This window comes from Camelina sativa, chromosome 14, assembly GCF_030686135.1.
Source record: "Camelina sativa cultivar CO46 ecotype springtype chromosome 14, ASM3068613v1".
NCBI lineage: Eukaryota > Viridiplantae > Streptophyta > Magnoliopsida > Brassicales > Brassicaceae > Camelina > Camelina sativa.
The window spans coordinates 1,445,492-2,485,147 of NC_141893.1; the positions used below are offsets into that span (position 1 = coordinate 1,445,492).

Here is a 1,039,656-nt window from a genome sequence, read left to right on the forward strand (position 1 = left end):
ATTTTCCGTCAAAAAAATATTTCGATCAACTCTTCTTATCGATATCGAAAGTTCCACGGTTCTGAATTATGTGTTACCACTCTCTTCTTGGATAAGATAAGGTCATTACATCATATACTATATATTACTTGACAAATACATGCTATTGTATTATATTGGAATTCTTCAGTTCATGCTGCATAGCAATACATCAAAGTCATTTCACATTAGTTTTCCAGTTTATAAGACATGTAATTGTGTACCCAAATATTCTTTTTATGTTTTAAGTATCTCATATGCATGTCCAATCTAGCTAATGCTTATTCATATAGAGTGTTGGATTACTTCAAACCAACCATTAATAAAATATAAAGTATTATACTTTTCTCTCGACCTTTTTCAAGTTAAAGAACATATTATTATATAGTTGGACATTCTTTCTTATAATAACAGTACGTTTACCAAAAAAAAAAAAAGAGTTTAGGGATATTATATGATTAAACCGACGAACGCATTAATCGGAACATTGATTTGGGGTCACATCAGTGAACGGATAGATTTGCTGAAGAATATAAACACGTTACTAGCTTGATATCGTACGTAGTCACATATCTAATAGACTATCAATCAAGTAGTGCTATTAAAATTTTATTGTCTTTGTATTTAAAAGTCAAACAAATCAACATCCGTTTGGTTATATATTTCTTAATTTATCTAAACGTTTTCAAGATAAGCGTCTCATATCAGATAGATACTAGAAATCAAGTGGGTTAGTCTTCTTGGCAACTTTTGCAATTATGACATCATTACGGGCGTCAATTCGACCTGGTATTGTTACCAAATTAAAGACTCAAAATGCAATCCATTTTACTCTTGTATAATTGAATTCACTCTAAGCGGAGCAGGGCGAGCTTTGCACTTCCCGGAGGTCTGGAAAGTTTATTTGGAAACTGGACAAGGATCCTGACAGTATATAAGATATATGAGTCTCTCCATTCATTGCCAATTGATTTTGAGTTGGAAGCCCACAATCTAATATGGTATCAGAGCCCGATCCACACATTGTCCAGCCCGATCCATCGGTCTGACCCAAATTTTGTCCACCGATCCTTGTCCGAAAATATCGAGATGATGGCTTCTTTAGGCATCAATCTCGGTATGCTCGGGCATGAATCGGCGGGCCAACTATTTGGCCGGGCCGATTGTGGATTGGGTTGAGTATGTGCGGATCGGGCTCTGATACCATGTTAGATTGTGGGCTTCCAACAATCTAACTTCCATTGTGGGCTTCCAACATTCTAACTTCCAATGTGGGCTTCCAATGTGGGATATTGCCAATTGGTTTTGAGTTCGAAGTCCACAATCTAATATGGTATCAGAGCCCGATCCATACATTGTCCAGCCCGATCCATCGGTCTGACCCAAATTTGGTCCACCGATCCTTGTCCGAAAATACCGAGATCTATGGCTAGAAGAGCCATCATCTCGACAGAGTCCATCACGCCCCCTCGAGATAATGCTCTTTTTTTTAGCTATCTCGATGGAATTAGGTCTTCCTTTGGGCCATCAATTAATGGGGTGATTGGGCCTCTATCCGGGCCGGATTAATTAACGGGCCAGCGTGTGTAGGCTCTGATACTATATTAGTAATGGGCCTAACTCACTCCCAAAAGCTAGCTCAAGAGAGGAGGGTTGCCACACACTTTATATATTGCCCAAGGGATATAATCTAACACACCCCCCTCACGCTCAGGACTGGACATCTGTAGCGTGAAGTTTGTGGGGCTGGACAAACACGGGTGGTAACCCACAATCGAGAAGTTTGAACCTAGGTTCCGGTACCCCTTTATTCCTGAAGTATTCTTGAAGCACCCTTAATCATGTCATCTTTTTTTGAGAGATCTCCATTCATTGCCAATTGATTTTGAGTTGGAAGCCCACAATCTAATATGGTATCACAGCCCGGTCCACACATTGTCCAGCCCGATCCATCGGTCTGACCCAAATTTTGTCCACCGATCCTTGTCCAAAAATATCGAGATGATGGCTTCTTTAGGCATCAATCTCGGTATGCTCGGGCATGAATCGGCGAGCCAACTATTTGGCCGGGCCGATTGTGGATTGGGTTGAGTATGTGCGGATCGGGCTCTGATACCATGTTAGATTGTGGGCTTCAAACAATCTAACTTCCATTGTGGGCTTCCAACATTCTAACTTCCATTGTGGGCTTTCAATGTGGGATATTGCCAATTGGTTTTGAGTTCGAAGTCCACAATCTAATGTGGTATCAGAGCCCGATCCATACATTGTCCAGCCCGATCCATCGGTCTGACCCAAATTTGGTCCACCGATCCTTGTCCGAAAATACCGAGATCTATGGCTAGAAGAGCCATCATCTCGACAGAGTCCATCACGCCCCCTCGAGATAATGCTCTTTATTTTAGCTATCTCGATGGAATTAGGTCTTCCTTTGGGCCATCAATTAATGGGGTGATTGGGCCTCTATCCGGGCCGGATTAATTAACGGGTCAGCGTGTGTAGGCTCTGATACTATATTAGTAATGGGCCTAACTCACTCCCAAAAGCTAGCTCAAGAGAGGAGGGTTGCCACACACTTTATATATTGCCCAAGGGATATAATCTAACACACCCCCCTCACGCTCAGGACTGGACATCTGTAGCGTGAAGTTTGTGGGGCTGGACAAACACGGGTGGTAACCCACAATCGAGAAGTTTGAACCTAGGTTCCGGTACCCCTTTATTCCTGAAGTATTCTTGAGGCACCCTTAATCATGTCATCTTTTTTTGAGAGATCCTCCCACATCGAACATAGAGCCCATACCCACTCCCTAGGTCCACTTTTCGACCTAGGCTCGAATACCAATTGTTGAACTTTCCAAGCCCAAGCCAACTCCTCTATTAGTATAATATTGTCCGCTTTGGGCCCAGGTGGCAAAGCCCGCACGAATTTCTTATTGGACTCCTTCCCAAAAGGCCTTAGAGCCCACAATCTAACATGGTATCAGAGCCCGGTCCGCACATACTCAACAAAATCCACAATCGGTCTAGCCAAATAGTTGGCCCGCCGATTCATGCCCGAACATACCAAGATTGATGCCTAAAGAAGCCATCATCTTGAGGGGGCGTATTAGGGATACAATATCCCACATTGGAAGTTAAGTAGTATATATAAGATATGGGTCTCTCCACTTATTGTCAATTGGTTTTGAGTTGGAAGTCCATAATCTAATATGGTATCAGAGCAGATTGTTTCTTGGGCCACCCCGTGGATGTTGTTCCCACATATGCCTACGCTTCAAATGATCATGCCTGAGCGTGAGGGGGGGTGTTAGTGTAAAATATCCCACATCGGAAATATGTGAAAGGATTAACTAATATATAAAGGGTTAGGGCCTCTCCACTCATTGCCAATTGATTTTGAGTTGGAAGCCCACAATAAAACTCAAATTTAATAAATAAAACTCATTTTTTTCCTGTAGAGATAATCTTTGTGGAAGAATCATTTTCCAATAGTATCTGATTAGTGATTTGTTACTTGATGCACTTGATGTAATACAGTTTTTTCGAATAAATTTTATATTTTATTCAAAAAAAATTAGTGATTTGTTACTAGTTAATTTCTCTTGTTTCTGTTACGTTCTTACGACTTTACCTGATGACTTTTGAGTTTTGACATTAAACTTTAAAGAATTGTTTGCGTTTAAGAATTAATTAACATAAATATTTTTAGTTAACAAGGTTTTCTCAAGTGTCAAATCAAATTAAAAACCCTCTGGTCACAAGAGAGGTTTCATGGCGTTGACTCCTCCCAGACAGATGACATCATCAAACTGTCGATGTTGTTTAAAGATTCGAAACAAAACCTAATATATATCCTATTTTTTATATAACGTATACGATTTTTTCTTTTTATACAAAAGTAATTTCCTTTTTCTAGGGACTAACCTAAACACCTCTGTTTATAAATAGTCTCAACATGTCTTTGAGAAATCAAGACAGACTCGTCAGTCTTCACCAAATAGAAAAAAAAAAGCAATGAGAAAGAAGTTTTAGAGAGAGCGTTCTAATTGCGTATTGACTCATTCTCTCTTGTTTGTACCGGGGATTACACAGTTTAAACAAATAAAGATTTTGTGGGAAAGAGCAAGCAAGTTCTTTTATTAATCGGGGAAAACGTGAGATCGTCACTTAAAACGAGTCGAGATAGAGCTTGTTAGTTCACAAGCGAACTAGCAAGCTTAAAGTGACGAACTGAAAACAAGAATGAATTATACGAAAGACAAATAGCAGTTTTCGATGCAAAGTATTGCTCTGTAGGTATTGTCTGCGGGTCAGGCCCCTTTCTCCAATAGATGTCTCGAGCTATTTATAAGCGAATGTAGAGTTAGAGCACTCTAGGGTTTTCTGTGTGAAATCCCGAGATTGTCCTCCGAGGTTGGCCCATTTCCTTCTATCTCTGGTGAGTCTTTGTTGGGCCGAGTTGGCATATGGGGCAAAGCCCATATCCAACAATAGTCCCCCCCTTAGTCCGGCGAGCGAGGTATTTCTGCGATCGGCGGGCGTACTTTGAGTCTTAACATATGCCTGCTCGGCGTTAGGCGTTCCAGACTGCTTCAAGAAGATCTAATTTTGTGTGGCGATGGTTCAAGCGATAGTTTTTGTTGAGCTCGGAGCTCGTTCTGATGTTGTATGCGTTGAGTGTGGTGTTCTGGAGCGCGAAGCTTGTATGAATGTTATGTGTCTTGAGCACGTCTTTGCGGAGCGTGGCGCCTGGCGCGTGGAGCGTTGAGCGTGGATCTCATCTAGATGTTATGCGCCTTGAGCACGTTTTTACAGAGTGTAGTGCTTGATAATGGATCTGCAATGGTTGAGGACGGAGTTGCCGCACATAGTTCGTAACCAAGGATCAAAGAAATTGAGCCAGACCGGCATGCGGAGATTGAGGTCGGCGAGCTTGAGATTGAGGTCGGCGAATGAGTTTGAGGTCTCCGAGATTGAGGTCGGCGAGCGAGAGAGTGAGATTGAGGTCGCCACCAAGAGTGAGATTGAGTTCGGCGCCGAGAGTGAGATTGAGGTCGGCAAGAGTGAGATTGAGCTCGGCTTAAAGAGAGATCATTGTCGTCGAGGTTGAGATCGTCGTCGTCAATATTGAGATCGAGATCGGTTAGTGAGATTGAGGTCGCCACCGAGAGTGAGATTGAGCTCGACGTCGAGAGTGAGATTGAGATCGGCGAATGAGTTTGAGGTCTCCGAGATTGAGGTCGGCGGGACGCTGCACGATGCCCCGGAGTTCGGCAAATCCTCATTCTAGGTCGGCGCTTGTCCTACCATTGGGGCAAGCTCCGAGGTCAACTCCTAAGATGAATGTTCATGATGTGCGCTCGCATTCCACGTCCAAGCTGGAGGTAGGCACAAAACTGGAGGTCGGCATCAAACTTGAGGTTGGCGCTAAGCTGGAGGTCGGCACCGAAATTGAGGTAGGCACCTAGGTAGAGGTTGGCATCAAGCTTGAGGTAGGCACCAAGCTGTAGGTTGGCGCTAAGCTAGAGGTCGGCACCAAGCTGTAGGTAGGTGCCAAGAGACTCGAGTGTGAGAGTGTCGAGCGTGAGAGCATCGAGCGTGAGAGTGTCGAGCGTCGAGCGTGAGAGCGTCGATTGTGAGGGCGGCGAGCATAAGAATGGCAAGCACGAGAGAGTCGAGCGTGAGAGCGTCGACTGTGAGGGCTGCGAGCATGATAGTGGCAAGTGTGAGAGAGTTAGTGTGAGAGCGTTTGACTGTGAGGGCGTCGAGCATGAGGGCGACAAGCACGAGAGAGTCGAGCGTGAGAGCGTCGACTGTGAGGGCTGCGAGCATGATAGTGGCAAGCGTGAGTGAGTCGTGCGTGAGAGTGGCAAGCGCGAGTGAGTCGTGCGTGAGAGTGGCAAGCGCGAGTGAGTCGTGCGTGAGAGTGGCAAGCGCGAGTGAGTCGTGCGTGAGAGTGGCAAGCGCGAGTGAGTCGACTATGAGGGCGTCGAGCATGAGGGCGACATGCATTTGAGCGTATGTTTGATATGCAGCAAGGTTTTGTGCTTTACTGGAGTAAAGTGGTAGGCGATGAGCAAGTCTCGCCATACCTTTAGGTGTGGCTTTTGTGTCCGGCTTATCCTGTTGGTGTTTGGGGTTGGCAAGAACTTGCAAGCCGGAGCTTGGCTTATTAGTCCAGGCGCCCTCAAGCTTGTGCGAGACTTGCTCGGCTTTTTGCTTGGTTTCGAGATGTATTTTACGGGGCGAGACGTCTCTCGGCTTACCCTGTTACGTGTTTCGAATACCAAGTTTTAGGTTGGTAGTTGAGATGAGCTCGTCGTACCTTTTAGGTGCGGCCCTGGTGTCCGGCTTACCCTGTGGGTGCCCCGAGGTCGGCAAGAGTGTGCAAGTAAGAACTTGGCTTATTCAAACTTGACCGCCTGCTAGCTGAATGCGAGACTGGGCTCGGCTTTTTTTTTGTGCGGATTATTTCACCACTGCATCCATGTGGAACGCGTTTTTAATCGAACACCTGGCCAGGGTGACGATGTAGAAGCTGGACACTCGTTAAGACGGACTCGTTCGAGAGAGCTTATTTGACTAAGAGTACTCTTGCGAGTGTAATTTTTTTTTTTGTAAATGTTTTCTTTTGAAGAGTTGATGAGCTCGGCAAGTGAGCGTTCTTTTTTTTTCTTTTTTATTTTTTTTTTTGCTAATGATATTATGATGTTTAACTCACCGTTGATCTTCGGTGTTGAGCTGCGAGTTGGTCGTCGATGTCGAGCTGCGAGGCCATTGTTTGGGTTGGGTTTATGGACAGACCATTGCGTAAAACCCAAATTGTGAAGGTTTGGGGAGCTCTTGCGTGATCCCAACTCCTACGTGAGTGGTTTGTCGTTGGATTGATGACCGGCTTGCAGGTAGTAGAGACGAGCTTGGTACGTCGACAACATAGATAAGTTTGAAAGGTCAATTGTTTGCCAGGTCGCCAAGTATGAATGTTGGGAAGATCAGAGCTAGTGAGGTCGTTTCTCGCGATATTGGAGATATCAGAGGGTAGCGAATTGGTTTGGGCGAGATCGCCATTGAGAAGGATCAAGAAATAATGGGTTTGCGCGCAACTGGTAGTGTCGCCGCTATTGAAAGAGACTTGTTGAGAAGTCGACAGGCTGGGTATAGTTGCCGCGAGCTTAGCAAGACTTCCCAAGAGGTCGCCCGTGGTGGTGTTAGACGACCTGGAGTGCGGCGTGACCGAGACTTCGCAGATCTGGGTCCTGTTATTCTACGTGAAGGTGGCGAGGGCGAGGGAGGCGCTACTGAAGGTGTCGCCTTCACAGGTCGTCGGATCGGAGGTGATGCACATATGGTCGGTAAATCATTAATTGAGTTCGGCAAATCGCCTATTCTCGATCGGCATATGTCCGATACTTGGTTGTGTGGCGATGACGAAAATGCAGATCGGCTTGCGATTGAGGACGAAACCTCTATGGTTGGAGGGCGGCGCAAGTTGGGGTTTCGCGCGATCAGGATTGAGATCGGTCTTTCGAGCATGGAGGAGGATCGATTGGAGAGGGTGAGCGGTTGTGCGTCAGATTTGGCGAAATCGACACTATGGGTGAGGGGGTCGGCCAATGGAGGTCAGTGGGGCGTTGTACGGTGCCCTAGAGGTCGTCCCTGTGTGGGCGGCATATCTCCAATCCATGTCGGCACTTGTCTAACCGTTAGGGTGAACTCCGAGGTCGGCTCATAATTGGAGGTGGCAAAGTTGACTATACAAGTATATTGGAGGTATATTGGGAGATATGAGCAAGAGAGGTCAGCAGGATATTCTCCAAAGAACAAAACCTAGCCGCCGCTCGTCCCTTCTTTGCCGATAGTCGGTCGGCAGGATATTCTGTTGACCGTCGATCGAGATGACCTGATGGTGGTCGGCGGTCGCCCTGGTTCAGCCCGCGCGCACAGACTTTGAGGGCGGCATCATAAGAAACAAATCTGACCTAGAGGGGGTCTAGGGTTTCCGTCGTGAATTCCCGAGATTGCCCTTTTGCGGGAATTAATGACTTGCTTCCAATCTTGTCGGGCCGAGAATACAACTAACGAATCTCGTTGGGCCGAGTGGCATGTTGGGCGTAGCCCATATCCAACAATAGTCCCCCCCCCTTAGTCCGGAGAGTGGCAGTCCTTCTGCGATCGGCGGGCATACTTAAATCATCCGTAATATGCCTGCTCGGCACAGATGGTCTCGGTTTGCCTTTGGGGACGAAATTGCTATAGTAGCTCTTTTGTAAATGCCAGGCTCGTCTTTCGAGAGACACCGTGAATATCCAACGGTAAGCGCGAGTCATCAGCTCGCGTTGACTACGTCCCTGCCCTTTGTACACACCGCCCGTCGAATCAAGAAAGAGCTCTCAGTCTGTCAATCCTTACTTTGAGCACGGTATTCGATGAATTTCTGGAAACGGGGCATGTCGCAGATCGAGGTGACGGATTATGGCAGTAAAATTTCCGTTTTATTTACTTATTTATGTATCCACTCTCTTCTCCTTCTTCTTCACTTCTTCTTCTTCTTTTAATTTTATGCTTTTACTTCTTTTTCTTTCTATTTTTCTTTTTAGTTGAGTTACTCCCAAAAAACCCTAGCTTCCGCCGCCGAGCAAGGGATCGGCTTAATGCGGCCACGACCGGGGTCGCCGATGGTCGATTCATTATCGCCGGTTCACCCAGATCGGCGAGGGTCCGCCATTGCAGATCCGGAATGTCAAGCTCGGCCCTGTGAGATCGGTGGTTCTTCGTTGGAAACATGTGCGCGTAATGGGGTCGATCTCGCCGAACGGAGCTCGGCGCCGCTCCTTGGTTTCGTCGATCGAGAGGTCGGCAATCCTAATTTGAGGTTGGACGAGGTCGGCGAGATGGAGCTGGGAGATCGCCGAAGAGGGTTGTGCCATCGGAGATCGGACAATCGAGTTGAGGTCGATCTTGCCGAACTAAGCTCGGCGCCACTCTCAGGTTTCGTCAACCGAGAGGTCGGCGGTTAGTTTGGTCGAGGAACGCGGCACGACGACCATGTTGCGAATGGGGTCACTTGTGACCCGATTGGGATCGATGTGGGAGATCGGCGATGTGGGCTCACTTGTGACCCGGTTGGGAGCGATGTGGGAGATCGGCGATGTGGGCTCACTTGTGACCCGGTTGGGATCGATGTGGGAGATCGGCGAGGTCGGCATTTTTGCGAGATCGGCGATGTGCGAGATCGGCGATTTGGGCTCACTTGTGACCTGGTTGGGATCGATGAGGTCGGCATTTGTGAGGTCGACGCCGTCCTTGACGAGATCGACATTACTCGCGACATTACTTGCGACACTCGCAGGGTTCGGCCAAGCGATGAGAGGGAGACGGGAGATCGGCACAATAGTGTGCTCGGCACATCCATGCTTGGCGGCGACGAGCTTGGCACGACTGATCTCTGAATTGCGGTTGGTTCTGACTTTGATGAATGCGACGTTGAACTTATGTGTGGAGGTCTCGGTTTTCGGTCGTCAGGCGATAAGGCCCCAAGCGAGAGAGATCGGCGAGGGGGTACGGACGAGGTTGGTATTTCGAGCAGAAAGGAAGGTCGTCCTTCGACGAGCTCCCGAGTTCTAACTTATACGCGTGGTAAAACTCTTGCGGGAATCCAGCGTGCTTTTTCCGAAGAGTTCGCGGCTTATAAAGACATTTTTGATGATGTTAGTGTCGGTATTGGAGCGGAGTGTGGAGAGAACTCTACAACGGAGGTCGGCGCAGGCTGCATGCGGATCTTCCTTGGAACAAGATCGAGAGGTTGAGGTTGGCGAGGATGGCCATCATGAGGTCGTCCCCAATCTCGACTTGGGCGGCGACCGCTCTCGAGGTTGGTCTCGAGGTTCGTTGGGTGGAGATGGCTTATAGGAGCGAGAGGGGAGGTCGGTATAATGAGTGTGATTCTCGCTTGGTTGGGAGCGAGGTAAAGGTCGGCTTTGCGACCAGGAGGTGAGATAGGCAAAGGGATGGTGAGCTCGAGAGCGAAGGCATGAACGCTGGTGAGATCGGGACCTCTCGTGAGATTGGTACATTTCGTGAGCTCGGTATCTCTTGCGAGGTTGCCCGTGGTGATGCTTTGTTAATCGGAGGGCGGAGCGACCGAGAATTTGCCGATCTGGATTCGGCTAGCTTTGAGATCGATCGAGAGGATGTGGAGCTGAGCGGTGATGTCGGCTTGGTTGTCGCGAGCTTGGCGACACCTCTCATGAGGTCGGCACTTCTCACGGTGATGCTTTCGACGGTATCGATATTGATATTAGGGAAGAGTGGAGTTTTGGTTTCAGCAACAAGGGTTTGACCGACGATCATGATTTTGACGACATTCTTGAGTTTGGTGAAAAGTGGTGGTTTCATGGATCTTTCTTTGGCTAACGAGAGGCCTACTACATCACCCATGGCTGTTACTAGAGGTAGAATGGGCACTCTGAGCGCTCCCAAAGTCGATGGTGTCTCGGTGCTTGTTCCTCTATTGTTGGAGTCAGTTGATTTGATTAAGGTAAGCTTTTTTATGTTGTAGCGAGTGTGTCAAGTCGCTCGGCTGTTCGCATGTCCTGGCTAACGAGAGTGTCGATGATAATCTACATCAGATCGTCGAAGTTGTTTCTGCGTCCAGCAAGCAAGGGAGCTGAGAGGGCGGCACCGTCAGTGAAAACTGGAGCCATGGTTTGGAGATGCTGGGCATGTGTGGCAACAAGAGGTTCTGATGGCGTATCGGGCGCTGGTGTAGAGGTTGTGTTGTTCGGAGTAGCGCCCTCGATTGTTGTCGTCGCGGAAGGTGGAGGTGAGAGAGTGGCAGTGTTGGTGACCAGCTGGTCTGCAGCAGGTCCGGCTTCAGCGTGTGCAGCTACGAGAGGCTCAGAGGGCGCGTCGGGCGCTGGTGGAAGGATTGTGCTCGGCAGTGAGCCTTCGGTTGGGCTCGGCAGGGAGCCTTCGGTTGAGCTCTCCAAGGAGTTCGGCAGGGAGTTCAGCGGGGGAACTGTTCGTGTTCTCGTTCGCCCCCATCGTTGTTCCGTTGGCTGCTCCGTTACTTCGTTGAGGTTTTCGCTGGGGTTCGTCATGAGTCTTGAAACTTCGAGGAAGTGAGGATCGTCGGTCTTGATTCGTCAAAAGAAGCGCTTTACTCTTGCCCCACGGTGGGCGCCAATTGTTTGTACCGGGGATTACACAGTTTAAACAAATAAAGATTTTGTGGGAAAGAGCAAGCAAGTTCTTTTATTAATCGGGGAAAACGTGAGATCGTCACTTAAAACGAGTCGAGATAGAGTTTGTTAGTTTACAAGCGAACTAGCAAGCTTAAAGTGACGAACTGAAAACAAGAATGAATTATACGAAAGACAAATAGCAGTTTTCGATGCAAAGTATTGCTCTGTAGGTATTGTCTGCGGGTCAGGCCCCTTTCTCCAATAGATGTCTCGAGCTATTTATAAGCGAATGTAGAGTTAGAGCACTCTAGGGTTTTCTGTGTGAAATCTCGAGATTGTCCTCCGAGATTGGCCAATTTCCTTCTATCTCTGTTGAGTCTTTGTTGGGCCGAGTTGGCATATGGGGCAAAGCCCATATCCAACATCTCTCTCTCCCTCGTTGATGACTTTTGAATAATGAAGAATTCAGAACAGAATTAGGGTTTATGAATTATGATGAACCAAACAACTAAACAACGACAGCAATGGTAAAATCCTCCCTCTTCAGTCTTCACCATCATGTTCCTGTTAGATTTTTCATTGATAAAACATACGATCACCGTATCTTCTCTTGTCTTGTAACTCTCAGAATCGGTTATGAATTAGCAGGATATACGGCGCAAGTGAGGATCGGAGGACGACGTTGTTAGTTTTCCATGGCGATTCGTCTGATTTGATCGACCAAGTCAAGGTTTAAAAATTCTAGGGTTTTTTTTTTTTTCACTTTGGCTCTTTCTGTAGAATTACACATTAACGTTACGATAGTTCTTCTTCTAATTCTCTATGTGCAGATCCCGGGAGATGCTTTGAAGAATGAGTGAAGTTTCATAACAAAAACAAAAACTTGGGCGGCGTACTTACAATGTGACAGAATGAAGTCTTCCTTGTACACTTCGAATGATCATTCCCCATCCTTAAGTGAGTCATAAGAAATCTTTCAACCGATGGAAAAGTCCTCTTCCTCTGTTAGTAATCTCAAAATCCTCTCTGCCCTTCTTTTATTTGTGTTCTGTTTCAAGTTTACTCAACAAGTAATAATCTTTTTCTTTCTTTGTTTTCTAATAGTCAATGAAGCCAGCCTATTGGAAGCTATCCTAGGATTGTGGACAGGCCTATCATCAACAGTTATTCAGTCTTTGGGGCTTTAGTTAGGGTTTGTTTATGGTTTTCATATAGGTTTGTTGTTGTTTAATTCAGTCAGACTTGAAACTTAATGATGGTTCTTCTAAATCTATATATATATATATATATATATGTGCAGATCGTAGAGATGGTTTGAAGAATGAAGAAGAACCAGACCGCTCAATGTTTTGTTTCAGTCATCAACACAATCACTCAGTAAGTCTGCTTAAATTCCTCTTCCAAAAGTGGAGAATGATATGTTTTATGGTTTTGTTGTTGCTGCTTCTCATTATTACAGATGCTTCACTTTCTTCCCATTGTTACCGATGATGATGCCTTTTAACCCAACTATGGTCAAATCATATTATTGATCTGTAAGTTATCTCTCAAAATCCTCTCTGCTTTTCTTTATTTTGTTCTGTTTCATGTTTATTATTTATCCCACTCAACCAATATGTTGTGTTAAATTTTGATGCAGATTTTGGGAGCTCCAGCTTTGCATGCCTGCATCACAAACAAGTACACAGCTAGAATGTCAGGTAAATACAATTCATCTATCAGAGATTATTTCATCACCTTAGAACAGACTGATCATAGCTTAATGAATCACTTAGGAACTGATAATTGTGTTTTTTTTTTTTTGCTGTTGCAGGAATTTCATCTTCAAACAATGGCACAGAGACGACATCATCAGTGTATAAGCAGGTATGAAGCTTCTTTTCACTTGCATTTTGAGACGCCCGGGATTAGGGTTTTCACTTATTAGACTGTTGTTTCAGACTTAACGATGGTTTCTTCTGGTTCTATGTGCAGATCAGAGAGATATGGTTCTTCTGATTCATAACAGAAAAATTTAACATGAAACAGATTCTAGTGATTAATGGTGGAGAGAGGCAGTAGAGTCGTCAAGTTACTACGTCGATTATAATCTCCACACAACTCATCACCGAAGAGATCAAGCTCAAACAGACTCAATATAATACAGTTTCCGAACAACCCGGCAAGTCGTTCCATTACTTAACACTCACTCAATATACTTCTTCCTTGTCCGCTTTAATGTGTGTTGATGCCTTTCACTGCAGGGAAAAACGAGTGTTAAAAGCATAGCTAGCACTACCAATCTGATTCAGGAGAATCAAGATCCTATACTTTATTTGTGCAGCTTATATTTATATTCCTAAAAGTGATCATTCAAGGTAGAGACAATCTCTGCAACTTCAACGAAGAAGAAGAGAAACCGGTCAAGGTTTTGTTTCAGTCATCAATACTGGTTCATCATCACTATTGTGTAAGGTCAAATTTTTATATCATTTTGATTATTGCAGGATATTATAACAAATTAGCTACAACTCTTTCTTCACAACGCCAGCCTTTGGAAAGAACAAGTCACTCCTACTGATGTCTCGCAACAATTTCCGAGATGCAGAGGTCAACAATAAGACTGCAGATGCCAGGTTCTATATCAATCTTTCTTTGTGAGATGGGATTGTAGTTAAGTGAGATTATGAGAGGCCATTCTAATGTTCTTTCTTCTTGTCCATTCCATAGGGGATGGGACGTCTGAACAGATAGAAAACAAGGAGAATATTTTATTCACTGAATTGTTAATATTCGTTGTGACCTTCAGTTCGAATCTTGACTGAATTTTTCTTGATACCATTGATGGTTTTGATTGCAGGTGGGAAATACAGCAAATGCAGAAGAGCATGTTGACTTAACCGCTTTCAATTTTTCAATCCATAATTGAGACTGAGGATTTTACGGTTTCCTTGTTGTTGCTTGTGTAGATGGAGATATATGTCTCACTTTCTTCTCATAATTAGGGATGACCTAACAACAACAACAACAACAACAACGACATCAACAATGGTCAAATCTTCTCGGTAAGTTATCTAAAAAATCCTCTCTGCTTTTCTCTATTTTGTTCTGTTCCTAAGTTTATTTATCCCTTACCCTACCAAGAATCTTGTTCTTTATATTACTTGTACTGAAATATAGAACAACAAATTAAAAAGAACACTATCCTTTGTATTAAGAACCGTAAGGACCAAAATTACATAACCGATTAAAACACTGTAATTATGTAAACTGTAAAGTGTCACTAGATGACTTGCAAATTGGTCCAAAAATACATTTATGGGTACAAAAACAAAACTGCATTATCATTTTAATGTCATTTACTCATAAATGGGCCTAAATATTGACCTGTTTATTTGTGGCCTATATTATTCGACCCATTCTGACTTTTGTGGCCCTCCGCCGAGCACCAAAATCAAACCTTGACTTTTAAAGTTATAATACTCTTGATTTGGATCGTATAATTAAATGGTTGATTACTTGTTGAGTGAGATAAAGAAAAAGAAAAAATGATTCACTAGACTTGGCGACCAATTTTCAATACAATGAATTGGATTAATATACCTGTATATAGAATTAACCAATTATACATATATAAAAAAAAAATATTCTTTCTATTTTAAAATATAGGATATTTTGAGTAAATCACGCATATTAATTTTGAGTAAATCACGCATATTAAGAAAGTTCAACCAATTATCAACAAGACAGAATAATATAAAGTATTAAACTAATCTAAAAGTTGCATAGAAATTTAAAAACATCCTATATTATAAAACAACAAAATTTTGCATGTTAGTAATTTATGAGCTCTATCTACTTTGACCGGACAGTTACAACACTAACCATACTTAACGGCTTATCATTCGAAATTATTAAAAGTATATATATGCCTATAGGCTATACAGTAAAACCTCTATAAATTAATAATGTTGGGACCAAAATATTTTATTAATTTATAGTGATATTAATTCATCTATAAATTAATTATTATTATTTTATAGTCTAAATTAATAATTATTAATTTATAGGTATTTTTAATTGTTTATTTTTTAAAAAAATTATGAATTGAGACCATTTTTACAAAATAAGATTAGAATTTTGGATGTTGTAAATTTTATGGTATTGGAATTGAATTAGAAATAATTAAAAAATATTATTGACAATGAATTACAAATATTATAGACAAATTCACTTATACACATGACATGAATATTCAAATTTATGAATAAGAATATCAATTATCGTATTTTAATAGTCTATCAAACTATCAAAATGTAAATGATGCATATTTAGAAATTGAAAACTTTAAAAAATTTTAGTTGTTTTATAAAATGTTATGAAATGTTATAGAATATTTTATATCATTATAATTTGAAGATACAACATAATAATTGTTTTATATATATGATATTTAAAATAAACATATTTTACTATATCAGCACATATATATATATATATATATAAACTTACATGATTATTAATTTATGATATTATTGGGACCATATTTTAGATGAGTATTTCAAAAAAATTATTATCTTATCGAATTTTGTTATTTTTTATACTGTTTTAACTAAAAATTTATTAATTTATATTGTTTATTAATTTATAGAGTATTAATTTATAGAGGTTTTTACTGTAGTTGTTATTGTATTTATTTATTTTTACAAAAACCGGAATTTCATGTGGCCTCATGTGTTTTCTGCGTCTCTTAAATTCCCTTGTAATAAATTTCTGTGGCTGATTTTCTTGGTGAAGTGCTTAATTCATTAACTAACAGTTGACAAACAAATTCATTAAGTAATGCTTAAGACAATAGTAGTATTAGTAAATTCACTAAATCAAAAATTTAGTCAAACTAAGCACCTTTAATCAAATATTTTGTCACGTTCCCAAAGATTATGTGATTCACTCGCCAATTATATTATCAATGTTTATAATGATATAGGCTATAATCGATCGATATATCTATATATTCTCAGTCCATATATGAAGTTATATGAACTATATAAAAAAAAGAGTTTAAATTATTACTTATATTACCTTAGATATATTAAAACCATTTATATAATTTTGTTATTATGATTAACAAGTTTAGTTAAATATCAAGATACAAAGGTCAAACCAAAACAATTCAGATACAATGTTATATTTATATTTATACAATAACATGATAAGAAAAGTGAATATAACTTCGTAATACGACAATTTATAAACTACCAACTTGGTCAAAAAATTCTTAAAAAATGCAATAATTTGCTCAAATTAGACTGTTTGATCATTATCTCAATCTCTGACACATTACACATACATGTATATACGTGTAGATACATGTATATTTACATACATTATAAATACTAATTTCATATACTATGTAAGAAACAAGTTTGACTTTCTAGTTGAGGAATCCGAACAGTGGTTAAGGCAAAATTTATGATAGATCATCGCGTCACATGCAATCATGCATTACCCTAAACTTCCTACATCAATATATTATCATTAATTAAATCCTACTACACGGTCTATTTACATGGAATAAAATTGTTCTAGAAAACCATATTTCAGAACTAAACCAGTAATCAATCTTTCCTAAACTCTTAGAATTATGAGATTTCTAATTTTAACATATCGTATATAATTTACACTCGGTAGGAGCAATGTGAGAGAATATATATATATATATGTCCTGGTTGCAAATTTGATAAACTCCACCATGATTATACAATTATACTATTAGATAGGTTTAATATACAAATGAATATATATATATATATAAATGATTGAAAAAAAATTAAAGTTTTCACAAATATCAATACGAAAGGCTTTTGGAGTATGAGTGTGTACGAGGGACCCTTTTTTTTAGAGAGACGATCACTGAACCTAACCGAAAACTTGAGAATAATAATCAAATATACAAAGACACTATTATAGGACTCTTTCTCTGCTTTTAAAAAAAAAATTATGTAACATTATATACAGGCTCACGTAAAATTATTGCTGACGTATAACCACCAACCTCAAATCTTGATGATAAATTACACATATACACTCATAATTATTAGCAACATTATACACATAATATATGCATTCTAGATAATGACCTTTGCAATCATAACTTTTTACAACATAAATATTCACTAGCCCAGTTTCACTGGCTTTTCTCTGAAGTCTGAACTCTTTCAATATTTATAGTAACGTACAATACTAATGTCTCAGTATACACTAAAATAAATACAATCACTTCAGAAAAAAATTCCTTAAAAGTACTAAATATTTTAAGTTTAAACATATACTAAAGCTGTGGGAAAACTATGTCGGCGTATATTGATTTAGTTAAATTCCCCACTATTTCGATTTTAAAATATTACGTCTACTTTCATTTAATAATTTTACGTATGCTTGATTCCATATTCTCGAACTTCGCTAGCTTCCAAACTAATAGTTATGCAAATACTCAAACAATTTTATAATAGATGACAATAATACATGAACCTGTATTTTTTATACTCACAAATAATTCGAAGAATTTATACGTATAAAGGAGAAACGGGGCTATATAACTTGCAATACGACATATATATATAGAAGAACAATATGTATGTTAGCTCTACTGTACAGCCAAATCGTGTAAAGATAGATATTACTTTCGATCTAAATCTTTAATATCTGGATACGATACCGCTTTTTATAATGCTTTTAGTTATGAGTTATGTAATTATAGAGATATTTGAACGTTTTTGGTTTTGAATTCAGTAGTTGTAAAAGTATAATATGGAACATATATAATTAAATATGTATAAGAATTAAGTAAAACTACTAGTAGTATTTACCTAATGGGAATACCGATTCGTCCACATGTATATGTCATTTCCCCATGAATATTTATTCATCTTTTTTTGCTAATTTTAAAGTTAGTGGATTACATCCATGCATGCATATATACTTGTACTTCCCCCAATATATTATATATGTATCACGAATTTTCAGGAATTATACGACTTTCTAGAACCTAGGTACGTTTTTATGATACACAAGTTAATATTATAAATGCTAAGTTGTTATACCATATTACCATCCATGCATTTAGTGAAATGAGTGCCAACTTTTTTGCTTCATTTTCTCCAATGAAAATCTTCAACTAATTGAGTGTATTACTCCTAAACGGAAGTGGTGTTAAATGTTTTTAATTATTAACATCCACTAAAGTGTTTTTATACTGTATTTGTTTTAGAAACATCCAGTAGAGTATATAACTAGTCGAAAAAGGGGATGTTATCAAACTACCATCCAACTATTCCCTTTGGAGAAAAAATATTATTATGAAAAAGAAAGCAATATAAAACTTTAAAATTTGAATTACCTAAAAGGACAAAAAAAACAAAAGAGAAACTATAAAATAAAAAAGGGTTAGTCGCAATAATACTAAAATTAAGAAAGTTGCAAATTGATTTGATGTGGTTAGGTAGTCGGCGTAGAAGGTTTTAAAAATAAAATAAAAATATATAAAAAGTGTGGGCCACAAATTCTGGACCCGCTCTCTTGACTCATCATCATCTTCTCCACGTGGTTCTGTATGTGTCAGCATGACGTGCCACGTGGATTTATATGACCAATGATTGAATTAACTTGGAGATAATTTAATGATTAATGTATAGATTTAGTAATCTAACCAGTGGGCTTATTTTTTTTTAATTAAGTGGAGATAGTTGGCAAAAAACAAAACAAAAAAATTGAGCAGAAAAACCTTATTTTTGCTTTTAAAAATAAAAAAACACAATAAACAGTGTCATGCAACATTGTAAATGCTAGTTAAAAATTTTAAGCACGGCTTAAGTTACTATTGCAAACAATATTACGAATACCGTATGTTTTGTAAAGCATATATATGTACAAAGCCTATCAATATCACACGTACGTACGTACTATTAAGACCATCTCTACTCAATTTGCGTTAAGTATGATCATACTAAAAGCTCATGGGTTGGACCATACGATCAATTTTTGGATGATGTCTATGTATGATGTATCTATCATTCATTATCTTTTGGTCCAGTACTCCAATTTATTACCCATTCACATCACTATATATCAAGTAAATTTTGTTACGAAAATCCATGGGAATCAGATTTAAAACCATTAATCAGATTGCGAAGTCATTACTTCTATCATCACCAACATAAATATATTAAAAAAATACAGCATATGGTTAAGGGTTATTGTGAGATATACTCTAATCAAAAGTCGCACAACAAACTTTGCAATGAAAGAATCGAATATTTCTATTTTCTATATAATAAACATAAGTAATGTTAAATTATTTCGCATTTTAAGCAAAAGCATATGACAAAAGTTAGGTCCTAACTAAAAATATTGCACAGAAATTATTCACACTAATTAAAAATAATCAAATCCAACGAACGCGCAGCAAATCACATGCAGTCTCGTCACAACTCAAACTAGTATATATACACTCATCTCTTCTGACTCCAAATCCAGACCAATACATATCTCATTCCTCATACAACAAACCACACACACACAGACACACACACAAAACGTTCGACTTAACAACCCCAAAACATACTTGCTTCCATTCAAACTCACTCCACACAACAACAAAACAAAATGGAGAATATGTTTAGGCTCATGGCAAGTGAAGAATATTTATCAGACCGGCGGTGTCTTTGGGTCAACGGTCCGGTCATCGTCGGAGCCGGTCCATCCGGTTTAGCAACAGCAGCATGTCTTCGTGATCAAGGAGTCCCATTCGTCGTGGTCGAGAGATCAGATTGCATAGCTTCACTTTGGCAAAAACGAACCTACGATAGGCTCAAGCTTCACTTGCCCAAGAAGTTCTGCCAATTACCAAAAATGCCCTTCCCGGATCACTACCCTGAATACCCAACGAAACGACAGTTCATCGATTACCTTGAGTCATACGCAAACCGGTTCGAGATTAAACCGGAGTTCAATAAAAGCGTCGAGTCTGCTCGGTTTGACGAAACCAGCGGGCTTTGGCGTGTTAAGACAACCTCCGCGGGAGAGGAGATGGAGTATATTTGCCGGTGGTTGGTGGTGGCGACGGGAGAAAACGCCGAACGTGTTGTCCCCGAGATTAATGGTCTCAAGACGGAGTTTGACGGAGAAGTGATTCATGCATGTGAGTATAAGTCCGGCGAGAAATTTAGAGGGAAGAGAGTTCTTGTCGTCGGATGTGGGAACTCCGGCATGGAAGTCTCTCTTGATCTTGCTAACCACAATGCTATTACTTCCATGGTCGTCCGAAGCTCGGTTCATGTGTTACCGAGGGAGGTTATGGGGAAATCAACATTTGGAATCTCAGTGATGATGATGAAGTGGCTACCTCTATGGCTTGTAGACAAGCTTCTGCTCATCTTATCGTGGCTGGTTCTAGGTAGCTTATCAAAGTATGGGCTCAAGAGGCCCGATATAGGCCCAATGGAGCTCAAAAGCATGACAGGGAAGACGCCGGTTCTCGACATCGGTGCTCTGGAGAAGATCAAATCCGGCGACGTAGAAATCGTACCTGCGATCAAACGGTTCTCGCGTCACAACGTGGAGCTCGTAGATGGTCAGAGGTTAGATATCGACGCAGTGGTTCTCGCCACCGGTTATCGCAGCAACGTCCCTTCTTGGCTTCAAGAAAGTGAGTTCTTTTCGAAGAACGGGTTTCCGAAATCGCCGTTTCCAAACGCGTGGAAAGGCAAATCGGGATTGTACGCGGCCGGATTCACGAGGAAAGGATTGGCAGGAGCATCAGCTGACGCCGTTAACATCGCTCAAGACATTGGAAATGTGTGGAGAGAAGAGACCAAACGACAGAAGATGAGAAGAAATGTGGGTCACCGAAGATGCATCTCAGTTGCTTAAGCCTCAAGTTAGGGATGCATTAACCAAAAAAGGAAATATATCATACTTTATTTAATTTGTAAAAAACATAAATACAAAGAGTGAAGAAAAGGCCCTCTCCTGAAGTCCCTGGCAGTGTTTTTTTTTATTACACATCTGTATGGGCGTTTTGTAAAATTAGGATGACGTGGCTCTCTTTTTTTTTCCTTTTTTTTCGTTTTCTTTTCCTGAATACTAAATATGTTTACTTTTTTGTAATACTCTTTGCAGCAATTATCTCTAAATTATTTTTTCTCATCTGTGAAAATTTGAAATAACAAATAAAATACACTCGTTAACAGGCTCAGCTCATTATTAATTAGCCCAGATTACGGAGGCCCAAATTCGTTGAAGATGGCAGCTCCGTCCGTTTTAAGACCGACTCGATCTATTTTGACCTCAAAGTTTAATTCAAAAGTTCAAAAGCTCTTTTTGATCATTTTTCCTCGGAATATATCTTAGTCTTAAGATTCTTAGATAAGAGAAACAACAAAAAGGTGGATTTTCTCAGTAGCACACTCACAAGAACTCTTTTTTTCTTTTCAAGTCTTCATCAAAATCTTGATATCGAGAATCATACCGCAACAAAACAATAGCCTACAAGCTTTTCGATTTCTCCTTGAAAATGCGAGGGAGAATCTCATGTGCACCGATATCCAAAGCTTGCGGTTCCCTGAAATCAAAGCTCCAACTCTTGAGTTAGATACAAAAGTTTGAATCTTTGATACACCCAAGAAAATACAACAACTTGTGTGAAGTCATGGGTACTTCATCAAATTCTTAAAGCCCTTGTAAAAGCAAGAAGATTAAGTGTCAGAGAAAGAACCTGCACAAAGTTTGGCCCTTTTCGTTCGAGCTAGGGATGAACCAAACTTTTCGAATAGAGGGAGATTCAAACTGAACAAAGATTCCATCATTTTGCCCGAGTTTCCATTTCCTTGAGCCTTGACCTTTCCACACCTGTGAGAGACCGTTTAACCATTAGTCCATATATACAAACCAGAAAGATAGAAGACTCTTTTAGTTTAGCAAGCAAAAAAAACAAAAGACAGATGTGATTCACCTGTGGGTAGGATATACTACTCTTTGGTGTTACTAAGCAAGCAGCCTTGGAAAATGACTCTTCTGCGTATTGCCTTAGATAAGTAAAGCAGTTACTGTGCGTATCAGGTGACTGAAAAGCCTGAAGTAGGAAAAGAAATGGTTTTATCAAAAAAAATAAAAATAAAGATTGCTTGTAAGATCTCAGGTTGGCTCACGCCCTTAATACCTTATCGATGTTGACAGCTGGGGCGTACTTATCGGTTTGTGTTTTATCTTTGTCAAGAAGGAAATAGACTCTAGTATCGACCTTAGATGTCTCGTGCCACGACTTGACAGCTGTTTCCATTGTGTCAACAATAAAAGCAAATATCTCTTTCCAACACTTTTCAGTTCCATAGGTATCAGACTGCAAGTATTCATTCATTCATTCATTCATTCATATGGAGACAGAAATCAATTTCAGAATCTGAGTTGGAACAATAAATTATAAGCAACGAGAAAGGCTTATAATGATTCTCTGGCATTGCACTTGGATAAAGGAAAAAAAATCAGGACTAACCATTTCAGATTTAAAACTTTCAAGATGCTTGGCCATGTCGACATTAGATCTCAGAGTCTCGAGTTCTTGAGCTCTTTGTTTGTCCTTCTGCAACTGACCGAGCCTCTTGATCTTTCTAGAAACTTCTGTGCTCTTTGGGTTGTGCTGCAGAGCCATTTCGAAAGCAGCCAAAGCCTGATACAATCATCACAGTTTTAACTACCATGGCATAGCTTCGTGATAAGAATTTAAATAGAACTAACATATTGGAAGTTTACATCTTCGTATTTTTCCATGGCTTCAAGCACACAACCTTTTCTGAAATACCCCTGAAGAAGATATATTAGAAAAAGGGATTGGTCACATAATGATAATGATAATAAGTTGTTGATGATGAAACCGAAAAAGAAGAAGAAAAAACAAAAAAATTCTCAAGTTATGATTGTACCTTCTCCCACTGAGGGTTGAGTTTGATGGTAGTGTCAGCATCAGCTAAGGCTTTGCTAAGTTTAACCAGACTCAAAAATGCAGCAGCTCGGTTACTGCAACGGAGAAAAGAAAAGCTTTATTACACTAAAAGTTGTACTCACATTGACTCAAAAACATCAATGTTCCAATTCACAGAACCTAAAAACTTCAACTTTTAAGTATTCTTTAATCACAATTAAGGAGAAAGCAATTGAGGTTAAAAGCCTATTATATATGGATTGTTCCACCAAAGCAATCACATATTCAGGTCTATAACATATCTGACAAGAGAACAAAACCAGATCTTCTGAGGATTGAAAGAAACCCCAACAATCAGATTCGAAAGATTTGGAAGAGGAAATGTCGTAAAGGTATCATTCTGATCGAAACCCAAAAGGAAGAAGAAGAGAAACCTGTAGAGAGTAGCGTTAGAAGGATCGAGCTTGATGGCTTGGGTATAGAGAGCAGCAGCTTTAAGGTAGTTGCCAGCTTTGAAGAACTCGTTGCCTTTGTCCTTGAGAGATTTCTCCGCTTCTCCTCCACCATTAGCTGCCTTGCCTGATTCCACCACTCTCTCCGCCATCAAATTTTCGTAAAAAGTATCGGAAGTGAGAGGATTGCTTCTGTTTCTGCTTTTCTATTTTAGGGTTTATACACTTCTCTTCTTCCTCTTTTCTGGGATTTCTGTTTTGTCTATACTAAACTAATTGTATCTCTCTTTTAATTGTTGAACAGGTTCTCTAGTAACAATCAGAAAAGACTGTGGATATGATTCAAAACTCTAATGGATGATGGTAGTCAATATGGACCAAATTAATTTGTTGAGTGCAAACGAAAAGCCCAATAAAAATAAATGGGCCTGAAATCTGTAAATAATTAAATAAACGATTAGGCCCACATTCAACTCCACCGACAACCGACGGTTCAAAGACGGTAAACACTAATCATCATTAATTTTGACTCTTTTCGTTTGGATTATCCCAAACCCATTTCGTTTTGCTCTCTTTTTTTCTTTACCGTGTACACTACGATTTTTATTTAATTTTTTTAAGTTGATTGTGTTTTTCTTTATATTAATCTATAATTAATTGTGTTTTGACAGGAATTATTATTATTTTATTTTTTTTTTTGAAAAGAGAAAGAGAAAACGTATGAAGGCTGTAAAGTATTTGATTCATTATTAATGAGAATTTGGTGGGACTTAATTTGGTAGCACGTAGCCTGTACTTTTCATAATTAGGAAAACACATTATTTAAATTTTGTAAGATTATAAATTGTTGATGGGAAATCATGCAACTACCATAATATATGTACATAAATTGTAGCATTTTACTCGCCAAACTATCTTATGTTAAAACTTAAAACTATTTAGAAAGGAGATTGCTGTATAAAATAGTAAAATAATTACGCGTCCTGCTCTCTCTCTCTCTCTTATTAGCTCTAAACCCTTATAGTATCGTTTTCAGTTTGAATCTTCAATTCATCTCAGATTTAGATCCAGACGAGAAAGTTTCAGAGCAAAGATCTTTGCATTGTTCGTCTCGTACTCTGTAATGCTGTTGATCTTAATTTTGGAACCGACTCGATCGATTGACTCGTTCTAATTTTGGATCCCTGCTTTGTTGACTCGGCGAGTTTGGTTTAGGGGAGGAGGAGGACAACATGGGAGGTGCGCCTTCAACGCCGCGAAACTCCGGTGGTGATGATGTTTCGGTGTCAGAGTACCTCATTGCCACTTTTGTAGGTGAGAAATCGTTTCCGTTGGCGTCTGATTTCTGGAACAAGCTCCTTGAGCTTCCGCTGAGTTCTCGGTGGCCTACTGATCGTGTTCAACAAGCCTGTGAACTTTTCGGTTAGTCATCATTCTCATGCCAATTGTGTTCAAACCTGTTTATAGGATGTGCTGTTAGTGACGACCTAGGGGAAATTGAAGCTTGATGATGTTTTTTTCCTATTGCGAATTTTGTTTCAGCACAAAGCAATGGCTACACGAGGCACCTTGCAAAACTATTGATTCATCTGTCTTGGTGTTTGCAAGAGCTTCTTCAAGATTCTGATGCTCAGTCTTCTATCTATAAGAAAGCTGTTAATGCAACCTATATTTCATCCGTCTTTTTAAAGCATTTGATTGAGACTGGAAAAAGTGATTGTCTCGAGGAGTTGCATCTTTCTCTTGACGAAACTGAGCCAGTTCCACATGGCTTTGTAATGGGTAATGAGACTCTCTCTCTTTCTACTAGTTCTTAGTTATTTCGAGCGTTAAGGTAATGTTAAGCTGGCTTATTAAGACCGTGTATTAATGGCAGATCAAGACATCCAGAATTTTGTCATGCATCGTGTGTTGAGCTACATTGGATCAACTGAAGTGAGGTATGCCATGCTTACTCTTGTATCTTCGTTATCCTTAAAAGCTTCTGTATTCAATTTTTCATTCTCCTGATTTTCATCATTTATTTGGCAAGTCCCAACTCGTATGTTCTACATCAGGAACTTCTGAACTTCATCCTTGTTACAATGTCGACACAGCTTCTCTCCGGAGCCTCACCTGGACCAAGAGATGCAAACCCATTTATTGATGCAGCCATGGCTCAGGTAACAAATTTTAAGTATTTTTTTTTTTTTTTTTTTTTATCTTTCATAGATTTTTCCCTTCATTAATTTCCACCCGTTTCTATTCCTCAACAAATTTCAGGAAAAGTCTCTAGTTTGTCTGGCGGTCAGAAGATTGCTACTTAATTACATTTCCCGACACCGTACTCCTCCAAATGCAAAATCCTATTTGTATTCTGATGGAGATCAGCAAGGCATTTTGGAAAGAGTTGGTTCTGCCGCTGGTAGGTGTTCGTGTATTACTTCATATATAATGTATTATATCGTACTAACTTGTCCATATTGACCTTTTTGTATTGCCTTTTCGTTGCATATGCTTTCCTACTTAGCTTCGTGAAACATCCCATGTATTCATGAGAACTTTTCCTTTTTATATGCAGCAACTTTTGTGCTCTTGCCTTTGAACTATCTTGTAAATAACAGTGGCGGGTCAAAAAATCCACTAGCGGAGTGCAGCCTTCATGTTTTACTTATACTCATCAACTACCACAAGTCTATCATGAATGATGAGTCTATGACGGATAAAAGTGATGACAGTGCTACTTCGGATCCAGTTTCTAAAGTCCATGTATTTATCTCTGGCAATACTTTTAGCAAGGCTCTAGCAAACGCTAGAGATGTTGAATGTGAGAATTTTCCATCATCTTTCTGAGTACGGCGAATCTGATGTGTATGTCTAAACTATTACTCTGATTTCAGTTGACCGCTCAGATGTTGAGGGAAATGCTCACCCTACTGGTCCACATGTTCGGATACCATTTGCTTCGCTATTTGATACTCTTGGCATGTAAGTTCTATTTTCTTCAGTTTTTTTTCTGCAGTAACTTGTTTTGTGAGAGATGTATTCTGTATCAAATTCTTAGTTCTTAGTTCACTGCTACTGTGTAATATCACAATCTGGCAATGTAGGTGTTTGGCTGATGAGGGAGCTGTCTTGCTCCTTTACTCATTGTTGCAAGGGAATTCCGACTTTAAGGAGTATGTGTTGGTGCGAACTGATTTGGATACTATGGTATGATTCATAAACTGCCACTCAATAAGTTCCATGTGTCTGTTTCATTTTGTTTGTTCCATTTTTCCTCAAAAGTAATCCTTTCTTCAGTTTTATTAAGAGTAGACTGTTTATTTGTTGAGCTGAAGCCCTTATGGTTTCTTACCAATGATCTATTGTTTAAAATATGTATATTTTGACAGTTGATACCCATTCTGGAAACGCTGTATAACTCTTCGAGGAGAACATCATCCAATCAAATATACATGATGTTAATTGTACTTCTCATACTTAGTCAGGATTCATCTTTCAATTCAAGTATTCACAAGATGGTACGTGCTGTTTCCAATGGTAGGATTGCAATAATATTTCTCAACTTTGATATTTTTTCTAATTGTGTTTCATTTTAATAGATATTGCCTAGCGTTCCATGGTACAAGGAGCACCTCCTTCATCAGACGTCTCTTGGTTCCTTAATGGTCATTATCCTCATAAGAACAGTGCAGCATAACCTTTCCAAACTTCGGGTATGGCTTTAGATTCGCATCTTAGCAATGAAATATTTTTCAGATATAATCATCTTAGTTTAGCAGTTTGGGTAGGTGCAGCTTTATAAGAGTGACGTCAAGTTAAATCTTAGACAGATATCAAATTCTTAAAAGATATTGGAAACTGCAACTTATTTGGAGATGTATCAGACATTGGTCACTTAAGATATAAATATCTTTCCATCTAGGCTTGGTGGTATTATACTATTATCCCATTCTTATATATAAAAGACCATCTATTTGGGAAAACAGGATTGTGGTCTATAGTGGAATGAAAATTTGTGACAAATTCAGTTTCTTGAAATGTTACAGGATGTGTATCTGCAGACTACTTGCCTTGCTACCTTGGCTAACATGGCACCTCATGCCCATCATTTAAGTGCATATGCCTCACAGAGGCTTGTCAGCCTTTTCTACATGCTTTCTCGAAAGTATGCAATTAATTCCTCGTCCTTTTATGACATTGCATATATTCTATCATGGTCATTACAATTACCATGTAACTGAACATGATTTTTCTAACACAGGTATAACAAGTTATCGGACTTGACAGGTGAAAAGTTGCAAAGTATCAAAATAAACTTGTCAGGAGAGGATGATGGCGTTTCAGAAGATCTGGTATGACATAGTTAGTTCAAGCACACAGTATATCATATATTCTAGAAGAGCATTGCTATTCTATTCCTTGATTTCTGGTACACTTTTTTACATGTATCTTGCAAACTGCAGACAGCAGCAGAGTTGCAGATCTTTACTGATTTCCTGAGACTTGTCCTAGATATATTAAATGCAATTTTGACGTACGCATTGCCGAGGAATCCCGAGGTAACATATTGTTATTTTTTCTCGGCAGCATATAACATAAATCTTTTCCAATTTCTTCATGCTCTGATTCTGGTATCTGCAGATTGTCTACGCGATTATGCACCGGCAAGAAGTGTTCCTACCTTTCAAGAATCATCCACGGTTCCATGAGCTAGTCGAAAATATATACACAGTACGCTCCATAGGCTTTACTCGTTTGATCTTTGTAGCTATGATTTCCTCTTATATTATTATAAATCCAAAGAAAAAGGAGTTTCTTATTGATCTACTTGTTTCTATTTTGCTAACTGATTGTCATTTTCTATTTAGGTCTTAGACTTTTTCAATAGCCGCATGGACTCTCAAGGATCAGATCGAGAATGGTCAGTGCAGAAAGTTCTTCAATTTATAATCAACAATTGTCGGTCTTGGCGAGGTGAAGGCATGAAGGTAAACAACGTCTACATTTATCTATAATCTGAAACATTTCGATCGTTTTTCTTCGGCTATAATTCACAAAGATCCTATCTTTCTTCCAATATGTTCTGTCACCGCAGATGTTTACTCAACTTCACTTCTCATATGAGCAAGAGAGCCACCCAGAGGAGTTCTTTATTCCATACGTTTGGCAGCTAGCTCTTTCTCGAGGGTAAGTAATTTAATACTATAAACAAACTTATTTATCTGTTTCCTCTCTACTTGTCATAACACCGAACACCGAACACCGATCGCATTCCTCTCTCACTTTTCTTTTTTGTTCGCAGCGGATACAGTTTTAATCCGGAGGCCATCAACTTATTCCCAGTGCCACAGCCAGTTGAAGTAAGTACCTAATTCCATCCAACAGTTAGGCTTCGACTGAACATAGAATTATACACAAACCCAAACAAACAGTCTGAGATTTGAAAAAAAAAAAAAAAAAAAAAAAAAAAAAAAAAAAACATTATATGCATAACATATACATTGCTCGGATTGCTACGTTCCGTACAAGTTTGATTGAATTGGCACTTGAATTGACCTTCCAACGGAATATATATATCTGCAGAAAGAGATAGAAGACGGAAGAGGAGAGGTATTGGAAGGGAAAGAAGAGAAGGTGCAAGAGTTGAACGAACGGAGAATCGTCTTCGATCCATAAGTATCTGAGAGCTTGGATGGGGGCCTTATGTATATATATTTTTATACGGTTTAGTGTTCAAATAAGATAATACCAAAAAGACGTTAATTTCTCCAATTTTTATGTTTTTTTTAAAACAATATATTGTAGCTCGGTCTCTATAGATTCAAGTTGAATCATTCAACCCATCAGTAGGTGCTGCTATAGTGCTATATCTCTCACGTGTAACAACGAATTGAGCTTCTTTAGTCGTAATGCTTTTTCCCCTTGATATATAACTAAATATTTTCCTGCATGGATTAATTATGATTACTCCATGAAACTGGTTGATTAGATTAGTTTTTATAAATCATGATTATGTCTTATAACAAGTAGAATTGTATAAAGCTACAAATCCTACTATATTAATTGAGAAGTATATTTATAAAAATAGAAAAAATTACATTAGAATGTCATTAGAAATACTACAAAAAGGATATGATCATTAAGGGTAATTAAAGACAATTAAATTGGAGTAGACAAAATAGTAATTTATTAAATTCATTGCAAAGAAAAGATATTTAGAAATATTCATTTGGTTAAACAACTTAGATTTCTTTCTGATATAGTATCATAAATATAATCTGATTTTATACAGTTTTTTTGCATGACAACAAAAATTAAAGCAAAAAAAAAAAAATCATATATTAGATTATGAATAACAAAATAACAAATAGAATTATTTCAAATAAAATGTCCAGTCCACGGTAAACCACAAGTATAATAAATAGACAACCTTAAGGGCATCTGCATTGGGAGAACATTTTTGGGTGTTCTTAGAGTAAAAATATTATGAAAATAATGTCAGATCATTAGTTTAGATCTTTTGTTAAGAAGTTGGTTATTGGGAGAACATGTTTAAGATCATAAGATTTAATAATATAATAATCTTAAACATATTACAATTTGAAAAACTTTAAAAAATGACATTTAAATTGCAAAGTTAAAAAAATTATACTAAAATTCAAAATACAATACCAAATTTTTATGAAACAAAAAAACATTAAAGATATAAATAAATAAATAAACAAACAAAACTTCCTCCAAACAAATAAATATTTTCTCTTTTGCAAAAAATTGTATCCATTCACGAGTTGCCACGTCACCCAAGAACTGACCCAAAATCAGTTCTACATCAAGAACCAACAACATTTTCACCCCACTAGATTAAGCATCTAAATCTGAATCTAATGTCAAATAACCACTAAATTCCAGAAAAACACACTTTAGAAAACTTCCATTTTATCGAGAAATAACCAGTTTGGATTGGATTGAGATTGACCCTCATTGTACTTTGTCCGAAAAAAGGGAAACTACGATTATAGAAACTTGAAATTTTCCTTTTTTTTTTCTAACTCTTTTTGCCTTAATCGCGTGGATGTACTTATAAATACTGTCGGTATTAGAAAAGAAAGTATATTTTACATTTACAATTTTCAGATACGTTTGTATTATTATTATTATTATTATAATATATCACTGCTACGTCTCGTCGAGAATCTAGGGTTTCTCTCTCTCTCTCCGTCCATGATTTGTAGCGCCTCCCTCTCTTCATCCTCCCTCCCCATAGCTTTCTGGGCTTCTCCATCATGTTCAATTAAACTTTATTTCTCGCGCCTCACCTTACAGATCTTCTCTTTCTCTCTGAGCTTTTTCGCGAGTTTAACCTAATTTTAACTTATCAAGCTTTGATTTTTTCTTCTCCGATTCGATTTCGCCGAGATCTATCAAAAAGGTCTCAAATTCGTGCGGGTATACTTCAACGGAGGCTATTGGGCGCATTGAAATGGAGTCGAAGAACATAAAGGCTGCTAATTTAATCGAGGATGATGGTGGTTCCGAGAGTGATTCTACCGTTGGTGGTAGCGTTATAAGTTTGGAAGATGACTCCGTCGTTGATGTTTCGGGTCAAAACCTGGAGTTTTCTCTTCTGGGTGATGTGGATGATTCGGTGAAAGGTCTGTACTTCTTCAGAAACGTGTTCAATTTGATTCCCAAATCGATTGGAGGGCTTGGGAGATTGAGGAAGCTCAAGTTTTTCAGTAACGAGATCGATTTGTTTCCGCCGGAGTTGGGGAATTTGGTGAACTTAGAGTACCTTCAGGTGAAGATTTCGTCACCAGGTATCGGCGACGGCTTGTCTTGGGATAAGCTCAAGGGTTTGAAGGAGCTCGAGCTTACTAAAGTTCCTAAACGATCTTCGGCTTTGACCCTCTTGAGCGAGATTTCTGGGCTCAAGTGCTTGACAAGGCTCTCTGTTTCTCACTTCTCCATTAGGTAAAAAAGCTTACTCCTTTTATCTTCTATTGCTTCAGTTCCACCTTCTCAATGCTTCTTAATACTAGGTAGCATTTATAAGTCAAGCAGGTGGTTGCTTTTGACAGTTACCGTTGTGGATCCGTGTAGAATTTCCAGGAAACGTAAGTTAGGTAATTATTGATTGTGATACGTTTTTGTGGCTGCTACAACAAGTGTTTGTAGCATGCTCTATGTGATTTTTTTTTGTTTTCTACTTTTGATGTTCAATTAGATATCTAGATTGTTTTTATAAAGAAAATATGTGAAATTTGGTTGATTTGGAATCGGGTTTAGGGTATTCACTAGTTTGAATTACATTGGACTGGTTTTAACTCTGTCTTTCCACTTGTTGTAGATATCTTCCCGCGGAGATTGAATGTCTTAAGAGTCTGGAGTACCTGGATCTCTCCTTTAACAAGATCAAGAGTTTGCCTAACGAGATAGGTTATCTGAGTTCATTAATGTTCTTGAAGGTTGCTCACAACAGGCTGATGGAGCTTCCACCGGTTTTAGCTTTACTACAAAACTTAGAAAGCCTGGACGTATCAAACAACCGATTGACAACTCTGGATTCTCTCGATTTAAGCTTGATGCCTAGACTTCAAATTTTAAACTTACAGGTACTTCTCTCTCTGATTTCTCACAACATTGTTATACTATTTGGATGTATACTCTCCGTGTGACCCAAAAACGTGACATTCTAAAGGAGTTCACGGATTCTTTAATCTGACAGAGCTTCTTGGATTTTCTGTTGTTTGAAGTACAATAAGCTTTCAAGTTATTGCTGTATTCCCACATGGATTCAATGTAATTTGGAAGGAAACTATGAAGCAATGGGGGTTGATACTTGTAGCAGCTCTATGGTTGAAATGGATGTATATGAAACCCCGTACGAGAACAATGTTATAAGTGTTCCTCATAAAGGTTAGAGTTTAATGTTTCTTTCCTTCGCATATGTACTGTATGAATATAAAGTTGAGAGTATGATAATTCTTTCTTTTAAATCGTTTATATTTCTTACAGAAGGGTGTATTCTCTGTTTCCACGTGGGTGCAGGCTCCCACCGTAACCAATTAAATATGTCAACTGGGATCTCTTCCATGAGTAGGTGCTTTTCGGCTCGAAAATCATGTAAGAGGTGGAAACGGAAACAGCATTACTTCCAGCAAAGGGCAAGGCAAGAGCGTTTGAACAACAGCAGGAAATGGAAAGGTGAAGTCCCTCCCGAAGGATTAAGTCTGAAGATGGAAGTCGAAGAAATTGCGAAACAGGGCATGAATGTTCCACAGAATGCTGAAAAAAGTTTAGTTGATAGCGTCTGCTTGGATGAAAATGATAAACTGTCAGAAGAGGCTTCTGTCATTACTTCTGATGAGGAAAAGAGCAGTCTTAAAGCTAATTTTGTTTCTGACAATTCCCGATGTGTGGAATCCCAATTGACGAGTGAAAGGGAGAACAACAAAAGTTGTGAGATCAAGGCATCGTCCACCTCTCCAGGAGATACACCTAGTACTGCAGACTATAATTCTTCTTCTGATAGGAAGGAACGAAATTACAAGTCGAAGAGATGTAGTGAGAAGTATCTAGATAACCCAAAAGGCTCTAAATGCCATAGACCATCTGCCGATATTTCTAATTTATCGCACAAATACAGCAAAAGCTCATTTTGTAGCACAGAAGATTCTCTTCCTGACGGCTTTTTTGATGCTGGACGTGATAGGCCCTTTATGCCTCTTAGTAGATATGAGAAAATTTTGCCTCTTGATTCACGTGAAGTCATACTCTTGGACAGGTAGTTACTATCACTTTTAGTTATATCGAGTAGAACGATCGTTTATATCTATCCATAAGCTGAAGTTCACTTTGCCCTTTGTTGGTATGTTTAAAGGGCGAAAGATGAAGTGTTGGATGCAATTACAGTCTCTGCTCGAGCCTTGGTAGCTAGGTTGAAGAAATTGAACTGTTTAGCTGCAGATCTAGATGAAGCTTCCATCGACAACTTGCAAGTTGCATCGTTTCTTGCCCTTTTCGTATCAGATCACTTTGGGGGAAGTGACAGAACTGCTATTGTTGAAAGAACCCGAAAGGCAGTGTCTGGTACAAACTACCAGAAACCCTTTATCTGCACCTGTTTGACCGGGAACCAAGACGACTTGACTGCTCTCAACAAACAGGTCTCAACTACGGCTGAAGATGTCATTTTGTCTGATGTTTGTGAAAAATCCCTGCGTTCTATTAAGTCCAAGCGGAACTCTATAGTAGTTCCTCTAGGGAAACTGCAATTTGGGATCTGTAGGCACAGGGCCTTGCTCATGAAGGTACTCAATTTTTCTCATGCTTTTGGATATCTTAACTCTTTAGTTTATGTTTAGTTAATTGCTAATATTTGTTTCTTGTGTTTTGTTTCTAGTACCTTTGTGATCGCATGGAGCCTCCTGTACCCTGTGAGCTTGTTAGAGGTTATTTGGATTTCATGCCACATGCCTGGAATGTTGTCCCTGTAAAGCAAGATTCCTCATGGGTTCGTATGGTGGTTGATGCTTGCCGTCCTCATGATATCAGGGAAGATACAGATCAAGAATATTTCTGCAGGTATAACATTTTGCGACTTTCTCTTTTTATTAATTTATATCGTCTACGATATTATTTATCACTGTCTGCTAGATTCTTTAATCTTGACTCATTCTCTTTTGATGCATAATGTATTGTATACGAACAAACAAATATTTTACTGTGTTTAATTCTCCGTATAATTGTAAACTTTATCTATATATGACCAATCTCATGAAAATTATTGTTGATTTGAAAATTATAATACGGTGTTGTGTTGAATGACCAATCTCTTTGTTGTATATTCTGATTGCCACAGGTATATTCCCCTTAATCGGCTAAATGAATCCATCTGCACAAAGGAAAATTTGGAACCAGGATGTTCTGTTTCTTCTCTATCAACGGGCAAAGGAGTAGAAAGAGCTAATAGTAGTCTTATCCGATACAAGCTTGGCTCCACTGAAGCAGTTGCAAAGGTTTTGTTTTTACCTTTGTAGTCTCTATCTGTTTCACAATTAAGTAAATTTAACTGAATAGTTTCTTATTTCATCAGATGCGTACATTAGAGGTTTCTGGAGCTTCCTTAGATGACATTAGGACTTTTGAGTATACTTGCTTAGGAGAAGTACGGATTTTAGGAGCTTTGAAACATGACTGCATTGTGGAGTTATATGGACATGAGATATCTTCCAAGTGGATGACCTCAGAAAATGGAATTGAACATCGACGCATATTGCAATCTTCTATTCTGATGGAACACATAAAAGGCGGATCTCTGAAGGTAACATTCTTTTTCTCAATCCACTTTGGATGTCTTTGTAATATCAATCAAAACCTTCTAAATGGTTTTATTGTACTCAGGGTCACATTGAGAAGCTCTCAGAAGCTGGTAAGCACCATGTTCCGATGGATCTAGCTTTGTCTATAGCAAGAGATATCTCAGGAGCTTTAGTGGAACTGCACTCAAAGGATATAATTCATCGCGACATAAAAAGCGAAAACGTTTTGATCGATCTGGAAAATCAAACTGCAAACGGAGAACCCATTGTGAAGCTTTGTGATTTTGATAGAGCTGTTCCACTTAGGTCTCACTTGCACGGATGCTGTATTGCCCATGTGGGAATACCTCCTCCTAATATCTGTGTCGGTACGCCACGATGGATGTCCCCTGAAGTCTTCAGAGCAATGCACGAACAAAACTTTTACGGACTTGTACGTTCTCCAAACACTGTTTCTTTTGTTCATCTATATTTATCTTTACTCGTCTCCTTGGTTATGAGTTTGCTTCTGTTTTCGCAGGAAGTGGATATCTGGTCATTCGGTTGCTTAATCTTTGAGTTGTTGACTCTACAAAATCCATATTTTGATTTATCCGAGCTTCAGATTCATGAATCACTACAGGTTTGTCTCACTTTCACTTACATGATCTAGATCTTGATAAAATTATGATTTTAACAAGTTTCTTCTATCCTATTCTTAACCAGAATGGCAAAAGACCAAAGCTACCAAAGAAACTAGAGACACTGAGCTCTGAAACAGAGGAAGACGAATCAACTAACAAACTCTGTGAAGAGTTTGACCTAACCGAATCTGACTTAGACACAATGAGATTTCTTATCGACGTGTTTCACCAGTGCACTGAGGAGTCTCCTTTAGATCGTCTAAATGCAGGAGACCTCCATGAAATGATTCTTTTACAGACAAAAAGAAAGAGTAAATCTCCTAAAGGTAATTCCACTTCTCCGCAAAGTTCAAGCCTTTAAATAAAGGCTTTGAAGCTTAAAAGAGAGAAGATAGAAAAATTTGATCTCAGTCTCTTTAAAGATTAGAATTATGTTGTCAACAATTTGGGTCTAAAAGCTTCATAAGCTTTAAGGGAACCAGAGAACTATATAGGTGGTAATTCTTTCTTGTAATCTTGTTTGTTTCTTCATTTTGTAATCCTCACTGTTCTTAGTCTGTATCATTTGATTTGTAGACACTAGACACCATTGTATCATTCTTCTTTCAAGTTTTTTGTTTAAACAAAGAAACCTTATATATTTAACGATCTTTTCTTGACTCAATTTTTAACTGCGGTTTTCTTGCAAGCAAGAATTTTGTTTGAACAACTTTTAAACTCGCTTCGAGCATAAAATATATGGATTGAATATATTGGGAGATATATATGTGATGTGAATCATATTATACATGAAGAAAAGAAAAAGAAAAAAACAACTATCGAGATTCCGACGAAGATGTGACAGCACTGACAGGAGATATTCTTGGAACTGGCACGGGAAACTCATGAATCTCATCAATCCATGGATTAGTCTTCTCCTTGGCTGGATTTATAGTTCTCAAAGCTCTCCAGACCGCACTATTACACTTAAAACCCGATCCAAAAGCAATCTGCCAAGTCCTGTCTCCTCTCTTGATCCTCCCTTTAGCTTCACTATACGCAAGCTCATACCAAAGCGAGCTACTCGAAGTATTCCCAAACCGGTTCAAAGTCATCCTCGAAGGCTCCATATGCCACTCAGAAAGATCTAAATTCTTCTCAATCTCATCGAGCACGGCTCTGCCTCCCGCGTGGATGCAGAAGTGCTCGAATGCTAGCTTAAAATCAGGAATGTAAGGTTTGATTTTCTTGATATTGAAGACTTTTCTCGCGACCAGTGTTGCGAAAAAGAGAAGTTGCTCGGACATTGGTAGGACTAGTGGTCCGAGAGTGGTTATGTTCGTTTTGAGAGCTTCTCCGGCGATGGCCATTAGGTTTTTGGAAAGTGAGACACCGATTTGTTTGTTGTCGTTGTTGTCTTCACGTTGGTAAACACAGTTGAAGGCGTTGTCATCAGCTCCTTTGTGTGTACGGACAGTGTGGATGAGTTGATATTTGGAGCGGCGGCGGTCCGAGGACCGGTTAGAAAGGAGAACTGCGGCGCCGCCCATTCGGAAGATGCAGTTTGAGAGAAGCATTGACCGGTCGTTGCCTAAGTACCAGTTTAGGGTTATGTTGTCTGTGCTTACTACTAGTGCATATGAGTTTGGCTGGACCTGCATGCATATCACAATTGAAATATTAGTACTCTAAACGCATGTAAATATATCTGATACACAAGTATAAAAATATCAAGACATTAATTGCATTTGTGTATGTGTATACACGTATGTCAATATTTTTGGAAACTTTATGTGGTTGGTATTATTTTATTTTTACGTTATACTGTTTACAGTTTTGTAATTTTTCAGTGTTATAAATAAAATAATATTGTTGGAAATGAAATACTATAATGAAACTTGCAGAACACATGCATGGCACCATACGTGAGACCTTACGTGTAATAAGATTATTTATGAAACTTATACTCCTAAAATTGGTGATATTATTCAACAAACCTTCCCTCGATTAAACATAACTAAGCAAGCAGCCAAGCATGACACGTCACCTATCAATTTGGTATAAATTCGTCCACAGAACAAAAGATTATCAATGTATCTGTCCTTATTCTCTCCAGCTTTGTTAAAAAAAAAAAAAAAAAAAAAAAAATCTATGGCGATTCTATATACATTCGGTTCCATTCCGACAGGATCTTACCTACTATCAACTATGCAAACGCGTCATGACATACCACACTTTGGATTGACCGTAAGATATATGTACTTCAGTGTTAGTAAGTATTATATATATATACACTATATACACACATATATAGATAGATTGTATACTAAATACATGCATTAGTACTTGCTACGAAGACAATGTATAATAATTTTCCAATTGTCACAACTAGCACCTACCTACAAAATAAGCCTGGCACAAACCTCATAAAAAGCACACGTGCTCATAAAGACGCTAGAGCTTTTACCATGTTCTCATATAAAATCAGTAACCAAAAATTCATACTAGATAATGACATGACGTGAAGAAAACTAGAAAGGTCCCAACCTCCCCACCCAAATTAAATTAAAATTTTCCCTTTGTCACGATATTTTTATTTCGTATCAGATGGTTCAATTGATGGCGAACCTTAGTATTAAATAACAATAAAAAGGGTTGTTATTTGTTAATTTGTAATGAAATGACTTAATTGAAGAAATAAATACCTGAAGAAGCTGTTTAGCGAGATCAATGGAGATAAGACCGGCACTACAACCCATTCCACCAAGATTATAGCTCAAAATATTTCCTCTAAGCTTATATTTATTCACGATCATAGCCGATAGAGAAGGCGTCGGATTAAACAAGCTGCAGTTCACCACAAGTATTCCAATATCCTTAGGCTTCACACCGGTTTTTTCAAGCACTGCGTCTATAGCTCCAAACATGACCGTCTCGGCTTCTTTCCTCGCCTCGGACATACATGGATTCGGCGGGACACGTAAGAGAGCCTCCGGGAAGTAAGTCTTTTGACCAAGACCGGAGCGTTCGAGGATCTTTTGTTGGAAAGCGAGGTTGTCTTCTGTGAAGATACCGACACGTTGAGACCGGTCCATGAATGTTTCTCGTGTGCATATTAGAGATGGGTCGGGTTTGTAACAAGCAAAATCAAGGAGGAAAATTTTGCGAGGACGGGTTGTGAAGTAGAGGGTGGTTAGAGAGATAAGAAGAGCAGCGAAGAGAGTGGAAGATAGGAAGTGGAAATTGACGAGGTGGTTGAATAAGAGAGTAAGATCGGAGAGATTGAAGGAGGAGGCTGCGGCAAACAGGACGGGGAGGAGGAGGATGTAGACAACGTTATAGATTAGGTAATGGTAACCGAGCTTAACGTACTTGAGGCGTACCGATAAGAGGAAGTTTGGGAGTTTATTGTTTGTTACATGAACGGTATTGTTCATGTGATTCTCATTCATGGTGGGTCTTTTGGTTTTAAAATGTGATTAAAAGTAATAAGACCAAAAAAAAACAAAAAGAGAGGAGATTTAGTGTTTAATATTGTAGAGAAAGAGATAACTTATGGCCTAAAAAGTTGGAGTATTATTGAGAATTTATAAGCAAAGTTTTAGAAAGAGAACGAGGCAATTTAATAAATGTGTGTATGGTACGTAGTCCCTATGGGTATTGTTGTGGCGGTGAGCTAACTATACATTGATTCCGTTTTGAGTTTTGACCGAAACTGATCACACATGTTTTTCTTTTTAAAAAATATACTCATAGTCCACCCTCCATTAAGATGTCTATTGCTTTTCTTCTTCATTTTATTTTGCTTTGATCTGTTATATTTTCAATGTAAGAGTTTAAATTAATTTATCAAATTCATCAATATAATTTTATTTTATCTTGTAAAATCAGTTATAAAATAGGAAAGAATTCATTCATTCTATTATTGTTTCAATGAATGCATGCATCCCCCCTGTAAACTGGGGGATAAAATAACACTTATGCAAATTATTTCTCATAGTACCTTAGTAGTTGGGAGAATAATAAAAACGATTTTCCTTGTAAATGTTAAACTTATTGGAGTAGTGTAATTAAGAGGTATGCATGGAGCTATATAAAACAGAGTAAAGGTTGACCAAAAAAAAACAATAGAGTAAGGATAATTTCTAGGAGGTGAAAGATACAACTAACTCCAACTAAAACCTAACTCCAACCAAATTGTTTAATGGGCTCAAGAGTGACGATTTACTGAAATATGTGGGTACTTATTTCTCTATTTCTTAAAAATGTAAGATTTACCTTTATTTGGCAAAAGATGCATGATACGAAATTAGAAATCACTGAAATTCCACTAACATCACAAAGTTTATTATGTATTAGAGACGTGAAAAGGTATAATGCTAATGTAATATCCCTCTGTCCCGTTATAAAAGGTGTTTAGGAAGTTATTATGTCACACTAATCGTTTTCATCATCAACACCGTCATCACCATCATTGTGTCTTTAATATCTTTGGTATCATCAATTTGATTATGATCTTCAGTTTGAAGTTATAGTGATTATATTATTCGTTACGATTTCTTTGGAAACTATTTCAAAACAGTTCAATGTGAGTTTGTCATTGTGTCCACATGTTTTTTTTTTCTTTTTTGCTGTCGTCGTAATTGCCCACACACATCTTATAAATTATAGTTTGCGTGCGTACTGAGATCTGGCAAATGTATTATTATAAGATATTGTTGTGAATTTCGTGACGAGAATTGAAAGTTGTGTGGTAAGTCACCCAAACTTTTAGAATACTACTAATTTAAACGGAAAAGGACTATAAATGCCGAAGAACTTCTAACCAAACAGAACTATTTTGGGCAAGAAATGTGATTCGTGGAAGAACCATCTTTATTGCTATATTTATTTATCTATTGTAAATTCTTTACGCTTATTATATTGTATAGCTTACATAAAAAATCTTTTGGCATCAATCAAAGCACAGCATTTAATCATAACGTAAGCTCCTCAATATCCAACTACTTCGTCATTAGTAACATTTACAAGGTTGGCAGACATGTCAATATAGTTAGCAGTTAGGTATCACATTTATCAATTATTCGTATTGACACTAGATTTTTGAACACACAATTTTGTTGGTGCAAGTAACAAAACACTGATTTTTATAATATTTTTAGGTATTGGTTAGTTCAAGCATTTGTGTGTATGTTTTATGTTCAGGTTTTTCGTTTGTTTTATGTCCAGCTAAAATAGTTATATTACATTTATGATTAACAAAACATAATTCTACATTTATAGAAAAAATAATTCATGACCAACTCTATTGAATACAGGCAGATGTGGTCTGAATAAACGTCCATGGATATTTTATACTCTTGACTAGACACCCCTTAATTGTTTATATGATGAGTTTACATAAAATAAATTTTGAATGCTAAAGTTACATGTTCTCAACTGCAAGTGCCTTTGTATCTAAAAATAAATTGAATTTGTGAAATTTCTAATTATAGTTAACAAAATCAAATGATATGATCTAAAATTAGCTTATTATTCAAATCATTAAATGAAATTAGTATAAAAAAATTGAAACAAAAAAACTTTAAACAAAAAGCTAAATGCAAAATTTTAAAACAGAATAATAAAATCTGTATAAAATATATTTTTTTTAAAAATGGAACCTTTTATGTGAAAAGTGAAAACAAATTCAATTTATGAAATCTCTAACAACTAAATGACATGATTCAAAATATAGTTAGCTTTCATATTATTTGTAGTTTCAGAAAAACTGAAAATCCTTAAAATTAAATTAAAATAAATCAATATATATATATATATATATATATATATTACTTTTTACTTAACAAATGAAGTTTTAAAAAATAGATTAAAGACAAGATCAAGGAATAGAATGGGATTTTATTAGAGTTACTGTTTGGGGATGAGGATTGGAGGGCCATAGAGGAATTAAGACCGGGTGGATCAAATACCAAAGATGTCTATGCATGGGACCATTCAAGATTAGGACATGATAGTGTCAAGTCTGGATATTGGGTAGTAACTCATGTGCTAAAGAGGAGAAATCAGTCTCAGTCTGGATGTTATTTCAACAGATTTGGAAACTGGATGCGCCGCCGAAAATTCATCATTTCATTTGGAAATGTATGAGCAACAATATATCTGTGGCTGGAAACCTCTATCATTATCACATCTCTAGAGAAGCAAATTGTGTTAGATGTCCCAAAGCTAGAGAATCGGTTAATCATCTGCTGTTCACCTGCTCATTGTCGAGACTGGTATGAGCAATCTCTCCCGTTCCAGCTCCTCATGAGGGTGAGTGGTCAAATTCGGTATATGCCAACCTGTTTTGGGTTTTTAACTTCCAAAAGGAGCACCCTTATAGAGAAGACTCCTCCTTTCTCACTCTCTGGATCCTATGGAGACTATGGAAAAATCGCAATGATCTTTTATATAAGGGAAGGGAGCATGAGACAAACAGTTTAATCAGAAAGGTTAAGAAGGATGCGGAAGAGTGGAGGCAAAGATTGGAAGCAAGAGGGCAAAAAATTTCAGCGCAATTAACAAAAATTAATTGGATCAAACCATCACAAGGCTTGGTGAAATGCAACTCCAATGGAGCCTGGCCTCGAGATGGGAACACGGGTAGTTTAGGGTGGGTTCTAAGAAATGAACGAGGGAAGACATTATGGATGGGAGCAAGAGCGGTACCAAAGACGAGAACTGTACTTGAGATATATAGAAGTTGAGGGTCTTAGATGGGCAGTGATAAATTTGGTACGTCTCCAAACCCTATGTCATTTTTTGAGTCTGATTCCCAAGCATTGGTAGACCTGTTGAATGGTATTGCTCCAATTGTGCAAGATATTTAGAAGCTTTTTCACTATTTTGACAAAAGGCAGATGATTTTTATTAAGCTTTCTGGTAATGGTGTAGCCGATAGGATAGCTTAGGAATCACTTTCTTTCCAGACTTTTGATCCTAAGTTATATGATATTGTGCCAAATTGGTTAAAATCTTTGGTGGATGCAGACATTGTATGATTGCTTTGGTGAATGAAAAAGTTGTTGTTGAGAAAAAAAAAAAGACAAGAAAAAGGATGGGATGGAAATTGACCTGGCCAATTGGATGCGTTTTATTCCATGGGCTACTCGAAATCCTTTGTTGGTTATGTTGGGCTCTTATAGAGGTCACAAATCAAGCGTCGAACCAGTTGGAATAAAAAGATCAAACAACTCATGAAATTTGTAGAAGGGAATTTAAAAATCAGAGAAATTGCGAATGAAATATCAACTTTCTCAGTCAATAACTCGTGTTTCTCTGGACTGTGATTCAAAAAAAAAACAATTAGCTAGAATATATATTTATAAACGAGAATTCAACCAAAAAAAATCCTAACTTTCCAGAATTTGCCAGAAAAAGCATGAATTTCTTGTCAACTTTTGTTGATTTTCCAATATAATAACAAACTCTCCTGGTGTTTCCTTTTCAAACTCTTCTATTGTTTCCTTTTTTTCTTTACCAATTTCTTTAAAGCGCAGCGCTTTTGCAGTTTCAATGAAACGCAGCATTTTCGCCAGTTTCTTTTAAACACAGCGTTTTGAAGTTTCTATAAAGCGTAGCGTTTCCCCAATTTTTGTCAAAAACGCACCGTCTGCGAAATTTTTTAAAACTCGCTTCGAGCATAAAATATTATATGGATTGAAGATATTGGGAGATATACATATGTGAATCATTATTATACATAAGGAGAAAAGAAAAGGAAATGGAGAAAAAACAACTATCGATGGAGATTCCCGACGAAGATGTCACATTGGAACGGGAAACTCATGAATCTCATCAATCCATGGATTAGTAGTCTTATCCTGGGCGGCTGGATTAATAGTTCTCAAAGCTCTCCAAACCGCACTATTACACTTAAAACCCGCTCCAAGAGCAATCTGCCAAGTCCTATCTCCTCTCTTGATCCTCCCTTTAGCCTCAATATACGCAAGCTCATACCAAAGCGAGCTACTCGAAGTATTCCCATACCTGTTCAAAGTCATCCTCGAAGGCTCCATATGCCACTCAGAAAGATCTAAATTCTTCTCAATCTCATCGAGCAGTGCTCTGCCTCCCGCGTGGATGCAGAAGTGCTCGAATGCTAGCTTGAAATCAGGAATGTAAGGTTTGATTTTCTTGACTTTGAAGACTTCTCTCGCGACCAGTGTTGCGAAATAGAGAATTTGTTCGGACATTGGTAGGACTAGTGGTCCGAGAGTTGTTATGTTCGTTTTGAGAACTTCTCCGGCGATGGCCATTAAGTCTTTGGAAAGATAGGCACCGATTATTTTATTGTTGTCTTCACGTTGGTAAGCACAGCTGAAGGCGTTTTCATCAGCTCCATTGTGTGTACGGACAGTGTGGATGAGTTGATATTTGGAGCGGCGGCGGTCCGAGGAGCGGTTAGAAAGGAGAACTGCGGCGCCGCCCATTCGGAAGAGGCAGTTTGAGAGAAGCATTGACCGCTCGCTGCCTAAGTACGTGTTTAGGGTTATGATCTCTGTGCTCACTACCAGTGCATATAAGTTTGGTTGGACCTGCATGCATATCACAATAATTCAAATATATATAATATGGTTCAATTAAATTTTTCTCTTTGTCAGTTTGTCACGAGATTCTTATTTCTTATCAGATAGTTGAGTTTAAAATTTGTAATGAAACGACTTCATTGAATAAATAAATTACCTGAAGAAGCTGTTTAGCGAGATCAATGGAGATAAGGCCAGCACTACAACCCATTCCACCAAGATTATAGCTCAAAATATTTCCTCTAAGCTTATATTTATTCACGATCATAGCCGATAGAGAAGGCGTCGGAGTAAACAAGCTGCAATTCACCACAAGTATTCCAATATCCTTAGGCTTCACACCGGTTTTTTCAAGCACTGCGTCTATAGCTCCAAACATAACCATCTCGGCTTCTTTCCTCGCCTCGGACATACATGGATTCGGCGGGACACGTAAGAGAGCCTCCGGGATGTAAGTCTTTTGACCAATACCGGAGCGTTCGAGGATCTTTTGTTGGAAAACGAGGGCTTCTTCTGTGAAGATACCGGCACGTTGAGCCCGGTCCATGAATGTTTCTCGTGTGCATATAAGAGAAGAGTCAGGTTTGTAACAAGAAAAATCGAGGAGGAAAACTTTGCGAGGACGAGTTGTAAAGTAGAGGGTGGTTAGAAAGATAAGAAGAGCACCGAAGAGAGTGAAAGATAAGAAGTGGGAATCGAGGAGGTGGGTGAATAAGAAAGTGAGATCGGAGAGATTGAAGGAGGAGGCTGCCGCGAACAAGACGGGGAGGAGGAGGATGTAGAAAGCGTTAGAGATTAGGTAATGGTAACCGAGTTTAACGTATTTGAGGCGTACCGACGAGAGGAAGTTTGGGAGTTCATTGTTTGTTACATTAATGGTATTGTTCATGTGATCACTTTGGATGTGATTCTCTTTCATCGCGGGTCTGTTGGTTTTAAAATGTGATCAAAAGTAATATGACCAAAAAAAGCAAAGAGAGGAGAATTCGTGGTTAATGTCAAGAGAGAGAGATAACTTATGGCCTAAAGAGTTGGAATATTGTTGAGAATTTATAAGCAAAGTTATAGAAAGAGAACGAGGCAATTTAATAAGTAGTCCCTATGGTCCTTTTGAAATAGAAACAACAAGTTGATCAAATGCATTGACATATCTAAAATGATTTTATAAATGTAAACTATACAAAACTTTATATAAAATAAATTAAAAAATTGGACCGGTTTAAACAGAGTAAGGTTGACTCATTACTTTCTATTTTGCCACTGATTCCTTCATGAACAAAAATTTATAAACAACGAACAATGGTTACCCCACGGGGAGATATGTGGAACAAATTAGAGTTTATTGAACTCTATAATATACGCGTAGGAGATATGTGGAACAAATACGTAGGTACTTAATCTCTATTCATAAATTTACTTTAAAAAAGTAAGATTTTTGTCTTTCTTTGGCAAAACATGCATGATACATAATTACAAATTATTGAAATGTCAATAACATCACAAAATTTAGGTATTAGATAGCTAGGTGGTGAGGAATCAGAGACGTACGTGAAAGATAAAAACTAAAGTAGTATTCCCTCTGTATAACGATGTTTATGAAGTTTATATGTCACTAATCGTTTTTGTAGAGATTTGTATTTTGAAATGTAAAAGTAGCTAGCTTTTAGTGATTTGAAGTACTCTCTCTTTTTAAAACATTCGTGTGAAGTTTGCAAACTTGAAAGATAAAAACTTAAAAGAAAGTGCACACAAGATTTAACGAGTTCGGATTTTTGGGAGGATCCTACGTCTCGCCGGAGAAGATTTCCAGAAAATCCACTAAGAAACTTAGCTCAAACCGAACTCTTAATCCTGTTTACACTTCTCTCTCTGGTTCTTTCACTCACACTCGTTCATACACTTCATCTACAATATGCTTTTATAGACAAACCAAGACTTCTCTCTTAACTAGGGTAAAGAGAACTTAACTCGGGTTAAATCTTCCCGTTTGACTTGGTCTTCAAGCTTGGCACTGATACTGAGGTAGGCGGAGAGAAAACGCAGGCCTGCTTTGCTTTGCCTCCTTCAGATCAGACCAGCCCCACAGTGTACGAACCTGAGATTGTGTCTGTTGCAGAGCGAACAGTCAGGAGTCGAGAGACTTCTAATCTTATCTTGAGATTTATCTTTGAAAGCCTCTCACTCAACCCGTGTCTTCTGTTTTTCCTCTTCTCCTTGAAACCCTCTTTTCCAAAACCAGTCTTTGACTTCTTCTTTTCTTGGTTTCACGAGACTTGAGTAAAAATAGAACTTGGGATTCAAACTAATCCCCACAAAACTCCACCTTGGTTTGAATACCACCCCAACTTGATTCTTCTTCTTAGCATACTTGGATTTTCCACTTCTCCGGATTCTTCACTACTTCTTTTAGTGACTTGAAATTCTGAGCAACTCCAAAGCGTTTTGAAGTTTGCTCACAGGAACAGTCTTTGTAAAGATATCTGCAGGATTCTATGATGTAGACACCTTCACAACCTTTACTTCCCCTCCTGCAATCTTGTCTCTGATAAAATGCAGACGCACATCAATGTGCTTAGTTCTCTCGTGATGAACAGAGTTCTTTGATAGTGAGATAGCACTCTGTGAATCACACATGACTTCAGCGTGATCTTGCTCGAATCCTAACTCACTTGCAAGACCTTTCAGCCAAATCACTTCCTTTATCGCTTCAGTCAATGCCATATATTCTGCCTCAGTAGTAGACAAAGCTACTACCTTCTGGAGGCCTGATTTCCAGCTTATAACATTTCCACCTGCAGTGAAAACATATCCAGTTACTGACCTTCTCTTATCTAGGTCAGCTGCAAAGTCAGAGTCACAAAACCCTTTGATCTCTGAACTGTCTTGTTTCTTGTAGATTAACCTGAAGTTTTGAGTTCCTTTGATGTATCTTAAAACCCACTTCACAACCTGCCAGTGTTCCTTCACTGGTTTACTCATATATCTGCTCACGACACACAAAGGGTAAGCAAGATCAGGTCTTGTTCCAATCATCGAATACATAATACTCCCAACAGCATTTGAGTAGGGAATTGACTTCATGTAATCCTCTTGAGAAGCTAACTCTTCATCTGATGCAGATTTAAGCTTAAACTGAACTCCCCGTGGAGTTGAAACCGACTTTGACTGATCCATTCTGAATTCTTGAAGGACCTTCTGCAAATATTGTTTTTGTGACACTTCAAGTGCCCATTTGTTCTGTCTCTCTTGATCTCCATACCCAAAATCTTCCTTGCTTCTCCTAAATCTTTCATTTCAAATTCTGCACTCAGTAAACCTTTGAGTTCTTGAATTTTCTCGTTGTTCTTGGCAGCAATGAGCATGTCATCGACATATAGAAGCAAATATATGTAGGTGTTGTCCTCAAGCTTCTGATAGTAGATACAGTGGTCAAAACTGCTTCTAAGATACCCTGAGTTCCTCATGAAAGTATCAAATCTCTGATTCCATTGCCTAGGTGCTTGTTTTAGCCCATATAGAGATTTCTTGAGAAGACATACCTCTTCTGTTTCTGACTTGATTTTGTACCCTTCTGGTTGTTCCATCAATATATGTTCATCCATATTTCCATGTAAGAATGCCGTTTTGACATCCATCTGCTCCAATTCAAGATCTTGTTGAACCACATATGACAAAATCAGTCGTATGGAGACATGTTTCACAACCGGAGAGAAAATTTCTTGGTAATCTATCCCTTCCTTTTGTAGATAACCCTTAGCAACAAGGCTGGCCTTGAATCTTGGTTGATCAATTCCAGGTATACTTGACTTCTTTTTGTATACCCACTTGCAGCCTATCACCTTGCTTTTCTCTGGTTTTTCAGTTAGTATCCATGTCTGATTCTTGAGCAATGAGTGCATTTCTTCATCTATTGCTTCTTTCCAGGACTCTACATCTTTGTCTCGTATTGCTTCATCATAACAACACGGCTCAGGATATCCACCATCTTCTGTCATCATTAATGCAAAACCGACCATTTTTTCTTCATCTTCACTGACTTCCACCAGATTATAATCTCTGAATTTTAATGGTAGTCTGGTGGGTCTCCTTTCTCTATCTCTGGCCAACTGATAGTTTTTCAGTTGATTGGTGACTTGAGACTCTTCACTCTCATTTTCACTTTCTTGTTCTTGATCATCACTGAGCACTCTTTCAGCTTGATCGGACTTTGTACCTTCCTGAGCTCCACCTAAATCACTGAAATCACCATGATTGATTTCATAGATAAGTGGTATATGTGTTTCTTGTGGTTCAGCTTCTGATTGTGAGGATTGATTCAGATGGTTATACATTTTTTCTTCTTGAAATGTTGCGTCTCTGGTGATAACAAATTTTTCTCCTCAACTAACCAGAATTTGTATCCTTTTACACCAGGAGGATACCCGACAAACACCCCTTTCTTTGCTCTCGGATTAAGCTTCCCTTGATCACTGTGGATGTAAGCTACTGACCCAAATACTCTTAACTCCTCATATCTTGGTCTAGCACCTGTCCAAACATCTTCTGGAATTTCAAACTCAATCGTAGATGATGGCGATCTGTTAATCTGATAAACTGTTGTTGATGCAGCTCCTGCCCAGAAGACTTTTGGAAGCCCTGATTCACTTAGAACACTTCGGACCTTTTCAAGAATGGTCCTTTTATTTCTTTCTGCGACTCCATTCTGTTGTGGAGTGTAAGCACATGTTTTGTGTCGTACAATTCCTTCTTGTTTACAGAAGTCATCAAACTCTTTGTTGCAGAACTCTAAGCCATTATCTGTCCTGAGTATCTTGACCTTCCTATTTAACTGATTCTCAACCATCTTCTTCCATTCCAGAAAACTCCCATAAGCTTCATCTTTCTTCTTCAAAAAATAAATCCATGTCTTCCTTGAGTAGTCGTCTATAAAAGAGATGAAGTATTGGCACTTGCCTAGCGTCAAGGGAACATTTGGTGATCCCCATAAGTCTGAATGTATGTATTCAAGCTTCTCCTTGGTAACATGCTTCCCAATACCAAAACTGACTCGATGTGCTTTACCGTAAACACAATCCTCACAGAATTACAAATTTGTTACCTTTGAGCTGTCTAAGTAGCCTTTCTTAAGCAATGCCTTCATACTCTTCTGACTCATATGACCCAATCTTCTATGCCATAATCTTGTCTCATCTTTTAAACCCTCTGAGACACTCACTTCTCCAGTTAAAACTGATCCTTTTAACACATAGAGTGTGTCAGTCTTCTGACCTTTGATTAAGGTCGTGCACCCTTTGTTGACCTTCATAATTCCATCTCTTGACTGAAACCAGCATCCTTGATCTTCCAGAGTGCTGAGTGAGATGAGATTCTTTGACATTTCTGGTACATACCTCACATTCTTCAGAAGACATGTTGAGTCATCTTCGTTCTTTATCCTTATGCTCCCAACTCCTTTCACTTATGAGTATGTATCATTTGCCATCCTCACTCTTCCAGAACATGCTTCATTTAACTCAATGAACCAGTCTCTCCTAGGGGTCATGTGAAAGGAACAACCTCTATCCATGATCCACTTCTCTTTAAAATCTTCTCCAAGTGATATGAGCGCTTTTGAGACCATGAGAGCCGCAGCATCGGTGATTTGACCTGTCACGACTGATGATTCACCTCTCTCCATGGAACCATCTTTCTGCTGCTTGTTCCTTTCCTTCCATACATAGCACTGCTTCTTGTAGTGTCCATCTTTACCACAAATCCAGCAAGTCTTCTTCCCCTTAGACTTAGACCTCTTGTTCTGTTTCCCTTTGTTACCTCTATTGTCTCTATTTTCTGATCTACCCCTTTCTTGAACAAACAAAGCATCCGAACTTTGCTTTGGTAACCTTCCATTTGCTCCTAGTTCAAGCTCTTTAGATCTGATAGCACCAGTAATCTCATCTAGAGATAGAGAAGTTTTTCCATACTTCAATGTATCTTTAAGCTGGTCGAACTGCTTTGGTAAAGCCATAAGCAGAATAATAGCCTGATCTTCATCCGAAACTGACACCTTAACATGTTCTAGATCAGCTATCAACCTCAAGAAATCATTTGTGTTCTCCTCTACTGTCATACTATCACTCATCTTATAACCGTAAAGCCTCTGCTTAAGATATATCCTATTTGGTAATGATTTAGCCATGTACAAACGATCTAGAAGCTTAATCATACCTTCAACAGATCTCTCTTTGATAATCTTCCTGAGGACATTGTCTCCTACACTTAGAATGATAGTAGATCTTGCCTTTCCTCTTTTCTCCTTCAGAGACTTCTCTGCACCAGTTTCAGCCTGTGTCGCAGCCTGCTTTGGAACTTGTGTAGCAGTCTCCAAAGTCATCTCTTCACCAGTTTCTGCGGATGACTCATCAGTCTCAGGACCTTGTTCTTCGTTCAACCCTTCCAGCAGACCCAACATCTCTTTATGTGCTAAGAGTTTCTCTTTCCAGAGCATGTAGTCGCCTTTCCCGTCGAACTTCTCCATCTCAACCCTTGATGAAGTCATAGCTTCGGATCTGAGATGAAAAAAAAAAAAACTTCTCCAAAACCTGGAGCTCTGATACCAATCTGTAGAGATTTGTACTTTGAAATGTAAAAGTAGCTAGTTTTTAGTGATTTGAAGTACTCTCTTTCTCTCTGTTTTTAAAACACTCGTGTGAAGTTTGCAAACTTGAAAGATAAAAGCTTAAAAGAAAGTGCACACAAGATTTAACGAGTTTGGATCCTTGGGAGGAATCCTACGTCTCGCCGGAGAGGATCTCCGGAAAATCCACTAAGAAACTTAGCTCAAACCGAGCTCTTAATCCTGTTTACACTTCTCTCTCTGGTTCTTTCACTCACACTCGTTCATACACTTCATTTACAATATGCTTTTATAGACAAACCAAGACTTCTCTCTTAACTAGAGTAAAGAGAACTTAACTCGGGTTAAATCTTTCCGTTTGGCTTGGTCTTCAAGCTTGGCACTGATACTGAGGTAGGCGGAGAGGAAACACAGGCCTGCTTTGCTTTGCCTCCTTCAGATCAGACCAGCCCCACAGTGTACGAACCTGAGATTATGTCTGTTGCAGAGCGAACAGTCAGGAGTCGAGAGACTTCTAATCTTTATCTTGAATTTTATCTTTGAAAGCCTCTCACTCAACCCGTGTCTTCTGTTTTTCCTCTTCTCCTTGAAACCCTCTTTTCCAAAACCAGTCTTTAACTTCTTCTTTTCTTGGTTTCACGAGACTTGAGTAAAAATAGAACTTGAGATTCAAATTAATCCACACAGTTTTCATCATCAAGACATCACCATGACACCATATATCGTTGTGTCTTTAATATCATTGCGAATTGGTATTATCAATTCGATTATGATCTTCGGTTTGAAATTGTACTTATTATTATTATTATTTTTTTTTTGACAATTGTACTTATTTCAAAAAAAAATATTTTAGAACAGTTCAATGTGAATTTGTCATTGTGTCCACACGTTTTTTTTTTCTTTTTTTTCTGCGATCGTCGTAATTGCCCGCACTTCTTATAAATAATAACTTTTTAAAAATCTTATAAATTATAGTTTGCATGCATGCGGAGATTTGGCATATCTATACTATAATATTATAAGATATTGTTGTGAATTTAGTGACGAAGATTGAAAGATTGTGTGGTAAGTCACCCAAAAAAAATTAGAATAGTAAATTATAAATGCCGAAGAGGTTCTAAACAAGCAGAACTATTTGGGCAAGATATATGATTCGTGGAAGAACCATATTTTATAATGTCCTTCTTGCTGATTTTTTTTCTTTTTAATTACGTACTAGTCCTTCCTTAGGTTGCTCTTGATTATGTTTATTTTTGTTTTTTATAATTAATTGTAAATTATATTCTTACATATGAGCATCCAGCTAAATAGCTAGTTATAAGAGTCCGTCACTAATCGTTTTCATCATCAAGACATCACCATGACACCCAACTACTTTTTTTAGTAACATTTACAAGGTTGGGCTTAATATAGTTAGTAGTTAGGTATCATCTATCAGTGATTCATTTTGACAATAAATTTTTGGGCACACAATGTTGTTGTTGGTGCAGTTGTAATAACATAAATTAAAATTCGAATTTTATAACACGTTTAAGTATTGGTTGTTTCAAGTATTTGTGTATGATTATGTTGGCCGAAGACATCTTTATAATATGGTTAGTAGTTAGGTATCACTGATTCGTATTTGATAGAATATAGGAATATCTGTCACAACTACTTAGATATTATTGTTCATATTATGTTAATCGTATCCTAGATGCTAGGCTGATTTTTGTAACTACTTTGGCCTTATAAGGCCATGTAAATCAATGTACAAGGCAAGGGAGATTTCCTACCTTTCATGGTATTAGAGCTTGTACGCTCCTGATAATTTTTTTCTCCGCTTCAATTTTCGTATTGACACTAGAATTTTGAACAAGCAATGCTGTCGGTGCAACTGTAGTAACAAAACACTGGTGTTTATTATATAACACTTTTAGGTATTGGTTGCTTCAAGCATTCGTGTATGTTTATGTTGGGCGACATCTTAATATAGTTAGTAGTTAGGTATCATCTATGATCTATCAATAATGATTTGTAGTAACAAAACGCTGATTTTTTATATATATACACTTTAGGTATTGAAAGTTTCAAGCATTTGTGTACGTTTATTATGTTCAGGTTTTTCATTTGTATTATATATATGTGCAGCTATTAATATTAGTAGTGTTATATATACTCTACAAACGCAGACGCGGAGTACATAATAATTTTACATTTATAATTAACTACAAGAAACAATGAAGGGCTCATCGTGTCGTGTGGTTGCAAGAAGCATCAGCACCATCTTTCGTTACGCTCGTCTTTTGTAAAGATTTGGGGAATCATAGATCAAACAGCTCATGAAAATTGAAAAAAAAAAAAATCGAAGTAGATAATTGGGAAAACAGAGAAATTGCGATGCTCACTCGTGTTTCTGGATTGTGAGATACTAAAAACGATTAGACAGAGAGAGAGTAGAGAGACCTGGGTGGTATGGGAAATTTTGTGAAACGGAACGTTTTTGCCAATTTCTATAAGCGCAACGTTTACAAAGTTTTAAACGCGGCGTTTTGCAGTTTTTTTTTTTTCTGATACGCACGAAAGAAACCGTATTATTGTATAGTCTAGTTGTAATGGTGGTGGTGACTTCGCTGCTAGTTTCCACTTCGGCGATGGCGCACGGCGGATATGCCAAGCGGAGGGTAACACGACGGCAGGAAGTAGTTGGAGATCAAAGGGACTTCGTGTTGAGAAGAAACCGAAGAATTCGTCTCTCAAAAATCAAATTCGTTCAATCAGCCGCATGATTCGCAAAGTAATGACCACTCTTCTTCTCCTCTTCCGGCTAAATTAGGGTTTATGGTTGCCTTCTCCGGCCTTTTTTTTCGGGAACTTGTTTCTGATTTTAACGTTAAAAAGATACTATGATATTGATGTATGTGATGATGTGTGTTCAATACAATTGGCTCTAGGATAATTCCTCCTGAAGTAAGGAAAGAAGTTGGATGATCTGAAGAAGCAACAAGATATACATAGCCGTCTTGCTGTTGAACGCATAATCTTCCTAATAAACCGAAAGATCAGATTCTTTGGTGTGAGATCATAGCGTGTTATCTTTTTATGCATTGGATTGTTTTGTTCTCCCCCTGAGTGATTTGGCTTGATCTGACATCTTTCTTTGTGTAGAGCGGAGAAAGATTGAAAGGAGTGTAAGACGTCTTGAGAAGCTACAACGTACGGAATGGTCATGTGCAAGATGCAGAGATTGGTGGGCAACTCCATAAACTCAAAGAAGACCTTGAATATGTTAGGGTAAGCATCTTATCTTGTTTTCTCCTAAACTTCCTAGCTATCCAGTAGAATGATTCAGTTTAAATGCTACTGACATATTGCTTTAAATGCTTCCCCAAGAATGAAAAGTATGTACCTCTATTTAGTGAGTGGAGGTGATGATTTGCAAGTATCTGACCGGAGAAGTAAATTGCGGAAGCAAATCAAAGCCAATATAATTGTTGCTGCTGCCAGTGGGCAAGAGTTGGAAGGTATATATGATATATGTGGGTGATGTTTTTTATGGTGCCCATTCCATTAACTTTCAGTATAGAATTGGGGCAGTATGCTTTTTTTCATCGTTGCATGCATTCTGACCTTCTGTTTGCTTTTGAAATAATGTTGTTATGTCGCGGTATTGATCATATGACTATTACTATTACTGTTTTGAGTGGAAAACAGAGACAGGGAGCGAAGATGATGCGCTATTGGACCTGAGTGATGATGACTTCTTTGTCAACGGAAGTTCAAATGACGAAGCCGATGCGGACGATGAGTGGACTGATAAAAGCACCAAGTACGCCTTGTAACCCTGTGCAATAGTTTCTGTACACCTCAATACTATTAAGTGTAGTTTATTTGACTATATTAGTGTATAACATGGGAGATGAAGACTAAGTCAACAAAACTAGTGGTGTAGTGTATACACCTCTGAATTCCATTAAGCTATTATTCTTGTGCAATACGTTGATTCTTGAGGGAGCCGGTTTCTAGTGCTTTTGGCAGAGCAATATCGAGCATGTCCAGTGATGAAAGAAATCAGGTACAGTGCAAAAGTACTCACAATCTTGTTGGTTAATGATTCCTTTTGTTTTATTGTAGAAGCCGTACACTACTAGGGTTTTAATGCCACCACAACTGTCAAGGTTTGCATCCGCATCTCGTATGTATTCATCTCTGGAGAGGAATGAGATACCTTCCTCCAGCAACACTTCACGTAGAAGAAGCCAGTATTCACATGCTGCCACAAGTTTGCATACAAGTCAGAGTAGCAACGTAAGTTAACTCTGATGCTCACAAACCGAAGAGGAAGAGAAGACCTAAGAAAAAGAAGCAACAGGTGAGTTTCTCTCTACTCTTTCCTGTAATTCTGTTTCGTGCTTTGTGGAAAATCTAATTGGTACTTGAATCAATCTTCCAAACGATATAATTCAAAGAATCTGCATTCGACTGGTGAAGCTAATTATTTATTTACTTTATCTGCTATTGCAGGCGTGAACGGGATCTCTACAGTTCATCAATTCGAAGAGCTTCACTCATGATTAGGACGAGCCTTGTGTTACACTCTCTGAATATAGATATGTTTTTATGTGGTCATGAAGGTAGATAGATAGGTTCTGCTGTTTTTGGCCAATGATATAAACCCTAAACCACTTATCTGTTCTGTGTTCGGGTTGAGTTTAAAACCAATTATAATGGGACGGATCCAATCCAACAACAATCTGATCTCGGATTGAGAACCAAAACAGATAAGTGGGTCTTGCTTGAAAATCTCTACTAATCAATGAGAACACAAATCAGATTGCTACAACCAGTAGCAGTAGAAGAACTTAACACATTTTTCAACGTAAAACACACATAAACCAAAGGCTACAGACAACCTTTTGCCCTGTTTTTTGAAACAAAATTTAATAAGGATCCAGTTTCAATGTTTAAGACCATTAAGCATGTCTACATTTGAATTTTACCGATGAGGTAAATTAAACTAGGCAATGACTTTGGATTCAGTCCGATGGACATAGTTCTCTCCGGCGAACCCGACAACCCGAGCACAAGCAGTGATTTCTCTTGCCCTAGAGGAACTCTGTTTTTTGCAGTTTCTTGTGTCCCTGTTAGGTTTCTTGAAGCTTTGTCTCATACACCGCAGCCTAAACCTTTGGCTTCTGATCCTTTCATGATCCTTAGTCTCTTGCAAGTACACACAAACATCCTGCAACAACAAACAAACAAACAAACTAATCCATAAGAACACGTTACAAATTGTGGTTTCTGATATGTTTGTTTTTGTGAAATTGTTTTTTGACAGATCTATGGAAGACTTACTCCCATGGAACATCTCCAACGAGCATCCAGTCACCATCTTTGTCTTCATAAGTGGGCACAAAGTCTGAACCTTTATATCCTTCTCTCTCAAAATACTCCCCCACAGAGAATTTGAACATCACTTGTAAAGCTTTGAGCAATTCTGAGTATCCTTTGTAACAACTCGGATCTATTTTCCTCAAGTATGGTGCACCATCCATACTTACTTTCACATAGCTTCCTTGAACCTCATGATCAGTTTCATTCTTCCTTGTCTGAACGTTGTTCTTCCTGTAAGATCTAACTGGTGGCCATCCAACAATCTGAGCCCTGCAAAAAGGAAGAAGCACTGTCAATAAGTCTTTTTCTTGACCAGATCAGATCCAGAGAATTTGTGTGTTTAAAACTCACTTTCGAGGAGGAGATGTTTCGGTTTTCCTCGTTGATGATTCAATTTCATTCTCGGAACCACTTGGTAATGCTCTCTTGTTGCTGTTATTACAGCAAGAAACTATCTCTTTTTCTTCACGTACATTGTCTGTTCCTGGTAATCCAAGTCTCAGCTCAGTTTCCTTGAGGTTAATAAACTCATCCATATTAACTCTCTTCTGATTCTTCAAGAGTGCGGGAGAAAGAAAAACAAAGCTTTGGTTATATTGCTTTGGGGAGAGGAGAGAGAGATAGAGAAGTTGATAATGATGTAGATGAAGATGAGGCTTCGTGGAAGCTGAGTGTTTTATAGAAGTTAAAAAGATAGATTGATAGAGAGAAGAAACTGTATTTTGAATTAAGGACAAAGGAAAAAAAAAAGCTAAGCTTGTCGGTAGCAGTAACAGCAACCTTGAGGCAAAAGTGTGTCCCATCCTCTTGGGGACATTAATTAATTGGACACACTTTCTCTTTCTCCCATCTGTCCAAAGCCAAAAACAAAAATCTTTACATTTTTCTTCTCACTCTTTTAATAGAGACGGTCCAGACTGCAGATCAAATCTTTCCACCCCACCACATGTGGTATGCCATATGCACATGTCTCCTCTTTCTATAGTGATCTTTTTTGGATGACAAGTTGAGTACACTGACTTCAGAGATTTACTTATTTTTTCAATAACTCTATATATGCAAATCTAGCTTGTATTCAGTAATATTTGATCATGGATATTGAGTTTCATTGGCTCTAGAACAAAAGTTTAAACCTTTTTGATTTTCTCTGCTTCAAAAAGAGATACTTTGGGTGCTGAAGAGCCAAAAGCAGAGCCAACGTGACAAAAATCTATTCTGGGTTTTGTTAAAAGCTCACAACTTTTTGTCTTCTGTCACTTAACTATTAACGATCATGATCACCACACACGTATATATCAATCTGAAACAAAACTGACAGCATCAAGACATTCAACTAGCTCAAGGCTTAGTTAATTGTCAGTAACATCATAATGGGGTCTTGTAGTTTTGGTTTGGAAACTGAGATCTTCAACAGATTCTCTCTCTGTTTTTGTTCATGTTACAGCGCGCGTTATATGTTGTACAATGGGATCGTAACGTACGGTGAACTTGTATAATGATTGAAACGTGCACAGGAGCACTTTCCTCAAAGAGTATTTCGACCCTTCTCTCAAGCCTAGGGTTACACGAAATCCCTTGTAGAATATGACAATCAAATTTTTCTCTCAGGCTAAGATACAAAAAAAACAACAAGTAGAGATTTTGTGTTTTGTTTTTGTGTTTATCACCAAAGTTTTCTCAACTTTGATTTTTGTGAATCTCTCGACCTTCTCTCTTTCTCTCTTTCTCTTGTGTTTTCTTACTCTGTTTTTGATGTGGAGAAACCGAGTATATATAATGGTCGATGGTAGTGAGGAACGTTTGCAACCGTTCGTTGAATAAGTGTGACCATTCACTCAAGCATTGCAATGGTTAATAATATAACCGTTTAATAACACTTAAATCTCCAACATTATATTGGTTGTACTACTTATATGGAGCTCCTATTGTAGATGTTACACGTCTTTGGTAGAACCTAATAGAATTGAACTAGATCTAAGTTTGGTTCGATTTGTTGTTTTTTCATAGCCGAGGGTTTGCACTGTGCATGCATGGTTTTCGAAATTGAAGTCCATTTTTCTTTTCTTCGATTGGTCCAGCCATCCCATGCACAAATTTACGATACCATCTAATATTTTTGTATTAGAACAAAAAAAATTATGTAATTGAAGTAAGAGTGCTGTTTACTATACATATATATATATATATGTGTGTGTGTGTGTGCAAAAGTTGTAAAAACATCTTAGGTACTTCAAAATATTCACGAAAACACTTAAAAAAGAAAGTTCAAAATACAAAAGTAATTCATCAAAATTAGTGGTTATTACAAAATGCAAACCAATCTACATGATACACCACGCATTGATTACGGTGAGAAACATTCTCTTCTTGGTCCACTCATAAAGAAGATATATAATAAATATTTGTTTTTTTACGTTTTGATTCGTACAAATCTAAATTATACTTTTTGATTTGTAAGGAGTGTCATTTTACATTTTGAGTGTTTTAATGCTAAATTTTCTTTTTTACAGCTAAACCCAAACATAGTTTCACTAAATTTAAATCATTAATCACTTTTATTTAAATAAAAGTAAATATGTATAATTCAAATTTTTCTTAATTTGTATGAAATATGTCAAACCGACACTTTTTATATAACAAGAGAGTATTAAATATTTTTTTTTTTGAATGAATGTGAAAATCGGGAGTATTAAATATTAAAGAAGTATTTTTAAGTTTTTGAATAGAACTTTTCTGCTTTTGCTATAAAAAAAAGTGAATAGAACTCTTCTACATTAACTTTTTACTGGCCATCTAATTATCTAAACGAAACATTTAAATGACTGAGTGAGCAAAACTTAAATTATGTGTATTTCCACACACACACATATATATATATATATACATAAATAATTAAAGACTTTTTTTAGGCATCAATATCCGCAAGCTTTTTGCTATAATAAGTTGCCATTTTCGCACTCATTTTATGCCGCTTTTTTTTTTCTTTTTGTATAGCCAACTTTGCAATTTAATTAATTATTCTATACCAAAAACTCGTTACAAAAATAAAGTAGAAGAAAATTAAAAAGAGAACGTTAACAAGAAAATGTGTTACACTTATTTAATTTATACTAAAAAATAAATGACAATGTAAATTGCAATTGCCAAAGAAGTAAGTGATGATTGTGATGATGATACGTTCTATAATTGTATCTGCCGACATGGTCATCATGAGACGACATGTCACTCAAATATTTGCTTGCCCTACCAGAAAAGTAGAAGATCTCAAGCTACCACATCTTCAATCGTATAAAGATGCCACTAATGAAGATGCCTTTCAGCCGCGCTAATCAATGTTTGTTTATAAGAAAACTCTAAACCCGCAGCAAGTTAACTTAAACCAAGACTGTGTTAAAAGCTCTTTTGATGATGATATGAGTAAGTTTTAGCAACATATATGATATACAATTATACAGTACTAAATTGCTTTGGTTTGGTCCAAAGTTTGAAATCTTTTTTATTTATTTAAGTTTTATAATCTCTCTCGTAGTAATAATAATGCTATACGACATTTAACACGTTTTCTTTTGTAATTGGACAAGAGTAATTAATGGGCTGGGCCGCTACAATTTGGAATTTTATTTCTCTTTGACGGCGTTCTGGACCACTTCAAACCACCTCTTTTTCCATTCTTCCAATTTATTCGGCGAGATGGCAATGCAATGGCAGATAGGGTAGCAAGGGAAGCTATTTCATTTGAGAATTATACTCCTAAGCTTTATTCTATAAAGTCTATTTGGTTAAATAATGTAAGAGTTTAAGATGTAAGTTGTAAGAACTTTGGTTAATGAATAGTTGATGTTGAGCCAAATTAAATATATACATATATATATATATAAAGAAGTCAAACTTTACAATCTTATTATCCACAAATAATTACTTTTATTTTACTCAAGTTGGGTTCGTAAACCAACCTCGGGTTTCCTCGTTAATTCGTGGGAGCTGTTTCTTAATATTTATTTTTTGATATTTGTTTAGGATAATTTCAAGCTAATCTTCAACTCTCTCGGTATCTCAAAATGCGAGAAAAAAAAAAGTTTTGGTCTTTCCTTTATTTTAGAAAGAGTAAAATTCATATGTACATCTCATTTTTACAAAATACTTTATATCGATTTTTGTTAAAAATAACAGAAATTGGAAACTGACGTTGATGGCAAAATTAGTATCCGACTCTGTTTATAGTATGATACTATACTGGTCTAGACTTTAGACTTTAATTTCGATTTGGTTATAGGATATTATATTAATTGATAAATAAGCTAAAAGTTTTTATAACAGAAACGGAATGAATACTCTCACTCATATGATTTTGATGTTGTTCCACAGTTATTTTTAATTTTGGACCAAAATATTAGTAAAAAGGTTAATTTTATTACAGTATTTAAACTGAATTTAACACTTTTTTAATTTGGGTCAACTGATTGTTTTTACGTTTCTGTAAATTATTGCATGAAGATACGTGTTATATTATTGAATTTTGATAATTATTTTACCTTCAAAGATTATATAGGCAAAAGTATTTTATGAGTTAAACATATTTTGCTTGTCAAAATATTTTGGAATTATTTGGACAAAGAGAATAAATATCTTGACCGGTCAAATGTAATCAATAAAGCGATCCCCCCCAAATCTCTTATGCTAGCTAGCTAATCTCATTTCCACTATTTACCTAACTTTTGGATTCTGCAAATCGTCTTTGATCTCACCGTTAAAGTTTTGGGGATCATCAACCAATATCAGATATCTTTAGATCCCAATATATTTGATTACCATTTCACGATGATTACAAAAGAGTATATATAAAAAAGAAAACAAACGATAATTAACCCCTTTGAAGTTTGAACATATAAATATAAATACAGTATTATTTAGTTTTACATATATAATCTGTGGACCATCACCAAAAACGCGGAGATAACAAATATAGAAAAAATAAGATTTGTTTATCAATACAATTGGGGGTGTAATTAATCAATTAATTAACTACTTTTAGAAACATTAAGTAGAAAGTAGACATTCCAAGCAATGGTACTATATGGTTAGCCCCCACCAGGCCACCACGAGGCTATATTGTTAAGAGTTTTGCCAACATATAGAATATATATCATGAGCGTATATATAGAGGCGATTCTCACATTTTTACTTTTATAGAATATGTTAAAGTGAGTAGTTAATTAGATGTGTAGAACATGAAAAAATTGTAACGTTTGCAATGTATATCCCACACATACGTAATTTGCACTTAGTAAAGATTAATTATCAATAGATCATATCCGATCCGAATAAACTTCATAATGACAAACATATAGTGATAATTTAAGTATTATGGTATGTATATATAGTATATACTAAAATAAAAGTTAATATAGACTAGTATTCAATAAAAAAATGTAGGTATACGACTGATACAAATGTATATATATCGTCGGTCGAACATGTCAGAAGTCAGAACGGAGGATAAGCAAACTCACCAGAGAAATAAATAATGCAACAAATGATAGCAGAAATGATTGCTTCAATATATACTAAGATTTTTGTTTTTTTCAGGTATAATAATAATATATATGTTAATAAAATATCAAAACTATGACTAATATATACACTTTAAAAACAAATACGACTCAAACGAGAGTAAAATTATAAAACGGGGAACTGTACTGAAATATGCTTTTCTCTGATGAACTTTCAGTTTTTATATTTTGAACTACAATTGGTTGTTTTCACCCATACATATATAATAGTATATAAGTTAAATTTCTGATAATAGTTGCTTGTTTGTAGACTGTAGAGCAAATGTTGACGCGTAAAGTAATTTGTTTGAGTCTCAGAAGAGTTGTGGCTTTCACACACAATCACAATTTACATTTTAGTCAATGTAAACTTATTATTTGGTTTTGTCGTTTCAGTTGCATTCATGCATATATTTTGGCTGCAGTCCTTAAATGTGAGAAGTATATTCCAACAACTAATTTAAATGAGAAAACTAAATTTTTCAAAAAAATGGAAAATGGACTAAAAAAACAAATATTGATCTTTGTGTGGTAGAAAGTTGAGAGTTGTGGCCTTGTATTGTCCATATGAAAAGTACACCTGGTCCTCGCACGTTCTTATCTTGCAAGTTAATTATTAACACATATATACCTTTGAAAATAACTCATTCATTTCGACATTATCATTTATATATATAACAAAATACTTAGGACCTATATGTAGATCAAGTGAAAAGCACATTATCAAAATTACACATATATAAAATTATGATGGTCTCTATCATGACAAAGAAAAGGTGGTCTCCATATGTGTTTATAGTCTCGTGATTATTGATATACTGGATTTGGTTGCATTGGTTCAATTTGCACACAATCCATCTATGTGTGCGGGCGCTTTTTTTTTTGTAATCATGCAGGTTGGACCGAGATTTGATATCATTCACTGATTTACAGACTTACAGTTATCATGTGAATTCCATAGTGATCAGTAGATATATTGACCGGATAAAGTAGATACACATTGATAAACACGACAAAATGATGAGATATATAAGACAAAGTGACCCAAAATTCGATTGAAAAAAATGGGGTACGTTGATTTGAAAACTCATGAGAGTTTTTTGGGATAGAAACAAAAGGAGAGAAAGGGGGTAAAGAGAAGGATGTAGACAAGGCAAGGAACAAACGTAGGGTTTATGATGTTTTTGCGCCTCTGAATTTTATTTGATGTAACTTGTCCCGTTATCACCTCCATGTTTTTGTTCTTCTCGTTAATTTAAATTCCGGTTTTGGAATTTATGGTGATGTTATTGCACTCTCCTCTTTTGGATTCTGATGCCACTCATGTCCCCCGCTAAATTTACCTTAGGGTAGGAATATGTCTTTTTCCCTATTTAATTATTTTCAAAAATTTATTGAATGTGCGTTTGTTATTATGGTTAGTACCATATTTGCTGTTATTAGAATGTACCATAGTCGAAGTTTTCGCCTTTTTGATTATCTAGTACTAAAACCGATAATAAAAAGGGTTTTTTTTTTTTTTTTTTTCTTTTCATATAGCCGATTATATAAGTTGTTTCCGCCCAAACAGTTGACTTGGCTTCTACGTATCAGATATCATTTTATTATATTTGCTTTTGACTAATATATTAGTTGATTAGGCCTACTATCATATGAGGTTTAAACTTTAAAGTTACATATTCTCAATATCAGTTAATTAGGATTACTACTTAGTCATATGAGGTTTAAACTTTAAAGTTATACTATCTTAATAGAAAAGGACACTATATATTACACAGTTAAAGTTAAAATTAGATGGTTTTTCCATTACAATTTATACACACTCTTTAATTCACTTCAGCCTTCATGACACAACACTAATACTAATACAAATAACAAGAATACAAATTTCAGACACATTGTTTGATAATATAATTTTTTCTCCAATATTTAATATTATACTTTAATCTCAAAAACTGACGTACAACGTCAATTATGAATTTCCGAGAAAATTGTTACGTATTTTGTTTCTGTTCGTCAAATTAATCTGTAAATATCTGGACACTAAATTTAACCACCATTTATATATTGTTTGCTGCAAACTATCGAAGTTTTTTAAATAATATTACATGTATAGTCTTTTTTCTTTTTCAATTACAAACAATGGAATAATGATGCATTTTTTACAAGTGTCTAGATACACATTCGTTTGTGTATGTGTTTATAGGTGAGTTTTTGATTAAAATATAGAAGATGTACCGTATGCTTTATTTTGTATTGGCATGAGAATAATTATATACAAGAGGGCTGCGCTTTTATTGTGGGATGAATAATTGAATCATGTGGATGTGATATGCATAATTGGAAGGTTCCGGCGAAGAATCTTACGGAAAAAGAAATCAAAATGAAAAATATACATAGTTAATAATTATATCTAGAAGTCAAAAAGGCATAATATAATTATACTAATAATAATGTACATATCTACTGATACACTCTCATATGATATGTCTGCGACCTCGCCACCCAAAAGAATCTCTCTATTTGTAAACTACATTACATTTGGAACTATACGAAAATAAGTATGTGATATTAAAATGGGTAGTTTTCCACATATAATAAACAACAAATTAAGTGTGTATATATATACAGGTTTTGAGTCCATATGATATATAATGTATATAGTACATACACATATTGAGACACCATTATATGCAGTTTAATATCTTAAAAAAAAAATCTTAGAAAATTATTACAAAATTATTTATAACTCCAAAACAAAATTAAGACGGTTCTGTATGTAGCTACAATATAAATCTTAAGAAAGATCCAATAACAGTAAGTTGAATAATATTGATACAAAAATAAAACAGTAAATTGAATAAAGTGAGCAGTGATTAGTCTCTAAACTCGAGCAGGATGACTTCATCAAAGGGCTTAGATTCCTACACGTGTCAAAAACCTATTTAACCAAAGATCTCTTAAATACGACATACACATGCAGCTAACTCCTAGACAGAGATATAATACAGACTCATCTCTCACTTTGTATTATTTTATAAAACCATTTAAATTTCCATCTTCCTCATCACCTTCCAAAGAAGAAGAAGAAGAAGAGAGGCTAATAATGATAGGCAGTGTTGAGCTGAATCTGAGGGAGACTGAGCTGTGTCTAGGTCTTCCCGGCGGAGATACGGTGGCTCCCGTAACTGGAAACAAGAGAGGGTTCTCAGAGACGGTTGATCTGAAGCTGAATCTGAACAATGAGCCTGAAAATAAAGAAGGATCTACGACTCATGGCGTCGTGACTTTTGATTCTAAGGACAAGAGTTCTTGTCCCAAAGATCCAGCCAAGCCTCCTGCCAAGTACTTTGACTAATTTGTCCTTTTTGATTTATTTTGCCATCTTCCTTTAATTTTTTTTGGTTCTTTCTTATTTTTAGATGATAACATCTTTATACGAGAGTTAAGCTTGATGAGCAATTTACCAAAAGTCTCATGCAAAAAAATCTATGTGAAAATCACGTCAAATTGATCTGGCGGTAGCTGACTATAGTTTATATAAATAAAATCTTGATGAATATAGGGCACAAGTTGTGGGATGGCCACCGGTGAGATCATACCGGAAGAACGTAATGGTTTCGTGCCAAAAATCAAGCAGTGGCCCAGAGGCGGCAGCGTTCGTGAAGGTGTCTATGGACGGAGCACCGTACTTGAGGAAAGTCGACTTGAGGATGTATAAAAGTTACGACGAGCTCTCTAATGCTTTGTCCAACATGTTCAGCTCTTTTACCATGGGTACGTTTTATATGTACATTTCTTTTACCATGCATCTTTAACTATATTAGCTAGTTGTTACTATATATAAAGAAAATATAAATATGATTAGTTATTTCTAATTTTTTATGATGATAAGTCACATATAAAGTACCGGTATCAAGTAATATGTTAGTCCCGTTTGAGGATGAATCGAAAAGATCAAAATTTCTTTTAGTTAGTTAGTGAAAGTCTTCGTATTTGCTTGATCATTTACAAATGAGATTACAGAGTATATAAAGACTCGTAAGTTACAAAATAAGAGTGATGTCCCTAACATATCGCAGAGGATCTCTAACTCTAATTCAAACTAGAATTGACCGAGTTTTGAGGACCGAATATTTCATAGTCGTTTCGTTCAGTTAGCTGAACTAAAATGTATATTTTACATCTTGCACCCAATCTTTTTTCTTATCGAGGAAATTAAATAAGCTAAGATAATTTGTTTAGGAAAATATGGAGGAGAAGAAGGGATGATAGACTTTATGAATGAGAGGAAATTGATGGACTTAGTGAATAGTTGGGACTATGTTCCCTCTTATGAAGACAAAGACGGTGATTGGATGCTCGTCGGCGACGTTCCTTGGCCGTAAGTCTTCTTCAATTCTAGTTACGATTTAATTAAAGCTTAATTAACTTATTCGTTTCATTTATTTTGTTCCCAATAATTAGTAACCATGTGGTTTAATTTATTTGTTTATTAGAATGTTCGTTGATACATGCAAACGTTTACGTCTCATGAAGGGATCTGACGCAATTGGTCTCGGTATGTATTTTCGACCGATGCATTTTATATTCACACAATATACTACTGTAAATAATTTATTTACTCCTTTATTGCTTACTAATTGTAAAATATTTCAGCTCCGAGGGCAATGGAGAAGTGCAAGAGCAGAGCTTGAAGTCAAAAAGAATTTGTGGTAATGATTATATATTTGAGTTATCACATTTATTGGTGTTAATTGTTTTTTGTTTTTGCTTTTTTGTTACGATAAAATGCATTGTTCAATTTTCTTTTGATTGTCTGTGTTTTGATCTGGATTTGGTATGTAGATATAGTTTGTATGCTATTATGTGTAATGAACTTAAGTTAAATATTCGAGACATTTGTAATGGAAAATGTGTAATAATTTGAACATCTTTTGTGTGTGTTGTAAAAATGTGTATATTGATCATATTAGTAAAATATGATTTTCATTCCACCAAGGAAACTTTATCGTCACATTACTTTTCTTTAATTACAATCTGTTCAGTTATTTTCTGAATGCAAAACGATATACATTTGGTTTCTACATGTCTTGAAACTAAGTTAAGATCATAGAGATCGAGTATGTGACCATAAAATAAACTTTCCCCGAGCATTGGTTCGAAGTCGGTATAATTAGAATGACAATATACATACGTTATTATCAAATCGAATATAATTAAAAAAAAAATGCATGGAAAGGATTCACTTTGATTGTATATTGAATTTTTCGTAAGTAAAAGGATTCACTTTGATTGTATATTGAATTTTTCGTAAGTAAAGTGATAAATGGCTTTGGTTGGAGGAATGAAAATAGAGAAAGAGGACCCATAGGGAAGAGAGGGAGCAATGCCATGTGCATCTTCATGGGTCTCTTCATTTCATTACCTTTGTTTTTCATTTCATTTCCCATTATATTAATTAGGAATGTTAACTTTTATACCAACTAAATTTATTTAAGATGTGTATCATATAATTATACACAAACAGCCTCTCTATAATGAATATCTTAATGGAGCTAGCATATGTCTCTCTTAGCACATATTAATTAATTTGATGTCCAACGTTAAAAAGTATAAAGAATGATATATATATATATATATATATATGAAATAAAAGAAAATTGAGAATGTGAATACTAATAGATGGGGAAGCACATGGAGAAGATGTTGAATCCCAAACGAACAAATCAAAGTTTTTATGAATGTATCGCTTCAACGTACATGCATATGCATATATATAGAAAATTTATACTAATAAAAAGTATGAGTTATAATTTTCTATGGTCGTCTGCAGGATTTTAAACAACTAATAGAAATTTGACATATCATTTATTTACATTTTATACAATTTCCACAATTTTCTATATTAACAATTATTTTAAACAACCTATCATGATTTATTATGTCATTCATTAACATTTTTTAAATTTACAGAATTTTCTAAAAAAGGAAAATTTTAAATTTATGGGAATCAAAGAACTAAGCACAATATCCCACATCGGCTAGAAATTTTTTAGACAATGGTTCAGAACCAGTATAAATAAGATTAATATGCTTCCAACAACGAATAAACAGAAAAGTTTGATTTATCAGGCGTCCAAGTTTAAAAGTTTTATTTGGTTTGATCTGGTTTTTTATTTAATCAAATTAAAACTTTAAACAGTTTCAAAAAAATATTATAATATTTAAAAATTTTAAAAGTTTAAATATTATAAATATTGAAACTTTTAAAAGTTCTTAGCTTTTAAAAAGTTTTTAAATATTATAAGTTATAAAATTTAAAAGTTTAAAATATTATAAATATTGAAAATTTTTAAAAGGTTCAAATTTTATATTTCGAAACCTTTTAAAAGTTTAAAATATTATAAATATTGATGCAAAACATAAATTATCTTATTTATCTACATTTGTGCTTTTTATTTCTTATGAGTTGTAAAACATATTTTTGTGTATGATTTTAGAGATGAGTTGATATTCTTTCATTAATTTTTTATTTTTGGGTTTAAGAAAAAAAGATTGACATCGCAAGACCTTAATTTGATATTTGAGTCAAATTTTGAGGTTTAAAGAAGAAAGATGGACGACAAACACACATGTTTTATTAGCTATACATAGGCATGACCATGGTTACGGTTGTCACAGTTAAGGTTTATTAACCATTGATTATGATTAGAAATTTTTGTAACCTTAACCAGAATTGTTTAACATACAGTTACAGTTCAAGCGGTTACTGTTATATACGGTTACGGTTATTTGATAATATGATACGGTTTATATTATTTGATGATATAATATAATTGATATTATTTATTTATAATTAATATGTTTTTATAGTGTACTCATATTTCTATATATCATATAATTCATATTAAATAAATAATTATTAGTATATATTATTATGTTTTTAAAATATTAGAAACCAAGTAAGGATTTTGGTTTGAGAAGTTTCTAAACGCGTGGATTTAAAACCAAATAAGTATATGGATAAAATTGTCAATAATTGGGTGCATGTGTTGACTATGCTGGTAATCATGAATTTCACAAATTTTATGAGAAAAGAAATGATTTTGTTTTTGGAGTTTGATGGGTTAACAAGTTGTGTTGGTAGTCTAAAAAAAGGTTTTTCAGTGGAAGAATGTGAAGAAGTTGACGAGGAAGAAGAAGAAAAAGAGTATAACGAAGAACCAAACGGTAAAAGTTAATGTGACAATTAACACAAAATTTGACAATCAATTGACAATCAAAATGACAAGAAAGAATATGAAAAATAAAAAAAACATTGAATAAAAAACACGAAAACATAGGTGGTAGCGATCAATTAAATATAAAAACGAGTTAAATTCATGATTATAAAATTGTTTCGTTTTTCTGGTGGTCAAAGAAAATGGTTTAGGATATGTGAGATTATCAGTTTGATTTGCCTCGCCTGTACGTCAAGTTAAATTTATGATTTTTTTTCGTTAGATTTGATTTTATAACACAACTGATTTTTATATTTAAAAAAATTGTGTATCTCAAATTTAATTTTTTTCCTTAATATTAATTTTTTTTTTATGAGATAATATTTTATTATCGTAATCTACAAGTGTATGTGTAAACACAAACATTGTACAATTAGTTACGTTGAAATGTTTTGAATTTCAGAATATTAATAATTATATTCAAATATTTATTGGATCAGGCAGAAGCATGTTCGATGGTTGATGGGGTCAATAATTAATTTGACAAGTTGATGCTCTAGAGGGTTCTTCACCAAACTAAAATTATCGCATAATACATTATTTAAGAATTGGATATAGAAAAGTCATTAAAAGTTATAGGGAAATTAGAAATGGAGTAATAGTTCTCTATAGAAAATAAGCTTATGGAATTAATTAAAAGTTTTTCTAAACAACAAATTTTAATTACAAAAGGTAGCAAAATTCTCTATAACATTTAGAAACTACGAAAGTTGCAGAAAATAATACCACTCACGAAAAAGAAAAATATTAGAAGATGAGGAAAATAATAATCTACACTTTTTAACAGTTTTTGTTTTTTAACATACAGTTTCTCACACTTATCATTAATTAATTTTTGCTTAACACCAGTAATTAATATTTTTAATTAAAAAACATAGATCATAGCTATTGATTTATGATCAGAATGGTCACCAGAAAATTACAAGTCACTATTTTAATAGCCAAAATTTCATTTATAATTATTAAGCTGATTCGAAAAATAATAATTCTAGAATCATTTTATTAATTAAAACAATCTTACTTTTTAATATATTGGGCCTGAACAGCATAATATATGTCACGGACATAACCTTTTTTTTTTTTTTCCAAAGGACATAACCTTTAGGAGGTTGGGCCTAAGGTATTATAATCCAATTCCGATTCCTCGCCGGCCGTGGTGAAATCCATCGTTGGGCCGATTAATTTCTTTCTCCAACTCTCTCGGTAGAGATGAGAAGATCCGATTGCTTTCGGTTCTTTCTTGCGGCATTTGTTCTTGGGAAGATATGATAGAAACTTGGTTATGACTTATGAGTCTGATTTTGTTACGCTGGTTAACGTATTCTGTCCTGGGAACAGAGTTTCATTAATTGTATTTGCAAAAACAGACCGCTGAACAAAATTAAGCGTTGGACCTGTTTAATCGAATGCAAACCAGAAGAAACTTTTCTCCGAGATGTCTCAAAGAGGCCTAATGATCTAAGAAAGGGTTCTTCTGGCTGAAGGAAATTTCATTGCTATTGCTGTAGAATACCAACGAACCGGATAGGATCGCTCCTATTTCTAAACCGGTTTCAACATTGTGTTCATTATTGTTCATAACAATAATGAACACAGAGGAAACAATGACAATTTACAAACATCAAAAAACCCTAAAATCCCCAAATTCGTAATCAAATCAGATCCCACTGTAATCACCACGAGCGCCGTCGTTACCACCGCCGGCGGTAGAGAGCATCGGTCCGTAAGGTGATTCCAGATCGTCACTCACAAGATCATCCGTTCCTCTTAGCGAAGCGTGTAGTATCAAAACCAGAAGACCGAATCCAACGGTTGTGAGAGCTCTGAGCCATACTCCTGTTGTGACTAACGACCCGATCGAAAGACCAATGAGAAGTACCGCCACGACGCCGTCGTCAATGGTGAATCCGAAGATCGAGAGAGGCTCCTCGCGAGCGAAATAGAGGAAGAACCAAGCTAAACCGACGGCGACGAATGCGAGGATCGCGATGGGACGTGTGATTAGAGTTAGAGCTACAAGGATAGAGAGAATGATACTGTAGTTGATGCGGAAGTGAGTAAGGTTTTGAGTCAGCCGAGTTGTGGCATCGGCGATGGAGGAAGGGAAGCTCAAGGCGGATAGATCGAGGAAATCACCCCATGGACGAGCCGCACCGGTGATCGATTCTGCTGTTTCCTTGATTCCTGAGATCACTTGATTTGCCATTGTTAGATTAGATTTGATTTCGAAAACCCTAGAAATTCTCAGCAACGGAGAAGAGGAGACCTTTTTGTTAAGAGATGGTAACTCAAGTCAAAAGTGGTGGTTAAGTAGACAGAGAGAGAGACCTTCATTGGGAAAGGGCACTCCCAATTAAAGAAAGCCCATTTAAGGGTTGTGTTAGCGAACCAGTAAGCCGGATAAGGGCAAGCCCAATTTAAGAAAGCCCATTTAAGACCACAACGTTGTATTAGTGAACCAGTAAACCATGTAATTCTCTCTTCGCACATTCAGTTGGAGATCATTCACCTTAGTTTTCAGTTTTTCGTGTATAATGCAACAACTTAAATATATTACCTTATTAATAGAAACAAGATACTAGCAACTAGCAAGAAAATTGTAAACATGAAATTATACCAATTGACCAAAATCAAAAGTAAAAATCAAAACTATATTCTACAGACAACAAACATAACAAAACTCCAAAATGATATTTTTGATTTCAATTCTTGGTCACATAAAATGAAAACGCAAAAGGCTAGAGTTGTTGATGAAATATCTAATAGTCTCATTATAAAGCATCAAAGACAACAAGGATCCACATACTTAGCAAAAGCAAAAGTAAAGACCATGTAACGAGCAACAAACACATTCCACAGTATAGTAAGCTCTTTACTTAAGAGGAATGAATCTGGAAGAGTGGGTAGCACCAACACCAGGCCTACCGTGCTTGACTGGCTTGTATGAGATAGAGAACTCAGCCAGGTAGTGACCAATCATCTCAGGCTTGATCTCGACTTGGTTGAATGTCTTACCATTGTAGACACCAATGATGCTTCCAATCATCTCAGGGACAATAATCATGTTCCTCAGGTGGGTTCTCACTGGTTCTGGCTTCTCACCTTGTGGTGCCTCCCTTTTCTATTAATCAACCAGCAAAAAAAAACGAGTTTGTATCAGACACTTGACCAATGTTTTAGCTGATAGTGTCAAGGTATATACAGAATGCAGCACTCATAAGAGTTAACTCCAGAGACAGGATAGACAAACTTCAGTAACTGATGGAGTAGCTATTCATACTCAACACTCATTATAAGAAAGAAAACATACAATAGACATGCTAGTCAGAATCTAATCCAACAAGAACTAAGTTAGCATTGAACTCAATAATCTGAACTCTATAAACTGAAAGGTATCAACGTACAAAACAAGACATCAAATAAAAAAAAATAGCATCAACAGTCCACATTTCACTCAATAAACATGAACTTAAAAAAAACTTAAGACAGCACAAACAGACTAGCAATAAATTTGGTTAACAAAACTAGATTCAACTAGCTACCAGTTACACTGACTCAGCCATGTGAACAGAATCGAAACACTGAAAGCAAACGTTGCACCATTCGACAAGCCTACTTGACAACAGTATAAGAAAGGGAAAAATGAAAAAGATTACCGCTTTCCTGAGCTTCTTAATCAGAGCCATTGGCTTCCTCGTCAAACCTCTGGAGAACCTATGAAAATGAAACACAATTTGCAAACAGAAAATGTCAGAACAACTCTGAAAACGGAGACTAGTAGTCTAGGGTTTTAAAAGGAAGGCATTTTTCTTTACCTTCTGCGAATACGAGCAGGGAAGAGCTTGACAAGGTCATCAGTAGACATATCAAGAAGAGCATCGAGATCTACTCCTCTGAAGGCAAACTTCTTAAACGTCCTCTTCTTTGGCACTCCAGCAGCAGCAACCTCTGGTTCAACATCCGCCTACAGATTTTTTTCACCATTGAGAGATAGTTTCAGCAATCGAGAAATGTAAAACAGAGAAGACTGAGAGACTGAGATGGAAGAACTCACCATGATTAGATCTCTGCAAATGGATAAAAACCCCCAAAAACGGCTAAGCTTGGAAACTGTTGGCTGCTGTGAGGTCTTTGCAAGAGAGAAATAGAAGAAAATTGTTCGACTAAAACTATTTATAGTGGACACTTGAGAAACCCTAGTCTTTAAGACTTCTTATTTTGTTTTTAGGGTCTTTATTATAATGTTTTTCAATATCAACCCGAAACGTTTTAAAATTATTTATTTAGTCCTGTGTAATACAAACGAACCATTAGAAATCAAGGACTTTAATCGGAACATTGGATAATATATGATATGATGTCTAAGAAGTTTTCCTTAATTGAGTAACATATTGTTACATCAGAGTGATGATGAGTAAAAAAAGAAGATATTTAACTTGTGACAAAATTAGTTATTTATAGATAATACATGATTTGGGCTTTATAACAATTGAAACTTATAAATCTACTGTTTTTCAATGTTTTTGGAGACTAGTACATTCGTGAGGATTTACACAAATACAATATTTTTTGTGAGACATCTATGTGTTTTGGTTTGACTATAGCAACCGTAAAAATAACTCACAACAAAAAAAACTCAAATTCCCATTTTTATATTTTTATTAACTTATTTTAGAGGCTAGTACAAAAAAAGAAAGGAAACACAACAAAACAAATGACAAATACCAAAAGATAAGAATTTCGAGGGTCTAGTTCACAATATCATCAATTTTTCAGTTGGGCCTTTTCGATGTTCCTGATTGCATCGCTAAGTTCCTTCTGGACCTTGGGCCTTGACGGGAGTAAAACGACGTCATTCCAAACTGAACCGGGCTTGCATATTTGGCTCCGGTCCGGGTATAGCTCGTAAATGGATTCTGCCTCCGGGTTAAGACTACTGACCCGTTTTAGACACTCGATATCCTCTGGGTCTACCAGAAGCTTACTACTTCCGTCTTTCCACGCTATAAGCTGCACCCTCCAGCAACCAATTACAAAAAAACCACGTCAGCATGTTATATGTACAAACGACATCGTTACATATTGGTTAATTGACTTTGACTTATTTACCCTTGGAGGACCACCAACAGCATTAGTGCAATAAAGCCTAGCGTTATCAACAAGCTCACAATACTTTGGGAATGCGTTTGCGAAACTCTTATGTGAATTCAATTGCGATTTCACTCTCACTGCTCTCTTCACCATTAGAGCCCTCCTGTAACATTTTTAAAAACACAAAATTTTGGTTACAATTACCATGATAATTGCATCAGCTAACGGCTAGTTAATATCCTCGGAAATGTGAAATTTGATCAAATCTTTACCGTATGCCTCTTGCTACAGCGAGATAAGCGTCGCAAACCACACCGACCAGCTCGATTCTGTAAGGTTTCAAGATTTGTTGTTTCCCATTTTGTTTGGCCTCTTCTTCTTGACCGATTTGTTTCCAATATTCTTCCGTTATTGTCCCGTCTTCAGACACCTTGTAGCCTGCGCCCATTCGATATCGGTGTTTGTGGACGTTTCTTGCCATTTCGATCATTTGTTCCACGAATGGCTCCCACGATAATGTTCCATCCATTATCACATCACGTCCTTCGTTCAATGCCGTTACTAGTACGGACGATGCAGCATCGGTCGATGATTGATGAACCTAAAATATATAAGGAAATAACAAAAAAGTGTAGCAAGTTAAAGAAGAAGATAATGCATGCATTCTTATATCTTATGACTTATATATACCTTTGTTATTTACAGTTTTGGTTGATTTTGCATTTAGAATGTTACTTTAAGTGAAACCACACAATTGAGGACGTCTAGAACTAAGAAACAACGTACCAATTCAGCGGTTTGAAGCATATCATCATGGTGACCTCTAGAGCTAAGAGCTCTATAAATAACATCCGTCTCCTTAAACGCATCCGCTTCTATGACCACCGCGTCCGCCTCTGCCTCCGACCAAAACGACCTACAAATACACATATATACATATTAAAGAAAATGCAAGAAAATTGCAGACCTGATTAATTTAAAGTTCTTCAAAAAAAAAGAAGAAGAAAAAGGTGTGTTTTACTCTTGGAGGATATCTTTGAGGACGGTGCTCTTCCCGGCACCCATTCCACCACCCATAAGGAGAAGGACGGGACTTCGTTTGCTGTGAGCCACCGGAGACATTACCTCCGTACAGTGAGGCTCGTTGCTTCCGCTTCCGATGGCTTTCATCTCTTCTACTAATGTCGAAATTACCCTTGTCACCTTCAAGTCTTTTGTCACCCTCTCGAACCTCTGTTTCCTACGTTATTAACAAAGCCATCACTCGAAATTACAAAGTTATGTTGAAGTGGTCAACTTTAGTGTTCTACAATGACTATTATTTAGGATTATATTTATTTTATCATCCCGTCCCGTTACAAGTTTTGCTTTTGTTCAATGTGTTCAATGCGTTCAATGCATGGAACAATCAGTCACCTCGTCGCTGCCATCACAAAATCCTTGAGTTTTGGTACTTTCTGGTCGGATTCATCGCTTAACACCTGTCATTTTTTTATGGTAAATAAAAGTCAAAAGAGAATTATATGATAATATTTCATATTCATACCCATTACTGGAGGTTGGTTATAATAAATAACCTAAACCACCTAGCAAACTACATTATAAAGTTACACTCATATAAGCAATTGCGCGAATTATGTTGTATTTCGTTAAAATAAAAATAAAATAAAAAATGAGGTACCTGAGAGATGAGGTTGGAAGATTGGTTCCAGTTAAAAGCAAAATAAGTGAGAATGCATCGGTCAAATTCTTCAAGGAGATGAACATAGAGAGAGTCAGCCTCAGCTTCATTCACCAGATACTCAAACACATTCTCATCATACCCCTTTGTTTTCAACAAATATGCATTTGCTAACTTGCATAGTTGCGGGTATTCATTTGGATCCTCAAATCCTAGCTGTCTTGCTGCATTTTTACACATACGTTTATGTACGAATCAAATACATGATCACATGATTGATTATACAAAAGAGAAAATAATGGTTAAAAGAAAAATTTACAAAAGTCTCTAACAATATTGGTTTTTTTTTTTGTTTGGGTGAAAGGTCGTTCTAGCATTAATGGAGAGAGGTGGTCCATGTATTGTAGTCCATTTTAAAATCTTTTATCACCAAAGTCCAAATACAAATGCTTCCATACAAGATATTACAAGTTATTTTTGCATACAAGTCCTCATAAATTCGTTATTTGCATATACTTTCCATGATCACAAATGAAAATGATCATTTGGGGGAAGGAAGAGCCCAAGGAATACTTATCTGTTTTTCTATTATTATTATTATTATATAGTTGATCTTGATTCTTTTTCTATCTTCTTACTTGAAAACAATTGCAATTATTTTTTCTTTTTAAAAAAAAAAAATTATATATATATATATATATATCAGCAAAAGTGTTAATCTTGAAATGTATCGATCGAGGATGTAAGTATACGACTAACCAACATAGTGGGAGAACCTCTCGAGGTTTGGTCGTCGACCTGAATCTTTCCTCTCGATTAAAGGGGCGATTTTATCGTCTTTAATCCCCATGGGATCACCTTGATTGAGTTTCCGGCGGCGAAGGAGTGATTCTCCGGCAAACGCAGCAGCTACTACGGCGGCAAGACCACCAAGAGAAGCGAGGAAGAGATGAGTTGATTTACAACCACCACCAGAGACATCTGTTGTTCCTTGTATAGCAAACAAATCAAGAGACTCAATAATAGATAGAGAATTATAAAAAGAACAATATTATTATATATGCTAAACGGATAGAAAGAGACAGGAAGAGCATTACCAGAAGGATTCACCATTTCTTTGGGTTTGAAAAAGTCTACAAAATTGTTATTTTTTGGGGAAGAAGAAAGATTGAGACTGCGAGGGGTAGCACTAACTCAACACAACATTGAATTCTCCTTTTGATTTTTCTCTTCTCTTCTCGTCTTAATTTTGTCTTGACTTTTTTTCTCTTGAAACTCATTTCTTAAGAATGCATCTAGTGGGGGATATATATATATATATATATATATATATATATATATATATATATAATACTATTATATATGTGAAATTGACATCATGAATGATTTTTTTTTTTTTTTTTTTTTTTGCGAACAAACTTGACATCATGAATGATATAGTTATTTAATGAACGATTAACTTACTGCATATGGGGTGGTATGGGGTGGTTTTGACGAGTAAAATTGCCAAAAATATAGTTTATATCAATATTAATCATATTAGTTACAATATTTGCTACTAAGTATAGCCATATTTTTGAATGAATGATATTTTTAAAATTCGTGTAACGTTATAAAGATGCAAAAACAAAAATGTGTTTAAATAAAAATATAGCAATAGACACATGAAAAGTAACATATACCAACATATCTCAACTGCTAATACTGTAATATACTTTTCGACAAAATCTGATCCCACCACCACCTGCGTCATTTTGGTCATCATCATTCTGATTTCTGACCTTTTAGTAACTTTTCCATTTTAGACAAAAAACCAAACTCGTGTATCTCGTGTTTTACGTCGCCCGTCACAATGATTAGAAAATGGCTAAAGAATGCTAGTCTAATAGTAATTACTAATTTTATTTAATAAAATTAAGAAGTGACATTCAATTAATTTTATTAGTCAAAGAGTTAAAAAGAGCAGAACGCTGCTAAGACGTACGACAAGACTTGGTTCTTCACTCACTGCACATCACTCATGGAAACAAATATCCGTTCGATTCGATTTAAATAACCGATAAAAGAGATCATCAACCCATGGTGATGTAACATTCCAAGTATTATCAAAATATATTATTATTATAAGAAGAAGAAACAAAACACATAGTTCATCGCTTGGTTTTATTTGCATATAGAAGAATCCTAGCTAGGGGGAGGGGGTAAATCTCACACAAGGAGTGGAAACCTCATGATTCTCTCAGACTAAAACAAACCGAACAATTTATTTAAGAAGATAAGATAATGCAAATGAATTTGTTCTTTGAATATAGAAAAAATAGTATAGCTAGTAAGTAATGTAGTTTGGTAAAAAAAATATTCAAAGGTTGGAACGAGGAGCAAAGTACTTGGTATGGCGACCTTGAGCAATGATCTTACCAGTCTTCTTCTTCCTCAGCTCAACACTAACAACTGCAACAGCTTTACCAACACGCAATGCTTTTGATTCTATCTCTATCTCTTCCTGTTTTTTTTTTTTACCAAAACCATCTCTGATCATCAGTTTGGGCTTTTCTTCTTAAAGAAAGAAAGAACGAAAAAAAAAAAAAAAAAAAAAGAGAAAGAAAGGGTACATGGAGAAACGCAGCATCAAGGTAAGAGACATTGATCTCGACAGAAACACCGGAATGAGTAACTCCGGCGGCTGTATAAATGACAGCAGATCCAATCAAATCCACCAGAGTCGCCGTTGCTCCCCCGTGTAAGAAACTCCCTGCGTTCTATTGAGGAATTAGTAAAAATTGTTGATTTCGATTTGGATTTTAGGGTTACGTACGGGGCACTTACGAGGAGATGAGGGGGGACTTTCATGGAGCAAATGAGTCGGCCAGGCTCGATGAGATCTACTTTGAGACCATTCGTTACGAATCTCTCCAGGAATCTGTGTGGCAAATTCGCCACTTTTGTCTTCTTCTCTTCTTCTCCATCCCCTTCTAGATAACGTTTTACCGATTCTAGATCCATTCTTTTTTTTTTCTTTTTCTTTCTTTCGGTATGGATGATGATTGTGCTCGCTCCTCTACGTGTTTTGTTATTTTTTTTTGTTTGATCAGATTTTCAAGGGCTCACATTTTTTTGTACGATCTTTTTTTTCTTTTTTTTCATCTCTCACTGATGATGAAGACCCAATCAGATTTAGACAAAATAGACAATAAAAAAAAAAAACAATTGCTAGTTAAAATGTTATAGAATACCTACTCTATACTGTACCATAGCCATTTTTTTTTGTTTTTAAGTTATCATTCTCATTGTCATTTTATAATTTTATACTCCCTCCGCTTCAAAATATAAGATGTTTTGAGTGAAATCACACATATTAAGAAATGACTACTTTAAAAAAGTTCAATCAATCATAAAAAAAACAGCATAAAAAAAACAATAAGAAAATATAAAAGTATTGAAAACATCTTATATTATGAAACCAAAAAAAACCTCTAAAACATCATATATAATGAAACGGAGGGAGTATAAGACTACTAAAATACGAGAACTGATAATTATTACTCATAAATTTAAAATTTTGTATGTCATGTGTACAAGTTAATTATCTATATTATTTTTAATCTGTCAATATTATTTTTCCTATATATAAAAAATTTCAATTTCTAAACCATAAAATTGATAATATCCAAAAAACTAATCTTATTTTTTATAAAATTGTCTCAATTCATAATTTTTTTAAATTTTTTTTAACAATTAGAAAGTATATCTGTAATTAATTTCTATTATAAGATAATTAATATCATTATAAATTAATATAAAATCATTAATCCAACATTATTAATTTATAGAGCTTTTTACTGTATATGGCAAAAAAAAAGAAAAGAAAAGAAATTCATTTGAAACGTAGAGGAGGAGGAATAAGACCAAAGACAAACTCTCTCTTTACACAAATTGTATTTTCATGATTTCTTTTCCCTTTTTCTTTTATAATAAATTCATTACAAATCCCCAGTTCACCTCTCTCTCCTTTTGCTTCATTTCCTCAGAAGTTCCTGCTGAGAGGTTTACACCACCCCCTGTCTCTCAGTGACCGTTCGATGGCCTGAACTCTGTGTACCCGTTTATCCCCGACGAAAAACTCGGGTTCCCAGACTCCATTCCATAGTATGTGTGATGGTAATTTGCTGGTGATGTTGCCTCTTCCATGTTATTATTGTTCCTCATTGCTAGCAATGACAAGTCCATGTTCGCCATTTGCCACTGTGTCGGCATCATCCCATCTACATATCCTCCTCCTGGCATGTAATGGAATCCTTCTTCTCCTAAACTCCTCGACCTGCCACCACCAGAAAATAACTCACCTGCATCACCCCCCTGGTATGACGAGTACTGCCCCCCGTTGAACACTTGTTGTTGTGATGGATGATTGAATACGCTTCCGTTAAACACCATGTTGCTGCACTGTTCGTCTTCCAGCAAATCGTTGATGATGTCCAGGTGAGGAAACTCATCTGTCATCAAGCTTTGTGCTTGCTGCTGCGCAATCTGCATGTCCACGTGGTTCAGGGATCTGTTGCTAGTAGTGGCGGCGGTTGTATAAGGCTTGTTCATGCCAATGTTTACAGAATTCGAATTCCTTCCTGTCCACAAGAGCCCACCACCATCTTGACTGAAAGGGAAGCTCGACTGGTAAGATGATGATGTCGGTGTTTGCAAGTAAGACGATGATGACAATGTGCTTGGAACAACTCCATGAGAATTTGGGTGGTGGTTGAAACTAGATGATGAACCAAGAGAGTTACCAACTATGGCGTGCTTATAGGATTGCGGAGTGTAAGTTTGTTGAGTGTGTAGGGATGGATCAGGACCTAGACGACCAGCTGAGCTAACCGAACGGGGAAGGGATGTTGTCATTTGAACCAACGAGGAGACAGTGATAGGGGCAGGTTGCATCGCAGGGATTATCGGAGCACTAGAAGGCCTTGATATAGAAGTTGTTGCTGCTGGTTGTTTTGGAGCAGAGGTTTTTTGCATTTCAGCTCTGAGACCAACAGTTTGACGTCGAATATCCGACGAAGGCACTACTTGACTTGATGAAGGTGGTCCAGTTGCTGACACTATTTTTTTGTTTGGAATATTGTCTGTGGTTGATACGCTCTTTTTCTCCGGTTTCGTCTGAGTTAATAATGGTGAAGAATTCTTGGTAAAACTTCTGGGAGAAGAAAGTACAGCAGTGCTTCTCTCTTTAGGTCGATCCATGTCGACCGAGTTCACAATGGTTTGCGCCATGCTGCGTTCCTGGATTTGAAAAACAGACAACCATTGTAAAATTCTGGAAGTCTTTGCATGAAACCAATAATTCAATCAGCGACTTCTAATTTCAAACAATAAAAGCATGAATGACCAACCTTCCCAACAGAATTACGATTTCGAGACCCCTCTGGCTCCTGGGTGTGGGAGACAACAACCCAATCAGATTCACCAGCGTTACTTGCCTCGGAAGAATAATTCCGACTCTTTGGGTCTGTTCCAAGTGTTGAAGGTTGATCATCTGTCTCACTCGCTAAACTGTGGGCATCAGATGTTGCTTTTACTTGTTGGTTCTTTCCTCTGCAAATCACAAGGTGTATCATTAGAATTCAGACCTGAGAAGAAACAAGGAAACAAGGGGAGCCAGAAACAAGCTTACTTGTTTGGCGACTTCTGGTTTCGGAAGGTATTCCCTTGGTACGACCCATTAGTAACCCCCGACCGGATAGAATCATTAGAACAAGTTGAAGAGCTATCATCCATAGTGGACTGACTCTTCCTTTCTGCAATTCCGTTGGGTGTAGATATGGAAATGCCTATTCCTCTGCTGCTCCCTCCTGATGACGGAGGATGAATTTCTACGGCGTCAGTATCCCAATGAACGGGACTACTATCCCTATCTTCTAAATCAGGCTGAAGAATGTCAGCTGAACTATCCACAGAATCAGATATGTCAGACACATCTCCCAGAGTATCAGGCTTTTCAGCTGAGGATTGGGCTGCCTCTATGACAGAATCCTTTTCTTCCCCATCGTTTTGGTTTTCCCCATCCTTTTCATGTGTTGCAAAACTTACCTTTTCTTCCTTCCTTTTGTCCTTCCCTTTATTTTTATTCCGCTTCTGTTTCGCCTATAAAATGTTCAACAACAAAAGAAACTCCCATCAACATCAACCAAGTTGTCCAGGAAAAACAGAAGGAGCAGAAAGTACCACACCTGTTTCTTCTTAGATTTCTTCTCTCTCTCAGCTGTTCCTCTTTTGGCCCTTTGTTCGGTTTCAGCCAACCATGCTTCCTCTTCCTCACGGATAAGTTCTTCCTGCCTTTTTAGCGCAATAGCTTCTTGATATGCAACCTCGATTTTACTGCTGCAATTCTCAGAGATATTGAATTATGATACATAAGCACATAAAGGAAGAACACAATGGCATGGCATGCCGTATAGAATCATATTATGCATTGTTACCTGAAGATATGGGAAAGAACATATATCTCTACAGTTCGTCTACCCAGCTCAGTTAAACGTCTCTCATCACGCTCATAGGCTCCCTTGTTGACCTCTTCTCCATCATTGCCATCCTAGATTCGCATCAAAGAACAGAACCTAAGTTTTTCAATACAAGTAACTTTCTATGCAACACGTCCTCTGAAACGGAATAATGAATGACAAACGACAAAAATGAAAATAAACATGACTGCAGATACGATAACAGATAAAAGAATTACAGCCAGAATTATTTTTATTAACCCATGAAGCCGACCTTTGTACGGTTTTGGGGACCTTTCTCATCTTTTGGAGGCAATGGCTCCAGAGCAGCTCTCTCTAGGAGTAACAACACATCATCAACTAATACAAACATATCTTTGTCCACGCTAACAATCGGAGCTGGCAATTCCTTGGCATCTAACAGTCTTGGCTTAGCTTTCGTGTTCTTGGTTTGGCCTTCAAGAGCCTTCAACCCACTATACAAGGAATCCATCACCAAAGTTGATGTAACTTCTTTTTCTATGAAAAACTGTTTCACAACTCCTTTTAGGATAACGGCCATTTTCTCTCTAGACATCCGACGCCTAGAGTTTTGGTCCATCGCTAACCAGAAAACACCGAAGCTGCAACCAAGAATGATAATCCACTCCTTTTAGGGAAAATTGCGTAACTTTCAGAGAGAAAGATATCACAGGAAGTATAAAAGTAAGGCAACAGTACTATACTAGATTGGTATAAATCCTGGCCTTCAACAAGTGTGTTGAACTAAAGAAAAAATCCCACATCCTCTTTTAGGGATTTTCCGTCTCAGCATCTCAACCTTGGCTATCAAGACTTGTAAATCAGAGATGGTGGAGAGCCACAGCCACCAAATAAAAATTTACACCAAAAATAAAATAAAATTTGGACTCCAAACGCATGGTGGAAAACAATCTATTCTAACATTGCATGGTTTCCTCAAAAGAAGAGGTAAGGTAACCACAGTACTGCCTACTCACTTATCATCACAGATAGCAATGCAATATGGTTGCATTTCTGAACTCTGGAGGAGTTAAGGGTACAAGTTGAAGTGTAAAGTACCTTGTCCATCTCGCCTTGTCCTCTATCAACCTCCCGAGTTTGTTTCTTCTCTCTTCAACAAAACGACGGCAAATTTGCTCTACATTTGGCAAATACACCCTAACAAGTTCTCTCCTATAACCACAATCAAGGCAGCGAAAAGGTCGGTCCACCCTCTCCCTGCAAGGAACAATTATAGAGATATTATCCACAATGCATAAATCAGTAATACCGAAGAAATGAAAGAAAATAATCTTATCACATGTGTGTAACTGAAGAACATATGAACCTATGGAGCTGTAAGTGAATGGCAGCATGGAAAAATGGAAGGTGTGGTAAATTTTAAAACTCATAGATTTACATAGAGTAAATCTTGCATTACCTGATCACCTGCACCTGAGCTTCAATTGTAAGACAGTTAGTATTATCTATGAAGCCTTCCTGTAATTTAGGTAACTCCATAAACTTTTTCCAACCCCAATCATGCTCTTTCTTCCAAAACCGGTGCAATGTATCTGCAAAGGAGCGAATTCAGTTGTCTGCGAGTATAAACAGGGGGGGGGGGGGGGGGGGGGAATAAATACAAGACTAATAAATTCACCAGAATACTTGGATTTTTTTATATCTTTATTCACCACAGATATAGTAAACTGAGCGAAATGACTCCAGCCTGTGTCCAAGATAGCAAAAGAACAAACATAAACAGGTATCCAGAGAGAGAGAGAAAGGACAATGCAGAACCAGTGAACAAAATATACTAACCTGGAAGTAGTTTATCATAGTTTGCAACACAGAGAAACAAGGAGAGATGATTACAAACATCACAGCCTTGTGGATAAATTAAAATATACCTGAAACAATGAAGAATAAAAACAGAGCCGTAAGAATTCGCATCCCAAGTTTATATTGTGGGATAAGAGATAAGGATGAGAAAGAATGGCATGTACCATTTGTAGCCGCCAGCTTCAAAAACACTGCTACGGAGCTCCCTTTTGCTGATTTCTGAAAATTTCGGAATCTTCCAAGTATATTTTCCAAATAATTCAGAGGGTTTAAGGCCTGGGAGAAATAACAAAATTTTCACATTAAACAGCTGGAAACACACATAAAGAGTATGTAAACCAAAACAAAGAAGGTTGAAACTCATATAGAAGTGAAGTAAGCGAGAGAGAGTACCAGAATCATCGTCGTCATCGAGATCCCAGTAAGGAGGGGATGTGGAAGGAGTGCCGTTCTCCACTTGAACAGAAGAGCGCCACTCAGAGATTGCTTCTCCTGATGGACTGGAACTGTGTTGTCCATTTGAAGTCTCCTCTACTGATCTTCCAACCCCTGATTCTTCATTAGCACTCTCTGCCATGAACTTTTTTTTGTCCCGTCAAAGCTCTCTCTCTCTCCTTTAAACTAAAGAATAACCAACGGAGCAAATCAATCAGATTGCTACAACGATCATACAAACTACATAATTTTGGATCAAATTGCAACCCATCTTCAAAAAAGGTTCAATCAGCAAAACTAATATATAGATTTACAAAATTCATGGCATAAAAAAACGAAACCCTTAAAAACCCAAATCGGATCATCCCATGGGGGCAATAAACCCTAAAAAAAAAAAAATCCAATCAAAAAAATAAATTAAGAGGAACAACAAGACTTAATAATAATAATAATAATAATAATAAATTGGTTTTGTCTATCGAGAGAGCTACAAATAAATCTCTTAGAGAAACAACATCTTAATTATTCGGAAACTTAAAAGCAAAACAAAGCCCAGATGAAATCAACGATCGGGGAAATCAAAAACCCGTAGATACAGCCCCTAAGCCTCGCAAAATCCGAACAAGATATATAAAGGAAGGGAGAGGGAGGAAGGAGTTAAAAGGGGGCAATCGTGTAGATCGAAGAAGAAGCTAACCTGAGAGGGATTGGAGAAGAATAATAGAACCAAAGCTCTAAATTCGTTGAATGGGTTAAACGGGAGCAGCTCTCTCTCTCTCTCTCTCTCTCTCTCTCTCTCTCTCTCTCGTTAGAGATTCTACCAATTGAGAGACCGAACAAACAAAAAAAAAAAATAGAGAGGTCGCACGAAACAGCTCTCTCTCTCTCTCTCTCCCCCTCTATGTTATTAAAAAAAAAAAAAAAGTAAAAACACACTTAATTAAAAGATACAGTAACTTTTAACAATATAATTTTATTATTCAATTTTCTCTATTTTTAACCATAAGTAATCTTTGAAATCAGTATCTCTGTAGCTTATTTTCTTCTTGCTTTTAATATGTTTAAACTTCAAAAAATCAAAAACATTACATCGATGAGACAAGATATACAAAAAAAGTACATCCTCGGACACATTTTTTTTTCCCTTTTTTTAACTTTTTATAATTCTGTTATCGAGCAACAAAGTCTGAACCATACCTTTTTGTTGCATCAGAGACCAGGGGGAAGTCTCACAAAGGACAGATATGCATGGGATTACAGCCGTTCAGGGCACTATTCGGTAAAATCCGGTTACTGGGTTCTGACTGAGATCATTAACAACAAAGCTGGCTTGGAGGAGGTTCTCCAACCGAGCCTATCGCCCCTATTCAAGCAAATCTGGAAAATGGATGTTCCACCCAAGATTCGTCACTTCCTCTGGAAATGTATGGCTAATACTTTGTCAGTTGCAGGTAATCTCTCTCATAGACACTTAGCAAGTGACAGTTCATGTTGCCGATGCCCTGATAGTGTAGAAACGATCAACCATCTCTTGTTTAAGTGCACATTTGCAAGACTGACTTGGGCTCTCGCTTCCTTTGCTGCTCCTCCGGAAGGTGTATGGTCGGACTCTATCTACCAAAATCTTCACGATGTGATGAACTTCAAAGACCTACAACATGAGAATACCTCAAATATCTTAAACCCGGTATGGATTCTCTGGAGACTCTGGAAAAATAGAAACAGCCTGATCTTTCAAGGCAAAGAATTTTCAGGTCCAGAAATCATTGGAAAAGCAAAGGAAGATGAAGATGAATGGAGGCTTAGAGTACCACCATCACAACACATAGCACCCCAGAAAATCAAGGACGCAACAACAACTCGCTGGAACCCTCCACCAACAGGCTGGATAAAATGTAACACCGATGGAGCATGGATTGTGGATCGAACAAACTGTGGTATTGGCTGGGTTGCGAGGAATGATAAGGGTCATGTGCTTTGGGTGGGGATGAGGGCTTTGCCAAGAGTGAATACGGTGCTGGAAGCTGAGTCTGAAGCCCTTAGAGGCGCGGTGCTTATGCTGATCAGATTTAATTATCGAAAAGTGATATTTGAATCAGACTCTCAACAACTTGTGTCCATGCTTAAGGAAGAAACCGACAACCCAAATTTAGACCCGATCTTACAGGACATAAGACAAGCTTTACAGCATTTTGATGAGGTGAAGGTGCATTTCACGCCTAGGGAGGGTAATCAAGTGGCGGACAAAGTTGCGAGGGAAGCTATCTCACTTGAGAATTCTGTTCCCCGCATACTTTCATTAGTGCCTAATTGGTTAAATCATCTTGTAGAAGTGGACAAATTAATCCTGTGTACTTTTATTGGTTAATGATGAGTAGAAGTTGAGCCAAAAAAAAAAAAAAAAAAAAAAAAAAAAAAAAAGAACCATACCTTTTGCCTACATGATAGGTTAAACCTAGTTAACTTTCAGGTTTTATACAACCAAACGACAACGTTTTTAGCCTCTCTCTCTCTCTATTATCTCAACCTCCCCCCCCTACTATTTTTACAAATTCTCATATTCCACCCTTTAGTCTCTTTTTTTCACTACATTCCTCCCAATGATCGATCAGTGACTAGTTGAATATCCACCTCCCCGCGACATTACCGATCGCCTGAGTTGGAATCTGAAAACAACCGATAGGCTTTTCACCAAACCTAGACCGTCCTCCACAACCCGTACATTCCCTTGCATATACTGGTCACAAAACAAGATTAAAGAGTTCAACCATGTCATCATCTAACACATTCGGAGGTGCAGTAGCCAAAAAAAAAAAATCTCTAACCTTTACAATGTTTTCGCAGATGTCGAGACTCGGACTCTCCTCCAGGTTACTACTATTACTACTACTAGTACTACTACTACTCTCTTCACCTTCTGCAGCTACCTCAAATCCGAATCTAACTTCAATGTATTCTTTGGAATAGCCTTGTCGCCAAACCGCTTCTTGGTTATTTTTCCTATCTAATACTTCCGAGTTTCCGATTTCTGGTACAACCCATAAAGTCACATGCCCTTTGACCTTACGGTTCATTAAAACCCCAAGCATATGCAAGATCACTTGAAACACTCTTCTATCATCCCCTACGACGTAATCAGGCAATGCTCTATAAACTTCAGCCGAGAAACCAAAACCGTTCCCAACGCATAAACACCTCGCCAAGCAAGCTGTTTCCTTCACGACCGAATGCAGACTAAAACAGTGTGTCTCTGCAGCGCGTATTTTGCCGCTGTTTATATCTCCAGCGTTGTTCACAAGCTGTAAAAGCAACTCGCTGGTTCTCTTCATCGCATCCACGATAACCGTCTGGTTCTCCGGTAGTTTCCCGTCCTGAATTATCAAAGGAAGCAACCCGAGAATGGACCGCACGGGTCGCCTCATGGCATCGCTCATCATCTGCTCGAACGCAGCCTTGGCTTGATTAGCTCTCAGCGCGTTCTCCCTTGCCACCTGAAGCGCTCTGTTCTGTTCCGCAAGCTTCTCTCTCATAAGCTGAGATTCTTCAAGAATCACGGCGTGAGAGATGGCAACCGCCACTTGATCTGCCACAACTTTAACAATCTCCAGCTCTTGGTAATTCCAGTTCCTCGCCAGTCTCAACGGAAGCACACAAACCAAGATCGCATAACACATGTGGATCGCCTCAGGTGTTCCACCTTTGAAGTTACAAACACGAAGCATTGGGACTCTTATCCCAACAGTAGGACCTCCTGGTTTGCCTTGGCAAGTCACCGAGGCAAGGGCAGAGCCAGAGCTCAACATATTCACCTCTTCGCTTCTCTTAATCCTCACAACATCAGACTCAGTAATGGGTATAGAAAACCCAGCATAACCACCACCCACATTCTCATCATCATCCGTCGGTCTCAGCTCATGCGTAAGATTCATCTCCGTCTTGATCTCATTAGGGATCCAAACCGCACAGTTCTTGAGCCCCAAGGTCTTGGACAACTCCACAAGCGTCGTGTACAGGATGGTGTGTCGATCGAGAGACGTCCTAATCTTGGTGGTGAGCATACGAACATGCAAACTGGTCTCAGTCTGCTTCATAATGATGCCAACCTCACGATCGAGCTCTCTAGTCTTCTTACTCAGCATAAACTCACGAACCTTAGCCTTGAGAAGCAACGGTAAGAGAGTGACTAACGAGAGGGCGGTGAGGAAAGAGACAATCCCAGTGAGCATCTTGAAGACGGTGACAGCAGTCATGACCCAAGGAGAGTGAGGACCGTAGGTGAAACCAGAGAGCAAATGGGTCATGCCACAGAGAACAATGAAGGCAATAAACTCGCAGACGACCCAATTGTAAGGAGACGGCACATTGGTGCGGCTGACGAAGTAGAGAAGCTCGATTGGGATGGAGAAATAAGCGATAGCGATAAGAAAGTCACCGACTTTTTGAGATTCGAGGATAGACTCGAAGCTAAAGATACTGTCTTCGTCGTCGCAGTTGCATATGGAGACGCTGCCGTCGTCTTCCGCGGAAGCGGCGACGGAGCCAACTAGGAACAAGAAGAGCACAAGCCATTGAACTACCAATGTCTTTAACATCGATTACAGGGGGTTTCCTGAAAACAACAAGAAAAAGGTGAGTTTTTTTTTTGGGTTCGTACCCAGAATCGGAACTCGAGATTTTTCCAATTAAATTATGGGTCAAAAAGGTTGGAATTTCAAAGATGGTTTCTTGAAAATCAAAATCAGGAAAAGATTCAAAATTCAAAACGAAGAGTAAAGTTAATTGAAACATTCATTTCATTAGAGATTCTAATATTTTCTTCTTCTCACCAAACAAAATCATGAATGAAATCCTCATAAAATCCGCAGAAAGTTGCAAAGATGTAAAATCGAGTAAAGCCTAAACAAATTAGCAATAAAAACCATCTCACATTCATCAGAAACCATTACCTTTGGACTTGGGACTAGTATCCTCCTATATTCAAACAAGGATCAGCCAAAAAAAAATCTTCCTTCTAAAGGTTTTTAAAAGAAAAAAGGAAACGAGTCTTTTTTTTTAAAACTCTATGTTGTGGGTTTCTTCTGTGAATGTCTCTCCCTCGATCTCATGAAACTCATCAGAGAATGTAGAAAGAGAGAGATAGATAGTAGTACATGAAGAGGATGAGTCTCTCTGTCTCTCTCTTCTGTGTCTGCGAGTAAATTTACGTTTTGGAGAGAGAGAGAGAGACTGAAGAGGGAAGAAGGAAAAGGGTGGGTGGGGCCAAAGAACGGGTACATGAAGAGAACATAGACCACTTTTCGTTTTGAACACAACACGAGCACGACATCTTCTTCCCTTGACCTACGTGGACTCTTACCAAATTCAATTCCCCCCCCCCCCCCCACCCTTTTCTTTCTTTCTTTCTTTCTTTTTTTAAGGTACCCCCTACTTAATTACCGTATTCTCAAGATTTATCACCTATCTAATTTTATCTGTTAGTTTAGTTAATTACCTAAAATATATTATATTTTTTAAGATTTATTAGTTTAGTTACCTAAAATATATATTTTTTCTTGGATAATATAATATATAAATTTCCAATTTATTAGTATTGTTTTTAATGGATTTATGTACCAGAATTAATTTATATACTAGCAAAATATTTTTTATATCATGGCTGATTTACATGAATTTTAAAGATATGAATTCGATTAGGAATACCGTGGGCTCGGAATGTTTAATGTCTTATTATAATATTTTAATCATTTAATTTATTTTCTATTGTCAATGGTTGTACATGACTAAATTAATCAAAGTTTGTATTAGCTAGACTATGAATTGCAAGTAGTGTCTAACTAAACTACTCACTAGATACATTTCATACGAGAGTGTTAGACAATTCAAATATAGATGCTATTTTTATTCAAATATATATATATATATATGTATGCTATTTATTCGTTTTTTCGTTTGTTACACGTTATATTGACCTACCTTTGCTACTTAGACATGATTTAGTTAAACACTCCATCTCTTTATTCAATAACATACCGAATCAATTTTGTGTGCTTGGGCCTACCGCAACTTAACTCTTTTCATAAAATGAGTCTATCTCTTTTAAGTGCCAGGAACATCTCTTTGGATCCAAAATTTACTAAAATATCTAATTTTTATTAGCAATTTTCTCATTTGGTAATGTTTCCCTTTCTAGAAATTGATATGATATTCAAACCCACACTAACTTTTATTTTCTAAATTACCGAATTATTCACACCAATGCAAAACTGTATATTTTGATTGCCCTTTTTGAAATTAGTACAAGCAGCATACAGTATAACTACATAACCAACAACGAATAATTTTCGTTTAAAAAAAAAAAAATGCACCCAAAAATATCTCTAGGAACCGAGATATTTTTACAATATTTGGAGCATTTGGAGTGAGTGGTCAATTTACAATATTTATGTTAACATTATTTAAAAACTAATTTGAATGTATGGTCGAACAAGCACCAGTGGTCTAGTGGTAGAATAGTACCCTGCCACGGTACAGACCCGGGTTCGATTCCCGGCTGGTGCACTTAATTTTTTGCTAATATGTGAACTTTTTAAAAAATTCAATAGCTATTGCGACGTGTCGAGTGATGAACACGTGCTGATTCCTTTACTTTTCTGTCCACATTCTGGTTACAGGTACAATACAAATGTCTCTGTCTTTTTTGAGAAATCCCTGGTACGAATGCATGCATCATAAAGCTCTTCTTTTTTCTATCAAAGAAATAAAAAAATAGTGCATGAACCTTTTTCCACTTAAGCCAATACATATGCAAATCAAAACAGATGTACACAGAATCATTTTACTTTTTGCATGAGACCACAGATCTTTGTCTTTAAAGGCGATCAGTACAATACTAGTAATGTCTGATAGACGTTTCATTTACAAGGCAGGAGAAGGACTAAACTTTTGATCCCAAAAAAAAAAAAAAAAAAAAAAAAAGAGAAGGACTAAATTTGGTAATATGGATACCGATCTGAAACTTACTATATGAGTTAATTGGTTCCCTAGTTGTTGCCTTCTTTCTTGATTACACAAGCACGAACAAACCTAAAACTCTGATACCACATGTCAATTCGTGATAACAGCAACTTGTCGGCCTGCGACTTTAACCCGACCCGAAGCCGCCGACCCGACCCAAAATTTTCGGGTTTCGGTTCAACCAAATTTAGGGTTCGGTTTTATTCGGAAGGATTGAAAATCTAGTTTGGTACCCGATCCAAACCCCGATTTTTTAATAAAAATAAAAATTATACCGAAATATACCGTAATTTAACCGGTTTAAACCAGATTTGTACAGATTTCAATCGGTTTTAAATTTCGATTTATGGATCCCTGGTTAAATTTTATATACAGTACTACTCGTTTTACATTAGTTAATTAGCTAAAAAAAAATTTTTTTTTACGTTTTCGTTTGTTCATCAATTTAATTAGATTTACCAATCGACTTTTTTTTTGTCACCTAGATATACAAAGACATCTTGATATAATAAGCGTCTACAACTTAAAGAAAACATATATATAAAAGAAATTTAATTTACTTGCTGAAATTCTTATTAAAATTTATATTTTGTAGTGCCAAACGAATATCAATATATAATTAATTATAATTGCCACATAAATTATACGGCGATTATAGTTTCTTCGTGTCTAATATGAAATAATACACTATATATAGTATAGCTAGTTTATAATTCATAGTTACATATGAAGGAAATAACAACATTAAACCAAAAATCTTTAACAAAGAAAAAAACATTAAACCAAACATATATATTGCATAAAGATGATACATAATAGCTAGTATGTTTAATATAAATAAGATATGCAATTTTTATCACATATGATCGGCATATAAAAAGCATAAAAATATTTATGTATTTGTGTGCTATACCTAATAATTACTATTAAGTGGCCGTTAATTTGGCCATGCAAACGGCTGATTCGATGACGGCGCTGGCTTGTAATAAAACGGAGCCGCAGGGTGCTGCCACTTCTTGAAAACCGGGGGCTTCTCCGCCTCTTTTCCCCACCGTTGCTCCTCCCTCTTCATTACCGCCGGTGGCTTCTGCGGCGGCGGCGACTCCGTAGGTGATAAAAGAGGAATAGCCACTTTCCAATTCGCTTCCGAAGGGTTTATCTTTAGAGGCGGTGGAGCACGCCGCTGAAGCCTACTGGACTTTCGGTTACCTCCGCGGGAAATATTTCTTGCCGTTGACGACATCGCCGGAACTTCTTGTTGTATATATTTTGATAATATCTATATACGAGTACTTGTGTGTATATATAGAGAATGGAGTGTTCAAGAGTGTGTGCTTGGCTTGTGTTCTGGTTAAACGGTCGAATCTTTTAATTATTTGCTTTTTTTTTGTCAAGTGTTTTTCCTTTTGACCAGTAGACTAATAAACTACTAAATTATAACTTTGACTATATTCTCATGTATGAGGACTATGTAAGTAAATCTTTTACAGTTTTTTTTTTTAATTTATTTAGGAAAATAATTTCGTTTAGTGCTTAAAAGTGTATGAAGAACTGTGAAAGCTCGTCAGTTTGCAAACCTCCAAAATTCGTAGGTTTCGCCCATTATTTCACTAATTAGTCTTTATTGACAAGACATTTTGTAAATCTCTGGTGCATTTCTTCTGCTTATATGTATAACAATTGTATTCAACCAATTAATTTAACTCTGTTAACTGCAGTTCAGATTATGAAAAAAAATTTCCATACTACCGTTTAAAAGAAAAAAAAAAAAAAAAAAAAAAAAAAAAAAAAAAAAAGAAGAAACCATTTGAGGTAAAAAATATATAAAATTTGAAAACAAAAATACAAAGCTTGTATTTTTGAGTTAAGTATTAACACAATTTTTTTATTTAACTCTACAGCTTATATTTATTTGACCTAAAATTAAAGTATATAGTTATTATTAAATTATTCTGTTGGTGACAGTTATTTGCCAAACAATATTTTTTCCAATCAGTTGTTTGTTTGGCATTGTTGGTAACTTTTGTTAATAAATGAATGAATTAATTTCTAAAAAGCAAAAGAGTGATAAAGACCATATAAACTTTAGACCAAGGAGATAATATAACTTTTGTTTTCCTATACCAACTTTAGACTAACCAATACCTTCATTACCAATTTAATTTATTTTGAGAGATTTTGTGTGCCACATATAATGGAAAGAATCATATTCTAGTTTAAAAAAAAAACAAAAGGTAATATGTCTTTGAATAAATTAATCAAAATCTCTTATTCTAATTATCACAAAAATAATTAGCGGTTTAGGTTCTCTATAAATAACTTTTATGCAAAACACAAATCAGATACGACAAATTTATTGATGTGATATCGTATTATCTTACGCATATTAAGCTTGTCCATTAGATTTCGGCTGTAATATTAGACTATAGTACTATACTAGACAAGACATTCTCGTAAATACCACATTTTAAAGTGTAAACGGTTGCAAGGACCCTGTTTGCATAACAAAATAGCACAAGAAGAAAAAATGAAATTTACGAGTCATCAAACCCACGGCTCTAACGGATGATGATCCCAAAAAAAACATAATTTCTCGACCCAATTTTAAAAAATCACTGGAAAGAATTGTATGAATCAGCAAAAGAAAACTCGTACATCCCAAAGTTAAATCAAAACTAATGAATAGATAGAATACGAAATACGGCTAATTTTAAAATCCTACAAAAAGTTGTAAGGAAGAAAAATAAAGGTAGTGGAGACACCAGAAGCTGTTCTTGTGTCTGTGGAAGAGAATGGAAGAACTCTACGCAGCTTTAGGCTTGTGAGTCCTCTTCTTCACAATCCTCTTGGTCGAGGTCGGCGTCGAATTCTTCATTCCAATAAAAAAGAGCAGTGCCCCAAGAAGCGCAACGCTCTGTGATAAAACATCAACGCAAACGAATGAGACACATCAAAGAGGATTTGGGGATTCAGAAGAGGCCATACAGGAACATTCTTTTTTATTCAGAGTAAGTTCAGCTAGAAGAACAAGAACCCGCCCCATGGCAAAAGCAAAGTTAAAACACGAGTAAATGAAGGAAAAGTATTAAGACAAACCTGCAAGAATTCAGTCAATAGAAGAGAGAACTGGCGGTCCTCTGGTCCGTAGTTGTAAAAATCATATAAAATTGGACTGACAACCACCAAGTAGACAGCCTAAGAAACAAACAATTGAAATCCAAAAATCAAGACAACAACAACTAAAAGCTTTGGATATTATTTAACAAAAAGTGAAGAAATCCAAACCAGAAGATAGGCACCAAAGATGTTGCCAATAACAAAAAGCAAGCCTCCAAGTCCTTTCAGAGCAACAATAGTCCATACCACTTGTTTCACCTATCAAAAAGTTCGTTTTCCAAGTCAGACAGAAACATAAATAGAGACATCCAATTAATAAAAGACATGAAGACAAGGAACCACTAACACAATAAAGATAAGAGTAGGAGGAGATGGCCATACCTCTACGTTGGGAAACGCAACTCCAAATCTGGAAGAGAGATGGGCTTTGGTCAGATGAAGCTTTGGAGCTAACTCTTTAGCTGCTGGACCACCGTCAGCTCCAAAATCAGTGAACCTAAATAAGATGTCCAGATCAGTAGTCATATATTTATATAGAGTCAATGAATGTTTGGGAGTGAAAATTTGAACCGACACACAAATCACAGTATACTATGTCACTTCTCACCCTATCTCAGACCAGAATTGTGAAAGAAAAAAACTAGAATAAAGCACCAATGTGTCCTCTCCTCCAATGCAGTGAGGGATTTAAAAGATAAAAACAATGAGCAAATCACACAATGATAGAATAAGATATTACACACAATCTGCGTATAGAGTTAAATTACTGAAACAATCGATTAAGGAATTCTAAAGACCTAAAGTTAAGAAGACAAAGCAGTAAAAAATCATCATCAAGCAAAAGCCCTAGATTTACACCCTAGATGTCCAAAATCAAACAGTTTGCTTTAGCGGGAAGATTCTCAATCAAATCGGATCTAGCAAAAGTTAAAATTTCCTAGAAAGAAGATGTCGTCGTACCCTAATCACAAAAACAATTTGGGGAGAAACCAAAGAGATGAATTAAAAAAGGAAAAAAAAAAAAAAAACTCACATTTGCCAAGCGGAGAGGATGAATAGAGAAGCGAAGAGAACTCTTCCAAGAAAAGAGAAGAAACCCATTCTCTGAATCTCTCTCTGTGTCTCAAGGTGCTCTCTGGTGTGGTTTGCCGTCAGAGAGACGCTCGGATCTTTCTCGGTGACCTATTCGGTTCCTCTGCTTTTTGCCTTTAAAAAAGCAAAAACAAAAAATCCCAAACCGAAGTCAACCGAACCGAGGACAAACCCGTAGATAATTTAAGCTAATGTTCGGTTCCTCTGGTTCACTTAATATAACAAAGGGTAATTCCCAAACATAGTTAAAACACTTAAATTAAAACTTTTAATTCCTTTATATATATATATATTGTGTTAAATAAACCTTTTTATTTTTTAAACTAAAATATATATTTTCTAATCTTAAATAAATTTAAGTGTTAAATTTAAAATACGTTGACAACAAACAAAGTTTAACATGTTTTCAGTTCAAATTTAACACTTAATTAATATTTTAATTTTTTCATAAAATATTATTTTTAAATAACTTTTTTTTTATTTAAAACAAAATACATATTTTCTAATCTTAAAAAATTTGAGTGATAAATTTTTAAAATAGGATTGAAAACAAACCAAAATTAGGCATTTTGTCCTTAGAATTTTGTTTGATACATTAGTTTTAGAGTTAGAAATTTTACATATTTTCACATCATAAAAATTTAATACTTAAACTAATATTTTAATAAAATGTTGTTTTAAATAAACGATCTCGTGAGGTGAACAAAAAGAAAACATTTTGATTTTCAACTTGAATATATATATATATATATATATTTATTATCTTAAATATAAATATTATATCTGGATATGTTGAAAATAAATTCTAATTTAAGCATCATACCTTTATGATTTTTTTTTTTTTTATGTTTCGGAGTTTGGTGTTGTAAAATTAATAAGGTGGACTAAAAAAAATTAACATGTAACACTAATTTAACATTTAAGTCAAAAAAAAAAAAAAATTAAAACAAAACGTTTTCCTTATATTGGGCCGTTATGCCTTTAAAAGCCTTTCAAGTTTTAAGCCTTACAAGTTGTATTTTAGTATTGGAATTTAAAATTTGAGAAAATTACCAACAGTTTTCTTTTAACACATTAATGAAAACACTATACACTATTCAGTAGCTTCTAATCTTCTATGCTACGTATTTCAAGTACTCATCAACTCCTTCGACTTACCAACAGTGAACACATGAAAAAAAGTAGGCAGCTAACACATATATATATATATATATATATATATATATATATATATATCTGTCTCTCCTATTTTCACCCTCCAAAATAATTTTAATAAATTAACCTTAGAAAATAACAAACAAAATACACAAAATCATAATATAAAAATTAAAGAAAGAAGAGAAAGACAATTAGAGCATGATTAGTGGGGAGTACTCACAAAGTTACTCCACTATTTGGGCCCCAAAATAATATTAAACAACCCAAAAATGGGTCCATTATCGAAGAATCGATACCCTGGGAAGGAGTTTGAGCAACACTTGAAGAACGCTACGTGGCGACTTGTGAATGGGTGTTTGTTAAATATAAAAACGTTTTTTTTTTATTTTTTACTCATTTTCTTTTCTTTTCTTCCCCAAAGTCTCTCTCTCTTCTCTCTCGAGAACTCCGGCGAAAGAAATGGCGATTCATATGTAATCGGGAAAAGAAGAAAGAGAGAAGAATCGAGTTATCAATTGGATTAAGCAGTCTGCCCAAGTGATCTTCTTCATTCTTAAGGGTTTCGTTCCTATCCTTCTAGGGTTTGTTCTCTCTCTCTCTCAATCCAATTGCATCGCTCTGTTATTCTTTTTCTTAACGCGTCGCGTCTCTGATTTTTTTGTTTTGTTTCTTCGTCGTCTCTTGTTGCAGGTTTTTTAAAGCAAGTTTAATCTGATTGTCGCTCACACGGCCTCTAGGTGAGTTCCTCTTCTAGGATTTGGCTTTGATCTTTCGGTGATTGATTTATCGTGTTGCTTCCTCTGTTTTTTTTTTTACTAACTTGTTTCTTCTTCTTCTTCTTCTCCTTCTGTCTCTCGCAGGTGCTTTTTGGAAGCATGGCTTTCGTCTCTGAAATCTCAACTTCTTCTAGGGTTTGATCTCTAAATTGATTTCTATTACATAGGGTTTTTTTTTCATTCACTCGAATTCCTTATATTTACTCATATTTCTATTATTATATTTTTTTGTAAATCCAGATTGATTGATTGCGGAGGATAACTGTAGTATTGATCGATCGGCGATTGAGGAGGATACTAAGATCTCTCCCTGATGGTTTGATTGAGGAGGAGGGCACTAAGATCTTCTTGGGTTTTTATTCAAAGGATGGATCACAACTAGCAGCAATATGAAGGGACAAGTAAGTTTGCAGCCATGAGCTTAGACTTGCTTATTATATATATGTCTTGTTATTTTGTTTCTTATCTCTTGTCTCTAGCTAACTTTTGGTATGCATGTTTTCTTTTCTTTTTTGTTGCATCAGCCTCAAGGATTTGTCTCTTGACTAGCAGATAAAGGCATCAATGGAGATGATGACTTGCCAAAGCGCAAGACCTTTTGTGGTTTCTGGGACTAAGATCTCTCGGTGATGGTTGAGAAAGAGTGGAGTCTTCTCTTTGTTTGTTTTCCTAATCTCTCCCATATTTACTCTCTTTTTTGATATAGTGAAATAACTGTTGATATGGCTTTTTTATTTTCCTCTTAGGAGTTGAAAAACCGACGACCATCATTGTGGCTTATGTAAGTTAACTGATTAACTATGTTCATCTCTCTTTCTTCTTTTACATGAATTTTGAGATTTACCAAGTTATACTACTAACCCTGCTTCTGATGATGTTTTCTCTTTCTAGTTTCAGCTGATTTGTGCACAGGCTCTTGGATTGCCATTAGAGCAGCCAAAGAGTGTAAACATGGAGAGGTTGCAAAAGGTGAAACTTCGTGGGGCTCTTTAAGCTCCTCTCGAAACCACCAGAGGTTTGCTTTTTATTATGAGATTATTCTGTTGTTCTTGTTAAGAGTACAATGTTTTTGTTTCTGTTTATGTGATTTATATTGACTATTTTTACATGTTTGTGCGAGGTCAAATGGAGATCATTTGGAATGATTATTCATGAAGCGGACTGCAGCGTTTTGGATTCTCTTATTTGAAAAGGTATGGTACGACAGCTTTCATATGTTGTTGATAGTTATTGTTTGCGATTGTGTGTTGGGATGAATTAGTGTTAGATTAGGTAATAGTCAAGTCAGGACATTGATGATTGCTTTTTTGTTTGTTGGAGTTCTTAAATACGAATAGTACTTGATTAGAGAGATACTTGTCGAGTAGGTTGTTTTAATGTAATAAATTTGTGGTTGTTGTAGTTAATTTACAACCATAAATTTGAAAACCCAAAACCACTTGAGCTCAATATAAACCCTCCATGTTAGCACTAACATAAACCATTAACTTTTTCTATACAAACCCTTTTCTTTTAACATCAGCTTTCACTAAAACAACCAATGGATCCTAGAAGCCTTATTCGTAATCCACATACATATTTTGTTGATCTTATGAATTCTCAAAAAGACTCTAACTCCCAAGATAATCCAATTCTTCCAAATACATTCTCTTCTCAGCCTGTCCACTTTACCCAAACCCTCTCTTCTCAGCCTGTCAACTTTACCCAAACCCTCTCTTCTCAGCCTGTCAACTGTGGGCCTAGATTCTCTTCTCAGCCGTTTCAGTTTAGGCCGGCATCTGAAGATGATGATTGTATCGAGGTTGAGGTTGATGAGGATGAAGAAGACGAAGGAAGGGGAATAAGAAAGCGGTGGACTGCAGAGGAGGATGTTAACCTCATAAGCGCTTGGTTAAACACAAGCAAGGATCCAGTTGTAAGTAATGAGCAGCGGCTACAAAGTTTCTGGAAGAGGGTTGCTGCCTACTACAAAGCTAACTATGGGTCATCTGTTTCAAATGCAAGAGGGCCTACACAATGTAAGGCTAGGTGGAGCAAGATAAACCATGGAGTCAATAAGTTTGTGGGCTGTTACGCACAAGCGAGTTCAAGAAGAAAGAGTGGAGAATCAGAAGATGATGTATTGAGCATGGCGTATGAGCTTTACAAGAACGACAAGGGCAAGCCATTTCTGCTAGGACATTGCTGGAGGGAACTGAAGCATGATCAGAAATGGATCACGGAGGAGTGTAGCCATAAGCGGACTAAACTCGCTTCAGATGGAGCAGGAGCATCCTCACCCGGAGAGTGCAATGATGGAGCTGAGATGAGGCCTCCGGGGGTTAAAGCTTCTAAGAAAAAAGGGAAGAAACCGGCTGTGACTATTGATGTAGAGGATGGTTCTGTTGGTAAGCTAGACAAGATCATTGCAATGAAAGAACAAGAACAAGCGGCTAAAGAGAGACACGGCAAAATGAGACTGCTAGACAGCCTCCTTAACAAGACTGAACTAACAAGTGCCGAACAACTTCTTAGGGACAAACTCGTTGACCAAATGTTGACAAACACTTAGGTTTGGGTTTAACTCTTTTGTGTGTAACTATCCTCTTTTGTGTTTAACTCTTGTTTTCATTAAACTTATGCTATATGTTGTTTGTTTAACACTTGTTTTGTTTTTTGTTCTTTTGTTTCAGGTTTTGCGACAACAAATTAAGGTGATACGAGAAGGGAAACATGTGTTGTCAAAGACATAGATGTGTTGTGTTTACACCCGTGGAGGGGTGTTGTTTTTAGTTGTTGTCTTGTTGTCTTGTTGTCACGGGTCTGTGAGTTGTTGTCTTGTTGTCTTGTTGTCACGGGTCTGTGAGTTGTTAACTCTTTTGTAACCCGTGGAGGGGTGTTTTGTAACACGGGTTGTGAGTTGTTGTCTTCTGTTTTGTTTTGGTTGTCTTGTGTCTTGCAAGGACAGTCACAGATTTGTTTGTGTTGTTTTGTCTTTTGTAAGGGTTGTATTGCCCACTTGGTACTTTGTGTTTGCTGTTAAGACTATATATTCACTTCTCCTACTCTTTCATCGTTTTACATCAATGCTTTCTGATTATTCTCTTCCGATTATTCTCTTCTCTTTCATCCTATCTTCACTTCTACTACTCAACCAAATAAAATTTCCTTTGCTCAACCTTTTCACTTCTACTACTCAACCAAATATACCTTGTAACCTAAACCCTTTTCCTATACAAAATAAATCACACTTCCCATAAGCCTTCTACTATATCCAAATTGCAAAAAAATGTCTAATTGGAGTTCCGATCAAGAAGTTGATGATATTGTAGAAGAGGAAGTTGATAGTATAGTGGAGATGATCCAATACAACTACACTCACCCATATGTACCACCAGCTCCAATAATCCGAAGAGTGCACATTGAGAGAGACCGTGAAGAAGGCCACACTCGGTTGTGGAATGATTATTTTAGTGATAATCCAACTTACACTAACGCTATGTTCCGTCGTCGCTTTAGAATGAACAAACCATTGTTCCTTCGTATTGTTACCGCTATTGAGAATGGAGTCCCATACTTCAGACAAAGGCGAGATGCTACTGGAAGGCTTGGTCTTTCTGCACTTCAGAAATGTACGGCAGCTATTCGTTTGATGGCTTACGGATATACGGCAGATGCGGTGGATGAATATTTACGACTCGCTGAAACAACCTCCCACAAATGCCTTCTACATTTTGTTGAGGGAGTTATAAATTTGTTTGGCGACGAGTATCTGAGAAGACCTACACCGGAAGACCTCCAACGATTACTGAATATTGGAGAACATCGCGGTTTCCCCGGAATGATAGGGAGCATAGATTGTATGCATTGGGAGTGGAAGAATTGTCCCACTGCATGGAAAGGACAATATACACGTGGATCTGGTAAACCGTCAATCGTACTAGAAGCTGTGGCATCACAAGATTTATGGATTTGGCACGCATTTTTTGGACCACCTGGTTCGTTAAATGATATCAACGTCTTGGACCGCTCCCCTGTGTTTGATGATATCCTAGAGGGCCGAGCTCCGAGAGTTAGATACGTTGTCAATGGACGGCAATACAAAATGGCGTACTACCTAACGGATGGTATCTATCCCAAATGGGCAACTTTCATCCAATCCATTACACTTCCACGTGGTCGAAAAGCAAAACTCTTTGATCAATGGCAAGAAGGATGTCGTAAAGATGTAGAGCGTGCATTTGGAGTCTTGCAAGCTCGATTTGCAATCGTGAAGAATCCCGCACTTTTTTGGGATAAAGGGAAAATAGGGAAAATAATGAGAGCATCTATCATCCTGCATAACATGATAGTGGAAGACGAACGACATGACTACAATTTCTACGATCCAGCGGAATTCCATCACGGAGAAGGAAGCGGAAGTTCTCATGTCGATTTATCATATTCTACAGATATCCCAACAAATCTACATAATATGATGGGCATTCGAAATGATGTTCATGATACACAAATGCATGATCTTTTGCAAAAAGACTTGATTGAGCATATCTGGCAAAAATTTGGTGCAACCGCACAATAAATCTTACTCCAAACTATGTTTAATATGTATAATATTTTGAATTTTATAAAATATGTTTACTATTCCGTATTTTGTAAAATATGTTTAAGTTTGTAAAATATTGTTTTCTATTTTATGTAATATAAAAAATTTAAATAATTGTTTTATCATTTTAGATAATTAAAGTTTGATAATTAATAAATCAAAATTAAAAAATTATTATTTAAATGTTTGAGTAACCTCTTTGTAGTTCTCTAGTAATAGGATAATTTTACTTAGGTTCTCTTAGAGTTACTTAACTTAATTTATGATTATTTATATAATTAATTAATGTAAGAGTAACCATGGTGGGTTACTCCACTAATGATGGTCTTAGGGTTCCAAATAGACAGGTAGTATTGAGGAACTTTTTGAAGTTCTACTATTTCCAAAAGAGAAGAAACATCTCTTCATCACTCTGTTATTACCACTAGGTCCACTACTGCTACTATCTTCCGTACAACCTCCACCGTCTCTGGCCACAGGAATCTGCTCCTTTCTCCGGCTAATCGCTTCTTGCACAGCCAGATACAGCTGACGATCCGCTGATGAATCCATTGAGATAGATCTTCTTATGGGCTGAATTTCACCGAATTGCATATCTTTGCCTCGAGTGTTGATACATTCGTCTCCCATACTCATCACTTTGTGAAATTTTCTCTCTTTCCTATGCATTGCTCGATTATCAATGTTTCTAGGCGAAGGACTGATCAATTTTGGGGAATTTCCGGTCAATACCTCGTCCAAAGCAACCCTTTCTTGTTCCGTACGGAAGTCTCTGTCTCTCTCGCTTTCTCTGTTATCACCATAACTGGCCCCAAGCTCGATCACGACAAAGTCATCGTCGCCTCCTAAAACCATGCCGTGTTCAAGATTCCGGTTTCGAGAAGGAGCGCTGTTCTCCGGGGAAGAACTCGGTGCAGAGATTAGGTCGAGAGGGAAACTTGCATCGCAAGAAACGCTGGTTCTACACAGGGGACAATTCGCATTCCCCTGAAGCCAAATATCGATACAGTCAATGTGAAACACGTGGCAGCAGTTTGGAATAATCCGCAGCTTCTCCTCTTCTTGAAACTCGTTCAAGCAAACAGAGCATTCTTGAGAGCTCTTATCCTGATCTTCTTCTCCTGCAACAACGTTTCTCTTCTTGAACTTAAAGATTGGGATTGCCCTAATGGCGGATTCGTCGAGTCCTTTGTTGACCTCATGAGGAGAGTAAATCATTAGAGGGTTTTGGTCACTGCTTCGTCTGCGGCGGCGGAAGATGTCTATTTGGTGCCAGTTAAGACAGCATTTGATCACGAATATGTAGTAACTCACAAGCAAGAATGCAGTGGCTAAGATTCCGATCACTGCGATTGCGAGAATGGGGAAGTTCGTGCCGGTGGAGCTTGTTCGTGGGAAAATAGGGCTTGTGAAAGTCGTTGATGGCGGTGGCGGCGGCGGAAAAACAAAATTATTAAAAGGGTTACGACGGTCTGTTAGATCCATTAGACTACAAAAAATCGAAATGAAAACGACTGATCTCTAGGGTTTAGGGGTAATATTCATCCGAAAAGGCAAAAAAAGAAAAGTCGAGAAATCATGTAATCAAGAATTTGAAGTGATTGTGCGTATATATGCGTATTTGCGTGTGTAAGAGAAAGACCAGAATAGTAGAAGAGGTAGAGAGGTAGAGGAGAAAAACAGAGATGAAGTAAGTAATGAAATGGAAGAGAGAGAGAGAGATAGAGAAAGAGTTGGTGAGATTTCAGAGGCTCTAATATGATTCATTTATTAATTTAGGTTATCGTCTTTCTGGTTTTGTCAACATTTAAGTCATCATCTTTCTGAATCTTATACTATTGATTTTTATTTTCTCGATCTATGTTACTCGTTGGCTGTAAGAGTTGTTTTATAAACAAGTTTATGTACTATTTAGTATTTAGTGAGGAAAACAGTGAGGGGGGGGGGGGGGGGGGGAAAGAAAAAAAAACACTTGGTTATAGAACAAGTGGACTAAATTAATTGACGTTTAATTATACTTGAGTTGGATCTTCTTCTGATAGTGAAAGTATTGTTTGTCCATGTAGATTACGTTTATATTTAATTCATATACAGTATAATGATGATAAACTTGGATTCGCTAATATATAATTGTCCTTTTCAATTATTAGAATCTGTGAACTCCAGCTAACCACACTTGTCGGTTGCTAATCTAAGTTGATCTTCTTAGGCAGTCTAATTTCTATTTTTTTTTATTTGGGTTCAAAGCTGCGTTGCAATGTAATAAGTTATATTATTGAGATTATCTGCAAGTAGTTTGCTCAAATTTCATGATTATATTTGGATAATGTAATAGATATTGAAGATCTAAGTTTATGGTTCGAGACGTGTTACAAAAAAAGACACCAGGTTAGTAAGACTTATCTTTTCTGTGTCTAATCCCGTCGAGAAATAATTAAAGAAGGAATGAGCAGAAAGGTCAAATCCACCGCAGGAATGAATCCAAAGTTTTGGTTTTGGTTTCTCATCTTGATCTTTGTAGTCTTTTAGATCTATAAGAACTGAGAAGATTTTAAAAAAAAAAAAAAAAAAAAAACGACAATGGCAGACAGAATAAAATAAGAAAAAGAAGGACACTGTTTCCATACTCTAACGTGTTTGATTGTTGGCGACGAGTTTGGCTCACGACAGAACAGAACAGAATAGGTTCGGTGAGAAATACAGTTTCGTGTTATATTTGAGTTTTTTCTTATCACTAGTTTCTTATCTTTAGCAAATTTAAAATGATATTACTAAATTACAATTGTATACCCTCACGGTTCTGTTTCATATAATTTTTGAACTAAAAAGTAAAATCGTTTTAGGTTACGTAGTACTTTGCAAGATATGCTTAAATTTATCATTGAGGATCAATATTTTTGTTGCTAACATTATAAAATGAAAGCGTGCCCACGACGGAGACAAACCTAAGTGTAAATGATTTTATTGTTGTTGTTTTTAATATTTTTTATTTAATATTGTTTATTAATAATATAATTAAATAAACAGTTAATAATATTCACAAGAAATCAAGACATTTTATAAGTTGGCTTCCGATGTATATCAGTAAATCACAATTGTAAAAACATATACTGGGAGAAATCAAAAATCGACAAAACTAGATTCAGATCCATGGTTACAAACTTACATAAAAACAAATACTATACCAGAAAAAGAAAAAAATACTATACCAGAGCAGAGCAGCAGAAGAATATTTCGTACGTAAATATAATCTTTCTTAAAACAGTAATAATATTTTTTTTAAACAATGCATTTAGGAAAATTGTGAAAGGACTCTGTAGTTTTTCACATGACGAACAGCTGTGAAATCTTTTGGTTCAGTTTGGGGAAGGAGTAATGAAAAGTGAACCCAATAAATTTTACAATCCAAAAACGATACTACTAGGAAAACAAAAAAGTCAAGGCATCCAATTAAATTATTAGTAAAGTTTGGTTGCGCGATAAATCTTCGAAAATTGAATTTGTTTGACTGTAACACTAACAACAATTGACTTTGACTTGAGACTACCCGGAGGAGTCATCGTCATGCGCCACGTCGACAACTAGATCAAGACAGCAACGGTGAGGTGGATGAGCAGCACGTGATCCTTGGTCGGTCACGTGAGTGCGTCAGACCATCGATACACGTGGCTCCGAGTCCGAGACGAACTCGACTTCTATTACTCCCGTTAATTTGTTTTGACGTTCGAGATTCTATTAGTAGAAATTAACTTAAAGCAGGTTAATTATCTAAATCCGATACTTTTTTTTTTTTTTTTTTAGATTCAATATTAAACTGAGTGTTCCTTTTCCAGTTTGTATACTGCAAAAGAGAAAAGAAAAACTGAGTCGATAATATTGTGTAGATCTCATATTTACTAAAGGTTGAGCTCGAACTAAAGGTTGACTTTATTTACTTTTGACATTTCAAGAAACTAAATAAGAGCAATCTTGGGTTAACGTATTTGAATCGTTGATAGACGTGCGTATTAGGGATATAATATTTCATATCGAAAGCTGGACAAAGATCCTGACAGTATATAAGATATATGGGTTTCTTTATTTATTGCCAATTGGCTTTGGAAACCCACAATCTAATATGGTATTAGAGCCCAATCCACATATTTTCCAATCCAATCCATCGGTTTGACCCAAATTTGGTCCACCGATTCTTGCTCGAAAATACCGAGATCTATGGCTAGAAGAACCATCATCTCGAGGGGCGTATTAGAGATATAATATCCCACATAGGAAGCTGGATAAGGATTCTGACAGTATATAAGATATATAGGCTTTTCCATTCATTGTCAATTGGTTTTGAGTTGAAAGCCCACAATCTAATAATACAAATCAAAACATCTTATTCCAATGCTAATTTCATTTATTGGCGGATCAGTTAATGAGATCAAATTTCATACTGTAAAATACAATGGAGCATCTTTTAAACCTTGTTAGTATCATCCTGTTGTTTCTCTCCAATATTCTTCCTTAATTTTTTCTATTCCCAATCTCGGGTAGCTGCGTGGACCACATGTGGGTCACGAGTAGATTTGGGCTGGGCCATGTTAACGATTACTACAGCTTTTTACAAAGTCTTAAAACGAATGTTTGTGTAAATCTTTATTTTAATATTGATTTGCGAAAAAAATCAAAGTAACAGAACTAGAATCAATCATACTTAATTTTTTATATGAATATCTCTAAGTTAAACCGTTTTGTATATATATATATAGATATTTTTGTAAAAGAATGCAAGTACAAATGTATTTAAGTAACACATTAATAATTACAAATGAATTAAATATATCATCTGGTTATGAAAATTTTGCTAATAAATTTCTATTTTATTATCTCGATTTAAATTCTGATACTATTAGTTAGTTATCGTTCGTTCCAAATCTGGTGGGAAATATATTTTATCGATTTGGTAAAAGAAATAAACAATCTATACACTGAACTTTTTAGAAGCTTCATCTATATATGTTTAGGTTCTTATTCATTCACTTAACCTTTAATTAGGTTCCTTCATGGACGTTGCCGATTCTATGATAGATTCTCCTTTATAATATATAAACTATAATATATGTTATTCAGTTAGTAGGTTCATGCACGAAGACATAAAAAGACTTTATGAGTCTAGCTATATAAGTTGTCCCCAGCCTCGAGAGAGCCCTTACACTAGTCGTAATGGAGACAACAATAAAGATTCTGATTCTAATTCAATTGAAACCACACAAATTTCTTTATTTCCCCATGGATTATCACTAATCTACAAAATATTTTGAACGCTAATTCCATTTTTCTTAAATTTTATTCTCATAGTGTTGAATTAATTATATAGATTCATTACGCCTTCCAGTTCAAGAAAGACGTCAGAACTGATCGATTGAAGATTGTTCGAGAAAAGACTATTGAACTATTGTGTAATTGTTTATTTTATACTTGCTCTGATTTAATATTCTTAACACAATATTAAAAACTCATTATGAAAAATTGTGAACAAGGATCTAGCATATTATATCTCGATTTGACGGGTTTAATCTAGATTTTGATTCATTTGTGGATTTTTCAATATGTGATGAACAATAGTATATGAGCATGTTTGTTATAATTAAAAAATACTGAAAATTATAATTCTTTAGGTAATTAATATAGCTTCAGTTGATCCTAAATAAACATTTTCGGGACAGTATAACCCAATATGTTAAATGATATGTAACTAAAGCCAAGTCATAAAATATTTGTCGTGGACCAAATCGGAGTCAAAGCCAAGTCAGATTTAAACGACTTTAATAATAAAATCGAAATCATTATTTTAAAATGTGATGTGAAAGGGAAAGGTATTCAGATATAAATATAATAAAAGAAGGCACGAAACTCCATAAGTCTGTTTTGTAGATTGAAAAAAAAAAGAAAAAGATTTGGAATATGTACGGAACGCATAGAAGATCGAATCCAGGACTAGGAGCAGCCAAAAAGGGCTAACCAATGTTTTTTTAAAGACCAAACAAAAAGTATACTACAGTGTATTTCTGAAAAAGTAACAAAAATAAAACTTGGAGAAGTATATCTACTTTATGACTATAATGATGAATTTATTATGATCATCTATCTACTAGATACATTGGACATGTCGTTTTCCTTTTTCCTTTTTTTCAACTGACTTAACGTTAATTGTAGATATTTTGTTTCTAATCACAGTTCACAAGGCTGCATGAATGAATCATCAGGCAAATTAAAACCCACGTGACAAATAGGTTAATGAAAGACATACTATGGAATGTTCACTTGTGCGTACGAAGTCACTCCCACCAGTAGAAGTTTCTTAATTTATGACAGTGACACCTACTGTTAAATTTGATTATGGAACTAATCTATATAGCGATTAATTTTGTGGACATATAGAAATTAGAAACTTATATTTGTTGGCTCAAAGATGTCCGTAATTAGTTATAATAGGATTCAGTTTCTAGAGTATGTAAGGAGGTATTAGAGGTTCGTGTTTTTAAAGATTTTAGGTTGAGTTTCTTTACGTGATCTTGCTAACATCATTATTCGCGTAACGTGACAATGTTGTGTTACATTATTCATGTTCAAACATGTATACTGCATTATCAGTTAAAATGATTCCTGAAGCATTATCAGTTAACAACGTTATGATGTTTATAGGGCGATCGATTACAAAAATCTTCATTCTAAGTTTGACTACTTTTTTCTTGTTTTGTATTTTATATTTACAAATTACGAGATTAAATTGTGTGTTTATACTTTATATTAAATGTTAAATAATGAAACTATGATATGTTAGTGTTTTTAATTTAATAAGAAAGTAAATCGTATATGCAAGCGTGAGATGCGAAGCATAAAATCAAATTGCGAATACCTTTTGTTTTTGCGTTCACAACTTTCAAATACAATTTAAATGATCTTTTATAAAAGTATTGAAAATCATGGGCACATAAGATTTAAGATGTAATTATGTAAAATTGCATACAAAGATCTTAATTAACTAGCTTTGGACTTATAAGGACACAATCTCAGGACCGATGTCACCGATCCAATATATTCGTAAACGTGTTTTGCTTGGAAAATGTATAGTCGTAATATTTTTTTTAAAATAAAAAATAAATGTATATATATATTTTTTTATGGTATGATAGAACTTATAAAAATGTTTGAACAATGAAAGTAAAAGCAAAGAACAGAAAGTAAAGGCAAAAACACAACTAAGCCGCTCCATTTCTCATTTGATTATGGAGCCAAGAAGACCCTCTTAGTAAAAGATAAGATCTCTCGTAACACTCTTTGCAATTGTCAAGACAACGGTGTTTGCGGTACTCGCAACTGTAGGAGCTCTCCATGATTGTAAATGTATATTAGTAAATTTGATTTTAACAATATGTTAGTAACTAATTGATCCAGTAATATATTCGAAATTGTTTATATAAAAAAAACATTTAATCGATGTGAAAATATTAGCTAATTCCTAGATGAAATTTTTTCTCGAAAATGTAAAGTCATGTCAAGAACTTTGTAGAGCATACACAGTAGTCATCCCCTACGCGTAGATTCTGCAATAAACAAAAGTATTTGATAAAAGTTGAAAATATCGAAAGAGTAGTTTTTGGTCCAACGAAAGCTTCTGAGTCGGTTCTGAGAGTCAACCCACGTGCGCACTACCCGAGTCCGAAGTCATACATATTCCTATGGGGTCCTCCCATCAACTCTTGGTTCTCTCTTTATTCAGTACACATCATATTTTTGGTAACAAGATTCCACTACTGTTGCCAAAAATACTATAGTACTTTTTTTTTGGCCAGCAAAACAAAGAAACAAAACTATATAATAAAGTTTAATATTATGTTAATCAATTCTCTAACTTTTTTGGCAAAGCTCGACTTGAGTTCAAAATTGGAAGATCTATAATTTTTTCTTTAGCTACACTAGATAGCAGATCGTCTTTAAAAATAAAAAAATCTTAGTTTTTTTTTTAACAAGGCTTTGTTTTTTTAGTATCTTAGCATAATAAACATTGAACCCAACGTTAGTTTAGTTTCAAAAAGGGAAAATAACTATCCAAATGGATGAAGGTAATTCAAAACTAGAGTTTAAATTTCATAGTGTCTTTTATTTAAATTTTACGCAGATTATTAATATATACCAAAAGAGTTAAGATTTTGGTTTTTTTTTTTTTTTTTTTTTTTCGTGATTACAACTCTTATACCATATCATTACATTTAAAGATGCTGTTGCTGTACAGTTCGGATCCCCCATAATCAATCAGCAGTTGCTTTCGGACTTGTAAATACAATAGTTTTGTTTTGCTTCTGAAGTTTCAAAATAAATAACAAAATGGTAGCAGCATATGCCAAATAAATTGAATTTATAAGACCAATAGCTCTAAGGAAAAACTATAATATAAGGAACATCTGTGTTGAAAGAGAAAAAAGGTATAAAGAACATCTATATAAGATTTTGATAAGTGGATGGTTCGAACTTCGAATATTAGGTTAATGGACCCACTTGTTCCTTGCCTATAAAATCCACAAATCAAATCTCATTTAATCCATGCAAAACTAACACACACAACACACACAGACAAAAAAAAAACAGACGCTAAAACTTGTGTGCGTCTCAAACTCTCAAACATCCGTTTTTTCTTCTTCTTCTTCTTAGTCACTTTGTCTTTGTCTCTCTTCTCACATACAAGTGACACAACATTATACATACATATATGGATCAAGGAGGTCGTAGCGGTGGCGGAGGAGGAGGAGCCGAGCAAGGGAAGTTCCGTGGAGTAAGGAGACGTCCTTGGGGAAAATACGCAGCAGAAATAAGAGATTCGAGGAAGCACGGAGAGCGTGTGTGGCTAGGGACATTCGACACCGCAGAAGACGCAGCTCGAGCCTATGACCGAGCGGCCTATTCAATGAGAGGCCAAGCCGCTATTCTCAACTTCCCTCATGAGTATAACATGGGAACCGGATCCTCCTCCACCTCGGCTAACTCTTCTTCTTCGTCTAGGCAAGTTTTTGAGTTTGAGTACTTGGACGATAGTGTTTTGGATGAACTTCTTGAATATGGGGAGAACTATAATAAGACTCATAATGTCAACATGGGTAAGAGGCAATAAATGGGACTACAATCGTTATAGATTGAAGGTTATGTGACAAACCATTTTCATTTATAACAAAAAGTCAAATCCCAAGCGTAAGAAGCTGTTTCCAGTTAATAAATTGTAATTGTTTCTATAACAAATAAGATCCTGTAAGCGGGGTGAACTTTAAAGTTCAAACGAGTCGTTGTAATTAGTTTTGAGAATGTTTTAATGAAAATAATGATTGTAGAAACATCTTTTTACGTGTAAGCATGCATTTTGTAACCCTTCATCATGTGATTCATCTTAATAAGCTCATTTTGTTTTTCTCTTGTTGGAATATATAAAAAAACTGAAAAAGAAAGCTAAACAATTATAATTTGATATCATAATTATGATCATATACGTCGTTGTAATATAACGTCATAGCATTTTCAGGTACGCTGTGTTTGACGTTTGAAAAATGGAATTCACTTTACCATTAATTGCTTCTTAATCCTGTTTACATATTTATTCTGAGAAAATAGTATTAGCAATTGAGCTCAGCACGTAATCTCGTGGAGAATTATATAATTTGTTTGTTATATAAATATATTTTGAAGTTTTTGACTAAAAAATATATATTTTGAAAGCCGAAGTTGTAGTAGTAAACCAAACTCAAGTCACTTGGAGTGTGTATATATTTACATTTTTTTTTTTTTTTTGGACTTGAGTCGTACATTCAGTCACTTGGTTTCAATGTGTTTGGGTTATTGGTTTATATACTGTTTGGAAAATATGTGCTGGAATACTATATAGTAAGATAAAATAACCAAATATAATTTACTAAGATAAAATTATATATGTAAAAGCGTAGTTTAATAAATATCATTCTATTAAATTAAAGATGATACAAATATAATTTACTTAGCTTGCAGTACAATTTAAAATACAAACGTGAACAAATTTTGGTTCAGGTTGCACTAATCAACTTTTGATGTGGCGGCTTTAACTTATAGATGTAATCACGAAACCTATTTTTTTTTCGTTCACACCAATCTTTTGTTTGATTGCTTTCGATGGCGTCGTCGCTTCTGGTCCCATCGGCGGCTGTTGACGAGACACCGTCAGTCAAACCTTCTAGTCGAGTCCATCGAAACCCCTTGCTGCCGCCGCTGATAGGTCAGATCGGAAAACCGTCGCCGGCTGTTCCTCAATCCCTTGACACACGAAACCGTACGTTGACGACCCTGAGTCTCATCGAGGAATGTACTCGTTTACACGATCGAGTGAGTTATTGAATCATCTCCAAGATTGAGGGGACTATATTAAAGCCCTAGACAGGTAATAGGTATTAATCTGATGCTCTGACCAGTTACTCTCTATTCGAGATATATTATTGAAGCCAGGGAGCCTCGAGAAGAGTAAGTAAACAAAGTATGAATCTTTAGATCCAACACACACACACCAATCTTTATTATGTTTTATTAATACAAAGGTTTTATTATTGCAGACCCAAGAACAGAGCTTAAACATGGATAAGAACTAGATAACTATAGACATGATGTCTTGCATCAAACAGGGTGTTTTTTGACTTCTCTGCTTCTAAAATTTCATATCCTGAATTGCGACAGAAGTGATGTTCCATCCAGACCTTTTTCAATGTATCCCTTTGAGTACTCTGCTGGTACAGTGAAGTCTCTGTATTTTGGAGGGTTTTCTTCAGAGAGAAGTTCTTTGATCGGTCCGTAAACAGTGGGATTTGGATTCATACTCGAGCTGAAAAAGCATGCCACTGAAATCCTCGGTCCAACTTTGTTTGCAAGCACCCCATATATGCTCAACGCTTTTGAACTTGTCGTTTGTCATCATCTGCGTACAAAACCAAATAAAATTAGACACCTTTGGTGAGAAAGTCTTTCAATTTAGTGCATCTCTCACTAAAAACCTTTGTTATGTGTTTTAGATAGTGGATCTCTGTAGGGATCAAAGAGCTTAATTACTTGCAAGAAATCTCCAATGTTGATGACAAGAACCCCGGGGATAGGTGATACATCGACCCAACAGTCTTGATGAAGAACTTGAAGACCACCGACGACGTTATCCTGAAGAACTATGGTGATGAAAGTGATGTCGGAATGCTTACCTAGGCCCAAAGTTAGTTCAGGTTGTGGACAAGGAGGGTAATAATGGCAGACCATATACATACTCTTCATGCAATCCATCTTCTTAAGTGTCTCAGAGCTCAAACCAAGAGCTTCTGAGAGAAGTTCAAAGACCAAACCACCTAAGCTCATCACATGCTTCGAGTAACCTAACATAGCATCCCTGAGCCGCCAGTATATGATGTTAAAATCACAATATATAGTACTGTATGTCTTCGATAATTTCAAAGATCGATGAATAAACAAATTACCTATTTACCTGCAAGCCACTGGGAGATCCTCAGGGTTTGGAGGATCAAGAGCCATGCAACAAGCGAAAGAGTCTCTCCAGTTAACACATGAAGAGCTGTAGAGATCGAAATTGCTGTTGTAGACAAATCTCTTGGACGGGTCACGAGTGAAGTAAGATTTCCTGACCTCAGGATCTAGTTCCTCTTGAAACCTAACAGTTCCATCTTGTATATCTTTAAGAACGCTTAAAGGAACACCATGGTTGATCACCTGGAAGAATCCCCACTTCTCTGCAGCGTCTTTGATCTTCCCCACAACGCTTTCACGTGACACTGTGTCTACATGGACGCCTGCAAAGTCGATGATAGGGATCGCCAAATCCGAGGCAGAAACAGAAGGTTTCTTGTCGGATAAGGCACCTTGAGGGAGACGGAAAATTCGAGGGATCTCAGTGATGTGAGCATCAACGAGACCTTTCACACCTGCTTTCGTCTCGTCGAAAGCTTTGCGCTCACTGTAAGAGTCGAATTCTTTGCTCTCCATTTATAAATAGAAGAGCGTTATCAAGAAAAATAGTATCAACTATTACAGTGAGCGCAAAGACACCAACTATTTTTCTTGATAACGCTCTTCTATTTTTCTTGATACCATAAATATACCATATTCTTTGCTCTCCAATAGGAGGATAGCAACTATTCTTTGCTCTCCAATAGGAGGATAGCAACTATTCTTTGCTCTCAACTATTTTTCTTGATACCATAAATATATATATATATATATATATATTCTTTGCTCTCCATTTATAAAAAAATTCTTTGCTCTCCATATATATATATATATATATTTTCATTATTAGGTGAAAGAAGAGAAATCATATATAAAAAAGTAAGATTTCACTATCCTCCTATTGGACCAATTGAAATCTCAATTTATTATTCTATTTTTCATTTTAAACTTTACATATATATGCCTGTGTATCAGATTTTATTTAATTTATGATTTTAATTGCAATAGTTAATATCAAATGATTTATTTTATATCAAACAAAAAAAATATTAAAGAAAAACATATATCAAAGTAGCAAAGTAAAAAGATTAAAGCAAGACGAAATGATATGTATCATATCTAATTACTTCTCTTGAAATTGATTATACTAGAATTTTGATTTACAGAAGTGAAGTGTAAGAAAGTAAAGAAAATATAATATATTTTTAAGAAATACAATAGTACTTTCTATACTTTATTAAAATAAATGTTTAAATTTATGCATTACGCTAAAATCAAATCAAATTTATGATGCATTACGCTAATATTGAATACAAAGCACAGATGGTCAACAAAGTATGAATAATCACATACCCTTTGTATTCAATGCATTATGTTAGATCTTAAGGGTTTATGTATGAATCTTTTTAGATCCAACATAAAGCATTGAATACAAAGCACAGATAATTCAATTTGTGAATATCTTACAGAGACTAATTAAAACTTTTCTATTTATACACAAGCATACATACAACAATTACACAAATATCTAACTTGAAGATTAAACCCACCAAGTAATTGTATAATCCATACATGATATAAATACACCATTTATAAAATATTTTGATTTGCGCCGTGGCTTTTCTAAAGCACTCAACGATGGAATCGATAATTTTGTAAACTTTTTCGTTCTTAATTGAATCCGGCATCAATTCTGATCTACGGATGGGGATTAGAAACTGGTTGCGGAAGTAAAAACGACCAAAGAGCTTCGAAAACAGAGAGAAACAGAAAAGATCGTAAGCGTCCACAAAGAAACTCATGCTGTGGTAGACGATACCAATGAAGTAGTAAAAGAGCGTTTTCGCGACGCCAAGTGCTGCTTTCAGGACTTTCACCATTTTCTTCACACTTTGTGTTTCTAAACGAGTTCAAAAAGGAAAACCTTTTTTTTTTTAATTTTGTTTGGAAGTAAAAGTGGATGTGTTATATTGATATTTGAGACGAAGTGGTTCTCACGATTAATGTAAAATAATTGTCTACGAACTGACTTTTAAAAGAACTAAAAAATCGTGATTATTGAAAGCACCATATTATATATATAGTGCTTAGCCTAGAAATAGTGTCCTTATATTAAAAAATGATTTGTTATTCTTCAAGTTTTTTTTATTCGTAAAATTTATGTAGAAAGTCTTGAAAACGTAAGAAAAAAGGGCATACCATTCAAACCCTAATTAGATAAACTTTGAATCTCTAGATCCAATATAAAATACTTTATTATATGATAATATAGGACTGGTGGTAAGGCAAAATAGAAAGATAGAAGCACAAATGTTTCGACACACCATTTTGGTATACAATGGTTTTCTTATTGCAGACCCAAAAACAGAGAAACTTAACTTGGATAAGGACTGAACCCCCATAGTTGCATATATATATCTTGCATCAAACTGAAACTTTTTCACTTATCGTTTCATATCCTGTAATGCGACAGATACGATGTTCCATCCAGACCTTTCTCAATGTATCCCTTTGAGTACTCTGGTACAGTGAATTCTCTGTATTTTGGAGGATTTTCTTCAGACAGAAGCTCCTTTATTGGTCCGTAAACCGTGGAATTTGCATTCATGCTCGAGCTGAAAAAGGACGCTACTGAAATCCTCGGTCCAGCTCTGTTTGCAAGCACCCTATGCTCCGCGCTTTTGAACTTGTCATTTGTCATCAGCTGCACAACAAACCATATAAGACCAACTTAATTAGCTGAGAAAGTAATATTTAAATGTCTGTTTCCAGCCAGTGTATCTAATTATACTTTTAGTTGATCATCATAAGTATGGAACAATTAATTAATGAGCTTACCTGCAAGAAATCACCGATGTTGATGACAAGTGTCCCAGGGACAGGCGAGACATCAACCCAGCAGTCTTGATGAAGAACTTGAAGACCCCCGATGTTGTCCTGAAGAAGAATGGTGATAAAAGTGTTGTCCGAATGCTTACTTGTGCCCAAAGCTAGGTCAGGGGTTGGGCAGGGAGGGTAGTAGTGGCATATCATATGCATACCCTTCAAGACACCCATACTCTTAAGGCTCTCTGAGCTCAAACCAAGAGCTTCTGATAGAAGTTCAAAGAGCAAACCACCTAAGCTCGTCACATGCACCAAGTATCCCATCATAGCATCTCTGAGACAATTAATGATGTTCGATTTATTTGAACATATCTTAACTATTCCCTTAGACTTGACAATGAAATTAGAAACAAAAGTAATTACCTGCAAGCCACTGGGATCTCCTCTGGGTTTGGAGGATTAGGAGCCATGTAACAGGCAAAAGAGTCTCTCCAGTTACCAGAAGACGAACTGTACAGTTCGAAATTATTGTGGTAGATAAATGTTTTCGTGAAGTCAAGCGAGAAGTAAGATTTCTTAACCTCGGTATCTTCATCATGAAACCTAACAACTCCATCTTTAATCTCTTCAAGAACACTTGAAGGAACACCATGGTTGATCACCTGGAAGATTCCCCACTTCTCTGCAGCGTCTTTGATCTTCTCCACAACGCCTTCACGTGACACTGCGTCCTTGTGGACGCCTGCAAAGTCGATGATAGGGACTGCAAAATCCGAGGCACCAACAGAAGGTTTCTTGTCGTCTAAGGCAACTGGAGGACATCCAAAGATAGGAGGAACCTTGGTCGTCTCTTCGTCAGAGTTGCATTCAATCGAGTTTTTCGCCACCATTTTTTGTTTATCTCCTTTTTCTTCTCAAAATTTGTCGCAGTAAAGCTTGCTTATGGAGCAAACCCAATAAAAAGAAGAAGAAAGAGATGAGGGTACAGAAACGTGGAGAAGATCACGCAAAACACGAGAAGCGAGCGTTACAGACTTACTAAAGACAAAATTCAGAGTCTGGTCTTCGTTATGTGGGACCACCGATAATGTGACCGTTTCTTGAAGCTTAAAATTGTCAAGTTTTGTGGACTTATTAACATTATAACCGATTAAGAGTACAGGTCCAAAACAAACCCTAATTACAATATTTTGTTGTCCAAAAAAGCGTTAATGAATTTAAAAACTTCTTTGAAAACGATTCAAACATAAACCTTGTATAGCTTACAGAAATTACTTTGTACATTACCTTGTTTAGCTTACAAAAACTTTCATGTCTTTTGTTTTATCTATAGAATAGAAACGATTCTTCGACAAAATCCCACAACAGATTGCTCCCTATCTAAAACCATTATAACTATACCATCCCGGATCCTTTACATAGTCGATGATGCAATGATATCAGACAGGACCAAAGACTCTCATTTCCAAATTCTAAAAAACAGTCAATGCCCTCTTTAGCTTTTGCTTCTATTGATTTAACCACCCTGTTGAGAAAACTGAACAGCAGCGGTCCGAACCAAGTTAACCAGCTCGTCGTCTAGCTCATCGAGCTCACCTGAGTCACGAAGCTGATGATAAATAGGAGCTGCATGATTAGCAGCAGCTTCCACCAGTTTCCACATCGAGAAACTTGCAGCTAATTCGATTGTTTTGATAGATAACTCTCTAGCGGATTCCAAGCAAGAGAGAATCACGTGAGCGCAATCGTTTTGAAGATCTTCCATAATCCACCATTCAGAAAGCGAGTATATCTCCACGTAAGCTTGAAGCTCATCCAGTTTCGCCTCGTTGTCCATGTTGTTCCACTTGCAACCCGAAGGAGGGTTTGGCAACTCATCAGAGTAGAACCAACTCACGAGCTTTGTTAACCCCAGCCAGCTCACAGGAACGTTTAGTCTATCCGTTTGGCTGCAGATTTGATATCCAATTATAAGATGTTGAGTCTTTTATTCCTCAATAAACACTAAAAAGCTGCTAAATACATTTATCTCTACCCACGTTAGAGTAACACACACAGCAAAAATACCAAATACCAAGTGTAAATCTGGCTAACAAAACACGTGATCTACCGGATGGGGTTTCTATTTGAGTTGGACGTTGTTATGGATACTTGAAATTTAAACGATGTACGGACAGTGTCCACCCCTAACAAGAATATGCTGGCTTTAGGAAAATCCTAGAACTAATACAGCCACCAACATACGTTCCACTATATATGCCAAAGAAAAATTAAGTGAACTAAGAGTAACTGTTACATACCTCTCCTGCATCCCGGACCGGAACAAGGCACGTAGGTATTCACAGCCTGACGACAGTATAACTCGATGAGAGTGGGCATGAGGAGATGTTGAGGAACACATACGGCAGTTGAAGTCAGCCACGTTTGTTTCTTTAGGTACTAATATCACATCTCTGAAATTACAAGAATACTATGGTTTATATCTGGGTTTATCTGTTTATTAGCGTCGATAAGAATAATGAGACTGGTAAACTTACGAGAAACGGATGATTTTAGGAGCGAGGGCAAGGGTTATATCAATTCCGGGTATTGAAGATCCCCACTTGGGTCTTCTTCTGCAGAGCATCTGCAGCAGAACCTTTGCCTTGCAATGTCTCGCCAAAATTTTCAGCTTTTTCAGCATCATGCTTTCTACTTCCACATACCCAGAGTAAGCAAATTCCAGTAATTTAACAAGCGCCAAAGTATCCACATTGACAGACATGCGGATTTCTTGAACGGTTCTCTGAGATTTCTCAGTTAATATAGTCGAGCCATTGTGAGCTCCTCCCTTGGGAGGCAGCAACATTGGACACCTGACAGCGATAATAACTTGGTGTACACTCACACTATTCCCACTAGCAAAAAGGAGTCGCATATCACTACATTCCTCATCTTCATAAGCTCCCATGAGCCTTTTCCCCAACTTATGTTGGAAGCCATAGTATCCAAGATAGCTTAGGATGTGTGCAGCATACCACTTTGGACCAGAGCCATAATTTCCATCTCGGATTTCCTTAAGTGTTGTGCATAACCGATCTTTCAAATTTTCACTCTTCATTGAAAGATCTTCAGCGTGATTCTGTCCAGAGAATGAATGATTCACCAACTCGGTCAAAGCCAAGAGAGCGTATAGAAGAAAAGCATCTTTGTTTTCCCAATCTTCCGTACATACCCAGCAACATATCCTCTTTTCAGAGGAGCTCTGTGGAGAAGGCGCAAAACTTGATGCTCCAACATTTTCCCAATTCCGTTGATACCAGCTACAGAAAGATAATAGTATCTCCAAACCCTGGTCTCTTAAAATGAAACTCACATATTGAGGGATCGATGAATAGCATGCATAGCCCACCAAACAGACGGTCGTTTGGAGTATATTTGGCAGTATGTAACCTCCAGAGGATGGAATATAACCCAGGAACTTCATAAGGTAATTCAAATTTTCCTTACCACCTTCCTCTAGGACAAATGACAAGGTAACTCTGGCCCTCGACGATATGTATTTGGAGGGGGAGTATATCATCATTAGCACTGCTCTTGATGCTGACTCGCTATGGGAGGCGCTGATAATATCAGTATGGCATATTTGATAGCCTTTCTGAACGGACCTTAAAAGAGTCAAGCTTAAAAAAAAATTCGAAAGAAAAATAATCAGAATAGATAAAGGATTATATCCAAAAAGAAGCGGTTAAGGGAAACAGAACAACCCATGACTTACCATGCACATGTGACAAGAAAGTTGAGGCAGAGTTCATCCTCATGCAAAATGGAATCGAACTCTTCCTCACAGTGAGCTGCCAAGAATCCAATTATATCCCAAACATATGACCTCAGACTAGGTAGAAATTTCGCATTCAGTACCTTCTCAGCAAGTAAAATTTCTTCTTCCAGAGACACACTACCATCCAAGGATTGACTACGAAAATTCTCCACAACAAGACTAAGAAGCGCTTCAGAGATCCGATACTTCCAGAAATAAAAATGATGTTTTCCTTCCCAACGAGTGATTAGAGCCAGTTTACAAGCCTCCAGAAGCAAAGACATCTGGTCATGTTTAAGCTTTCCTGAGATCAAGGACCACTTACCCATAGTCTGAACGGTAGCCTTTACTAGGGACTCAGAACACATGTCAATCATCTTCAAGCACTCTTGGTTACCTGTCTGAGCAACGGCCAATGGTTAGAAATCCAAAAAAAAAATATAAAAGAAAGGTCATCAGGGCAACGTGCAATTACCGCAAGCCTTTGTGCTAGCTTAAACCCTTCAATTCGAGCATTTTGAGGGCTTGATTCCTCCATGCAGCAAATCATCAGATCTAACATAGGCTTTCCGTTGTCTATAAGTTCATTGGCACCATGGCCACAAAGAGCTGAAATAAAGAAACACCCACCAAGGGACAAGTTAGGGCCAATTTTTACTTGGTAGCTAAGTCGAGAACATGATATATAATTTTGACAACCAAATATAATACCTAGAGAAGAATACAGCTTCAAAGTTGCAACTCTCAAACCCATATCAGGCTTCTGACTAACACTCTCCAATATACTCATCAAAGCAGGGTTGTGCCAAACAAAATACCTAGACTGAGGCCACTTCAACATTATTGTACTCAAAAGCGAAGCCATCTCTTGAAACCACTCCACCGACATACTCCCTTCAGAAAAGTTCTGAAGATTAGCAACGACGGAAACCACAGTTTCTGAGTCTTCAAAAATCTTCCACACTTCCTTCTCCTTGGTCTCTCGTATGTTAATAAGAATAGCATTCAAAGCAACGGCACAGGGAAGGCAAACTTCCAGTTGTTGACAACGTAAGAGAGGTGACAAAGACTCAACGAGATCCAAAGAATATGATTGCAAGATAGAAGGAGGAACAATACGAATCAACCTAATAACTACATTGGCTGCCAAACCCACCACTGCTCTGTTCTTACACCCGAGAATAAACACCAACGCCCCTGCTATATCAGAAATTGACTCCTAAAGCAATACAAGAACCAAACAAAAACATTGGAATCAAGGCAAGACGATTACAACAAAAAAAGTCAAGAAAATTTCAACAAGCAAAGGTAGAAGAAACAGACATTGATAAGACGATTGTTAGCTGTTGCTCGAGAAAAACAATCAAGGAAAGCTGAAATTGACTTCACGACATGCCTCTGTATCTCGATATCAGTACACTTCCACTTCTTCCCCTTCTCATCGCATACCCTAACACAATCAATAATAACCAATACTTTTCTCAGGAAAAACTATTCAAAAATAAAGGAAACATCATAGAAACAAGGAGATCGAGAGTAGAGAAAAAGACGAGGACCTGAAGCCGAGATTGAGAGCGTGGTAAAGACGCTGGTGCAGAGTATTGATGTGGCCGGTGCTGTTCCCTCCCTTCGACGACGCCATATCTGTCGCCGGTGTTCTCGTTCTGGCTGATGATATTAACCGACGGATGTGATGCAACGGGGAAAATTTTATACACCACCGTCCTTTGATTTTGTTAATGGGTCTTTTTGGTTCAACACTAATGGGCCTTTTTGGTTCAACACTAATGGGCCTTTTAATAAGGCTTTCTCATTCCTAAACTAATTCGCCTAATCAAATATATTTTGTCTTTTTTTTTTTACTATCCAAAACAATTATGAATTTGAAGTAGCTATATTACAGAATCTAAGAGAATACTGTAAGTCTCTTTATTTTGATTAATATTATTCTTCAATTATTTTGTTTTAAAATTATTTTGCAAAATAATTCCATATGGTATTGTTGTAAACACACTAAAAGGAAAAGAAAAGGTTAACATTTAAATGCATATTCTCCAAACTAGAAAAAGGTAATATAATTAAGTTAATTCGTTTTAACATTTTCTTTTGGTTCTTACCTAAAAGTAAAAGGAGGAAAGTACTATAATAAAAAAAGGAAATACTTGAACCCTATATAATAATCATCTCGCACTCAATTAAATTAACTCTCTTCTTTGCTTTCGGATACTTCAAAAAAATATATATATTTGGAGAAACCACCTAGCTATGTCGCTTGTGGAGTTGATGGAATTAAAGAATGGGTCCAATAACCCAAAGTTTATTGCTAAGAAAAACCTATCAAAATCAGATCTTGCAACACATCAATTTCGTCTATCGAATATCCCTCATCAAAAATTGGTGAACAAGGATTTTCTTAACTATAAACACGACTCTTTCTTGAAGGATTTCGAAGACGTTGGCTCTACTTCTCAAGATAACTTCGACCCTTTCTTGGAAGATAACAGCCACCTAGCTTCTCTTTTCCACGATGATTCCGGCTACGTTGACCCTCATCCCGGCCCCGTCGACTTCTCTTTGGATGAAACAGATGCGGTCGTCAAATATTTCGACCCCTGATTCCGGCCATGCATGGAAGCTTTTTCCCATGGACTTTTACCTCTTTTTCCGTGCCATGCAAGTAGTATTTGCCTTTTTAGTGGCCTTTGAAAGAGTTTTTTCATTGTTTTTTTTGTTACCTTTCCTTTGTTAGCTTCATTAAATGTAAATTAATTTTGTTGCATGTTTTTGGCAATATTTCCTTTTCCTATATTAAAATACAAAAGTGGGCCGTTCCCTTTTATTCTTCAAGCTCATCATCTTCAAAATTAGGATCAGTAGCTAGTGTCAATAAATTGAGTAACTATACCATCCCGGATCCTTTTACATACTTGGTCGACGATGTAAGGGCATCAGACAGAACCAAAAAAGCCTCATAGATTCTCAGTTCCAGATTTCTCAAAACTGTCAAAGCCCTCTTTAGATTTTGCGCTTCTGTTAATTTAACCACCCTGTTGAGTAGAATCAATATTCACAAGCTTCGTCAACCCCAGCGAGCTCACAGGATTGATCTAGTCTGTCCAAATGACTACAAACTTTTAAGATCCAACTATCAGATGTTGAGTCTTTTATTCTTCAGTAAACACTCTAAGTACATATATCTCTGCCCACATTACAGCAACACAGACAGCAAAAATACCATATAAGTACTCAGGTTTCATCTACAAGAACTAGAGGTGGACAAACATACCCAGAGTATAATCTCACTCGCACCTAGTCTTGGTCCAGGGAGTCTTGTTACCTTTTCTCCTGGATAACCGTGATCAACCGGATGGAATAATGTCCTAGAAGGTGCTAGAACTAGTACAGCCACCAACATATTTTCCACTATATATGCCAAAGTAAAATTATGTGAAGTAAGAGTAACTGTTACATACCTCTCCTGCACCCCGGACTACAACAAAGACTAAACAAAGATATTGTATATGTTTATTCATAGCCAATTGATAAACCGTAATATCAGCGTTTATATATGTTTATGAAATCACTTCCTTCTGAGTATCATCAAAAGGAAGACAGAGTTAAAAACACATTCACACATCTACATGTTAAGCTTCATATATAACAGCACATAAACCTTATTCTGATCATTTGCAACCATTTTTTCCCAAACTTGAAGCAATCAAAATTAAAATTCATACATCTACATTTGAATGCTGTATTGTAATTTGTACATGACCTAAATCGTAGATGCAGCCAACAAATTAGTTGAAAGATAAGGGCTATATTAAGAAAACCACCCTTTAGTTATGGTGCTAAATTTGGAAATTAAAAAAGAGAAAAAAAAGGTAGCTATATTAAAAAATCTAAGTTATATAAAAGGCCTAAGTAAGATGCTTGACCTACCAGAAAGTTGTTAGACCACGACATGAAGCTTATAAAGTAAAAGAGGAAGATTAAAAAACACTGTTGCAAGGAAGGTCTCACTTGTAGTACATTGGTCGGGCATTTCTCATTCTTAAAACGGACAGCACAAGAGAATGAAATCACACAAATGACGTATGTGAATCCAGTGGATGAGCCTGGTGACAAAAATATAGCATAGATTCAATTTAATACTCGTGATCATTAAACTGTGACAAAAATATAGCATAGTCATTATTTACCTGCACACCAGAGCAAACAAAGCATACTTCAAGTCATCATAATTGGTGTAGTCGAAGACACCATGGTTTCCTGGTCATATAATTTAAAATAGTCATATGAGAAAAAGAACACTGCTCAAAGCTAAAAAGGGAAGATATTGGTAAGAAAGTATGCATGAGAGTTTAAATAAACGTACCATCACAGTCTCGAGTGACCTCAGCAAAGTACATATCACCAGCTTCCTATAGAATCTTCTTATTCTTCAAACCATCCAAGAATAATAACTGCAGAAAAAAAAAAAGCCATCCAAGAATCAGAAGAAGTCAAGTGAGATCAAATATTATCAAAACCAAATAAATTGTAGAGGGTGAAAAACGTTACCAGCCTGAAAAAGCAGAAGTTGCATAACCACCACCTGTGATCCCCCAGGCATTGGACGAGAAGCTGCCAAGATAATCCTAAAGCACAATAAAAGGAAGTAAAACCCAGGATTTTCAATCTATTGCTAACAAGTAACAACAACGATGGTGAAGTGAGCAACGAATGAGACCAAGTTATATGAGAAGATGTAAAAAGAAAAGCAAACCTCTGGTGGTTTAGATAGGAGCTTATAGAGCCCGAAGAAGTTTCACCTTTTGGAGGACATCTATGTTTACACTCTTTGGCCGCTCTAGTGGCAATCCAAGAGCCCGGCCACAAATCAGCTGAAACTAGAAAGAGAAAACAGCATCAGAAGCAGGTTCTTTTTCTCTTCAATGGAGTGACCAGATATTAACACTCCACCTGCAGGAAACTAAAGATAAATTACTAATTTCGATTAGACGCATGGAAGTATATATTGCCAATGGAAGTATAAACCAATTATTAATTCTAACATCACCCACCACAATGTAATAGATTGAAATTTCCACTCGTCTTCCACCTCTTGTCACCTGTGCAGCAATCAACACAAGAGTCATCATCATGAAACGGTCTTGCGGTTCAGCAAGTCATCATCATCATCATCTCCACTGGTGCCTTTCTCTGCTAGTCCTGAGAAATTATGACAATCCTTGAGGCTAATGCAACAAAAAAAAAAAAACATGCATACCAAAAGTTAGCTAGAGACAATAGATAAGAAATAACCAGATATATATAAGCATGTCTCATGACTGCAAAAACTTACCCCCTCCATATCGCGATGCTTGTTGTAATCCATGTTGTTCACAAGTAATTCCAAAATATCTCACCAGCCTGAGAAAAAAAAAAAAAAAATCAAAGAAGACCATAAGAAACCAAGCATTCACATATGAAACAGCAACAACACACAAGAAGCGAGAAACGAATCTAGGTCTTACTCTTCGACGTGAAGAGGTTTGTAGTCACTGACAGCAACTCAATCAAACCATCACTATTGTAATCCTTACTGTTCAGGAGTAATTCCAAAAGAAGACCTGCATCAAAGAGAGAGAGAGAGAGAGTGAGACCTCCAAAAAAAAAAGAATCGTTAACATCAAACAGAGACAAGGGTGAATAAAACCCTAGAAGATCTTAGTACCCTCATCCTCAATCAAACCATCAGGGAGAGATCTTAGTACCCTCATCCTCAATCACCGATCGATCAATACTACAGCACAATCTAACTTGGATTAACAATAATAATAGGAACTATGAGTAAATAAAAGGAATTCGACTGAAGAAGAAAAAACCCTAGAAATCAATTTAGAGATCAAACCCTAGAAGAAGTTGCGATTTCAGAGACGAAAGCCACGCTTCCAAAAAGCACCTGCGAGAGACAGAAGGAGAAGACGAAGAAGAAGAAACGAGTTAGCGAAAAAGAAAAAAACAGAGGAAGAAACACAAAAAGCAATCACCGAAAGATCAAAGCCAAACCCTAGAAGCCGGGGGAGCGATGATAATCAGATAATAAACTTTGCTTTCAAAACACACCTGAAACAAGAGACGAAGAAACAAAATAAAAATCAGAGACGCGACGCATTAAGAAGAAGAATAACAAAGCGATGCAATTGGATTGAGAGACGCGACGCATTAAGAAGAAGAGTATATATTTTGAAACGAGCGAGTATTTACTAGTGAAGTAAAAAAGAGTGGAGGCATTTATTTATTTATAGATAATCATATTATTATTATGACGGTCACGATTTCATTCACTAAACCAGGGTTTCGACGGTCACGATTTCCTCACTTACCCTATTGCCTTTTTCCAACTTTCTTCTTATTGGACTGGGCTGAATATTATTAATGGACAAAATTTAACCAAACAACATTCCTTCATTATATGGGTTGAGTAAGCCTTAATGGGCTGGGCTTACTACTCCATCATTTATATGTCTATTTTTTCAAACGTCGTCGTTTCTTTCTTTTCCCTTCTTCGTTATTCAATGTTTTTACACAGAACCTTCTCTTATTATATATGAGGAGGGTTTGACCAAACCGAGATTAAAAGACTCGGTTAGCATAAAACCGTTCTAAATCAGTTTCCCCTCTACTGTAATATGCTCTGTTTTGATTTCTCTGCGAGATACTGAAAGGGAGAGGAAGAACGTTGCCACTGATGTTGCTACGGAAGCTGTGAGGGTATTCTTATACAACATCAGTGCATTTTGTATTTTCTGAAAATGATTACAATTGGTTTTCAAATCTCTGGTGAATCGTATGTGTGTGCGTGACTTTAGTTCCATTGGAGCGGCAAGCAACGATGATGTGTAAAACTAGCGTTGATTCATCTTTTTGTAAAGGTCAAATGTGATTTTAAAACCTTAATCTAAGTAACATACATATTCCATCTAGCTCCTTAGACTGGGGAACCACACGAATAACTTCACATTTCAAATATTAGCCTTACACTCCAACCATTCTAGACTTCAATGTGTGGTAACAACTGCAACAAGGGCATGACTTGCCAAACAAGATGAGGCTCCTCAAGGTTACGAACAATATGATGAGTTGCGAAAACATTACTTGTACAATTGTAGAGGCAAGTCAAAGCTAGGCAACTCTGTGTTAAACAAAAAAAGGTACACTACCCAGAGTATAATCCCTCAGAGTAACTGTTAGTCTGTTACACACCTCTCCCGCACCCCCGACCACAACAAAGACTAAACAAAGATATTGCATATGTTTATTCATAGCCAATTGACATAAACCGTAATTATTAGCGTTATATATGTTTTATGCAATCATTTCCTTCTGAGTATCATCAAAAGGAAGACAGAGTTAAAAACACATTCACACATCTACATGTTAGGCTTTATATATAATAAAGCTTATTCTGATCATTTGCAACCATTTTTCCCCAAACTTGTAGCAATCTGATCAGAAGAATCTTGAATACCTTCCAAATTCTTCCCATCTGATGCCAACGAGCAAGAATGAGAAACGAAGAACACACTCGAAGAAGAAGAAGACTCAGCAGTCGAAAACAATTCCCTTTCGTCAAATCCTCTAGATTTCTTCATGTCTCTCTCTTCTTCTTCTTCCTCAGGTTTCCCTCTCTTTGACCCGTTGTAACGAACAGCCGAAGGTACTTGTTGGTCATTAGAAGACACAGACGGGCAAAGTCCAGGTTCTTTAATGGTATTAGCCCCTAAGGCCTCGAAGCTATCTGCTACAATCTCATCGGGTGCTGCCCCTATCATTATCTGTGCTTCACGGGTTCTTGATATGGCTTTAGCGAGTAGCTCACGAGCTGTGTCGATGTCTACAATGGGTTTTGCATAGTTTGTCCCCAGTTCCACACCGGACGCTTTGAGTACGGTTAAAGGAGCGTCCCATGGATGATGGATCCATTCAGTTGGCAATCTCGCTAGCTCGGGAAGCCATTGCCTTATGTACTCACCTTCCGGGTCATATTTGGCGCCTTGTAACTGAAATTTAAAACAGAGATTTTCATAGATTTCAGAACTAGAATAACCATAACCAAAAGACAATAGAAAAACCAGTAAAACCGCGTTTCATAGCTTACCGCGGGGTTGTCCAAGCGATCAAGCTCATGGCCATCAGGTATGCTCCCGGAGATATACTGCCAGCCAAGGATGTCACATTCCAAATCAGCATCCAAAAGTGTATCCCAGAAATACTTCATTCCCCATTTCCATGGAAGGAGAAGAAACTTCACAGCAAAGCTCGAAACAATCACTCTTATTCTGTTATGCATCCATCCGGTAGCCCAAAGCTCTCTCATTCCAGCATCTACCAAAGGATAACCGGTCCTGCCTTGTCTCCAGGCCTTGAACTTATCAACATCAGCATCCCAAGGGAAAAACCGAAGATGACTCAACAATGATTGCTCATGAGTAAACGGGAAGTTGAAACATATATACCGAGAGTACTCTCTTAAACCGATCCCTCTAAGAAAAAGATCTGCACTTTCTTCTCCTTCACTGTTCTTATCTCTTGCCCATATAATTTGTTTCATCCGGGCACACTGGAAGACATGTCTGACGCTTATTTCCCCAAAGTGGAGATATGGAGAAAGAAGTGAAGTTGAATTCCCAACAACCTTCTTGCTGCTCTTTGCGTAATTCATCAACTGCTTCTCGATGAACTCATTTAGTATCTTATCAGCATTGCTCCATCCTGGAGACCACGCTCTAGTTAACAACGCATTGCTCGGCTTTTCAGCCTCATTCTCTAAGCCTAGTTCTTCGATCGAACATGCCCAAACCGCTTCAGCCGCTAACAAAGAAAAGACATAAATTTTTACTACCTCTTATGTCCTGAAGAAATAAAAAACGTTTTAGCTTTTACATAACACTCTTTGAAGGTATTTACCTGCAGTTAATGGTATCAACCGCCAAGGAGGAGGAAGCATAACTGACTCAATCGGCATATCTAAGCATTTCTTCCAGTACGAACTGAAACTCGTAAAAGGTTTGCCCTTATCGCAGTATATCTCCCACGGCTCATATAGTAGATCTCCATTGTAGCTTTGCACAGAGATCCCACGTTCCACCAGCTTCTCCTTTACGGTATGGTCCCGAACTAACGAAACAGGATCTACAACAAAGATCACATGACTTCATCAACCTCAGTTACATTAGAGTTTACTTCTACACTAACTTCAAGAGAATTTATATCACGTGAGATGTAGTACCGTAGAGATGGTTAAAGACGACTTTGGTAGCACCGGTAACGCGGATACAATCCAAGATCGCAGAAACGGTGTTATGGGTTTTGATTAAAGTGAGGTCAGAGCCAAGAGCCTTCAAGGATTGAGATAAGTGAGCAAGTGATTGTTTCATCCACCATCTCGAAGCTCTTCCAGGATAAAACTGTCCTTCTTCTTCAGGACACCAAATAAAGACAGGAAAAACAGATCCTTCGTGAGCAGCTGCTGCTAATGCAGGATTATCCTCAATCCTTAGATCTCTTCTAAACCAAACTATGGTCTTTTTGTGCGTCGTCATAGTTATTATGATGAATCAATACCAAATCAGTTAAAGTTCCACTCTTTAACCTCAAGCTCCACCAGATGATAGCTACTATATCAATCACAGAGAATGATTAATCAGAAATCTGTGATCTTTCAAGTCCTAAACACAAAATAATCTACAAAAATTAACATACAAGAAGGGCTTCTTCGATTTAACCCTAATCCTTAAAACAGAGCAAGCAAGAGAATTTTCAATAGAGAGAGAAAAGATAGATCAAAGGATGAAGATCTACTAAATGAAATACAAACAAGAAATCAAAAGCTGGAAACTTTTTTTTTTTCTTACCAGGACTTGAAATCAGAGTAGAAGTAGATATCTCTCTCTCGGAGAAAAAGATCTGGAATCAAAAGACTGACAAAGGTTTTATTTTAGTGACTTGGGATCTTCTTTCTTCCTATTTTGGGTAAGATTTGAGATCTAACGAAAGACGAAAACACACCCATGAGAGAGTAGTAGTAGTATGAATGTAATAATAATTGTGAAATAGTATAATAATAATCACAACAAGCCAAAAGTAGAGAACTTTATCCAGAACTTGTGGCGTATGTTCTTATAATATTGTTTTTTTTACCGACATCTCATCTCTCATTTGCTAATCTACGATTTTATTGGGATCGATCATCATACCAAACTTTTTGGTAATAAGATATTTTATTTTGTTTATAAGAGAGATCGAATTGTGTTTTCGGTGTTCTAGTGGGCCTTTAAACCTAAAGTGTAGTGAAGATACTCTTATCTTATGTTTGGAAATAAAACGTTTGGGGGCCAAGGACGGTGGTGGTTCATGAACTCGATTCTGCACATGCCCACTTTTGTAGAATCCATTAAAATTTATAAGTCTATATATAAAAAAGCTCATGTATTTTGTGTATAACTTTTAAAAACGGTGAAGTGTGAAAAAAAAAAAGGAACAAAAAAAGGAAAACTTAAAAGGTAAAGAACTTGATTCTCATTTGTTCTGAGCAAAATCCACAGACCAGGGACAATGCTCATCAAAGAGAAACCCACAAAGAGGTTCTAAAACAGTGTTTTTGGAGTTTTTTTTTTAAGACATTTCTTATTCCGACAAAGCCTTGCAGCAAGCTTTTTAACGATCTCAAATCTTAAATGGCTTCAAAAGAAGAGTATTGGTTTAAGAGAGGCATGAGTACGCCAAGTCCTTCTCTTCCTTGAGCTCCTCTGCAGTCAAATCCATCTTCTTCCTTGATACTTCATCGATCGGAAGACCTAACCAAAACAAAATTCACATTAGCATGCACAAATTTGGGTTTCAGAATTAGGATATTCAGTTGTAAAATCTTGTTTTTACCTTGGACAATGCTCCATTCTCCGTTGCGACAGGTTACAGGGAAGGAGTAGATAAGTCCTGATGGAACGTTGTAAGAGCCATCGGAGTATACTCCCATGGAAACAAAGGTACCCTGACCAATTAAATCAAAGAAAAAACTCATATTAGAACAACTATTATAAACAACATTGAAAAAAAAACAGTGAAGAGTTTATTTATGAACCTCTGGAGTTCCAAGGACCCAGTCACGGATGTGATCACAAGCAGAGCTAGCAGCAGAAAGTGCACTAGACAACTTCCTAGCCTTAATGATGGCAGCTCCTCGTTGCTGAACTGTAGAGATGAATTCTCCGTTCAACCTACAGTAAATAGTTAAAATGAAATTAGAATTTACTTGGAGAGAAAAAGAAAGGGTCTTAAGTTCTATGGCATACCATTCATCGTCCTTGACGAGCTCACGGACAGGCTTATCACCAGAAGAGGTCTGCACTTTAGCATGGTTGACATCTGGGTACTGTGTGGAGGAGTGGTTTCCCCAGATGATCACGTTCTTAACATCAGAAACTGGCACGCTCAACCTCTCAGAGACCTGACCTAAAGCCCTGTTGTGGTCAAGCCTTGTCAAACAAGTGATGTTCTTTTCAGGGATAGAAGGTGCAAATTCCTTCAAGATCAATGCGTTGGTGTTGGCGGGGTTAGCAACAACAAGAACCTGAAAACGACAAAAGGATCTGAGCAAGTGAATCACAACACTCCAATCTCTAACAATGAAACGGAATTAAATAAGCAAAACAGCTTCCATCTACCTTGCAGTTTGGAGCGGCATGCTTCTCCAATGCAGCAGCCTGAGACTTGTAAATAGAGACATTCTTGGACATCACATCCTTCCTCTCCATTCCTTCTTTTCTTGGGAAACCACCAACCATAACAGCAACGTTGACTCCAGTACATCCTTCAACGGCATCAGTTGTAGCAACAACACCTGATAATATAATTAATACACGTCAAACGTTCATCATCTTTACCCACTTCACTTGAGCAATATCACAGTAATAAAAAAAAAACTCAAACTTTAACTACCCTTGAGAAGGGGGAAAGCAGCATCGATCAACTCCATCTTGACACCGTTAAGTGCTTCAGCACTAGGAGGAATATCCAACATGTGAAGGATAACAGGCTGGTCAGCACCAAGCATGATTCCCCTTGCAATCATAGGTACAAGAGCGTACCCAATTTGTCCTGCATAACCACAACAGTTTGTTATATGTCTAACTATAATAAAGTCCATCCCAAAATCAATCGATGGTCAACCTCTAAGTTAATAATCCTAGTACTGTTTCGACGTAATTTGAACCTAGCAAGGTCAAGATCCAGCAAAAAACGCATAAGATCAGATCCAACGAAAACAAGAGTTGGCCTATGTTTCATCGATCAACGGTATAACCAAAAACTATGCAGAGATCTCTGACTTAGAGTAGGCAAGAGCTTTGCGAATATTTTTACTAGCAGGAGATCCAAAATCAGAGATAGAAGAAGATATATACACGATCGCAAAACAAATAAGGGTTTATACCTGCAGCTCCAGTGACGAGAACACGAACTGGTTCCTTGGCCATCGGATCTAGATCGGAGATTAACGCCGGGAAAAAGGATCGGAGTTGGAGGATTTTGGACTTTTGAGAGAGCGGAGAGACAGTGAAAGATATATCGTTTAGGATTTTGTGTCCGTGAAGCTCACTCTTGTCTTATATTTATCGAAGATAACGATGGAAAACAAAATACTGTATTTAAGAAAAAAAAAAAAAAAGAAAAAAAAAAGAGTAAGTGGTTATGGGCCGGATTCGGGTGGGCTCGGCGATTCCACAAAAAGAAACGCCTCTTTCCTCCCAAGAAGGAGCAGAGGACTGGAACTCACCTCTCTCTCTCTCTCTCTCTCTCTCGGTTCATAGAGAGCATAAAACCTAGATTCTAGTTTCTTCGCTTGATCCACCGATTTTGATTTTGAGATGGCTGGTGAGCAAGTGGAGAATCGAGGAGTCAAATACAAGAGCTCTATCAAAGATCCAGGAACTCCTGGATTTCTCAGAATTGTATGCTGCAAAGATATATATATATATATATTTACAAGAGCTTTCCCTTTCGCTCTCTTTTGTTTTTGAGTAATAACATCTATCTATCTATCTATCTATCTGCTTCTAACTGATTCTTCAATTCGCAGAACGAAGTGATGTTGCTCTTCGTCCCTAACGATCCCAAATCAGATTCAAAGCTCAAAGTGCAGACTAAAAACATCAAAAGTATGTTACCCCTTCTCTGATTCATAGACTCATTGCACAGTTGTTATCAAAAAATTTCTTCAATTTTTTTTTCAGGTCATAAAAATACCAAAGAAGCATCTAATAAACCTCCTTGGCTCCATCTCACTACCTACCAGGTCTCTTCCTTCTCTTTGACATTCTTCATTCTGTGCTTCAAAAAAGTTATCTGAATTTTGAAGCAGCTCAGTCCTCCTCATCTTGATTTGGTTTACAGGGACGGAATCATATCTTTGAGTTTGAAAATTATCCCGACATGCATACTTGCCGTGATTTCGTCGGTAAGCTCCATCTACCTTTTTGTTTTGCTTTTATTGGTTGGTTGGGGAACTATTTCTCTTGTTTCTGTAAACCTTTTTTTTTTTTTTTTTAACTATCAACAGCGGCCCTTGATAAAAATGACGAGGAACCTAAGAAAGCAGCTGTCTCGACATCTACCGAGCAACTCAGTATTAAAGAATTGGAGCTACGCTTCAAGCTTCTTAAAGAAAACAGGTACGTCGTAATCAGAACATCGAGTCGAGTTGCCTTTTTTTTTTTTTTTTTAAAGTTTCATTGGCTCATCAAGTTCCTTCTAACATGTATATAAAGTGAGCTGCAGAGATTGCATAAGCAATTCGTGGAAAGTAAAGTCCTGACGGAAGATGAATTCTGGGCTACAAGGAAGGTTACTTCCTTTCTGTTTCCCTTGCTTCTCCTTCTCTTGAATGTCGTTGTAGTTACTGACTTTATTCTGATCCTAGAAATTACTTGGTAAAGATTCCATCCGAAAGTCAAAGCAGCAGCTCGGGCTTAAGAGCATGATGGTTTCTGGCATCAAACCATCTACTGATGGACGGGTATGGTTCCATTTTCTCAGCTCCTTCCTGGCAGTTAGTACAGCCTCATTAGTTACCATGTTCATGTACATGCTTGTGTTGGAAAAAAAACGATGCACCTACACTGATGTATATTCGGATTAATTACATTTATGCGTTGATATAATAATCATATTATCATGTGAAATCTCTGCTGGTTTACTTCTAACCACTTTCTTCATTTTTCTTCTTTCAGACTAATAGAGTGACGTTTAACTTGACACCTGAGATCATTTTTCAGGTGAGCTCTTTGCTTCACTATGTTTTTTCTTATTAGTGTAAGTGCTCTATAAGTTTCTGAATCCGAATCCAAGTTGGATCCTCAAAGCTCGTCACCATAAGTTTTTCTGTTTAATGGGGCTGAAGTCGCAGTTAGTGATAGATTGGGTGAGAAATCCATTGATAGGTGTTCAGGTTGCTTTATGTGCTTGAACTTACACAGTCCAATGTGAAACTATTAAGTGAGGAATATGAACTTTGTTTAACAGCCGTTCAGCCCCCCCATATATTTTGTGCTTGCTTAGCCAGTAAATTCATTGCAAGTATACTGAAATGTTACTTCATTCATGCTACAGTCCTTTTCTCACTTATGTTTTCTTCATTACGCTTTCAGATTTTTGCTGAGAAGCCGGCTGTACGGCAGGCATTCATAAATTATGTTCCGAGTAAGGTAACAAAAACTAGCACACCGTGACAATCTTTATTTATAGGTTTAATCTTCAAATAAGACGAATCTTAACTGGCTTTCGTAGTTATTTCCTACGGTAGATGACAGAAAAAGACTTCTGGACAAAATATTTTAGAGCAGAATATCTTTACAGCACCAAAAATACAGCAGTAGCTGCAGCAGAAGCTGCTGAGGACGAGGAACTCGCTGTATTTCTGAAGCCTGATGAGATCTTGGCTCGGGAAACTCGTCAAAAGGTTAGCTTTCTTCTATGGATTAATCATTTTCCATGTATTTTGCTTGAAAGAAAATATATGTGGCATATCCATCTGATTTAAATGTTATTTCTTTAGATTAGACGGGTTGATCCAACTCTTGACATGGAGGCTGACGAGGCAGACGACTACAGTCATCTTATGGTAAGTAACTTAACTACCACTGTATGTGAAAGGTTTGGATAATTTCAAAAGAGCGCATCAATGATTCTGTTTGAAAGGAAATTTTAATTGTTCAGTTAATACTGTATAGATTCACACAGACAGAAATGTCTTTCTTCGGTGTTTTTAGTGTTGGTGTTTATGTATTGTCTATCCCTAGAAGAAATAGTATGGCAAGAACTGGGACTATACTAACGGTGTTAAGAATCAAATTCGTAACCATGTGTCACATGTTTATTTTCTAGAATTCTTAGCGAACCTGATCAGAATTGTTAAATCAAGAAAATTAGTTTCTTTCAGATAATTCTGAATTAGTGCTTTTGCTTATCCACATGACCGATACTTTTATATTAGCATGTGTGAGAAGGAGCTCAAAACTGATATCTAGAGAACATTAATTTCGACATTGACATTGTGCTCTTTGTATGCGGTTGAAAGATTATTTACAATACACTGTATCAAATTATCTTATATTGTGCTTAATTTAACATTCCTGTAACACAGGACCACGGGATCCAGCGTGATGGCACCATGGATGTTGTTGAACCACAGAATGACCAGTTTAAACGATCACTTTTGCAAGATCTTAATCGTCATGCTGCCGTTGTATTGGAAGGCAGAAGCATTGGTAAACACCTCTAAGCACCTCATTTGAATATTTTTATCTGAACATTTTATAACGGTAGACAATTCACGAAGTGTAAACATTTATGTTGGCCTTTTGACTTTAATTCTTGGTGGTAAATATACAATAATATTCCTTTAAATTGGTAAGCAGATGTTGATTCAGAAGATACGAGGATTGTTGCAGAGGCTCTCACACGGGTTAAACAAGGTTTGATGTTTCATTCTTCTATGTTTCGCGTTTGCTTCTTTTTTTACTGTGCTAATCGATGGGCAATGCTACATTTTATATTCATCTGACCTTGCTATCCATCTCTATTTTTACCCCTGTTAGTAAGCAAAGCTGATGGGGAGACCACCAAGGACGCTAATCAGGAGAGATTGGAAAGAATGTCCCGGGTAGCAGGAATGGAAGATCTTCAAGCACCACAAAACTTCCTGTTAGCCCCGCTTTCTATCAAGGTTTGCATTTCTGCCAATATAAAGGTTTTCACAATTGATGATGGATGCTGCGTTAATCCCCTTACCCTTTCCTGTTTGGAATCAGGATCCTCGTGATTACTTTGAATCTCAACAAGGAAACGTCGTCAATGTGCCCAGAGGAGCAAAGGGATTAAAGAGAAATGTCCATGAAGCTTATGGATTACTAAAAGAATCCATTGTGGAGATTAGAGCTACAGGATTAAGTGATCCGTTGATTAAGCCTGAAGTTTCCTTCGAGGTGCTATTCTATCTCATAATAAAATGTGTGCTGACTAAAGAAACCATAACTTATTGCTTTGTTGCCTGAGCGAAAAATTGCCGACCCTATTCAGGTTTTCAGTTCGTTAACCCGAACTATCTCAACTGCCAAAAATATAATTGGAAAGAACCCACGAGAGAGCTTTCTAGACAGATTACCAAAGTCTACTAAGGATGAAGTTCTACACGTAAGTCCGACATTTTCCAGTGTCCTAAGTGACAAGAAGTTCTATATGTACTGATTAGTGAAGATTGGGTAGTAATGCCTATGGATAAGAGGACTTTCTTCTTTCATCTACAGCATTGGACATCGATACAAGAATTACTAAGACATTTTTGGTCATCTTATCCGATAACGACCCCATATCTTCATACCAAGGTAATTTATTGTAATTTTCAAATCTCCCAATCCCAAAGTTTGTTACATACATCGATTCCTAGGCTTTCTCGATGAACATTTAATCTTACTTATTACACACCAAGAGCAAGTTATTATACCGAATCTCTTTTGTGGGTTCTTGTGATGTTTTTGTTATTATGCAGGTTGGTAAGCTGAAGGATGCAATGTCCAATACTTATTCAAAACTCGATGTAAGCTTCGATATTCGTCATCTTTCTGACAAAATAAGCAACTAGGAGTATATCTGTTAAAACAGTAGAATAGTAGATCCTAATCTCTTTATACCAATGCGTTTAAGAAAATGAAATTTGGGTAAATTAGATTGAAGTCGAATCTTATTGTATATGGTATACTGTACGGTTTCCTTGATAACTCCATGTAACTCAGGCAATGAAAGAGTCAGTGCAATCTGATCTCCGGCATCAGGTTTCTTTACTGGTTCGTCCAATGCAACAGGTTAGTTTTATACAGAAAGAGTTGTATTACATTATGTCTCGGTTAAGTTTATATTTTCAACTCTTATTGCATCTATATCCAGTTTATATAGCCAAACCAAGAGTCCGGTTTAAAATTGATCTTAATCGATTCTCTTTGCCAGGCTCTTGATGCTGCGTTCCAACACTACGAAGCAGATCTGCAGAGAAGAACAGCTAAGAGTAGCGGCGGCGAAAGACCAAATGGGTACGTATAGAAGACAAAAACATAAAAACCTCTGCAAGATCTTTTGAATTTTTTCATTTAGTTGGTGTTTTTGAGATTTGTCATTTGTCTCTTTTTGTCCGACCATTGAGAATTTGAGATGCCAAAAAAAAAAATAATAATAATCGTTCATATATATATAGAAGTTTTTTCGTTTTCTTTTTGTCTTTCTCTTTGGTGTCAATGAGGCGGTTTGTACTGGGAGAGAAGAAAGAGATTTTTTCGACAGAATCCTCGATTTTAATTTACCAACTGAACATTTAATTTTGTAATGTGATCAAGAGATAAGATCCCGACGGGCTTGGTTTGAAGTTGAGAAAGTTGCTTAAGCTCCCAAAAAAGGTATTAATGCTCTAATTGTTTAGTTAGGTTAGAACGCTTATGTAACAATGGGACAATCATAGAGAAAGGCTTCCATCTGCGTGATGGGATGAATTTTTAGTTGTGTAATGCTGATTAGTTAAGATGCTCGACAGGCGGCTGTACAAGCCATTTGTAGGTTTTGCTTGAGCTCCGAAAGAAAAAGAAAAAAAAACCTCTAGTTAGGTAGAACGTGTGTGTGACCGATTACATAGACTTCAATGGGATGATCGAAGATCATCAAAACAAACAATTCCAAATTATAAAAGAACCAGAGTTATGAACCAGAGTTCTTATACCAGGATTCATAATTATGTAAGCTATGTATCTTTCCAATCTTATAAGTAACTCAGGGTGTTGCTTTTGCTACAAGAAATTCCCGGTGCTATAACTGTTTATTTAGGTTATAGATCGTGTATGTTCACAGTGGGCTCGTAATAGAGAAAGACATCGTTTAAATAAATTTCAAAGCGATATGATAATTATCATCAAATCACTAAATAACAAACATTCGAATTTAGAAATTAAACATAAAGACAAAAAGAAAGACACAAGACGAAATCCAATACAATAACCAATGAGAATGAATAATTAATACAACGTCTAAATCTATAAGTTGAGCTTATGTCTTCCTTCTCAACTAGAATCTGTTTGGAGGAGCTATGAAACCGTAAGCGCGGCGGCTACCGTCAGTGCAGCCGAGTCTCGGATCACAATCTAGACGAATAGTTTCATGGATCTTGTGGAATTCGTGTTTGAAAACACCAAAACGAAAGACCAAACCTATAGCGATCACCACCAAAGCAAGGAATGTGCATAGCATGCAAATCCTTCCACAACACATTTTTCTTCTCCTGAGATCGAACACAACCTCCGATCGTTACCTCTCTCTCTTTTAACTAATTCTGATGAGGAAATTTGGATAGTGTTTGGGGTTTAAGGCTATATAGAGGTTTTTGTTAGTTTGTTGGTTGTGGGAATGTGGGAGACTGGGAGAGAAACGTGGGGAATAAGGAAAATTTTAAGTGGATGGATTAATAAGAGACTGGTGCGTGGACGTTTTCTGTCCCTATGATTGCAAGGGGAATCATGCTTGGTGCTGACCAATTTGTGCGCGTACCCAATTTGTCCTGCATAACCACAACAGTTTGTTTATATGTCTAACTATATATAATCCATCCCAAAATCAGATATGAGAGCAACTCAATCAATCGATGGTCAACTTCTACAGAAAGACAACAGGATGGTTCATGCTTGAAGCAAGATGACTATAAGAATCCTAGTGTGTTCGATGTAATTCGAACCTAGCAAGGTCAAGATCTAGCAAACGCATACGATCAAATCCAACGAAACAAGAGTTGACCTAAATTTCATCGATCAACGGTACAACCAAAGACTATGCATTAAATATTTTATGGGCCAACGGTACAACCAAAGACTATGCATTAAATATTTTATGGGCCTTTTAAGATTAGGCCCAAAATAATTTAAGCCCATAGTTTACAAAACCGTGAATCATCATCATATGGTGTAGGGCGATAAGGCGAAAACCACGTCCACCACAATCCCCGGTATGGCGTCATCTTACGTCACCTTCTCAACGGTTACTCCGACGGTCAGCGGCAGCAACAGCACTGACTACATTCGAGGCTTCGTTCCCTTCACGCGTCGTTGTGTAACTCCATCACCGAATGCTCGGAGGAGAACTTCGGCTGTGGTGAAAGCGTCGACGAAGAAGAAGAATGCAATGGAGTACCGGAAATTAGGAGACGCCGATCTTAACATCAGCGAAGTTACTTTTGGCACTGTAAGGATGAATCTCTTTTATTCAAATTTTTTGTTGGCACTGTTAGTTTTGGTTACTTTATAGAATTATTGCAAGTTTTATGTGAATTTTTTTTCGAATTCCAGATGACATTTGGAGAGCAAAATAATGAGAAAGAAGCTCATGAGATGTTGAGTTATGCAATTGAAGAGGGCATCAACTGTATTGACACTGCTGAAGCTGTGAGTTTTTTTTTTTTTTCTTTTTTTATTAATCTTTTATTTGTTCATATTCTCTTCAAGTTTGGTGAAAGTGTTTGAATCTCTTTTTTGCTTTATGTATATGTGTTTTGATTATTGACTATGCATATATGAACTAAAGAAATATATATCTTCTCTGCCCTGTCTTATATATAATAAACACATGTATTGTGATATAGGGAAGTTTTTGGTGTGTGGAAAATGTCATTTTAAGCCATGTCTCTCCATGGTGGGTGAGCTCTGGTTTATAGTGCAGCTCTTGATTAATGCTTTTTTGATGAGGGAACTTGAGTATTGTTGTAAGAATCTACAGAATGAGATATGTATTTAGTTGATAAGATTTTAACACTTGTGTTTAGCTTTCTGGCACTTGCTTAGACGTGTAGATTTGTTGTGGTAATTTTTTAATTTATTTAGTCATATATTATTTCAGTACCCTATACCGATGAAGAAGGAGACTCAAGGAAAAACCGATCTTTATATCAGTAGCTGGTTGAAGTCTCAGCAACGTGACAAGGTATCACCATCCTTCATGTTTTGGTTGCATATTGTAGTGTTTGCAGTTCTTGGATTCTGTTGGATTGAGTTGGAACCAGTTTATACTGACTTTGACTCTTTGAAGTTCTTACCTGATATATATAACTGTTAGCAAAGTTTTACCCTTCGTGTTTGAAGTCATCACTGTCTTTGTCAAGTATATTCTCTAAATCGGCAAAACCTCCTTGAAGCTTTAATTTTTTTTTATTGATGTTCTCTTTTTGTTTTGAACAGATTGTTTTGGCAACTAAAGTATGTGGATACTCAGAAAGATCAAGTTACTTGAGGGAGAGTGGTGAGGTTCTGCGTGTAGATGCTGCTAATATCAAAGAAAGTGTTGAGAAAAGTCTTAAGCGCCTTGGTACTGATTACATTGATTTGCTTCAAATACACTGGTAACATCGCCTTATTTTGTGGTCTAAGCCTAATTCATATGCTACATTGTTTGAGAAAGTTTTTCGCCATTCCATAGGCATAGTATCTCTATATTCATCATCGAATGTCTCAAAATCATGATACTGAATTTTTTTTCAGTCCAGGCCAGATCGATATGTACCACTCTTCGGTGATTTTTACTATGACACGTCGAAATGGAGAGCAAGTGTACCATTTGCTGAACAACTAAGAGCCTTGAAGGATCTCGTAGACGAAGGAAAGGTAGTGCTACTCGTTAATAATCAGATGTTATACTGTAAACCTCGAACACAGAATTTTGAAGTGTTCCTCGAATTTTGTAACAGGTTCGCTACATCGGTGTCTCGAACGAAACTTCATATGGAGTGATGGAGTTTGTTAATGCAGCCAAACTTGAAGGACTACCAAAGATTGTGAGCATCCAGAATGGTTACAGCTTGCTAGTTAGATGCCGGTTCGAAGGTAAAATATATTTCTGAAAACCTAGAGAGCAAGAGTGTAGGAGGATGCTCTAAAATTATTTTGTTGTTTTGGGTTAAAATCACAGTTGATCTGGTAGAAGTATGCCACCCAAAAAATTGCAATGTTGGCTTGCTTGCTTACTCCCCTCTTGGAGGTGGCTCGTTGTCTGGGAAGTACTTGGCTCCAGACTCTGAAACTACAAAAAATGCAAGGCTAAATCTTTTCCCAGGATACATGGAACGTTACAAGGGATCCCTAGCCAAGGTTTGTTCTTGATCCAACTATGCTTGCATCTTTTTATGTAGTGTAACAATTAAGAAACTGCTATCAGCTTGAATGTAGTTGTAAAAAGCCACGCGGTGAAAGGTTCTGAGGTCAATAGTATTTTTCTTCCGATGTCAGGAAGCAACCATACAATACATTGAGGTGGGGAAGAAGCACGGTTTAACTCCGGTTGAGTTAGCACTCGGGTTTGTACGTGACCGGCCCTTTGTGACGAGCACGATCATTGGGGCCACATCGGTAGAGCAACTAAAAGAGGACATTGATGCTTTTCTGATGACAGAGCGGCCGTTTTCGCCAGAAGTTTTGGCGGATATCGACGCTGTTTTCAAAAGGTTCAAAGACCCTTCTTTCGTTTGAAAAAAACAAAAAGGTTTCTAATGAGTTTGTGTGACCTCACCATGAACGTCCATAAGTTAGTTTCGCATGAATTTGTCTTTTTTTTTTTTTTCAGTTGATATGATACGGTTACACACACTATAATGAACCACAGTTACAAACATTTGTGTGACCTCAAAGTGAACATCTATAAGTTAATTTAGCATGAATTTGTTTTTTCACAGTTGTTGTGTGTCTCGATATGGGTTATACACACTCTCAGAGTCTCATATAATGAACCACAGTTGCAAACGTTTCAACTCTCTAGTGATTCTATAATGGACCTTAACCAATTCCAGTTTATCCATTAATCTTGTTGTAAAAATAATAACTGATGGGTTGGGCCGATCTCAACACAGCCCAGGAAGAAGAAGACACTTTCAAAAGCAGCGGACGAAAGTAACTGTAAGTTAGCCGTTGGGATGTAACGGTAACTTCTGACGCCAAAGCTGACTTTTTTTACTTCAGAATTCGAAAACTATCCGTTAGTAATTTTCCCAAACGGTAGCTAATGACGTCAAAGCTGACATTTTTTACTTCCGAACTCCAAAACTATCCGTTAGTAATTTTCCCCAACGGTACAATTTTTATCTATATATAGTAAGCAATATACACGGCCTTTTTGTCACAGCTAAACAATCCAAAATATGTAAATATAAACTTATAGCCTCTCCTCGCCTCTCTCTCTCTCTCTCTTCATCTCCGGCGGCAAAAACTCAGCCAAACTTCATACCTCCAAGGCTCCAACTGCCAAAACTCAGCCCTCTTTTTATTTTACAGTGAGTTACTTTTTTGATATACGTTTTATTTAATAATTGATATTTCTAGTCTTTTTGGCATGTTGTTTGGGTTTATTTCACTCGGATTACTTCTCCTGGCTCTTAGTGCTTTGTTTTTTGACCTATGTTAATGTTAATTTTGATTTCTATGATATTCTGTCGATACTTCGTTTAAAACTTATGAACCAGCCTCATATATATATTTTCGTTGTTATTATTTCTTTGATTTATATAGATAGTAGTGTATTAATTAAAATAATGTTTTTTTTTTTTTTTTGCAAGGTGTCGTTCGGATGAGGAGGATAGAGCTTTTGAGCCAGCAACAATTTCCCACGGCTCTCGTTTACCCAAACCAAGAAACTTGGATTGCAGTTTCCTCGAGGTTAGTTTTTTCAAGAAACCACCACTTGTATCATCAACAAATAGTTAGTTAAAAAGCACTTCTTAGCCGAAACACTCAACACACGCTCGAAGCATTTTTTAATGTAAAACTCTGCTCTGTTTTTTTTCACCTATGCTGATAATTTCTATGCTATTCTTGTTGATTTTTCGTTTGAAATCTATGGATTAATTAAAATGCTGAATGGTTAGGTGCAATGTTTTATACTATGATCAGCCTCATATTTTCGTTACAATTTCTTTGATTTGTATTGATAAAATCAAAATATTTTTGTTTTGCAAGGAATTTGGACGAGGAGGACTACGCGAAGCCAACAACAAAGCTTTCAAGCCACACGTTTACACCCAAACAGAAATAGCAATTTCCTCGAGGTTAGTTTTTCAATGCTTTTCAAGAAACCACCACTTGATAGCAATTTCCTCGAGTTAAAGCACTTCTTAGTCGAGACGCTCAACACTTAAAACACTCTTAGTATAATTAATTAGTATTATATATATATAACTCGAAGCATATTTTTTACTGTAAATTCTATACTTTTTTGTGCAACCAAACTTAAAATCTCTACTTTTAAAAACTCGGAAACACAAATATCAAAATATATTTTAGAGTAAACACATTTGTTTTTATGCAAACTCACTTAGTTGAAGCGCCTTAGTCAGAATTTTGAAACATGTAGTCGAAACACTAAATCATCAAAAGGCCTAGAAATCATAGAAACATACGCAGAATTTTAACTCTTTAGTAAAAAATTAGTCGAAGCACTTATTCATAATAATAATCCAACGTCTAAAATACACACTTAATAAACACCAAATCGATGCAACCCATTTTAGTAGTAAAACCAAACTACTTAGTCATCAACCTGATTCTGAAGAACACTTCATAAACAAAAAACACTTTAGTCAAAATTTAGCGAACCACTTAGTCTCTAAAAGCACTTGAGTTTAATTCAACTAGTTTTTTACTAAATTCAAAATGTTCGAAACATTTTTTTTTTTTTTTTTTTTTTATTAAAAGTTCGAAACATTTTTTCCCAACCAAAACGACTCATCTGAGTCCTAGTCAAACAAACACTTGAGTAAAAAACACTACTAGGCGAAGTTGCGCAGTTGCGAAGTTGAATAGCATTTCAACATTTAAGTCGAAAAACTTTAGTAAAAATACTTAGCCGAAAACAATTTAGGATAAAAACCGTCGGTGTTCCGCAATTGTTTCGTCACACTGCCATTTTTAGTATTATTGGAATAGACTTTATTGAAATAGTCATAAGTAATACTTTATTGAAATAATCATAATTGAATAATAATAAGGGTGTGAGAATGGTTGCATCGGTTGGAGCGGGACGGACTTGCAGCGGAATGGACAAATCAGCAAGATAATCAGAATGTGCAAAACAATAAATCGCTTTTTATTTATCTTTCAACAAGTAGTTGGATTCAAAGAAAACAGAGATAGAGACAAACTGTATTGGACCAACATAACGGTATCTATTGTCTGACCGCAATTATCATTCAAACACATAAGTCAAAGTAGTTTTAGTCACTTTTAATTAATCAAAGCACAAATGTTAAAATTAAACACATTATTATATTTAGCTAACTTTGATCAAAATTCCAAACATTTCAGTACACATTTCAGTACAGTGGAAGGTGAACGAAAGAAGCAGAGCAAGAAGTGACACTAAAATCAAGCTTAAAATAGTTTTTTCCAATATATATCTTTTGTGCCAATATTTTAGAAAAATATTAATCAAAAGTTGTATTCTTTTTCATCTACTCAAAATCAAAGTTTGTACATATTTCACGAGAAAAACTAATTAATTTAGTCAAATCAATCATATAACTTTTTTCCAGATATATAGAACCTAATTAGGGAAAAATATTTATAGTTCTCAAAATAATTAGGGAAGTGAGAACACAATTAATGGGTCAGATCTAGATCTCGTCGTCGTCGGTCATCCACCTTTCAGGTTTTGACGAGTGTGTCGAACGGACGATATTAATTTTAATATAAATCGAATAACAATAATACAAGTTGCAAGCATGGTTAAATAATAAAATCACCGGTCACCAATTTGGGGTTAATCAGTAATGACCGACACAATGAATACAAAAACGCGTTCACAGTCTTTTTTTTTGTTTATTCCGTGTCAATGACAGTGACTTCTCCCAATAGGCAACTCTATTTTTCTCGTCACAACTTTTTTTTTTCATTATGTAGCAAAAGAGAAAGACAAAAAAAAAAAGATGATCCCATATCAAACGTAAATTGTTTTGCAAGAATTAAATAAAAAGCCGAAGAAGATAAACATTAAACACCGTGTGGGTTTGTTTATTAGTGATGAAACTGAAAACGCATTATAATGTCGAATCTAATTGGCGATAAAGTCGTTTTTATTGCGGTAACTATATATATACGAAATAAACATATTGGTCCAAAATATATTTCATAAAATAAAATAAAAGATATAACAGCAAGTCGACAGTTGTGGACATGGAGAGAGACCTTTTCTATCTAAAAAAGCCTTTACAACGAAACACAACACACTGTACCTTTTATACATCTCTCTCTCTCCCTATTCTTGGAAATAAAAACATTTTAGCCACTGAGAAAAAAAGGTATCATTTCACCTTGAGAACGAGATCTGAATCTTGTAGTATAAAGTTTTTATTTTTATTTTATATTTATTCAATTTTATATATAGGCATAAAAATCGTTACTTTAAATCCCCAAAAGAAACAATACAACTTCATTCACTCTCCCATTCTCGGATCTCTCCCTCAGTACCAGTGGCCAACTCTTCTTGGTCGGTGAGTTTTCCCATCTTTCCATCTTCTGGGTTTTGTGTTGAGATCCGTATTGAGACATTCGTTAATCAATGAGGGTGTTTTTACTTTTCCCGGGAAATTGAAGTGAGACTTTTCATTAAAAGCTTATACTCTGCTCTCTAGATCTAATTGAATTTTGCAAAGATTCAATCTTTAACTCTTAAACCCAAAAAAAAAAAGGTTGTCGGTGGCTACACTTTATGTATGTTACTTGGTTTACACTTAACTTTGATGCTTGTGTGTGGTTTCCGACCCAATTAACACGGATCTGAATCTTCCAACTCTGTTTTTTTTTTTTTTTTTTTAACAGCTTTTTGAATTTATGATGGTGTGTTGCGTTTAAGTGCGCTCTAGTGGCTGTTTACCGAACCTTTTTTACTAAAAGTATCTCTCACACTGTTTAAAGTCATTGTCTTTATAAGTGTTTCTGTTCTTGATTTGTGCAGAAAGGAAAGAGAGAAGAGTGTGGAAAGCATTTTTTGTTAACTAGACTCTGAAGAGAGCTCTTTTGGTTGTAAATTACGTTTGGATGATGAGAGGGAGATCTGATGGAGGCCAGAAGAAGCGGCTTATTGCTTCGGTCTGTGTCGTGGCTTTATTCGTCTGTTTCTTGTTTATGTACTATGGTTCCTCTAGCCAAGGTGCATCAGCATTGGAATATGGAAGATCTTTGAGAAAACTCGGATCTTCTTATTTGGGTGGAGATGATGATAATGGTGATGCCAAACAGGATGATTCTGTCACCAATGCAGAAGACAGTCTTGTTGTTGCCAAAAGCTTCCCTGTAAGTTGTTTCATCAATATCTCAAAAAGTTTGGTGTGTAACTGCACAATTTTGTTATGTTTTATGTGTAAGCTAACTCTTTTGGTATATATGTTATAAAGGTCTGTGATGATCGACACTCGGAAATCATCCCTTGCTTAGATAGGAATTTCATCTACCAAATGAGGTTGAAGCTTGATCTATCTGTGATGGAACATTACGAACGGCATTGTCCTCCTCCTGAAAGACGGTTCAATTGTTTGATTCCTCCTCCATCTGGCTACAAGGTGCTCAATTTGTTTTTTTTTTGTTTGTTGCTTTGATTTGATTCGTCTCTGGTACCTTGTCTTGATTGTTTTGCTATATATATTGATAATTTAGGTTCCTATTAAGTGGCCTAAGAGTAGAGATGAAGTGTGGAAAGCGAACATACCTCACACTCACCTTGCAAAAGAGAAGTCTGATCAGAATTGGATGGTTGAGAAAGGCGAGAAAATTTCTTTCCCAGGTGGAGGCACTCATTTCCATTACGGAGCTGATAAATACATTGCATCAATGGCAAATGTAAGCGTCTTTTTTGCCTCACTTGTTTTTTTGCCTCACTTGTTTCTTCTTCTAGTGATAACTTGTTTCTAATGACTTTACTACTTGCAGATGCTTAACTTTTCGAACGATGTATTGAACGACGAAGGAAGGTTAAGAACGGTTCTTGATGTTGGATGCGGAGTTGCGAGTTTTGGAGCTTACCTTCTCGCATCTGATATAATCACAATGTCATTAGCACCTAATGATGTTCACCAGAACCAAATCCAGTTTGCATTAGAGAGAGGGATCCCTGCTTATCTTGGTGTTTTAGGTACCAAAAGGCTTCCTTACCCGAGCAGATCATTCGAGCTAGCTCATTGTTCTCGATGTAGGATTGATTGGCTTCAAAGAGATGGACTCCTTCTTCTTGAGCTCGATCGTGTACTAAGACCTGGCGGTTATTTCGCTTATTCGTCTCCTGAAGCTTACGCACAAGATGAAGAGAATTTGAAGATATGGAAGGAGATGAGTGCTCTTGTTGAAAGAATGTGTTGGAGAATCGCTGTTAAAAGAAACCAAACTGTGATTTGGCAGAAACCTTTGACTAATGACTGTTACTTGGAGAGAGAGCCCGGGACACAGCCTCCTCTTTGTCGCTCAGACGCTGATCCTGATGCGGTTTCCGGTGTGTTAATGGAAGCTTGCATCACTCCTTACTCCAAGCGTAAGTTTGCTCTGCATTTGGTTATTTGGTTTCAGTTTTGTATGCCATATGTCTCAGTCATGTTCTGTTTTTCTATATGCAGATGATCATAAAACAAAGGGAAGTGGGTTAGCTCCTTGGCCAGCTAGATTGACTTCATCTCCTCCCCGTCTTGCGGATTTCGGTTATTCAACCGATAGGTTTGAGAAGGACACGGTACTTGAACCACGGGCAACCTTTTTGCAACTAGTGATCTTACTTGAGATCGGTTCTTCCACATATTTATTGTTAAAGCACATTCATTGGTTTGTTTGCAGGAACTTTGGAGACAACAAGTGGACAGTTACTGGAATCTGATGTCCTCAAAGATCAAATCAAACACTGTGAGGAACATAATGGACATGAAAGCTCATATGGGTTCATTCGCAGCTGCTCTGAAAGATAAAGATGTATGGGTTATGAACGTTGTCTCTCCCGACGGTCCCAACACTCTAAAACTGATCTATGATCGTGGTTTAATCGGGACTAATCATAACTGGTACGTGTACCCGAAAAACCAAAACCTTTCCATCACTTGTGACTAATAGTTCACTTTCTCACCATGCACCATTCCTTTTTACTGTTAGGTGTGAGGCTTTCTCTACATACCCGCGAACATACGATCTGTTGCATGCGTGGACAGTATTTTCAGACATTAGAAACAAAAGATGCAGCGCGGAGGATCTATTGATCGAGATGGATCGGATTCTTAGACCTACAGGGTTTGTCATTATCAGAGACAAGGAAAGTGTAGTTGAATCAATCAAGAAGTATATGCAGGCTTTGCATTGGGAGATTGTGGCGTCAGAGAAGGTAACTACAGGTTCAGAACTTGACCAAGAGAATGAAGATGGTGAGAACAATGTCGTATTCATTGTCCAGAAGAAACTGTGGCTCACCAGTGAAAGCCTTAGGGACACTGAGTAAAACAACATACTATCAAAAGCACAAGAAACAAACAAAGAGAAAGAAATTGTTTAAATTCCACAAGTTTTTATATAGTTTTTTTTTTTATTTTGATTTTTGTAGTTGATTTGTACGACATAAGCGAATTATGATGATATAATACTAAAACTATTCATTGTTTTTTTTTTCTTTCGTTTTCTTGAAACCATTGATACCTTATCGAACTGTTTATAATAATTCTGTTTTCTCCAACTACTTGGAATATTAAAGTTTGGTTAGAATGTGTAACTATGATCCTTGCTGTCGGCAATATATATGTTTGACAGTTTTTGAAGAAAATGTATAACAAAATAATTTTTAGATACCAAATAGACTTTTTGATTTCAAGAGAAGAAGATTACTATTGACAAATTCAATGTAGAAATGTGTCCACATAATTTGAGTAGTTCAACGAAAATAAATTTATAAAACATTAACCAGTAGAATCATCATTTTCCAATTAAAAAGTTTCAAAAATGTGGTTATCTACTTAATTTATTTTTATTTCACAATAGATAAAAACAATGTGGTTGGTTATAAAATTGGGAAAACAGTAAAAATTAATAGATTTATTTTCTAGTGCAGAGGAAATTGCATAGAGATACTTGAGAATTTAATAATGCCGACGCAAAAGTAAGGGGAAAAAAATAATATATATATTCTCTATCAGCCTATGTATATAATATATGGACAGTTTAAATATAGATAGGTGTGTGGTGATGGTTAAGAAATAAAAGGGCATCCAATTCCAAACTTAATAAATATGTAATTTTACACAAGAATATTTGTTGTTGTTATTATATGGTGTGACTGAGATGTTTTTTACCATTAGTGCCAAAATAATTAATAAAAAAATAGGGTAAGCTTTATGTAAAAATTATTAATTAAGGCATGTGGAGAGAGCTTAATCTATCCAAATTAAGTACGCAACTTAAGCAAAGGGTTGTTGTTGACCTTTCTTGTCTAATTCATTCAAGATGAGGCTAAAATTTATTTAAATAAAATTTTAAAAAAAAATCTCAACTTTTTTTTTTTTTTTTGGTGAAATTTCCTAGAAATAAAAAAAAGTAAAATCACTCAGGCAGGTCTATCCATATCAGATTTCTCCATCTTCAAAAAACGATAACTTTTTTCTCGCCGCGTTTTTATTTCGTCCTTCTTCTTTCTAATTTCTTGAAGAAAGATTCTTTGATTTTGCTGCTCTGATCTGAAGTCTGAAGCTTTTTTTTTTTTGCTCGATGATGATGATGGTTAGGTGTAGTAGATTTGTACTAATCTCAGTTTGGTTGTAGCACAAGCTTTTTAAGTATTTAGGTTAAAAATCGATTTGGGTTATTCATCCAAGCATCAAAAGCTTCCTTTTTTTTTTTTTGTGAATTTGTTTCTTAGGGGTTTTTTTTTTTAGTTTTCCTTGTTGTGCTTTTGTGATCATTCTTATAACTAGAAGAAGGGTCTTTTAGGATCCACTCGATCGGCTTTTTAGGCGACGCGATTTGTGATCTGTGTTAAATTGGGAGAACAAAAAAGTCTACTTTTTTTTTTTTTTTTTTATTCATAAAAGGAGATAGATAATGGATCGTGTGGTAGGTGGTAAGTTCAAGCTCGGACGAAAGCTTGGAAGTGGTTCCTTTGGTGAAATTTTCCTTGGTTTGTTTCTTTTTCTTTTTTTTTTTAATATAGATATTCTTCTTCTCCCTTTGTTTATGTCTCTACTTTTCCCAACTCTTGGATTTGTTTTGTTTCAGGAGTGAATGTACAAACTGGAGAAGAAGTGGCTGTTAAGCTCGTAAGTTCATTATTATTTTCTCTCTTAATCATCACTGTTTATATTAGGGTTGAGCTTTATGATATATAATGCAGTGTTTATGTGCTTAGTTCTTGTTCCTTGTTTGTCTTAGCGTATAAACTTGATTTTGATATGTGCTTCTTCACGCAGGAACCTCTCCGAGCTAGGCATCCTCAGCTTCATTATGAGTCGAAGCTTTATATGCTTCTCCAAGGAGGAAGTAGGTTTTGTGTTTTATGTTCACTCTCGACTTCAATTCTTACAGTCTTCTTTCTGTTTATTAATGTATATATGCCTTTCTTTTTTTTTTTGGTTATTGAAGCTGGTATTCCTCACATCAAATGGTTTGGGGTTGAGGGTGAATTCAACTGTATGGTGATCGACCTTCTTGGCCCTAGTATGGAGGAATTTTTCAACTATTGCAGTCGATCTTTCACTCTAAAGACTGTTCTCATGCTCGCTGACCAGATGGTATATACATATATTTTTTCCTGCCTTCTCCCACACTGTTTGATTACATGTTGTTCACTTTGGTTTCGATTTTAATTTCGCCAGATTAATAGAGTCGAGTATATGCATGTACGAGGGTTTCTTCATCGTGATATTAAGCCAGATAACTTTTTGATGGGTCTTGGACGCAAAGCAAACCAGGTGAGTTTTATAAGACTACTGTCTGAGAGCTTCAAGCAAGGATACATTTGGTTTATATTATCTTTGTTTCTTCCTTTGCAGGTGTACATCATTGACTATGGGCTTGCGAAAAAGTATAGAGATCTTCAAACACACAAGCATATTCCATACAGGTACACACTTTGTCTCCTCATGTTTAGAGAATACAGCTCGTGTTTCAACTCACAAACTTCTACCCATATGAAACTGCCAAAGTACACCTGTTTTCTTAAGTGAATGTCACTTTGTTAATCGAGAGTTTTACTTCTTAGGGAAAACAAGAATCTTACAGGGACAGCTCGATATGCAAGTGTCAATACCCATCTTGGAATTGGTGAGTTTTATCCCTGCTTCTCACTATTTTTCTTTGCTTTCTCCATCAGTTTGTATGTAGTTGAGAGGACTTGTCACTCCTCAGTTCCTTAATTAATATTTTAATATAATTACTCTTACACAGAGCAAAGCAGAAGGGATGATCTTGAATCTCTTGGCTATATGCTTATGTATTTTCTTCGAGGAAGGTAAAGTGATAAACCTGTGTGTTTTTTTCTTTTCTTTCTTGTCTTCCTATTATGAAACTTGTTCCTGATCCTTAATTTCTGTTTCAGCCTCCCTTGGCAAGGCCTTCGTGCAGGCACCAAAAAGCAGAAGTATGACAAGATCAGTGAAAAGAAGAGGCTTACACCAGTGGAGGTATTGTTTTCGTCCATTAATTAAAAAACTTCTATGGTTTATTGACTTAAGTTCTGAAGTTGTTGTACTATTGAAGTACTAGAGATAATCTTAACCTTCTGAGATGTTCGGCGTTTATAATTACAACCTTAAAATTGCCTTTGGCAGGTCCTTTGTAAAAGCTATCCACCTGAGTTCACATCGTATTTTCTCTATGTGCGTTCATTACGGTTTGAAGACAAACCAGATTATTCATACCTAAAGAGGCTTTTCAGAGATCTGTTTATCCGAGAAGGTTAGGAAATTGTCGAAAATACTTATCTGCTGCTGTGCTTATTTTTATATAACTTTAACCAAAAAAAACACTCAAGAAATTGCTTTGATTCTTATATCTGCAGGTTATCAATTTGACTATGTATTCGATTGGACAATATTGAGGTATCCACAGTTTGGCTCCAGTTCCAGCTCCAATTCCAAACCAAGAGTAAGTCTGTTCTGAAGCTATATTTTCGGAATTGTTATCATTTTTAAATAGAGTATCAACCGTCTCACGCTTTTCCTCTGTTCCAATAGCCAAGCTTAAGACCTGCTATGAATTATCCAGTACCATCTACCGACAAAGCGGAGAAGCCTTCAAGTAAGCATTAGCTTTTAAAAAACCTGCTTTGCTTCATACTATTTCTTAACTTTACAATCACTGGTAGAGTAACTCTTTATTCTTGGCCCAAGTTTCCTTGTAACTGTTCTTATTCTGCGTTTACTTGATTTGGTTTTGTGCTAAATTAAACTGTCTTCTCTCTGGTTAAAGATTGTTATGCCATGCTTAAAATTAATGATTCAGTTCAGGAACTGGTACACAGCTTTAACGCTTGTTGAAGGAACTTAGATATTAACAAACTTTCCTCTTAACTATATACAGTTGGGCAGGACAGTCGCGAGAGGTTCTCAGGTGTTTTCGAGGCATACACTAGAAGAAATGGTTCAGGAACTGGCGTTCAAGCTGATCGATCTAGTAGACCAAGAACCTCGGAGAATGTTCTTGCATCCAAGGATACGGTTAGTATTGTACATAAAAAAAGAGAAACATTTCTATTTCCTTTTTTCATAAACCTCAAGATCCAAGACTGAAATTGTCCTAATTATGTTTGTTGAATACATTTTGTGAATTTTCACACAAAGTACCTTTATTTGTTTGGTTGAATCAGCAAAACCAGGAGAGGCCAATCTCTTTATCTAGGAACCAGAGTTTAACAAGAAAAGCAGTTGCTGGGTCAAGTGTTCGAGCCACTTCCTCGGCTGATTTCACAGAGAATCGATTGAGTAGACTCGTCCCAAACAATGGTCGGTCCTCTACAACTCAGAGGACCCAGTTCGCTTCTTCATCCTCATCTTTAGCTATGAAGGCTGCTCCAGCAAGAACTGCTCGTGACATTACGCTCCAGAGCCTCGAGCTCCTCAGTATTGGGAACAGCAAGAGGAAGTGACTGGCTGAAATTTGCATCCCGCCAGATTCACAGTTGGTTCATATTTTTATCCATCTTTGTTTGAGAAATTATTATTAAGGAAGAAACATACATGATTTGTTTAAAGATATGTGATATATATAATTTATACATGGCTTTACTTTATACGATCATCAGTGTTGTTCATATGTATTTTGTTTAATTTATATATTTCTCTATACCACCAATGTATTGAATGGTGCGTTTAAATGTGTATCAACTCTAAAGAATTTGAAACCAAGTCATATACATCATTCTTGTAACAAGAAATTATTAATTAAATTAATTTCTCTAAACAATTATGGAGTGGTAAAACAGGAAATAAATATAACTTTACTTTACTTTTATTTCATATTATCCAGTTTAAATTTTACAGTAATGAAAAATGAATTAAGAATTCAAATAAAATAATGTAATTACATGTTAACTGGACCAATAACCATAGAAATAATTTTTTTGTCTATGGAATAAAATCTCATGTACAACTAACCATTATAATATACAAAACGTGTGACAATTGATTATTAAGTATATTGGTGAAGTTTTGTTACAAAGTATTTTTTTTTTGTCGTTAATTACATCCTTGGAGAAATATATTACAAAGTAATTAGATTATAAAAAATGATAATTAGATTACATCGTTGGAGAACATGATAATTATATTATATAAAAATTAGATCACGGAACTTACTAATTAATTTAGCAATTTCTCATAAACAAAGACGGTTCTGAAAATATTTCTAGTATTATATGAAATAATTGTGCGGACCGTCACTTTTGTATTTGACCATGACTGATACTCTCCGCATAAGCAAATAAATCCCATAAATAAATTCAAAGACACATAGATAACACAAATTTGGGATAGATAACATCATAAAATGAAATATTTCACGTTGAAGGAAGACTATAAGCACAGAATTCATTTCAATTAGTTAATATATACCAGAATAGATGATTAAAACTAATTAGGATTTTCCCAATATATAGAAAGCTGTATATACAGACTTTACAGTGGAGCAAAGAACTGCATAATGTGTATTTGAATTAAAAAAATGTTTTTCCTAAAAGTGGTTGATTAATTTCCAACAAAATAATCAACTTCCCATTAATTAGTATCCTTCCCAAAACGAAAACAATCATTATTCTTAAATTTTAATTTGTATTTACCTTTAAATTTTTCCTTACAATGTTTGACTACTTTATATGTCTAGATATACCTATCTATATATCTTCATTTTCTTTATAGAAAACATTTACAGAAAAAAATCCTGAACTAAATTCATGCATGATATTAGAACATGGTAAACGAAATGCATGCATGATATTATAGATAATAAATCCATCGTCATCATCATCATCAAAAGTAAGACAAAAATAACACATATGGAAAAATATATTTCCTCATATAGTAGTCTTAGTTGGCGTCAGCTCTTCTCCTTTTCACTCATAAAACTTGTGTATATAGTTGAAATAGATGTGTCTTAGGTTCTTCATCCCTCATTTTTTTTTTCTCTTGCATCTTCTCATTAATACAAAGCATCAAACCTAATGAGGCCATATTCAAAGCCCCAAGAATGCGGAGTTTGTAAGCGAGTCTTCATATCACCACAACACCTAATCGCACACATCAACGCTTTTCACTCCAATCGCCATTTCCCCACCCTCGCTTCCCCAGCCGCCGCTTCACCCACCACCTTCCGCCACTACTCCAACCAGCTCATGAACCGGAACCGGAACCCTAATCCTCTTGCTTTTCAGGCGAGGACTCATTTGGATTACTACCGTAGTGGTTATTTGGATGATCAAGGGAACTTTCATAAAGGGTTTCCACCGGCGCCGGCGGCTATGATGACTCCGGCCAGGAAATATAAGTTTTTGCTGCTGAAGACGCCTAAGATATCGAAGACGCCGAAGCTGATAGATCTTTTTCCGGAGGAGACGTCATTGGAATGCATCCGTACGCTGCCGCTTCTTTGCCAGCTGGAGCAACGGAGACCGGAGGAAACTGTGACGGAGAACGGTGGAACCAACTCGAGTTACATCGACTTGTCATTAAGGCTATGAGCCTATGATGACTCTTTTGTAGTAGACTTGTCCGGTTAAATTAATAAAAATAAAACAAGAAAAATATGATTCTCGATTGGAGAAAATTAGGATTGTATGATAAGTGCTATGTCTTTGTTGTCGTTGTTTTAACAGTTCTTTGGACTGATTAGTGTATTATATTTGTGTTTCTTTTCGGATATTATTGTGTTTTTCATTTTTCACCATATTTTCTTGTTATATCTTTTGACCATGATTATTAATTTATTATGAGATTCATGACTAAATTGAGTAAGTGCGTACAAGTATATTTATTATTAGATTAAAGAACGTACAACTCAAACGGAGAAACAACAAGTGTATGTGCCTTATGTGTTGTGAAGAAATAGTTTGTATACACATTTTTGGGGCTTAAGATTATATGCCACTTTTTGGGGCTTCCTTTGCCACTTTCAAAAGTTAGTTTGCAAGAGTAATTATCACATTTTATAACTAATTTAGGAACGTAACATGTTTTTATCGTATATTAGATTTATACTCCTTGGCCATTCCAGAAGAGAGAAGACAGTGTGATTTGATTTAACAGATTTGGACGCTGATTTGATGTTGACATTCATTTATATGCATTTGTTTATAAAATCTTATTTTTTGGGTCTATAATATTACTGTTATAATAAATTAATAATATATACATTGAAGAGTTAACAGTCCAAATTAATAAATTGTTTTTATTAATAATTAATATATGGAAGCTAATATTTAAATTGAAAGAAAGTAAAGATGAATTAATAACAATTAATTTGAATAAATGACGCCATATATTATCTTCTTATAATTACACGGATACTAGTACTAAATTACTAATATATTACTCTTGGAAAAGAATAATTAAGTACCAGTGTAATATACCAAGTCATTATAATTTTTAATGAGTCTATTAAATATCATCATATCTAAACTTGATAAATTTTAAATAAAATGCAGATGAAATAACTTCCTTTAGACTATTATATCATTCAAGTTTTCAGTTTTTTTTTAATATATTAATGAAGTCAACTTTATAATATCTCAAAAATATTTGTCAATACATCTATCAGAAAAAAAAAGAAAAAAATTACTAATTTATTAATTAGTAAAAATATATATCATTTATAACATTTAAATGAAATTTGTGAATAATTTAGCCAATTGTATAGTGCCAGATATGTCAAGGTAATAATAGTGATATTAATAATTTAATGAATGGACATCAGATAGGTGAAACTGTTTTTCTTTATGGAAATTTATATTAACTTTTGGAGTATTATAAATAGACAATTAACATAAAAATGAGACAATATATTTGGAAGACTAATTTCAATTTGGAGATATATATTAAAATAATTACATATGGAACAATCAAAGTAGACAACTTAACAGATTAGAAAATAGAAGATGGTAAAGAGGCTACAGATTGCATTGATATCTTAGCAAGTCTGAGTTTAAATTTATGCAATCTATCTTATATCTTTTCAGCGTAGTTTTAATGTACCGTATCTAGGCTTCTTGACAAAAGCAAATGTTGTTGTTGTTAACTAGTTTTGTCAAAATGCGATTACGCAAAGAACTTTTGTGTGAGTGAGAGTGGTCTTGTCTTCTTCCTCTCGGCCCGTAAAAACCTCTCGTCGACTAGTTCTTTTTTAATTTTTAACCACCAACGAAAAATTAGTTCTTAAAATATATATAAACAGTAAAAATAATAGCCTTGACAAGGTTTTTTTTTTTGGGTTAAATAAAATATAGTGATCTTCTTCTTCGTCTTCTCTCAACCAAGAATTTGTCTGAAACCTATTCTTTCTCTCCTTCTCTCTCTCTCTTTCTTTCCAGTTCCTTTCACAATTATTTCGAACATGAAAATCAATACCATCGAGGTTTGAACTCTCTCTAATCTCGTTCGATGTTTAAATTTGTTCTTTGTTAGGGTTTGGCACATTCACATAGTTACAGCATCTGAAGTTCTACCGGAAACCATTCCTCCCGAGATGGCGACCGTGAAAGGCCTTCTTAAAGGCCTTCGCTACATTACTCAAATTTTCGGTTAGTCTCGTAAAATGATTCACAACAACATTATAACCTTTTCTTGTAATACAAGTCACAACTCTGTATATATATATAAAGATAGATTCTAATTGCAGACGAAGATAAAGACAAGGATATGCAGATCGGGTTTCCTACAGATGTGAAGCATATCGCCCACATCGGATCTGACGGTCCCGCAACCAATAATACGCCAAGCTGGGTATGGGTTGTACACAAATTCTACTTATTTTGCCGACCGTGTATGTAAAAGTATACTCATCATTGGTATATATTTTTTTTTTTAAATGTAGATGGGTGACTTCAAACCTCAAGAAAATGAGAATGCTCAAGTAGTTTCTCGAGGAGATGCCAATAACAACAATCAAATAGGAGAAGGAGTTGGATTACAAGAGTTGTTGCCTCCTCCTGAGAAACCGAAGCATAAGAAGACGAGGCGTAAATCCGAGACGGTCTCACAAAACGGTTCACCAACTAGGCGAAACAGCAGTGCATCAGCATCAGATATGCAACCTAAGCACTCAAGACGTCACCACAGGAGTAGGCACGGGTCGATAGATTCATCGCATGATCCATCAGTTAGGAGGAGGCGTGTTGTCTCGGTTGCCAATGACATGGAAGGTTCTTACCCTCTTTCAGACGGTTCTTCTACTACTAGAAAGTCTACAACACGTCATAGGAAGCCGAAAGGATCAGGAGGTGGAGGAGAGCTATCGATGAAGAAGACGAAAGGGAAAACCGATAATCCTATTGTTCAATCAGTCGATAAATGTAATGATAGTATCAGCGACAAAGACTAAAACACACACAGGATGGTTTTGGTCACCTATGTTGCGTGTCAATTGTCTCTCGTCAGTCTTTCTTAACTGTTCCACAGAGAAAAAACTTATTTGTTTCATAAACAAAATGGTTAACCCACTTGCCAAGTGATGAAATCACAGGATAAATCCTGGTTTAATGATCAAGAACAATTTGGTGACAAGAGCTACAAAAGTTGGATTTGAAACATTTTACCATTTCAATGACTCTACTGAAAAACGATTCAAATCACTGCTTTAAATAATCTAAATAGTTTGGCAATGCTAGAAGAGATGGACTAGACATTGGGGATTGAACAAACCGGACAATGCCAAGAATGGGACAAAGCTCAACTATTGCCAAAAAAGAAGAAGACTACAGAAACATACCTCATCTCATCATTAGATGAATCTACAGTTTCTACTTCTTGCGAAGATCTATGCCAGCTTCTTTGGCAACAGCATCGAGCCCGTTTTTCTCAATGGTCTTCAAGGCCTTGGTTGATAAACGAAGTTTGACAAAACGTTTGCCAGCTTCCCACCAGACTTTTTTGTATTGCAAGTTAACGAATTGCAACTTCTTCGTCTTGTGGTTTGAGAAAGACACTTTGTTTGCTCTGTTTGCTTTCTTCCCAGTAAAAGGGCAGATTCGTCCTGAGACGCACATGAGACAATAATACCAAAACAGTTTTAAAATTGAAATCTTTCATAAACTCCTATTCGCAATTCAAGACTCGAAGCATTGATGAACTCTACTCAATGTTAAGACAACGGAAACCCCAAAAAAATTCAAACTTTATAACACAAATTGTTGAACCCTAATAAAAGTAAGTCAGGAATAAGAATGGAGAGAAGCGTACGAGCGACGATGGGTTGAAGAAGAGAGGGAGCGGAAGGTAAAGCTATGCAATTGATGACATCACTGTAACCATATGAAATTCTTACGCCGCTGAGTTGAGAAGTGAGAAACCCTAATTCCGTTGATTTCGCCACTGATTTCGGCTGAGATACGGAAGCAATCTTCAGCCAAGGCCCTTGCGTCACCATTGTCGCCATTGTTGTTACAGAATCTAAAACAAAGGATAACGCTGCTACAGCCAACAACAGTCAACAGGTAAGGAAGAGGACGAGAGGATATAATGGGCGGTACGACGTCGTTCTGATTATCACACTGTTGTAACTCGGTTATCTCTAAACCGGGTTTTATGTCTAAAACCACAAAAAAAAACATTTACTAACGAACAAGCAACTTTGTTTTGTAACTCTTAAATCTCGAAACACATATACAAATTACAACAGATCATAGGATAGAGGAAGATGACATTTTTAATATATTTTTGAATAACTTGTGTCATCTTCGTTTTCCCAATTGGAACGATTTTTTCAAAAATTGATTAGCGACACGATCGTTTCTATAGCAAAGAACTCGCAAAATCGTGTTTGGATCCGACCTATTCCATCGTCCAGTTGTTGGAGGCATGGGGAGTTTTTGTCCGGTCCCGACCAATCCCATTCCGCTTGACTCGCATGTCACGATGCTGAAGTCTTCCATAAGTTGTTCTGTTGGTTGTCCCATAAGTTGAATCACTCCTTCAACTGTCTCTGCCTCTCGATCCACCACTTCTTCAGGGATAAGTCCTTCGCCGCACGTGCAATAAACCTTCTTTAAGCTCTCGAAATCTTCCTCGATCAAATCGTGATCCGTTCGATAGAAAACTCGGGAATGTCCTCCCGCGAGTAGAACCGTTAGAACCACTTCGAACGAAGCCTTCATGACTTCTCTCATCGCCAATGCTTGCGCTCGGTCCGCGAGAATCGCGGTCATTAACGTTAGGTTCTGTTTCATGATCCTCAACGCGGGTTTGATCCTCGCGTTAGCGACATCTCCGGTGTAGAGGCTTTCGTAGAAGACCGAGTATGAGTCGAGGAAGATTAATCGGTAGGCCGCAACCTCGGAGACATGTTGGGATGCAGATTCAATTCCCGCTTGAGTGAATTCGAAATACGAGGATGACTTGGTCAGTTCGCGGCAGCGTTTCCGCGTCGCGGGGAGGACCTTAGGGTTGAGCGAAAGGGCTTTGTTGAGGGAGTGAATTTGAGAGCTTAGGAAATGTAAAGTGTTGAGACGTATGTAGAGGCGCTGTGTTCCGCGGCTAGTGGAAGGACGTGGGTGGTTGCCAGGTAAGGCTTCACCGAGGTGGTTAAGTTCTTCTCCTGAGGCAGTACATGGAGTGGCTTTCTTCCATAGCTTCACGAATTTTGAGTCTCGGTTACCTCTTGTAAGTGGAGGAAGCGTAGGAATGTAACTCTGTTTTGAACCTGACAAAACCACCACCAATCAAACACCAATGATTGGTTCTATGAAAAAAGACATATTTTTTATTCTTGAACTCACCGCAAGATGCTACAAATGTGGTGTATTCTTGGAAGAGTTTTTCTAAACCTTCAGCAAGATCATGAACCAAATCCTCTGTAATCCCAATCGGGATCTCAAAGAATTCATCGATTGCATCATTCGCTAGCTTCATCAACTCTCCAGCAGATTGTGCATAAGGTTCTGATTTTGATTTTGGGTTCCATGTCTATAAGAAGAAAACAAAGAATGGTTAAAATAGATGATACATTTTGTATACTTGAGTTGCAAGTAAAGCTTTGATAAACATACTTCAGCTTCCTTTGCTCTGCTCAAGCAGTCTTGAACTGTTTTTAACTTCTCTTCAATCCATTGCCTTAGTAGTTTTAATATAATTGATTCGACTTCATACGGAACCATCTCTCTAACAAGCCCTTTGCCTCCATCTTCACATTCTTCTGAATCTTCAGCCACCATCTGCACAAGAACCTTCTCAAGCTCCCCTGCCGTTTGCAGAACTTCAACTGTCTCTTTAGTAATAGTTGATCGACCAGCTAAGTATTGCATCAAGATGGAACCATAACATTGATGAAGCGAAACAGAGGCGACTCCAGCTGCAACCATGTACCATCTCTTAAGTATCGGACTAAAACACTCGCGCTCTCGCAAAGCAAGATCCTCTGTCTCTTTAGCTAGCCGAATCAACATAGTTGCCGCTTCTTCTCCTTCCTCTGTTTCCGCGATTTCGGTCTTCATGTATTCTATAACCTGACACACAGTATAAAATAACAATGATATGAGAAACCTAACAGAAAGAGAGATTAAAATAAATAAACACACAAGTGATTTTTTTAGTTATAGTTACCTTTGAGAATGTGTTTTTAATAGATGCTCTTATATAGTAATCGACCCGATCCCCTGAAGAATCCACCAATTTCACATCACCTTTCTCTTGACTATTCCCTTGAGAGATTGTCACGTCCTCCCCCAAAATCTTAGACGAAGACAACGCTAATGGCAGAAGACTCTCGATCAATCCCACGTTCCCTCGTTGGAAATAATCATGATAGCTCAACAACCTATAATCACACATTCATAATCAGATTCAGTTTTGTGTGATCAAGTACACTTCAAAAGGCAAAAGGAAATACCTTTTTTCAGTCCATCCTTGCATTGATGCTAACGTCGAAGTCAAGAGCTTCACGTAAAGAGCCTCACGATCAGACTTCTTGGCGTCATTGGCAACTTCAGCCAACATGGCGTGAGAGGCACCAAGCAAGTCTGGCTCCATATGAGATGTCACAATGTATTGATGGAACAGAACCCAAGTGAAACACAAGTTATGCATAGGTCGTGTAATCCCCAACATTAACCATGTCTTCTTCATCAGTTCCAAAAGCTCATCAATCTCATCAAGAACCAACGTCTCATCACGTATGTCAAAAATCGACTGCAAAAGCGCCACATAGAGATGTACGTTGAGTGGGTATCCATCGGCCCAATGGCAAACCTCGGTGGTCGGGTTGCTATTGCGCCATGATAAGGGGGTGACAACGTTACAAAGTGTCGGCATTGTCTCTGAGGTTTTGCTGGTGTCAATGGGTTTTGTCTCGCTCTGGCGGATGATTTCTCGGAGACGCATTGCAAAGTTGTTGGCCTTATCAAGAGGGATTGATGGATGAAGGAGAAGGCCAGCTTCAAGGACTTTGAGTTGTCGTCTTTGCCAAATTTGATACTCATGTATATCACCAAACTCCGATGATTTCACGTGACGGAGCAGCTCTAAAGGAAGGATTATTGTCTCTGCTCGCCTACCCGTCTGGATGACAAAAATTACAAACGTTTCTTTAATAAATCATGAAGAAACAGAGTTTTCATTCATAATGGAGAAAACAGAGGAACTTACTTGGCCAACAAGCGTCCTCATTAGGGTTTTCCGAAGCCTAGTGTCACTCTGTTCCGTGACTTTCATCTGTTGCCTCATGATTTCTGCGGAGGTTAACGGTCGTAGAGGTCGAGAAGGTGGCACAGTCAGAAACCCAGCCCCGGGGCTAATGTGTCCTGAACCACCTCCAATGCTTCCATTATTACCAGGGGATGAAGGAGCTGACACGGCTCCCGCAAATGTCCCTACTGTCGACATTCGCCTAGACGGAGATCGTTTAAGCATCTTCAACCCTAACGCTCGTTTAACTCGGCTTGTTGGTGTTGTCACAACTTCTTTCCTCCCTAAAGATCCGAAGCCAGACCCGTTAGACGATCCAGATCCTCCTCCTCCTCCTCCTACTCCATCCCCTTGATGGTCACCACCATTGTGCTTCGAGTAGAACGTGAGAGCATTTCTACCTCCGAATCCAGGTGATGATCGACATGCCGCGAAAAAGATCTCATATGCGGTTTCACGGATCTCATCCCGATCAAGACCATCAAGCTTTCCAAATGGCCAGAGGAGATCAGTATCAGGACAAACCTCTAAGCCGGCCATTTCAGAAAAGGACTCCCTCCGAGAATGACGAACCATCACGGAGGGGAGGCAAGAAGGAAAAAGAACGACCAGACGGATTCGGGTTTAAGAATTCAAATGCACGAGGAGAGAGAAGGAGTTCTTCGTTTAATAAAGGGAAAAAATGAGAGACAGGAAGAAAGAAAAACAGAGAGAATTGAGGAGATGGAAGACAACTTGGAATAACCTAAACGACATCAAAAAAAATTTGTGCAAAGGAAGAAGAGAGGATGTGAGTAAAATGAGGAAGACTCATAAAATTAACCATAATTAGCAAATCTCCTATTCCTAGTAACTTCCTCAAAGCCAAATCTATTGTTTTTTATGTGTATTCTCTTTTTCATGTGATACACAACCTTAAAGAAAGGAAGAAAAACAAACAAAATCCAGCCTCGGTTTGTTTACAACAGATTCCAGCGTAAAACAAGTTTAAAACTTGTTACTCAACATACTGCAACTTCCTGTTTTTGATCTGTCCCAAGCAAAAAAAAAAAAAAAAAAGAGAGACATAGGTCAACAATACTCAATATCCAATTATGCAGCACTTAATTACCAAGATTTATTTAATTGGACATATGATCATCTCGCGATGAGATTGTTCCGAACTTCCAAGTATGGTCGACTATATTCAATCATGTGTTAATGTTAGGACAGAATAATTGATCAGTTCAATGACTCTTTTTTTAACTTTGAGAAAAAAAATGCAAATCTCACAACCTCATCATCCTCCTCCAGCAAATTCAGACTTATAATCGGCAAAAAAGGCTAAAATCATAATTGGGTTTTGAATAAAATAAATAACAAGTAACAAGTCCGGAAAAAATTAAACAGAGCAAAACAAATGACTCCGCCCAAACTAACAAAAGGCTAAACAACTTGTTCCTCTAGTATTAGCTAACCTTGGTTAAGAGACTAAGACCACCGACAGCCACTGCTCGGTATACCATATCTTCAAGTTTATCTACTCGAAGAAAGCTAACCGAGAGTAGAAAATTCTAACCAAGAGTACAAGATTAAACTGAGAGTTGTTGGGTCTCACGGTAAGTGAGAACCCTCCAAAAATAGGCGTATGCCACTTATCGTGAAGAGCACACGGTATTCTTTAGTAAAAGGCGAAAGAATAGTTCGCTTTGTGCTCACCACATGGCTGCGTGGATTGATAGTGAAGAGTGTGGTCAATTTATATTAGAGTCTCAGCTGTCCAACTCTTTCATCTTCCGATGTGGGACTCTCAAACAACTGACCAAAAGAACCGACACTCCTTTTGTAAAACTATTCGTGGGCTTTCATGGGCCTAAAATATTTAGAACTTGGGCTCAAAACGCAATTGTCATCTTCTTCCTTCTTAAGGCGAGTGAAACCCTAGAAGTAAATGCATCACTATAAATGACACCGGAAACCCTAAAACCATAACTACAGATATCTCTTCAAGCCGTCAACAATGTCGAAGCGAGGTTCGTGCTTTTCCTCTATTTAGTAGATCTGATACATTTTCAGTTAACCAATGTGCGTTGCTTTAGTGGGTGTTGTTGTTATTTGGATTATTTTGATTAGGGCGTGGAGGTACCTCTGGTAACAAATTCAGGATGTCACTGGGTCTACCAGTGGCGGCGACGGTGAACTGCGCCGACAACACCGGTGCTAAGAACCTGTACATCATTTCCGTGAAGGGTATCAAAGGTCGTCTTAATCGTTTGCCTTCTGCTTGCGTTGGCGACATGGTGATGGCCACCGTCAAAAAGGGTAAGCCCGATCTCCGTAAAAAGGTGCTTCCTGCTGTGATCGTTAGGCAACGCAAACCATGGCGCCGAAAGGATGGTGTTTTCATGTACTTCGAAGGTCAGTTTACTTGCTTTGATTCAACCCTAGCTTAAAGTTTGCATTTTTATTTCGTAGCTTCACATCAGGCTTAAGTCATGTATTCACCGAAACTTGTTAGAGGGTGTTTATACTGTTACAAGCATTGGTATAGTTAAGTTGTGTTCTATCGTTACAGATACTTTAATGCTTCAACGCTTGAATCTGCTCCATTTGAACTCCAAATTTGTTTTTGTGTTCTAGTTTGCTGCGTCTTTGATGTAGTTATGACCATATTTAGATTTAGATACTTGTATATTCCAGAGTTGTGTCATGTATGCATCGACACAGTCAGAGGGTGTGTAAATACAAAACAATATCTGGTAGACCTAGTGTGTTCTATCGTTACAGATACTCTTATGCTCAAACGCTTGCATCTGCTCCATTTGAACTCTACATTCTCAATTGTTTTCAAATGCTGGGTACTACTGATTGATTCTGTGATCGTAGTCAGTTATGTAGCTTATTTAGTTGACATCCACCAGGCTTAAGTCAAGTATCCACCGACACGTTTAGAGGGTGATGATACGGTTACAAGTCTGGAAAACTAAATTTGTGTCCTTCGTTACAGATGCTTTATTGCTTGAACGCTTGCATCTGCTCCATATGGACTCTACATGATGATCGCTATTTGTTTCCCATTTGTTATTGTGTATGAAATCAAGTACTGATGTAGTGATCTGTTCCTCTATTGTACAGATAATGCTGGAGTCATTGTCAACCCCAAGGGAGAGATGAAAGGTTCTGCAATCACTGGTCCTATCGGAAAAGAGTGTGCTGATCTCTGGCCAAGGATTGCTAGTGCTGCCAATGCCATTGTCTGAAGATTAGATCAGTCTTGCTTGCATTTGATGATCTGTCTAAATACAAATTTGAGAATTTTGGTAGCAATATATTTTTATTTCCTGACAATATGTATTGACTTTGAAATGTTTGGCTATTTAGACAATTTTTCCTCAGTTTCTCCTTTTCTGGTATTAACATCATATTGAAAATATGAAAACGCTAAACTAAATTATTACTGTAGATGCTTTGGTCGGTGGTTCTGGCAATGTATGAATGCCAAAGCAATTGAAAATGATTGCAAGATAGATAGATTTGCTTCGAATTGAACTATGTAAAGTCCTTCGTGAACATTCACAATCTTTAACCCAATGGTTTCATGCTTCGTTCCCTGAATCAATACGTTAAGATTACAAAATTAGTTTTTTGTAAGGGTTTAATCTCAGTTGAGGTTTAAATTGTATGTTTACCTCTATGAGAAGCTCGAGTTGGTCTTTTCGTGGTTGACCATTAAGATGGGTCAAGGAACAACCCAAGTCCCATCCTCCACAGTCACAGTGTCCTTTAGATTTCCATCTCTGTATCAAGCTCAAGGGTTCATCTTCAGGTCCTCCATGAACCCCTAAAGGAATCACAACATCCATACTTCTGACAGATGTTGAAGTTTCAGTCTCAGTAGCATCATTTGATTGAACCATCGGCTGCAATTTCTTCAAGAAGTTCAATCCCCAGCCTCCAATTTCTTCTCTAACCGTCTCTTGTTTCACAACCACAGCTAATGTTTCAAGATTTGTTGGAAGGTTGTTTTCCAAAAGATTCACCTGCCCAACATCAAAGCTCGGTTCTTCTTCGAATGGCTGATCCCAAGAACACAAATCAGGTATAAAACTTGTTCTGCTCAATCTTGAGATACCTCTAGTTTTCTTGACTACTTTTTTAGTTAATCCTCTGTTTGTCCCGTTACTCGGTATCTGATCATTGCTACTAAACAAAACAAACTCTCTCTCCGAAGACAAGGTCGATACTTTTATTCTACCAACTAGATGTGGTGAGGATGATGCTTCTCCTCTTTGTAGGTAGATCATATAAACACTTTGGTCTTCTACATAGCTTGCCACATAAACATCTTTCTGATTCTCCAATTTGAAAACAAAATGAGGCGTTCCATTGGCTCTCATAGTGAACTGAAGGCTTCCCTCGGTATAGTTTGACAAGAATGACGTTTTGCTTGATAATGGGATTACCTTTTTATGAATCTTTTCGGATTCAGTCTCATAGTTTTCTCCTACTTTGCTTGGAGAACTAGAGACCTCACATGATACTTTGGGACTGCTTAACCATTTTCCGATGCACAAAACCGACAAAGGATGTGCATCTTTCTGTCTAAACAAGTTCCTTGATGGATTCACATCATTTCTCACATTCAACAATGAATGGATTTGAGCATCACCCACCATCTCTATTGTCGAATCCGAGATAATCTCCAGTTTTTAAGCTGAACAGTATCTGAAAGACAAACAAAAGGTATAGACAAGGATGAGAAACAAAAAAGATTTGGACAGGATGAGAAACTTTTCTTGTGTAAGGACAGATTCTTATCTAAACTAGTATTACATTTTCAACACCAAATGCATATCCAAGATTGGAAATAAACTTCCAAACACACAAAATACAAAACTATAAAACAGAATTTGAAACCCAAAGCTACAAAAATGAGAGTTATGTTTAATAAAAAAAAAAAAAAAAATGAGAGTTATGGGTTATTAAGCTTTTCAACTGAAAAGAAAAACCTTACAAAAAAATGACAAATCAAAGATTCTCTGTTTCATGCAATGATCAAATTTTGATAAATCTTCAAGCTCAAATGGGAATAAAGTTTTGAGCACCCTTCAAAAAAACTAACATTTTTCATTTCAAAGCTCTTTTTTTTTACCTGGATTAAAACTGGATCAACGAAATAATTTTCGAATCTCCTAGTGGGTTATTTGATCTTTCTTTCGTCTGTCTTCACCAAATTTAAAATCATAAACAAGTGTTTCCCTCCTCTCTTAAGGAATCAAATGAGTAACAAGAAAGTGGGCAAAGCTTGGAAGCAACAAATAATATGAGAAATGGTGATCAAAGAAATGTGTATTGTACATATATAACCTAACGCGTTGTATCCACTTTTTATATCATTCTGATGTTTTCAATCTTCCACTTAAGTCTTGTTTTCACAACTTTTGGTTAATTGGCTTTTAGTGGGAGGTGCGTGTGTGTTCGTTCGGTGGATTTAAACAACACACACATGTCACTATCTCTTAACTTCTTTAATTATTTTTAATTTTGACCGCAGTTTTTGCATTATTTCAAGGTGCGGTCAACATGTTAAAATTATATTAGTACTAATTATATATATAAGAATTTATTTATATAATTGGTTGTCATCAAAAAAAAAGAAAATAAAAAACGCCTTAAATATATATATATATATATATATATATGATTAATTAAACGTTATAACATTATTGTCATTCTGATTTCGTTCTGCAGTATTTTAGTCATATTGTTTCGTTCGTATTTTTATCGTAATATTGTGATGTTTCAGTTTATATATATGTATATACACTCATGAATAATGTGTTTTATATTTTTTTTTTGTCAAAACGAATAATGTGTTTTATATATGATTGTAGATCCTGTGGGTAAAACATTAAACAAAACGGTCGATGCGTGAGATTAAAACGATAACAGCAAATTGGTAAACTAAATTATCTAATTTCTAACTAATTAATTCGTCTGCTAAAATTGAACACTTAGCTTAAATGGGGTATTGCTTAATCAGGTTCATGACCATCACACAGAACACGTAAAAACATATCTACTTGAATCAAAGATTTAGAGGTAGATATATCTAAAATAATTTGTCCACTTTCTAATGGAAAATATTTCCCTTAAATGATGATAAAATACGATTAAGTTGACGCATACGAATCGCCGACTCCAGTTCAACCTTTATTCAATTTTTGATCTTTAGTATTTAAAACGAACAAATAGGTACTGAGTATTAATCGTCATTGTTAGTGTTCGTGTTGTTGGATAGGATAATTTTATCTGGGCTCGGAGGTCTAGGTATTATCGGAGGTTGTACATCCGAACTGATTTCCTGCTTGTCCGAAATAGGTGTGACTACCATAGTCGGAGGAGTTTCCACAGGTAAAGGGCTGGAAGTAGTCGCGCGAGCTGCTTCTTCGACAGCCGTCTTTTTCATTGCTCTAGTAATGACGGTCAATGTTCCAACCGTATGCTCGGGTATTCGATAACTTCGACCGGGATAATTCTTGTCGTTGTCGGATCCGAAGTCGATGCTAATAATGCCAAGGCGTCTGCAGCTGAATTTTCACCTCGCGAGATCTTAGTGATTTCGAACTCGTCAAATTTCGCTGCTAATTCTTTGGCCGCGGCTAAGTATGCTTCCATGCGCCCGTATTTAGTCTCGTACTCCCCCAGAAACTGGTTGGTAACTAACTGTGAATCGCAAAAAGTTTGTAGTCTCCGGACCCCAATTACTACAGCGAGTATGAGTCCGCCTAAAAAAGACTCGTACTCGGCTTCATTGTTGGATGCATTGAAGGCCAGACAGAATGATTGCTCAATTACTTTGTCGGAGGGAGAAACGAGACGAACTCCGATTTCGGCGCCTGTTTTGGATGAAGCATCGTCCACGTGTACAGTCTATGGGACATCCACACTATGTTCAACTGAACTAGCAAGTGGGAGTTTTATCAAGAAATCTGCAAGGACATGTGCCTTTGCACAAGTTCGAGTTCAGAACTCGATGTCGTACTCACTAAGCTCCACTAACCATTTTGCCAATCTACCAGACTGGCTCGGACTGTGAAGCACCGTCCGAAGTGGTTGTGTCGTTAGGACAACAATCGAATGCGACTGTAAGTACGGTCATAACTTCCTCGCATAAATTACTACGGCTAAAGCCAATTTTTCCATCATCGGGTACCTCTAGAGATGAAGCGGTTGAGTGTAGCTATCCGTCCGTTTAGGCGTTGAACTTCTCGAAAAGTCTTCAGGGAACTCATGGACAAGAAAGCGTTGATCTGCCTTGGGTTTGCTTCAATTCCTCTTCCTATCTGGGGGCAGGAGACTGGCGGAGTCCAATCTGCGCTTACTTGGAGCGAGGTGAACTCCCAGCTGACAAATGGGTGGCGAGAAAACTTAAAATTGTCAGTGCACGATATTGCGTCTATAACGGAGCACTTTTGCGCCGGAGTACAGCAGGTCCCTATCTGACATGTGTTGCTGGTGAGGAGCCCGCGGCATTGATGCGAGCTGTTCATGATGGTCCCAATGGAAACCACTCCGGAGGACGAACTCTGGCCTTCAAAATCAAAAGACAAGGGTATTTTTGGCCTATTATGGTTGCTGATTGCGAGAAATATTCCCGAACCAGCGAAAAGTGTCAAAAGCATGCTCCATCAATCCATCAGCCTACCGAACTCCTGTCTTCGGTGTCCGCATCTTACCCGTTCATGAGATGGTCTATATGGATATCATTGGCCCATTACATCGGGGACCAGGAGGAGTTCAGTACGTACTTTCTCTTATTGATTACTTTTCTAAGTGGGTTGAGGCAGTGGCTTATGCTAAGGTGACAAGTGAGGAAGTTGAACAGTTCGTACTAAAGAGCATAATCTACCGGTACGACGTTCCACGCGAAATCGTCACGGACAATTGCCCGCAGTTCATCTTTTCGAAGTTCGAAGGATTCTGTGCGAAATGGAAAATACGGCTTAGCAAGTCAACTCCTCGTTACCCGCAAGGGAATGGACAAGCCGAGGCAATGAACAAGTTTATATTGGCAAATTTGAAAAAAACGGTTGGATTCTCGCAAAGAGCGCTGGCCAGACGAACTCCAAGGAGTACTTTGCGCAATCCGAACCACGCCTCGACGAGCTACAAACGAAACACCTTTTTCCTTAGTTTATGGAGTTGACGCCGTAGTCCCAGCCGACCTAGAAGTACCTGGAGTCCGCATGACTTTGAATCCTCTCCGGGCTGCAGAGAACGAAGAAATTATGCAAGACACACTGGATGTCATTAATGACCGCCGAGATCAAGCCTTGGTTAGGATGCAAAATAATCAGAATGTCGTAACTCGCTACTACAATTCAAAAGTCCGAGGTAGACCACTTGCAGTTGGGGACTTGGTCTTGCGAAAATTCTATGAGAACATCGATGAAAGACCGTACAGAATCACTCGCGAGGTGCGCAATGGAGTTTACCAGCTGGAAGATTCAAAGGGGAAACCAGTCCCGAGGTCCTGCAATTCTTTGTATCTCTAACTTTTCTATAGTTAATTCTCTTGTATCGAACTACGGTTGGCTTGATCTCGATAATGGTACGTAGACAGCCCACTTCGGGTCCAGCAATCCATTTTAATAAAATCAAAAGTATTCTTTTAACTTTTTATGAATAATGGTTGACCAGCAAAACAAACAAAAAAAGCCGAAGTCTAACTTCCCAAATTACAAAAAAAGTCGATGTCCAACTTCGCAAATTACAAAAAAAAAGCCGAAGTCTAACTTCGCAAATTTCAATTAAAGCCAAAGTCTAGCTTCACGAATCTCAATTAAAACCAAAGTTTCACTTTGTATTCAGTAAGTAAAAAAATTTTACTTCTAAAAGAAAGAAGATTAGCTTCGCAAATTTCAATTAAAACCAAAATCTAACTTCGCAAACTTCAAATTAAACCGAAGTCTTACTTCGTATCACGAAATTCCGGATTTAATGTTCGAGGGATCAATTAAACCGAAGGGGTTTAAGTCAAAACTAAAGGGGTTTCGCTCCGCGAGCTTAAACTAAGCTTTGGATTAATAGTCAGGAAGATATAAAGATAAAATAGCTTTTCGATTTCAAGGAAAATATTCGCGTGCGGAGTGGTCACCGCGACCAAAAAACTCCGAATTAGGTTAAAAAAGAAAAAACAAAAAAAAAATTGGGGGGCAGCTCGTGCCAAAACAACCCCGAGATAAGTTCTACTGAGTATCAGAAGGGAGGGAAGGATCTGATGCCGCTTCGGGAAGGACCAGACTCATCTCTGCGATCTCCGCTTCCGATTTGGTATTCGCTTGAAAGGTGTCCATCCCCTGGTTCGACATTCGTCTGAAGTTAGTTCCGGACTCATCAATGGTAAAACTCAAGGGGTGCTCATTGCATAACAGTTCGGACATATCTACCAAAAGGCTAGAAAATGCAGAAGGGTCAAAATCGCGGAGGGTTACCTTGGAGATCTCCTCATCGACTTTCTCTTCACCAGCTCGCAAAAGTCCGAGTTCAGCTTCGAGATCCTGAATCTCCCTCCTTGAGATTTCTTCAATCATCATCCGATTAGCCCTAATCTCGACAGCTCGGATCTTGGCTGGAGCTAACTTCTCCCTTTCCTCAAAATGAACTTTCACCTCATCGATCAACGAACGGAGAGTTTGCCTCATTGCTTGTCTCTCCTCCCTCCGCACCCTCTCGATCTTGCAACTGTTACCGGCTTCTAGAAGCTGGTTGCGGAGTTCGATCTCGTATAACTTCTTCTTTGCCACCTTCTCGTTCTTTGCGGCCTCATATTAGTGGTCGCCCGCTTTCTTCAATTTGTCTCGGAGGTCCTCAGTGGCAATCCTGAGGTCAAGCACCTCTACCTGAGCTCTCTTCATCCGAGCTCGGATCTGTTCGGCTTTCTCCACAGCCTGGGCATTTTCGGTCTCCAGCCTAGAATATTCTGCCACTTGGGCTTCTAGTCAGCTACTCTCTCCTTGAGAAGGCTTACCTCGGAGGACGAGGGGGAAGCAACTAGCTGGTCCTCGTAGTATGCCACCGAAGTGTTAAACTCGATCATTAGCTGGAAAAGTTGGCTTGTTAAAAACATAAATAATAAAAATAAAATAAAGAAAAACAAAGATGTATATATCCTTAACCTCGACGATTTTATCCGCGAAGAGGAAAAAGTTCGCATGGTTGACTTCAGACATGTCGGCAAACGCTGGAATCCAAACTCCATGTCGTGTGTAGCTCCTCATCAGATCAGCTGGAGAAGCGGGGGAGCTGCGTGGTATGAGAAATGTTATTCTATTCTAAGTATTTGGAATAATAAAAACATGAAGCGAAAGCACCTCGGGTCGTTCTTACCCCGGGGATAATGACATTGTTCCTTCGGAGGTAGCTTCCCGGAGGAACCCCCAGACTCTTTAGTGAGAGGAAACTCCCTAGATCTCTTCTCTGAGGAGGGAGCCCCATCTTTCGAACTGGATCTATTTCGCTCGTCTCCTGATGAATCAGTCCGGGCACAGCTTTTCTCGAGAGAAGAGGAGGAAGTCTCAGGTTCCTTCCTCTTCTTAGATGAATCGACCCGCTGGGAGCTCACCTCGGCGGGGGTTTCTCTTATCGATGGAAGGGGAACCTCGACCTCCAGTGGTTCGTCGCTACAATCAGCAATGACGATCACAGGAGGTTCGGATGGACCGACTGAGTGTCTGGAAGAATCAGCAGGGAGTTCAGAAGGACCATCTGGGGACGCAGAAATCTCGCTCACCTCAGGAACTGAAGAGCCAGAGTTCTTGGCAGGGATGCGAGCTTTGCCCTCAGCAATAGGCGCATCCATTTGCTTCTTCGCTTCCTTCTCAGCGGCCCTGCAAGCTCTTTCTTCCCTGTAGTTCTTATCCGAAGTGCTTGGAGGCTCAGAGCAAACGAGAAAACGTCCTCTAAGTCTGATTCCAGATTTTCTGATCCTTTCACACGAAAAAGAATCCTAGGCAATCTGACCTCGGCTACAGAACCGCGAGAAGAACTCCACGAACGTGGGCCAAAGCAAACCACGCAAAAAACAAGAACTTAGTCTGTACCTAACAAGGAACACCATTCTACCAATTTTCGAAGTCCACTTTGAAACATGCGAACTCGAGAGGTGTCCGAAGGTGAGCTCGCTAACCGGAAAGAAGAAATAAGAATTTCACCATTTCTCGTCTTTCTCGGGGAGGTCATCAAAGACCTTCAGTCCGGAGAGCGGACTTACGTAAAGAGTGCCCTTGGTGCGACCCATTTTCACTGTGTAAACTTGAAGGAAGTCGGCCGAGGACAACTTGTAATCGAACTCCTCTCCCAGAGTCTGAAGACACAGGACGGTCCGAACAAAATTCGGACACATCTCGGGAAGTGCGAAGCCCAACTCGAACATCATCTTTACGATAAGTTTGGGAAGGGGGAATGACAGGCCGCACGCAGAGAAAATAGATTTCAAACGCGCAACAGTAGCCAGGAGGACGATTCTCCGGGGATTCATGAGCTTCTGGAAATCTGATCTCGATCTCCGGCGGAATCTCGGTGGATCCCCTAACCTCAGCCATGTTCTTCGCAGAGAGAATCGACGGCTGGTGGGGACCGTAAACGCCCAAAATCAGAGGTTTCGCGGCTTTACCCGGCGTAGATTTCGGAGGCGACATGCTTTCTGGATAAAGGTGAAGGAAATTGATCTAGGGAAAGGAGAGTTGAAGAAATTTCCGGCGAATAGCAAGGAACAAAGGAGACGAGAGAAAAACGGAAAACACAACAGAGGGCAAACTAAAATTTAAGAATAAAAGAGAGAAGTCGGGTAGTTTACCCTTATACACAGAACCGAGAAGTAATGATTGCTTGGGGAAGCGAGAAGTCTCGGTCCGTTTTTCTCCTCTCTTATAGCGTGTAAGCCACCCAGTGGTCCCTAGAGCTTGTTTGGGAAGGCAAATTCCATCATTACCACGATCAAATCATGAGATATGGGGGATATTTAGTTTCCCGAAATTGGTCGATTGGAAATCAAATGTCCCCCGAGCTAATCAGCTCGGGAGACTTGGGGGGCAATTATTGTACCCACGATTGGTCATCTCGGATAATGGGTAAGGGGCCAAGGACGTTGCATTGATCGGCCCATCAAGCCCAAAGAGAAGGCTGGAACGCGGAGAGGTGTCCCACGAGTCAGCTCGAAGTTCAGACTCGGTCAAAGATTCCCGCATTTAATCGGATTGATTAGGATACAAAATTTGCGTAGAAAATTAATTAGACATTGATTGTGTTTAATCAACTAGTATAAATACATAAGAGGGGTCATTATACGGGGATGAAAAACTTTTACACTCAAACAATAATATACACTTTTTAGCACTCAAAAACTCTCAGTTTAGTTTGAAACTCTAATGGTGGTTAGCTCCTCCACTCATGAAACACTTCGGAAAGAGAATTCTGGTTTCAGTTCTCACAGTTATAATATAAAACCCTCAGAGAAAAAAGTAGAAGAAGATATTTTTTGACTGTAAGCTAGAAAACTTAAAAGCTACTCGTTGTACATCATCTGAATTGTCTGCATGTATCTTATACTATTTTGTATTTATGCATTTTCTGTTTGAAAACTAGTAATAAATAGTTTCTAATTAAAAACGAACAATAAGTTGATATGTTGTTTATTATTATCAACATCATATTTCTGTTACGAGTTTATTGTCAATACATATTGTTCGTAGACAAAACAATATAAAAAAGCATCAAAACAGAAATCTCTAACATGGCGTAACTTTAGGGATGGGTCATGGTCAACCACATACGTACATTCTTGTAAATAGAACTTCTTTTATATAGAACTTCTCGAAACTGTTATTTATATTTTACAAAATACATAAACTTTTCACTAAATATATACCCTTCAGTTTATAATTACTTTTTGTTTATGATCACAATTATCTGGATTTGTTGTTTTCATGCATATACTATAACAACATGTATTACCAAAGAAATTCAAGACGTGAATCGTAAACCGTTAATTGTTTTACTAAAAAGCAAAACAAGAAAAGAAACAACTTAAGTTGTCTTGTCATTATAATCCAATAGTTCTAATAATTAAAATTTTGAAAACGTCTGACGACGAAATTAGGAATCTATAAACCAACCAACAAAAATGACAAAAGTATTATTGTCGTTGGACCTTGGGCGTGAGATTGGATCGAGGCACTCTTGCTCGACCTTTTTGTTGTTTCTTGATCTTCAGTATTATCTATGCATTTTAAAATTCAAAATGCCAAGCACGCTATATATATTATTTTACTTCAATTATTTCACTAAATTTAATCTAATTTTTTATATAGGAAATGTATAGGTAAATTAAGAGAAAGGATAAAAGAAAATAACAACTACTTATAAATATGTTGAAATGATTCTTATTATTATTATACAACACCCATCAAATACACATCATAAATATTATACCATATATCTACAAAATTTTGTAATGTTCTATGTAACATAAATAAACCCTCTCCCTCAAATACGATTTTATTCATAATTACCTGCCTAAACCCTTTATTCATCTCTCTTCTTCCTTATGTTCTAATTATTCGACAAACCATGAGTCATGGACAAAAAAATTAATGTACTAATAAATATACAAATAGACCTCTATAATCAATACTATTTTTTTTTGTTTTGGCTGTAACTTATAATAAGCACATGCATGTAATGAGTACTCCAACTCAAATCCAAGACTGGATTGGATAACTGCACTTGAAAGAGTTCACACCACTTATGTGTGAAAATATGTCCGAAGAATCAACTAATTGTTCTTCTTCCTTTACCCCCACCTGCAAACCAAACCTCGTTTTAATTAATACGGTTTTTAAGACTTAATAACATAACATAAGGTTTTTAATTGTAATTTAACCGGACTAGTGTTCTTACATCATCATCGTCTTCTTCATGATGGCCTGAACAAGCTTGTCTATTTGGTTCACCAAATTCATCATTTTTTGCAAATCTTCCTCTAACTCTTGGACGACTATCTGCCAATGTCTTCCTACATGCATACTACAGAACCAACAAAAAAAAACTGAATAAATCGGTATATGTATAAACCAATTGTTTAATCCCGGTTATGATGGTTAAGTATAAAGACCTTGATTTTCTTGCTGAAGTTCCTCTCGTTTCTCTTCTTCATGTACCTATGAATCTTCTCTTTCCTCTGCTCCGCTGAGAGCTTCCCGACTTTGTTGAAATTCGGGTCGTCTAAACCGGTTATCTCCGTCCCTAACTGCGGAAGAACCGGCGGTGCCACCATGTGGTTCTGGTTCTCTCCACCCTCAAGTCCCTATAAAACCCCATAACCGGTTAGTATTAGACCGGTTTACTAAACCTTTTAATTAGGAACTTCAGAAGATTAAGAAACAAATTTATACCTGGAGAGGATGATCTCCTGGATTGAAGATGGGTTTGATTGGATCTGGACAGAACATTCCACCATTATCAGCCTGGATTTCCATCAATTGGTCATGTGATGGTTTAAAATCAGAACCGAGATGGATACTTCCAGAGTAAAACCCAGATCCTAAACCAGTGCTCATCATATTCCCGGTTACGGCCATGTAAGCTGGTAAACCGGAATTACCCAAAAAAGAGCACGTAGGAGAAGAAGGGTTTATAGAGCCAAGATTGTAACTTGGGACAGAAGAAAGACAATCTTCTTCGAAAGCTGATAAAGGCGGAGGCAGAAGTTCACCGGAGGAGGAAGAGTAGAGAGTATTCGGAGGCTGGTGAAGTTGAATCCCGGTGAAATCAAACTGCTCTTGGAGTTGATCGGAGACTGGGAACTGGATTGATGAAGAGAAGTCGATGGAAGCTGTGATGTCGTTATCGAAATCGTCTTGTGAGTCAAATATGATGGATAAATCCGCGTTGTCGTTGTTGTCTTCGTGATCTTGATTCGAACCACTGTTGGATTTGTCAGGAAAGTTGTTGCTGTTGTTTTCGACATAGCCGCAACCGTTTGAAGCAGAGGTCACTTCAGAAGTTTGATTGAAGGTTTCTTGAAACAATTGTGAATCGCAAAAATCAAAGATTTGTGCGGTGAGAGGGCTTGTGATCTCATCCTACAAAATAACACCAACAGTAAATATAATATCGAATTAGCTGAAAATAAAAGAAGTAAATAATTATACAAGCAATTTTTATTTATTTTGGACATACTTTGAAGGCTTGCATAAAAAAGCACTTGGTAGGAATTTCTTGCAAAACAAGAAACCTAAAGGTTAATTAGTTTTAGTTTAATACAGTACTGCTCGTTTGAAGATAACTACACATTTATACTATCAGATCTTGTTCGTTCTATGTGGTTTTCATCAATACAGAATCTATAGAAGAAATTGACGATAAGGAGGGAGAGTTTCCATAACAGGAAAGTTTTTGGATTCTAGTGTTTCTTTAGAACCAAAACATTGCCTAATTATAACCAACATCTGATTTCTTTAACAGCAACAAATAAAGGCCTAGATCAGAGCACGAATCATTATTTTCTTGATACAGTACTAATTAATATATTTCCAATAGAAATTCATATGATTATATTTTAACATATAAATAATGAAAATATGTAATAAATAATTAATTATCAAAAAGTTCAAATTATATTTACTTAAGAAAGAGATGTAGCATCTTTTGAATTCTGAAAAACTGTTTATTCTATTTATGTCTTGTGATGATTTGTGGTTGGCTAGATATCCAAGAAGGTACAATGAACACCGTACAAAAGAGTTTAGAACTAAAAAGTTTGCTTTACAAATGATCGTTTCAGACGTTTGGAAGATGAACTGAGTTGTAAAAGAACAAGAAACGACATAAAAGTAAGTAAAAGGAATGAAGCAATTTGACAAAAGATAAACCCGAATAACTAAGATATTAATTAAAGAAAACGATGTTACCTACAAAAAAACATCGATTTTAGAAACATTGTTTTATTCCATTGGGCTAAATTACATAGAAGAAATATGTTTGACTTTTCATATAATAAAGTTTAAAGAGCGTTTGGATATACATGCAAAGTTTTCAGAAAAAGGCTTTTTCCAATCATATGAGCAAACCAATGTTCGGTAGAGAAAACACCAGAAAAGAATTGAAGGGCTTAAAACAGATTCAAGAACAAACAATTAGCATTGCACGAATTAGAAAATAACTCAAAAGTGATGGACATGTCACATGAGATTAGTTTACGTACCATCGAAAGCTGCTCGTGAGACGAAATGACGTCCTGCGACATGTTTATGTGTTCTTTATGACCTCCAACGTGAAAATGTTTCCTGGATAAGATCGAGAGAGAAAATTCCCCAGGAAGAGAGGCTTCTTGAATGTGGTACCAAAGGAGTGATGGTCTGAACAAGAAAATCTTACAGAATTAAAATACTGGAACGAACAAGAAATAACGATTAACACCAAAATGTTTGTTGTTTAAGACAGAGAAGAAAATAGATTTCTTACAGCTTTCTGGAGAAAACTAAATTAGAGAGGTTATTAGTTATGGAAGTTATCTATCTATCTATCTATACGTATATGTATATATGTTAATGTAATGAAGGAGTTCCTTGAGAAAAATGCCAGCGTGGCAATTGACGTTAAACGCGCTGGTCCTAGAGTTTCTTATTCTCGTGACGTGGCGTGTAATGAATGGTAACACGTGGATAATTTGAGTTGACGTGGAGACATTGGTCCACACACCTTAAGTGATGACTTAGTTGACCGGTAAAAAGAAGTTTGACCCATATTCTTTTTTGGACTTTCTGACTTCAAAGTACTAAAATTAAGTCTTCTATTTATAGAGTTAGCTTTTCTATTTTATTTTTAGCACTTTTATTTTTTTATTTTCTAAATTTTTACTTGGCTCCTTTTTTTTAGTGCTGGTAAGAAGTGGCAAAGAACAAAAGAAAGAAAATAAAGAGACTAGGTCAGTGAAAAGTTGGAAGAAATATAAAAAGAGAAAGAGATTGTACAAAGTCAAATTTATTTCTTTCATGCAAATTTTCAGGAAAAAAAAAGTTACGTGATGCTTAGTTAAATTCGATCACTACAACTTTCATATGAAAATGGTTTCCTTTGGATAAAAATTCCGTGACAGTGATATAGTTTTAGCATACCATACTTCGAGTTGTCGTTTTCTTATATTGTTGTTCTTCTTACAACCTGTAACCAAATTAATTAACTGATCATACAAAATGAAAAAGATACGTTTATAGATCGGTAAGAATATGTATATAGATAAACGTAAATAGGACTATCGCTCAGTTAAAAATTTAAAACCTTCAAAGTTCAAAATATCCTCTCACTTCAAAACTTATAAAAACTCTTATAACTTTCATAGACTATTACGCAGTAATTACTTATACGGCGATATTTTCGTTTGTTCTCATTTAGCTGTTTTGTTTTGGTCATGGTTGGGAGATGGCTTGTCAACATTTTATTTGGTCCCCAACTCTGTGAAGCATTTGAAATCATTGCCCTGAGTATCCAAGTTTTCTTTTTCCCTGATATTTATCCATAATACGATTCCACCAAAATCATGTTGTTTAACAATAAATATACATATACTAATTAATATTATATCATATAGTACAAAATACAATATACGTATCACCACTCAGGTATTTGTTTTTTTCTTGTTGGTATATCTGTTATAAAATAAACATGCTCATATATACGAATATATACGATTCAAGAATTAGAGATATTAATGAGGTTGCAAGAAATAATTTAATGAGTAAATAATTGATTTATCACGAGAAAGAAAAAATAGCAACTTGTTGGTAAAAGGAAAAAAAGAAACAGCTTGAGATCAAAGCTGATATGATGAATCGATACTTTTTACAAGGAAGCATCTTCGGCAAAAAAAGCTTCCAGTGCAGTGTTGCACACGTATTGTAATCTCCACGAGAATGAACTATATAGACCGTTGTTTACTAATGGGCTTCATAAAAAGCCCAATAACCCATATCTCATGTTAAATGTAAAAAGGCCCAAACTTTAATAGCAAGAGAGAACTCTAATTTTTTCGTCTGCAGCTTAAACAATTTTTTTTGGCTTCTCTCTCTCTCTCCGTCTGCATCCTCTTCTCCAGGCTTCTGCGATTTTGTTTAGTACCGCCGGGACCAGAGTAGTTTAAACCCTAGTCCAGTCTCTTAAGGGATTCGTCGATTAGTCTTCTAGTTGCTGCGTATACTTCTTCTTCTTCTTCGTTTATACTTAGAAGATGAATTGTGCAAGTAAGCCACTCTTTCTTCTCTATTTGCCGATTTAGGGTTTTTATTTTGCTTGGTCTCTTTTTGGTAACACTGTGGGTTTTTTTTTTTTTATTCCATACAGTTTCCGGCGAAGTTCCGGAAGTGCCTGTGGTGTCGAAGAAGTCGGGTCTGCTCTACGAGAAACGGCTTATCGAGAGGCATATATCGGTAAGTAAGCTCTTTGCTTTTCTCCGTTGGTTCGACTCCAGTTTAGGGTTTTTAGCTCGTCATCCTCTTGTACCTCTGTATTTGCTTCAGATGTTTTCTTAGTGTAGAAGTTCTGGAACTAGTGTGCTCCTTATGCATGGTTTACAAAATTTTGCCTGGTTATATTTCAGATTTGTCAATGCATCTGGTTTATATTCCTGTGTATGCGTCCGTGATAATTTGTAGATTGCTTGTGGTACCTTGTAGGATTATGGGAAATGCCCGGTTACTGGTGAACCACATACCCTTGAGGACATTGTTCCCATCAAAACTGGCAAGGTAATGCAACCGCTGGAATTATTTGTCATAGAGAACTCTTTGTAGAAACTTATTTTAAAGCCTGATTCGTTCTCTGGGACCATTTTCCAGATCGTAAAACCGAAAGCATTACACGCAGCTAGCATCCCTGGATTGCTTGGAGCGTTCCAGACTGTAAGTTTTTATCTTGTTTCCCTTATACCTTCATTTTCCGTTTTGTCTATTAAGGAATATATTAAGTTATACGGTTCAATGAACTTATGGTCTACATGGCTATTTGAGTTATTTTTTACATAGCAGATTGCATTCTACTCTTTACATTGAATTGTATGTTCATTTAGCATAGCAGATTGCAAACAAAACTGTTCACCGGTTATGTTGACTTAGGCAAAATAAATGCATAAAAAGTTTATCCATTTGTTGTGCTTGTAGGAATGGGATAGTTTGATACTTTCAAATTTTTCGCTGGAACAACAACTGCATACTGCAAGGCAAGAGCTAAGTCATGCTTTGTATCAGGTAATTATGGTTTAGTGTATCTGCCACTACCTTATCAGACTTCATGAATTACATAAATCTATTACGTACTCTAGTTTTCTTATTTCTGCTAGTGATAACGGTGATTGATGGATTTTTTGGGGGTAAACTTTTCCTCCTGTTTGCAGCACGATGCTGCTTGCCGTGTGATTGCTAGGCTTAAAAACGAAAGAGACGAATCACGCCAGTTGCTCGCTGAGGCTGAAAGGCAGTTACCTGCAGTCCCCGAAGCTTCCACAGCGAATGCTGCTCTTAGTAATGGCAAAAGAGGTATGCTTGCACATTTGCTTCTCAAATTAAGTTGGCTATGTGGTCATTTCTCTTGTAACAAGTTTGTTTTATCGTTGCAATAAAGCTATGGATGATGGTGAACAGGGGCCTGATGCCAAGAAAATGCGTCTTGGAATTTCGGCTGAAGTTATCACAGAACTGACAGATTGTAATGCTGCTCTTTCTCAGCAACGTAAAAAGAGACAGGTAACGCATACAGCTGCACATTTATCAGTATTTTAGTTGGAAAATAGAAGGCAAGAGAGAACATACTAGCTATACATATACATACACATACATTATTATCTGTGCCATACAAGGAGGATATCTGTATTTTTGGAGTTTAATTGGATTTGCGTGTGGTTCTTCTGTCTTAATAATATCTCCTCATTGGTTCTCTAGATCCCTAAAACATTGGCTTCAATTGATGCTCTGGAGAAGTTCACCCAACTCTCAAGCCACCCACTTCACAAGACCAACAAACCTGGCATTTTTTCAATGGACATCCTACATTCTAAGGTTTGACATCTGGAACTTCTCAATTTTTCATTCATCATCACTTTGTGTAGTTTTTGTCTGTTCTGGGAAGTCACTGCATTAATAGTCAAAGTGACGTGCTTACTTGTGCGCTTATATTAAGTTGTACTCTCGTGAATCCCTAGTTGGATGCTTATCAATGTTATTCTTGGGAAAAGAAAAAAGTTAGCGTAAAAAGTATACAATTTTCTCTATTTTTATACTAAACAATGCTTCGGTCGTATTGATTCATTGCATTAGTTTATTATTCAATACCTTTTGTTTGCGCAGATTCCTGTATCTGTTCTTCATAATATTAATATTCTTAATTTCCTTTTATATGTGGTAACCAGGATATCATTGCTACAGGAGGAATTGATACAACTGCCGTTCTCTTTGATCGTCCTTCAGGACAAATTTTATCAACGTTGACTGGTCATTCAAAGAAGGTCTGTCTTTTGCCGTAGTCTTTTTTTTTTTCTTATAACTTTTCCTTAGTTGGTTTGTGCTTGACATGCATTGTTCCTTTTGCAGGTTACAAGCATTAAGTTTGTTGGTGACGCTGATCTTGTGTTGACTGCTTCATCAGACAAGGTAAGTCATGATTATTATATGTAGTACGTGTACATAATCTATGTAGGAGTTTCTCTTATCCTTTGAGTATTGCATGATTTTAATGAGTAGTACTAGCCACTAGGAGATTAACTTTTCATTGAACAGCCGCAAATCAGTTGACTTACATGATGGATTGATTGGTTTGGTGTTTTGACACTCTGCAGACAGTCCGTATCTGGGGAAGTTCTGAGGATGGGAACTATTCGTGTAGACATACATTAAAAGATCACTCTGCAGAGGTTAGGATGTAATTGAAGAACTTGTACAGGTCTCATACAGTTTTTCCTTTTATTCATATTTGTTCTGTTTAATGTAAAAGCAATGATGTGGTTTTCAGGTGCGAGCTGTAACTGTCCACGCAACGAATAAATACTTTGTGTCGGCATCTCTTGACAGTACATGGTGCTTTTATGATCTGTCCTCCGGTTTATGCCTTGCTCAGGTCCCCAACATTTTCATCCACAAGCAACTACTGATACCTGTTTTCCAGTTTCAGCTTTTCTTTGTTTAATGTGAACATACCCATGCTTATATACTATGTGCAAAAGATTCGTTAAACATTGTCTTTATTGGTAATGCGAAATAAGACTGTTAAAATAAATGTTTTTGTTAGTGCGTCTTTCTCATTATTGTTGTTGTCATTCAGGTGACAGATGGTTCCGATGAGGTGGATTACACGGCTGCTGCTTTTCATCCCGATGGTCTCATTCTTGGAACTGGTACCGCTCAGTCTATTGTTAAGATTTGGGATGTAAAAAGTCAGGTAAAATCTCTCTGACCTTCCTCGATCATCAAACTGCTCTCACTTGTAAGTTGGTTCTCACTTCACTTTCATCTAATATGTGTCTTTTGATAGGCAAATGTGGCAAAGTTTGGTGGACACACTGGGGAAATCACCTCTGTATCATTCTCTGAGAACGGTTATTTCCTTGCGGTTAGTACTTTGACCTAAGTTAAGTAGAAAGAAGGATATCACCAGTTTCCTTTTGACTGCGCACTATTTCTATTATTTTTCTATTTTACAGACTGCTGCACTAGATGGTGTTAGGTTGTGGGACTTGCGCAAGTTAAAGAACTTCCGAACATTTGACTTTCCAGATGCAAACTCGGGTATTCAACTATCTGAGCACTCTAGTAATCCTTTTTGCTGATTAGTTTTTCATTTACTAAGACCTGAATGAAATTTTTGTGCAGTGGAGTTCGACCACAGTGGATCTTATCTTGGCATTGCTGCTTCAGATATAAGGTGAGGTTTACTTTGATACACACAATGTAGGCAATTATTTAAATTAGGGGCCAACTTTGATAACGAGATATTCAACAAATAGTTGTGCAAACTCAAAGAACCTGCTATCACCAAAAATGCACTTTGGATATATAGATTTGTTTCTTTTGCAGATCATCTAATACAAAATTTGTGTTTTATTGTTGTAGAGTATTCCAAACAGCTAGTGTAAAAGCAGAATGGAACCCAATCAAGACTCTTCCCGATATGTCCGGTACAGGTAAATGCTTTATGATTAAGCTTTTGAGGTCACTGCTCTTCCTTTTTTTTTTTTAGTCTGTTATGCAAACATTGTAATCCATGAATTTGCAGGTAAAGCAACATGTGTTAAGTTTGGACCCGACTCCAAATACATAGCAGTCGCTTCAATGGACCGTAATCTCAGGATATTTGGTTTACCTGGCGATGACAATACCGAAGATTCTGCACAAGATTCATGAAGAGATTTTTTAGTCCCATCATCAAGAGTAGCTAAATCCTCAATCTTTCGATTTTTGTTGTATCTTTACAGTTCTGTTTGGTAGCTTTTTGATGGTCCTTTCAAAATCACATACACATGAGCTCTCCCTTTCTTTCTCAATCTACAACTTCAAGTCCGAAGGTTCTTGTAACATCATTACTTTAAGTATCTGCAATTCTTCACCTTTCTATCTTTAGTCTGAAAGGGACCGACGTACTATTTTCCCCTCAGAACTATCATATCGTGTCAGTTTCTCATCGATCTTTGCCTTCTTACTAGTTCTCCTTCGGACTTATATCTTTTGCCTATTTCTCCCCGAATCCATACTTCTCCGCCTATTTCCCCCCGAATCCATACTTCTCCGCCTATTTCCCCATCGAACTGGGTTTACACGGTTTTGGATCTAAACCCGATAGAAATTCATGTCAAACCGGTATAAAATCAATTTACAATACGGGTAATAGATTCAACCCGACCCGACTTCTTCTTCTATTTTAAACTCGATAACCCCAAATTTGCTACTATGAACCCTAAAAATTGAAATTGAAAAGGAAATCCTTCTCTCTCAAAATCATGAGCAATGTCTCTGGATCTTCTAGCTGTTCGACAAATGTCCGCGAAAGAGGTAGAGTTGTTGGTGTACCTAAAAGATGTTGGTGTGGAGAAGCAGTTGTGGCCAAAACTTCCAAATCCGACCATAACCCAAATCGACGGTACTTTCGTTGTGTGTATGCAGCTGGAAACAAGGTAATATGAAGTTAAAGTTATTATTTGGTTATTAATCTTTGAAAAGGTTGTAAATGATAATCAAATCAATTATACATGGTCTAGCTTATGAATGACAATCACCTTTTCAAGTGGATCGATGAGGCTTTGTTGGATGAGGTGGAGACAATGAAAGAGTTCTTATCAAAGACAATGAAGGTTGAGAAGAAGATGCAAATGGAGCTTGAGAAGAAGATGAAAATGGAGCTTGAGAAAGAGATATTTGAGAGGATTGAAGATGTAAAAGTTGAATTCAAAACCAGGATGAATAGGATGATAATTGTTTTAGTAGTTGGTTGTTTGATCATTTGTGGTCTAGTTAAGCTAATATGATGACATTGTAAGCTGTTTTCTATGTTGGATTTTATGAGACATAATGTTTTTTTTTTAAAAGAGATGTTAAAATGGTTGTAAAGAGACATAGACCACACTAAGACAGAACAACATATGTTCCGAAACAGGTCAAAATACCAAAAAAAAAAAAGTCCTACTTGTGCTAATCCAAGCTTCTCCATCCCACATTACTTCCTCCATCCCACATTACTTCTCTTGAGTCATACAACCTTGAGAAGATTCCACTTGAGTTCCATCCTACAAATTTAAACAAATATTAGAATCAATTTAATGAAACAAAGAACCAGCCATCACATTAGAATCAATTTAATGAATGAAGACTAACGTGTGTAGTATTCTTCTTTTTGGTCTTCTCGTGGTACTTACAGTTATGGTCAGCTGCACCACATATCCCACAATGCATGATTCTTTTCTTTTGTTTTGGTTGCTTCTTGGTAGGTGACTTATGAGCACCCTTCTTCCTCTTCTTGTCTACCTTTTCATCATTCGGCCTTGGTGGTGGGCAGACAGTTTCTCCTCCAGTGCAAGGCCAATAGCGTGGACCTCTTTGTGGAACAATCCCATCCGTGTAATTCTCCCTCCACTTGAAAGTTCGGAACCATTGACACACGTAGTCTTCAGCTTCCAATGTCTTCTTCATTATCAGTTCATAAGCATGCTCGCAGGGGATTCCACATATCTGAAACTTCATGCAGGTACAAGTTCTTTCATTCAAACAAACTATGTGTTTGTCATATCCCAGGTACACTTCATAAGCTCCATTTGTGCTGGGATATACAAAGCACTGAGAAGCTGCCTTATGCTCTTCAGCCAAGAAACGTTTCACATATGAAGTGCATATCCCTGAAAAATAAATGAAACATATTAAATTGTTGAATTCAGTACATATAAATGAAAGATGGTAGAAATGTAGTGTTGCTAACCTTCGTGTGAATGAGATAGTTCAGACCGTTTAGTAATCCGAACCATGGCAAGCCTTCGTACAGCTTCCAACATGGCCACAAATGGTTTCTCTTGCCTTGTTGATTGTATTATTGAAGGACTCGATAGAGTTTTTTTCAACATCCTCACAATAGCTGTCAATCTTGTGGAATGCCCTACACCAAGTCTTTGGTTTAGTCTTCATCACATCTTCAAATAATTTACTATCATATGCATGGATCCTCTCCAAGCTCTCTTCGTAATCTTTACTGTTGTAGCACCAAGCTAGATCCCAGAAGAGTTTCTTCAGCCGCTTCTTATTCAAATGATTCTTCTTTAGATTGCCATAAATGTGCCTAACACATTTTCGATGCTCAATCTTTGGTAACTCTAACTCAACCGCCTTAATCAACCCCTGAAACAAAGAAAACATGATTAGAATCTGATCCACTCTTAATCAAAACATAAAACATATCCAACCACACATACCTTTTGTCGATCAGACACCATAATGTAACCATCCCCATCACCTAATTCCAAGTCAATCTTCAGCCTATTCACAAACCATGACCAATTATCCGTGTTCTCAACTTGAACAACACACCAAGCTATTGGGTAAATAGCATTATCAGCATCTCTCCCTAAAGCAACCAGCAACTGTCCCTTGATCTTTTCTTTCAAGAAACAACCATCAACTCCTATTAGTGGTCTGCATGATTTTTTCCATGTTCTTCTAAGAACATCAAAGCAAACATAAAATCGCTTAAACACATCTTGTCCAGCATCGTTCTTCACCGTATCAATCTCTACAACAGAACCTTGATTTGCTTCCAATATCTCAGCCCCATAGTCTCTGAGCCGTTCAAACTGAGTGTCATATTCAAGCTCTATCCATCCCAAATCCTTTCTCCTAGCAACTTGACATTGACCCCTAGTAACTGATATCTTCCACTTCTCCATTATTGTCTGCTCCATCTTCAAAGGCATGTAATATTCTGGTTCTTCTCTAATCTTATCAAGAAATAACCTAGCTATGACTTGGACCTTAAACATTTCACACTCTCCATTAGGTACACAAATATGCTTGTTCATGTAGAGTGTAATCCTCCACATCGAGTCATTGTGAAGAGATGCGGCATACACTTTCCACATGCATTTCCCCTTAGCACCAACACACTTAAAACCGATTCTATCCCTATCATACCTGTATTGCTTCAGGTTACATCTGCTTGCCAGTGCATAGTCGAGAACACACTCTTTAAAAGTGATTCCATTGTAGAGGCTTTGCCTTTTGTACATCGAACCATCACCACGAACGATTCCACACCCCCTTCTCGCAGCATCACTACGAACACTTTCCTCAGCCTCATCGTCGCTTTCTGGGTACACGTTATGGCGAATCAATTCCTCCGTCTCCGTAAAATCTGTTGCCAACTTGTCCATATGAAATTCATCTCGATCCGCAGCTTCTTCGTCGAAATCTACTCCAATAGGCGGAGTAGTAACGGGAATTAACGTCATCGCAAGCACCAAGAGAGAAGAATCGAGAAGAAGAAATCACAAAAAAATCTTAGGGTTCGTCGAGAGAGAAAAAGGGAAAAATTGATTTGGGGATTTTTTGATTTTTAGGTTAAAGTTAGGTTTATTTATGTAATCGGATTGTAATCGGTTAATAATCCGGTTTAATAGGGTTTAATTTGGTTAATAAGGTTTGTGGTTGGTTAATCAAAACAGTAATCAGAGAAAGTTACCTGCTCACACTATACGCGGTAAGAGTAAATCTGTTGGACCTAAACCGGTATACGCGGTAAGAGTAAATCTGTTGGACCTAAACCGGTAAGAGTTAAACACTTCGTAAGACAATGAAATGAAGACAAAAGAAAGTGATTGGTGGTCATAGAAACTAGAAAACCCTGAGATAGACAGAGATTTTGACTGTACTCTCTGGTCAAAAAACACACTTCACAATCTTCCCATTCCCCACACCAATCTTAGATTCCTTTTCACTTCCTCCAACTCTTTCTCTCTCTGGCCTTTTTAGTTTTCCATTTATGGACCATCTTTTCTAATTCCGTTATTAGTTAAATTTCGTAAACATGTTTTGGTATCAGCAGCTATCAAGTGAAAGAAAAGTTTGTATCTTTCTTTACCCAATTTCCAAAGTAACACAACAACCACTAAACCATACTGTAACACAAAGTAAGTCAATGAGAAATGACACTTAGATTAGATTAGAGATAAACTTACTTTGAATTAGATTCAAAGGCCACTAGTATGTGGTAAAAAGGAGGCTAAAGCAAATAAATAAACACATTTCTAAAGCTTTCAATCAATAAATTATTAATTTTGTTTGCTGCAGTAAATCAAACATTTGTACAGTTTCAGAACTGAATGGCTCAGAAGCGTTAAAAGGTAATGAGACTCTCTCACTCACTCTTTCTCTCTCTTCTAATATCCCCTCACATGTCTTAGAGAGAGAGAGAAAGAGTGGTCATCCAAAGGCAAAGCCAAAAAAACAAGAACCCAGAAACCTAGAAGACAGAAACAAAAAACATAAAAGCTTTACTGAGCCACCAAGCAACCAATTACATAAACTCAAAAACCCATAAAACCAAAAAAATCCCACAAAGATTCGATCTTTCATACATCTCTACAAAATGAGAAAGCCAATGGTTTGATTTTTCCAACAATCTTGCTTTCAAGAAACACTCCCCCCCCCCCCCCCCCCCCAAAGCAAAAAGAAGAAAAGAAAGAAACCAAAAGAGTCCACACAACACACAAACATGGGTCTTTCAATCTCATCCATCAGCACCATCTTGATGATGTGTCTGCTGCTTCCAGATCTCAATGTCGTCGTAGTAGAATCTGCAACAACGGAATACACAACCTTAATCTACAAAGGATGTGCAAAACAGGAATTCTCAGATCCATCTGGTTTATACTCACAAGCACTCTCTGCTATGTTCGGCTCACTTGTATCTCAGTCAACTAAAACCAGATTCTACAAGACCACAACAGGAACAAGCACTACCACAATCACTGGTCTGTTCCAGTGTAGAGGAGATTTAAGCAATCATGACTGTTACAACTGTGTCAGTCGTCTTCCTGTTCTCTCCGACAAGCTCTGTGGCAAAACCATTGCCTCTAGAGTTCAGCTCTCCGGCTGTTATCTTCTCTATGAAGTCGCTGGCTTTTCTCAAATTTCAGGTTACCCCTTCTCTTCTTCGCTGGCTTCAATCGAACCGGACTAACCATTAAACCGCCTCTTGAGTAATCGAATTACCGGTTCGATTAAGCAAGCTTCCTCTGGTCTGGTTACATATAATCAGTTCAATTTTAGTTTCAGTTCAGAGAGAGATTTGTCCCGGTTTGGTTAGAATCGAATTGGTTCAGTTCGGTCAGAAGTGAATTAGAAAGTTTTCAATTTTAGATTTTGTCTATAAACAGACTAAGACCGGTTTGGTTGTTCTTACACCGAAATTTCCGGTTTAATTTTCTCGCAGGGATGGAGATGCTGTTCAAGACATGTGGGAAGAGCAACATCGCCGGAACAGGGTTCGCAGAGAGAAGGGACACGGCGTTTGGGGTGATGCAAAACGGCGTCGTCTCCGGCCACGGGTTCTACGCAACGACTTACGAATCTGTCTACGTTTTAGGACAATGCGAAGGAGATGTGGGAGACACTGATTGCAGCGGATGCGTCAAGAACGCACTCGAGAAAGCTCAGGTGGAATGTGGAAGCGCAATCTCCGGTCAAATTTATCTACACAAGTGCTTCATCGCTTATAGCTATTACCCTAATGGTGTCCCTAGAAGATCTTCTTCTTCTTCTTCGTCTTCTTCTTCTTCCTCCAGCTCTGGTTCTTCAAATTCAGATTCTTCGTCTTCTACAGGTTAGTGTTCTTGATTTCTGGGTCCATCAGAATCTTGATTTACCCAATAAAAAACAAAAAGAAGTCATTTTCAAAGAATCAATCTTTTTCTCAAATTTGAACATTTTCCGATTTAAACTAATATTCACTTTAATTTGAAGATTTTGATTGTGGGACTTGGTTCTTCCATTTTTAGTCTCAAGGATTTCTTAGAAAGAAAAGAAAAGTGTACTTTTTCTTTAAATAAATTGGTAACAGATATGTTATACACCTTGGAGTTTTCAATATTCCCTATAGGTTTGTTCAATTAATTAGTAATACTTTATTTATTATGCTTTCATTAAATACGTTTGTACCCATAAGAGATGTCTTAATTTATTAAAAATGGTCTACCACTTAGTATTTTCTTCAAAAGTACTTAGGGAAAAACAGAGATGTGCATATTTTGTTGATATTATTGATGGTTACGTACATACATGAACATTGTTTGAGTGCATTTGATATTGATAAAATATTGAAAATGTGGACAGGAGCAACAGGGAAGACGGTGGCAATAATAGTAGGAGGAGCAGCTGGTGTTGGCTTTCTTGTCATTTGTTTGCTTTTTGCCAAAAACTTGATGAGGAAGAAACATGACGGTACCATTTCTTCTTCACCTATTCTATACACACTGCATTAGCCATCATACCTTTATAATAATATTACATATACATGTAGTATATAAGGCATATGTAAAAAAGGTATATGACATACATACATACATAAAAAACACATGCACATGTGATGTAGAATATTTATTAGTATAAAGTTAATAATACTATTGGAATTTATCATAATAATGATAGTTTTTTTGGCAGACTATTGAAAGATGGGGAGGAAGAGAACAAAAGGAGTCCAATCCCTCAAAAGAGAGAGAAGCAGCCACAAGTTTAATTTTTCTTTTTTCCTAAGAGGCTATTAATTCCTAAGTCCAAACTTTTTTAGTTTTATGAAAATTGTTATTATATTTTAATTTTAATTTTGTTAGTTCATATTCTTGGGAGGTAGGAAATTTTTGTGGTAGATGGGAAGGACCATTAGTGGAATGTTCAAAAATTACTTCCAAAAATGTGAAAAAGAGAACTTTGTTTTTTTCTCAATCAATTACACTAAACCGTTTATTCCAACTACTACTATAATGTCATTTACCTGGAAGAGAAAGTTGATTAGTATCAGTCTCTTTGATTAAGAAATTCCAACCATAAAACTGTTTTAGATAACGTGGTCCGAGTGAATCAGTAAGCATTTATATTACATAGTTGGAACATTAAGTTTGATCCTGTAAAAAACATTCGAATCTGCAAAAGACATAAAAATGGTTTTTAACGAGATTCTCTCGTTTCTGAATTGAATATACAACAACATATAACGGACATGAGCGAAGCTTTTAAAGCTTACAATACAACAAGCGGTTTCCATGAAGAAGAAAAGCTTATCAACCTTCGATCTTCTCCTCAGCTATAGACATCTTCTTCCTCTTCTTGATGGTCATTCTTCGATTTCCCATAGGAACCGAGCATACTCTCCAAGAATAATGCTGGCCAAAACAGCAGAAGATGATGATCATATTTCAGTTTTTTCAAATGTGAAAAAAACAAAAGAAATATTGTGTAAGAGAGAGATACCTGTCATTCGGAGAGGCTTCAACGGCCTTCTCGAAATAGACCAATGCCTTCTCATGGTCACCATTAATAGTCCAGAACGCTTTCGCGTATCTGCAGAGCGTTTCTCCATCTTCTGTCTTTGACAAGCTTGAGCTGCTTTTTTCCGCTGCATCAGGCTTTTTCTTTCCGGGGACAATAGAACAAAACTCAACATCAGAGACTTGAATCGAAAAAGCCTATTAACAATAATAACACCAGGCAGAATACAAACTTGAGTTCATCACCAAGTAACAACTGTCTACTTTGAGCGAAAATAACTACTACAAGATTCAAAGTGAGATTTAAAAGGTGACAAAACAAAACCCACCTCAACTTCTTCTTTTCCTTGTCCGGTTAGAGAGTCCTCCTCCTCATCATCATTTATCTCCCAGAGGAAACTAGCATATGCCCCAAGAACATTACTGAAAAGGAAAATTACGTATAATCAGGTAAATTACCATCACAGAATCACCAATGGTATTAGCAAAGAACGATGTAACAGACCTATCCTCAGGGGATGCTTGAACAGCGCGTTCAAAGTAGCTCATGGCTTTAGCTTCATCTTTGTGAAGCTTCATTACTAATCTACCATAGTTTGCTAAAGCAAATCCATCACAAGGCTCAACTACAGTACATTTATGATAATACTCTTCTGCTCCACTAAGATCTCCTTTATACTGCCATCACATAACAAGACATTAATAGAAACTAGGTTCAAAACAGAGTTCATTATGAGTTTAAAAACTCAATCGATACCTCCAAGAAGTTGGCATAGTTATTGAGAAGCAAAGGATGCAATGGATACTCCTCGAGCATGCCTTTGTAGTAATCACCACAATTCTCATCAGCAAAACCGGGCAAATCAAATTTGATCTCATCAACATACAAATCAAACTTATCGATCCCTAACCCTGCAGCTAAATGCATAGAAGGACTTGGTGGTCTTTCAATCCCATAACCTTGTTCATCTCTGTCACCAACCCCTAGCTTCTTAATAACAACCTCTTCATCACCTTCACCACAGTCTTCTTCTTCTTCTTCTTCCTTGAGTTTCGCAAAACTGAACTCGCCGCCGTCAATGGAATCACCAATCGTAACAGTTCTCTCCAGATTCTCATCGATTACTACAGTAACGGGATCGCAGTAACTCGAGAGAGATGCCTCACTCTTCAGCATCTTCCTTTTGGGTCTTTTCTTTCTAAATCCGTTGCAAAGTCTTCTACTTTTTAAGCCACGTTTTGGTTCAATCGTCGTTGTTCACATAAAAGATTCCTCGGAGGACCCCAACACAACAACGACAACGACGACGACTCGGATGTAATAAAAGTGGTGAACCCAGAAACAGGATAAGTGGGGTTCAAACTTTTAGATTTCCTGGGGAAACAGCAAAACCTCCGTGAACCGACCCTTATAGTCTTATCTTGTTTACAAGTTCTCAGTTGAACTTTACTTTTTATCTATTTCATCCATCACTCCAAAAGCAAAACTTTTCAATTTATATTTTTCAAAAAATTAGTTTGGGTTTCGATTTAGAAGGAGAAAAGAAGTTAGGTGTCTCGTGATTAAATATAAAGAAAGAAGGGATTATCCTTAGTTTTTGAGTTTGACCTTTCTTATGGGCGAACAATTAGGTCCACACACATGAACTTATTAGACTTGTTGAGTCTAGACCCCGCAAAGTCATTAATAGACAAAAGAGGACACATTGTCTCCAATTCATTGGTTCATTCAAATAAAAAAAAGAAGCCCATTATAAATGTGACAAGGATGTGTAACATGTTCTTCTTTTTTCCCCAAGGCCAGCCACAAAAAGTAGTAGTAATCAGTTTAATTTAGGTTCACTTCTTTTTCTTTTCCAAACGGTTCATTTTGGACTAGACACTAGAAAACAAACTTATTTTTTGTATATGGAGAGAGTTTATCCTGTTAGAAGTTATATTTGGAGAAGTAAGTGAAACATACGGTCATTATAAAAGATCATTAACTACTTTTAGATTGAACTACATGTTTAATTTACAGAATGAATTCTTATTCAAATTGCATGGTGTAACAGAATTGACTTTATCGTCAATGCCAACTTGATTGATACCTCACGAATGTCTCCATAAATAGTAAACTTTAGCTGATAAACACCATATTACTCCTAATAAACACGTTGTCTTCCTCACATACGTAAAAACCAATTTTAGCATAATGATTATTATTACCTTTCTCCCACTTTTTGAAAAATTACCAATACCAATCAAAAAAGTCTACCTCTTCTTCATTCATCATCAACATTCCAGAATCGTGAATTGAGAATTGCGAGAGAGATCTTATTTTTTCATCTCTCTCTCGCAATTCTCCACATGATCGAATCCAACAAATATATATTGATGTAAAATTAATTTATTGATCCACAATGTCAATGATGTTCCCATCGTTTCAATTGCTAGAGTTGAACATAATCTCAGCACAAGACTTGGCTCCCGTGGCCCGCAAGACGAAAACTTACGCGGTGGCTTGGGTTCACTCTGAACGCAAACTCACCACCCGCGTTGATTACAACGGTGGAACAAACCCAACTTGGAACGATAAATTTGTGTTTAGAGTCAACGAGGAGTTTTTATACGCCGACACATCCGCCGTTGTTATCGAGATCTACGCATTGCATTGGTTTCGAGATGTTCACGTAGGTACAGTTCGTGTCCTCATTAGCAATCTCATTCCTCCTAATCGTCGTCCTGGATATCGAACCAGCAACAATGAGTACCGTCGCACCCCACCTCCAGGAATGAGATTTGTTGCACTTCAGGTTCGTCGTACTTCAGGCCGACCTCAAGGGATTTTGAACATTGGTGTTGGATTGCTTGACGGTTCAATGCGAAGTATGCCGCTTTATACGCATATGGATTCTTCTGCTGTGGGATACAGAGATTTGCTTGGAGAAGAGGATCATCATCTACAACATTTGCATTTAAACAGCAATAAAGGGAGCTCAAAGAATCCACAATCTCCTTCTTCGAGACAGTTTCAGTCTGTAATCTCAAGGCCTGAACTCCGTCGTACTAAAAGTGATTCAAGTTCCATGGTAGTTTCAGATCTTCTCAGTAGAGCTGAACGAAGCCGTTTGGCTAATAGACAACCAGCAAACGCATTGGTGAGCAGTGAATCTGAAACTTCACCCGCCACTACAAATTCTGATGATAAAAAATTGAATGGATATTCTACTTCTAACAAAAATCCTAAGATTCCAAAGAAGAGGTATGATTCGATCGAATCGGACCTCATAGATCCATCACCGATGGAGAAATACCATGTGGAGGCACCAAGAAGGGACAGACAAAAAGTCATGCCTTATGGTTCAAACCATCAATCACGTAAAACACCAAAAAACAAGACAATGTATGAGAAACAAAGATCGGTGAAGGAGTACGATCGTGGTCAAAGTTCTCCGTACTTATCAAGGCATGGAACGCCATTGAGATCAAACATCATCGCATCCACTCCGATGCGACCTAATGGAGTTGGATCAACTCCGATGCGATCCAACATCATCGCAATGTCACCAATGCATCCCAACATGGTTGGATCAACTACAATGCGAACTCCCATGAGGTCAAACATGGCTGGATCAACTCCAATGAGGTCAAACATTATCGGATCTACACCAATGCGATCAAACTACATGGCTACACCGATGAAAACTCATCATGATTTTGGTACACCAATGAGAAACTTTGCCGGAAGAAGAATATTAACTGAATCAGAGTTAGGTCCATCGCCATCAGAAGTGGCTGAGAAATTGGCAAACAATAGGTCGCACGAAACAGAGAGCTCAATACTCAGCGAATGGAGTATCGACGAATCTAGCATTGAAGGATTACGTTCCAAGCTCGATAGATGGCGGATGGAGCTTCCACCATTATATGACATTGGATCAAGCCAAATAAGCAGCAGTGATTATGATGGTGCGAGCGTCCCCGCTGCAACCGCCGGTGGAGGAATGAGTTCAAGGCGGAAAACTCCAGCAGTAAAAAAACATAACCGCCGTCACACTGACGGAGGTAATGGGCCTTTTTCATGTTTTAGTAAGATTTGTGGTGTGGAATGCAGTTTTGTTTGCGGTGGTGGTGGACCTGTCGACTATGATGGGTCAACTAAGAAAGGTGGAGCCGGGCGCATGCATCGCACGTATTCTGCTGATGATCTGAGCTTTGTGTAATTTTTTAATTTTACTGGTTTTATATTAAATTCATATTTGGACGGATTCTTTTTTTTTTTTTTTTTAGTGGATGAATATATCAACAATGACTATATAGTAAACATTTTATCTTTGCGTGTGTGTTTTTTTTCCTATGTTTAGTAGATTAAGATCCGTGCTAGAACACGGGTTGAAATTCATTTTATTTATATTATAATTTTTATATAAAATATAATTTATGTGATTGTTTTTAAAAGTTTTTTTGGATAAAACATTATATAATAAAATCTTATGCAAATATGATGGCTTGAAAAAAACACCTATTTTGTAAGTTTTATATTGTTAATGATTCTAGATAATTATTCGTCCTATAACACTCGTTAAATTTTATTTTATACAAAATTTTGTATATTTTAAAATAAAATTTTAATATGTTGTATTAGGTTATATATGTGAAGTTATTTCAACAATGTATATTCTACATCATGACTTGAATGTTATTATAAGACATAATTTTGTAAATTTGAATTTAAATATTCAAATTTTGACCGGTTACTCAGTAAATTTTTTAATTCAATAGATACTATATTTAAAGAATAATATTACTAAAACTTGAATATTTTATAGATTGAACAATTTCTATTTGTTTTTAAAAATTCAACTTATGGTATATCCAGAAATAAAACTATTTTTTAATTATAATAAATAATATGATAATTTTTTTTTCACATAAAAGACTCATATATAAAAATGAAAGGTGAAGTATAATGATAGTTAACAAATTAATATGTTAAGTTAGATATCAAAAGATTTTATTTGATGAATAATTTAATAAAAGAAATTAATATAGTAAGTTAGATGATATGATTCTTTATAATATTCTCTTTAAGATTTTCGGTATAACATATTTGTAACTAATTAATCTATCATTAATGTATAACCTATTTGTAACCAACTTATTAAAATTATATAGTTTACAAAACAATGTTGTGTACTTCTGTTTTATTATAAAGGGGATTTTAAAAATATAAAATGTTTTGACGAAGGAAAACAACTTGTGTACCGAGAAGGGTTAAACGTCAAAACCCAAGAAAAATTCAATCACCCATTTTTTTTTTTTTGTAAATGTAATTTTGTTCCCAATTAAAATTTAATACTACCTAAATCCTAGCTTTACATTAAAAAGAAAAACAAAAAGGATTCACATTTCTAATTAAAAAATATACTTGAATTTATAAGTTTAACCCATTAATTTAAGCCACATAAACCTTTTATAAATTTGGGCTTACAGTTATAAGAATAGAAGTAAGTGCATAGTTAATATTTTATGATTTGTATAATTTTATTCAATAAAAAATTGTTATAATTTCGCCTATCCTTTTATTTGAACTAATATTAAAACATAACAGATACATTTGTGGAATACAGATTCTGAAGCCTAAAACCGAAACAGGAGTCAACTTAGCTGATGCTTCTTGAGAGAGTGAGTGAGAGTCTTGGTGTTGTTGTAGGCTTGTAGCCGATGGTATTGTTATCTACAATAAACAATAAAACTAACTACAAATCCGGATACTTTAATGTAGATATATTTGGTTCATATAAGATACAACCGGTTGTTTTATTTGTTTCATTTAACTCAGAATCGATTTAAGTTTCTATCAAATCCATCAGTTAGAGCATGATATTAACGTACTCCGATCCTTGATAATGATTTTGATCAAAAGTGTGATTTCCACAAAAGCAATTGCGCCTGCAAAAGTTTTCAACGGATCATCAAACATCATGATGAATATCTCATCACCACGATTTTATAATTATGTATCTTTTCCCACCAATCTCTCTCTTTCTCTCTATATATATTACTCATTTTGTTCGACAACAATCATGGTCTAAGGAAAAAGTAAAATATATATATATATATATATATAATAATAAGAATGAACTAGGTGTATTTTTTTGTTTGTCAACTAAAATTAGATGGTACGTTTAACATATACTATTATGATTATCTTAGTTATTAGAAAAGAAAGATAATCAAATGGTCGATATATGCAATTGCATGATCATCATTAATGCCCCTAATTAAATATTATAATGCATAAGTTTCTCTAGATTCTTGATTAGTCCTTTACTCCCAAAAAGAATCGATATTTAAAACAACGACTCTTCATCCGAAAGCATTACAATATAGCCTCTTTACACCAAGACAAAAACACTACTCCGTACAGTATAGGAAAAGCAAAATCCTTGCACACACACACAAAGACAACTGTAAACAAGTTACTTGGGACTCTCTTTTTCTCTTGCTGCTCGAACCAAACACAACGATAACGCAACGAGAGAGCACGACAGGTTTGATAATGTCGGGAAGAAAAAGTTTTATTTATAAGAAAAAAGAGAAGACTTTTTTGGATTGGGAAAAAAAAAAAAAAAAGGGGATTATGGTATGGCCATTACAAGACATATGGGGTCCCCAAATTCCTCATCACTCTCTCCAGTCTCCACCACCAAATCATCCTCTCTGTCTCTCTCTGAAACCCTAAATAGCCTCGTGCTCTTCTTTTGTCTCCATTCTCTCTGTGTCCTCATTCTCTCAAGCTTCTTTTCTCGGGTTCTTTGAAAGACTCTCACTTTTGGTATCGTTTGGATTCTACGGTTTCTTGTTGACATGCGTGGTGGGTCAGAATTGGAGTTGGGGAAGAAGAGTAATAATGTTCCGGCTGAGAGTGAGCAGCTGGAATTGGGATTAGGGCTCAGCCTCGGGGGTGGCGCGTGGAGAGAGCGTGGTAGGATTCTTACGGCTAAGGATTTTCCTTCTGTTGGCTCTAAACGCGCTGCTGACTCTTCCTCCTCTCACCAAGGAGCTTCTCCTCCTCGTTCAAGGTTCCTTCTTTAATCTTTTTTATCAAGAAAGCTCAAATCTTTTGATGTGAATGTTAAAGTTAGCTTCTGTTCTACTTTACCCTGAATGAGAGAGCTTGAGAGAAGAAACGCCATTGGTGAGCTTTTAGCTTGTCATGTGCTATAGATTACGCTATGGAGTCATGCATATGCTAATACTTGGTTCATAGGAATGTTTTGTTTAATTGATTTACATCTGAATTCCGAGAGTAATTGAAGTGGGAATCTTGATTTGTTGTGGCAGTCAAGTGGTGGGATGGCCACCAATTGGGTCACACAGGATGAACAGTTTGGTTAATAACCAAGCTACGAAGGCGGCAAAATCCGAAGAAGAAGATGGGAAGAAGAAAGTGGTGAAGAATGATGAGCTCAAAGATGTGTCAGTGAAGGTGAATGGGAAAGTTCAGGGTTTAGGGTTTGTTAAGGTGAATATGGATGGTGTTGGTATAGGCAGAAAAGTGGATATGAGATCTCATTCGTCTTACGAAAACTTGGCTCAGACGCTTGAGGAAATGTTCTTCGGAATGACAGGTTAGTATTCTTGTCAAGTGATCTTATAATATATCTATTCGATTATTGTATATGGAGCTTGACTGATATTTTCTGTTTAAAAACCATCAGGTACAACTTGTCGAGAAAATGCTAAACCTCTAAGGCTTTTAGATGGATCTTCAGACTTTGTACTTACTTATGAAGATAAGGAAGGAGATTGGATGCTTGTGGGCGATGTTCCGTGGAGGTAAATATAGAAAAAATGAGCTGTGTTGTTTCGACAATTCAAAGCCTGATTAGTCTTTATAAAGATCTAATCTCATTATTCTCCCTTTTTTTTGTTTAGAATGTTTATCAACTCGGTGAAAAGGCTGCGGATCATGGGAACCTCAGAAGCTAATGGACTTGGTAAGTTTTTAAAATACCATCTTCTTGATTCTTGATTTCTCTCATCTATCTCGTCATCTTGATTCATAAAAACAAAAACGATTGAAACATTTTTAATGCAGCACCAAGACATCAAGAACAGAAGGAGAGACACCCTGTTTAGCTTTCCCTACCAAAGCTGGCATTGTTTTATGGTTTTTTTTTGTCTAAGTTTTGCAAGTTTTACTCAATACTTTTTTTGAAGAAAGTATACCGGAGAATGGATAAAAGCGAGCACAAGATTTTAATCCGGGTTTTGGGATATGGTTATTCGTTAGGTTCATTCAATTCGTAGTTCTTTGTTTCTTCTTTCGCTGTGTGTATCAGTTTTCTCTGTTCTCCTCACAGAGTGCTCTTGTTTCTTTCATATTGTGTATATATAGTTGAAGCTATCTAAATGTGATAAGATTTATGTTTCTCTTTGGGTGTTGCTGATTTTAAGGAATGGATATCACTTACCTTCATGTTGTCTACTGTCTTTTTGTGTGTTTCATTAACTTTAAGTCAGAACTCAAAACGTTTGGAAGAAACAGAGGTCAAAGAAGATATACATTTTGTTGTTTTTGATCAACTGGAAGATGTTTATATGACCATCAGATTATAATTTATGATTCTTTCCGTTTGTATTTTTTGTTTTTGCTGTAATTTTGATTTTTTTTTTTGTTGATGAAATTACAGCAAATTTAGAACTACTACCAAACTTATTTAAAACTTTACAAAAATTATTTAATCTGATATAATTCGTTTTAATTGTTGACCAATTTTGTATTTATTTATAATTAAAGTTAATTGTGGGTGGCAAAGAAAATAAGAAATATTTTGATTCATTTCCACCAAATCAAAATATTTGACAAGTTATTAAATTGTTTACCTTAAAACAAAAATACAAGATACTTTAACAAGTTAGAGTCTTTTGCCCAAAAAGCAAGTTAGACTTAAAAGGAGTCCAACCAGATAAGAACTAAAGTCAAAAAGACCTGTATGTAAACTCTGTAGAAAGAAGAAGAAGAAGAAGAAGAAGAAGATTCATGTTTCTTCACAAAAATTCCTAAAGAAAAGAATTTAGATTTGTTTTTTTTTGGAATTTGGAAAATGGATCATCATCATCACAATCATTGGCGTATGAGGTTCTCGTTCAAGAACGCCACAATTGCTCTCACTGTCGTCAACGTTCTCATCTTCCTCTTCCTCCTTCAGGGATTTTTCACTTCCTCCTCCTCTTCTTCTTCTTCTTCCTCTCGCCGGATCGTTTCAGGTTTCTCTTGCTATTCCCCTCTCTCTCTCTCTCTCTCTCTCTCTCTCTCTGTAACTCTTGTCATATAATTCCTTGTGGGTATGTCCTGATTTTGCGTAACTTCTCTGGATTACGATCAAAGTTTGGTGCTTGATGGATCATCTTGTCATGTGTATTTCTCAGATCTGTTCATAACAACAAAAAAGGATTTAATCTTGTTGAATGGTTCTTTAGATATCTGGATCCTCTCCTTAGAATTTAGTGATTTACACTTCTGAATCACTTCAATTCCCGAATTCGTTTATATCACTTGGATTTTAATCTTCTACACTTGAAGAAGCTGTTGGCATCAAAGTTGTTAAAAGAGTCACATTCTAAAACCTTGTAGGGATGAAAGAACTTTGAGAGATTGTTGATGTTTCTACATTACTCAATAGCTTTGTCTTATTTTTGGGTACTTAAAAAAGTTTGTTCTTTCACCATACATAACTCATATACCCTTTGGATAAGTGCAGCTCAGCTTCGGTACATCAAGGAAGCTGAAGAGATTAGGCTAAAGATGCAACCTTTAGAGCTCATCAAAAGAGTAAGTGCACACTTTACATTTGGTAGCCAATTCTTCTCATTGCATTACAGTTTTGCAAGTCACATATGCTTTCGAAAGATTAAAGATTTTGGCTCTATGGTCTTTGAATGTATAGGTCCGAGAAATAGAACAGGAGGCATCCGGGGGACAAGAAACCGAGGAGCAGAAAGATGTGAAGCAGACTACAGCTGTTGATCTCTCTAAACGCCTCAAGGACTTCCGTGCGCTAAACGATGCATCAAGCTTGAAAGGTAACGATATAACAACATATCTACTTGTCTATGTTTTGAACTTTAAGATGACAAACAAGATGAAGGTTTTGATCTGTATAACAAATGAATTTACAATCTGCACAGCATTGGAAGAATGGCGAAAGCGGAAAATGGAACGAGCAAGGCAACGGGATCTTGAGAAAACCGGAGGAGCTTCGTCCATCAAAACATAATCATAACTACTTTATATAAGTCATTAATCCTCAGATTATCATCTGGCTGCTATATAAAATGATTAAAAAAAACATTATGTCTCATGAAAAAAAATCATGTAAGCCTTAATATACATAGAACAAAAACCTGTCAAAACACAGGAAGAAAGAAAAAGAAAGGAAAGGATCTCGTGTATCTTGTGAAATGTGAACGCAACTGAATTTTGTTCAATTGACCCAATACCGTTAGCAACTTAGTTATATAGTCTGGTGCTTAAGCATCTCCACAATCTTCACCATTGTGGCCTCTATCATCTTTTATCATAACTTTCATTCTGTCTATTCAATCTGCTTCATGTTTGTTAATTGTTATATTTGATCCCTCTACTTTTAGCGGAAACAAAAAAAAAAAATGTAAAACAGCCAGTGACGAACATGTTTGGAGGGAGATGCGGTTATTTAGTGTTTGGGCCCAAACCCAACAGGCCCACGAAGAGCCGTCGGGCCGCATGCAATCGAATGAATAACTCTTGAAAAATCGAAATCGACACCTTCGTGATTGAGAGATAAAAGAAAGAAAAACAACCAATATATATATAGTCGGTGGTAATTTTTCCTCTTTATTTTCTAAATCCTTAATCGAATCTTTTTTTTTCTTCTTCTTTTGTCGTCCTTCAAATAACTTGTTAACATTGTTTCATACACGCAAAATTTCAGTATTGTATTTACATATTTAAATTAAATAAATAAAATATTTCTCCCAGCATATGGCTATGTATATATAAATGTTAATTCTTTCCAGGTGGGTTATTATAAATAAATAACCCCAATATATGGTAACTTGGAACATTTAATATGATAAAAACATAACAAGGGGATAATATAAAAGAAAGCAGTTTGGAGATTCGAGCTCGATGACAACACTGGCTATATCCAACACTTTGGAGAAACGCCACGACACGTGTCTCACCACCTGTTAGCAGCTAAACACAAAGGTCTATCTCGCATGGCACGTGTTCCTTTGCCAAATAACACCTAAGCTCGGTGTATATATAACTATGTCCCCATCTCTCTTCCATTACAGATCATCATCACCGAAGACGTTAGCTAGCTAGCTTTGTTGTTGGATCATCAGAGAGAAGAAAGGTTTCGAGTAGCAAAGGCGTTAATTAAGAGTATATTCATGGCGACGACAGTGGGAAGAAACATAGCAGCACCATTGCTGTTCTTGAATCTGGTTATGTACCTGATTGTGCTTGGTTTTGCAAGTTGGTGTATCAATAGATACATCAACGGCCAAACTCACCACCCAAGTAAAGTTTTTGTTTTGCTTTCTTTCTCTAGATAAATGAGCTATACCTAATCTGACCTATTTGAGTTACTAATTATTCTAATATTGAAAATGTAATAGGTTTTGGAGGCAACGGAGCAACGCCGCTCTTCTTGACGTTTTCCATATTGGCGGCAGTGATAGGGATAACATCGAAGTTGGCCGGAGCTAATCATATTAGGTTTTGGAGAAACGATAGTCTCGCCGCTGCCGGGTCTACTTCCATCGTTGCATGGGCCGTCACAGCTCTAGCCATGGGGTAATACAAATCTATTATTTGATGATATATTCTTGCAGTTTGTTTTATTAAAATAAAAATTTCGGAAATATGGTGTAAATGAGCTAGGTATAATTTTTTTTTGACAAGTATTATATTCAGGATATATACAGTAGTTATTTTGGATGCAAGTGTGTGTGACAGTGTTTGATAAATATGTAGTTTAACGGATATTATATTGATGAAGGTTGGCATGCAAGCAAATAAACATAGGAGGGTGGAGAGGATGGAGATTGAAGATGATTGAAGCCTTCATTATAATCTTGACGTTCACCCAACTGCTCTACCTCATGTTGATCCATGCCGGTTCACTTAGCAGCAAATATGGTCCCGGCTACAGAGACCAAGATTATGCTACAGGCCAAGGTCATGGTCATGTACCACACACTGCTGGCGAGCACAAGGCTGGTGTTGGAACTACTATGGCCCTTTAATTTTAAGTTTGTGTGTTTAATATCGTGTTTGACTTTTGGATAGTAATTAAGTACCCCTATGATAGATAAATTAGTTGTGGTTTTCGAAGTTTTATGTAATAATGTAATTCTATCCATCTGACGAACGGAAGAAACCTTCTGTGGTCTTTTTGTTTAAGTTATGGTTTTGTGTTTGACGCCCATTGCAATAAGAGAAAAAATTGAATTGGTTTGAACAAAAGTAAAAAGAGAACGTTCAAATGAAGTGATCGCTACGCTATTTTTGGACAGATTTGTAATTCATTGTCTGTTTCAAGAATTTTTAATCAATTTTGGTCCGGGTTGAGTTTGGTTTGGTTGATGTCCACTCTTAACCGTAACCGAACTGTGGGGCTAATATGTAAAACATAATAAATGTCGGGGTTCTTTTATGTAATTTTATAACTTCCAATCGAGACAGCGTTTTGTCAAGGCATAGGTGCAGCTGCTCCGTTTCGCCAGATGGTTACTAGGTGTCGACGGCATCATATAATTGCGCTAAGGTTGATTCATGGTAAAAGTATTCAATTTTAGTTTCGTTCCCAACAGTTTTACAGCGACTGCGGAAAGTTGCGTGAAAGCCCGACAAGTGTTTGATAGAATGCCTAAGAGAAGACTATTTCTTCGATGTTAAGTATTAGGGAATGGTTGTGGAGAGATATGGACCACTGAATCTTTGATATCCATCCACCTCAACGTAGGATCCAAGAACAGTATATGTTTCGGCATCTTAGAATAGGATGGTCTCTACGGAGTCAGCCAAAGAAGCTATCTTTTTTTCCACGAATAAGACACTGTGCATCCAAATTCAGATGAAATTCATGAAACAATGATAATAATCTTGTTATATTGGCAGAACAGCCGCAAGAAACAGAGAAGAAAAAAAGGAAAACCTCAGTATATATAAACAAAAATATACATGACCAACACGACAGTAAAAGCTTCTTGGTCACAGTCGTGGTTTCACTATTCTAATTCGTAGTTTTTAGTTTACTATACTTCACGCTTTGTCCAAAAAAAAACTATACTTAACGCTATCTTTGTGTTTCTTCTGATTCTCTTTCCCGTCGATACGCAACGATTTCTTTATCTACTACTCTGCCAACACGTCTGTTTCTCCTGCTTCTTTTACTTATACCTCTCTTGCCTTCTTTCTCAATCACAGGTTCCGACATTGGGACAAAGTGTAGGAAGCACAAAGGTATCAAAGCTGCTAGGGACTGTATAAGAATCCCTGAAGACAGGTTTGAGTAGTTACTTGATGTTATACCAATCAGATTAGCCAATCCCACGCCTAGGAATGCGCTAACTATCTGTGATAGACACAGAGCTGAAGCAAGGAATGATGTGACTGATCCTTCACACCCTCGTGGACACATACTGGCTAATCTGACTGCAAAGGGAAGGATCTTGAACTGTGCTAGGATCTCTGCCAAGCTGGAAAAACACAGCACATAAACCTCGTTGGAGATTCCCAACCGTAGATTTATTTGCTTCACCAAGATGAAGTCGAGGAGAATGGACAAACCGTACGAGAGTTGGATGATATGGATCAGTGGTCTCATGGGAAGTGTCTTCAAGTAGCGATCATAGACCACGGTTAGACCAAGAAGCATCAACTGTCCAATAACTTTCGACGATCCTATAACCGAAGGCTCTAGATTTAGAACTTGAGTTTGGTAACAGAAGACTGAACCTGAGAGAAGAGGGACCATGGCAATGGATACTGCTGCCCAAATCAAAGGCTGAGAGATCTCATCCGCCTGAATTGCTTGCGTCAGATTTGATAACTGTTTCTTGACACTGTCTAAAACCGAGCTTGTCTCTACTATCCGTGGTAAGTCGAAAGATTCTTCTTTGGAAGATAAAGAAACAACGAGCTGCAGAGCCAACAAACCACTGAAAACAAGGAATGAGAACTTAGGAGGTGCTGTGAGTAAGAGATATCCTCCAAGTAAGTTTCCAAGGACTCCACCAGCTGCTGAAGCCATGAGCGCATAAGACTGGAGACCGTTGATTCGGTATCTCAGACCATATTCCGCAACAAGAGCGTCTTTTGCAACCTCGGTGATGGATGCTCCAAGGTTACTTAGCAGGACAAACGCAATGAGAGAAGGAAGGACTTCTCTAGCTCCTTGGAATATTCCCATTGAACCCCATGCTAAGACCTGTAGAAAAGCTGGCACATTCAAGATTTTAGCACATATTGAAAGAGAGTAGAGTCGCTACAATCAGTAGCAAGTTTTTTCAATTGCCTATAATCTCATGTTTGCAACAACAGACAAAGACAGAGAGACAGATGATTTCAAGACACAGCAAGAGAGGGAGACTTTGGAAAAACTAACCTCCAATGGCGATGTAAGGAACTCTACGACCACTTCCGATGTAAAGAACATCTGAGAGAACACCGTAGAGAGGTTTAGCGACCATGGGAAGAAGGCAAGAGTATTGCACAAGCTGAAGCGTGGATGGTTGGAGTGCGAGGGTGTGAACCATATGGAAGTTAAGTGCAAGCCATGGGAAACATCTTGACCCTTGTACCCAATAACCTAACCCACACAAAATCGAGATTGCTTTTTTACCACCCACTTGTTCAAACCTCGCCGCCGTTTCTCCAGATTCAGACACACCACCATCGTTGTTTCTTCTTCTGCTTATGGAGAGACACGCGAATGTCGTCGCTCTTCTTGGTTTGGTATCCACCGTGAAAAGGGTATTATTGTTCTTCCTCTGCCTCTGTTCTTGTTGTTGCCTGCTAACGAAAGAAAGTGGTGGTTTCAAGAACTTGGTTGGGGAGTTTTGGATTATTGATAACAATGGATTTATCATGATTCCTTCCTTTGCTCCAGAGAGATTAAAAACAGAGGAGGAGGAGGAGGAGGAGAAAGGAAGAAGCTTTACTTGTTACAAGAATTAAAGTCACAAGCTTTGTATGTATCGACGATTGTGTTTATATAATTTTTGGGGCAAACCCCTAAGCATCGTTGATTCGAGGGATGAATGAGACGAAATTGGATTTTCTCATTTCTCTCAATATCGAAAAACAAATCAAAAATTAAGGAACAAAAGATATTTTGAAGGAAGAGAGATCTAGAAGCGTGTAGCAAAGAGAGAGTGATAAGAGGAAGACAAAACTCAAAAAAGTTTTTTAAGTACAGAGGTTGTCTTCCACTAATTAATCAAGGTTATGAGTTTTTAATGTGATTTAACCAACGGTTATAAAGGCTTTACAGATTATTATTAATTTAATTTCAAGGGATCCATTGGAAAATACAATATCCTAGGAAATTGGAAACGATGAGTCATCTGATTCTGATGGTGACTTGTCACTAAAGTTTGTTATAAATTCTCTCTCACAAAAAGAATTAGTAGTAAATAAAATTTTCTAATTTTAATTTATCAGGTCGACCCATGAATTGATCACGTGCATGCAATTTTGTTTTTCTGGACTTTCTGGTTGCCCCTACTAAGATCGGTGCGTCGGTAACGAGTGACGACCACACTTTCAAGGGAAATTTTACATGAATTATGTGGCTTACAATTTTATTATTATTGTTTGGTAAATTACTTTCTATTTGGAATTGGATATATAAATATCATCTACGATAGTTCAAATAATATCTTAGCCGACTTCTTTAAACATGTTTTGATTTTTTTGGTCCATGTTTAGACATTTAGGTTTAGTTTGGTTTGGTTTAATTCTATTTGTTTGTTTGTACAATTCTTTTCTCCATCTCTAGTGTTTTTTCTTTCTTATTTGATATATGAGTAGTCGACTAGTCGTTTTTTTTAATATAATCTACGAAGAGTATCAACGATACATATACTAGTCTTAGATATGCCTACCAAAGCTATAAAGTACAAAAACACAACAGCGTGGGATGGAAGATTAGGTTATTATTACTTATTATCAAAATGACGTGGAGTGTGTACAATAGGGACACTCGTTATTCGTTAATATGAACTTAAATTATCCCGTGTTAATCTATTTGATAATTGTACAAGGCAATTCGTTCATTAGAAATGAAATTATATTGCATAGTTAAATCATATTATATAAACTATTATTAAATAAAATCTGTTTATCTTTTAGTTGTATATCCAAAATTCAAAACTTCAGTGTTGAAGTTGTGAAAAATGGATTGTACTTATAACACTTCTAATGGACTAAAAGAAATCATATGGATGAGATAAATTTGTTTTCACAATCTTGAAATTTATCATTTTTAAAAAAATTGGAATATTTGTATAGTTAAATAAAAACGGTTTATATATTAGTTGTAAATCCGAAAATCAAAGCTTAAATGTTAATTTCACATGTGAAAATATATTGAACTTATAACACCTTTAACGGACCAAAGGAAAATCCTAAAGACGGGGTGTCAAAGTCCGGTTTGTTTTTACAATATGAAAATTTAACATTTTGTTTTTTTATTTTCAAATACAAATATTTTATATATAGTTAAAAACTTTAGTTATATAAAAGAGGTTTACATATTATTAATTTTGAAAATCGAAACTTAAATGTTAAATTCACATTATGTGAAAACATATTGAACTTATAACACCTCTAACAGACTAAAGAAAATCCTAAGGATGGGATGTTAAGCCCGGTTTGTTTCCACAATATGCAAATTTAACACTTTCGTTTTTATTTTCAATACAAATATGTTGTATATTTAAATAAAAACTACTTATTGAAAACACATATATATATATTTTGAAATTAAGTTTTAAATCCGAGATTCGAAAATCAAATGTAAAAAACATTTTACCACCAAATCAGTATTATTATCTATATAGGCTTATTAAATTTGTAAAAGAAAAACATAGAAAAGAATTCATTACCTTGTCTTTTCCACGAAACCAAACAGTAATGCGCTGCACCCATAGACTTGGCGAATCAAGATGGGAACCTACAGTAAACAAGAAAACTAAAGGTTAACCAAGACACAAAGATTAAAAATATATATAGTTATAGGTCACTAGGTCAGGTTAATATCGTAAAACTACAAGAGCCAGCCTAAGTTCATCTGATTAATTGCAACTACTATTTAATTGCCTTTATAAAACCAAAATTCAGTAGGCAAAGCAAGAAGTTAGGGTTAAATTGTAAAAGTAGCGAGATTAAATAGGAATAGTGACGAATCGTTTCAGAAGGAAACCTGGCTCTCGTTACAACGGTGGCGCGTATGATGATTGATGCATGCATGATGCATCCATGGTTTGCGTCGCCACCTCGATGAGATCCTCCATGATAAAAACAGAGAAACGGAACAAGAATGGTGGCGAGATCTTTGATCGTGCGGTGCGAGCGATCAAAAGACGAGTAATAGTTCCCACGGCGTTGGTACAGATGGTCATCGAGATCGGTGACGGTGAGTCCTCTCTGTAAGACATTAGCATTGCTTGCTCTTGATGAAACAGAGACTAAAAAAGAAAAAGCAGAACAAATTAGGTTTTTTTTTTATTGGCTCTCGAAGAATTATGATTTCTCAAAGAGCTGAGAGATTGTTTATATAGAAAGGTTGCCACCACGAAAAAAAAGGAAAGATTAGGTTTGTCAAACAAATAATAAAAAAGGAAATCACTCAGAACAAAATATATATTAGAAAAAAGGGAATTTGATCACAGCGGTGATAAAAAGTTACCGTTACAACAATCATATATATACGTATAATTTTTTTTTTCTGACGGCATAAACAATTTATACGTGACTTGCGTTTGCTGTGTTAATTTAGAGATTCAAATATTGGTTACTGTAGATAAAAGGAAACCCCATTCTTCAGTGATACTCTGTTATTTTAAGGATATGTTTTCCATTCTAAGTACTTCTCTACGCTTTCAAGGCCACAAAGCTGCTTCACTACTGGCATAATCGCTGGCACCGGCAACTCAAAACCAATATCAGATATGTCTCTACGATGATCACCATCACTGCAGTTCCATGAAAGGTACTGTTTCCGAGCTTCTCTAATGGCTGATCTTGTTGCACAGTGCACAGAAGCCGCCACAAGCAACGGAGGCTCACCTGAAGCTGCATCAAAAGAAGAAGAAGGCAGTTTCAGCAACAACCAATATTAAGAAGAGAGAGATGAATCTCATTGATTCTTTAGCTAAAAAACCTTTCGAGGAGAGAATGCGATTCTTGTGATGACCACTGTTAAGAATCTGAACGTTGAATTGTTTAGGAATTGTGTCTATCGTCGGGATTTTGTAGTCCCATGTGCCTTCTTCATTCACAAGTCCGTTTTCATCTGTTGTATACTCCTCATACATGAAAAACCCTATTCCTTGAACAAACGCTCCTTCGATCTTCTCAAAGCAAAACAAACAGAAAGGCCAATTAAACAACCAGTTATATAACATTAAGTGCACATCCACAATGCAAACAAAACTCATGCTTACCTGTCCTAAATCAACAGCAGGATTAAGGCTTTTTCCACAGTCGTAGATAATATCTGATCTTATAATTTCTGTTCTACCTGTCACAAGGTCTACCTCCACCTGCACATTTTTGCATTTATATACGAAGATTACTGATTCTGTCTTAGGGAATTGTTGAAAATATTGGCGATGAGATTTACCTCACTGGCTCCAACTCCATAGTTGAGATATTCTGCAGAAGAGGACTCTGGCTTATAAAAAGTTCGAGCTGATAAGTCCACAGATTGAGCATATGCCTGCAGTTTCACATATGGAGATATTTCCTTGACAACTGGATTAATATACGAAGAATTATCAGTAGTTAAGTTTTATACCTGTTGAATGAGCATGTCCCATGTCACGGATCGAGCATTCTCCAGAATCTGATTCATGGTAGGTTTCAGCCTCTCCACCAAGATACCACAGCAAAGCCTCACTGCTTCACAACAGTTCTCGGAGGTTGTGCTACCCGCAGTGTAACTGCTTTGAGACATACTGAGTGTGTCAGTCTGAAGAAGCCGTATTCTTTCAAGCAGATCTTCACTTCCGTCGCATTTAATCATACCAAGACCATAAGCAACCATCTGTTGTACCTTTGTCCATAACCCTTGCCCCACCTCAATACCTGCTACCTCAACCGCAACCGAACCATCACTCAAAATGCTTACTTTTCCTGGAGTTGGCCTATGGACAACTAGATGGATGATGGGTACTCGAGAAATCCCCCTTTTGCGCCATACATTACAAAGGTTAAACTCTTTCACCGATTCAGCCCTTCGCCTGAAATCTGCAGATATCTCCAATTTGTCCCATAATAAAGGCAAAGTATATTCATCAGGCTCACCAGCATCTTGCTTATAGAACTTTCTGAGGCTTTCGTAAGTATGAAGATTTATCCTTCTCACAACATCCACGTCCATGTTCAGGGAAGATGCTAAATTCTCAATAATGGATTCAGCAATGTATGAACCTTGTACCTCACCGGGTGCCCTCAAAGATGTTCTGCTTGGAAGGTTTGTCTTACACACTTTGATATCAAATGACAATGCACCCCAGTCATATTTCCTCAAGGAATTCATTATATTCAATGGCAGTATTGGACTTACATCCACATCTATCCCTGCATCTATTAAAATACGTAGCTCTAGTGCAGTGACTTTACCATCACATCTGAAACCTACACTGTAAGTTATTTTCATGGGATGCCTCCCTCCAGTCATTATCATATCAGTTTTACGGTTGAGGTATATCTTTACAGGACGCTGCAATTTTTGTGCAGCAAGCGCACAAGCTGTCGCAACCTGAAATCATCTTCAACAGCATTAACATCAAATTACAATAAAAAGGTCTCTTGCTACTCTCCTAGTGACTTCTATTTAGAGATCAAAATATTACTTACAGGCATAGATTTAATAGCTTTTCCACCAAAGCCACCTCCGACTCTTCTGGTGATGACTCGCACGTTATGCTCTGGGATGCCAAGACATGTAGCAATCACTGATTGTGTGTACTCGGGGGCTTGTGTTGAACTGTAAACCACTAGACAATTGCCTTCGTCTGGCAAGGCAAGTGTCGTTTGTGTCTCCATATAGAAGAAGTACTGTGACCCGAGTCTCAACTGCATAACCGTAGTCAACAGGACACATGAGTGTAAGAATCTATTAGAAAACAATTTTGAATAGATCGAGATCAAGAGATAAGAAAGGAGTTCCAATACTTCTACTGAGCGTATCTTGCGATCAGCTTCAGCCATTCCTTTTGAAACGTCGCCAACGGGTTCGGGGTGATATTTGGGAGGAACCTCAAACAGGCTGGACCTTTTGACTGCATCCTCCACAGATAATACTGGTGTTCCTATATTCTTTGAATCGTACTCAACTACTGCAAGATTTGCTGCCATATCTGCATGTTTTTGTGTGTCTGCAACCTGATAGTGATAGTTCACCAAAAATGGACAAATATGTTGAAGGAACTTGATTAAGCATCCCATGAAGCTGAGTAAACCAAACAGCACAAACTATGAAAATGGAGCTATTGATTCAGACCCCATATCGAAAGGAGAGTTTAGTTTTCAGAATTAAACTATTTAAATTCCTTTTATCATGCAAGTATGTATATGCATCCTGTATTTTTTATTCTCGTTGGACCTTTTACTATAATACAAAAGAAGACGGTAAAAATTGGACTTACCACAAGAGCAATTATTTGTCCGGCAGATATAGTAACTTCATCTGCAAATAGAAGCCCTGTGCCAAACATAGAAATGTAACCAACGTTTTGCCCTAGTTGAGGAATATCCTTGAAAGTAATAACTGCCAAAACTCCAAGTGGTGCCACATTCCCTCCAAAACCAACTTTCTTTATCCGAGCCAATGGCTTTGTGCTATAAATGAATGCTCCATGTAGACAATGGGGTAAGGATGGAATATCATCAACGTAAACAGCTTCACCTGAAAAGACAGGCAGTCATGTAAGTTCTTATGTTGTTTGTCTAATAAACATGGTGACTAAAGATCTAAAAGCATTTCTGCTTGACCCTTTTCACCATAGTACTATAAGGTCATTTAAAAACGATCAAAGGAACATAATAGTACTAACCAGAAGCCTGCATTTCAGCTCCAAATTTGATAATGGCTTCACCAACAGGGTGATATTTTTTACTTTCAAACACCTGCTGTGCAGATGACAGCAAAGGTGGACATATTGTTGGATCGACGTGTCCATCAATATGTTTTCTTTCTGAATCCCAACAGCCACTCTCGATCAGAGGATAGAGAAAATCAAAGAGAAACCCAACGGCCAAGCTTTTCTTATACTCAGGGTATGAGGTCTCTATGCTGGGCACTATGATCCCTTTAAGTAACCTCACAGCTTCATACAAAACACTGTGGCTGAGTATTTTACCCGTCAAGAAATCTTCAACTTCCCTCGCCCTGATGGAATGATACCCACCATAAGAACCAAATGCCAACCGGCATTTATCCACAATGATGCCTCTTGATGATGCATCGCGAGAGACTACTGCTAAGAAAGCAGCGTTGATATAAGGCAATGCACTTCCAATAGGGCGAAGTGCAGCTCGATAGGTTTCAAAAAGCAAACCAGTTGTGGAAGAAGCAATCCAGCTAGGAATATGAACCTTTAAAAGAACAGTTTTAGTGTCTAATATTGGAGGCGCCACAAGATACTCTCCCATCCTAAGCTTCTCGTGTCTCCCTGCATTTATCATATACACAGACGCATCTGCAGCGAGCAAAAGTGTGGTTATGTCGGAAGGAAATTTTTTGCTCTGTGCCATCACTAGATTACCACCGATACTCCCTGAGTTTCTGATAAAATGGTTGGCCACCTTCTCCATGTGGACACCTATTTTCTTGAAAACATAAGCAGATGAATTTTCCTCCATCAAAGCATCAATAACTTTAGATATGGTAACAACTGCTCCAATTTCAATTCCTCTGTCATCTTTCTTGATCATTGACATCTCTGGAATGTGGCTAATATCAATATATCTAGCATATTGTTTCTCTTCTTTGTAGTAACCTGTTCCCGTGTTGCCAACAACTAATTTTAGCAAACCTCTATCACCGCCGGGGTTGGTTGTTGCCAATATTTCCTGAAGCTCTGCAACGCTAACAGGAGTGATCCAATGATACCTTGTCTGATCCAAAACATTATGTTGACACTTTATCTTTTCCTTCAAGAAGTCTGGAAAAGTGACAAGATCTTTATCAGGGTTGTAAGGAGGCAATTTCTTAAACATCTCTTCTCTGCTTTCACCTTTCCTCCAAAAAGAGTTGAAACCCAAATCCTCTATATCGACATCAGCAGCAAAACTCTTGCAAGCATCAGCAATGGGACGATACCCGGTGCAGCGACAAAGATTGCCAGCAATGGACTTCTCTGCTGCAAGAGCAGTAAGGCATTCTGGAGAGGATTGTGAGCTTTTGGAGTTATGGGCGTTTGAAAGAGCGGAGTAGAGAGAGATGCACATCCCCGGGGTACAGAAACCACATTGAGAGGCATGAAACCCCGCAAATCTCTTGTGAATTGGGTGGAACCCTTTTTTTGTGTTCCCGAGTCCCTCGGATGTGGTTATGGAACACCCATTTATGCTGCAAAGAAGGGTCAGGCAAGAGTTTATAGAATATTCCTCGACGTGGTCTAACACAGGATCATATTTTGATAGAATCACGATGCAAGCACCACAACCCCCTGCATGAAAAATATAATTGATTCAATGAGAGATACAAACACTGAAAATTCCGGACAGGCAAAAAAAGAACATAGAAATATTCAACAAGGAAAAAAAAAAAACATGTTCCTAGCCTCATCGCAGTTTACTAGACACTTCTAAGACAAGTGGTTGAATTCACGTAAATATGAGTGGCATAAAACCAAAACATAAGTCTGAAAAGGAAGGATTACGTAAACATAGATTTTAACGATCTGGAGAAACGCATACAGATTCAAACATTAAATTCATGACTTTTGCTTTTTGTGGAGACAAAAGTGGTAATCATCCAGGTCTAGATATGAAGTTCAGAGTTAAGCAGAGAAATGCATATAAACCAAATAAAAGCACGAGAAGCTATCGATATTCATTGGAAAAAGAACAGTGTGTGTGTAGTAATACCTTCACCACAGCTGAGCTTGACACTCTTAAAGCAAGTGTTGGAGCGCAAGAACTCGAGTAAAGTGGTAGAAGGATTAACTGACAAGACTTCAAATTTCTCTCCATTAACAGCAAACACCAAATCGTCACCCGCCATTCTCTTCCCAAACTAATTAAAAAAGAGTAGTATATATCAGCAGACAAGAGTTAGTAGCTGCATGAAGAAGAGCTCAAGTATTGGCAGGAATTTATAAAGAAATAAACCAGTTGCGAAATTGATTTCAGGAAGTGCAACAAAAACAAGAGAAAGTGATTGACAAGACAAGAGGTTCTTAAAGTCAAACATATAATCCAATAAAATTTCTCAATTTCAATACGAAACGAAAGCAGAGATTAGTAAATTGGACGCAAAGCTATCTACCAAAACGAGTCCACTGTCCACTATAAATGAGTGATAAAGCAATGCTGATTTTATTAAAGAGGTGATGGGTAAAAGAGGTGATGGGGTTTGAACTCTCTAGTCGTAAAGGTGAGAGAGAGTGCTCTAAAACTGGGAAATTGTATCTAAAATGAGAAAAATTTCTTAAAATGGAATTCATAGTGTTGATGAGAAGTACGTCATTGTGCCCATAAACTTCTAATCAGGTTTACAAAAATTATAGTAACTCATTCAGTTTTCGGAAAATAACGACTACTTTAATCTCTCTAATTTCAACGTTTTACCTAAATCGGAAGGTGACTTTGGCCTTGGAGGTCCGATTGATTTCTCCAGAACCTTTCCACTTCGGTCTTCCCCATTCGATACCCATTCCATTTGGTGTGCGCGAATCACCCCATCCCGAAATATCCCATTCACACTTGATCTGGAATCGAAGCATCTTTGTATTTCGAAGGCTCAATACGTTCGTTAGCTCACCTCCGGCTTCGCAGACACACTGCTCAACGCGTCGTAACGATCTCCCGCAATCCCTAAAATTCGAAACTTTTTTTTTTTTTTTTTTCAATTAAAACCCAATGTAACCGGAGATTTTAGTTTTGGTAGGGGTCCAATTTAATCTAACCGATTCAAACCGTACCGAATCACTCTTTAAGAATTTAGGAATTGAGACTAAACCAATCTGAATGGTGGTTATGTTTAGTTAGTCTAGTTATGTCATATGTGACGTATTGTATATTCATTGTCCAATTTCGAAAAAATCAAATGTGATCTGGTTCGGTTACGGTTTAACACGATTTTAAGCATACCTAGAGGCTAGAGCCCTATGTCTTGGTAATACTAGTGACGCACTCATACCTTGAACTCTAAACGTTACAATCCATCAAGTAGAGACATTTATATTTTAAATACTACAACTTATGCTTCATGTTCGGATCGTTTCTCAGTGGCACCTTCTGAATCTTGGTTTGTATCCACATTTACTTTTAGCTCTTCCTGTAACTCAGCATTTACTGCATCTATTACGTCTTCTGTGGTTGCTTCAGGATTCCTAAGTTCTGAAATTACAAGATAAACAGTTAAAAACTCATGCGGTCAGGCGAAAGAATCTAAAGGTCTTAAGCACATGAGTTCAGTATCAATGGCTTAAAGATGGTTGAGGATATATATATATATATATATATATGTGTGTGTGTGTGTAAAATCGTCATCTACCTGTTTTTTTTTTCTTCCTTGAAGATCTTGTTGATGTTCCATCAGATGCTGCACCTACAAGTAGATTGCAATACTTCGTCACTACCCTTTCTTTCTCATCAAGCATTCCCAAAAGCTCATAACCATCTGCCACTGTCTGCACAATGTGTTTGCCCGGCGGCTTACGATCATAACTCTCCAGATCCTTAAATAGCTTCATAACCCATATACAAATAAACAAGGTTTTGATGTCAGTACAAAATAACTTACTAGTTCTGGTTAAGTATCAATGAGCAATATTTTCTATCTAATGTCCGGTCAGTGAAGAGACAAGGGGAAACATAACGAACCTTAACAAGTTCCTGTAACATGTTGTTCCGGAAATATATGCGCATCATTTGTAAGCATAATTGCCAAGGTACAGAATGCAGATCATTCCCAATTTTCTTTCGCCAGATAACATGCGCCTCTTCTGCTCTGCGATCCTTATCTAACGCCCGTATCAACTGTCCATACGTCCCCATCGTGTTCCCTTGTCCCTTACTTAGGATCCACTTTATCACCTACAATGATTAAACAGGGGAAATTAAATGAATTACTCTAGAAGATTCTATTCTACCTTTTTAGTAACTATATGTTCTTGGATATTTGATTATTCATGGTTCATGACTTCCAGGTAAGAAAAAAAAAGAGACAGGACATTTGGGTGATAGATACCTGGACCATTCGATGCCATTGCTGTTCCTTTTCAAGAATAGCTATGACTCTTTTGAGGGAAGCAATGGGGAAATTGCGTTCCCAAGCAACCCAAGCATCCAAAGCTCCATAAACAACCTCTTTATTATCTTCTATATCAAGAAGCTGCATTCACATCGTAATAAAGGTTTGGACAGATGAGCCAACAGATAAGCAAGAACAATAAGAACAAAAAAACAAGGTTTAAACAAGCATTTGGAAATTCTCAGCATTGTCAAGCCACTAGAAAGGCAAAAAGGAATAGCTTAATGTATTAAAAATTTCTGCTTACATTGTTTACAAGAAACTTTATTTTATCCTTCTTGGGTACGTTCTCCCCAAGTTGATGTTTTCTAGGAGTTTCAGCGCTTTCGTTCTTTGATAATTTAGAAACATCTTGCTCATCCTACAACAAGATGAAAACTAAGCATCACAAGGATCTTATTGGTGACAATAACGCAAGAGATATACATAATGAAAGGCAAAATTCTCAGGAAATCACTAACCAAAAATACATGGAAAAGAGAAAGTATCTGATCATCAGATATACTAGTTATGTTATATGACTATACCAAACTACTGAGAGATACTACAGGACACTGAATGAAAATTTAAACTTTTTGCTCAAGATGTATAAGATCTGTAAGAGAAACTTAATTGAGGGCACACTAAGACTAAGACAGCAAACACAAAGCCTATCCTCAGTGTGTTCTATTGTACCTCAGTTTTGACAATACGTCTAGGAGATGCATGAGAATCAGCCACAAACTGATAACTCATTGATTGGACCCTTAAAAAGGCGGGCTTGTTTTTCTGGTTGACCTGAGAAATAGCATGTCACACACAATGAGATGTATACAAAAAGAATCTTATACTTTTTTTACTTCAATGATCATAATCAGTACCTGACATTCGTTATACTGTTTAGATCTCTAAGCAATGTTTTACAAGTTTTATATCCCAAATGGAAAATTACCCTGAGAAGATGATGAAATGGACCAGTTAGCACGCCAGGGTTACCAATGGTGTTGTGCTTTCTGGAGAAGTATGTATGGTAAAAAATCAGAGTCAATACACCAACACATAAGATGCAGCTCGAAAAATTGGATTTTGCATCCATGTTTTTGTAAATTAGTGAATAAAAATGATACTAACTGATCCAAATCGAGCTTTTACCTTATTCGATTGGAATGAGAGACCATTCCTGGGTCACCTACACAATAAGTTTCAAAATTAAGAAAAAAGGATTCAACAACTTAAATAAGAACAGTCTACAGAAAACGACCCTTTCGAAGCTCCAACTTCGAACTCAGAGATTCCAATTCTATTAACCAAAAACATCAATGTGCAATATTTATTCTTAACACAAGTATACAAAAACGAATTTATAAGCAATACCACAAACCATAAATTTGGTCACATCCCACTCCGGTGAAGAGATTACGTGCTGCCGAAATAGGAGACAACGTCGCCTTTAGTTTTCCGGTTGCGCTACTAACTGCGCGTTTCAGAAAACTGAAACCCGCCATTGGAGGCAGCGGAGTGAGGTGAACGGAGGAGACGGAGGCGTAAAGTGGTTTCCCTTTCTTCTCTAGTCTCTCTCTACAATTTAATTTGATTTTTTGAATAAAATGATAAAAAAACCATAAGTCTAGCCCATTAGGAAAACAATTGGCCCATTTCCCATTAGGAAAACAATAAGCCCATTAATGACAAAGAAAGACGTTTCTACTCTGTTTCTATTTAAGATCCGTTGAAAATAAACCGGATCGGTTTAATGAGGAGGGTAATTTCGGAATGAGAAATATGTTTCATGATTCTTCTTCTCCGTTGGATTCCCAACGTCCGTGGGTGGGGTGGGAGGGAAGACGAAAAGAAGAAATAAACACGGAGAGAGAGAGAGAGAAGAATGAGTCTATTTTCCCAGATTATGTTCTGCTGATGAGACAACCTCTATGTTGGGAGGGAAAGAGGAATGTTCGTTGTCAATTTCGTTATGGATCCATGTTGTTAGTTAATTGGGATTTCAAAGTTTTCTGTGTTTGATGTTTCTCCTCCTGTTGGGTTGGGTTTTGTTGATGCCGAGATTGTTTTCTGACCAGATTCCGTCGTAAATTATGGTACGAGCTTTCTATTCTTTAAATCGCATTGCTGTTTCTTCAATAAAAATCACTCCTTTTTGGTGGTCCCTCTCTCTCTCTCTCTCTCTCTCTCTCTCTCTCTGTTGTGTGATGTCGATTTTAATGTCGTTTGATTTTAAATTTTGATTTAATAATAATGAAATTTTGAAGAGAGAAAGATTTTTTTTTTGTTTGTTTGAGAAATTCATTCGCTCTTTGTTGTTCAATTCGATTTTCATATTCTCGGAGTACCTGTTTCGATTTGTGTAGTTTATGATGTGGTTAATGCGCAGGCTGCTTCAGCCAAAGTAACTGTAGGGTCTCATGTCTGGGTGGAGGATTCAGATGATGCCTGGATTGATGGGGAAGTTGAAGAAGTTAACGCTGATGATATCACTGTTAACTGCTCGGGAAAGACGGTAAAAATTAGTATATAACTTGTTAGATAATGCTCCCCCCCTGAAAGTGAGAAAAAGGCACATTTCTGATGCATTTGTTTCTTAGGTTGTGGCAAAGGTAAATGCTGTCTACCCCAAGGACCCCGAGTTCCCTGAACTTGGGGTAGACGACATGACAAAGCTTGCATATTTGCATGAACCAGGAGTTCTTCTCAATCTTAAGTGCCGATATAATGCTAATGAAATATATGTAAGCTCCACCCTGCTATCTATACCAGTTTTTGCTTTCAAGGAAATTTTGATGTTTTACATTCACCATCACGTGATCTAAACATGTCTACACACAGTTTCTGCAAGCTAATATATTTCATGATGAATCCAGACGTACACAGGAAATATATTGATAGCTGTGAATCCTTTTAAGAGATTGCCCCACCTTTATGGAAGTGATACAATGAAACAGTATAAGGGTACAACATTTGGTGAGTTGAGTCCACATCCTTTTGCGGTTGCAGATTCTGCGTACAGGTAACTCTTCTGTTGTGTTACTATGGATGGTTGCACTTTTCATTGTTTTTGGGCCTTACAATCACCATTAATATAACATTTAGGAAAATGATCAACGAGGGAGTGAGTCAGGCTATCTTGGTGAGTGGGGAAAGCGGTGCTGGCAAGACAGAGAGCACGAAGATGCTCATGCGATATCTTGCATACATGGGCGGAAGAGCTGAGAGTGAAGGACGATCCGTGGAGCAGCAAGTTTTAGAGGTAATGAATTTCCTTAAATACAAGGCTACAATCTTGCAAAAGATAGACTAAGTGAGTTTCCTTCAGTAATATCTGGTCATACTTTCCTCTGACTGACGTTCCTGTTTTGCAGTCCAATCCAGTTTTGGAAGCGTTTGGCAATGCTAAAACCGTTAGAAACAATAATTCAAGGTGGAGGAGAGGGCGTCTCACATTTGTTGATTTTTCCATTTTGTGTACATCTACTTACACAAATTCCTTTTTGCAGTCGTTTTGGTAAATTTGTGGAGATTCAGTTTGATCATAGGGGAAGGATCTCGGGAGCTGCTATTAGGACATATTTGCTAGAGAGGTCGCGGGTTTGTCAAGTCTCTGACCCTGAAAGAAACTATCATTGCTTTTACATGCTTTGCGCTGCACCAGAACAGGTAAGCCCTGATATCTACTAAGGCGGTGTTAGCTCGAAATCTTGGAGATCCTATATGTCCCATGCTGGACCTTACATGAGATTCGTGTTGACTAAACAGTGTTTTTCATGAGGTTTCAGGAAACTGAGAGGTACAAGTTAGGAAAACCAAGCACATTTCGCTATCTAAATCAGTCTAATTGTTATGCATTGGATGGGCTTGATGACTCCAAGGAATACATAGCTTCAAGGAAAGCTATGGACGTTGTTGGGATCAATTCGGAAGATCAGGTACTTTATTTTAGTCACTTTACATGCCGAGTCATGGGAACAACTCTTCTTACATTCTACTACCATAGGATGCAATCTTCCGAGTAGTGGCTGCAATCCTTCATCTAGGGAACATCGAGTTTGCAAAGGGTGAAGAATCAGAAGCTTCAGAACCGAAGGACGAGAAATCACGGTTCCATCTAAAAGTGGCAGCAGAACTTTTCATGTAAATGCTTCTTTACTCTGTCTTCTCTCAGATTAACTGTTTTATGGTCAGCCAGAATTAGAGCCTCGACTTTCTCTTTGTTGCAGGTGTGATGAGAAAGCTTTAGAAGATTCCTTGTGCAAAAGGGTCATGGTGACTCGTGATGAAAGTATTACAAAGTCGCTTGATCCTGATAGTGCAGCTCTAGGAAGAGATGCACTAGCCAAGATTGTCTATTCTAAATTGTTCGATTGGTAGGTTTACTATAACTGAACGTTTCTTTAAGGATTTATTATATTCTTGGGGTTTCTATGTAAGAGATTTTAATTTTAATTCGTACAGGCTCGTGACCAAGATCAATAATTCCATCGGCCAAGATCCAAGTTCAAAACATATTATAGGTGTTCTGGATATTTATGGATTCGAGAGTTTCAAGACAAACAGGTGCTTAACCGGTATGCTTTTGTTTTCACTGACATGTTAAATCTCTGGAACTGATAATTGAATTCTTACATTGCTTTCTACATGTATGCTCTCTGTTTTAGAGCTGATGGTTTGTTATATTTCAGTTGCTTAGCTAAGAGCTTTCTTGTGATTTGGAACAATATAGTTATTCTGGCTATTGACTGTTCCTTGCAGTTCTGTGGTTTGCCTGTTTGATTATAAATATTTTGTTAATTCCAACATAGTCTTCTCATTTTCACGAACAATTTGCAGTTTCGAACAGTTTTGTATAAATTTGACAAACGAGAAGCTGCAACAACATTTCAACCAGGTTTGAGACTTACCCTAGATTGATCTGTTTCTCGGCTGACCAAATATTTATACATACCTTCCTCTTCTCTACAGCATGTGTTCAAGATGGAGCAAGAAGAATATACTAAAGAAGAGATTGACTGGAGTTACATAGAGTTTATTGATAATCAGGATGTCCTTGATCTTATTGAAAAGGTTAGGAGCACACAATTTACAATGTTGGAACTTATGTTCATCATTCCTAGTGTTAATATATTGGGTTTGAGTATCTGGTGTGTGGTTTTCTCATGTCAGAAACCTGGTGGTATCATTGCCCTTCTAGACGAGGCTTGGTAATGTTAAAAGGTCATGTTTGTTCCTTGCTTCTCTCTTTTGTCTTCATAAAAAATAATTGGGATTCTGCTTGCCTCTACAGCATGTTTCCAAGATCAACACATGATACATTCTCTCAAAAGTTGTACCAGACTTTTAAAGACCACAAACGTTTTGGGAAGCCAAAATTGGCTCAAACAGACTTTACAATTTGCCACTATGCTGGTGATGTTAGTGATCATCACAACCCGAACTGCTTGCTGTAATGCTTGTCTTGATGTAAATTATCTTGGTCCAATGACTGTATTCTTGTTTCATTCCAGGTCACTTATCAGACAGAACTGTTTTTGGACAAGAACAAAGATTATGTTGTTGGAGAACATCAAGCTCTCCTGAGCTCTTCAGACTGTACTTTTGTATCATCGTTGTTTCCACCATTGCCTGAGGAATCCTCCAAAACATCAAAGTTCTCATCAATAGGTTCTCAGTTTAAGGTCTGAACTAATGTTAAGTTACACTCGATTCTGCTTATAATCTGTACTTTGGTTCTCACCACGTACTAAAATACAGCAACAACTGCAATCTTTGCTCGAGAGTTTGAGCACCACGGAGCCACACTACATACGATGTGTTAAACCAAATAACCTTCTTAAGCCAGAAATATTTGAGAACATTAATATTTTGCATCAACTTAGGTGTGGGGTAAGCTTTTAATGTTTCAGAGAACCTTTGAATTTTGCAACTGTATCAAATTATTAAGCTTTCTTATGATGTGTGGAACTTCCTGTATCTGATCTCAGGGAGTCATGGAAGCCATTAGGATTAGTTGCGCTGGATATCCTACTAGAAAGCCTTTCAACGAGTTTTTGACCCGGTTCAAAATTTTATATCCAGAGACTACAAAGAGCAGGTAGCTTAACCAATACTTAATTCCTGTAATTAGTCTTACATTTTATCATATTCTCGTAGTTTATTTTTATAAGAGACTTGGTATTAGCATCACTTAACAACTTTTTGGTTCTGGATTTATGTTAAAAGCTATGATGAAATTGACGCTTGCAAAAAGCTACTAGCAAAAGTGGACCTCAAAGGTTTTCAGGTGCAGTTTCATAATCTCACCTCAGCTTTATAGTGTGTAGCTTGTTTTGCGATTACTAAAACACAAGATAAGGGGACTGGATGCATTCTAGCTTTATGTGTCGGCTTATATATCACTCGATATGTAATCCTCACTAATAATTTTCTTGCATCATAGATTGGGAAGACAAAGATGTTTCTTAGGGCAGGTCAAATGGCAGAACTGGATGCTCACCGAGCTGAAGTTCTTGGTCATTCAGCACGGGTTATACAGAGAAAAGTCCTTACTTATCAATCTCGCAAGAAGTTTCTGTTGTTGCAGACCGTTTCAACAGAAATTCAAGCCTTATGTAGAGGTAATATATGTTGTATGCATTTGTTGGCTTCGAAAAATGTTATCAGGCTTTCTTATTCCCTCCCCAAACTAAATTTAGGACAAGTCGCACGTGTTTGGTTTGAGACCATGCGAAGAGAAGCTGCTTCTCTGAGGATACAAAAGCAGGCACGGACTTATATTTGCCAGAATGCCTATAAAAGCCTGTGCACGTCTGCTTGTTTAGTTCAGACAGGGATGCGAGCAAAAGCTTCCCGTGTTGAACTTCAGTTTAGGAAGAAGAGAAGAGCGACAATCATTATTCAAGCAAGTTTCAGCTCACCTATTGATGAAATTGTTTCTCCTTTAGCCTATTTTATACCTATCACATACATCTACTTGTTTGAATATTGATGACATGCAACCTACTGGTTACACAGAGTCAAATCAGAAGATGTTTGTGTCATCAGCATTATGTGAGAACGAAGAAAGCAGCTATTACTACTCAGTGCAGCTGGAGAGTGAAAGTTGCACGCCGAGAATTGCGAAATCTAAAAATGGTAATCTTAACTTCTTTTCTTATAAGGTCTTCTGTGGAGAATGTATAAATCTGTTCTCTCTAGTGTCAATTTTTTATTACCAATTCAGTAGATAATATATAAGCAGAGATTTTCTTATTATTTACTTCTTCAGGCTGCTAAAGAAACAGGAGCACTTCAGGATGCTAAGACTAAGCTGGAAAATCAAGTGGAAGAACTCACTTCAAACTTGGAGCTTGAGAAACAGATGAGGGTACACATCATTTCATCAATGATATTATGCTGGACACAGTACCTGTGACGCAAAATCTTTGATTTTTTGAAGAATTGTTCATTGTAAAATTGGATCATTTTGTTGGTTCTGTATGAGGCATCTGATCAGTGTACTTGTGCAGATGAAGATCGAGGAAGCCAAATCTCAAGAAATCGAAGCATTGCAGTCCGCTTTAACAGATATAAAACTTCAGCTCAAGGAAACTCAAGAAACCAAAAGTATGGAGATCTCAGACTTGCAGTCCGCTTTGCAAGACATGCAACTTGAGATTGAAGAACTCTCTAAGGGACTTGAGATGAGTAACGAGCTTGCTGCTGAGAATGAACAGCTTAAGGTTAGTCATAAAACTCTGTCTGAATTTTTTACTCCTCGGTAAGCAGTGTCTATGTTTAAACATCATGTTTATGATTTTACGTGTATCTTCGTCGTTGTTTGTCTTATCCTCTTTCCATAAAAGGAGTCGGTGAGTTCGCTGCATAATAAAATTGATGAATCCGAGAGAAAATATGAAGAAATAAGTAAGCTAAGTGAAGAGCGGATAAAAGAAGAAGTTCCTGTAATTGATCAGTCCTCGATCATCACACTTGAAGCTGAAAATCAACAGCTGAAGGTAGGATTTTTCTAGATACTGATTTTGATACACAATTTGAGGTTCATACTTTCGAGTTTTCCTCTGGATAATATATATCTGATCAAGCATAACATATTCTTAGGCGTTGGTAAGTTCCTTGGAGGAGAAAATCGATGCATTAGACAGAAAACATGACGAAACAAGCTCAAATATCACAGAGCAGTTGAAGGAGAATGTCTCATCTGATTACGAGACAGTGAGCAATCTTGCAGCTGAGAATGAGCGGCTCAAGGTAATCTTTCTACAGACGTAGGACGACCAAAGAAAACCAAATTGATCAACTAAGTGTTTTCAGTTTATTAGTCCCATTGAACTGATGAATGGAACCACTTCTTAGGCACTTGTAGGTTCATTAGAGAAGAAAGTCAATGAAAGAGGGAACAATTCTACAAAGGAGAGTTTGACAGAGGATGCTTCAATTGATGATGAGAGGGTAAAAAAACTTGCTGATGAAAACAAAGACCTGAATTAGACCATAGATAAAGCATTTCTCTGTTAACTATGTGGATTTTGTCTCCATCGCTAACTTGATTCTGATAATTTTTCATCAGGATCTGGTACGTTCCTTGGAAAAGAAAATAGATGAAACAGAAAAGAAGTACGAAGAAGCAAGTAGACTTTGTGAAGAGAGGCTGAAACAAGTTTTAGACTCAGAGACAAAGCTAATTGAGTTGAAGACATCAATGCAAAGGTTTGACGTCCTTTCTTCTCCAAAATTTTAATTTTTATATCTTTTAGTTAGTACATATGAAGTAGTTACTTGATTATTGTTCTCTTAATTAGGCTTGAGGAAAAGGTATCTGACATGGAATCAGAAGAACAAATTCGCCGGCAGCAAGCGCTGGTTAATCCTGCTTCCCGGAAAATGTCTCCCCAGGTGTCATTTACAGGACCACCGGTAAATTTACAATTTCTCATACTTCCGTGTAAACCTTTTTGAAGAAAAGATTTGACTTATTTCCTTTACGTCTTTCAGCCTGTGGAGAATGGACATAATGTAAGTGATGAACTAGATAAACTGATCTGTGATAGACTTACATCTTGCACGTTCACTTCTTTATAAACAGAATTTCTTTGATGGATATTGTTTGCATTCTTACAGGAACCAATTGCTCCTATACCGTCAAAAAATTTTGGGACAGAATCTTTTAGACGATCTCGAATTGAACGACAACCCCATGTATGTGCCTAACGAAAACATTACCCTAATTAATAGTTTCATACTTCTTTTCACTGGTTTATTGGTTGTCATATTTCTATGCTGCAGGAATTTGTTGATGTTCTTCTCAAATGTGTATCCAAAAACGTTGGTTTTAGTCATGGAAAGCCTGTTGCAGCTCTTACAATATATAAATGTCTTATACACTGGAAGATGTTTGAAGCAGAAAAAACAAGTATCTTTGATCGAATTGTTCCTATTTTTGGTTCTGCAATAGAGGTAACCTGAGAAGTTAGGAAGTTTACTTGTTTTGTATTACTTACGGTCATTAGTCAGAGACCATTGGATATGCGGCTTGACAAGCATGCATATCCATGGCTCAGATAAGATGACAAAAAAAAAATGCTCTGACTTGTATTGTATTAGATAGAACTTAACAAAATCCTCCGCTTATTTATGCAGAATCAGGAGGACGACAATCATTTGGCTTATTGGCTAACAAACACATCAACACTCTTATTCTTGCTTCAAAGAAGCATAAGACAGAGCTCAACTGGCTCAAGTCCAACAAAACCTCCTCATCCAACTTCATTTTTTGGAAGGATGACACAGGTAACAAGGAAACGGAAACGAAATTATTTTCTTGATGTCCATGTAGCTTGACTTATCAAGCTCTGAACTCTTATCATTATTCCTGAATCCTCCATATCGCGCAAAATTTATGTAAGTTACTACAAATGTGACTGTTTTAGGGTTTTCGTTCAAGCTCTTCCCCGAATCTTGCAACCGATGTGGTGCAGCAAGTAGATGCTAGATATCCTGCTTTACTTTTCAAACAGCAGCTTACGGCCTATGTTGAAACAATGTATGGAATAATCCGAGAGAATGTTAAGAGAGAAGTAACTTCACTGCTTTCTTCCTGCATCCAGGTATACCTTTGGTCACCAGACCAATAAACTAATAGTTTGAGAATCTATTAGCTTCGAAGATAGGATTGTTTCATATAAATATAAATGACTCTCTTCTCATGATTCAGAGTCTGAAGGATTCATCATCTAAATCCTCTGTTGTGAATTCACCATCAAAGTCATCTGAAGAGCATTCACCGACTAAGCCATCTGAAGAGCATCTCCCTGCTAAGTCATCTGAAGAGAATTCACCAAAGAAGTCATCTGAAGAGGATTCACCAAAGAAGTCATCTGAAGAGAATTCACCCACTAAGTCATCTGAGGAAAATTCGCCGAAGAAGTCATCTGAAGAGAATTCACCAAAGAAGTCATCTGTAGAGAATTCACCAAAGATGTCAGTGGGAGATAAGTCACCAAAAAAGTTATCTGATGAGATATCACCATCTATAGAGGGGCAAGCAGTGAAGTCGTCTGTAGAGAATTCACCAGCAAGCTCTTGGCAAAGCATTATTGGGTTTTTGAACTACAATCTCTTCACATGGAAGAAAAACTACGTAAGAATATTTGTATATGTAAGCTTCATATAACTGCTTAATTTGCCTACAAAAAAGGTTCTCTTTCAGGTTCCTCTGTTTTTCGTTCAGAAGATCTTCAGCCAAACTTTCCAATACATCAATGTTCAACTCTTCAACAGGTCATTGTTTCTATCCCTTCATCACCTTTCACTTGGATAAAGCAACTTACAGTCGACGTATTAAACTAGAGATATTATCTGAACCATGCAGTCTTCTCCTTGAACGAGAATACTGCACAGTCAACATGGGCAAAGAAGTGAAGGCAGGATTAGATGAACTAGAGTCATGGTGCAGCCAAGCGACTGAAGAGGTATAAAGTTGCCTGAAAAAAGTTGTAGTAACCAAACATTTTTAGGGCATGATTTCACTTGCTACTCTTGAATGCAGTTCGTAGGATCTTCTTGGGATGAAATGAAACACACAAGACAAGCCGTCTTGCTCCTGGTTTATTTCTTTTCTTGACAGTGTACGACTCTCCCTCTTCTTTTCTCGTTCCTGAATGTTCATGTGCTTTTTCTTTCAGATTACAGAACTGAAGTCCACAATTACATACGATGATCTTACAACCAACCTTTGCTCGGTAAGTCTCTGCTTCTCTGATGTCACAATTCCATTAAAGAGTAGCAGAACAACTAGACATCACAAATGACAGGTTTCAGAATCAAACTGTGCAAAGATATGTATCTATTTAGACTGAGGAATGCATGGAGGACTTTAGTCTAGAACCTAAATCCGTTGTAGCCTTCTGTTATCTCTATTAGGCTTAATTAACCTTCTTCCAATATGTCTCCGTTTGTCAGGTTCTTAGTACTGAGCAATTGTATAGAATATGTACTCTCCGCAAGGACAAAGACAACGGCGATCATAACCTATCACAAGAGGTAACATTGCTCTGAGCTCTGACAAACCAAAAAGAAAATAAAGACACTCTCTATTAAAATATTCTATTTCGGTTTCAGGTGATTTCCAACTTAAAACTTCAAACGACAAATGAAGATGAAGATAGCCGTTCCTTCTTGCTAGACGACGATTCCAGGTACTGACTAAAATCATTTACAAAAATTATTCAGACATCTTGAGCTTATATACGCTCATAAGTAATTCCACCGTTTGTGTGAACACAACAGCATCCCTTTTGAAACCGATGAGATCTCGAGCTGCATGCAAGAAAGGGACTTTGCGAATGCAAAATCAGCTTCTGAGCTCGCTGATAACCCCAACTTCCACTTTCTTAAGGATTGAGAAACTGTTTATTCAGCCTTGGTAGTATAATATCGGTTTTGGCTTTGCGTTTGTAGAGATCTCCATAGCTTTCTTTTCGTACGCCTCGCTCTATTCTTTTGATTTTTTCAGGCTCCTTACTTGTGAGACAAGAAACCCTATTTTAACAGTGTAATACAAATTTTGATTTATATACGACGGCCCAGATCGGGATTCGAATTGCCACGTCACTCGGTCAACAAAAACCAGAATGGTTACGAACAAGGCTTGGTTGGTAACAAACCGGTTTGTCTTTGGTCAAAATTTACGCATATACAACATGAGATTGATACATGAACATAGATATTTTCTTTCTTTTTGTTAGTTATGTCAACTTCTTGGGTAAAACTTCAAAAGTATGATACTGGAGAATTTTAAATAAAGAAACCGTGACGATGGACAACCACGCATAAACCCTATTTAAAAACTTTACAGACAACTGCAGAAGCAAAAAGAACAACGTATAATAATAATTAATAGCAATAATTGAGCCATATTAGTACTAGTATTAAAATAGGTTTGACATATAAATAAGGGGTGAAAAAGAAAGATGATAAAATTTGAGGGAAAATGCAATGTACATCTGCAAGAATCTTGGGAGACGGCTTAAATTTTACCCGTTTTTCTAAGCATTTAATTCCATCGCAATTAAAGTTTTAACAAACAACTTCTCTTTGCTATAATTAGCTACTAACATCCATGTTGTATATAAATAGTATTATTAGTTGGTAGTAATTTAAAATAATTCTGCTCATATCATAGTCATACCAATACAATATAGAGAAAAACTTCACTCTCGTACGTTGATTATTAAAAAAAAGTAAGCCAGTAAATTACTTCGAAAATATATTGTAAAAACGGGGGAAATTTATATTCTTTGTTTTCATAATGAGTATATAGAACATTTTTTCGTTAAACAAAAAAATCATTCACTCCATAATCAATTCAATCGGCGCTACAGCTTATTTAGTGCAAAATAATAATGAAAATAACATTCTCCTTCTTTCTCTAATACAACTCGTCGAGTTGACTAATTTTTAGCAGATCTCTATTATACACTTCTTTCGAATACGAATATAGGAAAAGATTCATAAAGAAAGAATATATATACTAGTAATTCATATTTTGGAATTAAAAAAGAAACTCGTGACTACATAAAATAACCCAAAAGCCAAATTACTAAGAAAAGTACAATATATTTATCATATATTGTTATTTCTTTTGTTAACAATTATTAATCACATTGATTTGTTAGCTACCACATGCCGCTTATTATGTGTGACACGATACATGACGCTTGAAAATCAAACCAAACTATTCCCCTTGATACATACATTAGTAGTCCTTTTCTATATATATCAGAACATTAATACTGTAAAATACAGATCACAAATATTAGAAGATTAAATCTAGATGAATTGATTTGGACTAAAAACTGTTCTGGAAAACCAATGTAAATAGGAATAAGTATCAGCAAATATGAATAACATATATGTAACATATGTTTAAAACCAATTTAAATATTCCAACCAAAAGAGTAACAGCAAAGTATGAATAAGATCATCAGAAAATATCGACAAGAAAAATCATCAGAAAATATACAGATCGTATAGTTATAAGGGGGTTGACCAGTAAAAAATAGTTCACCCTAATGGTCGAGAAGACACCTGAGGCTGATGATGGTATAAATTAAATCAGAAAAAAAACATGTGAGATCACATGGATTTCCCATCTTTCACTATCTCAAACTCTTTTTTAAGGGAACCATTTGACTCCAATCATTCATTATATTTCCATACCCTTACAGTTATTACAGTTATGGAGTTAGTTGCATCTCTATCTTCTTCTTCTTCTTTTTTTTTCCCTCTATTTATATTTTAGTATTCCATGTTGTGCCACAGATTTTTCCCAACAAAAAAAAAATTATGGTATATCTTTCTCAAGATTATATTTTACATATAATCCATATAGTATTGTTTTGAGATTTCTATCATGTGTAATCATTGATGATGTCTTCCATGATAAAATTATGCCGGTTCTTTCGCACCTCCAAGAACCTATGATGTGCTTCCGAAAATCTTCTCGTAATCCATTGTATTCTCTCTTAACGTCTTCTTTGTTATAACTGTTGGAATAGTGTGATACATAACTAAGAATGTTAAAATGTACTTGCCCTAGACTGATCCGCTATGGTTGGGTTAAAGTTGGAGAGTTTTTTTTGGCATGTTAAGTTTATTAGAAGTCAAACGGGAAATTAAATGGAAATGAGAGTTTGATCATATCCTTTAGATTTACTGCAAATCTCATCTCATTTCTGAAAATTTCTGAGTGAAAACAAATACTATATAGTTTGGTTTTTATTTTTTAAATGAGTTTATGTGATAAGTAATACGAGTATAGCTAGCACCGAGTCACCGACCCCTAGTGTTGAGTATCAACATCGCATGTTTTGTTTTTTTTCTTTCTAAATGGCTTCAATTATATTACTATGCGTTAGTCAAACACGCAGTAATCCACATAAAACAATTAGGAGAAAATAATTGTTCGTATATTTTTCAAGATATGCTATTCATCTATAAAAAAAATTTACAGGCAATAACAAAAAAAAAAAGCAAAAAACAAAATTGAGGCGGCATAAAATTAGGTAGGCTTTTATGCTAGACTTAAAATTGTAACATGGGATTTTGGGTCCCTAATATTTTTTTTGTTTAAATGAAGTCACATGATTAAGACCGATCGAATCTGGTTAATGTCAATAAAGAAAATACAGTATGAGTTTATATAGTATAAATTAATAAATATATGCAACAAAAAAAAGGTATTTCGGAAATTCCATTTTACTAGTTTAGCAATAATTTGTCCCTTTCTCTCGTAATATATGATAAAATATGTATTTTTTTTTTTGCTTTGCGAGATTCTCTGGCAATAATTACACTTATTGGACGAAAAGAGTTGGTATTCAGTAAACTAAAATATAAATATTATTCTTTTTATCATACCAAATAATTTTTCAGATGTTAGAAATGATTGGCATTACATATATACCCACCAAAAGATTTGACCAAAATTTGGCTGATAGTGTCGCATATTTGATGATTATGTTATGTCAGTTTATTTTTTATTGAGTCCACTTATGGTCTTCATTTATGGGTAGCAAATATGGGTTGGTTTTGCTAATGGTCAAATGAGAGATCACAAAGTCAAATGATTATTTTTTTTAAAGATAATTTTCTGATTAGTTAGCACAAAAAGAGTTTACTATTTCATTCCCCATGTTTCCATGTGATGATATACACAAAGTCACAAACTATGCCTTCCCAATTGTATTCGCCATAGATATTATTTCTCTTTAATATTATTTTTATTTCGAGAATATAAAAGCAAAATCCAATATTCTCTCCCTCGAGAAGATTTTTTTGTCCGCTTATTTGGAACTGGAAAATTTAGTTAATGAATTTAAAATTTTTATAATCCAATAAATTTCCAATCATAATGAAAATAACAACTTTGTCTTGGAGAAAAATTTATCTTTCTATTAATTAATTACTAATTAGATACGGACTTTTAGAAAGAAAAAAAACTAGAGAAAAAGAAAGAATATATAACTGTACTAAAATAAAAATTAAAAAAGAAATATAGACACTACAGTAAGATATTGGTATGCATGTAGTATTATCAACGTATATATACAATCCATACATAGTAACATAAATGGGCGAATAGCACGTATGATGTATGCACATAAATCAAAACAGTGCACTGAACATTATAACTAATTTAAACCAACATACCGTAAGAATACTTAAATATGTGTAATCGGTGCATTAATGTTAACTCTCGAGGTTTCTAGGAAATGAGACTACACCACTACCCAAGTCTTGGAATATGGTAAATGTAATCAATTCCCAAAGTCTTTTTAGTTTTCACTTCTCACTTTGTGATCTCTCAATCAACGAGAATGGAACACGCCTTCAATTTCGATTCTCTATATGCCTATATCTATGCATCAAATTAACCAAAAGATAGTGTGTATTCCAAGAAATGCTCAGCAACTACCATTATCCACAATTCCACATGTGAACTTATTTAACTTGATGAAACTTACATGATGAGTACATCTGTACATATAAATAATGATTTGACTATATATTATGAGTAGTAAGAAATTTTAAACTCAAAAGGTATTCTACCATTCATATTAGGGACTACAAAGTACAAATCATAAAACATGATATTCTAACATGTGGATTATATACGATTAAACATATTTGTACGTTAGATTTCATGAATCAGTCTAACATGTAGATTATATACGATTATACATAGTATTACGAGATAGTAACAACTTACAAGGATATGTATGCGATTTTTTGGGTTAAGTACTTAAATAATAAAATGTGGTTTTCAATATGTTGAGTAACGATTTTGTTTCCTTTTACGGTTTTGAATTACGATATTATATTTTGGTAAACGAGTTGTGATATATTCTACATAAATGGTCGGTGAAACTAAAGGGTAAGAACTTCAGAATATCCTCGAGAACTTCTATTCAATTGAGTTTCATATTATCCGATTATGTATGGAAATTAAAGTTAAATACGCAAAATTCTCTGTCAACGCAAGCGCATGTTGGTTCTCCTCTAGATTGGTGCATTTTGTTCTACACCTTTTTCCGCTCATACTTAAGTGCATATTCTTTTTCTTTTAAAAAGGGTAAAGTTTAGAATAATATCAACATATAATTTATTTCTTCAATATGCATATGAGGTATGAATTCATAGATGACAAATAGCATCGGTAGTTTTATTGAAATAAAATATTTTACTTCTCATTAAATAGTCATTAATTAGAAATTAGAATCCGAAGTTTGAGCAAATGGGAGTTTTGAGCAATCACATCCTGTTTTTAGTTACTAAAACTACTGTCTTTCGATGAAAAAGTTGTTAATTATTTATCCGTTTCTATATCAGTTCAATATGTTCGAAGTTCGAACGTTCATGTATGTTGCTTATTCCAATAAGTTTGTACATGTAATTTGGAAATATGCAACATCCCAATGAATGTCTTAACAACCAAACTATATACTATAAATATAGATAGGTTCATTGAATCTTGATAACAGTTTATCACCACTCAGAAGAAAAATACAAATATTTATAAGTATAAATCTATTTAAAACTTAAGATTCTTTTCGCATGTATGTTGCTATGAAGGTCTTATATAAGAAACTGGTGTAACTGCTTGTATTATTCATTTTATAATACTGTATTCAAATTATATACATCTATATAGAAAGTACAATATGTTTCCCTTTATAATATGTGTATCAAAATACAAATTCTTTGGCAGTTTGGATTAAACCGTTCAATCATCTGATCACTCGGTCATATTTTAAGTCCTAATCCTCCTAACTAACTATCATTAGGATGGAAAACTATTATGACAACAACTTGAAAATTTTGAATAACGATACTCAAAATTCGAGTGGGAAGAATTATGAAACTCAAGTTGTTAGTACGTGGCTCTCTAGACGCAAGTCATCGATCATGTGAGTTAGTAGACGAAGAAACACTAATTATTGAAACGCTCTTTAGTTTTGTTGTTCTTCAGAATAGAATTACGTACGTACGTATCGAGTAAATATTTAGTAATTAATTCTAAGAAAAGTTGTTACTATTCTTACTATATCTCTTATAAATAGTTATTTCTTTTCTCATGGATACAAGATATCTTGATGTGGCGATATCTGTTGACCCATACGTCAAGCAAAACCCCACAAATCATTAATACTTTTATTTATTTATTATACGTACATATGTATATATGTTCAGGGTGGGATTACATTTCAATTTCCTTTATTTATGAAAATAGTTAATTCGTCTGTGGATTGGGGAAGTCTGTGGGATGTGTAGCCACACCTGATGGAGGTTTAACCACGTTGCCTCAAATTCGACAACCATATATACTTTCCAATTAAAATTATTTAGTCGTCATAGAAAATTAATACTAGTAACTATAATTAGCCTCCTATTACTTCATCTAATATAACATTTTAATTGCCTAGAAAATAATACTATAATTGTAAAATCATTTTTTAGGAAAAAAACAAAAAAAGTCCCCTTTGTGAGTATGTTATTCATATTAACTCTTTGCCTTAACAAATTTTTCTCCATAAATTATAGTATGTTCTAAATTTATGCCTGCACCACATGACGTACGTAGAAATTGTGGTATTTCTACAAAACAAAACCAAAAGGGGAGCAAAATAGAAATTCCCAAGTACCAATGGACCTTTCATGTTTATGTATATACATGATCGTGTAGCAAAATGCGTTGTCATGTCTCTTCAGTGTAATCGATCATATAAGCAACATATGTGTAACACTTCTGTTTACCCTTAATGATTCCCACGTTGGCAGCAACCTGACATCAAATTTAATTATCGTGCTTTCTTTCTCTTCTCAAGTGTGTATCTAAAGTCATGTCTCTTCTCTCAATAAATAACGCTTTGAATCCTGATCTTAACCCTTTTTTTTTTTGGACAAACATAAATCCTGATCTTAACAAATACTAACCATTTTAATGGGGTTGTGTAATATCGGCGAGCGCTGAATAAAAATGTAACATTTTGGGCACATTTAACAACATCTAGTATATCCTTGTAGCCAAAAAAAAATATCATTGATCTCGTTAATTATTAGAAGCCATTGTCTTACATCCGGCAAATTTAAAAACATTTGGTTAGTTACTTAGTTCTTTTACTAATTAAAAGAGTTAATTCTCCATCCAGTATACGTAACTGATATTTGTCATGCAAAGAAAAGGAGATGAAAAATATTGAACCACTTTTCTTGCGACTAAATTATTGTATTTGTTGGACGAGGATTAGTTTAATACCAATAAGTAGAACATATGAAAAGATACAAATAAATAAATCATGGTGGGCTAGCTGCAAGCTTATCATTTGAGATATAAATAACATTCAGAAGTTTAAAATATAATAAGAATAATATAATTACTAATTTTACAAAGACCAATTTGCTTTAATTCTTCTTCTCTATTTATACATCTTCTTCTTCAATCCAACAAAACACACACATACACTCACATCTCCATCCTCTTGTCCTAAAAAGCTTCCAATATCTGATTAAGTTTTTTTTACAAATTCTTAAAACTTCTTCTGTTTTTCTTTCCTCAGAACAAGACAAACAAACTCTAAAGTCTGTGGAAGATGTATGGAAATAATAACAAGAAGTCTATCAACATCTCGAGTATGTTCCAAAACTTCATCCCCGAAGGCGACATATTCTCCCGGCGTTGCATCTGGGTCAACGGTCCGGTCATCGTAGGAGCTGGCCCGTCAGGTCTAGCCGTCGCTGCGGGTTTGAAACGTGAAGGAGTACCGTTCATCATCCTCGAGCGAGCTAACTGCATTGCATCTTTATGGCAAAACAGAACCTACGATCGTCTCAAACTCCATCTCCCTAAACAGTTCTGCCAGTTACCAAACTATCCTTTCCCGGATGAGTTCCCGGAGTACCCTACCAAGTTTCAGTTTATTCAGTACCTTGAGGCCTACGCAGCCAACTTCGATATCAACCCTAAGTTTAACGAAACGGTCCAGTCCGCCAAATACGACGAGACGTTCGGGCTGTGGCGGGTTAAAACCATATCGAAGATGGGGCAGCTCGGTTCTTGCGAGTTTGAGTATATCTGCAGGTGGATAGTGGTGGCTACGGGAGAGAATGCTGAGAAAGTTGTGCCGGATTTCGAAGGTCTAGAAAACTTTGGCGGCGATGTTCTCCATGCTGGTGACTATAAATCCGGTGGAAGGTACCAAGGGAAAAAGGTTTTGGTCGTGGGATGTGGAAACTCCGGTATGGAAGTCTCTCTCGATCTCTACAACCACGGAGCAAACCCGTCGATGGTCGTTCGTAGCTCTGTAAGTACCAAAACTTCTAGTCTTTTCATCCAAAAACAGAGCATCATCCTCTGTTTCTATAACTCTGTTTTTAAAAAACATAGCATCTAATACTCTGTTTCTTTCCTTGATATTATTAGGTTCATGTGTTACCAAGAGAGATATTTGGGAAATCAACGTTTGAGTTGGGAGTGACGATGATGAAGTACATGCCGGTTTGGCTCGCGGACAAGACCTTACTCCTTCTAGCGAGGATAATTTTGGGGAACACCGATAATTACGGTCTAAAAAGGCCAAAAATTGGACCGTTAGAGCTAAAGAACAAGGAAGGGAAAACTCCGGTTCTTGACGTCGGAGCATTGCCTAAAATAAGATCGGGAAAGATCAAAATCGTCCCCGGGATCATAAAGTTCGGAAGAGGAAAAGTTGAGCTAATAGATGGCCGTGTTCTTGAGATTGATTCCGTCATTCTAGCTACTGGATACAGAAGCAACGTTCCTTCATGGCTTAAGGTAATAAATAATTATAGAACACATCTCTTTCATTGTTTCTTTCTTCTAAAGATTTTGCTTAAATTTTAATGATGTCGGAAGAAAAAACACAAATACCCACCCGACCCGGTCCGAGTTTAGTGAAAACCCGACTCAAATTGTGTTTCGAATGTGACCAATCATAAATGCAAATATTGAAAAACATTTACGTTAGTATTTTCATCGAAAAGGATACAACAATCGTGGTACGAGTTTTTTTTTGGTTTTGAGTCTCAGTTTGGTTAGTAAAAATGTGTGTACTAATTTTTTGATGTTTGGTTAACAGGACAATGACTTCTTCTCGGATGATGGGATACCAAAAAACCCGTTTCCAAACGGATGGAAAGGAGAGGCAGGATTGTATGCGGTAGGGTTCACGAGAAAAGGATTGTTTGGTGCATCGTTGGATGCGATGAGTGTGGCTCATGACATTGCTAACAGGTGGAAAGAAGAATCTAAGCAACAGAAGAAAACTGCTGCTGCTCGTCATCGTCGATGTATCTCACATTTCTAACCATTCAAAACAAACAATATTAGGGAATATTACACTATAAATGGATGTGAAAACAAAAAATCAAAAAAAGATAATTAAGCCCTCTCCTTGGAAGAAAAAAAATAAACCCCAAGAAGAAAAAAAAGAATTGTGAAAAAGAAGTTTTGGGGGATTTTTCTTTGTTTATTAGGAAGATGTGGCTTATTTATATGTATTTTTATTTAATTTTTACGAATGCGTTATTTTGTTTTGTTTTGTTTCTTTTTTTGTTCATTTAGATTTTGAACTCTGTAAGAAGTTTTGCTTAATCTAATATGACAAATACTTTTACGGTTTTTGTAATCCTCGTGATGCATGTTACAAGGGTTATCTCTATCATTTTTTGCTGTTGTTGATTAGGAAAAATGGAGAAGATTAAACAAAAAAGAAACAACTAATTTCATGCTGTTTCATCATTGGAAGAATACTTTCACAAGTTAGAGCTGTTATTTGATTTGGGAATTATTAGCCATTTTTGTAATGTTTTAATGTGGCAAATGATTGAGATTACACATGATTATCGTAGACGGTAGACCATCCATATACTCAAATCCCACTATCCCAGGGAAGGAAAAAGTTGTATACTAAAAAAACATGCTTTTATCTAAGATATGCAAAATCATTACGGATTATGGAAAATTTGGTCTATTTATTTGTACACAAATGGATAATTTTATCCAAAGATTTATAACATTCTCAGAAAAACATGAGTATCCACTTAAGATTATAGCTGATAATTAAATTAAAATATGTTTGATACTTTATCTTCTCCATAACATGAATTAATGAAATCATATAATATCTATTTTCAAAATTGGATTCAAATCCAAAAATATACAATGTATGTATATTCACCAACATTTTTGACATTATTATCTGTCAAATTGCAGTTTTAAAAAAATTCAACTACATATTCCACTGAATATAGAGAAACAAAAACGTTGATATACTCTGTATATGGACAAGGTCTCTGTTGAAAATAATTCAAACTATGGTGCCAAAGATGAGACATTTATGAGTTTCACTTGAGGTTCTGAGAGTCTGCAGCAAAGTCAATGAACCAGCAGAACAGAGAATTGACAAACTAAAGGACAAAAAGAGCAAAATTGTGCAGTTTACTATTTGTGAAATGTGGTGATGAGTGAGTTAAGTAAAAACAATGGTTCCATCTTCTCTGTCCAAACAAAACAAAAAAAGAAAAAACATTAAAAGCTAATTCCCCCCCAACTGTGTAAATGTCTGGTTCCCATCCTCTTAAAACAGTTATTCATGTTCTCATGCAAAACCCTGCAACCTTTTACTCAGACATCACCTTAACCTAGAGATATGGAGGAAGGAAACCACATGGGATGATTTTGATTCAGCCGCTGATTTAGACTGTTTCTTATTCCCTGTTCTCTGTCAGAAAACACCAAACCGACCCATCTTTTCTTGCCGGTGTCTTACCAAATTCACGAGGGAAATATTTTTGGATATTACTAACATACTACAACTTGAGAAACAGTAGGACCAATGTACATTTACACACTGTAGGATGAGATATACACTTGCAAACTTACATGAAAAGACCTAAAACGTTCATTTCTTGGAGAGCATTTGATCTATTTGGCCGTTTTTGTTGTACATTTCCACTATCTTTTTCGCATATGATGGCATGTGGCTGTTGGCTCTGCAAATAAATATGCCGCTTTGGTTATTAAAGGGCGATTCGATAATATAGAAAGACACAGCTAGCATAAACGTTTATCTATAGGAGTGTGCTTCAAATTTTTACCTTTGTTTCCCCCATTTTCGGTTTACATACAAATAGTTTCTGATGGTATGGTAATCCAACGAGTACCGAGCAAATTCTAGACCCTTAGGACCAACCTGAAGAAAGCATGCTTTTGCAAATTAGGAGAGTCTTGAATTTTTTTATGCAATGAGCTTGCCTCCCTGTTTTGTTCATGAGAAAAGAATCTTACCAAACTTAGGATGAACGCAATAATGTTCCCAACAAATAGTGGCGCTGGCTGAGCAGGACCTTGACCTGAGTAATTATAGAAAAGTTAGAAGATTAGAAGACTACATCACAATGTTAGTTGCAAACATTTCATGAGAAATTTCTTTTTTGGATCTAGCATTAGCTTGAACTGAAATATGTCAAGAAACAGAAGAGTTTTGAAAACATACCAAACTTAGCATCATCATCTGCCTTAACGGTTTCTGTCACAAAAGGTCGTCGATCACCCTGAAACAACAGCAAAAAGATGTGTTTGTTTGAGTTTTGTATTAAACACACTCTTAAGTCTTATTAAATATAATAACCACAAATGTCAGAAACTTTACGCTGCTGATTGTTGGAGTGATCTCCAAAAGGTTTTCTACCAAGCTGAGCATTTCTTTCCCACGTTCATTCCTGTGGTTTAAGGCATAAACAAAACTATTTTTATCCAACCAGGCGAACCTATATGGTCCATTCTAAAATAAGTAGAAATATTGACCTCACTGTAATATACTGTGGATGGTCAGTCATGTTCAGACCTGAATACTTTGGAACACCCATGTAACCGATAACCAAATCCTAGATTAACAAGCGCATAACATAAGGAAATGTTTGAAATTGGCAGACTCAAAATTAAGTGGAAAGACATCTTCATTGCTAGAAGAACACTCACCGCTAATGCATTTGTGTAATCAAAGCAGCTGCAGAATGAAAAAAACAAAGAAAGGGTTGTGATTGTAGACAAGCTTTTACAAATTTCCTATAGCTAGTCTATTTCAAGGTATAGCACCAATGAAGAGACTTGTATTACCTATAACATGATGGAGCTATGACGTCTACTAAATCGTTTGCTGGTAGACAGAAATAGGGAACCTGTTATACCCAGAAAGTTTTTGAAACGACTTTAAGCTGCAACATTACAGAATACAGAACAACACATTATTTGAAGCGACTATACCTCTTCAATGTGTCCGTCCAAGTGTTTGAGTTGGACCTATAAGAGAAGTTGAACAAGATTAGCAACGCCGAAGAAAATGTCAGATAAGTATGGTTCGTATTAATGCTAACCTTGTAATCTTGCATAAATTCATAATGGAGAACAGTCTCTGGCTCCTTACTAGCCGCTTTCAGAAACTTGTCTAGTCCATCTCGTGTTCCATTGTCCACTATTGATTAAAGGTGTTATTATTACTTGTTCAAAACATGTAATAAGCAATCCTATACCTACGCGTACGAGACCCCAAAGCAAAACACAAGAACAAATCTAGATAGGCTGAGGAAATTACCACAATTGGTGCCTAGAACATACAACTTTTCCAGATTCAGATGCTTCTCCACTGATCTCAATGCTGCAGTATAAGAAATCACTCTGCATTACAATACTATGAGAGTCACAGTATGGAGACACTTGAAATATACGTCCACAAAAAGTTGGAACCATACCTTGCACTTGGCAACCCACACCACAGAAAAGAAGACGTTTCACTCCGGAAGTCTGTTATAATGCAACTTTCAATTTCATTTGAAATGGACTCGGCGATAGAAAACACATACGAGACAGAGGGTTTTGCAGATAACCTCAATTAATTCAAGCGTATTCAGATTAGGAGACAGAGTTGGTTTGACACCTCTTGCAGCCAAAACTTCTTCAGGTGTCCTTGGAATGAAAAGAAATGAAATATTAAGAGGCATTTAAAGTCAGAGTAATAGCTGAATATGGATCCACAATCAAAATGGAGACTTGCGGAAGAATGGCTACAAAAATAAACCACAGAAGAAAGGGGTAAAACCTGGCTAGTACTGGTCTTGGAGATAATCTGTCTTCAGGATCACTGTAGTATTTCAAATACATGATTAGATGGAAAAAGCTGAAGCATGGTTGATAGATGTCAGCCTAGTACATTTCTAATATTTAACAATAGTGTTACCTCTGCACACAGACAACAGCTTCTACCATGTTAGATTTTAACATCTCAATGGCTATGGTTGTGACGATTCCAGTCCACTGTGCTCCTGCAACCAAAGATAGAAGGAAAAGTAAACCACAAAACTAAGCCCAATTCAAGCTTAGGTGGACATTCATCCCTACTTACAACCGCATGAAACGCAAATGCTACATAACTTTCAAGATGAGTAATAAGAACCAAACAAAATGTATATAAGCCTTCGTCCACAGATATTGTATAAAAATTAAACAAAAGAGTAACCAGTAAGACAAAGCATGTTTTATCTTGAACGAGACACAAAACTAGAAAAGGTAACAGTGGTAAGGAAGCGTCTGTGTACCTTCAACAGGCTTCAACTTACGAGCATAGAGCTGCTCTTGATGCACCCCAAAATATGTATCTGCTAAGGAATCTGCATTCCTTCCTCTACCATGCACAACAGGTTCCAAGCTCTGCACAAAACCTTAAAACAAAATAAGAATCTTAAGCCATCAATTTGAAATGCAGCAAATCTTATCCATTTCAAGGCCATATGGGGATTACCTCAATCCTTGACATTCCATCTCCAAGAAATGCACATGCATCCTTCACATGGGCAATGTAGTAGGTGTCGCATAACCCACATTGACTGCAAACCCATTACAACACCAAGGATTTTGATAAGAACAAGACAAAAAAATAGGGATGTAAACAACAACAACAACAACAAAATAAAAGACAAAACCGAACCTGCAATGGTCTTTAGCTGGATAGGTTCCTCCGGGTGGGATAGGTCTGGACTTTTCCCTCCAGTCTTGTCTTAGTTTAACTTTATTTTTTGGCTCTGAATTCATATCTGCATTAGAACCCATATATGAGAAGGCTTCATGAAAAAACACACACAAGGCAGAGATCGATGCAAGATGAAACGAAATCTGTTCATAAATTCTTATACTTTCAAGAATAAACTACCACAGTGAAGTAAAACATACTACTAATCTAACACAAAATTGTATCTTCAAAGTTTCGAACTCGACAGTGACAGACAGCCATGGACGACCAGTTCAAGCATTCGACAAACATAACCAATATGTTCCAAAAGAAATTCCGAATCTAATATATAAAATTATATCGCTTTAACGAGTTTCAGGGATCGTTTCCACTCGAATTTTTTTTTTTTTTTGTAAAGAAGGGGTCTTTTAAGAAACTGGAGAATCAACAACGATGTGTTGTGAACAGAGAGTGCAACAAAAACGAAATTGAGCACCTTTCGAACGCGGAGAGGAAGAGTTAACGACAGAGAAGCATGGAGGAAGGAGAGAGAGCTTGGAGGTGACAGTAATCATGGTTTTTGCTCAGCGAGAGAGAACTGAGAAAAGAGAGAGAGAGAGAGAGAGAGAGAGAGAGAAAGAAGATATTTTTTTGCTTACGATATCTTCTTTTGGGTTTGATATAGGCAAATCACTAACGGACACGTGTTAGAAAAGAACCAAACTTGAGGAAAACCATTATAAACCGGGGTTTGGTTCGTTTAATACATACTGGGAGTGGCAATTATTTTTCTATGTACAAAAGAAAGAAGAAAATAAAATTTCCACTAAGTAAGAAGTAACACATGTTTGTTATTGCATCCATCAACAATTTGTTTTGCCCTAATTATTTTTTTTTGTCTCCTTTGATGTTTGTAAAGAGAAGAGTGTGATTAACGCTTTCACGTATGTTGAGTGAAAATAGTAAAATTGATGGATGTGTCATGGATTCTTCTTGACCTTTTGTTTTTTTTTCTCTAGGTCTTCCATGATCTGAACTTTTTTGTAGTCTTGAAAGCAAGCATTCGAATTTATTAAGTTTTGGCAGAGAAATAACACTTTCGTTCTTAATGGGCTAGGAAAGCCCATAAACGGATTAGAGTTAGCCCAAAGTAAACTTAACCCGAAATAATCGAATCGGGTGAATTGCACACAAATTAAAATACCCGACCGGCTCCAAGAAAGTCACGTGACTTTAGGGTTTTTTTTTCTCTTTCTCCGGTGCACCGGCGGGTCACCGGAATGTGAAAAAAATGGAAAAATCCAGAGAAATTATAAAAAAACAAAACAAGACAGTGGGATTTAATGATTCACAAATGTTGATAAAGAAATTGAAACGGGATTTAAACAAGGAAGAAACCAAAATTGAAACAAGAGATTTAAACAAGGAAGCTAAGAAACGAACCGAACCGAACCAAACAAAGTTTTCAAAAACCATAGAAGCACTTGGATTCATCTTCTGGGCCGGCGGGAGCTGGGCCAGCGTCGATGGCCTCCCTTGCAGCAAGAACAAGAGCTTTGGTGACGGCTTCCTTCGGTTTTGTCACGAGTGCAAACAGGGCCATGGTGGTTAGAGCATTAGCGGCTGCCGGATTATTTTTGTTGGTAGCTAGTGCGGCGATGAAATCCCTGGTCTGTTTGTCATCGACCCAATCAGCATCACGATCTTCATAACGGACGCCAAAAATCACATTTGTACTGTTTACATAGACGACATTAGATGGTTTGGTACGAACGTTGCGCTCCAGAAGATCTGTTATAGAGTATTATTGTATATCGTTATAGTTTGAAAATATGTAACAATTGTTTTATATAGATGAGTTTTAGAAGGGAAAATTAAATTTTTAAAACATATATTATAAGATCAACATATATATATATTTACATTATTATTAATTTATAATATTATTGGAACCATATTTTACATGAAAATTTTTAAAAAAGATATTATTTTATTATTTTATGAAATTTTTGTTATCTTTCATCAGATTTAGAAACAACAGAATTTATTAATTTATAATATTTATTAATTTATACAGTATTAATTTATTAATTTATAGAGATTTTGTTGTATTTTTTGCTTTTGAACTTGGTTGACGATATCTTTTGGGTTTGATATTAGGCAAATCACTTACGGACACCTGTTAGAAAAAGAGCCAAACCGGGTTGAAAACCATTATAAAACGGGTTTTGGTTCGTTTAATACAGTATGTGAAAATTTCAGCAGGATATGGATCTCTATGTAATCAAATAAGCCAATTTCTGGTAATATCGTCATTAATTAAACCGAAAATCAATTCGTAAACCGAAAAGTAAACCACTCTTGGAAGCTTGCTGATGAAACTGTTTTAAACTCCTTTATTTTTTCTGTTGAAAAACTTGCAGAAAAACAAACACAGGCTGATGTTCCAGCAAAACCAATACAAGAAGAATACTGTATGTTGAATCGTTCTCTTATTACCCGATGAATAAAAGATAAGACAAGAACAAGTCAATCCTCGGTGAGATATTCATTCATTCATCATCATCATCATCATCATCATATGCATTTTAGAGAAACTACCAAATCACCAGACATCAGGACGGAGTTCCCCAGTAGCCGGTGGCATCCAACGACCAGAATTGTACACATTCTCACCAACTTTCCATCCCGGAACATCCTTCATTACATCAGCTTCGTATTCCAAATACTTTTTCCACTCAGACACAAACCTGAAAAATACAAAGAATGGTTGAAATAAGATTTACCGTCTGTAGGTTGCTGTAGGAACAAATACTACTTAAATTCAAGAATATTACCTTTCATCTTCTTCTGCTTGAAGAATGGGAAGTATTGTCCTACGAGCAGCATATTTCTCTTCCTTCAACGCCCTAGACATCACATCAATGTTGATTAGAACTTTGAATCTGAATACTTACTGATACAAAACACATTTGTACTTTTGATAATTTATGCAATTCGAAGTATCCAATCGAGAAGCTAAGGATGTCTATGACAAGAAATATGAGTTTCTCTTGTTAGGAGCAAACCATTGCAAGTCCTCTAAAGACCTATAGCAAGCTCGATACTCTTTTCTTCTGAGTTCGACTGTTGGAGACAAGGAGCATAAGAAGATGAAGTATATAATACTAATAGCTAGCAATCTACTGAGAACCAGTATCCCAACTAGTATCGTAACTTACAACTAGATGCTTGCTTTCTTTATACTAGATTCACATATTAACAATTGTGCCTTTAAGGGATTTACAGATTGTTTGACAAACTTTATATTCTTTATAGAAAGACACAACCTGAAGAATAATGTCATACTGATCAAGCTTCAACCAAAGTGCCATGGAACACACAAAAAAAAAATGATTCAACAAGCCAATGGCTAAACTAGAGATAACAGAAGTACAAAACAACCTGAAATCATCAAACCCCTTAACAAGGCTATGGTTCCATAGACATGTCGAGCTTCAAATCAAGAGTGATCCCGAAAGAAGCTAAAATATTCACCAACATCTCTGATTACGATATACTTCCTCAAGTTTCATCAATTACTAACCACAATTTAACCTTTTTTTTTCTTTACTACACATTATTCACTCGAAACACAAAATTTAGCAAAAGCGATCTCGCTATTGCATATGGTTCTTACGTACCTGCGGATTTTGTTTCCTTGGCCGACCTGGTACATTCCCCAAGCAAAAGCACCAGAAACAGCAAGGAACATGGCCATAGCACTAGGACCCGTATTGGATATCCGGCGAGCATATCGTACCGGTGCAAACCCACCCGGTGGCGGACCATCCTGAAGCAGCGGCATATCCTTCACACTCGCCATCCCTGGCTTATTCCTTATCATCGCCTCCGTCATCTTCAACGCTCAATTTTGATCCGATTTCGATTTGATTTTTTTTTTGCTCAAAATCGAGTGTTAGTTCTAGGGATTCCGATGAAGTAGAAAGAAAATGCAAACAACAAAACAAAGTGGAACATATGATGAACTGGGCTTTTACTAGGCCCATCTAAGATATATTCAAAGACCCAAGTCCATTATTAATTAGCAATTCACGTGACTCCACGTGATCTTCTTCTTCTTCTTCTTCTTACAATATATGAAAGCCCTAAGTCTTCAGAATTGGCCGCCGCTTAGTTCAGTATCGACTCGAAGAAGGAAGCATGGTGGGATTTAAGAACAGATACATGTTGATGGAGGTATTTATGGATCCAGACAAGGATCTTCTCGGGGAAGGAACACCGATTATTCTTACACAGTTCAATCTCTCCAAAGCAATCAAAGACAGCATCCTCGTCAATTTCGGCGAGTGTGGTCTAGGTTCGTCTATGGGATCCTTCCAGGTGAAATACGTGAATCCAATCACAAAGCTATGCATTGTTAGATCATCAAGGGAGGATCACAGACAAGTTTGGTCGGCAATCACGTTGGTCAAAAGCATAGGAAACTGTCCGGTGGTCTTGAACTTGCTCGATATCAGCGGATGCATCAGAGCTTGTAGAGATACGGCCTTGAAGTGCGACAAGGAGAAGTTTGATCAGTCTAGTAAAAGCTTGTCTGAAGAGGAGACTCGGCAGATGAACAGTTGTCTCGACAAGATCAAATTATTGGAAAACTGAAACTTTTTTTCTTCGAATTCGACCCCCCCCCCCCCCCCTAAGTTTTGAAAGTGTACAATCTTTCCCTTTAATATGTATTTTTCTCTGAATTCTTCTAAAATACAAAAGGATTGGAAACATCATTGGGTTTTCTCTTGTTAAAATTAAAATAGAGAAAATTTTGTGAGATATGTTATATAGATACGGGCGTATTTTCTGAAATTTGAAAACTTAAGGGTACAAAGTGCAAAGTCGTTGAATTTTGAGGTTTGTATTAAATCTGAAATTATCTGGTGGAAGAAACTATTCGGTGGAGGAGACGATTTGAAACGATATCGGTAAATCTAGCTCTCTTCAAAGTCTCTCACTTTAGCGATTACTTACTTGCTCTTGTAACCATGTATTCGATCGCTTTATGGGTTTTTAATCGGTTCGTAATCTGATTTTGTACTGGCTTTTTGCTGTCAATGCATGTTAAGTGTTCGATGAAATGCCTCACGGACCTCGTACTTAAAAACTATTCATGTCTTTGCCTTTTGTGTTTCTATCCTAGCTCCTCAGATTTGATTCTTAACTCTAGCTTTAGTTCCTTTTGGAATTATCTTTGCTGTTATAGTCATGCGTTTGAATCCCATTAGTAATATTAAGTTTGTGTTAGCTTAAATATTTAGAGCTGAAGTTGCTAATTATGGATTCTGTGTCTGTGACAATGTGCAGGGAATGAGATCCCCTAGAACGTTGGAGGTTTGGAGGCTAGGCACTGTCAACTATTTGAAATCCCTTAAAATTCAAGACAAGTTAGTTTCCGAGAGAAAAGCTCATCAAATTCCAGATACCCTTCTCTCCCTTCAGCATCCACCGACTTACACACTTGGAAAACGTAGAACCGATCACAATCTACTGATCACTCAATCTGAACTCACAAAAATTGGAGCTGAGCTTCATTATACTCAAAGAGGAGGAGACATCACATTCCATGGCCCTCATCAAGCCATCTTATACCCCATCATTTCTTTACGCAGCATTGGTTTTGGTGCTAGGAACTATGTGGAGACATTGGAGCGGTCAATGATCGAATTTGCTTCCATGTATGGTGTGAAAGCTCGTGCAGGAAACAAATGTGAGACTGGGGTTTGGGTCGGGGATAGAAAGATTGGTGCTATTGGGGTTAGGATATCTTCTGGAATCACTTGTCATGGTTTGGCCTTTAACATTGATCCTGACTTGAAGTACTTTGAGCACATTGTGCCTTGTGGGATTGCTGATAAGGAGGTTACATCTTTGAGAAGAGAGACGGATGCTCTGCTTCCCTCGGAAGAAGTGATTCATAAGCAGTTGATTACTTGTTTGGCCAAAGCCTTTTCTTATGATGATGTTGTGTGGAAGGAAGATCCCTCGGTCATTTTGGACACCAAAGATGTCTAATAATCCGGTTTGATTGTCTTCGTTTGTCTCCCAAAAGTAATATCATCTTACTGGATCAAGCAACCCTATAAATTCTAATCTAGTCAAGTTTTATATTCATTGATTTTATTGGAGAAAAGAAAACTTATTTATTGAATCTGATAACCTATACATATATCATCTTTCATAACATCATATAAAATTTACTACTTCCAAGGAAAACATTTAGGCCCTTTTTTATCGAGCCTGCATGGACCATCAAGTTTTATATCCCATTTACATTGATCTTTACATATATCTTGATCTCTCTGAGCATCAAATATATCAAACTCTTTGGATTCACTGCCCCACTGAAAACTGCAAAAGAACAATGTTGATTTCCAAAAATTTGGTTGGAACTTGAACTCGTAAAATTGGTTGAAAGGCACTACGTGAGATCCTAGATCGTTTTGCTTGGATTTGCAATGGACGGTAAGAGGTGGACCGCCAATCAAGTTTGTCATCGTGACGTGCGTATCGCGCCAGAACGGTGGAATCTTGCCATGACCCGAACCAAACAAAAGAAACACGAACAAGAAAACAATATTAACTTTTTGCTGATCTCCCATTTTGATATATTTCAGATTGCTTTTTTTCAGACTGCTCTTGGAGTTGATTTTATAGTATTTTCAGTGCCTCGATCCTTGTAGTTTGTAGTAGTAACGCCAATTGACTATTGACCTATCAAAAATAAATGCCAAGGACTTCATTAAATACCATTTGACCAGCAATTGCAAATCAGTAAAATAAGCATTTAGTATGGTTCGACCCCAATTAAAAAAAAAACAAAAAAAAATTTGGATCTTAATGGATTGTGGTCGTCCAAAGACATGATCAAAACAAGTACATTGCATTTTTTTTTTGTTCAAAAATTTATATGGTAATCCGTTCGTATCTAGCTATATGTCAAGTTTCTCTTGTGAAAGTGTAATAGAGAGAAGTGCTTGTTCTGTATCTTGGAGAACAATTTTAATCCCAAGATCTGTTAGCATAAAGTCTTTTTTTAACAGTGTGTATCGACTGAACATACCTTATTCCGAGGCCGCGGTGTGGAAAGTCGTCTTTGATCTTGTTATGTCTACCCAAAAACGCTTGTTTCTTACCATGAGCAATCCCATTATTTCGGTTTATCTTGGTTTAATCCGATTCATGTTTCCTCGGGTAAATTTGAAGAGGTATATACAAACATACACCAAACAAATTAAAAAAAGCAAACAAGATATCACAAGTGGAAGGCGATTTTTGTCATTCTAAGTAAACTAGGTAATAACCTGTGCTATTACACAGAGTGAAATTTTTATTTAAGTTATTACATTTGTACATATATTTATTTAATATAACATTTAAACATATTGGTTTGAATTCATCAAGTTATAAAAATTTAAATTAGTAATCGTGTTACCGTAAATTTTTGATTGACATAATGACATATCTGGATAGGATAGAATGTAAACCAAATTAGTGATTGTTAGATTTTTATAAAAATCTTGAACTATCAAATCACATAAATATCGCAACAAACAAAAACTACATGAACTGGATAATTTAAATAAAATTGTTAACTCGGTCAAACTCGTCCACTAAACCATCCTGCAACAGGTTTAAATAATTTGAGCAGCAATATGTCTTTGCATCTGTCTCGCTTAAATTTGTGAAATCCGAATGGGTTACAGATGCATTTCAATAAATCATTTTTCTAATATATAAAATATATTTAAAGCTTAAATTTAATTAATATTAATAAAGTTATGTGATAAAGTTTTTAAGAATAACATATTTGTTTTTTTCTCAAAACACAATGGCATATAGTTGTAAATAATATATTTGTTTAAATAAAGCTAAATAACTATATTTGTCTCAAGCTCTCTGGCGGCGACACATCAGCTATTAATATATAGGAGATACAAATAAACTTGATTGATTATCTAAAGTATATGAAGAAAAGAATCACATTTATATCAAGACAAAATTAAATTTTAAATACTAATTAAATAAGAGATTTATTATTTTTTTTTATTTTTTTATTTTTTTGTGAACAATACTAATCAAGAGATCTAATTATATATATAGGCAGAGCCGGCCACAAGGCCAAGCAAGCAAAGCACATGCTTACGGCCGTTTAAAATATTAACTAATTTTCGGCCGAGTTTACAAGAATTTTTGTGTGGTCTAGTGGTTGAAACTGTAAAAGCCGAGTCTTAGCTCCTAGGTTCGAACCTTGTCAATGTCTAAAACATATGTTTTTATTTTTTTAAGAAGAAAATTAAACTAGAAATAAAAACTATGAGGTCCAATATTCTCCCTCGCTTGTAGCCCAGTACATCTCCACGCCGGCTTTGTATATAGGTTAATATTTTTTTTGACGGATAGTGCCTCAATATGTGTGCCTGAGAGCTTTCTTTGGCGATTAGGGTTTCTCTTACTTCGGTTCACCGGAGATCGGCCTTACGTCGGTCACCGAGAATTACCCCTTTCTCCTTCCTCTTTCTTTCTTCGTTTGCTGGTAGTCTTTTCGCCCCAAGATGTCAGATTCCCCAGATCCCCTAGTCCCCTTACATATAAATTCCCCTAGACATAACGAAAAAAAATATTAACCTATATTCTCTTTATTTTACAAAGAACTTTCTCTCTTTCTCAACTAATTAATCTTTATCTTATTTAATTATATAATTGTTATATTGAAAATATTCATTATAATAATATAAATATACACAGCAAAAACCTGTGTTGCGCGGTTCATCTATACTATTAAAGCAGAAGTACTCACTAGACTCAAATTGGACCATGACTTTGTTTTAGTACGTTTTTCATTAAAAATGATTAGAGAATCACTTAATTTAATTAAATTAACTTATAGTTACGATTTATCTAAATGACTATTATACCCCATGCTTGACCACTTAATTACGACCGGGTCGGGACGCGGATCCTCTTTAACCCGGAAATAGAAGAAAAAAAACTCGCATATTTGTTTGTACTCCAGGTTTATAATATTTGGATCTTGTATGTTGTTTGGTTCAAGAGTAATTATTTATGTTGCCAAACAGAGGTATAATCCCTATAAATAAAGAATCTGGTATCGAGTATTTAATGGCTTCAGTAATATCAAATATTAACTACTACCATACTTAATCCCTATAATTATTACGCATATTAATAATAATGAGAAATCTTTAATACTTATAGATTGTGACTTTGTTGCTTCCAAAATAATCAATAAATTAAATACGAAATTGTATATATATGTAAACTTATTTGATTTGCTTTTATATTGTGAGATATTTACGGAAACAACAAATCAACTTAATACAATTAAATAAAAATAAATCATCATTTTAGTTTAGATTTTTCAATATTTCCTTAACTAAATTATAGTAATTAATTATGATTAATACAGATGGAAAGAGTAAAAAACGCAGAAATTATATATATGTAAAGTTGTAAACTAATTTATAGCAAATGTGTATTGTATATCCCACATCGACTAAATATTTTGGAATATGGTTCATAATCACGATAAATATATGACTAATATGTTTTGAGTACAAATGAGCAGGAAGCTTGATTTATCAGGTATCCAAATTTAACAGTTTAACTTGGTTCTGTATTTGAGCATATTTAAACTTTTAAAAAGTAAACATATTATAGTATATTTATGTTTTTTTAAAGTTTAAGAGATTATAAATATTTAAATTTTTATAGAATGTTTAAATTATTATAAATATTTGAACTCCGTCGAAAGTTTAAAATAATATAATATATTTAAGTCTAAAAAATATTTAAGTAATATTAATATTTTTAAACTTAAAAATTTTAAAATATAAAAAAAAGTTTGAGTTAAACCCGTTAAAACATGTATTTTTATCAAACTATAAATTAAATTGGTTTTTTTCGATTTTGCTGAGATTTGATATATCAAATATTAACTTTTAAATGATAACCTAAATATATTTAATCTCACTATAAATATAATGGTTTCCTAACCATTGAAATATCTCACACTAAAATTAAACAAGCAATTTTTCCTCTTTCGACGGCAAACCAAAATAAAGAAAAACTCATCCTCTTACAAAATTACTATCCGATATTGCGGTGTGTCTATCCTCTTACAAAACTATTATCCGATATTGAGGAGTGTCTATTCTCTTACAAAAGTACTATCCAATATTGCGGTGTGCATGTTTCCGTGAAAAGTTACATTTTACAAACTACTTACTCTATTAGGATTTCCAATTTACTGTATAACCCTAAATATACAAATAAACACTATATAAACAAAAAAAATAAGTCAAAATAAAAAAACTACGTTACAAAAATACAAATTACAAAAAAAAGTAACTAACAAAATATATAATCATGTGCTGTAGCACAGGGTATCACCTAGTATTTCATTAAAAACAAAAACAAATTAAATATCATTTAGATATACTAAACAGAATTATATATGTATATGAAATTACTTCCAAGGAAAACATTTCTGCTCTTTACCAAGCCTGCATGCACCATCAGTTTTTTATAGTCCAGTTACATAGAAAACATAAATATTGAATTGTTTGTCCCACTGGAAACTGCAAAAGAACAATGTTGATTTCCCAATATTCGTTTGGAACTTAAATTGGTAATCATGCTGAAAGTCACCGTGTAAATTGGTAAACATAAACAAAAAAAAATACTTATTTTTTTGAATCTGATAAGTGATATAACCTATATCTATATTTCATCTTTCATAGATGATATAAAATTACTTATTCCAAGGAAAACATGTAGGGCCTTTTTTATCGAGCCTGCATGGACCATTAGGTTTTATATCCCATTTACATTGATCTTTACATATATCTTGATCCCTCTGAGCATCAAATATATCAAACCATTTGAATTGGTTGCCCCACTGAAAACTGCAAAAGAACAATGTTATTTCCAAAAATTTGGTTGAAACTTGAATTGGTAATATTGGTGGAAAGGCACCACGTGAGGTCCTAGATCGTCTTGCTTGGATTTGCAATGTATGGTAAGAGGTGGACCGCCAATCGAGTTTGTCATCGTGACGTGCGTATCGCGCCAGGATGGTGGGATCTTGCCATGACCCGAACCAAATAAAAGAAACACGAACAAGAAAACAATATTAACTTTTTGCTGATCTCCCATTTTGATATATTTCATTTCAGATTGCTTTTTTCAGACTGCTATTGGAGATGGTTTTATAGTATTCCCAGTGGCTCGATCCTTGTACAGTTTGTAGTAGTAATGTCATTTGACTATTGACCCAATCAAAAGAAACTGAAGGATTTCATGTATAGTATCAGTAAATACCATTTGACCTGCAAAACAGTAAAATGAGCACTTAAGTATGGTCTGACCCAACTGAAAAAAAAAATGGATCTTAATGGATCATGATCGAAACAAGTACATTGTATTTGTTTTTGTTCAAAAACTTAAGTGGTAACCCGTTCGTATCTATGACAAGTTCCTCTTGTGAAGTGTAATAGAGATTCTTGGAGAACATTTTTAATCCCAAGATGATCTTGGCATGATCTGTTAGCCCAAAACAGTGTGGGCCGAGATAGCTACTGAACATACCTTATTCCGACGCAACGGTTAGAGGCTTAAAGTCTTTGATCTTGGTATTTGGAGAGCAGTGTTGTTAAAGGCTTTCCGGTACTTCTTAAATCTTACATACTACAATTTGTATATTGAATCATCCGCACCTTAAGGTTTGATAATGACATAACAATGTAATTTTTTGGCCGATTTCTCATCTGATGTTTATAGATTGAATTAGTATGCATGCAGCTTTTTTTTTTCAGATTGCTATTGCCTCTTGGGATATAGTATTTGACTATTTTCCAATGGCTCGAAACATTTTCCTTATATACTTTATAGTAATAATTGCCAATACCAAACAAACAAGCAAATCAGTAGTAAATGAGCATTTAGTGAGACTAGATTCGGATCTTAATGGATTGAGTGAAATTAGTCGTCCAATGACCCGCCCGGGTACTATTTCAACTTTTTATCTTGTACTTTTTATCTTGTTAAGTAATTTTCTGTTTCCATAAAGTCTTTCTAACAGTGTGGGATAGCCACTCAACATACCTTAGTTAATCCGAAGCCGCTGTGAGGCTTAACAAATGAGAGACCAAATCTTCAAGACACGAAAACTGATTCAATAAACTCTTCTGAAACTCTTCATTCCCATGTTCATCTGACCTCAACTCGCTTAAACCCTCGTTGATCCTCTTCACTCCATTCTGCAATAGCTCCACTCCCCTGCAAATTCCTTCTGGAAGTTTCCTTTTCTTGTTCGGTCGTTTCTCTACTTCTATTGACCTCTGGCATCTTCCTTCTACAAACTTCTGCACTGTTGCCTTAACCTCGTTGCCTTCTTTCAAAAGTAACTCGACTTCCTCCTCCGAAGGTGTGACTGAGAGAAGCGCTTGTTCTTTCTCCAAAAACATTTTTAATTCCGACATGAACCGCTCTGTTTTTGCTTCTTTTCCAGAAGGTATATCGAAGGCTAGAGCTGCATCTTCAGGTACGAATCTCCATAGCTGATTACAGCTCGTACGTGCACAGAAGTATCCAAACGCAGTAACCGCGTTATGAACCAAAGCCCAGTGGCGTTTTCTGAGAAGCATATGGTATAGTTCCCAAACCGCGCGGCTCTTTGGACAGCTTTCGGTTTCAGACATCTCGTATTTGCTAAGTCCTGACAAGAAGAGAGCAAGGTTTGGCTTGGATTTATGCAGATGACGACTATCAGCTTCTGATATGAAAAGCTTTTGAAGCTCTGTTATAACATTATTCATTTCTTGGCAAGTGTATAGCTGCTCGTTTCTTGAGATGATGGACAGCGTTCCACTGAGAATCTCACTGTAATGATCCTTCCTCGTATCATCTTTGGAGTTTCTGTACTTTTGAATGACAGCAACGATAAAGTTCAGAGTTTTGGCATCAATCTCTGATATGCCCATGTTTCTACACAGAAGAAAAACAACAACAACAAAAAATAAGGGTATGTCGTTAGATATTTTACCCTGAAAGCTCACACAATTTAGTTACTAAATATCTGGTTTTGCTATCTCGTGCGACAAGATACCCAGAGAAGTATCAAGAATGGATATCAGAGTAACTTACAGTATCTGAAGGCAAGCAGAGAGTGCAAAAACTGGAGCTCCTAGCACAGTGTATTTGGAATAACGTGATGGTTTCTCATTGAAGTTCTTGATAAAGTGGACGAAATCTGCAAATATCTGTCTTTTCACATCGTTTTTTATTCTGTCTGGCAGAAAATTCAGCGGAAACCCGTCTAATAACAAGGCTAGATACACATCTGGTGTAGAGTCAGATCTGCCCTCAGCAGAAACGTTCGTGTAAACTTGAGCTGTTAATGATTTTGGGCTGTGGGTAAGAAGAAAGCAGATGGACTTTGTAGTTCTTCTGAGAACGGAATCTGGAGAAAGCGGTGTTTCTGATGATGACATTGACATCATGAAACTACAAAGTTTATCGATCATAGCGGCCGCCAAATCATTGGTGGCATGACGAAACCAGAAGCACCAGAGTTCCATCACTATCTGCCAACACAAGAAGTGAGGATGTAAGAGGTTCTGGAGTAGGAATGTTTCAAGCTGTTCCCAGGCAGGAGTTGAAGACAGTATAATCATAAGGGTTTTGAGAGACAGGAGCAGAGCTGAAAACATGGATTCCCAGATTATTTTCTTCCCAGAACCATCTGAGATTGGAAGCTGAGAAGAAAGGACTGAAGAGTAAACCTCTTTTTCTGTTAATATGTCGAGAAGCCAATACAGCTTTCTGGTGACAGCAAGTTTTGCATCTTCCTCAAGCTCGGAAGAATACCTCAAGACGGACTGGAACAGTACAACCCGGGCCAGGAGCAAACCTCTGACATTTGTCGTGGATTCAACAGATAAAGACAAGATATCTACCAATGATGTTTTTGTCTGAGAATCATGGCTCTGTTTCTTACAAACTTGGTTTGAGAAATCTTGTTCATCTATGAACAACAAATCAAGAAGTGTGATCCTGAATTCTTGTGTTATTTCAGCTGTGTTCAATAGTGCACTTAGAAGATCTACTGTCGTTTTCTCTAGAAGATCAGTCATTACTTCACTAGCCGTTTTGCCATGGGATTGTTGGCTCAGTGAAAATTTGAAAGCAGAGATCATCAAGGTGCAGAGTGATATTTCCTTTAACACCATAGACGCTTGGCTTGGAAACAGCGCCACAACTTTAACAGCATTGATAAGATAAAATTTCACAGGAAGAAAGACCCTTCTGGCTTCTGTTGCAGATATGTTATCCTTCACCGAGCAAGACCAAGCCTGAGCAGCAAATCTCAGAGACTCCTTGATCAGTGACATTAGCTTTAATATGATCTCTCCTACATCTACCCGAGATAACACTGTCTGTTTGTCTATCTGAAGCAATGTAATCACACCCTTCCATGATGTATTAAGAATGGTCACAAGATTACCACCATCTTTTGCAGCAAGCATACCCAATTCACTTAGAGATTTAACTCCCAGCATAATTATGCTTTCCAAATTACACACCTTGTTATCTTCCTCCATCCTTGCCTTTCCCACATTTCCATGAGTCTTCATTTCATTTACGTCCTGATCCACAGCTGGAGAGTACTCTTTGCACAGACGAACAATAGAGTCAATTACTACTTGTGCAGCCTTAAGAATCTCCGAGGAAAGGGATTCAACTTTCTGTTCCAGAAGAAAGGTGAAAGCTATTAAACGATGACAACAATGCATAATACTAATCTCAGTCTACGATAGGAGTATGATACAGTACTAGTAGCAACTAGTGAAAGATGATTTTCAGAGATACCTTGGCATTCAATATCACTTCCTTTATCAAATTCAGCTGCTCTGAAACAAACTTATGAACTGTAACAGCTGAGGCCTCGTCACTCAAGAAACATGTTTTTCCAATAGCAGTAAAACATGAGGCAGAAAAGCGAAGATAATCCAAAAGAAGCTGCAACCCAATGATTGCAAAATTCAGTTTCCCAGAACCCACTTAGCTGTGACAGACTTTTCCATACAGGACCATCAAGCATCACTAACCTGAAAGAAAATGTTGGAATGCTCTTCCTCTTGAGACTCCTCCATCGACATTACAGACATATTTAAATGTTTTGCACACCATTGGCTTACCTAGAGGAGGTAGAGTGAGAAAATATAAATACAACAACACTCTAAAAGCTGAGGTTCAGCAATAAGCAGCAAAAATGAAAAAAAAAAAACACATTGTACCTTAATACCAAAAGCAAGAAAGAAGTGAGAGCAATCAGGCCGATCCAAAGCAAGGTATTTCGAAGTCACAGGCAAAATTGCCTTGTTCAGCAAACATTGGCTAACATCAAGACAAGTGAAGTCTTCCCAGAGTGTCTATACAGCTGTCAAGGAATGAATACTTGAAACATGCCATAACAGACCACTTAAAGCATGTATATAACTATCAGAACCTTAGTGAAACATGCAAATAAAGCAGCAGATATAACTTTCATCTCTAAAGTGCTCACTTCATCATATTGAAACCAACAATCACACACACACAAAGATTAAATATCCACATCTCAGTAATAAACATAGTTTAACAAAAAGGAAGGGGAAACATCCAAAAAAAAAGGTATGTGAGTGAGGATACTGTTAAGGTCTCCACAAAAGAGGGGGAAACAGAATCCTCTTGTATATCTAACTGACTGAGCCGTGTGAGTAGTTGAACACGATTCTCAATAAGCTGTTGCACAAACAACCAACAAAGAAATATACATTAAGCCGCTAAAAAAAACCTCAATCCAGACCAATAAAATTGAAGAGGAGTTGGTACGGAGAAACTTAATCGGAGGCAAATTAGTGAGAAACATCGTGAAACCCAAAGCAATCAGAAGAAAATTTCACGATTGATCAAAGAGGATCTATCCGTTGGAAGCTTACCCAGAAACAATCAGGATAGGGTTCTTATAGAGATATAGAGATAAACCTAGAAAAATCAAATCAAAGGTGGAAACAAAGAGAAGCTTACATCAGAAGATTTGATTTCTTCGAGTATCTTCATCGCATTGTTCTCCATCGCTCACTCTCTACTGGGAAATTTTGTTTTGGCGGTGTGAGAATCGTCCGCTCTGAGCTTCTTCCCGCTATCACTCTCTACTGTGGAAATTTAATTTGCTTTCGCTTTCCTTTTTTCCGATTAATTAAACAAAAATATATTTTGTTTGAATTAAAAAAAAAAAAAATGGAATATGAAAGATATTTTAAGGCCCGTTAATACCTAATTGGGCTTTTATAATAAGTTTAGTTCACACGGCGGTTTTTCGGTCCACACGATTCCAACTGAAACCAAAATCATAAATCATATATCTCAACAATATAAGTAAGTTTTGAAAGGGAAAAAAAAAAGTTAAATACTACCATTTTACGTACGTGTTTGAAAATATATATTGTTTTCTTTTCTATTTTTTGAGTTTTGTTTATGTGACTACAATTTTTTTCTAGTTATGTGATTTAACGTAATTATATAAATGCCAAAAAGAGAAGAAAAAAAAAAAAACTTGAGAGGGTTGTAATAAATTGCATTGCATTGCATGAGATGTAAATTTAAGTTTGAGACAGCGAAATAGACGACGATGGCATGAAATGGGACTACAAGTGTTTGACATGCAAATCCTATCTTCTTTATTTTTTGTCCCTCTCATCCCAAAGCAATTATTACGTCATTTATTAATGCTTACATTGTATGGATTCTTGCTGACTTCCCCCACAACTATTTTAGAGTCTTTTTCTTATAGTATATTTTTGAAACAAAATACTAAAAATAATTCCTTTTTCAAAATAAATTTACAAACTATGAAATCCTGCTTGCTAAATAGCGTATGATCGTTCATTATCCTTCAGAATTTATTCGGTCTTTAAGTTATCTATATTCAAAGTATGAATTAAGACATTTCAAACGTATTCGTACGTATCCTATGCATGTAGATCGTTCAATGCATTATTGACTGTGGTCATTATCTATATAAGGTTTTGTAATTTAATTAGTTTTAGAATGTATATACGCTTTTTATGTATAAATATATAGAAGCAAGTTTGTACTCCTTCCGTTTTTATATCAGTGATGTTTAGTCTTTTTGGCCCTCTTAATGTAGATATTATATTGTTTTCACTTTGAAAGAAGAGAACCTCATAAACCAAAACGATTAACACATAGAGAGTTACACCTTACATAACGTACGTAAGACCCGACATCGAAGCAAACATTACAAAATGAAAACCGAAACGAGAGAATAGATCACAAGTCACACTAATGATCACCTAATTATTAAAAAAACAACAATAACATCCGAACTAAATAATTATTCCTTAACCAAACCCTAATCAACAAAAACTCTCTCTACAAATATAGCTTTATATCTTCTTCATCAAGGATGTGGATCGAGTATACCACCGACCACGCCGTGTCCACCTCCAATACCGCCACCAACACCGATACCGCCTGCCTTGCCGATACCACCACCGACACCGATACCACCTGCCTTGCCGATACCACCACCACCAACTCCGCCTAGACCGCCTAGACCGCCAATACCACCAATACCGCCTGCTTTACCAATACCCCCTCCTAAACCACCTCCGGCTCCACCAAGACCGCCAACGCCGCCTCCTACACCACCTAGGCCGCCAACACCGCCTCCTGCTCCGCCTAGCCCGCCGCCTATACCGTGAAATCCACCGATTCCAGCTGCACCGCCTATCCCACCATATTTACCGATCCCACCTAGACCACCGATAAGTGGCATCCCTAGACCTCCCACGCCGGCAACACCACCAACTCCGGCGAATCCACCGACTCCAGCGACTCCCCCGATGCACTTTTTGTCGCCGAGGCTCTTTGGTGGTAACTGATCAGCTGCTTTTGCATGCATGGGCATTGTTGCTGTATCGTCATGTGTCGTCGTCGTGCCCTCGTCAGACACTCCCGGCACGTGACGAGCACGTGCATAGATGAACGACATAGCGAGCAGGACACAAACGACTGATAAAACTCTCGACATCTCTTTCTCTCTCTCTCTCTCTCTCTCTCTCTCTCTCTCTCCTCTCTTTTTTTCTCTAGATTCTATGGAACGTATTGTATGTTGTTGAGGTTTCTGATGAGTTTCTTAGGGTTTATATAGCAAAATGTAAGGTTGGTGACAGTTGAAAGTCATAAATTTGGCTATGAACCCAATTTATAACATTTTTTTCCTTAGTAAAGGCTGTCTGATGATACAACTATGCCATGGACAATTGATTGGTCTAGTTTAAATATTGATTCATTTTTCTTTTTCCGTAAACTTGTAATTGGCTAGTGACTTCATGTACTACAGCAAGCGAGTCATTTGAATTTTGAACTAAAACTTAATTAGGTTATCATAATTTTTTTCTTGTTTGATTAGATAATTAAATTATACGAAAAAAAAATCATTTGACGTTTCAAATATTAATTTCATTATTTTTTTGTTTATATATATAACTATTGACATACGTTAGACAATAGACAGGAATCCACTGCAAGCGAAAAAACGAAGATCGAGTCTATAGCCAAACAAAGGGGGGGGGGGGGGGGTTGAGAAAATTAGTTTTGTTAAAGAAAACCACAAAGAACCCTATAAATGCTCATAACCGGACTACTCTGACACTTTCATTAACAATCAGGTAAAACAAAATAAAATATATAAATCGGACGATCATAATTGAGACCGCGATGGAAGGGACAGTTATATATAAATAAAGCTTTTAATTAGAGTTTGCATCTTAGGATTTTAACCAAAAATTTGTAACCTGTGATCAACTTTAATTAAGTACTATACTCTCGAACCTTCAAGAAGCTCGTACCTGTCTTCTACGCTTTGCTTCCACAAAGGTTATAATGCATCATGCATCAAGACTGGGCGAACTTCTGATCTCTAGTGGTAAAACGGCAAGGAGTTTTCCACTGCGTAGGGCATTCGTTTCAGCGTCACCAAGGCCCTTACAGGTGAGAGACAACGGAGACCTGTCCTCAAGCACAGCGTTTTTTCTTCTTCTTTGTAAACCATGAACCTTCTAAAATGATGCGTTGTCGGAGAGGAGAGGCAACAAAAAAAAAAAAAAAAAAAATCCACCGTCTTAGGTCTAATGTATTTCTGTATCGAATAATACATTTTGTGATTATGGTAAATGAAAAAAGGGAAAAGAAGAGGCAGAGCAATGCCAAAAGGTGAAAGAAGCAGCAGAGGCAGTAAAAGAAGGAGCAAAGCAAGTGAAGGAAACCACTGAGTACATCCAAGATGTCGCTTCCACTACGGCTGGCCGTGTAATTAACAAAACACCACAGTTTAATTGTGATTTAATTTGATGATATTATCTGATTAATTTGGTCAATCAGGTGACTAAGATGACGAAAGATGTAACGGAGAAAGTTACTGAGACGACGGATACTATCACTGAAAAGGCTAAAGGTTCTGTCTCTGGCGTATTAGGCACTGCCAAAAACGCTACCGATATCATCAAGAACAAGATCCTTGGTGATTAGTTATTACAATCCACCCATATTATTTATGAATGTCTCAATAAAGTAATATTCAGAAATGTTAAAATTTTGATTTGGTAATTATATGGATTAAAGATATATCTGATTAAAATCATAAATATACATGAAACCCTAACCAGTCTTTATTGTATTTTGTTTTACTATATATGGTAACAAAGTCTTTGAAAAAAAGCTATGAACTGTACAAAACCCCATTGGAAAAGCTCTGGACTATGTAGAAACTTTGTCTCAGCTTTTGTAGCATAATGATGTAAAATAAAAATACTATGTGTAGTGTGTCTTTAGAGGTGATTGCGAGCTTCGCGATGAAGGAGGAAAAAGACTGATGTTAATTGATTTGGTTGGGTAAAGCCATAAAGGTGATTCATGATTAGTTGGATTTTAAAAAAAAAATAATAAAACGTGTTATCCACCAGTGTATATAAATCATTGGACTTTAAAAGTTAAGAATTGTGAAAATGTGATGCTTTAAATCATTTACAAGGATAATTTTTGATATAAAATCTAGCAATGTTAACAGCCTGTTAGAAAGAAAGAAAAAAGGTGTTTTCATATAAATCTTATATATAAAGCTATATATTTTACCACAGAAAAATAGTATCTTTAATCATGTGTTATTCAATTATTGATTTTAAAATACTTATCAAAATTATGTGTTATTAGTTCTATGACGTACAAATACTTGTTAAAATCTCATGTTATTCACTTAATTATTTGTTTTTGGATTTCAAAATCCACATTATGTTTTAAATGGATTTGAAGTGTAAAATAGAAGGATTCAAAGTCATGGATAAAACATGTTATTTCTAAATCCATATGTTATGATTTTTAGAATTTACAATTTCATATGGATTTAGAAATCACCTCTCCAATAGAAGTCCCTAAATTTGTCTGTTAAGTAACTTATAGATAATCATAATTAGCCAACGAAAGCCCTGATGATGGTGGAAATAAAAGGTTATCATTATTTGTCCGACAAATTTTTGCTTGTTGATTTCGAACTATTTTGATTTTTCTTGTCATGTGTGGGCACATGGGAGTCGATTTAGCGTGTTTTAGGCTTCTCTTGCTTTTTTTATGTTAACGTACGATCTACTTTTCAATGCAAAAAGCCAAATATAGATATTAGATACGCTAATTTTTCTTCCCAACAAAAATATATGCTTTTAAAAGAAAAAATATATACATTACCCCAATTCGATTTCATATTATACGTTTTTCGATTATGGATTTCTCGCACCAAACAACACTTATAATAAAATTGATACTTTTATATATTTCGCTCGTTATAGGACTTGACCAAACATCTCACGACACGAGATAAGGAAAGCATATTGAAAAACAGTTCTAAGTGATAAAATAGCTGGCTATTTGAATTTATAAATCCCCCAGTTACTAATATTGCTTGATTGCTTGCTTCACTCACTACAAAGTACAATCATGACAATTGACAAGTTACAGCCACATGGGAAATAAAAGCTAAAATCCAGCCAACAAATATAATACAATGAAAAGTAGAAAGATTCACAAATCATTAGACCCTATATTAAATTATAAATCTCAAAAAAATACAAGAAAAAAAAAAGAAGAGATAATATATATTCTTGTTTCTATGGGTAGACGACAGAGATACACGAAGAACAATCTGAGTTGATCAGACAGAACCAACAACACTTCGGGGATTTCTCTTTTACATGAAAGGTTGTCTTTTTCTGTTTTCCCTTTTTCTTGTGTTAACTTGCGGTTGAAGCAAGCAAACCCGAGGTTGAGAAAAATCGACACAAACACACACACCGAAAAAAAAAAAGATAATTGGCTTTTTAAATGACAAATGTGTGAAAATGTACACTTTTGTCTGAATATAATGGAAGGTGGTTTTGAATTTTGGTGGTAATGGTCGTAAGTGGCAACTATGATGAACATTGACGTCCTCTGCGACAAGGTAGAGCTCCGGCATCGGAAGTAATGTGTCCGACCAATGAAGAAGATTTCGCGGAGAGACTAGAGGCACGTGCGTAGCTTCCGGACGCGGCGGCTCCTGAAGAAGTGAAGTAAGCACCATTCTGAAGCAAATCTCCTTCCGATCTCCAGTTCCATCCTTTCCAATGGCTAGCCGGTGTGTCCACTCTCTTCGTGACCTATCAAACATAACATTCGAACATCATAAACTCACACTCACGACATCACTCTTTGGTTTTAACTTTTAACTGATATTCATCGAGTTATTACCTCTTTAGCAAAGGGGTTTTTAGGGGCGGCATAGCGGTTTCCTTGACTGTTGATTGTCGGGTTCGCGCTTCCACCAATCGCGTACATTTCCCAGTGAGTGTAGTCGTTGTTTACGACATGGAAGTACCCGTGTCGACACCTGCAAGAAGAGTTGTAATGTTTAGAAAACATAACACAGCATACTCAAGAAACAGAACACAAAAGCAGAGCATTCTCTGTTTACTCTGTTTTTGTTATGTCTTTTATATTACCTCGGCATTCTTTGAATAAGTCCAACTCCAAAATGATTATAAGCAATGGTCACTTGCATAGCTTTGTCCCTCATGTACGAATCGCTATGTCCGAGCAACATGACCTTTTAGCAAAAAAGATCAAATCACATCATCAAAAATCGAATCCCGCCAAAAAAGAAGAAGCTACAATTAAAGTAACAAAGCAATAATAAGACTTACCTCGTTGTGGTGAGTTAAGTGGTTGTTAGAGATGGTTATCGCGGTTGAGCCCATGACTGCATCCACGAGCCCGTCAGCGCAATGAGACAACGAGTTATGATCAATCCACACATGACTCGAGCCAAAGATCGAAATAGCATCACCATCCGCCATCGTCCTCCACCCAAAATGTGTCTCTGAACTTCTCACCATAGCGTTACCAGTCGGTCTGCAATCATGAATATGTAATCCGTGGACGATCACGTTCGTTACATACTGAATCGTGATGCAACCGCCGTTAGCGATGTGAACGTTTGCGCCACGTCCATCGATCGTTTTGAAGCTGTTAACGATGAGCTCTTGTTTCAACTGAATCACCATGTCGCGTTTGAAAACGATCCATAACGGTCGGTCTTGGATCACGGCGTGACGTAATGTCCCGGGTCTAGGATTAACCGGATTGTCGTCTCTCGGGTCAGTGACAACGTAGAAACGACCGTCGCGACCACCGATGGCGTTTCTTCCAAACCCGATCCCGCAGTCCGCTAAGCGTTTGCGGTTCTTGTGCCAGTTGCGATCGCACCGCCAACAGTCGTCGATAGGGTTGCCTGTTCCGCAAGTAAAGTAACCTAGCTTCCTCCTCTCGGTATGGTTTCTCACACTCCTGTATAAATTAATAAATCATATCCGGTTTAGATTCGACTTTTAATTTCATTATTCTCAACCGGATCTCATCTCCACCATGAAAAAAAATACAAGATTATTTGAGAAAACAATCAAAATCAAATCAGAACATGAGCACATGGTTGATGATAAATACTACATTATATAATATATAAATATATTTTTAGACTTTTTTCTCATAGACGTGTGTCGGTGACGGTGGGATTAGGTTGTCTGCCTAAAGATTCCTGAAAGCCCAAACGACGTTAGCGAGAACCGTTAAATGAGGACAAACAAATAATCACCGTTGGATAACGACGATCAAATCCGTCCGTTTTAACGGATACCGTTTTTTTGTTTTTTTGACCGTATAAAGAGTAAATTGCTCTGTTACGAGTTACGACCACATGGGGTACTGTCCAAAATGATTAATAAACATTTTTTATTTCTATTTTTAAAATCCAATATATAATATTTAAGGATAAGTTTCTATAACAGTTTGATTGTACGTATTTCCAAAGTTAAATTTAACGACTTCCTAGTGTACAGTGTACTATTAAGCCGTATACATATGGCTGGTGATATGAAAAGATATTTATTAATGTTGGCAGAGGTAATAATAATATTAATTTTTGTTTAACTTATATATATGCAATAATGCGTCGGACGCGGATCTATCTAGTGTTAGTGCATGTGGTGTTTGGAGTGAAAACTGTCTGCTTGAAAGTATTAGTTCAACAACAATTGAAAAAAAAAATAGAAAAAAAAATAACGAGCATTCTTAAAAATAGTTTTATATATTAAAAATATTAAATAGAGAAAAGATAGAATGAATAATACCTTTTTAAAATATCAATGCATGAAACATGTAGTAGGTGATAATAAAAATATAGATTGTCTTATATAAAAAAAAAATGATACTGACAGAATTAATGAATGCCAATAGTTCACGGGAATAGATCTCACTGGTAGCAAGAATAAATTAATCAGCGAACACTATATTTGTCATTGTTATAATAGTATGTGAACGAACATGGGGGTTTAGATTTATAGACGAGGTATAAGTAACAAAAACAAAAATAAAAATGAATTAAGTTGGTTAGAGGAGAAATAAATGTGACAGCTCTTGTAGGATAGATCTTGATTCAACAACAATAGAATGAAACAAAAGTCACAACACAATTTTAAATGAATAGGAGGACCATACCCAATATTGTACTTTTGTGACTTTTTCCCCCATTACATGTTATATATATCCCACATGATAATTTTAAAAGAGGTCATAATTAGAATGAGATGGAATTAGTACTTACATTTCAGTCAAGGCGAGAACTTCGTCCGCTACTTCATCTGGATTCTTCACTGCGTGTTGGTTCCATTCGGTTTCGTCGGATCTATTTTTTTTTTTTCAGAAATTAAGATCATCAGAAACTATAATCTAAAAATTGAGAATCTAGAGAAAGCTAATGATTGTGACATATGCTACTAACTAAGGAATGCCAAAACTATAACAATGTTTTGAATGTAATTATTTATTGGAGAATGCACCGCACACACTACACTAAATTACACTGCTCCATAAAATTCGCTATCCGGAGAAACCGTTAAGAAAGAGAGAGGTCTTCGACAGGACTATTAAAATGACTAAAATAACACTACAGAAACATTTCAATGTGGGAGGTCAAAATGGCAAATGGGTAAAATAGCGAAACAGAGTCAAGTGTGTATCTACGTAACGAAGTTGACTGTATGCACATATAAAAAAAAGCGGAATGTACGGTTCAGATCGTTGGATCTAGATCATAACAAAAAAGCAACGGCTCGGATGATTTTGTTTGAAGAGGGAGGGAATATTGTTTGTAGTAAGAGAGAGATCGAAAAGGCTAAAGAAACAAAAACTATTTTCTCTTGTTTATAATTTTGTCGGCTGAATAGAATTAAAACAGTAAATTAAATATAATTTTATACTTTCGGAATCCGAGGGAAAATGTAGCTAGAGAATGGAAAACTACATAACGAATTAGTTTTTCTTTTTATTTTGGAAATTATACTTTGGAATCTGGGGAAAATGTAGCTCGAGAATGAAAAAATATAACTAATTATATAAATGATCTTCTTTGTATTGAAAGAAACAGAGATCGTAACACATGTTATTAAAAGAGAAGAGAACAAACCTAGGGAGAGATGAGATCTTGTTGTGAGTAGTGTTCTCCATTGCTCCGACGAAGAAGAGTAGACACATCATTGTTAAAACCCATGTGGGAAGAAGAACCGCCATTGGAGCGGCTGAAGTTAGCTAAGCACAAAGTCTTTTTTAACTCTGTTCCGAGAGAGAATTTAGAACAGAGGAGAGAGAGATAAAGACAGTGAATGTACGAGCTTGGAGATATATTGGCCCTCTTATAGAATCTCGGGGGAGACCAAACAAAAAAAAGGGAGAGGACACCAAAAAGAGCCGTTAAGACGGCCGTTATGTATCTATACGGCGTCGTCTAGTACAATTTGATTCTTCTTCGTTTTTTTTGCTTTATCACCGTGATTGATCATTTGTTAACTCCGTCTCTCTCTTTTTTTATTTATTTACCGTTCTAACCGCCACTAACTGCTCAAGCGTGTGACTTTTTATCGACCTCGGCACGCTTACACATTTTCTTATTTTTTGCTAACGAATTCTTCTTCTTTTTTTCTTATTCTTAACTGTAAATGTAATTCTTAAGTTAACAAACCAAAAAAAAATCGCTTAACAAAAATAGTTTCAGAACATTTTCACAGGCAAATAAACTGCGTGTTTTGATTTTACCATAATAAATAATAAATACTAGTCTATTCGTGTAAACCATGCTGATTAAACACCAGCCTTTATAAAAGGAATATTTGTCAAAATCTAGTGAATAAACATATCACATATGTGTAAACCTAAAGTTGCACGCAGATTTATTTTTTAACAAATTTGTTGTTTTTCCTTTTTTTTTGTTTTAGACTTTTAGTAACCAACTTTTTGAGTCTTTGGTTCATAACTCCAAAAGAATCAAACTATAAAAATTTACCCTGTAATTCGAGTAATTATTGACATAAGAACAACTGAATGATGTCGAATATGACAGAAAAAAGAAAGCTAATTGGTTGGCCTTCTAACTGATTCTTTCACTTTCGCATTTACAGTAAGTGAAGCAAATAATGTAGATAAAACTTTTTTTTTCTAATTTTGTCTACCTGTAGTAGTGACACATCATCAACAAGAAAGATACGGGCAAGAGAGAGAGAGAGGGAGCTTCCGTACACGGAAACCAGTTGTCATAGTTTCCTGCTGAATTAGCGGGTCTCACTATATACATTGGAGTGTATTTATTAATACTACTATATAGTATACTATAAATAAATATAATTACAATTTCCGTGAAAAATTCCATGATTTTCCGAGGCGGTAATCACGGGCTTAGAAAGAAAGAAAGAAAAAACGAAGAAGAACTTAAAGAATACGCGTTGAGGTCGTTGACTACTCAAGTTAGAGTTTTCAAACTGTTCTCACTATTAGTTGGAAGCTGGGGGTGCCTATCTTGCTCAATTAATTTGGTCTAATCGGTTAAACTAGAACCGGAAATTTCTAGTAATGTGAATGTTCCTTTTTTCTTCTCGCAACAACCAAAAATAGCATTTCATATATAGAGTATAAATAGCACTCCATATACGCTACTATCTACTTGGTTTGCTGGGAAAAGCACTAATTCTGAACTTATACTAATGATTTTCCTCGTGATATTAAGTTTTCTTAAGTGCATTGTATTTAAATAAATCTCCAATGATTAACATTTGGTATTTTATTTACCTTTTGGGAGCACACATAATGTTCCCATGCAACAACCCAAACTCCTCCCATCATCATGTCAAGTTTTTTTTTTTTTCTTCTCACGCTTCTCCGAATTCCATTTTTACCCTCAATCCCAGCATTACTATTACCTTTGGACGTACCCATGATATCATATTCTCCAATCCAATCCTATCCAGGATACACAAAAGTTAAATAAAATAAAAACTAAAGTCAAAATTTAATACCCAATCGAGCTTTTAAACTAAGAATATTGCAAACGTTACGATTGTCTCTCAACCCACTCCAACTCTGTGGGTTTCCATCTTCCTTCAAGACTCAACTAATTTTGTAGACTATATAGTAAACTAAAATGGTAGGTTTTTACTTTTTAGGCTTCGGAAGAATACTATATAGTTAGAATTTCTAATAGATTGTTAAAATAGTTGACTATTTCTAACTTACCATTGAAGTGAAAGATCATATTCATGAGTACGACGTTGTATTGGATATATATACTATTTGCTTGCTGGGTAACAGAATGATGATCTAACGTCATGCTAACGATCAAGCGGTTCAGAAGTCAGAACCTTTTGTCTCAGTGAATTATACTCATCTCCGTTTTGGTTACACTGGACATCTATTATCAGTTGAGGAAACATCATTATTGATAAACTGAACTTGTAAACCAAATAAATTGTTCCTACTTTTATTTATGTATTTTTTTTTGTATCGAATGATCTACCAACTAAAAATCTTAAACACTCGAACTTTTTTTGTATTTTCCGCTATATAATATAATTATTTATGCGCTAAAACGTAAATCAGTAGTTTTTTTTTTTTTTTGTATTTTGTATTTTGTATTTTGTGTAAAGTGTATATAGATAAACAAGTAACATCATTCACTATAACAAGAAAAGCCTATTAGATATACATATATGATGTGTACCATGTGTGTGCATCATGGGAGAAGTTGGATTGGCGGGTAACTAGTAATAATTGAAACTTTTCTTTTGTTACACTTTTTATTGCTCAAATTACTTTTGTAAAAGTGCAAAAAGCTATAAATAAAGAGAAGATCTTGTTGGTGCGAATTGTTTGGTTCCGCCAAAACTCGCGGGTCAAATTGAATCCCAATCACTTCTGTTTTACTTATTCTTTAAACTATATTTTTTTTTGTTCCTTTACCTCACATTAAGTGAAACCAGCAAGAACCCATTATATACGGTTCTGTAACTTTTCTTGTTTATTCTAAAAAAACCAAAATTTACAAAATTTGATTTAAAAATGTGTCTTCCTTTGATGAAGTGGAGTGGACGATTGCATGAATCTGTTAATAAATGATCTAAGCAATTAACCGTGTTTATTCCATTTAGGACATCTTTACCACATGTAAGCGTCTCGGCTGATCGACTTAAATCCATGCAAAACTTCAAAAAATGCCATTTTCAGATCCAATTAATGCCATAAATGAATATAACTATATTAAATTTATAACCACATTTGAGGTATCTATATAAATGGGTATGTAGTGGATAATTCGACGTATTTATATCTGTCGTTTGTTACCATATTAGCCGAGGCACCGACACTCCCAAACATTACAAAAATATCGAATAGTTTGGGAACTTGGATCCACTCAACATTGTACGTCGTCGTTTTCTGCTACGAAGAGACGTCGTTTGTTTTTATTTTAGTTATGTGTTGTTTTTTTGTCTTTGTTTATATAAACTATAAAGTAAATGACAAAACTTGCACACAAGAAAGAAACCAAAGATTTTTTATCCTATCGATTCGGACGTACGCTGGAAGGTTCTTCCGTAATTTTTTTCATCTATATGATCTTTAACGTGTCACTGCAACGTTACATTCGATAAGGACGTGTCAAATTAAATTCTTCTAACTATGCGGTGTCATTATATTATGATACAGAAAATAAAATTCAAATGCTTGTCTTAGCTTAGCTACAAGATGCATGTGTGATGTGCCTAGCTATATTTAAGACGATGTATTTGAGTCGCAGAGATGGGCTCATTCGGAGATTTTATATCTCTTTTTTTTTTTTTTTTTTTTTGTAATTAAGGTTAATTCGATTAAGGATCTTTTTGGTTATGACTCATATATATATGCGCTAATTTTCACAGATCAGAGATAGATCCATCGGCACTTTTAATCGTTTTCTTTTAGAAGTTAGTCGACGACAAGTTTACGTTTGAGAAAAGAAATAGTCGAAGACAAGTTACGCTAAACTTTTTCAGAAATTCAACAAAACAAGAAAATAAAAGTAAACTAGAAAATGTTAGAGAAGACTCACATGAAACGCTCACTGTGCATCTCTAATCAAATGGAAAAAAATAAAGCTAGGGAGTTACATTCAACCCCGACAAAATTTAATTATATATTACATGCATATCTATATATATAGAAAAATAATTTTGATTAAATCAAAAATAAATAAATAAATAAATATATATATATATATATATATATATATATATATATATATATATATATATATATATATATATATATATATATATGATAGATAGAAAAACATTTCTTGTGATCTTATAAAAAAGAATACCCGTGAACTAGATTGATCCTCTGATCTTCATCATTCATATAATTTCAATGTAAGTTACATATTTATATAAAACAACTCAGCGAAAAGCTATATATATTGGATTACATCTAAAGATATGATAAACTCTTCTCAAAAACATTTCTCGTGATCTTAATTTATCATGTGATCTTCATAAAGCATGCATGAAATTTCTTGATATTATACAGTTTGATGTATTTTACCATTTCTGAGTACATAATTAACTTTTAATCAGGAATTGAATATATTTTGATTTATATCTAGAGTAAGAACATGGTTATTTATTTGCATTTAGGTTTGTTTTTGCAGTTTCAGATTTTCTTAAAATTACATTGTTACGCTCACGGTTTTGTTTTAGTCACCATCTCCATTTTATTTATACTTTTATTGAGAAACCTTAACATGCATGTAAGTACATGAAAAGCACAGACAATCTTAGCCTAAATATTTGGCATGTCGTCGAAGAAAAACGCATAGCAATTTTATAGAACCTGGTCATATATCCTTCAACTGTTTAATTAATATATTTTTTTCGTCAAACAAATAATTAATAACAATCCTTTTTTTCATAATTAATTGATTGCAATTTTCCATATGGTAGTATCGAGTATGCTATATTGTTATAGGTAAAAAAACTATGTATTTTGAATTTGTCGTTGATATATATGCGTTGCAAGAATTTTATCTGTCGTACATTTATACGTGGAAGGAAGTGGTGGAACCATTTTTTCGTTATCGCTTGCATATGCTTAGATTATCAAATATGTTGTACATTTTAGAAAAACCATATGATTAGTATTGGGGTACACTGAAGAAAAGGCATAGAAAAGCTAAATCAGGATTTGATAACGTACGAGAACAAAACAAGGAGAAAATGTCAACCCTTGGTGGAGGATTTTTGGCAAACTTTTAAAATTCTATCTTCATCTTTCTTTCTATCTTTTTTTTCTTGGTGGCCAATAAAACACTATATTAGATGGTAGCGAATCCAAAACCCCACACTCACATGCATCAAATGCAATCTGTTTCTCCAACCCATTCATTACAAAAACAGCAAATAACATTAAAAACTCATCAAGCCTACCTATATTATCTTCTCACAATTAATCATAAACTTGATTCTCTCAAACATTATTACTAAATCTTCCTTTTTCCCTAAAATTCTGTAGTTTAATGATACAAACGAAACTTCTTTACAAAAATAAAAGTTTAAAGTAAGAAACGGTAAAAAAAAACTCGTATGATGACATAGTAAAAATAGCTAAGATAATAGACCTTCACAAAATAATTGTAGAATACAATAAGTCCAATGTGTGCCTAGTTATAAAAAATTTTAGAGCATTAAAAAATATCGTCTCATAAACAATTTTGTTGATCATAACTAAAACATCAATTCAAGATTTAAAGGTTATCAGCCAAAATCATTATATTTTGAGATAAGAAGATGTTAACAAAAAAAGTATACAGTCTATTGTCGACGTCTTGTTTGGATATCCAACATCTCTCATGTAATGGGCTTCTATTCGGGCTTTTATAAAAAACGAAGCCCAAAAATATATAAACCCGAAAAAATTCGCAAATGCATGTCTGATTCGGTGTGAGCGTGTAGGAGTGAAATATTCCAAAGAGCAGGACTGTCTGATGAACGTTTATTTTCACGTGACACGGACTTGAGAGGTTTTATTCGTATACGGCAAAGTGCAAAAGGTCTGCTGCCGTTACAGCACAACTCTCCCAATTAAATGAGCAACTTTCCTAAAAGGGAAGCCACGTGTCTATCATAGGATAAATCGGTACATGGAGACTACACTAAAGTCATTTACATGGGATTCTTGACCCATTAGGAGCCAAAAAAAGCAAATAAACCTCTTTTTTTTTTTTGGGGTTGTTGTTGTTGTCCAGCTTAATTAAAATTACGAGATCACGCTTTGTTTTTAAGTACGAGAGAGAGAGAAAGATCAGCATCTTTTAATTAATTGTGTGGGTCTGCCACTAACGAGATCACTAATCTAAATCACATATTTCTTTTATTACAAAAATTGCAACTAAACCGAAATGTATTCAGACCGGTTAATTTATAATCAACAACAACCAATTTTCTCTTGAGGTTCGGTATGGTTTTAGTAGAAATCATCATATACAGTACATTTTAGTCGAATGCTGTTGATTTGATTGTATGCATGCATTTAAAACTTTGGTATTGGAAAATAGAAACATACTTACTTATTGGTTACCTTGATAACCGGAGGCAGTTAAACCAAACCGGTAGGTTATCGTATTAAAGTGTCACTTCCTTGTTAATGGTTATTAGCTGTTTGTTGTTCGTTTTATTTTAACAAAAAAGTATAATAGAGAGAGAGAGAGAGACTGTGAGATTTGAGATTAGATCAACAGAGAGATTTGAGATTTGAGATAGTGAGGAACAAAGAAGAGAAGATGCAGTACAAGAATTTGGGGAAGTCGGGTTTGAAGGTGAGCACGCTGTCGTTCGGGGCGTGGGTTACGTTTGGGAACCAGCTCGATGTGAAAGAAGCCAAATCGATTCTTCAGTGTTGTCGTGATCATGGAGTCAATTTCTTCGACAACGCAGAGGTTTACGCTAACGGTCGTGCTGAGGAGATTATGGGTCAGGCGATTCGTGAGCTTGGTTGGCGTCGATCTGACATCGTCGTCTCCACCAAGATCTTCTGGGGTGGTCCTGGTCCTAACGACAAGGGTTTGTCCAGGAAGCATATCGTTGAAGGAACTAAAGCTTCTCTCAAACGACTCGATATGGACTACGTCGATGTCCTCTATTGCCACAGGTTCAGTTTTTTTTTTTTTTTTTTTTTTTTTCTGTTTTCTTTCTTTTTTTGGTTATGAGTTTTTCATTTTCACTTATTTCTGTAAAGATCTAGAGTGTTTTTTGATTTGATTTGATATGTTTTGAAATTGAAGTGCTTGTCTGAAATAGTATTTGTCCTGTACTATGTGTTTTTGTATGCATTTAATTGTCAGGTGATGAATTATGTTGGAATTTTTTCTTGCATTTGCTTTCAGTACGGACTGCTATGTTTGAATATTGTAAAACGCATTGCTGTTTGAGAGTTTCGTAGATGATATATATATATATATCTTGGAACCAGCTTCATCGTTTTATTGATTGTATTCTTAGATGCATGTTCATGGATTCTTGTGGCGTTTTGGTTTATTGTGGATTTGTACAAATCTCCTTTGGTTTTCATTTGATTATGTGATTCGTATTTGCTAATTATGGGGGATATGCATTTTGTTATCTTTCTTATATGGGTTTGGTGACAAAATATTCCAGAAATGGCATCTTTTGCGTTATCCTTAGTGCTACTAATGAAAGATGTTTCTTTTTTGTTGTTGTTGTGGTTGTTGTGTGTGTGTATGGGGGTCTTATCTATTACAGGCCGGATGCTTCAACTCCTATCGAAGAGACGGTGAGGGCGATGAACTACGTGATTGATAAGGGTTGGGCATTCTACTGGGGTACTAGTGAATGGTCAGCTCAGCAAATTACAGAGGCATGGGGAGCTGCAGACCGTTTGGATTTGGTCGGTCCAATCGTCGAACAGCCAGAGTACAACATGTTCGCTAGGCACAAAGTTTGTATTCCAACTCTTTCTTTCCCTTTTTCCTTTACTGAGTTGCATCATTTATTGATTCGGTTTACACTCTTATGGTATGGTATGTAGGTTGAGTCAGAGTTTCTTCCTCTTTACACCAATCATGGCATAGGTCTCACCACTTGGAGCCCACTTGCATCGGGTGTCCTCACTGGTAAATACAACAAGGGAGCTATTCCCTCAGACAGCAGATTTGCATTGGAGAACTACAAAGTAAATAATTATTTCTCTCCTTTTTGTTCTGTATACTTGGTCATAGACTATAGTTGTTAAGATATCCTCTATGTTTCTGCATCTAACAAATCTACTGGTACATTTCCCTGTTTGATTTCTTCCACAGAATCTTGCCAATAGATCCCTTGTGGATGATGTGCTGAAGAAAGTTAGCGGTCTCAAACCGATCGCAGATGAGCTAGGAGTAACCTTAGCACAGCTTGCGATTGCATGGTGTGCGTCAAATCCTAATGTGTCATCCGTTATCACCGGTGCCACAAGGGAGTCACAGGTTAGTTCTTGAATCCCCACAGTCGCGTCGAGTCTCAATCTAGATTTCGATCCAAGATTTTTTGAAAGATGTTGTGTTTCTTGTACACCTACACAGATACAAGAAAACATGAAAGCTGTTGAGGTTATCCCATTGCTGACACCTTCTGTTCTGGACAAGATAGAGCAAGTGATACAGAGCAAACCAAAACGTCCTGAATCGTATCGGTAAAACCAAAAACCCGAGATCGCTCATCCCTCCCTATTCGATCAGTTTCAGAAGAGTGTTACACCGGGGGGGAAAAAACACTCGAAGAAGCGTTGTAATGTGTGTTGTTTGATGTTGGCTTTGTTTGTTCTCTTTGGTAGCTTGTGCAATTTAAAAGACTCAGAGAGAGAGAGAGAGAGAGAGAGAGAAAGAGAGAGTAATAATGTGAATTTTAGTTTTGTTGTTTTATTTTTTATAAACGGTCTTTATATGGTTAGTGAAACTTAAAGTTTGGTTCTTGTAGTTGTGATGTCATGACCGCAAATATATTGAATAGCTCATCAAACGGTTCTGGTTAGACATAGTTCTATACCTATATATAGTCTATAAATGTTAGGAACAAATTATTTTAATTTAGTTCAAGGGGTTTGATATATATTAATAATATTTGTATAAACCTAAAAAGTTGGGGGAAATGAGGATATAATTAAAAGATTTTATGGAGGTATTTAAAGTTCAACGTGCACAACATAATGTCTCAACTATATACCATGTTTCCAATATACATACATAATGCACATATCTTTTTTAGGTACGATCCGAATAAAAGTCTAAATTTGGATTTTTCCGTTTTATTTTAGTTGTATAAAAAAGCTAAGAGATCAGTAAAAAAAAAAAAATGCAGGTTTCTAGAGATTGTCTAAAAAAAGTAAGATCTCAAAAACCACCTCCACATAGAAATTTATGAATTTACTAATTTGAAAAATATCTAAAAGGAAGAAATAAAACAATTATTAATAGATAAAGATGAAATTATCCATGATTCAAGTGAAACGAATTAAATCAGAAATTATTTTGAAGTAAAAAAAAAGGTAAAATAAAAAGAGAGAGAGAGAGAGAGAGAGAGAGAGAGAGAGAGAGAGTTAGGTTTTTGTTTTTGTTTTTGTTTTTGTTTTTTAATTTGGGGAGTTCGTTCGTCGAAACCCGCCCGCGTTATTTTTTGAGAGAGCTTCTCTGCGTCGTCTCTCTCTTTCTCGCAAATCAAAAACCTCAACTTTCGAGAAACTTCAATCTCCAGAAACATTCTTCTCTTTTACCCGTAATCTCTTTTCTTTTTTTTATTTTTTTTGTTAATCTTCTCCTTCATTGGCTATTTTTGTTTCTCCAGGTAATCAAAATTCATCTAAAGCTCCAATTTTTTTTACAAAAATTTGATTTCAACACTTTTGGTCTTATAGATGATCTCTCGTTGTTTATATTATGTAGATACGATTGGTTTGCGTGATCAACATTTGCATAAAAAATCGAAATTTTATCATGTTGAAGAACAAAATCTTAGTTTCTCGTTGTTGTTCTTGCAGGGGAATTACATCTAATAATAAGTCCAATGCGTTTATATGAGCACAAATCTCTGGTCTCTGTTTGATTTTGTAGCCTGAATGAAGCCTGAAGATGTTTGTTGGAGGCTTGATGATGATGAACAAAATTGGTTTTGGGTATAATAAATCTCCATAACCTGTTTGCTATATTTCCTCAAAGAACGTTAAGAGAATACAAAATCCTGGATTTTTTTGTTTTGTTTTGAGATTGGGGAGTTAAAAGAATACAACTTTGGTTCCTCATAAGAGATTGTGTAGAAGAAAAAAAGAAGGATTTTGGTATACTTTTTTCTCTTTTTCCTTTGTTTTGGTTCTTGAGAGAACATGAGAATGGAGTTTCCTGGCAGCTCCAATCAGCAGCATTTAGGTAGGGATAGGTTCAATGGGGAACTCGGTTGTGGTAATAACACTCATGAAGACAATATCTGTGCTCAGACAGGGGAGGAATTTTCAAATGAGTTTTTGAGGGATTTTGGTGCTCAACGAAGGGTACAAGGTGGTGGTGGTGTTCTTAGTAGAAATGTTGAAGGTAATCGCCATCTCGTTTATGAGGATTTCAACAGAATTCTTGGGCTTCAGAGAGTTGAGTCCAACATGTCTGAAGGTATGAATCCCTACTTAGCTGAATCAAATGTTTCAGACTCACCTCGGAAGATGATTCATACTGCAACATCAGATGTTCCTTTTCCGGAAATATTGAAGCTTCTTTGTAGTTTCGGGGGAAGGATCTTACAGCGACCAGGTGACGGCAAGCTTAGATACAGTGGAGGAGAGACTCGGATTGTGTCTATACGGAAACATGTTGGATTAAAAGAGTTGATGCACAAGACTTATGCTTTGTGCAACCATCCCCATACAATCAAGTATCAGTTACCGGGAGAAGACCTTGATGCCTTAATCTCGGTTTGCTCAGATGAGGATCTTCTTCATATGATTGAAGAGTATCAAGAAGCTGAAACAAAGGGTGGATCTCAGAGGATAAGGGTCTTCCTTGTATCTTCATCAGGATCATCAGAGAGTCCTAAAATCTACAATGAAAGAAATATAAACATAAACCGTAACACGCACCAGCAGATGGATATTGACCATTATCAGTATGTTTCCGCTCTTAACGGTGTAGTGGATGTGAGTCCTCAAAAGAGTTCCAGCGGGCAAAGTGGGACAAGTCAGACTACACAATTTGGGAATGCTTCAGAGTTTAGCCCTACATTTCATCTCCGAGACTCGCCTACTTCTGTTCATACATGGGAACACAAAGACTGCAACAGTCCAACCTTCATGAAACCATATGCCAACACGAATGCTGTTCACTTTTTGCCGAAGATTCCGGGGAACTCATTTGGTCAACAATCTCCTCCATCATCTCCTTTCTCAGTTCACAAGAGAGCAAACACGGACGTTCCTTACTTTGTTGACCAAAATGGTTTCTTTGATACTTACTTGGTTTCTCCAAAATTCCCACAGCAACATAGATTCTTGTTTGAGACTACTGCACAAATGCAGAAGCATCCAGAAATGAATCTTCATGACCGGAGGCCAAGCGAAGATATATACCCCCATGGTCAAGGTTATATTGGAGCCGAGAAAGTGAGGCTTAAGAAAAACGCTCTCTCTGATCCGCAGCTGCATGATGAGAGCCAAATCAAAAATGGGTTAGAAGCATTTACAAAACAACCATGGAAAATATTGAGAAAGAAACTACATGTTGTGGCTACGTCAAAGTGGGGAGACAGTGATGATATCTATTTCAAGAATCCAGAAGGCAAGAGGAGTAAGGAGCTCGAGTTCAACAAAAAAGTTCCTAATAACTGGATCGATCGTGATCATAGTCCTGGTTCGTTTGATCAGACATCAAAGAAACATGGTGGCAGTAACAGTAATAGCTCTTTCAGTCATTTTAGTCCGAATTATCAACCAGCTGCTCAGGTTACTTCAAGTGATTCACAAGATTCAGCTGGAAGCTCTGTCTTCTCTTTATCAGTTAACACCAACGAAAATCATCTTGACTGTTCGAAAGACAAATTTAATGGTCTCCAGCAAGACATATCACTAGATATTCTCATCAGAAGCCACACTTCAGCTACAGATCAATTATGTAGTACAACCAAATCAATCGATCAAGTAGATTCCTCTTCACCCAATACAGATTTCCCGGTGGAATATCTGAGACGTGTAAGCATAATTCACATTAATCCTTGCTTAAAGTTAGCAATCTTTTTGGTCTAAGTCTGATTTCCTCAAAACTATATGCAGGATTTGGAGACAAAATGTGATGATATAGAAACAGAGAATTCTCTTTCAAGAGAAGAGAGTATTCACTACAGTGGATTTCCTCTTAGGAAGGTGGGAAGTAGAGAAGCTGCTTTTATGCATACGCAAGACTCACATGATTTCTTCAAAAACAAAGTGCTTGGTCCACAGTTGATAGTTGAGGATGTGACTGACGAAGTAACTTCAGATGCTCTCTTGTCAGCTACTATTGTCCCTCATGTACATAGTGAGTCAGATGATGATCACAAATCCTACACAGGGGAGAAAGAGATTACAGATGCTGGTCATGAATCTGCAATGGAGGTACACAAATTATTTTTTCCTATTAGATTATAAGTTCTGGATTTCCTGATGTGTGTCGGCTTAAGGTTAATCTTTCTGGTCTCTTTTTATATTACAGGAAAAGTATAAGAAAAGCATAAACACCTCTGATTCGTTTAGTGAAGCTGCGATGGTTGAAATTGAAGCTGGAATCTATGGCTTACAGATAATCAAAAACACTGATCTTGAAGACTTACACGAGCTAGGATCTGGTACATTTGGAACGGTATACTATGGGAAGTGGAGAGGAACTGATGTTGCTATCAAGAGGATAAAGAATAGTTGTTTCTCTGGTGGGTCATCTGAGCAAGCACGACAGGTTTAACTCTTCTCTCGAGTCTTTCAACTTTTAAGATAATTTATTTACTGATGTATTTTGGAAACAGACTAAAGATTTCTGGAGAGAAGCTCGGATATTGGCGAATCTCCACCATCCTAACGTGGTGGCCTTTTATGGAGTTGTACCAGATGGACCTGGTGCAACAATGGCAACAGTGACTGAATATATGGTGAACGGATCTTTGAGACATGTCTTGCAGAGAAAAGACAGGTACGTACACATCATTTGTCAAATCTCTCTCTGTATGACCTTTTGCGATATGGCATTACTGATGGGAGTCTATATGCACACAGAGTACTTGATAGGCGCAAAAAACTGATGATAACTCTTGATGCTGCATTTGGCATGGAGTACCTACATATGAAAAATATTGTTCATTTTGATCTTAAATGCGATAACTTGCTTGTAAACTTGAGGGATCCACAACGACCTATTTGCAAGGTTCAACTTTTCCTCAAAATCTTGTCATCTCAAGCCAAATAGTATTTTTTTCCTTCTCACTTTCATACTGTTCCATTTACAGGTTGGAGATTTCGGATTATCAAGAATCAAACGAAACACGCTTGTCTCTGGTGGAGTAAGAGGAACCCTTCCATGGATGGCACCAGAGCTGCTAAATGGAAGCAGTAACCGTGTCTCAGAGAAAGTATGTTGCTGAGTCCAAAATCAAACCATTCCAAATTTTATAGTCCTTCTTACATGTTTTAATGTTCATATATTTTGCAGGTAGATGTTTTCTCATTTGGTATCGTGCTGTGGGAAATCTTGACAGGCGAAGAACCATACGCGAATATGCATTGCGGTGCCATCATCGGTATGTTTCTAGCCTAAAAAGTTATGCAGTCTTTGAACAAAAAGAAGTTGGATTGGGTTGAGGTTTGGTTTCTGATCTAATTTTGTTTTGTATTGTAAAATAAAAAGGTGGAATTGTGAACAATACGTTGAGACCACCTGTGCCAGAACGATGTGAAGCAGAGTGGAGGAAGTTGATGGAGCAATGCTGGTCATTCGATCCAGGCGTGCGACCATCGTTCACGGAGATTGTTGACCGGCTTCGCACAATGACTGTTGCCTTACAAGCCAAGCGACGAACCTAAAAGCCCTCTCCAATCAAACGTAAGTTGTGAGATACTACTACTGTACATGAGTCTTCATTTTTGGGTTGGTTTTAAAATTTATATTGGCTGAAAGAAAGTGACAAGAAGATGGGGGAAATATAGATTTGTGAGAGATGTGCAGAGTTTGTAAATTAGTATTGGGGGAATTTACCGGTTTAGGTAAAAGTTGTATACCAAGAAAGTTGAGGTTCTAATTCTATTGTGTAAAAACAGAATTGTCATTTTTCTGTAAGGAATATGTTTCCTCCATCTAAAGAAATTAACTTCTTATCGGTTTAGGTTTCAGAGTTCTTTATTAAAAACAAAAACCACAAAATAAATGTTTAGTAACTGAGTTTTGGTTCAGCAGAATCTGGAACCTTCACACCAAACTTTCAAAATAAAATTTCTCAAACATCTTAACTCCAAAAAAAAACCATCATAAGGTTTGTTGTTTAAACGATTACACTGGAAAGCTATAATAATCCATAACTGTGCGAAAAGCCACAATAGATGCATAACATAGTAAGTAAACTAAAGATAACGCAAATTCCAAAACCTGAGAGAACTTCAATAGATCCAGCATCAGTTTTCTCTGCAAGGAATTAAAATTAATAATCTTGACATTGCAAGCAAATGTATCATCTGATACAATAATAAGGTGGGCACAGAATGGTAACGTACCTTGTTTAGTCTCATCAACGCCTATCGGTTTTTCCTTTCCCTCTCTTGCCTGAAAACAAATGTTTTGGTCTAAGCGTCGGTATGACTCTGTCAGCTTCACCACGACGAGCATTCTTGTCTCTCTTTTTGTGAGATTTATTGCTAATCTTAATGGCCGATTTCTTCTGAGTAGAGTCTTTAAATCCATCACCAGGCACAACTTCATGTGCAGGAGGCCTTGATTGAGATCTTGAGATCGACATAGATCTAGACTTCGATCTCACACGCTGCTTCTTGTTCGACTGTTGCTCATCATCCACGTCCATTGCGTCGTTACCCTCATCATCTGATCGATCCCTCTTCCTCCCTCTAGACTTGCTTCTTGCACGGTTCACTGCAGAAGATGGATCAAGTCCAAGAGCTGATAGCTCCCTACCCATTCTTTTCGTTGTGTACTTCTTGTCCTTGTCAAACTTTCTTGGAACAGTAGATCGGTTCTGTGCAACAGTCTTCTTGAGCCTGTGATCTAGAATGATCTTAGCTCTCTTCTTTCTAATGGCAGCAAGTAGCAGCTGCTGTTCCTCTGAAAGCTCCTCAACATCCATCTCGATATCTTCTCCTTCAATTCCAGCCAGCCTCAATTCTTCTTCTCGTTCCAACTCCTCAAGCCTCTGCTGAATGTCTGGATCAATGAAGTCAGCCACATTATGACCATCGAGAATCTCAGGGATAATGTCTTCCTTCCATTCATCATGATGCAAGATGTAGTGCTTCTTCAAACTAGCAGAATAAACTCCAGCTCCACCGTTTTCCTCTTCCAAATCTTTCTCTGTCTTTCGTTTCTCCATTTCAGCAGCTTCCTTAGCTTTAGCCTCAAGAACCACCTGAGGTATGCAAGGGGGTCTATCTATGCTATCACGAGGCTTTGGCATCGCCACATGGAACCTGTTCAGGTGGTCGTTAATCTTTTTGGATTTCATCTTGGCCTCTACCCTCTGATCTAACAGCCTCTCACATGCGGCATTCTTAACAGACATCACACCTTCGTCTGTCAGAGTACTCATCTTCAAAAGCACAGCTTCTTCACTTGCTCCCATTGCAGTCTTCATAGCTTCAGCTTTCATCTCTTCAATCAGCTTCCGGTCTTCTTCAGATATGTTTTCCATGGGCATCAGATCAGTCTTGTTGCAGACAATGACCAACGGTTTGTTCATAAAGAGGGACTTGATGCTGTGGAAAAGAGCAGACTGCTGAGCAATAGTGTAACCACATGAACCTGAGATGTCCAGAAAGAACAAAACAGCAGCACGGAGATGGGCCAAGGCGGTGATACTGCACATCTCAATGATGTTACGGTCTTCGAAAGGCCTGTCCAAAATACCAGGGGTATCAATGACTTGGTACCTGAGGTACTTGTAATCAGTATGACCAACAAAGAGGGATTTGGTGGTGAAAGCATATGGTTGGACATCAACATCAGCTCGGGTAACCTTGTTCATGAAAGAACTCTTGCCAACATTAGGGTATCCACAAATCAAGACAGTACGGGTGTTAGGGTCAATGGAAGGAAGCCTAGCCATGTGCTGCCTGATCTGCTCCAGATAAGCCAAACTAGGAGTGATTCTCTTCAAAACAGTGCACATACGACCAAGAGCAGCCACTTTAAGACACTTGCACCGGTAAAGAGAATCACCATACTTGAGTAGCTTGACATAATCCTTGGCGATCTTGCTAACCAAGTTCCTGGCAGTATTGACCTGGCCTAAAGCAAGCTTGTAATGGTCTTTATTGTAAAGAACATGGAGAAGATCACCGTAGAAAGGATGGATTTGATCAAGGCGAGGAAACTCATCAATGATAGCGGAGAGCTTCTCATGGAAGTTGGTCTGAGTGTACTTGACCTTCCTCATGTAGAACTGACGGAGACGGTTAATCTTGTAACCCTTGTGGACAACAGTAGGAGTCTGACGCTGAGTCCTAGAAAGGATGATGTCAATGAACTCCTTGCCATTGGGAACAACAGTGATCTTCTTGAAATTGTACTGCACCATCTTCGCTTATTCGAATCTGTGCACAAATCCATACAAATCCGTCGTTAATTAAAAAACATGAACATATGAGTTCCCAACAAACAAAACTGTTACAGCTTGCTTAATCATAAAGCATAAACTTAACGATTGCGAGATACTAATCAACAAATAAGATTTTAGACATCGAAAACAAAACAAAGCATCGAATTAACGAAGCAACAAATCATCATCATCCATATGATTAAGAATAAACACAAAAGTAGCAAAATTCTTAATAAACATCACAGAGAACAAAAATAAAAACCAAAGAAGAAACATCAACAGCAAAAGGTGAGTAAAATCGAAAGGGAATAGAGAAAGGGGAGAGAGACTTACGTCAAGAACAGATGAAGAGAAGTGGCGAAGAAGGGGAGACCAAGACGGCGTTGTTGTTGGTTCTAGGGTTTAATTTGTAGAGGAGAATCGAGCCGTCGAAGAAATGACGGTCGACAGTGTTTCCTGAGGAAGACAGAGAGACGAAGGAATCCTAAATATGTATGTAACACAAACCTAAAACCCTAGAGGCATACGACGTCGTTTATGAATTAATCCATACAAATCCTGAAACCCATATTAATCCAGTTTAAACCGGTCTGAACCGGTTTAGTCTTTTATTTCCTTTTTTAATAACGGTTTTGCTTTGGACAAATTAAAAAAAAAAAAAATAATGGAAAAAGCGATGGAGAGAGTTAAATGGTGCTGCTGCTGCTTCACATCAGATGATGATCTGCAATAGTTTTGACGGACGGATTGATCGAGAAAACTAGACAGACAAATATAGTTTGGTGATCTATCCTAGGGCTTTTAGCAAGAGAATGAGAATTAGAGAGACTCTTGTTCGATCAAAGACTATGTTTTTATAGCCGCCGACTTAAGGACACAAGGGTTTAACTCTGTTTTGTTTTTATAACGGTTCTTGATTTGGAGTTGGACAACAACAAAAGAAAATGGAAAAACCGATGGAGAGACAAAGGGTACTGCTTCAGCATCTTCAACCTTCCGACGCCTCTCTCTCTGTAAGCTCTTCTTCCTCTTCTTATATAGCTTTGATTTCCCATCGCTAATAAATTGCTCTCAATTACTTGCATAGAGATTTGAAATTCTGCTATTGAAACCATAACTCTCAAGGCTAATTTTGGGATTTTGGTTGCTTCTTGCTCGATTCTTTTTTTCTTTCCCCGAATTATTATTGTTCTTTTGGTTCTGGAATTGTGTTTGATTTTTTACTAAAATCACTGTCTTGTTGTGTTGTTTCCTCACAAGCCTTCAGCTTGCTTGGCTTCATATGAGAGGACCTCTCTATATGGAGATGATGTTGTCATTGTCGCGTTAAGTTTCTTCTCTCTTCTTTTCTCATTATTTGGTATTGTTGTGCAAGCATGACCTTATATGAAACCTTGTTGAACCCCCTTTCTTCTATGATTTCTTCTGTTGATACAGGGCACAAAGGACTGCACTTTGCAAGGCAAAACGTGGCAGCTTCAAGGATACATATCCTGACGACTTGCTTGCTTCTGTTTTGCGAGTATGTTGATTCGATTCCTCTTTCCTGGTTTTTAGGTTTCCTCTTTTGCACTTATGTGTACTAGTCAGAAGCTTCTTCTTGGTAGGCGTTGATAGAGAAAACAAATGTAAACCCAACTGAAGTTGGTGACATCGTAGTGGGTACTGTTTTGGGGCCTGGATCTCAGAGAGCTAGTGAATGCAGGATGGCTGCCTTCTATGCTGGCTTCCCTCGTAAGATTTTCTTTTTTTCACTATGGTAATACATATATAATCCGGAATCTTTGATATTTGGTTTGTTGTATGCTAATGCATGCTCTTATGTCCCGTTTGAAGAAACTGTTCCCATCAGAACCGTGAACAGACAGTGTTCATCTGGGCTTCAAGCTGTTGCTGATGTTGCTGCTGCCATAAAAGCAGGTTTTTATGACATTGGTAAGAGAGTAACTATACCTTTGGTTACATGAATTATATATCTTTTTTGATGGTATGTGAATAATTGAGCTGACAATACGTTGGGTACAGGTATTGGAGCTGGACTGGAGTCCATGACAACCAATCCAAGGGGATGGAAAGGATCAGTCAACCCAAAGGTACCGTGCTCTTTTTGTCTCTCTCTCTTTCTCTCCTTTCTGAAACCTGAAGTGATTGATTGGCTCTGTTGAATTTTAAGCCCTCATATATAGAACGTATTCTGTTGTTGTAGGTGGAGAAGTTTGAACAAGCACATAGTTGCCTTCTTCCAATGGGTATTACTTCAGAAAATGTAGCACACCGGTTTAATGTTTCAAGGGAGGAGCAGGATCAAGCTGCTGTAACTCCAATAAACTTTCTCAGTTCTAATGCTTGCATTTGATTTTACCCTCCATCCTTTGTTTATCGAGTCAAATGTATGTAGGTTGATTCTCACAGAAAGGCTGCTTCTGCTACAGCTTCCGGTAAATTTAAGGATGAAATAATCCCCGTAAAAACCAAGGTACATGCTGTTTTCCACCTTTGCAACAACTGTAAAAAAGTTTGATTCTTCAGGATGCATCAAATGCTCTTTTCCCCAAGTTAATGAATTTTTTTTTTACATTTCAGATTGTTGACCCAAAGACAGGTGATGAGAAAGCCATAACAGTCTCTGTGGATGATGGGATTCGACCTAACACAACCCTTTCCGGACTTACGAAGCTGAAACCAGTGTTTAAGAAAGACGGAACCACAACTGCTGGTACTTTTTCCCAAACTAATTGTTCCTTTGCAGAGAAAATTGTTTGTTTGATCCATCTTCTTTTCTTTTTTTTTTCAAATCCGTTGCTTCCTCTGTGTCAAACAGGAAATTCTAGCCAATTAAGTGATGGTGCAGGAGCTGTTCTCCTTATGCGGAGAAATGTCGCAATGCAGAAAGGCCTTCCCATTCTTGGTGTATTCAGGTTGGTTTGACACTCTATATTGACCTCTCTTTGCTTCATTAAGTAAAAGCACTCTTGGACACATTACAGGACTTTTGCTGCAGTTGGTGTGGACCCAGCAATCATGGGGGTTGGGCCAGCTTTGGCTATTCCTGCTGCAGTCAAGGCTGCTGGTTTAGAACTCGATGACATCGACTTGTTTGAGATTAACGAGGTATAAGATAATAGAACAACTCTTCTTTGAGTATTTCCATGCATTTCACTACTGCACATGCTAGTTTCCTTGTTATAGTCCTTACATACCGTTGTTTGTTTAGGCGTTTGCATCTCAGTATGTTTATTGTCGGAACAAGTTGGGGCTAAACCCGGAAAATATCAATGTCAATGGAGGAGCTATAGCCATTGGACATCCCTTGGGCGCTACAGGTATGCTCTACTTGTTTACATATCATCATTAATTTCATAAATGAATCCCTCAGCTACTAACAAATGCTATTACACTTAATCAGGCGCCAGATGCGTTGCAACGCTGCTGCACGAGATGAAACGCCGTGGTAAAGACTGCCGTTTTGGAGTAGTGTCAATGTGCATAGGTATGCTATAATTTCACTCTCACTCTCATTCGTTCCACACACTCACTCTCACTGGGATTGGGAAACCGCGCAGGTTCGGGAATGGGAGCAGCTGCGGTGTTTGAGAGAGGAGGCAGTGTGGATGAGCTTCCCAACGTGAGTAGATAAATAAATCATGGCAAGGACTCTCGCTAGGAATGTCTCCAAATTCGAACACACTGCTACAAATAGATGCGTTATAGATAAATAAATCATGGCAACAATAGTACAATACTTGAGGAACAACTTTTTGTTCTTACTTTGTAACCCACTTTTGTTACACTTTAGTACAAAATGTAATTGGTTGGTCTATGTACACAATGCTAGAACTATATGATAAATAACTCTGTCGGCTAAAATGTAAAATGCAAGCGTCCTTTATAAGTATTGTGAAACTAAGTTCAACGAGGGGTGGTGGCGCAGTTGGCTAGCGCGTACGTCTCATAGCTACTGAGTGATCCTGAGATCGTGAGTTCGAGGCTCTCTCACCCCAAAAGTCTTTTTGTTCGTCCAAAATAATTTTTATTTCTCAAGATGGTACATATTAAATGCATTGAAAGATAAAGACAACGCTGACGTAGTAAGCAGCTACTAATCACTAGAAGTTTTTCCCTCAAAGGTGATATAAGTCGTCAAACTTGGATGGAATGGAAGTGGTTAATACATGAAGTACAAGTTCTACTTTGTAAGATATATCATATAAGATTTTCAGAAGGAAAAAATGCAGTGGGATGTTCCACATCAAGCATATTTACACAATTTCATTTTCTTTGTTACTTAGATTTTCTTAGCATATGCAAAGTTCAAAGCTTAGTTTGTAGCTATGCACTAATCTAAGACTGACTTCATTGCAGGATCATTGTAGAAACTCCCGCATTCTAACGGGTCTCTTCACAGCATTTGTGAAACCCTGTACGTATAAAGCATACACATCAGTGTCAACATTCGAATCTGGCTTAAAGTTTGAATGTCTTAATGTTTTTATATAGCTATCTTTAAATCATCCTTTTGAGGAGTTTTTGTTTGGCTGCAAGTGTGACATACCTCGTTAAACTTGAAGAGAAGAGGTCGTGAATCTCTTTTTGCAGTTGCTCGCTTTTGTACATCCTCTGGATCTTCATAATCTTTCCTGGACTTCCTAAACCTGTTCTTACCAGACAAATATGCGATTAGTTTATGTTCATGATTTATAACACTGAACCGTTTGGTTGAAAATGACTCAGATGAGACTCTATTCATCCACCACTTTGGGCGATAAAAGCCTGGGATACTATGAAGTTCAAGCTGAAATCAATCCTTCAATTACCTGTCGAAGAAATTATGGGCGGTGCGAGATGCCTTTTTCACATCACTCGTATTCGGTTTTGAAGTTGTGGCAATCCCAACTGGGACCGACGAAGGTTTAGAGGTAACTGGATTTCGTTGACTTTCATTTGGTGCAGCATTCGTTTTCCTCGCTAAGTCTTGATTTATCTTCTTAATTTCAGGTTTGTTCAAGATCCCCAAACTTCCTCCACTTGCTTGCAATATCTTTTGCTTCTCAACCTGAATTTTTTTAACATTTATATGAAAATCAAGATCTTCATGCAACTAAAGCCACAAATCTATACAAGTTCCGTGGAAGAAGATGCGACTTACTTCATGTACCAACACTTGTTTCATCGCCAAGGTGAGTATATGATGTTTAAATTGGTGACCCTGTCAAATGTTGGAAAGGCGATGAGTATTATCCCCAAAAGTAGAATTTGGTGGACAGATGCTAGGGGAAAAGAAACAGAAACAAAACCTTGAAACTAATGAAATCAAATAGATGTGGATCTAAAGCAAGAAGTGAAGCATCTGAAGCAGCTGCCTCCCTGAGGTTACTCATAGCAGGATCAGATTTCACATTCTTATAAGTCAAAGAATAAGAACACATAAGCATGACCAAACCCGCCAGTTGATCCTTTTGCCTATCTGATATCAAATGTGATGCCACCTGAGGATCATAGCAAGATGTTATCCTTAGAAGAGGAGCAATTTTTGATGAAATGTAGCACAGTAAACCACGAAGAGAACAAAGAATACAAAGAAAACACAACAGCCATTAGATGAAGACATACCGGTCTAAGAGTTGGGGGAGAAAGAATATGCAATAGCGGGGAAACAGAGTCTTCTACGAAAGACTTGATTGACAAATGCCTCCCAATATAGGGAGGTATCTTGTGGTGCCAAGCCCGCAGAGACTCCTGCTTTTCCACTAAAAGTGTTCGACATCTGATACATTTGATATTGAGAAGTAGTCGTAAGCAGGGATGCTTGAAATGCTTTCGTAATCAATAAGAGATGACACCAAAATCACCTGTGGTATGACTTAGGCCACTCAATAATTGGTTTTTGAATCTGGGCCACACGACGGTGAATAGGTATCACAAGGCTAGGAAAGTAAACTGCATCACAAGGTAAAGGAAAAACAGTGTTATTTACAGGACTCAGTAATCTTTTAGAGATTCAAAGGTTTTACCGTAGAGAGGCATATGCTGGGTGCGCATGACGTATCGATGCAGCAAATCAGAAGTTCCAAGACCGTCCAAACAGCTAATCTTTAAATTTAAAAGGATTATACATAACGTTATTTACAGAACATAAAATGGTCATAGGCACTGGAAATCATTATTAGCCTTACCGTCTTGTCCATCACCGGATCATGGTAGTGGAGCTGCAAAATGTTTTCATGTATACCATCGAATATCAAATCATAATCACCCCTGCACGTTCAGTTAATAGATAAGCATGAAGGAGAAAAAGACAAAGCAGAAAAGTTATGAAATATGAAAGAGAAAAGTCATTGTCTTGTACATACCGACTAGATACGAGATTGTGTAAGAAGTCAAATTTTTTTGCCTCACTGCCAGAAGCGTCATTAGATCGTTCTCGTTTCATTTTTCTCGTGGTGAATATCTGAAGGGAAGAAGCAAGCTTGGATATAAAATGAAGAGATCTGTAAACTATGATTGCTTTGATAATTTGACTGAGCTTGAAGTACCTCTTTCCAGATATCAAACAGACTCTTTGACATATCTTTCCGCCCAACAACTTGGGATCCAATATCAATCTGAAATAGAAAGCACGTGGTGGTACTTCGCTTATCAGAAGGCTCAATTTCCACGAATGAAAAACTAAATAGAAGATTAATTGCCTAAAGAGCAAAATTGTTGAAAAAACGGCTTCAGTATTCCTAAGTAACTCATTAAATACAAAACGAATGACCACTCATAGAATCATCAAGAGATCTTCTATTTCAGTTGGCAAGGCACTAAGCAGTTTTTTCTCCTCCGTTTAAAGACTAATGAACTTAGATATTCTCCTCTGTTATTTAAATCGAAAGCAGAAAACAGACACAAGTGCTAAAAGGGCATCGAAGTCTCACCACATTGAGGGTTTCTTTCTTCTTGTTGAGAAATTGCAGAGTATTCAAGCAAGAGCGTATGTCACAATCTTTAACCACCAAATATAAAGGCAAAAGAGAATCTTTTAGGAAACAAATACACAGACTAATTTCTTCTCTAAAATCAATTATAACAAAGATCAAAACTTGTGGCAATAGATCACACTAAGAACCAAATTTAAGAGAGAAAGTTACCAGTGAACTCTGCAAGAGCGCTAAGAGCGAATGATCTTGCTTTCATCCCTTCCATATTACAAATATACTTGAGCCTATCATTTGCACATTTTAGTAAGGCGATTGATAGATAAAGTCGGGGACAAATCTTGACTTTAATTTGAATACAGTTCACGGGCTCTTATAGAAATGACTAGCTAACCATGATACTAATATATGAACAAATAGTTACCTGTTTACCACACGGCTCACTGTTGGTTGAACAAATATATGAACCCTGCAACAGAAGCATATGTTCTTATCATCATACTAAGAGAAGGTTTCTCTAAATAAGCATATGATAAGCAGAAGTAACCAACACTTTTTTAAGACAATTCAACTCTGTGAAAGCAGTATGCTCTAAGAAAAATAGTGCAGCAGGAAAAGAGACCTTGAACTTACTTTGCTATCTGTCGCAGAGGCCTAAGTGCTGGTGCATATAAATCATTACATATACAAATAATAGGTCTTGATAGTGGTGCTGTCCGGCGCTCTTTCTTCGAGGAAGTCTTCCCATTCTCTATATTTTCCTTGCCTGTAGCATGCTTTCGTTCTGCCAACACCTATGCAGCAAGGATACAATTATATACTAACAAATGCTAACACATAGCCCATCCCAAATTGGTCTCCAAAAGAGAATACAAATTCAAGAAATAATTGCGAGTATCGAAGGAGGTTTAGAGCTAGCAGCGTAAGAAAACAAATAACCAAAAACCTTTGTGCAGTTACTAAAACTGGGAAGGAGTGACATTTTAAAGGGTTGTTATAAAGGTAAAACGAGAAGAGAGATGATAGTAAGTACACACGCCAAACTTAACCTAAATATCAGAGCCCAGAGTGACCCGGAGTCAAGTACCAGCATACATATACATACCATCTTTAGAATAACATCAACTGCTCCTTTTCCATCACCAAGAGCTCCATCTATCTCATCAATCACCTACATAAATGATTGTCAGTCTCTTCCACTCCAAAAGACATTGAATAATACTTTCAAACATGATGAAAAGAGGTAAGTGAACAAAGAGTAGGTAAGCATACCAAACATTTAGGTCTAGAATCAGCTGAAACAGAGTTCATCTGAACTACATCAAGAATTCTCGTTTCAATGGCTGATGCTGATCGCTCGTCACTAGCATTGATCTGAAAAACAACACAAGTTGGATTAACCTAAAACCAAGAATAGAAGAATAAGAAACCTGCACATACAGAAGCATTGGTAACATGGGAATTAATCAATGTCATGCATGCAAAACCATAAGCAGGATTAAACTGCAAGATACGCCCCCGTTATTCTAATGGTCGAGAATTTAACTAGAGAAAATTATGAGTTCAGATTTCAACAAGAATACCTCAACAACGCGATATCCACAATGCTTAGCTGCAATGTGAGCAAGCGTAGTTTTTCCAAGACCTGGGGCACCACAAAGCAGAAGAATCTACAGCAACAGTGAAATTAGATTTTTACTACCGGTGCATACTGACGCTTATAATACAAGACAACCACAAGCAGCTTATATAAAAATAAACTTGGAGTCTAGATCAGTCTATCGCTCACCTTTTGCTCTGGGGGACCAGTAAGTTTTAACTTCTTGTTACACAAGTCTATATTATCTGTTGTGTTGCTATTGCTCACGTCTGCATTTTTCGGATATCCAACACTTTCCTTACTCCATCTATTGAACTGTTTTTTCCTTGTAAAAGATGAATCCGATTTTTTATGATGACTTGGTGTAGAATGTCGTTTCAAAGCTGACAATACTTCCTCTGTCGTGCTCCTAATTTCAGATCCAAAAACAGAAGCATCCCACTGCTTAAGCCATAAGAGGACCTACATATAAAATCAATAATGGTCAACTACAAGAACCGATAAGACGCTGTCTAAAATCACTGAATCGTCACCAAGAAACGAAAAATACCTCTCGATTGGTCTGCTCATCACTGAGAAGCTCAGTAAATGAGCAAGGAGAATATTTTTCCACCCAGAGTTTCTCATGCATTACAGATGTTTCTGCAGAAATGGTTTCATTCTGATCTTCGGAACTAGTTTGCAAGGCCTTGTAAAATGCCTCCTTCTCTGATTGCTGCAAAAGAACACTGATTGAATCTTTAATAAGACCTGCAAAACAGTAATGAATGATACAAGTTACCTACCGAGAAAATTAGAGATATTGTCCGAAGATTGTATGCTACTTCAAGAATTGAATTTTGTACGGAAGCCTTGTCCACAGTGTAGTAGCAGTATACATACACAGGTTAGACCATCAAAACAACATGTTCTAAAGCTAAACTGATCTCAAATTTATGAAAGAAATACCAGAAACGAGTAGACCAAGCAAGAAATAGATAGTACACAGATCTAATACAACAATTCTGAAAGCTTAAATGAAAACTTGGTACCGTTAGACTTGGCTTTCACATCCAGTTTCTTCAATTCTTCGTCTCCCGAAGCCCGGCAGAATTTGGCATAAACCCTCTCTCCTCCGTCAGGTGCTGTGATCGGAAAGCACTCCCCGTCTATCTCAGAAGCGCATCTGCAAATTCCAATAACAAGATTACTAAATACGAAATCAAAAATTTCCGACCTTGGTATGTCTCGTGAACAGTAGAGTAACCTGGACAAAATAGTCTCCTTGGGAATGACCTCTTCTTCTTGTTCCTCCTCCATAACGTGAACGACTTCCTTAACCGGCGAGAACCGTAACCAATCCTCGTCTTCAATTTCAACCCGGTTACTATCAATTTTGCTTCTCTTGTCAGAAGCTGGAGAGACTTCGTCGAGATTGACAATCGGATCGGAGATTAGACTCCTGGGTCGTTTAACACCGTTGATATCAATGGATTCCGATTGACGGACATGGGCCTCTTTCTGCGCGACGCGTTCTTCTTCTTCTTTTTCTTCATCGCCGTCGATTGGGTAAGGATACGGCGGCTCCTCGAAGTTTAGGTAGTCATCGTCTTCTTCTTCATAGTAATTAGAGTTGGCTTCGAGTAGCTCGAGCTCCTCCGGCAATGGGATATCGAATTCCATTCTCTGGTTTGATCGGAATTTTGTTGGGAGTGGTGCTCCGTCAACATTAGTGAAAATCGGAATCTGGTGTGAGGTTGAGCGGGAACAAGAGAGTTTCAGCGGGAAAGCGGTGGCAGCAGGATCTCAAATTAGGTTTTCGGCCCATTAAATACTCGGCCCGTTTCTCTAAAATAGCCCATATATAATGTTGCATTTGTTCCACAATGCCTACATGTATTGTTTTGATATTTTGGTTGTTTCTTGATTTTTGCTACTGATCCATCACAGTTTGCTAAACGACAGCCTTCAAGTTCAGGATCTACTCGGGCGTTTAAGATTTTTACAAACAACCTCGGAGGTGGTAAAAAAGGTATATGATTTAAAGTATAAATATACTTCACTACTCATATAAATTTGAAGTTACCACCTCACAAGTCACATCACGTCGCGTAATCGTCAATATTATCAAGATTATCAATATCAGTTCAATAATATCACCACCATAAGCAATCTTCAGTCAACAAAACCATTTATAATACTTTCCGATCTCTTGTCAAATACTGACTGGTTGGCAAGGGATCAATGTCATCAGATGCAAGCAATATAGCAAATGAGTAGCATACATATATGTCTATCTATACAAAACCAATTCAAACAGAAACATTAGAATGAGGGTCGAACAATAAAAGAGAAGGCAGTACGATGTACCGAGTGAGAAAGATCTCAAGAGGTTTTGAATATTATGGGCTTAACACTTAAAGCCATGGCAAACTGAGAGCACGATGATGAGGATCAGGGCGACAATGATGGCAAGAACTATGAGTTTTATCTTCATGTTCTGAAGCCACATCTTTCTTCTCATCTGCGTTCCTGTTGTTCTGAAATCTTGTGCCTGTAGCAATTGGGAGTTTAATAAAAACACAAGATATGATAAAAGGATGAACCAGTTATGAACTCAAAAGGTAGTTTGATATGCATGTTCAACTTTCTGTGTGGGTGTGTAGTCATATATGTATATATGTATCTAACCTGTGAGCGAAGATTTTCGGTTTTGTCCACCAAAAGCTCAATTTTCTCGCCACGGTCAAGAACCTGCAAATGAATAAGTTCGATTGGTAAACTGGTCTTTTTATTCAAGTTGTAATGCATTGAATAATAATCAAACAAAGAGAGATCAGTAACTTAATATTACTAGATGGGATCATAGATATAAATACATATATATATATTGACGAAGGAAAGGATCAGATTCAAACCTTCTCGATGTTTTCCATCATTACACCCTTAACTTCTGACACTTGCGCCTTCACCTTAGCAAGCTTGCTAATCTCATCTGGATGATCCATGCAATACTGCATATGCTCTTTCAGTTTCGAGCTTCAGAATAACCAAAAAGGAATCATCAGTCCACAAATACGGAAGAGAAAACCGTTGAAATCAATAGAATAGATTAGAGAAGAGAAAGTACCCAAACTCCTTATTCAAGCTGTTAGCTTGAGCAGTTGCAGCCTTTCCACCACCATATCTCTTGTTAAAATCTTCTTTTACTCTTTCCAAGAAGGCCATCGGAATCTGTCTCCCAGCAGAATCAACCGCAACAACACAATAGGCTGCACAACAAGAAAAACTAAATCAATCTCATACAGCGGATACAGCAGAAGACATTGATTTAATATGGCTACAACGAAAGGATAGTCAGAACGATTATAAACAACACCCCATGATCTAAGAAACAACAAGCAAATAAGTTATGCAAATCAAGTAAAAACCCTATCACAGATCAATGTTGGTGTTCTCCCACATAGCATCAACGAAAGCTACCACGGATTCCATCAAAAAAGCTGAGTAAAAGTATACGCAATGCTCTACAGAGATCTATACAATGAATAGAGATCAAACCCTAAAAGCGTTTGTTCAGGGGTTTCCAGAGAGAAATCAGATACACAAATCCACACGAATCTATAGATAAATCATGCACAAGTTAGGGAAAGAAACCGAACAAACCAAGAAAGAAATCGATGCAAGAATTGCAGAGTGGCGTAACGATTAAAGAAGAAGAAAACATCAAAACCTAGATCAAGAACAAAAAAAGCTGACTTACTGAAACCATCTTCGACAAGGTAGTTGAAGGTGTGACCGTCGCAGTTGTAGGTGAACTTGTTGTTGGAAGACGGAAGCTTCTGGAGGCACTGAGCAGCGATCGAGGTGAAATTACCTTTGAAATCAGTGAACTCGACGAGGATCACCGTGCCGCGAGCAACGAAACTGTAGATCAGAGATTGTTGCGCCATTATTTTCTTTCCCTAAATCTCCGATCCAATCGACCGTCCGATCAGAGAATCTTTTTTTATAGGCGGTCGCGAAAAAAGAAAAAAAAGAAAAAAAAAACTACAGATCTAGAAGACTAGCAAACAACCAAACGAGGACTAAAGTGGACAAGGAGAGAAGAGAAAAAAAAAAAAAAAAAAAAAAAGTAAAGGAGCCAAGGGTAATGTTGTCATTTAACGTAATCAGATTTGGGTTCAGATAATGTATAAAACCTAGAAATTTAAGGACTATAAAGCAATTTCGGAACCTGAGAGATCAAATCAAATCTCGAGAAAGTTGGACCCACCGGATCGAGCCAAAAAAGCTCGTGTGTGGAGTCTGCGAATGGCAAAATAGTAAAGTAAACCAGCAATTTTAGGACATGTTCAGGTCCCATGGTCGAAAGAGAAACACAGAGGCTGTCTCTGTCTTCTTCAAAAATATCTCCTTTTTCGTTTCCAAATTCATCATTGATCCCAGTTACAGATTTGAACAAAAGTTTTATAATTTTACAGAGAAACAATTGTTTTATAACTCGTACTAGTAGATAGAGTTAAGGGAAACAAACGGTCATAACAAGGAAATAAGCTTTTTTTAACTTCTACGGTTCAACCACTATCACTCGTCATCTATAACGTATAATTGCTCTGCATTATTTAGAACCGGCTAGTTATTTTGTTTAACGTGTTCCTAAATATTTGATCAACAATCAAACTCAACATCCAAATAATTTAAAAAAAAACTTTAGTTGTTAGGTTGTGGTTAGAACTTGGTGAATTGGAATGCAAGTAAAGGTTATGTTGTTGCAACATTATCTTATTGATCATTCTTTAAGTAACATCGCTACTTTCATAAAAATTAACTTGCAACCAAAAAAAAGAACAAGTCAATCTTTGAGAAAAAATTAACAACTAAAACAACTCTTATACTACTCTGTAGTATTGCAATTTTCTTAATTCGTTTCCACTATATAGTTTTATCTTAGAAGTTCATCGAATCATTTATATACATCCACTGTAGATATGAGATGTATTTTTTTGTTCTTTTTGTGAATTTTTTTTTTTTACGCAAAGAAATTTATATTATTTCAACCTGAGTCAATACAAAGAGATTGTAATAGCCAGATTGGCATTGATACTGTATCGACATAACAATCAACATTAAGATAACCCAATTTTGCAAGAGAATGAGCTACCCCGTTAGATATTCTCTTTGTAAATAAACAAGATACATGATCAAACATTTGAATTGAAAATCGATCCACCGTGCTACCGTGGCGTAAAAAGTAAAAAGACTACAACAATTAATACGCGTAACGCGACCATAGAAGATGAATTTTATCAGTTACCTTTTTAATTTTTAAAATTCGAAATTTGAACGTTAGGAAAAGGAAAAGGAAAAATTAAAGTCAGTGTTTGTCGCGCAAATCGAGCGTTCTCATACAATATTTTTGTTATCTCTTCTTCTCCGATCTCTGCGTCCTGCTCTCTCTATCGCTACCACCCCTCGTTCCCTCTTGTTTTTTCTTTTACGTCGTTTACTAATCTCTCTGATCCGGTTTGTGGCGTTGTTAATTAGTGTTCCTTTTTTTGCTTTTTCTTTCTCTTTGTTATCAACATAAAGAAAGAATGGGACAACAATCGTTGATCTACAGCTTCGTCGCTCGTGGTACGGTGATCCTCGTAGAATATACCGAGTTCAAAGGTAATTTCACCTCCGTAGCCGCTCAGTGCCTACAGAAGCTTCCGTCCTCGAACAATAAGTTTACCTACAATTGCGACGGTCACACTTTCAATTACCTCGCTGATAATGGCTTCAGTATGTCTCTCCCTCCCTGATCTGAAAACACGATCGTTGTCCCATTCGCATGTTTATTTTGCCTCGATTCGTTTTTGTTTTGGTTGCACTCGTTTCTTGCGGAATTGTTTACATATGTGAATCTTTGGTTATATTTTCATGCATGTTTTGTTGGATGTAATCTTTGGTCATTTGATATTGTGTTTGGAAGCCTTTTTGATATACTCTGTTTTTGGGAATCAAATGCACCACCGTTTATGCATCAGATGGGGATGTGGTGTAAGAGATCTTTCATTCTCTCTGTTTTTATGCAGCCTATTGTGTCGTTGTTGTGGAATCTGCTGGGAGGCAGATACCAATGGCTTTCTTGGAGCGAATCAAGGAGGATTTTAGCAAGAGATACGGTGGTGGCAAAGCTTCTACTGCTAAAGCCAACAGCTTGAACAGAGAATTCGGGTACTTTTTTTTTTAAGTTTTGACTTGAAATATCACTATCATACTCCAACTCCATCTTTTGTGGTTGTGTGTTTTTAAAACTGGTTTTGTTGTAATTCAGGTCTAAATTGAAGGAGCACATGCAGTACTGTGCGGATCATCCTGAGGAGATTAGCAAACTGTCCAAGGTTAAGGCTCAAGTGACTGAAGTGAAGGGTGTTATGATGGAGAACATTGAGAAGGTTAGAATTAATAATTTATCCATGTGTTCTTTGGATACTCATCACATGTAAGCTGAATGTGTTGTGTCGGCAATTCATTCCCATGGCAGGTCCTTGACCGTGGTGAGAAAATCGAGCTATTAGTTGACAAAACTGAGAACCTTCGCTCACAGGTTAGTAACCACATATCTAATACGGCATAAACACTACATATAGACATCTTATCAAGTGGTAACATGCTCTTCTTTTTTCTTTCTTTCTGAATATGTTATAAAAGGCACAAGATTTTAGAACACAAGGAACAAAGATGAAAAGAAAGTTGTGGTTTGAAAACATGAAGATAAAGCTCGTAGTCTTCGGCATCGTCGTTGCTTTAATTCTCATCATCATTTTGTCTGTTTGCCATGGCTTCAAGTGTTAAACACTATCCACAGACCAACACCGCTACTAATCTGATTAGAGATCCTCCCAGTATAGTTTATCCCTTTTTCTCGTTCTCTTTTGTATTTTCCTACTTTTAGGCATAAAAATGTGACTCGGTAGTCGGTACCAAGAAGGATCCTTAGGAAACCAACTGTTTTTAAGCATTTCTTTGATTTACTTACTATATAGGTCAGGCTTTTATACTTTTGTATTCTATATGATGTCTAAGGATCAGCTTTATATACTCACAACTGTTATAAATATATTGTATTATGTGGATGCCCATTATCGGCCCATTAGTGTAAATCCTAAACCCTAAAGTTGTATCACTATATATATGTTATATCCTATGGGATAGATTAATATACGAGAGAACAATTTCCTAAATCTCTGTGTTCACAACATGTTATCAGCACGCTCTAAACTTTTCCAAACCCTAGCTGTCTAAAAAAAAAAAAAACCTTAACGGTTTGAGCTAAAAGAAGTCTTACGAAACCTAGCCTTCGTTCTCCGACGACGACGACCATCTACGATTCAATACAGATAAGTACTTTCTATGCTTTATTACTTAAAACTGTCTATCACAATCTTATTGACTTCATAATATTTAATGATCGAAACCTATAATAGAGATCTTGCACATCATATTCAAATTGCTACATGGTTTTGTCCGGTTAATTCTCTCAAACCAAAGGCATAATTTATTATTTTATTGTGATGTCATCGAAAACATATATGAGTATGATAACTCATCGTTTCATATGTTTACATAGCTTCTTTAGTACATGGTGTTTATTTACTACATCATCATTCGTTATTGTTTTACCTTGATTATTTGGATTTATTGGTTATTAAGTTTGGTATATCATTGGTTTGACAAAAAGTGTGTCTTTTGTTTGAAGGAGTAATTTATATCTCATAGTGAAGTAAAAAGATCAACGTTTTCGCCTCCGTCTCCAAAATCACGCGAGGGATTTGATACGGACAGCTGAATAAGCGATTGTCACCATGGACTTCATCTTTGTTTTGGATCTCTTACAGTGATCTCTCCACTTAAAAGATAAGTATTCTTTCATACTTTTATAGACATGTAGATTTAATGCTTCTTTGAAACATTAGTCTAAAAAGTGTTTTGTGTTATGGAACCACACACGTCATATTATTGCTTGTTCCATTATAAGTTAATGGTTCAATAGTTTCATGTGGATCTAAAAAAAAAAAAAAAAAAAAACAAAAAAGAAGAATGATGTGCATGATTGTTTATACAGTTTGTGATTTATTTTATTTGTTTAATCACAAATTTAAATCTCATTAAAATTAGATATAATATCATGATAAAATATTTTAAATCATGTCACTTTTGGTGAATACATTAAAAATTTAGTAACAAATTACTAAATAATAATTATTGATCATGTTTTTTTGGCATCACTTTTATGTGGAGGTTTAAGTCCAAGTATATGACCATAAAAATTCACTAGTTCTTTAGAATAATCTAAAGAAAGTAAATGACTAAAAGTCTATAAGAGAATATATATAAACAACTTAATTCCACTTATAAAAAATATTATAATAGAAGATAATATCATTGTTGGAAATATATTAGAGAAAATATATTCTACTTGTCACAAAATATTGTTATGTAAGACACAATATAGTGAAAAATATTTTAAAAGTATTGTAATCTTATTTTTTTTTGTGACTGTAAAATTATGAGATGTTGATGTAAATCACATCCTATTGGCTTGGTCTATTCATTGAACTGAATATGACTTTATGCAAAGAAAAAGGAAAATGTCACATCAATGATAAGAAAGTTGCTATAAAAATGGTTATAAATGTGGGTATGATATACATATTATAAGATCGCGGTTAAGTCGACTAGTATCTCCACTATAAGTGAATAATAAGTACATGAAGTATTTATCTCATATATATATGATGATGAAAGAAGCTAGTGTGAGACAATTTCCACTATCTACTACAATATTAAGAAGTAGTAGAAAAAAAAAGTATTAAAAGCTCAGGAAGAGTATATATACTATTGTCTATGTGAACACAATTTGATATAAATGTGTTATAGTCTCCCAAATCTCAAAGTTAAAAAGGTCTAAAATATAATACATGACCCAATTTGAGAATGTTATTGATTACAGAGTGGGATTCAAATCGAGATTGATAGACATGAAGTGTCATCATCTCGAGGGGGAGAATTAATGAATCCCACATACAGAGGTGATGGAACAAATCTAAGATTATGTTCACACCCAAAATGAGTTTAGTCACTCATATGACAGAGCAAATCTTGAGGATTTGAAAAGTAATCATGTTGAGACAATAAGCAAAGAAAATACTTTGAAATCATAACTATTACCCAAGACAAGAAAAGTATTCTTAGAGATTACATGCTTTATCTAGAAGATAAAATGCTTTGTGAAAATCTCACTGTTTGGCATGACCGGTTTAGCCATTCCGGTTTAGTAATGATGCAAAAGAATAATCAGAAATTCCTGAAAACATTCACTAGAGAACCTGAAGAGTTTTCCTAGTGTTTTTTTTATGTGTGCAGCTTTACAAAGCAAGCTGATTATATGGTTTTCACCGACCCCATGAATTTGGATAGTGTCAATTTTCTGGTACGTATACAAAGAGATATTGTGGACTGATCATCCACCATATATTCGAGTTTGGAAGAGTATTTGGTTAACTGACAATGGTGGTGAAACCATGCTATGTGCTTGACAAAAATGACTCTATATGTCAATAAATTCGCATCGGACCAACAGATTATCATGAGTAATCCCCATTACAATTGGTTTGGGTCAGAAACCAGATATATTCCATCTAAAATGTGTTATACATGTTGAGTTGCTCCACCACGGTGATTAAGATGGAATTTGAAAGAATGTTGGAAATATGTTGGATATGAATCTCTTTTAAATATTGAATATCTCGAGAATTTGAGGCTCAAGATTTAAAGACTGTTTCAGTGAGTCAGTCTTTCCAACATGATGGGGAGAAAATAAACAGCCGGAAAATAAATATTGGAAAAATTATCTTGATCCTCGAACTAAGAAATGTGCGCTAGAAATTGAAAAAGATAATTTATTTGCAAAGTTTAGCAAATATGCTAGAAGGCATTTTCTGACCTTGAGTGACAAAGTCACATATACGAGCTGTGCTCCAATTGAAATTAATATCCTAGAAGGGGATAAGATCAACTGCTAGTAAGTCTAAAGATCACATGAAGTGTGATAGACTGATGGTTCCAAATATAAGCATCCTCGGAAAAGAAAACGAGCATAAACTAATATGGCACCGAGGAAGCAAAGAGTTATGACAAATCTCTAGAAGAGATGTAGACATGAGTAAGAAAAAGATTCAGGTACCTGAGAATGATAATGAAATGAAATCTCAAGAAGTTGAGTCATGTCTAGAATAAAAAAGAACCAATAAGCAAATCGACGTTGTAATATGTTTGCATGCAGTGTTGCAGTTGATGATGTTATTGATGAAAATCGAGGATCATAAACCGTAGAAAAGGTTCTATTGAAAAGTGTACACAAAGAATGATTGATTAATCATTGAAAGAATTACAATATTTGGACTTGTAGTCCTTACACTTGAATAGTGTAAAATGAGTGGGACATAAGGGGATCTGTATGAGAAATAAAGTATGTGTAGAAGTACAATGATTCTCATAAATACTTGATATTTATTATGAGAAATGCACTCTCATATGGTGGAAGCAACTATGTAGATCCCTTATGAGTTTGAAATAAAAGCAAAACTTGATTCAGTCTATCCATAAGGTTTTCACACTGTAAAAAATATCTCTTAAAGTAATTATATTGCTAGAAGCAATATTTTATAGCTCTCGAGAAAACATTTTGTAGACTTTTGACACCTTTGAGGAGAAAGTGGTGAAAGTTTATCTGCATGAGAGAATCATGTGTGTAGATCATTGTTGTTGATCTTAGGGATCTTATAGTGGGTTGAAAATAAATCGGTAACAAGATAAGTGAATATCTTAGGGTTGTGTAAATCCGAGATTGAACACTAATTTTAATTGTGTTCAAGAAGTATTTTCAAGAAAGTTTGAGGACATAGGCCTTTGCTGAACCTCATTAAAAGAAAAAATTATATGTGTCTCTTGTCTCTTCAGCACTTACAAGTGGTTCTTGTTGTAAGAAAGGTACAAAAATAAGTGCAAATATGTTGATGATGAAAGTATTATCTGATCTCCGGTAGAGATTTCATATACCTAGGAATATATGGAGAAATAATCAGTGATGAAATATTACTCCTGAAAGATGGAGAAATCAGATTGTGTAAGATCAGATATTTCATGAAATTTCTTGAGGCTACAAATTTGACATCTGATGAGAGAGATGTTATCTCAAGATGCTTACATTATCTTACATAGAAAAATGGTCTTGTAGTACCATAATAAGAAAAAGAGTTGAAAGAGAAAGTTTTATAAGGAGATTATGAAGAACTCCTATGTATAAGATGATTGTTTGGAAGATTGTATGTAAATGAATTTTGGGCTTAAAGTTGAAATAGATCTTCGATATGAAAGGGGTTCGAATGACTTGAAGTTCAATGACCGAGAAGAATATATGATGATCATATGAGTTTTGTACACTAAAGCACTGTTGATAACAGTTTTGAAAAGATGATATATATGATCATAATGCATAACCTGAAGATGATGCTTTCAAGGGGAGAAATATGATCATAAGCGTGGTTGTACTCTTTTTCCCTTATCATGGTTTTTATCCCATTGAGTTTTTCCATGAAAGTTTTTTAATGAGACAACAAAAGAACACGTGAAAGATAAACACCTGAAGAGGAATATTATGATTCCAATGGTGAAAGACTATCATCTTCAAAGTTTTTGAAATACATTGATGAGATTGTGAAAAACAAAGATAATGATAAAGATGAGTCACTTGCAAGACCCATGACCAATAGAAGAATGACGATACACGTTTACTACAGATTCGTTCAAGTGAAGATTTGGGGAACCATTTACCAAGGCGTTTCCAACCACTATTTTGAAGAAACTACTTCATCATATTGGATCGGTTATCTCGAAGATTTCAAGTGATGTACTCATGAGGGGGAGTAAAAGCACGATGCACTCTTTTTCCCTTAACCATAGTTTTTCCCACTGGATTTTCCTGGTAAAGTTTTTAACGAGGCAGTATCTCACATGCGCATTTGGGACTAATTTTTTATAATAGTCATCCAAAGGGGAGTGTTATAAATATATTGTATTATGTGGATACCCATTATCGATCCATTAGTGTAAACCCTAAACCCTAAAATTGTATCACTATATATATGTTATATCTTAGGGGATAGATTAATATACAATAGAATAATTTCCTAAATGTCTGTCTTCACAACAACAACAAAATTATTTATAGATATAACATCAACTAATTGGAATGAGATTCTATTTGACATTACAGTGATAACAGATAACGACACCCAAAACAAAAGCTTACAAGAAGTAAACTCTATATTACTACATTCTTCTAACCAAAAAGTTTCTGTTCTGTATTCAAACCCATCAAAATCCAAAACACACAGAGAATCATCAACAAGCTAATTGATCTCTCAGTGGTAAGATTTCTTCGAAAATCGGAAGTCTTCTTGTCCTATAAGGCCTCCTCCATTCCTTCACAAAATCATCAAGCCCTTCCACAACTGCAATCTCATCCATACCAACATCACATTCCACAGACACAGAAGCTAAAACCGGTGCTTCCTTCTCCTGTGGGTCTAGCTCACTCAAAATCTCTTGAACCCGAGCCTTCAACCTCGGATCACCAAAACCTTCTTTGTTCTCTGTTAGTACATGACGAGAAAGAATCGACCTCGCCTCATCGTACTTCCCTTGCTTGATAAGACATGTGCATAAATTACAAGCCTTGTTAGCATCTGGCTCTATCACTTGAGCTTTCCTGTAAACGGTTTCAGCCGCTGTGTAGTCCCGTAGCTGCATATAAGCCCATCCCAAGTTTCCCTATAACATCACACAATCATTCATTCTCATTAGTTCATACATAGATCAAGAAAGAGACTTCAGAAATCTAAACGAGACTAATGAGATAAAAATCATACCAAGATCCTAGAGGTTTCTTTCTCGACCGTGACCTGAAATTTCTTGCCATGAGATCTGGCAGTCTTTGTTGGTTTGCCATTGAAAGCTTCTCCTTGATATATCATCCAAAGCTTTTGCTTCAATAACTCAACTTGCTCTTCAATCCTCCCACACTTCTGCTCAGAATTCAAAATACCAATATTGTCAATTTCACAAACTAAGAATAAAGAAGAGAAGCAAAATTAAAAAGAGAAGGAGATAATTTTATACTACCTTAAAAAGATCGATGAGGACATTGTCAAGTGATTCTTGAGCTTGCCTAGAACAAAGATCTCTAAAGGAATGAATAGCTTCAATGGCTTCCTCAGCTCTGTTCTGTTGTTTCATCAACAAAGCCATGTCTTTAAGAGCACTATCAACTCTATCTCTCGCTTTAATCGCTCTCCAAAACAACTCTATCGCTGCTTCTGCATCTTTCTCCACCAACTGAACCAACCAAAAACATCAATCCAAAATCTTTTTTAAAAAATCAGTTTCCTCAGCCAGAGCAAATATAGTATAAATCACAAATCGTTTTGGTGTGTTCTTTACCTGAACATGTTTGGCTCGGACGTAAGGACTGTCACCGTGAGGTAGCTTATGGACAACGTTGTACGCTGCCGAAGAGTCTACTCCTCCTCTCCTCTGAACCATGGTCATCATCATAACAGACTCTGTTTTATCTCTTTTCTATCAGAATTCTAAATGAAGAAACCTACTTTTTCTCTCTTTCTAGGGGGGGTGGTTGTGTGAGGAAATGGTTATATTGTGGAAGAAGAAGAAAGAACCTAGACGGGTTATAGTCTGGGTTCACTATCGTCAACTGGATCTAAAATACGGAGTGCTGGTCGTTTTTTTAACCTATAAAATATTGCCACGTACCCTATCCGTCCCCATTATTCTCTCACGACTTGGCCAAATTTTGTTTTTTGTTTTGATTTTTCTTTTTCAGTTAAGTCTTATTGTTTTGATTTTTTTTTCAAATCTAACCTCTTTAGATAACGCCCACCATCCTTAACTGTGTGTCTGCCGCTGAATGTGGTATTTTTTAATGCAAAAACCTTCGTATATCAAAATCAAAATATTTATTTATTTTGATTGAACAAACTTTGAGTTTTGGGATTAATGTGGTGATTATAGTGTTGAACCAAAAAAAAATGTGGTGATCATATATAATAATTAAGGTTATCCAGAGGTAAAAATAGAAAATAAACATTAGCCAATGTTTTTCAAAGTCTGAATTTTTTTACACTTTCTAATATTATGTCAAATCTTATGCTATTTAAAAAAAAAAATTAAGTTCCATGTTTGACATATTTAGTTTTAAGGGTTTTTTTATTGTTTTTGAAAGGAAAAATTCGAAAAAAAAAAAGCGTCACAAATATCATTCCCTTACATCTGTACTGTTCATTTCGAATTCGAAGCAAGGAGATATGGACCTACGTGTTACTAATCAGGTGGCCGTACGTGTCGCGTTTACTTTTCGCACACGACGACTTTGCTTTCTTTTAAATAACGTTTGGGTACTATAAGTTTTTCATTTTTTCAATTTGGCCCTTCTATTTTTTCTTTAGTTGAAAAATTATCATATAAATCATTAATTCAAAAACATTACGAGTTCATAATCGTATCATTCATTATATTTTGTGAAGAATCTTACAGAAATGTCAAGAAAAAGGTGATATTTTTCGTGTTAGTATAGACTTTTTTTTCCAAATAATGATATTAGAGGCCTATGTGTAAGATTTTAATCATTGAATTTGAAGCATAGGTAATTTAGTCATTTTCATTAAAATGGATCTGAATTGAAGAAATAGAACCAAGAACAGGTGAAACGATATCTTTGAGAAAAATGTGGAAATTAGAGAGTGTAGAAAATGACTAAATAAAGTGATATAGGGCTAATGGAAACATCATAATGACAATTCATTCCATAGCCACGCCTTACAGCATCTCCACTGGTAATTACTTAGTGGGTTACTCATGGATTTAGGTCCAAAAAAAATAATTAAAAACCATTTATGGTCCAGTTAGCCAAGAATCGTTATTGTGGAAAGGATTCAGAGAAACTTTTTAGAAACACTACGTGGCGCATGGTGAATGGTGGGTGAGTAAATATAAAAGTGTTTTTTTATATTTTTTCCTCATTTTTTTCCTTTCTTCCACCGACTTCTTTCTCTTCTCCCTCGAATGTAACGGCGGATGAAGATGCGATTCTTCTGTAATCGGAAAAATCAATGGATTGACCTCGAATCCATTAATTTTGCCGGCTTAAGCTGGTTGGTTGTTGGTGACCCGGAGGCGATGACTTCCAGATCAGCGGAACCGTTAGAATTGACGGTTGGGTTCTCACGAGAAACGACGGCGGGTTCTTGTGGTGGGACAACGACGGCGGAGGTTACTTCTGGTGGCCTACAGCGAACGGCGAGGTCCACTGGCTAACGAGTCAGAGAGAAGGTTCGTGTTCTTATCTCCAATTTATTGCATGTTTTGTTGATTCATATCGGGTGACTAAGATTAATTCGAATGATTGTTTGAATGGTGATTGTTTTCTGTCGATTTGACAGATTAGGCGTAGAACATGAGATTAGTTTGATGTTCAATTGATTTTGAGCTTTGTGTGGAGGGTTAACTGGTTTCGGTTATAATCGATTGATTGTCTGATTGTTTTTTTATGAGATTAGATATGTTTGTCCTTTTTGGTATAGCTTGTAGAATGTATTTCAGTTTATGTTTTGTATAAGTTATTGTGTGATTAATATTGACCCTTTTGTATTGTTTTGTGCGAGGTTAAATGGTGAAGAGTGGTATCCATGAAGTGGATACAGCGGTTGGATTCTCTTAACCATCCAAGGTATGGTACTCTAGCTTTGATATGTTGTTGTTAGATTATGTTTGAGTTTGTGTGTTGGCATGAGTTAGTTGCTTTATTGATGTTCTTGAAGTGTTATGTTTGTGCTATGTTTGTAATTGTGTTATAGATTGTGACCTACGTATTTATTGTTTTATTTGGTCAAGTGTTTAAATATTTTTTAAAACCCGTTTGGCTTTTAAATTTCCGAAACTGTTGTTGTCTTATTTGCATCAAGTGTTTCAGATTCAGTTTGTGATTAAAATTTGCTCAAGGGTTGTTGTCTTGTTGTATGGAGTGGTTTGAGTTTGCTTTTGTGGTACATGTTTTGCCACATGTTATTGTTTTGTTTGCTCAAGTGTTTGAGTTTGCGGTTGTGATTAAAATTTGTTCAAGTGCAGTTGTTTTTTTTTATCAAGTGTTGCGGTTGTGTTTAAAAAGTTTCAACAAAGCAAATGATGGTCTTTGAATATAGTTTTAACTTTAAACATCAGCTTTTTGAATACTTTTAGCCATTGAGATTTACTAAGAAAGTGTATCTCTTACAACATGTCTACTCAAAGAGATATACTGAAAAGTATAACTCTTTGATACTAATCACTCAATTTGCTTTACCACAATAAACCTTTAGGTTTAAAGCGCAACTAACCTTGACCTCATTATAAACCGTGATTGTTAAGCACTTCCAAAAACCATTAACTTTTTATCCTAGAAACCCTTCTCGTTTTACATCAGCTTTCCTAAACACAAGCAATGGATCCTAGAAACCTTAATCGTTTTCCACAACCATATTTTATTGATCTTTTGAATTCTCAAAAAGACTCAAACGGTTCTGAAAATCCGAGTCTTCCAAATACATTCTCTTTTCAGCCTGTCCATTTTACCTCTTCCTTATCTTCTCAGCCACTTCACTTTAGCTAATCCGTTTCTTCTCAGCCAGTTCACTTTAGCCCTGCATCTGAATCTGAAGAGTGTATCGAGGTTACAATAGATGAGACTGAAGAAGATGGAGGCAGAGGAGTTAGGAAGCGGTGGAGTGCAGAGGAGGATCGGAATCTCATAAGCGCTTGGTTAAACACTAGCAAAGATCCTGTTGTCAGTAACGATCAGCGGCTAAATAGTTTCTGGAAGAGTGTTGCAGATTATTACAAAGCAAATGATGGTGCATCCGGTTCAAACGCAAGAGGTCCTTCGCAATGTAAGGCTAGGTGGAGCAAGATAAACCACCAAGTCAACAAGTTTGTTGGGTGTTACACACAAGCGAGTTCAAGAAAGAAGAGTGGAGAATCAGAAGATGATGTCATTAGCATGGCGTATTAGCTTTACAAGAATGATCAGAAGAAGCCATTTTTGCTAGGACATTGCTGGAGGGAACTCAAGAATGATCAGAAATGGATCACGGAGGAATGTAGCCATAAGCGGACTAAGCTTGCTCCAGAAGGAGCATACACACCCGGTTCGAGCAATGATGGAGCTGAAATGAGGCCTCCGGGGGTTAAAGCTTCCCAGAAAAAAAGGGAGGAAACCGACAGTGAGTAATTAAGTGGAGGATGGTTCAGTGGTTAAGCTAGATAAGATCATAGCAATGAAGGATCAAGAACAATCGGCTAAAGAGAGGCACAACAAAATGAGATTGCTAGACAGTTTGGTTAACAAGAGTGAACTAACCCCTGCTGAAGAACGCCTTAGAGACAAACTCCTTGATCAAATGTTGACCAACATTTAGGTTTTGGTTTACTTAACTTGTTGTGTTCGTGTTTAACTAACCGATTTGTGTTTTACATTTGGTATGTAATAAATTTGTGGTTGTGTTTAAATCATATTGTCTTCTAATTGTGTTTCAGGTTCCAAGTCGTGATGATGTCAATCGAAAGGAAGAAGCTGTCTTGTTGACTAAGATGTGTTGATGTTGGAGACCCGTGATGGGTGTTGTGTTTTAGTGTCACATTTTCTGTCCGTAGGTATGTAGAGTTATGTGTACTCGGCTTTTGCCTTTTCAAAGGGTTGTATGGTTTAGCCTTTTGTAAGATTGATATGACTTTTGCCCTTTGTATGCATTGTATGGCTTTTGGCCTTTGTGTGGATTGTATGGCCTTTGTCAAGGACACTCACGGTTTGTCCAACCCGTGAAAGGGTTTTTTTTTTTTTGTCTTTTGTTAAGTCTATATATTGAATAATTGTTTGAGTAACCTCATTTCATCCGCTTCTTCTCTTCCAATTCATATCATTCCTTTACTTGTAATTTCAGTTCTTCTTGTTACACAATCTCCATTACAATATCTCTCCAATTCAATCCATTCCTTTTCTTATAACTTCAGTGTCTTCCAAGCCCATTTCTATCACAAAATAAACAAATTTCCTAAGACATAATACCCATAAGCCTCACAACAAAGCCAAATTATCGAGAAAATGTCTAATTGGAGTTCTGATCCAGAAGTCGATGAAATGGTAGAGGAGGAAGTCGATAATATAGTGGGTGAGATTCAATACAACTACACTCACCAAGACGTTCCATCAGCTCCAATATTCCGCAGAGTGCACATTAATAGAGACCGCGAAGAAGGCCACACTCGGCTATGGAATGATTATTTTAGTGAGAATCCAACTTACAATCACAGAATGTTCCACCGTCGATTTAGAATGAACAAACCATTGTTCATTCGTATTGTCAATACTATTGAGAATGGAGTCTCATACTTCAGACAAAGACGAGATGCTACTGGAAGGCTGGGTCTTTCTGCACTTGAAAAATGTATGGCAGCTATTCGTATGATGGCATACAGATGTTCGGCTGATGCAATGGATGAATATCTACGACTCGCTTAAACAACCGCCCACAAATGCCTTGAAAAATTTGTGGAATGAGTAATAAATATTTTTGGAGACGAGTATCTTAGAAGGCCAACAGCGGAAGACCTTCAACGATTACTTAATATTGGAGAACATCGCGGTTTCCCCGGAATGGTAGGGAGTATAGATTGTATGCACTAGGAGTGGAAGAATTGTCCCACTGCATGGAAAGGAAAATATTCATGTGGATCTGGAAAACCGACAATCATACTAAAGGTTGTGGCATCGCAAGATATATGGATTTGGCACGCATTTTTCGGTCCACCAGGTACGTTAAATGATATTAATGTTTTGGACCGTTCACCGGTGTTTGATGATATCCTAGAAGGCATAGCTCCAAGAGTTACATACTTTGTCAATGGACGGCAATACAAAATGACGTACTACCTCACTGACGGTATTTATCCTAATTAGGCGACTTTCGTCCAATCGATTACACTTCCACAAGGCCAAAAAGCAAAACTTTTTGCTCAATATCAAGAAGCATGTCGGAAAGATGTAGAGCGTGCATTTTGAGTCTTGCAAGCTAGGTTTGCAATCGTGAAGAATCCCACACTTTTTGGGATAAAAGAAAAATAGGCAAAATAATGAGAGCATGTATCATATTGCATAACATGATAGTGGAAGACGAACGACATGAGTACAATTTCTACGAACCATCAGAGTTCTATCACAATGAAGGAAGCAAAACTTCTCATGTCTACCTATCGTACTCTACAGATATGTCAACAAATCTAAATAACATGATGGGCATTCGAAATGACGTTCATGATCCACAAATGCATGATCTTTTGAAAAACGACTTGATTGAGCATATCTGGCAAAAATTTGGTGCAACCCAACAATAAATATTTTCGGAATTTTGTAAAATATGTTTAGTTTCCCAAATTTTGTAATATATGTTTACTATTCCGAATTTTGTAAAATTTTATTATTTACTATTTTAAATAAAAAAAATATTATTTAAATGCTTGAGCAACCTATGTGAGTTTCTCTAGTGCAAAGATAATTTTGTTTAAGTTTCTAAGTGAGTTACTTTAGTTAGTTTAGTATAATTTATATAATTAGTTAAGATTAAAGCAACCTAAGTGGGTTAATTGAATGGAGATGGTCTTAACATTCTTTGTTAGATGTTATTGTTACTAACTATGGCCCCAATGCCAACATATATAACAACATATACTTTCATCATCTTTTATTTGTGTTTATGCTATTACTAGATATAAAGTTATAAAGATTTATTCAGTGTAAAATCACACATTTACTGATTTACATATTCTTTTTGAGAGTTAACAAAAAAAAACTACAATTTATTTGGACTTTAAAAGCACCGGTGCTGGACGGCGTCATCGCCATTGTCAGGTCAATGATTAGTAACATTATGACACTACTTACCATCATTTTCGTCTTTTCGTCAAAGTTCTGTAGATCTACTTATATTCAATGTCTCTCGGAATAATATTACATTGATCATATCATAATGACATTTTTTTTTGAGTAATTAAGATACACTAGGAAATCGGCTCTTGCGTCGCCACAAGGATTTTTTTTTTTTTTGAAAAATTAACATTGCTAAGCCATGATTTTTTAGAGATGAAAATTGATTATAGACCTCTATTTGGGGCTATTTCGATTTTAGAATTTCTTAGCTGGTTTCTACGACTATTTATTTTTTTGATTGATCAGGTTTTGTGAAAAAATATTTTTACAATCTCTTATAATCTAATCATTTTTTTTATTTTGGATGCGTTCATCATAGGTTCTTTTGCTAAACAAACAAAAAAAAAGGTTAGGTGAGTTAAATCTTTGCATGAAATAGGAAAGTGCTAAGGTGTATACACAAATTGGCATTACCTAACATTTTTTTCCCACATTACAGTCGTCACCTTGGCAAAGAGATCATAATTTGTGTAGCTATAACCAAATCTTAATCTCAATATAAAAATATATGCACCCAAATCAAAAACTTCAAACTCCATGGTTAGTTCTGTTTTGGCCCAATGTAGTGACCCTTATTTGTAAAAAAAGAACCAAAGACAGGTGAAACGATGTGAAGAATCTTTCAGAAATGTCAAGAGAAAGGTGATACTTTTCGTGATAGTACAGACTTTTTTTCCTAATAATGATATTAGAGGCCATCTGTAAGATTTTAATCATTGAATTTGAAACATAAGTAATTTAGTCATTTTCATTACAATGGATCTGAATTGAAAAAAATAGAACCAAGGACAGGTGAAACGATGTCTTAGGGAAAAAGGCGGAAATTAGAGAGCGTAGAAAATAACTAATTAAAGTGATAGGGTTAATGGAAACATCATAATGATAATTCATTCCATCGCCACGCCTTCGCATTCTTTGTTAGCTGTTATTATTACTAACTATGGCCCCAATGCCAACATAACAACATATAGCCTCATCATCTTTTTATTTGTGTATATACTATTACTAAATATAGTAAGATGTGCGTTGCACACAAAAAAAAAAAAAAGTAAGTTGTACAGTGTATATAATACTCATTCCGTTTCAAAATATAAGATGTTTTAGAGAAGTTTTTTGTTTTATAATATATGATGTTTTCAATTTTCTATTCAACTTTTATATTAGTTTAGTATTTTATATTATGCAGTATTGTTTCTGATTGGTTGAACTTGTTAAAAGTAAAAACTTCTTAATCTGCGTGTTTTAGTTAAAATATCCTATATTTTGAAACGGAGGGAGTATATTGATATACCAAGCATCAAGTGTATACAACAAATACATGCAAACAAACCAAATGGAAACTTTTCATGTCAAATACATGTGTATTTAGTGCTATATACACAATGACACATGACATGGATAAGATATTGTTGTGTGCAAACAAACCAAATGGAAACTTTTCTTTGGGTGTAAACAGTTGGTAACTGAAATGTTATATGATTATGCAGTTTAGACTTTTTTTAGTGATAGCATGTATATTTATATACATCCATATTTAATATTTTGTATATTATAGGCACATTATAAAGATGATGAGCTAAGTCGCTAACGTTACTCTACAAAATTTATGGGTTTTGTGCTAGCTTTTAATAATTGGCAATGATTGAAAATTTGAATTTGGTTTATATAGTTTATAGATTTTAAACTAGTGCTTCTTTGATATGTAATGTAGAACGCTCATCTGGACCAACTTCTCCATTGTTTGTTTAAAGATCCAATACCAACTTATATTTTTCCTGAATGAAACCCGAAACTTGTTGAAATAAAAAGAAAAGCAAGAATTGGAAACCCCACAAAAGCGATCCCATATGCCAAAAATGCATCATTGCCTAAACCCACAAAACATTAACACTTGATTACTCTCTTTCTCCTTTTCCGCATCATGCCTTTTCTTCTCATTACCATCTCTCATTTTCTTCCACGCATCATCTTACAACCCTAAATCACAAACCCCAAACATAGTTCCTTTTTTAATTTGTCTTTTGTTTGATAAATTTCTTGTGTCTTAGTTAATAGAGGTTCTCTGTCTAGTTTGTGTTCAATTGAGTACTACGGGACGGGTTTGGATCGAAATCAGGTCATTAACTTGGACCACCTGGCGACATCAACAAGAGAAAAGTGTTCGGCTTTGGTCCGGTCTTGTTACGTACCTTCAAGAAGTACTTGTTCTGACGACATTATTAATAAATCGAACACAAAAGTCGAGGATGCTGGTCGTCTTGGCTTCCGAGGAGGAGGAGGAGGAAGACGGAGGCGACAACATCAGCCACCTAAGAGACACAGCGGAAGAAGCTGCACCGCCGTCTCCAGCGAGCCTTGCCGTCTCAAAAGCAACCTTAAGATCAAAACGGAGGCGGAGAAAAGCGTGGATCAGAGGAAAGTAAGCTGGCCTGATGCTCACGGTAAAGATATTGCCCATGTTCAAGAGTTTGAGCTTAGGTAAAACTAAGTCTAGACATACAAAAGTTACTCTGTTTTTGGATGATGGATTTGATTTTGTAACTGAGCTGGTTAACTTTGGTTATCAGGAAACCCGTTAATTACCGGTTTACCTTGATCCGGTAAAAATGACATTTAACATGCGTTTTTGAAATTTATTTTGCAGCGCATCCGAGGACGGAGAACATGCAGGATATTCTAAAAGAAAATATTGTGGTGTCTGTATAATCCAGTGACATTTATTTATCCCTTTTGAGTTTTGTGTTTTCTTTCTCATTAGCACTGTGTCTGAACTGTTTATTGATTCTAGTAGAGTTAAGTAAACCCATCATTGAGTAAAAATGACCTAGGAACTCAAGACACTTGAGAAATACAGAAATTCAATTTGATCTCATACCAACAATTGCCGCTTATTTCAAGATATATATAATTATCATATTGCAATGATTTAAACCAAAAGACAGAGAAAGAATCATAAGCAAATATAAATAAAGTCACAACAACATTAACCCACATCATTCCTCAATTTTCCCCATCCACTATATATTTAAATTGAATCTTGTATTTCCCTGGTTTATTAGTACAAGAACCAGGAAAAAGGTTCCATTTGTTTTTTTTTTCTTTTTCTTCCAGTAGTAATATAATCTGCTAGATTTTTCCTATTTCAGTATTTTATGTTCTCAGAGACAAAGAAAGATGATCTTCTTCTTACTTGTCTTACTTTTTCTTCAGCTGATCTGAGATGACTTACCCTTCTTAGCCTTATTCTTCTCTTGGATCTTCTTCTTCTTCTCTTCAGATGTGATCCAATTGTATCCCCTTGGAATTGCAAATGGATCTTGATCGTTCTCGGCTTTACCGATATTAATAACTCCAGAGCTCGAGCTTGTTGATGGACGCTGGCTCGGTGTTTTGATCCACTGAAACCATGAGGAGGATGAGCCTGATGAGTTCTGTGTTTCTTCTCTAGGACTGTTCTGAACTGAAGAAGTGGGACTTGATGGTGGTGTGACAAACTCATCTTCAATAGCTTCTAGCTCTTCAAACTTTGTAAATGTAACAAGTACTCTAATCGTAGGAATCACCGGAATAGCAACCTGCAGTTAAAAAAAATATCCAAATGAAATGAGCAACAAGTTGGACTAAAATGATGATTTTGATCACAAAAGGTTATATAAAACAGGACAGACCTTGACTGGGAATGTTCCGGAAGGTAGTTTCGTAGTCATAAGCTCTCTCAAACGCCGAATTGCTTTGACTTTGTTTGCAAGGATATCGAGCAATGGAAGAAGTTCTTTTGTCTGTAATGGAAACCTCTCAGAAAGCCAAAGAACTGGTCTTAGCCCTTTCTTGTACTCGTTCTCTTTGCTTCCTTCTTTTCGCTTGCTACTTCCGCTGCCTTCTGATGTTGAAGCTGCTTTTGATGAATCTCTTAATCCCCTGTTTTCGTCCCTCACAACAGTCTCAACCGTTGAGTGTCTTCCAGGTTTTATCGGTCTTCCTCCACGAGATGGAGAATCATCGTCTCCAAGAAGATCGCTTACTTTCTCATCGACACTAAGTGAACTTCTTGGAGGAACACTACTTCGTCTGTGCCCTTCCTCTCGTTTCCTCCATCCACTGAACCATCCTTTCTTCTCCTGTTTGCAATACCCGTTTCCATCCGTTACTGGAATCTCTCGCTCCTCGAAGGAACAACTATTCTGCTTTTGAGAAATCCTAGAGCTCTCGCTGTTGGAAGATTCTTCCGGTGAATCCAACTTGAGCGCTAACTCCAGCTGCTTCTTCTCGTCTTCCGTCAAGATATCTCCAAGATCCTCGCTTTCTGTATCGTTTTCTTGATTAGTGTTTGAGAAAAGCTCCTCATCGGTCATTGCACCCGGTACTCTTCTTGATTTTATACTAACAACTACGTTGTGCATATCATACACTTTAGCTTTCCATTGCCCAACCATTTCTGTCTTCTCTTGACGCCTCCATGTCAATTGTGGGAAGAGAACAGCTTGAGTAACATCGATCCCGGGTCTGAAAATGCTTGTCTTGGACATTGCAGCCACTTCTTGGCGAACTTCTTCTTCTGATGCCGCAGCTCCAGCGCCGTCTAAAGCATTCATTATCTCCTTATCTTTATGTGAAATCATAAGAAGAGAACCGGAAGGAACTTTACCATCCTCAGACCCATCTCCAAGAAAAAGTATAGTCTGATCTGATCTTTGAATCCTGAAACCATCAAAGCCAGCCAACGTCATATCCGCTCTAAGATTAGCACCCCTCTTCCAAATCTTATAAGTATCCGAAGGCGCCACCCTTGAAATGAAAGGTATGACAGAACTCTCGAAATGGAAAGTGATCTCCATGTAGAAATCTCTCATTCTATGCATGGTAGCCAGAAGCCGAGGCAACCTCCTGCACCATTTAGCCCAAGCCAAAGGCTGATAATGCCTCACGATGATCATAGCGATCCTCTCTTCTCTACCACAAATAGCTTCTTGTAGTGCGCTCCATCCATGCTCATTCTGCAAGCTCCAATCAGCACCTGATGCCATAAGCATCTCCGCGGAGGTCTCATCACCGAGCTTTACAGCTAAATGAAGAGCCGTGTCTCGGTTCACGACATCACGCCTGTCTATAACAGAAGCGATTGAATCAGCTTTTGTCTCTTCAGCTACAGAAGCCGCTTCGTTCTTAACCTCAGAAGGGTCACGCATCTTAGGAAGAGCGGATAACAGTTTCTTGAGACCAGCATAATCTCTGGTGACAACAGCGTGATGAACAGGGCTATGACCGTACTTGGTAACATCAATGCTGCTTGCCATATCTCTCACTAGTGGGATGGGATATAACAAACTAAAAGCTTTTTTTAAAGACTCAAAAAGAGAAACCCAACTCAAGTAGTTACATCATCTTAAAACCTAAAACCCTCACAACCCAAGACCAATTTATAAACCTAATTGCAAACAAATCTGGAAAAATTGGAGATAAAACCCAAGCAAAATCCCCAAAATGCCTAGAGGAAAGCCGACAGCTTTGAACAGATATAAGACACTAGGAATCGAAATTCAAATCAGTCAACAACCCGAAAACAGATCGAAATTGGAAATCCTAAACCCAGGAAAAAAATTTGCCAAAAAAGGAAACTTTTTGATATACCCAGATCAAGAAGCAGAGAGACCAAAGAAGGACGATTGAATCAAAGAGCTGCTGCTACCAACGACAAGTAAGGGGAAGTTATCTTCCTTTTTTTTATTTCGCTGTAGAGTAGAGAGAAATGATTCTAGCCTTTCCCCGAAAGCCAAAACATAAAAAAAAAACACACACACACACAAAAAGAAGCCTCGAGATTCGTTGCTTCCGAGGAATCAGATCCGACCCAGATCGGGGATAACCCACCCGAGAAGATTTGGTCTCGTGGAAAGAAGAGATCTAAAGAAACTAAGCAGAGAGACAAAGTACAAGAGTAAGATTTTTCAAAGTTGTGGAAGAAAGGAATAAATTTTCTTGAGAGAGAGAGAGAGAGAGAGGCAGAGGAACCGAAGATGGACACGGTTCCTTTTGGCTGTCGTCTCTCTAATGGGAAGGTTCAAAGTCCCGGTCGGGAAGCTTACATATGGAATCTTGAAACAACTTTACTAGTTAGATTTCGTAACCGTTAAAAGCTAGCTACCTCCTCCCCCAATTTAATGATTCTATTGAATTGAATTGTCAGATTTTTTATCATAAAATGTCATAAGTATAAAACAATTAGCATTATGCATATTAGAAAATCATGTAGAACGAATTTACTAGAATTGAAACAAAACAAATATTAGAAATTAGTTACCAAACAAAATACTAATAGTAATGTTTTTTTTAAAAATAATACTATTACTTTATAATAATATTGGATGGAGAAAAAGCCAAATTGAAGCAGAAAAACAAAAAAAAAAAAAAAGAGAGAGAGAAGATATTTCCTCGAATAATTCATTAAGAAACGGCCAAAATAATTGGTTTTGAGGCAATTGGTGACTTGATTATCCCAATAAATGATTTTACTTGTACTATGTTTTTTTTTTGTTTTTCTTAGTTTTGCTATTAAACAAATCCCAAAGAAAAAAAAGTACATTTGTCCTATATTTTTGTCAAACTTACTTGATGATGAGTCATGAGTGCGTTCAATGCGTATGTAACTGATTTCGAATATATAGCTATTTTAAATTTTAAACTAATAGTATTAAATGGACTTTGAAAAATCTATTTATCGTTGAAAGCGAAACAATGTCGTAAATCTCAACCTCTAATATTAAGTAATCAAATTGTTAATATCAGTTTGCATTAGTTTATAATATTAAGCTGAAATTTTATAGTATTTCGACGCCACATATATAATGCATCAAAATAAGAATGATATTTAGAGCTGTTAACAATATGACATAATCAAATTAGACGATTGGACTCTAATTAGAGTTTTTTCGGTTGAAAACTTGTTTTTTTTTTTTTTTTTTACTCGTATGACCAAATATAGTAATATGTGTAGCCATAATTTTTTACTCGGTTGAAAACTTGTTATTTGTAAATATGTGTAGTGGATGGATATACTATTTAGTATTTACGAATACTATTCAAAATTGACCGCAGTTTAATTGTGTTAGCCAATTTAAACAAAAAGAGGCCTTATTCTTTTGTAAAAAACCCCAACTTATTGGACCTCAACCCCAAATTATTGGACCTTAAACCCAGTTAAAATTGTGTACGCCAACATCACTAATTAAAGTTCCAAAACCCGACCCAGTAACCCCTAACCCGACCCGGAATAATCTGAGGTCCAATCGTTGCACCCCATTGAGCAAGAGGGAGAGGTAGCGCAGATGCAGTTGCTCCTCATCGAACAACTAGGGTTTCGGTTCGGACTTTCGAATCACATTCAATCGGGTAATTTTCTTATCTCCTTTTGTATTTCAGATTTGTTCTCTACGATTATTTTTTTCTGGAGACGAAGATTTTTTTTTTTTTTTTTTTTTTTTTCTCGTTTTGGTGTATCAACAAATTCCTACGAGTCTTCGTTTTTCTGGTAGTTTCGTGGCTTAAATTCCTCAGATGATAATTAATTTGAAGGCACGCCCATAAAAATTCTGCAAATTCCGATTCTTGTGTGTTCTTAACGTTTGGTGAATTTGTGTTTGCTCTAAGTTATAATCTGAGGTTTTTGTTTTGAATAATCTCAAAACATCTCATTAATCAGAAAAAGTCTACTGCTAATTTACAATGCTTTCAATTTCTGAATTGTTTATTTTTGTTTTCAACTGTTTCAGGATGGATAACACTGACTTTGACATGGTAATCACCATACCTGATACTCCAGATAGACCGGTACGAACTAGAGAGGTTAAGAGAAGACCACCTTCTCCAGAAGCACCAGTGAGATACCAAGGAGAAGAGTACCGTAATTACCTTAGTGGTAGAACCAGAGCACTCCCCGAAACTGGGGAAAACCGTGAAAGTTCTGATACGCTAACTCGCTGGCGTGCTTCAGGAGGCAGTTCTTTGTTTAGGAGACCAGCGGTTGAGAAGGATAAAGGGAAATCCATCTCCGTTGATCCATGCGGGGATCGTGCAGAGAGGAATCCGGTTTTAAATCTAAATCAACTCAATGGACATGCTCGTGTTGCTGCATTTGAAGACATAAATGGTTGTTCTCCTTTACGAGGTGATCATAACTCTTTTACGCTGCCTCCTGGGAATAGTAATAAGGGTAAAGAAAAAGCAGATTGTGGCTCTGTTTCTAATAGAGAAACAATTAACCTTTCCAGTGACAGACAACAGAACAGAGGCACTAAGAGATTGGTTAGACATGGCTGCATATCTCCACATGGAATAGCAGCTAGAGCCAGGCTAGCTGCTGATACCAATTCCAAGGAAACTGTCAGTGTTGAACAGGAACTAGCTCCTGAAACTGCAACTTCCATTGGCATAAGAGAGATTGTTTCTGGAATAGATATTCACGGAAGAGCTAGAGGCAAAAGACCAGAAAGTTCGCGTAGCAGGTAATATGTTTTCCTTTATCTTCTTATATTAGATGTTTGTATGGATGGATATCAAAAGGATGTGGTGCTATAAGAGTTTATAATCTTTGTATAGGGTGGCGAGTAGAGATGGGTCGGATGGGTGGGTTAGTACGCGTAGCCGGAATCAGAGGGATGAGAGTGACACACGCGGAATTTGTAGTTTTGTTTCCGGACTTGATGTGCATGAAACCGGTGTGGTTGAAAGAGGAACAAGACAACAACGACGGCGGAGAAATGGACTTACTAGTTCAAGGGCTTCAAATGAGCCAGAAGTTACTGTTATTACATCTCCTGGGGAACCATCTAATTCAAGGCCACCACGAATTCAGAACCATCACAGACGCAACACTCAAGTGTTGGAAATTGAAGATTCATCTCCTGAAGTACGGGTCTTCGGCGGTCCTACACATATTGAAAACGGTGTATCTGATTTGAATGTAAGACAAATAGAAGCAGATGAGATTTTGGCCCGTGAACTGCAAGAACAGCTGTACCAAGAAGAGAGGTTGATCAGACATGAGCAGGTAGATCTCCGAGTTCCCTTTCTTTGGATGTCTTCTTTATGTTCCATCCTTTTATCAACTAAGGTTCTTATTTCGACTTGATACGTTGGAACAGATGGATTTAAACTTAGCCAGGATGTTGGGACAAGAAGAGAATTCTCGCCGTGCTTCTTCTAGTCGTTCTTCTACTCGTAATACCCGAAACTCTAGTACCGTAAGTGATGGACAAAGAGACTTTTCTGTGTTGGCGTTTTTTAATCTGGTTCTTTCGATTTGCTGTGTTTAGAGGCGAGGCTAAACATTATCAAACATTGATTAGTTCTTTTCAAAACTTGCACTTGGCTTGAGGCTCATTTTGAATATCTTACCCGCTGTTTTAATGCCAATGAATATAAATTACAGATTGCAGCAAACCCTGGTGGGAGAAGTCGTCTGGAAGCACGACTACAACAAAATTCTTCAAGGAGGCGACTGAATCCTCCACAGGCTCGTGCTCCTGTTAGAGCACCACCACGGGGTCGAGGTCATCGTTTAGGTCGTGCACCTGGTCTTTTAGACGGAGCTATGAATCTCAGTTTTCCAAATGATATGAGCTTTGACGAGGTACTCTTTTAACCATGTTTATATCCTCGAATGTCGCTGATGTTTTATTAAGTATCAAAGCTAATAATCGTTTACCCCTTTTAAATGTAGCAGAGATTGGATTTTTTGGAGGGACTAGAGAATGCTATTGAACACACCATTAACAGTAGGAATCTTCTTCATATGGATCGTGACTTTAACGAGTATGGTATTTGTCTCCTTATTTTACTATGATTCTTCAATAAGTGAAGCTTGATCGCTTTAACCATTGTTGATGCAGAGATGATTACGAAATGCTGCTAGCTCTTGATGAAAACAACCATCGACATGGCGGCGCTTCTACTCAACGCATTAACGACTTACCAGAGTCTACAGTTCAGGTAAGCTAAAAGGTTCACATGTACAAGACAGTTTTTTCATATCGAAATTTTGTTTACTAAAAAGCTTTCTCTTTGGTGTTATATGTTGGTGATAATATGCAGACTGATAAGTTTGAAGAAACGTGTGTTATTTGTCTGGAAACACCGACGATCGGAGACACCATACGTCATCTCCCCTGTTTGCACAAATTCCATAAAGATGTAAGTTTTTTACTGATTCGAATCAAAACCCCCTTATTAGATATGAGAAATTCGAAAATCAACAATTGTTTATGAACTGTGCAGTGTATTGATCCGTGGCTAGGACGGAGTAAGGCATGTCCGGTTTGCAAATCCTCAGTTACTTGACAAGGTTCTCAAAACTCACCGGAGAATGTAAAAAATTACCATTTTACCCTTCCAAACTGGTGGATCTCTGGAATCATTTTCCTGGTAACTGGTAAGCCAGTCATTCTTCGCCATCGGTTTAGATGAACTCATGAAACGGTTTTTGTACTAGCGTTCTCGCGTGAGGAAGTAACTTTTTATCGCTGTGATTATTTTGTCGGGTTTAATTTCTGAGCTAAGAACTGTTAAAGTTAGTTGGTTTTAGTATTATCGCTTTAGTTTTTTCTGGTCTCGGTTAAAAACCTATACTTTTTTTTTAATATCCATTTAGTAATTGCACAAGGCTTCAAAGTTCCTATATAAAACTAGTCTTACTTCTTCACATTGATACCAAAAAAAAAAAAAACTAGTCTTACTATGTATAGTATTTTTTTCTTTAGATCGTTTTATCCATTTTATTTACACGAAGAACCAAATACAATCATATAAGAGGAAAACAAATTAAAGGGAAACGATACACATTTCAGTTATTATTTCATATGTTTAAATTTTAACGAATTAGTTTTACTTAAATGACAACATTCATGCATGGGGATTATTATAGCTCCTCGGCAATGCACACAACGGTTTATCAAATCCTCAGTGACCTCCACCGCCAATTCCTCCGCCAACTTCTTTTCCGGCTCCTCCACCAATTTCTTTACCAGTTCCTCCGACGATTCCCCCAATGGCTCCACCATCAGCTCCTTTACCGGCTCCACCATCAATTCCTTTACCGACTCCGCCGTCAACTCCTTTGCCGAAACCACCGTCGTCAACTCCTTTACCGGCTCCGCCGCTGAATCCTCCTACCCCTCCAGCTCCACTACCACCGCCACCAAATCCACCGCTTATTCCACCACCAAAGCCTCCAATGCTGCCTCCAATCCAACCGCCACCTGATCCAAAGTCGCCCAAGCCTTTTTTGAAGCCCTTCTTGTAGATGCCACCTTTGTGGAGGAGAGGACGAGGGTGAAGGTGAGGAAACAAGTGCTTGTCATCACCCAACTCTGTTTCTCCCATAGTAAAATCTGCGACCAAAGCAAATAGCAAAACAAACACAAACGCTCTGCAGGCGATTAGACCCATGATTATAGGAAACTTAAAATGTTTGTTATTAAAAGCTATAGGAAGAGGATGTATTTTATATGACATTGCTTGTTGCATGAGTAGTATATATAGAGAGAGACTTAGATAGTTAGATAGAGACCGTGATCGTATAAGCACTTTTCGTCAACTGTACGTAGACTTAAATAAACCGGATCACTTGGTTTACTTCCGATGAGAGACAACTCCCAGTTTTGTTTGTTTGTTTGTTTGTTTTTCTTGATAAATGAAACGAAAGAGATTGAAGATCAACACGTGTTTACAGTGTGGCTAATGAAGATCAAAATCACAGAGAAAATGAACCCTAATCCTTCAATTAACAGAGTGAACACCATGGGGATATTATGGCAAGAAACCAGCTGTACAGAGTAAACCAAAACCTGCCCGGTTCAACCTGTATAACAACTAGGATATAATTGTTGTTGAGTAACAGTTAAATGATATAATTCACCGGTCACTGGGCAAAATTTTATGTTTAATCGTCTGCCCAACTGCCATATTGATCTCATCCAACACAAAGAGAAAAAAGTATGATGCAAAATATAGTTGAAGAATTGGGGAACCTATGACAACAATTAATATATACGGTTTGTTGAATTATTTTGATCATATCATAATTATATTAAACTTTAGTTTAAGGATGTAGAGGTTTTAAAGGCCAATAACAAAAAAAATGTTTTGGCCAAAACAAGAAGCCGAAATTTGAAATTGTGTGTGTATATCTCTCTTTTTTGCATGTTTTATTCGTACAAAATTATATGTACTGTCTAAGAGAAAATATCAAGTAGAATATAATTATATTCGACTCGAGAAAAAATGATATGGCCAAATTTGGTGGCTTAATCTTTTGGATGACAGGCCATGTCAATTTTACGGGATATTGAAACCCCAAAATGTGATTTCATTTACTTTTGTGAGCTTAGCTTTTTTTTTTAGGTGTCTCATCAATCAATGATGCAAACCAGAAACCCTCTCATATATGCTTACTTCCAAACAAACAAAGAAAGTTTTTTTTTTTCTCTCCTCAATCTCTCTTTCTCGGAGCAAGAATTTAGTTCTTATGTACACCATCCATGGAGTAATTTATTAACCAAATAATATAATGCATGTTTTCCTCTCTCATTATATAATAAACATGAGCAAAATGATGGGGATTACCATGAAAGAGAGATACATACTTAAGATCCGTGAAGTTGATCAGTCGGTTTTAGGGATTTCTTCATTTGCTAGATAACAGAAAATCTAAAACAATTCCAAACGTAAATGATGTAAACGACAATTCAAGATCCGATTTGGAAAAACTAGTGTCCACGTTTAACACTCTTTAGCCTGCCTGCCAAACAACATCGCACACATGTTGATTATTCGCTAAACTTTAGCTCATCGATCACTAACCTAAGCTGAGGGAAATTGATTGATCATCATCTATCAGACCAAATGCAAAACACCAACAACAAGAGTTTGGAATTGGACATAGAGTCTGAAGTGAACTATGGCTTAAAACAAACCATATTACAAAACTCTCTATAATTTATAAATTACATTGCGGAACTAAAAGGCGGCATTATATTTATGGGCCGTTTAATAGGTCCACTAAATAAACCTTATATATTATAGTACAATAATGTGGCGCTCGTTTATATATGTTAGGGGTGAAAGTGTAATCTTAATAAAACTTAGGGGCATCCATTAAAATAACTTGACTTGTTGGGTAAGTATCCTTAATATTCGATAAGTTTCGATTTTTTTATATTTATTTATTTATTTAATTCTGAAAAAGTGAAGTCTCTCTCTCTCTCCTCCCTCGATCGAGGTTAAAAAGCTCGGTTCTTGTTCCTCCGTGTCTGATCAGCTCTTCTCCACCGTTAGGGTTTTTCTTTTTTAAATTCCGATTAGGATAATGGCCGTCGCTATGGTTAGTTCGGCCGGTGGGTTACTTGCAATGCTCAATGAACCCCATCCTTCCTTGAAACTTCACGCTCTCTCTTATCTCAACAGATTGGTTGACCAATTTTGGCCCGAGATCTCCACCAGTGTTCCCATCATGTAATTCTCTCTTCCTTAGCTTTTTGTTTTTTTCTTATTGTTTTAGGGTTTTACTTGTTAACTTCACTCGATCTGTTTGCTTGCTGGGAATTTTTGCGGTAAAGCTATTGGTGGGGTTTTAGGGTTGCTTTTTCTTATTTTAGGACTTAGGATTTCTTGAAATTCTAAGTTTTTTTTGGTCAGTCATGGACAGTTTTGTGTCGAGGTGAAGTTTTTGATTGGGAAAAGGAAAGCGTCGTTATGTCACAATTTGCAATAACTTTATTGGATTGCTTTAGGTTCTATCATTATGTAGATTCTTAATGCCAATGGACCCATTGTGTTATCTGACTTAAGTACGGCTCCGTTACTGATACGATGTATTTATTTTGTTCCCTTTGAAAGTTGTGGATCTACTCTACTTTTCTCATTCTTCTAGCTCGAGATCTTACACTGTTATCTTGATTCTGAGACTCTTTTTGCTTTTTTTTTGGGTAGAGAGAGCTTATACGAAGATGAAGAGTTTGATCAGCATCAACGACAGCTTGCTGCATTGTTGGTCTCCAAGGTACAGTTTAGCTTTTTATTTAACTTAACACGATGACTGGTTGTGTATATATATATATATATATACTGGCCACATCTGTTAGTAGAGGAACTTGCGAAAGTTACACGAATGCATTATATGGTTGTTTCTCGTAAAAGCTGGTAGATATTGGTATAAGTTTAGAGCTTTGACCTTCTCTTGTTTCCTCATGATGGTTGTTATCTTTTTCTTATCTCAGGTTTTCTATTACTTGGGTGAACTTAACGATTCATTGTCCTATGCCCTTGGAGCTGGATCCTTATTTGATGTTTCCGAGGATTCTGATTATGTTCATACTCTACTTGGTAAGGATATTGAAGCTTGTTGCTCTCCTCTCTTTTTTTTTTTCTTCCTAGACCTATGATGACAGTAAACAGTAGCTTGGATTTTCTTGACCATAATATACATTAAGTCAAGTTAAATGCAACATGTATTAAGCAAATAGTTTAGTGTTTTAGACCACATATTTTTCTAACTAATAAGACTTGCACATATAACTAATAAGCTTCGCACATCCGTCTTTCTTTTATAAGATTTTTCTCGGATAAATTCACTAATAAGCTTCTGTTTTCGCTTTCAGCTAAAGCAATAGATGAGTATGCTATTCTCAGATCCAAGGCAGTCGAGTCAAGTGAGGCTGTGGAAATTGACCCGAGACTGGTGGCCATTGTTGAACGAATGCTAGACAAGTATGGGATACCTAATTTAATTACTTTTTGACTCTCTTCTTTGTTATTTAATTTTACTCACATGATTTTCTGTTTTGCAGATGTATCACTGACGGAAAGTATCAACAAGCCATGGGCATTGCTATAGAATGTCGGAGATTGGATAAGTTGGAAGAAGCGATTGTAAAGAGTGAAAATGTGCAGGGAACATTATCTTACTGCATCAATGTTTCCCACTCTTTTGTTAACCACAGAGAATATAGACATGAGGTGAGTGTACTGGCCACAGAACTGGAATTTAACAAGTGTAATATGTTTATGATACTATGAGTTGACTAGGATATATCTTCGTTTATCTTTCCTTGCAAATATAACGGTCATGTGGACCTTATATTGTATCTTCTCAACCACAGTTGTAAATTACAACTTGTAATTCATTGCATTCTTTATGTGGTAACTCAAAACACTTTTGTAGGTAATTTGTATTTACTGTTAATTTGCAAATGATACCATCCTTACGTAGTTTAATTCGTGCAGGTTCTTCGGTTACTTGTTAATGTTTACCAGAAGCTGGCTTCTCCTGATTATTTGAGCATTTGTCAGTGCCTTATGTTTTTGGATGAACCACAAGGTGTTGCGAGCATATTGGAGAAGCTTCTTCGCTCAGAGAGTAAGGATGATGCTTTATTGGCTTTGCAAATCGCTTTCGATCTCGTAGAGAATGAGCACCAGGCATTTCTCATGAGTGTGAGAGACCGCCTTCCAGCTCCCAAGACCCGTCCTGTAGAAGCAGTTCAAGCCGTTGAGACCTCTACTGCTCAAAATGAGAACAATGCAGGGGATGTCCAGATGGCGGATGACACTTCATCTCAGACAATTGTGCATGAAACGATTCCTGCTGACGCTGTGTATGCTGAGAGGTTAACAAAGGTTAAGGGAATTTTATCTGGAGAGACATCAATACAGCTGACCCTCCAGTTTCTTTACAGCCATAACAAGTGAGGCAGTTAATTTCCCTTTTAATATCTTGAAAGGATATTTTGTTCTTAAGTCGTTTCTTCCAGATAGTAACATGCTTCAGCAATAACCATTGTTTGCCTGTAGATCGGACTTGCTAATCCTGAAGACAATAAAACAGTCCGTTGAGATGCGGAACAGTGTATGTCACAGTGCTACAATATATGCTAATGCTATAATGCATGCTGGAACGACAGTTGACACTTTCCTCAGGGAGAATTTGGTAAATTTTACTTTCACTATCATTTTTTTGCACTTGTTTCAACGATAAAGATATGGCATTGAATTTATTCTTCTTTTCTTTTTTGAATTGGCAGGATTGGCTAAGCAGGGCCACCAATTGGGCGAAGTTTAGTGCTACAGCAGGATTAGGTGTTATTCATAGTGGTCACTTACAACAAGGCAGGTCACTGATGGCTCCATACTTGCCTCAGGGAGGAGCAGGTGGTGGTGGGAGTCCTTATTCCGAAGGGGGTGCTTTATATGCTCTTGGCCTTATTCATGCCAACCATGGTGAGGGAATCAAGCAATTTCTTCGTGATAGCCTACGCAGCACTAATGTTGAGGTAATTGGTTATATCTTTCTTCTGGATAGTCTTTCATTCTATCACCAAAAAGTTAGTCTTTTGTTTAGATTTGATTTTCATCAAAAAGAAATATGATTGCAGGTTATTCAACATGGAGCTTGTTTAGGTCTTGGTTTGGCTGCCCTTGGGACAGCTGATGAAGACATATACGATGATATCAAAAGCGTGCTTTACACTGACAGTGCTGTTGCTGGTGAAGCTGCCGGCATTAGCATGGGTCTATTGTTGGTTGGAACTGCAACTGATAAGGCTAGTGAGATGCTCGCTTATGCTCACGAGACTCAGCATGAGAAGATAATAAGGTAATTTCAAGTCTGGAAGATGTTTTTTTGGTTGTGTGTGGGTGCATGATAATTTCTTTCAGTCTTCAAATAACAAACATCTGATATTATGTACAGGGGATTGGCTCTAGGAATAGCTCTCACAGTATATGGTAGAGAAGAGGGAGCAGATACATTGATTGAGCAGATGACTAGAGATCAAGATCCTATCATCCGTTACGGTGGAATGTATGCACTCGCATTGGCTTACAGTGGAACCGCTAACAACAAAGCCATCCGCCAACTCCTTCACTTTGCCGTGTCTGATGTCAGTGACGATGTCAGGAGGACTGCTGTTCTTGCACTTGGATTTGTCTTATACTCTGATCCAGAGCAGGTACTCCATATTTCTTTTATCTCAATAAAATTTTGACGCTAAAGCCCATTTATTTAGTGTTTTAGGGCTCTTGTGCTCGCTTACACTTATTAACTGGTTACACAATATTTAAACTGTAGACTCCACGTATTGTATCCCTTCTTTCTGAGTCGTACAATCCGCATGTCCGCTATGGCGCAGCTCTTGCAGTTGGCATCTCTTGTGCAGGCACTGGCCTGTGTGAGGCAATATCCTTGTTGGAGCCACTTACATCAGATGTGGTGGACTTTGTTCGTCAAGGTGCTCTGATTGCCATGGCGATGGTGATGGTCCAAATTAGTGAAGCAAGCGATTCTCGTGTTGGAGCATTTAGGTTAGTAAAGTTCTGATCTCTTCATCAATAGAAGGTAGGAAATAGTTCCCTTCTGAAGACTAAAATTTGTCTGTGTTTTTGCAGGCGTCAACTTGAGAAGATAATACTTGACAAGCATGAAGATACAATGAGCAAGATGGGAGCAATTTTGGCTTCAGGTATTCTTGATGCTGGTGGAAGGAATGTGACGATTAGACTGCTCTCTAAGACAAAACATGACAAAGTCACTGCGGTCATTGGCCTCGCTGTCTTTAGCCAGTTTTGGTATTGGTACCCATTGATTTACTTCATAAGCTTGGCGTTCTCACCAACCGCGTTCATCGGTTTGAACTACGACCTCAAAGTCCCAAAGTTTGAATTCATGTCGCACGCAAAACCATCTTTGTTCGAGTATCCAAAACCAACCACGGTTGCTACTGCCAACACCGCTGCCAAATTACCAACTGCTGTGCTCTCAACCTCAGTCAAAGCGAAAGCTAGGGCTAAGAAAGAAGCAGAGCAGAAAGCTAATGCCGAAAGGTCTGGCAACGATGCTGGAAAAGCAAAAGCAGCGTCAGATGAGAAGGAAGCAGACTCTATGCAGGTAAAATGCAAATTTTATTCCCAACGTCGTCTTTTTTTTTTTTTTTTTCTGCAAAACATCTTCGTCTAAAAGGTCAATTCAAGATTAGTAAGTTTCTGTTATGGCCACTGGTAGTTTCGTGAACACATACAATCTCATGATCATGATGATCCTATCTGATTGAATTGAAATTAATTTCTCTAACATTTTCTACTTTGTCCTATGCTGCTCCTATGATGAATCACATGGTCATGATGAATCTGTCAGTCTCGAGTTTTCATCATATTTGGACCATTAAGTATATCTTCTGTATGTTACTGCCAGGTTGATAGCACAGCTACAACAGTGGAGAAGAAGGTTGAGCCAGAAGCGACGTTTGAGATTCTAGTGAACCCTGCTCGTGTAGTCCCTTCACAGGAGAAATACATAAAATTGATGGAGGAAACTAGATATGTACCGGTGAAGTTAGCTCCATCAGGGTTTGTCCTTCTAAGAGACTTGCGTCCTCATGAGCCTGAGGTTCTGTCTTTGACTGATGCACCAACTTCAACAGCATCTCCTGCTGACGGTGCGGCAGCTACAGGACAAGGCGAACAAGCAACAACCACCTCGGCTATGGCCGTAGATGACGAGCCACAACCTCCACAAGCCTTTGAATACTCCTCTCCATGATTTTGTTTTTGGATTAGTGGGTAATTTGTTTTTTTTTATTATTTATTATTATTATTATTTTTTTTCTGTTAGAGTAAACAAATAAACAGTTCCCATTTGTAAACTTGGAGGCTAGTACTTATTGCATCGGTTCCGACTTCTTCGTGTGTTAGCTTCTTTTTATTTGTTTCTGTAAAATTTTTTTGGTCATCAAGCTCGCAAGAGGCTGCTCAGAACGCTATCACCACAATGAACGGTCGCCAATTAAGCGATAAGAAATTGAAAGTCCAGCTTAAGAGACAACGGGCAACAGCAACAGCAGAGTAAATTTAAGGGCATGTTTAGAGTTGGGCATAAAAACCGTACCCGAATATCCAACTCGAAACCCGACCCAAAAAACTGGGTTCGGGTTGGGTACGGGTTTGCCTATAAAACTATATTGGGTTCTATTTTCTAATACCCGTGGGTTCGGGTTAGGATCGGGTAATACCCGGTATCCGTTTGGATACCCATTAAACTCGAAAGCATAAACATATTTATAATATTTATCATTAATATAATGCAATTATCCCAAAATATGATTATAATTTTGAATATTTCATTTAGTTTTATACCTAAATATCAAAAATAATCAAAATATCTAAAATATTTTGTCACATAAGTCAAAATTTAACTAAATATATTGAAATTTAATTAATTTTAATTATATTTTTTTTGGGTACCCGGTAGTTCGAGTACTAATCGGGTTCTAAAATTTATAACCCAAACTGATCCAAACCCGGTAGTACCCAAACCGAACCGAACCCATATATCTAAAAATATCCAATGGGTTCTATTTTTCTAAACCCATTTACCCGAACCCGAACGGATAATACCCGAACCCGAACGGGTTACCCAAATGCACAGCCCTAAGCATGTCCACCAGTTAAAACTTGATGAATTCTCAGTATATATTATTTTAATATAATATAATTATTTATTTAAAAATTAAATCAGAAAAAAAAATTTAACTAATTAATAGTCATGTGATATGTGGTGAGAGTATTCTTACTTTTCTCCTTATTTTTCTCACCTTCTCTCTTCTTTTATTATTGTTTATTTGTTTTTAATAAATTAGCAACTGTCTGTCTGAGAATCACCGCTATAAATGGTCTAAATATCCTGGTTAATCGGTTAAAGAAACATCTTTCAAGCCTCATCTCTGAAAACCAAGCTGCTTATGTTCCTGGCAGACTCATTACTGACAATGTCATCATAGCTCACGAAGTATTTAACAGTCTCAACACCAGGACAAGACAAGCACACTCATTACTGACAATGTCATCAAAACAGACATTTTCAAAGCATATGATCGGCTAGAATGAACTTTTCTTGAAGAAACCATGAAACGGATGGGATTTCATCAGCAGTGGATAAAATGGATAATGTGTTGTGTCACCACTTTAAGTTATTCGGTTCTAATCAATGGCTCACCAAGAGGTTATATCGTTCCAGAGAGAGGCATCAGACAAGGTGACCTGTTATCACCTTACTTATTCATTTTGTGTGCTGAAGTTCTTTCACATTTGATGGAGAAGAATATGAAAGAGAGAAAGATACAAGGCATAAAGATCATCAATAGAAGCCCAGAAGTTAGTCATCTTCTCTTTGCAGATGATTCACTTTTCTTCACACTTGCTAATGTGAGGTCTGCAAAGAGGATAAAAGAAATTCTGTCATTATATGAGAAGGTTTCAGGACAAGCTGTCAACTTAAGCAAATCATCCATCACTTTTGGGAAGTAGGTGAAGCCAGAAAATAAAACTATGGTTCGACATATCCTGAATATACACAATGAAGGAGGTGGAGGTAAATACTTGGGGATTCCAGAACAGTTTGGTAGGAAGAAGAGTGAGATGTTCCAATATATCACAGAAAAAGTTAAATCAAAGACTCAAGGTTGGAATAAGAAATTTCTATCCATGGGAGGCAAGGAAGTTCTACTCAAGTCCGTAGCACTTGCAATGCCTATCTATTCCATGAACGTATTCAAGTTCCCAAAGGAGATATGTCAAGACATCAACAATCTTCTAGCAAAGTTCTGGTGGGGCTCCGATGAGAATCATAACGGTATGCATTGGCTATCATGGGAACGGCTTGGCACCTCCAAAAACTCTGGCGGTTTAGGTTTTAGAGACCTGGAATTGTTCAATGATGCTCTATTGGGAAAACAAGCCTGGAGATTAATGCAACAACCCCAAAGTCTAATGGCAAAGGTAATAAGAGGCAAATACTTTCCAGAATCACACATTCTACATGCAACAAGAAAGCGAAAAGAATCCTTTTTTTTGGAGATCACTTATCCATGGAAGAGACTTAATGAAACAAGGTCTAAGAATCATCATAGGCAATGGAAATACGATTGACTTCTGGAATGATCCATGGTTACCAACAGACCCACCAAGACCACCAAGACCAAGAGGGGATCGTGTTCCAACAAGACTCAGTGAATGGCTTTTATCTCTTCCTGCAGAATGGAATTATACGAAATTGACAGAACAAGTTCACCCCGACGATGTGCTAATAATTCAAACCATCAAACTTTTTTCTCAAGGAGAAAGTGATATCTTTGGCTGGCACTATACCAGAAGTGGCTATTATTCAGTCAAGTCAGCATATAACCTAGCAGTCCAACTCAATGCTCATCAGCAAAACCCCATTCCAGGCAACATTAACCTCAAGAAGAAGATTTGGAAACAGAGAACCGCCCCAAAGCTCAAACACTTTCTATGGCGTCTAGTCTCAAAGATACTACCAACGGGTGAAAATCTTGGTCGACGACACATCACACAAGATACTCTTTGCAAACGGTGCTATCAAACACCAGAGACAGCGGACCATTTGTTCTTTACCTGCATGTATTCACAATCCTTATGGCGAGCGTCCAGACATTACTCACCATACCTCATTGATCCATCAATTTCAGTCGAAGATAAGCTAAACCGATTATTACCAGAGCAACAAGACGACGAACTCTCTCACCACACACAACAGCCGATCTGGTTACTATGGAGATTATGGAAGAGTCGCAATATTCTCACATTCCAGCAACGTCACCTCTCTTGGACGAAAACACTTCAGTTAACAAGAAACGATGCAAAAGAATGGGTTGAAACAGAGCAGTATATGGCCACTTTATCATGTCCAAGTGCTTATTTAACCACAGATCAAGAAAAGCGATGGCAAAATCCTCCTGCACATTGGTATAAATGCAACTACGATGCATCATTTAGGAATGCAGATATAGAACCTCAATCTGGTTGGATAATCAGAGATGAGGACGGTATTTATAAAGGGGCTTGCCAGGCAAAAGGAAAGAAAGTACGAACTGCAATGGAAGGGGAGTTCCAAAGTCTGATTCAAGCAATGCAGCACTGCTGGTCAAAAGGTCTAAGACGAGTAATTTTTGAAGGAGATAACCAAGTTCTGGTCAAAATACTTAATGGACATACCATCAACTTTGAGACTCATAACTGGTTCAGAGAAATGCAACATTGGAAGGCAAAATTTGAAAACATATTCATTTCACATGGATCCGACGCACACACAACAAAGCTGCGAACCATCTTGCTACAAATCCTCTACCATTAAATACTTCTTTTATGTTTTATTTTTATATACCAATTGGTATATCAACTTTGCTCCATGAGGACTATTGTAGCAACAACTCTTATTGATAAAAAAAAAATGGTCTAAATATCCTAATCAAGGTTCAAAAATTCATTATTATTTTATTTGGTATATCAGATATAAGGTCCACAATTAATATTAATGGGCTGTATAGTATTATTATTATTATTTTTGTAATTAGTGTAATTATATTTAATCAAGAAAATTCAATGGGAGGTCCACATTTCATATCTAAAATTTAAAGTGGTTCAAATAACTGTCTTTTATTACTTTTACTGTTCTTATATTCTTAAATGAATTCAATTTACGATTAACACACAGTTTTAATTTATAGAATAGATTGATTTTTCGGAAAGAAATTCTAATTCATCATTTGGAAAATTTTGCTAAAACCTTAAAATATGTAGTCTAGTGTTTTGTGGTAGTGCTAGTGGTATAGATATTTCACTGCCCAAATGCAAATCAACATGTGTATGTTGTTATAACAAGAATATAATAATTTTACTATTAAAATGATATATTATTTATTTCGAAAAGGAGGAATGCATAACCGGTTAACTTGAGTCTTGGGGATGATGTTAGATGACGAAAAGTCATGCATGATCTCCGATCATTTTCTTCCTCTAGCATCTGCTGCATCATGCATGCATATTAAGATCAGTAGCAAGACCGGCTAAACCAGTCTTTTCTTGCACTTGTTGATTCGGCATCATGACTTTGCATGTTGCTGTCGTAGATCTGCGCCAGATGATGAATCGCTATCTCTTCTTCTTGCTGTTGTTCAGTAGCGTCACAATCTTCTTGTCCCTCTAGCATTTTATCCTCTCAGCAAGCTCATCAGCAAAACCGGCTAAACCAGCCTCTTCTTACACTTGTTGAAAACATGTAGTCTAGTGTTTAAATATCCTATAATGAAGTATCTTGATATTTTACTAAAAAAATACATTCATCGTCGTGAAATAAATCTAATCTATGTTAAAAAGATATAATTTCACCAAAACTAAAATAAAAATAAGTTAGGTGTATGACACACCCGGTTCAATAGGCAACATCAAAATAATAAAAGAAAAAAAACGAGACTAAAAGAGCAAAAAAAGACTGAAACAAAAATAAAGAAAAACAAAATTAACTCCGACGTGAATCGTTCCCGCATGTTCAGGTCCCCCATAAGGTCCCCCTGGTCCCCCATAAGTAAAACTCGTCTTGCTTGTCTTCTTGACTTTGTAGAAGCTAGGGTTTGTTTCACATACTTCGAGATTGTAGGGCGGATGTAAATCTTGCTTGTTAACCACAATTTCTAGATCAAGCATATACGCAGCATTGGCGCTGTTCGGAAGATACCCAGATCCCATTTGGGTTGTCGTGTGTTTGGGGACGTAATTCTCTTTTAATACGTAAACATTTATTATTTGACCGCCCCATTGTGCCAATAGTGCGTGGTCAGTAAGTGTACTAAATATCTCGATGGGCCAATAACCAACTGGAAATTGTGTAGGATTGTTGTTATGATTCATTCCCAAAAAAGAAAAAATTAAAATAAAGAAAAGTTTATTAAAGAAGAATTTGAAAATATAGTAGAAATATTGGTTTTTTTTTGTGTCGGAATAAAATGAACCAAGTCTCTATTTATAGAGTTTTAAAAATGATGAATTTTGATATAAAAATTATTTTATAAAAAAATTATTTACTATATAATAATTGATTTTGAAATGATAAAATAAGAAAAATATCTCCAAAATTTTACTGTCCAATAAATATACGACACATCCTCTCTCATATATTTCTTCTTTTTTCAAAAAAAAAAAAAAAAAAAAACAAAAACGAAAATTGAATGTCGGCATGTTTGTGGGGCCCAAATTTTTTGATTCAACTGGTTGAATGAATTCAACACAAATTAATCCACGCCAATTTTTTTTGGTTTTCAACACCTCCATTGGAGTGATTAAACTATTGAATATTTTTTTCAACAGCTCCATTGTTGATAGCCTAAGTGTGTCACTGTTCAGACGGACAGACAACCACCAGTGTCCAAGGTTTGGATACTACATTTTGTGTGTGTATATATATATATATATATTAAAAATAGTTTTATAACAAAATAAAAATAAAAATATTAACCGTCTAACCTTCCAAATCTGAATTGTAATGGCTTCGATGTGGGGGTAGATAGCGCCTCCGAGAAGGACATTGCCACTGGTTTGTATAAAACCAGGACAACGAAGATCCGAGCATCCCACAAAAGTGTATGCATAATTCTACAAGTTTTTTTTTGTCAACAGCCAATTGGAAGGAAAAAGGTATTATTAGTTTCATAGAAAGCATTGTCATAAAACTGAAGTGAACAAAAAAAAACATAGCACACTCTTACCGTCCAGAAAATAAAGAGTCTAGACTGGTAATCCGAATATTTTGAGGGATGCACCTATATAGAAAAAAAAAAAAAAACAATTATAATGTTAGTCATATTGCATACATAAGTTATAAAATTTAAATAAAACTTATATAACAAATAGTCAACTAAAATCTCATTGAAATCTAACCTGCCATCCTGCCACGATGGTGTTCATATCACTTTTTTCATATGAACCCGAGGCGAGCCAAAGTTGGCCTGAGCTGAACTCGTCGACTTGTTCAACTTTGGGGTGCCCCACACTCATTGTGACTTTTGTTCCATAAATCTTTTGTTTGCTTGGTCCAAATAAATAATTAAAAATATTTTGTTTGCTCGTCGAATATACGAAAGCATACTGTGCATACAAATCCGATATACAGTTAAAGAAAAGTTACTGATAAATTTTTTGGAACAATTCATATTACACAAAACGGAAAAAAACTTATATATTTACCTCATGTCCGCGGGTGAATTTAGATACATCACTTTGTTTGCTTGATCCAAATCCCAAAATATCTAGTTTGCTCGTCGAAATAGCATGCTGTGCATACAAATGCGATAACAATTAGCATATTCACAAAAAAAGAAAAAAAGATGATGAAATTTTGGAGCAATTCATATTACAGGGAAACAGAAAAAACTATATATTTACGTTTACCCCATATCGTCGTCTGTGGGTGAATATAGATGCATCACTAGAATTAGTAGACCCGTTCTTCTGAGAAACCAATCCTCTCCTAATCGGAATCGTCCCCTCGGGACATTTCGATCCATTACGACCGTTCCATATCTGCCAGCCGCTAACTCCATCTTCATTTTTGGCTGTGTTAGGAAGATCTCTTGGTATTTCCTGTATTATATTTCGTTTAGAAAGAAAAAAGAAAAAAAAAATGGGAAAACATTGTATTAATAAGAACTTAACACATACAAATATTTGAAACTGATATGTGTAAATGAGTAAAAAATATAAATAAATAAAACAAAGACCTGTAGCTTGTGATCCTTGAGGAGAGGATGCGTGAACGACGGCTGAGCTAATATTTCTGTGCAGTCTATGATATCCCCGTCGGACTCTGTTAGGTTTTACAAAAAATAAAAGTTAATTATATGCTAATAATATAAAAACAGAAAATTTGTGTTGTGAACGTGCGGTTTATTTACCTTGATGGTTGTAGTCGTTGTCGAGGCACCCACCGGAACGCAAAGAGTGAGTGTTAGTAAACACAAGAAGAGAGCCCTGCAAATAAATAAATAAAAACCCTTACTGATCATACACATGTCCAACTATTTAAATCATGCACATATCTCTAGTAGCAAATATTCACCATGAAGAAGATTCTCGGATGATTCTTCTTCTGAACAATGGCAAATTCATAGATACTGCATAGCCCACTATAATCTCTTGAAAAAGTTGCAACCAATCAATCAAAGAAATATTAATTAGATACGAGAAAGAAGATAAAAGCATAATTACTTAGTATTAATCCAATATCATAAAATACTATAGATCGATCAGTCGTTACTCTCATAAGTCCACTAGTTCTTCTCAAGAAGAGCAACTCAGATTTACAAATCATGAAAACATATATTAACCAGATTCTATAGAAGGATAGATTCACATATAAACACCAATATGATACATAGAAAAGGCTCAATCTTTCTTCAAGCCCTTGTTCATATTAAAACTCAGATTTTACCTTACACACGAGAACACACATGGAACCACTCTCTTCTCTTCTCTTCTCTTCTCTTCTCTTCTTTCCTTCTCTCTCTGATCACTAGCACGATCTAAAAAACCTCCAAATTCTCTCGTTCTAGCTTGGATGCTTTTCACAAAAGGAGTTCTCATCCTTACTTATATAATAAAACACGTAAAAGTAAACTTATGAGAAAAGTAAAAAACAAAATAGAAATCCTAAATAAAATGTAAAATGTAAAATAATTTCCTAAATAATATCTTCTGTACCACTTCGCCTTTCTGTTACTTAACTAGATACAAAGACAATTCTGTACTTTCACCAGATTTATTATTTATATTTAATGAACTCATGCATGCATAAAAAAAAAAAAAAAAAAAAAAAAAACTCATGCATGCATGATTCAATGTTAAGTGGAATTCTAACAGCATTCATATCCGATGAAAATGCTACGTGGACTTCATCGCTCGTAGGTTGCGAGTGGGTCGGACTTGATCATTAAAATTACCGATTTTGATTTTGCCAACAATTAAAAGGGGGCAGCTTGAAATTAGCTTGACCAATTCTGAAACTTGGGTTGCAATTGTGGATCTCTTCTTGGTCTCGGTTGTTGAGAGTGCTAACTGGTATTGATTTGAAATCAGATAAAGATTGGGGCTTTGATGATGAGTCGTTAGGAGGGAATGAGAAAATTGTATAGGAAGCTGGTTTCTAACATGTTACTTCACATTCAGGGTTCCTTTTCTAGCAGGCTAGGTCATGTCTACAAAACCCTAATTTGATATGATCTAAAACAAAAACAAAAAAAAAACAATTTTTAAGTTTGTTATAAAAAAATATGTACATAAAACATAAATTTTTGTATATGATTACAATACAAAATCTTTTGAATATGTCAATTTTGTTATACCTGGTGATCAACTTAATTTAATGTTAGTTCAAGATATTTGAAATTGTTATACTAATGCAAAGTCCTATGATATGATGAAAATATGAACAAAGCTCAATTTAGAATTAGAGGATATTATAGGGAGAGATTTGAAATTAGGTAAAATAAATCTCTTGCCAAGAAGTTGGGAGATTCAATTAAAATTGACTAAGAGATTAAAAGAAGACAAAGATCTCAGATGAAGAACAGTCCTTTTTCTCTTGATCACATCAACAACCACAATAATTGAATCTCCCAATTTGTAGGGATTAGTTTTTAAAAGGACATACTTTAGAAAATTTCGTGAAATTATACTTTGATATTACGAATTTGATGAACTAAATATTTTGTTAATTTGATTTTTATTTCTAATAAACATGCCTTGGGACCTTGTAAGAGAAGGCGGGTGACCACAATCGTTTGTTTCCATTTTTGTGAGTGTTAGATACACAAAGACTTTTTAAAGGTCTGATCAACATAAAATAAATAAAAATAATAATACTCACAAACATATTTAAAGAGAAATAATAAATACTAGGATTTACTCCGTGGTACACCACGAGACCATTTTTTAATTTTTATATATAATTATAACAATTTTGTGTATAAAATGATTAGATTTTCTTTGGATTTTTAATATAAATGTTACAATGTTATATAAATTTTGGTGTATTTCCATTTGTTATTGAATATATGTGGGTATAATTTGAAAGTACTATAAGTATGTAAATTTGAAACAAATAAAATGTTCTATTAAGTATTAATTAAACTCATCTTTGCTAAAATACATTTGTATTTGAAAATATATTTTTTATTTGTAAGACCTAATACAATTCATTATTGAAACATGTGAGTTAAATTTAATATAAATGTAAGTATTTTTATTTTTATATATAGGTATGTAGTATTAAACTCTAATATACTGTATATTAAAATTTATAATGAGTAAAATACATTTATTTAGTAACTACAAAAAAAAAAGTTCTCATTATCAATTATGTATTAAACTTATAAAAACTATCTTTTATATATTTTCATATAGGAATAAAATGACTGTAACAAAAATTGTAAGTTGTTCTTTTCGAGTTTGATCAATACGCTATTTAATTACTTTTGCAGCCATACTATCAAACAACAAACACTTGGTTTCACCATATCCATGATCTTGGCATAAAGCATGTACCTTCATTCAAATAAATGTAAAATTAGTGGCCGTATATTATATGATACTAATATATTCATAATTCAAACGTAAGATATATTATATGGTCATATAAGTATAATCATAAAGAACCTACCTTAGGATTATGACTTATGAATGTGCACTAAGGCTTGCTATTCGAAGCTTTAGCATCGTATTAGTACACGGTAGATAGTTTAATAAAGTATATATATGAAGGTTAAAAAACGTTAGATAATGATTCAAATCCATGGCTTATTTTATAAAACTAAAATAATGAATATTACGCCTCATTCGATGAATCAATAGCTTTAGGATATAGCGCATTGGTTATGAACATGAGAAAGCAACAAAAGGATTTGACACACTTATTATTCTTGTTCAATTTTTTTCCACAAATCAAACATAATAATCATAATCATTATTATATACAATCAGAACAGTAAAACCTCTATAAATTAATAAGGTGGGGACCATGAAATTTTATTAATTTATAGAGGTTTTAATTTATCGATAAATTAATATTTTATTAATTTATGAAGAATTTATGAAGAGATTTTTAAATTTTTATATTACAAAATAAGATACTTTTGTTATCATTCATATTTTTAAAGATTTTTTTAATTCTTATTTTTTAATTTTTAATTTAGAGTTTAGATAAAAACGATAAATGTTAGAAGTTCAGAGTTTAGAAGAAATTGCTACTAGTATTATTCATAGTAATGATGAAGTCGAAGAATATATTGCGGTAACTTTAGAACCAATTACATGTAAAGAAGCAATTATCGCATTTAGGACTTTCCACAACCTTTAGATACGGTTTGAGAAGACAACAATAAAAAAGATTAGAAATGAGCTCCAATAAGGATGTAAATTCAAGAATATGTAAACAACAATAGAGTCATATTTCACTAGATTTTCTTCTATATATATATATGTTAATATTATTTGATTATTAATTTATAATATTGATGAGACCATATTTTTACATAGAATTTTCAAAAATATTATTATCTTATTAATTTATCGAAATGTGTTAGTTTTTACACCGGCCCAACTCGGGACCGGAAAATTTTATTAATTTATAGCGAGTATTAATTTAAAGAGTATTAATTTATAGAGGTTCGACTGTATAAACTTTTGTGAATTTGATTAAATAGAAAACATGAACGGGTTAAAAGCAAACCTTTGATTTTACATGGATGTATGTCTCTTAGGAAAGCAAATTGTGCAGCCATTGTTACAGTAAAGATTCGTTTGTTAGTGGTATCAAAGAGTTTCGTATAATTGGGTGAGTTTTTGTTATTCGATTGTTATGTTATTTATAGATTGTGATGATAGAATTAGGTTTGATATCATATCTTAAAATATTTATTGAGCAAACACAATATCTTTGAAAATGTGACAATTATGAATTAATGCTAAGGATATAGTAGTTGGGTATGGAATATCCCACTAAATTGTCGTCAATAATAATCAGTTAGTATCCGTTTCATGTAATTTTTATTTAAAATTTGATTGTGTTGTTAATGTTAGCATTTAATTTATATTTCCTCTCTCTCCTTTATATTTTGAATTCGATTTCCTTGATTATGTTATCATTAATTAGTTTTGTAAAAACCGGAATATTACCATATTTTTAATATTATTGGATACCATAACGATTAACATAATTAAAAAAGACCCGATTAGTAAAATCGGATCTTAATTTCTGATTTTAAACCGACCCGAATTATATAGGATGACACAAAAATCCTAAAACAATTTTTAAAATATGTATATCCTTTATAAAAATTCAAATTACATCATATGCTAAAAAAAATCGAAAAATTTCTTAATTTTATGTATTAAATAGTAATTCAAATAATTAAATATAAGATTAAATAAAAGTGAAAGGAGAATTATATTTTAATCGAATATATTGCTTTAAATTAAGTAAATAGATTTTAGGAAATTTGAAATTCATATTATCAAATAAGGAAATGATTGTGTTTGGTTGTAAGGATAGTAGAGAATTTAGTTAATTGAGACTTGTTTGGATACAAAGAAAAAAAAGATATGGCACAAAAATGTACTTCAAAAATGTTAAGATAGATTCAATGTGAAATAAAGTAAACTCATATTCATGTGAAATCCCTAGCAATTAGCCTCCCTCCACCATTACCAACTAGCCTAGTACCAACATCGCACAACATAAAAATATTTTTGATTTAGGAAAAATGCTATTTTTAACAATCAATCAATACATTTGGACCAAATATAGAGTGAGCTAAAACTCTTTATGAGGCAATAACTAATAAGAGCTCTAACTAATAATATCCATTTAATTTTACTCCGAACTAAATCAAAATAATATATAACCAAAATATTATTAGTTAGACCATCGGCCGGAATATATATATTGGCGGGAGAAGATTTCGGTTTAAAAAGAACATAAAGCGATTTCATCGTGTACCCTAACCGTACACACTTGCATTAGATCGTCGCGGCGCAACACAAAGACTCTATCTTATGTGTTCGCTACTCATCGTAACCAGATTAAACCGTATTGCTCTATATTTATCAATCTGTTTCAAACCGGTTAATTTGCGAACCGTTTCAGACGAAGGGAGAATGGATCGAGTGTCACACTTAACGTTAACCGTAAAATCTCTTTTAGTTTCACGGTAATTGAAGAGTTTTTTTAGTCCTGGTCTCCAAATTTTTCACTTATTAAGACAAAACAAAAAGAATGTTACTTTGTCAGTATTATTCATAGCGATATCCGAATCTTTTTGTTCTTTTAAAAAGTTTTCATAATTTGACACAAGAAGACATTGCATCGATTTAAAGAACTCCAAAGAAAGAGTTGTTGATGGCGGAATTGAGCTCTGTTCCAGCTGAGTTGATAATGGCTGAATCGATCTTGTCTCTAGGTAAGAACAAGAACTCTCCTTCAATTTTCTCAAACCCACATAGCTCCATGAACTCTATGCCTCCTCTCATTGAACCAACCCTGTCCTGTTTTACATTTTCATCCCAGTAACCATAATTAGTAAGAAACAGGAGTCAGGGACTATCATCATCATCATCATTGTGTCGATCCTTCAAATCTAATTTGTTTAATAATACAGTAAAACTTAATGCGCATCTTTATGGCAGATTGTTCTTACCTGAAATGTTTGGTTTGTGAGTCTAATTTTATGCTTACGCATCTTTTTGTTTCATATTACTTGTGGTTTATATTTGTGATGTAACTTTATTACTCAAATTTCCACTTTTATCTCTCACTTTTAGCTTATTAATTATTTAAAATAAATGAAACAATGTATTAATGAAAGGTAAAATAGAAAATTAAATAGTTTTTATAATATATGTGAAATTAACTAGAATGACAAGTGATATAAAACAGAAGGAATAATATATAACCAAAATATTAAATAAACTTTGCAATAATGATTAAATTTAGGGTAATATATAAAAATGATACAAACGTAGTAAATATAAAGTAACGAACATGTAATATGTAACACATTGATGACATTAATACAATTATACAACCCAATAATAATAATAATACTAATCATAAATTCTCAATATACGCCATTTTTCTTACTTCAATTTTTTTTTTGAACAACTTTTCATACTTAATCAACGCTTGTATCTTTATCATGCTTCTTTCCGTTGGACAAATTACAAACAAACATATTTCGATTTAAAGAGTAAAGTGAAAGTACCCTAAAACAAAACAAAACCGCTTTGTATAAATTGTAATGGGCAACTAAAAGTTGACTTGATCAGAAGTTAGAAAAAAAGGACTTATAATAAAATTTTGGAACGAAGTTTATTGGCTACATACAAGAGATGGCTGATGTTTGTAGTTGGATAGTGTTGAAGTAACTTCATATTCGATGTGAAATCCCCAGCGATTAGCCTCCTCCTCACCAAAACCAACATCGCACAACATATCCCCAGTAAGCTCTCCTGCAACAATAAGATCAACGGAGTTCAATCATTCGCGCAAACATTGAGGAATGAGTGAGTCTTCTGTATCTATTTATTTGATTTCAAGTATAAGTCAATCTTACCAGAGGGCCTTCGGGGTCGCTTAAGAGTGCATCCCATATGTGAAGACAATCGAAGAAACTAAACTCTTGTGTCAGGAGGAGAGTGATCCACCTAAATGCATAGAACTGTGGGTTTACCTGTCATCCATAGAGTCTATACAATGTCAATCTCAGAGGCTCCAATCTAATGTTATTATGATCTAGATGAGAGAACATTAATACTAAACAAGCTAAGGGGATCATTGGAATTTATCTTCCGGACAGAATCGATGTCTTACTTTCGTGGTGATCTCTAGATGACGCCAAAGTTCCTCATCATGCTTCTTAACAAGTTGCGAGAGCCTTGTTATTGCAGATCGGATTCCCACCACGCTATTGTCGAGTTGTTGACAGTAGAAGTCTCGAAATCCACTCAACAGTTCAACAAAGCAGAAGAATGCATCTGCTTCAGCATGGGACTGCACATTTTATACAGAGTTAATATAAACTCTGAAGCTCATGACACAAGAGCACAACCAAGATTTGCAGAATAAAGATTATACACGCACCAATCTTCTAGGAAAAGTAGGCAAAGAGGTCAAATTCATACTAAAAGAAAACATTTTTATTTCTAACTCAGACCATATATGTTAGTAAAAAGATCTTGATATTGATTTACTTAAGAACTCGGGTCTAGACTGGCACGGTTGCTTTGTGAAATTGTATACCCTATCATGTGACAGCAGTTTAAAGGGTATCGAAGAAACAAAAAGAGTATACTTACTGAACTATCTTCATCAGGGTCGTTACGAAATACATAAAAGATAGGTGCTAAAATTTCGTTCATCCCTTGAACATATCTGATGCCTTGATTTAACTTCGCAAATACAAGCAATATATTCTTCATAGATTCCTAGACATGTAAATGGAAACGTCACTGAGCTTGAGTAATCAACAATAGGTGAAAATTTGCTAATGAGAACACAAAACGGTTACCTGATTAGAACGCGCAAATGATGATTCACCGGAGAAAAAAGGTATGTCTGGATGAGTACGTTTGACATCCCTGTCTATTTGTTCTATGGTTTCCGTATCCTACATTAATAAAAGAGTTTGCGTTGGAACTGATGGAAAAATTGAATACCAAGAGGTCTTTCTAAAAGATTTTAACAAGAAAAAACCTGCCCGGGTTGCAAGTTATATAGTACCTGAAAGTATGTATTCCAAATGCTCGCCTTCCCTAGGCTTAAAGGATGGTCCTCGTCAGTTATTCTGGATCGCGCAAGCATGCATCGGCTTTCACTCTTCAGATCATAATTGTCAAACCCCTTTGACCTCACCATTCTCCATGTGATTTCTGACTAACTACCACAGAATCAGTTAGTGGTACCAAAAAACACATTTCAAGAAAAAGATAGTACCAAATACTTGAAATCAACTTAGAGAGACATAGCATGCAAAGCTGACTCGTAAGAAAAGAGAAGGATCACTTACAGGACTCGTAAGAAGCTCATCCTTATAGTGCTTGTATTGGGATCTCTTTTGTTTCAACTCAGTTGACCAGAGTGAACGTTCAGGTGGCAAGTAACCAAGCAGAAGCTGCAAAGAGAATCATAATTCAATAGCTGCATAAGGTTTTCGATCATATCAGACTCTCAATCTCAATTATTCTATTCTATGCATTGTTGCATTAACACAAACCAAAATCATGATGCTTATAACGCCTACCTTCCAGACAGTAGAACGGATCCCAGGAGAATCCGGCAAACTCTGTAAAGCTAAACTCCTCAATTCCTTCATATTGATCACCTTCTTTGATAACTGTAACAAAACCAACCAAGTAGAAGAAAACGCTGAGCAATTAGACCACAACACGCTGGTGGAAGAATCTGAAACTTTGCTTTTGATTAAAACCAAAAAAAAAGTAAGGTTGCATTGACCTCTGCTGAGAGATGAGCCTGGCGGGAAAAGTCCTCGGAGGAAGAACCAACGGAGTTTCTATATTCGCCACTACCGCTAGGAATACTGCTACCGTTCCTCGGTCTAGGCGACGGCGATGGAACCGAAGAAGCGGCGGAAGAAGGCGGAGGAGCAGAGTTAAGCCTGGGAGCAACGGAAATTGATTGTGCCTCTTCCTTCATTTTAGTGACGGGAGAATGGCGGTGGAGACCGTCGTCGTAAGAAGAAGGCGGAGGAGGAGGAGTAGACCACATGGTGCTATTCAACCATTCCGGTACCTTTTTCCTCACCATCTCTAGGGTTTGATGGATCGATCAATCGATTTTGGAAGTGCGAGATTCAATTCACGAGGTTTCGTGAAAGAGATTTAATGAGAGAAAAAGAGAAAGGTTCTTCTGTTCTGCGAGTCGGTGATTTTTAATGGAAGTTCGTGTAATTTTTCTTCTCTTCACAGAGAGACAGAGAGAGGAATCGGAGAAACTAATATAACCTCCAATTGTTGATCCTTTACAAATTTATCCCTTTTTCTTTTTACTGATTAATTTACCCCCTAAAATCCATGGTACAAATACAATCAGGAAACTATACCAAAAATAAGTGGATCATATAATATTCCTTTATCGTTGAAGCAAAGAGTTAAATGTAATTTTTGTGTTCAACAAAATAATCTAATCTAGGATGGTAAGAGCATAAATAAAGCAACAATAAGTATGATTTTATGGTGTATTACCATATATATATAAAGTGATATGCAAACACAAGATTAATTCTATAAAGTGATGGACCCGATTAGCCTTGGCGACTGGTATTTGTTCTCATGTGATATAGCTCTGCTTCACATACATTTGCCATGTGTTTCGTTGTCTTCAATAATACACTTGACAACTACATATACTAAACATCTACTTAGTCATAAATCATAATCTAAACTTTTAAAAATCTTTGCTTACCAAACTTATTATATTGTTATAAGCATATAACTGGAATTTTCAGTTTCAAAAACACTCACTAGTAACTATTAAGCCTATTTTGTCAAACTCCAGTTTCCTTTCCCTGCTTTTATCGAGCTTTGACCCCTTGGCCTGATTCGCTGAGATGTGTGGTCTGGTCTCAGGAATATCATGATTATGTTCTATTTCCGACCGTTGTATGGAAGAAGACAATATTTGTACTGGAAAGCGCCATGAATGAACAAAACTCACATGCAGCTGAAGGCTGGGATGTTACAACATCACCTTATTCTTTTTGGTTTTGAGTTATTCTCGTGCTGTCGTGCATATGTACCTGAAGGCACCTAACTGATCAAACTATATCACCAATAATCACCACATGAACAACTTCCATCTTTGAAATGATGAAACTGTTTTGCATCTCTCAGTAAAATACCTCTTTGGCTGATCTTACTAACATATTTCATTAATGAATGACAATCTCCGCAGATTCTAAGGTTCTTAAAGATCCTTATCGTGGTTCCAGGAGCAGTTCTTAGAAGCCCAAGAGTAAGAGCCAGTTTCTCACTATGGACTCCCGTAACATTTTCCTTCTCTTCTTCTTCAATGTCATGAATCGACCAGTCAGCTCCTGGAATGTATCCTCTCTCTGTCGCCAGCGATATGATCTCCTCGAGCTTCAAACGTATCTCTTGTGTTTGCATATGACTATAATCACCAGCTGCAAATTTGTTCAGCTGACAGTCCAATTCGATGTAACTCCATCCCAGGGATCTCTCTTTGACTGTCTTCTGAAACGGATATCTTCTTTTCTCAACATCTTCATATTTCCCTTCAGCCGCATGTGTTTTGTCTAAGAAAATGTAACTACCACGAAGCTCTGGATCAAGTTCCACAAGATTTTGTGACACAATTTCAGTCCTTCTATTACTCTTGTACGCCTTGCAAGCACGATAGAGTGCAGCCCATGTTGTAAGATCAGGATTTATCGGCATATTATCTACAAGCTCATGTGCTTCTTTCAACCTCCCTGCTCTACCTAACAGATCAACAACTAACACATAATGTTTCAGTGTGGGTTCAATCGCGTAGTCAAGCCTCATGCTATCGAAGAAATTAAGTCCCAGGTCTACTTCGCCTGAGTTCAAGCATGCAGTTAGAACCGCAATAAACAGAACCTCGTCTGGCTTCTCTCCTGCATGCACACCGCAAAATAAAGAAACTAAACTCGATGTAATAAAGAGCATTGAATTGAGAATAAGCTAAATTCTTAAACTGGAGAAAATCTTTTACCGGAATACAACATTTGTCTGAAACATTGGATAGCCTGATGAAAGCGCCCATGAACTGCCCAACCTTGTATCATAGCAGTCCACGAAAGAATATCCTTGTGATTCATATCACTGAACACAGTAGCCGCACAATCAACTTCCCCACATTTTGCATACATGTCTATAAGAGCTGTCCCTATAGCTCTATCCAATCTAATCCCATTATCCAAAATATAACCATGAATTTTTATCCCTGATCCAAGAGCACCAGATTTTGAACATGCAGAGAGCACAGCAGCAAGTGTGTATACATTAGGCTTCAAGCCCTTCTCCAGCATCTCAAAAAAGGTTGAAATCGCAGTTTCATAGTCGCCATTTTGGGAAAACCCATTGATTAAAGTCGTCCAAGAAACCACATTCTTCTCTGGCATCAGTTCAAAAAGCTGCTTAGCTCTGTTCAACTGGCCGCTATCAACATAACCCTTGATCAAAGTACTCCAAGATCCTGAGTTTCTCTCTGGCATGGATGTAAAAAGTGTAGTAGCCATTCGCATATCCTTGGCGCGACAGTAGCCATTAATCAAAACATTCGATAGCAAAATACTCCCCTTTTTAATACTATCAGGACTTTCATCGAACACTTGGCACGCATAATTTAACTGTCCGGTTTTGGCGTACATGTCAACCAAAGATACCCTGACGAAGGAATCAGAGTCAACGGAGTTCTTCAAAGTCGAGGCATGAAGAGCCCTACCCAACCATCTTAACCCTAGTTTGGAATTAGACTTGAGTACAAACGGAAAAGTTAGCCGATCAGGTTTCACACCAAGCCTCAACATGAGGATGAAATGACGAACTGAACACTCGGGACGAGCATTCTCCGTCAAACCACGGATCAAAACATTGAAAACAAAGAGATTCTTATCTTCAAAATTTCTGAAAATCGAGAGGCTATAATCCGGGGTCTTGAGAAGCGCAGAGCAAGAAACCAGCTGAGCAGCGACGCGACTACTGAGGACATCGCGACGGAGGATCTGGGCGTGAACACGGCGGAGACTTACAGTGTCTTTGCAGGCGTGAATCAGAGATATGAAGTGAGACTCGCCCGGGTAGGCTAGACGATCGGCCGGAATATATATTTTGGCGGGAGAAGATTTCGGTTTAAAAAGAACATAAAGCGATTTCATCGTGTAACCTAACAGTACACTCTTACTCCAAAGACTCTCTTATATGTTGGCTACTCATCGTAACCAGATTAAACCGTATTGCTCTATATTTATCAATTTTTCTCAAACCGGTTAAGTTGCAGACCGTTTCAGACCAAAGGAGAATGGACCAAGTGCACACTTAATTTTGACCGTAAAAGCTATTTTACCCGGTAATTGAAGAGCTTTTTAGTTCTGGTCTCCAAATTTTTCACTTGACAAAACAAAAAGAATGTTACTTTGCCAGTATTATTCATGGCGATATCCGAATTTTTTTGTTCTTTTAAAAAGTTTTCATAATTTGACACAAGAAGACATTGCATCGATTTAAAGAACTCCAAAGAAAGGGTTGTTGATGGCGGAATTGAGCTCTGTTCCAGCTGAGTTGATAATGGCTGAATCAATCTTGTCTCTAGGTAAGAACAAGAACTCTCCTCCTTCAATTTTCTCAAACCCACATAGCTCCATGAACTCTATGCCTCCTCTCATTGAACCAACCCTGTCCTGTTTTACATATTCATCCAACAATAACCATAATGTGTAAGAAACAGGAGTCAGGGACTATATTATCATTCAGGAGTCAGGGATTATCATCATCATTGTGTCCATCCTTCAAATCTAATTTGTTTTACTAATAGAGTAAAAATTAATGCCCATCTTTATCGCAGATTGTTTTTACCTGAAATGTTTGGTTTGTGAGTCTAATTTTCCGGAATTTCTCCTCATCTGGATTCTTAGCAACATTTCCCATGTACGTCAGCAGAGTTTTCCCATGTACGTCAGCAGAGTCTGGAACGCTCTCTTCACTTTAGCATCCTCATCCTGAGCCAACAAGTAATTACTGTTATTGTCAAAGTTTACTCAATCCTCCCACAATTTCACCCAAATTTCCCTGAACCTTTTTTTTTTTTTATTGTCAAAAGATTACTGGCTGCTGCATTGTGAGTTGTTATACTGTAAGTTGAATTATTTTTTACCTTGTGGGTTTGCTTAAGGGACCTTAAGCATTCTCGCATTTGTTCAGTCTTTGTGGCGGGTCTAATAGGCAATGAAGACTGCAAAATCATGTCTTTATAAGAAAAGCAGATAATAAGAGATATAAAATGCAACATGCTATTGAAAATATTCTGTGTACCTTCTTCTCCTCCACAACTGGCACTGAAGGTTTTGCCGTTGCAGTTGCAGGATCTTCCGGAGGCAATCCGAGTTTCCGCCTTCTCTCAGCCTGTTAAAATGTAAACATGAGCCTTCAGGGTTTTTGTTGGGAAATAAAAAAATGTAATATGCAAAAGGTACGTAAATCTACTGCAGTAAAGATACCCTGTCTTCTTCAAGTTTTTGGCGGATCTTTTCCCTAGCACGTTTTTCTTCTTCTTTCTCAGCTTTGCGCAAAAACATTATACTGAAACACACAACCAACAATTAGCCACTTAATAAACAAAAAGTCAAAAACAAAAGAATCAAGCTAGGCCTCACATTATAACCAGGAAAAGAAAACATACCGCTTTCTTTCGTTTTCTTCTTCCATCCGCTTTGCTTCTAAGAGTTCCTTGCCAATTCTTATTCGCTCCTAAACCAAATACTAACATTAATAGATGATAACAGACAAGCTGCAATAAGAATATAACGCATCCTACAAGCACATCCTTATTATCGTACCAAGAGTACAATGCATTAAATACTTGCACAGCAATTACAGCCAGTGGAGCTTTATGCATGCCAACTTACAGGCAATGAACTCAGGAGTAGAGAGCAAAACTTAATTTTAACAGAAGAGAATAAACGTGGTCGCATCATCATAAGATTAAATAATTGTAGATAACAAATTTTATTAAAGGATAAGACAAAACCTTCTCTCTCTCACGTTCCATCCGTTTTTCTTCCTCTTCTTTCTTCTTCCGTGCACGTTCCCTAATATGTGGAATAGCAAAGAATGAGGGATACATAATCCGACGTTTAAAATAATCACCTTACAGGATTATCATAGAACTTTGACAGTTAACTAAGATAAATCGAACTGTATACATTTGTCATGCAATCAATTGAAAAACGACTAGAAGTTCAAGGGCATGCATGATATAAGTGTGATGTCATTGGTGCCAGGTGCATGCTAGAAAAGAAACGAACATGGACAAAAAAAAACAGAATACTCATAGAACCTTAATTCTTGTGCTTTTATCTTCACTTCTTCTGGCGTAAGAGCAGGTTTAGCAGGCCCAACATTAGAGTTGGCAGGTACCTAGGCGTACAATCAACAACATAGGCATTACAGTAACTGAAGGAATGAAGTAATTTTAATAGCACATACGAGAGCATAATACAACACGATATAAGATTGTGTCACAACAGTTCAGAACAGACATTCTGCTTAATAGAAACTATTGAAAAGACATTCACCTTTGGCATTTCATCTACGTCAGGATCATTCTCATGCTCCACCACCCAATTAACTGCAGCCTCGAGACTGGCATTGCCTGAAGGAATGAAATTCAAACTATGTTAAAGAAAATGAAACGGAGAAGATTAAGATAGAGAACTTCAAGATTCAGATGAAATACCATAGTTAATGGTACAATAAAAAAAAATTAAGATAGAGGAAAATAGAACATAGAACCTCAAATTTCTACTTATAAATTTATCAAGCTTCAATGAGATATAGATGACAGTTTACATATTGATCTAGAGTTCAAACAGAAGAGCGGTGTTCAGGAGCTCAATTACACACAAACAAGCTAAAACTCAATCAAAAAGCCAAAGTGCCAAACCCTACTGTGATCCGTGGCCATAAATTCAAAGTAGAAGAATATGAAACACGAGATGTTTACCAGAGTAGTGGAGGGCTCGGGTAGCTCGAGCTTTAGGGAAGCCCATCGCTTCAAGCTCCTCGAGAATGTTTTTGTCAACGTCTGGAACAATCATCTCTGCAGAGGAATCATAAGAAATAATGTTGGAAGTCACATTAAGAAACTCATGCAACACATACACATTAACATGAAACTGTACCTTCAGCAGCCTCTCCACTACCACTAGAATTATCGTCAATCTCCATAGAAACCTTAGGAGCTTCCAAGCTGATGGGTTTTGCCGTCTCCAATGTCTTATCTACAAACTCCGTATGCCCTGTTCTTTTCGTGTGCAAATCGCTTTCCTTCACATTGTATAAAGAATGAGACAAACAATCAGAAATTATCAAAATACTAGAGCATGAAACTACGACCAAATTGCAAGAAACCAAAACTCCACAGGGAATCGAACTAAGGAACTCTGGTAAAGCACCAAAGCACATGATACAACCAGAGGAGAAAGACAATACAGAAGGAAAAAACCTCAAAAGAATTGAGATCTGATAACAACGGTGGGAGAAGAAACCAATAATTGGAATAAAAATATTAACTTTACAATCTAATTAAAACCAAATCCAGCGGGAACACACATGAAAAGACTCAATTTCATTCAAGACTCAAGTCAAAACACATCAACTCGAAACCAAAGAGCAGTAAAGGTTGTAAAAGACGAATCAAATAGAGATCGCAGAGTCAAAATCAAATTAAAGAGTGAATAAACATCGAAAATTACATGTAGAGAACTCGAAATCCCGATAAAATAAAAACCCAGGGAGATCTGTTTGTAACTTCTAACTATACCAACAACAACAAACCACGGCACCAAATTCAAAAGGGCAACTCAAATTCATCAAGAACAAAAAGAAACGGGGAGATAAAAAATCGAAGATCCGTACAGTTTTAGAGCGACAAGGCTTGCTGCATGTAGTACAAACGAGATTGAGCACGGCCTCAGTGGACTCGGCGAAGTTGGAGTGAGAGGTGAGCTCAGCGTGCTCCTGAGCCTCTTCCACGGACTTCAGCAGCGCACCACAATCGCCACACTTGAGCGATACTCCTGCCATGGCTACAACACGATCTCTCTGGAACTGGTGTGATTTCACAGAGACTCGATAGGCTTCCCCTTTAATTAATTAATTAGGGGAAGTCCGTTCGTTGCTTGGGGAGAGAGGAAGACGTAGGGACCCCCCGGTTCAATCGTTTCTAGTACCGGTTCGAATTGTAAAAAAAAATTTATTTAATTGGTTAAGCTTCGGTACGAAAGTAGCGGTTTGGTAACCGGTACACTTTTCCGTTAAAGATCATAACAATTCACAATCACAGACAATCTACGGGAAAATGGCCATTTCATACCCGTACACACTTTGAAAGTGCGAATTGCTGCCTATACAAACAAGGAGTGCCAATTTAGACATTTACCCTAAGACATTCAAATTTCATACCTATACTCACGAAATTGAGCCAATTTCACAGTCCACGTTAACAGATTTAAGTCAACCATTAGAGATGCTGACTCAGAATCCACGTGTGTATTGACGTGCCATCAAAAATGTAAAACGACGTCGTTTTAATATGTTTTCTTCACAAAAAATTGTGGAAATTCCACACTCAAAAGATTCGAACCCGGGATCTCTTATGTGTCTAGCGTAAGACTTAACCATTTTATCCCACAACAATTCTCGAAAGAATCTTACAAACTTATTCATATAAACCTAAGGTAGCATCCATCGAAATCGAAAAAAATTGTGGAAATCCTCACTCCCGTGGGTCGAACCCGGGTACTCAGATACAAATAGCGTAGGACTTAACCAGTTGATCCCACAACAATACTCGGTTATATCACACAAATTTATTCTTATAAACCTAAACAATATCTAAGTCCCAATTAAATGAAATATCATCGTTTTGAATTGGGGGAAAAATAAAAATCCTAGGGTTCTTCTTCTTCTGTCAAATCGCGATTTGTGGTTTATTTGAGTTTTTTTTCCTTCTTCTTCTCTGTAATTGGGTTCGATAAACCTAAATAATATTCTTCTTCTTCTTCTCTGATACTGAATTACAGTGATTGATAATGGGTGAGCGATTCAAAAAATTTCCTAAGAAGTGTCGGTGTGGAGAAAGTGTAGTGATGAAGACGTCAAACACGGTTAGAAACCCTGGAAGACTGTTTCATGCTTGTCCATTTGGAGAACATGTAAGTGTGTTTTTTCAATTTTGGATATTGTTGTGGTTTTTTCTTCTTCGCATATGGTTGTGGTTTTGTCAATTTCGCATTTGGTTGTGGTTATGTGTATAAGCTTTAGATAAATGTTACAGGACAATAGGGGTCATGTGTTCAAATGGACGGATACATGTATGGTTGAAGAGATTGAAGACTTGATAGAGAAAGTTACTAAGCTTGAAGGAGCTTCGATGAAAATGGAAAAAGACTTCAATGTTTGTGAATCAGAAATTGGCATTTTGACAATGGATACTCGTGTATGTGAGGCTGTGGTTGAGAAGGAGGTTGGAGAGTTGAAAATGCAGCTTCGTAGCTTGAAGAACATTGTAGTGTTTGCTTTGGTGATGATTTTCTTCTTTAGGTTTATCTTTTGAATTTATTTTTAGTGAATGTATGATGTATGATGTTGTATTGAATGAATGATGTATGATGTTGTATTGAATGAATGATCATATTGCTTTTTTTTTTTCAAAAAAACTCATAAGACATACAAAATGATGAAAACATGTTAATAATCTTGTCTTAAACCAAGTCTTAAGAAAACCAAATACATATCATATTGTTTTAAGAAATCTCCATAACAAGGCATACAAAAATAAAAACAAAAAACAGACCATAAGTCCCATAACAAGCAACAAATTATAAGTTAGTCTTGTGTTGCTTGACTTCCTTGACTTACTTGACTTCCTTGAGTTGCTTGACTTCCTTGAGTTGCATTTGATGGCTGCTTCTTCTTCCTTGGTTTCCTTGGTGGTTTGTATCTCTTGACTCCAGCATTAGGACACTTTAATTTGTTGTGTCCAGGGTAATCACATAGACTACAATCCATGATCTTATTCTCTCTACTAAGCTTCTTCTTCTTTTTTGTAGGAGACTCATGCCTTGCTTTCTTCCTCTTCAGCTTTGGTTTCTTACCTTTCCTGTTTTCAATCTGTTCAACTAAAGCAGCAGGTGGCACCACAACAGAACCAGTTCTATGCCAGAACAACATATCATTAACTGGTGCAATCGAATCACTATAAATACATTGTTGCCTCGAGTTCAAATACCAGTCGCTAATGTAATCTTCACGATTAAGCTTTTTCTCGGTGATCACACGTAGAGCATGTCGACATGGAATTCCACTCATATCCCATCTTCTACAAACACATGTCCTCAGCCTAAGATTCACATTGTAACCCACACCACACTCACGAACATCATATATACCTTCTCCACCTGGGACAAATGAGCAGTACTTTATGTTCTTAGCTTCTTCTTCTAAGATCTCTTTTGCCCTCTCAGTGATTCGACCTGTATACTCATTGGCCGCAGTCTTCCTCAAATCAATACGCACCATGGTTCTTCTCCTAATAGTCTCCAACATCTCAACCATTGGTACGTACCTTGCTGGATCGATGGCATTGTTGAACGACTCTGATATGTTGTTGTGAACATCAACACATTTGGCTGTAGGTGAACAAAAAGCTAAACTGCAATTCCTCGGATTTCTCTGCATAATGGCATCATATAATCGGATATCATAGTTCCTTGTATTTTCCAAATTTGCTTCATATTCAGCCACCGTGTAGCTTTCTGCCACACGCCAAAAGAGAGTCTTCACTTCATTTTGATTAGGGAAAGCACCCTTCAAGTTACCATAGATGTGCCTAGCACACATTCTATGTTCAATATGAGGCAACACCCTGTTTACTGCATTTAACAAGCCCTATAAATGAAAAGTAACAAATTACATCATATTCAAATATCAAAGGCCAATAAAATGTAAATGAAATTAGAACAATAACATACCTTTTGTCTATCAGAAATGACTGTGAATCCCTGACCCTCTTGCAGATGAAAATCATCTTTTAGCTTTACTTATGAACCATGTCCAGTTCTCCTCATCCTCAACATCAACAACAGCCCAAGCAATGGGGTACAAACCATTATTGGCATCCCTTCCAACAGCAGCTAACAATTGACCTTTAAATGTAGACTTGAGAAAACAGCCATCTATACCAAATATGGATCGACACCACATTGACCATAACTTGCAGATCACATCAAAACATACATAGAACCTTCGGAATAGTTCTGATCCATCATCACCAATGATAGTGTCTAACTCCACAGTGGAGTTAGGATTAGTCTTACAAAAAAATATGAAAATGTGTTAGAATATGGAAACGATCATAAAAAGTGTTATAATATGGACACAATCATTAAAAAAATAACTTACGCAAGGATTGCATCTTTGTAATCTATGAGTCTAGAGAACTGCTCTAAATGGTCACAGTGAATCATCTCTCTTACTTTTTTCTTCGCTTTCTTGCATACATCAGGGGTGATCATAATACTGAACCTCTTTTGGACCTCATATTGTATCGCCTTCGGTGAATAATCAGGATTAGACCTTATCTCATCCATAAACATCTTTGCCACCACAACCGACTTTAGTAGCCTACAATACCCATCAGGTGTGCAATTGTGATCATCTTCATAAGTCTTCAGAACCCACTTCCCAATGGGGTTATGAAACGAACAGTAACACCTCCATTGACAACCATCCATTGAACAAACAACTCCATTTTTTTCTTTCCTCCATCTATCAAGCTTAATGTTGTATCCTCCCTTCAAGGCATAATCTATCAAACACTCTTTGAAATCTTCTAGAGTGTCAAACACTTGTTTGAACTGCAGCTGACCACTACCTTTTTTTAATCTTACAAACTTCTCTCCACCACCTTCATCATCCGAGTTTGGAGGTGTGTCATGGTAGTCAAAATTTGGGTCTTCATCAAGAAAAGAGGCTACATTCCTCTCAACCCGAATCTCTGCATCACAGGGCTCAGTAATCTCCACATCATGAGGATGCTCTGACGACTTAACCATAAATACATCAATAACTCCAACCCATATGGCCACATCACACATCTTTGTAAAACTCGTATCTGAATTACACAACCTCTTCCGCTCCTTATGTTCCTCAAATGGAAATTTATACCACAACATATGCCCATAAATTCCTTCTCTAAACTCATTCGACACCTTAACAAAGAACTCTTCCGATTTACATGTTATAGTTATCGATCTCGAACCTTCGAGATAAGAAACGTCACCTTTGTAATCTTTTGCCCAATATCCACCATTGTAGACATTGAATTTCACTTTCGTATCACTACAACATCATGAAATCTAAGATTAAAACCTTAAAATAAAACCTAAATTGAAATCGGACATTGAAATCTACTTCGATTTACCTTATCTCTTCGTTTCGTCCCACTCTTTCCTCTCTCCATTCGAATTGATCACCTTCTTCGTCCATCTTCGTCGGTTCTCTCGTCGCCGATTCCAGAGAAGTAGAAGGAAGAAAGACAAATCGCGATTTGACAGAAGAAGAAGCAGAACCCTAGGATTTTTCTTTTTTTCTCCCAATTCAAAACGACGACGTTTCATTTAATTGGGACTTAGATATCTTATAGGTTTATAAGGATAAATTTGTGTGATATAACCGAGTATTGTTGTGGGATCAACTGGTTAAGCCCTACTTTATTTGTATCTGAGGACGCGAGTTCGACCCACGGGAGTGAGGATTTCCTCAATTTATTCGATTTCGATGGATGCTACCTTAGGTTTATTTGAATAAGTTTGTATGATTCTTTCGAGAATTGTTGTGGGATAAAATTGTTAAGTCCTACGCTAAACACGTAAGAGATCACAGGTTCAAATCTTTGGAGTGTGGAATTTCTACAATTTTTTTGCGAAGAAAACATATTAAAACGACGTCGTTTTGCATTTTCGATGGCACGTCCATACACACGTAGATTCTGAATCAGCATCTCTAACGGTTGACTTAAATCCGTTAACGTGGACTGTGAAATTGACTCAATTTTGTGAGTATATGTATGAAATTTGAAATGTCTTAGGGTACATGTCTAAATTGGCACTTCTTGTTTGTACAGGTAGCAATTCGCACTTTCAGGGTGTGTACGGGTATGAAATGGCCCTTTTCCCGGCAATCTACTTCAGCGAAGCCTTCCTGCAGCAAAAGCTTGAGCCACCACGAGAATCACACAAGTGTGTTAACCCCATTACTTGTTACTTTTGCTTCTTAGGCTACGATTAGAATAGAACCAGCTCTTCAGTTTTTTTTTGTATATGGAGAAATAGATTCAGACATGTTTCTGATGATACATATATAATGAAACTTTCATGACTCCGAACCAACATTAATAAGAAGAAGAAGAAGAAAAAACAAAATTAATGGTATTTGATCTAATGTGATCGTCAAAAACTTTCCCAGCAAAAGCTGTAGAGAAGAAGAAGATCAAAAACTGGTTTTCTTCTTTCAGTATAATTGGAAACAAAATAATCTCAGTCTTGTGGGAAGATCCGTTCGTAGAACAAGATATAAGCTTCAGAATGCAGAACCTTTTCCCATGAAACCTGTCTAACATGTGCATCGCTTACGTTATACCACACTGTGGAAGATGATTCAGTCTCTTTAACTCGCTGACCTCCTCTTACATACGCCACATAATGACCTCCTCTCATCGTTCCTGAATGCTCCACCAATCCAGCCAGTCTGTAAACGGGTGGGTCTTCTTCCCTACATCTGAAAGAAACAAAAAGAACAAAGAATCTGGTTTAACATGATGAAATCAAAAACAGATCAAAATGTGGTGTCGCAGGAGATCATAGATGATACCTGGAGTCCATATACTGGCGAAGATCAATGACCTCTTTGAAAGCAACATGACCATTTAGCTTGCTTAGCCTACCACGCAAATCTTGGCTGAATCGTTTTAGATGGATTGTTAAGACAGGTGGGGATTTGTTTATGAGTACTCTTTTAGTTGCATCTCTCTTTACTGTGATCAGTTTCTCAGAATCTTCTTCTTCATCTTGAGCTCCTTTAGAATCACTTTCATTAGCTGAGTGAGAACTCGTAGCTTTTATTCCATTAGTGCTATGATCCTCGGCACTACAAGTATCACTTGGATCTTTCATAACAGCCAAAACATCGTTTTCTCCAGAAACTCCATTTCCAATTTCATTTTCTTTCAGCCATCCGTTGCTGGTGTCACTTGATCTTGATTCATCGTTTTTGGATATTTGCTTTTCTCTCAACCGTTGGAGTTTAAGGTTCTTTGAACAGTTCTCGCAGTGCCAAGCATTGTCATCCGACAAAATCTCAGGCTTTGTGAAATGAGCCAAACACCTCTCAACAGACACCGGTGAATCCGAGTCATCGATTTCTTCAGGATCAGACTCGCTGCTGAACACCATAAAACCAACTCCTGAAGCTTCAGCCTTGGAAGGAGGTCCAAAAACAGGTCCTTCGGTCATCTCAGGCTCATCAAATAAACCACCAAAATCAACAAAATCACTATTTTGTGGTTCATGATCACCAGTAACAAATGAAGATGAAGCCTCACATTCACTTTCCGGTACCGTCTTATCATCACAGGATATTTCTTTGTATGGCATGTACAGAATCTGTGAGTCTGCAACCATCAAAGGAAGCTCTTCCTCGTCCCAAGGATTCACCGAGGAAGAACTTTCCCCTATACCAGGATCACCACCGATGCAACTAGCTTGATTGATTTCAGCAAAAATATCACTTGTAGCTGGGCATTCATCAGACTGCGTAGCTTGTACATCTTTTTCATCTAAAATGGCTTCCGCCTTTTCATCTAGCATCTGCCTCTCTGCGTTACCTTCCAAAGTCTGATCACTTGATGAAACTGAGGTACTGGCCGGAATATTTGGACCTGGTACAATTTGATTAGCCTCAGTTGTTGAGACATTTTCAATACCATCTTTTTGCATATCCATCTTCATCTCATCTCCAGAAGTTTCTGGTCCAATAATATCCAACCAGAAGCTATCGAAACCAGTTTCAGTTTGTGTTGCACTTTCTGAGGCCTGTTTACTGTCAAGAGTTATAACTGAAGTAGTCTCTAAAACAGGACCATTTTCAAGGGGTGCAAAAGTAGAACAGGATGTATCCGAATCAGCTACGACAACCAAAGCTTTTCCAGGAGAATTCAGTTCCGAAAGAGTCTTACTTGGGGGAACTTTTGAAACCTTACTGACCTTTGACACATTCTTGGGGACTCTTTTTGGTGGAAGCTTAGCTTTTTTTGCTCGAGAAACAGTTTGCGGCTTTTTCGGAGGAGTTTTCTTGAACGGTACGGGTAAGGAGAGATCCAAAAATGGCTCATAAACTTTTGAGGAATGCCCGCACTCCATACAAGAAACAATGCTTGAAGTTTCTCCCCCAAATACAGAATCTATGAGAGTAGATTTCTGATAATTATCAGAATCACCACGCTTCTTTCTCAAGGCTGACTCTTCGGTGCCCAACGAATCTAGTAAACAGCGTAGCAACTCGTGGCTATCATGCTGGTCATATCCCCTAAACTGGGGTGCCTTAGAACAAAAAGACCCAAAAAAGGCTCTAGGATTGATCGCACTCTTCAAGCCTGCCTCAGGTTTCGTTTCAGCGAATAATTTCTTCAGGGAAGATGCAAGAGGCCCACCGACCACAGATCCATCCTCCTTCAAGAAGTGATCGCGTAATTGATCCAAAGAAAGAAGATTCTGCATTATCGAATTAAAGAAACATGTGTTCCCAAGGTTAACTAAACCTCGCACAACATAACCATCTCTTGCTTCTATACCACTGGTCACAGCAACTTCTAACTTGATATCACTAGTGATGCTGCCACTTCCTGAGCACTGGTCTTCGATATCAGATGAAGCTAAGTTGTTTAAAGATCTTCCTTTAATCAATTCAATAACCTCTGACAGCACGTCTTTCTTCTCACCATTCTCTTCTTTTTCAACAGGGAGAAGCGAATGGCATGGGAAACACCATCTTAACTGGGGATTTTCCCATTGAAGCACCAACCGGTGACGCGTCAATCTGATATGTCTCAAAACATGACTCTGAGGTCCAGTTGGTAAACCAACACCCCCACACACATAACAGCCACATTCCAAACAAAGCCAAATAGCTTTTTTGTCCGAAGAAGAAAATTCTTTTTTCCCCTTATTTCCCTTTGCTTTAGTTCCTCTCTTCCCATAGACCCCTTCCTTGCATTGGTCACACTTAATCTGCCGGGAAGACTTGATCTTATCAATCACTTTATCCAAATTGAGACCCTTGTCGAAATGCACACAAGCTTGGGTCTCCTTAACTGCTCTAACATCAACCTCAGCTATTTCCCCGGCTTGACTAGGCGGCTCTTCAGAGACCTCCTTGGAAAATGTGGTGGTTTGAATCTCCTTTGTTGGAGCTCGGGCCTTCTTCTTCGCTTTCTTCCCCATCAGTTACTGAAATGAAGTACAAAGCCAGGAAAAGGAGAGTGAGTGATCAAACTTTGTTACTTCATTTACAAAACCAAATACAAGTGGGGTAAAATACAAATGAAGCAATGAAGTGCAGAACAATAGATAAAACATTGGAAACATCACCAATACACAGAAAAAGACAACACAGGAAAGAAACTAATCCACTTTCATCAAGGGCACTTGGAAAACTAATAACTAAAAAAAGGTAGGCACCAGATTCAAAATCAGAACCTGCCCATTTCAACTTCAATGGTTTTGAAGATAAACCACTCATAAAAATTAAGACTTTTCACGAACTAAGAATTAGCCATCAAAATTTACAGGATTCTAAGAAGTACCCACTAAGAGTTATATCTAACTTTGGAACGACTAGTAATCAAAGATCCAGAATCCAAAGTCCTCAAGGCATAGAAAAACTCATATCTTATTACTACTACTCAAAACAATCGTATCAAATCAAAAAGCAGAATTTAGAGAATTTACCAACAAAAGCCCAGAAGAAGAAGAAGAACCCAATAAGTGTTACTGCTTAGGAGAATATTCACATGAGAAGAATCGACGCTCGAAAAATTGGGATCTAATCTTAGCCTAATCAAATTGGTTTATACGGGAGAAGGAGAAAGATAGAGATGTTATCAGTGGCCGCCGTCAAAAAGGAGGAAGAGACAGAGAGTCGACGAACGAGAGAAAGTTATGTGAAACAATAAAATCGCTCCGAAAGAGGGGCGAAGACATAGAGGGATAGTCTATAGGTTCTCAAATCACTTTTTGTTTTTGTTTTTGTTAAGACACTTAACAAATATGTTCCAAAAGAAGAAAAATAAAATATTCTTAACAATATTAAATTAAGTTGTATAATAATAAGTAGGACACAAATTTTAGGATGTTTAGTGAAATACCCATATGATATATGACCCAAATATATAAGACATGATATCAAATCAAAACCAATATAAAAATAAACTATTGAAAATTGTTACAACAAAATCTCTTTTACAAGGGGAAAAACGTTAGAAGCAATAAAACATTACAGTTTTTGGGTTCATGCTATGGGATACAAGAGAACCAGCAAGCCCCAAGCAAAGCTTCTTGTATTTAAAAAAATCACTCTATGAAGTAAGTCTTCTTGAAAGATTCTTTGGGTTTGCCAGATGACTCTTTTATTTCACAATTAAGCTCAACCTCCATTAGTCTGTGATTTTCCTTTGACCGGCTCATTACCAAACCAAGATTCAGGTTATCACCTTCCTCAACATTTATAGGATTCGACATAATGAATACCTGCCAGTATCAGATCATCATAACACAGACATATTAGCGTCTGACAACAAAATCCAAAGCCTTAAAAAATCATCACACGGATTGGCAAGTACGTACCTGTTGACCCCAATGCGTGCAGTGCTGCTCACTCGGAGCTGTGGTCAACTCGATTTCTTGCTGTGCAGGGTCTTCTTTTCTCCCCTGGTTACAAAAAACAAACAAGTAACGAGTAAGTATATAAAGAGTTTCTTCAAAACACACAATATATGATGCAAAAACACCATAATCTGTAGTCTGTCCAAACTAACCAAGAACTGAACATCGAACCATCCACCAAAACCACATAGCCTTGTGTGCTCCACATTGATGACTGACGATACACTTGATCTGACTTCCTCAATTTCACTGACAGAGGCGGTCAAACAATCCATCTCTTTGACAATTGTAGGGGTGCCTATGATTTGTTGTGGATTCAAGTCATTCCACATAGCCGTCTGTGTACACAAAAGACAAATTTTATGAGTTTCCATGAAATGACAGAGCAAAAGGTTTTATAAGGAACTTATTTCACGGGGAATTTAATTGCTAAAATCACCTGTATGTAATACTTTTCTTGCTCTTCAGCAAATGGTTTTGTTAGAACTTCCATATCAACCCCATAGTAACTTTTGATCTCATCAGAAAAGTTATGCCAGTCCGCCATTGCCCCATCAAAATCATTCCTCTTCCGATCTGCCATATTGGATTTGATAGGTGCAAGCCACATGCGAGCATGACTAGGGTACCTATTGGATTTCAAGCATACTATTTGTTACGCTTAGACACACAAAGTACCAACAATCAACCATATCTTTTACAAAATTGTTTTCAATATTAGCAACATGTGCCACATGACCTCACAACTTATGCATGAAATTTCATTAGAAGTTCTATAACTGATGTTTGACGATATAACCAGACAACAGCAAGCTCTCAAGTGCCATAGGCTCATAAGTAATAATCAAGCATCATTAATTTTAATGGTCAGGAAAGAATAGAAAGAAAATAACAGAAAAACCACTTACATGACACCAGTCGGCTTTAACCATCGGTCACGAGCACTAATCACAGAATCAAACATGGACTCCCGCAGAAGGAAGTATCCCATCCACTCCGAGATAATCACATCAACTGCTCATTAAATTGAATATGTAAATATTTAGCGCAATGTCAAGTAGAGTACAAATTATCAGAAGAAACATGTTTGTGTCTAAGACTCTCAGCCTATACTCAATAATTTGTCAATCCATAGTTTCTAATACCCAATACTGATACAACGCCATATTCTTAGGCTTCTGAATATCAAACAACAATAGGCTCATTCAAAACAATATTATCTCCTTACTCTTTCTACTTGAAAATAAGAATGATACTCTAAAATCTTTTTTGTTTGCAGTGAAAGAGAAAAGATGTTAAAACAGAATAATACCCCTCTCTGGCAATGAAATATCCTCGACTGAGCCTTCAATGACTTCAACAATATGGTCAAGGTTATTGGCTTTGACAAGGGCACGAGCATGATCAGCCATTTTAGTAGCTTCAACTGCATAAACCTTCCTAGCACCAGCTTGAGCTGACCAAATAGCAAGTATTCCACTTCCGGTGCCCACGTCTAAGACAGTCTTCATCAACATTACAAAGACAAAATTAGCCAAATATTAATACAACAAGATAAACAGAGACCAATGGGTTATATAACTTAGCAATACATATTCGTAAGACCAAAATCACCGAATACAGACATATCAAAACTGGCCAAGTATATCTAACACAGCTCAAAAGAAAGATATGAACTTTATTATTATACCTTGCCCTCAAAGTGATGTTTGTTCTGGAAAACAGCATTGAAGTAAGCATCCATACGGACACGGTCGGAGAGCATATCTTTCTGGTGGTAGAGGAAGGAGTAAGTGCAAAAGTACTGAGCGTAGTCAACTTCTTTGTCAACTGGAGCCGACGGTCCACCTCCGCCGGTTCCGGCCGCTCGTCCGCCCATTGTGCCGCCGTTGTTGGAGCCCCTCATCTTCAGCTTACAGACTTGCAAAGAGATGCTTTCGACTGCGGCAAAAAACAAAGCTTTGTTCCCTTTAATTGGAAAAGCTGAAAGAGCTGCTTGAGTTTTTTTCAGACGGCGACGGACCAACTTCGGAAAACCTTAGGGTTCGTTTTTATACAGTATAAAACAAACCAAATCAATCAGAGTCTTGATTAAAGTCTATCTCCCTCCTCCCCATTCAAAATCATATTACTGGGTTTACTTCATTCGGCCCATTTGCTTTTCAAGCCCAATTTTGTTCGGCCCCTTCAGATTTTTAATCTATACTAATGAATAATATACAGTAAAACCTCTATAAATTAATACTCTATAAATTAATAAACACTATAAATTAATAAATTTTGCTGGTCCCAAATCGGGCCAGTGTAAAAATTAACAATATTCGATAAGATAATAAGATAATAATTTTTTCGAAATCTCCTTATAAAATATGGTCCCAATAATATCATAAATTAATAATTATGTAAATTTATATATATATATATATATATACTGATATAATAGTGTATGTTTCTCCTAAAGCTCAATTCTATAGAACAATTGTAATGTTGTATTTTCAACCTATAATAATATCTCTAAAATATTTTATAACATGTCATACAAATAATTAAAATTTAAAGTTTTAATTTTTAGATATGCATCATTTACAATTTGATAATTTGACAGATTATTAAAATAGGAGAATTGATATTATTATTCATAGATTTGAATTTATGTGTCTCATGTGTATAAGTCAATTTGTCTATAATATTTGTAATTTATTGTAAATAGTGCTTTCTAAATATTACAAGTTCAATTCCTAAACCATAAAATTTATAACATCCGAAAGTTTAATCTTATTTTGCTATAGTTGTTCCAATTCATAATTTTTTAAAAAATAAACAATTAAAAATATATCTATAAATTATTAATTATTAATTTACACTATAAAATAATAATTATAAATTAATATCACTATAAATTAATAAAATGTCTTAGTCCCAACATTATTAATTTATAGAGGTTTTACTGTAACTCTTTGATGCAAAATAAACTCTTTAAACAAAACAAAAAAAATCCTTCAAAGCAAATTTCAAAAGACCAGGAAAATGTTTTCTCATAAACCCTTGCGTAGTTTCTGTAGAAAAATATAAAGAAAAAGAAAAGAAAAAAAACCATAGTACTAAGACCAAAAGACATTGTCTTCTGCCACAAGTAAGGTATCTGAATCCCTATCTTCAGTTCTGCTCAGCTGTCACCGGCACGGTAGGCTCATCGGCTTTCTTCATTGGAGATGTTTCCATCACAACATCGCCACTTTTCTCGTTAGGTGCAACAACCATCTCGGACGGGTTAGGGTTTGGGTTTAGAACTGAGGGGTTCATTGATGACTCTTCCAATTCAGGATCAGTATCTCCGCTCTGATCATAATCATGTGGCTCGCTTTCACCTGAGAAACCGCTTGAGTCACCTTCTTCATCATCTTCTTCGGCTTCGTCTATTGGAAGATCAGCTTCAGCTAAGTCTACGTTTTGCTCTGGAGGTCTCTGTTGCAGCGGAATAGCGTTGCTTATGGGCTGTTCAGTCTTTTGCTTCTCATTGTAAACTTCCATTTCACTTCGGTATCTCTCTTTGTCCTCCATTGCCTTCCCTTGGTAAATCTAAAAATAAGAGAAAATCAAACAGATCATGAGACAACAAACCTAACAAAGACTTTGATAACAACACAAAATATTGAAGTAAATACCGATTTCTCATCTTCATGCAGCTTGTTCCATAGTTCACCAATCATCCTGCTGATATCCCTATCCTTACCGGGATGAAGTGGTTTCAGCCTCGCGTGCTGCTCGGCGAAAAAGAAGTTATACCCACTTCTGTTGGGTTTTGGATGAGCAGGATCACGTCTTTTAATCTCTGATATCTTTCTTCTCCTACGGCGTTTTGCTACTCCTCCGGTAACACCCAGAGGATTGGCAGAACTGTTCCAAGTGTTGGGGAGTACACCATGGCTCTGTTGCGGAGTTTGATGAGCACCTGTGTTCTGAGGAATTAGCTGATACAGAACTCCTTTAAGCTGCTCTGATCCCATTGTTACAGTTACAAGGTAACCATTTTCAAATTTTCCATCGATCACTCCAACCACATCTGATCCAGCAACAGGTCCTAAAACAATAACAACACAAAGATTCTAAGGGTTTTACTCAGATTTAAGTCACAGTATCTCAGTTGGAACATTTTCTAGAAAGAGAAAAAGTTGAGACCTCCGAAGAATTCTCCAGGATTGATCCTCGGCTGTGGGGTAAAGTTTAGACCTGGGAGTTCATGTGCAGGTCTAATGGCTCCCTGCATAAGTCCTGGTCTAGCAGATGGGGTCGGCATAGAGTCTAGAGAAGATATGTGTATTACAAAACAGAGAACAAACTGAAAGATATCTGAAGTTCTGGTAAAATAGTAAAAAGGTTTTAATGTGCAACAAACCTGGAGGAACCTGGCCATTAGTTCTGAAGTAATAGATTTGCTCATAATTGTTAAGCAGCGAGAAGTAGTATTTGCGCAGGACATAGGATGCGTTTGTTGCTGTTGGAGGAAAGACAAAAGTAGCAGTTACTTCTTTCCACCTCCTTTCATTAAGTATCTACAGTTCAAAGAAGGAAAATGATCCAAGAACAAAAGGTCACTATAGATTTCAAACAATAGCAAATTTATGAGACTTAGAAAACAGATAATGCACATAGCATGGAATCAATATTATCATTGAGAGGACATACCTTATTGATTCCACCACGAGAGGTTACCTCAACAAAAAGCTTGTGCAAGTCCAAATCTCTCCCTCCTATGATCGGAACCCTACAATCACAAATGCAATATGTAGAATGGTTATAGCTATAAGCTATATATGAAGCATTGCACCCATATCCAAGCATCAAACAATCTCATGTACAAGATACAATACACTACCCAAGAAGCAAAAGGAACATTGCGTGAAACACAAAAGAATAATACGCTACTGTAAATTAGACTAAATACACACATGTACATAAAAGAGACTCATGATGCAATGGTAAGTGGTAGAACATGAAACTTTTATAGTTCAAGGTGAAAACACAAAGCATGAATCATCATCAACCCAAGAGCTTAAACCTCAAAGATGGAGACTTTCTAAACACAAATTTCTATCAGAGCCAGCCAACAGATAACCTCTGAACTTAAATCTAATAATTGAGTAAGAAATGATATGGGAGAAAAGAAGCTTACATGAATTTAGTACCCAAGAGAGAGTGCAGCCTTTCCAAGGAAGACATGAAAAGCCTAGGGTCTGCAAGCACAGCCTCATACGTTGCTTCAGGGGTAACACAAACATTGTTCATTGGCACTGACCCTTGCTTAAGACAAGAGCTTGATGCCATTCCTACCACAACCAAAAAGACAAAAAGAAAAAAGAAAAGGTAAGCACTTTAAGATCATTTACTCTCTTTAACAACCACTAAACCTTCTTCAGCATTTATTCCGGCTTATTAATGAAACAAAAGGCAGAGACTTTAAGTCTCTGCACATCTGTGTGTTGTAATTAACCGTCTTCCATAAAACAGAAACTCAAAGATACACATGACAGGAGTTCAAATTTACAATATTATCCACAAAGATGCATGCAAATGATAAAAAAACAAACTTGATATCTAGACTAGTAAAGAGATTGCAAAGTCCAAGAAAGGGTAGCTTAGAGAAAAGAAAAGAAAAAGCTGTAAAGCCCTTTCATAAATTCTTCTACTCCTTCTGTTTCTTCTATGCAGAACAAAAACTGAATACGACAGATTGCCATTAAATGTAAAAGGACTTGTGCTACAGAAGCAAACCACTCTTTAAGGAATCAAAGCAAAGACACATCTCTTTCACCCAATCTCTATCTCTCTCTCTCTCTCTCTGACAAGAAAGAAAAAAAAAAGGGGAATTTTTTATGCGCCGGCAACGTATTTTTTCCTGAGATTTGTAGGAGGAACAAAAACCAAGAAAACCCTCCGGAACAGGCATATTAACAAATACATTGCAGGCATCTCTACTGATAATTTAATGCCCCAAACCTTCCAAGAAGCCATCAATTGAATATATGACCAAAGAAACTACGAATTAGATTTGTTCGATAGATAGCAACAGAGGAAAACGAATTAACATCAAAGAAAGAAACCATTTTTTTGGGGTTTCCCGCGAGGCAGCAAAAAGCCCAGACGACAAAAAAAAAAAAAAAAAAAAAAAAAGAAAAGAGATATGATATAATAATACTAATAGAGAAGAGACTCATAGAGAAAGATTTAAAAGTTATCACCTTTGCTAACCATTTTACCCTTGAATGTTCATAAAAATGAAAGCTTTGGTTTCTCTTTAATGGTGAAATGAGAGTGCATATAGCGGAAATATAATGAAAAAGAGACGCGTACGTTGATTGATGTGTGTGTATGTATGAATGATTTGTGTGTAGGTGAAAAACATAAGGAACCCAGATGAAAGATATAAATAACAGATGGGGTGGCTGTAAAATAGGTCAAAATTTTTATATATTTACCAAAGGGTGAGAGAGAATTGAGCTCTATATATGAGAAATAATGCACGATATAAGGAAGATTAGATATATTATATCAAAATTTGAAGGGGGAAAACAATTTTCTATTTTAATGCAAATTTTAGATCTTGAAGATTGACCACAAAATTATCCAAATTTTTTTTTTGTATTTTAATACATTTCTTTTTTGATAAATATAGTTTTAATGAGTTTATTCAAACCAAATTTGTTTCTATTTTTATACAATACTTTTATTATTTATTTAATCTTTTCTATCAGTTATTTACGAGTGGACCGGAAATTTTTAAAACTATTAATTCAATTAACGGTTTTATTTTACCTAATAAGTTAATAAATTAAACAGCTAAGGAAACTTACACATTTTTTTATATATATAATATATACCATTTCAGAATTTCTTAAATTATTGTATATTAAAGACTATAAATTGAATAAACAGACTTATCAAATAAGTTTAAAACAATTAAGAAAATTCACATAATATTTTTATAAATTATTATTCACTGTATACTGAAAATGTGAAAAGATGTATTAATTACACGTTCATGTGATTTTAAATTTTCAAAATATGGAAATAAATAATTATATACGTTGAATATCTTGTACCAAGTGTACGTGTATAACCGTATAATTTCAAAAAGAGAAAATTTAAGATATTGAGATATCAATTTGTGTATAATATCACAAATACTTATCTTAGACATTCAAAATTTGACTAGGCACAATTCGTTATATTGTTCAACAAATTCAACCATAAAATATTAAATATAGATTATATGCCATATCAATAATGATGACTGCAAATTACCCGTATGTTAATCCTGCTGGCATTACCATTCTTTCTTTACAAAAAAGAAAAGAAAAAAATTTCTTAACTAATATGTAGTATTGATTTACATTTTGAAAAGTAAAGATAATCAACAGAGAAAAAATTAAGATTTTATTATTTTCTCCACATCTTTTGAATTTGTATCTTATGTTATATTCTTATATGATGAATGATTCAAAGCCTAAATGATTCACTATCTCAACAATCATTAAATTAGCATCCCTGATCTTACATACATTCAAAATAAAACTCAATCCGTTGGATATACTAGAATAACAGTTATTGTTATATTTTTTTGCAGTCAATAGAAAAGCTTCATTTTCTAAAAAGAGGTGAAAATATAGTTAGGCGAGTGTTTACACACTAAGACTAATTAACACCGATTCTAAACTATATTTCATCAACAAGATATCACAAATATATTTTTCAATTGTTTTATTTGGATGTTGTTCTATCAGTTGCATTTTTCAACGTAGTAGCTTAAACTTGATTAGAAGAGATGTATCATGTATGTAAGTATTCTCCAAATTGTTAACGATACAATCAAATAATTGAGAACTAAAACAAAGCAAGCGCATATGTACACGTTTGTATTTTCTATACACAAAAACCGCAAAAAAGTTTCTAAAAGCATAAAATTAATTCATTCCCAAAGGGTTGACTTGCGATCCAAGCTTTTCTCGATTCAGATGGCTCCAATTCTGTTAACGGTAAACCCGTAACTGATAACCTATCTTGTATCCTATCGAAGTTTCTTCTACGTACATAACATAGAGTTTAAAAGTTTCAAGAGGAGTGAAGATCCATCGAAGATCTTCTCCAATTACCTCGCTTCTCTGACGTAACCCTAACCTAAAAAGACACGACAAATAATTAAAAACTCACAGTACAACTTTATTTCCACACAAGGGTTTTGGAAAACTTCGTTCAAACCTTTGATGATAAAGAAGGCAAAGATGCTCGTCTCGTAAGCTCCGCTCTTTCCTCTTGAACAGCCTTTAATCTTTCTCTCAACAATTCCACTTCATTCTCAATCTTTAACCTCTCGTAATCAACCGCAGACATTGATTTTCTCCTTGAACCCGAAGAGCTCAGCGATTTCTTGCGTGGACGACATAATGGAGGAAGCTTTCTAGCAATACCCGAGACAATCATAGTACTGTTTTCCTCCGATGATTCTTTAGGTTTGCTAACAGAGGAGTCTTCAAGATTCTTCTTCTTATTACTAATGTTCTCTGTTTCGTCCTTCACCATATAAACATCACGCACACGTGAGTAGGCGACTTCTGAATCTGATTTATACAGATCTCTGTTTTTATCTCTGTTTTCAGCTTCTTCTCTATAAGGCATATCAATAACCGTTCCATCGAGTTCTTGAACGAGCAAAGCTCTTCTCTCTTGAGAGTCTTGATGTTGTCTATGTTCCTGTTTCACCGTCTTTGCAGTTGTAAGATTATTATCTCTTGTATTTAAAGAACATTCTAATGCGTCGTCTGTCTCCACGAGTAGATGTCTATAAGCTTCAACTTCTTTCTCCAAGAAATGTTTTTCCCTCTCACGCCGTATCAAAATGTCTTTGAGTATGACCATCTCTTCAGCATCAAAAGTCGATTTCTCTTCAACCATTCTCTGGAACTGCCTCGCTTCCATTTCTACAGCTGCCTTCTCGTCTTGCAGCCTATGTATCATCGCCATCGCTTCATCCGCTGCTGATGCTGCAGCGCTTCTCTCTTTGTCGAGCTCAACACAAACAGCTGCTCGAGCTGCTCGCTCTTCTTTCAATGATTCTTCCAAAACCCTAACAGAGTTTTCCTCTGCGTTTCTGAAAAAAGATTGTTCTGCTGATGAAATATTGGAGTTTACCTGTTCATTAAATGACTCAGTTTTTTCCAATTTTGGCCAGTGAGAGATAAAACCTTTGCGGTCATCACTGGAACATCTCTCATCTTTAGCTGTGAGAAAGACATTATAAGGATTCGTCGTCAAATGGGATTTTACGGTGGGATCATCAAAAGCTTCTGGTGAAGAAATCGATGAAAGACTTGCACAATTCACACGACCTCTCCTATGGTTTTTAAGACTGTTTCTTGATTTTCGAGTAACAAAACGCTTGCCTTTCAAACCCTGAACGGTCATCAGATCAAACCTACCAAGTTCCTTGTTGTTGTTCATCACGTTTTGTTCTTCTCTTGACGAATCCTCTGTTTCAGCTTTAACTCTAGCGTTACTTACATCACCACTGTTCTTTCTCACCAGCTTCAACTCGACAAACTTGTTCGAATCATCGTCGCTAGTGATCGAACCAAAAGGGATCTTGCTTTTGATAGATCGGTCTACGGCTGAGATTTTCTCTGAGGCACAATCCACCAGGCATTTCCTCATAATGTTTGCATCGCAGAAACGTCCGTTGTGAAATCTTGGAAGAGGTAAACCTAGAAACCCTAGGAATCTCAACAAGAGATGTATACAAAGAGATGTACATAGAAGCAGATAAGCCACGGAGAGATTCAGAAAGGCTCCTACGAGACCAGTGAAATTCCAATCTTGCGTATATAAACACGGCATTTCTGATAAATTAGATTAGCTCCTTCCTCTATAGCTTTTTGAGTCAAACCTGTTCATCATCAAAACTCGCAAAATTCAATGGAAACAAAAATCAAGAAACATAAATCGTCTGTTCCAACTTTGATAGACCAATTTCTAAAAAAGAAAACGAAGAGAAAAATCTGATTCCGGAATTTTAGTTCTTGAAATATAAGAAGAAATTTACATTCAAGTACGTAAAGCAAACAAAGGTGAACCACATGTTGATGGGATTCTCAAATAGGTAACTATTTTTGAACACCATGCATAATAGTTGATCATTCAAATAAAAAAAAGTTGGATTTCACCTGAAGCTGAGGTCAACCATTAGCCAAGTGGAGCCAAATGCGAACGTTAGACGAACTTGCTTTTTTTTTTTTGTTTTTGTTAATTTTTTTGTAGGTGTTTTTACAAATAATATTTTTAAGTATATTTTTTTTTGAAATTTTTTAATTAATGTTTCACTGCTTACAGAATTTTAAGAAGATATTATCATATAAATTAAAACTAACTTTTATAGTTACAGTATTTTCACAAACAACATTTTTAAGTAAAACCTTTCTATTTAATATATATTGTTTTTTAACTGGTTTACGTAATTTGAAGAAGACAACCAGGGATTTTGAATTAAGAACGGTTCAAACTAAACCGGAACTAAACCCTAAACCTCTGTGAAACCACCTGAACCGGTGAGATCCTCCTGCATCTCGTAGAGAACGCGACGGAGAGAGAGATAGAGAGAGAGGGCGAGTCCATGGCTCTCTTTCGAGTTATCCCTTCACGGAAGCTTCAACCGCTGTTTTTCAGTAGAAGAGTTGTTGCAAATGTCGATCAATTCGAGCTGCCATGCCTTGTGTCGCGTCGAGCTTTCTTCTCTACTCAGAAGCTCATAGGCGATGAACCAGTACTCGTGAGTTTGTTCTTACTTTTTGCTGATTCAGCTCTACCTACTAGTATGAATAATGGGCGGTCTTGTTAACTGGAATCAGTGACAAATTGATCAACTTTATTGTTGACATCTCGAAATTTGTACATGATAAGCAAATCCAAAAGACATAACTTTTCGAAATTCAAAGAACTTGTTTTGCTATGAGTTGTCTCTTTTGAGTCCTTCTTAAGAGTTTATGTCTCCGTTTTGTGTGTGTTTAGAGGACCTAGAGTTTATTCCAGATCCGATTCTTTATGTTTACTCAGATTTCATATAATGTTTGGGTAAACTGAAACAGGTACGAGATTTCATACACACAGCATTATATGATCCAAAACACGGCTACTTCTCTCAACTATCAAAATCTGTTGGGGTTTTGGAGAGAAGCATTAAGTTCAACCAGCTTGAAGGTAGTAGGCTAAAAAAGTTCAAGTTTTACTTCACTTCACTTGCTTAAGTGTTAGCTACAAGGAAATGCATTTAGTCTTTTATTGGGGTAGTGTTGTTTCTTCAGGCTGTATTATCCTATTAGCAGAAAATTCATATGTCTTGGGATGTTAGTAAGTCGATTATTTTCGCTGTCATAGGGAGGAAAGCGTATATGAAACTCTTGGAAAAAGTATACAAGCAGAGTGACATTTCTTGGTTTACTCCCGTGGAGCTTTTCAAGGTGAAATGCCGTGGAGTGGTTCTTTGTTGTTTTCTTAGAAAAGCTTTCACTTGTTGTAAGTATCCTACTTTATGATGTCAAATATCTTTTGTAGCCTTGGTATGCTCATGGGATTGCAGAAGCTATACTGCGTACCACAAATCTCTCAGTTCCATTAAAGGTATTTTGTTTAATTTCAGTTGTTCAGGCTTTGATATATAGCCCAGTCCTTTAACCTGTTCAGTTGTTCATGCTTTGAAACTTTGAAATAGAGAAACCATGGTTAACCTTTAAAACTGTTATAACTTAGAATCGTTTGAACTCAAAGTTGAAGGGTGGACAGAAAGGAATGCCATTAAATTTTTGTTTAGATTTTCATCCCACTTTGTGAGTTGAAGTATACATATACACTGATTCTTCTTTTAATCAATCCCACTTGAACTGTTTGCTTAGATCTATGAAATTGGTGGTGGATCCGGCACGTGTGCTAAGGGTGTATTGGACTATATAATGTTGAATGCTCCGGAGAGAATCTACAATAACATGAGCTACATGTACGTATGCTCAGTTTTCCTTTCTTCTCATTTTAAGCTAGCATGAATGGTACAAAATCATTTTTGGCTGGAACTTCAACATAGTAAACTGTTATGAAACATGCTACAATATTAACTGCATGCTATTTTTAACGTGTATCAGTTCTGTAGAAATCAGTCCTTCACTGGCTAAGATTCAAAAGGAAACTGTTGCACAAGTTGGAAGTCATCTATCAAAGTTCCGAGTTGAGTGCCGTGATGCATCTGATCTATCTGGATGGAGTAAGGTCTTTTTGTTCAGCACAAGTCAGATTCTGGTTTTTTGTTTCCTGTGGCTATGTTGGAATTGTTTTTCTTTTCTTCTGAGCTATGCTAGAATTAGGTACTTTGTTTCAAATGTTAAATTAGTGAATTGTTTGCCAAATTTTGCAGTGTAACATTCTTGGAAGATTAAGCTAGTCAGAGAAATCGTTAGTCAAATGAGGTTATGCTACTAGATTGTCCTTGAGTTGGAATTAGCAATAATACCCAATTTTTCTTGAGACTACTTATTAATCACGACATAATTTAGCCAACTACATATTATTCGAACAAGTTTCAGTTTAGTGACTATGAAGTTATCTATCTGTGCTTATAGAGTAAATTTTTAAACAGAGAATGTGGAGCAACAACCGTGCTGGGTGATAATGCTTGAGGTATGTAATTATGTAGCTGTGGTTTCGTTTGATAGGTAGGTATTTTGTATTAAAGAGAAATCATACGTCTAACTTATACAATTGCAGGTGCTAGATAATCTCCCACATGATCTTGTCTATTCCAAAAGTCAAATTTCCCCATGGATGGAAGTCTTGGTTGAGAATAAACCAGAGAGGTACTACGAATACATGTTTGGTTCAAATGAAAATTTATTTCTACTTTTAGTGATCACGATCTCTTATAAACTGTAGCGAAGCACTCTCTGAGCTATACAAGCCTTTAGAAGATCCACTGATCAAGCGCTGCATTGAAATTGTTGAATATGAAGATGATCCGGTTTCAAAACGAAAGGAAATCTGGTCTAAACTATTCCCCAAACCTAGACGTAGTTGGCTTCCGACAGGTTGTTTGGTAAGAAAAAAATGGTGTTCACATATTAAAACAGATGTTGTGTTGCTCTGTTCTAATTTTTGAAATTCCAGAAACTGCTAGAGGTTTTGCATACAAAGTTGCCAAAGATGTCCCTAATTGCTTCGGACTTTAGCTTCTTGCCCGATGTGAAAGTTCCTGGTGAAAGAGCCCCACTGGTTTCAACAAAGGTCCGTTCTATTTTTCTTCTAACTATGCACTGACACCTTTTCTAGTATGTGCCATAGAGATATGGCCAAAGTTTATGCTGTACCTCATTATTTAAATCAACAAGAACTTGGTTTGGATATTAAGATTAGTTAATATCAAGTTTGTCTTAAGCAAACTAGAGAACAGTTTCACCCGAAGAATACATCCTTGAAATGTGATTATGATATCTTTAACAATGTTTGTATTTGCAGAAAGATGGGTGTAGCTCAGATTACAGTAGTTATCTAGACGCAAAGGTGAGATATCTGAAATTCTCCTACTTTGTCTACTTATATAGTTGTCTTAATTCATATGTATGTTGGATGGTCTTGCTTGCAGGGTGATGCTGATATATTTTTTCCAACCGATTTCTGGCTATTGGAACGAATGGACCATTATTGTTCTGGTTGGAGGAAGACGGAAAAGGATGGAACACCATCCAAAAAAGGAAGGAAAAGGAGAACTCTCACTGTAATACAAGATTCTCTTTAGACATTACAACAAGAGAGGATATTTCTGCAACTTTTCAGTAACAGTCTTCTCTTTTTGGTTGTAGCTCGATACATCAGCATTCATGGATGAGTTCGGTTTACCTTCAAAGACGAGAACAAAGGACGGATATAACCCCTTACTTGATGACTTCAAGAACACTAAGTTCTATCTTAGTGTCCCAACACACAACACCAAGTAGCAAGCAAAAGATTCATCATCATCAGCTCATGGATGTCTGAATTTTGCAGAAAATGAGAGCTTTTTCAATTCCCTTTAAAAGGGTTTAGAACTCTGATTACTTATTTCTTCTCTTATATGATTTAATAAGTTTAATCGAATATTACATTCCCCAGCTTTGTCTCGCCAGTTGAATATAGCTCCAAAACGTAGTTATTTGCTTTTTGCGTTTTGCTGTGTTTCTGGCTTTCAATCACTCTTTTTGATTGTAATGTAATGGGTTTTGGTTAAACATGGCAAATAACTGATTAAAAACTTTGATCTATGGAGGCTTTCTCGTTATTTTATTTTCTTCTAGCTTTGTTTGTGACACTAGAAAAAATAACTATAGCGGAATTTCATCAGTTCTCTTAGATTTTGTTACAAATTTTGGAAGAAGATTCAAATCTATATGCTTCATAAAGAAAAATGTTTGACACAGATGTTGAGCTACCTGAATTGTTGTATGAACAATATCGAGAAATCTCTCTCTCTTCTTCTTCTGCTCTTTTTTTGTTTGAAACAAGTTTTGGTAAAAAGTGTTTCAAAGGCTAAGATCCTCACCGTTTTAATCCAGTGGCTGTGGAATTCGTCTGAGGAGTTGAATCTGGATCTCTGACGCTCTCTAATCGGCTGTCAAGAATCTCTATAACATTATCCGGCGGGCATTTATCACTAGACTTCTTCGGATTCATCTGACAGAAACATTCAGGCCATGAATTTGTATAAAACGATTCAGGAGATACACGTCTGTGAGGCCCTCCAAAGTTTGTTTTCAGCATTACTCGTCTCACTGCTTCTTCGAATCCAGCAATTTTTCCCTTTTCTCTATCTATGAAAATTGGAGCCAAAGCTTTTCTATCCGGTCTGATTGTGGTACGGAAACCGTAGTAAAGGCGATGACCTAAGAGATTGTTGGCGAAATTGCTCGGTCCATCATATGTTGGCATAAAAATATCGGAGAGGAGACAAACCATGTAATCCACAGCTGACCCTATTAATCCCTGTGAGTTTGCTGACAGCTCCTCAGAGGGGTCCACCGAGCTGTGGTTGTCGAGCCGAGGGAATAAGGTTCGAAACGGTTTCACGAACCGTTCCCCGCCAAAAAGTTCACCGGCTGCTAGGTATATCCTTGTGGAGTTGTCGAATCTCATTGCTCTTAATATAAGACCTACCTGCACCACAAGGATCACTCAAAATGTCATATTGCATTTCTAAAGCCTACAACAGTGCCACAGTAGCTGCAATTATGTTTTCTGTCTTGTGGATATGCTCAACATGAAAATGATGCTTAAAAGAAGTAAAGGAAATACCTCCTCAGGGGTCAGTGGACACTTCCCGATAGCCCGTCTTTCGTTATAAATAAGCCTTTTCTCTGCAAAATTTTCTTTACGATACTTCCTAAGTATTTTCTGTTCCTCTGGGTTAAATATGTCAAAGCACCTGCGGAAAATAGACAATTAATCATTGTTCACATGTGTGCTGATGTTTGTCAGATGATACAGAGGCAAATAATTTCTTTGCAAGACAATTTAAAAAGAACCAGAGTCTAGAAATGAAACTACAGGAGATGGTTGGAAAGATAGTTGCAAAAGACATACCCTGCAAATGCCAACATATCCATTTCAAAACGAAGATGGATCGACATGAAGTGCCCCTGTGACCGGAGTTTGTCAACAATAGATTCGCTTAACTTCATGATGTGTGGCTTGAATCTCAAAGCATGGTAGTTCACTCTGCACCTTAACCGCTGATATTCAGGATTGTCAATTTCCTCCGCTAAACGATGTGAAAAAGGGGTAAGATAGATAGCACTATGTTCCTTCATTGCCTTTAAAGCAGTCGTCAGGTACCAGTCAATAGGAGCATCTCGAGGAGGACGAATCTGATACAGAAAAATAACAAAGATCACAGAAATTTAACCTATGCTTTCAGAATTCAAGCTTATGTAAAAACCAGACATCTCTTTATGCTTGTACCTGAAAAGCTTTTATCTTCTTGGTTTTCCCATTTTTGTGAGCATCGGGGATCTTTCCCACAATCTTAACGTCATACTTCAGTGTCTCAATAAAATGTTCAACGTCATAGATACCTTGAAAACCACTGGGAATAAAACAATCATATATTAGACGATGGAGACATACTTAAACAATTCATGTTATGGCATTTGCTCTCATGAGCACATTTACACATATCCTTAATATTAGGCGAAGAAATCCGCTCAAAACTTGTCTTTAGAAAGGTATACAAATTGCATTACTTTTATACTTGTAACTAAGTAATACTCAACTCTGTATTTTACCAAAAAAAAATATCTTACTTTCTAAAATTAATCCAATGTAATAAGGGGAATCTAATTTCTCTTTGCAAGAGATGTGAAGGAATCAACATACCTGTCATCATGCCAAAACGAGTTTGCATCTAATTCAGGCAACACAAGCGTAGCATTCATGATCCGGGCAGCAAGTACCGCATTACATATCTGCAATATGCAGAAGTCAAAATTTGTCAAATTAAAGATATAACAACCAGATTCGTATTGGAGGGTTTAAGCTAGCTCAACTCCACTAGATCTAAAGACACCTATCGTGAAGTGACCCAGCCAGGACTCTTGGAGTGTAAAAGGACAGAAGAAAAGTGCAATGGAACAAAACACCTACCGCACTACGTTGCTGATTCAAACCACCATTACATCGAACACGGAGATAACCATTAGTTTCCTTGGTAGGAGCTGCAAAACAAAAATCAGAAGATACGTATCATCATTTCAAGCTTGGAGGAATGCCCTAAGACTTTTTAGATTAGCAACGAGTTAAATCTTTACTGCGCAAAACACACACGAGATGAACATACGAGGCCAGTCAGATCGTGGCGCAGAAGAGGGTCTCCAACCACCAGATGCAGCACTCTCCCAGAGCTCTTCCACCTTTATCTTCTCAAAAACAACATATAGAATCCATCAAAGTCTTTAGATCAACAAAGAATCACTCAGATTATCATCTATAGAACACGAGACTAACTTCAGATCTTTGGTTCCAGGCTCGGGAAACTCAAAACGGATACTACAACTTTCAGTTCACTCTAGTCGCAAAATTCATGGCCAATCAAAACAGAAGACCTGATCTTCAGCTAGAAGTGACTACTCCGAAAACATGCGAAAAGTGAACTAACCTTAGATGGACGGGTCGGCTGGGGACTGCTACCGATGTTAGCCGAGAAAAGCAGCGAGAGCGTACAGATCAGTAGAACAATGACTCCGATAGACAGTTTCGCAACCATCCCCTTTGTTCCAACTCCTCCCGTCTTGCCATGGAGCCTGTGGTGCCCTAACCTGCAACATCACTCGAAAATCAACACCGATCCAACGGATTCATATCTACTGAAACGAAAATTGCAAATCCCAGACACCAGATTTTGCCCGAGAAACAACCAAAAAAAATGTTGGTACGATCTATCTACCTTCGCATCGCGTTTGAAATCAGGAAGAAGAAGAGATCTTCTCCAGTGGTATGATGAGAACTTGTTTGTAAATTAGTCTGTGTGTAAACTCTCTCTCTCTCTCTTTAATTGGAGTCTTTCTCAGGATCCGGTGAGATGTAGATTTTTGAGTTATCGTTAATTAAAATTAAAGTAATTAATTACAGCTTCTTCGAAGTTCGAATCACCGTCGCGACAGACCGACGTCGGTTCTCGCAATCAAACCGACCGGTTGATTATTTTTATGAACAATACAATACCGACATATCTATTAAACAAATAAAAAATTCCATTATTTCACTAATTCATATTTATAAAATCTTATAAATTCATTTTACTATATTAATTAGATTAAGACCAGTACTAGGATCCAGATTGAAATTCATTGTTTTATAAAATATAATATAATTTATGTAATTGTTTTCAAATATTTTTTAGAGAAAACTGCAATAAAATCATATACTAAATATAATGGTTTGAAAAAAAACACATATTTCGTAAGTTTTATATTGTTAATGATTTTTAATAAATAACCGTATTATAAAACTAGTTAAATTTTATTTTATAAATTTTTTATATCCATTAAACTCTCTCTCTTTAATTGGAGTCTTTCTCACGGATGCCGACAAAATGTAAATTTTTTATTTTATTTTTCGTTAATTTAAACAAAAGTAAATTAATTACAGCTTCTTCGAATCACCGTCGCGACAGACCGACGTCGGTTCACGCAATCAAACCGACCGGTTGATTATTTTTATGAATACCACCTCCTAACATATCTATTAAAAAAATCCATTATTTTAGTGATTCATATTTATAAAATCTTATAAATTCATTGAGTTTAATGGAAGAAACTTATTACTATGGTAAAGAATTTTTAGGGTTACGATGTTTCAAAAATTTGGATGGTAAAAGTTTAATTTTAAAATTTCACAAATCTTTATAAATTAAACTTATTCTTCTAATTTCTTTTTTTTCCGAACCAGTCAACCACCATTGCAGTCTATGGGTTTAGATAATTGCATAATCCTGCTAAAAAAAAAAAAATAGACTTGACTTCACTGTTTGTAACTTTTATTTTATAGAAACCTGTAAATCATCACATATTTGATGATCAACCAAAATACCAAAATTTAACAAAGTGTATCTTTAGAATAAAAATAAGAAAAGAAAAAAGAAAGAAATAACAAATCAATCTACATGGTCGAACCGGCCAATTGAATCAAGCGCTGGCTTTGGAGAGCTGCTTAAATATCTCGGTTATGTCCTTAACCGGTGGATCAGCCTTGATAGTACCGATATAAGGACTCTCCGATGGAACGATGTCGTCTCGAAAGTCTGTTGACCTGAGAAGAGCATCAGAGCCCAATGTCACGAGCCCCTTGACGATCACAGTCTTGTGTGTGCCGGAGATCAATTCCTCATAGTCTGTATCGCCGCGTTCTCCAACCACTACGTACATGTTCGCCACGTTCAACCTCCACCGCACGAACAAGTACCTTCACCCCATAAATCAAATCGCAATTATTAGATTAACGCACCCGAGCAAAATTAAACATAACCTGAGAGCTTGAGATCATCAATTATTAGATCATCAATTTGGTTATAATCAACGGACCTGAGAGCTTGAGATCGAGAAGCAAGAAGAGGAACGATCTGCATTCTCGTCGAACTCCGACAATACATCGGATGGCAACGGAGGCCTCTAAGTCGTAACTTTTGACGCAAGTCATCCACTCTCATCACCTGCATGAAACCCTAATTAGATACTGCGTTATCTACCGGTAAAGCCGCAAAACGGTAAACAACTTTACCTTGGAACGATCTTTGATCTGATACGCAACGCAATGCGCATTGCTCGATGCCTGATCCTCCTCAATAAGACTCGGAGAGCCTTTGTTTCTAGCCTCACCACCAACGGCTGTAGTGTTCATCAGTTTCCACACCGTGTTCTTAAGCCCTTCCATGCCCCATCGGTAATCAATATGCGAGGAATAGTCAGGATCCGGAAGAAGCTTTCCTTCTTCCCCACCTGGGTAATACACTTCGCTCCCGCTGCTGCATATTAATGTGTCGAACTCGCTCACCTGAATCTTTGCAGACTTCAAAAAGCGAGTTAATTCCTCAAGCGGCATCGAAGTTGAAATAGCGAAACCAGAGTTTCTAGCCATTTGGGGATCCGATCGCACCGCTTTGATGATGTTCTGAATCATCGGAACCATAGATTTCTCATCCGGTTCTCCCTTGTCGTCATAGCAATCAATTGCTAGAACCACCAACCGCTCCCGGCGCCTCAAAACAGGATACTTGCTATTCAAGTTATCAACTTGCTTCTTCCCCTGTAATTCCGGCTTACTCTTGATTTCAGGTTTCCTCATCCGGCTCATGATTTGTTTAACAGGATCAGCAGAATTTGGTTCAAGAGACCCGTTCAACGATGGTTTATCTCCATCCACAGAGAGTCTCAGAGACATATCTTGAACGTCTTTCAGAGAGTCGTTGAGTGAAAATTCATCGTCTTGAGCAGCCATTTCATCTGCATCCGTCTGCCACTGCGGATGTCTCATTCGGCATGCGGCTATACGTGTCAGGTAAGTCCGGCAATGCTCAGGCCATGAGAAGAGGTGAATGTTCTTCCAGCCGTTAATCCTGCACTCATTCCATAAATTCTTCTCTGATACCAGCTTCAGCAACGCGTTCGCTATTGCATCTTGATCGTGTGGATCCACAAGCAAACCGTTATGCAATGCCTGAATTTAAATACCATGAGAAAGAAAAAAGTATTACCAATTAAAATGATGTTTCAGTTTCAGGACACCTTGCTTACCCTATGTATATCGACTGGTCCTCCATTCTTGGTTGCCACCATAGGAAGTCCATGAGCTGCAGCCTGCATTTTTCAATTTTGGTTTAACTGGATTGGGCACTGGCTAATAAGCACTACACATATATGATATAACACATATGCATACATTACCTCGATGAGTGTAAGGCCAAAAGGTTCCACCAAAGCTGGATTTATGAAAACACCCTTTGTATGTGCAGCAAGTCGGTATATATCAGGAACGTCAGACTGTTTATGATGCTTTGGATATGCGACAGATCCGTAAAGATCATACTTGTCAATGAGTTTTAAGACGGTTGTAAGAACGCTAGCGTTTCCAGAGGACAACTCATCTATATCATCTCGATTTCCCATTATCAAAGTCTGCAAAGCACAGGGAAAGAACTTCAGAAACAGAGAATTATTGGTTTCAAACCTTAAGAGAATCGAAAAAGCATGTAACAGTTACAAGATTAGCTAGCTCCCGTAGAGGCCGACATTCTCCAAAAGCTTTTAAAAGAGTGGTTATGTTTTTCTTTGGGTCTGGTCTAGATAATGCCAAGATCATTGGTTTGTGACGATTTGTAAAAAATCTCATAACCTGCAAAGTTGACGCAGCTAAACATCAAACACAATCTGCAGAACAAACCTCTAAAGAAGATAATGAAGCTCCATAGGACAACTTACTTCAGACCAGATTGTTGGAACCGCTTTAGGAGAAGATCCTTCGGTTCCTCCTCCTACTAAGGAAGCCAAATCTCCTTCACCCTCAGGTGTATCTTCTTGAACCTCAACGTTTGTGAAATCCATTCCCGGAGGAATAACCTGCACAACGGGCTCACCTAATCACTCAAACTTACTCTATAATCATAACTTTTCCAAGCTGGCTAGTTCTGGGTGTACTTACAGCCATTCTTGGCATGAACCTTCCGTGGCAATTAACACCGCGTCTAGCACGAGCTCTCAAGACTTTCTCGAGTTTTACATCGAAGCCATCATAAAGTCCCCATTGTTCATCAATCTCCTGCCTCGTGCTTGTTATAACAAGCTCTGCAGCATCCAGCGAAAGCTCCTCAGCTTCGATCCTTCTCCTGATCTTATAAGTGGAATTGATATCCTCCTTTGATTGCCTCCCTTGTTTCAAAAGCTGCTCAAGCTTGTTTCTTCCTAGGGAATGACCCGTCAAGACCATAGGAACGTTCAACGCACCAGAAAGTAGAGCAGCAGTATCCCCTGCATCCGCGTAATGCCCATGAACCACATATGGCCACACTGGTTTACCCTTCCCAATCTGTTCTCCCAAAACTTTAGACATGTTAAGAATGTGAGCTAAAGCTCCATCAACGAATTCCTGGATATAAGGCCAGAGAATCTCCTTTCTTAAGTACTTATCCCGTGGACCAAATGGTATCCTAATGATATAAGCTCCACTGCTTTCCCCGGTTTCATCGCCATCACAATCGTCAGCAGAAGCAGTGGTTAGCATCTCCGTGGGCTCTGCATAGCTCCAATCAACTTCGGATGAGCATATCTGGCGCGTAAACAGATCAACTCGGTACACACCAGGCATTCTCGCTAACGCTCGAGCTAGCTCCACAACATATTTCACCTGACAATTCACAAAGAAATCAAGCTGAGACACCGGATTCAATCTTATTGAAAACATAGAAGAACACAACGTACCTGTCCACCGGTATCAGAATCACTACCAAGCTCCATGTTTTCCCCACGAACCAAGCCGTGCAAACTGATAAAATCAACACACTCTTGATATGTAGTAGATCTAACAAAATAGAATAAGAATCAGAGAGAAACAAACAGAGAAGAAGAATATACCTAATGAGGACAATGTAAAGACGATTCTCCTTCTTATCATCAGACCAGAGTTCGACATTGGATAAATTGCGTTGCAGCTGTATACGAGGTGTCTCCGGTTGCACAATATCTCCAAGACCATCTCCTTTCTCTCCTTCTGATAAATCCTCAGATAAAACCTCTGTGGCATCTCTTCTTCCTTGTTCCCTTTCCAATCTCCTATTCGCTATCCGCTGCGAATCCTCCCATTCCAACTGTAACAACCATTGAAAACGTTTCAGAAACAAATTCCAAAACAAAAACAAAAAAAAAAAAATCATAAGAACCTGCTTCTTCTTGCGAGTGAGGTGCCAGATTCGCCAACACATATTCTCCAATCGAGAGTTGCGTTCACGAGAATTGCGAGTGGCGACGACTTTGAGCCAAGTCCGGTGAAGGTCGGTTTCATCGACACCAGTAACAACTTCCTCAACGAAGTATTTAGTCGGATTGAAAAACTGTCCATCACCTTCTCTCAGATTCACAGCCGCTTGTGGTTTCTGCTGCGTATCTTCAATCCCCTGAGCTTGGCTATCAAGAATCGCCTCCAGGTATCCATTTATCCACTCGTTCCCCGCCATTCTGAGTTCTTTTTTCCTCTGTTTCTCGAGATGAAGGTTCTTCCGTTCTTCCTTGGAGAGTAAGAAACTGGAATTGCGTTAGTGTGAAAGAAAGAAACAGAGAGCTGAAAATGTAATGTGTAAACAATCGAGAAAGCTAAAAAAGTGATTGCGGGAAAATGTTTACTTTTAGATGGTTCTGGGTTAAAGAAAGAAGGTGAGGGGAGTTTTACACAAATGGCGGATTTAACGTGAGTGAGAGAGATAGACCATCGGTAGAGTGAGTGAGACTAGTAGCATGAGGCAAAAAGAGAATCTTAGCGGTGGATGACGACACGTGTATGTGACGACGTGGCAATGCAACTGAAAGAGAGATCAAATAGGAGGGTTTGTTTATCTTCTCTGTCCGCTTCCCTATGCTATTCTCTCTCTATACCCTCTGATCCACTTAGCGACTTCCACGCTGTTTACTTACACAAAATCTCATCTTCTTAATTCCTTATTTCTTTTTCTAAAATCAGATTTATTATTAGAAAGATGATTTAAGATTTATCCCTTCGATGATATGGACATGTAAGAGGAGAAAACTGCATTGTCAAATTGGTTTAAAAAAAAAAAAAAACTGACTAAAATTACGGAAACAACTTCATCTTCCTCTGTTTTAGGAAGAATGACAAACACAATTCAATTGAGTAGTCCAGTCCTACTAATCTATTGAAGAGGAGGGAAGAACACACCTACTGCACGTGGTACTTACTATGCTAAATCAACAACAGTCATATAAAATGCTACGTCCTAACAAAACTTTACCCTTTTTAATTGCTCTTCATCATTACTCTTCGGATTGTGGCAGAAGAAGCGCTATTCTTTCTTTGTACCTCTTGATCTTCCTCAACCGTTCTTCTCTCAATCTGAAAGACAAAGAAAAATCCCCTTTTTCAATTACCATAATGTCCTGCTAAACTGCTTTGATGATTATGAAACTAATCCCTGAATCTTGCGTCTTTCAAGTACTACAAGATCTAAAGAGCAAAAGAACTCTTGTGGAGCTTACCGTGCACGGATCTTCTTAGCTCGCTCGATGTGCCCTTTCAAAAGATCCTTCTCTGTTAATTCCTCTACAGCCACCTCGCCCTGATATAATCAAAGAAAAGAGTTAAATCAAACATCATTTAGTAACAATGCAAGAGCTGAAACATCATTTAGTGCCAATGCAAGAAAGAATCAGATTAATGCGCTATGTTCAGCTCAGACAAAATATATGGTTCTTGAAAAGTAAACACAAACCTCTTCGTCTTCATCAGCTGATTTTTCAGCTGGATCATCTGGATCACTTGTCTCTGTCATATCCACAGGTAACGGCTTTGGCAAAGACTTCATCATACCACTCCTTTGCGGCTGTCATTAGAGAAGCTGTAAGTTACATTGGTCCCAGATATATGGTTACCCTAATTGATTACGCTGGAGAGATTGCAGATGCACAAACTCAATTGTAAAAGCAGGAAAGAAGTTTTGAGTATGCAATTGAAGATCATTTAACTACAGGTTGGCTTGAAAAACACATATCAAGAAAGAATCATCTATGTTGTTTACTTTAACTGCAGCAATATAATGATGCGAACCTGAATTCCTACGTGAGAACCATTTTTCAACCACGATCGACCAAGTGAATAAAGAGAAGCTCCCTCAGTGATTCTGACCTGTAAACAGTTAGAAGTATCACAATCTAAACTTAACATATGTCTTTTGCAAACTCTCAAAGAGCGGTACATCAGAGATACACATAGTAGGCTTACCTTTCTCCCTCTAATAAGAACAAGAGCCCCTTCCCTGCTTCTTATAACAAGGAAAAAGAAAAAGCAAGGCAACTAAGTTTCTCGAACAAGTTTTTTTAAAATATATTCTCATTGAAACCAAAAGAAAGATAATATCAAAGTAGAGAAATATGATGTTCACCTGGCCTTTCTATTCCTGCTAGTGTCTAGAATTGAAGCTCGGGGCGGGGCAACCTACATTAGTTGACAAATGATCATGAGTAGTTGTACTTGTATAATCCAAAAGTCAAGAAACAACATGCATCAGTTCGAATGAGAAGCACTCTGAAGAAAATGGATACTCATCAGCCGCAGCACACAGTCATATTCACTTCTACTAAGACTCCAATCTACTAAGTCAGATTCAAAGTTTCTTGAAGCATTTTCCCCAACAATCTTTTAACTACTCAACTAGAATCTAAGCATTAACGAATGAAACAAACCAAGCAGAGTTAAATAATCAAACAAGTGCAAAAAATAAACTGACCCGAGGTTGCAGGAACTGAGGACTTTCTCTCCTGGGACCCGACACAACAGGAGAACCCGCTCCAAGGCGTGGTAAGTGAGGAATCTGATGGCTCCCACTCATGTACTGCATCATGGATTCAATCTGGGCCGGCCCATATTGTGGATGGTTGTAAACCATACCGGGGCGAGGAGGGTATCCACTCTGATCAGCGACGAACCCTCGACCCCGACCCGGAGGAGCAAACGGGTAAAGAACCGCCGACGGATCTTGATTCGGGCGTACGTTTGGAATTGACTGCGCGTAGAGGTTATTATTATGAGCTTGTTGTAACGGAACAGGATGGCGAAGCGGAGCTACGTGTCTGTAAGTCGGAGGCGGCGGTGGCGGCTGAGAAGGCGGCGGTGGCGGCTGAGCAGGAGGTGGATAAGATGGCGGCGGTGGTATGGTAGTGTTTACTGGTCTCGCAGGAGTTGCGGAAGCGGTAGAGAGAGACGGAGAAACCGTTACAGATGCGGAGGAGTTAGAATCGGGAATCGACATTCCGACGGCGGAAGGAATTTGTCGATTCGATGTTTTAAGAAGTAGAACAAAAAAAAAAAAGTTTCAAATTTGGGTCACGGTTTAATATTGCGCTAAACCCTCTTGTTCGTTTGGAGGGTTTCGAAAGTTGTGGGCCGATCATGGGCCTGAGGGTATTAATGTAAATTGAAACACAGGAGTTAAAGTGAGAGTCAGAGAGATCGCCACTGCCCTTTGTTGGGAGAGTGAAGGAGATAGGATTCACAAAGGATGAATGCGCGATAGATAAAACCCTTGCTCTTCTTCTTCTACCTCCAGCTTCGATTGTTCTCAGCCTCGGTTCGTAACTTCTTCTTCCTTTAAGTTATCTTATGGGGTTTCAGAATTATTATCGATTTTGTTTGCTTTATGGGTTTATATATAATTCGTGGAAGCGCTGGGTTTAGGTTTGCAATGTTCTAGCTGGTCTTGAGTAATCTCTAGGGAATCGAACTTTAATTGGAATCTCTTAACGATTCTTGTGTTTATTGGTTGAGATTGTATATTCTACAGCCGTCTGTTCAAGATTGATGAAACAAAAGTTTTAATTTTTTATCTGGTTTTTGTATATAGGTAGTTTAGTTTGGTAAGGATGATAACTGGATGCAGCACACCAAGTGCACATGTTCTAACGAGCTCTCGGGCATTCAAGTCATCATCATACAGAGCTGCTGCATCAGGACAGACTCAATATCGTCTTGCTCGAAGTTCATTGTCTGTCATAAAGAACTCGTGGGGATCACCTTCACCATTTAATGAGCTTCATTCCAGAGTGCCGAGAGGCATGTTGATTTCTTCTACTCGTTTGGTTTCAAATACTTAAATCATATATCCCTTCTTCAATGAGTTTCTAATGATGTGAATGTTAAAAGACTTTGAATATAGGCTGAAATTAGTTCAAGTGTCTTTGTGGTATTTTAAAGTTCCTGTTTTTTCTTGTTTTTTTGACTCAATCTTTGATTGTTTCAGGTGTGCCTCTGTCATATCTCTCAGCCTCGTCTTCTCTGCTTCTGAATGGAGAACAAGGTAGTCTGTCTGGTACATTACCTGTGTTACCTGTCCGTAGAAAAACCCTTTTGGCCCCGCGAGCATCAAAAGATGTACCTTCCAGCTTCCGGTTTCCTCCAATGACCAAAAAGCCACAATGGTGGTGGAGAACTTTGGCATGCCTACCTTACCTAATGCCTCTGCACGAAACTTGGATGTACGCAGAAACCGCTTACCATCTCCACCCGTTCCTAGAAGATTTTGAATTCTTAACCTACCCATTTTTGGGCGCCATTGGAAGACTGCCAAGCTGGTTCCTCATGGCATACTTCTTTGTAGCTTATCTAGGGATAGTGCGAAGAAAAGAATGGCCTCACTTCTTCAGGTTCCATGTAGTGATGGGTATGCTTCTTGAAATCGCTCTTCAGGTTATTGGAACCGTTAGCAAGTGGATGCCTCTCGGAGTCTATTGGGGTAAGTTTGGGATGCACTTCTGGACCGCTGTTTCGTTTGCTTATCTGTTTACCGTCCTGGAAAGCATACGGTGTGCACTTGCGGGCATGTACGCCGATATCCCATTCGTCTGTGATGCTGCGTATATCCAGATCCCTTACGACTAATAAATAATAGGAAAACATCAGTAGATCTTTGTATTAACTGTGTTTGTTAGGGCCTCCTTGTGTTGTTACTATGTCTCTTCTTGAAATATGTTTGTAATATTTCATCGTTTCATGAACTCAGCCCTCAAAATTTCAGGACTTTTGAACATGGATAAAACCAAGAAAAATCTCAAGTTTTTATGATTGAGCTTGTTTTGGGTCAAGTCAACACAATAAAACAAGTATGAGATATATTTCAAAAGAAACTATAAATAGGTGGACTTAAATGTAAAATTGGAAACATACATCTCCCCTAACAGATTTATTGTATTTATTTACCTCCAAAATTACTCTTTTTTAAAAACCCTAATTTCGACACCTCTCTTGTTCCATAAACCCTGAGCTCGCCCACCACCACCAGAGCCTCCTCTACGAGGACAAACAAAATTGATTCCAGACAAAGATGGAAGGTTCGGTCTGCGAGGAGTGCAAGCTAAATCCTTGGAAGTACAAATGTCCCGGATGTTCGATTCGATCGTGTGGCCTCTCTTGTGTGAAAGCCCACAAGAAGCGAACAGGTTGTACCGGAAAAAGGAAGCTCACCGACTTCGTTCCCCTCTCACAGTTCGACGATAACCTCCTTCTTTCTGGTACAATTGAATCTCTAGAGTTTGAATTTCGTGAATTTGGTTTTGAAAATTTTCAATCTTTAAAGTTCTGATTTTTTTTTCGAGTATTTTGATCAGCCTGTATTCATGTTTCCATGGATTAGTCTTTGAGAATTCGTTTGGGTAAACGCAACTTTCTATTAATTTTTCTCTATTGGTTAGACTACAATATGCTTGAAGAAACAAAAAGAGTGGCCGAGTCTGCTCGGAGAAGGAGTAGTCAGTTATGCAAATACCCTTTTTATAATTTACCCTATTATCTTCGGAGCCTTCGCAATGCTGCTGCTAGCCGCCGAACAAAGCTATGGTTTGCCCCTAGTGGAATGTTGAAGAGCGAAAAGAATCAGAGTCGATACGATAATAGGTAATCATGAGATTCCATATAAGTTATATCAAAATCAAGGCTTTTTGTTTTTATTTGGTGTTACTCTCAGCTGTGCTATTTATCCCTTCTAGTGTCTGGTTAGGAATAAAGACTTATAGTAGTTGTTAAAGTTTTCGAGTTAATCTGTTTGTTGAAGTTTGTCAGAGCTTAAATTGATTCTATAGTCCTACTTCCTGACCTGTCCTTTGCGGTTGATGGTTTTTTTGCCGTAGGACGAAATTCATCTCGTGGACAATTGAGTGGCGGTTTCACTCTACGGATGTGATTCTTGTTGACCACGGGTTAGTATTCTCTAGGACCGGTAATCATATTTGTTTATTGAGGCACTTGGTTTTGTTCATTGGTCTGTCTCTGTTGATACTTATACTATCCATCCCAGAGTTGGTGAAGATACAAATCTATGCTCGGTGATAGAGAATCATCTCAAGCCTGGCCCGTGGATTCACAAGCTCAAGCCTTTTTGTGATGTGGATCTTGACTCTCTCAAACTTTTTATACGCCTATACCCAAAGGTTTGGTTTTATTTCCCACTATCATTCCCTTATCGTTGTTGGTTCTTAGTATGAAAATATTATGAACAAAATATTAACCTTTTTTGCTTGTCACAGGGTGCAAAGGCTCCTTTCAAGGAGCTGAACATCAAAGCTCCTTTGAGGCAACAGCTTGCCAAACTAGTTATATTAGAGTACCCGGTGATCCATGTATATCTACCTTCACAGAGCTATGACTTTGAAGTTATCAAAGACTTCTACCATGCAAACACGACGCCTAATGATAATGATTCCTTATACGATGGTCATGGAAGCACAAATGGTATAACTTCCCGAGTAGAGGAAATAGAAGAAGACGACATTGACTCCTTTGAGCCAAAGGTTCTTGATCTTATGAAACAAATGAACTATAACCCGTGTCAGCGAGCCTCAGAGGAGGGTGGGGTTTCCGACAATCTGCATCCTCAGGTTGATCCCTTAGAAGACGGGGATCTTGAGTTTGACCAAGAGTTGATAGACACATACTCGGATCTTTTCGCGGAAATGAACCCAGGTGATTATTTCAACTTTGAATGTGAATTTGCAAAGGGACTGGATTCAGATGATAACTGCGACCTCCTAAATTTAGCTACTGATTTCAACATTGATGGACTAGAAGAAGGGGAAATCGTAGAATGATGGGTCATTGATTGTTCTGTCCCTGCAAAAAGAAATTACTTCTGGTGAAACATTTTTGGTCGCCCAGGGTTTTATGTTCATGCCTGAAGCTCCCTTTTTCAAGCACATTGCTATTCTCGGTTCCATCCATAGCTTTTACTGGAATGCAAGAACCAATCCATTAGATTGCAGAATCGATGGTCATAAGTTTTTAGTTTGGGCTTTGGACAACAGGGTATTTATGTTGTAAACCGGATTACTAGGCTGTTCTGTGGTTTGTAGCAAACTTGATTGTTTAAAAGATGTCTTCGAAACTTTTGTTCAGTCTTATCCATGTATATCTTGTAGTGTTTCAGACCGTTTTCATAGTCAACGTTTATCAAGAGGTAAAAATATGAGTGGATATTATAATATAACGAGCAGTAAAGAAGAGAGCATATATGAAATAATATAACGAGCAGTAAGGAAGAGAGCATATATGAAAACAGAAATATAAAACAATTGTGTAATCTAGATCATGAGGAAACAAATACATCCATCCACTAAGTAATCATTAGAACTCTTAATATATATACACATTTGAAGCCGTCAACATTAACTCGATTTGCAACTTTTCAATTCAACTCAACCCACCCTGCAGGCTCCAAGGACTTGGAAAATCCCTCAATCTTATAAAGAAGCACTACTGAGTTTACCTGAGGGAATTGGCACGGATCTGAATGAGTATATGTGTACCAAATCAGACTGTGTTTTAATTTCTCCAAGCCTCTTCTCTGCTTGAACATCAACAATTCAACATATTTATAATTACTCATTATCTTTGGGTATTTTGGTTCCACAACATTCTAAATGCATTCACACCCAAAACCATGAGATTTATATCGATGAGGCAAACCGCACATGTACCTCTTATTGGTTAGAGGAATACGGACATCTCTGTAGAAGGGATAAAGGGAAGAATCTTATCACCATAGAGTTCGTGTAGTTTCACCAAAAGCCGTCCAGAATCAAGATCATCTTTCCATATCTGATCAAGGATAGCTTTCATGGTAATAGCCCGACCCCTGCCGCTTTCTTTCACCATTCCATTTCTGCTTTCAGATTCGTTAGCATCAGAAGTTTGTTCTGATGAGGATGGTTGAGCAGAGTTTTGTGGCTGATTGTCATTTTCCACTGGATTATCTACTTGCATTGGAGCAACGCCGGTGTGATCTTGTGATTGTACACCGTCTGGCCCATCCTTAGTTATTAATCTTTTCTGCGGTGATCGGTTTTCTGAAGAGTCTACACTCAGCTTCCGCTTCTGGGGCTCAGTGTTGATTATCTTTCCCTTTCCCTTATGGAGGAAACTTGGTGACGGGGATGGTGAAAGAGGGAAGATTTTAAGCCGATCATGTATACACAAGCCTGTAGCACGCTGAAAAGCAAAAGAGCACAGGGGGTCTCTATAAGGATTGTCCACTGAGAATTCTATTAATGATGGAATTTTACAAGGATATGTTGACTAACCAGCAAAGCTCCATATACACGCCACGCTTCGTAGCTCTTCGCCTGATTCTTTTGCTTCTCAGCAGCCAATTCCGGTTCGAGAAGTCTTAGATACGGTTCAAGATTTGGTACAATAAGAAGGCGTACCTACAGAATAAATGACAATTTAGATGACAAAAGCTAACAATGCAGGATAGCTGTGCAGAAGTTTTTGGTAGCAGGATTATCCGATTCATGGAAGAGTTGTGTAAGGCTATAACAGTCCTAATTTCCCAGTACAATGAGATGCAAAGCCGGGAAAGTGGTGTGGGGCATCATATTGTATATCAGATTCCTGTGAAGTCCCTAGATAAAAGGATATGCTAGATAAACATTAATTCTGGGTGATATCTGAAATTAGCATGCACAAACTTTCTGAGAGGTCAAGGAATGACTTACAACATTGTGCCCCAAAGCTGCTAATCCTTGAATTGCACCATAGTGCTGAGTTAAAGCCTTCTTTGGGTCCAAAAGTGCATTGATTAAAGTTTTTGTAAGACGAGACTGGAGAGTGATATAAACAGTTCCATACCTGGAAGATTTTATTCAGACCACAGGATTTCAGATGCTAAAAGAATATAAAGGTGAGATATGTAATATAAAAGTGCGAGACAATGACTAACCCTTCTAACTAATGTAATATAAAAGTGCGAGACCATCTCATGATATTGCATACAATTTCAGTATTAAATTTCATTATCGTTTCCAGTATGAAATCATGTTCAGCTCCCCACAATCAACCAAAAAAGAAAAACGAGTTCATGACATGAAGGGAAAGAATGAACCTTTTACATATCAGTGCAACCAGATTGGCCGTAAAATCTCTGAGTTCCCAATGGTTGTCAGCAAATCTATTTCCAAGCTTCCTTGATACAAGGCATGTTACAACAGATGGCATCAACTGGTGCAGCTGACATCAAAAGGAAAAGTTCAATCAGTTTCATGGTTATGAAACAACGCTCAAACAACGAACTCAATATCCCAAAGCTAAATTACATTAACATTATCCCAAGGCTGGTTTACATACCCTCAATACAGATCAAAGGCATAATTTATTATCATTTAAGGCAGAGGAGAGTACTTACGCACTTGAGCTTGCATAATTCGGACAAACACTACTGCTAAACATCTTAAATCCTTATATGGAATATGTCTAAAATACAACTTGAAGAAGCCCAAATCAAGAGCCTTAAAAAATGGAGCTAGCGATGATTCTTAGATAGTGGCAAAAGATAATCGACAGAAAACTTACATAAGGCTCTATGTGTATGTGAGGATTCTGTAGAATACTTCTAACAGTGTGCATTAGATTAAACAGGAGTTGGAAGTCATTTAAACCACGTGAAACCTGCACCGGTGGAGAAAATTAAAACTGTAATCTGTAAAAATAATAGTGGGTCTGATTTCTTAATACAAAATCTTCGTTGGTGCATGATGTTACCTCATCGGCAATGAAATTTGTAAAATATGGAACCAGAGGATGAAGTCCTGAGTCAGAGGCCAAGCTCACTAATGCTTCTTTAAACAGAGCAGAATTTGACTTGCTCATTGCCAGTTCAGCAATCTTTTGGAAGTATAGCTGTTAAGAGAGAACAACAGATAATTCTTATGCATGTAAGATAGTATCCCGTGGTATTTAGCCTGCACCACATACCTGAAGCTCCCTAGATAGTACATGCTTCACTGGTAACCTAATGTCAATAAGAGGTCCGTCTTTTTGTTCATGGGGTTTGTTTTCTGCAGGTGCTCTAATGACTAGAGACAGCACAAACAAGTGAAAAATATATTCAAGACACGAAAGAAGAAGGAATTTCTTTAAATTTTCTTGCACATGATGATGAGTAAAACATTAATACAGATGGATCTGAAATATGTATGTTGATCCCTCATTAACATCAGTAACCTCACCACATAACATTGGGTACATTAAACATAGAAGGAGGATAATTCATCAATGAATTCTGAAACATCACTTTACAGACTAATCTTTGTTTCATCTCGAAAACAATCAGTTAATGACTTCACAAGTCTAACAAAGGACATAAGATTGAGAGACAAACCTTCTAAAGGAGCATTTTCTGGTATAGCGGGTTGCACACCTTCAATAGCTAGCCAGTGACAAACAATTTCAGTATCAAGGGGAGCCTTTGGTAGTGGGGCTTCGATCACCTAAAATCATGACAATTCTTGAAAGCATTAGAAAAAGAAAACGAAGAAGAGCTAAATAGAAAAAAAGAAAATATGCCCAATATCTTACCTCTTTGAAGTCTACTTCTCTGTCATCAGTGTAGAACAAATCTCGATGCCCAATAGCTTTTCTAAACCGAAATGGTGCTCCTGAGGCAAAGCCATATATCGGCTGCAATAAAATATGTCATTCTCAAATAGATTCCTTTGATTCAGTTAACTGCTATATTGAAACATGTGAAAACAATGTTTAACACATGGAGCTATTCATATACACCAGTAAAGCCGAACCTCAAAACCAGAAACCATAAATCTTAACTAGAGAAACAATTTATAGAGGGAATTGGTGTCTAGTTAGGTACCTCAACGTTCCTTAAGTTGAGAGCACCATCTACATCCGAAGCAGTTAAAGTCGTTCTCTTTGAGTGACGCATGCATTTAATAGCTTCCTGTCAAAAAAAGATGTTACAGAAAAATCAATATCTGATACCTGGAAGCTCACCTCAAGAACACAAGGACATTGATTTATAAATTAAAAAAAAAAAGGGTTGACCTGCATGATCTCTCGAACACGATACTCAACATCAGGAGCAAGCATAAGAGCAGCCTCAGGTAACAAGTTGGTAATCCCAATACTTTGAGCTATAACCTCAACCGTTTCCTTAGGTACAATGCTCATCTTCTCGTCTCTTCCCCAGAGACTGGATTAAGCACTATGGCAAATTAAAAAGGACACAGAAGAAGAAACATCAACAGCGATGATTTGAAGTAAAGAAAAAAGCACCACAAAATTCCCCAATCAAAACGCCTGGGCATACACAATGAATCGCTAATTCAACAGCCAATGCTACTTCAATACTCCGTAAACTGTGACAAATTTTCCCCACTAGCCAAGTTCGACAACAGAAATAAGTTGGAAACTTACCTGAACCAGAGAAGAATCTGCGTTGAACTTCCAAGATCGAGACCACTTGAGAGAGAGAGAGAGAGAGAGAGAGAGAGAGAGAGGAAAGAAGCTCCGATTCACCGATGCCAAGTTCCGTCAAGCCCCTCCTCCTCCTCTTAATAAGTGAATCAGGATCCGGTCGGGTATTTTAATTTGTGTGCAATTCACCCGATTCGGTTATTTCGGGTTAAATTTACTTTGGGCTAACTCTAATCAGTTTTTGGGCCTTCCTAGCCCATTAAGAACGAAAGTGTTCTTTCTCTGTTGCTTTCAAGACTACAAAAGTTCAGATCATGGAAGACCTAAAGAAAAAAAACAAAGGTCAAGAAGAATCCATCAATTTTATTATTTTTCATTCAACATACGTGAAAGCGTTATTCAAACTCTTTTCTTTACAAACATCAAAGAGGAGACAAAAATAATTAGGGCAAAACAAATTGTTGATGGATGCAATAACATCTGTTACTTGGTGGAATTTTCCGAATTTTTCTTTTCTTCTTTTGTACATAAAAAAATAATTGCCACTCCCAGTAAGTATATCAGAGAACGTGGGAGTTGGGACGAATATATAAGCAATATTGTTTGTATATCAACCAAAATAATATTTAGGATAGCCCTGGAACATCCCTTGCCCAAGATATTCCACCCGGAAACGCTCTGTTAACTCTTGTTCTTGTCGTGGGTGCGCGTGCGGCTTTTGTTTTTTCCTCCACTGGTTTCGCCATCACGGTTAATTCTTTCGCCAATACCGGCTTGTGTATTACGTTTGCAGCCTCTTTGCCTTCCGTCAGAAACCTCAGACCCTGGAGTTTCAAATAGTTTTAGAGTTTTACAAAGCCACATGAGATTAATAAATAACAGCTACAACATGTATTTCCAGCTTTCATGATCATGGAATGAGGAGGCTGATGAGGGACTTGTTTCAATATATGTAAATTCAAGACAAAATGATCTTGCTGAATTTTCATCCATCATTAGAAGTTTAGATAATGAAGAAAAGGTATTGCAGCATTATTACCGAGAGGGAATTATTAGTAGATGGTTTTCCATCGATAGCTAATCTCGCACCAGCATCCTAAAACCAAGAAGCCAGAAACAAGATTTTTTAAACAATCAGGCCTATAATTACGTGAAAACAAAGAAAATAGCAAGCCAACGTTTCTTTTACTTTGCAAGTTAACACTCACCTGAAAGACTTTAGTGCTTGTGCTGTCTTTAACGCCTGCAACTTGACATAGATGCCATAGTCCCGAGAGGGTCACATCCTAAAGTTTTTGGCAAAAACCAAATGTTTAAGATAAACTAGTTTTAAGAAAATTGATAGCATGAACTGGCTTAATGGTTGTAGAAAACTTACTTGTTTGCTTTCAAGACTTTCAATCTTCCCTTCCTACGAAAGTAAAAAGATATTAGCCTCTTTAAGATAAATTGAGTCTTGTCCGCGAAATATGCAAATTAGAGGGTAAAGATGAAACTTACTATTCCAGAAATCATTTCATTCAGTTGCTTAAAATCAAACCCTATTTGTGAAATGCTGGATTTCATCTCAGTTACCTGCATTGAATTAAGATTCCTTGTGAACAAGTCATTGATGGAATAACTCGCGAAAATAAGAATCAAACTGTAATTTGAAAGCAACTACTGCGTAATCAAAATTACAACAAGTCATGAACACATGTATAAAATTGAGCTACTTAACCTTGAAAAATCATAGCAAGCCCTAGCCAGGAATCTATTGTGCATGTGAAGAAAAACAGTTCAGACACAAAGAGATCGGAAGCTAATAAATAAATACTCTACAATATTTTGGAAATCTTAATATTCTTCAAGTCCAGACGAATGTGTAATTGTCATAATCTGAAGTCTAGGAAAAATTAAAGTTATCAATACAAGAAACTGAGAAATAAAATATGTTTCTTACATCACTTAAGATCATTTTAGATGTCTCGTTCTGCTCTTCCAACTTCCAATCCAAGGTCGCTAGCTTCTTAGAAAGGTGTTTCTTAGTTGACTGCGTAAACAAATGCATCGAGTCAAAAACCCACAAGGAGATAAAAATATATAACAAAGGAATGCTTCAAAGGATTATTTGTTCACCGCTAATGTGTCTGACAAATCCTCTAGTTGTTTCGAAACAGAGGCAACCGCATCAGCCATATTTTTCTTTGTCACAAACATTGCATCAGAAAATGACCAGCCCTGCAATGTAGAAAGAAAGGAGTAAGATGTGGGTAAACGTTATAAGTCAATGATATATAGTGCATTGATAAAACTACATGTTACAAAACAATAACAAAAGACACTTGGAACATTAAAAAAAAAAAGACAGATTTTCAAAAGATAAGCACCTTCCACCACATGTAACAGTACCCCATAGCTCCAACGGCAGCCGCTGGAACCAGGTAAGATGCATAGCCTACATCAGCAAAAGCAAAACTTAATCTCGGTTTCTCATAAAAATTAAACATATTTGAAACATATTTTCTGAAAGTAGATTATCACTAGAGTTTGAATCTCCATTAAAGATGGTAACTGGATTGTTCATAGTTAGTTCCTTGATCTCGTTTGCAAGCTGTCGAATCTGGTAATTAAGAAACAACAAAAAAATATGTCACTAAGAAGAGGGTCCAGCATTGGCCAAATGGTTACAAGAAACACATGAATTATTTTCTCTTTAGATTGTATATTGCTTAAATGGCAAAACCTGAGCAGCTAGGAGTGCACCGTCATACTTAAATGGAGTGCTTTCAACTCCATCAGCCCCCTTGAGTAAGTCCTGAAGCTGGGCTATTAGGTCAGACAACCTCCCATGTCTCAATACGATCGAACCAGATACACCTTGAACATGAAAACATAACCCCCAAGTATCAATTTACATGAATCCTTATTGTAGAAAGGTCATTGATGGAGGAAACTAACAAGACAAAGATAAGTTGTTGTAACATAGAATTTGAAACAGAATTAAATCAAAAACTGTATCTACAATCAAATCTACACTTTACAATTGAAGCTATGAACAAAAACTAATTCAATTGGCAAATTAGAAATTCTAGTGATGCATCAAAATTGTCACAACTTAGGATACAATTCAAACCTAAATCTTTGTAAACTGTAGAAAACTATCCCTAGATTATACAGAGTCAAAGCAACACCAATCGAAATCATCGAATTCATAACTAGCAAAAAAAAAAAACATAATTAAACAATCACACATAGTGAGAAAGAGACCTGCGCCGAGTAGGATAAGGACCTTAGAGGTCTGAACACCAGCTTGCACCGCCATGGATTCCGGTTAAAAAGCTAAAACGATCGGCGGCCTCGATTATATAATTCTCTGTTCCGTGACGCAAAGCCAAGCCACCCATAAAAGACGGGTTACGACACCCTTTTGCCCTTTAGACCTCAGCTTTCGCTTTATTTGACCAGAAAAATAATTAGTTATTAAAATTTATGTTTTAACCCCAAAACTTCTGATTAAATCAGATTACGCCCCCCCCCCCCCCCCCCGACACACGACGCAATGCAAATCGAATGACTAAGGGTACGATAGACTTTTCAGAATAATCCAAATCATAACGCAACTTGCTTGTGTGTGTTGTGTGCTAACCTCTTCTTCTTCATTCAATAAAATCAAAAAAAAAAAAAAAAAAAAAAAAGAAGCTTGAAATTTCCGCCATGGATGTTGGACGAAGCTTACTCTTTCTTCTATTAACAAGTATCTTCTTGTTGCCTTCACATTCTCAGAGCAGCGATTCGTTCACATCGGTTCTCGTATCTCAAAACGGACTCGATTTCGTCAAGAACCTACTAGTCAACAAAGCAATCGCGTCGATCATACCTCTCCAGATCCCCAGGATTGAGAAATATATGCGAATCCCGTTCCTTGGAGGAATCGATGTTGTCGTCTCCAATCTCACGATATACGAGCTTGATGTCGCGTCGTCTTATGTTAAGCTTGGTGATACTGGCGTTGTCATCCTCGCTTCCGGGACAACTTGTAATTTGAGTATGAATTGGCATTATTCTTACAGTACTTGGTTTCCTCCTATTGAGATCTCTGATCAGGGGATCGCATCTGTTCAGGTGATTTTGATCATGTTTACTTACTTTAGTTCAGAAGATGATGTAGAAAGTGTTCTAATTGAAGCAAAAGCAAAGTCAAGTCCTAGTTTTTATTTTGGTGAATTTTTGTGGATTTGTGTTTTTTTTGAATCGGTTGTGCGGTTTCCTTGGTACTTCATCCATATAGGAGTCTCAAGATTCTATTTTTTTCTTTTGTTTTGGTCCTTAGTTTCATGGTTGTTTTCTCTTAGAACATAGTTGCTTTGTGTTACCATTTCCATATCTTGTTTTAGTTTGGTTTGTTGCTTTGCTCATTTTTTATATCTGTTTTACAAAGGGAATTTGCTGATTCTGGCCTTCTCCGGTAAGGTTGAAGGCATGGAAATCGGGCTTTCTTTAGGCTTAAAGAGTGATGAAGGAGGCTTAAAACTTTCTCTTTCGGAATGTGGATGCCATGTGAATAACATAAACATTGAATTGGAAGGAGGAGCATCATGGTTTTATCAGGGGTATGGAAAGTATGATTGAAAGTACTATGGCTGTTGGTTGGTTTTCATTTTAACTTTATCTTCTTCTCTGCAATTCAGGATGGTTAATGCATTTAAAGACCAAATTGGGTCAAGTGTGGAAAGTACGATTGCCAAGAAGCTTACTGAAGGAGTATCAGACCTTGATTCATTCCTACAAAGCCTTCCAAAGGAAATCCCAGTGGATGATAAAGCTGCACTTAATGTCACCTTCACCACTGATCCTATATTGAAAGATTCATCCATCACTTTCGAGATTGATGGTTTGTTCAACAAAAGAAAAACGAATCACGTCTTGAAGTCCTTCAGAGAGTCTGTATCTTCGGTTATCTGCCCTGGAAATTCTAAAATGCTCGGAATTTCAGTGGATGAAGCTGTCTTTAACTCTGCTGCAGCTCTGTACTACAATGTAAGTTCCCAAGTCTTTTGGTTTTCTCGTATATTATATAGTCAACCAGAAATAATGCTCGTGATAAATCTGCTCCATATGTTATGAATACATCTGAAACAAGATTACAGTTATCCACTGTTGTTTCTAATATGTGGATGTTTACTCTTGCCATATTTAGGCAGAATTTATGCAATGGGTTGTGGATAAAATACCAGAGCAGTCTCTTTTAAACACTGCTAAGTGGAGGTTCATCATTCCACAACTATACAAGAAGTACCCGAACCAGGATATGAATCTGAAAATCAGTTTGTCTTCACCTCCACTTGTAAAGATATCGGAGCAATACGTTGGAGCTAATGTTAATACGGACCTGGTAATCAATGTTCTAGAAGCAAACAAAGTAATACCAGTAGCATGCATCTCCTTGGTGAGTCCTCTAATGACACAAAGTTGCATAATGTTTTGTTCTAGATACTTACTATAAACAATATTGCAGTGAACTATATATTAGTTGACCAGTAGGTGATCTACTGTTTCCTTTGCTGCAGGTGATCCGGGGATCTGGTGCTCTCCAAGTCATGGGTAATAACCTTGGAGGCAGCGTAAGTTTACAAGATTTCTCCATGACTTTGAAATGGAGCAACATTGGAAATCTCCACCTGCATCTTCTTCAGGTAAAACCACACTCACTCATCTGTTTGACTCAGAAGGATTTCACTCATTCTTAACATTTACAAGTATTTCTTTATCTTGTTCCGATCTTTGTAGCCAATAGTGTGGACTGTTATACAAACAGTGTTTGTGCCATATGCAAATGACCATCTAGAAAAGGGATTCCCTTTGCCCATAATCCATGGATTCACTCTTCAGAATACGGAAATCATCTGCTCAAGTTCTGAAATCACAGTTTGCAGTGATGTCGCTTACTTGGATTCATCCCAGCTGCCTCAGTCACATTTGAGTCTACCAAGATCCATGCCTTGGAAAACAAAGTAGTTGTAGTTTACAATTGGCGGCTTTTGCTACTGGTATGATATACGGACCAGTAGCAAACAAAGCTTTGTATACTACGTTTATGTTTCACGCTGACTAAACTGTGTATGATGTACTTCTGTATAAAATAATCTTTGTAATTACTATGGTTAAAATCCGGCTATGGTAATTAATTGTTCAAAGTCATATCAAAGCTGAACGATTCACAAAGTCTGTATCTATACCGAAGCCAGAAGTGTATACTCTGTTCCAACTATTTGAACTGATTCATTGGCCTTGAGTGGGACATTCTAACAGTCTTTTAAAAAGCCAAAACCGCACCAATGAGGTGAAAGAGAAGTTTACAAATTACAAGTCGTCCTTGGACTCAGTGGAGGCTGCTTCATCATTTCCCATGAGTTCTTCAAGTGAGAATTCATCTGCATCAACTAGCTCTCCATCTTTACCATCCCAAGCTTCTGTCTTCACTATCTCCATTGTTCCATCAATAGGCGAATTCCCTTTTCCTCCTTTTGCAGCTTCCTTTACGAATTCTCTGATAACACAAATAAGAAAAAGACCCGTTTGAGCTTGCTACCCAAACAATAATGTGCATGGACCATTGGTTTTGTTGTAAAGGATAGAGAGGAAGACAAAAGGTACACTTACTTGATGTGTTTAACCTCAAAACCACTTTTAAGTGGAGCATACGCTCCTTTCTTTGCGTTTAAGGCTACCATTGCTGGATAACCATATCCTCCAACACCAACACGCTTCTCCAAATCAGGTTGCTTCCCAGCAGCCACCCACACAAAGCTGCAAACACAATCAAAATTCGAACAATCGTGTAGGTGGACCAAAATATCATGATAGTTAATTAAGAGAGAAGAGATGTGTCCTAAGCTCACCTGTAAGGGTCCCTCTTAAACTTCTCTGCAATTGATAATAACATCTCTAGATACTTGTTCCTTCCTTCAGCTTTTGAGTCCAGAATGTCAGGTAAGAAAGAAACAAAACAAATAGCAGCAGAACCACACTTCTCTTCCATAACATCCTATTCAATCAGGACAGAACAAGGAGTGTCAATGGCTTAAGTTGGAGACAAATAGAAAACAATGCTAGGGAATAGTCACAGATTTGAACAGTACCGGCCCAGTGAGTTCAGTTACTTCAACAGGTCCAACATTGGATTCTAGCTGTTCCAGAGCAAAAGATTCTATTGCTGATGCAGATCTAGCACCCTCATAAGGTACTGGGCTGCTTTTGTCTGCACCAAAGACCAAGATAGTGGGGAATCCTTGCACTTTGAATCTGCTCTTTATCGACTGCAAAATATAAAACCTTGTCAGGTCTCATCAGGGCCAAGATGAAAACAAGCGTTTGATGATAAAAAGCAGAAAATGTGGCAACTGATGAGTGATGTCAATTCATACTTGAGAGAAAATGGCTAACAAGTTATAGTGATTACCTGCTCAACATCACAATTGACATGACCTAGTTTGACCTTCTCCTTCAACTTTTTTGCAGCATTTTTCCACTCAGGAGCTAGCTTTTTGCAGTGTCCACACCTTGAAGGATAATTAGAAAAAATATGGTTTCCAGTTTTAGATATTGGAAAGAAGAAGATTAAAGAGGCGTGAACAGCTCAAGATTCAATGTGCCACTACTTACCAAGGTGCAAAAAACTCCACAATCCAAAGTTCTTTGCTTTCAATAACCAACTCATCAAAGTTGCTAGAGTTTAGCTCCACTGAGGCACTAGGCTCAGATTTCTTCTCACTGGATCCTCCTCCATTTTTGGTGCCAGTTGTCTTACCATCCAAACGATCTTTCAACAGCGCCTTTATCTGTAAAATAACAATATATTCATCTGAATACATGTACAAGAGCTTGGTGGAGAATAATATCTATCCGTTAATTCATTTATTCAATAGCTTCAACAACACCATGTAATCAAGTACCAGCAAGAACATGCCACAACAAACCTGCTTAATAGCAAATTGAGCAATGGATTTAGCATCCCTTGCTCCTTGGTAATCAATTGGAGGCTTCCCGGGAACAAATACTTTAATGGTTGGGAAACCCCTCACACCATAATCCTGGGGGAGACAGCATATTTATCGTCAACCATTGGCAATCACATAGCCCAAAAAAACAGAAAAGCACAACTCAAAATAAACACAAACCTGAGAGACAGACTTGTGGGCGTCAGCATCAATGGCTGCCACAGTAGCAATACCTTTCAAAGTATTAGCAACTTTCTCCCAAGTTGGTGTTAGAGATTTACAGTGACCACACCATGGCGCAAAGAACTCTACCAAAACGACACCATTTGAATTAAGAACCTGCCAACCATTTCCAAGAAGAATATTACACGAAAAAAAACAGTACCTTAGATATCATCAATACATGCTCTCGTAGTTTTCAAGGGATCCAACAGTATTAAAAAATCAGACGTAAGCTGAATCTACTATACAGCAAAACGAAATCATATAAATCACAGCCAAACCTTAGACTTGAAGTTAGAAGGAGTGAGTTGAACCACTGGCGAAGAAGATCCATAGAGAGCATTGCCGATATCGAAAAAGACAAACAACACAGAGCAAATTGTAAACAACGTTAATGCTGTTGATTTGTACATTTTTCTTTCTTTCTCCCAAAATAAAAAAGTGACTCTTCTTTAGTTCTTACTTCTTAGGAGTTAGGACACAACATAACTTAACACATTATCTACGTGGAGTTACGTGTACGCACCAATGATGTTGTTACACGTCAGCACACTCTCTCTACCTCTTACTTACCTCTGTTTTTGTATTCTGTTCAATGTTCATAAACAAAGGGATCCTCCTCCACTGTTAGTGCCACTTATGGAGACAATTTATAACACAAATCTATTTGATTTTCGAACTTTTAGTTTTGCCACGACAACCAAAAAAAATAGATACAGTATCTCAATTTCCTCACTACAAGGAACAAAAAAAGACAGAAGAGAGCCTTTTGGCTTCATGACAAAACCGATGTGTGCTTTATATTAACGTTAAGAATAGTCATTCGTTGTTCCGATCAACTAGACAACTAATGCTTTAGATTGTTTACTCCCCTTTGGTATCCTGAACAAACAATTGACAGATTTTTTTTTGCATTCTTGCAGGTTATTTCGATATTTCAACCTGCAGTTTCTGGCGCCTTCAAAGCAGTTTCTGGCGTCTTCAAAGCATTTTCTGTTGTTTTGTTCTGTCTTGGGAATGGTCGTCTGAGGAACTTTGTCGTTGGCCAAGCTCGTGGTTTTATTCTCCCTAATAACTTCCATTCTCTTGGCTTCAACTGCCCGGCCAATCTCATTTGCTCCCTTCTAAACTTCCTATTTGCATACCATATCCCGCCTCGCCAACCCAAGCCATACCTGAAAACACCAGACGGGAAACATATTAACGAAAAAACCTGACACAACATCTAACTTGTCACCCTAACAGTCTTTGTGTAAACAAACCCGAGGATCAAAGTAGTTCCAGCGGTGGCTATTGTTGTAGTGAACCTGGAACCAACTGGATCAACAAGCTTCTTCAGTTCTCCTCGTTCCAACTCTTGGGTGCTTTTCATCTGGCATGAGAACACACAAACATTTAAAATGACAGACTTAGGATCATAAAGGTACAAAAACCGTGTGAAACAAAAACAAAACACTGAATGTTCTAAAGGGTAAAATAGTAGACCGCATAGTATTTGCAACAACAAATTATAAGCGGAAAGACTTAGAAACCAGATTTGAAAATTCAGACAATTCGTTGTACGTTCATGATAAACCCGATCAATAACGATACACTATAATAGGAAGCACAAAGTAATTTGCAAGAGTTTCCACAGAAGAGCAGCTATATAATTTCAACTATGCAAGCAGCTAAATACAAAGCAAGTATGTAATACTGTCATATGAATATGTGCAATAAATTTTTGGCAAACAACTTTTAACAGTGAGAAATATCTTGGCAAGTGAGGGACCTAACACTAACCGCATTCTCAATGGACTCCAGTCTCTGATTGATTCTATTTTCATTGTAGTGGCGTAATGAGTATCCTGCACAATCATTCATCCACTGATTAGCAACTCGGTCAAACACAATTCATGAATTGAATGAAGCTAGAAAAGTCAACATCCAAAAACTGAAATCACTTCACTAAGTCATTGTTCACCTTGTTGAAAGCTACTCAACGCCGTAAGAATAAATAATTGCATGAGACTTCGATGATAAAAGCAAGCAAATAATGAAAGAAAACTCACCAATCCAAGCCGTAGCAACAGATGCAATGGAAGTCCCAACAGTAAAGACGACCCTGTGCCTCTCGAACAAGTCCTAAAGAGATAAAACGAACTCCATCAAAAAAGATGATACAGAGACATTGTCGCCGAAAAAATTCTGATGAATAAAAACATTCCCTGATGAATGAAACATTCAATAATCTGAATTCGATATAAAAATCGAAACTTGAGGCAAACAGAAGAGAGAAAGGGAATGAATGGATCACCTTGGTGTGGAGATAGGAATCCTGGACAGCGACCAATGAATTTAGGGCTTTTTTCTTCAGGTGAGGCACAACTGCGGAACCCAGAATCGATGTCCCTCGGCCTCTCAGCCGATTCATGATTTTACCCTGATGCAGGCTGAAGAAAAAACTCGGGGGACTGACTCGATCGATTCGGCGGGGAGCAGATTTTAGATTCTATGGGTTGCGTGTGCCCAAATCGTCGGGGACAAAAACGCAACAAAGGGAAGAGATTCTCCCCCACGCAAAGGTCGAAGCTTTACACCCTCCCCCAGATTTTTCTCCGACAAAAAAAGCCTAAAAATAACCCTTTTCAGTTTTCAACTCTTTAATTGGAATGTTCTCAAATGTAATTGACTAATCAATAAAAAAAAAAAAAAATTGGAACCTGTTTTTATTTTATTAAATGAAAAAGGATGTAAAATCTGAATATATGAACATAACTCATGTGCATAATTCAAACTTATAATTCTTTCCTAATTATCAAAGTTGTTGTATATTTTTTTTAAAACAAACCATATAAAATGGTGCTTTAAAAGTTGTTAATGTAGTACATTTGTCATAACTGATAGTTTCAACTTTCACAATTAACACTTGAGAATAACTGAAAAGGGTTAACTGATAGTTTCAACTTTCACAATTGTTAATGTAGTACATTTGTCTTACTTTAGTTAGACTTGCATCATTAAAAAAGAGCTCGTTGTGACTTGTGGGTCTATTTTCTCCGATGTAAAATTTATTAACAGAGTCAAAAACAGAAGAGTTTTAACATGCTATATTGTTTTCAGAGCCATGGCCATCTCCAAAGAAAAAGAAGCCAAAATAAAAGAAAAAGAAAAACACTTTTCACCACCCTTTCTCTTCCACAAAAAAAATTAACAGAGAGAAAGAGAGATCATTGAGATCTTAGAAGCCTGAATGGGGGTGGTTCAGCCATATCGCTGATGAGCAATGCTGTGATCATGATGAATCATGCTTATGTTGATGACGACTTCTCAGACAAATCATGTACTTCTGAGTTATTCAACTGTTCAGAGTCATCGTCCGGTTTCTCAGTCTCTGAGCTTTGCTTCTTCACATCAGGTTTACCATTAGAATGAGACTTTGAATCAGAGCGGCTTGGCGACGGTGAGATCCTCTGATGGGATAAGACAGGTGAAGCATAAGGAGTAGGCAGAGACGAAGACATGGTCAAACCGGGATATGGCAGCACCGGGTGGTCAAATTTGCAATTTGGTCCGAACTTGCAGAATCCATAGGACCTGAAGTTACCACAAGCTGGTTGTCCCTGGATGGCAAAAAAGCAGAACAGTGGCTCATTAGATGTTCAAAATATTGTAATATTTGTACATATGATCTGTCAGAGACCACATCTTTTTGTAACCAAAAGCTCTTCGTTCAGTTGAGCAATAGACTTACAGGTCTCGCTGGTAGAACAAACGGGTTTATAAGACTTGGTGGTAGCGGAGAAATCCTTACTCCGGGATGATTGTATTTGCAATCGTCTCCGTATTTACATGTCCCGGTGTTCATAAAAAACCGACATTCTGGTCGATCAGAACTTTCAGGCAAATCACGGTTCAATGCCATAGCCACGGGCACGGATGCACTAGAACCAGAGTAATAAGGTTGATTCTTCACATTATACATGGGGTTAGGTGCAGCCTGCAACATAACAAAAACTCATAACATATGATATCAATAGTAAAGAACAGGTTTCTGCAAATTTTGTGAAGGGCAGTCAAATTTGCTACAAGCAGAATCAATCCGTTATTGGCAGCTTCTATTCAGACTCACCATGTAAGTGCCCCAGCCTTGGGGAGGGAAAAGGCCTTGAGAGGGTGATATCATGATTGGAACATAAGACTGAGGAACTTGTGGACGAGGCAAAGTTCCATATGTAGACATCATTGCTAATCCACTAGCATATTGTAAACCTGTAGAAGGATAGCTAGGCATTCCATATGCAGTAGAATGTCCATTATCAGGTTGAGGATGGTGGAATCTGCAAGCAACTCCGAATCTGCAAGTTCCTGTTCGCAGGTAATATGGACATGGCTTCTCGCCCTGGAGAAGAAACTCAAGTAAATCTTCCACATTCAGTAAAATAAAATAAAAGAAAGCAACCGGTGTGAAAGTACCTGACGCATAGGTAAACCAATAACATTGAACAATACAGGTTCTGCACCGTTCCTGTCCTTTGGGTGATGATATTTACAAGTTGAGCCGTACTTACAAGCTCCTGTCTTCAGAAAATACTAAAAACGAAATTGAAAAGGAAGTTGTTTAGTAAACATCTTTGACGGAAAGTAAACAATTCAGTTCATTTTATTATCTTTCAACTCAAGGAAAGACTAAAACCAGACAAGAGGAATATGTTCTGCAGTTTAATGTAGATTCTTGTTACCTCTTAAAGCAAAGTAATAAACAAGAATAAGTTCTCTTACTTTAAGCAAGATGGACGAGAAGCTTTAAGTGTAAACAAATTCTCGTTTCCTTAATTACTCTCTACAATGCACTAATCCAAACAACAACCATTCGAATTAAGCAAGAAGTAGAGAGAATGAGAGTGCACCTCACAATCGGGCTGTCCAATTCTCTCCGGGAGCTCCTCCTTGTAATAAGCATTACTACCCTATCAAGATGTTTTTAAGAAGCCATGAGGCAAATACTAAAACAAGAGGAATAACTTAGACTCAGTCAAAATAGATAGGTTATTAATAAGTGTGTGTTCTCTCTCTCTCTCTCTCTCTCACACACACCTGTGGAAGATTGGTAGGATGATTGTAACGGCAACTGCTTCCATAGCCACACAGACCAGTTCTTAAATAGAATTGGCAATCTCTTTCACCGGGACGATCCGGATACGGATTCAATTCGGCCACGCCATCATCATTTACTTTCATCTTCTTAAAGGCATCTACAAGATCATCATACCAACAAGAACAACAACAAATAAATCACCAAACTTGGATCACTAGGATATTAAAAAGCAAACGGAAACGTAAACAAAACTCAATAAAAGATATGAATCAGATTATCCAAAAAGCTAAAGAAATTATTATTGAAATCACAATGAGAGTTATTAACGATGATCTTGAAACGCATTACGGAAAAAAAAACAAAAAAAAACGGGATCATATAATAGTCAGATCTCTGAAAGATAAGGAACTAACCATCGATATTAAAGTCGGAAGATCGAATCGAGACAAGAGAGCTTTGAACAAGCTGAGTGTCTGACATGGGTCGCAGCATGTAAGACGATGATCACCAAGAACAAGAAACAATACAAAGGTGGAAAAAAATCACAGATGAAGTGTTACGATCATCGAAAGAAACAAACTTTTTTTTTTCTGGGTAAGAAACGACACGCAAGAGAAGAACAGAGAGAGAGGTAGATAGATAGAAAAAGAAAAGAAAAAAAAGATTAAATTTTTTTCCACAAAAGAGATCGCTGGTTGGAACAGATCCAGTGGGGAAATTTATTGCTAATATGGATTTCCAAAATGTAAGTAAATTTGCTTCCTTTTTACTATTTGCTTGTTTGTGTGTTTCTTGCTTTTTTTTTGCGTTGCCCAGAGAGACTCTTCTTGCTTAAGAGAGGAGATATTTTTTCTTGAGAGGAGAAATTTCGGATCTTTTGTATTTTGTATTTTCCCTTTTTTTTTTTCTATCTTCTGAGATGTCTTCTGTGTGTTTTCCAATGTGAAAAGGGAAGAAAATTAATTTAAAGAGTGCCAAGTAAGTAAGCAAAAGTAATGAGAGAGAGAGTCTTCCTTCTCTCTCTCTTCGTGTACGGGGGTTAATAGAGACACGAAATGACAGTATTGTCCCTACATTCTCTGTACTACTGATGATATTATATCTTCAATGTGCCGACGGTTCCGTTTCCATGTGATCCGAACCATTTTAACTTAAGTAGTAGTAAGTAACTCGTAAGTGGACCTTTTCGCTACTGCTCTCTTTAAAAACCAAAAGAAATGTTTTAAAGGCACTAGAAAAAAAATAAAAACACACTAAAAGCACAAGACTGCATATATAGGGGTAAAAGGGTCAGATAAAAGTATTCTCCTGGCACAAGAAATCTTTATTACGAGAGAGTGGTTTGAGGGGGACCCCACTGGGTAGAAGAAAGAAAGAAGTAAATTATAGAGAAAGAAGAAAGTGTGTCTGTCAGCAGAGCGAGACAGAAGAAGCGAGGGGGTGTTGTACCCATGATCTGTCATCTCGGACAATAGGCAAGAAGGCCTAGGTCGGGCTTGTCTAATGGGCCAAGAGCGTATTACTGATCGGCCCATCAGGCCCGGAGAAAGGAAGAGAGCGCGGAGATGCTTCGTTGGTCAGCTCGCAGCTCGGGCCCGGTCAAAGATTCCCGCATTCAAGAGGATTAATTAGACCGCGCAAATCGTGCCCTATTAATTGTGCATTGATTGGGCAATAAATTGGTCGGTATAAATATGTAAGGGGGGTGTCACTTGTAGGGGATCGAAGATTTTTCCAAAAACAGCAATACAAATTCAAATACTCAAAAACTCTCTCAATTCAGTTCGGAACTACTTAACGGCGATAAGCTCCTCCACATTTAAATCACTTCGGAAGGAGAAGCTCGTTTTCAGTTCTCACATTTGGCGCTAGAGAGAGGGGATCTATCGCCTGACTCTCGTTAGTTCCGACTTCATATACAAATCCGCTACACACAACCACCGCTATGGCAACCAACTCTCCCAGTCATGTATCCCTGGAGGTGATTCAGAAGCTCTTACAGGACTTGTCTGAGAAGTCCGATCGTCAGCAAGCCGCCTCCGCCGCTCTTACCGAACGTTTTGACAGCCTGGAGGGTCAGGTCTCCACCCGTTTGGAGGAAGTCACGACGTCCGTAGCTGACCTCTCAGCCTCCCACCGCGCGTACGCCAATCGGGTTGATCTCTTGTCCGACCAAAACCCACGTCGACGTGCTTTGGATTTTTCCGGTGTTACTCCACCTTCCATCTCGCTGGTACCAGCAACAAATGTTACTCCGGGAGATTCATTCCCACCTCAAGTCAACACGCAAACAGCGCCATCGCTGGTTGGCGATGGCCACACTCCGGTTCAGCCCGGTGTCGCCAGACCTTCCGAGGTCCCAGTCCGTCTTCCTCTCCCTGTGGATGAAAACACTTCGACTCTGGAGTATGTTACCAATCCCGAGATCTTCCGCATGCAGAGCGAAATCCGGGACATGCGGTCTGCGATGCACAGTGCAACCACTTCAGCTCCGGATATCTTTCGAGTGATCGAGGAGTCGAGGCGAACTCCTTTTTCTGATCAAATAACCCGAGTCCGCATCAAAGATACTGGCAAAATTAAGTTCCCGAGCTACGGAAGAAAAGGGGATCCGACCAATCATCTCAAGACTTTCATGTTGACAGCTAGTAGGATGGACCTCGAGCCTCACGAAGCCGACGCAGGGTACTGCAAGCTGTTCGCAGAAACGTTTTGTGGACCAGTACTACTTTGGTTCGCGTCTCTAGCAGCCGGCTCCATAACAAATTTAACTGAGCTGTCAACCTCGTTCGTCAAGCAGTATTCTAGCTTAATCGAAACCGCGGTGACAGATGCTCAGCTTTGGAACTTAAGCCAAAAGGGTGGAGAATCTCTCCGGTCTTACATAACAAAGTTCAAGGAAATCCAGGTCAAGATCCTGGGACTCTCGGACTCCACAGCCCTGGCCGCGCTTAAAAACGGCCTCTGGCACGAATCTCGCTTCCGCAAAGAGTTATCCGTGAATCGGTTCCCAACCATTCAGGACGCGTTACACCAGGCATCGAACTGGATAGTCGCAGAGGAAGACAAAATTGCCGCTGCGCAAAAACAAAACGCTCCGACTACAGGAAAACCACGGTTCGAAGCGCCCGCCAAGAAAACTCCGCCTACGACTCCGAAGTCCGGGCCTAGCACGTTCGCAGTCACTCAATCTCCTAAAAAGAATTCTCCAAAGAGTTCACCATCCAAACCTCCATTTTCACCGCGCTCCAAGAGCGGTGTACTCCCAAGTAACAAGTGGGTCCGAGATGAGGACACGTATTGCGAGCTCCACAAAACCAACAGTCATTCCACTCGTGACTGCAAGAAGCTGATGCATCTCCTCGCAGAAAAGTATGTGGCGGGAGGAATGCCAAATGTAACGATCGAGGAGTTGGAGCAGAAAGTGACTCCCGGGGTGGACGAAGATGCCCCACCTTCAAAGAAACCAAGGCAGTTTGATGGCAATGAAACCCCCAAGAAAAGAATCGACGTGATAATGGGGGGATCGCGCCTCTTTCGTAACTCCATCACCGCGATCAAAGACCATCAGCGGAAGCTCGCTAGCCCCCAGCCGAAGCGCGCTAGGGTCGCGGTAAGCGATCTACTTGAGGTTTCTTTCTCCGAGAAGGAAACTGAAGAGCTGGACACTCCGCACGATGACGCACTCGTCATTTCACTTGACGTGGTGAACCACGAGGTCTGCCGAATCTTAATTGACACTGGGAGTTCGGTAGACTTGATTTTCCTCAAGACGCTCGCTAGAATGGGGATCGGGAAAGAACATATCGTAGGACCGCCCTCACCTTTGGTCTCGTTCACTAGCGAGACGTCAATGTCTTTGGGCACGATCAGACTACCGGTGTCCACTCAAGGAGTGGTTAAAATGGTGAAGTTCACGGTTTTCGACCGACCTGCGGCCTATAACGTTATTCTGGGAACTCCCTGGCTCTACCAGATGAAGGCGGTGGCCTCGACGTACCATCTGTGCGTCAAATTTCCAACCCTGGAAGGAGTCCGGGAAATTCTGGGAAGCCAAAGGACGGCAAGGAGCTGCTATCTCGCAAGTCACAAACTCTTGGTTCAATAGCAACCACAGCTCGAGGTCTCCAAGAATCCAGTTCGGACGCAGCTAAAAGGTGACCTCACTGAGTCCATTTTTATCAATGATAGTTTTCCGGATCAAGAAATCAAGATCGGAGGGGGATTGGATAGCGAGTTCCGCGCCAGTCTGATAACCTTCCTAAAAGAAAATATGGCCACCTTCGCGTGGTCCGTAGACGAGATGCCCGGTATCAGTCCAGAAGTTATCTCCCACGAGCTGAATGTGGATCTGACATTCCGACCTGTAAAGCAGAAGCGAAGGAAGCTAGGTCCTGAGCGAGCTGAAATCGTCAACAAAGAGGTGGAACCTCTACTGAAGGCGGGACAGATACGCGAAGTGAAGTATCTTGAATGGCTCGCAAACACTGTGGTAGTCAAAAAAAAGAATGGCAAATCACGAGTTTGCGTTGATTTCACCGACTTGAACAAGGCATGCCCCAAGGATAGCTTTCCACTTCCGCATATCGACAGGCTAGTCGAGTCCATTTCGGGTCACGAGCTGATGTCTTTCATGGATGCCTTCTCCGGCTACAACCAAATCCTTATGAACCCTGATGACCAGGAGAAGACTGCATTCATTACGGACCGCGTGATTTATTGTTACAAGGTGATGCCATTCATTACGGACTGCATTCATTACGGACCGCGGGATTTATTGTTACAAGGTGACCGCGGGAGCAACTTACCAGAGGCTGGTAAACCGTATGTTCGAACACCAGCTCGGAAAGACCATGGAAGTCTATATCGATGACATGCTGGTAAAATCAATGGAAGCTAGCTCGCATCTCGCGGATCTGAAAGTTTGCTTCGACATCCTGAATCAGTTCGAGATGAAGCTTAACCCCTCGAAATGCACTTTTGCAGTCCCATCAGGGGCAGATTAATGCCTTCTTGTCTATGAGTTCTCCTAGGACTTTACGCGAAGTGCAACGCCTTAATGGACGGATCGCAGCCCTCAACCGCTTCATCTCTCGATCTACGGACAAATGCCTCCCGTTCTACCAGCTGTTGCGAAAAGGGGGAAAAAACTTCTTATGGGATGCAAAGTGCGAAGAGGCGTTCGCCCAGCTCAAAGCCTATCTGTCTGAACTGCCGGTCTTGGCTAAGCCCGAGTTCGGTGAGCCACTTTTTTTTTATGTAGCTGTCTCAGACGGTGCAGTCAGCGGAGTCTTGGTTCGGGAAGAAAAGGGGGAGCAACGACCAATTTACTATGTCAGTAAGTCATTTACTGGGGCGGAGTCCAGGTACCCTATGATGGAGAAATTGGCCCTAGCAGTTGTCACTTCGGCGAGAAAGCTGCGACCTTACTTCCAGTCCCATACAATCATAGTCCTGACGACGCAACCACTTCGGATGGTGTTACATAGTCCGAGCCAGTCCGGGAGACTAGCTAAATGGTCTGTCGAGTTAAGTGAATACGACATCGAGTTCCGGACTCGAACATGTGCTAAGGCGCAAGTGCTGGCCGATTTTTTGATCGAACTCCCACTAGCCATTTCAATTAGCGACAACGTTGAAGTCCCATGGACGTTGTATGTTGACGGCGCTTCTTCCAGATCGGGAGCGGGAATTGGGATCCGCCTCACTTCTCCTACTGGCGAAGTAATCGACCAGTCATTTCGCTTGGCTTTCAGCGCGTCAAACAATGAAGCCGAGTATGAATCCTTCCTTGCTGGTTTACGCCTTGCAGTTGGGATTGGAGTCCGACGACTCCAAACTTTTTGCGATTCGCAGCTGGTCACCAACCAGTTTTTGGGGGAGTTCGAAACAAAGGATGGTCGTATGGAGGCTTATTTGTCCACAGCACGAGAGTTAGTCGCTAAATTCGAGGATTTTGAAATCACTAAGATCCTGCGAAGTGAAAACTCCGCTGCGGACGCTTTAGCATCTCTGGCATCCACTTCGGATCCTGCGACGACTAGGATTATCCCCGTCGAAGTCATCCAGTTTCCAAGCATCCGTCTAGAGAGCTCGAATGTCGTCACCCGGGCAAATAAAAAAATGTTGGCTGCTAAGGAGGCAGCTCGCGGGGTGACTACGGACTCTTTGCCATCGGAGGATCCAGTCCCCGCTATGCCTACTCCGATGGAAGTTCACCCACCTCTGGCCGAACTAGACGCGAATCAAACTCCAAAATCGACGAGCTCATCAGTTGACAATCAAGCTGTTATCCCACATACTACTTCGGGCAGTGCGGGTTCTAACAGCTGGGGGGCAGGCGATTGGCGGAGCCCGATCTGGGCTTACTTGCAAAAAGGAGAACTCCCAGCTGACAAATGGGCGGCCAGGAAACTCAAGATTGTCAGTGCGCGGTATTGCTTCTACAACGAAATACTCTTACGCCGAAGTGTAGCTGGTCCTTATCTAACATGTGTTGCCGGCAAAGAATCCGCGATTCTAATGCGAGCTGTTCATGACGGTCCCAATGGGAATCACTCTGGAGGACGGACTCTGGCTTTCAAAATCAAAAGGCAAGGCTACTTCTGGCCCACTATGATCACGGACTGCGAAAATTATTCTCGAGCTTGTGAGAAATGCCAAAAGCACGCCCCGTCAATCCACCAGCCTACCGAGCTCCTGTCTTCGGTGTCCGCACCTTACCCATTCATGAGGTGGTCTATGGACATAATTGGTCCATTGCATCGGGGACCAGGAGGAGTTCAGTACGTGCTCGCTCTTACCGAGTATTTCTCTAAATGGGTGGAAGCAGCGGCCTACGTTAAGGTAACAAGTGAAGAAGTGGAACAGTTCGTGCTGAAAAGTATAATTTATCGCTACGGTGTTCCCCGCGAAATCATCACGGACAATGGCCCACAGTTCATCTCCTCGAAGTTTGAAGAGTTTTGCACGAAGTAGAAGATTCGACTCAATAAGTCAACTCCTTGTTACCCGCAAGGTAATGGGCAAGCCGAGGCGATGAATAAGGTCATTCTTGCTAACTTGAAGAAACGGCTCGATTCTCGCAAAGGGCGCTGGCCAGACGAACTGCAAGGCGTTCTTTGGGCAATTCGAACAACACCACGCCGGGCCACTAATGAAACACCTTTCTCCCTGGTTTACGGAGTTGATGCCGTAGTCCCAGCTGACATAGAGGTCCCTGGAGTCCGTACCTCACTGAACCCATTCCAAGCTGAGGAAAATGAGGAATACCAACAGGATACTCTCGACACAATCAATGAACGTCGGGACCAGGCCTTAGTTCGGATCCAGAATTACCAGAATGCAGTAGCTCGGTACTATAACTCCAAAATCCGAGGCAGGCCGTTGGCAGTTGGCGACCTAGTCCTCCGAAAAGTCCACGAGAACACCGAGGAGCTCAATGCAGGGAAGCTGGGAATTAACTGGGAAGGACCGTACAGAATTACTCGCGAGGTGCGAAATGGGGTGTATCAGCTCGAGGATTCAAAGGGAAAACCAGTCCCGAGGTCCTGGAATTCTTTACACCTTAAACTCTTTTACAGTTTATTTATTTGTATCGAACTACGATTTAGCTTGATCCCGATAAGGGTACGTAGGCAGCCCACTTCGGGTCCAGCTATCCATATTAATAAAATTTAAAGTTTTCTTAAACTTTTTTATTAATAATGGTTGCAAAAAAAAAAAAAAAAAAAAAAAAAAAGCCGAAGTCTGAATTCGCATATATCATTTAAGCCGAGGTTCATCTTCGCAGGTCTAAACCGAAGTTTTCACTTCGTACTCAGCTTTACTTTAAAGCTTAACGTTGCGAAAACTCTAAACCGAAGTTCTTACTTCGTACTCCACTTTACTTAGTAAAGTCAAAACTTAATTTCTTATCTAAACCGAAGTATCCACTTCGTACTCAACTTTACTTATTAAAGTTGGGGTGTCATCTTTTCGAACTACTTAACCGAAGTTCTTACTTCGTGTTTATTCCTGCTCATATCATCTTTTAAAACAAAAGATTGCGGAAATTAAGTTCGCATTTAAGATGACAAAACAAAATTTTTTTTGGAGTGGTCACCACGACCAAAACACTCCAAAACGAGTCTGAAAATAAGTACTACAAACAGGGGGGCAACCCGTGCCAAAACAACCCCAAAACGAAAACTAAGGATTAGGAAGAACGGGATTAGACGCCGCTTCGGATAGGGCCAAGCCCATCTCTGCTAGCTCCTCTTCCGGCCTGGTGTTCGCCAGAAAATCGTCCATTCCCTGCTTTGACATTTGCCCGAGATTAGTGCCGGACTCGTCGATTGTGACGCTTAGCGGGTTCTCGCTGCACAAGAGATCGGGTGTATCCGCCAAAAGATCTGAGAATACTGAGAGGTCGAGGTCACGAGGAGTTACCTTCGAAACCTTCTCGTCCGCCTCCTCTTCGTCAGCTTTCAGGAGTCCGAGCTCGGCCTCCATGTCTTGGATCTCTCCTCTGGCGATCTCCTCGATCAGCATCCGGTTCGCCCTAATCTCAGCAGCTCGGACCTGAAGCGGAGCTAGCTTCTCCCTCTCTTCGAAGGTGACCCTCACCTCCTCAACCAGAGGACGGAGAGTCCGCCTCATTGCCTGCCTCTCCTCCCTTCGCACCCTCTCAATCTCGCAGCTGTTGCCAGCTTCGAGTAGCTGATTGCGGAGCTCGATCTCGTGCAACCTGTTCTTGGCCGCCTTCGCATCCTCCGCCGCTTCGAAGTAAAGGTCCCCCGCCTTCTTCAGTTTGTCTCGGAGGTCTTCGTTGGCAACCCTAAGGTCGAGTACCTCTATTTCAGCCTTCTTCATCCGCGCTCGGATTTGTTCGGCTTTCGCTACGGTGCTAGCATTCTCAGCCTCCAGCCAGGCGTACTCTTTTACCTGGGCTTCCAGGTCAGCGATCCTCTCTTGAAGAAGGTTCACCTTGGAAGAGGATGGGGAGACGAACAGCTGGTCCTCGTAGGACGCCACCGAGGAGTTGAACTCGATCATAAGCTGAAAAATTCAGCTCGTCAAAAACGGATAAAATGATAGAAAGAAACAGAAATAAAGACCAAAGGATGTTTACCTCGCCGATTTTGTCCGCAAAGCGGAAGAAGTTCGCACGATTGACCTCGGTCATGTCAGCAAATGCCGGGCCGAATGTAGCTCCTCATTAGATCGGCTGGGGAAGCAGGGGGGACTGAAAGATTTTTGAGCAAGTCATTTCAGTCATCAACTATCGAACAGTCAAAGGTATAAAATTAAGAGCATCTCAGAAGAATTTTTACCTCAGGCGAAAGGGCGTTGTTCCTTCAAAGGGTTTCTTCCAGAGGAGTCTCCGGAGTCTTTAGGCGGTAGGGCCTCCTTAGATCTCCTCTCCGAGGAGGGACCCCTGTCTTTCGAGCTAGATTTACTTCGCTCATCCCCTAATGGGCCAGTCCGGGCTCGCCCCTTTTCACGAGAAGAGGAGGCGGTCTCAGGCTCCTTCCTCTTCTTCGATGAATCAGTTTGCTGAGAGGAGGCCTCAATTCAGTTCGGAACTACTTAACGGCGATAAGCTCCTCCACATTTAAATCACTTCGGAAGGAGAAGCTCGTTTTCAGTTCTCACAGGGGGAGAGGTTACGGTTCGGTGGTCACTGACTCTAAAAGAAGCTTTGTGTTGTGTCATCTTTTTAGACGTCAGTATTTTACGCCACGTTTTAAGCTTACGAGGTTATTATCCTCTGTTCCACACGACTCACCTGTTCAACTCTTATTTATCTTCCTTTAGCCGTCAGTTCTAACTTTCTTATCTATCTGTTTGACGGCCCTTCCAAATACTACTTTTCCACGTCAGTCAACAACAAAAATAAACAAAACAAAAAACTGTAAAAAGGAAAAAAATCTCATATCTTTGACTCTCCTTTTCTTTTTTGATAGTTTCCTATGACTTCAAGTTTCCGCATCATTCATTCATTCTCTCTCTCTTTCTCTTTTGGTCGGTTGCTCCGACAAATGGGCCTTGTAAATACGGTGTAAAAGAATACTACTACTGGGTCTGTTTTGTACAATCTTACGTTTTCTGAAATCTACCATTTATGACTTGCACTGGGCTATGGTCCAGTATGTTGGGCTTTTTTTAATTATTACAACAAAAAACTGCCTCTTTTTATGATGTTCTACAACATGTATTTGAAAGAAAAATTCTGATGACCATGTTACATTTCCCAAGTGCAAATTATATTAGGTTTCGAAAATATATAAGAAAATAAGTTTTATTTTATCAAACTCTTTTTGTTACCTTTGTTTAATATGTTAACGTATTGATGGAAAAGCACCGTAAAAATTTGAAGTGAACTATTGTCAATTTCAACAGTTATTAGTTGATAAATTTTCGAACTGATGTTAGTATTGAACTAATTAATAATAGTCACTAGATTAACACCCGTGATAGAGCACGGGTTGAAATTTATTTTATTTATATTGTAATTTTTTATAAAATATAATTTATGTGATTGTTTTTAAAAGTTTTTTTGGATAAAATATTATATGCAATAAAATCATATGCTAAATATGATAACTTGAAAAAGACACTTATTTTGTAAGTTTTATATTGTTAATGATTCTAGATAATTATCCGTGCTATAACGGTTAAATTTTATTTTATACAAAATTTTGTATATTTTCTATTTTAAAATAAAATTTTAATATGTTGTATTAGTTTATGTACGTGAAGTTATTTCAACAATGTATATTTTACCTCATGACTTGAATGTCATTATAAGACATAATTTTGTGAATTTGGTTTTTATAAAGCGAGTTATTATATTATGAGTAATTTAATATATTGTTAATTATACTTTTAGTTTTAAGAAATTCTTTCATATTATAGTGACATATTATTGACATTACTATAACAAACCAATTTAGAGTGTTTATAGTTTCTAACTTTAATATCAAGTTTCAATATTTTAAAAATATTTCAAAATAAATTATTTAAAGTTTATTATATTATATAAAATTATAAAATTCAACAAAAAAGTATGAAATTGAATTTAAATATTCACATTTTGACTTGTTACTCAGTAAATTTTTTAATTCTATAGATATTATTTTAAAAGAATAATATGTCTACTTCCATTTTATAATATAGGGAATAGTAAGTAGAACCTATGGACCAATAATATGTCTAGCAATGTGGGGCCAGACACAAGAGAAAGAAGTCACGACTTTGATCATCGATAAAATAGATCATGCATATGTAACAAATATATATATATATATATATATATATATATATATATATATATATATATATGAAATTTCTTCCATCGTATGGAAAACACGACAATAATTGGATGAATTTTTTGAGTCAAAATCGGAGACTTAGATGCAGAGCTCCCAAATAATGTCAACTGAAAATGTGCGTACTCTCACTCTCTCGTTCGTGAACGGTTTTCTTGTGTTGTTTGTTAATTCAAGGTCATCCTTTTGCATTTTGATACGCAACTTCTGGATGGGGCATTGGTATCGAGGCGATCACGTACGTATATATATGCTTTGGGAAGCATTATGTCATATGTATGTCAAATATTTAATGTAACCGAATAATTTAAATTTTGTAAAATAAAACGACACATTGTTTGATGACGTTCGTCTATTCGTTATAACTTAGAACAGTGGTATATCAATCATGAATCATGCGTCGTCGTTATGACTTAATTATCTCAATTGTTCCAAAATGTTCTCTGAGTTTTATATATAATATCATTCTTGTCGAAATCATGAAAACCAGGACGAGAGAATCATGTACCATGCATATATTTAGCCATTGAAATCATGAACCATGCAGATAGAGACATTTTTTTGTATATTTTTTTCTGCATCAGATACAGATAGAAACTTTTTTTAGGTATCCAAATTATACAAAATTTATCACTTCATATATCTCTGTTACAATGTTGTGCCCCAAATAAGAACACATGAACGATCGATATTCAGTTTTGAAGTCTTAAACTCAAAAGTAAAAAGTGTTACTAGAATATACAACATGAACCTGGATAGTTTAATTATGTGTGACTGGCTCTAATTGGAATAGTCTTAATTATAACAAATTTCAATAGTTAAAACAAATTCACGAAAAAAAAATAAAAAAAAAATGAAGGCATTATGATATTTTGGAAATCGAAAACAAATTCTCAAAACTAGATATTTATTTTTCCGTACGTTCTTTTTAGGGTAAGTCCTTTTGACGGCATCAAAAAGGTTTTCGTACGTGGCGGAGTGCTCGCGGCGCAAATAAATCCTTGAAAGAGTTCAGAATCACAAAGGGTATATTCCTTGGAATGTACCTTTTTTGTTTTTCTTTGAGAAAATAATTATTTGGTGCATTTTGTATTTTTATGGAGTATTTTATCCAATTAAAGTCCAGTGTAGGACATCAAAAAAGAAATTATGTCTTTAGCTAGTTATTATTTTAGAGAAGAAAAGTGTAATTTTCTGTTGTGAGTGAGTGTTATGTGGAAGACAAAGAGATGTAACGTGGATTCTAATAATGTATTGTCGTCATGTGGTTTCTTTTCGCATTATTTCGTTTTTTTTGTTATGTTAATAGACAATTTAATTAAGTATACTTCCATCGTAAACTTTATACATTACTTAAAATATATAAAAAGGTGCGTTTATGACTGCCACATGACTCAGATTAGTGATCGTTCGTCGCACTTTGCAGAGGAGAGACTCTTGTCCGTTGGAATCTCTCTGATCTCCTTTTTTTTTTGTTTCTTTATATATCTTTGTGCTTTGATGGAATCTATCTCTCTTCGGTTCTTTTTTCTTCGAATGTTATTAATTTCAATAATTGACCTTTTATTAATTTCAATAATTGACTTATATCAGAAACTTTAAATATTCTAATATATTGGTGAAAATAGTCAAAAAATCATTCTAGGTTCGGTTGTGAAAAGTTGATATGTTTAAAATGAGACTGGTTTCTCTGAATAAGATGGTCGTGTATGGTAAGACGTTAGATCAAAGGTTCCACAATTATGACAAGTTAAGCTTCCAGCCTTAACAAGTGCTTTCCTTTTTCCTTTTTTTTTTTTTTCTTTCAAGTACTTAACAATCAATAAACAAAAAATAAATTAACTATTAATCATCATTCTCAAGTTTTGCAAGTCATTTTGTAAGCTTCTCATTTGTTTACTTTTTTCCAACTGTCCTTGAAAATGTCAAAATAATTTTTTTTCGTTAATTAATTAATTACAATTAGATTATATAATATTATCAATCGTTAATGTGCTTTGATAAACTGTAGTAGCATGTCATGTACAACTAAGATGAATAGACCGTTTTACACGTTCGTGTATTACATAGATTTTCCGTATATTATTTTCTGCTCTATCAACTTGACTAAAATTTATACACAAACTGTTCTCAAATATTGGATTCTTTGGTTCCAATTCAACGTGTCCCTTAGGATCATAGTAAAACCTCTATAAATTAATAATGTCGGGACCATGAAATTTTATTAATTTATAGAAGTTTTAATTTGTCGATAAATTAATAATTTAATAATTATTAATTTATAAATAAATTAATATTTTATTAATATATGAAGAGATTTTTTCATTTTCATATTGAAAAATTTCTATTACAAAATAAGATACTTTTGTTATCATTCACATATTTAAAAAAATCTTAATTTATAATCTTGGTTATCGTAATATAATGAATGTCAATTGTTTAATAGATTATCTAGGTAAAAATGAGAAATGTTAGAAGTTTAGAGTTTAGAAAAAATTGTTACTACTATCCTTCATGGTAATGATGAAGCCGCAGAAGATATTGCGGTACCTTTAAAACCAATAACTAAAGAAGCAATTATCGCATCTATGACTCTTCACAATTTATGGATGCGATTTGAAAATACAACAATAAAAAAATTAGAGATGAGCTCCAACAAAAATGCAAATTCAAGAATAGGCAAACAATAATAGAATCATATTTCACTAGATTTTCTTAGATATATATATATATATATATATTTCAGTTTATATGATTATTAATTTATAATATTGATGGAACTATATTTTTATATAAGATTTCTAAAAAAAATTATTATCTTATTATTTTATTGAAATGTGTCATTTGTTTACATCGGTCCAACTCGGAACCGAAATTTTTTATTAATTTATAGCGAATATTAATTTAAAGATTATTAATTTACGCTAGGTTCTATTGTATAATTGTTTACGGTTTCAATACACTAACAGATTGTAAACGAAATTGACGACAATTAAATAAAAAAATATATATATATAAACGAAAAACCTTTTTATAAAAATTAAAAAATGTTTTTCGTTTAAATGAAAAAAAAAAAAACTTGTAAAATAAATAATAATAAAAAACGAGACTTGGACCATCATCATGTTGCGTTCTTTTTCGTTGTTAGAGATTTTTAACAGTCACAAGAGAGAGAGCGAGTCTATATAAAACCCCCAAAGCTCGCTGCTACGTAACGACCATCTCCATTACTCGACGAGACGACTCACCCCTAAAAGATTCAACCTTTTTTCAGAATTCCCAATTCAGAAGATGAAGCTAGTGGAGAAGAAGGAGAATGGTGAAGAAGATGTCTGCCGCACGATCGAGGTTTCGGAGTTTGACAGAAACGGGTTTCAGTCTCCGGACGACGGTGAAGCTGATGATGATGATGATGATACGTTTCGAGTTGTCTCCGGCGAAGAACTTAACCTAATTCCGCCGCTCAACTTCTCCATGGTCGATAACGGCATATTCCGTTCTGGATTCCCTGATTCAGCTAACTTCTCCTTTCTCCAGACTCTTGGCCTCCGCTCAATCATGTATATATAAAATTTTAACTCCTTCTACATTCTTTTTTTCTATATGTATATCAAGCATACGAATTGCTAAGTTTAGGTTTTTGTTTTCGAACTTTTGCTGTAGATACTTGTGTCCTGAGCCTTACCCAGAGACCAATCTCCACTTCCTTAAATCCAATGGAATTAGGCTTTTCCAGTTTGGCATTGAAGGCAATAAGGTAACCTTCCCTCTTCTCCTCTCTCTGTCTCTCTCTGTTCTTGAAGTCTCTGTTTTTTTTCTTGCTCCTATTCCTGATCTGGCTTGTTCTGTAATTTCTAAAATCTACTACTTGGATATTTCCCGGGATGGATGATCAGACCTACTTCACTAGGAGAATTATTCTCTGAATTGAAAAATTCATATCTTGTTGCAGTGTGTTCCTGACTTAGACAACGAGGTTTGGTTGCATTTATGGAGTTCTAAGCATCACAAAGAGGGTTCATTAACTACTAACGGACTTTCGAAAACTTTGGTATATATATTAACTAACTAGTAACTGAAACTCACTACCAAAATTGTTGAATATGTCAAAGTTTATTCAATTTGTTGCCTAATTTTTCTTAAAATCTTGTCTCATTGTTGTTGTTACTTGAGACTACTAAAACGGTTTGTGTGTCCTGAATTTTGATCCTTCATGCGCACTTTGTTCCAAGCCATATTTTATTATTATGAGTTATTATCCCAGAAAAGAACACATCTTTCTTTATTGTCTTGCCTCTTTGGCTCTTTCCGTCTCTCTTGACCTCCACTGCTTTGGTCCCACTCTTTGTTTTTCTGCCCCTTCAGCAACTGTTACCACTTGCTCCTTTATACTCTCTAACTATTTTATAAAATTAGATTATGGACTACGTCAAACAAAATTTTGCTGAGCTGCTTGTTGCAAGTGTTGTCAACGATCCACTACTCAAAAGCTTACTTTCTGTTTATATTGTTTTCTTGGTTCATGTTATTTGAGTGTGCACTTTTTATTTATACAGATATGATATCTTATGAAATCATACATCAGCAAAAGCGTTTCTTGATGGTGCACAAGCTAACCTCTTTTTTTTTTAATGGTAAAAACTTGTTGAAAGCGTGTTGATCGTGAAAGTGCCCCTATTAGCTGTTAGGTTTGAAATATAGATAAGGTTAGGCATTGTTGGGATACTGATGGATGCTTACGTTTTAAGTCGGTTACTGTTGTTTAATACCTACCTACCTTTAGTTCCTATCCTTTTTCTATGTTTTACTGGCTTATGTTTGGGGAAACGTTGGTAAAGTGATGGAAGAACTTTAACATAGTCTTGAACTTAATACCCTCACGAGTTATGAAGATATATTAAGTCCCAATTTTTCAGTATCACTAATAAGAAGCAGAAATATTTTAGTCCTCTGAAGAGATTGGTACGAACCTAACTTGAGTTGATTTAGAATCTTGATAATTGAAGAAAGAGGGGTTGAAAGTAAATATGCTTGTTCTGGCATGCAGTAACTATCATTCTCTCCCCCACAGAATCTACCTAGCCCTGTAGATTCTACTCCTAGGATAGTCTCATGTTTCCTCTTCTGAGATTCTTTATGTGGGGAGTCGTTCAGATGCTTCCTACCATAGTTCCCTTCTTTTGCTTTTACACCAAAGAAGAAAAATTAAAGTGGCTTTCTCTTCTTGGTGTAGTGAATTTATTGGAAGGACTTTGGAAACTATTCCACATTCACTTTGTTGTGACTCATTGACTTTGGTTTTTGCTTCTGGACTCATATTCTCTATGCTTAGTGTGACAGCTATGATCTTGATAGGAAACCTTTATCGTTGATATTCTTGGCTAAACTTTATCTTTCTCATAGATTCGTCTTACAATTGACCTTTGTGTTGATTGCGTGTTGTTGTTGTTGTTGTGTGTGGGGATAACTTTTTAATAGAAAAAGTTAGGAATCTTTCTCTCAGTACGCAACCAGTAAAAGGTATCACATTTGAAATGCTTCATAACTTGTAGATTTTGTCCTGTTAATGAATCTTTTTACATGGTTGTCTCTCTCGACGTTGCTTGTTATGAACCTTGCTTACTAATTTGCCTTATCTTATCCTAATCTGCTCAATTTAGACTCTTTTCACATAAATCTTACAATTCTAAAAAAAGATGTCACTTCTTTTTCTTGTTTTCAGGAGCCATTTGTGAATATTCCAGACCACAAAATCCGTATGGCACTCAAATTGCTTCTAGGTAAGTATGAATCATATAGAACACACACTTATTATTATGCTTTCTAATTCTCTAACTCGTTCCTTACCAACATCTTCATTATATATCATCAGATGAGAAAAACCATCCTGTTCTGATTCATTGTAAGCGAGGCAAGGTAATATTTCTCTCCAATCCTCAGCATATATTATCTTTTGGCTTCACCATTGAAGACAATAATGAAAATTTTAAAGTGTGAATCTGGAATTTGCAGCATAGGACTGGTTGTCTAGTAGGTTGCTTGAGAAAACTCCAGCAGTGGTGTTTGACATCGATATTCGACGAGTACCAGCGATTTGCAGCAGCGAAAGCAAGAGTTTCAGATCAAAGATTCATGGAGACATTCGATGTTTCAAGCTTCAATCATATTCCTATGTCTTTCTCTTGTTCCATCAGGTAAACAACTGTGAAGCAAAATTAAAAGGCAAATCAAAAGGAGAGATGATTAATCATATTACAGTTCCAGAGGAGGAATCATTCTTCTCTTTCTTTTACCTTTCCCTGGAATCAATCAATAATAATATTTCGAGAAAATTATATAGGAGTTTTAATTTTCTTTATGATGAAATTTGCTTTTACTCTTTTTTCTTCCACTACTGCTCAGTGTAACTGTAAGCATTATTAAGGTAGATAAAATACGTATACGCAGTAAATTCTATAGGAGGTTTGTGTAGCTAGGAAGATTAATATATATTTTCTTGGGTTATCCCAAATGTTGCCTAACGATAATTACTTTTTATCATACTTATATTTCATTCCATCCATCAGTATGTAAATAATTTGTTCATAGTAGACTAATTTTTGTACTATATATCATCTACGGAATTAATCATTTATTATTTCTATTGTAAAAGACATGCTAAATGCGTGAGAAAAGTTGTTAAGTCACGGATATGAAACCAGGTACCTAACTAGGCCAAAGGCCACTGGCAATTTTAGCTATAAGTGAGATAGTTGTTGGGTCACGAATATGGACACAGTAATCCTCAGTGTAGTGTTATCAATCATTTATAATTTTACTAAAAAAGCATGACTCCGATTTTTCAACAACACGCAAAGCGCATTCATGCTTTCGGTTACAAGAGTTCTTTGTTCCGTTCATACACAACCCTATGGTCACCAGAGGCAAGGAGCCAAACTCTGCAGGTTCGGATCGAAGCCGCTTTGCATCCTTCGCAACCCTTGCTCCATCAATGGCAGCAACAGGAGAAACAGTTGTACATCAAGCATCCATCAGAGTCTAATCGATTTTCTCAAGAACTCGAGGTTTTTTTTAATAAAAATCTGATCTTTCAATCTGTGTACCTTAAATCTTATTAATGGTACTGTTAAAACCAAATTAAGGAAGAATGAATTCGCTTATGTTCTTTTAAGTCGAACATATATAATTGTGTGCTCTTGGTTGTGGTATTACTAGGCATCAAAAAGGATGGTTGAAAAAAAGGTGTGTACACTTCTTGCGAAAGATTATGCAGCTCGCCTTCATCTAATTGAGTCAGTGTTGGGTTTGGAAGAAGCAGAGAAGTTCTTCAAAAGTATCCCTGCGAACATGAGGGATCATTCTATTTACGCCACGCTCTTGACCTTGTACACGAAATCTGAGAAAACACTGGATAAATCCGAGCCCACTTTCAAGAAGATGAGAGAACTCGGGCTACTCTCGAATCCTTCACCGTTCAACTCGATGATGTCACTTTACAGCCAGCTAGGAAAACCAAACATGGTCGGTAATCTATTGTATGAGATGGTGGAAGACAGCAAAGTGAAACCCGAAAATGTCACTGCAAACCATGTTTTGAAGGCATATGCTGCGGTACCCGATGTAAAGGCGATGCATATGTTCATGAGAATGTGGGTTGGTGAAGAAGGACTCAAACTAGAGAGAGAAATGGCAAAGGCATACGTTAGAGTCTATTCGGAGATGTATGGTGGGAATGCAAGAGAAATGCTGCGCACTCTTTGGGACGAGTGTAAGAAGAGTGAAGAGGGATATGATCAGACCGTTAGCTCTTTCTCGAAACTACTTGACGATGTCGAAGGAGAAGAGGATATGTTTGGAGAGTGGAAAGAAAATAAACACGACGTAAGGGAACTGGTTACAAAAAGGTCAATGATGCTGTTACATCTTTTGAATCTGCTCTGCATCTTGGTCACTTTGAGCCTTCCTTCCTTTGTTTGTCCCCCGATTTTGAGCATTCCTCTGGTTGTTTTGAGTGTTATAATGACGCACATTAGTATCACTCAGCTTCTTAGATTTATATTCTTTTGAGTAGGAAAAAGATTAATATTCTCTGAACCCTTATTAGTAATAAGCACAATTCTTGTATTTAATTGCCTTGTTTCAATTTGTTTGTAGTTTTTTTGTATTAACTCTACTATAAAGTGAAACATTTAATTCCCATATATAAAACACATTAAACGGACAACAGGACGTATAATGACCACATAAACATTATTAAAAAAAAAATAAAGTTTCTAAAAACATTATATAATGACCATAGTTATTAGTATATATACTATATAGAGTAAGTAATTATATTCAGGCAGTGGCCAATGGTCCAACATTGTTGGCCACGGCTGTCTCCATAGCTTTCATGGCTTCAAACCTCGGTTCCTTGGCCTGAAACTTGACAGCAGAGTAGAGTTTCATGTAATCTTCAAACACAAACCTCGGGTAATTCTCTTTCTTATCCTTCTCCAGTTCTTTTCCGATCAACTCCGGTGCCGGGAAAATAACAGAGTCGCTTCCGGGATTGTAGAATGATGCAAGCGACATGCGTCCTTCTCCGTCCGTCTGAGATATCACTCTGTGTTCCACGCTCTTGTACTTCCCATTGGTTATCACCTGGTTTAATTACTCCAGAATGTTAATCTTCAGAAATCTAAATTCAATTTGGTCCGGTTTAGTACTGTTTGGTTACCTCAAGTTGATCACCGAGATTAACAACGATAGAATGCTTAACCGGAGGAACATCGACCCACTCGCCGTCTTTAAGGAGCTGAAGTCCACTGACTTTGTCGTCTTGGAAGAGGAGAATGATGCCGCCGGCGTCGGTGTGGGCTCGGAGACCCTTGACTAGGTCCGGTTTAGGACAAGGTGGATAGTTGCTGACTTTGGTTCCAAAAGTGGGGCTTTTCGAACCGTAGAACACCTTCTTCAGATAACCCTTCTCTAATCCAAGATTCTCGCACAGCAGATCCAATAGCTCCTCCGACAACTTCTCTATCTTTCCGGCGAACTCTTTCATCGTCGTCCTTTTATAATAAAGAAAACAAAACGGCGTCGTTTTACTCATTAATAAATAAGCGTATTATCATATTATTAGGTCGTCACGTAGCATAACCGGTTAACGTTGTTACTTGTACCAAATCTGGGATCTTTTAACCGGTTAAGGTAAAAATCACGGAGCGGTTTAGAAAATAAAAATTAACCTGTATTCGTCGTCGAGGTCGGGGACATCGGAGATATTAGAGACGGGGAGGTGCTTAAGGTAGAAAGTGGATTCCCAGTCAACGTCGTTGACTTCAGAGCGAAGAGAGTCAAGTCCTCTGTTCTTAATGGATTCCTTGAACCTCGCTTCCATACACTTCTTGTAGTGTTCTTTGGTCATCTTCTCCACCTTGTCCAAAAGCTCGTGCGAAATCCCATGGTTCACACACTGTTGTAATTTAATTACCATTAGAAGAAAAAAAAACCCGTTTTAATTCCATAGTTTCGAGCTTTATATATATTCTTTGTAAGGAAAAAAGTGAAATAGATACCTCAAAGAAGCCCCAGTTTTCACAAGCGTCTTTGATCTTCTCCATCGTGATTGCTCTCTCTTCTCCATTAAGCTTTTCGAGACTGATGATCGGGAAACTCTCCATTTCTCTCTCTTTTCTTTTGTTTTTATACTTTACGTTGTGACGCTGCTTTTGAAGTGTTATGATCTAAATCTGATGATGATCAGAGGAGTTGCTTTTATAGACAGATAGAGCTAGAGAAGAGAGGAGGAGCTTTTGAGTTACCTCAACGAGTTATCATTCTACAGTAATTATTTGGCTTTTTGGACCCCCACCACCATAATTGCATTAGTTTTATTAATGTGAGAAACGCATAATTCAATAAAGTACGGTCGACCAAAAAGCCTGATCACTTTTTGATGTTATTATGGTGGAGTATTAAATCAACAACAAAAGCAAAAAAATGTTACTCAACTCAATAAAGAAGAAGAAAATAAATCAACGCATCGTTTGGCTTCTATTGCAACAGATTAATAAGCAAGTGAAAACAAAAGAAGAGGAAATTGAGAGAGTGTTAGCACGATCTTTATAAAGTTATGATAAAAGTCTCGGTCTTATCAGATTATTAGTTATTGGTAATGGTATGCATCTGAGTATCTGACGTTTAACCATGGATTAAAAATCTCTAAATATACACGCAAAGGTAAACAACCTTTTAATGACATAATTAAAGTCATGATTACTATGCATGACCTTTTTTAATTTAGTAACTGTTAACTATAGAAAATTAGTAAATATTTTGGTTATATTTGACCGCGACGTATATAAGTCTCCTTCATGCTTACTCAGTCTTCGGCTCGCACGATTCATTCGTTTGACCCGTTTTTTCTTCCTTTTACTTTTTGTGTAGATTAATCTTCCTTTTCACCTTTCTTCCTTTTTTACTTTTAAGTGTAGATTAATATTATTATTTTATACATATCAATCAACCTTTCTTTGAACACTCTCTTGTTTTTAAGTAAGCGTACACGAAACACAATATTTTATTACAATTTTTTTTTTCTTTTTTTTTTAATTCAGATATTGTAATGGTTGCTTTTCTTTAAATTTAATAAAAACCTGCAGTATTTATTCTGAGTTGTGATACAGTTTTCATTCTTTTTTTTTGTATTGATTTTGATGGACCAATGGGGGTTCTCTTCTTTGTGTCCGTCCATCGCGAAGCTGCTAGGTAGTCTCGCATTTCCAGGGTTAAAACATCTCTATATGCACGTCTATATTAAGTATCCTGAGCCCATATGTTTTGGCCGGTCAGATCAGATCAAATAAACTTGTCCCATTTATGCGGAGAGAAGTTCATATTCGATCACGTGGTTCCCTCTTTGGCCACAAAATATAATCTTAAGATATTTTCTTCTCTTTAATTCTTACAGACTTTAAAAGCAAAATGCGATGGATTTTGTTAACTAATGTTCCTTGCTTCCTTTCTATTTGGAGAAAGATACCTTTTCTTGTGCTTAACATTCATATTTTATCATAAGAAAAAGGATTAAATAACTGATATATGCTTAACTTTACTTCACACATCATCACAATCATATCCCACGTCATTCTTACGGAGCCTCGATCGAAAAAAAAAATAATATCAAAGAAGGTTTTGGCAACTATTGATTTGAATTTTCTTCGTCATTTGCTATTTTAAAGTTGAATAATATGCAAAATAAATGAAGAACGTGTTTTTATTTCTTGTTGACTAATATTTTGGACTCGGAAGTGAAACTTAAAAGATAGCAGCCGGTGTAATGTATATTCAAATCATTCATGACTTGTAAACATATTTGTACTAAAACTTACACACAAGTACAAACACAACAAATTGAGAAGTCAAGAAGCTAGGAAGACTTGTAATGAGAAACCTAAAATGAGTGGAATCCAAAATTTACTTATTTTAAGAAGCTTTTACCACACTGTGTGGTTTACAAAATCAAATTAATCATCGTAAAAAATACGACGACTCTAGTCGATGTGTGGAATAAAAGTTTTGGTCTATAACTTGTAAAACAAATTAATTTTCGTGGCGATCTATCTTAGAAAGCGATGTCTCTTGTGATGATTTTGGTTTGGTAGATCTCTCCCTCGTGGCGTTGGGGTCAAGCTACTGCTTCGGTCAATCTCATTGTAATCAACACCACAAAACCCACTTGACCTACTAGTGGACCTACTTAATTTAATTTCATTTGGCTTCCCTTCCCTCTTCGTTATCCTCCACCGATATACATATAAGCATATCGGACGGACCCGAAGAAAAACATATAATCTAGATTTCTTGTTTGCCAGATATACATACATAGACATAAGACACTAGATGCATGCATCTGTTACGTGAAGAGTTATTATAACAGAGAAATATAAAAGATGAATAGTACATAAAATATTTTTGAAAGAAACATAAATGTCAACATCACATTCACAATTATCAAAATGCTAGTTAAGTTTCTATTCCCAACAGAAGTTCAGACTTCAAACACAGAAAACAGAACCGAAAATCCCAAATGTAAATCTTATTAAGTCGGTGAAACATTACTTGACATTCAAATTCTCAATGTGAATATACAAGGCACAAATTAAAGTATGATCTTTACAGGAATGAAGATAGAATCCGATCATATTGAAGGGTATCGAGCACATATTTATATAATCAAACAATCTCTGTATTTCACATTTCTCTTCTCTAAGTTATGAAAAAATGAGTTAAGAGTTCAGTTTACAACGTATTAACAAAAAAAAACTCAAAGAAACATCTCAATCTCTCTGTCTAGCCAAACAAAAATGATATCAATTCAAGTGCTTGGCTAAGATCTTGTTCTGGTTCTGCAACCATAAATGCTGTTCTTGCAACACAGATTGCTCATGTACCCCTCCATTTTCTGAAAATGTGTCTCCAAACCCAAAACTCTCGAATGGGTCGGCAAATGGGTCACCCTTCACCGGCAATATTCCCGTGGCCTTAAACGTTGGTGTAGAAGACGGCTCAAAATCTTCAGGAGCGTTCACCTGAAACGTCGGTTCTGGTTGAAACTCTGTCATAGCCAAGGGATTGAACGTGGTCATTGGTTCTCCGGTTGCACCAGCTGCAGCTAACTGTGCAACTGGTTCTTCCAAGAATGGATTGTATTGATCCATTGCGTCTTGAAAGGCAGGCATCGGATCATTTAACCCGAACGGTACTATCGCCATCGGGTTATTATCCTGCACTTGAGTGGCGGTTTCTTCCAGCGCAAGTAACCAATTCCCTGAATCCCTCTGTTCCTCGGAGATGAAAGTTTCTTCCGGAATCGTTTCTGTCTTCTTACTCGGATCATCTCTCAACATCAAAGCCTCCCAAGGATCGAAAGTCTCCGCCTTTGAATCTTCGCGCTTCTTGTCTTGGACATCATTTGCCTCTGCCGTGTTATTTACGTCATCCAACGACAGTAGGTCTAATGTGAGATTGAAAGCAGAAACAGAGGAGTTATTCGGAAGTGATTTAGTCGAAACCGTATCGAAATTATTCCCATTCGGATCATCCCGTACTCCTCCATAAGGCTCAGAGTGACAAGACATTGGAGGACTACTAGTCCCTGCTTCAGTCCTGCTCATCAAATCCTCCAACGAAGTACTACGAAACGACCCGCAATCAGAATACCTCTCGGACGTATCAATCGTTGAATCCCCAAAATCAAGCGAGCTCGAAACCACAGAATCTTTAGACGAAGGAGGCGGAGGAAGAAGACTATTGGGCGACGGATACAACCCCGCACTCGCAGGAAACGACGACTGATCTTTTAAAAACTCTTGCAACGTTTCAAGAAGCTCTAACGAGATCTTCTGAATGCTAGGATACTCCGATGTTCTTCCTATACCGTTCGATTTGCAAAGATCGTAGAATCCGTTAAGCTCTTCGAACTGTTTCGAAGCTCGAACGCAAGCTTGAAACGCATGGATGCAAGATTGGTACTGCAGATGGAAGAAACTGTCTAACAGAAGCGCTAAACCGTCGGATATGTCTCTGTAGAGATCAAAACTCTCTTGCAAGACGGCGTAAAGCGACATTTTCACGAGCTTGTTCGATTTGGCGTCTCCCGTTGGCCCCGTCGCGATTGCTCTGTCTAGTAATCTCTGCCAATACGTGATTTTGTCAAGAAGCATAACCGGTTTCATATCTCGAACCGCCGGTTCGTGGGATTTAATTCCGGTTTTAGGATTAAACCGGGATTTTGAGGTGCTGATTTTTCCGGTTTGGTCCCGGTTCGTGGACCGTCTCTGTAATTTCCCGGTGAGGAAGCAATCGAGACGCTCGTCGAGGTAGAGCGCGAACGTGCGGACGAAAGCTGTGAAATCCCAAGGGCACGAGTTGGAATCGTCGCGGAAGCTGGAGAGGTTGAGGATTTTGGCGCCGCGTTTCATGGCGTGGAGGACCTCGCGAGGGAAATAAGGATCGCCGTCTTGGAAGATCCTGAGGACGAGGACTAGGGATTTGAGCGCGACGATCCAATTCCGCGTACGCCCGATACGGCGTCCGATCGCGGCGGCGCAAGAGGCGGCGTGGGATTTCTTGGAGGATATGATCCCGAGGATCTCCGATACGAGCCGATCGTCGATAGGGACTTCCTCGTCGTGGCTGGTGGCTTTCAAGATGGCTACCTCGAGAGTCGTGAGATCGCCGCCTCCGGTTGCTCCGTTAGCGACTTTGGCGAGGCTGATGCTCGTCTGATCCTTAACCGCTCCAATCGCTTTTTTCAGCTTGCTCGGCATTGTCGTCGTCGTCGCGTTTTTTTAATTTCACCCAATCGTCTTCTTCTTCCTCAAGGGAGGTTTTAATTTTTCTTAATCACTTTGAATTAGCGATTAATCACGCAGAGTTAAAACCAAATTAGAATATTTTTTTTTTTGTTTTTTCAATTGAGGGGGAAAAAAGAAAGATTTTTCCTCAAAATTTTTTATTTTTCTCTCTCTCTAAGAAAAAAAAAATATTCAAATTTTTGTTTGTGTTCTACTAAAAATAGAGAGGGAAGGCAGAATAAAATGGCTGGAGACTCTCTGAGGACCCTTTCAAGAAGACATGACACCGTGGAGTCGTTGACTAATAGAGAGAGAGACTTCACACGCGATTTTGTCGCCTTGCATTGATCTTGTTCTTGTTTAAAGAAAGCATTGCCCATAGAATTGTTGTGTTTAGACTTTTAAGAGTATGAAAACTTATGATACATACCTACTTATATCATATAGAGTATGATGAAAAGAACTGTATATATGTTACAAATTTTGTGTCTTAAGTGAATCGTCTAAAAGTAGTATGATCTCTCACAATTCAAAAGAGATGTACTTCTCATAGCCGTACAGGTTAAAATTCAACGACAAGCTGTGTTACGTTTTTAAAATGGTAAGGTAACCAAAAAAAAGAGTGGCTAGCATCTATATATCCAATATATGTTCACATCTTTATATTATCACATCTTTATCTTCTGTTGTAGACGTGCAAACCAATATCACATATGAATATATTTATGAGTTGTTCTAACAAAAGTTTGTGAGAAAAATACTATTGCAAGCTAAGCTTTCTGGAAAGTTTCACCCCCGCAAGGTTCAAATTTGATAATACAAATAACTACAGTAGTATATGAGCCGTCTCCAGTTTGATGAAGCTCCTCTCTATAACGGAATTGAGAAAAAACAGAGTTTCAGTTCTCACAAGTCGAAAGACTGAACCAAGTGGGAATTGAGAAAAAACAGAGATTCAGTACAAAGTGATCGTATATATATGGAGAATGAGGACTATTAGTATAACATGTCCAATTTCACAATACTAATTAAAATGCAAAAAAAATAAAAACAAAAAATCATTAGGTTATATGAACAACGTCGGTATGTATGAAGCAATAACGTCATGCATGTCCGATTCCTAGTCCAAAGAACAACATCAGGATCAGGGTAGGCCCATAGTCTATCGTGGCGGCTTTCGAGTTCAAGTCATGTGCTGCTCCTGAGCAACTCTTCTGAAGAGGAGGACCACAGAGGTTGATATTTCCTTCGAAGGAGGATTCCGTAAAGGTATTAAACTGTCTACCCTGTGGTATTTGTCCCGTTAGTTTGTTATATGACATGTTAAGGATCGCCAAGAAGGAGAGGTTCGTTAACTCTTGTGGAATGTTCCCTGAAAGTTGGTTTCGAGATAAGTCTAGTGACTCCAGCTCTGTGAGTTTTGCCATAGACGACGGAATCTGACATGCGAAAACGTTGTTTGATAAATTCAACGCAACTAGTGACTTCAAGAGACCTATGGATTCTGGAATCTGTCCTCCAAGTCTGTTTCCAGAGAAATCAATGGCTGTGTAGGGCGTTAGCATCTTTAAGAAATCCATGTTTCGTCTTCTTCCATGAAACCCATTCATCATCATGTATTGATCATTCTCCTGCCGCCGCCCATGATCTTCAGAAGATGTAGTACTACTCCAATTCATAAAGTAATTTGGCGGCAGGCTTCCGTTGAAGTTGTTACGAGATATGTCAATGATCTGCAGTTTTGAGAACGATAGAGGATCATCTTGAGGAGAAGATATAGAACCATAGAATCTGTTTGATCCTAGGGCAATTACTTGCAGAAGCGGCAAAGCCTTCAACCAGAAAGGAAAGGTGTCAGTGATCATATTGTTCTCCACGTTAAGAAGCTTTAGTCTATTGCAGTTTGCAAGAGACCTTGGAAGCTTCCCGGTTATTTGATTCTTGCTCACGTCAAGTGTAATAAGTGAGGAGCCACTTCTGCAGAATATATCGGGAAGCATCCCATTGAGGTTGTTATGCCTGAGATTCATGATACCCTCAACTAAATCACTCAAGCATTGGGGGATTGGACCACTGAAACTGTTGTGTGATAGATCAAGGACTGTTAGCTTCCTTGGATTGCACAATGAAAGAGGCAAGTCTCCTGTGAAGTTATTTTTCGATGCAATCAGAGAGTCAATGGTTGGTGGAAGAATAGGAAAAGGTCCTCCAAAGGCGTTTGAACTCAAGTCTAACATTACAAGAGATGAAGGGAGGACCACCTCTCGCGAACCTTCAAAACCATCAAGGGAGTTGGTTGACAGAGATACTTTGGTCAAAGGCAGATCCCATAACCATCCAGGCACCTTTCCTTGGAGCCTATTGTTGAAAATGTCTAATTCCTGCAAGTTTGGTAGAGTCTTCAAAATTTCGGGGAACTCGACCAGGCTGCAACTCGACAAGTACAATCCGATCAGATTTGTCAAGGCATGATCTGAACTGGTAGTATTAAGCCTTGACAGAGTATTCCCGGATAGATCCAGAAACTCCAGAGACTTGAGTGGCAAGGAAACAATGTTGATTGGGTTGAGTATGGTGAGAAAAGACAGGTCTAAATACGTGAGCTTGACTAATCTTGAGATGGGCTCTAGTATTCGACCACTAAAAAGGTTTCTGCCAAGATATAAAGTTTTAAGCTTAGATGATGAAGAAGAATTCAGATTTTCAAGGGGTTCTCTGAGATGGTTTTGGCTCAAATCAAGTTCTAACAGGGAAGGCATGGTGAATAGAGAAGTAGGAATGGTTCCCGAAAAGTTATTACTGGAAAGGTCTAAAAAAGAAAGCTTGGTTAGATTATACACAAGGGGAAAACCACCACGGAGCTTATTATTAGAAAGGTCCAAGAAGGTAAGGCGGCTTAGGCTTTGTATTGATGATGGAACTTCGCCGACCAAGCCAACATATCGAAAGTTCAAGACCTCTAAGTTGGCGAGTCTGCCAAACTCAGATGGGAAAGAGGAGAGGTCAAAGTTGTTGTAAGAGAGATCAAGATACCTGAGGTGGTGGAATTTAAAGAGGCTACTATTAGGCTCGATGGTGCCACTGAGACATGCGTCATCAAGGTGTAGATCTGTCACTACACCGGTCTTGTTGTCAAACACAACCCCGTCAAATGAGTTTGTACTATTTTCGGGAGTGCTTCTGGTCCAAGAGTTTAGCACCGTATGGTTGCAGGTTGGGGATGGAAACTCATTCTTGAAAGCCAGAAGGATCTCAATTTGTTCAGGAAGAGGAAATTGCAGAGAAACAATTGTATTAATTAAGAAGATGGGGACAAAGACAAAACAGAAGAAAACATGCAAACGAGTTATCATCATTTATATATAGAGAGAAACAGATTTTAAACTACAAAGGAAGATATCGAAGAAGAAATTGGTATGAATCATGATTTCTAACCCATCCTAGCAAATATATATAACGATCGATGACATTACTTAGCCCTGTTCACACTGCTTGACTGTGCAAGTCTTCCACTACGTCTCGGCCACATATTTATTCCAACTCAAATACCACAAAAATATTGAAATTGTGTTTTACTTTTCATCATCTCTTTCGTAACTACTATTTCACGTCTAACTAACACGTATAAAGATTTCCACACCACACACTTATTGGGGACTAGTTTAGAAGCCAATATTTTCCATGTCATTCTCAGTGGTCATTGTGTCAAAACGGGCGAATAATCTTATACCATATTATACGTCAACAAGGGTGAAGTAATTTATTTGGATCCCCAAAGTACTAAAAGTAGATTTTTTTTCAAACATTAATGATTTTGTGTAAAGGATACTCTACTTCAATGTAGCCAAGTCTAATGACTACATATGGTAATTGAATTAGTCATTCTTGTTAACTGTTTAATGATAATCAACTTGTAAAATTATTTGAAATCTTTACAAAGCATATAATTTTACAAAGAAAGTTTTGACGGAGTTACTCCTTCGAGAGTGGAACAGAGAAAGAGAAAGAACAAAAGGAAGCACGGACAAGCTAAGAGTAGAGACGGTATGCAGAAGAATTGATCATATGTTGAGTACGTGAGCAAGATAATATTAAAATTTCTGATAGAGTTTGATCTGCTTCCAGCTCAAGAAAAAGTCCCATTCAGCTTTAGTCAGAGTCCGAATCAGGATCCGAGTAGGGCAAGTCAATTTCTATGGAGGTGGTGGGTTCACAAATCTTTGTAGCTGTGACTGATGATGATCCCTAAGGTAATAGTAACACAAAACATTTTAAGGAAATAATTGAGATTATAGGTAATAATTAATAAGCAATAGTAGAATATTACCTCTTCCTTAAACTCCTGAATTATAGGATTAGGTATAGACACAATTTTTTCTCCATGGAATACATCATCAGAATCATGAAGCTCTCTACTATCATCCAAAAACAAGATTGAAAGATCTGATTACAAAACCCTTAATATTATAGAATAGAGGCAGTTTAGAAAATTAGATCACCTAGTCACCCACCTGGTGGCCAAAGCAGCGGTGTCAGAGCTTCTCATTATGGTTATTTCATCTTGGACCATCTTACGCTTAGAATCCGAGACAGAGGTAGCAGAGCACCTTCGTTTCAAAGAAATTCGAGATCGATATCGCAACGCCTTAAACCTCGGTGGTGCTTGTGACTGAGGAAATGGATCTTTGAGTGGAGGATCACGAAGGAAACCAGAGATGGCGTCTTCGAGAATCCAGTTAAAGCGTTCGAGGAAGTAAAATGCTGCTTCTTTAGACGCTGACGTTGCCTTGCAGAAGCTAGTGACATCTTCATTCATGGTGTTTCAACGGACTTTTATCAGAGATTATTATGTCAATTATTTCACTAAAAAGGTTCTAGTAAATAACTTATCTAACAAACAGACAGAGATTTTTGGGGATGTAGCTGCGACTTTGTAGTACTAACAAACCACTGAATATGATACGGTCTTCTTTTGTTTTTAATTACTAGGAAAACAATAAAGCCAAAAATTTATCATTAATTCTTTTTAAAAAGATCAAAATCATATTTCTTGGACTGAAAACAAATTAAATAAGTAAAAACCCTAAACTACTAATCCCACAATTTCACTACATCATAATTATCTGTTCTTTTGTGTTGTTAGACTCATTCTCTCATTCTTTTGAAATAGAAGTATGCTGAAATACATTTGTACTTCTAATTCAGCATATGCAAGTGTGAACGCCAGATTCTCTCATTCTTCCATCAAGGAGACTGATTTGGGACGGTGTATACTCTCACAGCCAGGACAATTGTGTAAGCTCTCGTGGATGTATATGTCGCAGTCCAGACAGAAATAGTGCTTGCATTTACGACATGTTACGCATGGGCCGGGCTTATTCCCTGCACAAAATGAGCCTTTATATTCAGTTGATGCAATGTGGAACATATACAAGTCCCTTTGTGTATACTTTAAACAATGGTAATCCATGAGTCTCTTAAGTTCAGTTACGGGGGTCTACTGGCCAATGGTTATTACTTATTAGTACTCAGAAACATGTATGAAGACTACATAGACTGATGTTCAAGTATTTACCTGTACCAATTAGGCTCTGTTGGCAGCCAAAACAACTCTTTCCCAATGTTCTCCGAGAATCATTCAGACTTGAAAAAGCAGGCACCTCATCAAATGGAGCTATTGGGAAGAGATGATGGTATGATCTGGCTAAATGTGGCGATGAGACAAGTGTTAGACCGCAGATAGTGCATTCTGTAGGTAGGTCACACACCCTAGCTTTGCATCTCGGGCACATATAACCAGCTCCAATCTTGACTTCCTTATGACATGAACAGATTGCCATTGAACCCTCGGCAGCTCTTTGTGGGAAACCCATCTTGATCAAATTTGCAATTGCAAATTCTGCTATTGCCGGAGGTGGAGGGGCATGTTCGAGTAGAAGATCCTTTAGATGCACCTGCGTGAAAAAATGACAAATACACACTGTTATGCAAACCAAAAAAATGTTACAAAGGTACAAGTGGAAATAGAAGGTAGCTAAACTCACCTCATCTACTGCAACGGAATACAATCCGCCAGTTTCTTGGCAGAGGTGTTTACATATGAACATCTCTGCAGAAAGCCCAATTACAGAACATCTTAATTTGGACTTCTTGCATTTTTGAATAGTCTCCATGATATCGCCAGGATCACAAGTGCATAAAGCTGAGTACAATATCAGAACCTCGCGATGACCATAAGATGGAACCTGGCTGAGATGCTCATTCACAAGTTCCAGTGCGTTCTGCAAAGAGGAGTCACCCAAAGCTTCCAACTTCCCCATCAACGCTTTTATGTGAGTCTCAGGACTACCACCAAGATCTGTCAAAGTATGAGCAACTCCATTTTTGATAGACACTAAACCGATTTGACTCAGAGGATTCTGGTCAAAGAACTCTCTAATGAAAGCCTCAATATGTTTTGCCATTACAGCTATCCGGCTTGGTCTGAAATCCATTTCCGCAGCTGCCTAGACACGAGAATACAGTACAAAGTGTAAGACTGCGCATATCTTGAAACAGTAGAAATTTAAACCCTAATCATAATGTTAGCCTTCAATAAAGACTCTGAATAAGAATCACATCTATATGATCCAGAACACCCCACTTAGAGCAAAATTAATCATTGCAAACAATACAGAGCCTAAAGAGCAGAGATCTCCTAAACTGAACCAACGATTCCAAAGTAAAAGCAGTGTACACATCTCTCTCTCTCTATATTGCCCCCAAAGAGCACTAGTTTCTCATCTCTATAAGTCTAATGGAAGTAACATATGCACAACTCGCTAATCAACTCAAAGGATACAGCATTGAATCTTCAAAATTCACAAAACCAGCAACTCAATTCCATAGACCCTAGAACCAAAAATTGCATAGAAATTTTTACCCGGGAGAAGTCAATGACGATGTAGAGATAGCGAATAAGTCCCTTTTGGATACGATTACCAGCAGCAGCGGCGGAGAGCATGCGGAGACGGCGACGATACTGAGCATGGTAAATAGCGCTGTTATCAATTGGGCGTAAAAGTCCAGACTCGTCTTCTTGCAACTCCTCCCAGGATCTGTCGTCAACATAAGCTCTTTCCCACTCGCCGATACCTTCCGCATCTTCGTCGTCTTCGTCTTCTCTTTCTCCGGTTAACCTCTTTCTTTGATTACTCATCCTTAATTAATTAAAACCTCTCTCTCACAGCCAAAGAAACCTAATAATTATAAAAAGAAGACGAGAACTCAAACTGAAATAAATAAATTACATAAAAACCCCTTTTTATTAATAAAGTTCATAATTTCAACTGAAACTTTCAATTGTGCCTATTTAATCTCTTGTGGAACAGAGTTTTACATTATTTACATATATTACCCTTGTAATCAGATATTACTCATTGAGAAGCATGAAAGAAAGTACAAAAGTGATCGTACACTACACACAAGCATCTATGTATATTGTAATATACAATTTATCCCAAGTCCTAACAACATGTCCAAATATCATCATCAGGATCAAGGTAGACCCATAGCCTATCGTTGTGGCTTTCGAGTTCAAGTTATGTGCTTGCTTCGGCGGCTTTAGTTGTTCTTGAGTCTGTGGTGATGGTGCTCCTTTTTTCTCTGAGCAACTTTTCTCAAGAGGAGGACCACAAAGATTGATATTCCCTTCAAAGGAAGCGACACATTGCCTCATATACTGTATACCCTGTGGTATTTGTCCCGTTAGTTTGTTATATGACATGTCAAGGATCTCCAAGAAGGAGAGGTTCGTTAACTCTTGTGGAATGTTCCCGGAAAGTTGGTTTTTAGATAAGTCTAGTGACTCCAGCTCTGTGAGTTTGGCCATAGACGACGGAATCTGACCTGTGAAATCGTTGTTTGATAAATTCAACGCAACTAGTGACTTCAAGAGACCTATGGATTCTGGAATCTGTCCTCCAAGTCTGTTTCCCGAGAAATCAACGAATGCCCATATCGTTAAGATTTTCTCCAGCTTTATGCTTGTTCCTTTAATATTCAGAACAATGAAAGGGTGATACCCAAGCGAGTAAGAATCCCCAATGTACCTTGGACGACCATCATATTCAAGCCCTCTAATCAAGACTGTACTCCAATTCACAAAATAATTTGGTGGCAGGCTCCCGTCGAATTCGTTACGCGATATGTCAAATATCCGCAATTCTGGAAACGATAGAGGATGGTGTTGAGGAGAATAGATTGGACCGTGGAACCTGTTTGATCGTAGGACAATGACTTGCAGATTTGGTAAAGCGGTCATCCAGAAAGGGAATGTGTCATTTATGCGATTGCTCTCCATGTTTATCATCTCTAGGCTTTTGCAACTTGCAAGAGACCTTGGAAGCTTTCCTCTTATTTTATTGTGGCCAACGTCAAGCATTTTCAGTGAGCTGTTGGAGAATGTGTCGGGAAGTCTTCTAAGGTTGTTGTGACGTAGATTCAACAGTACTAGTGATTCACTCAAGCATCTCGGAACTGAACCACTAAAACTGTTGTTTGATAGATCAACGTATAGCAGATTCCTTGGATTGCACATTGAAAGAGGTATGTCTCCTGTGAAATTGTTATTTGCTGCAGCTATGTACCTCATGGATGGTGAAATATTAGGAAAAGATCCTTGGAAGGCGTTTGAACTCAACAATAAGTAGACGAGTGGCGAATTAAGAGACGCTTTTGGAGAGCCTTCAAAACTGTTCAGGGAGTTGTGAGAGAGACTCATTGCAGTCAAAGAAGGCAGATTCCATAACCATTCAGGTACTTTACCCTCAAATGTATTGTTAGAAAGGTCTAAAGAAGAAAGTTTGGTTAAATTGTATACATAGGGAAAACCACTAGTGAACTTGTTATTTGCAAGGTCCAAGTAGGTTAGCCGACTTAGGTTACTGATGGAGGATGGAACTTCACCGGTAAAACCATTTTGGTGAAGATCCAAGAACTCTAAGTTGGAGAGTCTCCCAAACTCAGAGGGGAATGAAGAGAAAATGTTGTTGTAAGAGAGATCCAGGTACCTGAGCTGGTGTAAGCTGAAAAGGCTATTGTTAGCTTCAAGAGTGCCATAGAGACACGCACCTCGAAGTTTTAGCTCTGTCACCGCACCCGTCTTTTCATCGAACGAAACCCCATCAAAGGAGATAGCATCATTCGTCCAGGAGTTTGTTACTGAATTGTTACATAACAGATTAAACTCATTTTTGAAAGCCATTAAGCTCCCAATTTGGTTGGGATGCGTATCAGGTAGAGAAACAAGAGTAGTGACCATGAAGCTCAAAGCAAAGACACAACAAAAGAGATGAAAGGTGGAGTAAGCACACACATGTAAAGCCATCATGGCAAAAAATGATTTGCAAGTTAAGGAAGATATAATGAAAATATGTCTATACGTGGATGAGTGTTTTGCCGTCTAATAATCTATAACCATGGTAAAGACCAATTATACAGCATGACTTGGAAATTTAGAAGTCTTCTATTCTTTATTGACCATGCACATCAGCACATATTTATTCCACATAGACGGGGGACCTTACCATGTATTTTATTGTTTCTTTTTGTTTTTGGACCTTTTTCAAGTCAAGCCGTATGAAAGGTGGTACTGGAGCCCGAATCAGTATCATTGAATGATACAATGTGTTCACACACAATGGACGTAAGAGTTATGTCTGATTATAAAAAGGACCATGCTAATATGGTAGGGTCTTGCATTATGTGGAATAATCATGTGGACCGTTGATACATAATGAACGACTCCTTCGTTTTCCAAGTCAAGTTGTATCAAATTAGATCCTCTACTATGGTTATAAATTATTAGGCAGCAAAAACCATTTATATATAGGCATTTCTTCTTCAGTGCCCTTCCTTTATTTGCAAGTCTTTCTTCTTACCATGATGGCACTGTGTTTTCATGTTTACTCATTCTCGTGTTTCTTATGTTGTGTTTTTGCTTTGAGCTTTTCGGTAACCACTATTGTCTCTCTACCTTACCGTCGTTTCGACCAAGTTGAGACACTTCTAGCTTTTAAGAATGAGACTCGATCCTCCTGCATTTCAGTGACAAATTCTTGGATCGTTGATGCTATCTATTTTGATGGGGTTGAATTTGATAACGAGACCGGTGTAGTGACGAGTCTAGACCTACGTGGTGCATGTCTCACTGGCCCTCTCGAGGCTAATAGTAGCCTGTTCAGATTCCACCACCTCAGGTATCTCGACCTCTCTTACAACAACTTTAACCCGTCTTTATTCCCCACCGAATTTGCCAGACTCACCAGCTTAAAGTTCTTGAATCTTAAATCTAGTGGCTTAGTCGGTAATGTTCCATCCTCAATCAATAACCTAAGCCACCTAACCCACCTGGACCTTTCATTTAACAAGTTCAACAGTAGTTTTCCCCTCTTATACAATTTAACCAAACTTTATTCTTTAGACCTTTCAAACAATAGATTTATAGGAAAAGTGCCTGAATGGTTATGGAATCTACCGTCTTTGAACGCAGTGATTCTCTCCCACAACTCCTTCAATAGTTTTGAGGGTCCTCCGGAAGTGTTCCTTAATTCGTCACTTGTCTACTTATATTTGAATTCAAACGCCTTTCAAAGATCTTTTCCTGTGACTCCACCACCAACCATGAGGTACATGGTTGCATCAAATAATGAATTCACAGGAGATATTCCTCGTTCGTTGTGCAATCCAAGGAACCTGTCATTCCTTGATTTATCAAACAACTATTTCAATGGTTCAGTTCCAAGATGCTTGATCAGTAAGTCACTAACAGTGTTGAATCTCCGTGACAACAACCTTGAAAGACTTCCAGACATATTCTACAGAAGCAACTCGCTAAAGACACTTGATGTTGGCCATAATCATATAAGTGGAAAGCTTACAAGATCTCTTCTGAATTGCACTAACCTCGAGGTTCTAAATGTTGAGAGCAATAGAATCACAGATACTTTTCCGTTTTGGCTGGAGGCTCTACCGAATCTGCAAGTCATTATCTTACGAACGAACAGATTCTATGGTCCTATATCTTCTCCACCAAATCCTCTATCGTTTCCAAAGCTGCACATAATTGACATATCGCGTAACAGTTTTACTGGAAGTCTACCACCGGACTACTTTGTGAACTGGAGTGCATCCTTGGTGAACATCCCTCAAGATCGTCAACGGCGACCAGAGTACATGGGAGATTCTTACTCACTTGGGTTTCAACCATCCATGTATGTGGCTAACAAAGGACTCCACATAAAGCTGGAGAAAATCTTAAGAACTTTCGGAGCCATTGATTTCTCTGGAAACAGACTTGAAGGACAGATTCCTGAATCAATAGGTCTATTGAAGTCTCTCATTGTAGTTGACTTATCCAACAACAGTTTCACAGGTTATATCCCATCGTCTTTGGGGAAGCTCATCAACCTTGAGTCACTAGACCTATCGCGAAACCAACTCTCAGGGAGAATACCTCAAGAGCTAGCAACCCTCACGTTCTTGGAATACATTAACTTATCTCATAACAGACTCACAGGCCATATACCACAGAGTACACAGATTGGAGGGCAAAGTAAATCTTCCTTTGAAGGGAATGTCGATCTTTGTGGTCTTCCTCTTCATAAAGATTGCTTCGGAGAAAGAGTACCACCAACAAAAACACTGACGCAACACTCAGAGCCGCGGAAACAAGTGTTGAACTGGAAAGCAGCAGCAATAGGGTATGCCCCCGGAGTCTTGTTTGGGTTAGCGATCGGACAAATGATATCTTTATACAAACCAGTGTTGTTCTTTAAGTTGTTTCGCCTTTGACATGAAACATTTGTGTAAAAGGATCCTTTGTATTATGTATTCCTATGTTATGATAAACACATGGATGTGTTCGTGATTATGGTGTAAGTATCTCATGCTATGTATACTTCGATCCTTCATAATCCTAAGGTTTGTTCTGTTTTACTTGGTCAGGTCTCTAAGGTCTCTCCTTGAAGATTGCCTAACGTAGTATATATATTGACAATAAAGCTTAGTGGTAAGACGAGGGGATTTTCCAAATCAATGAAAATAAAACAAGACAAACATTGAAACTTTCTCTATATGCAAAGCTTAATCACTCAATACATCATTTGCATATCAACATCAAAACGTCTTACAGCACAATCTGATAGTTCACCTAAGATCTTATTCCATCTTACACACACATATATCCCTTTTTGGCTTTCTCAATCCATATAGTAACACGTTATCCAAAGTCTTAGCCTTTTAAGATTTGGGTCCCAGAATTTTCGAAAGCTCCTTCAAGATTGGTTTCTCCTTCATAGTGCTACCACCGTCATTCTCAATATGCCACTTCTTCGACATGTTACCCGCCTGTATATTTATTGTCTTTTGGTTAGCATTAACAATCGTAGAAATCATTCTGACCCAATTCCTTTGTAACTAAGCAATCAAATTTTGTTTTTTCTTTGACATGATACCCAAGTTCTTAGGGGCTCTACTTGTTCCTTCACAGACTCCAGTTTTGGCTGAAAAAGATCTCTGCCTTTCGATCTTATGTCATCAGCCTAACAAAAAGAAAATCACACAGTACACCAAGTTAGAAGAAAATGGCATTCAAGATCAGTCAAGCGAGCTTACAAATGTAAAAACATAAGAGACATGCAATCTTACAGTGCGCATGTCTAGTTTCGAGGCTGCCGTTCCAAAGACCAGAGTGGCTGAGCCAAAGATGATAATAGTAGCGGCTGCAAATGCTTTTCCTACTGCAGAAACCAAATAATTGGAAGACTCGACATTAGGCAAAATTTTCAAACACTTCATTTACGACATCAGGAACATAGAATGACGAAAGACAAACATCTCAATCTCGTTGTTCAGTGGCAGTTTCTGCTATTCTAGACTGAAGGCCCACTTTATATAAAACAACCACATGATAGATACTACCAGTACAGGGAGATACTTCAGACTGCTAAACCTATTAACCAAGAATCGTCAGATGACTCAGATGTAAGTTTGGCTGTAAGAGAAAGCAGTTGTTACATTACACACTCATTAACCCTAAGCCACGGATAATTTAGACTTTCATAACCATACAAAACAAAATTTCTCTAAAGTAAGCTGGAACCTCATCAGAATTAATGCAATCGCAGTCCCTAACAGAGTAAAATAGACAAGTTTGGGTTAGCATTTTACATGATCAACATTAGCAAAATCAAGGAAGTATACACAGAACACGTAGATATTCCAATCTCTCTGTCTCTAGCAAACAACCCAGATCGAGCCATGTTACTCTAGAGTCCATGTTTCAAAGTTCAAAATGATTGGTTTCTAGGTAAAGAGAAAAAGAGAAGTGAACATACTGTGTTGAAGTCCTTCACCAGCAGCTTTCAATTTTTCAGGATTTACAGGAGTGCCATATCTGTCTCTCCTCAATTCATTAGCTGTTGACGCCAAAAACGAATTCTCAGATTCCGGCAACTCCCATCTGCAATAAAATCGACCCAATTTATCAACAACAGTTTCATTTTAAAAATTTGAGAATTTCGAAATCTCCGAGTGAAACAGAGTATAAAACCCTAGTTTCGATCAAGTTTAGTACCTTCTGCGTCCGAATGTGACCTGAGGCAGAGACACATAACCTCTGAGAGGATTCAAGACGTCAGGGGAAATAGAAACGGCTGCGTTTGGGTCTGATTCAAGAGCCCATTTGGAGAATTGGGAGAGAGACGAAGGATCAGGAGGAGGGCCATAGATTCTAGAAGGAAGAGAATGGCGTAGAATCTCCGGAAGAACGTCAGGTTGAATTTCCGGTGGATCCGCCGGAAAAGATGGAAGCTTTTTGCCGGTGGACGGAGATTTCTCGGCGATGCGATTAACGGCGTGTTTGGATTCCTGGAAAAAGTAGGCAGCTTCTTTTCCCGCGAGTCTCCCTGCTGCAAGAAAACTCATTTTGTTTCGTTGTTTGATTACTTGATTAGTCTCGTGGCTTTCTATTTATACAATATTATCCTCATCGGTTACATAAATCCATATAAAGATATGATTTTTTAATCAAAAGTAAATGAATTAAGGATTAGAAAAACGATTTCCCAACCTTGGAGATCACGGGGTTGTAGAAGGAAGAAGATGGATTGGATATGTTCCACTTTGTTGGAGAGAAGCTCTGATTGACTTTTTAACCAGAGGTTGAAGAAAAAAGACCAACTTTGCTTTCTTAACAAGTTGAGATCAGTGGCCACAGTCCCCCAAAGCAACGATTCTTAGTTTCCGAGCTTCCTTTACTTTCTCTTGCTTGTGGTACCCATTGATCATCACATTGTAATTGACAACATTAGGTTGTTCTTCTCCCTCGATGCCCATCACTTCAAACAGCTTCTTTGCCTCTTTCAAGTTCCGTTCTTTGCAGTAAATATCTATCAAAGTAGTATAACTAACCGTGTTAGGCTTGATACCTCTATCAATCATCGTGAATAACCACTGCTTTGCCTCACCATATCGTTTCAATTTACTTAAACGACTAGCAACCGTGTTATAAGTAAAAGCATCTTGAAACCCTTTTCTTCTCCATCACATCATAAATCCTTAATGCATCATCAATCCTCCCTTATCTGCATTATCAATCCTCCCTTTTCTGCAGTAACCATTAATCAAAGTATTGAACACCACCTGAGTTATGTTAACTCCACGTACCCATAAGTGTGACTACTCAGTGAAAGACCCTTTTCCTATCAATTCATCAAACAACAAAAACGGTCTTTTGACATTCCCCTTTCTGCAATTCCAACTTATAAGAGTTGTAGTATACACATGTATATCTAATTCTATTCCTCTTTCACGTATTTCTTCGAACAACTTCTCTGCACCATCCTATTCCCCATTATTCATACCTAAACCCAATCAAAAATCGTATATGTAGCAGCGTTATACACCACGTTCTCCTTCTTATACATCACCAGCCAAAAAAACTCTCTTTTTAACATAAGCATTGATAATGGTGTTGTAAGTATAAGCTTCGGGTTTAACTCCTTTACGAAAGAACTCATCAATCAACTCTCTACTCTTTTCAACTTCTCCTCTCCTACACAATCCTTCAACCATCCTCCTGAAACCAAACAAAGATCAAAGTTCCCGCCTTTCTTGGCAGTACGAGAAAAACCAATGCAGGAACATTCTCACACTCTCTTTGAACATTCCGTTATCCTCATAAACCCTAAACGTCAATTCAAAAAACTCAAGCTTTTCTTCGTTGAATCCGCAATCAACCATCGCAGAACCCAAACTTTCGATCGGACGTTCGTAAACCCCATCAAGAGCAACCAATTTAACAGAGGGCAGAGTAGTCGGCGACAGCGAGAGAGCCAGAGAAGGCTTCCGAGTTTTGTGGCTTAGCGCAAAGGAAACGTCGTCGTTTGTGTTTCTCGATAATGAAATAATTTAAGTAGACTAGTAATATTAATATTTTTGGTCAACAACAAAATTAACTACGTTTTCGGCCAAACTCGATCAAACAAAACCATTATTACATCATTTGTTCCTCGATTTAAAACACATAAGAAGAACTAAAGAGTAAAGATGTATGTATGTACTATGTACCACATCCACACAGATATTGATTCAACAAGCTCTCATCATATTATAAACAACAACCAAGTATTGAGAAGAGAATGGAACAAAAAAGATTGGATTAATGAATCCTACATTAATATTCGTGTAGTAGTAGATATACATATGTGATATAATCTCTGTGGTTAATTAGGATTTAACAAAATAGAGGAGAGAGAGTTTAGAAAAAAAAAAACTAATAAATTTATCTGATTTTTTGTTGTTGTTGTTGTAGGTTCCTCATCGCTTGTTGTGCAAAGGGTTTGATCCCGTCTTTACCTTCCTTTTCTCCGGTATGATTTCTCCGGCGTCAACGACCGGTAAAGTAGGTTTAGAAGGGATAAAGACTCTGTCTTGACCAGATGGTTTAGATGAGAAGCTTCTTCTCTCGTCGACGTGGATTCTTGAAGCTTTAGATAGAACAACGAGGAAGATAAAAACAATGAGACAACGAATACGACGAGTCGGATTCATATTCTTTTGTTGTGTCTTTTTTTTATAAGAAAACAAAAATATTTTTTACTTCTCTTGAAGAATGTTTTTTCTTTTTCTTTTTCTTAGAGAGATTTTTGGTATATGATTATGAGAAACAAGGTGTGATGCACAAACTTCCATATGTGTTGTTGTGAGTGTGTATATATATTTGCATTTTATTTAGGGATTAGGTATCGACATATATGGTCCACTTCGTAAAGTTTCTTCTTTGTCAACATTAATTTTATATTTTACTCTATTTATTCAAGTTTTCTTTTTTAATATAATTTGAGGTGCCATTTAATTTAATACCCATATTTGAGTCAAAATATTACTACTAATTTATATATTTATAACTAGCCCAAAATTAAACATAGTCTAGTAATTAGTGTTAATGTTGTCCTTGCTTTATCATCTTGATTATAATATTTTCTTTGGAATATAAAGTACTTATTCTTATCATAATATATTTTGTTTATCATAAATACATAAAAGAGACTATTTTTATTGATTTCTAAAAATAAATAATTGATTTGAAAATAGAGTATAAGCAACAACAACAACAACAACAAAAACAGTCTTTTAAGAAAATATATATATAAGAATTTAAAAGTGTTTTACAAATGTGACCTTCGATTAGTACTTATTATGTTTACAAAATTTACAAAATATGTATAACTGTGGAACTGTCAGTAACTTGTAATGGAGAGAATCTGATAAATACAATGGTGAACGGTGAACCCCACTTCCCACCTAAAAATGGCCGGTTTAAAAGTGAGTATTGATTATAGAGATAGATGCAACAATTTTGAAATCCAACTCACAAGGAAATAAAATATCCAGTAGCTCTAATTAATGTGGTGTTCACACACACACATGCACATGTAGATCAATACATGTTGAAGTTCACACATAGCTAATATACCATGTGGTTAACGCGAATATTGGTCAATAAGTAATGATTTTGTGTTGATTATTTTCTGATTAGTTTTCACATGTGTAACGTAAAACATAATTTTAAGTTCATTAAACTTATCAGATTGTGCTACTTACGCGTGAATGTAATGAAGCTTTTTAAGGATTAAAGCATTCGTATGCAGAATGATGAAGCTTTGAATAGCGGCATGATTTGTATGAATATCATTATCAACAACAACATGGAAACACAAGAGACAAAGTTACTTATAAAGTTACATTTTTCTTCTGTTGACCTTTTTTGATTTGAGACCGGAAAATTCTGCTTTCTTTTTTCTCCACAGACTAATTCCAAAAGTCATGATTATCAATAATAGAATAAAAACCTACGTTTTATAATATTTTGACTAGTGAAAACGACTTTGGTCTAATGGTCGATAGAAAAGATTAGCTAGCTTTATATACTAGATATCTCATGTTTTAACTTTAAAACCGACTACAGCTGCAAAATTCTCAACATCTCTCATCATGTCAAACATTGAACTGTTCGTTCGTGGTGGTGGTTATATTATTTTCATAGTTTCCGGCTGATATAATATTATATTTTCCTGATTATCAAATGTTGCCGACCATTAGGGAAACATTGGCCAGATTTATTGGATTTGGGCCTATTAGAAATCTGGCCTATCTACTCCATATCTGTTGAGACAAATTTTAGATAGAATCTCACCACACACACTATAAACCAAAGGGAAGGTCCAAAACTGTTACAATAATTGCTAAATTTGTTTTTGGATTCTCATCCAAGAATTTACATTCAACCTGTTTTGTTGTGTACATTGTGTAATGTGTAATTTGGTTATTGTGTTGAGTGTTTTCTACAAGCATATTATAATTAGTGATTGTTATGTTGAAGATTATAATAGTAGTAGACATTATATTGTCACAACCCAGTTACATAAGTGATTTGGAACTAAAGATCCTTTTGCTGATCCCTTGGGGTTTCCTAAGCAACCTGAAGATTGCTTTTGGGAAGAGATACGGTGGTTTTGGTAAAAACTAGAAATTTCCGACGAGTGGGATTTTAACTGTCTGAGAGAGAAGACGCTATGTTGAAAAAATCGGTCCTATAAAGAATGAATTGACACACTTTTGACTCTTTTGCTAATTCCATCGACAGTTGATAAAAAAAAGTGCAATGAATGTCCTGTGTGTGTGACTGTGTATTATTGACACCTTTAGCCGTATAGTTTCATTTTGTGACAATATGAAATTGAATTTTGTGTTTTGTTGGTTTTAACTTTCATCCAAGATTTAAACCGGTATTACAACAATACAAAAAAAAAACGAATCACCGGTAAGGCGGTAACGATGGCCGGTTTAAAAACTGGTCAGATTAATTAGACGCTGGTCCCTTGCAAAGACGTTCTCCTAGTCATTCTCGTATACATACATACGATTCCCTTAATCAAACATGTTTCTGAAGAAGAGAGTTAAAAGTTATAAGAAAACCAACATCTAACAGCTAAATTCCAAACAAATTGTATATAAAGTGTATAGTGTAGACTATTCATTTGAAAAAAAGGTGAGATGTTGGTGAAACCCTAGGAAGATCTTGTAACTCCTCGATGATCAACTCTTGGTCTTCAAGATCCAACCTCAAAGAGATTGTTGCCGTTTTTAAACGCATAGAGTTGGCTAAAATGTATGTCAAGAATTCTTCCTCTTCTAATCTATCCCCATATGCTCTCCACTCGAATATCTCAAGCTGTGATGACAAGCATCCGGGAACAGGACTTGGTTGGTTCCATGCAAATGGGATATGCTTGGGTCTATAGATATCTTTCTGAGAAGCAATGAGGGGTTATATATATATGGTAAGCAAAAAAATTAGTACATTAAAGCTAGAACAGAGGAGGATGGTGATTATACGTACATCATCTACCAAAAGCTCTTTTAGTTTTGGAGCATTTTCAAGCAAAAGTAGGAGTGGTGTTAACCAGTCTGGTCCAAATGGAAATATGCTTAACTTTATGAGTCGAGAGAAGTTGATGGTGGTACAAAACTTAACCTGCAAACGAAACAAACAAAACACTTAAATATATTAAGAGCGAGAGTAGGTAGATGCAGCAATGAAATTACAATGAGTTAAATTAGAAAGATAGATACCATTGCATCAGACAAGTACAGATAAAGAGACGAGACTGAAGAAAAAGAAGTTAGAAATTTGTCATCCTGATAACAAGACTCAACGTTGATAATTGCATCCCGGAGACAGGGCATATCCTCGATGGAGTGAGAGTCTCCTGAAAAATCAGTGATTCGACAGTTGGTCATTGCAGGAGCATCTACAACCAAAGACCCATCGGTATGGTCTACTACATCATTGCTGCTGCTGCCAAAGGAATAATTATCATACCACAAGTCCCATAAAGTAGGCACTTTGACCGTAAACTTTTTGACATTGTCATCTTCTCTCCGTGTCACTAACAAGACTTCTAGAACAGGGCAGCTCGATAACAAGCTAACGAGAGAATCCTCGTCTTTATACACGACACGGTTTAGTTCGAGGTCTGTGAGGGATGGGAGGTAGGCGGAAGAAGAAGGAACATTCACGAGAATCTGGTCGGAGAGAGTCAGGTCAACCAGATATTCGCAAGAGTAAAGGCTCTTGTGCAAGCTGGTTGGACCAGCGGACCAGAGGAGCTTGATATATAGGTTAATCACCAAGCAGTCAACAGCTTTTGCAACCCACTTTCCGATATCAACATCGTCAGTAGTAGGGCACTGTGGACCAAGTTCCATACGCAAGCTGTATATTAAAGGTGCCTTGTGGAGTTGAAATGATTTGTTAAGAAACCACCAAACGCTTTTCTTGCTTTCACAGTCGATGTCTTTATACTCGAGGGTAGTTACCATCGTCCAGGTAGAAAGCCATCGTTTCGACAGAAACATGGTGGCTACTGCGTCTTTTGTCGGGAGAAAATCCAATATCTTTACGAGCAAATCATCGGGTAAAACACTAATCCTATCTTCACAAACGGTCTCTTCAATTTTGGCTTCTGCCATATCTTCACGAAGCATATAACATTCAGCGTCAAAAGCAACACACACAAAAAAAAAACACACTCGTTTTTAAGGTTTTGTAGTTGTCGGATGGGATTGTAACTTAGGTCGAAATTATAAAGAAAGAAAGAATACCTTTTAGGCGATTGGCACCCTCGTTAACCCTAATCTCCGGCGGGCGAGAAGATCTGATGGCGAGACAAAAGAATAAGCTTTCTCGTCCGTTACCGCTCCCTGCCTTCCTACTTCCAAGTTTGCCCGCGTCCTGGCTTGTGCGTCGTCCACGGGGTCTCTGAATTCAGATCTGGAAGACAACCCACCTGTGAAGCCAAATTTCGAAATCCCAGCCCAAAATCTTCTTCTAAATCCGGTTGACGTCGAGGGAACGCTTCCCTTGGGTCGAAGACAGTAGTTTCGTAGGTTTTGTTTTGTAGTTTTGTCAAAACAACAACATTGACTTTTATATGTATACGGGCATGCAAACTGGTCAGAAATTCGGATCAAGAGTTCAAGCTGGGCCTAAAGAAAGAAGAACGTGTGTTGGGCCAAAAGCAAACTCAAGCCCATTCAATATAGGTTTCGGTTGCAGTTAGTTACAGAGTTAAAAAAACAGCTACACAAACCGAATTTATTAGCTGTATAGTAATTAATTATTGAAGCATCAACATGAAATCTCATAGTGTGTAATAATAGCAAATATATTTGATTACACCATGCTCACATTTCATAAGTGAAGACAAATTAAATACAATGTACAAAAAATGCTTGGAGAAGATTTATTAACTATGTGATAGTAATTGTATAATTTTCTCATAATGACATAAACTTAAGAGCGGTATAAAGATGGTGGCTAACGGCAGCCAAAGCCTCAGTGAGATGCCAGTAGAGAGGCGGACCAAGTATGTAGCCAGCCATGCTCAGTCCCAGCAAAGCTAACCCGATCTTCAACTCCGCCTGTGTCTTGCAATTAAGAAAGAGATACAGCCATTAGGTAAAAATTAGAAATTTCCGGCGAGTGGGGATTTTAGACTTTTGACTCTTTTGCTAATTCCATCGACAGTTGATAAAAAAAGGTGCAATGAATGTGACTCTTTTGACTCTTTTGCTAATTATCAGTTACTTGCTTGTTTTTATTCTACTATTTTATACAAAATATATGTTTCACAATAATTGACAGCACTATAGAGAGTATAGTGAAATGAAACTATAATATATTACAATCCGTTATAAACTGCATCATGCATGTAATTGGTCCGATCCTAATTATTATTAACACTGTAATGCATATATATATTTTTTTATATAACGCACCGATTAACAAATCATTTATTTTTTCTAAATAAAGACATTATTTATTATTATATAGAAGACGACGCCGTTTGGTTTTATATGAGAGGACGACGCCGTCTGGTTTTGAGGACCAAATATTATATGGAGGACCAAATATTATATAATAGACCAATTAATTATTATTATATAGAGGACGGCGTCGTTTGGTATTGGACGATGCCGTTTTAGTATGTTTAGGATACGAAACAGTTTGATTGATAAATGTAATGCATTTTTTTTTTTTATGTTTGATCTGAGAACGACGTCGTTTGATTTATGTGAAGTTACAGACGCGCGTGACGGCCACGGACTAAGGAAGAAAGAAAAATATCAAACGGTTGGAGAAAAATAGGGCCCGTAAACATTAAAAAAATGGGCCCTACAAAGATGAATTTGGCCCAAGAGAAGAGAGATATAAAAGACGAGAAAAGACTGGTAAACCTAATAAATAGTACACCATTTCAATTTGTTTTTTCTTCGTCTCCTTTAGAAGAAGTTCTGTCCTGTGTATTCCCCTGCTTCGGCGGTGGGGTGGATTGTTCCAACTCTTTTTTTTTTTTTGTTGGTTTTGTCTTCCATTTCTTCATCCTTCACGACACTCCCCAATCCAGCACGATGGCTAAGATTCACTGTTGGTGGGCCTTAATGGATTTATTTGGTTGGATCTATCAGAGGAAGAGAGGGAACAGAGTCCGTTGCTGCTTCCTTCACATGAGCGAGCCAAGACATGGATTCTTTCTAGAAGAAAGAAGACGGCTCGCTGGATCTTCGTACACGTGTTCACATCTCACGCAAAGGGGGCAATAACCGTTTTGTTATGGGTCTCTTTCTTTATTTTCATTCTCCTTCTTGTTCTTTTTTTTTCAATTCCCGCTAGGCTTGTGTGTGTGATCTGTGTGTGATGTGCTTTGAATCTGTTCGCTAGGCTTGTGATGTGTGTGTGTGTGTGTGTGTGATGTGTATGGTGATCGCTAGGCTTGTGTGTGTGATGTGTGTTTGAGATTCTTTTAGGCTTTGAATCTGTTTGGTGGTTTTGTAAACTTCAAATCCCTATTCAAATCCCTCCCTCAGTATCTGTTTCAGTAATCCTAAGTCTAATTAAGACTCACTGTAGCTTTATCAGTCAGTATGGTGATCGCTAGGCTTGTGTGTGTGATGTGCTTTGAATCTGTTCGCTAGGCTTGTGATGTGTGTGTGTGTGTGTGTGTGTGTGATGTGAGTGTGTGTGTGATGTGATGTGATGTTCGTTTATTGAATCTGTAGGCTTGTGTGTGATGTTCGTCGTTTAGAATTGTGTGTTTTGAATCTGTTTCAGTAATCCTAAGTCTAATTAGTAGCTTTATCAGTCAGTATGGTCTCCAAGCGTAGATCGTTTGTGTGTGTGTGATGTGTGTGTGTGTGTGTGTGATGTTTGTTTATTGAATCTGTTTGTTTGTTTTGTAGATGCCTAGGATCGTGATGCGTAGGCTCGTTGCTGACTTTGCTGACAGAGACGAATTTGTGTGCTCAATCTATGATCTTGAAAAGAAGATCAAGAAGAATTTGGAGAGGAATCTGGAGAAAGAGCGTAAGAAAGAGCTTAAGAGATTGAAGAGTCTTCCTCCAATTTCTCAACTAAGAACTGGCATAGCAACTTTCTGGTCGAGTTTCTTACTGGACTCTACTACTACTCTTCTTGATTATGCACAGTCTAAGCCCTCCTCCTTTCCAGACGAGTAAGCCTCTCTCTCTCTCTCTCTCTCGTTTTCTTTACATTGTTGTTTGTTTTGTTTACATTGTTGTTTGTTTTTTCTTTGTTGGCTTTGATTACAATCTTGTTTGTTTTACTTGTAGGTTCATGAACGATTTCATGCGCCGTATTCGTAGAGCAGGCTGGTACCAGGAAGAGAAGAACCTGGATTACACGGTAACATTCTTGAACCTTAAATCACACGAGTAAGCCTCTTATCTCATCTCATCTCTCTCGTCAATTTTGTTGTGAACCTTTAGGTGCCAAGGAGAGTCTTGGACAGGCTTGCTGCCACTTACTCTCAGCCAGTGGACATGGTTGAAGACCCTTTTACCCTCATTGCTCTCTTAGAGTCCAGGGTTGAGGCAGAGCAGGCAAGGGAAGAAGCTTATAGGAGAAGACAAGAGATGGTCTTGAGGAAGCATGAAGAGAAGCAAGCTAATCATGCAAAAAAAATGGAGGAGAAGGCAGAGAAGGAAGCATTAAACAAGGCCATAAAGGAGAAGAAAAGGATTGCCAAGCAGAAGAACCAGATGGCACGTATCGGGGCTAAGTCATGTGGTTTGACTTAGTCCCCACGGTTTCTTCGGTAGTACATTCCACTCTTTTTAGATCGATCTGTTTGAAATTTCACTTTCATCATTCGATCTGTTTTAGTAGTTACAACTTAAACAATATAGATCGGTGGCTTTTATGCAGTAATAACTCAGAAGTGACACCAAATCGCTTGGTTTATTGATTGACTAGTTTTATTACACTTGTTATCTTTTTCTTGATATAAAAAGAGTTATCAAACAAACCACAACAATCCAAGTCTCTCATCTCATCTTTACTAAAACTAGTTTTCTGAGCATCCTTACCCTCAGAACAAACCAGACTTAACGTTTTCATCCCCTTTAAATGAGCTCTTCTTCTCTTGCTTGTCTTTAAGATTCCGTCTTTTAACTTCTTAAAGCTTCTTCTTTAATCACCATACAAGGTGTATCACACTTCACATTCTCCACCTTGATACAAGCTTGAATCTTCCTTAGAGAGATGCCCTTAGAACTTTTTGTGGTACCTGATTCTGTACTTGGCACTTTAACCTTACCTGCATACAGCACCAAAACGCATTAGTAAATCAGATTTTAGAATTCACTAAAACCATCAGCGAAGTTTGATGGACTCCCAACAATAACACACTGTAATCCGAGCCAAACAAACTCTCCTTTGTCTTTTCTTTGAGTTGTAAGCCAGCTCCAACACCCTCTTGTTTGAAGCACAACTCCCACTGATCCTCTTGCCTCTCCATGACCTTGGCTGCTTTTGCCTTATGATCACTAAGCTCGGCTTTTGAAAATGAACTCCTGCAGTGAGTTCAACCCACCAGCCTTCTCTTTCTTAATCAAGTGGAAACTAGAAACATCACTGCTTCATGCCTTGAAGCTGCCTTGATTCTCCCAACAGAAACTCCATGAACAAGATCCTTTTGAAGTCATCAATCCCACCGTCTCTATCATGACTTATGTATGTCACAACCCTGAAACTGTCATAATGGTTTAGAAAAAGAAAATCCTTTTCCCTCTGCAACTTGATTCACCTTGATATCCTATTTGATTCTTGTCATGCGCACTGATCTTCAAAACAACTTTCTCCTGAATCACATGCAGTAAACCCTTGAATCATACATACTTCAACCTGAAACACTCCTTGATTCAACCAACAACGCAATCTCATTTAGCATTTAGCCAAATAACCGAAGTTATTAGAAAACCTGAGATTAAAACTTGCTGCTTTCTGTTTAAACAAAACCTGTAAGGTGTATATATAGTGTCATAGACATATGCAGATGCAAGGTGTTCACTTGGACGCAAAAGCAAGGAAGATTACACAGGACACATCAGTATTGAAAGCGCAATCGAGTCAAAACACGGTTTCTGTAGACAAATAACTCCAGAGTCCATGTTTCATAGTTCAAAATGATGATTGGTTTCCAAGTCAAGAAAGAAGAGAAATGGACATACTATGTTGAAGTCCTTCACGTATTCTCAACTCGCAATCAACTCAAAAATTATTCGGCACTGAATCTTCAAAATTCACAAAAAATCAGCAACTCGATTCCATAGACCCTAGAACCAAAAATTGCATAGAAATTTTACCCGGGAGAAGTCAATGACGATGTATAGAGATACTTGAAGAACCTTCAAAAAGTAAAAACTATATAACCAAAATTAAACCACCAAGGATTCCTGATTTAGGTTTGGCTAAAAATGAAATGCTAGATTTATATTCAATCAGAGTATAGCACTTGTTACATTAGAAAACTCATGATTTCATGAACCCTGAAGTAAGCTTGGGAAAGCATTTCAGATTATCAACAGCTATGATATTCAGTTGTTGAAAATCATTGAGCTTTATCCGATTTAAAATGCTTGAGGCCCTAAATCCTTTAAGTGTTGTCTTGCTTGCCTGATGCTCTGTGTCAGCTTTGGTAGTCCAATCCACAGTCAGTAGCTTCGAGCATGTTGGGCAGGTGACTTTTCCCAGGGACGTAGAAAAACCAATCAAACAAGCTTTACAGAACACATGTGCACAAGACGTCACCTTCAAAGTAAAAGAAACAAAGAAGGATATCAAACGAAAAAGTCCAACAATAGTAGTAATCTGATGATTCTTGAACGAAGTGTAAAATGAAAGCAGAACCGAGATGGATACTACCAGAGTAAAATCCAGAACCTAAACCAGTGCTCATCATATTCCCGGTTACGGCCATGTAAGCTTGTAAACCGGAATTACCCAAAAAAGAGCACGTAGGAGAAGAAGGGTTTATGGAGCCAAGATTGTAACTTGGGACAGAAGAAAGACAATCTTCTTCGAAAGCTGATAAAGGCGGAGGCAGAAGTTCACCGGAGGAGGAAGAGTAGAGAGTATTCGGAGGCTGGTGAAGTTGAATCCCGGTGAAATCAAACTGCTCTTGGATTTGATCGGAGACTGGGAACTGGATGGATGAAGAGAAGTCGATTGAAGCTGTGATGTCGTTATCGAAATCGTCTTGTGAGTCAAATATGTTTTTGATAAATCCGCGTTGTCGTTGTTGTCTTCGTGATCTTGTTTCGAACCACTGTTGGATTTGGATTTTTCAGGAAAGTTGTTGCTGTTATTTTCGACATAGCCGCAACCGTTTGAAGCAGAGGTCACTTCAGAAGTTTGATTGAAGGTTTCTTGAAATAATTGTGAATCGCAAAAATCAAAGATTTGTGCGGTGAGAGGGCTTGTGATCTCATCCTACAAAATAGCAACAACAGTAAATATAATATCGAATTAGCTGAAAATAAAAGAAGTAAATAATTATACAAGCAATTTTTTTTTTTTTTGGACATACTTTGAAGGCTTGCATAAAAAGCACTTGTTAAGAATTTCTTGCAAAACAAGAAACTCGGATAACCTAAAGGTTAATTAGTTTTAGTTTAATACAGTGCTCGTTTAAAGATAACTACACATTTTATACTATCAGATCTTGTTCGTTCTATGTGGTTTTCATCAATACAAAATCTATAGAAGAAATTGACGATAAGGAGGATTTATAACCAACATCTGATTTCTTTAACAGCAACAAATAAAGGCCTAGATCAGAGCACGAATCAGTATAAAACCCTAATTTCGATCAAGTTAGTACCTTCCAAATCAGTGAAACTAAAACAAGACAAACATTGAAACTTTCTCTATATACAAAGCTTAATCACTCAATACATCATTTGTATATCAACATCAAAACGTCTTACAAAATTAACTACGTTTTTGGCTAAATTCGATCAAACAAAACCATTATTTTGTTCCCTCGATTTAAAATACATAAGAAGAACTAAAGAGTAAAGATGTATGTACTATGACTATATATGTACCACATCCACATATTGATTCAAGCTCTCATCATATTATAAACAACAACTAAGTATGGAGAAGAGAATGGAACAAAAAAACATTGGATTAATCCTAGATTAATACTCGTATGTAAGTAGATATATATATGTGATCTGATTATTAGGCTTTTTTTGGCCTTACCTTTTAACAAAATCTTAATCGATTGTATATTTGTATGGCTAAGCATAATTATAAGTTGATTAAAAAATACCCTAAAACACAAAACAGCAAAAACATAATTTCTCAAAAGCTTGAACTTTCGTAATAACAATATTTTTTTTAATATAATCTATTTGTTTTTTGAAAATATTATTATGACACCCAAATGATTTTTTTTTCCGCCAATGGAACTTTCCACATTTGATTTTTTTTAATTAATCAATATAATGTAATATCCTAAACCGGACCAATTCAAATCAGACCAAACCATTCCTAAATCAGAGACCGAGAAAAATCGATACTGAGGGAAGAAGACATCATCATTCATTAGTAATCAAACCCCAGATTCCTTACGAAATGCCGATGTGTGGAGAAAATTTATCAAGTACGTGATAGTAAATGGATATTTTTTTTAGTAAAAACTAACCGGCTGTTATTAGATTCTAATTTATAAAGAATTTTGATGATTTCAATAAAATCATACAAAGTGAATAAGTGAAAGATTTAAAAAAAATTGTTAAAGAGTAATCTATATTGTTGATTAGTTTTTCTATTATCTTGTAAAATATTCCAAACAATCTTAATATTTTATTCATATTTTCCATAGTTTTATTTTGTGAAAAAATATAAAATTCTAAACCAATAATACAATAATTGAATTCATTAATAATTAAAGAGAAAAATTTCAAATTAAACCTATGATCATTTGATGACTTTATTCATTCATAAATAAAATCCTTTTTTTCGTAAAAAAAATAAAAAAGAAAACCCATGATCATTTGAATTCTCTATTAATACGTTGTGCCATATTTGTACTTATAATTATGTTTAGTCATACAAATAATTATGTTTAGTCATACAAATATACTCTCTCATGAAGTTAAAAATATATAAAATCTCTCTCTTGTTCCACACTTTCCACATTTGATTTTTTAAATAATCAATAAAATGTAATAGCCTAAACCGGACCAATTCAAATCAGACCAAACCATTCCTAAATCAGAGACTGAGCAAAATCGATACCGAGGGAAGACATCATCATTCATCAGTAATCAAACCCCAGATTCGTTACGAAATGCCGATGTGTGGAGAAAATTTATCAAATACGTGATAGTAAATGGATATTTTTTTTAGTAAAAACTAAAAAACTGTTATTAGATTCTAATTTATTTAGAATTTTGATGATTTCAATAAAATCACACAAAGTGAATAAGTGAAAGATTTAAAAGAATTGTTAAAGAGTAATCTATATTGTTGATTAGTTTTTCTATAATCTTGTAAAATATTCCAAACAATCTTAATATTTTATTCATATTTTCCATAATTTTATTTTGTGAAAAAATACAAAATTATAAACCAATAATACAATAATTGAATTCATTAATAATTAAGGAGAAAAAGTTCAAATTAAACCTATGATCATTTGATGACTTTATTCATTCATAAATAAAATCTTTTTTATCAATAAAAAAAAACCCATGATCATTTGAATTCTCTATCAATACGCTGTGCCATATTTGTACTTATAATTATGTTTAGTCATACAAATAATTATGTTTAGTCATACAAATATACTCTCTCATGAAGTTAAAAATATATAAAATCTCTCTCTTGTTCCACACTTTCCACATTTTTTTTTAAATCAATCAACAAAATGTAATATACTAAACCGGACCTATTCAAATCAGACCAAACCATTCCTAAATCAGATATCGAGGGAGGAAGACATCATCATTATCATTAATCAAACCCCAGATTTCGTCTCCTTAAGAAATGCCGATGGAGATCTCAGTAGATCTGATAAACCAACTCAAGGTCTCGCTTCGAAAAGAGGCCAAGCTCTCCTCCTTCGATCCCGTCGGCGATAACTCAGACCCATCTCTCTCCACCCTTCCCACATCCGCGGAGGCAATTGCAGAACTAGATGCTTCGGCTCCGTACCTACGTTGCCGGAACTGCAAAGGAAAGCTTCTGCGTGGAATCGAGTCTCTGATCTGCGTTTTCTGCGGCAATCAACAACGTACCAGCGATAATCCTCCTGATCCCATCAAGTTCACTTCCACTTCTGCTTACAAATGGTTTCTCACCTCTCTCAATCTCGATGGATCGGTAAAACAAAGTCGAAACCTTTTTCTTTTTGCTGAGGATTTGTTTCATTCCCTGATTGTGTATTATTAGTCAGATGTAGTAATGTGGTGTGTTGAAAAAAAACGAACTTTTTATCTGCAGGAGATGGTAGAGCCGTTAAAGGAAACGAATGGATCAAGCAGAGGAGCTAAGGCACCTGTGGTTAAAGGAATTGCTGTTTCTAAGTTTCTTGATTTGGAAATTCAGTGGTCTGCAACAGAGGATAAGTCTATAAACAGTGGAACACCTGATGATGATGGACAATTAGTGCAGAATAGATATCCCCTGAATTTGGGAGGAATTAATCTTGATGATATTTTCGTTGAGGGAAGAGGACATCTTTCAAAAGTGGAATCAGCAGAGAGCAAAACCGTGGATGATGATGATGATGATTTTAAGGATCCACGTAGTCTTAGCTTATTCGATAGTGTTAAGAGTCCGGGAGTTGTTAAGGGAAAAGATGTCCAGAATAATGTTTCTTCTGAGGAACATGAGAATCTTAGTTTGTTTGCGCGACAAGATGCTCAGGAGAATGTTACTTTAGCAGCTCAGGGAAACTTTGGGTTCTTTGAGGAAAAAGATGTTCCGAACTCTTTTAACGATGATGAAAACCTTAGTCTGTTTGGGGGAATAGATACTGAGAGAACTAGTTCTTCTAAGAAGGATGAGAGTTTTGGTTTCTTTGAGGGTCAGGATGCTCAGAGAAGTAGTTATTCTAAAGAAGGTGAAAATCTTTGTTTGTTTGAGGGAAAAGATGCTCAGAGTTCTTCTAAAGATGATGAGAGTTTTGGATTGTTTGAAGGTAAAGATGCTCAGAGAAACAGTTCTCCTAAAGATGATGAGAGTTTTGGATTGTTTGTAGGTAAAGATGCTCAGAAAACTAGTTCTCCTAAAGATGATGAGAGTTTTGGATTGTTTGAAGGTAAAGATGCTCAGAAACCTAGTTCTTCTAAAGATGATGAGAGTTTTGGATTGTTTGAAGGTAAAGATGCTCAGAGAAATAGTTCTTCTAAAGATGATGAGAGTTTTGGATTGTTTGAAGGTAAAGATGCTCAGAGAAATAGTTCTTCTAAAGATGATGAGAGTTTTGGATTGTTTGAGGGTGCATCATCAAAGTCTTTTGATGACAAGATTGTTGCCTCGTCTTCTGATTGGGATTCTGACTTTCAATCTGGCGGTCATAATCCTTCTCAGAAAAAGATTTTTGGTGACCCGTTTGTAAATTCTCTGGTTGATTTGGCTGCTCATATGGACTCTGTATTTGGTTCCGGAAAAGATTTACTCTATGCAAAACCGGCAGATTCTTCGACTGCTTATGTTTCCAAAGCTGGTGATTGGTTGCAAGATGATTTATTTGGTAATGTCACTGGTGAGCACCAAAACAACGACTCAGCTGTCCATGATAAGAATGAGGGACAGGTTGTGGGCGGTAATGGAAGTTCATCCATGGATATGGATATTGATTGGATTGGAGATGATCTATGGCAAACCAGTGAAAAGAAATCCATTGAGAAGACCCCTACATATGTCAATGATGATGACGATGACTGGAATGATTTTGCAAGCTCGGCTGATTCCAAGACTCCTAATAAACCACTTTCTCAAACCATGGAAAGTTCCCAAGAAGAGATTTTTTATGGACAGGCGCAAGTCAAGAACGGTGTTAAAGAACAGAACGTAGAGGAGAAGCAGAATACTGGTACAAGCGTGATGTCTGACATAGGCAAAGGACTAGAAGATGATCTCTTTGGAACTTGGGGTAGTTTCACATCCCCAACCATTCCGCAGGCGTCTATGCAGCCTCCCACCAATCATGCGAATCTATCTGGTGAAAAAAATCCGGAAATGAACTTGTTTGGGGCAAATAACAATCACAGAGACCAGCAGCACGAAGATGTCGGTTTTTTTAAGGCGAAAGAAGTCCAGAATAATGTTTCTTCTGAGGAACATGAGAATCTTAATTTGTTTGCGCGACGAGATGCTCAGGAAAATGTTTCTTTAGCAGCTCAGGGAAACCTTGGGTTCTTTGAGGAAAAAGATGTTCCGAACTCTTTTAAAGAGGATGAAGACCTTAGTCTGTTTGGGGGAAAAGATATTCAGAGAACTAGTTCTTCTAAGGAGGATGAGAGTTTTGGTTTCTTTGAGGGTAAGGATGCTCAGAGAACTAGTTCGTCTAAGGATGATGAGAGTTTTGGTTTCTCTGAGGGTAAGGATGCTCAGAGAACTAGTTCGTCTAAGGAGGATGAGAGTTTTGGTTTCTTTGAGGGTAAGGATTCTCAGAGAAGTAGTTATTCTAAAGAAGGTGAAAATCTTGGTTTCCTTGAGGGAAAAGATGCTCACAAAACTAGTTCTTCTAAAGATGATGAGAGTTTTGGATTGTTTGAAAATAAAGATGCTCAGAGAAATAGTTGTTCTGAAGAGGATGAAAATTTTGGTTTGTTTGAGGGTGCAACATCATCAAATGCTGACATTAAGTCTTTTGATAACAAGATTGTTGCCTCGTCTTCTGATTGGGAATCTGACTTTCAATCTGCTGATCGTAATCCTTCTCAGAAAAAGATTGGTGGTGACCACTTTGTAAGTTCTCCGGTTGATTTGGCTGCTCATATGGATTCTGTCTTTGGTTCCGGCAAAGATTTACTCTATGCAAAACCGGCAGATTCTTCAACTGCTTATGTTTACAAAGCTGGTGATTGGTTGCAAAATGATTTATTTGGTAATGTCACTGGTGAGCACCTAAACAACGACTCAGCTGTCCATGATAAGAATGAGGGACAGGTTGTGGGCGGCAATGGAAGTTCATCCATGGATATTGATTGGATTGGAGATGATCTATGGCAAACCAGTGAAAAGAAATCCATTGAGAAGACCCCTACATATGTCAATGATGATGATGATGACGATGACTGGAGTGATTTTGCAAGCTCGGCTAATTCCAAGACTCCTCCGGAAATGAACTTGTTTGGGGCAAATAACAATCGCAGAGACCTTGATTTTGACAGCATCACACGTTCTGATTTATTTTCTGAAAGTATTGGCGGCAAAACTGACTGAGAGGAAGCCAAAGTCATACCTTCTGGAACCTCTACCGTACACAGGTTTCTTATCTTTTAGTCAAATTCTTGTTCCCTAAACTCTCTAAATACCTTCAGTTCGTACTTACAAGGAGCTTTAGTAACATGTTCCGGGTTTTTTTTTGGATTTTTGGCTTTCGATTACAGAACGAGTGATCCTGATGGTAGTAAAGATCAAACAGTTGATCTTGTTGTAGGCACAACAACAACAGCAGCTACCAAGTCAAAGAGTGAGGTTGCGGAGGAGCTGATGTCACGGATGCATGACCTCTCATTTATGCTGGAGACCAAACATTCTGTTTCTCCAATCTCAAGACAGAGTAATATTATCACATTGTACTCTCCTATCTCTCTTGTTTTTTTCCTGGGGCTTGGAGATTGCTTGTTTTCACGTATATATGTATATATATATATATATATACTTCATTCTCAATAACTTGCAAAGGATTCAGTTTTACTTGTTCTGTAGCCACAAGTAGTTTCAGTCTAGTGGTATTTTCATTTGGGTGTCGTGACCACATAAGCAACTGAGACTTGTAGAATTTGTTTGGATTTCAGCTCAGTCTCTGGTTATTAAAAAAGAACTTGGTTGCTCTGTTTCTCTGCTTAAGCTCTTATATTTTTCTACCAAGTACCCACCAAATCCAGAGTCACTGTGTTATCCTTCTTTTTCTGATGAGATAGATGACTACTGGCATCACTTGAACCGAAAAAAAACGAAATTGGACATGTGCAACCGACGTAACTTACTGTTAGTCAATCGTTTTCTTGAGAGCAACAATTTTATTTAGTAAAGTATATCTCCACATGATACACGTTCTTGTTTGTAATTAGATGGATACTCACTCCAATATGCATCTAGACATATTTAACAATATACGTGAATTTAGACAAATCTTACCCTCGCCTTATATGTTGAGACTGTGGAATCATTCTCCAAAGCATGATGTTTTGCTATATGTATAAAGATTTTACCCAATAAAACAGATGTAAGAAAATATTAGAAGCAAAATATAAATAAGATCTTCAAGAAAAAATGAAAGTGAGGACAAAAATGCGAAAGAGAAGTAAATAATTTACAAAAAAAAATGGGTCAATGACTTACAAAAAAATCTTAATTATCAAAACTAAGTACTTATTTGCCTTGAGTTTAATTGAATACATCTCACAACCTCAAAATCTTTTTTTTTTTTTCGCCACGTTGGGTTTTGAGTGCAATCTATGACTGTCGTACGTAAACCTGAAAATTCTAACAGAAAAACCACATCTTGTTGGAACACTTACTTATTTATTTATTTTTGTTTAGGGATGCAAGTAAGTTAGGTTTTCTTTTTTTCTAATGGTTTTTTTGATAATTCAGGGGTAATCCCAAGCCAACATAGGCCCAGACTAATCCACAGAGGAAAGAGCAACCCATGGTAGACCTTTTCCGGATATTCAAATGGGTCGAAAGCAAGGACCCACACCTATGTGGGTGTCCAAAAATTCGTGAGGTAATTCTCTCCAACAGGGTTTGAACCCGGATTGTGTTTGCAACCAGAGCCCATCCTTACCATTAGGGCATGAAGACCTGGACTTTTTTTTTTTACTAAACTCTTTCTTAATTTTTTTAAAATGTTTTAAAACTCATACTGTTAATTTAGAGACAAAGTGGACAGAAATATTCGACCTTCGGTAAATCAACAAAGACGGGTTTACTCACGAGGTATCAAACTTCTCTAACATAAGTTGGTTTTCGAATTCGATTGTTGTTTTTCTTCCTGCTCAGGCGTGGTATTTTGTGTAAAAATTTGCAGCACGTGAAGTCTTCCTACTCTTATCCCTCATTATGTCTTTAGCTCGGACTCCGAGCCTTCCATTCTAGGAATTTGATGGACCTATCAGGAGAGCCAGGGGAGCCAAGGATGGAAACCTTATCAACCTTCTCTTCTTGTTGGGAACACTTACTTATTTATTTATTTTTGTTTAATGAATATGTTACTCTTTTTAATTTTTTTACGGATGCAAGTAAAATAGGTTTTCTTTTTTGAATGTTACAATAAATCAAATACATTTTCTATGCGCCCACCTCCAAACTCGAACTTAAATTTTTAAGTTAGGTTAACAGAAATCATCTCATCTTAACATTAATTAATCACGTTCGAGCCACATTGGCCATTGCCATAAATTGAATTGAATCATTGTTTGCGCAAGTTGTCTATACTCTTAACTAGTTCACATTAATTTTCCATCCACTTTTTTAATATTACTATGAGATATCCTATAAAGCACGGATTAATATTTTTACAAAATTTATAATATAATAATATAAATTATTTTTATAATTTTAAAAATATTGTTTTGTTTGAGACAATATTTAGTTTTAATATTCCAATTGTTTGGTAAATCTACATATATATTTTCAATTACTAATTATTTTATAATATTATAGTAGTCTAATTTGTTTGTTTGGTAAATCTGCATATATCTTTTAAATACTAATTATTTGTATGTTACGATTTTAGATTGTTTGTTTGTTGTATTTGTATCATTATTTTGTGAGATATTTTAAAATAGTAATTATTATATTCTAACTGTGCACAAATAAAATTATTAGTTTATGAATCATAAAAATTTAAATTTACCAATCCAGCAATGTGAAACATTAAAACATACATTATTTTCATACATTGAGTAATATATATTCGTTTTTGAAAATTCAAACCACATCATATGCAGAAAAAAAATTTACATATTTATTTATCATATATATTATATGATAATTCAAAACAATTTGTAAATGAAATAAAAGAAAGATGATAGGAGAATCATAATTTAAAATCTTAACAAAATCTTCCAAACATAGTTATTAAAATAATAATTTGGATAATTAGATATAAAACTCTTACTTTTTAAAATTCTGATTAGTTTACAATTTTTAAAATTAATTAGTAATTTTCGTCCATAATTAATTAGAGAAATTTTTTTTGGGAAATTAATAATTATTTAAAATATTTTATTAGTCTTATATTGAAACTATATTTTTACCCTTACTGAAAAATTAAATAGTTGCCTTAAGACCAGTGGCATTGTCATGTAATTTATTACACTTTATAAGGTTAATTTTATATTTGTACTTTCCAATTAATATAGTAGGATTTTCGTACAATATATTCGGTCTATTAACCCAAAAAAACGAGTTGGGTTATCAATATTGGGGTTATTGGTTCTATAATTTTTGTTTAAATCCAAACAAAATTCATGTGTTATTCAATCATTGCTTTTAAAATATTTATCAAAATTATGTATATTGGTTATATGATTTACAAATACTTGTTAAAATCCCATATTATTCATTTAATGATTTGTTTTTTAATTTCAAATTCTACATTATGTTTTAAATAGATTTGAATGAATTTGAAAGTGTAAAATAGAATGATTTAAATCCAAAGATAAAACATGTTATTTCAAAATCCATATATTTTGATTTTTATTATTTATAATTCTTTATGAATTTAGAAATCACATCTTCAATAATTAATTGATTTTGTTCTCCTTAATTAAGAGCAATTTACGTATACTATATGATCAATTGAGCTATAAACGTGATTAACGTAAACTAGTACTATATTATTATCATCATCTTCTTCTCGACCATTGAAAAGAAAGTAAAGTTTTTTTCCTATAAAAGAGGGAGAATATATGAGTTACTTATGTCATACTCTTTGATTTTGACATCTAAAGTTTGTACTTTGAAGCAACAAAAACGCTCTAGTTAGCATTTACCATGCGTAACAGACTTCGTCTTTAATTTATAGTAATATTAAGTTTTAAATTTAGCACAAAGTTAAGTTATCTATAATTAAATCTAAAGCATAATGAAATGAAATTCAAATACAAATGCCTATAACCAGATACTTACATATAGGAACGGTCAGAAATATAGTTTGCTGAATCCAAAATTTTCTCATTTTTTGAGGAAAAATAGGTGAACTACAGTGAACAAAAATTAACTAAGTTACCATGCTGGTCTACAACCCGAACTCGGTAGTTACGAATGATATATACTTTAAAAGTAGCTATCATAGTGTTTGTGATGAAACTTTTGTTCTTATATATATATGCAAATTTTTTGAATTGAGTAGGTTGTTGCTTGAAGTAGGCGTTCGTCATTATACGAATCTTTTGCACTTCTCTTCATTTTCATGCCACGTGTTATTCCTACCACTCACACGCCTTGATAACATACAGAAGAAAGCTTACTAAACAACGTCACAACTATTTTTTTGTTTTAATTTGCTAAGATAGTTATTTGGTTTTCAATAATAGTGTTTATATATAAAAATATCTCCAGAGAAACTCAGAAAGTATATTCAAAACAAAATTATTTGTCTTAATTATCATATTACTGAAATTATAAATTAATTTAATTGAATCATTGTATACATATATCTGCATGTGTCATTGAAATATTGATATCAATTTGAAGTTTGATTTATCAAATTCAGTTACCTGTTATATAACACTCCCTGTTTAAAAAAATTATACAATAGTAACTTCAAGCTTGCATAATCATCTAAGAATATGCATAGAATCGTAATAATTGATACAGGTTTTAATTGGTTATTCATCATGGGCACTCTCTTGCAAAAGTACGTACGCAAATTTTTCTTTTCAAAAAGAAAACTAAAAATTTATTCAAAAAAACTTCGGCAAATGTACACAGTAAATGCTTAGCACACCTTTTCGTCATCTGTTTCTTTTGTTACATTTATAATAACAGCAGTACAATAAATATCTAAGTTTGAAAAAAACTTATGTAAATTAAAAACACGTGAATGTGCAAGTTATTTTGCATGTGGTTAATAATAATAATAAAGCGTACATGTGCGTATGAGCTGTGAATGTGCGTATTGCAGTGGACAGCCGTAAATGTCTGACCAAAATCGTTTCTCTTATCTTTTTACGCACCCAACACTGCCTTAGGTAACTCATCTTGTCGCTTCTTTCATACAAAGGTTTTTTAAAAATCTTACAGATCGACCCATGGTTCTATACTAAGATATAGCCATGAATACTATATTGACCTAATCAGATTTGATAACGATGGTGGTTAAACCCACCGCTCTTTACAGTCATACATCTTCTATAATTTCCAAACGCGATTAAACAAAAAAAAGGTGTGTATCATAATTCTCAAAAATATGTAAAACCAAACAAATGTTACAACTTACAAGAAATGTAAAATCTTTGAAATGTGAAGAAAATTAATATGATCAATGAAATCTACCAAATCTCCGTACTTCCCCTTTACATATTTTTTATTTGTTTTTGTATTTTACCTAACTCTCTCGCGAACCTAAAACAAAAAGAAAAAAAAAAGGAGAAAGATTTGAGCACTTGTCGACACTTCGTAGAATCTAACCTCTGTCGACACGTGGCTCGAGGCATATACGGAACTCTGGTGGTCGGAACAGAAACAAATACTTGTTTTGACTACCTGAAAATTCGACACGTCACCAACTTCTAGACTCAAAAAAAAGAGTACAAAGGCCAATAAGACTCTACCATTCCTAACGAAGTGTCACGTCACTTCCTATCGAACCTTTCTTTAGATACGTTCACTGCCCACGTCACTCCTCTTTCTTTGCTCACGTTTCTTCTTCTTCTCTCTACACATACTAATACTTTTGTTGGTATTCACATCGAAGATTCGAAATTTGGATCACATTTGGTAATCAACTTTTACTTCTTCTTAAGAGACTCCACGTGTATGGACGATTACATATACACAATTATTTTCGCTTTGGTAGATAAACTCGATGTTACCAAAAGTATACACTATCTATTTAGTAATTACCAAACCAAAAACAACAATCTTAAAACCCTTATATATATACTTTCTTTTGTAATAACAGAGTGAAAGCTAACACATACAAAAAAAAAAAAAACACCATTCTTTTTTTATTTATTATTATACTCTCAATCTTTTTTAGTATTCATCATTCTCCAAATGAATTGGACTAGAGGAAAAATTATAGGCCGTGGCTCAACAGCCACCGTTTCAGCCGCCACCTTGCAAGAATCCGGCGAAACAATCGCCGTGAAATCCGCCGAGTTTCACCGGTCGGAGTTCTTGCAAAGAGAAGCCAAGATTCTCTCTTCTTTGAATTCTCCACACGTTATCGGATACAGAGGATGCCAAATTACAAAAGAGTCCTTCAACAATTACAACGGAGAAGCTACGACTTATAATCTCCTCATGGAGTACGCACCGTACGGGACTTTGGCCGACGTGGCTTCCAAGAACGGCGGCTCCATCGACGAGACTCGCGTCGTGGAGTACACGCGCCAGATACTTCTTGGATTGGAGTATATTCACAACTCCATGGGAATTGCGCATTGCGACATTAAGGGAAGCAACGTGTTGGTCGGAGACAACGGAGAAGCCAAGATCGCTGATTTCGGGTGTGCGAAACGAGATGAACCGGAAAGAACCGAACCGGTTAGAGGAACTCCGGCGTTTATGGCTCCGGAAGTGGCCCGTGGAGAGAGACAAGGGAAAGAGAGTGATATTTGGGCCATGGGGTGTACGGTGATAGAGATGGTTACAGGGTCTACGCCGTGGAGTGGAGCGGATTCGAACGACCCGGTTTCGGTTCTTTACAGGGTCGGGTATTTAGGTGAGTCACCTGAGCTGCCTTGCTCGCTTACGGAACAAGCAAAGGATTTTTTAGGAAAGTGTTTGAAAAAAGATGCGAAGGAGAGATGGACAGCGAGTCAACTGTTAAACCATCCGTTTTTGATAACTAAACCGGATAATGAACCGGAATTGGTAACCGGTTTGGTTACGAACTCACCGACAAGTGTGACGGATCAGATGTTCTGGAGGTCAGTGGAAGAGGACCATCCAAGCTGGTGGGAATGTCACGAGGATGAGAGAATTGGAGTGCTAAGCTGGACTGGTCAGTTTGTGGTGGAGTCCACATGGGACACGGACGGTGCGGATTGGATCACGGTCCGAACGGAATAATGATTAGTCGGTTCACATGAGGGAAGGAGCGTTGGTTGTTCCCATTCCATTCAATTAGTGAAAATTTTGTTTTTAGTCTCCAAGTGAATGTAGAGAAGTATTAGAAAGTGTGGAGTTTTAGCTAATTTTTATGTACATTTGTTAATTCATCATATTTTATTATTCCTCGGAATCCAAATTTTGTTATTTCCATTATGTTATAATACAAGTCATGATTTCATAAAAACAACAACTCAGTTAGGAAAATTGTGATTGGTTTTTTTGATGTCTTCATCTAAATAGCCTAAGTGGGCAGAGGAACCGAGTATTTATGCAAAGTACTTGCACGAGTTATTTTGCCAAAGTATGATTGAACACAACTGTATGAGGGTTGGAAGTAGTGAAGTTAGGTGGAAGGAGTGAGAACTATGATAATACGAATACCAAGGAAGTATTTTTGTGGAGACAGTGTAATGATTTTAACTTGTGGGGAAAGTGAGAAATGAAGGCAACAAAAAGATGCCCAATTGGTTTGTTGGTTGGTTAGTTGGTCATTTTTAGGGTTTAGGCAAACTGAAAAGATTCCGTTCGAATCTTTGTTAAGGATTCGCATTTTTCATTTTATTTTTTTGGGTAATTTGGTAAGCTTCTGTTAGGCCATTTTGATGATTCATTCATTATGCCTTCGCTTCCACACAAATCTCTAATTATCATATGATTAATAGTTGAAACCTAACTTGTTACTACTTAAACCCTCAATTGGTTTTTTAATTCATTTTACTTAATTTAATATCCACAAGAATCATCCAGATACACTTTCGTACAAGGGAGTAATCAAATCATAGATGTGTCGTCATCATCATCAAAAAAAATCTCTGAATGTAAGAAGTTTAAAAACGGGGTTAAGGTACACATAACATACTCATACGGTAATACCATACCATACTACACCCAGGCCAGATCTTTATGATCGATCATACAAAACCGTCTTAATCTATTATCTAAAGTTATGTTGTAAACAGAAACCTCATGTCTTCCTCTGTCAGCTTCCCTATGGCCTCCTGAGAGCCACCAACCGTCCTGTAATGAACAAAAATGTGTTCATAATAACCTTAGATAAATAGTTAAGGTTCCGGAAAAGAAAAAAGCTGAGAATCTTTTAACTAACCCTTCAAACACAAGTTCCTTCTTCTTCTGAAGTCTTAAAATCCTTTCCTCCACTGTGTTCTCTATTATGAATCTCACAATCCTGTAATTCACAAAATCACACATGTATCCAAAGATTGTTCTTGCCCACCAACAAACAGAGATTGAAGGAGAATTAAAGTGTAACCTTATTGGCTTGTACTGTCCGATCCTATGAATTCTGTCTTGTGCTTGCCTCTCAACCGCTGGGTTCCACCAGGGGTCCATCATAAAAACCTAACAGAATTGATCCACAAACAACCAATGTAAGAACATGTTTTGCATACACATACATTGCTTTCCAGAGTTGCTAAACTATACACTTACATGTGAAGCAACAGTTAAATTAAGAGCAACCCCTCCCGCTTTCAAGCTCATTAAGAAAACTCTGCAATCTGGGTCGTCTTTGAATTTGTTGATAGCAGTATCTCTAGCTGCCATGGTCATGCTTCCCACCAGTTGAACACAACTAACGCCACACTGTGTTGTAAACAAACGTCATTTTCTGCATGATTCATTCTGATTCTAAACAATGTTAAAAAGTAGTGGCCTAGTGACCTTGCTCCTAAGATTACCTTCCCCAGGGTATAATTTATAAGGTCCAAAAATGATGTGAATTGGCTGAAAACTATTGCTTTGGCAGACCCGTCTCTTTCAACCATGAATCTGATTTCCTCTCTCTGCATACAAATATTCAAACATCATAACAATTCACAAATGGTTAGAAAAAGGAAGAAAAACGCTCAAAACTACAAAGAAACTTAGAAGGATACTGTTCGGGAAAGAGACAGAACAGATGTAGAAACTTGAGAGCACATACCAAAGCCTCAATCTTTGTACTTGTTTGAAAATCATTGAGCTTTATCCGATTTAAAATGCTTGAGGCTCTAAATCCTTTAAGTGTTGTCTTGCTTGCCTGATGCTCTGTGTCAGCTTTGGTAGTCCAATCCACAGTCAGTAGTTTCGAGCATGTTGGGCAGGTGACTTTTCCCAGGGACGTAGAAAAACCAATCAAACAAGCTTTACAGAACACATGTGCACAAGACGTCACCTTCAAAGTAGAAGAAACAAAGAAGGATATCAAACGAAAAAGTCCAACAATAGTAGTAATCTGATGATTCTTGAACGAAGTGTAAAATGAAAGCAGCTGTTTCCAGACAGGTACTGAGAAACCAGAGTCGATATATTATGAAATAGCAATGGATTGACTTGGAGCGCTTACAACATAGTCCTCGGCCGGGTCGTGGCAGAGACCGCATTCTTGCTCAGTTTTGTTCTCATCAAGCAAGTTAGCGTTAGCACCACTAGAATTGGAATACACCACAAGGTATGGATGATCAACAGCCTGAAAAAATTGAAGACAAAATACATCACAAACCTACATATCTATAAAATACTAGTGCATTGGCTGTTTAGTTGAACCAAAAGACTGTAGATGCACCTGTCTCAAACGAGTGAGAAGATCAAATATATGTGCATAATTATTCATCAATGTACCAGCCTGAATATACCTGCAAACAAAAATGTACATGGCATGGTCAATAATAAAGTTCTGTTATACAAACCAAGGAGCAGAAACCAGTAGAAGCCCATTGAATATAAGTAACTTACGTATTAAATTCCGCCTGGCTGTCTTTGTATAGAGATTCATAGTAATCAGCCTCTTTTACATCTAGTGCATCCCGCCTCAAAGAAATCTACAAGAAGTCAAATTTAAAAGTTGAGCTAAAGCTTTGTTTAGTGATTCTTAATAATCAGAATCATTTACATTCAGTGCATCACACCTGAAAGAATTCTATAAGAAGCCAAATTTATATGTAGAGATAAATAAAGCTTGCACGCAACTATACAAAACTTCATTTACATCAAACAAGGGAGAGAAAGGAACATACGATTCGAGGAGGAAGAGCAAGATCAGCTGCCCGACCCAATTTAGTACGTCTTAAAAGTATGTCTTTCAGGACTTTGTGTTTAAGCAATATCATGGCTCGCTTTCCCATTCCAATGCTTCCATGTAAAGTTACTGGTTTGGCCACATACTAGCAAGAATAGAAAGAAAAAAACAGAAGGACAACATATAAAATGGTGATCCTTCTTTAAAAAAATAGGTAATATAAGAAACGTGACACCTCAAACTTACCTTGTTCCACCAACAGAAATGTCGAACTGTATTATGAGGACAGCTAGGACAGGTTTGATGTGCCCTGCAATCACCCCCAAAGGCAGATGACAAAGAAAATTGAATAGCATATATAGTTATGAACTATGAAACAGAACTATGAGAAAGGAGAAAATAATTAGAAGTTGAGAGTGAAAGAATTACATGTAATCAAGAATTCTACAGTCACAATCCTTGCAAAAGTAATATGAGTATGGGAGAATTTGCAAGAAGCGAATCTGGGACAAACAAAATAGTCACATCAACCAAATTAACTATAATCTTCAAGTGCTATAAGCAAACTTGAGGAAAGATTGACTAACCAGGGAGTAAAGCTCTCCAACACGATTCTGAAGAGGGGTACCGCTCAGAGCCCATCTGTAGGTAGCCTCCAAAGCAAAAACAGCTCTTGCTGTGTTGCTACGTCTTTCTTTAATGTAATGAGCCTGGTGTGACAAAATGTAGATTAAAATTAATCAAGGTCAGATCCATAATTCCACCCACTTAAGGCCAAAAAGATAATATGATCATGTCGAGCAGACTCAAAAGATATGTAGATTATAGCACTGATTATAATTATTTTTTGGCAAACTTAGGTTTCTGAAGATGAGTTTACAGTGAGCTCTCCTGCTGTGGTTTCCTATCCCACAACAGGCATGAAAGGCACCGTACCCTTACATGCCTGAATTTTAATGCAAAGTGTGCCAAAAAATTAAGCAACAAAAGGTTAACACCAACAAACAGCGGGTCTTGGTACTGACCTCGTCTAAAATGATCCTATTCCACTTGATAGAGTGCAAAAGAGACTTCTCTCTGTCATCTGAACCTAAGTCATCTTCTTCTACTGTTTGTTTGGACTTCTTCTTAGATTTCTTCAGATTTTTTTCTTTTACTGCATCAGCCTCCTTTCCTTGCTTTGAATATGAAGCTGTAGACTTCTTACTTTTCTGCTTAGATTGTTTGGCCGTTCTGACAGCCAAAGGTCCACAAAAATACCGCAGGTGGATCGAAAGCTTCTTTGGATAAAATAACTTGCTGCAATATGCACACTGCACCCTGGGCGGCATCATATGTCTCCTATATTCACTTTCAACAGTGGAATATGTTGTGAGAACAAAGTCGTAGTTCATGAATTCTTTAAAATTCTTCTCTCTCTTCGCCCCATGGTATACAAGAACCTTGGTGCTTCCTGGGGATGTAAACCGAACAATCTCATTTAACCACTGGGAAACAGCAACGAGAGGACAAAGTACAAGGGTGCACCCCACAGCTTCCCCAAATTGTGCCCTGTCAACTTCTCGTCTGGCAAGAACAAGAGAGATGGCTTGTATTGTTTTTCCCATTCCCATCTCATCCGCGAGAATGCCTCCTCTAACTGATAGTTCCTGTTTTGATGCCCAAGCCAAAAATTCTTTTTGGTACCTTAATAGCGGCATAATCAAATCTGAAGGGGCCTCAGCAGTTTCAGCAATCACAGCATTCTGCTGATCCAAATTAACATCCTCTGTCATATGTTCATCAATCCATCTCTTTTGATCCTTTTCCCATATCTCCCACAGTAACACATCTTTCTCTCTGCTCGGACCAGGTTTTTTCCTTTTAGTGCTTGCTCTTCGTAAATTAACATTTGCCAAAGGTACAGGGGCAAGAACAGGTACAGGGACTGGTAAATCATCATTATCACCAACATCTTCTTCCTCCTCCTCCACCTCCTCGTCACCTATGTTCAAATATCAATGTAAACTATGAATATATAACAGAAACTGTTCAATCAATGACACTTGAAAAGCAGACAAACATTAACGAAGATGCATAAACTTTAACTACGTTTAGCAAAGCAACGAAACGGTACCTTGAAATTCAGGGTCGACTAAATCGTCATCTGAAGGTATAGTAAAAGGTTCTTCATCAGAGTTCAAGCCAACTTCTTTCTCGAGATCCACAACTAGTTCAGAAGAAAGAAAAGATTAACAATTTATCACCGGACAGTATCAAGGCCTTCAAAGTTTCAATTTTTACTGAAAAGTCCCAGTTTTTTTTTTTTTTAATTGCATATTGTGTTGAGCAAAAAAATTTAATCTTTTCACAATAACGAAATTGCGTAACACATCAAGCAATAAAAACACGAACTTTAATCAATTTCACGGAGATCATCGAGTACAATACCAAAAAAATTCAACTAATTGAAGTACAGATCGAGCCGAAACACAGACACTAGTTCCACTAATACAATGGGAAGGAGTAAACCCAAGAATCAATAGAGCGAAATCAGAAAAAGGGTACCTTCAATCGCCTTGTTGCGGGGTCGTAGCTCCATCTCTCACTCTCTCTCTCCCCAGAATTCGCAAAGTCGATGAAAGAGGAAGAAGAAAAGAAAAAGTGAAATTAGGTTTTTATCTTTCCGTTTTATATTAAGAGAGAGGGAGAGAGATAGTTTAGTGGTCGATAACGGCGGGAAACACAACATTATTCACACGTGTTCACTTCCTACCGGTTCGATTAGTAAATTGTGATGTCATAATTTAGAAAACAAAATCTTCTAACTTAAAAGATTTTGTTTCATTTTTGTGTTTTTTTCTTTTTTTTTTTCTTTTTGGATAAGAGATTTTGCATTAAATGAGGGCTACGAAATTGGAAAAGTTATGCTAAATGGAAAATTACCGCCTATGTTTTATAGACACGATTATAAATAATTTATGTTTATTTTTCTTTGCAAACATTATTATTATTTATATAAAAGGTATTAATTAAATTTATCCAATAAAAGTCTTAAATCGACAAAAGACCCCCGTACACAATTTTTTTATTTATTTTGCTTTGTAAAAAGCACAACCCGTGGAGAAAGGTGTTCAACGTTGATCATTGCTCCAAACTCCAAAGGGACTCTTCTTCTCTCTTCAAGTGATAAATTTTTTGATGTACATGTGTGTGTGTGTTAAAAACGTTGGAACTTGGAAGTGACCATGAGATTGTTATTATGTGTGTTATTAAGTCCTTTAAGGATTATGCAAGTTTCAAGAGTCAACATTGGAAATAGACACTATAGGTTAACGTTGTCGCATCGTTAGAGACGCTAGCAATAGCAAAAGCATTATTAATTGTCTTAATGTTACCACATCGTCGATTCTTTATTGAATTATTTCTAGTCTTCTACTAGATCTTAGAATTTCTACAGATACATACATAAATATGGATGTAATGATGTATAATGAACAGATTCCGGATTGAACACATCCAAATTACATACACAAACCGAAAACATAAATGCATGTTATAGAAGGCGTTCTAATCGGAACAATATTTAGTTTTAATATTTTTCTTTCTGTGATATGTGGAATACATATGGAGTTGTTAATCAAGTATCAGTTAATACTAGCAAGAGAGATGTTATTCCAAGTAAAAAGTATTATGTAAAATTGAACCTGAGTTTATATAATCGACCAAAAAAAACTGAGTTTAATTTGATTAAAAGTTAAAACATAGAGTATGCAATAACAGTATTAAACAAAGAGATTGAAGTTGTGAAAAGGGGAACTGGTGATCTTTTACTTGCCTCAAACAATGAGCTTCTTCCTTCTTTTTTCTTCGAAGCAATCGAAAGAAAATAAATATCGATTGGATCAAACTCGAAACCAATCCTGATATATATAAATAATCCATATCATTGATCATTTTCTCATCAATCATCTCGGAACATAAAATCAGTTGATCGATATATGTTTCCTTTTTCTTCGACCTTTGATCCTGAAGATGTTAGTTAACAAACATGTATTAATTCCAAGCACACATGCACATGTATATATGTATATATATGTACGGAGCGTGGAGTATAAATACGAACAATATCTGCTGAGTATGATAAAGATTAGACGAAACGAGAGACTGTTTGTACTGGGGATTGCACAACACTAAATAAATATCGATTTTAGAGGGAAAGAGTGAAGTTTGTTCTTTATTAACGATAGGAATGCGAGGTCGTCACTAAAACGAGTCAAGATCGTGCTCGTCAGTTCACAGGAGAACTAACGAGTGAGTCACGACGAGCTCGGAAGCTAACAGAAAATTATACAGAGAATAACAAGAGTTTTTAGACGCAAAGTATTGCTCTCGGGGTATTGTACGCGAGTCCTCCCCCTTTCTCCAGTGAGTACTGTTTCTTTATATAGTGGACTGTAGACCGAGGGTCTTCTAGGGTTCCCATCGTGAATTCCCGAGATTGCCCTTTACGGATTATCAATGATTTGCATCCATTTTGGTCGGGCCGAAATCACAGAATTCGTCTTGTTGGGTCGAGTGGCATATTGGGGCGCAGCCCATGTCCAACAATAGTCCCCCCCTTAGTCCGGAGAGCGTCGGTTTTTCTGCGATCGGCGGACATGCTTGATTTATTTGTGATATGCCTGCTCGGCGCAGATCGTCTCGGATCGCTTCTGGGAAATGAAATTGCTACAGTGATTCTTCTACAATCTCTTCTGTAACTTCTTCTGAAATTTCTTCTGTAATTTCCAGACTCATTTTTCGAGAGGCACTGGGAAAAATCCTTTGGTCTTTACTTTGAATGCGGTTTTCAATGATATCCCCGAAAAAGAGAAGAGGGTCGCGGATTGAGATGATGGATTTGACAGTAATTTTTCCATTTTATTTACTTATTTATGCACCTTCTTCCTTTCCAATTTCTTCACTTGCTCCTTCCCCTTCATAAAAGGTAATTTCTTCTCTCTCTCATTTATTACTTTCATGCTTTTACTTCTTTCTCTCTGTACTTTTCTCTATTTTCGATTGCACCCACTCTAGACCTAGCTCGGCCGCCGTTTTCGTTGTTGGGTTTCTCGTGGTCACCGATGATCGCTTCAGATCGGCAGGCGCTCGTTGATGCTTGTAATTCAGAGTTCGGCGGCGACGATGAGACGATCGGCGAGCACTCTGAATTCGGATGCCGCGAGATTGATGAGTCAAGAGAGAGAGAGGTTGATAGGTTGGTTGAGATCGGCGGTTGTGCTTGGCCTAGCATGAAAGCAGGTGCGTCGGAAATCAGTGGGCGGAGACCGACGGAATTTGATGAGGAGATCAGCTTGGATTCGGGCGAGATCGGGACTGCTGCTAATGTTGCGGTCGGCTCGGATCTGAGGGGGGACGCGCTTGTCATGAGGAGAGCCGAGGTCGACGAAAGATTCGGGATCGGCGTCACCGAGCTCGGCACGAGGAGCACCGAGGTCGACGGAGGATTCAAGATCGGCGTCGCCGAGCTCGGCACGAGGAGAGCCGAGGTCGACGAAGGATTCGGGATCGGCATCGCCGAGCTCGGTATGAGGAGGACCGAGGTCGACGAAGGATTTGGGATCGGCATCGCCGAGCTCGGCGCGAGGAGAACCGAGGTCGACGAAGGATTTGGGACCGGCATCGCCGAGCTTGGCATTGGATTTGTTGGCTTGAATGTAGATCCATTATGTGGTAGCGAGCTCGGTAGTGGCGAAGTCGGAGGTCGTCGCGCAGAGTTTGCTGAGGCGAGATCAGCGAGACCGATGGTCGGTTCTGTTTTTGCGATCGGCTCTCAGCAGGTCGACATTCGTCGAGTACGGATCGTCAATTCGGGGTTTTCGGGGTCGGCAAGGCCCGATGCGGTTCTTTGCGATGGTGAAGACGACGCTGGTTCCGATGATGGTGATGCCGATCTGATGATGGGAGGTCGGCTTGAGACAAGGTCCGGGAATGCGGTTGAGATTGGCAGGTCCGCCGCTCTTGAAGGTGGTGTCGAGAATTTCGGGACTGCCTCCCTGAGGATCAAAGTGCGGCATAACGAGGTTTGCAATGACGACGAGCTCGGCGTCGACGAGCCCGTGATTAAAGAGTATCGAACCGATGAATTCGGCCATGGTAATGAACTTAGGAGTGATGAGCTCGGCATCGATGAACTCGTCACTGGTTCTGATTTCTCGCGCTGCAGACCGACATCCAGGAGGGACGAAAGATCTCGGCCGCAGGTCCCAATACACGCGCGTGGTAAAACTCTTGCGGGGATCCGACGCACTTTCACGAGGGAATCTGGTATCGGCTATAAGAATGCTTCCGATGACGTTGGTGTTGACATTGGAGCAGAGTGTGGAGATTTTGATAGTTTGACTAACGACTACGATTTCGCTGATATTCTCGAATTCAGCGAAGATAGCGACAGTGGTTCCGGTGGGAGTCCTATGGTCGTTGTCCCGGCCGAGGATACTGGTCCTCGTTCAGCTGTTTTGGGTCTTAGTGCTGCATCGATTGGTGCCAGTCTTTCAGCCGGTCCGGCAGATCACGGTTCTTCGTTGTGCACATCAGATACCATTGCCGAGATGATGCGGTGGTGTAAGATGCCCGAGGGTTTGGTTTTTCGAGTTCCTGAACCCCACGAGCGTCCTTGGACGCCTCCAGCGGGTTTTATTGCCCTCTATGAGCATTATTTTACTGATTGCGGTCTTTGGTTTCCTCTGCCGGAGTTTTTGACGTGTTACTGCGCGAGGCGCAAGATAGCTATCTCCCAGCTTTATGTGGGAGGTATTCGCAACGCAGCTGGTTTGGCGATACTGGGTACCGATTGTGGCGTAGAGGTTGATGTACATTTCCTTGAGGAGGCTACCAGGTTTACGAAAGTTAGAGGTAGTCCGGGGTACTTTTATACTAGTGCTAAATCGGGTTATCAGATCGTCACCGGAGCTGAGAAGAAGATTCGTCATTGGCAGCGTTATTTTTTCTTTGTCAAGCTAGATGAGACCTCGGTTGACAACCTCGATATGTTTTACGCTACTGAGTGGAATATGGTTCCCGGTAGCTTTGCTGTTTCTTATCCTTACTTGTTGATTTTCTTTGATTGGCTTCTAACACTTATCTTGTTTTTGTTGTTGCTTGCAGAGCCTGTCGTTCGCTTGCGTGCTCATCCTCCAGGTTTTTTCGACAATCTCAGGAAGATCAGAGCGAGAGGGGCGATTGATTGGCCTTCGATTACTCAGAGATCTCGTGAGTTTCATGCTTATTCTGTTGTATCGATTGTTGCTCTCCTCGGTGGTTATTGGGTCGTCACACTTTTGTTTTCCTTTTTAGGTCTACCGTGCTTAGGGATGGGAAAAGTTAACACTCGACTTCCTCGATACGCCGATCAGTTCAAGAAGGCCGTTGATGCTGGGTCTTCTTCGCGCGCTGCCGACACTGAAGTCGTTGACCCGTCAGCCGACGGAGATGTCGATCTGCGAGTTGCAGGAGATTTGAGATCGGCGGAGGTAGCCGCTACCCGCGCCGACAAAAGGACTGCCAAGGTTCCTGCTGTCGTTCCGCATGCGCAGAAGTCGCGTGGTGAGGCTTCTGATGCCCTAGCGATCGTCGCCGCTGATTCTGGACGTCCTACTCCATCGAGGAAGAGAGCTTCTCATGGTGAGGTGGTTGCTCCCGATCCCGAATCGTCCAAGAGATCTAGGAGGGATGGCATACCGCGCGACACCACTGAGATTGATAATTCGTTCTCCTTTTCTTACAAGACAAAGGATGAGTTGTTTATCAACAACGCTACTGCTTGTGGCGAGCTTGCTAGCAAGGTTCGCGGCTCCTTCGACCCGCTTCCCTCTGTGGGTTCTCTCTATGATCCCGAGCTGTATCGGTCGTGGGCTCGGAAACACTTCCAGGTTGGTATTTCTCTTTATGTTCTTGATTTCCTTTTCCCAATTATTATCTTGATTCTTTATTTCTTGTGTTTCAGGATGGTGGTGGCGTGAAACGTATGGTCGTCTCGTACGAGCGTCGCATTGCCGAGCTGGAGAAGCAACTTGCTGATTCTCGTACCTCTGAACCATCGAGGAGATCGGCTGAGGAGCTTCGTCAGGATCTCGATAAAGAGCGAGGGGTTTCTGCTGTTCTTACGAAGCAAACTGCCGGTTTCAGGAAGCAAGTGGCCGATCTCAAGGCTTCTCTTAACGCTTCCCGCTCTCGTCTTGAGCAGTTTGAGGTTGATCACGCGTTTCAGAAGGCGCAGTTGCAAGCAGAGCGGCATGGCATCGATGTCGAGGTTGCCGACTACAAGTCTCATATTGAGAGGATGAGGAGGCATATTATTGACAACAGAGCGGCGCAGGAGTCTCTTCTGACTTTGAGCCAGGTGAGCGGCACCTATGATTGTCTTCAGGAGCTGGTGAAGAGTGGTACGGTCATTCCGTCGAAGACTTTGCTCGGCTTGGAGGCTGACGTGAAGATGTGGGAGGACAAGGTTCTTGGTTTCGATATTGTCGATGTTTTGGACAGCGACCTCGAGGCTCTTCCAGAGACCGCGATCGTTCCTACGAACCTTCAGGTGGCGGAGGTTCCCGTGGTTGTAGGAGAGGAGGTCGTCATGGCAGGGGCACCTGCGGGCTCGGGCGCTCAGGTTGCTGCCGAGCAGTGACTTGCTTTTGTCTTGTTTTATTAGAACCTATTCCCGTTTTGTAGCGGATGTTGGGCCGTTTAGGCGATGTACTTTTCCTTTTTGGAACTTTGCTATGTTTTATCCTCTCGTTTTTTGACATGCGTTGATCGTTTGATGGATGTGGTCTTCGAGGGTCACTGTATTGGCCACTTCACCTTGAAAATTGTATCTTTTGTTCTATAAATTGTTCCTCAAATGCTCGTTTCTTGCTATTCCGCTTTTCCAACCATTTCTCTATTTTTTTTTTTAAGAAGAAAAAGAAAATCACTCTTTCATTTTTGAGCGGTTTGAGGTTGGCATTATGCCTGTAACCACGAGAGCGGCCTGGCTAAGGAGAGCGCGAGGGCGGCTTGCTGCGAGATCGGATGATTTAATTCGTTCCGAGCTCGAGTTTTATCGTGCTTGGATCCAGAGGTTGAGAGCCTACACTCTAGCTTTGCGCCGTAAGTTCGAGCTATGCTTCCAGTTTGATCGTGTGGATGGGACTGTTGCGTATCTCGAAACTATGATCGAAGAGGGGTTCTTCGTTCCGAAATGGAGATGGGATCGTTTGCTCGAGGAGCGTTCTCGTCGTGAAGCGGCAGTGATTGCAGTGGAGATTCCTGATCTCGAAGAGGGTGATCTTGAACCTCTTAACACTAGACCTTTCGAAAGTAATGCGGAGATCGATGCTTGCCGAACTCGGATCGACGTATTGCGTCGTTACATTATTCAGCTAGAGTGCACAGACCATATCTTTGTTGAGGGCAACCGTGCTGAAGGAATCTGCACGTACCTTGAGAGCATGGCTGCTAGAGGTGTGGACGTTCCACTGGACACGTTGGAAGGTTTGCGTAACGATTGCCGAACTTTTCGGGAGACGGTCGATGAGCTCGAGTTCGATGTGCCCTCTAATGCTGATCTGGGGATAGATGATTGATCGTCTGTGCGCGATGCTTATGCCGAGCGTGGCTTTATGTTGCTTGTTTTATTTTGAATCTATGCCGAGCGTGGCCTTTTGTTAATTGTTATTTTGAACTTGTTCGCTCTTTGGTTATGGAATAAAATTGCGCTTTTCCTATCTTTGGTATCGAGTTGTACTTTACGGTGCAAGACGTCTCTTGGCTTATCCTATTACGTGTGTCGAATACCAAATGTTTAGGGTGGTAATCGAGATGAGCTCGTCATACCTTTTAGGTGCGGCCCTGGTGTCCGACTTACCCTGTGTTTGCCACGAGGTCGGCAAGAAAGTGCGAGTGAGAACCCGGCTTATACAAACTTAACCGCCTGCTAGCTGAATGCGATCTGGGTCGGCTTATTTTGTGCGGATTATTTCGCCGCTGCATCCATGAGGAACGCGTTTTAAATCGTTCCCTTGGCCAGAGGGTCGATGTAAGAGCTGGACATCTCGCTGAGACGGACTCGTTCGAGAGAGCTCGTTTTTGTTTTAAAGTTTTCAAACTTTTGTTTTTATTATTATTATTATTATTATTATTATTATTATTATTTTTTTTTTTTGGTATAGCTGTGCCTTCTGACGGGCTGCCTACGTACCCTTAGAAAGGGATCAAGCCATTCGTAGTTCGTATTACAGAAGTTGATCAAGCCATTTTTTTTTTTTTTTTTTTGACGATGCTTCGTCTTCTAGTGGTAATAATGTTTCAGGTTTCCGGAATTCCATGAACGGGGGATGGGGGTGCCATCCAAGGTGAGGAGCTCGTAGACGCCGGGAGTGACAACCTTGGAGATCAGGTATGGGCCTTCCCAGTGGGCGCCCATTTTACCGGCATTTAGCTCGACAGTGTTTTCAAAGACTTTCCTGAGGACGAGATCACCTTCATCGAAGTGGCGAGGCCTGACTTTCTTGTTATAGAACTTCGCCGCTTGTTGCTGATAGTTCTGGATTCGGGTGAGTGCTCTGCCGCGCTCCTCTTCGAGAGTATCTAGAGTATTGAGCATCATTTCTGTGTTCAGAGCAGGGTTATGGACGAGCATAGAGCGTCGCAGGGTTGGCACGCTAATTTCCTCTGGTGCAAGTGCCTCCATTCCGTACGCAAGGGAGAACGGGGTCCGTCCTGTAGATCGGCGGGGGGAGGTACGGTGCGACCATAAGACACCATCGAGCTCGTCAGCCCAGAGACCTTTCTTATCCTCAAGTCGTTTTTTGAGTCCGTCAATGATTGTCTTGTTGGTCGCCTCGGCTTGTCCATTTCCCTGCGGGTAGCGAGGAGTAGACTTGCTCAGGCGAATTCTCCATTTCGCGCAAAAGCCTTCGAATTGTAGTGAGGTAAACTGCGTGCCGTTGTCAGTGACGATCTCGTATGGGAGTCCGTGTCGACCTATAATGTTTTTCCATACGAACTTTTGGACTTGCTCAGTTCCGATTTTGGCAAAGGCTTCTGCTTCGACCCACTTAGTGAAATAATCCGTCATAATCAGGATGTATTTCTTCTGACGAGAAACGGGGAGTGGTCCGACGATATCCATTGCCCACCTCATGAAAGGGTATGGGGGCGTTGTTGTCCTTAGGAGCTCGGTCGGCGCGTGGATGATGGGAGCGTGGCGCTGACATTTTTCGCACTTTGCGACAAATTTCTCGCAATCATCGTTCATGGTAGGCCAATAATGACCATTGTTGCGTATGCGCATTGCGAGCGCGCGAGCCCCAGAATGATTGCCACCGGAACCCTCGTGGACTTCTCTCATTACGTCATCGACTTCTTTGGGACCGACGCAGGTCAAGAGTGCGCCAGATGCAGTCCAGCGAAAAACGTTACTATCAAAGAGAGTGTAATGTGCGCAGCGGGCCCGAAGGCGCCGAGCTTCCCATTTGTCGGATGGAGCAATCCCATCGGCGATGTAGGAACGGATATCTGCTTGCCTGTCATATGATCGTTCTTTTGGTTCGGAACTGGTCTGCCCTTGATTGACGGACTCGTGCTCGGCAGATACTTGTCCTGTTTCTCGTTCGGCAGAAATTCGTTCGGTGGATCCTTGTTCGGCGGATTCCGATTCTTCAGCTATTTGTTCGTTGGATATCAGCTCGGTGGATTCTTGTTCGGCGGACTCTAATTCTTCAGCTATTTGTTCGTTGGATATCAGCTCGGTGGATTCTTGTTCGGTCGTGCTTCTAACAGAAGTCGATGGCGCACCGGCTGATGGTTCAGAGATACGCAATGTTAGCACGGGAGGACCCTCACCTGGTCTTTGTTTCTTTGAGGATGGCATGTTGATGCTCGCATCCTCCATAACCTTTTTCTTTTTATAATCTTGAGCAATGGGATCGATGTTCGTTGGGAGATTGATGCTCGGCTGATCAATACTCTCGACAGGAATGATTCGACGGAGGTCGGGGTCGGATGTTGAAGCGAGAACGGCCAGGGCGTCAGCTGGAGCATTGTCGCTACGAGAGATTTTCGTCAATTCAAACGACTCAAATGAGCCGGACAGTTCCTGGACAACCTTAAGGTAAACGTCCATTCGGTCATTCCTGCATTCGTAATCGCCACTGAACTGGTGAGTTACTAGTTGCGAGTCGCAAAAAACTTGTAACTTCTTAACCCCGATTCCACCTGCCAATCTCATTCCTGCGATCAGGGCTTCATACTCGGCCTCGTTGTTTGAGGCAGTGAAGGCGAGCCGGAATGACTGTTCGAGTACTTCTCCTGTCGGCGAAACGAGATGTATTCCGATCCCAGAGCCGTGTTGGGAGGAAGCACCATCGACGTGTAACGACCATTTCCCTGCGCGCGGAGCCCCTAATTCTAGTTCAGGGGAGAGCTCAACCAAAAAATCTGCGAGTACTTGAGATTTCGCACAAGTGCGATTCTTGTATTCGATATCATATTCGCTTAATTCCACTGCCCATTTGGCCAGGCGACCTGATTGACTCGGACTGTGTAGGATGGTCCTCAACGGCTGGTTAGTTAAGACTTCAACAGTGTGAGATTGGAAGTATGGACGTAGCTTCCTAGCCGAGATAACTACGGCGTAGGCGAGCTTCTCCAAGGTTGGATATCGGAGCTCAGCTCCATCGAGACTTTTGCTCACATAGAAAATGGGATGCTGATGTCCCCTGTCCTCTTTAATGAGTACACCGCTGACCGCCGAGCTGGAGACAGCGATGTACAGGTAAAGCGTTTCCCCCTGATCAGGTTTAGCTAGGACTGGAGGAGTAGCGAGATAGTTTTTGAGCTCCTGGAAGGCAGACTCACACTTATCATCCCACTCAAACTTTTTGTTGCTGCGAAGCAACTGGTAAAACGGTAGACACTTGTCGGTAGATCGTGAGATAAATCGATTGAGGGCGGCGATTCGCCCAGTAAGTCGTTGAACTTCTCGAGTATTTCTTGGAGATGGTAGGTTGGTAAGCGCCGAAATCTGTTTCGGGTTAGCTTCGATACCCCTCTTGGTGACGAGGTATCCTAGGAACTCTCCAGAAGTTACGCCGAACGAGCACTTAGCTGGATTCAGCTTCATGTTATATCGATTGAGAACTTCAAAGCACTTAGCGAGATGTGAAACGTGGTCGGCAGCGTGAGTTGATTTCACCAGCATATCATCGATGTACACTTCCATTGTTCGGCCGAGCTGGTCGGCAAACATCTGGTTGACAAAGCGTTGGTAGGTCGCACCAGCATTCTTCAGGCCAAACGGCATAACCTTGTAGCAGTAAGTGCCTTGATCGGTGATAAAGGCCGTCTTTTCTTGATCGTTTTTATGCATCATTATCTGGTTGTACCCGGAGTATGCGTCCATGAACGATAGAAGCTCGTTCCCCGCGGTCGCTTCGACCAGTTGGTCGATTCTTGGTAGAGGAAAGCTGTCTTTTGGGCATGACTTGTTAAGATCGGTAAAATCGACGCACACCCGCCACTTGCCGTTCTTTTTCTTCACAACTACTGGGTTACTTAACCAGTCGGGGTATTTGACTTCTCTGATGGACCCAGCCGTGAGTAGTTTTTTGATCTCTTCGTTAACGGCGGCCGTACGCTCTAGCCCGAGTTTTCTTCGCTTTTGCTTGACCGGTTTAAACGTTGGATCCACATTGAGTTCGTGACATGTTATGGTGGGATCGATTCCGGTCATACTGCTCATGCTCCATGCAAAGGTTTCGACGTTTTCAGGTCGGCACCGATCCCCACGCAACGAGTCGTGTCGGAAGGGTCGATGTTTACCTGGATGATTAGCTCGGTGTTGGGACGGACGCGACCATCTGGCTGCTCGGCAGGGTCTGAGATTGCGAAGGTGCGGGCATTGCGCTGTTGTCGTTCGATGATGAAGCAAGTTCTGGCGATCAACGGGTCTCCTCGTAGCGTGAATATTCCTCTTGAGGTTGGAAACTTTACGCACTAATGGTACGTCGACGCCACAGCTTTCATCTTATGCAACCATGGAGTCCCCAGGATGACGTTGTAGACGATTGGTTTATCGATGATGGCAAAATTGATGCAGTGCATCGTTCCGCCTACGTAGACTGGTAGCATGATCGTACCAACTGTCATAACCGTGTCGCCGTCAAAGCCTGTGAGGGGTTGGACGTCATGATCGGCCGTTCGCAGGTCTACCTCCATCTGAATTAGTACGTCTTTGAAAATGACGTTTACCGAGCTGCCAGTATCAATCAAGATTTTGGTGACTATGCTTTCACCAATTGTCATCTTGACTACGAGGGGGTCGTTGTGCGGCCCAGCTAGGCCTGACGCATCGTCTTCTGTGAATGTGATCGGCTCATAGGTTGTAGTCGGCGGTGTACTTTGAGCTATCCAGTCCCGCTTCACTTCTAGTCCCCGCCGATAAGCTTTGATGGAACGCACCGAGTCTCGGCAAGTCGTTAGGCCGCCCATAATCATATTAATTCTTTGGCGTGGAGCTGGAGTATTTGGGTCGTCGACCGGCTCGGGGTTCCTTTTAAGGGTTGGTGCTGGGGGCGGGGGCAGGGGTAGGGCCCTTGTGATGTGCTGTGGCGCGGGAGCTGTGTTGTACTGCCTACTGGGATTTTCGTCCTCAGGGTTAAAAAATTGACTATCTCTGTGGGCCGTTGTTAGTCGTCGCTCGTGTTCGACGTCAATGTGGCCTCCCTTGAATTTATCCAGCAGTATTTGCTGGAGGGTGCGGCATTCTTCAGTGGTATGCCCTGCTCGTTTATGGTAGTTGCAGTACTTCTTTCCACCCTTACCCGATGGGTCCCGGACCCATTTGTTATTCCAGGGTTTCGATGATGACGCCTGGGGGTCCTGATCGCTAACAGCGAACGCTTGAGCTTTCTTTGCTTTTTCCAGCTTATCAGCGTATTCCTTGTCGAAGTGCTGACGAGGCTCATGATGCTCGTCCTGTGCCTTTTCCTTTCCTTTGGCCGATTTTGAGGTTGGCGGTTCTGGCAATGGTCGGTTCGCTCTCGGTGCGCTTTCTTCGTCCAGCTCGATGTACCTGTTGGCGCGGTGTAACGCGTCGTCCAGGGATAGGGGCTCGTGGATGATGATGTCTTCCCGAAATCGGGAACCATGAGTAAGAGCATTACGGAGAGCTGAGATTGCTGTGTCGTCGGCGATCGAGAGTTTCGAGACTATTCTTTTGAATCTCTCCATGAATTCCCGGAGTGACTCGTTGCTTTGTTGAAACATGTTCCAGAGGTCGGCATTCGAGGCACCTCGAATCATGAACGTGGAATGGTGTTGTAGGAAAGCGGTTGTTAGCTCGTGATAGCTTCCGATCGAGTTCGGCGGGAGTCGGGAGAACCATCCTAAGGCCTCGTGGGCCAAATTTTCAACAAATAGCTGGCAGCAGCCAGCTTCGTACTCCTCCTCGCTGAAATGAGCTCGGCCAATCGCAACACTCATTGAAGTTAAGAACGGTTTTGGATCATCTAATCCATTATACGGGGCGAACTTGAATTTGTTCACGTAATGAATGCGAACGCGGGAGATCCATGCTGTAAATGGCGAGCGCTGGACTTCCTCCAGTACTCGATCGAGATTGGGAGTGGAGCTCGTCGCCCGATGTACTCTCGAGGAGAGCTCGTGGAGCATCGTCTCGAGGCGCCGTATTGTTTCATCCTTGAGGTCTCCCTCAGACTGTCGGGCCGGTAATGTCGGAGTCCGTGGGCTTCGGCTCCGCTGGCCTTGACGGTCCTGGTGTTCGTCAGCTGGTTCCCGCCTGCTACGTCGATCGATGGATCCTACGACTATAGACGCTGGGCGGCGTCTGTGGCCTTCGTAGCGTTCTTCGACGGACAGCGGTGCAGGGGGCGGTGGATTCGCGTGCTGCTCGCCATGGTCGTTCTCGCTCGGCGCTCGTTCCGTCGTTGCTGGAGCCTGCTTATTTGATTTTGCGATGCTTCTTGTGCCGCCACGATTGCTTCGAGCCGTTCATTTGTTCGCGCTTCCTGACCGTCGAGTCGATCGAGTATGACTTGCATCAGGTCGTCGAGCCCGCTCCTCTGGATGGGCAAAGCATTGGGGAGAGTGGCGCTGGGGTGAGCGGCGGCGTTGGTGAGAGTGGCGCCGGGGAGAGAGGCAGCGTTGGTGAGAGTGGCGCTGGGGAGAGCGGCAGCGTTGGTGAGAGTGGCGCTGGGGAGAGCGGCAGCGCATGTGAGGGCGGCGCTGAGGAGAGCGGTGGCGTCGGTTACCAGCTGGTCGGTGACAGGTCCGGGTCCGGCTGCAGCAGTTGTAAGAGGCTCGAAGGGCGCGTCGGGCGCTGGCGGAGGTGTCGCGCTCGGCAAGGGGCCTTCGGCTGAGATGGTTGAAGAAGGTGGTACGGTTGGAAAAGGTAGAGGTGGTACGGTTCGTGCTCTCGTTCGCCCCCATCGCTGCTCCGTTAGTTGCTCTATCGGTTGCTCTGTTGCTTCGTTGAGCTCGTCGCTAGGGTTCGTCATGAATCTTGAAATTTCGAGGAAGTGAGGACCGTCAGTATTGATTCGTCAAAAAGAAGTGTTCTACTCTTGCCCCACGGTGGGCGCCAATTGTTTGTACTGGGGATTGCACAACACTAAATAAATATCGATTTTAGAGGGAAAGAGTGAAGTTTGTTCTTTATTAACGATAGGAATGCGAGGTCGTCACTAAAACGAGTCAAGATCGTGCTCGTCAGTTCACAGGAGAACTAACGAGTGAGTCACGATGAGCTCGGAAGCTAACAGAAAATTATACAGAGAATAATAAGAGTTTTTAGACGCAAAGTATTGCTCTCGGGGTATTGTACGCGAGTCCTCCCCCTTTCTCCAGTGAGTACTGTTTCTTTATATAGTGGACTGTAGACCGAGGGTCTTCTAGGGTTCCCATCGTGAATTCCCGAGATTGCCCTTTACGGATTATCAATGATTTGCATCCATTTTGGTCGGGCCGGAATCACAGAATTCGTCTTGTTGGGCCGAGTGGCATATTGGGGCGCGGCCCATGTCCAACAGAGACGTACGATCGAGGGTGAAGTGATGATCATGAGTTGCCTGAGAAGTCATAAGGATCATTGCTCTCTTTCTCTCTCTCGGGCCAAACCATATGCATAATATGCATATAGTCTTGTGCATATATATGGTGCGATACGACTCTTATAACTATAAACATATGTTTCACCAACTTCTTCTTTATCAATTATAAGAAAGTAGATGAAAAGCTAAAGATGACTAGTTTATTTGGTTACTTTCATATTATAGGAGTCTTTATATAGTACTATAATATATTGCTTTTAAGCATGCTTACGTTTGAAAATTCATGGAGAATGAAATTTACAGGTTCACTGAACCTGGTCCCTTTCTCGTTTACGGATAGGAAAAACCAACCAAGTGTAGATTTCAAATTGATCATCTTTTACTAGGATTTGAAAGACACTCGTCTCCTTTAACCAAAAGAAAAAGAAAGAAAGACACTTGTCTCGTGAAAAATATGATCAAACACTGATGATGGCTTCACTATTCGTGCGGCTAGAGATAAATCTGATTAATTCAATAGTAAAATGAAAATAATAAACTCATATAACAAGAAATCATTGGAAATGACAACCTTATAACCAAAAGACAAACCATTTTCGTCATAAGCCTAAATACAATCATGTTGCATAAGTAAAAAAGAGTAAGAAAACTTAATGGCCACGTTGTTTTGTTCATGACACACTACGTTAGATGTTTTATTCTATATCTATTAGTAATGTTTTCTTATTTATATATATTGTTGGCTAACTAGTCCAAAACAGTACTACTAATTTATTTGATTATAGAATAATTGTCGTATGTCGGCAAAAGAAAGAATAATTGGCGTATGACCATCCACTAGAATGTTACGCTTTCAATATTAATGGTAAACTATCACTTAGCTTGACCCCAAAAAACCTTTTTGAGTCAAGTAGAGAAAATGTGTCTAAACTATTCGATTTGATCATTTGTCTCACGTAAACCCTAAAATGTGCTCGCCAGCTAGTTTCTCCACTCTTTCTGGTACAAGAATTCATCATTTTCTTTTCTCCGCATTTTAAATAGATCTCGAAATTTCAAAGCCAGAAAAGAAAAAACCTTACACATATCTTAGACACTACATTTATACAACGATCAAAACAAAAAAAAAATCTTCGATAATAAAACTCGATTTAATTTGACTTAATGGTTCGGATTTGTATCATAATTTGTGTTCAAATTCGTAAGAATGTGAGTGATGTACGGTAATAAAACATGTTAACACATATAATAATGTAGATACTATTTTCTTGGATAAGATTACACCTAGCAAGCATTGACTAATATTTTCTTTCTTTCAGTATATATGTCTACAACAAACGTTCGGACCTGGTCAGTTACTAGTGGATGATGCATGGATCGCCTGTGCTACAAAATTTCCACTCAGTGAAAAGATGAATCTATGAACGCTTTTTTTATCAACCAATCGGAAAGTGAAAACGATCCCCTCATCATCAGTTTACGTATTAGTCAAATTTGTGAGCTTTCTTTAGAAAAAAAGTATCACATTCTTACTGGGCTTGAGGTTCAAAATTTGGCCTAATAACAGCCCACATAGTTTTACATAAGTTTATGAGAACAGACAATAAGCAATCTGCAAATTTGATCGATCGTCGACATGTAAACAAATAGAAGAAGAAGAAACCAAATAGGAAACGAGAGTGTTGTCGTCGTCATTGGTCAATCCTATCCACAAACAGACACATAGAGCTTTCATATTTTCTCTTTTATCATCATCTCCTCTGTTTTTCAATGGCTTCAATAGTTCCTCTTCTCCGTACTCTCAACTCTCTAAACCTCACGAAATCATGCTATTAAACATCTCTTCTTCTCCAATTTCTCATCGTATCCCTCACTTCCTCTCTAACTCCATCAACCCTTCTTCAAATTTTCCTCCAAAATCCAAAACCCATCTCCCAAAATCTCATCTTTCAACCAATCTCTCAAACCATACCCTCTACGGCACCAAGAACAGAGCTTTATTCATAAACAAGAAGAGATACCTACATCACAGTCCACGAGCTCTCGCTGGATTCGATACCGGTAGTTTCGAATCAGTTCTCGAAGCTTGCGCTGTTCTCACAGCGATCGTCGTCGTCCACGAGACTGGTCACTTCTTAGCTGCTACTCTTCAAGGTATCCGTGTGAGTAAGTTCGCAATAGGGTTTGGTCCGATTCTTGCCAAGTTCAATTCCAAGAATGTCGAATACTCTCTTAGAGCTTTTCCTTTAGGTGGTTTTGTTGGATTCCCTGATAATGACCCCGACAGTGATATCCCTGTAGACGATAAAAACCTTCTCAAGAACCGACCGATTTGGGATAGAGTGATTGTGGTTTCAGCTGGAATTGTCGCTAACGTTGTCTTCGCTTACGCTATAATCTTTACTCAAGTGGTATCTGTTGGTTTACCAGTTCAAGAATCGTTTCCTGGAGTTCTTGTTCCTGATGTTAAATCTTTCTCTGCTGCATCTCGTGATGGATTGCTTCGTGGAGATGTTATCTTAGCCGTTGATGGCGTTGAGCTATCCAGTTCCCGTTCTGATTCTGTTTCCAAAGTTGTTGATGTTGTTAAGAACAACCCGGAGCACAATGTGTTGCTCAAGATCAAAAGAGGGGTAGAGGATTTCGAAATCCGGATCACTCCGGATAAGAGTTTCGACGGGACTGGTAAAATCGGTGTTCAGCTTTCACCGAATCTTCGGTTCTCGAAGGTTAAACCGAAGAATGTACCGGAGACTTTTAGTTACGTGGGTAGAGAGTTCTTTGGACTCTCTTACAATGTCTTGGACAGCTTAAAACAGACTTTCTTGAACTTCTCTCAAACCGCTAGTAAAGTCGCTGGTCCAGTTGCGATCATTGCGGTTGGAGCGGAAGTAGCGAGATCAAACGCGGATGGTCTATACCAGTTTGCTGCATTGCTGAATCTAAACCTTGCGGTGATCAATCTGTTGCCTTTACCGGCTCTAGATGGCGGAACATTGGCATTGATTTTGTTGGAAGCTGTTCGAGGTGGGAGAAAGTTACCGTTAGAGGTGGAACAAGGGATCATGTCGTCTGGAATCATGCTTGTGTTATTCCTAGGTTTGTTTCTCATCGTCAAGGATACACTTAATCTTGATTTTATCAAAGAAATGTTGTAATCTAATCTTTTTGGAGATAGAACACAAAAAGTATTTTTTGAAGAGAATGAGAGAAACCTAAACAACATAACGCAATTGCGTGATTTACCAAAACAACAATACACAGTCTCATCAATCATTATCATCATACACTTAACTGAAAACTATGCAGACAAGTTAAAAGAAAGAAAGAAAGTGTTACAATTTGCAAATTAGACACAGTCACACAGAGATCCGAACAAACACGCTTGATGAGTTAGTTCCTTTTTGTTTTGTCTATATCAGGTGGCAATAGGCTTTTTATGAGATTGCATCGAAAAACAGACACACTTAGCTTTCATGGCTTCAGCTTCACTCCCATATTCTCGGAACTTGTATTCCTCCTGTTTAAACGAAGGAGGAACCTTCCCTTCACTATAACACTGGTTACACAAACTAAACCGGGCTTTCACTTCTTTAAACCGTGATCCGATAACCGGATACCGACAAACCGAGCAAACTTGGTTTCCATGACGGTTTCTATCGTTTGCCTCCAGTTTAAGGATCGTAGACATGATACCAAATCCCCAATCTGGATCATCAAACATTGCTAAAAACTGATTATACGTAACTGTCATTGAGTCAGCTTCTTCTTCCCCGTGAACTTCTAACATTTCACTCATTCCGTGTGATGGAATGTAAATAGCTCTCAACAGTTTAATGTACTTGACTGCATCCGTTTTTGTAATCTGAGAGCTTCCTTCGTTTACAGGTCTCCAAAGAAGTGCATCAAAAGCAACTCTTTTCCGTTTGTCCGAATGTCCACTGCATAAAGGAGCAATCACAGCGTAAAACATACCCATATCGACTCTTCCTGAACCAGAATCATCGAGAAGCGATAGGATTTTCTCGTTTATCGCCTTGATGGCTCCTTGGAATGTTTCTGGTTTCAATGAGTTAAGCAGACGCCTGAGAATCTCCTCTAAATTTGGTTTCCGGATTGATTTCGTTGGCCCGCCGCTTCCGGAGTATGATACAGGAACATCGTTGTCTCTCATCTCCTTACGCACAGCCTCCACATCACATTTCCCTAGCCTTGTAACCTTCTGAAAGGCTCTAATTTGTAGAGCCGTGGCTAAATCTGGTCTCAGAGTCGTCTTCTCACCCACAGTCTTGAACTTGGAAGGTTCCACTATAATAAACGGACCTTCTCCTCCATTACCATTTCCATTGTTTTTACCCTTTTTCTTCTGCAAATGTTTCAAATGAGATATTGCATCGTGCAACTCAACACGGTTCGTCAGTTTCAGTGCTTCCTTAAGCGCTCGTTTAGCTTCTTCGGTCTCTCCAGCACCTAACAAAGAAACCGCTTTGTTGAGCTGAGCACGCCAATGGTTAGGCCACACAGCTAAGACCCTAGTGTACATTTCCGAAGCTCTCTGAAACCTACCTAAATCCATGTAAAGCCCTCCGAGGTTATACAAAGCATCAACATGGCCAGGTTTCAAGTCAATCGCTCTCTGGAAAACCTCAATAGCTCTTTCATCTTCACCCATTGAATGCAAAGACGAAGCTAAATCACAATGAGCATCAGCGTAATCCGGTTTCAAATATATAGCTTCCTCTAATGCCTTAACCGCTGCTCTATACTCTCCTACACCAAACAATGCACTACCTAGAAGCTTCAAGGCTCTAAAATGCGTAGGACATAGGATCGCAGCTTCTCTATAATACTCACAAGCACTCAAAACCATACCTTCTCCTTCAAGCGAGATACCAAGATTGACATAAATCTGAGGAAGCAGATACGCCCATTGATTCCCACCAGACTCAGCCGCTTCCAATGCCAACAAAAACTCATCTTTAGACTCTTTACACTTCCCTAAAACGTAAAGACAATTCCCAGCTTTGAAATGAGGTCTCACATCAGTGGGTTGCAACTCACAAGCTCTCTTGAAGCTAACGAGAGCTTCTTTAAACAACTGGTGCTCATACAAAACCCTACCAATCGCCATATGTCCATCAAAAGCTTCTTCTCTCGATCTAGCTCCATCTGCTTTACTTCTCAAAACACCTAATTCCTTGACAAACACACCATAGTCATGACTCGATTCTTCCCAATAGATTCTCTTATCAGAGATCTCAGACGACGGACCTAACTCTCTAGACCAACCAGCATCAGAAAACGCATCAACATTGTTATTGTTACTGTTGTTGTTATTAGTATCAGATTTCAATTTCCCATCTTTCTCCTGTTTCGACTTCAATCTCTTCACAAGAATCTCCAAATCGTCAACTAACTTCCACGTCTCGTCAAAAACGATCCCGTGGTTAGGCGACACCGCCCAAGCAGCTGTTCTCTGTTTCTTCTGCGCTTCAACAGCTCTCTCATCTGTAATCGAAGAAGACGAAGCCGCCGCCTCAGAGCCTTTAATCGTCTCATCAGCAGCGATTAGCTCAAGCCCTAATGCATCGAAATCTCTGTCGACATCTCCAGCGCCGTCGTCGTAAGTACGGAGGAGACCGTCGTAGGTCAAACCTTTGTTTGGATCGATGAATTCAGCGTAGGTTCGGAACACTTCGTCGAGAATCGCGTTGATCTGTTCGTCACTGAACTTAACCCTAGGGTTAACAGCTACGACAAGAGCAGCCATCTCTTCTCGGTTAAGCCCACCATCGCGATTCCCGTCGAATTGCTGGAATATTCTCTTTACTTTCTCCGATCTGCTTCCTCTAGTCGCCATGTTTTTATAGGAAAGTTTCCGCCTTTATTATCTCAAAACAGAACAGAGGATTCAAGATAAGGAAACAACGACCACCTAGAAAAGGAAATCAAATGCAGGGAACAGAGGAGAGGGGAGATTGATCAATTTCAGGGCTTCGTTGCGAGAATCTCGACATTGGATCCTCTCTCTCTGATCTGTAAAGCTTCTCTTCACTGTTTCTTTAAGGAAGAAAAGAGAAAAAAAAAAACCAAAGTCGTAATATTTTTTTATCAAACGGTCCATACATGACAAGAGGACTCCAAGCTGTTTTTTTTTGTCTCTGTGTCTTTGTATGAAAGCAGATAAGTGTTTGACAGTATTGTCAGGGTGTGGTGTACTGGTGTTGGCTTATTATTCTCTCCTTCAACCATTTTTATCCTATTATTATTCATCTTGACAGCTATCTATCTAACTTATTTGCATTTGTTCTCACTTCTAATCTCTCACACAAGATCCAAAAATAAATAACATTTCTGAACTAAGTCAAGTTCACGACAAAATCTAGATACGTGTATGATTTGCTAACTTAAGAAGAATGTTTAAGGAGTAAAGTTGCGTGAATGACATGGCTTATTCTTTTGAAACAAGTGATTTATGATTTGCAAACAAAGATATTATTACACCAACTGAAGAAAAACAAAGCTCTGTTTCATGGAACAGAGTAAGTAGTCTGATGAAGTTTCCAACCAAAAATAAAGACAAGAGTCGCAAGACTCCATAACTGATGAACCAAACTTAACGGTGAAGATGAGAATCACGTTTTACTGATAACTAATTGTTGCCAAGCAGTTATCAGTTGGTCTGGTGTGAGGCAAATACATCACAGGACACTCTGGATTGCTCCGTTTCACCCTGCCAATATGGATCTCCATGGATATATCAAGCTATAACACGAGACATATTTGATTTTCAAGATTCAAATTCTGTAAGTCTTACCGATATTTGAGGAGGAAATGATGTAGAAAAATTGAAATTTCAAGCTTAGCAAGATCATTTCCGGGGCATAAATGGCTTCCAGCACCAAAAGGAAGGAACGCACCAGCTTTTGGTACAAAGCCCTTCTGAAAATTTTCTCCAAACATTCAAAATGAATTCAAATTTCTATGGCTCCAACAATGTAAGATGATGACACTAAACTTACATCCCATCTAGAAGGATCAAATTTTCTTGGATTTGGATACACTTCAGGGTCTATGTGGACATCCCTAAACCATGTCAAAACCTTCCAACCTTTTGGGATTAAGTAGCCTGCAAGATTAATCAAATCATGCTAAATTCTTATGTCCATTTAGAAAGGTGTTTTGTATTTCATATAATTCATTTATTTACACAGATACCAACCATTCAATTCGACGTCAGTCTTTGCCTCCCGAAAAGCGGTGAGTGAGAATGTTATGACTCGAAGTGTCTCATCAACAACCTAGTGAAGAAACATCTCTTTCAATCGCCTAAAACAAATCGCCAACAAAATCTCTAATGTGCTAAACTCATAGAAGACCAAAATCTAACCTGTGATAAGAACTCCATTTGCCGGGTTTCTTTTAGAGTTAGACCTTTTTGTCCTTCAGGCCTATTTTCCAGGATCATTTCTTGTTCGGCCTATAGTGCCATCATATGCAAAACATATATTAACATATGAAATAGTATAAGATGACGATAAGGAAATAAAATAGTTTTCTCCACTTACCTTTGCCCTTTGTAGAAACTCAGGGTGTTCTTGTAGAAAAATGGTAGCCCACATAATGGTGTGGCCAGAGGATTCATGACCGGCATTTAGATACATCAGAAGAACATCAATAATCTCTTCGTCATCTAAAGTTCTTCCATCTTCATCTTTAACATTAAGTAGATTGTCTAACATATCTATCTTATTCGATACAATGTTCTGTTTCCTTTGATTTCTGCGATCAGTAACTATTGACTGAAACGCAGATACAAGTGTTTTTCTCGCCTGTAAATAAAACATGATGATCCTCAAAATATTTAAAGAGATAGGATAATGAAAACTGAAAAAGAAAAAAAAGTGGTTTAATTTAGACCTTGAGTGCTCTATGATAAGCAAATCCAGGAATATTGATTGCCATTGCTCGAACTCCATAGTTAAGAGCGGTATACTCTCGTTCCAATGCATCCATTACATTCTCACTCTCAGAGCTGAGAAAGATGTACATGATGATCCTAAAGGTAAGCTTACGCAGATGAGTCAAGAACTCGAACTCTCCCATTTTGGTCCACTTGTCCAGAGCGGTAATAACGTTTTCTTCAATGTACGGTATGTAATTAGAGAGGGCTTCATGGCCATTGACTGGAGCAGCAGTCAAACGCCTGAGCCGCTTGTGTTCTTCAAAAGAGATACCAATGAATGACTTCTTTCCAATTAGTTCCATTGTAGATGTTGGCCAACCTGGCTTGAACGCATCATCATCTGTCAGCACACGCCGGCAAGTGTCTGGTGTTGTTACTATTATACTTGGGTTCCCAAACATGTGTGCTTTATAGATACCTTTAGGTCCATACCTACACATCATTGACAACAAAACTAAGTCCCAAAATCAAAATCAAGATATAACATGGATACGGAATCTGTAACATATCCACGGGATTGGTAAACGTATTTACCTTTAAGATTTTTAAATATAAAAATAGAGTACCTTTTGATTAAAGTGCGGGTAAAGGAGTCAGGGTCAGAAGTCTTGAAAGCTCTGAGAAAAGACAACATGTTGCCAATGAAAGGCCAACCCAAATTTCCTGGTGGCAGATAGTACATGTTCTCCCCAATGCTGAACTCATAGAGCCACACATTCACCATCTTGATCAACCAATTCAGACCAAAACATCCCAACACCATCAAAGGAAACCATATTGGGATCCAATTCTTTGTTTCCGCCATAGTTGTATTTCGCTTAGTTAAGTTTCCATCCCTTTTGTCTTCTTATTTATATAGATATCTGCATCCTCCTCTTCATGAAGATATGTGTATAAGATCAGTCACACCTATTACAACTTACATGGTATACTTACAAGACTACCTTGTAGTCTTTAAATAAAACTGGCAATATATCTCTTAGACTTGAATTTTACTAAATATTACATCTTATTTTTCTTTAAATGGACACAAGAGAATCTCAACTGGATAATTAGGAGATGAGATTTCTAAGGGGCTTGTGGGCTTTCTATGACAATGACACACCATGTTCTTCCATGTGTCAAGCATGAGTGTATACCATTTAAAAACATACCAATCCATCAACAAGGTCCCATTGATACCCCCATCCATGTGAATGAACAAATAAATTTACACAATCAAGAACTACTCGCAAACACCAGAAAATAAAATACTAGGATTTGAATGCAAGTTTGATGTGAAAGATATGTGAACTAATCTCGATTGATGGAAAAAAAAAAAAAAAGAGAGATTCTAAATTATAGAAGGATGCAAAACCTGGAAACGGAGATGGTGCAGGAATGTAAGAGACTATACAGACCAAATACAAAACAGTAAAACACATCAATCAAACAACACAACAATCCCAAACCCAGTAGAGAAACAAAACACTCAACCAGCATCAATACTAAAAAAAATCTTATCGATTTCTCCCTTTGTTCACATTTGTCTTCAAGTTGTTTACTTTTAATCAGTTAGAGATTAATCACAACTAAAACAATCCATTAATTCGTCGTCTCTGAACGTAATTCTCTATACGGCTATACCCAGATCACAAGTGAGTTCACTAAGTTCTTGGTCCTGGAAACTTCGATTTGGAAGTAACGACCACTTCACATTCCGATTAAGACACCAACAAACAACAACAAAAACCAAAACTTTGGTGGCCACAGAAGACTAAGGAACACACATGGAGAGGAATCGGGGAAGCTAAAGAGAGAATCATACCTCTATTAAGGCAATTAGAGACAAAAGAGACCACTTGACCCTCAGATTCTGCAAACGGAACACCATGCCTCGATAAACCGGTCGCAGTCACCTTCTTCAGCATCTCCAATTTCTTAGTTTTCGAGTAAGAAGACGCTGGTCAGAACCAAAGTGTGTGTCTGACAAAATAAAAGTATGAATTTTTATGCACAATTTTCCAACTTTCCCAAGTTTTTTCTTTACCTAAGTAACTTTATAGACACTGCTAAGCTTAAGAAGTTTTAAAGCTCCTGGTAATTAGATTTATGTCAATGCTGTGCAATATGTAGTTTGATAGGCAAAAGAAGGAGGGCATAGTTTTGTATTGATGTAAACAAATCCACAACTTGCTCCTGAAACGAATACAGGCATGGCGTTCCTTATATGCACTACTAAAACTGAAACGCCACAATCGAAACATATCCAAACGCAATCGCGATTCTTGCCCGAGGTTTCCACTTTCCACACTTATCTCTCTAATTCTGCCTCTCCTATGTACCTATGAATACAAAAAGTGGATAACTCTAGCCTCTTGGAATTGTATCTCTGTACTTTTGTCTGATCTTTGAGCTGTTTTGGGGGATGAACAAAACCGTTATGTTTTATCATTTACTGTATGTGTTTCTATGTCAAAATGTGGCACTCCAAAGAGCCTTCTCGCCTTCACCGCAGCGTCGATGAACCTCTTTGATGCGATCTGCTGATCTGCAGATTCCGCTGCAACTCCAGTCGAATGATGCTACACAGATGTTTCCAGCCTGCGCTTTCCATTCACAATCTGCAATACCAAATACTAAATCTGTTAACATCTTGTGAGTATATTTGCAGGTTTGAAACAAGTTGTAAGATTTGATGTTTTTGTCAAATCATAAACATTTAGGTTCTTGGTAAGACTTTGTATCAGTAGAGACTTTGATAGGGACGAGTCATCTCTTTAGATAAGGTCTCTACACTTTAAGCCTTTAGTTAGGTGCAGAACAGCAGAACACCAATGATGTTGATATTTTATCTAAGCTCTCAATATCTATACACATCTAGAAAGTATCAAAGCAAGCCTAGTAAACTTGCAGGAGACAAAAAAGAGCATAAGACATACCAGGAGGAGTGCCACAGCATAATCTTCTATCGTCAATGTGTTTCACATCAATTCCGATAAACCAAGCTCCTAATGAAACATCTTCGTTCGCATACTTGTGAAGAACATGCCTGAAACATTTAACATATATAAGAACGAAGAGACTCACGAGGTAAGATGACTTTCAATGTAACCGAATCTTCAGCTTACTGATTGATTGATATATAAGAAGCCAAGTCTCTTGAAATAGCGTATAACTGTCCAGTAGCATGACGGAAGTATTTGTTCCCATTCTCACCAAATTTCCAGTACTCTGGCTCATGGTATCTCACACCTCTGCTCCACAGAACCAACATGACTTAGCAAAAGGACGAACCAAAACTAAAAATGGTTTAAAGGAGGAAACTGAGAGATGGATTTACTTGTGAGAAAGGACAGGACCAGATTTCATGCAACCAATATAGACCCGCGGTTTTTTCCGGTGTCTAACAAGAGTTTCCCCAAGAGTTGCTGCAGACATTTTCAGTGAAACATTGAATCCATTAGTATTTACCAGCATGACATATGCAACATCACATAAAACCAATTCAACTCGTTTGGAGAACTTACCTATATTTACATGAACATCATCATCTACTTTGACATAGAAATCTGCATCCCACATTGAAAAAGCTGTAGAAAAGTAAGTTTTCGTCTTGCCTGACAACTCTAGGTACCCTTCAACATGGTCCTATATCAATAACAAGGGAGAAAAAGTCACGAGCTGAAAACATAGGCCTTGTACTTCTTTAACTTGAACCAAAATCAGAAGTATACCAGTCTCAAGAAATCTCCATGCTTCCTGTCCTCAGCTTCTATAGCTCGATCTAAAATCCCCCCGGCTGTGGCACTATAAAATGAATGACACACATCATCAATATACAGTGAACAAGAATGAAAAAACTCACAGTAGAAACTAAATTTACACTAATGGAAATTGTATTCTCACCTGTGACCAATGACAAACCGGATAATAATCCCCTTCTCTTCTTCAAGTCTCTTTCTTTTTTCACCTAAAAACCGATAAAACCATCAAGGAAACATAATTGATCAAAGATAAACATGTGCCAGGCAAGGAAAGTGTTATTAAAACCTTGAGGCATCCAGGTTGCTCGAATAGAATCCCTTCTCTTTCTGCTACTAAAAGCTGTATTAATCCCTACAACCATCAAATACCGTCTCTTCACCTGCGGTTGCTTCTTCCCCATATCATCTGACACAGGAGCACCGTTTTGTAAAGATTCCTGCACAGACCTTGCTGCAGCTAACTCCATCTCTAAGCTAGAAATAGTCTTATCCAATGTCCTGCAAATCACACACAAAAAAAAGTTGTTAAAACATCAAAAAGTTCAAGAAAGCTCTTTTTTTTTTTGAAATCACACAAGCACAAGATAAAAAAAAAACTCACTGTAATGCAATATGTGTATTGGCTACTTGTCCAAGCAAAGCCTGAGGATCTCTTTTGACTTCTTTCTGATAAAGCTAATGGAGAAACCAATCAGATTTTTCTCATATAACCAAACCAACAAAGAACAAAATCCATGATGTTGTTTGTTGAATACTCACAGGTTTTGGATTGCAGCCTTCAGAGATGAGTTTCAATCTTTCAGCTTCGGTTACAGATGGACGAGACATGCCTTTAGATTCCTGAATACTCCACATCCTGCTACCAACAAGAACAATATCATGAGTTTTCTAAGATAGTGACTTTATTAGTAGGAAAAGCCATCAAATTTAAGTACAACTTAGAGTTGAGAATACTCTCAAAAAATTTACCGATCGGTGAAGAACAAACCGAGGCAGAAGCTTCCTAAGCAGAGTAATATAGTATATCTCCTTGAAGCGAAGCTTCTAGAAGAAGAATACTCTCCTTTCATCTTCGTCGACATTTTCCTCTCCAATAAAGATCCCCAGAACTCTCGAGATAGCTATCTCAACAACAACCCAGAGAGCTCCATCATCGGAAGAACCCAGAAATAGACATAGGAAGGAACAACCAAATTCACCAGAGCTTCCGAACCGAAACCAGAACCTGAGATTTCACAGTTCGAGAGAGAAAATTGAAGAAGCTCTCTTTTTCTATCTCTATTGAAGAAGCTCCTTTTGATTTTCGCAGGGAAAATATTGGAGAGAGAGTCAGAGAGAGAGAGATGAAGAAGAAGAAGACGAAGACGACGTTAAAGAGAAGAGACGACGAAATCAGAACTTCTTAACCGTCTCTCTACTTCTTTATTTAATTAAAACTCACCAATATTCTTGTTAAATTTACCAATCTGTCCCTATATTTTGGTACATTTACCAATCTGTCCTGGTAAGTAAATATAATTATTATATTTCTTCACCATTTAATAATGATTCCTAATTCGAATTTTCGAATCATTTTTGTAATGACAATAATACGGTCCCTATTAAGGTTTTTTTTCTGTAACACAGAAACAAAATATTTGTAGATGAGAAAAATATATTAATCTGGAAAAGAAAGCTTTTGAGTATATATTACCTTTAAATATGTTTGGGATATTATTATACGTTCAGATAGTCTTAAATGATTGGTAAATAGGTTTTCTTTTGTCCTATGTTATTAACCAAATGTATATAATGCTTATAAAGTTACCACAATCTCTTTCTTTTTTAACTGTTCTGCACCGATTCATATAATGCTTGTAAAGTCAAAATACCTTTATTCACCCAATCACTATGATACAAACAAAACGCTATTGTCACTTGAAAAAGATATAAGTAATTATGTGTATGATTTTTTAATTTCTTAATGAATGTTTACCAGTTACGTTATTACAAACAAAAAATAAGCATGGTACCACGATTTTTTGGTCTTTTGGTCTCTTTATATATTAGATATATATATACTTGTTGATACAAAACAACAAACTAGATAAATTTTATTTATTTTCGAGTTGTAATATGTTATACGTAACATGTAAGTAGCCTAGTTATTAAATACGTTAATTACGTTACTAGGTGTGTCACAGATGCCATGTGTTTATGCGTATAGCGATTTGAGACATTGGAATGAATGAGAGAGGCACTTTTATTGGTTGATTCTGACTTTAGCTTAGAGCTGGCCCTCGCCACATGATCAGAATAGGTGTGGGGGAACTTAAATTGGTTGGTAAATAGTAATTGACATTTCAATATATATTGGTTGTAAAAAACCCCAGCGTATTCATTCAATTTCACGTGATCTTAACGAACCAACACCGTTAGTTTTTTTTTCATAGCACAAGCCTTATAAATGCTAGCCTACACACGTCTAGTTTTAGTTTAATGCATGCCACTCGCCATCGTATAATAACACGTCCATTTTTGACCCGTTGAACTTTAGTATTTTTACATGCAACATCAACAAGCATTATATATGTATCGGTTACCTATTGTCAGATGGAAATAAAAGACAGTTATTACTATTTTAGTCGGGTCTTTTCAGTTCATTAGAGAGAGAGAGAGAGAGAGAGAGAGATGAGAGATTCTGCGACTGTACTAGCCCATCATGTGATGTTTTTCGTTTTGCATCACAAGGCTCACTGCAAAATCAGTATCCCAAAAATGACTAGTGGGTCCAACGTCACGAGGTTTTCCACGTGTCATCATGAATGTATCATAAATCCACTGATGAATCTGTATGTGAGTTTGTGTAACTTCTGTCCAAAATGATGCCACATGACTTGGCCATCGATTTGTTCATGAATTTTAATAATCCCCCTTTGATTTATATGGTTCTGCAGCTCGATCCGTATTAGTTTTTGGAGTATCCTGCATCTGTGCATCTTCATTTTTGTGGATATGGATTATTTTGTTTTGTTTTGTTTTGTTCGACAATATTGGTCATTGTTAATGTCTCTGACAAATACTGGATTTTTAAAAGCTAATATACGGTGATTACATATATCTTGCAAATTTAGTTTCTTTACGTACATGTTAGTTGAGTTAATTTAACCAATCATGTCTTCCATATAAAGATGCTCTATACGTTAACCAAATTTATAAAAATTTCCGTTCCCAATGTCGTTGAAATTCAGTTCAAAAGACATCTTTTTCAGTCCTAGGGAACACATACAAATTCATGCGTAACTGAAACATAAACACACACATACTACATTTGATTAATAAAATAGTACTATCATTTTAAGTTTGGTATTGTCTGGTGGACTCTAATTCTTTTCTCAACCAGATTTACGAACTCATTGGTTGGGGAAAACCAAAAAGAAAAAAAAAACTCAATTTTAATTTCTTATCGTAATATTCCATTGTTTGCCCGAAACACAACGCCAATTTTTCTTGTTCACGAGATATAACAAGATTAACGAACTTTCAATTTTTTAGATTAAAATGGAGAGGAGATAGAAGAAAATGAAGTTCTCATAGCATTGCGTGTTATTTAAGCTAACAAATCGGGTTGTTGAAGCATTAAGAGCTTCAAATTTAGTTGTTCATAGTTGTTGGAAAATTGATGGCGGTGGTACAACCATAAATAAGACAAGAAGATGAGGATATAGATGTAATAAATATTTTCGCAAGAAATTCAAATAAATTATAAATAATGGTATTTCTGTTAATACAATGAATGACAGAGGATTAGTAGATAGAAAGTGGCAAATGTTTGAAAAAGAAAAAGAAGGTCTAATTTTGCCCTAAACGTAATATTCCATCGATGGCTGTGCTCAATTGCTCATGGCATGTGAGTATTCAAGAAGTCGGTGCTATAATTTGTTTGAATAACAAACAGACGAGACTGCAATGAATTTGATTGGATCAATGTTATCCACTTTTATTTAATAATGTTCATAGCTCTGTATCATCAGATCTATCACTGATATATTTTTTAATCCGGTTAATATGCTATCTTATGGTTTTTTTAATGCATAATTATAAGCAAATATTAATTTGTGAATAGGGGTGATGGTCAAGTATAACGTGTAAGGTGTGTCACAATAGCTGTAAATCAAACCACATGGTTTTATATCAAACATGTTTGTCTACTACATATACGTACACAATTTATAGAATGTTATCGATATGTTGCACACATATGTTTAATCTCAAAAACAATGTCCTAGTTTTATTAGTAGCTAGGTGGCAGAAAAAAATCTGTAACGAATAATGGCTTAATTTTAGCAAATTCTTTTCTGTTTTTTTTTCTTTTTCTTTTATTGATATTTAATAAGAAGAAAAAACAGAGATTTTGTTTATATATAAGAAAGAAAAAGAAAGCAATTTTCATGTATAAGTGAAAATAATTCAACCAATGAACAAGATCGATACAGAATTTTAGTAGTCATAAAATATTAAACAATAGTATATGTTTTACGAACTTGAAATTGGGAAATCAATGAATCGGTGAGAGAGGATGGTAGAAGTTAGGTGCTTTGCTTGAAAGAGGAGACTGCCACTATACCTAATTCAATGTCTAAGTTTGGTCTTCTTCAAGCAAAGCCCCTTTAAAGCTGGCATCCCATTTCCGTACATCTATCTGTTTCTTGTTGTTAAATCCTCCTTTCAAAAACCATTATATTTTCTGTATTATATGGAGAGATGATCCCTCAAACTCCTACTATCCAACTCGTGCTGAATTCTTGAATACATATTATTGGCATGGGACGCAACAACTCTCTACGTCCCACAGTCCGTATATAGACGACAATGTGTTTTCTTTTTTCTAATCAGAAGCTCTCTTTCATTTAAGTTTTTTTTTGAGACACGTATTCAAGTTGATTAAGTATGAATATAAAGCAATAACATTAAAATAAAAGTCGAAATTTTTTTTGTGCTTTTTAATCAAGTATAAGTGCCTTTAATTTATTAGCAAAATATGATCTTGTTTGAAGTTTCAACTGTAAAGATGAATTAATTGTTTTGCTAAATACACCATAGATTTGTTAAGATAAACCAAAATTTATCATAAAAATATGATTTTCATTTTTTTTTTATATATATAAACATATATCAAATTGTATAAGTGCCAATGCCGTGCCATAATACGTCATAAGCTAAGTTACGTTATTGATGATCGTTTTAGATATTAATTAAAAGATCCGTTTCGCATCATTACAACTTTTCTTTTGTCAAATGCTATTCACAAAGTTTAAACTCAATGTAGATGACTAGATGGAAACGACAGACGCAGATATGTCGGCTGCGTTCGACATTAAAAATAAACAAGTGAAAGGGTGTAATTTATATATTTATCGAAATCGAAATGCCATGGCAGTAAACAAGTGTAACCCACCGAGCTTCAATGGCCTCTATTATTCATGCATAAAGCATTTGCCATAACCCCACACCCGTTTCTAATTGTTTGTTTTTATTTCCCCCAAAATCTCCAAATTATATTTGTGGCTCTTATCTTTTTTCTTGAAGTAGCAAATTGATGTAATTGATTCTTTGATGCCCATTTACGTTCCAGACAATTTTAATATTCCATTTTGATTGATCTTATTCTTGGACCCCATTTTCTTGATTGCAACTTTTGATGTTAACATAATGCAAAATCGTCCACAAGGTGAAGACTCTCTATGATTTGTAGAAATCATCTCATTAAACATTTTGCTGACTAGAATCATGTGCAAAATGGCTTACTCTGGCCCATTTTATGAAACTAGCTTCACCCAATCTTCTCAATGTTACACAAATGCAACCTCAAACTTTTTTTTTTTTGTAAACCCCAAGGACAAAGCGAAGCAAGATGAAGAATCAATGGATATGAATATGATAAAAGCTCTCTCTCTCTCTCTCTCTCTCTCTCTCTCTCTCTCTCTCTCTCTCAAGCCAACGTGTAAAGAAAGATCTTCTACAAGGTCAATAACTGAGACTTGTGATCAATGCCATTGAAGATGTACGTCCCCACCATCGGAACAAACTGCTTCGTGACAAGCTGCAACAAAGAAAGAGAGAGAGAGAGAGAGACGACTACAAATTAAATCATCTCGGTATGTATGTCTAAAAGCTGGTGAATTCCCAATAAGACTATTGAAATTGAAACAGTAAGAAGGATATATAAATCGAACCTTGATGACTTCTTGAGACGCGATTCCTCCAATAAAGGCAGATACGACATGAAGCTCTGAGGCACCAAACCGGCACATCTCATTGATGAGGTCATCGGGGACTACAGAGCCATTACAGCCCAAGTCGGTAAGAAGACTCGAGGCAATATTTCTTAACCTAAAAATGTCTTCATCCATCCCTCTAGCAAAGCAAAACATATTGCATGTTAATAGCCAAACAAAGATATAAGATTGAGCTTCATGCCATAATGAGTTTCTTACCCATCAAACTGCCCAGGAAACTTGTTATTGTTGGCAGCAAATCTGTCAACAGCTCTGAGTAGAATATAAAACCCCATTGCACCACTGAAACCGTAACAGTATCAGCATAAGAGCTAAACATGCAAGCATAAAAGAAAATTTTTGAACTAAAGCCAGCATCTATTTTGCTGCTGTGTAAGCCTAAGATGAACTAAAGATTTGGTTAGCTCAGGTTAACTAAATGAATAACTTATACTGTAAAAAATTAGCAGTTTTGCAAAATGCTCGTACAATATTTAATCACAACATCTTACTGCATGTATCATGAGACAGACAAAAGAACAACCGTTTTGTAGAAATGACATCTGTTGATTTTGTACTCATATGAAAAGGGAAAATTCTGTGAAGACATTCGTACCTGTAGTCCTCGTCTGTTAAATACTTTTGAATTTCGGTTACAGAAGGATTGCTGAACTCGTCCTCTACCATACGATATCTGCATACCTACAAAGCACGGAATGCGGTTTATGTTTTACTCAAAACAAATGTTCTGATACTCCTCCAAAAGAAAAAGCAAATACGCAACAGGCAGAGCATTAACATTTGAAGTCAAATAAAATTTGTTTCGAAGATAAGTATACTCTCACTTTAAGTTTCCTTGCATTCTTGCAGAAGCTCTTGATTGTTGGTTTTGAAATGCTGCTAGGATCTCGACCGAGTTTCTTTAAAATGTTTCTTACTCGTTCCTCCATGAAAAGAAAATCAGCCTCAGCTTTGACTAAATAGATTTTCTGCAAATTGATATAGTGTCTGCAAGGGACAAGCATACAGCTGCATTATGAATGTGAAAAATAGATTGAAGATGGATTTCAGTGCCATGAAGGCAGGTGCACTCACTCAGTTGAAGACGTCATATCTGGTATAGAGCCTTCAAGGGGTGCCTCTCCATCACCTTCGTTTGCAACAAATTCCTGCAGGTAAAGTTTATGTATCAGTACTTTATGAGGTCAAATCAAAGTGAGTTGTGGTCAATGGAAACATAAGACTTATTGCAATAAAACTCTGAACAATTTAAAAACCCTGAAATTTTGCCCAACCACTTGCAATATGAGTTTTGGTAAAGCAAGTTGCAAGTTTCAAACCTTCAGAGCCGCCACCATCACCCAAAAATCCGAAGAATTTGAACTTAGTTCAGCACAACTATCATTACTAATTTTTTGAATCTCTGAACCTGGAAGAGAAAACAAAATTGGTTCAACATAAGGGATACTGTGATTTGACCTCTAATATCAACATACAGCTGAAGTACTCGACCATTAAAAAAATAAACATATGCGGCATGGAAGCACCAAATATTAAGTCAAGTTCTACCCACGCCAAACAAGATATCTACTTACTGATTCCACGAGGAGCGAAAACTTTGAAAGCGGATTCAATAGCTTCTCTGTAGTTATCTTCATCCATAGTTACCCTCTTGGACTTAACCAAATCCTTAGATTTCAACGATATAGAAATTAGAACAAGGAAGCAGAAGAAAGCAGGCTACCTAATGAATTTGCTACGTTACAAAAAAAAACTACACCTTAAACTCTTTTTTTTCTTCTCTGGTCGAGGGAAGATTACCACCATGGGATTGAGCCCATTCATCAGCCATCTTCACAAGAATGACGACATAAGGTATGTGCTTATGTGCAGCCAGATCTGATACATTTAGATCGATGGTTTCCACAAAACTGCCGTTCAATGAATAATTATCAGATCTCACTCAATCGTTCAGCCACAACCACAATGTTAAAGGATGCAAGAACAACATAATGAGAGAGAAAACGAGAGCAGTGAACCTCCTGAGTTCAGGCCATGGATTATTCAAGCGAAGGTCGTCAAGAAAATGATCAGGTTTTGAGTCAATTAAGGTGTGCTCCTGATAAACAAGAAAAGAATAGAACTTAGCGTATTTCCCCGTGGTAAATATCCTAACCGCAGCATATTATTGGCCATAATTAACTACAACACAGTATAGTTATCCGACACATATAGGGTAATTACCTTTACAGAGATGCGAACAAAGCCAGCAAGGCCGTAAGAGCGAGCCAAAACCAACTTGACGTTAGCTTCCCGACAGATCCTATCAAGGTTCACCATTGAATCTTCCACCAGCTACAAGAAACCAACATCGGAAAATGGGATGGAAAAATGAGTTAAAAATAACATTGAAAAGACTAATATAGCAATATCCCCTGAAGGACAGGGAAGACTCTGCCTGGTGATTGACTGTAAGCAAGAATCACAACTTGGGAAAGTTGGAGCACACAAATCAATAAAGAGAAGATACCAACTGAACAAACAGAAACAGAATAGTACCTGAGTAGCTATAACGAGAGTGAACTGGGAGAAGAAAGATGGGTTAGTGGTAATCAAAGTGTCTGGATTCTCCTCGATAAACTTAGCTTTAACAGCATCATTAAGCTCTTGGAGAAACGCACAAACAGATTTGGCTTTAGACTGGCCAACACTCTTCAAATCGACTTCACATGTCAAAAAAAAAAAAAAAAAAAACACCAATAATAACCTAAGTAAGTCCCCCCAAAAAACCCCAGATGGAAACATACAAGAACAAAAAAGTTCAAAAAAATGAGTCTGTACCCATGAAATTGTTTCCGAGGTCACCAAGTTGAACCTTGGATCCATCAACGACGGTGACGCTACCAACACCACCAAGGACGAGATTCTTCAAAGCTTCGGAGCCAGTAGGGCCACAATTGAGCAAACAGATACTCGCTTCTTCCAAAGCCGCTTGACCTAGCTCCCCCCATATCCTACGATTTTATTTTATTTCCAAATCAAAACCCCATAGCCACCCGATTACTTCATCAGTTCCCAAGGAGAATCGTACAAAGAGCGAGAGATATTGGAGGGAGAAAAGAGTAGTAATACCTGAGTTGACGATCGTACTTGGTTTTAGGCTCCGACATTGTTAGCTCTTCTTCGTCAACCTGTTTTCTCGGTCTTTTCACAGCTTCGCTTCTCATCTTCGTAGCTGGGACAACAATGGACGAGAGAGCGAGAGAGAAGAGTTTCTTCGGCCTCCGGTGAACTCTCTCCCAAACCAAAAAAAAAAATTCAATCCGTGTTTTTTTTTTTTTTTTCGGTTATAAGAGAAAAAATAATTTAAACCGACATTGACATCTACTGGTATGATTTTGGTTTTAGATTTGATTCCGGTTTTAATCGATTTTGGTTTTTGATTTTGATCAAATAGAAACGAAGTTTTTTGGTTAGCTGTTATAGTTTCCATTTTCTATTGGATTCAAGTGTTTTTTTTGTGGATAGCAGATAAGAAAATTCACCATGAGTTTTTCTTCGGTTCGGTTCGGTTCCGATTGGTCTGGATTTAATACCACCATATCTTGGTTCCTAAATTATAATGTGAAGTCTATCTTCAACAAAAGGTAAGATTTTCAATCCCGGTTTTGGTTTCAATCCGGGATTGGTTCGGTTCAATTGGTCAGGATTTAACAACACCCCATATATATGGTTCATAAAATTAAAACAAAAGCCATAGTTATATGCACAACACTGAATGAATAGATTCAATTTACACTTCAAGTTTTGCTAAAATGGCTAATAAGTTGATGATCCTTTTCAAATAGAAATTTTCCCATCAAAGCACCTAAAAACATTCAGATGACATTTCTCAGAGCATCAAAAACAATTAATGGGTTCCTTTTAAACAAATCTGCAAGAATCCCAAAACAAACAACTTCAATTTCTAAAAACAAAATATGAGCAAAATACACATTTAACATTGAGAGTAGATAAGTAAGTAGACATAACAACGAAACTGAAGATCACTTCTTCTTTCCAGCTTTTCCTTCCTTCCTCCGAACAATCTCATCAGAATACTTGACTCCTTTACCCTTGTACGGCTCCGGTGGCCTCCACTTCCTAACCGTAGCAGCAAACTGCCCGATTTCACTCTTGTCGTATCCACTCACCGTGATTCTTGTGTTCTCTTCCACTTTCACTTTCAGACTATCCGGTATCTTCATCTTAACCGGGTGAGAAAACCCGAGATTCAGCACCAATTCTTTCCCTTCCACTGTTGCACGATACCCAACTCCCACTAGTATAAGTTTTTTCTCAAATCCCTTTGATACTCCCACAACCATGTTATCCGTAAGCGTCCTAAAAGTTTTTTTTAAAAAAAAAAAAAGGATTAGAACAAACAATCTTTAACCTCAAAAAGTTAAAAGAATCCTCCATTGCAACTATTTGAATAAAGCAAGAAAAGATGAGAAGTTTGTGTAACCTGAAAAGGCCGTGCATTTGGTTGGCTCTTCTAGTTTCAACAGTTTTTTTGACCCTTAAGAGACCGGAATCTTCCTTGGTAAGCTCAACTTCTCGTGGATAAGTCAAAGCGAGCTCTCCAAGTGGACCTTTCACTTTCAAGTCTTGACCTTCTAAAGCAATGGTTACATTGGAAGGTACAGCGATCGGTTGCTTTCCTATCCTTGATTCCTTGCATTCAATGGTCTTACTGGAATACCCAACTTGAGCAAATGGCGTGATTGATACCTTGAACACATTCCTATCTCCCAAAAATGCTGACCTATAAACAAAGGGGAATGTACTGTTATCTTCAGAACCAAACATGTCTAGAAATGTAAAACTCTACCAAACAATACACAGGAACTGAGATTTGGAACCCCAGGATAATGTTAGATTAAGGAAGAGCTGCATTCTTATAGAACTTCCAGAAAACTTCTAGAATCCTGCTTTGACATACTGAGTTCCACATAACAACATAACACAATCAAATTTCCAAATTCAAAGTCCCATAGTTTTAAAATTCACCCACCAAGTTGACGTTCCTGTCGATTACTAAAGATAAAAAAACTAACAAGAGACTCTTTTTGTACTTGAAAGGCTCATGAACCTAACAATTTAAAGAGTTTTTGAGTAGAAAATGCCAAGTAGAGAAAAACGAAACCCTAGAGAAATGAAGAGTCGGCATAAAGGGTTTAAGAGTAATTGAAAGAGTATATAATACCTGGGTTGAAAAGAAGAGACGAGCGAGGAAGCCATTGGAAGGGATTTTGATGATGGAGCTCTGAGCTCTGGCTCCAGGAGGAGGATGAAGAAGAGTGTTTTATCCAGAAAAGACTTATCCCAGCGTCACCTTCTGTAATCATCATCCATCCCCTGAGATTATTGCTTTCACGGCCCGTTATTTCACTATTTTAAGGCCCATTTAGTTTAAGCGTCGTTCTCTGGCCCAATTTATATCAAACATGTTCAATTGATAATTTTTTCTAACCCATTAACAATTAAAAAAAAAAAAAAAAACTGAAAATAAACAGGAATCAATGAATCACTTTATTTTATCAACGTGGAGTTTAGATTAAGTTAACGAAGTCAAAGAACGATCAAAATTGTGTGTCTCTTTCCCGATTAAGTAATGTTAAGTCGTCAATACGTTAAAGATGGTCATGGCTTTACTCTAGCAGACAAACAAAAGATGAAATATGGACCCTCATCCTTAGAATCAAATCCAGATAATAGATTGAGGAATTTCAAAGAAGGAAAAATTTAAAAAGAAAGATAATTGCAAGTGTCTATTTTCCTGGTTCATATTTGATTTCTTTTGTATTAAATAAATAAAAAAATATCAGTCACACGATATATTACTAAAAATTTGTGGGTTCAGTGGCATATTATTTATGTGTTAACAGATGAACAAATGAAATTTTCAACAAGGAACTAATAAGAACAAATGTAAGCTTATAAGTTTTGTTTTACAACATTCCTTTATGAACACTCTAAATACAAAAAAAAAAAGTCGAGTTAGTCCATGTGTTTCATGCAACCTTATTCATATATGATATATTTCTGGGTCCCTAGCGAATAGTAGTACTATTTACTCTACTATTAATGTCTTGAAAATATCTCTTGTTAACTATTCTTTGACGAAGGCGGCCTCCGAGGTTCGAGCACTTAGGTCGTCGCATTCACACTTTTACTTCTTCTTTTATCCCCATGTACGTACGTAGTTAATTACTACCATTTAACTATCCGTTTAACCACAGCGCATCTCACTTACCGCCAAAAAACAAATGCATTAACTATCTTCATAAATGATAGTTACCAATAATAGCTAGAGTAAAAGTTGATTCTCCAATAGTATACGGACACAAGAAAAGCATGGATACCCCCACACCTTCCCCTACGTCTAGTCGTCTACACTGACCCCTTCAGAATTGGCACTCCAAAACAAAAGTTACAATATCACAGAAAGATCAAAAACCAAAGAAAAAAACCAAGTAATAATTAGCAACCAAAAAAAGAAAGAAAGAAAAAAAGAGAGAGAATATTATTATTAATTATTCTTTGCTTGAGCTCAGAAACAGTTCTTCTTCTGCTACTGCTTCTGCTTCTTTTCTTTGTCTTTCTTCTTTATGCTCGAGTGCTCAACCACTCGTTTTACATCTGAAGAATACAGATCTCTGATTAAAGTTTGTTTCTCCTATTTATTCCAAGGTTGCTTCTTCTTTTTTTTTTTTTTTCTATCTCAGTTGCATAATTTGTTGGTTTCCTTTTTGTTCTTACATATACTATCCTTATGAAGAAGTTATACTTTTGGTTAGTCATGTCTCCCAAGTTTTGGTCCCAAAATCTCAAAGCAATATCCTCTGAATGTAATCTAATAATAGATCTTCTAATTAGTAATTACAAATTCATGAAAAGTTTAATATAAATAAAGAAAAATTCATTAAAAATCCGATACTTATATGGATGCACTTTTGCACTTTTTCTTCTTTATCCACCACTCACTCACTGCCATGTTCTGTAGAATCAAAGTCATGCAGTGTCTTTTTTTTTTTTGATTATTGTATACAAGTTGGAATATCACCGTTATGATTAATTAAGGTGTGTTTTATGTTTAGTTATTTGATTCGTGTGAACAATTATTTGTTAATTAATTGACATATCACTCACTGCCATCATCATTTGATTCTCTATTCACTGAATTATTAATTACGCTTTTTGCTTTTTTTGTTTGCAAACCATCTTTATGACGGCTCTCCCTCACACTTCTTTTAATTTCAGTGCCTATATTCACATGTAGGCAGGCACCAGTTTCTAAAATCCAAGGGCCTCATTATACAAATACATTATTATTTTATAAATATACAGACACAAATGTGTGTACACCAATCTCTCTACAGAATCTATCTCCTGATATCTTGGTTTGCTTGCCTTCTTCTTTCTTGTCTGAACCGTCTTTTTTTGTCTTTTGAATGTGTTTAATCTGGATTCTGATTCATGGTGGGCATTGTTTATTTCGCAGGTGTCATTCCAAATAGATCAAATGGTTCTGTGAGCCGTGGACATTAAAGATGGGATTTTTAATGATGATAAGAGGAGTTTCAGTGGCGAGAGCAATCAGAGTTGTGTTGTTATGTGTTTCTGTCTTGTGGGTAGTTCCAAAGGAATGTGCTTGTAGAAGAAATTATTCAAGAAACTCTTCTTCTTCTTTGCCGCCGACATTATCACAGAGGCCTAGCTCTGTAAATGTTGGAGCTCTGTTTACTTATGATTCTTTTATCGGAAAAGCGGCTAAACCTGCGATTAAAGCGGCTATGGATGACGTTAATGCTGACCAAACTGTACTTAAGGGTGTCAAGCTTAATATTGTCTTTCAAGACTCAAATTGCAGTGGATTTATTGGCACCATGGGAGGTAAATCATCTTCTTCTTCTCTCTTGATACAGTAGCCAAAGGGAACTGACTTTTTAGCTCATTACTAGTTTGTGAAAACGCTCCGGAAGAATGAATGATGATTATGTTTTTAATCTTATGGTGTAGCCTTGCAGCTGATGGAAACAAAAGTGGTTGCAGCCATTGGTCCACAATCTTCAGGGATTGCTCACATGATTGGCTATGTAGCTAATGAGCTTCATGTACCTCTCTTGTCATTTGGTGCAACGGATCCAACACTCTCTTCTCTGCAATATCCTTATTTCCTCCGCACCACGCAGAACGACTACTTCCAAATGCATGCAATCGCAGATTTTGTATCCTATTCCGGATGGAGACAAGTCATTGCGATATTCGTTGATGATGAGTGTGGTAGGAACGGGATATCTGTTCTAGGCGATGCATTAGCCAAGAAACGCTCCAGGATCTCTTACAAGGCTGCAATCACACCTGGTGCAGATTCTACCTTCATCGAAGACTTGTTGGTTTCTGTAAACCTGATGGCATCTCGGGTTTTCGTTGTTCATGTGAATCCTGACTCTGGTTTAGATGTTTTCCGTGTGGCTAAATCTCTTGGAATGATGGGAAGCGGTTATGTTTGGATCGCAACAGACTGGCTTCCTACAGCTATGGACTCCATGGTGCCAGTGGATTCGGACGCAATGGATCTCTTGCAAGGAGTAGTTGCTTTTCGCCATTACACATATGAGAGTAGTGTGAAGAGACATTTTATGGCGAGATGGAAGAATCTTACAAACGATGATGGCTTCAACTCATATGCCATGTATGCTTATGATTCCGTTTGGTTAGTTGCTCGTGCCCTCGATGTTTTCTTCAAAGAAAACAATAAAGTAACTTTCTCCAACGATCCAAATCTACACAAAACAAACGGTAGCGCTATACAGTTATCAGCACTGAGTGTTTTCAATGAAGGGGAGAAGTTTATGAAGATCATACTTGGGATGAATCATACCGGTGTGACAGGGTCAATCCAGTTTGATTCAGACAGAAACCGGGTTAACCCAGCTTATGAAGTTCTAAACTTAGTAGGTACAGGTCCACGCAGAGTCGGGTACTGGTCAAATCATTCGGGTCTCTCTGTGGTGCCTCCAGAGAAATTATACTCCAAGCCTCCAAACACATCTACAGCAAACCAGCATCTTTATGGAATCTTATGGCCAGGCGAAGTAACTAAGCCTCCTCGTGGTTGGGTGTTTCCTAACAATGGGAAACCTCTCAGAATTGCGGTTCCTAACCGTGTGAGCTATACAGATTACGTCTCTAAAGATAAGAACCCACCTGGCGTTAGGGGCTACTGCATTGATGTCTTTGAAGCCGCGATCGCATTGCTTCCGTATCCTGTTCCCCGTACTTATCTACTATATGGAGATGGAAAGAGGAACCCTTCTTACGATAATCTCGTCAATGAAGTTGTTGCTGATGTAAGTAGCTACATTACTCAATCAAGTTCACAACTTTCAGAAGATGCTAACCTGTTTTTTTTGTTTTTTTTCTCTTCAGAAATACGATGTAGCGGTAGGAGATATCACGATCGTTACAAACAGAACAAGATATGTAGATTTCACACAACCGTTTATAGAATCAGGGCTTGTGGTGGTGGCTCCAGTTAAGGAAGCCAAGTCTAGTCCTTGGTCATTCCTGAAACCATTCACTATAGAGATGTGGGCTGTCACTGGAGCCTTTTTTCTCTTTGTGGGAGCCATGGTTTGGATTCTCGAACATCGCTTCAACGAAGAATTCCGTGGCCCTCCTAGGCGTCAACTCATCACCATCTTCTGGTTAGTTTCCCACTTCTTGACACCGAGAGCTTGAGGTTACATTTAGACCTCATTTTCCTTCTCTTCATTGTTACAGGTTTAGCTTCTCAACGATGTTCTTCTCTCATAGTAAGTACGCTGTAACTCAAGTAACCTCGTGTACTTCACACCAGAGCTTACAGGATGTTGGAGAGAAGTAAATTTTATTACTTTTTCCTTTTGATCTTTCAGGGGAGAACACGGTCAGTTCACTGGGGAGGCTGGTGTTGATCATATGGTTGTTTGTGGTTTTGATCATCAACTCGAGCTACACGGCCAGTCTCACTTCAATCCTAACTGTTCGACAGCTGACATCTCGGATTGAAGGAATAGATAGCTTGGTAACGAGCAATGAACCAATTGGAGTTCAAGACGGTACCTTTGCTCGGAACTATATGGTCAACGAGCTTAACATAGCGCCCTCGAGGATTGTTCCACTGAAAGACGAAGAACAATACCTTTCTGCTCTTCAACGTGGTCCCAGGAATGGGGGCGTGGCAGCCATTGTAGATGAGCTTCCTTACATCGAAGTTCTTTTGACAAACAGCAACTGCAAGTTCCGTACAGTAGGACAAGAATTCACACGCACAGGCTGGGGTTTTGTATGTAAAATCACTTTAGAGCAACCTGTATATATATATATTATTCTACAACTCTTCTCACACAAGAATGCATAATCCGTTGTTGCAGGCATTTCAGAGAGACTCCCCTTTAGCTGTAGACATGTCGACAGCTATCCTGCAACTGTCTGAAGAAGGCGAGCTCGAGAAAATCCACAGGAAATGGCTTAACTACAAGCATGAATGCTCAATGCAGATCTCAAACAGTGAGGACTCTCAGCTATCGCTCAAGAGTTTCTGGGGACTCTTCCTTATATGTGGCATCACTTGCTTCATGGCACTCACTGTCTTCTTCTGGAGGGTTTTCTGGCAGTACCAGAGGTTACTACCAGAAAATGCGGATGAGGAAAGGGCAGGCGAAGTGTCTGAGCCATCATCTCGACCAGGGAGAGGTTTACGTGCACCGAGTTTCAAGGAATTGATCAAAGTTGTGGATAAGAAGGAAGCAGAGATCAAGGAGATGCTTAAGCAGAAGAGTAACAAGAAACTCAAAGCCACACAAAGTGCAGCTGGGAGTTCACAATCAGAACGCGAAATTCCTCAAATAGATAAGAGTTCAACAATTTGATTAAATGACTATTAACATACTTAGACGGTAAATAAACTTATCAGAAGATTTTGTAATAGGAAAAGTTGAAGGAAACCACAAACCAAAGATAAATTGTAAATCATTTTTTCTGATACTACATAAGAAATCAACTTCTTTTCTCATCAGAGTTAAGATTTCAGAGATAAGCTTGCAAGTGAGCAGAACTATCAAAAGATAAAACTGAAATGGAACTCCAAGTATCAGTTTAATTGGGATTATGATAAAATAAGATGTTGATACATATTGAAGGGAAACTTCACAATCACAATCATGACGCTTACATGCTCAGCTAAATAGTTGGAAGGAAAAAGAGAAAAGGGGAGTGAATATCACTTTACTCAAGTTTAACTTCTCTCTTTGGAGGTTCCAAGTCCAGGTATGTGAACGGCTCGGTTGGTTCCTCTCTGAAAAAAAACAAGATGGATGAATGGCTCCACATTTAGTGTGAATAACAAACAAACTGAGGAAGATTACGAGCGACAAGAAAGCAGAAAAGGCTTAAACTTTAAGCCTTAAATTCTATCTTTTATGAATCAGGGCAGCGTATAAAGCAATGCAACAAAAAACCAAAGATTCTGCAGCTAAGTACTATCAACCAAAACTGATGGTAGAGTCAGAACTTGCACATACCCTGGCTTAGAGCGCATGCATCTGTAGAAGAGTTTAAAAGGTCCTGGAACCGTCTTAAACGGGTTTCCCTCGAAAATCGCCTGCAAAAGTTACTAATGCTATAAACATCAATAAGGTCCAAGAGGAGTTTATAATACGAAAATATGCAATAATCATGGATCAAGCCAAGCAAATTTTAGATCTTCAATTGCAGCAAAATTGTGTATATTACAACAAAGTCAATAATTGATACAAGCTTCAACAAACACAATTGGAGATACACACTTCAGAAGGCAATGGATTACTTCATTACCATATTCCATCAATCATCCATCATTATTCATTATGAAAAGTAACAGAAACCTTTGAAAAAACCCTAAATTGATTTCACTGAATCTCTAATGCGACGAGCATATCAATCCAAAACAAAAATAGCAGAAGAGAGATCCAGAGGTTTACCAGAAGGAAGAAAAAAGATCGAATTTTTAAAACCGCATACGAAACTAAGAAGGAAATAGTGAGAACCTGGACAACATCCTCGACACGATCGTTGCAGCGGTGAGCTTTGGGCTCACGGTGACCTTCCGGTAAACCCCATGGACTCTCTCTCCTCGGCACGGGTCTCGTCTCGCTCATCTTTCTCTTGCTGCCTGAAGAAATCTCAAAGCTCAAACGCACTTGAAAAATTGATAATCAAATCTTTACCTGAACCACTTAATTGAACCGGAGTATTCTTCCCGGTTTATTAGTTCGGTTAGGTAAACCAATAATTTTGGTCTTCTTCATCCGGTCAACGACTCTCTCAGAACTCAGATTTTGAAACAGAGTAATCAATCAATCAGAGCAGGAAGAAGAAAAAGATGGGAGCTTTAGGGAAGCTAATCGACGTGGCTCTCTTCGTATACTTCGCTTCAATGGCGATAATCGCGCCGCTCATCGACGGCCAAACGTCGCTACCTAGAGGAATCTACCCGGCGATTCTCACCGATCTGAAAAGCAAGTACATTGCCGATTTCGGAGACTACTTGCTCATGGAGAAGCCGCATTTTCTAGTTGGACTTGTGTGGCATGAGCTTTTGTTCTGATGGCCGCTCTCCATTGCTAACGTCTACGCCATTCTCGTCGGCAAGTCGTGGTTTGGTACCACCTGCTTGTTGTATGGAGCTTCCCTCGTTACTTCCATGGTACACTGGTTTCAATTTTCTTGATTTTCGGGTTTTTAGGGTTTTAGTTAGGTTAGTATACTGATCTGAGGGCAAGATGATCATGTGAAAATCATAACTTTGTTCTTTGATATTAAAGATTTGCAAACATCATTCAAGCTGCTGAACCATGTACAGATTTGATTAGATCAGGCTAGTAGTAAACTCGTTTGGGAAATTAAGTTAAAGTTCTCAACTTTTCTTACTGTTATATATGTCACTGTGTGTATTGGTGGAATTGGTTTTGTGAAACTTCTGAACTTTTTTTGATATTCTTAAAATCTGACGATATATATATATATATATATATATATATAGCTTATTAGCGTTTCTTGGTGGATATATCTTGATGCACATAGGTATTTTTGGCTATAGTCTACTCTTATGTTATGTCTGGTCTGCGTTCTTGTGGACTCTATATGGTTTAAGAATTGGCAATATTCTGTCTTGACTATGACTATGTGAATCTTTAGGCTGCAATCCTAGGAGAGATGATAGGTTCAGGGAAGGCATCTGACAGATTGCTAATGATGTATGTGCCTTTCATGGGTTTTGGGATTCTGGCTGTTCTTCGAGGTTAGTCTGTAGATCCACCAAAAGCACCGGATATGTTGGCAAGAGATCAACTACCATGCCAAGAAAAAAGATGGCCTGAGATAAAAAGCAGTTAGTTACTCACTATCCTTTTTTTCATGTGAAAATGTTATTGCTTTCCTAGTTCTGTGGAATTTTTGTTTTGTTGGCTCAACAACAATGAAATATTTCTTTGTTTTAATTCAAATTCCTTCTTTGCTCTTCTACATCACTGGACTAGGGGTCTTCTGTTGGTAGATTTTGGTCCTCTTTGAGTCTTGATTGAATTGGTTCGGTTTTATTGAACCAACAATCGTTAGATAGCACTCCGATTTGTTGGTTCAAGTTATTGTTCTCTCAGCATGATTGAAATCAAATTCATGGTACGACACTACGAGTTTCCGGTTGCCTTGCAATGACCCTTTTAAGAGAAACTCAATGTCTGGTATGTGAGCGTCTGGTATGTGAGCTTTACGAAGCAAAGACAAAAAGAAAGTGAAAAACCAATACTTGTATAAGATATTTATACAAAACTCCAAAAGAAATGTCAAACTCCAAGTTCTTGATGTGGTTCCATCTAACCACAACAAGAAAAGAAAAACAGTAACTGTAACACAAAAAGGATTCCAAAAAGACTTTCTAACCTACTTTTTCTTTCTAATTCAGTATGTTGCAGGGGAAGTCAATTCCCGAACCTCGTAAAACCATTTGCATTCTAACTTTTCAAGTAAAAAAGTTTTTAACTGCTTAGTTTAAGCAGAACAAAACTTCACACTACTAACACTCAGTCTCAATGGTGTATCTTGTGAGGTTCGATCTTGACTCCTCCGCTTCTTTCAAACCAAAATCTCTCCTTTTTTTTCCTTCATTTTCCATTTTTTTAGTTTCCTGCAGAAAGAAAGAAGATAAGTATGATCACGTAAAGGCGTAACAGCGAGAAGAATATGTTTGCTGAAAGTACCTAATGGGTTGGTTTCAAGCAGTCTCACAAGACATGGAAGCTTTGATTCTCTCAACAGTGCAAGCTATTAGATTGTTAACAGTTGCAACAGAGCCAAGAGATAGCTTAGCTGTAGGAACTGAGTCAACCAGAATCTGAAAAGCCACGGTCAAGAGCGACCCTCCATCTCCTCCACCATTGGCATTACCATCAGGAAGAATAGCAAAACCCGATGGAAGCAGAGCCACATAGTCCGGATCACCTCCATTAAGCACTATATTCATTGCTACAATATCGACTGGAGCATAGATCACAAAGGAAGCTGTAGGATCAGTGCAGCTCTCTTGTAGAATCAGCATATTGCTCTGGCTAGAGTTTGCACTCTGTGACATAAGGAAAAGATTAAGTTATTAGCTACGATCAGAAGATCATAACAAGAGTAAGAAACCCGGTTTAACTCACATTTACCCGAAGAAGAGAAACACAGTTTCCGGTATCCCTCCCGTTAGCAATATGTGCCATTTCTTGCACAACTCCTCCATTAGACAGAATATCCCACTGCATATCTCACAAAAGCAACATTAACACTCTGTCCAAATCAGAACTAAAGAGCGTTAATAACTAAAAGTGTTACCTCATTTCTTGAATTCTCATCTCTGAGGAAATCAAAGACTCTCTTTGGAGGAACAGGGATCCAAAAGGAAGTGGCTGCACTAAGAACAATACCCGGAGGCCTTCCTGGATCGTCCACACTCTTCCTAGTCATCACTCTAACATCTTCAGCTCCTGTACCGGACAATGTAGTCCACGTGTGAGCTGTTGAAGCACTCACTCCTGCACAAAAGCTTATAACCATCCGCTCCGCCAATTTCAGCATACTCCTCCTCCCTTCTTGGTTTGTTATCACTGCAATTTCGTCATTATAAAATTGTGTTTCTGATGCTGATTCTAAGCCTGACTATGAGAAAGTAGTTATGAAACAAAACATTATGCTTACCGCCAACTTCTCCAGAGGAAATGTTTGTAGCCATGACGCTAGCTAACCGCTCACATTGGCGGTCAAGAATCGCAACCCAGCGTTTAGCACCAAAGGCATGACCAGTACTAACCATGTGTTTGTATAAGCTATGGACTCCTCTGTCATCAACTTCCACATGCTCCACCCAAGTCACCTGTTACATTAAATTTTGTATTTGTTGAATTTGTAGCTTATAGATATATAGGCCTAATGTTTTTAGTATATACCTTAGAATATCCATTTGGCATTTCTTGAATCAAACATCCAGAAGCTCGCCGCCAGCATCTAGCCGGGGGATTTGGTTGGAGACTATCCAAAGAGATATCCACAACCGCCCACGAACCATCTCCTTGTTGTTTACAGTAACGTGCAAAATAGGTTTCGCGGGTCGGGACTAATGGAGATGGAACTTGAAACTCTGCAGTCATCTGCAAAACAGAGTGGTTACTTCAGTTCCAAGTTAATGTTTACAGAAAGAAAGAATAAAACACTTACCACTTGAAGAGCTCCATTAAATTTTCCTGCAACTCCGGTGGATAAAACCGCCAATGTCATCGCTCTAGATACCATCCCCGCGAAAATCGTTGACCATTGATTCTGGAACACCATATCACTATGTTGTCAAAAACTCTTCAGTAGAGAAGATTACTTTTAAATAAATGCAAAATGAAAATGTTAATCACCACATCCATGAGAATCTCAACGATGTTAACATGATTCATGATCACAACCGCGGTTTCTCGCGAAGCTTCAGATCTAAATCCAGCAGGTCTAGGTCCGATCCCTCTAGGAAACGTCCGAGCATACTCTTCATCGTCAAAAACCAAACTCTTCCACAATGAATCGTCCACTTGAGCCATCCTCATGAGCTCTTCCATTGCAGCCACAGCTAAGTCTATGATGACCGGTTTATCAGCTTCGGTTGGTGTAGTGATGGACTTGAGGAGATCGGTTGGATTGTTTCCATAAGCTTCTCCTCCAAGATTTCCCATGCCGAGTTCTAGAGGACGTGGAGGAAGAGGAGGCGGAGACATTAGAGGATAGTTTGAGACTGGCTTGCCTACGTATTTGGCTGCAATCGCGGATATACGGTCGATCTACACAGACAAAAACAAGAACCATGTTACTCCTTACGTTTCTCTCAAGTTATGTTTTATGATTTTCTACTTGTTTCACAAATATAAATTGTTAAATTTATGTTTAACTTGTAAATTTACTTTTACCAATCCAAAAATCAGTAGAAATAAGTTAAATAATTTTGTTTTTCTATTATTTCAATACGAACAAATGTGTTTTTAATTATCAAATAGAACATTTTGTATATGACTTTAATATTAGGATTACTAAAATACTACTATATTAAATAGAATGAATTGAAAAAAAAAAAAAAAATAGAATGAATTGATATATGGAAAGCGATGTAATAATATAGTGATATATTAATGATTTTATCTATTTTAATTGAAGTATTGAAAAATCAAAAATCAAAACATGCGACTAAATATTATTATCTGTATGTACATCAATGATCAAACATTATAAGATTGTGAAGTTAATTGTTTAGTTACCTCTTCCCTTAATCGAGCATTTTCCAGACGGAGTTGGTGTTCGTCGAAAGACATTTCTCCGATAGCCGTCGGACCACCACAATTAGGACACGAAGCATTTGCAAGAGCCTCTCGATATCTAAGGTTGTCGTTTCGCAGCTTATCGTTCTCCGCCCGAAGATGCGAGTTCTCATGCCGCTCGTGATGATTCTGCACGAATAAAACTTAATTATAGTTCCGTCATCTCTGTAGTTCTTTTTTTTTATATACAAGTTATTTAGCTACCGAAGTTTGTAGTTTGGGTAAAGTGAAGCAACAAAGGATTTTGCTAAAAAAGTGGGAAAGTATATTTATACACACACACATAACACACTTGTCTACACGTTATAGACAGTATGTGTTTCACCGTATTTTAAGCATATGTGTCTAAAACGTTTCAGTCTATATAGATTATGGCTCTAACTTAGCTAATAAATCAAATTTGTTTCAACCAAACAATCTCAATATTTCTATGGCCTGATCCGCCAAAAACACATAGCTCTGCCAAACAACAACCTTTTAATTGAAAAAAAAAAAAAAAAAAAAAAAATCTGGAGGAAAAAGTAAGAAAATTAAGTCAATTGTACTATTAACTAGATCTAAAAATCTAACAAAGTCAACGAATTAATTCTAATTGAAATACCATCCACCAAAAGTTGTCACGAGTGTGATTGAGATCTGATGCATAGAGGTCTAAGTATGAACATAAGCCCTTCAATATGAATTGGATAATAATCGAATCAAGTATATAGTATATGTGTTCATATATAATATAAAATTATACCTTCATTTGCGTACGTTTGTTTTGAAACCAGAATTTGACCTGGAGAGGCTCCAACCCCAATTCACGGCTTAGTTGTTTCCTTTGCGTGTCATCTGGGTGAGGACACTCTTTGAAAAATCTATTTAACAACCGAAACAAAAAATTGTCAAAAAAAAATATTTTTAAAAATGAAGAAAATTGAAGCGAGTGAGTAAATTAAGATATGCATACGCTTCCATCTCCTGGATCTGAAGTTGGGTATGTCGATGATATCGTTTCTTCTTGTTCGGATGAAGAGGATCTTGATCGTTTCCTGATCCTCCCTCTTGATTCTCACTTCCGGATTTCGTATTCGCACTGTCGAACTCATCGTCCCTAAGAAACCCTTCATTGTTGTTGTCTTCATGGTTGTAGTTGTGATTATTGCTATCTGCGTTGTTCATAGCCGCAAGCAACATATTTGGTTCGAACATCTTTTCTTATACTGGAGACTGAAAGCAAACCCTAGAAGCAGAAGAAAAAAAAAAAGAGTATCAAAATTTAGGGTTTTGTTCTTCTTGGGTACCGAGAGTACTCAAGAAAAAAAGAAAATTTTCTCCAAGGCTGGAAAATTATGGCAATACTTAATCCACGTCAATAACTTTCTACTTTTTATAATATATGAACAAAACAACTTTTCTTTTATCTTTCTTCTTGAAGATCTTACAAAAAGAATCGATATAAGCTAATAGGAAAGACGAAGAATTGGAGATGATGATTGTAGGAAACAAATTAAGGACCCATAATTGAAAGCAAGAAAAAAAAGAGTCTTGCAGAAAATAAAACATCACAGTCATGAATTAATAAGTTATTAAATAAGCAACCCAAAATAATGAATTTCGCATACTCCGAATTATTCAAATCTCCAAAAAACAAAAAATCCTTTTTTTAAAAAAACAACAGACTACAGTAGTACAGTACAAAGAAATCTTTGAAATTGATTCAAAAAGCATATGCAGTGTAGATGAAAATCACTTGATGTCTCTAAAGAACTTAAAATTTCTACAACCTATAATAACTTTGATGGATGATGATTTAAATTAACTTTTCAAAGTATTGATCAGTTTTGATTTAGATGGGAGAGGAAAGACAAGACGAAAAGAGAAACGTTGGACTCATTTGTGCAAAGCAAATAAAATAGGCAAAAAGTAGGTACAAATAAATTCCCAACTCTATCCTGTTTATGAAAATGAACAATATTTTCGTGAAAACAGAACAAAACGTAATTAAATATATTGTAATCATTAGCAGATTTTAAATTTATATATGTATGAATATAAGTCCTCCAGGAAAAAAGTGTAATGAAAAAAGAAAAAGAAACTGAAATGAAAAAATGTTATTATCTCAGTGCACGGTGTGACGGACACACATAGTCACATACAGTTAATATACAACTTACAACCAACGTGACATAAGACCTGCGATATGTATTAAATTTTTCCAGCTATCTTTTTTAGTATAGCATCATCGTAGCTAAACGTTTTTTTATTTCACACATAACCATATAAATGTATAAAAGTATATCACGTGTTTACATAATAAACACAAACGTATAGAGAACTGAAAAAGGGTGATATACGAATTAAGAGAATACAAACCTTTTAATCTTCCTCTTTATTTCTTTCGTCTCTGCCTATAAGATAAAACAGTAATTAGAAAGTCAGAAACAGATAAAAGAGGAATGAAAAGAAACTTAGAAGCAAGTAATGAACTAATATTAAAAATTTATGATCACTAACTGAAAATTCAACACAGAGATTATAAAATCATTATGAAAGTGAGAGTTTTATGAAGAAGCTAAGAAATTTTTTAAGTGTAATGATCCAATTAATACATTAAAAAAAATTGAATTAATGATAGAATAAAATACCACACCAGGGAATGATGAGGTTTTAGATATGAGACATACACTGGGAGGACGAAGCAGTACAGCTGAAACACTATAGGGAGCGAGAAGGGTGGCAGCGGTGTCTGGTCTGAGATTTGTATCTGATCGGAAACCCGCTGATGGTTATGTGCAGCGGTTTGTTGGCGAGCCAAGAAGTTTGAAAGGTAGGTGGTGCAAATCTTTGAGTAAGAGAGAGAGAGAGAGAGGAAAAATGGGAAAGATGAGAGAGTAATGGCAGAGAGAATTGAGAGGGTGCAATGGAATTAAATGGTGAGAGAGGGACACTTTATTATCAATCCTACACGCTTATAGAGAAAAGATATGTATATGTTACAAAATTTTGATCATAGATGGAGAAACTGATAATAATTTTTGTTTATTGTATAGTAGTACTAGAGTTTTGCATTACGGCTAACCAATGATTTCATTACTTATGATATATATGTTCTTTTAAAACAAAGAAAAATCATTAACATTATTTAGAACTTTATATGAAATAAATCCAATTTAATACTATGACTTAGCAAAACTAACTAAAATTCATTTTTTGCTCAAATATCCACAAATTAATATAATTCTCCATTTAGAGAAAATTTTAGAAAATAATGCACATATTACATGGTAACAATCTATGTTTTAGAATTAATTTTAATACTCTAAAGATTATTATTTATTGAGGAGAAATTTTATATAGAATATTTTTATATTACTGCAAAATTTTATCATTGCATTTTGTAATATTCTCTTTAATATATCTAATTTAGATTTTTTTCTAATGAAGTAAAAACATTTATTGGAACAAGATATTGGAAGAAAAAAATCCATATCCTTATGGCATTTTCTTATATAATATAGAAATTATCTTGTATTATTAGTTTGACATTTTTATGTTTATCTTTATTTTAGTTAAAAGAGACAAATGTAAAAAAATGGCACATTTCAATTTTTTTGTTTACCAGAAATAACATAACTTCAAAAAAGTTGCAAAAAGTAACAAAGACTCCACTCTTTTTTCACGATAAGACTTCAATTTACATACCTTTAAAAATATATACGATTAATTATTTTGTGGCCCAGGCATTTATAACTATAACGTGCAATTAAGCTGTTTTAAATACAGATCACCCATTTAAAAAGTGATAATTTGTAAAAGTCGTTCATTCATACGTACTTTATCACGCTAATATATAAAAAAAATATACTGCGTATTTACGTCGCTATATTCCATAAGTGTTTTTTTTACCTAAGTAAGATTAATAAAAATATAGTACAGCATATAGTTTAGAAAACATTAACCTTTCTATTTTCTGAGTTTATATAAATAGTCAGTATGTATAAGTATATGTACATATACATATTTGTACGTATGTGAGAGGGTGGCGAATAGTTTCGTCGCATTAAATGTTTACACAGAGGCTGCATGGCTTTAGGCCATTTACTGTTCTCATGCCTCTCTTGCACTTAACCTCCTCTTCCTTAGTAGTTAGTACTCTCTCTACTATGAAAAGTTGAAAACTAATAATTCAACGCCTAACATTTGAGTTTTCTAAATGAAAATAAAAAATAAAAACAAGAGACCAACCACTTACAATTGATTTTTTCAAAGTTGCAATTTCACTTTTTCATAGGGGATGAATCGTATACGATCAAAGTTAGAATGTGTTTTTCCGCTGCCAATTAATATGATCAAATCTGAGATCCAATATAAAAAAGTTTTGTTGAAAAACAGGATGATTTTGTAAGAAAAATCTACAATGGTGAGCATTTTGGTTTTCCGGCCTCCTAAATGGGCCGTATGAGTTATACAAAACTTAGGCCTGTCAATCGTATATACCGAGAAGTGGGACGAGTTCGTTGAAGAATATATGTATATATTTTTTTTTTTGGGTAACATCGTTGAAGAAGAATATATGTATTAGTCTTTAAGGTCGTTACTACTGCTCGACCAAAAGCTGGCGCTAGTTTGTAATACTCAATTACTAAATTTAGCAACTTGGATGGGTTTGCTCTGAGATAGCAAGAACGTGAATTCCACATAACAGTTTAATATATTTTTGTCTTTTAAGTTGGAGAGCTATGGACCAATAGAACAATTCTCTTAACTACATGCTGTCCAAAGTCAATAGCTTTTCAAAGAGAAAAAGAGTATTTGAAGCTTTCGTGATCGTTGCATGATTTTGAGTTTATCTAGTTTTTAAGAAATTTTATATTCAACTACCAACAGAGATATCAAAAAGATAGTGGAGACCCAGCAATGTCCTCCTCGACCACCTCTGTTCTTCAAACCTAATTAAGAAACAGAGGATTATATTACTGCAAATGGGTTTATCTAAATGCCATTTGACATTTCTCCATGGACATTTTCAATGCCTCTGAATGATCTATAAAAGGCCTGAGATTGTCTCCCTTCATCTTCATCTCCAAGCCTTCTCTAACCTTTCTTGGCTAACACTCAATAGAGCTAACAAGCCAAAAAAAAGAAGAAGAGGGAGGCAGTAATGGCGATTAAGAACCTTCTTGCTCTTGTGGTTCTTCTCAGCATTCTTGGAGTTTCAATCGCTCATAAGGGTTTTCTTGACCTTAACTACTACAAACACAGGTGTCCCGACGCAGAAGCCATTGTCCGTCGTGTCACAATTCAATATGTCTCTCGCAAGCCAAGTCTTGCTGCCGCTCTTCTAAGGATGCATTTCCATGATTGTTTCGTCAGAGTAAGTTTGCTATTTTTGAGACTATAATGAAAATATATATGAAAAAGACGCTAATTCCTTTGATGGTTCGTGTAGGGATGTGATGGTTCCATTCTTCTGAAATCTCCAAACAATGATGCGGAAAGAAACGCTGTCCCCAACCTGTCCCTGAGAGGCTATGAAGTGGTCGATGCCGCTAAGTCAGCGCTCGAGAAGAAGTGTCCCGGTGTGGTTTCTTGCACTGATGTTCTCTCCTTAGTCGCCAGAGACGCCGTCGTAGTTGTACGTAACATTTCACAATGGACTAATTCTTCTCATTAATTCCCAAGTCAATGAAAATAGAGTACTAAAACTTCTTCTTCTTTTTTTTTTTTGGTTTTTTACAGATCAACGGACCATGGTGGCCTGTTCCATTGGGTAGGAGGGATGGTCGCATCTCAAGACTCGCTGATGCTAATAGTCTACCATCCCCTTTCGCCGGAATAGCTGCACTGAAGCAAAACTTCTTCGCCAAGGGCCTAAACACTAAAGACCTTGTCGTCCTTTCAGGTATATATTTCTAAAAACACCTTTTAAGTGCAAGTTATAAAGTTATCAACTTGATGTCACCAAGCAGAATAACAATAATACTAACGGTTTCTTGATCAGGGGGTCACACCATTGGAATCTCTAACTGCGGTCTCATCAACAGCCGTATCTACAACTTCACCGGCAGAGGCGATTTTGACCCGGCGATGAACCCAAGCTACGTCAGGACATTGAAGAAAAGGTGCAAGCCTACTGATTTCAGGAGCGCAGTGGAGATGGACCCCGGCAGTGTCAAGAAGTTTGACTCTCACTACTTCAACATTGTGGCTCAAAAGAAGGGTCTTTTCACATCTGACTCAACACTTCTCGATGACCCAGAGACCAAAAGCTACATCGAGACACAGGTTTCTACTGGTGGGTCTTCATTCGCCAAAGATTTCTCGGACTCGATGCTCAAACTCGGTTTCGTCGAGATCCTCACCGGGAATCAGGGTGAGATCAGGAGGAGATGCGCCTTCCCTAACTAAGTTTTGTCGATCAAAACAAAACTGATGTATTTCTTTGAATGATTTGATTCCAGCAGTTTTTTTAACAATATTTCTTTCTATTTGTATGTTTTTTTCTTTTTCTTCCAAGTCTGACTGTTTCAGACAGACAGAGTATTCCAGTTTCCTTTGTATGATCTGTTTTGAAGTCTAATAAAAGTTAAAGACTATTTCTTTGGCACTGAATCCACCATTAATTATTACTTGGTCTTCTTCATCCCTCGTCCACTTATATAATTCCTCTGTTAGGTTTCTCGACAAAGCAGAACATTGACGAGTAAAAGTTAGACGCACTCAAGCTACGAAAACCCTAGAATCTCTAATTTGGATTCCCCCAAATTGAAGAATCCAAAAAAAAAAAAAAAATGCTATTTCAATTACAGTAGAGTATAATCCTTGATCACAATTCACAACTTCGGTTCCCTAGAAGAACAATTAGCGGATCTGCTCGAGACGAACGGGTAAGTTTAACTAACGGATGAAACAAACGCAAGTTACACAAATAAATTAATTGATTATTATCGAGTAAGAAATAGATATGACCGTTATAACCGTACTAATTGGAGTTTCTTTTCTTACCGTTTTGATCAATTTTTAATTTTTTTTTTGCAGTCCAATTAAATAAAATAAAAAGGAAACAACCTAATTTTCCTTTTTCTTTGGTTTAACTTGTGATTTCTTTTTTTTTTGGAACCTTTTTTTTACTATATCCTTTCTTGAGAAATCATAATTCTTTTTCTTCTAAAACCATAACACAAAAACAAAGAATCATGGCAATTGGCACATGATGAATGAGTTCCCCTTGGGTAGCCTCTGTTTGACTCCCCGATGTTGATGATGATGCTGAGAGGATCTGATTCGATGGCAAGTTCACTGATCTCGCCATACATGTGCAGAGATTAGTGATGTTAAACTGGGCCTTAAGCCCGCGGGTCTTAACGGGTTATGTATATTGTTTTTAGACCTGAGTCCGTTTAAAAAACCAATAATTTTAATTGGATGCACCCGTTTAAGTCCTTTTATTAACGAGTTTTATTTAATTTTAAATGGGTAACCCGATAATTTTATTTTTTTAATTCTTGATGTAAACGACAGCGTTTAGAGTACGAACTTAGGGCTAATGTCACAATTCGACTCGCGAAGCAGAAACTTTCACCTCCGTCATCTTTTGCTCTCTGATCCGACTCGCGAATCTTTTGCCACCGTCACGTCACATCCGACTCGGAGGCTCCGCCATCTTCACGCTACCTTCACGCCACCATAACAATAGATTCAGAGGTCTCTCTCTAATCCCTCAGTTCAATTGATTTGCTTCGTGGGTTTGGTCTTGTTCTGTGTTGTATGATTCATATTAGCTTCGTGGGTTTTACAATTGATTTGCTTCGTGGGATGTATGATTCATATTGTACAATCTGATATGCTTCGTGGGTTATGTGTTGTATGAATCATATTTGCTTCGTGGGTCTTGACTCTTGATGCTTCATCCATAAAATTGATTTGCTTCGTGGGTTTTACAATTGATTTGCTTCGTGGGTTTTGTTGTAGGTAGAGGAAGATGGTAACAAAGATGGTTCAAAGAGAATAGAGAGTGGAGTAGTACTGAGCTCTTTCGTCATATGCTCTAAGGTATGTTATTGTTCATGTGCTTCTCAAGTTCTTAGCCTCAATCCTGCATTGGTTGTCTGAAAAATCACATCTCTTAGACCATGTCCAGTGGCGTGACTTAACTTAATGGGTTGCTATAATAGTTTCTGGATCAAAAATAAATCAAAAAGGAAAAAAAAGGCCCAAAAACATGAGAATCGTTGCTCAATTAAGCATCGGAAGAACGGTTGAAGCAATCTTACGTGGAAGTTTCTGGTTGGTTGTCTTTTAAAATATAAAACACCAATTTTTTTTCCTTTTTTTTTTTTCCTTTTCTTTTCCCCCGACTCTCTCTCTCTTTTTCCTCCCTCGACGAACAGATGAGAACAGATGAATCTCTTCTGATTCTTCCTTTTTCATAGATTTCAATCGATTCACCTTGATTTTTCCGGAAATCGATCTCCGATGGACTTACGGGGACGGCGAAGGGTACCGGCAAGGTTAGTTTTCGTTGTAACTGTTGTGAATCATGGTAACCCAAACAACACCTATGTCCTGAACCTATGTAATCCTTGATAAGATTTGGCAAAACTGTTGCTGAGATTTGTTGTGAATCACTCAAAACTGCTGATGTTTTCTCTGATTTCAATTGTAGAGATTCATGCATTAGGGTTAATTGATGTGAAAAAATTAGGGTAGAACGAATTGAAATTGATGTTATGATGTTAGGAGAATCAGGTTTCGATTGGTTAGACCAAAATTGAATCAATTATATGACTTCACGGGAGAGATAAGTGTTTCATGTATTTCTAATTATATGACTTGAATACTCATAGCTTGGATGATTGGTTTATATCACTAAATCTTATGCTATGAAGGCAGTCAAATAAAGTCATCCTGTACTTTCAGAGTGGTTTTGTAAGTTATTTTTTTTCTGAGAATTTTGTCTTCTTTGTGATTGTTATGTGTTCTTGTGTATGTAGCAAGACGAGAGGAGCTATAGAGTTGGATGTAATCGAACACTGTCTTGGCCATGGATTTATGTTGATGATATTTCCATGGCTGTGTTTGATGCGATGAGCCTTTGACTCCACTTAACAAAGCTGCCGATGATCTCTCTTAGCCAGCCAAGAAGTAGGATTTGCCTTTCCATTATAGTTGCTATACATTGAAAACTAACTAGGTCTGTTATTTTTTCTCTGAATCTTTCATCTGGTTTTTTTTTTCTTCTTTTCTTATGGATCTGACAATTTACCTACCCTTTGTATAACATGTCTCTTTCCCGTAGGTGCAAAAACAAACCTAAAGGCAAGGTTCCAGTTCTGTTTGTTCAGTTGACTTCGTGGACTCCAGGAGGCTGCTTGCAGATCTCAAACCCAAAGGCAAGGTTCCTGTTCTGTTTACCCTTGAGCTCAAATTAGGATTCACTTGGCGGTTTTGCTAACAGGTGATCATTTTGGTTCTTATTCTTGTTTCACTCTTATCATGTTGGTTTCAATACTACTGATCAGTGTGTCTTCTTATTATGGTTATGTTGCAGATTGTAAATTCATGATCATGAGCTGGAGGTAAAATTATGATGGCTGGAGGTGAATTAGCTGAGCTACGCTTTGCAAGTATCTTTTGTTTTTCTTCTTAGCTCTACCACTTTATGTTAAAAATTGTTGTTCCATCTCTCTGTGTTTTTAAAACATACTTTTGCAGGTCTTTGATGAATGGAACGACCAACGTTAGCAAGAATCTACCACAATTACTCGCTCTTCATACTCTTTTACTGACATTATAGCTGAGTGAAATTCATATGTATTAATATACAAGAATTAAAAAAAAATATATATATTTTAATAACTGAGAAACCTATGAAGATTTCTCTAGTGGAAGGATAAATTTTGTTTAAGTACTTAGTAGGTTGCTTTGATTAATTTAATAAAATTATATGATTAATTTATTTTTGTAGGTTGCTCCATTGGCCATGCTCTTAGAGTCGTTGATGAGCTATATAAGTGAGATTTGCTTGGTGTTTAATCATTAAACCATTGATATATCATCACAAATGTAGCTTAAATGGGCTGACGGGTCCATGTATATTTAAACGGGTTTAGACAAACAGGCTTTAAATTTAAAAAGGTTTAAATGGGCAGTTAGTTAAATGGGCAGAATATAAACGGGTAGTGTTTAAACGGCCCGGGCTACCCGTTTTAACATCACTAGCAGAGATAAACTCGTCCCGCCACCCCACCTTTGAATTTTCTAGGTTCTGTTACAACATATGTTTTGATATGATATAAATTTTTGTTTGGTTTCGGTTTGGATCGATTTAACCAAGTTAAAGTTACTACTCAATTCAAACTCAAAAAGTGAATCAAACTTTTTTTTCCATAACAATTACTCGATAGATTACAAATTATTCATGGAAGAAACAGAGCACAACACCAAAACTCAAACAAGAAACTTTCCAAAATAAGCAGAAACCGTTTTGACTCACTCAACCGTCGATGGATCGGGATTAGTTAACGAAAGCACACTTCCTCCTGATCTCACCGTTTCTCCCGGTAAGAATTTCGACAAAACCAAGTTTGAACATCGAGTCGGAGAAATCTCTGTTGAAAGAAATCCCATTAGTTAAGGCCTGAATCTGAACGTAATGTCTGGTGTCAAAGTCATCGAGAAGCGTAGAGTCAGATGTGAAGAGCCCTTTCCTCTGAGCCACGACGTTGTAGTAGTGAGAGTCAAATCTCTTGACACTGCCTGGGTCCATGTCCACTATGGATCTGAAATCAGTGGGCTTGCACCTTTTCTTCAATGCCCTGACGTACCCTGGGTTCATCGCCGGGTCAAAATCGCCTCTGCCGGTGAAGTTGTAGATACGTGCGTTGACGAGAGCGCAAGTAGAGATTCCTATGGTGTGAGCCCCTATTCAACAGAAACCATTTTTTATTCAGCTTTGAAACTTTCAAGTTCATAGTAGCTTTTAAGATTGCACATAAGGTTTTAGTAGAAGCATACCAGAGAGAACGACTAGGTCTTTAGCGTTAAGACCCTTGTCGGCAAAGTTCTGCTTCAACGTGGTTATGTTGGCGAAAGGCGATGGTAAGTTGACCTCGGATATTCTCGAGATGCGTCCATCCCTGCGGCCCAATGGAACCGGCCACCATGGTCCCCTGATCTGTTTAAAGGCAACAATAAGAAGTTATGTACTAGTAGTCTAGTACTTTGAGTTTTTAGAATAACAAAATCAGTCTAATGCGAGAATGTTACCACTAAGACGGCATCTCTGGCGACCAAGGCAAGAACATCAGCGCAAGAAACAACACCTGGACACCTCCTCTCGAGCGCTGCCTTGGCAGCATCAACCACTTCATAGCCTCTCAGGGACAGGTTGGGAACAGCGTTTCTTTCCGCATCATTGTTTGGAGATTTCAGAAGAATGGAACCATCACATCCCTACATGAATCATAACCAAGAGTTACGACTAGTTTTATGTATCTATTGTTGCAGTCTCGAATAAGTGAAGCAAGCTTACTCTGACGAAACAGTCATGAAAATACATCCTTAGAAGCGCAGCGGCGAGGCTTGGTTTGCGAGAAACATATTGTTGTGTGACACGGCGGACAATGCGTTCTGTGTCAGGACACCTGGACCGGTAGTAGTTGAGGTTAAGACTATACCAAGGAATAGCAACAGAATTTCCAAGGACGCTAAGAAGAACCACAAGGGCGAGAAGGGTTTTGGTCATCATAACTGTCTCTCTCCTTTCTTAGCTCGTTTGCTTTGTTGAGTGTTAGGCAAGAAAGGTGAGAACGAGCTTGGCGATGAAGGTGAAGGAGGAAATCTTAGTCCTTTTATAGATCATCCAGTCCAGAGACGTTGAAAATGTCCATAGAGACATGTCAGATGAGATTAAAGAAACCCATTTTGCAGTAGTACTCCTCTGTTTCTTAATTAGGTTTTAAAAACAGAGGGCATTGCAGGGCCTCCACGATCTTTCTGGTTCTTGGAGTTGGTTTAATATTAAAACTCCCTTGAGATAGCTATTGACTATGAGAAGATTGTTTGCACAACCTGTAATCGACTAGGGAAAGAAAGCTCTGTTTTTATTTGTTGTACAAATATAAAAAAAAAATGAGAGAGTAGTATATTACTCAAAAGTCAAAACAACTGTCTTATCTTAAAATTTTTAATTAATGGTTTACCAAAGCCGAGGTATTCATTATCATCAACTCTAGTACAGTAGTATAAAAAACAATTTGTTGGGTCGTGTGTGGAACACACGTCCGTCTTTTTGGTCTGCCGTCTGCATTCTTTTTTTATCTTATGTTCCATGAATTTCTCTGTGTACATCATTTGTGTCTTGATCCTCTTAAGAGCTAATAGTTAGGTGAATAGAACAGCGAACGTGAAATGCAAACATAAACACATAAACGCTTAAGTGCTAACGCGAAAGATAGATGCAAATTTAAGTTATCTCAACCAAACTGAAAACATGAAATACGAATATATATACATCAGATGCAAACGAACATGAAAGACATAAACATACATTTTGACTTCTTTTGCATGTTTTCTTCTAGTTACAGACTTACATGTTTCAAGCCGCAACTTATAAACAACATTCGAAATTTCTATTTTGAAAGATCCAACTTGCTAATTGGAATCTTAAGTAATTTCCTTGGGCAAACTTTAATATGTCCTCTAACGTCGTGTGTGAATCACACGTTATTGAAGAGCGCATTATTCTTATCGCTACATAAAATTACGAACTCGTCCACAAAACCTAAAAAGAATCGTATAAAAGTATTGGTAATATATACATGTAGGCACTCCTAGGCACTAGGCAGGACCGGGCCAACCCGAACATATATTCTTATCGAGCATGTTTGGGCCGGTTCGATTTGTCCCGACATATATAATAGCAATGATTACAGTGAAAGTCATTTTTCAGGTTTTCTGAAACATTTTTTTTAAAAAAAATTAAAGTTATATTATATTAAAATCTCTTAATGGGCTGAGCCGAGGCCTTACACACAAAATGAAAAGTCCGAATTTTTTAAAATCCAGATAAATATAAACTTCACATGTGTTTCTTTTTATAAAATTCACATGTACAGTATCAGTTTATCAGAAGATGCCAACGTTCGACCGACTTCAAAAAGATATATTGGCGTGGTGATCTGACGAAACGCCACTCCTTGAGCAGTTGAAGCATTGATTTTATGCCTTCGTCGGTCTATTTTCTATGGAGCAGTTGTGTGTGAAAATTCTATTTTGTTCTCCACTTCTCCTTATTATACAAACTTTTCAAATTTCGCATGTTACAAACAAAGATTAGGTTCAAGATATAAGAAACAACAATTTACGACAAGAAACAAAATTCTAAATAAAACTATCCGTTGTAATATTTATGTATTAATAGATATGAGTTCTACGCGTTGGGATTCTTTCGTGTCGCCGGTCATGATTCATATCAATTTTTTTAATATAATTTAATATTACTCAACGATCAAATTGGATTGTATATATTTTCTTTTATCGGATTCCACATGGATAACAAAATCCATTATTTGTTCATAATGGATTTGATGATACATGATAAAGTCTAGACAGTTAGTTTGTTTTCTTCCCCTCAAGACAGTTTCTACATATCCATTTTTTTTTTTTGACAATCATTCTACATATCCATTTTTTGGTGAATAATATGCAATATTTTGAAAAATGATATAACGATAAGGATTCATATAAATTGATAGATTACATGGTCTAGCCACTTCATATATGTTACAAAACTAATTTTGTTATTAACATATGTTATCATAGCATACGAATTACGAAATCGGTATCTCTACCAAATCCCTTAATTAATCTTATGTGCGTACTTATATACCTTAATGAACTATAAAACTATAGACAACGATATATATCTTGGAATACTTACTTGCCCGTTAGTACATGTTCGTTTGCGGTTCTACTACTTGTATTATTAGGGATTAGGTCGGGTCCTGTAATTTTAGAATATAGAATGATCAGTGATATATCACAAAAGTACAAAAGTACTAGTTGTTCTGTACTGAAAACTTGCTTTATATCTCGAGGCGATTGCTCAACCACAGCTATAATTATGTTGCTTCATCCAAAATATAGAATAATCAAGATTTCACGAATTCTAGTACTCGTGACAAAAGAAACCAATTGTAGTCATATTCCGATCAATAATCTAAAATTAAAGGTCTTATAATCGTAGTTCAAAAAAAAAAAAAAAAAAAGGTCTTATAATCTCAGTTATGTATAATTTTTGCTTTTGTTGTTGATTATGACATCATAACGCTCAATATACACAATTAGTTAAATCTAGCTTTCTAGTATTATACTCACTGTTAGCTAGACTTTTTGTTGTTGGTGATTAACTGATTATGACATCATAACGCTCAAATTCACTACAATCAAATAAGTTTACAAGACGTTCTATGTTACCAACTTACCATAGCTTGATTTAAGGACTAAACATTCACCCTCTTTTAACATAATATCTAATATACTTTATTATCACAGTTGACAAAATAAATACGTATTTTATCATTAATAATATAGTTAGTTAGATGATTTGAGATTTGGGTTTTTAGAACATAGTTATTAAACATATATATGATTTTATAGAATAATTAAAAATATACGAGGAAAAAATGCAGCCCTTTTTCCCCCAAGATTGGCGAGAGTATTGGTCATATGCCCAAATCTTCAGTAACTTAAAAAAACAAAATCACATTGGCTACCTTCTTGTTTATAAAAAAATTCCATAAAAGATCTAACATCCAAGGTTTCAAGTAATGGGAGAAAAAACTATAAGTGGAAAGACGTAAACTTTAATCATTAAGAATAAGAAAATCTTCCAACTTTATATCTCATTGAAGCTAAACATAAAACATGATATCAATTATTCATGACATTAGTAAGAGTACTATAAAACCATTTTTGTAATTAATAATGTAATTTTCAAACTTTGGTAATTCCGAGTGGCGCAGATTGTGAGTCAGAGAAATATCAAAAACAAAATAAAAATACACTCATAAGAGAGCACATGTTGGTTAGCTTAAATGGACCCACCTACACAACCAAACCTGCAAAACCTTCTATATAAAGCTCTTTTGACGTCTCCAATACATCCATCACACACAACACAACACATAATCCTCCCAAAAAGACATTTGCGTCTTGAAAAAAAAACACACAAATTTAAAGATGAATTGCTTGAGAGCTATTACTCTCTCACTGTCTCTCTTTTTTGTGGGAATGGTTGGACCGATCCAAGCTCAATTGCAGATGAACTTCTATGCCAATACTTGTCCTAGCGCTGAAAAGATTGTTCAAGATTTTGTTTCAAACCACATTTCTAATGCTCCTTCTCTTGCTGCTGCTCTCATTAGGATGCATTTCCATGACTGTTTTGTCCGAGTATACTCATCTTTTCTCTCATCCTTTTTTTCTCTTTATATATTGTGGTTGTGGAACATTCTGAATAGCTACGGAATTAATAATTAGATGGAGATATATACACATGTAATTGTTGTAGGGATGTGACGGATCAGTGCTTATAAACTCGACGTCAGGAAACGCAGAGAGAGACGCAACTCCTAACCTAACGGTTCGAGGGTTTGGCTTCATCGAGGCAATCAAAACTGTGCTTGAAGCTCAATGCCCTGGAATTGTCTCTTGCGCTGATATCATCGCTCTAGCATCTCGTGACGCTATCGTTTTCACGGTAAGCATCATATTCACATAAGGTGATCACAAATAACAAATCATATCGTAGTATTTCGCATCATATAGTTGACCTTTGGTATGTTGTAGGGAGGACCTAATTGGAGTGTACCGACCGGACGAAGAGATGGGAGGATATCAAATTCATCGGAGGCATTAGCCAACATTCCTCCTCCGACCAGTAATTTCACCAATCTTCAAACACTCTTTGCTAACCAAGGACTTGATCTTAAGGACCTTGTCTTACTCTCCGGTAAATTCTTCAACCCATACCACACAATATTGCTAAGAATTAAATTAAGTATGGAGTGTTAAAAGAAAATATGTGTAAACTAAATCAAAAACATGATTTTCTCTTGTGTCTGCGTATGCATTTACAATCTACAAAGAAAAAATAATTAAAAATAACTTTTACATGTATTATATATTAACCAAAGAAATAAAATGATTTTCAACTAAAGATTTTTTTTTTATAAAGAACTATACAGTATTTAATAATGTTACAACGCTAGTAAAACAATTTAACCTATGGTTCCAACTTCCAAGATTGTTTAAAGAAATTATCGTATAATAACAGGGGCGCACACTATTGGTGTATCTCACTGCTCGTCTTTCTCAAACCGTCTATACAACTTTACGGGCCGTGGAGACCAAGATCCAGCCTTAGACAGCGAATATGCAGCCAATCTCAAGTCTCGGAAATGTCTTAGCCTCAACGATAACAAGACCATCGTTGAGATGGATCCAGGGAGCCGCAAAACATTTGATCTAAGTTATTACCAGCTCGTCCTCAAGCGTAGAGGTCTGTTTCAGTCAGACTCTGCTCTCACCACTAACCCCACGACACTCTCAAACATAAACCGGATCTTGACGGGTTCGGTGGAAAGTTTCTTCTCTGAGTTTGCGAAGTCGATGGAGAAAATGGGTCGGATCAATGTCAAGACGGGATCAGCCGGAGTGGTTAGGAGGCAATGTTCCGTTGCAAATAGTTGAAGGGTGAAAATGTAAAAGATCTGGGAGTTTGGGTGTAGTTGTAACTTGTGAGAATAATAAGGATGATGATTGTGATGTGACCTTTTGGGATTTTTGTGTGTTTGGATTTTTTGTTATAGACTTCGTCAATAAATATATTAGTGTTTTTCTACGCATTTGGTTTGTCTTGTACGAATCATGACATTTGAGTTAGTTTCTGTACCTTGTTGATAGAATTATCTGCAAACGAGAGGATCCCAAAAATTCAAGAAATTACGTACTAAAGGGAATACTTTTTTTCGATTACGAAGGTTAAAAAACTATTGTTAAAAAAGTTAACCTAGAACATTGATTAATTAAATGTGTTTAACGGCTGTTTTGACCAAAATAATCACATATGATCTTTTCTTTTTGACAATTCCATGTACTAACAGACTCTAATCAAAATGTCTAAACTATTTTTCAGTTAAAAATTTTGGTTCACAGTTTTAGTTTGTTAAATATAATAAAACCCAAGTAAAAAAAAAAACTTCAATTGATACGAGAAATACCGAAAGTCAAAAAAGAAAGAAAGCTCTATTATTTTCACCAATCAAGTACAAAAGTAAAAAAAGTTATTTGAGTTTGTATCATTCCTTCGTATGGCTCTGAGGAGAATGAAGAGAAAACTCTGCACCAATCACAATCTTCTTCACCTTCTTCTTGCAAGAAGTATACCCGAAACTATAGCTGTCCCTGCAACTGCCATTGCCACTGATGATATTATCCTCTTTACCGTAAATACTGACTTGTCGCTCGGTATCTCCATTAGATCATTCATCTGCAGTTTCCACGAAACGAAAATTAAGTACAATCCTAAACAAAAAATTAAGCTCCTTCACTCAGAGGTTGAAACGAGATCAAACCGTTATAGGTTGCTTCCAGTTCTTCTTGATTCCATTAATATGCCCTTTCCCGATAACTGCCACAACCGAACTATGCTCACTTGCAACTCTCAGCAAAGAGGATGCCATGTACCTGCAAATTTCTTATATCAGGAGATACTTTGGATGTGAAAGCCGATGGAAGATCGTTAAATCTTTATCTATTTTGGCTATGACCAGTATTTCTATTTTAGTTTCCAGATTATATATCATGATACGCCAAGCTTTACAAATCTGATAAACTACATAGAGCGGGAATAGAGAATACTAACTGGTCTCGCTCATGCACTATTGTATCCATGAGAGTTGGAAATTCCTTGCTCATTTCTTGAATCACCAAAGTCAACATATCCACATCGTCCATATCTTTCAGCTGAAACCAATGCAATTTACCATCGACCAATATTCAGAAACAATATATCCTCGTTACAACAAACCACATTCATTTACATGTGCAGAGTAGGGAACAAAGAATACACTAAGACATACCATTTTCTCGAGTTCCTCAGCGCTGGGCAAGAAGACAGCTTGAAACAGTATGGAGTATAAAAACTTTACCTTGTGCCACAGAGGCATTTTGGCCCATGTTCTTTTTAGCGTAATCTGCTTCGACAAATACAAAACCAAAGTGAATATACTGAATTAATGCTGTTGAAAAATAGACGCCGATGAGGTGTTAGAGATGCGACTCCATGTTATAAGATGCATAACATTGCTGCAAGAACGTTTTAAAACAAGGGACAAACATATCACCTGTACAGGACGATCACCAAGTATCACCTTGCCGCCGTATTTAATTGCTTCTTCATACGCCACACGAAACTCAGCACCAGGAAAAACCTCAAGATGACTGGCGATCTAACAGAAGGAGAGGGTGTAAATTTTTTGGTTCAGAACATTTAGCTTCCATCAAAAAAATTACATGATTAAGGAAACCTGCCTTTGCAAGAAACCATCCATAAAGTATTCCGAATGTGTTCTGTTTTTGCTTCCAACTTTCTATCATGTCCGACATGGTTGGAATCTAGAAAAGCAAAACATAGTACCATATCAGAATAAGCAAAAGGGTTAGAATCATGCATAAGTAATTTGGATCTGAAATGAATCAACAACAAAGCATAGCATATGGAGCAAGTGAAGTACAAGCATCATAGAAATTTCATTTAAGAAATAGGCAGCTTCTGTTTCGTGATTAGTATATCATTTTTGACAACATTAATCATTAAAAATATAAAACAAAACAGGAAGGAAGAAGAAGAATCACAAAGACTGTGAAAAGAAAACCTTCAAAGTCTGAGGTTTGAGAACAGACAATCGGCTTGAACACAACTCCACGAAGACAACCTGTAATATCAACAACAAACATGCTTAGACCTCAGCATAGACATAATAAAAATATCAAACTTCAGTCCTCGATGAGCATTCAAAAGAGAAGAACCTCTGGTTTCAAGAAGCTGATGATTGCTTCAACTTCAAGACAGGATTGCTGCAAGCCAGAAAAGGTTTACTCGGATTATTCCATGATGAATGATTGAATCATAGTCTAATCTGACAACAAAGAGCTAAGCATTTAATTTGTTCTGACTAATAATACAATCAAACAAAGCCCAATTTTGCTGAATTTAGCAATATTTTTCCAGAAGCTACTAAATTTAAACCATAACTCCATTTTGGGGAATTGTTCTGATACAACCAAAAACACAGGTCCCATCATTATTTCCCCCTAATAGAAATAAATGTTTGATAGATCTTCTTGAAAAAAATTTCACATGCAATTAATATAATTCAGCTTTCTCCAAATCAAGCAATCTCTGAATCATTCCAGTAATTACCAGAATCCTAGTTCAATTCTTCCGCAAATTTAGAAACAAAACGAGGAAGATACCTTGGAAACATGAGCAGTACCAACCAAGTAGACATCGCAAGATCCACCATCCGCTGTGGACTCGCACGTCAGAATCACAACGCTTTTGGCCAATTCATCAGGCAGCTCAGCTTTAACAGTCTCAGATGAACACTCGCCGGCATCACCGCCGCCGATTCCATCTCCATCGCCGCCGCTAACAACAGAATCAGAGTCTTTAAATCCCTCCTCCTCTGCCGCCGCCGCCGCTTCTTCGTCGAGCAGTTCATCCTTGTCCACATTAACTATGCTGTCGCTTAAGGAGATATCGCCGGTAGGTCTAGGGTCGTCGATGTGAACGAAGTCCTCGCCAGAGTGAACCTCCGTCTCCGAAGACGGCGATTGCGTCGTCGTCGGCTCTATCGTCATCGGCGATGGCAAGATTTAGTAATTCTGAGGAACCTCGAGGGCGAAGATAACAAGATTGACCCTGATTGAGAGAGATCACGCAAATATGGATGAAGACGAGACAGACACAGTTAACCAAAAAAAAACTATCTAAGAAAGAAAGAAGGCAAATGTATATTATCATCACGGTGGGAAAGTCGTCTAATCCTCCACCGTAAGGTTAATTACTTTAATTAAATCATTTTAATTTCCAATTATGCTTAAACCGAGTAAACCGGGTTTGTAAATTTTGGTCCGCGTTCGCATTTAAATTTTTGTTTCTCTTTATGTTAAAAAAAAAAGGAGGTTAAATTCTTTCTTAAGAAAAAGTACAAAAACAAAAAAAAAAAAGAAACAGCTGTAAAAGTGAGAGACTAAAAAAAAAAAAAAAAAAAAGAACTCTAATTAGATTCTTAGTTTGTAATAGAAGTAAAATATCATTCTCAAACTTTATATATTTTAAATCTAGGGGAATTATAAGGTAGGTAGCCTAATTTTCATTTCATCAGTTTCAATTACCCTAGATTTTAATCAATTTCTTCGGTCGACTATTAAAATGTTGTCACAAAAATAATCTCATTTTATTGTCGGTGTATTTTAATTTGGTTTGGACTTAAAGATATCTAGTTTTCAGGGATCCAGATTGAGCCGGGTTCCACGCAATTACCCTGTTAATTTATAAGAAAATTAACTCACCAAAATTATAATTGCATGTAACCTAACAATTTTCATGAGAGAAATTAAAAAGAAAACATATGTTTGTTAGTTTGTTAGTTGTCGAGTGTGACTGAGTCATCCTTTAAAAAGAATACTCTGGAATTTGTTATTTTTTCGAATATTTTACAGTTCCGATGTGTTTCAATTATTCTTCTCCTACAATTCAAATATCTTTTCTACCAGTCAAACACTTATATAAGATTTTTAATTTTAACAATTTCATATCTTACAAACATATATATAATCTTTTTTTTTTTTTTTGCTTGCATATTAATATGATCATATATATATATATATATATATATATATTCCAGAAAATTGTTACGACCGGTGAATATATCAAAAATGTGTAACTACAAAAGCTGAAAGGCAACCAGCCAATTAACAACATATATTAATGTTGACTAGTATATGAACTAAAACTAATTTGTTGGTTGGGAATGGGATGGTAATACCGAAAAAAGTATAGTGTATATATATATATATATAGTTACGGTGAAATTATAGCTAGGGATGCATATAGATGAGCTCATTCTCTTTGCACTCTCGCAGTCCAATTTCCATTACTTTGCCACCAGTGGAAGAAGTAGGTAATATATCACAACACTGCCTTCTGGGAGCCTTCAACTACCACATCCAAAATACTTTACTTCAGATAAACAAACTTAAATCAAAGTAAGGAAGTAGTAGTAAAAACTATATGAAATACTATATATTTATGGTGTTGTTTTTTAAAAAGTCACTACGTATTTCTAAATATAATCAACTTTCACCATCTAACTATATTTGTACTTTTTTCCCTCAAAGAAAAGAAGAAAAAAGATGGAATGAATTACTTGTCTGATATCGAGATCGAGTCTTTTTGAATACACTCTAATCTCTTGGATTTTGCGAGGCGATGTAATGGGATCGTAGGTGCAGTTCTCATAAGCTTGCGTGTAAACACTTTCAATGGTTCCATTATGGCGACTAGAAGAAACATGTTGCATGTAGAAAGTGACAGGTCTTTGGCAAGGATCAGAATGAATCTCTCTTGTGTTGAATGTGTATCCGGTTTGTCCCCACGGCCGGAACGTCTCTTGTGTCCGCAAAACAACCGGTAATAACAAATGCCTACTATCAATCTAACATTTGAAACAAAAATAAAAATCATTTGATATAATATTAACATTACGTTACGTTACGGGAGTCATGAAAATTCACATAACTTAATTCTCAAACCATTTAAAAAAAAAAAAAAAAAAAATTAACCTGAACAGTATAGCCCCAGGAAACGGATATGGTCCAAGAGTACCAACGGTCGTAGCAAACGGAGAGTTGAAATATACGGAGAGGGTCGAGTTCTACGGCGGAGAAGAGGTGGCTGACGGCGGAGAAAGTGGTTGAGTTTGGAAAGATTGGGTCAATGTGAGCCATGTGGTGTAGTGACACCATCGGTCTCGTTGAATGTGATGTCAATATTCCCAATGCATTTCCTCTTACATCAAACTGCTTATTATATATATAAAAAAATAATAGTATTTTGAATAAAATTTTGAAAAAAAAGTTACTAATAACTATTCGAAATAGAAAAGAAAACTTAAAACCTGATGGAAGCCAGGCTCACGAGACAAATCAACTCCAAGCTCGAGCACACAAACATGAACCCTAGAGTCTCCTCCGTACAAATGTGGATACCGTTCGATACAAGAATCAAAGTTTCTAGCTAAAACATTAGCCAATGAGCTGCTTAAAGCGAACCCTCCACCGCCAAAAGCCATGTCGTGTCCGAATATCGAGTTCTGCTGATAAGTCTCTGAGTTCGATCCTATGTAATACCATGATGTGTGGTCGTATTTGGATAGCGTTCGAGCGAGGTTTTCTGGGATGAATATTGTGTCGTCGTCTCCAAACACGTACCATCTTACCTCTTCTGAGGAAGCGTTGAATAGCCTGACAGTTTCTAGAACGCACCGCGCAATTCGGATCGCGTTTCTGTCACCACCTCTCCAAGTGTACCTTATATATATAATAATAAAGTTGAATTTACAAAATTACAAAAAAAAAAAAGAAATTTGAAATTTATATAATTATAGTATATTAAAATTTTGTAAAATCAATATACGTTACATAAAATAGACGTTACAACAAATAGTACTGTATCTGATTAAAACTAGTAATAAGAAGCCATACCTATTTTAATCGATGATGAAAGTAAAGTTCAAGTTAATTTACCTAAACCGAGAAGTATCTTGGGAAATACAAATCGGAGGAAGGAGATCAGAATCTGTGTGGTTCTCCGAAGACGACAAGGGGCGGTCAACGAAGACGCAGCCTCTCATTTTCTGAGCATCCCACCAAAGCTTAACGTACTCTCTACGCGCAGGCCACGAGTTCGTGCTTGAGCCTAACCCAAAGACGATGTGGTTGATTTTTGTTAGGCTCTTAGATTGATCTTGATCAGAAGATGAAAAGTAGGCATGAATAGAGTTTTTAGATTGAAGCCTTGAGGCGGAGATGAGGAGGTAGACCAAGAAAATGAATGCGAAAAGTAGTATGCAATTTATCATACGCGTCGCGATAGTGGAAGAAGAAGAAGAGAAAGAATGGGTTTTGGATACCGGTCGAGATGGAAGACACATTTCTTTACGGTTCGACAGAGACAAAATATCTATGAAGAAGGATAAATATTGGTATATTACCTATATATATATATATATATTCCTTCCGTTTCGAAATATAAGATGTTTTAGAGAAGTTTTTTGATTTATAATATATGATGTTTTCAAGTTTCTATGCAACTTTTAGATTAGTTTAGTACTCCTTCCGTTTCAAAATATAAGATGTTTTAGAGAAGCTTTTGTTTCATAATATAGGGTGTTTTCAAGTTTCTATGCAACTTTTAGATTACTTTAGTACTTTATATTATGCAGTATTATTTCTGATTGGTTGAACTTGTTAAAAGTAAAAACTTCATAATCTGCGTGCTTTAGTTAAAACATCCTATATTTTGAAACGAATGGAGTATTTTATATTATGCAGTATTATTTCTGATTGGTTGAACTTGTTAGTAAAAAATTCTTAATCTGCGTGATTTAATTAAAACATCATATATTTTGAAACGGAGGAACTATATAATATGGGAAAGGTAAGATCTTAAAATAGATTATGATAGGACGGTGGGTGTACTAAATTATAGTGGTGGTCACGGTGGGTATAGGCCGTAGCGGCGGCGGAGGAGGAAGGTTGATTAGAGGGAGAGTAATGGAGTCATGTTAAGAATGGTTTTAGTGTAAGGAGTAATTGCCTAACTTAGTTGTGATTAGGCACGGAAGCTAAGGCGTAATTAAATAAAGTAAGAGTTTATTAAATTAGTCGTATTTAGAAAATCTAATTGGAGAGTGTTGGAGTCTTTATGGACTCATACGTTAGTTGTTTCTCCACTTTGTCAATTTTCTCAATTTGAAGTAATGCACATCTTAAATTGGAGATGATTTATTTTTGGGTAATGGATTTATTACTTGACGCGTGTCAAATTATTCACATCTCTTTTCTATTTAACAAAAGAGACTTTTTTTTTTGTTATTTAAAAAGACAGAGATTTTTGTTAACAATAGAGGCGTTTTTTTTTTTAATAAAAATGAACAGTAGAGTTTATTATTTGTTTTTGGTCATGATAATAGATTTTTTTGCCTGCTTTTGGTCACAACAAGATACATACTGTATTTTTTTGATATGTTAGTTAACAAAAATATATCATTTATTAATGTTTAGTAATTGTGTACCTAGATCTCGTTCCTAATTTTATTTGAGTCAATTGTAAGATTACAAGTCCGACTAGTCCAATAAGGCTTGCTTTTAATTTATTATTGTGCCTGTTAAATGTAAGCGCATAGTATATACTTTACACAATTAAATATTGAGAAGATATGAAGCAAGCAACGTTTAGTAACGTAAATTTTGCTGCCCACAACATGTGCAGTGTCACAAGATCCGAGCCATAAGGGATGATATTAATACATTTCTAAGACATGGTTTAATTTTGTTTCGTGAAAAATGATTTTAAAGAACTTGTTAGGAAAAGTGAGGGAGAAATGCCATGAATACGTATCTTTAATTTGCAAAAGACGTGGTTAAAATACTACTGACTGACTCACGTACGTGGACAGTCCCCTGTTTTTCTAGTTCTTTTTTTCTTCTCCAATCCACTATTATCTGCTTAACAATATCCTACGTCCATAAATAGATTTATTATATTTCGGAAAAAAAATTAAATGATGAAGAATAATGTAGTTTAAGTCTTTGATAACCAACTCCAACACAAACTGAACCTATTAGACTTCCGGTACCGGTTAGAGTGTAACGAAGGTTTTTAGTAATTTATCGTTTCCGTAAGAAGTCCTTTAATTTTATTGAAAGAAAGAAATAAGAGAAACTCCAAAATAATCTCTAGAATCGAATCAATACTAGTCGAGATCGTTTTTGACCTCTCAGTGACTTTTGCAGTCTTCAAGCGTGTGCATATCCAGCGGAGTTTAGATATGTCGACCAACCAGACGGAACCACTGAACAACATCACACCCTTGGTGGATAAACATTATGGAACGGAACCGTGTACTACCAAAAAGATGTGATGATGGTCATATCATTGCAATCATCTCTTTATTTTCCTTATTGGTGTCTCAAAATTGAGCTTGGTTTGTTATTAGCTCATGATTTTATAAGTCCCTTTCTTAATATAATTAGCTCGTGCATGGGTCATAGTCATACTCTGCACCAGCTTTTGTAAATCTTCCTTTCATTCGTCTCTTCGTATCAGCTGTAGATTTTCGAGATTCATATCTAATTTGCTTCCCAAACCTGCATTTTGTTATTAATTTCAACTTGTAATACGTATACACTTGGCATGGAGTTATCTTTAATATAATTTGCATGAGATATAGTACCTACTTGCGTTTCTTCTTCTTTTCGAAATATCTCTTCTTGGCCTCTTCTCGAGCTTCCGGAGTATATCTTTCAACAGGTATTTGATTCTCCCATGGTAACATCTCATCGGTTAAAATCAACTGCGATTGTCCACAGTCAAGTTGAACAAGAGCGTTAGGGAATATTGCAACATTATTGGTCTCTTCCTTTGCATTTGAACCAATCATTTGATTTATATAGTAATCTTGAGAGCTTGCATTAGCCAAAGCTTCAATGTTGTAATCTTTATGTATTACCGATGACATACCCGATGATGAAGATGATATAATATATGAAAAGAAAACCAAAAAAAATTTAAAAAAAAAAAAAAAAAAAAAAAAAGTCGACAATGAAGTTAATCAAAACCGACAGAATTGAAGTGATGTTTGTTAATACCTTGGTCGACGTGGTCTCTGGATTGTGCTTCGTTAATTCATCGATTAGATGATCAGTTAGGATCAAATCTTCATTGGGGTTATATTCGTTTAATACTGCCTCGTCGCCATCAAAACCGTTCAGAAAAACATTTTCTATATCTTCTTTCGTTTCGTAGCCATTGAAGCCTGAGTATGAACTATCCTGCGTAAAGTGACACAGAAGAAACATTGCATGAATAGAGCTAAACAAACATATAAATTAAATAAATCATCATAATCATATGAGAACCCTCTTTCAAAAAAGACAACAAAATTGTTAGTGTATACTACCTTAGGAATGTCCAAACAACCGGGCCGAAGCATCGGCACTTGTTGATCACTATAACTATTCCTTGTATAATTTTCATTTCTTTGAAAGATTTCAAAAGATGAGGACGAGTCCTCGTTAAAGAGAGGTAAGGAACCATGGGACAATGGCCAATTGCGATCAACAAAAGAAGATGAACAAGACGAGGAAGAGGAATCAAAATCAAGACAATTATATGCCGAATTATAATTAGAACCGTTTTGAAGAAGAAAAAAACGTGAGAAGATATTAGGGTTTAAAACGCATGTTTGGCATAGGCTCAACCCTTTATCAAGGCACTGGACAACCGCGGTCTCAGAAACGCAATTGTTACACAATGGAATCCGCGACTTATCGTGATTTTCCACAGTCTCATAGTGTAACTTCCAGTCACATTGAAGACAAAGCCTAGCCAAATGATCGCACAGTGGTGATCCCATATTTGCACTTAATTAAAAAAAAAAAAAAAAAAAAAAAGGATACGAACAGTATGAGATTTTGAGATCTCTAAGTTTGAAAGAAACACATTATAGTTTTGAGATCTACTATATAGCTTCTGTTTCTTAATTTATACTAAAGGTTACTGTTACACGTGGTAAATAATGATGTCATATGGTATGAATGCATATTCATCGGGATGTTCAGTTTGCATGCTAGGGTTTTTGGATGCAGATAGGATAAATAAATGAAAATTTTTTTTTGTATGTGACGGAAAAAGCGAATCCATCTGCGAATATTTCGATTTTTCAAGTTTAGAATTTAATTATAATAAGATTTGTTAGAAAGATCTATAATTTTCGAGTCTAACTATAGTTAATCCGGTTTTTTTTTTTCACCTCATATAATTAATCAGTTTTGAATCTCACTATTATAACGTTTTATCCTTCTTCTTTTTTTTTTTTTTTTGGGGGGGGGGGGGGGGGGGGGGGGGCAACTAACGTTTTATCCTTCTATTTCATCTTTATCCATTTCTTGTATTTTCCCTTCTAGCTTAATTTTTTTTTGATCGTCTTTATTAAAAAATCAGGAACCAAGTAATAACACAAGAAATTTAAAACCAAACGAGGAGAGCCTCGAGAATTCAAAAACTCCGACGACGTTCTTCCTCAATCTGATCTTGAAGAAAATTTCACCTTTATCCATCTCTTGTATTTCCCTTCTAGCTTAATTCATAAATCATTTTTGAAGAAAATTTCACCAAAATTCAAATTTTTACACTATAATATTTAACATTTCCACGTGAAATTTCACTATATATGTCCACGTCATAGCCATAAGCTATTTTTTTCTTTCTTTTAGTTCGTATAGTAACTAGTACGACAATCACAATTCACAAGTATTCACAGAATTCTGAACATCTTATTAAGTTATCTAGCTTCTGTTATCTTTGTTACACGAATTATTATAAAATAAGAAAGAGATTTCGATTTCGATTTCGATGTCTATGATATATACGACCAATTCACAAATTAACTTCAACATTATTTAGCTACGACAGACGATACGTAATAAATGACAGAGGCAATGGCATGAACGAAACACACTTTGGCTCCAAAAGATAGAAAATATTTGTTTGTGAATCCACATTTTGATCTTGACTCTCTGTTCGACCATATCCCCATCGCAAGTAACACCGCTCCAGCGATTCCTACGACCCTGTTCTCAACCAACATTGTCTCAAATTTTAAACCATAATTCATATTTCATTCAGTCAAGAGCTTTTAACAAATGTAACTGGGTTAATACGCTATAAAATGTTTTAATCTTGAAACAACCTTGTGTAATGATTAAATACTGATTAAACTTTTTGATTAATATTCTCATCATATACATAATGATTGATATATTTGTTTCTGGACTAAACTAAATAATTTTCAGGTTATTAATTTTGTGGTAAATTAATATTTTAAAAATGCATTCTAATAAATATTTCGTTTCTTATTTTTTATTTTTATTTTTTGTAGTAAAATGATTAGGAAAGTTTATGAAAATCTTCCTAAGCTTACGAATATTACTTTTATACATCATTTGAATTATCATTTTTAAGAAGGCTTTGTTCTTTTTGTGAAATTAACCTTTATTAAGAAGGCTTTGTAAACTTTTAAAAAATGTATTTGTTCTATTTCTGAAAACGTAATGATATTTAGTGGTATGTATTTCATGATATCTCTCTAAACTATATGATTACAGCAAATCTATTAACTTTCCCTTTTCTCATGCATGACATCTATTCTGAGTTTTAGGAGTGTTAAAGATTATTACCAGTTGAGAACAAGGCATATTATGTAGAACTGTGTAGCGATCGTATTAGTTATGGCGCCGACGCCGACGCCGGGTGTTGGTGATCGATTGGAGGTAGAGCATCCGATCACATTGGCAATGACATGAGCTGCTGCCAAACATGACATTGCTATAATCCCTAACACAAAAGCTCTTTTGCTTGGAGCTTTACACTCGACCATCCACACCCTATGGTGCTTCACCTGCCACATACCAAAAACAAAATATATATAATCATCATCATCACCATCATCATCATTTGTTGACTATATAATATATGATAGACATATTCACATCTTGTTGGGCAACATCGGCTTGTAATCCGACGTAACCAGCGACGATGTCTAAGCCCACGATCAAAACAATGCAAACTACTATTGTAACGTAGAAGCAGCCTTTCGTCTCCGTTTTGTTTCCCCCTACCATTTTCTTTTATAAAAAAAAATTGTCTTGTTTTTTTGTTTTTCTTGTTTTAAGAGGTTGAAAGGAAAAAGGTTATTTGTGAAATTGAGAATCTTGTCTGAAGGGAGCGAGAGTAGTACTTCTTTTTATGAGAGAAATGGATTAATATATAAAGGTTAGAGTTGGATTAGATTTTATCTAGTGTGGATTAATAAATAAAGGCTGAGGCTAAATGATTAATTTTGGTCGTTCCTATCTATATATCAGTAGTAGTTAGATAAAATATGTACTCATATTAAACATTTAAAATGAAAACCAGAAGATTCATGTTTTACATATATGGCAAAAAAGAAAGAAATTGAAATGGTCTATAAAGTAACCCTATTTTTATATTATCTTATTATATAATTTCGAATATATTTTATATAGTATTATGACATGTGGATTAAATGATAAGTTATATCATAAGATAACTAAAATAGGGTTAATTATCTTATAATATGTGGATTAAATTCACACTTGTCTAACAGAAATAAGATAAATTAGAAATAAATAGATATAATAAACTACAAGACTGCATATCTACAAAAATTTAATTAAACTACAAAATTTTAATTATTTTTTTAAAGTTGTGAATTAAAAAGTGATTTTAATTAAAAGCATTCTTTTGAAGAAGAAAAAAAAAGATGAAGTGGTAAGGACTAAGGAATGAATACCCAGGTAGCGCCCAGACCCATGGGAGGTAAGGTGAGAAGAGAGCCTTAGACAGGAGAGTCTTGAAGTTCTTCCTCTCTCGTGACGTCCACTCATCACGTGACTCTAAACACTCAGATTTTGGATTTAAAAAAAAACTAATAATCAAAAAGAAATTGAAGAAAACATTAAGAAAGGAATTAAAAAAAAAAAAAACCTGTATCTGATCGATCATCCACTTAGAACGCAGCGCAGTTAGAGTAACGGACGATGATTTGGGTCTGTCGTTGTTGAAGATAACGACTAGCGTAGAGAGTGATCTGGTGTGATTGATGCCGTCGTCGGAGAGCATAGATAGTCTCGGGGACCGACGAACTGTATTTTGGGCTGAGGTTGATTGAAGTTATCGATGGGGCAATGTCGTGGAAGTTTTAGGAAACGATATCGATCTGGACCGGAAGAGCAACAAGATCGAGTTGGCTTGATCGAGACTCTAGAGCAAATTAAAGACGTGTTAATTGGGAATGATCATCGATCGATGAAAGCCAATTGGAAGAATCGAAAGATGTGACTTTTTAGGCGAAACACTTTTGATTAGAGAATGGGTTATGAGATTTTTATAAGCAAATGATTAGGGTTTTCTTCAGAAAAAAAAAGACCAACAAAAAAAAGAAATTTTAAGGTTTGGTTACGTACGTCATATAAACTGAACGTTATAAATTGTTCACATTGCTCGGGTAAATATAAAGCGGTGACGTTTTTAAAAAAAAAATCAACTACAAGAATTATATAAATTCTCTCTCGAGTTAAGGAGGTTCTATGTAAGAAAAAAACTAAAACATTGCAGATGGTGAACAAGAATGAATACACACACTTGACACTTTTAATACATGAACGGAGAAGGAGCGAAACCAGGTGATGCTATACGGTACGTGATTGTGTCTCTCCTGCATCCAAGAAAAAAAAATGCATTACTCCTGTAACCAATCCTGTGGTGAGTTAATTAATTATATTAGTCCACATCCTATTAATCCCTAAATTAGCTGATAATTTTTATAAAAAAAAAAAATCTTTAAAAAAACTATTGCTGATGAACAAAATCTCAATTTGAAAAGCTATAACTAAAAACAATGGCAATACTGTATAAATATCTCCATGATAGTAAAAAACAGAAAATAATGAAATATTTTACCAGGCTCTCGTCAGTGACGTACGATCTCTACGGGAGTAGGACGCCGTTTCTCTGGCTAAAAGTTTTCCAAACGAACGATTAGTCTCCCTGGCGAAGACGACGGGGGTTGATGCGTCTTCCAAGATAGCAGAAAGAGACGGCCGCCACCGCTTGATCCTTCTCCGCTCCAACCAAAGCGGCGCCTGACGGTTCACTCTTCGAGAGATATTCGTCCTCGTCATACGCGCGTGCGTGTCTATCACGGTGTAAGTCGAAGTCGAAGAAGAAGAAAACGATGATGATCCATCATCTCTATATGCCGAAGATGAACGATAACACTGACGAATTAGAGAGAAAAACATATATTTTTTGTAATATTTTTTTTTAACTAAAAACGTTTTTAGTTTTTGGCTTTTTTTCTTAATCCAAGGTCTCGTGTTTGTTGAGCTATCTCTCTAACTGTGTAATATTTATCAGTCAAATTACTACAATTATATTAATATTTCTGCAACAAATCTTGTTTTCCCTTTTTTGGGTCTGACGTTATCCATTGCGATTTAAGGATAATGATTTCTTTTTAGAATATATCCATCGTGATTAAGTTAAAATGATAGCTAAATTAGTAATGTTAATATCTCTACATCATATTTAAAGATTTGTCATCTAACTAGGCACAATGTAAAATATTTTTAAAAAAAGAAGGATATCCTATTTTATGATTTTTTCCTTTGTCAGGGATATCTAATTAAGTTTGTAACCTATATATATTTCTTTGTTCTTAAAATGGAAAAGTGAATAAGCTAATCTCCTTCGACTTGTGTCAAATATTTACAATATAGTCTCTAGAGAAAGTAATTTTATAAGTTGATTATATTCTAAAAATAGTCAAAGTTTATTTTTTCAACAACCAGTCAACGTTTTCGTTGTATTTACTTCGGCCATCTGTTATTATTAGATATCAGATTTTGACAACTGTAACCTCCATCATTAATATGTTTATTTTAGTCTAAACGATTAATATGAAATTTACATACCATAATAGATTTCCACTTTTCCCATTTACATATGTTAAAAGATCGCACTGCTACTATTTCGTTGTAAAATATATATATATATATATATATATATATATATATATATATTTACCATACATTTTGCTAATACACTTTAGAATGTTCTCTTCAAGACTTCATCAACTAATAAACCAAAACTGAAAAATATGAAACAATAAAATTTCAAACCAACTTATGTCGTAAAACAAGAAACTTTTATAATCTGTATAAACAAGACTATGAGCTATAAGTGAACATTAGCAATTTGTAATCTCGCGATTTGTACCATAATTTTTATATATATCATCATTTGCATAACAAACTGTACGTGTGTACTAATGGCAGGCGATTCGTTCTAAGCCCATTTAGCTAAAAGTGACATAATTCCGGCTCCAACAAGAAGAGAGATATGGGCCATGATTTGAAGTCCAGTGTTAGATTGCATCTTTGGGTGCATAAAATCTGCTGCGAGAAAGTCTACGAGAGACATATAGATGAGGATGCCTGCAGAGGCAGCGTTAAGGACTCCCTGCACGATCAGAGCCGTTGGGCTATACTCATTATAAGAGGTTGAAATTGCCATTCCGACCGCTATTCCCACCGGCGTCGTTACAGAGAAAAATATCGACATTATTGTAATTGACATACAATTGAAATTTCCCTGCAATATATATATACGTGAATTCAAATGATCAGAGATACACAATTGATCAAATTGTCATTTAATCAACCAAATGATTATGTTTAGATGTCGTCGGTTTAGAAAAAACATGAAATTGTTTTAGATATGCTTATGATAACCTATTATTTTCTCCAAGATATATGACATGATTAGATTATTTTATCTGTTCATGTCAAATGTTTGCTTTTTTGCCCCAAGAAAAGTCAAATGTCTGCAAAACATTAAATTTTCTGAAACATGTTTTCAGAGCCATTAAAGCAACAAAGGTTCAACTTCTGCATGCATTTTACATTATAGCTATCAATAATGGTCAAAAATATTATACATTTTAAAGTTTGTCTCCTTGTGATTAATTGAAGACATATATAAATGAAGAAAGTCAGGTGTGTGTGTAAGCCAAGAGTTGAAAATGGAATCGCTGTTTGAAGTTCGCAAGTGGAGGGGATAAGTCAAAAAAAGCCGAAAAGATGGACGACACCCACATTTTATATATGTAAAATTCAATAGATAATATCAAAGAATACTGCATATATACACCTTATATATATAATCCTATGATTCTTCTATATAGCAAATAGAAAAAGAATTGTGAAAATAAAAAATGAAAAGCAAAGATAGGAGAATAGTTTACCTGGGCGATGCAACCACCAAGACCAAGACCTTCGAAGCATTGATGAAACATTAAAGCAGCAAAGAGAGCTTTGGCAGTGTCTGGACTTTGTGATGCCCCAAGTGATATTCCTATTACCACTGAGTGTACTATTATTCCCACTTCCAACACCTATACATTTTTAATAAATTGTTATTAAAATTGAGTAGTTGTTAGCTTCACCTTTTACATAAAAGGATTAGGAATCTATATTGGAATCTTCATGCAAAAAATTACGTAAAGAGGGTGATGAAAAGGGACGCAAACTCATATATGGACCCATCATCTATAATTGTATCCCATACTTTTATGCTTAGTTACATACACACAAAAAGATTGCATCTTTTGATCTAACTTTAGGTTTCCCAACATTTTAGTTGACTCACTTTTTACGTTAAACTTATATTAAAGGGTACAAACCGTATTAACGGTTACTTTTGGAATAAATTACTATATTAAAGAGTGAGAGTTGATTTTTCAGGCTTTATCTATCGGGGGACCAGAAAATGTGGTCAAATTTCTCCGAAATAATATGTTACCCGCATGGACCAAAAAATCCATGCACCTATTAACTACTAGTAGTAGAGTAGTAGTATATATACTCTTTTTATATAATAGATGAATAATGTAAAAGAGAAATATATATACTATAAAAATAATAATATATATTTTCTCTTGTAATAAGATTGTTTAAACAAATACGATTTGTATATATATAAATGTACAAATTCTAAACGGAAGTTGTCGACAAAATTACCCAAAATTACGACAAAAACAAGTAGCTAAATGAAAATTAAAGTGACATATATAATTGGCTAATATATATAAAAAATAAAAAAAAATTAAAATAGAGGTCATCAATTAAAGTAACTAATTGAATTAATTAAATACCTGAGCCACAACTCGAGTCCGGTGAAGCTGAACCTCGGAATCACCAGATTCCACGCCAACAATCCCGTGCGTGTGACCATGAGCATGCACGTGCAACCCAAGATCGTCTCCACCGCCACCGTCAACGCGTTGTTCTTCACCGTCACCAATCCTCTTGGACGTCTTGAAATGTAATCTTTGAAAATACGACGTCGCAAAAGAATCAACGGAGAGAGTCAGAATCGCAGCGACCATTGCGATAAACCCTGTGAACGGAAACTCCCAAGCTTCTCCTTTCAGACACGGTGACATCAGCTTCTCGTAACCTTCCGGCAACACATGCATAAACCCCGTCGCGAGGATTACGCCGGCAGCGAAGGCTTTCGTCACGAAGAAGAAAGTCGTCTCCGGTCTCAGAGACGGGAAGAATTTGCCGAGCAACGGGAACAGAACGCCGATAACTCCGGCGACGAGAACGGAAGGTATGGCGGCGATCTTGTATTTGTTAGCTCCGGCTTTGTTTTCTTCCTCGTCTTCGTGTGAACACTCGCATTTTGACTCGCCAGCGGATACGGCGATGAGGAAGAGGGATATGAAGAGGAAGAAGAGTAAGACCTTGACGTTACGTGTGATTCTCATCTTAGCGATTAGGGTTTACAAAGGTGTTGAGTACTAAATCTCTTAATGATGATGATGATGACGACGCTGACGAGAAGAACTGGAAGAAGAAAGGACAAAATATACGGGTGGAAATTGGAGTGATCGTCGTTTACATCTCAAAGTGTGTGTGTCGTCTATATATATCTTAACTTAACAGGTGATATTCTAATCGAAGACTTATTTATTATATGGCATTTATATATATATATATATATATATATATATATCAATATTTGTGTGTTTTGCTTTATTTATTTATTTCTTTTTGGTTCTGTGGGAACTCAAACAAGATTTAGCTCCATAATTTTAAGAAGAAAAGACAAAAAAAGAAAAAAAAAATTAGGTACATATTATTTGTTAATAAAAATGAATGAACATGTAATCATCTATTTCATGAATATTTTTAAATTAATAATAACGATTCAGTAAATTTGAATTTAAAGTACCTAACTAGAAGTTTCAGATTTTTGTTTGCTAAGTATCATTATTTGTTTGTGCTTAACTCCGTTCATACACAAATAATTATCAATTATAATCGATAATCCACAATCATTGAGTCATGAATCCAAAATGGCCCATGTGATATGTGTAATAATATTTCTTTTATTTACATAAGATTCTAAAACAACAAATAGTATTTTTATTGATAATAAAAAAAGGTGTATACGGTCATCGAACATATTGTTTTAATTTTCTCAGCCATTGTACAAAAACTACAAATAGTTGAGAGCTACTTTAACGAGGGGAAATAAAAGAGAAATCGAATCTTTAGGGATTAGATTTTTAAAAGTAGGAAAGCTTACGTTCAGTCCATATATGCTACGTGTAACTATGAAACTGTTTTTCTCGTGAAATAATGAAAATACAATTATATCTAATAAAAATATTAAGAAAGAGCTTTAAACTCTTTTCTCCTTAAAATTATGTCGTGAGAATGTCGACATAAAAGGTACGGAACTATCTCTAACACAAGTTGACTAGTCTCTTTTTTGCTTAAGCACATGTGAAGTCAAACGACTCAAACCTCTGATTATGTCGATATTATGACTCTATCTTCCCTGTTTCCTTTCCATAGTTTTCTCATTTTCGGACTTTTAACATGTGTCTTACGTATTATTTTAAATAATTATATCTAAATTGTTACCTTTGGGTGTAGTACGCATCAAAATATATATACTTTTTAGAAAAGATGTTGCAATAGTCATAGTAATAGCATACTCGTCTATATAGTATAAAAGCAGTCTTAATATACCAAAGCCAAAATGTTTGGTAGTTGCTACCTTTGATATCGCATGAATGTAGTTTTGTTATATTTATCAAACACTTTGAAACTAAATAATGAAAAACACACAAAAAATAATTTAAAAGATAAATAACTACGAGAGGTACTATCTTGTCCAAACCGGAAGAGCACAACAAAGTCATACGAATTTTGTTTTCCCCAAAACTACGGAGTTTCTAACTTCTTTAGTTTTTGTAGCCGTGGATTTTACTATTTAGCATTTAGCCTAATTAAAGTATAGCTTTTATGATTTGTAGATATTTGTTTCTGTGGATCTCATCTAATATGCTAAAAACTTTCCACAAGAAAAGAAGTACAAGAATTGATTTGAGAGACATTATCTACCAATAAAAAAGATGTTATCCCCTCTATCATAGATATACTTCCCCATAATATATTAATTTTATTTATGAGCTAATCAATTCATCATTTGTGCCTCAAAACAAAATATTTCCGTATAACTTGTCAGAATACAGACATACACCACGATAACTTCTTGACTTTGTCAACGTATCACAACAAGATGATTTACTGCTTAAAATCTTTAAAACATATACTAATTGTATATTAGTAATATACAACCAAATGATTTTGTTGAAACTTTAGAAATTGATGTACAAAGAAAAACTGAAGAGAACATAACCTTGTACGTAATTAATATACAGATTTTGAAGAGTTGTGAAAATGGTCCACACCGAATGACTTTGATTCTTGGAGAAAAAAAACAAAATGACTTAATAATTTGATTCTTCGAACATGGTTGGTTTCACTTCACATCACCGAAGACTTACTCTACCATCGATCTGAAGTCTTTAGTACGTTGTCTCGGAAGGGTATAATCACATTAATCAATATAGGACCCTCTTCCATGTTTCTGAGGTGATCAATTTTTGTTTTGTATTTTCTGGTGGTTGGTACGTAATTGATTAATTCCAAAAAGTTTTATCAGCCAAAAAAACAAAAAAAAAAAAGATTATGGGCATTAGAGAAGATGATGAGTGCTCACGTAATTTACCCTATACTTTCAATAATTGTAGTAGTAATTCGTTTATTAGCCACCGCACCAAACAAAAGTACTTATTGTCTTAATTTGTCTTCTAAGCTAGGAATTAGGAATAGCATATATGAGTGCCAAACTCTAATGTGACGGAAAGCTATCGGATAATTAAAGAATCACTTTAACTATCTTTTGTGATACTACAATTAAATACTCGATCGTCATTAGTTGAAGAATGCATAATTTATTCATTCAAACTTTGAAACTCCCAGTTTCAACGACTAACTTTTTGACTGCGACGATATTTTTGTTTTGTTCAAAAATAAGTCTCTAAGCTTTGGAAATATTTTATACTGTAGTATATGCTAGTATTCATCATATTTCCCACTTACCGTCTTGTACATAATTAAAATGAAATCATAATTCGTTTCAACTATTGTAGTATTTAAAGGCAGCACACTATTAGATTATTATTGCTTTGTTAATCAAATTTACAGATCTTAATTGACACATTATATTCAACCGTTGATCACTTCTAGTTTCCAATATAACCGTGGATTTCTAGCCTAGTAGTTTTCACTATCATCGCCGTCATGTCATAACATGGATTCATACTTAAACATATCAAAATAATAATAGTTTCTTCAAAAGTCAGCATAATAAAATCTTGAAAGTTTTGAAATTGAGTATGAACAATGTATATAGTAGTTGCGAACTACTAATAAATAAGTGAAGAAAAGAGGACCAGAAAGCAAGTGCATATAAAAGACCAAAAAACTGACAAAGAATTCTTCCTTTCAGTTTCCAATAGTTTCCTGATTACGAAACTGATTACGAAGCCCTTTATAACAACAACAAAACAAACAAATAATTCAAAAACCCACAGACTAGACAAGAACCACTGGAATACTTGTCCTATTTTTCTAACTCTCCCTCCCCTTAAACTAAGTCATTTGAGAAGCATGCTTACTGTCAAAAGAATGAGTTAAATTGTATAGTAACTAGTAACTAATAAACTAACCTGTTGAGTTATAACTGAAAAACTTTGTTCTTCTGAGTTATTTTTGTGAGCCCCCATCCCATGCACTGTGCGGCAGTAGTGTGGTATTAACTCTCCTCGTCATAAGTACTCTTCTGTGTATCCGTAGTTGTCACTTGTCAGAGTCATGCTCGAAATAGTAGTCTCTTCATAGAACTGTTCCGTTGCGTATTCATACTGTCCATTTTGACCATATTCTCAAGTAACTTTTTTGGCCTCTTGTGGCATTAACCTTTCTTGGATTGGGTATCTGATAGCAGTTCCTACAACAAAATATAAACACAAGTTGTCTTTTATGGCAGATCAGTCACAAAAATATAGGTGGAAAAGTGGGCTCTCGATTAGATTTGGCTCATATAAAATCCGCAAAATAGTTTTGTTAGTTAATCCAAAAGAAGTTTAAATTTTACCTTTTTATGGCAACATTTACTCGACAATGAGAAAATTCAGAAACTTTACTCAATTTGCAAAAACCCCCACTCGATAAATAAACCAACCAAGCAAATACATTTACTCGATATGAAACAAATCGAATTAGAGATTTTTTTTTAAAAAAAAAAGCAAGAGATGTGTTCGAAGAAGTAACTAACGATTTCTGAGTCTTGTTCGAGAGAGAAAGAGATCAAGCGTGACCAAAGTGGAACAAATCCGTAGAAGAAGATTGAATCCCCATCTGCATTCTGCGTTGACGCACACGGACCGGAACTAATAATGCTTAATTAAAAACCGAACCGGTTAGGTCCCAACCCGACCAGTTTTTTTTAATCGTGATTAGAAATCATCTTTTACTCTCTCCGTTTCTCACAATCTTGTAGGGAGAAGAACTGTGAATTGCATTGGAGATAAAAAAAAATATATCGTTATTAAAAAATGTCACTTCATAATAACATGATTCAAAATTTCAAATCAGGAGTTGTATGATATAAATTCTTTGAGGTTCATCAACAAGAACTCGTATGATGCTTATGATAAGTGGTTTTGCTATTTTAGTAGTCACCTAATTAAGTTGCAAATCTAGTAGTACCGGCCATATAAAGTATAAACGCATCGCATCGTGTCGTATAATAAATTATTAGAAAACGGGTTATTTGAATAGACACAAGGCTTTAACGACACGAAGGCCCAATGGGCTTAGAGCTTTAGTTTAAGAATTTATTTAGTTTGATATAATATTAGCTCTAAGCCCTAATTAACCGGTAATTCAAGAATATCAAATTAATCAAGTATGCTTCTTCTATATATATTCTCACATGATCTCAGTATTCTTTCCATCTCTTCTTTCTTATTTTATTTTCCTGGATATTATTACATTTGGGATTAAAGAGAATTGAATCTATCGTCGGTGTTGTCTTGCTTCTAACCTTCATTGTCACAATTAATTAAAAATGATATGCACCAAGTATCTCGATCTCTAAAAACCTAATCGTTGGTTTAGAAATGTTATTTGTCATTACAACTATTTGACAAAATTTCAAGGTTTTTTTAATATATATACTCATTTTTCTAAAATTCCAAAAATGAATTCAGGTTAGTTTTCAAGAAAAGTATGGGAATCTCAATTTTTGATTTTTAACCATATATTATCACTTAGGACTTTGCATTAGTTTCACAATTGCAAATACCTTGAAAGAAGAGTAAAATTAATACTTAATCAATGGAAATGTATAACAAAATTGGCATATTCTCTAAAGATTTTGTTTTATAATAATTCTGTACAAGACGTGATCATATACTACAATTTTTTGTTTAATGTACATATTGTAGTAAGATAGATGCTTATTTTAAAGAGATTTTGAAAGGAAAAAAAAATCATTTCGGCGATGTAACCACAGCCACAACGACACCCACAGGCCACAGCGACACCCACAGCGACACCCACATGCCAAAATCTCAAGTAACTGTTATGTTTGTTTGTGTGGGGGATTCGATCTACAATTTTGTCCGGTAGCTAGTTTACAATAGTTTACAAATTACAATATAATTTGTTTACAATATAATTGTTGGTTTACAATATAAAATAATATAACAGTGCTAATATAATAGTTTACAATAGCAAATATGTTCTATTACTAATGGTTTAGTTGGTTTAGTGATGATTTCTGTTTGATTTTGGTTTTATGAGAGTTCATTTTGTCTTTGTTTTGTGATGTTCCGGTAGTTTACAATGGTTGAATATTAGCAAAAATGTTCTGTTAACATAGTGGTAATAGTTAAATATATAACGAATTATATATGTAATGGTTTAGTTGGTTTAGTGATGATTTCGGTTTTATGAGAGTTCATTTTGTCTTTGTTTTCTGACCTAGTTCTGGAGACTGGAGGACCTTCGTTGATCGATCCAACGCCTTAATCCAATGGGTTATAGGAACCGCTTTACTCTTTGTCCCAGCTAGTTACCTTATCCAAGGAGGAGGAGAATATAAAGGGGATGATAAGAAGCGGCTTAATCTTGTCACGGCTTTGTTTGAAGAAGTCAAGTCCAGGTTCCCAGATTTCTTCCTCCCTACGATGATGGGATACATAGGTTTCTATGTTGGGTCCTTGTGGTTCAAAAAACCAAAGTTTAAGAAGACGTTCGAAGTTTTGGGCATTATTTCAGGATATGTTTACATTGTCGAGATCCTCTACTATGTTGGCTTGGAAGCCTCCGTGTACGCTGCCGTCGGCTTTGGTATCATCTTTTTCGTGTTGATCGTTGCAAAGACCATTGAGTATTTCTTCTAGACCAGTCTGTATCTTCTTTTTTATAATAAGTATATGTATTTCCTTTTGTTAAACATTATTCGTCTGTGTGCAAAACTTTTACGTCTTCAAAACAACTAGAAAAGTTTCTTTGGATTTTGAACCTCTGTCATATTTAATGAAATTGCACAAGGTTTTTTTTATATATATTAGGATCTCTATGGAAACTCAGATGATTGTTTGTTGGATTAATTTAATTTGGATATCACACACCACACACACTGATGCAAGATATGTGGATTCGATATTTATTTATTTTTGGGGTTAATGAAAGATCCAACTCTGTTTCATGCTTGCTTATGGCACATAGTAAATGAAACGTGTATATTGGAAAGCAATTTAATTTCACTGCTCTTGGAACTAGAACTAGAGTTTGGAACTGAGACTGGTCAGAGGTATTGCTCAATCAGGTTGGAAAACAGAATTTCTAGCCAAACATGCTTGCTAATGAAGTCTTTTTGTTTTTGTTCCACAGTGCTGCAATGATGGGTCTTATGTTACACACTAAAGCAAAAAGTTTAATAGAAATGGAAATGTATTCCGATGCAGTTGAAGTGCTTGATATGGCATAGGTTAGTTGCTACTGCTGGGAATCAGTTTTTTTTGTTCTATCAATCAATAATGTGTACATGGGACGACCTATATCTCAATTCTCGACATTGCATCCAATGCACATCTCACCGTTGATTTGTCAATGACTAGTTTAACTGGTTATGAAATTAGAGCCTCATGAAATTGAATGGAAGCTATTAGAAGCGCTTTGTTACCAGACAATGGAAGCTATTTAGTGAAACTGTGAATTAAGTGGATGTTTAGGAGAAATTGTGTTTTCTTTTTCTCTGTATTGGTAATAGAATAGTGCCTTGATTTCGATATTGCAGTATCTATCTTAAATTGATTGCTCCTCCAAAAAGATTCACGTTTGGTCTTGTCTTATTTCTCACCCAATCATCTGCAAAACCAATTCTGTATTTCCTTCTTGTGTGTTTTTATCCTTTTGAGCTATGTTTGCAAGTATGTATAGATATACTGGATTGTTCTATGTACTTATGGACATTTGTTTAAAACTTCAGGGTCAATTTGAAGAAGGTTTAAAGGTATTTCAACAGCAGGTCAATGATAACCCCCGGGATTTTCGACCTTACCTTTGCCAGGTAAGTTTATTCATGAAAGAATGTTCTTTGATTCACTAAAGTCATCTCTCAGTTTTAAGGTAACCCCCTGTTCAGCTTTGAAGAAATTGCAAGCGTTTGTTTCAGGGCATAGTCTATAGCTTGATGGAGAAAAAGGAAGAAACAGCTCAACAGTTTGAGATATATTGGAGTCTTGTACCTAAAGAATTCCCACAAAAGGGATTTCTCGACGATGTTGCATTGACTGCTCAAGCCAAATCCCTAGAACGACTTCAAAACACATTCAAAGCTAAATTTGCTCAGGGGAAATAAATCATGAATAGATAATTCCGAATATCCAGGTAAAGAATTTCATCTTACTCATGTTTCATCAGTAGTTAGAAGTATTCATTTTAGTCAGTGGGTGCATTGTGGAACTTAGAAGAATGACACTTTGGGGGTTTGCAGTCATGTTGTGATTTCTCTCAAGTGCAGAATCAGACATGAAAGGTTGTAGTAACATTTTTGTCATGTATATCACCACAATATATAATACTTCATTTTTCTTTCACTCTTTTTGGTGAAGTATTCTCATGTGGCTTTAACATGTCAGCTATCTATATCTCCCTCTTTATGCATAAGCTTATAGAGCATTATGTAAACATTGTTTTGTTGTCCCCTTCGTTCATTATTCTAAATCCGTAGTGGCCATTAATGTTGTTTGTTTTTGCTATATGATCCATGCAGTTTCAGTGGTCAACGATTCAAGGAATCTCTTGTTCTCAAGACTGATGAGCCTCTGTTTGTGGACTTTTTGGGCACCATAATGTGTATGGTGTTAGAAGCATCCCGACCATCATATGATCTTTGTCAAGGGTGAGAAGAAGGATATCACTAATCATTGGTGCATGCAGTGTCTAATTTACCACATTAGCAACGAACGAGCATCGTCAAATTCTTTTAATGTAGTGATCACTGTTAAAAAGTCTCTCTTTTACTCTGTATCTGAATTCCATACTTTTTAACCTATGTATAATAATATCATGTCTCAGATTTTTTTTCAGAAAACGAAAACATATTATATTATGTCGTAGGTGATAACATTCTAATGTCTAACTAAAAACATTAAATACGACTAGCATGCATAACTGAGATAAGGTCAGAGCATTACACACACAAACTTACAAATCTTTGTGACGATAAATGTCTTATTGAAAACATTAATGAACATTGCATAATTGAGACAATGTCAAAGCATTACACACAGACTTACAAATTAAACCTTGTGCTGCTAGTACGTAGTCTGATCTCTTGAAACTTACAGAGTGCTGTTTTTAGAGAACCGGAATAAAAGAGACACCAAGTCGTCGCTAATCCTGTTCCTCACGTCATCAAGAGAATATATATCTCACATTGAATCTGGAACAGGTAGAAACACCATCCACTGTTTCTCTTTCAAATCTAAATCAGTTGACTACTTCCAAAAGACAATGATGAAACTGAGGTTATGGATCCGGGGATTGGATGCGCAGTAAGAGCAGGCAGGTAACAAGGGTATCCCTCCTGAAAAGGTTGAAAGGTGGCGTGGATCTATATATGAAAGTATAGAGATGACATTAAAGAAAACATGGGTCTCTATATATAGAGAACTAGAGAAGTACCAAACCGAGTAAAATATATCTGAGAGAATACAAAGGGTTAGTACTCCAGTCTACGATCGGTCACAGGTGTGATTGCCAAATCTCAATAAGCAAAGAAATGCCTCTGCGGCTCCAAGTGATTGTTTCGTTGTATTTGGCAATGACTACTTTGATCATGTTTTCCATGTACTGACGCCCTGTAAGGTTGAGCGGACTAAAGAAAGAAGGCACCAAGGTCAAGAGGATTGAATCCACAGTAAATTCGATCCGGATTCGTGTGAAGGTAATCTCGTTGATCGTAACAATAAGTAACCAAGAGTAAAATGAAACCACAGTAATTACTAATGTTTAATTAAAATTGAACCGAACCGGTTAGGTCTGAATCCGGACCAGTTTTTATTAATCGTGATTAGAAAACATCAAATTTTACCCTCGGTTTAGCTCACAGTCTTATACGGAGAAGTACGTACGTGTCCATGCGAAGATAAAATATCGATCTCACACTAGATTTCTATGTTATGAACCTTCCCCAGTTTCTTCGTTTATCATAATTAAGGTTGTGGACATTGGACACTAGTAGTAGTACATAGTCAAATAATCAATCAAGAAAGTTATATGTGTACTCAACTCCCCAATTAATAATGAGGTTTATTGAATGTGCATATATATGTTGGATTATATCAGTCACTAAAATATAGCTGGAAAAGTGGGCTATCGATTAGATTTGGCTCATATAAATCCACAAAATAGTTTTGTGAGTTAATCCAAAAGAAGTTTAAATTTTACCATTTTACGGCAACCTTCTGCAAACATTTAACCAAACGATCTGCATTCTCCACCCACTCCTTACGGAGAAATTTCACAGTTTGGATCTGAAAGAATTAAAGCGTGACAATTGACCAAAGTGGAACAAACCCCTAGAAGAAGATGCATTCTGCGTTGACGCACACGGACCGGAACAAATAATGTTTTAATTAAAATTGAACCGAACCGGTTATTATTAAGAGGTATAATAAATTATTAGAAAACAGGTTATTTGAATAGACATGAGGCTTTAACGACACGATGGCCCAATGGGCTTAGAGCTTTAGTTTGATATAATATTAGCTCTAACCGTAATTCAAGAAGATCAAATTCTCAAGTATGCTTCTTCTATATATATTCTCACATGATCTCAATATTCTTTCTTATTTTAATTTACTGGATATTATTACATTTGGGAATTAAAGAGAACCTCAGGAATTGAATGTGTTGCCTTGCTTCTAACCTTCATCAATCAACATTAATTCAACATGATATGCACCAAGTATCTCAATCTCTAAAAACCTAATCGTTGGTTTACATTTTTGTTGCCTCATCCAACACATGGTAGCTGTGTGTATGAAAGTCCTATTATCTCAAAATCTTTATTTGTCATCAAAAAATTAAGCATTAATTGTGAAAAATAAATATTGACAATTTCAAGGTTTTTTTAATATATATATATATATATATATATGGAAATACTCATATTTCTAAAACTCCGAAAAATGAATTCAGGTTAGATTTTAAGAAAAGTATGGGAATCTCAAAATTTGATTTTCAACCATAAATTATTACTTAGGACTTTGCATTAGTTTCACAATTGCAAATACCTAGAACTAAAAGTAAAATTAATTGTTAATCAATGAAAAGGTATAAAAATTGGCATATTTTCAAAAGATTTTGTTTTATAATAATTTTGTACAAGGTGTGATCATATACAAAAAAATTATGTTTGATGTACATATTGTGGTAAGATAGATGCTTATTTTAAAGAGAATTTTGGAAGAAAAAATAAACATCCATTCCTATTAAAGAAACCATCTAAAATTAATAAATAAGATTTTTTTTCTTTCCGCCACAGTCACCGGGCCAAAATCTCTTCACTTGGTAAACATTTCCAAAAACTAAGAAGAAAAAAAAAATCTTTCGTTGATGGTTCTAAGATCAGGCTCTTGATGACTGAGGATGAGGAGGAGATAAACGCTGGAGAGACAACGACGGACGTGGCGGGTTTTTCAGTGGTCTTCTCGCTTTCTTCGCCAACATGTTCTTTTTCACCCCTGATTAGGTTCTAGTGATGATTTCGGTTTGGTTTGTTGGGTTTGATGAGAGTTGGATTCCTCGTCATTTTGTTTGATGTTTTGGGAATGTTTAATTTGTTATTTGAATGTATATTTGTTACTTTCTTTGTTTGTTATTTGATATGTTAGAAAACTTTTTGCTGGATTTAATAATAATATAGAATGTTTAATAATATGAAATGTTTTGAAATTTTTATTAGTTTATTATGATATATTTAATTTATATATGGATAACCTATTTAACTTATTTAGTCAATGTGATTTTATTATCAAATTTGATATATAAATTCAATCTATATAATAAATGGGTCAGGTCAAATCTGTCCACTTAAATCTTAAACCCAACGTGGGTTTGGGTCGGATTACCCATATGAAGGTAATCTCATTGATCGTAACAATAAGTAACCGAAGAGTAAATTGAATCCACAGTAAATTACTAACGTTTAATTAAAATTGAACCGAACCGGTTAGGTCCGAACCCGAACCAGTTTTTTTTTATCGTGATTAGAAAACATAAAATTTTACTCTCGGTTTAGCTCACAATCTTATACGGAGAAGTACGTACGTGTCCATGCGAAGATAAAATATCGATCTCACACGAGATTTCTATTTTATGAACCTTCACTAATTTCTTCGTTTATCATAATTAAGGTTGTGGACATTGGACACTAGTACATAGTCAAAATAATCAATCAAGAAAGTTTTATGTGTACTCAACTTCCCAATTAGTAATGAGGTTTATTGAATGTGCATATATATGTTGGATTATACTTGTCTAGACTAATAAAAAATAATTTCTAACTATCTTTTTTTAAAGAAACATCATTGTGGAGCTGAACTGAGTTTTTGCTTGATATATGATTAGCAGAAATTCTATAAAGTTGGCATAAGTATAATCTCTCTCTCATTTTTTTTATGTTATATTTGTATTAGCATAATCACTTTACTAGAAAGTCTAGAATCATGAAAATTGTATGTCATATATTACCTCTCTCTCTTTTTTTTCTCTGCCTGTGAGATAAGCTAGTAGTTATCATGTCGACAATGGGATCTCTAAAATGATATGTGTATACTTTTTTGAATTTTTCTAGTAAAGGCTATGAGCCTTTTTGGTAGGTCGATCGATATTGTTTAATATTTCTAAGAAAGCAAACAGCAAAGGGTAATTTGCAAGGCATTCCAACAAATCCTTACACTTCATGCAATTTCATGTTTTTTCCCTTTTTCGTATAAATATAACTCTCTTTTGCATTCTCCTATTCATTAAGTTCCTTTTATCCTTTCCCTCTCCAAATCCCTTAAACAACCAACCAAAACTTTCACAAACTTTCTTCTATATTCCAGATATCACTTATACCAAACAAAAGGAAAAAAAATGAAAAATAGAAGATTAATCTCATTATCTATATCCATTGGTATCGCCCTAATTGCCATTTTAGCATCCAAAACTCTCTTAAAAACGCATCGGCCTGAAGCTTTTACGCGCTCTCCTTTTTATTTTTTACAAGATATCAAGATATTCTTTTGTGGTCACCGTCATCATCATCATCATCACCATCATAAACCTTCGGATACCAAAAAGAAGGTATCCATATGCGAAGATTTCCCCAAGAATATACCTCCAATGGACACGGACACAACGTCATATCTCTGCGTGGATAAGAATGGTTGCTGCAATTTCACGACGGTGCAATCAGCAGTGGACGCAGTTGGGAATTTTAGTCAGAGAAGGAACGTGATTTGGATCAACTCCGGCATGTACTAGTATGTCGTCGTTATCGAAATATTAGTTACTAGACTTCCAATTAATATGTATACACATAACGTAACTGATATATACTTATTGCATGGCAGTGAAAAAGTTATGATTCCGAAGACTAAACCAAACATAACGTTGCAAGGACAAGGGTTCGAGACTACGGCCATAGCGTGGAACGACACGGCCTACTCAGCTAATGGCACTTTTTACTGTGCCTCGGTCCAAGTCTTCGGTTCTCAGTTCGTCGCTAAGAACATTAGTTTCATGGTAATTCAACCAATTTTACCATAAAACAGTTAACATATATGTACTCTTAATTCAACTAAACTGAACATAACGTTGCAGAAAACACCCTTGATTCCATTTTATATAAGAGATAGATGCATAATCCGATTTTGCGGTTCGGATTTGTTCGTTTTATTAACCATCAAGGATAAATATAAACCGGTGATCAATTGTTTCGGTTTTGATTTCGATTTCTTAGAAACGATATACTGTAGCTTTAATTTGTTTGAAGTATTTACACAAATATAGTGGTATAATATTCGGTTTGGTATTTTATCTCTCAGCTTTTGTTCGGTTTGGATACGATTTATCCGAATAAAGTAAACTAGCTATGGAAACCAAATCGCTTTATTATTATATTTTTTACCCGGTTATGTTGGTACGTACGCTTCCTTTTTGGTTAAACCGGATTAGGTAAACCTAGTATCAAAATTAAAATAACGTTTGTGTGATAGAACGTGGCGCCGATACCAAAGCCAGGAGACGTAGGAGCTCAGGCGGTGGCAATAAGAATCGCCGGAGATGAATCGGCGTTTGTGGGATGCGGTTTCTTCGGAGCTCAAGACACTCTTCATGACGATAGAGGTCGTCATTACTTCAAGGATTGCTACATTCAAGGCTCCATCGATTTCATCTTCGGCAACGCTAAATCTCTATACCAGGTCTGTATATTTACGGTTTACTATATTTGTGTTTCTGGTTTAATTATACCGGTTTATTAATTAGGTTTTCGATTGGTGACAAGCGTAGGACTGTCGAATAATATCAATGGCGAACCAAGTGAGCCCAGGGTCAAAGGCGGTCAACGGAGCCGTGACTGCAAACGGTCGTAACTCCAAGGACGAGAACAGTGGCTTCTCATTCGTCAACTGCTCGATCGGTGGCACTGGTCACGTGTGGCTAGGTCGTGCATGGAGGCCTTACTCACGTGTAGTCTTCGTTTCCACTACCATGACCGATGTTATCGCATCCGAAGGCTGGAACAACTTCAACGATCCCTCCAGGGACGCGTAAGTGTACAAAAACTCAAAAAAATCGGTTTTTTTTTTTTTTTTTTTTTTTTTTTTTTGTTAATTAAGCAAGGGTTGATTAATTTATATAAGTGACATATCGTTTGTTTTGTTTAGGACTATATTCTATGGAGAGTACAATTGTTCGGGTACAGGAGCTGATATGTCAAAGAGGGCACCGTATGTTCAGAAGCTTAATGAGACACAAGTGGCTCTCTTCATTAACACTTCTTATATCGATGGAGATCAGTGGTTACAGTTTTCCGACCTTTAAAATCAATAGATGAAAGATTAATCTTGTGCAGTAATGAGAGACAAAAGGCGTTTGATGAACTACTTTAATTACTAAACACGCCCTAGTAAAACTTGTCAGCAGTGTGAACCATATGAATAAAAGAAGGGGCATAATGGGAATTTAGGTAATTCATTGTGTTTCAAATAAAATAGAAAAAGAGACCCACTCGTTCTCCACTCTTTTAAAGAAAAGAAGACGTACTGTCTCTCTCCCCAATTACATCTCTTCATCTTCTTCTTTTCTTGAATTTTGGTGTTCACATCTCCGAAAAATATGAAATCTACCTAGATAATATCCGGAAGAACAAAAAAAAAACAGATTAGTACATTAGATTCAGCATCTTTCAAGTAAGCATATCTACCTCTTATTATGATCTTGCCATTGTATTTTTGTAATTTGTTTTCAAGTTGTCTCTGTTTTTTTTCTTTTTTTCTTGGTAATTTGAACTTTAAATTGTAGAAGATCGTGATAATTCCGACTTCAGATTTCAACCGATCATCTTTGCAAGTACTAGTTAGTTTTCAAACTCAAAAGTCTCTCTTCTGTTTTTGTGTTTATATTAGTATACATTTGAAGGATCTTTGAGAAACTCAAATTCTTTGATCAATCATCTTTGATTATTCCGATCGCCGATCGATTAGTTTTCCTTATTATTTGGTTGTGGTAAATCTTTGATATAAAATCTAGTTTGGTTGGCATTTATTGGCACCATAAATTCATTATTCACCGTAAATATATCAAATACATTCGCTATCTTGTGCTAATACGTTGCTCAGTTGCTATCCTTTTTCCCCGAAATGGTACATTAAATTTTGAACATTGCGTCGTCAATGTCATTTGACACAGACATAGCTTCTTTTTCTTTTTCTTTTTGGTAAAGGATGTAATGATTGATATCATTTTAATTTGTATGATCATATTTGGTTACAACTTCTGCTTGGATTTTGGTCACATTTTTTAATTTGTATGATCATGAAGGTGTTTGAAACTCCTGCGATATACTTGGATTTCGCCCTTTTTTTTTTTTTTTTTTGAAAAATATTTTAGAGAATGTTGTTGGCAATAATAAAAATCCACCATTGAATATCCTGTTTATAATAGATTAATATCTTATCTTGTTTGTTATTTTATATAATCTCTGGGGGAATTGGTTTCTCTTTCTTGCAAGCTAGCTCTTTCTTTCTTTTCTCTCTTTAAAAAATGGAATCGTTGCGGTTGGAATGTTCAACTGAACTTGATCATGTTTCTTGTTGATGCAAGAAACAAAACACAAGATTATTGAGACTTTAACGTGTGACATTTCTGCATATACATAAAAAAATATACTCTTTACCACCAACTTAAGCCTTAATTTTTCATCGGTTGCAGAACACAAAATAATTGGAGCTGCTTAAAATTATAGTTATGGAAGAAGCAACAACAGTGAGTTCCGAGGTCCCTCTAGTCAAGGTAATGATCTTCTTTCCTTTTAACTAGATGAAACTTTTGCTAAAGTTTTGATCATTTTTTTCCTTTCTCCGATGAACATATATCAAAGAATTTGGATCAACTAATTGTCTAATCTTCCAATAATCTAAATATTAAAGATTCAAATAAAAGTTAGCTTCAAACTAGTAACTCAAGGAAAATTGTGTTTTATATCATTGACTTTTAAGTAGGATTAAAGATATGGCAAAGGAAGATTTTAGTTTTTCTTACATAGCTTTAAGTAGGATAGAAACTATCAAAAAATAATAATATTAATTCTTGGAGAAGGTTAAGTATTGTGATGATTTATTTATTACACAGGTCGTGAATGAACAAGTGACAAAGGAAGATCGTGTTATGGAGAAAGAAGAGGAAGATACATCATTTGATGGTGAGTTTATAAAAGTTGAGAAAGAAGGGATCAACGCAAAGTATGGTGATGACGAGAAAGCACAGAAACAGGTTTCAATTGAAGGAAGCTCGAACGATTCACAAAGAGAACTACATGAATCGCAAGAAAAGACGAAAGAACTGGAGCTTGAATTGGAAAAAGTAACAGGGGAACTGAAACGGTATGAATCTGAAAACACACTTTTGAAAGTCGAGCTTTTATCTACGAAAGGGAGATTAGATGAAACAGAGAAGAAGCATGAAGAGCATGAAGTGGTTAAAAAGAAGTTGCAAGAGCAAATTTCTGAAGGGGAAGCAAGACATAGCTCACAGTTGAAGTCTTTGGAAGATGCTTTGCAGTTACATGATGTTAAACATAAGGAACTGACTGAAGTTAAGGAAGCTTTTGATGGGTTAGGCCTTGAGGTTGAGAACTCGAGAAAGAAGATGATAGAGTTGGAGGAAAGGCTAAGATTTTCTGCTGTAGAGGCAGATAATTTTAAAGAAGTTGAAGAGAAACTGAAGATTTCAGATGAAACGTTCTCCAAAACAGATGCTCTTCTGTCTCAAGCTCTGTCCCAAAACTCTGTTCTTGAGCTGAAATTGAAATCTCTTGAGGAAGTATCTGAGAAAGTATCTGAACTAAAATCTGCTTTGGTAGTGGCTGAAGAGGAAGGAAATAAGTCAACTAGTCAGATAAAAGAATACCAAGAAAATGTTATTAAACTGGAAACTTGTCTGAACCAATCAGCGGCAAGAGTCTCTGAGCTTGAAGAAGATTTGAGAATTGCTTTGCAGAAAGGTGCAGAGCATGAAGATATTGGAAATGTGAGTACTCAACGCAGCGTTGAACTACAAGGTCTGTTCCAAACATCTCAGTCAAAACTAGAGGAAAAATTAAAAGACTTGGAGGCATTGCAAGCGCAAAACTCTAGTCTTGAAGCTGCTCTAAGCGTTGCAGTGGAGAAAGAGAGTGAACTGTCAGAAAATCTTATGGCTGTGACACAGAAGCTGAAATCTGCAGAAAAGAGACTTGATAAGCAAGCAAGAGAGATGGATGAAGCTACCACAAGAAGCAAAGAGCTTGAAGCTTTGCATAAACACTCAGAGCTTAAAATCCAAAAGGCGATGGAGGATTTCAGTAGCAGAGACACAGAGGCCAAGGCCTTGACTGAGAAATCGAAAGATCTTGAAGAGAGAATAAGATTATATGAAGGGAAACTAGCTGAAGCATCTGGTATATCGCTCTCTTTGAAAGAAGAAATCGATCAGTCGTTTGCAGAGAATGAATTACTAGCAGATACAAACAACCAGCTCAAGATCAAGATTCAAGAACTTCAGGGATATGTGGAATCTGAGAAGGAAACTGCGAATGAAAAGTTTAATCAGAGAGACACAGAAGTTAAAGACTTGAGTACAAAGTTGAAATCCCATGAAAACCTAATCGAGGAGCACAAAAGGCAGATTCTTGAAGCATCTGGAGTTGCTGATACAAGAAGAGTTGAGCTAGAAGAGGCTCTCTTGAAACTCAAGACTCTCGAATCTACAATACAAGAGCTTGAGAAAGTAAATGGAGAGTTGGCTGGAGTGAATATGAATCTGAACCAGAAATTAGCAAATCATGGGTCAGAGACCGGCGGTTTTCAGGCAAAGCTCTCTGCTTTAGAGGCTGAGAAAGATCAAACAGTCAAAGAGCTTCAGACAGCTGTAGAAGATCTTACAAAACAGCTTACTTCTGAAGGAGAAAGATTACAATCAGAGGTAGACATATACATTATTAAAAACTAAATGTTTTAAGTATTAATAAACCATCTGATATATCATATGAAGAAAATGACATTTTGTTCTGTTGTAGATCTCTTCCCTTGAAGAAAAGAATAAACAATTCAATGAGATATATCAAAGCACAAAGAATGAGCTCATAAAGCTTCAAGGAAAACTCCAAGAAGACAAGTCTAAATCAGAGGCTATGGTATCCGAAATCGGGAAGCTTAGTGCCGTGGCTGCTGAAAAGTTGGTGTTGGAGTCAAACTATGAAAAAGTAGAAATACAATTGAAAGAAGTCGAAGCTCAGTTGAAAGAAAAGGTAATAAGGAGGTTACACTTATGCTATAATATATTGAAAACTCTGCTCACAGATTGATAATGCTGTTTCTTGGTGGTTCTGTCATCAGGTCGAAAAAGTTGCAGAACTGACCTCAAAATTGCAGGAACATGAACAAAATGCGAGTGACCGAGATGTGCTGGACGAGCAAGCAGTTCAGCTACATAAAGAGCTTCAAGCTTCTCACACTCTCATATCTGAACAGGTTGATGCATCTTTCTTTTGCTTCTTCTAACTTCAGAAACCGTTTAGAATTTTCAAGCTCTTGCGTCTGCTGCTAAAAAAGCAAATTATGCTTGGTATATTCTTGAGTTCTGATTTTTATTTTGTGGTGGATTCAGAAAGAAGTGGTTGCTCAGAAGCATTCAGAGTTGGAATATACTTTAAAGAAATCACAAGAGGAGCTTGATGCTAAAAAATCTATGATCGTTCATCTCGAATCGATGGTCAAAGACCTTGAACAGAAACTGCAGGTTGCATATACTAAATCTAAGGTCAGACAATATATACATAACAGCGTTTCTGTGAACCACATGTGTCTTTTACTATACAAATATCGACAAAATGCTCTGTTTATGTCGAAACCAAACTTGCAGGAAACTGAGTCTGCTGGGAAAGAGGAAGTAGAAGTGAAATCTCGAGACATTGACTTATCCGTCTCAACTCCAAATCAACGTAAGAGCAAGAAGACCTTAGATGCTTCTCCTTCTCCTTCTTCTTCTTCAGGGCACGTTATGATTCAGAAAGCTGAAACATCGCATCTCATCATGACATTAAAGATTGTTCTTGGAGTGGCTATTGTGTCTGTCATTATAGGTATCATTCTTGGGAAAAAGTATTGAATTCTTCATGGTGTGATTGTGTCTAGTAGAACATGGGAGGCGCTTTGTTTGATTCTTGATTATCTCTGGGTTTAAGGCTTTTTTATTTATTTATTACCCATCCTTTTATTTCTTATTTGCCAAGCAAGCCCCAAATGTTGCAAAAATCTGATTAAATTGAATTGTTAAAGTAAAAAGGAAAAAGGGAAACTTAAAAGAAAAGGAAAAAAGTGAAGTTACATATTTACATAACATAGGCAAGTCGAAAAAGGAAAAAAAGAGAAACCAATTTGGATTAGGGCTAAAGTTTTGGTTATATATAGACAGTGGACGACACGATCTCACTTGATTTCTAAAACTAACCATGGCGGATCATAACACTCCCTCCTTTGAAGTGGAGAAGAAACTCGACCATTATATAAAATACCAACCAGAAGGTGAAGATTTCGTTGTCGATGCTGAGGTCAAGGTTCTCCGCCAAGGATCTCCTCCGTTGGAGATGTTCTTCTCATCCTCGCTCGATGAATTCGTTTTGGACGACGAAGATTGTTACGAGAAAGTACTACTCTACGAATTATTTGTCGATGATGCTGGGATAGATGCATCCAAGGCTCAGGACTTGCTCAATGACTTGATTTTGTACGTTTGTGATATGACACAACGGTTTGAGCTAAAATTCACAGGAGTTTTCAAGTTGATGGTCGAAGTTAGGGTTAAGTGAAACCTGTCAAGCTTAACCATGCCGGTTCAGAGGAAACCGAATCCCAATAACCAATTGCTACTACGGAGACGAGAAAGCGACGGTGAGACTTGAAAACCAAATACAAAGGCAGGAGAGGGTTTTGTGTCTTGAAAGAAAAGTAAAGACTATGTTTTTCCTTTTTTTTTTCTCTCTACCAACAATTTCTGATTTTCTCTTTTGAATTCTAATATGTAATAATAGTTAATTCTTCTGTGAAATACTTAATTCTGTCGTTATTAATTGCACAAATTATATATATATATATATAAAAAAAAACGCGCAATTCTGTGAAATTAGAGCAATTAATACAAATCCAAGAGCAAGTTGTATACTAGAGATCCAAATATATACAAACCATAATATGTTCGAACCCAGAGTATTATTACAAGAAAAATAATAAACAAATAATAGCGAATTTTATACTACAAGGCTGGAGAGAATAATTCACATCAGATCCACACACAAGTCACAACTCGTCGTAATAAAAAGAAATTCCAAATAGCTCAGAAGCAGATGTCAAGGGCACAACAGCAACACATGGCTGCAAGACTACAAACAAAAATTCCAAAAATTAGTAATAAGAAATAAGCTATTTGGATTTTAGTATATCGAGCCATTAAGGATAAATCATGTTGAAGATAAAGTAAAGTTGCATATATGTAATTAATTTCATGATAATGACTTACCAGCCTTTAAAGAATCCGTCACCCTTAGACTTGGTTTCCACTTTAGCCGGAGCCGCCGAACCATGACTCGGGTCGTTGGTCGGGTAACCAATCGGTGGTGGTGCAGTTGAAACCGGTGGCGGTGGGTTAGCTCCTACGTTCGATAATATACAAATAGAGTTTACAAATAACGAAAATGATTAAAGACAAAAAAAAAAAAAAAAACAGAGGAATCTATATTATTTCTTACCTGCAGAATAGTTTTGATCGTACTGGCTCATTTTGGAAAGATTAGTGAAAAGAACTTTGATATAAAGGTAAACGATGCTGTGTATGGCTGTGCTTTGAATATATTTGTGCAAATGCGTGTCAATGTAAATATATAGAGAGAGCGATAAAGAAGGTCGGTTTATAAAAGACCGCGTGGAGGATTGAAAACATTAATGGTTACGTCCCCAGAATATATTCCAAATTATTATAAAGTATAAATTTTATACTATAATAATTAATTAATGAGTCATTGTCAAAGCTTGTTTAGGATAATTCCAGACGAAAAGCTTTGTTTAGGATATGTCGACACGTCTCACACGGTCGAGACCTGGTTTTTGTTGAAATTTTTGCGAGGAAACGTCATTAAACGAAAGTGGTCAAAGTCTTCGGAAGTTAACTAGAGTAACAAAGAAGACAACTATGGAAATCCATCACGAGTAACATTCTAGATTTGAAGCCTCAGTCTACGATTACAAATCAAACCATGATGTAACATCTGCAAAATTGTATAAGTCTTCTTTGACAACCAATAAAAAACTAAAAGGGAGAAATGATCATCCAAAAAGTCCATGAGATCCGATTTATCAACCTTACTCTTTTCTTTGCTTACACAATTGCGTTTGCAGCCTCTTCCACGTATATATTTGCTAAACGACTATTTCTCTCCCCATACAAAGAAGACTCAAGCAGCATTAAGAGCTTCCAGCTGTTTCTTCAGATCTTCAAGGTCATCTTCCTCCTCTGTTTCTCCTGACCCTGACGCTATGGCTATTTCTTTCTCATACTCATCTGCATCTGGAAGCTCCCGAGTAAGCCCTTCAGGCAATGTATCTATACCTAACATAACACAACCAATTTAGATGACCGTCAGAAGAAGACTTTCATTTGATACATTTTCACATTACAGGTTGAATTTTACCTGAACTTGAGGCAGCTTTTGTAGCATCCTTCTCATTTTCATCGTCCACAACACTTATAAAAAGACAAGAGATACACATCAGCTTTCTTGTTGCAAATTTTGATTTTTTAACTAACTAACTTCACTGAGTTGTTACCTTATGTTCCACTCATTATCATCATGGAGTGGACCTTCATCGATAGCTATGGATGCATCGGCTTCCATCTTAGCTTTAGCAGCAGCGTCCCTTTCTGGTTTCGCAAGCATGTATTCTTTCTGCATTTTTGGGATTTCATTTTATTTCACTAGAACATGCCTGGAAACGAAGGAGCAAAACAAAGACGAGCTGAGATAGTTTTGAAGTTGCATTTACTCGAGTTACCTGCCGCTCTAGACAAGCTACATTCGAGCATTGTGGATTTGGTCTCATTTTCATGGTTGGGAAAAAATCCTTCAGTGAATTGTAACCCTGTGGGATCAAGTAACAGGCATAGATTAGTAACCTTTAACTGATTCAAATAATAATGATTCTGTGATAAACCATAAAGTGTTAAATATGAGGAGAGCTACAGGAAGCAAATCCTTTTACCAAGTATGGAGAAACTTCACCAAAATTTAGTAAGAACTTAAGAGAGTTTTGAACCAAAAGCCCTGCAACAACACCCTGAATTGACAACCAAAACAAGAGTCTTAGAACGTAAACAGAGCTTCAATAAACAAAGGCATTATCAACAAATGTGATAAATACTCAGCATAGCCAAATTTTGTTCAACCGTATTGTAAGGTGGTATAAAATTACCATAGTAGTTGGCAGAGATGCAGCACAGACCCCTTCCCGCTTAAGTGTCCGTTCATCAATTCCAGATGCCACGACCTACCACAGAAATAATAAAGAGATTATTTAGGGGAAATGCAAATGTAGTATTAACAACGATACCCTGGATCACAGAATCCTTAAATTCACCCATATTCTACTGATACATTCCTCAAGCATTGAGGCAAGGTATGATAGGTTAGAGTTGTAAGAGTGATATAAGAAGGAAAAACATACCAGGGGAGGTGCACAAGCAAAACAAGCAGTTTCTCCGGGAACCAAGAGCTGTATGTGACCTGAAACAGCATCTTCGGATACACCTGCACAGAATATCACCTTCTTTGTTAGCCCAAAGACATATGAAAATAAGAACTACATATAATTGTTAGCTTTTTCGACTATTTACCTGACTCCATCCATGTCTGACGTAACTCATTGCAGGCCTATATATCAATAGAATAAACCCAAATCAGAGCCAATCTAGAACCTTTTATACATTTTCCATTCAATAAATAATTGAAACATGTTGAATGTAAGATCGAAATGCTCAATGGTGATGTAAGAACTATGTGGGATTTGTAAAAAAAGGCCTTTTTCGAAAAAAGAAGTAACCGCTACCTGGTTGACAGCCATCCTTGCTTCATAGTTATCGACACAACTCAAAACAAGATCCACACCGCTACCTTCCTTGCTAGGACAAAATGACTTGTTCGTCAAGCTCGACGTGAAGGTTTCAAAGCCTTGCACTGTTGTTATGTTCATTGTGAAACTCTAGAAGAAGAGAAATAGAAATAGCATACATTAATGAGTCAAGAATCCTGTAGGTTCCCGTGAAACTAATAATTTTCTGCAGTAAACAATAGAAAGAATAAATAACCCAGAAAGAGCCTAAGGATACATACATACATAATACACCACAGACCCACTTAATACGTAATGACTCTAAATCGAACCCACCCGTTTGGCCACTAACATAAACTGTTTAGTTTTCAGTAACTGTGATGTAAATGGCCATTAAACTAGTACCAAAACTTTTTAATCTCATCAAGTAAAAAAAACTTACTTCAAGTACAACGTCAGGGTTTATTTCTGCAAGGGTCTGGACAGCAGCATCAGTCTTTGTCATACCAACCTACACAGTCACAATTATCCAAAGATCAGAAACAATACTAACTGGATAAATAGAGATAACCGAAATCTCAATGAGAAAAGAGTACCTGATCAGGTCGAAAAAAGAGTCTGTTCATGTTAGCTAGTTCGACGGTGTCATAGTCATACAACAAAAGACGACCAATACCACATCTGGTAAGCATCTCAGCCGCAACACTTCCAACGCCACCAATTCCCTGTCAACGAAAAAATCCATGTATATAGGATTAATGAACGCACAAACTTAGTTGTAGCATAGCAGAAGAATAGAAAGACAAAAAAGGGAGAGAAACACAGACAACAATAGCGACTGAAAACTCTCTAATTCTCTCATAGTTTTCCACAATACCCATCCGCTGAAGTGCCATAAGCCTACTGTAAGGATTACTATCTACCACCTCCGAGCTTAATTCCTGCAAACAGAGGGTTTCCCCCTTGAAATCAGATACGTTTTACAGAAGACTATATAGTCTACCATGTGCTAAATCAGAAGAATTAGTGAGTACAGAATAATAATGAAAGACCTTGACTTTGGAACGCCTGTGAGGATTACATTTAGACAAAGTGGCTAGATTTTCAACATGGGATCGGAGCTGCAAATCCAAAAAAGACAAATCTTGGTAAGTGATTCTTAAGCAATGCAACAAAGACTAACGCTTTGACATTTAACAATAAGCAGAGCAAGGAAGGATCAGCGAAATTCCCAAGAGCCAGATCAATTCAAAGATAAGTCGTAAACACCAATGCATGTGAAAATTCAGTCCTTTCGAATAAGGAAGATCCATGAATTCGAGAAAATTTCAATCTAAAATTCACAAGATTTTAATCAAATAAAAACCCAAAAAATACCTTGTGAATCGGAGCCGGATCCGAGAGAGATTTCTCGAGCACATCAAGATCATCGAGCAGTGCTTTGAATTCGACCTCCATTGTTCAGCAGCTCTCTTTTAGGACGATATGAGAGAAATCTAAATCTGCGATGCTTATCTGGAAGAGACAAGACTCCGCAATAGTGTTTTGGTTTCACTGCCTAAAACGTTTTTAATGACTTAGAAAAGAAGAAGAAAAAAAAAAGAAAGAAAGAATTAAGGGTTGACTGAGATAAGAAGATAGGAATATAAAAAAAAATAATAAATAATTATCCGATCTGTTTTTAAAAAATTGTAGGACAAACTGGGCCTGAAGCCTTAGCCCATTTATTTAGTGTCTCCGCCTCTCCAATCTGGTTCAATACGAAAACCAACAAAGATTTAAGTAATAGGACAACAACACGAGCGTGTTTGGTTAAGAAACCGGTTTATAAAATAACCGGTAAACCGAGATTTCCCACTCGGGAACCAAGAGAATGCGACACATCATCATCATTCACACCCAACAAAACGGGAACCTGATTTTTTTTTTGGTTTGGTCGCATACCTTAAACATAGGAGAGGAGAAGAGAAGCTTTTATTTTATGAGATCGACATTGATGGATCCATTCACAATCCATTCAAAATCTTCAGACCCAATGCTCATCTCCTCCTCACCAATCTGATTATCTATCTCTGTTCTGTTCGGACAGACACATCTTCTCCTAGAATCAGACACCAGTTTCTTTCTTCACTCGATCGACCAAGTTGCACCGGAAAATCACATTTACAGCAGGTTTTTAATTGATTCCGTAGCATGCGAAAGGAAGATGGGTTCTGAAAAACGTACCCTTTCTAAAGTTCCTGAGATCTCAGGTGCGTGCCTCCTTCTTCTTTATTTTTGTTTTCGTTTCCTAAATTTTGAAACTTTTAGGGTTTGTAATTGCGACATTGAAACGTCTCTAATCGATGCATACATTGTGCTTTTTTTGTGTACGCTTCTCTTAGATGATTACCCTATTGATATGATTATTATAGAAATTTTTATCGGTCTTTGATTGATTCATGAGCAAAACTCGTGTTTTGTTTTAATTTTTTTAGAATCTGGGTGTTACTAGGAGACTAATAGCTAGCTATATTGGGGTTGTTGCAGGTTTGCGTGAAAAGCATCAACAGGATCTTGAGAAACTTACATTGACCTCACAGCCATTCAAAACCTTGACTTTCTTTGTTGTTGCTGTTTTGCTATATGTTAGAAGATCAACCTCCTACCTTCTTGCAAATGTTGGCTCGCTTATACTTTTTAGTAGCGTTTTTGTGGCCTTTGCAGCTTTGCTTGTGACCCTAGATGGCCCTCACGTCAAGGTAAACAGATTGAGACTGCCTCTCTCTCTCTCTCTGTAGCTTTAACTAGTAAATAAGTAACAAGGAGATATGGAAATGTGTCTCGTGAGATAACCTTTGCGTTGTGATAAGCGAGTCTTTTTTATAAATCTCCAAAAGCTTCCTAGAACTGCCGCTTATATCTACTGCTATTGAAATTGGGGATATGAGCCATACCGAAATTCATGAGTTGATGGTCAATATATATATCTGTTTCATTCTTAGTGTATCATCTTATTTTGTTTACTGACATGAAGAAAATGGTAATATCTCATAATTTCCCCCACCTGCAGCACCTTGAAGAAATGTCTAAGTACATCAGCTTTGGACTATGGTGGATTTTTTTAGGTGTTGCTTCATCTATTGGTCTTGGTAAGAATATGTTTTACCTATTTCCGATTAATCCTTTTTTGATAGTTTCTATCAAATGCCTAACATACTTCTCTTTTCTCATTATTGATGATTCCAGGATCTGGTTTGCATACATTTGTTCTTTATTTGGGTCCCCATATTGCTTTGTTTACCATAAAAGCAATGCAGTGTGGACGAGTCGATTTAAAAAGTGCTATATATGACACAATTCAGTTGAAGAGAAGTCCTTCATGGCTTGATAAACCTTGCCACGAGTTCGGCTCCCCAGTCTTTTCTTCAGGAGTTCCTCTTAGCAGCATACTGCCTCAGGTTCAAATAGAAGCCATACTCTGGGGTTTAGGAACAGCGTTGGGAGAACTTCCTCCTTACTTTATCTCCAGGGCAGGTGAAAATTCACTCTTCCCACCTTCTTATTGACAACTCAAATGTTGTGGTTTAGTGTTAACGTATCTTCTTTGAGGCCCAGTTTCAGAAGCTTCTTTAGCTTTATCTTAATGGGATTGAATTAAAGGGTTTTAGAGGTGTTGAGTTAAATTCTGATACATCAACAAGAGATGCAAACAGTTGACTAATGCTCTGACTCTATACAGCAAGTCTTTCCGGTGGCAAAATGGAAGAATTGGAGACATGTTCTGGTGAAGATAACGGATTCATTGCTAAACGCGTAAATCAGATCAAAGGCTGGCTATTGTCACATTCACAATACCTCAACTTCTTCACGATTCTGATTCTTGCTTCGGTACGTTTTAGATGAGTCTGCTGAAAAATCCAATGCTTCTTGCAGAGACCTTTTGTGCATCTCTCTCTTGTCCCTTATAACATTTACATTCCGCCTTAAATTTCAGGTTCCTAACCCATTATTCGACCTTGCTGGAATCATGTGTGGACAATTCGACAAGCCGTTTTGGGAGTTTTTCCTTGCAACATTGATTGGAAAGGCGATCATCAAGACACATATACAGGTTTTGTGAGCGTTTCCATAATACAATGTTTTTATTCACTTTCGTTCTCATTCTTCAAGTTTGATCTCAAGAGTCAAAATAAAATCTTTTGCAGACGGTTTTCATCATATCTGTCTGCAATAATCAGCTTCTTGACTGGGTAGAGAATGAGCTGATATATATTCTGAGCTTTGTCCCCGGTTTTGCTTCTGCATTGCCTGAGCTCACTACGAAACTCCGCTTAATGAAAGACAAGTACTTGGTTGCTTCGCCTCCAGTAACTTCTGACATCAATGTAACATATTTTTTTATTTCACTTTACTTGGGCCATTACCGTTTTGCATTGTTCTGAAACTTTTGATGATTTCGAATGATTGTTTTCTTGGTTCAGGTCAAGAAATGGGATCTTTCTTTTGCATCGGTGTGGAATGGAGTTGTGTGGCTGATGCTTTTGAATTTCTTCGGCCAGATTGTGACTTCAACTGCACAGAGATACCTCAAGAAGCAACAAGAAGAAGAACTACATGCTTTGACTAACAAGTCGTCGCTGAGCTCAAAGGGATCTAAGTAGTCCATAACTTTATCTATCTTTTCTAATTAACTTCGGTTTCTTTCTTTCTTTTTTTTCTTTCATAGAAACCATACGATTGTGTTTCTTCTTATCTGAGAACAAAAGATACGAGTCCACAAAGAAGAAAACATATTAAAGGTTGAAAGGAAATTCTAATTAGTTTTTCACTTTAGTACCTTCTTCAAAGGTTATGGACTTAAAATTTCTAGTTTTCTTCAGAAAATATTTTCCACGGATGTATAAAAATTTCCTCTTTGTGGGTGCATGCTAAATCAAGAAGAAACGTAGGGGCTCAATAAAAGTCATCATTTAATGTTCGTAAGGTATACTTGCAGTCCAAGTTTCTCTAGTTCATTTAAGATCCAAAACCCAACAATTATAGTTCGTAGACACGGTCATTGAAAGAAATCAACGTTTGACCAATGATATTGTAATGTATGTCAGAATTTTTTTTTAAGGGTTTGTCCCACAAGCTAAATCCTGTATAAATTAACTTCAAAAATATAGAGTATGGTTTAGTTTAAAAGACGAAATCAATTTTGGAGCTTACCGCAAAAAAGAAAAACAAACGAAAGGGACAAATGAGAACTCATTACTGCAGAAACTGACAAAGAATAAAAGTCGAGAGAGACTTAAATAAACTGTTCGTCTGTCTTTAAAGTATTTTTCCCATGCAAGAAGACACAAATCTCAACAGTTAAAACAAAATAAATAAAAGACTCCGAAAATTATGCAAAGAAAAGGCCAATTTAATAGTATAACTTTTTTGAAAAACTTAAGTATACTTGGATAAATTTCATCAACAAACTTCCAAGGAGAAAATGCCTAAACTCAAGTTACGTCATCTCACTTCAGAAATGTGATTTTTGTATAAACCTTGATGCAATGGCGACAATTGCTCCAAGACATATTTACTCATTTCTATGCAATATATAAAGTATGTCCTACTGAGATTAATACTATAGTTTTGTTTACAACAAGAAACCTTATATATTATAATACAACAATCTTCATATAGACACAACCACTACACAACAGAAAAAAAAGTCCACTGCACCCTAACCTTTTCAACCAATGTTATAGAATTGACACATATTCCTATCATATAAACTAGTTGAATAAAGTAATGTCAAATCTATAACCCCTTATGTATGTCGTCTTTTTTGCTAGTGCCTAATTAAACTCAAATGCAATATCCAACACGAATGCATAACGAAAACTATTTTGACAAAGGTTGTATATGTTTACATATCCCTATTATATTAAAATTACATAGCTCAAAGCTTTCTCATATCCTCATCAATTGAACTACGTAGCACGTACGCCTGACTATGTATAACGAAGTAGGCGAGTGAATGCATTAGAAAACTTGAAATGAAGAAAAGTTTACTGTTTTACACTGTCTTTCCGTTTTTTAACTACTATAAGAAGTTTTAAAATTTCTACTTCTTTCTATTGCGCCAACAACTGTTTTGTCAACGGTTTGCTTTATATTTTTATGATTAGGAAATAATGGGGTCACATGTAGAGAGGTACTTGTAATCTCCTCTAACAAATAAAGAAACAACAGCAACATCGCATGTTCTCATTTGAATTCTCCCAATGAGTCTTTCTCCGTCACGACCACGTTGTCTTCTCTTTTTTTTTACTTTTCAAATTAAGATTTACCCAAAGCGAAGACTTTAATTTTTTTGGGGCATGCTTATCCCGAAATGTGCCCATGTAATAATTAATACAAATCATCATCTATTACAAAGCTACAAAAATGTTTAAAGATCGAATAATAATAATAACCTTGACACAAAGCATTCAAAATTCAAACGGCACGAAATTTTTACTTTGGACAACTTAGATAATAACTGAAAAAAATGAAATCGAAGCCATATAGAAAAATGCTGATAAAATAAACAATTGATAAATATTATTAGAAAAATACACTTGAAGAACTAAAATAAAAGATGATTGAAAAAAAAAAAAAAAAAAACATTCACGGCAAAAGTTATATACTACTTTGAATAGGTGGATTTGGATAGTGTGTTTTGATGAATTAGAACCGTTGAGATAAAGACACGTGGCGGCGTCTGATCTGAGTTGAAACAATGGAGACGAGTCCACCGAGTGGTGGCCTCATCTTTGACCTATAAGTCATCTCATCGTACGGTCTACGATAAAACTTGAGGAACTGAACGAACGTATCTCTAGGCTTCTCACTTTTGCTGACGTGTGATTCTCGCCGGAAGAAAACCGCCGGAGACTGGAAGAACGACGGTCGTGGTATCCGCGGGTCACGCAGTGTTCCGATGGAGTGACGATCGGTGGTCCTAGCTGGCATCGGCGTTGAAGCGAAGAAGCTCCTCCTCGGACCACCGAAGGGCTCGCTCCTAGCCGCCGGCGACGCGAATGAGAAAGAACGCGCGTTGAGAGGTGAGATGTACGCGCTCGTGTTGTGTCCTAGTTTGGATGATGACGTGTCGGTCAACGTGAGGCACCACGGTTTGACCGTGTCGAGACCGTCGCGAGATACGGTGAAAGCGAACCTAGAGGATGCGCAAGAACCGATCTTGTCCGTTGATTTGAGTGATGACGTGTCGAATCGGAGGGAGGAGACTCGTGATGGGTAAGATGACGAGAAGTCGTCGTAGTCAAACGAGTCTTGGAAATCTTGCATCGATACTATCATCGTGGCCGTTGAAAGATCAACGAATGTGCGTATACCCTACACGTGACCATAGACGATTAGTATCTTTGACTTAAACTTGATAAATATATAGTATATCAAGTTACGTTTTAGATAGGTGAACTAACACTTTGACTTAATAAGCATAACTACATTCGAATTGTGTATCAATCAATGTGAATAGGTTACGTACCTTCCAAAGGTAAGAGAAAAGAGAAGGAGGATCGATGACAAAGGTTTTGTAAAGGCGACAAGGATAATACTCTGCGACTATTTTGAGTGTAGTCACAAGTATGTTCATGAAAGCTGATGCTGATTTGAAGAAGCCTGCGGTTTCAAAACATGAAAGAAACATTAGCGAATCGTTTATGAGTGTAACGAATAAATAAAATATGTTGGTTATAAACTTATAAAAGACTACAGTTGACAATATTTTTAGAAAAATGCATATGAAAACAAATGTTGTAGCTTTAAAAAAAAAAAGATAAAAAGGAAGGTGTACTGAGGAGTAGCAGAGGATCAAAAGAGGAACATTTAATGAAAAGCTAAAGAGTACAAATCAGAGAGTAGTGGAGAAGCAAGTACTGCTGCAACTGGAACATAAGTAAATGCCAAAAATAACCTCAATAATTGAGAGTGTGACCGTGACTCTACAGGGACACTACGGACTTTTTCTGATCGTTACCTCTCCCACTTTCCTGCCGGAGTACCGACATGTTCCGGTTCCCTATTTTTTTTTTTTTTTTTTTCCAACTCGTGTTTTATTTTTATTTGTTTGTGAAGAAAAAAACACATTTACGTTTATTCGTTAACCGTGACAATATTTCCATTGAGGATAAAGAAGACAAAGTCAAATAGTTACCATTTTTTGAATCTTTTATTTCACTTTTTTTTTTTACCTTTATTTTGAAACCTTTTTTCCTATTAAACATGGAAAACGAGAGAGAGAGGGAGAGAACTTACTAGCATCGAAAAGGATGACAAATTGTTCGACGTTTCTGGACATGGTTGAGATAGCCACCTCTAATGTAAATACTACCAAACGAGTCAACCTACGAAAATTAAAAGGAAGTATAAATTAAGTTTGTGACAACGTTTTGATGTTTTAAAATATGATATAGATAATTTATACTTACTGTTTCTGCGTATGTAGCTTCTGATAATCTTGTTTAATGCGGAAAACCTAAGAGGTGATAATTTAGGTATTCAATTAGGTTTTTGTTTATGAAATGAATTAAATAACAAGTTCGTCAAAAGTGAGAAACATATATTATTAAGTTACCAAAACGGGTCTGCACTCGTCATCAAGACCAGCGACGTAGGCAAGACCTTCAGCAAGCTCCGCCGTGAACTCGTCGGCGATCAAGCTCTCTGTAATTATTACATATATATTAATAAAGATAAAACAAAAAAAAATTGAAAAAAGGAAAAAGGAAAAACAGAATCTTGAAAAATTAAATAGAAGAGGTTAAAAATAAGTGGGTGTCATAATGAGTGGATATTCACTTTAACGCTCGATGTTCAAACATGGGACACATCAAAACCCAAGAAAAAGCAAGCAACGAAACGTCTGTTTTTTTTCTTCTTCTAAAATTACACTAACACTGACTACACTAGAAAAAAAAAATACAATAACCACTACTACTAGCTAACCAAATCTATTATCTATACACACACACAACACACTACATGCTTACTTTAAGCTTTATGTTTTCATCCTCTCGTTTTCATTATTTTAAAAATGTTAGACCGTTTTACAAAATAAAGCTGTCTACCTCTAAAGATGTAACGTACGCGTGTTCCGTATGGAAAGACTGCAAATATACGTTTATCCATATACATATACGTCCAAAACTTATATACAAAAACAAATATAGAGTAGAGAGGGAGAGAGAGAGAGTACCGATGCCAAGAGAAGATCTCCATGAAAGGCAAGACCTTAGGTGTTTAGCTGCTTTCTTCACATTGTCTCCTTTAATTCTCAAGAATCTACCAACACAAGCTCTGTTACAGAACTTCTCCTGCAATATTTTGTTAACAATCCAATTAAGTTCCCAACGACATGTTATTTCTTGAAAACATGTAACAAATAATTACTGAGCTATATATTAATTAATTAGTGTGTAAAAAAAACCAAACCTGTTTAAGAGTGAGAGGAGAATGTTTACGAAGGAGATGAAGAACAGCTTCGACTTTGTCGTCGTTCTCTACTGCTGTAGCTGATGAATGATGAGGATCCTTCATCTCTTTTTTCCCCATTTTTCGAGATATCAAAACACGCCAAAGATGTTTCCCTTTGTTACTTCTTTTTATTGTGTAAAAAAACAAAAGAGATTGCTTAATCAGGCCGTTGTAACAAATATACCAAGCTTGTTATTCAAGCGAGAAAGTGAGATAGAAAGAAAGAAAGAGAGAGAGAGAGGGAAAAAGAGATTTTGAAAAAAATGTGAAGTGTGATTAATTCAATGGTGAGGGATACACAGAGAGAGAGAAAGAGATTCCCCCCTTGTATATATTTTGGGAATGAGATAACGGCAGCTGACGCCGTTAAGACTACGCAAAGCACATATGTCCAGGTCAAAAAGGTCGTCATGCCGACATTATTTTATTTATACTAATCAAACTAGCAATTTTTAAGTTTTATCTTTTCTCAACAGTAAATGATCCGACTCAAAAAAAAACGAATAATAAAGAGTTGGAAAATATTATTGATATAATATATATATTAAATAATAAATAAGGTTACACTACTCTTGAAAAATTTATCATTACGGAAATTTAAATTTTGTCATAATCAGATGTTTTCAATTAATTAAAAAATCTTATTTTCTCGTAAATATATATTTTTTAAAAAATAAATGAAATAAACATATAAAAGGAAAAGGAAAAAAAGGTCAAACGGCGTCAAGTGTTATACTAAGAACATAGAGAGGCAGCTTTGCCCGTTGGAACAGAAATTATTACAAGGATTCGACTTTATAATTAAAACTCGTTGAACTTTCAATAGTTTTTTAAAGCACTAATTTTGATCACATCAATCTCTCTCTTGCTCTCTTTTTATCTCTTTTGAATATTATGAATCTTATTAGCTATTTTAGCAGCTGCTGCTGGTACAACGAACATATTATTTTTTCATATTTTGACGTCTACTACAACAAACAAACTATTATTTTTATAATCAAACATCTAATTCAAGTTTACAACAAACGTATTACTCTTGGATTTTAAAACAAAGCATGTCAAATCAGAACTAGTCGAATTTGTTTCTTGTGGTTTCTATAATACTAAGCGTTTTTTTTCGTTGGGTGTGAAATAACAACATTGTATCTTACGTTTAATTTTGTTTCAGATACACGTTATTCCCATACGAAAGAATACCATTTACGTTAAAATAGCATGGTATATAGATGTAATTAAATTTTAAAACAAAAGCATCTCATTGTCTAAAAAACGGGAAGAAACGAACAAAATATTTTCCCTTTGATATATCTTAATTACACACATGCAGACACAAGCTGTATACATAACATATACGTGACAGACTTTGAAAGAGGAAACATGAAAGGGTCAATAAATAGGTTGATTGGGCAGATGATCTCTCGTGCTACGTATCGGATTTAATTCACAGCCCTTTTGTCCCCGGGGGTAGTAAATACCGGACCGGAGTATTTAACATTACAATTGACTAAATATGTAGTCTTAAAGATATTAAATGCGATTGCTTTACCACTTCTAAAGAATACAACAAACAACGACAAAAGAAGCAAAAAGCAAGCATCGGACCAATTAAAGTTCATTAATAACCCCTTTAAAGTAAGCTGCAAAGCTCCAATTAGTAATAGGGTTGGTTATGATTTTTGATAACTTATTTTTTTTTCAAGATTAATCTCCAGAAAAATCATGTTAAATTTTGAAACTCTATGGTTAATATTACGAGAACCCAGGTAGCGGAACTTGTCTTCCTTTACCACTAAACAAGACGACTTGGTTTTTCATTCTTTATTACAATAAACCATTAATTTTTTCCTTTTTTATAAAGCTGTGATAAGCTGTGATAATATAAGAAAAATAAAACTAATAATCTTGAAACCCGACCATAATCACGACATTTCAACGTACATTTGTGAGTTAATAGTTTAAGAGTTACAACTAGATCATATCATTGGTTGTAGTACTATATATACAGATCATTAACCTTTTGCTTTAGATCAGATTCGAAATTTAAACACCATAGAAATCAACTTATTACGTATTGTTCTCCTTCGATCTTATGAAGATACCATCAATGTATTAAATATATATAGCTCTAGTAAAACGTTCAAATTTATATGATCTCACTAAAACTTTGTTTTGAAAAAGTTGTGATATATTTGACAATGAACTAGCTAGGTAGAACAGGTAGACAATTGACAGTCTAAGTTTGAAAATTTGGTTGTTGTTTTTGTGAATAGGGGTAGCGCGATCATTAGACCAGTGTAAATTTCTTTTTTTGACAAGCAAACTTCATATATTAAGTTATCGGAGCTGACTCTCTTCGAGAGAGAGCCAATTAGGTACCGACGAGCTTACATGGGAAAAACAAACACCTCGTGCTCTTGCACATTTCGCAAGTTTATCAGCATGGAAATTAGCCTCACGAGGAACAAATCTAATACTAAAACTAGCAAATCTATTTCTGAAATGAGAGAAGTTCTTCAATCCTGATGAAAAGGTCGGCCAATCTTCAATATTAGATGTCATCGTTAGGAGATCTGAGCAATCCGTAGCAAAAAGAACCCTATCCAAGTTTAAGGCCAATAAGCACTCTATAGCCCAAACAAGGGTGTCTAGCTATGCATGTAAAGGAGATAGGCTTCTACGCGATCCTTTTAGTCCCATGTGCATGATTCTATCGCCAATAGACGCAATCCAGCCGTGTCCACTCCTATCCACCTCCGTATGCCAAGATCCATCGATAAAGCATACAAGGGAATCTTGTGAGATTGGGGTCACCAATGTGCCTGCTTCTACAACCATTGGTGGTGTGTCTCTATTGTTTGCTCTTCTCCAGACTTCTTCCTCATGGATAGCTTTCTCCAAAGTATCTTGCGGAGGCTCAGAGATATTTTCAAAAAAAAATTTGTTTCTTGCCTTCCAAATGTACCACATCACCCAAGGGAATATTCTCAAATTCTGGTCTAATGCACCAAAATCTCTACCACACCCATATAGATAATCGAGATTACTATATAGGGATGAGGAAGGAAACACCATAGGATGGGAAGGAATTGTCGACAAAGCCCACACTTGGCGAGCTGGTGGGCATTCAAATAGCATATGATTTATGGATTCCTCCTCTGCTCCACATCTAGGGCAATCTTTATCTCTACCAATATGGCGATAATGCAGGCGTTGACATGTTGCCACGCACCCAGTCACACATTGCCAAACAAAATGCTTCAGCTTTCGTGATGTTTTCAGCTTCCATGCTTGCGCCTTCAGTGTCGTAACACTAGGCCCCTGAAAAGGGAGGTCGTAGACAGGGCGAGAGATAGCCCTTGCGGCTTCATAGCCAGACTTAACTGTGTAATTTCCAGACTTTTTCAGAGTCCAAGAATATCCATCTCTCGAGGCTTTTAAACTCGGCTTGATTCCCAAGATTAGGGTAATTTCTTTCGGGGGAAAGAGTTCCTGAAGACGTTCCAGTTTCCATTTTTTTGTACTGAAGTCAATAAGGGTATTGACACAAAGCAGGGGGTCTTTCTCACTAGTTAAACCTTGTGGTGGCCGTGCTGGCGTATTAGGGATCCATGGTTCAGTCCAGATACACGTATTAAATCCCGAGCTTATGGTCTTACGGATCCCGTAGGAGAGAACATGCTTAGCCGCTAACATGCTTATCCAACCATACGAAGGTCGGTTAGATACTTGTACCTCTAGGGGACTACAACATCGAAAATATCTCCCCTTAAGAACTCGACAAAGGAAGGAATCTGGGTATCTCAACAACCTCCAAAGCTACTTTGCCAAAAGTGCAAGATTAAATTCTTCTAGTGTCCGAAAACCTAGTCCGCCCTCCGAAAGCTGTGTACACATTTGCTCCCAGGAGATCCAATGTAATCATTTGCTATCCGCTTTATTACTCCACCAGAAATCGGCAATCGCACTAGTTAGTTTTGAGCATATAGCTTTTGGTAAGAGAAAACACGACATACATATGTCGGAATTGCTTGTGCCACTGATTTTATCAGGACTTCCTTGCCCCATTTTGATAGAGATTTTGAGGTCCATAAGTTAACCCTCTTGTGGAGTCGATCCCTCACAAATGCAAAGACTTGTGCCTTTGATCCATGAATCTTCTCAGGTAGTCCTAAGTATATACCCATTCCTCTTTCTTGTGATATCCCAACAATAGATTTGATCTCTTGACGTGTATGGGATGGGACCTCAGTTCCCAACATGATGAAAGATTTGAAGAAGTTGATTTCTTGTTCGAACGTCTCGCCATAAAAGCGAATTATATCGATAATCTCTTTGCACTGTTTGGGATTGGCTCTACAGAAGAATAAATTGTCATCGGCGATAGACCAATGTAAATTATTATGTGAATGTGTGAAATAGGATATAGCATGTCCCATGTACGATCCTCTAGAGACAGAATAATGATAAATATACCGTCGTCTAACTTTAAAGTTTAGTCCCGATAGTATTTGATAAGATAGAAAGGATTTCATTATATAGGAAGTGGAAACGACATATACATATCAAAAGACTCAGTCTTTGACAGCCAACAGCAACGAATCAAATATTCGTATCAAATTACAGTGTACCTTCAAGTAGAATGTATTGGCAGCTTGTGTGTGTGTGTGTGTTTTTTTCTTTTTTTCTTTTTCTATATCGGCCACAAGAAGTTTTACATACAATATATCTGATTGATACCATAGCACATCACACTCCTTTAACCAGATATCAATTTTGGCATGATAGATTTTCTTTTTTTGACATCAAATGTATGAATGATGATGGATAAGTAAATGTAATATCGTGGCAACGCTCTAATGTCAATTTGGTCACATTCGCACCATCTGTCAATCGTTTTTATTCTCTGAACAAATATCTTCCGTGCTTTCACAACACACATATTCCGGTTTTTTTTCCAACAAATATTTCTAAAAATACAAAACATACTTATTTCAATTTGAAAAACCAATAAAAAACAAAAGCATGCAGAGATAAAAAGCTGGAGGAAAAGAAGAAAAAGCACGTGAAGAAATAGTTGAATGGGATAATTAGACTGTCTATCTAATAGAAAACTATAATCAGTTACTTATACATAAATTTGTATTCGTACTTATTTAGTTTTATTATTATAAGTGAATCCTGTGAATCTTTGATGTCTCTTCTGCTTGAATCTACGTATGTTTTTGGAAGAAAACTAATAAAATATTTTATGGGACGGGACTAATTTATTTTAGTAATATATATATAATGAGACGACTTTGAGTTAAGTTCAAAGTTTTCATTATTAATCGCATGAAAAGTCACTATGATTATGTTTTGTTGGTTCATTTATAGCACACTCAAAATTTTAAATCATAACTTAAACTTGATTGTATCATTAAACGACGCCCTTTAATTCAAATATATAGTTGACAAATCGTTCTGATCTATTTTCATCTTAGATATAAGTAGATATTGATTTCATCCATATACAAACTATATCATTTACCCCAAAAATTATTTATTCCAGATCATTTGGTCTTGAACTTCACTCGGTGATTTGTTTAAAGGTTTAGTTGAATAAAGCTTTATTGGCAAAACAAATTTTTAACAAATATTTCTATGAGGCGAACAACTAATACGTAATTACCTTTCTTCTCTTAATACTAAAGAAAATAACAATATCCAACTCATAAGATTAATATATGCAGTATAACATTTCTTATGATAATGAATTAGTGATGATGTACAAAACAAAAATAAGCGACAATAAGATGTTACAAAAACTTACCCAAAAAACCCAAGAATATATAAGAGTAAACATGATTCAGAATTTAACGTTACTAATCGACATACAAACAAATCAATGTCTTGGAAATAGACTGTGTTTGTTTTCATCACGAAACGAAGACCGACAAATATTCCTGATTACTGATTATCTTCTATTCTTCTGAGAAGAAATTGACAACATATATAGAGTAGTAGTAATAGATTGAGAAACAGTGGTGACATTATTATTACAGTAATAATTGACTTAACGTCTTTTTGTAATACTATAATTTTGTTGCTCTGACGCCAATATGTCAACAACAACTCACGTGAGCCCCCCTCCATCCCAAAGTCTCTTATTACTTCTTCGTATTCTTACTACACACATTTCTTTCATCTTTTACCAAACCTCTCCTACCAAGCTCGATTTCATCGTCCTCTCTTTCTTGCCTTTTTTATGGTTCTCATCTCTCATTTCAAATTTTGAAATTGGGCAGTGACAAGAGACAATGATAATTTCTGAGTTAGTGGCGTTAGATTACCGTTTGAATTTTTTCATCATTCCACATTTTTATATCTCTCTGATCAAACATATCTATGCTTATAAATATTGTTATATATATTTTAATTCTTATGCCAATAAATAAGAATTCCGAGCACTACTATATATATATCCGTGACTCATCTCATCGCACATCATATATATTCTAAGTTTCTAACCATAGAAAAACCGCAATGAAAGGACTCGAAATAGATCATTATTCATCATTAAACTTTCAGGAAAAGGAAAAAAAAAATAGAGAAGGGATTATAAAACGTATCGAAATCAATATTTTCATCAATATAGTTTGATTTAAATCTTCATGTTGTTTTCGCTATGAACATGTTATCAATAATATACATATCCATGTTTTCTTTAGCGATAGATATTTTAATTATAAAAACCCCTATCCTAATGGGCTTTGACACTATACTTCTTCGGCCCATAAGCTTATTATTTTTCCGATAAATTATTTGCCTGATTCGGAAGTACTGTAATAATAATAGTCGAACTGAACTCGTGGCACCTGGGTTTTGTTAAAGAGCCTTAACTAAACCGATTTTGTGTTATCTAATCGCTTAATCGAGATATCGATTTCAAAACTACACTGGGGTCTAATTATCAAATCAACAAGTATAGGGTGCGATTTCAATAACGGTGGATTAACTATAAATAAATCCGAATGGAAAAAAAAAAAAAAAAGTTCCGTTTTGGTTTCCTCATCTTTTTTTGTACCGCTCCGTTGCGCCTCTTTCTCTTTCTCTCTCTCTCTTCCCCCTTTCCTTCCTCTCTCTAGCGGCGGAGTTACATTGTCGGCCGCCGAGGAAACCGGCGACAGTGGAACCTTTAAGCTTACAAGCTCGTTACATCGATCCCCAAAAGATTCATCATCGATAACTTCCATTTTCATATCTTGAATATATATAAAAAAAAAAAAAATCGGTAGGATCGGGGCTCGTCTTGTTTCTCATACCCCCGGATCCGGAGATTTAGGGCGCGTTTTGATGTTAATCGAGTAACGATTTTATCGATTTAGGTATTTCATTATTGATTCGGTCTCGGATTTTAACGGGGATTAGGATTCAAAGGTCCTTACTTTGATTTTGTTTAGTGATCGTTTAATGGAACGGGGTGGTGCTTCTGGTGAGCGCTCACGGATTGCTGCGAATACTCCTCGGATCTTGAAGGATGGGGTTGGTAGGACTGTGTCTTCTTCTACTGGAACTCGGCAGATGAAGAGATCCAGAATGCTTGTTAGTGATTCCGAATCAAGTGATGAGTTTATGAAGCCACCTCCACGTAGAAGCGGCGGCGTTGACTCCAAAACCCTTGCAGCGAAAGAGAAGTCTGCTCCGAAGAGGGACAAGGCTGAGCATGATCGTAATGTGTATGTTAGGAGGAGGAACAACGAGGCGTCAGGGAGTTTGATGAAGATGAACAAGTTAGATGTATTCGAGTTTGATGAATATGATGGCTTTGATAGTGCCAATTTGATGAGAAAACGCTTTGATAATGGCCCTTTTGCACCCAGAAGGGCTGATACTAGTAGCATGGGAAGATCTGGATCAGGCAGGGGCGGTGTATTTGATAGGAGGAGAAACACATTTTTAAATGGCACCGGTAGTATGAACTCACAGTCACAGGAGGATGATTCGAGTAGTGAATCTGATTCTGATGAACCAATGAGGGTTCGGCTGCAAGGGAGAAACGGTGTTCTGAAGGTGAAGGTCAACAATATGACAAGCACCCTTGCTGCTTTAGTCAATCACCAGGACGCAGATACATATGAGAGACCGCCCTACTCTAGGAAGGCACAAAAGCGTGAGGATGTTCTAGTAAAACCAACCTTTAGGAAATCAAATAATGTAGACAATGATTCAGAGTCAGAAGAGAGCGATATGTCGAGAAAATCTAAAAGGAGGAAATCAGAGTGTAGTCAACCGAAAAAGGAGATCAATACCAAATCAAAATCAACCTTTCTTGAACCGGTGAAACCTGGTGCGAGAGAAGAAAGAAGAGGAAGGCGTGGTGGTGGAACAGAGAAGCAAAGATTACGTGAGCGAATTAAGGGAATGCTTACTGATGCAGGATGGACGATAGACTATAAACCGAGGAGGAATCAAAGTTATCTGGATGCTGTATATGTAAACCCCTCAGGAACAGCATATTGGTCAATAATTAAAGCATATGATGCACTTCGGAAGCAGTTAAAAGACGAGGAAATTGATGCCAGGCCTAGGAAAGATACTGCTGCAGTTGCTTCAGTATCGGAGGATATTGTGAACAAGTTAGCAAGGAAGGCAAAGAAGACCCGGATTGAGATGATAAAGCAATGGAAAAAAAATTCCAGTGGTAGTGATAGTCAAAATGATAGTCAAAACGAAAGTGATGGAGGAGCCTTCACTGATATCCCTGAAGAGAGGATACGTTCATCCATAAAGCTGGGTGGGAAATCAATAAAAAAAGGAAGAAATGGAACCGGTTGGGATGATTTACACACGAAAAGTAAAAGGTCATTATATTATAATAATGCAAGGCTATCCTCTGGATCAGATTCACATTATCTACATGGACGAAAAAGCAAAAAAATTGGAAGATGTACTCTGTTGGTGCGTAGTTCTAAGGATAAAAAGAATCCAACTATTGACGGGTTCAATCCATACTCCGGCAAAAGGACATTGCTCTCTTGGTTGATTGATACTGGAGTTGTCCAACTAAGACAAAAGGTCCAGTACATGAAGCGTCGAGGTGCAAAGGTGATGCTGGAGGGATGGATAACAAGAGAGGGGATTCATTGTGTTTGCTGCAGTAAAATCCTCACAGTTTCCAGCTTTGAGATTCATGCCGGGAGCAAGTTATGTCAGCCTTTCCAAAATATTTATCTGGAGTCTGGCACTTCTCTTCTTCAATGCCAACTCAGGGCGTGGAATATGCAAAAAGATGCTACGAATCTTGGTCTCCATCAAGTGGACACTGACGGGGATGATCCAAATGATGATGCTTGTGGTATCTGTGGAGATGGTGGAGATTTGATTTGCTGTGATAGTTGTCCATCAACATACCATCAAAGCTGCCTAGGTATGCAGGTATGAATTAAGCAAATTCTTACCTGTTTTGACCTTTCTAAATTTTCTTTCTGTTATTTGGTTTCGAAATTAACTTTCTTATCTGTTCTCATTTTTTCTTGTTTATATTCACGTACTTGTATCATGCTTTGATTGTAGGTGCTTCCTCCGGGTGATTGGCATTGTCCAAATTGCACATGCAAATTTTGTGGTAAAGCTGTGGATTCTGGTGGCGAGGACGGGAATCTTTTTTCATTACTTTCCTGCAGCATGTGTGAGAGAAAATGTGAGATATTTCTTTTTTTTTTTAGGTTGATTTAACTTGAGATGAACTTATATTGGTAAGAATGATGATCTCACTTAAATTTTTATTACCCCTTTTGTAGATCACCAATCGTGCATGAGTCAGGTGGAAGCCAACAGGGTTCAGTCTTTTGGTTCAGCTTCTTCGTTTTGTGGGCCTAATTGCTTAGAGGTATTGACTTCTCTACTTTCCTCAGTAATTTGTTCTCTTACTTTTTGGGTCCGTTTTCTTCTTAGAGTAGAGGATGATTATGGACATTTAAATGTCATAGGAAAAGGTTATGACTTATTAGCCTCATGTGCGATACTCAATAAAGTATCATGTTATTCTTCTTAAACCTCATTTTCACGTTTTGTTATATTGCTTGTGCATCGTACAAAACTCTTGTATGTGTAATAGCATCAGTTAAAGCTAATTCTATTGGTGTTCCTTTTTATATAATCTGTTTATCGAGTGAGAATTTGCAATTTCTGTATTTATACGATTGTTAGAGCCTTTTTAATCTATTTGCTCAACAATCTCCATCGGTCCCTTTTCTCTTCGTATAGCCATATCTTAACAGTACTTTCATCATCTTTTACAGCTCTTCGAAAAGTTACAGAAGTATCTTGGTGTCAAAAATGAAATAGAAGGCGGCTACTCATGGTCTCTTATACATAGGGTGGAAACTGATTCAAATACAAACTCTCAATTGTCGGCACAAAGGATCGAACATAATTCAAAGCTAGCTGTTGGGATGGCTATCATGGATGAATGCTTTTTGCCCATAATTGACAGACGGAGTGGGGTAAATCTGATTCGCAATGTTCTTTATAATTGTGGGTAAGTTGTGTTTTAGTTTTCTTTTATATTCATGCTAAAAATAGTATAATCTCTTCAACTCCATTTGATATGGAGTTTATACAAGCATGGAAGAGGATAACTGATTATCCTGAAAGTGAATTGAATTTGGTATCTAGTATGAGTTGAGAGTCAGAGAACAACATGTCAGCTTTAATCAATGTAAACTTGTCAATGTGTCGTTTGTAGATGTACTGAAGTAAAGCTGCTGTTTGTGTCTTATCAAGTTTGATACGTTATTGTTACTATTAGTTTGGTCTTTGTTGTACGTTTGTTTGCAACTTTTTTATTAGATGCACTTGCATGGAACTTTAACCGCCTATAAATTGGGTTGCTCTTTACTGCCTATACTTGGTTCTATGTGTTGACGGCCTTCTGTATGCAGATCCAATTTCAACCGTATAAATTATACTGGCTTCTTCACCGCTATCCTAGAGAGAGGAGACGAAATTATATCAGCGGCATCTCTCAGGTATCTTCCATCATCTTAGTCAACATTTTTCAATAAGAGTGGCTTCTTATCTAGCTTTGTCAGAAACTCATTGGAAACCAATTGTCACTAGTGGGATACTTTTGTAACTCTTGCACTTTCCTTCCCCCCTTAGTCCTTGAACAACTGAAAGTTGTTTATTTGTATTGAATTTTTATTTATCACCCTCGTTGCTATTACTCTGAGTTCTCTGGTTCTCTAATTGTCTGTCTTCTGCCTTTTCAAATTGGTTGCTGATAGGACGAGGAGGCCTTAAACTAGCTGTGATTTAGAAAAACATTTAGATGCAAGTGATTGCACATGATCATACATTTTAAGTACTTGAGTGTTTTCTTTCCATGTTAGGTTTCATGGTATGCAATTAGCGGAGATGCCATTTATTGGAACCAGGCATATATATAGGCGTCAAGGGATGTGTCGTCGCCTTTTCGATGCAATTGAATTGGTAAGCTCGTTGAACTATATATCAACATATCATTGTTGGTGGGGACCAGATGCTTAAAGGTGCTTTTTCAAAAAAAAAATTAACTTTTTGTTTATCTTGTTTTAAAAGGCTATGCGTTCTCTCAAGGTTGAGAAAATGGTTATTCCTGCCATTCCAGACTTCTTGCATGCATGGACTGGTAACTTTGGATTCAGTCCTCTTGATGATTCAGTTAGAAAAGAGATGAGGTATCTGAACGCATTGGTATTCCCTGGAATAGACATGTTACAGAAACCGCTGCTCCATGAAGAAAACGTTATCGCTGCAGCTACAGGTGATACCAGAAAATCAGAGATTGAGACAGAAAAGAAATCAGAATTTGCCTCATGTGTTGAAATTGGTCCATCCTCCGTTGAGGGTGATGAATTGATCGCTGATGCTTCAAACTGCTACAAGAATATTCTTGTTTCAGATGAAGCGAACATTCCCATATCAGTTGAAACAGCCATGGACACAATTCCCAAGCCAGATGATGAGTTGAGGAAAAGCTTGTCTGGTGAAGAATTTGGCATTAGCTCTTCTCCTGGTCAGATTATACTAAAGTCTGCCACTAAGCCCGTAGCCGGTCATATATGTGAAGATACAGGATCATCATGTGAAGACCGCCTTACGGATGTGAATGTCCAAGCTGATGCTGGTTTACATTCTCAGGAAATCCAACAAGAATCAGCCAAATATCAGGGTGAAAGCAATCTCTCTACATCTATTTCTGGTAGAGTATCATCAGATTTGAGCTCAATCACTCAAGAAGCCAAAAGTGAACAAAACTCTTCGAATTTAGATGGAGTTCCTTCATGTAAAGACAATAACATAGTTGGACCTTGTGCCGAGTTGGCTGAATCGAAGGACAATGCATTTGCGGATGGGTTTCTTTTGTGAGAAGAGAAGACCGTTGGCTGAGAAAAATTGTTTACTGAAGATGAATCTGAGCTGTTCTCCTGGAGGAGGTATAATATCTCCCTGGATTTGTTCGGACATATTGATGGTCATAACTTTGAAGGTGCATCCTACATCCATCAGGATTCAGTTTCATAGGAGGTCTGTGATGAAGATATATCCTTTCCCTTTGAGCTCGGCAAGTGGATACTATATAATAAGGATAAGCTTGTGTTAAAACGGTGGAATCACAATATCTTAAAGGCTGAGTGATCTCTCATATTTAGCTTGGATTAGTGTGGAAAGAGTCCTGTTGTTGCTGTCGTTACTTGTATTTATTATTCACAACATTGTATTCTGTAACGTTCTAATTATGTAAAATTCGGGTCATTCTAGTTTTAAGATATCAGAGCTCTTATATATCTCACAGATCTTCTTCTTCTTTTGCTTTCAACTTTGAAGTTTCAATAACAAAACTACAGCAAAACTATCAAAAAGGATGCGACTGTTACAAAAACTCTTCAGCCTTATCAAGATCATCCAAAATCTCAGTCTTAACCTCATCAGGAAGTGGTGCAGAAGGACCTGCCTTTGAGTAAAACTTAGCCAAAGCTCGGATTACATTCTCCAGCTCCGCGTATGATTCCTGAAACACATCAAATTGGATCAATCAATTACTATACAATTCATCAAAAAGATGGGAGAAAAGAGAAAGAAAAAAATAAGAACATTAGTTACTTCTCCAGAAACAGAGTTTTGTCCTCTCCAATTGCTCAAATAATCGCGAATGGATTCTTTAGCTGCATCAGCGCTTCTTCTGAACTTAGCATTGTCTTTAGGGTTCTCTTTCAATGACTCTCTCATCGTCTTCACAACCTCTCTTGCAGATTTCAAGTAAGCTTTTGGTAACTCTTTGCCAGACTTTGTTTTCTCGTTAGGATCAAACAAAGTCTTGAAAGCACTAACAACAACTCCTTCTCCTTCTTCTACTTTATCCTCTGCGGCGGCCTGAGCTTGTAATCCAGAAAACTCAAGTGTGGCTACAAGCGAAGAAACACCAACACAGTTCAAGAAACCACGACGATCAAACAAAGATGATGATTGGCTATGACATCTCCCCTGAAGCTTTTCATCTGTTCAAAAAAAAAAAAAAAAACTTGTACACTCTTAGAAATATTGAAATCAATTTTGATTCGGTTACAAGACCTGTTTGCCTCAACAATTCGAAACTAAATATCACAGAAACAGAGATGAGAATTAAGAAGAAGAAGAAGAAGAAGAAGAAGAAGAAGAAGAAGAAGAAGAAGAAGAAGAAGAAGAAGAAGAAGAAGAAGAAGAAGAAGAAGAAGAAGAAGAAGAAGAAGAAGAAGATGATGTTACTTTGACATTGATGATGCTTCGATTTGACAATAAAGGTAGGGGAAAAGTTCATAGCGGCTACAAGGAAACCCATAACAAACGACAAAGGCTTTTTTCCGTTTACTTTATCGGCGGCGACAGAAGTGCTTCCAGTTCCAAAGTTCTGTTTTCAGGAGAGAGATGAAAGGATGGATGGTTCCTGTTGTTTAAGGTCAAATGACGAAATTGCCCTTCAAGTTCGATATGATTTAAAATAAAGATAAAAACTGAAAATGCGCTAGAAGGAGGGCTCGAACCTCCGACCTTGTGGTTAACAGCCACACGCTCTAACCAACTGAGCTATTCCAGCTACTTGTCGTCTTTATGGGTCTAAATATAATTAAATAAATTCAAGTCGACATAGCTGAATCAAATAATGGAATTAGACGAATCGCCTTAACATTACAGCCAATATATAAAAGTAAAACGTGACTCAACTTTATTTCTGGACTTATTGAGTAGAGACAAGCGGCAGAAAAGCAGGCACTAATTACACTCCTGTGCCCACAATTGTATGCTTAGTTAAAATATGTATAATGTTTTGCTTACTTGAAATATGTATGACGGTTTGATAAAAAAAAAAAAGAAATATGTATGACGTTTTACAATTAGTGCTTCTTAAAGTCTTCCAAATATTACATATATATATATATATATATATATATGTTTTGAGACAAATCTAACGAACCAACGGAAAATGTTGTAAAGTTTCAAGAACTTTTTCCTATTAACAACCATATATATTTGATTCCGTAAGAAGTTTTCGATTAAACTAATCCAAATCGAAAACAGAAAAATAACCACGTCCATCGATTGTGGAATTGATTTCTTGTAAAAAATGTTTATGATGAAACAACAATTGTCGGTATTCGGTCCAGCAAAAAATCTCAATCGAGAGTCTTTGGGGAGATTTTTCTATGTTTTTGGAATGATTTATAAGCTATAAAAAAAAGTAAATATAAATACAGTATTTCATAGACTTATTCTCTTTAAATAATTTGGTTTCATCAATTAAATTCTCGTAATGAACAATTTACTACTAGCTAGTTTTGTTATAATATTGGTTGAGTCTGCATCATGCATGGACGGATGGACCTATATTTAAAGCTTCAGCCAACATCCGTCTCTTAGGATTCTCCTATTTTGTTTTTGTCTCACCTTGTGTTATGTGTAGAAACAAATCTCATGGAAAGAATCACCTAGCAACAGATCTCAATATTTGCTGAAATTGAATGCATATGGTTAATATTTTCACCCTTGCCTAAATTGGCAAAATATATCATGATGCGCGCGCTTCATGCGTTTTGGATAACTATATCATGATGATGGTATGAAACCCATCGTATACAAAAGAAATTGCGTCTTTGGCCATGCTATTAGCATGAAACCCAACGTGCAAAAGAAATTATGATGGTATCCGAAGAGTTTTTATATATTATAGTAGTTCGATCTAAAAATATAGAACTTTTAGATTCTATATTTTGTTTTTTGATGTGGATGTAACGTGAGAACAGCAAGAAAAGCAGAAAAAGTCAATCTACAATTTATGTCAAACATAATTTTGATACGTTACGAAAAAATAGAAGAAGAAGAAATAGTACCAATTTTGTCAGTACCGACTTAGCTTTCATTATTTGTCGCGGCACTAAACCGAACGTTTTTTCGAATTTTTGGTAGTTTAGTTTCTCCAAAAGACAAAACTTTTAATTAATACAATCATACATCACGCGTACCAAATTAGGCAATTTCATCGTTTGTTGGTATAATCAGCAAAAATAAAGTTTACACGTTGAAGATTATAATGGAACTGAGGTTCCGTCGCTTAATAATTAAAATATATGCAATTTTAGGAAAAGTATAAAAATAATCGTTAAAAAAAAAAGCTAACTGAGACTATAATTTCACAGTCACAGAATTAACAAGTTTCATCTATTTAGAAACGGTAAACAACAAAAAGAGATTAAAAGCAATTTAACAGCATGCGATCGAGACAAAAACCCACGCCTCTCTCGATTTTCTCGTATCATTACACAATAATTACATTTTAACTTTTAATTGTTTGATTTGTCCTAACGCGTTATAAAAATAAAATAACATGAGTTATTATTTTTTACATAGCATGAAAGAGAGAGTTACACACGTCAGCTTATCCGGTGACCGTCTGATAAGAGAGAGACGAGAATGTCGGCGAAAGCTCTGATAATGAACTTGTGCGTATCGGCGGCATTCAAAGAGAGGTAACTGAGCAACAGCTCGTGCAAGAACTCGTAACGGCGAAGATCTCCGGCGTTTGTGACGGCGTCGAGCATCTCCTGCATTGATCTCCTGAAGTCGTTGTAAGGATCAGGGGATTGCACGTATTCTTTTACGGCCGTTCCTCCGGTGAGAAGCCTATTGGTACTAGTGGCAGTATCGTAGTTATCGCGACAGCGGAGATCCGGCGAGTTACTGATTGAGTTGGAGCGACCAGGAGAAGAGAAGAAGAAGCGACGGGAGGCTAAAACGGCGGTTAAGTCAGGAGGGGGAGAGCCGTCTTCAGGGGAAAAACCGTAGTTATCAGAGTCATCGTATGAGGCGGAGGAGGAAGAAGAGTTAGCCGCGGTGGGGGTGGAGGCGGTGAAGGTTGAAGAGGGTACAACGTCGTCGATGAGAGGCTTAGATAGGCGGCGTCCTGCAGCGGAGGAGTCATCATAGAGGATGTTAAAGTTGTTGATGAGAAGAAGGGATGGACGGTTGGGATCGTCGGAGGTGGCTTCGGACGATGGAGGCTTGGTGAGATTTGATGGGAAGCAAAGATGGAAGTTTTTCCACATGACTCTTGGCATTGCTTTTTTTGTGTTTAGAGAGAAAGAGAGTGAGAGAATATGTATTGAGCAAGTGGATTAGCTAGGTGTCTTGATTTTGTTTGATAGTAATATTGTATCATCCATGTATTTATTTATATGTACATATGCTTATATTATGTACCACCATCACACATGTATATATATAATCTATATATATAAAATTAACTTTGCTTATTTCTGTTTCCTCCACATCAACATCCATCTAATCAATTTTTTTTTTTTTGCACTAAAAAATACTATTTTAATATTCATTCATTGCATATATATTACTTATAATTAATAATAGTAAGAAATAAATAAAAAACGAATTAACTAAAATTAATTAAATTTTAAAATAGTATAAACAATAATATATATTTTTAGTAAATAATAAAAATAATAACTATCTAAAAATGAATTAAGTAAAATAAATGAAAATTTTAAAATAGTAAAAATAATACTATAAATTTGTTTTAGTACTAATGTTATTATTAAAATTATAACCAAAAACTGATTATATTCTAAAATTTATAATGGGTTAATGAGTTTTAGAATGTAAGTAAGATTTTAATGCATAGTGGAGTAAAAAAACAAGTTATGTAATTGTATTTACAAAATCTAGACATGAAAATAAAATTGAAGTGAAACATTAGTTTCTAGGAAACATATACCATAAAGATTTATTATTAAATTTTTCTTATAAGAAAAAAAAATAATTACTTAACTTAACTTAAAAGTTTTAATCTAAAACAAAGACATTGTAAGGGGCACACCACTTTTTTTTGGGAAAACTATAAAAAAGAATTTTGAAAAAATAATCTATTTAAAAATAAAAAATTCAATGGTAAGAAAATATTGAAAAAATGATATATAAGCCGTTACAAAAAGTGGCATGTGATTTGTGTAGCATATCTCATAAGGTATATTATCAAGTGGAGCTACAATTTTATAACATGATATAAAACATATATAACAAACATAACATATATATATATATATATATTATCAAATGATTTTAACTCAAAATATTGGCAAAAACAACATATTTAACGTACACTATGTTTTTTTTTAGAGGACGAAGCTGAGGTTGCATCACAAAATTAAAATCTACAAATAACATATGAGATTTTAGAAAAATATGTAACTTGGATTAGTGAATATATATTCATTGTGGGGTTTAAACTTTTCATCATTTAAGCATTCTTGACTTAGTCGGAAATTCTATTATGGCAGATGATGCATTTGGACAACTTCATTGTAGCGACATAGCACTAAAACTGTTCATGAAATTTTGTATATTCGCATTTAATGTAGGATATCGATATATTTAAATGGTCTCTATAGTTTGGTCAACGATCAACACTGACGTTAGAACTTTTAAAATTATGTTTTCATGAGATATGAATATGGAATGAACTCTTTTAAAGATAAAAGGTCAAAAGATTATCGACAATATTATTGTGACACTAGACAATATATGTTATATATATATATATTAGTAAAATAAGTACGGCATTTATATAGATTTATCTTTTAATCTTCAAATTATATTCATATTAAATAATTCTTATTGATAAAATTTTAACTAATATCCTACGTAAAATCGCAAATAGATATAACAAAGAAATATTACTTCAAAAATATATATGTTGTATATCACTAAGTAAAGTAAATTTAGTATTTATATAGATTTATACTCAAAAGTTGGAATGATTATATTAATCATTATTTAAGCTCAACAATTTCTATTGATAAGAAATATTTTAAATTAATATCCCGCCTGTGCGCGCGGGTACAAATTCTGGTGTATTATATATTTTGCATCGTGCTTTACTGTAAATCTTAGATTTTCACTCTTTATTATTCAAACTTATTTTGTTTGGATCATATACAACGTATAATTTATTAACAGTAATCTTAACTTAACGTTTTTGTTTGTTTGTTCGTTTGAGGGTTGTTTGTCGATGGATAGCACTTGCCGGCTGCCACTTATAGTACTAAATTATAGCATATTAAATGATTAAATTTCCAAATTATGTCGGTATTTAAAATTTAAAAGTAAGGATTTTTTTTTCTTCTGATTAATAGATTAAATAATAAAACTGAACATTTAAATTTCCATTAATTAAAATAAAATTGAGAATTATACCCTTTTTTGTCTTATAGTATACGTAAACAACTCAACAAGCGAAGCTCGATCGGTGGTACGTAAAAACATGAAAAAGCGCCTACGCGTAAAGTATTTTGTCTTTTGGCTTAAATTTGATAAAAGGGAAAAGATATTTATATGTTTTCCACGATCTATATAATAATAATCATTAGTAGTAGAATCCAAAACAGTGTACTGTTTATCTTTATAATTTTCACAATGGCGAAAAATCTGGGGTGAGAGCAAAACCTTTATTTTTAGCAAAATAATTCATTTTATTTAAGAAGTCAAGAGATTATATAAACCCTAGCTATATCAAAATTACCATGGGAGACGAATTATTGTCCTTGCAAATATATACAGCAAGGATCACGAGGAGGCAATGTTTGGACTAACCTAAAGTAGACATCTCAATGACCAAAGACGAGAGAGATCGATGTTTGTGCAAAGACACTGACTCACTTCACTTCTCATCTCTCATCTTAACTAATCTTTGTTCTTTTCCCTTTTTCCATATTTATCTTTTGGACCGTTAATAAGGTTTTCTTTAACAACCAATTTAATTCACCGAATTATCATAATGACCGATTAGTTTCGGGATGAACTCGTTCTTCAAAAAGAATTATTCGGTAAGTTTATGTCTAAACAGAACACTAGCTAGCTAGACCAAAATATATGATCGAGTAGTCCGAATAGACTCTTTTAATTGCATTAAATATATATAAGGTTACAAAATCTACCCAATGTTTTCTTATTACATAAATTTAAAACGTAAATTAACATTATATTATCTCCATATATATCCGAGATGATTTGTCACAAAATCAATCTCTCGTAAGGAAGAGTCGAGAGAGTTTCTTTCTTTGTTTTTTTTGGCAATTTTGTTGTCGTCAACAATTTATTATCACTATAATATTGAAATAACATCCGCGTGAGAAATCTATATATGAATGCAGCCTTTCTTTCATCAACAATAATAATACTTAGATTTGATCAATCTCTGTGGACGAGAACCTGCCAAATGTGGTGACTGATAAGTGACCTATCATACAACCAACATTGCCCATGAATTAATGATTTATACAAATATTGAACTATATATAGTAGATGAATCGGATGATCATAATAAGGTAAGTAATAAATGCTTGTAATACGAAAGGCATTGATGCTCTAATCATTGTTTGGTGTGTGTATAAAACTATAAATAAAAAGATGGTATGAAGATGTCAGAGATGATTGTACAGAAACTTTTAGCCCCACAAGTTGTCATTATCTTTGGAAGGTACATTGAGATCAATTTCTATTTTTGTATTATTTTGAAATCATCATATAGTTAAATTGGAATTATCACAAGAAGGAATCTCAAATGGGTGGTTGTTTTCTTGGGGTATCTCTATCTATCTATCTCTCTTTCAATCTCTCTGTCACACTCACACAGTGTTGTTGCTATTGTAGGGACATGTAAAAAACTTGTCGACAAAAGCTCCATTAATGGGAAACAATGATATCAAGATTCAAATCACATGATGTTCTCGAACTTGTGAAAGTTGTCGAGTGTGAACATCAGACTCACATAAAACTCCATCGTAGATCTTTGTCATAAGACACAGTCACATTCATCACTATCGTTTTCAAACTCTCTCTGAACCAATCTGGTTAGAGTCCGACTAAATTAAACTGATCGGGTTTAATTCTCTAGTCAAAGTTATTTTTACTTTTTTTAGATGAAGACCGTGACTAAATTAATACTTCTAATAACAAAACTAAAGAGAGATGCAAAAATTAGGAAAGCAGCAATCAAGTCAAACGCTTTTACGTTAACTATAATCACACGAGGAAAAAAAAATAAAGACCCAACCCAGGCCTTTTAAAATCAGGCCCAAGAAGGCCCAATGATTGGATTGTGAAATTTTGGTAGCTCTCTGGTTATTATTGGCTCTCAAACCCTTAAATTCATCTGAGGTCGAGTTCATCTTCTTTGTCCTTCCTTCCCAAGAACGCTCCTTGGAGTGTGACGGCCTTTAGCTTCATTCAACCATTGTCGTATAGCAAAAACTCGATGGGCAAGATATTGAATTAATCGTCGTCGTCGTGATCTTCTCAAACTAATCGGTGTCGAAGTCTCTGAAGATTTGTACGTTGTTCTCTCTCTCTCTCTCTCTCTCTCTCTCTCTCTCTCTCTCTCTCTCTCTCTCCCTTTTTTGTTTTCGCTATCAGTTCCTCCTCGGGTTTTGATAATGGATTCCGCGTAGCTGATTTTGCAATTTCTTCGCGTTTTTATCTAATTACTTTATTGTATGCGTTTCGATTTGGATCTTTGTTTCGTAACACTGTTCTTGGGGTAAAGCATGGGAACTGAGCTATATCAATGGTTTAGTTAGTTGCATTGAAATGCCATATTGGAATATACATATGTGGTTAATGTCCCTTATCATGTTTCGTTTAAACACTCTTCTTTGTGTTTTGATGCGCTTCCATTTGGTGTTGTGATTGAGTAGTGTCAGGTCTTATTATCAATGGAATCCATGGACATTGATCAAATTAACCAAGGCGGCTCGCCTCGCCTTGTTCTGAAACCGGTAGATCCGTTGGATTCTGGTGAAGGTTTACCGTATGCTCCTGAGAATTGGCCTAATCCTGGAGATACTTGGCATTGGAAGGTTGGACCGAGAGTAAGCGGTAAAGGCCACTTCAAGGATAGATACTTGTTTCCTCCTAAGCATCTCCCCGGTTTAGATACTGAAACAATGCCGAGAAACAAGGTTTTTAGGAGCAGGCGCTCACTCGAACGATACATTCGTCACACCTTCCCTGGAGCTGATGTTCCAAAGTTCTTTGCTTCTTTCAGCTGGACAATACCCTGCAAAGATGGTCAGTTTCAATCAACTCTATTCCTATCTTTCTATGTTTTTCCTTTTGCTTCCTGAGTTATCAGAGCCTCCGCTTATGCCTCATGCATGTTTCTGTTAGTTCTTAACTGTATTCAGTTACGTTTTATCATTCTGAAAGTCTGATAAAGTAGCTGTTTTCTCTGTTTGATAGGCATTATGCCTCAGAAGCAGGTTTCATTGCCAGTCTATAGCTCAGATGAAGATCCAATGCTTGAGATTGGATGTGATACTGCGGTTTGTAAGGCTGGTAATGGAAAATGTGGGAGCCTGATGCCACAGAGTGAAGCCGAAGCTTTACCCACTATGCCTTGTGATATTTGCTGCGGTGAACCTAAATTCTGCTCTGACTGCTGTTGCATCCTTTGCTGCAAGTTTATAAGTTTGGAGCATGGAGGTTATAGCTATATCAAATGCGAAGCTTTGGTTTCCGAGGGTCACATATGTGGACATGTTGCTCATGTGAAGTGTGCTCTTCGAGCTTACATGGCTGGAACCGTTGGGGGCAGCATCGGGTTGGATGCTGAATACTACTGCAGGCGATGTGACGCCAAAAAGGACTTGGTTCCACATGTCAACAAGTTCCTAGGTATATGTCAGACTCTAGAATATCAAGGCGACGTGGAGGAGATCCTGAATCTCGGTACTTGTATCCTGCGAGGCTCACACAGAGACAATGCTAAGGAATTATTAAATTGTATCGAATCAACAGTCATGAAGGTACAGTATACTCTTTAAAATGTAATATCTAATAGATGTTCCTGAAACTAAAGCATAATCTTTTCAGCTTAAATGTGGCACGAGCTTGGAAGATCTCTGGAATGATGATGATAGATTAGCTATATGGTCAGGTACAATTCCCTAATCACACTTTCTGATCATGTGTTGAAGTTAGCTTTAATATTCATTATAACATATTATGGTGATTCTGGTTGTAGATATTTGTGCCAATGGAGAAGCCAAAAAAGACAATGGTAGATTGGAAAGATTACAGGACGTGACTCCAATTGGGCCGATACCATTCAATCATGAGGCGGAGATGCACAAACTCGAGGAAGAAATCAATGAGGTTCTAAACGCGCTGAGAAAGGCTCAGGAATCTGAGTACCAAATTGCAGAAGGCAAACTTCATGCTCAGAAAGAATGTCTCGGTGATCTGTATAGGCAGCTTGAGAAGGAGAAGTCAGAGCTGTCGAGGCGAGTATCAGGTGGAGATGTGAATAGCTTGATGACGATTGTGTTGAAGAGATTGGATCAGGTAAGAAAAGAAGCCACAAAGCTAAGAGAAATGGAAGAAGTGGCCAAGGGATTTGGTAGGACGCCTAGAGGAGTTCTTGAAGAGTACTTTCATTTGAGCATCCAGGACTAAGATTTAAAGAAAAGGACATCCATCTATAATCACTCACAACTGTACATTCGTTATGACGACGTCTGTCTGCAAAGTTTTGAATTTTTCCAACCAATTTATTCATAATTAGTCTGCGAGTTACAGCGAATAGAGGGTTCAATGGAAAATCTTCAATAAAGATATATATATATTCTTACAGAATCATTCTTTATAAAATGGGATTCAAAATGACAATTTGGGATTAAACAATTATGTTTATCATGATGTATCTGTCACTTTAAGGTCATTTAGCTAATCCAATGGCGCTAAAGATATAATAAGTTCACATAAAAATTGCCGCAAGAACTATAGAGCAAAGCATTCACACCATACGAAAGGCCTTAAAGAAGAAACAACACCAAGGGCCATGTAACTCTCCAAGCTTCATCTTCACGTCTTCCTCTTTTACAATGTTTTCGTATTCATCCAGAAAACCACAGAATTCGAAAGATTAGAAATCTCAACGTGTTCAGATAGATATCAAAAAAGGCCTTTTGATTGCTTGTTCACTCACCATGGTAGTAGCATTATCCACAAAAGAGTCAAGGGGGAGGGTCAACTCTGGCTTTGTAAGCCTCCTCATCGGCATCCTCCTCCTCGTATTCCTCCTCGTCGTCTTCGTCATCAAGGGGAGCCTCAAAATCATCGGCATCCTCATCATAGGAAAACTCATCATCGGAAAACTTAATAATGGCATCCTCCTCATCGGTAGACTCCTCATCATCGGCATCCTCCACATCGGCAAACTCCTTCTCGTATTCCTTAATCATGGTATTCTCCGTGTATTTTGGGATAAAGAACGGAATCTGCTTGAAAACAGCAATGAGTCCAAATTTCGGGAAACTAACAAATAGTTTTGGGAGGGGGGGTAAAAGAGAAGGATGGCTCTTAAATTACCCTGTCTGCATGTTCTTGACTAGAGAGATGCGTCATGAACTCATCAAAGCATGTGCCACTTAATCTATGGCACATAGAGCAAATCCAGACGGCAGACTTATCCTCCTCAAGTGGCCCTGAATCTGCCAGCCAGAAGAAAGATCAAAATATAGTAGCTACTTCAGCAATTCAACAAGAAGACTGAGAGAGAGAGAGATAGAGAGATGCGGACAAAACATACACCTGCCACTGCCAGAAAAGAGTTTTCCTAGAGGCACTTTGCATCAGTGGAGGCGGGAGAATCAAATGAGAACGGACGGATAGTGTGGTATCCGTAAGCAACTAGAAGCTGGAGAAGATAAGCGACCTTTGGTACTGGACGGGTTATAACCATCATAGAAGCTGGAGGTGGATTCTTCAGATAAGTGAACAGGGAAGCTTCAACCATGGTTTTGAGAGCTGTTTCATTCAGTAATCTCAGGTTCCAAAACTAAAAAGACTCTCTCTTCTAATCATCATCAAGAATGAGAAGAACAAGAAGAAGAAACTAACCGTAGGGGCCGTGACAAAGTGAGATTCCAGTGGAATACACCACTTCTAGTATGTCACGAGGGATCTTTGATAGTACGCCAACGGCAGTGATGGTGATAGGTCCAGAATAGCCTAACTTCCTCAAATTCCGTTTGATACACGAAGCCACCCGACGAGCATCATAGCCATCAGGAACCGGAAACCTCTTTATGTCCCAAATCACAATTACTGGGGCCAAACCTATCTCCTTGTTTGGAGGAGGCTTAAGCTCCATCATCATTCAAACCTAAAAGCAAATTTACCTCAGAGATAATAAGCAAAGTTGGTTTGAAGATCGATAACGCCGACTATGACCAGGGTTTCGAAACCCCTATATATATATATAGGGTTAAGAATGGGCTTAGCTTAATGGGGCTACAATTTGTATTTTATTACTTCAATAATCAAATATTCTTTTACAGCCTTCACAAAAATGACAATTTGGAATTAAAAACTTGGATCCATCGATTAGCTAACAAATACATTGTGATAAAACATCAAGCAGAAGAGACATAACTGTTTTTTTGTCTTCTCTACTATGCAAGTTCGTACTGAGGAGTATTTGTGGTGGAAGCTTCACGGTTTTTAAGTCTCTGTCTTCGTTGAGCTCTTTTCTGTTTGCGATTTTGCGTTTTGCCTCCTGTAATAACTGGCGCAGCAGGAATGCTGCTCTCTGTTGGCTCTGGACCACCAAATACAATGTCAAGCGCATCTTCTTCCACCATCTCGCCATCCTGAAAACAAGATTTCAGTTATATAATATTGGATACCAGTACCAGTCCTTTGTCTAAACTAATGCCTAAGCTTTTGCAGAGGCTTTATGGATTAATAACTACGCTTAGATAGTACTCACCCGACTATTCTGGAGCATTGGTTTAGTCTTTGAAGCATCAGATCCATTGGAGATGCCTCGATTTGGTAAGCCACTGTGGTTTTTCTGAGATTTGGTTTCATTGACATCAGCATAAGAAGAGGCAATTTCAGTGAAAGTGGTTCTTCTACGCCAACGCATTTGAGGTTTGTCTCCTTCATCACCGTAAACAGCTTCGGGGTAGAAATGCTTGGACATAAGTTGCCACCTCCAAGCTTCACCTTCATTGGACCTGACTAAGCTGCAGTTTGGAAAAATGTCCACCAAATCAAGAGTCAGAACTTAGTAGAATCAGACTAAAGATACATTGCATAATATAATCATCCAAACACTGTAAAGGTCACACAAGTCAATTTAACACAATAAGTCTCGAAAAGCGGGAGCTTACACATTCACGAGCTCTTTCTGCATCCGTGTTGCATCTTGGCTAAGGATACGATCAAGGTAAGTAACTGCAGTTTTCGAACTTGCCCTATCCCAAGCAACAAGCAAAGTTGCAGCAGCCACTCCTGCGTGGAGTTTGAACAAATGTGAGAAAGAGAAACCATTTTTACTAGTTCCAAAGATTAGCAGCAAATAGTTTTACCAGCTGCAAGAGCAACCCTCTCAAATCCTTTTGGCGCTTTCAACTTTTTTGTCACTACATAGAAACAGAAGACGAATCAAAAGCTATGTATTACAACAGAGTTATGTTACATAAGATAGGAGCTGATTCAGAGCTCAAAATAGGACCAATTCCATAAATTAAAAAGAGAGAGTAAAAGAAGGAGGAACCTAGCCAAGTTAAACCTCCTCCAACACCAGAGGCAAACCCAGCAGTCCACAAAGCTTTGAGATGGCACGAGAGTATAACAGTTTGCTCTTCCGGAGTGATCTTCTCCTGAAACAACAGAGTTCAATTACCCAATTTTTTTGCCCAAAATTTTTGAACAATTCAATTCAAATTCTCAAACTTTAATAACTTAAATTCGAACAAAATCATTTCACTAAAAATTTAGAGGAAACCTTAATCGAACAAAGATACAATCTTTACTGAACTGAAAACCTGTATCAAATCTTGATTGCAAAAAAATATGAGAGATAGAACTTTTTTTGATCTAGGGTTTTAATTGAAAATGTAAAAGAGTAAACCTACCTGCTCGGGTTTTGTCGCGAGGTTATAGTAGAGCTGATTCAAAGCGGCCATAGCCATCTTTGTTCTTGAAAAGATTCAGATTTTTTTTTTAAGAAACGAATCGGACCAAAGTGATTGATTGATTGATTGATTGATTGATTGATTACTTCTTTCTTTCTTCTCTTTCTTCTCTCGCTCATTCATGTCCGCGACGTCTCACTCCCATCCATCGATCATGGAAGAACCGGTTCGAATCTGACATGTTTGGTTCGGTTCGGTTCCGTTTATTAAATGGTTTGACTTTTACATTGTTTATACCGACAATATCCTCTAATTTCAATAATACTGATCACTTCATCAGTTTATTATCAAAATCTGAATGGAGATGATAATGAAACAAGTCCCAAACCAAGTCCAAACCAAGTCCAACTATAAATCAGAACCGAACCAAGCCGTAAATCGAACTATAACCGAGGGGAAGCTCACTTGGTGTGTTGGAAGTTGGAACCATGTGTTGCTGAACTGAACTAGCTAGAATTCTAACGATCTTGTTCAAACGATCGTTTGTATAAATCGGCTGTGAACACTCCTGTTGGTAGGGCTGTGTTTCTTGGACATGAACTAGGCAGAATTTTCAGAAGAAGAGATCTAGGATGATTGCTAGTGATTCCGAATCAAGTGATGAGGTTGATTTCTCAATACAAAATGACATGATGAAACAACTAGTACATTCGATTGACTACCATTCTACAAAAAACTACACAGTAATAACAGTATCAAGATACTTGTGTTCATACATCATAACTACTATAACCTAAAAGAAGAAGACAAGATGTCAATGCTTGAACTGAAAGCAACCAAAAAAGGGAAAACTTTTATTTCCTCTTTGAAGTTGTTTAAGTTGGTGTCATTGTGCTAGCCTTTGTTTCTGCTTCCCTATACAAACTCCCTGAGGCTGAAAACATCCAGAAAACCTCCCGATTTACATTCTTTGCTGCTTGGAACATCATGTGCTTCAGGACATCCAATGTTACTGACAGCAAACTCGAACCATCCATCACCGAGCTTAGGCTGTACTCAAGAACCCATGTGTTTGGATCTAGTTGCAGAACCGATGTGCTCCATTTGTCTTTCCCCCACGAAGTATTGGTCTCGTGTGTCGTGTAACTGAATTGCCCATCTGTCCACTTCAATTAGAACATAACAGCAAACATAAGAATCAATCAAACTCAGAAGTTATCCGTATAAGCCAATCTTTTTCCAAAAAAAAAATACATTTTGGCCTATGTGAAGTTTCATAACAAAACAAACAGATACCACAAAAACCAAAAGCATTGACATTTGAATCTGAATTTAAACAGTAAGGTAGTGGAAGAACAAACAGATTTAGAGCAAACGGTTACCTCAGTTACTCGGCCTGATAAGACGGTAATGGAACTTGAAAAGAAGCCAGTATGAAACAATCCAGCTGTCTGCAAAGGCCATCCCCATATACTAACCTCTTCAATGGCGGATTTATACAGAACACACTTTGAGATCAACATTGGACCATTCTAAAAAAAAACGCAATTTCCAAATCAGTCAGTCACAAATCAAAATTAGAAAACTTTAGGAAGAAGATTAGTGAGGCAAAATAAACTACCTGATTGATCTGCCACTTAGAATCAGAACCTCTGCAACTGGAAATCTTGCCCATTAAAACTAATTCGTCTTCCAAGAGTCTCAGCTTCACACCCTGAGATCTCTCACCAGCGTTCCTCACTATCTCCTCTGTGAATTCGGGTTTCAAAAACCCTTCTTCACGCACCCAACGAAACCCTAATTCCAAAAACAGAGCCAACCCAATCAAGAAGACCACTTTCAGAACAAAAAGCAGTAGACTTTTTCTCTCCTTCTTCCTTGCTTCTTCTTTATTCTCGGAAACTATAGATTTCTTTATCTTCTTCTTCTTCTTTGGGGAAGAGATCATCATCACATTCAAGATTGGGCGAGAAACGGAAGCGGGTGTGGTGACAGCAACACTCGGATCAAACGAGGTGGGAGTAGACTCAACGGTGGGTGGTTTGAAAGTGGAGGCAAAAGAAAGCTTAGTGAGGGAGCTTTTCTGAACACTGAGAGGCATGAGATCGAGGGTAGCGTTGAGACTATCGAGACAAATCTCGCAGCTGCAATTCGCGTCTTTACGACAATCTGGGAAGTAACAGTTACTGTCTCTTCTCTCCGAATCTTCACTACTAGACACAGTACTAGTAGTAGTAGCAGTCATCGTCGTTGTTGTTGTCGATGCCATTGAATTCTCCGATGGTGAAACTGAGATCTTTCCTTTCATAAGGTTTGCTCTGTTGTTGTATCTGAGATTCTCGTTGGATTAGGCTTTTTAATGTTTCAATCTCTCTCTCTCTCTATTTTAAATTTTTAATTTTTAATTTTTAAGTTTTGAAATTTAAATGTCTAATAAGTTCCCAACGGTCCTCTGATCTCGGGCAGTTTCGTTTTTATTTAAATGACTATTATACCCTTTATTACCAATGTCTCTCGGTCAAACGTTATTAATGAGATTTCTTTATGACTTTGCTCAATAAACAACACTTCAAAAGTTTCCTTCTAAATTTACAATTATCAATTTATCAATGAAAACTACAACTTAATATTTCCTCCGTTTCATAATATAAGATGTTTAAAGAAATATTTTTGTTTCATAATATATGATGTTTCCAACTTTTTATGCAACTTTTAGATTAATTTTATATTTTATATTATGCAGTATTGAGTTTGATTGATTAAACTTTTTAAAAGTAAATATTTCTTAATCTGCGTGTTTCTACTAAAACATCCTATAATTTGAAATGGAGGAAGTAGTATATATATTTAATACTATATCTGGATATAAATCATCATATATCATTGGTTCAGAGTCAACCCAATGAATCGTAATAAACTCTGAATGATCATAGTTCCATCGTTCGATTGACATAAAATAAATGTTTACCTCATGAAAACAAAATCCAAGTAGTTTTTTTTTCCGCTTTATCATCCTATATGTATATTTGTTTTTTGTTTTCTTGCGGTCTCATCCATAAGTAAGTAGCCTAACTTTATGAATCTTTGTATAGCAACTTTTTGAAAGATATTAAAATGTCTTTGGAAAATACCTACGAACCTAAAATACTTGAACGTGGCGTCATCTAGCTACATCCCATTAGAGAGGTATTGTGTTTAATTCGTTCAACAAATTAGTACGTAAACCTAAACTCAGAAACTAGCTTGCTTCGGTAAAAGTTAGTTAAGGTAGTTGAGCATCAAAAAGTCAAAACTGACCACTGGAATCACCTTATTACCCTTTTTTCTCCGCTAAGGCTTATATATCATGCACACAACACAAAAATGTCATAACACCATAGATCCATAACCATTTCATTTCTCTACAAAACCCAAAAGGCCAAAACAAAACAAAACAGTACTATTTTATTAGTTTACCAAAACTCTCTAAACTACGTAAACACAAAATGAGGACCACCAATGTTTTCCTAATCACTGCAGCCTTGATCTTCTCTCTACTTTTAAATTCTCCAATATCATCGGTTCTTGCTCAAATCAATACTCCATGTTCACCAACCATGCTCTCTAGTGCTACAGGGTGCATGAGTTTTCTAACGGGAGGCGGTAGTTCGCCGACCTCAGATTGTTGCGGGGCTCTTAAATCGTTAACCGGAACCGGTATGGATTGTTTGTGTCTGATTTTAACCGCAAGTGTTCCAATCAATCTTCCTATTAACAGAACGTTAGCCATCTCTCTTCCTCGTGCATGTGGTATGCCTGGTGTCCCCGTTCAATGCAAAGGTATATGCATGTCCCAACATTTTTTTGGTATTCCATCTATCTATATTTTTAAAAAGTTTAAATTTGAATTTTGTGTTTTCATATCTGAGTAAAATCATTTGTGAACCTTTGCAGCTACAGCAGCTCCTCTCCCTGCTCCAGGTATACATTTGTAGCTCTTTACAATTATACACTTAAATATGTTATTAACAAAGCTAATCGTTCATAATTCACAGGGCCTGCGTCTTTCAGTCCGACCACTTCTCCTGTAGATTCGCAAGCTCCTGATTCTGAAGGTAAAGTGAATGAATACTTTTATGTGTTTAGTACCAGCTCAAATACTTTTAATGTTTAATTTCTATTTTTTTAAATATTTTTTTTTAACATAAGCTATCTTCTTTATAACTCGCAGGTCCTACTTTTTTAGGTCCGACCACTTCTCCAACAACTTCGCTAAATCCTAATGGTAAACCAAATAAACACCTCTAAATATTTTATTTAAAAGTGTATTCACCAAGTAATTTTCACATAATTTATTACTAATACTTTTTTTTTTGACAAGTAGACGAGGGAATTCCCGGATCCGACGACAGAGGAGACCGGGACGGGTTCAATCCATCACCCCCGTCAGCCTCGTTGCCTTCCTCTTCGCACTCTCTCAAGCTTTCGCTTCTTCTATTTGCTTTCGTCTTTGAGATTATCAAATTCTTCTAATTAGATAGCAAATTCCTTATTACACGATGTTACTATTTCCTTTCCCATTCTATTTTTGTTGTATTTGGTGTACGGTGTACTTGTATTTAACAGTCCTATTAATAAAACAGTTTTCATAATTTTATCCACAACAAATCAAATGTGATGCATTATTATAAGATGCGCCTCTGCAAGATACCAAAAAGTCAAAGAGAGATAGACAAAGATATATGAACAAATCCAAAATAGCATTTGTCCGTACACCATCATTTTTCCCTAATAACCTTTTTTTTTTCTTTCTGATTTACTTCCACCCATCAGACCACTCGTCTTCTTCCTTGGCGACAAAATCCCCTCTGGTTTCAAACTCACCATCATTCTTGATATCTTCGCCACAGCCGCCATTTTTCCAACCATCACAACATTCTTCTTTTTCTTTTGTTCCACCGTTGTTGTTCCCCCCATCAGACCATTCACCGTTCTCCTTTGTGCCACCATTCTTGACCTCGCCACTATCATTCCACTCAGCTTCTTGAGGGTATTGAGGAGCATTGCTGCTTGCTTCTTGATTGAGCCCCTTTGTGCCATTGTTCCACCCATCAGACCATTCATCTTTCTCCTTTGTGCCGCCATTGTTGTTCCACCCATCAGACCATTCATCTTTTTCCTTTGTGCCGCCATTGTTGTTCCACCCATCAGACCATTCACCTTTCTCATTTGCACCACCATTGTTGTTCCACTCAGCTTCTGGAGGGTATTGAGGATCATTGCTGCTTCCTTCTTGATTGAATGGTTCCTCCACAAACTCCTCCCGCTCTGGTAAACCGCATCCTTGGTAAGCATTGTTATCCACACATCGCCACAAAAGCTTGTTCCAGTTCATGTCCTGTTTTATATATAGCAGTTTCTATTAGCTGCGAAGTTGGAAATGATGACACTGCATTATGTATTTGTCCAGAATAAGCAAGTAAGTGGTACCTTGCATATTATATGTGGGTTTCCAATGATCACTAGCAGAGAGATTGCACGGGTTATAGCAACATTAAACCTCCTTGGATTGCTCAGGAAGCCCAGACAGTAAGCTCTATCGAACTCGTTGTGTTTGATCGTAGATCTTACAGTTGAGATGATGATTACCTGTTTCTCTTGCCCTTGGAATTGCTCCACACTACCGACTTTGACTTCTGTCATCTCTAACCTGTCGAGAACCTCCTTGATCTTTGTTACTTGCTGCCTGTAAGGAGTTATAACTCCGATATCCTCTTCTTGCACACAGTCATTCGCTGTTAATCTCTTGATTGTCTCTATTACTTTGCTGATCTCTATGCGGTTGAACCATGATGGATTGTTGCCTTCCCTCTCATCGCATCCTTGAATCCCATAGAAAACCATTGGAAATTCTTTGTTTGGAAGGAAATTTAACGTGGCAAGAACAGAGTCTGTGTCTTCTTTGGAAGCTACCAGTTCTCCATCATAGAAGAGCTTCGATGGGAGATCAAGAATCTCTGGGTGGCATCTGTAGTTTTTAATTAGCTTTGTAACATAATTCTCATCCCCTTCGCAGTAATAGTCGCACTCAAACAATCTTTCCAAATAGGATTTCCCAAGGCCGAGTGACTCAGCATCTCTTGAGTATATAACAGGACCCAACTGCCTTGGATCTCCAGCAAGCACAACCACTGTTTCTGTCAAGCAAAGATTTGATATAGCAATCATGTTTTCTGGCTCTGAAGCTTGCCCAGCTTCATCCAAGAAAATGTGAGTGAAGTGACCACGGTTAACACCTTCTGCATTAAGAAGGGATGCACTCATATATGTTGAGACAACGAGTTTGTAACGAGTCAAAGCTTTGAGAGGAGGACACTTGAAAATCAACTCATCAAAGAAGCAAAAGCGGATAATCTCAGGCTTAATTTCTTCATATGTACGAGTAGCTGCATTCAGCCTGAAAATCTCCTTGTCCTTGATGCGAACTCGTTCCAGACAAAGGAGTTTCTCTAAAATGTGATCAGCTGCACTATTGGAAGGAGCACATACAAGAATCCGAGCATTCTTCTGAGTGGTATAAAGTTGTACTATCGCCTCCACCAATGTCATAGTTTTCCCAGTACCAGGCGGTCCATGGATCACATATGGTGGTGCTCCTTTGCAGCCAAGAATCATTTCAATGGAACAAATTTGCTCCGCATTAAGAGCTGGTGAAATCGGCACGATAGGTTTCGTCTTTATAATCCTTCGCCCAGAGTGCAAGGATGGGAAAAGGAAGTTTAGATCCAACATATCTGCAGCATCAACGGCCTGATACAACCTTCTAGTGTTGATTCGATTGTATGTGAATCTCACATTATAGACACTCCCGGCTGTGTAGCGTTGGTGGAACTCAGGGGCAAATTTCAAATGCACTTCATCTGCCTCTACGCGGTGTACAAAGCCCTGTGCGAAATAAGTTTCAATTTTTTTTTTTCAGTTACGAGGCTGAAAGTGATCTGAGAGTATGGAGAAGTAAACCAAGAAAAAAAAAACCTGATAAGCTTGGTCAGTTCCATCATCATAGGCATGTCTTACAAAGATGTAGTCACCATGGACAAGGGACGGTCTTCTCTCAGCTAAGCCAGGAACTTCGAGGGACAAATAGAGACCCCTTCTCTTCATCGAAACATTCTCCATATCATAAGCTCGCATGTCTTCCTAAAAAAATGAAAATAATACAAGAAATCATGATTCATGGCAAACACAAAAGAGGTATATTGAGGTAGTAACTTCCTGTTATAAGCAAAAAAAAAAAAGTGAAACAGTGAGTATACCTCGAGTTGTAACTCTTCCATAACAAGTAAAGTTTTGTAGTAGTTTGCATAGTTTTTTGCTGTCAGACCTTCGTTCAAATCATCCGGGATTTCCTTCTTCTCAATCATCTCTCTAATCTCCTTTGGGATTTCATACCGAGGAAGCCTATTTTTAAACCTACGATCTACCACCTTGGAAGGACGTGATCCCATCACATAATCATCCACAGCAAAATCTTTCTTCGGAGCCCTTCTAGTTCTGGAGTAAGGCCTCCTAGAAGTGAGAGAGCTCGATATATTATCCTCAGCCAAAAGGAAAACAACCCGCTCAACTCTATCATCTCCCCAGTCAACAGTAACAACAGTGGTGTGTAAACCGATGTCCTTGGGCTTACAAGACACCCAAATAGTAAGAGTATCACCAGGTTCAAGCATCCTGTCTTCCAGAGTAAAAGTTTCATAAAAGCACTGTCTCTCTTTTAAGTCAGAATCTTTGGACGGCGGTTTCAAGATGGAGGGGGTAAAAGAACCCTCAGGGTTTGATGCATAGATTTTGGTCCACAAATCCACAGGCTCATTGGTAGTGTTCTTGACAGTGAAGGAATCAAAAGAAGTCTCTCCAACAAGAATAGATTGAGGCTTGTCGTTCTTAAACGGGAAAGGAACAGAAACAACAACTGGACCTTCATCTTATGGATTGTAACAACCAGAAGATCCATCATTCTGATAGTCTATGAATCCAATCTCACCCTTGTCCGCGATTACTGATCACTCGTCATCCGACTTGTATCCTCCTCCACTCACACTCATTGCTGATAACAGAATCTGAAACATAAAAAAAAAAAAAAAACACAATTTTTACACATTACATGCGAGAAACAAATCACAATGATGGTGAGACCGATGAAGACTAACCAAAAACTACAGAACCAAGCGAGTGCGATCACAACAAACTAAGTTCCTCTAAGAGTAATCAGAGTGTAAATCAAAACCCAAAAACCGAAATTGAGCATAAGAGCAAACGAAATTGAGAGGGATTGGACCAATACGTACTCAATCCTGTAAACGAAATGGCTGACACTATTGCTTCGAATCACACTAAGAAACGGAGAAGCAGCGAAGCCAGAAGACTAACGCAGGAGGCTTCTAAGGAACAAACCAACACTTGAAAAGAGTGAGTGAAGAAGAAGACTGAAGAGTCGTAGAATATTAAATTTAATTGGGCTCTATAGTTTTGGATTTTTTATGGGCTTAAAAAATTTTGAAACCCAATCGATTAAAGTAAAATTTTCTATTTTTTTTTTTTATCTTTATATTTATTACTGCGACGGACTTTAAAGGTTTGATCATTGCGTATGTTCTAACTTCTAAGAATTTGACCTTTGGAGCCGCCGTAGTAATTGGTCATATTTCTACTCATGCAAATAAAAATAAATAAGATCATATAGTAAATGTTAATCCGCATCGAAATTCTATAAGTAATTATGTTATCCTATAATTACAAAGGCCAAAAAAAAAAAAAAAAAATCTACTGATTTAGCGTTTCGGTATAATTGAAAAATACAGCGTCTTATTGAAGGTTCATTGATGGTTGTGATTAAATTGATATAGAAAGTTCATATGATGGTGCTACAAATACGTGTTAATATCCTATAGTATTTTATGTAGTACTATTATTATGTTTCTTGAAAAGCTAACGACCATAGTAGTATGTTGTTACACTGACATGCAGTTTCTAGAATCAATTCAACCGGCTAGGAAATTGTAAGTTTAGCAAATTAAATCCCGTGGTAAGCTTAGCTCTAGACAAATATGACAGAAATTGGTACTAATTGCTAACTAGATGGGTAACAAGAGGAATCTTAATAGAGTTGTAAATTTCGTTTTTATTTCTTTTATGAGTGAAGTGACAATATGGTAGCCTTCCTTGAGTGTCTTTTCATAGCCTCTGCCTTTTTTGTTCTTGTTAAAAATTAGCAAAATTAATAGACCTAAACAGATACATATATTTAAAAAATGTGTGGAATTGGTAAAAACTGAATAGAAGAGGCATGCTGATTTTGTTAGTCTGCTAGCCTATATCCTTTCCCACTCTCAAAAGCCTATACCTTATCAAGTCCCTGTTCTTTTTTTTTTTTTTTTAATGTATTACATTATGCTTTGACATTTTAATTTTTCTTTTACAGAAGGAAACACTATATACATCCTTGTAAAGATAAAATCATAAGTTTACTATATATTGACTCGTATACATCACAAATCACTTAGTCTTTTGTTGTATATGGTTTTATCAGTTGTGCATGTATTTGGTTATACAGGTTATGACGAAGTTGTTATGGTTAAACCAGTTACGATACCAGTTGTCCACACAAATGACTACGTATTGTATACTTGAATAGTCCACGTCAATTCTGCTTCAATTGTAACCTAAGTTTCCCTTTTCATTTAGAAAAATGTATTAAAAAATAGGAATTGTCTTGGAAGAAACACAACTGATCATTGTCTGTGTAATTTAATCATATGGCTCGATATTTAACAAGAATCTTGGTTAAATTTAATACTACAATTAATTATTATAAGTGTTAAGAAGGCGTTGTTGTTGTGAATGTGATCAACAAAAGCTGAAAGAAGACAAAGCATGAGGAAACAGATAAAAGACAAAGCATGATTTACACAAAACACTCTCTTCACTTTCAGGCTCTCTTTCTTTAGTTTATAATCATTCCCTTCTACGTTAACTGGTCCAGTCCCTGTCTCTTACAAATAATAATATTATTATTTTATATTAAAGTTTTTATATACACAAATCGAAATCTCGGTTTTTGAAAAAGTTCTTAACGAAAACTTTGTACCCATTAGGAATCTTTGAATTTGTTGGAAAACAAAATCTTTGAATTTTTTGAAAACAACATGTCACCTAAATTTCCTTCATCCAAATCTTCACTCAATTTAATTATTGATGTAGTTTTTTGTTAACAAAATGTACATTTAAGTTCATAGTATTTGTTGCTTGTTTTCTAACTAGATTTAGCTTTTAACTTCATAATATTTGTTGATTGTTTTCTAGTTAGATTTAGCTTTAGTTTGATTAGGAAGGATACTTTCGTTTCTAATACTCCTATCGTTTTCACAATAGAATTATAATGAAGGGTCTTTCACATGTTTGATAGTAAGTTCCCTAACGTATTTTCTATCCAAAGTAAAATTAATCATTAAATTAAAATAGTCAAAAAGAGCAAAAGATAAGAAGAGTGAGCTTTGAGGTTTATGAAGCAACACAAACTTTTTTCAGTCCTACGATAATTACAAGACTGGTATGAATTCACTTTTCCTTTTTGGCAATTATCATCAAAATTAAAGTGGAAATAGAATATTTCTTTATGTATATTTTCGATATTCTTGACGTAAAACCTTATATAATAAGCATTACAATATGATTATCTCGGGGACACACTACTACTGCTAATAACAAAGAAAAGTAAAACCCTATTTCCCTAATGCTAATTTGCTAAATCAAAAGAATGATTCAAAAAAAAAAAATCAAAGAACTTCCATCTGTCCACTTGGCAGTTTCTGATTTGGTTAGTTGATTGCCTGCACATAGCAAAAAAAAAATCACAAGTTGTGTTAGCAATTGTGTTCACAATTCACATTACACACAATTTACTGAACAAATTTTTTTTTGGTAATTAAAATTTCTAAGCAACAATAATTATTTACCTTACAACGCTGCTGTAAAATTCACATCCACCAGAGTTAGCAAAAAAACCTATGAATATTTCGAACCGGATAGACCACAGAACCGCCGGTATGTGAAAATTGGTTAACCGAGGCCAAAATTATAATACAAAAAAACACACATATCCTTTATCCTACACCTGCAAACCGGAAATTACACGGTAAGATAAGTTAAAAAAAAGCTAAGCGGAAATGAAAAATGTAAAAAGAAGAAACTGAGAAAATTGACTAACCTTGTTCCCTTAGAGTTTAAAGTGGCAATGGAATGTCTCCATCACTCTCAAAGAACCAATAACACTTTTGTTCACCTGACAAAAGCCAATCCAATTCTACCATGAGTGAAAAAACAAAACATTTCATCATTTTTATCAAGATCGCACGAAAAGAATCCTGGTTTCAATAAAGTTTAAATCTATTGAATCATTATTTATGATTTTATTGCTGATGCATTGCAGAGTTTAAAGCAGTTAGACACACACACAAAAAAAAAGACAAAGGTATGATAATATGCAGTGGACAATCTTATCAAGCTTCAATGTTGGGTTCCTTATCCTAATCTGGATGCAAAACCAAATGGGGTCCCTTTTCACAATCAGTTGGGTGATCTTAAATGATCTGAGAGGAGTAGCCTCATTTCTTGGTTGAGATATATTACACCTTTGCACATAAATGCAGAATTGTAGATTGGTCTCTCTATTAGACTTGCTCTATTTGAATCTCAGGACCACATATAACTTATGGACTTCTTTAGTTTTGGACCATCTCAAGTCACTGACACCGTGACTCAACATTTTTATCTGTTTCTGTCCTAATTTGTCGGTTTGGTGATCATTAAACTAAAAGTTTCAGAGATTAATTTGCTCAACAGTTTAAACTATTAACCTTTGATGCAAAAGAAAAGAAAAATGAAAGAAAAGTTACCGTAAAGAGCTGAAAATGAAAGATCTCTGTGTTGTGACTAGAAGAAGCTGAGCTCGGTGTATCCCCGGGAATAAGGTAAGAGCTCTTCAGCTTGGACCCGTGAAGTGGAGTAACTCGTTGTTCGCTTTAACCTATTATGAGCTGACTCCACCTCTGCGCAGAAAATGCCATACACCGGTCTATGATCTGAGAACCGTGACTCTCCTCTTACATAAGATAACTGATGCAGTCCTTCACCGAACCACAATATCCTATCACACCTATTTTAAAGAAACCCAAATGTCAGATAAAAGATACTCATATATACAGAAGTTCTTGTTTTCTTGCTGTGAAATAGACAAACTCACCAAGCAGGAGTGCGACGTTTCTCCTTAGGATGCAAATCATCTCCAGAATATCTATCTGAGTTCCTTGAGTACTTGTACGTTGGTGGGAAATAGATCTTTCCTTCGTTCCATCCCTTAAACACATGGCCTCGTTTCTGCTCAATTCTTAACTGCAAGTATACATTTTCGGATATGAACTTCTTCAGCCTTTTATTCTGTGTATTAGATCTAAGTGGTATGTACAAACGTACCTGGTCGTTTTCTAGTAAAGCTCTCCAGTTTTGCATCTCAACGAGTGCTTTGGCAGATCGATAAGACAATGCTATACGGTAATTTAGATCGCCAAGCCATATTATCCGGCTGGTAAAAGGATATGAAAGATTGGTATCAAGAAACTGTTGCATGCAGTCCAATTTGAATATAAAGTAAGATCATCAATCTTACTCATGCTGAAGGATGTTCTCAGGGGATTTTTCTTCCTCTGAACTCTTAACGCGAGGAAACCTCGTTTTCTTGAGTATCTCCATGACATCAGAGTTTCTCTTTAACTCATCACCTTCTTTTTGTCCTGAAGTCAAGTGGGTACAAACGAAACAAAAGCTTGTTTGATGGAGCAACATGCTTATTGAGATTGATCCCTACAAAAGAACCAAAGAGGCAAAGGCATTATAACAAAGTGGCTAACAAACTCACAGAACAGACCACTTTGTAAAGAAGAACAAAATCTAACCTTATTTCCGAGATAACCCATCAGTCCTCTGCCAACACAAGACACTTTCATGTTCTTGACGTGTTCTCTTAGCTCGCTTTTCACCCAAATTGTTAAGAAAACACCCACCATTTGTTTGCTAGCAACTAAACAATACTGCGAAGAGTTCCACGGTATCCTATACCCGTTCTCGTTAGCTGCAGAACCTGGTGAGTACAAGACAGTGCTTGGAGAATCTCCGAGACCATTATCATCATCTGAAGACCTTGAGAAGTCACTTGGCCGTGAAAAATCACTCGGTCTAGAGTGGTAATCACTTGGTCTAGAGTAGTCACCACTTGGTCTAGAGTAGTCACTGGGTCTTGAATCACTAGGCCTTCTGGAATAATCACTAGGCCTTCTGGAATAGTCACTTGGCCTTCTGGAGTAATCACTAGGCCTTCTAGAGTAATCACTAGGCCTGTGACTGCTGCTACTACCACGGAAACTCGGGTCGAAATCACTTGGCCTGTGGCTGAAGAATACACGGTCACAGACGCTGAAACGACGGTCAAGACCTGGCTGAGGAATTGAAGGATCGTTCCATGTACTACTTGGGGTCTGAAAAGACCGTCTGTGGAAGAAAGTGGAGTTCTTTTGCCTTGTGGATCCAGAGAAATCAGCATCAAGCTCTGCCATAGGCACAGGGACAGGGGAAGGTGTGTGATAACCGCTTGTTCCACTAGTCACCCCTGGTCGGTTATTGAGCGTTTTTCTGATAAGAGAGAGCCATTTCTGAGCAGGTCCATTGTCTTCAGCTCCAAGGACATTACCAGCATTAAGAGGGACAATCTCTTGGAATCTGAACCAAAAGCAAAGATTGAGGGAGAGAAGATTTCTAATGAAATTCATAAAAAAAACAAAATGATGTCTTTTTTTGAAGCATACCCGAGTACATATATATCTGCAGGAGCTGATGAATGAAGCCACTCATCAAGGTTTAAATCTGAAGGAGGAGAGCGTCCAGCAACGTTCCAGGTAGCTACAAAGATGCTGTAGTTTTGGACATCAATGATCCTAGGATTCTCATAATTCATTCTCCTTTGCCGAGCTTGCTGCTCCCAGTTCTTACTAAGTTTATCTGTGAAACCATCAGTAACATAAATAATTTGTCTAGTCAGATCAAACAAGTTAAGTATATTTATGAAATTACCAGTTTTGGTCTTCTTGATAGTGGGAGGTGCTTTCTCAGCTGAGAAGCTACTTCTGTGCTCCACGGATTCAACTCCTTTAATTAACAAATCAATCAATATCAGAAACAAATTTAGTTAAGATTATTCCCCTCAGAAGAGACAAAACATAACGCTTCAGGAAAAAAACAAGAACAAGTAAACAAAACTAAGTTAAAAGAAAGAAAGAGAGAGAGAGAGAGAGAAAGTACCAGCAGAAGTAGGATCATCAGCTTGAAACTCCTCTGTTTTGCTTTTGATATTAAACCATTTCCTGACCATCTTCTTGGACCATGCCAGCTTCAATTCAGAAATCCAAAATTCAAAAACATGTTCATCTCGAAAAATTCCATAAAGTTGGGAAAAAATATATAGAGAATAAATAAATACCTTGTTAGTCTTGGATTTGTCTTCCCTCATTGTTGCTTCTTCACAAGTGTATGTCTGTGTGGCTCTTTTCTTTTATTTTTTTGTGCTCCTTTAGCAGAAACTCAATCCATACATGAACAAGAAAAAGAAGAAGAAGAAGAAGAAGAAGAAGAAGAAAGGAGAAATCTTTACCTAAACTCAAATCACTGCCAAAAACGATGGAAACTAAAAAGCTCCTAAATTTCTTTGAGTTAGAGAATTGGGGGGGAAAACAGACAGAAACTTAAACAAACGCAAGTAAGAATATTAGAATCTGGGTTTCTCCCTAAGAGACAGAGGTTTAAGATTCTGAAGCTCTCTTTTTCTCACAGAGGGACAAAAGCAATGTGAGGGCTTTTTGGTTCTTGAGAGAAGGGTTTTAATGGCGGAGACAGGTAAAAAAAAAAAAAAAGGAAAATGTAAGCAAAGAGAGAGAGAAAGAGAGAAGAAGAACTTAAAATAAGAGAAAGTGTTGAAGAGACATCAATTCTTGAAGTAGACAGAGGCGAGACAATGAGGGCAGATTTTAGAGTGAGAAAGTTAAAGTGAAAATATTAAAAAAAACAAGAAACTAGAGAGAGAGAGAGAGAGAGAGAGAGAGAGAGAGAGAGAGTGTTTTGCTTTTGAGAGAAGAGAGAGAGCTTCGTCGTCCTTGAATGAAACGGCAAAGTTAAAGCAGCGTAGAGAGACTCTACAGTGTTTTAGTCTTCTTCTTTGCTCATTCCTTTTTCCTTTTTTTTTTTTTTAATTATTTTGCTGATTTCTTTTTTAATAGTAAACAACTAATTACGGAGTAATTAGTTTTTCTTTTGGAAACTTTTTATTCATTTAATTTAATATCACGATTTGACACAACCATTCTGATTAGATTTTCCAAAACGAAAATTTAATATTGACAACGTCTGTCTAATTTAAATCGCATTAATTTACGCAAATAGCATATTTTGTCTTGATCTCTGTCCATAAACCATAACCATCATAAATTTTGTTCATATAACTAGTTTTTTTTAGATTTAGGGTAGACATCACACTTAAGTCACATACATCATGTTCATGTATATGCATGTAGGTTTTCAAGTCCCGATTTCATATTTCCAAACAATCATAGAAAATGATTAACAAACGACTTTTAATTACTTTTTACTAATACAAAAATAAATGTTGAATGACAAAATCCTTTTATGTAATTTGTGAATAATCTTGTAAAACTATAGAATTCCGCGACAATCTATGATTGATATAAACATGCCGGTTGGTTTTGTCAACTCTTAAGTAAAAAACTTATCATGACATCTTGTAATAATAAAAGTGATGGTCGAGAAGTTTTTTTTTTTTTTTTATCATAATCATTTGGCCAATAAGATGTCTCCAAAAATGTCAAATAAGTTTTTTAATTGATTCATTGGTGATTAAATTTAATTTTAAATAATAATAATTTGAGACTATATATACAAACAACTGAGACATAATCGTTTGGTGAAAATTAATATGTACAAGTGGAAGAGAATGAACCAAAAAGTAATAGAAACAAGAGAGAGTTTTTCAATTTTTCCACAGAAGGATGCATGCGAAAGTTGTGTGCGGTGATTTGACTGATAAAGCACGAATAAAGCTTGTGTGTATTTTTAAGATAACAATTACCACAACCCTATACGCTCGGGTCGGATGTGCAACCAAATAACAAAGATTACATAAACACTAAAGCAAGATACTGTTTTTTTGGTAATTGGTATATAGAGGAGCAATACACACGCTCTTCTCTTGGATGGCTAGGTTAGGTATTGTATTGGTGACAACTTGACCTGCACGTAGTTGTTAAGCTTATGGATTTAAAGGATTTGCAATGGCATTATCTGTAATTAAGATGTTTCTCAAAATGGTTAAGCTTATTATATAAAGATACTTAGTATTGACAATACAGTTAGGTAGTTGTTCTTTGTGATATATCTATCTGTATATATACTCGTTATTTTTTTTCTGCAGAAAAAAAATAACTCAGCGAAGAAGTAGATAAGAACATGTTTGCTGAAACTAGTTTGATTCTTATATCAGTTTTCGTTAACAAACTGATTCTGTGTTTCCATTTGTATTTATTCCTGAAACTCAACTAATATATATTACGTCTATTTGTAGATTTTTGTATCTTATATCACGGATTCACGATAACATCTTTTTTCTTGTATAACATTTTCTTTCCAAGATTTTGGTCTACCAAACAAAGTAAAAAAGCAAAAGAATTAATACTATTAAAAGTAAAAAAAGAGAGAGAGGTAGAGAGGAAAAAGAGAAAGAGATAAAGAGGCTATGCTATATTGCTATTGTTATAGTTTGCCATATCATCTTTCCCTTTCAATTTTTTTTTTTGGTTGATATTTTCACTTTGTTTTCGCCAATTTATCTTTATTTAAATAATAGTATTGAGTTTCTGATTTTCCTGAAATTTGATGAATATTTTATTTTGTAGATATATTCTTTCCTTGTAGCACAAATGTTGGACACAAGATACTGTTTTAAAGTCCACTCGCCACTGATATCAGGAGTTTGCGTTCCCTTTTTTCTTGAGACTCCCAATTTTCGTATCTTTTTAGTTTCATTTTACTTAAATGTTTTCTTTTTTCTCAAGAACACTCCGTATATAGAAATACTTTTTGCAACAACTTTATTTTTTCTAAGTCACTAGTCATTAGGGTTAATTATAAAGCAATGTAGATGAATTTCTTAGAGTATCTAACGATCTTCATCAAGCTATATAAGATTCGCTATTACAGCTTTCAATCAATCTGTAGACGCAGTTCAAAAAGAAAGAGACAGCACACTCCAGTTTAAACATTCACACCGTACGTGCACCGGTGCCATATTTATGTATGATACAGTATGATCTAATCAGTCTAATTAATACCATATAGAAATTTCTATATAATTCATTCATATTTGGGTTGTTATTTACAATTTATATATATGACAAATCCACTTTTGATTGCTGAAATCCCACAAACCTTACTTTTTTTTGTGTTGACACCCACAAACCTTGTAAAATGTATATAAAACTATATACCTAACTTAACTAAAAGAAATACGGAAAATAGTTAAGAATTTGATAATGGCCTGACGGCGGAGAATTCCATGCTGGGGCAGCCCAACGTCCCATATGATTTTAACTAAGCCTCTCAATCAATAGATTATCGATTTTAAATTTATTTATACAATAAAATAGGCATAAACTTATCGAAAAAATGATCCTAAAATACTTGAAAATACAAAGATAAGCTCCACCATACATCGAACACTCATGAATGCTAATCATGATTAGCATCTGCTACACCATTAATTCGTTTTGCTAATTGTGCTTTGCCCCATCAAAATATGTCCATCATTATTTACACACAATGGGATACGCAATATCGACATTAACAATTTTTATGTTTGCTCAGACGTATAGACGATTAATCATATATATATAACTTGATGATTGTATTCCAGATATGATTTGTAGTCATTGTTTGAGTATTCTTAAACACGTTTAAAAAAAAAACATTAAATGGCCCATGTTGTTCTCAATTAATGTTTATTGATTTCTAATTATCAACACATGCGATATATATTGACAAACACAATTATATAGGCCAAGACTGATGAAGGAGCGACTAGAAAGTAAACAGATCAGGAAGAAACGATACATATATACATTTATTCGTGTCGTCAGACTCATATATATCTGCCCTTAATTTTACGATAGAGAAGTTCGCTTTATTTTGTGTAACCTATCTATTTTATATGAGTGGACTTTCATTTATTGGTATCTAATCAGCAGGATTTTTTTCGTTAACTTTGTCTCCACGAACTCGAAGAAGATGTATGCTAGCTTCCACATTAGTCGAACACTAAGCAACGCATTTTTTCCCTTAGATTTAAAATACATTTCTCAAATATGGTTGCTAGTTTAAAGAAATAAAAGTTGGGGAAAACCGCAAAACAAATGTGAGCCAAAATTTTGGAAAGAAGAAAAGAAACGATCAAGGGCATGCAACACATTAATAAAGTCGACCTATTAGGGAAAAAAAAGTCGACCTATATATAAGTTTCCATATCCTGAAATTCAGGATTCAAACATCAAAATTATACAAAGTCCATATCGCAATCTTTGTGTTACCAATAAATTACAAATCAATAGGGTTATAGTATCATTAGCGAAAACTATTATTTTTGTATTTTCTATGTGCCAATTTGTTTAATGGGCGAAAGAACAAGGGACATGACCAAGTGGTGTCAAATGGATGCGCATTTATAATGTTACTCTATATTTGCCATCTCCAATACAAAAGGATATTCCTTAATTTGGTAAATGTTTTCTTACACTGTTGAGCTCAATCTTTGAACTTTTTTTTTTGTCAACATCTATTTTGATTCAAATTAACCGGAGTGTTCTGTCAGAGTACAAGAAAGGTTATCTAAAGTACGAAAGACACATTTCGCCATCTCATTGACTAACAAGTTTGCCGTGCGGAGAATAAAGATAAAGAACACAGATGAGAACTCTAATGTCATGAAGTATCCCAATTAGTTCATTAAATACCTTGTCACTGTGCAGGAGATCGACTAGAGATTTTGAATCGGACTTGATGAAAACATGTGAGAAAGCTTTGTCCTTTGCTGATTGCAGTCCCGCTTTGACAGCTAAAGCCTCGCCCTGGAGTATGGAAGCTACAAAAGTTTCACCGGCTGATTCCTTGAAGGAGAGATTGCCTTGGTAGTCTCTTCCAATCCACCCAAGGCCACAGTTTAAGGATTTTTTCCTCCACGCTGCATCCGTTTCGATGGTGATCGAATCCTCTCTTGGAGTTGGAGTTCTGTCAGAGCGTGGCTGTGGAGCGTTTTCCTCAGGCTTCATAGTTTCTTGGGCTTGGTGCCATATTTTAGCATATATGATCGCTTTTTGTAGTGTCTATGCCTCTGTGAACGACGTATCCGAGAATAACAGATGGTTTCGTGCAGTCCAGAGGTTCCAGAGGATCCAAGGATAGATCGGTGTTGAGACACCAATGGGAGGCAGATTAGTGCTTTGTTTGAGTCTTTTGAACCAATCTTGTGGTGTAGTGTGTCCTCGGCTGCTGTAGGAGGTAGTGATAGGCGCAAGTTTCCAAACATTTGCTGCATATGGGCAATGAAGCAGGAGGTGCATGATAGATTCTGGTTCACCACAGCGTTTACAACCATCGTCTGTGTTGAGTCCTCTGCGCTCTAGGATTTCCCCAACCGGAATAACACTCGCTGCAGCCTTCCATAGAAAATGTTTTAATTTAGGTGTTGTCTGCAGGTTCCAGATAGTTGTCTTCCAGTTGAAGTCTCCGGGATGAGGGCTCTTGGTGTTCTGTTTTAGAAGGTTGTACCCAGATTTCGAGGAATATGCCCCTGTTTTATCCAGGAGCCAAACAAGTGAGTCTGCCATGTTGACATTCGTTCGGATTTGTCGAATAAGATCCTCAAGGTGAGGTAAGTGTGATCGAATCTGATCTACATTCCAGGAGTTAGAGTCCGTGTGAAGGAGGTCACTTACCTGGAGCGAGAGATCAGTTTGAGGGACTGGACCGAATGGTGTGACCTATGAGGAGGTTGAGAGCCATGCGTCCTCCCATACCCTGATGCTCCTTCCGTTCCCTACAATCCAGCCAAGGCCTTTGCGGAGTACCTCTCTTCCTGCCATAATGCCTCGCCAACCGTGGGAGGGGTTTGAAGGCATCTTGCATAGCAGGAAAGAGTCGTCTATACAATACTTTCCAAGGAGCACCCTCCCTAGAAGGGAGTGCGGATTTGTTAATAGACGGAAGCTTATCTTTCCTAACAAGCCATCATTGAAGTTTTAAATCTCCCTGAAGCTTAGTCCTCCTGCATTCTTCGGGAGAGATAAAGTATCCCAGGATGTCCATGCCATTTTTCGTTTTTAAGAGGTATTATCCCACCAAAAGCGAGTGAGCGCCGATTCGATTCTTTTACAAAGGGATTTTGGCATCTTGAAGTTTGACATCGCATATGTAGGTGTAGCAGATAAGACTGATTTGAGTAGGGCTTCTTTACCTGCCCCAGATAGATAGCGGTTTTGCCAGCCGAGAGCTTTCTGTCGGATGCGATCAACTATTGAAGTGAAGATATCACTTTTCCTTCTCCCAAAATGTTCATGAAGGCCTAGATACTTTCCAATTCCTCCTTCCTTGGTGATGTTAAGGACTTTTTTAACTTTTACCTTAAGGTTGTTTGGCGTTTTGGAGGAGAAGGTGATCGAGGACTTGTTGTAGTTGATGTATTGTCCCGATGCAGCTTCATACCGTTGGATTATTCCTGTTAGGGTTGTGCAGTCTTTCTCATTGGCTCGGCAAAAGAACATGGTATCGTCGGCGAAAAGCAGGTGGTTTATCATGGGGCTGCCCCTAGCTACCTTGACGCCTTTGAGTGAACCATTCCTCTGTCCCTCTTGGCATAGACTCGAGAGGACTTCTGTGCACAGGATGAAGAGGTAGGGGGAGAGCGGGTCGCCCTGTCGGAGGCCTCTAGTGGGGAAGACTTTTCCTTGTGGGGAGCCATTGATGAGGAATGAATAGGATACTGAGGTTACACATTCCATCACCTAGGATATCCACAATCCACTGAACCCCATTTTTGTCAGAACTGCTCTCAGAAAATTCCACTCAATCCTATCGTAGGCTTCACTCATGTCGGTTTTAACCGCCATTGAGCATCGAACTCTTGCCTTGGAGGTTTAGAGGAAGTGAAGGATTTCGTGAGTGATTAGCACGTTATCGGAGATGGATCTACGTGGAACGAAGGCAGACTGATGCTCTGAGACCAGGTGGGGGAGGAACTGTTGTAGCCGTGTAGTCAGGATTTTTCCAATAATCTTGTAGGTGACGTTACATAGGGCTATTGGTCGGTAGTCGGAGACTTTCCTCGGACCCGTTCCTTGACCTTTTGGGATGAGGCATACGTGAGTCTCATTCAGTCGGGTTGTCATTTCTCCAGTCGTAAAGAAATGTGTGACCTCGTTACAAATATCAGTTCCTGTGATATCCCAGTATGACCGGTAGACACCTGCAGAGAAGCCGTCAGGGCCAGGAGCCTTGTCTGGATGAATTGCAAAAGTTGGAGCTTTGATTTCCTCTATGGTGGGAGCTCTGGTAAGGGCAATATTTGTTTCAGAGGATACACATGGAAGGCTGATTTCTTCCAACACGGTTAGGTCGTTTAGCGGCTTGGCTGTGAAGATTGAGTTGAAGTAGCTAGCTATGGTTGATGCAATTTGATCCTCTTCGTGGAAAATGGTTCCCGACTCATCTTCGATGACAGTGAGCCTGTTACGCGCTCTTCGTCCTATGGTGGTGGCATGGAAGAAGCCCGTTTTTTGATCCCCACTCTGAAGCCAGAGGATCCTCGACCGTTGCCTCCAAAATAATTCCTCTGCTTTGTATGCTTTTTCCAGTTTTGTTGTGACTTCTGCGATGAAATTCGGGTCTGGAACGTTCGCAGAGAGAGCTATCTCCAGGGCATCTTGATGTTCCTTGAATTGTAGAGCACTATTTGCTTGTTGCGCCTTTGTCTATTGTATGATGTTGTGTCTGCAGGCATTTGTTTTAGCTATAACCGTAGGGAGTTGAGGGTTACTCCAAGTCTCTTCCACTAAAACGGAAAAGTCTCTTTCTTTTCTTCCTCGAGGTGTCAAAGAAGGTGATGAGAGGACGGTGGTCTGATCCTTCATAGCGTAGGTAGGAAGACCATCCCGACAGAAACATCTCTTTCCAAGCCGCATTGGCTAGAACTCTATCTAGCCTTTGGCGTACGAAGTGATCGTACCGCATGCCCCGCCAGAGGGTTTCCGGAGTGTTTGACATCCCATAGTCCCATCTGTGAAACAAAACGTCTAAACAGAAAGAAAGATCCCTCTTGCCGTGGTGGACCTCCAACTTTTTCAGAATTATCAAGGATATCATTGAAGTTGCCGGATAGGGTCCAGGCAGAGTCTCTTGATTCTCCAATAGACGATAAAGCTTCTTAGAATTCTGATATGTTGTCTCGTTGTGGTGGACCATAGACAAAAGTCAAGAAGAAGGAGTGTTGTTTGTGAGTGATTTTTGTATCTATGAAGTTTGCGGTTAAAGTAAGAACTTCCAAATTTATATCACTTTTCCAAAATTATGCTAAACCTCCACTGAGACCTATAGGGGGAACTGTGAAACAGTTTGTGTACCCCATCCAGTTGAAAACCTTCGATACATAGTCATCCTGATTTTTGGTTTCCATGAGGAACATTACATCTGGGAAAAGGGAGAGATGTATTTCCCGGACTCGACGAACTGTAAAGGAGTTCCCCACTCCTTGACAGTTCGAGCTCGCAGTGATTTAGGAAGAGGATCGGGGGGATACCGAAAATCCACCCTTCCTAAGTTCCCATCTGGAATTAGAACCATTGCAGGGGCGTTACTTGTCCCTGGTGCTTGACTTGAAACTTGATTTTCAACCAGGTTAGCTTCCGCAGTGATTAACTGTTCAGGTTCAGGACATAACCGTTTCCTTCGTGGGTTGGTGCCTCTGGCTGATGCTCATTTACATCTATTCGCTCCAGTTTGTGGGCTAGCAGTCCCTCTTGTTCTTTGAAGAGGAGGTTTTGATGCTACTCTTCTCTTTTGGCGGGTAGTAGAGGTGGAAACAAATTCATTTGAATTGATTCGTTTTTTAGGGGCCATGGGTTTTTTGGTTGGGCCTTGTCTTCTAGTCTGGGCCTTTGAGGTTTGGGGGGTCCGCTGGCTTTGATCTCTTCCTTGATTGATCAGTCGGTTTGATTGTGCTCGCAGAACCTAGCCGCAGAGAGGTGTGGATTCGTCTGGAGACTTGCTCTGGCTGGACAGCGTTTTGCTCGGATGGAACCAGATGCTCACCCAAATAGGGGTCATTTCCAAATCATTGTTCAACAGGTGAGAACAAACTTTGTTGAGGGTAGATTGCAAAAGGGTTTCCCTAGTCTGTTGTATCAGCATAGTGGATCTCAATTTCCTGTAGACGGCTTGATCCAGTACTTAGACCTTCTCCCCGACCGGGGGTGATTTCAGTAATCGCATGTGTCAGACGTTCCAAAGCAGGCCGACGTTGTGGCTGGGAAGTTCCGCCGTCGTTGGGGACTGAGTATTGGCCAGGATAGGGGGAGAGGGAGGGTCTCTAGGTGGCAGAGGAGGGGGTGTGTTCAGGACAGAGTCCTGACATAGAGATGGAACTCCTGGCTGTAGTTCCTCAGTGCTATTTCTGCAAGGTGTTTCCCAGCGGCTATCGTGGCGGTGAGAGCTGTGTTGTGATGGTGAGTCTCGTTGGTCCCCGCAGTGACGATCCCTCTGTCGATCTGAGGGGTAGCTAGAGTCTCTCTGTGGGTGTGATCGGGAACTGAGGGATGAGTGACCGCGGTAGTGGTGGCTGGGAGGGCTTTTTGTAGTAGCCCTCCTTCCCCTAGGGTGAGTTGGTGCTCTTTCCACTGACCGTTGACGGGGTGGTGATGCGTTGAGGATGTCCTGAGCTCTTATACGACGAGCTTGTTCTTGGCGGCTGAGGGGGATAGATCTGTCTCCCCTTTTGTATTCCTGTTTCTGGTACTGAATGTGCCTTGCTGAATCCAGTTTAGCTAGAGTGTTCCGTTGATTGATTCCCATTTGTTCTTGGGAGTGTTTGCTTTGTTGCTCAAGGTTTGGGGTTTTGGGGCAATCTCTTTTCTCATGACTCAGCGAGAAGTAGTGGAAGCAATGGCGTTCAAGTTTTTCATATTCCAACTCTACCTTGGTTATTTCACCCGAAGGGAGGCGAAGAGGAACCTCTTTTTCCAGAGGAAGAAGGCCATTTACCTCAACTCTAACTCTGCCGTTAGAGGCATCTTGGCCAATGACGGGACCTATTTCTTGGCCAATTGTGCGAACAGTCTGACTATCCCAGAGTAAGGTAGGGAGCTTGTGGATGGTGAGCCAGAAGAAGATTTTGGAGGGGAAGAAAGCAGAGATGATTGATTCCCAGGGTTGAAGGATCAACATCCATTTCTTAAAATGGTAGGGAGCTGCATTTAAGACTAGACCTACGTCAGCCTTCAAGTCAAACCGGAATTGAAACATCTCTGGTCCCAGTTCACGTCATTGTACTTGTCCTATAAGGTTCCAGAGTTGAGGCAAGTACTCCACGACAGCTTTTGATTTTTGAATTTTTGGGTTTGTTACCCGTCCGATGAGTGTGAATTTGTTTTCTTCGGCAAGAGCAGTAGTGTCGCGGTCAGGAATCCTTACTGGGGATCGGCGTGGCACCCTCAGAGACCCAGCAACCCATTTCCCTTTGTCGGAATGTGAGAAACGGTGCGTCATTCCGAGTTTGAGATGAGGGTAATACTCAACGATTAAGGGTATAAGAGTGGAAGTAGGTTTTATGCAAGCAGCAGGTGATGCGGTCTGGCAAAGTGTCGATGGTGAGGTGAAAGTAAAAGAAAGGGTCTGCAAGCACACAGTAAAAGGGAAACGGTGTCCTAGCTGAAGTCGGGGGACTACAAAGGTGTAGTAAGGGGAAGAGGAATACTCGTTGTAGGGAAGAATACAGTTAGAGCGTGGAAGGGAGGAAGTAACTATTCCCCGTTATATCCCAAACTAAGGGAGAGATAGGGCAAAGGGGTAGTGTGGTTTCCATATCGCCGTAGCTAACTGCTCCTACTAGCACGAGAAGGCAAAGCGAGATGAAAGGACGCTGTTATCGGGTTAAAAATAGGTCGTCGGAGAAAGTAGCTGCGGTGGCGGACGCTTTTAGATGGTGGGAAGAGAGGTAGGTACGGTGGAAAAGGTCATCGTAGAAAGTTGGTGAGGCTGCCTTGGGGACAGTGCCTGGGAGCTTCCTAAACTGTACGGACAGTTGATTTTTTTTTCCAATACGACAGTCTTTTCCAATAAGATTAAGTTCCGTTTTACTCGATAAAAAATGGTACTAATCCTAGCAAAGTAAAAGAGTGTATCATTGAACGGGTTGTCTTTTATCAGGTGAATATATTCATTTTGGATAGAAGATGCTTGCTTCTGAGCTCGATCTAGAGGTTTGATGCAAACATATTTTGTTCTCTATATCTTTTATACATAACCTCTAGAGAATCTCATATTGGAATATAGAACTAATCTTTAACGTAAGTACTTGATTATTTATTTTTTTATTTTTTATTTTTTATGTGATGTTATTATGTTGGTTTTTCTTCGACTGCGATTTGATTATTCAAGAAACTTGTCAGACTATTCAACTAATATGCATATCATACAATTTTTTACTACACTTCTTTTCTTACTCATATATATACTAAATTATTTTCATCAGAGAATCTATCATAATTTTTTTTTTTTTTTGAATTAAACACACTCCACTGTAACGTTTCGACGGAAAATATATAAGTACAATTTTAGTCATTTTACATGCACCATCATACAATTATCATCCGAAGAATCGTAGATGTAATAATTGTAAGCGGAGAACGTAATATACTTTAATATCCTACATGTTTAGTAGATATCATGTGTCGTAATCACTTTAGTTTTCCAATAGCTACGCTACGCGTTACTTTAACCTATAGTTTGATGGTACGTATAAACTCTTAATCATTATGCCGAAGCCATTTTCTCTATATGAATCCATAATTTTATGATAATCATGAAACGACATCCACTGATGAAACTGTGGTAAGAGGCTATTGATTCATACTTAAGGGTCAATTAGACCAAGGGGACAAAAGTACAGTACATGGTTTCAAATGGTCACTAGCTAATTTACATCTAATCACCAACGGTTTAATTCATTAAAAACAAACACGACGATAATTTTGCTTTTACTTTTACTTTTTAGTACAAAATCTCATCTCTCAAATTTCTAGAATTACGAGGCAGTCAGAGCAGAGAGATTCACCTTAATCTTATTTTTTCTATATTCAATATTTAAAATTATTTTTTCTATATTCAATATTTAAAAATAAGATTACATTATAGACATAGGAATTAAACTGTATGCATCTGTTAATTTTCTTTCTTTCTTTCTTTTGCTTTTATTGTGGGGGAGGCCCACTCTTTCTTTATGTTTGCTTGTAGGCTATGTAATGCCCGTTTATGTTTTAGAGTCGGGTCATATTGCTTTTTTAGGAAAAAGGAATAAAATCAAAGGTGGATTTATAAATTATGTTAGATAATGTTTGCTAATTTGTATATCTCGTTCTTCTAAGTTTTAACCCCTTGAACTGATCTACATGATTATAAAGGTTTTTAGATTTCCAGATATAAAATAGGTGTTTTACTCAAAGCACAATCATAATCATATATATTATTTAACAACTAGAAAACAACGAGAACCTAAAATGACCTAGATCGATGTTTTAGAAGTTAACTAGTCTCTTAATTATACGTGTAACTCTGTTGAAAAGTGATCATCGTATTGCAAGCATCGATGTTGATGTTGTTACGTTGAATCATGATGATGATGAGAAATGAGAAGTTCCATTGGTCGCAGCAATATAAAACCAACGTTCTTGTACAAGCCGGTTCAATTAACCGGTCCGGTTCAATCAACTGGCCCGACCCGGTTAGGGTTTAAGTAGCCTCTAAACTTACAAAATCTCTTTCCATCTCTATTTCTCAAGCTTTTGTGCAAGGCATCAAAGTGGGTTCGGAAAAGCTTTGATTGTTTAAGATTATATAACCTTGATGCAGTTTTACTGTAACTAGAGAATGTGGGCTCTGTATTTGAAAGAAGCATTGGAAGGGACCTCTCTCCTTTGCTGCATTGCTCTGTTTCATATGAGTAAGCGGAACCAAGATTCGAATGTTAACAGATACAGTCTCGGTTATAAATCAGGGGTCCAACTCTTTGCAAGCATGAGACATTTTACTATATAAGAAAGAGTTCATACAAAAGCCAAGGTTTTTTTTTTAGATCCCTAAATGTTTCCCACAAAAGCATAACACAAGTCTTGAAAATATGAAATAGCATATGATATTATTATAAGGGAAGAGATTAAACCAAGAGTTTTTTGGTGATGACTCATGGCATAAGTATGTTGAAACCTTCAACTAAATCTGCTTCCTTCGGTTGGATTATGAGATTGTCAAACATATCCCCAAGCTTCGAACGCTGCACCATAGTGTCCAATACTTTATCCTCTGTCACAGCTTCAGCAATCTTCTCCTTTCCTTTGTCAGGTCTCGACGAGCATGCAAACACTAGCTCCGAGATTCTATCCTTCTGTGCTTGTTTGCAGTACTTTGGCCCCTCAGGAGTTCCTTTTGCAACCAAGTGATATGTGTAAACAATCCTCTGCTGACCGATCCTATAAGCACGGCTTATAGCTTGTCTTTCGACTGCCGGATTCCACACAACATCCAAAAGAATCACCCTTGACGCTCCTACCAGACTGATCCCTTCAGAGCAGGCTTTTGTTGAAGCTAAGAACACTTTTGCCTTGGATTTTGGATCATTGAATTCGTTGATCAAGGTTTGTCTTTGTTTTTGCTCGAGCTTGCCATGCATGTACAACACTTCCTCCCCTGGATTCCAGTTGAAACGAGAGACCAGATGTTTCATGATCAGTTTCAATGGGTCTATGTATTGGCTGAAGACCAACACTTTCTCCTTTATCACCTCGCATAACTCAACGAACTCCATGAGGAATCTCGTTTTCACACTTTGCTTTGGATCGAGTCTTACCTTCTTAAGCTGTGCAAGCAAAGCCTCGTCGATGGACAAACGTTCCTTCTCAGAGAGTTTGCAGCGAGAGACTAGAGAAGGATGGACTGAGACCAGAGACAGCTTGTGTTCTGTTTCAAACACGTTTTTTGTTTTCCGGTTGTGAGTGACTTCAATGGATTCTAGGACTCTCTTCTGCAGCTCAGGTGGGTTTAACACCACAACGCATTCTCTCAAACCAGGGAGGCTCCTTTGAAGAATGCTTCCTTTATGGACATGCACAAATGGAAGCATAACAGCCTTCAACTCTTCGATCCCACGGTTGTTGATTTCGTTCCCCAAAGCTCTTTTTCCTCTTTTAGTTACAGTCATCCCACTCTTCTTGAGTGTGGATGTGAGCTTCTCCAGATATTTAGGTCTTGCGAGTCCCAGAACATTGCACAGCTCCTGGAAGTTGTTCTGAAAAGGAGTTCCAGAAAGCAAGATACGTTTCTGTGTTTCCACTTTAGATAGTGTTTTCCAGATACAACTTCTCTGGTTTCTAGGCGTGTGTGCCTCATCAAGAACCAGCAGTCCAGGCCTTCCCATAAGTATCTCTCTGATATCGTTTAATTCTTTGTCTGGTTTCACTTCTCTCACCATCTTTGTCTTTTTGTCCTCGTCTTTAACTCCTGCAAGCTTCTCATAGAGGTTGTAGCTGATCCCGAGTATGCTCTTTGCTTTTATCCAAGAGTATATTTTCACCATCCTTATCTCATTATTGGTTCTAGCAGTGGCATTCTTCTGCATCAAAAGTCCTAGCGCCGCTGAGCTCTCTTTTCCAGTAAACTCCAAACTGCTGAGATTATGAAAGGGAATGCTTATGTTCCATTTCTTAAACTCCTCTGCCCACGTGAGAAGCAAGCTTGCAGGAGCAATGATCACTGGTTTGCAATCTGAGAAGCATGCTAGGTAGGCTTGCAGGAAAATGATGGTCAGGCGAGTTTTTCCTGTCCCGGGAGCGTGTGACATGATGCATCCTCCGGTTTCTTCGCTATTCTCAAAGTCCTTAAGCTCGTTCAACATGATTGTACCAGCTAAGTTCCTCCAAATAAACTCAAAACCTTCTTGCTGGTGAGGATACATTTGAGATTTGACCCCTGGGATCTTATCCCAAACGGTTCCTTCAGAAGAAACACAATCCTCATGTAAGCTGTTCGTGTTAGGAGCTTCAAACCCAAGTTTCCCAAGGATGTTGCTATTTTCTTCCTCGTCAAATCTATCAAATCTTCTCCTTTCCCTTGTGATCTTCTCTCCCTACACAAAGAAGCATACATTAGAGTTACCATCAAACCTTTTAGTTCAGACTTTCACACATTTTACTGAATATTCCAAATTTCTTACCCACTCAGATTCATCCATGCTTCGGATTTCTCTCTGCACAAAGCCGCAGTTCATACACTTCAAACCAACCTCAAGATCAAGAACCAGATTGTGATTCCCTTTTTTACATTGTGCTGCTGGAGTTTCATCAATTAATATTTCTTCCATCTGCGAAAATTTCATGTCAGAATTACTTTGTTCTTAAACAAAAGGAGATAAATATACCGTTTTGAAGAAAACAAGAAATTACATTTGAAGGAAGCTCGTTGCTGACGTCGTTAGATTTACTGCAAAATGCTAGTTCTTCCCACAGCATCTGTAACTCTAATTCTGACTCAGAAATCTCAGGTGGTGATGGAGGTTCCAGCATACCAAATCTCTCTATCAATGGTGGTGGCCTAATGATTAGAAGTCCATCATCATCATATTTTCTTTGATCATCCTCTCCTTGTTCTTGAGACTGGTCTTCAGGTGAAGAAACTAGTTCTTCTGCTTCTTCATATCCTTCGTCTAATTGACCTTTATCCCTAACAGAGTTCACAAGCAGCCTGAAAAGATCAACTTCTCTATGGTTTCCATTTAGCACTCTCCAATCCGAGTTGTTATTAGTCTTGATTTCTTTGTCTTTTAGAGAAGGATCAGATTCATATCCAGATTTATCTGCAGAGCTGATAGAAGAATCAGACTGATTATCAATTGGTTCATTAGCCGAAAGAGACTTATTTAATCCCCCTACAACTGCAACTGCAGGTATCACCGACCCCAACCTGTTGATGGCTTGGACCTCTTTTGCTTTCTCTGAATTCTGGAAATCAGGTCTTGATGGTTTTTCAAGTGCTTGCACCTCTTTTGCTTTTACTGAACTGAGAATTTCATGTCTGTATGTAGATGGCCTTTCAGGTGCTTGTACCTCTTTAGCTTTCTCTGAAGCGAAAACTTCAGGCCTGGATGTGGATGGATTCTCAAGTGTTTTCACTTCTTTTCCTGTCTCTGGATTCTCCAACTCAAGTCTGGATAGTTTCTGAGGTGATTTCCCAGAGTTGAAGGAAATAGAATCTTCATACTTTGATGCAATAGTAGAAGCAAAGTTGTTCACATCCTCAATTTCATCTCTTAATGCAAGTGGTCTCATGAAAGAGCTGTGAGATTCAGGGACTCCTGTGTTCTCTTTGCCACAGTGAGTACAAGTGAACACCGGGTTGCTTGGCTGCTTTATTACTATTTCAACTACTTTATCTCGTTCTTCTTCTTTTTCTTCTTCTCGATGGTTTAATCTCCGAATCTTCTTGTCCTCTTTTCTAGGGTTGGTTAAGCAAGAACCAGACCTCTTGTACCTTACCAAAGGCTTCCTTTCCGCTATAGAGACATTCCTGACTGGTAGACTGACCTTTAAGAAATCATCATCATCTGTATTATCTCTAACCACCTCCTTTAAATTGAATTCACCGTCACTCGAGGAAGAAGATGAAGATGAGGACGATAATGATGATGATGCTGCTGATGATGATGATGATGAAGATGGATCCTCCGAAGACAGGGAGTGGACTGTTATATCATCTTTGGTGTTATTGTCTGCACTCTCTGCATTTTCTTCTTCATCTCCCTCAGTTTCACTTGTGCTATTACCATCACTGAGAGATTCTACGATTCTGCTAGTGTCCTCAAAAAGCTTCTTCTTGGCTGAAGCTCTGGCTCCAATTTCCGACTCAGAATCTGAAAGAATCTCTATTTCACCAGGGACTGGTTTTACAACAACCAAACCTCTAGTCTCAGGGGAACACATATCCGTCACACGTATGTTCTGTTCAGACACCTCTCTTAACTTAGAAGAGCTCGGAACTGATATCCCAACATCCAAATTTGTAATCTCAGGAGAAAACTTCTCATTCACACATGTGTGCTGTTCAGACACATCTCTTAACTTGGAGGAGCTCGTACCTGGTTTCTCCACATCCAAAACTCTAATCTCAGGGGAACACTTCTCCTCCACACATGTGTTCTGTTCAGACACATCTCTTAACTTAGAGGAGCTCGGACCTGATTTCTCTACATCAAAATCTCTAATCTCAGGGGAACACTTCTCCTTCACACATGTGTTCTGTTCAGACACATCTCTTAACTTAGGGGAACTCGGACCTGATTTCTCCACATCCATATCTCCAATCTCAGGGAAACACTTCTCCTTCACACATGTGTTCGGTTCAGACAAATCTCTTAACTTAGAGGAGCTCGGACCTGATTTCTCCACATTCAAATCTCCAATCTCAGGGGAACACTTCTCCTTTACACATGTGTTCTGTTCAGACACATCTCTGAACCCAAAAGAGCTAGGAACTGAGTTCTTCCCCACATCCAAATCACTACCCCTAAAAGAAGTCTCTTTCACAGACGTGTGCTGTTCAGACCCATCTCTGAACTTAGAGTAGGAGCTAGGACCTGATTTCTCCATATTCAGATCCCTAATAATCCTAGAGAAACTCTCCTTCACAGAGTTGTTCTGAACAGACCCGGCCCTTAAACCAGCAGAGTACCTGTCATTTTCTTGAACAGGAGGAGGAACAAGGTTTTGGTAAGTAGGTGTGATGTCCTCAACGTCAGAATCGGGGTCTTTTCTTCTTCTCGGCCTTCGTTTCTTTGGAGGAGATATCACAGGAGCTTCTACCTCCATCTTCTTCCGCTTATTAACCACCTGAAGACGCTGCCTGCTCCGGGACTTAACTCTCTTCCCAATCCACTCCATTAGGGCAAAACAAAGAACTGAAAAAGACACACAGGATTGAGAGAAAAGACTGTAAGAAACCCTAGCGAAGACAAGATTATGAGTCTGAGAAAGAAAAAGAAAAAATCTGTAAAGAAACAGAGAGAGAAGAGTAAGAACCTTGGACAAGAAAAACGAGTCTTCCTCAAAGGATTTGAGATCAAATGGGTTGAGGAGATGATGATGAAGTGTAATGACTGTATCTAAGACTTTTTGAGAATTTTGAGTAGACTAGTTTCAGAAGATGGGACAGAAGAGAGTGATGGGCGGAGGGAGAAAGGGTCATGAGGAAAGCGTGATGCCAAAGCCAAAGCATGCTATTTCAGGACTACTCATACCGCCAAAACTTTGACCCAAAAACGTACTGTATGTAGTAATTTCCACACACACTCTCTCTCTCTCTGCTTTATTTTTGCTCAGTTTTCTTACGTTTTCCACAAACCAGCTCATTAATCAGTTTCCATTTCAAGCTTTATTTTTTTCTACTTTTTCTTTTCTTTTCCTCCTCTAAATTACTTTTTGACCACTCAGAAAATTATGAGTCAGAACCTAAAACGTCACTCTGCAGTTGCAAGACAAACCAATGTGTAATAAATGTCTTACAGCTTCTAATTTCTTTAAATGTTATTTTCCATTTGTCTTTTTGTATAAAAGCAATTTCATCTCTCAATTCTCTTTAACACCACAATATCAGGATATAATAAAGCTAAATAACATCATCACAATAGAGAGTAGGAGTCTGCAAAGTCATTAATATTATAGGAGAATGGGTTCACGCAAAAGTGATCTTGGAACTTGGTCATTTTACATCCCTAAAACAAAGTTCTAAATTTGAAGAAGGATAACTTTTACACCAACAAAGCTTTGGTGCCTACCTTTAATCTAATCATAGTAATGACCATCACCATCACATCCTATGAGAATTTGAGCAGATTAGGAAAAATAAAGTTAAAGTGTGTCTAATACGTCAAAGATAACAACTTGCTAAAGGGACCATTGCATTGATCTCCTAAATAAATTCATTTGGTTTTTTGTTTTTTTTCTGTGGAAAGCTAGTATGAAATTAAATAACAAGGGTATTGTAATTAGAACTTATTAGTAGCACACACTGTATGATCTAAAACTGAATAACAAAATAAAGAGAAATAACTTTTGATTAACCATCCACTGTAATTGTAACAAAGCCGCATTGGTTCTTTTCTATAAATATAGCAGTGAAAGATTCAAAACCTGAGAGCTTCTTCATGAGTTGGGTTCGTCCTTCATGAGCCATCTTAAGCCCGTAACATTGCCTCGATGAGCCATAACCATCTCTCAAACCAATCCATCTACACAAAGTATCAACTGTTAAAGAGTCTCCCGCAAGAACATACCAAGATCTTTGACAAGGCAAAGTGTTCTTCCAAAAACGGAATGGTCAAACACATTAAGTCAAACAAAGATGGTAACATCTTTTAAAAAACTCTGTTCTCGTTTACCAAACCCTGGGGAATGCAAAGCCGAATCTTTTGTCATTAAGATTATGTTATTGGGCCTGCTTCTTCGTCTTTTCTTCTCCAAAGTTACCACCTTTACTTGTCAGGATTCCTCAACTACTGATGATGACACAATCAAAAGCTGCAATCTTTACATCACTCTCTCGTCGAAATCTCAAGCCACAAGAACTCGACTTCCCATGGAGAGAGAGATCATCCAATTGTACGAGAGTAATCGCAGGCAACCCTCCTTATCACTTCAGATCCGCCGGAGCTCCGGAGACGATGTTCAACTCAACCACCGTCTTTATCCTTTTTTTTTAATGTCCAAATCTCAAATCTCACCGATTACGTATTTTCCAATTAAAATGACGTGTCAAGGTTTTATTGGTGATAAACGATAGCATAACCTTTTCGTCTGCGTCGGTAAAGCGACCTCTTTGGAAAATGTATTATTATAGCCTTTTTACTCAAAAAAAGACCCTTTTTTTTTTTTCGCTTTCTTAGAAAACAAAAAACAGATTGATTACAAAAAAAACTATACATCTCTCTCTATCTCACTCGGTGGGTTTAGCTCGCGAAACTGAATCTGGTGGTGTGATCTTTTTTTTTTTTTTTTTGGGTACTCTGATTAGTCAGTACGGACATTGCAAATTATTTTGCGAAATCTGAGCGACAAAGAAAAAAAAAAATGGGGTTCATAGTCGGAATTGTAATCGGACTCGTTGTCGGAATCGCTATCATCATCGGTTTTGTCAAGTTGGAGAATTCTCGATCCAAGCTTCGCTCTCAACTTGTGAGAGAGACCCTCCCTCCCCAACTCAATCAAATTGGCTTTTTTTTTATTTTTTAACTCGATTTTGGTCAGCTCATGGAGATTTTTTGTATCTTGTTAATCAGGCGAATACGGTGGCTGCTTTTGCGAGGATGACTGTTGAGGATTCGAGGAAGCTTTTGCCTCCTGAGTTTTATCCTTCCTGGGTTGTCTTCTCCGAGCGTCAGAAGTTGAGTTCCTACCTTCCTTCCTTTTTTTCTGTTTGCGTAATTTATTAATGATGTGTTTGCTTATCTTTCTCCTTTTGTGAATTGTTAGACACGAAAGTTGTAAAATTTGGTCATATACTTGGGGACTGATTCTTGTTTTAATTAATTTACTTCAGTTGACTTGGCTCAACCATCACTTGACAAAGATCTGGCCTTATGTTGATGAGGTATCTTTTGTTGTTGTCAGTTAGAGACATGTTATTTGTATTATGAATGAAGATATTGTTTTTGATTTGAGGGTTTTTTTGTCTTCTGTTTCTTGATTCATCGGTGTTTAGGCAGCCTCTGATCTTATAAGAGCATCCGTCGAGCCTGTTCTCGAGCAATATCGACCTGCCGTAGTGGCCTCCTTGACATTTTCTAAGCTTACTCTCGGTACTGTGGCGCCTCAGTTTACAGGTATAGTTTTGTTCATCTCTGTTTTGTTATGTAAAAATTTGTGTTGTGATTTAATTGCAATTGATTCATGTTAGGTTTGCGGTAGAATCCCTGAATTTTTCAGTTTAGTTGAGTACACAGAAATCTTGAGCTTACGTAGTTAGTCAAGAACTTTACTTTTACGTGTCTCCCACCTTTAAACCTACTTTTCTGTGATATCATTGAGATCATGTCAAAGGGGAAATTTTCAATTGAATAAATGAATGAGAAGTGGAATTAACTTCGACTCAAAAAGTAATAGCAGCAGTATCTTTCTTTACATTTCTGTGGATTGTGTATTAAAGTCTGCAAAAAGAGGAGCCATCTTCTCCAACGATCATTTTGCTGTTTCTTAAGAGTCTACTTGTGCCCCTTGATGTTCGTTAGGTGTTTCCATTATCGACGGTGATAAAAATGGAGTGACCATGGAACTTGATATGCAGTGGGATGGAAATCCAAATATTGTACTTGGCATCAAGACCCTAGTTGGTGTATCTCTTCCAGTTCAGGTACAGTATATGTGCCTCATGCTTTCTCTTGACTGCTTACTTCTATATACTGTGAGATTTGATGTTTGAGATCTGATTTTACACCATATGATTATTTTTAATCTTTCTATTTTGACCAATGATAAGCTGACTACAACTGATTTCGTATTCTCTGTTTTCTAGGTGAAAAATATTGGATTCACTGGTGTTTTCAGGCTGATTTTTAGGCCACTAGTTGATGAGTTTCCTTGCTTTGGAGCTGTCAGTGTTTCTCTGAGAGAAAAGGTTGGTGCCCTCTGAAGCTATGCAAGCTGTAGCTGTAATTGGCTAAGAGTGTCCACAATTTTTTTACTTTTGCTTAATCTTGTTGCATCCTTGTGTTTACCGGCATGTGTGTGCTTGATTGAATAAAGCTGTGATGACACAAAATCTTCGACTAGTTATGATCAGTTTTGTCTGTTGTTTTGCTTATACGTCGACTAGCTATGATCAGTTTTGTCTGTTGTTTTGCTTATACGTCCAATTCTGTACTGCAGAAAAAATTGGACTTCACCCTTAAGGTTGTTGGAGGGGACATTTCAGCAATTCCTGGACTTTCTGAAGCTATCGAGGTTTGGCTTACACTTTTTATTCCTATTGTCTACTTTTTTTTCTTCAGAATAGTATTTCACTTGTTACTAAATGAACACATTTTCAACTGAGAATTTCGTGCGTTCTTATCTGGAAACTAATATGTGTTTCAATATCCAACTATCTTTGTCCTTGTTCTGTCACCACTAAATTTATTTTCTTGATGCCAAATCTTTATGTCATTCTGGAGCTTAAGAGAAAGGAACTATCAAAATGGTTTCAAGTCTTGACACTTACCTGTGAGTTGATATGTAACAGGAAACAATTCGGGATGCCGTGGAGGATTCTATCACATGGCCTGTTCGGAAGGTCATCCCAATTATGCCTGGTGATTATAGGTACACCTCAGATTAAATACATAAACTTGAATTGTTGATATACTGTTTAAAGTTTTTATAGAGGGTTTAAACCCTTACTTCAGTGCAGGATATGCCCAACTTTCTTTCTTTTTTTTTTGTTTTGGACTTCTGACTATGGTGTTATAGCACTATGAAAGTGTCAGTGCAAAATGATGGTGCTTGTCTTTCTGGTTTGGGATTTCTATTATAGCCTTTTTTCTGTTTCTTTTCTCAGCGATCTGGAGCTAAAGCCTGTTGGAACATTGGAGGTGAAGCTTGTGCAAGCAAAGAACTTGACCAACAAAGATCTAGTTGGAAAATCGGACCCCTTTGCTAAAATGTTTATACGTCCTTTGCGAGAAAAGACTAAGAGAAGCAAGACAATTGTAAGTAGTCTAGTAGTTCTCTTTTTATGCTAAACTTGCCAGACTGATCTGATTTATATATATTCCCGTCAGAATAATGACCTGAATCCCATCTGGAATGAGCATTTTGAATTTGTCGTCGAAGATGCGTCAACTCAACATTTAGTGGTCAGAATATACGATGACGAGGGAATACAGGCATCTGAGCTAATTGGTTGTGCCCAAATCCGGCTTTGTGAACTTGAACCTGGTAAAGTTAAGGACGTCTGGTTGAAGCTAGTCAAAGATTTGGAGATCCAGAGAGATACTAAGAACCGTGGAGAGGTTAGATCAGCTATCTAGACCGTCGTAACCTAGAAATGCTTTGATTTTTGTATCTGTGGAGGCTAATGAATACTCGTTCTCGTTGATTATCTGTAATTTAGGTTCACCTTGAGCTACTTTACATCCCTTATGGTTCGGGAAATGGCATCGTAAATCCCTTTGTCACTTCATCGATGACGTCCTTAGAGAGGGTGCTCAAGAATGATACGACAGATGAAGAAAACGCATCAAGCCGTAAAAGAAAAGATGTCATTATAAGAGGAGTGCTCTCTGTGACAGTGATATCTGCAGAAGAGATACCAATACAAGATCTGATGGGGAAAGCTGATCCATATGTTGTTCTCTCGATGAAAAAATCAGGTGCCAAGAGCAAAACTCGGGTAAGACCTCTCATTTATAGCATCAAAGAGTCATCCATGTTATTGATGTTTCGTCCTCGTATCTAACTAATGGTAAATTTGCTTCACCAGGTCGTCAATGACAGCTTGAACCCGGTTTGGAACCAGACTTTTGATTTTGTAGTTGAAGACGGGTTACACGATATGCTAGTCCTTGAAGTCTGGGACCACGACACCTTTGGAAAGGTAAAACCAAACCGCAACTACTGGTTTTTTTCTTGCTTGGTTTATTACTTATCGTGTTGTCAGTGGACATGGGAAAATGAAAAATTGTGGCTTTACTTTGTGGGCAGGACTACATTGGGAGATGCATCTTGACGTTGACAAGGGTTATAATGGAAGAGGAATACAAAGACTGGTACCCATTAGACGAGTCCAAAGCGGGCAAGCTTCAGTTGCATCTTAAGTGGATGGCTCAGTCAATTTATCGCGATTCCTAAGCTTAAACAGAAGATTCTCAACTTCGAATGTACATTTTGTCTAGTAGCCTCAAAAAGATTTGTTTTGTCAAACAGAGGAGACTCGAACAGAGAGAGACGAGTCTCCATGTAGCCCTGAAGCTATGGACTCGAATATGAGTTTTCCTCCTTTTCCGAAAACCCTAGACAATATTTGTGTTACTTTGCTTCATAAGGGGTTTGGTTTCGCGTGTATCACAATCCTTATTAATTTCCCACCTTTTACCATTAAATCTTGTGTACACGTAATCGCCATATTTGTCTACACCAAATTTGCTTTCACTGTAATAATCAGCTTCTGAATCTGTCGACACATACTAACATTATGACTAATTCTTTACATTATCCCAAACTATGAAGCCAGATAAGCCACGCACACTCGGTGACACCTTCAATGTTTGCCATGTGTCTTAGTCCATGCACATGTCTACTTCTTTATATTAAGACGAGACCTAATACAAAGCATCGTCTCTTGTTCTCACTTGCTGCTAGTTATAATCAGACAGAATTTGCAGAGAAAAGAAAATTAACTGATTGGTGTAATGGAGAAGGCAGTTCATTTATCTACCAAAAATGGACCGAAGGTCCCAGGAGAGCCAACGAAGACTGGAACCTCCATGGTTGACACCGCAGCTTCAGCCGTACAAAGCTTTGCTCCGATTAACCAAATCCACCAACATCTTTGCGCGTACGCTTCTGAAATCGTTAATCCTTCTTTTCATTTAACAATTATTTTCGCAAAAGAATTCAACCTATGTGAACAACGTGTGGAGTACATGCATTAGATGTAGTGCCTATTTGACATGAGTTTGTGTAGTAGATCAGTAACATCATATGTTTTTGCCTTTGTTGTAGGTTTCATTTTTATGCATATGACATGACGCGACAAGTGGAGGCCCACCATTTCTGCGGTCACATCAATGAGGACATGCGTCAGTGTCTGATCTACGACGGTCCTGATGCCAACGCTCGTCTGATCGGTTTGGAGTACATTGTAACAGAGAAGCTCTTTATGACATTACCTGATGATGAGAAGAAGCTTTGGCACACTCACGAGTGGGAAGTTAAAGGAGGCTTCTTGTTCATGCCCGGTGTTCCCGAAGCAATTCAACGCCAAGATCTCGAAAAAGTCGCTAAGACTTATGGGAAAGTCTACCATTTCTGGCAAGTGGATTTGGGGCATCAGCTCCCCATTGGCTTGCCTAATATCATGATGGCCGTAACTCGAGACGGTCAACTTTATCCGGAAATGATCAAGGGTGAGTTACGTTGGTCATTTATGGATCTATTTATTTCTTTGATTTGAAAATCCATGAAACTTATAACAAACATTATGAATGAATGTTTGCAGAGACGGAAAAGCAGTTTGGAGTATCGATGGATAAGGAGAGAGAGTCAAGGGCTTATATGAAGGGACCAGACCATGGGATCCATCCGTTGGCAAATGGAGGAGGCAAAGGGCTGACGTTGGAGGTGCGAGAGGTTGACATAAAGCCGGTCGAGTCTGTTCCAAGAGTCTTTGTCTAAGTTGGTTAAATATAGCAAACTTGAGAAATAATAAATAAAGTAGCTACCGACCTTTGCTTTTGTTAATATAGCTCTCGGTCATGTGTATATGTTGTAAAAGACTCTTGAACTAGTATATGAGCGTCTGGTTGTTTTAAATTTCTCTCGTGTTCACATGACTCCTAAGGTTCTTATTTGGGTGAACATCATATTAACCGAACTTTTAACGACATCGTTAAAAACCTACGAGTAGTTGTGTAATAACAGAGAGAACTAAATAATTAGAACAATATCTTCAGCTACAATCTTAAAAGAAAAGAAAAGAAAAATAATACAAGTGACCAAATGAAACTACAAAATTTGTTGAATCACTATGACAAACAAAAACCTCACTGAAAAGAAAGAAAACAGAAGCGTAGTCTGTTAATGAGTGTGTATAAAAAAGCTAAGACACTTGAGGCATTCGGGTGAGCGATGACTGCATCTTTCTTTATTTGTATTTGTCTCATGCCGTCTGTAAATTATGTTTTGCAGCGAACACTCAGAACGAAAAATACCAAAAGCAAATCTTCAACCGAAGTGGGGGGGGGGGGGGGGGGGGGGAGAGAGACCTCTGTGTTCTTAAGATTGAACAGCCAATTTCTGAAGATGTTGGAAGAAGACTTGGAGACTCACATCATCCGTGAAGATTATATCGGAACCTTCATTCATCTCGCTCGCATTGTTGTATGTAGCTGACGGATTTAACTTCGCTAACAGAAACCTTGCCTGTCCATTATTGCCGTACGCATTACAAAACGTCAGTAAAAGCTAGCAACCCCAGTGTTCCACAGTTACAAAATTCCACTACAAATTCAGAGATGAAAAGGGTTAAAACACTAACCTGGGATCCATGTTGATCACATACAACTAATCTCGGTACAGGGAAACGGTCACGAATGATCATCTGAGCATCTTCTTGAGGGGCTTCCAAAAGTTGTGCAAATGCCTTAACAAATAAAGGGATCAAATGAGACATGTAAGGCTAATATTCCTGAATATTATGGTCAATTGCAACTTGCATCGTCATTACCTGGTGGTCGGGATGATTTTGATAGCCCATGTTGCGCCACTGTGCAATACTCATTCCATGGAAAATAACGACACTAATGTAAGAATCCAACAGGAGGATACGGTCTACACCAATGGAAGCAACATCCAACAATGCAGGTTGAGGGAGTGAGTTAAACGAATAAGTTGTTAGAGATGGCTGAATCATAACAGCTGCGTTTGAAATATTTTCTCGGTTCAATAGCATGCGGTTGTAGGCAGTTTCGTCTGGACTATTGTTGAACACCTGATGATATCACCAGAAAGACATTTAAAGATGGAAGACCGTTATTACAGAGATGACAGCTTCTCATATGTCATACTTACCTGCACAAACTGTGACCGTCGGAGATTAAATGTAAACTGAGGGAATAGTGAAAAGTTTGGATTTAGAGTAAATGAAGCAGGATCATCCTTCCGGTAATCACCAAATTTAGAACAAAGACGAATAAGATTCCGGTCCAGCCATCGCGTAGCATCAAAACCCTCCTACGAAATAAATAATTTAGTGGTCATTTATAAATCTGATAATCAAAGATAAAGTCCGAGTTAAACAATGGTTAAGAGAGTTCCTAATCAAAGAATCAAAATCCTAATATAAAAAAACGTTTCACGTTCCAACATACAAACCATCTTTCTCTTCGTTTTCCCCAAGATGATATATAAGAACTAGCAAAAATGCAAATCAACAGAAGGCACCAAAGAATTGGGATTCAACAATCTAACTTTGAAAGTGACTCAATATAATATTCACCTCTGTTTCCATTTTCAAGGAAGCTAATCTGGCCACAACCACAGCAGCAGTTTCTTGATCAAAACCTTGCACCAATTCCTGCAGACACAATACTTCTCATTAGCATCCATGTCCACAACTCCACGTACAAAGAAGAAAAGATGCAAGTTAAGACCATAAGAGTACGTCCGAAGCAAAAAAAAAAAAAAAAAAATGAACTGGAATACGAACATGCAAGACCAAGACCAATTGGGACACAGAAATCTAAAGAAACTCCAAATTGATGAAGCCCTAGTTGTAACCGAAGCACTAGTGTTAATACACAAGGAAATGACTTTTCTTACCACAACCAAACTGTCCACACCCACTCGGCCAGACAGATCATGTTCCCAATGTAATACTCACACCGACCATTTAAATAGCTTAACAAGTGTTTCTAAAAGGCAAAATAAACAAAGACAAAAATACAAAGGCAATGGACCAGGACAATTCGACCATTCTAGAGGAAGGAAACACACCCGAACTGATTTTAGAACCCATAATGCAGTAGCAGAATGCAAGAATTTTCAGAACGTGAAAATACTAACCTCTGTACTAATAGCAGTATCTACCCATTGTCTGGTAACAGTAGTAACTCGCTGTAGTGGTTTACCTTTGGGATTTTGATAGCTGCAATTATATATGTAAGATCAAATTTCTACTATTTAGATGAACATGCACAAACCCAAAATTGCATGAAGAGAATACCTTGTCAAAAATTGTAGATATAGCTGGTTATTTACACCTCCAGGAGTACTTGATTGATCACTAGAAGAAAGATCAAAGAAGACTGTCAAACAAGTACTTTTGTCGAGGCCACACATCTTCCAAACTGTAGTATTCCCCTCCCCAATAACTGTATCAGCAACGCTTGGGCCTTTCTGCAGTTGTTCCCAAAAAAGCATAACTGCTAAGCTATCTACCATAATTTAAAGACAAAAAGATAAACTTCTGTAAGAATAGCTTCAACCTTTTGCAATGACGCGCAAGGTCCAATAATCCCTTGGATTTTTACGTCCTTTGAACAGATGACCTCAAGTGTACCACTGAAATGATAGGTTGAAAAACGAGTGGAATGTCACTAACTGAAAATAACTTTGATGCAATATAAGCGGCAAATATTATGCTTAGAAAAACTCGATTTGCATGCATGGACAAATGAAATAGCAAGAAGAACAGTAGTCTGTAGCAACAACTCACTTGAAACAAAGGCCGAGAGACTGTTCGCCATCTTCAAATACTCGCTTAAAGGAATCCTTGAATACAGAATGGCCAAAACTTTCTGATAAAACAACAAGTCCTCCAGTTCTTTCAACCGCAGCTTTCATTTCAGCAACACCAACCTAACATTTAAACACACAGAAAATATGATAATCATCCGAATTGAAGTAAATTTTAACAGAATTTAATGTCTCTGCTGAGAATAGTTAGAGCGTGCACAACAAGGAAGTTAATCAAAATAATCTTCTTCTCCAATATAGAAACTTTGTAGCAGATAAGATATTACCTTAACATGATCATAACATACAGGGAAAATAAATTACCTGATCAAGTGCGGATGCAAAAAGGTCCAGAACATGTCCTTGGTTAACCAATTGGTTAGCGAGAGCATCATAAAATTTCTCTGCTTTCTTATAAAAGGGAGCTGCATCTTTATCGAGATCTTTGTGTGAACGCAAAGGTTCTGATAGATCCTTTGACACAATCTGCAGAAGCCAGAGGAAATACTAACTCAGAAGACGAACTTTGTATCAGAGGCCAAATATGAAATAACTAAGTAACAAGGAAAATTTGAAGTGTGCTCTGCTCCTAAACACTTTTCTTATTACTATACTTGCAAGACAAATGGTCATATAATACGGAGATGCATAACCCACACGTAGCTCAGCACAAGATGAAGAGAAAATTCATCATAGATCAAGATTACAGCCTAACAGACTTGCAATGCAAAATTCAAACTAGCTTAAGCAACAAACTAGTCATCCTATAGCATATACATCTCATCTTCTCCTAACTATCATGGCCAACTGTCACCATAACCATTACAACAGTTTTTTTTTTTGGCCAAACCATTACAACAGTTTATAGATGAAAGTTACACCAGACAATATCATAACGAACAATTTCATCGTTAAAAAGCTAATGTTTCCCCCAATTTCCTCAAGCAAACTGTAACAGCAACTATAGAGAGAAGGGGATTAAACAAATGAAGTTACCGTGCCTGGCCCCTCAGAACATGGTCCTCCAATTAAAGCAACGATTCTAGCACCAGTTCCAGGAAAACAAGCTCCAAGAAGTCCAGTGGCTACACTCAAAGCCACTCCCGTGCACCGGGACTGACGACGTCCAGCCTGGATAGGCCACTGATCCGTCTGTAGCTCATCCAACAGCTACACTCCCAAAATTTATTTATCATCATCAGCTTTGATTACATCATGCAATATCAAAAATCAATCAGTATAAGAAGAAAAGCTAAAAACTTTATAAAACTGACCGAATCAACGGTGAATTCACACTCGGACGCTGGCAGCAAGAATCTATTAACACCAGAATTGCCAGAACTGTCCCTCCCCATTGGAAACCCACCAACAGGGGTTCGCCTGCCAGAAGCACCAAGCCCCAACTGGTCCAAAATCTGATCTTTGGAGATCTCCTTATCTCCCCTAAAGACATAAACTTTAGTCAAATCAGAGAACCCCAACTCGTGAACATGCGCCTGCGTCCCAAACGAGACAAACCCAACAAGAGCATTCTCCGGAAGCAACCCGATCGCCTGCTTGAGCGCAGATTTCGCGTCCTCAAACTCCTCCTCGATCATACACGTATCCAAAACAAAAACAAACACGGAATGCGAAGGCTGTGAAGAAACAGCACCACTCTGATCAAAATTCCCAACACCGGTAGGCTGAGAAGGGTTAGGCAGAGTGTATTCAACCGTAGTGTACTGCGGATACAGCTCACAAGGGAGATTAGTCTCAGACATAACATGGTAGTGAGGAGGGAAGTGATTACGCTGGAAACAAATAGGGCAGATCCAGATCTTAGCGGAGAAATCAACACGGGCAAAAGGGTTAAGAGCAGCGGTACAAGAGCGGCAACGAAGAGGAGCATAACCAACAGATTGAATATCACGGTGGTAACGGATCGGAGAGATACAAGCAGCGACAGGGATCACACACTTGCTTGCTTCAACCTTGGTACGAGGCCAAAAGTTCCACGGCATACGAACTCCATCGATTCCTTCGGGATCCATAGTCGCCATCTCTGACATGGTTTTAAATAAAGGATCCAAGGAAGAATTACGCCGGAATTGGATTGGAAAGTTTGTTCCTTTTGGATTCTGAATTGTTTTTTTTTTTTTTTTTTTTCTGATCGTACAGTTTCAGAAGAATCAAGGCAGAGACGAGAAGAAACTGTGGGGGAAGGGATCTCTCTCTAATAACATTAATTCCTTTTTAGGGTTATAAAACAAAAGGAACAGTAATTAATGTCAAATTGTTAGATTAACTTTTATTATTTGGTTTTGGCAAAATCAACTTATGTTTAACATTGACCAAATCTTCTAATATAAATATAGTACTATTTACTGTATATATCTTGACAAAAAAAAAAATTTGAAATCGTTAATTACTATATATTGGGCTAATTGCCTAATTATCCCAAACAAATATATGAAGTTATTAAAGTTTAAGAAATTTTATAATGATGTTTAATTTTAGAAAAATGTGACATCACTTGCCCAATCCCAACCTTCTTTTCTTTACCAGTCTTTTTCTTTGTCAGAGTAGTTTTTTCGCAGAAAAAATATTTTATCATTTTATTTTGTATTGATCTCCGGTTAGAAGAAACTACATGCTTTGCACAAAATAAAGCTAACAAATTACATGCAACAAAGTTTTAACAGGGATCACAATATATTCACATTACTATTTTAGGGGTGGTAATACAATATATGCTTCATTGAATCAAGCAAGGTGCGCATAATTTGTAAACTCAAAATATACACGAGTAACCTACAACATGAATCTGTGCAAGACACGTTGTGAGCATTTTTAGTTTGACGATAAACACATATTAAATTGAAGTTGCGAAATCTATATTATATGGACTGTTATACCAACGAAGATATATTGATTTGTTATTACATTGGTAAAATAGCCTCCTCTATTTCACACAACCTACAGAGTCGTCTCCACAAAAGCCTTTATGTTCTTATCCGAGGATCCTCCTTCTCCACCCGCTTCAATCGCTAAACGCTTCCATTTCTCTGTGTTTTCCTTCAGCTTCTCAGCTCTCTCCCCCATCACTGCTTCCAAACACCACCTTATCTCTCCTCTCTCGACCAAACCTTCCGATTTCTCTCTTACCCTCACACCTGTCCTCCATGATTCCTCCAGTAGCTTTGCATTCGTCGGCTGATCTGACCACATCGGAAACGCCACCACTGGAACGCCAAGAACCAAACTCTCCAGCGTCGAGCTCCACCCACAGTGAGTCACAAAACAACCTACGGCTCGGTGTCTTAAAACCTCTATCTGCGAACACCACGACACAATCATCCCAACCTCTTCAAGTTCGTGTCTAAAACCAGCTATCTTCTCAATATCTGTCTCTTCTTCTCCTTCTATTTTCGCTACTCTGTTGAGTTTATCAGTTATAACCCACAAAAAGGGCCGTTTGCATTCTATAAGCGCTCTAGCCAGCTCCTCTATCTGTTTCTTGGACAACTCAACCATTGTTCCAAAAGAAACGTAAATAACAGAGGACTCTGTTTTCGAGTCTAGCCAGAGTGTATAACTACTACCTTGATCTTTAACTGACTTGGTGGTGCTTCCTGAGAAAACCTCCGTGGGAAGTAAAGGACCAACCGCCACCATTGCGATGTTCGGGTAAGCCGTTAAGGCCTCTGGCTCCAGCGAATCGAAAGTGTTGATGAGAATTTTAGGGTTGGCTTCTTCTTTGAGAGATTCCATCAATTCTTGAAACGATGCGTATGCGGCTTTGTTTGTGTTGGAAGGTGTGAGGAAAGAAGGAAGATCTCGGGTTCCCAGAGAAGAAAGATTCGGTAACTCGAAAACGGACTTGTTTCCCATGAAGTGGTTGTAATAGATGTCGAAAACCAAAGCGGGTTGGATCCAGAGAAGGGCACAAGGAATTTGATATCTACGTGCTACTTTTGGAGCCCAATTGAGAAGAATCGTGTAGATCAAGCAAGTCACAGGAGAGTCTCCGTTCCGGTTAGCTTCGATAAAATCCGACAAGAATTTATCGCCGTTATGTTCGAGGTTTAGCAACCGGTTCTGGACGTCGTCGATATTGGAGATGACTCCGTCGTCGTAGCCATCGGAGAAGGTAAGAAAAGTGAGATTACCACGAGGCTTCATGTCGTCGTGGTTGGCGGAGATGCACGTGACGAAAGTGACTCGTGCGTTGGTGGTTCGGATGAGATGGCGAACGAAGCATAGAGATGGGTTCACGTGACCTCGAGCAGGGAGTGTTACAAGTAAAACGTGGGGCTCAGACATATCTTGATTGATAACTAATAGAAGACACAATTCGATTTCTCCCACATTGAAAAAAAAAAAACCCTGTGTGTTGGCTTAATGGCTTTGATCCATGACATTATTTATGCGATGAACTACTGATTGCCAAGATAAAAAGAAAAAGAAAAAGTGAATGCCAAAAGTAAAAAAATATACTATTTCAAAGACTTTTTTTGTTTATTGGGTCCACATGCGTCAATATATTTATTCCAAAGTATATTTTCCTTAATTATTTCAAGTATCATTCTTGTTTTAATTACTTTTTGTTACAATTTCTAGTATCATTTTATACCACCAACAAGATAGTATTGGTCTATTGGATGTATATGATTAATTTCATCGCTTACCAACGACAGAAGAACGGTGAACAATATCTTAACCGGTTTATGAAATGTGTGGTTCGTTTGTAGGTCACGTGACCTCGGTTGGACTAACAAACAAATCCCTTTCGTCTGTTCTGAAAACTCAAATCTCATGTATTCAAAGAGAGATCAACGTTTCTATTTGCCTGCTCCTGGAGGCAACTACCTGTGCTCTTGGGATCTCCACTTCGATAGCGATCCTAAGTTCAATGAGTTGGTGTTTCCGAACCTCGCCCTGAGTTGCCACAGTCCGGGTGGGAGCTGCTGAATTCTTGTTTTAAGGAGGACCATTGGGTGGAGTCACCTTCTGGCCAAAGTTTCTTAATCAAATGGTAACGAGTGTAACATATAGACAGAAATTAACATTACTGTAATAATTAAGCACCTTAATTAAGTTCATTGTAAAAGAAATGAGCTTATTATACACACATTGAATAGGGGGAATATGCCCTATAATTAAAGTAGGCAGTTATAGAGCTGTGGCCGAAAGCCAAAAAAGATTGGTGAGAAACTGAAACCCTCTCGCCATAAAGGAGGTTTCTCGACAACGTAACCGAGACGACGTCACTAGTCACTACTATGAAGGGTGGTTGCGTTATTGCAAAATGACATGAATCGACTCCAAACTCAAATATCAAACCAATCAATCTCAGAGTCGATTCAATATCCTCCGATTGATCTTCCCAGATTCAATCTCTTCCGCTTCGGATCTCTTACGACCGCAATCTCCACTGATTCTATAGCAACGTTTGCTTCCTCTCCTTCTTTTGTCAATTCTGGACTTCGATCGAGAGAGAAAACAATGAAAATATTCGATGTCTGGAAGAAAAAAGAAAAAAAATCTACTTTTCTTTTTTTTTGTTGGCCAACGAATACACGACACGCATGGGCTCTTATTCCATAAACGAGTCTACTTTGCTTAATTTTTTTGTTTATTCAAACTTTGCTTAACTAATTAAGCCTCTAAATATTCAGGACTAACCAATTCTTTTGTTTTTCGTCTCGGAATTATATAGTAGCATGGCTACGAGTCCGTTATATCAAAACCTTGTACATAATCAAGAAAGATGTCGCCAGAATAGGAAAAAGGAATATCTCCTCTAAACTTCCAAAAATTAGCCAAATATCAGGACTAACAAAAGAACTAGACTTTAATAATTAGTTTCTTAACTGTTTGCATTGTAGTATATGTTTACTTGTCATTGTAGCATATGTTTACTAGAAAATCGAGCAAACTTGAGAGCTATGTATGTTGGTTTTTTTTTTGGGAATCAAATGATCCTTTATTTTGTTACTAGAGAAAATAGAGCAAACTTAATTCTCTATTGACCTTTCTATTTGTCATGGCTGAGTTTGAGATATTCTTTTATACTTAAAAAAAAAAAAAAAAAAAAACTTTTAGAGAGCTTATAAATAAGAGAAAATGAAAGGGGTAAGAGGAAGATGTCGAATAAATTAAATATTATCATCGAAGAAAGAGGATACTCATTTTCAATTTCTCCTAATGTCCACTGGAATATGCAATACAAACAGAGAGTGTACATGTTCTATAAGGGTTGAATTATTGTTTATGATTTATAAGAAAGTGGTTTTTTTCTTTTAGTTTTGTAACCAAAAAAAAAAATGAAGAAGAAAGAAGATGATGTTGACGGGAGAAAGAGCAAGAATTGAACTGTACTGCACAATAATAATGTTTTTACGTTTACAAAATTGGAGGCCCTTTAATAAAAGTAATTAATAGTCAATGCATCAGATGAGACGCTTTGATTTCTCTAAATAAATAAGGTATTCAAATGAAGTAAATATATCTTGATACAATTGCTTTTAAGACTCTAAATTGTTTTCATATCTCTATTTGCATTATTGTACATCGTAAATATTGGAAACTACAATAGGGCCGAAAGCCCAACAAGAAACATTAAAAAATGGCCTAATCCCAAAACGGGTTCGGCTGAGACCTAATCGGAAGAAGAAGAACGGAGAGGAATAAAATAGCTAAACTCCGATCGATCGAAAACGCTTGCTTGAAGAGTCTCAAATAGGGATTCGATCAAACAGGTTTTTGAATTGAGCATAAGTCAATGATTAGAAACCCAAATTCGCAAGTCGAACACTCGGACTAATACAAGACAGACGTGTAGCAAATACCAATGCTACAACAGGCAGTAGCATCAACTCAGACTCAATTGGGCTTACCAATCTTACCTCAGGACCGGGCTTGCTTGTCTAATGTGGTTCACTTGGTTAGTGAGCAATTTATCTTGTGAATTGTATTAATTAATAAATGAGCTTCCCTAAGTGTAAAAAAGCTTTGGTAGACGACCTAAGGCAAACACTTTCTCGTTTCCTAATGGTCCTCTCTCGTTCACCTAACACTCCTCTCATCTCCTATTTCTAATTCATCAAAACATTATTAGGCGTTTTTTAAATTAAAAAAAAAAAAAAGAAAAGAAATTGTTTTCTGTTGTCTCTCGAAGAACAATGTCTCAGCTTCTCTTCCGTCTCTCCAAACTCTCTTCCCGGAAGGATGTGCTTGTATGTATGCTCTCTCTTGCCTTCTCGGTTAATTTCGTTCTGTATTAGTTAGGTTTTGTTAGGGAACAAGTTTGATTAGCTTAGACAAGAATGTATATTTTACTTTTGTGTTTTGATTTCTTGAGTTTTAACTAATTAGCAGATACACAAGAGCGTTCGCTTGTTTTCAACCAGCCCGTATTTGACACTTGGCAGCATTGGTGAAGACTTGCCAGGAGAAGGCGGCGGCTACATCGGGGATATCCTCTTGTTCGATCCTGCCAAGGAAGAGTTAGTCACAGTCCGGGACAAAACAATACCGGAAGATCTCGTTAACTCGAGACTGGTCGGAGCTTCACATGGATGGACATTTTTCTCTGACCGATGCAATCATAACTCTGTACGTATCTGCGACCTTTTCAATCCCCTGGCTTCCAAATCAAAGACCAAGATTATTCCTCTGCCTCTGCTTACTACTATGATCTATGGCCAAACAAAAGTGGTCTGGAACGTGGCAATGTCTTCATCTTCTCCTCACCAAGACAACGAGGAAGAAGACTGTGTAGTGGCTATCAATTTCTTGGGTAACCAATTGAGTCTGTGCAGGCCCGGTCGTGACCTCGGTTGGACTAACAAACAAATCCCTTTCGTCTGCTCTGAAAACTCAAATCTCATGTATTCAAAGAGAGATCAACGTTTCTATTTGCCTGCTCCTGGAGGCAACTACCTGTGCTCTTGGGATCTCCACTTCGATAGCGATCCTAAGTTCAATGAGTTGGTGTTTCTGAACCTCCCTGAGCTGCCACAGTTCGGGTGGGAGCTGCTGAATTCTTGTTTTAAGGAGGACCATTGGGTGGAGTCACCTTCTGGCCAAAGTTTCTTAATCAAATGGTAACGAGTGTAACATATAGACAGAAATTAATCTTGGTCAATTCTAACTTGGGTCCTCTATGCGTGTGCAGGTACTCTAACGTCCCTTCTAAACGACACAAAGATCCGATACTGATGGTGTTTACAGAGGAAGAAGACACAAAAGAGGGAACAAGGAACATGTGTTGTCTCTTGCTTGAAGTCTTCATATGATCTTAGTCTTGATGGTCTACTGAGTTCAAACTTTTTTTGCAGTCAAGAGGGAGACACAATAACTTGTCTCGACAAGTCTCTTTGGTTTACTAGGAAGCAGCTGGAGTCACTGTTAATTTCTCGTATTCTTGGTGGTCAAAGAAAAGACCGGTCTTCAAAAAACAAGGAGTAACATATACACACATTCATGCAAATGGCGTTTGTGTAGATATATAATGCATGATCTGTGTGTTATTTGTTTGCTTTCCAAGTAATTTACAGTTAGAAACCCTATAACTTTATTAAATATATGTTAACTATCTTCCTTAAGGTCGAATCCATTATAATAGAAAGCGAGACTTATTTTTTTCCATCTGCAAGACAAAACTTTCGTCCTCCATTGTCCATTCTATAAGACCAAAAGATAATAATTAATGAATATCACTTGAACTTTTCAACATTGGATATTAATTTTATTGTCGTCCATCCATGTTATCATCATGATCATGAAGACAGGACTGATCATCGATTCTAAATTGGCCTCAATTATTTGTTGCTAGTTATTATACGTTACATAGTATACTATAATGTCTTCTTTAATTTTCATCCAAATATCAAACGCAAATAGAAACAGTTACATACTCAGTTTCTTTTTCACTCTTATAATAACACCTCTCAAAACATCTATAAACTATTATTCTCATGGCAACGATGCTTTTTCAAAACGCCTAATAATCTTTTGACGAATTAGAAATTGAATCCAGAAGCTTACTGCAAGCTCGGGGATTAGAGATCTCAGCCTAGAAGGTGAACTGAAAGAAAGAATCTTCACCTCGGAGGTTCTGTGATCAAACGATGATATTGATAGAGAGATGGTACGAGAGAGAAGTAGAGATGATAGGGAAAATATTCTTATTATTCTCTAGGTTTGAGACTGTGAAGCCTTTACATACTGCCAGGTACCCTTTCACGTTTTGGGTCGGGTTTTCGGGTTTAAGACCCATTCGGATATTTTAAGATTTCGGGTCGGGTTCGGGTAAACATCCATCGGATATGGATAGTTTCGGGTTATATCCAAAACCTCGAAATATATTTCCAATTCAGATCTGAGATGATGGTTTTTCAATCTAAATTCAGGAAAAAAAATAATTCAAATTTATCAAAATGATTATAATCATAAAAAAAAATACCAAAGTTATCAAACCAAATTGAATTCATAAAAAGAGAAAGACAATTCTAAATACCAAAACATCAAATTTGTTAGAATCATATAATCTATATATTTTTTTTTTTTGAATGTAATGTTAAATTATATTCAAAACAAAAATACTGTTTTACAACTGGTGCATCATTGGTTTGATAGTTTTAAAGCAGAGAGCAGAAAAAATTAAAAATCAGTATCTAGTCCCTAGCCAAGTGAGTATACCACTATCATATCGGCGATCCCCTTTGAGGCCAATGGCGAGGAGTTGGTCCCGCATCTGTTTGTCAATGGTTTAAATGAGTTGTGAAGCAGGCTTCGGGTTTTCACCATGTGTCCGCCTGTTCTGCTCATGCCAAAGTGTATATATCGTCGTCTGCAAAACAGAACAAGCTAGGTAAGTTGAAGTCCTATCCTTCCAGTTGCTACAGGCGGAATGAATTATCGAATTCCAGCTTGTTGAGAAGCGAGACTTGTAGATGCTTTTTGCAATAGACTGCCAAATCTCCAAGCAGAAACTGCAAGAGAAAAATAAGTAATCACGTGTTTCGATAGAATTGGTGCAAAAAATGCAGTCACCAGGCTCGGCGGTGGACCATTGTGCCTTGCGATCTCCTGTAGAAAGTCTGTTGCGTATGGCCAACCAAGTACAGAAGGACTGCTTTGGTGTGGAGTGAGTAAACCAGATACATCTATGCCATGGGACTTCAACCCCCTCTGATCGAGTCTGTAACCAAGTATCGTTAGTGGAGAAGCTCGGATGGAACTTATTGTTTTTCCCCCTCCAAAGGACAACATCTTCCCTGGAGTTTGCTTGCTCGCGCTTCAACTGAAGCTCAGCTTATATCTGATTTAGCAGTTGCAGGCGATAACGCCTTCGACGACCTCTGCCCCACGCATCTGCAACAGACATATGTCTACTTATTCCAGTTTCTATGATACCTCTCTCCCCTACCACATCAGCCAATCGACCCAAGGACGACCAATTGTAGAACCAGAAGGAGGTACGAAGACCATTGTTGATTTCTGTTTTACAAAAGCTAGCTGCAACCTGTCTGAACTTGAGTAATTTCCTCCACATCCAAGAACCAGCTGCGGTAGAGTTTACAGACCAAAAGTTATTGTGTTTGAGAAGAGTATTCTCCACCCATTTGACCCACAATGACTCCCCCGACGAAACAATACGCCAGATCAGTTTCAGACAGCAGACATCATTCATCTCTTTTAGGGACCTCAACCCCAGTCCACTTTCTTTTTTAAGCCTACAGATATCTTCCCAGGCCACCTTAGCTTTATGAGGGTTTAACTCTGGACCAGACCAGAGAAGGGCTGAGCACAGTTTGTCAATCTCACTAATACATTTTCTTGGAAGACGAAAGGCAGAGAACCAGAAGGTACATATGCTCCATAGCACTGAGTGGATCAGATTTAGCGACCTGCAAAAGAGAGAAAACGGGCTGTCCAAGAGCCTATTTTCCTCTTTATATGCTCTAGAAGTGGCGAGTAATCGGAAGAAGATAAGTGTTTAGTAACCAACGATAATCCCAGGTACCGCACAGGTAGTTGACCGACTGCAAAACGGAAGGTGTCCTTGATCACCTGACAGTCGGAATCAGAGAGACCCCCCAAGAAAATTGTGGACTTCTCCATGCTTATTTTCAGTCCTGATTTCTTAGCAAAACTATCAAAAACCTCCACAATACCCTCTATGGACCGCACACTACCATCAGAAAGGACCATAAGGTCATCTGCAAACCTCAAGTGAGTAACCCCTAGTTCATTACAGTGCGGACGATAGGCAAACTGTGAGCCTGCAGGTTTATCCAGCATCCCGGAGAGAACATCCATCGCAATGATAAAGAGGTATGGCGAAAGAGAACAACCCTGTCGTAAACCCCGAGAGTTTTGAAAGAAACCTGCAAGTTTTCCGTTAACCTGAATAGAGAAGGATGCCGTCGTCACACATAGCATTAGGCAATAAACAAAAACAGGTGGGAGATCCATAGCGGAAAGGACATTTCGAAGGAAAGGCCATTGAACAGTGTCGAATGCCTTTGAGATGTCTATTTTGATGGCACATCGAGTAGAAATGGTATCTTTATGATAGTCTTTGACTAACTCAGTAGCAAGCAGAACATTTTCAATCAACAGACGGTCCTTAACAAAAGCCAACTGATTACCTGCAATGAACTTTGGAAGGAGCATCTTGAGTCTGTTGGCTTAAATTTTTTAGATCACTTTGTAAAGTACATTGCAACAGGAGATTGGACGGTAATCTTTCATTTCTTTGGAATCCTCCTTTTTGGGAATTAAGGCTAAAATAGTGGCATTGACACCCTTAGGGAGAAAGACTTTCAGGAAGAAAGACTGAACTGCAATCACAAATTCAGTTCCAATGATGTTCCAAGACTCCTTAAAAAATTCTGCAGTAAACCATCCAGTCCTGCTGATTTAGATGATGGCATAGAAAATAGCACAGCTCTTATCTCATCAGCTAAAACTGGTTTAGTAAGGCTATTCTTATCATCCTCCGAACATCTAAACTGCAGTAAATCCTGCAGCTCCTCCACCGTAGCACCCTCAAAGTCCGGAGGAATGAACTGAAGGAATTCGCTAAAATGACGAACTGCTTCCCTCTTAATGGCCTCCTCATCCGATACAACACTACCATCAGGTGTCTGGATCTCACGAATCATATTCTGAGCTTGCCTTGACTGAAAAACTCGATGAAAGGTTGTATTATTTTGATCACCAACCTTCAACCAATGGAGCTTAGATTTCTGTTTCAAATACTTGTCTTCAAGACCAACCAGAAAACACCATCGGTCATAAGCCTCTCGTTTAGCAATTATAGCATCTGCAGAAGGATTGAGCAAATTGGACGTCTGCTTCTCACAGAGAAGAGAGTAAGCCTCTTTTTTTTTAAAACACTAAGTGGGCTATTCGAGCACATGCGAGGGATCGAAGCTTCGGCTTAAGCACCTTAAGCCTCTTAGAAAAATGGAAAAGAGAGGATGTTGACATGTGAATAGGCTCGGTTTCCCCCCAAAAATCTGCCACCAATGGTTTAAACTCCTCCATATCCACCATGGCATTCACAAATTTGAAAGGCTTGCGACGTCACCCGGTGTCTACTTGGCTCAAAAGGTTTAGTCGACAGCGCGAATGATCAGAACATCCGCCAGCTTCAAAAACACTATAAGAAAGCGGGTATGCAGCAAGCCAGGCCTCATTAACCAAAACCCAATCCAATTTTTTGGAGATTAGATCATTCTCCCTTTTATTACACCATGTATATAAAGGACCATGAGAGGCCATATCAGCAAAAGAACAGTAGTCCACCACCGACTGGAAATCCCGCAAACCCTCTGTAACACCTGGTCCGTCATCACCACGAGAATGTTCAACAACAGCTAGAGTTTCGTTAAAATCTCCAAAGACAAGCCAAGGCTTATCTCTCATAATCAGAGAGTCCCTATGGTGGCGAATGTCCTCCCACAGGTCTTTCCTTTCCTCCATCAAGTTAGACGCATAAACAAAAGAACAAAAGAATTCCTCCTCTGCTGCCTCTAACTTGACCAGACAGGTAATCATTTGGCTACTCTTAAACACCGGAGTAAGCCTCATATTATGACGCCATACCACCCAGAGACGCCCCCGGGCATGATGCTCATAATTCGACATTAGCGACCATTCTCGAAACAACTTCTCACATAACCACTGAGCTTTACGCTTTTTCACCCTTGTCTCAATAAAACAACCGAACTGAAAATTCTGATCAGCGATCCATTTATTTATGATGGAATGTTTTGAAGTTCTATTTAATCCGCGAACATTCCAAAAGAAACTAGACATTAAGAACGCTTGGAGGTGGTCCTTGTACTCTGATCCCTAGGGAGTTGACTAGGAAGGTGAGTAGAAGGCTTCGAGAGAATCTTATGTGCAGTTTTAGAGCCACGAGGCAAAGAAGGTCGCAGCGGTGGGATAAAAGATACCTCCACTGACTTCTCCTGTTGCAGTGACTGCTCTCCTGCAACATATAATCTAAACTAACATATGAAAACAAAAACTAATTTATCTTGTAATAGTAATTATAAAATTACTTATAAAACTTGTAAATTGACTCAATCTATTGTTAGAGATATATAAATTTGGATGGTTTTGAGTATTTGTTCGGGTGTTTGGATATACCCAGTCGGGTTCGGGTACCCAATTCATTTACTAAAAGCATCCAATCGGATATTTTTAAACTTCGGGTTCGGGTTCGGATCGGCTATTTTAAATCAGGTTCGGGTTAGATTTTTGGGTTCGGATATTTTGTCCATCCCTAACATAGATGAATAAAGTTGGTTTTGTAGACACAAACCGTAATAATGTAAATTAAACATTAAGGGGGTGTATTGAAACAATGATTTTGGAGAATTTTAAGGAGGTGTATTGAAACAACCACCAATTCTGAGTCAACCTCTAGTTCTAGACACGGTACTCGTCGCTCCCATGCCATGTACAGCCCGTAGTAGACACCCCATAACTCAGCCAATGGCGCCGAACATCTTCCAATATTCAGCGCAAAGCCCCCACACCAACGACCTGTTGCATCCCTTAACACTCCACCCGCAGTAGCTAAACCAGGATTGCCTTTCGAGGTTTCGTCCGTATTGAGTTGCATCCAACCCTCCCCCGGACGCTTCCAACCAATAAACGCTTCGACTCTAGCTCGTGTAGGATTTAGAGCCTTACTACGATCATTTGCCACAGATGCATCCCTCGCCAAATCTTTTAAGAATCTGACTCGGTCCCTACACTTGCCCACCTCTCCAAAGATATTACCACATCTCTATTTCCAACTCCACCACACTACCAAAGCAAACAACGTGCACCATGAAACTCCATCCACTACCACCTCATCCGACAAGTTTGCATAAACCCATTCCATTAAAGATCCCGTAAAAAACAAACGTTTTTACTAGAAAATCGAGCAAACTTGAGAGCAATGTATGTTCCTATTTTTTTTTTTGGTATCAAATGTTCCTTTATTTTGTTACTAGAGAAAATAGAGCAAACTTAATTCTCTATTGACCTTTCTATATGTCATGGCTGAGTTTGAACAATTCTTGTATACCTTAAAAAAGAAAATTAGAGAGCTTTTAAATAAGAGAAAATGAAAAGGGAAAGAGGAAGATGTCGAATAAATATTGTCATCGAAGAAAGAGGATACTCATTTTCAGTTTCTCCTAATGTCCACTGGAATGCAATACAAACAGAGAGTGTACAGGTTCTATAAGGGTTGCATTATTGATTATGATTTATAAGAAAGTGATTTTTATTTAGTTTTGTAACCAAAAAAAAAATGAAGAAGAAAGAAGATGATGTTGACGGGAGAAAGAGAAAGAATTGAACTGTACTGCACAATAATAATGTTTTTACGTTTGCAAAATTGGAGAACCTTTAACAAAAGTAATTAAAAATATATTTTTAATGCATCAGACGCTTTGATTTCTCTAAATAAAATAAGGTATTCAAATGAAGTAAATATCTTGATACAATTGCTTTAAGCCTCTAAATAATTGTTTTCATATACTAAAAGAGAATTATTTTCTAAAAACACTGATCGCCAGAAAGCTCTGCCCTAACTTATTATTTGTTTTTAATATTCCATAATATTACATAAAACTGTTACTGTTTTTTTTTTTGTCAACTACCACTATTATTCAATTTATTTATATAATATTTTAGAATTATTAATTTAGTCTTATTTATTATTTATTATTTACAGCTATATGTCATTGTGTTTTTAACAAAAAAAAACGTGTTATTTTAAAAAACTTTATCACATAACTTTATTAATAAAAATTAAGTTTAAGATTTAAATATATTTTATATATTAGAAAAATAATTAATTGAAAATACATGTGAATTACCTGCAAATCTCATGAATTCAAGCGGGACAGATGTAAAGACATTTTGCGGCTCAAAATATTTAAACCTGTTGCAGGATAGCTTAGCGGATGGGTTTGACCGGGTTAACAATTTTATTTAAATCATTTGATTCATGAAATTTTAGTTTTGTGGTTTTTATCTGATTTGATACTTCAAGATTTTGATAAAAATCTAACTGATCACTAATTCGGTTCACATTCGATCTAGATATGTCATCATGTCAATCTAAAATTTATGGTGAATCAATTAATATTTTAAACTTTCATAACTTTGACGAATTCAAACCAATATAAATTTGTATTATAAATGTTATACTAAATAAATATGTAAAAAATTTAATATCTCAAACAAAAATTTAATTCCGTGCAATAGCACGGTTTATTACCTTAGTGTCCATTGTAAATATTGGAAACTACGATAGGGCTGAAAGCCCAACAAGAAACATTAAAAAATGGCCCAATCCCAAAACGGGTTCGGCTGAGACCTACAGTAATTGGAAGAAGAAGAACGGAGAGGTACAAAATAGCAAAACTCCGATCGATCGAAAACGCTTGCTTGATGAGAGTCTCAAAAGGGGATTCGATCAAACAGGTTTTTGAATTGAGCATAAGTCAATGTAGATGATTAATAATGGAGTACATTTTGTGTTTAATTGAATTGATATATACAAAGTGTTAGCAAATAACACTTTCATATATATGGCCACTTCTCGACACCAACTCTTGTCTTTTACTTTAACTTCCTCTGCTTCACTTCACACAACTTAACTTTTGAACAACAGAGTTTCCACAAATCTCCTCCACAAAAGCTTCCATGTTCTTATCCGAAGACCCTCCTTCTCCACCCGCTTCAGTCGCCAAACGCTTCCATTTCTCTGCGTTTTCCCTCAGCTCCACCGACTTCTCCTTCATCACTGCTTCCAAACACCTCTTTATCTCTCCTCTCTCCACCAAACCTTCCGAGTTCTCTCTTACCCTCACACCTGTCATCCATGATTCCTCCAGTAGCTTTGCGTTCGTCGGCTGATCTGACCACATCGGGAACGCCACCACCGGAACGCCAAGAACCAAACTCTCCAACGTAGAGTTCCAACCACAATGAGTCACAAAACAACCTACGGATCGGTGTCGTAAAACCTCTATCTGCGAACACCACGATACAATCATCCCAACCTCTTCGAGCTCGTCTCTGAAAGCAGCTATCTTCTCAACCTCTGTCTCGTCTTCACCTTCTGCTTTCGTTTCTCTGTTGGGTTTATCAGTTATAACCCACAGAAAAGGTCGTTTCCCTTCAATGAGTGCTCTAGCCAGCTCCTCTTTCTGTTTCTTGGACAACTCAACCATTGTTCCAAAAGAAACATAAATAACAGAGGACTCTGTTTTCGAGTCTAGCCAAAGTGTATAACTACTACTACTTTGATCTTTAACTGACTTGGTGGTGCTTCCTGAGAAAACCTCCGTGGGAAGTAAAGGACCAACCGCTACCATTTCGATGTTAGGGTAAGCCGTTAAGGCCTCTGGCTCCAGCGAATCGAAAGTGTTGATGAGAATTTTGGGGTTGGTTTCTTCTTTGAGAGACTCCATCATTTCTTGAAACGATCCGTATGCTGCTTTGTTTGTGTTGGAAGGTGTGAGGAAAGAAGGAAGATCTCGGATCTCCAGAGAAGAAAGATTCGGTAACTCGAAAGCAGACTTGTTTCCCATGAAGTGGTTGTAATAGATGTCGAAAACCAAAGCGGGTTGGATCCAGAGAAGAGCACAAGGAAGTTGATATCTTCGTGCTACTTTTGGAGCCCAATTGAGAAGAATCGTGTAGATCAAGCAAGTTACCGGAGAGTCTCCGTTCCGGTTAGCTTCGATAAAGTCAGATAGAGCCTTATCACCGTTAACCGTGAGATTCACCGACCGCTTTTGACTGTCGTCTGAGGTTGAAATGCCTCCGTCGTCGAAACCGTCGGAGAAAGTAAGGAAAGAGAGGTTGTCCACCTTTTTGTGGTTTGGGATCATAGACCGGTGGAAGAAGGAGAAACAAGTGACGAAAGTGACACGTGCGCCGGTTGTTTTGATGAGCCGACGAGCAAAACGGAGAGATGGGTTCACGTGACCTTGTGCCGGAAACGTTACCAGTAGAAAATGCGGTGGCGCCATCTCTTTATCTTTCTTTTTTATTTTTTTTGCGTTTCTGAACTCTGAAGAGAGTCCAATACAAGAATCTGTGTGTATGCTTATGAATTTGTGCTTTCATATGTATGTGTATATATAAATATAGATGAGCAATTGGATTTTGATGTCTGCACTGCTGCACATGCATGCGTACTCATCAAATATACGCAAAACGGTACCAGGTTACTTGTGACGTCGGCGGTGACGCTCACAAGATAAACGCTCCATTCATATAAAACCAAATTTGGGTTTTGCTTTTTTGCACATTTGATGATGTCCATGAGTATACAAACATTTTATAACCACCAAAACAAAACATACAAAAGTTCACTGCATTTTATAAATGTTTTGAGAGGTGTTATTATAAGAGTGAAAAAGAAACAGAGTATTAACTGCTTTTATATGCGTTTGATATTTGGATGAAAAATAAAGAAGACATTATAGTATACTATGTAACGTATAATAACTAGCAACAAATAATTGAGGCCAATTTATAAACGATGATCAGTCCTGTCTTCATCATGATGATGACATGGACGACAATAAAATATCCAATGTAGAAAAGTTCAAGTGATATACATTATTATCTTTTGTCTTTTAGAATGGAGGACCAAAGTTTTGTCTTTCAGATGAAAAAGATAGTCTCGCTTTCTATTATAATGGATTCGAACTTAAGGAAAATAGTTAACATATATTTATTAATCTTATAGGGTTTCTAACTGTAAATTACTTGGAAAGCAAACAATAGCACAGATCCATTATATCTACACATACGCCATTTACATGAATGTGTATATATGTTACTCCTTGTTTTTTGAAGACCGGTCTTTTCTTTGACCACCAAGAATACGAGAAATCTGCAAACCCCTACTAAACGCTTGGTTAAAGAGCATTCTTGTCTGAAACTCAGACACGAAAGGAAACCAAGCCAAAAACGCAACCGGTGTGAACAGAAGCAAGCCCATCAAGATCTCGTATCCTCGAGCTAGCGTCCTAACCGATGACCATATCCCTAGCTGTTGGATCAGAGGCTTGCAAGCTTGTGCAATCTGATGAGGACAAAACAAGATCGAATGTCACAAAACCAGACGATACTTGGAATCTTAGACACAAAAATGAGGAGTCTGATGACGGTGGAGAAAGACTTACCAGAAGCATTCCCCATCCGGTTGGCATGAAGGCAAGCATGCAGATGAACAAGTCTTTGATTGTTATGAGAGGAAGTGCGAGGAAAGTTATTAGAATTGCTACAAATGTGAGGAACACAAGACCCTTTATGATTCTGAACAGAAGCTGAAAATTCGTGCTGAATCTTCGCCTTCCAACGCCCAAACCCTGCAATGATCGTTACATAGAAGAAACCATCAACACTATGTTTAAAATCTGGCAAGAAAAAGTAAATGTGAATGTGCGTAAGGATTCATACCTTCACTATCAGTAGAATGAACAAGATCACAAACCATGACGCTCCATAAACCTGAAAACAGAGTCACTATGGTTCAATAATCAAGGGATTCACCATTCGCAGGGAAGCAGTTATCAGCTTAGCTTACCCAAAAGCTTTGATTTTTCCCTTTAAAGGTACTGAGGTGATACACAAGTCCGTACTGAAAGATGAAGAAGCGGAAGGCCAAAAAGATTTCAAGGATGATACCACGGACCCCCGAGTGTCTAAGATGCTCTAATTCTTTCTCCCACCAAGACTCCCAACTCTTCTCAGGAGGGACACCGATCCCTCCTCGGTTATATATCCATTTGTTCCAGTCTGTCCAGTCGTCAACAATCTTTTGCCACTCGAAACCAGACGGGTTGAAAAGGAAAGGAGCAAAAAGCCATGTCACCACCATGAACCATATGGAAACAGTGATCAGAATATAAGTAACCACACCCCTATATGATTGACCAAATATCTGATACACGAGTAGCAGAATCATTAGCTCGATGCCCTTCACGAAGTGACTACGAGAATAGAATCTATAGTTCTCAGCAAACTTCGCATGGAAGACCACAAACCCGCGCCCAGTTCCTCTGTATTCGGCGCCTCCATGAAACAGCGTCCTTCCGTAGTAATGTGTTTTTGTCCCGAGCTGAAACGTGAAAAATACGGAAGCAAGTTGTAACTGCATCAACACAAACTCGATCAATGCGTTATGGAACCCCCTCTCAAGTCCAATCTCCATCATCATGGGCAAAGCCATCAGAAAACCAATCTGCACAAATGATTGAGAAGCAAGAGCTGCCTCAAGAGGCTTGTTGTTACGAAAAGCTCGTTGGTTGCTCAACCCTTCTTCAAGCCCACTAAGTACTAGATATAGCCGGCCGTAAAGAAACACATACACGGTAAGCACGGTTAACTGTCAAAAACATAGACAATGGCTTCAGACTTGAGAAAGAAAAACAAATCTGCCATGTATCTATCTAGTGACTGAGAGATAAAAAGGGAGTATCTCAACCTACCATGGTACTGAAGTAGAACCCAATTGTGGTGAAATAACAAGACAGCATCCGGAAGAAATCAAATCGGTGTCCCAGTCTATATAGGTCGCGACTCAAAGTTTGCTCGCCGTTTCCATTAGCGATTTTTGCCTCAAACATTGAGATCTGGTTGAGACCCACATCTCTTCCTTTACCAACTTGTATATATTCATGATGAGTCACATTCCCTTCACGCAGAGTAGAATTAAAACCTGAAAGCAGTAGAGAAGTATGAGAATTATATGAAGTAAGTAGATCATATGTGTGTCACCAGAGAAGAAGAGATCAAGATCAAAGTGCCTGCAAATATGTCTTCACTAAGATTGATGACTTTAGAAGCTTTACAGATACCACCTCTAGTAAGGTGAAACAGCCGATCAAAGATATCTGGATGACCGTAATGGAATCGTACTCTGGAGCAGCAACAGAAAGAACACATTAATTTTGACAGCCACAGTATTCAAATTTCAACTCAGAAGATTTCAGAACAGGGGAAAAGCTTACTTCAGGGGACTAGCTAGCACCCTTTGCCCAATCGTGACAAAGCTGTTCTCTTGATTTGACATAAACCATGCAAGAGAAGACACACTTCACACATAACCACAAACGTAAGAGATCAATAAGTGCATTGAAAGACAGGAATAGGATCAGACTGTTAGTACCTTCCAGTGAAAATATGCTCTCTAAGACCAAGAATTGTTGGACATCTTACGCCTCCATGCTTTTCAAGAAACTCTTGCAGCAAGTTCCTCATTTTGAAAGCTTCCTCCATGTAGTTATCCTATTTGTGAAATCTTTAGAGGTTAAGAGTCTCCTAGGGTGATCATTCTTTTAATTAATCATAAGCACAAATCAGATTCACTAGCGACACATCCAAGACTTAAAAGAAAATTATCTAATGCACCTGGTTCATGTCTATTGTCTGCAACCCTTCTCCGCGTGTAAAAATGATAGCATGGTTTTGATTTTCCGGTTTTCCTTCTCCTAGTATAGCCGGTCCCGGGAGCTTAATCCGATAAATGAGCTGACAGAAGAGAAATATAAACTCAGACAGTCAGACTCCAGAAAATAGAACAGCAGCATCAATATCCTCTGACTTCAGTTCATAGGATTATCCTCGTCCTCGTATTTTGGAAAAACAAGGAGCACCAAAATGTTAAGCATTTATTTATTTTTCTCGTTTTATACCTGATCTAGTGTTTGAACACATTCAGAAGAATCCATTGGTTTGGTCTGTGGAGCTGCTTTCACAAGAGCTGAGTAATAAATTTTCTCCTCTGTCCCCTTATAACTTTCTTTATGTGTTTGCTCCACCTCATCGATATAGGCAACACGAATAGACGGATACCTGGCATAAGGAAATAGCAAGCTTAACTAATGGGGTTAAGAAATCAAAGGAGGAGATCAAAGATGAAAAATGAAGAAATTACGTTGTCATAAGTCTCAATATGTCTTTAGCACGTTGGTCGCCAGATCTCTTATGAATACTGTATTGTTGGCAAGAAACCACAAAGGTGAACTTCATATCCGCAAGTGCTTGACATTGTGCCCAGAGTGACCCTCCGCTCTTTGATGCTTCTTCGCTGGTTAACTCAAGAGCCTTGTAGCCTTTCAATAGTTCTAAAACAAAAACGAAGGTAGTTTAAGGAATGCTTTCACACTTTCTAAGAATGAAAAGGAATAAAAGCTTAGATTTCTTCAAGCACCTTCATCCTTTGCCATATCAAGGAAGGCCTGAAGTTCCAAAGCCTTTCGGTAATACATCATGCCTCGCACTAGTTGAAACAAGTCAGAGATCAGGCACAACAAGTTTATCAAAAGATAAATTCGTAAAATGAAGATTAAGAGAGGAGGCTAAAGTCTACATACCAGTTTTAGTCAGAGTTTGGCCTCTGTAAGATGCCCAGAGACGAAGCTCCTCTTCCAAATCCTCTCTTCCTCTTAATTCTTCTTCGTTGCCACATTTCACTCGTTCCAGAAAGTTTGTCCATTCATCTGATATAAGCCATGGACTCAGCTGATAGCTCAAACTAGATAACAGCGCCATATGAAAAGTTTTTAAAATATTGAAAAGTGAAACCTGGGAAGATCTTCTGCAAGTAAAAAAGTATAGAGACTCCATCTTCATTTTGCTGTTCTAAGCCAAATATGGAGAAAAGAACATCCTCTGAAAAGTATGGTGTCAGGACCCTATGCAAAAGAAAATTGGGGGAAGTTAAGAGATGTATCGTAATGGAAAATGCATCCATAGATGAAGGTGCAAAACATGGCCATAAATTTTGAAAGTGACTGGAACCTACGAGAAGGAAAGCATGTTGCGGATCTTGGGTGCAGCAGGCATGTCCATGAATAGTGAATTTGAAAAGAAAGTAAGACGCCTTCGAGCTTCCAAGTTGGACGGAACATCCATAGCTGACTCCTTGACAGTAAGCAAAAGATGAAGCCTCTTAATCTGCAAAAGAACAAAAACGGAGGACATCGGACAAACCACTTAAGACTCCCCTCATGCCCAAAGAGATCAAATGCACTACTGTAGTGGAAACAAGAATGAGATAAACGGAATAATTATTTTAAGGAAGAGACTTGCTTTTTCTTTCCAAGCTTCTGTTTGAGAGTAAACTGGGAATCGAAGTTGGCTGAAATATTTGCGCTGTTGATGAAGAGGGGTCATGAAGTCGTACTTGACATAAGCTCCATTGTTGGCAGTCTCTAGTAAGCTATGGAATAGATACTCTAAATCAGAGTGCTTCAAACGAAAAATGATTGATCACTTCGAAGACAGCTCATACAAATGATCTTACCTTGGGACTTCTTCTTCCATGATATCTCTAGTCACCACTTCTAACATGTTCAGCAAGACAATTACAATTTGATCCTTGTCCTCCTCCCTGTTTTGTAGCTGTTGCAAGTAGACCAACCTCAGTTATTTTCATGCTAAGTTTGGCACAGATAGTCATCATTGTTATGCTACAGTATGTACCAAATATTCGATTAGCCGAACAAACTGGCCATACAGATCAGGAAGGGCACTCAGGTTCAGTTCTGTTAGCAGTGTTTCGTTCTCAATATGTACATCAATCTTTGAGAAAATGTCGTTTATGACCCTGGACAAGAACATATATAAGTTAGGAAAGGTTATGTAAGTCCTGAGTTGGAACAAAGGCAATGGATATAGAAACTTACTGTCCTTCTCGTTCTCCTACGACCAAATAATTAATGAGATTCTTAAACGAGGCATAGCATTCTCTAACTGCACAAGTCATGTAGCTGTCAACAGCCAATCTCTTTTTCAGTTCACGGTCTTTTCCGTTGCTGTCTTTAGCCATATCCAAAGCTATTGGGATCTATGACGTATAATCATGAACATTTAGAATACACCAACATCTAGAACACAAAAACGCAAAATGTAACAGCAGACGTAAGTCAAAAGATAAATCTTCACCTTACTAGCCAGTAGAAAAGGTGGCCACCGGATAAGATCCAAATCAGGGTCAGACCAATATGGCACAAGCAAAAGTTCCATTTCCCTGTACATTATCACAGAACTCTTATAACCACATTTGTAATTACTTTTTCAAACGTGAATTGAAAGTAGAGTAGTTATAGGTTTTTGAACAAGGAAGCCGGAGAGGTGATTTCAGAGAGAGTAAAAGGCAGAGAAAGTAAGAGCGGCCAAGTGCTGATTTGGGTGAGACCAACATGAACACCAGGTACAGAATAACTTGTCTGCATTTGAAAGTTAGATAGTTGATGAGAGGGTGAGTTAGACTCCTGAAAAGACCAATCTGTTTAAGGTGAGTAGGGCTTCCTCACTGTTCTTTTGAAACCAACGGTAATGTCATAAGACCCCAAATAAAGTTTTAACTTCTAAGTACTACTCACCTTAAAATGATTAATATTTTCATAAATCTAACTCCCTTTCTCGTCAGATATATAACTTTGTAACACATGCAAGTTCATACTGTAACTGGTGTTCATGTCCTCACCTTCTATGGATGTCGGTCTCACTAAAATCAACACTGGGCAGTTGTTATCTCCTCTGCCTTTTACTCTCTTCAAAACCTCCTCTCCAACTTACTCGTTTAGAACCTGTAACTAGTCTTCTTTCTATCAAAGTTCATTTTCAGACGGGGATAAGAATGAAAAGATTCAAAGGCAAACCGAACCTATCACTAATCAAGTCCTCTTCTCGGAAACTACTGATTATTTTGTTCCACATCTGAGCAAACCGCGCCGCTTCCTTGTCTTTACTAGATGGAAGCTGAATAGAAAAAGAGAACACAACCTTAGATAAAACTCTACAAAAAAACAAAAGGTAGTGAAAATCACTTAGCATAACAGCAGTAACCAGACCTGATCAAACTTGCGAGAGAAGGTCGCCCTAAATCCCTTTTTCTTTATATCCTCGGTCTTATCATGTGGTACCAAGCAATCATTAAAGGCCCCTGGTATGGACTCAAATCTCGACCTCAACATTCCAAGTGTTCGGATCTGAAGTGAAACAAAGTTCTTTTTAAGACACCATCTCTTGAAAACTAAAGTGAGTGTATGCTTTTTAACAACAATAAACCTCTCCAAGACGGCGGAAAGCTCCATTTAAACCTCCAACCAGAGTTGAAACTATAGCATACCATATTTGAGTGTCCATGAAATAAACCTGCATATAGAAGTTAGCATACCACAGAGGAAACCATAAGAACAAAAGAAGATATGGGAATGAACAAGTATGCGCAAACTCACGAGAATAACTGGCGACCAGAGCGCAATGACGACGCCTATATTACTCTTGGCTGCAGAAACCAAAGAAACAACGGCATGATTATTTAATAAAACAGCATTATGCAATAAGCAAATCCTGATATTCTGTTATCCGTTACCATGAGGGAAAAACTCATGCCAGCTGTAGACGGATATATGGATTCGCATTATATCTTTGGTTGGACCAACAAGGGGCTTAATCTGCATCGAAGACGGAAAGCATGAAATTTTTTACACTCATGGACTGAGATGAATGTCATTAGAATCTTAATGGCTGTTTGTAGAGAAAATCACGTTTCCAACTTCCAAATAAAAGTTTCTTGCATATCGCTCATGCTAGACAACACAACACAACAATACGATAAAATGTTATACCTCAGCGTAATAACTGAATGCCAGCTTCGAAATCAGCAGAACGATCCAAAACATTGTGTACCTAGAAATCATTTGCGCGTCATCATTAAGCAGTGCTGAAAAAACACCCAACATTCCGACCTATAAGTTTTAGAGTCCTTACTTGAAAAGTGACAAAGCGCTCTCATGCATACCCCTTCCTATATACAGACGAGGCTGTATCACAAAAAAAAACATGATAAGACCACCTTTTTAATTTAATATCACGGACTTAATTTTTCAAAATAAAAGCACATGAATAAACTACCTGAGACCACCACATCATCAGCATCATTATCTTAAAGTCAGACCTTTCAATATAACGCCGAATGAATGGAAACAGAAAAAGCAACGCTGAAAGCATGTTTGGGGATAAGTAGATAAGAATAGCCACTATGAAAAGGGAAGGTGAATTATGGCTGTGTCCCCCAAACCAATTCTTTATGGTCTGAGCAAAACCAGAAGCGTCTTTCCGACTGTATGCGTAAGTAACTGGCATGACCACAACCCATACTGCAGCCGCACCAACTTTCAAGACGTATCTGAGTTTCACATAGAGTGACATGCTATGTCTTGCCTTCCAGCTGAGGGCTATGTCAAGGACAGCTGCAATATTGAAGTCAAACAATCAGAAAACTCGAAGGTCAAACTAATAATTGGTAGGAAAACATCATATTTCGAGAGGACACTAAGACAACTAAACTATTTCACTCATAACAGAGGATGCTAAACAGCAAGCTATACTATGCATGATCACCTTGTGCAAGCTTTAGTATAGCTGCTGTAATGAAGACGCTCAAAACCTTTAGGAAGACATCACCCTGAAAGATGGCGCTCAACTCTCCGGATCCATTCCATGCAATAACAATCATTGCCTAGACAAAAGTTCTACATTAAACAACAAAAGAAAACACAAATTTAAAATACATTCATATTAACTACAATATTTTGGTACCTGCAAACACAGGATATAAAAGCTCCACATTCTATCAAAACTTCTAAATATATGCCAGAAGGAGCGTATCTCGACAAAATTGACTTTGCCCATCCACCGATCTCCACTACTTGATTTTATCTGTAGCATTACGAACATAATCAAAAAAATTATAAGATAAAAAAAAAACTGATGCAAATGAAGTAAAAAAAAATGTACTGGTTGAAATAACTTTAAGACATGACGATCAGCCTAAGCTGATACAGCAAGATCTATCATAACACTTAAAATTACAAGTTTATGATCCATTAGACCAATTAATGCAAAGATTTGCATAAGCAGAGAATACATATACGACCCATTTTTCAGTCTCTATCACTCATACCTCACTTCTCTCAAGCCGAAGTTCTTCAGCTGTCCGACAAAAGAAATCAGCATCGGCCCGCATAGGCCACCCTAGACGAAAACATCGAATTGACCTGCATAGTTTCAGGGACAAGGAATTTAGACCACCCAGAATTTTGTAAGGATCGGATAGCGTGACATTCCAAAAAGGATATAAGATTATCATCTGCATTTACCAAAAATATTCATTCAAGTCATCATAGTTTCTCCACACAGAATGCTTTGACTTTCCTCCTCTACTTCTCTTTGCTTCCTGTAATGCACAAAGATCTAGATTAAAAAAAAAAATAGGTGAAGAACCTTGAAAGCTTGAGAATAAAAGATGGCCACGACTAGAATAACTGAAGTGAGTGGAGTGGAACCTTTGCTATTGTCTCGTATATTGGAGTAACTACTTTCTGCAGGAAAGCTTCTTCGTCACCACCATAAGCTGGCTTTACATGCTCCCCTGTCATGGGACTAACACTACCAGCCAACATACCATACAACTCGAAAGCCATCTGAACACAGAACAGGTACGAAAAATCATAATTAAACTTAAACAGCTATGAAAATGCTCACATATAATTAAAATTTTAACTAACTAAAGTGAATCCATACATGGTGATATATGTAACAGAGGCATTCTGGCATGAATCTCAGGTTAGCTGCTTCTCCCCATATTAAAAGATAAAGTCCCATGTAGAGCAATTTACGTTGTTGTACCTCTTGTTGAATAGTCGGCAACCTTCAAGTGCCAACAAGAGGATAAGCAGACAGAAAGGTATAAGCAGCATATGTTTTCAAATCTTTCAGACGTTAAAGTGAGAAACTCTCACCAAAGGCTGCTTTTCCGACCCAAATACTTGCACCACTTTTTGTAGTTTCTGAAAAGTTTCTTCATCACTATGGTCAAGGCGCGATCATCCAACTAGAGCAAATATTGAACACAAACACTTAGTGCAAGTTAAACTGCCTAGGTAGAGAGCAAACAAGATATCATCACAAAATGCATACCTTTGGTTGTTGTTCAGGTCTTGGAAATTGTCGGATGTGGACATTAGCAAGTAACAAGATCAAGTGCTCTCTTTGATTCGAAACATTGTCTTTCTGCAGTTTAAAGGTTGAACAACATTCAGTACAGACTTAAACTTCAAGTCAAATAATTAAAACAGGATATTCACTAACATCACCTGAAAACCAAACATAGACTGAAGCCAGTCTAAAATGTCTTCATCGAGTTTCTTCTTGTGACCTGCTGCCCATGGTAAGCCCCTTGTATTTCTAAGAGCGGCTACAGCAGCTTGTATCTGCAGAACAGTATTCAAACAGATTATGTGAACTGAAATACAATAAAACAGAAAAATAGAAGGTAAGCTGAGAAGCTGGATAACCTCAGGCAATCTCATTATAGCTTGATTCTGACTATCAGGGTCGAGGGGAAGTATATTGTAAGGCACGTAAATCTGGGTTTTCTCTTCAACCTTATTGTGCGTTTCCAAAATCTACAGCAGAGAAAAAAAGGATGATCAGAGACAAATTTGATAATCCAGATCACAACAGTTTCAAGATGTTTTTGCAAAGCATTAACAAAGATCATCATCATCACCTCATCAGCCACTTCCACATCTTCTGTTTGATTAACAGCCTTCAAGACTTCAAAGAGAACGGCAGCAGTTTGATAGGCCTTTGTAAGTTGAGCACTATAGGGGGTAAAAGGATTGTAATATGAATGAATAACTCAGTAAGAGAAAGCTATAAGGAAAACCGAAAACTATGGAGGAATCTGTTTCATCAAACACAAACCGGTCAGCTATATCAGCAGCATTAAGCAAAGCTTGGATGTATTTCTTGTAGTAGTGTTGATAGAAACTCTGCATTTCACGCGCATCACTCTTTTGCCTTCCTGCCAAAGTTGTTTCATTCTCCTGGAGAAGCAATCAGAAACAAAAACAACAAGTGTTTTAACACGTAACACAACATGTTACAGCAGAATCATACAAATTGTTGACATCCATTTACCCTTTCTAATCGTTGAAGAAGCGCGGTCTTAAACTGTCTCACACCACGCCCACCTGAAGTTGGATCAAGCCTATGTGCCTTCTCAAACGCGTAAAACCGACCTGTTAGCATCATCATCATCCACAACTGTATCATTCAAAAAGCTCGTTTAAGATGTTCAATCAGAATCAAGTTTCGAAAATTGTTACAACTCACAAAGGTAAGCAACACGTGGATTACTAGCTTCAACTTCATTAGCCACACGAAGAATGGGAGCAATCTCCACTAAAGATGATGGAACCACTTCACTATCAAGCATAGCTTCTCCGAGACTACCAACAGTCTGAGTCCGCAGAATCCGCCTCTGTGGCGGAGGCGGATCAGGTTCCCTTCTTTGAGACATCTTCTAAATCTCTTCAGAAGAATCAATCTGAGCTACCAAAGTAAACTATTTAGTCAAAACCTTGAAAGACTTTGTGAACCGAAGGAAAACAAAAAAACCAAACATAGAAAGAGAGAAGACAAGAAGTAGAATCCAATTTTAAAGTATAGTAATTGGGAAGCTAATTCTGATTCATCTTCACAAAAAGGAAAAAGAAAATACTACTGTAGGCGCAATGAACGGGAAAAGATGTTTCCTTTTTTTTTTATAAAGAAACATAGAAAAGATCCAACCGAAACCCAGTAGTAAAGTAGCCGACGATGTAAAGCGCAAAACAGATACTTTAACAATCCAATTCAACAACTCCATAGCTAAAATACAAGATACTTGTGGTCCTAGAGAAACATAAAAAGGATTAAACTTTCCAAGCTTAAAACGAACACGATTGAGAAAGCTCTAACTTTTGTTATTGTTTTTTGACAACGATTGAGAGAAAGCTCCAATTACAAGACCTAGAAGACGAAGCATCCAGTCTCTCACTCAAATAGGGTAAGCGAAACGCATAATCAGGAAAAGACATCCAATTTCATTATCTAGGAGTTGAAGAAAACGAAACCCATAATCAAAAAAAAAAGGTGAAACGAGACCCAGAGAGAGAATTGAAGCATCACCTGACGACAAACAGAGGAAGAGAGAGAGAGAAGCAGAGGAACCCTTGAAGATCTAAAACAGCATCAGATATGCGACCAAGCTACAGTTGTATTACAAAAAAAAAAAAGCAATCATCTTTCTTTCGAGCACTTAATAAAAAACGAGTCTCCGGCGAGATAACTCCGGAGAGAGAGAGAGGAAAGCAACGGCTACAAGACAGGCGCCAAGTAAGTTTCAGTAAGGTAGAGACCTTTCCTTTTCTGCAGCTTTTCTTTTTCTCCAATCGTATACTGCCACGTCACCCTTTACGTATTATATAACGTCATATATTTTTTTTTTTTGGAAGCTGCTGGGTCCTTTTCCTAATACTATATGTGTGTGTAAAACAATAAAATTATAAAAAAAAATATAACGAGAGTTTTTTTTTCTCTTTGATAAATTAAAAGAGCTCATACCAACTTTATTTAATTACTTAAAAGCTTCATTATTATTTTTTCAGTCATGATAAAAGTGTATTATTAATAAGGGTTTTATAGTTTAGTCATGTGTGGGGTCGTTGAATTCAGAGATCATCCTCCAACTTATCTTCCTTTCGAATTTCCAAATAATAATAATACAAAAAAAAAAAGTTTAAAACTCTAATTAATTAGATAAGTCACAAGAGTAAACAAGTAATCAATTTCTCGCGTCAAGACAAATATTTATGATCACAGAGGAGTATTAAAAAACCAATTGTTGTATCAAAGTGTCACGTCGAATTTGTCCATTAGTCAAAACCATTGATTGATGTTGAGATATTTATTCCTGCTAAGATGCTCACTATTCTCCAATAAATCACACGTTGTTATCTAGTAGTATTTAATAAACTCATATAATGCTTTTACTGTTTCATTATCACAATATAACTTTATTTGGGGTTATTATGCGATGAGTTTGTGGTTTAGATTCAAAAAAATGCATCTAAGACTCAGTGGAGATACTATCCTTTCCATTTATTAGTAGTATACAAAAGTTACTTCTAAGCTTTTTTTTCTTCCCAACCTTTCAACCAAAATAAAGAAACTTAAAGGAAAAATCAAACAGATAATTGCTCAAAAGTTGAAAAATTGAGTCATATTGAGTCATAAAAGAAAACAAACATGAAATTGCAAGTAGGACCTTTTTCATCATGCTTCTTTAGTTAAAGCTGTGTAGACTGGATACTATATAAACTATATCAACAACATTTACGTTTTCACCATTTATATGTTTACTTACGTTACATTATATATTGGTCACATACTCTCCGCACGTCATTCTCTTTTGGGTAACTCATCTTTTGATAAATTGTATTACTATCTTGTATCTACTATACTCTCTTTCGCGTTACAAGTTGTCGTCATTACTTAAGCCTATTGATGCTTGTGACCTCCGCAGTTAAGCAGGTCTGCAATTTCCCGTCCATTTCCATATACTGTTTAATTATTAAATACAATTAAGTTAACATTATTTTCAAAAAAAAAGACAACAAAACATCTGTGGATGCTTGTAAGTTATAATTCTTTATTTCTTATACAAGTACGTACTAATATGTTTATCCTTTATATATTACCAATTCACTTCCAAAAGATATGCATAAATATATGGTGACAGAGAGCTCAACTAACACGCTGACGTTTTGTTTCTCTCGTTTAACAAGGTCTCACGTCAATTCTCTGTTTTCTGACGTTTGAATCATTATACTATAATTAATTTAGGATTGGCATGTGAAGATAGACACAAACATTATCCCATATATATAGAGCAGTAGAGTTTGTATTATTTTTCTCAGCAATTAACAATATGAAAAAGGCATTGTGAACTTGACCAAAAATTGCTTTGAGCTTCCTCTTTTTCTTTTTTCCATCAAGGAGAAATTGTTCAGAGAAACAATATTGTGACTCACTTATTATTATACCGTATATTTCTAGAATCATGACTCAATTAATTGAATGAAAAAGTGATTGTACATCATATCAGCAAAATTTGAATTTTTTGATCAAATTGAGAATTGACACTTATTCTACTGTATGTTAACTGAATTGCTTTGCACGAAATAAAATTACTTATAACAAATTTCTTTTTCCATCAAATAATTTCTTGAGCAAAATGTATTTACATGGACCATGGTCATAAACTTATTCATATGTTCTTTTAAAAAGAATCATATAATAATTACATATTTTGCAAATAATTGTTTTTTTGTAATATTTGACTAGTCCGCTAGTTCGTATAATTATTGGAAGACATTTAATGATCAACGTGGTCATGTAGATTAGGATATCCAACCATTAAGGCTTCATTCCATAAATATCATCTTGGGTACAATTGACGCAAAACTTTGCCGTCAAAAAGGAAAAAGAAATTGATGCAAAATTTCAGTTTCTGACCAGTGAGAGTATAAATCTTTAAATGTCTCAGATCAGTTTGGGAGTGACAAGACTAACTATTGTCTTCTTATAAGATAGATATCAAATGGGCACGTAACTCATAAGCTAGACTTTGGGTTGGGTTTACCTACCGGCTTTATATATTGGGCTGGTTAGATTTCAAGGAACACATGTCAATTGTTTTTGTCACGACGCTGAGTTATGCAATTTGATGAAATATGGAAATGTATAGAAAACTCATGCCTTATGCTGTTATGCACAAGTAATCCTGTCATGTTTTTTTGTCATGCGGGGCTGCTATAGCTTAGAGGTCTTGTTGCAGATTGAAAATAATTTCAGTTCTTAAGGCTTGACTTCGGAACTATGTAACTAGAATAATTCCTCTGTTTTCGAAAGTATTAGAAAAATAGTACTTTTTATTATGAATACAGAACCTATAAGACATAGCTAGTTGTATATACAACTAAGTTTTTTTTTTTTTTTTTTTTGTTAATTCAGAGAGTAAATCCCTAGATCTATGGAGACAGTGGCGGATCCACGCGGAAAACTTATATGGGGTACTTACCATATGTAATTATTAAAAAAATTCTTTAGTAGCATAAAAGTTGTGGGGGAGGTAACAAAACGTTTAGGAAAAATGGAATAAGAGGCATCGAACCCTTCTCCCGAGATATTTCATGGGGTAAACTTATCCAACTGAGCTAAAATACATTATAATAAGTGTATCAATTGCAAAGTTTTAAAACTTAGTATAAGGCACGTACCTTACCTTACTACAACGTAGATGCGCCCCTGTATAGAGGGATCTGAGACTAATCTCTCTGGGGAGAGGGTATCCCACGGATAGAATCCCTCCCAGATATGCAAATGAGCCGTAAGCAATTGGCTCATACCCATGTGATCAAAGGGATAAAGCTGAGTAATTCTGCGCTTGGGGAGAGAATCGATCCCTGGCCTGGACCAACAGGGCGACTCTTCCACCAAGCTAGAACCACTAGCCCACCACCTCGTGGTTAAGACATAGCCAGTTGTATATACTTATAAGTTTTTTTTTTTTTTGGTAAATATACTTATAAGTTCATTAATCAATTTGAATGATACTATAAATGAAGAAAGAATTAATTGAAAATTATCTAACAAACAAACACACTTCATCCACCGGATTCACCAACAAATACTGAATCATATGATTCATATACATGTAGCTTTACGATGGTGATGATGAAGGGGAGACAAGAGAAGAGGATCCCATGGAAGAAGGAGACATTTCGCCGCCTGCAGGCATGTCTTGAAGAGTAGCCAGAATCCTACGGATGCTGATGGATCTCGCTGACCGGAAACTGCTAGCTCTCTTCATCGTCTTTGACGTAGAGAAAACACTCGAAGATTTAGAGAGTATGAGATACACAAGAGCTTGAATCAGAGCAAAAATGCTCACGTTCATTAGCATGCCTTCAAAGCTTCCTTCCATTGACATTTTTTTAAGATTCAGATCACAATAATTATTGGTCCGTTGACTTTTTGTTGTTGTTGTCTTGAGATCTATGAGTTAGAGATTGATGTTATGATTGTTTAAATAGAGATCGAAAGAGAAGGTGGTCTTATTTGACCAGAGGCAGAAATGTCGAAGCTACGATGAAAGGAGTTTCCATTGAAAACTTTGAATCTTATCTGGTCAAAGTAGACGTGAGTTTTTATTTATTTATTATATAAGACAAAACGACAAAGATCATGGTGTATTGTACAACATGTGTTAATTATATTCTCAACCCAATGACCAATAATTACTCACATGCACATGAAGATACGTACGTGCGTGCGTAATATAACATGTGTAAAGATTTAGAGCATATACAGTATACATATATACTTACTTTGTAAACGTGTACAATCTAATTAGTACTCTCTAGTTACTTCAACTAGGGTTCTAATCTAATACATTAGTTTTTCAAATTCTGATCAATTAGTTTCTAAAACAAAAACCTTCAATATAGATTATTCAATTTATTTTCTGACCAAGCATCATGATATTCAAACAATGTCTCTGCGGTTTATCAAACAGAAGAAATTAACTAGCAAACAAATATTCCGCTGCTATTTCATAGAGAATTAGCTATGACCATCATGAATCTTTGAGAGTAGTCCTCGCTACACGTTGATGTCCCAATGGGTTTCCAGGATTAATGTTTCTGCACCGTTGCTGCCTCGGTTTACCGGTTTTATTTCCGGTCAATGCTGATGAATTCTTCGCCCCACTACATAGTTTCATGTGCGAATGCATCTTCTCGGGTTTAAATAACTTCCCACATTGCCTATATTTCATATTATAATTTATCAACCGTAAGTATAATAAAGTTTCAAACATGAGGAGTACTGATGAGAAAGAGGGCTTACGCGCATAATGGAGCCATAGAAGGCTTGCTTGTAGTAGCCTTTGGTTTACAAAACTCTATTGTCTCCTTCATCTTTATGCCACTCCAGTACTCCTCGAAGCTTTTTCTATATATTAAAAAGAAAAAGAAAAAAGCAACGGCTTGTTACCATTGAGAGAATATTGTATATACTATTAGTCTATTACTATGTGCCAATGATATATAAAAGTAAATTAGAACTATTAATTAATTAATAGATTTGCAAACTAGTAAAAAAATAGATTAATCCCAATCATATATGGCATTAACAGCTTTTAAAGTAACGATTTTTAAAAAATAATATATAATTAATTGAATATAAGAATTAATATGAGTACTTTTAGAGCGTACCGAGCATTGTGCTGTTGGTATCTGCGTTCGTTGTCCCAAGCCGGACCAAAAGCCCCAGACGCAGATTTGTTCAAAGGCTCTAAAACGGCGTCGTTTGTATCCAAACCACCACACTTCATCAAGTTCCGTAACACGTGAGAGGCACGTAGGCTCGAATAGCTCTTACTCTTAATGTAACTCGAAGACGACGTCGTTGACGACGATACACTCGGTCGACCCGGCTCGACATCGTTACCCGACCCGTTTTCCTTAGAACCGTCTCTTTCGCCGGATACTTTTTTCCGATCTGGTTTCTTAAGAAGCGAATCTTCTTCGTTCGTTGTGGATTCCTCGGTGACCGTCGACGTTGTCGCCGTCGATCTCTGAGAGCAGAACACCGGAGACTCTTTATGGATCTTCTCTGACGTTAATTTCGACTCCTCGAGTTTTCCTTCAGGGTCTTCTCTGCCGTCAACACTATTTCTTACGCCCCAAGCTTTGTTCTCCTCTGCTTTTTTTAAAAACCCTAGTTAAAGAACCCTAATAAACCAATTATCAAAATTTATTGATATGACACATACCCTTCGGAGAGTTTAGTAGAATCTCAGATCCTTTGAGGACATATTCATTATCGGAGATTGGGGTAATCAGATCGTCGTCTAATAAATCTTGCCATACATATCCATTCTTGTACCTCCTGCAATATTATAAGTCGATAAATATCGTAAATAATAATAAAATTTCATCAAGAATGTGAAAAAAACAATATTTTAAATTTTTAATCAATATTACCTCTTACAAGACCAAGAGAATGCGTCAGGCACCGCATCGCCTCGTGCGTCCGCTAACCATCTCTTCACATCTGCGTTTTAAACACACAATTGAGACCGAGAGTGATGATCGAAATAGAAGAGACTGATGACAGATTTATTAAGAAGAGAGGATTAACCTCGAAGAAAGACTCCATTACGAGAGAGATGATGAACACGCAAGAGATGAGGATGGTCAACGTGACCAGAACGGCTAAGGAAATAAACTAAATTCACTCTTCTTACTTCTCCTCCTCCACCATTACTTTCCATCTCTCTCTTTTTTTTCTTTTTTTTTTTGGTTCTTCAATTTTATTCTGTGTGTCTTTTTCAGAAGAACTTATATAAGCCAAAGCTACTTATAGTCTTTTTAAACAATACGAAAAAAACTCTCAAAGAGTTCACTTCTCCGCTTTTGAGACAAGAAAGATACAAAAGATGGGACTAAAACTAGGGCTTTCGTTCTCTTTTGTTAAGTCACACACCCTTTTATATTGATTTGTAGAGAGAAAAGTTTAGCTTATTCCCAAAAACAGAATTGAATTTTGAATGTTTTATTTAAAATATATGAGTAATAAAAAAAAGACAAAAACAAACATTAATGAGACATGTTTGTGGAGACAAAACCAAACATACGCATAGATAGAGATGAAAAAGTCTTTGCGGATTAACGGAAACCACACATTTCTCGGACGACTCCAAAGAACAAACATAGGGTTTCGAGATCACTTACCTTTTGTTTTGTTTGATAAAATTATGTATTTTTTTTCTTTATCTTTTTCCCCTTTTAATGTTACGTCAAGGCATAAAAATCTAAAAATTTACTGAAAATAACTTTTAAATGAGTTTAAAGAGAAAAAAGGTTTTTAAGAACTAAGAAGATATCTTGTAGGAGAGGTTTATGGATTATGATTATGGTTCAGTTGGTCTTAGTCTTTGTAAAACCAAATATAGAAAGGAGAAAGTCCATTCAGCAGATTTATCGTGATTTAGCAACTTAAATATATACACAGAATATTTGCGTATATGGTATATGAGATTTCTATAGGTATCCAGTTTTTAATTCTTACCCATAACGACAAATTAGATGACGAAAAAGCATAAACAAATCCCGAAATTTGTTACTCTATTAAGGGAATGTTGAATAGTCTCGGGATACGGTAATCGTAGGTGGAGAAAATAAAATGATTTTTTGCTTGCAGAGAAGAAAAAGAATTGTTGAAAAAACTGAGAACATTTTGATTTTTTTTTCCCACCAACATACAGTATGATTTTGGAAATAAACTATTTGAATTAATCAAAAAGAGTATATCCTCTTCAATTCAAGCATTGTAATGATGGTTTTTTTCGTTTTTAGTATAGTATCAACTATCAATGAAAATTATATACCATTTACCACTTGTTTTGATTTGGGAATAACTAGAAAAAATAGTACTACAAACATTTGTCTTAAATAACCTAAGGTAAATGCAATCCATTTTGTATTTTAAAAAGCAACCAAAGGTTAATCATGTAGTATAACAGAATGGATTAAAAAAAAAAAAAAGAGAGAATATAGTAATGGTATTGAGAATATTAAAATTAATCGCTTCTCAGTAAGAAAATTGGAAATTCTCCAAACTGAATTTTCATGATCATTCACATTCTCTTTGGCTAATAGGAAAGAAAAAAAAAGAAAAGAATCAACGAGCGTATATATGTATGAAACTCATCACCTATGAATTCCATATTGGTGCTCCTCTTCTTCATCTTCCTCCTCGTCTTCATACATAGACTTCATAAATGGCGCCTCAGCATCACGAGTTACCTTTGCCCCACCATCAACGGATTCTTGATTGTTCCCGGGGACCGTTGTTGCGGTGGCTGCTGCGACTGCAGCTTGTCTGTTAACGGCAGAGTATTGTTGAATGACTAAAACCGAAGCATGCATTGTGAAATTCGACGAAGCTAATGTGTCCCCTATCGTGCCTAGCTCAGGGCTACTGCTCCAATCGTTTAAACCGGCTGTCACCGGAGAATCTGAGTTATATCCTCTTCCGACAACGTAGAGATCGTACGAGTTATTGTCTTCCATTTCTCTGATAGTAGAGATCGTGTCTTGACCATCGTTCACCACTTTTTCGATATACTTAACGGAAGAATCGTTCATTGTCTTGAAATTAAACTCGTAGATGCACTCATCGTCTACTTGTTTCTCCCTCTCGTACTCCGCCGCAACTTTCCCGGACGATAGTAGAGCTTCGCGTCCCGGGACGAATCTTACAACAGTGAGTTTAATCACGTGTTGTCCGACCATCCGCCAAGCGTATGATAACGCCTCACGGTCGTCTGGACCACCCACGAAGAGCATCGCGACTTCTCTTTTCATTGCTTCTCCACGGAACGACTCAGACCGGACCATGGCCATGCCACGGTCCACTAAAATCCCGACTGAGCAAGGAGCGTGGTTCAAAACGTTTTGGTTAATGTCGGCGTGGGAAGAGTTTCCTTCTCCCATCCGACCGTCCGGTGTCAAGTGTTTGTGGTAAGGCAATATGATGAAACAAACTCGCTTGTCCTCGGCTAACGCGCATATGTCTTCGTGCATCGTTGTGTAGGGCGAGACGGCGGTGATGGTCTGAACCATCATAGCGTCGTTGTTGACTTCCATAGCTTCGAAGTTCTCAGCGATTTGGTCGGAGTCTGCTCTGACTCTGTCCGAGAAGTTAGCTTTCGGCTTGCATTCGTCATTCATGATTAGCAGCGAGGCTGTGGTCCGACCGGTCAGCTCCACGAGGTGAATGGCGAAGACATTTAGAGGTGATTGTTTGGTTGGGTTTGAGACTTGTAAGAGATTGGCGATCCCAGAGACATTGGGGAGAATATGGACGCAAGCTAAGACGCGGAACTCTGTTTCTCCTTTAATCTTTTGGACCGTACGGTGCTTGTAATGAGCCAGTTTTTTCTTGGGCTTGTATGAAACTGCGAGAAGAGGCTCGACTACTAGTGACATCACTAGAAGAGCGATCGTCATATGGGTGTACATTGGACTATCCAGCGCCTGTAATGGTTTTTATAGACAGAGAAATAAATAAAATGGAATTTAGCGGAAATTTTACTATTTATTATAAAAACAAAACAAAAATTATTGTTGACAACTCTTTTATATTATTTTAAACAAATTTTACATTATATACTAGATTGGGCTATATATATTGCATGGGCAGAAATGTAAGTGACAATGAGAGTAACTAGTAGATGATAAAATAGGACGAATAAGGTGAATATATGATGATTAATGAAATATCTGTCTATCAATTTATCTTAATGTAATAAGGTGAATAATGATTAATGTAACCATTCGAATTCAATTTTGTATGCAGGCTATTTGTTCATGTTTCACTCATCCAATTTTGTCTTATCCTAGACTCAAAAAGTATCATATAGCCACAGTGTGAAAATTGATGGATTAATTAGTACCTTGGTATCACGACCAGCATTAAGAACGACGAGCGATAAAGTTCCCTTGGTGTTCATAAGGGCTCCCATAGCGAGTGCGTCACGCATAGGCATACGCATAAATAAAGAGACGATCACAGTAGTCACGATCTTTACCAAGAAGGAAGAGCAAATGACAAATGCCATCATGAACTTGTCAGTGTACTGGAGCATGAAACCAATATCTGCTCGTAACCCACAAATGATATAGAAGAGAGGCATAAGAATCCCGGCGAGGAAGTCATGGAGCTTCTCCTCGATCATGTTACGTATGATGTGGTCGTGCGGGATGGAGAGACCGAACAGGAATGCCCCGGTTATGGAGTGGACCCCGCATGCGTCCGTGATCAGGCCGCATAGGACCACACCTCCTAAAACGAACCAAACGTGAGTGTCTCCAACGTGACCTGCCTTCACGGTCTTTGCGAAGATCCATTTAATTCCCGGACGCAGCACAAAGATGCAGAAGACGACGAAGATTGCAGTGGCGAACAACACGTAGGGCATCCTAATGTTCCATGACCCTTTTTGAACCATGCACAAAAGGATAAGAAAAAAGAAAAGAACAGAAGAAATTCTTAAATTACTATGCATATTTTCGTTTTAGACTTATTATTTTTGAGAAAAAAAGCGGATAAGATTTAAATGTAGGTTTCATTCCATTTTTGTCCGGTGGAATAAAATTTGTTTAGCGATTATAGGTTTTTGGGTAATAGTTTGAGGTTCTGGCTTGTGGTCCCAAATATTGTTTACTAATTATATATTGTAGGATACGTTACCTGATTTGGTAAAAGAAGCGAACCCGAAAACAAGGAGGACCCATGTACACAAATCAGTGATAATGGCAGCACACATGGCCGTACGGCCCATATCGGACCGCAACAGCTTAAGATCCGCAAGGATCCTAGCCAGGTCAGGGAAGTTGGTACAGGCTAAAGAGACAGACCAGAAGACACAACCAGCGAGGATCTTTTCTGGATGGCCATTGCCCGGCAAATAGTAAAGGGCGGCACCAACTGGTAAAGCGACGAAAAGTCCTGCAAAGGCGATGATGACAGGTTTGAACTCGGTGATCCGCACCATCCTCAGGTCCATCCCTAGACCAAGGAGGAAGATGTTGTAGACGAGAGCTAAGTTTGCGAATGTTTCAAGAACCATTGTGAATCTGTAGGGGAATATATGTTGGATTACAATATCTACGTTCCCAAGCACGTTTGGGCTAAACAATAAACCACACTGCAAAAATAGAATTCAAAAAGAAATAAGATTAAAACACAGAGTTAGAGAACAAAAAAAAACCGATGTTGCAAAATTTTGACTTATATTTTGCATACGCACAAGGATTTGAGCTACGAAAGGAGGAAGATAAAAGGGTCGGGTTATATAGTAGAGGACGCGGTAGCTTAGGTTTGCGACGAATAGTTGTGTTATGAAGAAGGGAAGGGAAGAAGCAAGCGTACTTCCGCTCTCCCATCCCTTTTGTTCTCTCTTTTCAAAGAGAAGTTGTTGATCGTAACACACTATCTTTCCAAAACGCGATTCCTCAATTTCATACTTAGGTTCCGTCGTATTAAAGGGGTCTGAAGACATCTCCTCCTACGATGCCTAGTCGAAATCTCCCCAAAATACGATGAATCTATCTGATTGAACCCAACGTTTTGTCTAAACCCAACGTTGGGTTCATATAAACGTGTTAACTGCAATAACAACAAATTCACAACCATTTTTCTACGTTTTGGTTCAAACGTGATGGCTAATTATAGATGATGTATTAGTTGTCATTGGGGAAATCATTAACCACTCATTTTTGAATGGACTTATGTGTGTTTTTGCTGGTAGTGCCTTTTTAAACGGCTGGTTGAAAATGAACACCTGGTTCAACACATTTTTGTCCGATCGAGTTGTACGTAATTGTGTAAAACACACTTACAGTTACAGATTTGGTCTTATTTGGTAAACGCCTCATCCTAATTTAGTATGGGGTACTAGCGATAACAAATCTAGGACTACAAAATCGTTCTTCTACATGTATTATTTTTTAATAAATTTCTTTTATAAAATTATTAATTTAACATATAGGACATCAGTGTAACTTTGATATCAAATATGCATATAACCATATGCAAAATAGAATGAGAAATCAATATAGTCAACCTTTTTTTTTAATTTTCTAGAAGTACTACAACTATCGTGTTTATATATATATAGCAGGGATGATTTTTAAAAAATCATAGATTGTTTGTTTTTTTTTTTTTTTTTCTTAATAGTTTTAGTCTATTGTTAATGTATTATTATTTTAAAAGACCTATAAGTCGAATATTTAAATTGTTAATTATACTCTACGTTGCACAGAAAACAGAAACAACTAAATATATTATAATGCAACTATGAATCCAGTCCACTAATCGAGAAAGCGACAGAAGAAGAGGATTACCTTATTAAGAGTGAAGCGATATCAATTTCTCTAAGCCAAAATTCTCCCGGAGAAGCTTCGATGAATGACATTTAGTGTTCGTTTCGTCGTCTTTCGCCTCCATTGCTACACTTAAGGGAAATTCTCCTCTGTGACAGTTTCTCTCTTCTTCCTCTTTACTTCGTTTTTCTTTTTTCTTTTTTTTTCCACAATTCCAATTAGTTCTCTCATCTCTGTGTGCTTACTATGGAGATTTGAAGAAAAGGCGATCACTTTGGCTGACGAATCCCAATTATCATCTAGGGTTTGCTTCAGAATGCCTTTTGAGTCATTAAAGTTCAATACTTTAGCACTTGGATCTTGGATGATGCTACTTCTTGTTTATTAGTCTAGTAGTAGTTCTAGCTTTTGCCCACTCACACTTGTCTTTGTTCTTGATGCTGTTGTTTTGATCTGTAATGCATCCTTCAATTTTTTTATTATGGTGTGCAGATTTTGGAAAGTCCATTAGCAGAGTAGTAGATTGATTCAAGAACAATCATTACTGTCTTATACTGAACATGGTGACTCTTTCCAAGTCTCATGTCATACTAATCCCATTACTCTTCTTCGTTTCGCCATTGCTCTCCACTTCGACACCAATCAACATTTGGCCAAAGCCCAGATATCTCTCATGGCCTCAACATAAAGCCGTTGTCCTCTCTCCAGAATTCAATATCCTTGCCCCTAAACACCAATACCTTTTAGCCTCTGTAGCACGTTATCTCAACCTGGTCCGCTCTGAGAATTACTCCCCACTCGTTACACATCCTGTCAAAGTTATGAAAGGTTACACCTTGAGCAACTTTAAAGTCATTGTTACTGATCTTTCGCTGCCGCTTCACCATGGTGTTGATGAGTCTTATAACCTATCCATCCCCATTGGCAGCTCTTCTGCCCACTTGTTAGCTCGCTCGGTTTGGGGAGCTATGCGTGGCCTTGAGACATTCTCTCAGATGATTTGGGGAACATTTCCTGATTTGTGCTTGCCAGTTGGAATTTCTATTCAGGATTCACCTTTGTTTGGCCACAGAGGCGTTTTGCTTGATACATCGAGGAATTACTATGGAGTAGATGATATAATGAGAACAATCAAGGCCATGAGTGCAAACAAACTCAATGTCTTCCATTGGCATATCATTGACTCGCAATCTTTTCCGTTAGTGCTTCCTTCTGAACCTTCACTCGCTGCAAAAGGATCTTATGGACCAGACATGGTATACACTCCTGAGGATGTCTCCAAGATTGTTCAGTATGGTTTTGAGCATGGAGTTAGAGTACTTCCTGAAATAGACACTCCTGGTGAGTTTGCTTGATTTTCTCTTGCACAAGAAATTAGCTTTGTTCTAATGGATACTGTTAAACATGACAGGCCATACAGGATCATGGGGAGAAGCTTACCCGGAAATTGTGACATGCGCCAACATGTTTTGGTGGCCTGCTGGTAAAAGTTGGGATGAGCGGTTAGCTAGTGAACCCGGGACTGGTCAGCTTAACCCCTTGAGTCCTAAAACATATGATGTTGTTAAAAACGTCATACAAGATGTTGTTAAGCAATTTCCAGAATCTTTCTTCCATGGAGGTGGAGATGAAGTCATCCCAGGCTGTTGGAAAACTGATCCTGCCATCAATTCTTTCTTGTCCTCTGGTGGAACACTAAGTCAGCTTCTTGAAAAGTACATAAACTCCACATTACCTTACATAGTGTCAAAGAACCGTACAGTTGTTTACTGGGAAGATGTTCTGCTAGATGCACAAATCAAGGTGGATTCATCGGTTCTGCCAAAAGAGCACACAATCTTACAGACTTGGAATAACGGTCCTGAGAACACAAAGAGAATCGTAGCTGCTGGTTACAGAGTAATTGTCTCTTCATCGGAGTTCTACTACTTAGACTGTGGTCACGGCGGGTTTCTAGGGAATGATAGTATATATGATCAGCGAGGAGGCGGTGGTGGGTCTTGGTGTGCACCTTTCAAGACGTGGCAGAGCATATACAACTATGATATAACTGATGGTTTGCTCGATGAGGAAGAGAGGAAGCTGGTGCTAGGAGGAGAAGTTGCGTTATGGTCAGAGCAAGCTGACTCCACGGTTTTAGACTCACGGCTTTGGCCACGTGCCTCTGCTTTGGCAGAGAGCTTGTGGTCAGGGAATAGAGACGAGAAAGGTGTTAAGAGGTGTGGTAAAGCTGTGGACAGGTTAAACCAGTGGAGGCATAGGATGGTGATTAGAGGGATTGGAGCTGAACCAATTCAGCCATTGTGGTGTGTAAAGAATCCTGGGATGTGTAATACAGTTCATGGCGCTCTTCAAGATCGATAAAAGAGGAAAGTTTCAAAATTGGATCCGACTCAAAAGAAAGCAGAAACATAATCCTGATCAGGGTCTTTTGATTGTTGTACACTTGTACTTTGCTTTGTTGTAGTTATGGGTTGTAATGCTCACATGCTGAAGTGTGTGGGCTTTTTGTATGAATAGTTAAAAGTTATGGGGTCAAAGTGAAAAAATCGTTATTTTCCGGACCTTACAAACAAAAATGTTATAACTTCGTTCTCTTCCAAAGTATTGATTTTTATTTGTTCTTACGAGACTGATACTTCAACAAGATCGATCCCTAAAATCCGATACTGAAATCTCCAGGTACACACTTTTCAGTATATCTCCACTTCAATTGCTTCATTACTTTTCAACGGCGAATTTATTGCAAAAAACGTTATCTTTAAGCTGATGAGATGCTTTTGTGCAGGAAATTTGATTCCTTTGATTTTACTACCTGAAGAGGTTTCTGATTGAAAGAATTTATTTATTATGAGTGTTCGATGGCCAAGAGTTCTAACGCCAAGTCTTCTTTCACAAATCCTAAAGAAGCAGAAGAACCCAGTAACAGCACTTAAACTTTTTGAGGAAGCAAAAGAGAGGTTTCCGAGTTACGGTCACAATGGTACGGTGTATGCCACTATGATTGATATCCTTGGTAAATCCAATCGTGTGTTGGAGATGAGATATGTCATTGAGAGAATGAAGGAAGATTCTTGTGAATGTAAAGATTCGGTTTTTGCATCTGCAATCCGTACATTCTCCAGAGCCGGAAGGCTGGACGATGCCGTTTCTCTCTTCAAGAGCCTCCATGAGTTCAATTGTGTGAACTGGACTCTATCTTTTGACACTCTTTTACAGGAGATGGTTAAAGAATCTGAGCTCGAAGCTGCGTGTCATATATTCAGGAAGTATTGTTATGGGTGGGAGGTGAATTCTCGTATTACGGCTCTGAATTTGCTTATGAAGGTTCTTTGTCAGGTCAATCGTTCTGACTTGGCGTCTCAGGTTTTTCAAGAGATGAATTACCAGGGTTGTTTTCCTGACAGAGACAGTTACAGGATTTTGATGAAAGGGTTTTGTCTAGAGGGGAAACTTGATGAAGCCACTCACCTCTTGTATTCAATGTTCTGGAGGATCTCACAGAAAGGTTCAGGTGAGGACATTGTGGTTTATAGAATTCTATTGGATGCGTTATGTGATGCTGGGGATGTTGATGAGGCTATTGAAATTCTTGGTAAAATCTTAAGAAAAGGACTAAAGGCTCCAAAACGATGTTACCATCATATCGAAGCTGGTCACTGGGAGAGTACCAGTGAAGGTATAGAGCGGGTGAAACGACTGTTAACCGAGACTTTGATCCGAGGCGCAATTCCCAGTTTGGATAGTTATAGTGCCATGGCTACTGATCTTTTTGAGGAAGGTAAGCTTGTTGAAGGTGAAGAGGTGCTTCTTGCAATGCGAAGAAAAGGCTTTGAGCCAACACCATTTATTTACGGTGCCAAGGTTAGAGCACTGTGTAAAGCCAGGAAGCTGGAAGAAGCAGTTACTGTAATCAATAAGGAGATGATGGAAGGTCATTGCCTTCCAACAGTTGGAGTGTATAATTTGCTTATTAAAGGTTTATGCGATGAAGGAAAATCCATGGAGGCTGTTGGATATCTCAAAAAGATGTCTAAACAAGTCTCTTGTGTAGCGAACGAAGAAACATATCAAACTCTAGTGGTTGGTTTGTGTCGAGATGGTCAATTTCTTGAAGCGAGTCAGGTCATGGAGGAGATGTTGATAAAATCATTCTTTCCTGGTGTTGAAACTTATAATGTAATGATAAAAGGTCTTTGTGATATGGACCGGCGATATGAAGCAGTGATGTGGTTAGAAGAAATGATTAGTCAGGATATGGTGCCGGAGTCTTCTGTGTGGAGAGCCTTGGCTGAGTCTGTCTGTTCTGGTGCCTTGGATGTTGTTGAGATACTTGAGCATTTAAGTAGTAACAAACGTTAAATCATATAACTACCGCTGCTTGATCTGTGAACTTTAGCAAGTATGATTATGCTATGTGAGAGCCGGCAACATTTTGAGATTGTGACTTGTTTAAGGGAATGTAGCGCCTCCCTTTTCAAGAAGGTCGATACTTGCAATTCTGGCTTCCATTCAAGAAGAACACTGACTAGCTTTAGGTCATATGGTTTATGATTCTGGGGATATGGTTCATGTAATGGTGCTCAAGATTGTTCATGTTCTTCAAGAAACTCTTGTTCCTCTGAGAGTCTGTTCGAAAAAAGATGGAGAATTCAGAATAAGGTATTAAACCGGTTGATCTGTTGCTTCTGACTTGTGAGATCAATGGGGCCACATGTTGATGCTCTATTGCTCTATTGCTCCATGCCCTCATTGTATCATCATTTTAGTTAAAACGTTATTGTGAAATGTAATTGTTTGAATTAACAGGTTCTTTGACGTTTACATATGTTTCATTTTTTTTGTGGGGTGAAATGTGCAGTTTATTACATTTTAAAAAATAGTAGAAAAATGATGAATTTTGTAATGAGAGAAAAAATTTCAGAGGATGGAGTTGTCTGGGATCACTGCGCTTCCAAGTATGACAATGATTCCGTCTCTTATAACGTATCCTTCAGCTTCTCTGTTTCCTTCCTCAACATTGTCTCTGTTGATAATCTGTGAATCGTATTTATTTAAAAGAAATTGAGACTATAGAAATTGGAAAAATATACATCCAAAGAAGAGGCTAAATTGAGTATTTGTTATATTAGGAAATAGTTACCATAACGTTTTTACCAATCCTGGCATTTTTATCAACAATGGCTCTTCTTATTTGACTCTTTTCACCGATCCCTATTCGAATATCTATCTTCTTCTCCCTCCCTTTTCTTCTTACATCTTCTTCCATCTGTAAACACATTTCGTGAGAAAATTGTGTGTTTAAACATTACAATATGGGATTCATTAGTCTTATTTCGATCCAAGAAACCCGGTTTAATTACCTCATATATATCAGAACCGATGATAATTGAATCCTCAACGATCACTTCATCAGAGATTCTTGTTCTCATTCCAACCACTGATCCTCTGATGACACATCTCTGATAGGGTTTTTAAGGATTTGAAAGAGAGTTTTGCAAATTACATCGAGAATGCAACCGTCTCCGATAATACTGTCAGTTATTACAGCTTCACTCATGGAGCTTGGAGGCAAACACCGAGGCATTGTGTACAGCGGATATTGTCTGTCGTAGAATCTGTTACTACAAGAAGATAAACGTTGACTTGAGTCACAAGTTATCTCATTTAGAGTCATTTTATGTCTCACAAAAGTTTTACATTAATTGAGTCCCAATCTACACCTCTTTATACTATCCATATTAGCTCTATAGTAAGCTCCAACGCTCTTCACATCTTCCCAATATCCATCAAACATATGAGCTTTCACCTGAAAAACAGAATTTCAGACAAAATCTATATAGCCTAGGGATATTGCTTCTTCTTGTCTTGTCTTGTCTCTTTCATATCTCTTACCTTCATTCCTTCAGAGATCGCACCAGGAATGATTTCGCTGGCCAAGTCTTTCGCTTTTACCAAACATTCTCTCAGAAGCTTCACCATCTGTTCTCGACCGATCACGTAAATCCCTGTGTTTGGGACACAACAAGAAGAAGTTCCTTCACTTGTTCTTACATAAGTGTTCCTACATAGAGTTGAAGGTACACATTCTCAAATATATAAATCATGACAATAGTTTTCCGATTCATACGCTCATATCTCACTTTTATACTCAAGCTAATCTTATTCAACAATTTTGTTGTTTAATCTAAAGGTAAACAATTGAAGACAAAAATCAATTAAAAAAAAACAAATACAACAAAATATTAATAGCTCATTAAATGTCTACAACAAATTGTATCTTTGGTGTACAGAAAAAGTGCATCTCTTTTATCTGAAAACGTTAGAGATTCATTTATCTTATGATTTCTGCGTTTTTATTGATGAAAACCAAAAACATTGTAGCTATCATCAAAGCGCAAGAAGACGAGGAGGACTTGAAGGAGAATATGAAGAGTTCGTTTCTTTCCCTTGGTGTTTACTTCTAACAAGTTAACTTATCTTGTGTTTTTTTAAAGTTATGGAGAATGGACATAGTCCTAAATATTAACTTATCAGCGATGTTTTCTTTCAAAGGCCCCTCGTGGCATCCTTAAAGCGCTCTTTTCCAGTGGAATCTCTCTTCATAATGGCTCCCACGGTTTCAGATCCTTGCTTGGACTTGTCTTTGATTGTTTTATTGATAACCCTCCTCCAGCTAATATAATGGTCATATTCCTTGTATCAAAAGTATATGACATGCTAAGCCTCCTAAAAGAAGATGGATATAACACAATGTTTCCTTTTGACGCCTCCACTAATGCAAAGTCCATCTGGGAAAACTCTCTTATGTCAGGTGTGTGTTCCTCCTCTTTTTATGAAGATACGTGCACTGAAACGGTTGAACCTGCCTCCTGGGTTTGCGCTGTGTGCGAGGATATTACTGGCCCATGCTTCGACAATTTCATCAAGCATCTCTCTAGTCGAGACCATAAATCCAGGATAAGCAAAGCAAGCATATTAAGCCAAACTTTTGTCAATGTCTTAACTATTTTTGACTCAAATTTTGACCCCATGTTATCTTTTTCCACAGCTTCCGCTCTTCTTTACCCCCAATTCCTATGTACCCATGGACAGATACGTGGAGGAGGTTGTCAATGCTGTGGCTCCCTGTGTTTCTTATCTGGAGAGAGTTAATGAATAATAGTAGAGAGAATTAATGTAAATGGTTTCATCTAGTATTATTATTCTTTCATAATAAACAAAACATTTTTTAAAAAATTACAAATGATGCATAAATAGTTATTATAGATTAGAATCAGTTTGAAATTATAGATTTGTAATTTCAATTTTAGAAACAGTATGTTCTATAATTTTAAAAATATATATTTTAGTATTTATTTGTAAGATAATGGGATTAATTTCTTTAAAGGCATATTTTTATTACCGGCTTCCATATATCTAAGCACGTCCCTACTGCTTGATATACCCAGAATGATGTTTTCTAATTTAAATAAAATGTAAGTTAATTTATGATGTAAATACGATAAATAAACAACAGCAATATATATCAAAAAATAAAAATACTATGATATTTTTTTTTTCATGATAAGGATTGTAATAAGACACTTAATTCAAATAATCAAATTCTAAACAAAGTGTAGTTTGTACCTACGTTAACGAAACATAAATGCATTGATCTTCTAAAGAGTTCAACTTTTTTTTTTGTCATACCACAATTTAAACATAAGTGATCCTACATAGAGTTGAAGGTACACATTCTCAAATATATAAATCATGACAATAGTTTTCCGATTCATACGCTCATATCTCACTTTTATACTTAAGCTAATCTTATTCAACAATTTTGTTGTTTAATCTAAAGGTAAACAATTGAAGACAAAAATCAATTAAAAAAAAACAAATACAACAAAATATTAATAGTTCATTAAATGTCTACAACAAATTGTATCTTTGGTGTACTTAAAAAGTGCATCTCTTTTATCTGAAAACGTTAGAGATTCATTTATCTTTATGATTTATGCGTTTTTCTTAATGAAAACCAAAAACATTGTAGCTATCATCAAAGCGCAAGAAGACGAGGAGGACTTGAAGGAGAATACGAAGAGTTCGTTTCTTTCCCTTGGTGTTTACTTCTAGCGGGTTACCTTATCCTGTTTTTTTTTAAGTTATGGAGAACGGACATAGTCCTAAATATTAACTTATCAGCGATGTATTTATCTAAATATAAACCGTTGCCGGCTTATATCAACGTTCTCTACTACTGTAGTTGATGAATGATGATGATGTTTCCCTTTGTTTCTTCTTTTTATTTGTGTAAGAAAATCAAAAGAGATTGCTTAATCAGATCTGTGAGATATATAAGAGCTCTGATATCTTAAAACTAGAATGACCCAAATTTTTACATAATAGGAACGTTATAGAATACAATGTTGTGAATAATAAAATAAATACAAGTAACGACAACAACCACAGGACTCTTTCCACACTAATCCAAGCTAAATTATGAGAGATCACTCAGCCTTTAAGATATTGCGATTCCACCGTTTAACGCAAGCTTATCCATATTCTATAGCATCACTTGCCGAGCTCAAAGGGAAAGGATATATCTTCATCACAGACATCCTATGAAACTGAAATCCTGATGGATGTAGTAGGATGCACCTTCAAAGTTATGACCATCAATATGTCCGAACAAATCCAGGGAGATATTATACCTCCTCCAGGAGAACAGCTCAGATTCATCTTCAGTAAACAATTTTTCTCAGCAACGGTCTTCTCTTCTCACAAAAGAAACCCATCCGCAAATGCATTGTCCTTCGATTCAGCCAACTCGGCACAAGGTCCAACTATGTTATTGTCTTTACATGAAGGAACTCCATCTAAATTCGAAGAGTTTTGTTCACTTTTGGCTTCTTGAGTGATTGAGCTCAAATCTGATGATACTCTACCAGAAATAGATGAAGAGAGATTGCTTTCAACCTGAAATTTGGCTGATGCTTGTTGGCTTTCCTGAGAAAGTAAACCACCATCAGCTTGGACATTCACATCCGTAAGGCGGTCTTCACATGATGACCCTGTATCTTCACATATATGACCGGATACGGGCTTAGTGCCAGACTTTAGTATGATCTGACCAGGAGAAGAGCTAATGCCACATTCTTCACCAGACAAGCTTTTCCTCAACTCATCCTCTGGCTTGGGAATTGTGTCCATGGCTGTTTCAACTGATATGGGAATGTTCACTTCATCCGAAGAAAGAATATTCTTGTAGCGCAGTTTGAAGCATCAGCGATCAATTCATCACCCTCAACGGAGGATGGACCAATTTCAACACATGAGGCAAATTCTGATTTCTTTTCTGTCTCTATCTCTGATTTTCTGGTATCACCTGTAGCTGCAGCGACTGTAACGTTTTCTTCATGGAGCAGCGGTTTCTGTAACATGTCTATTCCAGGGAATACCAATGCGTTCAGGTACCTCATCTCTTTTCTAACTGAGTCATCAAGAGGACTGAATCCAAAGTTACCAGTCCATGCATGCAAGAAGTATGGAATGGCAGGAATAACCATTTTCTCAACCTTGAGAGAACGCATAGCCTTTAAAACAAGATAAACAAAAAGTTAAATTTTTTGTCACTACATAGAAACAACATCAGACCAGAAGACGAATTCAAAAGCTATGTATTACAACAGAGTTATGCTACATAAGATAAAAAAAAAAAAACTTTAAAAATTCTCGTTATTGCTGCGCTTCATAGGAGCTGATTCAGAGCTCAAAATAGGACCAATTCCATAAATTAAAAAGAGAGAGTAAAAGAAGGAGGAACCTAGCCAAGTTAAACCTCCTCCAACACCAGAGGCAAACCCAGCAGTCCACAAAGCTTTGAGATGGCACGAGAGTATAACAGTTTGCTCTTCCGGGGTGATCTTCTCCTGAAACAACAGAGTTCAATTACCCAATTTTTTTGCCCAAAATTTTTGAACAATTCAATTCAATTCAAATTCTCAAACTTTAATAACTTAAATTCGAACAAAATCAATTCACTAAAAATTCAGAGGAAACCTTAATCGAACACAAAGAAACAATCTTTACTGAATTGAAAAATCTGTAAGCCCAATTTAAGATTTGATAAAAACTTGATTGCAAAAAAATATGAGAGATAGAACTTTTTGATCTAGGGTTTTAATTGAAAATGTAAAAGAGTAAACCTACCGGCTCGGGTTTTGTCGCGAGGTTATAGTAGAGCTGATTCAAAGCGGCCACAGCCATCTTTGTTCTTGAAAAGATTCAGATTTTTTTTTTTGAAGAAACGAATCGGACCAAAGTGATTGATTGATTGATTGATTGATTACTTCTTTCTTTCTTCTCTTTCTTCTCTCGCTCATTCATGTCCGCATCGTCTCACTCCATCCATCGATCATGGAAGAACCGGTTCGAATCTGACATTTTCGGTCCGGTCCGGTTCGGTACCGTTTATTAAATTGTTTTGACTTTTATATACCGACAATATCCTCTAATTTCAGTAATACATATCACTTCATCAGTTTATTTATCAAAATCTGAATGGATAATGAAACAAGTTCAAACCAAGTCCAAACCAAAAAATGTATATCATATCAAAGATTCAAAGTTAATCAGAACCGAACTAAGCCGTAAATCGAACTATAAATACATTTTTTTTTTTCTTTTTTGGGTGGTAGAAACGTCCTTGGTTCAACCTTCCGGTACAAGTAGAAGTGTACCATTCAGGCATCATAGAATGGTAACCATACCAAAGGGCCTTAGAGACAGCCAGAACTACACGGAAGTGCCATTGGATCATTCATCATCACTATGGCACCCCACCATAAGCAAGGGGAAGCTCACTTGGTGTTGGAACCATGCGGGAGATTCTGAAAGGAAACAATGCGGGAGAAAATACTCCCATCCAATGCTGCAGAGGAGACCATTCCCATCTGCTTGAAAACCAAATGCACACACATCCATCCAGAACAACAAATGAGAAAGGGAAACTAATAGGTTTTCACGTATATATTAGTGGAAGTGTATGAAAATCAGTCTCGAATCTCTAGCTACATATATATCCATCGAGGATATGCAATTTATTACATTTAAAAAATAGTAGAAAAATGATGAATTTTGTAATGATGGAAAAAATTTCAGAGGATGGAGTTGTCTGGGATCACTGCGTTTCGAAGTATGACAATGATTCCGTCTCTTATAACGTATCCTTCAGCTTCTCTGTTTCCTTCCTCAACATTGTCTCTGTTGATAATCTGTGAATCGTATTTATTTAAAAGAAATTAAAACTATAGAAATTGGATTCGAAATATACATCCAAAGAAGAGGCTAAATTGAGTATTTGTTATATTAGAAAATAGTTACCATAACATTTTTACCAATCCTGGCATTTTTATCAACAATGGCTCTTCTTATTTGACTCTTTTCACCAATCCCTATTCGAATATCTATCTTCTTCTCCCTCCCTTTTCTTCTTACATCTTCTTCCATCTGTAAACACAATTTTGACATAATAAATTGTCTACTTAAACATTAAAATATGGGATTCATTAGTCTTATTTCGATCCAAGAAACCCGGTTTACCTCATATATATCAGAACCTACGATGATTGAATCCTCTACGATCACTTCATCAGCGATTCTTGTTCTCATTCCAACCACTGATCCTCTGATGACACATCTCTGCTCTCAAGCCCATCACATACAAGAATAAGACGAAAACCTTTATAAAACTTTTGATCAACACTCGCTGCTAGGGTTTTTAAGGATTTGAAAGAGAGTTTTGCAAATTACATCGAGAATGCAACCGTCTCCGATAATACTGTCGGTTATCACAGCTTCACTCATGGAGGTTGGAGGCAAACACCGAGGCATTGTGTACAGCGGATATTGTCTGTCGTAGAATCTGTTACTACAAGAAGATAAACGTTGACTTGAGTCACAAGTTATCTCATTTAGAGTCATTTTATGTCTCACAAAGGTTTTACATTAATTGAGTCCCAATCTACACCTCTTAATACTATCCATATTAGCTCTATAGTAAGCTCCAACGCTCTTCACATCTTCCCAATATCCATCAAACATATGAGCTTTCACCTGAAAAACAGAATTTCAGACAAAATCTATATAGCCTAGGGATATTGCTTCTTCTTGTCTTGTCTCTTTCATATCTCTTACCTTCATTCCTTCAGAGATCGCACCAGGAATTATTTCGCTGGCCAAGTCTTTCGCTTTTACCAAACATTCTCTCAGAAGCTTCACCATCTGTTCTCGACCGATCACGTAAATCCCTGTGCTTGGGACACAGCAAGAAGAAGTTCCTTCACTTGTTGTTGTTGTTGTTGTTGTTGTTGTTCTGTTTACCACCTGAACTATAACATTAGTGGCCAGATGATTCTGAATAACACAACATTATAGAGATATCTAACTTACAGAGATAAAATCTTGTTGACCCCTCTCAGGTTTGATAGTGAATCTGGTGACATGATTCGTGGAATCAACTTCCATGAAGCCAAAACCAGAGTCATGGTCTGTAGCAGAGCTTAGTCCAACAATGGTTATATCCGCTCTACTTCTTCTATGATCCTCGATTAGCGTCTTGTAATCCATTTTGTAGAGATGATATCCAGGAAGAACCAAGAACTCAGTCACTGGAAACTCTTCAAATACCCACAAACACCTTCTTATCGCATCAGCAGATCCCTTTTATAACACACACAGAGAAACAAAGAATTCGTGAATAACAAGAAACAGATCCAAAAACAGGGGAAATTTATTTGAGTGTTACTAAACCTGAAACCATCCTTGATCTTCAAGGCTCTGATAAGCGGCAATGACTTCAACGAATCTGTCTTTTACGATTCCAAATCCACTGTAAGCTCTGGATAGATGTGAATTGAGAGAAGTGGAATTAAACTGGGTGATTGCATAGATCTTAGTGATGTCACTGTTGATGCAATTACTGATGACTGCATCGATAAGTCTGTAGTTTGCAGCAATAGGGATTGCTCCTTTGGATCTTGTTTTGTTCAGTGGATAAAGCTCAGGGTCTGGTCCTCCTCCGAACACTATAGCTGCCACACTTTGCTTCAAAGGAGAGTTTGAAACAGAGAGGTTTGGACAAGAGCTTGGAACATAAAGCTGCTTCAAGTTGTAGTTATGTCTCCATTGATGTTGGTGATCACTACTAGATCTTATCATATGGAGATTGGTCAATTTGGCAGAAGAAGAAGAGATCTGCATATTCGATTTATGAGCAGAGATATTGATGATTCAAGAAACAAGAAAATTGGGTTTGAGATTTGAGAATATAAGGTGTTGGTCTTTGTTTTGGAGATTGAAACGTGTGATGGTGAAAACCGTCCGACATTTCCTGTTGCAGACATATTTTAGCTTTGCCTTTGCTTGTGAAGCTATATCTTCCTCAAACCTCTTTAACTTGTCCTGTTTCATAAGATTTGATTCCTAGCTTCCTCGTTTCTTTTTCTTTTTTGTCCGTTATTTTAAAGAGGCATATTATTGCTATTTTTATTATTATTATCATACAGATTTTATTCGATCTAGCTAATTTCTACAGATAAAGGAGAGAAGGAATTGAAAAAGGAGAATCTTAGGAGTAGCTTGAAAAAGAAACTTCAGAGGTTTTGAGATGCACAATGTATGTATCACATGAACCATGTGGAAATGGAAGAAAACTTTTGTATAATAAATCTTATATATGAGAAATATTCTCAATATTTTCATAGATATATAAGGACTTGGAAACTAATTTATATATTTCGTTTTGTTTTCATGATTTTTTTTTTAATTGGCAGGTGTCCTAACCAACAAATTAAATTAAAGGATCTCCTATTATATAATTAAGGAAATAGATTGACATCAATTTTATAACTTGACAGTATAATATGATTTGTCCTGAGAGACAAATGCACTAATCAAATAAATCGTAGATATTATCAAATATCTAAATTTAATGTAGCTTAGCACCTAAAGACAATCTCGAGACTCATCATCCTAATGAAACTTAGAATAGATTAATAAAATCAGGCATATATCCTTAAGGAAAAAAAGAAAAAAATAAAACAAAATCACCGGCAAACCCTAAAACCATCATAAAGAAAAAAAAACCTAGCATACTTTACTTGTGAGGCAAACCATCACTAATTTTGTCTTTGATTACTAACGCAGAGCTCATCCTGCCCCGATTCGCCAGACTCAGTTTGCGAAGTAGGAACCATAGCGAAATAGAGTGTCTTACCAACGTGGAACGACCAGAGGCAAATCTTATCGTGTGTCTGTAGCTGGTAATCGCTGACCACATGATTCCACCCACTAGTCAAAAAGTATGGAGGATTCTTCCCCATGTTCCATCTCGCCAATTTCACTTTATATTCTTTTAGATCAGAAGCCACGAGTATCGAGGCTAGTCCATCGTCGCGAAGCTTTCTGGCATGTCTTCGTATGATATTTTCTTCGGAGGGTGTCAAGAATTCAAGATCCTCTATCTTGCTGAAAGGCATGGAGAGACGACGGAAGTGTGGAAGGACATCGGTTTCTACCAAAGCCTTCTTTATGATACATCTTGGATCTTTGCCCTTCTTGTCCCTCATCAACTGCACCAGCCACTCCGGCGTCGGGTCTCTCGTCCCAGAAGAAGAGGCTTCCGCTTCAAAACGACCGTTGGCCATGCGTCTTCTTTTTTTAGGTTGTTGTCCCGTGGCAGGAGGAAGCCCAAGAGAACATCTCTTGATGTTTCCGGTGGGGTTTGATGAAGATTCCGTGCATGGGACGTCAAAAGTATCGGCTTTATGAGGGTCTTCTTCGGTCGCAAAACTCTCTATCTCGAGATAAGAGACAAGAATCCTCAAGGTTCTCTTCTTTCGTGGAAATCGTATAAAGACTCTATCTTCCCTCTCTATTGCCTCCGCAACACGACGTTCCATCCCCATGTGTGCAGCTTCTCGAGTAACTGATATGCTAACAGACAAACTTCTTATATATATATTTTTTCTCAAATATATCTAAGACTTGAGTAAATATTTTAAGGTTTTTTTCTCCTGTTTAGAGAATTAAATTTGAAATTATCCACTAATTTTATTAATCAAAAATTTTTTTTTGATCGTTTTTAATTGGTTAAGGGTTTTGAGTTTTCACTATTTAAAGAGTTAGCCATACAGTTTTTGTTTATATATATAAATAGTGAATTTTTCTTTCGGTAGAATATATATGTAGTGATTTTTTTTGACTGGGTAGAATATATATAGTGAATTTTTTTAAAAAGAGATATTCATGATGTTTTGTTTTTACTTATAGATACCATTCACTTTAATAGATTTAAGATCCTCATCTGTTTAGTTTCCTCTCCAACGTATTATTCTGTTATCATCAAAATACAAAAAAAGTAGAATTTTTCCGAACTGTTTATTCAATTTTAAAATCAACATGTTTTTTTTTGTCAAATCTTGCTTGTTAACTTTTTTTCTTTCCAAAAATGTCTCTGCTTTTTGTCTACAAAACAGAGCTGTTAAAAAAGTTTTCGGTTTGGTACATCTTTGTCTAAACCAAAATATCATGAACCAGGTGGTAGAAATCAAACTAAACCGGTTTATAAGATGCGAAACGACACCGGTTAAGGAATCTCTGTCTCTGTTTTTTTTTCCACCTTTCAGATAGAGAGAGTCTCAAAGACAAGATCCCAACTCGTTTCATGAGAGACGTGACTGAATAAAATCGTTCTTTTCTATATACGGAAACAGCCAAAAAGGAGGATAACAAACCCACGTTTGCAGACTGGACTGCAAAAAGAAACCTTTTTTAATGATCCGGTGGTGTTATATGGATCATATACCTTTTTTTTTTCCTTCTTATGTGTGTAGTATATAAAAAGTTAGGATTACGAGAGCAAATTTAGCTTTTTTATTTATTTTTATTTGGGGTCCCTCAAAGTCTTCGCCTTTGCCGTGTTGAAGTAAGATCGCGATGGGAGAACGCAAGAAGATCATCATCGATACTGATCCTGGAATCGGTCGGTATATACTCTCTCTCCTTTTCTTTGTTGGGATTCGATTCAAACTCGGATCTCTGTTTCTCTACTGTCTCTTTGAACCTTTTGGTTTTTTACTGAGAATTCTCTACTTAAAGTGGAACTAGTTTGGTTTACTGATTCGAAATTAGAGAGATCTGAGTTTGATCCATAGAAATAGAATTCACTCAAAGAGGTCTCTAATTAATCACTGGACTGGATTTGATGATATATTGTAGATGATGCAATGGCCATATTCGTGGCTTTAAACTCACCTGAAGTTGATGTGATTGGCCTCACTACTATCTTTGGAAACGTGTATACCACTCTCGCCACTCGAAACGCCTTGCATTTGGTATCACTTTCTTTCTTCATATGGATCTCACTGTCTGTATGTATGAAATCGAATCTATTGCATTCTTAGATGAATCTAATCATCTTTTGTTTTTATTATATGCATCTACTAGTTGGAGGTTGCGAGTAGGACAGATATTCCTGTGGCTGAAGGAACACATCAAACTTTCCTGGTATGTATTTTTTACTCTTATGGCCTTGATATGAGAATGCGAAAGATGGATGTTATAATGTGTTGAAGATTCAACATAGATCTTTAGTGAACATAATAGTGGGAAATTCCTAGGAAGTTTTAAGACCAGAAGAGATAGATATGTTCCACGCCCTCTCGAGAGTAGACAAAAACGTTTTGGTCTGCTCTACTCCTAAATTGCAGAATCCATACCTGATCTGCATAATAAGTCAATCTTGACTAAGCTAATTTGTGCTATTTTTTCCCCTATCTATTAGTCTTCTCATTGTTCATTTGTTGTCTTTTCTTTTGTAAAGAACGAAAAGAAGGTTCGGATTGCTGACTTTGTTCATGGAAAAGATGGACTTGGCAACCAAAATTTCCCTCCACCTAAAGGAAAGCCAATTGAAAAGTCTGGACCTGAGTTCTTAGTTGAACAAGCAAAGCTTTACCCTGGCGAGATCACCGTTGTTGCTTTGGGACCATTAACAAATATCGCTTTGGTAAGTCCTTTCTCATCTGCAATTTTTTCACTTTTATGGTCTTGCATAAAATCTCTATTCCTCTTTATCTTAGGGAGATTTTCATTACCATGAGATGCAGGCTGTTCAGCTTGATCCAGAGTTTTCGAAAAATGTCGGACAAATTGTGATTCTTGGTGGAGCATTCGCAGTAAACGGAAATGTAAATCCAGCTTCGGAAGCTAATGTAAGTTCCTTCGTTCTTTAAACTAGTCTGATCTTCTTACACATTAGTTTATACGTAAACTGAATATGACATCTTCTACTGTAGAGTTGATTACCTTAGTTTCCACATATTTTTCTATTCAATTTTCTGGCTAGGGTAGATTTTTGGAGATCCAGAAGCTGCAGATATTGTGTTCACATGTGGAGCCGATATAATTGCTGTGGGGATCAACGTGACCCATCAAGTTATTATGTCAGGTTATTTGGATATCATCTTTTGCTTGGTTTGATGTCTTATTGCCTCTGAGTTGTGATTGTTTGTTGCGACCAAGAACTTAGAGAAACAGAGTATAGTTATACACAACTTGATGATCTTTTTTCTTTCCGGTGTTTATGCTGGATTTAGCTGATGACAAGGACAAATTGGCATCATCGAATGGGAAATTAGCTCAATATCTCTGTAAAATCCTTGATGTGTATTATGCTTATCATCTTGAGGCTTACGAAATCAAAGGTATGCGTTGATAATCATTTGTAATTTTGTATAGAGACACAACAATAACAAAATGCGACTAAATGTTTTATCTTAACCTTTTTAATTTATTGTGTATGTGTGTGGGTGGTAGGTGTCTATCTTCATGATCCTGCGACGATCCTAGCGGCTTTCCTTCCATCTCTGTTCACTTATACAGAAGGAGTTGCTAGAGTGCAGACAAGCGGTATTACTAGGGGACTTACTATACTGTACAACAATCTAAAGAAGTAAGATTTTTCATACATACATTCATGATATACAGTTATATATTATAGAGAATGTATCGGCTGAACAAATCATGCATAATGTGGTGAATTTTTATAAAAAAATGTGAATTAGGTTTGAGGAAATGACAGAGTGGTCAAACAAACCATCGATAAAAGTGGCAGTGACGGTTGACGCTCCTGCGGTATTGAAGCTCATAATGGATAGGCTTATGGAGTCTTAGACTCATCTCTCTTGCTTCACTTTTTGTGAACCCATTTTCTCTTGTTTCCAACGCAAACCTACTTGAAAATAAGGGCTCTTTCTTTTGCTTCATTATCATTTAATTTTAAGTGCTTTTTTAAAAGAAAATCTTTTGTCAAACCGAATATTATTTTACCATTTGATGACCTACTAATAATAAAATTAAATTCTTTCTCCCAAACTCCATGACTATACAATTCAAATTTGTTTCATGATGATTGTCCACTTGGTCCTAAAATATTTATCCACTCTGGATTTTTGCTAGCAATTTCAGAGTTATGATTGCTTGTTGCGACCAAGAACTTAATTTATTCTTCCTCACGTCTTCCTCTCACAAAGCCTACACTCTTTTAGTTTTCAGATATTAAAACAGGCCTTTGGTTGCGCTTCTTCACTCACCATGGTCCATGGTAGTAGCATTCGCCTACAAAGAAACAAGAGGAGCTTCCTCGTCCTCCTCGTCGAACCCCTGGTACTCCTCCTTGAACCCCTCGAGTTCCTCGCCGAGGTAAGAGTATACATCGCCACTGGGGGGAAACCATTGGTAAAGCTGCTTGAAATACAAATGAACATCAAGTAGAAAAAGTTAACATATGGGGTCAAATTTTAGGCAAACAAAACCACAAGTGAGAAAAGGGAAACACTAGTTGGGATAAGAGCATTGCTAGTTTGATTGAGTCAACAAAAAAAAAGATGGACAATGAAAAAACTTGGCTAGGAAGGATGCTTAATTACCTTCACTTCATGTTCTCGAGTAGAGAGATGCGTGATGAAATTATCAACGCCTCGACCAACAACGCCTAGGCCAGCAAGACCTGGGTCACCAATACGACGGCAGACAGTGCAAACCCAGAAGGCAGGTTCACCCGTGTCACTGCACCTATCCTCCTCCTCATCAAGTGCCCCTGCCAGAAGAAAGTTTTTCCAGAGGCACCTTGCATGAGTGGATGAGGCTTGTTGAGGAGAATCATATGGATACGGGAAAATAGAATTGTGTCCATACCCACGTAGCTCGCTAAGAAAAGGAGAGAAGTTTGGAGGAGTGGCGGCTGATGGACGGGATATGACCATCATAGAAGACGGAGGTGCAGACTCAAAATCACGAGACAGGAAAAGAGAAACCATGTCTTTATAACCTGTTTGAGAAACAAAAACAGAATTGAGACTCTCTCTATAATCATATACCATGTCTACTTAATAACTCTAGCAATTGGGAATCATTAAAAAGGATGAGAAGATATACTAACTGTAGGGGGAATGCCTAAGAGAGATTCCAGTGGAAGTGACCTTTGCTAGTGAGCCAACGGCAGTGATGGTGATAGGACCAGAGTAGCCTAACCTCCTCAAACTCCGTTTAATACACGGACCTATCCGACGAGCATCATAGCCATCGGGAACCGGACACCTCTTCATGTCCCATAAGACCGATACTGGGGCCAAAGCTATCTCTTTGTTTGGAGGAGACTCCATTGTGAATGCAAGAACTACCGATCTGTATCAAACAAAATAATAGAACAATGGTTTCAACTCTCCTTTGATTAATAGAAATCTTGTGCTAAAGTTTACAACAGAGCTCCCTATTTATAGAGAACTAGGTCTTTGCTATACCTAAGCAAATTCGTTCTATTCGGACCATTTCCATTTTCTTCATGGATTAGGAATTTTGTCCTCTAAGCCTTTGCAAAAGGATCCTTCCTTGTCATCAAGTTTCCTTATTTTTCCTTATTTTGATACTGCTGAAAAGAAGTTTTATTATATAAAGTTAGAGTAGTATTAGTCACACACGTGTAAGTATAACGATGAAATGTTGACATATATCAAGAAAAAAAATTATTATTTTTTAAAACAGCTAATTAAAATAATAACATAAAAAATTATTATTTTTCAAAACAGCTAATTAAGATAACACTAAATCTACATCTTTATATATAAAAAAATTTCTAAAAAAGAAAATTGACAAAACTAATGCAAATAATATAGAGATACCAGCGCCCCAACGCCGCATTATATAGGGTGAAGATTGGGCTTCGCTTTAATGGGCCTATAGTTTGTGTGAGTCGGCCTTTGGACGTGAGAGAGACATAGGAAACCTATAATAAGGGGCATAATCGTAATATTATAAAAATAAAACAAACGAACGTGACAAGGACTGGAGTTGATATTTTTTATTTTAACACTTTGACTGCGTCTTCCTTGGAGAATCACAGAACAGAACATTCTTTGTTTTTTTCCCAGAAGCTCATCAGAAGAAGAAAACCAAAAACTCAATGAAACAAACAAAGACCAAGACTTTCGCTTCCGTACACTTGTCGTCGTCATGTATCTCTCTATCCTACTACTTCTTCTCTTACTCTTTCTCTCTCCAACGACCCACGACGTGCTCTCCTCTCATTCTCTTTTCTCCTGACTTCTACTTTCTCTTCCCCATTCCTTCTCATTCCCAAATTTCCTCTGACCCCTTTGATCATCATCCATGGATGCACAGGTAATCATCGAAGACCAAGACGAAGAGACATTGTCCACGCTCGTCCCTGTTCCGCCGCGGCGAAAGACGCAGTCTTTTAGCTTACAGTTCGATCAAAAGCCTCACCATCAGATCCGCAAACACAGCCTCGATGAGGTTCCTAGATCCGCCACTTTAGGATCCGACACCGTTTATTTCGACTCCTCCGACGACGAATTCTCCACCGCGGCTAACATCGTTAGCGGAGATAACGCCGCTGATGGAAACAACGGCGGAGGAGGAGGAGCTGAGGATTACCTCATCGTTAATCCTCCTCCTAATGTCGGTGTTGGCGACGACGATACCGAGCCTTTGCCGGAGTTCATCGGCGCTGGAGGCGGTTCCGGGATATTTAAGGTTCCGGTGCGTGCGGCGGTGCATCCCGGACGTCCGCCGTGTCTTGAGCTGAGGCCTCATCCGCTCAGGGAGACGCAGACTGGGACTTTCTTGAGGAACATTGCTTGTACGGAGACGCAGCTTTGGGCTGGCCAAGAGAATGGTGTCAGGTTTTGGAATTTGGAAGATGCGTATGAGGCAGGGTGTGGGATTAGCGGCCAGGTACGCCGAGGGGATGAGGATACGGCCCCGTTTCATGAGTCTGTTACTACTTCTCCCACTATGTGTTTGGTCGCTGATGAAAGCAACAAGCTTTTGTGGAGTGGTCATAAGGATGGCAAAATCAGGGCTTGGAATATGATAAAGCAGCCTTCTGATGATGATAATGATGATCATGATGATGATGATTCGAATCCTTTCAAGGAACGAATCTCCTGGCAAGCTCATCGTGGTCCTGTCAATTCCATTGTCATTAGCTCTTATGGTTAGTCAGTCTATGATTGCGAGGATTGATTGATCTGAAAATTATGTTCCTTTTCATATTTGTGCTTATGCTTGTGGTTATGATGTAGGTGATATGTGGTCATGTTCTGAAGGAGGTGTGATAAAAATATGGCCTTGGGATCCATTAGAGAAATCTCTTCTGCTTAAACAAGAGGAGAAACACATGGCTGCGTTATTAGTGGAGAGGTCTGCTATTGACCTCAGGAGCCAAGTTACTGTCAATGGGACATGTAGCATATCTTCCTCAGAGGTCAAGTTTTTGTTAGCCGATTCAGTAAAAGCTAAAGTGTGGGCTGTGCAGTCACTCTCGTTTTCAATCTGGTAGGCTTTTTTACATTAGCAGATGGACTGTTCCTCTTTCATTGGGCTTGTTGATCATTCTAAAACGTTTGTGTGCGCAGGGATGCTCTGAGTAAAGACCTTCTGAAAGTTCTAAATGTTGAGGGGCAAGTTGAGAATCGTGTGGACATGCCACCTATACAAGATCAACAAGTTGATGATGAGATGAAACTGAAATTCTTCTCTGGTTCAAAAAGGGAAAAACCACAGGGCTTTCTGCAGCGATCACGTAATGCCATAATGGGAGCTGCAGGAGCTGTTCGCCGAGTCGCCACTAGAAGTGCAGGAGCGTTTTCGGAAGATACTAGGAAGACAGAGGCTATCGTGTTAGCTGTCGATGGAACAATTTGGACTGGAAGCATAAGTGGACTCATTGTTCAGTGGGATGCAAATGGAAACCGCTTGCGGGATGTGAATCACCATCAACGGCCTGTTTTGTGCTTTTGCACTTTTGGTGATCGACTATATGTGGGTTATGCAAGTGGCTACATCCAGGTCTTGGATTCCGACGGAAAGCTAATTTCAAGCTGGGTTTCACACAATGAGCCTGTGATTAAGCTAGCAGCAGGGGGTGGTTTCATTTTTAGTCTGGCAACTCATGGTGGAGTACGAGGATGGTATGTGACATCTCCAGGACCCCTGGACAATATAATCCGAACGGAATTGTCTCAGAAGGAAACTTCATATGCCAGACAAGACAATGTTAGAGTTTTAATTGGTACCTGGAATGTTGGTCAAGGACGGGCTTCACACGATGCACTTATGTCTTGGCTGGGCTCTGTCACTTCAGATGTGGGCATTGTTGTTGTCGGGTTGCAAGAGGTGGAGATGGGTGCAGGCTTCCTTGCTATGTCTGCTGCTAAAGAAACGGTAACTCCTTTTATGACAAGTTTGATTTTGCTTGATCCAGTAGAGCATCTGGTTATTGAGAGAACGGCATTCACTAGCATGTTTAGAACATTGTACTTCAATTTATATGCGATCATGCTGTCATCTACATATTTGGTTTCACACCATATTTGGATTGCGTGTGTAGGTTGGACTTGAAGGAAGTGCTGTAGGGCAGTGGTGGATTGATGCAATTGGAAAAGCACTTGATGAGAAGAAGACTTTTGAGCGTATGGGTTCAAGGCAGTTGGCAGGACTTCTGATATCTCTTTGGTAAGTGAAAGTTCACTCATGACATGTTGCATTCTTTCGCTTATCTTTCCAACACTTTTTACAAGGTTTACAATGAGGAGTTGTTTATCTTCCATGATTGACCCACTTAACTCTGTTTCACTTATACTTTTCTATTTAGGGCGAGGAAGGATATTAGAACACATGTTGGAGATCTTGATGTTGCAGCAGTTCCATGTGGCTTTGGCCGTGCCATTGGCAACAAAGTATGTCTTACTTCATCTCCACTTCATTTTTTACTATTTAAATCTGATTAGGAAATACACACTTCAGTGTATATTTGTTCTCTTTTGTGCTTGTGAAGATGCAATTTATCTTATGAAATTTGTTGCTTACTTGCAATGCATATGACCCACTTAATGATTACACAGGAAAAAGCTTAGCCTTTTGCCGCATTGTGTAGCTTCTCTTCTACCTTACTAAGCCTTACATTAATTGCGTACTTGTCAAACAGGGAGGTGTAGGTCTGAGAATCAGAGTTTATGACCGAATTATGTGCTTTGTGAACTGCCACTTGGCTGCACATTTGGAAGCAGTTAATCGCAGAAACGCAGATTTCAATCACATTTTTCGATTGATGGTGTTTTCCCGGGGACAAAATCTAAATAACACTGCAGCTGGTATGGTGCCGTACCTGTTTTTGTCTTGCTCACTTGGCTTTTCCACATATTTATTTTGGCTACTTTATTCTTCTGGTTTGCCATGGGCCCTCTCTCTTGCAGCTGGCGTGTCAACAGCAGCTTATACAACAAAGAGTAACACTGTATGTTCTCATCATTACTTATACTTATACACTTAAATTATATCATTGCTGAGAAGCAGTGACAAGCCACTCTATCAAAGTCCGTCACTGCTTCTCAGCCAGAGTATGCCTCCTTGAGAACAGACCCACAAACCTAACAAAGAACTTAGGCGGTTCACGTCGTTACCCAACAGATATTACCCGTAATGGAAGCACTAGACCAAAAACTGAAGACTCGGTTAAACGAGGTAAAAACCGGTGATGAGCTCTTGTAACATTGACAGTTTTAACTAGAACTTAGAGCAGAAGAACAACAAAGTCATCACAAGATATGCATCAGGTGAAGAAGAATTGGTTTTATTTATTCTTTGATTCCTTTGATCAAAAAAAAAAAATTATTCTTTGATTCTTTAGAAAATCAGTTGTGTCAAAAAATTGTAGATTTTGCTTCGAGACTGTTCCTCAGGTAGCATGTATTCAACTTTTGTATCTCCTCACTTGAATCAAAACGGTTTACAGGTACGTGATCCGCGTATACATTTGTTACTCTTACATTATACTGTCCATTCCTGAGATTTTAGTCTCAGAGTGCATACATTCTCTTGTTGAATTCGCTATTGAGAATCTCTGACTCTGAAGGCATATGAGACAGTGAGAAAGATTTCGATTTGCTTCTCTCTTTCCTTAAGCTTTTCAGTTTAGATTCCTCAATCCTATGCATGACCACACAGTAGCACATTGCACCTATCGTGGTTAGCATAATCGTCCCGCCTATAACCGTTGCACAAATCGCCAGCCAAATGTCCTTCTTACCCACAACGATAAATGAAAGAGAAACAAATGCAATGGATATGAACAAACAAGCCAACCACATGAGCTTGTTGATCACAAACACAAGCTTCTTCTTTGCCTTTTGCTCAATCACCACAACCGAAGTCTGCACCACAACAACAGCCAAAGATATGAACAGTGCTAAGCTGTCGAATATGAAAAAGACTAAAAACGGGGCTTTGTTGGCTATGCGGGCTTCTCCTAATGACAACGGTCCCTTTGTTCTTTCTTCTTCATATTGCCCAGGTATGGTGAAGATTGCTGCAAATGCAACTGTTGCAATTAGGACAGCCACAACGGTTGCTGAGTTTATAGCATTATTTAAACCGCTTATGTGAAGCTTCTTCAGTCTCTTTGCGATTCTCTGAACCCTGACACCCGTTTGGCGAGACTGTTGGAGCTGAGACTGTACCTCGTGTTTAATGTCGCTCACTGTTTGCTTAAGTTGTTTAGCCGGGTTTTGAGGCTTCCCAAGATCTTTAGCTGTTGCAGCTCCTGCTTCCTTCAGAACCGATACAAGCTCTGAGTTTCCAATCTTTTCAGCTATATCAAGTGCGGTATCTCCAGCCTTATTCGTAGCATTGAGGTCAATTCCATCAAATAATACCAAACATCGAACTATCTGCAAGCAAAGACAATAAGCACTTTCATTAGTATTCTCATTCAAACTTTGAAACTGGGGGGAGAAAGCAAATGATATTTGATACCTTAGTACGGCCTTTGTTTGTGGCAACGTGCAATGGCATATTCCCTTTGTTATTCTCAACACTCAAAACCGCAGGGTCAGGTTTTACCAACTCAAGGACAATCCCTTCGTTTGACCTTTGACAGCCATGTGAAGTGCTGTCTGTCCCTTTTTATCGGTTCTAAACCCAATACTTGCATCATTACCTATCAAGGACTTAACCACTTCTCTGTGCCCCATCCGCGCTGCAGAATGAAGTGCGGTTTTACCATTGTTCTTAGCTATCTTAGCTAAATGAGGATTCGTTTTCAAAAGAAGATTTACCACATCAATGTGTCCTTGTGTAGCAGCCGTGTGCAATGCAGTAGTACACGATGAATCCGTCGTCATAGCCAGATTTGGAAATGTCTCCAACAGCTTCTTCAACACCTCTGCAAAAGACAGCACACATTCAACATCTAAAAGAAAGTGTACAATATAAACAAGTTCTTGAGCTATTATCAGATATCCAAAGCTTCGTTTACCAAGATGGCCTTGTTTTGCTGCGACATGGAAAGGATCAAAACCGTTTCTAGCTGCAATTGATGCGGTATCAAGATCCATATGTTTCAACATCTCTTCAACAACTAACGAATACCCGTTTTCTGATGCAGTGTAGAGAGGAGTCTCTCCTTCTAGATTCTGCTTTGTGAACAACAACTTCAACTGATCTTGGATACTGTTACAATCTCGAATCAATTCCATAACCTTTCCCAAATTCCTCGTTCGAGCGGCAATGTGAAGAGGAGAATCTCCTCTTTTACCAGGCGACTCATTCTTCTTCTTCCTCTCACTACCATTCATGAAACTTAACTGTCTCTCCATTATTATCCGGAAGCTTTTCTGCTTCTCAACGAACCCACGGAAGCTTCCCTGCCTTTCCATTGCCTTGTCTTGTTTCTCCAATGCTCTCCCTTTGATTCCATGTTTCTCTACATTCCCAGCTTGGAAACTAACTTGCTTCTCCAAAGGTCTTCCCTTTCTCGCTTGATTCTCTGAACCAACGCATCTGAGACTCTGCTGTTCCTCCATGGAACTACCTCGAAAACTCTCTTGCTTCTCCATTACAGTAGTCAAAGAACTCATCTCCGTCTCCTTTAGATTCGTACTACTAAGTAACTATCTAAAGCAAATTACACAAAGATCTTGTTTTTTTTCCCCAAAATCTAAAGATCCCAACTTTAATCGAAGCACTGGTTGGATCTTTACCAGCAACACTCAGTTCGTAATAAAAGAAACAGCTTTAAAACTGAAAAAAACCTTTACTTTGCCTGTGATTGATTACCCAGATTTCTTCTAAAGATTCACAATCACTCACACGGATGTGACGAGAGGAGACAAAAAGGTTGCAGCTGATTTTAAGTTGAGTGAAGTATCATTGCATCTGACAGACCCAACAGAGCTTGAGTTATGGAAAAGGGTTTGTAAATCTCAAGGCTTTTTTTGTACGCACACATGTTTGATTCTTAGTCCTAAGCCGTTGAGTGACAGCATCTTCAGCTGTTGTTCAACTATTTAGCAGCCATCCTTTTTATTTTCTTTATCTTATTCGTTAAATTTCCAAAATCTATAATATTTTATTAAATTTCTCTATTTTTCATTTTTTTTTTTGTAGTGATTTCGCTATTTTTCATTTTTCCTCATGTTTCTTTTAGATTTGTCTTATATTTTTGCTTTCCAGATCTAGCTCTGTGCTGACAAACAAAAAAAAGGGAAAAAGTGATTGTGACGAGGTAAAACTCTTCCACTTTATTAGTTATGAAAAAAATGATATTTTATTATCGAAAACAATACTATATTTTTGTAGATCATAGGTTGTTACAGAAAACTATTTAAAAAATCAATTTTCTAATAACATTTTTACCGTTTCATCTCACACAAAATAAATTTACACCAAGAAATATTTGATATTATCGGTTTAGACAACTAGTAGGTTGAATGACACCAAGATTTTTCCCGATAGCATTGAAACAATAGGAAGTAGCAGGTGTTCCTTTGTTGTAAGTAAGTTTAATGTCTTGTAATGTGATTCCTGTACATGGATTGCTCTTGCTGCACGCTAGCTTCATCGCTTGCTGTGTCGCCGACGTTCCTTGTATGTTTTTATACGTCACTCCACTTATCTTCACCCCCGAATGCTAATACATTCATAAACATAAAAAAAAAAAATTAGTTATTGGACGACTAATTTAAGTCGATATATAACATATTGGATTATAAGTTTGATAAAATAAAATATGATATGTGGACATGCATGTACCTCAGTAGGGCAACCTAGGTTGGAGGGACAATAGTTTTGGTCGATTATGATTGGGTTTTGGACGTTCTTCATAATTAGGTTTTGGAAGAATACGTTTCTAACGAATCCCGTACTCGGCCTCGCCCATGATTTTATCCTCACACCGTTTTGTGTTCCGGTGAATACTGCACTCGAGAGTGTCACGTTCTCTACTCCGTCTTCGTTTAATTGCTTCGCCAAGCTCCCAATGCTGCCAATCGTCACATAATCATATGAGTATGACCGCTAAGTGCATTACTTGCTTATTTTTTTATTTGGAAATTCATAATTTCTTACAAGTACGTAATTATATATATATATATACACAATTTATATTCATTAGATCATTCTAAGAAATTAGACGGTGTGTGTATTACCTAACCCCGTGACCTGGACCACAAGCAAGTTTGGAAATGAGGAAATTGCGGGTACCAGGGCCGATAGCAACACAATCGTCTCCGGTCTGAACGGTACTTCCGGTTAATGTGACCCCGGTAGAGAATTGAACGGTGAAGCCGTCGGTGTTTGGACTGTTTCCAGGAGCCACTAGCCTGATGTTACGGACGACCACATTCGTGCAACCGTTGAGGGTCATATGGCCGACCTGGCTGTTCATCGATTTCACTCCACTTATGATCACGTCTTTTGCCGCGTTGAACGATATTGACTACAGTAATGCATCAAAGATTTTAATTATGAGATTGGTTTGCCGGTTAGTTTGATATAGACTAATAAATTAAAAGCAATAAATTATTGTAATTTGTATTGCCATAGATGAATATAATAAAATTAAAGAATTTCATGTTATTTTGACCAAAGAATCCATTCCCTTCCAAAATCTAATCATTTTTATAGAACTACTAGCTATATGGTTCATGTTTGTATATACAACTTTTATAAATTAAAATAAAATTGAAAAATAAATGTGTTAACTTATCCAACTTCATGTTTTTAATTTTAATCAATGGGTTTGCACAAAAAAAAAAAAAAGATATGATAAAGAAATAATTGGACGATGGATCCTGACTTTAAGTAATCAAAAATGATTAAAGCTCTTTTGCATTATGGTGCTTCGCTTTATGTAAAAATGTTAGAATATTGTTTTATTTACAGTAACTGTTGATAGAGGAGAAAGCATACCCTAACACCGGGAGGACAATTCTGACCAGATTTCCGGCAAGACCAGAACCCATCACCTCGAGCGTCGAAAGTCCCACCGACCATTGAGAATCTGCTAACCTTGTTGAAGAGAATCCAGTAACCGGAATTGGCAAAGGCCCAGTAATCTGCGGGAGCAACGACTGTTCCGGTCACTTGAAACTTGAGTTTGCTCTTGCATGGCCCTCCAAACGTTATTTGCTTCAACAAAAATGTCCCCGTTGGGACCACCACCGTGGCTGAGGCTGCGGAGCCACAAGCTCCTTGCCATGCTTTGAGGAACGCTGCAGTGGAATCGGTGACCCCGTCCGGTTTGGCCCCGAAGCTAACTACGTTGAAAACGTTGGTGGCGCTGCTCGAGACATCGATGAAGGTGAGGAAGATGATGAGAGGAAGAAATGTTATAGCTGGTATTGTCATTTTTTATATATGTGAATATGAGTTTGTGTTATGTTTGTGTTTGTGTTTGTGTTTGAATTAATTTGATGCATGGCATATATATAGAGAAAGAGCAATTAATAATTGGTTCGTTATCGGAGTCTATGGTACAATTAAGTACATGTGCTATCTATATGATAAGAGGTTGTGATTATTTTATGATAGATAAAAGAGTTTACATTTTCAAATAATTAGCTGCACACATGATTGATAATATAATTTCTAGGAGCAACGGTCGTTGTATTTACGATGACATTTTTGCACATAATCAGTTTCCCTTATAATATGGATCATATGTATGTGCAGTATATTTATATTTCATATGCTCGGTATGTCCGTAGTACCATATATTATTGATGAATAAAATTAAATACGTGGAAACTTACTCAGCTAGCGATCCATTAGAACAAAAAACTGTATATAACATGAACGTTATAGAGAATGAACAATAATAACTCAAGAAAAACTATCGATTTTACATAAATGCTCTAATAAAAGAAACTCAACCAAAAACCCTAAAAAGTCTATAGATATATATTTTTTACGTATTGAATATTTTTACAAACTCTTAATAAAATAGGATGTATTATAATTTCCACGAAGGTAGAATGATCATGGAATGCATCATTACAACGATAATATAATCCATAAAATAAATAAATAAAGTTGTCGTCTGCATTACCTTGCATCTTAATACCAAATTTCAGTTTTAAGTCGATAATCAGGAATACTTTTACAATACAAATTTTTTAATTGAAGTCCAATAAAAATATATACCAACTCGATCATATCTTGCAATCTTTCGATTATTCGTACCGTACGTATATGCACATCGTCACGGTTAATGTCGTTACTAAGCCATTTATACTTCTTTTGTTTGTTCTCTCTTTCTTTAAGCGACTATATATATATATATATAGAATTGCAAATGTAAGGTAAAAAAAAGTGACCCATATATGTATAGATGATGACATCACTACAAATTTATATGACAGGACATGTGATCAACTAGTAGTTGACCCCAAAAAAAAAAAAAAAAAAAAAGACATGTGATAATTAACTAGGTCACATTATTGAAACCAACCCAATCATATATATTCGTTAATCATTCTGGTAAGAATTACAGAAAGTCAATATCTATATATGGTTAGCTTAGTTCGTCGACATTTTGAATTCAACGTAACAACCATCGGGTATAGTATTCATTCTTGCGCCGCTCTCGCTGAATTAATTTTTATCCGTGACATTTATTTATTTTTGTTTTGTTTATTGGAGTGGTTGTTGTGTGTTTATTTTATCTACAGAATGAAAAAAGAGGTTAAACCAGGGAAGAGACAACAGTCGAACCGAGAATCTGCTAGAAGGTCGAGACTGAGGAAGATGAAGGGTCTGATGAGAGTTAAGAGAATAAAAAAGGTTGGAGCTGATTTTAGTAGAGCGATGATGTAGTACTACTATCCCTGCATCTTTAGAAACCTAACAAAGTTTGATTTATGGAAAAAGTCTTTGTAAATCTGAAGGCTCTTTGTGCGCACTAAGTAGCAGTCATCCCTTTTGTTTTCTTTATTTCGTTAAATTTCCTAAATCTATAAATTTGATTACTATGTCAATTATGTGCAATTAGAAAAAGCACATCTAAGCTTTCTTTTTCTTCAGTTTCCTCTAGATTTGTCTCATATTTTGCTCTTTAAATCAAAAAAAAAAAGGTGCAATGTGATTGGGACAGGTCAAAGTCTTCCACTTTCTTCGTTGCTGAAAACAGTATGTTATTGATGAAGAAAATAACTAAATAATTTGTAATGTTACATATCATTGTGATCATATATTGTTACAGAAACAAGTATTTTTGGTATTCTGAATTTCTGATCAAACCGGTTGGTATCCAAAATTATTTGGACCATCGTTCAAATTAATCTTATAATCGTAACAAAAACAACGGTTAAAAGATGAATGCTAAAATCCCCTAATAACATTTTACCAATTCATCTTTCACCAAATAAATATACACTAAGATATTTGATATTATCGGTTTAGACAACTAGTAGGTTGGATAACACCGAGACTTTTCCCAGCAGCATTGAAACAGTAGGAAGTAGCAGGAGCTCCTTTATTGTAAGTAAGCTTAATGTCTTGTAATGTGATTCCTGTGCATGGATTGCTCTTGCTACACACTAGCTTCATTGCTTGCTGTGTCGCCGACGTTCCTTGTATGTTTTTATACGTCACTCCACTTATCTTCACCCCCGAACGCTAATACATTCACAAACATTTATCATTAGTTATTAGACCAAGTTGATTTACATATTGGATTAGTCTGATAAAAAAAAAAAAAAAAAAAAAAAAAAGATGATAAGTATATACCTCAGTAGGGCAACCTTGGTGAGAAGGACAATAGTTTTGGTCGATTATGATAGGGTTTTGAACGTTCTTCATAATTAGGTTTTGGAAGAAGACGTTTCTAACGAATCCAGAGCTAGGCCTCGCCCACGACTTTATGCTCACGCCGTTTTGTGTTCCCGTAAATACGGAACTCGATACTGTCACGTTTTCTACTCCGTCTTCTTTCAAATCCTTCGCCAAGCTCCCGATACTGCGAGTCATCACATAATCATATAGTTATATGACCAATCTACATATATTGCTAGCTAGTTTTAAGTTGGAAATTCATGATTCCTTAGAGTTAATAATATATATACGTAATTTGTCCATAAAATCATTCTAAGAAATTAAACGGTGTGTATACCTAACCCCGTGACCTGGGCCACACGCAAGTTTGGTGATGAGGAAGTTGCGGGTACCAGGGCCGATAGCAACACAATCGTCTCCGGTCTGAACGGTGCTTCCGGTGAATGTGACTCCGGCGGAGAATTGAACGTGGAAACCGTCTGTGTTTGGGCTGTTTCCCGGAGCCACTAGTCTGACGTTACGGACGACCACATTGGTGCAACCATTGAGGGTCATGTGGGTGACCTGGCTGTTCATGGATTTCACTCCACTTATGATCACGTCTTTTGCCGAGTTGAATGATATTGACTATAATAATGCATCAAAGATTTTATAAGTATATGAGGTAGTCAACTAAAGTTTGATAGATCATCCATAATAATTAAAAAAGGAATTATCATAATTCGTAGTGCCACATAGTTGTAAAATAAGACAATAACTATTTCACTATATTTCGATTAAATAATGAACAATCCACAACCTCTTTTTCCAGAAACTATTATTATGAAACTTACTATATGTAGTTTTTTTCTTTTTGGTTAATAAACTATATATAGTTCTATTAAAAAAAAAAAATCCTAAAGTCAGAGACAGAAGAGATCAGAACATACCCTAACACCGGGAGGACAATTCTGACCAGATTTCCGGCAAGACCAGAACCCATTAGCTCGAGCGTCGAAAGTCCCGCCGACAAGTGACATTTTACTGACCTTGTTGAAGAGAATCCAGTAACCGGAGTTGCCAAAGACCCTGTAATCTGCCGGAGCAACGACGGTTCCCGACACTTGAAATGTGATTTTACTCTTGCATGGCCCTCCAAACGTTATTGCCTTCAACAGAAATGTCCCCTTCGGGACCACCACTGTGGCTGAAGCTTCCGAGCCACAAGCCCCTTGCCATGCTTTGAGGAATCCTGCAGTGGAATCGGTGACTCCGTCCGGTTTGGCTCCGAAACTAACTACGTTGAAAACGTTGGACGCGCTTCTCGACACATTGATGAAGGTGATCACAAGTGTGAAGAGAAGTGCAAATGTTATAGCAGGTTTTGTCATTTTTTTTTAATGTGAGGTTGAGTTTATGCTTGAATTGATTTTGATGCATCAAACCATGGATATATATAGAGAGAGCATGACTTATTCGTTATCGGAGTCTATGGTACAATTAAGTACATGTGCTATACTGATATCTATATGATAAGAGTTTCTGAATTTAACATTTCCAATTATTAGGTGCTCACATGGTTGATATAGAACTTTTTTAGTAGCAACGGTCGTTGAATCAACGATGACATTTTGTTGCGCATTCTGAATTTAATTAGCCATATACATATGTAAACCTTTTTTCATAAACGGCCATCTTACCGTTAGTTATGATTATATATATATATCACACATGACATGCATGTGATAGCTGTTGACCCCCAAAAAGACATGTGATTAACCATATATAGCTCACACATTATTGAAACTAACTCAATGATATCGTTAATCATTCTAAATAGAATTATAGAAAGTCAATATATGTATGTATGAGCTCCATTTTTTAAATTTATCTTATATTTTCCAAGTTATTTTTATTCATCTTATAGTTGTTTTGTTTTGACAAGCTGTTGAAGGAAAAAAAAAACAGATTATGTTGTGAAGCGAATTCAAGCGTTGAAAATTTTAAGTATATGATTATATGAAACGACAACACAATTAACTTTCCCAACTAAACATTCCGATTTGGGCTATGATTTTAAATTTTATTGGGGGGGGGGGGGGGGGGGGGGGTTCAAAAATGGTCTTTAATCTAAAATTAATTAAGATAAATTTCGTTTAAGAGAAACACATGGGTAAATATATTGTGAAACAAATAATTGGTTATTCAACAAGTTCATTGAATGCTTAAAAGATTCGGATAATATATGTTTGTAGTAAAAAACTACAACAAAATTAAAATAAAATAAATGGAAGTAGCAAAAAAAAAAAATAAACCTTTTCAAATTTATGGCGGCATGTGAGTGGTGGAGAGAGAGAAGAGGCGGAGAAGTTGACGGAGAAAGAGACGCCGGAGCTCTCGGATTATTTAAGCTACAACGATGTTAAACTTGTAACTTTTTTTCTTCTTTCAAATATGAAATATATATATATAAAAATATACATTTTGCATAGTGCTCTGTCTTCTACACGTCCTGTTCTTGGGTTGGCTTCAAATATGTGTAATGTGAACTTAAACCTTCTAATATAAAAGTTTCTTGATGTAGGTTTATAGACCCCAGTCGGCTTCATTTACATTATGTGGTGGCTTTCTCTGCAAAATCCGAAAAGAGAGTTATATTTTATCAAGTTGCCAGGCAAAATGAAATACTGTAAAATCTTTCCATGTTCTCATTTTAACTGTAAGTAGAATCAAGAACCCTGGACATTGTCCCCTCTACCATGTATTCAACTCCATGGATTAATGTTAGAAAATCACATCTAACCAGGTCTAACTTAGAAATACAAGGCTGATTAGTCAGAAACCAAAAATTTGAATGGGCATAAGACTAGACTGCTATTAACGCAAAGTCATGGCAGATATGATATGAACCCATCCAAAAGAAGAAATAAAACTAGTTTAAGCTCTCTTACATCTTCATTGAGAAGTCCTCCGTGAGCATTCAGAACACGATGTAGGATGAACCATGATATTAGAATTTGGCTCAACAGGATTAATACACGCATCCCTACGATTAAAAACCAGGGATAAACAAACATGTGAGAAGCTTTGTATGATCAGAACTTTCAAGTCTTGTAAGCGATTGCAAACAGATGTCAAGCAAGAAAGAACTTTCATAAGTACGCACCCTTGGATGTTATTTCAATTTCAAGGACCATGGTATTCTTATTGTTACCTCGAAGAGCAATAACAGAGTAACAGGATCCAGAACTTTGAAATCTGGATATGAAGCTGAAGAAAATCGCCAAAATGGAGCAGTTGCACCAGCATCACTTCTCTTTCAGCAAATAACAAATCAGTAAGAATTAATGTGAACCTGCAGAATCCTCACACATAAGGAAACAAACAAGAACGTTCAGGGAGGAGTTCACAGATACTCTTGTCAAGATGAAGTTGCGTTGGTAGACAAGTAAAATCCACATACAGGGTCATCTGCTGACAGATTCGATCAGAAGCTTATAATCTGTGTTTCATATGCAGAACCCCTTACGCCTTTTTCAATCTAAAGAGCTCCTTAACGACCTGATGCTTCTAAGACTTGGAAGAAGGCACCATGTCTCCTTGAAAACCACATTCATTCTCACTAAGATTAACCTTTTGAGTTCTAACCTACCACCAGCTAATTGGCTTCCCTTAGTTCCTCATCCACAAGGTAACTCTCTATTATTTCATCAATAGGATCTACAACTGTATCTGGCCTCCTTCCCTTGTATTTTGTATCACTGAAAAAGTCGAGAATTTCTTTATCCGCAGCTAACCCTTCTCTTCTCATTTGGTCAAAAACTTCTCTCGCTTCCACAAATTTCTTCCTCTTCAAGAATCCTTTAATGAGAGCGGTATATGTGCTGACAGAGACACTAAACCCCTTCTCGTTCATTTTCTGAAATAAAAACCATGCTTCCTTCATGTTCCTAGCCTTGCAATGGCCTTTAACTAAATTCTCATACGTCTTACCATCAGGTCCTACCTCCCGAGAACACATGTCCTTATAAATTGTAGTTGCTGCCTTCAGGTTATTTCTAATGCAATATTGCTTCATGAGAGAATTATATGTGGTTGCATTAGGCGCTATGCCTTTTGCCAACATCCAATTTAGAAGCTTCTCACCATCTTCTAACATCCCATGCAAACAAAAGCCATTCATTAGGACGTTAAATGTAACAATAGTAGGTTGAAGCCCTTTCCCGAGCATCTCCTTCAAAATCTCTTGAGCTTTATCCATCTCCCCTGCTTTACAGTAGGCATCCATCAAGGTTGTATAAGTTACAGCATCTGCATTAAGACCCACAGCTTCAAATTCTCCAACAAGTTTAACTGCCTCCTCAAAACTACCCGACTTACATAGACCATTGACAATGGAATTATAAGTAAAAATATTTGGCTGAAGACCTATTTTCCACATTTCATGAAGAAGGTCATTCGCTGAATCTAAGTCCCCTTCCTTACAGATCCCATCAATTAATGTGGTGTATGTAACGACATTCGGGGAGCACCCAGCCTGAATCATGTGATTGTGGACCCTAAAAGCATCTTTCATCTGCCCTGCTTTGCAGTATCCATTTATAAGTTCAGTAAAAGTAATGCTATCCGGCTCTAAACCCCTGCAAAGCATTTCAAGGAAAAGTTTACCAGCCTCCACCATGTCGCCAATCTGACAAAACCCTGATATAATAGCAGTATATGTCAAAACATCTGGTCTAATATCCAGAGAGTGCATCTTATAAAAAAACTTGGACGCAGCCCGAACATTCCCTTGCTTGCAGAAACCATCAATAAGTGTTGTGTACACTACTGTGTCAGGAAGTATACCTTGCTCTATCATCTCTCTAAAAGCCTCCTCTGCTTCGGCTAGCTTACAAATCTTGCAGAGCAAATCAATTATGCTACCATAAGTATAAGAATTTGGCTTCAGCCCTTTCTGTTTCATTTCTGCAATGAGCTTCCAAACCTTATCAAGTTCCCCAAATCTACAATATCCATTTATCACTGTACTGTAACTGATTACATCAGGGGTGTAGCCCTTCAGCTCCATAAGCAGGAGTAGATGGTGGGCTTCGTTTATTCTCCCGAGTTGACAAATACAATGAATAACAATGTTATAAGAAGAAACATTCCAACAAACACCCACTTCCGAAAACTCCCTGAATGCTATGATTGCTGTTGCGTTATTACCGCAGTCTTTCGAAAGACGGCCAAGGTATACATTACAAGAATCAACAGAGAGAACCAATCCGTAATTCAACATCTTCTCAAAGACCTTTCTCGCTTCACGGAGCATTCCATATTCAACGAGTACTTGGAAGAAAACATCGAATACACGAGGATCCGAACCCCAGTCCTTGTAAGTGTATACTAAAAGATCAAAAAATTGTAAAAAGGAATCAGTAACATTCAACTTCGGTCTCTCCCAAAAACTACTAATGAGAGACTGAGCAACTTTAAGAGCCTTCGACGCCACAGCCAAGTGAATGACAATACAAAGGGATTCAAGGTTGGAGTCTCTACGGGAGCGAGCCCAATCAAAGAAATCAAGAACCAGCTTGTAATCACTCTTAATCTTCAACAAAACCCAAATCAAATGATCAGTCTTGAACTTGGATTCATAAGGCTTTAAACTCCGCCTCAGAGGCTCAACACGACGAAGCTTAATCACATTGGTGATTTGGTGAACCAATTCAGTGTCTCTTACTGAAGCTTTCTTTGGTGAATAATCAGGAAAAGGTCTAGTATCGGTTAATGTTGAGGAACTGAGTCCACGAGACCGAAGTGAAGAGAGCTGAATTAAATTTCTGAAGCCAGAAAGAGTACCTCTCTTCATCACAGGACAATGAATGGCTGCTTCATCGCTTCATCGCAAAGCACCCAAGTACTCGCCAAGAACTAAGCAGAGTCTTCAGGAGAACAATCATTCGCTCGATTCGAGATTATAAAAAAAAAAAAAAATCCTAAAATCTCTGCGCCGAAACTTGACCCGCCCAAAGCGGGTTATTGGGTATTAACGAGCGTTAACGATACGAATTGCAACGAGATATATCAGAACTTAGTCACTCCCACCCAGAAGAAAAAAATACCAACTTTGTTCTTTCTCTCTCTCTCTCTCTCTCTCTTCAGTGAAACTTGGAAAAGGGGCACGGCGTGCGATTGAAGACGATGATCGAATTTGGGAAACGGTCATTTTGATGAACAAAACGGTGCGTTTTGAAACTAAACCACTTAAAGCCCATTAAGAAGAGCAGTTAGGCCCATATTAAACAACTTGGGTTTAACACTAGTATTTGAATATTTATTAGAATGATGACGTCAAAAAGTTAATATAAATGCATCTGGGTATGTATAACACCTAAATTTACTTGAAAATAAAAATAAATAAACAATATTAGGTGGAACCGTGGAATGAACCGACCAAACAAAAAACAAACAAACTCCAAAATTTCTATATTTTTCAACCATAAATTATCACTTAGGATTTTGCATTAGTTTCACGATTGCAAATACCTTGAACTAAGAGTAAAATTAATTAGTAAATCAATAGAAAGGTATAACAAAATTGGCATATTCAACAGATTTTATTTTATAATCTTGTACAAGATCTGATCATATATAATTATTTATGTTTTATGTACATATTATCTTTAGATCCATTCTCAATAGGTGTATTAGTGGTGGGATGTTGAAAATCTCCCAATAAAAAGTCTTCAAGAGCTAAGTATATTACGAAAAATTAAATTAAAGATCCATCTGATGGCTATACAAAAAAAATCATCATACATATTAAAAAAAATTAATTTTGATATGTGGATACTGTCCGTGTGTGGTTTCAATTAACTTTTTTTTTTTTTTTCTAGCAGTGCCATCTTACCAATCCAACCTACCTCTCCTACCTAGTGTCATCTGTAGCAACGTAGCTCTCTCCTTGGTTTCGTTTTCTTTCCCTCTTTTCTAATTTCTGTTTGTGTGTTAAAAAAATTTCTTTTTGCCTTTCAAATTAACGCTTATTTACTATTACTACTATTATTATGGGAATTATTTTCTCATTTGTCTTTTTGCACTGTAGACAAACACACCCACACCTTCCTCCCTCTCTCTTTATCTGTTGGTTGAATTTGGTGATGACCTACCTCCACTTCCAAAAAGTGAGGTTATTTATCTAACTTGATGATGTTTGTTACTTATTACTATATAAAATGAATCATTGGCTCCTTAACTAATAGCACTTCTATTACTATAGGACATATTTGATAGAGAATCACAAAAATAAAATAAAAAAGTAAAAAAATTAAAAAAATTAAAAAAAAGTCGGAGAGATGAATAGAAAGTGTCTCTGCCAACAGCATCTACAGTTGTCATCACTTGATTGGTTGAGCAAACTAAAAAATAATTAAATAATTAAATTAAATTAAAAATATTATTATTTAATTTTTTTGACACTCAAATGACTATATAACCGATAGAGATGTCTTAAGAGATTCTCCCAACAAACTAATGGTTTATTTAGATAAATGCACATAGCATCCATGACCCGGTTGGTTCGCAAACGATCGTGAAATAAAAGTAGCACAATATGTCAACTTAATTAATATATAGTACAATAATTAACGAACGTTATGAGCGAGTTATATAAAACGTTGTTTCATCACCAGCTAGTACTGTCACATCATAAAATATTTTAATTTTGTAGTCTTTTTATCTCTCGAGAGCCTTTGATGCATCCTCACCTCGCTTGGTCACTTGTCTCTTTGATTTGAATACAAAAAAACGCCATTTATATATATTATTGTTTTTCTTGCCAAAAATGTCATTATTGTTTAAAATCAAATTAACAAAAAAGATTTCATAAAGTGAAACAAATCACAGTTTTGATGTCGAAAATTTCACCTCACTTCGGTCACATCGCTCTTTGATTTGATATATCGAACTTATGTCAAACCTTAAAAACCCTCTACAGCCGGGATATTTAACAAAACATCATTGTTGTACATAGTTATTTTTCTTGCCAACAAAATGTCATAGGTACTATTTTTAAACATCTAGCTAATTAATTAATTTATAAATGATCATATATGGGTACTGATATGTTTTTAAACATTTTCTCTACGAGTCATGTAGATGGGTTCAAAGATAAAAATAAAAAGAGAATGTCTGTTGAAATCACACCTGGCTCATCACTATTGGCTTTGTTTTTTCATCATTATTAACTAGTAATCTCACATCATAAAATATTTTAATATTGTATTCTTCTTCTCTCTCTAGCCTTTGATGTATTCTCACCTCACTTCGGTCACATCTCTCTTTGATTTGAATAACAAAAATGCTATATATATATATATATTATTGTTTTTCTTGCCAAAAAATGTCATAATTGTTTAAAATCAAATTAAAAAAAAAAGATTTCATAAAGTGAAACATATCACAATTTTGACGTCAAAAATTCCACCTCACTTCGGTCACGTTGCTCTTTGATTTGATATATGGAACTTATGTCAAACCTTAAAACCCCTCTACAACTCGGGTATTTAACAAAATGTCATTATTGTACATAGTTATTTTTCTTGCCAACAAAATGTCATAAGTACTGTTTTTAAACATCTAACTAATTAAGTAATTTATAAATGATCATATATGAGTATTGATATGCTTTTAAACATTTTCTCTACGAGTCGTGTGGATGGGTTCAAAGATAAAAGTAAAAAGTAACGTCTGTTGAAATCACACCTGGCTAATCACTATTGGCTTTGCTTTTTCATCACTATTGACTAGTACTGTTACATCATAATACATTTTAATTTTGTAGTCTTCTTCTCTCTCTCTCTCTAGTCTTTGATGCATCCTTACCTCACTTCGGTCACATCTCTTTTTGATTTGAATACAAAAAACGCCATTTATATATATTATTGTTTTTCTTGCCAAAAAATATCATAATTGTTTAAAATCAAATTATTAAAAAAAAAATTCATAAAGTGAAATATATCACAGTTTTGATGTCGAAAATTCCACCTCACTTCAGTCACATCGCTTTTTGATTTGATATATCGAACTTATGTCAAACCTTAAAAGCCCTCTACAGCCGGGGTATTTAAGAAAACGTCATTGTTGTACATAGTTATTTTTCTTGCAAACAAAATGTCATAAGTACTGTTTTTAAACATCTAACTAATTAAGTAATTTATAAATGATCATATATGAGTATTGATATGCTTTTAAACATTTTCTCTATGAGTCGTGTGGATGGGTTCAAAGATAAAAGTAAAAAATAATGTATGTTGAATTCACACCTAGCTCATCACTATTGGTTTTGCTTTTTCATCACTATTGACTAGTACTGTCACATCATAAAATATTTTAATTTTGTAGTCTTCTTCTCTCCCTCTCTAGCCTTTGATGCATCCTCACCTCACTTCGATCACATCTCTCTTTGATTTGAATACAAAAAACGCCATTTATATATATTATTGTTTTTCTTGCCAAAAAATGTCATAATTGTTTAAAATCAAATTAAAAAAAAAATTCATAAAGTGAAACATATCACAGTTTTGATGTCGAAAATTTCACCTTACTTCGGTCACATCGCTCTTTGATTTGATATATCGAACTTATGGCAAACCTTAAAAATCCTCTACAGCCGGGCTATTTAACAAAACGTCATTGTTGTACATAGTTATTTTTCTTGCCAACAAAATGTGTCATAAGTACTATTTTAAAACATCTAACTAATTAAGTAATTTATAAATGATCATATATGGGTATTGATATGCTTTTAAACATTTTCTCTACGAGTAGTGTGGATGGGTTCAAAGATAAAAGTAAAAAGTAATGTCGGTTGAAATCACACCTGACTCATCACTATTGGCTTTGCTTTTTCATCACTATTGACTAGTACTATCACATCATAAAATATTTTAATTTTGTAGTCTTATTCTCTCTCTCTAGCTTTTAATGCATCCTCACCTCACTTCGGTCACATCTCTCTATGATTTGAATACAAAAAATGCCATTTATATATATTATTATCAATGGCAGAGGTAGTGGTAGTATCAGTGGCAGTGGTAGTGGGTAGTGGTAGTATCAATGGTAGAGGTAGTAGTAGGAGAATTTTATATAATATGCCATGAACAATACCAAAATTTCTGAGTTATGCAACTTTCAATATCTCCTTCTCTCGCCTGCCACACATATACTCAAAAAAGACCTTTATACCTTCAACAATTTTATCTCCAAAATTAAGAATTATGATTAAAATTAATTATAATATCATTTAATTTCTTCGTAAAACGCAACGGTTGCTTCTTCTCTTCGTAGAAATCTTTGCTTCTTCGCCTCTCTCCTATTCTGTGACGTTTCATCTTTATCGCCGAAGAAATAGTCCGTCGTCTTTGGGTGTAATGATAAATTACTTAATACAGTCACTTCTACGGCTGAATCCTCCGCTTCTTCCACCTCCACCCGCCATAGTCGGCGAGAACAAGGGAACCTTCTTCCGAACCCAACCCTTGGTATGTAAGAGTAGAATTTCGTTTTTTACGTTTTTTGCAGAAATCAGAAAATCCTACTCGGTTGTCTTTCTCGTTTCAGTGTAAAGTCAGATGCAGAGATTTCAAGCGACGGGAAGAAAACTGGCGTTACCGCCTCTCCTAGGTGAGTCTGTGCTTTTTTTACTCGAATTAGCATCACAACCGAGTTAATCGTCATCCTTGTTTGGGTTTTTAGTCAGTTTATTAAAATAATAGTTTGTTATTCGGTATCGACACCGGATCTGATACACGAGTTCGTAGATCCATCAGTTCTGTCCACCAAGTAATTACGAGGATAGACCTAATGTTTGATAGACCATTTACTAGTTTCGACGTTCGTGTCCACCCACACAGGGTATTATGATGATTGACCATTTCTATTTGATAGACAACAATCATTGATGTCCACCGTTCCTTCATTAAACCATTCCGGTTTTGGTGTCTTACAAGTTACCAATTGTGCAGGTTAGTTGAGGCGGTGGATGATAACACAGAGTTTTAAACCCTATTTTCCTACTGCAAGTGCACAGCAAAGAAGTAGTACTTAGGGGTCGAATCCCACGAAGACCAAGTTTTACTCTACGGTTCTATTGGTTCAATTTCAAGCTAAGACAATTCAAAGTTGATTTTTTGGTAACAATTTAAGCGATTAAAAACGGTATAAAAAGGCAATAAACAAAACACTAGATCATGGGTGATTCTCGGGAATTTCAGAGATAGCAACTAAACAACTATTCAGGGCATATATTAAGTACCAGTCTAGAACTCAAACATAAATATAAACTGATCCACTGTTGTGGCATCAATAACTCTATCTGATCGATTCTGTGCGGAAACGCGGAGCACATGCTCAGACATCCGGAGCACATGCTCGGCGGTCCATAAACCCTAAACTGTCGTTTGAGCCCAGAATCGCAGACAAGCATTAAAGAACAGGAATGATAAGTTCACAAATCACCTACACATCAACTTTCGCAGGTCTAGGATAATTTGCCCACTAATGTCTTTTCTAGCAACCTATTACACTTTTGATGAATAGATAAACCTAGAATCATAGATTGGGTGATCAAATCAACCTAAGCATTAAGTCTAACAATAGTGAAGACAATCAATTATATAAAGTCATGTTTGTGTTCTGTTGCTAACCCATGAAACCCCTTTGAAACCCCTAATCTAGCAAAGAAATCTACTCAGACATAGAGAATTGAATAGCCAACATAGATGAGAAATTCAATGACATAAAAATAAAAAGGGTTCAGAGAATCCTTCACAAGGTAACCGCTCTTCTCCCTCTCTCAAAAACGTCGCTCAAAAAACCAAAAAGAAAGAGTATATTTTCTCTCCTAAAAACCCTAGGTTAAATAGCATACAAGTAGAGAAAAATAAGGAAAGAATCCAAATCAAATCTCCCTATTAAAAATCGATCTCCTCCCTCTTTCTCTCACAAAGGATCGCCTAAAATAAGGGGAATTAGGCAGGGAATCGGCGCCTAGATGCTTGCCACGTGTCGTCATGAATCCGTAGAGTTGGGAGCATGTGCTCGGAAATCGGGAGCATGTGCTCCTGGGTCTAAAATCAGCTTTTCTGCTCCAATTCAACTCTTTTCTGCTCCGATTGCTCCTGCTGTTCCAATCCTTGCTTTTAGCTTCCTAGCCTCTTATTATAACCTGAAAAGGACTCAAACAACTACAAAACTATCAAATAAACGGGGTCAAAGTGAGTCAAAACCGTAACATATCAGTGGACGACATACACCCGGACAAGTTTTTGTCAATGTCTAATTTACTAGTTAATTATGTTGATGCTTATTATGTCTTAGTAGACCAAATTCAATGCAAAAAATGTTTATTTTCCCGCTTATTATGCCTCCAATGCATGTCTAATGACCACGCTGGCAGTGGGTATGTTATGCCTTATGAGGACCAGGTTTAACCGTCAAAGTATGTAGAACTGTAATTTCCTCAGTTCATCGTTTTATTGTATTAGATTCCACCGTTGACATGGTTGTTCTTAATGCAGGTCTGCTCACCATGAAAGCGCCGTACCTGTAATACATCAGATGGACCAGTTACCGCAGTCAATGTATGTCCATGGGTAGCTTCTGTATTTCTTGCCAATCAGGTACGGCGCTTTCGTAACAGCCATTGCCAATCAGGGTATTAATCTACATGGATTTGTAAATTTAATATTAACTTGAACATTTGAAATCTATCTAATGATCAACTTAATGACTGGATCCAAAGTTAGATTAACTTTCACATGGATTTGTAAATTTAATATTAGGAAAACAATACAAAACAAAAAGAAAAAAACTTTATTTCGAATCCGTATTAAAAATGGTGAAATCTTTTAAAACCTTTTTTGAGCAAGGGAAGAAAAGTCACCTAAAAACCAAGTAGGAGGATGATGAAACGCGCGAGACTCCTTCCTTATCTGATATATCACTCGATCGAAGTCCCTTTGGAGAAACACCAAGAGAACATCATAGTAATTGCGAGCACAGGAGGAGAATATTCCTGAGAATCATTATCCAAAACGGCAAAACCAAAGGGCATTTAATGAATAAAAACTGATAACAAATTAAACACACAGATGTTATGTGGTAAAACAAGAGACCTGTAGCGTGAATACAACGCTCCAACAACGGCTTCTGAGATCCTGCAAAAGTGTCAAGACTTGCAAGTAAAGTAAGCGTAATTAATTAATAATCCTATAGATAAAACAGAAAAATCAACTAGAATTAAATTTCCTAGTGTTAACCCTTTACCACTACAAGATCCCTAGTTCAAAAACAATATTTATCAAATTACCTTATCGAAATCCCAACGCGGAATCAAATGTTCGTCGTCGTGCCTGTAAATAAATAGCCGCAGATTAACCCTATACAAAGAAACAAAATATTTTTTTTAAGCGTTTTCGGAGAATCGAGAGGGATATATGAAGGAGACGAACCTAGTTGAATCTTCGCATGATGATGATTGATGACTCTGTGGATGGATTCAAAGCAGAGAACCCAAGAGGTTTTGTGTATTGAGATAAACGTCATCACCGTACGTAATCCTGATCTCTTCAATTCGATCCCCATCCAAAATCAGTGATATGACGATTGACGACGACATCTCAAACCTCCGACGAATAATTCCCATACATGACTTTCTCCAGAAGAAACTCAGGTTTTTGTAAAGACGAAGAAGAAGAAAGAGCACTCTAGGTTAACGCCCTTGGAAGAAGACAACGTTGGTTTTAACAAACAAAAAAAGAAGAGAACGTTGGTTCTTAGAAGAGAGAGAGACTAATTTATGAGGAAAGTTTATGACCGTTGTTAGGCTTTTTAAGAAAAAGGAAATTTTGTTTTAATGCTTTTTACAGAATTGGACTCACAAAAGGAAAATCATTTAAATAGAAAAAGGAAATCACAAGTCTCTTATTAATAATACTTAGAACATAAAATAAAAACAAAACAAACATGATTTTTATCCTAACGTTCGAATTTGTCACCAGTTGACTCAGTCTTTTGACTTTTGAAAACTGAAACTCTTTTCCTAACTCCGTTAGATAGACAGAGAGATACTCGAAACAGAGGAGATTCGTCAAAATTGGAGACGGCTCATGTGAGTATGCCTGCTTTTCTTCTTTCTTGTACAATTTGGTATGCAATTTGCAATAGAAAGTCCCCATTGGCATCTGGAACTTGGACTAGGGACTTGTAAATTACTTACTTTCAATCCTTCATATCAAAACATTGAAACAAACTTATCGATGCTCTTATCAGAGCTACCTCCTTCGGAAACAGCATCTTGAGCTAACACTTTCCATTTCTCAGCATTCTTTCTAATCTCTTTCCCTTTCTCCCCTTCCATTACTTCACCCACACGTCTCACAATCTCTTCTCTTCTCACTAGCCCATCACCTTCTGCTTTAACCCTAACCCCAACCTTCCACACATCCTCCATGAACTTTGCGTTCGTGGGCTGATCTGTCCAATGTGGCATACCAATCATCGGAACTCCCAAACTCAACCCCTCTGACATCGAGTTCCATCCACAGTGTGTCAAGAAACAACCGATCGATTCATGTGCAAGTACTTCAAGCTGAGGACTCCAGCTCACGATTAGTCCCTTCTCACCTATTTCATCTACAAAGTTTCTTGGGATTTTGTCGGTTTCTGTCTCTCTCACAACCCACAAGAAGAAACGACCGGTCTGTTTTAGACCCTCCGCGAGTTCCATCATTTGATCTTCTTTTAGAATCACCAAGCTTCCGAATGATACGTAGACAACAGAATTAGGCTGCTTTGAGTTCAGCCACTCGATGCATTCAGTGACTTTTGCATTGAAGAGGCTAAATCCGTAACTTTTGTCTTCAGACAGTCGTTTGTCTAAATACATCGATGGAACCATTGGTCCAATATTCAAGACTGGCCACAAGCTTTGGACCCATTTCAATACCTACGAGCAACAAAAATACAAATAAATATCAAATTAACCATAATCACACAAATAAATAAGCGATATACATCTATGGATATATTCTCTGTACCTTTTCCTCCAACTTATCGAAAGTGTTGCACAACAAAATGTCGACTTGATCAATGTTGGAGAGCTGATCGACCACAATCCTTAGTATATTAGGGTAAGAGGACGATTCGCAGAGGAAAGACGGCAAATCATTCGCACTCAGCATCGGGAACGACGGGAAAGATGCTAACGTAGAGTGATCGTACTTTGTTGGCGGTACAGAGAACGAACCCTTGAAAACATGGTAGTAAATAGCTGTTACAAGCCAAGGTTGAGTGAAAAACACGGCACCCCTCAAACCATAACTATGAGCTACATCAAGAAGCCATGGCATGGTGGAGTCGTACACGAGGGCTCTGGGGTGATTTCCAGACAGTTTCATGTCTTCAATCAACTTCGGTAAGCTGTTTTTGATGCTGGTTTCTACTCTTTCCATGTAATCATCGAGGTCTTCTAAAGGCTCTTCGCCCTCTTGGAAGCCATTGGGGATAGGGAAGACAGTGATTGAGTCGTCCTCTGTTTTGTATGGAGGCGTGGGCTTGTCGGAGACGAGGACAAGAGTGAGCTGAAGACCTTTTGAGGCTAATCGTTTGCAGAACTGGGACATTGGAGTTATGTGTCCTTGTCCTGGGAAAGGCAGAACGATAACATGAGATCCCTCTCTCATTTTCTCTTTTAAGTTTTGTTCTTACTGACTCTAGTTTTTGGTGTACGGCTGTTGTAGATGTGTGTACGTAGATTTATATTATCGGATTAGAGGACGACTTTGATTTTAATACGTCTTTCGTGGGGTAGGACTACAATCCAAAAGGGTCGAGGTTCCGTGGCGACCAAGATGTGTGGACCAGAGACCGAGGTCAATGATAATGCAACCCACCAATCCATGTTATCATAATTGTTTTAGTTTATTTTAGTTTATTGTTAGCATGTGACATATATTATTAAATAACTTGCAACATATATGTGGGTCAGTACGTGTTTATCAAGAAAAAAAACAGAACATATGTACATATTAGATTAGATTCTTTTTGTCATCTTCCAGGAGAGAGCTGGAGTAGAGGACACTGCAGCATCTTTCACCTGTGTATTACTGTTGATGTCACTGCTTATGTAACCCGGATCCAAATTGTAAACCATTGATAGTTAAAGCTTAATATAACTGCTTCAATAATTTTTATTAGGGTTTAATAGCTTAACCGAGAGCATTTTTTAATATGAAGATTTAACCGATAGCTGCTTGTATGTTTTTGTTTGTGTTTTTTAAACGTGAATAACATTGCTTGATAATAAGATTTACCTTTTAACATTTATAAACTTCAAAATGACATTATCATAAAAAGAAAGAAAAGTATTCAAAAAAAAAAAAAAAACTAGCAATTTTATATTTTCTGTTAATTCGTCGCCAATTTTTTTTTTTTTTTTTCTTTTATCACACACAAATGAGAGAATACGCAAACAAACATAATGAAAAGACTTCAACGCCGTCCCACTTGGAAATCTAATCTGTCAACGTGGTGTTCTCGTATTGGCGATTCGCAATTCTCCGGAGCACATGTATGCAAGAAATAGAAATCAAATTTAGCTGTCCGAGTTACTTTTTTTTTTTTTTTTTTTTTACTTTTTACGTTTAATTCCTCTGGGAAACCCGTGATAAAATTGGTCAAATCATAAATCATAGTTGAAACAGAAAATACAGTTCTTAACCTATATAATAAAAGGATGAGTCGACCTGTCGACCCTTATTCAGTTGTTTGTATCATATTACATGGTCGGTGTTATTTTTTCACCGGCTAGTCGGTAAGATAATGTAAATTAAACCGGCAGGGAGACATATAAAAGATGATGACAAGGATTCACTAACTTTAGTTCTTAGTGCAATTCAAGATCAGCCATATATAATAATGTCTTTCGATGTTATATTCTCCCTCAAATCATTCTAACTTAATTCCAATTCTTATTATAAAAAAAACATTTGTGGCCTTCATTAAAGAAGCAAAATTGTTAATTCTCCCCACTTTTAAAACGTCGCCGTTTTTAGTGTTGACGTTTTGAGTAGTATGCAAATTTGCTACTACTTTTTCGTGACCTTTGGATTTCCTCTCTGTATTGTGTGATTTACTACGAAACCAACCCACTTGGCACCAAAGGTTGGGTTCTTTCGCTTCGCTTCTAATTTTTGTTTCTTTTTCCTTTTAGCGTTGCGTTCGTGATTCCAAAAGCAATGGTTGTAATTTGTGAACTTTTAAACTAACCAGATACTGTGTATCTAAGAGATGATTCTTCCGAGAATTGGGTAAAATCTCAGAATTCTGAGTTTCTGGATAAGAATGATTCTCAACCAATAATTGTTAAACAACAATGATCAAGGCTCTTCCTATTTTTTTTTTGTTTTCTTCTTGCTTAATGATTCTGTTTCTCTTCGTTTTCGCGTCGTTCCAGTTTCTGGTTTTGGTTTATTTCTCTCAGTGACTCTGAATCTTGCCGTAACATTCATGTTTTGATCTGTTTTTAGTGGGTAACCTTGATGTTTTTGTTCTTCGTACTACTTAGTTTTTCCTCTTGGTCTTTATAATCTCTGTATGACTGCCTCTGTATTTCTCATTGAGGGTTCATGTCTAATGAAGCTTATTGGAATACAAAGACATTGTCTTGGAATCAAAATCGGGTTTTTAGTTCATTCCTGTTCACGTCCATGTTTGATAGTTTTTGAATCCAAAGTTGACGCTTACTTTGTGTTCGATGATTTTCTTAAGTAGGGGACTTGAGTCTTGGTTAGAGGAAATTTGAGATTGACTCTTTACTCTGATACATAACTCATGGTTGCTTTTTGCATTTGATCTCAACAGATTGGAGAACCGGTAACCTATTGTGACTTCGCGGGTTTGGTGGTCTGATGGCTTGTTCAGATGGTAAATTCACGCGTGTGTTTGATATAGGAGTAGAAGAAGAAGAGTCTTTCTATGCTCCTCGTGATCATGTCTTCACTCTGCTTCAACCTACTTCACCACCAACAATGTCTAGTACCAAGAACATTCCAAAACCGCCTCCTCTTCCTTGTTTTACCTTCCAGCGTTTTCAAGCTTCCACAAGGACACCTTTGAGCTTATCACGCCTTGTTGTGCCCAAAGAAGCAGTAGAAACTTGGGATAAGCTTTTCAAGCAAGGATTTGGAGCAGATACCTTTGTTGAAATCGATAACAAATCTCGGTTTCCAGCTCATTCAAGTGTCTTGGTGAGTTTTTTGTAAAGATTTTACTCTGTTTTAGCTCATGGGAATATAGGATAACTCATTGGGGTCACTGGCCACATTTTTAGTGCTTACTGATGATATATATTAAAAGGTTTTGTCCTCTCCAGGCTGCAGCCTCACCCGTTATGGCGAAACTTCTGAACAAATCAAGGAATAAAAATGGAAAAACATACCTCAAAATCTTCGGAGTGCCTTATGAAGCATCATTCGCTTTCTATACTCTTCCTGGTATGTTCCATGTGTTCAAATGGATATTGCTTTCATAATGCTAGTTTCTCCTGCCTAATATTAAAACCTGCAGCTACGAGGAGGAAGAAATGAAGAAGTTTGTGCTCCACTTATTGGTTCTGTCACACTGCTACTCTATACCATCTCTGAAAAAAGTTTGTATAGAGGTTCTTGATAATGGATGGATTAACAAGGAGAATGTGATCGATGTGCTTCAGTTGGCGCGGAACTGCGACGCAACTAGAATTTGCTTTGTATGTTTCTCGATGGTCATCAAAGACTTCAAATCTGTATCTTCAACAGAGGGATGGAAAGTGATGAAACGAGCTAATCCTCTGCTTGAACAAGAGCTCGTTGAGGCAGTCGTTGAAGCAGACACTCGGAAACAAGAGAGAAGGAGAAAACTTGAGGACAAAAAAGTGTATCTGCAGCTTTATGAAGCCATGGAAGCTCTTGTCCACATATGTAGTGAAGGTTGTGGGACAATTGGACCTCGTGATAAGGCTCTTAAAGGAAGCCAAACCGTGTGTAAGTTCCCGGCGTGTAAAGGACTTGAAGGTGCACTCAGACATTTCTTGGGATGCAAGTCTAGGGCCTCATGTCCTCATTGCAAAAGGATGTGGCAGCTTCTTCAGCTTCACTCTTGTATCTGTGGGGATTCGGATTCTTGAAAAGTCCCTCTCTGCTGGTACAGATTGTAATCAGTTTCATTTCACATTACAGACAACTGCAATCTTCAGACACAAAATGTAATCATTTTCTTTTAACGTGTAGGAATTTCAAGGTGAAAATGAAGAAGCTTAGCAAGAAAGAAGAATCTACATGGCGATTGCTTGTAGAGAACATTATTACGGCAAAGAACAGTCTCGGGCCGTTCTCTTCACCTTCACGTCCTTCTGTTTTGATATAAGACAGTGTATAGCCACAAAAAGAAACGTATATATGCAGTGTTAAACGAAAACGTCTATGTGCAAAGTGTAAAGTGTCTGTTGCATAGCATACGGCGCACAATAGAGGTCTTGAACAAACATTGTCAATACCATGTTTGTTATAATACAACATGCCGAATCGTGATCCGTGACAGTAATGTCAAGCATCATTGTACACTAGTATATATATATATATATATATATATATATATATATATATATATATTACGTTAGATATTCAAATCTAATATTGGTCGTAAACGACCAAAGAAAAGATACTGAAGATATATATATTAATGATAATCATATGATGTCATGACTAAACATATTTCAAGTTGAGTTATCTAGTGCAAAATGTATATTTCCTAGTTAATGAAAAATCAACCTTCTTACAATTAAAACGATTATTATACTTTTTGTAAGGATGATAATTGATATGATACGGCGGGTCTCTCGTTGACTTTTGGGGGTGTTTTGACTTTGCATAGTCACCAAGAGCAAGTAGCTAATATAAATCACTCGACTTTCAATTTGTTTAAGTTTGGTCTTAAGACTTTACCTCCAATCAAATTATTTTTTCCGACTTTAAAAGAAAACTGCAAACTTCATCAACATCAAAACAACAAAAACCCAATTTTAGTTGTCTTTTAATTTCCTTGTTTTTCAAGAAACCAGACGAAAATGGAAACATTTCGTTTTCTCTATTTGATATATTCAGCAACGTTTGCATTGTGTCTCATCGTTTCGGTTTATGCACAAGACCAATCAGGTTCTTTTTTTTAACTATTCATGACTATTTTCTTGTGAAGAAAGTATAGTCCTTCAATCTTTATTGGTTGCATGATCATAGGTTTCATAAGCATCGACTGTGGTATCCCAAGTGGATCATCGTACAAAGACGACGCAACGGGTATAAACTACGTCTCAGATTCATCCTTTGTTGAAACCGGAGTCTCCAAATCGATTCCCTTCACAGCTCAAAGACAGCTTCAAACCCTAAGGAGCTTTCCTGAAGGTTCTAGAAACTGCTACACACTGATTCCAAATCAAGGGAAGGGCAAGAAGTACCTCATAAGAGCTAGTTTCATGTACGGTAACTACGACGGAGAGAATGGTTCACCCGAGTTTGATCTGTTTCTTGGTGGAAATATCTGGGATACTCTCTTGCTCAGCAATGGATCGATCGTTGTTTCCAAAGAAGTCGTTTACTTGAGTCAAGCTGAGAAAATATTTGTTTGTTTGGGAAACAAAGGCAAAGGTACTCCATTTATCTCGACTTTAGAGCTTAGGTTTCTCGGAAAAGACAACACGACGTATGATTCTCCAAACGGTGCTCTGTTCTTCTCCAGACGCTGGGACTTTGGCTCTCTCATGGATTCACCTGTCAGGTAATGCTCTGTTTCGTACTCTGTTTTGTGATCTGTCTCGTGCTTTGTTAATAACTCTGTTTCTGAATGGGTTACAACTTTGACATAAGAAGATTTTTTTTTTTTTTTTTTTTTGGTGTGAGTCAGATATGATGATGACGTGTTCGATAGAATCTGGATACCTCGCAACTTTGGCTATTGTAGAGAGATCAATACCTCACTTCCAGTGATCTCAAACAACAATAGTTACAACCTTTCCAGTTTGGTGATGAGTACAGCGATGACTCCAACAAACACAACAAGACCCATCACAATGACTTTGGAAAACAGTGATCCAAATGTCAGGTACTTTGTTTACATGCACTTCGCTGAGGTTGAAGATCTTAGTCTCAAACCAAACCAGACCAGAGAGTTCGACATCAGCATTAACGGTGTAACAGTTGCTTCTGGCTTCAGCCCCAAGTATCTTCAAACTAACACTGTTTTTCTAAACCCTGAGAGCCAAACCGAGATAGGGTTTTCTCTCGTAAGAACTCCCAAGTCTACTCTTCGGCCAATCGTTAACGCTCTAGAGATCTATATTGCAAACAGTTTCTCGCAGTCTCTCACTAACCAAGAGGATGGTATGTGATACTAAAATGGCTAACAAAGTTCAATCATTTTTTTCTCGGTTTGATCCATGGATTTGCTAGAAACTTATAGGAGACGCGGTTACAAATCTAAAGGCGAGTTTAAAGAAGAACTGGCAAGGAGATCCTTGTTTGCCTAACGACTACATTTGGGAGGGCCTTAATTGTAGTTATGATAGTCTTACTCCTCCCAGAATCACATCACTGTAAGTGTAGTTTAACTTTCATCTCTTCTTGATCAATCCGTAGGTATTGTATATTGACTAGAAAATTTTGTTATTGGAGGCAGGAACTTATCATCTAGCGGGTTAACGGGTCACATATCTCCATCCTTCTCTAACCTCACAATGATTCAGGAGCTGTGAGTTTATCTATACCTATACTTTTGTATTTTGTTAAACAGTTTTTATAAACTTGAACTTTATTATCAGGGACTTATCAAACAACGGCCTAACTGGACACATTCCAGAGTTTCTGTCAAAACTGAAGTTCTTGAGGGTTTTGTAAGTTATATAGAGTATAGACATATCGATGCAATAACAAATTAGAATGGTAACTACGGACTATTAACTCTTAATAATTTCTGCAGAAAGCTAGAGAAGAATAAGCTAACCGGTTTAGTCCCATCCGAGTTATTAGAGAGATCAAAGAGCGGATCGTTCTCGCTACATGTTGGAGAGAATCCAGAACTCTGTACAGAAATTTCTTGCGGAAAAAGCAACAGCAAAAAACTCGTGATCCCGCTGGTCGCATCATTTGCAGCAATGTTCATTCTCTTGTTATTGTCTGGTGTGTTTTGGAGAATGAAAAACCGGAGAAACAAGTCCGGTAAAAAATCTACCTCTATCTCTATGTCTTTATCTTTTTTACGTACCTATCTATCTGTTTATCACATAACCAATTGTTAAAACTTTTATTTTTGCAAAGTAAACTCTGCGGTGGAAGAAAATGCAGAAAACGGAGCAAGAAACAATCTAACGGCGAAATCGGAAAACAAATTATTGTTTACCTTTGCAGACGTTGTAAAGATGACAAATAACTTCGGTCGAGTCCTCGGCAAAGGAGGTTTTGGAACAGTCTACCATGGCTACTATAACAACCTTCAAGTCGCTGTTAAACTTTTATCAGAAACATCAGCACAAGGATTCAAAGAGTTTCGCTCCGAGGTAATGTAGTAGAATTCTAGGTACTTATTGATTCCAAAAAGAGATGCAAATTAACACTACCTCCTATATATATATTCACATAGGTTGAAGTTCTTGTGAGAGTTCACCACGTACACCTCACTGCGCTGATCGGTTATTTCCATGATGGTGATCAAATGGGATTGATCTATGAGTTCATGGCTAACGGCAACATGGCAGATCATCTCGCAGGAAAGTATGACCATACATTGACCTGGACTCAACGGCTTCAGATTGCACTTGATGCAGCACAAGGTATGACCAAAGTTTTGATCTTTTATATTTTAGGTTATGAATTAGACCGAAAGTTTTCATCTTTAACGAAAATGATCTCAATGAAGGGCTTGAGTATCTTCACTGGATGCAAACCTGCGATAGTTCATAGAGATGTGAAAACTTCCAACACATTGTTGAACGATAAAACAGAGCAAAGCTTGCGGATTTTGGACTCTCCCGGAGTTTTCACACAGAGAGTCGTTCTCACGTATCCACTCTAGTAGCTGGAACTCCAGGATATCTCGACCCGCTGTTAGTTTTCTCTCTTTATCTCTCTACCAAACATCAATGTTTTAGTAACTTTATGATGTTTCTTAAACGATGTGTATAGATGCTTTGAGACAAACGGGTTAAACGAGAAGAGTGACATTTACAGCTTTGGAGTTGTTCTGTTAGAGATCATTACGGGCAAAACAGCGATCAGTGCTTCACAAACGAAGCGTGTTCATGTGAGTGATTGGGTGATATCGATCTTGAGGTCTACGAATGATGTGAACAATGTAATAGATCCGAAGATGGGGAAAGATATTGATGCAAACTCTGTATGGAAAGTTGTGGAGCTAGCTTTGGCCTCTGTTTCGCAGAACGTCTCTGACAGGCCACACATGCAACAAAATGTTATAGGATTGAAAGAGTGCCTTCTTCAAAGAGAAGAGAATTACAACAACTATTGATGGATGTCACAAGACCCACAACACAAACAGATTGTTATAGAAACAACGGGTTTGTGTTGCTGCTATATGTAGAGCCCAAATTTGTTTATTTTTCTTTTATGGTGCAAAGTGTAAACTTGTTTCCTTTTCAGTAGTTTTGGTTCTCTTATTTAAGGATTTTAGGTGAAATTATGCCTAAAAAAAAATTATATGACAAGGTAATCAAATTTCTGAAACAGAAATAAAATAAAATAGCTGTCTTCATACTGGCTCATAGGGGACAAAAAAAGAGAGAGAGACCAAAGATAAGAAGAAAAAAAAAGGTAGTACCAGTAAGAGTACCTAATCCGGTCGCCACAAGGAAAAAAGAGGACAAGAAGATAGTGACAACGAGACAAAGCCCAAAACCGCGTTGGCCCCCAGAAACCAAAAACGTACCTTTTAAAGAAAACGCTGATTACCCCCCTTTGGACTTTTGCGTCGCACGGTCTGTGCCCTCCTCTGTCCCCACAAATCTCTCTAATTTTTTTTTATTTTTACTCACGCGATCGCTGCGTCTGCGTTTTGAAAAACAGCGTTTCTTCTAACCGCTCCACGTGAGTTGATTCATCATCATTCATAGAGCCAGTTTTGGTGTTCGTGCGGCACACTCGCGCTTCTCCTGAGCGTCTGATGAGTCTCTCTCTCTCTCCTGTGAAATAGCATTTAATTTTGTCTTATTTGTCTTTCTGTTAATTTACTGGTGCTCCTTTATAAATTTAAAATCAAATCTAACTAGTTTATTAAACTATCCTTGATTTAATTGTGTGTTTTAGGAGAACTAGTTATTAAAAACAGTCGTACTACTAGTTAGAGAGAATAGTATATTTTGGGAAGTGATGTTTTTTCTTACCCATTTTTATTTATTTATCTATGCAACTGATTGATTTGATTGATTGATTTACATATTTTATCTTGAAATATTAACAACCAATCAATATCTTGGTGAATTTCAAAAGAGAAGAGAACAAATCAAAATTCAAAGAAATAAAAAGCAGAAAAAAGTAGAAACAAAAAGATTGATGGCGCAGAGAGAGTTGGTCAAATATGTTGACAAAAAATTAATAACCATTCCAAATGTCACTATCAAATAAAGAAAATAATACTACTAGTTTCTCTACGAACGAGCATTTGGAAAAAAATATATATATATATATACTAGTTAATAAAATAAAGAGCAACATCTCTACCTGGGACTGATATTGGCAAGACCTATCCCTCTCTACGATGGGTTGTATGTTAGCTGTCAAATTATAATTAATTTAGCGTACATACATTATTAGTTCGTTTATTTGATGTACTTTAAAAAGCATAGGTTAAAACAAATTCTATGTAACCATAGTCCGAAGACTAAAGACTAATTCTGAACACTAACCTAATTATCTTTAGTCATGGAATGTTATACTAATCTTTTTATCTGCAGATTTTGTCAAATAGGAGTAGATAGATGGTGGTGTAGGGGCATGCAGCAGTCGTAACTACGTCACTAACTTGCATAGTCATAGATCTTAATGTTGGATTGGAGATCTTAAACAAACAAACAAAAAAACTCGTTTTATACTACGAGGGCTAGTTTATATACTCATTAGACACAAACGTATCCAAAAATATTGATAGTAGACAAGAAGACTAAAAAAAAAGAACTATAGAATTATAATTTATACAATACAAACTACTTCACCCAAAGAAAGAGTCGAGAGGAAAAAGACATATCCCGTATACAAAAAAGCAGTTCCCATCTATTTGCTTTCGTTTGGAGCGACACAAGTTTCTTCTATCTCTATTACTCTCCTTTTCTCACGCCGAGATTTCTGCTACTGCTCTAATATCTCTCACGGCCTTTTAAAAGAAACGACGCCATTTTCTCACCAAAGCCTTCCTTGGCTCTTCATGGACACCGTTTAAGCTCAATGACTGACTACTACTAAGCAACTGGTGTATATATATAGTAACTTCGGGTTTGGAGCTTTGCTTTTTGGACTGAGAGAGAGTGAGAGAGAAACGTCTTCTGTGTCTTATCTATCGGGTTTTGTGTTGTCAGAAGCTCTAAGACAAAATAGAACGCAATTATTTTCTAGGGTTCAAACGAAGAAAAAATTGGAGCTTTTCGAGAACTTGTGTGTGGTGGCTTTTTCAAAGAACAAAGCTTTTCTTGATTTTCGTTATTGGTTCTTCTCCGAATTTGTGAGTCCATCTCTCTCCGTAAGCCTCTTTACTCTTTTCTTTATTTGCTCTGTTTTGTTCTTCTTTTTTCTTTACTCTGTTTCTTCACTTAATTTTTGGCTTGATTATACATTTATACATATTTTAGTCGCTTAAAGAAGCTATATCTCTAGATATATTTACTTCTTTCTCATCTTCTTGTTGGATTAGCTTTTGATTTCGTTTATATGACCAAAAAAAGTTACCATCTTTGACTATGTTACCAGATTCTACTCAATAGTTTTGTTATAAGTTGGATTCTTGTTTACATTATTAAATTAACTTCAATACTTCTCTGAGAGTGACTTTTTGTTCTCCTCTGATCCGTGGAGGATTCTGTGTTCTAGTTTTTGGGGTTTTCTTCTCGTGTTTTTAGGGACTCAATGTGATTCATGCATATATGATGTTATTGTCTGTTTATGAGAGAGTATCTGCGAAATAATTTTAGCTTTGTTTGAGCTTATAATTGTGCTTACAAATCTTAAAATATATATCAGCTGATGTGTACTTGAGGCCTAGCCTTTGACCACAAACCCTTGCCTACTTCGTTGACCTCACCTTTGTCTTGGCTTAATATTCTATTCCTAATCCCAATGCCATTTGGTTGGTCCAAATAAAGATCCTCATTTTATAGATCTTGTTATCGTTTTGGTCTGTAATTCACATTAGGGTGGTAACCTCGGGCCGCATGTTATCGTTTTGGTCTGTAATTCATTTTGGTGAATGTTGTGTTTAATGACTTTAAGCATTTCTTATTGACAAAAGGTATGGAATTCTCTAGAGACGCCGGAATGATGATGGAGAATAAGCGGAATGTCTGCTCTCTCGGAGAAAGCAGCATCAAACGTCACAAGTCTGATCTCTCTTTCAATTCCAAGGTCTCTTGCTTTACCTAGTATTCTTGGATTTATGAGTCCTATCAGTGTGTGGTTCAACAGACCAAATAATGCGGTCGTAATGATCCTTCCATCTTTTGTTCTCTTAATGGTGAAACAGGAGAGGAAGGACAAAATTGGAGAACGTATTTCAGCTCTTCAACAGATTGTTTCTCCTTATGGAAAGGTAACTTTGTTTTTGTTAAGCAAATCAAGAGAATTCATCTCTCATCAGCTCATACTAATCTTCAATCTTCTTTACCACAGACCGACACTGCATCAGTTCTTCTAGACGCGATGCATTACATAGAGTTTCTTCATGAACAAGTGAAGGTCGGCAAGTTTCTATTCATCATTTCAATACAGAGCATGATTCATTCATCTTTACTGAATAAACATCCGACTTTTCTTGTTCTTTTCTACAGGTGCTAAGTGCTCCGTATCTGCAAACGATACCTGATGTTACGCAGGTGAGCATGATCTTGAATTTTAACCCCATTTATACCGAGTTCACTATTTATATCCTGCATCTGACATATCTGCTGCTACTGGAACTTGATTATCTTGCACGAACTGATTTTCCCGTCTTTTACCAGGAGGAGCTGGTGCAGTACAGTCTGAGAAACAGAGGATTATGTCTTGTTCCAATGGAGAACACAGTAGGAGTTGCTCAAAGCAACGGAGCTGATATCTGGGCGCCCGTGAATACTCCTGTATCTCCAGCTTTCAGCGTTACATCTCAGTCACCCTTTAGATGACCAATTCGGCTCTTTGCCTACTAAAATCTTCATGTTAAGCCTAAAGAAGATGACCAGTTGTTACTGTTCTGATGATGCCTCTGTAACATAGACAGAGAGACGCATGAAGTTGGTTTACAACAGTGTGGCGATGGCTGTTATTATTTGACTGCTTAATGCATCCCCTTACTTGGACTTGTGTAATATGCCCAAACAGAAACCAAATGATTCTAATGCAAATTAATCTACTTTCTGTGAAAATTTGCTTAAGATATCTTAGTCGTTCTTAGCAAAACTATGTATCCTAAAGATCCAAGGAAAGCTTTCTTTCAGTGTTGAAGGAAAGAGCGTTGCTCTCCCTACTAATACAGAGCAGAGCACCTTGAATTGATAGACATACCACAACCACGAGAAATGAATTTGCTTGTAACTGTACCAAACAGCTACGCACAAAATTGAGATTACCGTTTCACAAGAACATTGAATTAAATACATTACCACTGAGATTGCAAAGGTTCAGAACATGCAGACTGTTGATACCGAGGGACCAAATAGCTTGGAGAAAGATAAGATAAGTCTGTCATAATGTGTTTTTAACGACTAGATCACAATGCTTTGGCATATGTAAATGTGACAGGGAAGATCATCATCTTCTTCAGCCCTACAAGGATAAGACTAACTTGCTGCAGTAGTCTTGACCTTCTCCCTCATATACTGGAGTAGATGTTCGCGTTTCCAGTTGTCGATTCTGCAAAACAAGCAAATCAAGAAACAAATAGGGTCAGCTACAACTTTGGAGGAATGAAGCTCTTTTGCTGATAGAGGGAGGATGAGGTGTTGAACGCATCACTAGTTTTGATTTATTCATGCTCCTTAAAAATGTTAGAATCATCATCCAAAACCAACTTTCATTAGAGGTTAATCATACAGCAGATCCGTGGATGGTTACATCTACACATTAATCTACTATGCTAACATGGATATATCAGGTCATCTTGAAAGTCCTAAACCAGGTCCATCGAGCTCAACCCAAACTAAAATTTAAGAATATTCCAGAGTAATGAGTTGAGCAAAGAGGGGTAAAGCAAATTTTACCTTATTGATTCCTTATGTTCACCAGCTTCATCGAGCATGATCAACTTGGGTGGGGAGTTGAAAATGTACTGAACTTTTACACTAGGGAACTTGTCTTTCTCTTCTTCAATAAAACCAACAATTTCAGGATAGAAAACCAACTTTCTCATACACACCTCTAATATAGCCCCGGAATAAGTAACCTGCAGTCACGAACAAAATTGCAAACGAGTAACCATCACTCCTCCTTCTCTTCACTGAATGAATGTTAGAGAAGATGTTTCTGTCTCCATCTAATGTATTCAGCTTCAAAAAGCATTGCAAATTCCATGGCTAGTAAATCATTACCTTGCTCATGGAATCCTCAGAATCATCAGCACAACACTTCAAGCAATCAGATACCAACTCTGCAATTGCAATTCAATCATAAGATTGATGATTTTAAAATTCAGTAACTACGAAGAGAATGATCTTAGCTCATAAATTCACAAAAACTAAACACATTCTTCTCTCTTGTTAAATCTAGAGTCTCTTTGGAGAAACACAAAAAATTGCAAGAGATTAAGATCCACGCAATAGAGAGAAACGAACCTTGGTCCTTGACGTATTCAGAGAGTGAGTGGCAATCGGAGCAGAGAGCAAGACCTGTAAATCCCAGATCCTCGCATTCCTTAGTGCTGAGCTGCTCTTTTGCTGAGATCGTCGATGCCAAAATCAAAATCATCATCGCCATCATCTTCGCTGATAATACAACCATCATCTTCATCTCTCTCTCTCTGGCTCATCAGCAGATCCAAAGTCTTCGCAGATCCGACGATAGTGTAATGTTTGTTGCTGCCTTGCTCTCTCTATGATCCGATCCGGTCAATTCCGGTTTAAAATCGCAGAAACTGAAATAGAAAAAGATCATCTCCGGTTTATTAAATAGGAAAACCGGAAAAGTGTTTAACCGACTCGAAAAAGTGTTAAAAACCCAAATCAACATGATGACACGCCTGCGACTGCGACCAATCTAAAACCCCCTAAAACCCTAAAAATCAAAATCGCTCCACCGAGAGAGACGATGGATCACATAGCAGCGGCGGAGGAGCAAATTGTAACGGAGAGGATGAAAAGAAAATTCGAAGAAGTTAACGCAGCTGCTCAGTCGCAACTCTCTCCTATTCAAGATCACATCAATTTCACCCTTCAGGTATATATACACAAACTTACATGATTTTGTAGCATTCCCTTGCTTGTAAGTATGGTGTTGCCTATATGCCTTCGTGTTGATTTTGGTTCGGATTAACAGTTCATGAATTTAAAGTATCGCTCTTTCTCTCTCTCTTGTAACAAAAGGAGCTACTTTTTAGTGGCCAATTCAAAGGTCTGTTTTAGTTAAAGTTCTCTTGTGGTGAATCTCTCTTTCCAGTGATGTTTTAACTAAGTTTTCTTAGCTAAATTTTTATACAATCTGTGTAGTTCAATCTTAGTAAGAAGCTGTGTCTTCTTCTAGTTCCTGAAAACTGAACCTTGATGTAGTTTTGATTAAATCTGTTCTGTATAACTATCTATATAAATCAAGTTTTTATGAAAGTGTGTTGTTTTCATATTTATCTGTTTAGTTGATGACCTCGTGAATGAATGATTGAAACCCCCGTAATAATGATTGATTGCAGCAAGCATATTTCAAATGTGCGTACGAGTGCTTTGACAGAAGTAGGAAGCAAGAGGAGATAGCCAACTGTGTTGAGCGCTGCAGTCTTCCAGTTGTCAATGCTCAACAGCATTTCGAAGGCGAGATGGCTCAGTTTCAGGTTCATATGATTTTCAAAATTTTCACAAAGACTGCATACTTTCTTTTGCTAACTTGCAATTGTAATTTGATGCAGGAAAGGATGAACAGATCTCTCATGGTCTGTCAAGACAAGTTTGAGGCTGCAAAGCTCCATCAGAACAGGGTTGATGCCGTCAAAGCTATGGAGAGTTGTGTGAACAGATCCACTCAGGATAATCTCGATACATTGCCTCATATTGTGCAGAGAATGAAGACGTCATTCTCTATTGTCGACTGATAATAATCCTCTGTTGGGAAAAAGGGGCATCTTTACTTTTTTGTCTCTTGTTAATCATAGTTATGTCTTTTCATTATCACTCAATAGATAAACACAATGGGTGGTAGGAGTAGGGTATGGTTAAATATATCAGACCAAATGCTAAACAGTTTGTTTTTTTACTTTATATAAGATTATAAAGATCTTGAACAACAAGCTTTTCACAATATGTGGTATGAGGCATTAACATGTCAAGAGTCTCAGAAACCGGATCTGTAAATGTTCAACTGAAAGATATTAAAAGCAATGTGCTTCCAGGAGGACGAAGAATCCGTAAAGCAAACCCTGTAGTTGTTCTTTCTTTAAAGTTGAGATTCTTAAGAAACGTTGATACCAAAACGTAGAAGCTAATTGCTGGAACCAAAACGTTAGTCATCTTGGTCTAAGTCTCTTAGATAAACCGAACGGAGTAGATAATTTTTGAATCGAACCAACCCGAAACTGCTGATTTTATTCGGTGTCGGTTTATCCTTAAGGGGTGTTTTTGTCTTGTTGGTCGTCGTAGAAATTCCCCTATATATATAATAATAATATAGATGCCTCCAGTTTGAATAGCAGCTAAACCCTTAACATCTCCAGAGAGTCCAGAGAGAGAGAGAGACGATGGATCACAAGGCAGTTGCGGAAGAGCAAATCGTATTGGAGAGGATTAGGAGAAAAATCGAGGAAGTAAAAGCAGCTGGGCTGTCGCAGCTCTCTCCTATACAAGAACATATCAGTTTCACCCTTCAGGTATATATATATTTTAACGATCATATAGTATATGTTTGCGTAGCGTTACTGTTTATCCTAATTTTAATAATATGTTCAAGTATTGCTCGATCTTGTAATAAACCAGGTCGTAATTAACAAGAGTTTTATGAAAGTGTATTGTTTTGAGAATATATATTGAGTTTGCCATAAGATTCATCCCCCTTTTGAATAACAATGAATTGCAGCAAGCTTATTTTAAGTGTGCACACGAGTGCTTTGAGAAAAGAAGAACGAAAGATGTGACAAATAACTGCGTTGAGCTCTGCCGTGTTCCCGTTGTCAATTCTCAACAACGATTCGATAGCGAGATGGCCAAGTTTCAGGTAAAAATTAAAAGGTCCTTAACTAATTCCATAACTACTCTCCGTTTCTGCCATGTACTGAGAAACTTGCAAATATTGTTAATTGGATGCAGGAAAGGATGAACAGATCACTCATGGTATGTCAAGACAAATTTGAGGCTGCGAAGCTAGTTAGTAAAGACAAATTTGAGGCTGCGAAGCTAGGTAGTAGTATTATCAGGATTGATGCCGTCAAAGATCTAGAGGATTGCGTGACCGATGCTGCGGCAGCATTACTTGGCAGCTAAGCAAGAAACGTGCTGTGTTAGTTAGGGTTTTATAGGTTTTTCCCATTTAAAAGTTCGTTAATTAGGGTTCTTAATGTTTGTTTTCTTATTGATTTTGCTTGAAGTAATCTTGAAACCGGACCAAACCGGATCCGATTTTACCCGGTCTTCTTAGTCCAATGTTTGGTTTAATTTGAGATAAAAAGAAAAATAAAATCATAAATAATCAAATCCATCACCGTCTCACCCGAATGAGTCTCTTTCCCGTCGCCGGAGTTACTTCGCCGGCGCTACCGCAACAAGTACCTTTCATCACCCGTAAAAACCACGCCAATCAAAAGATCCAAAAACTTAATCAATCTACCTCCGAAACCATTGTTTCATGGACTTCTCGCATCAATCTCCTCACACGCAATGGTCGGTTAGCGGAGGCAGCCAAAGAATTCACCGATATGAGAGTCGCCGGCGTAGAGCCTAACCACATCACTTTCATCGCTCTACTCTCTGGTTGTGGTGATATTCACTCCGGAAATGAAGCCTTGGGCGATTTGCTTCATGGATATGCTTGTAAACTTGGTCTCGATAGAACCCATGTCATGGTTGGCACCGCAATCCTCGGCATGTACTCAAAACGCGGTCGTGTTAAGAAGGCTAGATTGGTGTTCGATTACATGGTTGATAAAAATTCGGTTACTTGGAATACAATGATCGATGGGTACATGAGGAGTGGTCAAGTCGATAACGCTGTTAAGGTGTTCGACAAAATGCCTGAACGAGACTTGATTTCTTGGACAGCTATGATAAATGGGTTTGTTAAGAAAGGCTTTCACGAGGAAGCTTTGGTATGGTTCCGTGAGATGCAGATCTCAGGAGTGAAACCAGATTACGTTGCTATTATTGCTACTCTCAACGCTTGCACAAACCTAGGTGCTCTCTCCTTTGGATTGTGGGTACATCGTTATGTTATGAGTCAGGGTTTCAAGAACAATGTCAGGGTGAGTAATTCACTGATTGATTTGTATTGTCGTTGCGGGTGTGTTGAGTTTGCTCGTGAAGTTTTTGACAAGATGGAGAAACGAACTGTAGTTTCATGGAATTCAGTCATTGTTGGTTTTGCTGCTAATGGAAACGCCCATGAATCTTTAGTCTACTTCAGGAAAATGCAAGATGAAGGGTTTAAACCTGACGCAGTCACTTTCACCGGTGCACTTACGGCTTGTAGCCATGTAGGTCTAGTTGAAGAAGGTCTTCGATATTTCCAAACGATGAAAAGGGATTACAGAATCTTGCCTCGGATTGAGCATTATGGATGTTTAGTGGATTTGTATAGCCGGGCTGGGAGATTGGAAGACGCTTTGAAAGTGGTAGAGAGCATGCCTATGAAGCCAAATGAAGTTGTGATTGGATCTTTGCTTGCAGCCTGCAGGACTCATGGGAACGATACCGTCTTAGCAGAGAGGCTGATGAAACATCTTAGTGACCTGAATGTGAAAAGCCATTCAAATTATGTGATTCTCTCGAATATGTATGCGGCTGATGGAAAATGGGAAGGAGCAAGTCAGATGAGGAGGAAGATGAAGGGTCTCGGATTAAAGAAGCAGCCTGGCTTTAGTTCCATAGAGATTGATGATTGCACGCATGTCTTCATGGCCGGTGACAGTGCACATGTTGAGACCGCGTATATCCGCGAGGTCCTCGAGCTTGTTTCTTCTGATTTGCGATTACAGGGCTGTGTAGGTGAAAACCTTGCTGGTGATCACCTCAGTGATTGAACTCCAGGGACTTTCACATCCCAATTTTTGTTCAAGTCAGATTGGCGAATTACTGAGCTTCATTTTATAATGATTCAAAGTAAGTGACAATGCATCCATTAGCACAAAATGGTTGACCTTATCGTGGTCATCACCTCACTACAAGCCATTGTTGCTTGCACCAACCTTCTTGCCAGCCCCCTACCTTGATCGTTGCAGTGAAAGATATAGGTATTAAAACATATACAAGACCTGCTAGCTTGAGAGTGTAAATATTCCAACAATTTCATTGTTAATGGATTTTCTAAAGATAGTGTTGTTCTAGGTACATCCGAAATCCGATATTGTTACTGTTGTATCATAAAGGTTAAAATTATCTTTGACGATTATATGTAACACATATCAATTTATTCATAGAAGCGTTTGCATATTAAAGCATGTATCATCGGCAGAACAGTATTTTTTTATATACAAACACTTTTCAACCCAAAACAATTTTTGACTCCATTTCCTCTGCATTGCTCGTATCGATCTTGGGTTGAACTGTTTTAGGCTGGAGATAAACACCGATGTACTGTAGTCCGGAGGCATCGTAAGTCCCATGGAAACCGCCAAACTGAGGAGATTTCCCGAATTTAAACGCGAATTTTTCGTAGCTGGAACCAGAGGTGCCAAAAGGACCGTACTCACTAGTGTTGGTAGTGAATTTGAGAGACCTTATGTGAGGATTGCTAGCTTCATACTTGTAATACTCTCCACTGATTCCAGTTATGTACTCATGCGGGTAGTTAAGCTCTATCTGCTGGGTCCAAATCACATGTTTAGTTATAACCACGTTTTAGTTGGAAATTTAAAGAAGAGTAAAAAAAAAATAAGACTTACAACGTCAAACATGTTGCCGATGAATGGACCGTGACGGTCGGATAAAACAAGCTTCCCGTCCAGAACGAACTGGAATTGGATAGACATAATACCTCCGAGGCTATGAGAGAGAAAGATCTGAGAGATGAAGCCATCGTGTTTTCCTTCGTCCCAGTTTACAATTGTGCTGCTTCTAGCATCATGCTTCCCAACGGGTCCTATCTTCATCTTTTCTTCCATTCTTTTACGACTAAAAGCTTTTGATTAGTTACATAACAAAAATAGGATTACAAAGTACCTTTAAATATGGAGATATCATCATATACAAGTCTTAGAATGGAATATTCCTATCCAATCTTGTATGACTTTCTCTCATTGATTTCTTTAATTTGTCTTTGCCTTCCTCTTCGTTTGACGCCTCGGATTAGAATATTCGTTGCCAATCTTGTAATATCTTCATCTAGTAGCAGCAATCTATTCCTTTCTTTCTTTTGCTTTTGCAAAAATTTAGTTAGTTGAAAAGTCAACCTTTGACTTTATATTTCCTGTGCATTGCTAGTACCGGTTTAAATTGTATTATCAAACCGTCAAAAATTTAATGTTTGTACCGAAGTGGTTTAGACCGCTCTCTTATAAGTTACAATAAGTAATCCGGAGAAACGAGCTATTTCCCCCCAAGAACTATCATATCTCGCTTGATGGAGCCCGAACTTAAAAGTTCTACACCTATATCCCCATGAAAATGAATTGCTTCGGTTTATCCGGTGAACCGGAGACCAAACAATATAAACTCAAAATTAAACCAATTATGACCCGATCCCTACATAGTCACGACCCGATTCCTTACCCACAAATTCCCAATTTTCAAATATCACGAACCCTATAATCAACTTGACATTGTTCTTCTTATGTTTTATTTTCTGGGTTCCCATTATCGAATTCGAGCTCCAGAATGAGCAATTTATCAACAAAGTCGACTGGAACTTCCAGTTCTCGTGCGAGAGGAAGAGTTTTCGGTTTTGAAAACATAATCGAGAACCGCCTCCTTGAATGCAACTCCATTGAAAAACGCCTGCTTATAGAACAACTCCCCATTCCCACGCCTCATATTCGTACGAGCTCTTGCTGGTCCGTCTTCATCATCGTCTTCACTCTCTGGGTACACATCGTGGCGGATTGGAGGTTTGTCGCTAAAATCCTCAACTAGTTGTTCGATGTGAAATTCGTCTCGATCTTCACCTTCTTCGTCGTAATCACCGCCGGGATATCTCTCAACTAACGACATCGTCTCTCAACTCGAAAGAACTCGAAATCGCAGTTTTTAGGGTTCTTCAAGTTTTGGGGATTTTTTCGATTTAGGGTTTTGTTGGGAGAAATTTGGGGATTTTTTGATTTAGGGTTTTCTCGAGATTGAGAGGATGATATATCTGGTTAAATCGACAAATTCGGGTAAAATCAGGTTTAATCTGGTTAATTTTGGTTTAGACTATTCGTTAGATGGTTAAGCAAATAGTAAACCGTCACATAACCAGGTCTAGGTGTAAATAGATATAGAACTTTTTTTTCATGGGGATATAGGTGTAGAACTTTTAATTGGGGAACATAGAGATTAGTCATAGTTTACATAGCTATATAGATTGTGGTTCAAGTTCGGACTCCATCCAGCAAGATATGATAGTTCTGGGGAAAAAAATAGCTCGTTTCCCCTAAGTAATCTCGTTAAATCCAACGCCTTCCTTGGTCGATCCGCTCCGTCAAGTAGCCGCCGTGGCGTGGCGTTTCCGTTCACTTTGGGGGAAAAAGCCCTTTACTTTCGATGCTTCTGTTCTGTTTTCCTCATCTCGTAGTTCTCTGATTTCATCTAAAAAACAAATCCGCTCTTTGTTTCTGTGAACTTCAGTTTTAGTGGTTAGATTCCATCTTCTTGTGGTATATTGGCTATGGCTGGAGTTATGAACAAGTTTCTTGTTGCGTCAATGTTCATGGCTGATGACGTAAAACAAAGACACCGGGCCGACCTACAGGCGGACCAAAAAACATCCTCGGATGTAATATTTGACTCTTCCCCTTCGTAAATCACGACTGACTGATATATAAGCATAGCTAGTGACTCGACTTTTTATTTTTTGTGTTTCTTACGTACGTACAGGTGTTCTGAGGGCTGATGTATATGCTAGATACTGTCGTCTCCGTGGCTATAATGCGATATATATGAATATGGGACTGCTACTGTTGTGAGCAAAGCTCTTGAGGAGAATTGCTCCCCCAAGGAAATCTGTGACAAGTCATGTTTTCTTTTGTTTCCTCTTTTTTTTTTACTTTTAACATACGTTTTCAGTTTTTCACCAATTCGTCTGGAGTCTTTTTGAGAGAACCTTCCAAAGAAACTTTGCACTCTAGCATCATCTATGATTCACAGTATTTAATGATGCTACTATGTCTTTTTTTTTTAGGAACCATGCCATTCATAAAGAAGTTTATGACTGGTTCGATATAAGTTTTGACAAGTTTGGGCGAACTTCAACTCCAGAACATACCCAACTGTGCCAAGCAATTTTCACTAAGTTGTCCGAAAACAAATGTCTTTCAAAGGACATCACAAAGCAGGTGAATATATCCCTCTTTTTAAAAACAAATCTCAAATGCCTGCTATGTATTGTCAACACTGAATGCTTATGATGTTTTTATCATTAAAAAAAAGTTCTCTCAAATGGCACTTCAAACTCGCAACACAGACCAACTTGAGCTTCCTTGTCTGAAAGATATAAGTTGGAAAAGTATATTGACGAGACATCTGCTACTGGATCGTGGAGTCAAAATGCTATTCAATCGACAAAGGCTTGGCTTGAAAAAGATAATCATTACAAGGGATCATCTAAAGTGGGGATCAGTGCCTATCCCAACTGAGAAATATGAGGATAAAGTAGGAACATTACTGCATGCTAGCCGATCTCATGAACATATATTATATATTATTAACATATTCTAGTACTAATTTGAATCGTGGTGATAGGTCTTCGACGAAGTTTGGTATGATGCTCCTATTGGATACGTCTCAATAACGTCATTCTACACATCTGAATGGGAGAAGTGGTGGAAGAATCCTGAGAAAGTCGAGCTTTATCAGTTTATGGGTAAAGACACTGTGCCGTATCACACTGGGAGTATATAACCAACCTTTTAGAGATTTTTTAGTTTACGGCCACTGAATGGTACAAGTTAGTTACATTCTCTTGCTTCATTTTTTTCTCTCTCTGAAATTGAAGTAAGAACCTCAGAAGCCGGGAAAAGATACCTGAAGACTGTTTCAACTGCCAAATTTGTTGTTATGCATGCAGGTGATGTTTCCCTCTATGCAGCTTGGAACTGGGGAAAATTGGACTCTGATGAAGACAGTCAGTGTGACTGAATATTTAAACTACAATCGTGGTGAGTTGATGTTTCGCCATTGGGAATTAATAAGAGTACCTGAATGATTTTATTGATACGTTTTTCTTTTTTAATGGGATTTCAGGAAAGTTATCCAAGAATAGAGGCACTGGAATGTTCGGAAATGCTGTAAAAGATACAAATATCCCTGTGGAAGTATGGAGGTACTACTTACTGACCGGCATGCCTGAGGTAACTGATTGTTGCTGCTTCATTGATCATTCGCATGCATGAGTGTGTAAATTAATGTTGCCAACACGTGATTGATTCTGTGGGGTTTCCATCTATCTAGGTGTCTGACCCATCATCATTTGTGTGCAAGCATTTTCAAGCAAAACAGAATAACAAGTTTCTGAGAAACCTAGGCAACTTTGTTAGCCGAGTTCTGAGTTTTATAGCAAAGCCCGAATCTGCAGGTCGGTTATTTCTTTCCAAGTTTTTTGAGCGTGGTAGCTAGCTGCAGATGACTTTTTAAGAATAACATAGTATCCAAGTTTGAGATATGGTATATGTGTTGTTTTCTTTTATGGAGTGAGAGGTTGTTGTTGGATAGCAAAAAATATCAAACTCACTTTGAAACAGTTAAGAACGAACACTAGCTTAGCTTGGATGCAAAAAGAAGAAAATACTTGCTAGCTAGAGAAATCAGGTTACCTGCTTATATACGTCTCTGATGTACTGACACTGATGTGAAGGTTATGGGTCTGTGGTTCCTGATGCTCCTGGTGCTGAATCTCATCTTCCAACGATGTCACTGGGGATAAAGGTTGGAAAATTGGTGGAGGAGTATGTTGAAGCCATGGAAAAGGTGAGGATCCGAGTGTTATCTGAGATTTGGTCTGGGATATGTGGCTATATCTTAGTTTCTTATGATTCTTCATAAATGTTCATTTGATGCCAGGTTAAGCTCAAGCAGGGGCTGACAACTGTAATGAGCATTTTGGCCGAAGGGAACAGATACTTGAATGTAATTCATATTCTCTCATTAAAACAAACTACATATAGTGAGTGTTATTTAGCTTTATTACTGGCTGTTCAGTCTTAACTGACTTTGCTGTTTTTAATCAGTGACAATTTTGATTTCCTCTATTAATTGAGTAATATAAAATTAATATTAATTTTATGAAGGAAAAAAAAAAGCACTTGTATTGCAGAGAAGCGGGTCTCGTAGTTTTCTTCGGAAGGTATCAAAGAATCGCCAGATCCTAGCTTCGCCCACTCCTGTAAACTCTCTATCATCTCTCTTCTTCTCTGTTTTGAATTCGAGATTCGAACTCCAAGATTACGTTTTGGAGTATTGTAATCTTTCGGGGGGTTTCATCTTTTATACCAGAAAAAAAGGTGAAAGATTGCAAATTTATGCTGCCATTACAGAGAAAGAGGATTTCCACTGAACTTTTTCTTCTTCTTAATGCGAAATTGATCCGTGATTGGTGCTTGGATGATGATCTTGGTGTCTTCTTGAGCTTAATTTGGGTTGACACCAGTTTACTGTTTCGATTTTTTTTTTTTTTTTTTAATTACACGGAAAGGGGAAACTAGATTTAGGGATCAATCCTCTATAGTATCTAGATAAGAAAAAAAAAATTGAAACTTTTTCAACTGTTATGTGTCTCTGCCTTGGGATATGATCATCACAAGTCAAAATTTATGTTCTTGAACGAGTTTCAGTTGTTTTTGCTTCTCGCTAAAGATTGTTGGAATATTTCTGTCGACATATTTCTAGATGTAAGCTTGAAAATGGTTAGGGCAGATGTTACTAGCTGGCAGCTGCGCTTCCTTATGCCTTCTCTACATCTTTTGAAGCTATTTTCTAAGCTTTGCTTACCTCAAAACTAATTTGTCCTAGCTTATGCTGAATGGTGTCTTTTTTTTCCTCTGGCTAACAGATCTCAGACTCCAGTTACCAAGATGGTGTACGAAATAACTGAGCAGAAAAGTAATAGTTTCTTCACAAATATGCTTTTGCAGCCACTGCATAACTTTTTTTTTTTTTTGAGTGATGTTTCTGTGTTAGAACTCTTTTGGCACCCGATTAAGTTATTTGTAAGCAGTGTGGTATTAGTCGTTCACTTCTCTTTTTCTTGACTTGTAAACATTACTGAACAGATGAAGGTAGGAATTGGTGTAGTTTTCGTTAAAGACAGTGTTATATTATATCTCTCTTTATATGAATTATATCAGTAACAGAAGAAAGCACCAACTTGATAAAGTAGGTGTTCTTTCGTGAACATTTTTTTTTTAGCTTCTAACATCTTCTGTGAATACCTCTCTTACTGATTTTACTTCAATATTCTTTGGCTCATGGCATCCATTTCTTGAATTTTTGCAGAAGTTGGGTTGGGACTCATTGGCTTTGGTTTATCCTTTACGTTTCTCGGTGTCATCTTGTACTTTGACAGAGGTTTGCTCGCTTTAGGAAACGTGAGAATTTACTTAATTCTCTCTAAACATCAGTCTACAGAAGGGTCCAACATTTGAATCTCATTTTGGCTTTTGTCTTCAGTTATTCTGGTTGATAGGTGTTGGCCTTTTACTTGGTTGGCAGTCGACTTATAGACTATTTACCAACGTTAATAACTTGAGGGTATGCTAATCTCTGTTAATTGTTTCTCTTGATGAACCTTTCATTCATAGTGACATATCAATTTGGTTGTTACTTCCTTCTTGCAGGGCACTGTCTGTTTCGTCCTTGGACTCTTTCTTATATTTGTACGTTGGCCCATAGTCGGCATAATCTTGGAGATATACGGTGTTATTGTTCTATTCGGGTGAGAGCACTGTTTATTATTGAAAATCTTCTTATATCAAAGGCAGCTGAAATATGAGCAACCAATAAACCACACACGAATCTTTGCTTACAGATTGATTATGATTGCACTTCATTCAGCTTCTTGCTTGAATGAATAGCTTGTTACTGTGTCTAACTAGATACACATTTTACTATCTTTGCAGAGGATTTTGGTCAACGGTAAAGGCATTCCTTTCCCAGATTCCTTTCGTTGGATGGATAATTCAGTATCCTCTCATGGTAAGTGATCCTCAACAACACTTCCATTGTCCTCTAGTGTTCTTGAAAAACATATTGGAAACGGATAGAGCCAGCTAATAGTCCCTTGATATGGAATGATCTGTTTTTGCAGGTTATTGAGCAACTTGTAAGAGGTTCTCGTTGATACAGATCCATCTCAATCTCATGGCTCTTCAGCCTCTCTAGAATTCCAAAACAACTGCTGCTTACTTTTTTTTTTTTTTTTGCTTCTACTTGTAGAAAACAGCATCACATGCTCTGTTTTTATCTTTTAACCTTTCCACTGTTTCACAATTTTTAATTTTTTTTTTCCCTTTATAATATCCCAAAAGTAGTTTAAAAATGTTACCTTTCGTTAAAACAAAATATTTGCAACTGATATAACTCTCTAAATATGACTCTCTAATCTTTGTGCCAAGTTGTCAACTCAAATCTGTAGTTTATCTTTCGTTGCCAACTCAATCTTGATTTATGTAACGTGGGAATAATAATTAAGTAGTTTGGTAACGAATCAACGACAGAGCTTTTTAGATAAAAAGTGTTTTCACGTTTTATTTTTTCGTACGGACAAAAGCTTCTAAAAAAAAACAGCCAAATAACAAATTCGTTTTGAGGATCAGACATATTCATTCATCAGAGATCGAGTGCGGGTTTTTTTTTTGTTCTCGGAGAGATGTCTTTGTCTCTTCGTGATTTCGTGGTCGGCGAGACACTGACCTAAACCCGGTTAATAATCTCCGACTACTACGATCAACAAAACCCAGAGGGGGAACACACCAAACCAAACCACATCACATCACTCGGCAAATCATGTGGATTTCGAGGCTGAGAAGAGTTAGGAGAACGATTATGGTTCTGGGCGTTGCCAATTTCCTCGTGATTGTCTCCGGCGGTGTTCTTACTCTCGTTTCTGAGTCTGGTTGCGACAGCGCCGGTCAACTATTTCCCCTCTATGCCGTTTGTTTAGCCGCCGCCGTCAAACTCGCCGCCATGGTTAAGGTCGGAACTACTCAGGAACTCATGGCTATGACAATCATGGATTCTCCTACTCAGAACAGCCTCCAAAGAAAGGTGCTTTTTCACTCTTTCTCTCTCTCAATTGTGAATTTCTTTTTTTTTTTTTTTTTTTTTTTTAAATAGAGTCTTTCATGAGAATCGAGAGACTGTGTAGCGAGCAGAATTGGTTCTGAGATTTTGCATTGCCTTGTTGGTTTGTGGAGTCTTTTATGACACCGGTTGTTATATTTCTTATTTGGGATATGCAGTTGAAGTATAAGACGTGGCTTTGGTGGACTCGGTTTGCAATGGTAATTACTGTACTGCAATTTATAGGTGCAACTTACCTTATGTTCCGTGTGGCCAAATATGTTTCCCGTGATGGATTGCCAAGGGATTGCGTTTTAGGTAATCTAAGACTTACATTGATTTGTTTGTTGTCTACAAGTCAACTACTTGAACAAGTTCAAAATTTCCATGTATATTTATTTGATGGGGTTGAACATATAGCATATCTGTTTACGTTGTAGCTTTATTTGGTAGTTCAGCTACATATCTATTTTACTATATCTATGCATTTTTTCTTGCTTAAGAATCTGTTTAGTAACTTCTTTTGCTCAGGGTTATATCCAGATACACGTGGGTGGAAGCAAACACTGGAGGTTGCCTTCTTGATCACAGTTTGCTTTGTTGCACTGGCACAATGCTTCACTGGATCAGATATATTGCAATGGCGGTCTTTCTACGCAACCCAAGATGATGCCTGGAAAGCTCACTATCAGGAGGTATTTGACCATGGAATCCGTGAAGTTTTGTGCTGTCTCGGACGTCGTGAATATATGTAAGTTTTGTTTTCTGGATTTATGCTCATCAAATTTATATTCCTTTCCCTGATTCTTCTGGAAACCTATTTCCTGTTTATAGCAACTTCACTAGTGCAGACTCTTAGAAACATTATTGACTGCTTCAGGGGTGTTATCGAGGAGGACGAAGTGTGTTCTGTTGCAAGACTATTAGGTGACCTTGTTTCTTATCGTGCATCGGGCACTGGCCATTTGGAATTTTTGGCAGGTTAAGATCTCAAACTTTAATTGACTGTTAATATTTAAGTTATGGTTTATACTTTGTGCTGTGGTCTGATGGTCTCTTGTCTCTACTCTTCGTTCTATGTGATCTCAATGTGTGAACCTTATCTAACTAATTTTTTGTCTATTCAGGGCTTGCTCTGCTACAGCATAATAGCCAGTATCCTGAATCATACGAGGACTGTATGGAAGCTCCAGCATTTCATCTTCAGGAGGCTGCTATGTTGCATAAATTTGCAGAAGCTGCTTATACTGTATGTTTGAACTACACAGGCTCCAAATCTCTCTTCTTTAAATGGTAGATATCACTAATATGCGAGTGTGGCATTGTGCAGGGACCACTGCTTGATGTCGGGAGAAATCCCGCCTTATTTTTATGCACATGGATTTGTAGACAAGGGATTTTAACACCTTGGAGCCGTAAATGGTATATTATACCTGGTTAGCTCGTTTGAAGAAACTCAACTTGTTTCTTTGAAGTTTACTATTTCCAGTTTCCATACTTTTCCCTTGTGTCTGATCTTGATAAGGGACAAATTCGTATGATATCAATGTAAGAAACTTCCTTGGGATTATTTGCAGGCGGCCTAAACTTGATGGTGATAATTGGTGGCGAGGTCATGCAGCTGCCTTCCTTAAGTTCATAAATTTTCCTGCTCATGTTCTTCGACGAGGTCGAATTTGTAGGGTAAGCTTGGTCCCTTTCATTTTCTGTTCCAAAACCCACGACCAAAGCAAGCCAAAGCAGATAATCTTGTATGGTCTGACACAATCGATGGAAATGGATTAACTGTAGATTTGTTATTTTTGAAGAAAACATTCTGTTTGTCGAAGTTGTTTGATATGTTTTAGCATCAATCATCAGAATCGTTATCGTATATTCATATAATTATTCTGGTGTGGCAGGAGAAGTGTAAAGCAACATACTTCGTTGTAGTCTTACATTATCTTAGATGTGTTGTAATTGCTGTTCGAGGAACTGAGACTGCTGAAGACCTCATAACTGATGGTTTAGGCCGTGCGTGTTCACTAACTGCTGAAGACTTGGATGGGCTAACAAAGTCAGTCTCTATCTCTTTCTTATTACAAATAATAATTGTGATTTTTGACTTTAGATTCAAAATAAAATGCTTATGGTATCACAACTTAACTAATTGTTAGTTTGTATGCTCTCTCGTTCTTCTGATTTATGTTGAGATCCCACTACTCTGCGTCCCATCAGGAGTAATTATTCTCTTTTTTGCTGTTTCATGTGTTGATTTGTCAGTCATTCACATGGTATGGATCCATCTCGTAAACACTACGGACATTCGGGAATAGTAGAGGCTTCAAGAGATCTATTTATGCAAGTAGAAGGAGACCCCGGAGGTAAGAGTTAAGCTATAACTATAACTGTGTTACTTGGTGCTGTACCTTTGCATGATACATGCTTCTCTAAAAGCTAATATACAAACGACTATGCAGAGTCAGGATCAATTGGGTTCTTGTCCTCATTGATTGGTGATGGGTGTGAGTGTGATGGCTACAGCATTCGCATTGTTGGGCATTCTTTAGGAGGTGCTATCGCCTCATTACTGGGAATCAGAGTATGTTTTCTATTCATAAAAAGTTACACACCGTTCTTTCATTTCTGATATTTTCCTTTCTTTTTTGGCGGGTAGCTTCGTTGCAGATTCCCTAACCTATATGTATATGCCTATGGACCCCTCCCATGTGTAGATTCAGAGGTAGCAGATGCATGTTCAGAATTTGTTTCAAGGTAGAGTTTTGAGCCATGCTGATTTAATGGTTTAGATTCTTTTGTTTAAAATGGTTTAGACTAATTTTTTAGGCCCTTGATGCAATTCTTAACAGCATTGTACTCCATAACGAGTTCTCATCACGGCTTTCTTATGGATCAATCCGGCGGCTCCAAGTAGCAGCAATCAAAGTACTGTCTCAAGACCCAAAAGCTGATACAGCACTCATTTTCAGACTCGCACGCCGGTTTTTGTCTGCGAGCAAACACCAACGAGAAAATGTGGAAGAAAAAACTTCTGAAGAACCAATGCTATCAACAATTGGTAACAACTTTAAAGTCTCACTCTGACACTCATTCTCTTTACTTTTCCATCAAGAGAGATTATTACTTAATGACTTCTTCTTGTTTTTCTTGGTGTAAGTTAATGAGTCACCGGAAAGCTTGCAACAAGAAGATCAAATTTATCCAATATGGGAAGAAGCTGAAGCAGAAATGCAGCAAGATGTCGAAGAGTTCATAAACCCGTTTCACGATATGGCCTCAGTGGATAATCCCGTGTCTCAGTTTATGGAAACAGTCCCAACAAGAGAAGATGATGATGATGATGAAGCTCCCGAGATGTTCTTGCCCGGTTTAGTCCTTCATATTGTACCCGAAGGAAACAACATGAGTGTGCCGATATGGCGAGGATGGCCAATCTGTGATGTGACTGATGGTTACAAAGCTTATGTTGCAAACAGAGAGAGCTTTAAAGAACTTATGGTTTCTCCATCAATGTTCCTTGATCATCTTCCTTGGAGGTAACTCTCTAAATTCACAACTTTGAATTTTTTACTGAGCTCTGTGATTCTTAGCTACTCATATTATTATTTTTTGTTAACGTCAGATGTAGACACGCGCTGCAGAAGGTTCTAGAATCTCGGAACCTCTTCTTTGATCTGACAAGTGAACCTGATATAGTATGACAAACAGGTTTCTCTAAACTGCGATTAAACAACACAAATACACAATGTGCATATGTTTCCACTGATACAAGCTGTATCATAACAACAAACAACTGAACATAATGAAAGAACTTTTTTTTCATTTAATTTAGCTTCAAAATGAAATTGGCGTTTTTCTTTTCGTTTTTCGGAGGCCCCCAAGAATCTTCAGATGCTAGGAGAAGGGATCGAACCTTTGACTTGTTAGGAAAATTTATAGATGTAGATTAGTATTTTGTCGGCTGGTCGTACTGTGGAAATGTTTTCAAATTTAAATTGTTTACTTTTGTAGCAAGTTACAAAGCTTTATTTAGAATCAAATTTCAGAACCCTCACTGCAGCTTCCTTGAATATGAAGACTTGTCTCTCAATTCTTGAAAAGTATGGAAAAGATGAATGAATAGTATAAACCTCGAACCAAATTTGGCTGCAAACACTGCAAGTTACACGAACAAAAAAAAAAGGTTTTTAGACTATTATCGATTTTTGACAAAACAAAACATCTTTTGTCAAACCATCAACATCGCAAGTCTGAATGTCTGATAATAAAAAACCTTTATATTAAAGATTGCTTAGGATATTCTTGAGAAATCATAATCTTTTAAGTTGGGAATCGAATAATTTGATGATTATTCCTTGGCATCATATTGAAGATTATTAAGGAGTTGAATAGAGGAAAAGCTGAATATTTGGACTCTATGGAGGCTCTTCTCCTTAAATAACCGAAAGTTTTGATCAGTTTTGAATCTCCTTTTCCCAAAATTCGACAGCCTTCCACTAAATTATACTCTTGAAGATGGCTGGTAAAGAGTCTCACGAATGTTTCTGTTTTGGATTTCAAAGCAAGTATTGAAGTGATGGTTGTATGATCCTAACACGAGGATCACTAGAGATTATCATGACCTCTTTGTTAATTACGCTTGAAAATTGTACATTTAAGGGCTGTTTCAAATTTGATCATTTAGATCCCGTCTGTCTGTAATTGCATGCCTGTCGGCTATCATTCTATAACTTTTAAACATATAACTCTTTTTATTAAAAAAATATTTTTTAAAAATAATACTTTAGGTTTTAACTAAAAATAAATAAAAGGACTAAAATGTAAAATTACACAAAGTCCTCACCTCTTCAAATGTTGTAATATTAATGTTTTCCACCCAATTCCTCAAAGTTAATGTTACCATTTACATCCAAAGTGGATACGTTTACTATTAATATCTGCAAAGTTTATATTAATAGTAATCCCAAGAAAAAAAAGAAAAAAAACTAATGTATAATTTTTATTTAATTATATATATGGATATTTTTACGAATGATATAAAACAATAAATAAATAAAAAACGAATCTCAGTGTAGACGAACGTATACAAAATATAAACATTCATTATGTTCCAAAAGAATATCTTTGACTTGCACTTTTCTGCTAAGTGGATCATGGTTCATGGATTTACCCCATTCTTCAATTGTCTACTTTTTCCCTTTTTATTAAAAAAGAAAGAAGCTCTGTTACATGCATATTTAAACATTAAACCTTGCATACACAATTACACATAGAGTAACATTCATATAAATTGATATTGTGAGGGGCAAAAAAGTTAGAAACATATCTGTAGTTTTGTTAGTAGAGTTATGGTGATATTTGTTGGAGTTAATTGGTGTTTAAAATTTTCAATTGTAATCCTGAAATCATACTTTGATGCCCCAAACTATAAAGAGTTAAAAAAAAAAAAAAAAAAAGTTGGGAGTTCAACGGACACAAGAATAAGTCAAATAAGGAACAAAGCAAAACTTGTTTGTTAGAGAGATCAGCTCTGTAGCTTTTTCAGTCTCTGTCTCGCTGCTGCCTCCATTCCTAACATTTGCATTTATTTTCTAAAGTCAAACTCTCTATTTCCTTGCCGCGTAAAACTCTTCCTTGTAGTTCGTGCCCGAGGAAAAAAAAAATTACACTCTTTCTTGTTTATCTTTTCCGGTATTTTTTCTTAAATTTGTCATTGGTTCTTTAGAAAAATGTTGTAGGAACAGAAAAAGAGTAAAGACTGTCTCTGGACTCTCCGTTGGCAATATAAAGAAAAAAAGAGAGTCCTCCAATCAAATTAAGTAGACAGCCATTGAGACGATTAAATGATGGATCGGACTAATAACAGTTAATACTACATTGAAGTGTGGGTTAATCCAACCAGCTAAACACATAACTGCAGTTTCGGTTTTGTTGATGACAATCAAATTATTGTTTCTGGGGGAAAAGTGCTTTAGTGAAACCCATTATCGTAAAAAAAGATGTTTTTGAATTAAAATAACATGCATATTAAAAGACAAGTGACATACTGCAAAACTTTTCTTCTTATTTTCTATTACATATATATAAATGTCAACGTCATTATGGTAAAATATATATATATATATATATGTCAACCTCGCTCGGAGAATGTCAATATATGTGTTATAATTATATATTGTGAATTAGAAGTAGATAGAACTTTATAGCTAATGAGGTGGGTGAAGTCCTCGACCTCGACTGATACCGTGGTCCGTACGTGTTTAAATTTTACCCTTTTTTTGTTCCTCCTTGGACAATAATGAATTTGCCATTAACCCTTTGCTTTCACATGACACGCGTAAACATAGTCTCTGTGTGTGTGTGTGTGACTGTGTGGTAGCGTCATTGATCCTTGTAGAGAAGAAACCCATAGTTCTCCTTCTTCTTTAAACGTCACGCACTATAAAGAAAAGGCATTACTATAGATTTATTATATGGGTCCTTTATACTTCAGTTGCCAATAGACTCAAAACATTAATTAAATTAAATGAAGTTATGCTTAAAAATTTTGAAAAATAAAAATAAAAATCAAACGAAATGAAACAAAGAATAATTGCTTAAATATCTTAGTACATGATAATAGAACAGAGGGAATAATAAATAATGATGCATCGAATAAATATGAGGCTAGCTACCTTGATATGGGTTCTTTTATTGCCATCAATGTATAATGTACTTTATGAAAGAATGACCATGAACTTTACGTCATTTATGACGACACATTGTAACTAATTCCTACGTTGAATTTTATTCTACTCGTTAAAAGTGTTGCTAATTACATATGGCAGCACAAATTTCACGATATGCAGAACTCTTAGTTTTTCACTATTCACAAAGAATCAACAAAACTATTAGTTTTGGTTCAACTGTGGAACTTATTTTGTTACTTATTATTTAAATAAATACTGTAGTTATTCTATAAAAAAAACATAAAATGCTTCTAGTTCGACATATATATCACCACCACATGCGACACATGGTGATCCAGATCCGACAATTATATTTAGTTAGTTTTTTTACAACTTTCCTAAATCCTAATTGATTTTTAAAATGATGGTATTTTTTTTTACAAAAAATGATTAATTTTTGTCTTTCTTTTAGTATATTTAAATACGTAGCAAGCAACAAATCTCAAACTTGTGCAAGAAATACCAAAATGAAAAAGTAAAAACGATAACGCAGAGAATAGAGAATGACGTTTAGCGTTAGGATTTTGACCTTTTTATTTAGGAAACAGCATCGAAAAAATCCTCACTGGACCTTTCTCCTCTTCCCTTTCAGTTTCAGATCTCTTTGTTTAATTCTTTAGTCTTTTCTTTTCGTCAGCTTAATTAAAAGTTTGGTACCTCTTTTTTTATAACACTAGCTAGAGGATAATTACTATAATCCTTAATTTGGTTACTGCCAATCCTTTTGTTAGTTTTACACTCATTAATTGCTGTAATATATTTAGCTAAATCTATTTCTAGTTTTTTCCAGTATGATTTACCTGAAAATTTATGATCACCGCACGACATTGTTGATCAAGTTAAACCATAACCATAATTATTTTTGTGGATAATTCTGCAGAAATGTTCTACGTATATACTACATCCCAGGGACATTTTTGAAAACTATGGAAAGACTTAAGAAAAAATACCATAAGTAATTAATCTTTTGTTTAGCTTTGTTTTTCCCTAAATTAAACAATAATTTATATTTTTAAGGGTTTCGATTTATTTTTAAAAATTTATTTGATATCCATCATAGAAATTTTTTGTAGTTGCATATATCAACGACCACAACTACCATATATAAATCTTAATCGAATACCTTAGTTAAATTTTATTGTATTCTCCTCTTTTTGTCCTGCGTTACCGAGTATAGTAAAGTAGTATATAGACGAGAAGCATGAGGCGTGAACAGAAATTATAAGATTAGTACAAAAAATAATTAATAATTAGAACCGACCACATTAAAAATTAATACTTGTCTCCTAACAAATGAATATTATTATTAAAATTTGTACCAACGATAACTTTTTTGAATATTTAATGCCTCAGTCAATACTCGCCGAACAGATATCTGTTGCTTTATCTCTCTCCTCCATCTCCATTCACATTTCACTCTATAAATAAGCCTCTCACTCATTGTCTCTCTTTATACTTCAACCAACTGCTCTATATCTCTTTGCTTCTCTCCCTCTCTTGACACTGCCGTCCATCAATGGCGGCCAAAGCCTTCACTCAAAACCCTATCTATTCTCCATCTTTAATTAGAGACAAAACTCCTCAACAGAAACACAATCTTGGCCATTTCTCCCCCTCCAAGAACACCGCTAAAAGACTCGTAGTCTCTTCTTCTATAATGTCCCCTCCGATTCCATCTTCTCCGCTCGCCCCTCCTTCTTTCTCTTCTTCTTCTCAGGTCGCTCCTCCTTCTCGAACACCTGCTGCAACTCTACCGTTGTCTCGGGTTTGGAGAGAGATACAAGGAAGCAATAACTGGGAAAATCTCATTGATCCTTTGAGCCCTATTCTCCAACAAGAGATTACTCGGTACGGGAACTTACTCTCCGCTTCTTACAAAGGGTTTGATCTAAACCCTAACTCCAAACGTTACTTAAACTGCAAGTATGGCAAAAAGAACTTGCTTAAAGAATCCGGAATCCATGACCCTGATGGCTACCAAGTCACCAAGTATATCTACGCCACACCAGACATCAACCTCAACCCTATCAAGAACGAGCCTGAACGGGCACGTTGGATCGGTTATGTAGCAGTTTCTTCTGATGATTCAGTTAAACGTTTGGGGCGGAGGGATATTGTGGTGACATTTCGTGGCACTGTGACCAACCCTGAGTGGTTAGCTAATCTAATGAGCTCTTTGACTCCGGCTAGGCTTGATCCTCATAACCCTCGTCCTGAGGTCAAGGTCGAGTCCGGGTTCTTGAGTTTATACACATCCGGTGAGAGGGAGAGCAAATTTGGGCTAGAAAGCTGCCGTGAGCAACTTCTCTCCGAGATCTCGAGGCTTATGAACAAGCACAAAGGCGAGGAACTGAGCATCACGCTTGCGGGACATAGTATGGGAAGTTCTCTAGCTCACCTTCTAGCTTATGACATAGCGGAACTCGGTATGAACCAGCAAAGAGGCGAAAAAGCTGTTCCGGTGACCGTGTTTTCGTTTGCGGGTCCTAGGGTTGGTAACTTGGAGTTCAAGAAACGGTGTGAGGAGCTAGGAGTTAAAGTCTTGAGGATCACAAATGTAAACGATCCGATCACGAAACTTCCTGGTTTCTTGTTCAATGAGAATTTCAGATCTTTAGGTGGTGTTTACGAGCTTCCATGGAGCTGTTCTTGCTACACTCACGTGGGAGTCGAACTCACACTCGATTTCTTCGACGTACAAAACATTTCTTGTGTCCATGACCTCGAGACTTATATCAATTTAGTAAACCGTCCAAGATGCTCCAACTCGGCGGTTAACAAAGACAATTTTGGCGGCGAGTTTTTGAATAGAACAAGTGAGATGATGTCCGGTATGGGACGACGTCGAGCGTTGCAGCTAAGAAACGCAGCGACTAATGCGGCATATTTACTGTGTTCTGTATCCAATCAGATGTTGTATTATAGTATATTTTAGGTTTATAGATTGATCCAAGCTAAAAAAATTGGGTCTTTTTTTAAGATAGGACAAATAATTGTAACCCTATCTTTTACGTAGCAGGTACATGTTGTTGTATATGCATTTAAGATGGTTTGTGCCAGATCAAATTTTTTTTTTGGTATGTGAATATCATCATTACACGAAGCACTTTACGAAAAAGCATAGATCGTTTCTATTTTCCAGAGCTAAGATTAATTCTTGTATCAGATCTATCAGCTATGTCAATTGTGAACAAAAGTTTTCATTTTCTTTTGTATGTCCTTTTTGTACTTATGATATGTTCTTTGCGTTATCACTCTAATTATATTGACTAATACAGACTAGACCCTCTATACGTTTCTACCTTCTAAATGATAAGACATATAATCAATTCACATTTTACATTTTAGTGTTTTTGTTGTTTTCTTTAAATTCACAGTAAATATTTTTCTTAGAAAAGAAACAAGTGAATAAAAATAATAAATTTGTATTAATTTAAACACAAAAATATTTCATTGCGTGTCTTGTATACTGGATACTGTTGCTCTTGCAACCAACTACTACAATTTCTTTATTTGTTATTATTATTATATATGAGTTCACAATATAATACTTTTCTATAGTTTATATAGTTCTCAACATTTGAAGTACAAAAACCGTCAAAACTCAAGATTATGAATGAAGCAAGGGACATCCCAATCTGGCGTGTACATATATACCAGCGTGGTGTGTATGTCTCTATTCTATTTCTTATCCATATATATATGGCTATTTATATTTTTATAGTGAAAGTGACGAGAGAAACTAAATTATAATGGCCAAAGACAAAGCCATTTTTCAAAACTTCAACATCGTTGTAAGATAAAAATGGCCAAGAAGAAATCATTTGTCAACGTTTCAACATCGTTGCAAGATATAATGTAATGTTCCGTTTTTTTCCAAATAATCAAAGAATGACAGCAATGGGTCTTATATACATGTACATATGTAACTACAATCTCTATCTATATTTTTCCATTTTGTATATGTCAAGTGTCTTTCTCTCGTGTTATGCGAGGACGGAGGATCTATATCTCTTATTTTTAATTGCAAGCTTATTTAGAAATATAATATATATATATATATATATATATATATATATATATATATATATATCCTGGTTAAAGTAATATGCTATATATAGTACAGCTCTTTAAATTATGAAAATGTTATTTACTAGAGAAATAATGAAATATGCTAATGTGAACAAATCGAGTATTCGAAGGAAGTTATGCCGCTAATTTCCAATTTGAAAAAAAACACAAAACACTCTTCATGGACATGATAAAAACTAAGAATTGTGTTTGTTCAAAGTAATTAGAATGAAAGATTTATGAAAGAGACCGGGTTTGAAAGAAAACGGAGCATATCAGGCAATGAAATCTTGAAGTTTGATTTGTTGGTATAATCCAAAATTTGATCTGATTGGCAAATTCCTGAAGATGGGAAGATGTTCTTATAAAGTCAGACAATGTAATATGAAGATGTTCTTATAAAGTCAGACAATGTAAATTGACTGAAGAAAAAACTTCATTCATTTTACACAAAAAAAAAAACTTGACGTATTATAAAAATAAATAAATAAGAATCAAGAGAAGAGAGAAGAGTATCTCCATCCGTGTTTTGTCGTATGCAGTGACGTGATTTTGTTTATCGAAGTCGTTCGTCTATGATTTGGACAATTTATAGTTGTCTGATTAATGAACTGCATATATGTGATATTCCATTGTAATATATTTTGCATGCTTATATAGTACTACTTTCAAATTTTATACAAAGTCATTTAAATTAACAACAAAACGGAAATAAAAGAATCCAATATTGTAGTATTTTACAATTCAAAACTTATATATAGTATTAATTACTTTCAAATTTTATACAAAGTCATTTGGAAGTTTGGTTAACATCATTCAGCTAGAGATATGTCAAGGATAATAAAAAATCACATGCACATATATATATAAGCAGAGTAAATTAATTCAACATTCAACTTCTTACGAATTACGAATCATGCACATGCCTATGGGGTCAATTGTCAAATAAGGGTGGGGCTGGATTGGAAAACACAATTGGAAGAATGTTGTAGATATTCTTGCATGCGCGTCAGATCGATATACATATCCGGCCAGTTTGTGTGTTTATATAAAGGGACTTCACTTTTTGGAAAACGTTTATTTTATTTTGCATGCAGATATCATCAAGCTGTAAGTAATTAAGAGAGTCCGTACGCATCTTAATTACGACTTTTTTTTTTTTTTTTTTTTTGGTACTGTTAACAGACAAGAGGAGATATATCATTATCATCTATACATTTGAATATTCTTCTTTCCTTTTATGGATAGATATACATACATATTTGATATTTGTTTCGAAAATGAGAGTCGTGTGAGGGAAGAAATGTCCACCTTCGTGAGCACTTCGTTATAACGATTACGAAGAAGGAAAACGTGGCTTTAAAGTAGAAATTTTGGAGGTTGAAAGTAGGAGTAATTATTGTCACTTTAAATGATTTTATGCATGGTTTGAAGTTAATCTTCAATTTTGCATTTTTAATTTTAATATATGGTATTTTGTTAATCAAAGTTGGTAAAAACTGTAACATGTTCTTTAGTCCTTAACTAACCATATTAAAACGCTGGATTTGATTTTGAGTGAGATCGAATCCTTTAATATCTCTCCTGCAAGTTTTATATACTACTGTATGTGTTTATTATTCTTTTATTTTATTATTGATTTTTGTTACAGATTATGAAACTCTCTGAGTTCGAGTTAAAAAAGAGAAGCCTTTTTCAATCGTGGCCCAAAGCCCAAAAGGTGACTAAGCTGACTCACCGTACTCGATAATACAAAAATTAAAAAAAAATTTACTTAAAGGTCTGATTGGCTGAGATCACGTGAGGCGCACATGTGACATCCATCGAATGAGCCAATCACTTGAAAAGAAAAGAAAAAGGCATCTCTCTCTATCTTTTTATTTTCTTTTCAAAAAAAACCAAATAACTTTGCTTTGCTTTGCATCTCTCTCTCTCTTCTCTCTCTTCTCTCTCCATTTGGCGATAGAAGTCATGTACCAATCATCTTCATCCACGTCATCATCATCGCAGAGATCATCGCTTCCCGGCGGCGGAAGCGGAGGAGGACTGATCCGATACGGGTCAGCACCGGGATCGTTTCTAAACTCTGTGGTGGACGAAGTCATCGGAGGAGGGTCAAACGCTCGTGACTTCACCGGTTATAATCAGCCTTCTGATAACTTCATCGGTAATTTCTTCGCCGGAGCTGACTCATCCTCGCTGAGATCCGATTCGACTACTTGTGGAGTCAACTCATCATCCGAAGGACAGAAACATAATAATAATAACAATAATAAAGATGTCTTCCTCGACAGATCCTACGGTGGTGGTGCTGGTGGTGGATTCAATCATGAGATCTCGCTGCACAAGAGCAACGAACTCGGTGGAGGATCAGGATCTTACTCTCTCGCTAGACAACGTAGCTCTCCCGCCGATTTCTTCAGCTACCTCGCCGCTGATAAAAACAGTTAGTTCTTGATTTTTTTCACTTTTTTTTTTTTTTATTTTATTTTTCAAGAAACTTTAATTCCAAATATAAAGACAGACACTGAACTCTAGGACTTTAGGATTTGCCAAAATCGGAATGTAGTTATGAGATAGTATGGGTTATGATCACATCATCCAATCCATTTGGCTGCTGAATCAAAAGATCCATTATTGTTATTATTACATTTAGGTGAAATGTAATGAAATCTAACTAGGAGGCTATCTGCTGAGGGTATTTTGGGTATCTCACTATAACAGACTGTATTATACGATATACCAAGTCCATATATAATAAATAAGTTGACTTGACATTGTGTTCTTTAGGGTCGTTGCTAGTTTTTTTTTTTAGCTTCGTTGGTTGGTAACTGTGCAGGACGTGATCATCGTATTTTTAAAATGACTAAAACGCCCTTTGATCCGGACCACGTGCTTTAAAAAAATACAGCAAAAAAATTGTGCCTCGGTTACCCTTTCGGATATTAGTATTTTAAATATCTTCGACGAGGATTCCCAAAAAAACCAAGTTGCAGTTTTATACTAACAAAGAGGATTGGATTTTTTTAGTTACTAACCAATAGTATTTCTGCTGACGTGGCGAAACTTCATTGGTTCTTGGGTATTTAAATGGAAAAGCGATAGATCTAGTTGGTGGATCTGTACCCTTTTATTTTGTGTTTCTTTCGTTGGTCCTGAGATGATTCGTGCCCTTTGCTTCGTTGTTGTTATCTCTTAATTATAATATCTTCCACCAAGCCTGGATGTGACTTCCAAGTTACGGTGTCATCGGTCTGAACCGGCACTGACCTAAACCGATATTTATGAATTTGTTTGATGTGAATGTGAATGAAATTTTCGTATGATGCAATGTCATTAAACTATATAGTTGACTTTGTGAATCAGATTTCGCATTGAATCAACCAACCAGTGAATATAGTCCGCAAGGAGGGTCGTCTAATGCGGGACGAGGACATTCGAGACTGAAGTCTCAACTAAGCTTCACGAGTCACGATTCTCTGGCTCGGATCAACGAGGTCAATGAGACCCCTGTCCACGATGGTTCTGGCCATTCGTTTTCAGCGGCTAGCTTTGGTGCCGCCGCTACTGATTCTTGGGATGACGGTTCCGGTTCAATAGGGTTTACCGTCACCCGACCTAATAAACGGTCCAAGGACATGGACTCAGGTCTCTTTTCACAGGTACATTTTGTTTGTTTCCTTCCATGTGGGTTTGAATTTTTTGTCGTATATATTTGTTGGTGTGCTCAAAGTGGCAAACACTTGCTGAATCTTTCTATCATTGGTTTTGCAGTATAGTCTTCCTTCAGACACTTCAATGAACTACATGGATAACTTCATGCAGCTTCCAGAAGATTCTGTACCCTGCAAAATCCGGGCCAAGCGCGGTTGCGCCACCCATCCAAGAAGCATCGCCGAGCGGGTCAGTGAAATCACACATCTTTCTTTATTTAGCAGCAAATTCGTCGCTAACTTAACATGTACAATATGTCAATATGTATTTATATATATATATATACTGATGATTCATATAGGAGAGGAGAACGAGAATAAGCGGGAAACTAAAGAAGCTACAAGATCTTGTCCCCAACATGGATAAGGTTACTTTGAAAATCATATCAAGTTTAGTATATATATAGTAACATTATTTTGTAAAAGTGTTTATTAACTTATACGATATATTTGCTTGTTATTGATTTTCTTAGCAAACAAGCTATTCAGACATGCTGGATTTAGCTGTACAACACATCAAAGGCCTTCAACATCAACTTCAGGTTCTCTACAAAACTATCAATTATCTTTCTTCTCTTTTCTTTTTCTGTTTAGTTCAGCTGAATCCCTTTTCAGAGTTCTCTCTAATTCATCTGTTTATATTTATACTTACACATATTCATCTACAAACACAGAACTTGAAAAAGGATCAAGAGAATTGCACGTGCGGATGCAGTGAGGGACAAAGCTAGCTGCAACCCTAACGGTAGGGATTATCCTAGCTAATTTTATTTTTGTTGTTCCGATATTTAATTATCATATGTGGTTTGATAATATAAGAGAATTAGTGAAGATGTAAATAAATAGATTATTTAATGCCTAATTCTCTTATAAAGTTCTCATTCGTTATCGTTATAAGATACAACATTGACAATTGTTTATTACTATGTCTTTCTTTTTTTTCTTTTTTTCCAAGTGTTGTCCTAATGATGTTGCTTGATTTATAAGAACTTTGCTATGAATTCCAAAATCATTTTGAGTTACAAGTAAAACGCAATTCGCTTTTTTGGTTTTCTAATCCTCTGTTTTTTTGTTGTTGGTGACATGGTGTTGTCATAAAGTAAAATCCGAGACAAAAGATTTGAGTTGTGTGACTAATTCCATGTTTACTTTAACCAATAAATATATTTAACCAATAAAGATTTGCTCCTCTGTTAGGTTTCTTAATTCTTTGATTCACTGAACGAAATCTACGGAATATCGAATCAATCTGAAGAATAACTGAATATGAATAAACAAAAGCATATGATCAGCAGGAGCAACGATAGCCATGATAGGTAATTCGACAAACGAAGATTCGATAGATCCTTCTCGGATAAAAGGGGGATGTGGCCAAGAAGATAAAAGAGAGAGAAGAAGAAGATAGAGAAACCCTAAACGAAATCAAAACTAACCCAGATCTAATTTCATTGTTCGGCTTTCTCTCTTCATTCAATACCCTAAACTTAAGATTCAACACTATACACTAGCTTATCTCCCCGGTGAAAAAGAAAAGAATAGAAAATTAGGGTTTTGGTTTCTGCAATCCGGTTCGGTACGGTTGACAGAAAACCGAGTCACCTCAAAATGGAAAATAAAAAAGAAACAGCCCCGGAAGCCCCCGGTCTCGAACCCACAGTGCGTGTGGTATGAGATATGACAAAGGGCGTTTTTACCACCTCACCACGACAATTATCATGGAATTCTCTTCGTATTGAATATATATATATATATAGTAATATTAAAATTTAACTCCATTAACGACTTGTAACGTCCCGTGGATTGCGGATTCGAATTTCAATTTACCAACAAAATTAAAATATGATGTATTTTTAGATCAACAATAATTAAATGATTTTTTTTCTTCCAAAAAAAAATTTCTGCTTTTTTCCCCCAAAAAGTATCATCAAAATATAAAGATATTTGAGGTCCTTTAAAAATTTATAGAAAAAATAATCAACAAAATTATAGAAATCTCTCTAACAATCGTTTAGAATATTTCAATTATTTACTTCAAAAATGCATTCTAAAGTAAAATCCAATAACACTCTAAACAAACTAAAAGTATTGATCATTTCTAATGTAATAATGCTAATTTTCATATAGTATATTTTATGCTTTCCCAGGTACTATTTCCAAAATTCAATATAGCTATTACATATTATTATAGTTTTTTCGAATTTCTTTTCTAATATTTTGATGCCAAAATTACTTTACACCAAATGTTTGGATTTATACCAATAATAATTTTTGACATGAGAAAGATAGAGAGAGAGTAGTTAACTCTTTGGCAAATCGTGTACACAAATTGTTATTTTTAAAAATTATTTCAATTTCTTTTGTAAGTTTTTCAATAAATAAAGAACTCAATTTCTTTGTTATGTTATCAAAAACTATTTTCTAAAACAAAATGAAGAAAATATTATATATTTTAATTTTTGTTATCCATACTTATTTTTATAATAAAGAAATTCAATATTTTTATACAAACTAAGCGATTTTTTGAAATCACTATCAACAACCTCTCCAAATAACCTAAGTCTTCGGACGGCATTCACTGGCTTATTAGGATTTTGATGCTATTCGACGCCTCTAAGCTTTCCGCCGTTGCTTCTATAGTTGTTGCTTCTGCTGTCAGTCTACTCCTATAGCTTTATTAAAGTCATCGTATCTTGGCTTAAAGCCTTCATCCGCTAAATTAACTTATATAATCTTTTTAATGAAGACTTTGATGTTGTCTTGTTATTGTTGTGATCACAATGCTTAAAACTTGTCTCAATTAACTTAGTCAGAGTGAGGCCATGATAGTATTATTGCCATAACAGTGGATCGAACCAACCACTACACCAAGAGAAACCTACTGAAGCATTTGCTGCATGCCTTGACCACTACGCTACAAACATATTCACTGAAACTGATCCCCCAAACTTTTATATAAATATTTTCATGCCTAATAAGCTTAACCGGCCCATAACCAATGCTATTTGAAGACAATTGTGCCTTTTGGAATTTAGAGGTTGTTTTAACAAACTTTATATTCTTTAGAGAAAGACACAACCTGTAGAATTATTTCACACTGATCAAGCATTAACAAAAGTGTCATGGAACACCAAATAATGATTCAACAAATTAGTAGCATTAGCCAATGTCTAAACTAGTTAACAGAACAACCTCAAATCATGAAAACCACCCCTTAACAATGCTAATCCTATCTATGCTTCCATAGATTAACACTAACCAATGCATGAACCAATTAACCGAGATAATCAACTTCCAGATAGAGGAAGTCAACTGATCAATCCGTCATGTAAGTCAACTGATCTGCGGCTGTTAAGTGACAAGTAAATCTCCTAGTGGCTAGTACTATGCAATAGAATCATGCAATACTCAAAACTCCTACATAGATGATGTACAAGTAGTAGATATAACAATTAAAAACCATAGGATCTTGTACGCATAATCGTGACTTAACTTGTCCGATGAAGCAGTCACCACAAGATCAGCACCACCACCAACCTGCAAAAGGAATCAATGCATGTCAAGCACACACCTACAAAGGAAAATATATATATATATATATATATATATATTTATAAGAATGAAAGACTACGGCAGAAGACAAACCTTCTTTGATTGACCAATCAACGTTGATAAGATGCTCTCTCCAGAAACGATCAAAGATACTTATCTCCCTCTCTTACGTTACCATTCAAGAAGTCCTACAACGTGGTGTGTATTAATTCTTTATAAAAAAAGCCAAAAAAAATAAAAATAAAAAGGAGCGGCGATATTAAGAGGAGGGCACTTAATGCGCAGTATGTCCTCTTGCCAGCTTGTTGCACCGTCCTCCATCTCCTCTCTCTCTCTCTAAAACCAGTTCAACTTCTCTCTCTCTCCAGAAGAAACAGAGAGGGGGGAAACGATGTCTTCGGATGACGAAGGAAGAGAGGAATACCTCTTCAAGATTGTGGTGATTGGTGACTCTGCCGTCGGCAAATCGAATCTTCTGTCTCGTTACGCTCGGAACGAGTTCAGTGCGCATTCCAAGGCCACGATCGGCGTTGAGTTTCAGACGCAGAGCATGGAGATTGAAGGTAAAGAGGTAAAAGCTCAGATTTGGGACACTGCTGGCCAGGAGCGGTTCCGTGCCGTCACCTCCGCTTATTACCGTGGCGCCGTCGGTGCACTCGTCGTTTACGACATCACTCGCCGCACTACTTTCGAGAGCGTCGGACGTTGGCTCGATGAGCTTACGAGTAAGACTCTCGCTTTTGATTCATATGATGTATAGGATTTGATTTTTGAATATGGGATTCAGAGAGTAATGGGGAGACTCGTCATGCTCAATTAGGTCGTAGGTCTTGACTAGAATTGAGAATTTGAAACCAAGTTTGCTATTTTTTGAGGCTTCAAAATCTATTAGAAGTCTTCTCATTATCTGAAAATAGTAAATTTATGGGTTCATATGTATATAATAAGTCTCAGGATGCTTGCTCTGTATATTGCTCAGACTCTATATAGATGCGTAGTTCTTGCAATGTAGATAGATACAAGTTTACTCATGATTCTACTAGAACATAACAGAGCATTGCTTTCGTAAAAGATGCTATTGGCTTTAGAAACAGAGGAGGATGCGTCTTCTATGCTCTTCATTCTCATGATTATAGCTGAATGCGATCATTGTTGATAAACCAACCAATATGTAGATTCATATAGACGTCCTTGTTTCTATGTAAAACAATAAGAGCAGTGGCTCAGTCCTGTTCTGAGTTCTAAAAACAATTGATTTGCTCTGTTCTCAATCAGTCCATTCGGATACAACGGTGGCGAGAATGCTGGTGGGAAACAAGTGTGACTTGGAAAACATAAGAGCAGTGAGCGTGGAGGAAGGGAAAGCACTAGCAGAAGCGCAAGGACTCTTCTTTGTGGAAACATCGGCACTTGATTCAACCAATGTGAAAACAGCCTTTGAGATGGTGATACTTGATATCTACAACAACGTGAGCCGTAAGCTGCTAAACTCAGATACTTATAAAGATGAACTCACCGTGAATCGGGTAAGTCTGGTTAAGGATGATAACACTACTACTGCCTCCAAACACACCTCTGGTTTCTCCTGTTGTTCTTCCACTTAAAACCAAATAAATAAATAAAAAATCCAAAAACAACCTATTTATTCTATTTTTCCCTGAATTTGTCTAATGTAATATGCTTTATATATTTTATTTTTTTCTGTCTTGTAGAAAGAAAAAAAAAATCCATGAATTGTATTTTTTTTTTTTGCCTCCTCCTTTTATAAAATTTTGGCAAAATAGTGAAATCATCACTAGTATTTTTATAAGGTCTGATGCTCTAAGTGGCTAGATGATGATGATGCACTCACAGGAACCGAGAAGCTACAGTAGTACAGTACTATGGGGTGGGTTGTTAGTTACTTAGTTTTAAAGACTTTGGTCTGGTTTCCAATGACACACATACACTAGAGTCTAGAATACCTTGTCCCACTACTCTGTTAAATGTTTCAAATGCTGCAGGTGTAGAAATCGGATTTGAAATTGGATGCTCCACTCTGATGGTGGTGAAAAAGAGCGATAATTGAGTATTTTGTTTGCAATCAAAGTCAAACACACAATGCCTTTTGCAATATAAAAAGAGCAAGTACCTAAGATCATCCACTAGTTTACACGTACCTACCGAAATCAACGGCTAGGGAAATCAAGTGACAACAGATAATCGTCATCTATGCGCTTTAGTAATGACATGTGATGATCATGTCTAAGCTTACACACTTTCAGATTGAGAAGCAAGAGAGAAAGAATCTCTTTACGAGGAAGTCTAAGAACCCAAACGAAGAAACTCTAGCAGCAGCCGCGTATTTGATCTTCTCCAAAGTCAGTTCCACATTCTTGACCCGTTCCTCGAGTTGGACAACTGCTTTCCTCCTCTCCAAGGAAAGGTCCTCGAGCTTTGACTCCAAGAAGTCGAGCTTGAAGCCTGCCTTCGTCAGCTCGGTCAATTGGGATTGAGCATTGGTTAGTTCAGCCAGAGACAAGCTCTGTGGAGACTTGCTCAGTGTCTAGATGAGGGAGAACAAGAGAGTGTAGTATACTGCCCTCAGCTCCGGGTACTTTGGAGCGAAATCTAAACAAAATCCTGGGTGCTGCCTCATAAGCCGGATCGCTGAAAGACCCTGCCAAAAGATTGGATTAGGTTTAACCAGATTCGGAAAGAAGAGCTATCTAGTAGGAGGCTCCAAAACTTACTTGAGAAGCAAGGATCCGGACACCTTGGAATTCTGATAGATCCTTCTCAGTTGACTGTCCTTGATGAACAATTTCGTCTACTCCAACGAAGACTTGAATGGTTAGTATGTTGTTCTCAAGGTCTTGAAGCTCGGTAAGAGGCAACAGACCCTCGATACCCCATTCTATGGCCTCAGCGCAGAACAAACGGGATCTCCCGTCGTCTGTTCATAATATATATCAAACTTGTGACTTTTTCTTGTTTATCAATCAATGGGACCAGATAAATATAAAAGTTATTAAAAAAAAAGAAAAAAAAAATTCATTACATTTTGATATGCGGAGCTCTTTGCCGGAATGATTCAAAAGAAGGAAGAAAAATCTAACTCTCCTTTTCCATCCAAGTCTCAATGATTCAGGATTAAGTACGCACAGAAACAGAGACAAGTCATTATCAGGACGGGTCCAACAAAATATGTGGTCCAAAGCAAAGAAAAAAATGTGGCATTTTTATTAAAAAAAAAATTAGTTGACAAAAAAAACTAAATCTTTCAAACTAAATCAAAAAAAAAAAAAACTTACAAAAACTAATTAATTGATGAAAAGTACACAATAATGCCTTAGACAACTTGAGGTGGTGATTGTTTTGAAAGAAAAATTTTAGATACGACAGTTGTTTAGGTATTTTAATAAACAATGTTTTATAATAAAACTAATCATATTTTTTTCTTTTTTGTTTAGGTTAAGGAATTAGAATTTTGTGATATTTTAAAAACAATTAGAAAAGAATATATATATGATATTAATATATATAAAAAAGAGTAAAAAATGTGGCCTCTTTTATGCTTTACTTATATACAATAAAAGTATAAAACACATTACCCATTACATATATACAGCAAAATATGGCTATATGAGACTTTATAGAAAGAAAAAAAAATTGGAGGCCCTAAGCATGGGCTTAGCCCGCCTGTCCTGAGGGCCGGCCCTAGTCATTATCATAACCAAGGGCAGGGCATCCCTGGGTATCAACAATACCATACCTAAAGACATGCAAAACCTCTCTTTTAGACAATTCCGGGTAAGAAAGAAAGAGACGCTGGAGATAAAAGAGTCTTCTTGTCCATTTACCATTCGCAGCCGCCGCATGAGAAGGGCTTCGACTTCATAACCTTTTTCCTGTCCGAGAAGTTGTCTATCTTCAAAGTGCAACTCTTCTTCAACTCCGTCCCCATCTGTCCGAGAAGTTTGTCTATCTATCTTCAAGTGTTTGGATTCCTTCCTCTTTCTTGTTATCAAGGATACAACAACAGGAGGCGTAAGACATACATAAACTTTACAGCTCCTCCGATCCTCCTAGGTCAAACCATTTTTTTTTATCAAGGGTAGAGTAGAGTAGAGAGCAGTCAGAGATTGCTGGGTCTCACACAAATGTGCTTGTACCTCTTTTTTTTTTTGTTTCGCTTCGTTTACCTCTTTTTTTGTTTAATCTGTGTATTTATTTATTTTTATTTTTCCCTGAATTTGTCTCTGTAATATGTTTTATATTTTAAATTTTTCTTTGTCTTGTAGAAAGAAAAAAGAAAATCCATGAATTGTAATTTATTTTTGCCTTCTCCTTTTATAAAATTTTGGCAAAATAGTGAAATCATCACTAGTATTTTTTTATTTTATCTTTGTAGTAATAACTTGCCTATTTTAAATAAACTAATTTTGTCAATATATGGGAAAAGCGAGGGAAAAAGGAAAATTTCTAAAAAGGAAAAGATGGCTTTTGATGGAGTTTTCTCTGGTTGTGTAATAACGAAGATGAACGGAGAATAATTTCTTTCCTTTTTTTCTTTTCTTCTACAATTCTTCTTCAGTTTTTTTTTGTTTCTTCGCTCTCTTTCTCTCTGTTTCTCACGGCGGCGATGTCATTACCTCCGTTTGGCTGCCGTCTTCTCGCGGCGGCGGTGACCCTCTATCTAATAGGTCTGTTGTGCGTGGCTGCTGACACGAAAGGTGGTGGTACCGCTCCGAAGATTCCTGGTTGTACCAATGATTTTCAAATGGTAACACAATTTTCCCAATTCCAGTTCCTTATTATATAATTTCACGCTGAAATTTCCGGTACATTGTTCATCAATAAACCGGAATTGTTATCTTCTCCAGTTTTGGTTTCTTTTTGCCTTTTGTCCAACGAAACAGATCAAATTTTGCAAACGCAGGTTTTGTTTTTAGGCTCTGATATTATAAAAATTTTAAAAAGTTAGGTTAAACCCTTAATTGAAATCAATAACCTATAGGACGAGATCGATGGTACAGTCGTATTACTCATGCAAATACCGGATTATTTTGAAATTTGTAGGTCAAAGTCGAGAATTGGGTTAACGGAGAAAGCGGCGAGACTTTTACGGCCATGACTGCTCAGTTTGGGGCACTGCTTCCCTCTGATAAAGACAAAGCTGTTAAACTTCCGGTTGCTCTCACCACTCCTTTGACCAGTTGCTCCAATTTAACCTCCAAGGTCTTCCCTTTAACCTCTTCATTTTATAAATACACCATTCTACAGTCTTTGCTTTCAAAAATCAAAACTTTTGTTTAGAATTTAATAAGCTAGAGAGAAATCTCAAATACAAATAGTTCATAATGCTGTTACTTAATGTTAATGTAGTTTCTCTTTTTTTGTTTTGCAGCTATCTGGTACTATTGCGTTATCTGTGCGTGGCGAATGTACTTTCTCAGCTAAGGCTGAAGTTGCACAAGCAGGAGGAGCTGCAGCGTTGGTGTTGATTAACGATAAAGAAGGTTAACATTTTCTAACGTTGTTGCTATTTCTTGCTTTGGGGTTCTTGTTTTGATGAGACTCTGATTTCTGTTTCTGCTATCTTTGCTTTTTCTTTTTTTTAGTGCTGGATGAGATGGTTTGTGATGAGAATGCTACCTCATTGAATGTTTCTATACCTGTTTTGATGATTACAACTTCATCTGGAGATGCACTCAGGAAATCCATTACGCAAAATAAGAAAGGTAAGTACTAACCCTTTTTCTATTTGTGACACTAGTATGTATGATCCTCATTTCATTTCTAACAATTTCAGTGATAGTCTATCTGTTTTTGTTTGTTTCTGTTCTTTTGATTGCTATGTGGCTTCCTCTGTGTTTTTTGATGCAGTGGAGCTTTTATTGTATTCTCCAAAGAGCCCGATTTTGGATTATGCAGTGGTCTTCCTCTGGCTAATGTCTGTTGGAACAGTTTTCATTGCTTCTATTTGGTCACATGTCACCAGTCCTAAGAAGAATGAGGAGCAATACGATGAATTATCACCCAAGGTTTATTATACTTCGCATTTTGGGATTCTACCGAAACTAAACTTCACTTTAATATCTTGGCATAGTTGAAATCATCAAACAATATTTTTGTTAGAAATTACTTACAACATTTACTTATACACACTAATTCTTGTTCTTTTCATATCATCTGAATCTTTTTGGCAGAAATCTTCAAATGATGATGCTACCAAAGCTGCTGAAGATGAAACTCTTGATATCAGTGCTACAGGTGCTGTTATCTTTGTCATATCAGCGTCCACGTTCCTCATTTTGCTCTTCTTCTTCATGTCAGCGTGGTTCATCTTGATCCTGACCATATTTTTCTGCATTGGTGGTATGCAGGTAATGTTGGCTACTCTTGAGCATATCCTTAGTTTTATGGCTCAATAGCTAAATTTATGATCGAATAGTATTGTTATGTCAATATCCTAATTATTAATATCTGTTCTGTCTCAGGGAATGCATAATATTATCACTACACTCATAAAAAGGTACTCTCAGAACCCCAATTAAGTTGTTAAACCAGAAAGCGCTCTATTCATGCTAGTTAAAACCATCATGACATCATGCGATGCTTTCTCTTTATTCATGTTTTTATTTCTGCAGGAGATGCAATAAATGCGGCCAGAAGAGTGTAAAATTCCCTCTGATTGGGAATACCTCAATTCTCTCACTCGTGGTTCTGTTATTCTGCTTGGTGGTTGCTGTCGTCTGGTTAATAAAGCGCAAAACTTCCTACGCATGGGCAGGCCAAGATATTTTTGTAAGTCTTTTTTAGCCTGGTTATTTTACAGTTGTCTAAAGCCAAATTATCCCTATGTACCTTGGTTATTATTCGATTTGCCTGTCTGTCTAAACAAAATTATTGGCTTGACGTACTCAACATTTTCTTTCACTTCTTGTTCAAATCCAACTCAAGGTTCTGTTTTGTCTCAGACATTTATCGGTTGACAACTAAGTTGTAGCAATTACTTTAACATGCTTTTGGTTCACGTGACAGGGTATTTGCATGATGATAAATGTTTTGCAAGTGGCTCGGCTACCTAATATCAGGGTAACTTTTCTGTATCACTGTATGTGTTTTCTTTGTGATTTCTTTGTATGTGTTCTAATGTGTGTCTCACGTTTTAGGTTGCTACCATTCTTCTCTGTTGTGCGTTTTTCTATGACATCTTTTGGGTATTCATATCACCTCTAATCTTCAAGCAAAGTGTTATGATTGCGGTGAGTTTTCGATATCTTCCTCCATTTACCAAAGTGTGTCTCACAGCTTAATACTTAGTTCTGTTTCGGCAAGGATAAGATTATCTAATGCTCTTTGTTCAAAAATCCATCATTTCATATGATTTAGAAAATTGAGCCTCATCAAACCAGAGAATGTGTGCTGTTCTTTTTAACTCCCGAGCATGAGTTGTATGGGATAGTTGCTCGAAACACCCAAAGATTGAGTTTGATTTCCACTTGTTGTAGTTTCATCTCAGTATAGAATGTTTGCACTTAGTGAGAGCGAAGAAGGTCGATGATAGGTTAACCTCAACCACGTACAAGTTGGATACTAGATGATCATGTTTGTTAATCAATGGCATAGGTTGCACGTGGGAGCAAAGACACTGGAGAATCTATTCCCATGCTTTTAAGAGTACCACGGCTTTCTGATCCATGGGGTGGTTACAACATGATCGGTTTTGGAGACATTCTTTTCCCGGGACTTCTCATATGCTTTATATTCAGGTAACGCTCTCGTGCATTGGCTTAACAGTGATCCTGGTTCACAATTAAAACACTATCCTTAGACAGTGTGCGCCATTTCAATTTGGTTTGTCTCTCAGATATGACAAGGAAAATAACAAAAGAGTCTCAAATGGATTTTTCCCATGGTTGATGTTTGGCTACGGACTTGGGCTATTCTTAACATACTTGGGATTGTATGTTATGAACGGACATGGTCAACCTGCATTGCTCTATCTTGTCCCTTGCACGCTTGGTATATCGTTCATCTCAAGAAAAAAACTCTCAATTTTGATGTCATTGTTTAAAACCCGACCATATATATATATATATATGCAAGGTTTCTAACAAATGTAGTGCGGTTTGTAGGAATCACGGTCATTCTAGGGTTGGTGAGGAAAGAACTGAGGGACTTGTGGAACTATGGGACTGAACAGCATCCAGCTGCAGATGTAACTCCATCTCCATAAGCAGAAATTGCTTCAAACATGAGAACTCAAAGTCAAAACTCTTGAAATTGAAAAACAAGGAGAAGAAGAAAATCAATTTTTTTTAATATATACAAAATCATTCTTTTTTTTTTTAATAATTTAGCTCATGAATCTAAGAAAACTACACTTTTGATGCATATACATGTAGTCTCGAGCCCACCAAACGTATATAAAATGTAATGTGTATGTACAAATATTCCATCACAACTTCTGTATCTAAATGGAGACAAGTTTGTATATCCCCGCGGTGGTTATACTGTACAAAATACGAATAAACATAAGCCGGCTTTGTATTTCACCTTTGTGTTGATGTGTTCTGTTGTACATGGAATAAATAAAGACCAAAAGTCAAAGACACACAAAGACAGATAAAAGAGACTTTTAAATACAAAAAACGGTGTCGTGTTATTGTCAAAAAAAAAAAATAGAAAAACGGTGTCGTGTCATGTTTCTAAGTTGTTGCCCCCGTCATCTATATGTACGTGTTTGCAGAGAGGTATGTTATAAAAGAAGTGAAGTGAAGTGAGAGAGAGAGAGAGGAGCAGATCTGGAAAGAAGAAGAAAGAAACTGTTAAATTTTTCGCCGGCGGGAAAACGGATAATTCGTGGGGGAAAAGTTCCTTCTTCTCTCCCCCCTTACAATAGCATCCCTCTTTCGCTTAAACCCTAATTCTCGAGATCCCTCAAACCCTAACTATTTTCAATTTCAATTGGCGGAGAGAGGCGAGAACCTTACCCACCAGTTTTTGTTTACTCTCTTCCTCCGAATGATTTCAATGTCGTGTATCTCAAAACCTTTGGAGGAAGAAGAAGAAGAAGATACGCAAATCAAAATCGAACTCAACGACGACCACCACCACGCTGAATCTGATCTTCCTGTTCGTTACGCCTCTCTTGAGAGCGTCTACTCCGTTTCCTCTTCTTCGTCTTCATTGTGTCGTATTAGCGCCCCTACTGCTTCATCATCACATAACAGAATCAACCCCCATAAGCAGCAATTCAGTCATGCGGATGGTTTTGAGTTGCGCTCTCATCGCCGACCTGATATTGTTCACGTTTATTGTCGTCGTAAGAGGAGGAGCAGGAAGCGGCGTGAGTCTTTCGTCGAGTTAGCAATATCTCAGAATGAGGGAGTGGAGAGAAAGGGTGGGATTGTGAAAACTGAAACTACGGAGCTTGATGATGATGATGATGAGGAGGTGGAGAAGGAGAAGAAGAAGAAGCCGAAGCCGAAGAGGAGGAGGGTTGGTAATGGCGAGCTTATGAATTTGGGCGTGGATTCTACTACTTTAAGTATCTCTGATACTCCGGGGTTAAGGGGATGTCGAATCAAAGCTGTGTGTAGCGGAAGTAAACAAAATGGATCTTCCCGGAGGAAGAAGAGTTTTGTCAAGAATCAGGAGAAGGTTCTCACAGCGTCTGCCACTGCTAAGAAATGGGTCAGGTTAGGAACTGTCTAATCTCCGAGATAAAAACAATTGTTTCAAATCTATACGCTTCTAATTATAGTGGCGTCTTCGGCAATGTAGACATTTTAGTGCTTATTGGTACACTATTAGTTAGTTTGATGTTATATGACTGGCGAGTTTTGGTATGGCAGGTTGAGTTATGATGGTGTTGATCCTACAACTTTCATTGGGCTACAATGCAAGGCAAGTGTTGAGCTATTAAGTTATGTGCTTTAGCTATTCCATTCTATCTTAATGAAAGGGACCTGTTAACAGTTTGATTGTTGTCTAATCTCTAGGTTTTTTGGCCATTGGATGCTGTTTGGTATCCTGGTTCTATCATTGGATATAATGTAGAGACAAAGCATCACATTGTAAGTTATTTCTGTCTATTGTATCTGGCTCATGTCATTATTTTTGGTGACTGATGGAATGTCTAAATGCTTGTCTTTTTCACCCCTATAATATGCTACAGGTTAAATATGGAGATGGAGATGGCGAGGAATTAGCTCTTCGTCGTGAAAAGATCAAATTTTTAATTTCTCGTGACGAGATGGAGTTGCTAAACATGAAGTTTGGTACCAACGATGTGGCCGTTGATGGTCAAGATTATGATGAGCTGGTTATATTGGCTGCTTCGTTTGAGGAGTGCCAAGATTTTGAGCCTAAAGACATCATATGGGCGAAACTAACTGGTAAATGCTTTGAACCATACCAATTTCTGTATTCTTGTACATGTATTTTCTTACTTTTTTTGTAGAAAATATTTAGGCATATAGCCTCCCGTTATGGTGTAAGAAACATGATGCTGTTAGGACGCATATTTGTCACCATCTTTCTCTTTAAGACCTAATTGCTTTAGAATTTGTGGTACTTAGTAACCATACTGAGAACCATACTGCTGTGTGTGTTAACTTTTCTGGACAGGTCATGCTATGTGGCCAGCAATTATTGTGGATGAGTCTGTTATAGTAAAGCGGAAAGGTCTAAACAACAAGGCATCTGGAGGAAGATCAGTCCTCGTACAGTTTTTCGGCACCCATGATTTCGCTAGGTTAGTAAATCGTTTTAGAGATTTTTGTTATGCTATCGAATTGTTGAAATTAATGTTACACAAACACATCATAATTTCGAAGTGGAAATTGACTATTTTTCTTTTGGTTTTATAGAATACAAGTCAAACAAGCGGTCTTATTTCTTAAAGGGCTTCTCTCACGATCTCCCCTGAAGTGCAAGCAACCTCGTTTTGAAGAGGCCATGGAGGAAGCAAAAATGTAAGTTTCTCTTGCTTTTCACTGGCATTCTACTTTTTTAATTTCCCAATATAGTGAAGTTAACAAACAGACCATTTTTGCATGTTTATCCGAACAAGAATGTGATGCCTGTGTTAAATTGTTGTAACTGACTTCACCTAGGTACCTAAAAGAATATAAGCTTCCAGGAAGGATGGATCAACTTCAAAAAGTTGCTGATACTGATTGTTCGGAAAGGACTAATAGTGGAGAAGTGGACAGCTCAAACTCTGGTGATGATCACACAAAAGATGGAGAAGTCTGGTTGCGACCAATGGAACTTGGAGATTGCTTGCATAGAATCGGAGATCTGCAAATAATTAATCTTGGTAATGTTTGAAACTAATTAGTATGTTGGATCACCCTTAGTTGAAATGGACTCTGCCATTATTCATAAGCCAAACTAATTAGTATATTACTTGTCTTTGTCTGCCAGGAAGGATCGTGACAGACTCCGAATTCTTCAAGGATAGTCAGCATACTTGGCCGGAAGGGTATACAGCTATAAGAAAGTTCATATCACTAAAAGGTCAATTAGTTGCCAGTTACTGTGCTTTTCTATATTAATCTGCAATTTTTTCGTCTCATACATGCACAATTTCTTGTTTGGACTTTTAGCAGATCCTGATGCATCTGCCATGTACAAAATGGAAGTGCTTAGAGATGCTGAGTCAAAGAATCGCCCTGTTTTCAGAGTGACAACCAACAGCGGTGAGCAGGTTAGGTTTTTAGGTGAAGGCTTGTGTGCATAGAAGGTTTGTTATAACCATATGTTAAGTTGATATTTGATTTTTTGACAGTTCAAAGGGGAAACTCCATCTGCCTGCTGGAATAAAATATATAATAGGATAAAAAAGATTCAGAGTGCTTCCATTAGTCCTGATGTTATGGGTAAAGGACTTCTAGAATCTGGTACAGATATGTTTGGCTTCTCCAACCCAGAAGTCGATAAACTTATTCAGGTATTTCTTCTTGAATCTGAAGTTATGTGTAGTGGTTATAGTTGTCTCCTTTTAGTCCTTCATTCACTGGGCTCTCAGGAGTTTCCTTTAGGGACCCTGAAAATTTTGCAGTAGTCTGCCTTCTGTTTTGCAGTTAAAATGCATTATTAGGCATCTTTTATGTTTGGCATGGAATATTTATGTAGAATGTTTTATGTTCAGGGGCTATTACAATCCAAACCACCTTCAAAGGTTTCTCAGCGCAAATATAGTTCAGGAAAGTATCAAGATCATCGTACTGGTTACCGACCTGTACGGGTGGACTGGAAAGATCTTGATAAGTGTAATGTCTGCCACATGGATGAGGTTAACACTGGTTCTTTCTTGATTGAACGGTTTGTACGCCTTAATAATATAGTTGTGACTAAGATTTTCTTGTCTGCAGGAATATGAGAACAATCTGTTCCTACAATGTGATAAATGTAGAATGATGGTATTGCTCTCTCTATGACTTATTTATACTATTTTATACTCCCTCCGTTTCAAAATATAGTATGTTTTAACTAAAGCACGCAGATTAGGAACTATTTACTTTTAACAATTTCAACCAATCAGAAACAATACTGCATAATATAAAATACTAAACTAATTCAAAAGTTGCATAGAAACTTGAAAACATCCTATATTATGAAACAAAAAACTTCTCTAAAACATCTTATATTTTGAAACGGAGTTAGTATCTTTTTAGATCTATAGTGTATAGTGGCTGGCATCCTATCTTTTTCTAGATAATGCTGAGTATGTTTTGATCCTGAACTAGGTCCATACTAGATGCTATGGGCAGTTGGAACCCCGTGATGGCATTCTGTGGTTATGCAACTTGTGTCGTCCTGGCGCTCTTGATATTCCTCCTCGATGTTGTCTTTGTCCTGTAGTAGGTAATTTGACCAAACCTTTTCGGTATGGAGTCTTTATATCCCTTGGTCAATGACCAACAAATTATCTTTCAGGGGGTGCTATGAAGCCGACAACTGATGGGCGCTGGGCTCATCTGGCTTGTGCCATATGGATCCCAGGTATCATCTTCACCAGTTGATATGTTACACTGCATGTTTCTGCTTTCTACTAAGGATTTTGTGGCTTTACCTTTATCCAAGATGTATGAGATCGATTGTGATGTTATACAGAAACATGCTTACTGGATGTGAAGAAGATGGAACCTATCGATGGGATTAATAAAGTCAATAAGGTTTGAGATGTTTCTCTTTCAGGTTCCTTTACATCTGTTTTCTTAGACAGAATTAGTTACCTTTTCAACGAGAGAAGCACATTGTAGTCTAATTTTCAGTAGCCACGTGATGCTTGAATAGTTATCTTTTTTTTTTTCTTCACACTTTAAAACAGGATCGTTGGAAATTATTATGCAGCATCTGTGGTGTATCTTATGGAGCTTGTATCCAAGTAAGACTTATTTTGATGGCAAAAGAAAGCTGAGTCATTGTTTACTAATTCACGCATGACAATATTTTTATTGCTTGCCTTGTTTAAACTCTCTCATAAATATTAGTCATTGAATATAGTAATTAACTAGAAATAATGATGCTCATTTCAGTGTTCAAATAGTTCTTGTCGGGTGGCCTATCATCCACTATGTGCACGAGCTGCTGGTCTCTGTGTTGAGGTACTTTCATATGCTACAGTAGATCATAAGATTCTACAGTCGTTCATAGATGTTACTCAACCACACAGATTTAGTTCTAACTAAGATAGCATTTTGTAGCTTGCAGATGAGGATAGGCTTTTTCTTCTATCAATGGAGGATGATGAAGCAGATCAGTGCATCCGCCTGCTTTCATTTTGCAAGAGGCATCGACAAACATCAAATAACCACCTAGAAACAGAGTACATTATCAAACCTGCTCATAATATTGCCAAGTACCTCCCACCTCCTAGTCCATCTGGCTGTGCTCGAACTGGTATGCAGTTGCATTGATCAATATTTGCTACTGCTAGAAATAAAAGTGTAGAATTACTGCATCTATTTGGGATGGAATGTTTTGCTCGAAATTCTCTTACTATACTTGTGGAAATGTGCGTCTTTTTTTCAGCTTGAATGATCTTACATTATTCTCTTACACGTGTTTTTCACATTGTGCTTGCTTGTATTCAAATCTAAAAGAAGGCACTGTGTAAGTCAGTTTATAGCTTTATCTTGCTGGATTATTAATGAACTTTCCCTCTGTTTCTGGTAGAGCCATATAATTATCTTGGAAGAAGAGGACGAAAGGAACCCGAAGCTCTTGCTGGTGCTTCTTCAAAACGTTTATTTGTTGAGAATCAGCCGTTTATTGTTGGCGGATACTCTCGACATGAAATTTCAACCTACGAACGCATATATGGATCAAAGATGTCACAAATTATTACTCCAAGCAATATTCTGTCTATGGCCGAAAAATATACATACATGAAGGAAACTTACAGGAAGAGATTAGCATTCGGTAAGTATTTAATCAACAATCGTAAAAGATGTTACTACTAGTCAAAGTTTCTGCTATGTTATAGATCAAATTATTGAAATTTCTGTAAGAAGATAAAACTGTAAGGATTTTTTTTTCTCATTAAATTCTTGGGATGTATGGTGCTTTCTTGTGATCATTTTACGTTCTATGGCTTAGGCGGGAAGTGATTCCCATATAGCCTAACATATCTATCAGAATTAATTTTCTCTGAATTTTTTGTTTTCCTTTAAATGATTTACTTTCTTCTACAGGGAAATCAGGAATCCATGGTTTTGGGATCTTTACAAAGCTTCCGCACAGGGCAGGAGATATGGTTAGGCATCCATAAATTGAACTGTCAATTCTTGCATAGTAAAGCGTCAGTCATGACAATATTGTGAATTGGGTGGGTGCAGGTGATTGAATACACTGGGGAACTTGTTAGGGCGCCAATAGCTGACAAGAGAGAACATCTTATATACAACTCAATGGTGGTACGTATCTGACCTTGTGCATTTTATACTCTATGGTAATCTCTGAGCAACATTAATGATTCTTTTTTTGGCTCGAGCACTGAACATTTTGTTAGTCCCTTAAACAACCTGCGGTGTTAGTACATATCTTCCTAACTTTTCTCACTGGTTTTTGGGATCTGATATTTTTGGTTATGAGTACTGAAACGTTAGGTATCAGTTTACCAAATAATTTCTTTTATTATATAGGGTGCTGGGACCTATATGTTTAGAATTGATAATGAGCGGGTCATAGACGCAACAAGAACAGGAAGTATTGCCCACCTGATCAATCACTCATGTGAGGTATGGTCAAGTAGTTTTACTTGATTTAGTTAGCATCTGCAAATATCATCACAGTACTTATATATTTTCCTGTACAGCCAAATTGCTATTCAAGAGTCATTAGTGTTAATGGTGATGAGCATATTATCATATTTGCAAAGAGGGATGTCGCAAAATGGGAGGAATTGACCTATGATTACAGGTTTCTCATTGTGCCTTTTGTTTCTTGGGTGCTTTTTTGAAATTGCACAATCATATACTGATTATCTTTAACATGGCAGATTCTTTTCAATTGATGAGCGCCTTGCATGTTACTGTGGTTTCCCAAGATGCCGGGGTGTTGTTAATGACACAGAAGCTGAAGAACAACAGGCAAATATTCATGCTTCTCGCTCTGAGTTAAAAGATTGGACAGAAGCCTGAGAGGTAAGCTATATTTGTTAATATATTAACTTGAGAAGAGTTTGTTCTTTGTAGTTATTGAAAGCTTATTTCCAGGTTAGTAGATGTCTTATCTTTGTTGAAGATGGTGAGTTCTTTAACGCGTCTCTATCTCATCGATAGCGGCCTAATTTCATGGTGAGGCCAGCCATGTCTATTGCAAGTACATGCTTTCATTAGTCACAAAGAAAACTTTATCTCAATGGAAGTTATCAAATTTACTTACAAAATCCTTTTGTTTGCCATTCAATGGAAGCTCCTAACCATCTGTTTCGACTTGCATGTGCTTACTTGATCCAGACCTTCACATCTGTGTGTCACATGTTTGCGGATACTCATGAGTCTGGCTAGCTTCCCCCTCTATAGAGGCCCATTAATCTCCCTGAACACATACTGTAACTGTCAGTACTCTTAACTTGAGATCGTTCTATCCGAAGGTCTTGTAACAATCCATTTCTTGTACAGATATACTAATAAGTACTAGAACCACACTAACCCTTTTTGTAACAAGAGGCACATTACATTCTTGGGTAAATAAAAAAACCAGCATTTTCTTCTTTCTCCTGACTCGAATGAGCCTCAATCTGCTGTTTATCTGATTTTAAGTTTTAGCATGATGGTTCCATTTATATACATATCATGCTATAAACAATTGATTTTATATTTTTTTCATCTGATAAGCACTGTGATTAGATATTCAACAAGGGATCTAGTTATGGAGTCGGAAATAAGAGGAGCATAGTTTTCTTCAGTCTGACACACAACATGTGAAGGAAAAAAAAGTCCTTATCACTCCTTTTAAGTACTTTGTTGTAGTGTAACTTTACTTGCACCTTTATTTGGTTCTCTATGCATGTGACCATTATTGGTCGTATCCCTTGACCCATTCCCCCACACGCGCGCACACAAGCACGCGTGTGTCACTGTGTATGTGTATATATATACTTGCTTTTGTTTGGAGTACAATGCTTCTGAAGCTCTGTTTAGTCGTGTCCAAATGTCAAAACCTCTCAAGTTTCTTCTTTGGTCATCTCTTGCTTTGTTGCTTCTTCAGATAGGTAACTTGAAAGCTTAAATACTTTTCATTGTAATTATTATCTGTAGATATGTGAATGGGGTTGCATGTATATGTGTATAGGTTCCGGGCTGAAATGTGAGAGCAAAAGCAGCGAACCAACGGTGAAGCAGACGCAGGTGAAATGGAGACAAGGAATCAAGTTCAGAGTTGAGGTAATGAACAAATGTCCAATGTGCCCAGTCATCAACCTTCGTCTGAAATGTCAAGGATTTCCTCAGTCGCTTGTGGACCCCACACTCCTCCGTGTTCTCTCCTCTTCCACCGGAAATTGCGTAGTTAACGACGGCTTGCCCTTGAGTCCTATGCAAACTCTTTCTTTCAACTACTCCAACTCACACCAGTTTGCTCTGCGTCCTCTTTCATGGTCATTTCAGTGCGAGTAAACCAATAAACTAGTTTAAAATCAATAAAACAAGATATGTTTGTTCATCAAATATGCTGCTGGTTTTTCTTTGTATTATCTTCTATATATTCAGACCATTTTTACCATTTGAGCAAAATGTTAGAGTCTATGTACAAAAGATATAACTATAAGGAGTCTCTAAAGAAGGAAAAGAGTCATAAGGAGAAGTAAGGAAATTAAAAGCAAAGAGGTATCTAAAGGCAGTGCAGAAGAGATAAAATGTGAGCCTACTAAATGAACTGTTCCTGTTCCTTCATCCTTTACTTTTATGCTTGATGAGCCTGCCAAAGAGAGATGATAAAATTGTTCAAATTCCAAATCTTTCCCAGTCACAATGAGACATGAATATTTATATTGTTTTCGAGCGATATATTGCACTTACAGTTGTATTCAGTCCATCCAATGAGCTGATTTTCGAGATCGTAGAGAACAAGCTTGTTTGAAAGCACCAAATCTGCAAAAGAGAACGTAAGATACTGTGGGAATTGGATTGAATCACATGAGGCTTATATTCACTGAGAGCAACAGAGCAAGAGAACACAATGGGTATTTTTTCACAAACTGGATTGCAATTAAACTTCGTCACTTAATCATGGTTTTGTATAATATGACTACAAACTAATAACTATGTATCCAACAAGTTACCTCCCAAAAGTGTCATGTTTCTCCTATCTCTGGATTGCATTGCGCTATTTTGCCAACCAATGCACCACATTCCTTCCTGAAAAGTTTTGGTGTTGAGTTAGGGGTGAATAGCAAGATTGAGAGCAAAATCAAGCTGAAACATGAAGATTACAAGAGCGAAAAATCAACCAGAAACGCTGAATATGCTTACATAAGGGAACAGGTAGTCATGAGGATAAACCCTGAGGAAAACCGAGTTCTCGAAATGGAAAGTGACATTTGGAAACCCCTCATCAACTCTGCAGCAAAGGTAAGATAAGGTTCCATTAGAAAACCATTGTGTGATACGTCAGAAATCACAAGGAGCAGTTGCTTACATGCAAACCATCCACAATGATGTCCAAAGATATTCTTGGTAGATGCATATTGAAAATTTTGTAGATGAATCATATAAATATATAATCAAGAAATATGACTAACCTTCCAGAGTACTGAAAGCATTTATAATCTTTATCCACTATGTGAACTTTCAGAGCAGGCTCCTGCGAGGTTATCTAACAAAAGAACAACTAATTATGAGAATAGACTCTGCAGTTTAAATTTCTTTAAGAACTGGAAATTTCTAGCAGTGTACCATCTTCACCAGTGGCTCATAGATTATCTCTGGAAGATAGGCCAAGGTCGTACCACTGTCAATTATTGCTCCTTTTCTATCTCCCGGTTGAAATAAATCAGCTGGAATATTAAGAAACTCCTGACCAACTTGAACTGCTGTCATATTGACATTGTAATGTGGTCTACAGTTCAAAACAATAATAGTCCGTTAACAAAAAAGAGAAAAGAATATATTCATCATTTTAGAAGAAGCTTTAAAGTCAAGCACACTGATTCTATTTTCCTCCTCTATACAAGAACTGCAAGAAGGTTCACTCTACTATAAGTAAAGTAAAAAATTCCACGATCGTCCAATGTACTTGAAAGAGCATTGAAACTCTAAACCAGGTCTATAACAGAAATAACATGATCACTGCATCTACTGGTATCTCGTTGAGCTTCTACCCAAACAATATAGGCAATGATTGCATTTGAAGCATATGATTGCACAAGAAAAGGTAAAACAATTTAAAGGGAAAACAATGTTGACATACTGATTGGGTACCAATGGTGTCATGTTTACTTTTGGTTGTACAACACGTCCGATAGCAAAAATACCACCTCCATTTCTTCCATCTAAGCAATGAGCAAATATCTTTTTCACTCTCCCTGATGAGGCCAGCTGGGAAATCATGGAGGAATTAGCTTTCCCAAATCCAAGTATTCCATCAAGTGCTTCTTCATTAGACGAGTCTAGATCTCCTGACTGCCTAGCTCCACACCTTAAAGATCATATAAAAACATTAAGAAATGGAAGAGGCAATGAGGAATGAAGGATTAAGCTTTCTTGTCATAGGAATAGTAAAACGTTGTAATGGACAACTAGTCTACTCATTTTACAGATCTCTGAGGGATTATAAAAGTGACCCGCAATTCTCAGGCTCTTGAATGTTGCACAACAGTTAGAGGTTCAGATTTAAGTCGGTTCAGTGAGGGCCGCCAGAATACAAAACTAAAATATAAATATGGTATTTCTAAATTACAAAGTTTCCCAACGTGTATGCATATGAAATAAATGAAATGAGTTGTGCACGGAAATATACCTTAGCAAACTAATGAACAGCCACAATCAAAAGCATAATATCTTTCAGTATAAGCATATGGTCTGTTTCTGATATTCACTATATGGTGGAGACCTTATTCACATGTTACTTTCAAAATAAATAAAAAAGCATAGACAGAGTACACTTTAACCTATTTCAGAATCTCAAAAAAAAATTCTTTAAGCAATCAAGTTTTATCTGTTTGGCTTCAAGAATTGTTATCAATAAAGCTTTCTTACAGCTATATCCACGTCTTTTCTTCTGTGCACTTAAGAAAATAAGACCGTGGCCTCAAGCAGGGTGAAGTTGTGTTTTATTTCAGTGAGAACAGAAAAAAGATCTAACAAAACTGCAAGTACCATGTTGCAGCGAGATAAAATAAAAGTGAATTACCCAAATATGACACTCCCGTTAGCAGTTTTTGTCTTGAGATCACCAGCAACACTGTCATATTGCACAACATCTTTGACAAAATAACCTGCAGTAGAGCTACCATCTCCATATATCTCAAGATAAGGACAAGACATATTAGCTTTGCAGCCTGAGAGAGGACCACCACTTATCTGGTAGCAAAAATCATCATCACAAGAGACCAACTTCCCACTGTTTGATTCGTCTATGTTGTACAGCGTCAGCTCAATCTACAAAGGGGTGAAAACAAAAGGCGCAACCATTGAGTTGGAGCAACGAAATGAAACTGTAAATGAAAATACATAAAAAAAAAAAAAAGAGGCTTACACCGAGAGAGCTTCGTGTAGGACATTGTTTGCACTGGATACAGTTAACCCACATGATATCACTGCCTGTGTCGACTTGAACATAATAGCTCTTTGCAGGTGTTCCAATTCCAATTTTTGCATAATAAAGCCTTGAGACATCACAATGAGAAAGAGAGAAACACACAGAGATCAATTTAATCTAAAAATTGCAATTTTAATTCCAAAAATTCCTCAAAAGTGATGAAGTAAGACTCCAAAGGAGGAGAAGTGATGAATCTGAAACTCACCCGGGGATATCAGGGCGACCAGTTCCACCAAGGGGTAGATCGATTCCAGCGAGAATTGTGAGCTGGCGACGGTCATCGTGCTCCTTTAAGGCGCTCAGGGAGCCTTGTAGCCTTGGATAACGGTACTTAACATTGAACACTCCCGGATTACAGGACACGGACACGAGCGCAGTGAGAAACCAAATCACTAGCGTGAATCTTGCGCAGATTGGGAACGAGACGATTGATGAGGTCATCTTCCTTATTAACCTCCCCCCACCACTCCGTGCCTGATTTTATGGCGTCAGTCGTCTCGGCGGAGGAGTTGAGAGAAACCACCGGACCGGCGACGACGACGAGGAAATTGAGAAATTTCAGAGTTTGTTTGTTTTTTTATTTTGTTTGGTCAGTTCCTTCCAACTAATATTATTTTTATTTATTTTTATTTTCCAGCGTGGAATTTTCCATTTCTTTTTATTTTTCCCCTCGATATGTTTTTTTTAAAAAAAGTTTGTGGTAAATTTAGATTGTGTGTACTATACTGTATGTATATTTTTGGTCGTCATTTGTGTAAAAGTTACAAATTTTATGTTATTCAATCATAGATTTTAAAAAGTCTCATAAAATCCACTGTTATTCAATTAATAATTTAAAAATCTACTTTGAAATCCACTGTTATTCAAAACAGTTTGTGGATTTGTATTTTAATAAGTTTTAGGGATTCTGGAGAATTTTGGAGGATTTGTTTAGTTAAAAATACAGAAATATAAATCTTATGGTTTTAGGTGGGATTTAAAAGAATTTTACCATAAATTATATCAACTCCCCTAAAATCTATCAAAATTTCAAATTTTCTAAATCCCATCAAATCCTCCAAAATCATTGTTTCAATACACGCTCTTAAATTTGTGACCAAATTTTAATTTTTTAAATTCCATTACTTTAACTTAATTTTGGTAATTATCATATAATTTTTTTTCCATTATTCATGTCTTATTGAATGTGAATTAAGATTTGTGTTAGAATGCGTGAAAACTCAAAAACATGGCAACAAATGTTAGTATAATAAACAAAATATCATCTTTAACTCATTCGCAACCCACACATGTATGTTCCCTTACATTTTTCAGGTTTTCTCTTTCTTAAACACATACTACAAATACAATAACTAAATATATGGATATGGTTTTTCGTAAATCTACATGCTAAATAAGAAATATGTTATGTAAATCTGCAAATCCAAATCTAATTGTCTTTTATATGTTCGTATAGAACAAAATATATAGATAATATTTAAATATAAAATATTCATGTTTGTTAATTTTAGATATTTTTAAAATAGAAATGCAACAAACCAGAATATACCAATAGTATAAAACTGATAACATATACTACATGGGCCAATAAAAGATCCAGATCAATAGATTTAAGACAAGCTTCAATTTTTCCTAATAGCAGTTCTTGAAAACTTTTAATTGGGATACTTTCAACATCCTACCACAAATACACATATTGAAAATGGATCTTAAGATAATATGTACATCAAACACAAATAATTGTATATGATCACATCTTGTACATGATTATAAAATAAAATATTTTGAATATGCCATTTTTGTTATACCTTTCCATTGATATACTATTAATTTTACTCTTAGGCTGTGATTTGCGACATAGGAAAAGCGTAATTGAGCAGAATAAAGTAAAAACCGCATGTTGTACATCATTCATATCAAATATACCAATTTGCGGTTTTCAACACAAAAAATAAATAAAAAAGATTTGTGGATTTGTAGGTGTAATATTACACAGGACCGCACATCAACATCTCAACCTACTTTTATCCAGCGGTTTTAGTAAAAATCCGCTACAGTAATTGACCATTGGACAAAACCTTTTTATTTTTTTTGTTTACTAAAACTTGTTATGTGTATATATCTTTCCAAATATCACATATACAAATAAATAGGTTATGTATTTCATTATTAGTCCTTTTATATTTTATTATAATAAAAGTTTGTGTACAAAGCCAACTTAGTTATATTTTTTTATTTTTAAATAATATTTACAAATCTGGTTACTAATTTATTAATAGAAATATTATTCTAAGAGATCAAATATATAGATATATATAAGATATATTTATATATATCTTTTTGTAAATAGCACAAAAGTTGTGTTAAAAAAAACAGCACAAATGTTAATAAATTATAAATAATGTTTTTAGTTTTGCATAAAATATATCTACATAATAGTTTAAACAATTTTTAGTATTTAAGGTTTGAAATATTTTTTCATTAACACAAAACAATTAATAATTTACAATTATAATAATTATTTATTATTTTGTACCGTTTATTCTAAAACCGCAATTTTGTTTTTACCAATCAAACATTATTCTGTACCGCTTATTTTGTACAAACCGCACTTGTCCCACAAATATATCCCTCTCGCACGTACCGCAATTGAACCGTACCGCACTATAATACCGCTTTTCCCGCACAACCAAAATCGCGGTTACCATTCGGACCCTTAGTTCAAAGTATTTGCAATTGTGAAACTGATGCAAAGTCCTAAGTGATAATTTATGGTTGAAAAATATATAAATTTTAGAGTGATTTGTTTTGTTTGTTTGGTCGGTTACTTCCACAGTTCCGCTAGATGATTGGAACTTTGATGTTGTTTATTTCGGCAAGATTTCTCAGCATTCTATGTCGGATCCTACGTCTTTTCCTTTCTACTACAACGCCCATGTCTCATATATGGTGTGCAGACCTCCAGTTTAGCCATAGGATTCTCTGCCATCTACCTCATCCTCTCCTACGTTGGGTACGTTGAAGCTCTCGTATCTTGGGTCAAGTCCTTCATGGGACTTTGATCTGATCTCTTCCATCCTCTTTCTTTTTTAATGTTTAAGACTCAGTTAATAATAATGCTTTAAGACATTTTTTTTGTATAATCTGCTTAACCAAGGCTTTGATTTTATTGCCATCTTTCTTTTATCTTTTTTTTATGATACTATTATTGCTAGATCGAACCCCACCGCGGAACAATTATGAATAAATTGGTAGGAAAAATTCAAAACTTTGCAGACAAACGTCATCATTAACGAATATGCAATTGTGAGTGATTATAGATGTTCTTTTATTTAAATATGAGTCCACGATGCAGTTTTGTTTGTGATTAGTTATCTTAATCTACGTGCTTTACTCAAAACATCTTATATTTTGAAACGGAAAAAGTATAACACTCCACAATTGTCCCAGGACCCTCGCCATGAACAAACGTGCCTTAACCAACAGAGCCGATGACCATATTCGAATATCTAAAACTTTTATGTTTATAATAAGGCTTTACGTACAAAGAAGCAATAAGGCATGTCCAGGGACCAGGTAGATGGCAGAGAATAATTTATTTATTTTTTATTTTCCAGCGTTTTATTTTTCCCCTCTAATTTTGTTAATTATTATTTTCAGGTGTTATACTTTATACATTATCAATACAACTCAGAGATTGTCTGTACTGTACTGTATGCAGTATGTATATCTTGTTGGTCGTTTCAACTGTAACCAAAAAAATTTTAAAAAAAATTCCATTACTTTTTAACTTAATTTTGTTAATATCATAGAAAATTTTCCATTATTCATGTCTTAATTATTCGAATGTGAATTAAAATGCGTAACAACTCAAAAACATGTGAACAAATGTTAGTATAATAAACAACAAATTATCATCTTTAACTCATTTGCAAACCACTTTTGTGTTTCATTACTTTTTCAGGTTTTCACTATTTTACACACATTCTACAAATACAATAACTAAAGGAAAGTCTCTTCTCTTGAGTGGGCGTTGATCTTGAAGACTACTAGCATGTAAAGCCTCTTCTCTCTCATTCGTTGCTATTTCCATTCTTTAGCTCTTATACCACTTGAATTAAAACTTGTGTCCCTGTTGTTTACATACGGAAAGATTAGCACATGAGAGAATTGGTTCAATAAAAAGAACTAAGAGTCTAAGATCATACGCCAATAACTTACATATCACCTCCTTGGTCCTTCGTTCATGACTGTGTGTATATATATAGCTTCAATTATTGAATATAAAGCAGACCAGCTCAATCCGTTAGACTTATCCTTCTTAGTTTAAGGTCCAAATAAGCAAACACTTTTTGTATTTGTAAACCACAAAGGTTAATTTTTCAGCAAAAATGTATCAAAACAAAGCAATTTGGATCCATTTAAACAGAGAAACAAACTGAATTTCATAAGACACAAAATAAAGAGAATTTTATCCACAATGCTGATTTCATTTTTGCAGACTGATACTCTCAGATAAGCAAATAAATAACCTTTGGAGAAGAACTTCAACAAGATTGCACGAAAATGTGCTCTTGCCTCTGTTTTTAGGGCCGTAAGACCAAAGCTAATAATAAGCCTATAACCAGTTGCAACGAACTGCAGGAAACAGAACAGGTTGATCAAAGAAGTCTCTATCCAAGCAAAATATCAATTAAACTAATCCAAGAGAGATGAAGGACTTAAAATTTCTGTATGAGCTTACTTAGAATACCTGAGACTTTCATCCTTGCGATGATGATGACTTCTCTTTCTTTCAACTTTAAGATCAAGCAACTCTTTGTAACTATTTATACATATGCTACTTTGTCTTCACCATTATTCATCTCCTTCTCACTAGGAGTTTCTACCTTGGAAGCATCAGAAAGAATCCTTGTCGTTCCCTTTGGAAGCTGATCTTGTTCTTTTATATGGCTTACCCTCATGCTCGCTCTTGCTTGCGCTTCGAAAAAAATAAATTCCCTGAAGACAGCAATGGAAATGTCTCTATTGTTCACCTAATCATTCAATACAAACATAAAGCAAAGAGTTGATGTTCACTCTTAGATCTCACGTAGCTTAATAAAAAAAAAAGGTAAACCAATTCTAGTTCCTGAACAAGGCATCAGCTAATTCAATTGGAATCAATGTTCAGTTCAGTGTGTCTAACTAAAGCTTACAACATTTAAATAACAAACCAAAGCAGCCGATTCTAAATTCAGTTGTACATCTCTCTAACTTGCCTTGTTAGTTGATAGTTTTCACGAACATCGAGAGATTGAGAAATCATGGTAATAGGAAGGAGGTTAGAGACTAGTGACTCGAGCTTGGAGGTATCGTAAAGAGCGAGTCTCATTAGCATCTGATCGAGCATCCTCCAATTCACCGTCCGATTTGGAGACTAATAAGGAAGACGAAGATGAAGAACCCCTTCCATCGCTCTTCGGGTCGCCGGTAAACCCACAAACCCGCGATGGGCATGATCACCAAAACCGCAGACCAAACGGATCGAGTCCGCGAGACCCACTAACGTTTAGTCTTCAAAATAAGGCCCATAACTACCCCGCAATGTTACTTAACGGGCTTAAGGCCCAATTTAATTAAGAAATACATAAATCTGCATGCGAAATAAGAAAATCTGTTAGGATTTTGTTCGTGCAATCTCTAGTAAATCTTGTACAAGATTATAAAATAAAATCTTTTAAATATGCCAATTTTGTTATACCTTCTAATTGATTTACTATTAATTTTACTCTTGGTTCAAGGTATTTGCAATTGTGAAACTGATGCAAAAGTCCTAAATGATAATTTATGGTTGAAAAATATATTAATTTCAGAATTTTCTTGTTTTTTTGTTTTGGTCTGCAAGCTTTCCCCCATCTCCAACTTCTCCTGGTTCTTCATCCCCACCATTCTCTTGTATGTGGGATTCTATGTATTTTCCTTTCTTCTAGAACGCCCAGCACTCCTATACGGTGTGTAGACATTGAGTTTAGGCCTAGGATTCTCTGCGATCTTCATCATTATCTACTATCTTGGATTTGTTATAGTTATCATATCTTGGGTCAAGTCCTTCATCGGACTTTGATCTTATCTCCTCCATCTCTTTCTTTTTTAGCTTTGAATTTGTATTTTTTTTTCTCATAAAAATAATGTTAACATATTTTCTTACATCTATACCAACATAGATGCTTAGACCATGTTCAAAACTAATCGTATAATTAAAACTAAACTAATCAAAACAATCAACTAAGTACTTTAACAAAATCCATCATTCCACTAGGGAAACCTACGAAGGTTTCTCAATCATTTAAATAATTATTTTTTAAATTATTGTTTATTAATTTTCAAATTTAAATAAACAAATATAACAAAACAATTATTCAATTACTTATATTACATAAAAAAGAAAACAAAAATATTTTATACAATTTAGATATATTAAACATATATATTTGTTATATACTTTACTTGTAGATCAATCTATTTATTATAGACATATGTAGAAACTACTATTTCTATTTTTATTTTTAATATTTCAAAATTTTCAACTTTTTTGGTTTTGTAGATCAACTTTTTGGTTTTGTTGAGTCAACTGGTGACTAATTCGAAACGTTAGGATAAAAATCATGTTTGTTTTGTTTTTATTTTATGTTCCTAAGTATTATTAATAAGAGATTTGTGATTTCTTTTTTCTATTTAAATCTATACTAATAAAAAGTAGAAGCTATAAGATCCTAAGGCCGTCCACATATGATTTTAAACAACCAATAGAAATTTGACATATCACTTATTAACATTTTATACAATTTCCAGAATTTTCTATATTAAGAATTATTTTAAACAACCTATCATGATTTGACATGTCATTCATTAACATTTTTAAAGTTTACAGATGTTTTTAGAAAAAGGAAAATTTTAATTTATGGAAATAAAAAAAACTATGTACAATATCCCACATCGACTATAATTTTTTTAGACAATAGTTCAGAACCATTATAAATAAGTTTAATATGCTTTCAACAACGAATGAGCAGTAAAGCTTGATTTATCAGGCGTCCAAGTTTAAAAGTTTTATTCGGTTTGATCCGATTTTTATCTGATCAAATTAAAACTTTAAAAATTTTGAAAAAAAAAAATTATAATATTTAAAAATTTTAAAAGTTTAAATATTAGAAATATTGAAACTTTTAAAAGTTCTTAGCTTTTAAAATTTTTTTAAATATTATAAATTTTAAATTTTAACAATTACAAAACCTAGTGATAAATTAAAGGATTACCCTTTTGTGCTTCTAATTATGTGAAAAGCAAAAAGAATTAGAACAAATTTCCTTTGTCTTAAAAAGCCTAACGGTCATAAACTTTCCTTAAAGCCTTTTTTTTAAAGAAGTTTTGCATGATTTGAAAATTCTTCTTTAAAGCCTTTCTGCTTGAATGTGACAACATTAAGTCCAGTCAAAGGTCATTTTATCAACGACCTCTTTTTGACCAATTTTTGGAATGTACACAGGAAATTTCCTCAACAGAGAGAGACGTAGTAAAATCAAAGTCGTCCTCTAATCCAATAATATATATACGCACACAGAGAGACACCCACACATCAAACTAGAGTAGGTAATAATTAAAGACAGAAATAAAGACAAAATATGAGAGAAGGATCTCATGTTATTGTCTTGCCTTTCCCAGCACAAGGCCACATAACTCCAATGTCACAGTTCTGCAAACGCTTAGCCTCAAAAGGTCTTAAGATCACTCTTATCATCGTCTCCGACAAACCCTCTCCGCCATACAAAACAGAGCACGACTCAATCACTGTCATCCCCATCTCCAATGGTTTCCAAGAAGGCGAGGAACGATCACAAGACCTCGATGATTACATGGAAAGAGTACAAACCAGCATCAAAACCCGCTTACCAAAGTTGATAGAAGATATGAAACTGTCGGGAAATCCTCCTAGAGCCCTTGTGTACGACTCCACCATGCCATGGCTTCTTGATGTAGCTCATAGTTATGGTTTGAGGGGTGCCGTCTTTTTCACGCAGCCTTGGCTTGTCTCAACTATTTACTATCACGTAACTAAGGGCTCGTTCTCTGTACCGTCTACAAAGTATGGTCACTCTGCGTTAGCATCATTCCCTTCATTCCCGATGCTGAATATGAATGATTTGCCGTCTTTCCTCTGCGAATCGTCCTCTTACCCGAATATACTAAGGGTTGTGATCGATCAGCTCTCAAATATTGATCGAGTTGATATAGTTTTGTGCAACACTTTCGATAAATTGGAAGAAAAGGTACCAAAAATATACCCATTTATGTTTTTTATTTTTTAAGAAATTTTGTGATACTAATTGGCATAATTTTGTTCTTAAGACTTTTATTCTAACGTCCTTATATACATACATATGTGATTATAGTTAATTAATTATATTCTTTCGTCTTTGCTTTCAGTTGTTGAAGTGGGTCCAAAGCTTGTGGCCAGTTTTAAACATAGGACCAACTGTTCCATCAATGTACTTAGACAAGCGACTATCTGAAGACAAAAACTACGGATTCAGCCTCTTCGATGCAAATGTAGCTGAATGCGTCGAGTGGCTAAACTCGAAGCAGCCTAGTTCAGTTGTTTATGTATCACTTGGAAGCTTGGTGGTTTTAAAAGAAGATCAAATGATGGAACTCGTGGAGGGTCTCAAACAGAGTGGACGTTTCTTTTTGTGGGTTGTGAGAGACACAGAGAAAAAGAAACTTCCAAGAAACTATGTAGAAGAAACCGGTGAGAAAGGACTGATTGTAAGCTGGAGTCCTCAGCTTGACGTTCTTACACATGAATCGGTCGGTTGTTTCTTGACACATTGTGGATGGAACTCGATGTTAGAGGGATTGAGTTTTGGAGTTCCAATGATTGGTATGCCACATTGGGCAGATCAACCCACAAATGCTAAGTTCATGGAGGATGTGTGGAAAGTTGGAGTTAGGGTTAAAGCAGACGTTAATGGGTTCGTGAGAAGAGAAGAGATTGTGAGACGTGTGGGAGAAGTTATGGAAGGAGAGAAAGGGAAAGAGATTAGAAAGAATGCTGATAACTGGAAAATGCTGGCTAGAGAGGCTATATCTGAAGGAGGTAGCTCTGATAAGAGCATCAATGAGTTTGTTTCTATGTTTTGTTGAATTATTGAAATTAAGTAATTTTTTCTATTGCAAATTCATTCATTATATTGTGTTCAAGTATTAATACAACTCAGATTGTGTCGTTTCAACTATCTGTAACCAATTTTTTTTTTTAATAGAATTTTTTTCCATTATTCATGTCTTATTCCAATGTGAACTAAGGTCTGTGTTAGAAATGCGTGAAAGCCCAAAACCATGTGAACAAGTGTTATAATAAACCGAGTAGAGAAACAAAACATCATCATTAATTCATTCTCAAACCACATTTATGTTTACTTACTTTTCTCTATTTTACACACATTCTGCAAATACAATAATTAAATAATATGGTTTTTACATACAGAAAAATATATAAAATTTTGTTTGCATAAGTTCTAATAAGGGTTGAAAGGGACAAAATTAAAACACACTTCTTCTTTTTTTACCACAAGCAATTATTACGTAACATTTCTCCAGTGAGGCCAGAGAGAGACTTGATAACAATGATGACTTACGAAGAGGAAGAGGTAGGTACAGTCGAAGGGTTGAATGGTTTCTGCTCAGCGCAACTGAGCTCCTCGTTTGGCCCTGCGTCTTCTCTTCCAATACCCAAGAGGTCGAGGAAGTACAAGTAGTGTGAGACTATGTTGTTCATTGGGTCGATGTCACCTTGACCACATGTGTACTCTCCGTACAAGACATTCATGGTGCTGCCAAAAGTCGGGCCACGTTTGGACAAGGTATCGTTCTTTGTTGGTTTCCAGTTTCCTACGAGGATGTCGTGAGCCGAGGGCTGGTTTTTCTTGATTGGTGTCATCCATCTCCAGATTGCAGCTTGGAAGGCAAGTGTCGCGTTCTGCTCAATGTACTCAGGGTGGTTCAAGAGATCAGCTTTCAGGGCTTCTCCGGCTGCTCCATAGTTGAAGTTCCTTCATCAAATAAACACAGATTATATATACCTTAGCATCTGATGATCCTTGAAAATTTGAGTATGTAAGAATGCAATTTGTATGATTTCAAAGTTTTCATCTAGAGCTTTAAAGTAGAAGAAAATTTGTGTACCAGTAGATGGGTAAGGCACCACGTCCGTAGTATTCAGCTCCAGGGCTGCAAGGGTACTTGAATTTCCAGGACTCGTCACAGTATGATTGCATTGGGCTCATTTCCCTGTTATAGCACAGACCCCAAGCTAAAGGCCCTCCTGTTGCAACTCCGTAGCCACCTATAAAAGACATACACAGAAACACTCATCATGCTGATGCAAAGCTTCTTACAACATAGAAACCAGTAACAGCGACCTAGGGGATATCCATTTTCACGATTCCATATCTCGAGTGTGATCAAATTAATAAGATGGAAAAAAAGCTATGGAGCTTAGCTAAAATCATACATTATAACTATTCATACCAGCTTCACAAAATGGTTCAGTATTGGAAAGTTATTAAACTATAAATGCTTAAGAGACAGAGAAGTAAAAAGAAGAAAACTTACAGGACGTTTTGCTGGCGACATGACCGAGAAAGGCAGCCATTTCTTTCTGTCCCATAAGCTTTCCTCCAGTGGTACCAAAACCAAGAGGCTCATAGAGAGCAGCAGCAGTAATGAAGGACTGGTAGTCCCAGAAACCAACAGCGTGAGCAACGGGAGTGTTTCTCTTGGAAAAGAGTTGCTCAAACTGATAAACCTGAAAGTAATCTGAAATGGTCTGGTTACAGCAGTATTTGGACCACCAGGAGCATTCCCATCCTTGGGTGCACACCTTCTCTCCCCTAACTTTCTTCACTTTAATGGTTTTGTCCTCTCCATTTGCAACCAAGGCTAGGAATGACACAGCCAGCAGAACTAGAATCACAATGGAACCACTCCGGATTGTCACCATAGCTTACAACTATGGAGCAAATACTAGCAAACAAAGCTGCAAAACATCAACAAAATAACAAATTTAGAAACCAGAATTTTTACTACTAGTAAGGAAATATTATTACTTCCTAAAAAAAAACCCTCATTAGTGGCAAAAACAGAAGACAAGTTACATACAATTCAGCGATCTAAGTTAAAGTCAAAAGATCAAATCCGACAAGTCAAAACTCAAAAGCTGATTAGAAGAATCAACAAAGGAAGAATTAAATTGAGTCAGCAAAACCAAAAATATGAAGTTCTCTAGTAAAACAAAAACACAAAACCCAATATTAGCTGTTAGATTGAACGATATCATACCCAAATTGGAGACACTGATGTATCTATAAGATAAAATAAAAATCTATAATTTGTCGTGAAGACTTCAAAAAGTGAATGTAGATCAGAGATTGTGACCAAAAACCTGCTTACCCTTCAATGTAGATCAGCTACAGATCCAGAGAGAGAGATAATCGAGAAAACTAGCTGTGATGATGATTCAACCGACAAAAACTTAACTCTTTTGCTTCGTTGCTGAGAAAATAAGAGATTCTCGCTCGGGAAAGAGAGAGGAAGAAGAAGAAGAAACACTAAACTAAAGCGGGTGACGGATCAGCAGTCTCTATCAACCGTTCGATCATAGAAGAATCAACGGTAGATATCGCGTTTGGTGTGAAGTATGTGTCGGTTTGAGAGGACAGGCTGGTTCTAGTTGTGGGCCCTACTTTACTGAAGTGGAGCCTTCCACCGACAGCCGCGCGCTCTCCAGCTGACTTGAGCTTAACCAACCGGTTTAATTCGATTTTCGACCAAACTTAGATTTTCCGGTTTATGTTATGGCCCAATGGGCTTTTTAGTAAGGCCTCTCTGTAAACTACTATATGCTAAACCAACAACAAATCGAGACAAAATTTGCCGCAGTTTCCTCTCTCGTCTCTCCTTCTCTCTCCTCCTCACGCCACACTTTCTCATTCTCTCTCTCTCGTTCGTTGTTCTGCAACAGTTAACAATGGCGTCAGGTTCGAAGCAGAACCCTTCTTCTTCAAAACCCCCAAGGCATCCATCTCCCATCACTGCCTCAATTCCCTCTAAATTCGGTGTACCAGAAGAATCCCAATCTCGAAACCCTAATAATAACCCGTCGAGCTCGCCGATTTCGATGGCGGTAGAGGATCAGATCCTGGGACGTTCCACTCACCTCACCCGCCCCGAGCTTCTCCGACGCAGATCGCACAATTTAAAGCAGCTCGCCAGGTGCTATAGAGACCATTACTGGGCTCTGATGGAGGATCTCAAGGCGCAACACAGATATTACAGCTGGAACTATGGTGTTAGTCCTTTCAAAGATGAGAATCATCAGCAAAACAAGAGACGTAAGGTAGAAGGAGGAAACACTGGGGGGGATGAAATTGAAGGTAGCGGAGACAATGATAATAACAACAGCAACGATGGCGTTAAAAGTGGTAACTGTGTGGCTTGTGGTAGTGGATGCAAATCCAAGGCTATGGCACTCACCAATTACTGTCAGCTTCATATTCTCATGGATAAAAAACAGAAGCTTTACACGTCTTGTACTTACGTCAATAAGAGGTTCCTTCACGATCTCTTGCTTTTTTTTTGTGGTTGTTGTTTCGAATTAGGGAATAATAGGTGCTTCAATTAATGCTATTATGTTTTTGTAATAGTGTGAAATCTAGTTCTTTGAGACTGGTTTTGTTTGGTGGTGAGGGATTGAGACTATCTTGCATTGTTTCTTGTTTGCAATTGAATGGGCAAGAAGATAAAAGTTAGGATTTGCTGCATTATTATATCTTCAGGAAGTTCTTACTGTGATGGTCGTAGCTGTTATGGTAAATTGGTGGTATTAAAACATGGAGCAGTTGTCAGATGTTATGTTCTTTGTTATTTCATTTGTGTTTTTACATCCCTGGTTGGAATGAGCTTAAATTTTAGCATGCTTAAGTGCAACTAGTATGTGATGATTATATGGACAGCTCTATTCTAACTCTTGTGTGGGTAATATTGTTCATTGCAGAGCTCAGTCAAAAGCAATAACTTGTCCAAAACCAACACTTGCATCGACTGTTCCTGCCCTGTGTAACGTGCACTTCCAGAAAGCACAAAAGGATGTTGCTCGTGCTTTGAAGGATGCTGGTCATAATGTTTCTTCAGCAAGCAGGCCTCCCCCGAAACTCCATGACATAGTAGCCGCATTTGTGCATCATATTCAAACAAAAAGAAAAGATCCACGAAAAGAGGCCAAATTGAAAAGCTTAGTGAAAGAAGAAATTACAAGCTAAATCAAACAGTTTGAGTAAACAGAAGCTGTTTGTTTCCACAATTGTGCAAAAAGGAAGGTAAGATACCTGGCTGCTTTCTATATGTGAAAAAGAAAGGTAGCTGATCCTGTTTGACTATCCATAGATAGGGTAGTCATCTATGCCTGGTAGTGAAGAAAGTCTTTTTTTTATATAGGTGTAGTTGATCTTGGTCAAACAGAATGTAAATGTATTATAGAGTGTTCTTTTTTTAAGTTAAGCTTATCAAAGTGAAAATGCTTTTAGAATGACTAGCTTCTAAGAGGCGGTTTTCGTTCTATGTTTCGTAAATGGATCTAATATCCAATAAACTGAGTAGACTTAGATTCCAACATACAACAGGTTGTGTGCCTTTGGTTTTTGTCTATTGTTATTTTGATGAATGTGGATTACCTAGACTTGAACCCAATACTTTTTTTTGTTAAGCATTGAAGCAAGCCACGTTTATAATATATAGGTTTGTAATCTCTAATTTAAGCAGTTTATGTATATATAGGTTCGTAATGACATTGACCATTTGACCGACCTTGCTTCTGCAATGACATTGACAGATTGAGCTGTGAGCGCCTTTACAAGGGGCTTCAGTCAAGCGGGGAGCAACATTGACTCAGGTGGTTTAGTTAAGTCATCTAGATGGAAATGAGGATATCTTTGGATATCATCAGGCACTATGATAGTACCAGTATCTAGGTCTATAGTAGAATTCACAAGTCCTAACAGTGTGTTCCTGTGACAAACTTGATTCAGACATGGTTATAGCAGTTGACACTCGATGTTTTTGAGCTACTGGTAGCTTTCATGGCTATGTGAAAAAACGATGTTCTGTGTGTTGTTCGCTGCTACTCGATCTAAATCAATTTGTTTGTTTTTGCAGTCTTCTCTGAATTTAAGACTTGATTTATTGCAAAACTCCTTTGTTTCCAATTTTTGTGAGTAAGGCGTACTTTGAATAAATCAAGTTTAGAGCAAAACTTATAAGTACATTTTAGAGCAATGGGTAGCTACATGTGACGACTTCAATGTTCAGAATTTCATAAATCAGGCGACTTTGTAATTTGAAAAGCTAAATCAGCATAACATCTCCAATACTCTTTTTCTTTTCTTCCTTCCATTGGATTCTTCATAAACGATTCAGTAGCATGGCCAAATTAGGAAATAAGCCACAATAGTGTAAGCTTCTTCAACAAACATTCACAAAAATGGAACGAGTCAAGACTGTCAGCGGACAGCAGTAATGTCAGTGCCTTCATAAAGAGGGTTACAGATCTAGCTACCAAGTTAAGACTACTGTAGTTACCTCCGCAAGTAGAGGTCCATATAAACAGTTAGTGACAGCTCTCATGTAAGACAAGTCTGCACAAGGACAACAATCTAGCTTCCATATCTCACATGCAATAAGCTTTACATGACGACAATAATCATATTGCATTACACTTAGTTAAACAGGCACAGTTAGATTGGTTACCTCTGCAGAAACATGGCCAGTCGAAGTTAGGTGAAAGGCTCTCACTAGCCAACTACTGCATAAGGAGAAGAATCCAGCAATAAAGAAGTCAGATGTTAGTTAAGCTGTAGACGATGCTGAGACCAGCAGAGTGAAAATTAGAAAGAATTTGATACTTTTTATTCATGAATACCACCTTTTATTTTCCGTTCATAAATCATTAGACTACTAAACATACATATGGAAATTAAAGTCAAAATCATTGTCGGTGTTGGGTTAAATTTCAGACCTTCGAATTCTGAGATCTCTCCTCCTTTAGCTAACAATGGCTGACAAAATATTGTTCAGGTAAGAACATCTTCACACCCAAGAATTTTCTGATTCATTCTTCAGCTGCACAATTGGACAGTACATGCAACGGCTTGTGCCCAGTATTTGAGCCTTGCTTTCACATCATCCGGATTATCACCTAAAACCACAACAAACAAAAATTGAAAAACAGATCAGACTTTGTTGTTTAACACTAGCACTAAGCAACAAATCAAATCAAAGATAGATCACTCAAGGATGAGATATATATTTTACCAGGGCTAGAGATCTTCCAATTGGCAATCGGAGCAGGGGAGGTGACCGGAGAATCGTCTGCGGAAGAATGATCCGGTGAGCGATGCTTATCGTCTAAGAACTTCTGGCTCATGGAATAGCAAAGCTCTAAAGCAGGCAAAGTGTTGCAGAGCTCAGGGATCTCGTCGTAGCTGAAACCAAAACCTAGATCTAAACAACCTTTGAGATCTTCGAGATCGTCATCCGTCAAACTCTTGGATCTCGTCAGATCGTCTTTTTGATCATCGTCCGTGGAGAAAGCAGAAGAAGAAGCACTAGTCTCGACGTAACCTTCGAGCAACACCTGGCTCTTCTTCCTCTCCAGCTTCTTCACACTACCTTCGCCGGAGACTCTCGATCTGCGGCTAGAGATCTCTAACCAGGCTTCATTGATCCCAGATTCGTCGGCGGCGGATTCGAAGGTATTGTCAGAGTATAGCCATGGATATGATGATTTGCAGCGACCACAATCCATCACTCACTCACTCTTCCTTCTTCTTCTCTCACTCACTCTTCCTTCTTCTTCTTCTTCTTCCCTCAATTTCTCAGTTTTCTTATACAGTAGTATGTGTGAACGGGAGAAAAACGTATGAGTCGATTTGTTTACTTATAATAGCCGCGGATGTATCATGATTGATGGTGATGATGGTGATGGTGATGGTGATGGGTGGCATCTTCTCGCGTGACTAATTAATGGTCTTTTTAAAATATGTGGGCCTCGATAATTAGAGCGTAATTGTCAAATATGGCAATAATGAATATTAAAAATTAATTAAACGACTAAATGGTAAAATATGATTCATCAAAAAATCTTGGTATTTTTTTTTTTAGATGTGATAATATAAAACTTTTTATGATTTTTTTTTTTTTGGTAATACATACGTGCCCCTCTTATTTATGATGAAGATGTATATGTTATTAATGTGCAGATAAGAAGATATACCAAGCATAACTGTCATCATCTATTCTACAGTAGATGATGAAGCCTTTTTTTGTGGATGTGAGAAAACAGCACTGTCATTGTAAAACACAGTTGGTGTTCTTGCTGCTGAGGGAGAACGAACGTGGCGAGTGAGGAGTGGAGAGATGGTAATTGGAAAGGGTGAAAACGGGCCAACGAACCCCGACGTTACGTTGTCGCTCCAATCATTTTAAGTGGGCGGAGAAATTTACAACGTCACAATCCATTATTGTTGAGCTCTCCTCTCTCTCAATTATTAGTATATATGGTCACCATGAAAGCCTTCGCCGATTGGATAGAAACGACCCCATTTTTTCTACATTTATTTCCCTTTTCCATGCATATTTAATTATTTATTAGTGATTTATTTTTTTACAAGTTACAACTTACAACTGAAATCATTTTTTCATATATCATTTGCAATTGAAGAAATATTGCATTTTCTTCTCTCTTGTTTAAGTTAAAAGCTCATCCTACTCGTATATTTTTTATATCGGGTGCTTGGTATATCAACCATTATTCGTATTGGGAATCACCAATTGTTTGAGCATACACAATGGACATCTTTTGGTGAGTGTCCAAAAAAATAAAAAAAATAAAAAAAAATAATAGAAAAATGAGGAAAGAGAGAGACATTCTGTCTCTGCCCACACTTCTACAGATCCTCTAAAATCTCTCTCTCACTACTTGTCATAAGTTGATTGGTTAATTTTTGAAAAACAAACAAAATTTAAATTAAATAGTATTATTATATCTAAAATATTTTTGGAGAACCTATTTTCACAGGATGACCAATGTGTGTGCTCTTAAGGTGCTGGTTTTGTTAAGGTTTTATTTTCTTTCTAAAAAGCGAATAATTGACTTTGCACTAGTGGTGCGAGGCTGCGAGCCACCACGGGAACACTCGTGGGAACCACATGATCTAACTCTTTCCGCTTTTTTTATCCCTTTAGCCCCTAAAAAGTTACACACGTCACTTTTGCGACAACTAACAAATACTACTATAAAAAAATCATAAAGACACAACACACTATAAACAAACAAATACAACGTACTAATCAACATGGAGAGACCAGTAGCCCTTAGTCCTACGAACTACTAAACTATTTGATTTTTCTACCCTATTTAGTTGTAGATTCCGTGATGCGTAAATCATCAGCTCCATCACTCTCTATGTTCTTAACAATTTAAAAATAGGATTTAATGGAACAGTGGTTTTGGATTAGTGGAGATGGATCTTGTGCAAGATCTGTTTTAGGCCTGATTTAAGATCTGTTTTAGGCCTGATCTTCTGTTCACGTGGCATCACCAGAATAGGTGAGAATTTTGCAAGAGAAATAAAATAATGTTTGTGTGTTTTTTGGTAGGAATAATGTTTGTGTGTTTTTATTAATAAGGTTTTTAAACTTTGTATTAATTAAATAAAATGTTTGTGTGTTTTTATTAATTAATATGTTTGTTTTTTTTGTGTTTTTCATTTATATCTTTCATGTTATTTTCTTTCATAATAATTTGGAATTGTATTTTGTGTTGGTTTTTATTTCCTACTCAATTTTAATATAAATGTTATTTTTAAAAGTTTTTAAAATTGTAATAGGTTTTAGATTATTATATTATTAAATCTTATAATTTTAAACATGTTTTCCTAGTAACTAACTTTTTAAACAAAAGATCTAAACTAAAGATCTTAAATTATTTTAGTAATATTTTTACTCTAAGAATATCTAAACAGTCCTCCCAATATAGATGCCCTATGGATGATGATCTGTCCAAGGCCAACGACTCAGTTTGAGAGTTATAATGCTGGAGTTGACGTAAACTTATTATATATTGCCATACGAACTCAAATTTGGTTTAATTGATATTCTCGCTGCAGGGAGACTCTTTCTTTCTTAGAAGGAAATTAATGGCTTTGTTAAAAGTTTTTTTTTGTTTTTCTTTCTAAAAGCGAATAATTGATTTTTGCACTCGCGGTGCGAGGCTGCGAGCCACCACGGGAACAGTCGTGGGAACCACATGATCTAACGCTTTGGGCTTTTTTAGCCCTTAGCCCCTAAAAAGTTACACACGTCACTTTTGCGACAACTAACACATACTATAAAATAAAACAAAATCATAAAGACACAATAAACAAATACGATTATGACTTACAAACAATAGGTGGAGTTTATGTTATAATCTACATGGAGTGACCAGTAGGCAGTAGCCTTTAGTCCGACGATCTACAAATCTATTTGATTTTTCTACCCCATTTAGTCGTAGATTCCGTGATGCGTAATGGATGCTGATCTGTCCAACGACTCAGCTTGAGAGTTGAAATGTTGGAGTTGACGTCAACTTATTATATATTGTCTATCATACGAACTCAATTTTGTTTTAATTGATACCTAGTTTCCTTGATTTTTCCTTTTCCTTTTCTTTCATCCCCTCTTCGTAATCTCACTGCAGGGAGACTCTTACTTAGAAGGAAATTAACGGAAAACTTACAATATTCCCCAATTGCATACGTTGTCAAAATACTGTATATATGTGTCTGACTTTTCCAATATTTTTTAATCGTATATGTTTCTTTTTTCTCACATATATATTTTAGATCAAAATCCAAATTAGTCGTCTTGAAAATTATAAATATAGAATCTTCGTAGTTATGATATAGTAATAAATAATTAAAAGCGGTGGGAATTTCACATTGTGATCTCTAGTGATAATTGACATGGCCAATGTGACTATAAATTAAATTAAACTGTGTTTACTATGTTAAAGCGTATACGTATTAGCTGATGTGGAAAAAGAACAAATCAACGATCAGTACTACTAATAAAGCGAGCAGTTCGACATAAAATTTAACCAATATACAGTACCTACGAAATGAATTAAATTATATGTCGTTACATCTCTTATCAGATCTCATTGTTTGAAAAAGTATCCAAATGTCTTCCTTATTTGTGAATAAATGTGGCTTCTCATCTGAATGTGACTAAAAAGACATCATCAGAATCTAACAGATAGGGGATTATAAGATGGCTTGTCACAAAAGCAAAAGGGAAATTGCTAACCCTTTTCTCACATCTGTACTATTAAAACGTCAAAGACATGGTCTTCCTCTTTAGTTGAATTTTATAATAAGGTGAAAACGTCGTGAATACTTCTCTTCTCTCATTGTGTATTATCTCGTATGGGTAAATATTCCGTGGTTAAAAGTCTGGGTGAGCTCGAAATCCGATCGGAGCCGGAGGCAGGTGATTCGTACGTCGACGCAGCTTTAGAAGATGGTGGTCAGACGACCGAAGAAACATCATCAGTCCAACGTCGTTATGCAACTGTTCTGACAGATGAAGATATTCGAGAGCTTATGAAAATTGACATTCAGAGAGTTTCAGAGTTTACTTCCCTCTCCAAAGCCGAAGCCACACTTGTGCTTTCTCACTTGAGCTGGTAATTTTTTTTTATTACGTCCTAATATTTGCTCTAAGATTTGTTTTATTCTACAAGCAATCCTTTTCTTGATCTCTCTGTTTTTTTTAATCTACTTAGGGATGTTAATGATATTTGTGAACAATGGTCTGTTGATGCCAAAAGGATTAGAGAAACCGTCGGCTTATTGGAACTTGATCCACCTTCTGATGACGATGAAGTAATTAATAAGCCTTGAATTTAAGTGTTTCTATTATGTATACTTAGTTAACTCAAGATCCCTTAATGTTGGTATAGTTTGTTTTTGGAGTCTGTGGCCATTCACCACCCCCACATGAGAACTTTGCATCGGCCTCTTGTGGCCATCGTATATGCACTCTCTGCTGGACAAGTATGTAGAAATAAACACGTCGTTCGAATCAAATTATTTTTCTTATTCCTAATCGACCACCTGATTTATATCGATATGACATGTAATTTATAGGCCATATCAACGAAATAATCAATGAAAATCTAGCTGCTGAATGGAATCTTACGCTGAAATGCCCTGTTCCTGTTGGTCTCCACGCTTCTTGTACTGCTTCTGTTGGTCAAGATATGATTGAGAGATTTGCTTCCGAGAAAGACAAGTACAAGTACAATCAACAGCTCCTTAGATCTTACGTTGACAGCAACAAAACGGTAATAAAGAAAACACCTTAGATAGATAATTAATAGAGATCACTATGAACTATATGCATGTGTTTCTTATAAAGGTTTTATTTTATCTTTTCTCTTTTTGGTATTAGATGAAATGGCATTTTATCCGGGGGTCTAGTTATGCGATTGATTTTGGTCCTGATTCTGAAAATTCCAGTGTCTCCTGTCTCCGTTTGCTTAGATTCTGTTGGAATGTGAGTTTTTTTGTTTTTGTACCTACCTTTAATCAGTTTGTTTTTCGTATCAAGTTTCTATGACTGTATACTGACTCTAAGCTTCAGTGCAAGGAGGACGCTCACAGTCCTCTGGACTGTACAACTGCTGCAAATTGGTTAGCAATACACGTTTCTGTGATAATGAAAAAGCGGAAGATTCGGTCTACTTCCCATTTATGAAACGGTTTAGTCTTGTTTGGATTTATGATTTTAGGATACAAGAAATTACGGTGCCTTGTCCCAAGTGTCAGCTACGGATCCAAAGAAATCAAGATTATTCTCTGAAGATGAAATGCTTACCCTGTAACTATGAGTTCTGTTGGTAATACACTTATTCTTCTATATTAATTCGTGTCTTGTGGTTAATTATTGTGAATTGTAATATGAAATTCTTTCATGAAATTGCTCTGCATGCAGGTACAGCCATGCCGACTGGATTGCGCATGGGGAAGACGATTTATACATTTGTGACTTCTATGCTGTCTCGGTACTTTATCTAATATTGAAGAGAGTCATGGTTTTGTATGATAGCAAATATAGTTCTTATTGATCTTTCATATACCATTTCTGATGTTTTGTAGAGTGATCAAATTGGGGAAATGGCAGAATCTGCTGCAGATAGTAGATACAAAGATTGTTATGAAAATTGGAAGAGTAATGAATCGGTATATATGCATTTATTTATCAAATTCAAATCCATTATTCATTTATCAAAAATATGCACTGATTTCTTTTGAGTTGGTTTTTGGGAAGTTGATGGTAAAAGCAGAAGCAAACTTGCAGAATCTAGACACTCTTGTAAGAGACTAAAGAGAGTTCTATGCTGTCTAATTATTGTTCTGTTTTTATCTCTGTAGATTAAAGTTGAATCAAGTGTTTCTTTTAAAAAATCCTTTTTTTTGCAGATTGAGAATCTAAGTAACACACAGTTACCAACCAAACCGCAGTTTAAGTTCATCCTAGAAGCCGGGCTTCAGGTTAGCAAAAGTAACTCTAGTTCGAGAAACCTATGTATATTGTTTTGGTCTCCGACATAACTTTGTTGATGCATACACGATACAGATAATAGAATGTACAAGGTTCCTCAAATGGACTTATGTTTATGGATATTACCTTGGAGAGGATGAGGTCGGGAAGCAAAACTTACTGAAGCAAATGCAAGGTCTGTAATTTCGGCCGTGTGCAAATGCAAACTGATCAGTTTGAAATGAAACTGATGCATTATAAGTAAGCTAATAATTTTCTTCGTCTGTCAGTGGATGTAAAGTCTCTTCTGGGCAAGCTCGATGACTGTGTAAAGACTGACCTACTGTCGTTACTTGACGCGGAGGGACCATCAGAGAGTTTCCATCTCTTCCGCATCAAGTTAACTCAACTAACTAGGTTTTACTCAATTTCTCTGCCCTCGTTGTGTTTTTTTTTTCTTGTATTTTAAGAATTGAAACCTAAAACTCAGTTCACTGTTTTTTTGCTTCGTAACAGCACAGCGCGAGCACACTGCGAGAATCTGGTAGGAGTCATAGAGAATGGCTTGGCTAGTGACTAGTGTTGTCTCTGCTTCAGAAAGGACGCTATATGTTGGCTAGTGATGATTTTGCTGATTTCCAGTTTATTTACTACACATAAATATTTGGGATTTGCAGTTCAGGCTGGAATTATGGATTTTTTTTCTTTTTCTTAAAGAGATTGTTGTTTTCGTATGTATATATATCAACTTGCTTGTATATATATCTAATGTTTAAAATAACTGTTGTAAAAAAAATTTGGAATTCACTGAATATAATAAAAACAGTGGGTGTGAGTCAAAAGGTAACACCATCTTATCATTGAAACATTAATGAAGGTTTGACTAACGCTGAAACTGGTTCGGCAATATCAACACAAAGTTGAAGGTTTATTTTTCTAGTAAAACAGGTGTAAGATAATTAGCCAAAATGAGTTTGGAGATCTTGAGGATGAAACTTTGTTTTTATCCCATCAAGTAACCTGCAATAAGTTTATCAATTTCATAATTGTCAATGGCCAGATTTTATACACACATGGACATAGAAGTTTTTTTGATAGTTACATCCAACGTCTTCTATGTAGGGAGGGGGGAGGGTGGTACCAACACACGCTTTGATGAACACATCTCAAAGCCGACCACAGATCCTGGCCTCAATTGCAACCCATATGAAATACTCGAACTCACAAAAAAGTCTTCATTTACTTGTCAATAACTTTAACTGATTTCTACACGAACGCAATTACGGTTCAGTTTTGGCTTCATAGACACCTCAAGGATTTCAAATCTCATTTGCTGTTTTGATGAAGTTTCGTTTTCACAAGTTGTATAGACAACAATTGACCTTCATTATCTTGCATAACAACATTGATTTTTTTCCTAGATTTACATTTAACTTGTAAAGATTTTTTTTCTTTACATTACAGACCTTGGATGACCTCACAAAAGAAAATGTCAATGTTGTTATATTTGTGGTAAAAAAAAAAAAGGGACAATGTTTTTTGTTTTGTTTTGTAAAGAATCAATTTCATAAATCATAAGTACTACTATTATAGACTTTTATTTTGATAAAAACAGAAAAAAATATGACTAAATTATGTTCAAAAAGAGATTACTAATAGAAATTTAACTTAATTTTTTCTTGTGGGTGGGTTGGGTACTAAATAGGCAAAGTAAAAAAAAAAAAAAACAACTAAAGCCAATAGTGGTAGAAGTCCATATATCTATCTCATCCTTTTAAGACTCCGATTTCTGAATCGCGAACCCAGCGAAGCGATCCGGAATCGAGCTCGACCAATTTCTCAGATTATAAAGAAAGATGTTTGCTTTTCCCTTGTTGTGATTCTCTCTCTTCCTATAAAGCAGCAATCTTTTTTTTTTTTAGTTTAGTTATTGGAAAAAACCCCAAACCCTACTTTGGTCCAGCGAGAAAGAAAAAAAAAAAAAAAAAGGAAGAGAGGGGGTTTGAGGAGGAGGGCGGCTGATCATATGGATTCAGAAGACGATATGCTAGATGCCCACGATATGTATTCGGGTGATGATGATTATTACAGCGGCGGGACCGATGACGACATCAACGATAGTGATGATGTTGATGCTTACAACGGCTTATTCGAGGAAACCGTGGACGATTCCGCCTTGATCGCCTCTGTTCGCTCTCAGGTGGGTTCCACCTTCTTCCTTACTTGTCTCTTCTTATCTTTGTGTCTTTCTTGCTTTCGCAGATATGGATGGTTTTTTGTTTGTTTGTTTAGGAAGATTGGTGTTCTTTGTTAAGCAATTGATGATTGATTGTTAAAGTTTGGATTTTTTTTTTGCTGTTTTGAGTACTTATTAATCCGTCGTCGGTTAGTTTTTACTGTGACCATTGACTTAGTGTTGTCGTAATGATGTTATGCTTCCAGATAAATTATGCTGTTCTCAAGGAAGGAGATATTCGTAGACATCAGAATGATGATATTGGACAAGTTTCCATGATCCTCTCTTTAAGCTATGTTGAAGCGAGCATTTTGCTTCTTCACTATCACTGGTAATTTCCCTTGACATATACTCTGTGCTTTTGTTATAAATCTTGCTGTTTCCTGTCTGTTTTTGATTAATATACGATATTGTTTATCCTCGAATTTGGTTCAAAACTACCTCTCTTCCTCGAATTTGTTTTTGATCTGCTTTATTAAATGGACTATATATGTTCTTTGTGAACATAATATTGATGTCCAAACTAGTGGGTTTTCTCTAGTTTCCTAATGCTCTGAGAAATGTGTCCTTTTAGGATTGTTAGTAAAGTTCATGATGAATGGTTTGCGGATGAGGAGAGAGTTCGGAGAACTGTTGGCATATTAGAGGGACCTGTTGTTCCAACACCTAATACCAGAGAAGTAATTCCTTTAATTTTCAACTCAGAATTGTTTTCTGTAATTATCGCTTGGTAAATCATGTTTCACTGACGCATGATTGGATGTTTAGCTTACATGTGGAATATGCTTCGAGTCCTACCCCCTTGAGGAAATTGTATCAGTTTCTTGTGGTCATCCTTTCTGCTCTACGTGTTGGACGGGTACGTTTTTTTTTTTTTTTTAAAGTTCTTTTTATCTCCCTTGTCTAAAGATGCTTCAGAAACAGGGACTGTTGAATTTTTGTTTTTTGGATTTATCTGAGTTTATATCTAGTTAGCATTTCGGTTACATAGTTTCAAATATATCTGCCTATGAATTTAACTGTTAAGCATTAGTTTCTTCCATGCCTGGAATGCGTGGATTTAAGTTGTATATACTGTTTTTTTTTTCCTGCTAAAACATCTCTTTTTCTGATACATTCCGTTTTCTACTGTGCACTTTTATAGGTTATATAAGTTCAACCATCAATGATGGGCCAGGATGTTTGATGCTAAAATGTCCGGACCCTTCTTGCCCTGCTGCTATTGGTCAAGATATGATCGATAAATTGGCTTCTAAGGAAGACAAGGAGAAGTATTATAGATACTTTCTTCGATCCTATGTTGAAGACAACAGAAAGGTAAGGCTTCCAAGATAACATATATCAGACTGCGTTTCTTTACGTAAGGAGCAGAGAGTACTTGATGCTCTTGCGAGTTCTCTCTATCTGTCTATGAAGTCATTGTTTATCTTCGTGCCTTTCCTATGATGCTTTAATTGACTTCAGTTTATAGGAAGCTTTTACTTCTCACTGCCGTGAAGTGGCTATTACAATTGTAAATAAAGCTACCTATTTAGTATATACTAGTACTGATAGAAGATCCTCTCTGCTCCCAGATTTACCTAATTTTTCCTATTCTTAATCTTGTATGGAATGGCTTCCAGTTTTTAATTGAATCAGATCACAGTTATCCCAACTTATTTCAATGCATTTGCTTTGAGCAAAAACTATAGTACTTTGTCACTTATATTTGTGTGTATGATATGGCGCTTGTCTAGTTTTAATGTTGCTCCTATTTGTTCTTTCTGCTGCAGATGAAGTGGTGTCCTGCCCCAGGATGTGAGCATGCAATTGATTTTTCTGCCGGGTCTGGAAGTTATGATGTTTTGTGCTTTTGTTCGCATAGCTTTTGCTGGAATGTAAGTACTTGGACTCAAAGCCCTCTTAATCTTCCTTCTTTTGATTATATAGTCATTTTGGAACTGTGATAAATCTGCAATTCCAGTGCACTGAAGAGGCTCACCGTCCTGTGGATTGTGGCACAGTTGCAAAATGGATACGAAAGAACAGCGCTGAATCTGAAAATATGAATTGGTATACGCTCCTTTTATTCATATTCATACTCCCTCATCTTCTGGTTATTACTACCATATACCTCGCTGAAGAAATATTTTTGGAAACTACTGTAGCTATGACATTTTTCATGCATTTTCCAACTCATTTTACATTTTTACTACTTGCTAATCTTATTTTGCCTCGTCATCCCAGGATACTTGCCAATTCAAAGCCTTGTCCAAAGTGTAAGCGGCCAATTGAAAAGAATCATGGCTGTATGCACATGACATGCACACCGCCTTGTAAATATGAGTTTTGTTGGTAATGCTTTGTCCCCATCTCTGAAGGCGTCTTAGTTTGGTTGTTACTCTTTCTCCGCAATGTTGGACTGCAAACTTGTTACTGTCATCTTAGGATTTAATCTTGTGATAGAAATGAAAGAGGTGCTAATGAGTATATCTTTGTTTGAATCTTTAGGCTTTGCCTTAACGCATGGACAGAGCACGGGGAAAGAACTGGTGGTTTTTATGCCTGCAACCGGTATGAGGCGGCTAAGCAAGAAGGATTGGTAAGACCTCGTACTTATTTGATCATCTGTGGTGGGTTTTTCTGCAATCATTTGAGCTGATGGTTGTCAATATTGTTTTGTTGATATCTATTAAACTTTTCCTGTTTTAGTATGATGAGGCTGAGAAGAGGCGAGAAATGGCAAAAAATTCGCTAGAGAGGTACACTCATTACTATGAACGCTGGGCAAGCAATCAACTGGTATGCTCAATTTCTATTCGATTTCTTATGTCATTTGTGTCTTTTCCATATTATATATATTTACTTTTTCGAGTGACTTGACAGTCGAGGCAAAAAGCTATGGGGGATCTGCAGAAAATGCAATCAGAGAAGGTAAGAATTACGAATCTTATTTTCAGTTATATACTTCTATCTTCTTGATCTTTTATCTACCGAATGATAGTTAATTCTTCTTTAGCTATTCCCATTGCTTTTATTTGTAACACCAAATTGTATCCAAACTAAGTAGAGACTGCATTGTTGTTACTTTGTGTTGTTTTGATTTGCATCTCTGGTGCTTAGATAGGATTTTGAGCGTAATGTTTTTGGCAGTTTCCCACATAGTCACATGCTGATGTCAAACTTTTCTCATCTTTCTGCTAGCTTGGGAAGCTTAGTGACATACAGTGCACACCAGAATCTCAGCTCAAGTTTATTCCAGAAGCGTGGCTCCAGGTAAACAGCTAAAATTTTCAGAGAAATAAGATTTATCTACAACATCTCTCTGAATGTTCCCTCATATATGTTATACTTTTGCAGATCATTGAATGCAGACGGGTACTGAAATGGACGTATGCATATGGATACTATCTATCAGATAATTCTAAGAAGCAATTTTTTGAGTATTTGCAAGGTCAGAACTCTCATCTGTAGATTTTCTGGAACAGTAAGTTGTGTCAGTGAACCCTTGAAGTTGAAGTTTCTCTTGTTGATCTGATCAGGGGAGGCTGAGTCAGGTTTGGAGAAGCTCCACCAATGCGTAGAGAAGGAATTAGAGGTGTTTCAAAATGCTGATGGCCCTACAAATGAGTTCAATCAATTCCGGACAAAATTAACTGGTCTAACCAGGTAATGGTCTTGTTTACATCTATCCAGCTGTTTAGTACAGAACAAGAGAAGACATCAGCTTTTCAGACAGATCAATATAGAATCCATGTGGACTTTAAAATGAGTCTATATAGTCGTTAGGTTATGCTATATTCGGATCGATTGTTGCATCTATAGTCAGATTATGTTGTAGAAATGTAGGTTTAGCTGAACTAGTTGAGACTTTGAACAACCATATGGAATGCTAACCCCAATGGCTTCTATCTGTATGAACAGCATAACAAAAACCTACTTTGAAAATCTGGTGAAAGCTCTGGAGAATGGTCTTGCTGATGTGGATGCACAAGCTGCTAGCAGCAAATCAACAAACTCTAAATCTTCTAGCAAGACAAAAGGCGGTGGAAAAGGTAAAGGAAGCTCCAAAAATGGCGGGTCCAGCAGAAACCCAGATGACAACTGAGATCTCCCAGGTTTCAGTTACGTCACGCAGTCTCTCGCTTGTGTGATGCCACCTCACTAAGGTCTAGATTTCTGGGAAGATTTGAGGTTTACAATACTTTTGAGTAGACTCTTCTTGAGGTTCTTGAGATTTAAGGCTGTTAAGGGACAAGCACGCACAAGTGAAATTGTCTCTCTCTGAATTAAGGGTTCATGATAGATTTTACTTGCCCTAAATATTGTATAGTATAAAAGAACTCTGCACATTGTTACTTTGGCTTTTGCCTTTTGCCCTGCTAGTGCAATGACTGCAAACCAAACTGAAGTCTCTTGTCTGAAAATTATTCTCGAGGTGAAGAGCAAATGGTACCTCCTTTGTGTTGTTACTTGTTTGTCTTTCTCACACCTACTATGATATTTACATTAATTGCCTGTAATATTGAATCCAGAACACCTAAAAAAAAGTTAAAAACCTGTTAAGTTTTTTGGGGTTAATTTTCTATAACAAGCATTGAGTAATCTTTACAGACTACAATAGTAAATATTGGTGAGCACTGAGATCAAGGTCACAGTAGGATGAGAATAGCAGTAATACATACATTGTCATAAGAAAGCGAAATTTGGCTCCTTTGCAAGACGCTGGCATGTCAGCCTGACATTGGTCAATGCACCCACTACAGAGGTCAAAGCGAAACCTTCTGTGCAACTTAAATTATTATTATTGCCTTCGTAAGAACGCGCGAAACACATATCTTCTCTATCTAATGCAATAGTCAACTATTTGTTTTGATTTTCTTTGAAGCTTATTTGTGTTGACTCCTTCAAATTCTCCAATAAGTTAGTGGTTTGTGTGTCATTATCTTCATCTACGTTATAATTGAATGCGACATGTACTCCTCAACCTATAATCTCAATACTTGTTACTGATACATCTTGTTTGTTTGTTTTTTCAGGCTAAGTTTTACAGAAAGTGATTGGGCACTTTAATGGCTTTCACAAATGATAAAGATGGATCTAAGGGTTTTGTGAAGAGAGTGGCTTCATCTTTCTCCATGAGGAAGAAGAAGAATGCAACAGGTGAACCGAAGTTGCTTCCAAGATCGAAATCAACAGGTTCTACAAACTTTGAATCCATGAGGCCACCTGCAACGAAGAAGACTTCAGATGTCACAAACAAAACAAGGATCAAACCATCAGGTGGTGTAACACCACAACCAAGAAGGGAAAAGATTGATGATCGTGGTGGTGGGACGAATATGAAGTTTGGAAAATGGAGAAGCTTTGATGATAGTGATTCAGTTTGGTTATCTTCAGATTGTGGATCTCCTACTTCTCTTCTTGAGGAACGGAGATTATCTGTTTCATTCCGTTTCTCGGTTGATGAGAGTGTAGTCTCTTGGTTATCAAACCTTGCCAAATCTTCCCTCTCTCTGAATCATCAAGAAGTACGTTCCACTAAAGACCGTCCCAGGATCCCGAGGAGCACTAAAGACAATGCAGAGAACGTTCAGAAGAAAGATTCATCTAGTTCTGCTCCAAATCTCAGCGTTCTTTATGATTCTTCTACTCGGAGTTCACATGGAAAGAAAGTTAGCTTTTCACCATCTTCAGGTACAAAAATTGATACAGGGAATTCTTCTCCTGCTCTGACAATCTCCTCTGATTTGCCATCTGGTCCGAATGATCACACAGCAACTTCTTTGGCTCATGAGAAAAGTTTGGATGAGAAAAGTGAAGAGAGTGTAGATTCTAAGAACAGTAGTAATGTTGATGAGCCGCTTTTCTGGCCATATGAACAGAGATTTGACTGGAAACCTGAGGATATCTTGAAGCATTTCTCAATGTCCCCTCGGAGAAAGAAGTTATTGAATGCCAAAGTTTCAGCTGCAGGTAGCTCTCCGAGATCCATGAGAGCACAACTTCTCCAAGCAAGAAAACTAGATCTTAAAGATGGTAGTAAGAGCAAGCTTGTGTTCAGTGGGCCTATAACCAACGCATCCAAGATTCCAGAACTCAAAAGAAGTACCAGCAATAGCAGCAACAAGAAAAATGACAGCATCAAGAAGGAGCCAATCAGGAACTGCGTGAAGAGGAACAAAAGTTTGCCATCAAGGTTGAGAAAATCGAGCAAAACATGTTCAAAGGTTGTACCTATTGAAGTAGCTGAAGGAGTGATAGCAGCAGAGAAAGCCAAAGTGGAGATAAAGCTCATAAACCGCAGAAGCAAGACTATGCTGGAAGACGATTTTGCATTGATGAATGATTTCTCAATAGAGAAGGCAGTGGGGCTAGGTGAGTTCAAGGGTAGAGAGGGTATAGACTCAGAATTTAACTCTGACACTTTCCTGTTCGATGATTCTCTTTGAAACCACCATAGATTATCATTGAGTAGAACTGCAGGCTAAAAGAATACAACCCTGACTTTGATTGTATGAGAGCATTTTGGAGGAATATATATATGTTCATGAGATTGCGCTCTAACTTCTCTTCCGGACAGAGTAACTAAATCAGACCAAATAAGAAACCATATTAATGACAAAATGTTCCAATTTGCCAGTGCTTCAGCACGTGTAGACAGACATATCCTATTTTCAAAATACAATTTTTTTAAAAGAAAATGATGACCCCTTCCGATAATATTTATGGGGCCGCCTCTTCCGGCTAGAGCCGAGTGCCTCGCAAAATTCCGATAGTTCCCTCCTAAGTTGCTCCACCACATCTGCTATTGGTCCTCTGATCCCTATATCCGAACCAGCCTCTAAAGTTGCTCCGTCAGATTTTCTGCTGCGTGCCTCCAACTGTAGTTTTGCTTGACCAGATTCGCTGGTTCTTCGGGCATATCTGCGATTGCGAGCTGCTTGTCTCTTAGCACGCCTAGCATCCCTAACACGTCTATCAGCCAGACACTTTTCTACATACTGTTGCATCTCTTCACCTTTCTGTGATCACATCCATCATTTCACAAGATATGATTCAAAATGCTATATGGAGAAGAAAGCTACTATGAATTGCTCTTGATCATCATCATCTCAGCATAAAAGATTATACCTACAGTTAACCTTTTTCTTTTGAGGGGTCGAATCCTAGAAGCCTATCTATATATCTCAAAATTATCAAACCTCTCTCATGCATCTCCACCTATCTTTTCAGAACACAACCTACCTACCTCAAAACAGAGTCACTTACCTCTGTTAACGACTTCAATCTTCACACGCAAAACAAGATCTGTGAGATGATAGAGCTATGATATGCAAGCAAAATTAGAACAACGGCTCCAGAAATATAAAACACTTGAACGATTGAATTAATCAACAAATTCCATCACAAGAAAACAAATGCACCTACTGACTGAGAAACCATATCCATAACCGATTAAACCTATTTAATAAGTAAATAATGTACTACTGTAGTTAAAAAACAAATAATGTCAAAAAAAAAAAATTTCGTAAATCGATAAACAAAAATTTCAAAATTATTAATATTTTTTTCAATCTGAAATTGGATGAAACACACACAAAAAAAAAAAAAAAAAAAAAGTCGGCTATATGATTCTCATCAGCGGAGCCGCATCAAAAATTTCAATCGCCGGTCGTGTTTTAAACGCTATGAATCGCCGAAGTTACTCATCTACTCGATGCATCTCCGCAGAATCTCTAAATCCTCGCTCCGATGATTCCACTTCAGGTCTCCGAGCTTCTTCAAGGAAGAAAAGGCTAAAGGAGGAAGATTTGGAGCCCTTGGAGAAAGACTCCACCAGAGGAATCAATTCTGCCCGTAAAGTAATTGTAATTTCACAATTCTGCTTCGAGTATGATAGTGATTCTTAACCAAATCATATTTCTTAGATAAAGAGTTTTCGTTTTTATGATTGTTCCTTTCACTTTACTCTATACTCTAAAAGAAGAGATGTTTATTATGTAAAATGATGCAGGATACGTTTGCATTACCTGATATAGAAGACTCTCCTTACAATAAGACTAATGATGGATCTGCTTCATCTCGTAAGTCTCACTATCTCTCTATGGTTACATTTTGTTTGTTTTAGTAACCCTTCAACTCATTGCATCATTTCTTGTATGAATTTTTGTTTTGCAGGGACGTCAATACTAAACTCATACATAAAATCAACTGAAGCTAGCACTTCTTCGTCTTCCATCAAAACATCAGGTTTTCTCTTTCACGATACACTCTAATCTTCTTAGTCGCATTTCGGGTACATTTATTCTTTATGGAGAATGTGATGTCCCTAAGATAGAATGTTTATTTAGGCAAACCACCTGATGACTGGGAAAAGGTGATCGAGGCTATTCGAAAAATGACATCTTCTGAAGAAGCACCGGTTGACATTGTTGAACGTGATAGAACCGGAAGCTTTTTACCTCCTAAGGTAAGAAGATCTTACTCTATATGGGAATTGTGGTATCTTTGAGTTTGTGCCTGTTGGCTTTAGGTGGAAGTATACTGGTAACAAATGCTAGCTTACGATTAGGACATTCTCTTATCCTTGATTCTTGCGGCCTTTGTTGTTTTCACATTTCATAAATTTTTAAATTATGTTTAAAAGTAGAGAGATCAAATTGCCCGTCTTGTTTTCGCTTTTGACCTGATCTCATCCTATTTCTAGGAAAGGCGATTCTATGTGCTTATAGGAACACTTCTTTCAAGTCAGACTAAAGATCACGTAACTACTGGTGAGATTTGAATTACTCATCCCATGTTGAAAGAACGCTTACTTACTTTCACCATTGCAGTATCTCTGATATCATCTGGGTCTCCAAGTTACCTGATATTATATCCAAACACTTCTTAATATGCAGCGGCAGTAGACCGTCTTCTTCAGAATGGCCTTCTCACTCCCGAAGCCATTGACAAAGCGGATGAATCAACCATTAAGGAGTTGATCTATCCGGTATTATTATCCATTTAGTTATCTTACTTCATGTAGTTGAAGGCCTCATTTACTCGCACATTACCATACTGCCATATTTTTATCATGAGAAGTATTTGAGAAATGAAAAGGAGAGGAATGAGAAACTATAAATGGAAGCCATTGTTGTCATTTTTATTTCGATATGGAAACTTACTGTTTGCCCTTTACTCTTAGGTCGGATTCTATACTAGAAAAGCTACTCATGTGAAGAAAGTTGCAAAAATTTGTCTAACTAAATATGACGGTGACATTCCAAGCACTTTGGAAGAACTACTCTCACTTCCAGGAGTTGGTCCTAAGATTGCTCATCTGGTAAAAGTAGCCCATAGTACTTTTGTAAGAGAGATACATGCTTCCATAGTTCTTAAAAGGTTTCTTTTGTTGTCCTGTGATAGGTTTTGCACGTAGCCTGGAATGATGTTCAAGGAATATGTGTAGACACACATGTGCATCGTATTTGCAATAGACTTGGTTGGGTGTCTAAACCAGGAACGAAACAGGTGCTTCTCTAACCTCAGGCTTATGTTAAATATATATGAGATTGATAGAAATTTTGCCTCATCTTCTGTTTGCTCGTCTTCTCTTTGTCACCTATCTCTAATTTGTTGTTCTTGACCAGAAAACCTCTTCCCCCGAGGAAACTAGAGTAGCTCTGCAACAATGGCTTCCAAAAGAAGAATGGGTCGCTATTAACTTTCTGTTGGTACGTCATCCTTGGAGATTCTAACTTAAAGATGCATGTCCACACATAAAACAATCTACTTATGATTAATAAGAACATGTTCAAATGTCAGCCATAGAAATGGTTGAAAGTTGAAACATGTATAACCCCACTTAAACTTCATCCTCTCTGTTTTTTGTTGTCTGAAATCTAAACACAGGTAGGTTTCGGACAAACGATATGCACACCGCTAAGACCACGATGTGGAACTTGTAATATCACTGAGCTATGCCCTTCTGCCTTCAAGGAGACCCCAAACGCATTATCCAAATTGAAGAAACCTATCAAGAGCAAGAAACATTAGTAGCTTTGGTTCTGGATTCTCCTGCTAGATCAATTTTAACCCATATTGTGATTTAGTCCTCGGTAAAAGTTAAGCTGTCCCCAAGAAATTGTATAGTTTTATGGGGAATGCAAGAGCATCCCACTTGTGTATAACTTATCTAGACTGAAAACTTGCCATTATGAAAGAAAGACACTTGGGCAAGTATACTTTTGATTGATTGATAAGAAAAATAGCTTTGAAGATAATTCAAAAACCTTCCAATGTTTTACCATAACAAGCAAGTGATTTGGAGTTATCTTCTATAATCTATACCATGTAATTCCTATACATAGAAATTAGCTGTTATTCTTTTCTTTTCTTGGTCAACCCAAAATTAAATAATATTCCATGTTCAAAGGTCATAAAAAATTATTTTGAAATTAGGTGTTTACTGAATGGAACAAAGTTGTGGGGTTCATATATGATATATAACATATTCGGGGGAGTAACTGCAGAAAATTTTTGAACTAGTAGAGGTAGGGATAGAGATATACTAACGTCCAAACAAAAGAGTGGGTTACAAAATTTTATTAAAGCAGCAGCCGGAAAAAAAAAAAAAAAAAAAAAGAAAAGCGAGAAAAAAAAAAAACGCTCGAAGAGAGAAAAAAAAAAAAAAAGAAAAAGAGGGAGAAGAGCAACGAAGACGGACCTGCAAATTCTGCAGTCTCCACTGACACTTTCGATCTTTCTCTCTTTTCACCTTCTGCAATCTTCAGGTTTCTCCGTCGTCTTTATGTTACCATCTCTCTCTTTACGCTTGCTCGATTTCGCATTATCTCCGCTTCATTTCTCAGTTGATTGTCTCGCCGAGTTGTATTTTGGCTAATGCAATCGGATAAATACTCGGTTTGGCTCTTGATTAGCAAGAATCTGTTCGTATTTTATGCACTGTAACCGTTGATTTGATTGAACTGATCATTTACAGCTTCGGTTTCTAGGGTTTGGTTCATGATTTTGCTTTGTTTCAGTCGGGGGTTTAGTGGCTCCCTCTTCTGGGGTTTTGAGATTAGGAGTTGGGGTAACGAGATTGAGTGTGGCTGTGAGTGAATGTTAGTTTTGTTCCTTCTGGGATTATTTTGATGTGTGGAAACTGTTTTTTTTGTTCTTCTGCAATTCTTCTAGTATACGAGTGTTTCTAATCTACATGTGTGATACCTTTTAGATTACAGACCTGTCAGAAACGTCTCATGTGTTAATATTTTATTTTAATTGAAAGTGCAATCTGAAATTGTTATTTGCTATAACTGTTTTCTTCTGTTATTTTGGGTTTGTAGTTTATGGAAGGAGATACTCATCAGAGGTAGCATTTCTCCATGCATCCCAAGCGATCTAGCCAAGGAGATGGGTCAGTTACTCAGCCAGTTAGAAGCAGTGATAGGCTTAGGAGGAGGCCCAAATCGTTTGGTCGCTCATACTATTTTTACTCACCAAATTCGTTACATAATAGGAAAAGAAAAACCAAGACAAGAACGGCAGCCTCCCAGATCGCAAAGATGCTGCACAAAGGGAACCGTCCAGCAAGGGCATCCAATGCCACGGTAAGCATTACATGGTTCTTCCTATCTTATTGCATCAGTGATATAATATCTGGAAATTCATCCTGGTCTATCTCTTTCTCTTTTTATAGTTTCATCCATCAGTATATTTTTGGTTAGTGGATCGATTTGATCATCGGTTTCTTGTTCTTGTCTCCATTTTTGTATTTTTACTGGCTAAATATTGTGTCTGCGGAGGTATCAGGGGAACAACATGACAAGTCGTCTGGTCAATCCTTTGCTTTGTAATGCATACCGTTTATCTTTACTCTGATTCAAGCAGAATGCTGATAACATTGCTAATGACGTACAGCCAATTGCATCCGACCTCCGGCGTTCCACAAGGAAGAGAAGAATTTCTGTAAATCTTGAGGACTATACGGATAGTTCTGGAGCAGAGGATGAAGATATGATGGTTAGGATATTTCCCTCTTAAAACTGGCTCTTCTTAGTAAAGTAAAGCTATTATACTAGTACTGTGCTACTGGTATGCCTGTTGAAAATGGGGTTTTGATCTTTTTCAGAGTCCAGCATATCGAACTTTGAGGAATCGAGTTAATAAAAAATTCTCAACTTCAAAAAGTAGAAAGGGCATGGAAACTGAATTGGCACCACGGCGTGAAGGTCTCCGTCCTCGTCGTTCAAAAACAATTGCTAACAAACGACTGAAAACAGAATCCGGCGCTGATCAAGATACATCAGAGGAGAAAGATGGCCAGGATGAAACCGAGAATGGGAATGAATTAGATGATCATGATGTAGATGATGGTGAAGATGAGGTTGAAGTTGAAAACGAGGGTAATGGAGAAGATGAGGGTGATGGCGAAGATGAGGAAGAAGAAGATGGTGATGATGATGAGGAGGGTGATGAAGAGCAGGAGGGAAGGAAGAGATATGATCTGCGAAACCGTGCTGAAGTGCGGAGGATGCCTACAGAAGGAATCAACAAGCAACAACAACCTAGATCTCCGCGTAGAGTGTTGCATCAAGGCATGGGCACAAGGGTTGGAAGAGATGCTAGGAGAGGTGGGTCTCGGCCTCACAAACGCCATCGCTTTACAAGAACAGATGATTCAGATGATTCTCTTCTTGTGGATGAGTTGGACCAGGGCCCCGCAATTCCCTGGGCTCGAGGTGGAAACAGATCTGGACCACCTTGGCTATTTGGGGGTTTGGACACGTATGGGTCAAGTTCATTGGGGTTGAATGTTGGAGCTTCTGGTTGGGGTCACCAGAGTGATGGTTTGGCTGCATTAACTTCCGGTGCTCAGACTGCTGGGCCAAGCTCTAAAGGAGGTGCAGATATACAGCCACTGCAGATTAATGAGAGTATTAATTTTGATGAGATTGGTGGACTATCTGAATACATTAATGATTTGAAGGAAATGGTTTTCTTTCCGTTGCTGTATCCAGAGTTCTTTGCAAGTTATAGTATTACTCCTCCCAGAGGTGTATTGCTATGTGGTCCTCCAGGCACTGGTAAAACGCTGATTGCTCGAGCATTAGCATGTGCTGCTTCAAAAGCTGGACAGAAAGTTAGCTTTTATATGCGAAAGGGTGCTGATGTTCTTAGCAAGTGGGTTGGTGAGGCTGAGAGACAACTAAAGCTACTCTTTGAGGAGGCTCAGCGAAATCAGCCTTCCATAATCTTTTTTGATGAAATTGATGGTCTTGCTCCTGTAAGATCTAGCAAACAAGAACAAATACATAATTCTATTGTTTCAACTTTGCTGGCGCTGATGGATGGCCTTGATTCTCGTGGTCAAGTTGTTCTCATTGGAGCAACAAACAGGGTAGATGCAATAGATGGAGCGCTACGCCGCCCTGGCAGATTCGATAGGGAGTTCAATTTTTCTTTACCAGGCTGCGAAGCTCGAGCAGAGATATTGGATATTCACACTCGTAAATGGAAGGATCCACCTACCAGGGAGCTTAAAGAAGAGCTGGCAGCTACTTGTGTAGGATATTGTGGTGCTGATCTAAAAGCTTTGTGCACTGAAGCTGCCATTCGTGCTTTTCGTGAAAAATATCCACAAGTTTATACAAGTGATGATAAATTTGCCATAGATGTTGGGTTGGTTAAGGTTGAGAAGAGCCACTTTGTAGAGGCAATGTCAGCTATTACTCCTGCTGCCCATAGAGGGTCTGTTGTGCAATCCAGACCACTCTCTCCGGTTGTATTGCCATGTTTACATCGACACCTCCTTGAATCCATGAGCTTAATATCAGATATTTTTCCCTCATCAGCCACGTCGTCAGATTTGACAAAGCTGTCAATTCTTTCATTTGGATCTGCTATTCCTCTTGTTTATCGTCCTCGACTTCTGCTGCTTGGTGGTGAAGGAGTTGGACTGGTAATTGCTTTTCGTTTCTTGTGATTATATCAGAAGGCTTTATTATTATAAAATATGACCTCAGTTCAGTTACGTGTTAGCCTAACAGGATCATCTTGGGCCTGCAATTTTACATGAGCTAGAAAAATTTCCTATTCATTCTCTGGGACTTCCATCTCTCCTTTCCGATCCTGGAGCAAAGACCCCGGAGGAGGCGTTAGTACATATATTTAGTGAAGCTAGGAGAACAACACCTTCAATACTTTACATACCGATGTTTAATAATTGGTGGGAAAATGTAAGTGTCTTTTTTATGCCAATTCACTTCGCTGCAGTTACTTTTGGAGATCGTTTGCATCTTTGCTTAATATAATATATTAGGTGGTCCTATAGGTTGTAGCTGGAACTGCCTTGAGTTTTAGATTGCCAATCTAATCGTGTTACTGATGACTGCAGGCTCATGAACAGCTTAGGGCTGTATTCCTGACTTTGTTAGAAGAATTGCCATCAAATCTACCCATATTATTACTTGCTACATCTTATGGCGAATTATCTGACATGGAAGAGCAGTCAGTATTTGACAATAGATCTGTGTAAGTTTATGCTCTACTTGGAATCACTCTGTCCAGTACCATGCTGCAGCTTTGTTACTAGCTTAAATTTGTTTTCCTATAAAGCTGGTAGGTGACTTTCTTTGGTTATGAGCCAACAAGTTTTTGAGTAGGTTCTCAGTATAATAGTATACTGTGCGAGCTTGTTCTGCAAGCTGGTCATTTCTTCAGTGTCAAAAGGCTTGCATCTCAGTAACATGCATGTTAGTCTCGAGTTAATATATGAAGCTGCTAACCGCTTGTATATGTTTATCAAGTTAATTTTTTTGGGTTATTGTGGTATTGATCACCATAAGGAACCTTAACACGAGGCAAGTAATGATCAGTTTAAGTTATGAACTTATATAATATATTTGGCAAATTACATGGGAGTTAATAGAAAATTTATATGGAATGGTACTGCCTTTTTATTGGTCTCATTCCCAAACTTAGCATACTCTCTCCTAAAACACTCATTACAGATTTAATTTTGTTCATTCTTTTGGTTGTCCATGATATAGTCCTCAGGCTTGTGTTTTATTTACTCAGTTTCTCAGATTGTATACATTTGCTTTCAGATATAATGTGGACAAACCATCAAGCGAAGACAGGTCTTTGTTCTTTGACCGTTTGATTGAAGCTGCTCTCTCAGTCATTTCAGGCTTAAACGGCAAATCTGATGGACGACAATCCCTCCCAGAACTTCCCAAGGTTCCAAAAGAACCTACTGGTCCAAAACCCGCAGAAATAAAAGCCAAGGTGGAAGCTGAGCAGCATGCCCTTCGACGATTGCGTATGTGTCTCAGAGATGTTTGCAATAGGTAAATGTGGATGCGCACATGATATGTTTGTAACTGAAGGCACAAGCCTTGCAGTTCATATTGAAGCTTTATTATTGTCTTTATAATTAGATTAAGAAGGCCTTTTACTTTTTGCCAACTGGACGTCTAGTGATGAACAGTTTCTGATATAACAGTACTAAATTTTAGCTCTCAAAATGTATCTGGTAGCCTTGCCCAGTCTATAATGTTGGGAGTTATCTTGGGTTTTCTAGATAAGCCTGTTTTGAATTGTCTCTTGTTATCTGTGCAGGATACTATATGATAAAAGATTCAGCGCATTTCACTTCCCAGTTACTGACGAGGATGCTCCGAACTACCGCTCTATAATTCAAAATCCAATGGATACGGCTACTCTGCTGCAGCGTGTCGATTCTGGGCAGTATCTAACATGTTCACCGTTCTTGCAAGATGTTGATCTCATTGTGAGAAATGCCAAGGTGCACGCCTATTTTACAACATATCTCTTTTCCATGGTGATAGAACCTTTGTAATTCTTAAAATATGGTCACTGCATTAGCAAAGTTATGGATAGAGAGTCCCACCTATTGGTGTTGGATTAGAGTTGAGTGTCGACATTGTCCTTATTATCCATTTCATTTGATATATTGAGGGAATATAGCTGTTTTCTCAAACAGAATGTCGTTTCCAAATTTATGCTAAGGAATGAGACTCTTCCCAATGAAGTATGTTTTGATGGTGGCTGACTTAACTTTTTTGGTTATTTATCCAGGCTTACAATGGAGATGATTATGCTGGAGCAAGAATTGTCAGTCGAGCCAATGAGCTTCGAGATGTAGTATGTTTCCAAGTCTCTTAAACTGCATAAATAATATTCCATAAAAATTGCTGCAAGTCTATCATCCTCCAAAAGCTGTTCTCTGAAGCCATAGTAATCATTATGTTTCAGGTGCACGGGATGCTGTCACAGATGGACCCAGCACTGCTAACATATTGTGATAAGATTGCCGCTGAAGGTGGTCCTTCACAGATACCAGATGATCTGAGTGGATCTCTCCTTGGTTTAGCTCCTGTTGTGCAGATGGGAACTGTTCCTAGAACCAGTGCCCGACTTCGAAATGTGCAGCCAGAGATTAATTTAGATCGAGATTATGAAGGTGTTAAAAAGCCCAAGAAAACCGTGGATACTGTCTGTACAGGTAATGCTACTGCAATCACTGATTTGGTTCTCGTTTTATGTGTGAAGTGTCCATGGTTTGCTTTCCCTGAAACTTTCGACTTCCTGTGATCTCGGATTCGTAGATGTAGAAAAACTCTTGGTAATGTAATGAGACTTCTCAATGCTCGTGGTGTGTGTTTACTTTGTGATGAACAGATTCAGCTGCAGACAGAGTACAACACCAAGATTCAGACCAAGAAATGCCATGTCAGGAAGCGACCAACTCAAATTCATCAGCTCCTTCAGCAGATGGTGATAAAGAAGACCAAAGCGAGCAACCAAGAAAAGAGGAGGGTCCTGGGGAAGAAGTAAGTGGTGATTGTTCCCGCGATTCTGCTAAGCCGGATGAAGAAATATCAAAGCGAATAGAAACTGTAAAGGTACTACTCATGGAGCGCACTGACAAGTACAACATTCCGCAGATGGAGAGGCTTTACACTCGAATCATGAAGGGTGTTCTTGAGACTTTGGACAAAGGGCTTCGTGATGATGACAACAACCCTAAGCATTCAATTTTGAGATTTTTGTCGGAGTTCGCTCAGCATGAGGCGAATTTCTGAGGCTTAAACTTTCTCTGATCGGTCGATAGGTTAGATTTGCACCTAAAAAAGAAAAAAAGGAATGAAAGAAGCAAAAGATTTCTTTTTTTGTTTTTTCTTGTTTTTTTTTTGTTAAGATCCGGATTTTTCTTTGACTGAAAAGTGACCAAGACCAAAAAGTAGTTTATCAGTAGGATCCTCTTGTAAAGTCGAACTTTCACCTTTGAATCTAAAAACAGGCTTAAGAGCCATAAAAGAAACAAAAGATGAACGATATTTTAGTGACGGCAAGATAGTGTTTCTTCTCGCCATTTTCTCAACCGCTCTCTCTCCATCTCAAATCGTTTATTTTAGATTTTGCAACTCTTGTGCTCCTCTTCTCTACGCTAAAGCAACTTCGTGGATCATCATAGATATAACTTCTCTCACCCTGCCTAGAAGGAGAAGATGAGTTTGCGACAGTCAAAGATTCACGTAACAGAGCATCACGTTGCTTCTGTCCCCAAGACTACTGTCCCAGAAGATAAAGACGTGATATTGATGAGAATCTTGAGTAACGTCCCCAGAAGAAGAAGGACTACTTACGAATACGTCCCTCCGCAAACGATAACGAACACACCGCCGGAATGGCTTGTTCAGGTGATGAGTCGCATGGAAGGAACTCATGATCCGAAACTAATCATAGAGAAGACTCTGGACTTGAACGACGTTGATCCATGCCAAAACCGTCTCTCAATCCCTATCAATAACGTAATCCAAAACGATTTCTTGACGCTTGACGAGGCCAGAATGATTGATGACGACGACATCACTAACGAAGGGAATATGTGTGTGGGAGCGTTTCTTGTGGATCAACAAACGAAAAAGTGGAACGTGGGTTTCAAACAATGGTTTATGACGACTAGTTCAGGGAGCAGCTACTGGAGTTTTGTGTTGCGTGGTGAATGGAGCAACGTCGTTGAGACTAATGGATTGAAACAAGGCGACAAAATCAGTCTTTGGTCTTTCAGGTCCAGTGAAATCCTCTGTTTTGCACTTGTTCCTCCGACTAGCTCTGTTGTTGATTCTGTAAATAAGTAAAAAAGAGGGTTTTTTTGGGGGACTATTAGGGTTTTGTTTAGGGTTTTGGTAGGAAGTTTGGATGTTGTTGGCTCACTGAAACACAAAATAAGTCGTTTGTAGCTTTCTCGTTCAATGGTGGTCACCATACTCTGTTCATATGAGAGATTGTATGATTTTGAAAACGAGGTTTCACGTAACTCATGGATGGTCTTAGTATGTTGGCACATTCTGTTTGATCAATCAAATTAAACGAGAGGGGTTTGTTTCTATAGCCTAACAAATTAATTTTTTACTCATGTTAAAACAGAATGCAGAAGACCTTTGTTCCAACGCATTACGACTTTTTTCTGTTTATTCAAAAAAAAACTAATTACAAAGACACTTACAAAAATCAAATAGAGCTCCCGATTGAAAATCATACACATAGACCATAGCAATCAGATGTGACATGTGTACGAAGATTTCTAAAATATCTTTGGTAGCTTACACTGAATCACTTTAATGGGCCTAAACTCATGGATATAAGCCTAACTATAGCAATCGCCTGACCCAATCCAAAATTAGGCGATTCGCTGCAGTAATCTGATAATTTTCGCCTAAACTGATATGTATAAAAGTAAAAAAAAAAAAAAAAGTAAAACTATATAAATTGGGAAAATTAACTAAAAAGAAAAAGGAAATTGGAATTGCATTAATTAAAGGGTCTACTAACCTGAATGGAAAAAGGAAAAAAAGAAGTTCATCAGAACTATTTATTACTTATAACACAACAAGACACTCTCATTCTCAATCAGTAGTCATATTCTCGTTCTCTCTTTCTCTCTAAAGTTTACTTCTTTCTCACGATTCTCGTTTTTTGATCTCGAGTTAGGGTTCCCGATCACAATTATGACAAACGACGATGATCGCGCGGATGAGAAGAAGACGACGGTGTTGGCGGATGTCGCGACGGCTAAGTTGTCCGACGATGAAGAACAACGCAAAAGAAAAGGAAAAGCCAAGATCGTGATCGTCTCTAAGGAATGCAAAGAAGAGAGCGAGAAGAAGAGCGAAGAGAAGAGATGCTTCGATCATGTTCCAAGAAAGTTAAGGCGTACGCTAAGATTCCCACAACCAGACTTTGAAAACCCTAATGGGGCTTCTTCTTCATCGCCTTGTTCTTCTTTGCCCTTTGAAAATTCTTATAGGCCTTCTACTTCTTCTTCCTCTTCTTCATCGCCTTGTTCTTTTTTGAACTATGAAAACTACATGGCTATGATGATGAGAAGACCACCAAACCCTACTTACCGATCGTCTCCGTATTCTCCCTTGACGGATAGAACAATCCCCGAGAGATGTGGGCTGTCACAGAGGTGGGGTATTAATCGTGGATTCAATAAGAAACCTAGGGTTGCTTCTTTTTCAAGGAGAGAGATGCCGCGGTGGCTTGTTCACGTGATGAGAGACATGAACGCACAAGACGCGACACTGATCTTTGAGAAGACTCTGTTAGCAACTGATCTCAACCCACATCAGAGCCGTTTCTTAATGCCTTTCGACTGTTTAATCAGAAACGACTTCTTGACGCCTGAGGAGAGGAGTATCGTAGAAGAAGAAGACATGGACATGGACAACGATGAGAAGATCGAAGTGGGAGCGCTTCTCGTCGATCCAAGGTCTGTAAAGTGGGGTGTGGTTATAAAGAGGTCGGAGATGACGACGTGTTCAGGAAACAAAAGCTGGGGTTACTGTTTGGATTGTGGTTGGAACGACATCGTCAATGCTAATGAATTCAAAGTCGGCGACAACATCGTTGTTTGGTCGTTCAGGAGCCGTGGAGTCCTCTGCTTTGCCCTTGTTCTTGTTCCTCTTCCTCTTTTTCTCTAGCAAGTTTATTTCTTGTGTTTCTGTTGAGGTCATCATAACTTGATTGTAAAATTCTAAATTCAAGCGATGCTGGAGGTTTTTCGTTCAAGTAACTAGCAAAACTAAGGTTTTTTTAATACGATTTGATCCATCTTACACTTTGTTATGAAGATATGCTTATGTGATCGTCTGATAGTTGTTCCTTTGATCTAATCTGAATATTGATAGTGGAAAGTATTGTAAACCCTAAATCTTTCTCCAATTAAAGAAAACAAGTCTTTGTGTTCTTCCAAATAAGTTAAAATAGCTTCTTAATGAGGAGACATAATTAAGAACAAAACAAAACAAAAAGCAAATATTGATAACTAAGTTGTTTATGATCTATAGTCAAAACTCTAAGTATGAATTGACGTATATTTTAACATGAATCTGGTTTTGGTGCGTGGTCTACTTTAGTCACTGCATCCATCAATACCCTTTGGTTTCCTGTAATGTATATCTCACACACTTTAAATAATGCTTTCAAGAAGAGAAAATATAAAAGATCTATAGACTATAGTCAGAGTGATTAATCAACGATTATTTCACTCATATTCTCATTCTCTCTATCTCTCTATCTCTCTATCTCTCTCTCTAATAATCTTTCTTCCTCACGCTTCTCGCTCTCTGAACTCAAGTTTGGGTTCCGATATCACAATGACTACAAACGACGAGGCTGAGACAAAGAAGATGTGGGCGAACCTCTATGTACTGGCGGATGCAGCGGCTATGGTGTATGATGAAGAACAACGCGAAAGAAAAGGAAAGGCCAAGATTGTCTCTGAGGAAGAAGATGAAGAGAGCAAGAAGAAGAGCTTCTTCGATCTTGTCCCAAGAAAGATAAGGTCTGCGCTAAGATACTCACAACCAAACTTTGAAAAGCTTTGTGGCTTCTGCGTCTTCTTCTTCTTCACGCTTACTCCAATCGTCTCCATCTTCGTGCCTAACTAATAGCACAAGCTCCATGAGCCATGCGATGTCTCAGTGGAGTCGTAGTAGTAAGGCTGCTCTTTTTTCAAGAACAACGAGGTGGCTTATTCAGGTGATGAGAGACATGAACGGAGAAGTCCCCAAACTCATCTGTGAGAAGACTCTGATCGTGGCTGATGTCAACCCAAAGAAGAGCCGTCTCTCAATACCATTCAACCTTTTAATCAGAAACGACTTCTTGACGGCTGTAGAATCGAGAATCATAGAAGAAGACATCAACAAAGATGAGAATATCGGAGTGGGAGCGCTTCTGGTGGATCAAAGGACTAAAATTTGGGGTGTGATTTTGAAGAAATGTGATATGAAGAACGGAAGCTGGGATTACAGTTTGGTTTGTGGGTGGGACGACGTCGTTAAGGCTAATGGATTCAAACACGGCGACTACATCAGTCTCTGGTCTTTCAGATGCCGTGGAATCCTCTGTTTTGCTCTTGTTCCTCCCTCACAATGAGACAGAGTACCTCTTCCAATGCTCTCTGTTTCTGCTTATCTTCTTGTCTCCGTAGACTTTGATCTACTTTTGTACAGCCATCTAAGTTGGAGGCGATTCTATAGCTTCTTTGCGTCAAGTTAACTTCTTGGAGGTTCTATTATCATTGTTAGGGGTTTTGTACGATTTGATAGATCTTACACCTTTCCTCTATTATTAGTAAGTTTACTGTTTTTGATTCTCTACTATGATTGGACGAATACTTTGACATGAGTATGCTTATGTTCAGTTTCTTGGATTGTTTGATAGTGAGAACAAATTTTGATTACAAAGTCCAAGTATGAACTGATGAATCTTTATAACATAACTCTGGTTTTGGTGCTCGGTCTTATCAAGTTAATACCTTTTGTATCTTGAGGAATGGAATTAGTACAAATCTTGGCATTCTGCAATTGTTTTCTACAGACTTTTTCTACTCATGATGATGAGTTCTGAGTTGCTCTTGGATCTCACTCAGTCATGACAAGTTGGCTGTTGTGTTTTGTAACTTAGTTAGCAAGCAAGCTGCCGCAGATTCCCTAGCTTCCTCAGCATCAGACTTTTTCTCTCCATGTACTGTATATGCGACATGATTCCCTTTGATTCTTACTTCAGCTTCATACCCACCTTTTTGGAAAAAGCAACAACATCAACATGAATATTTTGAGTAAAGGAGCTAAACTACAAATTTGGCATATGATCTCAAAACTTTACCATCTGATGGAGACACACGATAGTTTGGTAGTACCCAGTTATTCATGAGACAGATATCATCGAGCCTCTGCAATATTTAGGGGCAATGAATCTTATTTCTTCGAACATGAAATGATCAAAGTTACCATAAACTAACCTGACACAGACTTTTAGTAGTAGGAAGAGATTCACAGAGCTTCAGCCTCTTGTTGCTTTGGCATGCTGACTTGTCAGAGGATTCTTGAAGGGTGCGGCTCGGGTATGTCTCGTTACAGCACTCGAGTATTGTTTCTAATTGCAGATCCCAATCACCTAATAACACCCACGAGAAGAACTCATCAGGTTCATATAAAAACAAAAGCTGTGGCAGAAAGGAAATGTACATGTATATGCATACCTTTGATGTTCTGGATGCGTTTATCGCATTTAGCAATCTCGTCTTCTACATACCGCTGTTGACGAGTCTGCAGGCAGAGAAAAAGAGAGCAGCTCTTAGTGAAAAAATAAGGATATATGCTATTACCAATCAGTTTTTTTTTTTGCTGTATTGTGTATATATCTATGATCAAATTCTACAGTTATTACCAGTTTATCTCGCTTGCAAAGAAGAACTTTCAATGCAGTTTCGGATAGTGATGTAGCTCTAGAAAGAAGAGACGACTGTAGCTCCTCAAGGTTTTGGTTAGAGTTATGAGCAGAAACAGGAGCTGTATTAAGCTTAAGAATGCTACTAAGTCTGTCAGTAACAGCTTTCTTCCTCTGGATACCTCTTTCTTTGTGATCATTTGGATCAGATGCAACCTGCATTTTACAAAAGGGTGATAAAGGATACTTGAAGATAGAACTGAGAATATTTAGTTGCTAGTGTAGTAGAATTCAGACTCTACCTCTAAACCACCTTTCCCTCCATTCGAGTACCTATCTTTACAAGGGCTCATTTCATTATCTACATTCTCCAAATGGACATTAGATTACATACTTCCTTTTAAGTATCGATTATGTATCCCCGGAGTAGCTTTCCTTCTAGCTCTAGGATTGCTAAGTAGAGCGGCAACTATTTTGGCCTGCAATTTAAATTCCTAAGTTACTTTGTAATACTATTTTTCCTTAACACAACCATACAAGTACCATTACCAGCGCATACTTTAATTTCATTACGCCTTCTAGAAGCAGCATTTCCTCCTCTTCCAAAAATGTCAGAAAGTTCCAACTCATTGGTTGCATCTTCGTTGCCATTGCTTTCTCTGTCATCACATACAGCTTCTGATTCTTTCTCTATCAAAGACTCAGTATCTCCTCGCCTAAAAAAAAAACAGAATCAACTTATATTGCTCATCCCCTAAACAAGAAAATGTACCAAAATAACTCAAAAGTAATGAAAGGAATAACAACATGGGAAGAACATGAAAGTATTACAACTTAGGGATTCAATGAGACCTGGAAAACCAATCTTGTATGAGGCTGGCATACGGAAGAACATGAAAGTATTCCACTGTGGAATTTGTAGACCATTCGGAGAAGCTCTTCTCAAACAAAGGACCCTGCATACTATTTACATAGAGAAGAGCAAAAGAAGCTGATTAGGAATGTCAATCATGCAACTAATGTGAAGTAAAGTGAGTTCAAGATTAACATCTGAAAGACCATCTTGCCAACATTTGTGAGTCAATCTTTAGTTGAATATAAGGTCCTTTAAGTTGTCATAACTATTGCAGCTTAGGGCATTTCCTTTTGATGCAAATCAACTTACCAAGTAAGCATTTCTTCGACGGGATTTTCTCCAGAAAACTTGTCTTGTGAAGTGCACTTCATTATGTAAAAGCGGACTGCAGTCTTCTCTTCACTCAATTGAGCATACCAAATGCCTTTCCAATATCACAATGTCCTTGTGATTAACACCTGAAAAAGATTCAAAATTGTTGAGTAACTAACATACAGAAAGAATGCTATTAACATATATAGAACCCCAAATGATCAGTCTTTCAAACAAACCTGTGGCCTCCTTAACAGCAGCAAATGCAACTTTTTGAAAGACGACCTCTTGTCTCTGATTTGATATAGCAGTTTTGTCTTTCTCAATGGGGGTTTCAAGTAGTGACCACACACCTTGTGTGATGGAGCTGTGTTTAAGATAACAGTTCTTCTTCTCTGAGTCAACTAGCAGAACCGCAACTGTCCTTATGGGGAACTTGTTCAAGACAAGAAGGTCTGAAGACGCATCTAAGGTCATGGATAAACTACACGCATCTTTAATAACCTTCTCCAGCAAAACGGTATGGTCCAAATCACCATCTCTCCCAGATTCCTCCTTCAAATGCAGCAGCAGAGCAGGTCTCAAATCCGTAGCTAAGCTACTGAACGACTCAAAAGACAAACATTCAAGATGAGGAAGGATTCTCTTTTCTGTGGTAATAATTGTAGAGCAACACAACAGCATGAACCTGAATCGACAACGCAAAACAGAGAAGGCATTGATGTCTTAATTAGAGCTATAAATAGAGAAAACCTAATTAGAGAGACTTGAGGTAGTTTAAGAAATGACCTGTTTGGCGACAGATTCGCGGAGGAGCTTGGAAGGGACATCAAAAGATTTGAATGGAAGCAAAGGGTCAACTAAGTAAACGAATAAAGCTCGAATGGCGTCCTCAGTGGTACAAGCATCTGAGGGTTCCGAAGTGGTCTTCGTGACTGGTAAATTGCAATCCACCTCCTCCATTGAAGCGAAAAGACGAAATTGCAGAGCAAGAAGACGCCCTAAGTCCTAAGAATAGATTCAAGGAGCAAAGAAGGAGAAGAAGCAAAAAAATAAAGTTGAGATTTTTATTAGTAATGGTAGTGTAAAGTGTGGATCTTTACCGGGAATGGAAACCCTAGATTTGTTCTGAGATTACCGTTTTTGGTAATGAGAAAGAAGAGATGAGTTGGAAAATTTAGAAATGTGTCAGCTCTCTTCTCTCTCTAGTAAGAAGAAGAAGAAGACCCAAGAAGATGGATCATCTAAAGTTCGTGTCTTTTTTTTTTTTTTATTATTATTATTATTTTTTTTTGTTAATAGTGAAAATTCGGAAAGGCGCCAATATTACTGTAATCTGGGCTTCACTCGATTGTAGGTTATGTACTGTGTCTCTCTTTCGAGGGTATGATGGGGAGTTTCACTCTTAGCTCAGTTATTGCTTTGCAGTATTTATGTGGTTTGATTGATCCATTGATAGGACTGTTCAATTTGATTTTTTTGACTTTTAAGACGTAAGAAACTTCGAACAACCCTATAACGGCTATATGATGACGTTTGGATTTCGTTTCGAGCACTCCAGCAGAACAAAAGAAGCAGCATGTACTCTGTTTTTTCTTTTATAATTAAAGCATGTTTGTACAAGAGTCTTTTGGAATTATCTACTTCGTTCTTTTCCTTCAGTCCTGTGTGTGATGTGTGCCCCCTTGAAATGCAAGCTGCTCAAAGACCAACGAAATTATTTATTCACCATCAAAAACTACTTTGCAACTCATTTTATTCCATTATCACATAAAGGCATCAACACAATCCATCCAAGTTTGTCATTCTCAGAGCAAACCCAGCCACACACATTTTGACTGACCAAATAACCTGAACCCAGTCTAAAACCACCAGAAGACCACATAGAACAAAACACACGCAGCTCACAGACATATGAAACAATCAACAACACTTTCAAATCAATTGATCATTCACCCAAAATAAAACAAAAAGACAATTCGAGTTTCTGCACGACTCTTTGCTGCTTCTGCTCTTCAACAACAGGTCGATCAGATTTAAACAATTGCTTCCTTGATGAGTATTACTATTACATCTTTTTCACATTGGATAAATGGAATGAATCAATCATAGTTGCTTCCAGAAACAGCCAAGGGTTGACTAAGAATATACCAAGCAGCAGATTTTACACGTGATAATATATATATATATATATTATGCTGTGTGTGTGTCTATATATATATGCAAGATTTAAAGAATGTACCGGGTTCAACACCCAGCTGCTTTCAAGAACTTATCGTAAGGGCTGGAAGGCGGTAACCGAAAAGAATTTTGTGGAACTTCCTGTGAGAAGAATCCAAGCTGGTCTTGAGGTTGAACATCAGCCACAATCATTGCCTTCTGATCATCTTCACCAGCTTCTTCTGTCTGCAACACACGACAAAACAAAAACAAAATCAACACCAAACTGATATTTGACGTTGATGGGATGACACATTGACACTTAATACTGTCAATATAAACAGAGAACAAAGTCTCACCTCCTTCAGAAGAAATTGTTCCTCCTTTTCTTCGTCTTCTGAGAAAGTTATAGCTTTGGTTGCTTCCGGTTTGAAACTTCGAAGCACAGACATCTTTTGCTGCTTACCCGTCACAAGAGCTTCGCACTGATTCATCATTTGGTCATAAGGTACAGGAATGGAGGAAACAGGGAGACTTGCAACTTGCCGAGCAGTTTCTGATACCTAAACATCATGAATGAAAAAAAATTACATTAAAAAGGAGGCCATGGCAAAGACCAATAATAACTATTACTAAATATTGAGTGCAACTATTACCGATTCTAACAACTCGTTGACACTCAGAACATCTACTGGGTTAGTGTTTGCGGACAATGATGTTCTGTGGCCAGACTGACTCCCACTAGCCCCCGGGGAAATTCCTTCAAATGCCGCTATTTCTGAAAGCTCAACCTGAAAGATCCATCAAAATGCAATGAGAATGATTCCTAAAGCAAGTTTCTCCTAAAAGCATTTTACCTCTTCAAAAGCTGGAAGTTCTATTTGATTAAGAGGAGAACTAGGTCCTGGTGTATCCGTGAACAATTGTCCACCAAGCGGATGTGCATCATCTCGGCAAAACTCTGACTGAATTTCCTTTCTCAAAATTGACTGCTCCTCCTAAGAGCATTAAACAGAAAAAAAGAAAATCAGAACAAACGACTGAAGTTATAGCATGAAATGATCCAGCGGTTTATCCTACTTTATTTTGTTTGACTATGCCTACATATACCCACCACATACTGTAACAGGCTAATATTTTGACTGATAAGACCAGGAGCTAAACTCATAGTTATTCTGATGTGTTGAATATAAGGTCAAAAACTCTCTCTGTTCTAAATAACAGGACTATCTTGAATTACACCATTTAATAATTTTAAACTAGATACCTCTGATAATGTCTGAAATTTCGATGTAAAATGAGTAATCACGATTTCCTTCAGACGTCTATCATCTGCGACAATCACTGAAGAATTGAGAGCAGCACTATCATCTTTGTCAGATCCATATGCTTCTTCTTGTGGAAATCCAGAACATACCGCACGCAGTCTGATATCTTCTTCCATCACAAGATAAGGATCAACCTATTTAGGACATGACGAATTGCACATACAAATTAAAAACAAGAGATTTAGATAACTGGAAACAAACGGATGCTATTATACACAAAGCTCACCATTTGGGTAGTTAAAGATTCTTTGACAATTGGAACTATCTCCAGAATATTGGAAATCTTGGCACCAAAAATGAGCATATATGATGCAAATGTGAATAGAGATCTTCTACGAGAAAGCTGCATACCACCTTCAGAGTTATACCAGAAATCTATGTCAGAAATAATCTCAACAGAATGGGCAGTTCAGGACAGTTGAACTTAAGGTACTTCAGATGTCGCCTCATTGGCGTTTCAAAACTTAAGGTACTTTTACTGAACATGAAAGTAGTGTTTCAACAAAATATATTAATTTTCGGAGAATCTTGTCACAATATGTAGCTAAACTATAATGGAGTATAAAACGAACTAAAAAGCTAAACTATTATTCCCTTTGGTTAAAGTCCTTGCATCCCCGACTAGATGTGTGTTTATCACCCTATTGTCCTATCTTTATAGGTTCACAATATGAAGGCGAGAGACTATGTTTAATAATATTCACCACTATCAAAATCACATCGCAAATCAACAAAAATGGCATGGCATACTATAATGGAACTATGTAATATCCTAGCGAACAAAGTAGGTAATATTCTTAATGGACGGGAAAAGCATTAACCACAGTCTTTAACTCACCATCTTGATTCAATGAGAGATTTCGAAGAGAGAATGCCAGCTGAAAACACCGCACCAGAGCCATATGATTTGATCTCTGCTTTGCAACCACAGAATCATAGAAAAATTCACAAAATCAGAAGACCCTCCCATTAAATCTAGGTTCAAAAACAGAGTGTTAAATCTGAAAAACTCAAGATGTCCAGAGGTATGGTGGTATATCTAGAACTTTGAAATACATTACATTATCATAAGTATGAAAGAATACCAGCATTCCATCACCCTTTGGTATGATGGTATACCTAGAGCTTTAAATACATTACATTAAAGCTAGAGTACGCTGTAAACACGATTTATTGTCTTTTTTCGCTGAACATAAGATGCATCGACTAACCTTTGCCAATGAAAACAGTAAGGTGATTTGATACGTGCTGGCCATGGCTTCAAAATTTTCAGGGGCATTCTCGGTAGCAGTTGCTTGGATCCATATGGATGAAAGAAGCATGTTCACTTGGTGACTACTCAGTCGCAGCGAACATAATGACTGTAACAGCATAAAATCTCACTATAGTTAGCTTAGTAAATACTTTCAAATCGATAAGAAAGTGATAATTATTATAATTGGAGGGTGGGAGGGAGCCGCAAAGAAACGTAGGTTTAGAAAATTAATACCTTTATACCATCATCTACATCCATTAAGTTATCCAAAGACTGACAACTAAACTGTTGACTGGTGTGGTTTACATCTTTACGCAGTTCACCATTTAAGGAGTTCTCAACTTTTTCTTTCTCTTCCTCCTGTAAACTAATATTCTGGTTCCTTACAGTACAGGTTCCATCAACTGACAATATGCCAGGAACAATTTCTGAGGTTTCCTTTTGTGGATCTGACCAAGGCAAACGAAGATTTCGAAGAAGCACAACGGAGAAAATATTGTGTGCCTCGAATCTAGTCTTACAATCTGCATGGGACATCGCAAGGAGCAGTTGGTGAAACAAGGCATCCGGAAATACCTGGGACACGCCAAGTAAATCTGTTAGATCAGAATAACTACCGGTAGTCAAATACAAAACAAAAGTTGCAGTAAAATATTCAATTACTTTCTTGTGGTAAGAAACATTTGGGACCACGGATACTATATTTGCAGCTCTGAGAACGGCTGATGCTGTGGTTCTAGAAAGCACGACATTAGTGGATATCGTCTCAAGAACCACTGCCAACATATCAAGAATGGGCCCGGCATCCCCAACCTTAAAAGCAAAACAAAAAATTAGCAAATATATGGGGTTTGTATAAACATGCAGACGGGAGGGGAAACAACAATATTACACCAAATTGCACTGGCTACCACAAGGAGTTTCAGGACTCAAGGTAGACCAAAACCACATACTGAAAGAAGACATAATCTATTACATAAGATAATAGAACCTGCATGGTTTCGAAAGTCTAATGTGATATACAAGATGGGGTATTGAATTAGTCTTAGGCTCTTAGCACACTACATATCAAATTGGTTTTGACACCATAACAAGAAGTCCATTACTTTCAAATGCAATGACACCATAATGGATACTGACAGCTGAACATGGAACTAATAATCACTGGCTATCTACTAACACCTTGACTAGGTAAGAACAAATTTAATTAGGACGGTTATGATTCCTAATATACAAGGCTACTGCTGTTTATCTAGTGTATTTTCCTCCACAGTCTAATATTTTCATACAAGCAAATCATATAATTTGAAGAACGAGTAAACTTGAAGCCTTGTTCGACTGTTGACAAATTTGTAAAGTTTAATATCTGGTGTATTAAGCCATATAATACACATGACGATACAAGCAATATTTGTGGGTAAGATCAGATCAAAACTCAAAGGAACAGAAACTAATCCAACTGACCTTATTTGAGAGCTCTGCCATGCAATTTTCTAACGCATGCTGGAGGTCTGAGTTCTGCTTTGTTTCATCAGCAGACACATCTGATTCAGCTTCATTTTGCAGGCATTTCCGCAACTGCTTAATCACGTCCGCTATTACAGCAGTCATCGCGCCTGAAGCCTGCTGCTTAGCATGTAGCACAAGGCATGTAGCTACATTAACCATGTTAATCTGAAGACCTTGTTGCTTCATTACATTTTTATGATCCAAGTGTTTGATCAAAGAAGATACCAACACATGACAATTCTCTCCTGCATAAATACTTCTTTAGTCCGTTACCACATAGACAAGTTAGAAGTATACTGTAATGTCAGGAAAGATAGCAAATTAAATATATCATCTGACCTGATTCTTCCAGACGAGACTGCAGAAACAATAAAACAGAAGATGCAACTCCCTTCGGTGGGTTCCAGTAATCTCCACTGTCAAAAGCAGTCAAAAGCGGTTCCAGAACCCGACGAACAGTTGTAGTTTCCTTTGCTAATTTGGCTATATTGCAGAGGCAAACCATAGACCAGTATGAGGGGCTCTTCGAAATATCCCTGGATGGATTTAATGAATAAATTAAATAACATATAGTATAGATGATGCATTTCCAGTGGTTGTAAAAACTAGTGAATAAATCTTCACGGAGAAGCTTTACATGTTTTCCAACTTATAGTCAGTCACCGGATTAGGTTTGAAGGAAACCGTTTTACTCAGGTTGGGAATCTTCGTTTCTGAAATTTGACCAACTTCTTTGATGTCTTCTTGGCCCTTCTCCAAATCCATATAATTCTCCAGAATCACAGAAATAATCTAATTCAAGATGAAAAAAGGATCACAATCTAACTACAACGCAACAGCACTAGTATATCTATAGAACATGACCAGCAGAAGTTGAAGTGTCCGATGACTCACCTTATCCAAGTCTATTGATAGTTGGGAATGCTCACCAATGAAAGATACCTAGCAATTACTATTAATTAGTAGCGAAAGCTCCAAGTAGAAACAGGTGTGGACTTTGCACCACATAAGATGCAGCTCTAGGATGAAGGTCAAAGGTAAAATAGGATTTCAGTTAATGTGAAACTAACTAGTACAACTAAACAGGTCGACAATGAATTCTAGACTAGCTGAACAAGGACTAGCACCATGCTTAAAATGCTTTCTTGAACAAAAAAAAAACTCATCAACAAGGGTGTCCGTTAACAGTTTTCAGATCAAAATTACAAGCTCAAGTAAATATAAAATACCCCGTCACATGTTGCACATATTCATAAATCTTAGGATATGTTTTGTGTAAGGAATGTATATCTAAAGGGCATGTTTTCTGTCAGTCAAAGAAAAGAAAAGTAAAGAAAAAGAATAGCATTACCATGAATGCCAAAGCCTGCATTCCTGCTGAACGTAATTGGAGTGATCTTTCATCATCCCCCATTTCTTGAGCAAGTTGACAAAGTTTAGGGATTAGACCTTCTAAGTTGAACATGTGGGAATTCTCAGTCTGTGTTTAAACAAATGTGTTACCATATGTACTGCTAGCTGGAAAAGTAGTTTGCGAAGAGACATGTAACCATGCCTCAAAAAATGCTAAATGTACCTGTAAACTTATAAAGTCAACAAGGGTATTGCAGCCCAAGATCTGAACTTCTTCCTGTCGTGTTTGCTCCAAAAGAGTTCGGACAATGCTTAGCAAACTACAAGAAAATAGAGGCCTACAAGAAAAGTTGATTGTTTCAGCGAAAACTCAAGCATTATTATTTTTGAAGATGTAATTTAACAAAAGCGAAAGATAATATACTAATTCTAAGTAACCAGATAATGCTGAGCCACGTATATCCTGAAGAAACTATTGACTTACATCTGCTCTTTACATGAAGAAAGCAGTTTCTTATAAATGCATAAGACAACTTTAACTGATCCAATATTTCCATTCCGCAATTCTTTGTAACATTTTTGCTCAAGGTACTCTGTAATCTGTCAAAGGAGAAGAAAGCGACACATGAGAATAAAATGGAGAAAAGTATGATAAGAAGAGATTCAAAAGGGAAAAATGCAAAAACCTTTGGGATTCGTAAAGGATTCCTTGACGCATACTCACAAAGCTTGCCAATTTTTCTATCATTTGGCTCAGCTTCCTGCCAAATCACAAGATGGGAAAATAATGTTGAAGCTCGTATCATTGGGAACCCATTCAACAAGTGTAAGAGTAGCCGTATGGCATGTCAATAAAAGAAACTAGAATCTCTGAAACAAGATATGAAAGAGATGAAGAGACCTGATTACGAGGGAAGATTTCAGCGAGCATTTTCTTGTAGCGTTTAACGGGATGCCTAGACCTTGCCCTCAAAGAAGGACAGAAGAAACAGAGGTTACCACAGGCGGGTAAAACCCGTCTGGACATAACCCCCATTTTCTTCTCCGCCTCAAATCCCCCTCCCCTGCAACATTCCCATATCATATTATTATATATCTTCAAACTAAACTTCGAAAGCAACAATTCTTCATTCATTGAAGACAACAACAACAACAACAACAAAGAAAAAGAATTGTACCCAGCAGCAGCAGGATTTGATGGCAAACCCTAAACTCAGTATCTAGCTACCGAGATCGCAATCCGCAGCACCCTGAAAAGCCAGCCAAAAGAAGAAGAAAAAAACAAAAGGTGAGAAATTTGGATGATGCGATCCAAGAGAGGAGAAAAAAGGAATCAAATTTAAGAGAAATTACGAAATCCAATCTCGAATTAATCAGAAGAAACAAGAAAAAAAGAGATAGAGATGAAGGGGGGAAAAAAAAATTACCAGGGAGATGGGAAAAGCCAGAGAGGCAGCTGAGAGGGGAGAAGAAGGCAAACCGCTCAGAGGAGGTGGCATCGCTCTTCTCTCTCTCTCTCTCGTCTTTTTATCATTAATTTATTTCAATCTCATATACTAAAATTTATTAAAATTCAATCCTTTCAAAAGTTCTCTCTCTCTCTCTTTCCGCCATTAATGTCGGAAAGTGTCAGTCCAGAAACCCTCTTAAACTACCAATCTACCCCTTCTGAATCCTGTCTGGATCCACCACTTCTTAATGTGATCAGTCTAGGATTCTTGTCATCTTGACCACTGTTCCTTTTCTTAATGAGTAGCTCGAATTGCAAATATCATTATTATCTTCTTCTTCTTTTTTTGCAATCATTATCTTTGATTGAACTTTTAAGACTTGGAAGTCACATGTATATTTTGGTTTGTTTTGGCTCATGTGAGAATATTACATGATCAAACCGAAAACTACAATTCTGTTATACACAATTTTTGGTTTCGTTAGAATGTCTCTCTGCTCCAACTCCAACATAGAAACGGTGTAGAAGATCTAATCAGACTATCTTAATCTTATAGTATCTCGCAATCAAATATGTCAACTGGTTCTCTAACTAATTAGCTATGTGCAAATCATACACTTATTCACATGAATTCTTCGATTCTAGAAATTTAGTCCGGCCTATGAACTACGAATGTAGACAACCAAACACAACAGAGAGTAGAATATGTCTCCAAAGCTTAAACTATTGTTTCGCTAGAGGATTAGGTGTAGGAGAAGATCAAGGTTATATACTACAAACATTGTCTATAGTCCTCTGGAAAGTAGAAACAGTTCATCACAGAGACAGGTTCCAAATTCCCTGCAACTAATCTACGCTTAAGCACAAAGTATTCCACGCTTATACTTGCTTCACATATAAATCAAAGTTGAAAAAGCTAACAAGCGTCGTAGAAACTGTGGAGTAGACGACACATATATGAGCAGCGTGGAACATTCTTCATTAAGAGTTAGAAAGGCTAAAAACGTAGCATCTAAAGCAAAGTCAGCTCAACCAGAATAGACTCTTCACAAACTAGTGGCCATAACAAAATCCTAAGAAAAATACCAGTCCCTTGCTTTTTTTCAGCAACTCCCCAAACAATTTGACACTTACTAGTACTTGGTTACACTCTTATCAGACTCTTTAACCTTCTTATGGTACCTATACAATGGCAAAACACCCATCATCTCTAGGAAAGTTGTGCCTCCCTAACGAAAATACTTCATGTTGAAACGTTCAGCCAGTTTCTGAGCAACGCCATCGTGGAGGAGTTTATCACACAACTCATACTTCTTATGATGTGTTAGCGTCGTCTCAGCTTGCTGTTTAGACAGCTTCTCCGCCTCCTCGAGCTGTTTCTGAAAAAACAGAAAAAACAAGAAAACACATTCACAAAAGCACCATAGTCCTCAACAACAAGAGAATAAAATACTCATCAAACAGCATCAGATCCCATGCCACTGAAAGAAAGAAGAAAAAAAAAGCACCTTGAGCAAAAAAGAAGCTTCAGCGGTATGTTTACGAACAAGCCGCTTCATTTTAACAGCCTTGTCGAAATCAGGATCATTAGGCTTCATCCAGCGAAAACGGATCTTTCTACCAGGCTTCTTTGGTCGATCACAAAACATGTCAGGATGAGCAGGAGTAGCTCTCACAAGCCTAGGCATTCCAACAACCATGAAAGGCAACTGAGTGACAGTGGCGATAACATTCTCTGCCATCTCTTTAGTCTCCATCTCAACGAGGACACCAATTGGAAGCTCCTTTGGACCCAACAAGTTTGGAACGAAGCTGACACTCTTGACCGTTCCGAACTGGTTCACAGCAGATTCAACAACGGGGACTGTGGCTAGAGGCGTGAGCTCGTCTATATACACAGTACGCTCAACTCTCTCTCGAAACTTGTCATACTCTACTTCTTCCGGAGTAGCCATCACTAAACCAAATTTTTTAGAAAAACGAATTAGAAACTCAGAGAAGCACCAAATTGATTCAACATCCGTCAACATAATCAAGTTGATTCGTAAAATTCAAAGCACCAGAACTCCTAAAGAAACATTCAAGGCGAAAAAATAAATCTAGGGTTTATAATACAGAGATGAAAATCAAACCAGATGAATAGCGAAATCAACCGAAGCATTGAAGAATCGAAGTATAGAGATCAAAGTATTAACTCTCAGGAAAATATCGAAACTGGGTGTAAAGCCGCGAAATGCGAAATGCGAAATGCGATGATCGTCTGGGCCTGGGAGAATCAAATAAGGAAAATGACTCAGTACCAAACCTAGGGATTACAAGCAAAAAAAAATCTAGGGTTACAAATAACTACCTCGATTACAAGCAAAGAGCAGCCGACGAGACCAGAGGATCCGCAATGGTTGGTTTCGGAGAGTGGTTTAGTATATAAGATGATTGAAAGCAGTCTCCTTCGGCCTTCGGGAATTGTCCCGAGAAAGGTGTAGATAGATCCCAGATATTATTTATATATTTATAATTGACGTTAAAATCGCAAAGGCCCGTATAGCTCAGTGGTAGAGCGTCAGTCTTGTAAACTGAAGGTCCGTAGTTCGATCCTGCGTGTGGGCACTTTTTACAAATTTTCCAAACTTTATAATATTATTCAAAAACCATAGATCTTTTTTTTTTTTTTTTTTTTTTTTGGGAAAATCATAGATCTTATTCTGAAAAATGAAAATCGAATGCGACTCGCTGTAAATCAATTTTTTAAAAGCCGAAATCTTTTTCGGATACTTTCGTTGGTCATAGCCGCAATGTTGGGGTGGAGTGTCCATAGTGGCTCACCACTTCGTCAGGTTTTGGTTTTTTTTTTTTGTGGCTGTCTTTTTCTGATACAATATTAAATCAAATTATATATATATATTAGTACTAAATATAAATTTGTTTTTTTAGCTAATTACTAAATATAAATGTTTAAACTGATGAAGTGAAATTTGTTTTGACCTAAACGTGCAACCAATCTCCTTGTGGTGGAGAGCATACTCCTTACTTCCCAACCATTTACAAAACATGTCTTTAACAAACAAAAAAACAAAAAAAGAATGATTCTTGCAATTGTCTCGTTTAAGAGTAACTGAATTATTCTTCATTACCTCCCAACCAGTTATCATATGTGTTGCTACTACTAAATGATAACTGGTTGTTAACTCACTCATCAGATTCAAGAATATAAATCCACGGTACTTGTTATTTTTTGGATAACTTACCTACCCTAAATCTGTAGTCAATTGATGAATTGAATCATCTCTTATATATTAATAGAGAAGCATTCTCATAAAAAAGTTGAGGTGTCGCGCTTACAGAGCTTTTGTACTTTTCTTAATAAATGTTTTTATTTTTCATACTTATTTACATAAATATGCAATTGAAATATTATAAGTCAATGTTTTTTTTCTATTAGTTTTTAAAAATGAAAGATTTAATCAACTATTAAATCTGAAAATATATTTAGTTATCATTTTCATAACCTACTTACTAATTAAAAGTAAATTACATTTCAAAAACAAGAAAAAAAATATTCATTTATTTATCACTTTTATCATTTTCTCATTGCATATTTAAACTTAGGATTAGTTTAAATTAAATCAATTAATTTAAAAATATTGTTTTATCTATTTAATGGTATAGTGATATAGATAATAATGTGAAACATAAAATATGTGAATTTTATTTTTAGAAACACAAAAAGACGTCAAAACTTTTACACCACCTTAAAATTCTTTTATAAGTTCAAATATTTCATGGGTGAAACGTATTTTACAGAAAATAAACGCAAATTTGAATAAACGAAAAAAACTTTACTTATAGATTTTGTTTTATACAAACGAATCTTAAATCTCAAATAATACTTTTACTCATAACATTTATGTAAATCAATTTATCTCGCACATAGTGCGGGTTGGTACCTAGTATGTTATTGAAGGTGTATCTAAGCATTTTTTTTTAAGATGTTCATTATTTTTAAACACATAAGAGAGACATGTAGCCGATAACTCGAACGCTGTTAGAAAAGCACATTACATTGCAGAAAAAATAAAACAAAATATGTTACAATTGTTTTGGTTATCTATCTTCAAAAGGTACACAAATCGATTAGATTGCATATTATTTGATAAGTTGACTCGACTTTTCCCGTAGTACTGTTTCTTGCTTTTTGTTTGTTTGGTAAAACGAAATAATTAATTAAATTCCCACCATAAAACAAAAATTAAGAATGTAGTAGTAATACTATAAACAAATTAATTTGATTCCATAAAAGTCATAGAGTTGTATCCTTTTAAACCCCCCCCCCCCCCCCCCCCCCCCCCCCCCCAACATGTCCTCTCCCTTTACCGATTAACAATATCAAAGAAAGACAAATCTTCTATCTCCGTCTTCCTCCCTATATTTGGCTAACTAATGTCTCTTTTGACTCTTTTAACTCCCACCTAGATTTCTTAATTCCTGCCCTTGTCGGGGGGATTCATCGATCTCCAAAGAAGCGAGGAAAGGGTAAAAGATCTTCCGGAGAAACCCTTTTTCGGCTTCACGGAGCCCTCACCGGCCATTCTCTTTTCTTCCTCCACACGTAGCCATACAAAATTTGAAAAAAAAGAGATGGATCCGACAGAGCTAAAACGCGTGTTCCAAATGTTTGACAAGAACGGGGACGGGACGATCACGGGAAAAGAGCTAAGCGAGACACTACGAAGCCTCGGGATATACATTCCTGACAAGGAGTTGACTCAGATGATCGAGAAGATCGACGTGAATGGTGACGGGTGCGTGGATATAGACGAGTTTGGGGAGCTTTACAAAACTATAATGGACGAAGAAGACGAAGAAGAAGAGGACATGAAGGAAGCTTTCAATGTGTTTGATCAGAATGGAGATGGGTTTATAACGGTGGATGAATTGAAAGCGGTATTGTCTTCCTTGGGGCTCAAACAAGGTAAGACCTTGGATGAATGTAAGAAGATGATAAAGCAAGTGGATGTTGATGGTGATGGGAGGGTTAACTACCAAGAGTTTAGACAAATGATGAAAGGCGGTGGTTTTTGTTCTTTGAGTTAATTAATTAATTTTTTTTTTTTTGTGTGTTTTTCTTTTTGTATTCTTGATTTAATTCTATTGTTTTAGGAATGAAAGAAAGAAAAAGAAAAACAAATTTTAGTTGGCGCATTTTTGTTTTGGTTTCCTAAAACATAGTTTCCATATTGTTGTTGCTTCCGGGCATTATATTATGGCTTCGTCTTCGCAAAATATTATCATAAGTAAGAATATGTGTAACAATGTGGATCGATGCGATTGTGTAAATTTGTGCTAGCTTGAGATTTTATAGATGGTTTTGGTTTAACGTACGTAATGAGAATCTGCAACGTGGAAGAGTGCAACGAAATCTAATAAGAGATAGGTTGGTTTAATTCGGTTTTACAAAATTAAATATACCGGTTTTTTAAATCCGGTTCAACTTTTTTTAAAAACCAGATCGGTTACCACGATTCTTCTTCTACCTCGCTCTCTTCTCGAATCTTATTAGAAGAACTTGAAATCTTAAAAAGTCGTTCTTTGACATTTCACTCTCTGAATAGAGAAAAAAAGAGAGAGAGAGAGAGAGAGAGAGAGAGAGAGAGAGAGAGAGAGAGAGGAGATATCCATCGCTTTCAAGCTCTCTGGGTCTCTCTTTGAAATTGAAAAAGGTATTTTTTTCTTCTCTCTTAGCTATTTCCCTGATCCTTTCTATGTATCTGTTTCCGCTCCAACACTTGTCACATTGGCTCGTTATCGCTAATGTCGTCGATTTAATCAAACTCAGTAAGCATTTTGAAGTTCACGAAAGTAGCGATCAGTTTTCAATTTTGTAAATTTCTAATTTCCAATTACAGTTTCTCGATCTAGAGTTCAGGGTTTCTTCTAATTAAGGGTTTTGAAACAGCGATTAGTTGTAACCACTTTCGTTTCTGAAATCTGAGAGTTCTGTGTTGGGATTACAGTGTGATACGTGATTTTTCGTAATCTGGCTTCTACTATGTGTATATATATACATATATCTTAATCATTCAGTTTTAGGTGGAAGGTGTTTATGCAGAACTCGTTTAGATCACCTTTAGCTTACTGCAGATTTTGGTTTCTTGTTTCGCAATGGTTGATTACTAAGTGAACCTTGTTTAGTTTCGTAAACCACCAGCTAGATTGAGTGCTTCTTCTTGTTTAATTTCAAACCTTATTATAATTGGGTTTTTTAGTTTGGTGCTGCTAAAAGTTCTGGAATGAATATGTGATGATGCTAGGGGAAATGGGGAGAGAGAAGAGTCCTGGCTTGAAGATCCTCTGGGTCTGGACTATCGGCACTGCAGCTAGTATGATACTCTTTTCTGTCATTCTAATTACCAGAGTTTCGTGTTCCGGATCCTATATTCTCTATGGATATAGATCATGAGATCAATCGTATGTGTAATAGTGAGCAGTCTTTTGCTTCTTTTCAGTATTGGTGACCAGTGTTGTCCGCACAAGAATGCAGGACATGCAAACCATGATGAACCAGAACCAGGAACAAGCACCAAAACGAAATCAGAATGCAAGTGCAGGTGATTCTTCCGCCTTAACAGATGAAACAATTTTGCCTGAGTCAGATCGAGAGATTGCGAAAGAACTTAAATAAAGAAGAGCTTGCTTCTGTTTTTTTTTTGTTTGTTCTTCTTTTCGTACTCTTCCTTTACAGTGCTCCATGAACAGGATGAGACAAATGGATTTTGTATTTGTAGTTTGCGGATGTGATTAGAAGATTCTAAATGTTTCTAGGAGAATAACTTGAAAAGTGAATCGACCAAGCAGCTTGATGACTGATGAGGAGTGCTTAGCAGTGTTTTTTTGTCTGTGTGAATTGTTTGTTATGAAGGAGAAGCTAGCTAAATTTGGTTGCTCTTAAGTTTAATGTTAATCAAGGCTACAAAATAGTGTGCTCTTTGTCTCTGATCGATGAGCCAATCCATCTTTTTAGAACTTTGCTAACTTTTATTGTTTTGTATCAACTTTTTTTGTGTGAACTTTCATATAGTCCATTAGACTATAGGATGTACCAAAGAGAGTGAAAGTAGAGTTAAGAGTGTTTTGTTCTTATCCACTATCCAACATTTCCATGATCTCAAATCAGATGGAAGAATTTTAATTGCAGAAATGTTAATATATCTGGAATTCAAGATATAGTTAGTATATCTACAATTTCTATAAGCTATATAGTCCACGTTCCCAAGATATCTTCAAGGTTTGACTGGTTTATGATTTGTTTCTTCTTAATAAAAAAGAAAAGAAAGACCACAACATATCTATAACCCTATCTTCACTCCTTATATAAACTAGTAAAAATTAGTCCAACTTCATTCACTATTCAATCTTCAATCTCTCAAAGGCAAAATCGATCTCATTCAAAATGGCATCATCCACCGGAGAGAAAGGCCTCATCGTGAGTTTTGGCGAGATGCTCATTGACTTTGTCCCTACCGTATCCGGCGTCTCCCTCTCCGAATCCCCCGGATTTCTCAAAGCTCCCGGCGGTGCTCCTGCCAACGTTGCCATCGCCGTGTCACGGCTAGGAGGTCGCGCCGCCTTCGTAGGAAAGCTTGGTGACGATGATTTCGGCCACATGCTCGCCGGAATCTTGAGAAAGAACGGTGTCGCGGATGAGGGGGTCAATTTCGACAAAGGAGCAAGAACTGCACTCGCTTTTGTGACTCTGCGTTCCGATGGAGAACGAGAGTTTATGTTTTACCGGAACCCCAGCGCCGATATGCTTCTCCGGCCAGACGAACTGAATCTTGAACTAATCAGATCCGTACGTAAAATCTTGCTCTCTCTGTTTTCAAGATTTTTACTCTTGTAATTTCACGTGTAAATTAATTTAACCGTTTGTGCAGGCGAAAGTGTTTCACTATGGATCAATAAGTTTGATAACGGAGCCATGTAGGTCGGCTCACATGAAAGCAATGGAAGTGGCGAAAGAAGCCGGAGCTCTTCTCTCCTACGACCCCAACCTCAGGGAACCTCTATGGCCATCGCCTGAAGAAGCTCGGACTCAGATCATGAGTATCTGGGACAAGGCTGACATCATTAAGGTCAGTGACGTGGAGCTTGAGTTCTTGACCGAAAACAAAACGATGGATGACAAGACGGCAATGTCTCTATGGCATCCCAATCTGAAGCTCTTGCTTGTTACTCTCGGCGAAAAGGGATGTACTTATTTCGCAAAGGTATAATCTTTTTTTTTTGGTTTCTTGTTGATAAAGAAAGCTTACTTATAGTTATAACAATAAAAAAAAACACACTCTGTAGAAATTCCATGGAACTGTTGAAACTTTCCCTGTGGATGCGGTGGATACTACCGGAGCTGGTGATTCTTTCGTTGGTGCGTTTCTGCACCAGATTGTTGATGATCAATCAGTACTCGAGGATGAAGTGAGATTGAGGAAAGTTTTGAGATTTGCAAACGCTTGCGGAGCCATCACGACGACTAAAAAGGGAGCCATTCCAGCTCTTCCCTCAGATAGTGAAGCTCACAGCTTTCTTAAAGACAAAAAGAAACGTCAAACTTATCTCAAGTTCTCAAAATTATGTTGTACGGCTTCTCCTTGTCAATTGTGATTTTTGTAATGTGTTTAATAATAAGAGACCATAAGAGTTATCCACGTGTCCAATAATTATTGGGTGATACCTTTTAATAAAAAAAAAAAAAAATCAACTCAATGGCTGTGAAGAAGCAAGACTTACGGGCTTTAATTTAGGCCCACTAGTTTGGTGTATATATAGGGGAGTACATCACACTTGGAGTAGAAGAAACCCTACGGATCGAGAACTTTGTGTCTGTGATTTGTTGAAGTTGATAGAATGGTTCAGATGAATGCGGAGCCTGAGTACGCGACAGCTAAAATAGCGGTGTGGTGGGACATGAAGGGCTGTCCGATTCCCCGCGAGGGTTATGATGCTCGTCAGGTCCGTCCGAGCATAGAAGGGGCGTTGAAGGAACTAGGCTATTCGGGTCCTGTCTCCATCACCGGGTATGGCGACCAAAGACAAACCCCTTGTCACATCCTGAAAGGGCTCTCTTCCACCGGAGTCGGTCTTGCACACATCAAACCCGGTTAGTCCAATTGCTATATCGATCTCTGAATTTAGGGGTTCAAAAATTTCAACAAATCTAAGTCCCTTTGCCTTTTGATTGACTGAAACAGAAAGCATATACTCACTCATGTATTCGAATATGCTGGAGTGGCGAGATGATAATCCTCCTCCGGCTTCAATGATGCTCATATCCGACCAGTGGCGAGAAGTTTTCTCTTGGGATCTGGCCCGTCTACAACAGCAGACGAGATACGACTTTTTTCTGGTTTACCCATCAAGGTCTCGCGCATGCTCGGCGCTGGCTACTTGTGGAGAGTGGACCTGGGAAAGCTTACTTGAGCCCAAAAGCGCACTTGTTGAGGACAACTACAGTAGTGAATTATCTTCTGCCAAGTTTTATTGCAAATCGTGCTGTTTCGAGTGCCATACCCTGTAGGGTTTCAGGACTCATCTCTCGAGAAGAAAGCATGCAGTGCAAGTAAGCATCCTCTCTCTCGCTCTCTCTCTCTCTCGTGTACATTGTCCAACTATACTATTTGAGCTGTTTGTTTCCACTCGCAGGAGGTTATGAACCCTATACATCCAGATCTTGACGATGTAAGGAGGATGTGGGGAAAGAACTATGCTGCGACGCCTGAATACGCGACAGCTCAAATAGCGGTGTGGTGGGACATGATAGACTGTCCGATTCCCGAGGGTTATGATGCTCGTCAAGTCCGTCGGAGTATGGAAGTGGCTTTCAAGAAACTAGGCTACTCTGGTCCTGTCTCCATCACTGCCTTCGGCGACCACAAACAAACCCCTGATCACATCCTGCGAGGGCTCTCTTCCACTGGAGTCGCTCTTGCACATACCACTCCCAGTTAGTCCCTTTTGGTTATCCATCTCTGGAATTTTTAGGGGTTTGAAATTTCAACTATCTCTACTGACGCATGCTTTCCTGTTACTGAAACAGAAATCCAATACAAGCGCATCTTTGCAGATTTGATGACGTGGCAAAAACATAATCCTCCTCCGGCTACAATTATGTTCATATCCGATACTATGGCTACAATTGCGTTCTCAGAGATTCTTGCCCGGGTACAACAACGGACGAAATACAACCTTTTTATGGCTTATTCATGTAGGCCTTACGAAATGTCAGCCCTGCTCACTTCTGCAGAGTGGCTTTGGGAAAGCTTACTTGCAGGTGTTTGTTTGTCCTCTCCTCATTACCAGTAACGTTTGAAACTAATTACGCTGTTTCTGAGCTGTAGTTAATTTTTTCTTTTTCTTTTCCACTTGTTTCAGAGACACAAAGACGCGTTCTTCAGAAGTGCAGTGTTCTTCAGAAGTGCAGTGAAAGGGGTGAATCTACCAAAATGTTTTATTGCCAATACTGCTTTTGTGAGTGCGAAAGCCTTGATAATTTCAGGAAGCATCTCTCAAGCGAAAAACATGCAAGCAATGTAAGCATCCTCTCCTCTGTATCATCAATACGTTGTCTAACCATTTGAGCAACAACCTCTTTAACCTTTTCCATTCGTTGTCAAGCAGGAGGGTGTTGATGTTCCTGGGAGTATTAGTTTGAACCACTACTATCATAGGCTACATCTCAAGGCAAGTTTTTCTTAATGATAATTATAGATTTTCAACAAAGAAAAACATCCGATTTCTTATAAAATGTGCATGTTCCGTATACTATACGTATATATCTTGTAGGCCAAAGTACTAGAAAGTTTTCCAAAGACCGTACGTACGAGGAAAGCATACCGGACGGGATTTGGTCATCTTCATAATCATTTACGTCTTACTTATCGTTGAGCTCGACGTAGGCCTTGAATATTTCAAACCTGCAAGAAAGAGTGGTGAAGTTGTTAATTTACTCGAGTGATAAGTCCTGGAAGCTCATTTCGGTTTGTTTGTTTAAAATACTGGTTATATATATTTAAACAAAAAGTAAGTTAATCCTATTTTTCACTGACATAAATTCTACAAGTTGAAAAAAACAATGGCTCAAACCCTTCTTAGGAAATGTAACGTGCAGAGGAAAAATGGGTTATGACGGGACCTTGCACTTTGACCAACCCATCCAATGAGAACAGCTGGCATTCTAAACCCACGAATCTGAGGATGAGACAATCACCAAATCAAAGGATGAAAGAGGAAACTACAACCTGAACACATGTATAGTATGAACAATACTCAAAAGGCTATATAGTATGAACCTGAACACATGTATTTGCCGCTGGGACAATCTCAGCATTCTTTGCCCCTGTAAAAGGTGAAACAAGACCAAACAGTCAACATTCAGTTGACTAAGCACTCGTCACAAACTTGTTACTGATCTCTCCATAGTTACCGTTTAGTGCCCAGAAGCCAAACGGTCTTGTAAAAACCATGATCATGAATTCACAAGCCAACCCGATGAAAAGCAAGATCGATATCTGATGTTGTACTTCATCCTTATCCTGCTCCTGCATAATTAAGCATTATTCTATCAGGAATTGCTATACATAATGTGCACCTGACATTCACAACAGAAACTACAACCTATTTCTTAATTCCGATACGTAGCACGAGAGACATCTGCCCAATCAACCTATTTATTGACCCTTTCATGTTTCCTCTTTCAAAGTCTGTCACGTATTATGTATACAACTTGTGTCTGCATGTGTGTAATTAAGATATTTTGTTCGTTTCTTCCCGTTTTTTAGACAATACGATGCTTTTGTTTTAATGACATATCTATACGACTATACCATATGCTATTTTAACGTAATTTAAATTCTTCCGTAGGGGAATAACGTGTATCTGAAACAAAATTAAACGTAAGATACGATTATCACTATTTCACATCCAACGAAAAAAAAAAAGCTTAGGGCATCTCCATTGATGAATCTTAAACAAAGGTGCTTAACACATATTTTTATTATTAATTTTGAAAAAGTTAAATTTAGAACTTCTTGACAAACTGTAAAATTTTATAGGTCAATTGAAAATTGTTAAATTTGGGGTTCTTAAAAAAATAATTATAAATATTATATATTTTTAAAAACTTAAAAATGATATGCATTTCATAAATATTTAAACAAACATGACGTTAAAGTATATTACAAATAGATTAAAAAACGATTAATTTTAATCTTGATTTGTGTCAAATTTTTCCCATATATTCTCAACCAAAATTTTTTCATGTCGATTTTGACTTTATTGTCGATTTTGTTTATTTCATGAGCTTCAAAACGCTTCAGATGTACCATTAGAACATAAGAGGCTTTAAAAACAGATAAACTCTTCTGAATCCTAACCGCCTATTCGCATCCTCCACAGTTATAACCATTATCTATATACTCAACAGCAGTGTAATATGAAAGTGCTTTTTCCAATGAACTTGCCTAGACTTAGGTCAATAAACGATTCCTCTTTCACGGAGCTATGGGAACAGTTCTCACATTTCAAAAATTTGGTCTACCAAGCTTTCCCTATAATCATCTACAGAAGGCCGCATTCATACTAGTAAATTAAGATTACTATGTTTTGAAAATGTATTTACTACAGCCTTATAATGGTTAAATATATATCACTTAATATTAGATATTACTACAAAAAAAATATATCACTCTTATGTCCATCAAAAGAATTAATATGAAAAAAAACATCAAAAGTTGTATCTACGAAAACAATGACCTAAATTCTAAATTAAGATTTGTAATCTTATACTATTATTTGTGTTAAAAGAGATGCACTTTTTTGTACACTAAAGATACAACCAATGGCGGACCCATGTAGAATTTAGGAGGGTCAACTGACCGGGTAAATGTTGAAATCGTATTGTTTTGCATGTATAGCTATAAATTTCCAATAGCATAGTTGGTCTTCCGTTAGTATATTGATCCTCTAAACCTTGGTTCGATTCCTCCCTGCTACACCAATAGTCTCTTTTTCAATTTAACCAGCTTATAATTTTTTTTTGACCCGCCACTGGATACAACTGGTTGTAGACATTTAATGAACTATTAGTATTTTGTTGTGTTTGTTTTTTTCGTCTTTGTGTTTTTCTAATTGATTTTTGTCTTCAATTGTTTACATAGTAAATTAAATTGTATACTTACCAATTGACTATGCATTTGTTTTTATATAATAAAAATAGAAGGAAGCAAATGTAAAACTAAAATTCCGTCAATTCAAATTAAGAAGAGGTGAAGAGATTAATGTGTAGTCATCCTAATTTATTTTCCATATTTTTAGTTTAAAAACTATTTTGTAAATCCTCATTAACTCTCCAGATGATAAGAAACACGGGGAGCCACAGCACTGACAACCTCGTCCACGTATCTGTCCATGGGTACATAGGAATTGGGGGTAAAGAAGAGCGGAAGCTGTGGAAAAAGATAACACATGTGGTCAAAATTTGAGTCAAAAATAGTTAAAACATTGACAAAAGTTTGGCTTAGGATGCTTGCTTTGCTTACCCTGGATTTATGTTCTCGACTAGAGAGATGCTTGATGAAATTGTCAAAGCATGGGCCAGTAATATCTTCGCACACAGCGCAAACCCAAGAGACAGGTTCAACCGTTTCAGTGCAGGTATCTTGAGAGAGAGAGGAGGAACACACACCTAACAGAAGAGAGTTTTCCCAGATGGACTTTGCATCAGTGAAGGCGTCAAAAGGAAACATTGTGTTATATCCATCTTCTTTTAGGAGGCTCATCATGTCATATACTTTTGAGACAGGGCGGGATATGACCATTATATTAGTTGGAGGAGGGTTATCAATAAAACAATCAAAGACAAGTCCAAGCAAGGATCTGAAACCGTGGGAGCCGTTATGAAGAGAGATTTCACTGGAAAAGAGCGCTTTAAGGATGCCACGAGTGACCTTTGAAAATACGCCAACGACAGTGATGGTGATAGGACCAGAGTAGCCTAGCTTCCTCGAATTCCGTTTGATACATGGACGCACCTCACGAGGATCATAGCCATCGGGAACCGGAAACCTCTTAATGTCCCACTAGACCGATACTGCAGCCACAGCTGCCTCCTTCGTAGGCGGAGGCGGAAGCATCATTCAAAAAAACCCTAAAGAAATTACCGGAGGGATAAGCAGAGTTGGTTGGATCTCGATATCGACTAGAGCTATAGGGTTTTGAAATCCAACGCCGCATATATATATATAGAGAGAGAGAGAGTTAGACATTACGCTTTCTTTCTATTTTCTAAAGAATGGCAACATGCAAATTTCCAAAATTATTGTATATCGATATTATCATTAATTAGACTAATTAAGGATGTACCAGACTCGTTTCTTCGGTCGGTCCAGTCTGGTGTTCTCCAGTTTAATTACTACTATATATATGCCGCCTCATACAAATTAATTAGAGTAATTTGTCTAGGGTCAAGATGGTAAAATCTGCACATGTTATTCCGATTAACATACACTTTTTTACATCTATAGGTTTATTGGTTTATGTATTTCAATTAATTTGAAAATTCGACTCAAAATCATGAATTATTATTGGTTTATGATGTATTTCAATTAATTTGAATTTTTTTACTTGCAACGGCAGTGATGGTGAGATAGGAGCAGAGAAGCCTAACTTTCTCAAATTCCGTTTGATACACGGACCCACCTGACGAGGATCATAGCCATTAGCCATCGATCGGGGACAGGAAACCTCTTTATGTCCCAATATAACGATACAGGGACCACAGCTACCTCCTTCGAAGGCTTCTGCATTATTCAAGAATCAAGACTTCAAACCGTAAAACAATAACAAATACAAAACCTCGGATGGTACGTAGATTTAGACGGTTAAAGCAACGAGAGATAAACAGAGTAACACGTCCGTATCAGATACTTGTGGATCAAATATATAACTTTAATGAGTCGATGAATATCTAAGAACCCTAAGGAGCGAGAAATTCACCTGAGAGAGATAAGCAGAGCTGGTTTGGTTTCGAAACCCCTAATTTAAAGAGAAAATAAAATACCAACGCCGCAAATATGTATATTAGTTTGGCTACTCTTTCTTTCTAAAGCATCCAACGTACATACTTTTCGAAAATTATTTTATATCCATATGTATCATTAGATTAGGGATGTACCAGACTAGTTACTTCGATCGGTCCATTATTAGAGTTATTTTATTTTGTGTATGGTGAAAAAAGAAAATAAATAGATATGAATTTTATTTTTATTTCTGTCAAAGAATGAGTGATCAGTAGATTCAAGAGTGTTTTGTTCTTATCCACTATCCAAATTTTTTGATTTCCATGGTTAACTTTATACAGAACTTTTTATCATAATCATATAGAAATGCGGAATTCAGTGAACCTTAAGATGTAAAATTTGATTCAAAACCGTTTGTATTTAGAAAAAAAAAAAAACACAATTTCTTACGTGACAGGTAAGATCCATTGAACCCTAAAAGAAGTATTGACTACAATTGAAAATCATATAGAAGAATCTTTTGCAAAAATGTTAAGAAATCTTAAATTTAAGGTATAGTATATATGCAATTTCTATAAAACTAATATATTTAAAGTTAAATCATATCTTCAAGGATTAACTTGCTTTTTCTTTTTTCTTTTTTCTTTTTTTCTTCCAAGATTATTATGTGAAGAAATGACCTCAAAACAAGATATTATTATCAACCCTGTCTTCACTCTCTTTGAACCTTATATAAACTACTCCAACCTTCGTTCACTTTTCATTCTCTCTATCGTCTTCATTCTCCGATCTTTTGAACGCAAAATCGATCTTGTTCAGATGACTTCATCCACCTTCGATAAAGGTCTCATCGTCAGCTTCGGTGAGATGCTCATTGACTTCGTCCCTACCGAATCCGGCGTCTCCCTCTCCGAATCTCAAGGGTTTCTCAAATCCCCCGGCGGTGCTCCGGCCAACGTGGCTATCGCGGTGTCGCGTCTCGGAGGTCGTGCCGCCTTTGTAGGTAAACTCGGTGACGATGAGTTTGGCCATATGCTTGCCGGAATCTTGAGGAAGAACGGTGTCGCCGATCAGGGGATCAATTTCGACAAAGGAGCAAGAACTGCACTCGCCTTCGTGACTCTACGTTCTGACGGAGAACGAGAGTTTATGTTCTACCGGAACCCCAGCGCCGATATGCTTCTCCGGCCAGACGAGCTTAACCTTGAGCTAATCAGATCCGTACGTAAAATCTTTCTCTCTGTTTTCAAGATTTCAAGATTGTACGTATTTGGTGGTTTTGTGACTTATTATTTGCTTGTGCAGGCGAAAGTGTTCCACTATGGATCAATAAGTTTGATAACGGAGCCATGTAGGTCAGCTCACATGAAGGCAATGGAAGTGGCGAAAGAAGCCGGAGCTCTTCTTTCCTACGACCCCAACTTGAGGGAACCTCTATGGCCATCGTCTGAGGAAGCTCGGACTCAGATCATGAGCATCTGGGACAAGGCTGATGTCATTAAGGTCAGTGACGTGGAGCTTGAGTTCTTGACTGGTAACAAAACGATCGATGATGAGACAGCTATGTCTCTGTGGCATCCCAATCTGAAGCTCTTGCTTGTTACTCTCGGCGAAAAGGGATGTCGTTATTACACTAAGGTAATGTAACGCAAAAGTTTATGTTCATTCATCATCATCATCATGACCATGGTGTGTGCTTTTCATTGATGTTCTCTTGTACACTTGCAACAATATGATTTGTAGGGTTTCCATGGATCGGTTGAAACTTTTCATGTGGACGCGGTGGATACTACCGGGGCTGGTGATTCTTTCGTTGGTGCGCTTCTGAACCAGATTGTTGATGATCAATCTGTATTCGAGGTAATAAATCTCAGTGATCTTGTGTATACAACTCAATTGTGTAGATCTTGCTCAGTCCATCAGACTTAATTTACTGATGTCGTTTTTATAGGAGGAAGAGAGATTGAGAATTGTGCTGAGATTTGCAAACGCTTGTGGAGCCATCACGACGACTAAAAAGGGAGCCATTCCAGCTCTTCCTTCAGATTGTGAAGCTCTCAGCTTTCTTAAAGGACAAGTAGAAGCGTAAAACCTATCTTCTTTAGTCCACAATTCTCCTTGTCCATTGTAATTTTGTGTGTTTTGGATTCTTGCTGATGTTTCTGATTTGTGGTAAAAAGAATTCCAAAGTTTTTCTTCTTTTGTCAGCTCTTTATCTCTTCTTTTCTTCTTCAATCTATTGAATAAAACAGAATTGTGGTGTCATATATGTCACAAGGTCTATAAAAAGCAGATTAGTAAACATGTAGAAACGAAAAACCTAAGTGAAACAGAGCAGACACATTTGGATTCGAGTTTTTTTTTGCATCAAGCATAAAGCATTTACCATGTTATTTACCATGTTCAAGAGGTATGAACAAACTCAAAACACAGGCATCTCAGAGATTTGGACAAAAACGAAAGAGAAATATGTGATAAGCTCTCTCAACATATCTTACACGACTTAAAAGACAAAACTATAGGTATGACATTTAAACACCATACATTGATACATCATCCTTAAGCAGATAGGTTTCTTGTTTTAGTTTCTTCTTTTAGATTGAAGAATGTCTACACATACTGTAGTTTACATATAATAGCTCTTTAGCCAAGATCAGGAACAATGAAGTGCTCCTCATCATCATCATCATCTCTGATCTCAAACCTCGGCTTCTTGTTGGGAACATTCGACTTCATGGGTTTGTATGAATGAACATGACCTAAATGCGAAACAGAAAGCTCAGGAACTTCAGCTGCAGGAAGAGCCTCCTGATTAATCTGATCACCAAAGAATCCCATATCTGAAAACCAGTCTAACTCCCCGGCCCCAAGATCAAGCTGTCCTTTCTGCTCAATTTCAGACAAGAAGAAGTCAATATCAAACTTGCTACAAACAAAAAAAGTGAGAAGGATCTAACATGAGTGAATCTCAAACTCATGTCTACCTTATCATTGGATTCAATATCAGAGAAGTGGAAGAAATCGTCAACAGCCCACGGAAGCTGAGTAGCAGAAGAAGCTTGTTGCTGCTGCTGGTTTGGTGTTTTAGCAGGAACCTGATTAGCTTTCTGTTGGTTGTTGGAAGGCTCAGATTGATTCTTCTCCAACTCTTTAGTGCAACTAGTTGAGGTGAGAGCTACTTTGATCCCAGTGGCTAAGAACCTCTGGTGATTAGCAGATCGAGAATTAGCAACGTGGATGGACTCATCGCAATCCTTGCAAAGCAGAGCTCTATCCTCTACACAGAAAATGAAAGCTGCCTTCTCCTGCAGGTCATAACAGCATAATGAATGAGCAAACCCTAGTCTTTCTTAAACAACAAGGCATACATACAAATCTGCTACAGTTTCTTCTATAACATGTATAAAAATCACAACTTTGTAACAGAGTTATATAACCAAACTAACGAATCAATCAGATCTTCGACGAGATCTAATCAATAACAACCTTGAGAAAGAGAGATCTATGTGTGACTTACTTGGCAGATATCGCAACGAGGGAATTTGGTAGAGAGAGAGTTGAGATGAAGGCGTTGATGCTTGCTAGCGAGTTTGTTAGCGGCGTGAATCTCGATGTCGCATTTAGGGCAAAGAGCTGCTTCGTCGGCGCAACATATCACCGTCGCCGGAGCTTTCTCACACACATCACACTGTATCTTCATCTTCAAATACAGCAAAAAACAGAGGTTTTTTTTTATTGATAGCTAGATACTGGGGGAAAGCAATCAGAAACAGAATGATTAAAAAAGAGGATGTCTGTTTTGCTTGTCTGGCACTTGTTAGAGTAGCTAAACAGAAGATTAGGTTTTGAGAAATGCCTACAGAAATGGAGATGCAACAAGTTGGTTGGTGAGCTAATGGTTGAGAATGAATGAAAAGAGAGAAGAGAGAAGAAGAAGAAGATAAAAGGGGATTTGATGAATCTCTGGAAAATCTGCTTCTGCGTATCAAAAGGAAACACTCTGCTTCTTCCAGCAAGGTCCCGTGGGTCCTACGCTTCTTCTGTGGCTCTCCTTCGCCCTCTCTCCTTCTAGATATTATTTTTTATATATTATTTCACACTTGCTTTTGCTTTTTTTTTTTTTTATAATTATCTCAGCAGAGATTTTGGATTTGTTTACTTTGTTCTCCTCACCAAGTTAGTTGTTTACTAATCCAGTCAAATAGTTCGACTAGACTTTTCTTTTAACTTGTTTACTCTCCGTTTTGCGAGTTGTTGCCTCGAATTTCAAGTTTACTGAACTTTCTAATAAGAATACCAAGAAAGATTATTATTTAAAAATGGGCTTTCACCAGCATGAAGTAAAGAGAGTTGGGTTTCAATCAAAATCATCAGTGAGAGTTTGGACAAAAGTGAGACTCTCTCTCTCAGAAGTGGAATACTACACGACGACTACACGTAATCTGGATATGGACATGTGAATTTATTCTTTGTAATGACATATTGTGTAATATATACCATTCGATCAGATATTTTTTCTTCTTCTTTCGATATTTTTGCTTTTCTCTCAATCATGAAAATGATTAATGCAAATCATTACAAATATACTGGCAATGGCACGCTTAATGTTAAAAGCCTGTTCTAGAAAGAAAAAAATGATCCGAAGTTTTGACATGGTTTGTTGTTGGATTATCCCATGTTAGTATAAACCAATCTATTCATGTTTTGGATAAGAATTGAGTTTTTTTTTTTTTTTAGTTTGTTTGTTTTCTTTGGACTTTGGTAATGAAAAAAAATCCAAGAGATTCAAAGAATTGTGAAAAAACCAATCTATACATGTACATCCTTGTGGATATCCCCATGACAAGTAGTATTGTTCATGTTTGCTGTATCTTGATTAAGCAGATTAGAGAATCCATTACCTATTGATTTCCACCAGCTAGACCGCTCTAAGGTTGTTTGATCCTCATTACCGGACAGTTCAATAGACCTGCCTGATTCAGTCTGCAGCTCAGAGAATCTCACAGCTCCTAATAGCTGTTCTGGAAGCTCTGAGTCGGTCTGACTCTCAATGAGGAACGCAAGATCAACTGTCAATGTTGTAATATAGCCAAAGGCGAGGTGAACAATGGCACTGGCGACCATTGACGAACCGATATCAACATCAACCTCGACAAAGTTATCCCCTGTGACATATTTGCAAGACAGTGCACGTCCAATCACACAGATGGCTTGCTCTCCAACAGCTTTTCTTACAATCCAAGGGCCTTTGACAATGTTTGCAATCAGCTTAAGCCTCGATTTCTTGAAACCATCATCTCCTTTAAGAAACCGATCCATCAGGGATCCTTCAAGGATAGGCTCAGTGGTAACAAAGTAAGCCACAGCACTGTAATTGTCTTTGTGAGGAAGCTGGAGATTGAATGCCCAGACAAAAGGCTTAGTAGTTCCATTCGTTTGAGTCTCCTCGTCGATAGCTTTCCTGATACGGCTGCTGGGATAACTCAGGATCTCAGAAAGCTTGTTAGGACCTTTAATCCAATCAAAACCAAGAGGCTTAAGAAGGAAATCATCGGCAGGTATTTTAGCTTTGTCAGAGAAATACTTTGGCCCTCTAACCATAAATGTGTCAGGAGATGGCGTAGTCCAACCGTTATTGCAGTTATCTGGTTTAAGACATGGAACAGCTCCTTCTGATTTAACTCTTTTAATCCATTCTGGCTCAGTTTCTTCACCTACAGAACCAGCCATATCTTGTAACAAAACCTGCAAAGCACAACTTAAACCCTTGAGTACTCCAATGGATTCTAAATAGACAAAATTGCTCAAAGAAACAAGAATGGGAGCAATGTGTTGGTGGTAACTTGAGGTTCAATTCACAGCTACACCAGAGAACTAGAATATGAGTAAATCACATCAAAATTCAACACATGATTCTGTAGAAACCATAAGCCCTTGATGATCTTAAATAACATACAAAAGACAAAAACACAGGGCCTAGTTAATTGAATTCAACATTGAATCACCATCTACAACACCAAGTAGAACAAGGAATTGGCGAAAGGGGATTAAAAAAAGTTATTCTGATTTAAAAGAAACAGAGCAATCGAACCCCAGAAAAAAAAAACGAAAACAAGTATTAGGAGATTCACGAGGAATCTTCCACAATATAATAAGGAGAAGGACAAGGAGCGTAACTATAAACCACCTTATCAGCAGTAGTCGAAGAAGACAAGGCGGATCCTCCAAAAACCCTAATTTCAAAGGTTAAAAAAGTTGTCAAAGAAGAAGAAGATTAAAATCCTATATTACGGAGTATCTTTGTGAGCTGTTATTATTAATTTGTTTTGGGATTATTAAGCCTTTTGAAACAGAGAGAAGAAGCTGTGATTAGAGAGATCCTTCATCCTTCGCTAGCGTAACGCTTTTTGTTCATATCTACTATCTTATTATCTCCTTTTATTATTTATAAACTCCAACTGTAAATTATTTAGAATTTATTAAAATAAACTTTTTTTTCCCTCATATTTAAAAATTAAACTTTATCAACTGGATTTAACAAAAATTATATTTTTTTTATGAATACTCTAAAAATAAAACTAAATTATACTACTCTAATCAAGTAATATTTTTAAGATAATGTTAGCTTTTTATCCTTGTAAATAAAAAGGTAATAATGAAAAGAAATGGAAAAATCCAAATTACATTACTTAATATAAATTAAAAAAAAAAAGATATTATAAAAAGATATTTTATTCTCCTCGCACATCGTAACTATTATTTATTTATTTATTATTCGGCGCCTCTCCTCCTCTCTCCGGTCATACGCCTCCACCGAATTGGCCTTCTCATCCTCGATTCTTCCTCTCTCCGGCGTCGGCAATCATAATTTTTTACTTCTCTCACCGTCCGTCGAGTGGAGCATTTACGCTGATATGGATCCTCGTCAATTCGAACACTCCGTAAGTTAATTTTATTCTCTCTGCGTTTTTAACATGTCCCCTCTCGAGATTTCCAGAAATCGGAATAACTTATCCTGCTCCTGCGCTTTTGATCATTTACCACTTTCATTCGATTCGATTGGGTTACTATTATCGATTATTCTCTAGGTTTTTAGCATTGCTGCTTATCCTCTTGTGTATTTGGTCGCTCTTCGTAGATCCTCCCTAGTCTTCTCAAACTTCAAACATGAATGCCTTAGTTTGAACTTTTTTAGGTTTACAAATTGAACCAAATTTTATAGTTTCACTAGAATTGCTATGTCATATCTTCAAGCTGTGTGTATTACTAGTGTTATCCTCTCTAAAAGGATCGTCTATGTTGAACAGGTTGTGGGTGATAATGATATTCACAGCATTGTAATGTCATATCTTCTGCACAACTGCTTCAACGAAACTGCAGACTCCCTCGCTTCTTGTACTGGTGGTGTTAAACAACCTGCTGGTGATCGTGATAATATCCAGAGAAGAAAACGTCTCTACAACTTTTTTCTTTCTTATCTTTTTTTTTTTTTTTTTACCCTGCTGTTTAACGAATGCTTATTGTGCACTCTTCTTGTCTGTGTATATGTTTTTTATTTATTTCAGAAATCATACATTTTGTACTGGAGATGAAGGCATTGAAGGCTGTTGAACTAACTGATCAGCTAGCTAAAGACTTGCTTGAGAAAAACAAGGATTTGCACTTTGATCTTCTACGCCTTCATTTTGTGGAGCTAGTCTGTGCTCGGAAATGGTGAGAAAAATTTTATGATTGCTTTTCCGTTGAGGAATCCGGTTTCTTATTAGTGCCTTGAATCTTGAAAGTGATTCTCCCCATGTGCAGCAATGAAGCTATTGAATTTGCTAAGACAATATTGGCTCCTTTTGGGACCGTCCAAAAATACGTAGAAAAGCTTGAAGTAAGTCTGAAATTTTGTTTTTGACCCCTATCATTCATGTTTGTCTTGATGTATTGGCATTCTACGTTTTCTGTTCTTCCAATTGATGGGAGACTTGTTCTCGTTCTTCCTGCGGCAGGACGCAATGGCATTGCTGGCTTATGATGACCCTGAGAAATCCCCACTGTTCCATCTCTTGAGCTCTGAATACCGACAACAGGTTGCCGATAATCTGAACCGCACAATTCTTGGTCAGTTCCTTTTTTTTTATTCTCCAATAAATTCTCTAGCCTCCTGTAACCTTTACAAATTGCAAGTTTTTTTAACTCATTCTTCACATCGTCTAGAACACACAAACCAACCAAGCTACACACCAATGGAAAGGATTATACAACACGTGACAGTTGTGAGACAATACTTGACTGAGGAGAACGGCAAAGTAATCATAATATTTCAGTACTTACCCGTCTATCTAATACGGTGTAGAAACACCCTAGGAATAGTCTGTGCCTGTGTTAATACGCTATTTTATGTCTTATGATAGGATGCGTTTCCTCCATTCGCTTTGAAGGATTCTCTCAAAGGCTAAGATTGGAGGACCACTCCAAAGTTTGCTAGGAGGAGGATATGCTAAGCATTGTCATGTAAATACCAAAAGGCTTGCTCATCTCCATTTATTGAATCTGTCTTCATCTCCAGCAAACATGGAGACAAGGTTAGTCTTCCATGGCCACAGGAGAGAGTTCCGGTTTGCTGTTGCAGGAAATCAATATGTGAAGGGCAGTATCTGTTTGGTTTGGTTTGGTTCAGTTCTCTACCGGAAAATTGTTTTCTCAACTTTTGTGCGAGTTTGGTCGATAAATCTGTGATCCATATCCTTGGAAAACATATATAACTTTGTAACTATCGTTTATGTTTTTGATAAAGAACACCCACAATTCAAGATTCTTTGCAGACATAACAATCTTCAAAGCGAAGACCAAATGAAACTTCGCAAATAATCAAAATGAACAAAAGCGAAAGAATTTGAATACGACTAAAGACTACAGACTTGGATTATCCCCAGTTTTAACCAAATGACCAAATCCAAGAACTTTTCAAGAGCTTAGGATCATACAAAGAAAACAATGACTTCCCTAACAACTTCTAAACACGCAACTTCTAAGCTGTCTTGTTTTTAACTCTAGAATGCAGTAAATCCCAAATCAATGAGCTGGCAATGAGAAAGGAGCTAATTCAAGAGTAACTTACTAAACTGGACACTAACACAGTTACACTCAATCTTTTGTCGAGGGAGCTTCAAGATCAGGCGATGCCACACTCTCTTTCTGACCTGAAGAAGGGATGGGCCTTCTTACGTCTGAGGCCCCGCTTTGTTGTTCCTGTTGTTGAAGCCTCTGCTGCTGCTGCTGAAGCTGATACAGTTGCTGCTGCTGAAACTGAAATTGCTGGTGCTGCTGTTGTTGTTGCTGCTGTTGTTTTTGTGACTGGATCTGGAGCTGCTGGAACTGTTGTGCAGCTAAGACGGTGTGCATCGACTGATTATTGGGATAAAATGGCTGGTTTGGTCCAAAAGAACCATAGTTCATCACTGGTGCACCGTTTGATGTACCTTGCCCCGTCAATACCTTAAGATGCTGGACTTCCTCCTTCAGTGCATCATTTAATGCTGTCACATAGAGAAAGACGACCAATAAGGTCAGCATTGACAACAGTGAGCAAGGAAACATGATAAGAATTATCAGTCTGTATGTAAGTGTTTGTGAGGAAGATCCTCACCATCCTGTAGGTGAACTTGTTGCTCCATTGTTTGTACTCGTATTTTAAGCTCATTGTTTTCAACATTCATGCCATTTGTATCTCTCTGAACAGAAGGAAGAAAAGAGAACAAGATTAAAACCATAAGCTTACAATATGTTAACAAATATCATAGCCTATAGTTAAATTTGGTCAGAAGGACCCTAAAACACTAATTTACCCAACCTGTAACAGAGTCAACTGGGCTGAGAGAGACGTTGCCTCTGTTTGTAAAGTCTGTACTTTCCTCTCGAGCTCTGCTATGTATCTCATCTTCCTCTCTTTTGACCTTGCTGCAGACTGCCTGTTTGCCCAAATCCTGTCAAATGATAAAACAGGTCATGCATCTTCTCCAACAAAGAAGCAAACATACACAAATGAAAGAAAAAGATCTGTCTTCCGCAAAATAAGAGAACATTGCATAGGACTATCAGCAAGGAAGGTCCAACAATCTCAGCTAAATATCATAGAAAACTTAAACTGATGCGGCACTTTGAAGCAGATGGAGAAGCTTAATGAAACATCTTCCTTCCTTGTCGAAAAACTTAGAACTAATAGGGCGGTAACAATTTGATCATGTTACATCGAATCTATATAGAGCTTCTTATAATCAGCAAACATAGAAGGAAATATAAAAAATGTACCTCTTAGCACGTTTTGGATCAATGAGAGCAAGCTCAGAAAGTTTAGCAGCAGAGATGGCTTTCTTAGAGTCAACTCCAGACACATCTTCATTCCCAGACATAAGCATCTCAGGCTTGATAGTTGTTGAACCGTCCATCGATTGGCTATGTTGGTGCCTGATTCTCGGTCTTTCACTAGAGCTACCAGGCGCACTCTGAAGGTTAGAAGTGGAGACTCCTAATTCATTCCTCCAAGCAGGCTCTGATGGCTCAACCATTTGCGAAGTAGAAGTAGCCGAAGAATTAAATTTATCCATATCAAGATACATATACATCAAGTCCTCATCGGTGTCATCAGAGAAAGAAGGTCCATCAGCAGCACCAACAACACCAAGATCACTATCAAAGCTCAAGTCATCAGGGAGAGTAAGAATCTCCGAATGAGCTCGGCGATGGCCAAGATTCTTAGGTGGATTATCCGGCATTCGGCTTATATCATGGCTGAACCGGTTAGTAGCATCTGCGCTGCTGCTGCTGCTCCCAGTTGGAGTCAAGTGAGGAGGAGGAAACGATGATTCAGCTTTCATTGCAAAGCTACTTGCATTTGGTGAAAACGTTGAGTAACGACCTGATGGTGGAGGTAAGCCTCCACTAGGTGGTGGTGCTGGAGATTTCTCTTTATCCATTTCCAGAACTTGACCTTAAAACCCTACTAATCTGCATCATAACCATCATTTTCAATTATATTGTATACTATAGCTATCACAGATTAAATCTTAAGCTATCACAATTCCTTAACTAAGGAGATACAAACAACCCTGGGGGATAAAAATTCACACGCTTTTATCTCAGCCCCAAATCAAAACAAACCCTAGATAATTCACACACGCTAAAGAGAAACCCTAAAGCAGATTATTGAAAGATAGGATCTTTTCAGGAACTTACAGAGATCTAGTAGTAGTGTGAGCAGCCTCCAGAAACCAAAGAAAAGGTAAGAAAGTGGAATTATGTGGGAAAATTCCCAAAATCTGTGAGAAAAGATGGCTAATGGGAGCAGAGACGGAGAAAACACAGAGAGATCCTACGAGAGAGGAGGAGGAAGAAGAAGAAGAAGAACATTCATTCTCTCTCCATTAAAGGATTCGTGGAAGGAACTGGTGTGCATCGGAAGATTTGCAAAGTGACGTCGTATTGACTTAATCGGTCTGGTGGAACTTACAAGTGTGTGTACAACAAACTTTTTTACTGCTTTGGTCGGAATTTGGGTAATAATCACCTGCTTTAGCGTGTTGCTATGAGTGATATTACTGACCGTTGGATTGGATCGATAAGATGATCAGACGTCTGGTTCGTGATGAAGATGCAGAAAGACGAATTGGTTTCGTCAAATTTGGTTCACGTGGTTGTTAATTTTTGGTTGGACCGTTGAGTGCTGCGTATTTTATATATATTAAAATTTGATGACTTTCTAATTATTTTATTAGGGAAATTACTAACCAAGAAGTTGAAACCATGTGATATTGTTTTCCATGGCTTACGTATGATGTCTTTCAATCATTTGAAATATAATATTTTAAAAGACATATTTTTACTTATTAAGAGATAAAATCATAAAATAGTTTGAACTTTGAAGAGTCATGGTTTTACGGTCTTATACATAAGAGTTTTTTTTTTTTATACATGTAAAACTTATTAATCCAAAGAAAAGATCAAGCATATCAACTGTAATAATGCAGCCTTATATGTAAGAAGATAATTAAGAGAACACGACGACGATGCATGAGTTGTATATGGTTCATATTATAAAAACAAGCCGATGATTTTATTTTCGATTCATATCTCAATGTCTCAAGACGATGCATGTGATTTGTTTGAGACTTTTGAGTCGAACTCTAATTGGAAAGATCATAAATATGGACTGTTAACTACTTGATTTTAAAAGAAATTCTAATAATTAGTACTTTTGAACTTAGTTTTGATCTAGTATTATATATAGTTTATGTGCCATACATGGACAAAACATCTATTCAGATGGTGTCAAAATAAATATTTGTTGCTGATGGTTCCTGAATGAAGAGGATGGATTGATAAAATGGTCTGATGTTTTTTCAAAATAAGTTGGAGTGGGCTTGATCAGTTATGGGCTAGTTTAGAGCGAAAATGATCATACACAAACACAACATGATCATCTTCTCTCACCCATCGACAATTGAATGGACGCATTTATTCTCCTCTCCAACTACTTACTTTCCTCTGGCCATACTTCATTTCATTTCCTAACTACGGGATACAATAGTTTTCGTTACGTGTTTCTCTTGTCTTAAACTTTCTTTTTTTAAATATATAGTAATTTCAGCTCTGTAATTTTTTAGCAAATTCCTTTCCCCAAATATATCATTTTCGACAATGTGAGTAGGGTTGGGCAACTATTTATCAGATATATATATATATGTTTCCATATTCAATATTCGTATATTCGTATTGATTCAAAACAAAACGTATAACATATATAGCAGTGTATGTTTAAAACAGAGCATATCACAAGTCACAACTCTGATTCATATATGTTCATATCTGCTTTTTAAAAACAAATAAAATAAAATAAAGTATCTAATAGGAAATAGAGCAGAGCAGATCACGAATACTATTTTTTTTCTTTTCAGAATGTATCTATACGCCTTACCTTACATAAGAGGTCTTGTGTATATCTCACGTGATCTTGTTGCCTCTATAACTCTATTTTATTATACAATATCACACGTTAAGCCTTATTAGGATACGCATATAATAAAAATTACGGAAAATTTTAATTAAACTATTGTATTTAAAAAGACAAGAACAAGATTTTTTAAAAATAAAATTAGAAAATGGATATATACTTCGATACAAAAGAGAATTGGATTTCAAGAAGGAAATGTGAACTGGCTGGTGAGTGGTGAGGTACTGAGGTCTCCTGTTCTAGCTAGAAGAAACCATTTTGGGTCATTTCCTTATTAATCCATTAAAATTATATAGGAGAGTAGTGTAGTTTTCTATAAAGATGGGTCTTATCTTACATTTTTAGGTTTGGTATCGTCCTGAATTGTAACGGGTGGCTTGCCTTTTTTTACTTGGATAATTAATTAGTCTACTTACCTACCTATAGATTGCTTTCGTACCTTCAATAATTTTAAATACTTACTATATTCTGCTTGACGGGGATGTATAAGTACAGAGTCTAGTGTTTGCTCGTGCTGCGGTGCATATCGGGTTTATTTGTCTGTAGCTCATTTTATCTTTTGTTCATATGTTTGTATAGTTATAGAAGTGTTTGTTTTCGTGGTAGATAAAGCACGTAGAGAAAAGTAACATCAGCTTCTCAATTATTGACGTATCTAAAACATGTTTTCGATTGTTTCTATGGAGAAGATTTATATTATACTACTAGACATGTTTAATTTATATACTGTATCTACTTGAAAACACATTAAAAAGTGTATGCTCACATCACATATTTGATATTTCTATGGCTCTTTTCAAGTGTATCTCCCTTTTTTTTTTTACCTTAATCAGGTGTCAGTAATCTAATACTAGTTGGTTAAGTGTTCAGACATCAGGATTTTTTGAACAAGGGAACGACAACTGATAGGGTCTGATCTTGTTCTTCATTGGATCAGTGTTTTTGTCATAAAACTATCTTTGAATTCTTTTCATTTTCACGAGAAGAAAATGATGATAGAATATCATGTTTTTATTACTATTTGCATGATATATAATTTCTATTTTATTTCTGTAGTCCAGTAAAACAGTATCAGAGATTCAGAGGAGGTACCAATCAATGGCGAGGCATGGCCTTGAATGAAGGCAAAACAGAGAGAACCGGAATGGACACCTACTCATATCAGATTGTCATTATATAAAATCCCAGAAATAGATTAGGAAAACCTCATTGAGATCTGTGATTCTTCATTTACTTTTTATGTTATAACCTAAGAGAATAGGGTAATTAAAAAAAATATATATGGTGTTACGTAAACTTATGGTAAAAGGTAAAGAAACAATGGGTCGACCCCTTGTGTGGTTTTTGCAGGTGCATCATTGAATTTTTTGGCCCCAAATCTAATTAATGTCTTTTGTAGTTATGGTGTTGAATCTACCACACTGTGGCTTGTGGGTACTCCTAAAATCCTTAGATCCTTTATATCTACAAAATAATTCTATTGCCTGGCTGTATTCTATGGTTTATACATTCGATGCCCAGTGGTGATTTGAATGTACCCATTTTCGTTCGAATTTCCGATCTTACGTGATTCACTTTTCCTTTTTAGCATTTGTTTTGAACCGAAACACTGTTCAAAACTAAAGATTATAATGCACAAGTATCGTAAAATGAACGCAAACGAGGATTGCTAAGCTGATTGCTGGTAGTGAATTACAGTTTTATGGTGTACCATAAAACTTATATGTAATTTCGATTTCACAAGAACTCAAGTTTTTTTTTTCTAAGCCTAGCCTGAGTAATTAATGTTATGTCGTTACGATGTTCAGAATGCAAAGATATATATAGGTATCACGGAAATCTGTTATTCTGAATTAATATGGGTGAGGTATAAATTTTATATAGAGATGTTTCCATGGACCAACAAGTCATAAATTGTGTGCATGTATACAAAACTCATCGTTACGAGTATACTTTTATACGTACATTGCATGTATACAAAAATCATTGTTACGTGTATACTTTTAGACATACCGAAAGAAAAATATGGCCATACACATGGTTTTCGCATTTAAAGAGGGTCGAACTTGCCCATCACCCATCCATGCTTCGCAGAAAATATGTAGGTATTCTGCATTCATATCAAGTTAATAAATATTTTTTGTTGGACTTTTGAAACTCTTATCGTATACGGTATAACTACGAAATTTCTATAGGATAAGCTTCTACATGAGCTTGATATACATTTCTTGTATCTATTTGAGTAGCATGTGTTTTTGACAATCCTGTGGTTAGTTCTTTTTATGACGAGACTTTTTAACCTTTCTTTACCTTTTTTTATTTCTGTTAAAGCCACGACGAGACATATGCATCTGTATGTTTTGGATGTATAATATAATGGGTTCGCCTGTTCCTTCCAAACTGAAGAAGAATATTATTCTTGCAACAAAAAAAAAGGCTAATCCAGAGACATGGCTGCTATACAATTTGTAATTGCGTACCAGATGAATCAACCTTGTTAAATGTTTCGTCGGTTATTAAGGTTTCTCACTGAAATTTATTTACTAATTAGTCTTCACTGAGATTGTTTGGGGAAAATAAAGATCTCTACTTCACAGAATCTATTGAACTAGCAAATACCTTTCTAAGTTATACGTTAAAGGGCATTTATTTTTGGTTTGATAAAATAGTAGAAGCTATATATAATAAATAAGTGCACGTAATATTTTTTTTTAATAAGAAAAACGAAGTCAATATCGAGCTCCGTGTCACCTTCATGCTTACATGCATCTAGGGCTTCCAATAATTATAAAATTATTACTACAACAAGTTAATGAAGCATTACGTCGCCTACGTCCCAACTGCAACAGTTTACAGTCTACAGATACAATGAAAATGGTCCATATAGAAAAAACGTAGTATTAGCTAAGTAGTCGTCAGCTCGAACAATTTGTTTATAATTTTCGTTTTTTGGTTTGAAAGGTTAATAGTTTGTTCATAAGTTTGTATATCTCTTTCCCACATGAACGACTTTTAAATCACTAATTCTCAAGAGTAATTTAAAAAATTCGCTTTACTAATGAAAATTCTCTATAGTATTACATTTCAATAGGATCTTTTTTATGGACAATAATTTACTTTATATATTTAAGGATTTTTCTTCTAATGACCGCCGTAAACAACGATATATGAATCGCCACACCGTAATAAACGTTTTTTTGCCAGTGACAAAAAATTCCATTTTTTCTTAGTTTTTCTTCTGTGTTTTTTTGTTTGTTTGTTTGTTAAATGCTTAGTATTGGAAATTGGATACTTGCTACGAATTTCTTCTAAATTCAAAAATTATTTAATCTCTTTAGTTAGTCTTCTCTAGGATATATGCATGTGCTTTCCATATCTTTCTTAGTTTGGAGATTAGATGGTTGGTCACATGAATCGATTTAATTTCTTGCTTATTCAAGAAAGAATCGTTAGTCTTCTTTGGAATATATGCATGTTCTTCTATCCATATCTTCCTGATTTGTGGAGATTAGATAGCTGCTAAGTTAGATTACGTGAATTATGCCCTTCCAACTTCAAGAAAAAGAGTAGTACAATATAGCTGCTAATTTATAATGTAGATATATACATTGAATCAGCATCCAATAAAATAAAAATAGTAGTACAATATAGAAGAAACTGCATAAAATACGGGTATATACAGTAAATCACAATTCTAAATCAATATCGAGGGCTGTGTCAGCTTTGTGCTAACACAGTTGCATGCATCTTTCTATGGATTCCAACAATAATAATAGTATTTTTATTATCTAACAGAGCAAGTTAATGAAGTGATAACGACTACGTCCCAACTGCAACAATTTACAGGTAGGATAAAAGAAAGGTATAGCATGCATTAGAGAATAAATTACGGCGTCAGTTAATAAGTCAGTTTACTCTTTTTAATTTTTCACACTCCCTCCATGCTACTATAAATTACAAGGACGATACTCACAAACCTTAACCATTACAACACTCTTTCTGCAAACTTCATATCTAACTAAGAGTTTTTTTTTCTCTCTCTCTCGTCGATTAATACATTAGTTTACTACAAGATGTCATTGTCAACGTCGGAGAAGGAGGAGAATCACCGGAAAATGGCGGCGGACAAGGGAGAGAAGGGGAGGAAGAAAAGGGCAATGTGGGAAAGAAAGTGGAAGAGATTGGACATTGTGAAAGCTTTTGCTTCCCTCTTTGTGCATTTCCTATGTCTCTTGGCTCCTTTCAATTTCACTTGGCCGGCCTTAAGAGTCGCCCTTATTATTTATACGGTGGGTGGGCTCGGTATCACCGTCTCGTACCACCGAAATCTGGCTCACCGGAGCTTCAAAGTCCCTAAATGGCTCGAGTATTTCTTCGCTTATTGCGGCCTTCTTGCCATTCAGGTTCACCCTCTTTCATTTCTTTTTATTTTATTATTTAAACCGCAAAATTTCCAACCTCGTATCTATATATTTTCGTCATTCCATACTCATGCACGAATGCAACTGAACTTTCCCATTCTCTTAAAAATTTAGTTATTTTTTCACATATATGTTTATATATATACTCATTGGATCCACCTGCCAATCCCTTTTTTTTTTTGACAACAATTTTAGCCACTCCACATAATTTAATTTACACAAAAAAATGCTAATATATATATATATATATATATATATATATATATATATATATATATATATCTTTAGCTTTGAACTAGAGGGTTTCATTAAAATTTGAAACACTCAACCACTAGTTCAGAAGGACTCGGGTCATCGTCAATCTTTAATTATATCCTTAGATTTTTCACAATCTAGCTATAGTGTCATGCTTTTTACTTTTTTAGTTTTAAAATTTACATTATATATGTTCTAATTGGTTGAGTTAACCTTTTTTTATATATAATCAAACATCTAGCTAGTTGTAATAATTTCATGGACCCACCCACATATCCTTTGATTCTTAAAAGCACTTATATATCACATCTCATTATGAGTATTTGTTTTGTTTTGTTATTGTAATTAGGGAGATCCTATTGATTGGGTGAGCACACATCGATACCATCACCAGTTTACAGATTCTGATAGGGACCCGCATAGTCCTAATGAGGGGTTTTGGTTCAGTCACCTCCTATGGCTATTTGATACCGGTTACCTTGTAGAAAAGGTAATTAATTTTTGCGAGAACTAGATTAGTTCATTTTAATCACAAATAAAATTTAATATAATGTTGTAATGGCACAGTGTGGAAGAAGGACAAATGTGGAGGACTTAAAGAGGCAGTGGTACTATAAATTCCTTCAAAGAACAGTCCTTTACCACATTCTAGCATTTGGTTTCCTCCTCTATTACTTTGGCGGTCTCTCCTTTCTTACTTGGGGAATGGTAATATCTCTTTTTTTGCCTTTTGATTTTAGTTTTACCTAAAAATACAAGAATTGTAACAATAGTTATAAATAATAAATGATAAGGCACTGAAGGATTCTAACTTTGGTATGGTTGTTTGTAGGGTATTGGCGTAGCAATGGAACATCACGTGACTTGCCTCATCAACTCACTTTGCCATGTTTGGGGAAGTCGGACTTGGAAGACAAATGACACTTCTCGTAATGTTTGGTACGTTGAAACTTTAATCAATCATGAATATAAACAAATGTCATTGAGAGTATACATATGTGCAACTTTGAATCAGTCGAATTGTTCTAAAAGAGACTGAAATTTTCAATTTTTCCCATAGAAGTTTTTTTAATTTTTGAATTTTTTTTTTTTGAATTTTGAATTGGTGGAAGGGAAGGTGTATCAACCAACTACCTCTCTTTTAAAAGGTCAATTAGAATATTTACTCTTGGCACATTGCCCATAAAAAACGCTCATGCATGACTTGTCTAAACAAGAAAAGTTACTTCTATTCCATCCTATTACAGAACATATATATATAAAAAAAGTTATTCACCATGGGATACCTTTTTTGGACCACTCCAAAGGCATTTAGTTTACCATCAGAAAAACACCCGACATATATGTAGATCTTTTTGATTGTGTTTTCTTTTGTGTGGCCCATCTTACTGCATGCATGTTAAAAAATAGTAAGTTTTCTTTTTTTTTTTTTTTAAAAGAGAGAGGAAAAATAGCATATATATGTAGAAGAAATTAAACTAATTATCAAGTTTTGTTGGTTTAAAATGGTTATATAGGTGGCTATCAGTATTCTCGTTTGGAGAGAGCTGGCACAACAATCACCACGCATTCGAGTCATCGGCGAGACAAGGCTTGGAATGGTGGCAAATCGACATCTCTTGGTACATCGTCCGATTTCTCGAGATTATCGGTTTGGCTACTGATGTCAAGTTGCCTTCAGATAGTCAACGACGTCGTATGGCATTGGTTCGTTGAAGATGGAATATATTCGACTTCTCGTCACAATTAAGTTTGAAGTATTAGTTTACGTCTACGTACGTTTAAAGTTTTTGGTAAACGTAACACTTGTAATATTGTGCTATGCGGTGTTGTTTTTGTCTTGTGGTGTGTGTTTTGAACCAGTTTGCTTAATTAAGATACGTTCGTTTCCATGTGCACGAAAATTTAATATGCGTAATGAAGTTTATATATATCACGGTCTTCTATTTTTTTTGTTTTTCTCTAACTCACACAGACACACTCTCATTTATAAACCTGGGTTATGACTTATGACACAATGATTGGGTACTTACACTAGTAAATTACAAATTCCGTTCAACAACATTATGATAATTAATTTCTTACTTAAATATATTACTCGCTTATGGTGATGTGTATTTTGTCGTGGTTCATTTTTATTGGAGAACATGCAAGAAAAGTAACTTTAAGTAACAAGAAAAGATTAGGCGGATTTAATAGAAACGGGCCAAACGGCCAGATAGAGAAAAATGGTTGCTACCTGGCGAAGCACAACATGCCGCCAATTCCCTCCATCTTTTTTTTTTTTTTTTTTTTGAACAGATTTGACTTTTATTAAAAAAAAGTAAAAAAGAAGTGCTATTACTGAAGTTTTAATGGGTGAAAAATACAATGTTCAATTGAAAAAAAAAAATTCAAAATTAAACGTTTAATCAAGCACCAAACCTAAAAGGCTAAAAAACGCAACCAAACCTAAAATGCATTATTTCTCCATCCATCGTCCTCTACAAACTCCAAAGTAACCGAAAATGTTAGAGCTCAAAATTAGAATTAGAATTTTCATTTATTTGTATGTGATATCATAACAACTTCAATTAAAAAAACAAGAAGAAGAGATTAGCATACAAATCTTTAAAAGTTCATATTCATTTATATATGTGATAATACTGATTATATAAAATAGAAGCGGATAAACAAATTTTTATCCACTATACTAATAATTGCATTTACAATTTTTGTGACATACAGTTGATAAAAAATGACAATACATTATATCTTTTTGTTATATACTGCATCGTACTTTTACAATCTAAGACAGTTACTAAATATATCAAAGGTTACAAATTTCAAAACCTTAAACGTTAAGAGGTATCAACCTGCGTGTCTTTCATGACGTAAAAGCATCCGTAAAACCATTCTTTAAAACAATTACAAATGTCCCAAGATTTACACATGTGCCTTTTATGCTTAACTCTTAATTCTCGGACTAACCAATCAAACCCGGATCGTTACGCATACAATTAAATACATTCTTTTTTACAAAATAAAAAAAAAGTTAGGCCAACCAAGTGGCTATGCATGTTGTTTTCCTAGCTAAATCCTCATCTGGAGACGAGGCAAATACGAGTTAAAGTAGAGTGTGCAACTTTATGTTTTCGTTGTTAAGTAGTGATGATTACTCAAATCCACCGATACAATCCTTAATCTCCACGACATTCAGCTTCAATGCACCAACATATCATCATCCGATCCCCTATATATAACCAAACCTTTGGTCAAAAATCATATAACTCATCATATCTCAATCAAACAACAAACCTATATTCCTCCACGTTCCAATGGGGGACACCACTAAGGACGATGATTCCTCCAGCCAAAGCAAATCGGTGCGTAGGGAAAAGAGAGCCTACTTTTTCAGGAAATGGACCCGGATCGATCTGATGAGAGCTTCCGCTGTTGGGGCTGTTCATGTATTGTGTCTGTTGGCTCCGTTTAACTTTAAATGGGAAGCTCTCCGGTTCGGTGTGATGCTTGCCATAGTGACTAGTCTCAGCATTACATTCTCATACCATAGGAACTTGACTCACCGAAGCTTTAAGCTTCCTAAATGGCTTGAATATCCCTTCGCTTACTCTGCCCTTTTTGCGCTTCAGGTATATATATCGTTTATAACCAAATATAGATACACATCCAACGTGTTTCCCCAGTAAGTACGTTACTTTGAAATTAAACGTCTATATATTTTTTTCTTTTCTTTTCAGGGTCATCCAATAGATTGGGTGAGCACCCATAGGTTCCATCACCAGTTCACAGATTCAGATCGTGACCCACATAGCCCTATTGAAGGATTCTGGTTCAGTCACGTCTTTTGGATATTCGACACCAATTACATTAGAGAAAAGGTAGAGAAATGTTAATAATCTCTACAGTTAAAAAACCCAACATATCTATATATATGAATCAATCTTAAGTTATTATGAGATTTTAACAGAATATCAGTATAGTATATAACTAATGGCGAACTACGTACCTACGATGTAAACAGTGTGGAGGACGTAACAACGTGATGGACTTAAAGCAACAATGGTTCTATAGGTTTCTTCGAAACACAATTGGTCTCCACATCTTAACCTTTTGGGGCCTCGTCTATTTCTGGGGCGGTCTACCTTACCTAACTTGCGGCGTGGTAAATTCTCTATGTTTTTGGGTGCAAATCGTTTGGGTTAAATAAAAAAATTGGTTTATACGTTATGAATATTATACAAAATTTTTGACGTTTTGAAATATGAATACCACGATGCTGCAAATAAAAAAAATAAAAAAAAATCCAAGATTATTTTAACCATTCACATCATATTTCCGACAAATGGTTCCATTACACATGCTAGAAATATAATCACTAAAAAAAACATTATTAATGTACTAAAACTATATTAAAAGCATTTTATGATTATCTTGCAAGACTTTTGTTTTCGAATATTTTATTGTTCATGTATTTCACTATTCATCCGACATACTAACTATCACATATATATGGTATTTTTTTTGGCAACAGGGTGTTGGGGGAGCAATAGGTTACCATGGGACTTGGCTCATAAACTCGGCGTGCCATATTTGGGGCTCGCAAGCGTGGAACACCAAGGACACCTCTCGTAACGTTTGGTATTTTTATTTACAAACTCTGTTCTTAATATATAGACCATTAAACCATAACCGGAACTGATAAAACCTTCACCGAAATTAACATTGAGTGAATGTGCAATGGCGCAGGTGGCTAGGGCTATTCACGATGGGAGAGAGCTGGCACAACAACCACCATGCCTTTGAGGCGTCAGCTAGGCACGGATTGGAATGGTATCAGGTAGACATAACTTGGTACCTCATTCGGTTCTTCCAGGCTCTCGGTTTAGCCACCGATGTCAAATTACCCACAGATGCTCAGAAACGCAAGATGGCTTTCGCTCGTTAGTCAGAGCTCTATATCTATCTAAGTTATATGTGTACCTCATATATCACTCCCTCATTTGTTATTTTATGTTAAATGGTTAAGAATAATCCTGTTCTCTCATGAACTTGTAAACTAGTTGTGATCCAATACATTTTAATACCTGAGTACATTTCACGCTGTATGAACAATATAACTTAACGCATTATCTTGAAAAACTAACTGAACCTTGTCCGAGAAGATTCAGAAGATGTGGTCCGGTATTTCTTGACTCCCTTTTGGATGTCTCAAACTATATAAAAAAAGGAATACTATTAGCTTAAGTATTTTTTTACAATATCATGCATTATTTAATAAATTACGGCGTCCTATTGCGGACTTCTCGCACATGCATTCAGGTTCGAGTGCAATAGAACTTTTTACAATCTCGTAATTCACAGAATTAATTCTTCTTTACTTATTACAAAAATATGGGTCGTCGTTGGATCCACCCGCCAATCCTACTAACAGTAATTTCAGAAACAAATTGCCAAAAAAATTAGATGTGAGCTATAGGGTCTCAATAAAATCTGAAACACCCAACTACTGGTTCAGAATAACTCTGCCCAATCTTTACATTTACAACAAACCCGTTGGGACTGGTCAGAAATCTATAGCTATAATATAATATTGTGCCTTTTCTATTTTGCTTAGTTAGTTGAGTTAATCTTTTCTTTAAATTAATATCTACAGTTGTGCATATAAGACTCACCCACCCACATATCCGTATCTTAAAGACTTGTGGAGTCTCTCTAATTTGTTTACTCTCTCTTTGTGTAAGCCTTCACGAAGACAACGACGTCGTATTGCATTGGTTCGTTTTCGTTGAAAATATGGAAGATATATATATATATTCCGACCAATCATATGAAATATCCAAGTCCAACCAATTGTTCATTAATAATGTAGGCATCGATCCATCCATCTTACTAAATATCTGAAAATTAGTAAGTGAATTAACGATTACAAACGTATTATGTAGCAACCATTTTGACAGTTAACAAGCACGTATGCATTAACATTGTTTTTGTTTGTACGAATGTATGTATGTTTTTCTATATTCTAAATTTCAATATGATTGACCAAGTAATTTACGTTGTCAATTCAAATATACATATATCATTCAAAATATATCAATTTCTTTGATGTGATGTAAAGCGAACATGTGAAAATACACTTAATTCGACATATAAGAATAATATAAACCTATTACATGTACTATATTCTATATATATAATACATCTACAATATGCTACAATTTACATATTGTTTACAACGTTACGAGAACAATAATGTTCGCTTAAATTGAGCGTAGCACAATAAAGCATCCCACATTCAACAAGATAGAGCAGACAAATTATTATTGTTATTATTATTTATTATTATTCTTTTTTTTTAGAGCGGACAAAATTAAATACGAGGTAAAGTGTATAAGTGTATCTTTCCATCGTTAGGTAGTGACTCAAATCCACCGATATATACAATCTTTAATCTCCACAACAATTCAACTAAAATTACCAACATCTTCCCCTATATAATCAGACCTTTGGTCAATCATAAGGCATAACTCAAAAGTATTAGTACTATTCATATCTCAAAGATAACAAACTCATATCTCGACGGTCCGATGGGTGACGCAGCTAAGTATGATGGCTCTAGCCAAATCAAATCAGAGCGCAAGGAAAAAAGAGCTTTTTTCTTAAGAAAATGGACCCAGTTCGATGTAGAGAAAGCTTCGGCTGTTGTAGTCGTGCATCTGTTATGTCTAGTGGCTCCATTTTACTTCAAATGGGAAGCAATCTTGTTCAGTTGGATTCTCACCATGGTGACTAACATTTGCATCACATTCTCTTACCACAGGAACTTGACTCACCGGAGCTTTAAGTTACCTAAATGGCTTGAATATTTATTCGCCTATACTGCTCTTTTCGCGTTGCAGGTATATACTCTTTTACAAGAAAATGTAAAATGAAATTATCGATCGTACATCCAATATGTATATATACTCAGTTATATTGTCTCTCTATTTTTTCATGTCAGGGTCATCCAATAGATTGGGTGAGTACACATAGGTTCCATCACCAGTTCACAGATTCGGACCGCGATCCACATAGCCCTATGGAAGGATTCTGGTTCAGCCATGTCTTGTGGATATTTGACTCCGATTATATCAGAGAAAAGGTAGCTAAACGTTTACAAAACGTACGTAATTCACCTTGTGAATCGATCTTAATAAGTGATGAGATTCAAAGATTTGTAATTAAAAAGTAAAGGTGAATGTTGTAATACTTGCTTCAGTGTGGAAGACGTAACAATGTGATGGACTTGAAGCAACAATGGTTCTATAGGTTTCTTGGAAAGACAATGGGTCTCCACATCTCAGCATTTTGGACCCTCATCTACTTATGGGGTGGTCTACCTTACTTAACTTGGGGCGTGGTATAATCTCTATGTATCTTAGCTATTAATTTCTTCATAAATTTTGTCACTAATCTATTAAAACTGGTATTTTAAAAAATAAATTAAATTCTCATTTTCAATTATTTCTTTGTTACTCGATTTCACTATTCATCCAATATACTAATTTCCACTTTTTCCCTTTTTTTTTTTTTTTTGGCAACAGGGTGTTGGAGGAGTATTAGCTTACCATTTGACTTGGCTCATAAACTCGGCATGCCATATTTGGGGTTCGCAAGCGTGGAACACCAAAGACACCTCTCGTAACGTTTGGTATTTTATTTACAAACTCGAATCTCTACAGACCTATTCAAGACACGTCTAAAAAACCAAACATAACAAACAAAATATTATCCTAAAGAGTAAAGAGTAAAGACCAAAACCTATATCCACAACGGGCACAGATTCAATTTGATTAGTAATTACTATATCAAACGAATCCAGTTTCAATCTGGTTTAATTATTGGGAACTTTGTAAACTGAAAAAACTTATATAACTAAATAATGAGTAAATGTGTGTAAATGGTGCAGGTGGCTAGGGCTATTCACGTTTGGAGAGAGCTGGCACAACAACCACCATGCCTTTGAGGGGTCGGCTAGGCACGGACTAGAATGGTATCAGGTAGACGTAACTTGGTACCTCATTCGGTTCTTCCAGGCTCTCGGTTTAGCCACTAATGTCAAATTGCCTACTGATGCTCAGAAACGCAAGATGGCTTTCGCTCGTTAGTCAGAGCTCTATATCTATCTAAATTATATGTGTACCTCATATATCACTCCCTCACTTGTTATTTTATGTTAAATGATTAAGAATAATTCTGTTCTCTCATGAACTTGTAAACTAGTTGTGATCCAACACATTTTAATACCTGAGCACATTTCACGCTGTATGAACAATATAACTTAACGCATTATCTTGAAAGAGTAACCGAACCTTGTGCGAGAAGATTTCAGAAGATGTGGTCCGGTATTTCTTGACTCCCTTATATATATATTTCTTGACTCCCTTTTGGATGTCTCAAACTAAAAAAAAAAAGGAATATCATATTGGGTACTTATTTTTGAATATCAAGTACTTATTTTTGAACAATAGCATGCATTATAGAATATCAAACTAAGTACTTATTTTTGAACAATAGCATGTATCAGTGGCGGAGCTAGGAAATCATCACATCAAGGTCAAAAAAAATTATTAGGATCAATTATGTGATTTAAAATTTTTACGAGAGTCAATTTGATTTGTTTCTTAAAATTTTATCTAAATTTAGAATTTCACCAGAGTCAATTGACCCATATCATTATACTCTGCCTCGGCCAGTGACATGCATTATAGAATAAATTACGGCGTCATATTGGGGACTTCTCGCCATGCATTCAGCCTCGAGCGCTCATTCATTATGTTTTGTTGTGGATGACATGCATCGTTAAACCACAAAAATTCCAACCTCGTCTATATCACGTCACAGGTGCAATAGAACTTTTTACAATCTCTTAATTAACATATTTAATTCTTTTTTTCTTTTCTTGTTACAAAACATGGGTCGTCGTTGGATCCACCCGCCAATCCTACTAACAGTAATTTCAGTAACAAATTGGGAAAAAATTAGATGTGAGCTAGCTAGTTGGGTCTCAAATCTCAATAAAATCTGAAACACCCAACTACTGGTTAAGAATAACTCTGGTCAGATATCTGTAGCTATATTGTGCTAGCTTTTTCTATTTACTTTGTTTCTTAGTTAGTTGAGTTAACCTTTTCTTTAAATTAATATCTACAGTTGTGCATATATATAGACCCACCACAAATCTTTAGCTCTTTAGACCATGTTCAATGGAGCAATCTATATAAGTTGCTCAAAAATAAACTAATTATATAACTAATATTAAACTAATCAACGCAATCCACTAACAACTTAAACCAAAACTATTTTCCACTAACCTTAATCATTAAAATGGTTATTTTTAATCTATTGTTTATTAATTTTTAAATTTTAATAATTTAAAATGATAAAAAGAAAGAGAGAAACTCAAAGAGTTTTAAAGAACAAGGTTATGGGTTTGAAGTTTACAAACTTACAACAACAAAAAAAAATCTACAGGCAGAAAGAGAAATACTTTTTTGATCAGATGTCTGCTGTTAGCCAATTTTGTGACAGTTGTTCCTCTTGGTCAAAAAAGAAATGGAATATTATTAGTCCTGAAACATCCATGCCGGGCTCAATGAAACGGGATATCAGAACAACTTGAGAAAAGAATCAGACCAGTAATTCTTCTGCATTTGAACTAGTCGTGACTCAAGTCAAGAGAGAAATGTTGTACGCTCAAACCCTTGTTTATCATGAGCAGGCTCGACAAAATTAGCTTGGTAGAGCGTAGAGATTACTGTTGCTGGCATTCAGGTGGCCTCTCACATTGTTGACCCTTACCAACTATCTGAGATCTCCCTCCCTTCTGCAGTTCAATCAAAGAAAAGGCGAACGATTATCACATTTATCACAAACAAAGACACAACTACAATATAAATGAAACGAATAAGTGATTCGAGAGCTTGTCTAGTCTCTGCTATTTTATTAGTGTGTCGTTGACTAGTCAGAGTCATGCATAACTAGCTAATCCATATTCATGCTTTATAAGCTTGCTTGGTTACTTTCAGCAATCTATATGATTCATGCGCCTCTAGAGCCTAGATTTCCTATATTTGTTCTGGTGTTTCATGACCATGCTCAGCCTGAAACTTTTTGTGTTTCTAGATAGTTTACGACTTTCAATGATTGCTCGAGGGTTTCATTATTCAGCAGGAATTTTGGGGTTCCAATCAAATAAACTTTTAGAAGTAAAAAAAGGTCAGTTACATACCTTGTATGACCAAGACAAAAACTCTGTATGACCAAGACAAAAACTCTGTATTTCATGTGCCCCTTCTCACTTACCCTTATCTTAAAGTCCCGGTCTGCACTAAGACTTGTAGAGTCTATCTCTCTCTCTAATTTGTTACTATCTCTCTTTCTGTAGCCTTCAGAGAGACAACGACGTCGTATTGCATTGGTTCGTTGAAAAAATGGAAGATATTCCGACTTCTCGTCTTGATTAAGTTTTACGACTTCTACCCAACATATTAAATATCCAACAAATGGTTCAGTAAAAATGTAGGCCTCCGTTCGCCATGCACCGGCCGCATTCACTTGCTTATCCTTAGAGCATGGGCATTGGTGTCCTACACATTTTGGTCCCTCAAATATATTAAAATTATTTTCAGAGTTTCTTAAGGTTGGTATGAGCATTGGTGTCCCTAATAGTTAAGCATTCTTTCTTAAGGAATGATACAAAACTTGAATTGAACGGAAGAAGAGACTCGGATTTGCTCTGTAACAAATTACAGAGTTTAGGTTCCTTCTTATATGATGTTGCCCATGAATCCACATTTGAAAAATCAGCTAAGTGAAACAGCAACGAGCTAATAGCCAGACATCAAATCCTCTCTTAGGAATTTCATCGAACAGTTTGCATGCAACTCTTGGGAAATGAAAACACGACAACAATAGGGGTCGTAGCTACTCCACAAGTGTGATCTCTTTAAGAAATAAAACTTGTAATGCAGTAGAACCTCAGCGAAAGAAAAGCAAACTCATGAGGAGGATTAGAGAAACACTTACAGCAATGACATCTCCGTCGCACCAAGGGATCTTATCGCTGCCGGGTGAAGAAGGAACTGATGGAGTCAAAGAACTGTCCGACGTTGCCACGTGTAACGGAGGACGCAGCAAATTACGTCTCGTTTGTAGGAACGTTTCTTCTATAATCTCTTTATTTCGATTTAACTTTTTAATTTTAATGCTGAAAGACGGTGGAAACATACGCTAATGCACTTGCTCTTAGTGACTGTAAGTATGTGCCCCACAACTATCAATAGTATAGTGGGCTTGAAAGACGAGAGTGACCGCCCATCCATCATATTAAATATCTGAAAATTAGTAAGTGTACTTAACGATTACAAACGTCTTATATGTAGCATCTAGCAACCATTTTGACAGTTAACAAGTACGTATGCTTTATTATTGTTCTTGTTTGTACGAATGTATGTATGTTTTTTTATATTCTAAATTTCAATATGATTGACCAAGTAATTTACGTTGTCAATTCATATAATATCATTCAAAAGATATATATCAATTTCTTTGATGTGATGTAAAAAGCGAACATGTGAAACTACACTTAATTCGAAATATTAGAAGAAGTAGGTATCAAATCCCAAATATTAGAGACTGCCACCTTGAGATTCACATAATTTGAAAATGTTATTTATTATTTTAATATTTCTTTTATGTGTCAAAGACTTCCCACTGCTCATTACTCAAATCCACCAACATACACAATCTTTAATCTCCACAACAACTCGACTAAAATTCCCAACATCTTCCCCTATATAGTCAGACATTTGGTCAATCATAAGGCAAAACTCAAAACCAAAAGTATTTGTACTATTCATATCAAAGATAACAAGCTCATTTCTCGACGGTCCGATGGGTGACGCAGCTAAGTATGATGGCTCTAGCCAAAGCAAATCAGAGCGCAAGGAAAAAAGAGTGTTTTTCTTAAGAAAATGGACCCAGTTCGATGTGGAGAAAGCTTCGGCTGTTGTAGTCGTGCATCTGTTGTGTCTAATAGCTCCATTTTACTTCAAATGGGAAGCAATCTTGTTCGGTGCGATTCTCAGCCATGTGACTAACATTTTCATCACATTTTCGTACCACCGGAGCTTTAAGTTACCTAAATGGCTTGAATATATATTCGCCTACACTGCTCTTTTCGCGTTGCAGGTAAATACTCTTTTACAAGAAAATGTAAAATGAAACTATCGATCGTACATCCAATATGTATACTCAGTTATATTGTCTATCTGTTTTTTTCGTTTCAGGGTCATCCAATAGATTGGGTGAGTACACATAGGTTCCATCACCAGTTCACAGATTCGGACCGCGATCCACATAGCCCTATCGAAGGATTCTGGTTCAGCCATGTCTGGTGGATATTTGACTCCGATTATATCAGAGAAAAGGTAGCTAAACGTTTACAAAACGCACGTAAATTCACTTGTGAATCGATCTTAAATTAGTGATGAGATTCCAAGATTTGTAATTAAAATAAAGGTGAATGTTGTAATACTTGCTACAGTGTGGAAGACGTAACAATGTGATGGACTTGAAGCAACAATGGTTCTATAGGTTTCTTGGAAAGACAATGGGTCTCCACATCTCAGCATTTTGGACCCTCATCTACTTATGGGGTGGTCTACCTTACTTAACTTGGGGCGTGGTATAATCTCTATGTATCTTAGCAATTAATTTCTTCGTAAATTTGTCATTAATGTATTAAAACTGGTATTTTCAAAAATAAATTAAATTCTCATTTTCAATTATTTCTTCTTTTCCTTTTGTTTTGGCAACAGGGTGTTGGAGGAGTATACGCTTACCATATGACTTGGCTCATCAACTCGGCATGCCATATTTGGGGTTCGCAAGCGTGGAACACGAAAGACACCTCTCGTAACGTTTGGTATATTCTAATTCTATATCTATATATACATTTTTTAATAACATTTTGGGTTGTACTTTTCATTCGTACTTATTAAAAAACTTATTTACAAAGTTAATTCCTAAATTTTTTCTAAAATTAGCATTATTTCATTTTGTTTCCTAAATATTTTACATTTTATTTAAAATCAATATAAAGACAGAAACTATCATATATTTAATCATATTTTCTATTGTGTTTTAAAGATATTCTATCACTGAATCATTTGCAAACAAAAAAACAACAATTTGATTTCTATTTTGTTTTCCAATACCTGTGACCTTTGATTATTAACGTAAGAAGAACTTCACTTCACATTTAATAAAATATTATAATTAATATATATAAACTTAATAAAATTTTAAAATATTACAAATATGTAAAACTAAAAAAGTTTAAAATACTATAGTAGATGAGTTATAGAGAGGACGTGTTGAAATTAATAAAATATCATTAAATTTGTGATAACACGAATTAAAACTAAATTTTATTATTTTTAAACACTATTAATATTAGAATATTTGACATATAAAATCAAGTTGATTAAACTAAAATTATGTAAAATAATTAAATCATTAGGAACAATGTGACTTAATAATAGCGTATAAATAACTTATTATGTATTTAAATCCCTTATTTTTTTGTCATAATAATTAAAAATCAAAATAAAAACTCAAAACACTAAAAAAACAAAATAAATATAACAAACAAATGGTCATGAAGTATATTACAGTTTAAAATATAAACATTTAACCGTATATCCATTATTTAACAAACAAATACAACATAAAATATAAATAATAATAAAATTGTATACACCCGGCGGATTAAAATCTAGTTTTATTTGCAAACTCGAATCTCCGAGACGTCGAAAAACCAAACCAAACAAACAAAGTTTATCCGAAAGACCAAAACCTATACACGATGGGCCCAGTTCCAATTTGATTAGTGTACTAAATCAAACGAATCCAGTTTCAATCTGGTTTAATTATAGAGAACTTTGTAAACCGAAAAACTTATATAACTAATACTGAGTAAATGTGTGTAATGGTGCAGGTGGCTAGGGCTATTCACGTTGGGAGAGAGCTGGCACAACAACCATCATGCCTTTGAGGCGTCGGCTAGGCACGGACTAGAATGGTATCAGGTAGACGTAACTTGGTACCTCATTCGGTTCTTCCAGGCTCTCGGTTTAGCCATTAATGTCAGCTCTTTTTTTTTTTTTTTTTGACAAATAATGTCAGCTCTAAATCTATCTATTTCGTTAAATTATACGTACTCGTCACTCACTCTTTTGTTGCTTATCTAATAGACTAATACTGCTAAGAATAATCTGTTCTCATAAACTTGTAAACCAGTTGATCCAACACCTTTGTTTCAAGTACATTGCATGCTGTATGGACAACGAAAACTGACATAACAATCTCGAAAGAGTAACAAACCTTGAGCCAGAAAGAGTTCAGAAGATGTAGTCCGGTAACTCCAGAGGAAACTCTGCGACTTTGACTTCGAATTGACTCCCTTTTGGATCTCTCAGACTAAGTAAAAGGATACAAAAGGGTCAAGATTCCAGTTTAATTTCAAAACTACAACATATGGTGGTCTGGATTCTTAAAGCATACCTTCCAGGCACAAAGGTGAAAGAGCCTTCAATGGATCCAGCTGTTGTTGGAAAACTTGAACAACTCTCATACACAAACTCTTCCCCTCCGGTTTGTAAGAGCGGGTACTACAAATACACAAACCCAAACAAAGTTCATATCACAATAATGCTCCTTCAACCAACAAATTGTTATCTTAAACTAAGGCCAAACTATTACCTTTCCTATCACAGCTTCTCCATTAACCTTGTCTATCACTTCATTATCAGCTCGGATAACCCAATGCCTCCAAGACAGTTGGCAAGAGCTATGATGTGTCCCATTCAAGATGCATCCTTCTGGAACGAGAGACATCCGGATTGAATATGCATACCAGTAAGCCGGTGGCTGATCCAGAAGATTAGATATTTCCGGAATAAAAACAGACGAAGCACGTACCTGCATTTATTAACAAACAAACAAGCCTTTTCATTTAACAATCCACAAATCCGAATATATCAAATGACTAAGTAAGTCATTTGCTTACCTGCACACCATTAGTTATGGCGACAGAACACAGGGGAGGAAGTTCCGGGAACAAACTGATACTTTTGACATTTTCCTGTTCACAGATTTTTATAGTGCCGGCTTGTAACCGCCTGCCATGTTCTTCCAACCAAAGCAGCAAGGCATCCTGTGACTGATGATCGCCGTTGATACCATGAACCGATCTAACCAAAGAATCCGGTACACAAGGAAGTAACTGGCGGTTACTTGTCCCAGTATAAAGCTTTCCGTTTGTGCAGTCTAGGAAAAAGATTTTCAGACTGGCCACTACGGATGCCGCCACAACTATAAGGTTTGAAGTGTTGGAGAAACCAAGGTGGCGCATGGTTTCCTTTGTCTCCCTTATGATTTCTTTAAGAGGTAGCAAGTAGACATTAACTTCATGAGAATAAGCAGAGTAGCCACCTATAAGCCCCAAAGACCCATCAAGCCCATTAGAGGAAGACAGCTCTTGACCATCAACGAAACGGTAGAGAAGCCTTGTGGGAAGAGGAAGCTTCACTTTGAGAAGAGTCTCGAATTCTTCAAGATCATCTTCTGTGGCACCTTTCCTCAGTGTTGCCTTTGCTTCAGGGAAGTTTAAGCTCAACCATAGTTTGAGGTTGTCCCAACAAAGTGTAACTCGTTTAACAAGATTCCAAGGGTACATTCTAAATGACTCCCTCCACAACTGATATGCTGTCTGAAAAATTAAAAAAAAAAAAAAAATCAAAACTTTAAGGTAGACGCAGAGATCAAAACCTAAACTTTACAGTGTCAACAGCCCTCAAAGAAACGAACGTTCGGACTCAGAATTGATCAAATTCAGGTAAATTTAAATACTCAAAACCCTAGAAAATGTCAAAAGAAGAAAGGTAAAGAAAAGAGTGAAATTGACCTTGAAGGAAGGCACAGGTTCTCCATTAAGATCGAGTGGAGTAGAGATATTAAGATCACGGGAACAAAAGATCGACCAGAGAGATTCCTCGGAGGCGGAAACCCTAAGGCTTCTACTGACACAAGCCACCCTCCCGGTGCTTTCAGGACCGATTTTGGATAATACGATGTGGAGAACCAAATCTCCTGCATCTTCTAGCCCCATAGCTTTTTCGTCTCAGACAACGACCCCCTTCTTGCTTTTTTGACTTTTCTCGGTCGGCTCTGTTTCAGTTCTTGGAATGTTTTCGATATCATCTACTTACTTGGTGTGTTGGCACTTGATTAAGTCGGTTACTTTAGGAATAAAAATACAAAATTCGAGTGTACTACACCAAAGACACTTTGGTACAGAGGGACCGAACCTAAAGAAACAAAACTAGTTCGAAAGAAGAAATTCAGGCAAGAAAAGAAACAAATTGAAGTTTTAAAACTTTACAACAAAAGAAAATATAATTGAGTATGATGACAATGAATTCACTACTAGGAGTTTATGGTCAAAAACTCAAAAACACCTTATTCAGCAACATTACATATTAAACCGGATCTCATCATCATCTGTACAGAGGAACCATTAGCTAAGCTTTGAAATTGTCCTTTGCTCTTCTTATAATACCCAGAGCTTCTGCTTCATCTGCTGTCTCTGGAATACTTAAAGCCCGACGAATATCTGAGTTCCAAGCACGGAGAAACGGGTTACAAGCTTTCTCCATCTTCATCGTTGTTGGAATCTGAGATTTTGCAGACACGAAATCAGTCAAGAATAAAACGGAGAAGAAGTGCTAGTTTCAATTACTTTGGAGATAAATTATCTAATGTAGGAGAAGCTAGTCCAGTGAAGTAAAATGAAAAAAAAGAAAGATCACCGTTGGTAACTTCTTGTCACGGAGCTCTGCAACGTAGGCTGCATAAGACTGGAGTACTTCGTTAGTTGGTTCTATAGACAATGCAAACTTGGAATTACTCTGCAAGATTATACATCATTCGATCAGATGGGATTTACACGTCTGTGGTATTTTTATATGGAAACACCCAATAAAGATCACAAACCAGTGTATATTCATGGCCACAGTATACGCTTGTGTCGTCCGGCAAAGCAATTATCCTCTGGAGAGAAGCTAGCATCTGCAGTGGAAAACCAATTTAAAGAACTTACGCTAAGAGTAGAGACAACAATAGTTGCACATGAAAATTTAAGATAAACAATGTTTACCTGCTCTGGAGTACCTTCAAAGAGCTTACCACATGATAAGCTAAATAAGGTGTCCCCTGTGAAAATTGCTCTCGCCCCTGGAAAGTAGAAACTAATATGGCCTACAAACAGAAAAGACGAGATTAAAATGGGGACAAGGCTAAGAGTCTAAGACATTCAGATATGCTAACGCTTTTTAGAGCATCAAAGCTCTAATCAGAGGACCAAGGGAAATACAAAGTTCTTAGAACCTCAAAGAATATTATGACAAAACCAAAACTTTTTAGAATAGAAACTTAATTATGTGAATCTATAAAAATATACAAATTCTTGAAGCTCAAATTGTTATCTAATGCTACGGACGAATAAACTGTACAGGCCATACAAGGAGGACATATAGCATAAGAATATGGATTGGATAACTAAATTTTGAACTAATCTGATCAGAAGTATATAAATTAAAACTTCGACAGGAGTAAACTTTGCATTTAAGACGACGTGTAACCAACCTGTTGTGTGGCCAGGGGTTTCCATAACATGTACTTCATGGCCAGCAAACATCCATTTGTCACCATCTTTTAAGGCTATATCAATTCCAGGAATCCGGTCCCTATCTACAGCTGAGCCAATCACCTAAGTACAAGCAACGTCGTAGTGTGGAATTAATTGTTACATCGAAAGTCTAGATAACATATTATCCACAATATGGACAGAGAGAGAGTGAAGTAACATTCGCCTACCTTTGCACCATACCTGTCTTTTAGTTCCAAATTCCCACCAGTGTGATCATAATGGTGATGTGTATTTAAAATATATGTTAGATTTCGACTATGCTTCTGCAGCGCATTCATAACAGGTACAGCTTCAGAAGGGTCAACCACGCCAACTGTACCAGTATCCTCGTCATGTAATATATAAGCGTAGTTGTCTGTAAGACATGGCACCTGCAAAGAAAAATTAGCTTTGTTGTCCTCAAGACTGCGCAATGACATGCCAAATAAACTTGTTGCCATGCTATTTAAGAAACGAATGAAAGTACTGCTAAGAAATCACTGGTTTACAAGTTGGTTTGTTGGAAAGATTCAGCAATTATTTCAGGAGGTTTGCCAAGAAAAAAAAGGATTACAGAAGCAAAATTTAAATAGATTAATATAGTTTAAGGTAAGTGAAAAAGCAACACAGACCAGTTCAATCTGCAATGAGGAAGAGACATTGGAGACAGTGCAGAATCTTGAAACGCGAACGGATTTACCAGCACCACGGAGAGTCCTAAGAGGGGAAGAGAACAGCTTCATCACACCAGAGACGAAACCCTTTCTGAGATGAAGCTGTCTCACGCATGGACTTAGACATGGCTGAGTTGTTAGCTTCAGATAAAAACAGATAAAAAGAAGAGACTAATCAAAGATATGGACAAGAAGGCTTCAAAAATATACATACAAGAATATTCACAGCCAAGACTGAATATTTTTCAAACAAGAAAAGTCAGAAACCAATATCTTTGAGGTTTAAGCAATAAGCTAGTGTGCTTGAATCAACACAAGTCATGTATTGATGTATACAAACAGAATTCTCAACTCAGTCTTTTTTCTAAAAACAGAGTTAATTGACTGGAAAATTATTTAAAAAAAAAAAAAAAAATCATCCATAAGAAATTAAGAAACTTTTGTATAATCCAAGCTTTTAAGCATCGAAATTTCAAAACTTTGAAGAAGAAAACAGTTACGCGTAGTCTCTACTTAATTATGCAGAGGGAAGGAGTGAACCCTAATTGTGAGTGATCAATCCGGAGAAGGAGACAAGAATGAGTAAAATTGAAGAAATACAAACCCTAGAACATCGTAAGAAGGAGGCCGCACAGGAAACTTTAGCGATAGCTTGCATCTCTCTTCGCTCGATGGATTATAGAAGAGTGACACTCCACGCGATTCTAGTTTCTACAGAGAGAGAGAGAGAGAGAGAGAGAGAGAGCTCACGAAAGTGACAACAGAAACCGACCCAAGCCACCCTTTTACTAAACCAAACCAAACCAAACCAAATCAAACCAAACCAAACCACTGTTAATATTCGTATATGTAAAAAATAATAGGTTTAATGTTTATGACTTTGCACATTCAATAAACTGTACTAGGTTTGACTTTTTAGATTAGTGATTTTACACATTCAGATAATATATTTTCTTTCGAAATTTCTCATTCGGTATATACGTATAAGCACGCGGCACGCAGAAGTACAGAATGAGGTGTACACGTACATGAGGTGAAGGCAGGCGCGTACGCACTTGCTTTGTTAGCCGGATTATGTTAAACTTCTTACGCTTTGAATGGTTGTACACTATGGTGTAGATCGGATTATGCATACCAATATTTTGGTATGCAATATATTAGACTTTAGTATGGAGCAAACTAGTATGGAGTTTATAATGGTATGGAGCTTTTGAGGAGTGGATTGAAAAATGCAGACCAACAGTGAATTTACAATAGTATGGAGTTGTATGTTGAAATGCGTACTAATATGGAGATTTTTAGTATGCATTGTTGCATACTGGTACGCAATGGTGAATGGTAAATTAAGTGCAGACTAGTCCAATTTTAGTCCGGTCTGCAGCATACTATGCAACCATTCAAAGCCTTAGTCTTTGAATGGTTGTACAATATGCTCCAGAGCAGACTAAAATTGGATTAGTCTGCATTTAATTTACCATTCACCATTGCATACCAGTATGCATTGTTGCATACTAAAAATCTCCATACTAGTATGCATTTGAGCGTACAACTCCATACCATTGTAAATTCACTATTGGTCTGCATTTTCCATTCTGCTCCTCAAAAGCTCCATACTAATATAAACTTCATACTAATCTGCTCTATACCACAGTCCAATGTTTTGCATACCAAAATATTGGTATGTATTGTCCGGTTTACACCATACGGTACAACCATTCCAAACCTTAATCTTGTATATTGTTTTTCGTCGTCTATTCCATGCGTTTGACTCGAAACGTGACTTTTACTTTTCAATGATTTAATTATTTAGTATAATCAGTTTTTATTTGTACATCAGTACATCTCCAAAGTCCAACCATATGTTCTTCTAACGCCATCTTGAAATTCATCTCAACATGAAACCAAAAAAAAAACCCAAAAAAGTACAATATTTTTATTGTTTCTTGTTTAATTATACTATCTGATGTATGTATGTATAACAGAGACTACGATGTCAAAGATAGACCAAGCTTAAACCGGAATTCTAATCTGGTATTTTGTTGCGGTTATACGCTTATACTCCGCATTTTTCAGTGGTATAAGGCGAGCCGACCGAGTCGTGTTGTAACTTGTTTTGATCAGTTTTCATGTCATGAATAGTCCCAAGTAAAGTCAAGCACTCAAGCCTTCAAAATTTCTTGTGCGACAAATTATCCACCCAAGTCAACCCAACAGACCTTGTACATCTACATACGCGCACACATGCATAACTCATAAGTTAAAGTTAATATGTAGAGCCAATTTTATATTACTAGCTATAACTGAGAAGATAAACAATTTTTTAATGGAAAAAACCTGTAAGCTAAGTAATGTTTCAATGTTTATATTAAACAAGGGAATCTCTTTTCATATACCGATCGAGTAGATTTGTTATAAATTTCCAATTGTGTTTAATTTTACAAAAAAATATAATAAAATTTTTAACTAAAAGCGGCGAGAGATTAGTCGTTTGTGGCTCATTATTGATTTATTGTACAATGACACGGATATATACAACATTTTAAAGTACTTATCATCCACTGCAACATTGTAATGGATGACTGACGGATTTATGTTGACTCATCACGAAGCTAACTACAAATATCAAAAAATCTAACTGAGAAAATTCCATAAGATCGGACCAGCATTTAGACCGGGTTTTACAATTTCGTTTTGCTTTGTGTATATTCGAATTAGATGAATTATGGGGACACGTGCCATTCGTTTCCGAGCAAAGAGGCCTTTGTCTAATGCAAACTGAAAACCGTGTTAGAGTAACTCGTTTGATCAAATCCTACGTCTCATGTTTATCAAATATTGAAAATCATTTATTTTGAACTAAAGTCAAAGTCAAACTGCAATGACCACCTAAAATATATATTTATATTTGAGTTAGTGAGGAAAATCCCAAAGTCAAGCCATGAGGTGTTGACCAATAACTCTATATATATGTGCCATTATCGAATTAAAATGAAACCCCATGCAACATAAGAAAAAAAAAAAAAAAAAAAAGCCCTACTGCCCTACAACAGCTTTACGTCCACACACACACACAAAAATAAGTCTTCCTTTCCGGAAAAATTAAGAGTACGAAAGGAGATGAAGAAACAACTAATGATCGTTGTTATGTTAGTTACCTTTTTCGTTGTTTTCTTGGACGTCAATCAAGTTGAAGCCATGAGGCCGTTCCCAACAGCTGTAGATGAGATCCGGTTTGTGTTCCAAGCGCTGCAAAGGGGTCCAGTAAGCGGGTCAGGTCGAAATGGTTGCACCAACATTCCCCGTGGTACACGTAGGTGCCATGGTTGAATTGAGTACCGGTCACTTGATTCTCTTCTTCTTGAAAATACAACCAGGGATTCTTTGATTCTTTTTAATTGAGTTATATGTAAATTTTTCTTGGCTAGAAATTTCGAGCCGAAAATCATACGAGTTTTTAATGGTTTTTTCACCATAATGTAAATTATGTAATTATGTAATTATGTAAATTGCAAAACACAAAAAAGGGTGTGCATGCATTGCCCAAGAATATGTTTTTTCGCCAATTACCATACTTAATTTGGTTTAATTCGAAACTGTTTGTGTGAACTACATAATCTCTAGCTTTAGATGGTGTGTAATTAAATTGAATTTAATGAATGAATTTGGTTGCTCCATAGTATTTGTTACGTAAATACACATATGTTCTTTTTTTTTAGTAATAGTAATATATATATATATATATATATATATATTGTTCGTAATGATTAGAAGGTTACCAAATTTTTTCAGACAGAAGCTACAAATGAAAGAAAAAAACTGATATGTGTACTATAAGTTTTAATTAGTGCTTTTCTAAGATTACCACAGCAACATGCTAGCTTTAGTAAAAAATTAAATATACCACACACAAAAATATATCGTTTTAAAAGTACATCAAGTGCATAATTGAACTAACGGTTCTGCTCGTACATAAAAATATAAATTCTACAGTTTTAAGTAAAACAATTTGTTTAAAATTATCGTTCAGTGCATGCGATATGTACCATTATATTCTTCCGTTTGCTTGTTTGCTCGGAGGTTTAGGGTCTTGTCCCTTCCCTAGTATTTCAGGTCCAAGAAAGGCGGCAGACTATACCATATAGACAAGCGTATAATCATCATATCCCAAACAAAACTCGAATCATATGAAGAAAAAAGTCCTCCAAAAGAGGGTCGTCGATTGGGTCTACAACTATACTACTACCTTATTTTGTAGTTTTAAATCTTGACAGTATTACAGTAATAAATAATAAGAAAAATTTCTTAAACTAAAGAATAATAAGTACTTCTTAACCAAAAAGGTACACATTTTATTTTATTTTTAAAGTTACATATTTAGAGTTCATAATACAAATTAAAGAATAGCTAATCTCATCAACTAGTTTTGGCAGATTTTACCAAGTTAATGAATACATACATTTGCTTTCGTATCTGTTAAAAGTGCGTCAAAATAGAACCAATACACAAACTAGTTTGTGTCTATGATATATAATAACCTTTAAAAAAACAAAAAAATGTAAACCCAGACTCATGACGTGACGGCTCACGGGCGGCACCTGCCCGAACCTCCTGGGATGTTTGTGCAACCGTTTGGACCTGACCCTGGAACCTGACCCCGTTGTAGCAACTGAAACACGAATCGAATCTCACCGTCGGGTCTAGCGGCTTCGACTTGTGTGGTGTTCAAGAAAATCATTAAGAGCCCGAGCAAGATTACTCCAAGTATCAATTGTTTCTTCATCATCATTTTTGTCTCTTGTTTGAGTATTCAAAGTGAAAATATATCTTTTTTTGGTTTGGCACGTAAAAGTTTTTGTATGTATTTTTACTCGTTGTTTGCTTTGTATCACATTTAGTTTGATAATGACATATATATATATAGAGTTTCTGATTATGGTGATTCGTTAGCTTGGTATCTTATCTGTGATTTCGGTCTTACTTAGATATTCTTGTGGCTTGACTTTTACTAGGAAAGACTTGGTTTTCAACATTTGAATCCATGCTGCCTATAAGAATTGATCAAACAAATAAAGACACGGTTCTTGCCTTGGACCGCAATGTATATACACTACAACTCTACAAGTAATTAACCCAGGAAAAAAAACTGATAAACCAAATTGCTATACTTATTTACGTTAGTAAAATAGAGTCCGGTCCAGTTTTATTAGAGCAAAAGTATACTTTTGTAAAATTATTTAATTGCAATTTTCGGTGAGTCAAGATAGTAACTGGTTAATAGAAGAACTGTGGTCGATTCGATCTGCTTAAATAACTTATTCAAATGCTTGCTAGCTAGGTAGAAAAACTTGAATACTTCAATACTCATGACGACGATTTATATTCGAGTATGAGAGGTCAGGATGACATGATAACATTTAAAAAAAACCGGAACCACTAAGAAAAGAACTTGGAAACTGTCAAATTCTCAAAAAGGGGAATCCCATAATTTTAATAAGAAGAACAAAAAAAAATCAATTGGCAAGTTTGATTCAGTCTTAACTCTTAAAAGTCTCGACCAAAAATAATAAATGAAAACATATACTAATATGGTTGGCACTTGAGCATGTATGTGTATGAATCACCCTATAAATTAATTACGTATAAAGTAGTACAGTATAAAACTGCTGTATTGTATTCAATGTTTCACTTTAAGTACAAATATACACGTGGTTTTTTTACCATGTAAAGCCAAATTTACGAACTCTTTCAAATTTTTATTTGTGTTTCTGTTTTTTTTTTTCAGCAGTTTGCTTTCATTTAAGGGCGTTGACTTTTATGTGGCGCGGGTAACATATGTGACTTTTTCTCGCGGCGGAGCTAAATTGCCGTCGATGTTACCGGTGAACAGAAGCAGAGCTCTTTTATCAATCCTGACCCAAACCAAAACGCTACAACATACCCAGCAGGTTCACGCCAAGGTCATAATCCATGGTTTCGAATATGACGTTGTTCTGGGATCCAGTGTCACTAACGCTTATATCCAATCGAATCGTCTCGATTTCGCCACCGCTGCTTTCAATCGAATCCCTTGTCGGAAAGGAATCGGTATTCCTGGAACACGATCCTCTCTGGTTACTCCAAATCCAAGAGTTGTTGTTATAGTGACGTCTTGCTTCTTTACAATCGCATGCGGAGGCATTGTGATGGCGTTGATAGTTTCAATTTGGTGTTCGCGATCAAAGCTTGTGTTGGTTTAGGGGTTTTAGAAAATGGGATGTTGATTCATGGCTTGGCGATGAAGAACGGGTTGGATAAGGATGATTACGTTGCTCCGTCCTTGGTTGAGATGTATGCTCAATTCGGTAATATGGAAAGTGCGCACAAGGTGTTCGACGAAATTACTGTGAGAAACTCAGTTCTTTGGGGAGTTCTGATGAAAGGATATTTGAAATACTCTAAAGACTCAGAAGTGTTTCGTTTGTTTTATCTCATGAGAGACAAAGGTATAACGCTCCATGCGCTTGCATTGATATGTTTGGTAAAAGCTTGTGGGAATGTTTTTGCTGGTAAAGAAGGCAAATCAGTGCATGGATTATCCATTAGAAGGAACTTTCTAGATGAGAGTGATTATTTACAAGCCTCCACTGTAGATATGTATGTGAAATGTAGACTGTTGGATGATGCTCGTAATCTATTTGAAAGGAGTGTTGATAGGAATGTGGTGATGTGGACTACGCTGATATCTGGGTTTGCAAAGTGTGAGAGAGCTGTTGAAGCATTTGATCTGTTTAGGAAGATGCTTAGAGAATTGATACTTCCAAACCAATGTACTTTGGCGGCACTTCTTGTTTCTTGCTCGAGCTTGGGATCTCCAAAGCAGGGGAAGAGTGTTCATGGCTACATGATAAGGAATGAGATTGAAATGGATGCTGTGAATGTTACATCTTTCGTTGATATGTATGCTAGATGCGGGAATATTCAAATGGCTCAGAAGGTTTTTGATGTGATGTCAGAGAAAAATGTGATATCGTGGAGCTCGATGATCAATGCTTTTGGGATAAATGGTCTGTTCGAGGAAGCTCTGGATTGTTTTGATAAAATGAAGTCACAAAACCTAGTTCCCAATTCTGTGACATTTGTTTCACTTTTGTCAGCCTGTAGCCATTCGGGAAATGTCAAAGAAGGATGGAAGCAGTTTGAGTCGATGACAAGAGACTATGGAATTGCGCCAGAGGAAGAACATTATGCGTGCATGGTAGATTTGCTAGGTCGAGCTGGTGAAATTGGGGAAGCTAAGTCATTTATTGAGAATATGCCTGTGAAACCAATGGCCAGTGCTTGGGGAGCTCTTCTGAGTGCTTGTAGAATCCATAAAGAAGTCGACTTAGCAGAAGAAATCGCAGAAAAGCTTTTAACTGTGGAACCCGATAAATCAAGTGTCTACGTCTTGCTTTCTAACATATATGCTGATGCTGGTATGTGGGAGATGGTGGATTGTGTGAGAAGGAAAATGGGCATGAAAGGATATAGAAAACCCATGGGACTATCTGCAACTGAAGTCGGCTAGAAAATTTAGCTATTGATTACTGCAGCATGGTTTTGATGAAGAACCTGTGAAGTATGAAGCACCAGGGCAGACATATGTTGGGAATTACTGTGGGAGTTGGGAAACTTTCCCAATTCAAGCTTCATGCAGTCAACCGTAAAAGAAAACCCATGAAGATTAAGATAAAGACTGTTGAGGAGAGATTGACATTGTACGAGGTGGTTGCTCCGAGTCTAAGTTGCTGTCATAAGATATGTGATATTCTTAGCACAATTGAAGAGGTTCTCTCTATCACTCACAAGGATCTTCGCTTATCCAAAGTTAATTCCTAGCTGTTTTTTTACGCATCCAAAAAACATGTGATTAAGCTAGCGATCAGGAATGTGGTTTATTATTTGGTATGTTGGGAGAATCGATACTTCCAAATTATGTATTTTGACGATCTTTCTTATTTCTTGCTCGAGCTTTGGTATATGCACGAAAAAAATAAAAATAATGGCTACTTCGTTTCTTGCTCTAGTTTAGGAATCATAAACGGACTACAGTGGTCAGTGGGACACCAGAAACAGAGAAAAAGGTAGGAAGGAACACGCGGTTTGCTCACAAGCTCAAAAACCAAGAAACTGAGTTTGTAAAGTTGTTTGATACGATATAGAAGGCAGGTGGACAGTACGAAACTCATGACTTTCTTTGTAAAGTAAACAACATCAAGAAGCAGCTTGAGCACCTTACCAAGCATAAGAACCGAACGATCTGTTCTAGTGCCACAGTTCTTCTCCAGCATTGGAGACCGTTGCAAACAGAGATCGTCAAGGCTCTGCGACCAATCTGTTTCCTATATTCATGAATTTCACTGTGACGAAGAAACTTGAGGAAACAAACCAAATTGTAGTGAGCTCAAGGACCACAAAATCCGCTCTTTAGCAGTGGCCCTGTTTCGGCGTTGGAGGTAGAGCATCATGATCCAAGAATCTCACTGGCATTCCACCTCCAAGACGTAACCTGAAAACCTCATGGTGGCAGTCTGCTTCATTAGAGAACCTGCAAAGACGGCAGTAGTTTTGAAAAGGTGACTTTGGATCTCTGTCTGCTCATGAGATATTGTAGACATTCTCTACATTTTCTAGCTTCAACATATTTTGTACTGGATTATTCTTGCATTGCCAATATATAAATAAGGTATTCACAATTTGTTTCTGGCAAAGATCTCACAGCCTTTTAAACCTTACTTTTATTGAAATCTAGGATACACATTCTACTATTGCGAGTATGCAGTTTGATCTATCTCTTTCCTATTTTCATGTAAAGAAAGCTTTCAGTTATCTGAGAAAGTTTTGGTTTGCACATACCTGAGAGAATACGAAGGCTTAATACTCCAGTCCACGATCGGTCACAGGTATGATTGCCAAATCTCACTATGAGCAAAGAAATGCCTCTGCGGCTCCAAGTGATTGTTTCTATCTGGTTATATGGTCCAACGATTTGTTTAGCTTTTAGTCACTTTAATATACATTCTCAGTTTCCTGAACATATCCAGCTAATCCCATCTGCTCATATATCTCATCAAGCAACAAGAAAACTTCATCTGAAGCTGAGTGAGACTTATCAGCTGCAGCAAACATATGATCTCGTTTATCTATCCGGATCGAACTTGTTCCAGGACATATCTTTTCTATACCCAACTCTTTCATCCTTCCTCTAACCTCTGCAACATCTCTCCACCTGTTTTCTTCTGCATACATGCTAACTAAAAGGAAATAATACCCACTATTCGTTGGCTCCAAAACCATCAGTTTGTTAAACGCAATCTCAGCTATCTCTAGATTCTTGTGAATCCTGCACCCATCAAGCAAGGCCCCCCAGATAACCGCATTTGGTTTAAACTCCATATCTCCAATCAATTCAAGAGCCTCATAGATCAACCCAGCTTTGCTGAACAGATGAACCATACATCCATAATGTTCAACATTAGAGACAATGGAATAGTCATCAATCATGCTATGATATATTCTCCGACCTTCCTCTACAAGACCTGCGTGAGTACACGCAGTTAGAACACTCACGAAAGTGACACTGTTAGGTTTGACTGACTCCGACTTCATCTTGGCAAACATTTTCAGTGCTTCTGGTGCACAACCATGAGCCGCCAGCCCTTCAATGATCGAGTTCCAACAAAAGAGATTCTTTTTTGGCAAATTGAAGAATATCACAAGTGCCCGCTCTAGGCTACCGCATTTAGAATACATATCCACTAGCGCAGAACCAATGTAAACATCAAGAACAAACCTTTTCTGCGCCGTGTACATATGAACCTCCTTACCTATTTCTAGCACACCCAGATGGGCACAAGCTGAAATAACAGTTGACATAGTGACCTCATCAGGAATAATCCCTTCCTCCGTCATTCTGTAGAACACTGCAACTGCTTCACCATATCTCTTGTTGTGCGAGAAACCGTTGATCATAGTGGTCCATGAGATTATATCCTTCACAGGCATCTGATTAAACAATGACTCTGCTAGCACCAGATTGCCTAATTTCGTATATCCATCAATCAAACAGTTCCACGTAGCCACATTCTTCGTCGGCATTAGGTTAGCTAAAGAACTCGCAGATTCCATATCCAAGACCTGGCGATAAGCTGAAACCATCGTAGTCCAAGTAATATCATCTCTTTCAGGCATTTTATCAAACACTTTCCTGGCTTCCCTGATTCTTCCAGAGGCTGAATAAAAACCGATAAGAGTCGTCTGAATTTGAACATGGAACCCAAACCCAAATTTCCAGATGTGCGCCTGAAGTGATTCCCCAAACCCAGAAGCGAAAGCAGAAGCCTTTACCAGTGAAGAGTAAGTGTAGCTAGATGGAGAAACAGAGTCTCTGAGCATACGAACATAGAATTCCAGAGATCGAATCGGGTGGGAACAAGTAACGAAGCCTTTAATCAACGCGTTGTAGACGAAAACATTAGGTGCCTGCATCTGGGTCATGGAGGAAACTGCAAGATCAAGACGGTTAAAGGAAGTGCAAGCGGTGATGAATTGGTTCATTAAGTGACAGTCTTCGTTTTGGCTCATCTTGATCATGGCGGCTAAAGCAGACTCCAGAAGCTTGGGGGTCGAGCATTGCTTGATTAGTTGTAAAATTGGAAGATTTTGGAAGAGGGAAGTTGAGCAACCTCGGAGGAGAAGAAGATGGTGAGAGTGAGCCCGAAGACTACGCACATTAGCCGAAGCGTTCATGTAAGAATTTGAGATTGACGATAAAGATGCAAACTTTGAAATCTTATTTAAAAGGTATCACAAACAAACTCTCTCAGAGAAACAGAGGGTTGCAGTTTTATCTCACAAGATACAAATTGTGCAGTCAAATACTGCAATACTAGAACAAGCCCAAAAAAAGTGACACACACACACTGCACTATACATTCACAAGCTTTTTTTCTTGTCTCTGTTTCATTATGCTAGTCAACCCTTATAGTTGTTGATACATGAAGCCGAGTCCGTATGATTGCAACGAGTTCGCTGTTGCTACCTGTTAATTGTGGCCTTGGGTTGAAATATCTGCACAAGAGACCACAAGATGTCCATCCTATGCATTACTTTGTTGTTTTGGCCCTGCCAATTCATTAAGAGTATCCAGTTATTAGATGTGATGTAGCAATACCGTGATCAAGAAAAACTTCAAGAGCATATTTTGTTTGTTTTCTATCGGGATTTCAAACAAAAATAAAGTTGTTTGGTTCCGTGTTCAAAATAATCCAATGGATGAGTATTCAGATTCTCCAAGTGTTGGCCTCTAATTCATGAGGTGTGTGACCTTATTATAGTAGAGAACAGTTCTAACCTATTCCCAAATACGTACCTCCACTACAAAACATATCCATGTTTTCTCGCCTTGTTTCTCTGTGATGCCTCTGAGGATGATTAGTTCCAAGCTCCTTATCAGGTTTGCTATCTCCAGAAAGTGGCTACATTCTTCGCATAACATCTATTCAACATCCAAAACACACTCAAGCAATGAATTGCATACACACGCAAAATTCAGGATCATAAATGCAGAGTTTGCCTGTGGTTCTGCCGAAGTGCTTCAAAAACATGAAAAAGGTCATGACAAAAAAAGGCACACCTCGATAAGCATTACTCCTTCTTTGTCCAGATTCTCCACCATGATTGAGCACACTTGAAGATGGCCCCCAATCTCTACTGCCCAGCTCGAACCTTGTTCAGTGCTAGATGATCCTAGGGTGCTGGTATCCTTGTATTGCTTCTGCAACTTCAAATTTATAAACTTTTCAGAAAACTTCACAACCAAATTCGATAATTAATCATGAATAACCGGATATGTCCCTTCACAAACCATGGAGAATATAAAGCAACTTTTCTTGGGAAGACGAGAAATTGTCAAGACACCTGAGTTTTCTTACCTTTGAACTTGCACTTTTACTGAGCTTGTCAGCATGCTTAGAGACATTCTGCAGAAAGAGCATGTGCTTGATCGTGTACTCTAGCAAAGAATCAATACTGCACTGTAAAATATAACAACATTGTTAGGAAATAGCAGAACAAAATATACAATTTATGACACCAACTGCATGAGTGCCGTCAATCACATTGCTTTGAATAGAAAAAAATCACCTTAGATCCATTAGGCACAAGCTCCCTTAGTTCTTTGATACGATCCTGAATAAGTTGCCTGTCCCTTGGACGAGGCCGAGAACTTTCACCAGGTTTAGCTCTCTTTTTGTTCTTCTTGGGAGTTTCCAGGGAAGTAGGAAACTGGTCGCTGGAGGAACTGAGACATGTCGATGAAAACCCAATGGAAGAAAATGCCCCACAGATATTTGATGGATTCTGTTGGATATGCCCCTCTGCTAGAGACGGCTGGCTAGTCACACTATCAACTGGGCTAACAATACTATGCTTTTTATGACCAAAAGGTACTGCCTCTGCCATTTCAGCAGTTGTAAGCAATGACTGCATCGACCTGCTTGATGATATTTCACGACTTACATTACCATCACCATAACTCATATTAGTAACCACAGCATCTAGAAGATTCTCAGGGCTGGAGTCGAATGTCAGGTGACTATGGCTCAAATCATTTGTTCGTCTTATAGCTTCAGCAGATTCAAACTTTGCTAGCTCCTCATAACCAGTGCTCGTTTTACTGAAAGCAGGCCCTAATGCCTCCAACAGCTCACTGCCAGAAAAAGAAGACAAAGATGCAGTTAAAGCATCCAACTGACTTGACTCAATTGTCTTCTCCTGCCTATATTCTGTGTCTTTTACATATGTACTTCCTTGGCACTCAGATGGTTGGAAAACCTCATTTTGATGAGAAGAATATGTAACTGAATCGTGTTGTGGATATGATGGACCTGCTTTTAGCCTATCAGTCTCCATTGCAAAAGAAGATGAGCCTGCACTATTACGCACATGATTCTTCGAGTACTGTTGGAAATTAGGACCTGATTCTCTTGAGTATCGGTATCCACCAGTTTCCTCATCATAATTTACCTTACCCATATCATGTATACCCACTTGATTCACGTGTTTAGTATCAACCGCGTCAACTAAAAAACCACTAGTAACACAATCATTTCTTCCAAACATGGAAGGTTGGACTGCTTCAACCCCACCAATTACTTGAGCAGTCCTCCCCATCTGAAAATATGATGGAGTGAAATTGTATGGGAGGTCGTCACTTCGATTACTTGTGTTTTGAGATACAATATTTAACCCTTCCACATCCATAGCTTTGTCAAATTCTCCTGAGAAATCAGGGAATGCCTCATGTAAGCATTTGGAAGATATTTTTGGCTGCAGCAAAATTATACAACGCATCATGGTTATACTCAGCAATACAATTGGGGTCAGAGGCGATAAACAAAACCAAAGAACCTCTCTTCCATTTTTGTACGAACATAACTAGAACTACAGACAAACATGAAATTATATTTGCATGAGAGAGATCATTACCAGATCCGAAGGAATATCATTGTCACATCGCATTAAATTTGACGCATGGTTTGCCAGTGGATCCTTGAGAGCCAAAAACAAACGCCTGATATGAGTCACCAAAGCCGGGTCTTCATCAACCTGTTCAAATGTATGTATTTTTCAGTGGGAAAGCTTTCTTTCTGCCTACTATTATTGTATAAGCTACTCTGAACACAGTATACGGTTAAAACATCTAACTTACATTACACAAAGAGCCAAGCTGCACAACTCCACAAGAACCAACAGCTACTATAAGAATAGTCTGCAGAGAATGAATTAAAAAAAAACTTGAAATGCAAACTTTTAGGAAAACAAAATTTCTTGTCAAACGGATCAAAAACAAATAGATGAACGTAGAAATAATTAATCTAATTAGAAATCTCTAATCTAATTAGAAATACCAACAAAAATTCAACAACAAGAATATCTTAGGATATAGATAACAATATGCAATTGATAAGTACCTTGATTCCAGCAGAAATTTGACTCTCCCAACCGTTGTGAACCTAAAGAAAAAACATTACTTTTAGACAAGAAGTTGCCACAAAAATAGATTCTCAAACACAAAGTACATATTTCCCAACCTGAAGTGTCGAGTGAGTGTCGTCCAAATATTCAGAGAAGATCCATTGATGTTGTCCAGAGATTGCCACTTGTCCTACAATCCTATAACAATGGAGAGATACGAATGAAGATGTTAGCATCATTAAGTAAAACTCAATCATCAAAACGAATTAACATGTGATGTTCCTGTTAAAAGAGTAAGTAACTACATTAATGTCAGACTGTGGTACAACATCAACAACAGATCTCAAAGTAAATGAAGATAACAAGAGTATTAACAAGCACAGTTCATCAGCAAGCAAATTTTCCTTACCCTTCACCAAGAGAGTGTACATGATATGACATCTTAGCTACAGCTAACCCAAGGGGGTCATGTGCGTAGGGGCCTGCATGCAGGTTCCCCGGCATCAAACAGCGCTCATGATTAACATAGTACACATCGTCCAAAGTAAGCACCCTGCAAATATTTTAATAGTCCATAAGTGAGAAACTTCTACTTGTCTTCTAGAAATAAAAGTTATATGTTCATCCTCAGATGTACTAAGTTCTCCATAACTGTGATAGAGACTGATTTTGCAAAAGCACATATTTAAAAAGCCCCCCGTCTAGTGCATGTATGCCTTTACAATTCCATGAGAGTACGCAGATAAGTAAACTAACTAAACAATGAAAGCTACCGTAACTATAAGGTTCCGAAAGTTCCTCTACATTCAACCAAATTTACAAACATATTGACTCCTCTAAAAGCAACCAGACCAATCTTAAACCAAGCAGAACCAAGAAACATCACATATCTCCACGGATAAACAGTAAAGCAAAAAACTTTTGGAGGACTTACATTGGAGAGCGATGGTTGAGTTTCCAGAACACGGCATAGTTCCAATCCGAGTTGGAGCAGAGGCTCCTCAGTATCTGTTGTAAGGTAGAACCCATCTAAACCACCACCCGTGACCACTAAAACTCAAAATCACCCCTCTTAAAACGCTTAAAACCAAAATCGTCAAGGGTCCTAAACCCTGATTCTTTATCAATCCGACAAGAGAATCTGTGTCTAAACAAAAAATAAAAGCCCTCTTTTTTTTTTTTGTTGGTGCTGCCTATAGATGAGCAACGAATCTACTAACTACCTCTGTATGAACCTCTTCCAGCTTGTTCTCTTCGCAAACCAGCTCTCGGGTTTATTGGTGGACCTACTTCTCCCAGTGAATATTGCCTAGTGCCCATTCCTCTCCCAAACATAAAACAACCCTAGCTCGCTCCAACAAGAAATTGAGATCGAAGAAGAAGAAGAAGATGAAACAGAACCAGAGTCTAGCTTATGTCATGAGACATTGATCCTTTATCTAAAGATGATGATGATACGCTCTGAATCTGCATCTATAAAAAAAAAAGCTCTATAAAGTTGGAATCTTCGTCGAGAAATCCACCGGTGAAAGATAAACTCTTTCTGAGTAGGAAGAAGAACTGAGTGAGAGAGAGAGAGAGAGAGAGAGAAACGCAGTGAGTTGAGTTGCTAAAAAAAGACACCTCCTTTTTTTTTAAAGGGGAGCGTTGAAGAAGAAGAAGAAATTGATGGTCAGAGCAACAGGGCTCATGTTAGCATCCGGCGAAATATGTCAGAGTTATCGTGCGCTGGGCTAGCTGCGTATGTTAAACCCTAGGGTAGTAGTCGGGGGTGTCCCAATTAAAAACAAGCATGGGATTAATATTATGTGGGGAAAAACATTCGAGTAATATATCATCTCTAATGGCCAGCAAAATCATTCACCAAGTGAATTTTTGTTCCTTGTAACTTTATTCTACTTTTTTTTTTTTTTAGTCTTAATCATATACTTATATAATTACACAATGTTTTCCAGAATTTTGCTTTGCAAGTACTTAATTACATGATTTTTTTTTAATATAATGCGTCTATTCTATATATGTTGATCTGATCTGTTATGTACTTATGTGTATGGTTCGTTCTCCAAGCACATTAAAAAAAGAAAAAGAAAAAAAAAGAAAAGAGAATGTGTGATGGGATTGTGGTCCATACCAAAATCTATGGAAATAATGATTATTGGCATTTCAAAGATAAAAATCATATACTCTCCAAACAAAAATTCCATTTGTGTTTCCCCTCTCTCACACTTATTTGTCTAATCATGGTGTTGTTGCTCCTCTTCGGCTGGTTGACGACATATCTAATGACAAATAAATGGTCAAAGTTGTGAGTCAGTAAAGTGTAACCCTAAAATATAACAAGATCTTTTTTTGCTTCAAGTCTATATATGTATTCCGTTAGTCGTAAATGTTGGGGAAGTTGTTATAAAAAAAAGAGAGAGAAGTAGGTGAATGATAGAGGAGGTGCGATTGTGAAATTATTAATTAACAAGTGTAACAAGAAAAGAAGCCTCACCTTTCGCTTTCAGTTTCACACTTCTTTGTTTGACATTTTGGACTTGAGCACATCCCATTTTTCCTTTTTCTTTTTTTTCTTTTATCCTTTACCAATGATGTATATCACTCATTTCTTAATTCTTTTTTGTGTAGTGTATACCGTCAGAAATAAGAGAGAAGGGGAAAAAGGAAACCGAAAGTTGTATTGCTTTTACTATTGAAAATTATAATTTCTCCTTTTCTGCATGTTTTTGTGGACGAAGCCCCCAGTACATTTATGATTCAGGTCTCGTCATATGGAAGAAAGCTATAGATTATATAACTTCTTCTTTTGTCAACATTATATTAAAACTTTTATAGTGTTTATAATTAACATGAGAATAACATAAGAAAACAAGAAAAAAAAAGAAGTGAAAATACTAAATTATTTATTGTTTTTATTTAAAAGAATTTATCAAATCCAAACTTAAATTGGTTACTAGTTAGAAGTTTACATAATAAGAAGCCCATCGATACCACTACTTCATCTCATTTAAAGATTAGTCCATAAAGTTAATGTTGGAAAATAAATAGGCCCAATACATGCCCAATCTAAATTTTCCCTTTTGTTTATTCAGGCCCACGGAAACTTTGGAATATATATGAAGGAAGCTTAGCTTTTATTGCGCTTTCGACTTGTTTCCAAGATCACCCACAAATCAATTTATAATTTTACAATAACGGATTAAATTAATTATTTGATAAGATTAATGGTTTAACTTATTATATAAGTGATTTGGCAGAAAACTTGCCAAATCACTATCTAATTCTTTCGTTATTGATGAATTCAGATTGAATTTAGATGGAAAACATATGTGTTCAATTTTTCATAATACTAAATTAGTTTTACTATACTATTATTAATCTTAAGTCTTTTGGTAGTGTTTAGATAAACCCGTTAGCTTTAATTTCTTGTATCTCATTAAAACAATGAAACGTAAATTTTCAGAAGATATCTATAAACAGGTTACAGGCTTTTATACTAGAAAACCTTGTTGAATTTTCTAAATTACTGGGTTACTTAATTTTTTTTTTGTTAAAAGGCAAAAAATGATTTACCACCAGCCTACGATATAGTAACTAGGGTTACTTAATTTTGAAGCATAAGTATACTAGTTAACTATTATCTTTAAGTGCGACCAGATAGATAACAAGCAGCTGGAATATTTTGGAGGCACCACCTTCAGAACCATCCCTAAATTATTGTCACTGGCGTCTAACGAACGATCAACGGATACAGTTGAAGGGAGACATTATAATATCTATATGGCTGTTAAAGCTATGTTTCAGTATGCGGCTATATATAATATATACAATAATTTATGTTATGTATTAATAATGCATCCGTTGCACTCATATAGAAAGGGGCAAATAAAAAGAAGAAACAAGCTTTCAGTTTTTATCGTGTGTGGCGACTAAATCATGCCCATATTAATAAGCACGTGTCGAAATTGAAGATGCATGCACTTTCTTGCATTCAAATGAAGGATAAAATAGAAGTCCATGTTCAGAAGATTCTATATTTTGTCCAAAAATAAACTTATTAGTCTGTCCACAAGTTTCATCAGTTTAATTCATACTTTATCTGGAAATAAATTAAAATACATTATTCTAAAACTCAAACTATATACCATACGTTCTTTATATATAGCAGGAAAAGTGGATTACTCAAAATAAACTAAAACTTTTTCCTTTTCAACAGCTAATTTTCTTCAAATCATTAGTTATATAAAATAATCAAATTTGAAAGTGTAGATTTAGGAACATAGATGCATGCTCTCTTTGACCAAACAGAAGAAAAAAAAAGATGCATGCTCTCTTTAGTTAGTTGAGTTTAGAGTGTTGCTGGTTTTGGAAAGATCAGCCTTTTCTCATAAATAGAATGTTTTAACAGAAATCCGGTAAAAAAAAATAATCATTTGATGCCAACAAAATATCAATAGATTCCAAAAAAAAGAAAATTAAACAAGCAAAAAAATTTATACGAAAAAAACCTCAATCGCTTTCCCTTTAGCAAGTTGAGCCATTATTATATATAGAATACTATACCAACTACTAGATTTGTTTTAATAATTCGCAATCAGAAATTATATTATTGATGATGTGTAGGGTTATTGAATAGCATGCATGTCTTGGATTTTCTTGGTCGCGAAGAGAAAAAAAAAGTTTTTGACCATCACATGAATTTAATATCCCCAAAAAAAAATTTGGGTTTACCTTTGACCCTAGCAGACTAGGAGAGGAGGCTCGAACAAAAAGTAAGATTACAAAATAAAAAGAGAAGAGTGTGCATGCACCCGTCTCTCTTGTGCTACAGGTTTATTATTGTATTTTCAAGTTGCGCGATATTAGCCAGTTATATTTCAATGGTCCACCACTAATAGGATCATCCCACTAAATTAGTTTTTTTTTTCCACCTAAATCTTGATATAATCACTTTATTAGTTTGGTAGATCCTATTAAACTTTTCATAATTATCTTTCTAAACCTTACTACTTTTTATAAGTATCACATATTTAGTCCCCTAAATTTCTTATTAATCCTGAATTGATTGAATTCGAATATGCCTTCCCGCAAATTTGATGCTCGCCCATCGGATATGGACCAAAACTCTAGGAGACCAATTACGTACGGTAAATGGTTTACATGTAAATAAACTAAATTCAAACCCTAGTTGTATTAACAACCATTATAATATATATATTCTTTTTTTGGGAAATTACTTACATGGTCTAATTATTATATTGTTTAAATATATATACATGTTGACGAAGTCACATGTGAGGATGAAAAGAAAGATTTTCTTTACGTGATCACGAAAAAAGTTTCCAATGTGGCAAGAAAAAGTTTTCTTTTTGTTCGTCAATTCGATTGCTCCACGCTTCCAGCCCATGTGTATTATATAAAAAAAGGACAGTTAAAATTATTTGGTTGTCGAAGAAAGTGATTATACGTTGGCCTTAATGTTGTTATTATTCTCTTTTGTAGTATCAATATAGAAAAACTTTTCTAACAAAAACAATGAAAAATCTTTACAAAAAATATATATATATATATATATATATATCGACCATCCAAAATATTGTTATGTACAAATAATTTTAAAACAAAAGTTAAGAGCATGTAGGCTGCATAGCTCCAACAGAATATAGCAATTTTGTTTGTGATAATGATATGACATTGTATGAACTACGAAGGGGTATGCACTTGGACATTTGAGTCAATATCAATCTAGTTTATTTGGAGTAAAACTTAGAATATCCCTATTATTTTTCTCCCTTCTTGCCGTACGTCCAACAATTTATTACTCTGCAAACTATTTCATGGCTTAATTTATTCCCACGAATGTTTAACAAAAAGGAAAAGTAATTGAATTTTATTGTACGTTAGTATGAAATTGTATGATTCGTTCTCAGATAATTTTAGATTCAGCAAATGTTTCCACGTTTTCTAGAATTATTGTAGTAGCTACCATCTTCTCAGTTTCAATCCAAGATATTTGATTTTTTTCCTCAATTTAATCTTGTAAATCACGGCCGTAATTGTTTTTTTTCATTCTATATACACATTAACACATAATCTGGTTGATGAAATGAAGATCAACAAATAGCTATTACTCGCAGGGAGGGAGGGAGGGACCAAGCACGAGTTAATAATTAACACTCTAGCGTAGGCTAAAAACTTCCAAAGAATCCAAAGCGAATTGTCGCCGAGTGGTCTAGGCTTCGAATTCGAACCTTCTTATTACCGTAAATTTATCGGTCCTTCAAGTTGCATCCAAGACGACCCCACATTTGGTCCAATCAATCCTTTCTGATGGTATGCTCATCTTTCTAGGTTTCTACTTCGTAAATTATCATGCAATCAAATTCAATGTAATCTTCTTTTCTTTTTTCAACTGAAAGGCTTCATAATTTCTCATTTATTGACAAACGTTTGTAATATTTTCTTAAACAAATGAGATGTCTAACGTAAAAAAACATGCACAAAGCGTCTTAATAAAACTTAAATGCCATGGCATGATTCTTTTTTGTTCCATAACTTTTGTGTTAGGGAGGATAGCATATTAAATGCTTCAATTTAGAACTAGTCATGACAATGTTAAAAACAAAACAAAAAGCAAGATTGTTAGTAGTAGTACACGTTAAGTTTGACTATTTTATTACACATTTTGTATTTCTATTTTATTTTGTCACAAATTTTTTTAACATTACTAAAGCAGTACTAATTTTGTAGGTGATAATGCATGGAGATCGCGTATATGTGTGGACACCAAAAGATAAAGGGACAAGTCATAACAAGTGTTGAAAATACTTTTCTACCAGCAATTATAGTGAAACAGAAGCTTTGGCCTTGTGTAGATTATATACGTAAATGTTGTAGAACTAGTTAAGGCTCCAATTATAGAGGTGGCGGCGATAAAACCTCAGCCAATTCAACTTATTGATCGTGTATGAAGCCAAAAAAACATCAAGTCAATTTCGTGAAGCGATTAATATTATTATGTTATGTCGTAGTCAATCTTTAAGCCGTAGCTAACATGACTATATACTATTCAACAAAACATTTTACCAAAATATTTTTTCATTTTGTTTTGTTTTTTATTCTTCATTTTTTAGTTCTCTCATTAGCTTGATTCTGATTACTATAGGCTCTACATCATAGAATGAATAATTGTACTATATACAAAAATGGTGATCAAAGTTTCAGTATAACTCAATGATTATTTATTCCTTACATATCCAGTCATGTACAGATCATTCATCAAGGCTTTATTTAAGTTACGTTGTACTAGCAGTTTTATGGTGCACCGTGAATGATACTAGAAACGTGTGTGAAAAACAAAATAATAACAATGCATTATATAAATAAATAAAACTATGCATGTTAAGACGTTGAAAAAACATTAGTTGTTCTTGGCTTTTAGTCGCATGTTTGACCCATTTAGCCGCATATTTTCTAATCATTATTGTCTGTTAAAAAACATACTTACAATTTAAACTTTTTCAAAGAGTTGTGATGGTAGCATCTATTTTTACTCTGCAATGCCATCCATATAAACGATTAAGCCGCATTTTTCGAATCTTAAAACCTTTTCAATTGTTGTTAATTTGTGATGCAATGTTGTATCAACGATTTAACCATTTAAGATACAATGTAGCAGTGTTTCTTTCATTAAAAATTCAACCTTCATAAATATGCAGTTCAATCTATTTTTACAGTTTCTTTTTGTAGATTGAAGTTCAATCAAAACAGGGAAGAAAAAAAAAACCTCTAACCAAATCAAATTTACTTTGACAAACAAAAATTCTACGTGACAAACAAAAAAAACCTCTAACCAATTATTTTCGAAACCTTCAAATCTCTAATACAGCAGATTTTAGTTAAACAGCAAGAAGTCTTCAATACATGATAAAGTTGATTTTACATTCTTTTGGTACTTTAAGGAGTTTCAAAAAAATAATCTTAAACAGCAACTCTAGTAACGACCGGCCGAGAGATGTTCATGTTTGTTTGTATCTTTGTATTGTACATGAAGGCCAACGTGTCATTTACTTGTGCTGCTCTCATCTATTTTGTCGGAAACACGCCGCCGTACGTCATACCCTCAAACTTGGCTTGTCCCACGTGGAACATTTCACCCACTTCTGTGTATCTCATTCTCATATACAACAATTATCTAGATAGATCCTATTTCGTATTACCCGGCCCTCTCTCTCGTTCTTTTATATTATTCAGCACCAATTATCTTTTTGCCGGCCCCATTTTGCATTTTTATGATAAATGGTGATAGAGCATTCGGAGGCAGCCTAATTGTCATATTGGACCCAATTGAAATAAAATATATATTAAAATATTAATATTTTGAATAATAGCCCCTAAATTCAAATATCTACTCGGTTCATGTCTCTCGCTATATATATTTCCCAAACTTATTGCCACTGAAGAAATATGTCACAATAAGAAAACCGTTAAGAAAAAAGATTGAAAATGGAATCTCAAGCTTCCTTCTTAAGTGGAGAGTTTTCTCCGGAGAACTCTTCTTCAAGCTCATGGAGCTCACAAGAATCATTCTTGTGGGAAGAGAGTTTCTTACATCAATCATTTGATCAATCCTTCCTTTTATCTAGTACCCCTACTTACTACTCTGATGACTTTCTCACATTTGGATCATCAATCATCAAAGAAGAAGAAGGAGCGACCATAACAGCCGAGGAGGAGGAGGAGGAGAAGTCATACAGAGGAGTGAGGAAACGGCCGTGGGGGAAGTATGCGGCCGAGATAAGAGACTCAACGAGGAAAGGGATAAGAGTATGGCTCGGGACGTTTGATACCGCGGAGGAGGCGGCTCTCGCTTATGATCAGGCGGCTTTCGCTTTGAAAGGCAGCCTTGCAGTACTCAATTTCCCCGTGGACGTCGTTAAAGAGTCTCTCCGGAAGATGGAGAATGTGAATCTTAACGATGGAGAGTCTCCGGTGATAACCTTGAAGAGAAAACACTCCATGAGAAACCGGCCTAGAGGAAAGAAGAAATCTTCTTCTTCGTTGTTGACATCTTCTCCTTCTTCTTCCTCCAACTCCTCTTCTTCTTCTTCTTCTTCTTTGTCTTCAAGAAGTAGAAAACAGAGTGTTGATACGACGCAACAAGAAAGTAATACAACACTTGTAGTTCTTGAGGATTTAGGTGCTGAATACTTAGAAGAGCTAATGAGATCATGTTCATGATCTTGATCAATTTTATTGTAATTTGAGTGAGCTCTGTCTTTTATTTATTTATATAGTTTTCTCTATAATTTTATCCGATGAAAGAGATGTGATGGCGATGTTGGAAGTGTATTAGACGTCAAGTCTTGCGGAAAATCATGTATCATGTAATATATGTACATCTCTCTTTACCGTAATGCTTATTTTCTTAATATTTATTTTATTCAATATTTTCTACGAAAACTGATCCGACGATTTTATAATATAAAATCCAAAATCCTCTCAACTATCCGAGGAAACAAAAAAAAAGTCAAATGAAACCTCGATCGAGTATTAAAAACTCTTATCAGTTATCACAAAAAAAAAAAAAAAAAAAAAAAAAAAGGCAAAGTCAAGTCAAGCTAGAAAGAAAAGTTATTAGTATATATATATATATATATATTTTTTTTTTTATAAAGTTTTAAGGAGTGCATGCTCTGCATCCATATTCCCTTGGTTATTTGATGGGCTGAAATATTTATCATCGAGATTTTGTGAGGTAGTTAACGATACGTCTGCATCCCAGCGGACTATGAACCGATCAACCTGCAGAATTTATAGTTGAATTAATACAGAACCATTTATGATCACAGGAGAAGGGTTTGATATGTTATGACTTATGAACCTTAACGGCTTTAGCATCGACATGACCGAGCATAACTGATGCTATTTTCTCTGTATATAAAAGTTCATACGTATTCTCGTCGGAAGAAAATGTTCTAGCTGTCGTAGCTTCACGTATTGGATTGATAGCTGATTAGCCACCTTGACAATGACACACTCGAAAGGATTGGATGTAAAAACTACGATCCAATCATATTTCTCTGATATGCTTAAGAGTGTAATGAGATTAAATTATGCATTACGTCACTGATGATGTTTCTCCTTATTCCTTATCAGTATTAATACCATTTACTACTACTCTATCTGTTTATGTCTTATATCTCGTACAAGTCTGTTTCAATATAAATGTTGTTCTGATAGTAGTTTTATGTAAACAAAAAAAATAAATTGATTTATGAACATTCCTCTGTTTAATTATTGTAGTTAAGAAATAGACAGATTAGATGCTTTTAGTCAAATCTTACACTATTTTTCAAAGTGACACTTGTTACAAAATGAAAGGGGTAAACTCGAATAAATTGCTCTAACCATAAAGCACTCGGCAGAATTTAAACAGACTTAACTTGGGCCGAACTAACAACATTATTGGGCTTTACCAGAAAGAGGCCCAACCGAAAACTAACCCTGAGCCAAAACGCAGCTCAACCCTAGCTGTAAACCCGACGACCAAAAGTCAACAATCAAGAACTCAAAACTTATGTTTAAGACTTAAAGATGAACAAAAGATGGAACTCTCACTCTCTCAAATATATTGTAGAATCAAAAAACCCTAAAAAGGGGGAAAAACAGAGGCATAGCTAAGCTACAAATCCCACATTGCTAAAAGAACAAAAGTGCGAAAATATTACTACTAATGTGATTATTAAAAACATCCATAATTAAAAGTAATAACCAGCTAGATGAAAAACGCATTAATCACTGGAGTAGCAGTGGTAGCCATTATTCATCGAAAGAGCTTCCATGTATTGTTTCTCCAGCACTTCCATTACTCTGTCTGCTATGGCACTTGCATAAACACTTGATCCTTTACAAATCTGTTCATCACAATTAGTTACTCTAATAAGTTCTTATTTTGAGTCTGATTATTAAGGATTAAAATTGAAAAAAAAAAGAATATGAGAAAAACCTTGGTGTTGAACAAGAAGCTGTGGTGTTCACCGATCTGTGCACCAGCTACATGGTGAAGATCAAGCTGAAGCTGGTCAATGACTTTGGATACGAACAACAAACTATTGATTTTCTTCTTCTGCACGATCTTTATCGTAACTTCATCGTCTATGATACGTACATCAACCTCAGTGAACTTTGATTTCCGTTTGAGCCACGAGCATCTCAAGGCATTGTTCTTCTTATTGATCGAACTCTGTTCTACCACTTCGCTTTGAGCCTTGAAGTTCTCATCAACAACGTCGTCTCCTTCCCTCTTCAACCGCTTTATTCTTTTCTTTTCCACTAGCATCTTGAACTCATCGATCGTCCTTAACAACTCTTTGATGTAATCTATGGCTTCTCCCACGATTGATGCTCTGTCATTCTACATATATAATTCAAGAAATAAGGGTTTTAGATTGTAAAGTTAATTACTTGAAAGAGAAGTAATTAAGTAGTATATTAGTATGAAGAAGACCTTGGTGGGATTTGGAATTAGACTCCTTAAGTCACCAAAGCGGTCTTTGAAGTGAACTCTTCTCTCGCGTTCGGTAGGGAAAATTTTCCGCTTTTTCGATCCTCTCCCTTTACGGTTAAGACCAACGTCGAGGTTGTTGTTTTCTTCGTCATACAACAAATTCACACCTTGGTTTGTCTCAGCTTGATCTTGATCAACTCCAAGAAAAGTGCCATTAGGATGCTGCAAAGGGAAATTCAGATGGAAGAGCGGGTCATAGGCAGAGACAGAGGAAGATGTCATCATAATGTCTTGGAGGCACGGGTTTGCGAAAGGCGGAAGTGAGGATCTAGGCAGTTGCAAGAGACTGAGTAGGTCAGGAGTTGTATGGTTAGGACCTAGATTCACAAACTCTTGGTAACCATTGTCCCAGTTATTCGACTGTTGCGCATATGAGGAAGGATCTTGAAGTAGTGTTTGGTGCATCGAACTCTGGAATTGATGATGTTCACAGTTAGGAGGAGTAGCATTGATGTGAAGCTGATGAACATGAGCTGAGGCAGAGGCAGCAGCTAGAGAAGGGTCTTGTGGGCTGAGGTGGAGCTCAGAGAGATCTTCAAGACTGCAGTTGCTGTTGTTGTTGCTACCGACGACCGTGATGGCTGGTGGTGGCTCGGACGGAGAGACACTTCTCTCAGCCGTCAGTTCTCCCGGAGCATTTGGATCAAAACAACCAATTTCTTCAAACATGCCTCCTCCTCCTCCTCCTTCCATGAAAAAGGTCTAGAATTGTTTCAAAATCTGCAAACGTATTACATAATTATGATTTCCGGTAAAATTATATATAGAGAGAGCTTATTAGAACCTAAACTCGAACAAATCTGCTCTAACCATCTTTATAATCAACTTGTTTAAAAAGCTCAAGTAGATTCTTGTAATATATAAAGATCAGCTATATATATACATCATATATACTAAAAAAGTTATTAGAAAATAAATGAATAATAAAAAGAAGATAATTATTGTTACCGTCGTTGGCTGATGAATTCTCGGAAGAACCTTTATTTTTTTCGGATTAAAGCATCCAGAACTCACGCGAAGAAGAGAAATGCAAAAACAAGTCTCTCTCTCTCTCTTTTTTTTTTAAATGCCTATACGTTTGCAAGTTGAGAGTACAATAAAAAGAGAGGAAGGAAGCTGATAAAGATTATTTATAAAAAAAAAATGTAAAATTGCATAGAATTACATATGCTATTTATTTTTTGGTCGATGAGGGGACAAAAAAAAATGTTAATTTCAAAACAAACTCTTTTTATCGTTCAGTTCTTCTTATCCGTCTAGTTTGATAGTAGAACTGTATAATTGAAAAATATGATTACCCATTTTGGTTCTGCAAATTCTATGAACTTAAAGTAAATGACATGTCCATATTTCTTTTCATTTTTTGTTTTGTTTGATAAACAATGTTACACACGCATATATACATGTATGTAATTTATGTATCACATATATATATATAGTATTAGTTGTTGTGTTATAGTAGAGTGGGTATATATATATAACACAAGGGAGTGTTTTGTATTTGTGGTTGGAACATGAAAATAATCACTGAAGAGTGGGGGGCACAAAAGACCGGCCGGTGATTAGTTACAGTCTGCAAAAGTTCCATGACGGATGATGATGGGTCCCATCACGATTCTCTCAGGGTTTAGGGGCATTCCCGTCTTTTCTGTTTTCGAGATATTAATTAAAGAAGATGCTTCTTTCCTATTAACAATATAGTTTTCCTTTTCTTTCCTTCTTGCTGCTAACAAACAAGGTGGGAGTCAAGTCAAACAAACAAAGAAGATTCAGCTTTTTGTACAAACATTTGTGTGTAAGACTGACTTCTCTGATTCATACTTCTGATCTATTACAGTGACCAGGACGATATTTTTTTTTTGTACATGAAATAAGTAAAATAATAATTTTTTTGTCAAGGGTTTAGTAATTAAGGGACACTAGCTAGCTATTATTATTTTTATTATTGTTATTATTCATTTCTTATCGTTCTTCTTGTTTGTTGGGTCATGCAATGTGTGTGTTTTGTTGTTTCCAATGGCAAAAAAACTCAAACAGCTGAATTTTCTCTTTTGTGAAAAAAATATTAGAGCTTCGGGGGTCCCACGTGATGACGTAAGATGCAAAATTGAAAGAGAAAAAAAAAGAAAGAAACATTAATTTTGTAGAAAATTAAATCATGCTGTAGGGTAAAACGGTATTTTAATCATGCTGTAGTCGGATATATCCGCGGATCCCGGGTCGGGTCTGAAATTTTGCAACCTGAAATGAATCTACTCATGTCCTTTAAATATTTAAATCTTGTCTTTCTACGTAAAATAATCTATTGGTCTGGTGGTCAATGAATTAACGTAAAATCATGAAAGTTTCACGAGTTCGACCAGTCTCGAACTCAAATTCAAATGGTCAGCAGAATAATAATTTGAATAATAATTCAAATTCAAATTAAAATGAAAGCTATAATTCAAATGGTCAGCAGAATAAGTACATAGTTGACTGGTCGTGCCTTTTGAGTGTTTCCGTATCAAAAAGGTAATTCATTCCAATCACTTTTACGTCATAGTTATACTAATTATGTTAATTTATTTTAGTCATTAAACTATCAGAATTTTTTTTAAAAAAAATAGTATTTCTGGAAAATAATATAAAAATGTGTATTTTTGAAATTTTTCCTAAAATATATAAAAAAATATATAGAACGAATAAATTTTATATTTGTCAATAATACATTTTATTTATTCAAAATCATGAATGATAATGTGAAAATAGTTATTTATAAAATTTGATGAAAGTTAAATTTCTAAAATAATTTAATTAGAAAAGTTATAATTATCTTTTATAGTTATAATTATCTTTTACAATTCATAATTTATATAGTTTCAGCTATCAATGTAGATTTAAAATATAGATTAATATATATTATTAAATTTTTATTTAATTACAAATAAATATTATTTTTAAAAAAATAAATGTTAAATGAACAGATAGTTTGAAACCTTGTTTTTATGTATATAATTTTATTTTGCCCAAGAAAAAGATATGCCACAAGCGGCAGAGTCGCGAGAGATCCGACGGCTGAAAAGAAAGTAGTCTATTGGAGAACATATCTCAACACTTAATAAGAGTCTCTTGATGCTAACCCTAAATGTTTCTTCCGCAAATCTCCAGTTTTCTCCCTCCCCGCTAACCATGGGAAATTTCGGTAAGTTATTTATCTAGAGTTATTTTGTTTTAATTTATCTCAATTTGTTTGTTTGTTTACCCAGATTTGGATCTGAAAAAAAAGTTACACACTTGTGTCACAGATTTTGAAAGATGCCGATTGTGAGTTTACAAACCATGGATCTCAGACCAACCTCGATTCCATCTTTAGGCATAATACGGTTAATTTTTCCTTCAAAGAAGAAATCATCTCCCTGTGAAATTTATTATGTTGATTGTGAGTTTACAACTGCTAATTTTCATTGCAAGTTATTTTGTTTTAATTTATCTCAATTCGTATTTCAATATTATTATTTCTGGTTTGTGTGTCCAGATTTGGATCCGAAAGAGAAGTTATTTCACTTGGAGTTGGAGTTGAATTGTAGACATTGGTCTTACAATGGATCTCAGACCAGCCTCGATTCCATGTTTAAGCATTTTATATTCATATTTTCGTTTTTGTTATTTTGTTTACAATGGATCTTTGTTATTTTGTTTTAATTTATCTCAATTCACATTTCAATTACTATTTTTGGTTTGTGTGTACAGAAAGAGTAGTTATTCCACTTGGAGTTGTAGGCACATATTTTGAAAGATGTAGACATTGGTCTTACAATGGATCGATTCCATGTTTAAGCATTTTATTGTCAATTTTTTGGAATCTTTGATTGCGAGTTATTTTGTTTTAATTTATCTCAATTCGTATTTTAATTATTATTTTTTGGATCCAAGTTATTCCCACTTGGAGTTGTAGGCACATATTTTGAAAGATGTAGACATTGGTCTTACAATGGATTTGAGACCAGCCTCGATTCCATGTTTAAGTATTCTATTGTCAATTTTTTTGTTCAAATGTCTCTTTGTTTCAGATTTGGATCCAATGACCCACACAAGGCACATATTTTGGAAGATGTAGACGGTGACCTTCAGGAAGTTAACAACGAGATGCACTTCTCAACTTGGATCAATTTTCCGAAGTTTTTCCGCACAAAAAAAAGTTTACCAAGGTCTTTCAGGGATTTATTGATGCGTACGGGTAAGCTTCTCCTTTTTATTTATTTTGACAGTATCCTTTTAAAGGATTAGCGGATAGTTGTATAGTCTTAAGCTTTTGCCTCTGACACACACACACACTCGTTAGTAAATATGAATTTTTTTTTGGTTGAAGTGTTTTTTAACTTTGTATTTGCTTTGAATTTTTACTGTAAGCTGTGTTATCCTTAATCCACCCAACTGCTGCTACACGCAAACATTCTTGCTTACATATATTTACTGATGCAATGTGCATTTGCGCTTAGTGTTTTGTCTCTCGAATTTCACTGATCTCCTTTTTTTATCACCACATTGCAGGGTAGCCCAATCAAAGTGTATTCACAATTGTTACCTTCCCCTTCTGTTTGGTGACTGGGGTCATGAAATCTTCTGTCTGGCAACTATCTAGCCAGTTAATATACGTAACTCACTCGCAGCATCTCTATGTTCTTTTACAGATGTCATTGCTATGCATTTAAAGTTTCTAACAATCGTTTGGTTGGAGATAATTGAAAGTAGTACTCATGGAGATCAATAGTTATTCTCTCTCAGCTAGTAAGGACTTCTTTCTTCTTTCACTGCGTAAGATTGCTCTTGTCTATTAGAAAGCGCCCTCACAGTGTCTCTTTCTAGTGTTGTCTTTCTGCTTGAGCCTTCTTTTTAATTTGTCATTTTTACTACTTTCTTTTAATTTCTCATTTTTATTTTTATTTTTTTGGTTAAAATAATGCCTCTTATACACTTTTGCACAAAAAAAAGCCGAATCCCTAAGTTCTCTCTTCTTACTTTTTTTTTCACACATTTACAGCCGAATCCCTATTTCTCTTCTCCCTAGTTTTCATTTGTTAGGTTTTCAATCGGAATATGTGGGAGACTAAAAGTAGTAGAGTTTATGGTCTGAGTTTTCACCCTACGAAACCATGGATTCTTGCGAGCTTGGGCAGTGGTGCGATCCAGCTCTGGGATTACCAGAAGCGTAATTTGATCAAGACATTTGAGGAGCATGAAGAATCCGTATCCGTGCGTAGTGTTCAATTCCATAAGTCAAAGCCCTTCTTCGTCTACTCGGGAGGTATGCTTTATCTATTTTTTGCTCTGTGGCTCTTAGTAGATGATGATTGACAATGTAGTCTAAGCTTGATATATAGGCAAGATCTGAGATCCTGTTTGGGATTCTTCTTCAATACAGTTATGCTTCTATAATATTGCAGGGGATGATAGCAAGGTCAAAGTTTGGAACTACGAGACAGGCAAATCTTTTTTAACTCTAGAGGGGCATAAGGATTGTCTCCGCACAGTTCAGTTTCACCATAGTCGACGATGGATTGTGAGTGCTAGTGATGATACCACTGTCCGCATATGGAACTGGCGGATAAAATTGAACCGGCCGAGAAAATCTTGTATTTTTGTTTTGGATGATCACAATCATTCTGTCATGTGTGCGTCGTTCCATCCAAAAGAGGATGACCTTGTCTTAAGTGCTTCTTTAGATCAGACCGTTCGTGTATGGGATATTGGTGGGGGCATCCCTGTAGTCAAGCACACCCTTGTTCATCATGGAGGAGTCAATTGGGCTTCTTTTCATCCCACTCTTCCTCACATAGTCTCGGGTTCAGTAGACTCTCAAGTAAAGCTGTGGCCTATTGATGGTATTTATCTTTCTTTCTTTACATGAAAGTTGTTGACTAACCATCGTCTGTCCACTGATCTGCAAATTTTTGTAATGGAGTTGACGTAATAAATGTGTTCTTTTCAATTTTTTTTGCAGAAACTGAAGCTTCTGAGTTAGCCACTCTGCGTGGTCATGGTGATACTGTTTCATCTGTTATGTTTGCAAGACAGGACATCATTGTATCCAGCTCCAAGGATAAGAGCATTCGTGTTTGGGATGCTACCAAGCGAACTGAAATCCAAACTTTCAGCTATGCCCATTATCGATTCAGGATTCTGACAGTTCACCCTGAGGTTGGTTTACTGGCAGCGGGACATGGCAAGGGGATGATCTTGTTCAAACTTTGGAGAAAACATCCTGCATTTGCTTTGAGTGGTGATTCACTGTTCTATGTCAAAGATGGATTTTTGCGGCTCTACAAATATTCAACTCAAAGAGATTCACAAGTTATTCCTATAGGGCGTCCTGGTACTCCAAGATTGAACCAAAATCCTAGGACTCTCTCTTACAGTCTGAAGGAACTTGCAGTTTTGATCTGCTCCCATCTTCTTGGAGGTTCTTACGAGTTGTACATCATACCAAAAGAAGATGTCCTTGGCAGGAGTGACGTTGTGATAGATGCAAAGAGGGGTGAAGGTGGTTCTTACCGTATTCATTGCCCCTAATCGATTTGCGGTTCTTAAAAGCACCACAGAGGTTCAAGTCATGAATCTAGAGAACGAGGTTGTTAGAAGGAGTTCTCTGCCCTTTCCCGTAGATGCTATCTTTTATGCTGGGATTGGAAAGTTGCTTTGTAGTTCCGAGGATAGAGTGGTTCTCTTCGATCCTCAGCGAAGCCGTGTTCTTGGTGAACTCCATACACTTTCTTTGGTTAGACATGTTGTTTGGGCGAATGATATGGAGAGTGTTGCTTTGCTCAGCAGATATGCAATAACTATTGCGAGCAAAAAACTTGTCCTCCAGTGCACACTTAAAGAGCCAATACCTGTGAAAAGCGGAGCATGGGACGACAATGGTGCCTTTATTTACACCTCTTTAACTGATATCAAGTACTGGCGTCCTGATGGAGTTAGCAAAACCATCCAAGCCATTGATGTCCCAATCTATATCACCAAGGTTTCTCGAGATACAATCTTTTGTATCGACCAGGACGGGAAAAACAGTGCTATCACCATAAATGAACCCTCGGTAGTTTCCAAGAAAAGGAAAGCTGAGTCAGATGGAGATACCACAACCGCAAAGAATGACACCCAACCTTTCCCAGGGGAGGCCGACAACTCCAGAGCTAAGAGGAGAAAGATAGACGATAAATTTAGGTATTGCCCTCCTCTAGTCATTGCTTTTTAACTGCTTTTAGGTTCAATCTCAAGTTTCTTGGTTGTTAACAATGCAAATCTTTTCTTTCAGTGAGACACCCACGGAGATATCCTGGGACATGGAAAATGCTCCGGTTCCTTCAGGTTTTCCCCCGGAGAATGTTTATCCAAACATTCTGCATTCATTGAGAGAAGCAAATTTCAGGGGTCCTGTAAAGATTACTGGATATGTAGGCTATCTCGATTCACATGTTCCTGCTGGTCTTGACCCGAGAATTAAAATCAAGCGGGCGCATCTATATAATAGTGAGTTTGTATCATTTGGTTTTGTTTTTTGTTTTCTTGCTTAAAATGACATCAGGTTTTTCTTTTCTTTCAAGGACCGGCCAATACAAAAGATAATCAAGCTGCAGATTGGGAGCTCATTGATGAGATTGAAAATTGGCTTAAAAAAAAGAAAACAGCGAGAAATATAATGTTCATTACTGGTGACTGTGGTTTCAGTTCCGTCATTCAAGATTTGAAGAAAGCCGGTCATAACATACTCTTAGCTTATGTTCAGGGGGTAGAGAAAAACACATCAGCAGAGATCAGGAAGCTTGCAGATTTCTTTTGGGAATGGAGACTTCATTGGTCATATACCAGACGGCCTTAGTGCCGCTGAGAGAAAGGTGAAAAGGCACGCAGATCACAAGAAGAAAATGATGAACAAGATCAGCCCTGGGAGGAAGATGAGGAAGGATAAGAAGAGGAAGGAGAAGAAGAGGGAGGAGAAGGAGAGGAAGGAGAAGGAGAAGGGAGGATGCTGAGCGGTCTGAAGAATTTAGGTGAACCGATGATCCCTTTCATGTCCTGCAAAAGTCGCAGAGGTCTTAAAATTCTGTTTGCTGCTTTTTGTTTTGTTAGACAGTAAAGACTTAGATGTTTGAGAGAAGAAAGGCAGACAGTAACTTTCAGGTTTCAGACATGTCTTCATTTACCCGACTTCTGAACGTTTGCTTTTATTATATCTCGAATTTTTAACTCGAACAGAGAGAACATACAATTGTCTTCTTCAAGTAATATTTCAAAGAAAACAAAATCCGAAATGGTCATGAAATTCATAGCCACAAGAAAACAAAATCGATACAAACAATATCCGTTAGAGGCTATGTTTTATATGACATTCATGTCTTTGCTTCCCACTTCAACCACCATCAACTTTCCTCTTACGTTTGGCCCCCTCGTCTCTTGAGGAATCCGGACCATCACGTATCCTCAGACGTTTCTCAGAATCCTCCTCATCACTTGATGTATCCGGACCAAGATAGTCTAGGATAGGAAAGCCACCATCGAACAGATTTGTCCAACGCCATACTAAGGCTGCAGTGTCAGTACGTGGCACTTGTTCCAGAGGGACGTCATCAGGCACTACCAGGAAAACATTGTAACCTCTGGATGTCAAAGTTTTCAAGAAGATTGAGAAAACCCGTGTCTTTCCCTGGGATGTCTTTAGCAACTACGAGGAAGTTTGTCTCGTTATGTTCTAGTTCGTCATGAAAACTACGGAATGCCCAGTAAAGTATGTTTGGTTCGTGGGGTCAGTAACAAATTTGTGATGAGTACTTAACCAGCAATGTTGACTGTTTGGTCTTGTTACAGCTTTTACAAGGGAAAAGAATGCTGAGATTGTCCCCCGCGGCAGATACACAGTATTGTTAATTTGTGACGACTTTCCTCTTTCATTATTTAATTTGGCGATCATTTCAAAAGTGCAAGGCCAACTGTTCTCATTGGATGGGTTGCTCAAAGTGCAAGGTCCCTTTGCCACACATCAAAAGGTACAAAGCGTCATAGCCGCTCACCATGTCTCCTGGTTACTAGGTTATGCTTCAGACGTATACCATGAGTATGGTTTGGGGGGAGCCTCTCTCTCAAACTGCAGTCCATGTCTGAGTTGTAGTTATTCGGAATTAATCGCGGTTTGCCTAAAAGTAAGCCCGTTGTTGGTGAAAATTGACTCAGTTGAAAACAATGGTACATCATTTTTTTTACTGTTGCCTGAAGCAACTCAGTGTTTGAGCCATTGTTTTTTTTTTAACTTGTAAAATTATGTCAGTGAAAAATAGGATTAACTTACTTTTTGTTTAAATGTATATAACCAGCATTTTAAGCAAACAAAATGAAAAATAAATAGTTCAAATTGAAAACATTGGCAGAAACGAAAACGAAGAGCTTCCAGGACTTATCACTCGAGTAAATTAACAACTTCACCACTCTTTCTTGCAGGTTAGAAATATTCAAGGCCTACGTCGAGCTCAACGATAAGTAAGACGTAAATGATTATGAAGATGACCAAATCCAGTCCGGTATGCTTTCCTCGTACGTACGGTCTTTGGAAAACTTTCTAGTACTTTGGCCTACAAGATATATACGTATAGTATACGGAACATGAACATTTTATAAGAAATCGGATGTTTTTCTTTGTTGAAAATCTATAATTATCATTAAGAAAAACTTGCCTTGAGGTGTAGCCTATGATAGTAGTGGTTCAAACTAATACTCCCAGGAACATCAACACCCTCCTGCTTGACAACGAATGGAAAAGGTTAAAGAGGTTGTTGCTCAAATGGTTAGACAACGTATTGATGATACAGAGGAGAGGATGCTTACATTGCTTGCATGTTTTTCGCTTGAGAGATGCTTCCTGAAATTATCAAGGCTTTCGCACTCACAAAAGCAGTATTGGCAATAAAACATTTTGGTAGATTCACCCCTTTCACTGCACTTCTGAAGAACACTGCACTTCTGAAGAACGCGTCTTTGTGTCTCTGAAACAAGTGGAAAAGAAAAAGAAAAAATTAACTACAGCTCAGAAACAGCGTAATTAGTTTCAAACGTTACTGGTAATGAGGAGAGGACAAACAAACACCTGCAAGTAAGCTTTCCCAAAGCCACTCTGCAGAAGTGAGCAGGGCTGACATTTCGTAAGGCCTACATGAATAAGCCATAAAAAGGTTGTATTTCGTCCGTTGTTGTACCCGGGCAAGAATCTCTGAGAACGCAATTGTAGCCATAGTATCGGATATGAACATAATTGTAGCCGGAGGAGGATTATGTTTTTGCCACGTCATCAAATCTGCAAAGATGCGCTTGTATTGGATTTCTGTTTCAGTAACAGGAAAGCATGCGTCAGTAGAGATAGTTGAAATTTCAAACCCCTAAAAATTCCAGAGATGGATAACCAAAAGGGACTAACTGGGAGTGGTATGTGCAAGAGCGACTCCAGTGGAAGAGAGCCCTCGCAGGATGTGATCAGGGGTTTGTTTGTGGTCGCCGAAGGCAGTGATGGAGACAGGACCAGAGTAGCCTAGTTTCTTGAAAGCCACTTCCATACTCCGACGGACTTGACGAGCATCATAACCCTCGGGAATCGGACAGTCTATCATGTCCCACCACACCGCTATTTGAGCTGTCGCGTATTCAGGCGTCGCAGCATAGTTCTTTCCCCACATCCTCGTTACATCGTCAAGATCTGGATGTATAGGGTTCATAACCTCCTGCGAGTGGAAACAAACAGCTCAAATAGTATAGTATAGTTGGACAATGTACACGAGAGAGAGAGAGAGAGGATGCTTACTTGCAGTGCATGCTTTCTTCTCGAGAGATGAGTCCTGAAACCCTTCAGGGTATGGCACTCGAAACAGCACGATTTGCAATAAAACTTGGCAGAAGATAATTCACTACTGCAGTTTTCCTCAACAAGTGCGCTTTTGGGCTCAAGTAAGCTTTCCCAGGTCCACTCTTTACAAGTAGCCAGCGTCGAGCATGCGCGAGTCCTTGATGGATAAACCAGAAAAAAGTCGTATTTCGTCTGCTGTTGTAGACGGGCCAGATCCCAAGAGAAGACTTCTCGCCACTGGTCGGATATGAGCATCATTGAAGCCGGAGGAGGATTATCATCTCGCCACTCCAGCATATTCGAATACATGAGTGAGTATATGCTTTCTGTTTCAGTCAATCAAAAGGCAAAGGGACTTAGATTTGTTGAAATTTTTAAACTCCTAAATTCAGAGATCGATATAGCAATTGGACTAACCGGGTTTGATGTGTGCAAGACCGACTCCGGTGGAAGAGAGCCCTTTCAGGATGTGATAAGGGGTTTGTCTTTGGTCGCCATACCCGGTGATGGAGACAGGACCCGAGTAGCCTCGTTTCTTCAACGCCCCTTCTATGCTCGGACGGACCCGACGAGCATCATAACCCTCGCGGGGAATCGGACAGCCCTTCATGTCCCACCACACCGCTATTTGAGCTGTCGCGTACTCAGGCTCCGCATTCATCTGAACCATTCTATCAACTTCAACAAATCACAGACACAGACACAAAGTTCTCGATCCGGTAGGGTTTCTACTACAAGTGTGATGTACTCCCCTATATATTCACCAAACTAGTGGGCCTAAATTAAAGCCCGTAAGTCTGGCTTTTCTGGCTTTTCTGTTGAAGTTGATAGACTTGCTTCTTCACAGCCATTGGAGTTAATTATAATATAATCCAGAATTATTCAAATGAAACCATACACTTGCACCAATGATTATACAATGAGAAGGGATAAGTATGGCTTTTAAGTCCTAAGCAGACGGTTAGAATGATAAGACATACCATATCGAAGGTCCCAAAATTTAATGGTCGTGTCATGGGATCCAGTGACAACTTGTGGATCCTGCAACATCACAGATCAAACTGAGTTATGATAAAAAAAAGATTCCAGAAGAAATCCAAATCAATAACAAGAAGTCCATATGAAAAGATACGTACGGTTGGACGAGTGAAAACAGAACAAACGGTGTTCTCTTTGCATCTTGGTACAAAATATCTCAGACCTGCAAATAAGCAAACATGGAAACTAAAGCATCAAAAGAGCAGCAATATACATATACTAAAAACTCACTATTTCATCATAAAAGCATCTAATGCAAAGAGAGATTACAAACCCTTATTTCCAAATCTCAGATAAAAAAATTCCAACAGAAACAATCCCAAAAGTTCTGAAAATTTTGAAAAGCCTAGAGAGCTGAGCTTTCTCATTCAAAGCAGTAGCAAACTATCCACGAGTGAAGTTAGCAGCAGCAGAAGCAAGTAAGATCTGATCAATTCCCAATTCTCAATTCCCAACTCTGCTAACATCATAGAACACTAATTTTGCTCACATCAATTCTCAATTCGTTGAATCCTAATTTTTGCTAACATAAAAATCCCAATTACAAATGAAATTCGGAGAGAGTTTCTTACCAGATAAGGAGATTGGAGCATCACTGAACCAAACTGTCCCATTTTGGCCACTTGAATCTCCGATTTGGTGAACGAACCCTAATTTTTGCTAACATAAAATCCCAATTACAAATGAAATCCTAATTTTTGCTAACAACACTGAACAAAACTGTCCGATTTTGGTCACTTGAATCTCCGATTTGGTGAACGGATCGTCACTTCTCGGTTTGCTTTCGTCGTCGGAGAAAGAGAGAGAGAGAGGAGAGACGGAACCGAAGAAGAAGAAAAACAAATTGATTTTTTTTTTATATATATTAAAAGGTATCACCCAATAATTATTGGACACGTCGATAACTCCTATGGTCTCTTATTATTAAACACATTACAAAAAAAAAAAAATCACAATTGACAAGGAGAAGCCGTACAACATAATTTTGAGAACTTGAGATAAGTTTGACGTTTCTTTTTGTCTTTAAGAAAGCTGTGAGCTTCACTATCTGAGGAAAGAGCTGGAATGGCTCCCTTTTTTTAGTCGTCGTGATGGCTCCGCAAGCATTTGCAAATCTCAAAACTTTCCTCAATCTCACTTCATCCTAAGAAAATGAAATAAAGCGGTAATCATGTAAATCATATTTTGATCAAACAATTGATGAAGGAAGATTCATTCAATATTAAATGAATGAAGGAAAACTAAATGATTTTTATTTTATATTATATTAAAGGTATCACCCAACAATTATTGAACACGTCGATAAATCTCTTAAATCATGAATAGCATGGATCTCTTAACACATTACAAAAAAAAAAATCACAATGTATTATAGAAATTGTAGATATACTAACTATAGAAAATTGGTAAGTATATAAAACAAATGCATAATCAATTGGTAAGGATACAATTCACTATGTAAATTGTTTCATCTAGTATTTTTATTCTTTCATAATAAACAAATCATTTTTAAAATTTTACAAATGATGCATATATTATAGATTATAATCAGTTTGAAATTTGTAGATTTGTAATTTCAATTATAGAAAGAAACAGTATGTTCTATAATTTTTTTTTACAAAAATATTTTAGTATTTATTTGTAAGATAATGGGATTAGTTTCTTTGAAGACATATTTTTAGTACCGCTTCCGGCCTCCATATCTCTAAGTATGACTCTGATGCTTAATATATCCATAGTGGTGTCTTCAAATTTAAATAAAACTAGGATATATCCCGTGCTTAAAGCACATACAACATTTTTTTTTTTAAAAATTGTAATATAATAATAATTATTATTGTTTTAATTTTTAAAAAGTTACTTTGTTTGAGATAATATTTATTTTTAATTGTTATGTAAATCTATTAGTCTATTTGAATACTAATTATTTTAGAATATTATAGTATCTTATTTTTGACGTATTATTACAGTTTTATATTGTTTGTTTGTTGTATTTGCATCATTATTTTGTGAAATATAAAATAGTAATTTTAATATTATAATTGTGAGCAAATAAAAATTATTAATTTATTATCTATATAAATTTAGTTTTATCAACCCGCCAATGTGAAAATTAAAATATACATTTTCATACATTGAGTAGTATATTTTCGTTTTAAAAAATTCAAATCACAACATATGCAGAAAATATGCATTTTATTAATTATAAGTATTATAAGAAAATTTCAAACAATTTGTAAATAAAATAAAATAAAGATGATAGGAGAACCATAATTAGAAATCTTAACAAAATCTTCGAATTTAGTTAATAAAAATAATTTATTGTATACTTGGATATAAAATCTTAGTTTTTAAAATTCTGATTGGTTTATATATTTAAAAAAAAAATTAGTAATTTCGTCCATAATTTTTTAATATTTGATCTGTGAGTGTTTTTTATTTTTAATTAATTGTATTTACTTAAATTAGTTAATTAAGCTTAATTAATTTTTTCTAATGGCAATTGAATATAATTTTTTACACATTTTAAGGTTAGTTTCATATTTATACTTCTCAATTAATATAGTAGGATGTAAGTTAATCTATAATGCAAATACGATAAACAAACAATAACAATATATATCAAACAAATAAAAATACTATGGTATTCAAAATCTTACATGATAAGGATTGTAATAAGATACCTAATTCTAATAAAAAAACGAGTAGTTTGTATATACGTTGACGAAATATAAATACATTGATCTTCTAAATATATTTGTTGGTATCTCAAGTTATTTTGTTTTAATTTATCTCAATTTGTATGTCTACTTTTTTTTGTCAGACCACAATTTAAACATAAGTGGTGTAGAGTTGAAGGTACACATTCTCAAATATTTAAATCATAACAACAGTTTTCCGATTCATACGCTCTATCTCACTTTTATACTCAGTTAATCTTATTCAACAGTTTTGTTGTTTAATCTAAAGGTAAACAATTGAAGAAAAAATCAATTAGAAAAAAACAAAAAAAAACAAAATATTAATAGTTGACTAAATGTCTAAAACAAGTTGTTTCTTTAGTGGACAAAAAAAGTGCATCTCTTTTAACACAAATGATAGTATAAGATTACAAGTCTTAATTTAGAATTCAGTTCATTGTTTAGGTTCATTCTCTTCTAAGATGCAATTTTCATGTTTTTCTTCACATTAATTCTTTTGATGGACATAAGAGCATTTTTTTTTGTAATATCTAATATTAAGTGATATATATTTAACCATTGTAAGACTGTAGTAAATATATTTTCAAAACATATTAATCTTAATTTTCTGGAATTGTTAATATAATTATGAAATATTAATAATATTATAATTTCTCTTATTAATTTTTTTTTTTTTTAACAAACTAAAAAAAACTAATGCAGAATAACTCTCTGCTGCTAACCAGGTTTGTCCCGTTTTAGTTCCTATTTTAATCCTAACGACAACACATACGATCTTTAAAGATCGAACAAAACCAAAAAGATAAATTAAACACCCATTTATTAGTATTGGTTCCTATCATAATTTTGAAAAAAAAAAACACGAAATGGACTTATATAGATAGGTTTCGTAATTTTGAGACGGTAACATATATAATATAATATATGGATGGACCCATACATACTGTATCTCTTATTAATAATTGTTTTCCCTCCTTTATGACTTTATGAGGCTTGTTTTGGGCCTCAATAAATGTATCTGAAGTAGGGGTTATAACACGTTCCGTTATTTTGAGCCAGACACGGACACGACTCACGAGAGAGATAGAGAGGGCCTGAACCCAAAGAACACATCATCATCTGGACCCATATCAATCAATTAAGTAACGTACATTTTCGAAATCTTTGTTAACACGGAGTCGTCCCATCCAAATCCAAGGTGGTAATCATGATGTAAGTAAAATAATTAATTGCTTCATTATATCAAAATTTTGGCAAATGTACAACGAGAAAAACACATGATTTACTGTAATTTTTACCGTCACGATTACCACCTGGCATATTCTTCTTCATTGACTTAATTAATAGCGCGACTTCGTTTTTGACATATCTTATTTGGGCCTATAAAATCATTAATAAGCTTATCTAATCTTCGGCCCAGAGTATTTAATAAGCCTCTTTTGCCTAAACGGCTAAAAACACCTTCACATGTACCATACCATTACTATTATTAAGTACCAAATTCAACTTTTATTTGTCTTTTCAAAATTGAAGATCTTTCATCTATATCTTCGCCCTATTTATTTCCTCGCAGAAAAGACTAAAACTTATAAATTCATAAAGATCAAAACAAGAAAAAAAAAAAGGTGAGAGATGACTATTCATTGAAAAAAATTAAAGGAAAAGAAGTTGGGAGCATTGATCTTTGTGTACTAAAATTAGAAAAATATATTTTTTTTTTGCCAGCTTGTCATTTTCCTATTGTCGCAATACCTTTCTCTCTCTCTTTATATATATATATTAACACACTAAAGCCATCGCCGCACACTACTTGCTCTCAACATTTTTGGCTTTCCTTTGCTTTCTTCACCAACACAAAATCTTCAAGAAAAAAAAATGGGGAGAAGACCATGCTGTGAGAAAATGGGATTGAAGAAAGGGCCATGGAGTGCTGAAGAAGATCAACTCTTGATCAATTATATTACTCTCCATGGCCATCCCAATTGGAGATCTCTCCCTAAATCTGCCGGTATATATTATTATCCTTTATTTTTCTTATCTTTTATGTATTTTCTAGAGTAAAGGTATTGTTTTTTGAATTGGTTTGGTGTTTTGTGTGAAATGATTATTAGGGCTACTTCGGTGTGGAAAAAGTTGCAGGCTCCGTTGGATTAATTATTTGAGACCAGACATCAAACGTGGCAATTTCACTTCTCTTGAAGAAGATACTATCATCAACTTACATCAAATCTTAGGCAACAGGTTCCTCCTACTTTTTATGCTATATTTTCGATTTTTAATTGTTTTTTTTCGGAACCATATATCAAAACAATACAATACTAGTATTTATTTAAGAAATCAATCCCTTTTTATTACTTTGGAAATATCATTTCTATTGTTTTTTTTTTCTTTCCGCTAGAAAAAAAAAAGAAAATAGTTTCTTTTAAGTTTTTTTTTTTGAGTGTGACTAGATTTACTCCAAAATCTTTCTGAAATATTACAGTACATCTGTGTGGGGCTCATAACCGAGAAGATTCCAACCCGTGATTGCCTTTGTCCACTAAATAATTTCGATTCTTTCTTTTACTTTTTTTTTTCTTTTAATTTTTTTATCACTACTAGACAAGATAGGCACATTCATCAGTGTAAAGACATGTGCACATTTTTCTTTAACTATACCACATGAGGTTCAATAGCTTCTCTGTTTGTTTTGTTCTCATTACAATGTAGTAGACGTATTAACATATTGATGAATTTTTATTCTTTCATTTATGTGACATTTTGCTTGATACTTTTTTTTTTTTTTTTTGGTAAGATGGTCTGCGATAGCTGCCAAATTGCCAGGACGAACAGACAATGAAATTAAAAATGTTTGGCACACTCATTTGAAGAAAAGACTCCACCAGAATCAAGATGAAGATAACAAGGAAACTGTCGTTACTGCTACTACAGATGTAAAGAGGCCAACCTCTCCGGAACAGCAACAACGATCTACAGATGCAAAGAGGCCAACCTCTCCGGAACAACAACAACAATCTAGCAGTAGTGCTGACGTTTCAGCGGTTACAACATCCGGAAACAATAACGATCACATGTCCAATAATAACAGCAAAGACTCTGCGACGTCATCAAAAGATGTTCCTGCATTGATAGATGAGAGCTTTTGGTCAGAAGTCGTATCCATGGATTACAACATTTCAGGAGATGATCATGAGAAGAACGAGATAAAGATAGAGAACTGGGAGGGCTCGTTAGATAGAAGTGACAAGGGTTATAACTACTCGAAATTGTATAACCATGACATGGAGTTTTGGTTTGACCACCTCACTACTAGTCCTATAGTTGGAGAAATCTCCGACATTTCTGACTTTTGATTTTTTTTTTTTCCTTTTTCATTTTGTAGTTGAGAGTTCAGGACGTATATCTTCTTGCTTCGTGACGCACATGAATAAAAAAAAAGTCCCTTACGTTTTCTTATACCAGTCCTCTGTTTATCATGTGTATCGTTTGAAAATTTTGATCTTAAGGTATTTGGTTGATTAAAAGTTATGATATAATTACTATAGGATATATTCTGAAATCATTTTCGTACATTATAAAGCTTAACGTATATTATGATTGTTTGTGTTTCATTTGACGTCTTATGATCATTGTTTTTTAATATAAAGAGGTTTATCTTATGTTTGTCTTTGTCTTTTAATAAACATCTTTTTATAATTATAAATTTAAAATCTTTGGTGATGTCTTGTACTGTAACTAAAACATGTTTAGTGGATGGCTAAATTAAAGAAAGCCTATAATATTGTTGTTTTAATAGTCGGATACTTTTAAAAGCATATTCCCTTTTTTCTGTGCACATTTTAAATTCTTCTGGTTTCACTATCAGTAATGGCAAACTGACAAAAAAAAAAAGATTGATTAATCAAGGTCCACTTTCTCGTAACATACTTATACATGCATAACATACTCAGTGATTTCTAAACACAAAAGCTGAATTGCACATTAATAAAACTCAAAACGAGATAACCTAAAAAATTATTACCAAAGAAGCACCATTGATATTATCGATGATCCAGCGATGACTCCACTATAGATTTATATCACCACCATCAACTAAACTAAATGGAAAACTTTGGTTCTTCGACACATAAAACCAATGAGAAAAGCATGAAATGATTAAAACGTGGTTGACAAGTGACAACTAAATGGAAAAATCAACCAGAGAATAGTGATGATATTTCTCAATTTATCACTTTATCAGTAACTCTGGCGAGGTCCCGGACCTACCTCGGATGAGCCAAATCCAGTTCACTTTTTTGACATAGCATGGCCGACTAATAGAGTAAGTTTCTGAGCCACAGAAACGTTTTTTACAATACTCTAATACCATTTCTGATGAGCTTCAACAATATGCAACTACACCTTGTGAGTCTCAAAGCATTTGTGCTACTTCTCAAGAATTTGGAGCTACTAAGAGAGATTTGAGTCGACCATATATATCATAGAATGTTAAAACAACAAATATCAACCGGTTTGTAATAGATTTTTGAAAATCCATGACTGAACACCAAGTAATGCCTCGCGAAAACTGAGTTGACAAAAGATTAAATCCTAGTAAACCAAGCAGTACTATTTCAAACAAACAAAAAACAGAAAAATAACTCATTTCAAGTGGTGCATACTAGAGCAGGGTTCATCTGTATTTGAGTCTCTTTCACTGTCAAATCAGCTGGAATTACTACGAAGCAACTCCACCAGGTCGGCTTTCTTCATCTTTGAAACCCCTTTTAGTCCCCGTGACTTTGCTATGCCTCTCAGTTCCATCAGCTTCAGTTTACTCAAGTCTTCCACGGATTCCTCCTCGGCTTCTTCCTCAGCTTCATCACTATCTTCGTCAGCATCATCGAGAGACTCTTCATCATCTGATAACACATCCAAAATAACATCATCATCATCTGATAACACCTCTTGAGTAACATCATCATCATCCTCCTCCTCTTGAAAAAATGATGATGACTCTGGCTTCTGCTCTGATTCTGATGCAAGCATAGTTGTCACAGGTTCAGGTTCTAACTCATTTTCAGGTTCATGCTCATACTCAGGCTCCTTCTCATGCTCATTCACAGGCTCATTCTCAGGCTCACCATGCGACTCCACTGTATCCTTCTTCTGGGTCCAAGTTACGCTGTAACTTGATTCCTGATCAAAAGTTGCCTCGCTAGAGTAAGCTGGCGGTGATTTAGATCTTGGTACTGGCGACTTTCTTCTGAAGCTTGATGTTGGTCTGGAAAAGGATGATGAATTATAATCTTTGTTCGCTGAATTGGCAAGATTTCCATTGCGATCCTGTTTGTCGACAGTATCTCCATGCACATCTCCCTGGCTGCTAAATTTGCTAACTTGCTTCTTGCTCTGCTCTCCCGAGTGCTTCCTTAGTAACTTAAGAAGGGAGTCGACAGTTTCACTTTCTTTCCCCTGCCCTTTAGAAGATTCTTCAATCTTTTTTTCTTCTTTCTTTGCAGCAGCACGAGCTCGAAGCTGAGCTTGAACCTTCCTGAAAAGCTCCACAATCTCTTTCTCTCTTGGTCCAGGGGATGAGGTAGCTTGGAATTTGGGGGAGTTAGATAGAGAGAGTAAAGGTCCATTTCTTGAAGACAACATGTCAGAGTTTTCGATATCAAAATCGTCTCTCCCTTCGTTTTGCCTGTTGCCTCCACGGGAACCATGCTTATTAAGTCTTGAGAAATCAGGATTTCTCCTATATCCGCCAGAACTAGCTCGGCACACAAAAGAACTAGTACTGCGGATAGATTTCAGACGCCCATTCTTGTGATCCAGACAGGAAGACCAAGGTAGTATGGCAAGCGTTCTTCTTGAAACAGCAGAGTTAGAGAAGCAACGGCTGTCTGAAAGTGTACAACCTGTGTTTTTACCAAGCAAATATACCTCAAAAAGTAAGCTTAAAAATACCAACAAATAAGTAAACAGAAGCATGTAAACAGTCCACACACGAATAAGCCGAAGTATATTATATATTATACTCTCAGAAACATTTCATCGAACAACTGGTGGACAACAAAACAAAAATCATATTTTCTTAACACACCGCCGTTTCCGCCTATAGTGACTAATGCATAAAACAGTGAGTGCTCAATGAGAATTTAAAGAAGAACCCAGCAACAATCTTCCCAGCAAACATATAGAGAAGGCTTAACTAAATTATCAACGACAATTATACATATACATAAAAACAAAATTAACAACGACATGTTAGAGAAAGAGCGAGAGAGAGAGAGGATAGTGAAGTACCAGGGAAGTAATCACAATTCAAATGGAAAGTTCCCGACATCGCCATGAACAGACTTCGGCGAAAAGAAGATAGATTTATGCTTCTTCTTGCATTGCCCTTTTCCTTCTCGACCCTCTCTTTGTCTTCTCTGTAACAACAAACTCTAATTCTTAATATTGGGCTTTTTTATGGGCTTTGGACAACTTCCGAAAAATAAAACCGAAGCGATTGTCATAACTGAAAACTAATTCGACCTAATTTCCCGGTCACGATTCTACCAAACCGAAATCAATTTCATATTATTTTATTTTCGGTACAGTCTTGTTTAGCTCGGTTTACAACCGTGGTTCGGATTCTCTAAAGAAAATGGTTGTTCATAGAGGATAAAGCCACCATGAATGAACCTTTTTCCTCAACACTCAAAACAGTATCCGTATTAAGATTAGAACCAAGGGGGGCCAACATTTGCCACAAACATCTCCCAATGAAATCTACATTGGAGTTTAGAAAACTGAAACAAAGAGACAGTGAAATGTGGTGCGAGATGTTTCCTTGTTATTATTACGCCTTGTGGTCTTTTGCCATTTCATCCACATCAAGTTCTACCGCCAGGATTGGAGAATCCTCTTCCATGGCAAATTCACTGTTCAGACCAAACAGGGTTTATTTCTCTATCTCAGTAAGAAAAGAATAAGAGAAAGATTAAAAGCTGATAGGAGATGATAACCTCTTCTCTTACCTGTTACTTACTGGACCATGATCCACAGCTGTCCTCAGACAATATATAGCTCTTCCTACTATGTCCGTCATTGAAATCGGACCAAATGTTCGACTATCATATGCTTCCTACTCAAACGTACCAAAAGTATACAGAGTTTCAGTTTCTCTTGTGTAACGCATCATTGCAAGAGCGCTACATAGATAACTGTAAGGGAGCCGGACTTTTGCAAGTGTGTCGTGTTATGGTGTACCTTAGATTTCACCTCTTGGTTCTCAGCTACAACCCAGCACTGATCCTTTTCAAGAACAAAAGGCTCCTCTTTTGCATCACTTGAAACCATTTCAGATCCTTCTAAAGCTGCCAATCTTCTGACTATATACTTATTTGTTTCATTCGGGTCCTTCAAGACAACAGCATCCCCAATGAATACGTACCTAGACAAAACCACAAAAGTCAGATGGGCATCACTCATATGTAATAACCATGCACAGGATTAGATAAGGCTTGAGAACTTGGGGGGATTCAGCTGATGTTTAGATACATCAAAAAGCTGAAATGCAAAATTCACATTTTCAATGGACTCATCGGTGCCAACCTAATCAATTCCGTCCAATCAAAGTAGGTAGACTGACATACATACGCCCACTATTTATCAGAGGATTCAGAGCAAAACAACAAAAATCTATTTCTTTTGTGACTCAAGATCAAGGAAACTGAGAAACTTAGCTCTCCTCACAAAAATCGTACTCTTGTCTACAGTTGTGACTTCAAATACAAACTCCAATGTCAATCCTAGATTCCTTATGCCTACTTACAACCTCGAAATGCGCGAAAGTCAATAAAAATAATCTAAAAACCCCTAGTAAGATATAGCTAATGGAAATTTAGAAGCAAAGAAAGAAAACACAAATAATCTAAAGTTCATGACTTTATCCCATTCAGATAACTAGCAGTCCAGCAGTGCAACTACAGAGTACAGAGTCACATTTCATGAAACACGAAGCGGTAACTTCAAGGTTTATGTAAGTGAAACTCAAAAGACAAACCCTTAACGCCAAGAAAGATACCTTGTATCAACAACTGGTAGCTTACGGACAAGTAGCGTGTTTTCATTTGATCCCATGGTTGGGGCCATCTCTTGTCCTTTATTGGAGTTGTGTAAGTAGGTTATCCTTCCATAAAATAGATTCTTCACGACTACACCAAAGAGTTCCCGGTCACTGAGCTTCTCTCTAGTATGTTTCTGAACAGACAGAGTAACCCCCAAGGATGGTAAATAAAAGAGATTATACATGCACACTTACAACTCAATGAACTGAAAGAAACGGCTTGAGCCTTGAGGTGCAGCAGAAGATAAAGCAGAGGACTATAACAATCATGAAGGTTTTTTTTAAGGTCACTGGATTTAAACGTAAACTGATCATATTAAAGAAATGATCCCTTAGCATAAAGTATTTCCCTTTTCTTTTTCTTTTTTAACATCAAAGTGAGCTCTTTTATTATAGTTACAATCACCAACGAAAAGCATAACTATTTTGTTTGCATAGCTCGAAAGAAGCAAAATTTCTTGAACAATGGCGCTTTATGGAAGCAATTCCCTTAAGATAAATCAAAATTGGAAGGAAAAATAAAATCAGAAACCCTAGTCAATTTAATCAAATCCAAAACCAATTTTTTATAAATTACACAGAGAGAGTAAGAAAGTTCAAAATCCATAAATCCTGTAAGGCAAATGCAACCTGAGTCACAGAGTGATAGAAGAGAGTTATAAGAAAGAACCTTGAGGCTGAGAGTGAGAGAGTACTCGAGCTTGTGAGCCATGTATCGGACCCAATTCGTGATGGAGGCCATCGTTAAATGCTAATGACTTTAATCGGAATGGACTCCTTCGCCGCCGTGGTCGAACTAGTGTTTTATGGGTTCGTCGGTCATAAAACTCTCGTGATTTCCAAATATTGTAAAAAAGAGTCTAAACTTTTAAAGAATGTTCAAATTAGCCTCGCAACTATTTTTTACTGTTCGAATTTTCATCCTGAATTAAGTAATTGATCACATTAACCCCAACAAGAAAAGTCCTGACAAGAAGTTCGAGTTAGCTTCGTCAACATGCCACGTGTTCATCTTTTCTTTTTCTAACACTCTCTCTCTGTTTCCCTGCTGAACATTTCGTTCCTACAGATTTGCAGATTGAAGCTTAAATAATCAAAGACAAAATATCAAACACATACAACAACTTGCGAAGAAAAACTTTGACTTGGATCATCTGTTGGAAACTTCATCTCAGGTTCTCACTTTTTCATTGATTCAATTTTCAATTTATATTTTCTTCTCTAGTGTCAAGGATCATCACTTCTGATAGATCATAGATCTAATTTATTTGTAATTTTTTTTTTTTTTTTTGCCTTCCCTGATCTTTGCTCGTTAGATTTGGAAATAATTGGTTGATTCATCTTGATTCAGAGTTTACGATTGCGTGCTGTTTAAATATTAGACTCGAAACCGAATCGGAAATCAAATTAGGGTTTTTTTAGGGCTTCGTGAAATTAGAGAATTTTTGGGGTTAATTGTGTAGGTGGGGATCACAAGAGTATGGACAAATTGAAGATAGCGGAATGGGGAGAGAAGCTGAAGACTGGTGGAGCTCAGATGAGCAGAATGGTTAGTGAGAAAGTGAAAGACATGCTTCAAGCTCCGACCTTGGAATCGAAGATGGTTGATGAAGCTACTTTAGAGACGTTGGAGGAGCCCAACTGGGGAATGAACATGAGGATTTGTGCTCAGATTAACAACGACGAGTTTAACGGCACCGAGATTGTTAGAGCTATCAAGAGGAAGATCTCAGGTAGGAGCCCTGTGAGCCAAAGGCTGAGCCTTGAGCTTCTGGAAGCTTGTGCTATGAACTGCGAGAAGGTTTTCTCTGAAGTTGCTTCTGAGAAGGTTCTTGATGAGATGGTTTGGTTAGTCAAGAACGGTGAAGCTGATCCTGAGAACAGGAAGCGAGCTTTTCAGCTTATTAGAGCTTGGGGACAATCCCAAGATCTTACTTATCTTCCTGTTTTTCATCAGACTTATATGGTACTAAAATCTCTCCTGAATCTGATTTGCTTATCATGCAAAAGACGTTTTTTTGTTATTTTGTGTCATTCTCTGTTTTTCTTATTCCTCTTTGTGGTTTCTCTTAGAGCTTAGAAGGCGTGAACAGTTTAAACGCTCGTGGTGAAGAGAACTCAATGCCGGGACAAACCTCTCTGGAGTCTCTTATGCAACGGCCTGTTCCAGTTCCTCCACCTGGTAGCTATCCGGTTCCTAATCAAGAACAGGCTCGTGGGGATGATGAAGGTATTGATTATAACTTTGGGAACTTATCGATAGAGGATAAGAAAGAACAGATTGAGATTACAAGGAACAGCCTCGAGTTACTCTCTAGCATGTTGAATACTGAAGGGAAGCCTAATCACACAGAGGTAACCTTTTGCATTGTCTGCTCATTAAGCTTTATAAAAAAACATTACTCTTTTTCAGCTATGTGTGTTTTGAGTATTCATTGATACTATTACTGGTCAAAAGTAAGTAATGAGGTTATATGTTACGGTTACAGGACGATCTAACGGTAAGCCTGATGGAGAAATGTAAGCAATGTCAGCCGTTAATTCAAATGATCATAGAGAGCACAACAGACGACGAGGGAGTCCTTTTCGAGGCTCTGCATCTGAATGATGAGCTCCAACGCGTTCTATCTAGTTACAAGAAGCCTGATGAAACCGAGAAGAAAGCCTCCGTGGTGGAACAAGAATCATCAGGAAGCAAAGATGCTGGTCCGAAACCAACAGAGGAAGAACAGCAACCTGTAAAGAAAACGGGTGACGGGGATGACACAAAACATTCAGAATCATCAGGCTCCTCCGACAAACCCGTCAAAGAGGATAAGCAGGTGAAAATAGAACTCGGGCTTTCGAGTGATGAAGATGAGAAATGAGCAGTTCTGTGTTTTGTCTTTCTTCCGACATGGATATCAGAATGTTGCGAAGATTTGTTCTTGATGGTTGTTGCTTTTAAATTATAACAATGGATTCCCACTAGCAGTGTGGAACCGTTTTAGCTTCGTTTCTCGCTTTGTGTTATAAACTGGTTTTTGTAGACATTTTTAAACCTTAGGTGAATCTTCACCCGAAACAGTTATACGAGGTGTTTTGGTCTGCATGCTACTTGCTTATATGTGTTTATGACTTGTGAGGTTAGTATCTAACTTCCCTGCTGGGTGATATAACTGGCTTGATATATTCACCTCATTATCATATTAACTCGCTTGAAATGATAGAATAGAGTCTAACATTCTTCTTGAAACATGCTAATTTTGAAGATGGACCCGGAAATGGTACAGTGGCATAAGATTACATGATATAATCATATAAGTAATTTTGTAACTTAGTTTAGTGCATATAGACGATTTGTTTCACTGCAACAAAAATTAGTTAATTCATGAAACGTCACCACTTTGACGTGCTTTATTCTTTTCGTCTATTGATGCTTCTATAATCAGCTTCTTGTGTCGTCGACATGCTCTACCAATTGAAGTGGACGTGGCCGTAACCACTTACGCTATTATACATCAAATAAAACTATATAATATGTCTTGGTGGACTTATATATTCATCGTTTAAGGTTATAGATTGGTTCTTTATCCAAAAAAGGTTATAGATTGGTCTCCACCACCTTTTCTATGCATACATTCCCAACTCTGAAAACGTCATGCGTCTGTCTTCATTGGTTATCCATTTCACTCCATCAACCAAAAAGCTAAAGAGATTTTGACATTTTGCTACATATCCTTTATAAATGATTTTGTAGTTACTATACATTTGGGTTCTATGGAATTACTATAAAACTCCAGTTGCTTTTGATTTGTTATATATTTTATGGAAAGACCTATGGTGGGAGTAAAAATGGCATGGATATGAATTGCAATTTCTTCTATTTTTCCTCACAGCTATATTAATCAGATGCTTGCTCTTTGTTTGGTGGTAAGTTATGTTTTTGTGTGTTTTTACTTTTTAGAAAATTAAAGAAATTAAACCTTACGTCACTACGTTCGCCATTAAAATATAGGCATCTATGGAAAGGTATACGTTATACCCCCAAAACATGACAAATATCATATAATGCAAACGCAAATAAGTGATGATGACCTTGCAAGTGTTACTTAGAGAAATATATAATACATGACATATTGAGGATCAAATGAATTTAGGGATGTATAGGGGAAGCTATATTATATCTGACTAGATTTCAACTTAAATATAGATTGGTGAATGAACACTCAGTAAGGCTTTAGCTTCCTATATAAACCATTGATGTTGAGGGTATATGGAGATCAACCTTTAAACTTCAAAGACTTTATATTTAGCTTATTACCTTCAAGATTTAAGAGGAAGTCACTTATATATGGTAAGTCTCAAGTTATGGGTTTGTTTGGTGTTGCTAATTCTATTACTCAAATTAACCTCGGTGCACCACTATCGAGGTTTGGTTGCGGAAGAGAGTTTTCCTGGTCGAGTCCGTTTGGAACAGATTAGACGAGAGCTTTTTGAGAGGTTAAAAGAGGTGAAGGTGAGATCAGAAGGCGAAGAGACGATCCTTGGAAATACTCTTGATTCGAAGCGACTTAGTCCTGGCGGTCCTGACCCGAGGCATCACTGACCTAGAAGAATGTATAACTATGTAATGCCATTTTTGAGAGAAAGGTTCAATAAGATTAAAAACCTTTTAACTTAATCCTAATGGTGTAATGTATTCGAGCTCTAATCTTCAAATAAGAAAGATGCGTCACCTAAAACAGCTTGCTAGCTCGACATATGTAACGTATTATGATAAACATTATATATCAAACATGAAATTAACAACACAGAACTGTGAGATACATACTTTGTTTTCCCATGACTATATATAGAGCTGCATGCTGGCAACACAATTTATTGTATTCAGTTGCATAGTCCGCTAGCTAGCTAGTATATTACACATAATTTGGAAGAGAGAAAAATATGCATGGTCGAACTCCATCATCGTAACTAATAACTATTACCAAATTATCTCACGCTCAAACTTTTAACATTTCAGGAAAGAATATTATGATTTTTATCAAATTTATTAAAAAATATACTGTATGTTGTCCTAATTTTAGCAAATAGTCTTTAATCTATTAATATCTCCTTCACTTAAATATCTCTCATAAATTATGGATATATAATTATATATACATGGGAATTAATGTTTTGGGGAAAATGGTACTATTATTTAAATATTATCTTAAGCAAGATTTTATTGTTGTTGTTGAGAAGTATATTTATTTATTTTAATTTGATTATTATAGATACTATCATATTTGGGAAATTGATTTGGTTTGTTATTAGGCCCAAACCTAAAAAAAGCTATCGGGTCGAGTAAACGAGCCGAAAAAATCTAACGCTGGGTTGCTTCTTCTTCTCCTTCTTCTTCTTCCTCGCTCTTGCGGCGCCTTCTCTCTCCCAAGCTCGCTGAGGTAAAAAAGCTTCATCCAATTTCTCCTTTCTCCAGATCAATTCTTGCTTTCCCTTACCTTTCTACTGGTTCCGTTTCCTGAAGAAAGTTTTCTCCCTTTTTCTTTTTCTTTTTTCCCAAAGGTTTGGTTCGTGTCGATCTCAAAGCTCTGAGATTCGAATGACCTAATTGTCTCTGTTCTTCTTATCCTGGGAATTTTGAATCGTATATAGTCGGCATCTACTTGCTGCGTCAAATTTGATTCAGAAACCCTAATTTCGTGGGCCTTGTTGTGCAGTCTCACAAATTTGCACACTCTCTCGGAATCGTTCTGGAAATTAGGGTTTCACGGTGGAAGATTTGATTTCGGCTGATTTGTGGGCTTTCTGACAGTATTAATCGGGACAAGTGAAGAAAAAAAAGGCATCAATCAATTTAGGGCAAAATTAAGAGCGTGAAATTAGGGTTTCTGAAGTATATGTATGGCGTCGGAGCCTGTTAACGGAGGAGAAGGAATCGATGGAGCTAGAGAGAAGCAAATCATTAAAGTTTATAAGAGGAAAGGCAAAGGTCAAAGAAAACAGTCGCCCTTCTTTGCCATCGAGAAACCAGAGGGGAATTTAGAAAACGACAATGATAACAATGATTTGAATCCTCCTGAAACTCTAGCTCCAGAGTCCGTGGATCCTATAGTCTTGGTGAAGGATTCTGTCCAAGAGGGGGCTAATTCTCAGGAAGACAATGCGGCTGGTATAGCCAAAAACTCAACTCAAGCACGTTCAGACAGCCTGCCTGGTGATGAAGTCATTGACAAGCCTCTTGTGGAAGCTTTTTCTCATGCCCAACCTCAGGATGATGCCACGGATAAGAACGTTCCTTTGGGTCAGGATGATGTTGTGAACACTATTGTAGGCGACAAGTCTGTAGATGCACCCTCTGAAAGCCACAAAGCACAAGATGATGTCAATACAGTGGTTGTTGATGAAAACTCTATCAAGGAACCTCCTAAAAGCCTTGCCCAAGAAGAAGATGGTACTACTGTGATCGTTGACAAGAACCCTATTGAAGTACCTTCTCATTCCCTATCAGTGGAAGATGTCAATACACTTGTTGTTGATAAGAATCCCATTGAAGTGTCTTCTGAGGAATATGTCCACGTGGTAGATGCAGATAATCTGATAAAAGAAGCTCACCCTGAAAATCTTGTTGAAAGAGATGCCACTGATGCCCAACAGCCCGCAGGCCTTACCTCTGATTCTGCTCACGCTACTGCTGCTGGAAGCATGCCTATGGAGGAGGACGCAGATGGTCGTATTAGGATACATGTAGCTTCCACAACGAAGCAACAGAAAGAGGAGATCAGGAAGAAGCTTGAGGATCAGCTTAACGTGGTCAGAGGTATGGTAAAGAAGATAGAGGATAAAGAGGGTGAGATTGGTGCATACAATGATTCTCGTGTTTTGATTAACACTGCTATTAATAATGGTGGAGGAAGGATTCTCTCTGGGTTTGCCTCAGCTGGACTTCCTCGTGAGGTCATCAGAGCACCAAGGCCTGTAAATCAACTAAGCATATCAGTGTTGGAGAATACTCAGGGAGTCCATGAGCATGTGGAGAAAGAGAAAAGAACGCCCAAGGCAAATCAGTTTTATAGAACTTCAGAATTTTTACTTGGTGACAAGTTACCACCTGCGGAGAGTAACAAGAAATCAAAATCAAGTGCGAAGAAGCACGGAGGAGATGCTGGGCATGGGTTTAGTGCAGGGTCTAAAGTTTTCAAGCATTGCAGTGCTCTTCTTGAAAGGCTGATGAAACATAAGCATGGTTGGGTGTTTAATGCTCCAGTAGACGTGAAGGGTCTAGGTTTGCATGATTACTTCACCATTATCGAGCACCCTATGGATTTGGGAACTATAAAGTCTGCGTTAACAAAAAATTTGTACAAGTCACCAAGAGAATTTGCAGATGATGTTAGACTTACTTTCCACAATGCCATGACTTACAACCCACCAGGACAAGATGTCCATGTCATGGCGGAAACACTATTACAGATCTTTGAGGAAAGATGGGCTGTAATAGAGGCAGACTACAATCGTGAAATGAGATTTGTCACTGGTTATGAAATGAATCTTCCAACTCATACAATGAGGTCTAGACTTGGTCCTACAATGCCGCCACCACCGATTAATGTGAGGAATACGATAGACAGAGCCGACTGGAGTAATCGCCAACCAACTACAACACCTGGAAGAACACCAACTAGTGCAACACCTTCTGGAAGGACACCTGCTCTGAAGAAGCCAAAGGCCAACGAACCAAATAAAAGAGATATGACATATGAGGAGAAGCAGAAGCTAAGTGGCCACTTGCAAAACTTGCCTCCAGATAAACTAGATGCAATTGTACAAATTGTTAACAAGAGGAATACTGCTGTGAAGCTACGGGATGAAGAAATTGAGGTTGATATTGATAGTGTTGATCCAGAGACCTTGTGGGAGTTGGACAGATTTGTAACCAACTACAAAAAGGGCTTGAGCAAGAAAAAGAGAAAAGCTGAGCTAGCTATTCAAGCTAGAGCAGAAGCCGAGAGGAATAGCCAACAACAGATGGTAGTTATCCTGAGAATTTTACTCCTTTTGTTATTTGCTTTTCTTGTTTTACTTGAAATTGTATGCTCATATTTGTTTGTTTTTCCTCTTGATTGCAGGCTCCAGCACCAGCGGCACATGAGTTTTCTAGGGAGGGTGGCAACACAGGTAATTTTGCCGGGCTCTTATATATAGATATATAACTTCCCTCTCTTTGGTATGAACAACTTAGGGATAATAATTCTTACCGCAGCTAAAAAGACACTTCCTACACCATTACCTTCGCAAGTGGAGAAGCAAAACAATGAGACAAGCAGATCAAGTAGTTCAAGCAGCTCTTCCAGTGGTTCCAGCTCTTCTAGTGGTACATGCTGCTCTCTGAGTTATCTAACATGTCCTCTGATATATTGCTAATGTGAAAAAAATTTATTACTAAACCCCTCTCTGTGTTGGGCGTGCAGATTCGGACAGTGACAGCTCTTCGTCATCTGGATCAGATCGGACCTAGAGTCTAGTGTACAAGAGGGTTGATGTTGACAAATATGTAAGTTCATCGCTATCATTCACTGTTAATCTAAATAACATATGTGTTGTCAACAACATCTTCCTTATATCCATTTTGGCATGTTGAATGTTGCTGGTCAATATCCTGGGTAGTTTGTTATATATATATATATATATATGCTGATAGTTGGTGCTGCCTTGAAACATACATAGGGATCTCTAGTTGTATATGTAATCGGGGTGATGGTTTTTATGGTGGAAACAGGGCGTTGGAAAGATGGAGGTAGAGTAGAAGAGGATTTGGGAGGTGAAGGAAGGATGATGACCGTACAGGCTTGGGGGCAGAGAAATATTAGAGAGTGGATGGGTTTGGTTTTTTTATCTTTGATGGGAGGAAAAGATTGTATCATATTCATCATATCACTGTTAGCGTAAAAAAGAAGAAGAAAAGTCTATTATTCTTATTATTTTTTTTTTTGGGTTGACGTAGTAGGATAATGGCTGTGTTTGTCTACTTTAGATGTAACCGTAGGGGTTGGGTTGGGTTTGGTGTCTCACTTTGTATATCTCTGCCTCTCACACTCTCTCTCGGTCTTTTGTTTTTAGCGGGTTTAGTTGGTTTGACTGCTTGATCAATTTAGTTAGGTGCTTTTGAATCAAAGATTCTGGATTCTTAAAAACTTGTAGTATTGTAAGCTTGTGAGTTTGTGACCCCTTTGTTAGCTTTGTTTTCTCCTTGCTTCCTTCCACACTATTACTACCCTTATCTACCCTCTTCTCTATTCGATCTATACAATGGATTGCTAGGGAATCATACTACCGAATTGGTTTCACCTTTACATTAGAAAAGAAAAAAACATGTAAACATGCCAATTTGAATTTCGTATTTGGAGTTCGATTTCCAAGGATTTTTCTACCACAGTAACTATTGAGTTGGTTAAAAAACCAAAGCTTTTTGGGAAAAGATGAAGCAATGTCCAAAGGCTATGGAAGAGGAGCTGTTGAAGAAGCATTGAGAGAAGGGTTGAGAGAAGAATGTTGACTCATCATCTGCGTCCCTTTCCACTGAATTCTCTGTCTCCACTTCGTTCTCTCACGATCTCCACTGCTCTCTCCTCTTCTTATTCTACTGCAGCGAAGCAACAACAACAACACAAGCTTTGGTCTGGTCTGGAAAGCTGGAGAAAGAGTCCTGTCAATGACCTTCGTCTCTGGGGACCTGCGGGTCCTCTCCTCCCTTCTTCCGACTCCGTTCCCGCCGACTTCTCCGGTCTGGTATTGGCGGCGTCTTCTCTCGCCGATCTCGGAGCTCTCGTCCTCTCAACCTCTGACCCTCTCTCCAAATCTCATATCTCTCATTTAGCTTTCTCGCGTTGGCGACGTGAGAATCTCCCTGTTGGTTCAATCTCACATCTTCCTTCTTCTCCAGCTCGTCCTCCCAAACCACTCCTCGTCTGTGTTTTCTCTCTCTCTTATCTAATTTGATGTTAGTTTATCAAATCAGCTTCTTTGTATTTTGCAGGTTGCGACCAACGAAGTTCCAAATCCGAAAGATTCGAAGCTTCCTCTCAATGCTCATATGCTTCACAACCTCGCTCATGTCGAGCTCAATGCTATTGATTTGGCTTGGGACACTGTTGCTCATTTCTCCCCTTTCTTCCACGTTTTGGGTCACAACTTCTTTGATGACTTTGCTCATGTTGCTGATGACGAGAGTCGCCATTTCTTGTGGTGTTCCCAGAGACTCGCTGAGCTTGGTTTCAAGTTCTGTCACATTAAAGTCTTCAACTTTTTGACTGGTATTGTATTGGTTTTCAAGCCAGCCATTATCCTTCATCTTCTTCTTCTTCTTGTTCTTCAAGGTATGGAGATATAACTTGCTCATGAGGGAATGCGAGAAAACATCCAACAATGTTGCTGCTCGCTTGGCTGTTATCCCTCTTGTACAGGTAATTGAATGCCCCCACTCTTCCCATATGGATGATATCGCAGATGTACGTTACTGGAGATAGACACCAACGTGTTTATAGCCTTTTAATAGCATAATTCATACCAATTTAGTTAGTTTTATAGGAGGCTAGAGGACTTGATGCTGGACCTAGGTTGGTCAAAAGGCTGACCGGCTTCGGAGATTATAGGACTTCAAAAATCGTGGCTAAGATCGCTGAGGAGGAAGTTGCACATGTAGCTGTTGGTGTAGACTGGTTTCTCTCTGTGTGTCAAAAGATGAACCGTGCTCCTTGCCCTACATTTAAAGGCATAGACAAGTCTTCTTTCCCCCGCTGGTTTTATACAGAGAATCATAAATATGTTTTTAACCATATGTGCTGTGCAGATCTGATCAAAGAGTATGGTGTTGAGTTAAGGGGCCCTTTTAATCACTCGGCTCGGGAGGTGGCTGGCATTCCTCGAGATTGGTAAGGAAACTATACCCACGTAGACGGGGTTTGAATGAAAAACTCCAGTCAGATTCTCTAAAAAAAAAAAAAAAATGGCTCATCTAAATGCATATTTATCTATATCAACGCACTAGGGCACATTTGAATTTAGCGCAACAGATTAAATTTTCTTATTCCATATATCTTTAGGTATGATTCATCATGTGGTTCAGAAGTGGATAAAGGCCCTAACAAACAGGATGAAAAGGAGCAACTCTCTCCAGTATGTTTCTTCTTTGTTCATGTCTTCTTCGCTATGCTTCTGGAAAAGGCAAATTCTTGCTGAAGATGTTATCTTTATTTAAGTTTTAATGTATGGTTTTTGTTGCATTTCATCACGACAGGTTTACGATAGGCTCACTCACATAATCGCAATGGAGAGTGAGAATTCAAGTCTCGAAAGGCCACCCAAATGACATGATGCGGTCAGAGTCATGATTTAATGGCGTTATAACTTATGGATGAGTGTCAGGCGTGGTTTCTTGGGATCTGAAAGAACAAATAATGTGTTCTTATACGAAATAGTTTAAACCTAGCTCTAGCTTAGAATTTTCGTCTCTTAGTGCGGCTATTGTTTATGGTGATTTTATGTCTTTGCTCCTTGTGCATGCGTGACTATCACAGTGGAAATTCACATGAGAGTTGATCCAAGCAACCACTTTATGTTATAAATTTGCTCGCATCCAAGAGAGGTTTCGAATTTAACCAAGAACAGAAATTTCGAATTTGTCACTTTCTATGTACCTGTCTTCTTCATCTTGGATTGCATTTGCATAGACTGACTGAGATTCGGTTCTTAGATTCTTTGTGCTTCTAAATGATTTTTTTCTGTGTGTACAAACATATTTTGCGGAACCTTTTATAAGATTTAGTAACTAAACTGTATTAAGCTCTTGTAGTTGGTTACTAGTTGAGGAGGAGTCGTCATCATCAGCAGCATCATTATCATCATGATCTCTCCTGTGGACATTCAGCTTCCATGTCCCATCATTCATTTGAACCATCCCTTTGTTTGCCAGACACCTCCAGGTACTTGGCACTAAGTACTCGTCCTTCAGAGCATCTAATCCTTTATTGACCAAAGAAATATCCCGGCCAATCTCCAGCTTGAATACCCCAGCTGCATCTTGCATCCCTGCTATGCCGTGCAGATAAATCTCCAGGTTATGGTAGTTCCTAAAGTTCAGAGACCGTTTCAGGTACGTGGAGTTCAATGTATTGATCTCTAATACCTCGCCTATTTCTGCATATAGTAAGAGTGGATAATGTGGCGCGACATCTGGAACATTTACTATTCTTAGGATGTTTAGTGGTTGGAGTGAGTCGACGATTTTTTTGAAGTCTTGGTCTCCAATCCGAGGACTGCCGAAAGCAAAAACTGTGATAGGAACTTGCTTTTTTTGAAGACTTATATTGATGTTGCTGTTTTTGCCATAGACAATATCTGCAGCTGATAGAACTGACATAACGGCGCCCAAGCTATGGCCAGTGAAAGTGATGCTTACTTCTTCATTCTTGTAAACTTCCAACAACCTCTTGAGCTCTCCTTGTACCTAAAACCAAAACCAAGACACAATGCCATCCATTAGGAGAAAGAAGGAGATATGGAAGTAGGGTTGTTAATGTTGTCATGGGCCGCCACGCCATGTTATGAGCTCAACCCATCGGCCTTGATAAGTTGAACCCCTGTCACTGATTTTAGCGCATTGGACCTGAAAAAGGCACCCCAAAAAATGAATGGTCCAGCGGGTTTTTCCTGGCCTGTGGTGGGCTTAGGTTTGGAACAGTCCTGGTCCGGCAATGATGTTTCAAAATTAATAAAATGGTCCGGACTGGACTGACCACCATAACATCTCTAAACTGATATGATGATAAAGAGAAAGGTGAAGACCTGTTCTCGTGCACTAGTCTTGTCATAAGGAGAGCGAGGATCAGAAGCGGTGTAGATGTCGAGCCAGCCACTTCCAATACGAGGGTTATCTTTGGGGTCTTTTACAGGGAAAACCGAGATAGCTGACTCAAGTGGAAAATCGAAATCATTAGCCCATTCATATGGCTGAAGAGTTCCTCTCCATGCCACAACAATGTCTCTCCTTCCTAACATCGCTTTTCCTTGGTCTGTAGCAACCGCAATGTAACCCATCCAGTTAGTCTGCACGCGAGAGGCATCCTTTGACAAAGACTTGACGATGAAACAGATTGGTAACTTTATGGAAGCTGTTGCGTAGATGTACTTGGTCACCTCGTACCTGAATTTCTTTTATCGGTAAGCTAATGTTGTCGAATCAAATATGAAACATTTGGGGCTTATGGCAAGTACCTGAAAGGGTTGGCTTTGAGGAAGCCGGTTCGAGCAAATAGTTGTTTCTTGGAGTAATAACAGTCACCAGCATATCTGGACTTGCGGTCCCAATTAAAGGCGTCGTAACCAACCTGAGACATCTCCCCATAGTGAATGAGGCAGCGGCGAAGATCCGGGTCAAGTGGATCAAGCAGGCCTTGCCATTTTTTTTGGCCATTCAGCTCCTTCCATCTCTTTGCTATGTCGTCCAACATATTTGCCTTAGATTTTTTTACAAACCTTTATCTTCTTGATCTTGATTATTGGATAGTAACATGGCTCCTTGTGTGAAAGAGTTGAATAATGCGTGAAGGAATTGGTCCTTGATGCACGGTCCTTCACATATATAGTGCCGATTTAAGTTTTTGTTAAGTGTACGCATATAACAATTTATAGTGTTAACATCAGTTTCAACGGTAAACCAACGCTTAAAACATGTTTTGTTAGTTACATCAAATTTTAAAATCAAAGACAAATTCCCTCTGGCTTGTCCAATATGATTTTGGTTTAACCAAACCGGAAACGTCTATCCAGAACCGAAGCAGGGGATTATGCTCAGCCACTTGACCGGTGAGTTTCTTTGTATTCATGTTCTCTGCTCTGCCTTGTTCGTCAAGATTTTATCATCTCGCATCAATGCCAAACCTGAAGCAGATGTCACCATCTAATCCCACTGAACCACCCCTTACGACCATTATCTTCATTTTGCGACAGTCCTCTCTGTAAATGAACCTTTGTGGTACTGCTTGAGAATCATTTGACCGTTTAGTTTCAATATCAGGCAATGATGATTCAGGAGTTTTTGTACATGGGCACTTCTGACATCAGAAAGCTCTTCTTCTCAAAGACTTGTCTGCGATTCAAGTTTCGGTCATCTGCAATGGATTGACATGACCATACTGTCTCAGAGAAGTAAACAGATTCTAAAGATCGGCATGACAACCCCAAGCATCATCCTCGTTTTACATTTCTTGCTGAACAATATCCATGGCTTCTTTCCACATTCATGATTTTTCTTTTCTTTGTGAAGGATTGAATCGAAGCATATTCATTGAACATTTGCAGGGGCGGCAATGGTTTTCCAGAACACAAAGAGTCTTCAGCAAGCAAGTCTTGAACCACATCTGCGAAAAGTTTCTCAACAGGGTCATGAACTTGATTCTACCTTATTTTGCAGTATCATAAACCAAGAGTTAAACAAACTAGAAACATCATCGTAAGTATTACAAGTGCTACAATAAGTATACCTGGAAACCTCAAATCTCTTCGTCACATGTTTTTCCATAGCTCATGATTTGTCAACACAGAAGTTTATTATGGAAGGATCAACGATTTTCAGAGAAACCAAACCAGCACCAGTTTTACACCGAGTATGCTATCTGCAAATTGTCAAAAGAAGAGAAAATTCCAGTTTTCAGGACAAAAAAATACGATTTCTGGAGAAATAGGCATAACATAAACATATTATCCAGTTGACTAAAATAAACCAAATTCTACGACTAAACTCTTAAACTTACGTATCTGCATATTGTTAAGAATCAGACAGAAGGAAACTTGTCCCACTGGAACTGCAACAAAACACAAAACCTGTGACCAGGAAAGCAGCACATGACTGAAGGTTATATACCATAGACAAAACTCATTTCCCAAACTCCATCTTAAAACAAACAAAAATGCTGAACGTACTTAAAAATTCTAACCTGACCTTGATCGTTTCGATTTGCTTTGTCTTGATAGCTTCAAGACTATGTTCCGTCAATTCCTCTATGTATGACCCACACAAAACCCTGAAGCAGCGGTTTGAGAATTGGCTTAAAACCCACAGCAAATTATATGGAGGAAGGGATGAGTGGATGCTACGGTTTGGGATATACCAGTCTAACGTCCAGTTGATTGACTACATCAACTCCCTCCACTTGCCCTTTAAGTTAACGGATAACAGATTCGCGGACATGACCAATTCTGAGTTTAAGGCCCATTTTCTCGGTTTGAACACGTCTTCCTCGAGGTTACACAGGAAACAGAGGCCGGTTTGTGACCCAGCAGGTGAGGTGCCAGCTGCTGTGGACTGGAGGAAACAAGGTGCTGTGACTCCTATTAGAAATCAAGGAAAATGCGGTATGAAACTATGCTCTTACACAATTCATTCTAAAGTTAAAGATTTTGCCAACGTTCATAACTATACTGATGACAACCTGATTGCGTTTTCTTTTTCTTGTGCAGGAGGTTGCTGGGCATTCTCTGCAGTGGCAGCTATTGAAGGCATCAACAAAATCAAAACAGGAAACTTAGTGTCTCTCTCAGAACAACAACTCATAGATTGTGACGTCGGTACTTACAACAAAGGCTGTAGCGGTGGATTAATGGAAACAGCATTCGAATACATCAAAACAAATGGTGGACTCGTCACCGAGACCGACTACCCATACACAGGCATAGAGGGTACCTGCGACCAAGAAAAAACCAAAAATAAGGTGGTTACGATACAAGGTTACAAAAAGGTAGCCCAGAATGAGGCGAGCCTACAAATCGCTGCAGCTCAACAGCCAGTATCAGTTGGAATAGACGCTGGTGGATTCATCTTCCAGCTCTACAGTTCTGGTGTTTTCACAAGCTACTGTGGAACAAATCTTAACCATGGAGTGACTGTCGTTGGATATGGAGCAGAAGGCGATCAAAAGTACTGGATCGTAAAGAATTCATGGGGAACGGGCTGGGGTGAAGAAGGCTACGTACGGATGGAGCGCGGTTTAAGTGAACAGACAGGTAAATGTGGTATTGCTATGCTCGCAAGTTATCCCTTGCAGTGAGTCCACAAATCTCCAGAAGCTTTAGAGCCTTTTCCTTTTGGATAACAGAAAATTTGATATGACAATTCTCTCTGTATGAGAATCTGCAATAGCGCAGCTAAAATAATTACGAGTGTGAAATAAAGTACTAGAGATCATTGAGAACCAGGTTACTGTTAACAAATAATATGCGATTATAAGAGAAACATATGTTTACTATAATACCTGCCTAATTAAGCACACGATGTTTGCTTGAACGAGTTGATGATCCTTTCTCCTAGAAGCATCCTGCTTGATAACTTGCTTCTTATAAGGCTTCGCATTAAGTCTAGTGATATTGAACAAACACAAGGGTCTCATGGAAAAAGAGAATCCTCACAACCTAAGGTATAAGCTAAAATTCTGACGACGACAACAAGTAACAACAAATAGCATCCATATAAGTCCGCAAAAAGAAAATTCTGCATCAGCTTCCAATGATTTCAGTATTTCACTATACTAACACATTCTCTCCACATTATCTTTATGCTCACTTGACACTACAAATGCTCCACAACAAACTTGCAGATGGAGTGCACAATAATCAAAAGATATGGAGACAAATTGAACTATTATAAAACAAAAGTTTGTCTAATCAGAAACAACAAAAATTATTCCCAAGTTTGGGGTATGAGTTTCATTCCAGGATCGGAACTGCAGCTATTCTTACAAAATCGTAACATTTATCTGAGTGACTACAGGAAATACCTAGGACTTCAGTTCCGAAAGCCTTTCTCTAACAGTACAAGCAAGCTTCCATTCACCGATGCTAATAAGACGCTCGACCACTTTTTGCCTAACCTTGATATATGGTATGAACCCTCTATCAGTCATTCTCATAACCATCTTCCCTGCCAAAATGTATTCCCTAACCTCAAGACAACCCTCGACTAATACCTCATAGCTCTCAAATTCCACAGGGTAATCTCGACTTTCTACAAACTCGATCATCTCAATGGCTTTCCAAGTTTCCCTGTTGGCTCTCAAAGCTGATGCTACTTTTGTCAACATCCCTTTCCGTGGAGAAATACCAGCCTTGCTCACCATTTCTTTGACTATATTCACCACATCGTTAGTCTTTCTAGCCAAACACAATGAATTAATCACGGCCCCATAACTCTCCACATCAGGAATACAGCCAGCTGCACCCATTTCCTCAACAACTTTAACGGCCTCATCCAACTTATCAACAGCACAGAGAGAGGACACTAGATAATTGCAAGTTCCAGTATCAGGGCTATATCCAATCAATTTCATCTCATTAATAATATCTGCAACAGACTGGGATCCTCGTCGCCGTTCAAGCCAAGCATCAGACAGAAGGAGATGAGTCTGAGGATTAGGAAGACAGCCAGAACGAAGAGTGCGTTGAAGGATCGCGAAAGACAAAGGAAGCGGATCAGAACTCTGAAGACAGTAAGTAAGAAGGCTGGAGTAGACAATTTTGGGAAGCGAACGTGGTCTCACGGGCACAAAACTTTGGAGGATTTCATCAATGACTCTGATTCTATGATGATGGTGGAAAGCAGAGAGAAAAGAGAATAACATTGAGTTTTGGTAAGGCTCTTTGAGTGACACAACAAGGTCAGGGATTCTAAGATACTCCTTTGTTTCAACAGCACATTTTATAGCCTTTTCAACCGCTTCAAAAGAAGAGATTGATCGAGAAAACAGAATGCAGGACCGGGAAAAAGCAAAGGGTTTTCGCAAATGTGTCAAGAGAATTGCCATTTCCTATTCCCAGAGACCTGATCAACTATAAACTCATCAACTTGGCATCAGAAAAAAGCTTCCTTTCCTGTCGTAAAACATAAAGTACACCTGAGTCAGTCAACTAACGTCGATGATGATGGTGAACGAAAGACTAATGTTCAATATAAGCAAAATTCATACCTTTTTAGAAAAATTGAAGCTTTTTACAGGACGAATGATATTTTCCTTCACAGGGGAATATCATCGAACAACTGGACGGCAAAATCCGGAGAACTCAAATGTATAGACAATAACTTGAGATTTGGTAAACCGGATCAAAGTGAGTAATCCGGAATACCCATTGAACTTCGATCGAATACGTCCTCCACAGATTTGATATGTAGAAGCAGAATGAATGGGTTGATTTGAACAAAGGAATCTTCTCCAGACTCAAAGAGTAGAGAAGCGTTGCGTTTGATTCTATACCAGCCTCTGTCTTGTTAAACCTAACCGGATTTATTCAAAAGGTTTAGTTTAACCGGAAATTGATCGGTCCAGTAACTTTTATCAAAATTATAGCGTATACTTAACTATGAATTTTTACTATTGCAGCAGGGACATACATAATGAGTGAATAACCGTACAACTTTTTTAACTCTGGGAGACATAAAATACAACACGAATTCAATAATTATGAAATAGTCAACTATATAACATGCTTCGTATTCGATTAGAACACGTAACAATTAAACATTTAACGTGGGAGATAGTATTGCCCTTGTTTAAAACCATTGATCACTGCTGCATAACATTGTTGCCTTTGATCGTGCTTTAGATTTTCCCAACCACCTTGCAAATCCCTTGATGTATATGATCCACCATTAACAATCTCCCCATTCACACCGCCAACACCATTGTTATTAACACAAAATCCTACCGATCCACTTGAATTCATCACTAATCCGGTCTTGTTGTTGTTATTGTTGGTATATACTCGTTGATGATTATTATCCCAACCAAGGAGTGGTTGATTATGAACCAAGCTTTTGTATAACTTGAGCTCTTCACAAACCCTCCTATACTCTCCGTATGAGCCAAGGACCGGATCTTTCTGTCTCCATAGAGCTTCCCAAGTCAAAGAATCAGACAGCTTGGTACGGTCCTCTTCACGTACGGTCCGTACCATTTTCTGTACGTTACTGACACCGAAGACCTTGTGCACGGCCTGAAACTCTTTAGTCTTGCGGGCTGGGTAATACGGGGATAAGATACATTCGTTGTTGCATTTCTTCCTTTGGTGTTTGCATGACGCACATGCTTGATGCGACGATGAGTTATTGGAGATGTTGTTGTTGTTGTTGGTGGTGGTATTGGAGTTCCTTTGCATCATGTCATGTCCTTAGTAAAGGAAACTTAAAATTATAATACAATACTAGATGTCAGTGATCGATCAGGTGAAGACATTCAAAAAGTTAAACAAATCGTCTAGCTAGATCGTTAACTAGGGTTTGATTAGTTGTTAAAACCTATTAATCTTTCGAGTTTCGACAATTAATTTGATATAGATATTCTAACGTGACTTTGGGGAATTAGAATTCACATGGTATAGAAGAGGTTTACACTTTTGGTTGTTTATTAAAAAGTTTTAACATTATAAATTTAGAGAAATATTCGATTGGTTACATTTCCCTAAGTATTCGATGATAAAGCCGATTTTGGATTTAGTAGTAAAGCCGATACTGACTTTAAGATATACCACCGCTGAAAAGAATCATTCTACAATTTTTCTTAGTACAAACTACTTGTAGTATATTTACGGGTTTGGATTCAAGTGTAATACAATAACGATGATATTACAAAAAATACTAAATCATATATATATATATATATATATATATATATATTTTACAATTTATAACTTGAGTGGAATATTTCTACTATATATAATTTATGCTTTTCGTATAAAAAGTTGTTTTTTTCTTAAAGAGTGTATACAAAAATCAAAAATGTTTTGGATAACCTATATATAGTTTCTAATTTTTAAATAACTGGTGGGTTAATATGACTATATGAAGTTAACGAAAAAAATATATAGAACATAGCATATACACATATATACCGTAATAGAAACAAATTAGGAGTCGGAATATATAGATTAATTTAACGATAGCTATTAATATTTTCACATGCATGTTTCTACATGTACATGAATATGCAATATGGTCTTCATTTCAACCAGTCCTTATAGCTATTAATATATGGGATTAGCTATTAATACACGTATTACTACTAGCCAACATATTAAGAGGGAACAATGTACTAAATATTTGGTAATTAAGTATGACAAAATTTTCATATAGTGCTATAATTTTATGGGACTCACACAAATATATATATATATATACATATATGCATGGATGATCTGGCCGGTAGACTAATTGAAGCATTATAAAATCTATACACACCGTAGTCACAATTGACAAGGAAATAAGAGTTTCCACAAAAGAATAATAAGAGTTTGAACATATATAACTTCGGGAAGGGTTAATACAAACCTGTTGGCTCTTTTATTTACCTTCATTTGTGTGTTAATAGCAATTGAAGCTATGCATGGGGTTTATATTAATAATAAGGGGTATTTATAATTTAGTATTGTAATTTTGGATAAAGAAAGATGAATAATTAATGGTGCACAAAGAGTTTGTCTGATGAACATGAAAAGATTGTTTGGTTAATGAAAGAAAAAGGTGTTTGGATGAAGGGTCGATTATGAGTTTTTAGGTTGCTCATGAGAAAGGACAATTAACAACTATGAAATCAATAAACAAAACGAATTTTCGATTTGTATTTGATTTTTGGAAAAAGAATACGTGGAAAGAAAAATAATACTACTATGTTAGAAAAAATCAATATATTAATTTTTTTGGTTGTTTCAATATTTAAGTTTGTTTTTATATAGTCATAATTGAGATATATATATATTAGATTATCATGAGTTATATATCTTTCTATTACTATGTTTATGTCTTTTCTCATATTGTCTTATGCAAGAGCCATGATACTCTCAAACAATATGTTAATCTATAAGAACTTTTGTTAACCAATCAGACCGATGGAGAATATCAAAACCATAATATGTACCAGTGTGACAAATTGGCTTCAATTATAAAATCGATGTGCCGTGACTTAGAGTAGAAAATAATGCGTGGACACTAGGGTTACAACTTTACAACGATCGAGAGATAACTAATCATATGCACCGGTCTAAGAGATAATCATAATCATAAATTCATAATCAAAGATGACTTTTTAATATTTGGTTATTTGGTGTCCACGTTGACCGGTTGGTTAGATATAAAAAACCAAAAAAAAAAAAAAACAAGTTGACCGATCGATAAGTGAATTCAACGGCTGAGATTGAACGGCGATAAAGATAGACGACCTTATCCCAATTAAAATCCGTTCGCGCTTTTCCCTAGGAGCCGCGTCATGGTCTCGACACCTAACATTACAAATTGGTTTTAAATTAATTTTCTCAAAGGGTATTTACGTAATCTCACCACCGTTGCAACTTCTTCATCTTCTTCCTTATAACAACAACTAAAACAACGTCACTTTCTCGAGAAAATTAAAATTTTCCAGGAAAATTGAAATTGGTGTACGCAAACTCAAATTTTCTCTAGGGAAAAAAATGTCGGATAATCGCGCACTCCAGCGAGTTAATGTTCTCGTCAATCACATACTCCAATCAACTCCTCCGTCTTCGAACCTATCCCTGACGCGCGAGATATGTTTGCAATACTCTCCACCGGAGCTCAACGAGAGCTGCGTATTCGATGTCAAAGAGATGAGGAAACTTCTCGACGGACACAACGTGGTGGATCGGGATTGGATTTATGGGCTCATGACGCAGAGCAATCTGTTTAATCGTAAAGAGAGAGGGGGCAAGATCTTCGTGTCGCCGGATTACAATCAGACGATGGAGCAGCAGCGTGAGATCACCATGAAACGGATCTGGTACTTGCTCGAGAATGGTGTTTTTAAAGGGTGGTTGACGGAGTCAGGTCCTGATGCTGAGCTCAGGAAATTAGCTCTGCTCGAGGTTTGCGGGATTTATGATCACTCCGTCTCCATCAAAGTTGGTGTTCATTTCTTCTTGTGGTACGTTCAAATCCTTGATTTAAAAAAAAAAAAATAAAGAAAAAGACAAGCTTGTGATTGGACATTTGGTTTCTTAGTACAGATGTGTTTGGTCTTGTTGGTTTTTAAAAAGTGATCACTGCAAAGTTCATCTGAAATGGTTAGTTTGTGTTTTAGTCAGTTAGGTACGGTTATAGAAACTAAATCATGAGATCCGCCTCTATGAGGATCTAGGTAGCTCTTTTGCAACTCTTTGAAAGTGATTTAGCGTCATATAGTAGTTATAAGTTTGTTTCTGTGGTACTCAGGGGTAATGCTGTAAAGTTCTTTGGAACGAAGCGTCACCATGAAAAGTGGCTGAAGAACACCGAAGATTATGTTGTCAAAGGATGTTTTGCAATGACTGAGCTAGGCCATGGAAGTAATGTATGCATATTTCTGTTTCCACACGTTTGTCTTGGTGATCTTTCAACACCTATATTGATTTCGATATATTTCTTTATTTTATTATAGGTACGGGGAATTGAAACTGTGACTACTTATGACCCAACAAGTGAGGAGTTTGTGATAACTACTCCTTGTGAATCTGCTCAGAAGTATTGGATCGGTGGAGCAGCTAATGTAAGTTGCTATTATTATACCTATCTTGAGTGTACCAAAAATCCTATGTTCTGTTTAGTTTCTAAATTCTGACTCACGTTGTATTAATTTCCGTTGTTCAGCATGCAACCCACACAATTGTGTTTTCACAGCTTCATATCAATGGAACCAATCAGGGGGTTCATGCGTTTATCGCCCAAATTAGGGATCAAGATGGTAACATATGTCCAAACATCCGCATTGCTGACTGTGGACACAAAATTGGTTTGAATGGTGTTGACAATGGCCGGATATGGTACTCATACACTCAAACGTTTATGTAATTCTACCTTATACTAAGGGTGTATACTTCATGGAAGATTTCACTATGATTATAGGTTTGACAATCTTCGAATTCCAAGAGAGAACTTATTGAATGCAGTTGCTGATGTTTCATCAGATGGGAAGTATGTTAGCGCAATTAAAGATCCTGATCAGGTAAATGCTACTCCTTAGAACCATTTTTATGGGATATACTTGTCGAGTTGCAGTGGTAATGTTTCCATTTTTTAATTTCAGAGATTTGGAGCATTCATGGCCCCTTTGACCTCTGGCAGAGTCACGATTGCATCAAGTGCGATTTATTCCGCAAAGGTACAGATTTCTCTAGTTTTATTTTTGTCTCTTACATAAATATTTTGTAAGATAAGATGTAGGAACAAATGTAGTTGTCAAGTTGATTGAGATTTTACTGTGGTAGGTCGGATTAGCTACTGCTATAAGGTACTCATTATCGAGAAGAGCCTTCTCTGTTACCGCCAATGGTCCTGAAGTCCTCCTTCTTGATTACCCAAGTCATCAGAGGCGACTGCTACCACTCCTAGCGAAGACGTAAGGATCTTTATAGCCATCAAGTTTTTACAAGATGAGTTGTTTTCATTATTTATTTCTCATTTATCGCAGATATGCTATGAGTTTTGCTGCAAATGAATTGAAGATGATTTACGTGAAGAGGACACCTGAGACCAACAAAGCCATCCACGTCGTTTCAAGTGGGTTCAAAGCTGTTCTCACCTGGCACAATATGCGAACACTTCAGGTTAATATACCAATACATTATACGCACGGTTATGTGAGAAAGCTATCCTGCCCATAAGCCATACTGAGGATTTTTTTGGTGTGTTTTTCCTAAGGAATGTCGTGAAGCTGTCGGAGGGCAAGGTATCAAAACAGAAAATTTAGTTGGTCAGTTGAAAGGTGAATTTGATGTGCAGACTACATTTGAGGGTGACAATAATGTATTGATGCAGCAGGTAAGCAGCAGATTATTGTGATTTATGAACACCATCAATGCTGTAAATTTTCTTGTTTTGACCATTTCTTATGTGAAACTTAGGTGAGCAAGGCACTTTTTGCTGAATATGTGTCGTGTAAGAAGAGAAACAAACCTTTTAAAGGATTGGGATTGGAGCACATGAACACTTCTCGTCCTGTATTGCCAACTCAACTCACATCGTCTACCCTCAGATGCAGCCAGTTCCAGGTCATATGCCTCCTCATACATGTTTCCCATCTTATCATTAAATTTAAATGAATTTTCAATTTTTTGTTAAACGTTTTCTTGTATTTTGCCCTTACCAGACAAATGTGTTCTGCTTAAGAGAGCGAGATCTGCTGGAACGATTTACTTCTGAAGTTGCACAGCTTCAAGGGAGAGGAGAAAGTCGAGAGATCTCGTTCCTCCAGGTAAGCAACTTTCTCAAATAAAATTTGCTTTCCGTTTATGTTCTCCAGCCTTTAGGATTCAGTAACTTGGCTTTCTTTTCCTTTTCATCCGGGCTTGCAGAGTCATCAACTTGCTGAAGACTTGGGTAAAGCTTTTACAGAGAAGGCACTACTGCAAACCATTTTGGATGCTGAGGCAAAATTACCTGCTGGCTCAGTAAAGGTTAGTAAATCTGATTATTATTTGTGATGTTTTGAACCTATTTAGTTGAGTCATAGTTGTTTTTGCTAGCTAAGGATCACGGATGGTACCTCAGGCTTCCATGTCATATGATTAACGTGCAGAGTAATTGATGTTAAACATTAGGTCATTGCTCGATAGCTTGTAAAATGCTGTGAGCCTAGTGGGATGTTTTCCTTCTCTAGGCACGGTAGTAGATCGACTTTAAGTCACACAAAAGGGAAAAGCAGAGCTTTGTTCTTTGTGTAGTAGTAAGAGTGAAGAAGACTACGACTACAAGAGGAACTAATCTAAACTAACTACGTCCATGTATTTGATGACAGGATGTGTTGGGTCTTGTAAGATCAATGTATGCATTGATCAGCTTGGAAGAAGATCCATCGTTGCTGAGATACGGTTACCTCTCTCGGGAAAATGTTGGAGATGTGAGGAGAGAAGTTTCTAAGCTCTGTGGAGAGCTTAGACCTCACGCACTTGCACTCGTCACTTCATTCGGCATTCCAGACTCCTTTCTGAGTCCAATTGCATTCAACTGGGTGGAAGCCAACGCTTGGTCTTCAGTTTAGTTACTACTAGTTGTATTCTCTTCCACAATTCCCACATCTCCTAAAATTAAAGTTATTTTTCCACACACGATATCTACATAAGCTGTTGTAAGCTTTTTCTAATAAAAGGGGTATGCAATATATGTATGTATCCAGAGTTTTTATTCTTTACTTAAACTGGTCCAAACAAAAAATAGTTTGGTAATAATATTCAAATTATAGTCAATAATTGTTATGATTTTTTATTGGTTCAGTTGTGGATATAATTTTGGAATACTTATATTTGTAATTCGTCATTCATGTTTCATTACCAGCATTTATATTTTAGTTTGTTATATTAACTAAAAATAACCCAAACAATTTATGTCAAGTGTAAAAAACATATTGAGTGTATGACATATCTAACGATCTTAAATGACAGGAGTCTACACTCGGTTAGTTTTCACAATTGTATAAATCATTTGTTTTTATTTTATTTTAATTAATATGACAAGCTAAAGTTCTTAATTGGGGTTTAGGTTGTAAATGAGTTTTACTTGTAGAGCTAGGGTTGTAAAAAGTAAAGAAGCGAAAGAAAAGAATTAAGAAAAAAAAAAAGCTAACCTTTACGTTCTCATGCGGCATATGATGAACCTCCAGATAAACCATCATCACCAATATCGAAATCTCTCTCCTTCATCGATTTCACTGTTGTTGTAAATAACAAGAAACAGAGTGAGACTGAAGTCCAGCCGAATGTCGAATGCCCTGCAACGCAAGAAATCAATTGGATAAGACCTCAATGTTTTTGTTAAACAAAAGAAAAACACGCGCATAGAAAATTAGGGCATAAATAAGCGAATGAGTAAAACACGAAAAGGAGAAAATAAGAAAAACCAACTTTATTAAGATAAAGTGAAAGATCGAGTTCCAAAATTACTCCAAACGGAAAGAGTAGTGCAAATAAAGAAAACATAACCTGATGAGGTTTTTAGTGGCGTGATGGTGGAAAAGTATCCGTCTCTAAAAGTCGTCAATGATGGAATTAAGCAGCAAAACTTGCTCTCTCTCTCGAACCAAAACCTCAGTAGATTAGTTCGAGGGAATTTGAAGATCTCGCGCAGGTAATCCCGCCGTTAATCTCTGCCTCTGCGGCTACCTTAACGAGACGAGTGACACTTTAGGAGGAGCCGAGGAGGCCGCTCTTCATTCTGTTTTTCATCTTCTTTTTTTTCTTTTCTTTTAGATTCTGAATGAATGAAGACGGACGAGTATTACTGTATTTAAAGGAAACGAGCATGCCCAAAAAAAAAAGGAAACAACATGATCCCCAAAAATAAAACAAAAGAAAAGGAAAAGGCATTATTGTATGTCGGTCAATAACAACATAACACCGGCTTTTCTCAATTGGGCTAATCTTGTCAAGTTGATGTTGTAACTAAAGAAACGGGCCTAATAACTGGGCCTAGTCTTGTTTTTCTCTTCTTCATCTCCGTCGGGAGAAATCTATGACGACGACGACGACGATGCTAACGGAGTGACATAGAGAGAGAGAGCACGGGACAAAAACAAAATTCAAGATTCCTAAAAGTGTCAACTGTCAAGAGGGATTAGATTTATTCGTCCTCTGCTCTCTGAGGCTACGCTATGTTTCGGGGTAAGGGAACATATTCTCTATTTCTCTTGGACTCTCATGGAGAAGGAATTAATTACACAGTACTACAAAGTCTCTCAGCACCCCCAAAAAAAATTTCAAAATTTGTTCACTTCCCTCTCTGGAACATCGAGATTGATGCTGTTTAAGGTGAAACCCTATTCTCTGAATCCCTCTAGAACATGTCGGAGAACCGTGCACTCCGGCGAGCCCACCAACCACATACTCCGATCACCTCCGCCTTCTTCGAACCTTTCCCTCACGCCGGAGTTATGTTTGCAGTACTATCCACCGGAGCTCAACGGATTCCAAGTCAATGAGATGAGGAAGTGCTCGACTGGCTTTTTGGGCTCATGATTCAGAGCAATCTCTTCAATCCGAAGGTGAGAGGAGGCAAGACTTTCGTCTCGCCGGATTACAATCAGACGATGGAGCAGCAGCGCGAGATAAGTGTATGCGGAGGGACTTGTACTTGCTCGATTGACGGAGACAGGTCCTGAAGCTGAGCTCAAGAAGTTTGCTTTGTACGAAGTTTGTGGGATTTATGACTACTCTCCCTCTCCGCCAAACTCGGTGTTCACTTCTTGTTATGGTATGTCCCTTTGATTTTCTCAATTTGGAGATGTGTTCTGCTCCTCTATAAGAGAGATTTATGTTTGTACTAGTGTGGCAAGTATCTGGGATATTGACATTGGCATGATTTGAATTCAGGGGTAATGCTGTTTAAGTTCTTTGGGACAAAGCGTCACCATGAAAAGTGGCTCAATGACACTGAAGATTATGTTGTCAAGGGCTGCTTTGCAATGACTGAGTTGGGCCATGGAACGAATGTATGAAAATGTTCTTTTTACTGTCCTTTTGCACATCTCCTAAACTGTTATATATGTAATGGGAATCTTTAATTTGACTCTTTTGCTTTAGGCTTTCAGGTTAGGGGAATTGAAACAGTGACTACTTATTATGACCCAGCAAGTGAAGAGTTTGTGATCAATACTCCTTGTGAATCTTCTCAGAAGTATTGGATCGGTGAGGCAGCTAATGTAAGTAGGCACTATGCTTAACTCAGTTTTCTTCTTCACTGATCTGCCATATACTGACTTTGTGATATGCTTTTTTGGTTGTTCAGCATGCTACCCATGCAATCGTGATTTCACAGCTTAATATAAACGAAACCAACCAGGGGATTCATGTCTTTATTGCTCAAATCAGAGATCAAGATGGCAACATTTGTCCAAACGTCCGCATTGCTGACTGTGGACATAAAATTGGTTTAAACGGTGTTGACAATGGCCGAATATGGTATTTACAACACAACTCTTTGTCATATACTTACTTTTACGCTAAACAAAGGGGTGCACTTAGTGTGAGATTGCTCAATGATTATAGGTTTGACAATCTTCGGATTCCATGGGAGAATTTATTGAACTCAGTTGCTGATGTTTCATCTGATGGGAAGTATGTCAGCGCAATTAAAGATCCTGATCAGGTATATGCTACACCTTTGAACCATTTTTATAGGATAAACTTTATGTTGTTTGTGAAGGTGCAGACCCCAGTGTTTCCAATTATTGTTTCAGAGACTTGGAGCATTCTTGGCCCCTTTGACCTCTGGCCGTGTTACGATTGCCTCAAGTGCAATTTATTCTGCAAAGGTATCTCCTTACAGAAATAATCTTTTGTGAGATATCAACTTGAATATCTCCGGACTAAATGTTACTTATTAGATTCTAACTGAATACTGTGGCATCTCGGATTAGCTGTTGTTGTAAGGTACTCACTATCAAGAAGAGCCTTCTCTATTGCAGCCAATGATCCTGAAGTCCTCCTTCTTGATTATCCAAGCCATCAAAGACGAATTTTACCTCTCCTAGCAAAGACGTAAGGATCTTTCTGACCACCAGTATGTTTTCCCTCTCGGAAGATGTGTGCTATATCTTTACTGTTAAAATAATACACTTAGCAGGTTTATATCTCCTCCATTCTGTCGAAATTGAGACAAGGGTCAAAAAGTACACCTACGATAACCAATGTCGTGAAGCTGTTGGAGGCCAAGGTTTGAAAACAGAAAACCGAGTTGGTCATTTAAAAGGCGGATATGATGTGCAGACTACATTTGAGGGTGACAATAATGTTCTGATGCAGCTTAAGGAACATAATCAATGCTGTGACTTTCTTTGTTTTGACAATACAATGTGACCTTATCCGTTCAGATGTGAAACGTAGGTGAGCAAGGCACTTTTTGCTGAATAGGTGAGCAAGGCACTTTTTGCTGAATACGTATCGTGTAAGAAGTAAAATAAATCCTTCAAAGGGTTGGGTTAGAGCACATGAACAGTCCACGTCCTGTATTGCCGACTCAACTCACATCATCTACCCTCAGATGCAGCCACTTCCAGGTCATAAATCTTTTCCCTCGCATTGATTATTTAGATGAACTCAGCTTTTAGTAAAACATCTCTTGTATTTTGTCCCTGCCAGAAAAATGTGTTCTGGTTAAGAGAGCGAGATCTTCTAGAACAGTTTACTTGTCAAGTTGCAGAGCTTCAAGGGATGGGATTGGGAGAAACCAGAGAGTTCTCCTTCCTCCTGGTTAGCATTTCTTATCATATAACCTTTCTTTCAGTTCCTTATATACTGTACATATAATAATGGTTCTTTGGATCTTCCTCCAGAATCATCAACTTGGTGAAGACATAAGTAAAGCTTTCACAGAAAAAGCAAGACTGCAAACCGTTTTGGATAGGCCTGCGAATTCGGTTTATTCGGGTAATTCGGGTCGGTTTATTCGGTTATCGGTTTATTCGGAATCTGAAAACTCTACCGAATCTAACCGACTAATCGATCGGTTCGGTTCGGTTCAGACACGGTTATTTCGGTTCGGAGGTTCGGTTATTGCGGTTTTCATTGAGACTTGTCAATACACCAACAATGTCGAACAAACACAATACAACAACAACTAAATAGAATATGATTCATGACATTTAACTTCTTCTTAAGATAGGATACAAGTCATGGTTACAAAAAACAACAAATACAAGTGTGCATCAGTCAATCCTACTTCTCTTATACATAAAGAGATTATGGGAGACAATTTACAAAAAACCACACTTACAAAAGTCTCCATGGTCACAAAGATATTAGGAGACAATTGCCAAAAGTTAAGTCACTTGCCAAAAGTTAATAGAGAGAATGAGAATTGACAATATACCAATGATCCTTTTCTCTTACCTCTACGCATTTGGTATATTGTCATTCTCTACTTACTCTATTCCAAAAAATAGTTAATTGTTATGAGTTTTTTTTATGCAAAAGATGTAGAGAAAGAGAGACAACCTTTTACTATCATTATTTGGTTCTAGTCTCCCTTGTTCTTCTCTAAATCACGGATCCGCAATTGGATGAGTCACATTTTGTGTAGCTGCACAAGGAAAATGTTGCTAAATTAGTCATTAATCCACAAAAAAGTAATGAAAAAGGTAAGAATTATGAGAAATGGGTTACCTAAGGACTAATGAAACTGCAATTCTTCAAACATCAGAACTAAGCTTGCTAATTTATCTGCTTGAATGGTATTCCTCAGCCACTGCTGGGTGCAAACCAACGACTCGACCATAAAAGGTGACATAGAACTGCGATAAGGGTCCAAGATCCGACCACTTGTGCTAAATGCGGATTCAGAGGCAACCGAAGACACTTGAACAGCAAGGATATCTCTAGCTAGCTCAGATAAGACTGAGAATTTAGAACTGTTTCGCCCCCACCAAGATAGAACATCAAAGTCCAATCCCATAGCAGTTGGAGTCCTTAGCACCGGTTTCTCCAACAAGTATATATCTAGCTCACTGCTACATTCTTCATTTGTGCATTCAGCCACCATCTCGGAGTACAGCGTATCCATCCTCTCATAACCATCCTCATTCGACAAATCATACAAATCACTTGCTGGTACTCCAGGATCAGCTACGACTCCACCAGTAGTTGGTACAACTTGTTCACTTACGCTCAACTTCATCACATACTTTGCATACACAGCCCTTCTGAACGACAGCTCATTAAGAACGATCATCTCATTCACAGACCTTCTGAACAAAGCTTGATCATACTTGATTGCAGTCATTACACCACTGCTATCACCAGCCAACACACTCTGACTACCACTCTCTAGATGCATCTTGTACAACTTACACCTACTAATGTGATTCTTCATTGCACTTGTTCCATGAATCACTGTGTCACATCCTAGAGCTTGACCACAGTACCGACAGTTGGCGAGGGCCTGATCATGTGCTTGCTGAACAAAATGCTCCCAAACCGGAGATCTATGAGCTGGCTTTTTCCTCGGTTGGGACGGTACAGGAGAAGTTGCAGCCTGAGTTCGTCTTCTCTTCCCACCAACTGAAGAAGCTGTCGGACCATCATCAATCTCTTCTTGTAGAACCGGGTCAATGTTCTCTTCTCCAGAATCATGAGACATTTGTTAAAAACAACAAGTGAAAAAGATCAGTCCAAGTCTAAAGACTAACACTAACGGTACAAACAAAAGCAAAGATCAGTCTAACAAGTAACAACCTAACACATACTTAGAATCAAACCAAGTAATAACACATACTTAGTTCTAGCCATAACTACCGGACATCTAAAGCAAAGAATCAAACCAAGAACAACAAATCCTAGATCTATACAACGAATCAAAGAAGGACAACAATAAAAATCTATTACACGATGCTTTAGAACAATAGGCGAAAGATTACAAGTCGTTTAAGGGTTTAACCGACAAAAATCTAGCCAATTTTGAGTTTGTTTAAACGAGCACAACTTATAAAGGATTAAGACAAAAGAACTTACACTGAAGATTAAACACAAGGTTGATCGGGACAAGAAAAGACCAGGATCGGATCAGAAACTCGACAATCTCTTTCTTTGTCGCCGCTAAGAGGAAGAGTTTAGATAGATTAGGTTTAGGGTTAGAACTAATTAAATAAACCGGTCTATTAGCTTATATACCTAGGATTAAATTTTGGGTTTCCGTCGGTTTTGTCTCTCCGAACCGAACCGAAGACAAAACCAAAAATCTTTGAAAACCATTCCGATCGGAATCAAAAAACAAATATAACCGAACCGAATTGTCCGAATCTCGGTTCGGTTTGGTTCGGACAATTCGGTTCGGTTCGGATTCCCAGGCCTAGTTTTGGATGTTGAGGCCAAACTGCCTCCTGGCTCACTTAAGGTGAGCTGTCAATTAGTGAGATGATGATGGTTGTTTTTTCTTCTAGCTAAGCCTAAGAGTCACCTTAAGTTTTCGTATCGTATGATTTATTTTTTGGCATAAATTAATGCTTCCCTTTTCTTCATGGGAGCTTTAAATCTATAGGACAAACACAGTATTTCAGTAAACCTGGTGTCATGTGAAGGCTTTTGTTCGGCTATGTAGTTGTGCTGTAGACTATTATACACTAAAAGAGAAGACTAGCAAATGCTGACCAGCATTTTATGTTATTTTATGCTAGGATGTATTGGGTGTAGTAAGATATCAGCGTACGCATTGAATATAAGCTTGGAAGAAGATGCATCGTTGCTGAGATACTACGGGTATCTCTCTCGAGAGAACGTCGGAGATGTGAGGAGAGAAGTTTAGACCTCACGCACTTGCACTGGTGGCTTCATTCGGGATACCTGATGCGTTTGTTCTTGGGTCCAATTGCATTCAACTGGTTCGAAGCCAACGCTTGGTCTTGAGTTTAATAATAACTTCCCCAATTCCAAGATTTCAAACTGAAGCTGGCGTATAATAATAAAAAGGCTTATATGTTATGTAAGATCAAGTTTTGTGATTAACCTCAAGTTATGGCAAATTCACAACACCAGATTTGGTTTGGGACAAATGATATTTAGAATTGATTCGTTTGATAAGCCTCCTCCCTCCTCGAATGACTGGAATCCGAAAATATGGAATAGAAAGAGGGGTATTTGGGTCTTTTTGCAGGATCTAACAAACTATTTTTTTTTGTATCTATCTCTATCCGATTTTGAACTTTTTCTTTTTGACAATCCATCCATACATAATACACCACCACTACTGCGAAACGAAACAATAATCCCGAGAGAGAGAGAGAGAGAGAGACGAGGAAGGAAGGATGAAGATGAAGAAGAAGGAAGAAGGAAGTATGAAGTTTAGAGTAGAGAAGAAGATGAGTCTGGAAGAATACGTTGATTTCTTCTCCGCTGATACTGGCACGTCCGTCGACGACTTCACCATCTCTTACCTCAATCAGGTTTCTCTCCTTCACTCGATCGATTTCTCCAGCTGATGATGATTCTCTACCTATCTTCTTCTCTAACATCTTCTTCTTCTTCATTCGTTCGACTCGTGCTTGTAGATCATTCATATGCACGGTTTCCGAAAGCTCCACCAAGCTCATAAGGTAAACAAAAAAAACCAAAAAAATCAATCTCACTCACCACTACTGATCATCATCGATCGCTGTTAGTTAGAAATTGCTTTTGGTTTGAGAATCGATTTTCGAATTTATCCGATTTACGTCTGGGAATTTCAAAATGTCTGGTTGGTTTAATCGGCGGTTGATGTTGTTTTACCAGAAAATTCTAGGCGAAATCGTGGATTCACTAGATCTAATAGATCCCTCTCGCTCGACTCTGAATTCAGTCTCGTCGTCGTCGTCGTCTTCCCTAACTCTCGACGAAGTCATAACCGACATCGAAGCTTTGAAATGGCAGGAATGCTGTTTCACCTCCCTCCAGATCATCAATTCCGAGTCGCCAGTTCCCAAACCTTATCAGACCAAATCCAACAAGAGAAAGAAACCCTCTATGACCACCAAGAAACCTGCTGCTCATGACAAGAAACTGAAGAATCTCACCACAACAACAACAACAACAGCAATGATCTCATCATTCCCCAGAAAGGTTCGAACCAGAAAGACTATGAAGAGCATCACCTCTGTCAACGAAGCTGCTTCTGCACCTAAACCACTCTCTCACTACTACAACACTTTCCCTTCCAGGTTTACTACTACTACTACTACTATTCCTTAAATCTTATTACACCTTCCTAATTCCAAACAAACAAAACTGTGTGTTTCCTAAATTTTAGTGTTCTTCTTCTACTATATAGATTGGGTTTGTGAAATTTGGATCCATTGCTTATATTAATAGATAACTATGCATTATACAAGAAAAAAAAATACAGAGTTACTGATAAATGAGCTGTAATGACATTACATAATATAAGCCCAAAAGATGAAGAAGTAGAAGATAGGAGCATCATCAACGAAGACTTGAAAGTACATGATAATTTTAGCTTTGTTAACTTCACATAATAGAACAAGCATTGGGATTCTCATCACTAAACTTGGCACCAGTCTGGTGGCTGAAGATAGAGGCATGAACAGGGTGGTGCCTGTAAGACGAATACTCATTGCTATCGTAACCATGCTTGTAATAGTTGTAAGACGATGTCGGCACTGGCGCCGCGTGGTTTATTGGGCCGTTGCAGCCCTGAGGGTTGTAGAAGTATCCGCCGTTGCTGCTGCTTCCCCCGCCTCCTAGGTGATCAGGGTTATATGGAAGCTGCCATAGCTCAGCTCGCCGACCCGTTTTTCTCACTTTCTTTAGAACCTTCTTCTGATCGGCATAGCCAGTCACCGTCACTTTCTGCTGCATCATGTCGATTTCTACTTCATCCACTCCTGTTTTCATTATTTCAACAAACAAACAAATTATGGCTATCTAGTTTATGATTTACACACACAATATACAAATAAAGCAATTTGCTAGAGAGATCAATTATGATGTTTCACCTCTCATCTTCTGAAGAGTATTTTTAACTCTGCTTTCGCATCCCACACAATCCATGTGAACTCTCATCTCAATAGTCTGTGTAGATGGATTAGAGATTGTTAAATTCATTTCATGTAGAAGAAAAAAAAAATTAATACAGCATCGATCCATGCAATAAGTAAAACAACAAATTAAACCAAAAGAAATATGCTTACCGTCATCTTGAACTTTTGTTGATGATTTTTAGAATGAAGGTAGTCAGATCAAAATTGTGAGGTTTACAATGAATATTGATCAATGGATGGCATTGAAATGTTCGATATATATAGGGTTCCTTGCTCTTCAAGCTTACGAACCCCCTTTTGCTTGATTTTAAAATTACAAGTTTTCTACATTTAATAGTATGGGGACCAGAAATAAGGTATTATTATTATCGCACCGACTTTTATTTGTAAACCATATATGAGTTGGGAGGAGGTTGCTTCTGATGGGCATCCACAACGGAAACTTAATCTAGTTTCAATATTTATATTTTCGGCATTGCATGTAGCTTCAAATTTCAATCACATTTGAAAGTTGACCCATAGATTATTCAAAAATAGATATACAGTCAATGAGTCATCAGTCATGTAACTATGTATCAGCTTTACTAAAATAATCATATTTTGGTTATCATTCTATTTAACTTGCAAAAAAAAAATTAAGGTTTTTTTTGTGAGGTAATTTTATTTGTGCGGGGTGTTGATCGATCGTTGAGTTGTCTTATTGGAACGTCCAAAGTTTTAACTTTATGGCCAACAATATTTTCTAAACTACAATTTAAGATGAACGTTGACCTTTTATTGGTTGTAAATGTGAATTAAGGATGACTCGATTGAGAGAGCAAAGTTGACTTATGAGAATTCAATTGAATGTAAACTTGGGAGCAAAGCATGGACGAATGACACTTAGTGCTCAGCGAGCGAAACTGACGGATCTGGTCCATATTAGCCGACCAATTATATATTGTCTCGTAATCAAATTTATCAAAACCAAAAGTTATATATGACTTAAACCGGTCTAGAGGCTTTCGAGGATCACATTGAGGGGGGAAATCGTCTTTCGATCTACTCGTTAAAGTGTTTTATTGAACTTTGTTAAACTTCCCATTTTGTTATCACAAGATTTAAGAGCGGTTCGGTTGTATATGGCTCGATAATTTGGCGTTACAGTGAATGTGCAAGCCTGTGATAGAACTGGCCTTGCATAATTGCATTTTGGTTCATGTATCTACATTAAAGTTCTCTTTTTCATTCAAAACTCAGAAATTAAGAAGAGTAAATAAGTCAAATACTCGTATATAATGTTGGATTTATATATTTGTTATCATGTTTCGTACGTGTAACAGCATTGTGTGCCTATATGTACCCCGTTCCCTTACCTGTTCTGTTTATAATAACGCCTCTGATTAAATTAAAAAACCATGGGGGGTTAAGGACTCAGGAGTCATTATTTTGCCAATTTTTCGTAATTACAAATCAATATGCACAAACAAAAGATTATATTTTTATATTTGCTTGAACGCTACCTATCTGAGCCAGGAACCGAATTTAAGAAACAGAGCAACAATGTCTTTAAAAACAAAGCCCCAGAATTATAAAGATACATAAAGAAACAGAGGACAAGAAGAAACAGAGCACATCGTCTTTAAAATCAAAACCCTAGAATTATCCATAATAAACAGAGAACAAGAAGAAACATGGCAGAGTGAAAAAACAACGATGATAGAAACCCTAATTCAATAACGTTATTGTTGCCTTCTTGTAGAAGAAACCCAGTCACCGTTAACCCATTCGAGATGCCTTCTGAGACGGTAAAGAGGGTACTTGAGCTCCTCGCCGGTCGTCGCAAAGTAAATGGAGTACAAGTCGCTTCTCCCACCGATGACCTCTCCGACCCACCACCCGTCTTTGTCGAAAGCATCGACCTTTTCGTGGCGGTGGAACACTACGGGAAGAGATTTGGGAGGCATCGGACGGAGTTCGTCGGCTGAGATGACTTCGATTAACCGTTTAGATTCGTCCTCCTCGGACACGAGATTCTTGTACTTAACTTTGTAGTAGGATCCGGATCTCTCGGGAGTCTTCGACAATACCGTGGCGCTGAAGTAAGACCCCAAGAAACCGTCTTCCTTGCTGCAGACTTCAACTTGATCTCCTTTCACGAACTCCATTGTTAAGGATTTCAATATGATCCAAACTTTTTTCTCTTCTGATTTTTTTGATTTCAGTACGAAGAGAAGGATTTGGTGTATTTTATAAGAGAATTGTTTCCTTTTGTTTTTGCGTTTTTACCTTTTTAAAATCTTTCCTTTTTTTGTCCGTATCGTTGTTATCTACTTATCTTTTTTCTTTTTCCTTTTCCTTTATAATTGAATGGGAAATAGATCATATCATATAAGTATATTCATACGATTAACCAATGAGGACATGCAGCTTAATAAATTCAACTTTTAACTACTACCGAGTGGGGAATAGTATATGTAACAGCGATAAAAACCTAATTTGTTTTTCACTGTGAATCTAATCATTAATTATCATTGCATTGGTCACACTATCTATCTCAGACGCAAATATCTGGTTATCATGGGTCTCATCACAGCGACTGGTTTGAATTTGCGTAATCGGAATTTTTCTTGTCACAGACAAACAGATTGTACTATACTTAAAGGTTGAGAATAGCGAATGTTTAAAATTTAATGCCACCAGCATTTTCCAGTGATGACCCAAATACATTATTATGTTTTCATATCAGACACCATTAAGTTGGTGTTATTTTACCACCCTCTAATTCTATATATTGTCTGCAGATGATACTGCAAATTTGTGCGATTTTCTGGTAGCTGTCGATATGATGGTAGGCCGTTTTCATTGATTTATCTTACCAACTTACGTAATAAACATTTGACCAGAAAAGAATAAAAATAAAATTAGTTAACTTATGGTATACCATCTTAAACTAAAACAAGGAAAACCATCGTATAACATCATGAGTGTTGATATGTGTTGATCTTGGATATCGGCGAGTCGATCGAGGTCGGTCGTTAATGACATGTTAACAAGAGTTTCTATTTTTTTCTTTCTGTATAGAAAAAATAGAAAATGGTATAAAATTTAATCTTTTACCAAAAAAAAACAAAGAGTTTCAATATGGGCAGCAATTTCAACTTACGTTTCTTACTCTAACTCTCACATGCCATCCTGTTTAGTGGTTAAGATTATCAGAGTTTGTTTGATTATCTACAAATTATTTATCCTAATTTCTACTATATTCGAAAACTCTATATTACGTCTCCAAAATATTATTTTTCTCACATCTTAAGAAGAATCCTGTTATAAATAAGAGTTGATCTATGTAATTAAAGACATCCTAAAACAAGGCGCAAAAAGAAAACAATGACAGGTACCTGTATAGTATATAAATTAATATATAATGTCAACTCTCCTTCACTTTATTGAACTATTTCACATATATATAATTGGAATGATTGATAAATTAATGTATGACCAAATACAAATCTGTACGTACGACGTTGTTAGACGGACCACAAAGACGATAATCTCGGAGAAAGGGAAATAAGACTCACGTGACGTGACTAATATACAATAGTACTATTACTATATAGTTTAATAAGAAACAAATTAAAAAAAACATATAAGCCATAAAAACATGGGTAAAGATTTATTTATAATGGAATACAACCATAATCCCAAAGCTGACAAAAATGAAAAAACAGCTACCTATATCGCCTAGTCTTTTGATTTATTTAGAGCTTACTTTTATATAAATAGCAGCTCATTTAATTTAATTTCTCATGTGAATATTTCAAATCTTAATTTTTACAAAAAAAAAAAAAAAAAAAAAATTCAAATCTGAAAGTAAACATCAACGAACTAGAGTCATCTTTTGTTTCTGGAATTGCGACATCAGTGGCTAATTTCGAGAGCTTCAAATAGTCGAATTAGGTACCAACTCTCTCCCATCGTGAACAAACTTAACCACCGTCATTATGTCCACAAGATCGTCAGATCTCCGTTTTTTAAAGACTAATCTTCAATATTCAAACATTGATATATAGATATATTCTTGTATGGTCTTTTATATATTACCAAACATTACGAGATGATCGAGTGTCTTTAGTATTCCACTACCTCGAACCCAAATATGGCATGCCGAGTTTACGAGCCATGTCACGTGATACCTGATCACACCTCCAAAGCCCCCTGTCATAATATATATATATATATTGATTTTGATTTTCATACATATTCATTGCGAAGACTAAGAATTTAACTTCGTCCGAAAAAAATAGAAAAAGATATAGCCCGCCGCATGTATAGTGAGGTAAACCACCATATAGATAGAGGACGGTCCAAAACATTTAAGTTGTGGAGAGCAATAGCCCTTCGTAGAAACCTATAGTCTATAGATAATAGAACCATTGCTTCTTCAAGTCCATCACCTTGTAGCCTACCACTCGTAATTAAAAGGCGCCAGGAGACACAAAAAGTGCACAATTACAACGGTTAACGCTCTTAATATTACATCCACCAACGGCTATTTTTCAGGGGAAAAAACGCCCTCTTATGCTTTACTCACCACTCTGATTATCGTCTCTAGTGGGGTCACACATATCGGACCGTAGTTAGAAATTGTAGTATGAACAACATTAGTTTTGGGTAGATTTATATGAGCTACTATTGTTGCGTAAAGGTCAACATTGTTAAATGCATACGAGCGACCACTCTCCTTGAATGCTCTATCTGCCTCTTCCATTTCTATCTTCTATAAACCGGCAACAGCACATGTTTCGCCCATAACTTAAACAAGTTTTCCTTACAGCCAAACCTCTTGTGACTTCTTACCATTAAGAAAAGGGAGATACATATATATATATATATATATATGTATTATGTATATCCATAAGTGGTATGTCTCAAGATGAGGATTTAACTACGAAAGCCCCAACGGCCAACGCCATTTCAACTTTCCCAAGTTTCGTTAGAAATATTTATAAATAGATAATATCTCACAGTTTGACAATAAAAGAAGATAATATCTCACATTGGTATAAGCTAGAAATGACTTTAGTATTCGTAGCCTTCCACATCATCCCAAAATAAAAATAAGAGAACCGTTGATCTAGCTAAAGGTAAATTAAAGATTATAAGTATTAGTAAGTTATAACTTATAACAATGTGAGGTATTAAATACTCAATAATTATTAATCTTAAAGAGCTAATTTTAGTAAGATATGCAAAAGTAAAAATTACGATCGAGTGGACGTAAATAAATAAATGACGAGTCTGTGCTTTTTATGTCAAATATTAAGAATCTTGAGATTAAGAGATATTTACCAAAAGAGAACAATGACAGGTGATAAATGTCACTGACAATCTCTGAGAACCCTATTGAATGTTGGGAGATATAGATAATAGAGAGTACTGGGGGTTGTTTGATCAAATTTAAAACAAAATAACAACTGATTCGTACGACTTTAGCATGGACCACGAATTAAGACGATTGGGACACACATAGTACTCACTACTCAGGTGACCACAGGCGAGACAACATCATCATGCGCATCTTATAAATTAAAGATTTATCTTATGATCCATGAATAATTAATATCTCCTTCACCGAACATTTTTATATTTATTTCTAGGCTTGGGCATAAAAAATGTATCTGAATACCCAACTCGGAATCCGACCCGAAAAACCGGGTTCGGGTTGGGTACAAGTTTGCCTATAAAACTCTATTGGTTCTATTTTCTAATACTCGTGGGTTCGGGTTAGGGTCGGGTAATACCCGGTACCTGTTTGGGTACCCATTAAACCCGAACATATAAACATATTTATAATATTTATCATTAATATAATGCAATTACCCCAAAATTATGATTATAGTTTTGAATATTTTATTTAGTTTTATACCTAAATATCAAAAATAATCAAAATATCAAAAATATTTTGTTATGTAAGTCAAAATTTAACTAAATTTATTTAAATTTAATTATATTTTTTCGGGTACTAATCGGGTTCTAAAATTTGTAACACAAACCGACCCGAATCCGATAGTACCCAAACCGAACCGAACCCATATATCTAAAAATACCCAATGAGTTCTATTTTTCTAAACCTATTTACCCGAACCCGAATGGGTAATACCCGAACCCAAATGGGTTACCCGAATACCCAGCCCTATTTATTTCGATTGATTTTCTTCAAAATTCTTGTTCTTTAGATTGAGTACATTAGCAAGATGTGACTATATCTTGAGACTAGTTAATAAGATTCGACTGTTCATTCAAAGAGAGACAAAATATTAAACTCTTTTGCTTCGATATAATAATGATCACACAATACAAGGCTAATTGCAACCATATTTATATTTATATATTATATAGATATAAATCTCTCTTTAATATTAATTATACTCTCTTATAGTTGAACTTCGGTTATTTTGTTTATATAACAAGTACATAATTATATTTTTTTGATGATATTTTCAGATATCAACGAATCAGAGCCAATTTCTGTTTCTGGAATTCCGAGGGCAATTTGACATCAGTGGCCAATCCGAGAACCTCAAGTAGTCTAATGAGATACCAAGTGATATCTATTTGCCACCACTCTAATCCTTGTCTCGCCGATGACTCAAACGCGTGGTGATTGTTGTGCCAACTCTCTCCCATTGTAAATATGCTAAGCCACCTTCAATCCATTCACAAGACCGATCGTTAAATCTATGATTTTATATATTTATATATATAGAAAAAATGGGGCCATAATATATATTATATTACCAAACGTTACGAGATGTATCTTTAGTCTTCCACGACCTCGAACCCACAATATGGCAAGCCGAGTTTACGAGCCATGTCACGTGGTACCCAATCACACCTCCAATGCCCTGTAGAAATACATATTTCAGCGGTTTTTATTTGGATACCTTACAAATAAATTTGTGTAATAGAAAGAAATAGACATACCCCGCCGCATGTAAGGTAAGGTAGACCACCATAGAGATAGAGGACGGTCCAAAACATTAAGACGTGGAAACCAATTGTCATTCGTAGAAACCAATAGAACCATTGCTGCTTCAAGTCATTCACGTTGTTACGTCCTCCACACTGTTACAATATTATTTTGCATTAATGCTACAATAACATCATAAAATCATAAAAGAAGAATTATACACGTTATGTTTATAATACCTTATATTTGATATAATGAGTGTCACATATCCACCACACATGACTGAACCAAAATCCTTCGATTGGGCTATGTGGGTCGCGATCTGAATCTGTAAACTGGTGATGGAACCTATGTATGCTCACCCAATCCAATGGATCTCCCTGAGAATAATAATTAAATATTTTCTGTTCATACTCCAAAACTAAAAGGAGAAGCGTTTGAAAATATGTAATACTTCGTTATCAATTAAATAACCTGAAGGGCAAAAACAGCAAAATAAGCTGAAGGATACTCAAGCCATTTTGGGAGCTTAAAGCTCCGATGAGCCAAGTTCCTATGGTATGAGAATGTGATGCTGAGTGCATTCAAGGCGTAGAGCACCAAACCGAACCGTAAAGCTTCCCATTTGTAGTTGAACGGTGCCAAGAGACAGAAAAAGTGCACAATCATAACGGTTGACGCTCTTATTATATCGGCCCACGACCAATATCTATGAATATAAGGCCTTCTTTCCTTACTCACTGTGCCTCTTTGGCTAGAGCCATTACCTCTAATGGGATCACACATTGCACCGAGAGGAGTTTCTTTTGTTTGAGTTCGAATTGTGCATTTTAACATTGAACAACGTAGGAGTATATATGGGCTATTGTAAGCTTACGTAAAGGTCCACGTCATAGTTAAATGCGATTAACCACTCTTCTTTAATGCTCTATCTACTTCTCCCATTTCCATCTTTAATACTCTGGCACCAGCACATGTTTTCACTCCCCAACGTTCAACTTAGTTTTGTTTACAGCCATTTTCTTATAATGTATATAGCATTATATCCAAAAACAAAAACAAAGTAATAATATTCATCTCTACTTATTGGTATGTCTGATGTCTCTATTGGCCAAAGATAAAACTTTACTCCACGCTAACCAAGACAAATCTTTGGCCGACGTTTCTTACAGATATTTATTACGAAATTAATATTTACATGTACAGAGTCACAGATGAAGGCATGCTAGCTATGTTATCCGTTTCATGCAGTGCTTTTAAGCTAGCTTTTCTGCGTTATCTTTATATAGATTCGTGACCTTCTCTACTCTATCATCCAAGGATACACATGAGCTGTATCGAAATCAAAAGGCAAAACTTTTTTTTTATCGAAACCTAATTGATTTTTCAAAAAAATAAAAGAAAAAGAGTAATGCTTTTAAATTCTGTCTGTTGTGGTTGTATCTTACAATGTGCACTTTAATGTTTCTATTTATAGTAATATTGGAGTTACGATAGAGAAGAATATGTAGAAAACCACCACTAGTATCTCAAAATATAAAATTTGATTATATATGTTAACGTAAAGTAAAGAAGCAAATATACATAACAGATACAACAAATTTTGTGTTAAGTAAACAAATCGATAAATTACATCTAATGATGAGAATTGTATAAGATTGTTTTATAAGTGACAATAGAAGTTTCAAATACAATATTAGAGTTCTCAACTTCTCATCACTCGTTTTATTAGCTGGTTAAATAAAAAATATCTAGTTCCATTCATGAAAAAAAAAGAAGCAGTCGGTAGTTTTTTTCCTTGGCATTCCAAAGACAAAACTAGTTTTAATAGAATCAAATTTATATACGTTTGTTAGAAGAAAAAAAAAAATGTTGTGATTTGAATTGTGACCTCAGGTTATGAGAACTGTGGGCTCCCAACAGTTCCACCCGGAAATGAGACAATAAAACTTGGACAAAACTCTAGTTGAAAAAGAAAGAAAGAATTGAATGCGCCCATGGTTCACATTTCTATGAATAATAAAACTACACATTTAAGAAGAATTAATGGTCTCGCTCGGACTTAGTTTTTCAATTTGTATTTTAGAACCTAGTTTTTTTCAGTCTGATGATTCCAAGTTATATCACATCACTTAGCAGTGTTAAATCGTGTTGCGTTGCAACTTGCAAGTATATAAACTCACAAGTCTGAACACATTTAATTGACCATAATCATGCATAGAAGAATAGCACCTCATACTGCTAATGTGATTTAGCATGCCATGCAAATATAAAACATGGGTTAATATACATATTGTCAATTATTTAAATATTCTCAATTAACAAGTGAGACCTACATTGATACAAGTTGTATCATCCAACAAATCCTTTTTACAGAGATTCCAATGTAACCAGGGAAATTAAATGTGACAGTGAGAGACAACTTCTTTTTTTAATATGTCTTCTCTGTTTTTTTGTTTTTGTTTTTTTGTTGGCAGAGTAAATAGTAAACTCATACACTAGAGTGATTTATTCTTTACCTGATGGAATAAATAAACTCATGTTTATAGAGTGTCATCGGAATATTGGTATAGCAAGTAAAAAAGTAGTCTGGAAGTCTTTAGTTTAGACTTTAGGGTCCACTTGATGGAAATGGTTCTTTCGAGGAACATTCTTCATGATGAAAAGATGAACCAGATGCTTCCATTTGAGCTACCCACATAATATCAAAAGTTACGTGTAGCACATCCATTCTTCATCAAGTATACGATATGTCACATAGACAACTTTATTCTTGATGAAAGGATGTTCATGTTCCTTTGTCAAGTTTTCAATAACGGAAGTACATCGATAATACCTGCAATCCTTAAGACCCATGAGCTGTACACCAGGCGATCCAACACACAGTACACAAGTGAAACCACCGAGGAAGACCAAAGACCTAACCAGCATGAGCAAGTACGCGCAATGAAATTTTGAAAATAATACATTCAAATTAACTTTCAAGAGTACAACTGCAGAGTTAAAGTTACCCAATTGGTACCACTTCCGCAATGATGATTTTGACCTTATTAGGCGCAAAAAATAGCTCCAGTATCCAAACATATAATCATATGGCTGCAATTGTGGGTCTTATGTCACATGTTAGCTGCTATATATGCCTAAACTCCACTCCCGAATGACAGGATAACTTTTTGTAGGATCTCTAATACAAGGCCAGGAGCCCTGTAGTGTACTAAACAACAGTTCCAAACAGTATGAAAAAATACGGTTCAAACAGAAGAATATAAACATGTTTGCCATTTGACAACAGAGCTACCAAAAAGTTATGGAATCAATGTGGAACAAAATGCAACTAAAAACTAAAAAAGATCAGGTTTCAAAAACAAATAAGAGGAAAACATATTCAATTACCAGAGGGATCTGTGATCTCTAACTTACTTCTGATTACATCAATCTATCATTGAGTAGTAACTTTTAGGTGATGTTTGTTCGTAATAACCTTGGTTAATCTTGTAATTTTCACTAGTAGCAAATTCATAGCCATATATATTATACGAAAAAAAAAAATTAAGCAATTGACTTACTAAGCTGCATAGAAAGGATGCGGACCAACTTGCAAAATTTTCTCCATATAGAAATAGCTTTGTATTCCTATCTTTGTAGAAGATTGCGTATAACATGGGATGCAAATAGCTTTGTATTCCTATCTTCCACTCCCATGTCAAATGACTGTACCTATGATTATGATCAACCAAGAAACAATCTTAAAATGCGATCATAGTTAAATTCGCTGACAGTTATGAATTCTTCACAATTCTAGCTTCTACTATGTGATTAATGCATGCTTTGAGAATAATTTAATAACAATGATATTCATCCAACTTAACAGTCAAATTTGATAACAAAACGAATAATGGTCAGCAGCATAGAATCCATATGGGTTCAATCAATCCCCATGCACAGGCCCGGCCCGCCGTACATTCCTAAGACACAAACTTATTGGGTCTCAATTTTTTTTGAAATTTTTAGTAAAAAAAATAAGCCCAACTGAAAATTTTCGTTGTAAATATAGGACCCATTTTCCAAAAAAATTAAGATTTGATCTAAAGCCATGCATGTAGCCAACTTAACAGTCTAACGACTAGTAAGTAGTATTCAAAATAAGAAATTAGAACAATTGCGTTTTGGAAACATTACCAGAAGTTCAGAACACAGTGCAATTAGCTATTTCGAGGGATTCACTGCTTAGGTATGTTATGAAAGATTGATCTTATGATCCATGAATAATTTCTCCTCCACCGAACATTTTTTGTTTTATTTATTTATTTTCTTTAGATTGAGTATTAATAAGATGTGACTGTTCATTTAAAAAGAGACAAGTAATATAAACTCGTTTGCTTCGATACAGTAATGATCACACAATACAACGCTAGTCAATTACAAACATATAATGTATATACAGGCTGTATATATATTTATTGATATAAATCTCTCTTTCATATATGTTATTATGCTTCTCTTATATAGTTGAACTTAGGTGTTGTTCAAAAAAAAAAATATATATATATATATATATATATAGTTGAACTTCGGTTACTTTGTTTATATAACAAGTACATAATTATATATATATATATATATATATATATGTTTTTAGATGATTGTTTCAGTCTTTCAGATATCAATGAGACAGAGCCAAATTCTGTTTCTGGAATTCCGAGGGTAATTTGACATCAGTGGCTAATCCGAGAACCTCAAGTAGTCTAATGAGATACCAAGTGATATCTATTTGCTACCACTCAAATCCGTGTCTCGCCGATGACTCAAACGCGTGATGATTGTTGTGCCAACTCTCTCCCATTGTAAATATGCTTAGCCACCTTCGATACATTCACAAGATCCATCGTTAAATTTATTTTTTATACATAGATAAATATGGGGCCGTAATATATCTTATATTACCAAAGGTTACGAGATGTGTCTTTAGTCTTCCACGACCTCGAACCCCAAATATGGCATGCCAGAGCCATATCATGTGGTACCCAGTGGCGGAGCTAGGAAATTAGTTTACCAGGGTCAAAATAAGTTTTAAGGTGTCAATTGTGTTGTTAAATTTTTTTATAAGGGTCAATTGTGCTATTTTACCAGGGTCAATTTGATTTTTTCTTTAAAAATTTAACCAGTTTTAAAAATTCACCAGAGTCATTTGACCCACATGATCTTATATTGGCTTCGCCCATGGTGGTACCCAATCACACCTCCAACGCCCTGTAGAAATATACATGTATCAGCTGTATTTATTTGGATACCTACAAATAATTTTGTGTAATATAAAGAAATAGGCATACCCCGCCGCATGTAAGGTAAGGTAGACCACCATAGAGATAGAGGACGGTCCAAAACATTAAGACGTGGAAACCAATTGTCATTCGTAGAAACCAATAGAACCATTGCTGCTTCAAGTCCATCACGTTGTTACGTCCTCCACACTGTTCCAGTATTATTTTGCATTAATATTACAATAACATCATAAAGTCATAAAAGAAGAATTATACACGTTATGTTTATACCTTATATTTGATATAATGAGTGTCACATATCCACCACACATGACTGAACCAAAATCCTTCGATTGGGCTATGTGGGTTGCGATCTGAATCTGTGAACTGGTGATGGAACCTATGTATGCTCACCCAATCCAATGGATCACCCTAAGAATAATAAATATTTTCTAATCATACTTCAAAACTAAAAGAAAAAATGTTTGATATACAAATATGTAATACTTAGTTATCAATTAAATAACCTGAAGAGCAAAAACAGCAAAATAAGCTGATGGATACTCAAGCCATTTCGGGAGCTTAAAGCTCCGATGAGCCAAGTTCCTATGGTATGAGAATGTGATGCTGAGTGAAGTCAAGGCGTAGAGCACCAAACCAAACCGTAAAGCTTCCCATTTGTAGTTGAACGGTGCCAAGAGACAGAAAAAGTGCACAATCATAACGGTTGACGCTCTTATTATATCGGCCCACGACCAATATCTATGAATATAAGGCCTTTTTTCCTTACCCATCGTGCCTTTTTGGCTAGAGCCATTACTTCTAAATTCTAATAGGATCACACATTGCACCGTCGAGAGGAGTTTTTTTTTTTTTTTTTTGAGTTCGAATTATGAGCAGTTTAATATTGAAAAATGCAGGAGTATATATGGGCTATTCCAAGCTTAAGTAAAGGTCCCTCTTAGTTAAATGCGATTAACAGCTCTTCTTTAATGCTCGATCTACTTCTCCCATTTCCATCTTTAATACCCTAGCAAGTAGCACCAGCACATGCAGGGCCGGTCCTATAGCTAATATGTGGTCTAATTCTAAAGCACTTTTTAAAATGTATCCTTTTGTGTGTTTTTAATAATCGAGTTTTTGATCCATATCTCTCGACATACATCATTGGCTTTTTCAAAAAAATTGTCATATATTAAAATTCATTGCAAAAATCAATTTCAAAAAATACACATACCCCATAAAATTAATGAGTCGGGCCTGTATATACCATTATATATACAAGAACAAAGCAATACTACGTCTGATACCAACATACTATTCATCTCTACTTATTAGTATGTCTCCATTAGCGAAGACAAAACTTTACTTCACATCAACGAAGACAAATCTTTGGTTGACGTCTTTTACATAGATTTATTTACGTTGCTAGTCCAAGAAATTAATATTTACAGTCACATATCATGAAGACACGATCGATGCTATGTTGTCCATTTCTTATGGTATTTTTTTAAAAAAATACTATTATTTAGAAAAATGTCCAAAAAAATGACAAATTTTTAAATCTAGAACAGAAAAACATAAACTTTTAAAATATTATAAAATTTAGATTTAATTTTTTGGTAAAACAATAAAATTTCGTTGACTTGACAATTTCAAACACGCGGTAAAAAATTTTGGAATATGTTAGCGTGGTCAGTTGGAAAAACATTTTGATCTTAAAATCTTTGAAATCATATAAAAGTCAAACTGTTTTTTTGATAACATTAAGAGAAGAAACACATTGGAAATATTTTTCATGAGCATCTATATATTAAAAGGAAAACGAATATAATAATATCGAAAGTAAAAAAATAAAGGGGGGAAGGAAAACGCAATTCTAATAATAAAAATCTTCGTTGTCAAAAAAAAAAAAAATAATAATAAATTTTTTTGATTCGTTAAACCCTTTTATATTCGGACTCGAAACCCTAATTTCGCAATTGCGCCGTCTCTCTCTCGCACCGGAGAATGAGTACTACTACGATGGCTGCTCTCCCGGCGCGTAACCAGTCGAAGGTTGACCCGAATAACGTTAACAGAGCCGTGAAATCTCTGTTAAAATGGTGGGACTCCAAATCCAAGTCCCAGAAGAACTCAGAACAGCTCGAGAACGAGAACGAGAACGAGAACGACGGTTTCGTCTACCTAATCGTGACAGTGAAGAGAATCCCCCAGCTGGATCGGACTAACCCAATCATGATCCCTCTTCCTCATCCTCTCATCGATCTTTCCGCCGAAGATTCGCCAGAGCTCTGTTTAATCATCGACGACAAACACAAGAACAAAATCACAAAGGAAGCGGCTTTGAAGAAGATCGAATCGGAGAAGATCCCGATCACCGCTGTGATCAAAGTCTCGAAACTGAAGTCGGATTTAGTCAAGTTAGAGAAGGAGAAGCGTTGCTGCGAGCTGTATTTCGCGGAGAGGAGGCTGATGCCGATGTTGCCGAAGCTGCTGGGGAAAGAGTTTGCTAAGAAGAAGAAGAACCCTATCGCGGTTAACCTGAGGCATGGGAGCTGGAAAGAGCAGATTGAGAAAGCTTGTGAATCGGCTCTGTTCTTCGTTGGTACAGGTACGTGTAGCGTTGTTAAGGTGGCGAGATTGTCAATGGGAAGGAAGGAGATTGCAGAGAATGTGATGGTGAGTATAAATGGGATTGGTGATTCAGTTCCTGGTAAATGGAAGAATGTTAGGTTTTTGCATATCAAGCTGCTTGAGAGCATGGCATTGCCTGTTTATGAACAAGTTGGACAACCTTAGCTTAAAACACTGATGAATCGATCTGGTTATACAATTTTAGTCACAGGTTTTGGTTTTGTTCTGTGGAACTTTTTCTCTTATGGTGATATGTTGTAATGTGCTCAGATGATGATTATGCCTACTAGAAGACTAGACAAAACTGTCTCAAATGATTATAGTGTTTTTGAATGCAAAATTTTGATTTCCATGATGTGAGTGGGTCTTTGGTATACTTCAGTAGGAATCACATGAATCTTATAAGAAAGCACCTGGTCATGTGTTATATATAAAGCAGAACGATGCTGTTTGAATATGACGGGATGGTTTTTTTGGTTATGTATTTGAAAGAATCTAGTTTTCCTAAATTAACTTTGTCTTGGCAAAGGTATATTCCATTGAACTTTCTTCGTTTCACAATTGTGCTTGCATGATAATAATCTCAAGATTTGGGTTCTTCTTTAAGTCTCAATTCTTGGTGTTTTTCCCAATCTATGGATATACGTGAGTTGAATGTTGTAAATTCTTGGTCGATATCTTCTCGAAACGGCAAATATGATTTGATGAAGTTTGAAGTGTGGATTGAAAAGCTGATGATGGGATGGATACTAAAACTTAAAAAAAAAAAAAAACTCTTTTGTGTGATAGATGTAGTGTGTAAACGAAAAATCAAAAAAGAATCCATCAGATCATCTTTAATAGTTTCGGTAGACAAGAAAACACTTGTGATCATCAATGATGAAAGCAAAAGGAACCAAAAACACTAAAAATTAAATGGTTTGCAAATGTCTTTAAAGTTAAGCTTTATTATATCTAAAAATGGGAAATATGATTGGAGTAATAAATTTGATACCCATATGGAGTCATTGGAATAATCTAATGGAGTTCTATAACTTTTTTAAGTATAAATTTAGTTATCATTATTAAATAAGAAAGTAGATATATGATTGGAGCGTAACATTCACGCGCACACTACTAGTCTTCCGTGGGTCCTCCTTTGTCTTTGAACTCTTTTGAGAGAGAGAGAGTGTTGAGAAAAATAGACTTTACTCAATTAGTTCAGCATTGGTTGAGAGAGAAAGTGTTGAGAACAAAAAAAAGCACATGGCTTCATTACCATTGGAACCACAGCCTCATGCTCTTCTTGCTCCTCCTCCGCCGCAGCTTCTGCACGACGGTGACGCTTCCAAACGCCGTTCTGAAACGGATTCAGATAAGGTTTATTCCCTCCCCCGTCTCTCTCTCTCTCTCTCTCTCTCTGTTTTGACGTCTGTGCTTGGTAAACAGTACACATTTGAAATTAGAGTTTGGTGGCTGTTCTAGATCTACTCCGATCTAGCTCCTTTTTTTTTTATATATATTCTTTGTTCCATGTCTAAGTTCAGTAGAATCGATTTGTATTCTCGTGCTCATGTTTTTTTTGTTCGGTCCTCGTTTCTGATCTGAGCTCACCGGAGAGTTATTTTTTTTACTCCGACAAGAGCGTTTTTTTTTTTATATATAGGAGACTGCGACTTTTACTTTACAGCTAGATTGATTTTTCCCGAGCTACAACTTCAAACTTTCTCTCTACCGGAGATCTAAGCAACAGTAACCTTTTTATTGAATCTTGTGCAAAAATTTAGAGCTGAATTAGTTGATTGCGATTGGCTAACCTACATTTCTTTCTTGTATATGTATAATATTTCGTTTATTTATTTCAACAATATGTTCATACTTCAAGGTACAATTTGCTTTGCTTGTTTGAATATCTCAGATTATTTATGGATTCAATACTGTTCATTCTTCAAAGTACAGTTTACTTGTACATCTCTGAATTCACTCTTGGCAGGTTTTCGAGTATTCCTATAGTTATGTTTTCTCTTGGCCCATTGCTTCTCTCTCTCTCTCTCTCTCTCCCGACATTTATTCTCCACTTTTTTACTTTGGCTTGTCCTTCACTCTGCCATAACTTATTCCATTTTACTTGTATGATTTTTCTCTGGCAGAACTTACCTCGGTATAAATGTGATAATATTGAAGTTTATTTTGATCATTTATGTAATAATAGCATTCTTATACTGTCATATTTATCCCGAGGCTTGTTGAAATCAGTATATGCTTACCATCTCTCTCGTCCACCTTTGTAGTTTAATCACAATAGTTTAACGCCTGTTACTAATATGTGAGCTGGATTGCAGGAAATGACTGCTGCTGTTATTGAAGGAAATGATGCTGTTACCGGTCATATCATTTCCACTACCATTGGCGGCAAAAACGGTGAACCGAAGCAGGTTAAGTTCTAGTTTTTGCTTATGATCTCTCTCTCTTAACTACTTTTTGCCTAGTCGAAGTAATTATGATCTCTTATCTCAACTTCATTTTGTCCCCTACAGACCATTAGTTACATGGCTGAGCGGGTTGTTGGAACAGGTTCGTTCGGAATTGTTTTCCAGGTATATTGCGCTCCTCTGTGCTAGCATATACACGTCATAAATCTTATTTTTGCTCTCTGATCAACCCTAAAAATTACTATATATTGTAGGCGAAATGCTTGGAAACTGGAGAATCCGTAGCCATTAAAAAGGTCTTGCAAGATCGACGATACAAAAACCGTGAGTTGCAACTTATGCGACTAATGGATCACCCAAATGTCATTTCCTTGAAGCACTGTTTCTTCTCCACAACCAGTAGAGATGAGCTCTTCCTCAACCTCGTTATGGAGTATGTACCTGAGACTTTGTACCGGGTTTTGAGGCACTACACTAGTTCAAATCAGAGGATGCCAATTTTCTATGTCAAACTTTACACATATCAAGTATGCACTATTACTTTGCAGTTTGTCTCACAAATAACCTCTAATATATTGGACTCTGAAACTGATTAAAGATATCTAATGCAGATCTTCAGAGGTTTGGCTTACATCCATACTGTTCCTGGTGTTTGCCACAGAGATGTGAAACCACAAAATCTTTTGGTACGTCAAATAGCATGGCATGTGTTTTTTTAACCTTAACTAGTTTTTGGATCTAACTTTCTGGTGCTTACTGTAGGTTGATCCCTTAACCCACCAGGTTAAGCTGTGTGATTTTGGAAGTGCAAAAGTATTGGTAAGGCTGTTATCCTTTCTTTAACTGAGTTTCTTGTGTTGTCTACTTGCTTATGTATCTACACATGCAGTTCATGAGTTACCATTGAGTGTGAACTATACCAATTATATTGCTTTCCCCATTACTCAGAAGTTATGTAAATAAGTATAGGCGGTAGCAGAATTCTCGCCTCGTGAAAGCACTCATTTCATGCATTTCTGTTTTGGTAACCCTTTAAAATGTTTTGGCAATACTTTATAGGTCAAAGGTGAAGCAAACATATCATATATATGCTCCCGTTATTATCGAGCTCCGGAACTCATCTTTGGAGCCACAGAGTATACGGCATCCATAGATATATGGTCTGCTGGTTGTGTTCTGGCAGAGCTTCTTCTTGGCCAGGTTAGTGTGGATTTCTACGCGTTAATCTCTGCATATAGTGCCTGCCTGATGTTTTATTATCTCAAACTCTCTCTCTTTCTCTCTACAGCCATTATTTCCTGGAGAAAATTCAGTTGATCAGCTTGTGGAGATCATAAAGGTGAAGTCTCCTTTACTTATAGCTGGCTAATTTTTCTCTTCTAGGTTTATAAGATACCTAGAATCTAGCATATGTGTTACCATAAGTTCTTGCTGCCTTGGTTTAGGTTCTTGGTACTCCAACTCGTGAAGAAATTCGATGTATGAACCCAAACTACACAGACTTTAGATTCCCACAAATCAAAGCTCACCCTTGGCACAAGGTAAGTTATCTCACCTTTTTTTCTGGTCCAACAACTACTTAACCTACACAGTAGTCATAAAAGCATGTCATATATAACATCAACCATATATTGTACCCTTGACCTCCAGGTGTTTCATAAGCGGATGCCTCCAGAAGCCATTGACCTTGCATCTCGGCTTCTTCAATATTCACCAAGTCTACGCTGCACTGCGGTCAGTAACTCTTTTTTTTTTTTTTTTTTTGGAATCATAAGTAGTCTTTGTGATAACTTGTTTTTGTCTTTGAGTGATGGAGTGGAAATATAGAAGCTCGATTAAATTCTCTTTCAAGTGTTGGATGGAGTTGAGACTTATTCTGACAGTTGTATTTCGTTGCCCCTTTAGCTTGAAGCATGTGCTCATCCGTTTTTCAATGAACTTCGAGAGCCAAACGCCCGTCTTCCAAATGGCCGTCCATTACCTCCATTGTTCAATTTTAAACAAGAGGTAAAAAATCAATCTAAGCTCCAGAAAAATGCTGCTTTTTTTTCCTGGAACTTCACCATAACCCAATTGGTTCTTTGTATGTGGAGTCAGTTAGGTGGAGCTTCAATGGAGCTGATCAACAGGCTAATACCTGAGCATGTGAGACGACAGATGAGCACAGGATTACAAAACACTGTGCATGTCTGAAGAAAAAGAGAAGAAATCAGATTTACTACTTCTGTTTGATAGTTGACAGGTTCAACAATATATTATTAACCACGATTATTATCAGCTTCTATACCCTTTAGTTAAGTCAGATTCAGCTTTTTTGAGAAATCAGAAGCTGATAATTGCGTCTATTTCTTTTATTCCTTAGCCTATAGAGTTGAGAGAGACACTGTTCCTCGTTGTATTTTTGTATATGTTTTTGTCCGTAAAACAATTCTGACAGATTCGTGGAGAAAAAAAAACGAGGTGAAAATATTGAACAAATGTCATGTTCAAAAGTTAAGCTACAAGAACGTCTTTTGTATTTTATTTGCCTTCACACAAAGACTATCAATAAGGCCTGATGATTTGTGACATTTGTCTTTGAAATGTTACATAGGGGAAGATCTGCATCTGTTTAGTTTATTACAATTTTACAAGTCGTGGGAGTGTCAAAGACAAATACCAATCATGTACCTTAAAATTAAAAATCCCTTACAGGCTAAATTTGCCATAGCATAAAACATGATCTTAAAGTAATGGATTCTTATTTCATTTTTTTGATTGCCATAGCCAAAGAGATAATCATTTGATGTCTCACCCTAACCAAATCTACAATCCTGCACTCTAGTTAGAGCAGCAACCCATTCTCTTAAGAACCGATCCGTCTTCTTTAACGTTTATGGTCTCTCCTTTTCCTGGTAAATCAGTGGACGATCCTTCTCCTCTGTTCGATCCATCCACGCTTCTTTTGCTCACAATCTTGTGGATCTGAGTGAGCACTTCCGTGAATGCGTTATCAACATTGGTTGCGTCAAGAGCTGATGTCTCCATGAAATACAGAGATTCTCTCTCAGCAAAGGCTTTAGCCTCTTCTGTTTTGACTGCCACTAAGTGGCGCAAATCGCACTTGTTCCCAATGAGCATAACCACTATGTTTGGGTCTGTGTGTCCTCTTAGTTCCCTTAACCATCTTGCTGCATTCTCAAAAGTCGCGTGCCTTGTCACATCATAAATAAGCAAAGCACCTACAGCTCCTCTGTAGTAAGCGCTTGTGATTGCTCGGTATCTATCAAAAAAGCATAAACAAACCCATGTATAATCTTAGACGTGATTAAAAGAGATACAATAACAACGACAGTAATAAGTTCAGTTACACTGTGTAACTTACATATAACTAGACGGGGTAAGACTATTTTCGATAAGCATCCTACTCTCGTTTTAGAGGCAATTCAACGTATCTACCAGATGGACACTTTGTAACGTAACAATCACAGAGTTAAGGAAAGAACTCCACCGCAAAATTCAAAATCCATCTATGACTAGTGCAAGCCAAGACAGAGGAGAGCTAGAAAATGTTTTTCACCAAGTGTATTGGGTTTTAAAAGTCAAGCAGACAAAAGCTCGGAAACCTATCTTTTGTGTGAAACAGAAGGAACAGCACAAAAACAGATACAGTAACAGAGAGGTTTGGAGACAAACAGTATGTAGTAAGTCGAATATCTAAAAAAAAGCAACACTTTTACTACGGGGATGGACCTAGACCTATATATGAGAGATACAGATCTATTACACAAGCATCTAATAAGCACAAAAGCAGAGAACCATAAGTAAGAGCCTAAATGTGATAAAATCCTAAGTAAATTCTGAGTAATAGTGCAGGGTTTGAGCCATGTTCAGCACATAACCTGAGACGGTTGTAAGTTTCGTCAATCAGGCTTTGCTGAGAAACATGAGATAAATAAAAAACCAACTCACTCTTGATCTTTAAATCACTCCAAGCACAAGTCCAGATTCATGAAACTTGAGATACATACATAAATCAAACACAATGATTCTAAAACTTTACTAAAACAGCGAATCGAACTGAGAAACCACAAAAACAAAAAGGATGAAATTTTGAAAAAGCTTATCCAAAGGATCGAAATCAATCAAGTAAGCAGGAAAGAAGAAGAAGGGAGGAGACGTAATCGGACCTCTCTTGACCAGCAGTATCCCAAATCTGAGCTTTGACGACTTTGCCTTCGACTTTGAGTGTCTTGGTAGCGAACTCGACACCAATAGTAGACTTGGATTCGAGATTGAACTCGTTCTTGGTAAACCTAGAGAGCAGATTTGATTTGCCGACACCTGAGTCGCCGATCAACACCAGCTTGAATAGGTAATCGTACTCTTCATCGGCTTTGTAACTTGACATGATTCCAAAATTCGAATTTGCGATTAGAGAACGCTCCTAGTGTGTTTGTTGTTTTGATGATAATGAATGATTCAGATGTTGTTGATGATGATGATGATGAAAAGAGCTTTTTGTCGGGTTGGCGTAAGATCGCTGCTTTTATTGCTTCTTTTTAAACAGATTTAAACCGATAAATTAAATTAAAAAAAAATGTTTAAAATCTTTTTAAAAAAGTTCCGCTTAATTAGTTGCATAGTTAAGGAGATTTTCTAAATCCAATAATGTAGGTGTTTTAACAACTTCCACTCACAAAATTCAATTTTTGTTTGACTAATATACTATCACAAGTATCAACTTAACAAAAACGTGAAGTTCATCTCAATGGATTCCATCTTCTTCTAGTGCTACACAAGATCGATTTATATTTGAATCAGTCTCAAGTGATTTTGGAGAAGAAATTTCTGAGTTTGAAAGAATGGACAATGCTTACACTGAAATGGTGAAAGAAAATAGACTTGATGAAACAAAGGATGAGTTAGATATTTATCTCAAGGATGCTATAGAGACTCCTAAAACCCTTCCTGGAATAAAATGGGATGTTTTGTCTTGGTGGAGACTCAATAGTCAGAAGTTCCATATTTTATCTGAAATTGCAAAGGATGTTCTTGCAATGCAAGTGTCTTCTGTCGCCTCTGAAAGTGCTTTCAGCACTAGTGGTCGAATCATTGAGCCTCATAAAAGCTGTTTAGCTCATTATATGGTGGAAGTGTTGATGTGCACTGAGCAATGGATGAAACAAGATATGAAGATTAATGAAAAAGACTTCCATGCAAACTCACATATCCTTGCTGATATTGAACTATTTGATAGTCTTCAGAAAGGTAAGTTTTACATTTATGTTTAATTTTTTACTTTTTTGTAACGGTTAAGTTACATTTGTTGTTGTTTGTTTTCAGAGTTTTAAAATTAAAACAACTAGGACTCAACCCGAAATAAGAGACATTATACTCGGCTATAAGGTAACTTCATTTCTGTCATATTTTTGTTCTTTCAAATGAGTTATAGTTTTAAAAATATTTGGTCTGATGTAACAGGTCATGATCTATGGATAATCTGTTAAAAGGCTGCTAATGCTGGGAATGATTCTTCTTTATTTGTTTCTTTCACTCTATCAGTTTCATTTGTTTAAGATTTTAAGTCATGCTTTTTTTTGTTGGGATGCTTATTTTGCTACTTTGGTTGGTGTTTGACTTGTTTTACGATAAAAATGATCAAAACATGGTTTAATTTGTGTTTTAGTTCATTGTTTCTTATTGAATTTGTTAGATTATACAATTGCTTTTACAGGTATATTTCAGGTTTTTCGGGTTTTCTGGGTATTTTGGATATGTATCGAGTAGCTACTACCCATAACCAAATATATTTTGGATACATTTAGGTTTTTTAAAATCAATACCCAAAGTACCTGAACCCAAAAGGAACCGAACTTGAATCAGACCCGAAATTATATGAACATTTGTTCGGATCCTATATCAGTAAATCTAAAATACCCGAACCCGAATTATCCGAACCTAAACCCGACCCGAACACCCAAATGCCCAAGCCTAAGAACTCTATTCGATAAAAATATAATAAACTTATAAACATAATACTTTCTGTTGAAAAAAAAAAAACATAATACTTTCTGAAAAAATTTCTCTTTAGGAGGATTATCTTTAGGATGAATATACAATTACTTTTTTTTTTCTTTTATCTTTCGTAAGTTTCAGCTTTCAAAGAGTTTTGGGTTGAATGAATGTAGTGTAGTGTAGCTAACAGCTACGTACTTGGAGAGTTTATAAATTTAGGAGATTGAATTTTCATAAATCTAATTTTAAATTGAAACCATGAATTATTATTCAGTTAAGAACTTTTGAATGTTCTAATTAAACAAATCTTAGATCTAACCTTAAATATTCAAAAATCATATTAAAATTTTGATATGTCTATATATATATAGATACTTTTTACTTAATTTTTTTAATAACACGTTATCTTATCTGATAGAATATTTTTTCTGGCTGTAAAATTTATAGAATAATTAGAAAAATATGTTGCATTAGTTGCAATAACACATAAATCAAACATAAGCCTCGAGCGAGAGGAGGAGCTTCACGAGATTAGTATCCTCCTATCATGATCGTATATGGTGGTTTCTCTTTTTTAATTGACTAATTCGTGTGTGTTCAGTTTCTTGTGTACATCGACGCGTTGACTTCGTGTGTTAAAAGTATCCTAATTAACGACTCCATGGCTTTCAGATTTTCTAAATCTTTATAACCAGTTGGAATGGTAACAAATGATACTTTAAAATTTTCTAGATTATACTTGTTATCATTATTAATAAACAACGTTTCAAGTCATGAACGTTGTTGCTTCTTCAAATTAGCACATATATATAATGTGCATTGCACTCATTCAACGTTCAACAAGTGGTACGTAGTGGATTTGCAGTAACTTTAACCAATCACTTATGCTTGGGGTATCAAAAGTGCAAGGCATTTCTTTTCGGGCTACAAGCTTAATAATACCACGACGCGATCTCAATTCTTGACATTTTCTATATTTAATACACAGTCTAAGCAATTGAGAACAAGTATTATTATTATATTTTCATTAATTTCAACGACAGTTTATACTATAGTGCTATTGCTCCTCCATCCAACTATTTGCGTTGCGAGACATGTTTTTACTGTTCAGT

At 37.1% G+C, this 1,039,656-nt stretch overlaps 226 protein-coding genes, 14 long non-coding RNA genes, 5 other non-coding genes and 29 pseudogenes across 449 annotated transcripts; 122 read left to right on the plus strand and 152 right to left on the minus strand.

Annotated features, from left to right (window-relative positions):
* The first annotated feature begins 11,808 nt into the window (after window positions 1-11,808).
* LOC147927748 (uncharacterized) lies at window positions 11,809-12,424 on the plus strand. Its single transcript, XR_015579151.1, has 3 exons — window positions 11,809-11,934; window positions 12,035-12,208; window positions 12,309-12,424. It is a non-coding gene; the product is annotated as an uncharacterized LOC147927748 (long non-coding RNA).
* Window positions 12,425-12,504: 80 nt separating this feature from the next.
* LOC147927749 (uncharacterized) lies at window positions 12,505-13,820 on the plus strand. The gene is made up of 6 exons (XR_015579150.1): window positions 12,505-12,581; window positions 12,664-12,739; window positions 12,844-12,904; window positions 13,018-13,070; window positions 13,179-13,611; window positions 13,691-13,820. It is a non-coding gene; the product is annotated as an uncharacterized LOC147927749 (long non-coding RNA).
* Window positions 13,821-19,720: 5,900 nt separating this feature from the next.
* On the plus strand, window positions 19,721-21,350 carry LOC104738933 (putative indole-3-pyruvate monooxygenase YUCCA9). Its single transcript, XM_010459150.2, has one exon. The coding sequence runs from the start codon at window positions 19,848-19,850 to the stop codon at window positions 21,111-21,113; it is 1,266 nt and encodes a 421-aa protein (XP_010457452.1). The 5' UTR covers window positions 19,721-19,847; the 3' UTR covers window positions 21,114-21,350.
* Window positions 21,351-21,536: 186 nt separating this feature from the next.
* On the minus strand, window positions 21,537-23,967 carry LOC104738934 (uncharacterized). 2 transcript variants are annotated; one of them, XM_010459151.3, is made up of 8 exons: window positions 23,595-23,967; window positions 23,162-23,255; window positions 22,992-23,042; window positions 22,735-22,908; window positions 22,402-22,581; window positions 22,195-22,314; window positions 21,958-22,091; window positions 21,537-21,804 (listed from the first exon to the last, which is right to left on the minus strand). In XM_010459151.3, the coding sequence occupies exons 1-8, from the start codon at window positions 23,762-23,764 to the stop codon at window positions 21,729-21,731; spliced, it is 999 nt and encodes a 332-aa protein (XP_010457453.1). In that variant the 5' UTR covers window positions 23,765-23,967; the 3' UTR covers window positions 21,537-21,728. The 2 variants fall into 2 exon arrangements, with proteins under 2 accessions (XP_010457453.1, XP_087339483.1); XM_087483357.1 differs by having other exon boundaries at window positions 22,977-23,042; window positions 23,595-23,943.
* A 191-nt stretch (window positions 23,968-24,158) lies between these two features.
* Window positions 24,159-29,440, plus strand: LOC104738935 (uncharacterized). 4 transcript variants are annotated; one of them, XR_015579867.1, is made up of 18 exons: window positions 24,159-25,034; window positions 25,155-25,394; window positions 25,489-25,552; window positions 25,645-25,774; window positions 25,875-26,016; window positions 26,173-26,418; window positions 26,492-26,579; window positions 26,702-26,804; window positions 26,987-27,115; window positions 27,197-27,527; window positions 27,644-27,762; window positions 27,859-27,949; window positions 28,061-28,156; window positions 28,239-28,328; window positions 28,466-28,585; window positions 28,693-28,784; window positions 28,900-28,957; window positions 29,181-29,440. XR_015579867.1 is itself a non-coding variant. In XM_010459152.3 (18 exons), exons 1-18 carry the CDS (start codon window positions 24,845-24,847, stop codon window positions 29,271-29,273), a joined length of 2,205 nt encoding a protein of 734 aa, XP_010457454.2. In that variant the 5' UTR covers window positions 24,159-24,844; the 3' UTR covers window positions 29,274-29,440. The 4 variants fall into 4 exon arrangements, 1 of the variants encoding a protein (XP_010457454.2); XR_015579868.1 differs by having other exon boundaries at window positions 28,065-28,156; XR_015579866.1 differs by having other exon boundaries at window positions 27,197-27,310; window positions 28,065-28,156.
* A 1,172-nt stretch (window positions 29,441-30,612) lies between these two features.
* Window positions 30,613-36,172, plus strand: LOC104754550 (uncharacterized). 4 transcript variants are annotated; one of them, XM_087483359.1, is made up of 11 exons: window positions 30,613-31,568; window positions 31,945-32,209; window positions 32,351-32,513; window positions 32,646-33,381; window positions 33,478-33,907; window positions 34,000-34,181; window positions 34,459-34,615; window positions 34,693-34,920; window positions 35,001-35,351; window positions 35,439-35,540; window positions 35,624-36,172. In XM_087483359.1, the coding sequence occupies exons 1-11, from the start codon at window positions 31,078-31,080 to the stop codon at window positions 35,900-35,902; spliced, it is 3,384 nt and encodes a 1,127-aa protein (XP_087339485.1). In that variant the 5' UTR covers window positions 30,613-31,077; the 3' UTR covers window positions 35,903-36,172. The 4 variants fall into 4 exon arrangements, with proteins under 4 accessions (XP_087339485.1, XP_087339484.1, XP_087339486.1 ...); XM_087483358.1 differs by having other exon boundaries at window positions 30,708-31,568; window positions 32,613-33,381; XM_087483360.1 differs by having other exon boundaries at window positions 30,741-31,568; window positions 32,323-32,513; window positions 32,613-33,381.
* Window positions 36,173-36,236: 64 nt separating this feature from the next.
* LOC104774210 (3-ketoacyl-CoA synthase 2-like) lies at window positions 36,237-39,895 on the minus strand. Its single transcript, XM_010498868.3, has 2 exons — window positions 38,226-39,895; window positions 36,237-37,175 (listed from the first exon to the last, which is right to left on the minus strand). The coding sequence occupies exons 1-2, from the start codon at window positions 38,970-38,972 to the stop codon at window positions 36,357-36,359; spliced, it is 1,566 nt and encodes a 521-aa protein (XP_010497170.3). The 5' UTR covers window positions 38,973-39,895; the 3' UTR covers window positions 36,237-36,356.
* Window positions 39,896-43,083: 3,188 nt separating this feature from the next.
* On the minus strand, window positions 43,084-50,967 carry LOC104738940 (3-ketoacyl-CoA synthase 2-like). Its single transcript, XM_087483363.1, has 3 exons — window positions 50,749-50,967; window positions 44,248-45,769; window positions 43,084-44,099 (listed from the first exon to the last, which is right to left on the minus strand). Exons 2-3 carry the CDS (start codon window positions 45,007-45,009, stop codon window positions 43,329-43,331), a joined length of 1,533 nt encoding a protein of 510 aa, XP_087339489.1. The 5' UTR covers window positions 45,010-45,769; window positions 50,749-50,967; the 3' UTR covers window positions 43,084-43,328.
* A 1,498-nt stretch (window positions 50,968-52,465) lies between these two features.
* Window positions 52,466-55,528, plus strand: LOC104738942 (uncharacterized). 3 transcript variants are annotated; one of them, XM_087484850.1, is made up of 8 exons: window positions 52,466-53,482; window positions 53,640-53,759; window positions 53,854-53,979; window positions 54,079-54,209; window positions 54,400-54,514; window positions 54,590-54,760; window positions 54,864-55,057; window positions 55,210-55,528. In XM_087484850.1, exons 3-6 carry the CDS (start codon window positions 53,909-53,911, stop codon window positions 54,594-54,596), a joined length of 324 nt encoding a protein of 107 aa, XP_087340976.1. In that variant the 5' UTR covers window positions 52,466-53,482; window positions 53,640-53,759; window positions 53,854-53,908; the 3' UTR covers window positions 54,597-54,760; window positions 54,864-55,057; window positions 55,210-55,528. The 3 variants fall into 3 exon arrangements, with proteins under 3 accessions (XP_087340976.1, XP_087340974.1, XP_087340975.1); XM_087484848.1 differs by having other exon boundaries at window positions 54,697-54,760; XM_087484849.1 differs by lacking the exon at window positions 54,590-54,760 and having other exon boundaries at window positions 54,820-55,057.
* On the minus strand, window positions 55,472-56,622 carry LOC104738941 (auxin-responsive protein IAA3). The gene is made up of 3 exons (XM_010459160.3): window positions 56,431-56,622; window positions 56,041-56,349; window positions 55,472-55,927 (listed from the first exon to the last, which is right to left on the minus strand). The coding sequence occupies exons 1-3, from the start codon at window positions 56,613-56,615 to the stop codon at window positions 55,852-55,854; spliced, it is 570 nt and encodes a 189-aa protein (XP_010457462.3). The 5' UTR covers window positions 56,616-56,622; the 3' UTR covers window positions 55,472-55,851.
* Window positions 56,623-64,523: 7,901 nt separating this feature from the next.
* LOC104738943 (auxin-responsive protein IAA17) lies at window positions 64,524-66,625 on the plus strand. Its single transcript, XM_010459161.3, has 5 exons — window positions 64,524-64,973; window positions 65,194-65,405; window positions 65,874-66,012; window positions 66,128-66,189; window positions 66,288-66,625. Exons 1-5 carry the CDS (start codon window positions 64,606-64,608, stop codon window positions 66,323-66,325), a joined length of 819 nt encoding a protein of 272 aa, XP_010457463.2. The 5' UTR covers window positions 64,524-64,605; the 3' UTR covers window positions 66,326-66,625.
* Window positions 66,626-70,386: 3,761 nt separating this feature from the next.
* On the minus strand, window positions 70,387-71,232 carry LOC104738944 (PRA1 family protein D). The gene has a single exon (XM_010459162.3). It carries the CDS (start codon window positions 71,115-71,117, stop codon window positions 70,569-70,571), a length of 549 nt encoding a protein of 182 aa, XP_010457464.2. The 5' UTR covers window positions 71,118-71,232; the 3' UTR covers window positions 70,387-70,568.
* A 351-nt stretch (window positions 71,233-71,583) lies between these two features.
* LOC104738945 (small ribosomal subunit protein uS19u) lies at window positions 71,584-73,137 on the minus strand. Its single transcript, XM_010459163.3, has 4 exons — window positions 72,966-73,137; window positions 72,727-72,875; window positions 72,568-72,625; window positions 71,584-72,032 (listed from the first exon to the last, which is right to left on the minus strand). Exons 1-4 carry the CDS (start codon window positions 72,966-72,968, stop codon window positions 71,784-71,786), a joined length of 459 nt encoding a protein of 152 aa, XP_010457465.1. The 5' UTR covers window positions 72,969-73,137; the 3' UTR covers window positions 71,584-71,783.
* Window positions 73,138-73,543: 406 nt separating this feature from the next.
* Window positions 73,544-76,980, minus strand: LOC104738946 (calmodulin calcium-dependent NAD kinase). Of its 2 annotated transcripts, none has more exons than XM_010459166.3 (9): window positions 76,781-76,980; window positions 76,443-76,664; window positions 75,684-75,907; window positions 75,419-75,483; window positions 75,024-75,242; window positions 74,789-74,918; window positions 74,275-74,603; window positions 74,021-74,165; window positions 73,544-73,921 (listed from the first exon to the last, which is right to left on the minus strand). In XM_010459166.3, the coding sequence occupies exons 1-9, from the start codon at window positions 76,794-76,796 to the stop codon at window positions 73,676-73,678; spliced, it is 1,596 nt and encodes a 531-aa protein (XP_010457468.2). In that variant the 5' UTR covers window positions 76,797-76,980; the 3' UTR covers window positions 73,544-73,675. The 2 variants fall into 2 exon arrangements, with proteins under 2 accessions (XP_010457468.2, XP_010457467.2); XM_010459165.3 differs by having other exon boundaries at window positions 76,443-76,673; window positions 76,781-76,972.
* An 803-nt stretch (window positions 76,981-77,783) lies between these two features.
* Window positions 77,784-78,849, minus strand: LOC104738947 (uncharacterized). Its single transcript, XM_087484851.1, has 3 exons — window positions 78,510-78,849; window positions 78,296-78,442; window positions 77,784-78,186 (listed from the first exon to the last, which is right to left on the minus strand). Exons 1-3 carry the CDS (start codon window positions 78,684-78,686, stop codon window positions 78,043-78,045), a joined length of 468 nt encoding a protein of 155 aa, XP_087340977.1. The 5' UTR covers window positions 78,687-78,849; the 3' UTR covers window positions 77,784-78,042.
* A 792-nt stretch (window positions 78,850-79,641) lies between these two features.
* On the minus strand, window positions 79,642-85,527 carry LOC104738948 (TNF receptor-associated factor homolog 1b). Of its 5 annotated transcripts, none has more exons than XM_087484852.1 (13): window positions 85,155-85,527; window positions 84,416-84,643; window positions 84,187-84,298; window positions 84,002-84,090; window positions 83,841-83,909; window positions 83,622-83,754; window positions 83,261-83,419; window positions 82,455-82,803; window positions 82,160-82,272; window positions 81,911-82,061; window positions 81,355-81,824; window positions 81,074-81,275; window positions 79,642-80,963 (listed from the first exon to the last, which is right to left on the minus strand). In XM_087484852.1, the coding sequence occupies exons 2-13, from the start codon at window positions 84,597-84,599 to the stop codon at window positions 79,749-79,751; spliced, it is 3,246 nt and encodes a 1,081-aa protein (XP_087340978.1). In that variant the 5' UTR covers window positions 84,600-84,643; window positions 85,155-85,527; the 3' UTR covers window positions 79,642-79,748. The 5 variants fall into 5 exon arrangements, with proteins under 5 accessions (XP_087340978.1, XP_087340980.1, XP_087340979.1 ...); XM_087484854.1 differs by having other exon boundaries at window positions 81,911-82,058; window positions 85,155-85,484; XM_087484853.1 differs by having other exon boundaries at window positions 84,416-84,841; window positions 85,155-85,357.
* Window positions 85,528-86,888: 1,361 nt separating this feature from the next.
* On the minus strand, window positions 86,889-89,844 carry LOC147927750 (ethylene response sensor 2-like). The gene is made up of 3 exons (XM_087484857.1): window positions 89,404-89,844; window positions 87,283-89,066; window positions 86,889-87,194 (listed from the first exon to the last, which is right to left on the minus strand). Exons 2-3 carry the CDS (start codon window positions 89,047-89,049, stop codon window positions 87,066-87,068), a joined length of 1,896 nt encoding a protein of 631 aa, XP_087340983.1. The 5' UTR covers window positions 89,050-89,066; window positions 89,404-89,844; the 3' UTR covers window positions 86,889-87,065.
* Window positions 89,845-90,944: 1,100 nt separating this feature from the next.
* On the plus strand, window positions 90,945-91,015 carry TRNAG-GCC (transfer RNA glycine (anticodon GCC)). Its single transcript has one exon. It is a non-coding gene; the product is annotated as a tRNA-Gly (tRNA).
* Window positions 91,016-92,244: 1,229 nt separating this feature from the next.
* On the minus strand, window positions 92,245-93,275 carry LOC104738950 (uncharacterized protein At4g14450, chloroplastic). The gene has a single exon (XM_010459173.3). It carries the CDS (start codon window positions 92,712-92,714, stop codon window positions 92,409-92,411), a length of 306 nt encoding a protein of 101 aa, XP_010457475.2. The 5' UTR covers window positions 92,715-93,275; the 3' UTR covers window positions 92,245-92,408.
* A 798-nt stretch (window positions 93,276-94,073) lies between these two features.
* On the minus strand, window positions 94,074-95,895 carry LOC104738952 (uncharacterized). Its single transcript, XM_010459174.3, has 5 exons — window positions 95,622-95,895; window positions 94,970-95,084; window positions 94,757-94,846; window positions 94,568-94,666; window positions 94,074-94,385 (listed from the first exon to the last, which is right to left on the minus strand). The coding sequence occupies exons 1-5, from the start codon at window positions 95,687-95,689 to the stop codon at window positions 94,275-94,277; spliced, it is 483 nt and encodes a 160-aa protein (XP_010457476.2). The 5' UTR covers window positions 95,690-95,895; the 3' UTR covers window positions 94,074-94,274.
* Window positions 95,896-99,154: 3,259 nt separating this feature from the next.
* Window positions 99,155-100,658, plus strand: LOC104730748 (glutathione S-transferase T3-like). The gene is made up of 2 exons (XM_010449953.3): window positions 99,155-100,165; window positions 100,287-100,658. The coding sequence occupies exon 1, from the start codon at window positions 99,155-99,157 to the stop codon at window positions 100,163-100,165; it is 1,011 nt and encodes a 336-aa protein (XP_010448255.2). The 3' UTR covers window positions 100,287-100,658.
* Window positions 100,659-102,442: 1,784 nt separating this feature from the next.
* On the minus strand, window positions 102,443-104,050 carry LOC104738953 (RING-H2 finger protein ATL1-like). Its single transcript, XM_010459175.3, has one exon. The coding sequence runs from the start codon at window positions 103,679-103,681 to the stop codon at window positions 102,524-102,526; it is 1,158 nt and encodes a 385-aa protein (XP_010457477.2). The 5' UTR covers window positions 103,682-104,050; the 3' UTR covers window positions 102,443-102,523.
* Window positions 104,051-110,812: 6,762 nt separating this feature from the next.
* LOC104738954 (ethylene-responsive transcription factor 14 pseudogene) lies at window positions 110,813-111,564 on the plus strand (annotated as a pseudogene).
* A 1,172-nt stretch (window positions 111,565-112,736) lies between these two features.
* LOC104738955 (1-aminocyclopropane-1-carboxylate oxidase homolog 6-like) lies at window positions 112,737-114,321 on the minus strand (annotated as a pseudogene). Its single transcript, XR_015579514.1, has 3 exons — window positions 113,715-114,321; window positions 113,294-113,618; window positions 112,737-113,162 (listed from the first exon to the last, which is right to left on the minus strand). The product of XR_015579514.1 is annotated as a 1-aminocyclopropane-1-carboxylate oxidase homolog 6-like (transcript).
* Window positions 114,322-115,925: 1,604 nt separating this feature from the next.
* Window positions 115,926-117,526, minus strand: LOC104738956 (1-aminocyclopropane-1-carboxylate oxidase homolog 7-like). Its single transcript, XM_010459178.3, has 3 exons — window positions 116,942-117,526; window positions 116,531-116,852; window positions 115,926-116,396 (listed from the first exon to the last, which is right to left on the minus strand). Exons 1-3 carry the CDS (start codon window positions 117,406-117,408, stop codon window positions 116,145-116,147), a joined length of 1,041 nt encoding a protein of 346 aa, XP_010457480.2. The 5' UTR covers window positions 117,409-117,526; the 3' UTR covers window positions 115,926-116,144.
* Window positions 117,527-117,746: 220 nt separating this feature from the next.
* On the minus strand, window positions 117,747-122,030 carry LOC104738957 (BTB/POZ domain-containing protein At1g04390). 2 transcript variants are annotated; one of them, XM_087484858.1, is made up of 8 exons: window positions 121,874-122,030; window positions 121,641-121,767; window positions 121,029-121,536; window positions 120,793-120,926; window positions 120,276-120,718; window positions 119,056-120,180; window positions 118,819-118,971; window positions 117,747-118,467 (listed from the first exon to the last, which is right to left on the minus strand). In XM_087484858.1, exons 1-8 carry the CDS (start codon window positions 121,957-121,959, stop codon window positions 118,035-118,037), a joined length of 3,009 nt encoding a protein of 1,002 aa, XP_087340984.1. In that variant the 5' UTR covers window positions 121,960-122,030; the 3' UTR covers window positions 117,747-118,034. The 2 variants fall into 2 exon arrangements, with proteins under 2 accessions (XP_087340984.1, XP_087340985.1); XM_087484859.1 differs by lacking the exons at window positions 121,029-121,536; window positions 121,641-121,767; window positions 121,874-122,030 and having other exon boundaries at window positions 120,276-120,714.
* Window positions 122,031-123,128: 1,098 nt separating this feature from the next.
* Window positions 123,129-123,907, minus strand: LOC147927751 (uncharacterized). The gene is made up of 2 exons (XR_015580206.1): window positions 123,604-123,907; window positions 123,129-123,429 (listed from the first exon to the last, which is right to left on the minus strand). It is a non-coding gene; the product is annotated as an uncharacterized LOC147927751 (long non-coding RNA).
* Window positions 123,908-124,117: 210 nt separating this feature from the next.
* Window positions 124,118-126,573, minus strand: LOC104738958 (uncharacterized). 3 transcript variants are annotated; one of them, XR_002035117.2, is made up of 11 exons: window positions 126,372-126,573; window positions 126,214-126,264; window positions 126,037-126,105; window positions 125,837-125,932; window positions 125,665-125,732; window positions 125,384-125,557; window positions 125,086-125,203; window positions 124,881-124,957; window positions 124,696-124,783; window positions 124,520-124,589; window positions 124,118-124,435 (listed from the first exon to the last, which is right to left on the minus strand). It is a non-coding gene; the product is annotated as an uncharacterized LOC104738958 (long non-coding RNA). The 3 variants fall into 3 exon arrangements; XR_002035116.2 differs by having other exon boundaries at window positions 125,086-125,209; window positions 126,372-126,567; XR_015580205.1 differs by having other exon boundaries at window positions 125,086-125,282; window positions 126,372-126,567.
* A 1,025-nt stretch (window positions 126,574-127,598) lies between these two features.
* On the minus strand, window positions 127,599-130,690 carry LOC109124675 (cryptochrome-2). 2 transcript variants are annotated; one of them, XM_010459181.3, is made up of 5 exons: window positions 130,220-130,690; window positions 129,595-129,979; window positions 129,273-129,497; window positions 128,464-129,176; window positions 127,599-128,365 (listed from the first exon to the last, which is right to left on the minus strand). In XM_010459181.3, exons 2-5 carry the CDS (start codon window positions 129,905-129,907, stop codon window positions 127,775-127,777), a joined length of 1,842 nt encoding a protein of 613 aa, XP_010457483.1. In that variant the 5' UTR covers window positions 129,908-129,979; window positions 130,220-130,690; the 3' UTR covers window positions 127,599-127,774. The 2 variants fall into 2 exon arrangements, with proteins under 2 accessions (XP_010457483.1, XP_010457482.1); XM_010459180.3 differs by having other exon boundaries at window positions 129,595-129,982; window positions 130,220-130,679.
* A 152-nt stretch (window positions 130,691-130,842) lies between these two features.
* Window positions 130,843-132,931, minus strand: LOC104738960 (malate dehydrogenase 1, cytoplasmic). Its single transcript, XM_010459182.3, has 7 exons — window positions 132,796-132,931; window positions 132,303-132,461; window positions 132,029-132,204; window positions 131,657-131,934; window positions 131,446-131,581; window positions 131,244-131,355; window positions 130,843-131,161 (listed from the first exon to the last, which is right to left on the minus strand). The coding sequence occupies exons 1-7, from the start codon at window positions 132,836-132,838 to the stop codon at window positions 131,067-131,069; spliced, it is 999 nt and encodes a 332-aa protein (XP_010457484.2). The 5' UTR covers window positions 132,839-132,931; the 3' UTR covers window positions 130,843-131,066.
* A 71-nt stretch (window positions 132,932-133,002) lies between these two features.
* Window positions 133,003-138,282, plus strand: LOC104738962 (general transcription and DNA repair factor IIH subunit TFB1-1). Of its 6 annotated transcripts, none has more exons than XM_010459183.3 (20): window positions 133,003-133,312; window positions 133,441-133,519; window positions 133,595-133,656; window positions 133,755-133,818; window positions 133,921-134,032; window positions 134,129-134,204; window positions 134,281-134,376; window positions 134,591-134,635; window positions 135,008-135,064; window positions 135,163-135,318; window positions 135,415-135,480; window positions 136,003-136,126; window positions 136,277-136,333; window positions 136,457-136,584; window positions 136,670-136,843; window positions 136,938-137,051; window positions 137,165-137,242; window positions 137,407-137,454; window positions 137,651-137,719; window positions 137,862-138,282. In XM_010459183.3, the coding sequence occupies exons 1-20, from the start codon at window positions 133,229-133,231 to the stop codon at window positions 137,952-137,954; spliced, it is 1,782 nt and encodes a 593-aa protein (XP_010457485.2). In that variant the 5' UTR covers window positions 133,003-133,228; the 3' UTR covers window positions 137,955-138,282. The 6 variants fall into 6 exon arrangements, with proteins under 6 accessions (XP_010457485.2, XP_087340989.1, XP_087340987.1 ...); XM_087484863.1 differs by having other exon boundaries at window positions 133,171-133,312; window positions 135,147-135,318; XM_087484861.1 differs by having other exon boundaries at window positions 133,171-133,312; window positions 134,297-134,376.
* Window positions 138,283-138,839: 557 nt separating this feature from the next.
* On the minus strand, window positions 138,840-139,492 carry LOC147927752 (uncharacterized). Its single transcript, XM_087484865.1, has one exon. It carries the CDS (start codon window positions 139,164-139,166, stop codon window positions 138,963-138,965), a length of 204 nt encoding a protein of 67 aa, XP_087340991.1. The 5' UTR covers window positions 139,167-139,492; the 3' UTR covers window positions 138,840-138,962.
* Window positions 139,493-139,811: 319 nt separating this feature from the next.
* Window positions 139,812-142,604, plus strand: LOC104738963 (uncharacterized). Of its 2 annotated transcripts, none has more exons than XM_087484866.1 (8): window positions 139,812-140,129; window positions 140,234-140,329; window positions 140,781-140,864; window positions 141,119-141,279; window positions 141,424-141,541; window positions 141,625-141,760; window positions 141,846-142,024; window positions 142,163-142,604. In XM_087484866.1, the coding sequence occupies exons 1-8, from the start codon at window positions 139,896-139,898 to the stop codon at window positions 142,400-142,402; spliced, it is 1,248 nt and encodes a 415-aa protein (XP_087340992.1). In that variant the 5' UTR covers window positions 139,812-139,895; the 3' UTR covers window positions 142,403-142,604. The 2 variants fall into 2 exon arrangements, 1 of the variants encoding a protein (XP_087340992.1); XR_015580207.1 differs by having other exon boundaries at window positions 139,818-140,129; window positions 141,419-141,541.
* A 438-nt stretch (window positions 142,605-143,042) lies between these two features.
* LOC104738965 (putative methyltransferase PMT8) lies at window positions 143,043-149,552 on the plus strand. 4 transcript variants are annotated; one of them, XM_019236323.2, is made up of 11 exons: window positions 143,043-143,199; window positions 143,482-143,581; window positions 143,882-143,970; window positions 146,304-146,409; window positions 146,874-147,211; window positions 147,313-147,477; window positions 147,572-147,754; window positions 147,845-148,439; window positions 148,522-148,634; window positions 148,736-148,956; window positions 149,045-149,552. In XM_019236323.2, exons 5-11 carry the CDS (start codon window positions 146,957-146,959, stop codon window positions 149,382-149,384), a joined length of 1,872 nt encoding a protein of 623 aa, XP_019091868.2. In that variant the 5' UTR covers window positions 143,043-143,199; window positions 143,482-143,581; window positions 143,882-143,970; window positions 146,304-146,409; window positions 146,874-146,956; the 3' UTR covers window positions 149,385-149,552. The 4 variants fall into 4 exon arrangements, with proteins under 4 accessions (XP_019091868.2, XP_087340993.1, XP_010457488.2 ...); XM_087484867.1 differs by lacking the exon at window positions 146,304-146,409; XM_019236322.2 differs by lacking the exons at window positions 143,043-143,199; window positions 143,482-143,581; window positions 143,882-143,970 and adding an exon at window positions 146,036-146,217.
* Window positions 149,553-150,297: 745 nt separating this feature from the next.
* LOC104738966 (casein kinase 1-like protein 13) lies at window positions 150,298-154,165 on the plus strand. The gene is made up of 14 exons (XM_010459187.3): window positions 150,298-151,049; window positions 151,148-151,188; window positions 151,339-151,408; window positions 151,511-151,659; window positions 151,744-151,839; window positions 151,921-151,991; window positions 152,130-152,191; window positions 152,315-152,378; window positions 152,466-152,550; window positions 152,698-152,824; window positions 152,928-153,013; window positions 153,103-153,166; window positions 153,449-153,585; window positions 153,735-154,165. The coding sequence occupies exons 1-14, from the start codon at window positions 150,974-150,976 to the stop codon at window positions 154,011-154,013; spliced, it is 1,407 nt and encodes a 468-aa protein (XP_010457489.2). The 5' UTR covers window positions 150,298-150,973; the 3' UTR covers window positions 154,014-154,165.
* Window positions 154,166-155,478: 1,313 nt separating this feature from the next.
* Window positions 155,479-156,304, plus strand: LOC104743140 (uncharacterized). The gene has a single exon (XM_010464253.2). It carries the CDS (start codon window positions 155,583-155,585, stop codon window positions 156,096-156,098), a length of 516 nt encoding a protein of 171 aa, XP_010462555.2. The 5' UTR covers window positions 155,479-155,582; the 3' UTR covers window positions 156,099-156,304.
* Window positions 156,305-157,477: 1,173 nt separating this feature from the next.
* On the plus strand, window positions 157,478-159,060 carry LOC104743141 (CRIB domain-containing protein RIC3). The gene is made up of 3 exons (XM_087484869.1): window positions 157,478-158,153; window positions 158,252-158,355; window positions 158,447-159,060. The coding sequence occupies exons 1-3, from the start codon at window positions 158,099-158,101 to the stop codon at window positions 158,951-158,953; spliced, it is 666 nt and encodes a 221-aa protein (XP_087340995.1). The 5' UTR covers window positions 157,478-158,098; the 3' UTR covers window positions 158,954-159,060.
* On the minus strand, window positions 158,397-160,071 carry LOC104762256 (large ribosomal subunit protein bL28c). 4 transcript variants are annotated; one of them, XR_015580208.1, is made up of 4 exons: window positions 159,811-160,071; window positions 159,341-159,604; window positions 158,980-159,019; window positions 158,397-158,900 (listed from the first exon to the last, which is right to left on the minus strand). XR_015580208.1 is itself a non-coding variant. In XM_087484872.1 (3 exons), the coding sequence occupies exons 1-2, from the start codon at window positions 160,004-160,006 to the stop codon at window positions 159,372-159,374; spliced, it is 429 nt and encodes a 142-aa protein (XP_087340998.1). In that variant the 5' UTR covers window positions 160,007-160,071; the 3' UTR covers window positions 158,397-158,816; window positions 159,341-159,371. The 4 variants fall into 4 exon arrangements, 3 of the variants coding, with proteins under 3 accessions (XP_087340998.1, XP_087340997.1, XP_087340996.1); XM_087484872.1 differs by lacking the exon at window positions 158,980-159,019 and having other exon boundaries at window positions 158,397-158,816; XM_087484871.1 differs by lacking the exon at window positions 158,980-159,019.
* Window positions 160,072-160,180: 109 nt separating this feature from the next.
* Window positions 160,181-164,959, minus strand: LOC104738968 (protein unc-13 homolog). Its single transcript, XM_087484868.1, has 8 exons — window positions 164,706-164,959; window positions 164,163-164,278; window positions 163,210-163,993; window positions 162,455-163,122; window positions 162,169-162,382; window positions 161,616-162,071; window positions 161,346-161,532; window positions 160,181-161,269 (listed from the first exon to the last, which is right to left on the minus strand). Exons 3-8 carry the CDS (start codon window positions 163,822-163,824, stop codon window positions 160,302-160,304), a joined length of 3,108 nt encoding a protein of 1,035 aa, XP_087340994.1. The 5' UTR covers window positions 163,825-163,993; window positions 164,163-164,278; window positions 164,706-164,959; the 3' UTR covers window positions 160,181-160,301.
* On the minus strand, window positions 164,838-164,955 carry LOC147927753 (U5 spliceosomal RNA). Its single transcript, XR_015581233.1, has one exon. It is a non-coding gene; the product is annotated as a U5 spliceosomal RNA (small nuclear RNA).
* Window positions 164,960-165,153: 194 nt separating the features above from the next.
* LOC104738970 (large ribosomal subunit protein uL14x/uL14z/uL14y) lies at window positions 165,154-166,622 on the plus strand. The gene is made up of 3 exons (XM_010459195.2): window positions 165,154-165,260; window positions 165,361-165,645; window positions 166,363-166,622. Exons 1-3 carry the CDS (start codon window positions 165,248-165,250, stop codon window positions 166,485-166,487), a joined length of 423 nt encoding a protein of 140 aa, XP_010457497.1. The 5' UTR covers window positions 165,154-165,247; the 3' UTR covers window positions 166,488-166,622.
* Window positions 166,543-168,655, minus strand: LOC104738969 (uncharacterized). Its single transcript, XM_010459193.3, has 3 exons — window positions 168,380-168,655; window positions 166,917-167,952; window positions 166,543-166,837 (listed from the first exon to the last, which is right to left on the minus strand). The coding sequence occupies exons 2-3, from the start codon at window positions 167,901-167,903 to the stop codon at window positions 166,682-166,684; spliced, it is 1,143 nt and encodes a 380-aa protein (XP_010457495.1). The 5' UTR covers window positions 167,904-167,952; window positions 168,380-168,655; the 3' UTR covers window positions 166,543-166,681.
* Window positions 168,656-176,658: 8,003 nt separating this feature from the next.
* Window positions 176,659-179,803, minus strand: LOC104738971 (uncharacterized). Of its 2 annotated transcripts, XM_087483414.1 has the most exons (6): window positions 179,755-179,803; window positions 179,495-179,648; window positions 177,684-178,373; window positions 177,404-177,595; window positions 177,190-177,315; window positions 176,659-177,092 (listed from the first exon to the last, which is right to left on the minus strand). In XM_087483414.1, exons 2-6 carry the CDS (start codon window positions 179,534-179,536, stop codon window positions 176,985-176,987), a joined length of 1,158 nt encoding a protein of 385 aa, XP_087339540.1. In that variant the 5' UTR covers window positions 179,537-179,648; window positions 179,755-179,803; the 3' UTR covers window positions 176,659-176,984. The 2 variants fall into 2 exon arrangements, with proteins under 2 accessions (XP_087339540.1, XP_087339541.1); XM_087483415.1 differs by lacking the exons at window positions 179,495-179,648; window positions 179,755-179,803 and adding an exon at window positions 178,471-178,575.
* A 1,495-nt stretch (window positions 179,804-181,298) lies between these two features.
* LOC104738972 (pre-mRNA-processing factor 19 homolog 1) lies at window positions 181,299-185,883 on the plus strand. 2 transcript variants are annotated; one of them, XM_010459197.3, is made up of 18 exons: window positions 181,299-181,529; window positions 181,630-181,715; window positions 181,962-182,033; window positions 182,124-182,186; window positions 182,445-182,531; window positions 182,678-182,819; window positions 182,905-183,026; window positions 183,222-183,338; window positions 183,689-183,784; window positions 183,870-183,929; window positions 184,115-184,189; window positions 184,288-184,392; window positions 184,597-184,713; window positions 184,807-184,884; window positions 184,976-185,060; window positions 185,145-185,196; window positions 185,385-185,455; window positions 185,548-185,883. In XM_010459197.3, exons 1-18 carry the CDS (start codon window positions 181,517-181,519, stop codon window positions 185,673-185,675), a joined length of 1,569 nt encoding a protein of 522 aa, XP_010457499.2. In that variant the 5' UTR covers window positions 181,299-181,516; the 3' UTR covers window positions 185,676-185,883. The 2 variants fall into 2 exon arrangements, with proteins under 2 accessions (XP_010457499.2, XP_087340999.1); XM_087484873.1 differs by having other exon boundaries at window positions 182,925-183,026.
* A 1,117-nt stretch (window positions 185,884-187,000) lies between these two features.
* Window positions 187,001-189,256, minus strand: LOC104743142 (uncharacterized). The gene is made up of 4 exons (XM_087484654.1): window positions 188,225-189,256; window positions 187,799-188,150; window positions 187,140-187,657; window positions 187,001-187,051 (listed from the first exon to the last, which is right to left on the minus strand). Exons 1-4 carry the CDS (start codon window positions 189,254-189,256, stop codon window positions 187,001-187,003), a joined length of 1,953 nt encoding a protein of 650 aa, XP_087340780.1.
* Window positions 189,257-190,025: 769 nt separating this feature from the next.
* LOC104738973 (plasmodesmata-located protein 2-like) lies at window positions 190,026-192,773 on the plus strand. The gene is made up of 4 exons (XM_010459198.2): window positions 190,026-190,942; window positions 191,239-191,628; window positions 192,138-192,245; window positions 192,465-192,773. Exons 1-4 carry the CDS (start codon window positions 190,519-190,521, stop codon window positions 192,470-192,472), a joined length of 930 nt encoding a protein of 309 aa, XP_010457500.1. The 5' UTR covers window positions 190,026-190,518; the 3' UTR covers window positions 192,473-192,773.
* A 104-nt stretch (window positions 192,774-192,877) lies between these two features.
* On the minus strand, window positions 192,878-194,878 carry LOC104738974 (uncharacterized). Of its 3 annotated transcripts, none has more exons than XM_010459201.3 (5): window positions 194,046-194,878; window positions 193,794-193,966; window positions 193,618-193,711; window positions 193,272-193,426; window positions 192,878-193,183 (listed from the first exon to the last, which is right to left on the minus strand). In XM_010459201.3, the coding sequence occupies exons 1-5, from the start codon at window positions 194,463-194,465 to the stop codon at window positions 193,135-193,137; spliced, it is 891 nt and encodes a 296-aa protein (XP_010457503.1). In that variant the 5' UTR covers window positions 194,466-194,878; the 3' UTR covers window positions 192,878-193,134. The 3 variants fall into 3 exon arrangements, with proteins under 3 accessions (XP_010457503.1, XP_010457502.1, XP_010457501.1); XM_010459200.2 differs by having other exon boundaries at window positions 193,272-193,432; window positions 194,046-194,824; XM_010459199.3 differs by having other exon boundaries at window positions 193,272-193,486; window positions 194,046-194,792.
* A 609-nt stretch (window positions 194,879-195,487) lies between these two features.
* On the plus strand, window positions 195,488-197,603 carry LOC104738975 (uncharacterized). Its single transcript, XM_010459202.2, has one exon. It carries the CDS (start codon window positions 195,691-195,693, stop codon window positions 197,491-197,493), a length of 1,803 nt encoding a protein of 600 aa, XP_010457504.2. The 5' UTR covers window positions 195,488-195,690; the 3' UTR covers window positions 197,494-197,603.
* A 2,228-nt stretch (window positions 197,604-199,831) lies between these two features.
* LOC104738977 (auxin-responsive protein IAA12) lies at window positions 199,832-201,755 on the plus strand. Its single transcript, XM_010459203.3, has 5 exons — window positions 199,832-200,355; window positions 200,618-200,904; window positions 200,995-201,112; window positions 201,212-201,273; window positions 201,375-201,755. The coding sequence occupies exons 1-5, from the start codon at window positions 200,141-200,143 to the stop codon at window positions 201,413-201,415; spliced, it is 723 nt and encodes a 240-aa protein (XP_010457505.1). The 5' UTR covers window positions 199,832-200,140; the 3' UTR covers window positions 201,416-201,755.
* A 401-nt stretch (window positions 201,756-202,156) lies between these two features.
* Window positions 202,157-203,767, plus strand: LOC104762365 (uncharacterized). Its single transcript, XM_010459204.3, has 4 exons — window positions 202,157-202,546; window positions 203,041-203,111; window positions 203,227-203,362; window positions 203,468-203,767. The coding sequence occupies exons 1-4, from the start codon at window positions 202,384-202,386 to the stop codon at window positions 203,554-203,556; spliced, it is 459 nt and encodes a 152-aa protein (XP_010457506.2). The 5' UTR covers window positions 202,157-202,383; the 3' UTR covers window positions 203,557-203,767.
* Window positions 203,768-204,558: 791 nt separating this feature from the next.
* Window positions 204,559-205,803, plus strand: LOC104738979 (membrane protein PM19L). Its single transcript, XM_010459205.3, has 3 exons — window positions 204,559-204,848; window positions 204,947-205,124; window positions 205,330-205,803. The coding sequence occupies exons 1-3, from the start codon at window positions 204,719-204,721 to the stop codon at window positions 205,574-205,576; spliced, it is 555 nt and encodes a 184-aa protein (XP_010457507.1). The 5' UTR covers window positions 204,559-204,718; the 3' UTR covers window positions 205,577-205,803.
* A 588-nt stretch (window positions 205,804-206,391) lies between these two features.
* LOC104738980 (putative folate-biopterin transporter 8, chloroplastic) lies at window positions 206,392-210,882 on the minus strand. Of its 3 annotated transcripts, XM_087484391.1 has the most exons (4): window positions 210,760-210,882; window positions 210,443-210,510; window positions 207,940-208,346; window positions 206,392-207,773 (listed from the first exon to the last, which is right to left on the minus strand). In XM_087484391.1, exons 1-4 carry the CDS (start codon window positions 210,811-210,813, stop codon window positions 206,629-206,631), a joined length of 1,674 nt encoding a protein of 557 aa, XP_087340517.1. In that variant the 5' UTR covers window positions 210,814-210,882; the 3' UTR covers window positions 206,392-206,628. The 3 variants fall into 3 exon arrangements, with proteins under 3 accessions (XP_087340517.1, XP_010457509.1, XP_019090850.1); XM_010459207.3 differs by lacking the exons at window positions 210,443-210,510; window positions 210,760-210,882 and having other exon boundaries at window positions 207,940-209,701; XM_019235305.2 differs by lacking the exons at window positions 210,443-210,510; window positions 210,760-210,882 and having other exon boundaries at window positions 206,392-207,762; window positions 207,940-208,767.
* Window positions 210,883-211,181: 299 nt separating this feature from the next.
* LOC104738981 (aldehyde oxidase 4) lies at window positions 211,182-217,657 on the minus strand. The gene is made up of 11 exons (XM_010459209.3): window positions 217,359-217,657; window positions 216,657-216,804; window positions 214,619-216,235; window positions 214,211-214,470; window positions 213,738-213,947; window positions 213,420-213,638; window positions 212,356-213,321; window positions 212,182-212,277; window positions 212,003-212,101; window positions 211,720-211,909; window positions 211,182-211,631 (listed from the first exon to the last, which is right to left on the minus strand). Exons 2-11 carry the CDS (start codon window positions 216,790-216,792, stop codon window positions 211,399-211,401), a joined length of 4,026 nt encoding a protein of 1,341 aa, XP_010457511.2. The 5' UTR covers window positions 216,793-216,804; window positions 217,359-217,657; the 3' UTR covers window positions 211,182-211,398.
* Window positions 217,658-217,788: 131 nt separating this feature from the next.
* Window positions 217,789-220,622, minus strand: LOC104738982 (pentatricopeptide repeat-containing protein At4g21190). Of its 3 annotated transcripts, none has more exons than XM_010459210.2 (9): window positions 220,406-220,622; window positions 220,177-220,213; window positions 219,977-220,037; window positions 219,721-219,822; window positions 219,293-219,406; window positions 218,983-219,126; window positions 218,616-218,828; window positions 218,287-218,479; window positions 217,789-218,129 (listed from the first exon to the last, which is right to left on the minus strand). In XM_010459210.2, exons 1-9 carry the CDS (start codon window positions 220,527-220,529, stop codon window positions 217,990-217,992), a joined length of 1,128 nt encoding a protein of 375 aa, XP_010457512.1. In that variant the 5' UTR covers window positions 220,530-220,622; the 3' UTR covers window positions 217,789-217,989. The 3 variants fall into 3 exon arrangements, with proteins under 3 accessions (XP_010457512.1, XP_010457513.1, XP_087340518.1); XM_010459211.2 differs by having other exon boundaries at window positions 220,399-220,603; XM_087484392.1 differs by lacking the exons at window positions 220,177-220,213; window positions 220,406-220,622 and having other exon boundaries at window positions 219,906-220,034.
* A 184-nt stretch (window positions 220,623-220,806) lies between these two features.
* Window positions 220,807-231,132, plus strand: LOC104738983 (myosin-7). The gene is made up of 42 exons (XM_010459212.2): window positions 220,807-221,120; window positions 221,414-221,539; window positions 221,625-221,768; window positions 221,901-222,046; window positions 222,130-222,286; window positions 222,399-222,457; window positions 222,534-222,693; window positions 222,813-222,962; window positions 223,031-223,167; window positions 223,254-223,400; window positions 223,489-223,590; window positions 223,864-223,921; window positions 223,996-224,097; window positions 224,197-224,234; window positions 224,318-224,444; window positions 224,538-224,708; window positions 224,785-224,916; window positions 225,015-225,124; window positions 225,253-225,313; window positions 225,470-225,647; window positions 225,726-225,931; window positions 226,045-226,164; window positions 226,298-226,396; window positions 226,539-226,751; window positions 226,875-227,027; window positions 227,131-227,280; window positions 227,386-227,481; window positions 227,600-227,739; window positions 227,832-227,946; window positions 228,025-228,045; window positions 228,151-228,228; window positions 228,316-228,486; window positions 228,670-228,819; window positions 228,960-229,136; window positions 229,244-229,669; window positions 229,739-229,809; window positions 229,901-230,000; window positions 230,078-230,134; window positions 230,214-230,270; window positions 230,491-230,571; window positions 230,650-230,726; window positions 230,818-231,132. Exons 1-42 carry the CDS (start codon window positions 221,118-221,120, stop codon window positions 230,930-230,932), a joined length of 5,181 nt encoding a protein of 1,726 aa, XP_010457514.2. The 5' UTR covers window positions 220,807-221,117; the 3' UTR covers window positions 230,933-231,132.
* Window positions 231,133-237,874: 6,742 nt separating this feature from the next.
* On the plus strand, window positions 237,875-240,236 carry LOC104738984 (putative indole-3-pyruvate monooxygenase YUCCA3). The gene is made up of 3 exons (XM_010459213.2): window positions 237,875-238,892; window positions 239,012-239,383; window positions 239,688-240,236. Exons 1-3 carry the CDS (start codon window positions 238,182-238,184, stop codon window positions 239,913-239,915), a joined length of 1,311 nt encoding a protein of 436 aa, XP_010457515.1. The 5' UTR covers window positions 237,875-238,181; the 3' UTR covers window positions 239,916-240,236.
* Window positions 240,237-241,383: 1,147 nt separating this feature from the next.
* Window positions 241,384-245,296, minus strand: LOC104738985 (7-hydroxymethyl chlorophyll a reductase, chloroplastic). 2 transcript variants are annotated; one of them, XM_087484874.1, is made up of 19 exons: window positions 245,110-245,296; window positions 244,593-244,698; window positions 244,407-244,491; window positions 244,204-244,315; window positions 243,846-243,930; window positions 243,708-243,749; window positions 243,496-243,574; window positions 243,361-243,412; window positions 243,204-243,266; window positions 242,986-243,083; window positions 242,876-242,911; window positions 242,729-242,790; window positions 242,591-242,618; window positions 242,417-242,496; window positions 242,262-242,331; window positions 242,106-242,163; window positions 241,898-241,962; window positions 241,708-241,802; window positions 241,384-241,602 (listed from the first exon to the last, which is right to left on the minus strand). In XM_087484874.1, exons 1-19 carry the CDS (start codon window positions 245,186-245,188, stop codon window positions 241,512-241,514), a joined length of 1,386 nt encoding a protein of 461 aa, XP_087341000.1. In that variant the 5' UTR covers window positions 245,189-245,296; the 3' UTR covers window positions 241,384-241,511. The 2 variants fall into 2 exon arrangements, with proteins under 2 accessions (XP_087341000.1, XP_087341001.1); XM_087484875.1 differs by having other exon boundaries at window positions 244,204-244,326; window positions 245,110-245,266.
* Window positions 245,297-246,986: 1,690 nt separating this feature from the next.
* On the minus strand, window positions 246,987-248,707 carry LOC104738986 (NADH dehydrogenase [ubiquinone] 1 alpha subcomplex subunit 13-A). Its single transcript, XM_010459216.2, has 3 exons — window positions 248,297-248,707; window positions 247,451-247,522; window positions 246,987-247,363 (listed from the first exon to the last, which is right to left on the minus strand). Exons 1-3 carry the CDS (start codon window positions 248,509-248,511, stop codon window positions 247,219-247,221), a joined length of 432 nt encoding a protein of 143 aa, XP_010457518.1. The 5' UTR covers window positions 248,512-248,707; the 3' UTR covers window positions 246,987-247,218.
* A 109-nt stretch (window positions 248,708-248,816) lies between these two features.
* Window positions 248,817-249,391, plus strand: LOC109128624 (putative ribonuclease P/MRP protein subunit POP5). Its single transcript, XM_019235407.2, has one exon. It carries the CDS (start codon window positions 248,817-248,819, stop codon window positions 249,270-249,272), a length of 456 nt encoding a protein of 151 aa, XP_019090952.2. The 3' UTR covers window positions 249,273-249,391.
* Window positions 249,392-249,457: 66 nt separating this feature from the next.
* Window positions 249,458-250,775, plus strand: LOC104738989 (octanoyltransferase LIP2, mitochondrial). Of its 2 annotated transcripts, none has more exons than XM_010459219.3 (2): window positions 249,458-249,589; window positions 249,969-250,775. In XM_010459219.3, exon 2 carries the CDS (start codon window positions 249,972-249,974, stop codon window positions 250,674-250,676), a length of 705 nt encoding a protein of 234 aa, XP_010457521.1. In that variant the 5' UTR covers window positions 249,458-249,589; window positions 249,969-249,971; the 3' UTR covers window positions 250,677-250,775. The 2 variants fall into 2 exon arrangements, with proteins under 2 accessions (XP_010457521.1, XP_087341002.1); XM_087484876.1 differs by having other exon boundaries at window positions 249,570-249,681.
* Window positions 250,776-250,779: 4 nt separating this feature from the next.
* LOC104738988 (S-protein homolog 5 pseudogene) lies at window positions 250,780-251,293 on the minus strand (annotated as a pseudogene). Its single transcript, XR_015580209.1, has one exon. The product of XR_015580209.1 is annotated as an S-protein homolog 5 pseudogene (transcript).
* Window positions 251,294-255,389: 4,096 nt separating this feature from the next.
* On the minus strand, window positions 255,390-261,064 carry LOC104738990 (uncharacterized). 3 transcript variants are annotated; one of them, XM_010459221.3, is made up of 8 exons: window positions 260,754-261,064; window positions 260,376-260,468; window positions 259,982-260,116; window positions 259,793-259,882; window positions 259,554-259,703; window positions 257,829-259,429; window positions 256,788-257,669; window positions 255,390-256,012 (listed from the first exon to the last, which is right to left on the minus strand). In XM_010459221.3, the coding sequence occupies exons 1-7, from the start codon at window positions 260,799-260,801 to the stop codon at window positions 256,793-256,795; spliced, it is 2,994 nt and encodes a 997-aa protein (XP_010457523.2). In that variant the 5' UTR covers window positions 260,802-261,064; the 3' UTR covers window positions 255,390-256,012; window positions 256,788-256,792. The 3 variants fall into 3 exon arrangements, with proteins under 3 accessions (XP_010457523.2, XP_010457522.2, XP_087341003.1); XM_010459220.3 differs by lacking the exon at window positions 255,390-256,012 and having other exon boundaries at window positions 256,629-257,669; XM_087484877.1 differs by lacking the exons at window positions 255,390-256,012; window positions 259,554-259,703 and having other exon boundaries at window positions 256,629-257,669; window positions 260,754-260,923.
* LOC109128625 (S-protein homolog 5 pseudogene) lies at window positions 255,436-255,854 on the minus strand (annotated as a pseudogene).
* Window positions 261,065-261,914: 850 nt separating the features above from the next.
* On the minus strand, window positions 261,915-263,001 carry LOC104738992 (uncharacterized). The gene has a single exon (XM_010459222.3). It carries the CDS (start codon window positions 262,780-262,782, stop codon window positions 262,150-262,152), a length of 633 nt encoding a protein of 210 aa, XP_010457524.1. The 5' UTR covers window positions 262,783-263,001; the 3' UTR covers window positions 261,915-262,149.
* A 469-nt stretch (window positions 263,002-263,470) lies between these two features.
* Window positions 263,471-264,420, plus strand: LOC104738993 (uncharacterized). The gene is made up of 3 exons (XM_087484878.1): window positions 263,471-263,744; window positions 263,937-264,062; window positions 264,135-264,420. The coding sequence occupies exons 1-3, from the start codon at window positions 263,637-263,639 to the stop codon at window positions 264,279-264,281; spliced, it is 381 nt and encodes a 126-aa protein (XP_087341004.1). The 5' UTR covers window positions 263,471-263,636; the 3' UTR covers window positions 264,282-264,420.
* Window positions 264,421-265,675: 1,255 nt separating this feature from the next.
* On the minus strand, window positions 265,676-270,137 carry LOC104738994 (putative pectate lyase 1). The gene is made up of 6 exons (XM_010459224.3): window positions 269,797-270,137; window positions 268,936-269,016; window positions 266,981-267,623; window positions 266,780-266,883; window positions 266,529-266,667; window positions 265,676-266,437 (listed from the first exon to the last, which is right to left on the minus strand). The coding sequence occupies exons 1-6, from the start codon at window positions 269,898-269,900 to the stop codon at window positions 266,210-266,212; spliced, it is 1,299 nt and encodes a 432-aa protein (XP_010457526.2). The 5' UTR covers window positions 269,901-270,137; the 3' UTR covers window positions 265,676-266,209.
* Window positions 270,138-275,925: 5,788 nt separating this feature from the next.
* Window positions 275,926-278,655, plus strand: LOC104754611 (putative voltage-gated potassium channel subunit beta). Its single transcript, XM_087484879.1, has 5 exons — window positions 275,926-276,833; window positions 277,445-277,640; window positions 277,731-277,874; window positions 278,002-278,166; window positions 278,263-278,655. The coding sequence occupies exons 1-5, from the start codon at window positions 276,466-276,468 to the stop codon at window positions 278,374-278,376; spliced, it is 987 nt and encodes a 328-aa protein (XP_087341005.1). The 5' UTR covers window positions 275,926-276,465; the 3' UTR covers window positions 278,377-278,655.
* A 523-nt stretch (window positions 278,656-279,178) lies between these two features.
* Window positions 279,179-284,057, plus strand: LOC104754612 (RAF-like serine/threonine-protein kinase 20). The gene is made up of 9 exons (XM_010476833.3): window positions 279,179-279,520; window positions 279,714-281,903; window positions 281,985-282,305; window positions 282,403-282,642; window positions 282,710-282,873; window positions 282,957-283,104; window positions 283,187-283,309; window positions 283,390-283,477; window positions 283,585-284,057. The coding sequence occupies exons 2-9, from the start codon at window positions 280,056-280,058 to the stop codon at window positions 283,758-283,760; spliced, it is 3,108 nt and encodes a 1,035-aa protein (XP_010475135.2). The 5' UTR covers window positions 279,179-279,520; window positions 279,714-280,055; the 3' UTR covers window positions 283,761-284,057.
* Window positions 284,058-284,153: 96 nt separating this feature from the next.
* Window positions 284,154-287,153, minus strand: LOC104738996 (nucleolar GTP-binding protein 1). Its single transcript, XM_087484881.1, has 3 exons — window positions 286,829-287,153; window positions 284,445-286,490; window positions 284,154-284,355 (listed from the first exon to the last, which is right to left on the minus strand). The coding sequence occupies exon 2, from the start codon at window positions 286,472-286,474 to the stop codon at window positions 284,459-284,461; it is 2,016 nt and encodes a 671-aa protein (XP_087341007.1). The 5' UTR covers window positions 286,475-286,490; window positions 286,829-287,153; the 3' UTR covers window positions 284,154-284,355; window positions 284,445-284,458.
* Window positions 287,134-290,362, plus strand: LOC104738997 (3-ketoacyl-CoA thiolase 1, peroxisomal). The gene is made up of 14 exons (XM_087484882.1): window positions 287,134-287,508; window positions 287,756-287,820; window positions 287,933-288,017; window positions 288,103-288,229; window positions 288,332-288,430; window positions 288,521-288,588; window positions 288,702-288,809; window positions 288,894-288,971; window positions 289,079-289,211; window positions 289,317-289,413; window positions 289,483-289,606; window positions 289,710-289,818; window positions 289,902-289,985; window positions 290,059-290,362. Exons 1-14 carry the CDS (start codon window positions 287,440-287,442, stop codon window positions 290,130-290,132), a joined length of 1,320 nt encoding a protein of 439 aa, XP_087341008.1. The 5' UTR covers window positions 287,134-287,439; the 3' UTR covers window positions 290,133-290,362.
* A 323-nt stretch (window positions 290,363-290,685) lies between these two features.
* LOC104743146 (uncharacterized) lies at window positions 290,686-297,061 on the minus strand. The gene is made up of 22 exons (XM_087484880.1): window positions 296,259-297,061; window positions 296,044-296,177; window positions 295,563-295,762; window positions 295,202-295,474; window positions 294,996-295,082; window positions 294,685-294,786; window positions 294,518-294,583; window positions 294,046-294,206; window positions 293,837-293,881; window positions 293,626-293,699; window positions 293,413-293,480; window positions 293,029-293,097; window positions 292,846-292,943; window positions 292,669-292,750; window positions 292,507-292,585; window positions 292,345-292,432; window positions 292,106-292,259; window positions 291,790-291,981; window positions 291,642-291,701; window positions 291,310-291,548; window positions 291,048-291,147; window positions 290,686-290,913 (listed from the first exon to the last, which is right to left on the minus strand). The coding sequence occupies exons 1-22, from the start codon at window positions 296,672-296,674 to the stop codon at window positions 290,860-290,862; spliced, it is 2,841 nt and encodes a 946-aa protein (XP_087341006.1). The 5' UTR covers window positions 296,675-297,061; the 3' UTR covers window positions 290,686-290,859.
* A 104-nt stretch (window positions 297,062-297,165) lies between these two features.
* Window positions 297,166-299,570, minus strand: LOC104738999 (vesicle-associated membrane protein 721). Its single transcript, XM_010459231.2, has 5 exons — window positions 298,755-299,570; window positions 298,122-298,263; window positions 297,910-298,030; window positions 297,683-297,745; window positions 297,166-297,545 (listed from the first exon to the last, which is right to left on the minus strand). The coding sequence occupies exons 1-5, from the start codon at window positions 298,942-298,944 to the stop codon at window positions 297,402-297,404; spliced, it is 660 nt and encodes a 219-aa protein (XP_010457533.1). The 5' UTR covers window positions 298,945-299,570; the 3' UTR covers window positions 297,166-297,401.
* Window positions 299,571-300,107: 537 nt separating this feature from the next.
* Window positions 300,108-302,121, plus strand: LOC104739000 (putative vesicle-associated membrane protein 726). The gene is made up of 5 exons (XM_010459232.3): window positions 300,108-300,778; window positions 301,072-301,213; window positions 301,314-301,434; window positions 301,524-301,586; window positions 301,691-302,121. Exons 1-5 carry the CDS (start codon window positions 300,589-300,591, stop codon window positions 301,832-301,834), a joined length of 660 nt encoding a protein of 219 aa, XP_010457534.2. The 5' UTR covers window positions 300,108-300,588; the 3' UTR covers window positions 301,835-302,121.
* Window positions 302,122-307,243: 5,122 nt separating this feature from the next.
* On the minus strand, window positions 307,244-308,937 carry LOC104739002 (protein SULFUR DEFICIENCY-INDUCED 2). Its single transcript, XM_010459233.3, has 4 exons — window positions 308,543-308,937; window positions 308,225-308,437; window positions 307,972-308,127; window positions 307,244-307,873 (listed from the first exon to the last, which is right to left on the minus strand). The coding sequence occupies exons 1-4, from the start codon at window positions 308,654-308,656 to the stop codon at window positions 307,445-307,447; spliced, it is 912 nt and encodes a 303-aa protein (XP_010457535.1). The 5' UTR covers window positions 308,657-308,937; the 3' UTR covers window positions 307,244-307,444.
* A 1,768-nt stretch (window positions 308,938-310,705) lies between these two features.
* Window positions 310,706-312,948, plus strand: LOC147927754 (uncharacterized). Its single transcript, XR_015580755.1, has 2 exons — window positions 310,706-310,844; window positions 312,686-312,948. It is a non-coding gene; the product is annotated as an uncharacterized LOC147927754 (long non-coding RNA).
* Window positions 312,949-313,250: 302 nt separating this feature from the next.
* Window positions 313,251-314,270, plus strand: LOC104743147 (uncharacterized; annotated as a pseudogene).
* Window positions 314,271-317,237: 2,967 nt separating this feature from the next.
* On the plus strand, window positions 317,238-317,951 carry LOC104739003 (uncharacterized). Of its 2 annotated transcripts, none has more exons than XR_759929.3 (2): window positions 317,238-317,609; window positions 317,776-317,951. XR_759929.3 is itself a non-coding variant. In XM_010459234.3 (2 exons), exon 1 carries the CDS (start codon window positions 317,378-317,380, stop codon window positions 317,552-317,554), a length of 177 nt encoding a protein of 58 aa, XP_010457536.2. In that variant the 5' UTR covers window positions 317,238-317,377; the 3' UTR covers window positions 317,555-317,572; window positions 317,776-317,951. The 2 variants fall into 2 exon arrangements, 1 of the variants encoding a protein (XP_010457536.2); XM_010459234.3 differs by having other exon boundaries at window positions 317,238-317,572.
* A 71-nt stretch (window positions 317,952-318,022) lies between these two features.
* Window positions 318,023-321,358, minus strand: LOC104739004 (uncharacterized). Its single transcript, XM_010459235.3, has 2 exons — window positions 318,800-321,358; window positions 318,023-318,706 (listed from the first exon to the last, which is right to left on the minus strand). Exons 1-2 carry the CDS (start codon window positions 320,423-320,425, stop codon window positions 318,338-318,340), a joined length of 1,995 nt encoding a protein of 664 aa, XP_010457537.2. The 5' UTR covers window positions 320,426-321,358; the 3' UTR covers window positions 318,023-318,337.
* A 997-nt stretch (window positions 321,359-322,355) lies between these two features.
* On the plus strand, window positions 322,356-325,807 carry LOC104739005 (uncharacterized). Of its 4 annotated transcripts, none has more exons than XM_010459238.3 (9): window positions 322,356-322,517; window positions 322,898-323,629; window positions 323,724-324,174; window positions 324,269-324,367; window positions 324,556-324,756; window positions 324,850-324,938; window positions 325,016-325,115; window positions 325,218-325,316; window positions 325,401-325,807. In XM_010459238.3, exons 2-9 carry the CDS (start codon window positions 322,899-322,901, stop codon window positions 325,461-325,463), a joined length of 1,833 nt encoding a protein of 610 aa, XP_010457540.1. In that variant the 5' UTR covers window positions 322,356-322,517; window position 322,898; the 3' UTR covers window positions 325,464-325,807. The 4 variants fall into 4 exon arrangements, 2 of the variants coding, with proteins under 2 accessions (XP_010457540.1, XP_010457539.1); XR_015580143.1 differs by having other exon boundaries at window positions 322,382-322,517; window positions 324,847-324,901; XR_015580144.1 differs by having other exon boundaries at window positions 322,382-322,517; window positions 324,850-324,901.
* A 62-nt stretch (window positions 325,808-325,869) lies between these two features.
* LOC104739006 (uncharacterized) lies at window positions 325,870-326,638 on the minus strand. Its single transcript, XM_010459239.2, has one exon. It carries the CDS (start codon window positions 326,634-326,636, stop codon window positions 326,082-326,084), a length of 555 nt encoding a protein of 184 aa, XP_010457541.2. The 5' UTR covers window positions 326,637-326,638; the 3' UTR covers window positions 325,870-326,081.
* Window positions 326,639-328,227: 1,589 nt separating this feature from the next.
* On the plus strand, window positions 328,228-333,853 carry LOC104743148 (26S proteasome non-ATPase regulatory subunit 1 homolog B). Its single transcript, XM_087485083.1, has 13 exons — window positions 328,228-328,634; window positions 329,112-329,181; window positions 329,399-329,504; window positions 329,780-329,888; window positions 329,969-330,137; window positions 330,405-330,865; window positions 330,972-331,107; window positions 331,202-331,450; window positions 331,553-331,773; window positions 331,870-332,128; window positions 332,248-332,480; window positions 332,565-333,063; window positions 333,367-333,853. Exons 1-13 carry the CDS (start codon window positions 328,489-328,491, stop codon window positions 333,712-333,714), a joined length of 3,006 nt encoding a protein of 1,001 aa, XP_087341209.1. The 5' UTR covers window positions 328,228-328,488; the 3' UTR covers window positions 333,715-333,853.
* Window positions 333,854-339,309: 5,456 nt separating this feature from the next.
* On the minus strand, window positions 339,310-342,809 carry LOC147927755 (protein neprosin-like). Its single transcript, XM_087484655.1, has 10 exons — window positions 342,769-342,809; window positions 341,080-341,134; window positions 340,916-340,991; window positions 340,742-340,827; window positions 340,413-340,604; window positions 340,209-340,295; window positions 339,903-340,109; window positions 339,731-339,784; window positions 339,489-339,617; window positions 339,310-339,348 (listed from the first exon to the last, which is right to left on the minus strand). Exons 1-10 carry the CDS (start codon window positions 342,807-342,809, stop codon window positions 339,310-339,312), a joined length of 966 nt encoding a protein of 321 aa, XP_087340781.1.
* Window positions 342,810-346,315: 3,506 nt separating this feature from the next.
* LOC104739007 (uncharacterized) lies at window positions 346,316-346,742 on the minus strand. Its single transcript, XR_015580016.1, has 2 exons — window positions 346,712-346,742; window positions 346,316-346,559 (listed from the first exon to the last, which is right to left on the minus strand). It is a non-coding gene; the product is annotated as an uncharacterized LOC104739007 (long non-coding RNA).
* Window positions 346,743-347,277: 535 nt separating this feature from the next.
* Window positions 347,278-350,119, minus strand: LOC104739008 (uncharacterized). 3 transcript variants are annotated; one of them, XM_087484407.1, is made up of 9 exons: window positions 349,525-350,119; window positions 349,313-349,405; window positions 349,079-349,183; window positions 348,793-348,945; window positions 348,581-348,679; window positions 348,369-348,497; window positions 347,884-348,063; window positions 347,627-347,743; window positions 347,278-347,522 (listed from the first exon to the last, which is right to left on the minus strand). In XM_087484407.1, exons 1-9 carry the CDS (start codon window positions 349,834-349,836, stop codon window positions 347,358-347,360), a joined length of 1,353 nt encoding a protein of 450 aa, XP_087340533.1. In that variant the 5' UTR covers window positions 349,837-350,119; the 3' UTR covers window positions 347,278-347,357. The 3 variants fall into 3 exon arrangements, with proteins under 3 accessions (XP_087340533.1, XP_087340535.1, XP_087340534.1); XM_087484409.1 differs by having other exon boundaries at window positions 348,793-348,949; window positions 349,525-350,041; XM_087484408.1 differs by having other exon boundaries at window positions 348,793-348,941; window positions 349,525-350,030.
* Window positions 350,120-350,332: 213 nt separating this feature from the next.
* Window positions 350,333-353,012, minus strand: LOC104739009 (pentatricopeptide repeat-containing protein At1g04840). 2 transcript variants are annotated; one of them, XM_087484411.1, is made up of 3 exons: window positions 351,787-353,012; window positions 351,459-351,688; window positions 350,333-351,003 (listed from the first exon to the last, which is right to left on the minus strand). In XM_087484411.1, exons 1-3 carry the CDS (start codon window positions 352,949-352,951, stop codon window positions 350,995-350,997), a joined length of 1,404 nt encoding a protein of 467 aa, XP_087340537.1. In that variant the 5' UTR covers window positions 352,952-353,012; the 3' UTR covers window positions 350,333-350,994. The 2 variants fall into 2 exon arrangements, with proteins under 2 accessions (XP_087340537.1, XP_087340536.1); XM_087484410.1 differs by having other exon boundaries at window positions 350,786-351,688; window positions 351,787-352,978.
* Window positions 353,013-353,155: 143 nt separating this feature from the next.
* LOC104739010 (uncharacterized) lies at window positions 353,156-356,968 on the minus strand. Its single transcript, XM_010459242.3, is given in 13 exon segments — window positions 353,156-353,473; window positions 353,649-353,735; window positions 353,738-353,791; window positions 353,947-354,024; window positions 354,105-354,194; window positions 354,290-354,371; window positions 354,472-354,539; window positions 354,820-354,880; window positions 355,129-355,208; window positions 355,367-355,443; window positions 355,795-355,890; window positions 355,973-356,117; window positions 356,709-356,968. Coding segments are annotated over 13 exon segments (1,263 nt in total). The 5' UTR covers window positions 356,877-356,968; the 3' UTR covers window positions 353,156-353,296.
* A 915-nt stretch (window positions 356,969-357,883) lies between these two features.
* On the plus strand, window positions 357,884-358,407 carry LOC109128627 (uncharacterized). Its single transcript, XM_019235410.2, has 2 exons — window positions 357,884-358,006; window positions 358,129-358,407. Exons 1-2 carry the CDS (start codon window positions 357,884-357,886, stop codon window positions 358,405-358,407), a joined length of 402 nt encoding a protein of 133 aa, XP_019090955.2.
* A 272-nt stretch (window positions 358,408-358,679) lies between these two features.
* Window positions 358,680-359,708, minus strand: LOC147927756 (uncharacterized). The gene has a single exon (XM_087484656.1). It carries the CDS (start codon window positions 359,691-359,693, stop codon window positions 358,680-358,682), a length of 1,014 nt encoding a protein of 337 aa, XP_087340782.1. The 5' UTR covers window positions 359,694-359,708.
* Window positions 359,709-359,876: 168 nt separating this feature from the next.
* LOC147927757 (uncharacterized) lies at window positions 359,877-361,340 on the minus strand. Its single transcript, XM_087484657.1, has 3 exons — window positions 361,276-361,340; window positions 360,329-361,193; window positions 359,877-360,164 (listed from the first exon to the last, which is right to left on the minus strand). Exons 1-3 carry the CDS (start codon window positions 361,338-361,340, stop codon window positions 359,877-359,879), a joined length of 1,218 nt encoding a protein of 405 aa, XP_087340783.1.
* Window positions 361,341-362,340: 1,000 nt separating this feature from the next.
* LOC104739012 (ubiquitin carboxyl-terminal hydrolase 2) lies at window positions 362,341-366,261 on the minus strand. Its single transcript, XM_087485679.1, has 3 exons — window positions 365,858-366,261; window positions 362,724-365,356; window positions 362,341-362,630 (listed from the first exon to the last, which is right to left on the minus strand). Exons 2-3 carry the CDS (start codon window positions 365,348-365,350, stop codon window positions 362,390-362,392), a joined length of 2,868 nt encoding a protein of 955 aa, XP_087341805.1. The 5' UTR covers window positions 365,351-365,356; window positions 365,858-366,261; the 3' UTR covers window positions 362,341-362,389.
* Window positions 366,262-366,310: 49 nt separating this feature from the next.
* Window positions 366,311-368,883, minus strand: LOC104739013 (protein arginine N-methyltransferase PRMT10). The gene is made up of 7 exons (XM_010459244.3): window positions 368,481-368,883; window positions 368,103-368,295; window positions 367,699-367,804; window positions 367,230-367,419; window positions 366,943-367,128; window positions 366,752-366,835; window positions 366,311-366,655 (listed from the first exon to the last, which is right to left on the minus strand). The coding sequence occupies exons 1-7, from the start codon at window positions 368,694-368,696 to the stop codon at window positions 366,479-366,481; spliced, it is 1,152 nt and encodes a 383-aa protein (XP_010457546.1). The 5' UTR covers window positions 368,697-368,883; the 3' UTR covers window positions 366,311-366,478.
* Window positions 368,884-369,647: 764 nt separating this feature from the next.
* LOC104739014 (high mobility group B protein 15-like) lies at window positions 369,648-373,267 on the minus strand. The gene is made up of 7 exons (XM_010459245.2): window positions 373,030-373,267; window positions 371,964-372,117; window positions 371,477-371,555; window positions 371,187-371,343; window positions 370,970-371,092; window positions 370,456-370,871; window positions 369,648-370,369 (listed from the first exon to the last, which is right to left on the minus strand). Exons 1-7 carry the CDS (start codon window positions 373,040-373,042, stop codon window positions 369,947-369,949), a joined length of 1,365 nt encoding a protein of 454 aa, XP_010457547.2. The 5' UTR covers window positions 373,043-373,267; the 3' UTR covers window positions 369,648-369,946.
* A 1,332-nt stretch (window positions 373,268-374,599) lies between these two features.
* Window positions 374,600-376,862, minus strand: LOC104739015 (uncharacterized). Its single transcript, XM_010459246.3, has 2 exons — window positions 375,047-376,862; window positions 374,600-374,965 (listed from the first exon to the last, which is right to left on the minus strand). Exons 1-2 carry the CDS (start codon window positions 376,676-376,678, stop codon window positions 374,900-374,902), a joined length of 1,698 nt encoding a protein of 565 aa, XP_010457548.2. The 5' UTR covers window positions 376,679-376,862; the 3' UTR covers window positions 374,600-374,899.
* A 436-nt stretch (window positions 376,863-377,298) lies between these two features.
* LOC104739017 (protein arginine methyltransferase NDUFAF7 homolog, mitochondrial) lies at window positions 377,299-381,112 on the plus strand. Of its 2 annotated transcripts, none has more exons than XM_010459248.3 (13): window positions 377,299-377,606; window positions 377,923-378,034; window positions 378,212-378,294; window positions 378,389-378,454; window positions 378,727-378,827; window positions 378,970-379,088; window positions 379,461-379,501; window positions 379,589-379,677; window positions 379,754-379,913; window positions 379,985-380,101; window positions 380,333-380,377; window positions 380,460-380,591; window positions 380,677-381,112. In XM_010459248.3, exons 1-13 carry the CDS (start codon window positions 377,451-377,453, stop codon window positions 380,809-380,811), a joined length of 1,356 nt encoding a protein of 451 aa, XP_010457550.2. In that variant the 5' UTR covers window positions 377,299-377,450; the 3' UTR covers window positions 380,812-381,112. The 2 variants fall into 2 exon arrangements, 1 of the variants encoding a protein (XP_010457550.2); XR_015579886.1 differs by having other exon boundaries at window positions 377,367-377,606; window positions 379,995-380,101.
* A 19-nt stretch (window positions 381,113-381,131) lies between these two features.
* LOC104739016 (O-fucosyltransferase 1) lies at window positions 381,132-384,516 on the minus strand. Its single transcript, XM_087484094.1, has 9 exons — window positions 384,288-384,516; window positions 384,000-384,159; window positions 383,682-383,760; window positions 383,489-383,559; window positions 383,222-383,310; window positions 382,808-382,931; window positions 382,430-382,713; window positions 382,142-382,271; window positions 381,132-382,003 (listed from the first exon to the last, which is right to left on the minus strand). The coding sequence occupies exons 1-9, from the start codon at window positions 384,293-384,295 to the stop codon at window positions 381,389-381,391; spliced, it is 1,560 nt and encodes a 519-aa protein (XP_087340220.1). The 5' UTR covers window positions 384,296-384,516; the 3' UTR covers window positions 381,132-381,388.
* An 851-nt stretch (window positions 384,517-385,367) lies between these two features.
* On the minus strand, window positions 385,368-390,454 carry LOC104739022 (putative sucrose-phosphate synthase 3). Of its 3 annotated transcripts, none has more exons than XM_087484093.1 (12): window positions 390,354-390,454; window positions 389,271-389,615; window positions 388,966-389,198; window positions 388,813-388,876; window positions 388,037-388,738; window positions 387,817-387,954; window positions 387,599-387,730; window positions 387,283-387,513; window positions 387,133-387,195; window positions 386,120-387,055; window positions 385,924-386,051; window positions 385,368-385,804 (listed from the first exon to the last, which is right to left on the minus strand). In XM_087484093.1, exons 2-12 carry the CDS (start codon window positions 389,562-389,564, stop codon window positions 385,528-385,530), a joined length of 3,198 nt encoding a protein of 1,065 aa, XP_087340219.1. In that variant the 5' UTR covers window positions 389,565-389,615; window positions 390,354-390,454; the 3' UTR covers window positions 385,368-385,527. The 3 variants fall into 3 exon arrangements, with proteins under 3 accessions (XP_087340219.1, XP_019091893.2, XP_087340218.1); XM_019236348.2 differs by lacking the exon at window positions 390,354-390,454 and adding an exon at window positions 389,731-390,051 and having other exon boundaries at window positions 389,271-389,631; XM_087484092.1 differs by lacking the exon at window positions 390,354-390,454 and adding an exon at window positions 389,731-389,796.
* On the minus strand, window positions 390,121-392,425 carry LOC104739019 (uncharacterized). Of its 3 annotated transcripts, none has more exons than XM_010459251.3 (7): window positions 391,845-392,425; window positions 391,500-391,552; window positions 391,340-391,379; window positions 391,166-391,243; window positions 390,831-390,941; window positions 390,598-390,677; window positions 390,121-390,454 (listed from the first exon to the last, which is right to left on the minus strand). In XM_010459251.3, exons 1-7 carry the CDS (start codon window positions 392,364-392,366, stop codon window positions 390,376-390,378), a joined length of 963 nt encoding a protein of 320 aa, XP_010457553.1. In that variant the 5' UTR covers window positions 392,367-392,425; the 3' UTR covers window positions 390,121-390,375. The 3 variants fall into 3 exon arrangements, with proteins under 3 accessions (XP_010457553.1, XP_019091896.1, XP_019091895.1); XM_019236351.2 differs by having other exon boundaries at window positions 391,340-391,373; window positions 391,845-392,415; XM_019236350.2 differs by having other exon boundaries at window positions 391,340-391,376; window positions 391,845-392,415.
* Window positions 392,426-392,552: 127 nt separating this feature from the next.
* Window positions 392,553-396,564, plus strand: LOC104739024 (uncharacterized). Its single transcript, XM_010459259.2, has 8 exons — window positions 392,553-392,684; window positions 392,958-393,166; window positions 393,354-393,929; window positions 394,441-394,620; window positions 394,801-395,002; window positions 395,236-395,304; window positions 395,403-395,535; window positions 395,632-396,564. The coding sequence occupies exons 2-8, from the start codon at window positions 392,977-392,979 to the stop codon at window positions 396,190-396,192; spliced, it is 1,911 nt and encodes a 636-aa protein (XP_010457561.2). The 5' UTR covers window positions 392,553-392,684; window positions 392,958-392,976; the 3' UTR covers window positions 396,193-396,564.
* Window positions 396,565-396,630: 66 nt separating this feature from the next.
* Window positions 396,631-401,135, minus strand: LOC104739025 (transcription initiation factor TFIID subunit 6). Of its 7 annotated transcripts, none has more exons than XR_015580577.1 (13): window positions 400,811-400,992; window positions 400,439-400,598; window positions 400,248-400,334; window positions 399,956-400,057; window positions 399,759-399,867; window positions 399,353-399,453; window positions 399,140-399,277; window positions 398,951-399,046; window positions 398,484-398,608; window positions 398,098-398,230; window positions 397,681-398,004; window positions 397,078-397,588; window positions 396,631-396,866 (listed from the first exon to the last, which is right to left on the minus strand). XR_015580577.1 is itself a non-coding variant. In XM_010459262.3 (13 exons), the coding sequence occupies exons 2-12, from the start codon at window positions 400,562-400,564 to the stop codon at window positions 397,088-397,090; spliced, it is 1,644 nt and encodes a 547-aa protein (XP_010457564.1). In that variant the 5' UTR covers window positions 400,565-400,598; window positions 400,811-400,992; the 3' UTR covers window positions 396,631-396,866; window positions 397,078-397,087. The 7 variants fall into 7 exon arrangements, 2 of the variants coding, with proteins under 2 accessions (XP_010457564.1, XP_010457563.1); XR_015580576.1 differs by having other exon boundaries at window positions 396,631-396,944; XM_010459262.3 differs by having other exon boundaries at window positions 397,681-397,806.
* A 118-nt stretch (window positions 401,136-401,253) lies between these two features.
* LOC104739026 (uncharacterized) lies at window positions 401,254-404,312 on the minus strand. The gene is made up of 11 exons (XM_010459263.3): window positions 404,060-404,312; window positions 403,536-403,669; window positions 403,334-403,412; window positions 403,180-403,247; window positions 402,929-403,030; window positions 402,753-402,842; window positions 402,311-402,385; window positions 402,189-402,221; window positions 402,019-402,096; window positions 401,850-401,906; window positions 401,254-401,634 (listed from the first exon to the last, which is right to left on the minus strand). The coding sequence occupies exons 1-11, from the start codon at window positions 404,112-404,114 to the stop codon at window positions 401,437-401,439; spliced, it is 969 nt and encodes a 322-aa protein (XP_010457565.1). The 5' UTR covers window positions 404,115-404,312; the 3' UTR covers window positions 401,254-401,436.
* A 67-nt stretch (window positions 404,313-404,379) lies between these two features.
* LOC104739028 (putative BPI/LBP family protein At1g04970) lies at window positions 404,380-406,990 on the plus strand. 3 transcript variants are annotated; one of them, XM_010459265.3, is made up of 6 exons: window positions 404,380-404,914; window positions 405,263-405,402; window positions 405,481-405,829; window positions 405,990-406,238; window positions 406,360-406,485; window positions 406,580-406,990. In XM_010459265.3, the coding sequence occupies exons 1-6, from the start codon at window positions 404,507-404,509 to the stop codon at window positions 406,805-406,807; spliced, it is 1,500 nt and encodes a 499-aa protein (XP_010457567.2). In that variant the 5' UTR covers window positions 404,380-404,506; the 3' UTR covers window positions 406,808-406,990. The 3 variants fall into 3 exon arrangements, 2 of the variants coding, with proteins under 2 accessions (XP_010457567.2, XP_087341806.1); XM_087485680.1 differs by having other exon boundaries at window positions 404,399-404,914; window positions 405,231-405,402; XR_015580580.1 differs by having other exon boundaries at window positions 404,435-404,914; window positions 405,994-406,238.
* Window positions 406,951-409,486, minus strand: LOC104739027 (protein disulfide-isomerase like 2-2-like). Its single transcript, XM_087485681.1, has 9 exons — window positions 409,293-409,486; window positions 408,970-409,128; window positions 408,769-408,882; window positions 408,455-408,630; window positions 408,252-408,351; window positions 407,932-408,108; window positions 407,692-407,837; window positions 407,453-407,599; window positions 406,951-407,339 (listed from the first exon to the last, which is right to left on the minus strand). Exons 1-9 carry the CDS (start codon window positions 409,422-409,424, stop codon window positions 407,153-407,155), a joined length of 1,338 nt encoding a protein of 445 aa, XP_087341807.1. The 5' UTR covers window positions 409,425-409,486; the 3' UTR covers window positions 406,951-407,152.
* A 174-nt stretch (window positions 409,487-409,660) lies between these two features.
* LOC104739030 (uncharacterized) lies at window positions 409,661-411,688 on the minus strand. The gene is made up of 5 exons (XM_010459266.3): window positions 411,308-411,688; window positions 411,063-411,135; window positions 410,794-410,858; window positions 410,274-410,383; window positions 409,661-410,186 (listed from the first exon to the last, which is right to left on the minus strand). Exons 1-5 carry the CDS (start codon window positions 411,422-411,424, stop codon window positions 409,949-409,951), a joined length of 603 nt encoding a protein of 200 aa, XP_010457568.1. The 5' UTR covers window positions 411,425-411,688; the 3' UTR covers window positions 409,661-409,948.
* A 355-nt stretch (window positions 411,689-412,043) lies between these two features.
* On the minus strand, window positions 412,044-415,049 carry LOC104739031 (zinc finger CCCH domain-containing protein 3). The gene is made up of 7 exons (XM_010459267.3): window positions 414,502-415,049; window positions 414,088-414,245; window positions 413,901-413,960; window positions 413,467-413,583; window positions 413,123-413,392; window positions 412,745-412,990; window positions 412,044-412,613 (listed from the first exon to the last, which is right to left on the minus strand). The coding sequence occupies exons 1-7, from the start codon at window positions 414,578-414,580 to the stop codon at window positions 412,302-412,304; spliced, it is 1,242 nt and encodes a 413-aa protein (XP_010457569.2). The 5' UTR covers window positions 414,581-415,049; the 3' UTR covers window positions 412,044-412,301.
* A 984-nt stretch (window positions 415,050-416,033) lies between these two features.
* On the plus strand, window positions 416,034-418,196 carry LOC147927758 (uncharacterized). Its single transcript, XM_087484658.1, has one exon. It carries the CDS (start codon window positions 416,034-416,036, stop codon window positions 418,194-418,196), a length of 2,163 nt encoding a protein of 720 aa, XP_087340784.1.
* A 2,930-nt stretch (window positions 418,197-421,126) lies between these two features.
* LOC147927759 (uncharacterized) lies at window positions 421,127-421,929 on the plus strand. The gene is made up of 2 exons (XM_087484659.1): window positions 421,127-421,635; window positions 421,881-421,929. The coding sequence occupies exons 1-2, from the start codon at window positions 421,127-421,129 to the stop codon at window positions 421,927-421,929; spliced, it is 558 nt and encodes a 185-aa protein (XP_087340785.1).
* Window positions 421,930-422,278: 349 nt separating this feature from the next.
* LOC109132861 (uncharacterized) lies at window positions 422,279-423,254 on the minus strand. Its single transcript, XM_087484660.1, has 2 exons — window positions 423,201-423,254; window positions 422,279-423,127 (listed from the first exon to the last, which is right to left on the minus strand). The coding sequence occupies exons 1-2, from the start codon at window positions 423,252-423,254 to the stop codon at window positions 422,279-422,281; spliced, it is 903 nt and encodes a 300-aa protein (XP_087340786.1).
* Window positions 423,255-428,517: 5,263 nt separating this feature from the next.
* Window positions 428,518-432,007, plus strand: LOC104739034 (inositol diphosphatase DSP1-like). Of its 4 annotated transcripts, none has more exons than XM_087485682.1 (6): window positions 428,518-428,960; window positions 429,064-429,157; window positions 429,353-429,451; window positions 431,123-431,180; window positions 431,273-431,316; window positions 431,393-432,007. In XM_087485682.1, the coding sequence occupies exons 1-6, from the start codon at window positions 428,692-428,694 to the stop codon at window positions 431,429-431,431; spliced, it is 603 nt and encodes a 200-aa protein (XP_087341808.1). In that variant the 5' UTR covers window positions 428,518-428,691; the 3' UTR covers window positions 431,432-432,007. The 4 variants fall into 4 exon arrangements, with proteins under 4 accessions (XP_087341808.1, XP_019091897.2, XP_087341809.1 ...); XM_019236352.2 differs by having other exon boundaries at window positions 431,413-432,007; XM_087485683.1 differs by lacking the exon at window positions 429,353-429,451.
* A 70-nt stretch (window positions 432,008-432,077) lies between these two features.
* On the plus strand, window positions 432,078-433,599 carry LOC104739033 (putative pentatricopeptide repeat-containing protein At1g43010). Its single transcript, XM_010459270.3, has 2 exons — window positions 432,078-432,464; window positions 432,616-433,599. The coding sequence occupies exons 1-2, from the start codon at window positions 432,228-432,230 to the stop codon at window positions 433,465-433,467; spliced, it is 1,089 nt and encodes a 362-aa protein (XP_010457572.1). The 5' UTR covers window positions 432,078-432,227; the 3' UTR covers window positions 433,468-433,599.
* LOC104739032 (1-aminocyclopropane-1-carboxylate oxidase 4) lies at window positions 433,579-435,578 on the minus strand. Its single transcript, XM_010459268.2, has 4 exons — window positions 434,961-435,578; window positions 434,631-434,857; window positions 434,120-434,453; window positions 433,579-434,043 (listed from the first exon to the last, which is right to left on the minus strand). Exons 1-4 carry the CDS (start codon window positions 435,063-435,065, stop codon window positions 433,738-433,740), a joined length of 972 nt encoding a protein of 323 aa, XP_010457570.1. The 5' UTR covers window positions 435,066-435,578; the 3' UTR covers window positions 433,579-433,737.
* A 2,032-nt stretch (window positions 435,579-437,610) lies between these two features.
* Window positions 437,611-440,235, minus strand: LOC104739035 (clathrin coat assembly protein AP180 pseudogene; annotated as a pseudogene). The gene has a single exon (XR_015579314.1). The product of XR_015579314.1 is annotated as a clathrin coat assembly protein AP180 pseudogene (transcript).
* Window positions 440,236-440,696: 461 nt separating this feature from the next.
* On the minus strand, window positions 440,697-443,239 carry LOC104739036 (receptor-like protein 54 pseudogene; annotated as a pseudogene). The gene has a single exon (XR_015580582.1). The product of XR_015580582.1 is annotated as a receptor-like protein 54 pseudogene (transcript).
* A 385-nt stretch (window positions 443,240-443,624) lies between these two features.
* Window positions 443,625-444,655, minus strand: LOC104739037 (uncharacterized). 2 transcript variants are annotated; one of them, XM_087486560.1, is made up of 3 exons: window positions 444,254-444,655; window positions 444,070-444,157; window positions 443,625-443,987 (listed from the first exon to the last, which is right to left on the minus strand). In XM_087486560.1, the coding sequence occupies exons 1-3, from the start codon at window positions 444,556-444,558 to the stop codon at window positions 443,892-443,894; spliced, it is 489 nt and encodes a 162-aa protein (XP_087342686.1). In that variant the 5' UTR covers window positions 444,559-444,655; the 3' UTR covers window positions 443,625-443,891. The 2 variants fall into 2 exon arrangements, with proteins under 2 accessions (XP_087342686.1, XP_010457578.1); XM_010459276.3 differs by having other exon boundaries at window positions 444,070-444,154; window positions 444,254-444,606.
* Window positions 444,656-444,739: 84 nt separating this feature from the next.
* On the minus strand, window positions 444,740-447,013 carry LOC104739039 (general transcription factor IIH subunit 2). 2 transcript variants are annotated; one of them, XM_010459277.3, is made up of 4 exons: window positions 446,665-447,013; window positions 445,787-446,248; window positions 445,318-445,696; window positions 444,740-445,124 (listed from the first exon to the last, which is right to left on the minus strand). In XM_010459277.3, exons 1-4 carry the CDS (start codon window positions 446,938-446,940, stop codon window positions 444,976-444,978), a joined length of 1,266 nt encoding a protein of 421 aa, XP_010457579.2. In that variant the 5' UTR covers window positions 446,941-447,013; the 3' UTR covers window positions 444,740-444,975. The 2 variants fall into 2 exon arrangements, with proteins under 2 accessions (XP_010457579.2, XP_087342687.1); XM_087486561.1 differs by having other exon boundaries at window positions 445,787-446,244; window positions 446,665-446,982.
* Window positions 447,014-447,064: 51 nt separating this feature from the next.
* On the minus strand, window positions 447,065-449,080 carry LOC104743150 (receptor like protein 27 pseudogene; annotated as a pseudogene). The gene has a single exon (XR_015580951.1). The product of XR_015580951.1 is annotated as a receptor like protein 27 pseudogene (transcript).
* Window positions 449,081-449,610: 530 nt separating this feature from the next.
* Window positions 449,611-451,718, plus strand: LOC104743151 (receptor-like protein 54 pseudogene; annotated as a pseudogene). The gene has a single exon (XR_015580841.1). The product of XR_015580841.1 is annotated as a receptor-like protein 54 pseudogene (transcript).
* A 118-nt stretch (window positions 451,719-451,836) lies between these two features.
* Window positions 451,837-455,100, minus strand: LOC104739040 (uncharacterized). Of its 4 annotated transcripts, none has more exons than XM_087485684.1 (6): window positions 453,853-455,100; window positions 453,358-453,748; window positions 453,119-453,243; window positions 452,430-452,521; window positions 452,237-452,323; window positions 451,837-452,129 (listed from the first exon to the last, which is right to left on the minus strand). In XM_087485684.1, exons 2-6 carry the CDS (start codon window positions 453,705-453,707, stop codon window positions 452,022-452,024), a joined length of 762 nt encoding a protein of 253 aa, XP_087341810.1. In that variant the 5' UTR covers window positions 453,708-453,748; window positions 453,853-455,100; the 3' UTR covers window positions 451,837-452,021. The 4 variants fall into 4 exon arrangements, with proteins under 4 accessions (XP_087341810.1, XP_087341811.1, XP_010457581.1 ...); XM_087485685.1 differs by having other exon boundaries at window positions 452,258-452,323; window positions 453,853-453,935; XM_010459279.3 differs by lacking the exon at window positions 453,853-455,100 and having other exon boundaries at window positions 452,258-452,323; window positions 453,358-453,830.
* Window positions 453,987-455,286, minus strand: LOC147927760 (pentatricopeptide repeat-containing protein At2g37320-like; annotated as a pseudogene).
* An 81-nt stretch (window positions 455,287-455,367) lies between these two features.
* On the minus strand, window positions 455,368-455,890 carry LOC109128628 (CLAVATA3/ESR (CLE)-related protein 20 pseudogene; annotated as a pseudogene).
* A 2,127-nt stretch (window positions 455,891-458,017) lies between these two features.
* Window positions 458,018-460,211, minus strand: LOC104739041 (putative FBD-associated F-box protein At1g05080). The gene is made up of 4 exons (XM_087485686.1): window positions 459,951-460,211; window positions 458,919-459,820; window positions 458,686-458,820; window positions 458,018-458,595 (listed from the first exon to the last, which is right to left on the minus strand). The coding sequence occupies exons 2-4, from the start codon at window positions 459,816-459,818 to the stop codon at window positions 458,320-458,322; spliced, it is 1,311 nt and encodes a 436-aa protein (XP_087341812.1). The 5' UTR covers window positions 459,819-459,820; window positions 459,951-460,211; the 3' UTR covers window positions 458,018-458,319.
* A 1,376-nt stretch (window positions 460,212-461,587) lies between these two features.
* On the plus strand, window positions 461,588-463,672 carry LOC104739042 (uncharacterized). Its single transcript, XM_010459283.3, has 4 exons — window positions 461,588-461,965; window positions 462,588-462,859; window positions 462,978-463,050; window positions 463,134-463,672. The coding sequence occupies exons 2-4, from the start codon at window positions 462,588-462,590 to the stop codon at window positions 463,443-463,445; spliced, it is 657 nt and encodes a 218-aa protein (XP_010457585.1). The 5' UTR covers window positions 461,588-461,965; the 3' UTR covers window positions 463,446-463,672.
* A 4,887-nt stretch (window positions 463,673-468,559) lies between these two features.
* Window positions 468,560-472,730, plus strand: LOC104739043 (uncharacterized). Its single transcript, XM_019236287.2, has 3 exons — window positions 468,560-469,041; window positions 469,162-472,157; window positions 472,281-472,730. Exons 1-2 carry the CDS (start codon window positions 468,706-468,708, stop codon window positions 472,111-472,113), a joined length of 3,288 nt encoding a protein of 1,095 aa, XP_019091832.2. The 5' UTR covers window positions 468,560-468,705; the 3' UTR covers window positions 472,114-472,157; window positions 472,281-472,730.
* A 5,247-nt stretch (window positions 472,731-477,977) lies between these two features.
* On the plus strand, window positions 477,978-479,371 carry LOC104739044 (mitogen-activated protein kinase kinase kinase 18). Its single transcript, XM_010459284.2, is given in 2 exon segments — window positions 477,978-479,136; window positions 479,138-479,371. Coding segments are annotated over 2 exon segments (1,026 nt in total). The 5' UTR covers window positions 477,978-478,125; the 3' UTR covers window positions 479,153-479,371.
* Window positions 479,372-479,955: 584 nt separating this feature from the next.
* Window positions 479,956-484,886, minus strand: LOC104739045 (ATP-dependent helicase rhp16). Its single transcript, XM_010459285.3, has 16 exons — window positions 484,751-484,886; window positions 484,320-484,412; window positions 483,229-484,187; window positions 482,791-482,913; window positions 482,633-482,706; window positions 482,450-482,513; window positions 482,202-482,348; window positions 481,921-482,006; window positions 481,751-481,820; window positions 481,532-481,654; window positions 481,130-481,360; window positions 480,885-480,989; window positions 480,637-480,789; window positions 480,458-480,546; window positions 480,293-480,373; window positions 479,956-480,204 (listed from the first exon to the last, which is right to left on the minus strand). The coding sequence occupies exons 1-16, from the start codon at window positions 484,782-484,784 to the stop codon at window positions 480,132-480,134; spliced, it is 2,505 nt and encodes an 834-aa protein (XP_010457587.1). The 5' UTR covers window positions 484,785-484,886; the 3' UTR covers window positions 479,956-480,131.
* Window positions 484,887-495,585: 10,699 nt separating this feature from the next.
* On the minus strand, window positions 495,586-497,899 carry LOC147927761 (uncharacterized; annotated as a pseudogene).
* Window positions 497,900-500,913: 3,014 nt separating this feature from the next.
* LOC104739046 (putative membrane metalloprotease ARASP2, chloroplastic) lies at window positions 500,914-502,544 on the plus strand. Its single transcript, XM_010459286.3, has one exon. The coding sequence runs from the start codon at window positions 501,120-501,122 to the stop codon at window positions 502,449-502,451; it is 1,332 nt and encodes a 443-aa protein (XP_010457588.2). The 5' UTR covers window positions 500,914-501,119; the 3' UTR covers window positions 502,452-502,544.
* Window positions 502,512-505,153, minus strand: LOC104739047 (putative TPR repeat-containing protein At1g05150). The gene has a single exon (XR_015580583.1). It is a non-coding gene; the product is annotated as a putative TPR repeat-containing protein At1g05150 (transcript).
* A 597-nt stretch (window positions 505,154-505,750) lies between these two features.
* On the minus strand, window positions 505,751-509,178 carry LOC104739049 (ent-kaurenoic acid oxidase 1-like). Of its 2 annotated transcripts, XM_010459290.3 has the most exons (9): window positions 509,067-509,178; window positions 507,826-508,134; window positions 507,214-507,691; window positions 506,862-507,125; window positions 506,684-506,773; window positions 506,516-506,594; window positions 506,316-506,422; window positions 506,111-506,235; window positions 505,751-506,026 (listed from the first exon to the last, which is right to left on the minus strand). In XM_010459290.3, the coding sequence occupies exons 2-9, from the start codon at window positions 508,062-508,064 to the stop codon at window positions 505,936-505,938; spliced, it is 1,473 nt and encodes a 490-aa protein (XP_010457592.1). In that variant the 5' UTR covers window positions 508,065-508,134; window positions 509,067-509,178; the 3' UTR covers window positions 505,751-505,935. The 2 variants fall into 2 exon arrangements, with proteins under 2 accessions (XP_010457592.1, XP_087341813.1); XM_087485687.1 differs by lacking the exon at window positions 509,067-509,178 and having other exon boundaries at window positions 507,826-509,041.
* A 214-nt stretch (window positions 509,179-509,392) lies between these two features.
* LOC104739050 (putative beta-1,3-galactosyltransferase 2) lies at window positions 509,393-512,433 on the minus strand. 2 transcript variants are annotated; one of them, XM_010459296.3, is made up of 11 exons: window positions 511,975-512,433; window positions 511,765-511,861; window positions 511,607-511,680; window positions 511,292-511,503; window positions 511,148-511,211; window positions 510,976-511,048; window positions 510,769-510,889; window positions 510,582-510,669; window positions 510,370-510,495; window positions 510,181-510,290; window positions 509,393-509,862 (listed from the first exon to the last, which is right to left on the minus strand). In XM_010459296.3, the coding sequence occupies exons 1-11, from the start codon at window positions 512,085-512,087 to the stop codon at window positions 509,714-509,716; spliced, it is 1,227 nt and encodes a 408-aa protein (XP_010457598.1). In that variant the 5' UTR covers window positions 512,088-512,433; the 3' UTR covers window positions 509,393-509,713. The 2 variants fall into 2 exon arrangements, with proteins under 2 accessions (XP_010457598.1, XP_010457599.1); XM_010459297.3 differs by having other exon boundaries at window positions 511,607-511,671; window positions 511,975-512,409.
* Window positions 512,434-516,732: 4,299 nt separating this feature from the next.
* Window positions 516,733-520,638, minus strand: LOC104739051 (NEDD8-activating enzyme E1 regulatory subunit AXR1). Its single transcript, XM_087485688.1, has 14 exons — window positions 520,395-520,638; window positions 520,104-520,276; window positions 519,822-519,985; window positions 519,507-519,617; window positions 519,302-519,381; window positions 519,043-519,193; window positions 518,858-518,951; window positions 518,603-518,691; window positions 518,358-518,431; window positions 518,108-518,270; window positions 517,879-517,964; window positions 517,482-517,565; window positions 517,221-517,401; window positions 516,733-517,087 (listed from the first exon to the last, which is right to left on the minus strand). Exons 1-14 carry the CDS (start codon window positions 520,487-520,489, stop codon window positions 517,004-517,006), a joined length of 1,629 nt encoding a protein of 542 aa, XP_087341814.1. The 5' UTR covers window positions 520,490-520,638; the 3' UTR covers window positions 516,733-517,003.
* Window positions 520,639-521,167: 529 nt separating this feature from the next.
* LOC104739052 (large ribosomal subunit protein uL6c) lies at window positions 521,168-522,673 on the minus strand. Its single transcript, XM_010459299.3, has 3 exons — window positions 522,511-522,673; window positions 521,770-522,069; window positions 521,168-521,645 (listed from the first exon to the last, which is right to left on the minus strand). The coding sequence occupies exons 1-3, from the start codon at window positions 522,543-522,545 to the stop codon at window positions 521,309-521,311; spliced, it is 672 nt and encodes a 223-aa protein (XP_010457601.1). The 5' UTR covers window positions 522,546-522,673; the 3' UTR covers window positions 521,168-521,308.
* Window positions 522,674-523,716: 1,043 nt separating this feature from the next.
* Window positions 523,717-528,369, plus strand: LOC104739053 (glutamate receptor 3.4-like). 4 transcript variants are annotated; one of them, XM_010459300.3, is made up of 7 exons: window positions 523,717-523,997; window positions 524,809-525,200; window positions 525,327-526,660; window positions 526,740-527,017; window positions 527,094-527,125; window positions 527,228-527,637; window positions 527,726-528,369. In XM_010459300.3, the coding sequence occupies exons 2-7, from the start codon at window positions 524,858-524,860 to the stop codon at window positions 528,221-528,223; spliced, it is 2,895 nt and encodes a 964-aa protein (XP_010457602.2). In that variant the 5' UTR covers window positions 523,717-523,997; window positions 524,809-524,857; the 3' UTR covers window positions 528,224-528,369. The 4 variants fall into 4 exon arrangements, with proteins under 4 accessions (XP_010457602.2, XP_019090740.2, XP_087341815.1 ...); XM_019235195.2 differs by having other exon boundaries at window positions 523,720-523,997; window positions 525,335-526,660; XM_087485689.1 differs by lacking the exon at window positions 523,717-523,997 and adding an exon at window positions 524,566-524,707 and having other exon boundaries at window positions 525,335-526,660.
* Window positions 528,370-528,430: 61 nt separating this feature from the next.
* On the minus strand, window positions 528,431-529,569 carry LOC109128594 (uncharacterized). The gene is made up of 3 exons (XM_019235196.2): window positions 529,379-529,569; window positions 528,875-528,954; window positions 528,431-528,648 (listed from the first exon to the last, which is right to left on the minus strand). Exons 1-3 carry the CDS (start codon window positions 529,487-529,489, stop codon window positions 528,579-528,581), a joined length of 261 nt encoding a protein of 86 aa, XP_019090741.1. The 5' UTR covers window positions 529,490-529,569; the 3' UTR covers window positions 528,431-528,578.
* An 88-nt stretch (window positions 529,570-529,657) lies between these two features.
* Window positions 529,658-530,855, plus strand: LOC104739055 (uncharacterized; annotated as a pseudogene). Its single transcript, XR_015580584.1, has 2 exons — window positions 529,658-530,037; window positions 530,529-530,855. The product of XR_015580584.1 is annotated as an uncharacterized LOC104739055 (transcript).
* Window positions 530,856-531,124: 269 nt separating this feature from the next.
* On the minus strand, window positions 531,125-537,393 carry LOC104739056 (homeobox-leucine zipper protein HDG2). 4 transcript variants are annotated; one of them, XM_010459303.3, is made up of 13 exons: window positions 536,884-537,393; window positions 536,573-536,607; window positions 535,167-535,439; window positions 534,957-535,074; window positions 534,155-534,343; window positions 533,270-533,683; window positions 533,082-533,183; window positions 532,814-533,014; window positions 532,566-532,740; window positions 532,203-532,474; window positions 532,037-532,126; window positions 531,590-531,951; window positions 531,125-531,516 (listed from the first exon to the last, which is right to left on the minus strand). In XM_010459303.3, the coding sequence occupies exons 3-12, from the start codon at window positions 535,406-535,408 to the stop codon at window positions 531,604-531,606; spliced, it is 2,151 nt and encodes a 716-aa protein (XP_010457605.2). In that variant the 5' UTR covers window positions 535,409-535,439; window positions 536,573-536,607; window positions 536,884-537,393; the 3' UTR covers window positions 531,125-531,516; window positions 531,590-531,603. The 4 variants fall into 4 exon arrangements, with proteins under 4 accessions (XP_010457605.2, XP_010457604.2, XP_087341817.1 ...); XM_010459302.3 differs by having other exon boundaries at window positions 532,031-532,126; XM_087485691.1 differs by lacking the exons at window positions 536,573-536,607; window positions 536,884-537,393 and adding an exon at window positions 535,642-535,776.
* A 1,885-nt stretch (window positions 537,394-539,278) lies between these two features.
* On the plus strand, window positions 539,279-540,806 carry LOC147927762 (peroxidase 1-like). Its single transcript, XM_087485692.1, has 4 exons — window positions 539,279-539,573; window positions 539,649-539,834; window positions 539,939-540,101; window positions 540,201-540,806. The coding sequence occupies exons 1-4, from the start codon at window positions 539,361-539,363 to the stop codon at window positions 540,605-540,607; spliced, it is 969 nt and encodes a 322-aa protein (XP_087341818.1). The 5' UTR covers window positions 539,279-539,360; the 3' UTR covers window positions 540,608-540,806.
* A 1,700-nt stretch (window positions 540,807-542,506) lies between these two features.
* On the plus strand, window positions 542,507-544,157 carry LOC104739057 (uncharacterized). 2 transcript variants are annotated; one of them, XR_759934.2, is made up of 5 exons: window positions 542,507-542,709; window positions 543,193-543,392; window positions 543,498-543,656; window positions 543,750-543,825; window positions 543,914-544,157. It is a non-coding gene; the product is annotated as an uncharacterized LOC104739057 (long non-coding RNA). The 2 variants fall into 2 exon arrangements; XR_759935.2 differs by having other exon boundaries at window positions 542,539-542,709; window positions 543,750-543,798.
* Window positions 544,158-544,567: 410 nt separating this feature from the next.
* LOC104739058 (peroxidase 1-like) lies at window positions 544,568-546,035 on the minus strand. Its single transcript, XM_010459305.3, has 4 exons — window positions 545,733-546,035; window positions 545,468-545,653; window positions 545,216-545,375; window positions 544,568-545,122 (listed from the first exon to the last, which is right to left on the minus strand). The coding sequence occupies exons 1-4, from the start codon at window positions 545,946-545,948 to the stop codon at window positions 544,716-544,718; spliced, it is 969 nt and encodes a 322-aa protein (XP_010457607.1). The 5' UTR covers window positions 545,949-546,035; the 3' UTR covers window positions 544,568-544,715.
* Window positions 546,036-549,326: 3,291 nt separating this feature from the next.
* On the plus strand, window positions 549,327-551,109 carry LOC104739059 (peroxidase 3). The gene is made up of 4 exons (XM_010459306.3): window positions 549,327-549,655; window positions 549,774-549,962; window positions 550,052-550,214; window positions 550,539-551,109. Exons 1-4 carry the CDS (start codon window positions 549,443-549,445, stop codon window positions 550,952-550,954), a joined length of 981 nt encoding a protein of 326 aa, XP_010457608.1. The 5' UTR covers window positions 549,327-549,442; the 3' UTR covers window positions 550,955-551,109.
* A 341-nt stretch (window positions 551,110-551,450) lies between these two features.
* LOC104739060 (uncharacterized) lies at window positions 551,451-554,438 on the minus strand. The gene is made up of 9 exons (XM_087485693.1): window positions 553,742-554,438; window positions 553,295-553,342; window positions 553,141-553,200; window positions 552,797-552,880; window positions 552,610-552,714; window positions 552,346-552,459; window positions 552,129-552,229; window positions 551,839-551,950; window positions 551,451-551,753 (listed from the first exon to the last, which is right to left on the minus strand). Exons 1-9 carry the CDS (start codon window positions 554,126-554,128, stop codon window positions 551,625-551,627), a joined length of 1,140 nt encoding a protein of 379 aa, XP_087341819.1. The 5' UTR covers window positions 554,129-554,438; the 3' UTR covers window positions 551,451-551,624.
* Window positions 554,439-555,181: 743 nt separating this feature from the next.
* LOC104739061 (uncharacterized) lies at window positions 555,182-557,628 on the minus strand. The gene is made up of 5 exons (XM_010459308.3): window positions 557,078-557,628; window positions 556,450-556,861; window positions 556,115-556,351; window positions 555,700-555,987; window positions 555,182-555,490 (listed from the first exon to the last, which is right to left on the minus strand). The coding sequence occupies exons 1-5, from the start codon at window positions 557,482-557,484 to the stop codon at window positions 555,371-555,373; spliced, it is 1,464 nt and encodes a 487-aa protein (XP_010457610.2). The 5' UTR covers window positions 557,485-557,628; the 3' UTR covers window positions 555,182-555,370.
* Window positions 557,629-559,487: 1,859 nt separating this feature from the next.
* On the minus strand, window positions 559,488-561,025 carry LOC104739062 (uncharacterized; annotated as a pseudogene). The gene is made up of 4 exons (XR_015579188.1): window positions 560,515-561,025; window positions 560,204-560,386; window positions 559,793-559,908; window positions 559,488-559,702 (listed from the first exon to the last, which is right to left on the minus strand). The product of XR_015579188.1 is annotated as an uncharacterized LOC104739062 (transcript).
* An 844-nt stretch (window positions 561,026-561,869) lies between these two features.
* LOC147927763 (protein DESIGUAL 4-like) lies at window positions 561,870-564,028 on the minus strand. 2 transcript variants are annotated; one of them, XM_087485695.1, is made up of 3 exons: window positions 563,929-564,028; window positions 562,793-563,013; window positions 561,870-562,186 (listed from the first exon to the last, which is right to left on the minus strand). In XM_087485695.1, the coding sequence occupies exons 1-3, from the start codon at window positions 563,947-563,949 to the stop codon at window positions 562,012-562,014; spliced, it is 417 nt and encodes a 138-aa protein (XP_087341821.1). In that variant the 5' UTR covers window positions 563,950-564,028; the 3' UTR covers window positions 561,870-562,011. The 2 variants fall into 2 exon arrangements, with proteins under 2 accessions (XP_087341821.1, XP_087341820.1); XM_087485694.1 differs by lacking the exon at window positions 563,929-564,028 and adding an exon at window positions 563,105-563,443.
* A 543-nt stretch (window positions 564,029-564,571) lies between these two features.
* Window positions 564,572-565,438, minus strand: LOC104739065 (uncharacterized). The gene is made up of 2 exons (XM_010459312.3): window positions 565,098-565,438; window positions 564,572-564,852 (listed from the first exon to the last, which is right to left on the minus strand). Exons 1-2 carry the CDS (start codon window positions 565,436-565,438, stop codon window positions 564,789-564,791), a joined length of 405 nt encoding a protein of 134 aa, XP_010457614.2. The 3' UTR covers window positions 564,572-564,788.
* LOC147927764 (uncharacterized) lies at window positions 564,763-565,522 on the plus strand. Its single transcript, XR_015580586.1, has 2 exons — window positions 564,763-564,899; window positions 565,101-565,522. It is a non-coding gene; the product is annotated as an uncharacterized LOC147927764 (long non-coding RNA).
* Window positions 565,523-566,309: 787 nt separating this feature from the next.
* Window positions 566,310-569,264, minus strand: LOC104739066 (zinc transporter 5). The gene is made up of 3 exons (XM_010459313.3): window positions 568,351-569,264; window positions 567,442-567,591; window positions 566,310-566,789 (listed from the first exon to the last, which is right to left on the minus strand). The coding sequence occupies exons 1-3, from the start codon at window positions 568,966-568,968 to the stop codon at window positions 566,484-566,486; spliced, it is 1,074 nt and encodes a 357-aa protein (XP_010457615.1). The 5' UTR covers window positions 568,969-569,264; the 3' UTR covers window positions 566,310-566,483.
* A 5,291-nt stretch (window positions 569,265-574,555) lies between these two features.
* Window positions 574,556-577,229, plus strand: LOC104739067 (uncharacterized). The gene is made up of 4 exons (XR_759936.3): window positions 574,556-575,621; window positions 576,123-576,203; window positions 576,309-576,523; window positions 576,909-577,229. It is a non-coding gene; the product is annotated as an uncharacterized LOC104739067 (long non-coding RNA).
* Window positions 577,230-580,688: 3,459 nt separating this feature from the next.
* LOC104739068 (putative pectinesterase 8) lies at window positions 580,689-583,446 on the plus strand. The gene is made up of 5 exons (XM_010459315.3): window positions 580,689-581,670; window positions 581,761-581,932; window positions 582,406-582,612; window positions 582,701-582,960; window positions 583,078-583,446. Exons 1-5 carry the CDS (start codon window positions 581,282-581,284, stop codon window positions 583,232-583,234), a joined length of 1,185 nt encoding a protein of 394 aa, XP_010457617.1. The 5' UTR covers window positions 580,689-581,281; the 3' UTR covers window positions 583,235-583,446.
* Window positions 583,382-588,151, plus strand: LOC104739070 (uncharacterized). The gene is made up of 7 exons (XM_010459317.3): window positions 583,382-583,602; window positions 584,624-584,704; window positions 585,044-586,873; window positions 586,968-587,198; window positions 587,287-587,421; window positions 587,558-587,710; window positions 587,813-588,151. The coding sequence occupies exons 2-7, from the start codon at window positions 584,660-584,662 to the stop codon at window positions 588,056-588,058; spliced, it is 2,640 nt and encodes an 879-aa protein (XP_010457619.2). The 5' UTR covers window positions 583,382-583,602; window positions 584,624-584,659; the 3' UTR covers window positions 588,059-588,151.
* Window positions 588,152-588,267: 116 nt separating this feature from the next.
* LOC104739069 (uncharacterized) lies at window positions 588,268-588,939 on the plus strand. The gene is given in 2 exon segments (XM_010459316.3): window positions 588,268-588,749; window positions 588,752-588,939. Coding segments are annotated over 2 exon segments (405 nt in total). The 5' UTR covers window positions 588,268-588,401; the 3' UTR covers window positions 588,809-588,939.
* A 142-nt stretch (window positions 588,940-589,081) lies between these two features.
* On the minus strand, window positions 589,082-589,910 carry LOC109128912 (protein CYSTEINE-RICH TRANSMEMBRANE MODULE 1). Its single transcript, XM_019236216.2, has 3 exons — window positions 589,695-589,910; window positions 589,466-589,598; window positions 589,082-589,328 (listed from the first exon to the last, which is right to left on the minus strand). The coding sequence occupies exons 1-3, from the start codon at window positions 589,723-589,725 to the stop codon at window positions 589,283-589,285; spliced, it is 210 nt and encodes a 69-aa protein (XP_019091761.2). The 5' UTR covers window positions 589,726-589,910; the 3' UTR covers window positions 589,082-589,282.
* A 223-nt stretch (window positions 589,911-590,133) lies between these two features.
* LOC104739071 (ubiquitin-like modifier-activating enzyme 5) lies at window positions 590,134-593,745 on the minus strand. Of its 2 annotated transcripts, none has more exons than XM_010459318.3 (14): window positions 593,425-593,745; window positions 593,100-593,168; window positions 592,875-592,988; window positions 592,644-592,772; window positions 592,490-592,558; window positions 592,045-592,197; window positions 591,833-591,869; window positions 591,664-591,746; window positions 591,412-591,486; window positions 591,202-591,276; window positions 590,995-591,081; window positions 590,770-590,888; window positions 590,634-590,686; window positions 590,134-590,551 (listed from the first exon to the last, which is right to left on the minus strand). In XM_010459318.3, the coding sequence occupies exons 1-14, from the start codon at window positions 593,503-593,505 to the stop codon at window positions 590,397-590,399; spliced, it is 1,299 nt and encodes a 432-aa protein (XP_010457620.1). In that variant the 5' UTR covers window positions 593,506-593,745; the 3' UTR covers window positions 590,134-590,396. The 2 variants fall into 2 exon arrangements, with proteins under 2 accessions (XP_010457620.1, XP_010457621.1); XM_010459319.3 differs by having other exon boundaries at window positions 590,134-590,545; window positions 593,425-593,678.
* Window positions 593,746-593,944: 199 nt separating this feature from the next.
* Window positions 593,945-596,862, plus strand: LOC104739072 (vacuole membrane protein KMS2-like). Its single transcript, XM_010459320.3, has 8 exons — window positions 593,945-594,299; window positions 594,577-594,788; window positions 595,100-595,178; window positions 595,276-595,563; window positions 595,769-595,917; window positions 596,024-596,140; window positions 596,235-596,414; window positions 596,511-596,862. Exons 1-8 carry the CDS (start codon window positions 594,254-594,256, stop codon window positions 596,688-596,690), a joined length of 1,251 nt encoding a protein of 416 aa, XP_010457622.1. The 5' UTR covers window positions 593,945-594,253; the 3' UTR covers window positions 596,691-596,862.
* Window positions 596,863-598,575: 1,713 nt separating this feature from the next.
* Window positions 598,576-601,875, minus strand: LOC104739074 (uncharacterized). Its single transcript, XM_087483083.1, has 7 exons — window positions 601,507-601,875; window positions 601,271-601,388; window positions 600,650-600,738; window positions 600,504-600,550; window positions 600,331-600,419; window positions 599,561-599,694; window positions 598,576-599,406 (listed from the first exon to the last, which is right to left on the minus strand). The coding sequence occupies exons 1-7, from the start codon at window positions 601,624-601,626 to the stop codon at window positions 598,738-598,740; spliced, it is 1,266 nt and encodes a 421-aa protein (XP_087339209.1). The 5' UTR covers window positions 601,627-601,875; the 3' UTR covers window positions 598,576-598,737.
* Window positions 601,876-608,535: 6,660 nt separating this feature from the next.
* On the plus strand, window positions 608,536-614,357 carry LOC104739076 (uncharacterized). The gene is made up of 8 exons (XM_010459327.3): window positions 608,536-608,912; window positions 608,988-610,962; window positions 611,101-611,227; window positions 611,328-611,416; window positions 611,829-612,067; window positions 612,471-612,557; window positions 612,921-613,020; window positions 613,129-614,357. The coding sequence occupies exons 2-8, from the start codon at window positions 608,998-609,000 to the stop codon at window positions 613,936-613,938; spliced, it is 3,417 nt and encodes a 1,138-aa protein (XP_010457629.1). The 5' UTR covers window positions 608,536-608,912; window positions 608,988-608,997; the 3' UTR covers window positions 613,939-614,357.
* LOC104739075 (photosystem II D1 precursor processing protein PSB27-H2, chloroplastic) lies at window positions 614,356-615,515 on the minus strand. The gene is made up of 3 exons (XM_010459322.3): window positions 615,316-615,515; window positions 614,674-615,068; window positions 614,356-614,581 (listed from the first exon to the last, which is right to left on the minus strand). The coding sequence occupies exons 1-3, from the start codon at window positions 615,386-615,388 to the stop codon at window positions 614,444-614,446; spliced, it is 606 nt and encodes a 201-aa protein (XP_010457624.1). The 5' UTR covers window positions 615,389-615,515; the 3' UTR covers window positions 614,356-614,443.
* Window positions 615,516-615,569: 54 nt separating this feature from the next.
* Window positions 615,570-615,643, minus strand: TRNAN-GUU (transfer RNA asparagine (anticodon GUU)). The gene has a single exon. It is a non-coding gene; the product is annotated as a tRNA-Asn (tRNA).
* A 1,650-nt stretch (window positions 615,644-617,293) lies between these two features.
* LOC104739077 (transcription repressor OFP12 pseudogene) lies at window positions 617,294-618,237 on the minus strand (annotated as a pseudogene). Its single transcript, XR_015580587.1, has one exon. The product of XR_015580587.1 is annotated as a transcription repressor OFP12 pseudogene (transcript).
* A 3,973-nt stretch (window positions 618,238-622,210) lies between these two features.
* Window positions 622,211-624,741, plus strand: LOC104739078 (uncharacterized). 2 transcript variants are annotated; one of them, XM_010459329.3, is made up of 5 exons: window positions 622,211-622,441; window positions 622,806-623,178; window positions 623,350-623,915; window positions 623,983-624,046; window positions 624,134-624,741. In XM_010459329.3, exons 2-5 carry the CDS (start codon window positions 622,824-622,826, stop codon window positions 624,562-624,564), a joined length of 1,416 nt encoding a protein of 471 aa, XP_010457631.2. In that variant the 5' UTR covers window positions 622,211-622,441; window positions 622,806-622,823; the 3' UTR covers window positions 624,565-624,741. The 2 variants fall into 2 exon arrangements, with proteins under 2 accessions (XP_010457631.2, XP_087341822.1); XM_087485696.1 differs by having other exon boundaries at window positions 622,242-622,441; window positions 623,983-624,041.
* On the minus strand, window positions 624,696-625,625 carry LOC104739079 (uncharacterized). The gene is made up of 3 exons (XM_087485698.1): window positions 625,480-625,625; window positions 625,097-625,388; window positions 624,696-624,984 (listed from the first exon to the last, which is right to left on the minus strand). The coding sequence occupies exons 1-2, from the start codon at window positions 625,552-625,554 to the stop codon at window positions 625,125-625,127; spliced, it is 339 nt and encodes a 112-aa protein (XP_087341824.1). The 5' UTR covers window positions 625,555-625,625; the 3' UTR covers window positions 624,696-624,984; window positions 625,097-625,124.
* Window positions 625,626-625,726: 101 nt separating this feature from the next.
* On the minus strand, window positions 625,727-626,360 carry LOC147927765 (uncharacterized). Its single transcript, XM_087485697.1, has 2 exons — window positions 626,011-626,360; window positions 625,727-625,917 (listed from the first exon to the last, which is right to left on the minus strand). The coding sequence occupies exons 1-2, from the start codon at window positions 626,267-626,269 to the stop codon at window positions 625,727-625,729; spliced, it is 450 nt and encodes a 149-aa protein (XP_087341823.1). The 5' UTR covers window positions 626,270-626,360.
* A 38-nt stretch (window positions 626,361-626,398) lies between these two features.
* LOC104739080 (uncharacterized) lies at window positions 626,399-628,372 on the minus strand. Its single transcript, XM_010459331.3, has 6 exons — window positions 628,035-628,372; window positions 627,674-627,779; window positions 627,486-627,539; window positions 627,288-627,408; window positions 626,882-627,140; window positions 626,399-626,762 (listed from the first exon to the last, which is right to left on the minus strand). Exons 1-6 carry the CDS (start codon window positions 628,089-628,091, stop codon window positions 626,565-626,567), a joined length of 795 nt encoding a protein of 264 aa, XP_010457633.1. The 5' UTR covers window positions 628,092-628,372; the 3' UTR covers window positions 626,399-626,564.
* Window positions 628,373-628,724: 352 nt separating this feature from the next.
* LOC104739081 (uncharacterized) lies at window positions 628,725-630,458 on the minus strand. 2 transcript variants are annotated; one of them, XM_010459332.3, is made up of 3 exons: window positions 629,656-630,458; window positions 629,417-629,566; window positions 628,725-629,200 (listed from the first exon to the last, which is right to left on the minus strand). In XM_010459332.3, exons 1-3 carry the CDS (start codon window positions 630,340-630,342, stop codon window positions 628,910-628,912), a joined length of 1,128 nt encoding a protein of 375 aa, XP_010457634.1. In that variant the 5' UTR covers window positions 630,343-630,458; the 3' UTR covers window positions 628,725-628,909. The 2 variants fall into 2 exon arrangements, with proteins under 2 accessions (XP_010457634.1, XP_019091360.1); XM_019235815.2 differs by having other exon boundaries at window positions 628,725-629,193; window positions 629,656-630,411.
* Window positions 630,459-631,377: 919 nt separating this feature from the next.
* Window positions 631,378-632,665, plus strand: LOC104739084 (non-specific lipid transfer protein GPI-anchored 21-like). The gene is made up of 5 exons (XM_010459333.3): window positions 631,378-631,853; window positions 631,968-631,994; window positions 632,069-632,128; window positions 632,245-632,298; window positions 632,398-632,665. Exons 1-5 carry the CDS (start codon window positions 631,520-631,522, stop codon window positions 632,544-632,546), a joined length of 624 nt encoding a protein of 207 aa, XP_010457635.1. The 5' UTR covers window positions 631,378-631,519; the 3' UTR covers window positions 632,547-632,665.
* LOC104739083 (putative RNA helicase SDE3) lies at window positions 632,666-636,511 on the minus strand. The gene is made up of 5 exons (XM_087486369.1): window positions 636,362-636,511; window positions 635,330-636,133; window positions 635,049-635,213; window positions 633,504-634,958; window positions 632,666-633,411 (listed from the first exon to the last, which is right to left on the minus strand). Exons 2-5 carry the CDS (start codon window positions 635,741-635,743, stop codon window positions 632,830-632,832), a joined length of 2,616 nt encoding a protein of 871 aa, XP_087342495.1. The 5' UTR covers window positions 635,744-636,133; window positions 636,362-636,511; the 3' UTR covers window positions 632,666-632,829.
* A 2,151-nt stretch (window positions 636,512-638,662) lies between these two features.
* LOC104739085 (type IV inositol polyphosphate 5-phosphatase 6) lies at window positions 638,663-643,300 on the minus strand. 2 transcript variants are annotated; one of them, XM_087485444.1, is made up of 13 exons: window positions 642,772-643,079; window positions 642,601-642,688; window positions 642,423-642,510; window positions 642,195-642,269; window positions 641,930-642,122; window positions 641,024-641,843; window positions 640,738-640,931; window positions 640,545-640,653; window positions 640,315-640,463; window positions 639,968-640,227; window positions 639,280-639,354; window positions 639,029-639,186; window positions 638,663-638,902 (listed from the first exon to the last, which is right to left on the minus strand). In XM_087485444.1, exons 2-10 carry the CDS (start codon window positions 642,628-642,630, stop codon window positions 640,005-640,007), a joined length of 1,881 nt encoding a protein of 626 aa, XP_087341570.1. In that variant the 5' UTR covers window positions 642,631-642,688; window positions 642,772-643,079; the 3' UTR covers window positions 638,663-638,902; window positions 639,029-639,186; window positions 639,280-639,354; window positions 639,968-640,004. The 2 variants fall into 2 exon arrangements, with proteins under 2 accessions (XP_087341570.1, XP_087341569.1); XM_087485443.1 differs by having other exon boundaries at window positions 642,601-643,300.
* Window positions 643,301-655,508: 12,208 nt separating this feature from the next.
* Window positions 655,509-662,229, minus strand: LOC104739086 (SNF2 domain-containing protein CLASSY 3-like). The gene is made up of 4 exons (XM_019235367.2): window positions 660,566-662,229; window positions 657,938-660,444; window positions 657,709-657,855; window positions 655,509-657,621 (listed from the first exon to the last, which is right to left on the minus strand). The coding sequence occupies exons 2-4, from the start codon at window positions 660,425-660,427 to the stop codon at window positions 655,684-655,686; spliced, it is 4,575 nt and encodes a 1,524-aa protein (XP_019090912.2). The 5' UTR covers window positions 660,428-660,444; window positions 660,566-662,229; the 3' UTR covers window positions 655,509-655,683.
* A 170-nt stretch (window positions 662,230-662,399) lies between these two features.
* LOC104739087 (synaptotagmin-5) lies at window positions 662,400-666,615 on the plus strand. The gene is made up of 13 exons (XM_087483025.1): window positions 662,400-662,716; window positions 662,821-662,923; window positions 663,079-663,131; window positions 663,243-663,363; window positions 663,769-663,890; window positions 664,053-664,154; window positions 664,406-664,480; window positions 664,758-664,837; window positions 665,073-665,223; window positions 665,296-665,526; window positions 665,628-665,906; window positions 665,997-666,110; window positions 666,218-666,615. Exons 1-13 carry the CDS (start codon window positions 662,612-662,614, stop codon window positions 666,362-666,364), a joined length of 1,683 nt encoding a protein of 560 aa, XP_087339151.1. The 5' UTR covers window positions 662,400-662,611; the 3' UTR covers window positions 666,365-666,615.
* Window positions 666,616-666,835: 220 nt separating this feature from the next.
* On the plus strand, window positions 666,836-668,047 carry LOC104739088 (oil body-associated protein 1A-like). The gene is made up of 3 exons (XM_010459337.3): window positions 666,836-667,070; window positions 667,238-667,641; window positions 667,734-668,047. Exons 1-3 carry the CDS (start codon window positions 666,925-666,927, stop codon window positions 667,907-667,909), a joined length of 726 nt encoding a protein of 241 aa, XP_010457639.1. The 5' UTR covers window positions 666,836-666,924; the 3' UTR covers window positions 667,910-668,047.
* Window positions 668,048-668,141: 94 nt separating this feature from the next.
* On the minus strand, window positions 668,142-673,204 carry LOC104739089 (protein transport protein SEC23 B). Its single transcript, XM_087483024.1, has 12 exons — window positions 672,244-673,204; window positions 671,966-672,139; window positions 671,294-671,455; window positions 670,950-671,092; window positions 670,720-670,795; window positions 670,458-670,630; window positions 670,298-670,379; window positions 669,732-669,809; window positions 669,305-669,466; window positions 668,961-669,224; window positions 668,772-668,876; window positions 668,142-668,656 (listed from the first exon to the last, which is right to left on the minus strand). The coding sequence occupies exons 1-12, from the start codon at window positions 673,018-673,020 to the stop codon at window positions 668,510-668,512; spliced, it is 2,343 nt and encodes a 780-aa protein (XP_087339150.1). The 5' UTR covers window positions 673,021-673,204; the 3' UTR covers window positions 668,142-668,509.
* Window positions 673,205-673,798: 594 nt separating this feature from the next.
* LOC104739090 (UDP-glycosyltransferase 75B1 pseudogene) lies at window positions 673,799-675,367 on the minus strand (annotated as a pseudogene). The gene has a single exon (XR_015579535.1). The product of XR_015579535.1 is annotated as a UDP-glycosyltransferase 75B1 pseudogene (transcript).
* A 2,607-nt stretch (window positions 675,368-677,974) lies between these two features.
* On the plus strand, window positions 677,975-679,603 carry LOC104739091 (uncharacterized). 4 transcript variants are annotated; one of them, XM_087483166.1, is made up of 4 exons: window positions 677,975-678,193; window positions 678,329-679,059; window positions 679,131-679,220; window positions 679,294-679,603. In XM_087483166.1, exons 1-4 carry the CDS (start codon window positions 678,182-678,184, stop codon window positions 679,421-679,423), a joined length of 963 nt encoding a protein of 320 aa, XP_087339292.1. In that variant the 5' UTR covers window positions 677,975-678,181; the 3' UTR covers window positions 679,424-679,603. The 4 variants fall into 4 exon arrangements, with proteins under 4 accessions (XP_087339292.1, XP_087339289.1, XP_087339290.1 ...); XM_087483163.1 differs by having other exon boundaries at window positions 678,001-678,189; XM_087483164.1 differs by having other exon boundaries at window positions 678,004-678,189; window positions 678,332-679,059.
* Window positions 679,604-686,949: 7,346 nt separating this feature from the next.
* Window positions 686,950-688,796, minus strand: LOC104739092 (UDP-glycosyltransferase 75B1). The gene has a single exon (XM_010459341.3). The coding sequence runs from the start codon at window positions 688,516-688,518 to the stop codon at window positions 687,121-687,123; it is 1,398 nt and encodes a 465-aa protein (XP_010457643.1). The 5' UTR covers window positions 688,519-688,796; the 3' UTR covers window positions 686,950-687,120.
* Window positions 688,797-689,204: 408 nt separating this feature from the next.
* LOC104739093 (callose synthase 1) lies at window positions 689,205-701,012 on the minus strand. Of its 4 annotated transcripts, none has more exons than XR_015579263.1 (43): window positions 700,532-701,012; window positions 699,695-699,908; window positions 699,500-699,600; window positions 699,284-699,405; window positions 699,087-699,180; window positions 698,872-698,982; window positions 698,671-698,787; window positions 698,495-698,587; window positions 698,317-698,408; window positions 698,099-698,225; window positions 697,861-697,998; window positions 697,675-697,751; window positions 697,479-697,572; window positions 697,115-697,234; window positions 696,917-697,034; window positions 696,428-696,765; window positions 696,284-696,336; window positions 696,142-696,202; window positions 695,886-695,967; window positions 695,749-695,798; window positions 695,579-695,665; window positions 695,362-695,499; window positions 695,175-695,269; window positions 694,451-694,535; window positions 694,192-694,352; window positions 693,989-694,112; window positions 693,810-693,907; window positions 693,596-693,725; window positions 693,309-693,460; window positions 693,089-693,198; window positions 692,878-693,003; window positions 692,715-692,783; window positions 692,439-692,628; window positions 692,197-692,356; window positions 691,913-692,032; window positions 691,671-691,789; window positions 691,513-691,561; window positions 691,309-691,421; window positions 690,991-691,220; window positions 690,087-690,887; window positions 689,960-690,010; window positions 689,683-689,868; window positions 689,205-689,582 (listed from the first exon to the last, which is right to left on the minus strand). XR_015579263.1 is itself a non-coding variant. In XM_087483027.1 (43 exons), the coding sequence occupies exons 2-43, from the start codon at window positions 699,879-699,881 to the stop codon at window positions 689,334-689,336; spliced, it is 5,853 nt and encodes a 1,950-aa protein (XP_087339153.1). In that variant the 5' UTR covers window positions 699,882-699,908; window positions 700,532-701,012; the 3' UTR covers window positions 689,205-689,333. The 4 variants fall into 4 exon arrangements, 3 of the variants coding, with proteins under 3 accessions (XP_087339153.1, XP_087339155.1, XP_087339154.1); XM_087483027.1 differs by having other exon boundaries at window positions 691,513-691,596; XM_087483029.1 differs by lacking the exons at window positions 695,175-695,269; window positions 695,362-695,499; window positions 695,579-695,665; ... (18 more) ...; window positions 699,695-699,908; window positions 700,532-701,012 and adding exons at window positions 694,625-694,734; window positions 694,995-695,073 and having other exon boundaries at window positions 691,513-691,596.
* Window positions 701,013-703,996: 2,984 nt separating this feature from the next.
* LOC104739094 (uncharacterized) lies at window positions 703,997-704,491 on the minus strand. The gene has a single exon (XM_010459343.3). It carries the CDS (start codon window positions 704,394-704,396, stop codon window positions 704,127-704,129), a length of 270 nt encoding a protein of 89 aa, XP_010457645.2. The 5' UTR covers window positions 704,397-704,491; the 3' UTR covers window positions 703,997-704,126.
* A 395-nt stretch (window positions 704,492-704,886) lies between these two features.
* Window positions 704,887-707,083, minus strand: LOC104739095 (protein SOSEKI 1-like). The gene is made up of 6 exons (XM_010459344.2): window positions 706,610-707,083; window positions 706,453-706,522; window positions 706,242-706,357; window positions 705,682-706,168; window positions 705,314-705,418; window positions 704,887-705,231 (listed from the first exon to the last, which is right to left on the minus strand). The coding sequence occupies exons 1-6, from the start codon at window positions 706,740-706,742 to the stop codon at window positions 705,042-705,044; spliced, it is 1,101 nt and encodes a 366-aa protein (XP_010457646.1). The 5' UTR covers window positions 706,743-707,083; the 3' UTR covers window positions 704,887-705,041.
* Window positions 707,084-707,935: 852 nt separating this feature from the next.
* On the minus strand, window positions 707,936-711,765 carry LOC104739096 (cation/H(+) antiporter 23, chloroplastic-like). The gene is made up of 4 exons (XM_010459345.3): window positions 711,285-711,765; window positions 710,726-711,182; window positions 709,929-710,470; window positions 707,936-709,509 (listed from the first exon to the last, which is right to left on the minus strand). The coding sequence occupies exons 1-4, from the start codon at window positions 711,534-711,536 to the stop codon at window positions 708,181-708,183; spliced, it is 2,580 nt and encodes an 859-aa protein (XP_010457647.2). The 5' UTR covers window positions 711,537-711,765; the 3' UTR covers window positions 707,936-708,180.
* Window positions 711,766-712,304: 539 nt separating this feature from the next.
* Window positions 712,305-714,938, plus strand: LOC104739098 (beta-hexosaminidase 2-like). Of its 2 annotated transcripts, XM_087485699.1 has the most exons (3): window positions 712,305-712,663; window positions 712,852-713,700; window positions 713,771-714,938. In XM_087485699.1, the coding sequence occupies exons 2-3, from the start codon at window positions 712,920-712,922 to the stop codon at window positions 714,721-714,723; spliced, it is 1,734 nt and encodes a 577-aa protein (XP_087341825.1). In that variant the 5' UTR covers window positions 712,305-712,663; window positions 712,852-712,919; the 3' UTR covers window positions 714,724-714,938. The 2 variants fall into 2 exon arrangements, with proteins under 2 accessions (XP_087341825.1, XP_087341827.1); XM_087485701.1 differs by lacking the exon at window positions 712,305-712,663 and having other exon boundaries at window positions 712,786-713,700.
* Window positions 714,939-715,209: 271 nt separating this feature from the next.
* Window positions 715,210-717,348, plus strand: LOC104739097 (pentatricopeptide repeat-containing protein At1g05600). The gene has a single exon (XM_010459346.3). It carries the CDS (start codon window positions 715,210-715,212, stop codon window positions 716,719-716,721), a length of 1,512 nt encoding a protein of 503 aa, XP_010457648.1. The 3' UTR covers window positions 716,722-717,348.
* LOC147927766 (inactive glucose-1-phosphate adenylyltransferase small subunit 2, chloroplastic-like) lies at window positions 717,280-718,341 on the minus strand. Its single transcript, XM_087484661.1, has 6 exons — window positions 718,255-718,341; window positions 718,083-718,168; window positions 717,866-717,983; window positions 717,723-717,821; window positions 717,503-717,628; window positions 717,280-717,396 (listed from the first exon to the last, which is right to left on the minus strand). Exons 1-6 carry the CDS (start codon window positions 718,339-718,341, stop codon window positions 717,280-717,282), a joined length of 633 nt encoding a protein of 210 aa, XP_087340787.1.
* A 2,354-nt stretch (window positions 718,342-720,695) lies between these two features.
* On the minus strand, window positions 720,696-722,776 carry LOC147927767 (uncharacterized). Its single transcript, XR_015580588.1, has 3 exons — window positions 722,554-722,776; window positions 722,168-722,273; window positions 720,696-721,937 (listed from the first exon to the last, which is right to left on the minus strand). It is a non-coding gene; the product is annotated as an uncharacterized LOC147927767 (long non-coding RNA).
* A 566-nt stretch (window positions 722,777-723,342) lies between these two features.
* Window positions 723,343-725,778, minus strand: LOC104739100 (inactive glucose-1-phosphate adenylyltransferase small subunit 2, chloroplastic-like). The gene is made up of 8 exons (XM_087485702.1): window positions 725,155-725,778; window positions 724,795-725,064; window positions 724,540-724,728; window positions 724,373-724,458; window positions 724,156-724,273; window positions 723,946-724,044; window positions 723,727-723,852; window positions 723,343-723,617 (listed from the first exon to the last, which is right to left on the minus strand). The coding sequence occupies exons 1-8, from the start codon at window positions 725,602-725,604 to the stop codon at window positions 723,501-723,503; spliced, it is 1,455 nt and encodes a 484-aa protein (XP_087341828.1). The 5' UTR covers window positions 725,605-725,778; the 3' UTR covers window positions 723,343-723,500.
* A 1,550-nt stretch (window positions 725,779-727,328) lies between these two features.
* On the plus strand, window positions 727,329-730,779 carry LOC104739102 (putative uridine nucleosidase 2). Of its 10 annotated transcripts, none has more exons than XM_010459352.3 (9): window positions 727,329-728,386; window positions 728,623-728,738; window positions 728,851-728,910; window positions 729,227-729,412; window positions 729,513-729,617; window positions 729,757-729,853; window positions 730,002-730,109; window positions 730,222-730,357; window positions 730,470-730,779. In XM_010459352.3, exons 1-9 carry the CDS (start codon window positions 728,341-728,343, stop codon window positions 730,576-730,578), a joined length of 963 nt encoding a protein of 320 aa, XP_010457654.2. In that variant the 5' UTR covers window positions 727,329-728,340; the 3' UTR covers window positions 730,579-730,779. The 10 variants fall into 10 exon arrangements, 6 of the variants coding, with proteins under 6 accessions (XP_010457654.2, XP_010457651.2, XP_087341122.1 ...); XM_010459349.3 differs by having other exon boundaries at window positions 727,995-728,386; window positions 729,486-729,617; XM_087484996.1 differs by having other exon boundaries at window positions 727,995-728,386; window positions 729,507-729,617.
* On the minus strand, window positions 730,709-732,150 carry LOC104739101 (uncharacterized). Of its 2 annotated transcripts, none has more exons than XM_087484999.1 (3): window positions 731,846-732,150; window positions 731,334-731,734; window positions 730,709-731,148 (listed from the first exon to the last, which is right to left on the minus strand). In XM_087484999.1, the coding sequence occupies exons 1-3, from the start codon at window positions 732,066-732,068 to the stop codon at window positions 731,023-731,025; spliced, it is 750 nt and encodes a 249-aa protein (XP_087341125.1). In that variant the 5' UTR covers window positions 732,069-732,150; the 3' UTR covers window positions 730,709-731,022. The 2 variants fall into 2 exon arrangements, with proteins under 2 accessions (XP_087341125.1, XP_087341126.1); XM_087485000.1 differs by lacking the exon at window positions 730,709-731,148 and having other exon boundaries at window positions 731,366-731,503; window positions 731,602-731,734; window positions 731,846-732,141.
* A 594-nt stretch (window positions 732,151-732,744) lies between these two features.
* LOC104739105 (type I inositol polyphosphate 5-phosphatase 13) lies at window positions 732,745-736,723 on the plus strand. Its single transcript, XM_087485588.1, has 8 exons — window positions 732,745-733,921; window positions 734,010-734,262; window positions 734,343-735,150; window positions 735,317-735,441; window positions 735,581-735,665; window positions 735,914-736,079; window positions 736,182-736,222; window positions 736,396-736,723. Exons 1-8 carry the CDS (start codon window positions 733,072-733,074, stop codon window positions 736,474-736,476), a joined length of 2,409 nt encoding a protein of 802 aa, XP_087341714.1. The 5' UTR covers window positions 732,745-733,071; the 3' UTR covers window positions 736,477-736,723.
* LOC104763487 (ankyrin repeat-containing protein At5g02620-like) lies at window positions 736,676-739,245 on the minus strand (annotated as a pseudogene). The gene is made up of 3 exons (XR_015580499.1): window positions 738,242-739,245; window positions 737,740-738,148; window positions 736,676-737,654 (listed from the first exon to the last, which is right to left on the minus strand). The product of XR_015580499.1 is annotated as an ankyrin repeat-containing protein At5g02620-like (transcript).
* A 259-nt stretch (window positions 739,246-739,504) lies between these two features.
* On the minus strand, window positions 739,505-741,665 carry LOC104739106 (polygalacturonase-like). Its single transcript, XM_010459356.2, has 4 exons — window positions 741,175-741,665; window positions 740,412-740,701; window positions 740,017-740,245; window positions 739,505-739,894 (listed from the first exon to the last, which is right to left on the minus strand). The coding sequence occupies exons 1-4, from the start codon at window positions 741,610-741,612 to the stop codon at window positions 739,667-739,669; spliced, it is 1,185 nt and encodes a 394-aa protein (XP_010457658.1). The 5' UTR covers window positions 741,613-741,665; the 3' UTR covers window positions 739,505-739,666.
* Window positions 741,666-743,396: 1,731 nt separating this feature from the next.
* On the minus strand, window positions 743,397-745,508 carry LOC104739107 (polygalacturonase-like). Of its 2 annotated transcripts, none has more exons than XM_010459358.2 (4): window positions 744,966-745,508; window positions 744,374-744,663; window positions 744,006-744,220; window positions 743,397-743,880 (listed from the first exon to the last, which is right to left on the minus strand). In XM_010459358.2, the coding sequence occupies exons 1-4, from the start codon at window positions 745,404-745,406 to the stop codon at window positions 743,846-743,848; spliced, it is 981 nt and encodes a 326-aa protein (XP_010457660.2). In that variant the 5' UTR covers window positions 745,407-745,508; the 3' UTR covers window positions 743,397-743,845. The 2 variants fall into 2 exon arrangements, with proteins under 2 accessions (XP_010457660.2, XP_010457659.2); XM_010459357.2 differs by having other exon boundaries at window positions 743,992-744,220; window positions 744,966-745,494.
* A 704-nt stretch (window positions 745,509-746,212) lies between these two features.
* Window positions 746,213-750,227, minus strand: LOC104739109 (uncharacterized). 4 transcript variants are annotated; one of them, XM_087485003.1, is made up of 4 exons: window positions 747,479-750,227; window positions 747,182-747,370; window positions 746,967-747,061; window positions 746,213-746,646 (listed from the first exon to the last, which is right to left on the minus strand). In XM_087485003.1, exon 1 carries the CDS (start codon window positions 749,870-749,872, stop codon window positions 747,674-747,676), a length of 2,199 nt encoding a protein of 732 aa, XP_087341129.1. In that variant the 5' UTR covers window positions 749,873-750,227; the 3' UTR covers window positions 746,213-746,646; window positions 746,967-747,061; window positions 747,182-747,370; window positions 747,479-747,673. The 4 variants fall into 4 exon arrangements, with proteins under 4 accessions (XP_087341129.1, XP_010457661.2, XP_087341127.1 ...); XM_010459359.3 differs by having other exon boundaries at window positions 747,230-747,370; window positions 747,479-750,203; XM_087485001.1 differs by having other exon boundaries at window positions 747,182-750,227.
* A 5,555-nt stretch (window positions 750,228-755,782) lies between these two features.
* LOC147927768 (uncharacterized) lies at window positions 755,783-757,833 on the minus strand. Of its 3 annotated transcripts, none has more exons than XR_015580273.1 (5): window positions 757,515-757,833; window positions 757,373-757,415; window positions 757,179-757,220; window positions 756,947-757,078; window positions 755,783-756,229 (listed from the first exon to the last, which is right to left on the minus strand). It is a non-coding gene; the product is annotated as an uncharacterized LOC147927768 (long non-coding RNA). The 3 variants fall into 3 exon arrangements; XR_015580270.1 differs by having other exon boundaries at window positions 755,783-756,248; window positions 757,373-757,442; XR_015580271.1 differs by having other exon boundaries at window positions 755,783-756,248; window positions 757,515-757,656.
* A 57-nt stretch (window positions 757,834-757,890) lies between these two features.
* On the minus strand, window positions 757,891-760,250 carry LOC104739110 (UDP-glycosyltransferase 74E2-like). Its single transcript, XM_010459360.3, has 2 exons — window positions 759,102-760,250; window positions 757,891-759,010 (listed from the first exon to the last, which is right to left on the minus strand). The coding sequence occupies exons 1-2, from the start codon at window positions 759,744-759,746 to the stop codon at window positions 758,297-758,299; spliced, it is 1,359 nt and encodes a 452-aa protein (XP_010457662.1). The 5' UTR covers window positions 759,747-760,250; the 3' UTR covers window positions 757,891-758,296.
* Window positions 760,251-761,452: 1,202 nt separating this feature from the next.
* On the plus strand, window positions 761,453-763,644 carry LOC104739112 (BTB/POZ and TAZ domain-containing protein 3-like; annotated as a pseudogene). Its single transcript, XR_015580971.1, has 4 exons — window positions 761,453-762,311; window positions 762,437-762,557; window positions 762,631-763,245; window positions 763,332-763,644. The product of XR_015580971.1 is annotated as a BTB/POZ and TAZ domain-containing protein 3-like (transcript).
* A 523-nt stretch (window positions 763,645-764,167) lies between these two features.
* Window positions 764,168-767,772, plus strand: LOC104739113 (putative LRR receptor-like serine/threonine-protein kinase At1g05700; annotated as a pseudogene). The gene is made up of 11 exons (XR_015580121.1): window positions 764,168-764,255; window positions 764,337-764,874; window positions 765,001-765,476; window positions 765,556-765,688; window positions 765,772-765,843; window positions 765,914-765,985; window positions 766,072-766,310; window positions 766,410-766,648; window positions 766,732-766,921; window positions 767,008-767,194; window positions 767,274-767,772. The product of XR_015580121.1 is annotated as a putative LRR receptor-like serine/threonine-protein kinase At1g05700 (transcript).
* Window positions 767,773-769,243: 1,471 nt separating this feature from the next.
* LOC104739114 (transcription factor bHLH153-like) lies at window positions 769,244-771,709 on the plus strand. 2 transcript variants are annotated; one of them, XM_010459362.3, is made up of 6 exons: window positions 769,244-769,836; window positions 770,602-770,714; window positions 770,833-770,898; window positions 770,979-771,044; window positions 771,137-771,181; window positions 771,308-771,709. In XM_010459362.3, exons 2-6 carry the CDS (start codon window positions 770,604-770,606, stop codon window positions 771,467-771,469), a joined length of 450 nt encoding a protein of 149 aa, XP_010457664.2. In that variant the 5' UTR covers window positions 769,244-769,836; window positions 770,602-770,603; the 3' UTR covers window positions 771,470-771,709. The 2 variants fall into 2 exon arrangements, with proteins under 2 accessions (XP_010457664.2, XP_087340795.1); XM_087484669.1 differs by having other exon boundaries at window positions 769,324-769,818.
* A 206-nt stretch (window positions 771,710-771,915) lies between these two features.
* LOC104739115 (uncharacterized) lies at window positions 771,916-773,792 on the minus strand. Its single transcript, XM_010459363.3, has 5 exons — window positions 773,735-773,792; window positions 773,114-773,412; window positions 772,871-772,929; window positions 772,544-772,725; window positions 771,916-772,196 (listed from the first exon to the last, which is right to left on the minus strand). Exons 2-5 carry the CDS (start codon window positions 773,286-773,288, stop codon window positions 772,124-772,126), a joined length of 489 nt encoding a protein of 162 aa, XP_010457665.1. The 5' UTR covers window positions 773,289-773,412; window positions 773,735-773,792; the 3' UTR covers window positions 771,916-772,123.
* On the plus strand, window positions 773,503-774,768 carry LOC104739116 (uncharacterized). The gene is made up of 3 exons (XM_010459364.3): window positions 773,503-773,714; window positions 774,181-774,318; window positions 774,394-774,768. Exons 1-3 carry the CDS (start codon window positions 773,586-773,588, stop codon window positions 774,574-774,576), a joined length of 450 nt encoding a protein of 149 aa, XP_010457666.1. The 5' UTR covers window positions 773,503-773,585; the 3' UTR covers window positions 774,577-774,768.
* A 450-nt stretch (window positions 774,769-775,218) lies between these two features.
* On the plus strand, window positions 775,219-775,957 carry LOC104739117 (uncharacterized). Its single transcript, XM_087484662.1, has 3 exons — window positions 775,219-775,347; window positions 775,554-775,691; window positions 775,784-775,957. The coding sequence occupies exons 1-3, from the start codon at window positions 775,219-775,221 to the stop codon at window positions 775,955-775,957; spliced, it is 441 nt and encodes a 146-aa protein (XP_087340788.1).
* A 184-nt stretch (window positions 775,958-776,141) lies between these two features.
* Window positions 776,142-778,122, plus strand: LOC104739120 (pentatricopeptide repeat-containing protein At1g05750, chloroplastic). Its single transcript, XM_010459369.2, has one exon. It carries the CDS (start codon window positions 776,188-776,190, stop codon window positions 777,706-777,708), a length of 1,521 nt encoding a protein of 506 aa, XP_010457671.2. The 5' UTR covers window positions 776,142-776,187; the 3' UTR covers window positions 777,709-778,122.
* Window positions 778,074-779,497, minus strand: LOC104739119 (protein RESTRICTED TEV MOVEMENT 1). 2 transcript variants are annotated; one of them, XM_010459368.3, is made up of 2 exons: window positions 778,570-779,497; window positions 778,074-778,486 (listed from the first exon to the last, which is right to left on the minus strand). In XM_010459368.3, the coding sequence occupies exons 1-2, from the start codon at window positions 778,786-778,788 to the stop codon at window positions 778,169-778,171; spliced, it is 537 nt and encodes a 178-aa protein (XP_010457670.1). In that variant the 5' UTR covers window positions 778,789-779,497; the 3' UTR covers window positions 778,074-778,168. The 2 variants fall into 2 exon arrangements, with proteins under 2 accessions (XP_010457670.1, XP_010457669.1); XM_010459367.3 differs by having other exon boundaries at window positions 778,074-778,489; window positions 778,570-779,019.
* Window positions 779,498-781,627: 2,130 nt separating this feature from the next.
* On the plus strand, window positions 781,628-783,022 carry LOC104774224 (methionine--tRNA ligase, cytoplasmic-like). The gene is made up of 6 exons (XM_087484663.1): window positions 781,628-781,766; window positions 781,887-781,977; window positions 782,063-782,169; window positions 782,270-782,393; window positions 782,673-782,785; window positions 782,879-783,022. The coding sequence occupies exons 1-6, from the start codon at window positions 781,758-781,760 to the stop codon at window positions 783,020-783,022; spliced, it is 588 nt and encodes a 195-aa protein (XP_087340789.1). The 5' UTR covers window positions 781,628-781,757.
* Window positions 783,023-783,105: 83 nt separating this feature from the next.
* On the plus strand, window positions 783,106-785,351 carry LOC104739121 (vesicle transport protein GOT1-like). Of its 2 annotated transcripts, none has more exons than XM_087485010.1 (7): window positions 783,106-783,318; window positions 783,867-783,916; window positions 784,310-784,401; window positions 784,484-784,564; window positions 784,651-784,748; window positions 784,933-785,008; window positions 785,121-785,351. In XM_087485010.1, exons 2-7 carry the CDS (start codon window positions 783,889-783,891, stop codon window positions 785,151-785,153), a joined length of 408 nt encoding a protein of 135 aa, XP_087341136.1. In that variant the 5' UTR covers window positions 783,106-783,318; window positions 783,867-783,888; the 3' UTR covers window positions 785,154-785,351. The 2 variants fall into 2 exon arrangements, with proteins under 2 accessions (XP_087341136.1, XP_087341137.1); XM_087485011.1 differs by having other exon boundaries at window positions 783,106-783,161.
* A 68-nt stretch (window positions 785,352-785,419) lies between these two features.
* LOC104743160 (uncharacterized) lies at window positions 785,420-789,921 on the plus strand. Of its 9 annotated transcripts, none has more exons than XR_015580275.1 (14): window positions 785,420-786,079; window positions 786,274-786,412; window positions 786,609-786,845; window positions 786,975-787,075; window positions 787,222-787,343; window positions 787,425-787,516; window positions 787,672-787,777; window positions 787,996-788,150; window positions 788,357-788,457; window positions 788,554-788,646; window positions 788,751-788,848; window positions 788,944-789,152; window positions 789,252-789,630; window positions 789,717-789,921. XR_015580275.1 is itself a non-coding variant. In XM_087485005.1 (14 exons), coding segments are annotated over exons 3-14 (1,566 nt in total). In that variant the 5' UTR covers window positions 785,420-786,079; window positions 786,274-786,412; window positions 786,609-786,843; the 3' UTR covers window positions 789,796-789,921. The 9 variants fall into 9 exon arrangements, 6 of the variants coding, with proteins under 6 accessions (XP_087341131.1, XP_087341130.1, XP_087341135.1 ...); XM_087485005.1 differs by having other exon boundaries at window positions 788,554-788,675; XM_087485004.1 differs by having other exon boundaries at window positions 786,626-786,845; window positions 788,554-788,675.
* Window positions 789,922-794,299: 4,378 nt separating this feature from the next.
* On the plus strand, window positions 794,300-795,757 carry LOC104739122 (galactolipase DONGLE, chloroplastic). Its single transcript, XM_010459377.3, has one exon. The coding sequence runs from the start codon at window positions 794,339-794,341 to the stop codon at window positions 795,755-795,757; it is 1,419 nt and encodes a 472-aa protein (XP_010457679.1). The 5' UTR covers window positions 794,300-794,338.
* A 2,920-nt stretch (window positions 795,758-798,677) lies between these two features.
* On the plus strand, window positions 798,678-801,615 carry LOC104739123 (transcription factor bHLH128). Its single transcript, XM_010459378.3, has 6 exons — window positions 798,678-799,339; window positions 800,260-800,555; window positions 800,668-800,796; window positions 800,909-800,974; window positions 801,080-801,148; window positions 801,281-801,615. Exons 1-6 carry the CDS (start codon window positions 798,721-798,723, stop codon window positions 801,335-801,337), a joined length of 1,236 nt encoding a protein of 411 aa, XP_010457680.2. The 5' UTR covers window positions 798,678-798,720; the 3' UTR covers window positions 801,338-801,615.
* Window positions 801,616-804,351: 2,736 nt separating this feature from the next.
* Window positions 804,352-805,944, plus strand: LOC104739124 (ras-related protein RABA5e-like). Its single transcript, XM_010459379.3, has 2 exons — window positions 804,352-804,880; window positions 805,431-805,944. The coding sequence occupies exons 1-2, from the start codon at window positions 804,547-804,549 to the stop codon at window positions 805,757-805,759; spliced, it is 663 nt and encodes a 220-aa protein (XP_010457681.1). The 5' UTR covers window positions 804,352-804,546; the 3' UTR covers window positions 805,760-805,944.
* Window positions 805,945-806,179: 235 nt separating this feature from the next.
* LOC104739126 (MATH domain and coiled-coil domain-containing protein At2g42460 pseudogene) lies at window positions 806,180-807,376 on the minus strand (annotated as a pseudogene). Its single transcript, XR_759939.3, has 3 exons — window positions 807,196-807,376; window positions 806,888-807,090; window positions 806,180-806,814 (listed from the first exon to the last, which is right to left on the minus strand). The product of XR_759939.3 is annotated as an MATH domain and coiled-coil domain-containing protein At2g42460 pseudogene (transcript).
* Window positions 807,377-808,566: 1,190 nt separating this feature from the next.
* On the plus strand, window positions 808,567-812,698 carry LOC104739127 (signal peptide peptidase-like 5). The gene is made up of 13 exons (XM_010459380.3): window positions 808,567-808,920; window positions 809,217-809,375; window positions 809,545-809,656; window positions 809,759-809,878; window positions 810,024-810,181; window positions 810,347-810,523; window positions 810,638-810,672; window positions 810,788-810,944; window positions 811,182-811,235; window positions 811,313-811,405; window positions 811,770-811,912; window positions 812,011-812,165; window positions 812,279-812,698. Exons 1-13 carry the CDS (start codon window positions 808,780-808,782, stop codon window positions 812,377-812,379), a joined length of 1,605 nt encoding a protein of 534 aa, XP_010457682.2. The 5' UTR covers window positions 808,567-808,779; the 3' UTR covers window positions 812,380-812,698.
* Window positions 812,699-812,861: 163 nt separating this feature from the next.
* Window positions 812,862-820,374, plus strand: LOC104739128 (histone-lysine N-methyltransferase ATX2). 24 transcript variants are annotated; one of them, XR_015580281.1, is made up of 26 exons: window positions 812,862-813,844; window positions 814,001-814,052; window positions 814,148-814,222; window positions 814,324-814,543; window positions 814,776-814,902; window positions 815,018-815,122; window positions 815,264-815,469; window positions 815,577-815,669; window positions 815,759-815,859; window positions 815,941-816,102; window positions 816,304-816,447; window positions 816,527-816,574; window positions 816,902-817,019; window positions 817,092-817,157; window positions 817,269-817,330; window positions 817,486-817,542; window positions 817,694-817,762; window positions 817,862-818,057; window positions 818,334-818,579; window positions 818,852-818,913; window positions 818,996-819,073; window positions 819,302-819,397; window positions 819,475-819,578; window positions 819,658-819,802; window positions 819,875-819,955; window positions 820,118-820,374. XR_015580281.1 is itself a non-coding variant. In XM_087485012.1 (26 exons), exons 1-24 carry the CDS (start codon window positions 813,168-813,170, stop codon window positions 819,797-819,799), a joined length of 3,306 nt encoding a protein of 1,101 aa, XP_087341138.1. In that variant the 5' UTR covers window positions 812,883-813,167; the 3' UTR covers window positions 819,800-819,802; window positions 819,875-819,905; window positions 820,118-820,374. The 24 variants fall into 24 exon arrangements, 10 of the variants coding, with proteins under 10 accessions (XP_087341138.1, XP_087341140.1, XP_087341141.1 ...); XR_002035205.2 differs by having other exon boundaries at window positions 812,883-813,844; window positions 820,074-820,374; XR_015580277.1 differs by having other exon boundaries at window positions 812,883-813,844; window positions 819,883-819,955.
* A 401-nt stretch (window positions 820,375-820,775) lies between these two features.
* Window positions 820,776-821,384, plus strand: LOC104763725 (uncharacterized protein At1g05835). The gene is made up of 2 exons (XM_010487087.3): window positions 820,776-820,875; window positions 820,956-821,384. Exons 1-2 carry the CDS (start codon window positions 820,815-820,817, stop codon window positions 821,276-821,278), a joined length of 384 nt encoding a protein of 127 aa, XP_010485389.2. The 5' UTR covers window positions 820,776-820,814; the 3' UTR covers window positions 821,279-821,384.
* Window positions 821,317-825,022, minus strand: LOC104739129 (aspartic proteinase 39). The gene is made up of 10 exons (XM_087485019.1): window positions 824,626-825,022; window positions 824,358-824,487; window positions 824,013-824,260; window positions 823,071-823,298; window positions 822,557-822,719; window positions 822,403-822,476; window positions 822,134-822,221; window positions 821,944-822,019; window positions 821,681-821,752; window positions 821,317-821,579 (listed from the first exon to the last, which is right to left on the minus strand). The coding sequence occupies exons 1-10, from the start codon at window positions 824,859-824,861 to the stop codon at window positions 821,437-821,439; spliced, it is 1,458 nt and encodes a 485-aa protein (XP_087341145.1). The 5' UTR covers window positions 824,862-825,022; the 3' UTR covers window positions 821,317-821,436.
* Window positions 825,023-828,301: 3,279 nt separating this feature from the next.
* Window positions 828,302-829,963, minus strand: LOC104739131 (uncharacterized). 3 transcript variants are annotated; one of them, XR_002035154.2, is made up of 4 exons: window positions 829,682-829,963; window positions 829,165-829,456; window positions 828,642-829,058; window positions 828,302-828,552 (listed from the first exon to the last, which is right to left on the minus strand). It is a non-coding gene; the product is annotated as an uncharacterized LOC104739131 (long non-coding RNA). The 3 variants fall into 3 exon arrangements; XR_015580291.1 differs by having other exon boundaries at window positions 829,165-829,421; window positions 829,682-829,943; XR_015580290.1 differs by having other exon boundaries at window positions 829,174-829,456; window positions 829,682-829,943.
* Window positions 829,964-832,038: 2,075 nt separating this feature from the next.
* Window positions 832,039-833,737, plus strand: LOC104739132 (UDP-glycosyltransferase 74E2). Its single transcript, XM_010459388.2, has 2 exons — window positions 832,039-832,729; window positions 832,887-833,737. Exons 1-2 carry the CDS (start codon window positions 832,085-832,087, stop codon window positions 833,601-833,603), a joined length of 1,362 nt encoding a protein of 453 aa, XP_010457690.2. The 5' UTR covers window positions 832,039-832,084; the 3' UTR covers window positions 833,604-833,737.
* Window positions 833,738-833,826: 89 nt separating this feature from the next.
* LOC104763749 (chitinase-like protein 1) lies at window positions 833,827-836,224 on the minus strand. 2 transcript variants are annotated; one of them, XM_010487122.2, is made up of 4 exons: window positions 835,911-836,224; window positions 835,074-835,497; window positions 834,645-834,804; window positions 833,827-834,511 (listed from the first exon to the last, which is right to left on the minus strand). In XM_010487122.2, the coding sequence occupies exons 2-4, from the start codon at window positions 835,459-835,461 to the stop codon at window positions 834,094-834,096; spliced, it is 966 nt and encodes a 321-aa protein (XP_010485424.2). In that variant the 5' UTR covers window positions 835,462-835,497; window positions 835,911-836,224; the 3' UTR covers window positions 833,827-834,093. The 2 variants fall into 2 exon arrangements, with proteins under 2 accessions (XP_010485424.2, XP_087341146.1); XM_087485020.1 differs by having other exon boundaries at window positions 835,903-836,141.
* A 140-nt stretch (window positions 836,225-836,364) lies between these two features.
* LOC104739133 (uncharacterized) lies at window positions 836,365-838,669 on the plus strand. 3 transcript variants are annotated; one of them, XM_010459392.3, is made up of 3 exons: window positions 836,365-837,068; window positions 837,514-837,835; window positions 838,293-838,669. In XM_010459392.3, the coding sequence occupies exons 1-2, from the start codon at window positions 836,488-836,490 to the stop codon at window positions 837,776-837,778; spliced, it is 846 nt and encodes a 281-aa protein (XP_010457694.2). In that variant the 5' UTR covers window positions 836,365-836,487; the 3' UTR covers window positions 837,779-837,835; window positions 838,293-838,669. The 3 variants fall into 3 exon arrangements, with proteins under 3 accessions (XP_010457694.2, XP_010457691.2, XP_019091618.2); XM_010459389.3 differs by having other exon boundaries at window positions 838,348-838,669; XM_019236073.2 differs by lacking the exons at window positions 837,514-837,835; window positions 838,293-838,669 and adding an exon at window positions 837,176-837,333 and having other exon boundaries at window positions 836,376-837,068.
* Window positions 838,670-838,720: 51 nt separating this feature from the next.
* LOC104739135 (uncharacterized) lies at window positions 838,721-840,561 on the minus strand. Of its 6 annotated transcripts, none has more exons than XR_759950.3 (5): window positions 839,826-840,552; window positions 839,530-839,709; window positions 839,262-839,316; window positions 839,094-839,149; window positions 838,721-838,974 (listed from the first exon to the last, which is right to left on the minus strand). XR_759950.3 is itself a non-coding variant. In XM_010459394.3 (2 exons), exons 1-2 carry the CDS (start codon window positions 840,316-840,318, stop codon window positions 839,630-839,632), a joined length of 573 nt encoding a protein of 190 aa, XP_010457696.1. In that variant the 5' UTR covers window positions 840,319-840,512; the 3' UTR covers window positions 839,399-839,629. The 6 variants fall into 6 exon arrangements, 1 of the variants encoding a protein (XP_010457696.1); XR_759947.3 differs by having other exon boundaries at window positions 838,721-839,011; XR_759945.3 differs by having other exon boundaries at window positions 838,721-839,011; window positions 839,094-839,316; window positions 839,826-840,561.
* Window positions 840,562-843,787: 3,226 nt separating this feature from the next.
* Window positions 843,788-846,964, plus strand: LOC104739136 (putative E3 ubiquitin-protein ligase ARI12). Of its 2 annotated transcripts, XM_010459396.3 has the most exons (14): window positions 843,788-844,239; window positions 844,339-844,438; window positions 844,516-844,609; window positions 844,703-844,899; window positions 845,007-845,111; window positions 845,199-845,248; window positions 845,347-845,454; window positions 845,550-845,619; window positions 845,714-845,797; window positions 845,886-845,930; window positions 846,038-846,109; window positions 846,195-846,294; window positions 846,389-846,515; window positions 846,615-846,964. In XM_010459396.3, exons 1-14 carry the CDS (start codon window positions 843,980-843,982, stop codon window positions 846,676-846,678), a joined length of 1,476 nt encoding a protein of 491 aa, XP_010457698.2. In that variant the 5' UTR covers window positions 843,788-843,979; the 3' UTR covers window positions 846,679-846,964. The 2 variants fall into 2 exon arrangements, with proteins under 2 accessions (XP_010457698.2, XP_010457699.2); XM_010459397.3 differs by lacking the exon at window positions 845,886-845,930 and having other exon boundaries at window positions 843,855-844,239.
* Window positions 846,965-847,295: 331 nt separating this feature from the next.
* On the plus strand, window positions 847,296-852,719 carry LOC104739138 (putative E3 ubiquitin-protein ligase ARI5). The gene is made up of 15 exons (XM_087485021.1): window positions 847,296-848,298; window positions 848,541-848,665; window positions 848,909-849,014; window positions 849,103-849,193; window positions 849,479-849,651; window positions 850,107-850,211; window positions 850,298-850,386; window positions 850,561-850,668; window positions 850,825-850,915; window positions 851,026-851,115; window positions 851,200-851,247; window positions 851,518-851,589; window positions 851,674-851,767; window positions 851,856-851,982; window positions 852,238-852,719. Exons 1-15 carry the CDS (start codon window positions 848,125-848,127, stop codon window positions 852,419-852,421), a joined length of 1,677 nt encoding a protein of 558 aa, XP_087341147.1. The 5' UTR covers window positions 847,296-848,124; the 3' UTR covers window positions 852,422-852,719.
* Window positions 852,720-853,335: 616 nt separating this feature from the next.
* On the plus strand, window positions 853,336-854,867 carry LOC104739139 (uncharacterized). Its single transcript, XM_019236141.2, has one exon. The coding sequence runs from the start codon at window positions 853,386-853,388 to the stop codon at window positions 854,763-854,765; it is 1,380 nt and encodes a 459-aa protein (XP_019091686.2). The 5' UTR covers window positions 853,336-853,385; the 3' UTR covers window positions 854,766-854,867.
* A 39-nt stretch (window positions 854,868-854,906) lies between these two features.
* Window positions 854,907-855,724, minus strand: LOC147927769 (uncharacterized). The gene is made up of 2 exons (XR_015580294.1): window positions 855,586-855,724; window positions 854,907-855,338 (listed from the first exon to the last, which is right to left on the minus strand). It is a non-coding gene; the product is annotated as an uncharacterized LOC147927769 (long non-coding RNA).
* Window positions 855,725-855,804: 80 nt separating this feature from the next.
* On the plus strand, window positions 855,805-858,589 carry LOC104739140 (endonuclease III homolog 2, chloroplastic). Of its 7 annotated transcripts, none has more exons than XR_015580292.1 (10): window positions 855,805-856,184; window positions 856,331-856,400; window positions 856,495-856,566; window positions 856,668-856,786; window positions 857,029-857,090; window positions 857,217-857,308; window positions 857,504-857,641; window positions 857,725-857,829; window positions 857,949-858,032; window positions 858,211-858,589. XR_015580292.1 is itself a non-coding variant. In XM_087485022.1 (10 exons), exons 1-10 carry the CDS (start codon window positions 855,945-855,947, stop codon window positions 858,352-858,354), a joined length of 1,131 nt encoding a protein of 376 aa, XP_087341148.1. In that variant the 5' UTR covers window positions 855,805-855,944; the 3' UTR covers window positions 858,355-858,589. The 7 variants fall into 7 exon arrangements, 5 of the variants coding, with proteins under 5 accessions (XP_087341148.1, XP_087341149.1, XP_087341152.1 ...); XR_015580293.1 differs by having other exon boundaries at window positions 855,805-856,178; XM_087485022.1 differs by having other exon boundaries at window positions 857,024-857,090.
* Window positions 858,590-858,877: 288 nt separating this feature from the next.
* On the plus strand, window positions 858,878-865,656 carry LOC104743161 (ATPase family AAA domain-containing protein At1g05910). Of its 3 annotated transcripts, none has more exons than XM_087485027.1 (11): window positions 858,878-859,091; window positions 859,650-859,913; window positions 860,224-860,325; window positions 860,435-862,264; window positions 862,353-862,541; window positions 862,700-862,836; window positions 863,412-863,654; window positions 863,926-864,112; window positions 864,406-864,471; window positions 864,583-864,832; window positions 865,009-865,656. In XM_087485027.1, the coding sequence occupies exons 2-11, from the start codon at window positions 859,689-859,691 to the stop codon at window positions 865,410-865,412; spliced, it is 3,633 nt and encodes a 1,210-aa protein (XP_087341153.1). In that variant the 5' UTR covers window positions 858,878-859,091; window positions 859,650-859,688; the 3' UTR covers window positions 865,413-865,656. The 3 variants fall into 3 exon arrangements, 1 of the variants encoding a protein (XP_087341153.1); XR_015580295.1 differs by having other exon boundaries at window positions 858,895-859,091; window positions 862,334-862,541; XR_015580296.1 differs by having other exon boundaries at window positions 858,895-859,091; window positions 862,345-862,541.
* Window positions 865,657-865,705: 49 nt separating this feature from the next.
* Window positions 865,706-866,514, plus strand: LOC104739142 (B3 domain-containing protein At1g05920-like). The gene has a single exon (XM_010459404.2). It carries the CDS (start codon window positions 865,839-865,841, stop codon window positions 866,469-866,471), a length of 633 nt encoding a protein of 210 aa, XP_010457706.2. The 5' UTR covers window positions 865,706-865,838; the 3' UTR covers window positions 866,472-866,514.
* Window positions 866,515-867,263: 749 nt separating this feature from the next.
* LOC104743162 (B3 domain-containing protein At1g05930 pseudogene) lies at window positions 867,264-868,319 on the plus strand (annotated as a pseudogene).
* A 994-nt stretch (window positions 868,320-869,313) lies between these two features.
* LOC104743163 (B3 domain-containing protein At3g25182 pseudogene) lies at window positions 869,314-869,778 on the plus strand (annotated as a pseudogene).
* A 285-nt stretch (window positions 869,779-870,063) lies between these two features.
* On the minus strand, window positions 870,064-873,338 carry LOC104739143 (uncharacterized; annotated as a pseudogene). Its single transcript, XR_015580298.1, has 11 exons — window positions 873,032-873,338; window positions 872,482-872,930; window positions 872,240-872,388; window positions 871,927-872,037; window positions 871,634-871,790; window positions 871,377-871,553; window positions 871,075-871,290; window positions 870,887-870,953; window positions 870,647-870,801; window positions 870,511-870,577; window positions 870,064-870,423 (listed from the first exon to the last, which is right to left on the minus strand). The product of XR_015580298.1 is annotated as an uncharacterized LOC104739143 (transcript).
* Window positions 873,339-873,808: 470 nt separating this feature from the next.
* On the minus strand, window positions 873,809-881,815 carry LOC104763859 (protein SEMI-ROLLED LEAF 2). Of its 4 annotated transcripts, XR_015579903.1 has the most exons (23): window positions 881,275-881,664; window positions 881,026-881,097; window positions 880,749-880,911; window positions 880,534-880,608; window positions 880,332-880,447; window positions 880,071-880,185; window positions 879,846-879,974; window positions 879,389-879,436; window positions 879,132-879,286; window positions 878,834-879,030; window positions 878,450-878,739; window positions 877,649-877,798; window positions 877,220-877,561; window positions 876,942-877,091; window positions 876,569-876,644; window positions 875,957-876,084; window positions 875,820-875,864; window positions 875,670-875,734; window positions 875,260-875,400; window positions 875,059-875,193; window positions 874,762-874,965; window positions 874,485-874,648; window positions 873,809-873,939 (listed from the first exon to the last, which is right to left on the minus strand). XR_015579903.1 is itself a non-coding variant. In XM_087484130.1 (22 exons), the coding sequence occupies exons 3-21, from the start codon at window positions 880,881-880,883 to the stop codon at window positions 874,490-874,492; spliced, it is 2,940 nt and encodes a 979-aa protein (XP_087340256.1). In that variant the 5' UTR covers window positions 880,884-880,911; window positions 881,026-881,097; window positions 881,275-881,815; the 3' UTR covers window positions 873,809-873,939; window positions 874,485-874,489. The 4 variants fall into 4 exon arrangements, 2 of the variants coding, with proteins under 2 accessions (XP_087340256.1, XP_087340255.1); XM_087484130.1 differs by having other exon boundaries at window positions 875,670-875,864; window positions 881,275-881,815; XR_015579902.1 differs by lacking the exon at window positions 873,809-873,939 and having other exon boundaries at window positions 874,158-874,648.
* A 440-nt stretch (window positions 881,816-882,255) lies between these two features.
* LOC104739145 (ASI1-immunoprecipitated protein 1) lies at window positions 882,256-883,836 on the minus strand. Of its 2 annotated transcripts, none has more exons than XM_010459407.2 (4): window positions 883,648-883,836; window positions 883,430-883,563; window positions 882,806-883,254; window positions 882,256-882,676 (listed from the first exon to the last, which is right to left on the minus strand). In XM_010459407.2, the coding sequence occupies exons 3-4, from the start codon at window positions 883,250-883,252 to the stop codon at window positions 882,527-882,529; spliced, it is 597 nt and encodes a 198-aa protein (XP_010457709.1). In that variant the 5' UTR covers window positions 883,253-883,254; window positions 883,430-883,563; window positions 883,648-883,836; the 3' UTR covers window positions 882,256-882,526. The 2 variants fall into 2 exon arrangements, with proteins under 2 accessions (XP_010457709.1, XP_010457708.1); XM_010459406.2 differs by having other exon boundaries at window positions 883,493-883,563; window positions 883,648-883,776.
* Window positions 883,833-883,904, plus strand: TRNAT-UGU (transfer RNA threonine (anticodon UGU)). Its single transcript has one exon. It is a non-coding gene; the product is annotated as a tRNA-Thr (tRNA).
* A 1,746-nt stretch (window positions 883,905-885,650) lies between these two features.
* Window positions 885,651-886,496, plus strand: LOC104739147 (calmodulin-like protein 7). The gene has a single exon (XM_010459408.3). It carries the CDS (start codon window positions 885,933-885,935, stop codon window positions 886,386-886,388), a length of 456 nt encoding a protein of 151 aa, XP_010457710.1. The 5' UTR covers window positions 885,651-885,932; the 3' UTR covers window positions 886,389-886,496.
* A 356-nt stretch (window positions 886,497-886,852) lies between these two features.
* LOC104739148 (uncharacterized) lies at window positions 886,853-888,269 on the plus strand. Of its 3 annotated transcripts, none has more exons than XM_019236001.2 (3): window positions 886,853-887,014; window positions 887,606-887,674; window positions 887,801-888,269. In XM_019236001.2, the coding sequence occupies exons 2-3, from the start codon at window positions 887,611-887,613 to the stop codon at window positions 887,974-887,976; spliced, it is 240 nt and encodes a 79-aa protein (XP_019091546.1). In that variant the 5' UTR covers window positions 886,853-887,014; window positions 887,606-887,610; the 3' UTR covers window positions 887,977-888,269. The 3 variants fall into 3 exon arrangements, with proteins under 3 accessions (XP_019091546.1, XP_087340257.1, XP_010457712.1); XM_087484131.1 differs by having other exon boundaries at window positions 886,923-887,014; window positions 887,561-887,674; XM_010459410.3 differs by lacking the exon at window positions 886,853-887,014 and adding an exon at window positions 887,016-887,129.
* Window positions 888,270-888,635: 366 nt separating this feature from the next.
* Window positions 888,636-889,992, plus strand: LOC104743164 (putative fructokinase-3). Its single transcript, XM_010464275.3, has 3 exons — window positions 888,636-889,146; window positions 889,229-889,561; window positions 889,644-889,992. The coding sequence occupies exons 1-3, from the start codon at window positions 888,745-888,747 to the stop codon at window positions 889,950-889,952; spliced, it is 1,044 nt and encodes a 347-aa protein (XP_010462577.1). The 5' UTR covers window positions 888,636-888,744; the 3' UTR covers window positions 889,953-889,992.
* Window positions 889,993-890,076: 84 nt separating this feature from the next.
* Window positions 890,077-892,381, plus strand: LOC147927770 (uncharacterized; annotated as a pseudogene). Its single transcript, XR_015579904.1, has 7 exons — window positions 890,077-890,448; window positions 890,540-890,907; window positions 890,991-891,291; window positions 891,385-891,618; window positions 891,720-891,877; window positions 891,966-892,028; window positions 892,131-892,381. The product of XR_015579904.1 is annotated as an uncharacterized LOC147927770 (transcript).
* Window positions 892,382-896,953: 4,572 nt separating this feature from the next.
* On the plus strand, window positions 896,954-898,631 carry LOC104739150 (putative fructokinase-2). The gene is made up of 4 exons (XM_010459415.3): window positions 896,954-897,583; window positions 897,668-898,000; window positions 898,106-898,222; window positions 898,314-898,631. Exons 1-4 carry the CDS (start codon window positions 897,038-897,040, stop codon window positions 898,449-898,451), a joined length of 1,134 nt encoding a protein of 377 aa, XP_010457717.2. The 5' UTR covers window positions 896,954-897,037; the 3' UTR covers window positions 898,452-898,631.
* Window positions 898,632-898,807: 176 nt separating this feature from the next.
* Window positions 898,808-900,721, minus strand: LOC104739151 (B-box zinc finger protein 24). Its single transcript, XM_010459416.3, has 3 exons — window positions 899,880-900,721; window positions 899,347-899,667; window positions 898,808-899,248 (listed from the first exon to the last, which is right to left on the minus strand). The coding sequence occupies exons 1-3, from the start codon at window positions 900,060-900,062 to the stop codon at window positions 899,006-899,008; spliced, it is 747 nt and encodes a 248-aa protein (XP_010457718.2). The 5' UTR covers window positions 900,063-900,721; the 3' UTR covers window positions 898,808-899,005.
* A 406-nt stretch (window positions 900,722-901,127) lies between these two features.
* LOC104739152 (protein ENHANCED DISEASE RESISTANCE 2-like) lies at window positions 901,128-902,827 on the minus strand. Of its 3 annotated transcripts, XM_087484134.1 has the most exons (3): window positions 902,550-902,780; window positions 901,961-902,107; window positions 901,128-901,872 (listed from the first exon to the last, which is right to left on the minus strand). In XM_087484134.1, exon 3 carries the CDS (start codon window positions 901,679-901,681, stop codon window positions 901,172-901,174), a length of 510 nt encoding a protein of 169 aa, XP_087340260.1. In that variant the 5' UTR covers window positions 901,682-901,872; window positions 901,961-902,107; window positions 902,550-902,780; the 3' UTR covers window positions 901,128-901,171. The 3 variants fall into 3 exon arrangements, with proteins under 3 accessions (XP_087340260.1, XP_010457719.1, XP_010457720.1); XM_010459417.3 differs by having other exon boundaries at window positions 901,128-902,107; window positions 902,550-902,827; XM_010459418.3 differs by having other exon boundaries at window positions 901,128-902,107; window positions 902,540-902,781.
* A 217-nt stretch (window positions 902,828-903,044) lies between these two features.
* On the plus strand, window positions 903,045-905,167 carry LOC104739154 (uncharacterized). The gene is made up of 7 exons (XM_010459419.3): window positions 903,045-903,303; window positions 903,670-903,814; window positions 903,928-904,075; window positions 904,166-904,241; window positions 904,360-904,471; window positions 904,568-904,659; window positions 904,765-905,167. The coding sequence occupies exons 1-7, from the start codon at window positions 903,277-903,279 to the stop codon at window positions 904,807-904,809; spliced, it is 645 nt and encodes a 214-aa protein (XP_010457721.1). The 5' UTR covers window positions 903,045-903,276; the 3' UTR covers window positions 904,810-905,167.
* Window positions 905,168-905,227: 60 nt separating this feature from the next.
* LOC104739155 (putative transcription factor PosF21) lies at window positions 905,228-907,996 on the minus strand. Its single transcript, XM_010459420.3, has 5 exons — window positions 907,586-907,996; window positions 906,662-907,357; window positions 906,204-906,336; window positions 906,000-906,084; window positions 905,228-905,889 (listed from the first exon to the last, which is right to left on the minus strand). The coding sequence occupies exons 2-5, from the start codon at window positions 907,324-907,326 to the stop codon at window positions 905,498-905,500; spliced, it is 1,275 nt and encodes a 424-aa protein (XP_010457722.1). The 5' UTR covers window positions 907,327-907,357; window positions 907,586-907,996; the 3' UTR covers window positions 905,228-905,497.
* Window positions 907,997-912,998: 5,002 nt separating this feature from the next.
* Window positions 912,999-915,966, plus strand: LOC104739156 (delta-9 acyl-lipid desaturase 1). The gene is made up of 5 exons (XM_010459422.3): window positions 912,999-913,762; window positions 914,385-914,525; window positions 914,603-914,743; window positions 914,868-914,974; window positions 915,553-915,966. The coding sequence occupies exons 1-5, from the start codon at window positions 913,433-913,435 to the stop codon at window positions 915,749-915,751; spliced, it is 918 nt and encodes a 305-aa protein (XP_010457724.1). The 5' UTR covers window positions 912,999-913,432; the 3' UTR covers window positions 915,752-915,966.
* A 1,280-nt stretch (window positions 915,967-917,246) lies between these two features.
* On the plus strand, window positions 917,247-919,131 carry LOC104739157 (delta-9 desaturase-like 1 protein). The gene is made up of 5 exons (XM_010459423.2): window positions 917,247-917,667; window positions 917,776-917,916; window positions 918,060-918,200; window positions 918,570-918,676; window positions 918,785-919,131. The coding sequence occupies exons 1-5, from the start codon at window positions 917,353-917,355 to the stop codon at window positions 918,981-918,983; spliced, it is 903 nt and encodes a 300-aa protein (XP_010457725.1). The 5' UTR covers window positions 917,247-917,352; the 3' UTR covers window positions 918,984-919,131.
* A 1,373-nt stretch (window positions 919,132-920,504) lies between these two features.
* On the plus strand, window positions 920,505-922,383 carry LOC104739158 (delta-9 desaturase-like 1 protein). Of its 4 annotated transcripts, none has more exons than XM_087484135.1 (6): window positions 920,541-920,756; window positions 920,859-920,937; window positions 921,039-921,200; window positions 921,297-921,437; window positions 921,622-921,728; window positions 921,987-922,383. In XM_087484135.1, exons 1-6 carry the CDS (start codon window positions 920,626-920,628, stop codon window positions 922,183-922,185), a joined length of 819 nt encoding a protein of 272 aa, XP_087340261.1. In that variant the 5' UTR covers window positions 920,541-920,625; the 3' UTR covers window positions 922,186-922,383. The 4 variants fall into 4 exon arrangements, with proteins under 4 accessions (XP_010457727.2, XP_087340261.1, XP_087340262.1 ...); XM_087484136.1 differs by having other exon boundaries at window positions 921,039-921,179; XM_010459425.3 differs by having other exon boundaries at window positions 920,505-920,937; window positions 921,039-921,179.
* A 1,016-nt stretch (window positions 922,384-923,399) lies between these two features.
* Window positions 923,400-925,381, minus strand: LOC104739159 (uncharacterized). The gene is made up of 4 exons (XR_015579907.1): window positions 925,106-925,381; window positions 924,309-924,666; window positions 923,714-923,903; window positions 923,400-923,616 (listed from the first exon to the last, which is right to left on the minus strand). It is a non-coding gene; the product is annotated as an uncharacterized LOC104739159 (long non-coding RNA).
* A 552-nt stretch (window positions 925,382-925,933) lies between these two features.
* On the plus strand, window positions 925,934-928,322 carry LOC104743165 (delta-9 desaturase-like 1 protein). Its single transcript, XM_010464276.3, has 5 exons — window positions 925,934-926,269; window positions 926,368-926,508; window positions 926,625-926,765; window positions 926,899-927,005; window positions 928,080-928,322. The coding sequence occupies exons 1-5, from the start codon at window positions 925,973-925,975 to the stop codon at window positions 928,252-928,254; spliced, it is 861 nt and encodes a 286-aa protein (XP_010462578.2). The 5' UTR covers window positions 925,934-925,972; the 3' UTR covers window positions 928,255-928,322.
* A 21-nt stretch (window positions 928,323-928,343) lies between these two features.
* LOC104739161 (F-box protein SKIP16) lies at window positions 928,344-930,364 on the minus strand. The gene is made up of 5 exons (XM_010459427.3): window positions 930,048-930,364; window positions 929,151-929,852; window positions 928,844-929,062; window positions 928,646-928,752; window positions 928,344-928,561 (listed from the first exon to the last, which is right to left on the minus strand). Exons 1-5 carry the CDS (start codon window positions 930,249-930,251, stop codon window positions 928,483-928,485), a joined length of 1,311 nt encoding a protein of 436 aa, XP_010457729.2. The 5' UTR covers window positions 930,252-930,364; the 3' UTR covers window positions 928,344-928,482.
* Window positions 930,365-930,482: 118 nt separating this feature from the next.
* Window positions 930,483-933,318, minus strand: LOC104739160 (putative hydroxyacylglutathione hydrolase 2, chloroplastic). The gene is made up of 8 exons (XM_010459426.3): window positions 933,108-933,318; window positions 932,462-932,644; window positions 932,018-932,221; window positions 931,787-931,910; window positions 931,299-931,399; window positions 931,136-931,210; window positions 930,952-931,050; window positions 930,483-930,816 (listed from the first exon to the last, which is right to left on the minus strand). Exons 1-8 carry the CDS (start codon window positions 933,159-933,161, stop codon window positions 930,664-930,666), a joined length of 993 nt encoding a protein of 330 aa, XP_010457728.2. The 5' UTR covers window positions 933,162-933,318; the 3' UTR covers window positions 930,483-930,663.
* Window positions 933,319-935,528: 2,210 nt separating this feature from the next.
* LOC104739162 (uncharacterized) lies at window positions 935,529-936,066 on the plus strand. The gene has a single exon (XM_010459428.2). It carries the CDS (start codon window positions 935,621-935,623, stop codon window positions 935,828-935,830), a length of 210 nt encoding a protein of 69 aa, XP_010457730.2. The 5' UTR covers window positions 935,529-935,620; the 3' UTR covers window positions 935,831-936,066.
* A 1,019-nt stretch (window positions 936,067-937,085) lies between these two features.
* On the minus strand, window positions 937,086-937,533 carry LOC104739164 (uncharacterized). Its single transcript, XM_010459429.3, has one exon. It carries the CDS (start codon window positions 937,287-937,289, stop codon window positions 937,086-937,088), a length of 204 nt encoding a protein of 67 aa, XP_010457731.1. The 5' UTR covers window positions 937,290-937,533.
* Window positions 937,534-938,261: 728 nt separating this feature from the next.
* Window positions 938,262-940,521, plus strand: LOC104739167 (pentatricopeptide repeat-containing protein At1g06140, mitochondrial). Its single transcript, XM_010459432.3, is given in 2 exon segments — window positions 938,262-938,569; window positions 938,572-940,521. Coding segments are annotated over 2 exon segments (1,674 nt in total). The 5' UTR covers window positions 938,262-938,373; the 3' UTR covers window positions 940,050-940,521.
* On the minus strand, window positions 940,516-943,280 carry LOC109125009 (pentatricopeptide repeat-containing protein At1g06143-like). Its single transcript, XM_019236268.2, has 2 exons — window positions 941,378-943,280; window positions 940,516-941,069 (listed from the first exon to the last, which is right to left on the minus strand). Exon 1 carries the CDS (start codon window positions 943,268-943,270, stop codon window positions 941,531-941,533), a length of 1,740 nt encoding a protein of 579 aa, XP_019091813.2. The 5' UTR covers window positions 943,271-943,280; the 3' UTR covers window positions 940,516-941,069; window positions 941,378-941,530.
* Window positions 943,281-943,293: 13 nt separating this feature from the next.
* LOC104739166 (transcription factor EMB1444) lies at window positions 943,294-948,363 on the minus strand. Of its 2 annotated transcripts, none has more exons than XM_019236266.2 (11): window positions 947,433-948,363; window positions 946,908-947,051; window positions 946,615-946,696; window positions 946,495-946,536; window positions 946,233-946,292; window positions 946,010-946,129; window positions 944,666-945,850; window positions 944,455-944,556; window positions 944,157-944,303; window positions 943,893-944,018; window positions 943,294-943,645 (listed from the first exon to the last, which is right to left on the minus strand). In XM_019236266.2, the coding sequence occupies exons 1-11, from the start codon at window positions 947,525-947,527 to the stop codon at window positions 943,559-943,561; spliced, it is 2,190 nt and encodes a 729-aa protein (XP_019091811.2). In that variant the 5' UTR covers window positions 947,528-948,363; the 3' UTR covers window positions 943,294-943,558. The 2 variants fall into 2 exon arrangements, with proteins under 2 accessions (XP_019091811.2, XP_019091812.2); XM_019236267.2 differs by having other exon boundaries at window positions 944,157-944,297; window positions 947,433-948,298.
* Window positions 948,364-954,916: 6,553 nt separating this feature from the next.
* Window positions 954,917-955,940, plus strand: LOC104739168 (ethylene-responsive transcription factor ERF094 pseudogene; annotated as a pseudogene). The gene has a single exon (XR_015579906.1). The product of XR_015579906.1 is annotated as an ethylene-responsive transcription factor ERF094 pseudogene (transcript).
* Window positions 955,941-957,062: 1,122 nt separating this feature from the next.
* On the minus strand, window positions 957,063-959,437 carry LOC104739169 (transcription factor bHLH89-like). Its single transcript, XM_010459436.3, has 4 exons — window positions 959,016-959,437; window positions 958,008-958,787; window positions 957,507-957,914; window positions 957,063-957,414 (listed from the first exon to the last, which is right to left on the minus strand). Exons 2-4 carry the CDS (start codon window positions 958,758-958,760, stop codon window positions 957,292-957,294), a joined length of 1,284 nt encoding a protein of 427 aa, XP_010457738.2. The 5' UTR covers window positions 958,761-958,787; window positions 959,016-959,437; the 3' UTR covers window positions 957,063-957,291.
* Window positions 959,438-961,020: 1,583 nt separating this feature from the next.
* LOC147927771 (coatomer subunit alpha-2-like) lies at window positions 961,021-966,296 on the plus strand (annotated as a pseudogene). The gene is made up of 8 exons (XR_015579905.1): window positions 961,021-961,248; window positions 961,352-961,485; window positions 961,582-962,283; window positions 962,598-963,351; window positions 963,491-963,928; window positions 964,048-965,267; window positions 965,359-965,573; window positions 965,648-966,296. The product of XR_015579905.1 is annotated as a coatomer subunit alpha-2-like (transcript).
* A 1,065-nt stretch (window positions 966,297-967,361) lies between these two features.
* On the minus strand, window positions 967,362-971,112 carry LOC104739171 (uncharacterized). Of its 3 annotated transcripts, none has more exons than XM_019236394.2 (10): window positions 970,539-971,112; window positions 970,065-970,129; window positions 969,909-969,969; window positions 969,346-969,589; window positions 968,887-969,254; window positions 968,506-968,806; window positions 968,179-968,412; window positions 967,920-968,077; window positions 967,769-967,831; window positions 967,362-967,666 (listed from the first exon to the last, which is right to left on the minus strand). In XM_019236394.2, exons 3-10 carry the CDS (start codon window positions 969,942-969,944, stop codon window positions 967,565-967,567), a joined length of 1,506 nt encoding a protein of 501 aa, XP_019091939.2. In that variant the 5' UTR covers window positions 969,945-969,969; window positions 970,065-970,129; window positions 970,539-971,112; the 3' UTR covers window positions 967,362-967,564. The 3 variants fall into 3 exon arrangements, with proteins under 3 accessions (XP_019091939.2, XP_087340259.1, XP_087340258.1); XM_087484133.1 differs by having other exon boundaries at window positions 969,346-969,599; window positions 970,539-971,111; XM_087484132.1 differs by having other exon boundaries at window positions 969,346-969,767; window positions 970,539-971,111.
* A 3,085-nt stretch (window positions 971,113-974,197) lies between these two features.
* Window positions 974,198-976,124, plus strand: LOC104739173 (transcription factor MYB13). The gene is made up of 3 exons (XM_010459442.3): window positions 974,198-974,676; window positions 974,780-974,909; window positions 975,463-976,124. The coding sequence occupies exons 1-3, from the start codon at window positions 974,544-974,546 to the stop codon at window positions 976,019-976,021; spliced, it is 822 nt and encodes a 273-aa protein (XP_010457744.1). The 5' UTR covers window positions 974,198-974,543; the 3' UTR covers window positions 976,022-976,124.
* Window positions 976,125-977,127: 1,003 nt separating this feature from the next.
* On the minus strand, window positions 977,128-979,172 carry LOC104739174 (rho-N domain-containing protein 1, chloroplastic). The gene is made up of 2 exons (XM_010459444.3): window positions 978,957-979,172; window positions 977,128-978,568 (listed from the first exon to the last, which is right to left on the minus strand). The coding sequence occupies exons 1-2, from the start codon at window positions 979,000-979,002 to the stop codon at window positions 977,373-977,375; spliced, it is 1,242 nt and encodes a 413-aa protein (XP_010457746.3). The 5' UTR covers window positions 979,003-979,172; the 3' UTR covers window positions 977,128-977,372.
* Window positions 979,173-979,208: 36 nt separating this feature from the next.
* On the minus strand, window positions 979,209-981,616 carry LOC104739175 (mitochondrial ATP-independent inner membrane protease subunit 2-like). Its single transcript, XM_010459445.3, has 5 exons — window positions 981,437-981,616; window positions 980,725-980,900; window positions 979,908-980,091; window positions 979,676-979,782; window positions 979,209-979,579 (listed from the first exon to the last, which is right to left on the minus strand). The coding sequence occupies exons 1-5, from the start codon at window positions 981,506-981,508 to the stop codon at window positions 979,498-979,500; spliced, it is 621 nt and encodes a 206-aa protein (XP_010457747.2). The 5' UTR covers window positions 981,509-981,616; the 3' UTR covers window positions 979,209-979,497.
* Window positions 981,617-981,728: 112 nt separating this feature from the next.
* On the plus strand, window positions 981,729-983,857 carry LOC104739176 (TOM1-like protein 2). Its single transcript, XM_010459446.3, has 4 exons — window positions 981,729-981,941; window positions 982,230-982,732; window positions 982,840-983,121; window positions 983,256-983,857. The coding sequence occupies exons 2-4, from the start codon at window positions 982,247-982,249 to the stop codon at window positions 983,631-983,633; spliced, it is 1,146 nt and encodes a 381-aa protein (XP_010457748.1). The 5' UTR covers window positions 981,729-981,941; window positions 982,230-982,246; the 3' UTR covers window positions 983,634-983,857.
* A 1,194-nt stretch (window positions 983,858-985,051) lies between these two features.
* Window positions 985,052-985,555, plus strand: LOC109128854 (CLAVATA3/ESR (CLE)-related protein 3-like). Its single transcript, XM_019235973.2, has one exon. The coding sequence runs from the start codon at window positions 985,100-985,102 to the stop codon at window positions 985,352-985,354; it is 255 nt and encodes an 84-aa protein (XP_019091518.1). The 5' UTR covers window positions 985,052-985,099; the 3' UTR covers window positions 985,355-985,555.
* A 422-nt stretch (window positions 985,556-985,977) lies between these two features.
* On the plus strand, window positions 985,978-989,997 carry LOC104739179 (transcription factor GTE4). Of its 2 annotated transcripts, none has more exons than XM_010459449.2 (6): window positions 985,978-986,192; window positions 986,314-988,779; window positions 988,878-988,926; window positions 989,012-989,122; window positions 989,220-989,302; window positions 989,528-989,997. In XM_010459449.2, exons 2-5 carry the CDS (start codon window positions 986,653-986,655, stop codon window positions 989,264-989,266), a joined length of 2,334 nt encoding a protein of 777 aa, XP_010457751.2. In that variant the 5' UTR covers window positions 985,978-986,192; window positions 986,314-986,652; the 3' UTR covers window positions 989,267-989,302; window positions 989,528-989,997. The 2 variants fall into 2 exon arrangements, with proteins under 2 accessions (XP_010457751.2, XP_010457752.2); XM_010459450.3 differs by having other exon boundaries at window positions 986,027-986,192; window positions 986,469-988,779.
* Window positions 989,998-990,047: 50 nt separating this feature from the next.
* On the plus strand, window positions 990,048-992,372 carry LOC104739178 (uncharacterized). Of its 6 annotated transcripts, none has more exons than XR_015579912.1 (7): window positions 990,048-990,714; window positions 990,785-991,026; window positions 991,125-991,211; window positions 991,328-991,519; window positions 991,598-991,679; window positions 991,851-991,923; window positions 992,045-992,372. XR_015579912.1 is itself a non-coding variant. In XM_010459448.3 (7 exons), exons 1-7 carry the CDS (start codon window positions 990,298-990,300, stop codon window positions 992,114-992,116), a joined length of 1,149 nt encoding a protein of 382 aa, XP_010457750.2. In that variant the 5' UTR covers window positions 990,179-990,297; the 3' UTR covers window positions 992,117-992,372. The 6 variants fall into 6 exon arrangements, 1 of the variants encoding a protein (XP_010457750.2); XR_015579911.1 differs by having other exon boundaries at window positions 990,177-990,714; window positions 991,324-991,519; XR_015579910.1 differs by having other exon boundaries at window positions 990,178-990,714; window positions 991,336-991,519.
* A 104-nt stretch (window positions 992,373-992,476) lies between these two features.
* On the minus strand, window positions 992,477-994,631 carry LOC104739177 (phospholipase A1-IIalpha). 3 transcript variants are annotated; one of them, XM_087484137.1, is made up of 4 exons: window positions 994,021-994,380; window positions 993,592-993,949; window positions 992,933-993,253; window positions 992,477-992,835 (listed from the first exon to the last, which is right to left on the minus strand). In XM_087484137.1, exons 1-4 carry the CDS (start codon window positions 994,254-994,256, stop codon window positions 992,764-992,766), a joined length of 987 nt encoding a protein of 328 aa, XP_087340263.1. In that variant the 5' UTR covers window positions 994,257-994,380; the 3' UTR covers window positions 992,477-992,763. The 3 variants fall into 3 exon arrangements, with proteins under 3 accessions (XP_087340263.1, XP_010457749.1, XP_087340264.1); XM_010459447.2 differs by having other exon boundaries at window positions 992,477-993,253; window positions 994,021-994,631; XM_087484138.1 differs by lacking the exon at window positions 992,477-992,835 and having other exon boundaries at window positions 993,218-993,489.
* A 1,055-nt stretch (window positions 994,632-995,686) lies between these two features.
* LOC104743166 (vignain-like) lies at window positions 995,687-997,052 on the plus strand. Its single transcript, XM_010464278.3, has 2 exons — window positions 995,687-996,159; window positions 996,265-997,052. Exons 1-2 carry the CDS (start codon window positions 995,715-995,717, stop codon window positions 996,849-996,851), a joined length of 1,032 nt encoding a protein of 343 aa, XP_010462580.2. The 5' UTR covers window positions 995,687-995,714; the 3' UTR covers window positions 996,852-997,052.
* A 371-nt stretch (window positions 997,053-997,423) lies between these two features.
* Window positions 997,424-999,241, minus strand: LOC104739182 (pentatricopeptide repeat-containing protein At1g06270). The gene is made up of 2 exons (XM_010459453.3): window positions 998,763-999,241; window positions 997,424-998,667 (listed from the first exon to the last, which is right to left on the minus strand). Exon 2 carries the CDS (start codon window positions 998,598-998,600, stop codon window positions 997,578-997,580), a length of 1,023 nt encoding a protein of 340 aa, XP_010457755.1. The 5' UTR covers window positions 998,601-998,667; window positions 998,763-999,241; the 3' UTR covers window positions 997,424-997,577.
* On the minus strand, window positions 999,145-1,001,199 carry LOC104739181 (LOB domain-containing protein 2 pseudogene; annotated as a pseudogene). The gene is made up of 2 exons (XR_015579913.1): window positions 1,001,117-1,001,199; window positions 999,145-999,973 (listed from the first exon to the last, which is right to left on the minus strand). The product of XR_015579913.1 is annotated as an LOB domain-containing protein 2 pseudogene (transcript).
* Window positions 1,001,200-1,002,038: 839 nt separating this feature from the next.
* LOC104739183 (acyl-coenzyme A oxidase 3, peroxisomal) lies at window positions 1,002,039-1,006,017 on the plus strand. Its single transcript, XM_010459454.3, has 13 exons — window positions 1,002,039-1,002,722; window positions 1,003,010-1,003,127; window positions 1,003,215-1,003,322; window positions 1,003,424-1,003,596; window positions 1,003,679-1,003,778; window positions 1,003,860-1,003,934; window positions 1,004,041-1,004,171; window positions 1,004,244-1,004,379; window positions 1,004,474-1,004,593; window positions 1,004,677-1,004,823; window positions 1,004,922-1,005,026; window positions 1,005,127-1,005,228; window positions 1,005,570-1,006,017. Exons 1-13 carry the CDS (start codon window positions 1,002,253-1,002,255, stop codon window positions 1,005,810-1,005,812), a joined length of 2,028 nt encoding a protein of 675 aa, XP_010457756.1. The 5' UTR covers window positions 1,002,039-1,002,252; the 3' UTR covers window positions 1,005,813-1,006,017.
* A 1,439-nt stretch (window positions 1,006,018-1,007,456) lies between these two features.
* On the plus strand, window positions 1,007,457-1,013,285 carry LOC147927772 (putative acyl-coenzyme A oxidase 3.2, peroxisomal; annotated as a pseudogene). Its single transcript, XR_015579914.1, has 13 exons — window positions 1,007,457-1,008,016; window positions 1,008,136-1,008,254; window positions 1,008,354-1,008,464; window positions 1,008,551-1,008,723; window positions 1,008,811-1,008,910; window positions 1,009,002-1,009,077; window positions 1,009,173-1,009,349; window positions 1,009,385-1,009,567; window positions 1,009,673-1,009,820; window positions 1,009,903-1,010,013; window positions 1,010,097-1,010,171; window positions 1,012,625-1,012,651; window positions 1,012,932-1,013,285. The product of XR_015579914.1 is annotated as a putative acyl-coenzyme A oxidase 3.2, peroxisomal (transcript).
* A 167-nt stretch (window positions 1,013,286-1,013,452) lies between these two features.
* On the plus strand, window positions 1,013,453-1,014,571 carry LOC104743168 (uncharacterized). Its single transcript, XM_019235280.2, has 3 exons — window positions 1,013,453-1,013,696; window positions 1,013,802-1,013,846; window positions 1,014,022-1,014,571. Exons 1-3 carry the CDS (start codon window positions 1,013,559-1,013,561, stop codon window positions 1,014,475-1,014,477), a joined length of 639 nt encoding a protein of 212 aa, XP_019090825.1. The 5' UTR covers window positions 1,013,453-1,013,558; the 3' UTR covers window positions 1,014,478-1,014,571.
* Window positions 1,014,563-1,015,547, minus strand: LOC104739185 (heavy metal-associated isoprenylated plant protein 28). Of its 2 annotated transcripts, XM_010459458.3 has the most exons (3): window positions 1,015,437-1,015,547; window positions 1,015,242-1,015,317; window positions 1,014,563-1,015,130 (listed from the first exon to the last, which is right to left on the minus strand). In XM_010459458.3, exons 1-3 carry the CDS (start codon window positions 1,015,440-1,015,442, stop codon window positions 1,014,754-1,014,756), a joined length of 459 nt encoding a protein of 152 aa, XP_010457760.1. In that variant the 5' UTR covers window positions 1,015,443-1,015,547; the 3' UTR covers window positions 1,014,563-1,014,753. The 2 variants fall into 2 exon arrangements, with proteins under 2 accessions (XP_010457760.1, XP_087340265.1); XM_087484139.1 differs by lacking the exon at window positions 1,015,437-1,015,547 and having other exon boundaries at window positions 1,015,242-1,015,350.
* A 1,197-nt stretch (window positions 1,015,548-1,016,744) lies between these two features.
* LOC104739186 (protein AGENET DOMAIN (AGD)-CONTAINING P1-like) lies at window positions 1,016,745-1,017,529 on the minus strand. The gene has a single exon (XM_010459459.3). The coding sequence runs from the start codon at window positions 1,017,431-1,017,433 to the stop codon at window positions 1,017,008-1,017,010; it is 426 nt and encodes a 141-aa protein (XP_010457761.1). The 5' UTR covers window positions 1,017,434-1,017,529; the 3' UTR covers window positions 1,016,745-1,017,007.
* Window positions 1,017,530-1,021,583: 4,054 nt separating this feature from the next.
* Window positions 1,021,584-1,023,163, minus strand: LOC104739188 (delta-9 desaturase-like 5 protein). The gene is made up of 5 exons (XM_087484140.1): window positions 1,022,713-1,023,163; window positions 1,022,478-1,022,618; window positions 1,022,253-1,022,393; window positions 1,022,067-1,022,173; window positions 1,021,584-1,021,974 (listed from the first exon to the last, which is right to left on the minus strand). Exons 1-5 carry the CDS (start codon window positions 1,023,073-1,023,075, stop codon window positions 1,021,776-1,021,778), a joined length of 951 nt encoding a protein of 316 aa, XP_087340266.1. The 5' UTR covers window positions 1,023,076-1,023,163; the 3' UTR covers window positions 1,021,584-1,021,775.
* Window positions 1,023,164-1,026,892: 3,729 nt separating this feature from the next.
* Window positions 1,026,893-1,028,369, minus strand: LOC104743169 (delta-9 desaturase-like 5 protein; annotated as a pseudogene). The gene is made up of 6 exons (XR_015579915.1): window positions 1,028,027-1,028,369; window positions 1,027,791-1,027,931; window positions 1,027,569-1,027,709; window positions 1,027,432-1,027,488; window positions 1,027,183-1,027,274; window positions 1,026,893-1,027,100 (listed from the first exon to the last, which is right to left on the minus strand). The product of XR_015579915.1 is annotated as a delta-9 desaturase-like 5 protein (transcript).
* Window positions 1,028,370-1,028,903: 534 nt separating this feature from the next.
* Window positions 1,028,904-1,030,491, plus strand: LOC104739189 (uncharacterized). The gene has a single exon (XM_010459461.3). It carries the CDS (start codon window positions 1,029,510-1,029,512, stop codon window positions 1,030,299-1,030,301), a length of 792 nt encoding a protein of 263 aa, XP_010457763.1. The 5' UTR covers window positions 1,028,904-1,029,509; the 3' UTR covers window positions 1,030,302-1,030,491.
* Window positions 1,030,492-1,031,282: 791 nt separating this feature from the next.
* LOC104739190 (shaggy-related protein kinase iota) lies at window positions 1,031,283-1,035,048 on the plus strand. The gene is made up of 12 exons (XM_010459463.3): window positions 1,031,283-1,031,495; window positions 1,032,458-1,032,550; window positions 1,032,653-1,032,712; window positions 1,032,802-1,033,074; window positions 1,033,159-1,033,233; window positions 1,033,310-1,033,366; window positions 1,033,607-1,033,747; window positions 1,033,836-1,033,886; window positions 1,033,993-1,034,088; window positions 1,034,198-1,034,281; window positions 1,034,453-1,034,554; window positions 1,034,645-1,035,048. Exons 1-12 carry the CDS (start codon window positions 1,031,382-1,031,384, stop codon window positions 1,034,738-1,034,740), a joined length of 1,242 nt encoding a protein of 413 aa, XP_010457765.1. The 5' UTR covers window positions 1,031,283-1,031,381; the 3' UTR covers window positions 1,034,741-1,035,048.
* Window positions 1,035,049-1,035,137: 89 nt separating this feature from the next.
* On the minus strand, window positions 1,035,138-1,037,132 carry LOC104739191 (ras-related protein RABA1a). The gene is made up of 2 exons (XM_010459464.2): window positions 1,036,717-1,037,132; window positions 1,035,138-1,035,809 (listed from the first exon to the last, which is right to left on the minus strand). The coding sequence occupies exons 1-2, from the start codon at window positions 1,036,935-1,036,937 to the stop codon at window positions 1,035,368-1,035,370; spliced, it is 663 nt and encodes a 220-aa protein (XP_010457766.1). The 5' UTR covers window positions 1,036,938-1,037,132; the 3' UTR covers window positions 1,035,138-1,035,367.
* Window positions 1,037,133-1,039,656: the final 2,524 nt, after the last annotated feature.

Excerpts from the sequence above, each read along its gene's own strand:
- LOC104739175 (XM_010459445.3), bottom strand. The coding sequence starts at position 981,508 with ATGGCCTCCATCACGAATTGGGTCCGATACATGGCTCACAAGCTCGAG. Across the intron at positions 980,092-980,724 it reads CTACCAGTTGTTGATACAAG|GTACGTATTCATTGGGGATG; the intron begins GTATCTTTCTTG and ends GGTTTTGTCTAG. Across the intron at positions 979,580-979,675 it reads CATGGTCCAGTAAGTAACAG|TGAATTTGCCATGGAAGAGG; the intron begins GTAAGAGAAGAG and ends TGGTCTGAACAG.
- LOC104738965 (XM_019236323.2), top strand. The coding sequence starts at position 146,957 with ATGATGAGAGGGAGATCTGATGGAGGCCAGAAGAAGCGGCTTATTGCT. Across the intron at positions 147,212-147,312 it reads TTGTTGCCAAAAGCTTCCCT|GTCTGTGATGATCGACACTC; the intron begins GTAAGTTGTTTC and ends TATGTTATAAAG. Across the intron at positions 147,755-147,844 it reads ACATTGCATCAATGGCAAAT|ATGCTTAACTTTTCGAACGA; the intron begins GTAAGCGTCTTT and ends TACTACTTGCAG.
- LOC104738934 (XM_087483357.1), bottom strand. The coding sequence starts at position 23,764 with ATGGCGGAGAGAGTGGTGGAATCAGGCAAGGCAGCTAATGGTGGAGGA. Across the intron at positions 22,092-22,194 it reads GTAGTATATCCTACCCACAG|GTGTGGAAAGGTCAAGGCTC; the intron begins GTGAATCACATC and ends GGTCTCTCACAG. Across the intron at positions 21,805-21,957 it reads AAGGGCCAAACTTTGTGCAG|GGAACCGCAAGCTTTGGATA; the intron begins GTTCTTTCTCTG and ends CTTTGATTTCAG.
- LOC104739156 (XM_010459422.3), top strand. The coding sequence starts at position 913,433 with ATGTCATTGTCAACGTCGGAGAAGGAGGAGAATCACCGGAAAATGGCG. Across the intron at positions 913,763-914,384 it reads GCGGCCTTCTTGCCATTCAG|GGAGATCCTATTGATTGGGT; the intron begins GTTCACCCTCTT and ends TATTGTAATTAG. Across the intron at positions 914,526-914,602 it reads CCGGTTACCTTGTAGAAAAG|TGTGGAAGAAGGACAAATGT; the intron begins GTAATTAATTTT and ends GTAATGGCACAG.
- LOC104739070 (XM_010459317.3), top strand. The coding sequence starts at position 584,660 with ATGGAAGAAGCAACAACAGTGAGTTCCGAGGTCCCTCTAGTCAAG. Across the intron at positions 587,422-587,557 it reads ACACTCTCATATCTGAACAG|AAAGAAGTGGTTGCTCAGAA; the intron begins GTTGATGCATCT and ends TGGTGGATTCAG. Across the intron at positions 587,711-587,812 it reads TTGCATATACTAAATCTAAG|GAAACTGAGTCTGCTGGGAA; the intron begins GTCAGACAATAT and ends CCAAACTTGCAG.
- LOC104739114 (XM_010459362.3), top strand. The coding sequence starts at position 770,604 with ATGGAATTCTCTAGAGACGCCGGAATGATGATGGAGAATAAGCGGAAT. Across the intron at positions 771,045-771,136 it reads TTCTTCATGAACAAGTGAAG|GTGCTAAGTGCTCCGTATCT; the intron begins GTCGGCAAGTTT and ends TCTTTTCTACAG. Across the intron at positions 771,182-771,307 it reads CGATACCTGATGTTACGCAG|GAGGAGCTGGTGCAGTACAG; the intron begins GTGAGCATGATC and ends GTCTTTTACCAG.
- LOC104739076 (XM_010459327.3), top strand. The coding sequence starts at position 608,998 with ATGGAACGGGGTGGTGCTTCTGGTGAGCGCTCACGGATTGCTGCGAAT. Across the intron at positions 612,068-612,470 it reads AATGTTCTTTATAATTGTGG|ATCCAATTTCAACCGTATAA; the intron begins GTAAGTTGTGTT and ends TTCTGTATGCAG. Across the intron at positions 612,558-612,920 it reads ATATCAGCGGCATCTCTCAG|GTTTCATGGTATGCAATTAG; the intron begins GTATCTTCCATC and ends TTTCCATGTTAG.
- LOC104738997 (XM_087484882.1), top strand. The coding sequence starts at position 287,440 with ATGGAAAAACCGATGGAGAGACAAAGGGTACTGCTTCAGCATCTTCAA. Across the intron at positions 287,821-287,932 it reads GATGATGTTGTCATTGTCGC|GGCACAAAGGACTGCACTTT; the intron begins GTTAAGTTTCTT and ends CTGTTGATACAG. Across the intron at positions 288,972-289,078 it reads TAATCCCCGTAAAAACCAAG|ATTGTTGACCCAAAGACAGG; the intron begins GTACATGCTGTT and ends TTTACATTTCAG.
- LOC104739074 (XM_087483083.1), bottom strand. The coding sequence starts at position 601,626 with ATGGGGAAAAAAGAGATGAAGGATCCTCATCATTCATCAGCTACAGCA. Across the intron at positions 601,389-601,506 it reads CTCCTCTCACTCTTAAACAG|GAGAAGTTCTGTAACAGAGC; the intron begins GTTTGGTTTTTT and ends AAAATATTGCAG. Across the intron at positions 600,739-601,270 it reads GAGATCTTCTCTTGGCATCG|AGAGCTTGATCGCCGACGAG; the intron begins GTACTCTCTCTC and ends TAATAATTACAG.
- LOC147927766 (XM_087484661.1), bottom strand. The coding sequence starts at position 718,341 with ATGGTGAAGCTTCTGAGAGAATGTTTGGTAAAAGCGAAAGACTTGGCC. Across the intron at positions 718,169-718,254 it reads CGATCTCTGAAGGAATGAAG|GTGAAAGCTCATATGTTTGA; the intron begins GTAAGAGATATG and ends TCTGTTTTTCAG. Across the intron at positions 717,822-717,865 it reads GAGACGGTTGCATTCTCGAT|AGATGTGTCATCAGAGGATC; the intron begins GTAATTTGCAAA and ends AAACCCTATCAG.
- LOC104739128 (XM_019236155.2), top strand. The coding sequence starts at position 813,168 with ATGATTTCAATGTCGTGTATCTCAAAACCTTTGGAGGAAGAAGAAGAA. Across the intron at positions 816,575-816,901 it reads GTGATAAATGTAGAATGATG|GTCCATACTAGATGCTATGG; the intron begins GTATTGCTCTCT and ends ATCCTGAACTAG. Across the intron at positions 817,543-817,693 it reads CTTATGGAGCTTGTATCCAA|TGTTCAAATAGTTCTTGTCG; the intron begins GTAAGACTTATT and ends TGCTCATTTCAG.
- LOC104739089 (XM_087483024.1), bottom strand. The coding sequence starts at position 673,020 with ATGTCAGAGATGGCGACTATGGATCCCGAAGGAATCGATGGAGTTCGT. Across the intron at positions 672,140-672,243 it reads GTGAATTCACCGTTGATTCG|CTGTTGGATGAGCTACAGAC; the intron begins GTCAGTTTTATA and ends TTGGGAGTGTAG. Across the intron at positions 669,225-669,304 it reads GACGGTCACAGTTTGTGCAG|GTGTTCAACAATAGTCCAGA; the intron begins GTAAGTATGACA and ends TGATATCATCAG.
- LOC104739189 (XM_010459461.3), top strand. The coding sequence starts at position 1,029,510 with ATGAGTACTACTACGATGGCTGCTCTCCCGGCGCGTAACCAGTCGAAG.
- LOC104738974 (XM_010459199.3), bottom strand. The coding sequence starts at position 194,465 with ATGCTGAAGAGTGAGGCATCTCTCTCGAGTTACTGCGATCCCGTTACT. Across the intron at positions 193,967-194,045 it reads ACTATGCCAACTTCTTGGAG|TATAAAGGAGATCTTAGTGG; the intron begins GTATCGATTGAG and ends ATGTGATGGCAG. Across the intron at positions 193,184-193,271 it reads GAAGCCTCTCCGAATGACAG|CATTATTCTTGGAGAGTATG; the intron begins GTATCTCTCTCT and ends TGTTTTGGCCAG.
- LOC104763725 (XM_010487087.3), top strand. The coding sequence starts at position 820,815 with ATGTCAAAACCTCTCAAGTTTCTTCTTTGGTCATCTCTTGCTTTGTTG. Across the intron at positions 820,876-820,955 it reads TTTGTTGCTTCTTCAGATAG|GTTCCGGGCTGAAATGTGAG; the intron begins GTAACTTGAAAG and ends ATATGTGTATAG.
- LOC104739119 (XM_010459367.3), bottom strand. The coding sequence starts at position 778,788 with ATGGAAGAAAAGATGAAGATAGGACCCGTTGGGAAGCATGATGCTAGA. Across the intron at positions 778,490-778,569 it reads TCGGCAACATGTTTGACGTT|CAGATAGAGCTTAACTACCC; the intron begins GTAAGTCTTATT and ends ATTTGGACCCAG.
- LOC104739145 (XM_010459406.2), bottom strand. Across the intron at positions 882,677-882,805 it reads AAGCTTCTTTTTTGCTCAAG|AAACAGCTCGAGGAGGCGGA; the intron begins GTGCTTTTTTTT and ends CTGTTTTTTCAG.
- LOC104739056 (XM_010459302.3), bottom strand. The coding sequence starts at position 535,408 with ATGTTCGAACCAAATATGTTGCTTGCGGCTATGAACAACGCAGATAGC. Across the intron at positions 533,684-534,154 it reads ATGCTCGATTAAGGGAAGAG|ATCGACCGTATATCCGCGAT; the intron begins GTAACTAAACAA and ends TTGTCTGTGTAG. Across the intron at positions 532,127-532,202 it reads ATGAGAATTCAAGAAATGAG|TGGGATATTCTGTCTAATGG; the intron begins GTAACACTTTTA and ends TGAGATATGCAG.
- LOC104739158 (XM_010459424.3), top strand. The coding sequence starts at position 920,626 with ATGGGTGACGCAGCTAAGTATGATGGCTCTAGCCAAATCAAATCAGAG. Across the intron at positions 921,438-921,621 it reads CTTACTTAACTTGGGGCGTG|GGTGTTGGAGGAGTATTAGC; the intron begins GTATAATCTCTA and ends TTTTGGCAACAG. Across the intron at positions 921,729-921,986 it reads GACACCTCTCGTAACGTTTG|GTGGCTAGGGCTATTCACGT; the intron begins GTATTTTATTTA and ends TAAATGGTGCAG.
- LOC104743164 (XM_010464275.3), top strand. The coding sequence starts at position 888,745 with ATGGCATCATCCACCGGAGAGAAAGGCCTCATCGTGAGTTTTGGCGAG. Across the intron at positions 889,147-889,228 it reads ATCTTGAACTAATCAGATCC|GCGAAAGTGTTTCACTATGG; the intron begins GTACGTAAAATC and ends CCGTTTGTGCAG. Across the intron at positions 889,562-889,643 it reads GATGTACTTATTTCGCAAAG|AAATTCCATGGAACTGTTGA; the intron begins GTATAATCTTTT and ends CACACTCTGTAG.
- LOC104730748 (XM_010449953.3), top strand. The coding sequence starts at position 99,155 with ATGGATCCTAGAAGCCTTATTCGTAATCCACATACATATTTTGTTGAT.
- LOC104739160 (XM_010459426.3), bottom strand. The coding sequence starts at position 933,161 with ATGCAAGCTATCGCTAAAGTTTCCTGTGCGGCCTCCTTCTTACGATGT. Across the intron at positions 931,911-932,017 it reads AAGACAGGTATGGTGCAAAG|GTGATTGGCTCAGCTGTAGA; the intron begins GTAGGCGAATGT and ends GCTTGTACTTAG. Across the intron at positions 931,051-931,135 it reads GTGGCCATGAATATACACTG|AGTAATTCCAAGTTTGCATT; the intron begins GTTTGTGATCTT and ends ATAATCTTGCAG.
- LOC104738962 (XM_010459183.3), top strand. The coding sequence starts at position 133,229 with ATGGCTGGTGAGCAAGTGGAGAATCGAGGAGTCAAATACAAGAGCTCT. Across the intron at positions 133,819-133,920 it reads TACTTGCCGTGATTTCGTCG|CGGCCCTTGATAAAAATGAC; the intron begins GTAAGCTCCATC and ends AACTATCAACAG. Across the intron at positions 136,844-136,937 it reads AGCCTGAAGTTTCCTTCGAG|GTTTTCAGTTCGTTAACCCG; the intron begins GTGCTATTCTAT and ends GACCCTATTCAG.
- LOC104738945 (XM_010459163.3), bottom strand. Across the intron at positions 72,626-72,726 it reads CCTGCTCGTATTCGCAGAAG|GTTCTCCAGAGGTTTGACGA; the intron begins GTAAAGAAAAAT and ends TCATTTTCATAG. Across the intron at positions 72,033-72,567 it reads TTAAGAAGCTCAGGAAAGCG|AAAAGGGAGGCACCACAAGG; the intron begins GTAATCTTTTTC and ends GTTGATTAATAG.
- LOC104739154 (XM_010459419.3), top strand. The coding sequence starts at position 903,277 with ATGGATCCTCGTCAATTCGAACACTCC. Across the intron at positions 903,815-903,927 it reads TAATATCCAGAGAAGAAAAC|AAATCATACATTTTGTACTG; the intron begins GTCTCTACAACT and ends TATTTATTTCAG. Across the intron at positions 904,242-904,359 it reads AATACGTAGAAAAGCTTGAA|GACGCAATGGCATTGCTGGC; the intron begins GTAAGTCTGAAA and ends TTCCTGCGGCAG.
- LOC104738952 (XM_010459174.3), bottom strand. The coding sequence starts at position 95,689 with ATGGGTTTCTTCTCTTTTCTTGGAAGAGTTCTCTTCGCTTCTCTATTC. Across the intron at positions 94,667-94,756 it reads TCTTTGGTGCCTATCTTCTG|GCTGTCTACTTGGTGGTTGT; the intron begins GTTTGGATTTCT and ends TTTGTTTCTTAG. Across the intron at positions 94,386-94,567 it reads TATTGACTGAATTCTTGCAG|AGCGTTGCGCTTCTTGGGGC; the intron begins GTTTGTCTTAAT and ends GTTTTATCACAG.
- LOC109128854 (XM_019235973.2), top strand. The coding sequence starts at position 985,100 with ATGGTAAGTCTCAAGTTATGGGTTTGTTTGGTGTTGCTAATTCTATTA.
- LOC104739098 (XM_087485699.1), top strand. The coding sequence starts at position 712,920 with ATGGTGACTCTTTCCAAGTCTCATGTCATACTAATCCCATTACTCTTC. Across the intron at positions 713,701-713,770 it reads TCCTGAAATAGACACTCCTG|GCCATACAGGATCATGGGGA; the intron begins GTGAGTTTGCTT and ends TAAACATGACAG.
- LOC104739084 (XM_010459333.3), top strand. The coding sequence starts at position 631,520 with ATGAGGACCACCAATGTTTTCCTAATCACTGCAGCCTTGATCTTCTCT. Across the intron at positions 631,854-631,967 it reads TGTCCCCGTTCAATGCAAAG|CTACAGCAGCTCCTCTCCCT; the intron begins GTATATGCATGT and ends GAACCTTTGCAG. Across the intron at positions 632,129-632,244 it reads GCAAGCTCCTGATTCTGAAG|GTCCTACTTTTTTAGGTCCG; the intron begins GTAAAGTGAATG and ends TATAACTCGCAG.
- LOC104739162 (XM_010459428.2), top strand. The coding sequence starts at position 935,621 with ATGAAGAAACAACTAATGATCGTTGTTATGTTAGTTACCTTTTTCGTT.
- LOC104739106 (XM_010459356.2), bottom strand. The coding sequence starts at position 741,612 with ATGACAATACCAGCTATAACATTTCTTCCTCTCATCATCTTCCTCACC. Across the intron at positions 740,702-741,174 it reads ATTGTCCTCCCGGTGTTAGG|TCAATATCGTTCAACGCGGC; the intron begins GTATGCTTTCTC and ends GCATTACTGTAG. Across the intron at positions 740,246-740,411 it reads GGTCCAGGTCACGGGGTTAG|CATTGGGAGCTTGGCGAAGC; the intron begins GTAATACACACA and ends GACGATTGGCAG.
- LOC104738981 (XM_010459209.3), bottom strand. The coding sequence starts at position 216,792 with ATGGCGGGTGACGATTTGGTGTTTGCTGTTAATGGAGAGAAATTTGAA. Across the intron at positions 213,948-214,210 it reads GACAAATAATTGCTCTTGTG|GTTGCAGACACACAAAAACA; the intron begins GTAAGTCCAATT and ends TATCACTATCAG. Across the intron at positions 212,102-212,181 it reads ATGGAGTTGGAGCCAGTGAG|GTGGAGGTAGACCTTGTGAC; the intron begins GTAAATCTCATC and ends AAAAATGTGCAG.
- LOC104739140 (XM_087485022.1), top strand. The coding sequence starts at position 855,945 with ATGATTCTCATCAGCGGAGCCGCATCAAAAATTTCAATCGCCGGTCGT. Across the intron at positions 856,185-856,330 it reads ATTCTGCCCGTAAAGTAATT|GATACGTTTGCATTACCTGA; the intron begins GTAATTTCACAA and ends AAAATGATGCAG. Across the intron at positions 857,642-857,724 it reads GTCCTAAGATTGCTCATCTG|GTTTTGCACGTAGCCTGGAA; the intron begins GTAAAAGTAGCC and ends GTCCTGTGATAG.
- LOC104739034 (XM_019236352.2), top strand. The coding sequence starts at position 428,692 with ATGAAGCTAGTGGAGAAGAAGGAGAATGGTGAAGAAGATGTCTGCCGC. Across the intron at positions 428,961-429,063 it reads CTTGGCCTCCGCTCAATCAT|ATACTTGTGTCCTGAGCCTT; the intron begins GTATATATAAAA and ends CTTTTGCTGTAG. Across the intron at positions 431,317-431,412 it reads TTCATTGTAAGCGAGGCAAG|CATAGGACTGGTTGTCTAGT; the intron begins GTAATATTTCTC and ends TGGAATTTGCAG.
- LOC104739091 (XM_087483163.1), top strand. The coding sequence starts at position 678,136 with ATGTCTCAGCTTCTCTTCCGTCTCTCCAAACTCTCTTCCCGGAAGGAT. Across the intron at positions 679,060-679,130 it reads CAAAGTTTCTTAATCAAATG|GTACTCTAACGTCCCTTCTA; the intron begins GTAACGAGTGTA and ends ATGCGTGTGCAG. Across the intron at positions 679,221-679,293 it reads AAAGAGGGAACAAGGAACAT|TCAAGAGGGAGACACAATAA; the intron begins GTGTTGTCTCTT and ends CTTTTTTTGCAG.
- LOC104739078 (XM_010459329.3), top strand. The coding sequence starts at position 622,824 with ATGGAATCCATGGACATTGATCAAATTAACCAAGGCGGCTCGCCTCGC. Across the intron at positions 623,179-623,349 it reads GACAATACCCTGCAAAGATG|GCATTATGCCTCAGAAGCAG; the intron begins GTCAGTTTCAAT and ends TCTGTTTGATAG. Across the intron at positions 623,916-623,982 it reads TCGAATCAACAGTCATGAAG|CTTAAATGTGGCACGAGCTT; the intron begins GTACAGTATACT and ends TAATCTTTTCAG.
- LOC104739151 (XM_010459416.3), bottom strand. The coding sequence starts at position 900,062 with ATGAAGATACAGTGTGATGTGTGTGAGAAAGCTCCGGCGACGGTGATA. Across the intron at positions 899,668-899,879 it reads CTCGTTGCGATATCTGCCAA|GAGAAGGCAGCTTTCATTTT; the intron begins GTAAGTCACACA and ends TATGACCTGCAG. Across the intron at positions 899,249-899,346 it reads ATATTGAATCCAATGATAAG|AAAGGACAGCTTGATCTTGG; the intron begins GTAGACATGAGT and ends GAAATTGAGCAG.
- LOC104739086 (XM_019235367.2), bottom strand. The coding sequence starts at position 660,427 with ATGGAGTGGATTGGGAAGAGAGTTAAGTCCCGGAGCAGGCAGCGTCTT. Across the intron at positions 657,856-657,937 it reads GCAACGAGCTTCCTTCAAAT|ATGGAAGAAATATTAATTGA; the intron begins GTAATTTCTTGT and ends AAATTTTCGCAG. Across the intron at positions 657,622-657,708 it reads GCATGGATGAATCTGAGTGG|GGAGAGAAGATCACAAGGGA; the intron begins GTAAGAAATTTG and ends TTCTTTGTGTAG.
- LOC104739083 (XM_087486369.1), bottom strand. The coding sequence starts at position 635,743 with ATGCTTGAACCTGGTGATACTCTTACTATTTGGGTGTCTTGTAAGCCC. Across the intron at positions 635,214-635,329 it reads TGGAAGAGTTACAACTCGAG|GAAGACATGCGAGCTTATGA; the intron begins GTATACTCACTG and ends TCATTTTTTTAG. Across the intron at positions 634,959-635,048 it reads GAACTGACCAAGCTTATCAG|GGCTTTGTACACCGCGTAGA; the intron begins GTTTTTTTTTTC and ends TATTTCGCACAG.
- LOC109125009 (XM_019236268.2), bottom strand. The coding sequence starts at position 943,270 with ATGAACGCTTCGGCTAATGTGCGTAGTCTTCGGGCTCACTCTCACCAT.
- LOC147927752 (XM_087484865.1), bottom strand. The coding sequence starts at position 139,166 with ATGTGTTGTGGAAGGATTTGCATGCTATGCACATTCCTTGCTTTGGTG.
- LOC104738946 (XM_010459165.3), bottom strand. Across the intron at positions 75,243-75,418 it reads TTTGTGATGGCAGCGACGAG|GAAACAGAGGTTCGAGAGGG; the intron begins GTGACTGATTGT and ends TTAATAACGTAG. Across the intron at positions 74,604-74,788 it reads TGCTTCAAACCGCTGAATTG|GTTCATCAATCATCGACCGA; the intron begins GTACGTTGTTTC and ends TATATATTTTAG.
- LOC104739121 (XM_087485010.1), top strand. The coding sequence starts at position 783,889 with ATGGTGTACGAAATAACTGAGCAGAAAA. Across the intron at positions 783,917-784,309 it reads CGAAATAACTGAGCAGAAAA|AAGTTGGGTTGGGACTCATT; the intron begins GTAATAGTTTCT and ends GAATTTTTGCAG. Across the intron at positions 784,749-784,932 it reads GGTGTTATTGTTCTATTCGG|AGGATTTTGGTCAACGGTAA; the intron begins GTGAGAGCACTG and ends CTATCTTTGCAG.
- LOC104739006 (XM_010459239.2), bottom strand. The coding sequence starts at position 326,636 with ATGTCATATAAAATACATCCTCTTCCTATAGCTTTTAATAACAAACAT.
- LOC104738953 (XM_010459175.3), bottom strand. The coding sequence starts at position 103,681 with ATGGATCTAACAGACCGTCGTAACCCTTTTAATAATTTTGTTTTTCCG.
- LOC104738941 (XM_010459160.3), bottom strand. The coding sequence starts at position 56,615 with ATGGATGAGTTTATTAACCTCAAGGAAACTGAGCTGAGACTTGGATTA. Across the intron at positions 56,350-56,430 it reads GAAACATCTCCTCCTCGAAA|GGCTCAGATTGTTGGATGGC; the intron begins GTGAGTTTTAAA and ends TCCTTTTTGCAG. Across the intron at positions 55,928-56,040 it reads GTTGGAGATGTTCCATGGGA|GATGTTTGTGTGTACTTGCA; the intron begins GTAAGTCTTCCA and ends TTGTTGTTGCAG.
- LOC104738986 (XM_010459216.2), bottom strand. The coding sequence starts at position 248,511 with ATGACGGAGGCGATGATAAGGAATAAGCCAGGGATGGCGAGTGTGAAG. Across the intron at positions 247,523-248,296 it reads CAAGGAAACAAAATCCGCAG|GGCGTTGAAGGAAGAGAAAT; the intron begins GTACGTAAGAAC and ends TGTGATGTCTAG. Across the intron at positions 247,364-247,450 it reads CAAGCAGAAGAAGATGAAAG|GTTTGTGTCTGAGTGGAAAA; the intron begins GTAATATTCTTG and ends TGTATTTTTCAG.
- LOC104738975 (XM_010459202.2), top strand. The coding sequence starts at position 195,691 with ATGTCAATGATGTTCCCATCGTTTCAATTGCTAGAGTTGAACATAATC.
- LOC104739133 (XM_010459392.3), top strand. The coding sequence starts at position 836,488 with ATGGCGTCAGGTTCGAAGCAGAACCCTTCTTCTTCAAAACCCCCAAGG. Across the intron at positions 837,069-837,513 it reads TGTACTTACGTCAATAAGAG|AGCTCAGTCAAAAGCAATAA; the intron begins GTTCCTTCACGA and ends TGTTCATTGCAG.
- LOC104738933 (XM_010459150.2), top strand. The coding sequence starts at position 19,848 with ATGGAGAATATGTTTAGGCTCATGGCAAGTGAAGAATATTTATCAGAC.
- LOC104743160 (XM_087485004.1), top strand. The coding sequence starts at position 785,819 with ATGTGGATTTCGAGGCTGAGAAGAGTTAGGAGAACGATTATGGTTCTG. Across the intron at positions 786,846-786,974 it reads CTCGGACGTCGTGAATATAT|GGGTGTTATCGAGGAGGACG; the intron begins GTAAGTTTTGTT and ends TGACTGCTTCAG. Across the intron at positions 788,151-788,356 it reads GACTTGGATGGGCTAACAAA|TCATTCACATGGTATGGATC; the intron begins GTCAGTCTCTAT and ends TTGATTTGTCAG.
- LOC104774210 (XM_010498868.3), bottom strand. The coding sequence starts at position 38,972 with ATGAATGAGAATCACATGAACAATACCGTTCATGTAACAAACAATAAA. Across the intron at positions 37,176-38,225 it reads TCGCTAAACAGCTTCTTCAG|GTCCAGCCAAACTCATATGC; the intron begins GTATTTATTTCT and ends ATATGCATGCAG.
- LOC104738985 (XM_087484874.1), bottom strand. The coding sequence starts at position 245,188 with ATGATTACTGTCACCTCCAAGCTCTCTCTCCTTCCTCCATGCTTCTCT. Across the intron at positions 243,413-243,495 it reads ATACGCTTGAATTAATTGAG|ACTTCCGGAGTGAAACGTCT; the intron begins GTTATCTGCAAA and ends GCATTATAACAG. Across the intron at positions 242,332-242,416 it reads CCACAGTATATTACAGTGAG|GAATGAACGTGGGAAAGAAA; the intron begins GTCAATATTTCT and ends CTTAAACCACAG.
- LOC104739120 (XM_010459369.2), top strand. The coding sequence starts at position 776,188 with ATGAGTCTCTTTCCCGTCGCCGGAGTTACTTCGCCGGCGCTACCGCAA.
- LOC109128627 (XM_019235410.2), top strand. The coding sequence starts at position 357,884 with ATGGGTGAGCGATTCAAAAAATTTCCTAAGAAGTGTCGGTGTGGAGAA. Across the intron at positions 358,007-358,128 it reads CTTGTCCATTTGGAGAACAT|GACAATAGGGGTCATGTGTT; the intron begins GTAAGTGTGTTT and ends TAAATGTTACAG.
- LOC104738950 (XM_010459173.3), bottom strand. The coding sequence starts at position 92,714 with ATGTCGTCAACGGCAAGAAATATTTCCCGCGGAGGTAACCGAAAGTCC.
- LOC104738942 (XM_087484848.1), top strand. The coding sequence starts at position 53,909 with ATGGTCATGTGCAAGATGCAGAGATTGGTGGGCAACTCCATAAACTCA. Across the intron at positions 54,210-54,399 it reads CAGTGGGCAAGAGTTGGAAG|AGACAGGGAGCGAAGATGAT; the intron begins GTATATATGATA and ends AGTGGAAAACAG. Across the intron at positions 54,515-54,696 it reads TGGACTGATAAAAGCACCAA|GGAGCCGGTTTCTAGTGCTT; the intron begins GTACGCCTTGTA and ends TTGATTCTTGAG.
- LOC104739005 (XM_010459237.3), top strand. The coding sequence starts at position 322,899 with ATGGATAACACTGACTTTGACATGGTAATCACCATACCTGATACTCCA. Across the intron at positions 323,630-323,723 it reads CCAGAAAGTTCGCGTAGCAG|GGTGGCGAGTAGAGATGGGT; the intron begins GTAATATGTTTT and ends ATCTTTGTATAG. Across the intron at positions 325,317-325,400 it reads TGCACAAATTCCATAAAGAT|TGTATTGATCCGTGGCTAGG; the intron begins GTAAGTTTTTTA and ends TGAACTGTGCAG.
- LOC104739094 (XM_010459343.3), bottom strand. The coding sequence starts at position 704,396 with ATGTCAATGGAAGGAAGCTTTGAAGGCATGCTAATGAACGTGAGCATT.
- LOC104739116 (XM_010459364.3), top strand. The coding sequence starts at position 773,586 with ATGGATCACATAGCAGCGGCGGAGGAGCAAATTGTAACGGAGAGGATG. Across the intron at positions 773,715-774,180 it reads ACATCAATTTCACCCTTCAG|CAAGCATATTTCAAATGTGC; the intron begins GTATATATACAC and ends GATTGATTGCAG. Across the intron at positions 774,319-774,393 it reads GCGAGATGGCTCAGTTTCAG|GAAAGGATGAACAGATCTCT; the intron begins GTTCATATGATT and ends AATTTGATGCAG.
- LOC104739045 (XM_010459285.3), bottom strand. The coding sequence starts at position 484,784 with ATGGAGCTACGACCCCGCAACAAGGCGATTGAAG. Across the intron at positions 481,655-481,750 it reads TTCTCACTCGTTTGAGACAG|GCTGTTGATCATCCATACCT; the intron begins GTGCATCTACAG and ends CAATTTTTTCAG. Across the intron at positions 480,374-480,457 it reads GGACAGTACAAGCCAATAAG|GATTGTGAGATTCATAATAG; the intron begins GTTACACTTTAA and ends TGTGAATTACAG.
- LOC104739003 (XM_010459234.3), top strand. The coding sequence starts at position 317,378 with ATGCTGGTCGTCTTGGCTTCCGAGGAGGAGGAGGAGGAAGACGGAGGC.
- LOC104762365 (XM_010459204.3), top strand. The coding sequence starts at position 202,384 with ATGGATCATCATCATCACAATCATTGGCGTATGAGGTTCTCGTTCAAG. Across the intron at positions 202,547-203,040 it reads CTCTCGCCGGATCGTTTCAG|CTCAGCTTCGGTACATCAAG; the intron begins GTTTCTCTTGCT and ends GGATAAGTGCAG. Across the intron at positions 203,363-203,467 it reads CGATGCATCAAGCTTGAAAG|CATTGGAAGAATGGCGAAAG; the intron begins GTAACGATATAA and ends CAATCTGCACAG.
- LOC147927763 (XM_087485694.1), bottom strand. The coding sequence starts at position 563,236 with ATGGTAGGGGGAAACAAAACGGAGACGAAAGGCTGCTTCTACGTTACA. Across the intron at positions 563,014-563,104 it reads CCGATGTTGCCCAACAAGAT|GTGAAGCACCATAGGGTGTG; the intron begins GTGAATATGTCT and ends GGTATGTGGCAG. Across the intron at positions 562,187-562,792 it reads ATATGCCTTGTTCTCAACTG|GGTCGTAGGAATCGCTGGAG; the intron begins GTAATAATCTTT and ends GGTTGAGAACAG.
- LOC104739017 (XM_010459248.3), top strand. The coding sequence starts at position 377,451 with ATGGCTCTCTTTCGAGTTATCCCTTCACGGAAGCTTCAACCGCTGTTT. Across the intron at positions 379,678-379,753 it reads GTTGAGAATAAACCAGAGAG|CGAAGCACTCTCTGAGCTAT; the intron begins GTACTACGAATA and ends TATAAACTGTAG. Across the intron at positions 380,102-380,332 it reads CCCCACTGGTTTCAACAAAG|AAAGATGGGTGTAGCTCAGA; the intron begins GTCCGTTCTATT and ends TTGTATTTGCAG.
- LOC104739008 (XM_087484407.1), bottom strand. The coding sequence starts at position 349,836 with ATGGTGAGGAAAAAGGTACCGGAATGGTTGAATAGCACCATGTGGTCT. Across the intron at positions 349,184-349,312 it reads TCCGTTCTACTGTCTGGAAG|CTTCTGCTTGGTTACTTGCC; the intron begins GTAGGCGTTATA and ends TTCTCTTTGCAG. Across the intron at positions 348,498-348,580 it reads CATTTGCGCGTTCTAATCAG|GAATCTATGAAGAATATATT; the intron begins GTAACCGTTTTG and ends TTACATGTCTAG.
- LOC104738992 (XM_010459222.3), bottom strand. The coding sequence starts at position 262,782 with ATGTCGAGAGTTTTATCAGTCGTTTGTGTCCTGCTCGCTATGTCGTTC.
- LOC104739022 (XM_087484093.1), bottom strand. The coding sequence starts at position 389,564 with ATGGCGGGGAACGAGTGGATAAATGGATACCTGGAGGCGATTCTTGAT. Across the intron at positions 388,739-388,812 it reads ATTCTGATACCGGTGGACAG|GTGAAATATGTTGTGGAGCT; the intron begins GTACGTTGTGTT and ends GTGAATTGTCAG. Across the intron at positions 387,514-387,598 it reads TACGGGAGCTAGCTAATCTT|ACTTTGATAATGGGAAATCG; the intron begins GTAACTGTTACA and ends TGTGCTTTGCAG.
- LOC104739142 (XM_010459404.2), top strand. The coding sequence starts at position 865,839 with ATGAGTTTGCGACAGTCAAAGATTCACGTAACAGAGCATCACGTTGCT.
- LOC104739032 (XM_010459268.2), bottom strand. The coding sequence starts at position 435,065 with ATGGAGAGTTTCCCGATCATCAGTCTCGAAAAGCTTAATGGAGAAGAG. Across the intron at positions 434,858-434,960 it reads AAAACTGGGGCTTCTTTGAG|TGTGTGAACCATGGGATTTC; the intron begins GTATCTATTTCA and ends AAATTACAACAG. Across the intron at positions 434,044-434,119 it reads ATCTCGGTGATCAACTTGAG|GTGATAACCAATGGGAAGTA; the intron begins GTAACCAAACAG and ends TAATTAAACCAG.
- LOC104738996 (XM_087484881.1), bottom strand. The coding sequence starts at position 286,474 with ATGGTGCAGTACAATTTCAAGAAGATCACTGTTGTTCCCAATGGCAAG.
- LOC104739164 (XM_010459429.3), bottom strand. The coding sequence starts at position 937,289 with ATGATGATGAAGAAACAATTGATACTTGGAGTAATCTTGCTCGGGCTC.
- LOC104743141 (XM_087484869.1), top strand. The coding sequence starts at position 158,099 with ATGGCGACCGTGAAAGGCCTTCTTAAAGGCCTTCGCTACATTACTCAA. Across the intron at positions 158,154-158,251 it reads CTACATTACTCAAATTTTCG|ACGAAGATAAAGACAAGGAT; the intron begins GTTAGTCTCGTA and ends TTCTAATTGCAG. Across the intron at positions 158,356-158,446 it reads CCAATAATACGCCAAGCTGG|ATGGGTGACTTCAAACCTCA; the intron begins GTATGGGTTGTA and ends TTTTAAATGTAG.
- LOC104739157 (XM_010459423.2), top strand. The coding sequence starts at position 917,353 with ATGGGGGACACCACTAAGGACGATGATTCCTCCAGCCAAAGCAAATCG. Across the intron at positions 917,668-917,775 it reads CTGCCCTTTTTGCGCTTCAG|GGTCATCCAATAGATTGGGT; the intron begins GTATATATATCG and ends TTTTCTTTTCAG. Across the intron at positions 917,917-918,059 it reads CCAATTACATTAGAGAAAAG|TGTGGAGGACGTAACAACGT; the intron begins GTAGAGAAATGT and ends CGATGTAAACAG.
- LOC104738983 (XM_010459212.2), top strand. Across the intron at positions 224,917-225,014 it reads TGCATCAACTTAGGTGTGGG|GGAGTCATGGAAGCCATTAG; the intron begins GTAAGCTTTTAA and ends ATCTGATCTCAG. Across the intron at positions 227,281-227,385 it reads CTGAGAATGAGCGGCTCAAG|GCACTTGTAGGTTCATTAGA; the intron begins GTAATCTTTCTA and ends ACCACTTCTTAG.
- LOC104762256 (XM_087484872.1), bottom strand. The coding sequence starts at position 160,006 with ATGGCGACAATGGTGACGCAAGGGCCTTGGCTGAAGATTGCTTCCGTA. Across the intron at positions 159,605-159,810 it reads TCTTCAACCCATCGTCGCTC|GACGAATCTGCCCTTTTACT; the intron begins GTACGCTTCTCT and ends TGTGCGTCTCAG.
- LOC104739136 (XM_010459396.3), top strand. The coding sequence starts at position 843,980 with ATGGGTAAATATTCCGTGGTTAAAAGTCTGGGTGAGCTCGAAATCCGA. Across the intron at positions 844,240-844,338 it reads GTGCTTTCTCACTTGAGCTG|GGATGTTAATGATATTTGTG; the intron begins GTAATTTTTTTT and ends TAATCTACTTAG. Across the intron at positions 844,439-844,515 it reads CACCTTCTGATGACGATGAA|TTTGTTTTTGGAGTCTGTGG; the intron begins GTAATTAATAAG and ends ATGTTGGTATAG.
- LOC147927755 (XM_087484655.1), bottom strand. The coding sequence starts at position 342,809 with ATGGAAACAAACGATTGTGGTCACCCGCCTTCTCTTACAAG. Across the intron at positions 340,110-340,208 it reads AATTCACCCGCGGACATGAG|TATGCTTTCGTATATTCGAC; the intron begins GTAAATATATAA and ends TTGTATGCACAG. Across the intron at positions 339,785-339,902 it reads CCATCGTGGCAGGATGGCAG|GTGCATCCCTCAAAATATTC; the intron begins GTTAGATTTCAA and ends TTTTCTATATAG.
- LOC104739014 (XM_010459245.2), bottom strand. Across the intron at positions 371,093-371,186 it reads TAATGGCCAGGTTCCTCCAG|ACTCTATGCCGACCCCATCT; the intron begins GTTTGTTGCACA and ends TATCTTCTCTAG. Across the intron at positions 370,872-370,969 it reads TCCTGGAGAATTCTTCGGAG|GACCTGTTGCTGGATCAGAT; the intron begins GTCTCAACTTTT and ends TTATTGTTTTAG.
- LOC109128912 (XM_019236216.2), bottom strand. The coding sequence starts at position 589,725 with ATGAGCCAGTACGATCAAAACTATTCTGCAG. Across the intron at positions 589,599-589,694 it reads CGATCAAAACTATTCTGCAG|GAGCTAACCCACCGCCACCG; the intron begins GTAAGAAATAAT and ends TATCGAACGTAG. Across the intron at positions 589,329-589,465 it reads GACGGATTCTTTAAAGGCTG|TCTTGCAGCCATGTGTTGCT; the intron begins GTAAGTCATTAT and ends TTTTGTTTGTAG.
- LOC104739127 (XM_010459380.3), top strand. The coding sequence starts at position 808,780 with ATGTCATTACCTCCGTTTGGCTGCCGTCTTCTCGCGGCGGCGGTGACC. Across the intron at positions 809,657-809,758 it reads GTTGATTAACGATAAAGAAG|TGCTGGATGAGATGGTTTGT; the intron begins GTTAACATTTTC and ends TCTTTTTTTTAG. Across the intron at positions 811,406-811,769 it reads AGCAAAGTGTTATGATTGCG|GTTGCACGTGGGAGCAAAGA; the intron begins GTGAGTTTTCGA and ends TCAATGGCATAG.
- LOC104739105 (XM_087485588.1), top strand. The coding sequence starts at position 733,072 with ATGGATGCACAGGTAATCATCGAAGACCAAGACGAAGAGACATTGTCC. Across the intron at positions 734,263-734,342 it reads TCACTCTCGTTTTCAATCTG|GGATGCTCTGAGTAAAGACC; the intron begins GTAGGCTTTTTT and ends TTGTGTGCGCAG. Across the intron at positions 736,080-736,181 it reads TCTAAATAACACTGCAGCTG|CTGGCGTGTCAACAGCAGCT; the intron begins GTATGGTGCCGT and ends TCTCTCTTGCAG.
- LOC104774224 (XM_087484663.1), top strand. Across the intron at positions 782,170-782,269 it reads TACTGACCGGCATGCCTGAG|GTGTCTGACCCATCATCATT; the intron begins GTAACTGATTGT and ends CCATCTATCTAG. Across the intron at positions 782,786-782,878 it reads ATGTTGAAGCCATGGAAAAG|GTTAAGCTCAAGCAGGGGCT; the intron begins GTGAGGATCCGA and ends ATTTGATGCCAG.
- LOC104739052 (XM_010459299.3), bottom strand. The coding sequence starts at position 522,545 with ATGGCTTCCTCGCTCGTCTCTTCTTTTCAACCCAG. Across the intron at positions 522,070-522,510 it reads GTCTCTTCTTTTCAACCCAG|GTCAGCATTTTTGGGAGATA; the intron begins GTATTATATACT and ends CTTTGTTTATAG. Across the intron at positions 521,646-521,769 it reads CAAATGCACGGCCTTTTCAG|GACGCTTACGGATAACATGG; the intron begins GTTACACAAACT and ends AAAAACTTTTAG.
- LOC104739174 (XM_010459444.3), bottom strand. The coding sequence starts at position 979,002 with ATGGCGATGTCGGGAACTTTCCATTTGAATTGTGATTACTTCCCTG. Across the intron at positions 978,569-978,956 it reads GAATTGTGATTACTTCCCTG|GTTGTACACTTTCAGACAGC; the intron begins GTACTTCACTAT and ends GTAAAAACACAG.
- LOC104739122 (XM_010459377.3), top strand. The coding sequence starts at position 794,339 with ATGGCGGCCAAAGCCTTCACTCAAAACCCTATCTATTCTCCATCTTTA.
- LOC104739033 (XM_010459270.3), top strand. The coding sequence starts at position 432,228 with ATGACTCCGATTTTTCAACAACACGCAAAGCGCATTCATGCTTTCGGT. Across the intron at positions 432,465-432,615 it reads GATTTTCTCAAGAACTCGAG|GCATCAAAAAGGATGGTTGA; the intron begins GTTTTTTTTAAT and ends TGGTATTACTAG.
- LOC104739177 (XM_010459447.2), bottom strand. The coding sequence starts at position 994,256 with ATGTTGGACGACATAGCAAAGAGATGGAAGGAGCTGAATGGCCAAAAA. Across the intron at positions 993,950-994,020 it reads CTCAAAGCCAACCCTTTCAG|GTACGAGGTGACCAAGTACA; the intron begins GTACTTGCCATA and ends AAAGAAATTCAG. Across the intron at positions 993,254-993,591 it reads AGACTAGTGCACGAGAACAG|GTACAAGGAGAGCTCAAGAG; the intron begins GTCTTCACCTTT and ends TTTTGGTTTTAG.
- LOC104739030 (XM_010459266.3), bottom strand. The coding sequence starts at position 411,424 with ATGAATCGGCTGAGAGGCCGAGGGACATCGATTCTGGGTTCCGCAGTT. Across the intron at positions 410,859-411,062 it reads TGTTGCTACGGCTTGGATTG|GATACTCATTACGCCACTAC; the intron begins GTGAGTTTTCTT and ends ATGATTGTGCAG. Across the intron at positions 410,187-410,273 it reads GGAACTACTTTGATCCTCGG|GTATGGCTTGGGTTGGCGAG; the intron begins GTTTGTTTACAC and ends TGGTGTTTTCAG.
- LOC104739051 (XM_087485688.1), bottom strand. The coding sequence starts at position 520,489 with ATGAGAAGCGAAGCTGTGAAAAGACCGAGAAAACAGGTTGACGAAGAA. Across the intron at positions 518,952-519,042 it reads AAGAAAAAAAAGAGTTTAAG|GATTTGGTTAAGTCCAAGAG; the intron begins GTGTAGTTTTTT and ends TTGAAATCTAAG. Across the intron at positions 517,402-517,481 it reads TTTCCTGGGCAGTTTGATGG|AGGGATGGATGAAGACATTT; the intron begins GTAAGAAACTCA and ends TTGCTTTGCTAG.
- LOC147927757 (XM_087484657.1), bottom strand. The coding sequence starts at position 361,340 with ATGGACGAAGAAGGTGATCAATTCGAATGGAGAGAGGAAAGAGTGGGA. Across the intron at positions 361,194-361,275 it reads GGACGAAACGAAGAGATAAG|TGATACGAAAGTGAAATTCA; the intron begins GTAAATCGAAGT and ends ATGATGTTGTAG. Across the intron at positions 360,165-360,328 it reads GCAAGAAAGCGAAGAAAAAA|ACTAATCCTAACTCCACTGT; the intron begins GTAAGAGAGATG and ends TTTTTTTGTAAG.
- LOC104739085 (XM_087485443.1), bottom strand. The coding sequence starts at position 642,630 with ATGAGGGAAGACAAATCCAAGACTAACAAG. Across the intron at positions 642,123-642,194 it reads TATCAAGAAGACCAAAACTG|ATAAACTTAGTAAGAACTGG; the intron begins GTAATTTCATAA and ends ATGGTTTCACAG. Across the intron at positions 641,844-641,929 it reads GCAGATATATATGTACTCGG|ATTCCAAGAGATTGTCCCTC; the intron begins GTATGCTTCAAA and ends CTTTTGGTTCAG.
- LOC104738979 (XM_010459205.3), top strand. The coding sequence starts at position 204,719 with ATGGCGACGACAGTGGGAAGAAACATAGCAGCACCATTGCTGTTCTTG. Across the intron at positions 204,849-204,946 it reads CGGCCAAACTCACCACCCAA|GTTTTGGAGGCAACGGAGCA; the intron begins GTAAAGTTTTTG and ends AAAATGTAATAG. Across the intron at positions 205,125-205,329 it reads GTCACAGCTCTAGCCATGGG|GTTGGCATGCAAGCAAATAA; the intron begins GTAATACAAATC and ends ATATTGATGAAG.
- LOC104739190 (XM_010459463.3), top strand. The coding sequence starts at position 1,031,382 with ATGGCTTCATTACCATTGGAACCACAGCCTCATGCTCTTCTTGCTCCT. Across the intron at positions 1,033,075-1,033,158 it reads TCAAACTTTACACATATCAA|ATCTTCAGAGGTTTGGCTTA; the intron begins GTATGCACTATT and ends TATCTAATGCAG. Across the intron at positions 1,034,555-1,034,644 it reads TGTTCAATTTTAAACAAGAG|TTAGGTGGAGCTTCAATGGA; the intron begins GTAAAAAATCAA and ends ATGTGGAGTCAG.
- LOC104738943 (XM_010459161.3), top strand. The coding sequence starts at position 64,606 with ATGCAGCTAACTCCTAGACAGAGATATAATACAGACTCATCTCTCACT. Across the intron at positions 64,974-65,193 it reads CCAGCCAAGCCTCCTGCCAA|GGCACAAGTTGTGGGATGGC; the intron begins GTACTTTGACTA and ends TGATGAATATAG. Across the intron at positions 66,190-66,287 it reads ATCTGACGCAATTGGTCTCG|CTCCGAGGGCAATGGAGAAG; the intron begins GTATGTATTTTC and ends AAAATATTTCAG.
- LOC147927765 (XM_087485697.1), bottom strand. The coding sequence starts at position 626,269 with ATGATGATGGAGCTTAAGCCTCCTCCAAACAAGGAGATAGGTTTGGCC. Across the intron at positions 625,918-626,010 it reads ACTTTGTCACGGCCCCTACG|CTCTCAAAACCATGGTTGAA; the intron begins GTTAGTTTCTTC and ends TGAATGAAACAG.
- LOC104738982 (XM_010459210.2), bottom strand. The coding sequence starts at position 220,529 with ATGGCGGGTTTCAGTTTTCTGAAACGCGCAGTTAGTAGCGCAACCGGA. Across the intron at positions 219,407-219,720 it reads GACGTATTGTCAAAACTGAG|GATGAGCAAGATGTTTCTAA; the intron begins GTACAATAGAAC and ends ATCTTGTTGTAG. Across the intron at positions 218,480-218,615 it reads TGTTACAGGAACTTGTTAAG|CTATTTAAGGATCTGGAGAG; the intron begins GTTCGTTATGTT and ends TGGGTTATGAAG.
- LOC104739097 (XM_010459346.3), top strand. The coding sequence starts at position 715,210 with ATGAGTGTTCGATGGCCAAGAGTTCTAACGCCAAGTCTTCTTTCACAA.
- LOC104739004 (XM_010459235.3), bottom strand. The coding sequence starts at position 320,425 with ATGGCAAGCAGCATTGATGTTACCAAGTACGGTCATAGCCCTGTTCAT. Across the intron at positions 318,707-318,799 it reads CCGGAACATTCCCAGTCAAG|GTTGCTATTCCGGTGATTCC; the intron begins GTCTGTCCTGTT and ends TTTTAACTGCAG.
- LOC104739166 (XM_019236266.2), bottom strand. The coding sequence starts at position 947,527 with ATGGGTTCTACCTTACAACAGATACTGAGGAGCCTCTGCTCCAACTCG. Across the intron at positions 944,304-944,454 it reads GTAAAAGTGCAAGTTCAAAG|TTGCAGAAGCAATACAAGGA; the intron begins GTAAGAAAACTC and ends ATAAATTTGAAG. Across the intron at positions 944,019-944,156 it reads AAGGAGTAATGCTTATCGAG|ATGTTATGCGAAGAATGTAG; the intron begins GTGTGCCTTTTT and ends GATGTTGAATAG.
- LOC104763859 (XM_087484130.1), bottom strand. The coding sequence starts at position 880,883 with ATGGGGGTTATGTCCAGACGGGTTTTACCCGCCTGTGGTAACCTCTGT. Across the intron at positions 880,609-880,748 it reads AAATCTTCCCTCGTAATCAG|GAAGCTGAGCCAAATGATAG; the intron begins GTCTCTTCATCT and ends GTGATTTGGCAG. Across the intron at positions 878,740-878,833 it reads GTCTCGTCTGGAAGAATCAG|GAGAGAATTGTCATGTGTTG; the intron begins GTCAGATGATAT and ends GTATTTATGCAG.
- LOC104739072 (XM_010459320.3), top strand. The coding sequence starts at position 594,254 with ATGGGTTCTGAAAAACGTACCCTTTCTAAAGTTCCTGAGATCTCAG. Across the intron at positions 594,300-594,576 it reads TAAAGTTCCTGAGATCTCAG|GTTTGCGTGAAAAGCATCAA; the intron begins GTGCGTGCCTCC and ends GGGTTGTTGCAG. Across the intron at positions 596,141-596,234 it reads TCATCAAGACACATATACAG|ACGGTTTTCATCATATCTGT; the intron begins GTTTTGTGAGCG and ends AATCTTTTGCAG.
- LOC104754611 (XM_087484879.1), top strand. The coding sequence starts at position 276,466 with ATGCAGTACAAGAATTTGGGGAAGTCGGGTTTGAAGGTGAGCACGCTG. Across the intron at positions 277,875-278,001 it reads TTGCATTGGAGAACTACAAA|AATCTTGCCAATAGATCCCT; the intron begins GTAAATAATTAT and ends TTTCTTCCACAG. Across the intron at positions 278,167-278,262 it reads GTGCCACAAGGGAGTCACAG|ATACAAGAAAACATGAAAGC; the intron begins GTTAGTTCTTGA and ends ACACCTACACAG.
- LOC104739046 (XM_010459286.3), top strand. The coding sequence starts at position 501,120 with ATGCTATTAAACATCTCTTCTTCTCCAATTTCTCATCGTATCCCTCAC.
- LOC104754550 (XM_087483358.1), top strand. The coding sequence starts at position 31,078 with ATGGAGTCGAAGAACATAAAGGCTGCTAATTTAATCGAGGATGATGGT. Across the intron at positions 31,569-31,944 it reads GTTTCTCACTTCTCCATTAG|ATATCTTCCCGCGGAGATTG; the intron begins GTAAAAAAGCTT and ends CACTTGTTGTAG. Across the intron at positions 34,182-34,458 it reads GATCAAGAATATTTCTGCAG|GTATATTCCCCTTAATCGGC; the intron begins GTATAACATTTT and ends TGATTGCCACAG.
- LOC104743142 (XM_087484654.1), bottom strand. The coding sequence starts at position 189,256 with ATGACGTTAATTCCCGTTACTACTCCGCCTATTGGAGTAGATTTCGAC. Across the intron at positions 187,658-187,798 it reads TTGTGGCCATGTTGGAAGCT|GGATATGCACTTCATATGTG; the intron begins GTACGAAGGCTT and ends TTTATTTTTCAG. Across the intron at positions 187,052-187,139 it reads AAAAGAAGAATACTACACAC|GATGGAACTCAAGTGGAATC; the intron begins GTTAGTCTTCAT and ends TTAAATTTGTAG.
- LOC147927762 (XM_087485692.1), top strand. The coding sequence starts at position 539,361 with ATGGCGATTAAGAACCTTCTTGCTCTTGTGGTTCTTCTCAGCATTCTT. Across the intron at positions 539,574-539,648 it reads TCCATGATTGTTTCGTCAGA|GGATGTGATGGTTCCATTCT; the intron begins GTAAGTTTGCTA and ends TGGTTCGTGTAG. Across the intron at positions 539,835-539,938 it reads CCAGAGACGCCGTCGTAGTT|ATCAACGGACCATGGTGGCC; the intron begins GTACGTAACATT and ends GGTTTTTTACAG.
- LOC104739102 (XM_010459349.3), top strand. The coding sequence starts at position 728,341 with ATGGGAGAACGCAAGAAGATCATCATCGATACTGATCCTGGAATCG. Across the intron at positions 729,413-729,485 it reads CATTAACAAATATCGCTTTG|GGAGATTTTCATTACCATGA; the intron begins GTAAGTCCTTTC and ends TCTTTATCTTAG. Across the intron at positions 730,110-730,221 it reads TGAGGCTTACGAAATCAAAG|GTGTCTATCTTCATGATCCT; the intron begins GTATGCGTTGAT and ends TGTGGGTGGTAG.
- LOC104743146 (XM_087484880.1), bottom strand. The coding sequence starts at position 296,674 with ATGGAATTCGATATCCCATTGCCGGAGGAGCTCGAGCTACTCGAAGCC. Across the intron at positions 293,882-294,045 it reads CCTCTGCGACAGATAGCAAA|GGTTCATATATTTGTTCAAC; the intron begins GTAAGTTCAAGG and ends CTTCTGTTGCAG. Across the intron at positions 293,481-293,625 it reads CGCTCTTGCAGAGTTCACTG|ATTGTGACATACGCTCTTGC; the intron begins GTAACTTTCTCT and ends TGGTGGTTAAAG.
- LOC104738989 (XM_010459219.3), top strand. The coding sequence starts at position 249,972 with ATGAGATCCCCTAGAACGTTGGAGGTTTGGAGGCTAGGCACTGTCAAC.
- LOC104739093 (XM_087483027.1), bottom strand. The coding sequence starts at position 699,881 with ATGTCTCAAAGAAGGGAACCTGATCCGCCTCCGCCACAGAGGCGGATT. Across the intron at positions 697,035-697,114 it reads TTTATATCCTGTGTTTGCAG|GCAATGATTGTTATTGCATG; the intron begins GTACCAAAATAT and ends ACTTTTGTCTAG. Across the intron at positions 695,500-695,578 it reads CTTTCCGCCGTCTTGGAGAG|ATCCGAACACTTGGAATGTT; the intron begins GTTTATTGTTGT and ends GTTTCACTTCAG.
- LOC104738968 (XM_087484868.1), bottom strand. The coding sequence starts at position 163,824 with ATGGTTCGTCATTCTCGGAGGGAGTCCTTTTCTGAAATGGCCGGCTTA. Across the intron at positions 161,533-161,615 it reads GCAGAGCAAAGGAAGCTGAA|ACATGGAACCCAAAATCAAA; the intron begins GTATGTTTATCA and ends TTCTTCTTATAG. Across the intron at positions 161,270-161,345 it reads CACATTTGTAGCATCTTGCG|GTTCAAAACAGAGTTACATT; the intron begins GTGAGTTCAAGA and ends TGGTTTTGTCAG.
- LOC104739186 (XM_010459459.3), bottom strand. The coding sequence starts at position 1,017,433 with ATGGAGTTCGTGAAAGGAGATCAAGTTGAAGTCTGCAGCAAGGAAGAC.
- LOC104738948 (XM_087484852.1), bottom strand. The coding sequence starts at position 84,599 with ATGGCAGAGAGTGCTAATGAAGAATCAGGGGTTGGAAGATCAGTAGAG. Across the intron at positions 82,273-82,454 it reads GTCCCCAAAACCGTACAAAG|GATGGCAATGATGGAGAAGA; the intron begins GTCGGCTTCATG and ends ATGCGAATCTAG. Across the intron at positions 81,825-81,910 it reads AGAAATCTAAGAAGAAACAG|GCGAAACAGAAGCGGAATAA; the intron begins GTGTGGTACTTT and ends AACATTTTATAG.
- LOC104739026 (XM_010459263.3), bottom strand. The coding sequence starts at position 404,114 with ATGGCGGTGCAAGCTGGTGTTCAGACCTCTAAGGTCCTTATCCTACTC. Across the intron at positions 402,843-402,928 it reads ATTTGTCAGACACATTAGCG|TCAACTAAGAAACACCTTTC; the intron begins GTGAACAAATAA and ends TTGTTTACGCAG. Across the intron at positions 402,097-402,188 it reads AAAGTCTTGAAAGCAAACAA|GATGTGACCCTCTCGGGACT; the intron begins GTAAGTTTTCTA and ends CAAAAACTTTAG.
- LOC104739058 (XM_010459305.3), bottom strand. The coding sequence starts at position 545,948 with ATGATGACCAAAACCCTTCTCGCCCTTGTGGTTCTTCTTAGCGTCCTT. Across the intron at positions 545,654-545,732 it reads TTCATGACTGTTTCGTCAGA|GGATGTGATGGTTCCATTCT; the intron begins GTAAGCTTGCTT and ends TGATTCATGTAG. Across the intron at positions 545,376-545,467 it reads CCAGAGATGCCGTCTTAGTG|ATCAGGGGACCATGGTGGCC; the intron begins GTAACATTCTCG and ends GCCTTTAAACAG.
- LOC104739123 (XM_010459378.3), top strand. The coding sequence starts at position 798,721 with ATGAGCCAATCACTTGAAAAGAAAAGAAAAAGGCATCTCTCTCTATCT. Across the intron at positions 800,797-800,908 it reads CAAGAAGCATCGCCGAGCGG|GAGAGGAGAACGAGAATAAG; the intron begins GTCAGTGAAATC and ends TGATTCATATAG. Across the intron at positions 801,149-801,280 it reads GCCTTCAACATCAACTTCAG|AACTTGAAAAAGGATCAAGA; the intron begins GTTCTCTACAAA and ends CTACAAACACAG.
- LOC104739068 (XM_010459315.3), top strand. The coding sequence starts at position 581,282 with ATGAAAAATAGAAGATTAATCTCATTATCTATATCCATTGGTATCGCC. Across the intron at positions 581,671-581,760 it reads ATCAACTCCGGCATGTACTA|TGAAAAAGTTATGATTCCGA; the intron begins GTATGTCGTCGT and ends ATTGCATGGCAG. Across the intron at positions 581,933-582,405 it reads CTAAGAACATTAGTTTCATG|AACGTGGCGCCGATACCAAA; the intron begins GTAATTCAACCA and ends TTTGTGTGATAG.
- LOC104738969 (XM_010459193.3), bottom strand. The coding sequence starts at position 167,903 with ATGGTGGGTGATGCTCAAATCCATTCATTGTTGAATGTGAGAAATGAT. Across the intron at positions 166,838-166,916 it reads AACTCGAGCTTCTCATAGAG|GGAACGAAGCATGAAACCAT; the intron begins GTAAACATACAA and ends GTATTGATTCAG.
- LOC104739081 (XM_010459332.3), bottom strand. The coding sequence starts at position 630,342 with ATGAAAGGAAAGATCTCAGTTTCACCATCGGAGAATTCAATGGCATCG. Across the intron at positions 629,567-629,655 it reads CTAAGTGGCAGATCAATCAG|AATGGTCCAATGTTGATCTC; the intron begins GTAGTTTATTTT and ends GTTTTTTTTTAG. Across the intron at positions 629,201-629,416 it reads TATCAGGCCGAGTAACTGAG|TGGACAGATGGGCAATTCAG; the intron begins GTAACCGTTTGC and ends TTCTAATTGAAG.
- LOC104738993 (XM_087484878.1), top strand. The coding sequence starts at position 263,637 with ATGCATCATGCATCAAGACTGGGCGAACTTCTGATCTCTAGTGGTAAA. Across the intron at positions 263,745-263,936 it reads CGTCACCAAGGCCCTTACAG|GGAAAAGAAGAGGCAGAGCA; the intron begins GTGAGAGACAAC and ends AAATGAAAAAAG. Across the intron at positions 264,063-264,134 it reads CTTCCACTACGGCTGGCCGT|GTGACTAAGATGACGAAAGA; the intron begins GTAATTAACAAA and ends TTGGTCAATCAG.
- LOC104739013 (XM_010459244.3), bottom strand. The coding sequence starts at position 368,696 with ATGAGGGGCTCCAACAACGGCGGCACAATGGGCGGACGAGCGGCCGGA. Across the intron at positions 368,296-368,480 it reads AACATCACTTTGAGGGCAAG|ACTGTCTTAGACGTGGGCAC; the intron begins GTATAATAATAA and ends ATGTTGATGAAG. Across the intron at positions 366,656-366,751 it reads GCACGCATTGGGGTCAACAG|GTATTCATTATGTCGAATCC; the intron begins GTACGTACTTGC and ends TGATACTGGCAG.
- LOC104739135 (XM_010459394.3), bottom strand. The coding sequence starts at position 840,318 with ATGGATTGTGGTCGCTGCAAATCATCATATCCATGGCTATACTCTGAC. Across the intron at positions 839,710-839,825 it reads TTGGAAGATCTCTAGCCCTG|GTGATAATCCGGATGATGTG; the intron begins GTAAAATATATA and ends TTGTGGTTTTAG.
- LOC147927750 (XM_087484857.1), bottom strand. The coding sequence starts at position 89,049 with ATGTTAAAGACATTGGTAGTTCAATGGCTTGTGCTCTTCTTGTTCCTA. Across the intron at positions 87,195-87,282 it reads TCTGCGAAAACATTGTAAAG|TATATGCAAGGGAATGTACG; the intron begins GTTAGAGATTTT and ends TTTTGTGACCAG.
- LOC104739071 (XM_010459318.3), bottom strand. The coding sequence starts at position 593,505 with ATGGAGGTCGAATTCAAAGCACTGCTCGATGATCTTGATGTGCTCGAG. Across the intron at positions 591,082-591,201 it reads GTGAAGTTTCTCCATACTTG|GGTTACAATTCACTGAAGGA; the intron begins GTAAAAGGATTT and ends TTGATCCCACAG. Across the intron at positions 590,889-590,994 it reads TAGCTTGTCTAGAGCGGCAG|AAAGAATACATGCTTGCGAA; the intron begins GTAACTCGAGTA and ends CCAAAAATGCAG.
- LOC104739109 (XM_087485003.1), bottom strand. The coding sequence starts at position 749,872 with ATGAAGAGAGGTACTCTTTCTGGCTTCAGAAATTTAATTCAGCTCTCT.
- LOC104739095 (XM_010459344.2), bottom strand. The coding sequence starts at position 706,742 with ATGGAAAGTAATGGTGGAGGAGGAGAAGTAAGAAGAGTGAATTTAGTT. Across the intron at positions 706,523-706,609 it reads TAATGGAGTCTTTCTTCGAG|ATGTGAAGAGATGGTTAGCG; the intron begins GTTAATCCTCTC and ends TTTAAAACGCAG. Across the intron at positions 706,358-706,452 it reads TTCTCTTGGTCTTGTAAGAG|GAGGTACAAGAATGGATATG; the intron begins GTAATATTGATT and ends ATAATATTGCAG.
- LOC104763749 (XM_010487122.2), bottom strand. The coding sequence starts at position 835,461 with ATGGTGACAATCCGGAGTGGTTCCATTGTGATTCTAGTTCTGCTGGCT. Across the intron at positions 834,805-835,073 it reads TGTCGCCAGCAAAACGTCCT|GTGGCTACGGAGTTGCAACA; the intron begins GTAAGTTTTCTT and ends TGTCTTTTATAG. Across the intron at positions 834,512-834,644 it reads GGTGCCTTACCCATCTACTG|GAACTTCAACTATGGAGCAG; the intron begins GTACACAAATTT and ends TATTTGATGAAG.
- LOC104739079 (XM_087485698.1), bottom strand. The coding sequence starts at position 625,554 with ATGTGCCATAGATTAAGTGGCACATGCTTTGATGAGTTCATGACGCAT. Across the intron at positions 625,389-625,479 it reads GTCAAGAACATGCAGACAGG|ATTCCGTTCTTTATCCCAAA; the intron begins GTAATTTAAGAG and ends GTTTTCAAGCAG.
- LOC104738963 (XM_087484866.1), top strand. The coding sequence starts at position 139,896 with ATGGCGTCATCTTACGTCACCTTCTCAACGGTTACTCCGACGGTCAGC. Across the intron at positions 140,330-140,780 it reads GTATTGACACTGCTGAAGCT|TACCCTATACCGATGAAGAA; the intron begins GTGAGTTTTTTT and ends ATATTATTTCAG. Across the intron at positions 140,865-141,118 it reads AGTCTCAGCAACGTGACAAG|ATTGTTTTGGCAACTAAAGT; the intron begins GTATCACCATCC and ends TGTTTTGAACAG.
- LOC104738966 (XM_010459187.3), top strand. The coding sequence starts at position 150,974 with ATGGATCGTGTGGTAGGTGGTAAGTTCAAGCTCGGACGAAAGCTTGGA. Across the intron at positions 151,992-152,129 it reads CACAAGCATATTCCATACAG|GGAAAACAAGAATCTTACAG; the intron begins GTACACACTTTG and ends TTTACTTCTTAG. Across the intron at positions 152,379-152,465 it reads ATGTATTTTCTTCGAGGAAG|CCTCCCTTGGCAAGGCCTTC; the intron begins GTAAAGTGATAA and ends TTTCTGTTTCAG.
- LOC104739191 (XM_010459464.2), bottom strand. The coding sequence starts at position 1,036,937 with ATGTCAAGTTACAAAGCCGATGAAGAGTACGATTACCTATTCAAGCTG. Across the intron at positions 1,035,810-1,036,716 it reads GATACTGCTGGTCAAGAGAG|ATACCGAGCAATCACAAGCG; the intron begins GTCCGATTACGT and ends CTTTTTTGATAG.
- LOC104739110 (XM_010459360.3), bottom strand. The coding sequence starts at position 759,746 with ATGAGAGAGGGATCTCATGTTATCGTTCTGCCTTTCCCAGGACAAGGA. Across the intron at positions 759,011-759,101 it reads TCGATAAGTTGGAGGAAAAG|GTATTGAAATGGGTCCAAAG; the intron begins GTACAGAGAATA and ends TGTTGCTCGTAG.
- LOC104739024 (XM_010459259.2), top strand. The coding sequence starts at position 392,977 with ATGATAACTGGATGCAGCACACCAAGTGCACATGTTCTAACGAGCTCT. Across the intron at positions 394,621-394,800 it reads CGATAACCTCCTTCTTTCTG|ACTACAATATGCTTGAAGAA; the intron begins GTACAATTGAAT and ends TCTATTGGTTAG. Across the intron at positions 395,536-395,631 it reads TTATACGCCTATACCCAAAG|GGTGCAAAGGCTCCTTTCAA; the intron begins GTTTGGTTTTAT and ends TGCTTGTCACAG.
- LOC104738947 (XM_087484851.1), bottom strand. The coding sequence starts at position 78,686 with ATGGATCTAGAATCGGTAAAACGTTATCTAGAAGGGGATGGAGAAGAA. Across the intron at positions 78,443-78,509 it reads AAGTCCCCCCTCATCTCCTC|AACGCAGGGAGTTTCTTACA; the intron begins GTAAGTGCCCCG and ends ATTCCTCAATAG. Across the intron at positions 78,187-78,295 it reads TTGATGCTGCGTTTCTCCAT|GAAGAGATAGAGATAGAATC; the intron begins GTACCCTTTCTT and ends AAAAAAAAACAG.
- LOC104739039 (XM_010459277.3), bottom strand. The coding sequence starts at position 446,940 with ATGAGTAATCAAAGAAAGAGGTTAACCGGAGAAAGAGAAGACGAAGAC. Across the intron at positions 446,249-446,664 it reads TCGTCATTGACTTCTCCCGG|GCAGCTGCGGAAATGGATTT; the intron begins GTAAAAATTTCT and ends TCTCGTGTCTAG. Across the intron at positions 445,125-445,317 it reads ACAGAGCCTAATTGGTACAG|GGAATAAGCCCGGCCCATGC; the intron begins GTAAATACTTGA and ends CATTTTGTGCAG.
- LOC104738935 (XM_010459152.3), top strand. The coding sequence starts at position 24,845 with ATGGGAGGTGCGCCTTCAACGCCGCGAAACTCCGGTGGTGATGATGTT. Across the intron at positions 25,035-25,154 it reads ACAAGCCTGTGAACTTTTCG|CACAAAGCAATGGCTACACG; the intron begins GTTAGTCATCAT and ends ATTTTGTTTCAG. Across the intron at positions 28,958-29,180 it reads CAGTGCCACAGCCAGTTGAA|AAAGAGATAGAAGACGGAAG; the intron begins GTAAGTACCTAA and ends ATATATCTGCAG.
- LOC104739066 (XM_010459313.3), bottom strand. The coding sequence starts at position 568,968 with ATGAGAATCACACGTAACGTCAAGGTCTTACTCTTCTTCCTCTTCATA. Across the intron at positions 567,592-568,350 it reads GGACTCGAGTTGTGGCTCAG|GTGTTGGAAGTGGGAATAAT; the intron begins GTATTTAATTAA and ends AAAAATGTATAG. Across the intron at positions 566,790-567,441 it reads TTGGTGGTTGCATCGCCCAG|GGAAATTTCAATTGTATGTC; the intron begins GTAAACTATTCT and ends TATATATTGCAG.
- LOC104739155 (XM_010459420.3), bottom strand. The coding sequence starts at position 907,326 with ATGGATAAAGAGAAATCTCCAGCACCACCACCTAGTGGAGGCTTACCT. Across the intron at positions 906,085-906,203 it reads CCCAGTTGACTCTGTTACAG|AGAGATACAAATGGCATGAA; the intron begins GTTGGGTAAATT and ends CCTTCTGTTCAG. Across the intron at positions 905,890-905,999 it reads ACAAGTTCACCTACAGGATG|CATTAAATGATGCACTGAAG; the intron begins GTGAGGATCTTC and ends TCTATGTGACAG.
- LOC104739040 (XM_087485684.1), bottom strand. The coding sequence starts at position 453,707 with ATGAGTTTTCTTGCAGCAGGGAGACTCGCGGGAAAAGAAGCTGCCTAC. Across the intron at positions 452,522-453,118 it reads TGGTGAAGGACTTCAACACA|TAGGAAAAGCATTTGCAGCC; the intron begins GTATGTTCACTT and ends TGGTTTCTGCAG. Across the intron at positions 452,324-452,429 it reads CGAAACTAGACATGCGCACT|GCTGATGACATAAGATCGAA; the intron begins GTAAGATTGCAT and ends TCTTTTTGTTAG.
- LOC109132861 (XM_087484660.1), bottom strand. The coding sequence starts at position 423,254 with ATGACCGAGGTCAATCGTGCGAACTTCTTCCGCTTTGCGGACAAAATC. Across the intron at positions 423,128-423,200 it reads TTGCGGACAAAATCGGCGAG|CTTATGATCGAGTTCAACTC; the intron begins GTAAACATCCTT and ends TGAATTTTTCAG.
- LOC109128624 (XM_019235407.2), top strand. The coding sequence starts at position 248,817 with ATGGTGGGATTTAAGAACAGATACATGTTGATGGAGGTATTTATGGAT.
- LOC104739049 (XM_010459290.3), bottom strand. The coding sequence starts at position 508,064 with ATGGCGGAAACAAAGAATTGGATCCCAATATGGTTTCCTTTGATGGTG. Across the intron at positions 507,692-507,825 it reads ACCCGCACTTTAATCAAAAG|GTATGGACCTAAAGGTATCT; the intron begins GTACTCTATTTT and ends AATGATGTGTAG. Across the intron at positions 507,126-507,213 it reads CTTATCATAGAGCACTCAAG|GCGAGAAAAACACTTGTATC; the intron begins GTCTAAATTAAA and ends TTTTATTTACAG.
- LOC104739000 (XM_010459232.3), top strand. The coding sequence starts at position 300,589 with ATGGGACAACAATCGTTGATCTACAGCTTCGTCGCTCGTGGTACGGTG. Across the intron at positions 301,214-301,313 it reads AGCTTGAACAGAGAATTCGG|GTCTAAATTGAAGGAGCACA; the intron begins GTACTTTTTTTT and ends GTTGTAATTCAG. Across the intron at positions 301,587-301,690 it reads CTGAGAACCTTCGCTCACAG|GCACAAGATTTTAGAACACA; the intron begins GTTAGTAACCAC and ends ATGTTATAAAAG.
- LOC104739031 (XM_010459267.3), bottom strand. The coding sequence starts at position 414,580 with ATGCTGCGACCCATGTCAGACACTCAGCTTGTTCAAAGCTCTCTTGTC. Across the intron at positions 414,246-414,501 it reads TTCCGACTTTAATATCGATG|ATGCCTTTAAGAAGATGAAA; the intron begins GTTAGTTCCTTA and ends ATGATCTTGTAG. Across the intron at positions 413,584-413,900 it reads TTGGACAGCCCGATTGTGAG|TATTTTCTGAAGACAGGAGC; the intron begins GTGCACTCTCAT and ends TTTCGTTTTTAG.
- LOC104739016 (XM_087484094.1), bottom strand. Across the intron at positions 383,761-383,999 it reads AGCCGACCCGTCCATCTAAG|ATAAAGGTGGAAGAGCTCTG; the intron begins GTTAGTTCACTT and ends GTTTTTGAGAAG. Across the intron at positions 383,560-383,681 it reads GCCACGATCTGACTGGCCTC|CTCCTACCAAGGAAACTAAT; the intron begins GTATGTTCATCT and ends TTTGTTTTGCAG.
- LOC104743148 (XM_087485083.1), top strand. The coding sequence starts at position 328,489 with ATGGCCGTCGCTATGGTTAGTTCGGCCGGTGGGTTACTTGCAATGCTC. Across the intron at positions 328,635-329,111 it reads TCCACCAGTGTTCCCATCAT|AGAGAGCTTATACGAAGATG; the intron begins GTAATTCTCTCT and ends TTTTTTGGGTAG. Across the intron at positions 330,866-330,971 it reads TTTCTTTACAGCCATAACAA|ATCGGACTTGCTAATCCTGA; the intron begins GTGAGGCAGTTA and ends GTTTGCCTGTAG.
- LOC104739015 (XM_010459246.3), bottom strand. The coding sequence starts at position 376,678 with ATGCCGTGTTTATATACGCAAGATTGGAATTTCACTGGTCTCGTAGGA. Across the intron at positions 374,966-375,046 it reads TGCCTTCTTTATCATCAAAG|GTTAGGGTTACGTCAGAGAA; the intron begins GTTTGAACGAAG and ends GTGTCTTTTTAG.
- LOC104739171 (XM_019236394.2), bottom strand. The coding sequence starts at position 969,944 with ATGACACGACCATTAAATTTTGGGACCTTCGATATG. Across the intron at positions 967,832-967,919 it reads GCGAAAAACATGCAAGCAAT|GAGGGTGTTGATGTTCCTGG; the intron begins GTAAGCATCCTC and ends GTTGTCAAGCAG. Across the intron at positions 967,667-967,768 it reads ATCATAGGCTACACCTCAAG|GCCAAAGTACTAGAAAGTTT; the intron begins GCAAGTTTTTCT and ends TATATCTTGTAG.
- LOC104739028 (XM_010459265.3), top strand. The coding sequence starts at position 404,507 with ATGGATGTTGGACGAAGCTTACTCTTTCTTCTATTAACAAGTATCTTC. Across the intron at positions 406,239-406,359 it reads CAGTAGCATGCATCTCCTTG|GTGATCCGGGGATCTGGTGC; the intron begins GTGAGTCCTCTA and ends CCTTTGCTGCAG. Across the intron at positions 406,486-406,579 it reads TCCACCTGCATCTTCTTCAG|CCAATAGTGTGGACTGTTAT; the intron begins GTAAAACCACAC and ends CGATCTTTGTAG.
- LOC109128594 (XM_019235196.2), bottom strand. The coding sequence starts at position 529,489 with ATGAGCGAGACGAGACCCGTGCCGAGGAGAGAGAGTCCATGGGGTTTA. Across the intron at positions 528,955-529,378 it reads GTGTCGAGGATGTTGTCCAG|GCGATTTTCGAGGGAAACCC; the intron begins GTTCTCACTATT and ends TAACTTTTGCAG. Across the intron at positions 528,649-528,874 it reads TGCATGCGCTCTAAGCCAGG|AGAGGAACCAACCGAGCCGT; the intron begins GTATGTGCAAGT and ends GTTTTTTTTCAG.
- LOC104738973 (XM_010459198.2), top strand. The coding sequence starts at position 190,519 with ATGGGTCTTTCAATCTCATCCATCAGCACCATCTTGATGATGTGTCTG. Across the intron at positions 190,943-191,238 it reads TGGCTTTTCTCAAATTTCAG|GGATGGAGATGCTGTTCAAG; the intron begins GTTACCCCTTCT and ends ATTTTCTCGCAG. Across the intron at positions 191,629-192,137 it reads AGATTCTTCGTCTTCTACAG|GAGCAACAGGGAAGACGGTG; the intron begins GTTAGTGTTCTT and ends AAATGTGGACAG.
- LOC104739065 (XM_010459312.3), bottom strand. The coding sequence starts at position 565,438 with ATGTTTTTCTCTCTAATTCGTCAGTGTTATCGTTCATCTTCGGCATAT. Across the intron at positions 564,853-565,097 it reads ACGTCACTGACGAGAGCCTG|GAGAGACACAATCACGTACC; the intron begins GTAAAATATTTC and ends TCTTGGATGCAG.
- LOC104739025 (XM_010459262.3), bottom strand. The coding sequence starts at position 400,564 with ATGAGCATTGTACCTAAGGAAACGGTTGAGGTTATAGCTCAAAGTATT. Across the intron at positions 400,058-400,247 it reads TCAACTTAAGGAACGTTGAG|CCGATATATGGCTTTGCCTC; the intron begins GTACCTAACTAG and ends ATTTTATTGCAG. Across the intron at positions 399,047-399,139 it reads CAAATTTCATTGCCGATGAG|GTTTCACGTGGTTTAAATGA; the intron begins GTAACATCATGC and ends CCACCGGTGCAG.
- LOC104738977 (XM_010459203.3), top strand. The coding sequence starts at position 200,141 with ATGCGTGGTGGGTCAGAATTGGAGTTGGGGAAGAAGAGTAATAATGTT. Across the intron at positions 200,356-200,617 it reads GCTTCTCCTCCTCGTTCAAG|TCAAGTGGTGGGATGGCCAC; the intron begins GTTCCTTCTTTA and ends TTGTTGTGGCAG. Across the intron at positions 200,905-200,994 it reads AATGTTCTTCGGAATGACAG|GTACAACTTGTCGAGAAAAT; the intron begins GTTAGTATTCTT and ends AAAAACCATCAG.
- LOC104739100 (XM_087485702.1), bottom strand. The coding sequence starts at position 725,604 with ATGCAGATCTCTTCTTCTTCTGCCAAATTGACCAATCTCCATATGATA. Across the intron at positions 724,729-724,794 it reads GTCAACAAGATTTTATCTCT|GTGGTAAACAGAACAACAAC; the intron begins GTAAGTTAGATA and ends GTTATAGTTCAG. Across the intron at positions 724,274-724,372 it reads AATATGGATAGTATTAAGAG|TAACAGATTCTACGACAGAC; the intron begins GTGTAGATTGGG and ends ATCTTCTTGTAG.
- LOC104738994 (XM_010459224.3), bottom strand. The coding sequence starts at position 269,900 with ATGGCGGTTCTTCTTCCCACATGGGTTTTAACAATGATGTGTCTACTC. Across the intron at positions 266,668-266,779 it reads CTTATTCAAAGAATGCCGAG|GTGTCGACACGGGTACTTCC; the intron begins GTAATATAAAAG and ends CTCTTCTTGCAG. Across the intron at positions 266,438-266,528 it reads AAAACCCCTTTGCTAAAGAG|GTCACGAAGAGAGTGGACAC; the intron begins GTAATAACTCGA and ends TATGTTTGATAG.
- LOC104739115 (XM_010459363.3), bottom strand. The coding sequence starts at position 773,288 with ATGAAGATGATGGTTGTATTATCAGCGAAGATGATGGCGATGATGATT. Across the intron at positions 772,930-773,113 it reads TGAATACGTCAAGGACCAAG|AGTTGGTATCTGATTGCTTG; the intron begins GTTCGTTTCTCT and ends TTGCAATTGCAG. Across the intron at positions 772,197-772,543 it reads GAACATAAGGAATCAATAAG|AATCGACAACTGGAAACGCG; the intron begins GTAAAATTTGCT and ends CTTGTTTTGCAG.
- LOC104739117 (XM_087484662.1), top strand. The coding sequence starts at position 775,219 with ATGGATCACAAGGCAGTTGCGGAAGAGCAAATCGTATTGGAGAGGATT. Across the intron at positions 775,348-775,553 it reads ATATCAGTTTCACCCTTCAG|CAAGCTTATTTTAAGTGTGC; the intron begins GTATATATATAT and ends AATGAATTGCAG. Across the intron at positions 775,692-775,783 it reads GCGAGATGGCCAAGTTTCAG|GAAAGGATGAACAGATCACT; the intron begins GTAAAAATTAAA and ends AATTGGATGCAG.
- LOC104739092 (XM_010459341.3), bottom strand. The coding sequence starts at position 688,518 with ATGGCGCCACCGCATTTTCTACTGGTAACGTTTCCGGCACAAGGTCAC.
- LOC104739080 (XM_010459331.3), bottom strand. The coding sequence starts at position 628,091 with ATGGCTATGGCCGCTTTGAATCAGCTCTACTATAACCTCGCGACAAAA. Across the intron at positions 627,780-628,034 it reads TCGCGACAAAACCCGAGCAG|GAGAAGATCACTCCGGAAGA; the intron begins GTAGGTTTACTC and ends CTGTTGTTTCAG. Across the intron at positions 627,141-627,287 it reads CAGAAAGAGCTCGTGAATGT|CTTAGTCAGGTCCAATGAAG; the intron begins GTAAGCTCCCGC and ends TCCAAACTGCAG.
- LOC104739027 (XM_087485681.1), bottom strand. The coding sequence starts at position 409,424 with ATGTACAAATCAACAGCATTAACGTTGTTTACAATTTGCTCTGTGTTG. Across the intron at positions 408,883-408,969 it reads CCCACAAGTCTGTCTCTCAG|GATTATGGTGTGAGGGGTTT; the intron begins GTTTGTGTTTAT and ends TGTCTCCCCCAG. Across the intron at positions 408,631-408,768 it reads CTCAATTTGCTATTAAGCAG|ATAAAGGCGCTGTTGAAAGA; the intron begins GTTTGTTGTGGC and ends GTTATTTTACAG.
- LOC104739150 (XM_010459415.3), top strand. The coding sequence starts at position 897,038 with ATGACCTCAAAACAAGATATTATTATCAACCCTGTCTTCACTCTCTTT. Across the intron at positions 897,584-897,667 it reads ACCTTGAGCTAATCAGATCC|GCGAAAGTGTTCCACTATGG; the intron begins GTACGTAAAATC and ends TTGCTTGTGCAG. Across the intron at positions 898,223-898,313 it reads ATGATCAATCTGTATTCGAG|GAGGAAGAGAGATTGAGAAT; the intron begins GTAATAAATCTC and ends TCGTTTTTATAG.
- LOC104739002 (XM_010459233.3), bottom strand. The coding sequence starts at position 308,656 with ATGATGATGACCATGGTTCAGAGGAGAGGAGGAGTAGACTCTTCGGCA. Across the intron at positions 308,438-308,542 it reads TCCGAGCCAAACATGTTCAG|TTGGTGGAGAAAGATGCAGA; the intron begins GTAAAGAACACA and ends TGGTTGGTTCAG. Across the intron at positions 307,874-307,971 it reads AAGAAACCTCTAGGATCTTG|GGAAACTTGGGATGGGCTTA; the intron begins GTATGATTTTTA and ends GTGATGTTATAG.
- LOC104739169 (XM_010459436.3), bottom strand. The coding sequence starts at position 958,760 with ATGGAAGGAGGAGGAGGAGGAGGCATGTTTGAAGAAATTGGTTGTTTT. Across the intron at positions 957,915-958,007 it reads TAATTCCAAATCCCACCAAG|AATGACAGAGCATCAATCGT; the intron begins GTCTTCTTCATA and ends TTATATATGTAG. Across the intron at positions 957,415-957,506 it reads GCTTCTTGTTCAACACCAAG|ATTTGTAAAGGATCAAGTGT; the intron begins GTTTTTCTCATA and ends TGTGATGAACAG.
- LOC104738957 (XM_087484858.1), bottom strand. The coding sequence starts at position 121,959 with ATGGCGTCGTCGAAGGGAGGGAACAGCACCGGCCACATCAATACTCTG. Across the intron at positions 121,768-121,873 it reads GCTCTCAATCTCGGCTTCAG|GGTATGCGATGAGAAGGGGA; the intron begins GTCCTCGTCTTT and ends TGATTGTGTTAG. Across the intron at positions 118,468-118,818 it reads CGGTCCGGGATGCAGGAGAG|CCAAACGGATAGACTAAACG; the intron begins GTATGTAACAGT and ends TCAAATCTGCAG.
- LOC104739087 (XM_087483025.1), top strand. The coding sequence starts at position 662,612 with ATGGGGTTCATAGTCGGAATTGTAATCGGACTCGTTGTCGGAATCGCT. Across the intron at positions 663,891-664,052 it reads GTGTATCTCTTCCAGTTCAG|GTGAAAAATATTGGATTCAC; the intron begins GTACAGTATATG and ends TCTGTTTTCTAG. Across the intron at positions 666,111-666,217 it reads ACCACGACACCTTTGGAAAG|GACTACATTGGGAGATGCAT; the intron begins GTAAAACCAAAC and ends CTTTGTGGGCAG.
- LOC104739061 (XM_010459308.3), bottom strand. The coding sequence starts at position 557,484 with ATGTGTCTTCCATCTCGACCGGTATCCAAAACCCATTCTTTCTCTTCT. Across the intron at positions 556,352-556,449 it reads GTGAGCCTGGCTTCCATCAG|TTTGATGTAAGAGGAAATGC; the intron begins GTTTTAAGTTTT and ends TATAATAAGCAG. Across the intron at positions 555,491-555,699 it reads TCGATCTCGATATCAGACAA|TTGAAGGCTCCCAGAAGGCA; the intron begins GTAATTCATTCC and ends TGGATGTGGTAG.
- LOC104743168 (XM_019235280.2), top strand. The coding sequence starts at position 1,013,559 with ATGAAGATGAAGAAGAAGGAAGAAGGAAGTATGAAGTTTAGAGTAGAG. Across the intron at positions 1,013,697-1,013,801 it reads CCATCTCTTACCTCAATCAG|ATCATTCATATGCACGGTTT; the intron begins GTTTCTCTCCTT and ends TCGTGCTTGTAG. Across the intron at positions 1,013,847-1,014,021 it reads AGCTCCACCAAGCTCATAAG|AAAATTCTAGGCGAAATCGT; the intron begins GTAAACAAAAAA and ends TTGTTTTACCAG.
- LOC104739152 (XM_010459417.3), bottom strand. The coding sequence starts at position 902,092 with ATGGCTGGTTCTGTAGGTGAAGAAACTGAGCCAGAATGGATTAAAAGA.
- LOC104738980 (XM_087484391.1), bottom strand. The coding sequence starts at position 210,813 with ATGCATCATGCATGCATCAATCATCATACGCGCCACCGTTGTAACGAG. Across the intron at positions 210,511-210,759 it reads ACCGTTGTAACGAGAGCCAG|GTTCCCATCTTGATTCGCCA; the intron begins GTTTCCTTCTGA and ends TGTTTACTGTAG. Across the intron at positions 207,774-207,939 it reads TCCTTACATCGCCATTGGAG|CTTTTCTACAGGTCTTAGCA; the intron begins GTTAGTTTTTCC and ends TGAATGTGCCAG.
- LOC104739107 (XM_010459357.2), bottom strand. The coding sequence starts at position 745,406 with ATGACAAAACCTGCTATAACATTTGCACTTCTCTTCACACTTGTGATC. Across the intron at positions 744,664-744,965 it reads ATTGTCCTCCCGGTGTTAGG|TCAATATCATTCAACTCGGC; the intron begins GTATGTTCTGAT and ends GCATTATTATAG. Across the intron at positions 744,221-744,373 it reads GGCCCAGGTCACGGGGTTAG|TATCGGGAGCTTGGCGAAGG; the intron begins GTATACACACCG and ends GATGACTCGCAG.
- LOC104739009 (XM_087484410.1), bottom strand. The coding sequence starts at position 352,951 with ATGAAATCGCTTTATGTTCTTTTTAAACCGAAATCTTCTCCCGCCAAA. Across the intron at positions 351,689-351,786 it reads CAGACAAATGTTGTATTCCG|GAGAGAAGCCAGACGAGGTT; the intron begins GTAAAAGATTTT and ends GTGTGCATGCAG.
- LOC104739138 (XM_087485021.1), top strand. The coding sequence starts at position 848,125 with ATGGATTCAGAAGACGATATGCTAGATGCCCACGATATGTATTCGGGT. Across the intron at positions 848,299-848,540 it reads TCGCCTCTGTTCGCTCTCAG|ATAAATTATGCTGTTCTCAA; the intron begins GTGGGTTCCACC and ends TTATGCTTCCAG. Across the intron at positions 849,194-849,478 it reads CTGCTCTACGTGTTGGACGG|GTTATATAAGTTCAACCATC; the intron begins GTACGTTTTTTT and ends GCACTTTTATAG.
- LOC104739012 (XM_087485679.1), bottom strand. The coding sequence starts at position 365,350 with ATGGGGAAGAAAGCGAAGAAGAAGGCCCGAGCTCCAACAAAGGAGATT. Across the intron at positions 362,631-362,723 it reads CGCCAGTATATGGACTCCAG|ATGTAGGGAAGAAGACCCAC; the intron begins GTATCATCTATG and ends TGTTTCTTTCAG.
- LOC104739178 (XM_010459448.3), top strand. The coding sequence starts at position 990,298 with ATGTTGACTCATCATCTGCGTCCCTTTCCACTGAATTCTCTGTCTCCA. Across the intron at positions 990,715-990,784 it reads GTCCTCCCAAACCACTCCTC|GTTGCGACCAACGAAGTTCC; the intron begins GTCTGTGTTTTC and ends TGTATTTTGCAG. Across the intron at positions 991,924-992,044 it reads AAAAGGAGCAACTCTCTCCA|GTTTACGATAGGCTCACTCA; the intron begins GTATGTTTCTTC and ends TCATCACGACAG.
- LOC104739050 (XM_010459296.3), bottom strand. The coding sequence starts at position 512,087 with ATGTCGACGAAGATGAAAGGAGAGTATTCTTCTTCTAGAAGCTTCGCT. Across the intron at positions 511,504-511,606 it reads AATACACATATTGCATTACA|GACATTGGATAAGACTATTT; the intron begins GTGAGTTTTTTT and ends TGTGATTTGCAG. Across the intron at positions 510,291-510,369 it reads TCTTATATATCAATCAATCA|GCATGTTCTTCACAAGTATG; the intron begins GTAAGCTGAAGA and ends TAAATGTTTCAG.
- LOC104739101 (XM_087484999.1), bottom strand. The coding sequence starts at position 732,068 with ATGGAGTCTCCTCCAAACAAAGAGATAGCTTTGGCCCCAGTATCGGTC. Across the intron at positions 731,735-731,845 it reads TCTTAGGCATTCCCCCTACA|GTTATAAAGACATGGTTTCT; the intron begins GTTAGTATATCT and ends TTTCTCAAACAG. Across the intron at positions 731,149-731,333 it reads CTCGAGAACATGAAGTGAAG|CTTTACCAATGGTTTCCCCC; the intron begins GTAATTAAGCAT and ends TATTTCAAGCAG.
- LOC104738972 (XM_010459197.3), top strand. Across the intron at positions 184,885-184,975 it reads AGAACGGTTATTTCCTTGCG|ACTGCTGCACTAGATGGTGT; the intron begins GTTAGTACTTTG and ends TCTATTTTACAG. Across the intron at positions 185,061-185,144 it reads CTTTCCAGATGCAAACTCGG|TGGAGTTCGACCACAGTGGA; the intron begins GTATTCAACTAT and ends ATTTTTGTGCAG.
- LOC104739129 (XM_087485019.1), bottom strand. The coding sequence starts at position 824,861 with ATGACCTCATCAATCGTCTCGTTCCCAATCTGCGCAAGATTCACGCTA. Across the intron at positions 822,222-822,402 it reads TGCTTTCAGTACTCTGGAAG|AGTTGATGAGGGGTTTCCAA; the intron begins GTTAGTCATATT and ends CCTTTGCTGCAG. Across the intron at positions 822,020-822,133 it reads ATGACTACCTGTTCCCTTAT|GAAGGAATGTGGTGCATTGG; the intron begins GTAAGCATATTC and ends AAAACTTTTCAG.
- LOC104739096 (XM_010459345.3), bottom strand. The coding sequence starts at position 711,536 with ATGTCTTCAGACCCCTTTAATACGACGGAACCTAAGTATGAAATTGAG. Across the intron at positions 711,183-711,284 it reads CTTTCGTAGCTCAAATCCTT|TGTGGTTTATTGTTTAGCCC; the intron begins GTGCGTATGCAA and ends CTATTTTTGCAG. Across the intron at positions 710,471-710,725 it reads CGCTTCTTTTACCAAATCAG|GGTCATGGAACATTAGGATG; the intron begins GTAACGTATCCT and ends TGGTTCAAAAAG.
- LOC104739148 (XM_010459410.3), top strand. The coding sequence starts at position 887,057 with ATGTATCTGTTTCCGCTCCAACACTTGTCACATTGGCTCGTTATCGCT. Across the intron at positions 887,130-887,605 it reads CGTCGATTTAATCAAACTCA|GGGAAATGGGGAGAGAGAAG; the intron begins GTAAGCATTTTG and ends TGATGATGCTAG. Across the intron at positions 887,675-887,800 it reads GACTATCGGCACTGCAGCTA|TATTGGTGACCAGTGTTGTC; the intron begins GTATGATACTCT and ends GCTTCTTTTCAG.
- LOC104739124 (XM_010459379.3), top strand. The coding sequence starts at position 804,547 with ATGTCTTCGGATGACGAAGGAAGAGAGGAATACCTCTTCAAGATTGTG. Across the intron at positions 804,881-805,430 it reads TTGGCTCGATGAGCTTACGA|TCCATTCGGATACAACGGTG; the intron begins GTAAGACTCTCG and ends GTTCTCAATCAG.
- LOC104739037 (XM_087486560.1), bottom strand. The coding sequence starts at position 444,558 with ATGAATGAAGATGTCACTAGCTTCTGCAAGGCAACGTCAGCGTCTAAA. Across the intron at positions 444,158-444,253 it reads ACCGCTGCTTTGGCCACCAG|TAGAGAGCTTCATGATTCTG; the intron begins GTGGGTGACTAG and ends TTTGGATGATAG. Across the intron at positions 443,988-444,069 it reads TTCAGGAGTTTAAGGAAGAG|GGATCATCATCAGTCACAGC; the intron begins GTAATATTCTAC and ends CTATTACCTTAG.
- LOC104739147 (XM_010459408.3), top strand. The coding sequence starts at position 885,933 with ATGGATCCGACAGAGCTAAAACGCGTGTTCCAAATGTTTGACAAGAAC.
- LOC109124675 (XM_010459181.3), bottom strand. The coding sequence starts at position 129,907 with ATGACGACGCACAAAAAGACCATAGTTTGGTTTAGAAGAGATCTAAGG. Across the intron at positions 129,498-129,594 it reads CGTCTTTAACCATCTCTACG|ATCCTGTTTCGTTAGTTCGG; the intron begins GTACTACATCTC and ends TCTTTGTTGTAG. Across the intron at positions 128,366-128,463 it reads ATCGCTTGGACAACCCCGCG|TTACAAGGCGCCAAATATGA; the intron begins GTAAGCTATGAA and ends TTTAAATTTCAG.
- LOC104739088 (XM_010459337.3), top strand. The coding sequence starts at position 666,925 with ATGGAGAAGGCAGTTCATTTATCTACCAAAAATGGACCGAAGGTCCCA. Across the intron at positions 667,071-667,237 it reads ATCCACCAACATCTTTGCGC|GTTTCATTTTTATGCATATG; the intron begins GTACGCTTCTGA and ends CCTTTGTTGTAG. Across the intron at positions 667,642-667,733 it reads TTATCCGGAAATGATCAAGG|AGACGGAAAAGCAGTTTGGA; the intron begins GTGAGTTACGTT and ends GAATGTTTGCAG.
- LOC104739043 (XM_019236287.2), top strand. The coding sequence starts at position 468,706 with ATGCCGATGGAGATCTCAGTAGATCTGATAAACCAACTCAAGGTCTCG. Across the intron at positions 469,042-469,161 it reads CTCTCAATCTCGATGGATCG|GAGATGGTAGAGCCGTTAAA; the intron begins GTAAAACAAAGT and ends TTTTATCTGCAG.
- LOC104739188 (XM_087484140.1), bottom strand. The coding sequence starts at position 1,023,075 with ATGTTAAAATGCACAATTCGAACTCAAACAAAAGAAACTCCTCTCGGT. Across the intron at positions 1,022,619-1,022,712 it reads TTGCTGTTTTTGCCCTTCAG|GGAGATCCATTGGATTGGGT; the intron begins GTTATTTAATTG and ends TATTATTCTCAG. Across the intron at positions 1,022,174-1,022,252 it reads CTTACCTTACATGCGGCGGG|GGCATTGGAGGTGTGATTGG; the intron begins GTATGTCTATTT and ends GTATTTCTACAG.
- LOC104739075 (XM_010459322.3), bottom strand. The coding sequence starts at position 615,388 with ATGGGTTTCCTTGTAGCCGCTATGAACTTTTCCCCTACCTTTATTGTC. Across the intron at positions 615,069-615,315 it reads GAAGCATCATCAATGTCAAA|ATGAAAAGCTTCAGGGGAGA; the intron begins GTAACATCATCT and ends TTTTTTGAACAG. Across the intron at positions 614,582-614,673 it reads AAAACTCTGTTTCTGGAGAA|GAATCATACGCGGAGCTGGA; the intron begins GTAACTAATGTT and ends GATGTGTTTCAG.
- LOC104743166 (XM_010464278.3), top strand. The coding sequence starts at position 995,715 with ATGCTGAACGTACTTAAAAATTCTAACCTGACCTTGATCGTTTCGATT. Across the intron at positions 996,160-996,264 it reads TAGAAATCAAGGAAAATGCG|GAGGTTGCTGGGCATTCTCT; the intron begins GTATGAAACTAT and ends TTTCTTGTGCAG.
- LOC104739060 (XM_087485693.1), bottom strand. The coding sequence starts at position 554,128 with ATGACGATAGAGCCGACGACGACGCAATCGCCGTCTTCGGAGACGGAG. Across the intron at positions 553,343-553,741 it reads GTACTGCTCATGTTTCCAAG|CAATCCTGTCTTGAAGTTGA; the intron begins GTATCTTCCTCG and ends TCTGGCTTGCAG. Across the intron at positions 552,460-552,609 it reads TTGGTGATCGTCCTGTACAG|ATTACGCTAAAAAGAACATG; the intron begins GTGATATGTTTG and ends TTGTCGAAGCAG.
- LOC104738990 (XM_010459221.3), bottom strand. The coding sequence starts at position 260,801 with ATGGAGAACAATGCGATGAAGATACTCGAAGAAATCAAATCTTCTGAT. Across the intron at positions 259,704-259,792 it reads ATTCCAACATTTTCTTTCAG|CTTCTTTTGGATTATCTTCG; the intron begins GTTAGTGATGCT and ends ATTGGGTTGCAG. Across the intron at positions 257,670-257,828 it reads TCTGCTTGCCTTCAGATACT|AAACATGGGCATATCAGAGA; the intron begins GTAAGTTACTCT and ends TCTTCTGTGTAG.
- LOC104738944 (XM_010459162.3), bottom strand. The coding sequence starts at position 71,117 with ATGGCAAATCAAGTGATCTCAGGAATCAAGGAAACAGCAGAATCGATC.
- LOC104739182 (XM_010459453.3), bottom strand. The coding sequence starts at position 998,600 with ATGGCAATTCTCTTGACACATTTGCGAAAACCCTTTGCTTTTTCCCGG.
- LOC104739019 (XM_010459251.3), bottom strand. The coding sequence starts at position 392,366 with ATGTCGATTCCCGATTCTAACTCCTCCGCATCTGTAACGGTTTCTCCG. Across the intron at positions 391,553-391,844 it reads CTCAGTTCCTGCAACCTCGG|GTTGCCCCGCCCCGAGCTTC; the intron begins GTCAGTTTATTT and ends CAACTAATGTAG. Across the intron at positions 390,942-391,165 it reads GTTCTCACGTAGGAATTCAG|CCGCAAAGGAGTGGTATGAT; the intron begins GTTCGCATCATT and ends CTCTAATGACAG.
- LOC104739176 (XM_010459446.3), top strand. The coding sequence starts at position 982,247 with ATGGACAAATTGAAGATAGCGGAATGGGGAGAGAAGCTGAAGACTGGT. Across the intron at positions 982,733-982,839 it reads TTTTTCATCAGACTTATATG|AGCTTAGAAGGCGTGAACAG; the intron begins GTACTAAAATCT and ends GGTTTCTCTTAG. Across the intron at positions 983,122-983,255 it reads GGAAGCCTAATCACACAGAG|GACGATCTAACGGTAAGCCT; the intron begins GTAACCTTTTGC and ends TTACGGTTACAG.
- LOC104743165 (XM_010464276.3), top strand. The coding sequence starts at position 925,973 with ATGGGTGACGCAGCTAAGTATGATGGCTCTAGCCAAAGCAAATCAGAG. Across the intron at positions 926,509-926,624 it reads CCGATTATATCAGAGAAAAG|TGTGGAAGACGTAACAATGT; the intron begins GTAGCTAAACGT and ends TACTTGCTACAG. Across the intron at positions 926,766-926,898 it reads CTTACTTAACTTGGGGCGTG|GGTGTTGGAGGAGTATACGC; the intron begins GTATAATCTCTA and ends TTTTGGCAACAG.
- LOC104738970 (XM_010459195.2), top strand. Across the intron at positions 165,646-166,362 it reads TGTTTTCATGTACTTCGAAG|ATAATGCTGGAGTCATTGTC; the intron begins GTCAGTTTACTT and ends TCTATTGTACAG.
- LOC104739185 (XM_087484139.1), bottom strand. The coding sequence starts at position 1,015,350 with ATGAATTTAACAATCTCTAATCCATCTACACAGACTATTGAGATGAGA. Across the intron at positions 1,015,131-1,015,241 it reads TACTCTTCAGAAGATGAGAG|GAGTGGATGAAGTAGAAATC; the intron begins GTGAAACATCAT and ends TAATGAAAACAG.
- LOC104739183 (XM_010459454.3), top strand. The coding sequence starts at position 1,002,253 with ATGTCGGATAATCGCGCACTCCAGCGAGTTAATGTTCTCGTCAATCAC. Across the intron at positions 1,003,128-1,003,214 it reads AGCTAGGCCATGGAAGTAAT|GTACGGGGAATTGAAACTGT; the intron begins GTATGCATATTT and ends ATTTTATTATAG. Across the intron at positions 1,005,027-1,005,126 it reads GAGAGATCTCGTTCCTCCAG|AGTCATCAACTTGCTGAAGA; the intron begins GTAAGCAACTTT and ends CCGGGCTTGCAG.
- LOC147927759 (XM_087484659.1), top strand. The coding sequence starts at position 421,127 with ATGAATAAGGTCATTCTTGCTAACTTGAAGAAACGGCTCGATTCTCGC. Across the intron at positions 421,636-421,880 it reads AAGGGAAAACCAGTCCCGAG|GTCTAAACCGAAGTTTTCAC; the intron begins GTCCTGGAATTC and ends TCATCTTCGCAG.
- LOC104738960 (XM_010459182.3), bottom strand. The coding sequence starts at position 132,838 with ATGGCCAAGGAACCAGTTCGTGTTCTCGTCACTGGAGCTGCAG. Across the intron at positions 132,462-132,795 it reads TCTCGTCACTGGAGCTGCAG|GACAAATTGGGTACGCTCTT; the intron begins GTATAAACCCTT and ends GTGGTTATGCAG. Across the intron at positions 131,356-131,445 it reads GGGTCCTTGGAACTCCAGAG|GGTACCTTTGTTTCCATGGG; the intron begins GTTCATAAATAA and ends TTAATTGGTCAG.
- LOC104739179 (XM_010459449.2), top strand. The coding sequence starts at position 986,653 with ATGGCGTCGGAGCCTGTTAACGGAGGAGAAGGAATCGATGGAGCTAGA. Across the intron at positions 988,780-988,877 it reads GGAATAGCCAACAACAGATG|GCTCCAGCACCAGCGGCACA; the intron begins GTAGTTATCCTG and ends TCTTGATTGCAG. Across the intron at positions 988,927-989,011 it reads TAGGGAGGGTGGCAACACAG|CTAAAAAGACACTTCCTACA; the intron begins GTAATTTTGCCG and ends TTCTTACCGCAG.
- LOC104738999 (XM_010459231.2), bottom strand. The coding sequence starts at position 298,944 with ATGGCGCAACAATCTCTGATCTACAGTTTCGTTGCTCGCGGCACGGTG. Across the intron at positions 298,264-298,754 it reads CCTTGTCGAAGATGGTTTCA|CCTATTGTGTTGTTGCGGTT; the intron begins GTAAGTCAGCTT and ends CTTGTTGTGCAG. Across the intron at positions 297,546-297,682 it reads CCGAAAATCTTCGCTCACAG|GCACAAGATTTCAGAACAAC; the intron begins GTTAGATACATA and ends CAATTGCTACAG.
- LOC104754612 (XM_010476833.3), top strand. The coding sequence starts at position 280,056 with ATGAGAATGGAGTTTCCTGGCAGCTCCAATCAGCAGCATTTAGGTAGG. Across the intron at positions 282,643-282,709 it reads CATCTGAGCAAGCACGACAG|ACTAAAGATTTCTGGAGAGA; the intron begins GTTTAACTCTTC and ends TTTTGGAAACAG. Across the intron at positions 282,874-282,956 it reads GTCTTGCAGAGAAAAGACAG|AGTACTTGATAGGCGCAAAA; the intron begins GTACGTACACAT and ends ATATGCACACAG.
- LOC147927756 (XM_087484656.1), bottom strand. The coding sequence starts at position 359,693 with ATGTGTGCTAGGCACATCTATGGTAACTTGAAGGGTGCTTTCCCTAAT.
- LOC104738956 (XM_010459178.3), bottom strand. The coding sequence starts at position 117,408 with ATGGTGGCGAAAAACTCGATTGAATGCAACTCTGACGAAGAGACGACC. Across the intron at positions 116,853-116,941 it reads GAGATCCCAGTGGCTTGCAG|AGATGCTATGATGGGATACT; the intron begins GTAATTACTTTT and ends TAATTGTCTCAG. Across the intron at positions 116,397-116,530 it reads ACATCGGTGATTTCTTGCAG|CTGATGACAAATGACAAGTT; the intron begins GTAAGCTCATTA and ends TTTGTTGTGCAG.
- LOC104738971 (XM_087483414.1), bottom strand. The coding sequence starts at position 179,536 with ATGTCGCAGGACGTCATTTCGTCTCACGAGCAGCTTTCGATG. Across the intron at positions 177,596-177,683 it reads CAGGAGATCATCCTCTCCAG|GGACTTGAGGGTGGAGAGAA; the intron begins GTATAAATTTGT and ends GGGGTTTTATAG. Across the intron at positions 177,316-177,403 it reads ACTTCAGCAAGAAAATCAAG|TATGCATGTAGGAAGACATT; the intron begins GTCTTTATACTT and ends TTGGTTCTGTAG.
- LOC104738940 (XM_087483363.1), bottom strand. The coding sequence starts at position 45,009 with ATGAAAGAGAATCACATCCAAAGTGATCACATGAACAATACCATTAAT. Across the intron at positions 44,100-44,247 it reads TCGCTAAACAGCTTCTTCAG|GTCCAACCAAACTTATATGC; the intron begins GTAATTTATTTA and ends ATATGCATGCAG.
- LOC104739139 (XM_019236141.2), top strand. The coding sequence starts at position 853,386 with ATGGCTTTCACAAATGATAAAGATGGATCTAAGGGTTTTGTGAAGAGA.
- LOC104743140 (XM_010464253.2), top strand. The coding sequence starts at position 155,583 with ATGAGGCCATATTCAAAGCCCCAAGAATGCGGAGTTTGTAAGCGAGTC.
- LOC104739042 (XM_010459283.3), top strand. The coding sequence starts at position 462,588 with ATGCCTAGGATCGTGATGCGTAGGCTCGTTGCTGACTTTGCTGACAGA. Across the intron at positions 462,860-462,977 it reads CCCTCCTCCTTTCCAGACGA|GTTCATGAACGATTTCATGC; the intron begins GTAAGCCTCTCT and ends TTTTACTTGTAG. Across the intron at positions 463,051-463,133 it reads AGAAGAACCTGGATTACACG|GTGCCAAGGAGAGTCTTGGA; the intron begins GTAACATTCTTG and ends GTGAACCTTTAG.
- LOC104743161 (XM_087485027.1), top strand. The coding sequence starts at position 859,689 with ATGCATCCCAAGCGATCTAGCCAAGGAGATGGGTCAGTTACTCAGCCA. Across the intron at positions 862,837-863,411 it reads GTATTTGACAATAGATCTGT|ATATAATGTGGACAAACCAT; the intron begins GTAAGTTTATGC and ends ATTTGCTTTCAG. Across the intron at positions 863,655-863,925 it reads CTCAGAGATGTTTGCAATAG|GATACTATATGATAAAAGAT; the intron begins GTAAATGTGGAT and ends TTATCTGTGCAG.
- LOC104739161 (XM_010459427.3), bottom strand. The coding sequence starts at position 930,251 with ATGGGGCTAGAAGATGCAGGAGATTTGGTTCTCCACATCGTATTATCC. Across the intron at positions 928,753-928,843 it reads GAGAAGCTGTGATAGGAAAG|TACCCGCTCTTACAAACCGG; the intron begins GTAATAGTTTGG and ends GTGTATTTGTAG. Across the intron at positions 928,562-928,645 it reads TTCACCTTTGTGCCTGGAAG|TCTGAGAGATCCAAAAGGGA; the intron begins GTATGCTTTAAG and ends CCTTTTACTTAG.
- LOC104739173 (XM_010459442.3), top strand. The coding sequence starts at position 974,544 with ATGGGGAGAAGACCATGCTGTGAGAAAATGGGATTGAAGAAAGGGCCA. Across the intron at positions 974,677-974,779 it reads ATCTCTCCCTAAATCTGCCG|GGCTACTTCGGTGTGGAAAA; the intron begins GTATATATTATT and ends AATGATTATTAG. Across the intron at positions 974,910-975,462 it reads CATCAAATCTTAGGCAACAG|ATGGTCTGCGATAGCTGCCA; the intron begins GTTCCTCCTACT and ends TTTTTTGGTAAG.
- LOC147927758 (XM_087484658.1), top strand. The coding sequence starts at position 416,034 with ATGGCAACCAACTCTCCCAGTCATGTATCCCTGGAGGTGATTCAGAAG.
- LOC104738984 (XM_010459213.2), top strand. The coding sequence starts at position 238,182 with ATGTATGGAAATAATAACAAGAAGTCTATCAACATCTCGAGTATGTTC. Across the intron at positions 238,893-239,011 it reads CGATGGTCGTTCGTAGCTCT|GTTCATGTGTTACCAAGAGA; the intron begins GTAAGTACCAAA and ends TGATATTATTAG. Across the intron at positions 239,384-239,687 it reads ACGTTCCTTCATGGCTTAAG|GACAATGACTTCTTCTCGGA; the intron begins GTAATAAATAAT and ends TTTGGTTAACAG.
- LOC104739053 (XM_010459300.3), top strand. The coding sequence starts at position 524,858 with ATGGGATTTTTAATGATGATAAGAGGAGTTTCAGTGGCGAGAGCAATC. Across the intron at positions 526,661-526,739 it reads TCAATGAAGTTGTTGCTGAT|AAATACGATGTAGCGGTAGG; the intron begins GTAAGTAGCTAC and ends TTTTCTCTTCAG. Across the intron at positions 527,638-527,725 it reads CACGCACAGGCTGGGGTTTT|GCATTTCAGAGAGACTCCCC; the intron begins GTATGTAAAATC and ends CCGTTGTTGCAG.
- LOC104739059 (XM_010459306.3), top strand. The coding sequence starts at position 549,443 with ATGAATTGCTTGAGAGCTATTACTCTCTCACTGTCTCTCTTTTTTGTG. Across the intron at positions 549,656-549,773 it reads TCCATGACTGTTTTGTCCGA|GGATGTGACGGATCAGTGCT; the intron begins GTATACTCATCT and ends TAATTGTTGTAG. Across the intron at positions 550,215-550,538 it reads GGACCTTGTCTTACTCTCCG|GGGCGCACACTATTGGTGTA; the intron begins GTAAATTCTTCA and ends GTATAATAACAG.
- LOC104739041 (XM_087485686.1), bottom strand. The coding sequence starts at position 459,818 with ATGGCAGAAGCCAAAATTGAAGAGACCGTTTGTGAAGATAGGATTAGT. Across the intron at positions 458,821-458,918 it reads TGTACTTGTCTGATGCAATG|GTTAAGTTTTGTACCACCAT; the intron begins GTATCTATCTTT and ends TTTCGTTTGCAG. Across the intron at positions 458,596-458,685 it reads AAGAGCTTTTGGTAGATGAT|AAAGATATCTATAGACCCAA; the intron begins GTACGTATAATC and ends ATTGCTTCTCAG.
- LOC104739132 (XM_010459388.2), top strand. The coding sequence starts at position 832,085 with ATGAGAGAAGGATCTCATGTTATTGTCTTGCCTTTCCCAGCACAAGGC. Across the intron at positions 832,730-832,886 it reads TCGATAAATTGGAAGAAAAG|TTGTTGAAGTGGGTCCAAAG; the intron begins GTACCAAAAATA and ends CTTTGCTTTCAG.